The sequence below is a fragment of the Rhinolophus hipposideros genome, assembly GCF_964194185.1.
Source record: "Rhinolophus hipposideros genome assembly, chromosome: 10".
Lineage (NCBI taxonomy): Eukaryota > Metazoa > Chordata > Mammalia > Chiroptera > Rhinolophidae > Rhinolophus > Rhinolophus hipposideros.
This window is the reverse complement of record NC_138056.1, coordinates 31889524-32929278: the sequence shown is the minus strand read 5'-3', so window position 1 is coordinate 32929278 and position 1039755 is coordinate 31889524. Positions and strand designations below refer to the sequence as shown.

Here is a 1039755-nt window from a genome sequence, read left to right as displayed (position 1 = left end):
CCCATGTATTAGAAATCTCTTATTCCCTATAACAAATATATTTGAGACCTGACCTTTCTTTGAAGAACTGGTATCCCCCATTTTGGGGTTTGAGAAATTTGGGCAGACGGATAAACACAGAAGACTTAAACTGGAAGGAGACTACTAAGTGGTTACACCTAACATATGTGACTAGTAAAGCAGGGCTACCCAAAGAATAGTAAGGGGGGGGGGAGCAAAGGAAAGAAGTGAATGTGTTGTAGCCCAGAAAAGCATCGACGTTATTATTATTGAAAAATTAGAAATCAGAAATTTTCAGTTTGGTGTAATTTTAGTGTATTTTATACTTTAATGTTCGTAACAAGGACGGGTGCTGGAGGAGCAGAATATCGTCACATAACCAAGACTTTGTTCTTTAAAGGTCTTGATTAGGCCGTGGTTCCACTCCAGCAGAGCTGGGAGCCATCAGGACTTGAGAAAGGAGGCCAGCCGGTTATCGGTAACTTGGATCCTTAATTAACTGAATTCTTTCTTCTGAGCTCTACTCTGTAGAGAAAGACAGCAAGATAGATGTAGGCGGAATACTTCCTAATGAAACTACCCTATTTGGTGAGTATACTCATTAATTAAAGCAGTAGGTTCTAGTGATGATTTTTTTTCTTTTAATCTATATTTTTACATAAATTTACAAATTGGACAATTACAACTATTTTTTAAAAGTACAGTCATGTCCCTCTCTTTTCTTTTCTTTGTTTACCTCATCCCCTCCGTCCCATCTCCACTCCACCCACATCAATGCCCATACTGCCCACACTGTAATACTAGATGTTGCTTCATGTGTGTGCTGTGTGCTTCCACATTTTGCTGGGTCTCTCTCTCTCTCTCTCTCTCTCTCTCTCTCTCTCTCTCTCTCTGACACACACACACACACACACAGACACATACTCAATGGGATCATATTATACACACTTCAATGCATCTGGTTTTTCTTACTCAACACCTCATGAAAATCTATCCAAGACAACTCTGTGGCTCTAAATCATTCTTTTTCACAGCTGCAAATCATTCCATGCTTTGGATCTATTACTGATCTAATGTGGGTATTTTTCTCCCTAGGCTTTCATTTATCAACTAAACCATAATAAACATTCTTGCCTTGCTTGTACTATTGTTTCTTTGAAATAGATTCCTAAGAGTGGGATTGCTGGATCAAAGGGGAGCCTTGGTTCTTTGTCACTTGCTCTACTTTGTAAAGAAGAGATGCTGCTAGACTTTGTTTTTAATTTGCAAATGACCTTGAGTACTGGCTTTGCTCTCTGGATCTGTTTTCTCATCCTTCAAGCAGGCCTGTGGGACAATGATGGGTGACCTTGACTGTCCTTTGCAGCTTGTTCAAAACTTCTCTGCTTCTGCGCCTGCGCCCACTGCCCCGTGTTTTGCTGCAGTGAACTGAGCATCATCACTACTGCTGACTCAGGCACAAGCGACCTGCCTGTCTGAGTCTCAGAATGTGGACCTACATTTTGCACACAGACTAGTCCCTTAGCTGAACCACTGATTTCCGGGTATGAACTCTACTGGAAGCTGTGGTGGGGGAAGGTGGCCTTGATTGGTTAGTTGTGTCTGCCTGACACCACAGGCCAGATGAGAACTGGACAATGCAGCTGACTACACAGGTCTAAGCTTCTGGTGCTCATGTGAAGGTTTCCCTTCATCTAAACACAGAATGCCTCAAAACACACTCAGAGCAGCTTTTTCAGGATGTGTTTTCAGCACCTTTTCAGGATGCTTCCAGTTTTCTTTGAACGAAGATAGTACTTTATTATTTCGTGACCAAACATATGAATCAGGAGGGAAAATGCTGCACAATGATATTCTACTTTGTAAAGCTTTCTATTCTGTGCATGTCTACCCATATTACACCTTCTGCACCAGGAAGAACTGTTTTATTAGCTAAATCTGAGGGGCTTCAAACAGATGATTCTTCCAGACGGAATAATAATTGCCTATTGACCCATACCAGGCAGCCATCCTCAGGCTAGGCACTTCACATGCATACTCTCATTTAATCCTCAAACAACCCTTGAGGTAGGTTAGTATTATCCTTATTTTACAGATCGAGAATTTCCCCCAAGGTCACAGAGCCGGGAGATGGTTTAGTCTGTCTGCAGAGCCCAGTTCCACCGCAGGACAACACTGCAGTGGAAATGGGCAGCAGTAGGCAAGTGGGACAAAAATCCTGCGTGGCTTCTTGACTATCTTGGCAATGTCACCCAAAACCCACAGGGAACCCTTGCACCCATCAGCTGTAGACATTTTAGGTATTTATGGCTCCCACGTCAAAATCACCTGAGCCTAGACACAGGCGCTCACTTTAAGTCCGGTGTGCGGAGTGGACCAGACTCCACTCAAAGACCTGGACTCAAATCCTGGCTCTGCCCGCTGACTTTAGGCGAGTTACTTCGTCTGTCTGTCACTCTGGCCCCGCAGCTCCTTCTCGCTTGCTGCCCGGAGGAGAGCAGGTGAGCGTCCGTCCGACTAACACCAGAGCAGACGCTGCTGGAACACCTTTTCCTCTCCCTCCTCCCTCCTCCCTAATGAGCATGAGGGCGGCATCTTGAATGCGCAAGACCGCCCTCCAGGCCCTCTTCTGTTCTCCTTCCCGCGCTACAGTTTCCCCCCGTGTCTGGGCTGCGACCGACGGCTTGTTTCTCGGTGGACTACCCCCGCCCCCGCCCGCCCCATACTGCGTGTTGGTTACGGGTTTTCAAAAATAGCTATTTATTTGCTTATCTGCAAAGGGGGGGGGGAAGATCGAGGGTAAAATCAATTACAATTTTTCATCTTTGACAAAGTAATTAAGGCCACAGTGACCGGCTAATTCTGACCGAATGGCTGCACGGTGACGGCTGCGTATTTATGCCTCGGCGGCGGCGAAGGGCCGGATTATCACTCCAAACAGGCGGCCCTGGAGGGCGGGGCGGAGGCTCGTGTCCCGAGCACTTGCGCCTTTTCTTCTCATTCTTTCCTTCAATACTGCGGCTCCATCCTTGGCGCTGGGTGAGCGCCGCCGCACAACCGCCCGCACGACGAGCTGCCCCGGCCTCCTGCCCCAGCACGCTCTCTCCGGCCCTGGCCCCTCCCCAGCTGCCGGCTGGTGTCTGTCCCTGCGCCCCCGCGTTGGCTGCAGAGCGACCGTTCTAGGGCTCCTGCTCTAGACCCTCCCTCCACTCTCCCCACGGCCCCTCCTTTCTAGAATCTTGCGGCTGGAAGTGTGTGTGTGTGTGTGTGTGTGTGTGTGTGTGTGTGTGTGTGTAGGGGGGTTAGGGAGCCAAAGCAGCAGCTACGCAAACGCCCCTCCCCCACCCCCACCCCCGCACCTTCCTTGCACGTCAACTGCCTCTGACGGGCTTGACACGTGGCAGATCCCACGCAGGAACCCAAGTGCGCACTTGGCTGGGGAGGGTCCGCAGGCATAACGTCAGGCCTGGGGGCTGAGCAGAGACGCAGCTGGGGGCGCTCTCCCCGCTCCCGGCCCCCCCAGCCTCGGAGGTCAGTGTGCCCTGGAACGTCGGTGCGCGGGGTGGACGCGCCACTCGCACGCAGCGTTTTGCGGGGGCGGCTCAAATGCAAACTGAGGAAACTGGCTAGAGACTCGTAGTCGTGACTCTCACTAGTGGAGGTGGGCGCCGGGCCTGCGGAGGGAGGCCTCCTGGGACCTAGGGGTGAGCCTCGTGGCGGGAAATCGGGGGCTGCCGGGCCTGCCCCTTACAGTTCTTGCACCCTGGTTTGGCTTAGTGGGAACTGGGGTCTGTTTGGGAAGAGGCACCGGGCAGCACCCCCTCGATTGTCCCAGTGGCTCCCAGAGTCCTGGGTGTTTCCTAGAGCCCACCAAGGCGTAAACACACGCCCCGCAAGGGCCTGCTCTCCTGGCCCTCTTCCAACCGGACTCTCCCACAGTCCCACCGGCCTGACTTTTCCGGGGTCCCTCGGAGTGGGCCCCCAGAGAGTGTGATGCGCCATTCCACACCGTTTTCCAAGTTCGAAGGAGACTGTCTTAGCCTCAGTTTCCCTAGCTTTAAAACTAGGCGTTTCTCAAAGGTTGTCAAGTCTAAATGGGATAATTCATGGAAAACCCTCGCACAGTGGTTCAACAGTGAGAGCTTAGTAAATGTTAACTCAAAGCTACAATAAAACGCAGCCTGAAACCCGCAAGGCAACTCTCAAGGAAGGTCTCCTCAGGGAACCTCTCCTTCCGTAATTGTGCGGACTGTGGGTCCCCAGCTGTCCGCGCTCCGAGGGGCTAGGAGGGCGCGCCGGTGAGCCGAGGCCTGCGAGCGTTGGCGAGCAGCTCGGAGGGCGGCGCGCGGGGCCACTGCAGTGCCCGGGGCACTCACTGCAATCTGCCACCGCAGCCGCCGCCGGCCCGCAGCGTGAGTCTCCCACTGCGTGGGGACGGCCCAGCCGAGTGCGACGGCGCTGACCCCGAGGCTGTGGGCCGGGCTGCGGGCAGCAGGGAAGAAACAAAGTGCTTTCCCTAACTCCCCGTCCCCAAGGCCAGGGGTTATCCCAACCAAGAAGGAGGAAGGGAGGGCGGTTTGCCTACGAATGCCCTTCTAGTTTCCAAATTATACCTTTATAAAGGTGTTTTTCTTTTGATTATTAGTCATTGCTTTGTATCAGAAGTAAAGTCCATCTTTTTCTTGCCATGGCCCCCCACCCCCGAACCTCACCACAGTACGCAGAATGTCCTCCTGTGGCTTCCAGGAGGGCCAGCCCTGCCGTCCGGTTGCTGGCGATGGTGCTTTGGAGGGTCTCTAAGACCTCGCGCTGCCAAATCAGGCCTGGCTGTCGAGGCTTTTTATTGAGAGGGCTAAGAAGAAAGAATGGGTCTCCTCTGACTTTGAAAGTGACCTAAGAACCAGGTCAGTGTTGGAGATAATTTCCTTTTTATTTCTCTAAACTATTTTCAGAGAAGCTTAACAAATACAAGGGAAACAGTCAATAATTTCACCCAGGAATTTCTCCTAATTGTGTTAAGAGAGATAAAATTAGAGTACAAATGCTCAACCTCAATTTTTAAGCGAAAACCCAGGATCCCTCGAACACTGGGGGTCTGGGAGGGTAGGGCTGTGAGAATCTCAGGTGGGAATACGCACAGGTGGGTCCTCCCTATAAAAAAAAACCCGTGTGCACCAGCCATTGCGGAGCTGTGGCGCTCCGTGCAGAGACCCTGGATGGTTTTCGGAGTAAGATTGTGAAATCTGCTGCCTGCAGATTTTGAGAGGCAGCTCGGGGATCTAGTAGAAGAGAAAGACCGAAATACGACAGTGCTTTAACTCCTTCCCCTGCACCTACCTCCGCTCTGCTGGAGACTGCGCCTCGCCTTGGGTGCAGTGGGACGTGTCCCTCCCATGTTTCCCTTAATTAGGGGGAGGCAAACTTCTGTCATCTCCTCCCGCTGGCTTCGGTTTAGTAATCAGACCCACATGAGTCACGCCGAACACGCAGCCCCCTCCTGCCTGAGTGACAACTAGCTAGTATACTCTTTGTTGTTGTCCCTTTAAAACTCGAATCCAAGGGGGTAATGATTTATCAAACTTGTATTATCAAGAAAATGTCAAACGAAGGGCACCTTGCTTTGCACTGACGCAAACCCGGCCTTTCCCGAGGAGATATAGAAAGCGCCTCTCTTGCTGGAGTCAAACCCAGTCTTGTCAGATAGCTGGTTTCACCCTCCACCCATTCCGTCTGGTTGTTGCCCGTGTCAGACATGGTGAGTGTTTGCTTTTGTTCTTTTAACAGGAGAGGGGGCTGCCGGGGAGGGGGGGGGAGGGCAGATTCGCTTTGAATACTTCGTTTTGAAATGTCTATATATTTTGGAAGAGGGAGGGAGGACAGTTGTCGCAGCTGTGGCATTTGTACTCGGGATCATCACCTGAGGTCGGGAAGAGGTTTCCGAGGCTGTGGAGCTGAGGTTGGCGGCGTCTCCCACCCGCGCGGGATTCCAGGCACTGTCCTCGGTGCTGAAATCAGACGCCGGTGCTGAAGCGAGTCGCTCTGGGTCCTAGAGGCTATTGAAATAAGAATGCTGGCTGGAGTCGAGGTACTTAGATTGGTACAAATGAAGGCATTCTGATCTATGCATTGGTGAAAGAAAGTTCGACGAGAGGAGTGCAGTTCAGGTGAAAGTAATAAGATTATTCTCACAGTATAAGAGGAATTATTGGGACTCATATTTAGGAAGCCCTGAGAGAGAACACGAGGGAAGAAAGCGGAGGGAAAAACCACTGCTGGCAGTTATTTTCACTTGAACCGCAGTTGGGAGAAAGCAAACGAAAAGCAGTCGTGAGTGTCGGCCCCCACGCAAGTGTAGGGGCACGAAGGATACCAGACTCCTGTGAGCAGCTATTCTAGGTTGGGGGTGGGGCAAAAAACTTTGCACGTCCTTTTGCATATCTGGGAATCTGGAAGCGAATTGTAGGTTGATAACAAATCTGGTGACTATCTTGTGGTTTAAGTCGGGTTTATTATTGTTGTTGGGCTGTCATTGTTGTTTCCATCACGATCCTCTCCCCGGCCTTCGCTACCTGGCGGGTGGAGACGGGTCTTGGAGGCCTGGGATTCGCACAACCGATTTCGCCTGAAATGGTCGCAAGTGCCAGGGCATCAGCTTTGTGGCCGCAGCTTGTCTATTGCTTATGGGGGTGGGGGGAGGCAATGTGCATTGTTGAATGACAAAGGAAATGGGGCGGAAAATTAAAGAATCTTTCTGCTATGGCGATGGGGACATGGGCACCCTACAGCCGTGATGTGAAATCCAAGGAGAGCGAGGAGCTCATGGCTGTAGGGCTATTTCCACCCTCCTGTCCACCCCCTCCAAGAAACCCCTTTCTGCCTCTTTTCTTAGTTCTTCTCCAGCGGGCAGGAGAATATTAGCTTCTTTATGTCATCTGGTTATTGACTTGAGGGGCAAATTTAAAAATACTGATTGCAGTTTTTTTTGGAGAAGGAAAAGAAATCCAGATTTCAATTTGTTCCCTAGAGATTGTGTCTGAACCTGAGTCGTAAACGTCTCTACACGTAGAGACAGGTATTTTTTTAAAGCTGCCTTGATTTTTTTTTTTTTGCACGAACTTCACGTTGTATTTGCAGGATTGCGGTGCTCCCAAGGAAATGAATAAACAACCAGCCAACAGCCTGGAGGTGGCGGTGGCACCAGGCCACCACGATGGCCGGTGTGCGCCCAGGACCAGCCCAGAGCAGGAGCTGCCCGCGGCCGCCGCACCGCCTGTGCCCAGGTCCGCTTCCACCGGCGCCCAAACTTTCCAGTCCCCAGATGCCAGAGCCTGCGAGGCTGCGCGGCCGGGAGTGGGGGCTTGCAAACTCGGTGGCCCGCGGGCGCCGGTGGTCTCGGCGGCGGTGCGGGACTGGAGCGAGACTCACAGCGCTCAGGCCGCCCCTCCCGGGGGCCCCGGGCCCGGCAACGCGCTGCAGTGTAAGATCCCGGCGCTGCGCGGCCCAGAAGGGGATGTGAACGTGAGTGTGGGCAAGGGCACCCTGGAGAGGAACAACACCCCGTCCGTGGGCTGGGTGAATATGAGCCAGAGCACCGTGGTGCTGGGCACGGATGGAATCACGTCCGTGCTCCCTGGCAGCATGGCCACCGCTGCTGCCCAGGTAAGCAGGTCGCGCTGGCCCGTGCCACCTCCTGCTCCCCAGGTGTGTGAGCTGAGGCCTGGGAGGGTGCACGTGTGCTGATGGGGAGACCGGTTGGCCCTGCCCGGGAATGGGTGCGGGAGGAAGCTTTGGTGCTTCGGAAGCTCGCTCTGCGCTGGGGTCCCCAGTTCAGGGCACGAGGGCAATAGTGACCCTGCCGGAGGGATGGCGACTGCAGGAGCTGCTGCTTCCTGTCCCTTCCCAGCCTCAGTGGTAGCAGAAATCGGGGTGCGGACTCATTAAACAGTGGAGGCAGAGAGAGATTCCTACCCCTTTATGCAGACAGGATTCCCTCTCTTGCCAGTAACTGGGTCTCTTCTTTATTTTTTTTTTCTTAATTAAAAGGAAGCAATGTACAGAAAAAAAAAACCCTGGAGAAATAATAGTTTCAGTTCTTAGCCTTTTCACAGCGAGTTACCATGTACACATGAGAACTCATTTGATGAGAGGTGGGTTTATATGGGCCTACTACTGAGGCTTAAGCTTCAGAGCCTTTCCAAAACCTGGTACCTAATTTTGTCATCGCAATTTTATATGTTCTTTTCTTTCTTCAAGAGGACCCCTCTTAATTGTATACACTTCAGTCTCCACAAATCTGGAACCACCCCTGCATTTGATCCTTTATGTTCAATAAGAGGCATGAGAAACCCACAGAGCAAATCCCAAGGGTTAGGGATAAACAACTATTTCTGGTGGCCCCTCTCCCCTGTGGCTCCTGTCTTCTTCCAAGGCCCTTCCGCCTCCCTCCCTCGTCCCACTGATTTCTTCTTTCCTCTGTCCTATTTCACCTACTTCAGCTCTTCCCTTCACATTGCCTGCTTTTCCACTATCTCCTATCAAGGGCTCAAGGGTTAGGCATCCGGGGGTGGGTATCTAAACCATAACATCCACCTGTCTGAGATTTCTGGTTTATACGCCCTTCTGTTTGTAGTCACTCTAGTGTTTGTACCCACACCCACACTCACACACTTAGCCACAGGCCCATGCAGCAGAAGCTAAGCTGTTAGAATGACTAGAAATGAACACACACTTAGGCATTTCACCCTTGTTTCGGGCACCCACTTCTGGAGTGTTTGTCTGTGTGTATTAACTGCCTCTGACAGCACGTGCCCAACAGCGTGAGCTCAGGTAGAGGCAGAATTGTGTTTCACATGCCTTGCTTAACCTCCGCACTGCGGCAAAAGCAGCTGGAACCCCCACCCTTCAAGCTCTGGAAGAATTGGAGGGTGGAGGTGGGAGGAGTGTAGGACGGCTATTAAAGATGTTCCGGATAGACCGAGCCCTGCATTTGCCTGTATTCAGCTCTGCCCATCTTTCTGTTGGTGCCTTTCTGACATCTACCTCTGCCCCTCTTCTCTCTCTCCAAGACTTCATCCCTTCTCCTCTGTGGCCTGTGGGACAGTGTGGGACGTACCAGGTTGCTAGAATATGAGGTGGAAGGTGACTGAGGATAAGGGAAGCTGTGTAGTGGCTTCGATCTCTGGAAGCTTTGTGTGGTGTCCAGGTGTCCTGAACATTTTCAGAATTTTATTTGAGGTGGTTCCACCCGCAGCCTTTGCTGCTTAGTAGTAAGGCATTCTAGAAGGAGGTACTGCTCCAAGAGAGCATCTTAGGGTGAATTGCAGATCTGTAGACTGCTGGAGCTGGAAGGTGCTTCAGGGGACGGTTATTCTAAGTCCCTCACTTTAAAGATGGGGACACAGAGGGTCAGAGAGAGCAAGTGGCTTGGCTGATGTTATCCAGCTGTGTAATGGGAAAATTTAGACCAGAACTCAAGGTGTTAGATGTCCTATGTCTTACCATATCTGCCTTCTTTATTCTCCCTCTTGTTTCACCCCCACATATCCCTCTTGCCTGTCTCCCTTACCCCACTGCTGAGAGTGGCCCCCTGCTTCAATTAGCCGACCAGGCAGATTCGGACTGTAGGCTTTGGCAGAGAAGTGAGGCACAGGCTCTGGATGGCTTCAGGCATTGCAGCTCTTTCTGGACTTAGCGCAGACTCCGGGGGAGAAGGGACTGAGGAAGGGGTGCATTGAAGGGTTTGGGGAGGGAGGGGTTGGTTATGAACCTGCTTGCTGGGGACTCTAGGCATGATATTGGGGGCCTGCTTGCCTAATAAATTCTTGTCGCGTTGTGGTTCGAGGGACCTGCTTGTGATCAACCAACAGGTTTAAGGTTTGGGGAAAGCTGCTTGCTGATGTGCCCTCACTGCAGGGTTTGGGAAACAAGGCTTCAGGAGTCTGTTTAAGACAGGTCTCAGAGGAAAATCGGGAGCCTGCTTGCTGAACGACTCAGTGCAGGGTTGAGGGGTGAGGGGCCTGCCTGTAGATGCATTCTGTCTTTGGAATTGGGGTCCTGCTTGCTGCTGCATCCTCTGTGGAAAAGTGGGGGCCTGCTTGCTGGGAAGGCCCCTCACTCAGCAGGGGAAGGGTGGGAGTGGGACCTGCTTGCTGACCCACCGGGGGCTGTTATCCGACAATGTGCTTTTCCGCCCCCAGGAAGACGAGCAAGGGGATGAGAATAAGGCTCGAGGGAACTGGTCCAGCAAACTGGACTTCATCCTGTCCATGGTGGGGTACGCAGTGGGGCTGGGCAATGTCTGGAGGTTTCCCTACCTGGCCTTCCAGAACGGGGGAGGTATGGCTTTTCCGCTCTTTCCGCCTGCGGTGCTGTGGGGCGGGCACTTGGGGGTTGGGGGGAAGGGACCCACAGCCCCTGGAGGCGCTGGAAGGGGAGGCTCAGGGCGGCCTCCTCACACGCCAGCCCCATGCCCTGTAGGCAACAGTGTTAAGCTGGAAGGCACCAGCTGCTGTAACTAGTTGGCACTAGAACCTGGAGGCTTTTATCTGGAGATGGAGCCAAGGAAGAAAGAGGGGGGCCCTCCTGATCCCCCACGGGTCCTGCATGGGGGCTGCGTCCTGAGCCAATTGGGCACTGATGCAGGGAGGTTCAAACTTTAATTCATCCTACGAGTGTTCAGGTAGGGCCGCACTCCGTACACCCACGTGCCGTTAGAACCAGGAGCTGTGTGGTCCTGGCCGCAGACTTAAGGACGTTGTGCGATTCTAACCCGGAAACCCCAGCCCATAGGGGAGACCTGGGGCCCGGGCATGTGGGTGGTGCTGACCGCTGGCTGCAGGGGCAGCGGGAGGTGTGAGCCAAGCGTGCTGGGAGCTGTGCTCCGGAAGCCTCTCAGAAGCGCCCACACATACATCCTCTTGGGTGCGGCAAGAGTATATTTTGACTCGCAAAACCGCTTAGCGAAAATGGGTTTCGTTTCATTTGCCCTAACTGGGTGGAAGAAGCTCCATTTGAGGGAAAACAGTTTCTGAAATGGTGAGGCATGCACCAGCTGCCAGGCCATTAGGATATGCTGTACCTGTTATGTACCCACAGAGAAGGGACCTGACACATCCAGGGTCCCCTTCGCTTGCCCTCCTGACGTTGGGGCTCCACAGGGCCAGCAGCTGCCCCCGCGGTGGCTGACGAGTCACCCTCTAGGAATAGGAATTTATGCCTAGAACTCCCTTAACCAAAGAGACCAGAAATGTGCTCTTCATCCCATCAGGTTAGGCAGCTGAAGGATTTTTTAAAAATTATTTATCTATTATTATTGTTTTGTCTCTTGGGTGGGCTCCAGGAAGAATTTGGTGCATAGGAACAGTGGACAAGTGCTACTTGTGCCACAGGACAATTAAAGCGGGGGAAAAAATGGTTACTGTCTCTTCCCCCCAATTCCAAATGAGGACACATTGACAAGTACTTATGAGGACCACAGAGCTTTTGCTATCTGGGTGCCCTGGAAACCGAAGGTTGTACGCTGGCCACCCAAATATGGGCATCATGACTAGGTTTTCCGCTTGGTTTTCCGCAGGGAGTCCCCAGGCTAGGGTGCAGGAAATGGCGCAAGGTGCTATAATAAGACTTCCAGTGACGGAAGGGGGGTAGGTACACAGGATCCGGGGAGGAGGGAGTTCCAGTCAAGCGAGTTTGGCCAGAAAAAGTGCCCGCGCTTTGCTCCCCTAGGATCTGCCACGTGAGGGGCCGCACACGCGTCCAGCCGCGTCCAGAGCTGCGCGCAGAGCCCGGGCCCAGGCCGACTTGTCCGCACTGCGGCTCCCAGGTCCCGCAGCCCTCAGCGCGGGGTGGACAGCTCACCTCCTCCTTCCCAGGAGCACGTCTTTCTCAAAAACCCTGTCAGGAGAGCACAAAGCAGGACCCCTAATTTTGCTCCTCAGCAGCCCAGGGCTGCTGCTGGGCCTCCCTCGCCTGGAGAGCCTCAGGCAGGAAAGGTCCTTGCTCTGGACAGGAAGCTGGAGAACGGGTGAGCAGAACGAGGGGACTAGAGCAGGATCAGCTTTCCTTCTGTTGAGCAGAGCTCTAGGCGCTGTCATGTTTAGCCCCGGAATTGGTCTGACCCATGCACAGTGCTTCCTGGTCCAAATCTTTTCAAAGACCAGGGCTATTCCCCAAGCCCGCAGAACAACCTCACAGAATCTTCCAAGGGAGAGAACCCTATTGTCTAGATGAGATACCCACGTAAATATCGCCAAGGACGGGGTGCCTGGGAAAGGTACTGTGGGAGGACAGACGTGGGAGAGTCCTTGGAGGAGAAAGCATTTGAGCTGACCTTGAAGGAAGGGAGGGACTTCTTATGTGGAGAAGGACGTTGAAAAGTGTGTGATGGCTGCGGAGGTGGGAGAGGGATGGTACCAGGCCCCACGCTGGTTGGAAGAAGGTGTGCAGGTAACTTGGTTTATATGCAGAGACTCCCAAAGTCTAGCGTAGTAGAAGATAGGTCCTGGAGGGCAGAGGTGCCAATGAAATGATGAGATTTCACCAAATCTGACTCCAGCAATGAGTCCAAGGCATGGATTTGTTGAATGCTGGAAGGGCTTAATTTCGGGACACCGAAGTATTAATACTGCAATAAGAAAAAGAACCAGCACACAATCCTAACAACTCATCCATTGGGGAACTGACAAAAAGGACTGTGTTTGCAGAGTAACCTTGTACTTTTTAGAGGAGGGCTCTTAAATATCCCTGGGTGCCTGTGGTTGAGCTGGACCATCAAAAGCTTCCTGGCAAAGGAGAGGGAGCCAGCTCCCACCACAGAAGGTGAAGGTGGGCTGGAGCCTGGCCTTGGCCTCCCAGGGCTCTCACTTCCCATTCTCTCTTTCCAAGGTGCTTTCCTCATCCCCTACCTGATGATGCTGGCTCTGGCTGGGTTGCCCATCTTCTTCCTAGAGGTGTCGTTGGGCCAGTTTGCCAGCCAGGGGCCGGTCTCTGTGTGGAAGGCCATCCCAGCCCTACAAGGTGAGTTCATCCTGCCTCTCAGTCTCCTCGGCCCTACCCTGCTCTCTCTGGCACCGCGTGGCCCCTGGAGGGAGACCTGCTTTTGTGATCCATACAACTCACTCCTTCTTTATTTGATCACTTCCACCTCTGGGGCCTTCTGAAGAATGGCCCAACGTCGGTCCTGGCAGCGTTCCTTTCCTGGTTCACTCCATTGTGAGTGTATCCAACTGGAAAAGAGAGCCAACACCTAGGTCCCCACCCTGTGCCCAACTGTAAGAATTCCATAGGATTTGGGATAAGACGAACCCCTGGAAATTTTGCTTCCACAGGCTGTGGCATTGCAATGCTGATCATCTCCGTTCTAATAGCCATATACTACAACGTGATTATTTGCTACACACTTTTCTACCTGTTTGCCTCCTTTGTGTCTGTCCTGCCTTGGGGTTCCTGCAACAACCCTTGGAACACTCCAGAATGCAAAGATAAAACCAGACTTTTACTAGGTAAGTTTGGCTATGCCTACATTAGGCTATGCATTCATTCATTTGTTCATTCATCCAATAAAGATTCATTGAGCACATATTCTGCTTGCCAGGCCCTATGCTAGGTGCTGGCAGCCTAGAGATTAACAAACAAACAAACAAAAAACCCACCACAACAAACCAACCAATTACTTAATTCTAACATTAAGAAGCTCATGGCCCAGAGAAGGGGTAATCAAATTTTATTTTTGCTCAGAAATAGCTGGAGTGTTGGTTAAAAATGCAGATTTGCAGGCCCACCAGAAGTCTGCTTTACTAGATTTGGGTCGGGTCAGGACATTTCCATTTTAGCAAGGTCCCCTGGTGACTTGCATGTAAAGTACAATTTGAAAAGCAATGAAGTCTTAGAGTCTAGGAGAGTGATATGAGTGATTCTGGGCCTCCACTTCACAGGAGAATGGACACTTAAACTGACGACCTCTGATGGAAATGTGCATACTGTAATACTAGCACAGAGGAAGTCTGCCTGGGGAGTCAGGGAGTGTTTGTGGAGGACTGTTTCAGACCGGAAAGCCACTAGGACTGGAGGACTTGGGGAAGCTGTCAGCTTGTTGGGTCCAGGGCGAGAGAGTGAATGTGAGGAGCAGCATGCAGATTTGTTAGCAAGGCCTCCTGGTCTCTAAGACATCTTGGTCCCTGGGGGTACATGTGTCTGCGTCAGGTAACTTCTCTCCGCGTCTGAGTTTGCCTCATTTGAAAAATAGAAGCAATAACAATAGCCTTCATCCTACCTACCTCACGGGATTGCTGTGAGGAGAAAAGAAAGGAAGGATAGGGTAGCAGCTGGAAAAGTGTAAAACTCGACAAGTAGAAGGTGCTAGAATCAGTCACCTTCAAAGGCTCTGGTCATTTGGATAGGCACCATAAGAAAGTGGTTTCTTCTTTCTTCGGATGATCTATTATTTCCCTCAAGCTGGGTTTGTGCTGAGGGCACACTCCTGTGATCTCTATATAATTGGCTCTTAGTACCAGGCACCCACATCAGCTCTTTTTGCCTTGACAGCCTGCACGTTGTCGAACTAGGACATTATATGGCCTTTGGAGTGTATGAAGAGAGAAAAATGCATTCTTCCCTTCCACACCCCCACAGAGATACACGTACCTAAAGGCAATAATTCACACTGGAGTATTTTTACACACACGGTCATGTACATACACATCACAACCAACCTCCACCTAGAGAATCTTTGAATAAGACAGAAGAAGAGCTCAAACTAGAGACACATGCCCATTAAATTCAAACCCTGTGCACCTGGACCTGCTCGGGAATGGGGCATGGGGATTTGTGGCGGTTCCCAGGTGTGTGGCTCACGGATGGTGGGACCAGGAGTAAGTGTCCCTTAGACTCTCTGGGCCTCGTGTCCTCATTTCTACAATTTCCATCTTGACAGATTCTTAGGAAAGAGCAGTGGTTTTCAACCTAAGCGACTGCATATTAGAATCACCTGGGGAACTAACAAATCAAAATATCACTTACGGTCCACATCAGACCAATTACATGGGATGATCTGGGGATGGAGCCTAGGACTCTATATTTTTAAAGTTCCCAGTGTGCACCCAAGGGTGGCAACCACTAGGTTGCAGTTTTTTCCACATCCCTTAATTAGGATGATCTCAGCCATTTTTGGAGTGGAGTGCCCCACCTTCTTTGCCCTGCAGTCCCTGCCAGGCCAGTGGTCACTTCTGCAAAGCTGCTGTCTGAGAGAATCCCACTCAGTAGCTGTTCACAGATTCACAACCAATAATCAGCTGCCAGAATGGTCTCCTGAAAATGGTTGCCATGTTAGGCCAAGTGCATTTTCCAGGATGTGGGGTCTGGAATGCAGAAATACCTCAAGGTCATCCCAGAACCCTGCTTTTCCTTTCCAGACTGTGCCTGGGAGGGAAGTCACTTTTGAAGCTGGAGGAGGGCTGTTGCTTTGATTCAGGCTCCATGGGAGATACCCTGGGGACTATCCTAAGGGACCACATGGGTCATAGTGATGGGTATCCTGCAGCTGTCCTCCAGGAGGAATAGTAGTTCAGAAACACCATTCTCCTCTATCGATATCCACTAATACTTGTGCAGCACTGTAACCCTTAATAATATCAGCTAGCATCATTAGTACATGCCAAGCACTATGGGCAACTCTTTTACTCACTTTAACAATGCTAATATGGACAACAAGCCAACATATGGCTTCTACTATTAGTTCTACTTTACAGATGAAAGAACTGGAGCTCAAGGTCATAAGCTAGCTCTGTGGGAGATCTGGGGTTTGAACCCAAGTTTGCCTGTCTTCCAAGGCCCTGCTCCTAACTAACATGCTAAATGCTCCCCAGGCTACATAAATGTAGACTATTCCTAATAAGAGCCCTGTGCATTCTAAGGGGCAGGTGAGAAAGTGGACTTGAAGGCCCAGAGAGTAGAAGTATCAGGCTGTACGTTGAAAGGTACAACCAGCACTGGGGTTTGGGTCTCATAACCCCTGATTCTCTGCTCATCCAGGGTTCCTGAAGAGTCCTTGGTCCAGCAGGTTCTATTCGATCAGTCCTAGCAGAGTGACGTCAGTACAGGGGTTGCCTAGCTATTTGTAGTTGAGGTTGAATGGGGTAAAAAGAAAGCTTGTCTGAACAATAGTTTGACTTAGTAATTCCACTTCTGGGGGTTTATCTTATAGGGGGAATCAGAGACGCAGTTAACGGCTGTACATTACTGTTCATTGCAGCCACACTTACAATCTTGGAAAACACTAGAAATACTTAAACATGTGACGAAAATTCAAGTAATTACTGAATAATTCCATGGTCCCAATAAATTGCAGTACATCCATAGGTTGAAGTAGTCAACCATTTTTAATATTCATTAAAAATGAATATTCCTGAAATGTGGGGAAATCCTTACTATATTATGTTAACGATCAAAGCAGAATACAGATTTATAGTATACTTTTATTCCTAACAATATGTGCATGGATAGAAAAAATAGGAAGGTGACACACAAAAGGTTAACTGGCAGATTTGGGGTCATTCTTTTTTTTCTATGTTATCTACAATGGACAAGTATTTATTTTATAGTCAGAGTATACAAGTGTATATGCATACACGTGTGTGTATGTGTGTGTGTGTGTGTGTGTGTGTGTGTATTTTGAAGCAAGCTGAGCACATTGGCTAGGCCAGGTGTGTGGATGAGTGTACCCTGGTTTTGTGGAATTTCCAGTCTGGCTCATAATAACCCAGGAAATTGTAAAGGCAGAGTACAGACATTACTCAGCTAAGCTCCAAGTGGACAGATACAAACAAAAAAATCTATGTAAGCTATAAGCAGAGAGAGAAAGACAATGGACATTTTTCACTATAATATTCCCTGAGAGCATATGGACAGGCTGGGCAAATCTTATCTCATTCTTAGTGCTTTACATTTTTTCATTTGTTTGTTAAAAAGCGAGGTGTCATGCACTCTTTGTTTGTGCAGCCCCCATCTGTTCTCTTTGCTATCCACACATAAATATGTTCCATTACGGAAGTCAGGCTATCCCTCACAGAAGTAGTACTGGTCCTTTGGAGTCCTGGGGTGACTTAGAACTAAGGTGATGGTGGTCTGACTTGCAGAGGCACAGGTAGCTTTAGAATCCCACTGCTTTGATGGACAAGTCGGGAGTCCTCACAATGGACGTTCCAGGCTCTCTCCCAAATGGCCATTCTGGGAGAGGCTTGTTTAGGAAACGGAACAACTCCTTCCCACAGTGCAGTGTTCCACGAATAACCTTCCAGCACAACTCCATAACTATTTTGCCCTTGTGATAGCAGGCAACTGGTCCCAAGAGAGAGGGATAGATTGCCCGCCATCATAACCTTCCCTCGTAGCAGGGAGGTATTTACTTCCAAGGCCTTCTCAGGATTGCTAGGGACACACTGCCAGAGAGCCCTACCTCACCATCAAGATGCCAAGGCCCTGTACTTGCTCCAGCCCCAACAACAGCCCTGCCCCGCCCACAGGGAGAGCCTGAGTTTGCCACACCTCTCTAAAATATAGCTTGTAAGAAAGACTGACTTCCTTAGGGGGACTCAAGCCTTCAGGTATCTGTAATGGAGAACGACTAATCCCCTTGCCAAGTGAGACCAGCGACTGTTCTGTGAAATTAGGAGCAAGCTGGGTCATTTAAAACGGGAACCACATAAATACCAGTTCTATTTCTGGAATGGCTTAATTTTCATTAGAATTTTAATTAAACGACTCCTTTTTTCCCCTAGCCTTTTATGTGCTTTCATTTATTAATAATTGCCCGAGTGAAGAGAATCCCATTCGAGCAGCTTCCAATTTAGCACGATCATTAGAGCTGTTCTTTGTTCAGGGTTGCTGGGCCGCAGAGCGGTCTGATGAGTCGGCCGCAGGCGGACCTGAAGGCGCGGAAGCACGCTTCTGCCATCCAGTGGTGGGAAGGGATATTGCAGGAGGCTTGAGGCTGCCAGGACTCTAAGGCCGGGACGCAGGGACGCCGTGACCTTGTGTGGCCCAGGGAGCAGCAATGCAGAGACACTCTCTAAGAAAGCTGCCCGCGCTTCACAATGGCAGCTTTGGAAGCGAGCGCTTTGGCATTTGCCCGCATGCTCGCGATCTCTTCAGTCTTAGGGGATGAACGTACTTTCTTGGCAGGAGGGCGAGAAAGAACTAACGCGCTCAGTGACAGAAAAAGGATATGGATGTGCTTTAATTGTCTGCATTCAGGTCACTGATGGGGGAAACCACAGATGCCTCCTCAGTAAATATTTGACAGTTCTTAGTTTGGAATCCCCCTGAAACGCTGTTATTTGATTAGACTAAAGAAAGATCATCGTGAATAAGAAGGTATTTTGAGGACTCTAACAGCAGTGGTTCTCAACCCCAGCAGATTTTGCAGGAGACAGTTGGCAGTGTTTACAGACATTTTCAGTGGTCACCGTGGGGGTGGGTGCTCCTGGCATCTGGTGGGCAGACGCCCGCGATCCTGCAGTGCACAGGACAAGCTCCACCACAGAGAATTATCTGGTCCAAAAAGTCAGTAGCACCGCCGTTGGAAACACCTCTGGTCTAAACCAAACAGGAGGAAGGGATTCTTATTATAATGGTTTTAACTTTTATCCACTATTATGGGATATTCTGGGGGGTGTGCAGGAGGTAATTTGTGGCTGGCAAGTAGGACTATGGGAGATGCTCCTGAGGAGTAGAGATGCCCACCCCATAGAAAGGTGTAGTGATGGCTGAGTTTTGGCCAAGATTTATCGAGTCCACCTGTGTGCTGGGCGTTGTATAAAAGTTTTCTTCTGTGATCTCACTTAATGTAGTTCTCTCATTGATACACTGTTATCAGAAAAATGGAGGTTTGGAGAGCTAAAGGAACTCATCTACACTCTCAGGGCGAGTGGGACTCCTGGGCCTATAGTCATACCCACCTTGCTGTTCCACGAGGGCATACATCGGGAGTCCACGTGCCAGAGCTAAGCTAATGTGGTTTTTTGTCGGCCCACAGTATTTACAAACAACTTGACGTTGTTTCCAACATTTTAAAATGGAGAGATTTCATGTAAATATCCAGATTTTCTGCTTTTTTTCTTTCTTCCTTGCCAGAACACATGGGAAAGTATCACACGGATTGGTTAGAGTACCCTGGGGCTTGCCAGAGCCCCCACCTCTCCTTACTACCCCCTATTTTATGCCTTCCCCATTTGTGTCACCAGCTTGGCTTCAGAAGGTGTTTGAGGTCATGAGCCCTGCTCTCTATTTCACAGTACAGTGGTGAAGAGCACGGCCTCCAAAGAGAGAGTGCCTGTTTGCCTCCTGGTTTTGCTCTATGACCTTGGCCCCAGAGAAGTGTCTTTATCTATAACATAGAGATAATGACAATACACCTTGAAGGGGTGATAAGAGGCTTCAATTAGTTAATACATGTAACGCACTTAAAAGAGTACATGGTGAGTGCCATAGAACTGTTAGCTGTTGTTACTGTTTCTTTTTGCTCCTTTATAAAACAGTATCCTTTGGGATTAATTCTGGTGGACTCTATGTAAAATATCTGTCAAGTGATCAGTATTTATAAAGCTGTCCGAGAGGCATTACAATATGGTTAGAAAGACTTCAGCTTCTTCCTGTTTAAAACGAGGATAATAGTATGCACCTTCTGGGTTTTATGAGGCTTTCACGAGAGAATAATTATTAGTGTCCCTAGTACGTCCAGGGCTGGACATACTAAGACTCACACGGTTAGTTCCCTCTCCCTTTCCAGCCTAGGTCAGGCATCCTCAACCTCGGCACTATTGGCATTTTGGACCGGACAGTCCTGTGTTGTGTGTGTGTGTGTGTGTGGGGGGGGACTAGCCTGTCCTCCAGATGTGACAACTAAAAATGTCTGCAGACATTGCCAAGTGTCCCCTGGGGGACACATTCATCCCAAGTTGAGAACCACTGTGTGAGGTCTTGCTGCAGGCTTGCAAGCACATGGCACAGTTGCTGCCTCTGTTAAGCCATGGGAGTGTGTCGAAAACACATGTTGCATGTATTGTAGCGTGCTTACTGTGTGGCAGCCATTGTTCAAGGGGAAGTCGTTAGTAAGCCCTCTGTGGCAGGAGCTCTTCAGGCGGTTTGCTTATGTCCGATTACAGTCATCTCTGCAAGCCACTTCTTTTCTGTGGAACATAAGGATCTGGGTTTGAATCCTGATTCTCTTCCTCATAAGCTGTGTGATCTCAGCAGAATTAATTAACCCCTTTGAAGCCTTCCCCTCATTTGAAAACCAGAGGTAATCGTACCTATTGCATAGGTTGTTGAGAGCCTTGAATGAGACAATGCACGCCAAGAGTAAAAAAGCTTAGCACAGTGTGCACCACAGGGAGCGTGCTCTAGGAATGAGAGCCGCTGTTACAGTACAAAGCTCTGCTTTGGGGCTCCGTCATGAATAAAACACAATTCCGTCATGGATCTTCATCTAGCTTTCCTCACTTGCTAGTTTTTCCAAGTTACTCTCCAATATTTGGCAAATGTTTTTGGCTTTTGTTTTTAAAATTGCTGGAAAGACACACATGTATGTTTTCTCCACAGTTTCACAGTGCTTCCATTCTGCCCTCTCCTAAACAGATTCCTGTGTCATCAGTGACCACCCCAAAATACAGATCAAGAACTCGACGTTCTGCATGACTGCCTATCCCAACTTGACCATGGTTAACTTCACCAGCCAGGCCAATAAGACGTTTGTCAGTGGGAGTGAAGAGTATTTCAAGTAAGATGGCTTTCTTTTTCTTTCTTTCTTTCTTTCTTTTTTTGGTAACTGTCTAAGAGAAACCCAGTGAATTAATAATGAACACTCAACTTGTAGACCGGAGGTGTGGTTGGCCCGAAGGGCATGTTGCCTTCCTCCCTCCCTGCTCCAGTGATCAGGCAGGGAGATTTTATCCCTGGTTTGGTTTCTGAGAGTGTCTTGCTGTACCTCTGGGCCTGCAGAGGAGAGTTGGCTGAACGTTGGTGGGAACAGAACTTGTGCTGCTGCAATTCATGATGTCCATGGAAAAACATCACAAAACTTGTATCCAGTGTAAGCTAAGCAGTGGACTAGTTTTTTTCTTTTTCTTTTTCTTTCTGTACTTGCAAAGGGAAGAGACACAGAAAGTCAAAAGACAAATCATGGTCAAAGATTTAAAAAACGAAATAATTTTTTGAAAAACAGTTTGACCTTGGTGGTGTACTTTTTACCTCTGTATTGCCAGACATTGACAATCAATCTTCAGGGATACTAGAAAATCCTCAGCCACTGCAGGACAATTTAGTAAAGTTCATGGAATTATTTCTTAAGGGAGACCAATGTAGGCCGAGTCCAACAGAGGGTAAATAACGTTCTCTGGTTAAGAGCTGAGTTGGGGGTTGTCAACTCAGATGTGCTCGGGGGTTGGCAGGGAGGTTTGCCAGCTTGCCAGGCCAATGAGTGAAGTACGAGGGGTGATCAAAAGATACGGTGAATGTGTAAAAAATAAAAAAATAATAATTACAGTAAAAGACACATTGCTATTAATCCCCCTCAAAATACTCCCCCTCACTTAGAATACACTTATCGCATTGTTCTTGCCACTTTCTGAAGCAGTTCTGGAAGTCCTCTTTCATGAGTGTCTTTACTTCATCCTCCATCATGACAACGTTCCATGTCACACATCGCTTCTGGTATATGGCAATTTCTGTCAAATAAAAACATTACGGTGTGTCCTCATCCACTTTATTCACTGGATCTGGCCCTGTGTGACTTCTGGCTCTTCCCCAAAGTCAAAATGACCATGAAAAGAAAATGCTTTGAATTGATTCAGGACATTGAGGCAGCCACGACAGCGCCACTAGACACTCACAGGTTGCCTCAGGGCCTGAGACTGAAAGAGGCGCTTCCACCACAGAGCATGGTCCATCCCTGTTCTGAAAACTGTGACTGTGTCCTGCAGGTTGTCACTTGCTAACTGTCTGGAGGGGAGCAGCCTTCAGGCCTTTCAGCAGGACAGAATGTTCTGGACCATCATTTCTGCAGTCCTGTAGAGCCTGGCTTCCGGCTGGCCCTTGGCTCATGCCACAGAAAACCCCAACCTACAATCACCGCACCTTCACCCGGGATGTATGACTCCTACCTCCTGTTCCTAGGAGGGAGGCTGCTTACCCACCTTCCCACCAGGCTACAAGTCACTGCCGGGGATGTGGGGGTCAATCAGGCAGGCTATGGCTTCTTCAGCATACACACAGGTTGTCAGCAGCAGCTACAGGTAAACAGCAGCCCCCTTCTGTCTGCAGCTGGTGTCTGTCTTGGAATATGGTCTTTGACTAGTTCCAGCCAGGCTGCTTTCACATTTTAGCCAACCTCAGCCTTGGGACATGCCCAGTGCCACTTGAACTAAAATGCAGAGCAGCATTTTCAGTCATTTAACATAATGACCTTGTATTGATTTTCAAAATTTTCAAATGATACAAATACTATTGGAATACTTTCTTATGAAAGAGTACAACAATATAGAAAACACACAAATATCATCCTTGACACTTTAGAGTTTCCATTAATGCTGTGACCTTCTATAAAGATATCAACCTTGCCAAGGCCTGTTGGGGGGCTGTCCTGGGACCCCCAGTGCTGTTGGATTTGTTGCATTGCTCCTGGGGCAGCTCCTGATGATGGTGGAGCTGGCATAGTCTTGTACAGAGCCTGTCCTGGGCCCTCAGTGGCCTGCCAGCACATAATGAAGAGCTGGGTAAATCCAGTCAATCTCTCTGCAGACAGCGGTGGGCAGGAGGCCAGATCTGAGGATCCCTCACCACCTGATCTGATCAGATCCCTGATGGGGAGGGTGGGGGTGCTGGAGATTGTTCAAGGCTGCTGGCTCTGCTGGGAGATTAAAGCCTGCAGACAGTCACTTTCCTCCCTTCTCTCTCTCTCTCTCTCTCTCTCTCTCTCTCTCTCTCTCTCTCTCTCTCTCTCTCTCCCTCCCTCCCTCCCTCCCACTATTAGGTACTTTGTGCTGAAGATCTCTGCTGGGATTGAATATCCCGGAGAGATCAGGTGGCCCCTAGCCTTCTGCCTCTTCCTGGCTTGGGTAATTGTGTACGCATCTCTGGCAAAAGGAATCAAGACTTCAGGAAAAGTAAGAACTTGGACTGATCTAAGAGAAAGCTCTGGGCCGCCCAGGGGTGGTTGTGTGATGAGCAGGTAACGGAGCACAGGGACGAGGTGAGACGTGGGGGTGGCTCTCGTTCTGGCCCTGAGGAGTTGTGGAGCCTGGGCACGTGACTTCACTCCTGTCAATAAAATGCGATGATAACACCTGTCTTGCAGGGCTGTTTAAAGCATTAAATGAAACACATGGACGTGTGGTGGGGGTGCTATGATTAGTTCCTTCTACTTCATTCAGCGGATGGGACGTCCCTAGTATGATTCCGTCCCTCTCCCTGAACTCTACAATTAGTGCTGCAGGCTGGCGTTTTGCCTCTTGGTCTGGCTGCCAGGTCGGTTATTGCTGCTGCCAAGAGGCTGGAAAAGACCCAGACTGTGAAGTGGATCCCTCCCTCCTCGCTCCCGACCACCATTTCTCAGCCTTTCACGCCCTTCTCCCCTCCCCCAGCCCCACACTCTTCCACCCCAACCGCCCCCAGCCCTAAAGGGTAACAGTCCTGCAAGTGGGATCTCAGGTGAGCAAATACTTGGTGACTCTTGCTGAGCAATAGTCTCTTTGAGATGATGGAACTCCCACCCCAAGCTCAGTTCCAAAGCCCGAAAGCAAGGAGTGCAGGAAACCTCAGAACATGCGTGGGTGCTGCTGTAAGGGTCACAGTGTTTTTATTTATGTGGGTGATGCTTTAGGATGGTGTTACAGCCAGTTCTTTTCCTTAATTTCACACTTCATCCTTGGTGCTAGATATTATGGGCTTTCTAGAATGGGACTTTCTGAGCAGCCCCAAGCAGGAAAGTTTTTCTTTGAGATCTGCTTAGATCTAACTTATCTCTGCTTCATTGAGAAAGGTGGCCAACTAGGGATCGACGATCAATTTTTGTTCACCGTGAGGAATAGCTCCATACATAATGACCCTGCTCTGGAGTGCAGACCTTAATCATGGAGTATTGTTTGGAAGCCAGGGTGAAGGCACTGGCAGAAGCTTCTCGTGACAGGCTTCCTCGTGATGGAAATTCCACGGACACCATCATGCCTAAGCAGCAGGGATGTCCTCCTTCTCCTGCAGTAAGATAAGCTCGGGTCCTCTTGCTCAGGGCCCAGGACACCAGGATGACCAGTTGCTTCCTAGGAGATCCCAGTCTCCCTCTGAGCAGCTAGAATTCCAGAGGCAGGGGTGACAAGTAGGCAGCCTCAAGGTCAAATGCAGCCCATCCGACCTCAGGGTCTGCTCTGCTTGAGCGCTTTGGCAACAACACAAAGCTAACCTAATTAGCTAGCACAGGTGGTGAGGCCTTACCTTACCACCTGTCGGGGCTCCCACTGTGAGGAGAATGTGGCCAGGTGTCGGGCCAGCAGGCTCAGATCAACCAGTCATTGTCACTCCTGCCAAGTGTAATTCATTACTGTTCACGTTTAATTCCTCTGACAGTACATTCTCAAACAGGTGCGTTCTGAAGCCCCCCCATCCACCCCCAAACACGGGGACTAGCTGGCAGAAAGCCTCCACTTACAGCTGACTCAGATTTAAGGCATTGCCCAGGGTTTATAAACCAAGCTGTGGGCCCCTTCAGTTTAGCAGGATCACCATCTACAAAGCGAGGGCACCATCCTATACACCACGGCCAGGACCTGGGTGAGGTGAGCACGTCCCTAAGGTGTGAACTTTCACGTGGTGCAAAGGCTTGGGTGCCTGCATGTGTCCGGTTGGACCCCAAGAGCGGCTGCCGCCTTACACTGCAACCTCAGGCCTCACTTGCCTCTTCCCGATCCTGGCCCTGCCTCCCTCATTTCCCATAATGTGCCCGTAGAGGGGTGTTAATGGAAAGAGCAAAAGCCTTGGAGTTAGAAAGCTTCAGCTTTGGGTTCAGACTGGTCAGGTCCGTGCCTTGCCCTTGCAGCCTCTCTTCTCCTCAGCCCCGTCTGACAGCTGGAGGGAAAGCCGGGCCATTCTGGGGTGGGTGGTTTTCTCCTGAGATGTCAGATGCTTTGGGGTTTCATAATGTCTGTGCATGGAAGGGCTTCACTTAAGGGGAAGAAGGAGAGAAGCAGGTTTGGCAGGAATAGGAGGGAGCAGGCTGCCTCACCCCCACAGTGTAGCAATCCAAATGCTTCAGGGCAAGGGGGGAGGGGAGACTGCTGTGAGGGGGGCAGGTCCCCTGGTCAGTGGAGGACGTAGCAGTGCAGAGAAAAGGAGGCCAGCCCATCCCTGGTCTGTAGCCAGAACGAAAGAGTTCACCCTCGATGGAAAACTGGTTTTAGAGGAAGAAAGAACTCCTCACCTTTCCTTAGCTGGCCTCTTGCCCCATTTCAGCTGATGGCAATACCACCCTTTCAGGTGCTGAGGCCCAAATCTTCGGGGTCACCATTGCCTCCCCCCACCCTCCATTCCGCACTAAATCGGTCAGGAAATTCTGTTGGCTCTTCCTGCAAAATGTTCCCAGTGTCTGACCATTTGTTCCGGCTCCGGTGAAATAACCTGGTGGCAGCCGTCATTGTCCCTTGCCTGGATGGCAGCCATGGCCTCCTAACAGCTGTCCCTGCTTCTCCCTTTGTGTCCCTGCATATATTCGCAACATAGCACCTGGTTCAGTTCAAAGGTTCCATCATGTTACTTCTCTGCCCAAATTCTGGCAGCCGCCCCCATTTCTCACAGAGTGAACGCCCCACAGAGCTCTCCAGGGTCTGTCCCCTGCCCCCCTTCTGACTTGCTCCCCTCTCAGTGCTCCCCCCCAAGCCACACTGGCCTCCTGGCTGTTCCCAGAAGTCAGGCACAGTCCCTTAGGGCCTTATTCCATCTGTTCCCTCTGTCTGGAATGTTCTCCCAGATTCCCAGTGGGCTCATTCTCACTTCCTTTAAGGTCCTGGCCCACTCCTCAAGGAGGCCTTTCCTGTCTGCCCAGTTTAATATGGCCAACTTCCCAGCGTCCTCCCTATCCTGCCCTCCCGCCCCTTTACTCTGGTCAACTTTCTCTTTTCCACTCATCACCTTCGAATATGCCGCAAATGATATTACGATTAGTACTGGTTGTCTATCTCTCTAGCTACAACGTAAGCTATTTGAGGGCAGGGGTCTTTGACATGTTTACTGGGAAACCCCAAATGCTTCATGAAATGACCCCAAGAGTTATATGTTGCGCTCAATCCTAACCTTCCCCCGACTGACAACCTGCACGTCCCCAGATCAGTCCTCATCCCCTGGAACCCCAGTGCCTGCCAGTCGCTGCCATTCTGGGGCCCCTCTTGACAGTCTGTGGGGTCTGTCTCCCTCCCAGGAGGCAGGCGTTCCAGGGGCCCTGGGCTGGAAGACCGCAGGTGGGAATGGCACGTCTCTGAACCAACAGTGCTCGTTCAGCTGGCTGTACATGCCCCTCCCCCCCAAATCAGAGAGGGCTTGGGGGCCCGGGATGGGAGCTTAACCTCCCTCTTTCTCGTGTCTTTTAATGCACTTTTGGGATGAAACCGGCTTGTGAGCCTAAGGTTGTCAGTGTTTTTCAATTTAGGACTGGTGAGTCCCAGGCAAGACTGAAGCGGCACTTCTGCTTCTAGTGCCCCCGGTCTGTGCCATTTTGAATGGGTTGTCCCGTTGCACTTTTCCTGCAGCCCCGTGAGGTATATGTTGTTGTCATCACCACTTTGCAGGTAAGGAAACAGATTCTGAAGGTTAAGTCCGTTCCCAAGGTGGCCCAGATACTAAGTGATGGAGCTGGGCTTTGAACTTAGGCCTGTGGGACTGGAGAACCCGAGCTCACACAGTCTGCTCTTCTCTCCCTCTGCCAAGTCCTCACCCCAAGCCCTTTTTTCACCCCCAGGTTTGATTGACAGATAAGGAAGGAAAGCATCTCCCACCCATCGCCTCCAACCATAGTCCCCCGGTTCTGCCGATGCTACCTCCCAGGTGTTTCCTGACTCTGGTCCCAACCTCTTGCCCAGAATCTTGTCCAGGGGCATCCTTTGGCTGACTTTCTAGGCCCCCGTGACATAGTCTCCTGCCAAGTCTCCAAGGCCCTTCCCTTGCTCACAGCCTCAAGTGGATTCTATCCTAGTAGTGAGTGATTAGAGCTTTGCCCGCACACACCTGCTTGCCCACTGTCTTCCTTCACCTTCCCGCCTCGCCTCGCCTCCTTCAGTTGCACTTGGACTCTGAGATCCAGCTCAGGTGGCATCTTCCTGAATCTTTTACTTTACTCCCAGGTGGAGCCCAGTGCCGTCTCCTGGTCTTCAGAACGTCCTGTGTGTGTAGTTTCTCCCCTAATGCAGACACTGTCGCTGGGTTCTAGGTCTTCCCTCCATCTATGTGCATCTCGTGTCTGGCTCAGTGCCCAGCGCATAGTAGGCCCTGGGTAAAGACTCATTGAACTTACCTGTATTTAATATCCACCTCTTATCAATCAGGCACTACGCTAGGGGTTCATTTAATCCTCACAGTTATTTATGTTTAAGAAAGGTGCTATTGTCCCCTTTTACAGATGCAGAAACTGAGATTCAGGGAGCTTAGTAGCTTGTCCAAGTTCTCAGAGCTACTCAGTACCAGAGACGCAATTTCTTTTGAACCTAAATGTGTGTAATTCTAAGATCAGGGTCTTTTTACCTCACTGGGTTGCCTCACTTACTGTGTATGTCTGTGTAAACAAGGATGGAAGGCTGAACTAAAAGGATTCATCTCTAATGGTGGTATCTGGGGCCACAAGCAGAGGGTGGCATAGGAGATAAGGAGGAGGGAGGCAGCCTTCCTCCCTCAGTGGTTCCTGGGGGAGTTGTCCACGCTGCAGCTGGGTGGGCTGAGACCTTCCCTAGCCACTCACCCCACAGCCTTGGGGGTCCTCTCGGACTTCCCTTTGGTCCCAGTGCCTTCCCCGTGTCCCCAGCCCTGTCAGAGTTTGGGGCAAACTACCTGGATGCCCTCAGCGTCAGGTGCTTGTTTCCAGGTGGCAGACCCCGCTCTGCCTCTGTTGAGGCTCTTTCGGCATGTTCTGCAGGTGGCAGCTGTGCTCAATCCGATCTCTCTGTTGGATGCTTTTTCCAGGTGGTGTATTTCACGGCCACGTTCCCGTACGTCGTGCTCGTGATTCTCCTCATCCGAGGGGTCACCCTGCCTGGAGCTGGGGCTGGGATTTGGTACTTCATCACACCCAAGTGGGAGAAGCTCACGGATGCCACGGTGGGCTTGTGCTTTCGTTTACAGAACATGTGGGGGGGAAGCGGCACCCGGGGATGGGTCCCGAGCTGGGACACTGCTTGCCAAAAGGGGTCGGATCTCCTCCCACAGGGCACCTCGCTGGGCCCTTTTACACGGTCCTGAGCATCTTGACGCATTATGCGCTCAGGAAGTCTTCAGGGAGAAGTGGGCACCTGGGGTTTTTCAGTTTCCTGGAATAGTTGTCCTACATCTAGGGTAGCAGCAGAGGCCGAAATGAAGAATGAAATCCCATGAATAACTGTGAGTGACCTCATGCCCCATCTCTGTTACTAATTATAGTGTGTAGGAAATGGAGTTTTGCTGATTGGAAAATAACAGCGCTTAGGCAGAACACAAGCGATTCCAATTTAAAGAGCTCAGACTCATTTGAGTACCTCTGGCACGCTGACAGAGCCAGCACTCACTTGCTTTGTCCTTTGGCATATTCTGTACCAGCACATCTTGCTCTAAAATTCCCCGTTCTTTAGGTTTTAACCTCCAAATGAGGCGGTGAGTGTTTAATAAGAAGGGAGTTTTCTCACCTTAAAGAAATCTATGTTTTTCCAGAATATGTTAAGAGCACATAGCTGAGCTTGAGTTTGCACATAACGGAAAACCTCCACGTGATGACAGCATAAACAAGATAAAAGTGTCTTTCACTGACACGCACTAAAGCAGCCCAATGGGTTGGGCCGCTCCATAGTGTCATCAAAGGCCCAGGCTCCTGTGTTTCTGTCCCACCATCTTCAGTGAATAGCTTCCATTTGGCTGCCAGAGCTCCAGCCATCATATCAGCATTCCAGGTAGCACAAAGGGGTGAGGAAAGAAGTGGAGAAAGGCACCGTCCCTCTCTTTAAAAGTGAGGGAACCCCGGAGGTCCCACACCACATGTGATTTTCACATTGTTGGCCAGAAACTAAGTCATATAATTATCCTGTCCTAGCTGCACATCTCCTTGAGGTTGGGAGGTGCTCCTTCAGCTGGAGAATGGCTACCTTTACATGAAACCACAGCTTTGCTACCGAGGAGTGTAGGAGAATGGATACCAGGGTAGGCCCCGACTTTGCTGGCACATGCTCAAATGGTCTCTCTGCGTGTTTTAAACACAATTTAAATACCAGATTTAATTTATAAAAATGATAGGAGGTCCATCATATAAATCAGACAACTCTCTAGCTCAAAAACTCTTGAGAGGCCTTCTGGGGTTTTATGAGGACAATTAAGAGAAATCACCAAGAGAACCAAGAGACTATGTCAGCCAAGTTCAAGAAGGATGTGGCACAGGGATTGCTTTCCTAAGATGAGGGGCCATACAATTTCTGACTTGCAATAGTTGTAATCTGTATGAATAGCAATTAAATAGCAATTAAAAATTTATATCCACGAATATGTCTCACTGCTGCAAAATGTGTTTTGAGGGTGTATGCAGCGAAAGAAAGGGCTCTCCCCTTCTGTTGAGTCTTACATGGTAAGCAACAGAAGCATGAAACGTGTGTGTGCCGTTGATTGAGTTCCTCTCCTTTGATCCGAATGGCGAAATGGTTGAAATCTCCCGGGTAATATCCTGCCTTTTTGGCTTCCAGCACAAATGATGGGTGTTTCTCATTCACATTGGTGCAAAGGCATCTTGTCCCTGTTTCCCCTGGGGAGATGGCAGACTCCCCTTCCAAATGCCAGCCTCTTCCAGGGACATTGACTCTTCTCCCCTTTTGCCTCCCAGGTGTGGAAAGATGCTGCCACTCAGATTTTCTTCTCCTTATCTGCTGCATGGGGAGGCCTGATCACTCTCTCTTCGTACAACAAATTCCACAACAACTGCTACAGGTATGTGGAGGCGCTTCAAGTCCCAGTGGTTGCTGGTGAGTGGGACTAGGACCTGGGGACAGAACAATGGGTTGAAGCATCAGACACCTGAGGCCACATCCTCACATTTCACATGAAGTAGAACCAGAGTTTGCTCTGGCGTAGGTGAAACCCACGGCTAAGGCCCAGATGCTGGCTTCTGGTGGCCTGGACCCCACCTTGCACTGCTGACTCGGATACATGGGATGGAACTGAGCCTCTCTGGAGATGTGTCCTGGGTTAGTAATTTTGTAAGCTGTCTAGTCCATGGGTCTAGTCCGATGGTAGTCACTGATGAAGTATGGTCATTCAGTCACTGGATAAATATTTTTTAGAGGCTCCCTAAAAGAAAAGAGCGCCTTGGCGATGGATGTGGTAATTAACTCAGTGGTGGGGATCCTGTCACAATGTGTACATGTATCAAATCATTACGTTGTACACTTTAAATTGAATGGAATTTTATTTGTCAGTTATACCTCAGTAAAGCTGGGGGGAAAAAAGCAAACTTTGAGTCCTCTCCCAAATCTGTTAATCAGAATGTCTGGAGGTAGAGCGGGCCCAGGAATCTACATATTCAGACAGGATCCTGAGGTGATTTTGATGATAATGACATTTGGGCAACGTGATATTAGGAGGGGCTCTGGAACCCCACAGACCTGCGAGAGCCTGGACAGCTCCTGGTGGAGATGATACCTGAAAGTTAAATTTGTCTGTGACAGGCAGTAGGAAAATAAGGCCCGTCCTCTTGGGGGTGCTGATAGAAAGGAAGGAAAGAGGGAGGCAAGGAGAGAAGGAAGGAAGGAATTACTTTTGAGTTATGACTTTACCATTTACTAAAACTTCAAGATGTGGGCAAGATGCTTCCCTTCTCTGAGACTCTGTTTTCTCATCTATGAAATTCAGATTATAATATTATGTGGCGAGGTAAGAGATGATGTATGCAAAGTTGTAAGAGAAACATTTTGCACATAATAGGTGCTCAATAAACAGCAGTTGCTATTATTATTATTATTATTCCTGTAAAATGAGATATTTTGTGGACCAAGAGGAGAAGAGTATAATTCAGCTGTGGCCTAGGATGGCTGGCATCACCTCACAAAAGTGAGCTCTGCACTGGGCCCGATTTCAATGGGTGCAGGGGAGGAGGGAATGTTTTCAGGTGACAGGAACCGCTAGAGGGAACAAGTGTGCCGCTAGGGATGTGGGCAAGAGCGGGCCAGTGGGTTGAGAGCAGAAGCTGGAGACATCCTTTCCATTAGTTTACTAGAGTTGCCATCACAAATACCACTGAATGGGTGACCTAAACCACAGAATTTTCTCCGTTCTGGCAGCTAGAAGTCCAAGGTCAAGGTGTCGACAGGGATGGTTTCTGTGAGGCTTCTCGCATTGTCCACCTTCTCTCTCTGTCTCCACCTGGTCTTCCCTCTGCCGGTGTGTCTGTCCTCATCATGTCTTCTTAGGAGGGCACCAGTCGTATTGGACTAGGACCCCCAATGACTTCCTTTTAACTTAATTACCTGTTTGAAGACCCTCTCTCCAAGTACAGTCACATTCTGAGGACCTGGGGGGTTAGGATGTCAACACAGGCATTTCAGGGGCACACGGTGCAGCCCCCAAACAGCTGGAATGCCAGACTAAGGTCTTTGAGCTGCTTTGGTCACAGCTGCTCATTAAATGATGACCACAAAATCAGGCTGAACACCGTCCAAGGGACTCTGTTGCTCTGTGCTTTGTTAGAAACGAGGCTGTGTAGCGTGGCAGAAAGGACACGGGCCTGAGAGGCAGGGAACCTGGATTCAAATCATCACCTCCCATTAATTAGTCTATTACCCTCCCCTGGGCCTCCGTTTCCTCTCCGGTAAACTAAGGGTCCAGCCAAGGCGGGTTGTTTCCTGAGCACTGGTTCTGTGCCAGGCTCTGTGCCGTGCAGGGACCCTCTCGTTCTGTCCTCACGACAACAGCAAGGGAGGTAGGGTCGTTGCCACTACTTAAAATCAGAGTGGAAAGAAAGCGACTTGCTCAAGGTCATGTCCCCCTAACAAGCAGGTGAATCAGGGTTTGAATTTGGCCCTGAGGCTCCATCTAACTGACGTTTCTTGAGTCTAGGATTACTGGACAGGGCAGGCTGGGGCCCTGGGATAAAAGTGGAGCTCTGGCCTCTCCTCTCCTCTTCCCCCTTTTCTTCTCAGCTGGGGGGGGCAACCCCTGGCTGTCTTCATACCTTGGTGGCATTTCATGGTCCCATTGCCTTCCCTTCTCTCATCCATGGTTCCCGTCCTCAAAAGGCCCTATCCTTTCAATTCCTGCTCTGATGGACAGACTTGCCTTTGTCACTGCAATGAGGGAGACCTGGTTCTGCAGCACGTGGAGCCAGAGGACAGTTTGGGGAGATTTGTTTGAGCTGTTTGGTGCTTTATAAATTCAGCCTATGGGAGTCTGTGGTTAGGGCTGAATAAGAGAAAACGAGGCCAGCCTGCAGTGAGCGTGTGTTTAGAAATGGCATTGTGTGCCCTTCCCCTTGTCCCTTCCTACTCACCAAGCACATCTAACAGCCATCTCTCGTTTCTTCTTCCAGGGACACCCTAATCGTCACTTGCACCAACAGTGCCACGAGCATCTTTGCCGGCTTTGTCATCTTTTCGGTGATTGGCTTCATGGCCAATGAACGCAAGGTCAACATTGAGAATGTGGCAGATCAAGGTACAGTGTAGCTGTCATCTTGACGTTGCAGGGCAGGGTCAGGGCTCACGTCACGAGATCCTAATTTATGCTCTGCTGGGAAGTTAGCCTCGGAGGAGGGTGGCGGGTAGGGCAGCCTGGGTCCCCCTTTGCAGAGGGACAGAGATTTTCTCAGCAGAAGCTCACGCAGGGTTAGGGCCAGCCAGTCCCTAACCACAGGTCTCGCTATAAAAGCCTATGTCCACTCCCCTCTCCCCTGCTTCATTTTCCGTCTTCCCTCTTCACTCGGCTCCAGCCTAAGTCAGGTCTACCCCCGTTCCTCCCGTTAGGTGTGGGTGGAGCATTCAGTAGGCACACCACTGTCCCTGGAACTGTGGAGGGCACAGCCTGCTGTAGGATGGCGCTCCTTGCAGAGGACTCTGTAGAAACCGAGCGCTAATGCTTCATAAAAGCATTGACTTCAGCGCAGCGTTTTCCTGACAAAGCACTTTCCTGATGGTTAGGTCAAATGTGCTGTCAGGGCTTTCTGCTTAGTTAGCAAGGCAAACCTGCAGATCTTTCCAGCCCCCTCAGGTGGTGGAAAGGTTGGATGGTGGCAGTCAGAGGGATGCAGAATAAATGTTTATTCTCTACCCAAGTCATCACTATATTCATGGCTAACATTCGTGTGGTCCTTCTGAGTTTACAGCCAGCTTTCATTTATATCTCATTGAATCCATATTTCTAGCACACCATTTTGCAGTGTTTAATATTTGTATTTAACTCTATTTTCACCCAGCTTTGTTCTACAAAGGATTTGGGTGTTGAGTAGATTTTCCAGGATTTGGGAATTTCATTGTGACTACTGCCTATCATTATTATTCTGTAATTAGACATTCAGGGGATGGCTCAGTGTGGGGACCGTGCCAGGGACTGTGGGGACGTGATTGTGGGCCCTAGACAATCCAGAGTGTGTACCTGTGAGTGGCTTTTCTGTGTAGTTACCTTTCTTTGAGCTCCCTGCAATTCTCAGATAATAGCTCAGATACAAGCACATGAGAAAACGAAGCCCTAGAAATGTCATCTTCTTGGTGGGCTGCTGGGTCTCTCCTGGTTCCACAAGGATAATTAATTACTGCATCAGTGGTGCTGGCCTCAAAGAGTTAAAGAGCCAGCATATTCCAGGGGGGTAATTATCTCTCCCTGGAGAGTGTGCAACCCAAGGGATGTTTGGTTCTGCAGCAGTGCACTAAATTAGAGGAGCTGAGCCAATGCCTCTCCCCATTGAAAATTCTCAGCTCCCTGGGGAGCAGGGAGGGAAAGAGACAGGGTAGAGAAGGCTTTGTCTTCAGGGGTGCTTGTGCCACCCCAGCTGTCCTCCTCATTTCTTCCGGCAGAGTAGCTAGAGTAGGTAGGTAGGTCCTGCCCTACTGTCTAGCAGATCTGAGATGTTTTGTTATTTTTGTGACACTATTGAGCTCAGTGTGAACCAGTGGCCGAGTTGCCAGAATGATTCATGAGACATGGGCCAGATTAGTTAGCTTCTGAGCAGCTGAGCTCTTTCCTGCCCCAGGAAAGGGATTTGGGGGGCACATGTTATTAAAACCAAATGGAAGTTGATTTTTCCTTTACATGGGAAGCATCAGACAATTGCCTGTGTTTCTCTCTGAAATGTTCCCTTTCCAGATTTTCGCTTCCTCTGATTTGAATAGGGAGAAGAGCACTTCTACCAGGTTCTAAGGTGTTGAACCTGGTAGAAGTTCAACTCTCCTGGTAGAATAATGGATAGGTTCTCATTGTCACCAGCATAGGGACAGTGGGCGTCATTCCCCAGAGGGCAGGAAGCAGTGTTCCATGAGGCCTTCTCCCAGACCCTCTGGGGCAGCTAGCCCTGCTCATCTGCATTTGCATGCATTCTTCTATGTGCTTTACAGGCTTGTCTGATTTCTCTGGTATAATGGGGGACTGATGAATATAGAACAGGGATTTTGGGTCTGGCCTGCATTAAATGCCAGCCCCACTCCCTCCTAGCTGGGCAAGATTGGCATATAGACACGTAGTGCATTTTTGCTGACTCAACATTAGTAACTTCATTTTGGTCTTTAGTCAAAACCAGGTTCTCTTTAATGACCTAACAATATTTTACTTTGTTTACTGCTCCCTTCTAAGGGAGACAATTTTATCACAGTCATTACTCCAAATCTTGGCCATATTAGAGTTTTAGGGGCCTGAGAGTGGGACAGGTGATGAGACCAAGCTGTCCTCTCCTTTTACAATGAGCATAGGAAGGGGCATGTTCTTCTCAAGGCATCTACTCCAGAAAAGCACCTTCCTGGAAAGCCAACCTTTTAGAATCACCCCCCAGTGATCAGTATGTCTACCTGTGGAGCAGTGACTCATGGTCAAGCCCAACCGGAAGCCCTACCAAGATATTCATCCAGCTGCAGAAAGACTGGGTTTGACCAGAGGAGATGGACACAAATGTGAGTGTGGTATTTAGAGTTCACAGGTCTAGGTGGTACCCGTCAGGTAAGCAGCCCACTAGGAAGTGCTGCCTTGGTTCCCTTGCCCCCTAAAAGTTCAGAGACCTGTTAATCAAAATGAACACTCCCAAACAGGCCTGACCATCCAAGCATCTATCTGTTGCCTGGATGCCAACCCTTCTGCCCAAAGACACAAGGGTTCAGGTGGAATAGCCTCTGAGAGCTCATCCATTTGTGATAGGTTTCACGGCCAAGTTGCGGGTCTTGACATATTGCATTGACCAGAGCCCCTGGCTGTGTGTTTAGTGGCTCTCTAGGATGAAGGATGCTGTATCCATAGGTCTCTGGGGGCCTGTCCAAATTGCTGACATTCAGAGCCCCTTTGATCCCCTCTCATGGGAAGAGTAATAGTGTTCTATGCTTCCTGAGTTCTCATGGTGTCCAGGCATTCTTCTGAGCCCTTTATCAGCACCTTTAATTCTCACAGAAACTTGATGAGGGGAGGTCCTGTTATCGCCACTGTATGGATAAAGAAACAGTTTTGTCCAGAGAGAACAAGTCCGACCTAAGGCCCCAAAGCTCGTAAGAGGCAGCAGCAGTTTTCCAGTCCACGAGGAGTGGAGGCTGCACTCCAGCTACTGAGCTGTACTGCGTACCAGTGGGTTTAGAGAGAGACAGGACTTGGCCTCTACCAGACATGTGGGCCTCATCTGAGGGAAACTCTGCTGTAGCTCAGACAATCCATCTTTTGAGGAAAAGAAAAATCTGAACTCAACAAAATAATGTACAAAACGTAATTTTAAGATCCACTCCCCAGCCATGTTGGATGAACGGAGTTTGCTGAAAATGACGTCTTTATCTGTGTACTGTAGGCGGGCAGCTGAAGTGGAAGCAGGCTGCGTATTTTGAAATCATTCTTTCCCTGAAAAAGCAGTGAAGCTCAAGGACTGAATCCTGTTAAAGCAGTCAGCCCAGGGCCTCCGGTAGTGGCCTTTTCAACATCTCGAGTCCACTTTATGGTCCGACTGTTGCGAGAGCACTGAACTGCCTTCCTCGGCATTCTGCGTTCAAGACTGCTTTTACACTATAGTTTAATGCAGACTTTTCTTTTATGGTTCACAGAGGGAGCCTTCCAAGGCTGGGTCTACCGTCTGTTTAATAAATGCATAAAGCAGGGGTATCCGAGGCATTCAGGGCTTTTTTCTTGAAATACCCCAAGGCCCTGGGCAACACTGGAATAAATTCCAATTTAAAAAGTGCTGTTGTGCTTGAGGGGCAAAAATGCCAGTTGCTGTGATTTCTGGTTTCTAGATGTGTGCTGGTAGCCGGTTATCCCAGCATTCACTTCTCTGCCCACTATCATTTAGTTTTCTCCTCACAAGGAAATTCATAACGGATGAGGTTTAGCCATCTTGAGTTATAGTAGTCTTCCTAGTGAGGTCATAAGGCAGACAGGAATCACTGGCAGGGCTTTATGATGACAGAGGAAACTGCAGCTTAGATATCCTCCTCCGAAACCACATGTGGTATTCTTTGGAAACCCTGAATCAGAACTGCTAGCTTCCAAGTTCATTGTCCACTCATAAGAAAAGTTGATAGTCTGCAAGTGTTGATGATGTGTGAGGTATTATTTTCACTGCTTTGCCTGTGTTTTTTCATCCATTCTTCATAACTACTCTGTAAGGTACCCTATCAGTATCCCCATTGTACAGATGGGCAAAATTGAGGCTCATATGAAAATTAAATAAATTGTCTAGGGTTGCACAGCTGGTAAGTCATGGAGTCTGAATTTGGACCCAGATCTGTCTGATCTCTCAACCCTTACACTATGCTTCACCACCCGTTAATTACCCCATGGACTGATGTATCCCCCTGCCCCTTTACCAAGCCTTTATAGGGCAAGATCTTAAAAGCATTACATTGATTCATGTTTTATGTAAATGGCTTCTCCTGGAGGAGTGAATGTGAGGAAGGGTAGTTGGGGGGGGCAGGGGATGATGTCATTCTGGGTGTAACCTTTAGAACAGGGTTTCTCAATCTCAGCACTATTGACATTTGGGTGGAATAACTTTTTCTTGTGAGGAATGCCCCATGCTGCTAAGTATCCCTGGCCTTAACAGACTAGACACCAGTAATCATCCTCTGACATCCCAGTTGTGAGAATCAAAACTGTCTCCAGACAGTGCCAAATACCCCCCGGGGTAATCACCCCTGGTTGAGAAGCGCTATTCTAGAGGGTAATTATTATATTCTCCCCACAACGTGTCCATACAAAGATGGGGGCTTTGTATTATTTGCATGGCACACCACCTAGCTTTGGGATCTGAATCTCTGCCTTGGCACTAGTTTTGAGCCTTTCCTCTGAGTTCCCTAAGATGTGGACTTTCCCTTTAAAGAGTTTGAGGTCTAAGTGGGGAAATGGGTGGAGATGAGTAAAAAAATAACTGTAGGCAGCAGCATATACTCAGTACCAACTCAGGATCTCAGTAGAGAGAGGGCCCTGTGGGTTTCCAGGAAGAGGGTCCTGGAGCTGGGCCTGTCTGCACTCATTGCTCTTGTTCCTTCCAGGGCCAGGCATTGCATTTGTGGTTTACCCGGAAGCCTTAACCAGGCTGCCCCTCTCTCCGTTCTGGGCCATCATCTTTTTCCTGATGCTCCTCACACTTGGACTTGACACGATGGTGAGCGCCGTCCCCTTCCATCCCTGCTCCAGGCTTCTTCTCCTGGGTCCCGCATCCAGCCTGTAGCAGGAGGTGGGCTTAGCAGTACCTGAGCTTTTCCCTCCAGTTATATAGGGATGATGAGGTACCTGCCCAGAGCTCAGGATAACCTTGTATTGGTGGGTGACTCGTGTGATGGCGCTGAGGAGCCATCCTCTCTCCCTTTGTTTCGCGCTCTCCATTCTCCATGCAAGGTTTAGCCTGTGTACTTCCTGCTTTGGTGTCAAAACAAATTCTATGGGCCTGGATGTGGGAAAATAATATGAATGTTAGGGCAATGGCCGTGGGGCTGAGCCTACTCCAAATCATGCTGACAGGCGCTCAGAGTTTAGTAGTTGGGTGTAAAGAGGATTTTTTCCTCAAGGAGAAGATCAAAGGCAGGTACACTGGAGGAGAGGAATTTACATCTCATGAATACAAAGTGAAGCTTCAGATATCGTGCTGGGTGAGTATGAGTGCAGTCTCTGGAGGCTGGAGATACAGTTTTTAAAGGCTATATCCTGCGTGGATTCCCCTAACTGGCCTTGTGTGCTGGACCCCGATAAGGCCTGTTAGTCCCATCAAGAGACATCAGTCATAAAAACCAAACCTAGCACAGATTTGCCTGGTGGGAAACACAAAGGCTTGTTGGAACCTGTTGGGTGGGCTGTCTCAGATGCCACTTTCCTATAACCATTCCAGTTTGCCACCATCGAGACCATAGTGACCTCCATCTCGGACGAGTTCCCCAAATACCTGCGCACACACAAGCCGGTCTTTACTCTGGGCTGCTGCATTTGTTTCTTCATCATGGGCTTTCCAATGATCACTCAAGTAAGTTGGGATGGGAACAGGTTGGGGGGAGGGCCTCGTGGCTATCCATCCTTTTACCCTTAGTTCTCAGACCTCATAACAACAACCAAGTCACAGCTGGTTTTGTGCACATGGCACCAGGGGCACAAAAGGGAACTGACCACTTCTGACCACAGAGGGAACTATGTCACCTTGGCCACTAGTGATAATTCCAGGATCTTCATGATTGAGATGTAGCCTTCTTCAGCCAACGAGGCAGGTGTGTCCTACTTTAAGAAAATATGAAAATCCAAATGGACTGACCAGAGAAATTTCCCGTTGATTATTCATTATAAACCAGAGTCTACAGCCACCTGAACACTCCTTCTGGTCCTGCGTGTGTTGGTAAACTGAGTGTTAGCTCACTCAGTGTATGTATTGCTTTTGCTCTCTCTCTGCGACCTTGGGCCTTAGTTTCTTTATCTGTAAAATGATGGATTGGAATGAGATGGTCTCTCAGCCTCATCTATGGTAAAGGGACTTAAAGAGTGAGGTCTTGGGGGGATGCATGAGGAATGCCCAAAGGCACCTAAAGATTACATGACAGTCGATCAAATGCAGATAGGTGGGTCGAAACGATCACCTAGTTCTTAAAGCAAAAATGAAGCAGTCTGGCTGCTTTCGCATTTACGTCTTCAGATGTTGACCTTTGCCTTTTAAGAGTAAGATGTGAGACTGCTTTCTGTGCTTCTTCTGTTGGTTGGCTCTGAGTCTCTTGAGGGACTGCCTTGCTGACATGGCAAGGCCTTCAGCTTACATAAGGGACCAGCGTTAGGCAGGGGAGACTCTTTGACTCCCGTTTGCTCCCAACTCTCCTCTCCTGTTGGAACTGGACAAGAGCCTCGATCCAGGCCCACTGACGTTGGCTGCCTCTCTTCCCTTCCTTCTAGGGTGGAATTTACATGTTTCAGCTTGTGGACACGTACGCCGCCTCCTATGCCCTCGTCATCATTGCTATCTTTGAGCTCGTGGGAATCTCCTATGTGTACGGTAAGGGAGCAACCGTGGCTGCTTCTCAGGTAGAACTCGGCGGGTTTTCCATATTTAATCAGACAATGAATGGGCTTCATTGCTGCTGCTCAGGAAACATAAGAGAGCTGCACCCTTTTTGTCCAAGCTTGCTTCAGGACTACTGTAATCCAGATTTAACAGAGACACGACTTTGACTTCTATTCCTTTGGTTTTCTCCCCTCACGTATGCCCGGAGGGTCCAGAGGCCACTCACTGAAGGTGTTGATGATACTAAAAGAAATACATGAATGAATATCCAGAGATGGTCAGGTCTGCTGCCCAAAGCAGGCACGTCTTGCCTGTTGGCACGAGGCAGGAACTTGGAACCTCCTTACGTCATGGATGGACCCCCCCCCCCCACCGCTCCCCTGAAAAGGCCCTAAGAGCTCATTTGGTCCAGGGCCCCCAGTCAACCAGCAGAAGCTCAGAAAGAGAGATGCCGTCTCTCAGGTCACACAGTGAGTGAGAGGCAGAACAGGTCAACTCTTGGGTCCTCACTCCTGGTCCAGAGTTCTTTCCACCATCCCGTGCTTGGGGTTGGCTCTCGTCAGGATGGCCTTAAAGTAGAGCAGGAAGCTCACTGGGACCTGGGAGCTCAGAGGGGGCTGGGAAAAGCTGCCGTGGGTGAGTCCTTGACACTGTTCCCAGCACAGGGCTTGGCTGTCCTCTCGGACGGTTGTCAGTCCGAGAAGTGGAGCCTCAGGGTCATGAAGTGCTGGCTGACGTCCTGGGTCTGGGCCTGGCACGGACTGTGGAGCAGAAGTAAATGCCCGGAGTGGAGGGCCCTTGAAGATCTCAGGATCCATTCTTGTGTCAGTGGTGGCTAGAGTGGACTTTTTGGGGTAAACGTTACAATTGAAGTCTAAGAAAGAACAGATATCTTGACTATACATCTCTATGAATTTTTACTCCCATGTAACCAGCACCCAGACCAACATACATAAGGTTATCGGGGCCATTTTTTTTTAAGGGGCTGAGATGAACTGTTCTCCTTCCTGAAGGAATACCGCTGTCTCTGCTTTCTACCCCAGTAAGGATTGTCTTCTCTTATCACATCATCCTTCCCCACTTTCATGTAGAAGAGAGTAGACGTTGAGAAAACAGGACCGGGAAGGATAAGTCTGGGCTGAGGGCACAGGCAGGTGACGGCAGCAGGGATGGGGGGGCACAGGCAGGTGATGGCAGCAGGGATGGGGGGCACAGGCAGGTGACGGCAGCAGGGATAGGGGGACACAGGCAGGTGACGGCAGCAGGGATGGGGGGGCACAGGCAGGTGACGGCAGCAGGTACAGGTAGGTAGGTGATGGCAAAGGGTAAGAGATGGCAAATGAAGGCTAGAAATGGGGCCCCCCAGAGACTGAGTTCTCTGCTCCTCATGGGGCTGAGGACCCAGAAATCCAAGGGGGCTGGGAGAGCCCAGGAACAACCAAGTGGCCAACGTCTCCGGGCAGAAGGCTGAGGATGTGCAGAGCTTATTCTTGACGGGAGAAGGCAGAAGGGAAGTGGGAGTACCTCTGCCCCTCTTGATCTGCAAGGGTGCCCACTTTCCACACAAGTGACCAGAGGATGAAGGAATGAGGAGAATTTAGCCGAGACTGCTGTTCCATCAGTCAGAACTGCTATCTATGAAGGAGTTCGAACTCGGGAACCATTCAGGTCCCTTCAGCTTTGCCATCTCACAGTTCTGAGAAAGCCACACTTCTGATGAACTCAGGAAACAATGCAAGAAACTTCTGAATTCTAAAACATTCCTCAAGAGCTTTTTCTTTCAAGGAGTGTGTGTGTTTGGTGGTTACGTAGGGGCATGAGAAGAACTATCAGCTCTGAATGTTACTTTAGTTAAGTTAATCAGTGACCAAGAGGACAGCAGTCCTTTGAATTCCAACAAAGTGGGCGATGGCCCCTTGGAAATTACATTGGTTTTTGCCCACCATTACACAGAGCAAAGATAAACTGACTCATGGAAGAATGTCCTTGGGAAGGTGGGGGACAAAAAAAACAATGTACAGTGATTCTCTCTTTAAATCCCAAGGCTTTCATAATACTCTGTGCTCACCGACCACAACCTTAACTGGGTTTGCCAGCGTTGTCCCTAAGCATCACCTCTGAAAACAGCCATGCAGGTGAATATGCCAGGTTGTGGCAGGGCTGAGTCGGCCTGGCTGGAACTGAGCTTCTTAGATGTCACCATGGGATGACATTTTTGAACCTCACTGCAGAGAAGATTTAATATCTATTTAAACATCCACTTTTTCCTAACAGTCCCAGCGGCGAGTCATTTGTCTAATAGTTTCCTGCATAATCGGGGTCATGTTGACACCAGGCTGGGGCCATCCCTAGCCAATGCCCCCACCTCACCAGCTGCCACGGCACCTCATGCTCAGTCTCCACTTGTCTCTTTGCAGGCTTGCAAAGATTCTGTGAAGATATAGAGATGATGATTGGATTTCAACCAAACATTTTCTGGAAAGTCTGCTGGGCATTTGTAACCCCAACCATTTTAACTGTAAGGATCGCATGCTTTTTCGTGCAGCGAGCACCTCGCATGTGTATGTGGTGCTTTATGCTTGAAGAAGGCGTGTGCCTACATATGAGCCTGTGAAGCTTGTATGATGGGTATTATTATTGTCTTTCAGATGTGGAAACTGTGGTTCAGAGAGGTGAAGCAACTTGCCTAAAGGTGCTCAGCCAGTTGGGCGCAGTGCTAGGACTCATGCGCTATTTGGAGCACCCTTATGGAACATTTCCCATTCTGTCAGTTTGCCTCATGTACTGATAGCAGAGAACAATCCCATTTCCCCCTGCCCACCAGGATCCAGGCTCTGTTTAAAGTGCTTTCTATATATCACCCTATTTCTCCCTGACAGCAGCTCTGGGGGGTTGACACAATCATCTCCAATTTACAGATGAGGAGACTGACGCCCAGAGGTTGTGTGACTTGCCTAGCATTGCACACCTAATAACCAGCAACAGCCTGGGTTCAAACCGAGGCAGTCTGGCTCCCGAACTCTTGCTACTAACCATTACTCAATACAGCCGGTGTACAGCTAATAGAGCAGAAATTAGACTTTTATTGTTCATTTTTATTGCTTCTGAGAACTATTTTGTCATTATCAAGTATGGTGCTGACATTTTTAGGTCACCTGACATCCATCTTCTGAAAGATCAGAGCCCTTCATGTGTCAGTAAATCTGCATAGGGACTCACATGTACATCCTGTGACCTTTTTTATTGTGCCACAGGCAGCAGGCCTTGCCCCAGTCCACTCTCCAAGCACAGTAACTGATGGAGACCTTGCCTTTTCCGCTCCTCCTCCCTGACCTGTGATGGGTGTCATCTCCGCAAGACTGCAGGGCGTCAGCTGCAGTTCTGGCTGTACCCAGTAGGTGGCAGTAGAAACTAGACGAAAACCCTTCTTTACGGTACCAGCTTCTCTAAAAGACAACAAGCCAGGATGGAAGTAAAATTGTAAAGACAAACGTTTTTTCTTTCTTTTCTTTTTTACTGCCACAGAGTGAGTTTTAATCAAAACAGCGCAAGTTCTTTATGAAAAGACAGAAGTTTAGGCAGAAAAACCATGCAGCACTTATCTCCCTCTGCACTAACAGAGGCATGCTGAGACCCACACCGTAACTCACATTTTAGTGGCTGTAATTTGACGCGTCCCACCAGATTTGGGCCAGGAGAGTTGAAAGGAAGTGAGATAGACTTTCCAGTGTCTTGAATTCAGTGTATGAAAAACTCGGATTTACCTAATGTGGTGGGAAGAAAAAGTAACACTCTTCCACCTTTGGCGTTCTCTAGCTCTGCTGAGCTCTGCCATGACCCCCAGTTAATATTACACATGATTTATTCTTGCGTGGAATCAAAGTCAGAATCTGTGCTAGAGTCTACGTACCTTTCCCTCCTGTCTTAGAAGAGGTTAAGCTTCAGAGAATTTGACTCTATTTTATAGAAACATCACAGAATCATCAGCGCTGCTGTTTGTGGAGGTCTAGTAAGAGGCAGGCACGTTATGAGCACTGTTGCTGAAGCTTCCGACCACTCTGCTTGGTGGGTGATTCTCTCCCCATTGTGCAGTTGTATGCACTGAGGCTGGGAGAGGCCAAGTGGCTTGCCCAAGGCTACAAAGCTTGCAGGTGACAGAGCTAAGAATTGAATTCAGAGCTATCTAGGCCTCAAACCCACACTCCAATAATATATTTCTCAAAACCCAGTGCTTTTATCTCCAAGTGGAGTTTGCCAATTTGGGATTAAAATAATCTAAACTTTATGAGTAGAATGTCAAGGAAAAGGCATTTTAAAGTCTTGCTTTGTCTTTTTTGTTTGTTTTGATTTTTGTGGAAGTTCCTCAAAACTATGCTACGCTTTACTCGATTTCCATGATAACACTCACACCAGAGACGTGTGGAGAGGTCTCAGAAAATATCCTGAACCAGATTTCCCTTCTGTGTTTGGGAGCGAGGGCCAAGCAGAAGTGGTCAATTCCATCACCATCATTAGCCAGTGAAGTCTCTCTCCAGAGCCTTCTTGGGCTGCCATCAGTAAAAGGTCAGCTTGGGTCTGACTCAGTGGCCAAATTATCATCTCTCACGGCCAGACTAATCTGAGGGCAAAGTTTTATCACAGCTGACTTGGCAAAGGGAAATTTATGGCAAGAACAAATTTGCACAGATAAGTTTGATGTGATATTTGTACAAGTAGAAATGGGTATCAAATGACCAGGCCTAACATTTTTTTTTTTTTTTTTTGCCATTTGCCCGTCTGTAAAATGGATACTTGCAGTGTGCTAGAACGAGCTAAGATTATGGATTTAAATTACTCTGAAACCCCTGAAATAAAATTGATCATTTTTATATGTGCCATCGTGGATTTATAGAGCTATAAATATTCTCCATGCAATTATTGTATACATAGTCAGATCACGTTACTGAATTATGTGCACACATAAGCAGATGAATTGCTCTTTATATAGTAAATGAAATGGAGCAACTTACCATAAATACATTAGGCCATACTTTCAATAGACTGGTTAATAAAGCTTATAACTCTAGGGGCAAATGTTTAAAAAGGGGCCAAGAGTAAGGCATCTCTTTCCATAAGAGCAGTTTTTTCAACAGCTGTCTTCAGGCTCGTGTTGCTTTGAATCAATGTATTGAGTTATTATTGCTCTGAAATTCTCACTTGCCCCAATAGCCTGGGCTTTGCAGCCGTAATATAGATGACTTACATTTGTGTAGTGCTTCACGCTTTTCCAAAACATGTCCATATATTATTTTTCCTGACAATTCGCTCTAGTCATTTTTGGGCAGTTATTTTATTGCTTCAAATAGAACAAGAGAAGTGGGGAGGAAGGAAGGACGTACGTCATTATTATTAGGTACATTATTCTAGGCTGATGCTGCCACAGGCAGAATGAATCCAGGGAAGAACACAGTTTTCTCAAGGCAATGCCTCCCCAAAGGCTTGGCAAGAGCAGTTAGAACCCCTGTTCTATTTTGGCACCTCTCTTTTCAGCATGTGTCTTCTCTTGTTCCTTTCAGCTGCATTAACCCAGACTTCAGAGGGTTCTCACTACTGTCGCCAGCCAAAGTGTGCAGTGAAAGGAGACAGGAGAAAATAAATCATGACCTCTTTTAAAACTGAGGGGCAACTCTTGAATACATACCAAGACTATTGTTCCCAGAAAACTCCTGTCTTGTATACGGGGTGTGAAATATATCCGTTTTATAGCAGAGAACTTGGAGACATCAGGGGCCCCCTGATAACGAGTGGTAGAGCCCAGGTTAGCTGTTGGCCTCAGGGCTCAAGGACCATTCACCCTGAGTCAGTTGAGAGGCCCTTCTCTTTGTCTCATAGCTGATTATAGGACCCAGCTTCTAGCTCAGTCACTGCTTGGTGACTACTCCAGGCCAGCTTTAGAGGCAGCTCCTGGATCCACATTCTCCATCCAAGGAGAAGGAGTAGATTTAATTCGTATTTTAAAAATCAAAGTACAGAAACTTAACAGATTTCTTTCTTGTAACAAAAGCTGGTTATCCATTATGGAAACTATAGACAACCCCTTACAGACGCCACCCCCCTCCACCCCCCCCCCCCCCCATGCATCAATCTCCTCGGGGTAGATCTTCCAAACTGCTCTTCTCAGCCTGTCTGGTCTATACACAAGCATATGCATTGCTTGGTTCCTATGAGATGGCACGTGCAGGGTCAGCAGCCAAGTGGATGTGTTGTTTTCACCTCTTTGAAATTCACTTTCTTCATTTGGAAAACGGATTAATAATACTTCTCTTTCAGGGTCACTAAGGGTGTGAAACGAGATAACAGATATGAAAGCATCCGACTCATAGCAGGGGTTCAATCCATGGCTGTTGAATGAAGGAATACTTCATAGCACCACTCTAACACATGTGTTTCTCTTTTCTTCCTAGTTTATCCTTTGCTTCAGCTTTTACCAGTGGGAGCCTATGACCTATGGCTCTTACCGCTATCCTAACTGGTCCATGGTGCTCGGATGGCTAATGCTGGCCTGTTCTGTTATCTGGATCCCAATTATGTTTGTGATAAAAATGTATCTGGCTCCTGGCAGATTTATTGAGGTAATTCTGTCAGCTCTTCCCCTGCCATCCCCTCCCAAGGGAGAAGCTCTGAGAGCTCTGTGCTTTAAAAAACAAAAGATTCGGTAAACTTATTCTAGAGGGAGACTTGGTGATTAAGTGATTACAGTTGCCACCTTTTCTATTAAACCCATTTTTATTATGTATCATTCCTCTAATGGAGACGCTCAGCCAATCCACAGGCTGAGCTGTTATTATGCTATTCTTCAGTGCGGTGACAGCTCTAGGGAATAAATGATCAGACTGTCTCCTCTTCCCTGGCGTTTTCTTCTCTCCCCTCACCCACACTTTAAATCCCAGTGTTCGGTTTTTAACCACACATCACATTCCCCCTTTCCTGATGTTCCTCTCTGTTGAAGTCTCCTCCCCGCAAATATCTATGACCATTAAATTAAAAATCACTACCCTTCATGTTGTGCATGTGTTAGGGATGGCTGAGGGCATCCAATCTGCTTAAAATGTCACCATCCTGTAGAATGTAATGCAATGTCCAGAACCTGGCTGGTCTGAGGTGAAACTTATCTTTCTTCGTCGGTTAATTCCTTGCTGAACCCATTTCTAATGCAAACAAACAAACAAGCAAACAAATAATCACACACACACACACAAACCACCAAAACCAAACCAACCAAACAAAAAAATCCCCATGCTCACTCCAGAGTGGACGGGCAGGGGACTGCCACTTGTGGAGCCACCAGTAAAGTATGGTCAGGCTTCTGTTATTTACGACAAGTCACTTGCTCTGACATGCTAAGACTAGATCAGCACTGGTTCCATCTTGCAGATTCAGATCTGGCATTTTGGACCAGACTGGTGCTACTCAGGGTTTGGCCCAGAGACAAGCAGCAACGGCACTCCCTGGGAGCTCGTGGGAAACGCACATGGTCAGCTCGGTACTCTTGAACCAGAGAGTGGGACCCTGGTGTCCATAATTTAGCAAGCTCCCCAGGTGATTCTCTTGCACAGTTAAGTCTGAGAGGCATTGGGTTTGACCCAGGTGTAGAAACACCTGCTGATAGAGGGCAGTGAGGAGCAGCTGTAGGGTATTTCCTTTTGGTCAGCCAGGTTAAGGGGAAAGAGAAAAAGAGAGGTCTCTGGAACATTCTGTGGAGGCTTGCGAGGGGAGAAGTGAGCTGGGAATAAAGCACACGAGTGAATACGTGACACACATGCCCGCATGCCGTGAGGCAGCCTTCGTTTTCCTCTGGACTGAAGAGGGAGACAGAGTTGGCAAAGGGAGATGTAGGAGTCTTCTTACTGAAGCAGCGTTCAGGTTTTCGTCCTTAGGAATTTCTATCCATTGTCCCCTGGAGGTAAGTAAGTTACTGTGGCCTCCTTCACGCCCAGGGATGGCTTGCTTGTGCCTCAGATGGCCCTTCCCACCACTGACCCAGAAATCGCTTTCTCTGAACAGAAGCTGCTTTAGCCTCTGCTACTTTGGTGTTAGGCTAAAATTCTCTAAACTGATGAGTCGGCTATATACATTTATTATGGTTGATTTGGGACACAAAGGTTGCAAACTGATGATTAAGGGGAGATTAAACTAACAGCAATAAGAAGCAGCTTCACTTTAATAGGTAATAAACATATAATTGTTCCCTCTTATGTCATCAGAAATATGTTTTCTTTCCTCTTTCTAAAAAAATGTTTCAGTCAAACTACGTTTTCTGTAAGAAGTTCAGTTGAAGGATTGGAGATAGCCCCATTCTTCTTAGCTTGCCTGTGAAAACCCACACTGTTGAACCGAGTCAGAAGCATATATTTTTGTCAACAGATAATTAAAATCTTTGCTCACTCTTGGCGATGTATCTTTGGAGTTGGGATTTTTTTTTTCTGGCCATTTATATGCTTTTGGGAAATATGCTAAACAAAATCCAATTATTTTGATATAGCAACCCACTGTTGAGACCACAGAACAAAGGTAATTGAGCGCACATGTCCTTTGCAAACTGTGTTTGGCAGTGGAGAGAGAAGCTTGCCGATTTTCTTCATTTGGAGAGAAAAAGCGTGTAATTAAAATCTGGGTCTTTTATCCTCTATTAATCTTGTACAAGGCAAACCGCGAGCAACGGTAATATTGCTTGCAGGGTGATGTCAATAATTTCCAGTGAACCAAACTAAGTCTCCTCTTTAATGTGTCTGTGGCCCACTTAATTACCGTAATACATAGGGCCGATCTTCCTCACCGCTCCTCCTGGCAGGGGCCCTCTTGGCTCAAGGGGAGTTCTAGCAAATGTGGTTCACAGTTTGGGGTTGGATGGGTGATCCTAGGGGAAGGTACATGACTTCTGTGACCCTGTGTGTCTTTGGCTTCTTTGCAGAGGCTAAAGTTGGTGTGTTCGCCACAGCCGGACTGGGGCCCATTCTTAGCTAAGCACCGTGGGGAGCGTTACAAGAACATGATCGACCCCCTGGGAACCTCTTCCCTGGGACTGAAACTGCCAGTGAAGGATGTGGAACTGGGCACCCAGTGCTAGTCTGATGGCATGGGATGGTCAAGGCCCAGACTTGATCCTGTTTTCTCTCTCTGCCTCCCCCTACTGGTTTCCCCAGCTTTCTTCCCATTTTCCTTCTCCGTTCCTCCCACGTTTCAGTTCATATCCGTGCATGAGAGTGGTTACATAGGACATAGTGTCGCATGCTGTAGTGAAGAGCTAGACAGACCACTTGAAGCACGGTTTGCCAGTGTCCATGGTGTCGGTTTCCAGTAGGGGTGGTCCCCTGAGCACACGCTTTATCCCCCAGGAGTGTATCAACTAGGTGAGTGCTTCCCAGTGAAGTCACAAAGGCGGTATGTGTGATTTGGTCAACGGAGAAGTATCCACTGCGTGTTGTCGTTGGTGGTGCCGATGAGGCAAATCCAGAATGGCAGAATAGCAGGACCGTTAATTTAGACTCATCAGTGTGGTAGAGGTGAGCTAAGCAGTGTGATGCTTTCATTCAGATGCAGAAAGATCAGGACAGGGTACATTTGGAGGGGCAGCAGTGATCAGAAAATGTTTTAGAGTAAGACAAGGCTTCTGGATTTGGACACCACCCAGGTGGTTAAGTTCGCATTTCCATTCACAGTTGGCGATGTTTCCTTCATTTGCACCAACTGTCTCAAGTGTGCCAAGGACTCTTTGCACACTGTGAATCTCAGTGAAGAGTTGGTTCTCTTCCCTCAGTCGTTTTTTTTCCCCCTTATAACCATATATGTGAATTCTTTTGGTTATTTCTTCCACCTCTGTACAAGAATCCATCACATAATTTATGCTTAACTTTGTACGCTCATAACAGGGGTCCATTCTGCTTTCTACATGACATTTAGTGCTCTGATTCCATGTCATGATCCTGTGTTTCTTCTTTTCTAAATGTCTTTCTATAAGCTGTAGATACCTTGTATTTCAACCTCTGGGAAAATAAGACTTAGCCTGGTTCTGTCTATATATTATATATATAAGACACGAACTCTTAAAAGTCCAATAACTTCTCAATTTTTACTCTTAACTTTTTCATTAGCAGTCCATGCCAATTGTGGTCATAGAGAAAGAAAAGAAATGGAGAATTTATTAGAAAGCAACCATAATATTCACTGCGCTGGTAGAACATTTTAGGTCATGGTATTTACAGATATTTCTGATAAATACAGCTTAGGTAAGTAGCAAGTGAGCCAATTAAGACTATATAGCTTTTAAGACTACATTTAGCTAATTCAATTTTAAGAGTTCCCAATTCACAGTACTCATAAGCGAACTCTCTAATGAGAGCGAATCATATGTCTGCAGAGATTGGCGAAGCCGTAACCTTTATTATCTTCTTGTATCCTGAACATGCATATATGAAATTTTTAAAATGTGGTACGTGTTCATGTAGTGTGTACTCGTAGTGGTGTTTTCTGTCCTTATAAATATCTTATGAATTACTGTAGAGATGGTGAGTATAGCATAGTGTAGTCTGGGTATTTTTTTTTCTCACAGTAATACCTAAACCTAAAATTGTTTCCTTTATTGGAGACCATTTCAATCATTTTCTTATTTGTCTTCATATTACAGGGTCTCAGGCAAAGTTTTCCGTTCAAATCTCGTATAGTGACGTGACATTTTCATCCTGTTCAACAGCAATGAAACCCAACAACAGACCTTAATGTAACATTTGTTAAACAATGACTTCATTTTTTTTTTTTTTAAGTCTCAACTCATTTTACTGAGCTCTCCCTTTTTTAGGGCAAATATCATTACCATTTGCCAACACCAATGTAAACTTCCAGTTTTCAAGAGCATCCTGTGGACACTTTTAGAAAAGGAAACAAATATGGGTTTTGAACTTGAAGTTTCCATGTCTTTTGTCTGCAGTGCATGGGAAGTGTCTCCCTCCTCGATCTCTTTTTCCGTCTATTTCCCATGGCTAGAACTTACTAGACTGTATCACAGAGACTAAACCCTTCCCCTAGACTTAGCTTTAGGATGCTGAGCTGTGGCCTCACCTGTCGCAGTGTTTCCCCGTAATGACCTGTCTGCCATTAACACTGGTTTCCCCAAGAAAGCCATATTGATGAGAAGCTCCATTACTGTAGCAAATTTCGCATAGTGACACCAAAAATTAGCCTCTCCAGTTGGTACCTGGTGGAGTGGGAGAGGCGAGGGAGAATAACTTAGGTGTGGAAATTATCCACAGCCTTTCCAATTTGAAGGTAGAAGAAACGAGCTGATCGATTAGCATTCTCTCATAGGACCTGTATGTTTGTGTCAGGACAAATGATTTTTGGATTTTCTCTTGCTCCTTGTCTAAAACTTGATTCTGATGCTGGATGCCAATCCAATTTCTGCTAATTACTGCTGTTGTGATTTAAAGAAGGAGGGAGAAAACCCTGTGGAGGCTGCCAGATTTGTACAAACAGAGAGTTAACTTAATTGTGGGGAAGGGGACCTCCTCACTAGCTAGTGTGTTTTGCAGTTGGGAGTAGTTGCGTTGGTGTTAATTACGATTTGTCCAGTTAAGATGCAGTAGATGTTCGCTGAGCAGCTGGGTTTTTGTCTCATTTCCCCTACAGTTTCCAAGTTTTATATACACATATACACTTTCCTTAAAGGTGAAAGGTTCTGAACTTATCTGGCAGCAGTTACCGTGTAAATTTAGTTTTGCCCATTTCTATAGTCATGTTCAACTTTGAGGCTTTCTTTGCCAGAGATGTGTTCTGTATCTGAGTTTTTTCCAGTCATCTACCCATAATCTACCCATGCTGTACCTCACGGAGACTTGGCTGGGACGCTAAAAGCTGAGATGCGTATGGCCAGATGGATATTTCTATGCTGTATTAAAATGCACAGTCCTAAGCTGCCCCTTGAGAGTTCCCCTTCAAACTGAGGAAAAAACCGAGTTGATGAGGAAAGACTTTCATTGGTTCACTGTGCAGAACGTGGGGTATTTTCCACTGGGGAGATTATTTCCTAACACCAACAAATGCCAGAAACCCATTCTGAGTTAAAAAAAAAAAAGCCATATGTTAAAAACAGTAACTCCGTAATATCCTTAAAGGAGATAAAAAAGTATATTTCTTAACTATTGGTGTTGTGGCTTCTTATGCAAATATTTGTCTTGCACATTAGTAACAATCTCTTTAGGGCCATGTGTTTGTCGTGTATAAATGTGTCCAATCTGGTCTTTTTTTTTAAAAAAAATGTTTTCTTTGTATTTATCTATTGCATGAAATCTGGTCAATGCAAAATCTTGATGACCTCAACGTCTTTGAAATTTCCAATGTATTTTTAATATGTGAGAAATGTAATCAACGTGTATTTCAGTGAGTGGCACTTTAAAAAGACATTTCAACACAATGACCTTTACATGGGTAAGACTTGGGTTGTCTTTGTGCTAATGTTGCATTGGAATTGAGTTTTCCTTTAATTAAGTTCTTATTCTGTTATCTACATGTGCCTCAGTGCTTCCTGACGACCTTCACCTGTCAGCATGGTTTTCCCATGCCTAAAATTAAGATTTTTCTTTCCTCTTCGTTCCCTTGGCCATCGGTCATCTTCCTCTTCCCAGAGACTTGCACAATAGCTATTGCTTAATGTATGTGTGATGGCGAGCTCGTAATACCGCTGCTGTTGCACCTAGATTTGGGTTTGTGACTTGCTTCTTGAAGGCAGATGACCCGAGTGAGGGCATGCTGTGTGGCAGGTTGTCTTGCAGGGAAAAACATTCAGGGTCAATGAATGAGCATTTCTTCTGTTTCACACTGGGTATCATTGCAGAAAACTTCCAGGCTGGGAGCAGAGGTTTGAATGATTTAATCCTAGTACTAGTATCTCCCCAAAGTGGCCCTAGGATTGGTAAAAGTCAAGCTTCCTATCTTTTCTAGCTTTTGCTTCAACTGTACAGAAAGGCCAAGTAATTTTGAATTGTGGTCTCTGCTTGGCCACCTCTGCGCAGCCTGCAGCCAAAGAGAAAGTGTTTTCAGATTGGGCACTGATCACCTCTGAAAAGCAAGCAGTGGTTTGATTTGCCTGCCATGAATTAAATACATCTTCAGGTAACCATTTGCCTTATAGGTGTATTTTATTGTTAGGGTGATACTTAGTAATTGACTATTTTGTCTCTCATTTTTTGGTCTTTTTTTTTGCACTTTATTATGGACCTATCATGGAATAGGTTTGTTCTTAAATTACATACTTGGCTATTATCCTACATGTAATCATCTTATGTGGTATTGTTGCCTATGAATAAAGATATGTTCCCTAATCAGGTCCTTATATTTTTTCATTAACTGTAAATGAAGAAAATATATTATGTTATAAATGATGCATCATATATATATTATAGAGTAAATATTATATACTGTGCATTATTCATTTAAGAAGTCATTATTCTTGAGGCCCTACCTCAAATTTTGTATTTATGTGTACAAATGCAATTTATTGTATTATATATTTGCCTATTATATACTGACATATAAATTAGAATTTATCCTTATAATGTATGAGTTCACAAAACCCTAAATAAATGTCAGTGTTTAAAACACGATGATTTTGGTATTCTATCTATTATAGACCCATTACTCACATTCTTCCTTTCTTAGAAAATGCTCTTCAGATACCTGCAGGACTGACCTGTTTTTCCAGGAGAAACATGGAACAAAAATGGAAAACTGCCGTCCTGGGTAAATGAGATTTGTGCTGGTGCAGAAACAAACATCAATGAAATTATAATATTCTTCTCCATCAGAATACACTATTGTTTGCTGAATTATTAATTACCCCTGATGGGAAGGACAGAGAGGGAGGGAGAGACTCAGTGAATCTGAACAGAGGGACTCGGCAAGTTAAATTTTTGCGTGTGTTGTAATAATCATATTGCCAGTCTTCAGCAAACATTGACGTAGCTCCTGCATTAAGTTAGACCCCAGGCAAATCTGAACAAAAAATAAAACAGTCTCAGATCTCAAGGAACTGAGGGCCTCGTCGTATGACTAACTCCTATTAAACAAACATACAAACAAATCAATAAATGCAATTCTCCCCTTGTAAGCGGACAGAGCACCCAGATTTCCTGCCCACAGATGGGCCCTGAGCGCCAGGGTCATGTGTAGAGACTGGCAGCTTGGCATTTCTGTCTGATCATGTCAACCCAGAAGCTTGACTCTGTTCTCAAATGAGCACAGCACACTCACGCCTCGCCTCCATCTTCTGCATCCGCGTTGGCAGGTTACATGGATGAGCTGGGCTACCCCTCCTGAGAAAAGAAATGCCTTCAGTTGATGCTGAACCCACGTGCCAAGAGCGTATGTATCCGTCCTGTGGAAATGAGACCTCCACACACACTAAGGCTGGTCCATAACACTGAACTACAAAGGGCAGACCGAACAGCAAATACTTAACTCAGCATAACACCTTCCATTGAAAGGGGAAGAAGAGTGCTTCAGGGGGCCAAAATTGGGGACTGGTTTGTCATCCTTGATTTCCTTCCTGAAATCCCTTTGCTCAATCCCTTTGTTTTCTTTTAACTTTTTATTTGGGAAATTCTCAAGTATACGTATAAGTGGAAAGTATAAAATAACTCTGGTGTCCACATCACTCGGTTTCAACAATTATCACCTCTGTTTATTTCCTTTATCCCTCTCCCCACACTGAATTGAAACTTTGTTTCTTTGGAGTATTTCGAAGTAGATCCCAGATACCAAAGAATTTCACTTGGAAGTGCTCCTTTGTGATATTTATACCTGTTTTAAATCGTCCTTCCCTATTTGGGAATGATGACAAAATGTGGGAAGCTTCAAGCTCACACATCCAGAGCAGGACCAATGTATTCTGGGCAATTCAAGAGGGACACAAGAATCTGTCTGGAAGGGGCTAATGTGGAGTTTACTCTGATAACTCTCCTGGCTTGTGCCTTGCAATCTTCCATCTTATCGCATTTGTTTGGCAACTGTTCCTACCCCTAGACTTTGCAGATATTTCCTTACAGAGCTTATTCCTGCTGCCTTTGTTTCTGCTTTTGTTCATGCTTCCTTCTTCCCAGATGTCTTTCCCAGAACCTGAGATTCAGAATCTCACAGTTGCACAGAAGTTCAAGGTCATTTATTCCAGCATCTCTGATACACCATTTCCTCTACAACAGTCTGTTTTGTGGGAACTGGATTTATAAAGAAATCCACGTGAGATGAGTAGTCACTGGTTAAAAGGTTCACCCTAGGGGTTCTTTACAACAGAAAACTCCTCCAGTGTTCTTAAAATAGCTCAAATTTACAAAAATAGTAAATTTACTTCTCCTACTTACACATCCTACTCTGCGAAACAGAGACCATGTGTAGTTTGGGCCACTCCTTTCTTGCCTTTTAATGTAATCTGCAATTACATGAAAATTTTGAAAATTGCAAGTCATTTAACCTAGTCCTATTCCCTTTTCCAGAAAACTTCTCCAGACACTGTAGGATTACGAGAAAATAATGACTGGAATATAGTATGGACACACACTGAAACAGAATCACGTTTTCATCATTCATTGATCCATTCACTCATTTATTTATTCTTACACTGTTCTCAGTGTCTTTGTTATTTATGTTTCCAGTACCTAACAGTTTTGTGACACATAGTAGTTACTCAAGAAATTGAATGATTTACTCAATTTTTAAACCGAATGAACAAATATTGAGTATTGGCTCTGTACAACAACCAGCGTTCTAACCTTCAGTGTTCTAATATGCAAGAAAAGCATGAGCCGGGCTAAGTCTCTCCCTCCAGGTGACTCAGTGTGAGTGGGGTTTTAAGACAGGTACACATATTGTCATCATACGGAGTGGGAAGTACCAAGTGTCACAGAAGGATTTAGGACAGGAACATACTGAGGAGGTACAGAGGAAGGAGTTCCTTCTGACAAAGGATCAGGCAGGACTTCATGAGACAGGGTCATAGGGAAGATTTTGACAGTGAGGAGGATTTCGGGATGAGCTTTCCAGGTGGAGGAAAGCACGTAAGTGATGGCATGGGAGTAAGACAGACCATTTCAAGAAAAAGTGATGGATGAAGTTGTAAAGGAGGGTGTATGCTTGTGGGAAGTGAGAATGAAGGCTGGAAATGAAAATGAAGGCTGCAAATGAAGGCTGAAACATACCCCCTCAGTATGTTCTTGTCCTAAATCCTTAGGACTTCACAGTTGAGTGCCTTCAATGACAACATCAAGAGATCAAAGTTTATTCGATGGGCCACGGGGAGCCAAAGAAGGTTATTGAATAGTGGAGAGAGATTTCTTGGCGGGGGCAGCGAGGAGGCTGGAGACAAAGCACTGTCCTGGGCTCAAGTGCCGGCTCCTTTCCTTAGTAACGTGCTGTCTGTGTTCTCCTTCCTAAAACGGGAACAATTATACTCATCTCACAGAGTTGTTATGAGGGTTAAATTAAAATTTGCGCAGGAAAATGTAACACTGCACATAAATGTCGGATATTTTACTGTTAGAGCCAGATCTGTGCATTGGGAATATCGACCTGGTCTCAGTGTCTGGAATAGATTGGAGTGTGGAAGGACTTCAGGCAAGAACACTCGGATTGTGCAAGAAGCCAGCCTTCTCAAAATGTTAGAAATGAGCTCTAAGACACCAGATCATAAACCTAGAAATATAGGAGTCCTTTAGCAGGTAATATCTTTTTTGACTCCTGTGATGGGGCCACCAGGAAGGTTTATATTTAAAATTGAAGCAATCAGCAAGGAGATGACACCATCCAATATGAAAGGACACGGCAGTGAGGTTGGAGCACGGTCCTGGAGAGTCTTGCCCTGCCAGGGGCTGCCTTGTTAGTTTCTGGATCTTGACAAAGTTTCAGAGTTCAGAGGAGGTGCTGGGGCAGGTAGGGCCTTGGCATGAGCTCAGGGGTCTCAGCCTGGATATTTTTATCCCATTACTTGGTTCCTCCTACCTGATCTCACTCAGAAAGCAGAGGCTGAGGGATTCTGCAGTTATTTCTGAGGGATACTCATCTACCTGATTTGCCTCCAGACTCTGCATCTCCCTCCCATACTGGTGTTGGGGAGACATGCACAGGGAGAGCTTTGGGTCCTACCTTGAAGGATGCAGGAATTTGATCTTTGTTGGCTGAGGTCTTTGAGATAGACCATATTAAAAAAAAAATCACTCTGCTCCACCTGCTCAAAAGTGGAGAGTACTGCTAGGCGCCGGCCCATGACATTCTCGATGTGCAGCCCCTCTCTTTTCTTGCCTTCCTGCGAGTACTTCATAATTCTGCACACCCTGTGTCTTGCTTGAGGTGAGGATAAGAATTACAATGAACTTGCACTAGGCCAGTATCATCATTCTGCAAAGTTGGCACAACCTGAGGGAGTGTGTTAGAGACTGAATTTCTGTTCCTCCCTTCCTTGGGGACGTCTCTAACTAGGCGTGTCACCTAGCCAAAATGTGACAGTTTCCTCATGGCCAGGTCTGGTAGATTGACTATACTTCTTTACCCCTCTCCGAATCACATCCAGGCTATGTCCTCATGGCGGTGAACTGTATTTCTTGCCCCTTGGCTTTAATAAGATGTGAGCAGAAGTGACAGTGTACTAGTTTTGATACTAGATCTTAGAGACCTAGCCTATTTCCACTCGCCCGTGTGTGCCTCTTTGTGCCATGAGAAGAACTTGTCCTGTCTAGCCCACTGGTCCAAGAAAGATGAAAGACATGTGGGGTAGGGTCACTCCCTGACACACAGACCTGCTATGAGAAATGGACTCAGCTCAGCCACTATAGCCTGAAACAGAAGTGCTGGGCTGAGGCCAGCCTGGGCTGAGGCCAGCCTGGATGAGCTGATTCTTAGCTGCCCAGCAGTTATGTGAGAATAAACGCTTAGTGTTACACACCTCTGATATTTTGTGGTTGTTTGTTATGCAGCAATAGCTAACATACACAGGGAGAGGCCATGTGACTAGGTTCTGCCCAAATAAAAGTGGAAGTGATACATGAGACTCTTACGCATGCTCTTCTCTCCATTCTCTTTCATGTTTGCTATCTGGAATGTGGATATAATGGCTGGAGTACCAGCAGCTATATTGAACCATGAAGACAGCTACATTCTAGGGATTGTGGACCAGAGATCTGGAAGGAGCCTCGCTCCCTGAGGACTTCGTAGAACTTCCAAATTAAACCTGGAATGTCCAACTCTAGAATTAATTCTTTTACTTGAGAGAGTATTAAACACCTCTTATTTAAATTATTACTTTGAGGGAGCTTTCCTGTTATATGAAGCCAGATAGAATCCTTACTGATACAGGTAATAAAATGAACTGAGATGACTAGAAGGAGATCCAGGGAACCACCGAAAAATGTGGGCAACTTTAATGTTACTTTGCTGGTGATTAAAATGTTTGTGGCCTGTGACTCTGGAAAGTAGTCTAAAAGCATTGGAAATGACTACTTCTGTTTCGTGTAGATGGGCAGAGCCAGTCTCATGAACTGATGTGATAGGTTGTTGCCCACAGTAACTAGAGCAGGTTCTCCCTGTTCAAAAAACTCTCTCCCACTCTACCATCTCGTGGCCTGAAATTCCTCTATAGGTAATCATTGCCTTGGACAACAGTCCTGCTCACAGAAGCTGTACGTACTTTCATGAGGAATGCTCCATCTTTCCTAACTCAGTGTGAGTACAAAAGGATGCCTGCCTCCTAATTGTCCTGCAAAGTGATGATAACAGTATTGAGCACATGGGACTTTTACTAGGAATAAGGGATCATTTTAAGGCCTGGGAAAGAACTGAGTGAGTGCTTTGTGGGCAGCCCAGGGCCACTGGATGATAGGAGGAGACTTTATGAGGAAATTTGAAAGTTGACCAAGGGGACCATCTCTTCCCCAACTTTTGGTTTCCATGATGAGGGTTTTCCTTAAACACTCCTTACTCTCTCCACTCCTTATAGGGGAGGGGTACAGCCCCTGGCCCTTATTTCTCAGTGAGTTCTCTTTCACGTTCTCTCCTCATGCGGATCATTGGGAGCAGATGGCTGTGCTAACGTCCAGCCTGGAAGGAGGGCAGATGGCCAGTCCCTTTTGGCTTTCACATTAGGCTCTGCTCTTCCCGCTTTGTCTCTATATCCATAAAGGTGATGTTTGACCTCCTGCTAACACACTTCTCAGTGGGTCAGCGCTCATGCAGGGAACAGGGCTGCCCTTTTCTGGGCTCCCGCAGACCTCAACAAGGGAACTGAATTCACAGGCTTCACCCCAGGAGAAGCAGTAGAGCTTAACAGTGAAGTGCACAGATTGTGCAGTCATACGGCCTGGGTTTGAAGCTTGGCGCAGTCACTCATTTGGCAAATGGTCCAGTTTCCATATCTGTAAAATAGCGGTAAAAACCCCACCTCCCTAATTGGGTTGTTTTGAGGAATAAATCCATAGAAAGCTTTTAGAGCACCCCTACACAGTTACATTTAATAAATGGAGCCATTATCATTCTGGTCAGGGGCGGGGGGTGAGGCCAGCTCCTTCCAGCTTGCTGGAAGGCAGTGTGTCTGCTTTTCCCTGCTCTGCAGGAACGAACACCATGTGCTTACATAACACTTAACAAAAGCCGGATATGTGCACACCTTGGGTTGGTCATCAGAAACTCGGACGAACCTCAAATTATTGATGTAATGGATTAGGAGGATTTCATCTAAAGAATTAGGAGATGCCTTGGTCTATGTGTCTATCTATAGATTTTTCTATCTGTCTTCATACAGATTTTCACCTTTCTTTGTTCTAAAAGGTGTTTAAGGCGGCAAAACAGACAGACAATTGTTGACTTAGCAAAATATGGCGCCCTCTAATTTGGTTATCATTGAAGTTGATTGTAGTCATTGGAGTAGAGAATATGTTTTCATATAGAATTCATATATTCATATAGAAACATGTACATGCATGGATATAGTTATTCAACCTCTCTTTATGATTGCATGTGCATATCAGGAAATAAAAATCCCCACCCAGGTCAGGCTTGCAGTTCCAGGAGCATTTGGCTACTATGTTTGGGAAAGAAATGGGAGTTTTTGTCTTTTCCTAGGTTCTGCCAGCAATTGGCACTACCGAGGACTGCCATAACAAAGCACGACAAGCTAGAAGGCTTAAAACATCAGAAATTTAGATTCTCACAGTTTTGGAGGTTAGAAGTCTGAAATCAAGGTGTTGGCAGAGTCCTACTCCCTCCAAGGTCTCTAGGGGAGGATCCTTCCTTGCCTTTTCCAGCTTCTTGTAGCCCAGGCATTCCTCGGCTTGCAGGAATTCCTAAGGCTGCATTTCAATGTCTGCCTTAGTTGTCATATGGTATGCTCCCTGTGTGTCTCTGTCTTCACATGGCATTTCCTCTTCTTATAAGGACACCAGTTAGATTGATTTAGGGCACACTAATGACCTCATTGTAACTTGATTGCATCTGCAAAAGACCCAATTTCCAAGTAAGGTCACATTCCCAAGTACTGGGAGTTAGGATTTCAACATATCTTTTTGGGGGACACGATCTGATCCGTAACAGCATTATCTTCTCATTTTCTCCAGTTTTTACACGGAAACTGTGTGTGTCCATAAATGTGAAGGTAGTTGGAAAGGCTGTTTGGATAATGGAAAGTGTCTTCAGGAGGGGGACTAGAGGACATTAAATAAGATGGAGAGTTTCTCAGCCTTGGAACTGCTTCTAGCTTATGAATTGAGTCGGAATCCTAGAAAAGGAGTCATTCTCTCTCTTCCTCTATGGAATTCATTGCCCCACGTAGAGTCAGCAACGGAAGAGCTCTGGGGTCCAGGAGGACAAGGCAGTCTGATTGCTGCCTTGGTGATGGCCAATGAGAAGTGTCAGTTCACCATGCTGCTTCCCGGGAGAGCATCCATTGATTCATTCAACAAACATTTGTTGAGCTCCTAAACTGTGCCAGGTACTGTTCTTGGTGGAGAGATATAGTGGTGAGCAAGAAAGATAAAATCCTACTCTTGTGGGGCTTGCATTATATTGGGGAGACAGAATAAATGTCAACAAGGAAATCATTATTTCAGAGAGTAATAAGCACTATAAAAAGTAAAGCAGGGTAGACAGACAGAGAGTGAGTGACGGGGACGAAGTGAGAAGCTTCCTTATGCAAGGTCTCCCCAAGGAGATGACATTTGAGCAGAGATTTGAGTCTTGTAAAAAGCGAACCATACAAAGATTATGGCAAGAATGTTCCAGGTAGAGGGAGCAGCAATTGCAAAGACCACGAGGATGGTATGAACTCAGAGTGTTTGAGGATTAGCAAGAAAGCTGATCCGGAATGAGCCGGGGGAGAGTAGGGAGAGAGAAAGGTGGGAAGGTGGGCAAAAGCCTTGTAAAACGTTTGGATATTTTAAAAATGCGATGGAAAAGTAAAGAAGGATTTTTGAGCAAGGGAACATGATACGATACATCTTTGAAAACGCAGGTTAAGACTGGTGTGTGTGTGTGTGTGTGTGTGTGTGTGTGTGTAGAGACAATGATGAAAGGTAGGAAGGTGGGAGAGTAGTGAGGCTTGGTGAGAAGTGGTTGATTTGGTCTTTTTCTTTAAGGTACACTAACAGGGCTTGATGTCTTGGACATGGGGGTATCAGGAAAGCAAGTCAAGGATCACCCTGGGTTATTTGGCTGGAGCAGCTGGTGGAGGCTGGTGCCCTCTCTTTAGAAGGAATCAGGAAGAGAGTTTGGGAAGATGGAAAAATCAGAAGTCCTCGTTTGGCCATATTATAAATTTTTTTTCATGATCATTAAGGAAGTTTTGAACAGGCTTTATTGAGATACAGCTCACACACCATACAAGTCACCCTTGTAAAGTGTATGATTCAATGGCTTTTAGTATGTTGTGATTATCTGTGAGCTGTGAATTATCCATCACCGCAATTAATTTTAGGACATTTTCATTACTCCCCAAATGAACCCTGTACTCCTTAGCCATCACCTGTTTATTCTTCATTCCCCCCAGCCCTGGGCAACCACTAATCTCCTCTGTCTGTATAGATTTTGCCTATTCTGGACATTTCATATAAATGGAATCATATGATATTATGTGGTCCTTTGTGACTGGCTTTTGTCACTTAGCATGTTTTCGAGATTCCTCCATGTTGTAGCCTGTCTCAGTCCTTCATTTCTCTTTATTGCCGAATATTATTCGATTGTATAAATGTACCACATTTTATTTACGCATTCATCAGTTGATAGATAGTTGGGCTGTTTCTGCTTTGTGGCTACTGTGAACAGTGCTGCTATGAACATTTGTGCACAATTTAGTGTGTAGACATATGTTTTCATTTCCCTTGCACATGTACCTAGAGTTGCTGCATCATATGGTAACTTTGTGTTTGACTATTTGAAGAACCATTTCACATACCCACCAGCAGTATATGAGGGTTCTAATTTTTCCACTTCCTTCTAGACATTTATTATGTCTTTTTGATTTTAGCCATCCTAGTGGGTGTGAAATGATAGCTTATTGTACTTTTGATCTGCATTTCCCAGATGGCTAATGATTTTGAGCATCTTTTCATGTGTTTACTGGCTGCTTGTATATCTTTTTTAGAGAAATGTCTACTCAGAGCCTTTGCCCATTTTTCAATTGAGTTATTTGTTTTTTACTATTAAGTTATAATCGTTTTTAATAGATACAAGTCTCGATTAGATATATGGCTTGCAAACTTTTTTCTCCTTCTGTGGATTGTCTTTTCACTCTCTGTGATGTCCTTTGACGTGCAAATGTTTTTAATTTTGATGATGTGGCCACATTACATTTAAGACACCTAAAAAATAGTTGGGTATGGAAGCCTGGGGTTCAAAGGAGAGGCAAGCACTGAAGATACATGTTTGAGAATAATCCATGTACAGACAGTAGGTAAAGCCACGAGGCTGGATGAGAACACGTAGGAATGTGGGTGATTACAGGAGAAGAGGGGTGAGGGCTGAGTCCTAAGGCTCTTCAACATTTAGTGGTCAGGAAGAAGAGGCAAAGGGATAAACAAAGGAAGTTCCTGGCTCGTGGAGAAACCATGGAGGGTGGCCATTCAGAAGGTCAGGGTGGACTTGGGATATGGCATGGAGCAAACCAAGTCTCATTGCTGCCTCCAGTGAGCATAGGTTCCATAGCAATATCCCAACGTGGAGCACATGCACACCCATGTGGTCCCTTCATTGCCACTGTGGAAATGTGCTGGGCCAATTCTATGAAGGGCCCTTAGCCTAACAGGTTGACACATTCAAAATCCCCATTGTGAAAGGCACTTATGGGAGGAGATTGAAGTATTTAGTTATCTAGGAAGATTTATGACCTTGTTGAGATGAACTCTTGTTACTGTTAATGGGTATGATGCCGCAAAGCTTTGACAGAACATATGTCCTGCTTTATTTTTTAATGGAACACTCTAAAAGCCCCATCCCACAGGACTGACAAACTATATAGCAACTTTAAGATAGAGAGCTCTAAACGTCTTACCCAGAGCTCATTTTCCCAATGTTGGGGTCACTGGGACTTCTAGGGATTCTGGGATTTCTGAGATCAATAAACAGGACTTTGCAACAGCAGTTCAAAGCCACTAAAAGCTGCTCCTACAGAGGCATATTTAAAAACTGTAAAGGAGAGAGGGGGCATGGCTGTTACAACACAACATGGCTTATGGCTGTCTGCATTTACAAGGCCTAACTAAACTTCAAAAATCCTATTTTCATCAAGATGGGTGATTTTAATGTTAGCTTTAAATGTAACATACTCCAGGTGGAAGGGAAAAATCCCGACTCTAATGAAAACAGAGGCAAGTAGACAGATCCCCTCTGGGCTTGAGTTGAATCCCAATTTTAGTCTTGACATCAGTTTACTTCTTAATCTTTCAGCTCAACTTCTGGAGTGGGCATACTTCTTTGTTGACTTCCCTCCTTCTCCCTCAGCTATTAGGAGCTGGAATTTACCTGCTTGTTCACTTTCTTTTTTATCTATCAAAGGAGCACACTGTAAAGGGCCAAGTGGGACAGTGGCTTGCATACCGAAACATCCAGAAAAATAGGGCAGAGATCAGAAGAACATGTAGATAAAAACTTCTCTTAATAAACTGTATTGCTAATTTGGTGACGTTAAGTGGGGGCTCCTGGGGTCATGGTTATGTAGGGGCTAGGAATATGGGAAGTGAGAGGGAGGGTAAGAAGTGAGAAGGGCAGATCCTGATTGGTGAAGAGAATTCTGAAACTTTGAAATTGGTTCCCAGGAAACGAGGGAGGGCTGTTCCAAGAGGTTTCCTTTTCCTCCTCTGGGACCCCTATTGAGAGTATCCAAGGGACGGCCTGGGCTTGCATTCTCAAAGGGGAGAGAGTGGTCCAGTATGAGCAAGCTGGGGAGCTTTAAATCATGTGGGGCTCATTGGGTATAAATCAGTTTCTGTCATCTGATTTCACGACTCTGCATCCTATTTATAAATAGCATTCCTGAAGACAACCTGGGAGATCTTTATTGGGAAGGGGGTCACAGAGAGGGAGGAGGACTTCTTTTCTTGCCCACAACTCGAAAACAAAACCCAGCTTTTCCCTCCAGGGAAGGGTGTTGGGGTCGAGGGAGGGTCTCAGAGGAACACATTGTGGGAGAGGCCACAATAGGACTATGAAAGCAGAGTAAGTCTCTCGACAAAACCATCAGGAAAGTCACCGAAGGAAAAAAAAATGATTAGGAATTTCCCCTATGTGGCAGCATTAGCCCTGCAGAACCGGAAGGTTTCCAAATAGGCTCCCCACACCCCCACCGGAGCTCGCTCAGGCTTGAGGTCCCCTCTTCTGCACCCGCTGCCTCCGCGCCCTCTCGCTGCACCCACAAACGTGTTCCCAGTCAGAGGGCCCACCGGAGGGAGCCTACAGGAGGTACAGGTGGTGGGTGAGCCAGGACTCAGCCATCAGCCGTCCTCCCCACCCAGGTGTCGGAGCAAATCCCGACTAATTGTTTTCCGGGGCGGGGCTGGGCGCGCTCCGTGGCGCCTCCTCAGGGTTCCCGCGGGAGGAAAAAAAAAAAAAAGCCCACCCGCTGGGGCTCCGCAGTTCTTCGTCTCGGCCAGGATGAACTGTGGCAACTTCGGCAGCCCCCACCGCGGCGCTGAGACAGAGGCGGCGACAGTGGCACGGCCAGCTCGGCTGGGCTGGAGCGGGTAAAGCTGAGCGGACGCCTGCACCTCCAGTGCCTCCCTTTTGGCCGCGGGTCCGCGGGCGAAGCAGGAGAACCCGCTCCCAGCGCGGAGCGCAACCTGCGGGAGTGGCGCCCGCGCTCCGCCCCAGCTCCGAGGCGAGCGCAGCCGCAGCGGGGGCCGGGGCCGGAGCCCCGCACAGTCGCCGTCCGCGGTGGGGGGGCGCGCTGGGGGCGGGGCGGCCGGGGCCGCCTTCCTGGGCGCGATCCCCGAGCGCGGCACCCGGCGTGGCCGAGCCACCTCCCCCGCCGCCCGCTAGCAAGTTTGGCGGCTGCGAGCCCGACGCGTCTTGGGCTCCAGGCGCGTTTGTTTTCTACCTTCCGCTCGCCCCGTTTGGCGGGGACCCTCGGGAGCAATGCCGATGGATGTGTTTTTAGTTCTGTGCTTCTGTGTGAGCAGCACCAGCACAGGTAAGCACGGCCGGGGGTGGGGGGATGTGTTGGGGGGACCCAGGGAAAGAGGGGAACCTGGCGGCTGTGCCCAGCTCCCGTACAGGCGTCGGGAGACCTGGAGCCTAGCTCCGCGCTGGCCCAGGGGACGCGGTGAGGCATGGATGGGGCCCGCGGATCCCTGCCCTGCTCCAGGTGAAAGGGCGAAAAGTGGGACTCAGGCTGGAAAATCCCCCCGAGCAGTGCCCCATTCCGGGGGTCGCGGCCTCGGGGAGGCGGGAGTGAGGGGCGCGGCCGAGCGAGCGCACCCTCCTGCTGCCAGTAACGGGCATCCGGGTAGACACCCACCGCAGGGCGGGCGCGCCAGCCCCACACCCCAGAACTTGAAAGGAGCGCTGGAAACCGCTCTCCCTGCGCCGGCCGGGCCGGGAAGGGGCAGCCGCGAGACTGGTGCCCGCAGAGGGAGCGCTTGCGGCCGGCGGGCGCCGCGGGGCCGGGAGGGCGCGGCGCGGGCTGAGGGCTGCGGGCGAATCCCTGGAGTCCGCTATCTACTCATCCCTTCCCGACTCTCCTCGGGGGAACTCCAAGAGTATTTTCTCGGCCGCCCCCATAAACCCAAGGGCTACACGAACAATTATTCGGGGGAACGGTGGTGGCAATCTGGGGAGACTTGATTCTCAAGCACCACACCAAATTTCCCTTGCTGTAATTGCAGACTGGCAGTTGTGTGTGTGTTGGGGAAGGATAATTGGCTTAATTTTCTGAAGTCCCCACTTGGTTCTGCCTCCAGACACAGAGTTGTGACGACTCTAAGTGTACCATCTTCCTTCCACTCGCTCCCAGCCCCCACGTCCCCTGGGGTTCGGAGACCGGCTCTCAGCAGCCCTCTCCTAGGGGCTGGTAGTAGATGTGGAAAGGCGGGGGTGGGGGGGTAGAGTGGGGTGGGGTGGAGTAGGAAATTGGCAAAAATAGGGCTCACTGATGAAAGGTGGGGGGAGTGTGGCGAGTTTTTATTCCTACCCCAGCCCGCCTCCGTATGCGCTACCGACTTTGCACCCTAGAATCAGTGTGTAGTCATTCCCTCTCCCTTTGTTTTTTTCCTCTTTTACCGCTCTTATTTCCCTTCTCTTAGAGCCATACTTCCCAGGCTAGACAGCAAGTTTATCCGGAGAGGGCAAAAGTTCCCTCGGCTTGCGCCCCAGGCGCCCCTCTTTGGCAGATAGCTCTCCTGAGGATACTAGAGTTGGGCGTCTAGGAGTTTCCTGCTGGCCCTTTCCATTTTCCCAGGACTGAGCGGGCAGCACATTTCTTTTGCTTAATGGAAGAGCGTCGGGTGTGGACTTCTCCAGGGACAAAAGGAATCTCCATCTTTTTCCTGTCTCCATCCGCGATACCCAGGCTTTGGAGACGCCAAGGCGCAGTCTAGCCTACAATTGTTGCTTCTTGAGTTCAGGCCCATCGGATGTGTTCGTTTTTTAGAACCAAGAACAAACTGGGAGAGCCGTGCCCTCGGAAGCTTTGGACAAGCACTGCTAGTGCAGTGCGAGGACTCCCAGCTCTGCGCGCAGAGAATCTGGTGCTGATGGGCATCTTACAGCGGAAAGAAAAGTTAGGTGGGGGAGGGGGCAGCCCATGGGTCATTTCGCATCCTCAAGTGCACGTCACCACCTAACCCCGTTGTTCTCGTTACTCCTTTGAAAAGTTGGCAAAAAGGTTGTCCACCTAGGAGTGGACAGTGTCTCCAGGGCACACAGCTTGTGGAGAGCTTTAAGAACTTGGCCTTTCCCCCTAAGCCCCTTAAAATCTTGTGAAAATTCTGTTGTAGTGAAGATTCATTCATGTGTTTATTCATTAATTTGACAAACAGTTGAGTGTGTTGCTGGGATTTCTTATGCAAAGAAGAAATTACTTGGTCCTTGACTTCTAGGAATTTGGCAGTTTAGCTGAGACTCTAGATAGAAGCTGGAAAGCTTTTAAAAAATTATTGGGATAACATTCATTAATAAATTATATAAGTTTCAGGTGTACTGTTATGTAATATATCATCTGTGTATTGTATTGTGTGCTCACCACGCAGAGTCTGCTCTCCTTCCATCACCATATATTTGATTCCCTTTACCCTCTTCATCCTCCCCCAACCCTGAAAAGCACTTTTCTTTTTCATCTACAGCTTGATGGGAGAGGGCAGGGAAAGAGATGGGAGTATAAGAAGTTTATATTGAGGAAATACAGTGGAGGAATGGTAGGAATGAATTCTGGGGAGGGGTGGTTGGTGGTCAGGAGGTGACAATTGAGAATTGTCTTGCGGGATTTGTAGGGAGTTTTCAGGTGGACAAAGTGGGGAAAGCATCCCAGGCAGAGGACACAACTTGCACAAAGGCAGGGGAGCAGGGAAGGGGCTGCCTCATTGCTTGTGGCATTTGCCTAGGGACCCTGGATTTTCTGTGCCACTTGGCACTACCTGAATACCAGAGACCACATATTTGCTCTGCAAAAAATTATCAGAAGAATCAGAGGAAAGAGGGGAGTTGTATCTTAATTCTTTCACTTACAATTTCTTGTAGCTTGAGGGGATATGATTAACAGCTTTCTGGGGGTAGCCTCTTTGATTTTGCCCAAGAACCATAATTTCTGCATCACATATCCATCCTCTTAGGTATAGCAGAGGCCGGCTTACGATTAGTTTATCAGGATCCAAACAGTTGCTTGGAAAGTTTGTCAAGTGGGACAATTGTTGTCTGGGCTGTTAACAGTCCAAAATGAAATAAACATGTGGTACACTTAGGGAACTGCTCAGATGTCACTGGCTTTTAATGGAAATGCATAGATGCTATCAGGCACATTTTAATTAAAGCAGCACTGCAGTGCAGTAGCAGTTACATATGAGAAGATCTAATGATAGGTGTTACAGGAAGCTGATAAAATTGCCCATTGTTCAGAGAACTTGTTTTGGAGAGTAAAGTGGAGTCTAGATAGGAGATGCTGTCCTCTGGTTCTTATTATTTATGGGTGAAAAATAATTCTGGGACTTCCAGGTACATTACTAATAAGGAAAATGTAGAAGGCTAAAATAATAGCAGTAATAACATATCATGTCTGTGAGTTTTCTCCAGTGGCTTGGAAGTGTGAATAATACAAAACCCAGTGATTACTCCCCCATGGCTTTCTATTTCGTTTTGGTCACCAGGGCAGGGGGTAGAGGTATCCCTAGGAGCCAAGTGAATGCCTTTTGCTGCCACCTGCTGGAAAGGAGAGATTTCCTTTTTGAAGCACATTCTACACTCATGAACTATGAACTGGATACAGCTATGAGCAGAAGCCCCTGCCTCCGCTGATCATGTGAACTATTGGCTGATTGGAATGGGCCTAGAGAATACATTCTTCAAGGATATTGCTTTTGGGGTATTAAGAACCTCTGTAGGAGTCCAGGGGCCCAAATCTGATCAAGTGATTATGAAATCCTGCTGTTAAATGAGGTCTTGGCACATCTCTCCAGCATCACATTTGTCCCCATGGACCAGGAGAAAACAGCTGTCATCAGGGACAATGAGCCGGATTAGATCTGAAGTGAGCCAGACACAGGAGGGTTTGCTTGGGAGCTTAGGCCTGATACCCTGAAGTGGACTGAGTGGATTTTGGCCCTGAGCACTCTGAGCAGGGCAGAGGAGCGGCCAGAACCTGCAGCAGCAGCAGCAGCAGCAGCAGCAGCAGGTGTCCTGGGAGAGTAAGTAGAGATTCTGAAGACCAGAGCCAGGCCTCAAGCACCTCTGCAACCCTGACACGCTGCCTTCCAGGTTTTAAACCATACTTCCTCCCCACAAGCTTTTTATCCTGCTTAATTCCGATTCCCAGATTCAGCCATTTGTATAGCAGTTATGGCCAAAGTAGAAAACTTTAATAGGGTTTCCTTGGAAAGGGCAGACGCTCCATGCTTAGATAAGAAGCAGAAACATTAAAATTAAAAAAAAAAAGTTATTTTTAATAGAACCAACACTCTCATGCTATGTAAGGTTCAGGAGAGGCCATGTAAATGCTATCTTATTAATAGATTTTCTGATTCCTTAGGCAGTGAGCAAAGTGCTAGCTTTTACACATCCTGCTTTGGCACGAGGCATTTTCATCCTGAAGGGGACCAATTAAAGGGAGAGAAGAAAACTATCTGGAAGCCTCACTGATTTCTCTTGTTCTGTCTTCGTGGGATTTTTCCATGACAAGAGCAATATAGTTATCTTAAGATTGGGAAAGCCCCTTCATTTGTGGCTTGTAGGGGAGGGAGTGAGTACAGATTTAATATACAGATTTCACAAAGCAAATTCAGAGTAAGAGCCCTTCCAGGATAGTTGGGCAAGTAGAGGGATTAAGAGGAAAAGGGCCATCTGTACCTTTTGTATGATCCCGGCAAAGTTGAGGACCAGGGAGCTGGAATGGCCTGGAGAGCTGGCCTTATTATGAAAGACAGATGCGGCAAACCCCAGATGGGTACCAGATATGTGCTAGGAGTTTCACGTAGTTATCACTGAAACCTCATGAGGTTCGGAGGCAGGTTTTATCACACCCATTTTCCAGATGAGGGAACTGAGGCTCAGAGAATTGAAGTGAATTTTCGAAGGGCACAGTTACGGGAACGAGATAGGAATGAAACTGGCTTAGCTTAGTGTTGTTTCCACACCACTTTCTAGATTGAGGATACTATATTCTCAATTGGGGTGGAGATCCAGGAGCCCCACGGCGGGAGTTCTGTCAGATCTACAGAATCTGTTTGGGTGCCTTTTAGGCTTGTCCAGTTGCAGGGCTCCTCGTCTGGGAAATACAGCCATCTTAAGGATGACCATCATAGTGGGTCTTTAGTCCCTGCGTTGGTCAACTACTGCCACAATAATATTGCATAGCAAGTCACCCAAAATGCAGTAGTGAACACAACATTTATTTTGGTATGTGTGTTTGTAGGTTAGTTTGGTATTGGCTTATCGAGGCCAGGTGTGGCTGGGCATGGTTCCAAACTCAGGTAGGCTGTCAGCTCCACCTGTCTCAGTCTCTTTGGACCAGTGGACGAGTAGGTACATGTTCTCTTCATGATGCAGAGGGATAAGAGGACATTCAGGTCCCTGCTTGTGTAGCATCGCTGACATCCCAAGGACCCCCAGCAAGTTACATGGTGAGGCTCAAAGTCAAGGGATGGGGCGCTTTACTCCCACGCTGATGGGAGGAACTGCAAACCGCACAGCAAAGTGTGTGGATACAGGAGGGTAAATATTTGAAGCCAATAATTTAGTCAACCTCAGGCCTTTTAGAAAGTTTTCTTAGCCCGAATGCCACCCTGTCCTCTCATGGTGTCCCCAGATATGTATATATCTATAAGGTTGTTGAACCCACAGCAATGACTGCGCATCCACTCATCAGTTAATTAACGGGGTCCTAAGGTACTGGGGCTTCCTTCCTCTTGTGTCCAGCTAAGGGCCCATTCTCCAATCACTCTCCCAATTTCTGTCTAGAGAAACACCAGCCTGGAGGTCCCCTGAGATCACGCTTCATTTTATTTCTGCCAAATAGGTGTAGAACACTACACATCCAACTGAAATATGAGTTCCATTCCTAACTTTTCAAGATGATCACAGAACTATTGGGATCTGAGCTGACTTGGAGGAAACCATCACATCTCAAAAAGAGGCTCATGTATTCTGACGTAGGCAGACAGATACCCATTTAGCTTGGTGCTTCTTTGTATCAAGTCAGTCTTTGTGAATGGAGTCTGTGTGAGGGACAAGCAGCATCAGGCACATAGGATGGAAACTTAAGTGAGATCATAATGTAAATCAGAGCACATCGCACTCCTGCCCTTAATTACCCACCTTACACCCTCCAATAATATCCTGTGACAATTAGCACCATACCAATCTCTGGGCTGTGGCTCACCAGGCAGGTCCTACTCTTTGGCCTCGTTTTGTACCACTCTTTCCCTAGCTCGCTCTGCTCTAGCCACACTAGACTTTTCTGTGTTCCTTGAACATGCCAAGTTTGTTCTTGGTTTTGAGCTTGCTGTTCTCTAAACCTGGAAAGCTTCCCAGGTTTCGGCTCAGAAGAACATTTCTTGACCATCCTTTCTAAAGCGCCCCCTGAAAATTGCTTTCTGTTTCATTTCTTTTTTATTTTCTGTGTAGCATTTCTTGCCATCTCAAGTTATCTTATTTGTGTCTTTTTCCCCACTCCTCACTCGGTGCCCCAGCAATGCATGCTCAGTGAGGACATCTCCAGTACTTAGCAATGTGTGTGTTATATATAGTATGCACCCGGGTAATACCTGTTGAAAAGGTATGGAATGAGTGAATGAATGGGTGCAGAATGAATGGAAGGAGGTGTTGTCTTCGGGAAACTGGTCTCATAAGTCCTGCATCTGCAAGGAGAAAACTTAAACCTTCAGTGCAGAGGCCAAGGGGAAGCCTGACACAAACTGAGAAGGCAGTTACATGCATCAGGCCTTTCATTTAATCCTTGGTCTGCCTTGGCAATAACAGGCTTCAGCTCCGAAGAGCCAAACCTTCTGTTGACAGAAGCCGAGGTTGCTGCAGCGGTCCCTGTTTCCTCACAGGAAGAGTAAGGAGAGGGTAGATTTCCTTCCTAAATCTGTGGGGTCAGGGGTGAGGGTGGTAGGACAGATGAAATTGTAATAGCTCATGATGTCCTGGTGAACGTTCACCCAGCCTCTCTGGGACAAATTGGGAGCAAGCTCTCCAAATCTTGCCTCAGCGACTGCATTACCATTAGACAAAAGTTGACATCTGTTGCTGATTAAAACATTCCCAACTGTGCAAGCAGAATTGCACTATTGAAATGCTAAATGTAGCTAGACACAGCCTTTATGAATGGCTTAAACACAGTCCTTTAATACAAGCTCTTATTAATGTATATAATTGGAAGTCACTTTGCAGTCATGAGTGTATCACTTTGCAGAACCGCCCCTCCCGACCCTCCACGCTTGCCTGAGGGAGAGAGACAGCCTTAGCGATTTGCCTTTCTCAGGCAACAGGGGACTAAAAGCCATGTTTTCTGCATTAAGGTTTTCCAGCATGAGTAGTCAGAGTGTCTAACTTCCTATTCAGGAATCCCCTTGGATGGATATATACATCTGTCATTCCAGGGATTCTCTCTTTTTTTTTCCCTTCTAATTTCATTTTTATTTAATTGTGGCATGAGCGCTTAACATGAGATCTGCCCTGTCCCTCCGCCACCCTTCTCCAATGGGGGTCTCTCTCTGTGGCTTTCCTCTTTATCACAGGTGATGGGGCCTGGTTACTAGGGAGTGCTCTGTGGAGGTGTTTACCCGAGATGGTGGTGTCAGATTTCGCTAACACACCAGTCTCTGAAGCAGGTAGTTTAGGGCCACAATCCTGCATCCCCAGTCCCCAGATCTGAAAAAGCTTGGGAACCCACATTTTCTTTATAAACTTACCCAACAACAAAACCTGCTCTGAGCTGAACTCATTTGGTGGCAAAACTTGACCTGAACTGATATAAAGCCATTTATTTAGCCAATTAGAGGAAAACACCATACTTTTGGCTCCAGAAATATGTTATTCAAATATGGGGTACTGATTCAGATTTGGCTGAGGGTGTTACATAAAATGTGCTGCATAGGCCATATTATCTTTCTAACATATGATACATTCTGAGCAGAAATATATGGATTAGGCCCTGAGGGTTTTGGGTAAGGGATTATCAATCTGTTATGAATGAGGAGTGGGGGTGGGAAAAGGGACAAAGAAACTATCATACCAGTGGGGTAATGGAGCAGAGTCGCCTTCCTTTTCCGCCCAGCGAGAGAGTGTCTCCAGATAGTCATAACTGGCTTCCTTGTTCCCTGCCAGTCCTGGCCTCTTTAATTTCTGTGCTGTATTGCTGCTTGCCATCTGTATTTTAAGCCAATACACTGCTTTGTTCCTTTACAGTGCTGGGCTCTGGGATGGACCCTGACCTTCAGGTGGATATTATCACCGAGCTTGACCTTGTGAACACTACCCTTGGTGTCACGCAGGTGTCTGGACTGCATAATGCCAGCAAAGCATTTTTATTTCAAGGTAAAGGTTCTTCTTCCTTTGCATGGGGCAGAGCTTGGGGAGGAGGTCTGTCTGGGGAGTGTTCATCTGAGGTGTATTTGTTGGTAGATCATCTCTGCTATTTCTCTTGTGTTGTTGTCATAAGGAATGTTCAGAAAAGCCAAGGGTGTTCAGGTATTTTGGGAGGGGGGGTGTTCTGACAGGGCAAGGGGGCCATTAGAGGACATGGTGGTGAAATACTTGGTTTGGCAGTGAACTATTTCCCTGGGGATTTTGGTGGGGAGCAAAAGCGGAATGAAATGGCAAACTTCTTGAAGGCCATTGGCCAACCATATTATTTTTACAGGCTATTTCTTTAACTATTATCTTTATCTTTACTTATGCCTACACCTATTCCTATATCTATAGCTCCCATCTAATGGGTACACCATGTTTTGTGGCTGTATTCTCCTAGGGTTTGCAGATTAGTTGGCTCTGCTCACTAGGCTGGAGTATACTTTATTAAGTCATTCAACAGCCATTCATGAAGGCACTATAATATGCTTAGTTGGGACCAAATTCCTACCCTGCCACTCACTGGCATTGAGTGTTTGGGCAATTGCTTGGCCTGACTCTGCCTATGTCCTCATCTTAAGTAACTGGACCTATCTCATGGGGCTATTGCAAGGATTAGAGGAGTTGGTCCAGTGAAATGACAAAAACAGTGCCTGGTACATGAGAACCCCTCAGTAAGTACTGGCTATTACTACGGAACTCCTCCTGTGCAGCAGTCAACCTGCTAATAGTAGAGTTACCAATAAGAGTAAATAAGATAGGTATGGCCCCTGCTCGAAAATATAGTGAGGTAAAGTCATTACATAAGGAATTTTGAGTTCATTGCTATACTTACAACGAAGGGGATGTAGGCTGTCAGATAAGGAGCCTACATCCTTAACAAGTAGTTATAGGGAGATCTGATTTAATTGGGGTGGGGAGATGGTGGTAGTCAGGGAAAGGCTACCCTGCAAAAGTGCTGAGTCAGCATATACTTGAGAAAGGAATAGAAAGCCTGGTGTAGGAAGGGGTGGGGCTCAGAGCATTCTGGGCAGAGGAAATAGTTGTATGAAGGTCTTAAGGCAGAAAACAACAGAAAGACGAGTAGCATGGCTGAAGGGTGGTGTGTGGCTGGAAAGGTAGGCAGGGGCTAAGTTACATTGGACCCTGTAGTCAGAAGTGATATGTAGCTAATATCTACGGGTTTGTGTGTATGGATGATTTATGGCCAGTGTCCATTCTGATAGGCGGGAGGTGATGTATGTGTTGTTAACTGTTGTAAATATTACCTCTGCTTGTCAGCCATGTTAGTGGTTTTGTATTTTCGTCTCAGAGCAGTGTGGGATTTGGTGGAGGTTGAAGCAGGGGAGTGACCTGCTCAGATATGTAGTCAGGTAGCCTGGATATTCTACTGTGAAACCTCCTGGCAGGGTTCTTTTCCTCAGCCTTTTATGAAGATAACAAAAGGATTGTTTTAGACTGAAACAATATTATTGGATGAGATTTACATCTTTATTGTGCAGATAACTTAATCCTTGTTAATAATATATACTAGGAAGTCTACAGATATTATATAATGATCCAAAACAAGACTACAGATATGGTAATTTCCACTTAATCTTACTAAGGAATTGGTGACATACGGAAGCTGGATATGGTTAAGAGAATACAGACTGGATTACTTTTCTCTTTGTATTGTTGTGCAACGTCCGCTCAGTTACTGTTGAGAGGCCATGCCATTCCTGACCTGGGCGATGCTGCTGATTCTTTGTCACCAGAGTTGCTATGGAAGCCTGGCTTGTCTGTGAGCTTCATGAGGGCAGAAGTCGTGCTTATCTTGATACCTCTAGGTATCGAGGGCCAAGTATTGTGCATGGCACGTAGTAGGTGATAAACATTTTGAGTTGAATTAAAATTTCCTGTGTCCAATGTGCTCTATAAAAGGACTTTTTGCCTGCTTCGTTCACTATTCATTCACTTATTTATTCCATACATATGGGCTTCCTGGGCTAGAACTCTGCTCTCTCATTTGTGTGTTCTCTGCATTGGCAACTGCCTCCGGGATACCTACCAGGCTCCAACAACAGAGAGGGATTTTCAGTTTCTTTTGTGGCAAGAATAAGTTCATTATGGGAGTTTGAGGAGGGCTTTTCCTTATAATTACCCTTGTGATTGCATTGTGCCTACTTGGATAATCCAGGATAATCTCTCCAGTTTGAGATCCGTACTTTAATCACATTGGCAAAGTCCCTTTTGCCATGTAAGGGTCGCAGGTTGTGGCAATGAGGACATGGCCATCTTTGGGGAGCCATTATTCTGCTTACCACAAAGGCTGCCCGCTGGTCTTCAAAGATTCATGTGTGTCTCACGTGCAAAATACATTCACGTCATCCGAGTATCTCCAAAAGTCTCAACCCATTATAGCGGCAAGGAGAAACCAGGCTGCATCTTCAACACTTTGTTTGGAAATCTCAGCTACATGTCCAAGGTCATCTTTTACAAATTTTGCTTCCCAAATGGCTACAGGACACAATTTAGCTAAGCTTTCTGCCACTACGTAACAAGGATTCATGTGCCTTCTGGTTTCTTATAATACATTCCTCATTTCCTATTTAGCCTTCACCAGCAGAGTTTTTAACATCCATAGTTCTAACAGCCTGTCCACAATCATTTAAGTGTTCTCTTAAGATAATACAGGGTTTTGTTTTGTTTTGTTTTACTTTACTTCATTCTGAGTCCTCACTTATCCATAATTCTAACAGTGTATTCAAGGCAATGTAGGCTTTTTATATCATGGTCTTCAAAAATTTTTCAGCCTCTGCTTATTATACCACAGTCACTTACACAATTTTAGTTATTTGTTACGGCAGCACCCCACTTCCAGGTACCACAATCTCTATTAGTTTCCTATTGTTGTTATAACAAAGTATCACAAATTTAGTGGCCTCAAACAAAAAAAAATTATTATCTTACAGTCATGGAGGTCAGAAGTCCAAAATGGGCTTTAGGAGGCTAAAATCAAGGTTCCCTGAGCTGTGTCCGTCCTGGAACATTTAAAGGATGATCAGTTTATTGCCTTTTCCAGCTTGTACAGGCTGCCATGCTCCTTGGCTCCTGGCTATGGCTCTCCAACCTCTATGTCAGTTGTCACATACCCTTCTCTTTCTTGCTTCTGTGGTCAGATTCTCTTCTCTGATACTGACTTTTCTGCCTTCTTCAAGGGTCCTCATAAGGACCCTTGTAATTATGTTGGGCCCACACAGATAATCCAGAACAATCTCCTTATCTCAAGATCCACAACTTAATTATATTTGCGAAGTAATTTTTTTGTTGTGTAAGGTAACATATTCACAGCTTCCTGGGGTTAAGATGTGGACATTTTTTTTGGGGGGGTGGGGGTCAGGGTACATAACTATGTTTACCAGAGGATGGCTATCCACTGTTTGGCAGAAATATGAGAGCAATATGATGTTTCCAGTGTATTCCAAATAAATCCTTTGTAGTACAGCACTGTCCAATAGAAATACAATGTGAACTGTACCTGTGATTTTAATTTTTGTAGTAACCATGTTAAATAAGTAAAAAGAAACAGGTGAAATTAATTCTAATTATGATTTGTACTTAATCCAATATATTAAAAATATTATCATCTCAACATATGGTCACAGAAATTATTAATATGTGTTTTACCATGTTTTAGAATGTCTTCACCATCTACTTTATATTTTATACTTACCATATAGCTTAATTTGGAAGCAACATTTTCATCTGAAATAATTGATCTGCATTTAGATTTCATAAAATTTAAAATTGAAAAAGTAGATTTGCCAAGTTATTACATACACGCTTAATTAAGTATCAGATTTTAAAAATTACACAGCTTGGGCCGGCCTGGTGGCTCAGGTGGTTAGAGCTCCATGCTCCTAACTCCAAAGGCTGCCAGTTCGATTCCCACATGGGCCAGTGGGCTCTCAAGATTGAACATGGCACCTTGAGCTGAGCTGCCTCCCGGATGGCTCAGTTGGTTGGAGCGTGGGCTCTCAACCACAAGGTTGCCAGTTCGATTCCTTGACTCCCGCAAGGGATGGTGGGCAGTGCCCCCTGCAACTAGAAAACGGCAACTGGACCTGGAGCTGAGCTGAACCCTCCACAACTAAGATTGAAAGGACAACAAGTTGACTTGGAAAAAAGGCCTGAAAGTACACACTGTTCCCCAATAAAGTCCTGTTCCCCTTCCCCAATAAAATCTTTAAAAAAAAAAAAATTACACAGCTTTATTGAGGTATAACTAACATAGTAAACTATGCATATTCAAAGTGTACAATTTGATAATTTTAACGTAGGAATGCTCCATGAAACCACCATAATCAAGATGATGAATGGACTTATCATCCCCCAAAGCTTCCTATTTTTCCCTTTTGTAATCTCTCCCTCCTGTACCTCTTAGTCCTTATCTGCAGGCAACTATTGATCTGCTTTCTGTAACTATAGAATAGTTTGCATTTTCTAGAATTGGGGGCCTGGATACATTTACTGATCATAGTTATTTTGAGATTTATACATGTTGTAACATATAAAGTGCTTTTCCTGTAGGCAGTACATAGGTGGATCTTACCTTTCCCCTTTCTTTACCCAGTAAGAATATCTCTGTATTTTCATTAATATATTTTGACCATTTACATTTAATGTGATTATTGACATAGTTGTATTTAAATATATCTTTTTGCTATTTGTTTTCTATCTGTTTCATCTATGCTCCATTTTTTCTCTGCTTTCTGGCTCCTTTTGGATTCATTGATTTTTTTTTTTTTTGTGATTCCATTTCATCTCCTTTGTTGATTTATTAGCTATAACTTTTTGTTTCATATTTTAGTGGTTGCTTTAGGGCTTATAGTATACATCTTTAAATTATCACTGTCTACCTTCAAGTGATAGTAAACAACTATAATATACAACTTATGCATATTATAAGAACTTCTCTCCTCCTGAGCATTGTTCTATTGTTGTCATATATTTTATTTTCACTTATATTATAAATTCCATACTATGTTGTTATTTTAATTTAATAAGTCTGTTATGTTTTGCACACATATAGATAATGAGAAAATCAATCACATATTTACCCATGTAGTTACCATTTCCTGTGTTCTTCAGTCCTTTACCATTTCCTGTGTTCTTCAGTCCCTTATGTGGATTCATATTTTCATCTGGTGTCATTTCCATCCTGCTTGAGTTTCTTTAACATTTCTTAAAATGAAAATCTGCTTGTGATGAATTCTTTCAGATTTTGTATGTCTAAAAGTCTTTATTTTGTTTTCATTGTTATAAGACATTTTTGCTTGGTATAGAATACTGAGTTGACAGTTATTTTTTCTTTCAGTACTTTAAAGGTGTTGATCCACTGTCTTCTCACTTATATTGTTTCTGAAGAGAATTTGTTGTCATCCTATCTTTGTTCCTCTGTATGTAGTGTAATTCTCCCCCACTCTGCTTTTAAGTCTTTCTCTTTATCACTGACTTTGAGCCATTTGATTATGATGTGGTTTTCTTCATGTTTCTTGTAAGTGGGATCTGTTGAACTTTATCAAATTTGAAAAAAATTGGCCATTGTATCTTCAAAAATTTTTCCTTTCCCCATTTTTCTTTTTTAGGAACTCCAATTATATCTATCTTAGGCTGCTTAAAGTTGTTCCACAGCTCAGTGATACTCTGTTAATTAAAAAAACAAAATTCCCCTTTCTCTCTGTGTGTCATTTTTTTTTTTTAATTAATTTTATTGGGGTGACAATTGTTAGTAAATTTACATAGATTTCAGGTGTACAATTCTGTATTACATCATCTATAAATCCCATTGTGTGTTCACCACCCAGAGTCAGTTCTCCTTCCATCACCATATATTTGATCCCCTTTACCCTCATCACCCATCCCCCACCCCCTTACCCTCTGGTAACCACTAAATTATTGTCTGTGTCTATGAGTTTTTGTTTCTCATTTGTTTGTCTTGTTCTTTTTGGTTTATATACCACATATCAGTGAAATCATAGGGTTCTCTGCTTTTTCTGTCTGACTTGTTTCACTTAGCATTATTCTCTCGAGATCCATCCATGTTGTCACAAATGTTCCTATATCATCTTTCCTTAACGCCGAATAGTATTCCATTGTGTATATGTACCACAACTTCTTTATCCATTCATCTATCGAAGGACATTTTGGTTGTTTCCATGTCTTGGCCACCGTAAACAAAGCTGCAATGAACATTGGCGTACACGTGTCTCTATAGAGAAATGCTTTTATATTTTTGGGGTAGATACCCAGGAGAGCGATTGCTGGGTCATATGGTAATTCTATTCGTAATTTCTTGAGGAATCTCCACACTGCCTTCCATAGCGGCTGCACCAGTCTGCATTCCCACCAACAGTGTATGAGAGTTCCTTTTTCTCCACAGCCTCTCCAACACTTGTTACTATTTGTCTTGTTGATGAAAGCCATTCTGACTGGGGTGAGGTGATATCTCATTGTGGTTTTCATTTGCATTTCTCTGATGATTAGCGATGTTGAGCATTTTTTCATATGTCTATTTGCCATTTGTATATCCTCTTTGGAGAAATGTCTCTTCAGGTCCTCTGTCCATTTTTCAATTGGGTTGTTTGTTTTTTTGTTGTTGAGTTTCATGAGTTCCTTGTATATTTTGGATATTAGCCCCTTATCAGAGGAACTGTTTGCGAAAATCTTCTCCCATTCAGTTGGTTGCCTCATTATTTTGTCAATAGTTTCTTTTGCTGTGCAGAAGCTTTTCAGTTTCATATAATCCCATTTGTTTATTTTAGTTTTTACTTCCATTGCCTTTGGAGTCAAATTCATAAAATGCTCTTTGAACCCAAGGTCCATAAGTTTAGTACCTATGTTTTCTTCAATGCAGTTTATTGTGTCAGGTCTTATGCTTAAGTCTTTGATCCATTTTGAATTAATTTTGGTACATGGTGACAGATAGCAGTCCAGTTTCATTCTTTTGCACGTAGCTATCCAATTCTGCCAGCACCATTTATTGAAGAGGCTGTCTTTCCTCCATTGTATGTTTTTAGCTTCTTTGTCAAAAATTATCTGTCCATATTTATGTGGTTTTATTTCTGGGTTCTCAATTCTATTCCATTGGTCTGTGTGTCTGTTTTTCCGCCAATACCAAGCTGTTTTGATTATTGTAGCCCTGTAGTACAAGGAAAAATCAGGGAGTGTGATACCTCCAGTATTGTTCTTTTTTTTTAATATTGCTTTGGCTATTCGGGGTCTTTTGTGGTTCCAAACAAATCTGATGATTTTTTGTTCTATTTCTTTAAAAAATGCCATTGGGATTTTAATGGGGATTGCATTAAATCTGTATATGGCTTTGGGTAATATGGCCATTTTAACTATGTTGATTCTTCCAATCCATGAGCACGGAATGTCTTTCCATTTCTTTGTGTCTTCTTCAATTTCTTTCAGAAATGTCTTATAGTTTTCAGCATATAAATCCTTCACATCCTTGGTTAAGTTTATTCCTAGGTATTTTATTCTTTTTGCTGCAATTGCAAAAGGAATTGTTTTTTCTATCTCTTTTTCTGAGATTTCATTGTTGGTATATAGGAAAGCAATGGACTTTTGTACGTTGATTTTGTAGCCAGCAACTTTACTATATTCATTGATTGTTTCTAATAGCTTTTTGGTGGAGTCTTTAGGGTTTTCTATGTATAGCATCATGTCATCTGCAAAGAGTGACAATTTAACTTCTTCATTCCCAATTTGGATGCCTTTTATTTCTTTCTCTTGCCTGATAGCTCTGGCGAGGACTTCCAACACTATGTTGAAAAGCAGAGGTGATAGGGGACAACCTTGTCGTGTTCCTGAACGTAGAGCAAAGGGCTTCAGCTTTTCACCATTAATTATGAGGTTAGCTGAGGGCTTGTCATATATGGCCTTTATTATGTTGAGGTATTTTCCTTCTATACCAATTTTAGTAAGTGTTTTAATCATAAATGGATGTTGTATCTTATCAAATGCTTTTTCTGCATCAATTGATAGAATCATATGATTTTTGTCCTTTATTTTGTTTATGTGATGTATCACATTGATGGATTTGCGAATGTTGAACCATCCTTGTGCCCCGGGGATGAACCCCACTTGGTCGTGATGAATAATCTTTTTAATGCATTGTTGTATTCGATTTGCTAGAATTTTGTTTAGGATTTTAGCATCTGTATTCATCAGAGATATAGGTCTGTAGTTTTCTTTTTTTGTGTTGTCCTTACCAGGTTTTGGTATCAGGGTAATGTTGGCCTCATAAAATGAGTTAGGGAGTACTGACTCTTCTTCAATTTTTTGGAAGAGTTTGAGCAGGATTGGTATTAGATCCTCTTTGAAGGTTTGGTAGAATTCACTGGTGAAGCCATCTGGTCCAGGACTTTTGATTTTGGGAAGGTTTTTGATGACTGATTCAATTTCCTTACTGGTGATCGGCCTGTTAAGATTTTCCAGTTCTTCATGATTCAGCCTTGGAAGGCTATATGTTTCTAAGAACTTGTCCATTTCTTCTAAGTTATTAAATTTGGTGGCATATAGTCCTTCATAGTATTCTTGGATAATCCTTTGTATTTCTGTGGTGTCCGTGATAACTTCACCTTTTTCATTTCTGATTTTGTTAATTAGTGTCTTCTCTCTTTTTATCTTAGTGAGTCTGGCCAAGGGTTTGTCGATTTTGTTAATCTTTTCAAAGAACCAGCTATTTGTCACATTAATTTTTTCTATTGTCTTTTTGTTCTCTATTTCATTTAGTTCTGCTCTGATTTTTGTTATTTCCTTTCTTCTGCTGACCTTGGGTTTCGCTTGTTCTTCTTTTTCTAGTTTTTTAAGGTGTAACATGAGGTTATTTATTTGGGATTTTTCTTGTTTCTTGAGATAGGCCTGTAATGATATAAATTTCCCTCTTAAAACTGCTTTTGCGGCATCCCAAAAATTTTGGTAGGATGTATTTTCATTGTCATTTGTTTCTATGTATCTTTTGAGCTCTCCTCTAATTTCTTCTTTGACCCAGTCGTTCTTTAAAAGTATGTTGTTTAATCTCCATGTATTTGTGTTTTTTCCTGCTTTCTTTTTGCAGTTGATATCCAATTTCAAAGCTTTGTGATCAGAGAATATGCTTGGTATGATTTCAATCTTCTTAAATTTGCTGAGGCTGATTTTGTGTCCCAATATATGGTCTATCCTTGAGAATGTTCCATGTACACTAGAAAAGAATGTATAGTCTGATGTTTTAGGATGAAGTGCTCTATATATGTCAATTATGTCCAATTCATCTAATGTGTCATTTAGGGCTGCGATTTCGTTATTTATCTTCTGTTTGGATGATCTATCCATAGCTGTCAATGATGTATTTAAGTCCCCTAGTATAATTGTGTTTTGGTCAATTTCTCCCTTTAGTTCTGTTAGTAGTTGCTTGGTATATTTCGGTGCTCCCTGATTGGGGGCATAAATATTGATGACTGTTATGTCTTCTTGTTGTATAGTCCCCTTTACCATTATGAAATGTCCATCTTTGTCTCTTGTTATCTTTTTCACCCTGAAGTCTGTTTCATCGGAAATCATTATGGCTACACCTGATTTTTTCTGGGTACCATTTGCTTGAAGTGTCAATTTCCACCCTTTCACTTTGAGTCTATGCTTGTCCTTGTAGCTGAGATGTGTCTCTTGTAGGCAGCATATGGTTGGGTTTAGTTTTTTGATCCAATCTGCTACTCTGTGTCTCTTTATTGGTGAGTTCAGTCCATTTACATTTAGGGTGATTATTGATATGTGAGGATTTCCTGTCATTCTGTCTTTAGTTTTCTGGTAAGGCTGTGTCTCCATTGTTTCTTTGTCTTTTTGTTGTCTGTTATTTCTGTGTGGTAGTATTCTATGATGTTTCCCTCTGTTTCTTCTTTTATTACAGTATATATTTCAGATTTGGATGTTTTTTGAGTGGTTACCCTTGAGTTTATGTAAAAGAAAGTTTGATATTTAGAGTATTCCAGTTTCTTCAGTACGCTTACTTTCTCTATTCCCATATTCCAGTTCAGGCCATTACGCTCCCCCTTTTTATGTTTCGGTTGCCACAAGTTGTCCCTGTTGATGGTGGTCTAATAGCCTCCTTTAGTATTTCTTGTAGTGCAGGTCGTGTATTAGAAAATTCCCTCAGCTTCTGGATGTCTGGAAAGGTCTTTATTCCTCCTTCATATCTAAAGGAGATCTTTGCTGGATATATTATTCTTGGCTCATGATTTCTCTCTTTCAATAGTTTGAATGATTGGTTCCATTCCCTCCTAGCTTGTAGAGTTTCTGCTGAAAAATCTGATGATAATCTAATGGGCTTTCCTTTGTAAGTTACCGTCTTCTTTTCCCTGGCTGCCTTGAGGATTCTTTCTTTATCATTGATTTTAGACAGCTTCAATACAATGTGCCTTGGTGAAGGCCTGTTGGGATTGAGGTAATTAGGTGTTCTATTTGCTTCTTGGATTCGAGGATCCAGTTCTGTCCACAAGTTTGGGAAGTTCTCATCGACGATTTGTTTGAATATATTCTCTGTTCCCTTCCCTCTTTCTTCTCCTTCTGGTATGCCCATTATTCTTATATTGCTCTTTCTGATGGAGTCAGAAAGTTCTTGTAGAGTTCTTTCATTTCTTTTAAGTCTCAAGTCTCTTTCTTCTTCCCTCTGTGTAAATTCCAGGTTCCTATCTTCGATGTCACTGATTCTTTCCTCCATCTGGTCAACTCTACTACCTAAGCTGGATATTTTATTGTTAATTTCTTCTATTGAGTTCTTAATCTCCAGAAATTCTATTTGGTTCTTTTTCAAGATTTCAATCTCTTTTGTAAAATGTTCATGGTGTTCTTTGATTGTGTTTCTGAGTTCATTAAACTGCCTTTCTGTGTTTTCTTGCATCTCGTTCAGTTTTTTCAGAATTGCTATCTTGAATTCTCTGTCATTTAAATCACAAAGGTCCATATCTCTAAGTTCCTTTTCTGGAGACTTTTCACTTTCTTCCTGAGCTATCTTGTTGCCTTGGTTATTCATGGCAATCACTGATTTACTATTTCTCTTCCTAGACATCTACAGGAGTGTCTTCTGCAACAGGCTGATAGGTATGCGAAGAGCTTTTGGAGTTCCAAAGCTCTTTCTGCACCAGATTCAGAGCCCGTTTGTTTCAGCAGTTCTGTTTACTCCTGCAGGGATCCGCCCAGATAGGTGGGGCTAGGGGCGGGGTGAGTTGTGAGAGGTGGCCCAGAGCAATGGCGGGGACCACCACCACAGCCAGTCCTGCTTCCACAGCTCCCTCCCCTTTGCCGGAACTAGTTGAGCTGTGAATCTGTGTCTGCGGTCCACAGTTCTCAGAGCAGCAAATATTCTGTCCTTTGATCCGACACTGCTACTTTATCGCTTCTAGCACCGGGCAGGTGGGGGCGGGGCGAGCTCTGGGAGGGTAGGGAGGGGGCGGCTAGTCTCCGTGCCTAAGGCTTCCGCTCTCCGCTCGGCAGTGAGGGCTCAAACCACCGATTTCAGCCCTCTTCCCTCAGTCTTTGCTCCGAGGTCTGCCGTGAGCGAGCGTTGGGTTCAGCGGTTTTGTATGCTGCCCCCTCAGCCCCGTGGGCCGTAAGCGGAGCCCTAGCAGTCCGAGTCCTTCCCTCTCCGGCAGTTGCGGAAGATCCGGGCGCAGCGGGCTCCGAGCACTGAGCTAGGTCTGTGTCCTGCGCCCGCGGGGCTCCGTCTCCGCACTTCTCCTCTCCCTCCTCCCCCGCTCGCGCGATTCACCCACCTGGAGGTGAATTCAGTAGTCGGCCTCTTCGTCTTGCCTGTCTGCTGTGCAAGGAGTCCTTTGTGGAGTTATTGTTGTCCGATTCGTTGTAAATTCCAGGGGAGCGTTACAGAGGCTCACCTCACGCCGCCACTTTTCTCTCCCTCTGTGTGTCATTTTTGATAGTTTCTGTTGCTATGTCTTCAAGGTCACTGAAATTTTCTTTTGTATTGTCTGCTGTTGGTATTATTCAGTGATTTTTTAATCTCATATATTGTAGTTTCATCTTTGTAAGTTCAGTTTTGACTCTTTAAAAAAAAAAAAATCTTCATGCCTCTATCTAACTCTTTGAATAAATGGAATACAGTCACAATAATAGTTTTAGTGTCCTTGACAGCTAATTCCAATATTTGTATCAGTGCTGGGTCAATTCTGATTGATTAATTTTCTCCCCACAGTGCTTTTTTTGCATACCTGATAATTTTCGATTAAATGCCAGGCATTGTGACTTTTACCTTGTTTGATACTGGATATTTTTGTATTCCTTATATATATTCTTGAATTTTATCCTACGACACAGTTAGATTACTGGGAAACAGTTTGATCTTTTTTGATCCTTCTTTGAAGATTTGTTAGATGGCCCAGAGCAGTGCTTGCGCTAATAGCTAGAGTAGTACTAATTATTTTCTGTTCTTCTGTGTACTCTACCCAAATCCTCATGAATCATGAGGTTTTCTCGTTTATGTGGTGGGAATAAATACTATTCTCAGTCCTGTATGTAGGCTGTGCACTGTTACCTTCTGGGTGATGATTCTTTGTTTTGGGTAATTTTCTCACATGCATGCACTAATCAGTACTCCACTGAGTACTGATCTTGACAGAGGTCCATATTTTTTCTGGTGCTACTATTTCCTCTCATGTGTACTTTCCTGTGAAATCTAGTTGCCTTGGTCTCCCCACTCTTAGCTTCTTCCCCTCAACTCATGGAGACTGCTGGGCTTGGCCTGAATTTCTCCTCCCTACGCCACAACCTGGGAACTCTCTCGCAGCCATGAGCTTGGGTAATTGTAGGGCTCATCTCGTTGGTTTTTTAATCTCTCAGGGATCACTGCCCTTCATGGACTGATATCCAGTGTCTTGAAAACTGCTGTTTCATCGAATATTCATTTTAAATTTAAATTCAAATTAAGTAAAATTAAAAATTTATTTCCTCAGCCACACTAGTCGTATTTCAAGTGCTCAATTGACATATGTGGCTGGAGGTTACCGTATTGGACAATACAGATCTAGAAAGGCTCAAAGATTTCACTGTTTCACCACAGCTCAGTTAATATGGGCAGGCTACAAAATCATGTTAATACATGATAGCACCTAGCAAGCTACTTAAATTCTTTACTTCATAGTACTTCCATTTACTCATCGATAAAATGGGGTAGTAGTAGTACTTACTATATATAGTTGTATTGATGATTAAACAAATTAGTACATGTAAAGTGCTACTACCTAAGTCAATACATAGTGAAGTCTTGTTAAATGTGAGTCCATACATTTTTAAGTAATAGGGTATAACTTTGGCCTTCTTCTCCTATGTGTATCATCTGTCTTGTTGTTATTAATGTCAGACTTTAACCTGAAGAGATCGATTGAAATAGTGGGAAAATCAGAGGATTGGGGAGGGAGGCAGAAGATTAGGGCTCATTGCCTTACTTGTATTAATTTCGTTAATCCTCTCTACAACCACATAAGGTAAGTACTATGATTACCCCATTTTATCAATGGTAAATGAAAATGTCTTGAGGGGGAGTGCTTAGGGTTGCCAGTGCATATGTCTCAGTGTCTCTAGGCATCAATTTCCTCGTTCGAAAAGGGGAAGAATACACAGACTGATTATAAGAATTGAATGCCGTACATGAGAAAGCACTTTGCAAAGTATAAAGCGCAAAAAACCAAATTCATTATTCTTTTCCCCGTTTATTTTTGTTCTCATATTTAACCACCCTAAGTCCAACTCTGGGCTGATGTATATTAAGAGAGTGAAAATTTTCATTCAATGCTAGCCTATTAATTATATCGATCAATTTAAGTAGAAAGCTTACTTAACTGGAAACACTCCTATAATCCCAACTCCAAAGCCTGATAGGATTTATTTTTGGGGTTAGCCAGCTTTTTGAGGTTGCCTTTGTCATTGCTGTTTTTGTGTAGTGCAGAGAATGACATAAGTAAGATTTTTATTTTCTTCTTGCCTGAAACAAATGATATTTTTTTAGGGATTGGGGATAGGAGCACAGAGAATGAATGGCTATGTGTAAGACTAGTATCAATCTTTTTTAAGCTAAAAGACATCTTACATACCAGAATTAGAGTTTAAGAAATCATTTTGGATTACCTCTGCTTTGCCTTGAATGGGACTCAGAGAAGATCTGAGGGTTTGGAACTGTAGTTCTCTCTGACTGACAGTGTCTTAGTGTTAAGTAGTTGGGAGGATGTGTCTGTCCATTGGTGTTTCATTTATAAAAGTGAATTAGAACATGAATGAGTAAAAATTCTTTAATGGGTTGATTTTTTTTTTTTTTATTCTGCCAGGAAAGTGCTGCCTTTCAGGAGTTCTATTTTAGGAGTTTCTAAAGAAAAAAAAAAGATAGTATCTTTCAAGTAACTTGTTTTATGTGACAAGATAGAACAAAGGCTAATGTGGGCTGTTTCTGGGAGATTGAGACTTTTAGCACCGATTTGCATTCCCGGCTTTTATGCTCCATGTTGTGGAAGACACAGGTGAATAAGGCAGAGAGCTTGACCTCCATGAAGTTGCAGTCTATAAGGGCAGACAGCACACCCTCGGACACTAATGTAGAGAAGAGTGGCTTGCAGTGTGCTATGAGCAAAGTCCAGAGAATGTTGGAGAGAGAAATTTCTCCTCACGGGATGCCCTGGGGAAAGCTCCTGGGGGGGAGGAGGCACCTGAATCAAACCTTGCAAGATGCACAGGAATGAACCATGTGGTTTCTATTTCATAGGAGCCGTGCCCCTGTGTAATCATTTTCACAAAACGGTGCTTGAAGCTTGAGCTATAGCTCTTCATGCTTAGAAAATTGAAGTAAGACGGAGCTACCCAAAGGGTTGGTTTAATGCTGATCTTCCAGATTTCCTGCCACCCACTATTGCCCAAGTCTGGATTGTTTTTTTTCTGTTGATTGGATGTGCCGAGTTGCTAATTACCTCTGGGAACATTTATGAGTCAACCTCACTTTGAGTGGAGTGATTTAGTGTGACTTTGCATTTAATCAATTAGTGGAGTGATTCAATTCCCATACCAGCATCTCCCAAATATAGGTATTTTTGCTCTTGCCAAAATAAACTCGAGCAAACTATTGGAATGGAGTGGGTTTTCAAGTCCCTCTCTGGGGCAAATGAAGCCCTGCACTGGCATATTCTGGAAAATCATTAAATGGCTGTGCGACTAAGTGTATATCATAGAGCAAATAAATTCTGCATTTATTTACCATTTCTGAACACTTCTAACACCTGCACTAAATCTACTTTTCTCAGTCATTCTCCTTTTCCCATCAAATGGTACACTAAGGAAAGCAGAGATTAAGGAAGGGAGAGAGACAGTAGAGAATGTAAAAGGGTAAGAATTCTCTTAGAAATTATTAAGTATATGAGGCAACTCCATACTAACAAATTGATCTTGGGCAAAGTACTTTACCTCTTGGAATTTGTTTCTTCTTTGGATGTTGGGTAATAATGGTAATGTCTACAATACAAGATATTTAAGGGTTAATTTAGATAATATAAATTTATTGTAAGTCATAGAAAGGAACTTAAATTTAATATAATTATTAAGAGTATTTACTCAGAAAGCAGACATTTTTTCATTAAATAAATATCTAGTGGATACCTACTATGAGTTAGGCACTCTTTCAAGCACAGTAATATGACAATGAACAAATCAGACAAAATCTGGCTCTTAAGGAGAAACAGACAATAAGTAACTAAGTATAAAGTAAGTTCAGATAACTTTAAACAATCCATGTATTTAAATTCAGGAAAATATTTCTTTTTGTTTTCTCTCAAGGAATATATATTTGCAATTACCGGCTGTACTTAATTCCTAATGAGAATGAATAACTGTTGTCTGAACTGGATTTTTTTTTTTTTTTAAAGGATGATCTGAACTCCTAAAATTTATTTGCCTTTTAACTGTTCCACTAACTTTCCAATGTATTATACGTACTATTATGTATCCATATCCATTATACACATGAAGAAATTTGAGACCCAGAGAATTTCAGTAACTCACATTATCTGTAGTGACAGACATAGGATTTGAACTCAGGAGTCTATACCTGCAGAGTTTGTCTTGGCCCCACTCCACCTCCTGGTTTTTTCCCCCTAATTCAGGAGAGTGGGGATGACTAAATAAATGCAGTGTAATAAAGATGTGTCTTCTCTTAAAAGGAACCAAAGGGCATCTGCCAAAACGTTTTTTTGGCAGGTATTTTAAATCAACCAGGACAGATGGTTGTCTTGTCAGTTGGTGAATTCGTTTTAATAGAATTTTATGATTCTTTCCCCTGGAGGCACCTGCTGAATACCTACGGATGAACACCTGGTAATCTCTTCGGTCGCCTAAAGAAAACCTGCCAGCAAATCAGAATTATTACATGGGACCACACTTCAGTGTGTATCAATTTGAAATGCAGTCTCTGTGGTCATTTGACCAAGGTGTTCTTGAGAGAGAGTTGTAGGAGAATTAGATCTGCATTGACTGCAGTGCTCTTTGATGAATGCTCTGATTCTTAATTGGGATTTATTTTAACATATCGGGACCAAGTTCTTTTCTGTGGGAACACATCTCCAAAATTATAATGTAAATCAGTGGAAAAATATGATTTGATATGCAAATATTTTATTTAAATACAACTTTTCATGGATGCAGCCAATGCATGAAGTGGAGCCAAGATGTACAGATAAGCTAGGCTGGCTCAGTACTCATGCTTACAGTCTGTTAAAACATAAGGCACACAAACCGCCTGGCAGACTGAGGTTGCAGTAGGCATGGGACCAGGTGCTTGGAGACCCAGATTCTAGCCTGGCTCTTTTACTATTTACTTCTGGGTATATGACTTAATTTCTCTGGGTCTTAGGTCTTCGAAGTCATAGAATTTTCGTAACTTGACAAGAAATTATTTTGCAAAACAAAAGAAAAATATGGACAAGCCCCAAGGATGATACAAATACCAATGCTATACCTGTCCTCCAGAATCAACAATGTTAACATTTTGTTGTATTTGCTTAGAGCTTTAAAAAAATGCAGAATAAATAGAAGTTTCTATGTTGCCCTCCCAATTCCTTTCTTCTTTCAACCTCCCTAAAGGCTATGACTAACATGGTTGATGAGTATACAGTTCATGTGAATGTGTGTGTGTGTCACACACTCACATGTTACCATATTCATATATTTATATGTGTCCATATACAAGATATATGAGAGAGGGCATATGTAAAGTGGATAAATGTGCAGCCTTTGGAGCCAGACTGCCTAGATTCCGATCCCAGCTCTTACTCTTACTAACTGTGTTACCCTGGGCAAATCTAGTTCATTAGAATGAGCTGCTGCATACCACCACCCTGTATCCATCCAATTGCCTATTGATGGAAACTTGGCTTACTTCAGATTTCTGACAAACGGTACTTTAATGTACATCTTTATGCCTGCCTCCTTGCCCATGGTTTTTAAATTCTTAAAATACAGACCTCACCATGGAGAGGATTCTATAAGGGGAATCCTTAATTGTCCAAGCCCAATCCTGGTTACCTGCAATGATTACCTACATCATGAAGCAGCTCATATTATTTTTGGACTACTCTGTTAGAAATACAGTTCACCCTTGAACATTGTGGGGATTGGGATGCTGACCCCCCTACACAGTCAAAAATTCATGCAAAACTTTTGCGTCCCCCAAAACTTAATTACACATAGCCTACTATTAGCCAGAAGCCTTACCAGTAATATAAACAGTCAAAATTAACACCTATTTTGTTTGTTATTTTGTGTATTATGCACTGTATTCTTACCATAAAATAAAATAAGTTAGAGAAAAGAAAACGTTATTAAGAAAAGCATAAGGAAAATACATTTACAGTATTTATTGAAAAAAAAATCTGCATATAAGTGAACCTGTGCAGTTCAAATCCATGTTTTTCAAGGGGCAACTGTAATTTAAAGGAATTACAATTGTAATTTTGGTTTGATGCAATGCTTTTCTATTGGTCCCCCCTGAATCACTCCAGTCTCATTGGCCCTTTTGGTTCCTGGAATACCCCAAGATTTTTGCTGATTCATGCCATCATTTCTGCTTGTCTTTTGCCTGGAAGACCTCCTTGTCCCTGCACTTTCTATATCTGGCTCCTACTCTTCAATGTCACTTCCTCACGGAGGTCTTCTCGTACCATCTTACCTTTGAGGGTGCTCTGTTTTGTCATCAATCACCACTTTGTGGTGTTCAGTCCTTCAGAGTTCTTGTCATAAATTGAAATTACATATTTCTTTTTGTTTCCTTTATTTGCTGTCCCCTAGTAGATTATAGGTTACTTCATGCCTTCACCTGTTTCTTTTCCATCCTAAATCAATACCCAGCACAATACTTGGCACTAATAGTTGGCAATCAAGAAAGATTTGTTCCGGTAGAAGCACTTGTAACCACAGAGTAAGTCTAAGTCTCCTTTCCATGAGACACCCTCTCAGATGTTTTCAGACAGGTTTTAGGGTCTTCTGCCTGCCCTTTCTTTCTCCAGGATAAACATTTCTGATTACTTCAGCGATTCCTTATGGGACATCATTTTGAATTCCTCCATTATTTTCTTTCGTTCGAATACCTGGCCATTTGTCTTTGTCCCTAGCGATATTTGATACCTGAACATGGTGCTTCCAATCTGATCTGATCAGGAGACAGCAGAGCATGCCCTCCTTGTTTATGTTCATATATTTCTATCACTGCAGCCCTGTCACAGAATTAATTCATAATAAGCTTATTGTGGACCAAGACCCTGCAGAGATTTGTTTGTTTGTTGTTTTCACTTATTACTGCCAAGCTCTGTCTTCTCCCTTGTTGATCTTATACAGTTGCTTTACTGTACCCATGTTTATGTCCTTATGTTCATTACCATTACATTTCATTACTATCTATAAAGGTAGAGGGTTAGATTAAATCACCAAAGTCACTTGGCAGCTCTTAAAAATGAAATTGGCTATTTCAGAAGAGCATTGTCCAGTAGGACTTTCTGTGATGATGGAAATGCTCTATGTCTACTCTCCAATACCGTAGCCACCAGCCACATGTGACCATTGAGCACTTGAATTAGGGCTAGTGTAAGAGAAAAACTGAATTTTAAATTTTATTTAATTTTCAGTATTTTAAATTTAAGTAGCTGTGTGTGGCTAATGTCCACTTTATTGGACAGTGCAGTTGCAGAGAAAAATATCAGTATTTTTTAAGATGAAATGATGTATAATGTATAGGGAGAAACCAACAAAGGGACAGAATGGGCGGTTTGGGGCCAGGATTCATTCACTCAGTGGTTTATTTATTTATTTGATTTTTAGTTTTTTAACTTTTGTTTTCACTGAACATCAGCTATGTGATAAGTGTAGTATTAGGTGCTGGAGATACAGCTGCGAAAAAGACACTTGTAGTCCCTGCTCTCAAAGGACCTTCTCTCTGGTGCTGTGGTCCCAGGCCAGGTTTCATGTTAGAGTCACTGGGGGAACTTGAACACATTGTGATTCTCAGGAGCCACCTGTAAGAGATTATGGTTAATTTAATCTAATGCAGGGTTCCACATTTGACTTTCATAGTCTTGTAAAACTCCACTGGTGACTCTACTTGGCAGTCAGGGATAAGAATCTCTGGTCCAGGGGAAAGTACGTGCCCTTCTCGATAAATAGCTGGAAAGAGTCCTGTGTAAAGTTCCACTTTGGTGGGAAGTTTTCTACCTACTGTAAAGTCCTCCACTTCATGCTGTAATGTGACCCAATCTTCCCTCCTCAAGTAGGAAAGACTGCCTAAAACATGGTGGTCCATGAAATCGGTTAAATGGTCTTATTTGTCATGTAATGGTGTCAAAGCTGCAAACATATCATCAAGATAAGCTATGGAGTTTATTTCCGGGCAAATGTATTATTAGTCTTCAGATTGGGTTTCTCTGTCTAGTCCTTTTTTTCTGCTATAGTTTTGGCCAGTTATCCAGATTCTAGAACTTGAGATGCTGGAACTCAGCCTCAACGGGATGAGAAGAATGAGGAGCCACAGGTTTCTGAGGTCGAAGTAATATTGGCTTGGACCCTTCAAGGAGCAGGAAATTGATGGTTGTATCACTCAATATGGCTGGATTTCACTGTGGCTAATAGCAACAAGGGCTGGTTTCCCTCTCTGTGTTCATCATGGGACATCTGGGGCTTCCGGAACAGGCTGACAGGGCATCCTTTATGCAGAACATTGCTGCTTGTTATTGCAGAGGGAGAAGAGAGCACGGCCAAGCATAAGTCGGCCTTTAAAGCTTCTGCCTGGAAGCATATCACTTTTGCTCAAAGCAACTTCCATGACCAAGCGAGAAAGTGGCGTTCTCTAAGGGGAAGGCAGCAAATATTTGTGGAAGTTAACACAGTTTATTATAGTCTTCCTTTCTCATCACAAATATTTGGTTCAATCTCCTTTCAGCTCACAAAACACAATCTGCCCCCTTCCCGTCTCCCCCTCACCCCCCGCCTCACTTTAGGAAGACCATATAACGAATCCTATCCAATCATGGCAATAGACTCAAAGGCCAGGATCCTGTTCTGGGTCTTTATATCAGATATTCATTTGTCTCCTTTTGCTTCAGATACCCATGAACTAAAAAGGCAAATTATCTGCTTCCCGTATACCCAATATATAAGGTAATAACAGGGCTAGAAGAACTTAAATATTTTTGGAAAGGGGAAGAATGGAAAATACACAATTACGTCTATTTTGGGATTTAATGGGAGAGCTGTCCCAAGAGCCCTTACCTTATGGATTGGGTGTGTTTTTTTGCTCCCTGGAAGTAGATTTCCTGCCTGTTGGTTTTCATGGCTCTTGATTTCCCTTTCTTGGGAGTCTCTTCTCTTCCATTATCTTCTTTGGCTGCTGAAAAACTCTGTCAATCCATATCTTCCCCACAGAAACTTGGGGGCCCAAGTGTCATTTTGTTTCCTAAACAGCCACAGTCTCTTTTATCTAGTACAGTGTGGCTCTTTGGCTATAAAGCAAGGATAAAACTTAGTCATTTTCTCATCGATTTAATTCCAGTCAGCTTAATGTACCAAGAGCCACACTCACAATTAATTTTGATGACCTAGAACCTTTCTGGTTTTCCTGGATGAGCCAAAGCCTTAGACATTTTCTCCAATTGAAGAGATTCAACTGCACTATGTATATTAATTTGTTCAGATGTTTTAACAATCGGGGGTGTCCAAACCTATGATTTGATCCTTGCCTCAAGCCTAAGTTTTGATTGGGCAGCTCAAAGCATTCTTCAATTTTATCTTTTTTATTTGGAGATGGGACAAAGTTGTCTCTTTCAGCCTTATAAATCTTGGAATTTCTAGACTCTATTCCCTTTCATTTACATCTCCAAGGTGGCCAATTATTTTTTTTCTTCTCTTGTGTTAGCTTGCTAGAGTTGCTGTAAGAAAGGACCACAGACTGATTGACTAAAACAACAGAAATGTTTTGTGCCGTAGTTCTGGAGGCTAGAAGTCTAAAGTCGAGGTGTAGACAGAATTGTTTTCTTCTGAGAGCGGTGAAAGCAGGATCCGTTCCAGGCCCCTCACCTTGACTTGTATAGATGGTTGTTTTCTCCTTATACCTCTTCACATTATTTTCTTTCTAGGGACATTCCTGTGTCTAAATTCCTCTTTTTATAAGGACACCGGTCAGATTGGATTAAAGGCCACCCTAAAGACCTCATATTAACTTATTAGCTCTGTAAAGACCTTAACTTCAAATATGGTCACATTTTGAGGTTCTACAGGATAGTACTTCCACATATGAATTTTGGGGGGACATAATTCGATGCACATCCCTTTCCTCTTGCCTTGTTAAATGCAGCCACTAGTAATTAAGACACATATAACTTCCTGTTTTTCAGGAAATGTGCACATCAGGCACATTTTTCTCTTCCAGTTTATTTCAGATTATAGCTTTACCAAATATTTCATCACTGATAATATGAATAAGCATCTTTCCAGCCTCCAATAATATAATTTCCTTTCTGCCCACTACAGATGCCAATCCCAAATATTTTTAGTTTATTTGTTGTATTATTAATGGTATCACCCCAATTCTTGTAGCAATTTATGTATTGACAAGAAGGGTAGGTGTTAAGGCAATAAACAACCATCAAATTCTAGTGATTTACAATATCAAGATTTTATTTCTTGCTCATGCCACTTGTCCATAATGAACGGGCTACCTCGTTCCTTCACATTTCTCTCTCTCTCTGAGACCCACTGCAGTGACTATTAGTAGGCTGGCCACTGCTGAGACAAAGGGAGAAAGAAAGGTAAAACATCCACTGGCTTCTAAAGCTACTGGTCAGAAGTGGTATGTGTCATTTCTGCTCAAGTTTCATTGGACAAAGCAAGTCAAATAGCCAAGCTTTAAGTTAAAGGAAATAGAGAGCACAATTTTTCTTCAGTGGGGGGCAGGCAATATTTGTAAGCATGGGTATAGCTAGTACAATAAACTTTGAATTTTTTAGAAAAGTTCAGAGAGGTGGTGGGCAGAATTTGATACCTTGGGACTAGGCAGGTGGGAAGACTAGAAAAGGGGGTGAAGAGAAGAACTTTAGCCTAGGTACTGAGATCAAACTGCAGTTAACACCAGAAGAATCAATCTTTTATCAGAGACTTAACAGGTTATCATGTTGGGGTTAAAAGAATCCTTTGAGGGGGCATAGTAAGCTTCATATTCCAGATCTTCAAGTTGCAGCTCTGCTACTTAGTGGCTCTGTGACTTTTGTCAAGTTACTTGATCTCTCTTAGTCTCTGTTTCTCATCTGTCAAAGCACACAGCAGCGTCACCCACCTTACAGGAATGTGTTGAGTATTTCATCTCCTGCATGTGGTAACTGTGTAACCTTGGACAAGGTACTTACATATGCCTCAGTTTCCTCATCTGTAAAATGGAGATAATACATTTCATAGGGTTGTTAAAAGGATTTAATGATGTAAAACACCTAAGCCAGTACCTGGCTTATAGTAAATGCTCAATAAATGCTAATTGTTTTCTTGTAGTTGTAATTAGCCAAGGTGACACACAGTGCCAGGCATACATGGTCTGACAAGTTTGCGAACTCATCCTAGAAAAAGTGCTACATACCTCATTGCTGAATATCACTACGGTCACCTTTGAAGTACTCCCCTTAGGAAGCTGTGCACTGAGGCCAGCGCCTAGCCCACCCTTCAAAGCAATTTTGGAACTCTTTTTCTGGAATGGCCATGAGCTGTTGTTGTATTACACTTGATATCCTGAATGTCATCAAAATGTCTTCCTTTCAATATTTCCTTTATCTTTGGGTAAAGAGAGAAGTCATTGGGGGCCAGATCAGGTGAGAAGAGAGGGTGTTCAATACAGTTATTTGTTTACTGGTAAAACTTCCTCACAGACAGTGCCCTGTGAGCTGGTGCCTTGTCATGATGAATTGTTGACAAAAAGTTCAGGTAGTTTTCGTCTAACTTTTTCATGCAGCCTTTTCAGCACTTCCAAGTAGGAAACTCTGTTAACTGTTTGTCCAGTTGGTACAAATTCATAATGAATCATCCCTCTGATATCAAAAAAGGTTAGCAACGTTGTTTTGACTCTTGATTTGAACTGACAGTGTTTTTGGTTGTGGAGAATTGGCTGACTTCCACTGTGCACTGTGACTCTTTGTTACAGGGTCATATTGGTACACCCATGTTTCATGACTACTGATAACACGGCCAAAGACATTGTCTTGCCTCTCCAAAAGGTCTTGGCAAACTTTGGCTTTCCTTTGCTTTTGTTCGTCAGTGAACTCCTTTGGGACCATTTTTGCACACACTTTTCTCATGCCAAGATTTTCAGTGAAGATTTTCCTAACTATTTCTCTATTGATGTTTACTTAGTCTGCTGTGCTTCTCAGTCTGGTGATGATTTTGACACAGAATTCGATGGACATGCATCCTATTTGGGAGACCACCTCAGGGATACTGTGGATTCCTGATCATGGCATTGTACACCAGAAGCTAAACATTAATGAATGCCAACTATAATTTTATATATATAATGTGATGGTTCAGTGTGAGGTCAGAGGGATAGTGGATGGGGGGAGGGGGGTTCACAGTGTGAGGGATATAAATGATGAACGTCTAAGTATTACCTTGTCTTGTACACCTGAAACTAATAAATAAAAAAAAAAAAATTCGATGAATTTTTGCAATGTTTTAATCAGTTCTGCTCATTACTGGCCACCCTGACCTCTCTTCATCAGTGACTGTTGTCTCCCCTCAGAAAAACGTTTAATCCATTTGTACACTGCCATTTTCTTCATGGCATTATCCCCATAAACTTGGACTAACATGTCCCTTATTTCACTTCCACTCTTGCCAAATTTCACAAGAAATTTAATGTTTGTTCATTACTCTTAATTCAAGCTCAGACATTCTTGCGATGGCACACAAAAACACGAAACAACTATAATGAATGCCACTCATCAAGACACCCCCATACGTCGACATGAACACAGCTGTGAGACACTGATGTTACAAGGTTATGAAACCTTGCAGAACTGTTTGTACAGTGCTGCATGCAAGTGCTAAGTGCACCGTGGCAAGTTCTCGAACTTAATTGTCAGACCTCATACAGTAAGCGCACAATAGATACGAGACGATCGCTTTCTGCACTAACAATATTTACTGGGGAGTACAAGTCTAAGAAGCCAGAGTCAGGGAAATTGAGACTGAAGCAGAGAAGGCGGGAGAACAAATATAAGAGAGTTCATTACTAATCAGGGCACCGTTCCCTGACAAGTTGATTGCTCCGTCTCACAGGATGTGTTCACAGAGGGCATCTAAGCTCATCACATCTCCAAACAGTCCATGCAGTAAGGGGTAAGGGAGGAGAATTTGTGTTGACTCCCAACTCCCATGAGTCCAGTTCCCTCCAGGCAGCATGTGTTCCCAGACTTCTAGGTTGCATGTGCATGGATGCCATGTGAGTCCTGAGATATCACCTGCCTTAGTGGCATCAGGGAGGCCCCAGAGCACGAGATGAAGGTGGGCGGCATGACGGGAGGTAAGGAACTTTTTGAGCATGCACGTGAGCCACAAGAGTAACTGGTGCAACCTGCGAGCAGACTGAGCATGCAGTGGTGGTAAGGACAGCTGCAGTCTGGCTGCCTTGCCATGGAAATAGTGTATGTGGCTGCTAGGGCCCCGTCTGGCCGGAAATTCGAAGTGTATGAATCTGCAGTGTCTTGCAAACATAATCACCTTTTTAGCCTCATTTCCTCACTTTACAGGTGAGGAAACTGATGCCCAGGATTTATTTAGGATTATACAGCTTGTTGGTTGCAGAATAAAAATTAGAATCCACATCTTACGAAGACTTAGTTCTGAGATATCCTGATCTTTAGATTTCTAGGTCATGTTCATCCATCTATCCATCCATCATCTCTGAGCTTGGTATTTCCTGAAGGCTTTCCTTATATCTGGTGCTTTGCTGTGCCGGGCACTTCTCATTAAAGAATGGGGCACCAGGAGAGGAGAAGAGCTGCAAGTTGCCTTTTTCTGCTGACTTTATGCCCTCTTCTGCCGCGGTGGTTGGAGCCCAGCCAACAGGGAGGAAATTGGATGCACTCGGGACGCCTGATAGATGGAATGACTAAGGCTGCCCAGGCCAAGAGAAAAGGAAAGCAGCTGTTCTATCTCTGGCTCGAGCTCCAGTGTATTGGCAGCAGCTCTGAGACATAGAGAGAAGATGGATTTCCAAGGAGGACGCCTGGCTTCTCTGAATTTCATAGCACTTTAGACATAGCCTTCACCTGGAGCCAAGTCATCAAAGGGCCTGGTGGCTCCCTGACTGCAAGGCCCTGTGTAGGAAGTGAATTATAGGCAGGTCTATGCTATGTTTCCTATCCTTTAGCAGATGAACACGTAGTTGGAAGATAAGCAAATATGTAAGAGCGTATTAGTGATACTATACCATTAATATTAATAGCGATCAGTTATTATGCTTGGTGAGGAGATACCCGTTACATCTCAGCGATCTCAGCTTGGAGTCCATGGACAAGCTTAGGGAATCTGTAGACCCCCTGGAATTCCATGTAAATCCCATGTGCATATGCATTTTTCTGGGGAAAGGGTCTATTGGGTCCAAAGGGATTATTGATTATTAATATTCTCAAAAGTGTGTGCAGTGTCTCACACACGGAAGTACTCTACTGCATTTCATCCTCATGGCAGCCCTGTTTTTCAGATGAGAAAACCAGGACCCAGAGAGGTTAAGTGGAACCCAGAGTTCTTTGACTTCAAACACTGTGCTTGACCCACTGTGCTGTGGTGTACTCCCCCGGCATCAGTCGGGAAACTGAGGCAAGCAGTGGTTGGTCTGTTCCCCCAGCTCTTTCTTGGGCCCAGCAATAGTGTATGAATGCTGCTTTGAACAGAAAGTCACTGTTTATGGGGGAAAGCCTGAGATTCAGGACCATGCAGCCTGGAGAGCAGTAGTGAGAGGCGGGGCATGCCTCCTGTTGGGTTCCTGAATGGGCAGGATGAGGGTAGTGGTGGGCAGCGGTCCTGGTCTCCACAGAGGCAAGGGGCCAGTGAATGGATGTGTGAGGAGTGTAGTTTATACCTCAGCAGGAACTCCTGATTTCAGAGTGGGTAACTGAAGGAGGTTAAATCTCCTGAGCTATTATAGTTGGATCTGTCTTAAATAATTTTGTCTAAAATCAGGGGAAAGTTACATAGACCTTTGAAGGCTTCCTTTGGTCACAGTTTCTCTCTGTGCTTCTAAATACACTGTATTCTCCTGGTCCAAAGGCCAGTGGTGAGTTAATTGGTGTGCCCAGGCCTGGGCTCCCTGGTATCCTCAACTGCAGCTCCAGCAGGGGCATTTGACACCCACACCACTTAACTTTGCTGTTCGCCTGAGGAGGTTTGTACCTCGTGAGGCACTCTCAGATGCCTTGTGAGTTCCTTCACACCTTGACAAGCTGCAAGGTTTTAACGGCTCACAGCACTTCAGAGATGACCTGATGAGACTCTGTTGCACAAATTGAGACCACACGGGGAAATCATTCCGTAGGTTGATGGTTGTGGCTGAATGAAAGAGGAGGAGCGAGCTGGGGCGTCTGGAACTTGCGACCAAAATAAGCTTCTCATCCTGGAGAACGGCACTAGATGAGGTTAGAAGGGTCACCATGAGTATATACATGAGAGGTGTGGAGTGGTGTGTGTGGAGTGTGTGTGAGTGCACGTCTGTGGCTTTGGCCACGTGACTATGAGCATAGGTGTGGGTATGGGTCTGTGTCTGGGTAGAGGGCTGTGTGTTCGTGGTAATTAAGACCTGGGTTTGAATTTCACACTCACCATTGACATGTTGGGTGGGTTAGTTAATTTGTTTCTCTGCATGTCAATTTTCTTGTCTGTCAAACAAGAATAATAATAACCACCTCACAGAGTTATCGTAAGACTCAGAATAAAACCCACGTATAAAAGATGCCAAGTCCATGCCTGGCACGGCTAAGTGTTGAGTCAATGGCAGCTATTAGTGCTGTTTGTAACGGCAGTAGGTGTGTGCGTACATGGGCAGTGTGGCTGTGCGCGTGTGCACACACACATTGGTTTGTCCCAGCTGTCTTGGCAGACTCTTTGTCTGAGGGACTTCCCTTTCACAGAATCATCAGTGTGCTCTCTAAAACTCCTTTCTAGAGACGCATTTCACAGTGAATTCTGTCTTTTTTGGACTTGCGCTGATTACCTGCTGGGCTTGTTCACGGTTTTCACACTGTTTTTCTGAGTCTTTTCCTCACTGGCCATGATTCTCCCAGTTCTTCCCCTGGGTCACTGGGTGAGGGAGGAGGTGACCCGGAGGGATGGGTGACCTGACCTGCATCCCGCTGCCTGCTACCACCTGAGACTAGACGCAGGTTTCCCTTTTCCTCCTGGCTGGCCCCTCGCGCTTCTTGTGCTTTGTGGATCTGAGTGGGAGAGGGTACCAGAGTTCCTCCTCATTAAATTCCACCTTTAATCCCCGCCAGCTTTTTATGGTAGATATTACCACATTTTCTCTGTTTTGACACTCACATTTTACCTTTTAATAAGTTGAGTCTTATAGTCAATGTATACATATAGTCACCGGAGGTGACATTTCTGTTTCCTAAAGCTTTTGCCAAAATCGTTGTGCACATAGAATGGATAGCTTATTATACCTCCATCTCAGTACTCATAACCTTATTTTTCACTTATCTGTCTCTAGGACTGTTTCTTGGGGGCAACTGTGGCGTGGGAGGGACTGGGTATGGTTGCTGAGCAATGTCAGATGCATTGTGTGTGCTCTGTGCAGGCAGGTTTGCATGAGTGTGACGACAAGGCCAGGCTCATCCCTGGAGGAGTCCACAGGCTGGGGGCCCTCCGTTGCTCCCTCTACTATGGTGTTGATTTTTATTCTGCATTAATAATTTGGGAGTCTTACTGTAGTTTTGCTACTAATGTTAGTTCCAGAAGGAGTCTAGTTAGGGAGGCAATACAGGAATGTGTGAAAAGAGAGTGAGCCAGAAGGGGCATGACTGGTATTCCTGAATGAGTCCAGGTGGTGAGTATTGTCAGAGGTCTAAGGATTCAGAGATGATTTGGGGTTGGCAGGATCTGGGAGGACTTCAGCGGGAGTGGAAGAATGAGGAGGGTTTGGTTAGGCGGAGAGGGGAAGGAAGGCATATGATGCCGGGGGAATGGCATGAGCAAAGGTGTAGAGTGGGACACGACCAAGGACAGTGTAGAGGATAGTTTGGCTTGAGGAAAGATTTTGTGTGAAAGGACGGGGGAGAAAAGCCTGGAAAGGCAGGGGAGGGCTTGGCTGTGAAAGGCTTTGAATGCCAGGCTTGGGAGCTTCTGGTGAGGAAAGCATGGGCTTTGGTATCATTGAGACCTGGGTTCATTGATTAATTCAATAAGACATTTATTGAAATGCCAGATATTGTTCAGGTTCTGGTAGCACAGCAGGGAACATGAAGACCAGCTCCTACCCTTGCAGAACTTATGTTCTAGTGTATTCAAGACCTAGCTTTGTTATTGAAACTTATTTAAACTTTCTTGGTCTCAGTTTTTCATCTGTGCAGTAGGGATAGTCATAACTAAGTGAGATAATGGAAATCACACTGCTTGAAACACAGTTGGTGACACAGTAAGTGTCAGCTCCCACCTTCCACTTCCTCCTTGCCATTTCCCATCTCTCATATTCTTTACCTAGGTTGGGGGAGCCATTGGCTCTGCTCAACACCTGCTGCTCTGCAAGAAGGGTACTGCATCTTCTTAAGTGCCCCCGATCTGCAGTCCCTGTTTAGCAATCTCCATAGGCCCTTGACCTCATGCATATGCCTCCTGGAGGTCACTAAATTAGCGTAAATCCAGGCAGTTCATCAGCAATAGAAATTAACCTACAAATGCCGTGGGAGTTTCTCCAGGATGACTTACAGATTCAGAGCATGGTCTCAGCTCAAGCTGGACCATGCTTACAGAAAACCAGATTAGAAGCATAAGCCAGGAGGGGCAGATACAGATGGAGTTAGCAAACAGCTTCGGAGGAGGGGAGAATGGGATGTGAGAAGAGATAAAGGGCCCCAGGTCTAATGGATATAGATGGATCTCACTCAGAAGTGTCTTTTTAATTCCAGAAAGTATTTGTTGTGTGCCTACAACATGCCAACATTGTCCAGCTGCTGACACTAGAGCGGTGAAGAAGAGAATAATTCCCCTGCCCTCATGGGGGACAACCACAAGAGACAGATAATAAAAACATGAATAAAGAAATTGCAAGATAATTTTGAATAGAGAGGAGGACCATTCATTTATTTGTTTGTTCGTTCAACAAAATTTTGAGTGTCTACTATTTGCTACCTATTGTTTTAGGTGCTGGGCATACAGCAAGGAAGGTGACAGTCTTGACCCTCACAGACTTTGCATTCTATTGGAGACACAGTCACTTAACCAGTAGACAAATAAATATGTAATAAGGTTCAGTTAGTGATAAATATTATGGAAAAAAGGGAAGATAACAGAATATAGATGACAAGGGGGTCTTTTTGGATCAAGTGCTTAGAAAAAGTCTCAAGAAGGAGGAGATAGTGAAGCAGAGAACTGCCTGAAGTAATGGAAGAAGCCATATCATGACCTGGGGAAGAGCATTCTGGGTAGATGGGACAGTGAGTGCAAAGGGTCCAAGCTTGGTGAGTTTGAGGAAATTCTGGAAGGTCAAAGTAACTAAAGTAAGAGGGTGAGAATGAGAGGAGTAGGAGTTAAGGTCAGAGAGGTGAGCAAAAGCCAGATCATACAGGGCCTTAGAGGGTGTGGAAAGGAGTTTGGGTTTTATTTTCCACGGATGGCAAGCCTTTGGAGGATTTTGAACAGAGCAATTATATGGGATTTGCATTTTTGAAATATGACTTCTGCTGTCACATGGCTGCTCTGTGGGGATAGAAAGCAGAAGGCCAAGAGCATAACTAAAGAGATCAAACAGGAGGCTATCTGCAGGAACACAGGGGAAATGGTGGCTTTGGCTAGGATCTCTGTGCAGGAGGTGGTGACAAGTATTCAGGTTTGGATGTGTTTTGCAGGTATAGACAATAGGATTTGTAAATTTGTGATGGATTGAATATGGGACATGAGGTATCTGGTTGAATCAAAGCTGCCTTCTCAGTATTGCCTCTGGGCAGACTGAGTGGTGGTTATTGCTATGATTCAGTCATATTAGGTCATGATAGGTTTGAGGAGCCCATTGGATGTCCACAAGGAAATGTGAGGAAGGCTTGAGTCCTACACGTCCAGAGTTAGGGGACAGGCATATTTCTGGGTGTCATCAGCATGAGCGTGGTACTTGAGGCCAAGTGAGTGATGAGATCATTTAGGGCAGTGGCTCTGAAAGTGTTGCCCCCAGACTGGCAGCAGCAGCAGCAGCACCTGGACTTGTTAGAAACCCACATTTTTCAGGCTCCTCCTTAGACCGAGTAAATGAGAAACGCCGGATACGGGTCCAGTGATATGCATTTTAATAAACCCCTCCAGATAATTCTGGTGCAAACTCAGATTAAGTGTCGGGGAGTGAGCGTAGACAGAAGGTTCCAAGATGGATTCTCGGGGTCCTCCAGCAATGAAAATGAGGAAGAGAAGAAGGGGCCAGTAAAGGTGATTGAGAAGAACCAACCTGGAATTTAAGAGGAAAACACAGAGTGTTTTGCAGTGGACGCCAAATGTTTGAGAAGAAGGTGGTGGATTATTGGGTTTAATGCAGCTGGCATTTAACAGAGATGAGGACCAACAATTGTCCAGTGGATTTGTCAAGGGTCTTTTACCATGTTCATTATTGCTTATATTGCTTTGAGAATGAAATGGAGCAATAAAATGATTAAATATGTATATAAAATTATATATTTAATTATTTTATGTATATATATATTTAATTGTATACCTACGTATAAAAGATAAGGAAGGGTCTTTTCTTAACCTTGACTAGAGTAGTTTCAATGGATTGATTGGGATGAAAGCTTTAGTGGAGTAAGTTTAAGAGAGAAAGGAAGGGAAAGAAGAGACAGTAAGTACATACAAGGTATGATCAAAAAATACGGTGAATGCTGCTGCCAAGTGCCGTCCAATGGAAAGGCAGGGATCTTCAATATGGGAAGCAGTGTGTGGAAACTTACTAACAGTGTGTGACAAGTTTCAACTTGTTTGGTGCAGTAAGTCGGGTATGAGCTATGGTTGAGAGAAGTTGTGTTTTAATGTGTGCTGCAAATCATCCTCCATTATGACAACGCTCCATGTCACACATCGCTTCTGGTATGTGGCAACTTCTGTCAAATAAAAACATTATGGTGTGTCCTCATCCACCTTATTCACCGGATCTGGCACCGGGCAACTTCTGGCTCTTCCCCAAAGTCAAAACGATGAAAGGTAAATGTTTTGAACCGATCTAGGACATCGAGGCAGCCACAACAGCACAACTAAAGACATGGAAGAGGACTTCAGAACGGCTTCAGAAAGTGGCAAGAACGATGGGATAAGTGTGTTCGAAGTGAGGGGAGTATTTTGAGGGAGATTAATAGCAATGTGTCTTTCACTGTAATTAAAAAAATTTATTTAAATATTCTCCGTATTTTGTGATCACCTTTGTATAGGCAGATGTTTTGCAGGGTTTTGTTATAAAGAGGAACAGTGAAAAGGGGCAGCAGCTGGAAGGTGACTAGAGTCTAGGAAGGCTTGTTGTTGTAAAGTAGGAGATATTATGACATATTTGAAAGTGGGTAGGAGTAATGTAGTATTGACACTTAAGCATGATGCAGGAGGGAGGGGCTGATAGCCGCTGAGAGGGGCTGGAATCCTGTATGTGAGTGGGGCACTGATTGTGCAGAGGACAATGAGCACAGAGAACAGTGAATACAGAGGATAATGAATATAGGGCCATGAGGTGGGTAGACTCGAAGGTGCAAAGATGAGATTGTTGTCTCTATTTTCTCAGGAAAGGAAGAAGTGAGGTCATTTGTATCCCCATGGACACCTGTCTTATTAGGGAGACCACTTTATGGATGGTGTAGGTGCCTGACCACTGCAGTGTACACCTGAAGCTGAAGCTGAACAATAATGAATGCCAACTATAATTTAATATATATATACATATATATCTATATATATCTATACATAGATATATATATTCACAGGATGTAGAGAACAGCATAAGGAATAGAGTCAGTGGAACTGTGACAGCTATATACTATGTCAGAGGGGTAGTAGATTGGGGGAGGGGGGTTATGACTTTGTGAGGGGTCTAAATGTCTATTACATTGTTTTATACACGTGAAACTAATAAAATAAAAAAGTGAGGTCATTAACTGAGGGCAAGAGGAGGTGGCGGAGGTTTGAGGTGAGATAAGAAGGCATGAATTTGAAGAAAAGAAATGGGGTGATGTGATGCGATCCATCGTGCCTCCTCCCGTGCTCTGTACCCTCATGGGGGCGTAGTTGAGAGGGCAGGGAGGGGTTAGAGCTTCTCCTACAGGGCACCTGATCTTGTCCAGGGGTCCCAGGAACCCACTGCTGAGGAGGGCACCTGTCAACACAGAGGTGTGGCACATAGATCTCAGCTGCCCCCAGTCAGGAAAAAAGTTGAACAGTCAGCCCAGGGTTGAAACTGAACCCCCTGGTTTGGGATGGTCTTTAAGTTCCAGAACCATCTTGGCTTTTCTCCTCATCCAGAGAGGACAGTGGTCTGCTCAGTCCCCAGAGTTTCTCAGGCCAGCACTCCATTGTCCACTGTTCAACATGCAGCATTCATTGACTTTTTTTATAGAACTTGTTTTTAAAATTGTAAATTCTTTTCACCATAACAAAGGGAAAATTCCTAAAATGTATAAATCAAAAGTTAATAATTTTGTCCCCCACCGTCTCCATCCCCAGTCACACATCACCTTCTCCTATACTATTTTTTAAAATGTTTTCACTCTTATTACTTATCTGCTATGCTGGAGGCCACACAGTTTCTTGAGTCTGATAGCCTGGTTGGAGTCTTGCCCTCCCTCTTGCTATTTTGGCTCTAATATTATTCTCCACTGAAAGAAACCACACCTCCCTGGTCTTAGCTAATTATAAAATTTGGGGCAGGGGAACATGAAGATGGCATTTGGGTATCTGCTTTTAGATATATTTGGGCCAGTGCAAAATATGGTGTAGGGTAGGGTCTCTGGTCCCGCTCTCGGCGGGTGAACACAGAATATGATGAGGCCGAAAAGGAACACTAATGGAGCCATAGATAGGGGGTTCATACCACTATATTCTCGATGGTGGCTGGGTTGGAGACACAGGAAGCAGGATCCACACGATCTGCAATCCACCATCTGCTTCTCTGCCAACTCCCTCACCAGCGTAGCCACGGCAGTTATATTAGTGGCTAATGGCCTCTAATGGTTAGAGCTGATGGCCAACTAATTATAGCTGATGGCCATCTAATAACCGAGCCAGCACCTTTCCACCTGAGGCCGAGAGCTTGGAAACTGCTCTGTGGGACCCCGTCCCTACATAAGGCCAAGAGGCAAACTGAAAGGGCTTTTATTGGCCACGGTGGGCAATTTACTCATAAAAAGCAACAATTATTACAATCAATTGAAACGCGTTTTTACTAGAAATCCATAAATAATGACAATGCTCAAAAGGAATATGACCCCGAGCAAGTTCTTTAACTTCTTTGTACCTCAGTTTTCCCATCTGTAAAATAGGAGACAGTAACATCCACCTCTTAGGATTGTAGTAAAGATTAAGGAATATAATTCCTACAGAAAGATTAGCAAGCAATTGGCATATAGCATTTAATAAGTGTCAGCCACAATTAACAACATTATTAATATTATTTCCGTGGAATACTTTACAAGATTCTATGATAAATAGTCCACGTATAAAAATTTAGAGTGGGGAAAAAAAGACAAGTATGTACTGAGAGCTGCTGTTAGCCAGGTACTGTGCAATGCTCTGAGTTGGAACCATCAGAGTTATAGTTTATATTCATATGTGAATTGGTTTAAAGTTGATCTTCCATACTAGGTATAAGCTCCATAAATTTAGGTTCTTTGTGGTGTTCAACCACTGTATCCTAGCAATTGGGGCAGTATTTGTTAAATAAATGAAGTAATGAAAAGCACTCAGTTGAGTAGCAGAGAGATATACTTATACAAACTATAAGCAGTGTGAGAAAATATAATATAGGGGATTGTAAGAGGATTGCAAATATTTCTGCTGCTGGTTGGAGAAGGGTGTGTGTGTGTGTGTACGTACATCTGTATGTTTTCGGGAAAGCATCCCAGAAGAGGGTGTTCTGAGCCTTTGTGGGTGGGACACCTGTCTTCAGGTTGAAAAGCAGACAGGAGACTTTCTGGGCAGAGACGTAGTGCCTGGCAGAGAACCGGCACACAAGTTCTCAGCGCTGACAGACCGAATGAATGAAAGGGAAGGCAATGAGGTGCTGTCGGGTGGCTGGGTTTGCTGGGGCTTAGGGAGAGCAGATGATGGGGAATCACTGATCATTTTAAGCAGGAACGCTTCAGCTTCGACATAGGGTCCTGGGAGAGGATGGTCTGAGCTGCGGTGCAGTCAAAATCTGGGTCACTTTGCTGCTTGTATTCCTCTAAGAAAATCTGGTGTTTTCAGAGGCTGTTTCTTTTTCCCCTTCCTTCTCTAGTCAAATTGAATAGTAGCGTGGGCTCTGATTCAGGTCCCATCTTGGCTGTGACTGGCTTTATGACCTTGGGCCATGTCCCGCTTATTTCTTGGGGTATTATGAATTGCCCATGAGGTAATGTCTGGGGGAGAACTTTGTAAACTAGTGAGCGCTGTGGGGGTGCAAGGGAAAGGGCTTCTTTGTTTATTCCTTGGAGATAGCAGTGCACTTGGTCTTTAACCCCGGGCGGTGGAGCCAGCCTTTGCTTAACTAAGTGTATTCCTTGCAAGTGTGGTTTCTATTGAAGCAGCAACTCATCGAGGTGTCAGGACGAGGGCAGAGGTTCCAGAAGGGCTCCTTTTATCTCCTTCGAGCTGTACTGTTCAATGCAGTAGCCATAAGCCACGGTGGCTATTTAAATTTAAATGGATGAAAGTTAAATAAAATGACAAATTCAGCTCCTCAGTCCCAGTAGCCACATGTCAAGTGCTCATCAGTCTCACTGTGTAGGCTACTGTACTGGACCGCACAGCAACCATTGTGGAGAGCGCTGTTGGATGCCCTGCCTGGGAAAGGGCAGGGAGGGAGGCCAGGGGGTCAGCAGAGAGCGCTGAGAAGATGACTGTGGCTTGGCAGCACCTTCCAGAGCCTGCAGACACGCCCAATGAGGCCTGCAAGGAGAGAGCCCTAGGGTAGGAGTGAACTCATGCATTGTCAATGCCACTCTGTCCTCCCTGCTGCATTTGGGGATGGGCAGGACACACACCAGGTCGTCAGGTTGCTTCTTGGGAGCCAAACGCTCACCCTAAGTGAATGCTGTCTCTTGGCTTCCTGCTGTCTTTGTAGCTTTTTAACCATTCCCTGCAGACAATAACCCAGCCACTTGTCGGCCTGTATTTACATTTTCTATTGAGGTAGAGAGAGTGGGAGCTGCAGCATGGTAAAAGCACTTTTCCGTTTCTGTCATTCTCTTGACAGTGCCTTCTAAGAAACCTTGGAAAGTCAAAGTGACAGGGGGCCCCTTGCTCAACTGATGTGTGGTGGGATTTGGGTGGGATTCAGCTGGGTAATTGCCAGTCACGTTAATGGATGTTCCTCCCTCTCCCCAGCCATTCCCTGGGCACAGAGAGAGGGAGGGACCTTCCCTCACCATCTAAAGGGCTCCTCAGAGGAAGTGCTTGATGTACATTGGGAGACGGAATGAGAAAGGAAGTTGTGGACTGGTCTAGAAAACTAAAGTGGTCTGGAGGGGCAGTTTTTAAAGGACTCACCCAGAGACAGACAACGAGACAAAGAAACAGTAACCCTGACACCCTTCACCCTGAAGGAAGCATCACCCTTATACTAGGAGGCAAATTCAGAGAGTGAACTATTCAGTCACCCAGCAATATTTGTTGAGCTGCTGCGATTTGCCACACACTGGTCTTGGTGCCTAAGCTATAGCGGTCGCAGACAATAATTCCTGTCTGCACGTCACTTCTGGTGCAATGAGGGAAGAAGAGCCAGCACGTCTGGGTGCTAACCACATGCCAGACACGTTTCTAGTCTATTCAGTCCTCATAACAGCCCCACAATAATGCACACTATCACTGCCCGCATTTTTCCAGCAGTTATAGCAAGTAACTTGTCCAAGGTCACTCAACTTGGAAGTGGCAGAGCGGGTTTTGGCAGTCTGGCTTCCCAGTCCAAACTCTACATCTTACCTGAGCTTTACTGCCGCTCCACAAACTGGGAGAGGTCAAAGTGTTCCTGGATGAAGGAAGACTGAGCAGTCCCTGCCATTTCTGGGAGCAGCAGCAACCCCATGTTTATGACAGGCGGCTCAGTAAGTAGCCCTGCATTGCTCTCGTCCCAGGCTCTTTCTCCTCACCTTTTTGTCTTTTTCCAAACGTGCAGAATCCTGATGCTTTCTTGGCCTTGTGATGCCATTTAGCACACAGCAGCTTCAATGGCTGCCCCTGGCCCTAGAATTCCTTAGCTTTGTGACTCCTTCCTTCCCTGGTCCCCGATGGGGAAGCCCTTTAACAGATTCCTGCTGTGGCTGGTGCTCCAGGTCACAGCATAAACCAACTTTTTTCCTCTGCATTTGATTTCTGTAGGCTTAAGTAATTTTTCTGTTTCAGTGATGGCAGGAGTAATTTTTTTTTTTCCTAGCACCTCTTTGCAAGCAAAAAAGGAACCCAAATCTACTTTTTCTAATATTTTCCTTTCAATATCCTCTGGTGTTCCCTTTTCCCCTTTCTGCAGGTTTAACTTTTTGAAATGGGCTTTAACCTTCTTGCATTCTTTCCCTGCCGCTTTTAGGCCTACTACTATCTACTGTGATTGAATTTTCCCCTTTCTTTTTCCCATTCTTCCTGTTTTGACTTCATGACCAAAACTAATTTTTAAGCTATTTTAATCCTTCCTGGGTTTCTGATGTTCTCCTTCCAAAGTGCAAGTAGCTTTCTGTTCACGCACTAATCCCTGAAGCCTTCCTGTCCCCTGTTGGTGCTTTTCCCTCTGCCTTCATGCAAGTCTGATTTTCAGAGTCAGCATTTCAGATACAGATCTTTTACCTTTCCCTCCTGGAACCTGGCCTTGTGCTGCTATCAGTAGGCTTTTCTTTTATTGCACCTCAAGAACATGTCGCATTGCATCACCAGGCAGAGGGCTTTCATTACTTTCTAATTTTTCACAGATGATGCCACCTTCCCATCGATTGATTTGACCCTCAGATTGCTGAAGTCAACAGCATAGTCAGGGGGATATTTAATATTCCTGATCAGGATAAAAGGGGCAGAGGCATCTTGGAATCCTTCCTGTTAAGCCACCAAGGTCATCAGGTTCTTTCTTTCTTTTCATCTTTGTTAATATCCCTAAGAACTTTCCAGAGATTGGGGCTCCCTTAGAGAGTGATTTCTGGGGGGTGATTGGTACTTCAAAGAAAATACAGACAAGCCACTCAACCCCACCAAGGTTAATTCAGCCATGAAACACTCTAAGTCTTGTATCAACCTCTCTCAGCAACTGGCATTCTGATACCTTGTGCTTATGGAGATTGGATGGGGTATTTGATGAGGCAACTGAAGAATATGTCATTCTCTGGTCTAGCAGTCACCCATTCCTGCAAAGTCCCAAGGAACGTATGTGCCAGAGTCATGCTTTTCAAAGTTTAATGTGCACATGGAACTTTTAGGGGTCTTGCTAACACGTGTATTTTAATTAAATGGATCAGGATGAGACTTGAGACTGCATTTCTAACAAGTTCCCAGGAGATGCTGATGGACCACATGTTGAGAAACAAAAGGCTAGAGGACAAAGAGCGAGCAAAGGACCATTTTTATTATTAGCTGGGGCTTTGAAGCCAAACTCTGTTGCATTCCTCTAGTGAGGTGGCTTTTGCAGTAGAAAGGACTTGTTTTTCAAGTAGGAGACTTGTTTCCACCTAGGCATCAGATTTCTTTATTTGGCTATCTGTAGAGGATACATCTTTCCAAGCTGGAGAAGGTTCTGGGCCATGTCCTACCTTAATGGCTACAAGCAAGGAAGGGATTTCAAAGAGAGGATGAAGGGGAACCAAGAGGGAAAAGACTGGAAACCCTTCCAAGCAGGATCAAACACAAAGTCTTTCCTCTAGACTCAAGGATCCTGGCCTCCATGGGTCTAGCCTTTACCTCTCCTCTTGGCACACCGAACACTCTCTGCCCATTGATATCACCAACCAGAGATCACCTAAAGAGGTGAGAAGATAAGAAAGCTGAAGACAGAACTCAGTCTGACATTCGAAAGTGTGGGAGCTGAGGACAAGTCAACAAAGGACACAGACATATGGGTCTATGCAAGGAAGGCAGCAGGAAACCTACAGAAGAATCGCAGCTCAAATAGAAGACGTGTGGGGAGAAAGAGCTCCTTCTTTATAATCTGTTCTTTCTCCCTAGAATGGCTTCGTGTATAACTCTCCGATAGATATATGTAGCAGGTGGTCTACTTTGAGCTAGTGTAGCTTTCTAACACGTCTCTAGTCAAAGCTCTACTTAGCTCGAATGGCTTGTATAAACCATCGAATCTGTATTTCTAGCCTGCACCACTTTCCTGAAAGGCATATCGAATATCTAACTACCCAGTTAGCATCTTAAACACACTATGCCAAAACCACCCACTCTCCCCACCCTAACTCTACATCTTCTTACCCTAAGATTTCTCTCCTTTAGCAAATAATCCCATCATCTACTCCGTTTCTGAGGCCCCAAACTTAGGGATAATCCTTTAATCCTCTTTATGAAGTCCCCTAATGCAGTCCATTAATTAGTACTATCTCCTCTACTGCTAAACTGTATCTTGAATTAGATCACTTCTTATTTCCATAGCCACAACCCCATTGCAAGCTAATATTGTTTGTTGCTTGGAATATCACAACAGACACCTAATTGGCATCCTGTTCTGCACTTTTAAACCTTAAATCTCCCCAATGGCTTACCAATGCATTTAAAATAAAACCCAAATTAAAAACCTTTCTCGTAAAGCTCTACCATATCTGGCTCCTTTCTAGCTCATCCATCAGTACCCGTCTTCCTTGCTCACTATAAGCAGACCAGTCTTCTTCTGTCTCACCACGCTACATCAGTCAGCTATTGCTGTGTAATAAACTAACCCCAAACTCAGAAACATAAAATGAGAAGCATTTATTTTTCACTTTTATAGAACTACAAATTGACTGAATCAGCTGATCTAGTCTGAGCTCTCCTGGACGGTTCTGCTTCAAGCTGAAAATGCAATTGGCCTTGGCCCTTCATAGTAGTTTGAGCTCAAGGTTGCCATGTATGATCATCCTAGAGCCCAGCAGGAAGGGGCGGCTACTACTCAGGGCATGTTCTTCTCATGGCAAGGCAGAAGCCCAAGAGGCCAGGCCTATTGCACAGGCACATTTTAAGCCTTTGCTCATATCACATCCGCTTATACTCCATTGGCCAAAGCAAAGTCATGGCCGCACCCAGCATCAGGGGGCAGGGTAGTATATGCTGACCGCAGTGTGGAGGACAGGAATACATTTGTTGAATGACAGTCCAAACTTTGATGCCCTCCAAACTTGTTCCTGCCTCAGAGCCGTTTAATTTGCTGTTCCCTCTGCCTGGAATATACCCTTCACCTAGATCTTCCCGAGCCTCCCTCTTATTATTCACTTCTTAACTTACATGTTACCCCCTCAGGGAGGTCTTTGAAGGCTCTTGGTCTTGGCTAAAGTAACCTTCTCACTTACTCCCTACCACATTACCCTGTTTTATCGTATCCATCTCACTTTATTGGTACCTGACATTACCTCACTTACTTGTTTGGTTCGTGTGTTTGTTGTCAGTGTAATCCTTTGATGGAATGTGCAGATTTGTTGGACAGGACTTTGTTTTTATGGAAGTATTCCAGTGCCTGGAACAGAGCTTGTCACATAATGGGTGCTCCATGAATATTTGTTGTTCCATCAGCCATCCTATTCTTACGTGCTCTAACGCCTAACTATTGAAAATTATAGGCCTCGAGACTGTGGATCCAAATATGCTTCACCACACATAGTGGGGTTAATCAGACGCCCCACTACAATCTAAATTGATAATTATGGAGCTTAATTCACGTTAATTTATAAGCAGTCATAACAGCAATTGAGAACCATGATATACTGAAGATAGCACTGATATATTGATACCAATGTCTTCATGAAAATTCTGGACCTTCCAACCATCTGTGCATGTTCATACACAGTAGGAGCTTTGAAAGTTGCCAAGTATTTGAGTCCTTAATAAACTAGAAACACATTAATTTTACTTGACTGGTAACAAATTATAGTGATCTACTTATTAGTTTTACTGGTAAGTAACTCTCTGTTCTCTGTAAAAATAATTCTTTGGAGTAGGATGCCATCTACTCATGAAATTAGTAAAAGGATCTTTATTTTTCCGTTTGAGATCCGTCAAGAGAATATGCATATGGTTTATCACTTGGCAGTGGGCCATATTTGAAGAATTTCTGATCTGGTGGAATGGCATCATTATCTGGATGAGGACGTTGCGGTTCAAAGTAGGGAAATGACTTGTCCAAGACTACGTGGATAGTAGTGGCTGAAGTATAAACATTTATTCTGCTCATCTGACTGTGATATCAGGGTTCCTTCTGCTCTCCCATTTTGGACCTCCATGCAAAGTGAAAATGTCTTCACAAGGAAGAATTTCTTAACCTGTGTGAAGCCTGTTGACTGTGATTATTTAACTTAGAAGGAGCCCACGAGGCTGGTAAGGGCAAGTATTATCCTATTTAATGGGTGAGGAAACTGAGACAGGAGGGGCCAGTTAGTGGGAGAGTTGCACTAGAAGCCATGTCTCCTGGGTGAGGGAAGACTGGTCCCGCGGACAGTGGCCACAGGTAGAGAGTATCCTTTGGCAGTGTCAGTTGGCAGAGGATGAATCACAAGGTCTGTAGGACTTTTGACCTTACTCCTTACAGTGATCTATAGACCAAAGTTCTGTGGGAATCAGTAGAGGCCTCCAAGCTTTTCAAGAATTTTAAGGTGGCGTGGACTAGTGGAAAGTCGTGATTTGGAGTCAGATCTGGGTTCAATCCTGCTGTCCAATTAATAGCTCAATGGTCTTGGACAAGTAACTTAACTACTCTGACTTCAAACTCCTTCTCTAAATTAGGAATATTAATATCCTTCCCCAGTTAGGTATGTAATAAGGAATCGAAGCATATGGCACATAGCAGGCACTCAGTAGTGATTGTTATTATTTCAGGTAGTACTGAGCATTGCCTTTTTCTGATTCTGTCACATTTGCCAACTGGGACTTTCAAATAAAGGGTACTGAAGGTGAAATTTTATTTACTTGATATATGCTAGGTCATTTTTAGACCTGTTTTCTTGATCCTCTCACCTTTTTTTTATATTATTTATTTCTCTGGGGTGGTTTTGGTACGTGAAAATCCAGGATGTGAAATCCAGGGTGGTTTGTTCCTGGCTGTACACCCTTTACTCCGAAGGCCAGAAAGAACCTTGAAAGGGTTTTGGCCCATGTCCATGATTGAACTCAACACCATGCTCACACCCTTCCAGGCTGATTAAAGCCTCTCTCTCTCTCTCTCTCTCTCTCTCTCTCTCTCTCTCTCTCTCTCTCTCTCTCTCCCTCTCTCCCCCTCTCTTTCTCTGTCTCCCTCCCTCCCTCAAAGGAGGAGTCTCCCGTGACTCTTGAGTTAGCTGATGTTGGTCTGCTTCTCTTTGGCTCAGAGATGTGTCTTGTTCATAATTACATGCCTGACTTCCTTCTTATAAAACACCTGGCATATATAATAACACTTGACTATTGTCTCAGAATTATGGGTTGTGCTGACCAGGAGGGCAATTGAATGTATGAAAATAGTGAGAAAATATTTGGCAGTCTGTGTGGGAAATGTACCTGCATTGAGGTTCTGTGTATAAAAGGCTATAATGATGTGGTCATGCATGTTTGAAAATATTTTGTATGATATACCATGTATCCCTGAAAATAAGACCTAGTCGGACAATCAGCTCTAATGCGTCTTTTGGAGCAAACATTAATATAAGACCGGATCTTATATAAGATCCTATTATATAGTATAAGTTATATTATATATCTTATATAACATAATATAAGGTCTTATATTATATAAGACCCAGTCTTATAGTAAATTAAGACTGGGTTTTATATTAATTTTTGCTCCAAAACACGCATTAAAGTTGATTGTCTTATTTTCGCGGAAACACCCATTTTATTAGTAGAAGTAGACTGTGTTGAATTTTTTGAAATAAGCATATAAACAGTGATTTAGCAAGTAGGACATGTCTTGGTCAGCAAGATAGTAGGAAGTCTAGCTAGGCATGATGAAAAGGAGGAGCTGTTTGGTTTGGCATCCTGTCATTTGAAAGAGAGAGAAGGAATTGAGATAGAATTTGGAAAGTATCTATGCAAAGGACAATGCCTGAGATCCTATGATTCTATAGAGATAAAAGTGATCTGGACATGAGAGGAAAACCTGAGCTTATGAGCTGCAGACCTTCTTGACCCTGATAGCTGCTCATATGTGTGGCTTCTTTTCCTTGCTTGTGTAGTTAGGACCTGCATCCCCAGTACCCATATGCCCTTGCCTGTCCTGTCTGTTGGCATCACTGCATGAAGGAAAGATTGGTCTGAAGTGGTAGTGTTTATACTCTTAGTGACTTTTCCGATTGGCTAGATTGCTAAGCACCAAATATTTTCCTTACCCTTGCCACAGCCAAAGAGGGTTGAGCTTATACCAAGAGTTAAGGCTACAGCATGTCAGCCCAGACGCAAAACCTTCATTCCGTGGCCAAAGTTTTCTTCCTCTCACCTCTCCATAGAGGAGTTGGAAAACCCAGTACTCCTTCAGTCACCCTCGGGATAAAACCATAAGGCTTAGGTGGCCTGTGTGGTATGGTCCCTGTCTACATGCCCAGCCGTGCCTTACCACACTCTCTTGGCTCTTTGTATTCCAGCCACATTGCCGCTTGAGATCCTTGAATGCCTCATATTTTCTCATGCCTCTTGTGTAAGTTTTGAATATTTTGCCCAAGTAACTGATAGCTCACATTCAACTAACTTAAAAAATAAGGAAAACTTACTGATTATCTCATGTAACAAGAAGTCCTAAAGGAAGGAGCTCCAGTTTGGTTAGTTCAGTAGTCAATGAAATTAACGAAAAGCATGGTTTCCTCCCCCCGCCCCATCTTTTCATTCTACCATTCTCAGCATGTTGGTTTTGCTTTTCTCATGCTTGCAAGAGCATGAGAACTTGGCAAAGATAGTTGCCAAGTTCTAGACATCAACATGTAAGCAACACAATATACAGCAGCAGAAGAGAACATGTCTCTTCTGATGTGTCTCTTGTCAGCTGGGAGATCTGTATATGAGCTCTGCTATGGGCTGTGTGACTTTGATCAAATTGTTAAATTTCCCTAGGTCTCCTTTATTTGTCATGGAACGAACTGGACCAGATAATCCTTGAGTATATTCTTTTATTTTTTTAAATTAAAGTTTGTTGGGGTGACAATTGTTAGTAAAGTTACATAGATTTCAAGTGTACAATTCTGTAATACATCATTTGTATCTCACATTGTGTGTTTACCACCCAGAGTCAGTTCTCTTTCCATCACCATATAGTGGACCCCGTTTACCCTCTTCTAGAGCCCCCCTTCCCCCTACCCTCTGGTAATCCCTAAACCATTGTCTGTGTCTATGAGTTTTTGTTCCTTCATTTGTTTGTCTTGTTCTTTTGTTTTCAGTTTTATGTACCACATATCAGTGAAATCATAGGGTTCTCTGCTTTTTCTGTCTGACTTACTGTACTTAGCATTATAATCTCAAGATCCATCCATGTTGTCACAAATGGTCCTATTTCATCTTTTCTTACCACTGAATAGTATTCCATTGTGTATATATACCACAACTTCTTTATCCATTCATCTATTGAAGGACATTTTGGTTGTTTCCATGTCTTGGCCACCGTAAATAAAGCTGCAATGAACATTGGAGCACACATGTCTTTATGTATAAATGTTTTCAGATTTTTTGGGTAGATACCCAGGAGAGGAATTGCTGGGTCATATGGTAATGCTATTCTTAATTTTTTGAGGAACCTCCACACTGCCTTCCATAGTGGCTGAAACCTTGAGTATATACTAATCCTGTCATCCATCCATCCATCCATCCATCCATCCATCCATCCATCCATCCATCCATCCATCCATCTTTTATTTGACATATATTTACTGAGGGCCTGTTATACCCCAGGAATTATTATCGGCAATGGAGCTGGAATGGGGGAACCAAACAAATAGGCCTTTATTCTAATGGAAGGTATAATCTCATGGAGGAGACAGACATTAAATAATTAAAAATAATCTTAGATTGCAACACGATTCAGCTATTCCACGGATGTCTGACCTTGGTTGAGTGACAATTCTTGGCTTTGTTAGCTTTGGGAACTAGGGTGGGAGTAGGTGAATGTCACATGCTATAGTAAACATCAGGGACTGTGGTGGGCAAAAATTATTAAAGTCTTTTAGAAAAGAGGAAAGATCATCCAGTTTTCCGATGTTAATTTTTTTCTCTCTTTTGTAAATTGAGACATAATTAACACACAATAAAATGAACAGATCTTAGTTTATTTTAGTTTGATGAGTTTTTACGATTGTTTACAGCCCTAAATCCATCACTGTAAAACAAGATATAGAAATTTCCACGAACAGCTCTCTACCCCCCCACTCCCCCAGCAGCTTAGCTTTGCCTGTCTTTGGACTTCAGACAAATAAAATTGTGCTGTATGTGATTTTTGTGCCTGGTTTCATTTTGTTTAACAGTATTTTTGAATTCTAGCCATGTTGCATATATCAGCGGTTCATTTTTGTTGATAATTACTATTCTACTGTATGAATATATTTTCGTTTCCTTTGACTAAATATCTAGGAGTGGATGTTCTGGGTCAGAAGATAAGTGTAACTTTATAGGAAGTCACTAGAGAGTTCTCCAAAGTGGTTGTTCATTGTACCATCTAATCAACAAAGTATGAGAGTTCCAAGTCTCTCTATATCCTTCCTAATATTCAGTATTGTTTTTAGCCATTCTTGTGTGTATTTAGTAGTATCTCATTGTGTTTTTAATTTGTATTTCTCTGCTTTTGGGTATGTTTTCATGTGCACACGTAAGTGTATGTTTCCCTTTCCTATATCTTTGTGAAGGGTCGGTTAAAGTCTTTTACTCATTACTATTTTTGTTTTTGCAAAGCTATATTTTTTAAATTAGTTTCAGGTATCATTACTATTTTGTTAAATTATTGACTTGTAGGAGTTCTTTCTATATTCTGGCTGCAAACTCTTTGTCAGATATATGCATTACAAATATTTTTTCTCCCAATCTCTGGCTTATCTATTCATATTGTTGCTCGTGTTTTTGTGGCAGACATTTTAAATTTTGATGAAATCCAATATATAGTTTTTCTTTATGGTTTGTTATTTGTATCTTGTCTAAGAAATCTTTGCCTTCTAGAAACTTTATGCTTCCAGCTCTTATATTTAGGTTTATGATACATATTAAATTAATTTTTATGTGTGGTGTAAGATATAAGTTGAGGTTCATTTTTTTTTGTACAGATGTCTAGATATTTTGGACCATTTGTTGAAAAGAATTTTCTTTTCCTATTTCATTGACTTGGTGACTTTGTCAAAAATCATTTGACGTATTATATATGTGTAGGTCTATTTTTGTACTCTCCATTCTGTTCCACTGATCTATAGCTTTATTTTTATTCTAGTACCACATTCTTGATTACTGTAGCTTTGTATTATAGTAAGTCTTCAAATAAGGTAGTTCTTTTTTATGCTTTCTTGATAGTTCAGGAGCCTTTCTGTTTTAATTTACATGTTCACATAACTTAATTTCTTCAAAAATTTCTACTGAGATTTTGATACGGATTGTATTAAGTCTATGTATCAATTTGGGATAATGCACATCTTAAAAATACTGAGTTTGCATGAGTCAAAACATGAACATTATATATCTCTCCAACAATTTAGGTTTCTTTGATATCTCTCAGCATTATTTTGTAGTTTTTAGTGTATAGGTGTTACACATCTTTCATTGGATTTATTCTTTGATGTTAGTTATAAGGTTTTCTTTATTTGCAATGTTATCATCTGTTAATAATGGCAGTTTTACTTCTTTCTTTCTAATCTTTTGTCTTTGATTTCTTTTCTTGTCTTATTGCATTGATTAGTACTTCCAGTATACTGCTGAATAGAAGTGACACTGAACATTTTGTCCCAGTTTTGGAGGGAAAGTATTAAACATTTTATCATTGAGTATGATGTTAACTATAGGTTATTTTTTTAATAGATACTCTATATCAGAATGAGGAGGTTGCTAAGAGTTTCTTTTTTAATTGTGCTATAATTAACATATAACATTATATTAGTTTCAGGTGTACCATATAATGATCCAATATTTGTATATATTGCAAGATTATTACCACAACAAGTCTAGATAATATTCATCATCATAGATAGTTACAAAACATTTTTTTTCTTATGATGAGAACTTTTGGTATCTCCCCGCTAAGAGTTTTTTAATCTGTCATCATGAATGGTTGTTGTATTTTTATCAAGAGCTATTTCTGCATATATTGAGTTGATCTGGTGCCAACTCTAGCTTTAGTTAGTTTTGAGAGCAGTCATTTAAACAGCAGCAACTATGGGAGGGCAAAAATTCATAAACAACTCTTATGCAAATACCAAAGAAAAATGAACTTTTCTTTGAGAATTTTCTCTGTTAAATAAAGTTGTAACTGGTGAGACCGCAAAGTTATTCTTTACCCGAATTATTGCCCTTTAAACAGAAAATTTTAGGGATATGTACCCTGTACCAGAATTACCATGGTTTTAAGACTTTATCATTCATTATGTCTGGGAGAAGTAGAAGAAAAAGGTAGGAAAATGGGCACCATGGTTGGAATAGAAGGTATACGATTAACAGATGACACAGTGATACTTTCTCTCATTTGCTTCAATCTTTCCTTCTAGAAGAATGATTTTAATATGGGACAGTGTGGAACAAACAGGAATAAGAAAAAATTAAAGCTCAATTTATTAAATAGAAAGAGAGCCGCATAGCTCTTTAAACTAGTGCTAGCCCTGAGGCTCAGATGAATCTCTTCCAGAAAGATAGGAAAAAAACTTGGTTTTGATCATCTAACCTCTGTCCTATAATCTTAGGGAAGTCATGGAGAACGAAGGTGGTGCTGAAAGGTTGGATAAATATCCTTACTATTTTTTAGTGGAAACGTTGTGGATAGCCTAGCCTAGTGATCTTAATATCTCTTCTTGGCAAAATTCTGGATTTCTTTTTAAATTAAACAGGTGGAAACATTAGAAGAGAAATTGTTGACTCTCCTGGATTTCATTCAAGAATCTACTCAAATGTCACCTTTCTCGGATGGCTTCTTGGACCCTGAAAGGCAGAATCAGTTTAGTTCTGTGTGCTCCTACATTAATTATACTTGACTCTAGCCCTGACCACCTATTTTCTTGTAATTTGTGGTTTTAGCTGTCGTTCTCCATCACTAAATGACCTCTTTAAAAACCGCAGCCACATTTATCCTCTGTTATATCCCTGAGTTTAGCACAGTGCCTAAAATTGATAAATGAAACGATAAGCTTGTCAAACTTTCATTTTTAAAAGAATCTTATGTACCACCAAACTCTTTTCAGTGCACTGGGTCAATAGCCAATTCAAAATGGTCTAAGCAAAAAGGAGAAATTTAATTGGCTCATGTAACCAAAGTTAGGGATAAAATAGGCTTTAGTTCTCCTGGATTAAGGTGCTCTAATGATGTCATTATGAATTAATTTCACTTTCTCTATGCCTCTTAGCTCTGATTTGGGCTGGCTGTATTAGGCAGGCTGCCCCCAGGAGAGCAAGGTAGTCCCTGGGACCCCAGGCTTATATCATAGTCTCTCTGCAAACTTAGTGGAAATATACCTCTTTTTGGCAAATAAGTAAAACTAAAATTTTGGAACTGTGTCTCATTGGACTGTCATGGGTCATATATACCCATCCTAGAGCCAAATGCCTGTGGTCAGGAGGATGGATGATGCTGATTGGCCAGGCCTGGGTCACATGTCTACCAATGGAATTGGGGGTTGGGGTCAACAGCTGAACCATATAGAGGGAAAGTGGGTGAGTGATGATTCTCCAAAGGAAAACCATGATGTAGTTACTGAAAAAGGGGGAAGTGAATGATGAGCAGGGAAACAAATCTAAGCACCTTTGGGTTCTTGATCAGTTCTTCCATCATCTCGCAAACAAGTATGCTTTGATTTCAGTGGGGCATTTAGCGCAGTGTCTCTGGAAGATCTTTGGGACGGTTAAATGTGAGCTTGTTGGTAATATGGTTAGGCAGATTTATTGTTGGCTGAACAAACATATCCTAAAAGTGTTGACTCATGAATTGATGTTAATCTGGAAGGAGGTCCCCAGGGCCATGCTGTCGGATTTTGTACATAATCCTTTCTGTGCTGGCAGGTTTCATCAGCCTCTTGGCTGAAGACATCATAGGTGTACTTATCAAACCTTCAAGTTGACGGCTCCAGGAATTTTGGGTTTCACTACCTGGTAAAATTGCAGAAAAAAATTAGGAAATGATGCAATGTCTTTAACTTTTTATTCTTGTCAAGTAAAGATGTGACTATATTAACTATTCATTTCACCGATATTTTACTAAGACAGTTTGATATTTTAGGTATCAAAAAAGGGTGGAAAGACAGGCTCTCATTAAAAAAACCACTGTCCCCAAGAAAGAATAATTCACTGCCTTATACTGACATTAAAAGACAATGATGTAACAGATGTAGCACAAAAAAATCACAGCATAAAAATTTACTTTTTGAAATTACAATGAATCTAATTTCCACAATTTTTTCTCCATAGATTTGTCATTTTGTAGATTTATATTTCACAGTGCATCGTAGCATACATAGAGCTTTGATGTCAGCCTTGGACTTGTTTTCTTTAGACTTTGTGGAAAGTTCAGTTTCATATAGCTCTGCTGACAAAAATAGGAGAATGACGCTCTTAATGCTCTTTCACTCAATTAAAATATCTTGCGTGATACACAGAGAGGCTGGTAAATGACTCTTCCCTGCCTGAGCCACAGACGCGCACATCTCAGGCCTGACACACTCAAACCTTCGGCTGCCTGCTTTTCCCCACAGGGCAGGGAAGAAGCGATGATATCTGGCCATGAGAAGTGTGGGCAGGATACCGAAGGATGCAGGAGAAATGTTGGGGTGGCACTCTCACACAGAGGGCTGCCCCCCACCTGGGTGCCCAGACAAAGGCCCTGGTCATCTTGAGTGAGAAAGGCAGGAAAGCACCTGATTGAGATGTTTCAAACTGCCAGAAGTCAAACCCTCCTTCTCCCACTGTCAACCTGCCCAGAACCTGTTTGACGTCCTCTAGTCAAGAGCTGCTGCTGGAGATGATGAGGAGGTGGGAGAAATAGCTCCTTCACTGGACATCAACATCAGGGCTCTCCGTGTGTCCATAAGCTGGAACCAGGAACCCAAAAACGCCTGTGTGGAATTTCACAGGGTTTCATATAAAGTTCTTTTCAGTGGTTCAGAGCCTGAGCGACACAAGAACAAGCCTATTTTGAGAGCAGTTCATGTGAAAAAGGCCTGGGGTTTTTAATTCACTCAAGTTCAGTATAAGCCAGAAGAACCTATGCCATTAGTCTAAGGCCACTTTAATAGAAACATAGTGTCCAGATCATGGGAGATAACAGCTATGCTAGAGCAGGGTTATTTTGTACCAGATAATTATTATTTTTTTTTCGGGGGAGTGTTTCTTGTGTTTTGGGGCCTTAGCAACATCTCTGGCCTAAACTCGTTGGATGCCAGTAGCACCCTCCCAGGACAACCAAACACCATCTCCAGACACTGCCAAATATTTCTGGAGGTGGGAAGCAATCATGCTCCCAGTTAAGAGCCATTTGCACTGGTCTCTATTCTATATATGCCACATGTAGAGCTGTATTCAGTTCTGGGCTCTCCATTGTATGAGGAAAATTCACACACTGGATTGAGTTTGGAGGAGTAGGATGGCCCCAGGTGAAGTGCATGAAAGCCATGTCCTTAGAATATTGGAGAATATTTAGACTGGAATGTTGAGACTGGAAGAGAAAGCACTCAGGTGCTGGTGCTGGTAGAGCTGTGTGATGGGGAAGGACAGCCCAGCTTTCAATCCTTCCCTCCTCTCTTCTTCTTTTTGTTTCTTTCCTCCAATCGTTTTTTTCTCGGTAACTCTTTCCAATCATCCCTTTCCCCCCTTTCTTTTTCCTCTGGCTTCATTTTCCTTTCCCTCAACTTTTTATACTTTTTTTTATTGTGATAAAATATCATGTAAAACTTACCATTTTAATCATTTTAAGTGTACAAGCAGCAGCCTTAATTACAGTCACAGTGTTATGCAAACACCACCGCCATCTAGTTCCAGAATTTTTTATCTCCCCAAACAAAATCCACCCATTTTTATCTCCCTGCCCCATCACTGGGCACAGAAGCACTTCTCCTAGCTGCCTTGCTATAATCCCTGACCTTGGACAAATCCCAGCATCCAAGCTCAGCAGGGATGGTGAGATTTGGTTGCTTACAGCCCTTCACATTCCTATGAGATAGTCTCAGTGGGGCTCTGATTGTTTTCCCTCAGTTTATGTATATCCCAAATGCCTTCATACCCTATATTCCTTACCCAGCAGCTGCATCAAACCATTCCATTTTTCTTACTTGGTCCCACCACCTTATCCTCCTATTGTACCATCCTATTATACTTTGCCTTTATATCACTACAAATTGAGTTGATCTAATATGAATTTATTAAGCTCCTTTCCCTCCCAAATTTTACCCTATCATCCCCTGTCTTCCCTTTTAGGCTTGGTCGCTGAGGACTATGTGATCTTTATTTCTAAAGCTAATTATTGCACCTGAGCCTATGATCACATCTCTTGCTGCCAGAACTTGGTGTGAGAGCCATTCCCTCCTTTCTTGAAATGCTGGTATGCTCCTTCGGCTTTGTCTTAACAGGCCATATTGGTTCAGGCTGCCATACCAAAATACCACCGCTTGAACAACATAAATTTATTTCTCCCCACCCTTCTGGAGGCAGGGAAGTCCGAGATCAGGATGCCAGCATGGGTGGGTTCTGTGCCTGATGGACCCCATAGATGCCAGTCTTTAGTATCCAGTTGAAGACGGAGCTATCCTCCCTCCTTTGGCCTGGGACCCTGGCCCTTGGAGGAGCAGAGTGTTTCTACATTTAAGTAGGACAAGGACTCTTAGTCCAACTAGTACACACTTTGTTTCATGGCCCCTAATTATCCTTACTTTGCCCAGAATCCACAAAATCTCTCAAGAAAATACCACATCTCCTGTGAAATCTTATCCCTCTAGACACAGAAGCTCAAACCCTGCCCAACAGCCTGGGGAGGAAGGAGCAGATATCATTCTCTACTTAACAGCAACAAAAAAGTTGTCTCCAGTTGTCAAACAAAAGTCCCAGAACCTACAATGTTATATAGTGTGGGGTGGGGAGGGAGCTTGCTTCTACCTTGAGCCTCTGTGCCTCTGCTCACCAACCACATGCCCTCTTATAAAAAAGAGAGAGGAGGCCTAACACTGGAAGTGAGAAATGCCAACATTTTCTGTACAACCCGTGAAAGGTTGCGGCCTCTCAAGTGTGTCTGACTCATCCTTTTGGTTGACTGACTGACGCAACTGGGTTAATTGTCTGCTACTCAGGTTGTGTCTAGGATGCCAGTGATCAGGCGTGTTTAGAGTTGTGACTGGCAGTCCGTGGGAACATTTGGGTACACACTGGTGTTGGCACAAGTGAAGATTAGCCTGCCCCAGACCATGAACCCCTAGACCTTATCTGGGAAAAAGTGAATCCAAAGAGTGTTGTGCTTTGTCCTCAAAGGTCTGGATGGAAGAAGGCAGGTGGAGTGTGGCAGGGAATGCCCAGCCAATGGAGGAGAGAGGGAGTGACCAAGGAAGGCTTGCAGTGATCTAAGTCAGCTCCCAGATCCATCAGGCAAGACCTGGAAATTTACCAGTGGAGATCTTTGACTTGGAAACAGATTTCTTAGGATTTCAAACCCTGTTGATATTGGTATACGTGTGGCTGGTTTGGAAATCTTTTTTATCTTCTTTGTTTATACCACACTAAACCCCAAGTTTGGTGTCTAAGCCGATTTAACTGTCTGTTGAAGATTTAAATGCCCCTGCCAAATTCCCTGGCCTCATTTGGTCTCGTTGAAACACCGGGTGTGAAGGAAGGAAAGAAGGCTCAGCCCAGCACCTCGAAACGGGCATCTCCTTAGACACTGCTGCACAAACGTGCATTGTCCTGTCTATTTGCCCTGCTGCCTTATTTATCTGCTAAAGATTCAGACTCATCTTGCTGTTCAAACTGCAAGCATGTCTGGCTTATGAGTGTGTGTGTCGGGTGTGGAGTGGTGGTGGGAGAAGAATTTTATTTTTCATCTGTACCTTACTGCCTTTGGGTTGCCTGATGTCACGAAGTGTCGGTCGGTTGTGGGGGTGCAGTTTAATGCAACATGACATTTGATAAAACAATGTGACGAAACTGACCCCCTCAGGACCTACAGACTCAATGTAGTAGCCATTCACCCGGCTTTGGACTGCGTCTAGTGGGTAGAAGGGGTCACAGTTCAAGACTACCTGGTGTCTTGGAGTATCTGGTGTACCTGGGTGAAGGTAAACAAAAAATGCACACTTGTAATTTCCCCCAAACAGTTATCACTGTGCATCGGCACAGTAAACATAAGACAACAACATATGCTTAAGCCTCTGCGTTCTGGTTTTCCTGCCGATACCAGGGTTCATTTGCTTGAGGAGTGCTAGAAATGTTTTGTAATCTCGGCTTCATCTTCAATTTGTCAAGCTCCACAGACAAAGTCACAACTTGGGAAGTTTGGCAGATTGCTAATCCAGGAGGTCTAAGATTCAGTCCTCCAAGTGAATACTAGGCGAGCAATGACTTTAAAGTGTCTTTTTGCTTTTGAAATAAACTCTGGGGAAATAATTGTATTTGGAAGGAAACTCAGAAGCCAGCTGGTTTTGTACGTGTGATAGAACAAGATGCTTATAGATTCGCTTTAAAAAAAATGAAACCTCGGAACTTGAAGTCTGACATCTCTGGGGTCACATGATAAATGCTGATGGTTTTGCAGAGCCACACATTACTTCCCTTTCTTTTCACATTTATTTCTTTGAAAGGCATGCCAGGGCCTGAACTTTGAAGGGACCAGGCAGCCTTTGCTGGGGAGAGGAAACTTCTTGAAAGAGAACCTTGTGGGGACTTTAAATGTCTTGCCACGAGGGTGCAATCACGGAAATGATTTTTAAGATGTAAAGTCACATACTTTGTGCTTTGGTTTGTGGTTCTGCTTGTGTCTCTTCGAGTCAATTGTTTGACATGTTTCAAGCCAGTTTCATAGTGAGTAGAGGGCCCTTGGGTGTTTTTGATTTGTTCCCTAATTGTTTAGAAATGTCCTCATTAAAAGACAAAATAAACATGGTTTCAGGTGTTGTGTTGAAGACAGGAATTGTGGGGTGGAGGGAAATATGAGAGCATGTGGTCCTTTTTTGAGATAAAAGCCCATCCCAGAGACAAAGGCTGTCGGAATACAAAAGCTCTTTGTACACTGAGCACGTCTCCTGTTACAGATGAACCCTCTCCAATGGCTGCTATCAAACTTGTCATATTTTATTCATGAGTTGTGGTGTGCCTGGATGAAATAAGAAAAGCAAAACCCCAAATCATAATTATGGCATAAAAAAGATAAAATAGTTATTATTGTGACATTTTTGAAGAATTCTTAAATCTCTCCAATAATTCCTTTGAAAAAGTTGCAGGGGAGCAACTTGGTGTGTGGCATGTATATTCTTCTGGTTGGGGCTCTTGGGCTCAATTAAACGTGAACCCACTCTGTGCATGTAGTGAATAAGAGCATAATTAAGGCGTGGCTACAGCAGTAGTTTTACATAAATAGAAACGCTGACAGGCAGTTTTGCATGTATCATGCTCTCTGTGTATTACTCTGGGATTGATCACGATAATGCATTCTTGGTTTTTAATTTTTTTTTCTTTTTATCTTTTTTATGGAATGTGGGGTTTGGCTCATTGGTATGCTTGTTAGGGGGAGATTTTGAGGAGTAGTGGTAGGAAAAGCCCACGTCAAAGTTTACCTGCACCCAGCGAAGAGTTTAGGAAAGAAGCTTTTGGTTTACACCCTGGACTGGAAAAGTAAGCTGAACCACTTGAAAAACAAGATGTATCAACCTCACTGAAAAAAAAAAAAAGTCAATTGTTGTTCCATAGACTTGCTTTGCTGACACAGGGCATGGTTGCCCCTCATTTATTAACTAATTTATCCAGAGACACCGGTCAACCCCTGCCATCCTCATGCTCACAGCCTCTCCTTCTCTGGTCCAAATTATTTATGGTTTCCCTGTAAGATACGTTTTGACTTGGGATTTATTTTTATCATACTGGCTTCTATCCACCTGTGTACGCTGGTAGCTTGTAAGCTTTTTGAGAAAGATGGTGGGAGAAAGCCTTCCCAGCATAGTGTCTGCATGTGCCCAACTCTCAGGGTGTCACCTGACTCTGGCACTCAGACAAGGAAGTGACAGTGACAAACCTTTTTTCAAAACCACTCATTGCATGTTTTTGTCATGTAGATTCTGTGATACAAGTAACATCTTTATGTTTGTCACCATTTAATGGAGAAGAAACTAGGTTTCAGAGGGATGAAATGACCTGTCATTCACATTGTACTAAGTGTCGAGACTGATGGTGGATGCCGGATCTTTTGATTCCAAATTCTGCTTCAACACAGGGCAGTGTTTCCCAACCTTTTTCATATCCCGACACACCAGAAAATGGGCTATATGGGTACATTACACTGGGGAAAAGAAAAGGGGCTGTTTTTGCCAAAAGTGCTCTGCCTGGTCACACCAAGGGCTGAGAAGATCCAAACCTCAGTGATACCTGTTGTTACCAGGGCTCTAGGATCTGTGGAGAAGCACCTGGGTGAGCCAGGAAGGACCCGGGAGGGCAGGGAGCAGAGGGGGGTTGTGTGGGGCCTGGCAGTATTGAGGGTGTACGGTATTAGCACCAGCTAGAGATGTGTTGGGGAGGGGCTGCAATCCCAGGTACAGAGAAGGTCAGCCAGGTATCTGCAGAGCGATGCGTATCGCCAAGGGCATGCTGCCGATGGGTGACATGGTGCAGTGTGCCGCATTTCCTCAGTGCCAGGATTCACTGTATTGTTGCCTGTGGGAACGTGGGCGCTGTGTTGCCAGGTCATCTTTTTTCTTTTCTTTTTTTTTTTTAACTAGAAATTTGGATTTTTATATGAAATCTCCCAGTTTTTCTACCATATTCCATTGACTCTAAGACACACACAGACTCATTCGTGTTTTCCTTATTGTGTAATAAATAGTCTTACTATCAGTAGTGTCTCAAAGTTCTAATTGCCAGCTTTTTGTTTTCTTCTTTGTAGAGCATGTAAAATAGTGGTGAGTCTTACCATCTGTGGCACCTCGGACTTGATTAAGTGTGGAGTGTTGTTTGGGACAGTGTACGTAACATGGGGTGTGAAAACAACATGCTGATGCCGCGTCGTGCCGGCCTGAGGCTGGTCAGTTTCCACTTTTGACCTGGAGCAAGGCCACCAAGCGGGACCCAGCTCTCCGCTGTGGCTGCGTGTCACATCATTTGGGATATTTAAACAAACAGATCCTGAGGCCGGCTTTACCCCGATTCTCAGCGGGTAAGGCACCTTAAAGGAGGAGGCCCCACACGCCTAGACATTTATGAGCTTCAGGGTTCATGGGAAGGAGAGACACAGGATAGTTTGGGACTTGGGACTTGGAACACTAGGCCGTAGCAATTGGCTGTTAAGTACATAATTCATGCCTAAGCTAGCCACAGCACTGTGTTTTGATATTTCATCGAAATAGAAGATCTTACCATGATAGAAAGCGGTGCAGCCCACTGGTGTACTTCTCGGCGTGTGGCGTGGGGAGCGTCCTGGACTCCTGTTTTGAATTGCTCTTTTTTAAACATGTGACTTGGGAATTCCCTTCTCTCTCAATCTTTGAGTGATTGGCTGGAGAAAAATCATTTCTTTTTTGGAATCCTTAGCTTTAAAGATGCTCCTAGAGCTCACTTACACATTGGCCCATCCGCAAGTATTAACTGAGAGTCCACTGTGCTGTTGTGCGCCAGCCACTGTGCGGAGTCCTAAGTGAACAAGAAGAATCTGACAGACCTCCTACCCTTGAGGGCCCTTGGTCTAGGTGCAGGGAGAAGAGAACCAGCATATGTCATATTCATTCATTCATTCATTCATTCAAGAAATATTTATTGTACACCCATGTGACAGGAATTGTTCTAGGTGTTTTAAATGTAGCAGAGAAAAGACAATCTCTGTCTTCATGAAGCCTATATTCCAGCAGAAGTGGGCAATTACAGTAAACAAGTAATTATATTAGTAATAAATTAATAACTTTAGATAGTAACATTTACTGTGAAGGAAATAAAATAGTAATACTGTAGGAAGAGAGGGAGAGGATTGAGTTGAAGTAGGATTATTGGGGAAGGCTTCTCTGCAAAGGTGATATTTGAGCTGATGCCTGAATGAAGGAGTCAGCCATTCAAAGAGAGTATTACTGATGATCACTTACATTATTGATGGTGAACCCTTTTTATGTGCTAGGCACTGTTGTAAATGCTTTCTATTATTTAACTCATTTAATCTTTTTAGTAATCCATACTAATCCTACAAGGGAGATGGGTATTACCAGCCCCATTTTACAGAAAGAAAAACAGAGGCTCAATGAGGTTGAATCACTTGGCCAAGGTTTTAGGCCCATTTAATAGCAAAGCTGAGAGTTGAATCCAGGCTGTCTTGCTCCAGATCGTACATTCTTGGGATAACTGGGATAAAGGCCCTTACGATCAAACAAGTTTAAGGGGTGCAGGGATGGCCAGCTTGTGTGGAAGTACCAGAGGAGGCCAAAGTACAAGCTTGATCTTTATTTCAGCTCCAGCTACAGCGCTAAGTCATATGGGGTCTTTCAGGCCATGTAAGGACGTGAGGTTTTATTTAAATTACGTTAGGCAGTGTGGTTGGTTGAAAAATGACTCCCTCCCTGCTAAAGAGAGCGATGTCGTAATCCCCGGAACCTGTGAGTATGTCACTGTATGTGATAAAAGCTACTTTGTGGTGTAAGTTAAAGATCTTTAGGTGGTTAGGATCCTGGGCTATCCAGATGGGCCCAATTGTCCAGAGCAGGTGAAAGCAGAGGGAGGCTATAAGACAGTGGTGTCCAAACTGTGGCCCGTGGGCCTGCAATCCATTTTTTATTGGCCACAGCAAATTCCAAAAATATATTTAGTTTGCTTAAATAAACCAGGTGAGTCAATACGTACTTCACCTCGAGTGAGTGGCCCGGCTGTTTGTGTATTTTACTGCATATTGCTCTTGGTGGAAAACGTTGAAAAAATTTTGGACACCCCTGCTATAAGATGTTATGCTGCCGACTCTGAAGCTGTAGGAAGGGGTTGTGAACCAAGAGAAGCTGGAAAAGGCAAGGAAATGACTCTTCTCTAGAGCCTCTGGAGGGAGTATGGCCCTGTGCATACCTTGGTTTTGATCTAGTGAAACCTATTTCGGAGCTCTGCTCTCCAAAACTAAGTTTGTAAGTTCATTTCAAGCCACTAAACTTGCAGGCATTTGTTGTAGCAGCATCAAGGAACTAATAAGGCAGCTATTTGAGGGTTTAAAGCAAGGGGTGCAGTGATTGATATGTAACTTATATTTGAAAAGGGTCTTGATTCTCCAATTGATCTATGGGAGAGAGACATAGAGAGAGCGAGAGACAGAGACAGAGAGAGAGAGAGAGAGAGAGAGAGAGGATAGAGAGAGAGGAGAAATAGAGGGGAGAGGCGGGGGATAGAGGAGAGGAGGACAGACAAGTGGAAACAAGTTGACATATGGCGACTGCTGCAATATTATAGTCAAGAGTGGTGATGAGGTGGAGCTTAGGGTTGCTGATGAATGGATGTGCTCAGAGGCATCCTGACAATTAGAGAGTAGGCAGAGGAGGGCATGAAGAAGCTTCAAGATGGTCCCAGAGGTAGGAGGAAAACCAGAAGAAAGCAGTGTCAAAAAAGAATGAAATAGTGCCATTTGCAACAACATGGATGGATCTTGAGATTATCATGCTAAGCAAAATAAGTCAGACAGAAAAAGCAGAGAACACTATGATTTCACTGATATGAGGTATATAAACCAAAAACAACAAAAGAACAAGACAAACAAATGAGAAACAAAAACTCATAGACACAGACAATAGTTTAGTGGTTACCAGAGGGTAAGGGGGGTGGGGGGAGGGAGATGAGGGTAAAGGGGATCAAATATATGGTGATGGAAGGAGAACTGACTCTGGGTGGTGAACACACAATGGGATTTATAGATGATGTAATACAGAATTGTACACCTGAAATCTATGTAATTTCACTAACAATTGTCACCCCAATAAAATAAAATAAAATAAAATAAAACTGAAAACAACAATGGAATGAGACAAATAAAGAAACAAAACTCATAGATACAGAAAATAGTTTAGTGGTTACCAGAGGGTAAGGGAGGAGGGGGTTGGTAGATGAGGGTAAGGGGATCAAATATATGGTGATGGAAGGAGAACTGACTCTGGGTGGTGAACACACAATGTGATACATAGATGATGTAATACAGAATTGTACACCTGAAACCTATGTAACTTTACTAACCATTGTCACCCCAATAAACTTGAATTAAAAAAGAAAAAAAAAGAAAGTATCTTAAAAAGGAGGGAGAGGACAACTGTTTGGGAGGTTGTCAGAGCTCAGTTAGGCTAAGGATAGAGAACTGGCCATTGGATCGGGCAAGATGCAGAATGTAAGAGGTGTCAGAATGAGTGGTACTAAATACTGGCTGAATGTCTCTCTCCAGACTGAGCCTGTCTTATCATGGTACTGAGCCTGACACATAGAACATGCTCCCCAAATACGTGTTTCAATGGGTGGATGATTCAGTTCTGAAGTAGAGAGGGAAAACACCCTTAGATGGGGCTCCAAAAGCTTCGCGGAGTTAGAGGAATTGGGTTGGGCCTTGAGAGATAGTCAGGGTTTGGATAGGTGTGGAGAAGGTGTCTGGAACTCTAGGTTGGGGAAGAATTGAGATTACGTGCCCATGGAGCTCCTCACCTGTATCCGGCACAGCCCCAGCCATTTCCTGTGTCCTACACTCAGCTCACCTGTGGCCTGAGAGGGCTTTTTCACAAGGCTGAGCTAAAAACCACTCTTAACTGGGAGGGGGTAGTTCAGGGAGCCCCCCAAAATATCTGCTGGCTATGAATTATCATGAAGACACTATTTAATACACTAATTTACTGAAAACTGACTCAGTGTTCTTACCTTACAACGTGTAAGGACCACATTATTTGCAGCAATGATCAAAGACCAATTTTCCCCCAAATCTATATTTTAATTTGTTTAAAAAAAAAAAGCCTTAGTCAATGGGGATTGTAGTTTTCGCCCTTGGTTGTAGATCTTGTTTGGGAGGGTGGGAGCAAGAAATTGGTAGAGAGGGATCCAATAGCCAGATAGCAATTGGCTTTGAGTTCAGGAGCAAGCAGTATTTCCAATGATTCATTTTAAGGGTGACATCAACGTTTAACATGATTGGAATCAAATCTCTGAATAGGAGGTCAGTTTTCATAGAAACACAGCGAGTCTGCGAGAAACCACATCCATAGCCCTCTCTCTGACTAGATGCTCTTATCTCTTGGAGTTTCTGTTCAAAGCCTGGGGTTTCAGGTGTCCCCCCTCAGCACAGAGTTGAAAGGTCAATAATTACACAGTTTCCCCAGGAGCCTGAAAGCACAGACACCCTGTGGCCAACACAGATAGCTAAATAGCGAGGGAGACCTCCCGGGCAGTGACTCTGGAACTAATTAGCTAACAAGGCGTGTAATTAGATTAACACAAGTGATCTAAGAGCTGATGGTGTGCTTTTTAGGACAGTAGAAATAAAGGAGCTGAAAAAGAAGCCTTGTATTCAGGAGTTCCAAAATATTATTCCCGTTAGAAATACTCACGATACTTGTAAGACTAGAGAAAAGAACCTCCTCCAGCGGCCATGGGCAGCAAATATGGGCCCTGACAGGTGGCCAGTATGAGGCTGGGGTTGGGGTGGCAGTGAGCGGTGAGGGCATCGTACTGACCACTGTTGTTTCTGTTGGTTTACATGGGACTAATGTTGCTTTATGATTTCTTTCTGTTGTGGAACATTATGGAAAAGATTTGTTTCCTCCTTCCCAAAGCACAATACAAGGTCCCCACATTACTTTCTTGGCATAGTGACCAAGTCTGCCCTAACCTAATAGGCTAGTTATTTCTGGAAGGATCCTCTCTATCTAGCTGCCCTCTTTTCCTCCTTCAGCTCATTTGGAAAGAAAGAAGTTGGCGCTTTGAAGTTTGCCAGGCCCCCTCTGTTTCCCCAGGTGCAGACTTCAACCCCTCCTAGTACTGAGTTATGCCCCTCACCTCTGACCGCTGGGACCCCAATAAAGCAGCTTTTACTTCCCACTCCCCCTCGTTTCTTACTTCTCATTCATTCCTTCACCTCTGTCTGAGGTAACACTGCCCTCTGGGTCCCCGAGTGCCAAATTTGTGCAGTTTCTAGGGTAAAATATCGCTGAGGCCACTGAAGTCATTTCTCATTGAGTCTCTGACAGTTTGCTAATTAATATGATTTTGGTCATTGCAGCCAGTGTTGAAGTTGAACCAATTTCCCAGGGGTGGAAAGTCAGACATTAATCCACTAAACCAACTAAATTACTGGTATGTGAGAAAGAAGACAATTTCATTAGGAGTATTTTCCTGTGGTTTGACATCTAGCTTTGCAGGTTGACAACTTTTAAGAGCATTTTCTAGTCTGATGACAAGGGAGCCTGGATTCCCGATAGAAAAGTTATGTGATTAAGATACCCTAAATTAAACCCACGCTTAGAGCTGTTTGCATATCACTGTGAGGAAACGCCAGCTCTGTTTGGAAGCTGGGAAAATAAATAGCCAGCACTGTGTTCTATCGGGCTGAAGACAAGCTTTTCTGGCAGACTATTGCCTTCTGCTTCTCTGGGCCACAACTGTCTTTTTGCCCATGAACCACGGGAGCGTACCTTGGAAACATTAGCTGTTCACCCTAGTAATTGCTCCATCCTCTAATTTAATGAAAACCTATTAAACCGAAACAATAATTAAAATGAGACATCATCTCTGTAGGAGGTTTGCATATTAAAATCACTGTGCATTTCAATGCAGTCAGATTTTTATTCTTGAAAAACAGCATTTGAAGCCACATGTAAAAATGATTTATGATGCATAATCGTATATTAGAGAGCTTGGCAGTTAACATGATGCCCTACTGTTTACTACTGAATTTGAGTAGTTGTGGCAAGGTCAAGGCCAGTACAACATCTCCAATGTCTCTTTCATGGCTGAGAATTAGGACTGAGCACAAAAGGGAACTGATTATAATTAGGCCAGGCCACCGCTCCAAACTTTTTAAGCAGACTAGAGATTGGACTTCAATATATGGAGGAGGTTAGCGTCCTGGAGGAGGGGTACCCCTTAGGAAGGGGGGACCTGGCATTGAAGTGGAGTGGACTGGGCAAGTTGAATGATTCTCTCTTGTCTGGGTATCAGGGAAGCCATGCAGAAGTATAAAAAAGCTGCAAAATTAGAGTCAGAAGACATGTCTCGGCTACTAGCTGGAGCTGGGATTATGGGCAAGTCACTTATCTTCTATAAGCTAGAGGTTCCTTACCTTTAAAGTAAGGCTATTGATACTTACCCGGTGGGTTATTATGAATATGAAATGTCATCATGTGCATGAACACATTGGCAAATGTTTAAGCTCAGACTTGAGCGTGTAGATTTCTGAGCCTTCTTTGCAAAGCTTCTCAGAAATGTCCTAAAGAGAGGTTGAGGGAGGGGAAATACTTACTGAGCCCAAGGTAGATACTAGGCATGTTCCACATATTCTTTCATTACTCCTCACTGAGCCCGACAGGATGGGGGGTATTACTTCTGTGTGACAGATGAAGCAACTCAAGGATGAAGGAAAGAAGCTGAGTTATCCAAGGTCTGAGATTCCATGGCGGAACCAGAACTCAAACACTAGTTGGGCTGAGACGGAAGGACAGGGCTGAGAGGCAGAGCTGCATCTTGGTTTGCACTTGACAGATCTGGGTCTGAATTCCAGGTCTGGGACTTAGGAGGAAGCTTCCTAACTCTTTGTACCTCATCTGTGAGATGGAGGTGGCAACATTAATATCACTAGGCTGCTGGCTGCTGTAAGGACTAAATTAGGTCGTTATATTTAAAGCCCTTAGCTTGACATCTAACACACAGCAAAAACTCAAAAATGTTTGGATGTTTGCTGGCTGGACCTAGATTGGAGTGGCTGGGAGTCCCATAGACTCTGCCCAATTTTTAATTTACGTGAAGACAGTTAGAACTGGCCACTAGCCATGCCTCCAAGCATGGCTGGCAACCCATGCTCACCTGCCCATTGCCAAGCCTTTTTTATCTCCCCAGGAGCAGAGTTCAACCCCTTCTAACATTGAGTAATGCCCCTCACCTCTGACCACTGGGACCTCAATAAAACAGATTTTACCTCCTCCCCTCCCCTCATTCCCTACTTCTCATTCATTCCTTTAGCTTTGTCAGAGGGATCGCTGCCCTCTTGTTGCCAAGTACCAAATTTGTGCAGTCTCTAAGGTACAATATCACTGAGGCCATCAAGGTCATTTTTCACTGAGCCTCTGACAGTTTTTGATTGAGATATAACTGACATATAACATTTTATTAGTTTCAGGTGTACAACATAATGATTTGATATTTGTGTATATTGCAAAAAGATGACCATACAATTATAAACATTTTTTCCTCGTAATGAAAAATTTTAAGATCTACTCTCTTAGCAACTTTCAGATATGCAATATAGTATTGGTGACCTTGTCACCATGCCGTATATTACACCCTATAATGTACATGCCGTACAAAACTTATTTTTCTTGTAACTGGAAGTTCGTACCCAATGCAGTGCTCTTAGTCACATTAAACCTTTTCACCAGTCTCTCTGTGTTTCTTCTCCTGTCCTGTGATTCAGGTAGGGCTGGCATCCATGATGTATCTCTTTATTCCAAAGTGTCCAGCTGAGATAGGGGTACAGGGATGAGGATTAAGGGTGAGGTGCAGTGCGTGGGGAGGCAGCCCCAAGAGAAGTGGTTACAGTTTGCTAATTTGTCAGTGACAAAGGGATTTGATTTTCCTTACCAGCATTTTAAACGTTTATAAGAAGAGCCCCGCTGCCTCACCGTGCCTATCTAATAAGTAAAATTGTGGGGGCAACGGAATCTCTTTTGATTGAGCCACATAGTAATTACAGAAAATTGGTTAATATTATGTGTCACAGGATTCCTTAGGTTTAGTCTCATAATGGAGGAGTTGGGGACATTTAGCTGGCTTCATTATTCCTTAAGTAGCTCATTATTTTGATGAGTTTTTTTTTTTTTTCTCAACAAGGTGGGGTTATAGTTGAGTGTCTTTGGTAAACCTCCGTTGCTATATATTGTGTTCCAAACGTTAGAGTCAAGATAAAATAATTATTAAAGTCATAGACATTTGCTGAAGCTTTACCATGGGCCATGCACTGTGCAGCGTATATATTGGGAAACGATTCCTCATGAAATTTTTAATCTAGTGGGCATAGTAGTCATTCATAAAAGGATTACATACCTAAAACTTTGATGATTACGAAGATAAAATGAAAACAAAATAGAGGGAAACTGAGCTGGCCTGGGCTGGTCAGAAAAAGCTGGGCTGAAGGAGTAAGAAGCTGGCACCTAAAGAAGAGGGAAAGATGAGAAAGGTCACTGCAGTTGGGAATGCACCAGGTGGGGAGGAACATGGCCCTGGAAAGAAGGAAAAGGAGGCTTGTATGGCTGGAGTGCGGGAGCAAGGGGGGTGGGAGAACAGAAAGAGGTGGACGCAAAAGTAAGCAGGGGTGCCAGGTCAGTGCCATTGGTTGTCATGCAAGAGTCAATTTGATCTCCATTCACTCACTGTGTGAGCCTGGATAAGCCATAAAACTTCTCCGTGCCTCAGTTTAGCTCATAGGGGATGTACAAATAGATTATTCATAAATAGTTCCTGAGGGAATACATTGTGTTAGGCATTGGGGATATGATGGTGATTTGCACGAAGCACCGAGATCACAAACGTTGACCAAGAGCAGACGTAGCACAACAGAGAGTATAATGTGTGGAACCAGCCTGCCATGCTGGTATCTGAGCACCGTGGTTTCCTAGCCCAGTGTCTTTTAGAAAATTACCGAAATTCTGAAGGCCTTCGTTTTCTTGTCTGTAAATATGAAAGATAATAAGGTGATTATAAGTGAGATGATAGGTACAAAGCAGTGAGCGCTGTACTTGGCACCATGATAAGCCATACACATTTGCTTTTTATTGTTCTGGAGCTGATGGAGGTTTAACGGGATATTATTGTGAACTTGTTAGTAGAGATAGAAATTCCTGCACGTTTAAGTTGGAGTCTCCTGGTGTCCACTACTTTCTACCGTAATTTCTGCTTCTTTGAGGGCTCCTTGGATCAATAACATTTGACGTTCTCAAAGAAGGGCTGCAGTACCTGATAGTGAGACACACATCTCCCTCCCTCCACACAGGAGAAAAATCCCCCGGGACGTTTGGCAGTTCTGAATTGGCAGATTTCCTCTGTACTAAGAAATGAAAAGCTAACTGCCATTTAAAATTAACAAGTGTTGATTTACCTTTCGGGGCCAATGTTAGCACAAGCTTATGTGGGACTCCAGCTAGAAGGATGTGCCATGTCTATATATCAGGATTCTGCCATGTGTTGACGTCCTTGGTGTAAACGTGCTGTAATTACTAAGTTGTCGGCTGGATGCTCCTTCAGTCAAGGCTGAGACGGGCTGCCCTGGTGTATTTGTTTCATCACGTTTCTGGCTGCTGCTGTTTTTGCTTTCTCAGTTCACCAATCGGTAGAGAGTTCCTTGCAATATTTTTAGGTTAAGTAGATGCTTTCCTGCTGTACTTATAGTGAGAAGTATATTTGCAGAGAAAAAGAAAATGCCAGGATAATGGGAAACACATGGGTGTTCACCTCTGCACAGCAGTCCTGCAATGAATGCCCTCGTCTCCCTCCCCTACTTGGTAAATGCTTATTAATCTTTTTCGACTCAGGCTCAAAGATACATCCTCCACGGATGTCAGTGCTTGCCCCCTTAGGTCCCTTCCTTCCTTCGTGCATTGCTCTATACTACCTGTTGTTGCCAGGTAACTCTCTTGTTTTTGGAGCTGTCGTTGAAGGCAGATACCGTATTTTCACTTTCATTTTCGTGCCTGGCACAGAGGAAGCACTGGTATATGCTTGTTGGCGATGAGAATCACCATCCTTCTCACCCTAGAAGTCAGGGGAAAGGGAAATGAAATTGCTTCTAGATTAGGCAGAGAAGAGTGTGTGAGCACTGTCGTGTAATTTCTTTCCTTCTCCACTCTCCAATCACCGCCCCTCACCCAGTACTTTTTACTGATGCTTAATCATCACATTAGCATTTTTAGTGTTTCTTTAAAAATGACTAGGTAGAGCTGTTCATCCTAGGAAAGAAAAAGCACTTAACCCTTGCCGCTGAGTTAGCACTTCTTAACTAGATCATGCAAAACCTCTGAGTATTTTGAATGTCATTCTTTTTTTCCTCCTTTAAAAAATGTTCACCCTACCTGGTTATCGTGTGGGAAATTACTGTGATGCAATGGTAGCTTCCAAGTATCCTCCCAAAGGTCACAAAACAGGAAGCCTCACAAACAGACCTAATTCAGATGCTTGAATCATGTGACTTATAATTCAATGGAAAATATCCAGGAAGAAGTGAGGGAAAGAGATGGAATAGGTTAACACACTTAGGATAGAGTACCAGGGAGGTCTGTGGGAGGATGGGAGACCCCATCGGATTTCTGGCTTATGTATTGCTCGTATTTTCAATGTTTCTTTCTGTCTGTCCCCCTCAGCTTTGCTGCTAATGCTGTGGTTACATGGACTGGAGCTGAGGTTATATATAAAAAAGGGGGTTCAGCACATTGGAGGTGCCTGGACCCAGGATGCGTCTGCTATTGGAGCGACGCAGGGGCAAGCATGCCTGTCCACAGCTATAGTGCACCAGTTCATTTGGTGACCAGTAATGGGTTTTATTTAACATTTCTCAGCAAGTACATGTGGGGCCACAGTGGGAATGGAATGGGTGTCAATGATGGGTCGGATTTAGAGATGACACAGCTGTTATTCTGAAGGTGGCATGATTTGTGCATTATGACTTGTTCCTCCCACGCCTTTCTATTTATAAGAAACACTCTTATTCAGTCCTTTTTATCTGTGTTCAACACACTATGTTCCATTTATTTGATCTACGTTTAACAAGTTTTGCAGGTTTCTAACTTGCTGTCTATATTTAACATGTCCTATGAGCTTTATCCATCCCACTTGTTTTTTTTTTTTGTGGAGGGGGGGCAAAGGGGAACAGGACTTTATTGGGGGACAGTGTGTTCTTCCAGGACTTTTTACCAAGTCAAGTTGTTGTCCTTTCAGTCTTAGTTGTGGAGGGCGCAGCTCAGCTCCCGGTCCAGTTGCCATTGCTAGTTGCAGGGGGCGCCGCCCACCATCCCTTGCGGGAGTCGAATCGGCAACCTTGTGGTTGAGAGGATGTGCTCCAACCAACTGAGCCATCTGGGAGCTCAGCGGGAGCTCAGCGGCAGCTCAGCTCAAGGTGCCGTGTTCAATCTTAGTTGCAGGGGGCGGAGCCCACCATCCCTTGCGGGACTTGAGGAATTGAACTGTCATCCTTGTGGTTGAGAGCCCACTGGCCCATGTGGGAATCGAACCGGCAGCCTTCATAGTTAGGAGCATGGAGCTCTAACCGCCTGAGCCACCGGGCCGGCCCCCACCACTTGTTTTTCTTGTTCTCTCTGGCGGAATTGAATATTCTTAAATAATACAGCAAACATACATGATGGTGTTTGAATATGGAAGTATAATATTCACTGTAATGTCTCAATTGGTTTTCATTGGTTGCGCTTATAAATCCAGGAAAAAAGCAGGCTACTGCAAAGTAGGTGACATATCACTATTTTTAGTAATTGACAAACTGTACATGTATGTTGATTTGGAAAATCTGTAGAAAAGAAAAATTGTAAAATCTGGGTGTTTTATAAATGGAAAATACCCTCAGTACCCTATTTTGCTAGGTAGCTAAGGGCATGGTAAAGTGATTAACAAAATGGTGAGGCTAGGAAACAGCTTGGAGACCATGGAGTTCAGTCTTCTCAATTTTCACATGTGAGGCTCAGAGAGGTAAAGTATCTTCTGCCAGGGTGCACAGCTAGGTGTCTGCTCAACGCAGAGTAGTCTTCAGTCTCTTGGAACCTTGTCCAGTTTTCCTGCCTCTACACTGTAAGAAGAAGTGGGATGATTTTCCTGTGCTCTTAGCAGCTGAATTATGGTAAACATTTTCTTGAAAGAACTTTACTGAAAATGAGAATGTACATAAAGTCTCACTGTATCAAAATAGATTTTTTTTTTTTTTTTTTACATTTCACTAGGGTGAATGCTAATGGGGTCTTCAATGTGCCAGTCATTTACAAAGAGAAATGAGAAAAGCTGGCAAAAGAAATAATCAGTTTTCTAGGAGGGTTGGGGGAGCAGAAGGTGGTCCGATTGGATTAGACCATTAAAAGGGCTGGCTATCTTAGAAAAAGGAGAGGCTGATTTGGCACTGACTGCCATTTTCTTTAATTTGATAGCTGCTGGCACTTAAGAAGTATCGCCTAGTTTTCCAAAAGGATCACTATTTTCTTTCCTTTTTATTAAAATTTGTTGGGGGTAACAATAGTCAACAAAACTACATAGGTTTCAAGTGTACAATTCTGTAATACATCGTCTCTATATCGCATTATGTGTTCACCACCCAGAGTCAATTCTCCTTCCATCACCATATGTTTGATTTTCTGACTAATATTTGTGGTTACGTGAAGTAACGATATAAATGATGAAAATAAATGGAAAATAAATAAATTCAAAGTATTGGATGCCTGTTTTCTGCTAGGCACTAAGAACTGTGGATATAACAATGAATAAATAAAAGTTCCTGTCGTCATGGAACTTATGGTCTAGTGGGGAAAGAAAGGAAATAGGTATGAAACATGAAACACGATTATGGTAAGTGATATAAGGAAACAGTAAACTGATCACAATATGTGTATTATAAGTGATATGGAGAAAATGACCAGAGTGATGGTTTAGACATTTATGGAGAGCCTGCTTTCGGAGGGGTGTGGACAGGAGGCTGCACTTAGAGTGAAAGATGAAGCAAGAGGAGGAGCAAGCCATCTGAGCAGTGGGAGAAGAGAACTGTGGGTAGATGGAAGAGTACAAAGACCCTGAGGCAGGAGTGGTATGTGTGACCTTGCAGTCCCTTCTAAAGAACCTGGATTTATCCTGGGAGCAATGGGAAGCCATTGGCGGGTGTTTAAAGCAGAAGACTCAAATGATTTTGACTTTTGCTTTAAAAACGGCACTTTGACTGCTACGTGGAGAATGGAGAAGAAAAGGCATCATGGAAGCAGGGAGACGAGTTATGTTGCTATTGGAGGTGTCATAGGGAGAGGTGATGGCAGCGTGGGCAAGACTTTTAAGAGTGGAGTTGAGAAGAGGTGGACAGATGACAGACACGGGAGCCCTCATGATTTGCTCTTGTATTGGATATGGAGGGTGGAGGAAAGGGAAGAATCAAGGACAATTTCTATTTTTTTTTTGTCTTGAGAACTGGGTGGTTTCATTTACTAAGACTGGGGACTCTAGGAGGAAATAGAAGGTTGGGGGAGAGAATAAAAGCTCTGTTGTGGCCAATTTGAAATGCGTATTAGGTATTCATATGGGGATACAAGACGGATACTGAATATATGAGTCTACTGCTTAAGGGAGAGGTTGGGGTTGCAGATATAAATTTGGGGGCCATTGGTCATGGGGCTAGATGATATCACCCAGGGAGAATTGAGTAAAAGGTGAGAACACCCTATAACTGATACGATATTCATACCTCTCTTCCCCAGCAGGCATTGCTGATTAATTAATGCCTTTTCACTGGGCCCAAGCTTCAGAATCCTCTCTTGAGCTCTCTAGGCAGCCACTACCAATCAGTTCATTCCTAATTGGTGTCTACAGAAAGAAATAGCAAAAAGGAGAGAAAAAAAGCAAACTTATAAGTTAGCCTCAAGAGCCAAATGTTTTTTCTAGCACTAAATTCTAGGTGGAATTTATTATCCGGATCTTTGTCTAGCAGTAATGCTAATAAAAACAACGTTAGCAAACATTTGCTCATGAGCTCTAATTTATAAAGTAACTTGTTCATACATTTACTAGGTTTTGAGTATCATCCTGGAAAGCTTTGGGATTTTTGTAGATGGTATAGAAACATTCTCTGTGTCTTTTATCTCAGCCCTTGACCAAAGCTGACAGACAACATGCCACCTAACGGTAAAATAGTGAAGGTCTTTTTGGGGGGCAGAAAAGCAGATGTTGTCCAGGTAGGTTTATGCTGGTTGAGTGCTTTGCCTGGGTTGGGTGCCTCCATGGTAGAGGACCAAGCTTGTTTCACGCCATACGTAGCGTGGACATTTGCAGCTGGAAGACTGGTGGTCTTTTCTGTGCTGAAAACTTGAAATAGCAACTCATGGAATTGTAGAAGATTAAGCATTGGAGGCCCTGACAAATCACCTAGTCTGCACCCTCATTTTGAAGATGAAAGGAATGAGGCTGGAGGTTCAGAATTCAAGGATTTCTTTGTGTTACAAGGCACTCTTCAGAATGAGGTTCTTTAAGATCCGCCTAGGAGTCTGTGGTGTTGCTTGGCCAACGTGGCCTTTGAAGTTCTATGTTTTTCAAAGGCTCTTCCTGCAGCCCTGGAGAAGTAACCAAGTAGTGAGACAGTCCGAGGACGTGTCTGGGAATGAGAGAAGGCCACCAAACACGCCTTTGGGGTTCATTTGTCATCCTTGGAATAGTTTCCTCTCAGTCTGCTCCCTTAGCGCCTACTTTCTGATGCCAGGAAGTGTAGTTTAAAATAAGGAGAAAATGCCCAGTTTATTATGACAAGGGTAAGTCTGAGTCTGAAACGATGGATGTCTCTCATTATGCGGATGTTGCAGAAAGGAAGATTCCCATCTCGGAGCAGCATTAGCTGGACTCACACACCGCTAGGCCTGCTAAACTGGCCTCAACTTTAATAAATATTTCATGAGGGAAGTCATCCACTACATGTTTACAGAGGAATTCCAGGCACGCTTATGGATCAGGAGCATGCCTGTATTTATTCTTCACACAAAAGCAGACTTGTCTTGCGTTAGTGCTAGTAAATCTCTGCTGGGTACAAAGCAAGGACAGGTTTCCCTAGATACATTGTGCAAAGATGGACACCGAGTCCATGGGAAAAGTGACATTGGAGCCAGTGGAATGGCATTTAGATCCTGCTAGACTCAGGATTCTCTGAAGTTAGGGCCCCATTTATTGGACTGCCTCTAACCCTATTTACAGCAACTGAATCTGTTTGCTCAGTGTCCTGTCAAAATTCCTGTCAGAAAATCACGGGCCAATTGTGAACCTGTCAAAGTGACAAGTGGGCGCGATGGCAGAGATGGAATTTTTGGGTTTTGCATCGAATGAATGCAGCTGTATGGAGTGGTGGATGGGAAAATAAACTATTGACAGGAGGGGAAAATGAAAAATGCAATCTGGATCTTTTGGACATGGCATTTTTTAACTCTGCATCTTTTCTCCTCTTCCTTCTCATGTTCCCTCTCTTCTTTTTCCTTCTGTATTTCTTCTTTTTGTTCCTCTCTTCTTCCCCTCCTGCTTCTCCTACTTTTCCTTCTTGACTCCTAGACATAGAGAGAGAGATCCATGCAGCCCCTCATGTGAGTGAGAAATTAATTCAGCTGTTCCGGAATAAAAGTGAATTCACCTTTTTGGCCACTGTACAACAAAAGCCATCCACTTCAGGAGTAATCCTGTCCATTCGAGAACTGGAACACAGGTAAGAAAGCTCTACTTTTGAAAATCTGCATAGAACTAATGGACTATACAAAATGCCTTGGAATTTGGAGGCGGTAGCTGCAAAACAACATTCAACTAGCTGAGGCCTTGTTTCTGTTGAACCCATCAATAAATTTACGTTGTATTAAGAATTTACTTTGAGCAAAGGGGCTTTCTTGTTGGCTCTCCAAGGACCACTCCTGAGTGTCTTTCTCACTTGTATCTCCTGGTAGACTTTGCTCATATACAACCACATTCTATCCATCATGTTTAGGTCATCAAGCAAATTAGTTATAATTAACAATAACCTTCAATAAGCATTTATTGTGTGTTTACTTTATGCAGGACTTTGCTTGACATTGGGAATATTAAGATGAATAATACAGAATTTTTATTCTAGATCACATAAGCTAGTAGGGAAGTTGGACAAATAAATAAATGTTAATAATATGTTTAGGGAATAAAGGTAATAGTGGTTAATCCCACTCAGGGTTATGGTAAGCCAAGAAAGGCTTCAGAAAGCATGGTCATATGAGGGAAAACCGTGAGTAGATACTTAACAGGCTGAATCGGAAGGAGTAAGCAATTGGAAGAACAGCATTTCAGAAAGAGGTTGCCATGATTTTGGGAAGGAACAGGTAGGTTTGTAAAAACATTATTCTGAGCACTGATAAATGTTAGGCATTGTTCTGAACACTTTACACTAAACTCATTAAACACTTAAATGTTTTAACTCATTAATAAGTGACATGCTGTAGGTCTTTTTTTGGGAGCAGGGTATGTGAGTTGTTAATTCAAGGCTTTTTAAATCTTGTTTGTGCTTTGGATGGGTTTAAATACAGAGATAATATTTCTTTTATACATGTTTCTGATAGAATTAGCCTGAAAATACTAATTTGATTGTGGGGAGTCTGGGAAATCTTTTATTGGAAATGTTCATTTTCTATTTCTTTTATGGCATTTTTCTATTTAATTAATTTTAAACTCTTCTTTGGATCAACTCATTTGTGTCAAATCATGTATTTCATTAGATTTGCATTTTTTTGGCAAACAGTTGGATATTATATTCTTTTATTTAATAAAAGTTTTATATTTGTGGTCATATCTTTTTAAAGTTGTAATGTAAAATATACATACTTCCTTCTTTTCTTGACCAGGCTCATCATGGGATTGTGTAATCTATTGGTGTTTTTTTTTTTTTTTTTTTCTAATGGAACAGTTCTTAGTTTTAGTGATCAAGTCTACTGTTTTCATCTTAAATTCATTGATTTCTCCTTCTTACCTCCTTTTCTATCACCTTGTTGGTATTTTTACTAGCTTCTTGAATGTTCTTTTCAGTATTTTCTGTTCACTAAAGGTTTTATATTTTGTGAGTATTGCTGTGAATATACCCCATTGATATTGCTATATGGTGTTTTCATTTTCTGTGCTTTTCTATAGTTTTAAATTTCACTTTGACTTCTTTGATCCAAAATAGAAGTGTTTAAAAATTTCAAAGTGATTAAATTAAAAATACTTAATGGATGACTTCTGGTTTTATTTTTCAGATACAAAAATGTGCTATAGGATTTTGCACAAAACTCTGGATTTTGAGTTTGTTGATTTTTTTTGGGGGGGGGTGAAATTGCGTCTGCTGAAATGGTGGCCATGTACATGCTCAATATTTTAATTTTGGAGGGAACAAGCACATTTAAAAAGAATGGGCAGTTTTTACATGTGTGTAGATACATAAAGATACAACTTTGTATGGAGTACTTTTCAGTTACACTATTTAGATTCTATGTGTTTTTATTTTTACTTGAATTGTGACATTCTGAGGGAGGTACATTAATAGCTTCTACTGTGATGATCGTTTTGTCAGATTCTCCTTGGATAGATTTAAGAGCCAGGCCTGGATATGTCATGCATCACATGGTCCACATTTCATTGACCCTACTGGAAAGTTTGGTCTAGCAGTATGTGAAGGATGAGAAAATATTGTTATTGGAATAACAAGGCAGTCTCTGTCTTGCTCATTTGGAATGTTTCCTATTTAGTCTGTACCCAAATACATGAGAGTAGCATAGGTAAGAGACTTTATCACATAGGTTTTTTTCCCCCCAAGTAGTACTCTTGGACCTGTAGTATACACTCCATAAATACATATTAAATGTATAGGTGATTTATTTTCTCCATCTCTGGTTAGGGCTGCTCAGAAAGGTCATGGCTAGTTTCAAAAGTTCACGTGGAATATATTGTCTCAGCCACAGATATTGTCCTGGATGTACTACATGTGTAGGCTGCTCAGGGCAATGGAAAGGGGAACAGAGTTGACATTTTGAGGCTGAAATGAATAATATCTTGAGATTTTTGTGAGGGTTAGAAGTGTTTGTAAAACACCTCACGTAATTCTTGGCACGTAATAGGAACCCAATGAAAAAAGCCATTTTAGTTTAAGTTGAATGAAAAAAAAACTGTGGTGGTGCTAGTGGTGATGGCGGTGATGGTGGTGACTGTGGTGGTGATGATGGTGGTGGTGATGATGTTGAAATTTGATGCTCAGGGAAAACAGGATGCTGAGAAGTGGCCAGATAAGCAACAGTCACTTTTCTCTGGTTCAGTGTTTAAAGGGAAATTACGTATATCACCCGAGCTTCAGGGGAGTGTTCAATTTCAGTCAAAAGTCACCTTTCCTGATGAGCACAATGGGGGAACAGCATTCTGGTTGTCTATACTTTCCCTAGCCATCATGTGCACCATGGGAAGTAATCATCCAACTGATTTTTCCAAAGCTGTCAGCTAGAAAAAACACATTTACTGTTTTGGAAATCACGGTTTCCTACTTCTGCTAGGCTTCTGGCTATTTTCTGGTAAGACCATTATTGAATTAATGGCAGACGAGTTCATTCAGTGACTGAGTTCCCTTCTAGCCAAAGACAGTCATCTCTTCTACCTGGTGGGGATCCAGCAGCTAGAGGCAGCTCATTTTGGGAGGCTGTGATTCCTGAAACTAGGAGTGAACTTCTGGGCACAGCAATCTCTGGAAACTCCCTAGGTAACTGAGCCAATTGAGTTCCCATGAATATATTAACTGAATAGACAAAATGAAGTGGAAAACTTAAATACAAAGACAACTGAAAAGCGTAACTGGGGTAGCAACTGAAGTAGACTCTTTTATGTAATAGAATAGGCACTGTTATTAAATCTAATCTATATTTCTAGTTTGATAGATTTTTTTTTTACAGTACCAGTAGAGGAAATGGGAAAAGGAATAAAGATGAATCTGTCTTGTTGAACTATCTTAATGACATTGCAGATTTAATGCTTATTTTTTTGTAATTCAAGTGTATTAGGGCTTCGTTAAAATGGAAAGCTTAATTAATGTAGATTAAATCTAATTGAACATTGTGCCAGTATATGCAGCTCTATAAGATATAATGGTCAATCTTATGTTTTTCAATTTTATTCCTAAATAATAGATAAAATTAAATCTAAGCATAATTAGACAGGTCGCTGAAAGCTAGGGGGTCTAAGAAAAACCTTTCCAAGGGACGCTTCTATGAGAAGATGAAGAGGACACTTTTGACTTCTTAAGAAGACATTGCCTTTTTTTAAACAAAATTTTGTATTTCAAAAACACTCTTCAGTTTTCTGAGGTTTGTGGGAGGAAGAACTTTTCACTTTGATGCCAGATAGACCTGGGTTCAATGTCCGTCTTTATCAATGACCAGAGTGTAAGCTTTTGCAATGGCTTTTAATTCGTTTCACCTCCGTGTCCTCCCAGGTAAAGCGAAAGTATCCATTATGTCATCATGGAGGAATTGGGAGTTGTTAACATGAACACTTAGGTCAATGGGTCCTTATACCTCTCATATATCAAGGCACTCAACAAATGTCGTTTCCTTTGCTTGCCTCATGGCTTCTTTTGATATTTCTTAATTCCTCCCCAAATTCTTCAGAAGTGAAAAAGGTAGGACCTTTCTGAGGGTAGGAGGTGAGGGAGGAAATTCCAGAAGAGTGTTACGTGGTTTGGTGAAGCCAGCCCAAGAAAGAACTTTTCCGTTGGGTGATTAACAGTACATTTCCAGAAATTAAACCTTTTATATACATTTAAAAGTTTAATCCTTTCTCAAGGAGGTATAAGATTTATATTCTTTAAAAAGTAGGTATTTTCAATTGTTAAATTGCTTATATTTGGCAAGGAAGGGAACAGAGTTGAAATTGGAATCTTGCCCTAAGGCAGATTTATCCATGCTGCTTTCAAAGTATACAAACAGGTCCCCACATTCAAAACATAAAGGGGAAAGCTTTACATTTAGAACTATGCTCCAATTAGACTGTAAGCTCCCTTATCAACACTCAGGAATTTTCATGAAAACCTACCCTATACCATGTGGAGTGTGAAACGCTGTACTGTAATAGTTAGGCATACAGCATTGGAGAAACACCACAATATATGGTTAGTGCCCCGATAGGAGGAATATAGGGAGCACAGAGCAGAGTACCTTGCCTTATCCAAACAGAACTGAAAAGTCCTTTGCTGAGAGTTATGCTTATTAGGCAAAATAGAAGTAGAAATCAGCCAGAAGATGAATGGAAGAAAGTTCTGGATGCAGCGTGAGTGAAAGGGCGAGAGATGAGAGAGATCATGGAGCATCAAAAGGATGGAAAATTAAAAAACTTCAGTGTTATTGGAGGGTGAGGAGAGACTAGGGAAAGAATAAGGGGCAAGGCGTGGCAATAGATGAACCTGGCGGGTCAGGCAAGAGGCCAGGTTATAAATGGCTTTTTAAGCAATGCACAGGGGGTTTAGCTTTTGTTCCAGGGGCAATTGGGAACCAATAAAGGGCTTTAAGCACAGGTGTGGGAAATATTTTCTGGTAAATGGGATCACTTACCGTGTTTCCCTAAAAATAAGACTGGGTCTTATATTAATTTTTGCTCCAAAAGACGCATTAGGGCTTATGTTCAGGGGATGTCCTCCTGAAAAATCGTGCTAGGGCTTATTTTCTGGTTAGGTCTTATTTTTGGGGAAACACAGTACTTCTGGATGGAAGCTTCTTGAAGAAGGAAACAGCTAGAAGCTGAAAATGTGCATTGTCTAGAGATGTTCCCAAATGCTAGGCGACAAGGCACCTGGAATCTGGGTTCCCACTATTTTTATCTTTATGGCTAGCAGAGTGTAGACTCAGCTTCAAGGGAGAGTTTAAAGGCTGCAGTGTTCATTAGAAAGTAGTAATTTTCAAACAGAAATGAAAATGAATATAGGATCTCATGTCAAGAAAATGAGTTGTTTCAGGAACACACTAATTAAATAAAATTTAAATCTTTTTTAAAAGAAGTGAAGCTGTTCAGATGACTTTTGACGTTAATTGAAGACAAGAAATATCATAGCAATTGAGTGCAATGTTTTGGGCAAATTGCTCATGCTCGTATATATGCATATTACATTTTGGATTGCCTTGTGTTGGAGAGAAACGGAAAAACAACTATTATAGCCATTAACCTTTACTTTTTTTTTAGTAAAAAAGTCATAATTTCATTAATATTTATGCATAAAATCATTTAAGTTCAATGGAATTCTTCTAGAGAATGTTAAAAAACTGTCGTTTTTGACTTCCTTTGGAATTAGTTGTGAAAAACGTGCATGCCTGGTGGGTGCTATGTACTCACTCATTTGGTTTTGTGGAGAGAAATGTGGGCAGATGAACCTTGACACTGGTGAAAGATTTAACCCCCTGACTTCCTGAGTTCTGGGTGGAAGGCACCCTTAATATCAAGCCATTGATGAAGGTGGTGCAGTGGCAGGGATACTGGGCTGGGAGTCAGAAGATATGGGCTCAAGTCTCTGCTCTGTCAGTGAATACCCAGGAAACCCCTCCCTGTACCTCAGTTTTTTTATCTGTCAAATTGAAATTCATCCATGATTCATCAGATACAAATCTGTGTCGGACACTAATGTGTGGGTAGGAGCATTGGTGGATTCTGCAGTGGTGAAGAGGACTTGCCAAGGTCCTGAGGGAGCCAGCATCATGGTGGGGCACGTCAGATGATAAATATGGACAAACTTAAACCAAATGATAAATGTCATGGAGGAAAATAAAACAGAGGGATGAGTGACAGGTCAGTGGAGCAGAGGGGAAAGAGAAGGCTCCGTGAGGATGGGATACTTGAACTGAATCTAAGAAAGAGCCAGCTATGAGGAAATCAGAAGGATGAGCATCCCAGGCAGAGGAAACAGTAAGTACTAAGGTCCTGCAGCAGGACCTGGCCTGGTGTGCTCAGAGGATGAATACGGGCTCCTCTAGATGGAGCTTTGCAAATTGAGGGTGAGTAGAGGGGGTGGTTTTAGGTGAGAGGCGAGCAGTAATAGCTGTCTTGATGGTTTCACAGTGTGAGACAGTGCTTCATAAAGGGCAAAGTGTGACATTTACCCAGGCCATATCATTTCAGGTTCAAAATCACTTACCGAGCACCAGCTATATGCAAGGAAAGTATACCCGTCCATCAGAACTGTTCCTTGGAAGTCAAAATAATTTCATAACTGGTGAAACTACAACAATTACATATGTTTAAAAGAGGAAATGAACAAATGAACTCAATCAGTGTTGTTGTCTTAAATACTTGTTTAGATTCCCCTCCCCACTTTTAATTGATTGAGTTGGTTGCCAATAATCATAGTCTGGTAGGAGTGATATTGGCAGTTCACCATCTGAAGAATTATCAGCTCTTCTGGAGACGGCCAGAATGAGATTCTTCTAGGCAGTAACAGTCTTTCTTGAGAGGTGGAAGCTCTCATCCCCAAGGAGACAGGCATGACGCAGAGGTGGAGAAGTACGTGGTGTGTGGGAGTCCTGTGCTATGAAGGGCTGCTTGTGGTTGGAGTGCAGCCAGCAGGGAAGGAACTGCAGAGAGTTGGGGCGCTGACACTGGTAGGCTCCTGATGAAAAGTGTGCTGTCCTTACGAGATTTGTTGATGAACGTGGTCACTCTGTTATAGGATAAAGGTGGAAACTGCAGGCCTAGAGTTGGCTTTCAGAAGTGCTTTATTTGGCTCATATTATAATAGCTGCTGCAGTAATTTTTGAGTAAAGGTTTTTAAAAATCATGAATTAGTTGCCAACCTTTAAAAATTGGATGACTTGGCCTAAAAATTTCTAGCTTCTCATGAGAAATAGGACGTGCATTCTTCAGATCGCCATAGTCCCTAGCTCTCCTGATTGTCTCCCTATCACTATGAGACCACGTGTTGGTTGCTGTGGTTTTCCCCCCAATAATGTAGAGGTGGGAGAAAAGTGAAATTCTTATACCCATGTTTTTATTAGAAGAAAACTAAAGAAGCCTAAAGGGCCGCTTGTTTCAGGAAAACTACATCAAATTCTTTGGATCCTTTGAGTCATCTGAGATTGACTGGGCCCTGTAGCCACTGGAGTTTGTGACTCCCCTAAGTTGGGGTTGAGGTGCTGGTGAAGCAGGAGAGTGACATGCTGAGATAGGTACTTTAGAGAGAGTTCTTAGGTGGCTGTTTAGAGGATGTGTTGAGTAGGCTGGTATTTTTGTTACTAATTAAAGGAGTAGGCCAGTTCAGGAGTCATGGTTTGGGGTAGATACTCTTCAAGCTGAGAAAGGATGAAAAAAATAAAAGGGCAAAGAGGTGGAACTAGCTAAAGACTCAATGGATTCCACACATCACAACTTCCAAACAGGATTTATTTCTGAAGCTACATTAGATTGTTTTCCCCAAATCACCCCAAGGACATTTCATTTTCGTATGGCCATGGTGGCTACATTTTCTGAAGTCAGAGTTTGGAAACATGTAGTCTGATACAGAATATTAGGCTGACTTTAGGGGTAATTCTTAGTTTGGAAGATAAGGTTAGTTTCTGAAATTGTGGAATCCTTGAGATGTGTTAGTGATCAACTGGGAATAGAAGGACAATCAGTTATCCTAGAATAGCTGTCTGTGAGAATCTGGGCTGTAGAGTCATCGTGGATAAAGCAGAATTTGCTCTGTAGAAATAATTAGTAGATATGCACAATGAATTTAAAGAGGACAGGGAAAATAACCATTTTGGGCCCATTGGTGTCTTTTCATTTTGCTCTGATGCTCGGTACTCAGCTCTTAGGTTTGAGAATATGGAATTAGTTATCTCTTTCTGGGTATTGTATATTCAGTGTCTTGAGTTTATCTTGATTCCCAACAAGAGTTGGGAATGTTTTGTAGCTGTTTCCAGCATTCAAAACATGATTATGTACTTTTCAAAAGAGCAAATGAGTTCATTTGGTACTTTTTGATCCCAGCATTGTCCATAGAAGAATATTGGGCTAGATAGTGGAGCTGTTGGTCTGGCTACCCTTATATGGTGACAGCTTTCAGTCTGAACTGGCACCTCTTGACATAGTGAAAGGAGAGGCAAAATTGATTGCTACCTAGAATGTGCCAGATGTTCTTCATTATCTCAGTTTGTCCCCATCACAACCAAGATAAAGTAGGTGTTATTTTCCCTTTTTTGAGATCAGTAAACTGTAGTTCAGAGAGGTTGAGTAATTCATTCAACATTATGTAGTTAGAAAGTGGCAGAGCCAGAATACAAAGCCAAATCTGAAGAATTTGAAATAACACCCCGAAGAGTGCTTAAAGATTTTGACCTAAATCCTTAGTTTTTACATATCATTTTTTATTGCTTTGGTAAGCTTCCTGTGAGTAATTACCATTTTGCTGAGTTGGACGTGTAGAGATTGATGGAATTTTCTCCTGACTCAGGGCCTACATCATGGACTGGCATGGGAATTCCCCCCATAGGTTCCCAGGACCATTAGGCTTGCGAGATAGTCTTGTAGAACAAGAATTGTGAAATTAAATGAGTATGAGAAAGATACCACACACTTGGAGAATTACAATGAATATTAGTATATTAAAGGCTCTTTAAAATCATGCAGTAAGATGCTGGGCACTATGTTAAGCACGACAAAAGCATTGTTGCATTGAATCTTTACAAAACTATGAAGTGGGTCCTGTTATTATCCCCACTTCGTGGGTGAGGAACAAGCGTAGAGTATTGGTTGCTTTGTCAGGGTTCACCCCGCTAGTGAAATGATGGAGCTGGGAGTCAAAGCCAGGCATCTGGCTCCTCAGCACATTTTGGTAACCCGTATAGGATATTGTTTCCTTAAACTTGCTTACTGGGACATTTCCACAACTTTTTTTTTTTTGTCATGCAGTGCTTTGGGGAGTATTACTTAATATCATTTGGTTGAAGTAGCATTCTAACACTGGGAAATGCACGCACAGTATTGCTTCAAGGCTACTCTGGGCTGTTAATCTAAAAAGAGGTAGTTGGATGGCTGTGGAGAGTCTTGGAACACTGAAGATGGTGGAATAGGTGAGGGTGTCAGGGAACTGGCAGTAAGAGGCCACATGAGGCTTCATGGGGTTGAGCCCAGTTACAGTGTCTCAGTCACTGGTGCCTGCACTTTGCTTTTCTGTGGTTGGCAATGCCTGCTGCAAAAGGCTGTTGTCCAAATGCTCCAAAGGTGTCCGTTGCTCAGCCAGACTTTGGTGGCACATTGAGGGTAATGCCTGGGGTGCTCTCTCCTTGTCAAGGTCCAGAGTGGGGGCCGGGCAACTGCAATGTCTGCTTATAAATTGTCAGATGCGACTTTTCAGATTGATGAATAGTTTTAGATGAAGGTGAGATAAATCACGCCTGAGCTGTCTAGTCAATGAAAAATACAACCCACGGGCTTTACTGATATCACTTTCCCTTGCTCAAAGCCAGCGAGGATTCCGGAAATGGGTGGTTTGGCTGCTAAAATTCAGACACTTTGAAAAAAGCCATGAGAATTTATAAGTTTCTTTTCCTACTTCTTTTTGGAAAGGCTGTGAAATATGGAAAGTACAGCAACTGCAGGGGGTTCAAAATAACTTCATCTTTCATCTTTTGGAGTACCTGGTGGACTCCAAGAGTTATTTCCTATGGCTGTATGGTACCTCAGGGATGAGGTGATAATCCAACTGATCCCTTGAGCTCTTTCCAGGAAAACTGCTCAGGAAGATCTGTAGTGTGTATTACTGGAGGGCATGATGAGGTTCTCAGTCCAGGCTGTAGTAGCAACCCTATCGTAGGGTTGCCGTTTTGATGGCCCAGGAATTCTGGCCACAGAAATTTTCAGCAACGTTTCCCAGTAGTGACTCATGATGCTCTGTTTGTTTTGGAAGATTATGATAATTGCTTATTTCCGTGATTAGAGATCAGTTCTGAATAAAGCCTGATGTAAGGTAACTGCAGGTTTATACAGAACTTTGGAGGCAGATCCTTTCCTGAGAAAGATTAATGGAAGATAGCCAGTGCAGTGTGTCCACGTATGCCCATGGCCAGTTCTGTGTCTTCTATCTGTGTGCTCCCTTCTTCACTTCTCTGAAGAGTTCTTAAACACCTTTCACAAACCAGGTGCTGTTAGCTGGTGGTGAGATTGAGATGTGCCTTTGGGTAAACAGATTCATCAACAATTACAACACACTGCATGTGAGTTATTGAAGCGGTGAGTCATATCATGTTACTCCTTTGCTCAGCACCCTTCATTGCTTCTCCACAGATTCAGTAAAAAATCCAAAATCGTTACCATGGCCACAAGTCTCTATGTGATCTGGCCCCTGTATGCCCCTCTGATCTCATCTCTTGCCCCTCCTACATTGTCACTCAGCTCAGCCACAGTGGCCTTCCTACTGTTTCACAAACTTGTCCGTCTCCTTCTTGCCTCTGTCCCAAGGTTTACATTATCTCCATAAGTAATCCCTTCTTCTGTAGGATTCACCCCTTGCTTCATTTAGAGTCCTTTCATGTGTTTACACTTTATTAGAGAAGCCGTCTGTGATAACCCTATCTAAAATGTTCTCCTGTCCCTGCTCCTACCGTACGGTGTCCCCATCACCCTGCTTTATGCTTGATAAACTTTATTGTCACCTTACACAATATAGTCGTATGTTTGTTTCCCCTTCTCTTCCGTTAGATAAGCAACTCAAGTGCAGAAACTTCAGTTGTTTTGTTCACTACTGTATCCCAAGTACCTTAAACAGTGCCTGGAACATCATAGATGCCCAATCAATATTTACTGAATGAATAAAGAGGAAAATCACCTGTTTTAACACAGAGAAGGAAGCCACTAACATCCAGGGAAAGTTAAGGGAGGCTTTATAGAGAAGGTGACATTGAACCTGGAACGTGAAGCATGAATAAAAGTTTGCCTATAGAGAATGTGTGGGTTGGGGTCAAGGTTAGGTAGAGGGAAGGAAGGATCAAAGGTATTTCTGGGCATGACGATAAAAACAAAGCCATGGTGCATTACAACTTCCTTTCTCCACCCTCCCCCAGCCGCCTCTAGCATACAGATTCCTAGTTAGCATTATTTCTGGGAGAGTTGGCTACTGAGCATCTTGTTCTCAGGTTCCCACACTACAGTAAGATGTGTCAAGTGCCTGATTGAGCTTAAGCGTGGTTATGATGAGGTTGGGGAAGAGGTGGATGTATTCATTCTAATGCAATGAGTATTATCAGCTTATAACCAGCTCCTTATATGAAGTATACAGGGGTTTCACTTGCTGGCAAAGGGATTGTAAAACATCTTGAATTGATTGTCGGGTAATAATGTTCCTCTCCAAAAGGACTTGTTATGATTGTAAAATGTCCAACTGTTTTCATATGTTTGAAACCCAGGATGAAGTTAGATCTCCATTTGGGGCTTTTACTCACTTTGGTACTCGGAATTTTAATTTAGCCTCTGTAGCTAGATCTTTAAAATGAGATAATGTTCAAACACTGTAATTAAATTTTTAAAAAGGGCAGCAATAACTTCGATACCAACAGGCTCAGCCTGGATTCTGTAGTGATTCATGTGTTGCTAATCTGTACATCAGGGCTGCTCTTTTGTTCATTTGCATGCTGCTGGGGAACACTTGCGTAGCACTGAGGATGAGCCATCAGAAAGCTCTGAAACACCCTCAGAGAGATGAGTGGAGGGCCTCTCTCTAGATCTCCCTGGGTAGGCAGTGATAATAGGTCCAGTTATTTTCTATTTTTCTCTTACAGAAGTCTTGTCATTGACATATGATTGACATACATAAAGCTGTACATATATTTAATATATACAACTTGATGAATTTCGAGATAAATATACACTCATGAAATGAACACCACAATCTGTGCCATAAACCATATCTATCACCTCCAAAAGTTTCCTCCCGCCTCATTGTTGTTATTTACTTATTTATCTGTTTATTTAGTGTTTGTGTGTAATAAGAATACTCAATATAAGTATTAGCAAATTTTAGCAAAATTTTAAGTATATAATACAGCATTGTTAACTCTAGACTCTATGCTGTACAGTTCTTCTAAGAAGCTTTTACCAGGGTATCAAAGTGCTTAATCAGGGCATTATGTTTAGTCAGGTTTAAGTCAGAACTGAGAGAGCCAAGTCAAGCTAGGAATGGATGAGAGCAGATCATGAGTTGGCAATTGAGGTTATACTGGGGGTCAGGAAGCATATACAAGTTGGATTATTAGGCTAAGTAGAGGGTTGGAAGCCAAGCAGCAAGACTAGGGGGCATGCAGAAGTTGAAGAGGTCAAGGTCAAGAGAATGGCTCAGTAAAATGGTGTAATCAGGACTCAGGGAGCACTTGGGTAACTATGGGTAGCAATCCCTCAGAAAGGTGTTCATGGATTCTTCTGTTTGAAACAAGAATTTTGAAGCTGCATTTTCCAGCAGATTTTGACAGTTAACCAGGATCAGAAGTAGTCATTATCTTTGCAATCCTTCTTGTGGATGCTGGAGCTGAGTGTTGAAGCATGGGTATGAGCTGCTACATTCCAGGTAGAGGGAATAGCAGTTACAAATATAGGGCAGGCAGGTAAAGGTGGGAGGTGAAAGCTAGAAGGTTGGTGGTATCGTTAGAAGTCTCATGTGCTTAGCTTTTCTTGAAGAGCTTGGACTTGTAATAATATATTGAATGAATGAATGAGCTTTTCATGTAGGCAGTGGGAGTAAAGAGACTTCAAGAAGGTTCAATGTGTAGTGTGGAGGTGGATCCCTTGAGGTACATCTAAGGTACTTGACCTAGAAAGCTGGAGAGAACAACTTTGCCCCAGGGACACAGGCTTTAATGGAATTGTGGAAGAACATACTTCCCTACGAGGAGAAAAACACGGGTCTGAGGGGGGAAGCAGCAGCAGGGAATGTTGGAAGGGTCTCAGGAAGCACCGAGACCTTTCCCACACATACACCCACATCTCCATGAACTTCAGGCCAGGGGAGACATGATTGAATATTTTCATTACATGAGGAGCTTTTAAAATAGATTTTAGGAATTGTTATAAATCTCCTGGGTCTGAATCCCTGGGAATTTGCTCCAGGAATCTCAGTTTTAAATAAGTTTACAGGGGATTCTAATGCAAGCATTCTGTGGACAAGTGTGTAATCACCATAAGGAATTTCCAGCTATGCCTGTGCCCTCTCTCAAAAGCCAGAGAGAGCAACGAGCCATCCACCTAGGGCTGAATGGCAAGCCAAGTCTCATGGAAAACCCCCAGAAGTCTCCCAGCACCAGCCATGTGGGTTCTGTACTGATTAGGATACAGATTTGGCTGCTGAAACGAAGAGCAACATAACAGAGGTAGACAAGGTGAAAGTTTAATTCTCTGTGATGCAGCAGATTGCATACAGGTAGTCCAGAGGTAATGTGACAGCTGCACAGGGTCAGGGAACTCGGCTGTTCTGTATGGTGGCCCTGCCCCATGGTTCATGATGGTTCACTAAGCCAGCATGAAGGAGAACAGAAGTGAAGAGCATGCTTCTCGCTCCCTCATGTGACTTTCGCGCACATCCTCATGGCCAGAACTTGATCTCATGGCCACACCTAGCTTCAGGGAAGGTGAGGAATGTGGCCTTTATTCTGAGTGGCCATGTGTCCCATGAAAATTTCATGACTGAAGGAAGGAGGACAGAGTGCACCCTGGGGGATAGCTGACATTCTGTCTCCAATAGTCTTTCAGATCTTTGCGGACACGGTCCTGGACTCCTGTCTCTGGGCACGTGGGTGTGAATTTCTGGAGAATTAATTTTGATTTTGGTTGAGGAGCTAGTTGGCGGAGTGATACCCCTCCAGGAAAATCATCCAAAGGTTGGCAGTGGACGCTGGCTTCTCTGGAAGTTCTTACCATAGAATCCCTCTAATCGAGAAAGAACTTTGGCTGGAGCCCCACCAAGTATTTGATACAGTTTAAATTAGCTTGTGCTTTGTAAACATGACCTTTGCACAGAAGAGGGACAGAGTGGAGGTCTCTTGAGAGGTTATATGTGGCTAAAGGGAGGTAGGGACAACTAGCATTTGCTGAGGGTGTGCTTTTGTGTGTTAAATAATTTCCACCTGGGGTAGTACATTCTCCATCCAGAAGATCTGAATTTCAGACCCGGATTTATTGCTTACTGGCAGTTGGTTTAACTATTATTATTCTGAGAGATGCTGTGATTATGAAGAAACAGCCCTGGTTTTGGGGTGAGAGCACAGAGAGAAGAAGGAATCACACCTTGGGTTATCTTAGTCTCCATGTCCTCATCTGTAAGATGGGAGTTCTAGTGGTACCTGTCAAGATGTGAACATTATGCATAATTTCTAATCCATGAATCCTTTATATTATCCTATGATCTGAAGAGCCTGGGTCTCCATTGTCAAAATAAAATTGTTTCCATTCATGCGATGTTTAAAATTCAAATAAGACATCTATAAAACTATAAACACTCTCTATGGTCATTATTATGTTTTCAAATGAAATGGCAGGAAGCTTCCTCTATGGCTTAGAGAAATTGTTGGGGCTTATCTTAGGGGACTGTTTTCTTATTGACAGCGATAACTAGGGATGTACCATGTTTATTTGTTGTTCACATAATAGATCAATGCGGGTATTTCTGGATACTCATCTCTCCCAGACAGCTCTTTTTTTCAGTGGTAAGTTAGAGACCCAAGCTTCATCTATTTTGTCATTTTGCCCTCTTCAACAGGTGGTGCTCATAGTTGCTGAGGGCTATCTTCATGTCAGCAACCAGAAAGAGAAGGATTGTACTCATGCATGAGAGGTTTAGGGCCAATCCTGGAAGCAGCATGCAGTAAAAGTCCTCACTTAATGTCGAAGATAGATTCTGTGACTTGAAGTGAAGTGATATGGAATGAAGCCAAATTTTACCATAAGCTAATTGATATAAACAAGAGTTATATTTCTATGGCATCTCATCAATGTTATAATGAGATGACACTGAACAAGGACCTGCTGTAGCTCAGTTACTTCTATTTACATTCCATCAGCTGGAAGTCTAGCACATGGCCATAACCTAATAGCAAGAAAGGCTAGGAAAGGAGTCCAGCTCTGTGCCAAGAAGACAAGTACATGGGTTTGGTGATAAGCTAGCAGTCTCTTTCATGCTGAGTTAATATGTATCATCTTTCTTACTTTTGAAAACACAGTCTTCCTTGTGAGGAGAGTGGTGAGGTTGTGAAAGAGAAGCTTTGCTGAAGTGACTTCCATCTGCTGTTGTGATGGGCACAATACATTAAGAACATGTCAGGCCTTCACGGCATACCGTGCCAACAGCCTCAGTATCTCTTTGCTGGTGTCAGCGACTTCATGTCCTTCACCACATCCTAGATACAGCGTGACAGAGTAGACAGAACATCGTTAGTGCTACATAAATCTGGATTCAAATCTTGGCTCCAACACTTAGTGGCTGTGTGATATTGGTAGGTTCACTTTATACTTTGAACTTTAGCTTCTTCATTCGTAAGCTAGATATAATATCTTCCCTAGGGGTTTATTCTGAGGATTTGAGACAATGTCTGGCACATAGGAGGCACTCAACAATTGGTGGTGGTTATTATTATTCATATAAAACTACTGGGTTTTTCTGTTCTCAGCCCAAAAGACATGGGTTAAATTTTTCTTAATGTCTTGCTTTATCTTGCATGTTCTACTCTTGGAATATCTATTAAAATCAGTCAGATTTGAAATCGTGCCTCTACATCTAACTTGCAAACACTGAAGACCTGGAAAAGAACTGGTGGTGGTGGTGGTGGTGATGGTGGTGGTGGTGGTAGTAAATTTGTCATTGTCTTAGTGACTGCTGAGCCATTGTCTAGCTCTTTTCCAAGGTTTAGAATAGCGACCTTGTGCCAACTCATTTTATGCTCGGGATGGTCGGAGATGAGGGCTTTATGGGACTATTTTGGGGTTCCTCTTCCCCAGTAATTAATTACTGCCCTCTGTGTGCTCTTAGCCCTTCCCTACTCTCAGATACCTACGCAATCTCTTGTAGGATGAGAGAACCCGTAATTTTTTTTTCTCTTGCTGTCTTTATCCCTTTCTCATAATTTTTCTTTTTTTCAGAAATTCTCTACCAATCAGTTTTAGTGTCTCATTTTCTAGCTGTTCTTATAGTTTTATTTTTCTGCAACTATGTGACAGGTGGAAGGTGGATTTGACAGTTGGAACCAGGGTGACTTTATGGCTTCCCTTGATTTATTGTAAGAATGATCCACAGTCTGGGGAAGATAAGTAGAAGCCATGAGCCAAGGTCTTGTTGAGAAAAAGTGAATTCAAGAGAGAATGTCTGGACTATTCAGTCTCCCCTTTTTCTCAAGGATGAAAAATGTCAGACTTTTCCACTGAGATGCCAACCACTGGTGTGGCCTTCTTGGCTTTTCCTCTTGGGGGAGCAAACAGTAATTTATTTTTTTAACTTTTTCTTTTGAACTAATTTGAGGCTTAGATGGAAGTTGCAAAAATGGTACAGAGTTCCTGTATGTCCCTCTCCTAGCATTCTATAATGTTAACATCTTATATAATCATGAAAAAAAAATGATAAAAAACAGGAAATTAACATTGCTGCAGAACTATGAACCACTTTACACACCTTATTTGAATTTTACCAGTTTTTCCACTAGTTTCCTTTTTTCCCTGTTCTAGGATCCCACGTTGCATTTAGTTACTATTTCTCCTTAAGTTCCCAAGTGTGACAATTCCTCAGACTTTCCTTGTCGTTCATGACTTTGACACTTTTGAAGAATACTGACCAGTAATTTTGCAGAATGTCCCTTAATTTGAGTTTCTGACATTTTCTTGTGGTTAAGTTTCACATTTTTGGACAAGAATACTATAGAAATGAAGTTATATGTTCTCTACGCATCAGCTCAAGGAATTTCTGATGTTGCTGTATCTTATTACTGTCATGTTAACCTTGATCACTTGGTTAAAGTGATTCCTGACAGGTTTCTTCACTGTAAAATTTCTGTTTTCTTTTTTTTGTAATTAAAGGAAGCAGTAATTTATAAAAGTCTTTCCCAGGCCTCAAATGAGAAGCTGCTTTTGAATCGCTGGAATGAGGTATATTCCTGTTGGCCTGTTTGTGGCGGAAGGAATAAGATGGGGAGTAAAACCTAGTTTTATATTAACTCTACTGCTTTCCCCAACCTCTCTTCACCTCGCTTATCTAACTTCTTTGTGGTTTAAGTAGACCAGCAGAATTTCTTTGTATATTTCATTGTAATGACTTCTGTTAAAGGAGTCTTACCATGAAAAATAGGTTTTCGAGGCCTCCTGGTGTGATAGAAAGGGAGGAACTCTTATTAAGAATGCATTTCCAAGGTAGGCAGGGGTATATTTTATACGATTATGAAATTCCTGGTATGGAAAGCAATTACTCCATCATCTTTTTAGGAGACTTGCCATTGGAAGTTTTCTTGGAATTCGAAAGCAATTGCCCAGCAAACTTTCTCTGGGTACAGAGAAAGCTTTAGTCACAGTGTCAGACTCCAAGAACATGTGAGTAAGACTCTGATCGTCTTGCATTCTGATATCCAAGGCCATAGAAGAATACTTCCTAAATATCTCCTAATCTCTAGTAAATTTCACCTCCAGTCCAATTGCATCTTAAAAGCCATATCATCGTGTAAGACCTTTCTACAGATAGTGTGGCCTGCAGACCAGACACTGCTTTCACAGTAGCTCTACCTCTCAGATGCCTGGATGGGTTGAGTTGATCAGGGATTAGGATAAAGGCGGCTTCATGATGATGGTGAGCAGGAAGCTCCTTCAGCCTTTAGCAGGGATGATGGAGATGGGGGACATAACAGGAAATCTGGCAATGCAGTGAAATTTAATTTTGAAGCCCGCTAATGTTTTTGGAAGGTGGATAGATTCTGGCTATTTACTGAATGTGAGAGACAGCCCTGGAGCTACCCATTTACCTTCTGAACTGTCAGAGATTGGGCTTCGGTGCTCCAAGTTTGCCCACAATGAATTATTCTAAAATAAATTTACCTAACAGCCAGTTTACTTAATGGTAATTCCCCCTAATAGTACTACTGACATTAAATTCATGTTTGTGCAATTCATAACAATTCACATGCGATGGGAAGGTAAATTGGTTTTAGTCAAATTTTTGTTTTAGATAAATATGCTTTAGGCAAAATTTTACTAACATATATTAGCCTTAGGTAAATTGATTTTAGATGAATTCACCTGATCCAGATGCCCCTTTTTGAGGAGGGTACCAGGAATTCAGATTAGGAGATGGCAATAACCTCACCATGGAAATGTTCAGTCATTATTCCCACTAGCAGGGATACTGGCAAAGGAGGAGGCTTTGTAATGACAAGTGGGCTGAGAAGGAAAATGCTCCACTTGTCTTAATGGTTCCCTGAGAGATTTATCATATAGCCCATCACCTATTGGATGTCTTACTGTGAACAAATGTTAACTCTTAGGCCCAGCTGGGTCCCATATTCTAGGCTCACCTCTAAGCATGGTTCTTCTCAGTAACCCTACACATGCATGTGAAAACCTTTATAATGCTCATCTGTGTTTGTCATCTGGGTAGCCTTATCTCAGGGCAGATTAAGCTGGTCTGGCTTTGTCATAGAACTGTGTTCCTTTCCTTCACAGTACTTACTTCTGTTTCCAACTTTACATTTAGTAGTTATATTAGTAGTATGATTATATTGTTAACCTTTGGCTCTTCCACTGATTGTGAGCTCTATGAACATACAGGCCATATCTGGTTTTGCTCATCACTGTAACTTCAGAACTTAGCATAGGACCTACCAAATAATCGAGATTTAATAGTTAATATTTGGAATCAAGAAATGAATACATTAGTAAAACTCAGGTTTTTATTAATAGTAATAAATTATATATGGCACATCTCACAGTTTACTGTGATATATCAAACTGCTTTGACATTGAAGTTGAGAATCATTGTAGAAAAGTTCCTCTTCAAGGAAGTGATTCAGTGAAAGCATTATTTAAATAATTACAATAATAATAGTTGACATTTATTGAGTTCTTAAAGCAATCCATGTATGATATGTGCTTTACGTACAATGCACCTCACTCTATATTTTATTGAGACCTCAAGTCTTCCTAACAGAAGCAGTCAGGGATCACTAGACCATGTTCCTAAGGCACTAGATCACTAGACCACGTTCCCAAGGCACTAGATTACTAGACCACGTTCCTAAGGTACTCACTCTCAGCCTTCAGGAGTGTGGCGCCATCAGCACCACGGACAGAGTCAGGTTCCACCTGTGGTTTGTTCAGTGTCTGTTTGCAGCTCAGCGTAACTGGCCTCTCCCAGTGCTACTATCTGCCATGCTGTCAGCCTTCCCAGTTTCTCTTATGGTTGGTTGGTAATTTCAGTTACGGACAGGTGAGTCTGTGTTGATTCTCATAGCTCTTTTATCTGAGAGAGTCTGGTTTAGGCATTGTTCTACCTTTGTCTTTGGCCAAGTCATTTAACTTTTCTGAGACTTAGTTTATTCACTTGCTAGATGAAGAAAATGATCGTTCCCTAGTCATAGCACTGTTTCAAGAATTCACCGAAATATTGTACATAAAGTACTTATCAAGCTGGCATAAGGTATGAACTTGATAAATGTTAGAAATTTTTATAAGTAGTATATTATTTAAATGGTGCTTTTACTAAATAATTTCCTTGACGAGGAACTTTTATTTTCTACAAGAGTGATTCTCAATTTCAATGTCAAAGCAGTTTGATGTAGGACAATCAACTGTGAGATGTGCCATATATAATTTATCACTGTGATAAATATCAGAGATTTATTAATGTATTCATTTATCATAAATAATAATCAAGTCTCTACTATATTCTAGGCTCTGTGCTAGGCTGTGAAGATGCAATGATGAGCAAAAACGTACATGGTCTGTGTAGTCATAGAACTTTCAATTAGTGGGAGAGGCAGATCTTAATAATGAGAGAAATGTATAAGTAGAAACAGATAAATGCTCTGAACTAAAGTAACATGGTCCCATGAAAAAGCCTATGTGGTGGTGTGGAGTGCATATCAGTGAAATCTTTCTGGGAGGTGACATTTAAGGTAAGAGCGAAGGATGAGTAGAAGTTAACCAGGTAAAGAATGGGAGAAGAGAGTTCTAGATAGTCAGGGCAGAATGTGCAAGCACATTGTGCTGGGAGGGAGCATGGAACTCTTATGTTCAAAGACTTGAAAGAAGGTTGACGTGCAGAGAACAAAATGGAGAGTGCACAAACCAAAGCTGGAAAGATGGACAGAGCATGTGGGTTCTTAGTAGCTATGTTTAAGAATTCTAGTCTTAAGATCAATAGCAATGAGAAGTCACTGATGCATTTTAAGCTTGGGGGTGAGAGGTGGTTGGAAGGAATTGATGACATGATTGGATTTTTGTTTGAAAAGATGACTTTGGCTATAGAATGGATTGGAGGGAACCAGAGTGGATTCAAGTAGACCATTTGGGAGCTATGCAGCTGCTAATAAGAGATGATGGTAGTTAGGGTAAGGATGGTAGCAGTATAGGAGGTGTGGGGTAGATGGATATAGTGGGTACCTAGGAATAGAAGCAATAGGATTTACCGATGGGTTGCACATTAAGCATAGGGGAGAGAAAAGTATCAAAGGGAATGCTTAGGTTTCTAACTTTCATTTCAATGTAGGCTACAATGGATGAGGACCAGGATTTGGAGGAAAGATCAGGAGTTATACCTTGAGCTTACTGAATTTGAAGGATCCAGGTGGAGTTGTTGAGTAGACAATTGGCTGAACAGGCTTACAGCTCAGAAGGCAGGTCTAGACTGGAGATATACATTTGTGATTCACTTATGTAAGAATGGAGTCAGGGTACGTTAGAGCACTGATTTGATGGGTTTTCTGAGAGGAGTGAGAAAGGATTGGAGTTAGAGAGTACGTAACAAAAATTTTGACATCTATGGGAGTGTTTCATGCCTGTGAACATTGCCTGTCTATTTGTCATAGCAGAAAATGGTTTGAGAAACACTAGGCTATAGGATAAGGGCTAAATGTCAGACATTGTTTCTGTAAATTTAGCCCTCATTTACCCTTTTGGCTGTTTCCCAGCTCTGCTGCTTTCCCATTTGTACACATCCTGAATGAATGCTCTTCATACATGTTCTTTCTGTTCCCCGAGAGAACCAGACATATTTCTTCATGTCTTCATGTTCTTACTTCCATTTACCTGCCTGAAGCACCTTTCTTATCACCCTTCCTCCAATCTATGTTGTTCTTCTACACCTACTTCCTTTTTGAAACTTGACTGGATCGCAATTCAAGAAAGGATACCTTCCCCTTTCTTGAAGGGTGAGGCTTGTATTGTCTATTTTTCTGTTGTTTTTTGTTTGACCTCATCAAGTGGCATGCACATTCCTTGAATGAAGATATGTATACCAAAGGCCTTTCTACCACTCAGTGCTGGCCATTCACTTATCTTAGCATTTAGTGCATCCTTTGTATGTGCTTTTCAATCTTGCTTTCACGATATACAAGCCTGGCTTAGCCTTAAGAAAACAGACCTTTAACCAGTAATGTGGATTTGTGCTATAAAGAAGTAAGTGATTTTAATTTGGAGTGAGAGAATATGTATCAAATAATATTGAAAACTTTAAGGATAAAGAGGAAGCTGTGTGGAAGAATGATCTCTTGTTACATTACATAAAAAGGGAAAAGTGTAGAACAGTGAGGTACTTTGCTACCATCTGTGTTAGAAAGGTGGGGAAAAAGAATATATTTTTTATTTGCTTTTATAGCATAAAAACTCTGGAAGAAACGATAGTCTTTTTTATCAAAGGATGCTGAAACAATTGGACGTCTTTATGCAAAAAAGATGAACTTTGACAAAGACTTAAACACCTTTCACAAAATTTAACTCAAAATGGACCATAAACCTGAATGTGAAATGCAACACTATAAAAGTCCTAGCAGAAAATATAGAATAAAATCTACATGATCTTGAGTTTGGTGGTGAGATTTCATATGCAACAGCAAGGGTATAATTTATGAAAGAGAAAATTTAGATAAGTTAGATTTAGGTAAAATTTAGGTAAGTTGGATTTTACTAAAACTAAAACCTCTGTTCTGCAAGATGAATTATTAAGAGAATGAAAAAACCAAATCACAGACTGGGAGGAATATTTGCCAAACACATATCTGGTAAAGGATTTGTGTCCAAAACGTACAAAGAACTTTAAAAACTCAACAATAAGTAAGCAAACAACCCCACTTAAAAACGGGCAAAAGATCTGAACAGACACCTCACCAAATGACAAATAGGATACCTTATAAATGACAAGCATATAAAAATGCCCATTGGGGGTCGACGTCATCAAAATGGCGGCGTGAGCATCATTGACCAAAACACAATTATACTAGGGGACTTAAATACATCACTGACAGCTATGGATAGATCATCCAAGCAGAAGATAAATAACGAAACTGACTCTGGATGGTGAACACACAATGAGATTTATAGATGATGTAATACAGAGTTGTACATCTGAAATCTGTAATTTTACTAACAATTGTTACCACAATAAATTAAAAAAAAATAATGGGCTGGAAGAATGGTATTAAAATTAACCGATAAATCTTTAAAAAGCAAAGTAAAAAAAAAGCCCATTATTTATCATTAAGGAAATACAATTAAACATGAGATACCATCACTCACCTAAATTAGATGATTATAATGACTAAAACTAAAAACAAACAAACAAACAAAAACTGATGACACTCATTGCTGGTGAGGATGTACAGCAAATCTCATTCATAGCTGGTAAGAATGTAATATAGTACAGCCACTTTGGAAGACAGTTTGACAATTGCTTTCATAGGTAAACATAGTCTTATTATATAACCCAGTAATAGCACTCGTAGAAATTAACCCAGTTGATTTGAAAACGTATTTTCTTAAAAGAAACTGCATACAAGTATTAGTAAGCTGCTTTTTAAAATGAATCACTTCAAAACAGGTAAAGGCAAAATACCCTTATACTCAAAATAGCTCAATGGGTAAATAAACTGTGGTATATCTATACAATGGGATACTATTTAGTGATTAAAAAGGAATGGACTTTCAAGCCACTCAAAGGCATGCGTGAATCCCAAATGCACATAGGAACTTTCTTCCAAAGAGGAAAACCTTTCAAACACTACCTCAGCTGGCTAGGTTCATGCCAAGATTAATATCAGCCGTGATAAGTCATGTTGATGGCACGTATCCTTGAAACAAAGTTATGAGAATTACATTTTACCTCTGTGGCTTTCCTTTCCCAAACCCACAACCCAAGCCTAAACATGAGAAAAAACATTAGACCAATCCCAATTGGGGAAAATTCTGTAAAATACCTCTCTAGTACTTCTCAGAATTTTGAAGGTCATAAAAAAGAAGGCAAGTCTGAACTGTCACAGTGAAAAGGAGTCGAATGAGCTCCCATAAATGACCCTAGTGTAGTATCCTGGGTGGATGGGATCATGGAACCCAAGAAGGACATTAGGTAAAAACTAAGGTAATCTGATTGAAGTGTTGACTTTAGTTAATAATAATGTATCAATATGGGTTCATTAATTGTGATAATTTTACCATAAGAATGTGAGACGTGAACAACAGGGGAACTGGCTGTGGGGTATATGAGAACTCTTTGTACTACCTCTGTTTTTTCTGGAAATCTAAAACTATTCCCAAAAAGTTTATTGACAAAATTTTGCAAGGATACACAGGAAACTACTCATTGGGTTCTGAGAAGATAGAATACAGGATACGAGGGATTTTTCACTGAGTGTCTTAAAGATACATTACCGTATTTTGCCATGTATAATTCACACTTTTTTTTGGCCCAAATTTGTGAGGGAAAAATAAGGATGTGCTTTATACATAGGTAGTACTAATTATGTATCTGTAGAAATGTTTTAAATTCTTTTATTTATGCCTATGAGTTAAATGTGTAGAAATCAACAAGTGTAAAAATCAAAACTCTAGAAATCCTTATGCAACGGTATCCTTATGCAAAATAATACCGGAATACGATAATCAGTTTTGTTGACCTTACGAAAAACTTGCAACCACGAAGAGTTCTTGGCCTTCTGTGATGTGTAAATATCGTAAATTTGTTACTGGTACATCAAATTTCTTGTACCTTGTATGTGTTCTTGTGTTTTGTTATTATTTGTTACATAAATATTCTTGTACCCTAATATGTTAAAAAATAAGTGCTAAAATTCCTTTATAATATGAAAGAAAGGACCTAAATGTAAACAAATAAAAATTTGAGTTAAAAAATTAAAATGACAGGTATTTTGGGCCTAAAAACATGGGTGCACATTATATTTGGGAGCGCATTACACACGGCAAAATACAGTAATTTGATTTTAAATCATGGGTATAAAAACTTTAATAAAGTTGAGAAAACTGATGACTTCCGATTTCTTGTTTGGGAACAATAATATTCCTTCTCGGTAGTCCTGAGTAAAACCTAGGAGTAGCATAGAAAGTGCTTTATGTGTGTTGGCCACAACTACAATTGCTAATACTGTTATTATTTTGCTACCTATTTCTTAAATCTTGATATTTAGAAGCATCTGAATTTTGAGTTCCTGGAGATCTGGAGTCCTACGTCAGGCTTAAAATAAGATGCAGTTCTGTGATTCTAAGCTCCATTCCCTCTGCTTGTTTGCTTATTAAATATTTATGTTCGACTGTATGTGGAGGCCTCAGCAGTCAAAAACCTAATGATTGATTCTCTCCTTTGTGCTGGTAAACTAGCTTTTTGTTGGTTGCTTTTATTTTAAATTTCTTCTTCCAATTAAAATTATTTTCTATCTTAATTTTCCAAGGTTCCATGTCTTTTTTCCTGGCCCTCAGTATCTGGGGAAGTTAGAAGGCAGCCTGTAGTTTAGTAAGAACAGAATGGCTACTCGCGTGCTTTTTAAGTCTGTAATTGAACTGTTTGGAATGGGTGCAAAGAGCCTGATTTTCACATTTCATTTAACAGTGACTGTTTTGTTTTCAACAATAGAGGCAGTTGGTAATTGCTGTCACCATTAATCTCTAGCTGGATGTTTTCTAAAAGGGTTGAGTACAGACTCCTATGTAAGTTTACAACTGCAAATAAAATGACGAGGTCAAGTCTAAACAAGAGAAAGGGGAAGGCTGAGCCTTTCCATGTTTGTGGAAAGAAATATGGAAGGGAAATCAATCACTAGTGGACACTAGGCGCTTTGTAAGGGGATTTACAAATGTTACGTCATGTCTTTCTGCAAAAGAAACCTGTGAAGTACATATTTTCTACTAGATGAGGAAAAGGAAGCTTAATGAAATGATGTCTCTTGTTCATTGACATAGGGGTTAAATGGCTGAGGCAGAGATTGGACCAAGTTAGCTGGACTCTGAAGCTCCATGTATACCAGGCTTATTATTTTTCTGATGTTTATTGTCTTACTACTATACCATTTTGCTCTGAATAAAGAAAAACGATGTTGGGAGTAATGGAATTTTTTCCAGGTAAATTAAGACTTCCCTTTAATTTAGTCAAACAGCTCTGCAGTCTGGAAGAGAACTTGGGGCTGGGAACCACAGACAATTTCTGAGTTGTAAAAGGATCACTGAGGTGGTCACTTTTATTTTAGTAAACATGAAGTTTGAGGCCAACATGTTGGGACTCGAGACAAGAGAAATAATGGATTAAGTGAGAAAGATACCAATATATTTCTTTAAATAACTTCTGAAATCCATGCATTTTAAACGATATGATTTATTGACGTTGTTTAAGTTGCATTTTGGGGACAGAATTCCATTCCTCATGTTAGAAGAAAAGGCATAGTTATACGCCTGTGGGGCTGTGAGAAGAAAATTGGCACTTCGAGATTTGATCATTTGGCCAATAACCTCAAGAATTTAGTAGGGACACGCCTAAATTATAGTTTCAATTTGTAAAGGTAAAAACCTGTACACATAAAGTTAGAATGTTCCAGTTTCTATCGATGTGTAACAAACCATCCCCAAATTTATTATGCTTGCAGATGCTGTGGGTCAGGAATTTGGACAGATTCCAGAGGGATGGTTTATCTCTATTCCACGGTGTTTGTGGTTTCCGCTGGGAAGAGTGGACAGCTGGGGAAACCATGTGGAGGTGTTTTGACTCATGTGTCTGGTGTTTCCATTGGTGTTTCTATTGGCTGGGATACCCGCTGGGGCTGTCGACCAGGGCACCTGTGTGCAGCCTCTCCAGGATGGTTTGGGCTTCCTTACAGCATGGTGGTAACCACGATAGTCAGATTTCTTACACAGTGACTCAGGACTTCAGGCTCCACTGTTCTGGCAAAGAAGATAGAAAGTGTGCCATATTTTACCACCCAGCGCTGGAGGTCACCAAGCGTTACTTTTACCCTTAAAGCACTGATGGGACCAGCCAAGTTCCAGGGAGGGGTATAGATTTCACCTTTCAATTGAAAGAACGTCAAGATTACATTGTAGAGGAGTGTGTGAGGTGGGAGATAACATGGGTATTTTGGGAAAATACCGTTTGCCCAACAGAATATTAGGCCATACAATGTCCTATTACATACAAGACAGGACATGACTCTGCTCATGCTGCCTGCCATTTCTTTCTATTTGTAGTCTAGCAATAGCTTGGTGTCCATGGGGACTTCTCAGGTTTTGCCTTTGCGCAGTTTCATGTTCCTGTACCTCTCGTTAATGAGAGGTATGTTCTTGTACCTCTCGTTAATGAGTCAAGGTAGCCTGTCTAATAACCGCTAAATGTAATAACCTCTAAATCTCTGTGGATTATTATTATTGAAGGTTTATGTTTGTTTAGTCCCAGTTCAATATTAGCCTGTGTGAGGAACGGTATCTCTGCTCCATGCAGTCATTTAACGACCCCACTGTATTCTATCTAAGGACACCGCCACCCCCTAAGGTGTCAGAATGCTCCCTATTGGACCCTCTGCAACTGGCATGGATATGGCAGACCCTCCTTTAAATGCCTAGCCTTGGTCATACATATCATCTCTGCTCATGTTTTGTTGGTGACAGCTAGTCATGCAGTCCCTCCTAGATTCCAGGGGACTGGGAAATATGCGTATAATCTGGTGTATGCCCAGGGAGAAGGACAGGGTGTGAATATTAGCTACGTTTGTTACACCTGCCATCTCCTATCCTCTCTTTTCCAGGCTGCTAAAGAGCCTGGAGCCTAAGTGTTGCTGGAAAAGTCAAGGGTACAGTGAAACTAACTGACCAACCAATTATTCAGTTTCTTTTAAAGTTTATCCATTTGCAAAGCAGTATATGAATTTGACCTGAGCTAGACCTTAAAGATGATTTAGTTCAGTCATTTCAGACTATTTTGGGAAGTGGATCTCTTTTATTCAAATGAAATCTTATGGGGACGCCAATGTATACAACAGATGAGAGGGAAGCTTCTCTGGCACCCCATCCTTTCCTCATTGCCATAAACTCAAAGGCCCTTCCAAGGAATCCTAGGGCACTGTGGATCTGATCTAAATCACTCCATTTAACAGACAGGAGAAATTGAGGTAGAGAGAGGCGGGAGCATATTTGCCAAAGCTTGCATGGTTTGTAGCATGGTTAAGGTTGAAATCAATTCTCGGTATCCTGAGGCCAGTGTTCTTTGCACTACTACATATTTACTTAAAAATTGTGCCATTGCCTTTCTTTTTTTTGTTTTTCCCAGTTACATAGTCCTTGAGGCCCCTGACCTGAAGTAGGGCACAGGATACCTTCTTGGTGTTTTGGGCACCTTCTCTTCATTATCCCAGCAGTGGGCAACCACGTGGATTCTGGACAGAGTCTGCCTAGCCTCAAGCGAGGGATTAGGTTTAAAAAACTTAGCTGTGTAAACACAAGGTGGGAAAGACCTCCTTCCTGGCATTCTGTATGAAAGCACTTGCACTGTTAATTGATGGGAAGGTCATTGTAATTGGAAGCTGTATTTAAGGGGGATACTGATCTATTTTACCATATCCAGAGCCTGGGGGCCAACATGGGGAAGGATCTGAAAAGAGGAGTGAGGCAGAAGCCTTTTTCAGGAGGGCCTCATCGTGTAGGTCGTGGACAGAAATGTAAAGGAAGATGCTGGGGAAGCTTGGTCTGAAAAAGAGAACTTAGTAATGAATGTCGTTGCTGTCTTCAAATATTTGCAGGATGAATAGGCTTTTCTGGGAGCCGAGATAGTTCACTGGAATAGCACACATGGCTGAGGTCCAAGGCTAAGGGGAGAAATGCTGCTTACACAATCTGCCCAGTGCTTTTATCACTCATCCAGCTGTCCCTCCCCTAAATCCCAAGAGGAGCCCAAAGCACTTACAGCCTGAAGAGAGAGGACTGGTCGGGGCAGAGAGCTCGCTAGACACTTGCTGACAATCACTTCCAGTACGCTTCCTCTGTCTGCTCACACCGCAGGGCTCTTACTGCTCATAGCATCCAGCTTCTGCCTCCCTCCCCGTGACCAGCTGGCCAGGAAGTAAAGCAACACCTGGTGTACCTACTGCAGTGCTTCTTAATCTTTCTTGTGCGTGTGAATCATCCGGGGGGTCTTATTAAAATGCAGATTCTGATTCACGTAGGTCTTGGTGGGGGCCCCGGAATCTGAATTTCCACAAGTGACGGTGATGATGATACTAGTCTGTGGACTGTACTTTGAGTAACACAGCTCTACTGCCAATCCTGAGTCTTTCCTCCAGGCTGCAGCCAAAAGCTATCAGGCCAAATGACCACTTCATCCAAGTTGCTGTCAGGATTCAGCCTTGTATCTCTCTTAGCAAAGAGTTACTGCTTGGAAATATTGACTTATTCCCATCCCAGCACTCACAAAACAGTTTTATCCAGATATAACTTAGCCATGCAGTGTCTTTGTCATGCCTTGGGCAGTGATCAACAAAAAAACCCACATTCTCTGGACTTTCACTGAAGATGTTTGAGATATAACACTTCTGGACCACGTGTATGATGCTGTCAGAAACTTTTCCCAAAGACACATGTGTCTACTTGCCTAACAATTGGGCAGATTTTTTCCCCTCATATCTGTATAACTGGGATTACCCCAAGGTGACTGCTGCTTACTCCAGTGCTTTGGAAAGTGATCTTTGAAAGATCTTTTTGTAATACATTGAGCACTTGTTCAATGAGGTCATAACCTCAGGAATAATGTTTAAATCGTTAGATGTGTCTGCCTCCTTTTTAGAAAATGATTCCATCAGGTGATCTCTCTGAGCATTTCTTTCTTTTTTTCTTAAATTAAAGTTTAGTGGGGTGACAATTGTTAGTAAAGTTACATAGGTTTTAGGTGTACAATTCTGTAATACGCCGTCTGTATATCACATTGAGTGTTCACCACCAGAGTCAGTTCAGTTCTCCTTCCATCACCATATATTTGATCCCTTTTACTCTCATCTATCACCCACCGCCCTTCCCTTACCCTCTGGTAACCACTAAACTATTGTCTGTGTCTATGAGTTTCTGTTTCTTCATTTGTTTGTCTTGTTCCTTTGTTGTTTTCAGTTTTCTATCCCACATATCAGTGAAATCATATGATTCTCGACTTTTTCTGTCTGACTTAGTTTGCTTAACATAATAATCTCAAAGATCTATCCATGTTGTCACAAATGGCATTATTTCATCTTTTCTCATGTTAGAATAGTATTCCATCGTGTATATGCACCACATCTTCTTTATCCAATCATCTATCGAAGGACACTTTGGTTGGTTCCATGTCTTGGCCACTGTAAATAAGGCTGCAATGATCATCGGAGCACTGAGCATTTCTAATTGCCATTTATTGAAGTTCTTTCAAGGTCATGTTCCTTCCCCTCGCAGTAGCTTATTGGTGAAAATAATTGAGAGGTTTCTCATGATGTGTTAATTTTGTTAAGGTCTCAAATATAAAATCATGTTGCTTTTATATATAGAAGCTGTGTGATCTTGGGCAAGGTACTTAAAATCTCTGGTCATGTGTGAATTCATCTGTAACATAGGGATAATAAGATCTACCTTGAGGAAATTAAATGAGATGATGTCCATGAAAGCACATGGCCCATTCCTGGCACATGGTAGTCACTCATGAAATGATAGTTTCCCTTGCCTTCCATGTGTTTCTCTTAGGCTAGTTTCTAGCTGTTTATGGGAAGGATACATATTTTATTTCTTTTTCCACTAGTTTCAAAGCCTCTTGAGAACAGGATCTATATTTAAATAATTTTTTTAGGTCTTCACTATGTGTTGAGTAAACTAATGAATGACCAGATAATCTTAAGGTCTTCTTAACCTTTTAGGTTCCTGATTGTTTGATTCGTCTAATGTTCTAGCTGCTTAGAAGAAATTTGGAGGATTCACTTAAAATGAATATCTTCTATATTAAGGGAATTTTTTTGGCAGTCTTATGAAATATGTATTACATTTCTTATTACTAATAAGTATGTACCTGGGCCCAGGAACTGGCTACAATAGTGTAAATAACCTCTTCAGTTTATGACCTTAGGCCTGATTATTTGCCTCTTGCAAATGAGGTAGGTCAGAGGCTAGTCTTGACTCTGTTTCCCCTTGCACTGCTTTCTTGGGAAGATCCCTGTGAAAGATGAGCAAGAAACATGCGTTTTTCTCTGACATGAGATTTGGGAGCCATGTACAATAGAGGCTGAGTTTCGTGATATATTCATTTAGGTTCTCACAGAAGATGCATTTTGTGTTTCAGATTAAGTACAATCTGGCTGGTTGGGTTAGGCCAACTCAGCGGATTAGAGGAGAGCCAGTAGGTCCTTCCAAATCTAGGGATTGTAACTGGTTACCTGTCTAGGAAAGTACTGTTTAAATTGTCTATATGAATGAGTTGCTGGGAGATAGTGGCAGTTGAGACCAGTTTTACTACTTTGCTGTGCCTCTGAGATGGGCAAGCAAACTGGTAGAAAGTATATAGGCTGTCAAATTGAGACCCATATTTAAATCCTGAATTGGGTATGTTATTTAATTCTAGAATCTCAGTTTTTTAATATTTAAAAAGGGATAATAATGTCACTCTTGTGTGTTTCTGTGGGTGATAAATTAGGTAGCATGTATTAAATGCCTTGTGCAATGCCTAGCAGTGAGATCAGGCCCAATTTTGATGGCAGTGTGCTGACATGCTTCAGAAAGAGGCATAGGAGACAGACTACAATGGTCTTCCCCCCCCATGAATGTATGAGCCCCGGTGCATGTCTGAGGGGAGTGCCAGAGATGCCTGCAGCATTTTATTATAGAAGTATAGACTGCAGTGGTGGTGATAGGAGTTTTTCATGGATCTGGCAAACATGATCATCTGGGGAATGAAAAATCTCAATTACATGGCTTATTCTATGATCATTTGAAATGCTGCTCCATATGTGAGTAGCTTTAACCTTTTCTTCCTTAATCATTATCTACCGTGTTGCCCCGAAAATAAGACCGGGTCTTATATTGATTTTTGCTCCAAAAGACGCATAAGGGCTTGTGTTCAGAGGATGTCCTCCTGAAAAATCATGCTAGGGCTTATTCTCCAGTTCGGTCTTATTTTCAGGGAAACATGGTAGAAACAGTTGTTCACTTACAGCTTTTCATGCAGGGGGAAGTAGAAAAGCAAACACAAAAAACATTACTAATCTCTTTATTGTGACCATTTATTTCAATCTCTGATATCCAACATGATTTCTGTTTTCTGTTTTTGTTTTGTTTTAATTAAAGTTTATTGGAGTGACAATTGTTAGTAAAGTTACAAAGATTTCAGGTGTACAATTCTGTATTACATCATCTGTAAAACCCATTTTGTGTTCACTACCCAGAGTCAGTTCTTCCATCACCATGTATTGGGTCTCCTTTACCCTCATCTACCACCCTCCTGCCTCCCCTCTTACCCACTGATGACTTCTGTTTTTAATTCTTGGAAAAGTAAAAATGGCAGTGATAAAAAAATAAACTTCAATAAATCTATTCCACACGAGTGGCCTTTTTTTAGACAATAGAAAGAAGATTCTGAACTGTACTTCTAAGTACTTGACAGGCGACTCCACCGAGCTTTGTTAATTAGTTTGTGGCCTGTCACCTCACAGTGGATCAATCAATCAATCTCTATTTCAGAGGCTCAATGTGTCACCATGAGGGCCCCCGGACCATCTGTGAATTGGGTTCCATACGGTACAATTGCTTTTGGATCGTAGCTCTTTGTGTCATATTTAGCTAATGGTAGATTTTGAGAAACCTGGTGGTCAGCTGGTATGTAGTGAGGATTAATGATGACTGTGATGTCCAGAAGGAAAATAAAATTTTCGTTGCTTTCCATGCAGCTATTTTGAACTGGAGAGCAGCGGTCTGAGGGATGAGATTCGGTATCATTATATCCACAACGGGAAGCCCAGGACGGAGGCACTTCCGTACCGGATGGCAGATGGACAGTGGCACAAGGTCGCACTGTCAGTTAGCGCCTCTCATCTCCTTCTCCATGTCGACTGTAACAGGTATGTTACATGGTCTTTCATGATTGTCCTTGAACTCAAGCAATGGGAAGAGGGAAACATCACACCCCTGTTAAGCCTGGCTGCGAAACAAAAACCGAGGGACCCTAACTGTAATTTAACCTACCAAATGGGCCATTAGGCATGCTGAAATGACCAACTGTAATACTCTAAGAAAACAGTTCATTAAGATGAAACCGTATCCTGTGATTAGGAACAAATGTACAAAAGGTTGATTACAGATTGGGGAATATTAAGTGTGCTTCGGTGTACTCTGGGCACCGTCTGAAATTCCATGGAGCTGTGATCACAGTTAACTGTGATATATTGTTGAGGTCATTCCCCTTGGAAAAGATTACGCCAGTCTACCTTAGAATGAATCTGAGAAGCCTGTGCTGCTGAAGCGGCTAATTCTATTTCACTTCATCAGGCACAGCTTTGCTTAAATATGTTTTCCAAATGGAGGTTTTTAAAGAGGCTGTTCTTTGAATCTTTTGGAATTAATACTGTCCACTCCCTGCAGAGGAATGAGCCTTCCAGCTTGTTAGAGGACAGATAGCAGGAGCATTTGTGAGGTCTGAGGGGTTTCACAGGGGGGTGTGGGTTGGGCTGTGAAGGAGATATTGTCCCCCATGTCTGTCATTGGAGTCAGGTTTACTGCCAGCTGAAGAAAGGAGGCTATGGGTCTCTAGTGGATCATTTGTGGCTGGACAGCTGGATAATATGGTCGGGGGGATGCTTTGATCTCTCCAGAACCCTCTGAAAATCCTTATGGGTAGTGATCTGAGTCCTATTATGGAGAAATTTTTGCATTGCAAGCGGTGCCCATGAATTGTTTGTTCTCATTAATGATACCATCAAAGTTAAAATGACTGTTCAGCCACAGGACTTGCTCCCTCGGGCCCAGGATACAGAGCATGCAGGCTGGGGACAGTGTCCCTCTCAGAACTCAACAGAAGGAGGGATAATTCAAGGTCATTCAGCTCTGGACCATGTTTCTGACGAGATATTTAATGAGCTCCCCGCTCCAGCTCTGTAGACTCTTTTAGAAGACCCGGAAAGGTAGAGAATAGAAACTAGTATCAGGCTGAAGGGAAGTTCCTCCATGTTGAAGGGAGTCTTGGTGCATTTTGATGTCATCTATTTAAGATAGCTTCTGAAGAATTGTCCAGATATCATATGTGTGCATGGACAAAGTTTCCATAGAAACCAGTGGCTTTTTACCTTGCAGTCCTGGGCTTGGCAGCTTGAATAAAGCCAGCCTTGACGCTGCTATCTCCATTTCCACCTCCAAGAGCTCATTGTCTCTTTCAGTTCTCTAGAACCAACGGCCGCAGGTAGCACTATTGTCTCCCCACCCCGACCCCCATATGCTGCCCAAATGGGAGAGCAGAAGAAGGGCCTGGCATGTCCTCCTATGCCAGAGGCCAGAAAGATGGCTCAAAGCCCTAGTTTAGTAATTCCCAACTGAGAAGTCCTGGAGACACTGCTGCTTTCTTGCTGTGTAATTTTTTTGCTTCCTCCTTCCAAAAGTTTTATCTTTTTTCTCAATATTCTCTCTGGAGAAGAGGAAAAGAGGAGAAATGCTAGGTCTCCACTAATCTAATTTGTTTCATGCCTTCACAAATTCTCTGGTCCTTGTGAGATATTCTCTTCGCCCATCCTCGGCCACTTGTGAGCTGTGTGAATTTTGGCAAGTTAATTTCTTTGCATCTTAGTTTTAAATTTGTAAGCTGGAATTAATGATAGTAATGCATGCTCATAGATGGGAATGTTACGTGAGCTCATCCATGTAAGGTGCTTAGCGTGATGCTTGGGCATTGTGTTCAATCCATGATTGTTATTGTTTGTTTTTCACATGTGTGGTGCCTCTTCGTCTCCAACCTTTCATCCCCCGTGTGTCCTTGGGTACATCGACCTCTCTACCTGGAAAGTGGGGGAGAGGATGGGAGAGCTGGAGTCTACAATATTCTTTAGGGTCAGCCCCATTTATAAAGAATGGGCTGAGGGAATTCTAAATATTCCTTCCCTTTTTCATACTTTCACGTAAGGCATAGGATGTTGTCCTTTGTGTAAGATCTTAGAGGGAAAAAATACAGTGTTGCCAGTTGATGATTCATGGACTCAAATACAAATGAGGTTTTTAGATAGGTCAGGGGAAAGAAAGGCCCGGAACGACTGGGCCATAGAAGAGTTAAATTTTGATTTTGGTGTGGGGAACGTCTAGAAACATATCCCAAACGTGACTACATATAAAAATTACTGGGGAACTTAAAAAGAAATGATATGGGTAACCAGGCCCTATTTCTGACCTACTGGATCAGACCCTGAGGGTTGGAACCTGAGAAGCTATTTTTTTAGCCACCTTGCCATGTATTTTTATGCAGGCAGTCTAGATTTGGCGCATGGACTGGCATTTCAAATGGTTTAGAGGTGGAGGACGCTGAAGGACAGGTTAGGCTGCAGTAAATAAATGGGGGGCCCTGGAAAGTGAAACACTTAATGCAGAGCCCCAGTAAGCAGGAGAGAAAGATTAAAGAGAGGGTAGTTTCTAATGCACAAAATAAATGTATCTTCTTCACAAACTTCTTCCTCGCCAGCACTAGATGATTTTAGAGTGGCAGAAGCTCTGGTCTGCTTATTAAGATGCTGGTTTACTACTTCTTATCTAGGCCAGCCTCTCAAAGAGTGAATTTCACAAAAGCTGATTTTTTCCTCTTTCAGCTACTCATTTCATACCATCATGAGATTCTTACTTTTTGACTCCTTTTACCTTTATTTTTGTCAACCTATCATGCACTGGAGTTCTGCTGGTTGGGTGATACATGGTGATGTGATAGATGACATTTATTGAGTGTTGGCTGTGCTGGCAGAGTGCTAATTAAACATTTTACATAGAGTAATTCATTCCACACTCATGCGATTGTGTTTCTCATTTTAAAATGATGGAACTGAGGTTACATTATGTGTCGCAACCCTGCTGTTACATGGCAGCTCTAGGATTTGGACCCAGTCTGACTCATGCATACCTTGCTCTGGCTACTACGCTGTTCAGTTCAACAGTGGGGACCATTGGCTCTGGACTTGGAACATGAGGGAAGGCAAGATGCTGGTGCGGGGTGAGCAGCTTTCTCCTCTTTAGTGTTGCTGACCTTTGGAGTTGTTTGGTAAGATGTAGAATCTTACTAACTGAACCCATTGTGTTGGCATTGAGGTAGGGACTTGTATTTACTAGGCACCTACTATAGGCCAGGTAATGTACTAGGTATGATATTCCCTAGGATAGCCAGGTGGGGACAATTTTATTAGACCCATTGTACAGATTTGGAATTAGAAAGGTTCAGAAAAGGTAAGTAACTCGGTCTCAATCGTGTAATGTAATAAACTTTGAACTGGAATCTAACTCCCAAATAGTCTTCTCACCCCTCCACAGCACCTCTGTAATTCACGTACCTCCCAGGACAAACCACCCATGGAGTCTTCCCAGGGGAGAGATGTCGCAAAGGGTTCAAGGACCATAACATTTGAAAACAGGAAGAGAAGATTTCCCAGGCCAGTTCCTTTGCCCTGAAGAACTGTGGCAGGATTTTCTACGATTTTTTTAGGTTAAAACTGAGAAACAGAGCCTTTTCAGATATAATTACACAAATTGTCACAAGAAAAGTGAGTGCTGTTTTAGTCCGTAGTTTAACACTTTCTGCTTGCTACAGAGACTTACATCTTCCTTCCTGCTTCAGCTGTTTAGCTGGACCTAGTTAGAGGCTCCCAACATGTAAGTAGCAGATTACCTCATGCTAGAAACATAAAAGGAATCCTTCAGTTGGGTGGTCAGATAGATTATCTCCATTGCCTTGGGTTTTTCTCTAGCTGCCTTTATTATTAATAGTTACCAACAAAGCCTAGAATGCGGCCTGAGCTCACCTTCCTCATATTTTTCCGCTCCATTCTCAGCTTAGCCTGCAGCCCTTCCGTATTCCTCAAAGCCCAGGATCCCTTGCCATGTGGGATTTAGTGTGTAAGTGTTCATTCTCACTCACCGCAAAAAGGGATTTTCTTTCCTTTGTTTGGTAACTTTCAATTGTCTAGCAACCCCTCACATTAATGTATTGACTCACTGTCTCTGCCAAGCTGTGGAGGATACAAAGAAAGGAGAGTCCTTGCCATCGTGAAGCGCATGGCTTATTCATTCAGTCATTTTTGAAAATTCTGAAGCCACCAGGGCCCCCCATAGTGATAGGCCCTTGTCCTGGATGTCAGAAAAGCACGGACTCAGACTCAGCCTTGTGAGCAGGCGGGCTCGGCAACTTGGAGCAGCATCCGAGCAGTGGAGAGAACTACAAACAGTCACTTCCAGCATCTCAGTCTTGAAGTGACAGTGGGGCTGAGCTTCTCAACAGTGAAGGGACGGACTCAAACGTGTTTTCTAATCAAATAGCACATTCCCCTTGCCTTCGGCCAGCACATTTTGCAATATGCACGTCCCTACTGCAGGCCAACCTCTTCTTGCCTTACTGCTGGAAAAAAACTTTCTCTTACACAGTCACATTGCAACAGAGCTCCGAATTCTCGTCTCATTTGTTCAGACTTGTACAAGTGTGTACAATACACACACACACACACACTCGCACTTCTGATGCTTAGTACTCACTCTAATAGGAAGTTAACTCAATTATGATAGGCTAGAAATAAATATTTAGATTTTATTTTAACACATGCTATTCATTCACTGCATAGTGCATTCAACCTTTGCACACAACTGATTGTGATGAACGTAAAGAAGCAGAAAAAATCAACTTAGTATAAATCACTGCACACGTCAGTAATTTAAGGTTTCTGTCTAGTATTTCAGAGTAACTTCAGGATGTCAACATCTGTTTATATCTCTAGGTTTTCATAATGAAATAGGGTGATATCGCATCTTCCTTCCCAGAGAGCTCCTAAAGTATTTACAAACACCATCTTATTAAACCTCACATTCCTTAAGGTAGTTAAGCTACATGTGTAAGTACTACTTGGATTTTATACGGACATTTTTCTTATAGTCGGGAGAGGGAAATTAAGAGATAACTCTCAAAGGCTACAGCTTCCCAGAGAGCCAGGCTGAGACTCTCAGTCTCCTGTTCCCCGACTGATACATTATTCACAAACAGGAACACAGGCCCAAAACTCATCATCAGAATTATCTAAAATAAAATTGAGAAGCCAGCATATATGCCCAACTGACCCAGCAGCTCCAGATCCTCTGTCCAGGAAGAGATGACAAGTGAGTTAAGAAAGCCGGACATACCCAAGTGTGAATTTCAGTAACAATGCAAGGCACCAGTACAAGAGATGTCATAAGGCAGTACATGATGGATTGCTGGGTTCTCGGTTGAGATAATCAGGTCTGGGAGATCACAGGAGGGAGAGCTCCGGGCCATGTAGAGTAGCCTCTTTATTTCTTAACACCCCAGGTGAACATACATGACAATGTCTGCTGCTTTACAGTTTTGCCACTGTGTGATTTGATTCTGTACCAATCACATGAGAACTGGGCTTGGGATGAGGTGCATCTCGTAAAGTATGACAAAGTCACTCATAGTGCCGGTGAGAGAAGAGTGTGTATGGGTGAGTGGTATCAAGCGAGGGAAGCCTTCAGGGAGAGACAGAAGGAAGTGTGAGAGGGGAGGAAGAGCTGGTCTCCATGTGACAAGGCAGATGAGCTCTGTGATTTCACCTAGACTGAACTGAATGCTGGACCTTGGTTTTGGTTTTGCCGTTTATAAAATGTGATTTACATGCAATGATGCAGGAGTGTGAAATCAGGGAATCTATTTATGCCTTAGATTCTTTGAAAATGTTTATTTGATTCATTCATTGATTCATTCATTCATTCATGTGCCAGGAGCTATGCTTGCATTTGTAAAATGGGAATAATAGTAACTCTTCTACCATATGGTTGTAGGTATGTAGCAAATTTTTATTTGCTTCATTTGTTCATTCATTCATTTATTCATTCATTCATATGCCAGGAGCTGTGCTTGCGTCTTTTAAATGGAAATAATAGTAACTCTTCTACCGTGTGGTTGTAGGGATGTAGCAAAAGAGAGTGTGTAAAACCCTCAGAAAATTTCAAGCTACTGTGTTAACATATAGAATCTTGAAGTACTATAGACATAGGCCATCATACAGAAGAAGTGTTAGAATATCATCCTAGAAATGAGTATGATTTAGTCAGATTTTTACCTGTATAAGAGCAATGGCTTATGTCTCATGGATGGGGACCATAATGTGGTGTGTAACGTGGCTCCATGGTGCAATGCAGGGATTGAGATCAGTCAGGTTCCTGAAATTATTCTGACTGCCAAATCCTAGGCAAGGTTCTCCAGTAGTTTGTCTTTTAGTACCATGGTCGTTAGTGCAGCACAATGGTGCACGGTTTTTATGCCAACGGAGTCCCTTTAAAACTATGTAATGGCAGAGTCTCTTTAAAAACATGTAACTGAAGCTGAGTGGGGAAGGAAATACCCCTCCCATAAGATACGATCTTTGGTTGATCCTGGCAAGGCCTTGAGAGTGTGGCATGGTCTTTTCCCCTTTTGGTTCTTGTGAAAGAGGAGGTTCAGAAATTTAATCCCCCCTCCCCAACTCAGGAGCCAGAATTATCACAGCTTTTATGAGGGGAGGAAACACCAGGTAAAGTTTTACGGAATGAGAAAATGTATTTGTTGTAATCTCCTGGGTTACCTAAGCAACATATATACATACTCTTTGCTTCTCTACTTTGAAAATCTGGCTTTTTAGCCCAAAGATGTTGTGGACTGAAAATTTGAGCCAAAAGTAATTGTTAAGTTTCTATGTCCCTAGCAACGTCATCTACTGTCTCTTGGCCTTAGCTCCCTAGATATACAGTAAAGGGCTAGGAGTCGATGAATTCTGTTTCCTTCCGACTCGAACCTCTAGAGCATCTCTTTCTGGTTCTATCGCATCACAGTGCTGAAGAAGGGTTTTTTTTTTTCTTTCCAGCACCCTGGAGAGCAGTTCAGCCTGCCATCTTCACAGGGCCACTTCTGTATTAGACCAGCGGGGGCTTTGCAGTTGATATGTGGGTAGACAGTGTAAAATGATGCCGGTGAGCGAAGGCCACTTAGCCTAAATGGCCGGCTCTCTTTTTCTCACTTGCCTTCCTCCCTGCTGGAGTAGATGTCAAATATGCATTTTTGGATGCCAAGGGACGTTGGCGTCTTGTTCTCTCCACCTTTGGTTCTTTATTTCTTTCAGCATTCTGTGCCTCAGACATGTGACAGTGGACAGCCTTCAAGGGTGGGGTGTGGGGCCTGCAGGCTGTCCCTGGCCATGGAGACCCTGGTGGTTTGTTTACCCATGCTATAGAGCAGTGTACTGTAGTCAGCAGATGATGGATAGTTGTGCTGTTGAAAAACATCACACATTCTCTGAATGGGATGAGGGGGAGGGCGGATGTGGGTTTGGGGAGTGAGACTTTGCTGCCAAACTGTAAATTCATTCTCTCCCATTATTTAAATCTCTAAAGATCTAGGTGGCCAATGTAATAGATTCAAAGTTATAGATTCTTTGGCAAAGTAGAGAGTGGCAGCTTAATTGTTAAGGCAACCTAGACATTCTGGTGTTGGATGTCTAATTCTACTGAGCCCTCTCACTGCTTCTACCCATGCTGTGTACCCTGTGGATTATTCATTCCAGCCTCGTTAGGTGGGTTCCAGGTTTAACTTTGCCCTATATTCTAATGACATCAATAACAGACCTATTTCTCATTTTGTCTTTTCAAGAACCTTTGTCTTTTCCTTTTGTTCCTTGGAGGGTTTAAATATGACTTTGGTTAACTGTGGCATCAATGGCAGAGAGACATAGGAGGTGAAAGGATTAATTGAAGCGGATGATGAGAGAGTGGCCTGCATCTCACCCCATCAACCTCTACTCCCAGGCTTTCAAAGTTGCAAATGGAAAGGACTAAAAAGAAATATAGTGCAATCTTCCCTTTATCTTGGGGTTTGTTGGCTACCCGAGGCCATGAGTATATTAACAAGAAGGCATTTTATTGCATACATGGGGCCCAAGATATATTAGAATAGAGTGGAAAACAAGACTTCATTTCCAACTCCTAGTGATTTCCTCTACATACCTTCAGACACGTTTTGAGTTGCATTGTACTGCATAGACGTGGGTCTATATAGGATGAATGGAAAGGGAAATAGGTTGCAAGAGAAAGAAATGTTTTCCTCCACAAAAAAGTATCGATGTTTGCAATTTTATTGTTATAATTTTACTCTGTCCTTTTTGATGGATATGCATGTTTGCATGTTTCTTTTTTTAAGGGAAGCAAGGAATGAAAATGACTCAAACCAGAATAATACATGTTGTGGAAACTTATTTGTTTAAAAAAATCTGCATTTCTATATTAGTTATCTCTGTTCCTTTTATGCCTCACTCATTAGAAATGAGCACTGGGAAAAAAATGCATGAGCCATGAGGAATTTTTAATTGAAAAAAGAAAAGAATTCCAAATATGCATTAGTTTTCTAGTTAGACCAAGGGTGCTGATTTGTCATTGAAAATAACTGATTTTCCGCATTACCATAAAGAAATTAATCGATCCCTCTGGAAACTTTAATTAAATTAATGTTATAAAGAATCCCAGAGCAGTTGGGTGCAAGGAAACAGATTTATAGCTATTCCTCTTCGGCTGCTCTGCTTTTAGGGGGTAAGGTAAGGGTGGGGTGTGTGGCTTTCTGTGCATTCTTTCCCCTGCTCTCACCTCTAATTTGACTTTTGTCCCTTTGCTCATCCTTCTGAAGTTCTTGTGAGTGCTTCTCCCAGCAGGAGTCCCAGAACCAGTAACCCATCTGGTTAATGTGCCTGGGCCCTCACCTGTGGTTGTTCTTGGGCAATTAGAGTAGAAATAATTGCCCTTCTCCTCACAGGGTCTGTGTGACGCTGTCTCTAACTCTTTCTGAGAAATGTCATGCTGCATTTCTACTCATTAGAGTCTATTAATCGGAGGGTATCACTTCCCTGACAGCAAATTTCACACAGAGGAACTTCCAGGCTTGGAGTTGCAGCCATCAGCTGGCTTCTTTGGCAGACTTGGAATGCCTATAGTATCCAGAATGGAAGCTTATTCCCACTGGAGGTAAACAGCCCCGGGCTGTGATTTATGCTGGTGTGTCCTCAGCAAAGCACTCAACTCACTCAGTCACTCAATGTACTTTTGCGAATACCTGCTCTCCAGGTCTGATGCTGTCTTTGAAGCACAAGCAAGGAAGGAGCTGGGGAATGTATGCTACACATTTCTTGGATTTTTTTGACATTTTGACCTCAGAGGTGCAGCACCCTCAGTGGAAACTCAGACTTTTTGCTCCGTCGTTACGAAGTTGAGGTTAGTATTTTGTATGTCTTTAGGGACTTGATCTTCACTGTAGCTCTCTGAGGTGGATGTTCTTGCTTCTAATGGTTAAGGAGTTGCTGAAAAGAGAAGTGACTCGTCCAGGGGTACACCCTAAGTCAGCGGCAGACTGGACCGAGTCCAGAAGTCCTTCTTTATTCCTTTTTCAGGGAGCTTATTATCTATTAGTCCCTCCACCTTCTTTTCCCCTCCCTCCATTTCTTCCCCCCCTTCCTCCTCCTTCTTCATCTTTTTAACACCCTTTGTGACAAGATAACACTTCTAACCTCATGAAAAAAGTATAAGGTATCCCATTTATAAGCTGAGACAAAGGACACGGCATTTGCTGTATTACTTTCTGTACCAGGAGGTGCTGGTCACCTTACAGGGCTACTTCCCCATTGGACCAAAATCGACCTTGTTATAAATTCTAACCACTGTTAGTCTTTAGACTCTAGAAGGCTTATGCGCTGTTATTTTTAGATTTAAAGACTTTCCTTCCTTCCAAAAGCTGCGTGTTGATAGACAGGTTCATGATGTCAATAGCACAGAGACAATATTGGGTCAGGCCTTCGAATGGCTCATCATCCTCATATGATTTGTATGCATTGCATGTGCCTCTGTGCTGGTGTGTAATGGCCAATGACCTAATCTTAAATCACAACTGACTGCAAATGAGCCATTTGGCTAGTTCTTCAAATGTGAAATAGACACATTACACTGGTCTCCAGTGTTACATGGGTAGTTTTACAGTGTTCCAATATAAATTTTGATATTCATGATTTCAAGGTGGTAAACTCACTGTGTTCTTTAAGGTGACTTTGCAATTACAAGGTCACATTAAAAACTACTGGTGGTGAAATAAAGGGATGGGCGTTGCGGACCCCATTTAGGAGGCCATTTGTTGTTATTGCTTTTTTTATTGGTAGCTAATTAGATATGTCCTAGAGCCTGTAGGAGCTAATAAGAGTCCAAGGCACAGGAAGTAGGTGAGGACATTGAATTCTGTGTAATTTTTATGGACAGCAATTTCTCATGGACACTAAGATGATACATAAGGACTTCACACTGCAAAGCTGATTGCCAATTCCCTTCCCACCCCATCACACACATAAGCTTATTTAATGGCCTCCTATCAGTTTTAGGCTCAAGATCACAATGCTTATTATAGCTTACAAAATTTTTGCATAACTTTTTGCATAATTTTGCATAATTTTACACAATTTCCTCTTACATTAGTTTTCCCTTCCTCTAACCTCAAGTTGTTTTTGTTTTAAAAGTACACCATATTCATGTAAGCCAAAGGATCTCTGTAGATGCCAATTCTAGAATATCAAGTTCATTGTACTTACCCTTAGTTTTCAGGACAAAAGGAAGAAGTCTCTTGTGTTTTATACTTTCATGATAAAATCGTGGTGATTTTATTCAGAATAGTTTTTGATTATTTGATTGATATCTGCCTTTCCCATGGGCTGTATGCACCCTGAGAGCTCACCATTATATCAACGATGTATATCATAGAGCTGTTATATAATAGGTGATCAGTGCAGATTGTGAATACCTGAATGAATGAATGAATGAATGGAAGAGTTCTTATCTACTCTGTATTTGTGACTTCTTGTCTGTGATCCTAGCCTTCTAGATGTTTCCATTAGTTAAGTCTCCTTGTTCTTTGCCTCAGTCTCCTCATCTGCACAAAATGGGCATCATCTTTTACCCAGTCTACTTGTACAGGGTTATTGTGAAGATCAAATGAGCATCTGCATGGGAATGTGTGTTTTAAATTTCAGCGAGCTTTGTAAATATCAAGCACAAGGAAAAATGAAGTAATCCTAGTATTTCTGCTTTGAACTTTTGAGGATTATTTTTTTCTTGAGGAAGGCAGTTAATCTATAAAAGGCTTTTGGTGATTTCCTGGTCTGATTCACAGCACAAGGTGAACCGTGCCTTGCTTTCATGTTAAATTTACACGTATCCTGGGTCTGAGGGAGCTCTGGCAGGCATGAAGGAGTGGAGGTAATTTACAGAGATGGTAGGAACATAAACCCTTCACAGGGAGGATTAAGGGCATGTGTCCTCTCTTATGGAGAGCAAACACAGTTGGGTAGACATGTTTTACCTGTATGGTGGACATATCACCCTCAAAAAATTCTGTGGGTCTGCTTCCTAAAACTGCATTTGAGGCTCCCTGTGACGGCAGTCCCTCCTGCTCATTAAATTAAGCCTTTTTGGCAGAGTTTCATGAGTGAAAGTAAATGGATGTGTTTTTTCTTTAATTTTTTTAAAAAAATTATGAAAGGTACTTGCCTGAGTCACAAAATTAAAAAAAAAAAGAAAACACATACAAGAAATTATGAGGACAGAAATTCTAAGGAACAACATGAAGGATGGGCTGAGAATTTTTACAGTATGGGATTTTTTTTTCAGCTTTATATGATGGGACACCTAAAACTTATAATGCATCCCCTATGAAAATCACATAATATGTAATAAAACTACTGAATAACAAAAACATGAAAGGTATAAGCTATTTAAAACCATATGATACTGACCACTCTGCCCTTAATTCCATTCCACAGAAATGATCATTAATGGTTTTATTTCTCTTCTCTAGATCTTTACTTTGCATATTCAAACAATTTTTTTCAATAAGGAGACATCCCTGTATGTATTGTTCTTCCATTTGCTTTTCCATTTCACAGAATAAAGCCTGATATACCATTGGCATGTAGCAGGAATACATTCAAGAGGCATGAGGGCTGCTTTGTTTCTTGTAGGACAGTCTGGACAGCTCTGTGTCTTGGCAGTGTGTGGAGAAGTAGTCTCTTGCAGGCCTCTAGGCTCCTGCTTTAGACTATAATCCGTGCCCCTGGCTTTTACACACAGCAGTGACTGTAGAAACAGGGCAGGGAGCCAAAAGCCCCTGACCCTGGATCAGCATGTCCTGTCTCAGCTGTGTAGCTAGGTGAGACCATGGCAATTAGCCAATGCTAAGATGGGAATTACAAGATTGAAGAAGGTATGTGAGGAGGGTCAGACGATCTGAGCGTGCGCATGATGCTAAATCTCATTTTGTGTGGCTGAAGTTGAGTTGGTGTTGTCCAGGGTTAGGCATCAGGTGAATACCATGGGGGAATGTGTAGTTTAGTGGTTAAGAGCACATGCTTTGGAGTTGGATAGCCCTGGGTTTCAACTCTGGCTCTGCCACTAGCTGTGTGACCCATGGCAAGTTACTTACCTTTTCTAAGCCTCAGTCAAAAAATACGGATAATGATAACTTACCCTCAGACTTCGCCACTGGTCCCCACAGGACACCTCCTACATAAGGTCACTCTATCAAGACCGGGAGACATAGCTGCCTTACCTAACATATAGAAACAAACACAGGAAGACAACCAAAATGGGGAGACAAAGAAACATGTCTAAAATAAAAGAACAGAACACAACTGCAGATAAAGAACTAAACAAAATGGAGACAAGCAATTTACCAGATGAAGAATTCAGAACCCTGGTTATAAGGATGCTCCATGATCTCAGGGAGAACTTCAACAAAGAGATAGGAAACATAAAAATAGAAGTTAAGAAGTTAAGAAGTCAAGAATACAATAACTGAAATAAAGAACACATTAGAGGGAATCAACAGTAGGTTACATTAAGTATAGGATTGAATCAGTGATTTGGAAGATAAGGTAGCAGAAAACACCCAATCAGAACAGCAAAAATAAAAATGAATTAAAAAAAATGAGGATAGTTTAATGGGCCTTTGGGACATCAAACATACCAACATTCGCATCATAGGGGTACCAGAAGGAGAAGAGAGAGACCAAGGAATTGAAAACCTATTCAAAGAATAGGTTAGGACAACCTTTCTAACCTGGTGAAGGAAATAGACATACAAGTCCAGGAAGTGCAAGAGTCCCAAACAAGGTGAACCTAAAGAGGCCTACACCAAGACACATCATATTTAAAATTCCAAAGGTTAAAGACAGAGAACATCTTAAAAGCAGCAAGAGAAAAGCAATTAGTTCCCTACAAGGGAGCTCCCATCAGACTGTCAGCTGCCATGAAATATTCAAAGTAATGAAAAGCAAGGGCCTACAACCAGGGTTTCTTACCCAGCAAAGCTATCATTTAGAATTGAAGGACAGATAAAGAGCTTCTCGGACAAGAAAATGCTATAGGAGTTGATCAGTATCAAACTAGAACTGCAAGAAATGTTAAAGGGCTTCTTTAAGAAGAAGAAAAACAAGAAGAAGAAAATATGAAAAATATGAATAATACAATGGCAATAACTATATATTTATTAACAATTACTTGAAATGTAAATGCATTAAATGTTCCAATCAAAAGACATAGGGTGGCTGAATAGATAAGAAAACAAGACCCTTACACCTGCTACCTACAAGAGACTCACTTAGATCAAAAGACACACATAGACTGAAAGTAAAGGGACGGAAAAAGATATTTCATGAAATGGAAATGACAAAACAAAACAAAAACTGGGGTAGGCATACTTATACCAGACAAAATAGCCTTTAAAACAAAGGCTATACCAAAACACAAAGAAGGACCCAGTAATTACACTTCTGGGTATTTATTCAAAGACCCACAAAACACTAATTAGAAAAGACATATGCATTCATATGTTCATTGCAGCATTATTTACAATAGCCAAGATATGGAAGCAACCTAAATGTTTATCAGTGAATGAATGGATAAAGAAGTGGTGCATATATATAATGGACTATTACTCAGCCATAGAAAAGAATGAATTCTTGCCATCTGCAACAACATGGATGGACCTAGAGAGTATTATGCTAAATGTAATAAGTCAGAGAGAGACAAATATCATATGATCTCACTTATATGTGGAATCTAAAGAACAATATAAATGAGAGTATTATGCTCAGTGTTATAAGTCAGAGAGAGACAAATATCATATGATTTCACTTATATGTAGAATCTAAAGAACAATATAAATGAACAAACAAAACAAAAACAAATTCATAGATATAGAGAACATTTTGATAGGTGCCAGATAGGAGGAGGTTTAGGGGATGTGTGAAGTTGAGGAAAGGATTAAAAAGTACAAATGTGTAGTTTCCAAATAGCCATGGGGATGTAAAGTACAGCATAAGGAATATACTCAATAATATTCTAATAACTATGTATGGTGTCAGATGGGTACTAGATATATCTGGGTGATCACTTGGAAAGTCGTATAAATGTCTAAGCACTATGTTGTGTACCTGAAACTAATATAATATTGTATGTCAACTGTAATTGAAACATTTTTTAAAAATTAAAAAAATAATAATGTCTCCCTCATGAGATTCCTAGAATTAAAGGTCACAACGCACATGCATTAGAATAAGACGTTCCTGGTTGCAAATAAAAGTGGCTTAAACTTGAACGGTATATAATGTTCACCTAAATGGGAAGTTCAGATGAGGCAGTGCCTGCGATGAGGTGGTTCTCAGACATGTCACCTGGGACTGATGCATTCTTCATGTCCTTCTACTGTGTCACCCTTGGCATTGTCTCACATGCTTTCGGCCCAGGGGGAAAGGGGACCCCATGATTGTCATAGACCTATCATACTTCCTTCCACGTTGCTGGCACGTTGCTCCCTTAACAAAACTGAGGTACTTTGAGCAAAGAAGAGGAGGAAATGGCTCTTGGGTAGGCTGTCACCACAGCCTATCAATAGATTAGTACCTTGTGTTCGATATACACCTCCATGCTGCTGCTGAGTTTGCTGACGATTGGTCCACATCTGAGCAGAGCAGAAGTGAATCGGAGGACAAATCCAAGGAGTCATTTATATACATGGCTGTTCTGAGACCAGGGTATCTTCAAGGTCATGATCAAACAGAGGAAAGAATATGAATGGGTGTGATGGGCCAGCCTGGCTCCTGCCTCCAGAATCCATCAACCTTGTTGGCAGGGGCAGCTCTTGTTAGGCTTTCACTTTGGGAAACCTGGCCTCTGCTTATCTACCTGTGGCTGCAGCTCTCTCCCAGATCCTTTAACAGTTACCCCTTCTACACAAAGTACCATGGAGGCCCATCCATGCTAGTGCCTGCTCACAGCTTTTACCCAGGCCTGCCTTCCCATTTATTCTGCCTCCTAATCCTCCCAGCTCTTGTTCTATTGGTCCACCAATCCCTGGCTTTTGATGCCCGCTTCTTCCCCTGAGCAGATTGGCAACTTGCTTGGATTCCTTTTCAGAGCTTCAGGGCTCCCCTGCCAGTCTCATTCCATGTACTTCCACCCCCGTCCCTTTCAAGACAGCCCTTCGCTGCCCTCAGAGGAGATCAGACCTTGCCTTTGCTGGTTCCCTGATGTTGACTCCTTGCCATACATTGATCTTTATATTTTCCTGCTGCACTTAAACTTCAGGTTGGATCTCAAGGTTGGTGGGGATGCTGCTTACTTGCCTTGGAGTTAGAGCCATGGAGCAATGGAGTTGACATCTGCAGATGGGTTTAAGGCTTCAATCGCAGCAATTCTGAAATCTGGAATCCAGATTTCAGCGGAGAAGAAAATGATTACAGCCTGTATAGTGTCCGTGAAGTGGTTCCACATACAAATTTTGTGACTGAGCCTTTCCCTAGAGCTCATCCTTGCTAAGTGCCACCTGAGAAAGGTGACCCATGTTTGCAAGATGAGCAATCACTGGGATTACCCCAAATGACAGTGGATGGTGGAAAAACCTTTGAGTCTGGGATGGGTATCTTCCATTTGCTTCTCCAGAAATATTCTCTCCCCTCTCTTCTCCACTCTGCTCTGTGTCCTAGCTGACCTGCATGGACTACATCTGGAGACTCATTTGACATCTTTATTCCTTTTGAATTTTATCAGCAGGAATAACAGGAAGGAGGTCGGAGGGAGAGAAGAAAGGGTATCTATTCCCCTGGCTCCTTCTCTGTGGGGTCACATTGGGCTGACTGTACCCCTCAACTGGAAGCCATAGGCCCTATCAGGTGGTCCTTTTCTGGTTCCTTGCCTTTTCATGCACAGGAAGGAAAAGGCATCCTTCCCGCTCTTTTTACAAACTCTGTAGTGCTGTACCATTTCTATGGTTTACCTACTCCTTGCTCATACTTCTGTAATTAATTCCTTTAGTTTATTACAGTGGTTCTCCCTTGTCCATGGTGGATACATTCCCAGATTCCCAGTGGATGCCTGAAACTGTGAATAGTGCTGAACTATCTATACACGATGTTTTTATTCTATACGTAGAAAGCTATGATAAAGTTTAATTTATAAATGAGGAATAGTAAGAGATTAACAACAATACCCATAATACAGTAGAACAGTTATAAGAATACACTATAATAAAAGCTACAGGAATGTGGTCTTTCTCGCTCTCTCAGAATATCTTACCGTAACCATCCCTCCCTTGCAGTAAATGCCTTGGTGTCCCTCCTTGCACGGGATCCCTTGCTGATGTCTCCGCATCGGCTCAGTGCTTTCTGATGCCACCTGTGGCTGTCACTCAGAACACGTTTCCTGTTCATGGCTTCCACCCACAAACGTAATGCCTTTTCCATCTTAACTAAGCACTTATCATGCACTGTGGCCGTAACTTCTGCAATTTGAGGTGTGACAGCAAAACTAGCACCGATTTCTTTTTCCTTCTTCACAATTTTATGAATAGAACATTTGGTCTTATTGTAGATCTTAGCAAGCTCAGCACACAATTTTTTCCCCTTATTAAGTTTAGGACTTTTGCCTTTCTCACTGAAAGGAAGCACTTTATAGCTTCTCTTTGGAATATCCGACCGCCAGCCTGTCTCCTCTTGCACTCTGGGGCCATGATTAAGTAAAATAAGTGTGACTTGAACACAAGCACTGTGATAACCCTGACAGATGATCTGATATCTGAGAAGGCTAATAGGTGACTAATGGGCAGGCAGCATATACAGTGTGGATCTCCTGGAGAACAGGATGATTCATGTTCCAGGGGGATGGTACGGGATGGCATGAGATTTCATCATGCTACTGAGAAAAGCCCACAGTATAAAACTTATGAACTGTTTATTTCTGGAACTTTTCTGACCATGGGTAACTGAAACCATGGAAAGGGACACTGTGCATAAGGAGGGTCTATTATATGCTCTTTTCAAATTACCAAGCCTCAGTATACATGTTTTCCCCACTACCGGAAAGTAGAGCGTCCTTATAAAAACTTTATAAATCAAAACGGCATAAAGCAAAGAGTAGCCCCAGCTTTCTGAAACTCCATGTTACACCACTTTGCTTCCGTTGGTACTTGTACGGTGATGGCTTTTCTGTGAAAGCGAAAATCCTCTTTGATTGCTTCTGGTTAATGAAAACGGCTACTAATGTGGGTCTTTCATAAAAATGAAGGGGTGTAATGCAAAGTTTTGGAAAGGGGAGGATACCTAGAATGGCTATTTCCCACTAGGACCCAGACTGTTACAGGTTCAAAGTCAGAAACCTGATCAGTCTCTGGCTTCACCACTTCCTAGCTGTGGCCTTGGGCAAGTGTCTTAACCTCTTTTAGTCCTGGGTTTCTCACAGTAAAAGCTGGGTGGCACTAATCCTTGCTTCTGTCTACCTCACTGGGAAGAAACAAAGGATGTAAAAATGTCATGCGAACTGTAATGTGCTGTGCTCAGGGAGGGGTTATTATCTCTGTGATATGCCAGGACCTTGAAGTGGGAATTGGGGAGAGCAGAGGCTTTGAGGATGGAGCACGTAGATCTCCAGAGAGGGCTCTGCATCCTGACCTGCTTATCCACCACAGTTAATGAGAAGCATATCCGACAGGACAGGACCCAACAGATTATCCTTCAAAGCCAAGCCCGCAGGACCTCCTCTTCCATTTACCTCAGCCCACAGGTACAACTCATGTGGAATACAGATGAGATCCCCACCAATTAGTGACAAGTTATTTAGTGATGACATTAATCTCTGTTAAGATGGACTTTCCAATAAGGCTTTTGCTAAATATAAATATGTGGTCAGAAAGAGGAAATTGTCAAAACGGTGCTGAGCGGCTTAGATGAAAAGGCCGATCCCTTGGCTTTTGTTTTTTGCTATTCAGAGAGTGGAGTATTGGTAAGAATAAATTCTGTTATTTGTGTTCTTGATAATCTGACACTGGTTGCTAAAAAGAAACAGCGTTTATGTGGCATTTATGTTGGAAATTGCTTTGGAAGACCTTGTGCCTGAGGTTTGAGAGGCATGTGGCACTGACTTTACCTGGTGACTCTATCCTGTCAATCCTCTCATCTTCTTTTATTATCTATGAAGAACTTCCGCTATGCGAAATTATCTTGATTATTTACCTGTTTGCAGTTTTGTAGTGTGTCTTAGTCTCCCTGACCCACACCCCTCACCTCCAAGGAAGAGTGTCAGTAACTCGAACTTGTCTTGTTTTAATGCTGTATCCCCAGCACCTGGCCAAATGCCTGACACAGAGTGGATACTTGTTTGGGCGTTGGTTAGATTAATGAATGAATTAACAAATGAGGGAACAAATACTATGCATAAAAGGCTGTGTTAGGCATGGGGAAAATTCTGGGACTTGAAGGAGCTGACAATTAGTATTCATTGCACAGCATTGAAAAGATGGGCATAAACCCACAATTCCAAGACATAAAATGCCAAGGCCCTAAAAAAAAATGCCAAGGCCCTAAAAGAAAGAAAGACAGGTCAACGTGAAAGAGTTTGAATGTGGGAAAATGGACTTCCAGCAGCATTGAGGAAGGCAGGATGAACAGCGGTTTGTGAGTAAGGCTTTAGATTAGAGTCAGAGTGTTGTATTCCTATCCAGATCCTCCATTGACCAATAGTTTCCCTTTGCCTAAGTTAATTGGCCGTGTTGTTCTCATTTGTTTAAAAAAAAGATAATAATTGACCCTACACCATGGGTTTAATTGAAGTATTACATGGAAAGCATATATAGATTTGTTTGGAATATAGTAAGCACTCAGGAAATATTACTTATTTATTACCAGCAGTAACAGTAGTCGTCATAGTAGAAAAACTTTATGAAATAAAATTCAGTGAATTCCAACCAGTAGGTGAGAAGACTTGGGTTCTAACTCTCTCTCTGCTATTTACTTTGTGACCTTCAGTAAGAACTTTCCTTCTCTGGGCATCATATAAAATGAGGTGTTTGAACTTGATGGTCTCTGGGTGCTCTCAAACTATAATTGTGTGCTTAGACCTGGGCTTCAAGGGTACACAATATATGTGTATTAGAGAGTACAGTGTGCATGTGGGAGGATAACTTTTCTTCTGATTTTCTTTTTTTCTGCTCATACTATAAGGTTATTTACTTAAGAGAAAAGAACCTCAGGTCTCTTGTGTCCCCTTTAGCTCTGCACACATACAGTCTTTGGGTGTGGAGGAGGGAAATACCCGTTGGTTACATGGCTGACTGTTAGGGTCAGAAAGAGCCCCAAGGGGTTTAGAAGAGAGGGAAAGGAAAAGGTGAGGGATCATTCCATTCTTTAATTTCTAAATTGTCAATGAGACAATTGACATTGAGTCATCCTCACCCATATATATAATACTTTAGGTAAAAAAGAGGGAAATGGAAGGTGAAGGATAGGAAATAATAAGTAGGAAAGGAATGAATAATATTATCAGGCCTGTCCTGTGTATTGGGAGTTGACATATAGCATCTCATTTAACCTTTAGAACAATCCTGTGAGATGTGGCAGCAGTTGTTTTTAAGGTATCCTTACTTCCGTTTGGATCATGAGGAGGTATTATCAGGGAGGGTTAACCTGTCGAAGTCCCAGAAGTAGGAGGCGGGTTAAAGGTAGAATCGACACCCAGACTGTATGACTCCAAAGCCATCATACTCTCCTCCTCTGGGAGGTGATTATTCTGTATCTTCTCTCCTCACACTCTCAACACTTAGTCCTCTCTCACATTCTCAGTTGATTCTCAGTTGATAAACTTGCTTCCTGCCTCACCCAGGAAATAGAAACAATGAGAAGAGAACTTTGCTGGCCACGATCACCACCTCCACTAGCCTACCTGCTTGTGGATGGTGGACTCTGCATTTCCTATTACTACGCGTATAGCGCATGCTCCTGTTTAGGCCACCCCTTCCTCCCCTTGTGCAGCTCATCACTTCAACCATTTTCCCTTTCTCCCACATCATCAGTTGTTTTTCCCCTCAACAGGACTGTCTCAAACAGCATAAGTACATTCTCTAAACCCATCACACATAAATGAAAATCTTTCCTTAATCCCATATTCCTCGCCAGCTGATGCTGCCATTTCTCTACTGCTCTTTCCAGTAAAAATCCCCAGAAGAGCTAGTGAATACTGTCTTCATTTCCTCCCCTTCTACCCTCCCCTTGAATCCATCCTAGTCGGGTTTTGGTCCCTATCAGCATACCAATGAAACTTACCCAAGTCACCAAAGACCTCCACATTGCCAAGTCCAAGGGTTAATTCTCAGTCTTTAGCGTATTATCAGCTGCACTAGGCATAATTGGTCATTCCCTTCTTGAAAATTATTCTTCACTGGGTTATTGGGCCACCAACAACTTGGAGTAATTTTTTTTCTCGTTGCTTTTTCTCACACTCTAAATGTAATTTATCCGCAAGCTCTGTTAATTTTGTCTTCATGATATATTAGAATCTGACCACTTCTCACCACCTCTACAAATACCAGCCTGCTCCAAACCACTACTCTCTCATCTGTATTGTTGTAATAGTTGGCAATCGGTTTCTCTGATTCTACCTTTGCTACGTTCCTATTCCCAGGCTATTCTCAACTCATCAACCAGAGTAAATTAGACCATGGCAGTCCTTTACTCAAAACTCTCCAAAGCTCTTTCCATCTCACTTATAAGATTGATCCATAACATGGCCTGAAAGTCCAAGGTGATCTACCTTCTTTCTGCTTTTCTATCCTCATCCCTCAGAACTCTCTTCCCTGCTTCCTTTCCTTCAGCCAGACCAGTGTCCTTGATGCTATTTGAACATTCCATTTGCGCTCCATTTTGGGGCCATTGCATTTGCTGTTTGCTCTGCCTGGAATAGTATATATATATATATATATATATATATATATATATGTATATGTATATGTATATGTATATGTATATGTATGTGTGTATATATATATATATATATATATATATATATATATACTTTATATATTCTTGACTTGCTTCCTCACTTCCTTAAATTATTCAAATGCTGTTGCATCAGTGAAACTAGTTTCACATTGTTCGCCACCCCCTTTACTCTGTTTTGTTTTCTTCTTCACATTTATCACTTCCTGTATTTATTTGTTATTATGTGTTTGTACCTCCCACTCTTTCCGTCTTCCCCTCAGATGGCAGGGATTTTATCATATCTGTATCTTCAGAACTTAGTACGTATTAGAAAGTCAGTAAATACATGTTGAAGGAAAGACTGAATGACTTGACTGTGTCGCTTCCTTTGTGTCTTATGTCACTGGTTGTTGAGCCCTTTGAGTTATAGATGCAGTCGGTACAAAACCAAAACCAAACAAAAAAATGAAGCAGATGGCCTTGAGCCACCAAATGGCTAAGCAGTGGACATACAGGTCTGCAGGGCCAGAATGATATGTGTGAGGATGTTTTGCAATAAGTACCTAACAGAGGTATCTGCTGGCCTGGTTGGAAGTGCTGCTGGGTCTCTTTGTTGTCTGTGACCTGATCAGTAAGGTGGAGTCATACAGGTGAAACAGGTGGAATAGAGTAGAAAGCATAGTTGAGGAAGAATACTAAGAGCTATTACAAGTCAGAACCCATGATTTACAAATAGTTTATTTTAATATCACATAAAACCTCGAAGGCATCTATCACCTCTTCATTTTTTTCAGAGAGATTAAATGACTGTACCAAACTCTCCCAGGTGAGAAGAGTTAGACCTGGACATTGTGGCACTGAAATCTCATTGGTGGGGTGGAAAAGGTGTGGTATAAGAAAGTAATATCTCTTCAGACGTTAGTGTGTGTGTGTTCTAATGCACAGACACGTATCCAGAATATTTAGATTCAAATATTTACTAAGTTCTTCCAAAAAGCATTTGTCAAACCTTTTTTTCTTTTTTTTTGAGCCAGCATTATGCTGTAGGGGATATAGAATTCAATATAAATTATATCCTCTAAGAAGCTTATGGTCGTATTTGGAACATAAAACAACACTCACAGTAGTAGATTTTAATACACAATAGTATCTGACGCAATGCTGAACTCTATATCAACTGTATTTTAAGGGCTATTGCAATTCAGAAGACAGAGAAATCTGTACCATTCATTAGTTATATATTTATTGAATGTGTTTTATGTGTTAGGTCCCATACTAGTTTCTGGGGATGAAGAGATAATTATGATGGTGATAAGAATATTAAATACTTACTATATGATGATGAGCCCTATACTAAGTGCTTTAACTATGTCTCTCTTAATTCTCACAAGAACAATATAAAGTAGGTACTGTTATTATCTGCATTTTTCAGAGAGAAAACGAGAAAGCAATGGTAAAGTAATTTATATGCTCAAGGTTATATTACTAACATGTGGCAGAGTCATGTTATAAATCCCATTAATCTAGTTCAAAGTAAAGTTCTAACTACCTATACTAAAGAAAAGTTCCGAGTTCTTAAGGATCCCAGGGTATAGTTGGGAGACAGGCAGGTACATAAATGATTTCTATACCAGTATGGTAGGTGCATGCCACCATTGTACGTTAAAGAATGCTGTAAGGGTACAGACCTGGTGCTGCTGTTAATCTACTTTGGGAGTTACGAGGGACTGGGGATATAGGAAAGTTTCCCTCATGTCTCGATTTTTCTAGGAAAAGGGTGATTGCCTAAATCTGAATCTCTCCACATTTTCTCCAAAAACACTTAGAGAGCAGCAAGGAGAACACATAAAAGTGTACACACCCGCATTAGCAGCATAACTGGAAGCAGAGGGTACTATAAGCTTCAATGTACCTGAAAATAAAACTTTACAAAGTGAACATAAAAGAACAGAAACTTGTATACAAGACTACTATTAAAAAATGAGGAAATATTTCAGCTAATGCAAATTAAAAAAATAAATCTCTACATAAAAAAACTAGTACAGTATGCCAACCTAAATAAACTATTCTTTAACAAACCTTTAGAAATGTGAAAACCCACTTTTAATCAGAAATTCAGAAACTCAGAGTAGAAGTGTACAGAAAAAAAAAACACCAGGATATGTAAAACATGGGTTGATTGAATTCAGAAAGAAACAAAAGAGAAAGATAGTATCATTATAGAAATGAAAAATAAATTATCAAAACCCTAAAGGAGAATAAGTTCAACTGAAAGAATTATAAGGGCCAGTGTGGAAAGGCATTAAGACAACTGAGAAAATGAATATGAAATAAAGAAATAAAAATAACCAGAAAAAAATAGTCAATAGATAAGCTGATCCACCATACTTAAAATCGAAGTTCTTGAAGAAGAAAAGTGAAATAATTGAATGGAACTAACATTTAAAATTACAATGCAAGATAGACAAAATCTTGAAAAATAACTTGGAGGACTGACAAAATTAATTGATTTCAAGACTTACTACAAAATTATCAAAACAGGATGGTATTGGTATAGGATAGACATATAGACCAATCAAATAGAATAGATAACCCAGAAATAAACCCTCAAAGAGTCATATGGTCAATTGATTTTCAAAAAGGGTCCCTGCCATTATCATTCAATAGAGAAAGGACAGTTTTTCCAACAAGTGGTGATGTAAAAACTGAATATCCACTTGCAAAATAATGAATTTGGACCCCCTACCTTTCACCACATATAAAAATTAATGAAAAATGGGTCAACGACCTAAATGGGAAAGCTAAAACTGTAAAACTCTTAGAAGAAAACAGGGAAAAATCTTCATGACATTGGTTTGACAGTGATTTCTTGGCTATGAGACCAAAAGTACAGGAAATAAAAAACAATAGATAAATTGGACTTCATCAAGATTAAAAACTTTTGTGCCTCAAAGGACACTATCCAAAAGAGGTAAAAGACAGCCCACAAGAGGGTAAAAAATATTTGCAAATCATATATCTAGTAAGAAATTAATATTTAGAATAAAGAACTCCTTTAAACTGATTAAACAAACACCAACCAAACAACCTGATTCAAAAATAGGCAAAGGATTTGAATAGACATTTCTCCAAAGAAGGTACATAAATGGGCAATAAGCGCATGAAAAGATGCTCAAGATTCGTCATCATTCATACCCATAGGATGGCTATAATAAAGAAAAAGAGGAAAATAATTGTTGGTGAGGATATCAAGAAATTGGAACCTTTGTACATTGCTGGGAATGTAAAATGGTGCAGCTACTATGGAAAACAGTTTGGTGATTCTTCAAAAAGCTAACCATAAATTATCTTATGAGCCAGCAATCCCACTTGCAGGTATGTGCCCAAAAGAATTGAAAGCAGACACTTGAAAAGATATTTGCATGCCGATGTTCATTGCAGAATTTTTCACAATAGCCAAAAGGCAGAAACAAGTATCCATCAATAGATGAATGGTTAAACAAAATGTAGCATATACATACACTGGCATATTATTTAGCTATGAAGAGGAATGCAGTTCTGATAACATGCTACAACATGGATGAGCCTTGAAAATATTATGCTATGTAAAATAAGCCAGATACAAAAGGACAAACAGTATATGATTCTACTTATATGAAACGTCAAATTCATGGAGACAGAAAGATTAGAGGTTAACGGGCTGAGGGGTACAAGACTAAAAAATTACTGCTTAATGGTTACAGTTTCTGTTTTGTGTGATGAAAAAATTTTGGAACTAGATAGTGGTCATGGTAGCACAACATTGTGAATGTAATTAATACCACTGAATTGTATACTTTCAAATGGTTAGCATGGCAAATTTTATGTTATATATATTTTACCACAACTTAAAAAAGTTAGTGTAATATGCCAAAAATCATTGAAGTATAACTTTAAATTGATAAATTGCATTGTATGTGAATTATATCTCAATAAAACGATTAAAAAATTATGATGTAGGAAAACAAAAGAAAATTCAAATCTACATATTGAATGAGCCAATCATGAATCTGAGAAAATTGACCTATAAAATCAACTCTAAATATATCCTAGTAAAACCACTAATGTTAAACGAAAAAATATTCTCATGACTTCAAGGCAAAAAAGACCAAATCACTTACAAGGAAAAGAAATTTAGGTTGGCATCAGACATTTTGACAGCAACATAGAAAGCAAGAAAAAAGTAGTGTTTTCAATGAAACGGGAGGAAAGATACTATGAGAACAGCTTCTCAGTTTGACAGCTGAGTTAAGTCTTGGTGTATTATTATACACAGCCAGCTAAGTGCTAGGAACGTGTCTCAAACCAACGGACTAGCATATATAAAGCACAGAAGCAAGAGAGTGCATGGAACTTCCAGACCTTGCAGATAATTCAGTATGACTCTGTAAAGTGACGTGGAGAAACTTCTAAGGCCTTAGATTTCATCAAGTAATTCATTTATTTATTCATTCACTTAATTGGTATTTCTTGAGTATTAGTATTAAGTGCCAGCAATGCCCAGTTAGGTGTTACTGAGAAACTTGTTAATGAGATCTATCTGAAAAGCAGAGGGGGAAATTAAGGAGACTAGGGCAGTATTCATACAAATTTTCATTTAGGTGTGGAAATGTAGCATGGCTTTGACTTGACTAATGCTTCAGTTATTTCGAACATCCCGTTTCAGTTGAAAATTTGCATGTCAACCTTTCCTTCAACCTAGTATTATAAGTGTAGGTGGACAATTAATTCTATTAAGAGGCAGAGGGAACCAAGCCATTCATCCATTGGATAATCATTGTGCAATCAGAGAGTGATGTCTGCTTCCGGAGACTGATCCATTTGATACAAATGTAAAAATCAGTGAAACGAAAACCATTATCCTGGAGCATATATACTGTACCTCGAATTGCGTCTAGGTATTGGGGATACCATAGCAAATAAGAGCTGGTTTCTGCTTTCCGGCTGCCCATACATTCGTAAATTGCTGATTACATCGCAGGATAGAAGTGAGGTGGGCACCAAGGTGTGGTGAGTGGACATCCCCAAGCTAATTGCAGTTCCTCATTTGAGAGTATAACTGCTTGACTTTCAGTGTATCTTCCCACATTTTCGTGTTAGTTAATGCACTTAGGTTGTAAGTAACAGAAATCAATATGAATAACATAATTAAAAAAAAGGGCCAGATTATTAAAAGGTTTCCAGATTATCTCATGGACTGACCATAAGGAAAGGGATGTGCCTGCGTTACTGGAAGGATCTGGAAAACCAACAAACATTCAGGTGGCTCAACAGCACTTTACTTACACTGTTTCTCATCACTATCGGGCAATAGTTTTGAAAGCAATTACTGTATAGTAATCTCATTGAGCCTAAAAAAAAAATTAGCTAAGGATAGCAGTCAGCATTTTCTTTATGTGAAAGGTGAGGCAGTAATCCCAGGAAGACGAAGTGATTTATTCAGGTCCACATCCCAAGTTTAGTGGTTAAACCCAGAATTTAGGGTCGAGGCCTTATGACTCCTAGATCTGTTCTTTTTCCATTCGTCTTCTTCAAAACCTTCTTACTCGTAGGCAGAATATTCCTTCTTGTAATTCCCGTGCCTTCTTAATTCTTCTTTTATCATTCATTTTGGTTTTAGAATTAAAGGAGTCACCTGTGTATCCTTAATCATAGGCTTATTTGAGACATCTCTCTAAACTGTCTTTAATTTCCACCCTGTAATCTGAACCTGAAGGAGCCACCCGGAAAGGGGATAATTAAAGAGATGAGTAGGAGATCTCAGTCATCTCAATGATTTTCTTATTGTCATCCATGAAATGCCTTATTGGAAACGGGCCATTGTAGTTTAAATGATCAGACAGAGTTTGAAAAGAATTTGAAACCATCAGACATTTTCTGAACTTGGCATTGTAGCCTCATTGTTTTCCAAACTCCAGTTTCTCCTCCACAATGAACAATAACTTTTTGATTAAACAGCTGGCAGTTACTATTGAATGCCTCACATTTAATGACAAAAGTCTTCCTTCAGAACAGGAAATTTTATCTAAATTGCTTTGCTCTTCTTCAGTGATTGGGAACTTCTAAAGTCTGACAGGACTGATAGCATGAAAAAAATAAAATTTTCTCTCCAGAAGGTGATGATTACTTTTTAAAAGAAAGAGCCCCAAACTAAATGAATAATTCAGCGTACTTGCTACAAAGCAGAAGTCAAGACACACAAGCTGTCCTCTCTGTAAACATTATTAAAAAACAATCAAGTTTGTATTGACACATTTATATTGGGAAGACGATAGACAGCAGTTGAGAGAGAGAGAGAGAGAGAAAGCCAAACAAACATGAAAGCCCCACTTAGTAGTAGTTCAGGGTCTTCTTCACTAGTTCTGTTCTTACTCGGGGCAGCTTCCATTACACAGTGAGTGCCATGTGCTCAGCACTCTGCTTTGTTCTTTACCTGTTAATTAGTATCCCAACCTCAATCCCTTCCTGCCCTCCTGCTGGCATTTTCCATGGCTGAAAACCAACTGGAACCAAAAGGAGAGGGAACCTGTCAGTGTTCTTGTTTATAAAACAAGAAAAAGAGAGGCACGGAGTATATCTAGAGGGGGCAAATAGAGATAGCTCATTCACCTAATTTGTATTTCTTCCTAGCATTTGCCATTATTTGAAGTTATAAAGTTATTTGTTGACTTGTTTATTGTTGTTCATCTACACTATAATGCAGGCTCTGGGAGGCCAAAGATATAATATTATTCTTGTCAAAATACATTTAAAAGTGCCTGTCTATATCATCCTTCCATCCTTCCTTTCTCTATACAGCTATTAATGAGGCATGGCCAGGAGAACTTTTGTACATCTTTATTTGCATCACCATAAGTTGGGATGCTGAAGGAGTTTTCTTTGTACGCGTATTTGTTTTTTTATTCAAATAGAAAAACCTCTAGAAATGGCCCCACAGGGTAGAATGTGTCTCCTATTCCTGTCACTCTGCTTTGGAGATTCCCTAAGCAAAGGCCCAACTGCTTGCTTCCTAGGGTAGCTTGGCTGCAGTGGAGTGGCTGAGGCAGGAGCTCCTAGTCAAGCTTGACTTCACCGCTTGAGGGCAAACATTGCCTAATAAGCCTCTTTCAGGGAGTCTTTTACAGCGGGGCCAGGCTGGCACCTGTAAGTCTAATTTTATGATGGGCCTAGGAATCTGTAGTTTTGAAAATCTTACTAGGAATCTGTAGTTTTGAAAATCTTACTATTGTAATAGACAGCCAGGTTTGGGAACTGTCAATGGGCCTTATTGGTGCTTTCCAAGGTCCTGAAAAAGTGAAAAGGTCAACGAATATGGATCCTGGCCTGAATCCTGTGAGATGTCATTGTTTTGTGTGTGGGAGGTGTTCTGTGGTTGTATCAGGAATTCATGGAGAGAGAGAAAAAATGTCCCCTGTCCCTTAGCATACCTGCTAGACCCTGACATACTTCACATGGGTTGTTAGGAAATGGTCAGTTATCAGGCCTTTGGGGAGACGTCCATTTGCTCTGGGAAGCTTTAAAATATTACACGAGGATGTCACCTACACTCTAGGCATGACAGATGGGTGTTGGATGTTTAATGTAACAAGTAGCAGATGGAGGTTGGTTCAGAAGACCTTCAATGTCCTGAGAGTTCTGGTTATCAGTGTGTGCTTTATAGGAGCAGCAGGCTTTTGACTTATCGTAACACTTCAGTTTTCATCTACATGAATCATAAGATGAGGTTACACTAAATTATTACCCACTTATGATAATCAGCAAATATTTGGGAGGCAGATAGCCTGGGGTATCATTGAATGCTGTTAGCAGCACATTTTGTCTGAACACCGGGGAAAAATGAGACCAGTGTCTAAGGCTTCAGTGCGCCATCAGTGCCCACACCCAGGGAGTGATATGGGAGGCTCTTACTTTTCACTTTCCTATAAGATTGCTGCCCCTAGGCTCCTCTTTAATAGAAATTGTAAAGCTGACACTGGGTGCTACTTTCTAACCAGTTGAGCCAAGTGGCTCAGATGAGGCTTCTGGTATGTTTTTCTGAGAATAGTTCAAATTAAAGTATCTTTTATATTGTTCTGTGAAGATACGAGCATTGTTCTGACCTAATAACATTAATAATCCATTTTTAAAAAGCATTTTAGAATGTATAAACATACTTTTATTTAGATTATCTCTTTTATGTTCATCAAAAGCCTGTGAAATAGGTATTGTTATTAAAATTTTATGAGTGAAGAAACTGAGGGCTCACAGAGTTTCCGTAACTTGCCCCAAGTCATAAAGTGTAAATAGTAAAGGTAAAAAGCAAACAGAGGTTTTCTGACTCTACTTCAATGATTCTTCTGTATGTTGCGCTGTTAATGTAACCCACTGGTTGAATAGTATTTGACTTTTTAAGAGATGAATCAATAGGGGGTTATAAGGCAATATGGCAGGGAAGGTATTTACATCTGGGTTTGAATTTAGGCTTTACCATTTACTGAATGTTGTCAGGAAAATTGCTTAACCTTTGTAAGCATCTGCCGGTTGAGTATAGCAATGCTTGCCTTTATGGTAATTTCAAGGATTATAGAGTATGGAAAGCTCTGGCGTCTAGAAGGTACTCATTCAAAGGCAGGCCGTAACTTTTGAAGCAGTCTGTCTCTTTGAGTTTGAGGTTTATTGTCCTTGCCAAGTGATCCTCTGTCATCTGCTGAGATACCCTTCCGAGACTGGAACTTTACTGATGCCCAAGGTTGTTCCTTCCCCATGATTTCTGACTGTTAGAACATTCTTACCTTGAGCCCAAAGTGCCTCTATAGCTTACACTTTGTTGGTATACATTTTACCTTTTTTAGCTACATAGAACAAGTCCAATCCATCTTCCACATGACAATCCTCCAAATATTTGAGGATTTTATCATGCCATCCCATAACATTTGCTTCTTCAGACTGACCATCCTCTGTTCCTTCAACTACTCGTCATTTGATTTAGCTCTCAAGGCCCTCACAATCTTGCTTGGTTCTTTCTAAAGTATATATGTGTATCATCTGAGAAGTTCCTACAACTAATATGATTATTTATGGGTCAACTGACTCAGATTAGAATGAGATAATCTTCTTCTCATGGTACAGTTTAAGATCACAACATCTTTTTTGACAATCTTATCTTAGCTCACAGTTGATCAAATGGCTATTTTTTTTCCAATATGTATTTCTCTTAAGCTTTAGGTCTCACGTGCTGTCTTTGAGAAGCATAGTTCCTAAGCATGGGACCTTTCCTTTTTCCATGCTAAATTTTATTTATTTTATTTGGCCCTAATTCCTGCCTATTAATGTCTCTTTTAATCCTGGTGGTATTATCCTAAGTCTGTTATGACTGAAATAATCACACCAACTTCATATTCTCCTGCAGATTCAATAGGCACATTTGCTCTTCTAAGCATAGGTAAAAATGCTACATAAGGCAGACTTATATGAGCCGGTTGTTTGACCCTGGAATCAGCATCATCTTGGAGGGATATCCATATCATGAACTTTAGGCAGAGGAGTAAGTGTTCGTAAGAGGTAGTGGAAGAGAGAGATTAGGGGCATAAAATATGGCAAGGACAGGCAAGTATCTTTGGTATACAGATTCAGATGAGAGAAAATGGACATAATAAAATTTAATTGCTAGGCAAGAAAAAGCATGAGTTTGACAAGTGTTCTCTAAGTGGATAAAGCAGGTCACAGGAGGACTTGATCTCTGGGAAGACCTCTCCTCTCTTTGGAGGGTGTTCACACCCTGTTCTGGCAGCAGTATTTGCTAATCACAGTCGAACACAGCTGCCTCCTCTTTTATCACAATAAGGGCATCTTCCTCCAGATTTCTTCACCTTCTCTTTGCTGTTTGCATTTTTATTTCCCCTCTCAGCAGCCAGCTGCTAAGGAACAGGTTGGAAACCTGCTGAGCTCCACTCTTGTCCTCCCTCCTGAGTGCTGCATGGATTTAGGTTGGAATTCAATTCTTTCATGTTGAGGACACACTGTATTCGTCCTTATAATGCCTCTCCTCGATTACAGTCTGTTTCCTCCTGTACAGTGCTAGAGGTGCATTGTTCAGTCTTGTCATTTGTCGAGAGTCAACTGGTTTTGTTAAGCAGATTGGTAGAGGGGGACCGCAGAGTTCTTTGTTGGGGGAATTCTTTTCATTTCCTTTTGGTATATAAGTCCTGTGTGATGTGCATTCCATGTTTGCACATAATTAACAACAGCCAGGCAATTGACACGGAAATCCAACAAATAACTCATCAGTGTACACAGTTGCCAAATGCTCCTGTCATACTGAGTAAAGTAAGCTTCAAGGAACTGCTTTGTAGATTTCCATGAACCACGGAATGAATGCTCAGTTTTCAGGGCCAAGAATAATAGACACCATAGGTGTCCTTAGCTTTTCCAGTGGAAATGAACAACTTTGCAATTTTCCCATCTGTGCGGCCTAGAGGGGGAGGATTGCATTTTATCCCTGTTAGTGTCAGGACCTGTGTGCAGGTCACCCACCACCATGTTAATGAGGGGAAATAGGATGGGAATGGCCTTGTGTTCTGTACAGGGAACTTTCTCCAATGAGTACCTTGATATTCACTAGTGCCAGCTAGAAGGCAGTGATGAGACTCTCTCTAGGAGAGGAAGGTCATTGCAACTTTCCTCTTCAGGGAGAATGTGAATGCTTTTCTTTAATTCTAGTCAAAGCCCAAGATAAACCTCTTCATTTAGCCATCTCATTTGGGCTTCATATTGTCTTATCGAACAACGGCATAATACATGTCGACTCACATGGTTTACATTGGGAATTCATTCTTTGGTGTAATTGGGAAAGGTACTGTGGAGTCCTTCAGAGGGCTTTCTTCATCCAGGTAAATAAAAATCCAATATTCTTTCGTAAGTAGTGTTGTTGAATCACTGTATCTGCTTTGTGTTGAGCTCGGAGGGCTTTATCTTTTAAAAGAAAATCAAGTTCTTTGTAGACTATTGACCAGTTTTTAAGCAGATGGGATATTTGCTAGGGAGGGCATTCTTAACCAAAGTCAAGAATAAAGGGAGGAAAAAAGGATGAGGAAATATTAAAAAAAAAAAAAGGGAGGTTGTACCTTGTGAAGAAAATTTCTCATGTGAGTCCTTGATTCAGTGACTGACTTTTACAAGGGGCATGTCAGCTACTCTTGCATTGTTCATTTCTCTCAAGCAGTTTTTATGTTTGACTGGATGTTTAATTTTGCATGGTATTGAGATACCATTTAAAATAATGCTAGCTACTAATGGCGTGCAAAATTTTCACAGTTCTCTCAAAACTGCTTAATAGGCAGTACCTTTGAGTGCAAGACCTAGAAACAAACGTGACAAAGTGAGAATTGGATTTTCTTTAGCCAAAAGAAAGGGTAGATTTTAGATAGTTGAGTAAATACATTATTTGTATCAGATAATCTATGGGACTGTGATAAATTGAGGCTGATTATAATGCAGTCAACTTAAGCAGTAAATTGTGTGCTTATCCAAAGGACTGTGCTTAATCTAATTAATTTCAAGTTGCTGACTGTTTCTCTTGCTCTTTCAGAAATATATCTACATGGTTTCCCTGTTAGTTGTCTGCCTGACAGACTCAAACTTGCTGTCCCTCTCTCTTTTCTGGATGAAAAACAGTGATATGTTTATCTTGTTCGCTCTTTCGGGCTTCTTGTGTAAATCTTATGAGCTGGGACTGGTGGAGGAAGACACCTGAAAAGGGTTATCATATTTCAGTCATTTTCACTGACTGTATTTTCCTCAGGACTCTGCATAAAGTGTCACATTTGACTGCCTGATTTCTCAGTCTGTGTTATTCAGTTTTGCGAATTGCTCAGCATAAAGCCTTTGCTGTAGTACTTTAAGGCTTGTATAACTGTGTGACTATAGCCCTCCCATTCTGAAGATAGTATCAGGGAACATTCATTAACTCATTCGTTCATTCATTCATTCACTAATTCATTCATTCACTTATTCATTCATTCACTCATTTATTCATTCAATAAATAGATATATGGGGTAGGCATCTTTGACTAGGCACTCCTCCAGGTACTAGAGATACTGACATGAAAAAGATAGACAAGGTCCCTGCTTTCAAGATGATTACAGTCTGGTAGGAGTAGCCAGTCAATCAAGAAAGAGCTAAGATAATTTTGGAGAGTCACTTGCTTTGATAAGGGGACAAGAAGCTAAGTGATGAGTGGTTAGAAGTTTATTAGGACAGTCAGGGAAGGTCTCAGTGCCGGAGACAACTGAGCAGGCGCAGGGGTGTTGCAGAGAGGGCTCTATTTCCAACACACTCAGCAGATAATGAGTGGTTGTGGCAGTCAGGTACCATAGTTACAGGCACAACTTGAGGATAAAAGTACTGGGTCCAGGAATCCAGGAGTACCAGGAAACACCAGTTCCTTCTTCCTTGGCAGAGAGGTCTGGGAATGCCAGCCCAGCTAGGAGCAGAGTCTTAGACTCCAGTGGGGAGTGTGAGGATACAGGCTCATATGCTGAGAGTCTGGAGAGTATGTGCAAATTGATCATCCAGGTGGGGAGGATCTCAGAGATCCATGAAGAACTAACATGTAGAGCAGTCAAGATATATAAAACGTAATATGTAAAAGATGTAGAAGGGCATTCTGAAATAAGAACATCGAGTGAAGGACTCTGCTCACTGCTGATAGTTCCATTTTCCCAGAGACATTATGTATGGATTGGCTAAATCCCGTTACAGTCCCAAACGGACCCGAAAAGTACCTAGTACTGGACTGCACGAAACACTAGGAACAGTATCCTGTCATACTTTACTTATAAAAGCAAAGTACTTTTGTGGTTGGTTTGGTGATTGCGTGTCTAAACACAGTCTAATAAGTTATAAAATATTTTTCTACCTTTTCTTTTTTTCCTGAGACCTTCTCCAATCTTATGTGTTTATGATGAACTTTCAACAAATTCAAACTTGTAAATGTCAAAGAATTATATGTTTTGGAAGGATGTAAAAGATATTACATAATGTGTTTGCTTAGAATTTTGAGTAATTTCTACAGAAAAGGTTGTGATTTATGGCTGGAAAGAATTAAACGAAGCTATTGAATAACAATTTTAAAACTAAAATAATAAAAATGCTGGAATTTTATTTCTTTTTTTTTTTAAATGCTGGAATTTTAGATGTCATAGAAAATGTAGTTTGTCCTAAAATTCTCTTTTTTAATCCAAAATTTAGTATCTAAATTGGCTGTCAGTTTGCTCCATAGTTTTAATCAGGTTAAACAGCAAAGGAAATTAATGCTGTTAATTTTTTTTCTATTGCATATTCCCTAGTTCTAGCTTTTAAATATGTGGAAGGTGAAAATAAACTTAGGGCTTTTAAATTTTCAAAGTGGTGGAAGGTTATGAGAAAATAGACACTATACGCTTGCATTTTAACATTGAAGTCTCACACCCGTGTGCCAGTGATGTAATTCCTTTAAATTATATCCCAAAGCACAAGCCTTGTGGCACCTAAGATGCTGGTAACCACATCTCAGTGGATTCATTTGGCATGAGACACAGCCAGAGGGCTGCAATGGGTCAGGTGACCTGTGCAGTTCTGCATTCTCAGGCACCTGTGAGTTTTCTAGAACAGCGGCACCTACTGTGTTCCAGGGGCATTACACGTATTTCACGGAAGTTTCCCCACAATGCACACAGTCAGCGGTAGTATCTCCATTGTTTTTTAAACCAGGAAGCTGAGGTACAGAGAAATCAAATAACTTGATTACTAGGCAGATAGCTAGTAGAACGCAGAACTGGAGCATGCACCCAAATCTGTTTTATCCCAATTCATGTCATCTCTGCTACACCACATTATCTCTGATACCTCTTGGCTCTGTGGGCATGAAAATACAATGGTCACCTTTCTGTTTTTCAGTGGGGTATGTATTTATTAGGGTACATGCTGTCAGCCATAATTACAGCAAATCTCTCTATCTCGGGGTCAACCTCGCATTGCACTTCTCGCTTAGGTAGAATGTCCAGCCCACAGGTGGGTTTGCACATCATCATTTAGGCATCCGGAATCCTTTGTCTTGTGGCTGTGCCCCCCTCCTAGCCCGCTGTCTTCTCGAGAGTCAGCTGAAAGAGAGCGAGAAAGAATGCGAAAGATTCTTGAGAAAGATACTTTTTGGGGAAGGTGCAGGGCTAGACGTGGTGCACCATCCCTTCCACGCACGTTTTATGGCCATACCCAGCTGTGAGGGATTCCCATTTGTGGAAATGTACTGCCGCTGAGAGCCCAGGAGGACGAGAACGTTGGTTCCACGAGAGCGAACCAGTCTTGGCCACGTACGTTGGTACATGAACTTGTTTCCCCTTTTCCCTTCCTGATGAGGAAAGGAATTTTACTTGATTTGAGTGAGTAGCACCGATGTGGAGGTCTGGGTTCAAATGCCAGCTCTGCCATTCGCAAGCGGCCTCACCACGGGCATGTTATGTAACCTTGCTGAGCAGGATCACCTGCCTGCTGGTGATAAAATGACAATCAAGCGAATGAACCTGTGGAAAGTCCTCAGTACAGTGCTTGGCGCACACTAAGTGCTATGTAAGTGCTTGCTGTGATGTCTGAGTGTCAGCTTCACTGTATTCTTCATTCAAAACTCAGCTCTAGGCTCCCCTTCTTTGGCAAGTCTTCCCTACGGCAGACAGAATTCTGTTTTCTTTCCCCTGTCCTGCCATAGATCGTTGTACTTACGGAATTACAGGGTGTGTGCCTGCAGGTTGCCTGCCTGTCTGCCTCAGGCACTTGACTTGAGGGCAAAGACGTGGCCGAATTCATTTGGCCTGCGTGTGTCTCCATAGATGCCAGTGCCACACACGTTGTGGACAGTCAGGTATTTGTTCACGTGAAGGACACACCACTAACTAGCACACTGAACTATCAGTATTTCCTGACCACACTGGAAACCTGGGAGTTCACTCTATTAGCTTTGACTTTTCGTTTGACTTGATTTGGGTGATACTAGACGTAGGTGACAGACTGCTGTGTCCTATCTGCCTATTTTCGTAAGCCAGTGCGCCTAAACTGCACCCTAGGGTTCAGAAGCCTTTCCCCGAGATTCTGACTGTATTCGTCTGGCATGTTGATAGAGGGATACAAATGTGGTTATTTCTTAGTTTGTGAGATGTTGTTAGCAGTAGTCTGTGTAATTTCCATTCATATATTCATTCACGTTTTCTCCCTTCACCATTCCCACTTCCTTAGGGAAACGCTATCGTATATTTTATGGAAATCTTTAAATTCGTATGCACCCTTGGCTAAATAGGTATAGGTACAAAACTGTTTTGCATGTGTGTATTTTTAGTTTACTACATTGTAGAACGTTTTGCTTTTTACCCTATTTTTAAAACTTTATTTTAAAATAATTTTAGTTTTATAGAAACATTGTAAGAATGATATAAAACACAATCATATACTCTGCCCAGATTCTGCGCTCTTTCTCTCTAAATAATAATGTATGTGTTTATATATGTATGTACTTATATATACACACATTGTTATTTTGAACCCTTTGAGAATAAGTTGCAAATGTCATGACTCTTTACCCCCAAATACTTCAGTATGTAATTTTTAAGAACACGACATTTACTTATGTATATACCACCCAATTCTCAAAATCAGGAAATTGAACATCAGTATAATACTATTATATAATCTACAGTTCCTATTCAAATCTCACCAATTTTTCCACTAATGTCCTTTATGGTTTGTTTTTTTTTTTCTCCTTCCTGCCCCCAAATCCAATCCAGGATCCTATCTTGTCTCTATAATTTTTATGTCCCTTTGGTCTCTTTTTAATCTGCAACTGTTTCTCAGTTTGTCTTTGTTTTTCATGACATTGACATTTATTTTTTACGTTTTAAAGAGCACAAGCAGTTATTCTGTGAAATGTCCCTCAAATTGTGTTTGTCTGATATTTCCTCATGATTAGATTTCTTCTGTGTGGGTGTTTTTTTTTCTCCATACTATGTTTTTAAGGTCTCCTCATTTTTCTGTATCTGGAACCATTTTGTTGATTCTGCTTGTGGCATGGACTTCTCTAGTAAAGACCGCCTCTTGGAGTGAATTGGCGGGGCTGCCAAGGAGACAGCAGCTAGCAGACTTGCTTTGGCATCGGGAAGGGCTCCTGAGAGGAAGGTGTAACACTGGAAATCAGCATGCCCCTTTAACACCGGACCTGTGGGTCACAGCCCTGCTTTAGCTGCTAGTGGGCCTCAGATGTTTGTTTTCTTAGCTATTTCTAACTTGCAAGGACTGATGATGCTTAGAAGATGTGGCGGGATCTTTTCAATTGTTCCTTCTTTATTCTCGCACTTAATCAACATTGATGAAGGGCCTAATCTACTCTGCTCATTAAGTTCACCTTCTAGCATACTGAAAACCAAAAAGTGTTTGCATTGAAAGCTCCTCTCACTCGGACAGACGCAAATATTTTTAAAAGAGAGTAAACATCAGTAAATACTTAGACAACATTTTCAATTCATTAGCAAAACAACCTTATAGAAAGTTATGCTTCTGCCTCTTCACCTAAATACAGTAATTTCCGTTTCTCTCTGGCCTCCTTGGAAATTCCCCAACATTGAACATAATTTTTGCGTCGTTATCTCCACAGTGCATAAATAATTGTGCATTCTACTTCCCTCCAGTGAAAATTATTTTGTACGCTTTCCCATATTTCACGACCTGCATATTTCTCACTCTTAATGACTACAGTAAATTCTATCAAGCTGATCTTCTGTAATGCATGCATCTCTCTTATGTTGTAAATTTGTCTGGTTTCTAATTATTCCCTAATATTGAGAAAAACTTTAAGGAACCATATAGCAGGTTCTTGTGTTACAGCAGTTTTGACAAACTGTTTTACTTAAAGTGGTTCATTCTAACAGACAAAAAAATGGTTGAATTCCTGTGGAGAAAACACAGCCTGTCTTTTTAAAGGGAATTTATTTTTCTTTGCTTATGCCTTAAGCCTCCATTTATAATACAAAGATAATTAGTAGAGAAGGACCCGATATATTTAGAGCTTTGTCAGTTGAATACCTTGCGTGGATTATTAGGAAACAGCATGTTTCCAGTGGGGAACAGGGGATTAATGGATGATGTGGCTGATATAAGGTTGTGGCGTGACAGCTCCTAACTGCAAGAGTCTCGCAGTCATTCACATGCCTTGACACAACTGGACAATCTTTCATTTCTACCACACTTTCCTTCTGAGAGCCACCAGAGGAATACCTTACCCTCTGGCCGGAGGTGGTCAGTTCCATCTCAGCAAGGAGGACTGATTCGTTGGTAGGCGTCTGAAGCTACCTGGAGATGACTCTTCCTGCCGCTCTTCTGAGCAAAGTCTGAGAAATGCAAGGAATGGACGGGGCCATCACGAGGAATTGAAATTCTGTCTCATCCCACTCAGAATCTTCTGAGCGTCTAAGGACGTGTTAGGTTCTCATCCTTCCTCTTCTCAGAGCTCAGGTGCTGGGAGGTACTTGCCAGGGGTGAGGTGGAGGCCTGTGATCAGAAGGTGGTTACAAGGACTATTTCTAAGGAAAACACAAATCTAAATATTTGTGACAACCTGAGGCTTGGTAGGGCAGAACATTTGGGATAATTCAGTTGTTCCGTAGGTCCCTTCAAAGATCCTGGGGCTGTTGTCACCTCCGCATTAGTTACATGTCTTCATATATCATATATGAAGATAGAGCATATGAAGAATTTCTTCATGTGCAGAATTTTATCTTATGTTTGCTCCATGAGGACAGGAGTTTGTATGTCTGTTTCATTGCTATATCTCCTGTTGCCTTGGGTGGAGGCCAGGGAATAAAAAGTGCTCAAGAGATATTTGTTGACTGGATGATGATGATGTCAGTACCTTGATTTTGTAGACTAAGCATATTATCATCCGGGCAGCTGCTACTCACTTGTTTAGAGAGGTTCAGCAGATTGCTGTTGAAATGAGTAGCAGCTACATAAACCAAGCTAGGGACTAGTACGGTGTAAAGTAAGGTACATGGACCTTGGAGCCAGGACGCTGAGGATTCTCATCCCATCTCTACTACTTCCTAACTATCTTCACTTGGTTGACCCCGTTAGCATCTCTGAACCTCAGCTTTCTTACTTATAATGTGGGTAAAACTTGACTCACAGGGTTTGTGGGAAGTTTATTGCTCAGAGCAGACACTTAAAAATGTTTCCCTCTTCCTGCTTCCCCTGCTCAAAAGGTGGAGCTAGAAAGCCCAGAGGTGGCCCAGATAATTTGTCCAAGTGTTGGAGGTCATCGAGAAGATTTGACCACTGGTTAACCTGCTGGCTGGACCCAGGCAATTGGAGGGAGCACCCCCTCCTGTCTTTGAAATGTACATTCTGTGCATTGTTCCCATGCTAGAGCCACTCAAGGATGTAGCCTGGGGAGAATAATGTGTTAGTGAGGCCATCTGGACTGTATATGTGTATGCATCCCATTAGGGCCTCTATGTAAACTTACGATCCTGGTGGGCAGGCCACTACTCCTTTGGTGGCCGCCTGACACATGCTTCCTACGAAAGTAAGTAAGTTCCCTTGCTTATTAAAACTGCCAACCACCAACCTGGAGCTGTCTGCCTCTTTCTTCAGTTTTACATTGCCCACTGTGTATGAGGGCCAGTTTTGAATCTCACCCAGGGAACTCTTGGTGAAACAACACCATGTGTTGCCAAGAAACAGATCTTTACATTCATGTTACCGACCTGACATGTAAAACATGCCACGTAGTTGGCTCCATCTCTGTAGCAGCAGCCATTGCCATGAGTACTTCAAACAGCATGTGTATTTGGTGCTGCTTTGAGCCTCTCCGTCAGTAACTGTGTTCTTTGCTCTTACAGGATTTATGAACGTGTGATAGACCCTCCCGAAACCAACCTTCCGCTAGGAAGCAATTTATGGCTTGGTCAGCGCAACCAAAAGCATGGCTTATTCAAAGTAAGGACTACTTTCTGTTTTTGCCATGTGCTTTTCTTTTTTTTAATGTGCTTCACATGCGTTAAATCATTCAATGTTTATAATTTTATGAAGTACGTGCTTTGAAACTCTTTGTTAGGCAGAGCGTTAAGTGATTTGCCCAAGGTCACACAATTCACCCTGTGGCCAGGTATGACTGTTGCAGAATGCAAATGATCCTAGAAATGTTTCTCATTAACCTAATTCTGGAGGACTTAAGGTAGCCTTTAAATTGGTTTTCATTCTAATAATGTATGTTGAATCAGTTTGGTGTGTAATATGCAATAGGAAACAGATCTCAATGTCTATGAGCTTTGGTTTTCTTATCTATAAAGAGGATAATACAGTAACTGCATTGTTGTACCTCATAGAAACAGCAGGATACAGTGATAAAATGAATTGAAGAAGTTAGACACATGAAATGTTAAGATAATCTTGTTCTTCATTCAGTAGAATGGCACAGTTTTGCTTTTGGCAATATGTTTTATGTTTAGACTATAAATTTTAAAAATCCTCCTGCTTTAAAATGCCTGTAAGTGCTGGATAACATAGAACAAAATCTTTTAAAAAGATTCATCATTGCACTTAATTGAAAAGAGGCCAAATATACCGAGGGAAATGAAAACCTTAGGGATATCTGCCAGTACCAAGAATTTAGAGACTTTGTTCCTTATTTATTTATTTAAATAAATATAATTAACATATAACAATGTGAAAGCTTAAGGTTTATAAAGGGTTGATATGGTACACATATATTGCAAAATTATTACCACCATAGGGATAACAAATTTTACCATCGCATTACATAATTACTGTTTGTTTTTTGTGGTGAGAACATTTCAGATGTAATGTCTTAGCAACTTTCAAGTATATATGCAATATTATTAACTATAATTACCATGCTGTATATTAGATCCCCACAACCTACTCATATTGTAACTGGAAGTTCGTACCCTTTGACCAACTTTTCCCATTCCCCCCTGCCTCAGCCCTGGCAACCACCATTCTACTCTGATTTCCGATTTAAGTGATATCAACCAGTATTTGGCTTCCTCTGTCTGACTTACTTCATTTCCCATAATGCCCTCAAGGTCCATTCATGTTGTGAATGGTGGCTTCTTCTTTCTCGTGGCTGAATATTACACACCCACAAATACACACGCCCACACAAACACACACATGCATACACACGTGAACACACACACACACATATCTATCTCACATCTTCTTTATCCAATCATCTGTTGACAGACACTTAGGTTATGTCCATGTCTTTGCCATTGTGAATAATGCTGTAATGAGCATGGCAGTGCAGATACCACTTTGAGGTAGTGATTTCATTTCCTTTGGTTATCTACTCACTATGATATGATTCAATACTGCTTTCCATAGTGACTGTATCAATTTACATTCCCACCAACAGTGCACAAGGATTCCCTTTTCTCCCCATCCTCACAAAAACTTGTCTCTTGTCTTTTTGATGATAGTCATTTTAGCAGGCATGAGGTGATATCAGGTTGTGGTTTTAATTTGCATTTACCTGATGATTAGTGACAATGAGCTCTTTTTCGTCTACCTGTTGGCTATTTGCCCGTCTTCTTTAGAAAAATGTCTATTCAGATCATCTGCCCATTTCAGATGTTTTTTTTTGCTATTGAGTTGTATGAGTTCTTTATATATATTTTTGATATTAATCCATCATCAGATATACGATTTGCAGATATTTTGTCCCATTCAGTCAGTTGCCTTTCATTTTGTTGATGCTGTTGTTATATAGAAGCTTTTCAGTTTCATGTAGTCTCACTTATTAATGTTTGCTTTTGTTGTTTGTACTTTTGGTGTCATATCCAAAAAAAAACCCAAACAAACAAACAAACAAAAACCAGAACACTGTTGCCAAGATCAATGTCAGGGAGCTTTTTCCCTGTTTTCTTGTAGAAGTTTTATAGGTTCTGGTCTTTTGTTTGTCTTTAATACATTTCAAATTAAATTTTGTGAGTGTTGTAAAGTAGGATGTCTAGTTTCATTCTTTTATATGTGAATATCCATTTTTCCCAGCACCATTTATTGGTGAGACTGTCCTTTTCCCACTGAATATAGTTGGCTCCTTTGTCAAATATTAGTTGACCATATATACAAGGTTTTTTTTTTTTTTGGGGGTGGTGGGAGTTGGGTTTCTTGATTCTGTTGTGTTAATTTGTGTGTCTATCTATTTTTATGCTGGTACCATACTGCTTTGAATACTTTAGCCTTATATAGACTCCATCTCTTGAAGGACTATTTTGTAATATTGCATTGCATGGATATGGATGCAAAGAGGGGAGAAATTTTTGACCATTTAATAACCTATTATCCAAATCAAGATAATAGAAATGTTATCCCCTAAAAATACCAGTGGAATAGGAGAATCCCAAAGACATGGAGAATGTCACAAAAGTAGCCAATGAGAAAAGGCAAAATTTCCACAAAAGAATAACATAGATTGAACAGCTGGCTTTTAAACAGTAAATGCAGAAGACTGAACATAATAAATGTTTTCAAAGTTTTGAGAAAATAACTCCCAAATGTTGTTGCATATAGCCAGCTTAATTATCATTTGAGAATGAGTGTAAAATAAAGAATTTATAGAAAAACAAAACTCTGTTTATGACCAATAGATCTTCATTAAAGAAACTTCCCAGAAGAAGAAATATAGTGCAAGGAGAATTGGTGAATAAATAAATTGTTGAGAGCATGCACAAACTGGATAATCATTGATTAAATAATAATCATGCCTAATTTTGCAAAAAACGAAATTCAAAATATTAGACAACAATAAAATGAAAATACGGGATGATCTAATTGAAAGTGTTAGAAGGCCTTGTATTGGTTAGAAAATGAATACAGAAACTGTTTAATTTTAGACTCTAAATTTGCATGTTAAAAATTTAAACCAACACTGAAACCATAGATACACTATTTAATTCCAAATTTAAGTATGAGTGAGTGAGGGGACTTTTAAAAAGTTCTATCAACCCAAAATAAGGCAAGGAGAGAAAAAATGTTTGATAGGATACCATAGACATCATTCTATTTCACAATATTCATTACCAAATTTCAGTGATTTATACTCCAGTTAAAAGTCAGACTATTATATTGGATTTATAAAACTCAAATTCTGGTATATATTGTGTATATTAAAACAATTAAAAAATCAGGATTCATAAATGTGGATAGTGAAGCGGAGAAAAGACGGGGAGAAGAAAAAGAAATAGGCCAAACTAAATATGAGACTGCGATAGAAGCTGAGGCCATATCAAACATAACGACCAAAACGTTTACCACGTAATGATGAACAATGCTAAAGCTGCATATACCTGACACGAAAGCTGGAAGTATGCATTGAGGTGTTAGAGCATCCTGGGGAAGCATACTCTTCTCCCTGCAGGGGGCTGGGTCAAGGGCATGTCCGTGGGGAAATAGATCATCTTGACTTCTCTTTCAAGCAAAATCAATTCTGGGGGATTATAGACATAAATATGAAAGGTAAAGCAGTAAAGCTTAAAAACATAGCATAGAAAAATATCTGTATGACCTTGATGTAAGAAAAATATTTCTCAAATAAGAAGTAAAAGTAGTAACCACGAAACAAAGGTTGATGTCTATCCCAATATATTCAAATTAGGAACTTTTTTCCCAAACACGTGACTAACTGAGTAAAGGGACTTGCCATAGAATAGGAGAAGTTGTTCAGAGTAGTTGTAGGCTACAAAGACAGAAATGGGAGAAATTTAAGGAGTAAAGTATCCAACTTAAGATGTGAGGAAATGAAAACCAGAATAAACCCAAAGAAAGTAAAAGACATGAAAACATAAGCACATGAGAACAGAAGTTGATAATATAATGAGTAGGATACAATGGAAAAAATCAAGAAAGCCAAAATTTGGTCATCTGGAAGTTTGAGTGAGAAAAAATAAGAGAAGGCATAAAAACAGGAGAAAGAAAAAAAAGCACATAAATACTGCAAAAATTAAAACAATAGTAATTAATCATGTATTTCCAATTTTATGCCAATACAATGCAAGATTAGAGAAAAATGGACACTTTCCTAGCAATACATAAATTATCAAAATGAACTTAAGGAATGAAAACTCAATAAAGTACGATAAAGAATTCATGATTTGAAATCTATTAGATCAGTTAGCTTTTGATGCACAGCAAATCAACTCAAAACTTAATGGATTGAAAGAACAACTATTTACTTCACAATTTTGTGAGTTGTCAGTTTGGAGTGGGCTTGATTGAACGCTTCTTGTATTCTCAGTGGGTTCATTCATGCATCTTTTGCTAACTGCTAGGTTTTCTGGAGACTGGCAGTACTAGAATGACCTTAGCTGGGGTGTCTCACCTCTGCTTCATGTGATCTCTAATTTCTAGCAGTCTAGCCCAAGCTTCTTTACATGGTGGCTGAACAGGGTTTCCAGAGCTGGAGCAAAAGTGTGCACAGCCTTTTGAATCCAAGGCTTGAAACTTGCACATTATTGTTATTGCATAATATTGGTCAAACCATGTTATAAGGCAGATTTAAGGGTATGGGAAATAGACTTCACCTTTTTATGGGAAATAGACTCCCATTGCACAGGGCAACAGTCCAACAAGAAGCAAATGATTGTCACCATTTTTGCAATCTACAGTGTCTCTCCACCAAATAACCACTATGTTGAGACAATTTTACAGACAATTTTATAACCATATCCAAGGAAATAATTCTTATCTTACATAAACTCTACCAGAGAAGAGAATAAATGAGAACGCTACCCATCTCATTCATGGAATAGAGTGACTTTTATTCCCTATCAGACAAGGACTGTATGGGAAAGAAATTGTATAGTCCAACATGCTTTTGAATACAGATTGAATTAAAAATTCTGAAAAAAATTAAATAAAAACTAGCAAACTGAACATAGCAGTGTGTGTGTGTGTGTGTGTGTGTGTGTGTCAGTGTCAGACCAAGTTGATTATTTCAACAATGCAAATCTGTTTTTATCATCAATAAATTTATTAATATAATTCACCACAGTAAACAAAAGGAGAAAAAAAAATCCTATGGTCAATTCAAGAGGCAGAAAAGTATTACATGAAATTCAATACTGACTCATGTTAAAATACTCTTAACAAAATAAGAATAGAAGGAAACTTCATTAAACTGATAAACAGTCCACAAATGAAACACACATAAAAAACATCATACTTACAGTTTAAATATTAAGAGAATTCCTGTTAAGATCAGGTATCATACAAGAATCCTTTTAACCATTGTTTCTTTTCAGCATTACGCTGTAATTTATTTATTACACTGAAATTTATTTATTACCTACAGTAATAAATAAATACAAGTAACAAATAAAAACCTTAAGGATTATAAAAAAGGAAAATATGATTATTCCCAAATTATGTAATTGACTACATAGAACCACAAATTATTAGATTTACCAAGATTGTTTAGAAAGATTGCTGGATATAAAAACCAAAGACAAAATTAATTACATTGCTGAAAAAAAGCAGCAGCAACAGCAACAAAAATGCAGTTAAGTAGAATATTTCATTTGCAATATCAAAAGTGTATAAAGAACTTAAGAACAAATTAAAATATGTGCATGACAATTATGGAACAAATTATAAAATTTTATTAAAATTATTAAAGAAGACTTAAATGGGGAGAGGTTTACCATATTCTTGAAGAAGAGGCTTAAAAATAACAAAAAAGTCAATTTTTCCCAAATTGATCTTTAAATTCAATGAAGTTGTAAGAAATTCCCAACAGAATTTTTTTTTTCTGATGGAATCTATAAGCTGATTCCAAAATTCCTACGGAAGACTTTAGAATAATGAAGAGAATTCTGAAAAAGTAAAAGGAGACTTTCTCTTTCCATAAAGAAGTAAAAAGAGACTTTTTCTTTCAGATATAACTTACTATAAGTATAAGATATATGAGGTCTGACAATTAAGGTGGTGAACTCAGCCTAGAAAAAGTGCTCCATACCTCATTGCTGAATATCACTATGGTCACTTTTGAAGTCCTCCCCTTGGGAAGCTATGCACCCAGTCCACCAGTTCCTAAAGCAATTTTGGAACTCTTTTTCTGGAATAGCCATCAGAGCTGTCATTGCATTACGCTTAATGTTCTGAATGTAATCAAAATGTCTTTCTTTGAATATTTCCTTTATCTTCGGGTAAAGAAAGAAGTCATTGGGGGCCAGATCAGGTGAGTAGGGAGGGTGTTCCAATACAGTTATTTGTTTCCTGGCTGAAAACTCCCTCACAGACAGTGCCGTGTGAGCTGGTGCACTGTCGTGATACAAGAGCCATGAATTGTTGGTGAAAAGTTCAGGTCGTCTAACTTTTTCACGCAGCCTTTTCAGCACTTCCAAATAGTCCACTTGGTTAACTGTTTGTCCAGTTGGTACAAATTCATAATGAATAATCCCTCTGATAGCAAAAAAGGTGAGCAACATCATTGTAATACGTTCACGAACTCAATTGTCAGAACTCGTAACTTATTATAGAGTTAGAACAATCAACAGAGAATGAGGTATCAGTATAAAGATTGGCATATGAACCAAGAGAACAGAATGGAGAGGCCAGGAGATTCTTTCATTATATGTGAAAGCTTAGAAACTTGATACATCACTGAAGTATCACAGAGCATTGCTGCTCTATGGAAAAAGGATGTATTCATCAATAAATGGTTAGGAAAACCAGTTACTTAAATATTTAATATATACGGTATTAATTGACGTAATTGATTTTAATATATAGGGTTGGAAAAGTTTCAAATATGTATTTGGACACCATACACAAAAATCAATTACAATTACAATTAAGTAACTAAATGGGAAAGCAAAACTTTGGAAGTTTCAAAAGCCAACATAGGAACATACATGTATCTTCATGCTCTCAGGGTGGAGAAGAATTTCTTAAGCAAGATTAAAAACTGTAAAATGATTAAAGAAAATATTGGTAAGTTGAATATATAAAATAAAATGTTTATCAACGATGATCGTGGCAACAGTATCAATTAGCAAAGCAATAATATCCATTTAAAAATGCCACAAATCTGTAAGAAAGATTATTGTAACTCAATAAGAAATCAGGCAAAAAATATGAAAGGTAAGTTTCCTATAGTGGAAACATGAATAGTCAATGAATGAATTAAAAGAAATTCAATTTCAATAGTTACCCTGGAAATGCAAATTAAAACCATTATGAAATACCATTTCTTACCCATTAGTCTGGAGAGATGAAAAAAAACACCTGACAGTGGTGAGTGTGGGGAGTTAGTTGAGCCGAGGTTGTTGTTGAGCCAAGGGAACTTGAATTGGTAGAACCACTAAATAAAGCAATTTGGGAGTTTCTTTATAAAATTGAAGATGTGCATACCTTATGACCCAGGAACTCAACTTCTCTATAATCGAAGAACTCTTGGTCATGTACCCAACGAGATATGTACAATCATCATCACAGGAGCATTTTTATTTTTATTTTAGAATTTTAAAAACTTGGAGAAAGAAACTAATTGTCCATCAATTGGAGAATATCTAAAAAGAATATTGTAGAATCACTGAACTCATTGACATTAAATAAAAATGGATGAATTGCAAACATAATATTTAGTGAAAAAGCACAGAAGAGAAAATTATGGTATTAAAAATTTTGTTTACAAATGCAAAATAATCCAATATATTGTTTATTTATATACCCAAAGAGGTAAAAAGATAAATGCAGGGGAAGGATTAATATTAATTTAGAATAATTTATTTCTGAGAGAAGGGAATGGGAATTTTATTAGGGATGGGCACCCAGACGTTTTCAACTATAGCGTTATATTGTATTTCTTAGTGATTACAGTTCTTTGCTTTATTTTGCTTTCAACTTTTTTGTACATTGTAAATATTCAAAATAAAAGAGCATGTCATAAGTTTTCAGCATGATAGTTCATGTATGTGTGTGTATATACACATATACCCATATATACATATAGACAGAGGGAGCCAAAAAAAATGTATGCACATTTTAGGAAAGGAAAACTGTATTAAAATTGTAATACTCAACATATACTGATGACAAATGATGAACATGTACAAGTCATGTTTGACTTCTGCAATTACAAGAGATGCTCAAAGTGGTTACCATCAGCGTCCAGACACTTCTGATTATGGTGGACTACTGCTGATCGGCGTTGATCAAAGTGTCCACTTGTATACATTTTTTTGGCACCCCCAGTGTGTGTGTGTGTGTGTGTGTGTGTGTGTGTGTGTGTGTGTGTATGTGTATATATATATATGGTCTGACAAGTTCGTGAACTTGTTGCAAACCTTTTTTTGGTATCAGAAGGATTATTTATTATGAATTTGTACCAATTGAATAAACAGTTAACCAAGTTTACTATTTGGAAATGCTGAAAAGGCTGCGTGAAAAAGTTAGGTGACTTGAACTTTTCATCAACAATTCATGGTTCTTGCATCATGACAACACACCAGCTCACACAGCACTGTCTGTGAGGAAGCTTTTAGCCAGTAAACACATAACTGTATTGAAACACCCTCCCTCCTCACCTGATCTGGCTCCCAGTGACTTCTTTCTTTACCTGAAGATAAAGGAAATATTAAAGGGAAAACATTTTGATACCATTCAGGACATCAAGGGTAATACGACAACAGCTCTAATAGCCATTCCAGAAAAAGAGTTCCAAAATTGCTTTGAAGGTGGACTAGGTGCTGGCATGGGTGGGTAGTTTCCCAAGGGGAGTACTTCGAAGGTGACTGTAGTGATATTCAGTAATGAGGTATGTAGCGCTTTTTCTAGCATGAGTTCTCAAACTTACTTGTCAGACCTTCGTATTCTTAAAATGAATGACTCAACCAGCTATGAATCTGTCTTATTTGTGAAGTGGCAACGGTCCCTCTTTTAAAGGTAATACAGGTTATATAAGAATATACATTAAAAGCACGTGGCCCATAGATATTTTTCAATATGCATCCTTTCCTTCCTTTCTTGTGACTTAATGCTCCCTGTGTGCTCAACGCTGTACTATATAAAAATGATAGGCCCCTTTCCTGCCTTTTAGGTACTTCTTTTTCAGTAAGGAATTTGTGGTTAAGAGAGGGAGAACAGTGATTCCTGTTGTCTATTCTAGCTTGATGAAGGTATGATTCTCTGTAGACGTAAGGAAGCTTGTGCTGAAGGGCCCAAATCCCCAATAAAGACAGAAAGTACAAAGGGTGGTCTTAGATTTGGACAATCATTTTGCTGTAGAGGTGGGTTTATGGGGATGTGGAAAAGAATATCAACAATCATTGAATGCTTTGTGATGTGCAGCTGTACATACATTATCTCAGTTAATTACATTTGCCCTTTACAGAATCCTAATGAGATAGCTATTATTATCTCTATTGTATAAATCGGGCAATGGGACTCAGAGATTTAGCTATTTGCCAGTCTCACATAGTTTCTAAGTGAGGGAAATGGGATTTAAGCTTAGGTCTTTTTTATTTCTTTGCTCATTCATTTAAACTTGCATTCAAAAAATAGTTTTAGGGTCTTGCTTACCATGTACTAGTCACTGTGTTAGATGATGGAGATATGCCACTTCGCTACACCAGGTCCCGTGGAGGAGACAGACTATTGCCCTTTTTTGGGGCTCCTGCCCAAAGGAACAGGTGGTCCCAGGGAGAAGCACCAGAAGGGGATGGCATTTCCACACACTCAGTAGCGAGCAGTGTGAATCTCCTTGCTCCCCAGTCAGGAGTAGCCCCGTGGAATGGTTCTTTAGAAGGGGACCTTTCAAAACTCATCTTAGAATCCTGTATGCCGCCAGTACTTCTGGTCATCCTTTGGTGAGGTGAGATGGCTGGGTAGGGAAAATATGTCAGTGTCTCATTACAGAAATTATCTCGATCAGTTTAATACCCCTGTAAAAGATTCAGCCCTTCTCAGGTGAGAGTCAGCACATCTTTAGGCTTTTAATATTTATCTTGTAGAAGGTACCTCTTGGGTCCAAGAACAATGCTTGCTTTATTGCTCCAGAACTAAAAATGCTTATTATGTGTTTTTAGGTTAAAACACTATTATTCTCTGTTTTAAATATTAATACTGTGCTTCACAGGCAAAGTAAAAGCAAAAACTCCTCACTTGTCAAACCTAACTTCTGGGCCCTGGTGGATCCTAAGGATAGTGCAATAAAAGTGTTGCTGATTAAAAAGTAGAGGATGGTGTCTGGCACAGAAGCTTCTAGCATTAGGTAATTCCTGTCAGAGACATAGAACACAAGCTACGATTTCTTCACTTGAAAACTGCATCCATTTGAGAAAATAGCTGGCCAGTAGTGATAGGCTTATCTGAATCTTCTGATTGTCATGGGTTTTCATTATCAAGATGGTTGACTACCACTCAATTTCCCTTTGATGTATTCTAAGCTGATTATGCTTTTACTATTTCAGAGGGTAAAAAAAAATAAAGAACAAGCCTAGGTGAATGGCAGTGAGTTCTAGGACGCTTTGGTGGCTTGGGTCTTCAGGCAGTTTCTAAACAATTAAAATCTCAGGGAGAATTCACATCCCAGAGCTTTTCACAGAGGCCAAAATAACTCTCTCTCTCTCTCTCTCTCTCTCTCTCTCTCTCTCTCTCTCTCTCTCTCTCTCTCACACACACACACACACACACACACACACACACACACACACACACACTTCTGGGTGAATTTGGGTATGAAACCTTTCCCTTACCTGGACATCACTGTCTCCTAAACAGCTGAGCAGTCACTGGGAAGTAAAATTGATTACAATTTTTTATTTTATTTTTTATGCTGCAGCTGTTTTTTTTTTTTTTACCTCAGCTGGTTCCCATAATTCCACAGATGGTAAACATATGTTTATAGGCACATAGAAAAAGCAGCTATGTTGATTCCTCCCATCTCTAATTCTTATTTTTCCTTTCATGCAGAAAGTCAAAGTTGCAGAGCTGAGGAATCTTATATATTTGTAGATTAATATTTCTGTGCGTTAAGACTTTGGAAACAGCAGGACAGCTAATGATATGCTAATGAGCTGACAGTTTTTATTGATCGTAATGAAGGTTGACAAGTGTCTTGCTTAGCTTTTGTGCAAGCTGGAATATTTTATTAACTGTCTTCAGGGCAGAAATACATAATTGGTTGCATTTTGAAAATCCTCCTTGTGAGTTTCCCCAGTCTTACTTTTTGTTAGCCTGTTGCCAGTGCTAGGTTCCTTGCCAGTTTATAAACAGAACATATCTTCATCCGTATATTTACATGCCCTGCAGGAACTCTCCCCAGCCCCTTTTCCTTTCCCTTTCAAAGCAATTTGTTTCAGTGTTTTAGCATACAAAAAAGTAGAACCATTTTCTTCAGTGTAAACAGAGATCTGCAGAGAAATAAGCACACGTTAAAAAAGAATTAGCATTTGTTTGGCACAGAGCTGCTTTCATTTGTACCAGAAAGCCATGAATCTTAGAAGGGTTTGCCTAATCTTAGTTATTCCATGCATAAGAGAGTAATAATGGCATACTTTTTCTAATCTATTTTTTATTGCATCTTTTTATATTTCTTACTGTGAAATGTTCTTTGAACAATGGAAATAATGGGCATTAGTCCTCCAAACAAAAAACCTATAATGCACAACCTATCTGGTACAAATTTATTTTTTAGTGCCTGGTGAGTTGAGTGCAGGAGGTAGAAAGTGGTGACAGGTGAATGTAACAAAGGGGGTGGGGGGAATCCATTTTTCTCGCTTCCATCAGTACTAATGGTAAAAGTTTATTAATTTGGGTTCTGCACGTTAGGATTTATTTAGCTCCCCAGATTGGCTGAGTTTTAACATTGAACTAACAATGAGAAAATACATTTAGCAAATTAATATTGTAAATAAGACCATAGGGGGCGGGGGATAATGGCTACCTAAAATGACCTCTGTTTTCCAACACTGAAAAACTGTTCTAGAAAACTGTTAGCATCCAATACAAATAATTCGTTATGAAAAATTAAATAGTATCTGTCAATTTAGGCAATTAACATGGTACCTCATTTTGATAACAGGACCTCATGTTAGCTCCTGTAACTATAAGACTTTCTCAAATGATCTATTTTGCCTTCGCCATGTTGTAGTCGCCCAGCACTGAGTTTGGAGTTTGCAGACCAGCAGTTTATGGCCTAGCATTCAGGTGTCCTTTGGGAAAGCTACTTAAAGTATCAAAGTCCTAAGGTTTTGCGGGTCCATTGACCAGGTGATCGGGTCCTAGATCAGGCCCTAAATCTGTAGTCCTCACTGGGGTATCAAAATGACCTTGGAAGTTTTTTCAAAATAGGTCTGACTGTCCTCTCTCCATCTCCTCTAAAATTCTAAACCCCTAGTTTAAAAACTAATAGTCTACAAGATCTTCATAAACTCTTACCAGCTGTGAAAAGTATATTGTCCAATATTGTGTAATCATAGTTTTCAGGAATTCTATTCTTTTAAGATATTTATTGTGCCTACTTTGTGAAATATACTCTGATAGGACCCGCAGAGGGGGGACTGAGATGAAAATATAGTTTTTGCCTTCATGTGTTGGTAATTTAGTAATTCTGTTGGTTGCCATGCAGTTCCAAATCAGGGGGATTTTACTCAGTTTGTATATTGCATTTGGATGATGTTTTCACCTCTGTGAACTTTTTTTTTTTAAAATTTTGTAACAGTATCTTTTCCTAATTATTTATTTTTTATTTACTTATTTTTGTATTAGTTTCAGGTGTACAAAACAGTGTAATAGACATTTATCATTTATATCCCTCACACAGTGATAACCCCTTGCCCCCAATCTATTACCCCTCTGACATCGCATAGAGCCGTTACATTTCCACTGTGTCTATTCCTAATGCTGTACTCTACTTCTTGTAAATATATATATATATAATTATCATTGACATTCATTATTGTTCACTTCAGCTTCAGGTGTACAATGCAGTGATCAGGCATCTACACCATCCCTGAGGTGGTCTCCCTAATGAGACAAGTGTCCATCAGATACCCTACAAAATCTTTACAACATTATTGATTACATTCCCCAAATTGACTTTCGTATCCCTGTGGCAATCTTGTGGTTACCGATTGTGCTTTCTAATTCCCTTGCCTTACCTCTTATCCTCACCCCGCCTCCCATCTAGCCACCCTCAGTTTTTCTTCTGTGATTCTGAGACTGTTTTTGATTAGTCTGTTCATTTATTCTTTTCTTTAGATTCCACATGTAAGTGAGATCATATGGTAGTTGTCTTTCTCCATCTGACTTATTTCACTTAGCTTAAAGTTCTCTAGGTCCATCCATATTGTTGCAAATGATAAGATTTCATTCTTCTTTTTGGCTGTATAATACTCCATTGTACAAATGTACCACAGTTTCTTAGTCTAGTAGTCTACTGATGGGCATTTCAATTGTTTCCATGTCTTGGCTATTGTGTATAGTGCTGCAATAAACATAGGAGTGCATAAATTTTTTTGAATTAGAGTTTTGCATTTCTCCAAATAGATACCTAGGAGTGGAATTACTGGGTCAAAAGGTTGTTCCATTTTCAGTTTTTTGAGATACCTCCTTACTGTTTTCCATAGAGGCTGCACCAATCTGCAATCCCACCAACAGTGCACAAGGGTTCCCTTTTCTCCACATCCGCGCCAGCACTTGTTTGTTGATTTATTGATGATAGCCATTTTGACTGGGGTGAGGTGGTATCTCATTGTGGTTTTTATTTGCATTTCTCTAATGATTAGTGAGGTTGAGCATTTTTTCACATGTCTGTTTGTCATCTGTAGGTCTTCTTTAGAGAAATGTCTCTTTATGTCCTCTGTCCATTTTTTAATTGGGTTATTTGTTTTTCTGGAGTTGAGTTGACTGAGTTTTTTAGAAATTTTGGATATTAACTCCTTATGGGATATATCATTGGTAAATATGTTCTCCCATTCTGTAGGATCCCTTTTTGTTTTATTGATGGTTTCCTTTGTGAGAAAACTTTTTAGTATGATGTAATCCCACATGTTTATTTTTTCTCTTACTTCCCTTGTCCAAGGGGATGTATCAATAAAAATCTTACTCTGGGTAATGCCTGTAAACTTTCATCCTATATTTTCTTCTAGAGTTTTGTGGTTTCAGATCTTACATTTAAGTCTTTAATCCATTTTAAATTTATTCTTGTATATGGTGTAAGGAGGAGGTCCAGCGTCATTTTTTTGCATGTGTCTGTCCAAGTTTCCCAGCACCATTTATTGAACAGGCTGTCTTTACCCCACCATAAATTCTTGCTTCCATTGTTGTAGATTAAATGACCATATAGGCATGGATATATTTCTGGGCTCTCTATTCTGTTCCATTGATCTATGTCTCTGTTTTAATGCCAGTACCATGCTGTTTTGATTACTGTAGCCTTGTAGTATAATTTGATGTCAGGTATCATTATACCTCCCACTTTGTTTTAATTTCTCGAGATTGCCGAGGCTATCCGGGGTCTTTCATGGTTCCATATAAATTTTAGTATTATATGTTCTATTTCTGTGAAAAGTGTCCTTGGTAGGTTGATAGGAATTGCGTTGAATCTGTATATTGCCTTAGGTAGTATGGACAGTTTAACAATATTAATTCTTCCTATCCATGAGCATCGTATGTGTTTCCATCTATTTGTATCTTTAATTTCTCTCTTCAGTGTCTTATAATTTTCTGAGTACAGATTATTTGCTTCTTTGGTTAAATTTATTCCTAGGTATTTTATAGTCTTTGAAGCAATTGTAAATGGGATTGTTTTCTTAATTTCTCCTTCTAATGTTTTATTATTGGTATATACAAATGCAACTGATTGCTGAATATTAATTTTGTATCCTGCTAGTTAGCTAAATTCATTTATCCGTTCTAATAGTTTTTTGGTGGAGTCGTTAGGGTTCTCTATATATAGTATCATGTCATCTGCATATAATGACAATTTCACTTCCTCCTTACCAATTTGGCTGCCTTTTATTTCTTTGTCTTGTCTGATTTCTGAGGCTAGAACTTCCACCACTATGTTGAATAGAAGTGGAGAAAGTGGACAATCTTGCCTGGTTCCTCACTTAAGGGGAATGGTTTTAGCTTTTCCTCATTAAGTATGATGTTAGCTGTGGGTTTATCATACGTGGCCTTTATTATGTTGAGATATGGTCCATCTATTCCCACTTTCTTAAGAGATTTTTATCATAAATTGCTGCTGGATTTTGTCAAATGCTTTCTCTGCGTCTATTGATATGATCATATGATTTTTATTTTCCATTTTGTTAATGTGGTGTATCACAATAATTAATTTGCGGATGTTGAACTACCCTTGCATACCAGGAATGAATCCTACTTGATCATAGTGTATGATCTTTATAATGTATTGCTGAATTCTATTCACTAATATTTTGTTGAGAATTTTTACATCTATGTTCATTAGGGATATTGGCCTGTAGTTTTCTTTTTTTGTAATGTCTTTATCTGACTTTGGGATCAGGGGGATGGTGGCTTCATAAAAAGTGTTTGGGAGCCTTCCCTCCTTCTGGATGTTTTTGAATAGTTTGAGGAGAATAGGTGATAATTGTTTTTTTGAGTGTTTTGTAAAATTCACCTGTAAATCCATCTGGTCCAGGGCTTTTGTTTGTTGGAGCTTGTTGATACTGATTCAGTTTTCCGGGGGATAATCAGTCTATTCAGGTTTTCCATTTTTTCTTGAGTTAGCCTTGGAAGGTTGTACGCTTCTAGAAAATTGTCCATTTCTTCCAGATTGTCTAATTTGTTGGCATATAGTTGCTCATAGTAATTTTTTCAAATTTTTTTGTATTTCTGTGGTGTCTGTTGTCGCTTTTCCTCTTTTATTTCTGATTTTATTAATTTGGGTCCTCTCTCTCTTTTTTTTTTTTTGATGTGTCTTCCTAAATGTTTGTTGACTTGGTTTATCTTCTTGAAAAACCAGCTCTTGGTTTCATTGATCTTTTGTATTTTTTTGTCTTTATTTCATTTATTTCCTCTCCAATCTTTATTATCTCCTTCCTTGTACTCCCTTAGGGCTTATTTTGCTGTCCTTTTCCAGATCCCTTAAGTTTAAGGATAAACTGTTGGTTTGTGATTTTTCTTGTTTGTTTAGGTAGACCTGCATTGCTATGAATTACCCTGTTAGGACTGTTTTCGCTGCGTCCCGCAGATTTTGGGTCGTCATATTTTCATTTTCATTTGTCTCGAGATATCTCTTGATTTCTTCCCCGATTTCATTGTTGACCGGTTCATTATTTAGTTAACATGTTATTCGGCCTCCATGTATTTGTGCATCTTCCAGTTTTTTTCCTGTAGTTGATTTCTAATTTCATAGCGTTGTGGTCAAAGAAGACAATTGGTATGATTTTATTTTCTTAAATTTATCAAGACTTGTTTTGTGGCGTAACATGTGGTCTATCTTGAAAAATGTTTCATGTGTGCTTGCGAAGAACGTGTATCCTGCTGCTTTGGGGTGAAATGCTCTGAAAATATCAATTAAATCCAACAGGTCCGTGTCATTTAAGGCCATTGTTTCAATATTTATTTTCTGTCTGGAGGACCTGTCCCTTGTTGTCAGAGATGTGTTGAAGTCCCCTACTATGATAGTGTTACTGTTGATCTCTGTCTTTATGACAGTCAATATCTGTTTTATGTATTTAGGTGCTCCTATGTTGGGTACATAGATGTTTACTAGGGTTATGTCCTCTTGTTGGATCAATCCCTTTATTATTATGTAGTGCCCATCTTTGTCTTTTAATATATTCTTCATTTTAAAGTCTATTTTGTCAGATATAAGTATTGCTATTCCAACATTTTTTCTCATTTCTATTTGTATGAAATTTCTTACTCCAACCTTTCACTTTCAGCCTGTGTGTGTCTTTTGATCTGAGGTGAGTCTCTTGTATACAACATATACAAAGGTCTTGCTTTCTTATCCACTCTGCCACCCTATGTATTTGATTGGAGCATTTAATCCATTTACATTTCAAGTAATTATTGATAGGTACATAGTTATTGCCATTTTTAAAAATTTTTAGTTAGATTGTTTTCAGTTTTCTTCTGTTTACAGAATCCCTGTTAATATTTCCTGCAATGCTGGCTTGGTGATAATAAATTCCTTTAGCTTATTGTTTTCTGCGAAGCTCTTTATCTCTCCATCAACTTTAAATGATAGCCTTGCTGGATAAAGCAATCTAGGTTGTAGGTCTTTGTGTTCCATCACTTTGAGTATCTCCTGCCACTCCCTCCTGGCCTGCAAAGTTTCTGTAGAAAAGTCATTTGATAGCCTTATGGGAGTTCCCTTGTACGTAACCTTCTGCCTTTCTCTTGTTGCTTTTAGGATTCTCTTTGTGTTTAACCTTTGCCATGTTAACTATAATGTGTCTTGGTGTGAACCTGTTTGGGTTTATCCTGGTTGGAACTCTCTGCACTTCCTGGGCTTGTATGTTGGTTTCCTTCACCAGGTTAGGGAAGTTTTCAATCATTATTATTTCAAATATGTTCTCGATCCCTTGCTCCCTCTCTTCACCTTCTGGTATTCCTATGATGCACATATTGTTGTGCTTGATATTATCCCAGAGGTCTCTTAAACCACTTCATTTTTTTTTTCTTTTTGTTGTTCCACTTGGGTGATCTCTGCTAACTTGTCTTCTAAGTCGCTGATTCGATCCTCTGCTTCATCTAACCTGCTGTTAATTCCTTCAAGTGTGTTTTTATTTCAGTTATTGTATTCTTTAGTTCTAGCTGGTTGTTCATTATGATTTCTGTATCCTTCTTTATGTCGTCATTAAGCTCCTTAAACATTCTTATCATCAGTGTTCTGAACTCTGTCTCTGATAGGTTGGTTACCTCTGCTTCATTTTCTTCCAGTTCTCGAGGTTTCTTCTGTTCTTTTATTTGGGACATGTTTCTTTGTTTCCCCATTCTGGCTGACTCTTTGTGTTTGCTTCAATGTATTATGTAGGTCCCCTAGAGTTCTTAGTTCTTGCTGGGTTATCTTATGTAGTATGTGTCCTTTATGTTTGACTTGCACCACTTTCCTGTTCTCCTGTGCATGTGCTCCAAAGGTGACCCTTGTGTTGTACATATTGTCTTGTTAAAGTTGAGCTGATTGCTTTTGGCTTGCAGTAGGTGGGATTGACTCCTAGGCTGACTAGTTGTGAGACTTGGCTCTGCCCACAGTGGATGTTCTGCTGCGTGAAGATTGACCACTTAAATGTGGTTTGGCTCCTGTGGGCTCTTGTGCCTGTAGAGAATTCCCTCTGGGTGTGTCCCTTGTAGGTCAAACCCAGTAATACTCTGGTTTGGTCTGGAGTTGGCCTCTGGGTGTGTTGAATCTTGTGCCTCTTAAGCTGGGCCCTGGTAGGGCAATTTCAGAACAAAGCAAATCACCAAGCACAACAACAACAACACCAAGAAAGAAAAAAACCAAATACACTCACATGTAAAAACAACCGATAACCCACACTCAACACAGGCAAAAATATCAAAAATACAAAACAAAACAGAACAAAACAAAAAAAGCAGCACTAGTCTTGTCTTAAGCCCACCAAGTAATCTCCACATTGTCCTCTGCTGTACCAAAGAGTCCTCTGTGTATTGTGCAGGCCGAGCTGGCCACCTGGTGCTCAGTGACCCTGACACTGAAGTTCTAGATGAGTGGGGCTATGGGCTTTGGATGATAGTTTTTACAAAGTCAGTGCAGTTTCTGCTCTTGCCTACACATATGCGCACTGAGAGTACCATAGCCAGCCCTATGCCCAGGTCTCCTGAGTCTTAGGGCACTTTTTCCGTGTGTGTGTGTGTGTGTGTGTGTGTGTGTGTGTGTGTGTGTAGGGCATGAGATTCCTCAGCTGCTGAAAGCCCAGAGCTGCCTCTTCCACCTGCTGCTGACCCCTGGGTGTGTCTCCGCAGTTGTAATTGCCCTGCCCTAGGCAGGCCAGAAAGGGTGGGGGCTGGGGATGGAGAAGTCTTGTCTTCCCCAGCCCAGCAGGGTCACACTTTTCCTGCTGGCCAGAAAAGGTGGGGGTTAGGGATGGAGGCGTCTTCTCTCTCCCAGCCCAGTAGTGTCACACTCTTCCTGGGTCACAGCAGCTGCAAACCGGGTCTTCCCAGATCCTGAGCGCTACTGCTTCTCTGTAATCTGACACTACTCCTCAGTTCAGGGGCCAGCTTGAGTCTCTGGAAGGGTGGAGGGAGGATTGGGAGAGTGGGGTGATGGGCCCTGGTATTGTGTTTATGTCCTTTGTACACCTAGGGTCCAGCTGGAGGTCTCAGCTGAGGTTACTGCCTCAATCGCTAGATATGCTGCTCTCTCGGCAGGAGAGATCAGCTGTGAGACAAAGGGAAAGAGCCCACCTCCTGGCTCTTGTGGTCTCTGTTCTGTGTCCTGGGGCCCCTGCATCTCTGTAGCCGTGGATGTGGGCCACGTCTCCACTCCGCTCCCTTCCCTCTTCCCCTGCTTGCGCAGTTTCCCCACCTTTGAGTAATCCTTGTTTGAGTCTCTTAGCTGTTCTGTGTCATGAGTCGAGAGTCCTTTGATGGATTATAGATGTTCAATTTGTGGTAAGTTCTGGATGAGAACTCAAGAAGACCACCTCGCTGCTGCCATTCCTGTGATGTCACCTCCCTCTGTGAACTTAATGAGTAAACCCTATTGTTCCAAAAGAAACACATGACCAACAATAGACCAGGGTTTTCAGAGTGGGGCCTTTGACTTTTCATCAGAATCAACCTGGGCAGCTTTTAAACATGACGATTTCTGGGCCCACTCCAACCCTACTGAAATAGAATCTGGGGGTTGATCCAGGAATCTGAATATTAAACAAATATTCAAGGAGATTCTTAAGAAACTCAAAGTTTGAGAAACACTGCCACAATGAATGATATGAAATAAAGCATAGGTCCGAAAAAAATGAGATCAGATGAGGTGAGCTAATATATGCCCAGCTAGAGTTGCATTTTTCAGTTCGGTATAGATACATGTAAAGTTACATGAGGAGAAATAATAGAAATTCTATCTTTTGATCCCTTGTTTTATCTTTTTTGGGAGAAGTTGCTGTGCTGAAAGGCAAATTTTTATCTGTAGAAATTCTCGAAGGTGATTTTTCTGGGAGAAATAAGGCTGATCAAGCTACTTTGTAGTTTGTAGTTTGATACTGTATGAAATTCCTTTTTGTAGTTTTCTAAAAAAAAAAAAAAGTGCATGCTTAACAAATGCTTCTTTTATTGACAAATGTCCAGGCACTAAATAGTCCAGATGGCAATTCAATGCAGTACCTTCTAGTTCTTGTTCTGGGGAAGGTACTGGAATACGTACACATGTACATCTTTACATGCACCCACACCTCCACTCAGACTTCTTTGCATTACATTTGGTATTTGTCCTGTATGTGGCCACCATTCTTTTCATCCCGCATGGAATTACATCCATTCAAATAAATTAACGTTCCCATCTTGGTGCATTTGGCAAAAACACTTTTTCGTGCCATTATGTGGACTGAGCTTCATGACCTTTCCTTAGGAAAAAATATCAAGTGCTTTGAGTTTTTGTGTTAATGGGCACAGAGAAGCTGTCGGCCCTTATTTCTGTTTTTGTTCAAGTCAACGTCATTGACCTTTACCTAATGATCTGTGTAACACACAAGTGTGTGCCAGAGATTAAAAGTGGAAAGAGAGAGAAGTGAGGAGGCTGGCAGGTAGAAGAAAGGTGTGTGAAAGAGAGGCAATTTGTAATTCATAATGTAACAAAATCATTAGTCACTTAGAAAAAAAGCAAAAGTGCCGTGTTCTATATTATGTTGCTACAGGGTGAGTGGATGGGATATCCTTTTCAAATGTTTTTTTCCATTTCTTTTTGGAAAGGTAATTAATACTACGACAAATGAAGGTTTTTTTTTCATGGCTGATAAAAATAAGAATGATTTAGGGTCTTCTGACAAACAGGTAATAGATGGACCGATTCTTATCTGGTTTGTGTGCTTTCACCATTTCCGAATCACCTCGGGTGACCAGCTGTCCTGGTTGACCTGGGAGTCTCTCAGTTTAGCACTGAACTCTCTAAATCCTAGGAAATCTCAGATAGTTGGTCACTCTAAATTCATCCACATTCAGCCTGATAGGACAGATGTGTTCTAAAATGATATTCAGCCCTCTATCATGGTCTGTTCTTTGATGGAAATCTGCCGCTTTCTCTGTCCTTTGTTCATTTTTTTTTCCCCTTTAACTTGAGAGGTAGCAAATGCACAGAGATCTAAATTGTGACAATTTCAGTTTGGCCACCTGTTTCATTGACCCAGAACTTGAATGCTGGAAGGACCCTTAGCTTGTGCATACAGCACTTCATTTTCCAGATGAAGAAACTGAAGCTTGGAGAAGGTGGTTGACTTAAGGTCCAAGTTCACCCAATTATCCAGAAATGGATCCCGAACTTGAACCCCGGTCCCCTGACTTCCACTCCTATGCTTTTCTCAAAGTTCTCAGATGTACTGGGAAGGTACCCTGTCCTCTTAAAGGAGTTAATTTGCTCTGGAAAACTGCGCAACTTCGTACCAGAAAGAAGCTGATGCAGATAGATTGCACTCCACTAATTACTCCCCGGAAGTTCCCTGCAAGAGATTATGAATCATATTGAGGAGAGTGGCAGGGACTTCCTCCCCTTGGTGGGGCTGTCTTTTCTCATCGTCTTAAACATCGCATCATCCTTGAAGAGGAAGAGGTTAATAAATGTATCTAATTCTGATGAAGACGTCCTGTGCTCCTGTTACTTCTCTTAATATTTCCAATTAATGTTTTATCTTGAAACAATAAGCAGAAAACAGCATTTGCTGATATTTTCTGCTGTTTAGAAGATGAGCACATAAATGTTAAATGTTACTTCCTCTGACAGTCTTGCACACTATCTAAAGCCTATATTTTATTTACAGATTAAACTCAATATTCTGAACCAGCTTCTACATTTTCCATCTGTTCTGTAATATCTCTTCCATCAAATCAGGGGAAAACAAAAAAAAAAACCTGTAGAAACAGAGTCTTAAAATTCAACTTGAAGTCTCCAAAAGCAAAGTCAATATTTTCATTGAGAGATGGCAGCTCTGAAGACGTTCTTAAATTAGGGGTTGTACTTCCAGACTAAGTTACAGAATTAAAAGACCATCTTTTATGCACAGTGAGATATTGAGCAAATCTTAAGACTCACCCGCCAACACTCATGTTACTTCACTAGCTGAGAGCAAAGATTGTTAGGGAATTTTCCTTATGTCTAATTTTATTTCCGTGACTCAATGAATCAATAGAAACATTTTAGTTTACTATGTTTCTATGATCTTTTTGCTCCCCCTTAAAAAAAAAAAAAGTCCTGTAAATCAGGAATATTTAATATTCCACGAAGACTAGGGCATTGAGGAGAATTTTTATTGCATCAATGCCTTTTTAGTCTGATAGTTGAAGAATATTTATGGTTGGATCTTTAGTGCTATAAGGGCATTTGCATCAGCCAGTAGTTACTAATTGTAGCTTTCTGAAAATGAATGTTCATTTCAACATTTCTAGAAGAGGATGGTTTGGAGTAGTTCAGTGTGGACTAAGGCCAACTCACCCTTTTAATGAGGGTATTGGTCTTTAAAAATAATCTGCCTTGCAGAGAACATGTGACAGGGCCATTTGAAGTGGTAACTGTAATCTTGATTGCCGCCTCTCTCTTCTGTTATCAAGGGGATCATCCAAGATGGGAAAATCATCTTTATGCCGAATGGATACATAACGCAGTGTCCAAATCTGAATCGCAGTAAGTAGCAACTTAAAGCATTTGTGAATTTTTTAATGTTACAGAACTTGTTGATAATATCAGAGAAACAGGTCAGGAGGGACACACACACACACTATATACAATGTTGACTGGTGAGATGGTAAGGGTAGTGAAAGAGAACTTATCTATACTCTATCGTTCTGTATCTTTGAATTTTTAAAAAGCTTATACTTTAGAGAATTAAAATTTGAAGGTAAGAAAAAGATTACATTAGCAGTTTTCATTCTGCAGATTGATACGGAAAGATATGTTTAATATATATATTTAAACTATTCTTTAAACTGCTTGACCTGGATGTGAATTTACTTTTCCTTTTCTATGATTATTTACATTTTTTTTCAGTCATCTCTAAATAAAAACTGGGGTTTAATTTTAATTTTAAAATGTTACATTGCTTTTCTTTTTAGTTAACAGTCCTTTTCCCCCCATTTCTCTCTTTTTGTTTATTAATAAAAGGGAAAGATCTAGACCTGAAATCCTTTGTGATTTCACACCAATTTCAAAGCAATACTTAACCAGAAAAGCAAAAGCCCTTCTACGTAGCCAAACAACTAGTGTTTTTAACAATTTCTTATATTAGCACTGTATCACTTTATTTTCTATTTTCTTTATTGAGCTTGCCCAACTTGTAGTGACTTTTTAAGCCTGGTGCAAGGAATCATGGATTTGCAAGAGCTTTTGGCCAAGATGACTGCAAAAGTAGGTATCTAACTTTCACCTGTGTTGTTTCATTTCTTTCTCCCTGCTCTCTGGAATTTAAAGTGATATGCTGTAATGGAAACATTTTAAGCCTTGGCGTCTGCAATATGTTACTATGAAAATGGTTTATTCTTGAAACAGTACTACCTACAGTAAACATAACAATTTCTGTCTTTGATACTATTAGGCTGTATCAAAATGTTTACTTGAAAAATGTTTGGAAGAAAGAGGCAGTATGTATCACCAATGATTTCCTGGGAGTGGAAAGGAATTTGCCCATTGGCTATTCAACTGGTAACATTGTGAGAGGATATATGGTCAGAGCCACTGCTGCTTATAAACTAATGCGTTTTGGATGTAAGAATAATTGCCAATAATCAGAAAGGGCAAAATAGCTATTGTTAGGAAGAGATTACTATCGCAGAAGGCATTTTATCACATTTCTAATGTATGATTCGCTTCTGGACTGGTCCTACCTGGGTTAAATAGGGAAGAAGGCAAAGCCTGCCTTTCAGCACCTTCAGTTTTATCACTCTGTATCTTTTTCTCCTCTCTGTCCTTTTCTTAACAAGAGCCTGCTGAGGGTCTGCTATGTGCCAGGCACTGTATCGGTTACAAAGGATGCACTGATGAACAGGATAGGATTTCTACCCCAGAGAAGTTCATATCGAGGGGAAGAGCCAAACATGTAAACAATTAGGGGATTTAATATATATTCATAAAATTTAGATTCATCATGAAGAGCCCTGAGCTTTGTGGAGAGAGGCACTGGATAAATAGAAAATGTAGCTAATGCTGTTGTTACGATACCAATCAGTCCTGGACATGAGTTCCAGCCTAGGGCGAAGAAAGAATTAGGTTGGACCTAAGAGGCATTGTCCTCTGCGAAAGGAAGAATTTTAATAACAGTGAAAATGATCCATGAATCCCATTCTACTGGCAGCTATGACGGCTCCTTGCCATCAGCCACTGCACGTAGAAAAAAATTGGTGGGTAGGTAATGTTTTGGAGGCAGGGCTATATTTTGGACCCATAGATTGTGTTGCTGAAGAAAATGTGTCTGTTTCAAACTAGATTTTTATCCAAGTCCCCTTTTGTCTGGGAAGGAGAGACAACACCTTTCTGAGCAACTGAGACTGAGACTCGAGAGCGAAGCATTAGCTTTTCACTTCAGTGTACAGTGGAAATGTGAAATGCAGGCAATTATTTGCCTTCCCAGCTTGTGGTGTAGAGAGGCTTTTATTTTATATTATCTGATCTCAATACTGTTAATTATATTTCAGCTTGCTACCAAACTTTTGGAACAAGAAACATGCCACTCAATCTTAGGTGATGGTGGCTGTCCCTTCCCTGGCTCTGACGATGCCCTTGCTTTCTCTGTCCTTCCTGTTCCAGGGAATGCTACTCTTTTCTTTTTAGCCATATATTACCCAGAAGCCACATTGAGCTCTGTTCTCAAAATATTATTATGGAAAATGAGCATTTTTGAGGCAGAGAATATTTAATTGTGGGCAATAGCAAGCAGAGGATAATTTAATCCACTTTCTCATCCCCTTCCACCCCCAACCCCAGGCACTTGGAAGGATTTATAAGTCTGTTTCTTTCCAACCGTGAATAGAATTATAATTAGAAAAACTTGAATACATCCATTTTCATTGCGTAGTTTGGAATCTATGGTAATCTAGAAGATTAGGAGTTGGCAAACTTTTTCTGTAAAGGGCCAGCTATTGAATTTTAGGCTTTGCAGGCTAAGAGGCAAATTTGAGAATATTATGCATATACTTATTTTATTTAAATAAAATAATTTAAAGTATGACTGTTGAGACATATAAAGATTTTTCTTAGCTCAGAGACCATACAAAAATAAGGGGTGGGCCACATTTGGTCCATGGGCCTTAGCTTATCAACTCCTGATCTGGAAGAACCTTGGAAGTCACTCATACTACGTAATATTTATTGGGTATTTACTATGTGTTAGTTGAAATGCCTACACTTTTTATATTCCCTGTCTCTGTAGTCCTCACAACAATCCTATGAGCTGGGCTTGACTTATTAGCCCCCTTTCCAGACAAGAAGACAGAGTTCCAAGAAAATTATTTGTATGTAACTTTTCCCAAGATAGTGGATGGCAGAGCTGGGACTCAGAGAAGAGGATTAGAGAGAGAAACAAAAGATATAAAGAAGGAATGGCTGATGGAGACAGGAAGGTGATGCTGCAGAGGGGAATAGAGGTATCAGTGAGAAGAATGAGCCATAGAAAGAGGAAAAGAGGAGAAAGATTCAGATGGAGTGAAAAGTGAGCACAGAGCTTATGGCAACTTTTCAATAAGGGGGAATATCAGGGCAAGTACCACGTCCCTTGGCTCACTCCTTTGGTTGCTTATTTGCCTTGGACGTACTCATATGTGGAGTTTTCTAAGTCCTGGTTTGACATCGTGTGCACTTCTGCCAGGACCACGCAAGGGCCACCGTATATCACATTATCTTCGTAAGGGTTTTCAGATCACAGAGACTGCTCAGAAGCAGACTGCACACCTAGGATAGGCTATGTGAATTCTCCGGAAACAATTCTTGTTAGAATTCTCAAGGTAGATATTTCCCTCTAGTGGGTGCCAAAAATGGAACAGGAAGATTTTCTTTGTGTGCCTTGTGCAAGCCTTGTTTCCTCTTTTTATTCATTCTTAAACTGAGGTTACAGCCCTTTGGGGCCCGCACCTGCATGTAGGAGTTTCCTTTAAGACACCCCATACTGGGCAGACCCTGTTTGTCTAATTCCTCTCCCCTGTACACTGTGCAGCCATCAAGGAGAGAGCTCCAGGCTTCACTGGATTTGTTGCCGCTGCAGTTTCCCCATATACAAATTCGTAAAAATTATGTGCGGTTTTATAAAGATTTCATGAGGCCAGGCAAGTGAGATTTTGAGGTCTGTCTGGTTTGGTGCATGACACATCCTAGGCATTCAATTAGCAGTGACTGTCAATGATACAGTTAAACCGAGGAAAATATAAGCAACTGTGAGGATAAGATGGTCCCTAAGAAAATGGCTCCCCAGTAGTTTGGCATCTCAGTCTGGCAGTCTGTGAGTTGTTATCAAGGCCCTGGTCTGGAGGCAGGTGCCCAGAGGCCTTGGAAAGCAGCAGAAAGTCCTCACACTTAGATCATCGTGGAAGTCATGGAACCCTACCAGGGAGCAAGCCCAGTGCACAAGCAAGATAGGTGACGGCAGCCCAAATCACATCAAACCAAACAGATGCAGACCCAGAGAAACCCCGGGGTCAAGTCTGCCTAGGAGGGTTTGTTGTTCCTTTTCTCCTTTCATGTAGGGAGGCGGGAGAATGAGTATGTTCTTGTTTGATATAGGACAGATCATGGGAACAGCTCGCATGCTCCTTCAGGTGACAGCGTCCAGGGTGCACAAGAACCTTCTTGAAGAATCCTGGAATTCCTGCAAAACCATACGTGTTTCCAAGGCAGGGAAGGTGCAGGGAAGTTGTCCCCTACTTCTTCCTCTGAGTGATCCGTAAGAGACCACCAACCTCCTGGTTTACTCTGGAAGTTTTCCCAGGTGGTCTCGCCATTGTAGAAAGCGCCCTCCTTCTGGGCCAGGTGCATTGTGGTAGAGTCAGGCTCTTCAAGCTAAGGAAGAAGAGATGCTGGAGATCGGGAATTTCTTGATTACTTCTGTTTAAATCTTTGACAAAGCTATTTATGCAAATCAAACAGCACTTGGAGCAGCATTTCAGATTGTAACATATCTAATATTGAGATTTTCATTGTTTTGAGGAGTTCAATAGTGATTTTTCAATTAAGCTTAAAGGTTTAACACAATATATTTCTTTTTTCCCCCTCCATATAGCAAATGTCAAATAGTAGTTCAAAGGAGGAAAAAAAAAAGAAAAAGCAATCCACCACACCACTAATGTACTCACATCCATTCATTGACCTCTTACTGCGAAAAAGGCTTCTGCTGTCTATCTTTGAATGTGTAGAGTTAAGAATAAATGATTTGGTCGATAGTTGCTTAGATAAATGCATGAACAAAGGTAAAACAGAATAGAGATGTAGCTTTGATCCTGTACCTGTTTTGGATCTGCAGGCATTCCTGGAGGAAATGGCAGGTAGTGTAGAAATAGCTATTGAAAATGAATCTGTGTAAATTCAGCATGCTAATTACCAGTGGCAGAAAAGGTAAATCATTTTTTGATTCAGAGTTGTTTTTCTTTATTGTTGCAACAGGATTTAGCAGGGGGAAATAGGAAGGCAAGATTACATACTAAGTGCCTTTGAAGGGTTAGCTTTTTGCTTTAATATCTCTTTGTCTTTGTGTCTGATGTACTCTTATATTTCAGAGATGGGAGCTTTGAAATGTTATCAGAAAAGCCTAAATATATTAAAAAATAAAAACAGAGTTCAGAAAGGAAACAAAGTCAGCCCTGAGAAGGGCTTCCATTATATTAAAACTGCAGCTTTCCTTGCAATTGAGTTTGTTTTTTTTTTAAATACTACATATTTTTAACTCTTTCGTTCTCTTTCTTTCTTTCTTTCTTTCTTTCTTTCTTTCTTTCTTTCTTTCTTTCTTTCTTTCTTTCTTTCTTTCTTTTTCTTTTTAAATTTTTATTGGGGAACATTGGGGAACAGTGTGTCTCTTCAGGGCCCATTAGCTCCAAGTCGTTGTCCTTCAATCTAGTTGTGGAGGGCGCAGCTCAGCTCCAAGTCCAGTCACTGTTTTCAATCTTTAGTTGCAGAGGGCGCAGCCCATCATCCCATGCAGGAATTGAACGGCAACCTTGTTGTTAAGAGCTCGCGCTCTAACCAACTGAGCCATCCAGTCACCCCGCAATTGAGTTTTATAGTTGAATATAGCTCAGCTTTGTTGGACAGTACTGGCGACAGTATTACACTTAGGCAAGCTCCTGGATTTATAAGAAACTGGGACAGATGCAGAATTGCCTTTTGGGTCATTTAGGCTTTAAGAAGCTCCATCTTTGGAGTGTTACAAATGCTAGAGTTCCAGATTTTCAGAGTGGGGCTGGCACATTTCCTCTCACAGGTATCCCATTCTGAGCCACTTTTGGGGGGAACGCAGATCTAGTTCAACTCTTTCTTGTTCAGTCCCAGGTTAGCCACCAATCGCTATCTTTGGTAGGAACTGCTGGGGATATAGAAATGAAGCAAAGATAACATGGGACATTGTCACCTCCTTTTAATCATCTCTTACCTATACATGGATTTGGTTACGACCTCACCAAACTTTTGGAAGTATATTTTATCTTCATTTCCTAAAGAATTCCCAAGGAACTTAATTATACATATATATTCTAGAAACTAGATTCTAGATAATAATCAGGCTGGAGATTTAAATGTAACCTGAATTTTTGGAAGAGCATGCATATTTCAAGAGTCGTAGGAAGCTGATATTTCAGGCATCGTCTACTCAGTTTCTTTAGAGCTGATTATGGTGCTTGTGGTTTGGCTAGGATGCTAGTTGTTCTTTTCCCTGCCCATTGGCACCACCCATGAAAGACAGGCAAGAAACAAGTTTTTTTTTTTTAGACATTCCAAAAGCGTAGAGGAAGAGGATATCATCAGTGACAGCAACCAAAGTTGGCATTATACATGGATTCCATTTCCACAAAGTAGCACTGTTATCAGTAAATGAGAGGAGCACGTATGGAATGGAGCCGTAGTTAATGTAGAAAGATGGTGAGCGTCATCATTACCGAGGTTCAACCATTCTATCTGAAATATTAGCTTGCAATAGTCTTAGTTGGATCACAGATTGGCTGATCTCCAGTGTGGGAAAAACACTCAAGACATGGAGGTGTAATTGTGATTGAGAAGGAAAAGAGAAACCACGTGATGGATTTTTTGGCAGTGATATTTGTTTTTCAATCAAGACAGTCACTACCTAAGGAAAGGGGAAGAAGAATAATACTGGATTGAGTTACTCCTTAATATGATGTGACAATAGAGAGATCGTAGCAAAGTTCAGTTTTTTGGCACTATATTTTTGAAGACAAACTGGAACAGGCTGAACGTGATCAGGAGAGAGGATTGGAACCATATCACGAAGAGCTATTAAAGGAACCTGGTGGTTCCTTTGGTCAGGAGCGGGCATGAGGACAGGTAATCTTACATGTTTGAAGATTAAACTTGCTCAGATGGTTACAAGGCAAACTGCATATAGTAAGAAAAAGGGAGAGATTTCAGGGCTCAAATGAAAGAAGCTATTTCAAGCATCCAGAGCTAACAACAAAAATGGCTTTCCTTGGAAGATAGTGAGTGTCCCACCACTGTAGATATATAGATGTAGGCTGGATAATCACTTGATAGGGTTACTTGTGAGGACATTTAAACTTTATAACCCCTTTCCAATCAAATATTCTAAGATTCTGTGATAATGGTAACAGTTAGCTGACCTAGAAAAATGAAAAAGTTCTTTTACTAAATCTTGATCTCACCTGGGGGTTTGGTTGCCTCTCCTGACCTTCGTCTGAACACCAAAGTGGATTCTTGGGACATTCTGTTTGGGAGCTCCTGAGCTGGAGAGAAACTAGATCCTTCTGTGACTTTCCTACCATGACTTTTTCCGGCCCCAGCTCCCCAGAATTTTTCCTAAGAGAGGAAGCCATGACTTCCCAGCTTGTGAACCAAGACACTCTGGTTCGTGTGTGAAGAACACAGCGAGGATGGTGGGAGAGAAATGTCAGTGTGTTGGCATTCCTGATGAGATTTCCTGTAAACATTGTAATGAGTCCTTGAGAACACATTCATTATGAGTGTTTCCATGTGGGCTTTGAGCTAAAAAAACACATACGTTTATGAACACCCAAGAGGTCCCTGAGATAGTTGAATGTCTTATTTGGTGCTCATTGGACCATGGGAGCCAAATGTGTCTTTACTTTAGAATGATGCTACCTCATGTAAAAGAAGAAAAACACTCCAAAACAAAAAGACAGATATGACTAAGAATCAGTGAGCTACTCGGAGCATTGGTTTCCCCTCTCCTACTTGGATTGTTTTTTTCTTGTTGCTATAAGCTTTGTTCGGACCATGCAGTTGCATTACAGAAATCACACCTAGTAACTCTTGTTTGCAGCTAAATTACGCAGAGACGAGACTTAGTCAGTTGGAAAACTGTCATTGTGAGAAGACCTGTCAAGTGACTGGATTGCTCTATAGAGACCAAGACTCCTGGGTTGATGGTGATCGCTGCAGGAACTGCACATGCAAAGTAAGCCTCTTTGTAAGTGAGTCAAAGGACCGCAGTTTTCACAGGGCGGCTTCACTAAGTAATCGTACAACCTTCTTCTTTAATACATATTGCTAACTCTAGGAAGTGTTACCTTTTTACCAAGTGCCTGCTTAGCAATCTGTGACATTGTGAAGGGAAGTTGGAAAAGTGTCATTTCATGAATAAATACTTGGAAATTAAAAGTCTATTCATGCTTTCCCTTGACAACACACTCTCATATGATCTAATATCATTATAAGAAGCTTACTGTTTGGAGAGTTGAGTGTCAGAGGGAGGGAGAACTCTGATTTTTTCAAACAACCTAAGATTGGGTTAGCTTTATCCACAACTTTTCTCTGCTAGAATACGTTTTAAAAAGGGGTTCAATTAATATATGGATGCTTTATTGTATCTTACAAGGTACCCATCATCTGTTTCAGAGAATTGTAAGACCCCCCACTCCCAACTTTCAGGGTGTTTGTCATTTGTGTACTCCTTCATCTGTTTCAGAAAATTACAGAAGCCCTCCCCCCCAATTAGTATGTAAACCATGTGCAGTTGAAATTATTTGATAAATATCTGAATAATGCCATTGTTTGTCTGGGAAAATACAAAGCATATTGTTAGAGCCTCAACGATGATTGACAGGGTCTGCACAAGGTGTTATTTATGTTCTTGTAAAAATAGGCTTTTTGTTTTCTGCCTAATCTACTTAGCCCACATGGGCAGGTGGAATGAAGCCAGTGATGTGTATCAGAAAAGTAATTGAGGTGGCACGGGTTCATTCAGGCTGGAGAAAATATTTTATTTGTGGTTCTGGAGCAGACTGGGAATTCCTTGCAGGGTTTCTGTTTCCCTGGTGAGGTTTCTTGGATGAGCTGTGAGCTTTTTCCACACAGGACCTTTCAAAGGGTACTTCTGAGATTCCTTTCCCTGTCTTTCTGCCCTCAGAGTGGTGCTGTGGAATGCCGAAGGATGTCCTGCCCCCCTCTCAATTGCTCCCCAGACTCCCTCCCCGTGCACATTGCTGGCCAGTGCTGTAAGGTTTGCCGACGTAAGTACCGACTGAGTGTCAGGGTGGCCCTCTGTACTTTGACATTTGTTTTTCCCCCTATGTGATAGCCCCAACTGATTAACATTGATGACATGAAGCCACCAGCAGGTGATGTAATATTAAATCTATGATAAGAAGAGCTGCTATATTTTAATCACAGGTGATGTGGCAGAACTTTACATAGGCTATTTTTTAACATTCTCCCATCAACCATAATTACTATTCTTCCCCTTCTATGTAGAAGGAACTGGTGTTCAGAGGGATTATGTCTCTTCTACAGGGTCAAACAATTGGTAATGGGTGGAGTCATTCTATAAAGTCATGACCCCAAAGCTCCATTTGTGTAGTCTCCCTCATCCTGAATTATCAAGTTAAAGGTGCAATTCTATGTTTTGGCATTCTGAGGTCTTGGACAGATGTCCTGTTGTTAAAAAGCCTTTGTTAGGAATTTCTGGATGAACTTTAGTTAAAATACTGGAACAATTTTCTTCAAAGTTGGCTTGTCCAAGTTATATGGTGATTTAAAAATCCTTTTCCCCATGTATTACAAAGGGCACTATGTCAAGTGAAATAGTCAAATGGACATTGAGACGAACAAAAAAGAGTAAAAGAGTAAAGCTCTCATTTAGAATGCTTGGTATGTACCAGTTACTATGGTAGGTGCTTGAATTCCATTAGCTTATTGAATCTTCACCTTAATCCTTCTGGTGGAGATTATTATTATCCCTGTTTTATAGGAATCTTAGGCTTAGGGAAGTTAACTTACCAAGGTTCCAAGACTGGTGAGTGGCAAAGGGGACATGTAAAACTAGTTCTGTCTGACTACAATATGTTCTTCTGTAGAAAAGGAGAGTTTAGGTTAGAAAGATGGCATCCTATGGATAATTTTCAAGATGATTGCTCTTTTGAAAAACACCAGTGTCATTAGGTTTTTCAAAAGACAATAGTTTAGCTTTTTGCTAAGAACCGCATATCACCTAATATGACAGTGGAAGTGAGAATAGTTTGGTCACACCTGCCTAAGCCTTTGTTGAACTCTTTGAAAAGGAACTTTTAAATATTCCTTGTCATGGTTGGTGTAGTACACCCATTATTCAGGACAGCGTACTCAATCTAAAAAAAGAAACTTTCTTGTTTCTTTTCCAAGAGCTTTTGAAAGTCATGTCTGGCAGTACAGATAGAACAAGTACCCAGGTAGTGAAGACTGTACTTTGATACCATCATAGAAAGTTAGTTTTCAGTAGGTACAGCTCGTTTTTTCCAGTTTTGCTGTTTTATATAATAGCAGAGGAAGAAGTTGAAAAACTATCAGGAATTTGTGTTTAAAAAATATGAGAAAATTAAAATCCATTATTTTGAGTTCCTTGGATAGATGTGTGAATGCTACCATTTGGAAGTTGTGGTTTGATATGAGGTAGATTAGTCTTTTAGCAGTTTTGTGTTTTAACCTTTTGATTTTCTAATTGTCAAAGTAATGTGTTTATTGTGTAACATTTGAAATCTCAGAGAAGAGTAAAGATAAGGATGGAAAAATCTCCTGTGACACCACCACTTGAAGGCAGTCTTGAAATTTTAATGGATTTCATTTTTAAAACTTATGTTTTGTGTACAGTTGAGATCTTACTGTGCAGATAATTTTCATCCTACTTTGTGGACTTACCACTATCACGTAAGTGTATTCCTATGTTTTAAAAATCTCCATAAAAACTTCATTTTAATGAGCTTTATGTGTTTCATTGTTTGGCTATTGCAAAACTTACGTGGTCATTGCCCAAGTGTTGGGTAGATAGGTTGCTTTCCACTTTTTACTCTTAAATTACTTTTTAATAACAGGCTTTGTACAGAAAATATTTTTTTTATTTTTGTATTTTTCATTTTCTTAAAGTGGAATTCTCCAGAGCAGAATTATGGGGCCAAAAGACCAACATTTTGAAAGGCCCTTAATACTTATTGTCAAATTGTTCTTTTACTAGGAGATTGTGGAGTAGTCACTTTTCTTTATTCTAATTTATTGGAGAGTTTTAAGTTTTAAAAAATAGTTTAGTAAGTTACCCTGTTTTACAAGAGGCTGATACATAGGCTCACTAAAACATGAGTGCGTTTTTTGCCTTTGCCTGGAATTCATAGCAATTTATCTAGGTGGCACTAATTTTCTTAGCAGTTTCGATTGGTAGTTTGATATGTTTATAGTTTAATAAAAATGGTACTGCAGATAAGTTATTAAGATGACCACTCCAAAAACAAACAGCAACAACAACAACAACAAAATACAACAACTTGAGAAGAAATAATATTAGCCACTTCTGGTAATTAAAAGGTTGGGAACCTTTGACCTAGAGGATTTTCATTTCTTACTACTTTTTAATAGAAATAGTATGTGTTAGATACTTACTCAATGCTGGTGTCCGGAATAATGTGAGGGCTCACTTTCAATTTAGAGAGATGATTTACAGTGTCCAGATTTTTAAGTGCAATCATATTAGGCATTATACACCATTGGAGTATAGACAGACGGCTTATGGGAGGGTGGGGGAGAACACTGGTGGTAGGCATGAAAGGCTCCCTGGAGGAAGTGGAGCCAAGCTAAGTATTTCTAGACTTCTACAAGATTTTCGTGGCAGTTTGAGCAGTGGGGTGGAGGAGAGGAGAATGAGGATTGAGAGAGTTTAACACTAGTCAGAATTTCTAGACGTTTCCAAATATCTTCACATCTTCACATCAGAAAAAGGATGGAGAATATTTACTTTTGTCCCTTTCAGATAACATTTCCTAAGCTACTCTCTGGGTTTGGGTGGGTGGGGGCAGTATTCTAGGGACTCTTGAGAAAAAGTATTGATCAGACTCAGGCCAAAGGAGCAAGTGGTTTTGTCTGCAGACGTACTAAAGTGTTCATGTACTTGTCATGGCCTCAGGAGCTGCAGCACTTACAAAAGAGGGCATCCTTCTGGAAAGAGGACAGGGTTTTGTCTGAGAGTCCCTCTCTCAGTTCATGGCCTAAAATAAATACTTTGTCCTATTTTGAACAGAAGCCCATCTTTGAGAGCAAGGAGGTTTTCATAGTGGGGTGTCAGGTCCTGCTGCTAGAATCTTCCTTTGTCTGTTTGGGAGGGAGGCATCAGGGAAAATTCAGGAAGGTTTTCTAGATTCATTGACTGTGGGTAAGGTGGTCCAGGAAATGGTGTGGCAGATTCATTCCACAGATATTTGTTGGATATCTGCTCTATTCAAGGCATCAAGCACACTTAGCTTCACATGGGAATCACCTGGTGAATTTCTTAAATTAGCGATTCCCAGGGCTTAGTAAATCAGAATCTCTATAGGCAATAGTATCCTGTAGTCCGAATTCTGTTTTGATAGACAAATTTGAAAACTGTAAAAGATGGTAGGGAGGTGGACAGAGAGGGAATCTTCAGCTTTGCAAAATAGCATTTCCAAAGGAGTAGAGGTGGCAGAGGGAAAAGGAGATAGTTTATCTGATAGAGGGTCCTTATGGGTGAGAAGCAGAAATAAAGCTGCAAAGGTGGGTTGGCGATGGATGATGATCCATTCAGCTTATTTAGTCGTCCTTTCTGAGGTTCCTCTCCCTAACATTGTCCTTACCTCTGGGTACAATAGCAGGCACGTATGGATCTTTCATTTCACTTTTATGTCAGGTAGTGTGATAAGCTCTCTTATGTATATTAATTCATTTAATTATTCCAACAACTCAAAGTCATATGCCCCTACCATGATCCCCATTTTACAGATGAGGAAGTGAAGCATAGAAACAAGTAATTTGTCCAAGACCTCCCAGCCTTGGTGGAGCCAAAATAAAAGCCAGATAGTCTGGCTCCAGAGCTGATACTCTTAACCAATCTCTTCCCCTTGCTTCTCTCCAGTGAGATGCACATGCCATTTCATTAGAATAGAGTATTGTGTAACATGCATACTATATGATATGCACAGTAGCACAGAGAGGGGAGACGTCAACTCCATCAGAAACGTGTGTGTGCAAGTGTGTTAGAAGAACTTCATAGGGGAAGTAATATTATAGCTGAGCAGAGTGTTGACAAATGAGTGGGAGTTTGTCATGTGGACAAGGTGGGGATTGCCCAGGGAATTGCATGTGCAAAGTCATGGAAGTAAACACAGCATTGGTTGTGGTCCTCAAAAGCAAGATGTTAAAGCAGGGTTGTGGCATAATCAAAGAAGTGCTTTTACAAAGGCTGCTGCATCAGGAGAGCTGGCGGGGATTGGGTATGAGAATCACGCATATTCCACGTGGAGGGTGTCAGGCTGGCAGGCAGGCCTTGCCTGGGGAGGATGGGGAGCTCAGTAAAGACAGCTAAAAGACCTGGCTCATGGTAGGTACTCCATAAGCGTTTATGCATGAGACAGATGAATCCGGGACAGAGTATCTGTAGGGGAGAAGTTGCCAGATTTTGGACAAGAGCTGGTGGGGGATTCAGACTGTGATTAACAGAAATAAGGCAGGTGGAAGAACAGGTTAGGGAAGGACACCTTCTGTTTGGCTTGTTTGAGTTGGATACGCCTGAGGGGAAACTAGTTTGATGTGAGCATTCTGCTCAGAGGGATCTAGGAAGTTTCCCTGTAAACATCCTTGCTGCAAGCAGGCTGGCCATAGGTATTTTCCCCCACAGCATGACTAATGGGCTTTAAGGTCGGTTCACCAGGAAAGATAAAAGAGTGACAAATAAAAGAGGGACATTAAAAAGAACATAATGAAACATGAAAAAGTTAATCAAATTAAAGACTTCATTGCAAAAAATGAAAATGTTGTCTTTGAAGTCTTTTGTTCATAGTATTATACTTTTCTTTCTTCCTTTTTTTTTTTTTACTTGTTGATTTGTCTCCTCTTCCGCCATTGCACTATTTTTTCCTTTTCACTGAAATTTCTTCCTTCATCAAGAGAGGTGTCACTTTTCCAACTTAAGAATCTATAATCAATGCTCTCGAAGACTGTTGTGAATTAGAAAAAGCTGCCTCTTTTCTATTTGCCATAGCTCAGTAAAGTTTTGGTTGTGATGGTTGGGAGAGATGACTGTGCTCAACTGATTTGGAAAAACTGATATGTTATTATTTGCTAGTATAGTATGTATTCTGGCTAAGATGTACATAATATGAAAATGGGAGTGGTACAAGAACTCTGTCAATGGATATGTGAAACTAAGTAGCTTAAATACATTGAGTCAGTTGAAGGCAGTTGATTCTTCAATGGAGAAATGAAACCAAACTATGGAAAAGTTATTTTATCTCCTATGGCAAAATTGCCAGTTAGTTAGGCAGTTAAAGTGTTTCTTTGCTTGTAGCAAAGATGTTTACAGCGAAACTACTGGACGTGGCTCATAGAGCTGGTACCTGAAGCTAGGTCTGTGAACAAGCTCAGATGGAGGAAGGATCCTTGGGTATTTGGCCTTTTTCATCTGCCTCTCTCCTTTAAAGTGTAATATAGAGTGCTGCTTTTGATATTCTAAGCCACTGAGTGCCAAGGGATGGCTCAAGTGTATGCAGGGTACAAATACCTAAATGAAGACCGAGCAACCTCATGTCCACATGTGACGGGGTGCTAAGTCGTACCTGTCAATTGTTTATTCAGTGTGCACCCAAACGGCAAAAGTGTGCAGTCATCCCACTAGAGAAATCAGGTTCAAATTTGAAGGGCCAGAAAATATATGTGGCTACAGAAAGATACAACTGCATCCCTTTCTGTAAATTCCCAATACATTTGTTTCTGACATCATGGAGAAGTGTGTGTTGGTGCCAAGTTTCAATTTCATGGTCGGGCACTGTAAAAATATCCTAGTTTGCATGTCTCCAGTGTGATATGAAGGGCTTCAGGTATCCATTTCCATTTCTACTTGTACTGAAAGCTGTTGGAGTAGAGTCCCCAATGCCCCAGCCAGGTGCACCAGAGCCTGACTCCCCTTATGCTTGAATTTCCTCAGATGTCGAAAAGAAGCCTTTTTGGCTGTAGATCAAAAGGTTGGATAATGACGACTCATGTTAGTCATATGGAGGTCAGTGGCAGGAAAAGAGGGGCACAGTCAGAGAAGTGGGATGAGTATGAGAAAGCAGGGGAAATGCTCATGACCTCCAGTGGTGATTCTGAAAGCTGTCCTAACGTAATTACATAGATACTTGATATCGTAATCATAGATGCATTCTGCACCAATGCCAAATCTATCAGGGCTGAGGCATGCAGTATCATGGTGATATTCACAGTGCCCGCAGTCCCCTGCTATGCGAAAACATAAAGTTCAGTGGGCATTTAATTTTTACACCAGACTGGTGGATTTGAGGGCTGGGTGAGTCCCTGTGTGTGGTCTGAGTGTAAACAATAGGACATTCCTATCTCCAGATAATTGTACTGGGATGAGTCTGTCAGAGGAAGAGAGGAATCAGGTAAATGTCATAAGACAGGATAGCAAGTGTGCTCGTACCATTGTGGGGGTGGCAAAGGGCAAAATAAGGCAGAAAAGGCTATTTGTCTGCTTCCCAGCCTGGGCCAAGAAGCAGATGACAGATTTGACAGCAGGGCATTTAGCAGAGCTGTCATTCTGGAGCGAGCCGTCTTGCCAAGTTGGCAGCAGCTGTGCTTGGGAATGTGGGAGTCTGTTATACAGGAATTCCAGGCTTTGGGAGGCGTGGTGTCCCCATGCAAGTAAATTGGGGAATCCACATTATCATTAGGACCAATGAGTCACGCTCAACTGATTTATCTAGAAAATTGAGGCATGAAAGATGATCAGGAGTGATTTTTTTTTGAAATGAAAGGAGGAATGGACCTATGTAGAAAATTGTATTGATTGTGTCCTTTTTTATTGTTGTTATTGCTGTTTTGTGCTGAAACCGTTGGTATCTGCTTTTAATGTTTGAAATTGCATTGAAGAACAGAAAGAAGTCTTATCTGGGAATCAGGAAATTTGACTGTTTTTTTTTTACTACCAACTAGAGGCTCATTAATTTTACAGTTATTTGTAAGCGTTGAGTTTGAGGCTGGAGATAAAATTATGAATAGACGTCATCCCTGTCCTCAGGGCCATTACAGTTAGCAGGGGGATATGTATAATTAAATGGGCCACTGAGATAAAATGTGTTAGGGCTAGGTCCAGAACACAAGAGAAGCACAAAGTGATGGGCAATTCATCAGTGTTAAAAAGTCAAGAACACCTTTTTTGGGGAAGTCAGGCATACGTTGAAATTGATTGGGTATATAAGAGGGGAGGTTGCCAGTGGAAGGTGAATGAGACTGCGTGTTCTTGGAGAAGAGAAGAGAAGATGATGCCAATTCCCAGGGGTTGGGGGGAGAGAGCGTGTGCCTGGCCAGAGCATACGTGGAGGTATGCATGCTTGGGAGGGTGAGTGAACACACAGGAATTGGTGAGTTATGACATTTGAGAGATAAAGGGAACTGCACAAATGGCTTTGTGTGCTGAATTAAGACACTTGGACAATGTTCTAAGGCCATTAGTGATCCATAATGATTTGTACTTTATTGGGAAGCTCTGTCAGGATCACTTCGGAGGTGGGAGCAAGATAGAGAAGAAAGCAGAATTGGGTGGAATGAGAGCTTGAATGATAGTGCAGTTATAACAAATATATCAGTCCTTCCTACTGGGAGTTCTGGAGCTGGAATGACCTTTCCGAGTTATCCTGAGTTGGGGCAAGAGGCCAGAATTTTGTACTTCCTTTATCTGCCACTCATTGGATGAAGGGAATTTGACCTTGGGCAAGGTGGCTCTCTTAAGCCAAGGGTAAGTCTAGATCAATATTTAGCCAAGAGATGTTGGTAGTCAACTGTCACAGCAGCGGCAGGAATGTCCCCTTTGTCCACGGAGGGGCATCTGGGCAGCACAGCACAGCATCCACTGTGGGGACCTGATGTTAAGTAAACCAGCGCCTCTGGCCTTTGCTCTGCTGGTGACTAACACGATTGGGCTTGGCTGATCGCTAAGGTCCCTACATCAACATTCCATGAGAGTCTTAAGACTGCAGAACTAGGAAACTATCACATTTAATTAACCTGTTTTTAACAGATATAGAAATGAAGGCTCTGAAGGTGAGGTGATTTTCACAAGACAGTGATTCATGGTCAGGATCTCTTAGAGTGCGTGTCTGCACGTCTCCTTCTCCCGAGGACTCGGGCTAGAAGGCTCCTAGTCTGTGTGGGAGGAGTAATCAGGACTTTGCTTGCCTGTTCCTGTCCATGTGGCCGGAGAATTTGGTGGAGACACATGAGGGTCATATCAAATGAACATATTCTGCACTTGCTTAAAAGTGGGTCTGCAAGTTGAGTCGAGGACGGAGTCCCAGTGGAATCTAAATTGAGTAGGGCGAGCTCCACTCATGCTTCTCTTTTCCCTTTTCTAAAAGGCCTGTCTGCTCCATGTCCCTGTTAGCCTGTGAAGCTCACTTTTCCCAAGGCAGCCTCTCTAGCGCATTGATAAAGCACTTTACTGACTCGGCTTATATTTCTTAGTTCTCTCTGAGATTCTTGGGAACAGATAGGCTAAGGACATGTACTTTTCATGATCACGGGGAGTGGGGAGGGGAAATGGCATCTTTCTGCATTGTGGCTGAGGTTCTGATGAATGGAACATATATGTGTTCCCTTTCACCTAGTCATTCATCTTACAGCTGGAGTGTCTGAATCAAAGTTACTGCTATTGCACCCTCTGGAGATGACAACCACTTCTTTGTTTTAAGGTCTAACCACGTCAATTCACTCACTAGTTCCTTCTGCAACTGCTTCACTGAAACAGTTGTATATCCTTGGTGTGAAGGACTCACGACAAACATAATCATGATGACATTCTGACGGAGGGGATTTAGCAGTTACCCAAGAGTGTGCCCGTATCTTATTCTAGAAAAAGAGATTTGTATTGTTTAGAATCAGAGAATCTATGTTCTGTGGAATCTATCGGAGTTTGATGGCACCTCGGAGGTCATTTTGTTGCACAGCATGACTGTCTGACCCATTTTTGTGTTTTATTACAGCAAAATGTATCTACGGAGGAAAAGTTCTTGCAGAAGGTCAGCGCATTTTAACCAAGAGCTGTCGGGAATGCCGAGTAAGTTTCAACCTTAATTCCCCACAAATGAGAGGGATCATAACAGATAGATATGTGGGCTGTAATAGGATCCTGGAGTGGAACAGACTGGCCTGAATGAGTCCCTGAGGGGAAGGGCTCTCTGTGGTGGGCTGGAGTCCAGGATGGAAAGGTCCCAGCCGTTGTCATTGTCTGGTTAGCTTGTGGTCAGCTTGTGGTCAGCTGTGGATCAGATAGCCTTGGGAAAAGCTATAAAGGGAAGGATGTCAGAAAGGGAAGGGAGGTAGAAGTTACCATGAGTCAGGGAGGTTGGCAGGTGGCCCTGGGAGAGTTTTGAGATGCGTTGGAATCAGTCTGTGATGCCAGCTGTGGACAGTGCCATCTCTGCTTCCAAGTATTTGATGTAATTTTAGAAAATGCCTCTGTCTCCTGCCTGCTCCCTCCCATATATTTCTTGAAATAAGATGTGCACAACCATAGATCTCTGTAATCATCAGAGAGGATCAAGGCAGACACCCTTGGAGACCTCTGAGGATATGGACATGGATTTAAATGCCAGCTTGTTGGAATAGCTCTTACCACGGTTATTGGCACATTGTAGGTGCTGTACATGCTTTGGTTCCTCTTTTACTGTTTTTGGTTTGTTACGTTTTTACAATTTAGAAAGAAGTTGGGGCAGACAAGTTATCCTCATTGCACAAGGAGTGTGTATGGCATGTATGTTTATAGGTGAATAACTTCATCCTCTTTTAAGAAGTCATTAATTTCTTTATTGTCTTTCTACAGTTATTTGCTAAGTGATTGTTTTGTGTACAGAGAGAAGGGTCATTGACCATAATGAACATTTCTTGAGTACTTAGTATTGTCTAGACACTATTTAAAACATTTTAAACCTGTTATTTCAGATAAACTTCATAATAACCCTGTGAAGTAGGTCCTATTGTCACCATTTCACAGATGAGGAAATTGAGGCACAGAAGACCAAAGTCACAGAGCTCGTCAGCGAGCGAGCTAGGATCTGAACCTATGTCATCGAGCTTCACAGGCTCCTCTCTTAGTCTCTCCACTGCCACTCCTGATGGTGTTAGACTTATTTGGAAGTAATTCTCATTTCTGAATTTTAGAAGAATAGGTTCAGAAGGATTGAATTATCCCTTTTTAGTCCATCTAAGACCAGATTGGTCAGGTGATGATTCACTGATTCCCTTGATAAAGTGTAGCATTTATAAAAAGCCAGAGAAGAGCCTTGCGCCACATTTAATAGATATTGTCAGCAGGGAGCAGGGTGTAGGATGAGGGCCTCAGGTCTTTCCTGAGCAGCCTTTCTCAAGATTTAAGCCCTAATGCCCTCTGGCACCTGTTGGATATAGTGAATTAATTTCTCTCCTCGGCATCTAGGAGAGATGGTCCTATATAAATACTATCCTCTGGAGAACTGAGCGAATAATTACTCAAATAATTTTCTTTGTGTTCTGTGGTTCAAATGAAGATCCCCAGGTGACAAAAGGCAGCCTGGTGACAATCCATTTTCATTTTCCTGGGATCATTGTAAAGCTTCCAGCAACACCAATTAGTCAAGAAACAAACTCTTGCTTGAAATAGTTTCACCAAAAATTTCCAGAAGTTACCATATTATTTTTTAAAAATCTAGATAAATAATGCCTTCTAGCAGTCTGCTCAATTTTGTCTAATTGTTGCTGCCCTGCAACACTTCGTTAGCCCAGCAATACTGTTTTTCACTTAAAGATTTGAATTTTATATGTGATTAGAAATGCAGGTTGAAGCACAGTGATTAGTAACTTGAAAGTGTTTATATTTGACTAATGACATGGAGACAGTCGCTCTAAAGAATAAAGAATGGAAGAATTATATTTTTCCACCAATGCCGAGTTCCAGGGGTCATAAAATAATACACCATCATCAGGAGGATTTAAAAATGTTAAGCATCAAATACTTTGCACTAGAGATAGTTTGGAAAATAAAGTTAAAAATGTGCCTAATTATGTGGCTGGACTAAATGGATTTGGTGGCACTGATGCTGCTGTAATCACGTTTCATACTGTTTTGAAATTCATGCAAAGGGGTTTGTCTCTATTTAAACAATTGGAATTATCTTACTCATTAAATATGTTAAAGGTTGATTAGAATTGTTGACTGATTGAATCAGCAGTCCGAGCAAGCCCTTTTTATGAAAAAAAGAGCTTTTCATGAGTGATAATTTTTAAAAAGTCTTCTGTAACAATTTTAATGTTTATTTTTTTATTTATTACAAAAGCAAATATATACACAAGATATAAAATTTGGAATCCAGGGGAAAATGTATAAGGAAGAAAATGGGAATCACTACAGAATCTCACTACCTAGAGATCATTCCTTTTAACAGTTTGATTTTTGACGAGAGTGGATTGATCTTACCTTAGTTTGGGTTCTCTCAGAAGCAGACCCTGAGCTACGGATTTCAGTACAAGTAATTTATTAACGTTGTGCTCCCAGGAGACAACAGTAAGGGTCGGGCGGGGGTGGTGGTGATGCAGGATAGGGAAGGGCAGGATACTGAGTGAGGGGAGATTTTAGGCGAAAGGCCAGACAGACCCCGATCCCCTGAGGGGTCTGAAATATAAGTTATGCTCCGACTATGGTCTCTCCTCCAGGTGAAGAACCTCTCATGCCTCTTAATCACCCACTTTGGGCTGCGGGAGTAGAGAATGGAGAACTTGCTGGTAACTTCCGGCTCTTTGAATGGGCAATGTGGCTCCAATGCCCTCTGAGGGTGGCAGGGAGGAGACATGAGCTACAAATCATTCAGACGTTGGGGGTTGGGCACACAGAACTGATAAAAGAGGTCCAACAGTGTCTACTGCTCTTATTTATGCAAGAAGGCAGTAGATAATGAATATATCAATAGTGAAGGGTACGCGTACGTGGAAGTAGAGGCCATAAGGGTAAGTGATTAAGCATTGTGTTTTTCTTTGCATTTAGCTTTTGCTGCTGATAGTGAGACTTCTCTTGGTTTGTAGTATCTGGTTTGATTCCCTGTTGCAGAAACGAGGGCACATCCGATGGGTACAATAGCCTTAAGACTGGTCCTAACTCTTGAGGCAAGGTGCCACCCAGAGTGGCCCAGACTGAGGGGTGAGAATGGAATGTAGATGAAAAGGGGGACTGAAGGTGAATAGCAGAATCATTTCTCAGATCTTAGGGCCAGAATCATGAGGAAAGCAAGAGATCTAGTTTCCTTGGGACAGATCAAGGATGAAGAGCAAATGGGGGAACAAAAAAGACACCCCAAGGAATGCTAGAGGCTGGACTGCCTGGGCTGAAAAATACGAGAAAGGAAAGGAAGTCAAATTACCCAAATGATGAGTAGTTAGAAATTAAATTTATATTTGACATTTAAAGTTATGTGTAGGCTCATATTTTAAAGTGGATGTGCCTGATATAATGGGAGTTCCTGCCAAATCAGTGAACAGTGGGGCCTCTGGAATGATAGAGTCTCATAGAGATGGAAAACTCGGTATCTCCCCCAGCCCTCTTGGCTGCCCAGCTCCATCTTATTCTCCTACCTATGTTGAGAATTACCTTTTGGCCTTAAATGAGACTCTGTTTCTCGAGCTTGCTTCTTGGTTGTCTTCAACATCCTCCTAAGAATGGGAGTGAAAAGCTTAACATTTCAGATAAAATAAAGGACTCTCAAACCCCCTTTTAAAAAATAATAATTGATGGGCTAATGTTTAAAATTCAGAGCATAACTAAATACAGATTCTGGTAATTTCAAAAAAGAGAACCTTTGGTGAAGTGAATATTATTCACCTGCTGAATATTCAAAATTTTATTGTGATTTTATTTATATGTAGGGCAAATTTAGTACTCATTTAAACCACCCTCTTTAGTTCATTCATACCTCTATACCTTGGCTCTTTGTCTGTTTCCTCTGCTGGAAAGCTTTTTTTTTTTTTTCCCTCATTCCATTATTCAAATGCCCTCAACTGTGACATCTTCATAATATCTTTACGCGTGGGCAGAATTAATTATTCTCCCATGACACATTAATTAGAGCATTTTCTTAGGATTTACTGTACTGTGTTATGGTTTCTAGTTTAAGAGGTTTTGTTTTGTGTTTTTTTTTCTTCCTACCCAACCTGAGCTCATCAAGGACAGGGAAGACATCTTATTTAATTTTGGGTTCACGGTGCTTGTGACCCAGTGGAGAACTGACACTAGCTCACAGAAGCTCGTAATAGCTCACTGTATACAACTTCCCAACTCTGTGTCCAGTGATATCGTGTTGGTAGTGCAAAATCTGATGTCATCAAGGTGTTTACGCCATAGAAATCAGCAAACACTACAAATTAGGATTCCCCCGCCCAACAGTCAATTGTTACAATTGACCAACAACTGCTCTTAGTGACCTTCTGCGACACAGGCCATACTCAAAAACCATTTGTGGAAATGGAGGCCCTTTTGATATAGAAAGGAACATTTGCCTTCTTCTCCGGGAGGCTCAACGATTTAATTTGCGACTTTGTCATGATTGTAGAATTCTCGGGAGTACTGTTAATTATTGTAGGCTGTTATCGCTGCAGGCTCTTAATGAGCATTAGACATTTGTATCATCGGCAAAAAATATGAACATTTTTGTTTCCTTATTATTTGGCTTCCAGGGTGGAGTTTTAGTAAAAATTACAGAAGCGTGCCCTCCTTTGAATTGCTCAGAAAAGGATCACATTCTCCCAGAGAATCAGTGCTGTAGCGTCTGTAAAGGTAAGTGGGCTTGCTGGTGTTCGTGCTTGCGCTGGGGGTGGCAGGGGCTTTTCTGGCGTGAGGGTTTAGTGAAGAGGGTGATGATAACAGCATGGGTCCCAAACTACACTGTGCCACTTAGAAACTCCCAGACCCTATTTACCTTTGCAAGTCCTACTCTCCTTAGTTGTAAAATGGGGATAATGATAGCATCTACTTCATAGCACTGCTGTGAGGATTAAATGAGATAATGCGTAAGTACCTCGCATTGCACCTAGCACATGATACATGCTCAATACACAATAGTCCCTATACAAATTATAATGATAGTTCCTACAATAACGACTATTGTCAGTTGTTATTACATATATCTCTTGGAAGGGATTGGAAGCATTTTATTCCCCCAGCCGTTTCCATGGGCCAATTCCTATATATGAAAGAGGATGACTTATATTGAATCCTCAGAGCATTTTTACTTCCTGAGAGGAAAAAAGCTTTGAGTAAGTAACACCTAATTGCTTATTAATTCTGGGGCAGAGATTGTTTTCCTACCTCTTCCTGAAATTCCCTTCTGTCCCAAATTTATTCTTGTATCTCAAACCCCAGCTTTAATATCACTTCTTCTCTGAAACTTCTCACCAAGGCAGAATTAGATGGATTAGGAGAAACGGAAATTTATTTGAAATCTTAAAAAATGAATCCAGCTAAATTTATAGCTATTATTTTGAAAGTATACCCACAACAAATCCTCCTCCACATTCTCACATTCCCAGTGAGTAGGTCCTTTGCAGCTTACCTGTGAAGCTTCTAGAGTTAAGAAGGATCAAGCCTCAAGACAGTTTACCTCCGGTAACCTCATATTTTACCTTTTAAAAATCTTTTCTTTAGCACAAGGGTTTAAATATATTTTTGTTAAAGGGCCACAAAGTAAATATTCCAGGCTTTGCGGGGGTCAGAGGGTTTCCGCTGTAATTACTTAACCCCGGTGCTGTATTGCAAAAGCAGCATACACTGCTGTTGGTAAATAAATGAATGTGGCTCTATTACAATACAATTTTATTTACAAAAACAGGTGACAGCCTGTCATATGCTGGCTCCTCCTCTAGCACCTTTGATTGTATAAAAATGGTGTGTATTTTATCACATCGCGCTTTCAGCTTAGGCTGAGATTTCTCTCTGGTAAAATTCCTAGTAAAATTTAGTACGTTGATAGCCTCGAGCATGGCTCTTAGAATCAGTGACATGCTCACCATGCCATCTGAGTATCTTCCCTGGTTTATCTGCTTTCATGGCTACAAGCATATCTGCAGCTGGGATGTTTGAGAAAGACCTAACGATTGACTAGAATTTTCAGAGGGATGCATTTATTGGTAACTGATAGCGTTGTTCGGTAGATCTTATGATTTAATGCAAAATCCATCACTTGCTATTTGTTGAGGTGCCAAGTGGGATTCAGTTTATGTAAATCCTTTCTGATTTATGGTTTCATTAGAGCAGAGTCATTGATTATCGCACAGAAATTCAAGAGGAATTTCATTGCTCTGACCCAGTTTCCAACAGACCAGGTGTTACTGCTTCTGCAAGCATTTCTATGAATGCTTGTGCTTATTTACCAGTGAAGATGCTGAGAGGCGTGACATCTCATTAAACAGTAGACTCATTCAAGGCTCCTGTTGCAAGCAACCTGAGTTTTACTGAACGACTCAGCTTTGACGGAAAAGTGGGAGGCCGGAATAGGCTGCAGAGATTAGATCAGAACTATGCCCAATGTGTGACATTGAGGGTTTTCTCCTTCTTCCTCCTTCCTGCCTCCTTCTCAGCCAGGAAGCTACCAGCTCTTTCATTTGGCCACTCAAGGTTTTTGTGGAGGGGTGTATATGAGGCAGAGTTATTTATGCTCTTTGACAACTGTACACTTTGATAGGAAACAGCATGTCTTCAGAAAAGGTATCGCAGGAGGGACTTTTTGTGCGGAGTGGGTTGAATTAAGTTGTTTAAGTAAATGGGTTCTCTGGGGTTTCTCCTGTTCTAGTCCTATCCCAGAATTCAGACACTGGAATGCAAAAAGCATTCTTTTTGACTAAGGCCCTTTTCAGCACCATTTACTGTCATTCCTTCCTTCTTCTCTGTTGACTCATAGCAGAGAGGAGCTTAAAACATCCAGCCCTTTTGTTCACATGCTGGGGCTTGCTCTGAACACCCGACAATCAGAAAATGAAAGACATATTTGTCTGGGAAGCAATATATATTTTTTTCATGAGAACATAAAATGTATGTGATGATTAACAAAAAATCAGTCCCGGTGAGCTCAAAGGTCTATTGTTTCAAACTATGCTCTCCATGATTTTTCCTCCATATCTCTTAATTCCAATTTATTTCCCAACAGTATCTTTAGAAGTAACATTATAGTCTCTCACAATATTGTGGGAAATATTTTTCCCCTTTGACTTCTATTTGTCTTTCACCTTTTCCTCTCTGTTCACGTTTTCTGAGTAGAGGCTTGCAAAAGGAGGGGTGGTGATGGACAATTATTATTCTGAGAAGACTCGGAAAGCCCTGTGGGCCTCTTCTAAGGCAAATTATTCAGTTCTTCTCCCCCTTCCTGCTTTCCCCTCTCTAAAACAGAAAGTAATGAAAAGGTAAGAAACGCTCAATATCTATGTAAAATAATTTTTATCCTGTATATGGAAAGGCTGTATCATTTGCTTTGTGGATTGAGATTATGTTCTGACTGGCAGGCCGCAAGTGAGCAGAAAGGTGGGACTCTGATGCCTGAAATGCACATTTTAGGGATGAGCACAGTAGTGTGATTTCCTCTGTACGGTTTCGTCCACGCTGATATTATTGGCTACAGAAAATGAAGTGACTGTAGCCTCTTTCAATACCTGCATCAAGGGCCCTTCAATTAGCATATTTGTCATTTCACTCTTTCTTACTGTGAATGTCAGGTCATTAGTCGGAGGGAAATCACCTCAGGAGAGTTACCATTCCTTGGAAGGCTCAGTCAAAACCTTTCTCAGGCCTGCTCAGGGAATTAAAATTTTCCAAGGCTTATTTTCATTCGGACCCTGGGGAGCCACCCTATCTGAGGAAACTTAGAGTAGGAATTTGAGAAAGCACAGAGTGCTTTTTGCTTTCTGACCCCAACTGGCTGATTATGTAATATCCAGAAAGGTCTCCAACTTTAAAAAAAATTTTTTATGACATTTGTTTTAATGATCACATTTTATGAATTGATTCTTTACAGTAAGAGACAAAGTGGATGAAGATATGTTCCTACCATATGTTTCTATTAGTTTTATGTCAATGACTGAAATTATTTGCAGTACCAGCTGATACGCTCTATGTATTGCAGATATGAAATAATGCTAAAAGTCATTTTGTTGAGTTATAACTTGTTTCCCCAAATTACAACTTGTTGGTTTGATTTTGAAACTGACTTCTTTTTTTTTTTTTTTTTTTGGAGTCATGCCCATTTTCTTATGTGGTTACATACTTTACCACCTCCAATTAAAGAGGTGAAGACTATGTGAGGTTTTCTATTTTGGAGAATTAAACCTAAGACCTTAGAGTTAAGAATAATAGGCTCTGACTGACTTATGGTGTTCATTGTTTCAACAGAACTGATATCCTCACTAGGGTTATGCCAAATGCTGTAACCTATTCCCCTGTCCTTTAGAGAAAAAGGAAGGTAATCAGCTGAACAGTTGGTTAAATCCACAGTGTTGTTGAATACAGCCAGGATACCCCTAGGGAAAGAACTATAGGACAGTTAGGAAGGAAGACATACAAGAAGAATTAAGGTGATGGACATTGGCATGACTAGGCCACTTAGCAATTCCTGGGGTCCAAGTTCTCAGTCATCAGCAGCACCCCCAGAACAGCCCTACCCACTGCTGCAGTTTTCTCTGACACCTTAGGACAGTTTATGCCAGCAGCAAGAAATTTGTTTATCCTCATCATTACCTTGAGGTGATGGCTAAGCATATCAGGAGCCTGTCTAGTTAAGTGTGAGGCCGTGAGGTGGAGAAGGGGGCAGTGGGCACCCGCGTGACATCTATGCTTCTGCCTGGGAAGAAGTAATAAAAGCGTGAATGGAACCCAACAGAAGATAATAGCTCATGAATTGCTGTTGCTCTCAGTTAAAGGGGAAAGAACAGCCAACAGTCTTGATGGTTGCATTCTCAGGATCGCTCCAGGAAAACATACCAATCATTTGGCCCATCCCAGAATTCTGGAAACACTCCTCAGGGTTTTATTTTCCTTGTAATGGACTCTAATTATATCTTCAATGTCGCCAATGACTTTGGAGGGTTTTGCTGCATGTTTAAGCCTTTCGGTGTTGGGAGAAAGTTCTTTCTGACATCTGTTCCCAATGTGTTTATCTGTAATTTTAATTCATGCTTACTTGCCTTGTCATCTGGCCTGGATGGAAATTAGTTGAGATTTTTTGTACTATTTAAGATTTTATACTCTTCAGTTAAATCCTCCCCAAGAGTCTTGGAGTCATATGATATTTTTTCCCCCAGAGTCTTCCTCATCATTTTAGGTGAATTTGTAATTGAAATGGTTTTAGAGAGAGGATTTAGGGGATGTGAGATGAAAAGAGTCTGGAACAGAGGCTTAATGAGAATGGCAGCTGGTGCCTACATAGCGGAACTGACAGTATGTGGGTGGGTCAAGTCCTGTGCATGTAGATAGATGGAATCCCTGCAATCCTGGGCTGCAATGGGCACTAGAATGACAGCGCTGCACCTTAAATGGTTGAGGGTGGAAATGAAGAGCAGTTGAAGGAGTGTATAGTCTCAGGGAATCCATGAAGGCTGTGCTTCTCAAAGTGCCACAATGGATCTGGGTCCAGGAGTCTCCAGACAGAGGCACATTGCCCCAGAAAGAAGACCTGAAATGAAGGTCAGTCTGCTTTGATAGGAAGACTCTTAGTGTTGACTATGGTAGGAAAAAACCATTTGCTTTCTAAGACCAAATCTGTCAGTCCAGAGCTCAGTCTCTAACAGGCCCATCTCGATCCAGCCTTCTGTCCACAGGAGCTAAAGAACAGTTCTCACCTCTCGAAGGCCAAGGCTTCGTGTTTGTTGGCTGTGGAGTGCATAAGGGTGTACAGTTCTCAGAAAGGATCTTTGGACCATATCCCTCTTAGGCAGTATATGGGTGGAGCTGTCTCCCTACCAGTGAGACAATGAAATATTCTGTACTCAGTATACCTTTGCTCCTCATATAACTTTCAAGGTTGAGCAAATAACAGTGATGTGAGAGGTACTGGCTTTCTAGGAATTGAGTTAGGGTAAAGGATTCTGGAGTACATTTTCAGATTGTCCAGGTACATCATTTCGAAGGTAACTTGCCTGACCTGCTGGGAGATACATTAGTGACAAGAGATTGAGGGCAAACAATGGTACTCTATGTGGAATCAAACGTGAAGTACCTTAGAGAAACCAAGTCCTGCCCAGAGGTAGTGGCCTATTCATTCTTTGCTCTGAAAGAAGTATCAGTAGTGAATAAATCATAAAGATGTTTGTCCGTCATTGGCTGCAGAAACCAGAGATGAAGCAGGATTGGTGGATGGTTTTGCTCTAATTATAAAGGATACAGAGTGGGATCTGGTGAGTAGCAATGTTGAGGGGCCTCCTTATAATAGACAGTATTTATTATGTGCATATTAGGCCAATGGATTTAAAGATAGCAGATCATTTTATAGGTATTATTGGTAATACTGGCAACAGAAGTCTAGATACTGAGCCACTAGGGAGAGTCCACATTTTACACTGCTCCCAGCTAGAGGAGGAAAAGTGTGACCCCATCATTTGTATTTCTTCATTAATGTCCTTGAACTTGTTATGAACACATGCCTGTTCCATGTGTTTGAAACTCCTATCCTTTGTCCAGCCAACCTTAATGATCCTTTAGATTTTTTAAATATGTTGTGTTACAACCCTTCTCTGTGATATGTTCCTGGAGTACCTTGCCCCTCTTTATCCCAATATCTTCTTGTAACCCAATAGTCAACATCAGTCTTCCCTGCTAGAGTGTAAGATGAATGAGACCATTTTTATTCTGTTCACAGCATTTTTTAAATATCCCTATTGCCTAGCACAGTGCCTGGGCACATGGCAGGTGCTTAAATAAATATTTGTCAAATGAATGGTACCTCTGCTAGGAACTGAAATTAAGGAGGTGGTTCCAGTAAAACCTGGAACCTCATTTTAGCAGATTATGTGTCTTCCTCTGAGCATGTGCTCACTTTTAGCACTCTGGTCTGAGCTCCAAATGGGTCTCACTCATATTGGTAGCTCATCCATGGATGGTGTTCTGAAGTTATCTCATTTTATTTATTTATTTATTTTTCTATCTTTGAGTCCTCAAGCAGCGGGTAATAATGAAATGTATCCCGGAGAAAGATACAAGGTTTGTTCCTTTGGAACTATTCAAGGCATGTCACAGACGGGAAAATGATAGTAGCTGATGGAATACTGGTTTCTTCAGGCATCCTTTCAATGTTCCTTGATGATTAAAATCATGGCTGGCAGTCGTGTAGGATGGTAGAGAGAGCCTGGATATTAGAATCATATTTGGGTTTACATTTCTCTTTCACCTTTCAACTACTAGCTGTGTAACCACAGGGAAAGTAGTTAACATCAATGACCCCTGGTTTATTCATCTATAAAATACACTTTTAATTTTTAGTTTGGAGGACTATGGATTTTAGTCATTAACTCAACAAATATTTATTGAGTGCCTATAATGTGTTAGGACACAAGGTGAACAAACTCGCACGATCCTTTCCCTTGAAAAGGTGACCAACTGATGGGGAGATAGACATGAACAAGTAAACACAGAAATAAAAAGTTTATTAGTAATTGTAATAACTGCTATGAACAAGAAAAATGAGGTGGTATGGGCAAGAATAATGGGGCTTTCTTTAGACTTGGGAGACAAGGAAGCCTTCTCTAAATAGATTACATTTAAGCTGGGACGTGAAATTAATATTAATATTAAGCTGGGATGTAGAAATTATTCTGGCAGGAATGTGTAATAATATTCTGAGTTGGTGGAACAAGGTTGCAAAGACCCTGAATCAGGGAAGAGAGTAGACTATTTAGAGGAATTAAAAGAAAGTCTGATAATGTTTGTAGGGGAATGATGGAGGCAGAGGGGGGCCCTTGTTTGGTCTCTCAAGTCAAAGGCAAGGACTTTTTATTTTTCTTAAGTAAAGTGGGAAGCCCTTGAAAGATTTTTAAGAGGGAGTGGCATGATCCAATCTATGTTTTAAAAGGATACCTTTGTGTGGAAAATTAGAGACAGGGGAGAGGGGAAACAGGAAGGCAAATGAGGCAGTTTCCTCATTTAAGAGATAATAGTTTGCAGTAGGATGGGTTATTGTTATTGCCATGGAGTAGAGGAGAAAGAGATAGATGGAAGAGATAGTTATGAAATAAAATTAACAAAACGTGGAAAGGGCCTGAATTTGAGGAGTAAGGGCAAAGGTGAGTCCTAATTTTCTGATTTGGGAGAATAAAGCTGTCGGAGATGGAGATGGAGAGCTCGGGGAGTGTGGATTTGGGAAGCAATAATCAAGAGTTCAGTTTTGGCTGAACGAGCTGTGAGCTGCCTATGAGGCCATCCAAATGGAATGTCAAGTGGGATATTGGCTGTAATGATATAAACTATGTAAAGTGGGACACGCTAGATAGTCAGTATTATTTCCTGTACTCCTGTAGGGATCTGTGAGCCTTTATTATCCCTTCTGGAGATGAATGGATGTTCTCGACTGGAGGCCAGAAATGTTTGGGCATGAACATTGTCCTAGAGTCAATTTCTGCTAAGAACAGATTAGCAGAATCTGCAGGTGGGTCCTAAATGGACCTATTTTAAAAATTTTACAGGACATAGAAGAATTGAGGTCCCTAGACATCATTAGAGAGTAATCATTAGTCATTTATGCTCTCAAGCATTTACATCACAGTGGTCTTAACAAGAACTTCAGAGTCAAATCATGACTCTGCTACTTCCTGGCTGTGTTACCTTGGATCAATTACTTAAAGTCTCAGCCACATTTTCCTAATCTGTAACGTGAGGATAATGGTAATCTTTATGGTTGTGAGGGTTTCATGAGGGAAGGTGTGTCACATGCTTAGCACTATGCCTAAAATGTTGGAAGGGGTCAGTAAATGGCAGCTTTTATCATTAAGGTGTTCTCTGTATTTACACCAGTGCTAGTTAAAAGATGTCAGCGTGTGCTTCTAATTATAGAAGAATAATTCTGGAAACTATAGAGTCATATGTGAAAAACAGTCAAGTAAAAGAATTTGAATATTGGACAGTTTGTTTATTTGTGTGTGTATTCTACCATCTGGTCACAGCTTCTAATTCTGAAAAAAAAATTAAGAAAGAGGGTGACGAAGGAAAAGGGAGTCAAATATATATGGTGATGGAAGTAAAACTGACTCTGGGTGGTGAACACACAATGTGATATTTAGATGATGTATTATAGAATTGTACACTTGAAACTTATGTAATTTTACTACCCATTGTCACCCCAATGAATTTAAAAAGAAAGAGGGTGACTTTGGGGAGTCTCATACATCAGACAGTGTTGATAACTAGCTGAAGAAAAATCTACCAAGAGCTAGCTAGAGGACTTGAAAAAGAGACTGTAGGTAGCAACCGGAGATATGTATCCAGGAAGGGAACGATCTGTATCTTACATGTCATGCTATTTAGACACATCAGATAAAAAAGACAAAGCCTTTAGAAGGATGCTGAAAATGTGGAGAATTAATTGAGGATTTATGACCACCAACTCAGATGCTGAGGTGGAGTTTTAAGAAGGAAGATGACCAGCTGGGGTGATGAAAATATTCTAAAAACAATTGTGGTGATGCACAACTGTGTAAATTTACTAAAAATCATCGAACTGTATCTTTACAATGAGTGAGTTTTATGGTATGGAAATTGTACCTCAATTAAAATGTTTAAGGAAAGAAAAATGGTGACTAACAAACGTGTCACATTTGCCTTCCAGTTGGTTAAGAGGAGGCATTAAATGACACTGTAAAGTCATTTATCTATTCATTTACTCATGAGTTTACCCACCCATATTTCTTTCAGCCTGTCCTTTTTGTCCATTCATTTATAAGACATGTATTCTTCCCCCCATCCTTGGGTGGGAAGCTCTTGGTTGAAAGAAATGAATCTTATAGTCCCTGACTTAGAGAAGTTGGGGTGATTAAAATTAGGGTTTTTCTTAAGAATATTTGTAATTAACTAGCCAAAATAATACATATTTTGAGGAGAAGAAACCTAGATTGTAGTGTGTTTGAATCTACACATGCAAAAAGGATATCTTCTTTTATTGTACACTGCTTCGGAATTTATTGCTCTTGTGAAGACTGTGGAATAACATGGTGATTAAGAACTCTGTCTTCAGTCAGACCTGGCTCCTGGCTTCTGGCTCTGTGTACCTTCCACAAGTCACTAACTTCTCTAAGCTTCAGTTGCATATTTGTAAAATAGGGATGACAATTCCAGTTTCATAGGGTTGTTACTAGAATTAAATGGGATAATCATGTAAAACACATAGCCAAGTGCCTAGCATATAATATGTGCTCAGTACATGTTAATTATTGTTATTACATCTGTGTCAGATTATTTGAGGTTCTTCAAACTTACCCTTCTTCCTTAGAGTTGGAGTCCCACTCTTCCCACTCAGATCTGTGCCTTGGCCCTTTCAAGTTTCTACTTAAGATGAATCCAAAGTCAAGTTTTGCATCATCTAGAAATGATTTCTTCTTCTCTGAAACACAACGATAATTTGTACTGCTCACATCTCACTGAACATAGGTTGCCTTATATTTACACTACCCTTGTATTTGCCTTATTTTCCCTTAGAGTTTGTAATTTCTTTGTGGGCAGAGAATATGCCTCAAACATCTTTGCTTTGCCCCCAAAAGCTTGCATGGTGTTTCAGTCCATAGAGTAGTGCCCCATAAATATTGAGTGAATCATTATTCACTTGTGTAGAAAGACAAATAGGCACTGAATGAATATTGCTTGAACGAAGGCCTGGATTAATTTAAAAAATACTGGTGTTTTGGCATAATAATGAAGACCAACCAAAGGGGATTTGACATTAAGACTGGTTTCTCCCATGGCCCCTTCACTGTCCTTGAAGTACAATTCACCCAACTCTCTGCATTGCGAATTGACACGGCACATACGTGATAGAGAAATGCATTAGGAAATCGACAGTGTTGGAGGGGCTTTGTTCCAGTCCATCAAATGAAGATTATAATTTCCTGGAAAGAGAAAAGAAACAGACAAAGAATACATGCAATAACGGAGGCACATGTGACATTGAATCAAGCTTCATAATGAAAGCAAACATGACAACTTAATTATTGATCAGTTCTGATATGAGCAGGAAGTCCATTCACTTCCTCTAGCAAAGAGAGCTATGATATGTAAAAATGATCCCTTTGATAGCAAAACCATCAACTTGTCTTAGTTGTAATGGTTAGTATCAGCCTTCCAAGCTCTTGTAGAAGTGTTCTTGACTGACAGAGTTTTTAGATTTGCAACAAGTGAAGTTCTTCCTGATTTTGATTGGAGCAATCAGCAGTTCATAGGTCATACGGTAGGTAGTGTGGTTGGACGCGATAATATGCTCGCCTAAGCCTTTGGATTCACTCTCTGATGTTCCGAGGAGCAGATACATCTTTCAGTTTTTTATCTCTAGATTTTGCTATCTGAGAGGATATATGTAGTGACAAGTACTTGGGACTTAGAGCTTACCGGACAATAATTTAGAACCTCGGCATCTCCACTTTTAGCTAGATGGTGATGAGTTTGAGCTTCTCTTTTCTTATCTTGAAATTGAAGATAATAGTGTTATCAAGGTATTTTGAACTTTAGTCATCATTGCTGACATTATCATTATCATAATCATTATTCTCATCATAGTGACTGACATTTATTGACTTCTTAGTATGTATCAAGAATTGTTCTAAGGGCTTTACCTGGGTTACCCCTTTTACTCTTTCCACACACATTAATAAGGTATATACTGTTATGCTCCGCAACTACAACATCTAATGTAATGCCAGACTTAGGCACCTGATTTTATTTTCATTACTTGGTAGTAGTTATTATCATTTTTTTAGAATAAATGCAGCCTAAATATTGTTTGTTTAAAATTCTGTTTCAAAGAGAAAAAAGTTCTATAATGTCATCACCAAAAGGAGTTAAACTTAGAGTTTATATAATTGAGTGATTTTTGTGTTTTTAAAGGCAGAAACTTGTTTATGCGATACATGTGTCAAAAGTATAAAAGCAGAGGTATTCTGTTGGACTCAGTGGTGGGGACTTGAATCCTGTCTGACAACTCATCTGTGCCTAAGACTGAGGAACAGTTTGAAAATCACAGATGTCATCCATTGCCAGGATAGAGGGTGTCAAAAATGGACACGCATTGTAAGAAAGGAAAAAACTATGTTAAAATTGTAATACTCAAGATATACTGATAACAAAAGATGAATACAAGTCACGTTTGACTTCTGCAATGACAAGAGGTGCTCAAAGTGGTGACCATCAGCGTAATTTTAATACAGTTTGTTTTCTTTTCTTAAAATGTGTATACATTTTTTTGGTACCCTCTGTATATACCCAGATAAGCAAACTGACTTACTGTTTGTTAGTGGCAGACCTTGAATTAGAAATTAGACCTCCTGACTCCAAGAGTCACTGTTTTCTGTGAGACCACCTATGTGATGTAGCAGTGTAATTATTATTCACTAAAATATACTGATTTAAAGATGGTAAAACCCCTTTATATACCTTATTATATTTGAACTTCATAACTTTTGTGGTAGCTATAAACTATTCTTCCTTGCTCACCTGAAAATGATGCATACTATGTAAAGGTTTTTTTTTTTTTAATTTGGAGGAGCTGGTAATAGAGTAAGGGGGAAAAAAATCAGAGACCAAGATATATTGAAAAAGTGTGATTTTATTGAGATAAGTAAACACACTGGAGTTGGCATTTGCCCTCAGGACAATTTCTAGTCCCTGGTGGTCGAACCTAGCTTATAATGGATACTATGTAAGTAGATTGGAGACAAAGCCTGGGGCTGTTGTGAGATGCAAACATCAAGAACTTTGAAGGGTGAATCCTTCAAAGTGATGATTAGGAAAACTCCAGTTTGTAAAAGGAGATTTGCCTGTCAATCCTAACTGTAGATAGGGGGTGCATAGCAGAAAAGTTTGCATTCCTGAAAGCTTAGTGCCTGGATTTATTTTACTTTTGTGGCTGAGTTCTCATGCCACAAGGCAAATAAATCAAATGTCAATCTGTAGTATAATGGATAAAGTAAATTGTAGAATATTCATACTATAAAATATACAGCATCGATACATGAATAAACTATAGCTACAGGCATTAACAAGGATGAGTAGAAAAATATATCATAGAAGATACGTACAATATCATTTCATTCACATGAAGTTCAAAATGGGCAAAACTAAGTGACATATATTTAGAAACAAGCACCAATATATGGTGAAACTATAAAAAATATGCAAGGGAGCGATTAACACAAAATTCAGGATAGTTATGTCTGATGGCTGGGAGGGGGATTCATTGGGGTGGTGTAATCAATTTCATTTTATATAATCATATGTATTCATTTTGTATATTTCCTCTGTGTCAAATTTTGCAATAAAACAATGACAAAAAGACTAGTCATGCAAGAAAGTGGTAGGAAGAGGATTCAGGATCAATGTGGATAAAAGCTTTCAGGAAGGAACAACTTTAGCAAGTTTGAGTATTGGGGGGAAAAGTCTCAACGATGGGACGGTCTGAAGTCTCCTATTCCTACTCTCCCACCCCCTTGCCAGCTCACTCTTTCATATTGCTAAGGTATGTTTTCATGCATGATTACATACAATAAAAGTGTTTCACACTTTATTATTGGAAGTCTTTTATTCTCTTCTTTCCTGATGCAAAATTTCATTTGCTTGTACTAGGTCATAACTTTTGTGCAGAAGCACCTAAATGTGGCGAAAACTCAGAGTGCAAAAACTGGAATACAAAAGCTACTTGTGAGTGCAAGAATGGTTACATCTCCATTCAGGGAGACTCTGCCTACTGTGAAGGTAAGTAAGCTATTTAATGAAGTCACTGTGAGAGCTCTATTTCCTGGTACCTGTGATTGAAGATTGAAAGCCATCACTTGGCTCTGGTTTTGGGGGATCTGACAAGAAATTATATCAATTACCTAGTGTACTCTATGCTCTTGGTTTATACAGTTTGCTTAGTAGTTTGTGAAAGCAAGACAAGATAGTTATGAAACACAGCAAAGCAACAAAAGCAATAGGGCCATATCAGATTCTACATACTGATGTCACTGTTTGTAGCAATCCCCAGCAAAACCATAAACACTCCATTTTCTGTTGTCTTATTTGAGTAGATTGTCATCTCCACGTCCAATTAAACATTACGTGGTGGATCCTCCTTTGAACGATGCTTTGATACTAATTTGTACCCAACTGCCATCTTCTTCACCTGCCAAGGTCAGAATATTTTTTCAGTTGTGTTTCTCAATGACTGATTCCTGGGTTGCTAATTCCCAAACTCTACTAAACGTCGTAGTGACAAATGGACTCATCATAATTTTGGCACACGGACTGATGCCATGATAGTGGGTTGAAGGCCTCAAGCATCGTGACCCCCTATTTCCACTGGAGAGAGTGGAACACCTCCTGTGTCTTATGTGAACCTCTCTTTCCAAGCTAGGCACTCCACCCTGCTGCGGCGAGCATTGCACACTCCTGTTCCAAAGGAGCAGGGCTTAGCTCTGACACTGGTCACTGTGTATAGCACCCTAACATCTGAGCCCATCCATCCTCAGGTGCTCGCTGACTCCTTCCTATCAGTGTAGAGAAGCTCTCATAGGCAAAATGATGGCGAGGTTGTTTCTCTGTCATGGTTGCACCCAGTCCTTGCTGGCATCTTCACTAACAATGTATTGAACCCTAGTGATCTGTTAATCATGTGGCTGTCTCAAATGGAATGGGTGCTGAAAGGCTTGGTCACGCTCCTCCAACTGCTCAGGTGTTCTCAGGTAAAGACAACTGATGGGTCAGGTGTTCTCAGGTAAAGACAACTGATGACAGTAATGGTAAATTCCTTTCCATTCTGCTCTTTCATAGGGTTGACCCTTGCTTAACATTTTGGCTTTGACTAAAGACCTCTTCAGTTGTTAAGGAAATGTGTCTCGTCACCACTCGGGCTCAGTGTCTGTTAGATAGCCTCTGTTTTTCACTTCTTCTGGAAGACTCTTCATTACCACTTTGGTTCTCATTAATAGCATAGTCTAACTAGTGGGTTGTTTCCTATCCGTGTCACTTTTTTTTTTCTTCTTTCTTTTGCTTACCTTTATAGATTTGAACTTGATTAGGTAGACATGCTACTTGAGAGGATGAAGTTGCCCCTTTGGTTGGGAAACTTTCATTACCCTTTAATAGCATATTACTTATTGTCAGTTTTGGAGAAGAGGACTATTAATTTTAATACTTCATACTAATATTTATTTTTAAAATATCTTTATGCTATTTTCTATTTTTCATCAGAAAATTAATGTAACTTAAAAAATGTGAGCATTCTCCTCTTCTTTTACCATGGAAATATCCTACAAGCCAGGTAATTGTCTAAAACAATTTACTTTCTTTCTACTATATGTGGGAGAAGACTGTGAACAATGATAAAAATGATAGAAAGAACTCAAAATAATTTCAGTCCTGATTCTACCACTGACAGACTTTTAGTTGTCTGTTTGGGACCAGTACGCCCACTATTCCTGGCTCCCCTTAGCTGCTGAGACCCTGCAGAATCTGGGAGAACATCGCTGGTGCAAATGCTCCTTGGGTCCCTCTGATTCTTTCTCATCGATGCCATTTTTCATTACATAAAATCAACTTCGTGAGGAGCCATTTGTGATATTAAACCTGTCCTTTGTGAGGCCTTCTTTTATTTATTACATTGAGAAATTTTAGGTATGAATTACTGTTTTCTTAGACATACTATTCTCAGCTCAGTGTATGTTCCTGGCCTGAGGCCCGTGTGCACAGTGGTGCCACTTTGGGTAATGGTGATGTCCTCAGGCTTCAGTCATTTCTCTTATCATGGATATTTTTCAGAGTTTCCAGGGGGGCTTATTCATAGAGATAAGGCTAGCACCTCAGAAGAAATGACTAAGTAGTATGATATAAGAATGGAACTCAGGGAGTAAAGCCAGTGTCAAATACTGGATGGGATGCACTGACCAAGTTGAGTGAATATCAACATTGAGAGCTCTTCTCTCTTTCCAGTTTTCCATCTTCAGCACATTGGACTTGGGGCTTATTTTCCTATGGTTGCATTACGACTGCTGTAGCCCCAAGCATGGTGTCCTCACATCAGTGTCCCAAGCAAGGAAGGAAGGAAGGGGCAGGGGTTAAAAACCTTCTCTGGTTTAGGTTCTGGCTTATGTTTAAAGACCGTCCTTCCTAGAAAGTCCCCTGTAATTGCCCCTGCTGCTCCTCCCATGCAGACGTCTGCTGTTTTATTTTTCAGACCTGGGTTGCATCCTCCCCACCCCTTGTTTGAGAAATGATACCAGTGTTTGAGAAAAGTGGGTGCGATGACTGTCACTGGTTTGGGCTGACTGTGTTCAACCCCTAGAGCTGGAGTAGGGGTTTCTCTTCCCTGAGAACAAATGATCTTTGCCCTTTACCTGAACCAATTAGGGTTGTGGCAACAGGAAGAGCGTAGAAGTGGTTTGGGTGGGCAAAAAGCTATATCTACTGCATTCTTTTATGGTTAAATTTAGTGTATGGCCATTTCCCCAGTCCTCTGGGCTGGCTTGATAGACAAGATTAGAGGTCGCCAAGTACCACCTGTATACCAGAGACTCTCAGAGAGCTGAGTTCATTGTCTCACCCTGGCTGAGAGAGTAGCTACTTGTGAACTGCTGCAGCCAAATTATTTTTTTACTCTGAGTAAATGGAGTGAAAATGACCCATATTGTATAAAGTACATGAACAAGGCTGGCTTGCAAATTAAAACAAAATATTACACACATTGTCCAGGCTATCTTTAAAAGCCTATTCAGGCTCTCAGTGGAAAAAGAAGCGCACAAAGCTTTCAATTTTCTTAACTTTACCTAGGGTCGTAGCAGAGATCTGATGTATTAAGGACTCCTGCTTTGCAGAGATTATAGTAGAAACTGCCATAAAGAAGATATCAAAACTCCTAGCCAATCAATAGAAGATAATAAGACCCTTTGTAGCTATGATACAATCCACAGGAGGCTGTTTGATTTTGCCTGATCCGACTTCAACAGGAATGTCCCCCATTTTGAAAACTGCTTTCGTTGGAGTTTGGTGTTTTCTGAATCTGGTATGCTGAGGATTTTTACCTTCCTGATGACATTTTCAATGGGTTGGTCTCAAATAGTTTCTGATATATTAGCTTACAGTATAGATAGTGTCTGAGGAACGTATAGCACGTGGGGTCTACTCATGATCTTACTTTTTGAATATGGAATCTACATAAATAGAATATCATAAACTTTCTCTTCCTGTAGTAAAAAGTTATTTAGATGAATAACTGTGATGTCATATACATCATGCAATCTCCCAGGCATGGGAAGATTAGCATTACATGATAATACATGATAATACTTCCTACTTATAGAGTACTCTGCAGTTTTCAAACTCCTTTTACATATATATAGTGGTATGTTCTTTGAGTCTTATAATAAATCTGGGAGGAAAGTGGCAACTCTGGCCATGTTAATGTCATTTTACAAAGGTGGACACTAAGACTCAGAGAAATGAAGTAAAGATGATACTCAGCTTATTTCTACTCTCGTGCTTTATGCCCTGACTCTTGCTATGCCCTATCTCCCCACCTCCAACCCTGTTCCAATGTTGTATTGTACTCCTGACCCAATGAAATATGAGTGGATGTGAAATGTACCATTTCAGAGAAACTCTGAGAACTATTACAGGGTTCTACCTCGTTCTCTTTTCTAATACAAAACTGCCAATGTTCCAGAGCACGGCTGGGGTCTCAGAAGGAAGATGACGTGGAGCCGTGTGATACATGACAGGTGATGGACATGTGGCATGAGTGAGAAATAATTGTGTAAATCACTGAGTTTGGAGCAGCGATTATGTGTTACCTTCACATAAATTAGCCTACGCCTATTGCTATGCCTGCCTGAATTAATTGATCCAGGTCTTGTGACTTCAGGAAAACACCTTTGCTCAGTGCCCATGACTGAACGTAGTTTTTACAGAGCAAACATTGAGAGCTACTAGAAACTGTGGATCATTAAGAGTCTGCTGTGGCCCTGGTGCCAGGCAATAGGTTTTTTTGCCGACCACAAGTGGTCAATTAGTACTTTGTGAGGGCCAGTTCCAACGTGGGAAGTTGGATTTCCCAATTAAGATGATAATGACACAGTGCATGTCAAAAACTTAGCAAATTGTCTGGTAGCCACTAAACAGTTAATGAAGCACAATAGTTATCATCAACATCATTACAACTTATATCATTAATGTTTTACATAGGGATCTTTCTCGGAATCGGAAGAGTGTGTACTCCTTGAGGCCGGTACTTTGAGAAGGTGGGTTTCCCACTTCTGCATCTTTTGGGAGAATTGGCAAGTGGCAGGGAAAATTGTTCTCAGATGGAAAGACCAGGTTTTAGCAGTCTTGCCATGAGCGTATTGGTGGCAGTGAGGCACCACGCATACTAATTTATAAGGATGCTGTCATTCCTTCCATGGAAAAACACGAGTGAAGCCGTACTTCAGGAACTGTGTTGTGGAACAAATCACCTGTACTGGTTTGGATTTAATAATTTCTTGTAACAAAACTACTGAAACGTCTGAGATACAGCAACTGATTAGCAAGATGACTTATAATTTCTTTCACATGACTGGAGGTGATGACAAAGGGTCTGACACTTTGAGTGTTAAGAGGCTGGGACACTGGCAGAGAGATCAGCGTTCAAACAGAAGGCGGATGCAGAATAGCTCAGGGGTAAGTATTTATTGGGTGCAAAGTCTAGCATGAATGTACTTCCATAGAAACAAGACCCTGTAAATTCCTGATTAAGAGAAGCGTGGGAAAATGGCTAGTACGCTTAATTACACTTAATCATCTAAGGATTAATCAGGGAACTCTTGTGGTTTTGAATTTTTACAAAATGCATGAGCCTCATGAGCCACATAGCCCAATTTATGCTCAAATCTAGGCTTTAGTCTCCTGAAGTCCAGCTTTGGACAGCACAGGGGATCAAGTCCTATGTTGATTATTCATGTTAGTAAAACTTTAACTGTATGCTCCTGCTCCTATTTATTTCCAGAGATTCAGAATGCCTAAGATAAGAATACCTCATGGTATCATTTTTTAAAAATTACTTAGCCTACATGACTACTGGAGAGATCTTCTGGAACCTAGGGATCTGTCAACCCTGCCCCCCGCCTTCCAAGACAGAAATCTCTAGCCTTTGCTTTGCTTATAATAACCTACATGCCACCTCCCTCCCAGTGGCAGATATAGATGAGCTTTCTTCTTGGGCCTGGCTTTTCTCTGTGTCTGCTTTTCTATTTCCAAGACTACTTTGCAAAAGCATCTACCTGGTACATGTAATGCTGAAATGCTGTCTGCTCCCTTTAGTCCATGTAATCTGTACTGTTGTTATTGGCTATAGATTGACTCGCTTCACCACATAGCAAGAGAAATTGTAGCTCTCCCTTAATTTTGAGGAGAAGGGGATCATTTTAAATAATTGTTTTGGTTACTCAATATCAAAAAAACAAATGATCCAATTAAATGAACAGAGGTCTGAATAGATATTTTCCCAAAGAAGATAGATGGCCAACAGGCACATGAAAATATGCTCAATATCACAAATCATCAGGGAAATGCAGATCCAAACCACAGCGAGCTATCATCTCACACCTGTGAGAATGGCTAATGTCAAAAGGACAAGAAATCACAAGCGTTTGGCAAGGTTGGGGAGAAGAGGGAACCCTTGTACACTGTTGGTGGGAATGTAAATTGATGCAGCTGTTATGGAAAACAGTATGGGCATCACTTAAAAGATTAAAAATTCCATATGATCCCAAAATTCCACTTCTGGGTATTTATCCAAAGAAAATGAAAACACTGATTAGAAAAGATACATGCACTCCCATATTCCTTGCAGCATTATTTACAGTAGCCAAGATATGAAAGCAACCTAAATGTCCATCAAAAGATGAATAGAAACAGAAGATGTGGTATATACATAACAATGGCATGCTACCACTTTTCAGCCATAAAGAATTGAAATCTTTCCATCTGCAACAACATGGATAGACCTTGAGGGCATTATGCGAAGTGAAATAAATCACAGAAAGACAAATACTATACGATCTTATATGTGGAATCTAAAAAACAAAACAAAACCAAGCTCATACGACAAGAACAGATTGGTGGCTGTATGTGTGAAGGGTAAAATGGAATAAAGGGTTAAAATGTATAAACTTCTAGTTTTAAAATAAGTGATGGTGATGTAATGTACAGCATGGTGATTATAGTTATTACTATTGCATATTTGAAAGTGGCTAGGAGAGTAGATCTTAAATGCCATCAGAAGAAAAATAATTTTGTAACTATGTATGGTGACGGATGTTAACTATACTTATTGTGGTGATCAGTTTGCAGGTTTTACAAATATAGAATCATTATGTTGTACACCTGAAGCTAATATAGTGTTATATCTCAAAAAATTTTTTTAAAATTTGTTTTGGTCAGCTGCTTATAGAAAATAACACATTCTCTGGCGCTTAACACAATAGAAGCGTTTGTTTTCCATCATGTAGACTTTCAGATGGATGTTCCTGGTTAGCAGTGGCTTTCCTCAAAGCTGTGATGCAGGGACCCTGGCTCCTTCTCTCTTTCACTGCACCGTGTGCAATATATGGCTTCCCAGTTTGGCACAGAAAGTGAAAGGGAATAGAAGGTGATATATGGGAGGTTTTCATGAGCCAGGGCTGGCCCCATTCCACTGGCCAGAACTTAGTCATTGGCTATACCTAACTGCAAGAGAAGCTGGTAAATGTTGTCTAGCTATGTGCCAGGAAGAAAAAGAATCTATTTAGGTGAATGGTTTTCCACTCTTGACACACAGTTAAGCAATGAAAAAACTCTCTCCCATGAATTTTATGCTTTTTGCTTTTTATTTCCTGTGTCCAACCAAATGGTCCTCTGGCTTCAATTGATTGTATTAAAATTTGCTCACTTGGCAACTAGATAAAATTGAACTGAACTTTCCCGTTTGCATTATCTCCATTCTTCCCTGTGGTTCCTACTGTATTGCCTCATCTGGATATGTTCTATCCCCAGTGTAACCCCATTTCCATAAGTGACCCCATCTCTTCTTCCAAATAAAATTCACAGTCTGAATTTCACGTGCTGCAGTCCTGATTTGTATGCTAGGAGGAAAGCAATTCATGGAATAACCTTACACACATTTGTAAATGATTGATATCCACATAACGTTCCCAGAGGTAAACGTATTCTTAAAAGAGGATGCTTGTTAATTAAGAAAATCCCCAAACTGTTAAATTTCAAATAGCATAGCAAAAGAAAGTGAAAATTACAGCATTGTGAATATGGAAGAGAGAGCTCTTAGGCAGTGGGTCTAAACAGATTGTCTCTGCCTGGAAGTTTTCCTTGTTAGTCATCTATCCTCAAATATTCCTGTTTTCTAGCATTTTCCCTGCCTCCCCCCACCCCACCCCGACAACTTCCAGGGCAGTATTAAAATTTGCTGTATGTATTTGATGTAGTGAAAGAACATTGAACTAAATATAAGAAGATCTTGATTGATCCTGGCTCCACCTCTTGTCAGCCAGTGACCTTGGAAAGTCACTCAATTCTTGTGTCTTGATTTTTTATCCAAGTAGGATGCTTAAACAAGGCTTAAACAGTACCAGTTGGTTGTAATTGTTAAGGAAGATATTGAATGTGAAAGCATTTTGTAAAGACTGAAGCTTCATAGCTCTGTATTGTAATATTATTTATGATGATAATTATAATGATACAAAGTGGACATTATATAATTATCCATCATTATATTAACAATAAATGTTCCCATTATTTGCAGTGCTTGTACTAGAACTTGGTCTTCAGCCACTATTCAGGGTCGAGATACACACACACTCTGGTTATATATCTGTCTGTGATGATTAATTTCATGTGTCAACTTGACAGGGATGCCCAGATAGCTGGCAAAACATCATTTCTGAGTATCTGTGAGGGTATTTCTGGAAGAAATTAGCATTTGATTCAGCAGACTGAGCAAAGACCCACCCTCACCAATGTAGATGGGTAACATCTGCTGAGGGCTTCAATAGAACAAAACAGCACAGGAAGGGCAAACTCCTTCTTTCTTTTCTTGACTTAGGATGTCTCTTATTCTGCCTTGGGACGTCAGAGTTCTGGTTTTTAGGTCTTCAGACTCTGGGAATCAAACCAGCAGCCTGCTGGTTCTTAGGCTGTTGGACTTGCTATTCTACACCACCTGCTTTCCTGGTTCTCCAGCTTGTAGATGGCAGATTGTTGGACTTCACACCTCCATAATGGTGTGAGTCAATACCCATAATAAAATCTCTCTCTCCTCTCTCTCTCTCTCTCTCTCTCTCTCTCTCTCTCTCTCTCTCTCGCATGTATATATGTTATTGGTTCTGATTCTCTGGAGAACCCTGACTGATCCATCTCCCAACATATATACTGAGCCACTGTGTTCTGTTCAGTCCTCTGCTAGCTAGTCATTATGGAGTTTATAGAAGTAGTGCTACACGTGGTAATTTAGATGAGTGGCACCTTCTGGAATTATTCAGTATAAAGTCTGCAAGGTTGTACATAATGGCCCTACTAAGGGCATAAAGAAGAATCAGACCTAGAGTATTGTCTCATTATTTTAGCAAACATTAATTGAGCACCTACTGTGGCTGGGTACTGTGTTGGGTTCCAAGCATTGAACTGTGTTGGGTTCCAAGAATTGAAAGATGATTAAGAAATAGAGCCTATCTTCAACAAGCTCCCAGTCTAAAGGGGGAAGAGAACCTTGTGATCAGATAATGAAAATACAATAGGATTTGTTCCATCCTAGGATTTGAATTGTGTCTGAGGAGTGCACTTCTAGGAGCAGTGAATTCTGCCAGTGGGAGTCTGTACAGGCTTCCCAGAGGAGGGTTACATTTGAGCTGAATCATTAAGAATGAGATACTCTTCAAAAGAAAGAATGAGGGAGGACCATCCTGGGCAAGAGGGATCAGCATATAGAAAAGTACAAAATGTAAAGTTTTGCATGGCTGCAACATAAGTTTGGTAGGAGATGAGAATGGAGATACCGTGTTTCCCTGAAAATAAGACCGGGTCTTATATTAATTTTGGCTCCAAGTGATGCAATAGGGCTTACATTCAGAGGATGTCCTCTTAAAAAATCTTTATAGGGCTTATTTTCTGGTTAGGTCTTATTTTCGGGGAAACATGGTAGGACTGATGGTCAGATGGGGAAGAGCAGTGTAAGTGTGCTAAAGAGTTTCAGCTTTATCCTGTAGGCAAGTGTGTGCCGTTATAGAATTCAGGGATCACAACAGGTGAAAAATTAGATACGGAAATATTATCCTAATTGGGATATGGAAAAAATATTAGAACTTTCATTCATGTGTATTTACATCTCATTTTTTTCTTTTTCTTTTGGTATAAGTTTTATAGTATACATGATATATTAGTATAATAGTACTCATATATATTTTATTAAATATTTTCATGTAGGAGGTATATATCTCCAAATTGTTATCAGTACAGATGCACGATCAAAAACAAAACTGACTTCTGTAGGCCACAGAGTATGTCGTGGAGGGTCTGACTTTTTCGGATTGGTATGTTAGGAAGGCATGCTCATGGCCATATGGAGGCAACATTGGCTGGGGTGATACTGAAGACAGCGCTGCTTAAAAAATTGGTGTCTTCATGCGTTCTCAGGATTGCCTGTGATGGGTACTGTGATAAATCGTCATTGAAATGATCAAAATGACTTTGCGTGGTACCTTTCCCCAAATCCTTGCAGACACATTTCATCTGATTCTTTTTTTTTTTTTTAAGATTTTATTGGGGAACAGTGTGTACTTCCAGGATTTTTTCCAAGTCAAGTTGTTGTCCTTTCAATCTTAGTTGTGGAGGGCGCAGCTCAGCTCCAGGTCCAGTTGCTGTTGTTAGTTGCAGGGGGCGCTGCCCACCATCCCTTGCGGGAGTTGAGGAATTGAACCGGCAACCTTGTGGTTGAGAGCCCACTGGCCCATATGGGAATCGAACTGGCAGCCTTAGGTGTTAGGAGCAGGGAGCTCCAACCACCTGAGCCATCAGGCCGGCCCTCATCTGATTCTTGACCATTACTTCCCTCTGACAGCTGAGAGCTGCATTTGCCCAGTTGAATCTTTCTTACTCTGCTCTTTGGTGAGTCTCTCAGAGGGTCTGGGTGGTACCCAGAGGCCAAACCTGTGAGAATGGCCTTCGGTTATTTTTCAGTGATGTACTTTCACCTTAAGAAGTCACATTGAGACATCTTTTGGATCACTGTACAGTATGTTAGGACTTTAAAGTGTCTTCTTGAAAGACATTATACATGTACAGTATTTAGCATTTTTATGAAAGACATTATGCATATATTATGTCATATACAGTATTGAGCATTTTTATGTAACAGAGAAGGAAGAGAAAAAAGGAAGGGAAAAAGCTCCCTGTTCACTTTTCAGCGACAAGTCCAAGTTTAGAGCTTTAAATAGAAATGTAGTAGATTTCAACTTTTTTTGGTTATTTAAAACATAATAACTCTTGATCATCTCCAAGGTGCCTGATATCTAGACAGCACTGAGAAGAATTTAACTCAGTGTTTTTATTGTGCCCTTGCTATTATGACTGGTATGGTGCCTGCTGTAGCTTCTGATTCTTGGTGAAACTTGTCTGGCTAAACAAGAATTATACACTCAAAATAATTAGCGAAAAATAGGAATAGTGAAAATCTATGACTTAGATTTGGGACACCTGGGTTAGAAATCCTGGTTCTACCGTTTTGTGAACTTACGCAGGTAACTTCATCACTGTGCATTTCCCCTTTGTAAAGTTAGTGTGCTGACACTTTTCTTAGTAGTCTCTTTTAAGAATTGCTATAAGAACTCAAGTGAGCAAAGATGTCCAAGGCTGGGTTTAATATCAAGTAGGATTTTAGTAAATGTTAGTTAAGTCTGAATATAATCGATGCTCAATGAGACATAATTAAGTCCTATGACACATGGTTCGAGACTGTGTCAGTGAGTAGTAAGGAAGGAGAGGGCTAATTCCTGGAATAAGCAGGAAAGATGCCATAAGAGAGGGATCTTGAAAGATTGGGACAACTGTGTCTATGAAGGATGACGCATATTTGATGGGTAAGTGTGGGGTGCGATGGGTATTTAAGCTGAGACTATAGGGTGAGATGGAGTTAGTGAAAGTAGAGGTGTGTGAGGAGATTTGTAATACAAGAGCAGAGAACATCGTTTCTGCAGACCTGGAGGTACAAGAGAGCAAAGGAACATTTAGTTTGTTTGGAACCTGGGGTGGTAGATAGAGAGTGGTAAATGCCGAGGGAGGCAGAATTAGGGAGCCTTGTAGGCTTTGTGAACTTTGGATTCTACTGAAATGGCAGTGGGAAGTCATTGAAGGGTTTAAAAAAGATGCAATACGATTTGATTTGTATTTCTTAAAAATCATTATGGCAGCATGCAGCGGAGGACAGAATGTAAAGCAAGGCAGGAACTCTAATTGTCAGTCTGCTGTAAGCGAGGCAAGTTGTAGTGGCAGACCTGGAGGTGAAAAAGGGCAAGAGGTGAAATCAACAGAATTGGTTGACTGATTGGATGTGAGGGGTTGATTGGATATATATGAAAAGTGAATTTAGAATGGATTCTCTGGCTATTTCTTCTATATGACATCAAACACTGATGGCTGACTTTGTGGCTTCTTCCTCTGGGCTCTGATAGCACTTTATTCAAATCTTTATTAAAGTGCCCATCACACAGGATCTTAATTACTTTTTAAAACATGTTTTGTAGGTTAAGACCTATTCAAAGGCCAGGGCTGTATCTGATTCATCTTTGTATCTCCAAGACCCAGTCTAGGGCCTGGACAAAATAGATACACAGGGAATACTTTGTGAATGAACTGATGAATAAATGAAGACGTGATTCCATGAATGAACTTTGGTGCTGTATGGCTTCTTCCCACTGAGACAGTTAGCATTTCATAGAGAGATGTTAATTTCTTTTCCAGTTTTAAAGTGGAAAAAGCTACCTTGAAGTGTGTACCAATTATGCCTTGCACAGCTTTACAAAACCTTTCTCTCCTCCTTTCGGTGTTGAAAGGATTTGCAGAAAGCCCAGTATTAGCTCCTAGCTTCTAGGGAGCTGCTGTGGAGATTCATTGACTTTTCCCCCTTAATTTCTGGATGTTTACCACTTTTCTTGCTGCTGCTGAATACTGAGTTTTATCTTTTGATGCTGACACCTGGCTCCTCAAAATTCTGATGGAAACTTCTCTGAGACCAGCCAAAGAAATCTGGTGTCTCAGATTATAGTTCACCTGTCGATGCTTCATATTGTGCCAACTTACATTTTGCATTTGATTGACAAAGTAACACATTTATTTCTTTAGGGTTCTTTTTGTAAGCACAGAATGTACGTTTCATGAGGGCTGGTATTTGTTGCTTGTTCCATTCACTGTTGTGTCCCTTGCACCCTATGTAGTGCCAGGCAGTGTGCTACACAGGTCTTCATAGTTATTATTTTACTTAATTTTGTCTCTACTTGGTCAATAAAGAAACCCAACGTCGCACAGCTAGTAAGTGAAAGAGCTGGGATTTCATCTCAGGGCCTCCTGACACAAAAAGTAATTCACATAGTACTATGGAATGATCCAGAGGAAAAATAACTACAGCTGATTCCTGCGACACTTTCTTTATTTGCCAGGATATATCTGACGAGGTGTCTGTTTTCTCCAGTTCTAGTCTAGGGCAAATTTCTTACACAGAAGTAATATTTTCTCTCAATGTACATTTGTCTTTCTGGCACACTAGCTCAGCATTTTACTGTGGGCAGGGTAAACAGAGCATCCTTTCTCAGTTGCAGAGAAGTGGTGATAAATAGCAATTTTCAGGATCTTTGGGACTCTTTAAGTTAGCTCTTTCTTCCAGGGCTCCTCTCCCAGGAGTCCAAAGGAGATGGGCGATTTCTTTCACATCAAGGTTTCAATACCTTATGTTGGTCTGGGGTGTAGACCACCAAACAGAACTTGTTCCTTGTGAAGTTAAAAATGCTTCAATATTTAAAAAAGACACTGGTTTTAGGACTTTCCTTTTAGGACTTTTAGGATACAGACCTGGTATCTCAATCTACTTCCAAAAAGTGGATTATTTTCCAAATCCACTTTGATAAATTGCAACTCATTTGTAGTAAATGATTATCCCCTATTATTCACTAATGCTATTCCCATAGGTGGTGAAAATCAGGGTCTTCCTTTTAATGGACATATCCAAGTGCGTTTCCGTACTTCTTCCCCAATTCAATGGTAAGAGTGTGGTCTCCCCTGAGGACACAAGTGAATCCCACGGTTTATTGTGTTGTTAGTTCTGGTATAGCTCCAAAAATAGTCCTTTCTTGTTGTTAATGGATTCAGGTTGGATTTTCAGTTTTGAACATAATTTGTAGTACATTTTAGTGTAACACAGTGAATGTCCGTAATATGTAGTAATTAGCCAAAGCACCTGGCATTTAACTGGCTACTGAGAGACAAGCAGCCCATTCAGTATCTGTGTCCTCACTGAGCTTGCTTGTTATCCACTAGTCACTTATCAGTGAGGCCCTTGTGTTGAAAACCTAGAGGAATCACTTAAATATTTAGTTGTGTTTACTGTGGCATTCTTCAAGTTGATGCCACTTGTCCTAAGAAGGGAGTGGAAAAGTAATTCTTGGTTCAGGTTTATGTTTAGAACATAAACATAAACCTGGTCTATACCATATATCAAAATTGCATACAATGGTTTTGAAAAATGCCTTAGCAAGCTGTGTTTAACCTAATATCTGTTTAATTTATTTGTACATGGAATCATCTTAATTAATACGTGCAGCCGATTACGTGCAACCATGAGACTATGTTCTGTGGAATACAGTTTGCAAAATGGTCCTTAATGTGTTTTACTACATAGTTATAGGCTCTAGTAATATTTAAAAATCTGTGTATTCCTAGAAATCTCCCGATATTTATATTGTAAGTGTCAGGATTTTCTATCGTGACTATAGTGAGTTGTAAAAGTTTAAGAAACTTTCTTTAATGCAACCACCTGCAAAATCTGTTCCTCTTTCATAAATTGCCTGACTCATGCATTATAAATTTAATTGTGTGAATAATAATTAAGAGAATGGTTCATTCGTGTTGCTTTCTCTTGTTTCGTAAAGTCTAGGTGTGATGTTGCTGAATACAGGATCATTAAGGATGTGTATGAGTAAAATAAATATAACAAAAATTTGTACATGCATTACAGTTTATGAAGTGCATTAGAATATATTTCTTTACTCTCTCATAATGTATGGATTCTCATTCTTAAAATATTTTATAGATGAGGAAACTAAGGTCTAGAGAAGCGCCCAAGATCTGGAACCAGGTATTGAACTCAATTAAATTAAGTCGTGATCCAAGTTTAGGGTTCTTTCTGTTGTCCTCTGTTAAAACACCCTCAAGGTGTTTGTTGAATACTTGCAGTCCACAAGGCACTCTTATTAGCATGGAGAGTAGGAGCCAAGAGATCAGGGATTTTTGTCTGCTTCTTTCACTGCTGCGCTTCTAACATCAAGCCTTACCTGGCACACAGAAGCTGCTGGATAAATAATTGTTGAGTGTATCAATGAATGAATGAATCATAGTCATTGTTGCTGCCAATACAGAGGGTGCCAAAAACATGTATACACATTTTAAGAAAGGAAAACTGTATTAAAATTGTAATACTCAATGTATACCGATAACAAAAGATGAATACAAATCACGTTTGACTTCTGCAATTACAAGAGCTGCTCAAAGCGGTTACCATCACCCTCCAGACACTTCTGATTACGGCAAACTACTACTTGAGCAATGTTGACCAAAGTGTCCACTTGTGTACATTTTTTGGCACCCTCAGTATTTATTCATACATTTGTAGATTATATGTTAAATACCTTACATGCTTTTTCATCAGTTTTCATGTGATATCCTACTAAAAATATTACTATTCTCATTTTGCAGATGAGGAGGCGAGGCTAGGAAAAATCAAGTGGCTGCCTGAGGTTACCCAGGTAATTAGGGAGTGGAGTTAGTTCTTTATGATTCTACAGTCCTAGTTCTCCTCTCTGTAAGAGGGAATTGAGGCTCAGATGTTATAATTAAATCTGTGTCTTTTTATACCCATTCCAGCGATTCCTATAGCAAACCATATCACTTTCCAGATCTAATTCAACTCTGTGGTAAACAAGTGGTGATGATTCTGCTACTATTCAATGATAGTTACTGTACTTAGCATTTTATATGCATTGTTTCCTTTAATTCTCACAACTATACAAACTATGTACTAGTATCAGTCCCATAAAATCAAGGCTTGGAGAAGATAAATGACCTACCCAAGATTACACTGTTATTAAATGGTATGTCCACAGCCTTAATTCTAGGCTGTATCTGTCTCCATGAAAAAACAGAACAGAAATGGAGAGGTATCAAAGAAACTTAATGACTTTCCTTGAGTTTTGTTTTAATGTTTTGTCTGTTTTCATTTTTCTGTTTTTGTGGTTGGGTCCCAGGAGCATAATTTCGATAATTTAGATATGGAACAGTTTGGGCAATTCTTAATTTACAATGTTAGGCCACACAACTAAGGAATAAGTTCACCCTCTTAGATTCAGGCATATTTCGTAGATCCCTTTCCCAGTTCCGCCCCTATGGAGAACTTCATGGAAGAACCTCGCTGAATACTAGACCTGGACCCGTCTCCCTTCCCATTCTCATCACCTTCCTCCTTCTTCAAGACCCAGGAGTCTTCTGCCTCAGTTTCTATCTTTCCTCCTAGGTTACCCTGAAAAATCAGCCTCTCCCACTTAGCTCTCTGCTCCATTTCTCTTCTTCTCATCCCCCTGAGTCCCTCATTTTCTAACCATTGCCAACATTATGGATGCTTTGTGTGATAGGACATGCTGCTGATAATGGCCACAGGTAGTTACACTTCAAAAGGAATGAATGGGATGCAGCAGGCCCTCAGCATATTTACTGGAGAAAGACAAAGAATTTAAATTAAAGGATTAATCGGAAACCTCTTAGGTGCACTTAGTTTCTGGCTGACTGAACCAAATTCTTCTCTTGAAAGGTCAATGAGTTTTCCCATAATTTTTAGCTGCTCTGAGAAAGGAACTGTAAATCTTTCTGTTTATTTGCTTTATAAATCTCCCATCAGCTCATTTGGTACAGGGCTGAACATAATAAATCCGTGACTTTCCTCTGGAAGAAGAAAAACAAACCATGTCACCATAAAAGGAAACCTGGTCTACTAAAACTAAGAAACTGTAAGTGTCAACTATTCTGGACTAGGGGTCTGTGTGTGTGTGTGTGTGTGTGTGTTTGTATACATACATACATACATACATACATACATATTTTCTGTTAGAAAAACATATATGTTTTGTGTTAGGAAATAATCATACCACTGGGCCTACTTGTGTTATCTTCTGTGTAAATAGCATGTGTTACCATGTTTCCCAATGGGAATGAAATAATCATTGCTTTGAAATAATATCTGCTTCAAACCAGGTACTGTAAAGTTGGATATATAGAAAACGGGGTCAAACTGATTAATGATGTGCTTTTGGTTAATTGGACTTTTTAATTATCTGCGGAGAAAGTCTTGGAATGCCTGTGTGCCCCTTTGTTGTTGAGAAATATTCTTTAAATTTCTGAATCCATTTTCTGGCCTTAGAGAGCACATGGCTATGTTCATAGTTGAATTTCTGCCTGGTGACTGAGGATACGCCTGGGGTCACCAGGCGAGCCACGGGCACTGAGTCTCAGTCTCATTCATAATGCCAGGTGTGGATGGCCAGGTTGAGGCTGGTTGCCTCTAGTTGTGTGTACTCGAGGACACTGTTTCGGAGGTTATTTCTGTGCCCTATGTATCATTTGGGCTGTTCTCCCCAAAGTGGCATATAGCAAAGGAAGAATGGGATTCTCTTAAAGTCAGAGGGGCTGTCTTATTCCGTGTTACATCTCCAGCACCTGGTATTGATCATGACACATTGGTTAGAAAGTGTTTTTCTAAATATCCAACGATTTAAAATAGACATATTTGAATCACTGAGGTTTTAAATATACAGGGTAGTTGATTTCTCTTCCTCCTTTTTTTTTTCTTCTTTCCTGAATTTACTGAGCATTTCTAGTTCTCAGGTGTTCTGCTAGGTGTTAAGAGTGCCAAAAAAGAAGGAGATTAATATTTCCTGACTCTCTATGAGACATTGTGTTGGGTGCTTTTACATAGGTCATACTACACTATACAGTAGATTTTATAATCCTCATTTTTAAAGATGAGGATATAAATCCTGGAAGGATAGTGACTAAGATTGACATTTTGGTTAGCCCATGTATCTTTATTCATTTATCCATCCCTGTGGGTCCTGAATGTTACAAGCAGCAGAATATCTTAGGAATTTCAGTTTCTTGAGATTCTTCCCAGACTCAGAGTCAGAGAAAAATCTTCAGAGGCCCTAACAACTGAGAAATTGGTGATGTATCAGTCTCCAAAATCATTAATTAATTTGAAAATAAAATTATAAAATAAACATAAAGAGGTCCAGTGACCTTCTCATTTTCGTTAGGATAATTACTTTAAAATTATTACATATTACTTTATCTTCAAACTCTCTCTTCCCCCTTTGCTTTTCCACTGCCCTACCTTATCGTCTTGACTATTGGATAACTCAGCAATTTCCAGACTCTGGGATTCTGATACACAGTTATGGAACAATTCACAAATATTTGAGTTTCTACCCACTTCCAGAAATTAAATATTGCCAGGAGATGTGTAATTTTGACCAGAAATTTATTAGTAGAAGTAATATGTGTTGCTTCCAAGTCAGAGTGTTTAATTGCTGGGTAAGAACTGCCAAAACTCTTTCCCTGTGACAACAGCAACCAGCAATCCTGGATAAGGGCTGTTTGGTCAGCCTAGCTTTCTGAAGATTACAAAGATCAGGGACCCCTGCTGACCTGCAAAGGACATGTAGTATGAGTTAACTTGTTTTAGGCTACTGAGATATCAGGATACTTTGTTATTCCAGTAAAATCTGTGATAGCTATGTGTGGAAAGTTCCTTCCTGTGTTATACTAGGCACTTGAAACTGAGTTTTAAAGGCTGAGTAGTGATATGCCAGTCAGATAGGGAGAAAAAAGATGTCAGGCAGAAGAAAAGGCATATGTATTTTGACATCTTTATCAAATTCTTTTCTTTTTTCATTTTAGAAGTGATTTTAGAGGCACATGTGGAAGTTGAGAAAAGAATTTTAGTAGGGACCATGAATTACTCATCTATGGGTATCTCAGGGCTCATCAAAGGCATATACAGGTATGACAGAAAACAGTCTGGAGAGCAGGGCGTGATGCAGTGGTGAAATAGTTGAGTAGTTTATTATACCTAGAATATGAATTATATGTGTGGGAGTGGTAGGAGATGTGGCACTTTCAGTTATTAACTATGGTTATTTACAGTGCCTGGAATGTAGCCACTGTGGAAAATAAGACAGAGGTTCCTCAAAAAATTAAAAAATAGAACTACCATGTGATCCAACAATTTCACTTTTAGGAATATATCTTAAGGAAAAGAAAACACTAACTTAAAAAGGTATCTGTACCTCTATGTTCATTGCAGCATTATTTACAAGAGCCAAGATATGGAAACAACCTAAGTGTTCATTAACAGATGAATAGATAAAGAGGATGTGATTTTATTTATATATCTATATCTATACACACAATGAAATATTATTTAGCTATAAAAAAGAATGACATCTTGCCATTTGCAACAACATGGGTGGAGGGCATTATGCTAAGTGAAAAAAAAGTCAGACAGAGACAAATGCGTGTGATCTCACTTATATGTATACTGTCAACAACAACAACAACAACAAAAGCGAAAAACAAACAAACAAAAAAAAACAAAAAAAGAAAAGCAAACAAGCTCATAGATACAGAAAACAGATTGGTGGTTGCCTGAGACAGGTAGTGGGGAACATGGGTGCAGGGAGTCAAAAGGTGCAAATTTCCTATAAAGTAAATAAGTCATGAGGATGTAATGTACAGCAACTATAATGTAATGTAACTATAATGTAAACTATAATGTAATATAATGTAATGGCAACTATAGTTAATAGAATTGTGTTGGGGCGGCCGGATGGCTCAGTTGGTTAGAGTGTGAGCTCTTAACAACAGGGTTGCCGGTTCCATTCCCACATGGGCCAGTGAGCTGCACCCTCCACAACTAGATTGAAGGACAATGACTTGACTTGGAGCTGATGGGCCCTGGAGAAGCACACGGCTCCCCAATATTCCCCAATAAAATTAAAAAAAAAAAGAACTGTGTTGCACATTTGTAAGTTGCTATGAGAATAAATGTTAAAAGTTCTTATCACAAGAAAATATTTTGTAACAATCTATGGTGGTGGACTTTAACTATACTTACTGCAGTGATCATTTGATAATATCTACACATAGTAATCATTATGTTGTATACCTGAAACTTGTATAGTGTTGTATGTCATACATCAATAAAAAATGTAAAAACCATATAAGAACCAACAAATAGTGTTTAGTAGGCACCCCTCATCTTCTGAGTGCCATCTTAGACCTATTCTCTTAATTTTGCGAATAGTTTGCAAAAACTCATCAGAGCTTTGACAAACTCTGTTACGCTTAAAACGTTTGCCTTTGTCCTTTTCCTACTTCTCACTTCTGGTTTTCTTTATGTCGAAAAGCTAAGAGGATATACATATGTAGTAGATTCAGAGTTTCCGTGTAGAACATTTCCCCATGTAGAAAGACCAATGAAGGCTCCAATAATAGCGTATAAGTGCGCCGATTGTACTGAGTTTCCTTGATATGCAAGTGGCAGAAATCCAAACTCAGAATGGCTTACGAGGAGAAAATGGATGGACTCAAATAACTGGAAGCTCAGTGTAGTTTTTAGGCAAAGCTAGATCCAGAGCTCCAGCAATGTTTCTCTCTGCATTGTTTCTCTCTCTTTATCGCTGACTTTTTGTTAGTTTTATTCACAGTCGTGTCTTTTCCATTGCTGCCACCAGCTTCAAGCTTGGCTTCCTAACTAAGTAATCCCATGCATTTTATCAAGAGTCATAGAATTGCATGTCATTAGTCTGGTTTGGGCCCAGTGTTTGGCCCCAAACCACTCCTGGTAGCCATACCATACTGAGGAGCCAGTCCTGGGACACAGCCCCATGCCTGGAAAGTGATAGCAGGGGTCACCTCCACTCAATCCATGATTCCTTAAAGGACACAGAAGGTGTTGCATCAGAAGAAGTGAGGAATAGTCTGGGTAGGAAAAGACAATAGCTATCCTCTACTGTGATGTCTTTTGATTTTGCAGATGAGGGAGCTGTAAAAATGATGATATCGTTGATAATGATTATGTGGAGAAAGCACCAAATTGATATTTAGGAGAACTGGATTGAAATCCCCATTGGCTGCTTGCTACCTGGCTCTATGATCCAATCCAGTGCCTTAGTTACCTTACCTGATGAATGGGTAGGATGATAGATACTCTGTGTGAAATGCTGCTTTGCATGCGGTGAGATCACAGGATATTATTACCCGTGTGACATCTGTAGAGATTATCCAGCCCCGTCTTTCTGCAGGTGAGGAGGGTTAAATTACTTGACTAAAGTCAAATAGCCACTAGAGGCAGAACCAAAAAATAGGAGCTTCTGTCTCTTGGCTGTAGAGCCAGAATTTTAATAGCAGTCATGAAAGTGCTCTGGAAGATTTTAAAGCTTGTACCAATGTGACGTGCTGTTCGCTAAAAAGTTATTTGTATATGGAATTTTTGTGAATCAAATAATTTTAAAAAGGCAGAGTTTACTGCTTAAAGGATGTCTATGGTTAATTATTTAGAACGTCATTGTTAAGTGAAAAAACTTCAGCCAGTTTACCTTTGTTTTGGTAAATATTTTTCAAGTACTACCTATACTTGGAGTAAAGTCATATTTGCGGTTTATTTTGAGTGAAATTTTGATTTTCATTGGTTTTAGCATACGGTAGTAAGAAGAGGATAAACTTGGGGATCGGAAAGACTTTCATTAATTCTGGATTGGCTCCTGTTAAGTTTTGTGATTATGGGCAAGTTACTGAGCCTCTAGGAGCCTGCAGTGCTTCATCTTTTGTAGTTTTATATTACTGCCCTCAGCAGCATTTAAAGCTATTCAATTCCTCCCCCACCGTCACCTTCTTAAAATACACTGCACGGTGACGTGCTATTCTGGAAGTCTTGCTGTCTCTTGGCTCACATTACTTTCTCCAGCCCTTAAATGATGGAGCTCCTCAAGGCTTGATCCTAGAAGGTGTTTCTGCTCATTTCCTATTCCCTGCCCCCCACCTTCATCAGTACTTGGTTTGGCTCTGATGGATGAATGACTAACATCTTTAAACTGGACCCCAGCTGAGGCCTGTCATCTAAACTCCATGCCTGCATGTCTAATTGCATATTTGACAACTCTACTTGGCTATCTCAAAGGCATCTCAAATGCAACATGGCCAAAACAGATGTATTATCTCCCCAGGAACACCTGCTCTTCTTCCAGTATTTCCACCCTCAGTGAGTGATGGCACCAACTGCCCTGTTCCACAAACCACAGATTTATGAGGCATCCTTAATGCTTTCCTCCTCTTCGCCCCGCTGTCCAATCCATCACCAAGTTCGCTTGATATTATCAATTGAGTATCTTTTCAATCCATCTATTTCCCTCCACATTCCCTGACTCCCGTTAGTCCCAGCTTTTCCTGTCTCTCATCGTGACTGTAGCAGTGCGCTTCTTCCTTCATTCTTTTTTTCTCTAATTAGTTTTTCATGCTGCACACAGAGTAACCTTGTTAAAATGCAAAACTGATCATGCCATTCCCCCTAGACTTGGTGCATGAATCCCCATTGCTCTGAGGAAAAATGCATCTTTATCACAGGTTACAGGACCTTTAGGATCTCGGTTCTGGTCTCACTGTGCGCCATGCTCCTTCTTTCTCTTCACTCACTCACCCTAGATACCTCTCACTAGCAATTTGCTAGTCCCTCTTCCAGCAGCATATCTTCCACCCTGTCTTTAGATCTCAGGTCAGTTACTGCTTTCTCAGTTGACTTCACCACGGGGGTCAAATTTTCAATATATACTCTCTTGGGACAGTGTATCTCTCATTTGCTGTGCCCTCATAATACTGATTTTATATTTGTTTGCACAATTTCTTGATTATTCCTGGAATGTCCCGCCTGAACATTGTATCCCTAGCACCTAATAAAATGTTTGACGTATTAGGTGAGTAACAAATATTTAAATCTCTTTATGAAAACGCATGATCTCTGAAGCCAGATAGATCTGGATTTATATCCTGGCTTTGCTTTACTTGTTACATCACTTGAGTGAATTACTGGAATACCATGGATTCTTAGTTTCTTCATTTGCAAAATGTGTTAGTAGTTCTACTGCATGGGTTGGGATCAAATGAGATACTACAGTAAACCACCTAGTACGGGCCTTTCCTTCTCCCCTCCAATTCCTCTTAGAATATGATAGGTTATGTTCAGAAATCGGGGGGAAGATCTTCTTTTTCTGATCTTTACAGCCATCTCCTTTGTTATCCTGGGCTGGGCATCTGTGTGACACCTACTGGACACTGTTCACTTTATTAGTGATGGGTCGTCACCATCCATGTCCTCTCAGTGGTCTGTGCAGAACCACAGGGCACCTTAATGGCCATCTTTAATGACAATGGGCCATTTGCAGGGAGATGAGAGTAATTTGCTCAGTTTTGAAGGTACATTAACTCGTTTTGGTCACTAAGACTCAGGGATTAAATTTCTTCTCAGAGTCCCCAAATAGTGTCTCTACTTGGACTGTCCTTGATTTCAGACCAGGTTTCAATGAATTAAAATCCATGTTGAACTGGCCAAGTGTGTGGTTTCCTCCCAGTTATGCTGATTCCCTCAAGGTTCAGCTCTGTTTAGATTAGGACAGCTCTGTTTTCTGGAAAATATTAGTAAATAATTTTTTGATCTGATTTGCCTGGTTATCTCACCAGGATAATTAAATTAGTAGCCTTGAATACTTGTAAACGAGAAGAATGGATGTGCCATTAGGGAGCTGATGAGGTAAATACAGTTACTTTTCATTAGCTATATCCTGCTTAATTCCATAGTTTGAGGTGGCTTCCAAGAATGCAAAAGAACAGTAAAATAGTAGAAGTGAATTTTAAACTAGAATCCCACTAGGCAATGAAATCACAGCTATACCGAAAGATAGGAGGGAATTTTACACTTGAATTTGTTGGATGCGTGAGCCTTATATACTTAGTAAATTGGCAGCACATGAGCAAAAGAGGAAGCCAGATCAGTTATGAAATTTACATTGTCCACACACAAAAATTATGTCATTTCCTTGGAAAAAGGAGCCTTGTGGATTCAGGGCCAGGCAACTGCTGCCAGTGTCTTGTGAGGCTTTACTAAGCTACTTCACCTCTTTGTCCTCTGCTTCCTTCTTTGTCATGAGGAAGTTGGAATCAGAATCAGAAGTCACGCTGGCCGTACTTGGTGTGCAGACGTTTCTCTCTGCTTTACAGGGCACTTTGGAGAGACTTTAATTTGATGCCTCTTGGCACAATTTGCAGGCCTCCTGTTTGCCACATTCCTTTCTACTCCCTCTTGTGATGGGTACACCTGGCTCTCCTCGCTGGAAGCCAGGGCATCCTCAGGAAAGCAGATCACGTGACACCTCAAGCTGGTCTTAAAGGCATACATGGTTCATCAGGACTCTGCAGGGTCTCAGGACCTTCCTTTCACATTCTACCATTTTACAGTCCTGTCTCAGGTCCAGTTCTCTCCCATAACATCGACTGCCCACATTCCAGAAAGTAATAAAAGGGATATTGTCAGGAAACGTGGCACTTATCAGCTGGCCTTTGTCACCATCACCCCTAATTAGGAGATGCTTATCCTGTTGGTCTTCTTCTTTCTTCTCACCTGGAGCCCTTGGTAACTACGATCGTCAGCACCTGCTCAAGGACCCTGAAGGTTCCAGTTTCACTAGTGTTAGTGGCTCACAAACTTCAACTTGCATCAGAAACACCTGGAGTTATATGAATGGGCCCTATCCCCAGACTACCTTGTTTCCCCGTAAATAAGACCTAACTGGAAAATAAGCCCTATCATGATTTGTCACAATGACGTCACTTGAACATAAGCCTTAATGAGTCTTTTGGAGGAAAAATTAATATAAAACCCAGTCTTATTTTTGGGGAAACACGATATATGATTCATTACTTCTGGGGTGGTGCCTGATAATTTTGTTTTAACAAGGTACCAGGTGATACAGCATCTTTTCTTTATTTCCAATGGCATGAACGTGCTTTGAGATCCACTGTTCTACACATTTGGGCAGCTTTTTACCTTTCTTAAGCCCACATCAATAAAACAAATGACTATAGACATCATATATGCCTTACAGTACAATGATGTGGGAGTCTAGCACTCTGAGAGAATCACAGAAGGCAGGTGTGGCCAAGTGGTTCTTCCCCGCCCCTCCTGCCCGCACCTCCAATTTTATAACCTTCACTTACATAGCTGTATGTAAAAGAGTATTTTTCTATGTAAGTCATCTTCAAAAATTACCAAAAAAATTATTATTTGGCTAGATTGAAGAGTTAAGCATTTAAAAAAATTAATCCAGAAGAAAACTGCAGAACATATAATGCAGTATTTGCCTAGTATAATCTCTGGCATGTGGTAGGTAATAATCAAAATGGCTTTTTTTTAATAAGAAAGAAACCCCATAGGGCTGAAATATTGCCTAATTCTAATGAAAAAGGTTGAAGCCATTTTAACTAGGGTAGATTTTGCTTTAGACATAATTTATTATTCTCCCTTTGTAACTCTCCTCAACTAATTTGGCCTAAGTTATTCTTATTCTTATCTAATAAGCATCTATGTGGCATGGGCTCTGGAGACAGACCACGCAGATTGATATCTCTCCTCTACCAGTTACTAGCTGTGGGTGTTGGGCAAGTTACTTAATTTTTTTGTGCCTCATTTTTCCTCATCTGAATAATGGGAATAATCATAGTACTTACAGCACACCATTGCCATAAGGATAAAATGAGTTACTATACATAATGGGATCTGAACAATGCTGAACACATTTTAATATTATAATGGCAGTCTTGCCTTCTCCAAAACACATACTATTTTGTGGAGATGACTTCTTTTTTTTTTTTTTTTTTTTAATCGAAGCCTTTTTATTTTATGTACAAAGATCTGACATTGTTTCTGCTGAAAGGTAGTTAGCTTGGATGATTCATTCATGGAAGTTCACTTAGTCCAACTTAATGAAGCCTATGTCCTTCGCGTACTGACGGAAACACTGGCGACACATGTTGAGGCCGTATTTCCGGATCAGACCGTGCCGGTTTGAGCAGACACGGCAAGAACGAGAACCCTGGCCGAATTTTCGTGGATGGCTCCAGTAGAGCTGCTGGTGACCCATCTTGCTCCCTCGGGCGCAACGAGGTGAAAGGCTGGAGATGACTTCTTTATTTTGAAAACCATGATATTTTGTTTACCACTTAATAAAAGAGAAAACCAAGGCACAAAAAAGATTGGATTTGTCTGTGCTTCCAAAGACTAGTAACCATCCCAGCCCAGCCTTCTGGGTGGAGCGGCGCATACAACTTCCATTAGCGAACAGACATATGATGTGGTATCTTCACCCTGGTATTTGGTAGTTGGAATCCCCTCTTGTTTAAAGAAATACTGTTTCCTTTATTTAATAAATTTCTGTTGCTATTTTATCACAGAGGGATGGACTGGATCCCTTCCTCTGAGCAGACCTTAGTTATCTGAGACAGAATTGAATGAGTTATCATGGTGATTCACAGCTGTGAATTTAAGCACAAGAGCCTTATTATCATCTGCTTGTCGAGAATAATGGCAACATGTTAGGTTCACGATACTTGCATATTTTTCCCAAAGCTGCTTCTTATTGGGTGTCTGAACACCTCAGGGAAGACTGTTATTTTCTCAAGTTGGTATCACAGAAAACTTTGGAGTCAGATGGGTCTGAGTTCTCTGTTTGACTCTCTCACTAGCTACCTATTTAGACTCAGGCAAAGTGCTTAATGCCGTTGAGCCTCAGTTTCTCCATCTGTAAGAGTAATGCCCCTTCATGGTGTTGATGAAGTATAGTAGTTGCTTGCCCACTCTCATACGGCCAACGAGTGGCAGAGCTGGGTATAAATTCAGGTCTGTGTGACACAACATCCTCTCTCTTATTTATCATTTTCTTCAGTTTCTGAAGAGGAAGGTAGTCTGTGGGATGAAGGAGGCCTGGGCTCTCTAAGCAGGGGCGTGCAGTCCAACAGGTTGGTTGCAGCATGTAAGCCAATTGGGCCTCATTCCTGGGTCATCTTTCCAGCTCTGTGCTGGAAAATCAAGCCTGCCCACTCACTCAGTACAAAGAGGGTTGGTAATCAATGCAAAAAGGGCCTGGGCATTGGAACTTTGTTATTGTTTTGGTTCCCACACTTTGCTTTTATTATCCTCTCTTTTTCAATGCTTTACCTTCTTGACCTTTCTAGGCCTTGAAATCTAGTATTAACAGCAGAATTTGATGTCACTGGGTCAGTTGAAAGTCGGAAATCAGTTGGGGTATAAAGCAAGAAACAATTTGATTTTTCTTTGATCACTGGCCTCGATTGTTTCCTTAACATTCTGCACAAAGTGCTTAGCCTTCTAGTGATTTCTGTGTATTAAAAGTCCAGTCCAGTTTGAGACTTCAATCTCATATTGAATTTAATGCTCTTCTTTTCTTTTCCCTTTTAGCACTGTCCACACTTTGGCCTGAGGGCTTATAGTAGAGACGGAATATAGCCCGATTTTCCAATTCTGCCTCGCCTTGGGCACCCAAATATGGGTCCTTTCATGAGTCAGTGTATAAGGTCTGTGGCAGGTCCTTTGGGACCTCCCATTGCACATGTCTCTAACATGGAGATTCTCTCTGCCCAGGCTTTCATATCTAACCTCCCTCCTTTTTATTTCCCTCTTTTAGCGGGATACTTCAATAGCCTCTTGCTGCTGGGATTTCCTTAGTCAACTGGCAACTCTTTTGGGTGTGTCCCTGGCAAAATGGCTCAGGTCTGGTTACCTTTCACAGTGTTCACTGGACACATAGGGAACATGCATATTTGACATGCCAATACCAGGAGTGCAGGCCACTCTTCTGGTAAGCTCTCTTCCCACCATGCCATTTCTCTCTAGTACTCTTCTCTCTCTCTCAGACACAGAGAAGATGAGTAGGCTTATTATGTAAGCAGATACCCAGTTTCTCCTTCTTACTGGCAGCCCCAATCTCTTGGAACCATCCTTCACTGACCAAGGCATTCCCTCCAAGGTAACTCACGACAGCATTATCTTGTCTTCCTGCTCCATAATCTTTTGCTTCCATAGGCAGGAGAGGGGAATGGAGTTGTAGTGATTTGGACAGCAGAACGTGCAGAGGGTATCTGGCACCTAATTGGTTTTTAGAATTTGGTACTCGACTCCTTTCTGTCCTCAGCTTCGAGACCAGTTCTGGCTCTGGGGAGAAGTCCTGTATGGTCCTCGCTTCTCTGTGTCTTTACCCCAGCTAATTCCTTGGCCATGCTGTGTGGCTGTTTTCTGGTGCTTTCCACTCCTGAATTTCTCAGCTAACTGTCTTATTGACCCAGCCCCAATCCCTGAAAACCAGATCTGATATTTGCCCAGCAGAGATAGCTTTTTCAGATATATTCCAACCCCTAGGAGAGAGGATTGTCCTAAAGAACTATCCAGAGAGGGTCAGAGTGGCTGTCATGGCCTGGTGAGAAAGCCTGGAACCATGTGCCATCACCAGGGGAGGGAAGTCTTCTCTACTGTGGGAACACATGCCAGAATGTCTTCCCCCTGTCGTATTACCATGTTTTCCCTGAAAATAAGACCTAGCCAGACCATCAGCTCTAATGCGTCTTTTGGAGCAAAAATTAATATAAAACCTGGTCTTATTTTACTATAGGACCGGGTATAATATAATATACTATGACATACTATGATATACTATGATATACTATAATATACTATAATATAATAAAATGTAATAAAATAATATAATACTGGCTATAATATAATATGATGTAATACCAGGTCTTATATTAATGTTTTCTCCAGAGGACACATTAGTGCTGATTGTCCAGCTAGGTGTTATTTTTGGGGAAACACAGTATTTCTGTCTCTGATACCAATGTTTCTAGCAACCAATGGTTTTGTTGTCATACATTGTCTTTGTTTCTGCAGGTCAGTGGGCTGGGCTGACTTATAAATTCACTGTTTAACAGCTACTGAGATTTCTGAGGTGTTTTTTTAACAAGAGAAAGGCAAATTAACTTTCATTCAGTGCCTTCTAAATTTCATACATATGCTTTCATTTAATTTTTCCCAACAACATTGTACGGTAGGTGACCTTGTTCCCATTTTAAAGAGATATAAATTGAGGCTCTGAGAGATGTCAGTCACATGTCCAATCTGGCTAGAGCCTGGGCTAGAATTAAAATTCAAAAGGTCTTATTCCATAATGCTTAGTTCTTTTCCCTACCGTGTTTCCCCGAAAATAAGACCTAGCTGGACAATCAGCTCTAAAGCGTCCTTTGGAGCAGAAATTAATATAAGAACCAGTATAATATAATATAATATAATATAATATAATATAATATAATATAATATAAATAATATAATATAATATAATATAATACAATTTAAGACCGGGTCTTATATTAATTTTTGCTCCAAGACGCATTAGAGCTGATCGTCTGGCTAGGTCTTATTTTCTGGAAACTGGGTACATACCAGTGAAAAGACAGTGGAGGAAGCATTCCCCACCAGGCTAGCACATTGACATTTGCCTTGGGGTAGTTGTTTGCAAGAACTGGCATGGATTTCAGTAAACCCCTCTTGGCCCTGGCGCTGACCTTCTAGGAGGACTAATGGCCTGTGCCTGGCCTGAGGAGTGGCTGCTCTTGAACTGGAACCCGCTCTGGGAACAATGCTTGCTAGTCCACACCAGCTTCCCATTCACCAGCCTTATCATTATGCACATGACTTGCAGCAGCAGAGGAAGTTAATTTGGCAGAAGGAAATTAAACTCGGCTCTTATTCTCCATTCCCCTAGTAGTGTACTTGAGGAGAATCACATTCCCAAGGTGACAGGTATTGTGCAGATAGGGCATAGCACCCCTTCTCCTTCCTTTGTTCCTTCAAAGCCTGTGTTGGGTGGAAAAAAAACAAAACAAAACACCAACCAACCAACCAACCAAACAAACAAACAAAAAAACCCCTGACAATATTTTTATTTAACCCAATAACATTTTTATAAAGACGAGGGTGTTTTCATGCAAAGTCATTAATTCAGAGTTACAGGCTGCTGAATATGTAAGTAAGAAGAGTTCCTGGGGCAGCTCTGTAAGTGGCTTTGCAGAGGAGGAGGCTGGGCTGGAGACTGCTTCCATTTAAATGTGATCTCAATTACTGCTCTCATACCTAACAAATAGATGGGGTTTTTGGATTTCTTGCTTTGTCGGTGATTTTAATTTCTGGCCTTTCCTGTAGATTGGATTCTTTATGTGTATTTCATGGCTGCACAGGATGCTGGAAGCTAGGGTATGGAGTCTGCCAGAGGGGTTGAGTGCTTGCAGGTAATTTTGGTTGCTGTCAGTTGTGTTTTTTATTATTTTTTTTGCCTTTGGAAATTTAAACTGCAGAGATCTTTGGAAGTTATTTGACTCAACCTTCACATTTTTATAGGTCAGGACAGGTGATCCAAAGAAGTTGAGCACCTGGATTCTAGTTGTAGTTTCTGTCACTCCCAAGTTGGTGGTCTCTTGGGCTGGCATGGGTCAAATCAGATGAACAGCGGTCAGTACAACCGGGAGCAGAACCTTCGTCTTCTGACTGTGGTCCTTCTGACTTCATGTCTGTGGTCCTTGCCCCTGGATCAAATGACTACTACTTCCCCAGAATGAAGTATCCTGTTTGACCTCTTCCTAGCTCATCACTGCCTTTCAGCTTTGATTGCAGTGGGTTTCTGTCGGCCTAGAATGCTCTCTTCTTATCTGCCTGGCAAACTTCCATGACATTCCTGGCTGCATTTAGATGCTACTTCCATGAAGCCTTCCTTCTTTGACTTCCCCAGGTAGACTTTGATATTCTCTGTACTGAGTTTCCATTTCATGTATGTTACTCATGAGAGTAATAATTCCGTGTACAGTAATCATGACGTCATGACTGGTGAGTGACACGGTATACCCTGCTGTGGGTTGTGGGTTCTTTGAGGGCTGGTGCTTGTCTAGGGTTGGTGCTTTGTATCTGTTCTGTGGACTGACTAAATGAATGTACAGTTGTACTGGACTGTGGCAAGAATGTTGGTGAGACTTTTGCTGCAGCAAGCAAGGGACCTTGCCATCCCTTCTTACTTAGACACTGCAGCAGTGGACTGCTTTTGGCTCATGTCCATTAGCTTGGCTAGCAAACAGAATTTTAATGCATATATTTAAATATGCTTTTTTTGTTTTGGGAAAATAAACAGCATCTACATGTGCCCATGTGGCATAATAAGAACTATATGTTTGGTCTCTGCCCGCACAATCCCCTTTCCCAGCACACTTGATGTACAGTTCCTAAAACCCTTGGATTGTTCTGACATGATATGTGTCTCTTTGTACGCTACCAAGATGATTGGTGGCTGAAGGCCTCTGGGTGGTCTCTGAATGGGGGCTGGTTGCCAGGAGAACCAATCCTGCGCATAGAGAGTTAGCCCTTCCTTGACCTCTAGGGAAGGGAGTGGGGCTGGAGGTTGAAACCTCCATAAAAACCCCAACTGAATGGGTTGCAAGAGCTTCCGGGTTGGTGAAAAAAGAGACATCCATGTGCCAGGAGAGTGACACAGACCAAACTCCATGGGGACAGTAGTTCTTGTGCTCAGGACCCTTCTAGATTTCACCCTATTGTCTCTTCATCTGGCTATTCATTTGCATTCTTTAAAATATCCTTTGTAAGGAAGTGGCAATAGTAAGTAAAGCGCTTTCCAGAGTTCTGTGAGCTGAATACATTAGCAAATAATAGAAATCGAGGAAGGGGTCATGGGAACCCCAATTTGTAGTCAGTCAGAAGTACAGGTGGCCAGGGTTTGTGATTGGCTTCTGAACAGGGGCAGCCTTGGGGGACTGAGTCTGTAACTTGTGGGACCTGACACTAACTTCACATAGACAGTGCCAGAATTGAATTAAATTGTAGAACGCCCAGCTGGTGTCTAGATAATTGGTCAGTGTGGGAAAAACCCCACATACTTGGTGTCAGGAGTATTTGGTGACTAGAGGAATCCAGAGGGATTTTCCTTTAGAGTTTTTCTTTTCACCAGGCATCACCATTTTCTGCACCCTCAGTGAAATTTGATAACAAAATGAATGTGATTCCTATATTCTTCTATATTCTTCAAAGACAATAATGTAAAGCTAAGTAAACTGTGATCATCATATAATCCCTATCTATCTTACAAATAATACGCTGGTCAATTAAAACAACTTTTAAGCAATCTAATAGACTTTTGAGTGTTTTTGCAGCATACAGAAGTTTGAGGCCTCACATTCATGTCTGTTAAGTCATTTTTTAGGATTTGGATGCTGAGTTTGGAAACATATACACCCATTTCCGCCATACACAGCAGATTACCAGAAACAATCATGATACAAACTCAGCAGGCCAATTTTGAAAATAAGCACTGAGCACCGTCATGAAAAAACATGAAGATTTTCTGAGACGCCAAATGCTGCAGTAAAAGAAATTTGATGAAACCTATGTGAGATCTGACAGTTAGAAATGTCTATAGTGCATCAGTGCCTCGACAGGCTCACAATAGCATGACTATTTTTATGATCCAGTGTATTGTTCACTGTGGTTGAAAGCAGAAAACTGTTTAGCTAAACGCTATGCTTTCTAAACATCCACAATTACAAGTAAGAAAGGAGAGCAAATGCACTGGTAATTTTTATGTTGAAAAATGTAAAACTAAGCATGGAAATTTGTGGGGAAAATGTAAATTGCACATGTCCCCCAAATGATAAAGTAATAATAATATTTATGCCCATGCTTGTAGGAGATAGATGGTCCATTTTTTTCCAAATCTGCCATTGTACTTACAAGTGAATTAGTTTAAATTTTATATTACAAGTGTCAGGCTTTAGAAGAGCTAAACTAGAATTATTCGTGTCCCCTGAAGTTATTCTAGTTATTTTGGTGTAATATCCTGCTGAGATTTATATGGAAATGAATTTTAATTTCTAATAAGGTAACCATATGCTTTGGAGGGTGTTGCAATAAAGTGTCATAAATAATTATTGTTTCTAACAAATTCAACCTTGCAACAATCAGATCTTATTTTAACAACCCATGTTAGCCATGGATTTTAGCCATTTCCTTGGAATCTTGAAATAACAACAGGAGAGATACAAACTTTTTTCTTTGTTCTGTGTCTTCACTTACATAATGTTATTTTAGAATTGCAAAAAAGGGCAGGTATCCCACAGGCTTAATGTTCCTTTTTTCACTCCTAATTGCTGCAAAGAAAATTGATTGCATTAGGTACAGTATGTGTGAATTGTCCAGAGGAATTAACTTAGCTCATCCTTTTCCTGTGATTAATAGTTATTAATTGCAGTAACTGTGAATAACTAAGCGTTAGAGGGAGGAAAAAAAATAATCAGCTTCCATAGTTTTCACATCCCAAAAGAGCAGTAGCTCCATTTCTTATCTCAGTGTTTCCCTTTGTGATCCCTTCCCCCAGTTTTCTTTGCCTTACTGTTTGTCAATCAGTAAGTCAATCATCACATATTTATGTGCTGTCCTATTCCGTACTGGGTACTGTGGGACATGAAAAGAAGAGTAAGACCAAGTCTCTATCTTCTCTAAGTCACCTCCTTGGAGGAAATCAGGCTCACTGGAATGCTGTACAATTTAAGTGGGGGAGAAATTCAGAGAACTATTAGGTCACCGGGAGCAGAACCACATGGAGGTTTCATGAAGAAGGTGAGAGTTGAAGAATGAGCAAGAATTGGATAGAAGGAAAGAAGAAGAGAAACATTTTATGCTCGTTCTACAAAAGTTTACTTTTACTTAATATATTAATCTTCTGGTTGAAATCAATACGCTACAATTCAGTGTATTGGAATTTATGTTCTTCAGTCTGATTTAATTCCCATGCCTCATTCTTGATAAAAGAAGGGGGGTCTGATTAGAGGTCCTTGGGTCTCTCTTAGTTTAAAACAGTTATTTGGATGAGCTCAGTCTCACTACGGTAAGCCTAAGTGTTCAGCATCTTCCGAGTTTAAAGCTCCCTCACAACTTTTGGAGACTTCTCCTTTCCCTTCATCTTCTCTAGGTGATACTTACGTGTTGTTCTGCCAGTGAGGCTGGGGTGTCTTGTCTGAGCATTATTTTTCCAAGCTGCTTTGCTCTATCTACCCTTGGGTGAGATGCCTTTGATCTCACCCAGTCTTTGGGTGGTGGGTGGTGCTCTCTGTTCTTGCTGTATCCTGGTCAGGCTTCTGTGCGTGCTGAGTGCTCCCAGGGAGCGTTTCCATTTTGATGATTATTGCTCCCCCTCTGCTGTCCCTGGAGCTGCTGACTCTCTGAGACCTAATTGCAGCTCCCATCTGTTCACCTGCCTGGGCAGTCTGCCTTTGGAATTGTTCTGCACCACACTCCTGTGACACCTCCCGGCTGGCATGCTTGGTGACCCCACAGTGGGGACCCAGGAAACTTTGGATCCCTTCCCTCCCATACTCAGAATCTGAGGAGCCACTGATCCTTTCTCTGCGTAAATATGTTGTATCACCGTTTCTGTTCAGCTGCAACTTCCCTGTTGGTGTGGGAGCACACAGTAAGAGAATCTCCTTGTAGACTTCCAAATGGCAAATTCAGCAGCAAATTCTTTGTTCTTTCCTCTTTCTCTGCCCTCTCTAGGGATTGTATCATCTCGATGCGTCTGCCCTCACAAAACTAAAGAGCTGGGGGAATTAGGTCCTTAATACTTTCATTCTCCCTATGTCCTCTCTTAATGTACCCTGCCTCCGTGCTGCCCTGACTGGAAAGGCTTCAACTTCCTCCTTGTACCTAGTAGGGACTCATTCTGCATAACATTCTCCTTTTCTCTATCCTGTGGGCATACCTTCCATTTTGCTTTGGCAAAATACCCTTATCCTTAATGATGAGAAAAGCTATAGGGGAAGAAAAAAACACCTCCATAACAATGGGATTATCAAGAGGAAAGATACATCAAGAAATATTCCACAAAATTCATCAACTACTAAATACAATGTATGGGACCCCAAATGGGCCCAACGATATTTTTCTGGTTTATAATTCAGTGAAATAGTGAAAAGTGGTGACTGCTTTGGATTTTAAGATTTCAAGTTCCCTGACACCGAGTCAGTTGTATGGGACAGGACTAGACTAGATGTTGGGCATCATCAAAAAGTTAAAGGATAAGACATGAGGATTTAGGGGTTCTTTTGTATTTTGCAACCCAGAGAACTGGACTCAGATTTGGAGTCCATCTCCCTAAACTAGCCTGAAAAAGAGAGTAGTGCTAAATGCAACATGTTAACGTTGAAGGAACCCTGGACCAGAAAAAGGGCATTTGTGGGAAACCCAGTAAAGACTAAATTTTGGAGTTTAGTTAACAGTAATGTACCAGTGTTGGTTTGTACCCATGTACCATGGTAAAATAAGATGTTAACATTAGGGGAAACTGAGTATTCAGGAAATCTCAATCTCCACAACTATTTTTATGAATTTAAAATTATGGCACAATAGAAGTTTATTTGAAATAAATTCCATGTACCCATGGACAAAACCAGAAAGCAAGAAGCAAAATGCAAACTGTTGTAGTCATCGTTCCCATCTTGTTCCTACATTCGTTTTAATATTTTTTGTTCTTTAATATTTTTAGAGTATTTTAAAAAATTACAAGAATGTTAAGCAATTAAAAACCCTATATTTCTTTCTTTGGATATATAATGTTTTTTTCATTGTTTTATTTACATGCACTGTTTTCAATAAATAGCCATTTAGATATACAAAAAAAGTTAAGAGAAAGGTGCCTGTCTTCCAACACTTTGATAGTTTGATCAAGCCCTCCTGCATTTAAATGATTTAGGTTGGATAACGTACATTTAAAAAAATTTTCTCTTAACCTCAGCTGATTATTATTATTATTTTTGTTACTGCTTCTCATGTTGCTTTTGTAACGATGTATTTTTGCACTCTCAGTTTACAATCTTTTTTTCACAATGATGAGGGTGACAGTTTTCATGAAGCACCTCACACATTGCCTACCACTATCTTGATATATCTCCAGTCCTATTATTACCAAAATTAATCTTCTTTTCCAAGGTAGGTAAGCACCTTGACATAAAATGCATCTTTCGAGCTACTGAGCCGAAGCAGCAGCTAATTTAACAGCTATGGCTTGGTCAATAATGTTTACCAGTAAGAAAAGTTCTACTGTTTTTCATCTTCCTGCAGATCGGCATTATTAACTCAGCAGTCTAATGAGTGCACTTGAAAATTACCATTCATATATACTTCTGGATAAGAGGAAATTGGATTAAATTCAATCTATAGAATGCCAAGGATGATGCAATTGCATGTCTTCTTACCTTGTTGTAAAGGCCATGTTTATGGAACTTTTCTTTCTTTCTGTAAACTCAGCTTTTCTGAAAATGAAATATACATTCTCAATAGGAACCAGGTGAAGGATGACGCCTATCTTTACTTGACAAGCTACAAATATTACTTGACAATTGAAATTAAATGAGATTCCTGTTATACATTAGGCTAGACTTGGGTTTGCAAAAAGCCTTATGGCATCCACGTTTGGAATATGTGGGGGTTTGTAATATGTTACATTATATGCCAGGTCCATATTCTAAATCAATGATGGACATCAAACGCCAGAGGTAGGGTATCATGCCTGCCAGACTGGAAGAAACCCTGTCGTGGCAGAACACTGTGCATAAAAAGTGTACTGTAACCTGATGAATAATTCTTTGTTTCAATGCACTGCTTCTGTGCCCATCCCTGTTGTCTCTTTGCTGAGAGTTGGGGCTCCTTCAAGCTTGACCAGGATGTACTGTCTCATCCTGCTATTAGTCTGTCCACAGCTTTGCTTTTGTTCTACACGCTGGTTCTTGAGATCCTGGCAGGACTGTATCTGGTGTGTGAAATATTTATTGGTGACAACAAAGGCAGCCCCAAATAGTCAACTGGTTCCTCAGATGTCTCATTTTAAAAAAGGTATGCCACAGTTGGAATTTCCTTTGATTACATGCTATTTGTATTTCCAAGGCAATTGTTTGAATCCTGTAAGTGAAGCTGAGGAGCATCACTGAATTCACTTCACAAAATTAGTACCCCCTACGTGCTGGTGCTAAATTGGTACAAATACTACAAGTCCAACAATAACAGTGGCATTGAAAACAGTTGACTTTTTAAATATGACAATCTTACTAACATGCTTGTTTTGGACCTTGTTTTCTACAAAACTCATTGATTAGAACTTGGAATCCCCTGCAAAGGCTCCAACTTCCTTTACTTGAGTTTTTCTCTTACCTTTAAGGGTGTAGGTGTTTCTTAAGTTTTAAGCTGTTTTAACTGCTAATATGTCTCACTTTCCAATCAGGTGGCTTCTGTTGCTCTTTTGTTCATCCTGGTATCACAGTTTTAGCTTCTAATCTGCCACCTGCTCTGTAAAGGACATCGATACTCCAGAGTGCATTGGCTAATTATATTTGATTACTTGAAAGGTCATATGAAGGCTTTGAGTGTGTGTGTTTGGGTGGCGGTGTTTAAATTAGAGTGTTGATGGATAATGTCTCACAGATCCCTGAAGGGCACATAAGTGGGGTTAGACCAGAGGTGATGGCAGTGATTGACTAAAGCATAGTGAAAGATGTGGCTCGGGCTTTGGGAAACTTTTCCAGTCAGCTGGTATTTGTAGTTGTTTGATCTTGAATAAGAATCCAGTTTCCTCTGTCACGGAGGGCGGGTGAGATTCAAGATCATGATAAAATGTTTGAGTGTAACCTACGTAAGAGCATTTTCTTGAACTGTCCTGTCATCCACATCACACTTTTGGGGGCTCAGGGTTAGAACCTCAGAGTTGTCTGCTGTTGATCTTTAGCCAGAATCCTCCGAAGCTGTTAGATTCTTAATATCCTTTTTCCTAGCATTTATGGACATGTATACTTAAAAAGAAAAAGAAAGAAAGAAAGAAGCAAACAAACAGGAAAACCTGGGAAAGACAAAGCTAGCTCTTAGCAACTTTCAACATCTTATCTTTTTTGAAATAAAGGGACTTCATAGGAGGAAACAATGAAATGTCCCCAACTCATCCCAATGGAGTACATGTGACCAGGCTTTATATAAATTAGATGAATTGCTTTTGTATAAGTTACAGCAGAAGGTGAGGCTTTTGATAACCATTATTTCTGGACTTAAATCTTCCTTGTGGAGCAGGGTGGTGATATACTACTCTTTCTGTCCCATGGAGGGAAGCTCGTAGGCATAGAATAGAACAAGAGGTGACAACCACTCCCTCATTCCAAAGTGAGATGCTGGACCACATAAACAGGGCTGACAAAGAGATGCCTGAGGACTCCTGACTGCCCACTTCATCCTATTCAAAAGGTTGGAGAGGGAAGAGAGGAATTGAAGATTGGAGAGAACATTTCTTTGGACAGAATTGCTTAATTTCCCACCATCGGGAAGGAAATTGCATAGACACAAGAGCTTCAAAGTTACCCCTGGAGAATTTGTGTGTTTCCAGGAGCTCAGGGAAGACAGTGGATTGGTGTCTTAACTCCTACTTCGCAAATCTGAGGAGTGAGATTACTCTGAGGGCCAAAGTAACCCTGGGCAGCAGGGTAAGGGGCTCCAATTAAAAGGACCTGCACCCCTACGGGAGTTACATTTCAAATATCCCTGGTATATCATTTGGGTTCTCTGGGAAGCAGATGCTGAAATAGAAGGACACAAATTTATTGGGGCAGAGGGGAATCCCAGTGAGAAATTAAGTGGGAAGAAGCAGCATTAGGCAGGGCAAGCCTTAGACCACATGCAGACCTGACAAAGTCTTGGACAATCAGTGGAGAGCTCCCAAATAAAGAGTGTTTGTTAAAGTCCCATGGGAGGCACAAACGGCCTGGCCTTAGAACTTCTGCAGTACTCAGTCGCTAGCTGGGGACAGCCCAGGAAGAATGTCCTCTCAGCTGTCACACTGCTGCAGCAAGGTGATGCAGATGAAGGCTGTCAGCGGTCTTTCACGACGGAACGGCAAGGTCTTTCTTGAAGAGAAATCCTAGGCACACCCCTATGACTGCCAGGAAGGGCAAACTGCTGTCCTTATGTTTCTCAACAGTGCCAGCATCTCCACAGCTGACATTTCTCAGGAGAATCTAGGCACCTGTTAGGGCCATACAAGACTTTAGAGAAATATGGAAATTGAGCAAGAATATTCTGTAACAATTAGCTACATTGATTAGTGAACAAAAGAAAAGATTTTATGCAGATATTTGGGCATTCTCACCATTCTGTCTTTGATCAACGGTATAGCCTAGCAGTAAATGGGCAACGCTGAGGGTTGGGGGCTAGGTGGACTGGAAAAGCTTCCTGCTGGGCAGCTTATCCCATTTCGTTGTATGATAAATCTCTAATCTTAATAAGAGTCACAGGTGGCTGCAGAGCAAGAGTAGTTGTACTTGGTCTGGAACTTTCTCCATCAGAGAAGTCTTTGTGGATCTGCACCCCACTTACCTCCCACATTTCTCCCCACAGCCTTGTCTCCTGCTCCATCCAAACAAGTATGGCATTCCATAAGGCAGAGGATGCCAGTGGTTGAGGGACTGCTTGACTGAGAAAACGGCCCAATCTTGTGGCTCTCAGCCAGTGGATGACTTTCCTCCTTTGCTAAGTCACTTTGGTGAGGCACGTTGTCCTTAAACTTGCTCTTCTGCCAATCCTATTTCCTCCTGCAGCTGTCACATGCCTTCTCCTGCCGCTTGCGGCCGGTTCTCTTCTGCAACCTTTGGCTATACTAGGACTAATCTTGAATGTTAAGAATTTTTTCTAATGCCCTTAAATTCCTCTGCCCCTCAGGTATTGCACTGACTCCTTAAGCATAATTGTAATTTTTCACCACTCACAGGATGAGTGTTAAATTAATATTTCATGCGCGAATGGAATTGATAATTTTTGTGTTTTTAAATGTGCAGTCTACTCTGATTAACTAATTGATAATTCATTGAACAAGCGTTTGTGGAGCATCTCCAATGTTTCAGGCATTGTACCGGAATAAATTTGGGAATAAAGTAATTTAGACTTGGTCCCTGACTTACAGAGGCTCTTATAGTCTTTACATTTTTCTATAACTCATACCTATAAACATATCACTGTGTTTTTTCCTTCTTTGAACTTTGTTGATGGAGCTCTGGTTCTTTGACAGAGGGGGGTTGTATTTGGCCAGCTACCCCTGAATCAAGATGCTCTGGAAAGAATAAGCCCAAAGAGTAACAACAAAGCAATGGTTAATAAAATGCCATTTTTCTGTTATGTCACATTAATCTTGTGTATTAGACAGCCTGGAAAGTTGAGGCTGGCAGGAACACTAATGATCGTCTAGCTCTGAATGTTTATTTTATGGCTCAGAGACCAAAGCTTAGAGAGGGGAGGTGACTTGCCCAAAGTCACTGATCCCATAAATGAGAGAGCTGGGACTCTGGCTCCTTCTCCACACTCTGCTTTGTTCTGACTCGGGGGGCGGGGGGGGTGTTGCAGAGACCAATAGACCTTTGTTCCAGGGAAGCCAGAGAGATTCTGCCACTGTGTAATCTGTAGGATTGGTTGGATCCAGGATCCTCAGCTGTAAGGGTGTCCGACTCCAGGAAGCACACTGTGAGGACTAATGCCAAATTACCTTTTGTATTTTACATAAATTATTGAATTAGGTGCCTCTAAATTTTGTAGGCTCACATTTCAAGATAAAGAATGTTTAAATACAAAATACAGATGAGTATTTCTTCTGGATATTTGTAGTGATGGATGTGAGAACAATTGAAAGACTCATTCATATTCTCTTGTGTTTTTGTTGCTTAGAATCCCTTCCTCAACTTTTCTACCTAGAAGACTTTTATTTATCCATGTATCACTAGTGCTCTGTGATTTAACCTGCAGAACCGATTATCTTCCCGTCTGTGTTCCCGCTGAGTTTTAAGATGCCTCTTATAGCACTTGTGACACTGAAGTTTTGTTACCCATGTCTGTGTCTTTCTCCCTGGCTGTGCTGTGAGTTTGAGTGGCAGGGAATAGCCATATTCATTTTTACATCTCTAAAGCCTATCACAGATACTGGGACCTAATAGGTGTTCAAGATATAGTAATTGAGCTGATAGATGATAAAGTCTGTTTAATTAGAATGATTTATGTGAAGTTTAAGTAATAACATATGGTAATAAACATTAATACAGACCTTTTTTGATTACCAAGCATTTTTATTTATTGACTTAGATTCTAATATCAACCCCATGAAGGAGGTATTATTATCTCCATTACTTTAGGAGGACACAGAATCAGAGAAACTGGTATTGTTTAGTGTTTTTAACTGGAAAATTTTTAATCATAAATTTAATCGGAAAATTAAGATTCCAGCCCAAGAATTCTGGCTCCAAATCATAATGCTCTAACCTCTCCCTGGAAGTTTTCAAATACCAGGCATGGACTGATGCCAGTTTGATACTTTTCACATGTCCATGTTTAAATGAGAAAAATAAGAGTAATAAGTAAGTTTTTTTTTTTTATCATGCTCCATTTAAAATAAAAGATCATTTTTTACGTTTTTGTTTTAAAACGTCCTTTTTAAAATAAAGTGGTAGTGGTAACATACGGTATATTAAAAAATCTTTACTGTCCAAAAAGAATACTGGCTACCATTTGTAAGACATACATTATTGAAAATGTTTTAGAAATGTTACCAGTCTGATAAACTGCAAAGCCTAGCAACCATCACTACGTGGATGGAATACCTCAACTAGTTAAGTTTTCCCCCACACCTGCCTTTTGGAAGCAAATGATGAAACAACAAGATCATACAGAAATTTAATTAAAACAACATTGATCCCCAAACCACCCAGGGCGTGTTCTGGAATCAGAATATACCAAATCTAATTTTTCATGTGTCCTTTAGTTACAGCTGTGGAAAGTGAGGGCTCATTCTCAGAATAATAACTGTAGTCACAGTATTCTTATGAGCTTGCATTTTATTATTATATTTACTAATGCTTCCGGGTAGTTAAAAACATCTATATGATGATATTTCACAATAAGATTTAAAATGAGGTTTATTGCTACTTCTCGTTTAAGCTTCATCTTAAATTTATATTCTATTATTTCCAGAGCATTCTGGGCAATTACCTTTTTCTCTGTGTTTACAAATTAGGTAACACCCTAGATTTCTCCCCTTTCGACCTAGAGGCTGATACCGGGAGAAAAAGAGGAGTGTGGTTTTGTCCCAGGCTACATTCCCTCTGTGTGGCCACTGAACGGGTCTCTGGCAGAGCTTTTGCTGGGGAAGGAACATGGATGGGTCATCAGACTGCTGGCATTTGGATCTCCCTTCACAGAGCAGGGCTGCCGCTGCCTGATCACTGGCATTTTGCTGCCTCTTGGCCCTTGTCTTTATGAATGAGTAGCATATATTTCCAATCTCTTCTCTATTAAAGAAGGTGTTTATGAGCATCGGCATTGATGGCACAGTTTTGCAGCCCTGAGGTTAAAAGCTTTCCGATGTCTCATTAACTCACAATGGCATTTCATTTTTAATATTGTCTATGGACCCTTGCTTAAATCATCACAGTTGAAATTAGCACCGTTTCCAGAGGCAAACAATAACGGTGGTGGCTGCTTTGAAGATATAAACCAAAGTGGTGGGTGCCACTTTGGTGGGCTTATTCTTGGCTCACGGTCTTTAATAATGTTAGGAACATATCCTGTGACGCTCGTAGAACAAATTGGCAGGAAAGCTGGCTTTGGACTTAGACTGACCTGGAAGTGAATCTCACCTGTGTCACCTGTGGGTAACTTACTTAACCTTGAGTCAGTTTCTTTATAAAACTGATGCAATTGTACTAATTTTATAGATTCCAAGGGTTGATTAAATAAGAAAAAAAATATATAGGTAGTAACTAGCAAAGAACTAGGATGAACTCTGTCCTGTGTGTTATCTTCCTGGTGGCACTCAAAGAACTCCTATTAATCAAATGCTTTGCCTGGCATCGCTAAGACTTCGAATGGCAGCAAGTGCAGGCAGTCGGAAGCCTTCCTGCTCCCTCAGTACGATCTCTCGAGGTCGAGTCTCCATTCTTTGTGGGGCATGCAGGATACAGAGGTCTTGACCCCTCTCTACAAATTTCTTCTTGTTCCTTCTCAACAAGGGGGACCATTGATATGACTGGGACACATTGTACTTTGGTGACTGAGGCACATCTAAGCTTAGGGTCACTGCGTGGTCTTCACTTTTGTTCATCTGTCCTGAACAGGCCCAGCCATTTCTAGCCCTCAATTCTCTCTCCTGTCCTCTCATCAGTTTTTATAGGTTCTCAGGGACATGGACTCTTAGGGATCTGGCCACAGATGGAGACCATTACAAGACTTCTTTTAGGGTTGAAGCCCCCAACTATATCCCATTCATCTGAGAGCTTTGCTCTTGAGTTTTGGCTACTGTGGTATATTATTTCTCACTTGTCATTGCCCCTTACAGAACTGTCTCTGATAGTGTCATGGGGAGGTGGGCCGCTGAGCCAAAGTAAATTCCTTGGTCTTTGAGTGAAATAAACATGATCTCTAGCAGCCTCTAACACTGTGAATCACTGAGAGAACAAAACAAAATTTAAGGTCAGAGTTAAGTTTTTATTGAGATCTGCCTGTCATTGGGGTAGCAGGTGATGTATTTACATATAACAGTGTTAGGCGAAGGTGGGCTGATCCTCCTTTATTCTGGTAAGTTTATTCTAGAATTTTATTCTGGTAAGTTTATTCTAGAATAGTTCACAGACCTCTTTCCTTGAACAAGGCAGCATTCTGTTCCAGACTTAATCCTCCATCTTGTTCCGTAACTATTGAAAGCAGGCAATTCACCTAGCATTGTTCCCTTTTCCTCTTATTGTCTGCTTACGTTTTGTTTTCCAAAGTTGGGGTGGGGGCAGGCATTTCTGAAATTACTAGAAACCTTTAGACTTGTTATAAATGTCAGTTCTTTGTGACATAGTCTCCTCAGAAGACATAATAACATGTGACATATTGATAGGATCAGAACATTTACAAGTAGTGTGTATATATCAGGTATGGGATGAGAGACTGCAGAAATGATTGGGATGAAAGTTATTGCTAGCCTGGGGCTGCTTTCTGTGTAACTGCTGCAACTCTTGTTTGGAGCTTTTTGCATGCATATTTCACACCCTTCCTGCCGTCCTCACCATTCTCTTCCCTCTCTTGGAGATTTTTCTGTTTTGTTAGAAACAAGGCAGCCAGATGCCCTCCTCTTGGTGTCTCAGTGCTGGGTGTGTGTGGGAGGGATGCTCACACATTCACACTCAATTGCAGCTGTAGGTGCTGTGCAATTAGGATTTAACAGTAATTTCATCACATACTCCATTTTACAAACAACAATGATAACGGGATGTAGGTGCCCACTCAAAAATAAGCAATTTTTAAAATTAAGGTGTGGTCCACTCTAAGATGATTTCCATAACACTGCACAGATATAGCTAAAGATGTAAATACGAATAGAAATATCCATATTTGTTTATTTGCAAAGGCTCAGTGACGTTTGTCCCCCAACATGAACCTTTCCATGACTTGTACTGGAGACATGCCAAGGAGTTCAGGGCTGGCAGTGACTTTATAAATCATTTAAGCACATCCTCTCATTTCATGGTAGGGGAAAGATGCCCAGAGAAGTGAAGTAACTTGAAATATCCAGGTATTTTGTCTACACGATTCTAAATAAAAGGATATCCAGATATTTTGGATTTTTTTTTTAAATGTGAATATTTTAGATTTCTTTCTGACATATGGGATCTGGATTGTATCTTGGGGCAAAGGCTGCATTATAGTAATTTTTCGATTCACGGAGCCTGGTACAGAGTAGATGGTAAAAAAAATGTTTGTTGAATAAATAAATGAATGGGTAAATGAATGAAAAATGTGGGTAAATAACTAATAAGGAAAACAAAGCTATGGGTGGAAGTGTGGGGAGAAGAACAAATGTATAAGGAAAGGTTAGCTTACTCATGTGTGTCCTAGGCCAGAATGTGAGATAGGTACACTCAAGAGGTCATTGCATGGAGGCCCGGGTCCATCATAACTTTCTGTTGTCCTGTAGTCCAGTCTTCTACTCACTCACCAACCTTCAGCACCTGAGAGGGAAAGTAGTCATCAGCATGGAGGGGAAGATGAAGTTCCTAACGTATTGTTGCTCTCAAGGTCCCAGCAACTGAGGCAATTCAAAATGCCAACGATGGTGGCCTCTAACAGGCTCCAAACAGGTTCATGTGATAGAGTGCAAATGTGGCAGATTGTTTGGTGGGAGGTGGATGTTTATAGACTTTGATGTCCTTGGGCCTGTGTTTATTTGATAGGATCCCCATCCATTTTCCTTCAGCTTTCTATTGTAATAATTGTAACCACTTATGATGGATTCCCATAATGCTCATCTCTGGTAGCATAGCTGCTACCAGCAGAATTCTTGGAACACCAATTCACCCAGTCCAGCGTTCTCCTTGGGCTCAATCCCCACAGTTGTCTCCCATCAACTTCTACATAGTCTCACAGCCGTTAGCATCACTCCATCATTTGTTCCTTCATTCAACTAATATTTATTGAGGATCTTCTGTTTATTCGATGGAGTGCAAAGTGCCGAGGATATGAAGATGAAAAGACACAGTGCCTGTGTCCATAGTGCTCCCTGTGTGGTGAGAAGAGGAAAAGAAGACCTCAAGCCTTAGTTTGACTTCCTAACATCTCATGCAACAAGTGTATGGCTCACAGAGAAGCAGAGGGTTTCATGAGCCGAAAGATGTATGACAGATGACCCAGAGATCACATGCAAGGGGGCATTTCCTCTGGAGCAAATCACTACTCCCCCAGTGTCTGCGTCTTTCTGCCGCAGCAAATCTGATTTTGCTCGATTGCTGAGAAGTGCTCTGTCTCTTAGGGACAGGCTTCTATTTGACATGCTTGTAGAACTTGATTATATATGATATCTCAGAATGTCAATTCAATAATTTACAGTAACTGTCAGGCAGGTCAGACATATTTCTCAGACAGATCCACATATCCTCACCTTGAAGGGAAGGAAAATGTTCATCGGGTTCCTTACCAGGCATGTGCTCAAAGGAAGTCTTCATTAGTAGCAGGCTCCAGTGGCTGCTCAGTCCATGTGGACAATACACACACCCTGTCAGGAGATGGCGGTTCTTGAGCCATCCTCGGAGCCCTCTCTCCTCAGGAGGGGCCCTGCCAGCTTCCCAGTTCCTTGTGCTCTGGAGATGTGGCTGTTTGCGCTTCCGAGGTGTAAACTATTTTGAGGAGTGGATTGACTGCGTGTCTTTCCGACTGTGCTACACAAATATTTTTTCTCTTAGTAGACTGTTGTATTTCGTACTAATTTTATCTTTTATCAAAGTAAAGCATTTGTATATTGTAAAGTGACATAGTGTTATACGGCTTATGATGAGAACAGCAGTGTACTGCTCACCCCTTCCCACTCCTTCCCTAAGGAAGTTTCTTTCACAGTTTCTTCCACTATTTACTTCCGTTTTTTTCTGAATGATATGCTGTATTGCTATCTTTTGTACAATTTTATTCATGACCTATTGCTCTTCTCTTACCATCCATGAGGATTCAGCTTGCTGTCTACTCCCCACCCCACCTTGCCTGTCCCTTCTCCTCTTCCCACCCTTCCCATAGAGCTAGGACTAACAGGAAGCCCTGGGTGAGGATTGAAATGGCTCAGTTATGCTGAGTGTTTGGTTGTAATCTCCAAAGCCCAGAGCACAGCAGACCAGGATTCAAATCCTATGCTTTGATCTAATAGCTACGACTGCAGAGAAGTCATTTAAATTTCGGGCCCTGGGTTTCATCCTCCTCAAAATCACAGAAGTAATACTTGACATATAGAGAGTGAGGGGGAACAATGTAATATAATGTATGTAAAGTGCCTATAACTGCAGGTCTTAAAAATAGGCTAAACTGAGGCTAGACCTCCAGGGCTCTTTTCAACAGCGAGGAACCATGAAACTTGAGGAGAAACATTTTTTTACTGGAGAATTTGTAAAGCTGGTAAAAAAATACCCCTCTCCTCTTCTGCCCCAGATCATTAAAAAAAAAACAACAAAAAAAGCCAAAACAACAAAAAAAAGATCTTAGCAAACTCTCCTTAGCTTGCCCAGCTTGGAGCCGTGTCACCTGCTGGCGTGCCTTTCCACTGTGGCTGCCTCGCCTGGTCTGTTCAGCCTTTCTCTAAACAAGGTACAATGCCATTGATTAGGATTTCTTCTGCTTTAGCAAATTACAATCACAGTGCAGTTCTCATTTCTTGAAGTCACCCAAATCACCTTGATTGGGCTTTTCAGTGCTCCCGAATTCCTGTCACACATTTACAGACATTCTCTAGGTTTGTTTCCCTAGACGGCTAATATCAGCCGCTGTATGTGGAGTTTACTCGTTTAATTCTCAGGTGGCAAAACTTTCTGCCCTTCTCTTTGCTTTCTTAAGATCTAATCATCCTGCAGAAATCTACTTGAGAAAGTCCTTTTTGGTGAAGGCTTTCTGGACCTCCCAGTTAAGTCAAGATTCGTTTGCTATCCATTGTGTGGACCAGTGCTCTTTCTTCCTGTTACAAGTTGGGTGCTCTGGAAGCAGATGCTCCTGAGATGGAGTTTGGGATGCCAACTATTTATTAGAGATCAAAACCTATGAAAGGAAAGGGGGAAAAAGCAGGATTGGGAAAAGGGAGAAGTTTCAATGCGGACATGACAAAGATCAGGCGCAAATATTGAATGTCAGGGTTGTGCCATGTTAGACCAAAATGACCAGACATTTATACCTCTACTTGGATCCGCCCCCATGCAGGCTGTCCTGGGAAGGGTGTATCTTCAGACCAGGCATCTCTGTGCAGCCAAGGTGGCCTCTGAAAGAGCTGACAGCTGGAGGATGTCTACTGACCAGACTCGCCAGTGGTGGAAGAGTGGGAGTGGAGGGAGGAGGGCGAGTCCTTCCTGTGGGGGGATTTTAGGTGTCCATCTTTGAGGCTTACTTCAGTTTCTTAGACAGCGCCCTCATGTGGTTAATTCATTGGTCATTGCCTGCCTTCCCCATGAGACTGGGAGCTCCCTGAGCTCAGGAGCTGCGTCTGTGTTTGCTCATCTCCAGCGCCTAGCACATCGTGGCCATGAGATAGTCATAAAAGCAGTATTTATCTTCCAGTTCAACTTCTAGAATGAGTTCTATCACTGTAGTCACCACTGTAATCGGAAAGGCAGAAAACGAATATTTCTTGAGCCCCACGTGGATGCCAAGCACTGTGCCAGGAGCTTCACATCTGCAGACTAATTTCATCTTCACAACCACTTTGGGAGATAACAGTTATTGCTCCCACTTCTCAGTCGAAGACATGCGATTCAGAGAACTCGAGTAACTGACTCCAGGGCCTTATCATTTTCTAATGCACTGCATCACCTCTGAAGGTGAGGCTGGGCTTCCAGGCCTCCCCATGGTTAGAGCATTTCTGGACTGGGGCCTTTGTATTCCCTGGCTTCCATATTGAAATTCAAACCCAGGTGACAGAGGCCGTCCCAGGTGAGCACCACTATAGCCATCCTACTCTTCAGTTGCTGCCACAGTAAGGTAAGAAGAGCACTCTCCTACACTCCGAATGCTCTGTTTCTTATAGCAAGCGTCCTGGGGTGACAGATCTTCCCATGCTTTGCCCTTTCTCTCTGTTCCCACCATAAGAGCACATCCCAGATATTGCCTGTGTGCTGTCTTCAGAGCTGTTCTCCCTGCCAGACTTCCATGCAAGATCACAAAGTTTTCTCCTACGGTGCCCTTCCTTCATCCCCATCTAGGCATTATCTTAAAGTTTGGGGTATTGGAAGCCTACTCAACCCCTCATCCTGCATGGGAGGCTTGGCTAACATCTGTTAGGACCAACCTGTCATTCTTGGACTCTCCCATGAGCCTCCTCATGCTGGCAGAACCCTGGCCAACCCCTGGGATCTGCTGGCTCGTGCTATTGAAATGGATGGATGCTTAACTCCGGCCCTCCCTCTGGCCCCAGGTTATAGAAAGGAGCGTTGACAATATTACCCTCCCCACCACAAATATTAGAGAATCCTAAAGTTGGTCTGGAAGGGGCCAGTTTGGTTTTTAACCTTGAGGCAAGTGGTGAAATTAGATGGCTGGGGGACTGGGCTGTGGAGTGGCATCAAAAGAGGCAAGCTGTCAGGAGAAAATCTCAGAGCCTGTGCTGGGATAGCCCGGGAGCAGAGGTCTGGGCTGGAGAAGGAGTCCTACCGCTGGAAGGGGTGAGTGTGGACCCAGTGCCTGTAGCTGAGAGGGCACATTTTGTGGCTTCTGCAGGTCAGTATAGTGTGACGACTAAAAGCGTGGGTTCTGAAGTCAGACTGTTGTGATCTGAATCCTGACTCTACCAGTCACGTGACCTTGAGCAAGTTACTTACCTATCCTCTGTCTTAGTTTTCTCCTCTGTAAAATGGGGATAGTTATGGCAGCTACCTCTTTGGGTTGCTGTGAGGATTAAATGGGTCCTACATTATCTGCCAAGGGTGGTGTTCTTCTCTCTCTTTTTTTCTTTTCCCCTTTATTTTAGAACAGCTTTACATTTACAGAAAAATTGCAAAGCTAGTATACAGAGTTCTCAGTTTCCCTTATTATGGTACGTTTGTTACAACTAATGGACCGATTTTAATCCATTGTGCTTAATTAAAATCCATGCCTTTATTCAGATTTCCTTAGTTTTTACCTACTGTCCGTTGTCTGTTACAGTATCCCATACAAGATCCAACTTACATTTAGTCATCATATCTTCTTAGCCTCCCCTTGGCTGCCACAGTTTCCTTGTTTTTGATGACCTTGACAGTTTTGAGGAGTACCGATCAGGTATTTTGTAGAATGTCCCTCAATTGGGATTTGTATGATGTTTGTCTTCTCATTGTTAGATTGGGGTTATGGGTTTTGGGGAGGAAGACTCATGGATATTTTCTTTTACACTTTGGGTTATAATCTCGTGCTACTTTATTTTGTTGCCCTAATTGTTCCAGCTTTGCAGATGGGACCTCTTTCAGTTGGCTCCTGTGACAGGGATTTTAAGTTTGATTCAACTTCATCCGCTCAATGACTTAGTTGGATCTAATACAATAGGCAACTGGGGCTCTGAGCAGGGGTCACCTGTGCTCGCATTGCCTTTCACTGAGGTTGGATTATTCCACCTGAGACATGTGTGAAGCCATGTCTCCTGCAGGCCTTCTTAGTGTCTGAAATGGAAATTCTTGGAGTGGAGTCATGCTTGTTTGTTTTGTGTCCTTATCGTCTCTCCCTGTTTACTCTGTAAATTCTGTTTGAACAACTTGGAAAGATCCTCCCTAGGATAGGTTAATGAAGAAATGTTGTTTAATCAGGATTTCCAGGCGGGAATTCCCTCCCGTTCTCAGGAATTTTTTTCGCTTTCCTGTTCTGGAATCCCGAGAAAAGTTGGTCGGGAAATCGGGAAAATCGGCTCCCTCAACCCAGGTGGTTGGAAGTATCGGCTGTCACTTTGTGGAAGTGATGCATCGTAGAGAACAGAAAGCAGTTTATATCTCAGGATTCGGGAACTTGAAAGTGAAAAAAATCCCTGAGAACTGGAGGGAATCTCCACCTGGAAACCTTATGTTTAATGTACCATTTCCTCAGCCCCACAATGATAGCATTTCTTGTAACCTGAACTTTTTCTAATCAAGCAGTAGACAGGCTTACTTCCCAGGTAAGTTTCCCGTTCATGGGGCCGGTGGACCCATACTTCGGTGTATGCATAACTCCTGGTATGAGCACTTACATTTCTGCAATTCCTTGCTTTCAGGTTTCTCTACTCTCAGGACATTGTGAACTCCTTCCTGAAAGGCAGAGACTGTATTTTATATATATTTGTGAATTTAATGTCTAGCAGAGTGCTATATTAGAGACAGGGCTGCAAAAGTACTTAGCCTGACCTAACTCGGTGAACTTAAAATCGTATAATCAATTTATATAATAATATTTAAGGAAAGTCACAGATTGCCCCCCAACACCCATTGTGGTTGTTTTATTATCAACTTCTGAAAGCACTTTTGAAAAAAAGGCTTGATTGGGGCTCTATTTTCCTTAGTTGAAATTTTCCCATTGCCTTTGTCAGAAATTTTTCCTCTTGGCTTTGACTTGTCATTGAACATACTTGTTCACTGACTCGAATCTTAATTTTTTCAGATCTCTGTACCTTTTCTTGTTATGTCAATTTTGTTTTTCTTAAGGTTACCGTCCTTTGACAGATTTTCTTTCTGACCAGTTTTGTTTCTTTTTCCTTTTTTTTTTTCTTATCCCGGGAGTGTGCCACTCAGTTTCCTTCAAGTTTTAACATCAAGGAGTTTGATGAGTATATTAGTTCTGTTTATTATTGGATGCTTATGTAAAGAATGAGCCACCCAAGTGTGAATGAAGCCAGGTTGTCAATGAAGGGCTCAGAAGAGGGAGGAAAAGAAGAGATTCAGTCTTGCTGTTGAAATTACTGCTTTGGTTACTTAATATGAGCTAATGGAGGGCTCAGGACTGGCTCTGTAAATCAGTACCTGTTTCTCTCTAGTGATAACAGTTGCTACTTGGGAATGACCTTGATGATAAATGCCTGTCCAGGTGGTGTTGGCCTGACAATATTAGCCTTTGAAGGTCAAGCTTTCTTTCTTCCTTTCACAATTTACTTTAACCTGTTATCCTGAGGTGACTTTATTTGCTTCATGGCTTTTTTTGTCCTGTGGCCAGATCAATGTGGTTGTGAAAAGGTCAGCAGCTTCTGAAATGTCTTTGGTTTGTAATGAACTGTAAGGCCCATTTTCAAGATTCCCCACCCCCAACCCCTTCCTGGCCCTTTCTCCTTTCCCTCCGACGAGGAATCGATTTCAGAGCCCCTTCTGTGTTTTCCTCTCAGTGGTGCTTTACAGGTGTTAACATTGCAGCTAAGTAAAATGCGACATTGCCCTCTTTTAAGCAGGAACGTCCTATCGGAAACATAGTGTGTTCTCCATTCTCACACACCTCCTGGTAATTATCCTTGTCCTGTCACTGTTTCTGGGTGACTGTTTTGCTATATAAATGACCATTTAGGCCTGCTTTATGTGGATACAATGTATAGAGCTTTTGTGTCTGAACACTGAGTGGCAGGCTCCTGTAACGTTTGTCTTTTGTGCTTCCAGTGTGGGCAGAAAGTAACTGTGCCCGGCTGATCCCGCATTTGAAAGAGGCTCTTCCATTGTGGCGCTTATTGTCAGTACTGGACACTAATGGATAGATACCAGATAATGAATATGTATCAGAAACTTAATTTTTCTACTTCCATTGTGTGTCGGGACACAGAGGACCATTCAGGGCAAGGCGAATATAATTGCACGCCTTCTTTTTAAATGACAGATCACTTTAGGTTAAATTCACCTACTTTCTCCCTTCCAGTAGCTAAAAATAAACAAATCACCCAGAGAAGCCTTAGGATAAATCAGATAAGTAAACATATTGCTTACTGTGTCTTAGGCCTTTGATACATTTGGTTGAGTGATCTTTGTAAACACAAACCAGTCATGCTTGGAACAGCCAGTAGGTCCCCATACCTCTCAGAAAGGGACATAGGTGGGAACGATTTAGTTCCCCCATTTTCCTAGTTTTCTTTCTCCATTCTTACCCACATGCTCTCTTTGTGCTAGCCGTAGTAAAGAAATCCCAGTTCCCATAGCAAGCCATGCACTTGACCTCTTGGTGCCTTGCACATGCTGTGCTTCTACCTTAAGTTACTTCTCCCTCTGTAGTTTCCCACTCTGTACCACCAGCAGATAAGCTCCTGTGTTGCTTTCAAGACACTGGCTCGTGATCCATGATTGTTAAGCTTTCAGTGACCCCCCTTCCCTACCTGTAGAAATGACTCTTTCTAACTTCATACCGCACTCGTGCTTGGTACCTTGTTGTCCTTATCACGATACCTGGCTGTGGGGACAGAGTCCCAGAGCGCAGTTTTCAGGCTGTCAGCCTCATGTGGAAAGGTGCTGGCTCAGGTAGTAAATGGCCATCAGCTTTAATCAGATGGCCACCCGCTGTGGCTGGGTGGCCATCGGCTGTAACCGGTTAGCCATTAGCCACCATAACTGCCATGGCTACGCTAGGGGGTTGGTGGGTTGGCAGAGAAGCGGACAGTGGATTGCGCATTGTGTGGAGCCTGCTTCCTGCATCTCCAACCCAGCCGCCAGCGAGACCATAGTGGTATGAACCCCCTATCCACGGCTCCGTGGGTGTTCCTTTTTGGCCTCGCCATGTCCTGCGTTCTTATGCGGGAGCGGGAGCTGAGACCCCACACGACACTGGCAGGTTTTGGTCCATGTGTCTCTCTAGACCAGTGCCGTCCAATGGAACTTTCCCCAATGGAGGGAATGTTCACTATAGTAGCCAGCAGCCACCTGTGGCTATTAAACACTTGAAATATGGCTAGTGCAAGTGAGGAATTGAAAATTTAGTTTAATTTCTGTAGTTGGTTGTTGCTACCATATTGGACATTATAGGTATAGATCAACGATTTTCAAACTTTAGCATGTGTGAGTCAGTATCCCTTGGAGGGCTTCTTAATGCACATGCTTCTAGGGCCCACCCCTAGAGTTTCTGATTCAGTGGGTCTAGGGGAGGGCATGAAAGTCTGCATTTCTAGCAAGTTCCCAGGTGATGCTGATGTTTCTGATTGAGGGGTTATACTTTGAAAATTAGTGGTCTAGACCTGGGACGGCAAATTACAGCCTCCATGCCTGTCTTTGAATGTGTTTCATTGGAAACAGCCTGCCCATTCATTTGCATTGTCTATGGCTGCTTTCACACAGCAATGACGAAGTTGAGTAGTTGTCACAGAGATCATATACCTTGTGAAGCCAAAAATATTTGCTCTCTGACCCTTTACAGAAACGGTTTGCTTACCCTTGATCATTGTGAATGTGACATGGTCATTGTTGTTGCTTTGGCCCCTGCTACAGTGTGTGGTACAGAGCAGTCACTGAATGAATGAATGGATGAGTGAATGAATAAATGAAGCAAGCACTGTGTAGGATCCCAGTTGAGTATGAATATTGGCTTTATTTATGATAGATTGTTGTAGGCTTTTTACAAGTTTTGAAATAATCTATTTAAGTCACTTTTACTTGAGCCTTGAGGCATTTAAAATTCATGTCCCTTAGCAATTTGATCAAGGTGAAACTTTGAGTAAAGGACTGTGAAATGGAAATGGAAAAGCGATGTTATTCTGAAAGGTAGGAATATTGCCTGTTCATTGTAGTATTAGTAGTAGTAGTAATATTTCACAGAAGTCTTATCGAAAAGCCACTTTATCCTGCAAATAACAGGGTGACCTTCTCTCGAAATTGAGAATAGCAGCTTCGAGGACCTGACCCCAATACCTTCCCTGTGTCCTTCTAGAGCAAAAATTAGGGGAGCTGTCACATGGGTTTGTCTTGACACTCCCTGAAGTCACAGGTGTGCTGAACAATTTCAAGTTCCAGACACCATTAAGTAAGAGCTTTTTGGAGTTCCATTAAAGTGAAGGTTGTAGCCTTTAAGTATTTTCTTCTTCTTTCCTGTTTCACATGGCTTATTTGGGCAAAAGAGCAGGTTAAACTAGTCTTAATGTAGCAGCATCTAAAGTTGTTATCCAATCTGAAACCTGAAGTTATTCTTGATTTCTTCTTTTCCCTAATTTCTCATATCAGCATAGTGATTAATGGGTAAACTGTGTAATCTAACTGCATAGGTCCAAAATCCTGGGTCTACCTGTTATAAGCTATGTAATCCTGAGTGAATTACTTAACCTGTCTGGTCTCAACTCCTAGGTGTTCTTAGGAAAGTCACCTAAACTTTCTATGCCTCAGTTTCTATGCTGGATTCTGTGTGATTAACCTGGCATTACTACCACCAACCCTTTCTAAAGGCCCATCTTCATATTACAGAGAAATAGGAAAACTTTCCCCAAACTCTCCTTCTCTGTATGATTTTGAGTTAGAGGCTGCCAATGACAGGTACTTGTTGGGAGGCAGGAGAGGAGAAGCCACAGTTTTCCAGAAGCAATCACAGCCAGATACCTGGGCAGATGTGAGAACCACAGCAGTTTCTTAGCGACCTTTTGACAATGACCTGTTTTGCTGCTATATAGTTCCAGGCAGTGGGAGAAGCTTCCCAGAGATTCTTTAGACTTACAGTGGCTCCCCGGTGAGCTCTTGACATAATTGACTTCATTGATCCAGTCTGAGATCATTGGTCTCAGCTTTTAGTCCCCTAGCACATCCAAATGTTATGAACACCTATAATTCATTCTCCCTTTTTTTCCATACCTGGAATCCAGAGAGTGGCTTCTGTTGTCCTACTCAATCCCTGACTGATCCAGTATTCTCATCAGTTAAATGCAAATAATAATAGTAGTACCTACCTCATAGTATTAAATGGAAAAAATTGATACCTGAAGCTCTTGGGGCATATTATATATTTATTATTTTGTGTGTGGGTCTGTCCCATCCCCCAGTGGAATATGAACTCCACTCTGTTCTAGACACCCTTGTTGGAAATCTCCTCTGCTTTCTGTCATTTGTTTTTTTTTTTTTGCATAATATATCCATTCTTTCCATTTGCAGCAGGTTGATATTTCTAAAGGCAAATTTGATCAAGTCTCTCTCTTCTTATCAGTCGCTCCCCGTGTGCGGTGAGATGGAAACTAGGTCTGTGGAGTAGGAGAGAAAGTTGGCCCTGACGGATCACTTACCCACTCGTAGCTAGTGCTTTAGCCCTATTGAACTTTTTTGAGAATCCCAGGATTTACTCTACAATTTCAGACGTCTCTGTCTTTGCACATGCTGTTTTTATCTGCCGGGGAGGTTCCTCCCTCTTTTGTCCACCTCGTTAGCTTCTCTATCTTTAATACCTTGCTTAAGCAGCATCCCTTCTGAGACCTTAGGCAGATTTGAACATTTAGTTCGGCTTACTCGTATTCCATTTTGAACTTATCAGGCTTACCTCAAAGTATTCAAATTAAATATTTGTATGTTTGTCTTTTTCTTAGTTCTGTGAGATATTTGGGCTAAGAATCTCTTCTTATTCCTCTTGGTATCTCTAGCCCAGGGAACTAGAATAGGTCTCAATAATGCACATTCTATGAATGGATGCTCGGACATTTTTGTACTAACATAGGCCTTACAATGTCCAATGGAATACACTTGGCCATAGGAGTTAGGGGTCATGGTGTTACAGATTCTATCATTCTGTAAAAGCTATTGTCGAGTATAGGAACAACAGGAAATAGTTTGGCCAGTGGGCCCGCAGTCTGATCTGTTAAATTTTTAGCAACTGGGAACAAATGTTTTTACTGTTGTGGCTCTAATAGTGTCAGATGTTTGGGTTTGATCTTTCTGATTAGGGGAGTATCGAATTCTTCAGGGGATGTCGTTTTTCTTTCTGTCGGCCTGGCTATTGTCACTGGTTGTTTAAATATGGCCGGCACATTGGATCATGACTGCCTGGCAGCAAAAGAGATCCTCGGCTGCTATATGAAGATGAAGACAATGTGTAATGTGCTTTTGTTTCCCCACAAGCTGGTGCAAGAGAAGATGTATATTTTCAATGACTCTCCAGCTATACTTAGAATATTTGGCGAGTGAGTTTATTGCAGGACTGCTTAGATCTATTATTTACCAAATGGTACGAATTAGAGATGGATGTGATGTGGCAGAATCTTTATTCCTTTCTCATCTACACAGGCTGCTTCCCATTCAGCTCTTGTATTCTACTTCATTTTAAGTATTCCTAGTGTTTGGACATCTCCTGCTCTCTACTCAAGATGATTTAGTCATCAGAATGCAGTTGGGGAGTTTTCACTTTTCTTTCTGCTTTAATTGGTCTTTGGAAAGCTTTATTTCCCCAAGGGTGGCAGGGAGCTGTAATAAAATTTGACTTAAAAAGGTCTGGGCTTGAGTCCTAGCTCTGCCACAAACTAGCTTTGTGACTTCAGAGAAATCAGTTAACCTTTCTGAGTCTCCTGTTCTTGCGCTCTTAAACAGGAATGATTATAATTGTTCTTATCTCCTAGGGTTTATTAGTCTCGTTAAGGGCTTTCTAGTTCCAAGACAAACTAGAGCCAGTGTTTCTTTTTCTTTATCTTTTTTTAACTTAGTGGGCCATTACACAGGGAACATACACTCCCAAGGAGTTAATGAGACTTTACCACGACCTCCTATGCTGCCAACATCCAGTAGGGAGAGAAAGAGCAAGTACATGTGGCCTAAGTGGGGTATTGAGAGTTAGGGTTTTCTGCCATTCCAGACAGGGTATGGTTTACTCTGATGACAGAAGGAGAGTAGACTCATTGCATATTTTTCAAGGATTCTTTTCTGGTTAGGGTCTACATGTATTTTAGTGGTTCTCAACCGGGGGGTGGCTTTGCCTCCTAGGGACATTTGGCAATGTGTGAAGACTTTTTTTTTTAAATAAACTTTTTTTTTTAAAGATTTTATTGGGGAAGGGGAACAGGACTTTACTGGGGAACAGTGTGTACTTCCAGGCCTTTTTTTCTTTCCCAAGTCAAGTTGTTGTCCTTTCAGTCTTAGTTGTGGAGGGTGCAGCTCAGCTCCAGGTCCAGTTGCCGTTTTTTTCTAGTTGCAGGGGCCGCAGCCCACCATCCCTTGCAGAAGTTGAACCAGCAACCTTGTAGTTGAGAGGACGCACTCCAACCAACTGAGCCATCCGGGAGCTCAGCGGCAGCTCAGCTCAAGGTGCCGTGTGTGTGAAGACTTTTTGGTTGTTACAACCATAGGAGAGGGAGGGAGTACTACTGGCATCTAGTGGATAGAGGCCGGGGGTGCTGCCAAATATCCTACAATATACAGGATAAGACCCGTCCCGTACAACAAAGAATTACCTGGTCCCCAATGTGAATAGCGCTGTGGTTGAGAAACCCTGATGCATCCTATTGAGTTCCACCCCAAAGTTCCAGAACTAATCAGGATGAGCTGCATCGGGGTGCAGAGAGCCCAGAGGGAGGTGGCAAGCACGCTGAGTAGCCTACCTGAGGACCGTTTCTTGGTTTAGCACTGGACCCAAGTCCTGACTTCTTCTCTAGGTTTTCAGCCTGCGCTCAGTATTTGCTTATGATGTGAACTTGCATTAGACTCTTTTCTGCCCATTGTTCACCCTGAAATAGTCTCTCTGTCAACACAACCTAATGGTTAAGAATATGGACATTATAGAGGGAAAATCCACTTTGAATTTTGGCCTGTCATTTACTAGCCAAGTGACCACAGACAATTCTCTTCACCTTCTTTTACTTGGCAAAAAAACAGATATTAGTATCCATCTCATATGGTTGCAGTCCAATTAATATGTGGAAATAATATTTATAAGCCAGTTAATAAGCACCCAGAATGATGCTTGGCACTTAGGAAGTGCTCGGCAGATGTGAACCATGGTGTACTTGACTATGCTCCAGAGCGAGTGTACACCATTGTAGGTCGATCATTGTGGTTCCCATAGCATTTCAATTCAATTGGTTAAAACTTAATTTCATGCCTTACTTTGTGACAGACACAGTGCCACAAAGTGGAAAATTGAAAAATGCCCTAAATGAACCCATAGGCATGTGAGTAAATTTATGACTGTGTAGTCCAGTTACTGTAATAGAACTATGCCCTACTGTGGCAGCTCCAAATGGGGAGTGGCTAATTCTATCCATGGCCAAGGCCATCTAGGAAGAAAGTTCTTCTTTTTTTTTTGGAAGGTTAGTTTTTAAAATATGATAAAGCACATAGGGAAAAAGTCTTTCTGGATAAAAAGCAGAAACTTCTCCTCATTGTCTAAACCCAAGATGGTTTATCTCATTGAAGCTTTTCCATGTCTAAGTTGCTGGGTCTCCCTCACTGGTTATCACTTTGAATTTATCTCCCTGATCTGCAGTAGCTGGAAGACATCACTCCTTCTTATCGCTCACAACGTTTTCTGCCTTAATAAAAAACTTGTGCCAGAAAAGACATCTTTGTGTGGGAAAGTCTCTGAACATGCTTCTTTCATCCTTTTCCTGCTCGGAACAGATACCACTGTAGGAAGCCCAGAAAACGACCATTAATTTGGGGAGCCCATACAGTTGCTGGACATTGTACCAAACAGCAGTGATCTGTGAAGCTGTTTGAACTGGTTTATCCTGTGATGACCAGGAAAAAAGTCCTTTCTGGTAGGGATCAGCTGACTGATAGAGAGAAATTTAAGACTGCCAAAAAAAAAAATAAATAAAAACTTTTTGCTGGAGTTTTTAAATCTTCAGAAGGGTAGACAAACTATAAAGTACCTTTTCTACAGAGAAACAGGGATTATGTTTTGCTTGCAACTGTATTTTTTTTTTTCAATTGGGGAATATTGGGGAACAGTGCGTTTCTCCAGGACCCATCAGCTCCTAGTCAAGTTGTCCTTCAATCTAATTGTGGAGGGTGCAACTCAGCTCCAAGTCCAGTTGCCATTTTTATCAATTTTAGTTGCAGGGGGCGCAGCCCACCATCCCATGTCAGAACTGAACCGGCAGCCTTGTTGTTAAGAGCTCCCACTCTAACCAACTGAGACATCCAGTCACCCCTCCCGAGGCTCAGCGGCAGCAGCTCGCTCGTTGTCTTCAGTTTAGTTGTGGAGGGCGCAGCTCACTGGTCCATGTGGGAATGGAACCCGCAACCCTGTTGTTCAGAGCTGGCGCTCTAACCTACTGAGCCATCTAGCTGCCCTTTGCTTGTAACTGTATTTTAATGAGCTACATTTGCCTTAAGAGTTGAGATAAATGTATTTACATATCCAATCTTGCAGCCAGTCTTTTGAGCCAAGCTGCACGTGCTGAGTGCAACATTGAATATTGAACTTGGTCTCATGGGGCTGGGCATGGGGGAGGTGTTTGAATCTGAAGAGAGCTTTTAAAACTTTAATCTCTTTCATGTTTATCTGACATATGAAAAGGTGAGTGAATGATCAATTAATTATGGCCCATACAGTTGTGGATAATTGCTCATTCTCTTTCAAAGAACTTTGGTTCCTCATATAGTGGCTTCAGTTTAGGTTGGGGTTTAAAAATTAAGCTTACTTTTATCATCAGAGCATGTCCTAGGGAAGGCAAGTCAGAGAAAGGCAAATTGTAATTTCTACCTTTAGAGAAGCACCTGTGCTGATTGCATGCCAACTACCGTTCTCTTGAATTTATGCAAATTGCATTATGTACATGATTCTTGGTTTCTTGTTTTCTTGCATAGCAACTTGCCTTTGAAATGTGAGATGGTACTTTCAGAGTGGTATAGATCCACATGCAAATTTGTTTATAGTAGTGAAACTATTAAAAAAAAATGTACCACTTCACTTGAATTCCAAAGGGACCGATTTCCTTAGCACCATGTTTCAGCTGATCCAGGATAAAACTCTGAGAAGCAAAGTGAACTTCCGTCCTCCACATCAGACCTTCCGTTTGATGCCCATACAGTAGCTGGACCTTGCAAAAAACAGCTGTGATCTGTGTTCTGCTGCCTTAATGAAACCTGCGATTTCAGGGTTTCTCAACCTTGGCATGATTACTGTTTTATTGTAGGGGCTGTCCTGTGTATTGTAGAGTGTTTAGCAGCACACCTGACCTCTACCCTCTGGATGCCAGTAGCATATCCTCCCGCAGTTGTGACAATGAAAAATGACAGCAAACATAGCCAAGTGTTCCCTGAGAGGCAAAATGGCCCCTGCTTGAGAACCACTGTGCTATTTGATGCTTCATTGATACAGAAAATAGTATGTTGTGATCTTCAGTTTTACGCTGGGTAATGCATGGCGTTTTTTGACATGTACTGAATAATCCGGGCAAGTCCTGTTTTGTACCTGTGGTCCCTCCAAACTTATCAATAGCACCCTGTTTTACTTTCAGAAGTGTACAGGTTTAAGTGATAAATTTTATAGACACTCTGGTTTTGAGGAAGATATTGAAATCCTCCTAATTGCAGAAGAGGACATTAGGCTCAGAAATCCAAGTGATTTGCCAAAGGTCAGATACACAGCTACTAAATTGGGCTGCGGCACCTTGAAATCAGGACTATTTAAATCTATAGTCCTGTTGGTTGTTTTGATTTTTCTGTCTAATTTCCCCCATAGTGATGTGTAGTAACTCTTAATAGTAAAAGGGTTTCAATATTCAGTGTCAACTGTAACTGAACAAAATAAAATGAAGTACAAAATAAAAGACCAGCTATGGTAGCAGAATGCTGGAAGAGTCCGTCCTCCTCAGTCTCCAGAAGGGAAAAGAGAGAGTTTAGAGTTGGGAAGTCCTAAATTCAAGATTGAGTAGCAGCGTTTACTTTTCTGTGGCCTTGGAAACATGCCTCCTCGATCTCTGCCTTTATAAAATAGAGATAATAAACTGAACACAAGGCTATCATAAGGATTAAATTAAATAACATAAACATAGTGTGGGACCTGGCATGTAGGAGGACTGACAATTAAGTTCGCAAACTTGTTGCAATGATGTTGCTCAACTTTTTTGATCTCAGAGGGATTATTCATGATGAATTTGTACCAACTAGACAGTTAACCAAGTTTACTATTTGAAAGTGCTGAAAAGGCTGTGTGAAAAAGTTCGACGATCTGAACTTTTCACCAACAATTCATGTCTCTTGCATCACGACAGTGCACCAGCTCACACAGCACTGTCTGTGAGGGAGTTTTTAGACAGTAAACAAATAATTGTATTGGAACACCCTCCCTACTCTCCTGATCTGGCCCCAATGACGTCTTTCTTTACCCGAAGATAAAGAAATATTCAAAGGAAGACTTTTTGATGACATTCAGGATATCAAGGGTAACATGGCGACAACTCTTATGGCCATTCCAGAAAAAGAGTTCCAAAATTGCTTTGAAGGATGAACTAGGCACTGGCATCGTTGCATAGCTTCCCAAGGGGAGTACTTCGAAGGTGACCATAGTGATATTCAGCAAAGAGGTACGTAGCACTTTTTTTAGGATGAGTTCGCGAACTTAATTGTGACCTTGTATTAAGCACTCAATAAAATGTTAATTAGATATCAAGATTAAAAGGACAGCGGGCAGACCCCTCGGGCTCTGATAGACAAGATGAGTCCTGAGCTGAATTGTGCCACGAATGGTTACTTCTCCGGGCCCTCTGGCTCCCTTGAGCTGCCTGCATGTGAAAAGAACACTTATTGGAATTTTGTACCCCGAAGCATAAGCTCTTCCTCCCTTCTAAGGGTATTTCAAGTTTATAGGGAACTTTGGAAAAGTAAAACAACATAAAGACCTAAAGTCATGAATGTATAATGGTGGGATTTCGCCTTGGATGGTTTAGAACAGAGAGTGCTAAACCTAAGGTTAGAAACCCAGCCCTCTAGTTTTGTTTACAGACATGCAGCTGTGTGATCTTGAGTAAGTCATTCCCCTCCATTGAGCTTTTTTCTCACTGTAAAAGGAATTTGGGACTCAGCCCTAATGACTTCCTTCCCGTTAAAAAATGACTCACACAGTGACTTTATAGCAATTTTAAAAGAACACGAAAACAAACTATAGAGTCAGCTGCAATTCTATCATCCCTCCAAATCACTGGTTCTAGTTCAATTTGTACTTAGATTTTAAAATTCTGTGACTGTAAGGGGTCCCTACCCCTGGGTAGTGGCGATATGGGCGACTTGTATTTATTTATATCACTTTTCAAATCAGAAAATATGTAATGCCGCTAATTTATTTTTTTTAAGTCTACAAATCGGCACAATGAAAGCCAGTAGGGAAAAACCCTTCTTACCTAGAAAAAAAACTTCCTATGAATCTTAAGACTTAGAATGTAGGCAGTGTGCAGTCCTACTGGGCCTGTGAGCCATTACCTGGGAGACAAGGTACCATGGACAATGCATGACACTTGCCCACTCTGATCCCCAGCTCTTAGCTGTATATGCACAGGTGGCCTGAGTGGCACCTGTTTTCTGGCCTGTCATTCTGGGGAAAACAGACCTGTGGTTTTACTCAGTCACTTTGATGGGTTTTGGTGCACTTTATTTTATTTTATTTTTTCATTTTATACATATGTTAATAATCACTAAGGATTTCTCTAAGGCGATGCAGCATTGCTTAGAAGCAGCTTTACCAAAACAAGTATAACTGTGTTTTGAAATCCTTACAAATAAATATGGCTATTTTGTTAAAAGTAATATCAATTCTCATCCGTTGCAGAGAAGAAAAAAGACCTAGAGATGTCTTTTTAATTTAATTTTTTTATATTAGTTTCAGGTGTAGAAAACGCCATAATGGTTAGACATTGACACCCCTCACAAAGGGATAACCGCCCCAGCCTACTACCATTGTGACATCGGATATAGCTGTTACAATACCATTGACTGTATTCCCTCTGCTGCACTTTACATCCTGTGACTGTACACACACACACACACACACACACACACACAGCCAAAAAAGTATACACATTCTAAGAAAGGAGAAAACTTTATTAAAATTGTAATACTCAATATATACCAATAACAGAGGATGAGTACAAGTCACATTTGAGTTATGCGATTACAAGAGGTGCTCAAAGTGGGTACCATCAGTGTCCAGACACTTCTGATTATGGTGAACTACTGCTTGAGCAACGTTGACTGAAGTGTCCACTTGTGTACATATTTTGGCACCCCCAGTCTATGCCATGTGTGTGTATATATATATATATATTTATATATATATATTTATATGTATATCGTGTTTATGTGTGTATATATACACATATATATGCATACGTATGTGTATATATGTATATGTATATATATATATATATATATATATATATATATATATATATATATAATTATAGTTGACATTCAGTATTATTCTACTTCAGCTTCAGGTGTACAGCGCAGTGGTCAGGCATCTACACAGTCTATGACGTGACCCCCCTGATAAGTCCAGTGCCCATCTGGCATCCCACATTGTTGTAGAGATGTTTTGATGTTCCGCAGTATGGTGACAGACACATTCAGCTTCACTCAGAAATTCAGAAACTTTAGGAATGTGTTGGTGTGTTTAATTCATTCATTTGTTCATTCATGTGTTCATTCATTCACTCACAAATACTTGAACTATGAGAGCGATTTAGAAAAATGGGTTTACTTAAAATCAGATGTCAGGGGAATGACATTGCTTGTCATCGTTATCATTAATTTGACTAAATTCATTGTGTTATGCCTTTCTTTACCTAACAGGCTCTTTGGAAAGTGTCAGCGTTTTGACCTCTGGACTCATACAATCTCTGCAGAATGTACTGTAATAGTTAAAGGCTCAGTTCTGGAGTTAGATGTGCAAGTTCTAGCTCTGCCGCTTAGAAGTGTCAGTTAAAATTGTATTGTCCCAACTTCCTCATTGAGCAAGAGGAAGTAATAGTAGTATCTATCTTGTAGAGTTGTTTTGGGGAGTAACTGCATATAAATTGCTTACAAGAGTGCATGGCACAAGTTAGATATCAATGTCTGTTCGCTTCTGTTTTTATTATCCCTCATGAAGGATATTCTTTGGCTGACAAATGTGAATCAAAACAAACTTCCCTAAAAGAAGATTTATCAAGGCAACAGGATCCTCTCTCTGTTTAGAGTCCAAGGTTTATTCAATAATCCCAAATGCCGTAGTTTTTAATAATCCAGACTATTTTTCTCTTTCATCTTGCCTGTTTATGTAAACTGTGGTTCATTCAATGGGAAATACTCACCGAAAACTAGTCTTCCCCTCTCTTTACCGAAGTGTTCTCTGTCCTTTGCGGCTCCCAGTGATCTCTCTCTGCCACCAAATGTGTCTTCATGTCTGTCGATCATGCATTCATTCATCAAACACGGGAGTGCCATGCTTGTCTCACTTGCTAAGGATACTGTATAAATCAGACAGAAAAAGTCACTGCCTTCAGAGAGCTTGTCTTGGGGACCACAGGCTATATGATGTTTTTGAAATTTCCATGTATCATCTTTCATTCTCTGCTGGGTTTAATTCTCTTCCCGGTGCCTGGTTCCGTGTGTCCATTGTAGGTGCTCAGAAAGCACTTGATAAATACTAATTATAGAAACTGTAGCCATTCTTTATTAATTTGGTGTTCCAAGCTCTCTGCTTTATATACAAAATCTTGTTGAATCCTTCCAGTCCTATGCTGTTGGTGTTATTCTCCTCATTTTATAGACATGGAAGCAGAGACTCTGTTAGTTAAATAACTTCCCAGGGCCACAGACCTGGTGAGTAGAATATTCAAATGTCAAATATTTGAATCCAGGTTTTTCTCATTCTGAAGTCCATATTCTGAGTGGTTTTGCTAGACTAGATGGATAGATACATAGGTTCATGTGTAATTAGGTGAATACATTTGCTCCAAAGGGAGCTTAGGTTCCGCATGTATCCCCTGCTTTTCCTCTGGCTACACAGACTCCTTTGAGGGTTCCTCCTCACCTTCCTGAGTTCTAAATAGTGAAGCGCTTCAGGGCTCTCTTCATGGACTTCTCTGTCTGTTTTTACTCACTCCCTTGGTGATCTAGTCTCATCTAGTCTCATGGTTTTAAACAGCATCTATGTACCAGTGATGCCGATTTGCACATCTGAGTCCAGACCCGACCCCTCCAACCTAGATCCACATATTTTCCTGCTTACTTTACATCTCCACTTGATGTGCTAGAAGGCATCTAAAACTTACATTCCCCCTGACCTATCCTCCCCAACCTGCTTCTCCTTCAGTCTTTCCCCTCAGTTAGGGCATGTCATTCCAGTTGCTCAGCCTGAAACGGGGGGTATCATCCTTGATCCCTGCTTCTGGTATTGCACATTTACTTCATCAGCAACTCCTGTCAACTTAACCTTCAAAACATATCCACAGCCTATGTGACCACATCTCGTCATCTTTATTGGCATTAGCTGGTGTAAGCCACTATCAACTCTCCCCTTTATTATTGCAGTCGTCTCTTAACTCCTCTGTTTCTGCCCTTGCACATTCCCCATCGCTTCTGTACAGCACGCTGCTGTAATGTGATCCTGTTAAAGTGTAAATCAGATCATGTCACTCTTCTTCCCAGCCCTCTTCAGCAGCCTCCTACTTCAGTCGGTGTAAAAGCCAAGTTTCATGCCCTCACCTCCCGGATCTCACCTCCTCCTAATGTTCCCCACAGTTAGCCTCTTCCTGCCCCATTGGCCTCCTTGCTGATCTGCAAAACACAAGACACATGTCTCCCTCTGGGTCTTTGCAAGGACGTTTTCCTCTGCATGGCTCATCCCCCCGCCCCCCTTTTCAGGTTTTTACTCACAAGTCACCGAATCAGAAAGATCTATTTAAAATTACATATCATCTCACTCCCTGTCCCCTTTCTCCTTTTTTATATTCTCCATAGCAATCATCACCATCTAAAACACTATATAGGTTACTTACCAGTAGATGATAAGCAACATGAAGGTAGGGGTTTTTGTCTATTGTGTTTATTGTCCCAGCTCCTAGAACATTGCCTGGCACATTCCATGCACGCATTAAATAGTTCTTAAATGAATGAATAAATTGTGCATTTACTTTGTGCCAGGCACTGTGATGAGCATTTTGCATTCATTATTAAATTGTAAAATATCTTCACCATGATCCTCTGAGCTTAATAATCTTGTTGTGCATACTTGACAGATGAGAAACCAGAGCTTGGCAAGATTAAATATCTTGCTCAAGGTCATACAACTCAGAGTAGACATGAGTCTCCTTAACCTCAAACCTCCTGCTCCGAACAATTACATTCTGCTGGCTTTTGTTTTCCAGCCCAGATCCCTGTTCCCCTTTCCCCCTGTCTTAGAAACACATGCCACACTAGCCTCTTGGGACATTTCGTCCTCAGTGTCCTGTGAAGGATTAACAAGCACGCTTTGGGGGGAGGGAAGAGAATCAATGCTAGTGAATAGTTTTCTTTTCCAGAGCATAAGGGAATGGGTGGAGAGGAGGTTTAGGATCAAACTTCATTTTAACCAACATTTATAGGAAAAATGTTTTAATTCTTGCAAGACAAACACCCACATATCGGAGAGTGCCAGCCTGTCCCATAGGACACCCCTGATGAGAACTGAAAAGGCAGCTCCTGTAGTTACTTTGAGGAAAGCCTGACTTAGCTGTGTCATCTGTATTTCTGGTTTTTCTGTCGAGTTTTTCAGCTCCTGCAGTGCAGGGACCATTTCTTCTGTTGGCAGCAAGTGAAGTTCTAGAGACTGTTAACAAATGTAAACAAAACTACATTCAAAACTTGCAGAATAAAGAAATACATGGCTGCATGAAGTCCGTTCCTAAACATCCTCTCTTTGAAAATCTTCACACCGGACTCGGACTTGATACTGAACTTCATGCCCGTTGAATCCTCCACGGTACTGTTAACTCTCCAAGATGGAGATGGGATTGTGTGCAAATAACACTTTGGTTCTCTCTGGTCTTCTAAGAATTAACCATCTCTCAGGTTCTGGGATTCTTCAAAGGGGACCAGAGGACCGAGGGTCAGTTTTAAAGAGGATTTTCTTGCTGCTCACAGTTCCTAAAATACCTTTTTTGTTCTTACTTTTTTTCTGTTTTATTTTGAGTTTTAGCAAGAAGTAGTTTAGTTTCCCTGAAACCTTAGCACTGTCTCTGGCACAGTTCATTTTCTTGGACAAAAATGAGCAGTTAAAAGGCGTTGCTGCAGGGATTTCTCATGCTGGGGTGGGCTTGAGAAGAGAGCCCACCAGTGGAGAAGAGAGTGCCGCTGAGCTGTATTTTTGGTGCTGTTTAATGCAGAATGCCTGCTGCAGTTTACCTTTTTCAGCAGTCGAGCTTCTCTTGCATACGTGCTACAAAAAGTCAGGCGAATTCAAGTCTGTAGGAAGTATATGTCTCCAAACTTCATTCTTAGAAACTCATTGCTTCCCTGCAGAATCCAGCTGAAAATAGAAAACAACCAAAGTGTAATTATATGAGAAATCTGATGCACCTACACTCTAGAAGCCATTTTACATTTTGGGTTGGGGGGGAGGTAAGAATGTATTTTCACGCAGCACAGAAGATTTCTTTGGGACTGTTCCTGGGAGATTCTGGTTTAATTAGCCCAGGGTAGATAGGGCATCAGTATTTTATTTAGGACACCCTTATTTTAAAGCTCTCTTTGTGATTCTAGCATGCAGATAGAATTGAGAACTGGCGCTTTAAGCCCTCTCGAGTCTTGGTGCTAAGAGAATCATTTCCTCCTGTGGACTTAACATCATGCTTTGGCCAGAAAAAATCTGACCCATTCAGAGCTTAAAAAAAGAACACACACACACACACACACACACACACACACACACACACACAACCCACATTTGGAAACACAAGGGCTTTAATTAATGACTCCATGCTGAAGACCTAATTAGTATTTCAAAGCACAGTGCCCACTGATGAAATAAGAAGCTAGGATTGACAAAACCAGTTCTGTTCATTAATATATTTTCCTGAAAATCTACTGAGACTTTCTCCCAGTCTGATTTTATTCTACCCATCGTTTTCTCTCTCTGTACTTCTCTCCCCTTCTTTTCTCTCATTTGTATTCACGTTCTCCTTCTTTCTCTCTTTCTTTTTAAAAATATTTTTATTGAAAAAAACATAGCTAACATACAACATTATGTCAGTTTTAGGTGTACACCATAGTTGTTCAACATTTATATACTTAAAGAAGGGATTGCTGTAAGGCCAACAATCATCTGACACTGTACCATGCTATCACAATATTATTGACGCTATTCCCCACGCTGTACGTCACATCCCCATGACTTACTTGTTTTATACCTGGAAATTTGAACCTCTTATTCTCCTTAACCTCCTCCCCCCTCTTTTTAATTTTTCAATTACAGTTAACATTTAATACTATTATGTATTAATTTCAGGAGTACAGCATAGTGGTTAGACATTTGTATAATTTATTTTTTAATATGTTTTCCTTTTTAAGATTTTTATTAAAATATAGCTAACATACAATATTATATTAGTTTGCAGTGTACATCATAGTTATTCAACAATCCCCATCTAGCACGATACAGTTATTACCACATTATTGACTATATTCCTTATGCTAAAGAAGTGACCACCATGAGAGGACTAGCAGCCATCTGACAATGTATCATGCTATGACAAAATTTTTGATCTTTGCCCCCCTTTTAAAAATTTTCAATTAGAGTTGATATTCAATACTATTTTATAGTAGTTTCAGGTGTATAGTATAGTGGTTAGACATTGATATAATTTAGGAAGTGATTCCCCCTGACTAATGCCACCTGGCACTATACATAGTTATTACCTTATTATTGATTATATTTGCTATACTTTATATTCCCGTGACTATTTTGTAACTACCAATTTGTATTTCTGAATCTCTTCACCTTTCACCCTGCCCCCAAAACCCCTCTCATCAATCACTCCGTAGATCTAGTACCCATCTGACACCATACATAGTTATTACAATATTATTGACTATATTCCTTATGCTGTACCCTACATCCCCATGACAACTGTGTAACAACCAATTTGTACTTCTTAATCCCTTTCCCTTTTCACCCATTCCCAACCCCCCCTTCTGACAACTATCAAAATGTTCTCTGTATCTATGAGTTTGTTTCTATTTCGCTTCTTTGTTTATTTTGTTCTTTAGACTCCACTTACAAGTGAAATCATATGACATTTGTCTTTTGTTGTCTGACTTATTACGTTCAGCACAGTACCCTCTAGGTCCATCCATGTTGTCGCAGCTGGCAAGATTTCCTTCTTTTTTAAGGCTGAGTGATATTCCATTGTATATATGCTCCACCTCTTTTTTATCTATCCATCCATTCAGGAACACCTGGGCTGCCATCATGTTTTAGCTATTATAAATAATGCTGCATGAACATATGGATGAGCATGTCCTCTCGAAGTAGCATTTTGGGTTTCTTTGTATACATACCCGGAAGTGGGATTACTGGGTCCTTCTTTGTCTCTAATTACTCTAATTAATAGCCTTTGTCTTAAAGTCTGTTTTATCTGGTATAGGTAGTGCTAACCCAGCTTTTTTGTTGTTTGGTTTTTTTCATTTCCATTTTCGTGAAATATCTTTTTCCATCCCTTTCCTTTTAGTCTGCGTGTGTCTTTCAACCTGAAGTGAGTCTCTTGTAGGCAACATATGTAAAGGTTTTGTTTTCTTATCTATTCAGCCACCCTGTGTTTTTGATCAGAGTACCTGGGCTGGGGTAGTTCTGCAGAAAGCTGGGATACACCGAGGACTGCTGCCAGTTGCCAGCTCTCATGAGGTTCAGCCACCAATAAAGCCTCAGGCGGTATGGAGTTGGGTGTGGTGGGGTCTCAGTAAGTTACTAGTGTGGAGCAAGCTGAGCTCACTAGACAAATTCAGATTCAGATTTGGCCATGGGCATGGGGGAGGGCTCAACACAGGAAAGATGGTGCCTAGCTGCATGGAGAAGGACCTTGCACAGGGAAAATGGTGACTATCTTCCAGCCCTCCACTGAAGCCACACACCCCAGTCTGCCCCCTGTATGTCTCCAGAGCACCCCCACCCCTAGTCACTGTCCCTTTGCTGGAGCCCAGGGTGAGTGCCTGTGAGTGAGTCAGTGTGGGCTCTTTAAGGGGGCATCTGGGTTTCCCGCAGCCTTTTTTCTCACCCAGATGGTCGGAATCCCCACTGTTTTTCACTGCCAGATGTTGTGGGGTTTCGTCTTCCCAGCACCAGTACTATGGGCTGGGAGGCTGGTGTGGAGCTGGTGTCCTTTGCTCTTTGGGGGAACCTCTGTGGCTGAGATACCCCTCCCAATTTTCATCTGCCACATGGAGGTTTGGAGCCTGTTTGGTGTCTCTGCCCCTCCTACCAGTCTTGACTTGACTTCTTCTTTAAATCCTTGGCTATACAACTGTTTAGCTAGATGTCAGATGGTTCTCCAGGGTGATTGTTCTATAAGTTAGTTGTAATTTTGATATGTTCATGGGATGAGGCAAGCCCAGCGTTTATCTACTCTGCCTTCTTGGACAGTCTGCCTTTTTATCCTTGATTTATATTTCTCTACTCTTCCCTCCCCCTCCCAGCACACACACACACACACACACACACACACACACACACACACACACACACACGCACACGTTCTTTTTTCTGTATTTGGCCAGATTGCAAGATGAGGTATATGTTGTCTGCACTGTTTATTGAGGAATTGTATATGTCTCCAGTGATTTATTTTAAAAGCAAAATTAGTTGGACAGTTTATATTCCTCTTAACTTAAATACTCTCATTTTTAAAATTTACATGTTGCCCCTAAAAGTTTATATCCCCAAACTCTGCTGTCTCCCTCTTGTGAGATGTTGGAATCTAATAGAAACAGATTTCCTCCCTGGGTTAATGCAACACAAGTTCAATTAGAATCACCTGAGCCAGCTAACGCTGCTCCTTTCTCATCCTCTGTGTTGTGGGTTTGTTAGTGTTAACTTTAATGTTTCAGAAACCAAGCACAGAAGTACATGGATTTTCAACTTACCTTTGGAAATAAAGGGATTAAATGAATCACAGAACCGTTTGCTTCCCTGTATATCTCGTTTGGTTGTTGGGATGTACTTGTTCTGCTGTGTCTTACTGATACTTCATTGAAGGCAAAAGAGACGGGTTTTGTCTTCAGTAAGTGGCAAAGTTAAGCTGAATTTTATTTATTTATTTATTTATTAATTGGTTTCAGGTGCACAAAAAAATGTAATAGACATTTATCATTTATATCCCTCACACCGTGACAACCCCTTCCCCCATCCACTACCCATCTGACATCGCACACAGCCATTACATTTCCACTGTCTCTATTCCTAATGCTGTATTCGCTTATAGTTATAACTATATATATTTAACTATATATATCTATCTTGAAACTATATATATATATATATATATATACATATACATATATGTATATATATATATAATTATAGTTGGCATTCATTATTGTTCAGCTTCAGGTGTGCAGTGCAGTGATCAGGCATCTACATCTTCCCTGAGGTGGTCTCCCTAATGGGACAAGTGTCCATCGGATACCCTACAAAATCTTTACATTATTGATTACATTCCTGAAATTGACTTTTGTTTCCTTGTGGCAATCTTGTGGGCATTTCGATTGTTTCCATGTCTTGGCTATTGTGTATAGTGCTGCAATAAACATAGGGGTGCATACACTTTTTTGAATTAGAGTTTTTGATTTCTCCGGATAGATACCTCGGAGTGGAATTGCTGGGTCATAAGATAGTTCCATTTTCAGATTTTTGAGATACCTCCATACTGTTTTCCATAGTGGCTGCACTAATCTGCAATCCCACCAACAGTGCATGAGGGTTCCCTTTTCTCCATATCCGCGCCAGCACTTGTTGTTTGTTGATGTGTTGATGATAGCCATTTTGACTGGGGTGAGGTGACATCTCATTGTGGTTTTTATTTGCATTACTCTAATGGGTACTGACGTTGAGCATTTTTTCATATGTCTGTTTGCCATCTGTATGTCCTTTTTAGAAAAATGTCTCTTCATGTTCTCTGCCTATTTTTTAATTGGGTTGTTTGTTTGTTTGGAGTTGAGTTGAGTGAGTTTTTTATAAATTTGGGATATTGACCCCTTATCGGATATATCATTGGCAAACACGTTCTCCCATTCAGTAGGATCCCTTTTTGTTTCACTGATGGCTTCACTTGCTGTGAGAAAACTTTTTAGTTTGATATAATCCCACATATTTATTTTTTCTCTTATTTCCCTTGTTCAAGGGGATAAATGGGTAAAAATCTTACTCCGGGTAATGTCTATAAAGTTTCTTCCTATATTTTCTTCTAGGAATTTTATGGTTTCAGATCTTACATTTAAGTTTTTAATCCATTTTGAATCTATGCTTGTATATGGTGTAAGGAAGGAGGTTGTCCAGCTTCATTTTTTTGCATGTGTCTGTTCAGATTTCCCAGCACCATTTATGGAATAGACTATCTTTACCTCATTGTACATTCTTGCTTCCTTTGTCGTAGATTAAGTGACCACATAGGCATGGGTTTATTTCTGGGCTCTCTATTCTGTTCCATTGATCTATGTGTCTGTTTTAAATATAGATTTAAATATATAATTTGGTCTGTACTCTCTTCATTTTGACTTTTATTTAGTTATTTTATTTTTTTGTCAATTTGGTGTAGAACAAACATGTTTTGTCTTAGGTTTATATGTTTGCAGAGGAAGATACCACTCCTTCCTAAGCACCTTCCTCTTCCCACTCACCATCCTGGCATCACTGTCGTCACTACCACCCTCCTCACTGTAATTACCCCAAAGCACCGGGAAAATCTAACTGAGATCTGAGTCCCCATGCAGGAGCCTGACTTATGAGGGTTGTGTCTGAAAACTCCATTTTAATGACTTCAAGTAGATTAATTTGATTTTCTGAATTCCAAACTCATTTTGCTATAAACTGCTTGTTGCCATGAGTCTTGGATTCAGGCTCACAGTCCCAAGGGGAAGCACAAAGGAAGAAGGGATCAGTAGAGGGGTTGAATAAAGGGCATAGAAGAACTTTTGATTTAAATAGAGAAGAATCATCTAATGGGTTAGCGTCCAGCTTTCAATCCCCTCTCCAGTCATCCAATTCTCTAATGGAAAAGAAATGGAAAAACCATTAACCACTTTTATTTTGATGGCAGGTACATTATACCTGAAAACAAGATTGAAGATCTTAAAATTTCTCCATCCTCAGCAAGACCTCTAGTGACCTGCTGAATGGGTCCTTGAGAGATTGCCAGTACAGCACTAAATGAAGTGATCGGAGACTCATCACGATATATTAGATGATAGGTACGCACAAGTTTGGGAAAGGTGATAGCCTGTAGTATTGGGTGTTAGCTTGTGAATTGAACTTTAAAATTACTTTAAATATTTCTTTAGGGATCAGCAGAAGAGATTTGGTGGAATGGGTATCTTCTATAAGAAAATTGTTACTATTCTTATATGTCTGGGTTTAGGAACTGTGGATGATTATTTAGGAAGGGTCCCTAATTTGTCCTTTGTTCAGATTAAAGCCTTCTCATGATTAGAAGAGATGCTGTATCTCTGTGGTTGAATGGTTTGTGTTTTTTCAGACATGATTTGACCTTCGCGTGGCACAGACAGCTGTTATAGATGAAGTGTCTTGGCTGGAGTGCCTTTCTTTGGTAGTCTTTTTGATCTTCAGCTAATGCTGTTAAACCAGAAGCTTGGGGAATTAGGGTCCTTCTGTGTTTAATTTTCAGTTATTTGTATCTGAGGCCAGTTAACTTATTTGATTAGGACTCAGTGATGATGAGGACCAGGATATGGCCTCATATAATTCAATTTCAGAGGTGTTTCATCTTTACCTTTGATTTCTTTTCTTTGTGTTTTCTTGTAGCATGTTAACTTTTACCTCTTGAGCACAGTAGAGGCGTTAAGATATTTATAGTTGCTGGTGCTTTTGTAAAAAATAAGTTTTAAAACTTACTTGTTAATTTTGTTTTGTTTGGATTACGGCAGCAATGTGTGTGAAATCACCAATGATTTCAACCTCCCCACCCCAGATTTTACTATCTATTTTTTGGCACATTTACTTCCTGGCTTTCAATACGCATGTATTTATCATTATTGTCAATTTTTACATCAAAATCTGTATTTGATAAAAATGGATATCATATTTTTAATACCAATTTACCCTTAATTTTGTATCATTAGCATTTTCTTAGGCTATAAATGTTCTTTTAGAAAAGGATTGATAATGGCTGTGTAACCTGGCATTGCACAGATATACCATTCTCTGCACTTTTCTATTGTTAGATATTTAGGTCGTTTTCGCTTTTTACTTTTGTAAATAATGTTTCAGTGAACATCCTTGTATATAAATGTTGTTTAAATCCCTAACTATTCTCTTTGAGGGAGTATTACAGTTTTAATATTTAAATATTTTTATAAATGTTAAAATATTTAAATATCTTTATAAATATTAAATTTAAAATTTAAATAAAGTTATTAACTTTAAAATGAAATTCATAAATATTTGAATATTAAAAATTTTAAAATATTAAACATATGATTTTAATATTCAGAACTGTTTTCAGATAAAGTGCCATTTGTATGGGGCTTGCTAATTCTTTGTTATATTTGTTGATAGATACAAGGTAGCATTGTGTTCTGGAAAGGAAATGAATTAGAGGACATAGATTGAGGACGAGTTCTACTATTTCTTAGTTGTATGACTTTAGAAAGGCAGTTTGCCATCCTGGTCCCTTTTCCTTCCTTATTTGCAAAATGGGGAATATTAAACTCATCTTATTTTTTTCTGATTGTTTTGAGGATCAAATGAGGCAGTGAAAATCATAGCACTTTGTAAACTTTAAAGTACTTTACTCTTGTGCGGTCTTTCTTAATATTTCTTTGTACAGCAGGTATTTTTCAAGTGGGTCATATAATTTTATTTTAATTTATTAAATATTTTAGACAAATGGAAAGGTACAAAAAATGAAATAAGAAAAATCTGTGTGGCAATTTTAAGAAAGAAAATATTTATGCACATTATTAGTTTAGTTAAAGCCTTGTACCCCACTCCCATTGCCTTCCTCCTCACTCCCCCAAAGAAACTACTTTCCAAATTTCTGTCTTTCTCACTGCCATCTTGTCTTTATGTCTTTGCTGGCTGTGCAGTTATACACTTTATTTCTCTGTTTCTGGTTGTTACCCTTAAAGTTTTAACATTCAGACTTAGCATAACAAAAATCTAAAGTTACAATTTTCATCCTCCTTCTGAATAGACTTAGAAGGTTTAAGTCCAAACACTTCTGTCTTTCATGTTACTTTTTTACAGGATTTTAGTTCCTATTTATGTTGTTATTATCCAAATCAGTTGTTATTTAAGTGATTATATTCCATAGTCATTGGTGTGATGTTTCCTTCTGGTCTTTGCTCACCATTCCTTCCTACCTCTCAGTCTTTGTTGTAGCTTACTTTCATCAAAGCGTGGTCTGTGAGAAATTTCTTCAATGAGAACTATTAGTAGTAAACACATTCATTTTGTTTGTTTGAAAATGATTGGTTTACTCTTATTCTTAATTAAAAATTTATCTCAATATTTAATTCTAGGTCGTGAATTATTTTCTCTCAGCATTTTAAAGGCAACAACCTATGGTGTTCTGGCTTCCCTTTATTGGTGTGGAGAAGTCTTTTGCTATGGTCATCAATATTCTTTTGCACATGATTCTTTTCACTCTGACTACTTTGGTAATCTTTTTCTTTAGTTATCTGCTGTTTTATTATGATTTATCCAGATGTGGATTTCTTTATATTTATCCTGCTTGTTATTAACTTCCTGAATTTGAGGATTGGTGACTCTCCTAAAATCTGGAAAATTTTCAAGCTATCCTCTTTAGATATTTTCTCTTTCCCATTCTCTCTATCCTGTCTCCCTTAGAATTCCAATTAGATTTGCTCACTAGGCTTTCCATGTCTCTTTAACCATATTTCCATACTTTCCATGGAAAATGCTGTTTTGCATTGTTGGTAACTTATGTAGATATACTTACCAGTTAATGAATTCTTTCTTTAGTCACTGAATTTTTAATTTCAGTGATTACACACACACACACACACATACACACACACACACACACACACACACGTATTCCTAGAAGTTCCATTAGTTCATTTTCAAATCTGCCTCGTCCCTTTTGATGGTAGCTTTTTCTCTTGTTATGTCTTTAAGACCATCTTCAGTTAAGAAAAAACAAATTTAAAACACATATTTTATAATGTGTGTTAGAAAATTTTGTTATCTAAAGTAATTATTAGTCTTATTCCACTGTTATTTTTCTGTTTCCTCTCACCAATGGTTGCCTTGTTTGTTTAGTTATCGTGGATTATGAACTCATTTTCACTAGCATTCAGCTATGGGAATCCTGTGAAGTCTGGATTAAGTGTCTATCTGTGTAGACTGTTAAATAGAAATGTCTACAATGATGGGAATGTTTTATATCTCTGCTGTCCAATATGATAACCACTAGCCACATGTGACTGACTATTGAGTACTTGAAATGTGGCTAATATGAGGAACTGAATTTTAAATTTAATTAAAAATGTAGTGTCATATATCTGTGGCTAACTTATTGGAGAGCACAGAACTAAAGAGTGTTTGATTTTTCCTTCTTCCAGTTGCACTTGGGAACTACTACGTTGGGGCCACTATAATTTTTTGGCCTGAGGTATCCCATACTACACAGATAAATATACTTGATCCAGAAACTGTCATTATAGGCCTGTGGTTATACAAATTCACTGGCATATTATTATATATACAAGAGAGACATATTCCTTATCCATCTTCCTTTTCTGGTGAGCAGATAAATTTTTAGCCCACACTTTACCCAAGTCATGAATATTTTTTTAGGAATCCCAGCTTTATTTAAGGATTTGTTTCCAATCTTGGAAATATCTAAATCCTTCTCTCTTTTCCTGAACTTGAAACCTGGTAGTCATTTGGTCAGCAGTCACTTATACCTCTGGCTTTGGTTCCCCCTTCTTTTTTGGCCTCTGCAAATTTCCCCTACAGTCTCACAAGCTTGGGTAGCCATTTGGAGGAGGGATTGTTATATTTTATTAAACATTACTGTTATGAAATAGGTACTTACCAGGACATTTATTCTGCCTTATGCTGTACATGAAAGTGTCTGTTTCTTTTTGACTAATTTCTTTGTAGAGAACAGATATATAGGGAACTTTTCTTGCTGGGCATGGAGAGGTATTTGTTGGTAGTTAAATAACAGAACAGGAATGTAAATAGGTCTTTTTCATGGGCCGTTAAGTTTGTGAATAAAATAGATGAAACATGAGACTTTGTATTGTCAACTGAATGCTGTTTACTTGTTCATAGTAGTTAGGGTTTAACAGACCTGGTTTATGAGCTTCAAGCATCCTAGTGTCCCAGCTGCATCAAAGCCTGGGGGATTATTGCTGTGTGAGCCATGATGAGTCCATGTTGTGAAGGTCAAATTGCTTTATTGCAACTATACAAGAAACCTGGAAGATAATAATGAGGTTCAGTCAGGGAGGCAATGGTTTGTAAATGCTTTTGTTGTTATATTTGATATTGGTTGTTTTTGCAGAGAAGATCTTGGTTTGATGAGTCTCTTGGTGATAAGTAGGCAATATATTTTCTATCCCTTTCCATTTGAAAGTATACATATGAATGAAATATCTGCTAATACAAGAAGAACAACCACATAATACAGAAAGAGAAGGTCAAGGGTAATTTATACTCGAAAGAGAAGCATAGGACAACACTTTGGCTACTACAAGAAAGGGCTAGCAATGATGGCTCATTTTCTGAATCTTTTAATTTTATTCATCCACACCATCATTGTAATTGCCAGTATTCACTGAATATTTACCAGGTACTGTTCTAAAAGCTTATTAGCTTTTTTTTTTTTTTATTTTAACCCATCAACTACTATATAATGTATGTACTGTTATAATTTCCCTTTTCAGTTGAGGACATAAGCACAGAGAGATTGAGAAACTTGTTCAAGTTCCTGCAGCTACTAAGCAGAAAGGCTGGGATTAGAACCCAGACTCCAGTGCCTTACTCTTAACCACTGTACATCATTTTAGAAATACTTTTTAACGTTGCACATACTGATTTCTGTAGTTACAGAATCAATGGTGTGAGTACATGTTTTAGGTGTGCTTTCTGCTACAGTAAAGTGTTTTTTTTTCCCGTCTTTTATTAATTTGTTTCTCTCACATAGTAGGATGTCTGGATGCTGGTTCAATGATACTGTCAAGGATCCACGCTCTTTTATTTGTCTTCCTTCCATTTTCAGCATGTTTGTTTTCATCCTCAGCCTTGCCTCACGCTAATCAAGATGCGTAGTTCAGATATCACATTCTTGTTCAAGGTTGGAAAAAGGGAAAAATAGTGGCAGCAATGTCTGTCCCTTGAATCAGGAGGGAAAAGTCTTTCTATAAAGCTCCCATAGAGACAGCTTCTGTCCCATTGGATCGTATTGTGTCACTCACATGGCCATCCTGGCTGCAAAGGGAAATTCGTGTATCACATTTTTCAGACTCTATAGTAGAAGGGAGGCAAGGAAGTAGTTGGGAATGGGTATTGAGATAGTTAAATAACAGTGTCTGCTACAGAGGTATGCTGGAAACTTAGATTGAATGGAATCTATTTGGGGAAATGAATTTTCTGAGACTCACCTGGATGTGAGTCACAAAGTGGGAGCCAGGAAGTCCCACTTGCATTAACTCTGCCTCCTTCATGCTTATTTTGGTTCACGTGCTCCAAAGACTTTCATCTGCTGACCCAGCCCCATTCAGTCCCAAGCTCGTGTGCACCAGCCAATGGCTGGGATCTGGAATTGGTCTTGCTTTAACTCTAGGCTCGTGGAAGGCAGCTGAGACCTTAGCTTCCACCTATTTACGGAGTGTTCTAATTGTTCCGTAAGTGACATATGGTTGCTCTAGTTCCTATGGCTGGTGTTCATTCTGAAGCCTTGGTACTCAGACCCTCCTTGGCTTCCCAGCATGCTGGGCTGAGGTTAGGACACCGCGACGAGTTTCATGCAGGCTGTTCCCCTTGAGGCTGTTCCTCAGATTATGACACCATCATTGCCAAGAAGCTCCTACTGTCTGGCTGACTGTCATGGCACTCACCTCTGTGTTAAATTGAGATGCTAGCAGGGCAGTCTGAAGATTAACGTGACTTGGGAATAGTCCTCTTTTATTTGCCCTCTTCTCAGGCTTACTGTTTTTCTGATGTTCATCTGTGTTTCCTCCAGTTACATGCTCCACTGCCAAGGTTGCCCAAGCTGTGTCGACTTTTGGTACCGAAGCTCTTATGCCCACATCTTCCCTTGCCTGGGGCAGAGATGCTCAGTAGACTGCTTGGGTCTTAGTCTCTTCCAACAGTAGCCAATTTTAATAATCAGGACCCGAGAGAGGCCTGATTATCTGTATACCATTCCATTGTACTTTCTGATATCTAAAATTCCATAACTAGCAAGTTTTTCCTCATCTTAGCAAATTTAACAAGGAGTTATTGGATACCTGCTAGGTTCCAGACTCTGTCTTGGGAATACAGTTACATAATGCATTGCCATCTTCATTATAGCCTAGTAGAGAAGGCCAAAATTAACAGTTATCATAAGGGCAAAGGTTTTATGAAAGAGGTTCCATATTAGTGAACAGTAGGGGTGCAAGGGGGTCTGATCTCGCCCAGGGAACCTTGGAAATGTCTCTCTGAGGGACAGGTTGGCACCTGGAGGTAAGGGAGAAGGGGAAGGTGGTCGGTCCAGCGCAAGGTCAAGTGTGATACAAGTTCAGGGAGGTAAAGCAGGGCCAACTTCATGGGCAAGTGACCTGTCTTGTTGCTTAGGGTCCTGCACATAGAAAGGCCTCACCCTTGGTTTAACACTCTGCTGTTGCCATCTTGAAATTCTTTATATTTTTTGCATTGTTTTCATTTTGCATTGGGTCCTCAAAATTATGAGGCCAGTCCTGATTGAGAGGAATTTGGTGTGCTAAAGGGGGGCTATCACGGGTAGATGGAGAAGAAGTAGTTCGTTTGTGAAAAGACAAATACCTGTGGGAAGGTGACAATAATTACTTTTTATTCAATAATATATATTTAATGAATACCAATTGAGCAATGATTACTGCACATGTCAGAGACTGCCTGGTACTGGGGAACTTTAGTGAACAAAACCAACAGACAAAAATGAGTCCCTACTTTCTAGTGACGGAGACTGATAATAACACATAATATGTCCAATGGTGATAAGTGCTCTGTAAAAGAAATGCAGTAGGATTGGAAGAAATGATGAGGAAATGTAAGGTGTATGTGCTATTCTATGTAAATTGGTCAGGGAAGGTGTGGCTGTGTAGATGAAGTATGATGAAAGAGGGATGGGGGTAGGAGGTGAGCACAGAGAGGTGATCGTGAGAGCTCTTGTAAGTCCTGGTAAGTAAGGACTTTGGATTTTACTCTGAGTAAGATAGGAAGCCATTGGAAAGTTTCTAGCAGAAGGATGACAGTTGAACCTTAAAAATATAATTCTTAACTGTATGTTGAGAACAGACTGATGGGAGACAAAGGTCGAAGTAGGAAGATCCATTATGGTGTTATTTAATAACTTCATACAGGAGAATGATGGCCTGTTTTTAGAGTTCTAGTGGAAAACGTGGTGAAAAGTGGTTGGCTTCTGGATAGATGTATCACGAGGCTCATAGAGTTTGTTGATGAGGTTGGATATAGAGTGTGAGAAAGAGTGAAATGGAAGTTGATCCCATATTAGTCATTTGCGTGTTAGTGTGAATAAGCATGTTTAATTCCTTACAGCAAATTTGATAAAAGCGGATAGGGCATTCAGGGAAGTGAAAAGGAGACAGAAAGGAAAGGTTGGAAAGATTTCAGAGAAACATCATATACTTGCAGTCTTGCCTTATTAACTTTTATAAGAAAGCTAGTGAAATTATATCTTATTATCTACAGGACTGAAACAAAGTATTGCTGCAAAGATTTACACATAAGATTGAAAAGGAGCCCCAGAAAGGTACATGAAAGAATAAGACACATTGGGCTCATTCTTTACAATAATTTTATCATTTATGCTAATAGTTCTCAAGTGTTTGTCTGATAACAGATGCTGGCCATTGGAATCACCATCAACACTTATTGAAAACAGTTGCCTGGGGCCCCTGCCTCCAAAATAATGATCTACAGCTAAGTGTGCGTGGTGTGTAGTTTATAAAGAGTCCTCTGTTGATTCCAGTGTATAGATGTTTGGGGAACTAGGGGGTTACAATATTTCTTTGATAACAGTTTATCGAAGTTTGACCAAGAAAATTCTGGACTAGCAAGAAAGCAATAGTAAACTTGTATAGGAAATATGTATTTAATGAGTAAGCCAGCTCTTTATAGGCTGTGTGATACCAATGTATTAGTCTTCATAACTTTTACAACCTGGGGAAAAAAGAAATTAGTTGTCACAAAAGCTAGAGTTTGGTTATATTTCCTTTTGATATTAGGCAATATATATACTAAAAGTGTTATCTTGTCAATCTGCTGAAGGAAAACGAAGAAAGCCTAGATTCAAAAATAGGAGTTCTCGTACCAGCTCTCGTATTACCATGTTTCCCCGAAAATAAGACCAGGTCTTATATTAAGTTTTGCTCCAAAAGATGCATTAGGGCTTATGTTCAGGGGATGTCCTCCTGAAAAATCATGCTAGGGCTTATTTTCCAGTTAGGTCTGGAAACACGTTAGGGAAACACGGTAATGTGCTTTGGTAGTGGTGTGCTGGAACTGGCTCCTACTGAGCACTTAGGAGATTTTCAGGAGTCTTCACAGCCAGTTCTTTAATACAACCCATACTTAAAAATAAATTATGTAAATGTACCATCAAATAAATTATATTAAACACAAAAGCAATAAATACGAAAAACTCATCACTTCCTAATTATTTTTCTAAATTTTACTATTATTGTCTATGATGTTGTATCTGTATGGCAGAAATGCTTTAAGTGGTTCTATGGACTGAATGGTGTGCTACTACAATTCATGTGTTGAAGCCCTAACCTCTGTATTTGGAGATAGATAAGGAAGTAATTAAGGTTAAATGAGGTCATCAGGGTGGGGTCCTGATATGGTATAATTAGTCCTTATAGAAGAGATGTTAGAGATCTGGTGCTCTCTCTTTCTGCCGTGTGAGGTCACAGAGAGCTGTCAGCAAGCCAGGAAGAGGGTCCTCACGAGAAACTAAGTCAGCTGGCCTCTCAGTCTTAGCCTTCTCAGCCTCCAGAACGGGGGGAAAATAAATGTATGTTGTTTAAGCCACTCAATCCATGCTATTTTGTTATGGCATCCTGAGCAGACTAAGACAAATGGTGTGCTTCTGTGCATTTCTTCTCAACTCCAAATTTAGTGACACCATGTCAGTGGCTTGAAATTGGCCATGGTGGAAGTACTTGCATCAAGAAATTGGAAAATGTTACATATCAGAGTTTATTTGATTTATTATTTTGTTGATTGTCTAGACCAGTGTTTGACAAATTGAGGTTTATGAAACGATCCCAGTCCAGGACTGTTTTTGTATATCCAGAGAGCTTGGCACTTTTAAAAAGTTGTAACAACAAACAAAACACACAGGAATGGGTATATGACACAGACATATGTGGCCTGCAGAGCCTGAAATATTTACTATCTGGCTCTTTATTGAAAATGGGTATTGACTTCTGGCCTACTCATGGGCCAGAGTGATGGGGGAAGTGTTAATATACAGAGTAAACTTTATAGAGTTTTTCATATCTGTACCAGTTATATTGTACTAGTACCAAAAATTGAATAAATAGTCTTTGAGGATTCAACAACTGTTTTCCAATTCCTCAAAGAAATCTCTCAGCACTGGCAAATGGATAACGTTTTGAAATATATCTTTGTTGTATTCACTTTCATCCCACTCCTTAGTGTAAATAAAAATATAAACCAACGTTCATGTTGGAACTTCACTTGTTCATCTGTTGCAACTGTAGGTTGGTTATGGATGGAAGAATTCAGCAAAAATCAACAAAATCATTTTGTGAGAATCAGCTGGCTGTATAGAATTTATAATAAAAGACTATTGCACATTTTTATTTTTATTTTTAGTACTACACATCCTTTATAGCAGTAAAACTTAATATATGCACATAAATATGTGTGTGTATATTACTTATGGATTACTATAGAATTGCTATAAACTTACTGGTTTAACACAGAATACATTTATTATCTCTCACATTCTGTGGGTTGAGAGTCCAGCACAGATTAACTGAGCTCTCTGCTCAGGGTCTCCCAAGGCTGCAATCAAGGTGTGACAGCTGGCTTGTGGTCTTATCTGGAGACTCAACTGGGGAAGAATCTGCTTCCAAGTTCCCCTAGATTGCTCACAGAATTCATTTCCTTGTAGCATTAAGGCTGAAAGCTCTTGACATTTTTCTGCATGTCAGCTAAAGGCTACCCTCAGTTCTTTGCCATGTGGGCTTCTCACATGGCCACTTACTTCTTAATAGCCAGTTAGGGTGAAAGAGAGTCTCTAGTGAGAATCCACTAGCAAGACAGACTGTTATATAATGTAAGCTAATCACAGAAGTAACGTTCTATCACCTTTGCAAGTCATGGGTGTCCATACCCACATTCAAGAGGGGAAGTACATACAAAGGTAGGAACATTTAGGGATGGGGATCATGAGAGTCACCTATAGAGCAAACCCATCACAGTAAGTATGCATGTGTAGGGTGGGGTGGTTTTAAAACAGTTACCAGCATTCAGTGGATGTGGGTCAAGTCACTAAATGTCTTTGAATCTTAGCATTTTCATACATGAAATTAAGGTATTGCACAGCATATCTCAACCTGGGCTCCAAGAAACACTTAGAGACTCACAAAACACATTAGCAGCTGAATGTTTTTAAACAATTTAAACTTATTTAATTCAACTTTTCCCAAACTTGCTTGACCAGGGAACATTTTTTAAATTAAATACCACTTAACATCCTGTGGAGTTTGTGTTCTGCAGCACCCTCTTTGGGAAGCTCTCGTCCAGGTAATTTCCAAAATTCATTAACACGTAATAATTCTGTCATAGTTTTACTTAGCCTTTTATATCCCACCTCAGAACCTTTGTACCAGCCATTTCCTCTACCTGGAAATTCTCTCCAGATCTTTGCCTGGCGAGCTTTTTCTTATTAACTCAAATGGCCCTTCTAACAGAATACTTTCCCGACCATCCTAGTCTCTCACTACTCCCTGTGGTCTGCTGCCCTGTTTTACGTTATGATAAAATTCATGCTTTTATCACCGAGTGAACACACTGAACTAAAGTTTGGGAGACAGTGGGAAGGAGTAGAGTAGTGCAACTCAGTGTGGTGTGTGGACTAATGCTGCTCTGAAAGTGTTTTTTCCTAGTCTATGACAAGAAAAGAATCATCCTCCAGGAGGTAAATCAATGAAGTCACTAAGCACTGCTTATTTCAGATGACATTTTTGTTTCTTTCTCCGTATTGTGGTTTATTTATTTAGTAGCAAGACTTTGTCTCTGAAGGAAGTAGTTTCCGGATCTACATTCTGGTATAAACTCCTTAACTGTGGACTAGAACAAAAAATACTCAGAATAACAATTTTGAGTCACATTATGTTAGAGGCTGAGGAAGAGTTGAAGGATCAAGGAGGTAAGAAGGAGTTGGAGTAAGACTAGATCAGGGATAGATGACAGGTCAGAGGTGAATGGAAGGTGTTATGTTTAAGAGAAAGGGAGAGAGTTCTAGATGAGAGAACCCCCAGGAGTTTTTCTTTTTAAAGCACATATTTATTCTGCCTTTAGAGAAGTTTTATGTAAGACATGTAAAGAAACAAGGTGTCAGTGCCAGATGATTTTCTGGGTGGAGAAAAAATTCAATCTGGGGAAGATCACTGTTAAAAATCTCCAGCATCATCATTGCCAACTGGTTCAGTTTTCATTGTGTAAAACAAAAAGATGCAATAATATGACAGGTTTGGCTTTATGGACTCCCCATGTAGGGGCTAACAGAGAGGAAAATCCTTCTCTAAAGTGTATGAAATTGAAAGGTGGGAATTCCCAAAGGTAGTCTGGGGTCATTTCTGGTTTCACATCGGTCTCCAATACCTCCAATTCATTGACACACACCTATTTTTGCCTTTGGGCTACAAAGTCTTCTTTGGACGGGAGCTCAGGCCTGTTGTAGTTGATTCAAGAAATGTTCATAGTTTTGTAGAAATTGTCATTTAATATTTTTACTGATACTAAAGTAACACAATTACTTCAAACATGATGTAACATACAGATAAGATGTGAATAAAAAAGACATTTTCTCCTAATCTTATCAGCCTAAAAACATCACTAATATTTTCATGTATTTCCTTTCAGCTTTTTTTTTGTGCTCCCATATCCTTTTATTTTTTACACAGTTGAGAGCATATTTATGTGAATATTTATCCCTTTTTAAAATACTAGGCATCATGTGGAATGCACTTCTCTATGTCTTTAGAATTATTTGTAAACATCAATTTAATGGCTGAACAATGTCCTATTACACGTATAAATTATATAACCGCTATGTTTGGACATTTTGGTTACTTTAATTATTTTCTCTATTATATGTAGGAGTTGGGAAACATCTTTTGACTGATCTTTATATACATTTTGAAGGAATTAACTTATATTAAGTGGGTACATGCAAATGAGGCATCATATGTCAAAGCCTTGTAACTCTCTAATCTTTATGGTGCCCCTGTGTTCCTGCTTCTACCACCTGTGTTCTTGAAGCCATGGATTTGTTGGTAGTGTCGGCTTCGACTTTTCCAACATGAGCACAGAGAAGGATCTGGTCTTTTCTTCATAGGGGATTTTTATGTCTGCTTGGACACTGGAATTTCTCTGTCAATAGCATTAGCCTGTCTTTGACTTCTTTGGCCCTCATAGCCAATCGAGGGTAGAAATAAGAATGAGCACTTCCCATAATTTCAGTGGAAATTCAACTATACCTATATTTTCATGGTGAAAGCTTAAATCAGTTATCACTCATATTATCTTGGGTCATTAGAAAGAAAAGTTATTCTCTGACCTATATAATTTCTAAAGCCATTCCACAACCTCTTTGCAGCATGAATTGGTAATAGACTTTACAATCTAAAAGGATGCTGTTGTGAGGAGAAGCATGAAAGGAGAGGGGTGAAAATTGGAATTATCAAGGTCAGTAATCGGTGTCCTTGCTTTAAAACCAGTGTTCCCTGTCATGGCTGCCCAGCTTTCTTTTCAACTGTCTGTTGTTTTATAAACATCGTATGTATGTTATTTATGAAATAGCCAGAGCCTTACTTGTACCTATCAGCAAACCATAATGTAATATTACCTTGAAAGAATTTAGAAAAGGACTCCTTTGATCGTAATCTGGTCTTAGTCTAGTGGAGAGAGCAGTGGCACTGGAGTAAAAAGACTTGGGGGGGGGGGCGCTGAGTCCAAGGTGGATGACTGCTCACGTATCAACACATGTCTTTGTAAGTCTCCACACCAACAACATTGGGCGAATAATGTCTTAATTACTTACCTTTCATAGTTGTTACGAGGTGACACTTAACTATGTTAAATGTTATAAAAATATGAAGGGTTAATACTAATACAATGTCATGTCATTCATGGGGGAACTCTGAATGGAAATGTAGTTAAATTTTTAATACAGAAAGTCAGGGAGTCAAATAAAGGGAAACAGCTTTATTTGTCACCAGCTGTAGGCTGGAGGTTTAGCACATATCACCTTTCATGATGCTCACAACCGCTCCGGAGAAACTGTGGTTTGAAGACAATGTGTAAATTGCTCCCTGAGACCATAGCCCCAGTTGCTGGCAGAGCTGGGATTTGAGTTTAGGTTCTGTTTCTAAAGATCATGCTTTTTGTACTCCATGAACTTTTTATACTCACAGAGTTTTAAAAGGGGAAAAATAAACAAGCAAATAAAACCACAGACTTTAATTTAAATATATTTATTCTAATAGTTCTTAAAAGTGGACAAACATAAAATTAGGTATATATTCCTAATGATTATAGCTCTTACACAACTACTAAGGCAAACCAATTTACTAGGTAAGTATAAACAAAACCATAGGCCAGTAAAACTTGAATTAATTACATTAATTCAACGTGACCAAGGATGGTGTTTTGCTGAAATTAAATCAGCCCTGGCAGTGCGTATGCAGCATGGATTCTAAGGCACAGATTTTCCCTATTTGTAATCTATACACACCACCTGTGGTATGATGACCCACTTGTCTTCACTTTCAATATCTGAGCCATTAAGTCTTTGAAAAGCATGATTTAAATATCATTTGGCTTGAACATACCCTTTATCAGTCGTGTCCACCTCTTTTCTCATTTGATGGTAGCACTTAAAATATAACCTCTTAGCACAATTCATTGTAAATGAAAAAATAAATGAACACAAGAACTGCATGGTAGTACTGTTATAAAGAGTTCATCCAAATAATCCCGAACATACACAAAAATGTTAGAATTATGGCCAAAATATAAGGTGTTGTATAGGACTCATGGACCCCTGAAAACATCCATGGATTCCTCATGTCCCATGGGCCCGTTCTCAGGACATTGGGCCATACTGTTCTGCTCTTGAGCCTACAGGGAAGATGGTCTAGGAGGCAATGGAACAGGGGCTGGGGAAATAAATATTCACAGGTATTTTTGAGCTTAGTAATGCTGTGGAGAAATATCCACTGAAAGAGTTAACAATGGTCCTAGTCCAAATAGTTTATTGACCGATGCCAAAAGCTTACGTCAGAAGACTCAGTGCCAGGTGCCTGAAATGGAAACCCACTCTGGAGTCAGCGGCTCCCTCACTACAGCTGCCTTTCTTTTCTTTCGTCCCTTGTTGGTGAGAGCTAGTCCTTTGCCATGCTGGCCTGGGTACTTGCAGGTGATGATGCATGAAAATATCTGATGAGAGGTGAATAGGAGGTCAGGGAACTGTTGCTGATTCACATTCCAAGCCATGTGTTCTAGCACCATTGGAAACGGAATTTTACAATATTTGGCTTATCACCATGGCAGTAGCTGTATGATACAGAGTAAGCTGTAGGAGATTTCGTTTCACTGAAATGCCTCTTTGCCCTCGTTTTTAGTGAATCACTGTGTCTTTTGGTAAATTGACGACCCAGAAGGAGTAATAATTATGGACTAGTGCATCAAAGCAGCTTTTGAAATTCTCATGAGCACACATGAGAGTTCCTTATGATGCTATTAATAACTCACAAAGGTAGAAATGGGACATGATTATGAAAAATTTTACATTTTCAAAGAGCTAAAGATGGTTTCAAGAAAATTTGGTAGTGCTGTTTGGGGTGAAAGGGTTGTGTGGGCAAAGAGAGTACTTCCATTCATTCACAAACTTAAGAAATATTGACTGTGAACCTGTAATGGCCACACACCTCTGCTCATTGCAGGGGACACACAGTAAAGTGATTGACAGGGTCTGGCTATGAACTTGTGAAAGTAGCAGATGTACATGAAATGAGGAAATAAATAAAATGGCTACAGATGTTAATAAATTCTAGAAGTCAAGGCCTTAAGTATGCAAAGGGCCTGGTGTATTCTAGGAAATGTAACTTTTGCTTTGAGAAGTAGAGGAAAAGAGGCACATCATGAAGGAGAAGCTAGCAGAGTCTGTATTTTGAAGGGCCTGGGGGCTGTGGTAAGTAATTTTTAAGAAGTGTAAGGATTCACTATGAAAAGATTCTAAGCAGAGGCAGAGTATATGATTTGGATTTTTATACCATCCAATGGCTGCTTTATGAAGATTGAATTGGAGGAGGCCACAGTGAGAGCAAGGAATCCAGAGACCCTCTCCAGGGAGAGGATGGTGAAGATGAAGAAACATGGATGGATTTGAGATGTATTTATTGAGATAAACTTGAATAGATAATACTCGCAGATGGATTTAGTATAGTAGAGTAAAAGAAAAGGAGGCACCAAGAATGAGCACAAAGTCTCTGGCTTTGGCCACTGTGTGATGATGGTGTCACTTTGAAAGGCGGAGTTCAAGAATTCTATTTGGAACATGTTCTATTTGAGATATCTGCAAAATATTCAAGTGGAGATGAGTAGTAGGAGGTTGGACATATGAATCTCAAGTTCCAAGGAGATGTCTGCACCTGAGAGATACATTTGGGAGTTATCAAGATACAAGTGATATTTGAAACCATAAAAATGGTTGAGGTCATCAGGAGAGAATGATATGGGCTTAGGCCAAATCCTGAGGACTATACAAGTTTGGAGTTTGGATGGAGACGGTGGAGCCAACAAAGAGGCCCGATAAATTGTGCGCAGTGCGATAGAAGTTGCCTTTGATGAGAAGGCAGCAGCCTACGAAAGGCTTTAAAAAAGGAGGAGTTAATTCTGTCCTGTGCTGCGAGAAATATCAGTAGATCAGAAAGATACCTGTTTGATTTGACAAGGTCGGTTGGTGATTTTGACAAAGAGCAGTTTCCATGGGAGGAGTGGGGACAGAAGGCTGCCAGATAGGAGTAGGTTGAGGTGAAAATTAAAAGTAAGACTGTAGAGAAGCACATGTAAGCAACTCTTGAGAAGTTTTGAAGGGTAACAGAAAAATGAGTCAGTGGCAGAAGACAGATCAGGCAACAGGTGAAGTTTGTTTTTGTTGTTATTTGGTTGTGTGAACACATGTTCACTTATTTATTTTTTAAAGATAAGAGGTATCAGAGCATGTGTAAATGGGAATGGGAAAGATCCAATAGAAGAGAGATTTGTGATGTCCAAGAGATGGGATCATTTAGGGGACAAATGGTATGGCATCTAGAGGACAAGTAGAGAAACTGCCCATTGGGAGGATGATACACATTCTTTTTTTCTTAACAGGAAGTGAAAGATGGGTGTGGGAAGTAGAGTTGGTTTGATGGTAGAAAGATGAGAATGTTTCTGTATGAGACAGTTTTTCTCTGTGAGTCATCACATGAGGGCTGGTGGGTATATACAGGTGGTGCCTGGAGGTAAGAAGATTTGACTAATCTCAGAGATGAGGAAGAGAGGTTAAAAGGAATGTGTAGAAGTGTCCATTTGACACTCCATAACCCTGGTTATGGGAATTTGATTTTTTTTTGAAATTTTCAATTGATTGAGAGAAAAGAAAAATGGGAAATTGAATTAGACAAGATTTAGGGTTTTGTATAGACAATTATGTAGATGAACAGATGGCCGAACGGGTTGAGGTTAAGGAACTGATCGAAAAGCAAGACTTGGAATCTGAGCTACACAGGGCAAGTGAAGATGGGAGAGGCTGATGAACAGTGAGAAAAGGAATAGTAGATTTGTGGATGGGCAGCTTCCAAGGATGTGGAAGAATTGTGGAAGAGGTGAAGCAGTGAAAAGTGAGCGGAAAGCAGACAAGATAGTGGTTTGAATGCAAGAGGCTTGAAATGACATAGTTGGAGGTAGTATGATTTCTGTTGACGAGGTGCAGGGTAGGAGTAATGGTATGAATGGCTAAAGTGGACTGAGGGAAAAGAGTGTTGAAGGTCAGGTCCAGAAACTGAGAGTCCAGGAGGCTCTTTCGTTTGTAATTTGAACATTTCTCAAACTGTGTTGGAACGGAGTTCGCGAACTTACTTGTCAGACCTCATACAGGAATTATGTATAGGGACTGTTTTATGAAGAAGAGTTTTCTGTTTAAATACACTTGATACACACTACATGCCTTTCTGTCACTCGTTGCCCCCAGACACAGATCATAATTACATATAGAAGACTCCAGGATGGAAAGATACCTGTTTAATTAAATGAATTAATTAATTCTATTTTGTAACTTTGTCTCTGACCACATCTTCGTTTCTTACCTTTTGCTAAACTTTCTTGACTGTTTTTACCATTTTATTCTGGATCACGATCACACTTCAGTAATAATCCTGTGTGGACTTTCATTGAAATTGAATTAAGCATGTAATTAAATTTCAGAATAATTGCCTTTTTAACTTTATTTAGTTTTTTCCCAAATGCCTTTCCATTTATTCTAGTACTCTTGAGTCTGTAGGTAAAGTTTTGTATTTTTTTTTCCTTCCCCCTCACCCCCCAACATATGTCCTTCCTTAATATTTCTTCTCAATGTTATTTCTGGCTAACTTTTTTGTGCTGCTAATATGGTGATTACCTTTTCCCATTATATTGTATACCATTTTATTGCTGGTGTTTAAAGGTGCTATCGATTTTTATATATTTACTTTGTATCTATCTTTATTACTGAACTATTTTGTTAGTGTTAATGACATTTTAATTGATTCTCTAAGGCAGTGTTTCTTGAGTTTCAGTAAGGTGTAGATCAGGTTTTAGAGGAAAAAATATTTTGAACAACTTGGGATGACTTAAATTGTTTTTGAGGATAATTAGATGAACATCTCTAAATTATAAAAACTTACAGCTAAAAATACACATCTCATTCTGGTAGCTCATTGTGGTAACGATAAGCCACACAGCTAGTAAATATGAAATTAACACCATTCATTGTATGTTATTATATATTATTTTGTTGAATTCAAACCAGTGCTTGAGATGTGACTCCCGTATGTGCTGATTGCTTCAGCCCAAGATCATGGGGCTCAGTGTGCCTCAAATATTGCCTGCAGGGTGAAGGCTCAATTTTCTCTCTGGTTTTTATTTTTCCCGTCACTGCAAAGCCTGCATTCTTGTCATCGCTTGATAAAAATGCAAAACTTATGTATTGTGTCTGCTTTGTTCTTTTCTTCTCAACACTCAAAAACTACAACAGTAATACTGGGGGACAGTTGTGATCAAATCCTGTGACTATTCACAATTATAATCATCTGTTTCCTCCTGCAAGGCCAAATCCAGCTTTGCCCATTCATTTGTTCTAGATTTTTAAAAAGCTTATATTTATATTTCGGACGATAAAAGAAATAAAAATATAAAATCACTATTGAGAACTGTGATATCCTGAGAATGTACCCATGAACCTTTAAGTTCCATGAACCCAAGTATGAGAAATGCTGCTCTTGGGAAAACGAGGTAAAACAACTCAAAAACTACAACAGTAATACTGGGGGACAGTTGTGACCAAATCCTTTGACTATTCACAGTTATAATCATCTGTTTAATCATCAGTTATAATTATCTGTTTCCAAGGCCAAATCCAGCTTTGCCCATTCATTTGTTCTAGATTTTTAAAAAGCTTATATTTATATTTCGGACGATCAAAGAAATAAAAATATAAAATCACTATTGAGAACTGTGATATCCTGAGTATGTACCCATGAACCTTTAAGTTTCCATGATCCCAAGTGTGAGAAATGCTGCTCTTGAGAAAACGAGGTAAAACAAAACAAAATTGGTCATTAACAGATGAATACATGATATCATATCGTATGTTAGTAGATTTTCTAATATTAAGCCATTCTTGAATTACTAAATGCATACCTATTTAGTGGTGTTATATAATTTAATATTTCAGGTTTAAAATTTCTAGCACTTCTAAATTTCTAAAATACTATTTCCTAGTGTTTTACAACTCTCTAATAACATTGGCTTTTATCTTAGAACTGTTTTTCTGATTGTTAGTGTTGTTATATTAAGTTTTGGTATCAAGGTTTACTAACATAACAAAATGGATTAGGAAGAGAGGTTAGCCAGACTGCTGATGGCTGATTTAAGTTTCAGAATGATAACTCACACTCAGTTCAAGGTTGCTTTTACTCTGTTTGTCTACTGAACCAGTTAACATGTCATCTAAAGGTTATACAACAGCTGAGGATGCAGGTGAATGGATGCAGCTTTCCAGTACTTACCTGGTTCTCTAGGGAAGCATGCCAAGTGTTAGGTGATCAAGACACCCATGTAGAAGATGAATTCTCCAAGTCAAAGTAATCTCAGAACTGAGGGATGCCTTTACACCCTTAGGCTGAGGGAGGGCTCACAGCTGCATTAAAGGGTCTGTATCAAGCTTGCTCTCCCACGATTAGGTACTTCTGTGTTCTCTTTCTTATTGTGTCATCAGCCTTAGAGCAGGTCTGGCTATGGCTCATCAGGGAACATTTTTTTTTTTTTTTTTAACTTTGCTCATTATAAAGCATAGGGGTATTGGTAGCTTTGAAATTTGAAACAACTTTCTGGTGCAATTAGGCCTGAAAGCTTTTTTTTTCTTTTCTTTTTTTAAATAATTATTGGATGTCTTTTCCTTTCTTATATGCGTATGCTTTTTGATCTAGTCAAATTTTATATTTCTTCTGATTTAATCTGTGGTCATATATTTCCTAGAAAGCAGTCTATTTCTTTAAAATTTTCATATTCATTAAGAAAAAATTAAAACAATTCCTAAATTATTTTGTTTTGAAAATTTTTATTTTATTTTATTTAAATTAAAGTTTATTGGGGTGACAGTGGTTAGTAAAGTTACATAGGTTTCAGGTGTGCAATTCTGTAATACATCATCTATATGTCACATTGTGTGTTTACAAAATTTTTTGAAAAATCGGAGCACTAGAATTCCCATTAAAATAATAAACAAATAAAAATAGGATGCCTACTATCAGTTTTTCAAACATTAGTTACCATCAGAAAGTTCTGCCGGTAAACTAACGTAGAGAGCAACTGAAAATTCCAAAATAATGTTCCTACCTTAAGGTTTTTTGTTAGATTCTCATTTGTATTCCTAACTGTGAAGATATGTGTCTTTGCCTCATTCGATCTGTTGACATCTTCCTGCCTCTTCAATCCTCTGTTGGGTAACATGACCATGTTCTCTTACCTCTCATCCTCTCTCTTCCAGGTGAGGCCTTTTTCACCTACTTGGCTCCTTTTAATTTTCGGACTCCTGTGATGTGACTTAGGGTAGGCCTTTTTGATGTTGTGAACAAACATGATTCTTGCTATACAAAGCACGGGACACAGTCACAAAGGTGTTTAACACTGTTTACCAACTACTTTTTTTCCTTGGGAATCTTCCCTTTTTATGAACATATGGAACGTTCATGCTTCTGATGGCTTCTTGTGACTTTACTCTGTTGCCATTATCCTGTTGGATGTTGGCTTCCTTTTGTAACCACTGCCCTTTATTATTCCCATCTGGCAATATAGTACTTCTGGGAGTGCCTTACATCCAGTTCCCCAGAAAACATTGACTTGCAGACTAGCATGCAGGGATTTTTATTGGGGAGTGCTCCCAGGATCAATACCTGTGAAGAAATGAAGGAAGCAGCACTGGAAAAAGGAAGAAGTTAAACGGCTATGCACTCAGAATAAAAGCCTCCGCCAGTCCCACGAGAAGCTCTGCTGTTGGCATGACTTGCCAGAATTGTGCTGCATTGGAATAAAAGGATTGCATCATCCCAGGTGGCCAGGGACCAGTAAGTGGATGTGACCTTGGGCCATGAAAGGAAGGGGACATGACCTTGGGGAGGCAGCTCTCCTCAGCTGAGGGAAGTTTCTAGAGAAAGACTCAGCTAAGAGCTATATGCTGCCAACAGTCCCAGAATCTGAGGAATAAGTGTTTCAGACCTGGAAAGAAAGCTGGGCAGTGTAGACCCCACAGCCATTACAGGAAGTCTCCCTGTTATTCTTTCTAACATTTGCTTTTGTTGATGAAACTTGTCGTGACCAGCCATCCCTGCTGCAAGTGTTTTCAAATTTTATCTTCCCCCACCATTCCATCACTTTTAAATAACTTTAGTTGTTTTGGCTTTCAGATGATGCCAGAAACTCCAGTGACTTGAAATGCTCATGATTCGAGGAATATAAAGCAAATTCCTCCAAGATCTGAATTGGATAGTGTTTGGTTAAAATGTCAAAGATTACACATGAACACATTATTTGCTAACCAGGGCTGCTGTTATACATTCTATCTTTGGAGTTTCTACTGCTTTAGAGTAAGGTAGAGACTCAATAAGTTTTGCTAAATAACAAACCAGCCTAAAACTTACTATCATATAACAAAAATGCATACAATTTGTTTCTTTAGGTCAGCCAGGGATGGGTGTTCAAGGAAGGTCCCACTCACATGACTGGAAGTTGATTTAATTTTAGGTGAAACAATGGGGTGAATTAGCTGCATATCCACTGTCGTCCATCACCTTAGCTCAGACTTGGTCACATGGTAGTGCTTTTAGAATTCCCAAGAAGAGCAAGCAAAGGCAAGCCCCAGTGCATAAGCACCTATTATGACTATTTTTGTGACGGTTGCTATTGTCCTATTAGCCAAAGCAAGTCACATGGCCAACACCAGAGTTAATGTGTTAAGGGACTACCCAAACACCTGGAAAGAGGAGGGGAATTATGGGCATTTTTGCCAGCAATCTACCACAGGTACCATCCTCTGAGGATGGGACAGATTTCTTCTATCTTTGTTCAAGAATGTGGAGGTGTAGTCAATTGTCCTGCAGCTAATTTCCCAGGCCCTGAGTCCCTTTCACTACTTTTTCCTTATGCCAACAGGAAACCTGGTGGTCTTCTATGGTGTTTGAGGTGGTTCTTCACATTAGATATGGGTTCTTTGTCATACACAACTCTGACTCAACCGAACTTGATTCTCAGATTCTCCAATGTCCAGCAAAGTCAGTAAGCTGTCAGTAAATGTGGAATCCATGAATGAATGAAGGGAGTGAGTGAATGAAGGGAATTACTGATATATGGCAGTACTTGTTTTTTGTAGTAAAACGCAAAGTCCCTGGTCTTGCCCTTTGGGCACAATCCCATTGGTTTAAAAATGTCAGTATCTTGATACTGAGAATAGCTAGAAAATAGGAAAGGAGGGAAAGAAATTTGGGAGAGGGGTCTTTGCATGTTCTGGGGAGCACTATTCACATGGAATATTGTATGAATGGTGCCCTCTGAAGTTGTGCAGTATGGGTGACCCCGGGCCACATTATAGAGCCATGTCTGAGGTACCCTTGTTTGTTCACATTCTCCTTTTCCACACTAAAGTGAACTGTGTGCTTAAGCGTTCTGAGTTGCATTTTTAGGACATGTTATATATAATACTTCCTAAGTATTTTCCTGCTAAGCCATGGTGGGAGAGCGAAACTGGGTAAGGCTGGATGTCCACTTCCTGGCCTCGCTTTAAGTCCTCCCCACAGCTTGGTGGGTCTCAAAACATACACATGCGTCCCAACAAAGATCTCTGCTTTATGTTCCTGCCTATAAGCGAAATCTTTTGAAGACCCACACAGCTCAGTAATTCATGGCATCTCCCCATCGCAGGCCCGAATTCAACACTTTAAAAGTTAAACTAAAAATGAAAATAAAAATTGGAATGTTAACTTGACAAGTGATGCCACAGCAAACACAGATGTAGATGTCTGTCACTGGCAATGGCTACGCTGCATTTTAAACACTTTCAGAGCCAAAGGATAAAAAGCAGATAGAATTGTCTGCCTTCGTCGGCTGTATTATTATGCTGGCTTGCCCTACTGTCTCCCATCACATGAGAGGATGTGTATGGTTTTATTTAGCATAGCAATGTGAGGGGTAGGTGGGGTGATCACGAGGAAGACCTGCAAGGTTTTCTTTTTTCCTTTACAGCTTCATTCCTTTTTCTGTAAACTAATAATTTTAATCAGATTCTTGGAAGTGGAAATCTGCATAGAGATTACTTAAAACTCATAAATTGTATAAATGTGATTTTTGAAACAGTCTATTTTAAATTGGCTTTTTTTTTTCTTTTTTAGGAGGTTGATTTAATGAGGTGTCACGAGCATGTTAGATAGCACGGGCTCTGAAAAGACCGGAGAATTAAAATATGCAGTGTCCTCTGACTTAGATGAGAGGAATTATTTCTAAATCTGCTGTGACACACACATAGGCAGACCTACACCCTGGATCAACTTACAAGGCTCAGAAAAGGGTCAGCAAGAGCCTCTTTCTGAGATAAATGATTTTTAAAAAGTTTTCGGCTTTAATGTTTGTCCTCTTCCCTAATTGAGATTAGGAAATACCAAGGTGACCTCAGAATTGGTTAACTTCTACGGGACTTAGTTTTCTCATCTGTAAAGTGAGGGGGTAGGACTTGGACCTTAAAGATTCCATGTGATTTTGACATTCTGTGAGTTGAGATCTATTCTAGATAGCCAAGTGGCTATGCCGCTGTAGACTTGGGGTTCAGGGGGCTACTCCTAACAGTTAACCACCATACTGTTGGATCACCAAGGTTCACAGCTGCTGAGGTCTAAGCCCTGTTAATGAAAAGGGATCCCAGTGGCAGGAGCCTGGTAGAAGAGCATCTTTCACCTCTGGACTCTTTACTCAATAAAATCCAGTGGTTACATTTTATCAGAGGACACTAGAGAAATTGTCAGGCCTGGGAAGCCTGACATCTTTCCTAAAACATTATTGTTTGGCAAAATTCCTTTCTTTGCATGTTTACAATGGGCCTCCTTTAGGCTGCAAGGTGCCTTTCTTGAGCAAATGTGTCTCTCTGATAAATGAGATTCTTGGTCAAAATTGGTTCCTGTTTATCTGAAATCTAAACAATAGAAATACGAACAGGGTCAGGCGGGAGACCCTGCTCACTGCGCCATTTGTCGTGCAGGCGGCCTGCAGGGTCTCTAGTCCCGCTCCCCACATAAGAACGCAGGACATGGTGAGGCCAAAAAGGAACACCCACGGAGCCGTAGACAGGGGAGTCATATCACTATATTCTCTCCAGCGGCAGGGAGAGACACACGCAGTAGTAGCTACACATCCGCAGTCTGCCATTCACTTCTCTGCCTGCCAATCACCAACCAATCAACGCAGCCTCGCAGTTACATCATTAGCCAATTGGCTAACTGGTTACAGCTGATGGCCAACCAATCACAGTTGATGGCCATTCACTACCCGAGCCAGCACCTCCCTACCTGAGGCTGAGAGCCTGGAAACTGCTCTCTGGGACTCTGGCTCTCTGTTCCCACAAACAGCAACAAAAAACTTGATGTGTTTTCTTTCCCCTTTTTCTATTTTGTAGGTTCTTTCTGTGAATCTTTCAAAATATGATTGCTTTTCCTGATTTTAAAAGTATTCATTGGTATCCAGGAGGGATTGGATTCCAGAATCCCCGTGGATACCAAAATCCACAGATGCTCAAGTCCCTTATATAAAATGGTGTAGTAGTATTTGCATGTAACCTACACACATTCTTTCATATACTTTAAATGATCTCTACATTACCTAGGATACCTAATACAATGTCAATACTATGTGATTAGTTATTATACTGTATTATTTTGGGAATAATGAGAAGAAAAAAAATCTGTAAATGTTTACTACAGATGCAACCATCTTGGCCTAACTGCATAGTTCATGTCAACAACGATGTAACTTTTTTTTTTTAATATTTTCGATCCTTGGTTGGTTGAATCTATGGATGTAGAACCTGAGGCTATAGAGGGCTGACTGGAATACATTTTCATTGCAGAAAGTTGAAATATAGAAAAATTTTAAGAGACAAAGTAAAACCATACATGATCCTATTACTGTGTTTCCCCAAAAATAAGACCTAGCTGGACAATCAGCTCTAGAGTGTCTTTTGGAGCAAGAAGTAATATAAGACCCAATCTTATTTGACTATAAGACTGGGTATAATATAATATAATATAATATGACATAATATAATATAATATATAATATAATACTGGGTCTTATTTTGCTATAATGTATGACTCAGTCTTATATAAAATAATATAATATAATATAAAATATAATGGAATATAATACTAGATCTTACATTTATTTTTGCTCCAAAAGAAGCATTAGAGCTGATTGTCCAGCTAAGTTTTATCTTTGGGGAAACATGGTACCTGGAGATAAACTACAGTTAACATTTGGGTATGGACTTCTCCAGTTTTTGCCTCTCTGTCTGTCTCTTTTTTTTTTTTTTAACTATTTCTATTTATCTCTCTCTCTTTAGTGTGAATACTTTATTTTTTATAAAGGTAATATATAGTACTTACTATGTGGTAAAATACGTTTCTATTTAATAATATTTAAATATTCAAGACTATAAGTTTAAATGACTTTTTGCATTATATCTTCTGTGTATTATACTTCTCTAAAGTTTAATATTTTAAAAATAATTGTGGTTACATTGTGTATACATTTTTGTAAATACTTCTGTTTTATTCTTTGAACGTATAAAAGGGCTGAAGAAAATAGATTCTACTGTTTTAAGGTTATTGTTAAATAGTACTAAATAGTCCTTATAAAAAGTGTGTGACTGTTCACACTTCATAGTGTATATAAGTGTGTTTACACCAACCAGGTCATCTTCACTGACATTATAGTTTTCAAGTCTTTGTAATTTGGTAAGTAAACAAGTGACAGCTCACTGTTGTTTTAATTTACATCATTCTGATTACTAATGTGTTGAATATTTTTCATGTGCACATTGTACCTGTGCATTTCTTCTTTTGTGAATTGCAAATTCATGCCTTTATTAGTGTATTCATCTTTGTCTTTTTCATTTCTGTGTCTTAAGAATAGGTCCAGTTATTTTCCAAGTGTGTCATTTGTCTTTTAATTTTGTTTATGGTGTTCCTGGATTGACAGAAGTTTTTGATTTACATTAAATCTTTAAAATCTTCATCATCATTGCTTTTTTTCCTTGCTTTCATAATTACAAAGATATTCCTCACTGGTGGACTATTTTAATTTCTACACTGTTTCATTTTAAACATTTTATTTGTGCTCTACCTTGCCTTGTGGTGTGAGGTAGGGGTCTAGTGTTATTTTTTTCCTCAAATAGTTGATCAATGTACTAGAACTGTTTACTTAATAATCCTTATTTTATTGCTAATTTAAAATATCTTTTATCATAAGAAAAAATTACCTGTACTTGTCAGTATTTCCGTTTTTGTAGTTTTACACTATGTTTTCAATATCAGGCTATAGTAGTTTTCAACTCAAATTTATCTCTCTCTCTCCCTTTCTCTCTTTTTTCTTTAAAAATTGCTTTACTCTTCTTCCTTATTGATTTTTCCAAAAGGTTTTTCTAATAATTGTATAAAGTTCAAATATGCATTTTCATTGGAATTGCATTATATTTATAGATAATTAACTTTGTGAACATTGACTTCTTCACGGGAATATGTATCACTCTTTTGCAAGTCACCTTTCATATTCTTTAACAAAGTTTTTTTTTTTTTATGCTTGATCTTAGCCAAAAGGCCAAGAAGCCTTAAACTTATTTTCATATAGGCCTTGCATATTTCTTTATAAATCTTTTTTTAAGCATAGGGTTTACTATTATGAATAAAAACTTTTGTTATGTTTTTAAACTGTCCGTTGGTCATATTTAGAAAGGAGATTTATCCATGGTTTTATTTTTTAACTGGTTTCATACTGAGTGGAGGAAATACTGAGGAGGGATTGTTTAAATGTGGCCCAGATGGGAGCAGTGGATCATGGGTGTTTCTTGTAAGAGGAAACACCTGGACATGGATTATTTCTCTTTCATCTCTGTTCCATATAGAGCTCAGCATCATTCTGAAGACACCCCAGAGACTCAGTAAAAACGTTTGTAAAAAGTGCTTGTTGGTTGTACAAATAATCCTTTTTGACTTTTCTATTAGTGAGATTGGGAAAGGAAGGGTATAGGAAAAGTATTGATTTCCACTCTGTACACTTTGGAATATTGGAGTATTGAAGTCAATATAGTACTGACCCCTAACATTTAATGGGCTCTACCACCTGTCTAGGCATTGTGCCAACCACTGAGCATACATGAATGCGTTTCATCTTCACAACATGCTTGTGAGCAGGTACTTTATTATCTCCGTATTGAGAATAGAAAAGCTGAAGAAAGAGAGGTCCAGCAGTTTCCCAGGTCACAGTGGCAGTGGCAGGTGGGGCCAGACTTTGGAGCCAGACAGTGCAGCTCCACAGTCCTTGCCCCTACTTAGCTGAATTACATTGATTTCTGGGTATTTCTTTAAGAAAGTCCCTTGCAGTGAATTATATGACATCATATTGTCCATAGCAATGTGACATGATATTGGCAGATAATATGACATTATTGGCTAATTTCCAAAAGTTGAACTTTTTATAGTTGGGATCCAAAGCTAAAGAAGTACTGAAGCAGAAGATTTCGCCGTCAGAGGAAAGGAGGCGTGGGTCCTCGTTCAACCCTTCATCTGACTCCCTCTCTGCCTCAGTATCATCATCTGAAAGATGAGGGTGGATTATGTAAATCAGGGAACTTTTCAGGAACTCTGACAACCTGTGATTAGAGTACAACCTTCTGGGAGACCTACTGTTCAAATAGGCATTCATTTGAGACTGACTATATTTTCATGCTGAGCAGAAAGCATATTCCTTTAATAAACCAATTGCCTTAGCAAGCTCTTCTCTTCACTAAATTCCATTTCATTTTTACTAAATTGAAAAAGAAATGCTCCTGTAAATATAAACTCACATGAAATGAAAATTTTAGTATTTGCCAATTCATAGAGTCATCGAATTTTAGAACCGAAAAGGATATTAGATAATGTCTAGCATAGATGAGGAAACTGAATTTTAGAGATAGCAAATTATTTCCTGAGATCCCCCAGAAGTGTGATATAAAACCCTGTTTGGCTTCTAGCTTTAGCCTATATTATGTCAATGATTTCTATGGTAAAAATGATTGGGTAGCACCAGCCTGAAAAATTGATGAAATTTCTAGAAGAAAGGATGAGAAAGGGGGGGGAGAGTTCATGGATTTCAAAGTTTGAAGGTTTTAAACGTGAAGGACAAAAAACAAATTTATAATATGCATGACTGAATATATCCTTACTAGAGTAAGGACACTGTCAAATCAACAAGAAAAAAAGATAAATCTTTAAATTTCAAATATGGGGGCAAACTAAAACAGATAGGATGGCATTTCATAAAAGAAATATAACTTTTAAACTTCTCTGGTAATCCAATAAACTTCTCTGGTAATCAAATACATACAAGTTAAAACAATTAGGTGCCATTTTTCAATCTATCAACTAAATCAAGATTAAGGTAAAGATAACATGAACAGGAAAATGGATATCTATCCTCACACTTTTCCATTTTGAATGTGGAGGGGAACTACTTTTTCAGCACAGCGTTTTGGCAATGTTCATCAGAAGTCTTAAAATATTGCATGTTCTCTGAGCTCGCAATTTCACTCCTAGGAATTTATCTTTGGTATATCATGGTTATGCATACATATGTCAGTGAATCAATGTTTACCCACCAGTTGTTTAAAATAAAGATTGAAATGAACAATCTCCAGTAATAAGAAACTGGTCACGTTTCATTAGTGTATACCCACATAATAAACAAAGTAGACTTTGAAATAATATTGTAGAAAATATGCAGTAAAAGAGAAATAAATACTTGATACATTATTCTTCAAGCTACAAATGGGGTACTAAGGGAGGTTTCTCTTTTGAAAAATTATAATCAATATTTGGAAATTTAACCCACAAATTTAAAACTGGGTGAAGATTATGAATGATTTAAAATTCTTTACCTGTCTCTATTTCTTTATTTTTCTATAATGATGATTTATTCATATTCATAGCCAGGAAATAACTAGGTACTTGAATTATTTCCAAAGACTTTTAAATGGTTTAAATAAACGATACATATTTTTACTTATACTGTCTCTTATATGCAGATAGTTTGTTGGTCAAAACCTTCTGTGTCAATTGTTTGCCATTTTCCAGTCAAAGGAGATTGAGTTTGAGTTCAAAATCTAGGGTATAGAAGTTCCCGGAGGATAAGCAATGTCATTGTGTACAAGGCCAAATCCTCTTTCTGTGGAACTTTTAACACCAGGGGACATTTCTCCCACTAAGATGTAGCTGAGAGACTCAAGGGCAGAGAGGCAATTGTGTGGGTATGGGTCCGTGGATGCTACAGGAAGCAGTTTTGTACAAGGTTCTCCCTGGTTGAGGCTTAGAAATTCATAAGTTCATTATAAATTTTTAAAAAAATACATTTTGATTCACTTAATCTAAAAGTGTATTATCTTTATACGTCCCTATCTTCTATTACAATAAAATCTTTTGGATCTGACAATCATTTTCTGAAATGAAAACATGATTTAAAGAAATGGCATTTTCTGAGCTGTAAGTGAAGCCAATATTTGGATTAGTTGTTTAAATTAAATTGCTGTTTTCTCTTGCTTTTTTTTAGTAAGCACACGCCGTGTCATTTCTTGTTACACTGCACCGTGCATTGAGATTTGTTTGGAAGTGGGATGAGAGATTTCTCGGCATTTTACCACGCTCTCATGGTGACGCATAGGCCTCTAATTGCTGAGACCTAATGGTGATCTTTGTGTTTATCCTTCTCTAGTAAATCAAGGTGATCTCCCAGATCTATCATAAACAACAGCAATTCTTGATGAAGGGAATATTTTATTTCCACAAGTAAAAGAAAAAATGATATTTTTAACAACTCAGAGAAATTAAGAGCCTCTTGCTTTCTGATATATACCAAGGTCTAATGTGACTGACATGCCTGGCTTCTAATACTCTTGAGGACAGTTGTCATCTGTTCTCTGCTCTGCGAGACCCAGGAAATGACAGGGCATGAGGATGAATCAATAGGCATGCTTTCTGTTAATATTAGTGCTTCTACCACTGCTGCCAGAGAGTGAACTCTTGAAGATGTCATAAGATGAGCAAAGTAGGGTTAGGCTGTTGCTGGAGCAGAGGTTGCATCTGTGTTCTTAAATTTAAACAACTAGTTCATCTTATGACATCTGCATGAGTCTCTCTGCCTGGGTGCCACAGTCTTGCTGGAGTGGAGAGTGTTTTATGCTAATGAACCATGTTAGGGTTAGGCTCATCACCTAAGTGAGTGGAAGCTTAGTGTCACTCTGCTTCGGCTACTCTTGTGAAGTCCGTGTTGTCACCATTCATTTCCTTGAGCCATTCCCATAGCTCCAGCCTCACTTAGCAAAGCTGTAGCTGTGGACTCATGTAGCCCTGGATTGGAATCTTAACTCTGCTTCTTGTTAGCTTTAGGAACTTGAACAAGTCACTGAACCCCTCAGAGTGTGAATTTCCCCTTCTGTGCTGTTTAATTTATGTGTCAACTTGATCAGGCTAAGGAATGCCCAGATAGTTGGTAAAACCTTATTTCTGGGAGTGTCTGTGAGTTTATTTAAATAAGTAGACTGAAAAAGAAGATAACCCTCACCAGTGTAGGCAGGTATCATTCACACTATTGAGGGCTGGAGCAGAACAGGAAGGTGGAGGAAGGGTGAAGTCTGCCTCGTCTTGAGCTGGGAAACCCATCTTCTCCTGATGTTGGATCTTGGATCTCCTGGCTCTCAGGCCTTCTGACTCTGTGACTTAACACCAATGACCCCCCAGGTTCTCCATCTTTCAGCCTTGGACTGGGAGTTGCACCTTTGGTTCCCTTAGTTCTCAGGCTTTCAGGACTTAGACTGAATTCTACCACCAATTATCCAATTTCTCCAGCTCGTAGATGGCAGATTGTGGGACTTCTCAGCCTCCATAATGGTGTGAGGCAATACCTATAATAAATCTCCTCTTCTGCCTCTCTCTCTCTCTCTCTCTCTCTCTCTCTCTCTCTCTCTCTCTCTTTCTTTGGAGAAACCTGACTAATACACCTTTTGTATAATGGAAATGATATTATTATTTACTTCATAGAAATTTTACGAAGATTGAACGATATAATACATGTTAAAAATTTTGGAAATTATAAGCTCTTAAAGATAGTAGCTGTTACTCTTGACTAATAAGTTATATCATTTGGTTTCCCGTGAAGATGTGGTTTAGCCTTGACGTCATTAGTATGGGGGTGGTCTCTACGTGTAGATGTAGGTTTATATAACATTTTATCCTAGTTCTTGTTGTACGTGCTGACATCTGGTAAAATATTGTATTATAGATTTCAGAATCCTTTTATGTACCAAATAATGAATGAGAGTATAGGGAAGAGTGAAATACAAAGAAGAAAATTCTTGAATTGTCTGAGACCACCTCTACTATCTCTACAGAATGTGGGTGAGTTTGTGGACCTCCCCTCTTTTTTTATGCCTGAGGGAACTTTGGCATCACAAAAACTAATAACCAGCCTGACACTGCTGGTAGACTTGATAGTTCTTCCTAATACAGCCATACCTTGAAGATATTACTGGTTTGGATCCAGAGTACTGCAATAAAGTGAGTTGTAATTTTTTGCTGGTGGAGGCTCTTGCCTTCAATTTGTAAAAAACACAGCATCTATGAAATGAAATAAAGGAAAGCACAATAAAGTGAGATATGCCTGTACATGCACAAATCACTGATTTAAATCCTGAGAATACAATAGTTAACAAAATAGAGAAGATCTTGGCTCTCATGGAATTATATTTTACTGGAGACAGACAGTAAACAAACAAATATGTGAAGTGTGTGTGTGTGTAAAAATTGTTAGTCATGATAAGACACTAACAAAATCAACTAGAGTAATAAGAGAGAAATAACAGGGCTGGACACGAAGTACAATCTACATTAGAAAGGAGATCAGGGAAGGCTTCAAGGAGGAATTGAAGTTTCAGTTGTGTTTTGAAGGGTGCACAGGAGTTGGCCAGGTGAAAAGAAAGGGAAAGTTGTCATATCGCAGAGTTTTAGTTAGGAAGTTAGACTTTGGGGGAAAGATTTGGTATCCAGATCCTCTTGTTACTAGCTGGCCTTGGATAAGTTATTTATCCTCACAATGCCTAAGTTCTACTTGCCTGAAAAAGAGATTTGTTGTAAAGATTAAGTGAAATATATTTCTTACATTGCTTGTTCTGGTGCCTTGCTCAAGAAACATTAGCTATCGGTAACATTTGCAAAGGTTTTTGGTGGCTAGAAAGGCTAGAAGGAGAAGTAATACTAGATACTCTTGATTTTGCTGCCGATGGAGAAGCAAAGTTTCCTTCTGCTTACCCCTTAAAGAAATGGAGATCCTGGGATTTGTGCTACTTCTCCATATACCCCTCTAATTTGACTGGTGGGTTTCTGAGACATTCACTGGGTCGTGTTTTATTAGAAAAGGGTGAATCTGTTCTATGTTCTGCAGGAGTGGGTTCTGCTCTTTTGAATTGACCAACACTCTATTCACCAACAACTTTTAGTTTCAGGGTCTTCTTCTTTGAAGGAAATCAGTTAGGAAGGACCTGCCTGTCAGGCCAGCCATTCTCCAATTTCTCTACTTATAACTGGTTGGTCTACTCTTTTCAAGGCAGTTTTTGATATCTAGAACTAAGCTTTCCAATATGGAAGATTTTCATGTGGCTGTTGATATCACTTGCCATATGATTAGGACACTTTGAAATGTGCTATACATGTGAAATACTCATCAGATTTTGATAAACTAGTGCAAAAAAAGTAAAATATCTCAGTGTTCTATAGTACATTTTGGTATGATATTTTTGACATGTTGAATTAAATAAAATATAATTAAAATTAATTTTATCCTTTTTTTACTACTAAAAAATTAAAATTATATAGGTGGCTTAGATTTGAGGCTGACATTATATTTTCTTTGGATAGTGCTGGTCTAGAAGTGTGTGACAAGGAGATTCCATTTACCCTTAGATCTAAGCAATTGTTTTCAATCCAATTATTAATCTATTAATTTGATCCCTTTTGGCTAATTCTCCTCCTCTGTTTCATAAACTAGTTAAAGACCAAAAGGTTGAAAGAGTGAACTTCAGTCTGTTTCTGTCCAGTATGTTTGAGGAACTATATACTGATATCAACAAGTATGTTGAGGTTTAAGTCTGGCACTAACTACCTGGAATTAGCACAGATCCCAGGATTTCAAGGGCACAGTTCACAACAGAAGGTCCTCACCTCAGAACAACTGGCCACAAATCTGGGGGATTTTATGCCCATCCTCAGGTTTACTAATTCACTAAAATAAGTCTTAGAACTCAGGAAAGTTCTGTCATTATGTTACGGTTTTATTATAAAGGGTACACATCAGGAATAGCCAAATGAAGACACACCTGGGAGGAAGTTTGGGAGGGTCCCAAATACAGAACTTCCATGCCCTCTCCTCATGGCGTCTTGATGTATCATCTCCTGGTAAATCAACGTGGTCTCCAACCAGGAATGTCCACTGAACTTGGATAGCTCTGAGTGAACAGAGTTTTTACTGAGGTTTCATATAGGTATGAGTGACTGAATTGGCTCCGTGATTGAACTCATCTCTAGCCCTCCTCTCCCTGTAGGTTAGTTGGCTCAAAGCTCCAACCCTGTAATCACATGGTTCGTCTTGTGACTAGACCCCATCCTGAAGTTATCTAGGGGTCCCCCAAGTGTCACCTCATTAGCATAAACTCGGGTATGATCTAGGAGTTCATGAATAAGAAAGACAGTTTTAATACTTGGGAAGTTCCAAGAGTTTTAGAAGCTCTTTGTCAGGAACCCAGAGCAAAGACCAGAAAAGTTCTTTGTTATAACAACAGAGTGAAAAGTCCAGGGTGGGAAAGAGCAGAGACTCATTCAACATTCAACCTGTGTTTATTGAATTGAAAGGCATTATTCTAGAAACTTGAAATATATGATGAGCACCAAACATCCCTGCCCTCTCGAAACTTATCAGGGGCAGACATACAATAAGCAAACAAAAACACCATAATAAAAGACGAATTATAGAGGATATTAGAAGGTGGTGCTAGGGGAGAAAGCACAAGTAGGGCAGGGATTGCCAAGCCGATGCATTGGGAATGGTAAAAGTAGGTTATCATTTATAGTATGGTGGTCAAAGTAGGTCTTGTAGGAGAGTGGCATTGAATCAAAGTCTTGAAGGAGGTGAAGGAGTTAATTCTGCAGAAATCGTGAGGAAGAATGTTCCTGACCAAGGAAACAGCAAGTACAAAGGCATGAAGGCAGAAATGTTTCTGGGATTATCAGGAAACAGCCAGAAGGCCAATGTGAACACAGCAGCAAAAGCAAGTAGACACAGTAGGAGAGGAGAAAAGTAGGGGTAGCAAGGGTGGGATCTTGTAGGGCCTAGTAGAGCATGGTGTGGACTTTGAGTTTTATTCTGAGTGAACTCTTCCCCTGGAGAATTTTGGGCAGAGGAGTAAAATGAACTGACTTCTTTTTAAATACTAAATTCACTCAGGCTGCTATGGTAGAAATTGACTGCAGTGAACAAGGATAGAAGAAGAGAGACTTGCTTTGAGACAGTTGTCATTATCCAGGCAGGATGATGGTTGCACAGAATGGGTTATCTAATAGCGGACGAGGTGATAAGATGGTTATATTTTGAATGTAGGATTCATAGGATTTCCTCAAGAATTGGAGAGTGAGGGATTGAGTGGTTCAAGGTAAGACCGGGCGTTGGATGTCTTCTAGGCATGGTAAGGAGTTTGGATTTTATCCTACGTGCAATGGGAAGCCACTCAAGAGTGTAAGCAGAGGAGTTCTCTCATTGCATTAGTATTATGCAGGCATTGCTCTGAAGGGTCTCTGGAGGAAAGAGGGGAAAGGGGATAAGAGTGGAGGATGCTGGAGGTGGGATTGGTATTTAAACTCCTTATAGGTGTTAAATACTCATACCATGGATGACCAACCCTTTTCCTATTGAACAAATTGAAACACCCCACACACACTCTATTAAATAGCAATTTTTACTGTAACAATTTTAAGAGTTTATTAATTTTGCTATTGAAATTATTTGGCCTAGGTTATACATTTAATTCATGAATGACTGATTTCTCAGCAATCATTATGCATACGCAAGATCAGTGAGAAAAATCTAAGATATAAAGGTATTTTGGCAAATGTACATTTTTATACTTTATGAAATTGGTATGATGGTACATTTTGTAGACAAATCAACATATAATACTGACTGTAGAGTTTCCTTTTTGTATTTTTGAGTACATGCTTTTTTTTTTACAGGTCTCAAAGATTTTTATAGGCTTTAAAAAACTTAGAGGCTCATAAGCCTAATTAATGGATTGAATGACCCTGAATGCCAGGACAACAGGAAGCTGTTTCATCTGCAAAGGACCTTTTAAAAGGATCTGTTTCCCACTGGCTTCATGAAAGCAGGGTTTCAGGGAAGTCCAAGTATAAACAGTATCCTAGCTTTTGTTATATCATTTCTACATTTCTTTTACAGAAGTCACCTTGTGTCTCTTGGGTATACCGATCTTGAATTTGCTAGAATAAATCAATGAGTTTGCTCCTTGACTCAATTTGCTGTAATATGGTCTGTTCATGTCACTATGGAACTGTTCTGTACCCTGATTCAGTGAGGACGTCTAGAGAATTATTAAGAGGCTTAAAAAAAAAAAAAGTCCAAAGCATCGATTTTGTTTTTACCACCCTTGATAATGGATTCTCTTTTTATTTTCCTGGTAACTTAGCATTGGATTGCATGTGTTGAATTTAAAGAGCTCTCTAGGCTTAGTTATATTACATCGGCTAGGTGTTAACTGTAGAGTAAATGAGTCTAAGGGGACACCGCTCATTTTAACTCTGAAATCACTTTCAGTTATTATAAAATAGGGCAAAAGGTTTTGCAGCAAATCTGGGAAGAAATGTTTCCCCCATTGAACTGAATAAGTGCTTGTGTGATTAAATGTTCCGATATTCTATGTGCGACAGAAGAAAGAGAAAATGCCAGTTTTAAAAAAAAATCAAACCAACAATCTTTAAAGATCAAATATTTTTTCATTATTGTCTGTGTTCTCTGGCTGGGACCATTTATAAACACTTAATTCCTTTGTAGGGAAACTCATTCACATCTGCTCTATGTCCTTAATTCACTTATAATTTTGACGATTTCAATTTATCTGATGTGTAGCCTTTTCCGGAGTTGGATTCCTAGCTTTACTTTTAAATAAATATAGTTAATGAAATTTGATTGTTATCTTGTGCTCATTTGCTCTGGAGTCCTTGCTACTAATGAAACAAAGGTCTTTTCAGGCTCTCTATCTGAATGACAAACGATGACACCTTTTTGTCCTTTACCTTGCGTCTGGCTGCCAGTCTCTTCAAAAAGACATGTCTCCCAGTTCTTTTGTTACACCACTTTCATAGCTTACTAGAATGGCATTCGTTCTCTGATCATCTCATGTTTTGCATTGACAGTTGTCCATAACAAGTGTTTTACGTTCTTCACTTAACTATATTTAGTGGAGGTGGTAACACGGTGTTTTGTCCTGTTTTGTTTTGTTTTCCTTTTCTTTTCTTTTGCTTTTTATATACCATAAAAATGTACAAGTGGAAAAAACATGGGCTGTGGATTTAGAATTTTCAAGCTGCAGCTTTTCCCTTCTCTGGATACTTTGGGCAAGTTAATGTATTTCTTTTGGTGTTCATCCCTTTACTGAGTTGTAAAATGACAGTTGCTTTCATTCAATCATTCAGTGTACAATTATTGAGGACTATATGCCAGGCAGAGTTCTGGGCATAATAAAAGACTTCCTCCCTATTCTCTTGGATCTTACCTTATAGTAAGGATTGAATAAGATGAAGTGTGACACTGTCTGGTACCTGATTCTTCCTAAATACAATGCTACTTCTTTGACCTTACTTCCCTTCACAGTCAGGGATTAGCTTAGTGAAAGTATATTTTTAATTCTTTTATTGTTTTATTATTTGTTGGTTTGCATTCAAATTTGAAAGGGGAATTTGTGGTGGAAGTTGCAGTTTTAAAACATGAGAGTCCTTAACAAGTACAAGGAAAGCAAATGATCAAGGGAGACTTCTGGACACCACATTAAGTCAGACGTCCTAGATTCTGCTTGCAAGAGGGTTGAAACCTTCTGCATTTGCAGGCATGATATTTTCTGAAAGCCTTGTATTTTGAAGAAGTGCTCAGTCTCCCTGGTGCAGGCTGAGGTGAAACATGCTGTCTCTAATTGGAGAAGGGCTTGTTCTGCTTAGACCTGCCATATATCGGGAGGAAGACAGTTCACATTGATTACTCAGAGGAACATCTTCAGGAATGTCTTTGACCAAGGAAATAAGTGGCACAGAAGTTTTACAGAGAGGAAGTTCTCTATTGAAGAAAAATGCATCAACAAAGGAGTCTGGAACTGAACTAGAGGCAAATGCCAAATGCTTTGGGTGAGCACTGGTTCGATATGCACAATGAATAAGATAGATTTCTACAGCTCTATACTCTGTATTCGTTTCTCCCAGATTTGTCACTTTCCTTGTTTTAAGTCCTTCTCCTAGGGGATGATGTGTTTATTCTGATGTTGGTGGACTTTGGGTGTGTCCTGGACCCTTCATCAGGATGAATGCAAGTGTCTGGGGGAAGGGCACTGCTTTAGAGAACACAGCAATGGACAATGGCTAATATCTCTGGACTGCTGATCATGTGACTGCTGACCATGTGATGTTTTATACCTTTCACATATATTGCCTCCTTTAATCCACATAAGAAATATTCTCCCCATTTTGGACAGACACAGAGGTGAACGAATTTTCCCAAGACCATGGAGTTAGTAACTAGAGTCAGGATTTAAAGCAGGACAATCTGAGTCCAGAGTCTACTTTTTTCCTACTTCATGGGATAGGTGATGGATAATTCTATAAGGATTAGAACACACTGACTAGCCTAGAATGAATGTAGAAATTCTATGTGGGTCTTACTCTCATTTTCTTTTTACTGCTCTTTGCCTTTCAACACACACACACACACACACACACACACACACACACACACACAGAAACACACTTTCAAACATACATGATTTTTTACCATTGAGACTGCTGTTGACCAACAGATTCAGGAGTTCACGCGCCTGCCACAGCTGTGCAGTTTGGCGTGAGGTCAAATGAATAAAGCAGTTTTGGGGCTGGGTTAATTGTGTGGGACTTGAGGAGACCTTAAGTTTGCCTGAAGGAAAATCCCCAGGGTCTCCTAAAGTGCTTGGTGTTTATTAAATAAAGAAGGCTTTGGGGCAGAGTGTGCCCCTGAACCTAAGGCAGTGGCCGAGGGAATGGATTAGTTGTAAACAGCGGTGTCTGTACAGGATGCGTGCAATTCCTTCGGAGTCCTAAAGGGCCTATGTCCTACAGAATAGAGCCAGACACTGCCTTTCATTCAGCATTTTCTTTCTTGTGGAAACACTCCATTTGGCTCTAACAGCCTGGAGTTGAAAGCAGTGAATTTCTTTGTCCACTTGGCAAGAATAGTAGAACCTTAGACTATGGAAACAGATGTGTTTGTTTTTGAAGCCCTGTGAATGGTTCGTTGCACGGAAAGTTATGCCACACCGTACCTTTCATTTGTGATGAGGGCCTCTAGAAGTTGTCAACACTACTTAAAGATCTCAAGAAGTGGAACCTTTGGGGCATTGTTGCTGGTGCCTCGCTTAGTGGTATTACTCTTGGAGGTGAGGGCCAGGAGGGGAGCCACCTGGAGAAGAAAATCTGCACATGTAATCCAGGTAGGCCCACCCTTTTGTGAGGTTGGGGAACCCGTTGTTATATAATTAGGCCACTTCTTCCACACAAAGGATTGTGTGGCATGCATTTATTATTAGAGGTTTTACAATTAGATTGATTTTTTTGTTGTTGTTTTGCAGTATTATTTGGACAATTTTGGCTGGGAATCACCAGGTAAGGGCCAGAGGACTCTACGGGAAAAATATGGACTTTGGAGGCAGAAAGTCAGGCATTTATCTCAACTTTACTGCTTACTGTCTGTGGGACCCTGTTTGGGAAAGTTATTTAACCTTTCTGAGCTTCTTTCAGGTCCCTGTAAGCTTTGAAAAAAATGTTGTATGTAGGTACCATGCCTCATACTCAGTAGGTGCTCTCTCTGTATTCACTTTCTTTATTCCTTTGCTTTTTTCAGACATGTAGGTCCTCACAGACAACTATGATGACCTCAGGGACCACGTGGTCATTTAAATTGAAGGGACATTGTTTTCCTGCCCCAAATGGCATGTTTGTCCATCTCACATCCCAAGGAGCTTACTTACCTGGTCACTGCGAGGCTGTTTTACTGAAGTAGCCTGATGCCAAAAGGTTTACTGCCGGTTATTCCAGTGTGCAGCATTATGCTGAATTACATGAGAAGAAAACTCAAAGGAAATTGGCTATACACTGATATTGACACATGTGATTTTCCTCTGGGGCTTTCTTATTTAATAGAGGTGGAAAATTTCAGGAGTTTAAGGAGCCCTTGGAAAAGGAAGGTGTTGGAATTGGTAGACGTGGTGTTTGAGATGCTGGATGAACTTTGAACTAGGTTTTTTTCTTCTCTCCAAATGGTGTTGTGAGGTTGGGTTCTCATGAGCTGCAGTTAGAGGCAAAAGCATTTGAAAGCCACACAGTGGGACTGATCCAAGAGCAGTGAGTCTATTATTGCTTCTCTAGGGGCTCCATAAGGATTCCGCTCCTAAAATTGATCAATATTAATCGTTTCCTAATTTGCATAAAAGTACAGTAACACACAGAATGTGCTTATTTGGAATATTTGCTTCCAGTGCTTTTTCTTAACTTTGGCCCTTGCTATTTCTTATTCTCATACAGAGTCTGGTATGTCCTGAACATACACAATTCAGTACAGTGTGATTTGAGTGTAACTTTTCAGTAGGTCGTGATGAGTTGCAAAGCGCCCCGTGACATCAAGATTTGCATCTGAAGAAATGTGAGGATCATGGCCCAAGGTCTGAGTCGGAAGATGCCTTAAACAGCATCTCCCAGTAGGAGAGATTCTTAGCAAGTCAACTATCCCACTTGCCGGATGGATAATATCAGGCACGGTTTTTTCCTTTGCTCATTCTGACAACTGGAACCCCTACTTACCCTGCTTGCTCAAAAACTGACAAGCATATCTCCCCTTGTAAAGACACCAAGTACTCGAAGAGGTAACCTCGTTATATAGTGTAGGTTTGTCTCAGAACCTCAGCACGGTTAAGAGGTTAAGGGCATGGCGTTGGAAGCAGAGTGCTTTGGTTTTAAATCCTGCCCCGTCACTCATTCACTGTGTAACACTGGGCAAGTGTTGAGCCTCAGTTTCCTCACTTGTGAAATATAAAGAATAGTACCTATCTAGTAAGTTTGTTGTGAAGATTAAGTACATAAACTAAGAAAGCAGAATGTATATTCTTTCTGGGGAAGGGATTGAGTTTGGTTTGAACATTGCTCTAAACCCAGTGCCCATAGCAGATACTCAGTAAATATTACCTAAGGGAATTAGTAGATAATGTATGTTAAGCATTTAGCAATATATCAGGCATATATTGGTCTCTCAATAAATGGTAAGGATGGTAGTAATGACAATAGTTATTGTATTATTAGTGTTAAATTACTACAACTGTTACCAAAACAAACAAACAAAAACAAAACTACAATTTTGTAGCTGGAAGGAAGACTGGATACTTTTAAAACAATGTCTCCCAAAGCAGCCTCCTGTTATTCAAAACTCTTTTCATGTCATCAATGTAACTTTGGAAATAACTTTATTATTTCCTCAGGCAGAAACTTGAGGATGACCTGACTTCTAATCTCTCCCTTTAGAGCTGTGTTTCCATACTGTTGAAAGTGGCTCTGGGAAGCCTCAGACAGTTTATAAACTCAGACATCTGGATTCAAAGCTTGACTGTAAGAGGGGAGAAGATGGAAAGCTCTTAGAGTCCATTAGTGCAATAGGTGCCTTAATGAGATGATCACTCCAGAAAGCATTTCTATTTTCTTCCTTAAAGAATGGGTATCTTTAAATGAAAGCATTTAGCCCTCTTTCAGGACTGGCACCATTGATGTGTACGTAGGATTTCTTGTATCTCTGATGGCCCAGTTTGTCTCACCACAATGATTATGTCTTCCTCATGCTACCCAGTTGGATAGCAGGAACCCGTGAGAAGCAAAGAAAATTAGAAGCCACAGTCTTCTCATTATCAGGGGAATAGGATTGCCTTGTCACCAATATATGCAGAAGATAATGAATTTAAACTGATAATGAAGGTATCTTTATCAAGCCTTGGTCTATTAACTTGTTTAGCTTTGTACTGGAAGCCATTAGAGTCTCTAACATGGCAGATGAACTTCTGGATAGCCGATGCGGCTAATGGCCAAATGACATACAATAATACAGTCAATAAACGTGGGAATTATTAAACACAAATGTAATGGCCTGGAAATGAAACTCTGAGTGCTTGTAAATTACTCCACTCTTATTTCAAAGAAAGAACAATACAAGTTGAAATATTGAAACTTTGTACCTCACAGTTCTCTCACTATTACTGTCCTTTATAGGGTCATCTCTGGATTTTATTTATAATTCTTAGCTAAATGGCTCCCCTACCCCCAGCTTCAGAACTCTGACTTGTATTCTGTTTTCTTTTATAAAGATCAATAATTGATTGTGTAAGAGCATTCTTTGGCCTTGGCATTTTCTATAAGGAATATAACACAGTAACAATTCTTTATATGGACAGGAGATACACAAAATGACAGACTAAAGATAGGTGGTTAAGTTGTAACAAAACCCAGCACATAAAGCTTGGCAAAGATTTATACAGAGAAACAGAAGTATTGGTCATGCCAGAGAAATCAGTAAAGAGGAACTGAAAAAGGAATGAATAATGTATGCTTCAAAGCTGTAATAAGACATGGCTGCCTCAGGCAACATCAGTAAGGACTAACATACACTCATTTTGTTGTCTCACAAGTAAAACATTTTTTTTCCTGTTGATTATTTAGAATATGTGCCATGAGCCAATAGCATCTTTACTCAACGGTATGGCTGTAACCCCTGTTTCATTAATATGTGCTCTACCCTTTGCTCAAATATAAAACACCCAGAAATATGCCTCTGACCTTTTAATCTAGCTTGTTCTTTCTTTCTTCATTTCCACGTGATTTATAACATCAAAGCTTCCTGAACTTTCTCTTGCGAGGCAGTCTCCCTTCCTGGATCTCTGCTGCTGACATCATAGGCCGCTTATTGCCTATTTGGTAGAAGATGACTTGGAGCAGAGCATCTCAACCCCTGGAAGTTATGTTGAACGCCTGTCTGGTCTCATCACCTTGGAAGCAGAAAACAAACCTTAATCAGCTCTAGCAATTTGCAAATAATCTTTGGTAATAGGCATGAGCATCTTTGCATAGGTTGCTTAGGATTTATCAGGGGTCTCAATGCCTAGAGATTTTAAACAAGGAATCAGAAGGTGTAATTTCCGGGATGGCTTGGGTATGTTTCATGAGTGGAAGAGAGAGAAGTACAGATATAAATCCATTTTGGTCCATTGCAGTCTGACAGTATTGGGAATCTGTGGCGGCATATACATGGATGGCAGTAAGTTCAATTTATCTAATGAATGAGTTGATGATTTTCAAGTTGAGTCCTTGTGTAGCTGTTCAGTGTTGAGCCAAAGGAGATGCCCGCCTCTCACATCTCAAATCTTAGTGGTTAGGGTAAGACCTTGACGCATAAAGCCAGTGCATGGCATCACAACCATGTGGTCTCGAGGGCTTACCTGGTGGGATCTGAAGGTAATATACCAGCTCACAGGAGCAAAGGTTATTGTGAGCCATCACAATCAGGGAAGGCTTCCTGGAGGAAGTAGCATTTAATCTGAGATTTGAAGGAAGTAAAGTGAAAACAGTAAAAATAATTCAGCTGTTTTATTGCTTCACCTTTTAGTAATATATTTCTAAAAATTATTTCTGTAGCTAGGTCCAGCCAATTAATGTAAGTGCTATTGAACAGGGAATAAATAAATCTTTTCCATTATCTGTTGAGAAATGTAAAAAAGAAAATGGAGATTATTTTAAAGAGGCTTCTTCTAGGCCAAACACAATAAAATTTAAGCTGGAGGGATACGTGAAACTACCTCCTTCCAATAGCTGTTGGATTTAAAGTACTCAGGGATTTTAAAAGACAAACCTTTGGAATCATATTAGAGAATACAAGCAAGGTTGGGAAATCTAGTCTTTAAGACTTACTAGCTGAGGATGAATTTTTGTCATATTTGGCATTTCTAGGTGATCAAGGAGCCTGCTACTTTAAGTGTGGTCTAGGACAGATAGGATCAGTATCATTTGGGAGTTTATTAGAAATGCAGACTCAGGATCCTCCCAGACCTACTTAATCAGACTCTGGATATGAACAAGATGCCCAGGTCCTTTGTAAGCACTTTAACATGTGAGAAGCCTTGCTGTAGGAGGCAGCAGCATTCTCAGGTGGGCAGCAGCCTGTTGTAATGCAGTGATACCGAACTGACAAGCATCAAAATCAACTGGGTAATAAATATTTTTAAAGCAGCAACTTAGATCTAATGAATGAGAAGTTGGGGGCTGGGGTGCAGGGAGGTTGTAGAGATCGTGTACAGTTTCTGCATTTCGAAAAGCTCCCTCACGCATTCTAATAATCCAGGTTTGGAAACTACTGATGATTCTTAACCCTGACTGCTCACAAGAATCCGTTGAGGTTTTTTTTAAACAAATCCCAATACTAGGGCCCGACCTCCAACTATGCTAATTTAACTTGGTCCAGGCTGGAGTTTATACATGAGTATTTTTGTAACAGCCTTATTGAGATATAATTTATATACCACAGAGTTCATCCATACATGAGTATTCTTTTAAAGCTTTCCAGATGATTCTAACATGTAGCCAAACTTGAGAATACTTGGAAGAAGGCTAGTGGGAGACAATTACACTTCCCAGAAGGACAAAAATCTTTGTCATGATTACAGAGCTAGTTAGGGGAGGTATGAGAAGACACTGTCTCAGGCCAGCAGAGCTTTATTTGTGTTAGCAGAAGCTGACTAGGTTTTGTTCGTATCAACCTGACTTCCAGTTTTAAACATAGAGGGACAAATAACAAGTACCCAAGAGAATAAAAGTGGTGACGGAAAGGGTCATTTATCCCCAGTAATCACTAGTTCTGACTTGTTCTCTGTTCATTTAAAGATGCATGAAAAAGAAAGTAAATGAGCTTATTTAAAAATGTACCAGAATAGCATGTACTCTAAAGACATAGAAGAAATGCACATTCTTGTATATGATGCACCCTAGGAAAGAAAAAGCAATGTTAGATGATGTATCATTAAGCTAGGAAATAAAGGTATGTAATCACAAGGAGATATCAGAACGCTGTAAAAAGCCAATAAGCTGAGATGCATTCCAAGATGATAGAAATATTGACTGAGAGGAAAAACAGCTGCAAGAATATTGAAAACTTAAGAGCAGAATTAAAATCCCTATACTGTAACATAAGTGAATAACATGGTAGAAAATAGCAATGGCAGATATTTTAAACTTGAGAAGTTTAGAAATCAGAGGGAAAGAACAAAAAAAAAAAAAAAGGAAAAAAAGTGGGTCAGAATGTAGTAGACAGGACGCAACCATAATTGTGCTTCTCAATGGAAAAATTGAAAATAGCACAGGTTAGTAAATTACATAATAGAAAATTATGAAACTAAAACATATATTCATTCATAGAGCAGAAGACTCCAGGTAACAATGACAGAAAGAGTCTCACATCTACATATATTCTGATGATTTTTTTTCAAAGAATATTTTTTCAGTTATAGTTGACATTCCATAGTTTGTATTAATTTCAGGTGTATAACATAGTGGTTAGACATTTGTATAATTTATAAAGTAATCCCCTCCTTAAGTCTAGCACCCACCTGGCACGATATATTCCCTATGGTGTACTTTACATCCCCATAGTTATTTTGTAACTACCAGTTTGCACTTCTTAATCCCTTCACCTTTTGCACCCCGCCCCTCAATTCCCCTGCCATCTGGTAAACATCAGTTCTCCATATCTGTGAATCCATTTCTGTTTGTTGTTGGGTTGGGTTTTGATGGAGAACATGTGATCCAAAAAATACCTCTCCAGCCAAATTGTTCATTGTATATGATCACAGCAGAAAGTCTAAGGGCTCAAAATTCATACATTGGAAGAAGTACTCCATATAACCAGGAAGTAATTTAAAATAAAGAGCTCAACAAAGGAGTAATCATTTTATTTAAAATATATATATCAAAGCTCATGTCACTTAGAAGAAACAAATCATTGTTATGTAAATTAATTGCTAAGGAAATACATATTAAAAAGAACATATAAACTTAAAGACAAAAATATTCCATATAATGGAAGTGAAAACATACTAAGTTTCATATTTCACGTGTGACTCTGAAGAGATATGTCCTTTCTCCTCCTCCTCTTCCCTGCCTTCCGCTCCCCCCGCCCACATATATGAGAGGGAGAAGGATATGATTATGGTTTTGAAAATTTTAATGGTAAATACTAGTATATTAAAGATAGAAGGTCAGACTTCCAAGTCCCACAGAAGGTACAAGCAAACTACTTACAGTCCTCGTAACAAAATGAACAAATAAACAGACGGATGGCAGTGGAGCCTAAACTATAGGAAGTTACATATAATAAAAGATTAAGCAAATGGTATAAATGAAGCATAAAAGGTTAAGACAAAAATCTGCACTTGTGTTTAAAACATCAATTGTATTTAGGTTATAAGAGCTATAATTACAAAAATACTGACATTCCAGAATCAGGCCAAGGTATAGCAAGCAATCTGAACAGAAAGAATGTGGGGGAGGCAATATTAACATCTATCAAAATAAAAGTCAAGGCAAAAAGCGTTAATGAGAATGGTCATTTAATGTTGATGAAAGGTAAAATCCATAATAAAGTTGTCTTAGATATGAATCTGTGTTTACTAATAAAATATCAAGACACATAAAGCAAAATCTGTTAGATAAGCAAGGAGGAACTGAGAAACATGATTACAGTGGCAGATTTTAAGTTACTACTTTCGGTCTGAGACAAAACAAAAAAATGATCATTAAGGTTTACACAATTAATAAAAGGAATTAATTCTAAAAATGTCCAGCTTCTAGAGAATGTACCTATTTTTCAAATGTTCATGGAACATTACTATTGATGATCATAGAAAAATATCAGCAAAGAACCTAAACTAGAAATTCCTGAGATTGATTTCTTGACATTTGGCCCAGTAAAATTCTGAAAGAAGGACAATAGTTTCAGAAACCTAAAAACTTCAACTACTCAGGAATGTATATTAAAATAATCTCATAAATAACTATTTATTCAAAGAATAATTAGAACACAAACAAGAAATGATTTAGAATTGTTAGAATATGGAAAATAAACATAGCACTGCATGCCAGATTTATGCTGTGTGACCAAATCTGTATTTTGACATGCAGTCATACTTCTGTTATTCTGAGAAAGATAGCCTGTAAGACTGATTAGAGAAGAAAGTATGCTATGGAGAGTAAAGATGAGGAAAACAGAAGAGGGCAGTTGTCAATAAAGAGTTGTGAATAAAGAGAAGGGAGATATTAGAGGTTTTTAAATAGTGGGGAGGGTGACACTTTTTGAAAATGATTTCTTGATAAGAAGGGGAAAAGATGATTGGTGGAGGCAATGATGACCTGGATTTTGGACATACTGGCTTCTGAGTAATTACTACAAAGAAACAAGGCGATAATAACAATAAGAGAAGTAAATATTTTTAGTACGAGCTTGGTGCTAAATGACTTCCAAATATTGTCTCAATTGGTCCTCATTATATTCCTATAACTAAACAAATGGGTAATTATCTTGATCTTATTTTTTTTCAAGTAAAATGCAATGGTTTTATTTTTAAAAAAGGCAATATAATACATCATTAAAAATTCAACCTTTATAAGAAAATACTGAGTGAAATGTATTCCTTCTTCTTGACTTTCTTAGACACCAACAGCCCTCCTAATAAATAATCGCCGTGTCTGTTTCTTGGGTATACTTCTAGTGATATGGTATGTGTATTTAGGCAAGTATGTACATACACATTTGTGCATATATCCCTTTTTATTTATACAAATGGAAGTATGTTATACGATTGATACCTGCTTTTTCTACTTTAGTATATATGTTGGATCTAGTCCCATATTGGTGACTTCTGGAATCATCTTATTCTTTTATATGTCTACACTGTATTCCTTCATGCAGCTCTGACATGCTTTATTTAACTAGACCACGGACGGTGAATATTTCAGCTCTTTCAATGTTTGCTTTTACAAAAGAAATGTTTCAGTGAAACATCTTTACACTTATCTCTTTGTGCACCTGGCACAAGCTTTTGTTCATCTGTAGACAAAAACCTTATAAGCGGATTGTATCAAAGGTATATGCATGTCAAATTGTAGTAGATTTTGCCAACTTGCCTTCCAAGAGTTTGTAAGAAAAGTCTCTTGCATCGTTGGGAACCACACCATCCGGTGACACCAACCTCTCCCTGTTCTTGCTGCTATCATCTGATCTAATTTCCCCTTATCCACGTAGCTTTTGATTCACTGTCTTTCTCTTCATGCCAATTCCTGTCATTATTCTTGATTACTTCAACATCTACGTGGATGAACCTATCCAGCATGTTGACATCTCAGTTTCATGAACTTTGTATGTCATTTGACCATAGCCATCCATCCACTCCTTCTCATTTAAACAATATTTAAACAATATTTTTATGCTGATGGTTTCCGCAGTTATCCCTAAAGATTTGGCATCACCAAACTGGCAACACTTCTGAAATCTTAAATCATTCCAATCTTCAGGCAGAAAATTCTATCCCTCCATCTTTCTTGCTCAACTACTCCCACAGAAAAGAATTATTTTACCTCATTGAAATATTAATCTATTTGCTTCCACCTCTTTTTCATGATTCTTAGGTCCTTTCATGTCATTCATTCTTGGTACAGGTTAAATGCCGTGTCTCATCATTGTAATTACTTTCTTGAGAATATTTCCCAATGTTCTTGCCCTTCTCTTCCTCACTGTACTTACCTTAACCCGATTGTCCAGCTTCTCCACATTGTTCACAGGGAGCTGAACGTTACCCAAGAAAGGAATGCGGCCAGGTGCACTGACTGCATTTTACACTTAGGGTCACAAAATTTCACTTAGAAATTCAACATTACTCAGCAGTTGTCTAATGTTTTACCAGTACGCTTCTGTGTTTCCTTTTAGTCCTCAAATTTTCAGCCTCTCCTCCTTCTACTGTCTTTCCCACCCTTAGTTTGTGACCTTATTTCACACGTCACTGAGAAAAATACAAATCTCCAGAAGGGGACTATGTCATTATCTAAGCCCCAGGTCCACCCACGTCAGCACCCAAATGCCCGTCTTTCCTGCTGTAAGAAGTGCCCCTCCGCTGCTCAGAGGCCAGGCTTTCTCAGTGTTCTGCTTCTACTTCCTTTCACCTTTCCAGGGGCCTCATTCTTTATTCTACATCACCGATTTCACCCTTGAGTTATTTCTTTCAGTATAGTATCATTATATTTCTACCTACAAAAATTCCTTCTTTATCCACATTGTCTAACAGCCCCTCCTCTAATCCATATATCCTTTCAAGGCCATTTCTCAGAATTGTCTCTATATAGGTTGTTTCCAACTCTTTACTCACACCCACTCGAGAACCTGTTCCATCCCATTTGCAGCCTTACCACTCTGCTCTGACTTACGTGTTGCCAGATCTAGGGTACAGCTCTATGTCATCGCCTTATTTGCTCTCTCAGCAGCATTTGACCTTGGTGAGTGTCTACCCTGCTTGTTGGTACATCTTACAACACCGTTTCCTATTTATTTCCACCGTCTGGTCACTTTTTCTTAGTCATCTTTACAGGCTCCTCTTCTTTCCCCACTCAAAATTTTTATGTTTTCTAAGAGAACTGGCCTCTTTTTTCTCTTCTCCTCCCCCGCCCACCTTCATATCATATCAGGTGATATCAAACTAAGATCTTCAGCCAAGTTTTTTTCTGAACTTTGAGTTTGTATCCACTCAATTGCTCCAAATTACTATTTCAACTTACAATGTGTGCTACACTGAACTCCTGACTTGCTGCGAGACACCTGTCCCTGGCAGTTTCTACTGTCTCAGTATACCACTACTCATCCGATTCTAATGCTGGAAGCATAAGAGTCCTTATTGACTTCACCAAGCAAGTCTCCATCTGCAAGATTATCCAGTTTACCCAGAAAATGTAATCACGTCCGTCCTACCTCCCCCCATGTGCAACTTGCCATGATGTCTTTTGTGGGCTTAGTGAAATAGCTTCCTTTCTGCTTTTTACTTTTCCCCTTTGTTCCCATCTCATCTAGTCTATCCTTAGCAGTCAGAGTGATCTTTGTAAGAAATAGAAATTAAATCATGTGAGGACCAACTCTGTGCTAAGCGATTTGCATGGATTATCTCATTTATTCTTCAAATGATCTTATGAAGGAGGTACTACTGTGCCCTTAGAGAGGTGAAGTAATTGACTGCAGGTCGCAAGGGTAGCAGGTGAGGGAAGTGGAATGTAAACCCCTATTCTAGGGATTTAAATTGACTCTAGGGCCCAAAGTCTGAACCACCAGGCAACGCTCTTTCGTTGAAATGTACCATTTCCCTTCTAACAACAACTTGAACTCTTGTATCTTGATACTTCATTCATATTGCCTCTGGGGACCTAGAAAATTACAGCTGAATTCTTTACAATAGTGATCATTTATTTTTCTGGCACTCAATGTCAAAGGGAGTCTTGTTTTACGCAGCTGAATTAGGCCAAATTTATCAGGCCTCCATCCTGGACTAGAGGGCTCCATTCAGGTGAATGCGGTATAAAACCCACTATTACAGAGTGTAAAACACACTATTTTATGAGGCTGTGGATATGGACTCAGTATGGCAACAAACTTTTTTCTCCGAAAGTACAGATTAATTTAGTAAATCACCAAGGTGATTCTAGAGAAATAACATATTTACATACTCTTTCTCTGCAACTGCTGAGTACCCACTGCTCTCTTAGCAGTTAATCATAGTAATCAAAGATACAGAGACAGACTGCTGTCATTATATGATAATTTCCCCATGAAGGTTTGCATAAAAACAAGCACCTTTAGTTCTTTCTCTCCAATCCATCCTCCCTATGCTGCCAAATTCATCTTTCTAAAATACAGTCTAGATTCAGCAAGTTCACGGTTTTCACCTCTGTAGCTTCTCACTGCCTGCTGGCCAACGGCCATGTCATTGTGTTCTCAGCAATGAATGAATTGCTTTTCCTTACACAAACTCATAGTTTTTTCACTCCGTGTCTTTGTTCTCGTAGCTTCTTCAGTCTAAAATCCTTTGTACTCCCGAGCGTCTTCATTTAATCATCTTTGAGGTTTGAAGGGCTATGGCATAGTGTTTGGTAGATTGTTACTATTTGCTCCTCTGTTTTTATTACAGTAGCATGACTTATAGAAGAGAGGTTCAGAAAAGAGGAGAGCAAGGCAATGGATGGAGAGTTTAGGGTCCTTGGTACAGCTGGAGTTAATGGGATTACAGGGGCTGGGCTGTGTTGGGTAGCTAAACCCTCAGGCTTGGAGAATAGAAGATATTCAGGTATGTGAGGGGGTCACTGAATTCCAAACCGATAAAAAAGAATGGGCATCTGGCTCCCAGGTGTAGTAGAGAGAAGGGAGGGAGCAAGATTATAGATAAAAATTAAGTCATTAATTTTTTTTTTTTTTTAATGGGGCCATTGGAAGGAAGGTGAAAAATATCACAAGTGAGGACCATGAGCATGTCAGAGGAAAATGGTTAAGAGTGTGGTGAACAAATGGTAGCAGACAGCAAGCAGATTGCTTGGAGAATGTTAACTGTGTGAGGCAGCCTGAGGTCCAAAGCCATAGGAGGGGTTTTGCCCAGGCAAGGAGCACTCTTCCCCAAACTTTGCCACTCAATTTCCTTTTATATGAGCCTTCTGGAAGAAAAAGTAGCTCAGAGAGAATAATAACTTGCTTCAGGTCACACTGCCTGTTGTATCCCTTTTGCTACTAGTGTCACCAGGGCGTACACTGCTCCTCAGAACACTTCTTGTTGGCAGTCACATTATAAATTGTGATACCATTCAGGGTCTGTCACGTGCAGAGTAGAAGGCGCATTGATACAGGTCCTCCAACATAGACCATAGACATTTCCTTGTGAGATTTTATCTCCAGTGACAGACATTCTGACAGCACTGGAATTATGCATCTATCATAAAAACTTGAAACTTGAGTCTTATTACCAGACCTCAAGTGCTATATAGTATACGTTAAATTCTTTTTTTTTGTAATTGTCTTGTCAGCGACACAATGAAAATGCAGTGTTATGTTAAAAGTGTTATTTTGTATAAGATAACCATTATTATAGTTTTGATAATCCTATTTTGGAATTTGATTTTTTTAAAAAAAGTGTAGTACAAAGAGCCTTAAAAAGGTAGAAATGGCTGAGCAGGAACATTGTTTATGATAGTGTGGTTTGCACTTTGCACAAGTCCAAGGCGTGCTGTTCTTATACTTACTGTAGATTTGTATTGCTATTATGGAGATTTTTAGGTAGATGGCAGTGAAGTGTCTTGAGAACTTGCATCTAGCAATAGGACTGTGTCCTGAGCTTCTCTTGAGCGCTTTTGTCCTGGGTATATGAAGGCCAAGGAAAATTATTTATCCATCACTTTAATTTTCTACTTCTTCTGACTGTTTCACTGGTGTAAAATAAATGAACAAGCCACTCAGTCAATAATTTTTTCATCAAATGATGGACTGATTAGAATAGTGCTAGTTGTATTAGTAGGGAGGATAAAACAAGACAATAAATATATTCTAACTATGGAATTTCACCCAATAGAAATTAGTTGTTGTATTGATTATTTGATTTATTGATGGACAGCTCTGATCTGAGTTGTCCAGGAATGAGAGTCTGGCTTTCCATATTAGGATTGAACACTTCTGTAACCCAAGGGGGAAGGGTGGTTTGCTTGGCCAGTTCTGCTGGGATATCAAGTGGTTACCAGCCCCTTGGTCATTTTCAGATAGGTGCCATTTGTTAGCCAGTGGTTTATAAGTACCAGAAACTGCCCATCATCTTACTGTGTTTTATTCCCTCTTGTCCTGATGGCACAAACACAGAGCATTTGTGTCTCATGTCTCTAATGCTTTTCACAATACTATAGTTGGGTGGGCTTGATGACAGTAGGTGAGGTCAGACAATTAAATTCAAGAACTTGCCACCATGCGCTTACATTGGTAGCATTGTGCAAACAGCTCGGTGAGGTTTCATAACCTTGGTGTATCAGTGTCTCACAGCTGTGCTGGTGTTGTGTGATGGTATCTTGCTGAGTGACATTCATTATTGTGTGTTATTGTGTGCCATCGCAAGAATGTCTGAGCTTGAATTAGAGCAATGAACAAACACTAAATTTCTTGTTAAACTTGGCAAGAGTGGAATTGAAACCAGGGACATGTTAGTCCAAGTGTATGGGGTTAATGCCATGAAGAAAATGAGAGTGTACAAATGGATTCAATGTTTTTCTGAGGAGAGAACATGTCACTGATGAAGAGAGGTCAGGGTGGTCAGTAATGAGCAGAACTGATGTAAACATTGCAAAAATTCATCGAATTGTATCAAAATCATCAGCTGACTGTGAGAAGCATAGCAGACCAAGTAAACATTGATAGAGAAAAAATTAGGAAAATCTTAACTGAAAATCTTGGCATGAGAAAGGTATGTGCAGAAATGGTCCTGAAGGAGCTCACCAATGAACAAAAGCAAAGGGAGTTTTTAGCCGCTAAATAAGTGACTGAATTGGAACCCCTCCCTACTCTCCTGATCTGGCCCCCAATGACTTCTTTCTTTACCCAAAGATAAAGGAAATATTGAAAGGAAGACATTTTGATAATATCAGGACATGAAGGGTAATATGATGACAGCTCTGATGGCCATTCCAGAAAAAGAGTTCCAAAATTGCTTTCAAGGGTAGACTAGGTGCTGGTGTCGGTGCATAGCTTCCCAAGGGGAGTACTTTGAAGGTGACTGTAGTGATATTCAGCAATGAGGCATGTAGCACTTTTTCTAGGATGAGTTCACGAACTTGTTAGACCTTGGCAGGTTAACAACATGCTACCCAGGATTTTTTCTCAGTGTGGTAATGGTTAAGAGCACATGCTTCAGAGTTAGGTTATCTGATATTGAATTCTAGCTTCGCCTTTTATTAGCTGTGTGACCTTGGACTTAATGATAGAACTTAATGATGCAGTACTTTAATTTTTTCATTTATACAATGAATGTAAGAAGTACTTATCTCTTATGGTGTGGAGATTAAAGGAGATCATTAATGCAATATGCTTATAACAGTGTCTAGCACATAAAATTAAATAAATGTTAGCTTCTATTTACACGTGTATATACATTCACGTGTTCATTAAAATATGTGTTGAGTGCCTAACCTATGTTAGATATTATTCTTAATATTGGGGGTGCAATGGTGAGCAAGATAGACAGAATCCCTACTCTCATAGAACCTACATGCTATTCGAGGAGAAAGAAAAAACAAGAAAACAAATACATGAATGCTATATTTCAGGATGATAGAAAGGATGGTAAGTGACTAAGGGTGGTGCTCGTTTATCCAGGTCTTCAGAGAGGCCATGTCTGAGGAGGTGACCTTTGAGTCAAGACCTGAAGGATGAAAAAGGACCAGCTTTGGGCAAAGATGATTCTAGACAGATTATTTTATTCAGAGAGAACACGAAATATCCCAATGCCAGAATGAACTTGATATGTTCAATGAATGGATATAAATTTGTTGTTGTTAGAGTAGAATTGGGGACGGGGGGGGGTGATAAGAAAGACAGGTAGGCGTCAGGTCAGATAAGGACATAGGAAAACAATTGTATCTTTTTCTAAATATAGGGGGAAAGCAAAGGAGAGTTTTAAGCAAGAGAAGGATATGATCTGAGTTACATTTTAAAGAAATAGCTCAGGCTGCTTTGGGAGGAGTGGACTTCGAAGGACAAACATTGAAGTGGGAATACCATGGAGCTGTTGTAGTTTGTTTTCATACCCAAGAGCTTCTGAAGGGCAGCTGATTCATCTTTCTGTCCTCTATATTTGAAATGCAACACTTAATAAATGCATGTTGGAAGAAGGAATGCATGGAATGAACCAGGAACCTCTGTAAGTTCCATGTGTGGGAAGCACCTCACCCACCATGGACTTGTAGGCAGGGGCTGTGTGACAGCTTAGCCCCTGACCAAACCCAGTTGTTGTGCTCTCAGTAATGGAAGGTAAGTGACTAGTCCCAAGGTCACAAGAATGGCAGAAGATTTAGAAAGAAGGAAAAGAGTGCTCGGTATCCTTTCTTCAGTCTCTAGATTTTCAAGCAATGAACTTTGTGATTGACATTAAACAATTTTGCTTCCTACTTGAGCATATGGCCTATTTTAGAATAAGAAGATTTTGCTTTTGTAGTCGCTGAAAATCACTAGTGTTTTCATTTAACTAGATATGTTCTTTAAGTATGGAGTAGGGGGTTTGAGACAATTCTTGAATCATCATTGCTGCAACTAACAGATGAAATTTGAGCTGAGTCTGAGACTGCAATTTTCATCCAGAGTAGACAGCTACTACCCATTGACTTCTGTGGTCTGGATAAACTTAAACCAAGAGCATGATGTTTCCTACTCCATCTGGGAGTTTCTTATTTCATTGCCATCAGTCCTAGAAGCTTTCACTCAGTTTCATAATAATCCTTTAATCCTTTATCAGCCTTTACCCTAAAATAGGTTCTAAATCCAGATAAAACTCAGCATGACTTTCAGATGAAAAGCACCAATTTTAAAGGTAGATAGAGAAATCTTGAATAGCAGGAATGAGTGCCCAGTGGACTATTGAGCCTTAATGGAATGGCTTTTCACTAAAGATAAAGTTGGCTTTGGCACTGGAGGCAGCAGAATGAAAATGCTGTTTTATTTCATAGCCAGGAGCAAAACACTTAGAATCAAAATTTTTACTAAGTTTTTAGTACGGAACAAAGAAGAGTGAGAAAGTTTTATGTTCATATCCTGGAACTTTGTAAAAAAAAATGCTTTTTTCTGTTTGAATCACCTTAGGTTATGCCTAAAGAATTTATTGTCTATGTGATCTGGAAAGAAAAATAAAATAATGATAATAATTCTCTAGTTATTCGTGTTATAAATTATAGCAGATTGTTGGACTTTATTGAAGGAGATATCTATTCTGTTTTTTCATTATCATAATGACAAATGTAATCATTTTGTATGAGAAATCATCCTTCTAAGAACAGTAAGAACTCTGTCTTGCCCTAATATTATTTATGAGTGTCCTAAACTTGATGTTCTATGAAACAGTTTGGATATGAAAGTACTATGAATACTAGTCATCAGGACCACAGCAGGAAGGAAGGAGTACAAAAAATGCTGATTCTAGGTTCCCTGCTTTCCTTTAGATCAGGAGTTAGCAAATTATGGTCCTTCTGCCAAATCTGGCCCACAGTTTGGTTTTGTAAATAAAGTTTTATTAGAACACAGCCACACCTGTTTGTTTACATATTGTGTATAGCTGTTTAAATGCTGTAATGTCAGAGTTGGGCATTTCTGACAGAGATGTAGCCCTCAAAGGCTATTTACTATTTGTTCCTTTATGGAAAAGAGTTTGCCAACCTCTGATTTAGATGCAGGTTTTACAGTTTGCCATATTTAATTCCAAAAGCAGATTGGCATTCTTGGTCTTTACCCAAAAGAGTTAAAAAATTATTATCTATGCAAAAACCTTTACTTGGATGTTTATAATAGCTTTATTCATAATTGGTAAAACTTGGAAGCCACCAAGATGTTCTTTGGTGGGTGAACGGATAAATAAACTGTGGTACATCCAAACAGTGGAATATTATTCAGCACTAAAAAACAGGCTATCAAGCCATGAGAAGACACAGAGGAACCTTAAATACATATTACTAAGTTAAAGAAGCCAATCTGTGAAGGCTACATACTGTATGATTTTAACTGTATGGCATATTGGAAAAGGCAAAACAATGGACAGTGTAAAAAGATCACTGTTGCCAGGGATTTCGGGTGAGGTGGGGATGATTAGGGGGGACACAGAGGATTTTTAGGGCAGAGAAATACTCTGTATGTTACCACAGTGGTGGATACATGCCATTACATATTTGTCCAAAACCACAGAATGTATAACTCCAGGAATGAACCATATTATATAAACTGTGGACTTTGGGTGATTATGAAGTGTCAATGTCGGGTCATCAGTTGTTAACACAGTTACTGCTCTGGTGGGGGCTGTTGATTATGGAGAAAGATATGGATGTGTGGGGGAAGGGAGGATACGGGAAATTGGTACTTTCTCCTCAATCTTGCTGCGAACCTAGAACTTCTTTAAAAAGATAGTCTTAATAGAAAGCAAACAAACAAAAAAGGAATTTTAAACAAACAAACAAAAGTTCTATCATCTAGTCTGACAGTTTGTGTTGAGTCCCAGTGACTCTGTGTGTGTGTGTGTGTGTGTGTGTGTGTGTGTATGTGTGTGTGTGGTGTTGAATATTTTTTGTGGCTCCAATAAAGTCTGCTGTCCTAGATTTTTATATGTCTGGCTGTAGGAGTTTATAGATGACCATGGCTGAACTTCAAAGAACATGACTCAGTTTACGTGCTTCAAAAGACGCATAGCAGTCGTCTGGGCACAATGATAATCTTGATGGAGGTAAACTGGTGTTAACAGAGTGCTTCCGTTGGTCTGGATTTGTGTTGTACTTCTTTTCCTCATTAAGTCTCATAATTACCCTGCAACGGAGAGTTAGTATTTCAAATATGGAAACTGAGGCTTAGAGAAATCACTTGCTTAAAGAGACAAATCTAGTGAGTCAGCCTAGACTAAAACCTGAAGTTGACCCCCAGGTGCATATACGCTTATGGCATTTTTACCACCTCACTGCCTCTCTCTGAGTAAGCTATGTATAGAAGCCAAATTCAACAGATTTGTACTGGAAGCAACAAGTCATTTTTCCTTAACTTCACAGTATCTTCTGCTGCATGTACAGGTCAAGTAAATACATTTTTTTTTCCAGCTACAAAGTGAGAAAGTATGAGTTTCCTACCATAGACTCATGTCTAATTTTTTAAAAGTATATCTTCAAAATAGTTCCAGAGGTCAGTGTTCACACTTCTTGGGGAGATTTACAACATTTTTTAGGTAGAGAGAGACACACTCCCTTCAGAATTCTCATTAGCATTTAATTTTTCAAATAGGTGCAAAGTCCTTCAAAATGCCACAGCTAAAGGTCGTTGGGGGCACAGGGAATTCGAGATCAATTATATGGGTAGCCTGCTACGATTTATCATTTGAAGATAGCATCTATGTGAATTTAAAAAGACGCTAGTCAATATCACAGCACAAAGATAGGACTCAGCCAGTGTAATAGTATTTGAGATAAAAAAGAGAGAATTGAAGCACCCCCTCCTCCCCGCAAATGGTTGGGGGATGGGAAATAGATAAAAATGCCAAGAGTGATAGCAATTTTAACATAATTGTTCAGAGTAAAGCAGTGCTAAGGCAAGAATTATTCATTTTCAAGTGCAATAATCTAAGGTTCATCTTGGACCAGTAGCAGAATCAGGTCCAATGGATTGCGAAAGTGAAATGTGTATATTATTATATGTGGAAATTGGCTTTATTAAATTAATTTTCATTCTCAGCTTCAAGGTGGGTGAAAGATATGTATAAGAATAACCAAATTGGTAATCCCTTGAAATTCATTGAAAAATTTGAATAGTGTTGGATAAAATTATCACTTAGATTAGAATGAAAAATAATTTGTGGATCAATCTCTTCCCACCTTTGGACGATGTCATCTCTCTTTTAATGGCTTTTTCTTGTAGACAGAAGGAGTGTGTTATAAATAATGCATCAAACCCCTCCTTTAGGATGCATATTTATATGGCTAACTCTATATATTCTTTTGGAAACAAAATGAAGTTCAAGACAAAGTTAACCAAGCTGTTTACTCATAAACTTGTGGCAAAGGAGTCCATCTGCCATTACTTTTAGTTGTGCAGGGTTCGAAAGTATTACAAAGGAGAATCAGTGTTAGACAGTAAAAGGAGCAAAGGCTGAGATAGACTCTAAGTGGCAAGCATTTTATTAAGGTGGGATTTTTGGAAGCAGGGGAAACATTCTAATTACTGTTCAGGAACATTGGTGGTGCTTGATAAGGGAGCAACGGAGCAGTTTAGGGGTATTGCAAATAAGGAAGGAATGTTTAGTGTTACGGATGTATGACATTCCATGGTTGGCCATTTCTGACAAATGTGCACCGAAGAAGTGCTCTTGCGGGGACAGATGGTCATAATGGTTCTTATTTGGCTTAGGGAGGGGCTGACATGGCAGGAAGATTCTTGATGCTTAATTTTGGCTGACTGGTGGAGGAGGAAGGCAGGGCTTCTCATGGAACCTGGGGTATTTGTCAACCAACTATCTTCATCTCTTATTTGAGCTCAGCTGCCATCTGCCACTTCCTGTAGTTTGAAATGTATGGTGATATGGGAGAAAACAAAAAGAAAAAGAGTCCACAAACAAGAGAAATGGCCCAAGAATGGGTGTTAAATGAGCCAGAAACATTTGGTCTAAGCTGGTTTTATAAAGTCTAGTTCATCTTCCCAGTATTCAATAGCATCGTTTGTCGTAGTTGATGGTATGGGTGTTAGCTGCAAAATTGTGGCCAACACTCCTCTCGAGGAGGGTGAGCAAAATACAGCCATGATGTGGATCATAAATAACAACAACAAAGAAAAGCATTGGAGTTTTCCCTATTTGGTTGTCCAGTGTTTACCTCTCCAGGTCTAACAGAGGTAGTTTGGTTGATGATGTGATGGCATATTTCTGACAAGCAGCAGTGAACCTTGGGGTCACGCTGTCTGAGATTTCAGCTTGGCTCTGTCACTTCTTAGCTGTGTGAATTTCAGCTCAGGGAGAGGTCTGGTCTCTCAAGCAGGACAAATTGGGAAGGATGATATCAGTGCTATAAATATAGGGAAGTCTGTTTCAACTTTGGCATTCTTGACCTGTTTACTTGCAAAAGAAATTGATTTATTTTTGTATGGACCTTAACAAACATCTTTCTGAGTGTGTCTGATGTGAGGATATTTTCTATTAGGTGGGATTTGGGTGTGGGGGTAAACTTCCAGCTTTTTGAGAGACACATGAGAGAGTTCCACCCAGATATTGGATCTAGTGGTTTTGTGGGAAGGACACGGCTATAATATACAAGCACTCTCTCTCAACCAACTACTTTATTATTCGGTAAAATCTCTTAGGAGCACCATATATTGAAAAAGCTGGGGCTTTAAAATAAAATAGACTCGGATTTGAATCCTGGCTCTGCCGCTTGATAATTTCATGAACTTTGGAAACTTCATTAAACTTGTCCAAACCTTAATTTCCTTTTCTGTAAAATGGAAGATTAGTGCATTGCCGAATCATGTAGATCAAAGCTAATGAATGCTTTCTGGTACATAATAGGTATTTAATAAAGTGTAGCTATTTTTACATGACTTACATATTACCTCCGCCAATGTCAGGTGGTTCATTCATGGGTAAATATCTTCTCACTGATAAACACCCCCTTCTCTGAAGACCTCTTCTGGAACTGGTAAACATATCCTGTTACTCAATAGATTTTATCCTCCTATTTATAAAGCTTTGATAAAGATTTCAGAATATTTTCTTAGCATTATAAAATATACCTAGAGGAATTCCCAGCTAGTTGAAAACTGACCTTCATATAATTCTGGTTTAAATCACCCAGTTATGTGAGAAAGGAGACTTAATGAATAAATGAGGTTATTTCTAAACGTGATAGCAAATGTGTAGGAGCATGGGTAGGAGTGGGTGATAATCTGTGGAGGTTCATTCTCAATTTTAGAGGGCAAATATTTTTTTAAAAATTTTATGAGTTTCCTACAAAGGCATGAGGCAGTAGAAAAAGTGATCATTGTAGAACCAACTCTTGTCTGACCGTGCTTCTAATTCTGAATTTAATTTTTAATACCTAACATCTTCATCATAGGTCTTATTTGTTGCTCTGTATGTGTTATCTATCCATCTCGCTGTTTGTCCAATGATTCATCCTCAAGCACTTGTTTTCAAATGTTATTTGGCCCATATTTCATACTAGGTTCTGTGCTGGGTGTTAAAGGCATAGAAACATAAGATATCCCCTGTGTTTGGAAAAATCCAGCCAGTAGGGCAGTAGACAGATACACAAACAATGACGACCTTGATAATTTAACTTTACTGAAGTTTACTTTATAGAAGTTGAGGGGATTTGGTGGTTCTTTATCAGGGTAGTTCCTAAAGCAGGAGTACGTGTAGGGTGCCATGGGGGACCCAGTGGAAAGATAGAGGATGGGAAGGCAGGGCTTTTTTTGTGGAGTGAAACTAAAAATGGATCTGAATGATGAGACTATATAAGCTGAAGGGACAGGTGGAGCACCCTAGATTAAAGGAACAACATGAGATGTGACACTGAGTATTCTAAAGTGGTTTTTCTTTTCTTTTATTTGTTTAAGCATACTATTTACTGAATAGCTTTATCATTCTCTTAGTTCGAGCCTGTTACTCGGACTCAATAGTTCAGGATTTTGGCCAGTAGTGAGTTGGGTTGGATTGGCAAGTTAGGAAAACTAGAAATATTCATGGGAAGTAGGAGGGAAGAGAGTAGGGTCTAGGGAATACTGGGAAGACAGATAAGTGGTTAAGAATGAACACTCTGAAACTGACTGCCTGGCTTTGGATCCTGGCTCTAGTAGGTGTTAGCTGTACAATCTTAGGTCCACATCGATGGAATGGGATGACTAATGGTACTACTGCATAAGGTTTTAGTGAGAATTAAATGAGTTAATGCATGTAAAGAGCAAAGAACAGTGTCTGGCACATGGAAGCACTGTGTACTACTAGTACTGTTAGTACTGTTACCACTGTTACCACAACCACCACTGCCGCCGCCGCTGCCTCCTAGAGAAAATGAGAAAAATTGAGACCCTTCTGTATTTCAGGCATAGCTCTAGGAACTTTACCTATTTGATCAATTAATTCTCAAAAATAATCTGGTGAGGGTATTTTTACAAAACAGTGATCTTGTAGAAAAGGAAATAGACAGTGAATATGTACAAGGTCACGTATATAGCAAGGTACAGAAGGACAATCAGCATCCAAACCTACTCATCTACTTTTTTGATTAAATTTTTTGTTTGTTTGTTTTTCAATTACAGTTGACATTCAATATTGTATTAGTTTCAGATATACAGCATAGTATTAGACATTTATATAACTTACAAAGTGATTAGTTATTGATATAACCTATGAAGTGTTCCCTCCCAATAAGTCTAGTACCCAGCTAACACCATACATAGTTATTACAACATTATTGATTGTATTCCCTATACTGTACTTTACATCACCATGACTGCTTTGTAACTGCCAATTTGTACTTCTTAATTCCTTCACCTTTTTTACCTATCTCCCAACCCCCCCACCCCACCCCACCTGGCAACCATCAGTTTGTTCTCTGTATTTATACTCATCTACTTTTACTTATCATGTGGAGGAGGTCTGATTGCTGGAGAATATGATGGTGGGCAGTCAGTGGGAGACTTTGGCAACTATAGTGTGGGTTGGGGGATAAGTCTAGTGTGAGAGCACCTAAAAGTGAAGGAGGAGCTAGAACAGACCCAAAACAAAGGCCTACGTGGGAAGGCAAATCTCTTCAAAGTAGTCTGGTGGGATTAGAGCAGAGAAGAAGCAGCCTCGAGTCTGAGGCATAAATCTTGTTTCCCATGAGGTACAGGAGCAAGGGTAAGGCAGGCAATGGCTGCTAGTAAGTGTTTAACATTGGTTCAGGGATTGGGGGAGCAGGAGGTCTACTTTGTGAGTTTGTTGATTTTCATGGTTTAAATACTCCCACCAAGTGACCAAGGTCACTGACTCTGGATTTGGGAAGGTATTTGCAGTTAGTTCTCATGAGCCCCTTCAAGCTCATCACTGAAGTTAAGGTCCAGATGCCAAACTGTAGTGGTTATCTTTGTGACCCACGAATCACATCTTTCACCACCTGGACAGAGTTCTTTTGGGGGTTTCGTTAGTTATCACGATCCAGTCACCACTAGTTCTGCCTCTTCAGTCACCACTAGTTCTGCCTCTTCCTTGGCACAAACGAAGTCTCTAGCATTCAGTTTGTTCCCCCAGCAAAGGCTGTACTTGTCAGCTGAACAACTTCCTCAGGCCTTTGATATCGCCTAATCGTCCCCTGGGGCTGCTGGAGCCACACTGGCTCTCATCGCCGCCATCTTTATCCACTGCCCAAACTGCCAGGCGTTCTTATCACCTCTCTTCTTGTGGACCCTACTTCCAGTTCTGTTTTGCATGTCCTGTGAGCTGATTCTTCTTTCTGTCTGTTTTTTTTTTTTCCTCCCACTGCCCTGTGTTCTCTGGAATCCTTGTTGCCTTGTAAATAAATGCCCCCCGCATCCACAAATTCTTCGCAGAATGTCCCTCCATCTCTTATTCTCCTTGAATTCCTCTGAGGATACAGCTCTCCTGCAGCTCTCTGAGCAGAGGCTACATTTTCTTAAAAATATAATGTATCTTGGGGCCCAGAGACTACATAGGCTTCGCCAAAGACAGCTTAGCTGCACCTAGAGTAATTTCTTCTATCCTCATATAAAAACCTTTTCTCTTTTGAAGTCCCAGCCATCTGTTCATAACACCTGTTATCCCTTTCAGTGGCTGTCAGTGACAAATCTCCTGGCCACCCTTTCTTCCCCTTACTCATTGAGGTCTTCCATACCTAGCTGCTCAGGCTTCCTCTCCGTGCTAAGCTGTGCCATCATTCTGGGCAAAAGTCCAGCTTGAAGATTTTTATCTTTGGGGCTACAATCACCTTCACTCCCATATCACCCCATTATGATCTTGACCTTGCCATCACTTAACTGCTCTACCCCTAAAATCATAAACTCCCACCTCTAGGTAGAGTCTTTTAGCTGATAGCTCTCATTCCAGTTATCTACCCTCTACAAGGTAAACGGGGTCTAATATATGGTGATGGAAAGAGAACTGACTCTGGGTGGTGAACACATAATGTGAGATATAGATGATGTAATACAGAATTGTGCCCCTGAAATCTATGTAACTTGACTAACAATTGTCACCCCAATAAACTTTAATTAAAAAAAATTCATAATACTCAATCTGTACTGATAACAAAAGATGAATACAAGTCACCTTTGACTTCTGCAATTACAAGAGATGCTCAAAGCGGTTACCGTCAGTGTGATTTTAATACAATTTTTTCCTTTCTTAAAATATGTATAAATTTTTTTGGCACCCTCTGTAAATAAGCTAAAATTTGGCACTTGAGCCATTTGTAAGTACACAACTCAGTGGCATTAATAATATTCACGATGTTCTGCCATCATCACCACTATTTCCGAAACTTTTTCATCACCCCACGGAAACCCTGTAACTATTAGGCGTTACTGACCAGTCCTCCCTCTTCCCAGCCCCGGGGATCCTCCCATCTACCTTATAGCCTAGAAAACAGTCTGGTGGTTCCTCAAAACTGTAAGCACAGAATTACCAGGTGGTTCCACCATCCCACTCTTAGATCTGTGCCTCAAGGAACTGGAAGCAGGGGCTTGAACAGACCTTTGTACACACGCCAGTGTTCACTGCAGCATTATTCACACTAGCTGAATGTGGATTGCTCTTTTTCCTCTTCATCCCAGCCATGTGCTGAGTCTCTTTTTACCCACCATAGCCTCTGCTTAATTTTGTGTTACATACTGGGCTTCCAAGTTAGATGTGATTCCAAATAGAGGCGGTTCCGTATAGAGCAATGTTTCTTAATTTCTTTTTCATTATCACCCCCTAAGGCATCTTTTAGACATTTTTTTCCTGATCACACTCACATGGAATTTGAATACCACAGGTACGCTATGTATCTGTTCATGTACTGTGGTCCTTTGGAGAATCACAAACTTTTCAGAATATCTGAGATTTCGTTTGCTCCCCTAAGAGCCAGGGGTTCATCCCTCTGCAGGTGATGTCGCTCCCTTTGAGAGTCCATGGTGTGGAGATGAGAGCCCCACCTGGGAGCCAGGTGTGCCTGGACTTGAGTTCTAGGTCTGCTCCTCACTTGCTCTGTGACGTTGGGCAAGTTGCTTAGTCTCCATGCCTCAATTTCCTCATCTGTAGACATGGGAAGCTAAAAAAACAGTTCCTACTTCAAAGAGTTATTCTGAGAATTACATAAGTTAATATATGTAGGACAGTGCCTAGTCTTGTAAATGCTATTCAACTGTTAGCTGTTAATATTTTTAAAGGAGTTCTTTTGTTTCAAAATAGTTTAAAACCCAGTGACTGTTTGGAAACCAGATTCTCTTCCTTTTCGTACCTTTTGTAGGGTGTTTTTCATCCTACCATTGGACTGTGTTTTCAGAGGAAAGTGGGTTATAAGTCATTATGCTGTGTTTATTTTTTTCTCTTTTCTCCCCATCGATTCATTTTTGTATTTTCTCAGCAATCACAGTGCATAGGAGTTTGGACTTGGTGATTTTTAAGGACCAGCTTACGCACTGTATGATTTGGTTTTCATATTAGAGTACATGGATTCAATCAGATGTGTAAGAAGCTGGAATTGGGAATAATGTGGATTTCAGTTCAAGATGATTATTTTATCTAAGGAATCTCTCCATGCAGGGAAACACACAAAGAAGGAGCTCTCTTCCTTGGTACATTCAGCTGATCATCATTCATTATACAGTTGCTAGAAGACAGGGCTTGGTTTTATTGAACCCAAGTTGTGCTCATTAACTGCCTGCTCATAGGTCCACAGGCCTCTGTTTGTTTATTTCGGAGTCTGGTATTTAATTACTGGTTAATTTGATGCTGTAGTGAATCAGATCTCAACTTCCAGTAACAAATCATTTATTTTTTAATAGACTAAAGACTGTGTACATTCTTTTGACTGCATGGGGAAAGTGGTGAATGGACAATATGACCAAGTGACTACAGGAAATTGCAGTTTAATTATGAAGGTAGATAGTATTGAAAAGGGGGGAACTTGAAGAGAGACAGAATAGAGTAGATACTACAAGTTCAAATTCCCTGAGGTCACCTTCCATCTATTTAACCTCTATTTAACCTCTTGTGGCTCCATAAAATAAAAATACTAATATGTCCCTACTTGTGTGGCACTTGTGAAGATGTAATGAATTAATACATGCAAAGTGCTCAAAACGACGCTTGGAACAAAGTAGTGATCAGTAAATGCTACCTATGATTACAATGAATAAGTGCAACAGAGATAAAGGGAATACGCATAGTTTCACTGGTAGTGCGCTCTCCCATCTCATTCACTCTCAGCTGGCTTTCCTACATGTAGTTTCTGATGCCAGGCCGTGGGATAGTTGGGAATAAAGAGATGAGATACATATAGTGCTTGTCTCAGTAAATACCGGTTTTCTTTCCCTACTCTGTCTCCTTTTTAAATGTGTACTGGGAGTGGGGCATGCCTTCTCCACCCCCACCCCACCTGACACACCTTCCTGTTCCTATCTTCCCTGGGTTGCCTTTTTCTAGGCAAATTCTTATGAACAAGCCTGACTAGTTCACATCATTTTATGAAGAGCATGCTTTCTATTGGCTTCTCTCTTTGCTACCAGACCCTGCACTCTAATTTAATGACGATGATACCAAATTCGGGTCTGGGTGTGCTCTGAATTCTTTATGCAGATGGAGGCTGGTGATACGTGAGGGATCATTATGCCACATCAAGTTTCATTTTAAAGTCCATACGTATACCCTTTAAACACAAAAGCAAACTACTTCACCATCCTGGGGAGGGACATAAATCTTATATTTTTATTACCTCAGAAGGCCATCAGAAGATGTGCTCTAATATTTCAAAGGTGACAAACGATCTATACGAATGAATTGCAATTTGAGCCCCATTTACTTGAGCTGATATATTACCGCAGTGGGGTTTGTTTATAGGTGTTTCTCTAACAATATTTAATAAAAACAAATCCAGGCCTTTTTGTCTCTAGTTTCCAATCCAGTAGGAGGCACTTGATAGTCTTACACAACTGAAGTAGAGACTAGATTAAGCCGTGGGTTCCAGTTGGGAACAGAATGCTGCTACCTGTTTTGGGGTGCTGGGTCACTGGAGCCTGAAGTGTGAAATTGTTAGGATTGATTTAAAAGAGCAAAGAAGCAGTGATGCACAGCCTAGCATTGTTATTTAACAGAGAGTGCAATATCAGAACAAATGTTGTGAATGGCATTGTGCACGGACATAGAGTTAGATCTACTGTTTTCATATACTTTGTAGCAGCATTGCATGTATCTAACAGTCATATGATTAAAACATTTTGAGGTCTAGGACTGGCACCTTGAAAACAATACCAACTTTGAGGTCCCACTGTGCTGATTCAAACCCAGGCTCTGATGTTTACTGACTTTGTGCTTTGGACAAGTGACCTAGTAATCTCTGAACCTCAGTTTTGTCATTATGACATGGGGATCCCTACCGCCTACAGTAGTCAAGAGGAATAAGTGGAGGGTTGAGGTGCTATCTGTAGAGTACCTAGCACAGTGTCTGAATTTTTATTATTGACCAGGTGCTAGGGGTTGTTCCTAGTTTTACCCTATGAGGTTATTAGCCTCTTATTTATCTTGGTATCACCGTGTGCCTAATGATTTTTAATTCATTTATCCTTCCGGTAGCTGTCACATGCCTTCCAGTAAATGTCATGTTAACTGTAGTTCTTAGGAAAGCTGCCTAGATTGATTCGGACTTTTAGCTTAAGCCTGGACTTGAGGGTTGAACTTTTCACATTGAGGTTCAGCCTCAGGCTGAGCCTCTTCTTGCCTCCTGGCTTTTGGGTGAATATCATAGTGGGAGAAACCATTGCCAGAGAGAGAGAGAGAATCTGCTAGTACCATCCCCACCTAGGCAAAGGTCAGATGGTTGCTCAGGCCTGTAGTTATAAAATCCTATTGCTTTGGTCCCAATCCTTTTCTCTCTCTAAGCATCAGTTTATCAGTTTATTCTTTCATTAGGGAGTTCTGTTTTCTTTTCTTTTCTTTCTTTTTTTTTTTTTTGTTCATTACCTTTCAGAATCTTTTGTCTGTTAACAAAAAGCAGTATTTGTCTTAGACTCATTTTTAAAATCTCAGTTTTTTTACTATTTCTTGATTGTTTTCTCAGGATATCCCAGCTCTTTGAAGATGTTAATTCTATTTTGATTCTTTCTGTAATCAGTTTTAATTTTGAAGCACTCTTGAGTCCTATTGAAATTGTCTGCAGGGTTGTGCCTTTCCCTGAGGATGGAGAGGCAATCTTTCTTTTGGCAAATGTGTTGCCTCTCTACCCCAACTGCCATCCAGAAACCAGGGAGGTTGTCAGTTCCTTTCTTTCTTCCATCATCTTGTCTCCAGGGACCCCGCTGGATGAATTCAAACACTTTAATTTCTTTCTCCCCTCCCCATCGTTTATACCAGGAAGTAGTTTTTATATCTGGTAGTTGCACGCGGGGGGATAAGCAACAAAGATAAGGTTGTGACAGTTTAATTTTCTGGTACATTTGTCAACTTTCCTGCTTTATTTTGGTGCTGTCTTTTTCTGGACTGCTACCAGGAAATTATCAGATAGGCAAGAGCTGAAATTACCCAGGGTATGAAGTGAAGACGAAACCTACTCAAAGGCATATCAACAGAGCAGCACAGATATATGGCCAGGGGCTTCTGGGTGACTTGTGGAGAGCAAGAGTCGGATAAATCTGTCTGAGAAATTCTCACTGGGGTTTTTCTCACTATCCCCTTCTCCAGTTTTTGAAAATATTTTTATTCAAGGCCTTAGAATCCAATGAAACAAGGAAATGGCTGTTGGAATTAAAATAAGCTTGTTATAGCCAAGAAAGTCCTTCGAATTTAGATGAAGCAGACGCAGCTCAGCAGTTATCCAGTGGCCCGAGGGAAATGAGCCAGGGCTTTCCCGTTGGGGAGCTGACAAGGGTCCATGATGGGGAAACATGCACTGTAGTCAGCAGCTTGGTTGGCAGCTGTGGCCCATGGGCTAAAGACTGAATTGCATCTAAGGCAAGTCCTGACTAGTTTCTCATCTTAAAGAATGGCTGGGCACCCCGGCAGAATGGGATGGAGTTCAATGCGGCTGTATCTCTGTGAATAAAATACCAATGTGCTTTAGACTTCAGCATGCCTCGCTCCAATCCATTCTCCTCACTACAGATAAGTGATATTTTAACAACAGAAATTGGATTGTGTCACTAACCTGACTAAAGTCCAGACTCCTTCACGTGGCCGACCGTGTTTCCCCCAAAATAAGACCTACCCCCAAAATAAGCCCCAGTTAAGATCATCTGCCAGACGGACGCATTTAGTACATGATGATGATGTTCCAGAAGAAGATGACATGACTGTATATAAATAAATGTAGATTGTTGTACATGAAAAAATAAGACATGCCCTGAAAATATGCCCTAATGTGTCTTTTGGAGCAAAAATTAACATAAGACCCGGTCTTATTTTCTGGGAAACACGTACTAGGCCCAGCAGTATCTGGCCACAGTTTATTGTTCTAGTTTCTCTTTAAATAGGCAAAACTCCTTCTTCTAACTGATAATTCTCAAACATTCTTCTCTGTCTGGTATGTTATTCCTCTCCCGCTATTTCCTGCTGTTTCACATCTACTTCAGGTCTCAAATTCAGCATCACTTCCATGGAGAATCCTTGTCTGACCCTCTAAGAGTAGGTCAAATCCCCGTTAAAAGGTCTCACAGTTAGATTCTTGGTAGAACTTCCCAAGTTTTGCTCAATGTTTTGAGGTTCATGATGGCATTTTGTTCATCACTCTTCCTCAGGATTTAGGAGGAGGCTAATCAATGTTCATGCTTAGTCATATACTTATACTTACCTTTGAAGAGGATGGGGAAGTACAGTTGAATTATGTGCCCAGAAGGAGAAAAACTGGTAATACTTGATGAATAACACTAGTTCCAATAACCCCCTCCAGTACATGGCTTCTCTTGGTGTGCCCAACCTCTCACAATAATCTATTTTTCCACTCTCCTGTACACTCTCCTGTACAAAAGACTTTCTAATCAACAATAACTAAATCATCTCTAGAATCTCAATGGCTCAGTCTCCTAGTTTCCCAGCTCATGCACTCTAGTACCATCACTGTAATGATTCCTTGCCTTCGACAGGATTGCTGCTGAAGTGTGCATTCCCCAGGAAGCAAACTCTGAGATGGAGACTGACGTGCAAGAAAGTTTATCAGGGAGTGCCGTGTGCAGAAACACCTATGGGGGAAGGAAAGGAGACAGGATGGGTAGACGGAGAAGTTAGCTCAATCCCACTGAATATTTCGAACCTGACATAATCCTTTAGAGTTATCCCAAATAGGAATAAAGGAGAACCAGTCTTTATGTAGGTTGCCCTCAAGATGGGAGTGTAACTGTGGGTAAAGCATCTCTTTGCAGCCAAGGACAATTTGCCTAGAACACTGTAATGGCTGTAGACCCTTAGCAGACAGTAAGTACTCCCACTCGCTGGGGAATTAAGTTCTTTAGTTCTGAAGCGATGCCTAGGCAGTGCCGCCCAGTGTCCACGATGATGTCCAATTCATTCCAACTGCCTTCCTCCTTCATGTCCTCGCTTCTCTCCTTCATAGTTGAGGTTCCTCGGCACCTCATTATCCTCATGCCTTTTCTCATACCCTGGGTTACCTTGTATCTCTTTTTATTCATCACATTTGCCTAAAAACTCATCTCTGCTTACCCTAAACTTTCCAATTACTCTTTGCTTGCCCCAAATATCTGAGTGAGATGGGAGAAAAGCATGGGGCTGCGGTGACTGCTCTCGCTTACCATTTATGACAAATCACAGGTGGCTCCTCAGCCACCCTAATAAACTTTCTCTTCCTCTTTCCAAAATGGTTATTTAATACCTTCTCCCTACTCTTTAAACATCCAATATCGCTGTTCTCTTCTCATATTTTTCAGAAAATAAAAACAAACAAAGGAGAATTACTTCACTTCCCACCACCCAGCCAACCTATCTCCACCTCTTCTCTGATCTTTGGGCTTCATTCTTGTTGTAAAGATGCTTTGCTCCATTTGTGCAGTGGAGCTCAGCTCCCTTTGCCTTCTCCAGGACTTTGCTCCCGCAGTGATTTGCTCTCCCTTCTACAACACCGTTTTTTATTCACTCGGATCGAATCATTCCCAGCAGCATACAAACATGCTGTGATCTTTCCCATCTGAATAAGACTTTCATCACAATGGCTTCCTCGAGCTACGACTCCATTTTTCTTTATGGGAAACTATCTCAAAAGGTTTGCCTTGTTTTTCTGTCTCTACTCCCTCACATTCCATCGTCTCTTTAATTGACTCTAGTCAAGTTTTGCCCCGCCACTTTCCCCAGACTATTCTTGTTAGGTCAAGGTCAGCTGTGAGCTGCTTCTGCCAAATGCAATGGTTAGTTCTGTCTGTATCTTATTCAACCTCTTAGCGGCAGGTGACAAACATGGTCATTACTCCTTTCCTGAAACACTTTTCCTCTTGACTTTCATGATACCTACTCTTCTGTGAAGCAAAATGTTTAAATAATGCCGTAGCCGACTTGTGAAGGAATTCGAATGCCCTGACTGCCAGAAAGATCTTGAACTACATCTACAGTGACTATTTTGGTACCATGCTACGGTTTGGCTGCCTGCCTCTTGAAAAAGTTAAAATTCGAGAGACAAGTTTGGTGGAAAGAAAAGCAGGTTTATTTGGAATGCTGGCATTCTGGGAGGATGGTGAACTCCTGTCCAAAGGCCATCTCCTGTTCTAAGATGGATTGAAGATTTTGTAGGTACACAAGAAGAACAAAGGAAAGGGGGAGTCGGTCAGGCAGGTTCGAAGGCTGACATCGCTTCCTGGGGTCTGGCCTGTTTAAGATAATGTTACCTTGGCCACCATGGCCTGCAGCTTGATGAGTCACCAGTAAAAACTGCAAGGGAGTTGCGAAATGGACTCTGGTGTCCCTTGGGCTTCTGAGGATTAAAAATATTGCTCTTTTCAGGTTAGGATTCTGTTGATTAAAATGGATTAACAAGGTATGTGTAGTCTTGAGAAAGGGAACAAAACAGAGTTCTTAAGTTAATCAGTGGATACATAAAGAGAAAACAGCTGAATATCAGGGTGGATCTAACTGCAAACTAAGCCTAACTACAAGTGGCTAGAGAGAGCGAGCTATGAAGTGAATCAAACTGCAAACTCCCTAAGTCTAATTACGTTATTGATTCCCTGAGTTCCAACGTTACAATCCTATCTCAAATTTCTGGGAGAGTTCTCTCCGCACCCTTGCTTAATATAATCTTAATGTATAGTTTTCATATTCCTGTTGCCGATTTCTTTTTATTATGCATTGTCTTGGATCACTTTGAGAAGCATATGGTATTGTGCAGGTGGAAGTCTGTTGATTGCATGAATTATTTCACTAATTTCTGCTGTTTTGTTCTTATAATAACGGAAGTCTTGCTAACTGTAAGTCTCCTAAGACCTCAAGTGCCTCATACTAACTTTCATTTATAGGCTGACAGATGTTTAGCACTGAAAAGATTTTGGTGTTTTTCAGGGTCATTTTATTAGGAAAAAGTCAATCTACTTTTACTTTTAAAATAAATAGATAAATGAGGTTTCTAGTGACTCAACATAACTGTTTTTATTCTCAGTTTCTGCACATGAAAGAAGGGTATTAGGACATTGTAGGGACAGAGTCCCAGAGAGCAGTTTCCAGACTCTCGAGCTCATGTGGAAAGGTGCTGGCTCGGGTAGTAGATGGCCATCAACTGTGATCAGATGGTCATCAGCTGTAACCAGTTAGCCGTTAGCCACTAATATAACTGTGGTGGCTATGCTAGCAAGGGCAGATTGCAGTTAGCAAGCAGATTGTGGATTGTGAATCGTGTTGATCCTACTTCCTGTGTCTCACCTGGCCGCCAGCGAGACTGGGGTGCAGGAAGACCCCTTGCTGGGGTACTGGAGGATGTTTGCTTTTTTGTCCACCAGCCGCCAGCAAGATTATAGGGTGTGAGTCCCCTATCCATGGCTCCGTTGTTCCTTTTTGGCCTCACCATGTCCTGCGTTCTTATGTGGGGAGTGGGAGCTGAGTCCCTGCATTACAGACATCAATGATTATCTTAATATAACACTCTAGTTGATCCATGATCATTTTCAAGGTGCTTTCATGAAGTAAATAGTGGTAAATAAGAGACTGACTTCTGAGTTGAAATCCTGGGTATAGCATGTTCTCACAAGATGGCATTGTACCGGATATTTAACTTCTCTAAACCTCTGTTTTCTATACTTTAAACTGAGGGTAGTGCTGTACTTTACTCATGGAATTGTGTGTGGATTAAATTATATAAATTACATATAAAGATATAAAGCAGCAGGTTCGGAACTGACCCTTGGACAAGCTGATGAGGATTCTGGGACTCAGAAGGGTTCAATGTAAGTCACAGGCTAGCAGCTACCAGAACCCGAGCTAGAACTCATGTTGTCTGTCTTGGATTCTTGTGCTGTGTGTTTCTCTCTTTGTTTTCCTAGCCATCACACATACGCAGTCTGAGTATAATGGACGTAAAGTCATTTTTGAAAACAACCCCCAGAAAAGACTAAACTCTGTATTTAAGGTTGTAGGTTACTTTAATCATTATTGTGAACTTTTGTGAGAAAGCAGGTGATGCTCTGACCTCCATTCTAAAGAGAAAAATATCTTTTTGTTGAATCAACCCATTATTCTATCACATGGGATGGATCTCCAGGTCAAGAGACGAAAGACATTAATTTGCATTAGACAACAGCTGCTATCTGTATTCACCGTACAACGTGGGAGAAACTGGCTACTCCATCATTTTGTAACAGATGGTTTAAAGCATGTGTTAGTGAGACACACAAGCGGGGGTGGTGGATTCCCTTGATCTTCCCGATAACAGCTACACCACGCACAGTGGATACCTAATAAATATTAATCAGTATCAACAAACTGGACACATACCTACTTTATTTTGGACATGTGAATCAAGCTCACCCCCATAGTGAGAGAGTAATAATAGTAAATTCAGTCTTCAGACTTCTTGGGATTTTTAACTCTGTATCACCCCATGCATCTTTCTTGAAATGCTCAATATGGCATCTAATGCACCATCTGCATTTGCACTGGAGCTTTTGTGTTTATAATGCGTCTTGCTTTTTCTCTTGGTTTCAGTGGGCATTTCCCTTTTCTAATTTTATTGGGAAAAGATTACACTCTGGTTTAATCATTCAACTCAACAGTGATACTGCTGCTTTTTCTTCCTCCTTCAGATATTGACGAGTGTGCGGCGAAGATGCATTACTGTCATGCCAATACTGTGTGTGTCAACCTGCCTGGGTTATATCGCTGTGACTGTGTCCCAGGGTACATTCGCGTGGATGACTTCTCCTGTACAGGTGAGCATCAGGGAGCAATATTGTTTTTCTGATTCAACCCTTCTCTGCACCATCTCTGTGTTGTTACATTTAGCTCCAAATGCACTAAGTACTGTTTTTGCCTATCTAGTTCTTCTCTTGCCTTATACATTAGCCTTACTGTTTGAGAAAAAAAGTGATAATAAAAAAGAAATTTTATCTACATAATTTAATTTCAGTCCTGGTATTTCTGCCTGTGTGTGAGCATGCATGCATGGATGCGTGATTTGAAATTGAAATCTCAGTTGCCTATACTAACACTGAGGCCCTTAGAGATATCCCATCCAAAATGTAGCAAACGGTTTTCACCTATTTTCCTTCCATCGTGATGAAATGTTTTTGTATATAAGCGAATGAACTTTGCTTCCATTGAGAAAGACTGAGTCTAAATTTAAAGGGGAAGAGGGACTACCTGGTGGGCGGGGCAGACAGTAGGGAGCCAGTCAAGACTTTTGATTGATATGCTGATTGTCAGTTACTCCTTCTTCTCCCTGTATCACTGGGCTATTTATACTAAACTGGGACTCTGGGAATGTGGGCGATGCCCTTGTGTGGGCAGTGATGGTTTTGTAGAGCATTTGGTTTGGGTTCTAAGATACTTCCAGTCATGTATATGGAGACATGAATAGTAAATTGGTTAAGGGTGGTAGAATATTTTGAGTCTTCTTTCTTCTTTTGGTCAAATATCTTTGAATGACCAACCTGAATCCTATAAGAAAAGGGCCCCTTGAATACTTGAGTTTAGTCATGTGGTGATTTCCTGACGCCTGTACCTTTCTCTTTGTCCTAATAACACTGACATATAAAAACTGAATTCTTCACTCAGTGAATGCCACTCTTTTCTTAATGTATTTTATTCTAAGTGAAATTTTTGGAAGTGCAAAAAGTTGCAAATTTAGGCAAGCACATTTGTATGTCCAAATATGTTTGCCATGGATTGTTGTATTTTTATAAGTTGCTGTTCTTCAACTAAGGGGCTGGTGATCTCAGATTGATACAGGTTTCCGATTGCCAAGGAAGGCCAAATCTCATTTATCTTTTACACATGACAACTAAAGTTCCCAGAGAAAAAGGAGAAGCTGCATAAACACAGCATCCCAAGATCTGAACATTTTAAAGGAGCAAAACTCTTTGGGACCTACAAACAAACACAGTCTAAAAATTTGTGATGTTATAGATGACTATTTCTCCATTCTTAATAGTAAATCAAGTGCTTATTTTAATCCTAAAATAAGAAGGAACCAGTGGGTATCCTCCCAACACAGCAGCACCATATCATGCAACTCAATAAACCTTAATTAAGACCCTGCTGTGTGGAAAGGCTTTGTTGAAATGGTATCAGAATACCACCTCTGCTTTTATTTTCTCACTGAGGGAAGAAAGCAAGAGCTGGTTCTTGTAGAAAGCCTAGTAAGGACAGGTGCTCTGCTTGGTGGTTTATATATAAGACAAGATAGAAAATGTATTATTTTAAGAACTGGCTCCAGAATTACTTTTAGAAAGGAAACTGTTGTTTGGAGTAAAAGGCACGGGTGTGGGTATTAGTGGGTATCCAAGCATTCCTCTTCCGACCTCCAAAGCATGCTATGCAGCTCTACAGGAAAATATCTACACACACACACACACACACACACACACACACACACACACACACCGGTTTTTTGTGTATGTATATTTTGTCTGAGAAGAGACAGAAAAATTAGAACAGAAGAGAGAAAAACAAGAAGGAGGAGAGAGGAACCAGTCAGAGAGCAGAAGGCTTGGAGCTACGGAGGATAGAGGGCCAGTGGTGACCACCCCGTGAAAGGATAACTGAAGGGACTCTTAAGTCTAGGGATATTTCAAGGGCAGCGTGTTGTTGTTTTGCTATGCAGCCTGCAATACAATTTCCCTCATGACTCTCCAACCTTCAGTATCATCTACTCACCCTGAGTGCTGGGTGAGATCCCCCCTCCCCCTGCCATGGAATACAGGTTAACATGGCGGAACACGTAAAATTACACTTGTGTATGGGAGGTCGAGACTTCAGAGGCTGAGGTCTTGATGAGGGCTTTGGACTTAATAGGTCACAGAATTGGGAGGAAGATCATTTTCTTTTAAAATTCTTCGTTTGATCCCAGATTCCTTTCTTCCCACTGCCCCATTTTTTTTCTTCTTCTATTCCTAGCAAAACAACTGAATTTGTCTATGGCTATTGTCCTCATTGACATACACTCACCTCATACCCTCCCCAAACCCCTCCTGTAAGGCTTCCATACTCACCATTCCATAGAGACTACATCTATCAAGGTCAGCCATGAACTCCCTTGTGCCCAATCTAATGTTCTTATCCTCCCCGATCTCTCAGCAGCATTTAGCACAGCTCACCATGCCTTCCTCTTTGAAACACATTATTTTCTTGACTCTTGAGACATCGTATTTCCTGATTTCCCTTCTTTCTCACTGGCCACTCCTGCCCAGGATCCCTAGCAGTTCTTTTTCCTCTGCTGACATTTTAAAGGCTAGGTTGCCGTAGAGCTCTGCCCTGGGCCCTTTCCTCCTGTTCATCCATTTATTCTTTTTAGATGCCTTCGTTGCGTCTTAGGTTTTGCACAGCACTCAGCATCCGTAACCCCTGAATTTCTATCCAGTTCTAATCTTTCTCCTGAGCTTCTGAATCATATGTTCCACTTGACATCTACACATAGACATTTCACAGGCATTTCATGGTAACGCATGTGACAGAACTCTTGATTTCCTTCCCCCTGTGCAAACTCCTCCTCCTCCAATTTTCTTCATCTCAGCAAATACAGACACCATCTTCCCAGTTTTTCTGAGGCAAAAAACTGGGGGTTAAAGAAATATTTTTCCTGCGATTGGGCTGCCGGGTTTGGCGCTCGGTCCGGGAGCGTTCGACACCCACTGGGACGCAGAAGGCGGTGGAGCCCCGGCGGCGGCGGCACTCGGGAGCGGCGCGCGGGAGCGGCGCGGACTGGGGCTCGGGGCTCAGAATAATCATGGGCCATACTGTTTTCCATAGTGGCTGCACTAATCTGCAGTCCCACCAACAGTGCACTAGCGTTCCCTTTTCTCCACATCCGCGCCAGCATTTGTTGTTTGTTGATTTAAATCTACCCGGAGAAATCCAAAACTCCAATTCAAAAATCCGTATGCACTCCTATGTTTATTGCAGCACTTTACACAATAGCCAAGATATGGAAACAACCAAAATGCCCATCGGTAGATGACTGGATTAAGAAGCTGTGGTACATTTATACAATGGAGTATTACGCAGCCATAAAGAAGAAAGAAATCTTATCATTTGCAGCAACATGGATGGATCTAGAGAACATTATGTTAAGTGAAATAAGTCAGAAAGAGAAAGACAAGTACCATATGATCTCACTTATATATGGAATCTAAAGAAAAGACTATGTGAATGAACTAATCAGAGTCAGTTTTGGGGACGCAGAGAAAAAACCGAGAGTGGTTAGATGGGTGTGTGGGAGGGGGTTGGGGATAAGGGGAAAGGTGAAGGGATTTGGAAGCAGCTGGTAACCACAAGATGGCCTCAGGGTTTTTCTTTTGAAAATTAATTTGGGGAAGGTATTCTATAATGTTGTAAAGATTTTGTTGGGTATCCGATGGACATGCGTCCTATTTGGGAGACCACCTCAGGGATACTGTGGATACCTGATCATGGCATTGTACATCAGAAGCTAAACATTAATGAATGCCAACTATAATTTTATATATATAATGTGATGGTTCAGTGTGAGGTCGGAGGGATAGTGGATGGGGGGAGGGGGGTTCACAGTATGAGGGATATAAATGATGAACGTCTAAGTATTACCTTGTTTTGTACACCTGAAACTAATAAATAAATTAATTAATAGAAAAAAAAAAAAATCATGGGCCAGACTGGGAAGAAATCTGAGAAGGGACCAGTTTGTTGGCGGAAGCGTGTAAAATCAGAGTACATGCGACTGCGGCAGCTCAAGCGGTTCAGGCGAGCTGATGAAGTAAAGAGTATGTTTAGTTCCAATCGTCAGAAAATTGTGGAAAGAACGGAAATCTTAAACCAAGAGTGGAAGCAGCGAAGGATCCAGCCTGTGCACATCCTGACTTCTGTGAGCTCTTTGCGCGGGACCAGGGAGTGTTCGGTGACCAGTGAGTTGGATTTTCCAACACAAGTCATCCCATTAAAGACTCTGAGTGCAGTTGCTTCCGTGCCCATAATGTACTCTTGGTCTCCCCTAGGGCAGAACTTCATGGTGGAAGATGAAACTGTTTTACATAATATTCCTTATATGGGGGATGAAGTTTTAGACCAGGATGGGACTTTCATTGAAGAACTAATAAAAATTATGATGGAAAAGTACATGGGGATAGAGAATGTGGGTTTATAAATGACGAAATTTTTGTGGAGTTAGTGAACGCTCTTGGTCAGTACAATGATGATGATGATGATGATGACGACGACGATGGAGATGATCCTGATGAAACAGAAGAAAAACAGAAAGATCTAGAGGAGAGCCGAGACGATAAAGAAAGCTGCCCACCTCGGAAATTTCCTTCTGATAAAATTTTTGAAGCCATTTCTTCAATGTTTCCCGATAAGGGTACAGCAGAAGAACTAAAGGAAAAATATAAAGAACTCACTGAACAGCAGCTGCCTGGGGCACTTCCTCCTGAATGTACCCCAAACATAGACGGACCAAACGCCAAATCTGTGCAGAGGGAGCAAAGCCTACATTCATTTCATACGCTTTTCTGTAGACGATGTTTTAAATATGACTGCTTCCTACATCCGTTTCATGCAACACCCAACACTTACAAGCGGAAGAACACAGAAACAGCTCTGGACAATAAGCCTTGCGGGCCCCAGTGTTACCAGCATCTGGAGGGAGCAAAGGAGTTCGCTGCTGCCCTCACAGCTGAGCGGATAAAGACCCCCCCTAAACGCCCGGGGGGCCGCAGGAGGGGGAGGCTCCCCAACAACAGCAGCCGGCCCAGCACCCCCACCATCAACGTGCTGGAGTCCAAGGACACGGACAGTGACCGGGAAGCTGGCACCGAAACTGGCGGCGAGAGCAACGACAAAGAAGAGGAGGAGAAGAAGGACGAGACGTCCAGCTCTTCGGAAGCAAATTCTCGGTGTCAAACACCAATAAAGATGAAGCCCAACAGTGAGCCCCCCGAGAATGTGGAGTGGAGCGGGGCCGAGGCCTCCATGTTCCGTGTCCTCATCGGCACCTACTATGACAACTTCTGTGCCATTGCCAGGTTGATTGGGACCAAGACATGCCGACAGGTGTACGAGTTCCGGGTCAAAGAGTCTAGTATCATCGCTCCAGTTCCTGCCGAGGATGTCGATACGCCTCCACGAAAGAAGAAAAGGAAACACCGGTTGTGGGCTGCACACTGCAGAAAGATACAGCTGAAAAAAGACGGCTCCTCTAACCACGTTTACAACTACCAGCCCTGTGACCATCCACGCCAGCCTTGTGACAGTTCGTGCCCTTGTGTGATAGCACAAAATTTTTGTGAAAAGTTTTGTCAATGTAGTTCAGAGTGTCAAAACCGCTTTCCCGGATGCCGCTGCAAAGCTCAGTGCAACACCAAGCAGTGCCTGTGCTACCTGGCTGTCCGAGAGTGCGACCCCGACCTCTGCCTCACCTGTGGGGCTGCCGACCACTGGGACAGTAAGAACGTGTCCTGCAAGAACTGCAGTATTCAGCGGGGCTCCAAAAAGCATTTACTGCTGGCGCCGTCCGATGTGGCTGGCTGGGGGATTTTCATCAAAGACCCTGTACAGAAAAACGAGTTCATCTCGGAATACTGTGGTGAGATCATTTCTCAAGACGAAGCAGACAGAAGAGGGAAAGTGTATGATAAATACATGTGCAGCTTTCTCTTCAACTTGAATAATGATTTTGTGGTGGACGCAACCCGCAAGGGTAACAAAATTCGTTTTGCAAATCATTCCGTCAATCCAAACTGCTATGCAAAAGGTACAGCCAGGCCGACGCCCTGAAGTACGTGGGCATCGAGAGAGAGATGGAGATCCCTTGACGTCTGCTACCTCCCCCGCCTCGGACAGCTGCCTTAGCTCAGAACCTCAGTACTGTGGGCAATTGAGAGGAAGAAAATGCGGTTTGAAATTCTGATTTTGCAAAGTACTGTAAGAATAATTTATAGTAATGAGTTTAAAGTCAACTTTTTATGCCTTCTCACCAGCTGCAAAGTGTTTTTGTACCAGTGAATTTTTGCAATAATGCAGTGTGGTACAGTTTTCAACTTGGAATAAAGAATACTTGAACTTCTAAAAAAAAAAAAAAAAAAAAAAAAAAAGAAATATTTTTCCTTTCAGCACCTCTCCACTTTCAGCCCATACACCACCCTCGTCTTGTTGACTGCCCTCTCCATACCCCGTCCCAGGTATGTCTGCTTCTGTCCATATCCCCTATTACCAAACTACTGGAGTCCGACAGTGGTCTACGTACTGGACTTTCCGCCCCAGACTTGTTCCACTCTAACTCACTTTCCACAGAGCAACTAGGGCAAACTTTTTAAAGCAGAAATCATACACTTAAAACTCTCAGGTGGTGCTCCATTATACAGTAAATCAAATCCATACTCCTTATTTTGATGTAAAAATCTGTATGGCTTTTCTCCTTTTTTACCTCTCTGACTTTATCTTGTACCATTTCAATCCTTGTTCGTCGTGAAGTGGCCACCCTGACTTTTGACTTTCTATCCATTCAGCACCCCTATTCTGCCTTAGGACTTTTGCATGAACTGTTGTTGCTCCTACTTAGAAGTTTTTTCCTCTTGATATCTTCATAACTGGCTCTTTTTTTTTTGTCATTCACGTCTTAGCCTGAAAATGTTCAGCTCGGAGAGACTTTTTCTGATGATTATAATTAGTCATTCATTTTTTTTTTGTCTTATGCTTGATTTTAATTCTCTGAATATCACTTATCACCATCTGAAGTTTTTATTATTTGTGTGTGATTTTTAAAAATTTGTCTCTTTCTAGTAGAATGTAAGCTATGAGAGCAGGGATCTTTTCCCGTTTGTTCACAACTCTATCTTGGCTACTTAGAACATAGCCTGGTACAGGGCAATGCTTAGTAGAGATTTACTGAATGAAGGACTGAATAAAACCACTTGACCTTGGGCTAATTATTTATTTCTGTAAATTTCACTTATAAAATGTTGCTTATATCTTCTATACCTACCTATAGGTTATTGTAACCATCAAATTATATATGTGAAAATATTTATGATGGCACTTGTATCAGTCAGGATAGGATGTTCTGAAGTAACAAATAACACCAAATATGAGTGACTTAAATATACAAGATTATATTTCTTGCTCACGCAATATGTCTATCATTGGTGCTCAGCTCATCATAATTACTTTAGCTACAAGTTGATGAAATAGTCATGCGTGAACATTACTAGCCACCAAGACAGGGAAAAGAAAGCCTGGAGCGTTTTGTATCATCCATTAAATGTTCTTACTAGGGAGTGACAGATATCCTTTCCTCTCATGACTAGAACTAGTCACTAGTCCCCAACCAATTGCAAGGGGACAAGGAAATGCAGTCCTGTCATTTGTCTAGAAGGCGTGGAGGACCAGAAACATTTGGTGAATGGAGCTAATAATACTAGAGTGACTAACAAGTAATAGATTCTCAACAAATTTTGTTTCCTCTGAGATGAGGAGGTGTTAATGAAAATAACCTTTATTTTAACAGCAGTTCACAATGTGATGGGGGAATTCATCTACAAAAATAACTATGACATTAATCACATTGTTCTAAGTGGTAGGATGGAAGTACAAGCAAAACAGTAAGAAAAATATGCTTAATTGCCAAGATGGAGTGTTTGGAATATTGTTGGCAAGCCAAAAGGAGCTGTTGGTGTTTACAAGGCCTATTATCATGCAGTGCTTGGATTATATTAGGTTTTTACCGTGGGAGATATGGATGGGTATGAAGAGAGCTAAGAAACAAGGCTTCTCCCTGGTCCTTATTTCTGTTCTAGACCAGACTCAAGGATTTCCATTAGATACTAAGTTTTGTAGTAACCTGGAGGTCTGACATTTCCTTTGGTGTCCTGACTATAAGCCTGTTGGGCCAAAGGGGCTCTTTATTCTTCCAGATAAAGTAGGTCCCTACCACTAATCTCTGTTGTTTTTTAATTGGCAAAAAAGACTTCTTCCCCTAAGTGATTATTTGCCTGTGTAATAAATGAGGTGTGTAATAGGTGTCTGCAGCTGTGTCTTTTCAGACATTTCTTTGCCAGAAGACTATTTGCTGGGAGAAATTGACAGACCTGAAGGCATCCTTTGTTTGCCCTGAGTCCTGACACAGCATTTCTTATTATTGACATTACTTATTTCCAAAGATCATTCGGATTTCTGTCTCAAATCAATTAGCATCTGCTGCCACTGTTCAGCTGGTTTTCCACATATGTCAAGGTTATGTTTTTTCCTATTTTTTTAGTATGTTATTTAGCCTAACGCTAACTTTTCAAAGTCAGTAGTCGTATTGAAAAATTTCATTTGACTGAAAAATTAGTGAGCCTAGAGTTAAAGAAGATATATCAGCTTTGATGATACATTGAGATATTGGATAATTCATTCATTCGCTCACTCATTTAGTCATTCATCATTTTATTCTTATATCCAATATCTAATTATTGTCTGCCATGAGTTTTAGGAAATATGGCCACCAAGATTAGTGGCAAATGACCTCTGTGCTCAGCGAATTCATGGTTCATGGTTCATGAGGCAACAACTTCAAATGAGAAAATTCAAATGTTCTTTCACCATCAAAAATGTTCTAAAATTTACCAAATCAATCTCTCTTCCAAGTCTCAGTAGAGTTTAGGGGAGTGTTAGGTTTTTAACCCCCTGTAGTTCTTGGTGCTTGGCAAGTTCCAAAGAAGAAACCTCAGAATAGCCTTCCCCAATTCCACGCTGCTAATGGTGGTGAACCTTTCAGAAGAAAATCCACCTGAGACAGTAATTGACAATCATGGCACTGGAGGGGAAAGGCACTGTATCAAACAGAAAAGAAACTAGCTTTTCCCTACTTTTGTTTCTCGTGAAAACGTTAAAAAAAAATCATATCTCATGTGATAATCAAGTTTTGAGGGATCAACATTGAGAACAATTATCTAGAACTTAAAAATGTGCTATAAGTTAATTATTACCCCTGGGGGCTGGGGATTCCCTGATGTAACCATGTATTATATATGAGGCGCTATACTTTTTTTGTAAGAAAGTTTCCCTTGGCCTTTGAAAGGGCAAAATCTAAAACATTTGACCTTTCACATGCAGGAGTTTTAGGCACTGGAATTTGTGTGTGAGTCTAAATCACTTCCTCTCCCCTAAGAGATCCCTAAATTGCTCTTGCTTGTTTTCGAATTTTGAAACTGAGAACAATCTCTGAAATTGAGGTGTGTAGGGGGGTCTTTTCTCTTCTCTATGCCCGTTGAGTTTTGGAGTGGTCAACCTGCTTGCTTTATCGGTCTCTGTCTTCCATCTATCTCCATTTAAACTCCCATGTTTAGGCTGTGTGATGAGACGTTACCATTAGATACTCAGGCAGCTTTAAAGGAGGATACTTGTGATTTACGACAGAAGTATGCAGTAATAAGACGGGTAGTGGACACTAATGGGGAAGCATCCGTTTTTATGCCCAAAACTTCCCATGAAGGTAAGAAATAAAGGGAACAAGTGAGATAACAAATATCCCATGTGGTTTTTATTACCTTGCTAAAAGGATTTTTATTTTATTGATATTGGCATGGGTGAAAGCTTGAAGTAAGTATATGTTTGAAATACTCCAAGCAAGCTTAAAGAGTTAGATATAATAGTCTATTAATGGAAAAAAAAAATGGCGGCGTGAGGTGAGGCTCTGTAACGCTCCCCTGGAATTTACAACGAATCGGACAACAATAACTCCACAAAAAACTCCTTGCACAGCAGACAGGCAAGACGAAGAGGCCGACTACTGAATTCACCTCCAGGTGGGTGAATCGCGCGAGCGGGGGAGGAGGGAGAGGAGAAGTGCGGATACGGAGCCGCGCGGGCGCAGGACACAGACCTAGCTCAGTGCTCAGAGCCCGCTGCTCCCGGAACTACCGCCGTTGCGGGAGAGGGAAGGACTCGGACTGCTAGGGCTCCGCTTACGGCCCACAGGGCTGAGGGGGCAGCATACAAAACCGCTGAACCCAACGCTCGCTCACGGCAGACCTCGGAGCAAGGACTGAGGGAAGAGGGCTGAGATCGGTGGTTTGAGCCCTCACTGCCGAGTGGAGAACGGAAGCCTTAGGCACGGAGACTAGCCGCCCCCTCCCGACCCTCCCCGAGCTCGCCCCGCCCCACCTGCCCGGTGCTAGAAGCGATAAATTAGCAGTGTCGGATCAAAGGACAGAATATTTGCTGCTCTGAGAACTGTGGACCGCAGACACAGATTCGCAGCTCAACTAGTTCCGGCAAAGGGGAGGGAGCTGTGGAAGCAGGACTGGCTGTGGTGGTGGTCGCCGCCATTGCTCTGGGCCACCTCTCACAACTCACCCCGCCCCTGGCCCCACCTATCTGGGCGGATCCCTGCAGGAGTAAACAGAACTGCTGAAACAAACAAGCTCTGAATCTGGTGCAGAAAGAGCTTTGGAACTCCAAAAGCTCTTCGCATACCTATCAACCTGTTGCAGAAGACACTCCTGTAGATGTCTAGGAAGAGAAATAGTAAATCAGTGATTGCCATGAATAACCAAGGCAACAAGATAGCTCAGAAAGAAAGTGAAAAGTCTCCAGAAAAGGAACTTAGAGATATGGACCTTTGTGATTTAAATGACAGAGAATTCAAGATCGCAATTCTGAAAAAACTGAACGAGATGCAAGAAAACACAGAGAGGCAGTTTAATGAACTCAGAAACACAATCAAAGAACACCACGAGCATTTTACAAAAGAGATTGAAATCTTGAAAAAGAACCAAATAGAATTTCTGGAGATTAAGAACTCAATAGAAGAAATTAACAATAAAATATCCAGCTTAGGTAGTAGAGTTGACCAGATGGAGGAAAGAATTAGTGACATCGAAGATAGGAACCTGGAATTTACACAGAGGGAAGAAGAAAGAGACTTGAGACTTAAAAGAAATGAAAGAACTCTACAAGAACTTTCTGACTCCATCAGAAAGAGCAATATAAGAATAATGGGTATACCAGAAGGAGAAGAAAGAGGGAAGGGAACAGAGAATATATTCAAACAAATTGTCGATGAGAACTTCCCAAACTTATGGACAGAACTGGATCCTCGAATCCAAGAAGCAAATAGAACACCTAATTACCTCAATCCCAACAGGCCTTCACCAAGGCACATTGTATTGAAGCTGTCTAAAATCAATGATAAAGAAAGAATCCTCAAGGCAGCCAGGGAAAAGAAGACGGTAACTTACAAAGGAAAGCCCATTAGATTATCATCAGATCTTTCAGCAGAAACTCTACAAGCTAGGAGGGAATGGAACCAAATATTCAAACTATTGAAGGAGAGAAATCATGAGCCAAGAATAATATATCCAGCAAAGATCTCCTTTAGATATGAAGGAGGAATAAAGACCTTTCCAGACATCCAGAAGCTGAGGGAATTTTCTAATACACGACCTGCACTACAAGAAATACTAAAGGAGGCTATTAGACCACCATCAACAGGGACAACTTGTGGCAACCGAAACATAAAAAGGGGGAGCGTAAAGGCCTGAACTGGAATATGGGAATAGAGAAAGTAAGCGTACTGAAGAAACTGGAATACTCTAAATATCAAACTTTCTTTTACATAAACTCAAGGGTAACCACTCAAAAAACATCCAAATCTGAAATATATACTGTAATAAAAGAAGAAACAGAGGGAAACATCATAGAATACTATCACACAGAAATAACAGACAACAACAAAAAGGCAAAGAAACAATGGAGACACAGCCTTACCAGAAAACTAAAGACAGAATGACAGGAAATCCTCACATATCAATAATCACCCTGAATGTAAATGGACTGAACTCACCAATAAAGAGACACAGAGTAGCAGATTGGATCAAAAAACTAAACCCAACCATATGCTGCCTACAAGAGACACATCTCAGCTACAAGGACAAGCATAGACTCAAAGTGAAAGGGTGGAAATTGACACTTCAAGCAAATGGTACCCAGAAAAAATCAGGTGTAGCCATAATGATTTCCGATGAAACAGACTTCACGGTGAAAAAGATAACAAGAGACAAAGATGGACATTTCATAATGGTAAAGGGGACTATACAACAAGAAGACATAACAGTCATCAATATTTATGCCCCCAATCAGGGAGCACCGAAATATACCAAGCAACTACTAACAGAACTAAAGAGAGAAATTGACCAAAACACAATTATACTAGGGGACTTAAATACATCATTGACAGCTATGGATAGATCATCCAAACAGAAGATAAATAACGAAATCGCAGCCCTAAATGACACATTAGATGAATTGGACATAATTGACATATATAGAGCACTTCATCCTAAAACATCAGACTATACATTCTTTTCTAGTGTACATGGAACATTCTCAAGGATAGACCATATATTGGGACACAAAATCAGCCTCAGCAAATTTAAGAAGATTGAAATCATACCAAGCATATTCTCTGATCACAAAGCTTTGAAATTGGATATCAACTGCAAAAAGAAAGCAGGAAAAAACACAAATACATGGAGATTAAACAACATACTTTTAAAGAAGGACTGGGTCAAAGAAGAAATTAGAGGAGAGCTCAAAAGATACATAGAAACAAATGACAATGAAAATACATCCTACCAAAATTTTTGGGATGCCGCAAAAGCAGTTTTAAGAGGGAAATTTATATCATTACAGGCCTATCTCAAGAAACAAGAAAAATCCCAAATAAATAACCTCATGTTACACCTTAAAAAACTAGAAAAAGAAGAACAAGCGAAACCCAAGGTCAGCAGAAGAAAGGAAATAACAAAAATCAGAGCAGAACTAAATGAAATAGAGAACAAAAAGACAATAGAAAAAATTAATGTGACAAAAAGCTGGTTCTTTGAAAAGATTAACAAAATCGACAAACCCTTGGCTAGACTCACTAAGATAAAAAGAGAGAAGACACTAATTAACAAAATCAGAAATGAAAAAGGGGAAGTTATCACGGACACCACAGAAATACAAAGGATTATCCAAGAATACTATGAAGGACTATATGCCACCAAATTTAATAACTTAGAAGAAATGGACAAGTTCTTAGAAACATATAGCCTTCCAAGGCTGAATCATGAAGAACTGGAAAATCTTAACAGGCCGATCACCAGTAAGGAAATTGAATCAGTCATCAAAAACCTTCCCAAAATCAAAAGTCCTGGACCAGATGGCTTCACCAGTGAATTCTACCAAACCTTCAAAGAGGATCTAATACCAATCCTGCTCAAACTCTTCCAAAAAATTGAAGAAGAGTCAGTACTCCCTAACTCATTTTATGAGACCAACATTACCCTGATACCAAAACCTGGTAAGGACAACACAAAAAAAGAAAACTACAGACCTATATCTCTGATGAATACAGATGCTAAAATCCTAAACAAAATTCTAGCAAATCGAATACAACAATGCATTAAAAATATTATTCATCACGACCAAGTGGGGTTCATCCCTGGGGCACAAGGATGGTTCAACATTCGCAAATCCATCAATGTGATACATCACATAAACAAAATAAAGAACAAAAATCATATGATTCTATCAATTGATGCAGAAAAAGCATTTGATAAGATACAACATCCATTTATGATTAAAACACTTACTAAAATTGGTATAGAAGGAAAATACCTCAACATAATAAAGGCCATATACGACAAGCCCTCAGCTAACCTCATAATTAATGGTGAAAAGCTGAAGCCCTTTGCTCTACGTTCAGGAACACGACAAGGTTGTCCCCTATCACCTCTGCTTTTCAACATAGTGTTGGAAGTCCTCGCCAGAGCTATCAGGCAAGAGAAAGAAATAAAAGGCATCCAAATTGGGAATGAAGAAGTTAAATTGTCACTCTTTGCAGATGACATGATGCTATACATAGAAAACCCTAAAGACTCCACCAAAAAGCTATTAGAAACAATCAATGAATATAGTAAAGTTGCTGGCTACAAAATCAACGTACAAAAGTCCATTGCTTTCCTATATACCAACAATGAAATCTCAGAAAAAGAGATAGAAAAAACAATTCCTTTTGCAATTGCAGCAAAAAGAATAAAATACCTAGGAATAAACTTAACCAAGGATGTGAAGGATTTATATGCTGAAAACTATAAGACATTTTTGAAAGAAATTGAAGAAGACACAAAGAAATGGAAAGACATTCCGTGCTCATGGATTGGAAGAATCAACATAGTTAAAATGGCCATATTACCCAAAGCCATATACAGATTTAATGCAATCCCCATTAAAATCCCAATGGCATTTTTTAAAGAAATAGAACAAAAAATCATCAGATTTGTTTGGAACCACAAAAGACCCCGAATAGCCAAAGCAATATTAAAAAAAAAGAACAGTACTGGAGGTATCACACTCCCTGATTTTTCCTTGTACTACAGGGCTACAATAATCAAAACAGCTTGGTATTGGCGGAAAAACAGACACATAGACCAATGGAATAGAATTGAGAACCCAGAAATAAAACCACATAAATATGGACAGATAATTTTTGACAAAGAAGCTAAAAACATACAATGGAGGAAAGACAGCCTCTTCAATAAATAGTGCTGGCAGAATTGGATAGCTACGTGCAAAAGAATGAAACTGGACTGCTATCTGTCACCATGTACCAAAATTAATTCAAAATGGATCAAAGACTTAAGCATAAGACCTGACACAATAAACTGCATTGAAGAAAACATAGGTACTAAACTTATGGACCTTGGGTTCAAAGAGCATTTTATGAATTTGACTCCAAAGGCAATGGAAGTAAAAACTAAAATAAACAAATGGGATTATATGAAACTGAAAAGCTTCTGCACAGCAAAAGAAACTATTGACAAAATAATGAGGCAACCAACTGAATGGGAGAAGATTTTCACAAACAGTTCCTCTGATAAGGGGCTAATATCCAAAATATACAAGGAACTCATGAAACTCAACAACAAAAAAACAAACAACCCAATTGAAAAATGGACAGAGGACCTGAAGAGACATTTCTCCAAAGAGGATATACAAATGGCAAATAGACATATGAAAAAATGCTCAACATCGCTAATCATCAGAGAAATGCAAATGAAAACCACAATGAGATATCACCTCACCCCAGTCAGAATGGCTTTCATCAACAAAACAAATAGTAACAAGTGTTGGAGAGGCTGTGGAGAAAAAGGAACTCTCATACACTGTTGGTGGGAATGCAGACTAGTGCAGCCGCTATGGAAGGCAGTGTGGAGGTTCCTCAAGAAATTACGAATAGAATTACCATATGACCCAGCAATCGCTCTCCTGGGTAACTACCCCAAAAATATAAAAGCATCTCTCTATAGAGACACGTGTACTCCAATGTTCATTGCAGCTTTGTTTACGGTGGCCAAGACATGGAAACAACCAAAATGTCCTTCGATAGATGAATGGATAAAGAAGTTGTGGTACATATACACAATGGAATACTATTCGGCGTTAAGGAAAGATGATATAGGAACATTTGTGACAACGTGGATGGATCTCGAGAGAATAATGCTAAGTGAAACAAGTCAGACAGAAAAAGCAGAGAACCCTATGATTTCACTGATATGTGGTATATAAACCAAAAAGAACAAGACAAACAAATGAGAAACAAAAACTCATAGACACAGACAATAATTTAGTGGTTACCAGAGGGTAAGGGGGTGGGGGGTGGGTGATGAGGGTAAAGGGGATCAAATATATGGTGATGGAAGGAGAACTGACTCTGGGTGGTGAACACACAATGGGATTTATAAACGATGTAATACAGAATTGTACACCTGAAATCTATGTAAATTTACTAACAATTGTCACCCCAATAAAATTAATTAAAAAAAAAATAGTCTATTAATGTAATGGTTTAAATTAAATACCTGTAATGAAAAGAGGTTAGGCAACAGTTTAAAAGACTTAGGAGTAAAAATTAGCTGTTAGAAATTTTAGACTAGTTTTCTGGAAAATGCTAGTTCCTGCTAATGTTGATGAAATACAGAACACTTTCCAATATGAGACACCTGATGTTTTCCCATTGCGTAGAAACATATGAAGTGGAGCTGAACTAGAATATTCTCCACCTTCATAGAGCACGACAGTAAATTAACTGCAGATGATCCTTATCTTCCAAGCCTGAAGCATATAGACTACCTCTACTTTAGTGAAAAACACTATATCAGGTACTTCAAAATGCAAAACTACTTTTTTAAAATTAACGTTAACAGAAACATTTATTGATATGTTGAATAAGAAAAGTCAAAATAAGACGTACCTTTGGCTATTTCAAAACCCAACTGAAAGCGCTGATGATTGTGATGAGACATTTGCCTTTTCTTTTGATTTATTTGGCTGCTATATCTTTTTATTTCTTCCCTATTTTGAACAGATCATTGGCTCTATTGCTCTCCTCCCCCTTCTGAGGAGGGAGATGACAGTACCAAGAGCAGGATTCCAAAATTGTAATTCTTTAGCACAGATGTTCTCAACCCTCACCTTAGGTCAGCCTCACTTAAGACACAAATGAACAACAATAACAACAAAAAAAGTGGGTACCTGAGATCTATCCCTTGAGATTTTGATTTTCATTTGGTCTAGTGTTGTGACCTGGCTTCAGTGGTTTTGTTGAAAGGTCCAAGTGATTCTCATGTGCAGTCAAGGTTAAGAGCTGCTGCTTTTGTACAACAGAGAAGGTTGGAGAATGGAGAGAATACCCGAGGGCAATCAGAAGGAAGAAGAATTACCCAGTATACGGTAGACTAGAAAAGGATGCCCGGGAACTGGTTGTGGGAGGCACGGGGTCAGGAGGTACTGAAAGCAGAGACTTGGATGGTTTCTGGAGGAAGGGTCCTGCCTCCAAGTCTGGGCTCTGGGATGTGTAAGACTCTGGGGAGAGAAAGCCTGTGGGATACGTGTGCAGGTGGGGCCTCATGAGGAGATCCTGAATCTTCAGCTGTTGACATGACTGCTAGGATGCCTCAAAGAGCCCTAAACATAATTGAGACATCTCGTCTCCATGGTGATCTGTGTGTTCCATGGGCCAAGGACCCGACGGCTCCCTCTCTGCCAATGGCTTAGTCATTTGGAACCCTCTAGAGCCATGACAGCCCCTGATGGAAGCAGGGAATCTTCCAAATGACTGAGGCTATATTTCTACTACTGTACCACTCCCAAAGAATAGGAGTTTAGAACCCTTCATTAAGTTTAATTGAAGAAATTTAAAAAAAGCTACATTGTTTGCATGTACACAGTGTGACTGGCCTCGCTAACCATCAGCTGTGAAAAACAAAATCAGCAAGAGGAGAAAACAGGAAAAAATTAAGAGGCCCCGCTAAACAGGGATTAGAAGAAGAAAATTCACGGGATGTTTGGTTTTCCAGGGTAGTTTCTATTTTACATATGTAGTCCTGGGAAAGCCAAAGACCAAATGTTTATTGATTTTAGTACTAGTAGTATTAAAATAATGCTAAGTGTATTAAAGCCAACAAATATGTCTTCGGGTGGGTATCAAAGGACATTTGCCTTGAGATTTCGGGATGAAAATAAGTCTGAAGGATTGGTCCAGTGTTTGGCTTCTTTGTTGCGTGTCAGAGGAGTTTTTTTTTATTCCAGCACATATCATAAAGGATGTAAACCACATTGGCTGCCACACGGCAAGTAGGATAAATGATGGAGTGGCCCCCAGGGAGTTTGTACACAAACCTATTAAGCATGGCGTTGCCCTTGATGGGCATAAATGGCTTGTTAATATTTTGTCATAAAAGGCTTGTTAACATTTCTGTACACTCTGTTGTTGGAGTCATGCATTCAGAATCACAAGTAAGCTTTCACCTAAACAAGGAGTTTAATTAGGGTTTTTAGCATTTACAACATTGTTTTGGCCAGTCTCGCACCCCCGCTTCACATCCACATTTGGGTCGATGCAATCAGTGGACATTTCTCTTTAATAACCCAGCAAGCTATCTTATAGTCTTTATTTCCGTTGCAAAGACTTGGTAAATGTATGTGTATAGCTATTTCCATCCTTTACTAATGTATCGTAAGGCATGTTTGGATTTTGTTTCCTTTCTCTAAGATAGTTGAGAATATACATTACTTATTCTTGGGCCAGAATGAAAACTCTAAATTCTCATGGTTAAAATCATAGTGTGTAAATTCTACTGGTTGCAGGCCTTGGCTATGCTACTTATTTACTTTATGAATTGGAAAACCATTCAAGTTCTTTGTGTCTTCGTCAGTATCCTCTGTACATCCTCAGAGTTGATAAAAGATAAAGTGAGACAGTGTAGGTATATCCAGATGATTTTAGCTGAAAGAAAAAAGAAAAAAACCACAGAAAAAAGCACCTGACTCAACTGGCTTAAATGATAAATGTATCCTCTCGTAACAAAAAGTCTAGAGAGACATTGTTTCCAGAATTAGTTAATTCAGCTGCCCCGTGACACAGTGGCACAGGCTGCCTCCAATTTTTTACTTTGTTCTTTGGGGCATGTTAGTTTGAAATAGTCTAGCTCCCTTCACCGTCTCAAAATGGTTGAAGCAACTCCTAGCATCCAACCCTGACTTAACCATTTCCCAAAGTCAGAAGAAAAAAGATTCCCGCCCTAGTCTTTCGTTAAGATCAAAGATAATTTTACCAGAAGTCTAGCCCCAGCATATGATTTTATGTTTTATTGGCCAAAATTTTTTAATATACCTACTAACAAAATATATCTTGGCAAAGCAAATGGAATTACCTTGAATCAAAATTCCCATTTTCCTTTATAGTACTTGGCTAACTTACATCATCTAAACAAAATTTGTGTTGCGTTTTCAAGAACAGAGTATGGTATTTGTGTGTGTGTGTGTGTGTCTGTGTGTGTGTGTGTAGATCCACACTTGTGTAGGTAACCAACAGCATATATTCAAAGCTTTGAAAACATTATTTCAAGCTTAGGAGTAATTAAAAGAAATGCAATTAGATGCTAGTTATATTACATTTATGTATTCGACTGTGTGTAGCTATATAGACATATATTACATATTTACACATATGTCAATCACCCATTTCTGGAGATGGTTCAGGAAGTAGGCACCTTCATACATTGCTGATAGAAATGTAAATTGATACAAACTTTCCTGAGGATAATTTGATAGCATATATATCAAAAGGCCTAGAAATATTTATTTATAGAAACTTATTCTAAGGAAACAGTCACAGTTACTTATGTAAGAAGATTTTTATTGTGCCGTTTATTCCATTTGTTATTTATAACAAAAGGAACTGGAAGCAGCCTGAATATAAAGCTATGGAAGTTTTATTAAATAAATCACAGTATATCCATGTGTTGGAATACAATGAATATTAAAATAATGCTTATGTGACTATTCAGTGTAAATGGAAAATTCTTACCATATGGTATGATGAGATTCAAACCAGTATTATACTATTTTCCCATTAAAATAATAAATAAAAATTATATGTGGACATACCCACAATCACACACACACAAACACATGGAAACACAGGCAGGGATATTCCCCGCCAAATAAACAGGACACAGAGAGTATCTGTAAGTAGATGATTATACCTAATACCTTTTCTTTAAACTTTATGTATTTTCCAAATTTTTTATGAAAGGGAATACAGTGCAATGAATCTGCATTACATTTTATTATCAGAAAAGTGTTATTAAAATATTAGAAAACAGAATATGCTAGACAAATGTGACACTGAATTTGTTCCTGCAATGTCTCTGAAGTGTCATCTCACTGAGTTAAAAAAAAAAAAAGTTTATGTCTTGGTAGTTCTGATGACTTTGATCCTTAGTGACATAGATTGTGGGTCTGAACTAAAGGGATTAAGAGAGGTAACTTTGCTTCTTTGAGTTCCTGGAGCATTTGATTGGCCAACATGGCAATTGAGGGACACTTGTAATTATAATGCCATTTTTCTCCTTTGGGTTTCCTGGAAGGTGATCTGATAGTCAGGTCCTACCTGCAATACCTTTCATTAGCCCTTCTGGGAAGGTTTCCAGATTCAAGGCATTTGTTTTTTTTTTTTTTTTTTTTTCTTTTGAACTGTGTACAAGACAAAGAGAGATACTGATTGGAGACAGATAAGATCCAGGATTTCCATAGCAAAGCAACCACTGGATGAGAATCAGGCAAAGGAGATTCTAGTTCTGCCCTAGCCACTAGCTCACTTAATGAATATCAGCAACTCAACATTTTCCTCTGGACTTAGAAAGATTAAGGTCTAACTAGCTCAGTAGTTTTAAGTCAGAGGAGCTGAAATTCCAAATAAGGATTTTTTTTGAAAAAAGTTCGGCCACTTACAAAAAACAAAAACAACAAACAAAAAAACTTTTCAAACGACTACTTTTCTAATCCTTGATGCTGTAAGACATGATTTCTAACCTCTAGGAGATAATAGTCTCCTTGGGGGACATAAAATTTACATTTGAGAAGAAAAATTTTGTAGGGCTTATAACTGAGTGCTCAATTGTGAGGTCTGGGCAACAAATACTGGGGAATCAGCATTGGTGCTGGGAGAAAAAAAGGTGTTAATTACTGTATGATAAGGATAATGTGTTTTCCACAGGAAGGTGTCTGGAGCAGTTTGATTTTGATGTGGAATGGGCGATATGATGTAAGAGAATTGAGAAGTCATAGAGTGATGGGTGCTTTAGAAATAGGACATGGATGGATCTTGAGAGTATAATGCTAAGTGAAGTAAGTCAGACAGGAAAAGCAGAGAACCCTATGATTTCACTGACATGTGGTATATAAACCAAAAACAACAAAAGAACAAGACAAACAAATGAGAAAGAAAAACTCATAGACACAGACAGTAGTTTAGTGGTTACCAGAGGGTAAGGGGGGTGGGGGGAGGGAGATGAGGGTAAGGGGGATCAAATATATGGTGATGGAAGGAGAACTGACTCTGGGTGGTGAACACACAATGGGATTTATAGATGATGTAATACAGAATTGTACACCTGAAATCTATGTAATTTCACTAACAATTGTCACCCCAATAAATTTAATTAAAAAAAAAGAAATAGGACAATCTCGTTTGTTGCTCTGCAGTGTGACCTGCAGGTGACTTGTGTAGAAGTTGGAAAAACAGAAGGCTCTGCTTGAGACAGGCCTTGGTTCCTGCCTCAACTATGGGCATTTATTAGTAGTATCAACTTGAATCAGTTTCTGAGAAATGGACATACCTTTCTCTCAGATTCTGGGAGGAGTAAATGAGGTAATATTTGTAAAGTTGTATGGACGAGGGCTCAACGCTGAGAAAATGCTAAATAAATGTTAGCCATTACTATGTTTTTTTTTTTTTAATTGGGGAATATTGGGGAACAGTGTGTTTTTCCAGGACCCATCAGCTTCACGTCAAGTCGTTGTTTTCAATCTAATTGTGGAGGGCGCAGCTCACTGGCCCATGTGGGCATCGAACCGGCGACCTTAGTGTTAGGAGCGCTGCACTTTAACCACTGAGGAAACTGGCCGCCCAGACATTACTGTGTGTTATAGGTAAGGGATCTGACTGCAGGGAGGTTAAGGAATTACCATAGCCACAGTCTAGAATGTAGTATAGCAGAGATAGGAATGCAGGCCTTCTAACTGGAGACTCAAATGCAAGCTCCATCTAAGCTCTGTTGAAGATGCCTTTAAAATGCTAACGCACTATGGTCTATAGATGTTCAGGAAATAGCCATCATTAGAATAACAGAAAGAGCCTGGGACTTGTTGCCCAGAGAATCCTATTTAACCCACAGCTCTGCCCTTTCCAAGTTTTGACTTCTTGAGATTCCTGAAGTGCTCCATGTCTCAGTTTGTAACACCAAGGGAGAAAGTTGGGTTTTAAGGTTAAATCCCACGAAAGAGCAAAACCCAATGAATGTCTCTTAGATGGTGCTCAGTACTGAAGCCCTAAAACCTCTTCACTCAATTTCTTTCTCCCCACTCTTCTCACCAAGTGACTTTTGAAGCACTTTAGGTGATACCAAGTCACCTTGAAATACATTGGGAGAGCCACTTGCCTTGAGAAACTCAGTCTCTGTAAACAGTGTCCAGATTCTCTGGGAAAATGAGTCCTCAGTCAGACGTGTTAGGTTAATGGGTTAAGAAGGAGACCAGCGAGAAGCAGATTTCACAATGATTTGTAACTAGCCAAGAATACATTTCTTTATTTAAAGAAAATGTCATCTTCTGGAGTCATTAGTTTGTAAGTTGCTGTAGACCAGAGCTTTGGAATATGTTCCCAAAGCTCTCTTTAAAATTTTAAATTTATTCCCTGAGAAGGGAAGCCCCTTAAACTATAAACACCCTTGGCATTTATCAGCTCTGCTGACTGGTATCTGGTTAGCACTAGTGGTGTCCACAGCACAGATTGCTTTCAGGGGAAGGATGGAATGTCCTTCCAAGCAGAAGCTTGGTCTAGGTTGGACTCTAGAATAGGTTCTTTAGCAATGGCGAAGTGTCCTTAGAGGGGATTTATAGCATTCAGAAAGTCGTGTAAAGAAAATAGCAGTTTAATACAATTACTTTCTGATTATAAAAGTAATATATGCACATTGTAGTAACACTAAGAAACTTAGAAGAATAAAAAGAAAATAAAAACCATCCATATTTTAACACTGTAAAGGCAACTTCTATTAACATTGTGGAGTATATCTAGTCATTTTTCTCTGCCTATGTCTGTATTCTGCATTGTGGACATCAAGCTGCAGCTACCAGTTAATGTTTTAATTATTTTCTGCTTATTTCATGAGTTACTTCAAAAATGTAAGTGTTAATGGCTTCAAAATAGTCTCTCCTGTGCATGCATTATTGTGGCTTTCACCATACTCGGGAAGTATTTACATCCAGTTGCCTCTCTGTCTTTATTTGGCTTTATTGCATGCATGCGTTTATTCTTCCTCTGTTGCATGGATGGTGATGATTGTTTTGCTTCAGTCTGGATGAAGAATGAGTCAGAGCAAAGCTCAAGCCAGCCCCAAGAAGGACATACGTGTGCTTAGGGAGTCACAAAGCGGGAGGAATCAGGTGTTATTCATTAAGGGAAATTTCAGAGAAAAGTAGGTCCCTAAAGAACTGTGTATTCTTAGCACATGTCTTGCTGGTGTAAGGACCCGCATAAGTCTTTTACACAAGAATACTTTGTAACTAGATAGCTGTGCTTCATTGAGCTCTTGCCTTGTGGGTGAGATGTGTTTCTCATATTTATATTTTCTTATTGAATTCTTTGTCCTTTAAAATTCAAAGACTATTTCCTAGAATCACTAGCATTTTTTTTTTCCTTTTGGCATTAATTTTGCCATTCTGGTTGACAAGTTGAATGTAGGGAAAGAAAGTATCAGGCATTTCAAGTAATATCAAATAGGGATGTCAGAGATACATAAGGGATCAAAAAAACCCCTTCAAATTATGGTCATTTGATTCTGAATTTTGATGAACTGCTAAAGAAATATGCCCAGAGAGATCTTGCTTGTGGATTATTTTAAAACCTTAGGGTATTTTCTCATTATCAAAGCTCTTCCCCACCCCTACCCCCTAGCAAGTGGTCCATTTGGGTTGCTTATGTTAAAAATATGGCATTGATCAGAGGAGGTAGACGTTGTATGGGCTTAGAATGCCCCTGGTCGTTCACAGAAAGTGAAAGAATTCACAAGACTCAGAAAAGTAAAGGAAGCAGGAAACGTTTTATTAAAGAGTCAGGAAGGCAGTGGCAGTGTCCCTATAAGACGGCTGCCCCATACTTCAGGCTAGCTTTTTCTTACATAGAAAAGGGTAGGTAAATTTTCTTACAGCAGGAGACGTGGTGTCCTTCTGAGGCCATTTGATTGACATGTGCAGCTTATATAACTGGGTTCTTTCTGCACATGTTTGTACCCATAATGAATACAGAAAAACCCATGGTGGGGCGGTGGGTGGGGGCAAGCCTAATGTTCATTTTGTTCTCATTGCATTATAATGAGGCTGGAGTTCATGCTGGGGGCAGGCTTGGGCAGTCTACTTAGGTGTCAAAAACTTGGTTTTTCTGCTGGGGTCTTATCTCCCTTTTCTAAGGCTGTTTCCACAGGAAGATTTATCTTTACAGGCTGAGTTTGGGTGGTCCCTGGGGAGGGGGGATACAGGTCTGGGCAGTCTCCGTTGGGTCCACACTCATTAACTCTTTTTCTGCCTCATCAGACCCTGCCTATCAGTGTGAAAGAAGGGTGTGTTGTACTACCGTTATGGCACAGCAGCCCAAGCCGAGTGGCTTACGGTGCCAGGAGGGAATCAAGTGAGGCTTTTCTTGGCCTGAAGCAAACCATTTATTTATTTATTTAGGACAGTTTGGAGCAGTTCACAACTTTGGAGCTATGCCCATGACGGCGGCCAGAGAGTGGTGTCCTCTATTTTTAGGATTTAGAAAACTGATAAGTGATAAAATAGCCGAAACATGTTACCGTGCTTACCTCTCAAAGCTACTGAAGTTTTGAATTACTCTCCTAGTATTTGGACAGGATTAATTTTATTTCATTTCTTCTCTCATCTCTTATTTCCTCTCGACTCTACTCATGGGTGTGTTAATCTAGCTTTTCTCCTGGAATCTTATTTGCTTTACCTTTTATATTTGCTTCATTAATGTGTGTGCATTATTATGAACACGTGATGAGTTAAGTGAGTGGTTGAGGGTCAAAATTGCCATCAAACAGAAAATGACAGGTGCTGGCAAGGATATGAAGACATTGGAACCCTTGTGCGCCTTTGGTGGGAATGTAAAATGGCACAGCTATTGTGCAAAACAGTTTGGCATTTCCTCAAAAAAATTGAAAATAGATTAAAAGTCATATGATCCAACAATTCCATTTCTGGGTATATCCCCCAAAATGATTTAAAGCAGGGTTTTGAAGAGATGTTTGTATACCCATGTCGAGAGCAGCATTATTTTATAATAGCTAAAAGGTTGGAGCAACCAAAGTGGCCGTCGGCAGATAAATGGATAAAGCACAATGTGCTATTCACATACAATCGGATATTATTCAGCCTTAAAAAGGAAGGAAATTCTGACACATGCTACAACATGGATGAACCACAGAAGTAAGTGAAGTTAGCCCCTCACAAAAAGACAGATACTGTATGATTCCACCTATATGTGATACCTAGAGTGGTCAAATTCATTGAGACACAAAGTGGAATGGTTATTCCCACAGGCCGGGGTGAGGGGAGTCATTGTTTAATGGGTTTAGAGCTTCAGTTTTATAAGATGAAGAGTTCTGGTGATGGATGACTGCGATAGTTTCACAACAATATGAATGTACTTAAAACCACTGAATGGTTAAGATAGCAAACGTTATGTTACATGTATTTTACCACTATTAAAAAAATTGGGAAAATTATCAGGGAATGCTCTCTTCTTGTTACTAAGTCAGCTCTAGAAATAATATTTACATAGTTTTCCTTGCTTTCCCAACACATATTGGGCATCCACTTCTGTAATAGCTCTGATAGTGATTTATTCATTCATTATTATATTTATTCATTAATTGCCACCTGAGAAATGAACTAAGCATCAGGTATTATTCTAGATGTCAGAAATACGTCAGTGAGTGAAACAGACAAAATTCTGCTTTCAGTGGAGCTTATATTTTGGTTGAAGGGCATCGACAGTAAACAGGTAAATATATAATATGCCGGAAGATAAGAACAATGGAGTTAAATATTGAGGGAAGGAAGGTGGCTGTGCCGGGGTGGGCAGTGTTGCAGTTTCACTCGTATTTGGAGTAATCTGGAAAGGTTTCACTGATAAGGGGCATATAAGTAAGGACATCAGAGAAGTGAAGGAGAAAGCTGTGCTGGAGTAACAGTGTTCCAGGCTGTGGGAACAACAAGTGGACAGGCCAGCCATCTACTGAGCGACTCAGGATTAGCAAAGGAGGCCTGATAAATCAGTAAACTCCAGTCATCCCTTCGCTCACTGACAAGTGTCTCCAGTATGCTCTGAGGGGAATAAAATACCTGGGTTTCATGGCCATTGCATGCCTCAGGGAGTCCTTTCACAGACTCAGGGTCTTGGCTGTCTTCCGAAGATGATAGAAGTCGGGCCATTGGATGAATGGGGTGTTATTATATTTTACCGCAAATGGAAGGTAAAGCTTCAATGGCCCAGCCCTTACTAGGACAATACCCTTTTTAGAAGAAGAACAGAGTTCAGGAAAGGGCACTTTGAACACAGCATGTAGGGAATTCAATGCCCATGTCCTGCTCCTATTAATAAGGCCTCCATGTTTAATTTCACAGGGTAAATGTGCAACTCTGCAGTCAGGGCCAGAAAATATCTCTAAGCAACCAGGGAGCTGAAAGAGCCTTGCTTTTTTTTCTTTATTTTTCCATCTGTGGTTTTACATTTGCCCTGCTGTTGATAAATAATTCAAACAAGAAAAGAATGTTACAGCCCTGACTTTTTAATGCAGAGGACAAATATATTATGCGATTGGTCCCCAAATACCCACCGGCTTTTTGCAAGAAGGTCAGTATTTTGTATTTGGTTGGCAGTTTGTCCTATGGGGCTTTGTAATCAATTGGCTTTGTTCTTGTCGTGAGAAGAAAGGTGAGGGCTGTGTGTATGAAATGCACAGAACTAATGCTGTCATGTTCTCCTGGTCCCTAAGCGGGCTGCTGAGCAACAGATAATAATAGGCTGGTGAGTATTGGTGGGCTGTGAAGCGTGGCTCAGAGGAAGGATTATTTGAGTGCACCTGATGACATCATAATTGCCTTGAAACCCAGGTGGACATGGGCTACAGTACCACACTGAGCATCTGGGAAGCAGGGCATACCGGTAAGGGAAGAGGGGAGAATGTCTCGTGTTGGAAATTTTCCTCCTGCAGCTAGGATGTGCATGATTACCTACCTATGGCACCTGTTTTACTAATGAAAGTCCGCTCATATCACACACACACACATACACACAAGTACATATACGTATATATACTATGACAATTATATAGTATGTAATACTATATATATGTGTATATATATATATATATATATATATAATAAAATCAGAAGCTGTCTTCTATGGATATAATTGGATGATTTATGTTTACAAAGAGTGTTAGTATCCATATATTAAGCAACAAATTTGGGTCAACATTCAAAATGAGTAGTGGTGATTAGTTTGCCAAAGGGAATAGAGTAGAGAGGAAATAATTTGATATTGGTTATTAAAAAGACTTACTTTAATCCAGACTAACACATTACACGCCCTTGAGGAACTCATTTTACCTCTTTGGGCCTCAGTTTCATCATGTATAAACAGGAGAATATGATTATAAACTGACTTTTAGAGGGCTCAGTAAGCTCTTACCTCTTTGAAACTAAGAATCATGGCCTTTTACCTCTATCCACAGTGCCTGCCATGATAGGCACATTTTTTTTTTTTTTTTTTTTTTTGCTTAAATGCACCACTGTAATGATGTAGAACAATGCAATTGCAATTTTGTTTGATTTGTAAAACTTGAACGGTGCCTTTTAGTTTTATATTTAAAAAATTTTAACAGATGTTTTAAAAGAATGTGTGAATATCATACTCATACTCTTTTCTTTGGTGTGTTTGTTTCACTGAATATTTCATGTAACTTCTGCATATTGACTCAGGCCCTATGATGTTTTATTAACCACTATTGACTTGTGACTTGGAATTATCATACAAGTGATCAAAGAACCTTCCATTGCACGTCAGGAGATTTCTGTGAAGGGGAACTGGAGACACAGGTTCAGGATGGACAGCTGGTCTCCCCTTTGAAGTTCTTCCATGCTGAGTGGTGTAGGTGCTATTGAACACTTGTGGGCAAGTGTCACCCCTCTGATATTCACTCTGCTCTTTGTTTAAAGTGGTGCCCACAGAGCCAAAGCAGCAACGCAACTGTTTGTGGTGTAATGACAATTGTTGTCTGCTGTGCCTTTCCTCAGGGATTGGCCTAAATTGGGGTGAAGGTGGGGTTGGCGAGAAGAGGTGATGGAGGGTCATGAAATGACTAGGAACTAAATATCAGAAGACCTACATTCAAATCTCAGCTTTGCCTATTACTAGTTTTATGTCTTTGACCAAAATGCTTTACGTTATTGTCCCATTTCTTAAGTGAAATGAGGGTGGAGGCTCCTGTTTTAAGATCTCTGAAAATCTGTGATTCTGAGTGCTCTGAATGATTGAGAAGGTTACAGGAAAGGGACTACTTCGGGCTGGGATGCCCAAAGAAAGCTTCTTTGAATTCATAGCTTTGGAGCTGTGAGATAGGATTTTATTATCGGTACTGTGAGGGGAGACTTCCCCAGTGGGAGGGCTGGTAGGAGCGAAAACATGGAGACTTTGTTTTAACTTCATGGGCACCAAGAACTCCTGAAAGGGTGGAACACCCTTAGCCAAAGGTTTCTGTGCTCTTTTGGCTTCTTTGCTTTCAAATCCCCGATTTTGACAATTCCGATAATCACTCATTCAACAGCAAATATTTGTTGAGTGGGAGAATGTGAATCAGATAAGCAATCTATCTGTGGCTTTTTAAAAAAGCCTCTCTTGTAGATTCCTTGAGTGATAGAAAGGGAAGAAGATTGTTTATCTCCTCTTAGGTATTGTGACAATTGTATTTTTTCGGCATATATACACAAGTCCTATGGATGTTAACTCATGAAGGACCAAATCAGAGAAGTGTGCAATTATCTGGTGCAGTCTAGATAGTCAGAGAATAGATGAAGCCAATTCAGGAAATGTTTGTTGATATGATCAGATTTACCAGCTGGATGGAAAATGCATGGTGCAGTGTTGAGCCCAGTCTTTGGAGCCAGAAAGACCTGAATTTGCACCTTAGATCCACAGCTCATGTGACCTGCATCAAGTACTTTAACCCATCGGGTTCTGTTTCTGTGTTAGCAAAATGGGAATGATAACAATAGCAGCAATTTTTATCATGTCATAATCTGAGAGTTAAGGGAGCTAATAAATATAAAACCTTTAGTGGAAGTGGGGCACATAGAATCAGCGAATAATAGCATATAACTAGGTGTTTCACAGTCCCTGCAACATAGTAGTTGCACAATAAATATGACCTACCTTTTCCCGCAATTACTTTCTATGCTATAATTTGGTTATGTGGATTTGATGTAAAATGTTTGAAACAGTGCCTTTTACCTTTTGAGAATATTTCTCAGTGTTTGGTCCCTACACTTGGTGTTTCATTTTTATGCCTGAATTCTTGCAAGCTGTTTACATATTCTAACAGGTGAGCCCCATGGCTAGAATGTAGGTTGCCTTTACCCCAACAAAAGCCTTAAACAAAGACGTTTAGTGTTTCATTGTCAGCCTGAGGAATTTAAGAAGTTGCAAAACAGAACTTAATGATCTTTATGTCAGTCATTTAGTCAACAAAAGTTTGAGTGTCTACTATGTGCTGGGGTTTGTTCTAGGTATTGGATATACAGTAGGGTATGAGACAAATCAGTCCCTGCCATCATGGAGTTTATATTCCAGGCAGGGAAACAGTTAATTAAAAAACAAATAAATAAAACACACCTTGTTGTTTGTTATTTCAATTATAAGTGCTGTGCGGAGAAGTCAAAGAGGGCAAAGGATTAGCAAATGATCGGTACGATCAAGAACGCTATTTTATAGAGGACAGTAGGAGGAGTCCTTTTGAGGCACTGACGTCGTTGAGCCAAAATCTAATAAGGGGGCAGTGTGAGCAATGTGAAGTTCTGCGAGGACATTGCAGTCAGAGAGAACCCTGTGGGTTAAGTTCCTAAGAAAGGACTGAGCTTGGTGTGCTTGAGGAACAGATAGAAGGCTCTCCTGCCCAGCTGGAGAGAGGTCGGTGATAAAGGTGAGATCAGTAAGGAGAGATCAGGCCACGTAGAGCCATGTGGACCCTGGTAAGGGTTTTGGTTTAATTCCAAATGGTATGGGAAAACATGAAAAGTATATCCAACTGTAGCAAGGATAGGATAGTCACTCTCAATCACAATAGTAATTATACTCTGTTGGTCAATCAATATACATTCACGTAGCATTTTCTGTATTTCCAGCAGTGTTGTAGGTGGGGTAGGGCTATGGGTGTTGGTGAGTTCAGAGAAGGTAGTATAGGAAATACTGGTGTCTGTAAGGACCTTCCTGGAGGAGTGGGGAGACCATTCTATTATACATGGGAAAATTGGAAAGCAGTGTTCTACATTGTTGTACTAAGTACAAAAGAAGGTAAGAGAAGGAAGAGGCCCTGTGGTGTAGAGCAATTTATAAAGAATGTCTGGCAAGTTTTGAGGAACCAGGTGTAGAGGGCATGTGTGGCCTCTAGAGTAGATTAGACATGAATAGATAATCAGGAGCCATTATAAAGTCCTGAATTAGGTATTTAGATGATTGATCCAGCAGTCATGTGCTTTGGAAGAAGAGGGAACAGTCAACTTTTTCATCAAAGCCTGGATAAAGCTTGTGGCCTTGGTGACAGGTTGGGTAGAGGAGATTAAAGACAGGGAAATAATTAAAAAAAAAAATAATTACAAGGTTTATATTTTGTGAGACTAGAAAGATGGCATTTCTATGCATGGAAATGGCATTATTGGGAAAAATGAGTCATTTTGGAGTAGAAAAATACGGGCCGCATCTGGAGTGACAATGTAATATTCAGTCTTGTATAGTCAGTGGGGTTTAATGAAGTGAAATGGTATTGGATTATATTTAACCAGATGATTCAGGAGTGACAGATGAAACCTCGAAGGTGATGATGATGGCAACTACTGCTTACTATCCTCCCCATCATGCTCATTGTCATCCTTTGGATTAGGTCTGTTTTCTCCAGGACAAGGCTACAGTGCAGAATTGGTCGCAACAGGCAATTTAATCATGTGTTTAAGTGAGAGAGAGACATTTTCTTCACCAGTCAAGTCCAAATCGTATCACCAGCTCTTCGTTGTAGACCAAAATGTCCAGTGCTCACCGGGAAAGTGAAGGCGACAAGTTGGCTGGGCCTATCTTTAGATGCATGATTTTACATGTGATTAGCATGGCTCTATGAATGTCTTCCTCGGAATATGACTCAGTGTGATTGGTATGCCCGACTCTTAAGAGAGGAGAGAGGAATGAAGCATGGAGTAAAGAAAGCAATGAGGACCTCTTCCTTCCTTATAAGGTGAATTCACTTAGAAGTGGATAGAAATGCTGAACCAAATTACACATGATAGTTAAGATATTTGAGATAGAGACATGAGTTGTTCTGATACAAGTATGTGAATAAGGTTAAGAAAGTGTATAGAGAAAAATGCATAAAGCCAGTGTCTAGGAGGAGAACCCCACATGGAGGCCTTGGGTAGAAGAGGGGGCAGAAGCAGCAGTAAAAGTGGCAATAAAATGTGGAGATTATAAAATGGAAATGAAAGGAGGAAAGAGTTGGTGGTCAGCAGTATTTCTAGAGGCTCAGGATGGAGAATACATAGAAAATTCCATTCTATTTGGCAAGAAGAGAGTCATGATCAGTATTTCAAAGTACAGAATCATTGCTTCCTCTGATAAAACATTTAAAAGGAGATATTTTGATAGAAGGTTGGACAGTGGTCAGAATTTGGAGGATTTTGGCCCTCAAGTGGTTAGAAAGAATTGTAGAGAAACCTGAAAGGGACAGCAAAATAAAGTGAAAGATGTGTTGTCCACCTCAAGTCAACTTTTAAGATGAAGACTGTTTGAAACTACGTGGGGGAAGTGGACTGAAGATGCTCAAGAGGAAAGCATCTCTGTAGGCAGGCAGGGTACGGCTGGAGGAGCTGGCTCTGTGGAAGCAGTTGGAAGCCCTTTATTCTAAGGCTGGAAAGGAGGTTAGAGGAGAGAGGCAGGGAGAGGGGTCTGTTGTGACAGCCATGTAAACTTAGATTTATATTCGGGAATGCACTAACTCCATCTTTTCATTCCCTGTGTTTTCTGCCACACATTTTCCTGCCTCCATCTTTCACAAACCATGAAAAACCAGTTCTACTTTAGGTAAATAGAGATGGTAGGTTGTTTTTCTTTTTTTTTCTCCCCTGGAGGGATCTTTGAAATATAGTCTACACTTTATTGCTCTGTCACATTCTCAGCACTTTGTGATGTGAAGGTGTTTTTTCTATCTGAGGATGAGGAGAACCTGATAGCATTGTTAAACAACTGAATCTGGGGTTGAAAGCTCTGCATGAATGGCGTTTAATTCTTATTCCTTCATTGTTTTTGGGGAACTCTCATAATTGCTGTCTTAGTCTCCCCATCTGCAAAACTGGTATAAAACCACCCTTCTCCTCCCTAGTGCCTTAGGGGGATTACTAAGTTAATGCTTTATAAATCACTGAAAAGATTCTAAATGCAAAGTGCCATCATTACCCACCTACTAGATATGATGGCACTCATAATGATATATTTATTACCTCATGTTCATTTTCTTGGCAATAGCCTGTACATTTGTAAAGAGATTATGCTTTCCCTGCTAGGGCAAAAGCAGAGACAGACTATCTTTTACCCGGAGACACATCGGCACGAAAATGAAAAGTGAATATACAGTTTGTTTTGACCTAAATGTTGTTTTGGGTGTAGAGCCTGTTGTGAAATTTTCTCTTGAAAACAAAAATCTGTCCCTTACCTTGCTGGAAAAATATTGAAAATAAAATGACATGAATGCTTCTTGCTGGGTTTGAGATGTCAAAATAGGACATTTGAAATCCAACTGCGAATTAGCATGATTTATCAATGAGTGCTTAACAACTTTAAAAATCACTTTCAAATACCAATAAAGTCAGGAATGTTATGCATTGTAATTAGGAAGGTATGGTAGTTTCTGTTTGAATATATGGTCCAGGAGAGGGTCTTTCCTCTTTGCAATGCATCAGTGCAAGTTCTCCTCATATTCTTCTGTCAAGGTTCTTGGTTTACCAGGGATCCCAGCATGCACCTCATCATATTCGAGGAAATACAGTGGTATCTCGGTTTTCGAACATGATCCATTCCGGAAGACCGTTCGAGTTCAGAAACGTTCGAAAACTGAGGTACTACTGTACTTGGCTCTATTTCAACTAAGTCAACTAATGATGAAGTTTTTCATGCAGTCTCCTCACTGGAGTACTTTTGTCAGAGTAACAGAAGTGGGAAATATTGAGGGCTTATGCTTCTAATGGCAGCTTAGTGCAGAGTGGCATAGGTAGAATCAGAACAGAACAAGGAAATCCTTCCCCCATCCTTAAAATACTATCTTAAAGTAGGGGAGAGGGCCTCCTCTCCCTGCTGACACTTCTTTCTCCCTTCTCTGTTGTGTTTTTCCTCCTTAAAATATATCTATCAACCATGCTATTTCTCTCGGTTACCTTACTTATGATGTGGTTCTCTCACTGGAATGTAAACTCTATGACGGCAGGGTTTTTTTGTCAGTTTTTTTTAATGCCTTATCCCTCATACCTAGAATGGTGCCTGGTCTGTAGTAAGTACTTAATAACTATTTGTTCACAATGTAGGTGATCAGTAAATATTCACTGTAGTGGGCACTGCAGCAGATGCTAACAGTGTATGCAGTTGCAAGTCATAGAAACTCCAACTGCAAGTAGACTAAACACTAAGGGGGAGGTACTGGCTCGCGTACACATATATCCAGAGGTTAATAAGCACTTTTGACAGCTGGTTTGACACAGTAATGCCGGGATATCATCAAGGACCTGGTCACTTTCCTTGCTTACTATCTCTCTGCTCTGACTTCTGTGGTTTTATCTTCATGCGAAGCCTCCTGGGATCTCCTTGTGATTCCAGGATAAGTGCCAACAGTAACACTGTGACAGGTGGGGAGACAGAGAAGATTGTCTTTGAGAAACTCTATCAGAATACTAGAAAACTTCTTTCCCAGAAACCCCCAGCTCACACATCCACTCCATAACTGTGGCCAGAGATCACGGTGATTAGCTTAGCTTTAGTCACATGCTCCATCTCAAGAGCGTGGGTTGAACTTGGTTTCTTCCCACGCACTTGGGTTGTGTGTAGATGTGGGTGTGGGTGTGTGGTGTGGGTACCCTAATGAAAATCAGGGTATTGATAAAAAGAAAAGCAAATGGGTACTAGAGAACTACAAAGCCCTCTAAAACAGACAAGGTCACTCGTTTCACAAAGCCGAAGGTCTTCTAAAGGAATTAAGTATGTAATAGATTCATGTGCTATGTGTTGTGAAATGAGAACATGGATGTGTACATTTAATGAGATCATGTATGTAAAGCACTTGGCACTCTTGGACACCCTGGAGTGTAATACCTGCTGTTCAAATTGGTGTTACTGTTATTAAGTCAATACACAGGAGCCTTGGAAGGGTAGTATGATAGCATCTCCTTTGGCCATCACCAGCTTTGGACCAACATTTAGCCACAGCACAGAAAGTCTGCAGTTAGTTAACCCTAAGTCATGTGCTTCGGCTCATAAAGCTCTTGCATGGTAAAATTGACCCACGTATATATTTCTCATTTAGGTCTTTACAATAAAAAAGAGAAAGAATTTAAATTGTTTATTCACATTTATACTATTTTGCCAGCTCTTTAGTGAGAACCTTTCCTCCACAGTTATGTAAGTATTGAACTGAAGACGCTTAAGTTGAAAGGGAGATTAGTGGTCATAAAGCTATCACCCTCATTTTATGAATGAAAAACGGGGGCCCAAAGAAATTAATTTACTCCAAGGTTGCATAGGTAGTTAGTGACAGAACTGGTACTTGAACCCAGATTATCGGACTCTGATTAAGTTTTTTCTAGATTTCATGTCAGAATTTTCTTTGTTATTGACATTGGGGAAAATGCATGAATGGCTATTTTTACAGGTCCCACAAAGTAGCCTAGCTGTGGCCCAAGAGAGCAAGAAACTAAGCTCTTCAGAAGATTGCATTTTCACAGATGAAAAGTGGTCGATTTTATCATTTTGAGAAATTGAAGACTTGATTTTATTTCATCTTGTGCCCATACACACATTCATTGTACACATACATAATGCATTTGCCAAGAAAAATCTTGCTTGATTAAACCAACTGATTTTGAAAATCAAATCTGAGATCACAAAGCTCAAAAAGAATAAAACATAAAAAAAAAATTTCACTAGAAAACTTTTAATCCTTGATATTTAGTTAATTGTTCCTTTTGGACGGTCTGAAGCCCCCCGCCCTTCACCAAGCTCCATAGGTTTTCTCTTAGCCTTTAGAACTGGAGGGTTTCTTTGGGAAGGCCATATCATTGAGTTGGTATTTCCTGGTGGTGTTTTATCCTTCTGACTGATTGTGTGACATTGGATGAGCCAATTAACCTCTCTGTGCCCCAGATAATAAAACCAGTCTCTCCCTACCACACAAAGATATGGTGAGGGTAAAGTTTGCTTCAGTGAATTTTGAATAAGAAATCTGTGAAGATAAATGATGGCAGTATTTGAGCCTCATAAATCCAAGGAAGAATGATAGGAGAAGTGATTAAGGAAATAGAACAGTCGCTTCGAGCAGAGCACAAACTCCAAGCACCTAGCAAAGCAGAAAGCAATGGTGGGAACGCCATTTCATGTCCCCTTCCCGCTCCCTTTTCTTCCTATAGCTCTTGTGTCACTCTTGGATAGAGCCGTGACTCAAAGGTCAAATACTCTGAAACCACAATCTAGTCCTGTCTCTCTCCCCATCAAATGCTGCCAGCTGAGGATATCTGCTTGTCAGCAGATCTCCTGTTAGGATGAACCTTTCCATTCCTCTTCAGAAAAATGCGTTGAGTGGTAATGGAATATACATGGCATTATCCTAGGGTGGTAAACAGTGGATTATCTCACTCAACACCTGATGCAAACCCTGGAGGCATGCCTTCCTGTGTTGAAGAGACCTGAATGCCAGAATCTACATTTTCCAAATTCTCTTGCTCTTAGGGTCCTACGTATGATCAAGTATGACTGATGGTCTGACCAATAGATGAATTCTCGGCAACTTTGATCAGGATCTGTGTTCTGTGGGAAGAAGGGAGGTTTTCATTTTTCTGGTTTAAATGATATCAGAGGCATAATGTCAGCTTTTTCTGGAGGCTTTCTGATTTGACTGCTTCCTGATCATGGCAGACTTGGGGTGGTTCTGGAGAGGTGGCAGCTTTCTGATTCTGCAGCCTCCTGATTGTGGCAGAGACAGCGTCCTCTTTGGTGGCTCACCTCTTTGATGTGGATTGCGGACTTGTTTCTGGAGGTCCAGCCTGGAGTCTATTTCTTCAGCCTTTCCCTCTTGCCCTCTTCTTTTTTCCTGCATTAGTACACAGGTGAAGGTGCTTGATTCCCGTTGGCATTGGAGCCAGCATGCCATTCTTGGACGGCTTGCCTCTTGAATTGTTTTATATGAGAGAGAAATAAACTTTAACCCTCATAATCAAATCACTCTTTCTTGTTGCTAAACCTGACGCTAAGGCCCTATGGAAAATGAGCACAGTACGTCACAAACAAACAAACAAACAAATCAAAAAACTGTTCCCTGGTGCCTGGGAGCTGAGTGTGGCTCCTTCTGGGTCCTGAGTTATATGTAAGTAAAATGAGGTTGAAATATATGGCAATGAGCAGATATTCGCAAAAAGGCAGCCTGAGTGAGATGCAAGGAGTAGAGGAGGATCTCGGTCAGGATTCATGGAATGGCTGTATGAATGTGTCTCCACGCCAGATTCCTTCCTTACTTTTGCCTTTACCAGTCGCCTTCTGCGGTCTATATGTTCAGCCATTAAGTGCAAGAGTCAAAAATAACTTTGCCCTAATTCACTAGAGTTTCAGGGCAATTTTGGAAAAACGTTGTGTAACAGGGCAAAATTTTTGTTAGCTTGGTAGCTGACAAGAGAATTACTTAGAGACAGATCTTTGCTTAGGAAAATAGTTTGATTATCTCAGTGGCTGAAATTGAGGGAATGGAAAGGATAGTTAGAGTGCTCTGCCACAGAAATAAACAGTAATTTAAAGTTGATAAAGGAGAAAGAGAAGGGAGGGGAAAAAATAGCCAGTGACATGATGTAAAATTGGGACATTATGGGGGTGAAAGACCTGGCAAAAAATCCTCAGTGGAGTGACTGAAGGACTTGTAAACACAAGGCTATCTCATGTTCAATGTGGTAAGTTTTCATAGCTGGGATGTAAGGCTTCATCTTCAAAATTAAATAAATATATCTACTCATACTAATACATATTACGAGGGTGGTTTTCCTTTCTTTCTTTCCTTCATTTCATTCTTTCAGAAATTGAGAGAGGGGCGGAATTTCACATCTAAATTTATTTCATGGTCAACAAAAATAGTGCACCTCAAACAGTAAAGCTACCCATAGGTTTAATGAATTGTTTCAAACTAGATGCCTCAGCCCCAACTGGTTGGAATGTATATAAAGCTAACATAGGACTTTGGGCTTTTATGGTTGTGCCATAGGTGTGTGGACCAACCTGAAAGGTCAGGGATGTTGATGATTAGGTTATGCTTCTTTGCAAGGAACTCTCTATTTGTTAAACAGGTTCTCCGTTATAAAGTCTGAAGGAGACTGAACTATCCATCAATGTTTCAACATTGAGCAGAAACTGAGACTTGGAAAGGAAAAGAAATGCTGTACTCAGCAGGTGAAAGAAGTTTGTGCCAAGACTAATGCAAGGACAGAGAGCAAGGAGATGGATCGTGGGGCCATCAGTAACAGGAAATGGGGGAAAGGAAGATAAAAAAGGAATAGACCTAAAAATCAGGAAAGGAGAAGAATAAAATCTGTATCGAAAGGAAGAATGTACATTGCATCTCAAAGTGGTATCTCAAAACAAGTGAGGCAGGGAAGGACAGTGGAGCATGCTGGGAGCATTAAGGGGAGAATGCGTGAACTTAAGGAATAGGGACATCTATAAAGGAAAATTATACAGCACGTGCAGTATAATTGTTTTGCAAGAGACCTCAGATGGGCCATGTGATGGGTTGAGAGGTTGATGCTATAGAAAATGAAGGGAATACTTTGGGATAAGCTCCTGTGAAATGGAAATTATAAATAAACCACTGTGTTCCTTGCACATTTAATCTAAGGAGAGTTGCATTATGATTGAGTTAAATAATTTGAGATATGTAAAATAGGCATTTATGCTCACATACCTGCATCTGTTTTTGTACTAGGGACTACACCTGAGAAAATAAGCTCTTACAAAACAACACATGTGAAACTTAGGTTTTCAAGGATTTTTTTTTTAAATGTGTGTGTGCGTGTCTGTGTATACATACACATACATGCATATATGTGTGTTATATATACTCATATATATGTATATGTACACACATGTGTACATATATATATATCTAGAGACAGAGAGGGATTGAGAGAGAGAGGGAGAGCGCAAGAGAAAGGAGAGAGAGAGAGAGAGAGAGAGAGAGAGAGAGAGAGAGAGAGAGAGAGAGAGAAGGAATTAATACAGCTTTCATCTGCTAGCAGGAGTGTCCTGTCTCTTAGTGTGATTTTCCCTCCTACTTTGTCACTGGGGCCTTATTTCCAGGGGAAGTCTCCTAGGTACAAGGAGGAGTAGATATTTACACCGCAGCAGTCTGCTGCTTTTACTGTGGCTGATCCAGGAGCATGATGGGAAGTGAAAGTAACAGCAGGTGGAAGGCTCTTAATGTCCATTTTAAGAACTAAACTTTATCCAAAGGCTGAGAGAGAGTCACTGAAGAATTGGCCTGAATAGAATGCTAAGTATGAACCATGGATTCAGTAGCAGAACATACTATATTTGGAGAGCAAGGGAGTGAAAAACTGATAGGCTCTGCAATCCAGAGATGAGGTAGGGCTTCCCATGACAGAGACATCCCTAAAATGCTGTTGCACAGTGTTCGTCACCTCAGGTTCTGGAATCTGGCAGACCTGATTGGAATGCCTGCTCTGTCACATACGGGCATGAACCTTTGGGCAAATTGTTTCAATCTGTTTCCTCAGTCACAAAATAATACCTCCCATACAGGGATTTTATGATGATTAAAGGAGTTAGTACATGTAAACCACTTGGAAAAAGGCAGGTACATAGAAGTGCTGTATAGTTATATGTGTATTGTTATTATTAATATTACTATTTCCTATATGCATATATATGTACATATTAAGAAAGAAAAAACTGTATTAAAATTGTAATACTCAATATATACTGATAACAAAGGATGAATACAAGTCAGGTTTGACTTCTGCAATTACAAGAGGTGCTCGAAGTGGTTACCGTCAGTGTCCAGACACTTCAGATTATGGCGAACTACTGCTTGAGCAACGTTGGCCAGTCCACTTGTTTTGCTGCACATGCCCTTTCCGTTTCTTCCTGAAGTACTGCCATTGTAGCTGGTTTTCTACACTATGCCACATCCTTTAATGCCTCCCATAGAGAGAAGTCAAGGGGTTTAAATCAGGAGAATGTTCTTGAATTTCAAATGCCACTTTAAAATGGTCTTGCACTCCCCAAACGACAACCGCACTTCTGCTATTTTCTTTGTCCTGCCTGTCGCATGGTGCTGATGGCATTCATTTGATTAATGCCACCCTTTGAGCAAATCATACTTCACGTTGCTCCCATAATTCAATTCAACTTCAAAAAGTGATACATAGATAACATCTCTTAAAATGTGTATACATTTTTTTGGCACCCCCGATATACATACACACGCGCGTGCCAGGCACAGAGGGCAGTGCTTAATATTGAATTTTTAATTTGAATATCTTAAAAATTCTATGAATATGTATTATTATTATCTCCATTTTATTAATACAACTGAAGGAACTGAGACCTAAAGAAGTTAATTTATTCAAGTAGTCAGTGGTGGAATTGTATTTTAAACCGAGACAAGCCAAATCTGGAGCGCAATGCTCAATTCCATAAAGTGGTTAGGTGCCTAACAGATACTAATGGCTTGGCAAATAATAGTTATTACTATAATCATTTGAAATGGAATTGGTATGGTATAGAGGGAAAGAGTTAATCCAAGCAATTGTAATACAAAGATATGGGTTGGTAATACTTAATACTGATCAGATGTCAGATGCAGAAGAGAAATGTGAAAATTAATGTTTTGTACACAGATCTATGCTGCTGCTGTTATCTCTTAATCATCCAATTACCTAAGAAATCCTATGCAACAGCTGAATAAACTTGGTCTTGGCCAGGTGTTTTACATACATTTGAGTAGGACAGATCCAGTAAAAAGTTGGTTATGGGGGTCCCTCATTGACCTTGGTGGTAGACCTTGTCATCTGTAACGTGCTCCTAAAGAGCAATGTCAGGATCAGGATGATGGTCCAGGGGTACCGGGAATTTGATGTGGGTCAATTGTGTTATTTTTTTAACATTGAATTTCAAGGGTAAAGGAATTTCCTTTTACAGCATTAGGAGTCTGCCTCTGTTTCTGCTCTAGCCTTTTCATTTCTCTGCCCTACTCTATCTCCAGGGTTTAGCCAAGGGCCTAGCACAAAATAAGTTCGCAGAAAGTCCTGACAGTCCAACTGCCCTCAGGCTATCTGCTTCTGCCACTCTAGAGCTATGAGCGCTAACACAAGCTGGTTCATTGCCTTTCAGTTTCATCCTACTCATTTATAAAATAGGGATTAGCATGCTTATCATCAGAGGTCATAGGATGAACTTACATGATATGTATACAATTCTCTTGTGTAGTATCTGATATATAAAAGGTTCTGATAGGTATCAGTTCCCTTCCCTGGTCAATCAGGGTCTGATAGAAGAAAAAATAATTCATCCCCCATGGTTCAAATAAAGAGACTAGTGATGGGGCTACTTACAGGGGTGTGGGTGGGGTTAAGGGTATAAAAATGCAAGGTGAAACACTCAGTGCTAGCAGCTTTTGCCATCCTTAGGTCTGAAGGATGAGGGGAGGGAGTCATGGTGTCAGAAGCAAGAGAAAGCCAGAATTGTGGCGCTGGGGCTTGCACAGTGGGAGCTGCCATCTTGAAGGCGTGGGGATGCTCACAGAGGTAGTGGTACTAAATAAGGGAAGGAACTGGAGAGAATTTTCCCTACAACCCTCTCCTCCTGCCCTCCAACTAACTGGTAACCAGCCAGCAAGGAACATCCAGGGAGGCTCAGTGTGGGGCAGAAAAGGATGAGAATAGATGTGAAAGTGAGGTGGATGGATGGAAAATGGACACTCACCAGTACCCATACCATTTAGTAATAAAGATAATGATAATAATAATAATGATAATAATAATAAAGCTCATTTTTAATCATCTAGAAAAGCATCATTTCCTGCTTCCTGGTACTGAGAGGTCTCTATGCATTGAGCTTCTAAAAGTGGTACTGAAGAGATTCACCTAGAATACTTTTAGTTAGAGAAACTGTAGTTCTGTGGGATTTTGGTAGCTGACATTAGGGGAAAAAGTGTTTTCCACATTTAAATGAATGTGGGAAATGCTGAGCTGAACAAAATTAAATAGATTATTTTTTTTGCTGAAAGGTTTCTCAGAGCCTTTGCTAACTAGGGAGCATTTTGAATCTCTCTGTTGGAGCCATACAGCAGTCCCCAAATCTGTTTTCTTGGAGCATTTCATGAATGAATTACTCCTTGGCACCTACTGAAGGCAATTCTGGTCTAGGAGTTATAGCGCAGGGCAAATCCGCGATCGTCTTACCTCTGCTCCGAGATGCAAGCTGCGTCCCAGACTTCCTGAGGCAGAACCTTCAGTAGCCATAAGTGGTTCAGCATTTGGAAGCAAATGCCTTTGTCTGAGCCATCCTTTCCATGACTCTGATCCCTTAGAAAGGGGGTTGTCTCGCATTAGTTTAGCAGGCGTATCCTCATGAAGAGTCAGGATATAAATAGCAGTCTTTAAGCTGAGGTCTTTTCTGACCAGGATTGGTTTGGTTTATCTCCGTTGGGTCTCCTCAGGGTAAGCGGGGTATGTTCACATTCCTGGTATCATTTGACAAGTATCTTACATTTTTACGATACTGAAAAGTACAGAAAGGGCTTGACACCATCTCTGTCACCAAGGGACTCAAAATATTATTGTAAAGGCATTGAGACACATAAACCACTCAGGAAAGAATTCCAGCTCACCTTTGATCAAATGCCAAAACCCCTTGTAGAGCCAAGGGATATTCAATAATTGCTCGTGGTTATGCATATAGATAAAGACGACTTCTCACAAGTTGTACAGCCTGACCTGGGCCTCACAGGTAGTGGGAAATATATATATTATATATATTTAAATATAAAAATATAAAATATATCTCTATCTATATATCTGTATATCGGCAGAGAGAGAGAGAGAGAGAGAGAGAGAGAAGAATGAATGGCATTTCCGGAAGGAGCTACAAGTATGGGAAGAGCAGGGTTTTAGCAGGTAAAACATCTCTTCCTTCCTGTGATGGATTCATGGAAGGAATGGACCAGGCTCTATTTCACTTCTGAAGCCAAACTAACTCTGCTCTTAAGAGGGTTTATGAACCTGACTTCAGTCAGTTCCTTGAGTTGCTGATGTACAGTGTGGCCTCAACTTCTCCCTGTGGGATATAAGTACACTTTTCACCCTCTGAAAGTTAATTAGAGGAAACCACCGCCTACGCACCTTTCATGCCGATCCATCTGTAAAAGGCCAGCAAATTGGATGGGTGACCAGGGTAGATTTCACTCAAAAGAGAAGCCTTGTGCGTTTCTGAATTTGAACACAAAGTTTTCTTTTGTAAGATTTGTTTGTATGATAGAACTCTATGATGATATAACTCATTATATTACATGAGCTGAGGGGCCATCTTACAGTCCTGAAACGTAAGTCCTGTAGGTGGAGAAATAAAGACTCACGATTCACTGATACTTAGTTTACCTGTTGGTTTTCCTACCCCATCTTCTCTCTTTCTAACACCAGCTGCAACATACAGAAAAGAGCACCTGGGAAAATCATGAGACTTCAGTGGCAGGTTTGCTCTGTGACTTAGGTTCTACTTATGCAGGGAGACTGTATATGGTAGTGGTTAAGAGAACTGGCTTTGTCCTCCCATGGACCTGAAGTTGCTCTGTTGGTTGCCTGGCTGCTGAGGAATTTTAAGTCTACGACTTAGTATTAGACACATTCCTTCCCGCTGGAGCCTGTAAGTTTATAGTTCCTATCTTGGATTTCCTAAAATCTAAAGAAACAAGCCTGCTCTTCCTTTACTCATTCATTTTCCATTTAGTCAGATCTTTATTGAGCAGCTATTACATGTCAGGTGCTGTCTGTGGGGACATAGATGTGGACAAGATGCACAGAATTCCTCTTCGTTTGGAGTTTCTGTTCTAGACAATGAGAGGAGACAGGCAAGCAGGCACCTCTTCACCGCGTGTGTGATATTTTCAGGTGGGAATAATGGCAACAATTAGTTCAAAAATAACCAGCTAGTGACATTATACTTTCTGTGAAGAAAACAAAACAGGGTAAAACTAGCAAGTGCCTGGGGTTGGTGGGAGGGCTACGTGAGATTGGGTGGTCAGGAACAGCCTCTCTGAGAAGGTAGCTTTTGAGCTGAGGAATTAGAAAGAACCAGACATGCAAAAACCTGGCAGGAGAATATTTCAGCCAGAGTTAAGAGCAGTTACAAAGGTCCTGAGGCAGGGGGAATGAGTTTCACTGGAGCAATGTGAGGCCCCATGGTGGATGTTTAGGTAGGGGAGATGCTTTAGGAGCTCCTTTGGACTAAAAGCAGGAAAGTTTGGGTCAGCAGAGATGGGATCCGCACACTGTCAGAGGCAGACCTTACCTTGCTCTTATTTCATTAAGGCTGCATAGTTGCCAAGCACTCAGCATCATTTACCAGAAATACAGCCAAGAAAGGGGCTTCCTAGGCTGGTGTGGGGGCAGAGGGACCTCAGACTCTGACCTGCTGACTGTAACAGCTTCCTGTTTAGTTCCATTTTATGGCTTTAGACAAGCTGGAAGGCTGCCACTGAGTGTCCCCTGGCCAAATTCTCCGTGATCTCTAATTGCTGAGGAGCCAGGAGAGGGATGTGAGAGACTGATGCATGGAGGCAGCAGGGTGGGTAAGCCCTGGCTGTTGCCTTTGCCACACTGATTGGTGGTGGCTGTCACTGGTGGCCTGGGCAATAGGACACTGAGATTCAAGTATCCCTGGAAGAGCAGAAGTAGCATTCTCAACCTTTGCTGCACATTCGGATCACCTGGAGTAGGTGCTTTTTAAGATGCGGAGGCCTGGGAATCCACCCTCCTACCCAAAGTTTCTGATTTAAGTGGTCTAGAATGAGACTTGAACTTAGGTATTTTTCCCAAAGCCCCCGGGTAGAATATCATGTGTCCTGGCCGTGCAGCCAGGCTGTGTACCACTGATCTAGAAGGACATACATTTTGCTGCATTGTTTGTTATTTGTTTGTTCATTTTTTAAAGACATTTCTCCTTGTCTTTGAGACCCATAGTCCTTTACCAAGTTACAAAGACCTGCTCCTTAGCAAGTAGAGTTAGGTAGCATCCCAGGGGCTTCTGAGAGCAACTGCAAACAAGTGTGTGATATGTGTATACAGTATGTGGTATGTGTGCATGCACACACATATGTGGTATATATTTGTATAGTGTGATGATATGCGGGTAGTGCATATATAAAATGCGTGGTGTGTGTATATGGTATGTGGTGTGTGTGTGGTGTATGTGTGTGCATGTGCATTTGTGTGCTCTGTGGAATGTGTGTATGGCGTATATATGGTGTGGAGGGTGTGTGTGTGTGTGTGTGTGGTACGTGTAGATAGAATATGAGCACGGTACATATGATATCTGTCTCTGATGTGTGTGTGTGTGTGTGTGTGTGTGTGTTGTGTGTTGTGTAAGTGATATGTGTATGTATGCATGCTGTGTTGGTCTGTGTGCAAGGTATGTATGGTGTGTGTGTGATGTGTCCCTGTGTGGTGTGTATAGATGGATTGTGCGTATGGTGTGAATGGGCTGTGGAGTGTGTGTGTGGTGCATGTGGTGTGTGTCTCTTGCATGTGTATGGTGCGTATGTGTGGTGTGAGTGTGTGCCTGCTATGTGTTGATGGTGCATATGGTGTAAATCTTGCACACTTCCTGCAGCCATCCATTGTGTGTAATGACCTTGGTTAAATTTTCTTACCTCTCTCAGGCCTGATTTCCACATTTGAAATTTGGAATGTCAGCAGTGTCTCTGCCTCATCTACTTGTTTTAAGGATTAACTGAGATAATGCTTGTAAAATTCCTCGGTGCAATATCAGGCACAAAGTAAGCCCTCAATAAAAGTTATGTGTTGAAGATGAAGTTTACTTAACATTGTGAGTTCTACTTTCGGTATCAGTTAAATGGAAATAACTATTACTAACAAACAGTGTTTTGGCAAAAATCAAATGAAGTCGTATCCTCAAACATGCATTCCACGTTAAAGTGCTCCCCAAAGGGAGGTCTGTGTCTTAGTCTCAGTTTACTGAAACATCTTCATCCATGAGGCCTGTCTGATTTTTGTCTTCCAAATAAATAGAGGTCTGTTGCCTCTCCTGACCCAGACTATAACATTGGCTAACAGTGTTGAGGTAGGTATGGCCACCAGTGCTCCCCGGAAGTGCTTGATTTAATGGTCTTGGAATATCAGTGTCATGCGAGGTGGCCGGCGGGGTCTCTGGTCCCGCTCCCCACATAAGAACGCAGGACATAGTGAAGCCAAAAAGGAACACCCACGGAGCCATAGATAGGCGAGTCATACTACTATATTCTCACTAGTGGCTGGGTTGGAGACACAGGAAGCAGGAGCCACACGATCCGTATCCTGCCAGCCGCTTTTTCTGCAATTCGCAACCTGCACTCCACTGCTTACTAGCTCAGCCACCATCTTCTCGCTAGCCCCCCTCATTTTTCTGCTAGCGCAGCCACGGCAGTTATATTAGTGGCCAATTGGCTAACTGGCTACAGCCAACGGCCATCGAGCCAGCACCTTTCCACGTGAGGCTGAGAGCCTGGAAACTGCTCTCTGGGGCTCTGTCCCCACAATCAGCGTGTTTAGACCACTCCTCAAGGACCTGGGCAAATCTATTTCTAATGCGCTGCTGTTTCTTGTCACAGTTTTATGTTTCCCAGCAAAGGAAGGCGGGCAGCGCAGAGGTGTTGATGGGTTTTTGTTTGTACAAAACATTTGCTGTCCAGCTATGGTAGCATCAGCGTGATTGAGAGAATTTATACTTTTAATCTATTTCCTGATCCCAGTTCTCCCCTCGCTACTCCTCATCTCTGCCTGCTTTTCCCAGTGTAGCCATTAGATAGGTGGTATGTTTTTGCTTGACATTGATTAAAGTTCCAACTCCATTGCTCAAAACGAAGTGCATACTTAATGTGGAACCAGCAAAGACGACTGCAGTTTTGGCTGAGAGACATCGATGTTTTCGAAAAGTTCCGTCTGCATTTATCTTCTAGTCAGAAAGGTTCTGAGCATATTGGGAGTTGGAGGAAGAAAAGGACGAAACTGGGACTTGTAATAATATTGACTTGTGCCATGATAACACTGCAGACTCTCAGGTGTCAGTGTAGGGATGGAGTCCGAGAATGCAGTTTCCAGGCTCTCGGGCTCACGTGGAAAGATGCTGGCTTGGTTATTAGATGACCATCAGCTGTAACTAGTTGGCCATCAGCTGTAACCGGTTAGCCATTAGCCTCTAATATAACTCCCGTGTCTATGCCGGCAAGCACGGATTGCGGCCAGCAAGTGCGGTTAGCAAACGGATCGTGGATTGCGGATCATGTTGATCCTACTTCCTGTGTCTCACCCAGCTGCCAGTGAGACTGGGATGCAGGAAGACCCCTCGTTGGGGTACTGGCAGATATTTGCTTTTGTGTTTTGACCAGCCAGCATCGAGAATACAGTGGTATGAGTCCCCTGTCTATGGCTCCGTTGTTATTCCGTTTTGGCCTCACCATATCCTGCGTTCTTGTGTGGGGAGCAGGAGCTGAGACCCTGCATCACATCAGGTTATTAGCATTTTCATCTTATGAAGAAGTCTCAAACTCAACTTGTGCCTGTGCAATTGACAGTTGTGAAGATGGACCTTAAAATTAGAATTCGCTCAAATGAGTTTTTATAATTAAACAAAAATATGCAAATAAGAAAGTATAGGGATTTTTTTTTCCCCCTTCCAAGAATAAGCATGAGAATGAAATATTTCAGACACAGGGTACTTTATATCTTTGTCTTCTTTTTTTAAGCTATCTATTTCCACGGGCTTTTACCTAATTATATCCTGAGTGATTTCAGCGATTTGGCCTCAACAGCTTCCCTGTCCTTCTACGTTTACTTAGACTTTCTCACAGAAAAGTGCGATCTCAGTTCCAATGTGTTTTCCGTAATTTTCATTTATGTCACCACTTAGCACCTTAGAATAACCTTTCTAAATTATTTTTCTGAAATTCATGAGATGACTTCTTCTTGTTGACGCAGATGGCACATAGATGGTTGGGACTTTTTATGTTTCCCTTAACCTTCTTAGAGAAGATGGATTTTAGTCCAGGCATTTAAAATACAATTGTGTTTATATCAGGTATTTTATAAATCATAAAATTGCTAGTGTGTTAAATAGACACTTTTGATATAACCAGATGGACCATTCATTAAGCCCAGCTGAGCTTGACAGATACGCTCTCACAAATGAGAAGCTTGGTTTGGGGTTTTGTGTATGAGTTAATGGTGTGTGTGTGTGTGTGTGTGTGTGTGTGTGTGTGTATGAGAGAGAGAGAGAGAGAGAGAGAGAGAGAGAGAGAGAGAGAGAGAGAGAGGAAGAGAGAGACAGAGACATAGAGAGAGACTGAGAGAGGCAGAGAATCACCGTGGCTGGGAATAACCTAAGATCTGCTTTGGTGGGGGTGAGTAGAACAGACCTGTAAGACAATTCATTTCATTAAATAGTTAATACTTGCTATGTACCAGGCACTGGACTAGGCACTGGAGATACAGCAGTGAATACGACAGAGACGGTCTGTCTGCTCTCATGTAGTTTATCCTTAATAGAGCTCTTGAGAGATACAACTGAGAGAAAAGAAAGTACATATCACTCACTTTGTGCCTAGGATGTGCCTGAGACTCTGCTAGACAATTTCATATACTATACCACCTTATTTATCATAGTTATAAATTATAAGTCAATAATGCAAATGTCCTCATTTTACTAGCGAGACAAATGGAGGCTCAGCGATTAATGTCAATTTCCCAAAGTTATACCACTAATAAGAGGTGGATCTAGGATGATCTGACTCTAAAGTCTAAACCCTTTCTACCATACTGTATTATTTCTCTTTAGAGTGGAGAAAGGGTTCTTACCCCATAGAAATCCTACTTCCAACCCCTGGAGGCCACCATTGATTTATCAAGTTTTTTTGCCTAGGATTGAGAACCAGGCTATGGGCAGCATTAAAGAGTTCATGTGTGACAAAACTCATGGCTCTTTCTGTCTTCCCATTTAGTGGACAAGATGAAAAGTGCTGTGAAAATAGGATTGGATTGCCTAGGTAATAAGCTATATGGCTCTGTGGCTTGTGCTGAAAGGTTTGATTGAGCTGAGACCTGTTGTGGGTAAAATGTTAGTCTTTTTTAAAGGCTGTTTAATGAACTGCTACCTTTTTTTTACTGAGGGAGATGGAGGGTGGATTATTTTCAAGCTACCATTAAACCCGCTGAAATCTTTGATGATCAAATCAAATGCATGAATCTCAGAGAACATTTTTTCACCCTAGGGGATGGTGACATTGAATATGGGTTGAAAGATGATTGGTCCAGGACTTAACATGGCAAGGGAAATTTATCCTTGTAGCCATCTCTGGAAAGCAAAACTGAATTGTGAAATCCCATTCAATTCAATCCATCAAACATTTATTGAGTAATCATTGTCTGCGAGATTTTATGCTAAGTTCTGAGAATATAGAGATTGAATAAGTCACAGTTCTTTCCATTAAAGAGCACATATCCAGTGGGTGAGTCATACATGTAAAAAATATAGATTCTCTTTCAAGCTAATCCGGACAAAAATATCAAAATATACAAGTTTCGTAAGTAGTCAAGTGGAGGGAGACATTAACGTCAGGACAGAGAAGGAACAGAAGAAATGCTTCCTGGAGGGAGGAGAATATGTAACCTTCCTGGAGGGAAAGTTTGGTAGGAAGACAATAAATAAAGCAGGCAATTGTTTGACAGGTGAGAAAGTGTTCTAATCAGTGGAGACAATTTTGAAATGGAGGACTTTGAGAAATAAGTATGGGAAATGTATGACTTCTATGTTGTTAGTGCACAAAATGTGAGGGATGTTATGAGGCAGATCATGAAAGTTAACGCAGTGCATGTCTGTCACGCGGGGTGTCATGTGGGGTCTCTGGTCCCGCTCCCCACACAAGAACACAGTATATGGTGAGGCCAAAAAGAGACAACCACAGAGCCATAGATAGGGGAGTCATACCGCTATATTCTCGCTGGCGGCTGGGTTGGAGACACAGGAAGCAGGAGCCATACGATCCGCAACCTGCTGTCCACTTCTCTGCCAAACTACCTCACTTGCTAACTGCAATCTGCCCTTGGCAATTATACCAGTGGCCAATGGCTAACTGGTTACAGCTGATGGCCAACCAGTCACAGCTGATGGTCATCTACTACCCGAGCCAGCACCTTTCCACGTGTAGCCGAGAGCCTGGAAACTGCTCTCTGGGACTCTTTTCCCCCACACAGGAAGCAAACATCTGCCTGCACCCCAATAAAGGGTCTTTGTGCACCAGTCTTGCTGGCAGCCGGGCGAGACACAGTAAGCAAACATCTGCCTGCACCCCAACAAGGGGTCTTCCTGTACCAGTCTTGCTGGTGGCTGAGTGAGACATAGGAAGCAAACATCCTTCAGTTCCACTACATGCTGGTACATTCCCAAGCAAACAGTCAAGCAGTCCATCAAATCAGGGATGGGAGGCAATTCTCCATAGTCCACAGTGATTTGCCAGGGCTGTGCGTTGGCCTCACAATGTGTGCCCTCTCCGCAGGGCGAGGGCTCCAAGTCCTCCCCAACATGGGGGTGAGGGATGACCTTGACCTCACCCGCATTCTCTACCAAGGACTCAGCAAGAGTTTCCTCCTGGGACTACAAGTCCCGCATCTGGACTGTCTCAGCAAGCACTTCCCAGCCCACACAGCTGCAACAACCTTCACCCTCTCCGACCTATGTTGGTTGGAGAACCGTCCACATCCTCCCTGGGGGCCCAGCTCTACAGCAGCTGTATAACTTTCCCTATGCTGGTCTGAGAACCATCCATGTCCTTCCATTCCTCCATGGGGGTCCAGTTGCCGAGAACAGTGGCCACTGGGCACCACACATTGTGTGGGGGCCACATGTCTTCTTGCCCAGAATCAGACATCATTGCTACCTGGCTGGAATCCTGCTTGCCGTGCCAGATGTCCGACTTGGTGGAGGCCTCAGTGTAAGACATCCACAACTCTAGGAGCCCATGGCAGCAGCAGACCACCAAAAATCAGGGGACGCCTGCTATGGCCAATAGGGCGGCATGCCATCCAGAGGTTCAAGAGGACCACCAATTTATTGAGGGGTCACATTTCTCCCAGGCAGATTGCGCCTCTTGCTCCCAGCACTGCTCCTCATGGGCTTCCTGAGACTGAGTGTTCAGACGCACAAACTACTCCATCATCCTTCGGAAAGTTCTGGCCGGCACCATATCCTGCTTGCGGGGTGCTAACTTTTTTTTGTCATGCGGGGTGTCAATTGTGGTCTCTGGTCCTGCTCCACACACAAGAACGCAGGATATGGTGAGGCCAAAAAGAAACATCCACGGAGCCATAGATAGGGGAGTCATACCACTATATTCTTGCTGGCAGCTGGGTTGGAGACACAGGAAGCAAGAGCTACACGATCCGCAACCTGCTGACTGCAATCCACCATGCTAACAGCAATCGGCGCTTGCTAGCTCAGCCACAGCAGTTATATCAGTGGCCAGCTGCTAACTGGTTACAGCTAATGGCTAACTAGTTACATCTGATGGCCATCTACTACCCAAGTCAGCACCTTTCCACATGAAGCCAAGAGCCTGGAAACTGCTCTCTGGGACTCTGTCCCCACAATGTCATAACCTTGTATTACATGGTGTATTACTGATGGGACTGGGTTGTAAGCAATTGGTCTATGGGTGTCTTGTGCGTGAGGTTAGGGACAGAAAACTCACATGAAAGGCTATTGCATCATTTTGGGTAAGATATAATGGCCAGAATTAAGGCATTGAGGAAAGAGAGTATGGATTTTGCCTAAAGGTTGCAGTTCGTAGAGATTATTGGGATTTGAGGGTCTGAGTAAAAAGCCAGCAGAGAACGACATTCAGGTTCTGACTCTGGGTCCTGGTGGATAATGGTGCTACAGAACACGAAAGGTATCTAGGAAACGGAGAGTTTGATAATGGGATTGATGGAGACTATTTTTCAGTTAGGATAGGTTGGGTGAAAGGAATTTTTGAAACTCTTATGGAAATGACTAGAGGTTGGGTGTTTGGGTATCTCTGGAATGCTAAAGCTCTAGGCATGGAGATGTGTGTTTGAGTATTGTCAAAACAAGAGTGACACTTAAAGATGTGGAAATACATGCACTTACCTTTGGAGAGAACACAGAACAGAAACCTAAGAAAATTAACACTTAAGGCATTTAAGGAGGAGAATATAGCCGAGGAAACTGAGAAGTAGTTAAGAGGTGGGAAAACACCAGGAAAGTATTGCCCTTGAAATAAAGGGGATGAGAGTTTCAAGGAGGAGAACTCAGGGATCTGTGTGGTCGAGTCACATTGTTGTAATCTGTCTCTCCGGTTTAGCCTTTAGGAGGGAACTGTGATCCTTGCCAGGGAAGTGCTGGGCAGAGGGGACCGAAGCCAGAAGAGTACATATTAAAGGGTGAGTGGGTGGTTAGCAAGTGGAGACAGCAAATGTAAATTGATTGTTCAAGGAGCTTACATGGACGGGAATGAGAAAATGGATGGCAAGAGAGAGAAATGGGGGCTAGAGAGGGCTTGAGATTGATTATATAGGTAGAGACTTGAGCATGCCTTTAGATGAAGACAAGATTTCAGTAACCATCTAGAGGCTGAAGACAGAGGACAGGTTTGGATAGCACATAGATGCCTGAGCCCACATAGAGAATGCAGTCTTGAATAGTACAAGACTTCTTCACCCTGAGAATCAGTAGACTAGGAGGAATTCTGGGTATCTGACAGAGATGGCAGTTTGTAGTTGGGGCAGGACACTGGGGTAGGGCAGGACACTGGGGGAGTTTACTGCTACTGGCTTGAGATTGATTAGCTATTATTAATGGGCCCCATTGGAACTGAGGGCACCTGCTGAAAATAAAAGAAGGCTGAAGATTTTAGGAGAGCGAGAATGTGACTGAAGATGTGGGAAAGGGAGCTTCCCAGAAGGCAGTTAAAAAAAAAAAAAAAAGAAAAGAAAGATTGATTTGTAGTTGAATTGAAGATCCAGATGGAATCGGAAAGCATAAATTTTTAGCACAACCAGTCTGCCTCGGGAAGTAATCTTTTTCCAGCAGTGCTCAGTTGCTTTTGCTGAGCTACAGAAGGCTGACTGTAGGACTGCGCCTTGGCCAGGGGCATGGAAGTGTGTTATTTGGAGAGGCCGAAGTTTAAGTGATGGACTAGAGAGCTTATCTAGGCAAAATGATCAGAAAAAGGGATGGGACCACGGTTCATAGTTTGAAGAGCATGTTAGTTGGAGTTGGGGAATGGGAGATCTGGGAGGAGAGAATGTAGTCAGCGACCAGCATATTAGAGTTTAAGATTCCTGATATGGGTCACTTGAAGGTCATGGCAGTACCTCAGAGGTGATTATGGGAGGAAAACAACTGAAGTGGAAAAGAGGTACAGATGATTACATTTAAAGAGATCAAAATCTGAAAATATGGTAGTCCGTGGGATATCCACAGGGGCATTGAAATCATTCAGGATAAAGCTGTGAGTTGGGGGAAGATCAAGGGGTAGCTGTGAACATATACCAAATTAAACGAAAGAAAATCCCAACCTCTTTTAAATATTTGCCTTTGACTGATATTATACTTGTCCTTGCTGACTCATTCAATCCAAATATCTCCACAGGATTTCATTTTCCTCCTCACATAAACAAAACATGCCGGGTTAGATATATTTATTTGTAATGGAAAATTCTACAAGCATATTACAGCAAACATTGCATATGAAAGCAAGTATTTGATATTTGTTGAATGAATTAAAATGTTTATCATCAACTTCTGTGCGTTTTTGAGAATTACACATTGAAGATTGACACAGTACACACACTTATCTTTATACTTCTTTATATAACAGTTCTTGCTGAGACGTGAGAAAGCAAATTGTCTGCCTCAAATGAAAACTGCACTCTGAAATTGATTATATATGTTGGTTGTTGAATTTTGAATGCATGTTTCTGATGTCCTTTCTCTTCAATAACATTTTTTTCTTCTTGGAAAAGCAATATGAAGTAGCACTTTAGAACATCAATTCTGGAGCTCGGCTGCTAGGGTACAAATCCTACCTGCAACCTCTCACTAGCTAAATGACCTTGGGAATTAGTTTAACCTCTCTGTGCCTAGTTTCCTTACAATGAGTATAACAGTCATTCCACCATATAGTATAGTTGTAAGGATTAAGTAAGGATTAAATGAGTTGTGAGGATTAAATTAGTACTTGAAAACAGTACCTGGCCATCCCATATGAGGGTTAGCTATTATTATTTTCTGATTATACTTTATATAAATGCATAATCACTTGAATGTTAAATGTGATTTTGCCACCTTGACTTTTCATATTTTTACCTTGGTTCTTAATCTCATCATGTGATGGATTAGAGTATCCATGGTAGATGAACACATCTCCATAGTCAGCAAACATATCTTACTATGAACATATCCTACTATGGCCTAGATTTTGTCTGTATTTAGAAAATACTTTTTCAGTCTTTATATCATGTCTGCATTTCTTTAAACTTCCAATAAGTATGATGTGACTGAGTGAGTGGGCAAATGGTTGTTGGTTTAGATGCCTTTATTCAATTCATGTTTATTTATTAAATAATAATAAAATTTTACCTTCCTATCAAGGTATGTGTGTGTGTGTGTGTTTGTTTCCAGAAAGCTTTGTGTTTTCATGTACAGTGATATCTCAGTTTTAGAACATAATCTGTTCCAGAAGACCGTTCAAGTTCTGAAACGTTTGAAAACCAAGGTACTACTGTATATGATCTCCTCTGTTTTCTGAATTCGGGCATATGGTAGTAACATTACCGACAAACAGAAAAATGAAGGAATTGAGAGGTTGCATGGTCACATAACGATCAGTATGATTTTTTATTTTTATTTTTTTAATACTCAGCGTAGTAAGCAGAATGCTACTGGTTTGGCTTTGATCTCGTGCCTCGGTTCTCATGCCTTTCTTATTCTTGAGACCAAGACTCTGGCTCTCTCATAGCTCTGTTGGAGTGGGGTCCTGGTTTCTCTGCCAAAGTCTCCATCTTGATAACTTATCTATTACTCTGCATCCTCTAGAACTGAGCCCCTGCCTTATTCTTACCAGTCACTCTAAGTTCTTAGATTTTGAACCCTTTGCTTGTTGACCACCTTTCCTGAAGTTGCCTACATAGATCTCCACATTATACATACTTCTCAGTTCTCCAGTGGGGTTAATTTAATAGACCCAACTGTCATTTATTCAAGCAGAAAAGTAATATAAGGATATGGAAGTAAGTATATGAGAGATGTGAGCCGAGGGAGTAAATGCACATCCAAGATCTTGCTTTAGGAATGATCTGATTAGGATGCCGTGAATGGTACTATTTGTACATGAATATTTGTGAATGTGTATCTGGTTTTGCTAAGCCTGGACACTCAATATCAGGTCACTGAAGTCTCAAATCTAAATTTCTGCTGCAGTGAATAATTCTAACTGGCCATTGCCTTCGTATCACTTATCAGGAGCTGAACTCCCCGAGAGGTCATATCATTGTCATATATCCATGCTCTGGCTCCCTGGTATGGAGGACAGGGGAGGAAATCTGTTCTCTTTGGCATCTATAGTGTTAGTTAGGGCTCTGCCTAAAACCAATCTTGCTATAAATGTTCAATAAATATAAGGATGCTTAGTTACTGGGCAGTGAAACAGAATTTAAGCATACCACCAACTATTCATTCTCCCATTGCTTGTAATAGTGTCCATATCCTTCCTACTACTTGAGGTTCCGACTGTGTCCATGTTTAGGACTCAGACCCTCTTCATTTGCTCTATTCAGCTGTGGTCATCGCTCAGGCCTGGATGATGTCCCAAGACTTAATAACTAAAACCCAATAATTCCTAATGGTTTTAGCAGTTTCCCCAGGCACCTCTTGTCCCGCTAGCTAATCTGCATGTAACCCAAAGAACAAGGAGATTCTTTTTTTTTCCCCAAAGAAAACTGCATTTTGATTTTATTAAGTACAAGCACATTTATCTCTTCAAAGAATGCATATATAACTGTGTCCCCCCCCCCCCCAGTTTTTAAATTGAGGACAGGTGAAAGCTTCAGGGGGTCATTTAAAGTATCAAAAACAGCAGTATTGTACCATGTGGGAAACACTGAGTGTCCTCAGCTGGGAACTGTTTTCTATTCGTGGTTTGAGGGCATTTTTTTCAGCTAATATTTCTTTAGACCCTGTCACACACGCCTGGGTATTGTCGAAATCTCTGCTATTTGTAAATATCATCTGACATGGTGTTCTGTAGGTTAATTATTCAGAATGGAAATGATTTTTTATTTTAAATCACTTTTCAGTGTGCAGTATGTTTTAATTTTATCGTGTGCCTTTTTGTTCCTGAATAATAATAGTTAAAAGGGGAAAGGATTCTCCCAGCTACACTAGTGTCTAGAATCCATTAGTGATTTATATTTTCCTGATATTCCACCACTGGTGCTTATATCTGCATGTGTGTAATCATAACATTTGAAATCTCCTGTTCTTTTGTTTAAAGGAAACAAAATGGAGCTTTCAGGGAAAGTAATTTATTTATGAATATTTTAGCAAGTTTGAGCAATGGATATTTTATTTCAAGGCAAAAGAAACTAGACTGATATTGTGTTTTCATGGAAATAAAGGAAACACACATTAGTATTTCTGTAGTATTTGTTACCCGATTCGTGTTCTCTGTTACAGATGGAAAGGTCATCTTTTGTCTGCGTATATTACTACACTCTGTTTTGGACATGAGGTCCTTTTATTCTAACATACTGATTCTAAATAACTTGTATAATTTAAACTTGTATAATTTTTGTGGATTTACTATTTTAACTGATTTTGGCCTCTTGCTACCTTTCACATACACATATATTTATTGGTGGCATTTTTTTAATTTAAAAGTTTATTTAGAAATATATAAAATAAACTAAAGGTATAAGGAATCATAGTAGGAACAACTTACCTTAAAAACTCTTCCACTTTGCTTCTTGGGCCTCTGTAATAACCCTTTCTTTTGGGTTATTTCTCCTGATCGTCTTAGACCCCTTTCTTTAGAACTGCTGCCATCTTTTTTCTCCTGTCCCCAGGTTCATAGGACAGCACTATTCAAATATATGAGAGTCATACATGGAATTTAAAATTTGTATTAGTCACATTGAAAACAAATACAGATACAATCAATTTTAATACATCTTACTTAATCTGTATCAAATATATAATTTCAACATATAATTAATGTAAAATTATTAAGATATGTTTTTTTCCCCCCCGCTAAGTCTGAAATTCCCTATTTTATACTCGCAGCATATCTCAATTTGGAATAGTCACATTTGGCTTCACATTGGATAGTGCAGCTCTAAGAAGTAGAATTTCCCTCTCCCCGCTTGCCTCTGGGAAGAGAGTCTGTACCTCACATTTAGCTCAGAGTTTTTGCTTGCTTTGGTATGTTTTTCTGTTTTAGTGTGAGCTGGGTGGAGAGGAGATGGGGCTGGCTGGTACATGGATTGGGTGGGGATGAGATGACAGTACAAGTGAGAGAAACAAGTGTGCAGAGAACCTACTGGGGATGACAGGATGAATATACTTAAAGATATAACCCTTTCAGATGGATGGATATTACTGGTTGTTGTATAATGTGTTTACATTTATCTTTTTTAGCTATTACCAAGTTTTGTGATTATGGATAATTCCTATGCTTTGGGAAAAAGCAAGATGCTATGCCTGCAAGAATGCACTAGACTTGGGGTTAGTTTCTCAATGAAATTGGTGGAGTCTGACCTGCAAAATCTTGAGCCTATTAGACAATACAGAATCATGGGAGGGACTGGGAGCTGGTCTTATGCAGAGACTGAGCAGAGCCAAAGACTGTTGATATATGTGCCACTTTTTTTGAGTATTCTGGAAAATAACCACTAGTTTAGGAATTTGTGCATTATTTACTTTTGGTCTATATAAGTGTATGTTTTAAATAATTCAGTTCAACACTTTCCTTGAGACATGAAGGTGCAGAAAGACATAAATTATAGCTGCTATATATCCAAGACGTTTGTAGTCTAGGAAGGGAGACATGTCATGCTGAAAGAATACAATAATAATAATTGGTGTAATTTAAAGACATTGTACTGAGAAAGGAGAGATCAAACCTGTCTAGGGGACAGTGAGACTTGACTGAATTAATGGTACTGGTGCCTAGTTTTGAGAAAAGACCAAGTTCTTAAGAGATGGGGGAAAGGTAGTCCAAGCAGAGGAGTTAAGGAGGGGAGGAAATGTGAGGGAAATTGAAGTAAGCTGGTATGAGAGGAGTATGCAATGTCAGAGAGGAGTGGCAGGCAAGGAAGATGAAAAGACAGAGGGACTCGGGTCCTAAAAGGCCTTACCCATTGTACTAGGAGCTCACACCTCATCCTGTAGAATTTAGGTTAAAACACAATGCTTTGGCACTCTTGCTGAGGATGAAAGGAGTGAAGGCTATATAATGATGGGTTGTTTTAAAGCTTTTGGCATAGCCTGGATGAAGGATGATGATGGCCAGAGTAAATCAATGGTAGTGAAGAGGGATTTGTGAGATGCTATTTACAAGATAGACATATAGTCCACATCCCATGACTATATATATTTAATTATAGTTGACATTCAACATTATGCAGCTTCAGCTTCAGGTGTACACTGCAGTGGTCAGGTATCTACACTATCCACAAAGTGGTCTCCCTAATAAAGCAAGTGCCCATCTGGCACCCTACATGTGGAGAACAGCACAGGGGATAGAGTCAATGGTATAATAACAGCTATATACGATATCTGCGGGGTAGTAGATTGAGGGAGGGAGGTTATCATTTTGTGAGGGTGTAAATATCTATTGCATTGTTTTGTACACCTGAAACTAATTTAAAGAAAAAAAGAATAAAGGCAAGTTCATGTAAAAAAAAGATAGACATATAGGACGGACTATTATGGATTGAATTGTGTACCCCTTCCTTTCCCCCCCATTCATAAGTTGAAGCCCTAACCCTCCATGTGACTATATTTGGAGATAGGGCCTTTAAAGAGGTCATTAAGATTAAGTGAAGCCATAGGGGTGGAGCCCTAATTTGATCAGACTAGTGCCTTATAAAAAAAGGAAGAAAGAACCGAGGTGGGTGCTCACAGACAAAAGGCCATGTGCAGACACAGAGAGAAGGTGGCCATTTACAAGCCAAGGACAGAGGCTTCCTGAGAAACTCAACTTGCTCACATCTTGAACTTGGTCTTCCAGACTCCAGAACTGCGAGAAAATAATTTTTTTTTAAATTTATTGGGGTGACAATTGTTAGTGAAATTACATAGATTTCAGGTGTACAATTCTGTATTATATCATCTATAAATCCCATTGTGTGTTCACCACCCAGAGTCAGTTCTTCTTCCATCACCATATATTTGATCCCCTTTACCCTCATCTCCCTCCCCCCACCCCCTGTTACCTTCTGGTAACCACTAAACTATTGTCTGTGTTTATGAGTTTTTGTTTCTCATTTGTTTGTCTTGTTCTTTTGTTGTTTTTGGTTTATATACCACATATCAGTGAAATCATAGGGTTCTCTGCTTTTTCTGTCTGACTTATTTCGCTTAGAATTATACTCTCAAGATCCATCCATGTTGTCACAAATGGTCCTATTTCATATTTTCTTACCGCCGAATAGTATTCCATTGTGTGTATATACCACGACTTCTTTATCCATTCAAAAAATTTGAAAACATTTATACATAAAGACACGTGTGCTCCAATGTTCATTGCAGCTTTGTTTATGGTGGCCAAGACATGGAAACAACCAAAATGTCCTTTGATAGATGAACAGACAGAGAAAATAAATTTCTGTTATTTAAACCACTCTGTCTGTGGTATTTTGCTTGTTATGGTAGCCCTAGTAGACTAATACAGTGGCTGATTTCAAGTAGATGTAAATTGTAAATAGTTTTCATTGATGGGCTTTTTCATTATTTTGTCTACACTCTCTTTTATAAGAGACCTGAGAAACAATATTGCTTAAATACCTTGTGGAATTTAAGAGGATAAAATGGCTAAAGTAGAAGAGTTAATTGAATAGTGGGACAACTCTGTGCATCTCAGAATTCCACACAGATTTCCACTCAGCCTGCAGGAGCTAATCTGAGATTTTGAATGCCCGTCTCAGGTACTTAGATAACTGTGGGAGTGTTTATTTCTTCATTGACCTGATTAGTCCAAATCACCTGGACTGGCCAAGTCCTGTTTTTGTCTGTTATACTGCATATACTAGATACCACATTTTGTATCTCTTATCCCAAATGTCCCACTTTTAAGAGAAATTATGATACTATAAAAATGCATTAGTGATTTTTGGCTTTTAAAAATAGAGGTCAAAGAAAGTACAGTTCTTCAGAGCATTAAGAATCTTCTGCTTGTCTTGTGCACCTGAAACTAATAAAAAAAAAAGAATCTTCTGTTGTGATGCATTCTTGCTAAGAGGACAGAAAGAGAACTAAAATCTGGTTTGTGCCTCATTTTAAAGAGTTTTGGTCTGTTTCCATTATAAGGCCACTTCATGAGATGCAAGTGGGATCATAGATGTGGAATCATACCTATGTCTTATCACTTGGTGCTTCTCTGGATGATTTTATTTTTAGCAAATATTTCACACCAGGAGCTTATTACTTCCATTCAACTATTTTCTCACTGACATTCCTTCTCATAGAGCCTTGATTATTTATTTTAAAAAATTTACTATTGAATTACTATAGGTAATTCAAGTCTAGCTACTTGTATTCAGTTCTTGTTACTAATTTTCAAAGATTGGATTTAGAAAGCATTATAGTGTTTTTCAGTGATTGCCCTCTTGTTATTATCAGAGGGAAACTCTTCCCTGGTCGTGATCTTCACTCTGGCTGTCGATGGTAAGTCTTGTGGTTTTCTGTCCTTTGTTCTAAACTGCTGAGGTCTATGGCCTTGGATATGTCCATTTCTTAGATTAATAGCATCTATGACCTGGTGATCTCATGTAGTTCAGCATCTTTAAATACTTTTTATATGCTGATGACTTCAAAATTCATGTCTCCAGTCTTGAACTCTCACTTAGGATCTAACCTTCTAAATCCAGAAATCAAATTGACAATTCTGCTTGAAAATCAAATAAGCATTTCAGACTTACCTTGTCTGTAAATGTACTCCAAAGCTTGTTTTTTCTCCAGTTTCTAAAACTTTGATCAAATAAAAGAGAAAGAAAAAAGGATGTGGCAATCTAAAACAAATAATAAATGTATAAATGAAGGAATAAATAAAATATGTCAGTTGACCACTGATTGTAAAACAAATGGCATTCTCATTAAAAGACAAGGACTTTCAGAGTAGTTTAAAAAATGTTAGTAAAATCATTTATATCACAAGGTTAAGCTTTCAATAGCTTCTCTTGTTCTAGGGTAAAATTGAAACACCTTACATTTTCTATTAAGTGAGAATCTTTATATATTGAGTAGTAGGAAACAATTCAAACTAACTTAACAAAGAAAATGTATTCACCCAAGCAAATGAAAAGTCTAGGCATAAGACTGATTTTGAGAGACGGTTGACCCAGGGAATCAATGATACTATCACAACCAGTTTTCTTTTTCTTCATTTCTTGGCCTCATTTACGTAGTATTGCTGCAATGTCATGTAAAACGTCCCTTTGTGGTCTGCGAATATCTGTGAGCAGTGTAGTGACATACTTTTCAGTTTTAAGTCATAAGAGTAAAGAGAGAATCTACTCCTGGAACAATTCAAACAGAAGTGCTGGGATTAATTATTGGCCTGAATTGACCTGACTTGGGACTCATACTTTTCCACAATAACTAGACAATGGGATGAAGCACTGTAGTTGGCTTCAGCCAATAAAGCCTATCTCCTGGAGTGGATATTGGGTCAATTCTTCCCAAACACCAAGAACACAAAATGTATGATATCATTAGAAAGGAGGGAATGGCTCATTTGTGAAGCTGGTAATTGACAAATACTCGTTACAGGTGCCCTGAAAGATACTAAGTGTCCCTTCCTGCCTCCAAGCTTCTGTGGTATCAGTCTTCTCTCTTGCTCAGTATTCCCAGTTGCATTAGTCCCCTTTTTAGTGCTTAGACATACTGAGCTCTTTCTTGCTTCGGGGCATTTGCATTAGCTATTCCCTCCACCTGGAAGTCTCTTCCCCCAGCACTTCACATGACCTGCTCCTTCTCATTCTTTAGATTTCAGCTTAAAATCACCCTCTTCAGAAACCCATCTTTTGACCACTTACCTAGAATAGACCAAATGGTGTTTCCACCCACTCACTCACCCCACCTTTATAATATTCATCAAAATGTATAATAGTCTAGCTCCCTTACTTATTTGCTTAATGTATATTGTCTGTTTCCCCATTCTATTTTAAACTTTATGAGGAGAAAAATCACATCTGTCTTATTCCATGCTAGATGCTTAATATATAGAAAAATATCTAAGAACACAATGGGTGTATAACAGCTATTTATAAAGTAGTAAATGAATGAGTTCCTAAAGCCATAAAAATCTCTGTGTTAGATGGAAATTAAAAGGTCATCTCTGACAAATGACCATCTAATCTCTTCCTTAACCATCCTGGTGACACGGAATTTACGATCTCCCCAGGCATTCCATTTCATCTTTGAATATCTCTGACCATTATAACATGCTTCCTTTTTATATTGAATTAAGAAATAGCACCTCATATTGTGCTTCACGGGCTAGTTCTATTCCTTGGAGTCCAATTTATGTATGATATTCTTTCAAGTAGTTGAAAATAACGATCACATCCACCTCCCTTCCTATGTCTTGTTTTCTTTAGATTTTCCTATTTTTTTCATCCATTTATTTAAAGAATTTTGACTTTCCTCCCCATTCTAGTGACTCATCCAATCACATGCTCCAGTTCGTATATGTCCAACTGTTCTCAGTGATACCTACAATATTATTTAGTGTCCATTGAGAGTGACTTTACCAGCCTTGTTTTAGATATTGTATTCTCTTAAATTGTCCTAATTCTCTTAAATTGTCCTAAAATCTCTGAGCTAATGATTCTGATTGAAGGTATGATCAGTAAAACATTATAAGTGCTTTTCATCAAGTGCTGCTGTCAAGCCTCATGGCCATCAACTAGGAAAAGTATGTATGTTTTTAATGATGCATCTTTCTTTTTTGTTGAAACAGTCAGAAAATTATTTTCTGAGGAGGCGAGGTGGCCACTCAGGCATCTGCATTAGTTAAACTCTTGGAGCCTTGCCAGAGGACTCTATTGCTACCTTCTTCCCTGATATTTGTCAGAGCATATGATTCAATTCTCTGTTGGGGATGCAGTACATACACTCTGAGTTCTGACAAGAGATAAAAACCTTGGCATGACTATTAAGTAATTCTTATCAAAAACTCAGGATTGCTTGAAGGATATTCAGTCTATCTATCATTGCAAATGCTCTACATTATACCTTTTAATCTTGCCAGATCATTGGAGCAAAGTCTATTGGGGCCTTGGCACTTACTTATTTTTTTCCCCCCTTATAGAACTGTTTTCCTTAAGTGGTATTTGGCTTTAAACTAATAACCAACATTGAAGGATGTCATAGGGAACAACAAGCAAGTGACATTTATTGTTGTTTTTGTTGTAGAGAGGCTATTAAGAATGTTGTTTCAGGTACTACATAGAGTATTCTGCTTTCTTATTATGAAGATCTAAGAGAAAATTTTATATTTCAGTATCAAAATGAAGAAAAGCTGAAGCTCTCTTGAAAGAAAAGCCTGTTCTAATTTTATGATATTGTGTATCTGGTAACTTTTCTTTGACCGTTAGGAAGCTTAGAGCTACATTTGGCTCACACATATCTACTGTATGGTATGGATTTCTGTAGCGGGTATTAGTGTTGACTTGACTCTTCTCATACCCTTATTTCTTTCAACATTAAAACGTAAAACATGGTTTATGATTTTCTGTTATGTAATGAATTATGCTAATTGAAGTTTTATTCTGCATGTACTCTTTTTCATCTCCTGTATTCTATTACCTTTGGAGAATCCTCCCTTACTTCGTTTATGCCTAATGGGACAATCATAATTCCTTGGTCACCTTTTGGCCTAGAGGTGGTCATGTGACTAGTCTGAACCCATGAACACATGGATGGGCATTTGATTCAAGTGAGGCCAATTAGAATAAGCCTACGTCTTCTCTGGTGGAGATTTTGGGAAAAGTTCTTGTCCTTTTGATTCATAATTGCAAGGGTGTGGGCTTCCAGCCACTGGTGGTCATATTTTCTTCCACGTGGTTCTTTCCCACATTGCTCGTCTATGATGCTGTGATAAGACAATCGGCTGATGTGCAAATAGAAACAGAGGCAAACAAAAGTTAGAGAGCGAGAGCAGAGCGAGAGTGAGAAAGAGCGAGAGCGAGAGAGAACACAAACACTTTGGAGACATAATTTGGAATTCAATTAAGACTGAAAGGAGATCCATATTTCCTCCAAATTGAATTTGGTTTCTGTCACATTTACCTAATATACCATATGCATTTTTGGAAGCTTCCTTACTTTGTGGAATGTGTGTGTGTATAAAATGTATATTTTTTAAAAGATAGAAATGGAAAAAATTACATTTATCTAAATATAACTTCATCTTATGGCACTCATGTCCATCTTCTTGGCCTGCTACGATCCTTTTGGATTTAAATTCTATTTTCTATTACTTTTTCTCCTTATTAACATGTTAGTTGTCAACTGTATATCTGGTCAATATAACATAAATGTGCATGTGAACCATTGACCAAAATGATTAACACAGCAGATTTGGGTGCACACATGCTTTTTAGAAACCACTCTTCAGGTAGGAACAGCCCATTAATCAGGATTTGTATTAGGTCAATTTTCATTATTGAATACAAACATATCGTTGACCTTATAGCCCTTCTCTAAAATGTTTTCCTGATGTTCTGAAGCGTCATGTTTTCTACATTTCCTCTTTGTACTAATGGAATGATCTTATTGTACTTTGATGTCAGTTCCTATCAAATGGTAGGAACTCCTAACACATAGTACACTTTTTAGCCCCATTGTTTCAGATTTATTTATTTTTTTGATCATAAAAAAATGCATACCGTATTTGCTGGTGTATAAGACGATTTTTTGGCCCCGAAAAATATGCCTCCAAGTGGGGGGGGTCGTCTTATACGCCAGGTACACTTCAAATAGACTGCCCATAGTGCTTGCCCGTGCCATAGTGGCCTCCCGATGCCCGCCCACTTCATTCCACATACCGTTCAGGCATCAGCAGCGCTGCTGGGTGTATGCTCGGCTGTTACGCGATTTTGCTGTTATGCGATTTTACCACACTCGCAAAATCGCACACAGCCGAGCATACACCCAGTATGATAGCGCAAAATCGCGAATCGAGATACCATACTGGGTGTATGGTCGGCTGTGTGCGATTTTGCGAGTGTGGTAAATTCGGGTTACCGTATATTTCTTTACATATGCATTGAAGATTCGCGATTTTGCGCTATCATGGTGCCCGTTAGAATGTTGAAGAGCTCGCACTTGCGCACTAGTGAGGTCCCAGGGAGATGCTGATGCAAGGGTGGGCCAGACTGCTATAGTGACAGGGCGGGCAAACAGAGAGCAGGGACCAATCAAATCAGGCTTTGTATACAGCCAACAGCCAACCACAATACTGCACCATTGTACAGTACAGCATAGAAAATGTCGACCAGTCAAACCCCTATCATCCCTATCATGGCACCAGCCAAAAGAAAGAAGTATGATGCAAATTTTAAACTGAAAGTTATTTGGTGTGTGGAAGGTGTGCGGAAGAGGGGGTAGTCTTATATGGCGAGTATATAACAAACTCTGTATTTTGAGTGGAAATGTTAGGGGGTCGTCTTATACGCCCAGTCGTCTTATACGCCGGCAAATACGGTACTTACTGTGGAACTTGTGTGTGATATAAATATACATAAAGGAGAAAGCAAAATTCATATCTAATCCCACCCAGAGGTAACTCTTAACTTTTTGGTAGTATACATTTACTGATATGGTACTTGTATGTAAGCAGTCACTTTTTGGTATGTATACTTGTATGTATACAAAGAAAATTATTAACTTATCCCAGAGATAACTATTAACTGTTTGGTAAGTGTACTGTTATTACTTTCTATGTACAAAATGAACATACCTTTTCTTTTCTTTTCTTTTCTTTTCTTTTCTTTTCTTTTCTTTTCTTTTCTTTTCTTTTCTTTTCTTTTCTTTTCTTTTCTTTTCTTTTCTTTTCTTTTCTTAACAAAACCACTATAGACCCTTTATTGAATTGCTTTTTTCATTTAACAAAACGTGAGCACTTCCATGCCTTATTAACATTGCTAATACCATATGCAGTGTCTCCATTTTTGGATATTTATTTAAGCTTCTTACAACCTGCAGACAGTTTTCTTATTCTAACTTTTGCCTTACAGTCTAAAGTCACTGAGGTTTCGGCTCTTTTGCATTTTTGAATCAGGATATATATGCTGTTGTAACTTTTTCCTCAATAAACCTACCTTATTATTGTAAGGTATTTCTTGGGGTCTGAAATGGAAGTTCCCTATATTAAATTCAATACTATAGTACTCTCTAGGGCTGCAGGGTAGGCATTTGGATTTCTGATGCTTCTCCCTTAGTTTCCTCTCCTAATTTTTCTCTAAATTAGATCAATCTCCTTTAATGCTTCATTATTGCCTTTGCACTGATCTTTTTTTAGTAAGATATTTTTATTACAATGAAAATCAAGTATTTTTCTTATGACTTTGGCAATTGAAATTACATTTGCATGTTTCTGAACTTCCTTTGAACCTGGTAAAATGTGCTTTATGATGATCTGGTTTTCAAAGGCCCAAACAATTGTATTTGAAATTTGTTTTCAACTATCACTACTGTGAAAATAGCTGTGAAAGTCCAAGAAAAGCACTTTAAAATGATACCCCAAAGGCTATTTTTTAGACCTCCCTATTGAACACCGTAGGGTCGTTAAAGTCTAATCTAGCCTATATGTCTCCTCAGCTCCTTCCAAATCTATAATTCTAGACTCCGTGTTATTAGATTTTAACTAGTAGCAATTCCACAGGACAGGTCCACATCAGTAGACCAAGGGATTGCTAAGTCTTAGCCCAAGCTTGTTGGCTGACAGTTGTTTTCCTTATGGTTTCTGGTTTACTGTATCATATGTGGACTGGTGGGGACAAAGCCACACATTTCAAACAGTCAGGCCCAAGGTACAATGATAGAGCTGCTTTTAGGGTGCTTCTTGTCAATTGATCGCATGTTCCTTCTCCATGATCCTATGGTTGTTCCCAACACTTAATTCACTCTCCCTTCTCCTTTCGTGACTTTGAGAAAATAGCCTGATGTCAGGTATTATCCCCCCAATAGTTTTGTTTACATACCTTGTCCCGGGTGTGTACAGTTACTCTTCCCGAGGGATTAATCTCTGGGTCTATTTGTTAATCCCTTTTTTCTGCTCTCTTTTAATAATGACATTATTCTAAAGGTGACCATTTGTGAAATATTTGGTATATGCCACACACTGTGCCAAATGCTTTATATACATGTTTAAGGCTAAGGCTATTTTTGCACATTTTCAGAAATGTGACTCTTGTTTAATTCCTTTTTAAAGGCAGCTTGCAGCTTAACCTAGATATTTCTGGGTTAAAGAGGGTGCGGAAAACTCGGTATTTTTTTAATGTTGGCAATTCATAGGACTTACAAGACTTTATGCTGACGTGTGTGTGTGTGTGTGTGTGTGTGTGTGTGTGTGTGTGATGCTACTTTGCCTTGATTTTATAGAACACTCTCTTTGCAAACAATTTTGGGTTTAGAAACAATAGGAATTACAGAGTATGATTTTCTCTACTAATATATTCACTTTTCAATAGAAGTCACTATGGGGCATCCCTAAATAACTAGCTCCTTCCATGCATTTCAAATTTGATTAGACTTACAAAAATTTGATTGACCAACAACTTGTCAGGAAGACGTGTGGAACAAGTCTGTGGTATGACACACAGGCTGTTCAGGAGTCCTTCTTTCCAAGAGTTATTTGACAGGAAGAGGCACGTGGTGTACATTTCAAGATTCACTCTAGAAGCCAGTGCGGGAAAAGGGAAAAGGTAAGCTATAGACTCTTTGACAGATTTTTCTGGAAATATCAAACCAGCCTCCAGTTCTCTGTTTTATTTATAATTAGGCATGTAGAGATTTATAAAGTATTTTTTGTTGTTGTTTTCTTTTTGTTTCTGTTGTTGTTTAACAGTTATGTACTTTGTCACGTGAAGAATGACATTTGTCCACCCCTCCACATATCCAAACCTTCCCACCCTTTAAAACCTGGCATAAATTCTACTTTCTTTGTGAAATCTGTTTTTATTCCTCTAGAAGGCAAGGATATCTCTCTTTTCTCTTTAATTCAACTCAACAGGTATTAGAGAGCAAACTATGTACTAGGCAAGATGGATGGCAAGATGAATAAGGCACATTCTCTGTCTTCAAGAAGAGGCAAACTTATAAGTAGTGCTTGCTACTGTGTCTGATGTATGGGTGGCATGCCATAAATATTGACTTTATTAGTGCCTTGATACAGGTGTGTGTGTGTGTGTGTGTGTGTGTGTGTGTGTGAATACAGTGAAGGGAACCTGTGCTAGTCTGGAAGTATATTTTTGGGTTGGAGCAGATTCAAGGAAGGTTCTTAGAGTACTCAGTACATGATATGTGTCTTAAAGGATAATAGTTATGGCTATTACTATATGCCAGGTATTCTAAATGCTTTATGTGTTTTATTTAATGCTCACAGTGATGCCAATGCAGCATGCACTGCTGTTCTTCTTGCTATACAGACAAGGCCACTGATGCTCTGAGTAGCTAAGAAGCTTGTCCAGGGTCATCTGGCCAAAACGGTGTGGAGCGAACACTTGAATCCAAGAGACAGCACCCTCATTACTGCAGAGGGCATACTGTTTATCCAGACCAAGTCACTCCTGAGAGTGAAAGAGGGTGCTATTAAATAACTAAGGCAGGACGACAGGCAGAAAGTGACTCCGGCCCAGACAAACTGGAATGTATGACTGTACCAAATAGTCCCTGCTTATTAAATTTCACATTCCCCACCAAATATTTATGGTAGCTTGCAAAAACGATGTCTTACAGCATTCAAAGTTATTCTTCCCATCCTCCACAGCATCTAGTACCACTGAGAGTTATGAGTACAGAGTAGATAACTAAAAGATAGGTATTGACCTTGCTGCCAATAGAAGTAATCAGATGGTCTAGACACTATTTGTCTTCTCAAATGATAATTGATTAAATGTATTCTCTATCTCAGACAATAGAAGTAGAGGACAGACATTGAGGATGGAAAGAAGGAGAAAAAGTGCACAGTTGTGGCAAAGCATATGGGAGCCTGGGGAAACTTGGAGGAAGGGAAGAGGAAGAAGCAGTAGTCATTCTACTGTCCATTCCAGTTGGGAGACTGCCTAGACCCATTGTTGTTCGTCGTTTTTTGGTGTTACGGTTCCCGTGATGAATAAATCCCCTGGGTGTGCTCAGATTAGCTGTAACACCACATTACTTCTAATGTCTCAATGTGGGCTGCAGAACAGATAAGAAAGGCAGCAGGTTGCATGTAATTAATCCCTGTAATCTAACTCCACTTCTTTCATTCCCTCTCCAGAACTCAAATGCGAGTGAATGAGAAGGACCCTATAATTAAGATCAACTTGAATCCATTCTTATTGACATTCAAGAAGTAAATCATTCTAAACTTCTGTACCTTAATTATGAGTCCATGTAAATCACTGGTCACTCATCTCCCATCCCAATAGGCCATGCCAGGATGTCCTGGCACCATGTTTGAAAATCCTAGGCTACAAATAGAATATCTTGCCAAAAAAAAAAAAAAAAAACCCCACAAAAAACCTTGAAGTTGCTGTTTACAGTTGGAAGCAGTGTTACCTTGGTCTTCTTTCATTTCCAAAAGAAATAGGCTCTTTACTTAGCTCTTTCCTACCAATTCTGCATTCTGGTGCGTTTGTGAGCTGGTAGCCCTATTAGCACCTGTAGATGACATCTTCTCATTTGTTTGGTTTCTGGGCCTTTCTGCATGGCTGGAGTTTTATTTCTAACCATTCTTCAATTTCATGTTTATTCTGTCTCTCGTTTTCTCTAACTCGAGAGTCAGTGTTAGAGCTCGATTTTATTGTGAATGTGCCTATGTTATATTCTGACACAAAGAGATATGAGAAGGGGTTTAGCAAAGCATACTTAATCACTATAAATATTTCTTGTTGTTATTAGAATTCATGATGAATTTTAATCAGGTGGAAAGTGTCCTTAATTGGTCCAATTTAAAATTCAAAAGTAATCCGCTGACATAATGTGTGGCAGTACTGGTTTTAAATTTATGCTTTTCTCATCTTTAAGGTGAAAAATGGGTTGCTAGATAGATATCAATCTTACTCCGTTTAGCTTCCCCACAATGATTAAATGATATATGTCACTTTGATGATACAGTGTAGAAAGAAGTTTCAGATCATCATGACGTGGGATTGTCACTTATTTTTTCAGTGATGTTTGGTCTTTGAGTACATTTAAATATTGGAACCTCATTTTAAAATATCTCCTCCTTGGGATGACAGAAAAATTCAGGCTTTGTGCAGTTTAATTCTGGCTTCCAAGGTTGGCATCCAAGATCTTCAGTCAAGTGGTCCTTTGTGCTTATCTAACTCAGACTCCCCTGTTGTCATGCATAGCTTCATTCCATTGCATAATCGTTACCGAATCCACCATACTTACTCCAGCTTAGGTCTTTGCTGCCGAAGTCCCTCCCTACTCCGTTAGAATGCCCTGTTATTTCTTGCTAATTCTAGGCTTCCATATTGGCAGTAAAAGGGAACAGATGATAGTGATTAAGGTTTCTTCATCTTCATGGATTGCTGTGAGGATTATACAAGCTAATGCATATACAACATTTTAGGGTAATGGTTGGCACATAATAAGTGCTACCTAAGTGGTGATGAAGTTCTTCTGTTTCCTTGAACTTTCTGCACCATTCAGCTCAGAATTCCAACACCTTCACTCAGTTTCGAATTCTCCCTTAGTTGTGTCATTGAAATAAAATGTGTTCCTCCCATGAGGAGAAGTGCGATCATTTCCAGGTTGTGGGATTGTGTTGATTGACTAGATGCTTGTCTCAAGAGTCCCTTTGTTTTCCTCAAGTGGGATGCTGGAAATGTGATAACAGTTACATTTGTAAATCACAGGGGGCCTCTACAAAGCTTCCTAGGAGCCAGACTTGGTCTACCTGAGGTTTTGAGCCTACGCTGTTAATGGTCGACAGCTTCCTGCCAAGTGTCACACTAGTAGGCTTAAACCAAGAGTAATTGCTGTTGAATTGGAATAGTCATTATAATATTTTTAGGCTTTTAAATGTGATTCCACTGATATTACCTCATGAAACTGAGGTAATTACAAAAGAGAAGGAGGTATGCCCAGCATTTTTACACGCTTTGTCTACTTTTCTGTCATATCTAATAGTTATAGAGCAAGCATGGGCCTTCTCTACTTTCTGTTGCTATCAATCAGAAGTTTACTTGGTAGCACAAATGCGAATTTCTGATCATGTGCATCCTGACTGAAACTTCTTAGACTCTTGTGTTTCTGTGTGTGTTTACAAACTCCACTAAGGATTGGCAGCAGGAAGGAGGAATTCCCAGGACTGAGAAGTCTAAGAGTAAATGCAGGCATAATGAGTTCCTAGGTGGGAATAAAATATAATTTGCCCGAAGTTATACTACTAAACTAGTAGTGATAGTAGCAGCACGACTCAGTTTCTCTGGCCCTAATTATCTAAATGTGTTTTTCCTCTACTGGCAGGGTTATTGGCTTCAGGTGCAATGATAAGACACACCATGTAGGTGGCAGGCTGGCCCGACATTGCCTTTTCCCCAAAGCCAAGAGGCATTGCCTATAGTCCATGTGCTTTGGCAAAGACTAGATTCCTTGAGAGTTGTATTCATAGGTCACTGTGTCAGTGCTACATAGACTTCAAGTTACGTAATCATCCTTGGAGAAATTGATGCAAATGCTGATTCTGGAGCTTCCACCCCAGAGATTTAGATTAAGTAGACTGCAGGTGAGACCCAGGAATTTGCATTTTAAGGATCCCCTAGTGTTTCTTATGTAAGTTCTCTACACTTTGAAAATGACCCTCACCAAGAAGTTTGTGGCAGTTTTGGTATCAGCAGTATAGGAAGCATAAAGGTGTATGCTTTGCTTATTGGTTCCCTTCAAGCAAATTCCTCACTGACTCTTATAAACCATATAACCTCTGATGCCTTAGTGTTGTTTGAGAATTTCTGTTTGGGCCTCAGAATCCCTTCATGCTTTGCCTCTTGAAAAATGGCACTATGGATATTTATTGAACTTGTAGTATGGGTCTGACTTTGCACTATGATTTTACATATGCTTTGTTTAATTGATTTAATATTCACTGCAACACTATGGAATAGGTGCTGCCATCTCTGTTTGACAGATCTGGAGCCGAATTCATAGAGGTCATGAATTTGTCCACATTTCACTCAAATAATAAATCATAGAATTGGGATTCAGATCTAATCCTCCATTCTTTAAAGCTCATGACCTTTCCATTGCAAAGAATGTAAACATAACAGAGTATTTACCTTACACTTCCTCCATCCAGAACCTTATTCACCCAAAGCCATGTTAATCAACTTCACGAACATTGATGGACTCTGGTCAAGTCGAGTTCTTTCTTGGACACTAATATGAGTTGCCTAAAATTGGTTAGTGAACTAGTAAGGGTCGTTTTTCATGGTCCTATTTCTCCAATAAGGATTTCCTTTTTTTTTCTTCTTCATGATGTTTCTCTATTTTGTTGGCCTTGTCTGAGGCCACCGATTACCAAGTATTTATTGAGACGAGATCCTCATCATCAAAGGGTTTACAACCTAATTGAACAGATGAAAATAACTATGGATTCACCCAGAACACTCCTGTCGCCCTCCTCTCCATTCTGAGTGAAGAAGAGTGGTACACTAGATTATTTTAAAGGACCTTTTGTAGGACATTAATTAATAGTATTACCATGATAACATAATGAAAAATTTACTTTTTTTTTCAATTCTAAAGTTTCCCTATTAGTACATTTAGTTAAGTAAAAAAGTTCAATATATAGGAAAATATTAAGTAAATGATAGTACAGGGTTTTATGATGGTAAGGCAAAAATTGGAAGGTATCCTGTGATAGCTATCAGAGATAGACAAGAATGACTAATATTATAAATGATTGAGATTTGTGAAATGCTGAGCAGCAGCTCTGACTGGGCAAGGCATAGGGAAAGGATATAATGTCACAGGCATCTGAGCACATTTTTCAAACTGCTCCTGAGCAGAGTTTTCAAACTATCCAGCATCTTCCAGATTGAAAGCTACTGATGTATAGAACAACTAATTACCGTCTGGGTTCCAGTCTTCAAGCAGTGTAGGAATTCCATGATAGTTTTGGTCATTATCATATCAGTATCTAAAGTTGTCTCCCTAGAAAAGATGGTTGGAGCTAGGTCAGAAAACATATAATATTATGAATATGAAGGTGGTAAAGAGAGAATATTTCAGACAGGAGATTAGCAGAAATATAAACATAGAGGAAATAATATATTTGGAGGGCTTTGAAGTACAACTAGAGTGGTTTGATTATATACTAGTTGGCTATTGCCATAATAATGATACATTACAAACCATTTCAAAACTCAAATTACTTAAAAAAAATCATTTATTCTCAAGGACCTGTGGGTTGGCTGGGGTGGCTCTGCTTTATGATGTATGTCTGCTCCATGGGTCTCTGACCCTCCTTGGGACAGCAGGTGAGCGGATGGATGTCATTTTTATGCTAAAGGAAAGTGAAAGACAAGCCAAACATACATGTACATACATTTCAAGCCTCTGCTTTACGTCATATCTGTTAATATCCACTGTCAAGAGCAATGCAAGGAGATGAGAACAAAATTAAAGGGCAAGGAAATGCATTCTTCCTTTAGCAGGAGGAACGAAAAAGGGGTGAATTGAGAGAGACATGATGACTTGGGACAAATAATGCAATCTCTGATAGACTTAAACAAGACTTGATGAATGTCTATTATGGGTAATATTTAATAAATAGTAAGTGCTCTATAAGCAAAAGATGTTTAATAATGTTACATGATTTGTATAAGTGAACGAATTGGATTTCAATGATCTTAGATTTAACTTGATTACCCATGGTTTCCTATGTAGTTTCTTGACACAAGAGTGGTGTGAAGCAAATAGTATTTTTGAACAGTGAACTTGATGTCCAGTCTTTTTCACGAACTGCTCAGTTCTATTGCAGTAACACAGCTCTTTACCTGTCATACTCTCTGAGCTCCCTCCTACACAGCTAATTCTGCTGTGTAGGAATCCTACCTACCTGTGTAAGGATCCTACAGAAGACTACCATTGATCCTTAAGTTCCTTTAGTTCCTGACCTTATTTATTAGTTTTAGTTTTTATGTATTCATTCACATTTTTGCAGGTACGTTGTTACAAAGTGCAGAATCTTCTATCAATGCATGTTTTTTAATATGCTACGTCTCTCTTTTGGCATTCATCTTTTGGACTTTTGCTTTCTTCTTCTTCTTCTTCTTCTTCTTCTTCTTCTTCTTCTTCTTCTTCTTCTTCTTCTTCTTCTCCTCCTCCTCCTGCTCCTCCTCCTCCTCCTCCTCCTCCTCCTCGTCTTCCTCCTCCTCCTCCTCTTCTTCCTCTTTCTCCTCCTCCTCCTTCTTCTTCTTCTTATTTTCTAGCTTACTGCTTCCTTCTTCAGTTCAGTTGTTGAGTTAAACTTCCTGAATTCTCACCTTCTTTGCCTATAGTCAGGCACCTGCTGGGGTGGCCAGGTAGCTTAGTTGGTTAAAGTGCGGTGCTGATAACACCAAGGTTGCTCGTTTGATCCCCACATGGGCCACTGTGAGCTGCACCCTACTTTAAAAAAAAAAAAGCCACCTGCTGCTCGTTCCTTGTTACTCTATCAACATTAAGAAGTGACGATAGAACCAGAATAGAACTGTTGGGGCTTGTGTCCCAAGTCTAGCTGATTTTAAGAATTTCTTGAAATTGATACTTTGTATTTTGACCTTTTGGTAATTCAGGTTGTATTCTTCATCTCCATCAAAATCTCATGTATATTTTGGTAAAAGTTTAATTTTTGGCATATTTAAATTAATATTTATATTTCTCTAAACCCATACTGTGTGGATATTCCATAGGTTAGTTTCCTTATTTTACTTGTCCCTAGTTCATGGAGTAGAATATAATCTTTCTTGAAAGGATGCTCTGTTTTGATTAATGCATTATTATTTCCTAGCTGTTTGTATTTTGCGGAGGGATGCAAGAAGACAATTTGGCTAATTGTTTAAATGTCAAAATTTAAGATAAACATAACTATTAAGAGTCTCTTAGATCTAAGTAACAAAGCTGTTCAACCAACATCTCCCTAAAAAGAAACCTAAAATGCTAAGCTTGTTTCTCACCATCTTCCCTTTCTATTTTCAAGAGCTGTTTGAAAAATGAGCAATAAAATAACCAAAGAACCTCATCATATTGCCTTAACGTGTTGAGAAATGATTTAAGTAGCTAAGCTTGTGAATGAGTATTAGATACTATGAAGATAGCAATTCTTCTAGGGGTTTCTATATACTAAACTACAAATTTCCATGAAGGATACTACAGAACACTTAGAGAGGAGATGCAGAAAAAACACACTTTGTGCGTGAACTGAGTTTCTGTTTGCAGTGCATTGAATGATGACAGTTATACAAAACTTCTTTACTTTTTTCCCCTTACTAGTGTTGGATAAATGAATAAGAATCTTTATTTCTGTCTCTAGGACCAAACTGGTTCTTGGGCTTCAGTAATGTTTATTTATCTGTTAGCCATAGTTACCATCCACCCAAATTCCTGGACACAAGGTGACTGTTTAAACTTGACTTAAAGACTCAATGAGTAGCCTTTTATTTGCTTCCAGGAACCACATTTTGTGTGGTTTGTAGTTTGAGTTAGGAGTGGTCTGATCCCATCTTCCTTTGCAACTGGAATATATGAAAGTATTTGTGCAACAGTTTAGGACAGGAGTGTACAAGCTTTTTCTGCAAAGGGCCCGACGGTATATATTTTAGACTTTATAGGCCGTGAGTCTGGATAGTGACTACTCAAGTCTGGTACTGTAGCAGGAAAGCAGCGATAGAGCGTATGTAAATGCATGCGTGTAGTTGTGTTCCAATAAAACTTTATTCACAAAAAGGGGTAGCTGACTGGAGAAGGACTGGGTTTAAGCTGAAGGCCATATTTTGCCCCCAGGTCATAATTTGTAGACAAAAGATTAGGAAACAATGGCATGTACATAAGCATTGGGCAACATTGTTTTGCTTTCTTTATAGAAGTAAATTAACCTGTATTGCATAATCTCTAATTTATACCCTATCATCTGGAAGAAAAACAAAATCTGTGGTTGTTTCCAAAGCTGAATTTATCGTAGATGCTTTTTGGGTTGTGGAAATTAGGGAGGGTTAATTGGAAAACAAATTTTTAGATGACTGAAATGTGTTCTGATCTGGAATTACTAATTTGTGCTTGATTCTGTTTGCCACGCTGCCGCTCATGGTTTCTATCAAAACAGTTATGTAGAGCTTCTCTTTTGACCTCTGACATGATTTCTGAGCAATCAGAAAATACTTTAAGATGAAGAGAAGACAATTTTCTTTTCTGTGGAAGAGAAATAAGTTGGCAAATAATGTAGAAATAAATCATCCATTTCTGTTTATTTACAGCTGGGAGCTGTTTAGGGTTCAATTTACAAGGGAGATTTTTGTTTTTCCTCTGGTTGAGCATCAAACACATTGGCCTAGTCCTTTTTCTGAATTTCGTCTCAGAAGCTCTTTGCCTGTGATTTCTGCATTTCCTTCTATTTGTCTCTCGTGTGTTTCTAGCCCCTTCTGCAGGCCAAGGCTTCAGCATCACTGTCTTAGGTCATCTAGAAACCCCACTGCAAATCTGTCAGTGTAAAAACGACCAAACCTGTAAGGAATTTTTATAAGATTTTATTTGAGCCAAGCTGACGGCAGTTGCCTGGAAGCAAGATCTCAAATGCTTCTGAGAGTAACCGTTTTCAATTTCTTTTATGCGTTTGGAATTAAGGAGGGAACATAAGGAAGATTACATGGAGGTGGGCAAAAGCAAGGTGGGGATTGGATTACAGGAGAGTTAAGATTATGTGCTCTCTTGAGGGAGATTATTTCTTCAAAGGCTATATATTACTTCTGGCGTTTCAAAGGTGTGTTAACCTAGATGCACAACAACAATGGACAGGGCTGGCTTAAAACTTTTCTCTAAACAATTTATAGGCCTGGGGTGTGACTGCCCACCGTGACCTGCCCAGTTAGGAATTTATGGTCAGATCAAGCAGTGAGGTTCCTTTCCATAGAGACCCCATTTTCATCCACAAATCTCTTGTCTAAGTTTCCAGCTCTTTGAAAGAAACCCTCCTCCATGGTTTCCCTTAATAGTTGAACACCTCATTTGGAAAAAAGTCTCCGCTTAGAAAAGTGCACTTCCGAGGTAAATCCTGAATCCCATTCTTCTTATCTCGTCGTTTATGCAGTAGGCCAAGCCAGCAGCCTGTCAGAGAAGCTGTTCTCAATGGGAGGATGCACTGAACATTTCTGCACTTCCCTGTTAGTCCACGAGTCTTTGCTGAGCTCAGTGTTCTCTTCAAGGTAAAATGGCAGGAGCTGGACCAGTTTTAGAACTTTTAAATCTGACTTACTAGTCATCATTGAGATTCTGCTGGCTTTCATTTGACTCATATGTGGGAATAAGTAAGATAGTTTATATTGTGTTTATTACGAAGAGCAGAACTAGCTGGCACAAAGTGAAACTAGGCAAGTCAATTTATTCAGGGAATATTTATTGAAAGAAGAGAAGTAGCTGCTTTTCCATGCCACGTAAGTGCCAGGATTATGTGGCTCTGAGGAATCTGAGGCTGAGGAGTTAGTAACTTGTCAGTCTCATAGGTAGGTGATGGCAGAGCTGGCTTTTGAACCTAATTCCGACTCCCACCCTCATTCTTTTTCCCTACAGCACAGTGTTGCATTGGCAGCACATACTGATTTAAGGAAACAGCTAGGGAATTACACCTCTTCTTTTACAGTCTCTGAACTACATATTCAGTAAGAAGTTTAAATTTCTATAATGTTAGAGATAGAAAATCTGTCCACTTAGTTTTGTTGGTCTTTCCTTTTTCGGTTTTTCTCGATTGTCGCAAGCTAAATGTTCTCCCTTTCTTGACTGGATCACAACAAAATTACAGAAACCTCAGTTCTTTATTTAAATAAGAGAAAATGCAACACCTTCAATTATCATCATTATTTCTTCCCTTTTGGTGCACCAATGGGAAGAGTCTGATTTCTAAGTGTATGGTTCATCCTATGAGAATAGTAGTGACGTTTTCAATAGTGCTTCTATGGGTTAGGCATCATTCTAATGCCGTACATATATTGACAAATTTAATTGTCACAACCACCTTACAAACTGGGTACTACCATCATCCCAAGGTAACAAATGAGAACACAGAGACACAGAGAAGTGAACTTACTTCCCAACTAACTTTATACAACGACTAAGGAGGAGATGAGATTCAGACGCTTGTAGCGAAACTCCAGGGTCTGTGTTCTTAAGAAAATGGGTTCCACTAAACTTAGCCATCAGTTGGGGGCCATCCAGGAGATAAAAACAACAGCAACAATGACAAAAACAACTACAACCACATACCACTTCTTTTAAAGGGGAGACTTAATATAGTGAATTACAGCTATAAAAGAACTGACCAGGCAAAACAAGAACATTAAGGTCTCACCAATGAAGCATCTTCAGGAAGTAGCTACCACCTTCGGCTGGGAAAACAACAGGATGAGTTTGAAATGATTGACATTTCTAAGCTTGGAGAAGGGACTTCACAGAGCTGACACAGAGATCTGAAAAGGGGGACATTGCTTAGCTGGTGCTAATGTCTCTGGGAGTGGAAAAGTGCTATGACCTGACTGTCCCATGCATGTCTATGGAAGAAGTGCTAGCAGCTGGTGCGGATCTGGGGGTGCCATAACAATGGTTCTTCAAATGCTGGAAAAATTGCTAGCTGGAACCAAATGCTGCCACTGGCAGAAAATTGATACTGTTGGATTGAGGAATCATTGCTAGGACAACACTGACAAGAAGCGAGCAAAAAGAAAACAGACAAGAAGGATGAAGTCCCTTCATCACTCTGAAATCTGGCCATTCTCCTCCTGCACCCTGATGGGCAGGATCTAAGCAGGAACAGCCAGCATAGTAGACATGTGGTTTTCAGAGTCCCAGTCCCAGCTCCACGAAGCAGAGAAAATTGTGACTCAAAGCACAATTTTCAAATAGAGAAATCTGTTCAAGATTCACAGGGAAAAAGTGTGCTGTTGGGGAATTTTATTTGGTTACCTCAGTATAGTGAAATTTTACACACTTTATATGAATATGGGCTGCCTCTTTCATTAAATGACAAACTCTTTCAAACACTGCCTGACCTTAAAAGGGCCAGCCCAGTACCATGCACATAGTAGGCGCATAATAAATTATACTGCTGAAATGATGTCAGAAAGATTTGAGTATAAATTTTCCTTAAAAAAATCATTTTTATAGGTTTCAGAGCATCTGTTCAGAGGGTCCACTGAACAAATAGAGCTTGAAAATAAGTTTATTATTCAGGGTGAAGGCTTGTTATATGCCTATGAATGCTCAAGAGAGCTCTAGTGTTTGCAGAAGAGTTTATAAAGATTTAAATAATGTCCACTCTCTCTCCCCTGGTGAGACGATCATTAATTAAGGAAATGGAGGCATCGATCTGTTTGATGGCATTCCATCAGCAGAGCCACGGTCCGTGCAAAGGCAGCTTGAGATTTTCATTCCTATTTCAAGGATGTTTCCCAGTTGGATGGCAGCATTCTGATTCCCCACGTTACCTGCCGAAGGATAGTGAATGTCACTGGTGGGACCAACACCGATCGAATGGCTTCTTTCATTTTGATAATGTGATTGGAGTCAGGTTTGTGGTGCCAAGTTAAAGAGGATTAGGAAGTCAGTGATGTCTCTGAACAACAACAAATGGGTGTGAGGGAAGGTAAAATAAATAAATAAATAAATAACTCCATTAGCCTGAAATAAAAGAAGAAAAACAGCTGTCTTTCCATTACCAACATTATTTTTTTTAGAGTCGCAGATGGAAAGAATAGTTTTCTGTGTTTCCTTCCATGTTGGCCCACAGTACATCTTCCTGGTTTAGTATGGACAGTGTGATACAGTGGCAGTAGCACCATCTTAAACGAGAGTGCTTGATTGCGAGCCCCCAGTAGGCCAGGGACTGCTGTGTGACTTGGATAAGTTACTTGACTTCAGTGGCCTTCATTTTTCTCTTTTGTAAAATGAAGCACTTGGTCATAATCAACACCCCACATTTCTTCCCTTATTCCTTCCGCCTCTTCCCTTGTCTTATTTTCCTGAGCATGCTAACGTATTGTTTCTAATGAGTTGAGAAGACACCCTCACTTTTTCAAGACTTATGAGTATGTCAACGGCTCTGAGAAAAAGCAAAAGAGTACTAGTTTTTCTACAAAATGATTTAATCTATGACAGATTTTACTAAAGTGAAGGTTGCCAGTTGTGTTGATGAGTGGATTTTCATTAAAGTGAAATCATGTGCTTTCTAAGTGAGGTCGATTTTTGCCTTAGGTTCTGACTGTTGAGATGGAAACTTTGAAGCCCTTTAATAGTATATAATAGTATAGGGCCTGTCAAATTTCTTCACTCTTCCAAATATAATGTTCAAAAAAATCTGCATGCCATATGAAGTAAATAATGTGTTAAATCTTCAAATGAAAACCTCAGATAGCATTGGGTTCTATTTTGATATTAGTACCAATTATTACTTGTGCTGTAACAGCGAATCACATAAGAATTTTCTCCACTTGAACCAGAACAGTGGTTTATCGTCTTTTAGTCCGTAAAGCCATCCGTCTCTCCATCTGTCCATCCATCTGTCTGCCTATCCTGAGAACTTGTATCTGGCAGGATCACCCAGAGGTGTTGTAAAAGAATGTTTTCTCTCTTGAGATCCTGATGTCTACTCCGTAAGATTATAAATAAACAGTCCAAGGATCACTTGTTTCAATTTATAATTCTTTGTAATTTGACTAAGGGCATACTTGTATTATATTTCAGTCTCTTTCATGTCTTAGCATTTATCCTGGGAAAGCTACTCAACCTTACTGAGCCTTATTTTCAGTCTGTGAAATTGAGGTACTACTTCCCACCTCACAGGGTTGTTGTGAGACTTAAAAGTGATAGTAGGTATAAAGGTCTCAGTACAATGTCTGCCCTCTAGTTTTTAAACTATGTCTTGCTTACTATAGTTCATGGAGAAGGCATTGCCTTGTAGCACCACATCTGGGCTTTGATGAGCATATCTGTTTCTAAAAGAAAGTTTGATATTTAGAGTATTCCAGTTTCTTCAGTACGCTTACTTTCTCTATTCCCATATTCCAGTTCAGGCCTTTACGCTCCCCCTTTTTATGTTTCGGTTGCCACAAGTTGTCCCTGTTGATGGTGGTCTAATAGCCTCCTTTAGTATTTCTTGTAGTGCAGGTCGTGTATTAGAAAATTCCCTCAGCTTCTGGATGTCTGGAAAGGTCTTTATTCCTCCTTCATATCTAAAGGAGATCTTTGCTGGATATATTATTCTTGGCTCATGATTTCTCTCTTTCAATAGTTTGAATATTTGGTTCCATTCCCTCCTAGCTTGTAGAGTTTCTGCTGAAAAATCTGATGATAATCTAATGGGCTTTCCTTTGTAAGTTACCGTCTTCTTTTCCCTGGCTGCCTTGAGGATTCTTTCTTTGTCATTGATTTTAGACAGCTTCAATACAATGTGCCTTGGTGAAGGCCTGTTGGGATTGAGGTAATTAGGTGTTCTATTTGCTTCTTGGATTCGAGGATCCAGTTCTGTCCACAAGTTTGGGAAGTTCTCATCGACGATTTGTTTGAATATATTCTCTGTTCCCTTCCCTCTTTCTTCTCCTTCTGGTATGCCCATTATTCTTATATTGCTCTTTCTGATGGAGTCAGAAAGTTCTTGTAGAGTTCTTTCATTTCTTTTAAGTCTCAAGTCTCTTTCTTCTTCCCTCTGTGTAAATTCCAGGTTCCTATCTTCGATGTCACTGATTCTTTCCTCCATCTGGTCAACTCTACTACCTAAGCTGGATATTTTATTGTTAATTTCTTCTATTGAGTTCTTAATCTCCAGAAATTCTATTTGGTTCTTTTTCAAGATTTCAATCTCTTTTGTAAAATGCTCATGGTGTTCTTTGATCGTGTTTCTGAGTTCATTAAACTGCCTTTCTGTGTTTTCTTGCATCTCGTTCAGTTTTTTCAGAATTGCGATCTTGAATTCTCTGTCATTTAAATCACAAAGGTCCATATCTCTAAGTTCCTTTTCTGGAGACTTTTCACTTTCTTTCTGAGCTATCTTGTTGCCTTGGTTATTCATGGCAATCACTGATTTACTATTTCTCTTCCTAGACATCTACAGGAGTGTCTTCTGCAACAGGTTGATAGGTATGCGAAGAGCTTTTGGAGTTCCAAAGCTCTTTCTGCACCAGATTCAGAGCCCGTTTGTTTCAGCAGTTCTGTTTACTCCAGCAGGGATCCGCCCAGATAGGTGGGGCCAGGGGCGGGGTGAGTTGTGAGAGGTGGCCCAGAGCAATGGCGGCGACCACCACCACAGCCAGTCCTGCTTCCACAGCTCCCTCCCCTTTGCCGGAACTAGTTGAGCTGCGAATCTGTGTCTGTGGTCCACAGTTCTCAGAGCAGCAAATATTCTGTCCTTTGATCCGACACTGCTACTTTATCGCTTCTAGCACCGGGCAGGTGGGGGCGGGGCGAGCTCTGGGAGGGTAGGGAGGGGGTGGCTAGTCTCCGTGCCTAAGGCTTCCGTTCCCCGCTCGGCAGTGAGGGCTTAAACCACCGATTTCAGCCCTCTTCCCTCAGTCTTTGCTCCGAGGTCTGCCGTGAGCGAGCGTTGGGTTCAGCGGTTTTGTATGCTGCCCCCTCAGCCCTGCGGGCCGTGAGCGGAGCCCTAGCAGTCCGAGTCCTTCCTCTCCCGCAACGGCGGTAGTTCCGGGAGCAGCGGGCTCCGAGCACTGAGCTAGGTCTGTGTCCTGCGCCCGCGCGGCTCCGTCTCTGCACTTCTCCTCTCCCTCCTCCCCCGCTCGCGCGATTCACCCACCTGGAGGTGAATTCAGTAGTCGGCCTCTTCGTCTTGCCTGTCTGCTGTGCAAGGAGTCCTTTGTGGAGTTATTGTTGTCCGATTCGTTGTAAATTCCAGGGGAGCGTTACAGAGGCTCACCTCACGCCGCCATTTTTCTCCTCTCTCGAGCATATCTGTTTCTTAGAAGTATATGAAATTGTTTCTAACTTAAAAAAATGGGACTTATTGCAAGGCTATTGGGAGCGTGCAGACTTGCTTGGTAGGATGAAGAAACTCATCTAAAAAGAGACTGGAATCAAGGGCATTCCTAATGGCCAGGATGCAGGAAGGAAAGAATAATCTCATAGTAGGAATGGTTGAATGGATAAATCTAACCACCACATCTTCTGCCCTACTTCTCAAGATTCAAAGTTGAAGGAGAGGATGGGTGTGATTGGCTGAGCTTAGGTCACATGACTTCTATGGCTTTATGGAACATGTTGAAAGGAAGAAGGGATTCTCTCTGATCTTGTAGGAGAAGGGAAGTTTCTGTAATTACCCTTCCACCACAATATACATGCTAGTGACAAAGGACTTGAAGCTCCCTACAAGGAACCATAGATACCATTGGGAAGAGGAAATAGATGCTGAATGGCCAAAAAATAGCCAATGTCAATGACATAGAGCATATGAGGTCTGACAATTAAGTTTGCGAACTTGTTGCGACAATGTTGCTAACCTTTTTTTGATATCAGAGGAATTGTTCATTATGAATTTGTACCAACTGGACAAACAGTTAACCAACTTTACTATTTGGAAGTGCTGAAAGGCTGTGTGAAAAAGTTAGACGACCTGAACTTTTCTCCAACAATTCATGGTTCTTGCATCACAACAATGCACCAGCTCACACGGCACTGTCTGTGAGGGAGTTTTTAGCCAGTAAACAAAGAACTGTATTGGAACACCCTCCCTACTCACCTGATCTGGCCCTTAATGACTTCTTTCTTTACCAAAAGGAAATATTGAAAGGAAGACATTTTGATGACATTCAGGACATCAAGGGTAATATGAGAACAGTTCTGATGGCCATTCCAGAAAAAGAGTTCCGAAATTGCTGTGAAGGGTGGACTAGGCGCTGGCATCAGTGTATAGCTTCCCAAGGGGAGGACTTTGAAGGAGGTCCTAATGATACTCAGCAATGAGGTGTGAGCACTTTTCCTAGGATGAGTTCGCGAACTTAATTGTCATCCAGGCACTACCCCAACATGTTTTTACAAACTCTGAATCCATCAGTTCTCAGTCTATCTTGGTAAATTTAAGGATCTTGATTGATTTTAGTTTGTTCTATTTAGACAGGCTTTTTAATCTCCTAGGATGTTTTAATTGCCCATCCCTGGACCTTTTCCAAGTCTTGTTAAGTCTTTACTGAGCTGTGGCATCCAGAGCTGCACAGTGTGTTGTAGGCTAATGGAGTCTGATTGGTTTCAAGGAGAAGATAATGCAGGTCAACATTCATGTTATTTATTGGGGGATAGCAAGTTTTATTTTTATATCACTTGGGCTTCTAGCAACGTAAACCCTGCTGGCACTGGGGAGACCTACCATTTTAGAAACAGAGGAATATGAATAAACAATTGTGTTAGTTTTGGAGAAGGGGAAAAAATAAAGATCCACATTTCTAAACACCCCATCTGTTCATTGAGTGTAGAAACCTTTTAGTTTGGGGTTTAGATCCAGATTTATTCAGTTGTCAGTTCTGGTTTTCCAAATGTATGACCTTAGACAAGTCACTTTAAAGTTGCTAAGTTTCAGTTTTGTCATCAGTGAAACAGGAATATTAATGGCTAGCTTGACAGGAGTAAGTGTGATTTCATGTGATTATGTTTATTAAGGCTGTAGCAGAATATCTGGCACATAGTGGAAATAGAATTTAAAAGCCCCATTTCCTCTTCCCCTTGCATCAAAGAGACAAGAGAATCTAAAGTAATTGAAACCATGGATCCAACTAGCGTTCGTCAAGGGGGGACTTTACAAAAGAGGTGAACCTTTGAGGTTCTTGGAGGGAGAGAGGTGACGTGAGTTCGTAATAAAAAGGAATGAGAACATGAACAGCAAACCGTCAACATACCTCAAAACTGGAAGTCAGGAAGATCAACCAGATTTCCTTCTGGTTATCAGAGCAGCTGGTTAGAACATGATGGTAGATGGTTGTGAGATACTTGCTAAGGGGATGAGGTTGGGTTTGGGAGGTTTCTGTGCCCAGGAGACATAAAAATCATAATAACACTTAAGATGATAAATTCCATCCATGAAAACCTGGCTTATCTCAAAAAGTAGATTGACAAGTCTAAAACCAATGAAAATGTTCCGTTTAAATTTCTGCCTATGTATTATTAAGATCCATGCAGTATCTCCAATGAAGAGTGCTGACTCTGTTAACTGTCACAGGCTCTAGTCTGACTTCTTTTCTTCAAATTGTCCCTCCAAATTGTAACTCTTTGTCTGCTCCAGGGTGGCTTAATCCAGAGTCATATTGTATTCACAACAGACTACCCCAATCCCTCCAATTTTCAGATGAAAAAACTAAGAATCTGAGAGAGGACATGGAGTGCCAAAGATTTTGGACTTTGGGAAGCATTGTGTAGTAGGAAAACCATGGATTTTCAGTAGATTGCTAGCCTTTTATTAAATGCATAAACTCGAATATATTTTCTGACCTTTGGAACCCCAATTTCCTCTCTGAGAAGTAGGGTCCACAATACCTGCCTGAAAGGATGATTGAGAGGCTGAAATAAAAGAACACCTGGCAGAAGAGCTCAGTAAATGTTAGTCCCTTTCTTTGTCCTTCTGGAACTCATTCATGTTCTGTAATTTAAGGAAAGGGTTGTGTCATCCTTTAGGGGAGGAACACCAAGGGAAAAGGTAAAGTCACAGAAGGAATTTAAGAATGAATTAATATTTTCTTCCTTTGGTTCTTTACCCACAGTTGGTATCATTTTGGGGAAGGAGGTGAGCAGCATTTCTTCCTTAGTCACTGCGTCTGGTGCTGGGACACTTCCTGTGATTCTGGTAGATATTCAGGCTGACAGTTGAGGGTGAGGCAGACAGCCTGACAGCTCCGTTAAGAGTAACTGCACCTCGGACCTTTACCCACAACTTTGCAAATATGTTTGGCGCCCCATAGAAGGTTTATGTGTTGGCAATTTCAGCAAAATGATTCCTTCCAGCTTGGACACGTGAAGACTTTCAGATGGTCCTGCGGCTTTTTTTCTCTCACTTATTTTCAGTCTTGAAATTTACAGCCCTTAAGGCTACAAAGGCTGTTACCCAGAACTGGCAGAACTATTGAACCGGGAATTTTTTTGTCTAATTAAAAATTGTTTTGAGACATTTACTGAACCAAAAAGAACCAGAAATGAAAGCAAAGGATGCTATACTGCCAGGCATAGTGGGTGGAGAACAGATGTGCAAATTAGAGAAACTGGATTTCAGTTTCTGAGTTTCCACTTACCTGCTCTGTGGCCTCTGGCTGTGTGACTTTGGCCACCTGATTGTGGACATTTCTAGGGTCCATTTCAGTGTAATTTTTTTGTGACACAATAAGTATGTTACTTTAATAATATTTTCACAAACTATTACAAATATATAGAAAAATTTGAAGTGTAATCTTGTACTCACTGTTGAATCCTATCGAATTTTAACATGTTGCTACCTTGCCATATACCTTTTTGAAGAAAAGTTACATCCAGCATTAAAGTGTTTATATACCTCTTGGACTTCATTCCTTCTCTTTTTTCTCTTGCATTTGATACTTACGATTTCCATGCATGTTTTTTATAATATTACTGTCTATTTGTGTATCTATAAACAGTACATAGTATTGTTTGGTGTGTTTTTAACTTTAAAAAAATGATATCATACTGAATATCTCTAATTGCCTTTTGCTTTTGTCACTCAACATAATGTTTTTGAGATTTATCCATGTTCACATATGTAGCTCTAGTTCATTCATTTTTAATTGCTGTTTAGTAATCTGTTGCATAAATAGTCCACAATTTGCTTACCTTTTTCCTGTTGACTAGTTTTTACAATGACAAATAGTACTGGAATTAGTACACTGGCATAAGTCTCCTTCAACTCCGTGCATCTTGAACTTGCCTTGATATTATCAAATTGCTTCTAAAGATTGGAACACCATAGTTCACTTGCTTATTTCTAGGTGTATTTATTTTATAATTACTACTTGGTAGTTTGAGCAACTACTAAGAATCCTAAGTTTACTGTATTGTACATTCTATTTGGTTATGTACTATACTAAATATAAAAATCAGAAAGACATTATAACTTGGCGGCAACAAATCCTATATTGTATATGTTGTATGTATTACATATACATTATATATGTGCATATAATTATTATCATGTAAGAATGTCTACTCAATCCATCGGGCTCTAGTAATTTACTAGTATCACCTTTCTTAAGTTTATTTGAAGCAAATTACCTTAAAAATATTTTGTTCTTCAATCATATTTTGCTTTTTTACTTGGAGTGTTTCTGCCATTATAATAAATAAATATTAGTTGGGTATAGATATATTTTAACTTTAATTAAGTTTGCCTCGGATATAGTCAGAGTCCTCTGGTTAGCTGCACAGAATGTTGTAACTATTACAAGATAAAGAATGAAGATTTTCTGGTGTTGTCTGAGTTTAATACACGTATTTGCTTGTCATATTCAGCAGTACTGAAACTGGAGTCCCAGGAATGGCTCTTGAGTGGATTGTGGAAAGGTGCGCACTCACCTGTTGAACAAAGCACCGAGTCTCATTTGCAGTTTGTGTTACCAGTCAAATTCACAGGACCTAATAGTTTTACCCAGCAGTCAGTTTCCCTAACTTCAAGAAAGGACATGAGGCAGGGAATACTGCTGCATGCATGACCAGCGGCATCACAGACGTCTCAGCCACCCAGACACACCTTCTGGTGTCCTGTCATAGAATGCCATTTGTTTTGCTTCCAAGGTACGTATGACCCTTGTCCGGGCCATATGGGCAGAGGGAAGCTACAGGGTCTAAGGTCCTTTGGTTTAAAAACCTTGAGAGTCCCTTAGTACATTGAGGGGACTATGCCAGTTCCCATTCTGAAGTGCAAGTGCCGACATCAGTAACTGCATATTCTGACAACTAAGGACAGCCAGCTCAGGAACAGCCTAGGATCAGGAATCAGTATGTGGCAAACGTAATCACACCTTCGTTTATCTCTAAAGATTATATTTCCTCACTTAATATTGCAAAACATGCAAACAGGTCAAATATTTATCAAGTATTCCCACAGGCTGGAGGAAGAGATTATAGCTTAGTGCTTCACTCATGTCGTTTATGTTGCCTTAGTTTATGAAGCCTCAGCAACTCATGTAGACAATGGAAGCGATAACATAGTAGAGATGGCACTTTCTGCCTCCCTGGCAAGGAGACTATACATATCATATTAGACGTAGTCTAACATGGCAATATAATCGAGGGGTTTGAGAGCCTGTGGACTTTGGAGTCCAGCAAGAGCAAGTTCAAGTCCTGGCTGTACTGCTTCCCAGTTATGTGTCCCAGTGAAGGTATCTTCATCCTAATCCCTGGAAGCTGTTAATATATTAGGTTAAAAAGCAAGGAGAATTAAGGGTGTAGGTGCAATTCAGGTTGCTAATCAACTGACTTTGAAATGGCCACGTTATCCTGTAGTATCTGTGTGAGCCCAGTGTCATCACAGGGTCCTTATAAGTACAAAAGAGAAGTAAAAGACAGAGAACCAGACAGCAACAGCAGAAGTACTTGGCTGGATACTGCTGGTTCTGAAGATGCATGAATGGGGCCATGAACCAAAGAATGCAGGCAGCTTCTAGAGCTGGAAAAGGCAAGGGAACAGAATTTCCTTTAGAGCCCCCACAAAAGGATCACAGCCCTGCCACCGCCTTGATTTTAGGCCAGGGAGACCTGTTTTGGACTTCTGACTTCCAGACCTGAAAGATAATAGCTGTGTATTGTTTTAAGACACTCAGTTTTTGGTAATTTGTAACCGTAGCAATAGGAAACTAAAACAGTGCCCTTTGCCTGTTTGCTTTGGTTTCTCATTTTGTACAGTGAGGGTTATAGCAGCACTTTCCCCCTACGGTGGTTGTAAGATGTACAGTAAATGCTTCTGAATTGCACTGCGCTTACTCTTGGTAAAACTCAGTCTTTGTACTAATACTAGTCAGAAGACTTGCATTATCGTCCCAGACAAAATGAGGACAATGGTCATTTCCCACCTCTCCGATAGAATTGATGTGAGAAGCAGATGAAATTGTCTTAACATTTAGTTTTTAACTAAGGTACTATTCAAATGTAACTTATTATAATTTAATTTACACGTTTCAATTGGACTTATTAAATAGTATGCAAAATATCTATAAAAAAAGGCAAAATATTATACATGAACTACCATTTGATTACAAGAATTAGTTCTAGAGTAATAGGTGGTATTAATTCCAGTGCTTGTTACTGAATAGCGTTTTTCCTTTTAGATAGTCTATATTTATAACATTTTTCTTTTCCTATTTAAGGGCTAATAATTATGGTTCTTTATTCCAGGTGGCACAGATGTGTATTATCTTTTAATTGCAACCTTTGCTTATAATGTCTGAATGTAAGCACAATGTTGTTCACTTAATTCGACTGAGGATGAAGTGGAAGAATCACATGTTTGTTTAGGATATAATTATCATACATTTTCTAACATACATTTTGAGTATTTTAAAAGGTATATTAATTTTCAGTAAGTGGGGTGGCAAAGTTCTCATTGCACTGCTTGCTAATGACTAAACAATTCACAAATACATATGGTGAATTTTGATTGAACATCCAGTTGGATAGATAAATTTGGGCAGATAAAATTAAGGCTAATTTGTCTTTAAAAAGTATTTGTTTATTGAGATCAGTCATATATCAGGTCCATGTATGTGTGTGTAATGAAAAGTCAAATTAAGTTATTATAATTGGTTATCACTATTTCCATTTTCCAAACCATGGCAGTGTACACTGTTATATGGTTTTCACATTCTTACTTTTCAGTTGACTTCTGGGCACAGTTAAAGGGCACACTTTGTAGTGACAGATTTTTAAAATGGATGCTTCCTGTAGAGATTTTATGAAGTAGAAGTTGGTTTAGATTCTATACCAGAAGCATATCAGATACTTTAAACAGAATGCCAAAAAAGTGGGAGAGGTTACACTTTTCTGGATCAACAGTCAGCAGCAGTCACAATAGGCCTAACATTTGAACTAGTTCCACTCCCTTTGCACAGTAAATTTATTGCACAGTGTCCTCACCCCATTTTTCAGTCCAAAGAAAAAAAGTAAGTTGGGCATCTTGTAGTCTTTAATGACTAAGTTTTTACAAGTCTTTCAATCAATGTTTTTAAACCATTTATCACTGAAGAGTGATAACCATTTGTAATATTTAAACAATTAAAATGAATAGGACTTGAATGCATACCCTGACAGTTTATTTCTTGTCATTTTTCTCTTTTTTTTAAAAACATGATGTAGAGGGGGAGAACATCTGGTTATTTGACTACTAATATGTGAAAATCTAAAAGTTAAGATTGGCTAAGTAAACTAAGTAATTTTTCATGTTGCAAATAGTTGATTTACCTTATACAAGGATAGGATTCTTTTTCAAAGAGGTGGAGGTACAGGAAAACTTAAATTTGAAATTTGATAATGTCACACTAATGAGAAATAAAGAATGAAAGTATCCCTTGATATTATACAGCCAATGGATGGGAATTGAGTCATTTTTCAAGAACTAGGTCTGAATGCAGAGGGAACCACATAAATAAAAGGCATTTCACTTCAGAACTCTTGAAAAACCAAATAAATTAATATTTGAACATGTGTTTAATATTTTTGTGTTTAGTATGTTTAATTGATATTTGGACAAGTGTTTTCGAGCCAGTCAGCACCTCTGAGATAGCCACAAGGCAATAAATAAACATTTTAAAAGAGGTGAAAATGTCATTATAGAGGGGAAAAATATCCTTCCGTAAGAAAATTTAAAACGAAAGTGTTTCAGGAGCTTATGTCCTGGAGATCCTAGGTAGTTTGGAGTTGTGATTATGCAAAATTAGCAAACATCAAAACATTTCACAGATAAGAAGTCATTTCATTTGACGGTCCTAATTTTTCTTTTTCTTGTTTTCTTTCTTCTTTTTAAAATTTTTTGAGTGACAGGAATAAAGGTAAGATTTTAGAGACTGCTGTGTTCACTTTTGGCACTGCAAAGGGAGAAGTCAGTATCAGGTTTTGATTCCTAAGATTTGTCCTACTTTTACGAAAAAAAAAAATCTCCTGATGTTTATACTTGAAATTTTTAGCTTTGTAGGTTTTACAGGAATAGATGCTAGTTGTACTAGGTCTTCTCTTTGGGGAGCCTCACAGATGTGAATCATTTTCATTCCATCAAATTTCATTCCTGAGCCAGATGATAGTTATAATCTCAATGTCCACATTGGAAAATTCTCCAGCTATGAAGCAAAGGACAGAGACAAAACACATATTAAATCACTATTAAAATATCTCTATAGGGCAGACTAATTAATGTCAGTTACTGGGTGGCATTTTGTGGGGGCTCTGTTTCCTGCTGCTTTACCTATCCTGTGACCTCCAGGCCTCCAGCCCCCACCCTGCCACTCAGCCATCAACACTCAGGCCTGGAGTCGCCTATCCACAGTGAACCGTTTAAGCCTTGGTGTCTTGACTGGAATGGGCTTGGTTATTTTTTCCCAGTTTTATCTTCTGGAACAGCTAGAAAGGAAAATTAAACAGAAGGAGCAGTTTTTCACTGTCACATCTTTCTGGGGAGATTTAAAAATACTTATGTCTGGACCCCGTGATTCTGATTCAGTGGGTCTAATCTAGGGCTGGGCACTGATTTATTTAAAAAATTCCCCAAGTAATTTACTGTGTGGCCAAGAATATCTAGGAGCTGGATCCACACTTTCGCTTCTCTGGACCAGTACTATCAGCACCACTTAGGAGCATAGTAAAAGTTGAAATCCTCGGGTCTTACCCAGGACCTGCATCAGAAACTTTTTAGGGGTCAGAGTCAGCAATGTGTGTTTCAATAAGCTCTCCATGTTCTGATACATGCCAAAGTTTGAGGACCACTGATCTAGACTGATTTCTAAGGCCAGCAAAGGGCTTGTGGGTGTACTCCACTGATACCATCATGTTACCATGTTTCCCTAAAAATAAGACCTAGCTGGACCATCAACTCTAATGCATCTTTTGGAGCAAAAATTAATATGAGACCTGGTATTATTGTACTATAATGTAAGACCTGGTCTTATATAATATGAGATCGGGTCTCATATTAATTTTTGCTCCAAAAGATGCATTAGAGCTGATGGTCTTATTTTCAGGGAAACACGGTATATCCATGTCAACAGATCCATGTCAAGGAATAAGTCAGACACCAATTTTTGGGGAGCAAGCAGAAGACAGAGATCCATACTGTCTGGGACAAAGATCAGTACTTCCCAGGGAGTTCTGCTATTCTAGCAATGGGAGGTCATGTCCCATTCTAGCAAGTTGTGATTAGAGTGTGAGCTTTGGAGAGATGCTGTCCTGGGTTCAAATCCTAAACTTTTTATTATTATTATTACTATCTTAGGGAACTAACCTCTCTGAATTTCATTTTTCACATACTTAAAACAGGGATGGTAATGACCACCTCTTAAGGTTATTGTGAAAAATATAATAAAATGGTGAATGGAGAACATCTAGCAAGAGTAAATGTCTACCACATGCCTGGTGAAACATGCGTTCTCAAGAAATTATTGTTATTACTCCCGTATAAAAAAAAATCATTACATTGTATACGACTGTCTCATTCTCCTCCTCTGTTCATGGTAAATATTATAAATTAATCCCAGTGATCTTCCCAGTAAACTAGGGCCTTGAATGCTTTCTAATATAGCACTTCAGGTACCCAGATCAGACAGTCAGACCTGGCTTTCAAGATAAACCTAATTTATCACCCCTAAATAGGAATGCAAAAATCTTCTTGGAGATATTTTTGTTCCTCTAATTTCCCACCCACATTTAAGAAGCACCTGATACATCAATTGTCCAATAGATATATAATGCTAGCCACGTGTATAATTTAAAATTGTCTGGCAGCCACATTAAAAATAAGATGAAACAAGTGAAATAAAGTGAATTTATGTAATGCAGTAAACCCAAAATATTATTATTTCAATGTGTCATCAGTATAACATTGAGATCCTTTATGTCCTTATTTATGGAAGTATGCCTTGAAATTCATGTGCATTTTACATGTACAGCACATCTCAATCCAGACTGACCATATTTTAAGGGCTCTGTCACTAGTGAAGCATTAGATCTGTCGGTTAGGAATGACACCAAGGCCTAGTCAGAGCCTCCACAAGCTCACAGTGTATTCAGTGACTAAGGGGGGTGGGGGGAGGGAGATGAGGGTTAGGGGGATCAAATATGTGGTGATGGAAGGAGAACTGACTCTGGGTGGTGAACACACAATGGGATTTATAGATGATGTAATACAGAATTGTACACCTGAAATCTATGTAATTTCACTAACAATTGTCACCCCAATAAATTAAAACAAAAAGAAAATAATATTTTCTTGCACAAAGTGTTACCTCCCAACTTGAGTTTTCATGAACAGAGTCATGTAGTCTGTGTGAGAGCAGAATGTCTGACATTTTTCAGGCATCATTTGATTTCCTTGTTTCTACATCTTGCATGTCTGACCAGAAATATCAGCCCCAGTTGGAGATGCGGGTCTTACACATTCTGACCTTATGGCTTGCTTTGAATGTAGGTTTGACTCATGCTGCTGATGAGGGACGTGTTTCCTTGCTCTCCTGCCTTGACATTAGTCGATAATAATGTGACAAGCCAAGTACTTATTGACCTTATGCTATGATATGCCAGGTGTTGTGCTAAGCAATTCATGTAGAGGATGATGGGGAACCACCAGTGGCTTCCCACCACACTTGGGATACGATGCTGATGGTGGAAACAGACCTACTTGATTTGACACATGGCTACCTGGAAAACTTCTTGTTCTACCGCTATCCATCCCATTTCTTCACTCCACCCCTGCCACACAGGCCGCCTGGCTTTCCTTTTTTCCACTTGAAGCCTTTGGCTTGGCATTCTCTCTGTCTAGAATGCTGTTCTCTAGGGTAATTTTTTACTCCTTCACTTCATCCAAGTTTTGTTAAAATGTTGTCAGAGAAGCCGTCACAGGCCCCTGTAATTTAGCACCCTCTTCACTCCTCATTTACTCATTCTGCTTTAGTTTTCCTCATGCTAATGATCCCAACCCCAAATTATATTGCATATTTCCTGGCATATTTATTTGTTCGTTGTCTCCCCCACTAGAGGGTAATCTCCGTCATGGCAGGGAAATTATCTTTGTTCACCATTTTGTTTTCTGTGCGTAGAATGGTGCAAACACACAGCAGGTGCATGATGCATATTTGAATAGCATTGCATTCATATTATCTCATTTAATCTTTATCTAGCATGTTTTACTAAAGGATAAGCACTGTGAGAGATAACACGTCACAAGTGTAAGTTCACATAGTCATTTCGTAGCAGAGCTGAGACTAACCTAAGACTGTGTGTGTGCAGAGCTCAGATTTCCAATCACTACACTTTCTCACTTGCAGGGAGGACAAAGCTTTTTCTCTGGCCTTTGTCTATGCTTCTGGCCTCTAGTAAACTCTCCAGAAAAAATTGTTGACTTTGTTGGTATGATTTTCTACTTCCTCCTCTATGAATGCATTGTTAGCATCAATCAGAGGAAGTGGATGTAGAATTTGGTGACAGGTTTTGACAGTGCCATCAACATCCGCATTGAAGTTCCCAGGGCAATCATTTCACTGATGTTGATGAAAATATTTTTTGATTGCTCCAAAATTGCCATTCTTTGGGTTCATTTTAGGGCCCATCTATGTTAGGTAATATCTGAAGACTGCAGAATAGAGACAATGTGAAACAACTGACAGATAGTGGGTCATCCCTTAAAACACCTCCCTTTGAAGATGGAGGGCTGTCTCAGAGGAAGAAACACAGTCTGATTTCATTTCAACCCAATTCCGCGAGACCTCATTCAGGTCTCAATTCATACCAGGCCTGGGCTCAGAGCCAGGGATTCTGTTCTGGTTACCTCTTGCTCTGTAATGGCCACCTCAAACTAAGTGATGCAAAACAATCACCAGTTTATTATGCTCGTACATTCTGTGGGTGAATAATCCAGACAGGGCCCAGCAAAGATGGCTTGTCTCTCCTTCTTATCTGGGCCTTAGGTGGGAATACTTCAAGGACTGGGAGACTCAGACAGCTGAGGCATTGAATCATCGGAGGCTTCTTTCCTCACATGTCTGGTACCTGGGTAGATAATCCTCCAACGTTGGGCTCAGCTGGAACCACTGACTGGAATATTTATCTATGTCTATCTCTATGTCTATCTCTACGTCTATCTCTACGTCTACCTCTACCTCGACCTCTACCTTTACCTCTACCTCTACCTCTACCTCTACCTCTACCATCATCTCTATCATCTCTATCTCTATCTCTATCTCTATCTCTATCTCTATCTCTATCTCTATCTCTATCTCTATCTCTATCTCTATCTATCTATCTATCTGGTCATGTGTCTTCATCGTTTCACAGCGTGGCAGCTGGGTTTTAAGTGTTAACTTCTTGAGATGGGGCATCCAGAGAACGAGCATTCCAGAAGCTACCAGACATATTTTACTTATTTTGACCACGCAATATATTTTCTGCCACATTCTCTTGGTTACAGATTTATGAAGGCAGCCCAGATTCAAAGGGAGGGTAATTAGACTGGACCTCTTGATGGGGGTGAGCAAGGTGACATTGCACAATAGCATGTGAGATGGAAGACTATTGTGCCCATTTTTGGAAAATCTACTATAGACACAGAGAAGGAAATGGTATTTGTTTCTACTTGTGAACACCAGGAGTTCACCACTGATGCAAAATAGGCACGTCAGACTTATTTCAGACAGCTTTGTTTTTCTTTGGAAAGCAATCCTGTTCCACATTGTACACTTTATGTGTAAAAATGGACTTATTTTCTCTGCCTTGTGTTTCCATCTCAGTATTTATTGGGACAATTTTTATAGATCTATCATCTTGCTGTAATGTCTCTCTGTGTGAGTTCTGGTATTGCTTTGGAGCTTGGACTAAGTTTGTCTGTCTATATCTATGTATCATCTATCTATCTATCTATCTATCTATCTATCTATCTATCTATCTATCTGTCTATTATCCATCCATCCATCCATCCATCCATCTACCCATCCATGCATCCATCCATTTTCAAAGTTGATGGACTGCTTCATTTTGCTTGGTTAACTCCTAGTCAATCCTATCATTATATGTCACTTCCTCCAGGAAGTCTTCCCTGACCTCTTACTTATATTCTGTTCTCTTGCTGTGTATTATTATGTCTAGCACTTTTCATCTGGGATTAGCACGGTCTGTTTTGTCTCTAGATAATAGACTTTAGGAGAGCAGAACCAGTATCTGTCATTGCTCCTGTATCCCCTGTGCCTAACACTTGTAAACATTTAATAGGTGCTGAATAATTGCCAACTATTGAAGAAAGTAGCTTTTTAATCTATTTTTTTCACATGTATGGTCTGGAGGGGGACAAGGCAACTGAGAGCAGAAGAGGACCACAAAGTTCTCTTAATATATTTCTCTTCGTCCACCTTCTCCTCTTTCTTTTCCTCCCTTTTCTTCTTCCTTTTTATTCATGGAGGAAATCAATCACAGAAACCTCCAGCACACTTACCTTATATCCACCGGGCCCCAGTTAGCTCTGTAGAGAAGATAGCTGGGAAATATCTGGCATTACACCCTCTGTGGTGGGTGGACTCAGCCATCAACAAAGAAGAAACTTATGGATGGTCAACCAAGAAAGTGTACACCCCAGGCCATGAGGCTGAGAAAGTTCAGGGTCCTCCTGTGCTCCAGGGATTGTCTTGTGAATACAGATTCCCGGAAATACTCATCAGTGAGCTGAGGCCGCAGAGACAGAAGCTGAGGCCGCAGAGACAGAAGCTGAGCCTCTTTCAATCTCAGAAAGTATAAGCTTTAATATTTCCAGTGTGGCATTCCCTTGGTAGTTGGCCTGGAATGTCTTTCCCAGTTTTCTAATTTGAATAGTCCAAACTATGACTTGTACTAATAAAAACAGCAACAACAACAACAACACCCCTAACAATTGAGCATTTATTATCCATTGGTCACTGTGTAAACCTTCTAATTACATTTTTCTTACTATTTCCAACTCCACAGCAAGATAGGTAAGTATTCTGTCTGCTTCAAAGAAGGGGACATTGAGACTCAGAAGAGTTAAGAGACATGCTGATATCTTCGAGCTGCTTCCTCTGGAGACAACTCTCTGTCTGTTTCTAAAACCTTTGTGCTTCCCCTTTCCCCACAGCACAGTCAAATGATTCCCTTATGGACCTGTATTCCTGTCCACTTTCCCTGTATCCTTTAGAGCAGGGGTGTCCAAACTACGGCTCGCCGGCCAACTGCAGCTTGCAATCCATTGTTAATTGGCCTGCAGCAAATTCCAAAAATATATTTAGTTTACTTAAATAAAGCAAGTGAGGCAATACGTACTTCACCTCGAGTGAGTGGCCCAGCTATTTGTGTATTTCACCGCATATGGCCCTTGGTGAAAACCATTGAAAAAGTTTGGACACCCCTGCTCTAGTGTCTCTTTTCTAGGAAACAGTGAACGGCATCAGGACTTGGCCCACCACTGTCCATTCAGCACTTTAGGGTGTGAACAATTATACATAAGGTCAGTGTATTTGATTTCTAGTGCTGCTATGACAAATCGCCACACACAGCATAGCTTAAGAGAACAGAAATGTTTCCTCTTACATTTTGGAGGTCAGAATCTAAAGTCCAGGAGTCAGCCTGGCCATGCTCCCTCTGAAGTCTCTGGGGAAGAACTCTTGCCTTCCTCTTCCAGCTTCCGGTGGCTCCTGGTTTACCTTGACTTGCTGCAGCTGTCCTCCAACGCCCTTGTGTATCTCTTTGTGTCTCCTCTTTTTATAAGGGCACCAGTCATTGCATTTAGTGTTGACCTTATCCAACATGGTCTCATCTTAACTAATTACATCTGCAAAGACCTTGTTTCCCAGTAAGGTCATGTTCCGAGGTTCCAGTGGACATAAATTTTGAGGGCATACTATTCAACCCACCATAGAAGGTTATGGAGGAAGAATTCAATAGGAATGAAGGGATATGGTGGAAAGGACAATAAGATTAGCACATTTTTTAGGGTTCTGTGTTTCCCTTTGCTTCTGTCCTCTTTTTCTTTGAGACCTTGTAAGTCAGCTGAGCTCCCCAGAGTACCTGGACAGGGAGTCTTAGTCAGTCACTAATAAGAGAGAAAGAAAAGGACTTTTCCCCTTTGCCAATCTTTCTCCCAGGTTTCTTTCTTTCTTTTTTTTTTTTTCTGCACCATCACCCTGTTTCACAAAGGGAAAGAACAACACATTCCTACCAAGAATCCCTGAAGGAGACGGCAAACTTCTGTGATAAAGAAAACCATCAATGCAGCATTGTTTTTCTTGCCATGTCTCATATTTAGACAGTTTTCTTCCGAGTTCCTCTGGGTAGTCATGGAACCGAAAGAACCACAAGCCAGCCTCTTCACAGTAGAGAGATAAAGGGCCTCAGAAAAATGGGTCACTATGGGAATGCTTACGTGAACTGTTACCTAAAACCAAAGGCAAACAACAATTTCACTTCTTCTATTCTCAGTTTGGACATTCCTATTGAACTAGGTCTTTTGAAAAGAAACCCAGAAACATTGGTCTACAGTTCAGCGTTTTATTAATTTTGTAGTTTAATGATGCATTTCTAATTATCCCTGTGGAACAAAACTAATATTCACTGAATCTGTGTTACTTGGCTGGTTTGCTGCTAGACATTTTCCAATGCTCTCTCAGTTAATCTTCCCCACAGCTTTGTGTGATGGATCTCATTGCTTCCATTTTCAGGTGACAACACTAGGACTCAAAGATATTAAGTGAATTTGATTAGGTCATAGAGTGAGCAAGTGACAAAGGTGGATGTGGACTCAGAGCCTTGGGGACATAAAGGAGAGTAACAAAGCTCCTACTAAAGTCTTCCTGGAATCATTCCGGAGGCATTCATGGAAACCCAGGCCAGCACCACGTTGTGATATGATGTTGATGATGGTGGTGGTGGTGGTGAAGGCGTCTGCCATTTTTGGAGCACCTACTATGTGTCCCAAATGATACCAAATCTTTACAAATTCCTTCCTATAAACGTTCATTATATGAATGCTTCTAAATACATCTCCTCTGTCATAGAATCTGTACAAATCTAAGGAAAAAGGAACTAAACCAAGTTTTCTACTTTTTGTCATGGTATCATTGTCCTCATTTTACACGCACACAAACGAGCGCAGGGAGTTCATCAAATCTCTCCGGGAATTGTATCCAGTGAGGGGATTTGCATCCCAATCTGTCCTCCTCTAAAGCTTTGTCTTTTCCATACAAACTTGGATATATCTGGAAGCCCTTTTCTTCTTAAAAAACAAAACAAAAACAACAAAAATACGCCGAAAAATCTTGTATTGTTTAGTAATAAAAGATACGTACATGTTGGTTACAAAAATTCGAAGTATGGAGTGAATAAAATAAATAGTGTAAGTGCCTCCCATTTATCCTCTATCCAACCCCCACTACAAGTCACTTTGTGTTTTGTTTCTTACAGCTATGGAGACCCCACCTTCTTTACTGCAGCTCTTCTTGCATATCCATTCTGGGTTTTGAGTCCTACTCAGGACTCAATCCCTACTCAGGGTTTTGAGTCAAGAACATCTTCCAAACCTGGAGACCCAAAGCTGTTTTGCCAATGAAAGGAGTTAGTACATATTTTCAACAAGACTCAGTTACCCAAAAGGCACCGGGATTTTAGGATTTAGTGTTTGGAAAGGTAAAAGTCGTCTAAAATAAGTAGCTGAGATCCAGGAAAGGGAAGGTGGAGATCTGTAGGTTCTCAAAGCAGTGTCCCCCAGAGCAGGGAGAATGGATCTGTGGTTCACCCAAAAATTCAGGTCACCTATATCAGGGAGCTTGCTTTTGGCAAAGATCTCAGCACCTGAGTTTAGCAGGGAATTAGCAGGGCTTCAAGCCTCCTTGTTATGGAGTTGGGTAATGACCAGTGCAAAAATAAAATGGCACTCCTGCAGACTTTTGTGTAACCTCCCCGGGGCCATAATGGGATCTTGCTGAGGGCAAAGGGGGATAGAAAGGGGCCCAATAATGAATGAGATTTAATTGTCCGTTCTAGCTCATAGGGTGTTTAGAGTTGTATTTGTTTTGACTTAGAAAATTGTTTTTGAATTCAAGCATTGTGTTAGATTGTAGATAACATATGTCCCTCAGCCTAAAGCATAGATTTTCAAATTTCACATTTAAGAAACTGAGGATCATCCTGCAACTAATGCATAAATTTTATACATAATTACTTCTCCCCAAAATATTACTATTCAATAAATGCTGTTTTTCATTTAAGGCAATACGACACATTTCTAGGATATTAGCAAAATAACATTCCTACTCTCCATTTGTGGAAGAACATTTCATCCAAGAATGACTTCTGATGAGTCTTCACATCCCTCTCTTAACACATGGACACTGAGATAAATGAGTTTACTTATTTCAGAATTGTCTACTTCATAGTTTTAATAGTTTTACTGAGATATAATTTACACAGCATAAAGTTCACCTCTTTAAAGTATGTAATTCAACGGTCTTAAGTATATTTTCAGAGTTGTACATTATAATAATCCTAATATAGAACAGTCGCATTACTCCAAGGAGAAAACTGGTACCTATTAACAGTCATTCCTAATTCTCTCAGACTTATCCTGAGAAATAAGGTAACCACTAATCTACTTTTTTTCTCTATAGATTTGCCTATTCTGGACATTTTTATATCAATAGGATCATACAACATGTGGACTTTTGTGACTGACTACATTCACTTAGCAAAATGTTTTTGAGGTTTATCCATGATACATGTTATAGTATGGAGGAGTGCTTTATTCTGTTTTATTACCGAATAATATTCCACTATGTACATACACCACATTTTCTTTATGCATTCATCAGTTGATGAATCTTTGGGTTGTTTCCATCTTTTGGCTATTGTGAATAATGCTAGTATGCGTACGTGTGTGTAAGTCTGTGTGTGGATGTGTTTTCATTTCAGGTATACACCTAGGATTGGAATTGCTCTATCTTTAATAGTTTGCAGAGCTTCCAGAATAATTTCCAAGTATTTTACATTCCCATTCGCAATGTGCAAGTGATCTAGTTTCTCTACACTCTTATGAACACTTGTTATTGTCTGTTTTTTTTTTTTTTATTGTAGCCATTCTAGTGGGTGTGAAGTGGTATCTCACTGTGGTTTTTGCTTTGGAGTCTCCTGATTACTGGAGATGCTCTGCATCTTTTCATGTGCCTGTTGGCCATTTGTATATCTTCTTTGGAGAAATGTCCATTTAAATACTTTTTACATTTTCTAATGGGTTACCTTTTTATTCCTGAGTTGTAAAGGTTCTTCATATATTCTGGATTCAAGTTACTAATAAGATACACAATTTGCAAATATTTTCTCACAGTCCAGGGGTTGTGTCTTTAGCAAATCCTTATGAAAAAACATGGCTTTCCTCAAAGAGAGCCTCTGAAACCACATCCCTTTCTCCTTTTCTCAGAAAGTCACTGTGTAAATAAATACATCAACATACCATTACCTGATTATATTTCATTTAGAAGCTCTTTGCTCCTAAGTTTCCCCCAGCTGCCTGATTCAATTACCTTTCCCTTGTATTAATTCTCCTTGACCTCTCTTCCACGTTTGATGCCAAAGACAATAGTACTGTCTTCTTCTCTCTGTCCTTCTTCCCTTCTTCCCTCCCTCCCTCCCTTCCTTTTATAAAAGGGTATTTGTATTAGGCACTTACTATGTTTCAGAAGCTCTACTAGAAGCTAATGATAAAGAAAATAAAAATATATTTTCTACCCCCATTTGTGTGCTGGTAAAGAAGACAAACATTATTAAAACACTAACACTAATAAATGGAAAATTATAGCTGTGATTAGCCCTATGAAGGAGGGGCACTGGGTGTTACATCAGTGTGTTACAGGGCAAACTTCAGGACTTCTTTCTCTGAGGAGATGAGGACTGAGTGGGGATACCAAGGATAAGCAGTTCTGAGAGGGAATAACGTGGAAAAATGCTTGTGACCCGGGGGAACAAGGCCCTGTCCTTTGGAGGAAGGAGAAAAAAGCAGTGTGGCTGGAGCAGAGCAGGCACGAGTCAGAATGACCCAGTAGTTAGAATGGGCAAGACTCTGAGGAACCCAGGAGGTCATGTTAAAAATGTCCACAGCGGGAAGTAACTGAAGAGTTTTAGAACAGATGGCAGGATGATCATATTTGGATTCCTAAGAGATCGCTCGTAAGGGCAGTGTGAAGAATAAATTAAAGGTGGGCAATAGTGAACGTGGGATTTATTGAGAAGCTATAGCAGTTGCTCAGATGATGGTAGTTTGGGTGATGATGGTAGCTTAGAGGGTGGTGGAAATGGAAATGAAGACATAGGAATGAATTTGAAAAATACTTAGGAAGAAAAATAAAAAAGACTTAGTGATTATAAGAATGTGATTATAAGATGATTATAAGATTTAAGAGATTATAAGAATGACTAATAACTACATAACTCTTAATTCTTCTGCCATGCTTTGATAGTGACAGCCTTGCTTTAAATCTACCACCCCTATAATCTTGGGCCGGTGACAACCCCTCTTTTCTCATTTCCTCCTGTACAAAATAAGGATGATCATATTTAACTCATTATAGTTAAATGCTGTAATGCATCACAGCAGCACCTGGCTCATAGTATGTGCTCAATAAATGTCCTAAATTGGTAAATGTGCTCATAGTATGTTTATGAAAAATTCCAATCATCAGTGCTGTTTAGAAAAGCAGAGAAGGAAAGTGACTGGTTTCTTAAAAATTAAATACACTGAAAACTTTTGGTTCCGGTCAAGATGGATTAGCTGCATTCTTCCCAGGTTCTTCCTCTTACAACTAAAAAAACCCTTGTGCAAAAACAAAACAAATACCCAGGAAGATGCTGAAAAGTGTAAAGAAGCGGGGGACTACCTGGAACTTTGGGCTTGAGGAAAAACAAGGTGTGAGTTCCCCTTTTTCTTTTTGCCTCTCACATATCCCAGATGGGGAGCTCAAGAAGTTGGTAACTGGGAAAGCACCAACAATGATGGAGAAGAAAAGCTCCAGGAGAAGCTGATTCCAGTCCTCCTGGGGAGAGAACTAGGAAAAGAGAGGTCTAACAGAAAAGAAAACCTTTTTGGAAATACCCATGCTACTTTAGCCATATGTCAATGGAAAAACCTGCTTGACAGAGTGGGTGGTACTCTGATTCCCTCTCTGTACTAATGTCAGTGGAGGCCCAGCGTGGAGCTGGGCCTGCACTGCACCCAGCAGAATGGAGACCAACAGGGCAGTGCTATGCAAGGTTAATTGGCACTCTGTTCTTCCCCAGTTTCATTGTCGGGGGACCCAGCAGGGAGCTGAAACTCCACCTCCACCCAGGATTTGCAAGGTAGTATGATGTGGAGCTAACATACTTAACGGTGAAAGACTGAATGCGTTCTCCCTAAGACTAATAACAAATCAGTGGTGTCTGCTTTCACTGTTCTCATGACACCTGGCACTGGCAGTCTTACCCAGTGCAACAAACCAAAGGAGAGCATACAGATTGGAAAGGAAGATAGCGTTTCCGGGTGGGAATTCCTGCCCGTTCTCAGGAATTTTTTTTCTCTTTCCCATTCCCAAATCCTGAGATATAAACTATTTTCTGTTCTCCACGATGAATCATTTACACAAAGTGATGGTTGATACTACCAACCACCTGGGTTCACGGAGCTGATTTTCCTGATTTCCCTACCAACTTTTCTCAGGATTCGGAAATGGGAAAGCAAAAAAAAAAAAAAAAAAAAAAAAAAAAATCACAAGAATGGGCAGGAATTCCTGCCCAGAAACCCTAGAAGAAATAAAGTCAGTCTTGTTTACAGACGACATGATTGTCTATGTAGACAATCCTGAAGAATCTACAAAAAAAATCTGTAGAATTAAATGAGTTCACCAAGGTACAAGATCAACACACAAAAATCAATTTTATTCCTGTATCCTAGCAAATGATGTGTCGAAACCAAAATTAAAAACAATATTAAATACACTTGCTCCAAAGTAAAATGAAATACCTAGTTATAAATCTAATAAGACATGTACAGGATCTATATGCTGAAAATGATAAAACCCTGATTAAATAAATCAAAGAATAAGTAAATAGTGTTTATGGATTGGGAGACTCACTCTAGTACATAAGTCAGTTTTCTACAAATTGATCTATCAGTTTAACATGATTCCTGTTAAACTCCTTGTAAGACTTTGTAGCAATGGACAAGCTTAATCTAAAATTTATGGAAAAATGCAGAGAAAGTAGAATAAAACAATTTTGAAAAATATAGTGGGGAGAATCACTCTATGTGATATATATATCTTTCTATATATCTGCAGTGATCAAGGTAGTATTATTGGCAAAGGAATAGACACATAGATCAATGGAAGGGTAGAGAACCCAGCAATAGACCTATGCAGATATAATCAATTGGTTTTTGACAAAGGCACAAAGGTACAAAAGCAGTTCCGTGGAGGAAAATAGCCTTTCAACAAAACTGTTAGGAAAAATAGGAGTAAATATTTGGTAACTAGGGTTAAACAGAGAGGTCTTGGATTGACATTAAAAGCACTATCTATAAAATAAAAATAGATAAGTTGAATTTCATCAAAAGTAAAACATTTTGCATTGTGAAAGACTGGAAAGAGGATGAAAATACAAGCGATAGACTGTGAGAAAATATGTGCACACAACATATCCAACAAAGGCCTTATATTGAAAGTATATTAAGCATTCTCAAAACTCAACAGAAAAAAAATTATAAAATAAGCAAAAGACATAACAGACATTTCACCAAAGAAAAGATATACCTGGCAAATGAGCACGTGGAAAGATTGTCAACTTCTTTAGCTGTTAGCAAAATGCAAACTACGATCACAATGGAGTATCACCACACACTGGGTGACTAAGTATTTAAAGAGTGACAATATCGAATGCTGGCAATGATGTAGAGAAACTTGATTACTCATATAATGCTGGTGGGAATGTAAAATGGTACAGTCATTATGAAAACTTGAACATTTCTTACAAAATGAAACATGCACTTCTCAGATGACCCTGTAATCACACTTTGGACATTTATTCCAGAGTAATGAAAATATATGTTCACACAAAACCCTGTACACAGATGTTCGTAGCAACCTTATTCATAGTAGCAAAATACACTAAACAATCCATGTGTCCTTCACAGCACGGATGGTTGAAGAAACTATAGAGTGGAATACTACTCAGCAATAAAAAGGCATAAACTATTGACACATACAACAATGTGGATGGAACTCAAGGGCATTATGCTTAGTGAAAAAAGTTAATCTCAAAATTTCCTACCATATAATTCAACTTGTGTAACATTTTCTAAGTGATGAAACTGTAGAAATAGAGAACATACCAGTAGTTGACTGGGACAGGAAATGGGGGTGATGGCTGGGGGAGAATGTGGAAAAGGTGCAATGATATAGCATGTTTGTGCTGGTGGTTACACAGATTTATACATGGGATACTATGTACACATACATATGTACACACACATACACACAATAAATGCAGTTTAAAAAATGGCATAGACTGAATTAGGCCTGTAGACTAGTTAACATTGCTATGCCAGTGTCAGTTTTCTGGTTATGATTTGTGCTGCAGCTGTATAAGATGGTACAACTGAGGGAAGCTGGGTGAAGGACTTAGGGACTTTCTGTACTACTGTGGGGACAGAGCCAGTAGAGCAGTTTCCAGGCTCTTGACCTCACGGGGAAAGGTGCTGGCTCGGGTAGTAGATGGCCATCGGCTGTAACTAGTTGGCTGTCAGCTGTAACCAGTTAGCCATTAGCCACTAATATGACTGCCGTGGCTATACTAGGGGGTTGGTTGGTTGGCAGAGAAGCAGATGGCGGATTGCAGCTGGCAAGTGGGGTTAACAAGTGTAGATGGTGGATTGTGGATCAGGTGGATCCTACTTCGTGTGTCTTGCCTGGCCGCCAGTGAGACTGGGGTGCAGGAAGACCCCCTGTTGGGGTACTGGCGGATGTTTGTTTTTGTGTCTTGATCAGCCGCCAGCGAGAATATAGTGGTATAACTCCCTTATCTATGGCTCCTTTGTTGTTCCTTTTTGGACTCACCATATCCTGCATTCTTGTGCGGGGAGCAGGACCAGAGATCCTGCAGACAACTACTTTTCACTTTCTGTAAGTCTGCAATTATTATTTTTTTTGATTAAATATTGCCTACACCGAAGTCTGCAATTATTTTTTTTAAATTAAATATTACCTACACCGTGGCCAACATTGTAGAAATTTCTTTGATCACAAAATAAAGTGGGATTTTGGAAACAATGCAGAAAGAATGAGGAGATGGGGAGTTCGAGTTTCAGATGTAAAACTTATTATCTGTGAACTTACAGGAAAAGCCTTTTATGTGCTCCAACCCCCAATGTCTTCATCTGTAAACTATGACTGATAAGACTTGCTTAGCATATCCCAATGAGGTCATTGTAACAATTCTGTAAAATACAAAACAGATTACTTTGAACGAAGTAAAGCCACAAGACATCCAGAACCTAACCATGGGGCATTTGCGGCCACAACTGAATTGACTGGTTCAGTAGCTTGTTTCCGTCCTGATTAGTTCTCAAGGAAAATAATGTGTTAATTGACAATGGCTATTGATTACAATTGATTACAATGTTACAGAGGTGGATTAGAGTCCTTCTGAGCTATCCTGTGAAAGAGGAAAGAAGAGGAAGGAGAAAGGAACTGTGTGATAATGATAGTCTTTAATGAGTGCTCAATAAATGTAGCCAACATAACAATAATTATCATCATCAGTGGAGAGACTGCTTGCTGCCACATTGCCGTTTGTATTGAGAGTTTTGATGTTTCAACTATGATCAAACAATGGTCGTATATCAAGAATCCTAAACATATATCCTTTATCTTGTCAGTCTATAGTCTTGTTTCTTGGGGACCATAATCGAACCTAAGCAAATACTTCTTTGGATCTTCAAAGAGGTATTCTAATTTAATTGTTCTCAAAAGCCTATCTATTTACAGCCTTGCTGCCTGAATTATCAGCCTATAAAAGAAGCAGAAAGTTTTTAAACCAATTTTAACCACCTCCAACAATTAAGTCTGGTCACAGGTAATTGTAGTAGTAGTGGTAATTGTACTACTATTAGTAGTAGAAGTATTAGTACTGCTAGTTGTAGAAATATTACTTCTACTAGTAGTAATAACAATAATGATCATAAAATAGTTTACCCTTGTGGAGTACCTACTAGTCACCATGTGCTGTGATAAATATTTTACCTTTACTAACTAATCCTGACAACCACCCCAGGAAGTAGGCTTTTTATCCTCATTATACATAGTAGGAAACTAAGACACAGACTGGCTGAGTGATTCAATTCACATAGCTAGTAAGTGGCAGGCTAACCCATGCTGGGTGGTGGCGCTGTCTGTGCTCTTAACCTCTATGCCGTGCCACCTCTCACACGTGCTTGTCTTACACCTTTTGCAGTATCTGCAACAGCTGCAAGGGAATTTGATATTTTTAGAAGGAAACCATTTCTTTTTGGTCCCTGTCTGTCAAACACAGTTTTGAAGGTACTGATTACTTAAAAACTTGGGCATGACCGAAGATAATGAAATATACAAGTTTTATACCTTTGTCCTTCGGGGATGGGTCAGATCTTAAGTGGGAGTTTGGGGCCCACATAGAAAAAGACAGTTTCCGTTTTTGGCGTTATAGAATCACTTCCATGTGTCTTGACTTAGCCTCAGCCACATCCAAATTGCTTCCAACTGTACAGTGATGTGGTGGTCACCCCTGGTGTCTAGAGTCACAAATCCGAGCTCCCCCACTTACTAGTCTGTGATCTTAGGCAAGTTCTGTCTCAGTTTTGCATTATAAGAAGAGCGCGCTTACTTCATATGTATGATTGTTGGGAGAATTAAATGATATCTGTGCAATGTTTAGCTCAGGGTTCGGTACTTTCAGGCTCAATTTCATTGGGTGAAGTAGTGATAGGTAAAGTGAGAGTTGTAGAAAATATACTGCAATTCCTCTCTTCAAAGTTAATTAGTTAATAAGACAATAGTAATAAAACTCATAAATATCACCACATATTATGATATGGTTGCCTCCAAAGAGGTAAAGATATTAAACTTAATAAAAGTTCCACGATAAAATTCCAAGTTAAAGTTGCAAGGTAAAATTCATGTGCTGTGGAGAGCAAGTATGGAGAGCTATGTGGCGAGAGTATGGATATGAAGTAGTGTCTGAAGCCACGCAGGGGCACAGGTATTTCAACTACGTTGGGAAAGAGTATTTTAAGTGAAGGAAACAACATGACAAACTAGAGAGGCAGGAATGAACTCAGCCATTTTGCTGGACACATTTGGCGGCACCTCATCAGAGAAGAGGGTTTGCTTTAAAAATCTTGGGAGGTAAGACCAGGTAGGGTGGATGTCTTAATGAACTCGATGGGAAGAATCTTTTCACAATGTATACATATATCAGATCCTCACTTTTTACACTTTAAATGTCTTATAATTTTATCAATTATACCTCAATAAAGCTGAAAAATAAAGACCAGATAGGGAAAGATGGATCAAACTTTTGGAATATTACCTAAAACCATACATTTTTATCACACTGTTCTTTTGCCAGGAGTACCCTTGATGGGCAATCCTGGCTAATAAAATCATGACCATGTTTAAAAGACAAGTCCAAATACTATGTCTTGCAAGAAGACTGATCTCCCTATTAGGGAAGGGTCTTTCCTCCAGGGAACTCTTATCCCCATTTATCTTTGTTCCTTTTCTCTAGCATGACCACACTTGCAGGTTTGCTTTGGTCATTCTGAGTTGTGCCTGTTATCCCCGTGTAATTATTAACAGAACCCCCTTGCACGCTAAAATGTTTGTATGATAAAATATAAGGTCACCTACTTGTAACTCTTCTCTCTCCTACCTCGTGTTACATGTGCTGTCTGGTGGCCCCTATTAAAATGTGCATGTGAGCCTAGATCATACCCACTCATTTTGGTATTTCTAGTGCAGACACTGATAATTACATAGTAAGTGCATTTAAATAAGGAGATGGAAAGCCCTTGAAGTCGAAGCCTACGTTCTTAGACTATTTGTGTCCCTAGTATCACCTGGTGTTGTACCTGCTCGTACCAGGTGCTTGATGGATCTGTAAATTTGATCAGACATCCACAGGGTGATACTGTATTTGGAGTTTGCTGGAGATGACTTTAACACAGACTAGAAGTGTATCCTCATAAATCTTCCCTTTTCACTGCTTGCTAACCTATGCTCGTTTCTCACTGACAGTCCGGGATGGTCTTAAGCCCCAAAGAAAATTTTACTTTGGAAAAATCCAAGGTGTTAAATTCAGAGTCATATGCATGTGTGTATTGGACTTTAAATGTATGTGGGTAACCAAAACGGCTCTCCCTTGTAGAATTGAACCTTTCTCATGACTGGGTTTCTGTTAGGAAATTTAGAATAAAAATTAATGACGATGAATGATATGTGGATTGATTGCTACAGTGATCTAACAGAACACTGTGGGTAACAAACTGTGTTGAATTTGTAGTTTTGTTCAAGTAGTGTTATTTCCTTGGGGTTTCCAGACAGGATTTCAACTCTTGTTTTATAACCTCTTATGATTTAATAACTCTACTTGACTTTTCTTCTAAAAAGTTATGCTAGCAGATGTTAAGGGGATTAAAGGGCATAAAGTTTCCCATATTATTTATTTACAGAGTGGTCATTTAGGTGACTTTAAATTTCCTGATTATGAGTGGAAAGTGTAGTTATCTGTGAACTCTTGCTCTCTAACTTAGAATCTTTCAGTCTGTTTCCGCCGCCGCTGTGGATTAAGGATGTCACCACTATTGGACTATATATATAATCATATTATGACACATTTCACCGAGAGGTTAAATTCTGAACCCTATGAAAATGGGCCCTATGGAAAATTCGAGTTAAACTGCTGAAGTCCCTTACAGAGAGTCTTGAGAATAAATTCCTTTTTTACTTAGAGCATAGCCCCGTGACTCGTGCTCCTCCTTTGAAAATACTGGTTGGTCCATGCTCTTTTGCTGGGTCTTCTTTTCAGTTTCACCCTCTTTGTTCTAAAGAAGCCATAGAATCTCTCATGTGGGTTTGCCTTTTTCTAACTGTGGAGGGAGGCTTCCCAACCTCGGCACCACTGACGTTTTGCACCAACGAATTCTTTGTTGTGGTGAGTTTCCTGTACACTGTAAGATGCTTCGCAGCACCTCTGGCCTCTGGCCACAAGATTTTAGCGGCATCCTCTATCCCAAATCATGATAACCAGAAATGTTGTCAGACATTATCAAAGGTTTCAGGGAGTGGAAAAGACACACAATTGCCCCCTATTGAGAACCACTGCTTTGGAGCTCTGCAGCCACCTTTGCAGAGTGTGGAAGACACTATGACCTTAAAGAAGCACCTATCAATGCTGTGACTTGCATAAGTCGTTTGACTTCTCTGACACTCAGTCACTTTACCTGCCACGTGGGGATAATAACATCCATCTTTTAGAGTTGTTGAAATTTCACCCACGTCAGGCATAGACACTGCCAGGGACAGAGTCAAGACCCAATTTATGATAGTCACTGTCATTCTTATTTGGGGAGTTCCAGCTAATGTTTTCAACATCAGTGATTCCAGATTAAGAAAAGGTGTCTCTCTTTCTTTGTTTCCCTGCAAACAGAGCACGATGAATGTGGCAACGGGCAGCACAACTGTGATGAGAATGCCATCTGCACCAACACTGTCCAGGGACACAGCTGTACTTGCAAACCGGGCTACGTGGGGAACGGGACCATCTGCAGAGGTAGGCTTGCCACCTCTGGCGCACTGTGACAGAGCTGCCGCCCTGCCTGGGCTCCCGGTGCTCCTGTGGCAGACCATGTTTGCTGTTCTGGTGGCTGAGCATGGTCAGGGTTCCCGTTCCTGGTTTATTTGCTGACAGAGGCACTGTGCATCGGAGAAGAACAGTGCTTTGAGGTGAATGAAAAAGGTGTATATGTGGGTCGGAGGCACGGTTCCCCAATTTGATGCCTCTGTTCTGCTTTGCCTCTTGGCCTGAGTTTGAGAAGGATGTGCTGATGACTTCCATTTCCTGTGAGGCTTTGCTCAGAGGGCAAGTGGGCACTGCTCACGACCACGTTTGAAGTATCCTCTTGGGCCCTGGTTTCCATCTCCATTTAGAACAAAATTCAAATTCCTCCTTTGCGTGTGTGAGGGCTTTCAGAATCTGGTCCCTGGCTCCTGTCAGCGGCACCCCTCTTTTCTCTCCCCCTCACTCCTTCTGCATCGCCATGTTATTCCTCGAACATGCCAACCACATGCCTGTCTGAGGCCTTTGTGCTGGTTGTCCCTTCAGCCTCGATGCTCATTTCCTTCAGGAGTCTACTCAAGTATCTCCTCATCACAGAAACGTCTTGGACCATTCTGTGTAAAATAATAGCACCCCTATTACTTCTGAGCTCTGCGCCTGGCTTTAGTTTTTCTTCACTAACATAATTCGACAGAACATTATACATTTATATGTTTGCTTTTTGTATTGTCTGCCGCCCCATGGGGATGTAAGCTCCGGGAGAACCCGTTGGTCTTGTCTCTGTGCTCTGTCCCCTGCAACTAGAATGGTGCCTGGCATATTTTAGGCACACATTAAACATGTTAACTGACTGAATGAACCAAAAAGGAAAGAGACACAGTCACATTGAAAAAGATGCAAAATGTACAAAAAGAACCAGAAAAATCTTTGTTGTAGAGGTGACAAAACTGAGGCACAGAAAGTTTAAGTACCTTGCCCAAGGACATGAAACACTTTCTCAGTACTCCTCTGCAGAGGTGACATGCTGCTGATAAGACAGAAGTAATGTGCAATGCGTAAGTCACTATATGCATGCATTTGATTAGGGGAGAATTTAAAGAGATTGATTTTATTCTGTTGGCGATCTTGAGATAAAAAGCCTCATACATGACTGAGAGTATAAATTGGTGAAACTTTTTTGGCAAGTGGACAAAATCTATCAACATTGAAAGTAAATCTGAAAAGTAATATAGGGACTCTCTTGATTCCATTGATTTTACCGCTTGAAATGTGTTCTAGAAAAGCACACGCTTGTGAGGGGGAACAGTTCACCTCCAGTGATTTTTTTTGTTTTGTTTGTTTGTTTTTGTTGTTTGTTTTTTATTGGGTAAGGGGAACAGTGTGTACTTCCAGATCATTTTTCTGCAAGTCAAGTTGTTGTCCTTTCACTCTTAGTTGTGGAGGGTGCAGCTCAGTTCTAGGTCAGGTTGCTGTTGCTAGTTGCAGGGGGCACAGCCCACCATCCCTTGCAGGAGTTGAAATGGCAACCTTGTGGTTGAGAGGACGCACTCCAACCGAGCCATCCAGGAGCTCAGCGGCAGCTCAGCTCAAGGTGCCGTGTTCAATTTTTGTTGTAGGGGACACTGTCCACCATCCCTTGTGGGAGTCGAACTGGCAACCTTGTGGTTGAGAGCTCGCACTCCAACCAACTAAGCCATCTGGGAGCTCAGCGACAGCTCAGCTCAAGGTGCCGTGTTCAATCATAGTTGCAGGGGGCGGAGCCCACCATCCCTTGCTGGACTCGAGGAATTGAACTGGCAACCTTGTGGTTGAGAGCCCACTGGCCCATGTGGGAATCAAACCGGCAGCCCTCGGAGTCAGGAGCACGGAGCTCTAACCGCCTGAGCCAGTGGGCCGGCCACATCCAGTGATGTTTTTGCTGCATTGTTTGTATTCATCAAAAATCAGAAACTACCAAAATATTCATCAGTAATGGGATGATTTAATTTATTTGGCATGTCATTTCATGGAGTAGAATACAGTGATTTGAAACTCTAAATATATGTATGTACACACATGTGCACGCACTTACACACATACACACATGCACACTGAAAGTTCTCCAAGACATGTTTTTGAGAAAAAAAGAAAGAAAATAAATAAAATCAAGTTACAGGACAATACATATAGCATCCTCACATATCTAATTTATTATTTTAAAATATATATGCACATGTTTATTTAACTGCGTAGAAGCTGTATACATGCAAACTGTTCACCGTCTTACCCATAGGTGTTCGTGTGTGTGTGTGTGTGTGTGTGTGTGTGTGTGTGTAAGAGAGCATTAACTTATTTCTATGAATTTAATATTGTTTGCACTTCTTACAATGGGAATTTAAAATTATATGTAATATTTGTGGGTTGTTTTTTTTTTAAATTTCATGAGGCAAATAACAAACTAGAGCTCAGCTTTTTAAAGAAAGCTGAAGATATTTCCAAAGCAAAACAAAAACACATAAAGATTAATATAGTTCCCCAGATTATCAAGCCCATTGCTGGTACCTGCTTGCTAATGTTATACATCTGAGGAGAAACATAGGAATTTGATTTTAATGCATTTTTCTCAGAATTACGTTACCTCCTCAAATAATATTTATTGCACTAGTTTAGCTCATTTGTTTCTGCTAAGCCCTCTCAGGCCATTGTAATAAGTAGACACTTCACTTTTGTGGAATTTGAAAGTCCAACTGTGAAAAAACATGAGTTCAGATATCATTACTGGTGTTCACAGCCTGAAATGCATCTTTCCTTGAAAGTTATGAATTCGGAAAAATAATTTTCTTAAAGTGATTTTCATGGTCAATTGCATTGACCTCAATAAGACGGGGAGAATCCTGTGTTTTATAAATGTTTCATGGGGAGAGAGCAGTGCAGTGTAGTTGAAGAATTGGGCCCAGAGGTATGAGATTTAGAATTTAGACCTGATTTCATTTCTGGTGAGTTGTAACTTCTATATTTTTACTCTTTAAAATTGGATTAATACCACCTTGTGGGTTTATCCAACAATGTTATTACAAAGAATTATTAAAGGGGTATATATCAATGTGTTTTAAACTATCAAATGCTATTAAAAGTGTAGACAGACAGCATTCTTAGTGGTACAATGATGAAGAAGGAGGAAAAGGAGGCAGTTCATGAGTTGCTTGAACCTCAGGATTCTGACTGAAGTATGGGCGTACCTTGTTTTGTTGTACTTCGCTTTATTACACTTCCCAGGTGTTATGTTTTTAAGAAACTGAAGGCGAGACCCTCCACCACCAAAAAGATTTCAATACACGCTTTATTGCAATACTCGTTTTATTACAATATTCAAAATTATTACTTTATTACGGTGGTCTGGAACCTAACCTGCAGTATCTCCAAGATATGCCTGTACCCAAGTTTGTGTCTCAGTTGTAGGGCATGCATTTTATAGTTGATTTTTCCACCTTCAACTGAGCATTTACAGAGGGAGTTGGACAAGACTCACCAGACAACTTGACTAACTTTTCTCCTCCTCTTCTCTTCTCTCCCTCTCCCTCTCCCTCTCCCTCTCCCTCTCCCTCTCCCTCTCCCTCTCCCTCTCCCTCTCCCTCTCCCTCTCCCTCTCCCTCTCCCTCTCCCTCTCCCTCTCCCTCTCCCTCTCCCTCTCCCTCTCCCTCTCCTTTCCTTTTCTTAAGGAATTTTTTGTTTCTTTGTTGTCTCAAGATGGACAATACCAGTTCAGTTCAGCTTCGACAACAGTCACCAAGTGTATACAAGGCACCTTGCTGGGTGTGTTCATATATGTTTTCTCATTTAGTTCCCACCATAACACTGCATCTGATTTATCCAAGTTAGTGTGACTGCCTTTAGTTTCTTCTCTCCTCCCCACCTTCTATCCTTTTCCTTCATCACCCTCCCCCCCGCCCAATGCCTCTTTTCTTTTCCATTTCTCCCTCCACTTCCTTCTTTTCCTTCCTGGCTGTTTATCATTTATCTCTCTCTCTCTCTCTCTCTCTCTCTCTCTCTCTCTCTCTCTCTCTCTCTCTCTCAATCTCTTATTTTTTTTGTGTGTGTGTGTGTGACATTTTAACTAGAGACTGTACAGAAAACAGAAAGGGAAAAGAGTGCAATGACAATCTATAATTTAAAACTTTTTTTTGTTTGGCTGACATTTTTGATACACAGACTAAAGTACTTTTGAAACTATGCAACATCTGTTGCTAAATATTTTGGCACGTGGGGTTAAATGGGGGAAAACACTTGCAAACTGTTTCAAATCAGATTTATACAACCTCACATGAAGGTTGCGGTTGTCTGTGGAATAATGTTGATCTGCTTTCCCAGATCCGCATTAGCCTGGAAACCAAAGGTGGGCTTTAAAGAGGCAGTTGTCGGTAAGTAACTGATAGACTAAGCCTTTGCCCTTGTCTGTCTTTAAGGCTGAATAAGATGTGCTGATCCTTGAAAACGCTTTTGTTTAAAGGTGCTAAAATATAAAGCTTTTACCATTCTTCTCTGGTCTCTTTCTAAATCTATCATGGTATATTTTTTTCTTTTTCTTTTTTCTTTTTTTTTTTTTTTGCTATTTAATGTCATTCCCTCAGCCATGGGAATACTCTTGGGGTGGGTGCAGACCATCAGAGGAGCTTCATACCCATCCCCCAAGATGTACATTCCACCAACTACAGGGCTCCCCTCTGCCCTGACCAATGCGCTCTGGCTGGGGCAGGGAAATTGAGTCAGGTATCTTTTCTTCCACCCCAATCTATGGCACATGGGCAACCCGAGGGGACTGCAATCTCCCCACCAGTTCTCTGGGTCACCCGCAGAATGTACCCAAGTGCTGGCCAGCTGGGGATGGGAATGATACAGCCATGTTCCATTTGGAAACACTCAGAGTGTCGGTGTCCAAACCTGACCTTCCATGTGTCTGTAGGACCCTGCTGGGGACAGAATATGGCAACTGTCGCTGGGTGGGGAGGGAGAGGCTGCGGGGGACCTGGAGGCCCCAGGAAATGGGAATGGAAAGCTGAGAGTCCATCTGAGAAAGGCAGGGAGGCAGTGGGAGGTGGGACCACATATGAGCTAAGGCTCCAAACCCCTACTGCATGTTCCATTGTCCCATTGCACCTCACCTACAAAACACAAATTCAAAGATGAAATTGGTGGAGAACTTCAGGATGGTGACCACAGAGCATTAATCCCCAAGGGGGGGGGCCCTTCTGAGTGAGGGGTCCCATGCAACTGCACTGGTTGGATGCTACTAGCGTTAGTGAGCTTTCCAGGCATGTGATAGTACCTAAGGACCAAAAAGGCGGCTACGACTTAGAAACAGATGCTCCAGGAGCTGGAGAGCTAGTAGTATGCTCCTTCTGGCTCCTTGCTGCTTTCTGTCTCCTTTCTGTGGGTTGGCTTCATATTTCTCTCCTTGCAAGCTGGCTCTCTATTTATTCATCCATGTGGTTGAGGATCAGATCCTCCGTTTTGTAGGTTCAGAACTTGGCCTTATCGGTGTGCCTGAGATGATCAATCTAGTGGGGATCAGTGTATTAATTTATTATGCTAATTTTTGTGGTTTGAGGAGACCTAAAAATGATTCACTTATTTTCCTCACCTGATTTAGAACAAATTGACAGATTAAAAAACAAACAAAAAACAAACAAAAAAAAAACCACAAAAAACCAAGTGGAGACCAAAATGTCAATATGGATACTGATGAAGATTATACCAAAGAACGTGGCTTATGTATGTGACAATGGTATTCATCATATTGAATCCCCAAATCAGATAGGCCCATGTTGCCATTCACAGCCGGTCCAGGGCAACCTGTGGGGCATCTCCAGGTAGGGCTTCCTCTGTACACTTGAGGGCAGGAGAAGCAGTTCAGAATGGGCGTTTCCTGTGGGCTTCCTGATCCCTAGCTCATCAGTAAGGTAAGAGCGGGGCTATGCATGTCCAGTTCCTATCTCCAGCTCCCCAACAGTCAGAGAAGAAGGAGAGGGCAGATTAAGAGGATGAGGGGAAATCGCTGTTAGGGAAATCAGAGGAATAGAAAAGAAACCTCCTCTCCCCAACTCCAACAACTTCCAAGTTAAGTGGTAAAATGTTCCTGTCTGGGGTGTCACCTTCTTTCTTAAATGAAAGCCTTGCAGGAAGCCTTTTGTTTTTTAAATTCAGCATTATTTAAGTGAGAGATCAGAGCCAAGGAGTTAGCTGGGGGTTTTATTTCATCACCACGTTGCTAGCTGTTCCCCTGCTGTAGCCATCTCCACTGTAGGAACAGTCATTCTAGAGATTATGTTAAATTTAGTGTTAAGGAGGCAGTGGGTGGTGTCACACTCCTACTGCCTCCTCAGTGTCCTTCTCTTGCCTAGAGAAGTAGATGAATTAATCTTCCCTTTCCAATGTTTATTTTCAAACCATGCGAGGGGGTACTTTAATGACTACAGTTTATGGCAATGTAGTTTCATTTTTCCTAGCCGTTCAAGTCCAGAAAGCCATCCCTAACCTCAGGCTGGGTAAGCGACCCTTCTCTGTGCTCCAGAGACACCCTGCACACACTACTTCGGTCCCTCTAGTCTCATGTTGCAGTTGACTTTTTACTTGTCTGTCACCTGCAGGCCATGGCTCATAAGTTATCTCTGTTTAACCAACATTTAGTATGGAGCTAGGCGTGTTATAGTGCTCGATAGGTTCCTGATGAGCAAACACATCAAGATTCCTTTCTAATAGAAGATGCCCTTGGGTATCTAGAAGATTTTACAAGAAAGCAAAAAGTCTGCCCGGGACACAGAGGTACTTAGGTCGCTGGAGCCTTACCCCAGCCTGAGGAAACCACTGCTTCCAAAGGTAGTAGATATGCAAACTGACTTTACTGTGGCCTCTGCATTGCTAATCGGTGATTGGCTTTCAAAGAAAATCATTATACTAAAATTCAAGCCACTGTGGCAGTTCCTGGAACATGGGTGAGTCTGTATTCTAAGGCACTTCAGAACCCTGTAGTGCTCTGAAGGCATTCTTTATGACCGTGCTTATCTTGAGGGGCCTGTGTAGAAGTACTGCTTCCTGGAAGTTTCTGTTTGAGGAGATGCTGGAGAAGTTGTTCAAGGAAGACACCGGAAGTCAAGAACAGATGACCAGCCATGGTTTGACATAAACAGAAAGAGTCATGTGACAGCTTGTTAAGAATGTAAATGACATCCTGAATTAAATAAGTAATACAGGTATCTGACATGCACAGCGAGCGTTCAGAGGCAATATGGGAGGAAGAGAGAGGGACAGTAGAAAGGTAAGTTGTTTTAATAAGATATCACTGATGATAGTAAAATTGATCAACTGCTGGGCTCTGAATAGGAGAAGATGATATTTCAGGATGTTAAAGCAAATAGCAAGGGGAATAGGAAAGCCTTTGGCAAAAGTACTTATAGCACTTCTAGACATAGTTTTCAAATGTCGTTAATGTAATGAGGAAGAATTCAGGAAGGTTCCCATTTGAAATTCTGCCTTTAGGTGTGCAGGTGAAATGTTAGAGAGAATGGCGAAAGGTTTAAGATTGACTGACATTATAGGATGGCTTCACCCATTTAGAGGCAGGCCCATTTGTAAAAGCACATTCATATTGATAAATGGATAAGGGTTGCAAGTGTATTTCTAAGAGTGCCCCTCTGGCTATAGAGCTATTTCATAACATTCCAAGGAAGGATTTGAAACCCCACCCTCCACCTAATCCATTTATAAAGTTAGAAAGCAGGTTGATTATTGGTAGTTCAGGATCAGACTTGGTTAGCCGGAAAACTCTTTACAGCATAAGTGGACTACACTCCTAGCAATTAGAGCCACTTAAAACTTTCCACCTGTAGAAGATGCTGTGGGAGGGTATCCCTTTGGTAGTGTCTAAGGTTTTCTTCAGAATCATATTGAACTAATTGGATCAGGTCAGATTACTATAAAAAATGAGACTTTCAAAATTTTTTAGGACTATTAGGTGATTTGACCGTAAAAATACATACATAAAGACAAGACTCGTGAATGTGGATGACAAAATACTTTTCAGTTAAATTCAACCTGTTATCAGAAAGTGTTCTTAACACAGGGATACAAATTTATCATATAGGGGTAAGAAATAGCTTGTCAGGAATATGCAGAACCATAATGCTTAAATATGGACAGACAGACCCAAGGAGTGGGCTACAGATTAATGAACCCCCCCCTTTTTTTGCTGAAAAAGCTATTTTCTATTGAATAAAGTCTAAATTCTTAGGCATTCAAGATTCTGTGACAACTTGGCCCCTTCTGAATATTTTAAGCCTCCTCTCTTACAATATTATTTCTCCCCATTACCTTACCAGTCACACTTGAGAGTAATTAACCATTCTCCTACCAGGCCAGGACAGAGAACCTCATGCCCCCTTCCTTTCTGGGGGATCATTTATTGTATTGGAGTGACTTTTTCCATCCTTTTCTTCTTCCAATTGAAATCCTGTTCGTCTTTCTTAGTCTAGCTCAGATCTCCTGTTTCCTTGATCTTCTCAGTCAGAATAAATTTTCTCCTCTCAGTTCTGCTTATAGTATTCCATGTATTATGTCTCGTTAAACTTTGCTGTTTACATATCAGCCTTTCCCACTGACAGAAGACCTGTGCTTCCTGGGTGCTTGGAAGCAAAATGAGAACTGACCAGTTCATCTGCCACAGATGAATACTGCTCTCGTAGCTTGATGTACTAATTGCTGCTGAATCTAGACTGCTATTCAGAAAAATCGAAGAAAAATCAGCATTGTAAGTGCTTGTATCATATCTATTTTAATATTTTAGAAAATCATCACTGCAACTGCCATTTAACTTCAAATACATTATCTATTGTACACAGGAAATTCATTTATTTTATTTTATGATTCAGCCCTATAGATGCTGAATGTGACCCATAGATAGAGTGTGGATACCAGATATGATTAAATCAGAAGTGATCACAACTTTTAGCCTAATTTGAGAGGCAATAGCAGCCCACGGGTGGCTTCTTTTTTGCATCTCTTTCAAAATCTTCTTTATTAGCTCCTTTTTAGTCTCATTCCCTTATTTACTCAGCAATCTTAACATAGGCTAGGTTTAGAGCTAGGAGGCACTTAACGTGCTGGAAAGTCAAGCAACAAGGGAAACATGACAAGTTACTACACTCACAGCTCTGCCCCTTATGTTCCAAGGACTTCTGTAGATGCCCATCCAGTCCAGTGTGGCATGTGCTGTCGAGTAGAACATTGTCTTTTCATACTGTGGCTTTGGTCCACTCTGACCAATGGGAAACATTCATGAGACTCAGATCAGTATTCCATTATGTGACTCCAGACAGCATGGAAATCAATTTCTCTGTTGGTCATTTAACGTTTAATGATAAATTCATTTTTGTTCCATCACATGGAATGTTACTCTACCACTACCTGATGGAAGTTTGGAGTCACACCATTTTCCTCTCCATTTCCTATAGTTTAAAATCAGTAGAAAATAGATATGGGTCTTAAACTTAAAGCAATCATTCCACTATCATTTTCTCCTGATAGTATGATACAGACTCTTGTACCACCACTACTCCAGCTCCAGAAATCTTCACTGATTTTAGATGCACTATTAGTAGTAGTAGTCAAAGTAGATTGGTAGTAATGTTAGTGTGAGTATCTGGGTATCCAACTGCAGTATAAAGCAATATTAAAATAACTTCACACCTTTTTGCAAACTCACTGCCATGCAAACGTTAACCAACAAGAACTGTTATTAAATTGAAATGTAAGTGTATTTGTTATAGTTGTAAGGGGGGGGCGGGATACTTCATAATGCTGATTTAATTTTAAGAGAAGGCAGAGTCTCTAGGCCCAGGGAAGATTATTATGTTTAAAGTTTCAATGATGTTTTCTTTGAAAAAAATGTGACAAACTAGAAAAGGAAACGAATTGTCTAGTCTAAGTTATCAAGAGACTGTGAGGTGTGATCAACAAATACGGTGAATGTTTAAATAAAAAAAATACAGTATAAGACACATTGTCATTAATCCCCCTCAAAATACTCCCCCTCGCTTCGAACACACTTACCCCATTGTTCTTGCCACTTTCTGAAGCAGTCTGGAAGTCCTCTTTCATGAGTCTCTTTAGTTGCACTGTCATGGCGGCTAGATATCCTGAATCAATTCAAAACATTTTCCTTTCTTGGTCCTTTTCACTTTGGGGAAGAGCCAGAAGTCATGTGGTACCAGATCTGGTGAATAAGGTGGATGAGGACATGCTGTAATGTTTTTATTTGACAGAAATTGATGTACCAGAAGTGATGTGTGACACGGAGCCTTTTGATCACTTTATGATCACAAAATATGGTGAAGGCAGCTGCTGAGTGCCATCCAATGGAAAGGCAGCGATCTTCAATATGGGAAGCGCATCAAACCTTAGTAACAGTGTATGATGAGTTTCAACTTGTTTAGTGCAGTAAGTTGGGTGACAGCTACGGTTGAAAGAAGGTGTGTTTTAGGTGTGTGCTGTAAATCATCCTCCATCATGACAATGCTCCATGTCACACATCACTTCTGGTTTATGGCAATTTCTGTCATATAAAAACATTACGGTGTGTCCTCATCCACCTTGTTCACCAGATCTGGCACTGTGCGATTTCTGGCTCTTCCCCAAAGTCAAAATGATTCAGGACATTGAGGCAGCCACGACAGCACAACTTAAAGACACTCACGAAAGAGGACTTCCAGAACTATTTCAGAAGTGGCAAGAATGATGGGATAAGTGTGTTCAAAGTGAGGGGGGTATTTTGAGGGGGATTAATGGCAATGTGTCTTTTACTGTAATATTTTTTTTTAAATAAACACTCATTGTATTGTTTGATTACACACCTTGTATGTTCATCAGCTTGATGAAGAATTGCAGGCAGACACAGAAGTTGAATTGCAGTCTTGAATCCAGCAACAACACATTACAAAACTGGGGCAGGGAAGACGATTTGTGTGGCACAAGATATAATATACTGGTTGAGTTATTTTGGCTTAATAAGGCAGGCCTTGATATAGTCTTATCCCGGCCATTAATATTCTTTTCCTTCAAGCGCATTTCTAATGGGCAAAAAAAGAGTCTCTTGGATGCACTTAATGCACTTTTTGTCACTTACCAAAGTCAGTGCTTACATTTAAAAATTTGCAGCCCAGTGGACAGTAACTACATCCCTAGGGGCTTAAGGGAAACATATTAAACCAGCTTTGATCTCAGAGGGTGTGGAATTCGGACACTTAGACAAGTGCTGATTCTTTTGAGTGCATTTTGAGGTCGCACTTTGGTGAGTTTCATAAATGTTTGTTATCTATAATTGTCACATCTGAAATGACTCATGAGATTAGCAGAGCCATATAAATATATATCAATCAATTTTATTTTAATACAGGCTACTGAACATTGACTTTCTGTTGAGCAATCAATAAGACTTTCTTTCCTAAGTAACAATTCTCAATGGACCAGGAGGCTTTCTTTAGGCAACATTATTGAAAGATGTCATAGACAATCTCTAGGCTGCTGGATTTGGATCTGTTTTGGGGAACACTTATTTGCAAAAGTATTTAACAAGTAGTACTATTATAGAAGGGCACCAGCTATACTTGACATGCTCAAAGAAGCTCAGAATGTGTGTGCAGAGTATTTACCTTATGCAGAACAAAAAAAACTATAGTTCCTGGTTGGGTGCTATGTTTTTATTTTTTTTTCCATTTTGTCAAACTGCATTTCATTTTATTTTTTCAATTACAGTTCACATTCAATATTATTTTATATTACTCTCATGTTTACAGAATAGGTTGGATGCCATACATGAAGGCAAGGTTAACTTCAGTAGACCTGGTCCCTCTCGTTGATTATTGTGCTGTGAGAGCTAAGCAGTCAGGAGCCAGCTCAGGTACTGTTGCTAGATCTGCCTGGCCCAGAGACTTCTTAATATTTAGAGGCTTCTCTTGGCTCCATTATTAAGGAAATGAAGGATACATTGAAAACCATTTACAAATAATGTTCAAATATCCATATAATATGGGGCTAGGGCTAACTATAATCCTTCCTTAATAGGATATTGGTGGGTTGCTTAACTAGTACTGCCCAGTAGAATGTGTTGTGGTTCACACTGGGCCTGCTTTCACATTTCTGCGTCATCCTATCCCCTACCCATGTTATTTTCATTTCAGTCTCATGTGTGTTCCTCTGTTTGTTTTCTAGACTAAAGTTAGATATACTCATGGCAGAGAGCCTCAGCTCTGTTGACAATTTCTCAAAGCTTAGTCCACAAAAATATAGCTATGTTCCAACACAACCACGGTGAATTCAGTGTGTTCCCATTGCTTTTGCCTAATCTTTTATTTATAGCTTGATGTTTATTTCCCAGGGCATCTGGGTTATACCTTGTCCTGTGATAATGAACCAGTCAAGTGACCTCTCGTTACCCATTTCATCATTTGTTAATAGACATAAGAACATTTTCAAATCTCTTCCGACCTTCAGCTGTTAAGTGGGAAAACTGTAGGGTAAAATGGCTAACACATGTGAAACTGCTTGTATAAGGTAAGAAAACATGAGTAGCTGCTATAACAGACAAGCTCTAAGCTTTCAGTAGGTCCAAAACAATAAATTCTTATTTATTACTCACATCATTGTTCACTAAACGGTGGTGATGAATTCGGGTTGTGACCCATGTAGTAATTGAGGAACCTACTCATTTTTGTCTTGTGGCTGTGACCTTTTCTTGGTTCTCAGAATCCTTACCATTCCATCAGCGATGGGCTCGGAGTATTAGCTCCTGCACGGGAGATTTCTATTGGCGAGGCCTGAAAGTGCTATGTGTCACTTTGGCTCACATGGCATAGGGCAGAACTCAGTCCATGGCCACAGGTAACAATGGAGCAGAATATCTGTGTGCTTGGGAAAAAGGGGGTGGATACAGCTATGGGTGGGTACTCACAGTCTGCAACAATGACGCTATAAATAAAATTCTAAGGGAACAGAAGTGGCTGCATGATGATTTGTAGAAAATAAACCTGTGTAAGCATTTCTGAAATGGATTCTAGCTGATGGACTCTGAACATCATTTGCAGGCCTTCGAGTAAGAAAGACTGGGGAGTATTCAGGTTTTCAAACTTTTTCCAGTTGACTGAACTTATTCCTTCCAACCATGTCATCACCGCTTCTGTCTGACTTCAATCAAATCAAAGACAATTCGCTTTTTGTCTAAGCTTCTGATCTCTGATCCTGCCAGTTTTTAGAAAAATTGAGAAAGTGCTTTCTGGGTCACTTGAAAGTACAAATAACTCACGAATTGTTAAATATCTCTTGAGTGGAACTGCCGGTGACTCTCCACCTGCTGCCAGAGCGCTCCTAATTCTATTGCTTAAACAACCAGTTCCCACTTGTTAATATGACAGTTTTCTTCCTGTGGTTAGTGAGCATTTTTTCCAAAATTGGTGAATTTCCATTTTTAAACATACGACAGAGAAATGATGTGTTGGTTCTCTTGCACTGTTCTCTTGTGTCACCTTACTGATTTGGAGATAATACTATTTTTTAATGTGATGATACCATTTTTAATATCTAAAAGATATTGGGCAGGGGTAAGGCAAAAATTGAAGTATTTATTTAAATCTAGGTTAACTATACTTTCAAGCTTATGTTAGGAAAACTAAAGATATTGAAGATATTTTTTTGTAGGTAGAATATTATAATTTGGATTCTTGGATTTGGAATATTGTAGTTTGGATTCATCCTCCTAGACTGTTTAAAGCTAAGAAATGATCTTTGGGGTCTAGATGGAAAAGTCTTTGTTTTACAGTTTTATGCAGATAATGATATTGAGCATTGGTATATGTACTTTTAGTATCTCTTTGAAGACTATATTAAATAGAAGAAAAGCAAGGTGTAGTCAGTTTCTTGGAAGAGGACTTGTTTTATGCTTAACAAAACACACATGCACATACACAAGTGTGTACTCTGAAATAAGAAAACATAAAGGCTCTAGAATATCATTGTTCAGTTGAACTATAATGTAAAGCACACGTTATTGTAAATTTTCTAGCAGTTGCCTTAACAATGATAAGAAGAACTAGATTTGACTCATTTCAAGTGCTCAACAGCCACCTGTAGCTATGGGCTGCCACAGCAGCTCTAAAACTCTCAGGGTAAGTTTCAATTAATAAATTAATATGGCACACTCTTTAATCTGCTCTCTTAAGCACACAGAGGTTATCCCCGGTGAGGCAGTAAGACACTCTTAAAGTAAGAAAAGGCACTTTCCATAATTTCCTTTTTATATGGAACAGCCCAGGTCTGGCTTTCAGTTGAATACAAAATTGTAGTGTTTATTGAGCAGACAGATGGCTGGGATCCATATGCCAGGGGTTGAGAATATGTAATTTCTTCTACGGTATAACATTTCCTGTTTCAGGATAGAATTTCACTATAAAGTCAGATACTGAATAGAAATGAGGAGCATTCATCAAAGCACAAATTATACTAAGATAAGAGAGAGGAGAAGGGAAAAGAAAACAAGTCTATAGCATTTACTTTTGTTGCATTTCAAGATCAATTTCATATTAAGAACAATTCATAAGAGAGCAGACATAAAGCTTTTCATAATAACCTGCTCACTGGGATGATGCTTATCAGCTTTAAATAGTGACATGCTCAGCAGTCTCTTCTTACAGCCATTAGCCAGAGGAGAGCCATGCATTCTTGAAGACAGGGAAACATGGCAATTTGTGGATAATTATCTGACACCCTTAAACATGCCACTTAAGTGTGATCACACTTGAATGCTGAATTTACAGGGAATAAGATCTCATTATTTTAGACCCAGATAATTTGGAATTTGTAATAATTTTATTGACATTGCGTTAGCAAGAGGTGGCCCCAAACATTGTCAGTAATGGGCTTTTGAATCTGACGCTCTTGAAAAAAATCTCAACTCCGACACATACTGTATGGCCTAGAACAAAATCTCTTAACGTCACTGAGTTTGCTTGCTTGCCTGAGGAATATGGAGGACGTAACATGGACTTTATGGTCAGTATTACCACCCATCTTTTCCTGTTTGGCTGTTTTTCAATCCATCCAGCACACATCCAGTGCCAGAGTGATTGTCCATGGCCTTCCTCAAGCAGGATGACAGAACGGTGAAAGCATGGCTTTGGGTTAAAAACTGGTCTCTAAACACTTAGCAGTTCCATGACCTTGGAAGTTTTATAAACTTTTCTGACTTCAGGGTTAAATAATGTGCTTGTACTTAGTATGTTTTTAGTTGTTCTGTCCTCCCTTTGAATGAAATATCTTCCCTCTCATGTTTATTTGGCCATTGCTTAGTCTTCAAAGACTGTCCAAATTTTACCTCTTTCAGTTAATCCATCTTCGCCCCTGCTCGGTGTTCCTGCATGTCACTCTTTGTCTAGGCATTTATCACACCAGCCTGTAATTGCAAATTTGCTTAATGTATCTCCCTCAGTGGCCTGGGAAGGCAGAGAACATGTCCACATCAACTCTGTGTCCTTAAAGCTTAATGCTTTAAGGGGTCACTTAATAAATGTTTATTGAGGAAAATAATAAAATAGTTGTATTAAGAACAGGGAAGGCACTGTTTTAGATGGAAGAATAATGAACAGATTTGACTACAAACTTGTACATTTTATTCCCCTCAGGCATGGCCAAATCATTATCAATCTCAATATTCTTGAATAAGGGTTTGTTTGTTTATTTATTTTTACTAAAAAGATACTTAGTGTAGGAATGCATATGTGGGACTTTGTGGATGCTTTTCTTCTTTCCACGGTATTCTGGAGCCTTTCAGTTTAGGTCAATAAAACAGCCACTACTTTGTATCATTCGTATAATTCTCAAGACCTGCAGTGTGCTGCCTTGCTCCTGGCTATTGAAATTAAAATATCATTTTCTTTCTCTTCAGAATGGGGCTGTTTTGGTTCCTTATCAGCACCCAGCTGGATTTGAAAGCCTAGAGTCTAATCATCGAGATTGATAGAGGAAAGTTGTCATATGTTGTCTCTGGCTGATAGTAATTAGAACACAAATTTGAAGGAGTTACCCTTTGGGTAAGATTAAACCAATGACTTTAATTCAGGTCATTCCATACGTTATATGATCTTGAGCAAAATACTCTGTCCCTGGACATTGCAGATTATAAATATTGGCGGCAAGGAGTAAGGACAGTAACTCCCAATCTCTTTGATCTTTTTGTATCATGATTCATATAGAAGTGGTAATATTTGACAGGCACATGGAGTAAATCGGTGAGGCTGCTCACTGCTCAACGTCACCTGGCTGGGATGCAGGGAGCAGTAGCACACTTTACCCTATTTCTGGCGCTCTAATTGGGAAGCTCCTGGAATTGCAGACCATATCCTACCTCAGTCACTAAACACCATCACATTCTTGGGGCGTTCTTGTTTCCTTTTTGGTCCTCAGTGCTGCATCCTAAAATGAGGAATCTGAGATCTAGTCCAAATGAAAAATGTCTGTGTATCTGGAGCAGTATTGAATCTAATAAATGGAGGTTTAAAAGATGCACTAAGGCATTGAGCATGAAAGCATCAACAAGAAGCCCATTACTTAGATCCGTTTAATTATTGCTAAGCCTACTTTAAAAAAATGTCATACATACATTATTTAAGATACCTGTATGGCAGTATATTATGGAGAGTGTCAGGATGTGGATTTAGTAGCCAGAGATTATTCATAGAATTTCTAAACTAAAAGGAAGAGTTGAGATCATTATTCCCCAAACACAAATGAAGATTCTCCTAAAATCATCAGCGTATGCTTTTGTAGAGCACCATGCACACACACAACTGAGGATGCTGAGAGCCAGCTCCTAATTGTCCTTTGTTAGCACAAAAAGACAAGCATGTAAATACATCTTCCATCATTAACTGGCTCCTCCTACTTAGCCAAGCCTTTAGCACACAGAATTAGAGACATTTCATCATCAATACTCTGTTAGCACCCCACATGAGTAGTACCTGACCACTGTGATGGGACCGGGCAGTGCTCGGTCCACCAGACGGGGATATTTGGGGACAAATGACCAGGGAGGAGGGAAGTTGAAGAGACTACAGGCGGTGTTTATTCTGGTGGCAAAACCCAGGGTTCAAGAGAAACAACAATTAATGGCCATAGTGTATGCAGACTTTTGGCAGTGGTGTGAGGGACTGCTATGGTCTGAATGTTGTTGACCCCTCAAGTTCATATGTTGACATTATGAATCGCAAAAATTATGGTATTAGGAGGTGGGGTCTTTGGAGAAGTACTTAAGTCATGAGGGTGAGGCCCTCAGGAATGGGCTTAGTGCCATAGTAAAGAGGCTCCAGAGAGATCCTTAGCCCCTTCCATCATGTGAAGACTCAGGGAGGAGACACTGGCTATGAACCAGGAAGAACAACCCTCATTGGTACCTTGACCTAGTACTTCTCAGGCTCTGGAACTATGAGAAGTACGTTGTTGTTGTGTGTAAGCCACCCTGTCTGTGGTATTGTTTCAGCACCCGGACTGACTAAGGCAGGGAGGCTCAGTGTGATGGGGTGGATCATCCTGAGGAAAACTTTGGAGTGGGAAACAGTGAACCAAGCAGGGTTTCCATGATCGGATGGTCTATCTGTGGGTAGACAGGTTCTAGACACTAGGATGCAGTTCAGGAGCAAGTGCAAGGAGAAAGCTTTGTTCTGTCAGAGGAGCAAGGGCCAGAATATGGTTTGTGAATAGAGCTGTGTTTATTGAATGCGCGCAGACACAAAAATTAATAAACATGTATGGCATATTGAAGTGTAAGGCTCTGTGCCAGATGTTTACACACACTGTTCCATTTGATCATTCTGAAATCCCCAAAAGGCATGCATTATTCTTTTTATAAAGAAGACAACAGAGGCTTAGGTAACCACCTGCAGCCACACTATTAGGAAGTGGCAGAACGAGGACTTGAACCCAGGTCTTTTCTACTTAAAGTCCATTCTCTTTCCATTGGCACGTAAGAGTGGTTGGTAACTGGAACTTTGGTAACAGGGACCAAGGAAGAAACACTGATTGTGGAATCCAGTCAGCTTTACTACCGTACTACTGGTCTGGGGGTATTTATGCCTTCTGCTTAGGTCAGGGTTGATTCAGGGGATAAAAGCTAGGGCTCGATTTGGGATCCAGAGGCTCAGCTCAGAGCCTTACAACCAAGTTGTCCCTGACACGTCCCACACCCATGCACCAAATTTCTTAAAATCTGATACGACTGAAGAAAGCTGCTTCCATCTGAAAATGTTATGGCATATTATATTTTTAAGGGCAGCAAATTGAACTTTAAAATGAATATTTTGTTATCTTTTACTATAAAGTTAGTCAAAAGCAGTCAACTCCTTCTTCTGTAATAAGTTGACAAGTTGCAATTAATCAGCAATGGAGCTCAAACAGAACCTTCTCGTGTCTTGAACAAAAATGTAGTTTGAGGTTTTTCTTTCTGTATGTATTCAGTCTTTTAGTATAGATATCAAAAGAAGGGAAACAATGCAAATAAGTCAGAGGGTCGGAAGAATGATACAAAAGTCTTGACTATTAGAGTTTAATCTCTTTGTAGGCATCTATTGCTCACTTAAACTTGGTTTTGCATTCTGTGGCCTTTCAGCATTTTCCTTTGATCAATAACTTCACCGAGTTATTCCTGAGCTTGGAGTATATAACAGATAACAGGTGAAGTCTATACTCAAAAGTATTTACGTTTGAGTAAATTTCTAAAAAAGACACCATTTTAAGTAAATCAAATGTCTCTGTGGATAAAGGTTAAATCTACAAAGGGTATGAGGCACCTCACTGATGAACGTTCTTGGGGATCACTTCTCCTATTTACAGATCTGGATGTCCTGGGAAAGGATATGCTTATAGCCTCTTAATGACAGAGGAGTCTGAGAAACCAGGTTTCTAATTCTCGGGAATCATTTCATTATTCCATGATATCTTCTTGGACTTTTTTGTTTGTTTCACAGCTATTTTTGTTTGCTGCTATATATGTATTACAACTATGGTGGTGGTGTGGTAACTATGATTTACGTAGCAATTTGCCTGTTATCAAAGTAATGTTCACTCTGTGATTTCCCAGATAACTCTTGAGGGAGATATTATCTTCAACCCTGCTTTATAAAAGATAAAAATGAGTTTAGAGAACAAAGTAATTTGTTCAAGGCTACGCAACAAAGACGTGCTAGAGCTCAGAGTCAAATGCAGAGTCTTTAAAGACAGAATATACTCTTCTTCTAATGCATTGATAAAAAAGGCAACCATGTACTATAACATCCAACTTGTGACACTCCTAAGAGTAAAAGAAGGTGCTAGGAATGATTTCATCGATACAACAGGGATACAACAGTACCATATTAGACAAACAGGGGTAGTGCTCATCTTATAATTCACCCTATACTTCTTGGTCAACCAAAATTTTTTCAGATGCTTAAAGTCAGGGATATGATGGTCAAAACAAAACAAAACAAAACACACTTGGTCATAGTGTGGGAGAGAGTTCTGGAAAGGTTTCTACAAGTTATTGTTAAACTGACAAATGAGGTTGAGTAGACATTAGTGAGATAAGATCAGAGGTTTCTGCAGTGGGGTGGGGTGAGAAAAAAAAGAGAAAACATCCATGTAAAAGGAGCGATGTGGACCAATTGCATGAGAGAACATAGCAAGCATATGGAACTTCCCCTTCTCTATCAACTATAAAAATTGCCTAAGAATGGTCGGTCACCGATTTATGCCAAGAATTTCTTTTCACAAGGCAATGAAAATAATAAATGTGTCTCTGTGAAGTCAGCATATGTTAAATATAAGACTAATTGCAAGACTGAAATGAAACACTTATAATGGTACCTGAAGAAAATATAACGATGGAAAAAAGCCATTTCCTTGCTACCCAAGAAATTCCATTACGGAAATTGTGCCATCAGAATGAATGAGTAGATAGCTTTAAAAAAATCACTGCCCAGCAAACAAATGTGTAAATTAAATATCTTGAGTAAAGTTAATATTAAAGTTGCATTTGCTCAGTTAAAAAAAAAGTACTTTGCATTGAGGGAAGCAGTTAAGTGAAAAGGGAGCTTTGAAATTGGACAGCAAGAGAGCACGTACATGCCCAAGGTTGCTGAAGTCTGCTGAACTGCCTGGAGATTCATCTTTGCCCACCAGCCATTTTCAGCAATCACAGACCAGGCTTGTCTTTGTTGTTAACTCCTTGGCTATGGAGGTGGCAGACACGCTGGTGAGCATTGATGAAAAGACCAACACACGGAACTGTGCTGTCTGGTTGGTGAGCTTTCTCTTTGCCATTGAGTGGTATTTCACCATCTCTTCTTTTCACAGTACATTTCACAGCCATTTCTGAAAGAACCCAGCTGTGCTGAGATGGGCACTTTGGGGGGGCGGGGGGGGGGAGGGATGCAATGCAATTGCTTGCAGCTCAGGGGCGTCTTGAGAGCAGCTGAGCAGGCCCCACGGCCTTCAAACACTCATTGAATTGCTTTCCAGAAGCACATTACTTCACTTTCCTCTGACATGGAAGGGAGCAGAGGGAATGGTCATGATGTGAAATGACAGACACACTGGACAGGGATGAACTGATTTGCAGAGGAAATGCAGTCTACACATTAAGAACCAAGAGACTAAGAGCCTGATAGACTGTCTGGAGGCCTCTAATAAAGCATAGTGAGAATACTCTTGGTGGGTAGATGGGTTTTGGAAGAATGATTTTGGGTGCCAACATTTCCCCATCGTGGTTAACAGGGGTTTATATTTCTCTTACCTGCCCATAGAAGCTGAACTTTTAAATCTGACACGTCAGGTTTCTTACGTTTGTTGTTCATCTATGCTCTTCAGACTTTCTGTTTCCCAGGAAAGTAATTGCCACGGTCTTTTAGTGGTTAATACAACAGAGAAACTCTTTTTACGAAACCCTCAGGATATACTATAAGGCAAATAGGCTTTTCGGCTTGGATCATCTGCTACAGAACTAGCAACCATACTCAAAGTTTTGTAATGAAATAGCCTTTATGAACTAGATTTAGAGGGAGAATTGGAATGCAATTTGACAAGATTACATCCATGCAGACATCTGGGACAGGGTGTGGGGAGAGGAAACAACTGCAGTACATCTGGGAAACTGGAAATGCGGACATGTTGTCAAAGAAGTTGCTTCTCATACATTTGTATAGCAAACAATGTGTGTCTCCTCTCCCTTCCTCTTCCCTGAAAGAATCTGATTATTGTGTTTTCTGATTGCACATTATTCTTTCTATTTTTATATTTGTTCACAAAAGTGCTAACAAAATAAAATGTAAAACATAATCCAGTTCCTTCTAGAAAGGTCTTATTTGCTTGTTCCTGCTTGTCCAGATTCATCAATGACCCTTCTCACCTCCACTTCACATGGGAATCACCTGTGCTCTCTTTACTTTCATGCTTTTGTACTTGCTGGAATTTCTGCTTGAGATTTTCTCTAGGTTTTAACTGAAAATTTCCCTCATCTTTAAAGAATCCACTCAGGCTTTACCTTCTCACTGAAGGTTTTCTCAGTCCCCTTAGTATTCAGACATAACTTCTTCCTCTCTGTTCCCATTGCCAGCAATTCTTGCCTCCATGCCAACACTTAGTATATTGACTACATCTTCTCTTTATGTAGCTGTCTCCCCTACCAGGCTGTGATTCCCTTAAAGAGCCCTCAGTGAATGGATGTCCAATACTACCCATTCATGTTCATGGCATTTATTTTTCCATGGTCCCTCCATTTCATATCCATATGATACATAATTTTTACCTCTACTGAATAATCTCTATATAATTATATATTAGCTCTTGCTGAACACCAGAGACAAATATACAGATTGGTGGGGCTTGACTTGAACACGTAAATGTTACATGAAGTGGGTTTACTTTTGTACTATGCAGTTAACAGTCAGAAGTGAAGAGGTGCTGATGTGATTCTGAAGCTGGGTAGTAAACACACCCCACTGGGTTGCTTTCGGTGGTGACAAGATCTGGAAGACAGATCTGCTGGTGGATCTACCACCATTGGCATTTTTTTTTCTTTCGAAGGCAATGTAACTCTTCACTTTGGCCTCAGAAGGTCACAAATACCTTAAAGCCATCACCATGCTTGGACTGCTTGGTCAGCCTGAAATATGTAGCAGGTCTCAGCCTGACTTCCTGGAGTACAGTGTAGTCATGCTATCAAACAGCCAGTGACCTACAAGTGTTCACTTTGTTAGACTGTGGAGCCTGGTGCTCTCAACGGTGACTCCCTTTCCTAAAGGCTCTTACTCTCGGCTGTGGGTGGACATGGTGTGTCCAGATAACCACAAGTAGCGGGATGAGTAAGAGTTAGAGTATCTGAATTTGGGTTCCCCTAGAGCAGACTACGAGAATAGATTTTGAGTTTATACATTTCATTTTGGAGACAAGCACAGGAAGGGGAATGGGGAAGTCAGACAGGAAAGGGAAGATGGCCAGTGTTGGATGTGTCACTTAAGAGAAGCGAGTTACCGGTGTAGGCAACAGAGACTCAATCCTGATGGGAAAGTTTGGAAAACCGTGCCCTGCAGGGTTATCTCATCAAGGCGGGGAGAAATTGGTAGATGACTGCTGCCAAGGAAAATTAATTTCCTAGCACTTGCCTTCTGTCAGCTTCCCCTCAGGTTCAGAGATGCAGATGCTGGCCATGGGAATTCAGGCAGGTCTGTGAAGAAACGGTAAGTCCCAAGGGGATAGGGGGAGGGTCCCACAGTGTCCAATACCAGATGTTAAAATAGGCACATTCATGTTCCAATATGGCCTCATGATACAATTAATGTACGATTTCAAAGTGAGATGCCAGCCCACTAAGTGGACACTTCTCAGTACATATTTTGAGCCAATTACATGACTGTTGAACTTCACACCCACTTCAAGGATAGGAAAGTTCAAACGAGTGTAGTTAAGATATTTTGAGGGGAATATTTTTTAGAGAAATCTGTCCTACGAGTCCCCAAATGTGTCTGTGCCTTCCCTCTCATCAAGCCTGGGAGCCCTTTATTGAGATCACTTGGACAGCCTGATATGTGTCTTCTAAAGTTTGGTAACACAATGAACTGGAATCCAAATCCCACCCGAAGAAACCTAGACTGTTGAAAAGATGAACCGGTGAATTATTTTGGAGCCGAAGTAATAGTGTGCTTCTGCTGTGATGGGGAGTAATAGCATTGTCTGAAAAGCTGTCGGAGGAGGCATGAGTGTTTCCCCATGACCAATGTGCTTACTGGAGTCATTTAAGTTTTGCTAAGAATGTTGCGACGAAGAGGCAATGAAACAGCGTGATTGGATTGAAAGTGAAATAGGATTGAGGGCACAATGGCCTCCTTAAAGAGAGTCATTGCCCATGTCAGTGTAGTGGTAGGAGGGGAAATACCCATGAGGAAGTCCATAATTATACTTCTGCCACCAGAGATACCTACCCTAAGTGACAATTACATCTACATTCTAAGATGTGTCTTTTTCTCCTAGTATCTTCTCCCCAACATGATCCTAGAAGGAGAAAAAACAGCCACCTGGGGAAGAGGGAGACACATAGATGGGGAAACAGAAAGGACCATGTTCCTCCTTCCCACTGTGAGTGCCCAGCCACAGCAGACCCCAGCAGTGATTACAAGTTGAAGCAAATTTGGCATTTGGATTAATATCTGGAGCTGGATAATTGCTCATAGAATTTTCTGTTACCAAAAGTGAGAAAAAAAAAGAAAAGTTATCGAACTTGACCAAGACCAAGATTTCATCCAAGGGCAAGGGAAAATCTTTCTTTAGTCACGGCAAAAATGAAAGGTGTTCTTTTATTACATCCCATGGATGGTGATTGTTAAAGTATGGAGTTTAGAAACAGACCGTTGTTGAATTTCTTTTTCTGTATCTTATGAGTGATGTGGTCTTGGTAAAGGTACTTATGCATTGTCTTGGAGTCCTCCAGAGAAACACAATGTATACTTACAGACATAAATGCATATATATGTGAAATCTGACAATTAAGTTCGAGAACTAATCCTAGACAAAGTGCTACGTACCTCATTGATGAATATTACTGCAGTCACCTTCAAAGTACTTCCCTTGGGAAGCTGTGCACTGATGCCAGAGCCTAGTTTACACTTCAAGGCAATTTTGGAACTCTTTTTCTGGAATGGCCATCAGAGCTGTAGTCCTATTACCCTTGATGTCCTGAATGTCATCAAAATGCCTTCCTTTCAATATTTCCTTTATCTTAGGGTAAAGAAAGATATGTTGGATGGAGGGGTGGCAGATCAGCTGTATTTCAACAAAGTTATTTATTTGTTTACTACAAACTCCCTCTCAGACAGTGCCGTGTGAGCTGGTGCATTGTTGTGATGCAAGAACCATGAATTGTGGACGAAAAGTTCAGGTCGTCTAACTTTTTCACCCAGCCTTTTCAGCACTTCCAAATAGTGAACTTGGTTAACTGTCCAGTTGGTACAAATTCATAATGAATAATCCCTCTGATATCAAAAAAGTTTAGCAACATTTTTGCAACGAGTTCCCAAACTTAATTGTCAGACCTCGTATATACACATACGTCTACACACACACACACACCAACACACACACACATACACACAAATAGTTAGAAAGAGAATTATTATAAGGAATTGGCTCACGTATTTATGGAGGCTGGCTACGTACAGAATCTGCAGAGCCAATGTCCCAGTTTTATTCTAACGGCTGGAAGCTGCTGTAGAACTGAGAACTGATGTTCCAGTTTGAAGGCCATCAGTCAGGAAGAGCCAATGTTCCAGTGTAAAGGTTGTCGGGAAGGAGAAATTTCTCTTACACGGTGGGGGGAGGGTGGTAGTGAGGGGGGGTCGACCCACTTTATGGACAGCAATCTGCTTGACTCAGTCTCATAATGTAAATGTTAATCTCAACCAAGTCACACCCTCACAGAAACACAAGAAGAAAGTTGGACCAAATGTCTGGGCACTCCATGGTCTAGTCAAGTTGACATACAATATTAACCAGCACACTCACACTCCATTTTGTAAATCCATTTTATCACTTCAGGGGCTGTGTAGATATTAAATGAGAAAGTTTATGAGGCATGGGCAGAGCTAGAGGCTCAGAAAATGGTAGCCATAATTATTACCAATAAGAGCATTCAGAGAAGCAGGGATTTGATCCAAGCTTAGGAAGTAGACAACTCAGAGGAGTATAGGATCATGGGATCAAATATAAGCCAGTAGTAAGGGGAGTAAGAAAAGAATATCCCTGAGGTAAGAGAAATTCAAACCTAAAGTAAATCTGGTCTTGCACAAAGAACCTCTTATATTGTGCCTATTGAAGCAGAGGAAAAATGATCAATTGAACACCCTTAAACATTTATGGAGCATCTAGGACATACCAAATACTGCACTAGAATTTGGAGATTCGAGATGAATAAGATGATATCCCTTTGAGGATGTTGAATGTATGGTGTGTAAACTTTTGATGATTTTGCAATTGTATGTACTTTAAAGGTGGTATCACTATAAAGGATAGTCAAAGTGACTTACTATAATAGGGGTCAGGAAAGACTTTACAGAAGTAGTCACATTTTATCTGAATTTCAAGGGACAAGTAGGAGGAGTTTGCCAAGTGGTATGAGGGGTAGCGTAGACATTTCGGGCAGAGCAGTAACATGAGCGAAGTCATGGAGGTACAATTGTTCATGGTCTTTTTGGGGAACGGAGTATAATGTGATGATTCTGGGTCACTGGGTTTGTGAAAAACAGGTGAAGAGAATTTCTAGGGTCCAGTGGGTAGTCTGGGCCAGTATCCAGGAACACTGAATGCTTTACTAAGGAGTTTGGCCTTCAGTCCCCGTGGAACAGAAGAGTCACGTGGTCACACTGGTGTTTTACAGAGAAAAGAAGATGCAAAATACCAGGGAGGAGTTTCTCTAGACCATTATTTTTTTGTTTTCTCAGAAATGATTTCTCTTCCAGGATTTAGCTTGCCTAGCTCTTGGGAACCTAGCCTATATCAGTAAAACAATCCACTCTGATTAGCAGATTTTTATTTAAGTTGTATTTAACAGAGTTGTCCTGATCATACGCTTCGAGTAGAATCACATGTGGGCAATAAATTCTGAGATACAATTTATATACAATTAAGATTACTGCAGATCCTTTAAATCTCCTATAATGTACAAGCTCAGCATAGTTTCTCCATTCGTTTAGTCCACAGATATTTATTGAGTGCCAAAATTTGTTCTAGATACAGTGAGTATAGCAGGGAACCAAACAGATTAAGTCCCTACAGCTGGGGAATGAGATACTATAAATAAGTATATAAATATGTTTTCAATTAGTGATATGTGCCAAGAAGAAAAATAAGAAACTACAGAGTAAAGTATATAAGGAGACTGTTCTTTGATATAAACAGCCTTTCTGATCGGGTGATGTCTGAGAGAGACTTGAGCTAGTGAGGAGGGTAGCCCTGTAGGTATCTGAGAAGACTGCTCCAGGCAGAGGGAGCAGCTAGTGTGAAATCCCTGTGGCTGGAGATGCTGGAGGTGCTGCAAGTAGCCCTGTGTGGCTGGAGCAAATGATTAAGAACAACGGTAGCAGATACATTCAGAGGATGTAGGCACACATCACCAGGGACTTGCAGGTCTTGGTTAGGTATGTGCCCTGGATTTTATTTTATGTATACAGGAAGTCATTAGGGGTTTTCTGAGAAGGGTAGTAACGTGATTAGATTTGTCTTTTCAAAAGGATTACTCTGGCTGCTGTGCAGATTTTAGACAAAAAGAAGGCAAAAATGGAAGCAGGGAGAGCAGGTAGGAGCCTAGTGCAGTGATTCACGTGAGAGATGGTGATGGTCGACAGTTGTAGCACTGGAGAACTTGACAGTGGTTGGATCTGGGCAATAATTTGAATTTAGACCCCAAAGGCCTTTGTTGATGCATTGGGTGTGAGTGTAAGAGACAATAGGGTGTCAAGAGTGGTGATTCCAAGGCTTTGGTATGAGCCAAAAGAAAAAAGGAAAAAGAAAATGGAGCTATTTATTGAGGTGGACAAGATGGCAAGGAGAACAGCTGTTAAACTCAGTGAGTCCAACACAACCAGTTTTCCCTGCAGAGTCAGAACAGATTCAGGTTTCTGTAATCAAGCACCAGATGAGTGTATTGATGACTTTGGAGCCACATTGTAGGCAACCAAAAATAAATTACTGTGTCTTTAAATGTCAAAACCCCATTCAGTAAAATACCAATGCTATTAGAGGCGTGAAGGAGTAATGGAGACTGATTTAGGCAATCACAAATTCTCATCTTCCATCTCATAAACTCTCATTTTGTGGCAAACACTATGGAAGTGAAGGGGAATGGTGGCAGAAACACCAGCAGCCTACGATATTTCTCCCATTGCCCCCTCCCCACTTCCTCCTCCCTCTCTCCTTCCTTACCCACCCCTCTTGCTACTCATGAACATTGAGAGTACAAATATTTCTTCAGTGTGAGCTGAACTTTTGTCTTGACACACTGTACTATCTGTCATGGTAGCGTTAGTGTTACAGATGAGTAACTAGCATTTTTCCAGATGAGATGAACAAAAGTAAAATGTTCTTAGTTTTCAGATGCACAAGCTAATACTTTACTTATATCCATACATTTTATATGTAGATTCAGAACTGACATGGAACCTTTCAAAATATTTTTCTCAAGCAGTACCCACGTAGACCACAGGTATGCAGAAAACACGAGCACTGTCACCTGTGACTGCATTTAATTTCCGCAAACCCAGCACATTATATATTTATATGAAAATAGTTACTTAGTTTTATCACAGAATATTCTTTCTGACACTCAGACCTCCACAGGTAACCATAGACAAGGCATCCCAGGTTTTTTCCCGTGAACTACACTGTCATTGCATTCATTTCATGTTGGCTCATTGGGGACATGTTAACAAGGTACTAGGCAAGTGGTCGGTTTCTGTTCTTCTGTTGGTAATTAGATTTGACAAGCAGTATTGCAGGCTGCCTCAGGAAACAGAAAGATGACTGTCCATGAGGCTGCATTAGTGTCATGGGGATGTCTTCATTAGGTGTCCCTTTGCATAGTCAGAGGAAAAACCAGCAGGATGTGCTGGCATCATGGATATTCAAACATGGCTCATTAGAAGCGTAGGGCTTCCTAATATATTTCATGTTTAACACAGTCTCTGGCAGTTTGGGACAAAAAACATATTGAACATTCATCTCCCTTTGACCACTTAGGTGTGTACATGCTCATCCTTTGACATTCCATTCCGACTTGTAACTCAGTGAAGAGAAGCGTTTTAAGTTGCTGGAGGATTGTGTGTCTTCTAGCCGGTAAGAACATGATTAATCAACATGCAGCAGAGTCCTCATCTACTGAGGGCCAATGATGTTCCGTCCTGAGGGTTACCCAGAATCCTCTCTCTTGACTCAGCGTGTTCTAGATGGATGAATTTTGACTCATATTCCTATTGTCCCTAAAATTTTAAAAAAGTGGGAAGTGCTTACAAAATATGAAAACAGATTTTAAAATAATTTCTTTTTGGTAAGGGGGGAATTATAAATGAAAGTTAATTCATTTTCCCCTAGAACACATGTTAATACTTTCCATCAATTTCTCAAATTGTCAAGTGGAGGAGGGTTAGACTATTAAGGGCTGGAAATATTATTCAGTGGATATAATATTAAAAAGTCTTCTACACCTTATTGAATAGACATTCATGTGATCAGAGTAAGCAATGGTATTGTTATCAAAGATTTGTTTAATACATTGTTACTATTTAGAATATTCGTTGGCTCTTAGAATTTTTTCAAATTATAATTTTTGGCCAATATATGTAATTTGGAATGGAAATTAAATGAAATGACATACTATTTTAGTTTTCTTATATTATTTTTAGACTGATACAGAATATCCTCAAATTGCATTTGCACCAATGGTCATCAGAAGCATGCATTGAGATAGGTAGGCACTGTTCAAATTGCACGTATGCAATCCTCACAGAACACTCTAAGGAATGTATTATTACCCTCGTATTATTACGCAAGAATAAACTCTGGCAGAGACAGAGTTTTAAGCAATTTTCCCATGGTCAAATAGTTATACATGAAAGAGCCAGGATTAGAACCCAAGCAATCTGCTGACTTTTAACCCTTATACTTTGCTGCATAAAGGAAAAATCAATTTTGAACGTTAAAAAAATTAATTTGTATTTCTATAAAATCTATACATACATGTAGTTTAAAGAGGTAAATAATTCTAGAAGGTTTTTTTTTTTATATAAGATTAATCTCATGGAAAACTTTCCCCATTTCCCATTCCTAGAGGCAACCGTTTTCATGCTTTTAACAGATTTGTTGGGTGTTTTTGTTCATATCTCTAAATGGCATGTTTTTTTGCTACCTTTTCCATATTCCCAATTTTGGCCTTTTTTTGCTGGCTTCTCACCACATAACCCGGGGATTTGGCTATCTTTCACACAGTTATCCACACATCTTTTTGTTAAATCAGTATTCTGTATTTATGTTATCATGATGCTGTGTATAGTTGATAAATGAATTATTGAATGTATTTGATTTCCTTTCTTGAACAACTCTTTGTTTCCTGCCAATAATAATCTAGTTTATCATTTTATTGCTCACTTTACTATGGATTGACCATAACTTATCCCTAAACTTTCACCAGTTGTATAAATACCCTCAAAGACATTAACCGTTTCATGTTTTTGAACAAATCTCTCCCAAAAGTTGGTAGATTTCCAGGCTCACTGCATAGCCCATGACCTGGGACTATCTGTTCACCATGATTTTAGGGATTATTTTGCCTCTCCCTAGGGTAACAGACCCTGTTCCTGTATATCTTGCATGCTCTTTCTTGGTTTACTGCTCTGGTTTGATGGAGCCCATTATCCATTAATTACATGACAAAGAGGATGTGGGAAAAAAGTTTCTGAAAACTTGCTTCTCTGAAAAGTATCTTTTATTGAATGAGTTATTTAAAAATTGCTTAGAAAACTATCTCACACATAGTAAACAAAAGGTACATGCCCAGTAAATAATTTTATCTTCATCTTTGATTAATAATTTAAAAAGGCATTGTGTTTTTCGGTTGTAAATCATTTTTCGTAGAATTTTAGAGGCATAGTTTCATTCTCATCTAAGTTCCGATATGGAATTTGAGAAGTCCAAAATCTTTCTGACATTTTATCCTTTGTTTTTAAATCCATGGTTTTAAATTTCGTGGTGACATGGGTATAGTTTTCCTTCATTCTGCTGGGCATTCAGTGAACCTTTTGAATTTAGATATTCATAATTTTTTAAGTTTGTAAATGTTCTTGAATTATGTCCCATACTTTCTCATCCTCACTTCTTTTGTCTCCTTTTTCTCTTTCTGGCACCCCTGTTATTCTGATGTTGGAATTCCTGGTTCTCCAGTTTTCTATTTTCTTTCCTATTTCCATGTATTTATCATTTTCACCTACTATTTGGGGATTTCTTCTACTTTATCTCCCAACTCTTTTGTTGACCTTTTTATTGTTGCTCTTTTATACTTTAAGACCACTTTTTCTCGTTTTACATATGTATTTTTTTATGTATGTATTCTCTTTTCATGGCATATTGTTTTTATTTCATTAACGAGGTTGTCCTTTTTCTCTTAGGATATTAGTGATAGTTTATCTGAAATGTCTTCTCTTAATGGAGTTCCTGTATCCTCCTCATTGTTTCTATTAATTTGTGTTGGCTTCTGTCTTTTATGTTAGAATCTTCCCTCAAATGTTTGACCCTGGCTCTTCACTCACACTTAAGAGGTGGACAATAAAAATACTAATCAAAAGTTCTGTACAAATGGGGATGTGATGGTTGACAGTGGAATCCATTATAGGGTGATCTGGGCCATTCTCTTGTTTGTCAATATGCTTTAAACATTTTTATTTCGTTGGTTTTCTTAAGAAAATACTGTTCAAACCTCTTCCCAGGGAATCTAAACTCATTTTTTCAGCATTCCGTTTGCTGTATAACTTATTTCCCCTGAATTCAATACTGAATAAGCACTCAATTGTGCATGGCATTTCCCAGCGTACACCATGAATGTTCCACCTCCCTTTAGCTTGGTAGAAGGGCAGTCATGTAAGTGGGCAGAGGATCTGGGTGTCTATCTTACAGAGACCTTCTTTTACCTGCGGCTTTTACCTGCGACCCACCTTTACCTACGACTCTCAGAGGTATCTGGTGCTGCTCATTCCTGGGCCTTTTGGGTTCTGTGGTGCAAAACAAATTGTCTCTTAAACATTTCCCTCTGACTGTTTGGGATTAAGCTTTTTCATATCTGAAGATTCAGTCATCACTCCTTCGTTTGCTTTCCAGTTTCCAGTTTTGTTGTCTCCTCTGTCATGTTCATCGTCCTGGTAGTGATACAGGGTTTTTTGTTTTTTGTTTTGTTTTTTGTTTTTAAACAAACAAACAAAACTTAAATATGATTTAATGGGATTTCACACAATACATCGTGCTCTCCCTTTCCAACTTGGGCCTGGCAGAATGGCTCCTTCAAAGAAGAGTGGTGAGAAGAAGAATGGCCATTCTGCCATCAGCAAGGCAATGGTAACCAGAGAATACACTGTCAACATTCACATACGCATGCATGGAATGGGTTTCAAGAAGTGAGCCCCTCAGGCACTCAGAGATCCAGAAATTTGCCATGAAGAAGATGGGAACCCCAGATGTGCGCATGGACACCAGACTCAACAAAACTGTTTGGGCCAAAGGAGTAAGGAATGTGCCACACCGTATTTAGGTGGAGTTGTCCAGAAAATGCTATGAGGATGAAGATTTTCCAAATAAACTCTATGCATTGGTTACCTATGTACCGGTACCTGTTGCCACTTTCAAAAATCTACACTTATCACCCCTCCCCCCTTACCCTCTGGTAACCACTAAACTATTGTCTGTTGTCTATGAGTTTTTGTTTCTTCGTTTGTTTGTTTTGTTTCTTTGTTGTTTTCAGTTTTATATACCACATATCAGTGAAATCATACAGTGCCTACTTTTTCTGTCTGACTTATTTTGCTTAGCATAATATTCTCAAGATCCATCCATGTTGTCGCAAATGGTACTATTTCGTCTTATGGCAGAATAGCATTCCATTGTGTATATATACCCCAATTTCTCTATCCATTCATCTGTAGAAGGACACTTGGATGGAGGTGGTAGATGAGGGTAAAAGGGATCAAATGTATGGTGATAGAAGAAGAACTGACTCTGGGTGGTGAACACAGAATGTGATATACAGAGGATGTATTACAGAATTGTATACCTGAAACCTATGTAACTTTACTAACAATTGTCACCCCCCTAAACTTTAACTAAAAAAAAAAAAAATCTACAGTTAATGTGGATGAGAACTAAGTACTGTTTGTCAAATAAAGTTACAACCCCCCACCCCCGATAATTTAATGGGGTTTCAAGTGCCTGCATTTAACCAACCATCTTTATTTGGAAATTTGTTTATGGATATTTTCAGTTTTGTATAATTACAGTTTATCTGTGAAATGCCTGGTAGCCTACCATGGGGGTTTGGTTTTTGTGTGAGACTCTTTCTTTTGTTCTCAGGGATAGGAGAGGGAAGGGAGGGGAACACATGCAGACATATAAAAGCACAGAAGAAACGCAGCACAATGCAGGAGAAAAAGCACCAGCTTAGGAGGAAGAGATCCCAGTGTGAAACTTCTGCTGACTTAGGAGGAGTTGTTAATCCTCTTGGTATATTAGTTTCCTTGCTTACACATTGATGAGAATGACAGCTATCTCATAGTTGCATTTTTAGAATTAAGATAAAGTGTTACTTAACACAGCCTTGCATGTGGTGCCCAGCAGAGGCTGTTTTCCATCCTGAATGAAGAGAGAGCATTTGTAGGGAGGGGTTGGGGAGGCTGGAGGGAATCCCGTTGAGAACTTTTTTTTTTTTTGGTTTGTATAATTACATTTACTTTGTTGTATGGACCATGGATAAGCCAGTTGGCAAAAATAGCTGGCTTCAGAAAGCCCTTTCTAATGTCCAGATTCTGTAATTATAAGAACCTTATGGTAGAAATTGGATCATACTGGTTTGACAAATGTGGAGTGTGTGTTACAGGAACTATGATTTTGGGCAATTTGAAGTTGGGAACTTTGGGGAAAATTCACAGTATATAGTTGCCTGAGTTGATGTTAGCAGTTGCGGAATGTGTGTGTGTGTGTGTGTGAGTTGAACCAAAAACTGAGATAGTGGTCACGGAGCGCTTAATTGACTCATTCATCCAATCATTATTAGCACTGAGAGATTATCTTCCCATATCCTGGTTAAGAGGAAAGCCTCTAACATATAGAATAGTTGAAGAAAAATAATATAATCGCACTGAGAATAGTTCTTGGAAGACCAGTCCTCTCAGATAGGGAGAGAGAATTTAGAGTGACATACTCAAGGCCCCAGGAGTAAATAGAAAATAATTTTTTTCCGTTTTTTTAAAAAAATGTATTTTTTCTTTTTTTTTCTTTTAAATTAAAGTGGCCGTTCATTATTATTTATTACACTCTATGTAGAAAAGTATTTAATAGAGTTGTTCATGTGGTTGTAAAGTTTAGTTAGAAGGGAGGATAAAAGGTAAGCTGTTTCTAAGTTGTCTGTCATCTCGAGTGTTTGCCTATCTTCTTTTTAGCAAAGGCTCATGTTGTTGCTTAAGCATCGATTTTGTGACTAGACTATGAACTCCACTGTTTCAGACAAAAACCATAAAAGAATGCACGAATATGTGAACTCCCCACCCCCATGTTGATAACCTTTGTGCAGGGGCTGGGTGGGGATGATATTCCTTTAGTAAATGAAAACTATGTCCAGAAAGTTCTTCCTAGTATCAAAATAAGCGTAGCTCTTCCTCAAACAAGGGCTTCTACACTGGATTTGGTATTGTATAAAGTCTATTCTCTTTTGGAAAATAAGGAGGACATTTCCGGATTACTTTCATCTGTCAGCTCTTCTGTGGTTATTAAATAGTGATGGAAAGAAGGGAGAAATTGTAGTAGTTGTGCAATAGAGAAAATGGAATAAATTAAATCTCTGTATGTTGATCATTTTAGGAAAAGTATTGGTAAAACAATGTACATAGTTGTTTCTGTAGGACAACATGAAATGGATTTCAGGAGTTTTCTTAGAGAGAGAGAGAAGGCGAGAGAGAGGGATAGAGATAATGTTTTAAAATTTTTGCTTTTATTAATGCAAAGGTTTAGTATGAAGTCGTCTTGGGCATTGAAAATTTATTGTATCTCTTTTTTTTTTAAGTGCACATTTTCCTTTTTAAAAGTAGTATAGTATTTCAAAACCTTGTATTTTTATTTCAAAACTTTAATGTTTCTCTATTGCCTTCAGGGTATCATAAATTTTCTTACTTTGCCATTCTTGGTTCTCTGCCCTCTGACCCCAATTTACTTTCCCTATTTGTCTGCCACAATTTTCTTAAATAAACCCTTCTTTCAGCTGAACAGAAGCTTAGTGTACCTTATAGGCCTTTGCCTCCATCTCAGAAATCCTCTGCTTCTCTCTGTACTTGCCTTCTGCTTGCCCTTCTTTAAGATTTGACTGAAGCCCTTCCGTGACTGTCATAGCCCAGGTACGCAGTAAATCTACCTTCTGCACGTGCTAGCCGGGTCACTTAGGAACCACTTGGCATCCACTGCCCATTCACATTCTACCCAGATACATTTAGTTTAATGCTACCTAGAGGGTAAGCTCCTTGAAAACAGCAGGTTTTACATTGCTTCATACTGTTTCTTCTTTCTGATATTAAAAGGTCCACTTATGAGTTGCTTGCTTATCTGTTTATCTATCTGTCTATCTAATCTATCTATCTATCTATCTATCTATCTATCTATCTATCTATCTATCTATCTATCTATCTATCTAATCTATCTATCATTTATCTACCATTTTCTGCTGTCTGCTCCCACTGGAATATAGTTCTAAAAGAGACCATGAATCTTGCAAAGGTTGCAGAGGTCATACATAGCACACAGTTGGCTCTGGTGCTCATGCTCTCAATCACAAATGTCCACAGCCCCTTGGAGAACAACAGTAACCCCATCATTACCACTTCTAATTTCATTTAACCTCTAACAAGATATTGACACTGCTAACCACTCATGTCCTGAGTGTTTCACTTCTCTTGGCTTCTAGGACATTTTCTCTTTATTTTCCTCCTACCACACAGATCGCTTTTCTAATCCTCCTCCTCAAATAGTTCCCATGATGATGATCCCCAGTTGCATCATCATTTTTCTGTGCTTTCTCCACAAGCATCTTCCTAGCCTAGTACTTCTTGACTTTAGAGTCATGACACATTGCTAAGTTATGACCTGTCATGACAGGTCAAAGCCACTTACTTATTCATAAACATCAAACTATAAGTACTTATGAATGATTTAGTTTTTAAAATAATTACACTCATCTCCAAGTTACCATGATAAGAATGGCACGGTCACTCATTTGCATTTTAATAGGGTGTCCTTGCTTCTTTGAGGAAAAGTGGAATCAGAGTTAGCTGGTAGTTAATTGCACAGAATTCATAGCCTATTTTATATTTGCTGAATATATCCATGGACGATGGTTATTGATGTGTCATCGATAGTTACAGTGATTTTAAATATTATAATTTGTAAATCGTGGATTTATACTTGTGTTTATTTCTTTGATTTCTTTGATTTTCACCCACAGATACATTTTTAATAAAAAGGAGAGAGGAAGAAGGCATGTGCATGCATCTTTATAGCCTAGAAATGAGAATGAGACTCTAGTTACAGTTTCCAAAGCAAAGGCAATGTGGTCATCCAAATGACCTGGGTAATAATACTATTTATGTTACCATCATGACTAAATATAACTATGATATGCAATACTTTTTAACCATACAATATGGGTTATTTTTTTTATCTTTATTAGTTCATGCTTAATTTTATATATTACCTGCAAAGATGTGAATTTAATTTTAAAATATAGCTTTATATAGTTTTTATATTAGATTAGCCATATATACAGAGGGTGCCCGAAAAAATGTATAGACACTTTAAGAAAGAAAACCACTGTATTAAAATTGTAATACTCAATATATACCAGTAACAAAAGATGAATACAAGTCATATGTATCCATCTTTTTGGCACCCCAGTATTTTTTCCTCAAAAAATGATGTTTCTTGGTCATTAAATAAATGATTTTGCTAATCATTTGCCAGTAAACTGCTTTTGTAAATAAGACCTATAAAGACAAACAGTTTGGCAACTCTTGGCTCTATTTAACTAACCACTTTTGTTCATATTTGTGTGTGTTTTGTTTTTGTCACAATCTCAGTATACTCTTGGGAATATGTCTTGTATGAATGCCATTCATCATCTGTCATAGCAGAAGAAAAGTTGAAAACCTCTGCCCGAGGCTATTTTATGTACTCCTGTATGGTTAACTCCCATATTTGGATGTCTTCTTAATCTATATCTTCACCCACAATCCTTTCTCTGGTGGTGCAGACTCATTTAGTAAGTCACCCACTGGGCATTTTTATTCTAATAGGCTCCCTAAAACACATTGTATTTGAAACTGAACTAATTTTCTATCCCATTCCCCCCACCCAAATTGTTCTTCAGTGTTGTACATTTTTATCAATGGCACCATCATTCACCCAATCTGTTAAAAATAAGAATAATATGCAAAGTCTCCCAGGTGAATAGCCCAGTCTTGTTGATCCTTAACTATCTCTGAAAATATTTCTCATCTTCCTCACTGCCTTCATTTTAGCACAACTGCTCATCATTTTCCATTGGGACCGCTGCATAGTCCAGAGGTTCTTAAATCTCTGAATGTATTAGCCAATTTCTAAAACGCAGTTTGTTGGCTCCCAACTCCAGACTCTCAGATACGATAATTCTAGGAAGAGTTCCAAGAAGTTGCATTTTTAACCAGTTCCCAGTGGTCCTGATGCGGCTGTTCTGGGAATCACGTTTTGAGAAGCACAGTGGTAGGTAGCCTATCATTTGCCTACTTTCCACCAGGCTAGTCACCTTCCTGTTTATCCTCCAGATTATCCTCTCAAAGGATCATTTTTTAAATGCATGTTGGATTATATCTTTCCCTTATGTAAACCTTTTTCACTGTCTCAACATCACACTTACAATAGACTTGGTTGAATTCTTATTCCTCAAATATGTGAAACTATGACATTCTTGTTATTCTTATAACTGCATAGCATGTACCTTTGTATGTTCTGTTGAGGTTAAGGTCTTTTCATTGTCCAGGGATGTTTGTAGGTCAATCTGGCTATTAAAGTCTTAAACAGCATCCAGTTTATGATCCCAGTCTCAGGGCTTTCTTTCTTCTTCATTCATACTTTTGAAAGATTTATCTCCTTTCCAGTGGTAGGAAGAGGACTGGAGTACGTGCTTATGTAAGGGTGGCCATTGGTAGAAACAAAATTGTGTAGCTAGGTCTGGGTTATTTTTCTCCCAGTGTTCTATACTGGCATTATCATCTGCTCTATCCTCTGGCACTGGTGGTAGACAGCTATTATCTATCTTATTTGACATATTAAGTGACAAGCGGGTACCCAGCTGGCTCGTACTCGGTAGTCATTTTTATCAGTTTTTAGGAGGAGGGAGCAGACCTGCTTCCTTTCTTTGCTCCCAGCCGGCCTCCCAGCACACCAAGTGCTGGCTCTGACCTGATTGGACTTTGTGTGGAGGTGAAGACTAGCCCTTGATATTGAAAGTGTGGTAACGGGACCAGTGGAACCTGTATTACTAGGGAGTTCCTTAGACATGCAGAATCTGCACCCCTCCCTCAACAGAACTACTGAATTAGAATCTACATGTCAATGAAATCCTAGGTTGATCAAGTTAGAAAAGCCCTGGCCTAGGCCCCTAGCACCCCTAAAGATGCTCACCTCACCTATTGCCATTCTCTGTTCATTCACAATAATATGAATTTGTAGGACCTGTGATAGCCAATTTCTTCATCTTTAAAATGGGGAGTGTATTGCCTACTTGGTGAGTTATGATGTTGTAAAATATCCAGCACAGCACCTTAGTTGGGGTGAGTATTCTATAATGGTAGCCATTATTAAGTCTGCTACTTCAGCTTCTTGGATTTTAACAGTCTTTGGAAGTCTTTATAAATAAGTCACCTACCTCCCCCAACAATCAATAACCTGCATCAGAGGTATTGGTGCCTGAAAGTTAGAATGGGATTGTGCCTGATGATATGCTTAATTTTCAATTAAATGGCATAGCTGGGATGGCTTTGGGAAGCATAGAAGTTGCCAGCTTTCCAGTGTTGACTGGTTGATTTCTAGAAATATGAGTTATTAATGCTTATTAATAACTAATATTAATAGTGAAATATTGTAGCTCTGAGCTGGGAGACTATTTTGAAAGACACTCCACATCATAGTGAAAAGGGAAATGCAAATTTGAAACACAGTGAGATACTACCACAGCCCATTCAAATGGCTGAAAATAAAAATACAGTGCCAAGTTGGTGAGGATGTGAAGAAGCTCTAATTCTCTTACACTGCTGGTAGGGATATAAAATGGTACAACCATTTTGGAAAAGTGTTTAACAGTTTCTTAGAAATTTAACAACAATAAAAAGGAACAAACTCTAGCAGGCAGAAACTTATTCACTAAGGGCATATTTGGATTCAACAATACCATCAATCAACTGGATATATTTCACATCTATAGATTACTTCACCCAACCATAGCAGAATACACATTCTTCTCAAACACATATAGAACAGTTACCAATGCAGACCACATTCTGGGCCATAAAATATCCCTTATCAGATTCAAAATAATTGAAATCATAAAATGTCTGCTCTCTGACCACAATGGAATTAAGCTAGAAATCAATAACAGAAAGATAGCTGGAAAGTCCCCAAATAAATGTGGAAATTAAGCAGCAGGCTTCTAAATAATACATGGGTCAAAGGAGAAATCTCAAGAGATATTAATAAATATTTTGAACAAAATGAAAATACAACTTACCAAAAATTGTGGGAAGCTGTGAAAGCAGTGGAAAAGAACAAAGATCTAAAATCAATAATCTAAGTTTCCACCTTAGGAAAATAGAAAAAGAAGAATTAATTAAATCCAAAGTTAGCAAAAGAAAATAATGTTAAAAATATGGGAAGAAATCAATAAAATTTAAAAGATAAGATCAATAGAGAAAATCAACAAAACCAAAAGCTCCTTCTTCTTCTTCTTCTTCTTTTTTTTTTAAATAAGCCTTGAGTCTGAGTCAGGCTAACTAAAAAAAAAGAAAAGAAATGACACAAATTATTAATATCAGAAATGAAAGAGGGGGCATCACTATAGATCCTATGGACATTAAAAGGATAATAAAAGAATACTATGAACAATTTTATGCCCACAATTTTGAATTGGATAACCTAGGTGAAATGGACCAATTCCTTGAAAAACACAATTTGCCAAAACTCATATAAGAAGAAACAGTCTAAATAGCATTATACACGCATCGTTGTTTTGTTGTGTTTCATTTTATTGTGCTTCAGAGATGTGTTTTTTTTAACAAATTGAAGACAAGACCAGCAAAATGATTACAACTTACTTTATAGCAATAGTCTGTAACCGAAGCCTTAGTATCTCTGTGGTATGCCTGTATATATTTTAAAAATTAAATCAATAATTAATAGCCTTTCAAAACAGAAATCATCAGGCACAGATGGGTTCACTGATGAACTCTACAAAACATTTAAGGAAAAATTATACCAATTCTCTGTAATATATTTCAGAGAATAGAACCACAGGGAATACTTTGTAATTCATTTTATGAGACCAGCATTTATTACCCTATTAACAAAACCAGACAAAGAAATTATAAGAAAAGAAAACCACAAGCTAAAATTTCTCATGAGCATAGATGCAAAAATCCTTAACGAAATATTGTCAAATTGAATTCAATAATGTTTAAAAAGAATTATACATCACAGTCAAGTGAGATTTATCCCAGGTATGCCAGGCTGGTTCAACATTTGAAAATCAATTCATGTAATCTATCACTTTAACAGGTTAAAAATGGAAAATTGCATGCTTATATCCATAAATGCAGAAAAGCACTTGACAGAATCCAACGCCCATTCATACTACAAGCTCTCAGTAAACTAGAAATAGAGGGGAACTTCATCAACTTGAAAAAAAACCAAAACCTACAAATAACCTACAGCTAACATTATACTTCCTGATGGAAACACAAAGCTTTTCCACTAAGATCAAGATTAAGTCAAGGATGTCACCTCTTACCACTTCTTTTCAATATCATACTGGAATTTTGAGTTAATGCAATAAGACAAGAGAAGGAAACTAAAAGGTATATAGATTGAGAAGAAAGAAATAAAACTGTTTTTGTTTGCAGATAACAAGATGGTCTATGTAGAAAATCTGAAAGAATCAATTTAAAAAAAGCAAAAAACCAAAAACTCCAGGAACTAATGAATGATTACAGAAAGATTTCAGTATGCAAGGTCAATATACAAAACTTCATTGCTTTTCTATATACCAGCAATGGATAAGTAGAATTTGAAATTAAAACACAACGTCATTTATATTAGCACCTCTCATAATGAAATACTTAGCTATAAAGCAAACAAAATATTTATAAAATCTATATGAGGAAAAAATTACAAAACTCTGATGAATGACATCCAGGAAGAAGTAAATAAATTGAGAGACCTTCTGTCTTCATGGACAGGAAGACTTAATATTGTCAAGATATTAATTCTTCCCAACTTGATCTATAGATTCAATAAAAACTTAATCAGAATCCCAGCAAGTTATTCTGTGTATATCGATGAACTGAATCCAGAGTTTATATGGAGAGGCAAAAAACCCAGAGTAAGAATAGCCAACACAATTTGAAGAAGAGCGAAGCTGGAGGATTGGCAGTACTTATACAGCTAAATTAATCAAGACAGTATGGTATTAGCAGAAGAACAGATGAGTAAATAAATGTAAGAGAACAGAGAGCCCAGAAACAGACCCACACAAATTGTAAACTGATCTCTGGCAAAGGAACAATAGCAACACAACAGATTTTTCAACAAATGGTGCTGGAATAACTGGACATCCATATCCATATGCAAAAAAAAAAAAAAAAAAAGAAAGAAAGAAAGACCTAGACACAGACCTCCCACAATAATTAAGTCACAATGGATCACAGACTTTATATGTAAGATGCAAAATTATAAAATCCTAGAAGAAAGCATTGGAAAAAAATCTAGATGACTTTGGTTATGGCAATGACTTTTTAGATACAAAACCAAAGGCAGGATCCATGAAACAAATAATTAATAAGCTAGACTTCTGCACTTCTTCAAGAGAATGAGAAGGCAAGCCACAGATTGGGCAAAATTATTTGTAAAAGCACATCTGGTAAAGGAGTTATCCAAAATATACAAAGAACACTTAAAATTCAAGAACAAGAAAACAAACAACCAAATTAAAAAATGGGTCGGAAACCTTAACGGACACTGCATCAGAGAACATATACAGATGGTAAGTAAGCATATGAAAAGATACTCCACATCATATGTCATTAAGGAAAGGCAAATTAAAATAACAATGAGATACCACTGCATGCCGGTTAGAATAGCCAAAATCCAGAACACTAACAATGCCGAATACTGCCAAGGATATGAAACAACAGGAATTCTCATTCATTACTGGTGGGAATGTAAAATGATACAGACACTTTTATGGTATAGACAGATTAGCAATTTCTAACAAAACTAAATATGCTTTACCATAGGATCCAGCAGTTGTGTTCCTTGTTATTTACCCAAATTAGTTGAAAAGTAATGTCCACACAAACCTTGCACATAGATGTTTGTAGCAACCCACACTTGGGAACAACCAAGATGTCCTTCAGTAGGTGAAGGGATAAACTGTGGCACATCCAGAAAATGGAATATTATTCAGTGATAAAAAAAAAAAGAGCTATCAAGCCATGAAAAGACATGGAGGAAACTTAACTGCATATTACCAAGGCAAAGAAGCCTATCTGAAAAGGCTACAGTAGTATGTGATTCAAATTAGATGACATTCTGGGAAATGTGAAACTATGGAGACACTAAAATGATCAGTGATTCCCAGGGGTTAGGGGACAGTGAGGGATGAATACAAAGTAAAGAGGGTTTTCAGGGCTATGAAACTACTCTGTATACTAAAATGATGGATACATGTCATTAGAATTTGTCAAAACTCAGAATGCACAATACCAAGAGTCAACCCCCATTTAAACTTTGAACTTCTGATGATAATGGTGTGTAAATGTAGGTTCATCACTTGTAACCAACGTGCCGCTCCTGTGCAGGATTTTGACAACTGGAGGAGACTGTGCCGTTGTCGGGACAGGCGATATGTGGCAAAGCTCTGTACACGCCACTCAATTTTGCTGTGAACCTAAAAACGTGCTAAAATGTAAAATATTGTTTTAAGAAAGTGTATCATACAAAGCTTAGCACATTGGATGTGCCTAATAAACTATTATCCGATTCCAAAATGTATTTTCTATTACAGAACACGTCACTTCTCCTCTTGACTAGCTCTCACTCTATCACACTGCGGTAGAATGTCCGAAATAGAACACCAGGAAGGAGAGACAATTGTGACCTAGGCAAGAATTATGGATTTAGAATTCTACCAAAGAAGCCAGTTCAAAGTAAGAGCAAGAGTAAATTTATGTTTTTACAGAAATTAATCTCCCCTTAATGATCATGGCACGGAAGATGCTGACAACTGGCAGTTGCTTTGTGAAGGCCATGTTCCGATCTACTATTTTCAGCCATTCTTGGGAGATTTTACCTGGCCATGAGATCTCCCCGAGGAGCTTCTCACTCAAGTGCAGTGTCCCTCCATCAGCCAAGTATGGTGGACGGCACACGGTGTCTATGATTCCCGGGGATGGCATCGGGCCTGAGCTTATGCTGCAAGTCCAGACTGTGTTCAGACGCGCCTGTGTGCCTGTGGACTTTGAGGTGGTGCAAACTAGCTCCTCTGCTTGCGAGGAGGACTTTCACAGTGCCATCATGTCCATTCGTCGAAACCGTGTGGCCATGAAGGGCCACATTGAAACGAACCACAACCTGCCACCATCCCACAGATCCCTGAACAGCATGTTTCGCACCACGCTGGATCTCTACGCTAATGTTATCCACTTTAAGAGTCTGCCAGGGGTGAGGACCCGGCACGGTAACATAGACATCCTCGCTATCCGGGAAAACACAGAGGGTGAATACAGCAACCTGGAATACGAGAGTGTGAAAGGAGTGATAGAGAGCCTGAAGATCATTACTGAGGTCAGATCTTTGCGCATTGCCGAATATGCCTTCCAGCTGGCCCAGGAGATGGGGCGCAGGAAAGTGACGGCTGTGCACAAGGCCAACATCATGAAACTGGGAGATGGTCTCTTCCTGCAGTGCTGTCGGGAGGTGGCGTCCCGCTATCCTCAGATCACCTTGGAAGACATGGTTGTGGATAACGCCACCATGCAGTTGGTATCCCAACCCCAACAGTTTGACGTCATGGTGATGCCCAATCTTTATGGCAACATTGTCAACAGTATCTGCACAGGGTTGGTTGGAGGACCAGGCATTGTGCCTTGTGCCTGCTATGGCCCCACATATGCAATGTTTGAAACAGCTGCGAAGCAATCAGGCAGGGATATAGCCAATAAGAATATGGCCAACCCGACTGCCACGCTGCTGGCAAGTTGTATCATGCTGGACTACCTCAAGCTCCACTGCTATGCCACCACCATTCGTTCTGCAGTCTTGACATCTTTGGAGAACAAAGATGTTCATACTCCAGACATTGGAGGCCAGAGTACCACATTGGATGTCATTAATTATATCGTAAACCACATCAGTGCTACCAATTAAAAGGTCAGTACTTTGGAGGCTGAGCTATCCCCCAAAGTCCTTTCTGACCCACTCTTTGCCTTACTCTACCCCCTCAGAAACCCCAGCCAGCTTGGCTAGTGTGGACTTCAGAATAAACTAGCTTCTGCTCCAACTCAGAAGAGGTGGGAGGGGGAGTTAATCAAGTCTGATTATTTTTCTATTGAACTAAAATGCATTAATTACCATCAACATTGCTTGTTTAAATTAGCCAAACCTATTGTATTGTACTCGTATATGTATTGAGAAATTCTACTCTATTTTAATCCACAATTCATACTTCTCTATGATGTGATACACTAAATAAATCAGAGCTGTTTGGAAAGTCCTGGAGCGTTCCCAAAATCTGGCACATGGATTTTCTGTTTATCGGTATCATTAAAATTCAGCAAGCCAGCCTACAGAGAGGTCTGGCTTCTCTCTGGAGGTTGTTAATGAGTTAATTATTGTAATAAAATTTGCCTACAAAATATACATTATAACCTCAATAATGAATAAAGCTGAACTAGTACAGAATGTATCCACTCCCTCCTAGATGCCCCATTTTTGCCCCCAGGGTCTTATTTATTTTAAGAAGGTATTTTCTCTGTTATAGTTTTTCACACATGGACATCCCTGGGCACTGCAGCCCTCCTGAAAAGTGGATTCTTGAATTCCTTCCAGTTGGATTTGAGAGTCTACAAGTTAAATCCCTGGTTAATAGGTCTTGGGCCCATCTTCGCTCTACAAATAGAACCATGGACTCTAAACTCCATGCTCACTGTTTCAGTTTTTCGTGGTTTAGTTTCTTAGCTTCTCTTTCAAGGAAAGAGTATGCATAAGAAAAGAAAAAGCACTGAGTTAATTTAAATGTTTACTATCATTTTACTATAATATGCTTTGTTTACAGTATTTTAAGGTCATAGTTGAGAAACAAACAAAAATGATAATTTTATTAGTGCTTAGAAATTGTTATTACTCAAGTAGGAAATTAAAACGATTATAAATACTTTCATAGTATTTGTAGTAGTTTTATTGGCACGAATGCCCTGCAGAGAGAAGTGAGATTAAGAAAAACAGTGAATCCTTAATAAAACTTGGGAAATCTCTGTGTTGCAGCTATAACCTTTGAATCCTGGCATGGCTCATGGATCACAAGTTAAAGACATTGGACTGAGTGAGACCTGAGTTTCTTACAGTTTCCAAAAGGCTCTGACCAAAAGGGTTTTCCAAATTTGAGGGGATTTAGTTTGAAGAGGAAGTGACTCTGTAGAGTATTTCACGCTATCTAGTCTTTTTTGAAGAATAGGCAAGCAGGGATCAGTCAATTGTAAAATAATGATGGGGTTCTGTTTATCGGACAGTAGAAATGTCATGGGCCATGGCTGCCATTGGCCCATATGCTGCCTTCCTCTGGGAAGATCTAGGCCTGCATCAGAGGCACGGTTTGAGCAGTGGAGCAAGGGGTGGATTTTGGCATGAAGTTCCCCCACCTCCAATACCACACGAACCCATGCCACCTTAACCCATACCATCCATTCTATACCCCTTTCTCTCGTGGCTAGGGGACTTTATTTATGGCACAACCAGCCCAACTGCAGACGGTAGCCAGATATTGACTTTTACTTGAGACAGTGGGAGTTTGTTCTGCTATGTGCGTTTGAGTTGAAGTTTCCCTTTCTGTTAAAGATGGTCATCTCCAGAATATTTCTACAGTTCTTGGACCAGACTGCTGTCATGGCACCGAGTACACCATAGTGGAATTTTCCACATATCAACAGTGTTAGATTTTCCCACTTAGCCATGAGCATCTCTGGTGCCAATACCGTGTATTTTTTTCCCCCTTGTCCAGTATAGACCCTAACATAATTACTGATAGATATAAAATAAATAATATATGTTAATTGAATCAACCCAAAATTAATAATATAGGGGATACTGCCTTGCATTTCTTATACATAAAGTGAAATAATAACTGACTACCTCATACGGTCGTTGGGAAAATTGAGTGAGAAAATATACATAAAGCTGACAGCACTGTGCCTGTCACATAGTAACTGCTTGTATTTCTAGAATTATTATATTCATTATTATCCATTATATGCCATTCTAAGAGCTAATTCTGAGGAAAACTGGGTGAAGTATATTAATTCCTTGCTGTCATTGGAACCTACTGGATAAGTTGTTTAATTTATTATTATATGGATTTGTAATTGACTTTCAGCTAGGGGTGAAAATTATATCTGCTTATCCATCAAATCCCCTCTCTTCTTTTTATTTCTTGAATCCAGTCACCTCTCTTCTTTCGCACTGGCACCTCCTTTCACATTAGCAAGTTTCATCATTGGTAACTTCCTAATTGCTGTTACTTCTAACTTGTGTCCTACTTAATAGTTCTTAAATCTATTTTCTACAATGTACTCAGCATCATTTTTCTGAAAGGAAAATAGGATCGTGTCACGTCTCTACTTAAAACTTCTTATTCTATGGCTTTCCTTTGGCCTTAAGAGAAAGTCAACTGAGCATAGCATAAACGACCTCCCATGTTCTGAGTGCTGCTTCCTTCTCCAGGTTCACCACGTTCCCTTCTCCCTGCGCCAATGACAACACAGTGGGATACTCCAATTAGAGTGCCGAGTTCATTGTTAAAGAGCTATGTAAAGTTTCTATTTCAAACCTTTGCACATGATCTTGGCTCCTCTCCCCTTCAAGAGGTGATCTCCTTCTCATCGTAGAGGACTAAACTTAATCATTTGCACCTTTGGGAAGCCTTCCTTGCCTACCTCTCTTCCCATTTCCTACTGAGATTGAAGGGAGTGACTCTCTCAGTTTCCCCCAGAGTTCTCTCTATATCCTACCTCGTGTTTCATCTCTCTGCTTGTCATTACATGCTTCCCTTCCCATTAACCTTAGGATACAGTGCATTCCTTGGGATTACTGAATCATCACTATAGCAGCAGAACCTAGGACAGGGACAAGCTCTTAATTGATGCTCACTCTAAATATTTATGGAAGGAAGATAGGATGGAAGGTGAAAAGGAAAGAAGAAATAATGGCCTGAATTCATAGATGGAAGTGGAGGACTGGAAGAACTAATCTACTGTGGAATATTCCCATCTGGCTTTAGTCTATGGGCCTTTCTTTACAAGCTTGCTTCTCTCTAAAGAACACTAAAGCCCTCAAAGCAGTAAAACAGGTGGTTGGCAGGCTGCTTCTGTTGCTTGAGATTTCCGCACTACATTTATTGGACAGTTTTATTTTAATCTTTATCAATTTACTCTGCTTTTTTAAAAAGTCCTAATATTATAAAGAATAGCAACTACAAATCTCTAAATTAACTCCTCCACATTAAGGCTTTATTTTCATTAATGGGCTTACAAAACACTCAGTCACTCAGGTGGCATAGCTCACATTTACCCAACTCTGCTACATAGGAGCTCTGTGACATTGGATAAGTTGCTTAACCTCTCTGATCTCGTTTTCTTATCTGTAAAATAAAGGTACATATTTATCTTTATAGGATTGTTGTAAAAATTAAATAAGATGTATTTAGTGTCTATGGCTGCATAAGAAACCACTTCAAAACTTAGTGGCTTAAAACAAATGACTATTTGTCATGAGTCTATAGGGTGACCAGGTGATACTTCTTGTCATCAGTATACTTTCTCAAGGACTATTAAAAAGAGTGTCCAATCTCTAATTCTGATATCAATAAAGAACAATACAAAGTTGGACAACTGTAGAGTATCAATCTGTAAATATCTCTCTGCACCATCATCTTCATATATTAGCTTTTATAGAAGGGTGCTTTAACATTCTGTCTTCAGTTCTCATCAAGGTCTCATGCAAAATCTTGTTAGGGGACATCTCTGCATTTTGGGAAGACACTGAATTTGTTTAAAAGGTCAACAGGGAAGACTCATCTCAAAACTGAGGACAAGGGAAACGTGTTTTTCACCATCAGTTTATGTCCTTTTTCTACTGAGGTATATAATCCATTGAGAATTTCCCACATTGCCTTGGCTACTAGGAAACGCAGAAAGAAGCCTCGAGCATTTTTTTCCTCTAGGAAATTTTCTCTTCATTCTATTGTATTACTTGATTTTAATTTATTGATTTCATTTTCTAACACGTTTTATTTTCCCACAGTTTTTTTTAATATAAGCCACTGAAACCACAAGTTAAGAAATGCAAATGGAAACACTAGATTCTTCACCATCATATTCTTTTCCTTCATTTGATTTTCAATGTTCTCATTATGTAAAGCTCCTTAAAGCAATGATTAGATTATCATTACTCTGTTTATTCCCTCTCAGAGTTCCCTCAATTTGGGATATCTTCAAGGCCCTTCACATTTTAGCCCACACTGTCTTTCCACTCTGAGAGGTCCTGCTTTTCCTGGACATGCTATTTACTGATATGCCAAAGTAGACACCTTCATTTACTTAAATATAACCTGTTAGTCTCCTCCCATGTGATGAAATTCTTCTCATTAAGGACATTCCCAACGTAGTCTCTGCCTATTACAAATCTTCCTATTATTCAAGGCCTCGTTCCAACAGTTTATCTTTTCTGAAAAGGTCTCTGATTGCCCCCATGCAGATATGCTCCCTTTATTCTCTCTGAACCCATATAAACCTTTTATTGGACTTTTGAACTCCTTCATTTCACATTTTGTCTTGTATTAATTCTTCATCTCTTGATTTGAGCCTTAATAAATGATATGCTCCTTGAGGGTAGGAAACATATTTTAGCCAATGTTCTGGATCTTGTATTACTCAGCATAATGCCTTGCACATAGTAGGTGCTAATTAAACACACACCAAGTTGGATTGAAGGTAATAATGATTATAGTTATAAATTATAATTACGTATGTGCCATTCTTTGTTCTACATGCTTTGCATTTATTTATTTAACTTTCATATCAACTCTATTAGATGATTATTATTGTAATCCTCACTTTATAGATGAGAAAACTGAGGCATAACGTGGTTAAGAAATTTGCCTGAGGTCACACAACTAACAGGAGATGAAGCCTGGTTTCCAATTTTAGCAGTGTGGCTCTAGAACCCAAGTGTTTAAATGGTCAGGAGGATTTGTGCATTGTGCATTTCTCATACTTTCATGCGTTAGTGGACTAGGTCTCAGCCACAGAGCATTGTCTCCTCATGAAAATAATCCCATAGACTCACAAAAATTCAAGAACCTTTTAGAGAGCTCACTTATTTTCTATATTAGTCCAGGACAGCAAAATACTTCGCCTAATTCCACAGTTAGTACATTACAGAGCCAGGGTAAGGGTCCAAGTCTTCTGATTCCAGATAAAGCTCTCTTTTCACTATACGGCTATCTCCTGATGTAACCTATAGGAAAAGTAATTGCTAACCTTTTAAAAATACTTACTGTGTATTAGGTACTGTTCTAAAAGGTTTACATGCATTACCTCATATAGTCCTCACATAAGCCAATGATATTGACCAAAATAACTGAAGAACAGAAAAGTTGAATGACTGCCTCAAGGTCAGTCAAATTGTAAATTGTGGAGCCAGGATTACAATCAAGCCAGTGGCATCGGTGTCAAATCACTAAGACTATAGCTGCTTCTCAAAACTTTAGGTGACCTATACAGCCCAGGATGAGAAAGCCAGAATATCCCGATAAATGAAACTATTTCGCGCCAGAACTAGGCCTCAAATATTCAAGAGAGATGACATTTCAAAAAATGGTAAATGAAGTAGTCAAATGACTTCATTGTAGTAATGGCAGACAAAAAGAGACAAAATTTACAAGGGAAATGATATGCTGTTGAAGCAAGAGAATAAATGATATGAACTGGGGAAAAAACACAATGCTGAATTTTGAAAGTAGGAGGAAAATTTTAAAGAAATTGATCTAGTTCTGGGTCATTACAGAGGTTGAAAAAAAACATGATAGTATTACCAAACGCACAGTTGGGAATATGCAAAATATCTGCTGGAAGCTGATTACAGAGCTAGACATGTTTTGAAGGGAGACTTGGTCCTTGGAGTTTCCCTGACAACTTGCACAACATGGGAATTCAATGTGGTGAAATGTTCTTCAGATAAAAATGAATTTACTTTCTCTGATATGGGAAGCTACGTATATTGCATTTGTGATTGCTTCAAGAAACAAAAGGAAAAGAGAAAGGAGATATATTTCAAATGGAAAAAAAAATGACTACTTCACAAAAGCAATTAAAAAAAAAAGGAATGTCTTGCTACCAATTTTGCAAATGCTTAAAAACTAACACAGCCTGCATAAAAACAGTGTCTACTGAGGAAGATTCTAGGCTGAGCTCTAGTGAGCTTAAGCATCTGGATTGCTACCGTTAATGCCAAATTTAGTTCATACAAAATAGATGTAAATGAATGAATGTGGCTACAAAAGAGAGAAAATATCATCTATGTCCAAATATATGGTGAGTACCTTTTCCCTTTTCTATCCCTCAGAATGAAGGAATTGCCTTATTCAAATCCTTATAAATATTCTCATATTACCAGGTGGTCTTTTAGTTTATTTATTTTGAACAACAAGAAGCTATTTGGAGGAGGGAAAAAAAATGACATTAGCTGTGCCAGTTTGGGGTTTGTATAGAAATTGCCTGGAAAATAAATGTTAAAAAGAGACAGAAAAAAAAAAAACCCTCAACAAAGAATTAGTCATTATTTCACAATTTCAAGTAATGAGTGTCATTATATATATATGCCTTTAAAAAAAACACTTAATAACTCAGTTTAGGTTTTTAGTCACATTGCAGAGATCACAAATATTTACCTATTAGACAAATGGGGAAGCAAGAAGTTCTAATATTATGCAATTGGATTCTTGTGACTTCACTTGACATTTCCAATGAAAGCATCAAACACAAATTTAAAAAGTGCTTTATCTCAGTAACTTAGACAGATAGGATGATGATAAGTTTGGAAAACTTTAGAGAAGTTGAAAAATGGCTCTGAGTTGGGGAAGCCCTTGAAATCAAGATTCGTGGGAACAGATTAAACAAAATTATTCTTTGACATCATGGTAAAGGAAAAGTAATGTTTCTAACTTAATCTATTATTTAACATAGCCTATTAAATAATGTATTTAATACAATTGTGCATAATAAATGAACCCATAAATCAAACATTATACATAGGTAGTTATCTGCTTAATACATTCCTCAAAATCATTCAACTCTGCCGAGAATAATTTTCTGTTTTCCTTTTTTTCAGATCTTATCATGAACAAAAAGGGAATCATTTTCCTTATTTTGGGGGTTGCTTCCTATTTCAGCATTTACTTTATCTCCTAAATGGAACATCCTCTGGGAAAAGGAAAGAAAGGAGATTTTGAAGTTATTGTGCAGAAATCTATAATAGCAAAGGAAGAAGTCAAGATTTCTGGATATGCAAGTAGTACTGTGGAAAGAAATGCAAAGGAATTTCAGATGAAATAATAAATTTAACTATTTAAGGCTGTGACTAGAGCACATCCTAGGTACTTCATCTAGTTTTGATCTTTCAAATTGATAAAAGATGTAATTTCTGTGAAAGTTGGCAAAAATCAACTTTATGCCAAGCATCAGAAAAAAGATGTTGGAAGGTCTAATTTATAAAAAACTTGTTTTCTCCAGGGTAAGAAATGTCTCTGGGATTGATCCTTTACAAGGTATTCATGTTGTGATGGAATTAGGTTATTATGATCCCAATTTTGTTTTTTCCGGCAGCAAGATACTTGTTTACCTAGTAACTTCGTCTGTTCATTCTTTCTCTTACACATCATTCCACAGTATTGTTTGTCCTCCACTAAGGACTTGCTTTGAGCAGGCACAAAAGCTGTGCAAGCCACTAAGGCTGCAGCTTTAAGAACCATGTCTTTTCTCTCCAGGATCCCACGGGGTTGAGGAAATCAACAATCATCGGGCAGTTATAATGGAGTGTGATTAAGTATTGTAATAGAGGTATAAGTTGGGTGCTAGGAGAGCATACAAAGGGGGAAATCAGAAAGCTCCCCAGAGGAAGTTTGTGCCTTTAAGAGTAAGAGAGTGTGAGTGAGTGAGTGAGTGAGTGAGTGAGTGAGTGAGTGAGTGAGTGAAAGGAGGAAGAGAAGAGGGAAAGGGAGACATTCTGAGTGAGTACATAGACACTGACAGCTGGAAGAGCTGCCATCACAAGCCATCTACCCATCACCTGATATTCAAAGCTTTTGCTTTTCCCCCATCATTTCTTATCTTGCATATAATTGTTGAACTCATTTTACCTACACAAACTTACCCTGATTATGTTTATCTATAAAATGAGACTTTCAAGATTTAAGGTGAACATCTGATTTATTAATGAAGTGATGACTTTGTTTTGTTTTTGTTTTTGTTTTTGTTTTTGAATGATGGACTCTTTACATTGATTAATTTACCTGATTAGACACCTCATTGTAGTTGGCTCTAAATCTGTGATTAGGAAGAGTTATATTTTTTCTTAATCTACTTCTCAGCCCAAGTGTTGCCTTTTCCAAGCCTTTCTATTCTTTCTCATGTTTCTCTCTCTGAGCACATTTCATCATTTTGTTCTTTCCAGCACACTTCTTGTTTCCTTCATCTCTTCTCAAGTGCCTTCTTGATAGTGACATAGATTTCTAGAAAGAGATCATTTTCCCTTCCTTTTGCTGACCAAACTCCCTGCCCTGAGACTATTTTGATCTCTTATTCCTTCTAGAAATGGCTTTGGGGTTCATTGAAATCTTACCTATCTCCCTCCTGAGTCATTTCTCTTCAACTGCCAGTAGCATAATCCACTCCTGGGATTGCCCAGAGAAGCTGTCTATAGGCCAGTTTCTGCCTGGGGTCTGTCAAAGCTCCAGTCGCCACTTCTCTGTAGTGGTGGCAGCACCTGTACCATCCCTGTGGACTTCCCTGTGGCCAAAACATTTACCACATTCCAGGTTCAGATACATAAGCTGCAAAATAGTATCGCTAATGAGAATAACCCTATTACTCTTCCACCTGAGACTTTTATCTTCTTTTATCAAGCAGCCACCTTTCTACAAATAGATTGTCAAGCTCTGTCTGGATCTTCTCCTCTGAGGCGCTTAGGTATCTGTTTAGAGACCTCCAGGAAGGGGCAGCTGAAGGTATTCACATTACGTGACCATGGTTATTGTTTTTATCCAGACTGACAGATGCTTTTTACAATCTCTGGCTGAATTTCATCTGGAAAGAGCTTAAAATGCACAGGAGTAGGAAAGTGCTTCTCTCCCAGGATCCCTGCTGAGCTGATAACAGACTATGGGAAGCCATCTATTTAAACAGAAATAAACATGCTTTGGGATGCCAAGAGCCTATTTTCAGCTTTAGTAGGCTATTTTCAGCTTTATTAAGAAATCTGTGTTTAATTTTTCCAAACATCTCCAGTCCTATTCATTTAGCTCTACTCTGTGTGTGGATCAATTAGAACACATGATGAGAATGCAGACATTGCATTCTGCTCCTCATAGAAGCATATTGCATTCGGAGAAGAGTAAAGAACCTGGAAGACATCCAAGGGCCTAGTCAGAATCTTGTACTTGATGGGCTTTTCATAGGGAAGCATATTTCTGGTCAGATGTTTCCTGTGCCTGGGTCCTGGGCAATTTCACTGTTGTATATATATACATATATACATATATATATATATATTTTTTTTTCCTCTTAAAAAGTTCCATAGACACATATAGATGAATCACCTGTGATAAGTCAGGCACTGCTCTAGACCAGGGTCAGCAATGTGTGTGTGTGTGTGTGTGTGTGTGTGTGTGTGTGTGTGTGTGTGTAAAGGGTCAGATAGTAAATATTTTAGGCCTTACAAACCGTATGGTTTCTGTTGCAGCTATTCAGTTCTGCCATTTGAAAGCCATGGGAGCCATAGACAATAAATGTGGCTATGTCTAATAAGACTTTGTTTATGGATGCTAATTTAAATTTCACATAATTTTCATATGTCATGTAATATTGTTTTTCTTTTGACTGTTTTCAACCATTAAAAAAAGGAAAAGCCATTCTTTTCTTGTGTGCCATACAAAAACAAGTCTGTAGTCCGTAATTTGTGAACCCCTGCCCTAGGCAAAGGGGTGAAAGTAATGAACAAAACAGAAACCCTGATCTCAAGCGACTTTCATGTTCCACGATGGAAAACAGACTGTGAGCATGAAAACACACAAATAATGAATGTTATGTCAAGTTCTAAGGGTTAGGGAAATAGAAAAAAAAATAGAAAAGACGCAATGAAACATAGGTATTATGACTGAGAGCAACTGGCGTTAGAAGGACTCAGGGTATAGGTTGCTTTAGGTGATCAGGGAAGGCTTCTCTGAGGTGGCGTTTGAGATGATCTCCAGCTGTTTCCAGGGAGACCTGTGAATGTCTGGGCCAAGTAGAAGGAACAGCAGAGGCAAAGCCTCAAGTCAGAGTGAGCTTGGGGTATTTGAAGAAGCAAGAGGACCGGTTTGGCTGGAGAGGACATTGCAGAGGGGAAAGAGCGATGACAAAGGAACGCAGTGACCAGCTAAGCAGCACTAAGGGCTTTGGGATTTATTCATGTTTCAGTGTGACGCCATAGGGAGGTTTGAAGCTGGAGAGTGATGAGAGATGGTTTAGGGCTTTAGATAGTTACTCTGGATGCCGTGTGGATGAGGGACTGTAGCGAGGGAAGAGAGGAGGAGACCAGGAGGGCAGTGAAGAGGCTGGTCCAAAAGAGAGGCTTTCCCACCGACTCTTTTAACACTTTTCTTCAAATGTGAATTTGGTGGAGGTGATGGTGAAGGTGACCAATAGTGATACGATGTTATAATACGCAGCTCGGGTCAGACTACCAAATGAGATTTCATCAATCACACTACCAAAACATTAAGTCCTATGATTTATAGTACCTTAGTGATGCTGAGAATGACAGCTAACTATCTGGAGGGTACGTGCTAGGTGTGACGTTTCATTTAATCCTCACAGCGATTCTGTGAGGTAAGTGTGTCCACTTTAGAGATGTGGAAATGAGGGTACTAGTAGGTTTCACAATGGGCCAAAAGGTCTCAAAATTGATCGGCGGAAGAGGGAGTTCAGGATCCATGAATGTCTTGGCTCTTAAGCATGTGATCTTTTCACTTACGTTTCAGTTATCTATGAGGATTACCGCACATCAAACCAACCCACAGTGTTATGGCTTAAAACCACAATGATTCATTATTTCTCATGAGTGGGAGGTTGGCTGGGCTCAGTGAGTGGTTCTTCTGCTCCATGTGTTGTTGACTGGGACTGTGGCATGAGGCTACAATTAGATGGGAGCTCATCAGTGCCTGGAATATCCAAAGTAACCTCACTCCCATGCCTGGCAGTTGGTGTCAGTTGGCTGGAGTGTCTGCGTTCTCCTGGTACCTCAGCCATCATTAAGCTAGATAAGCTTTCTTTTTTTTTTTTTTAATGCATAGTGGATGGGCTCCAAGAGGGAGTATTTCAGAAAGATAAGCTCCAGTATGCAAGTGATTACCAAGCTCTGCTTGTGACGCCATTACCTCAGAGCAAGTCATATAGCGAAGTTCAAAATTAAAGTGTAAAGAGATTCCACATGGCAGGTGGGTCCCTTAGGATCCACCAATATCTATGACATTGTGATCATAGCTTCTGCCTTTATATAGAAATCTATGGGAACTATTTCCTCTTTTGTGGTATATCAGGACTCAGCAACTGAGGATAAACTAAAGCATTAGATAATGTATCAATTAATGTGTTCATTAGACATTTATTGGGTTCCTATTATTAGTGAAGTACTATGCTAGGGACTGTGGGAGAAGAAGAACTAGATAAGACATGGTTACTCCCCTCAGGGTACTTAGAGTCTAGAAGAAAACATTGTGCTCCCATATGAGTACCTAAAAATACAGATACACATTGTCGGATAGAATGTATACCTTAAAATACATTCCAATTTGCTCTTATTAGAGGGCTGGGTACATTTCAGAAAGATGTTCTTTTTGTAAACTACATACCTTTCTCCTGGTTGCTATGATTTTCTGTATCATGAAAAAAATTGACGCATTTATTCTTCCAGAAAAGCAGAGGGCTTGTGAAAATCAGTTTTTTTCTCAACGATGAACGAATGTCCAGGTTAATTCAGTGTTTGAAGGAGGAACATTCCATCGGCTACCGTGACCCCCAGCTTTGTTTGTTCTTTGGCTGGTTTAGATTACTAAGCAGTAATGAGTTGTTTTGTTTTTGTTTCTTTTTGTTTTGTTTTGTATTGAAACTGTCCAGGAGTCAGCTTCCAACAACAACAACAACATAAAAAGAGAACTGGCATGACGCATTCCAGTCTACTCATCATATGTATGACGGATCTCTGAGCAATATAAAATTTTACATATAAATAGATGCTCACTTAGTGTGAATGTCTACGCTAGGACCTGCTGTTTATAGTATAAGTGTTTGGCATTCTAAGGAGATTTCAAAACAAACAAACAAACTACAATACTGTTGAACATGTGCTTACAATATTTCAGACACTGTTTAAATGCCTTCTACGTATCATTTCCTTTACCTTTGTACGCGTCTCTGAGGTAAGTACTATAATTACCTTCATTTTCTGGACAAGAAAGTTTTAGGTAAAAGAATTAAGTAATTTGCCCAAGACAGAGCCAGGACTTAAATCCTGGTCGTTTTGATGCCCAAACCTATTTTCTTAACTTCTAGGTAACACAGAAGTAGCAATGGGAAGTTTTGGAATGGCCTTCAGGAGACTCGAGCTCTTCTCATCCGGAGGGCTGAACTAATGAGCTCTGTGATCTTGGACAAGGGACAAATCAATTTCTCTCGCTTCAATAAAAAAAAAAAAAAGAAAAGAAAGAAAAGAAAAAAGAAAAATTAACTCTTTGTCTAATTGCATCCCATACTGCTATGCTAATTTAGAGCCAACATTTTCTTCAGTTTACATTGTTTCTTTTGCATTCCTAATCTTCCTTATCCTGCTCTGCTTTTTCTTTCTTTCTTTCTTTTTTTTTTTACTTAGCACTTATCATCTAATATTCTATATCATCTACTTAGTTATTCTTTATTAGTTATTCTTTATTGTTTATTGTTTATTGTCTCTCTCCCCTTCGGTAGACTCAAGCGCCAATGAGGGCAGGGTTCTTTGTCTGTTTTGCTTAAAACTTATGCCAAGTGCTTCCTAAACTCCCAGCACATAGGAGGCCCTCAATAAATATATGGTATACTTTTTTTTTAAGGCATAAGTGGGTGAGAGATTGGAAGAGGCATTTCAGAGTGAAGAATATGGTACAAGAAGGGACACTAAGACATTAGGTATCTTGGTCTTTTAAGGAGTTTCATTTATGTGGAGAAGCAATGAGGGAAGAAGACAGAAACAATGGGTAGTACAGTGGAGAGGGTCTTCAGTGTCACACAAAAAAGTCCAGATTTTATTTGTTAGATGATAGAAATCTAGTTTGATCACTAAGACTTGTTGGGACACCAAAATTCAAAGGATGCAATGTCTCTGGTTCTAAGAGACAACCTCTGAGGCTTAATCGCATTTGGAAGTAACATTTAGATTTATGCTCAATTATATGGTCAGTCTTTCCTGGGGAATGACAAGAGCAATCAAAGAAACAAGAAATGATGTTATACTCTGAGCTCAGTGAGAAAATGTGCAGATGCAGATGTGTTATTTCTTATTTATGGTAATTGAATTTTAAATTTAATTTAGCAGTAAAAATCTATTTAAAGGATTATTATACTGTAAAAGACTTGAAAAGCACATAGATTCTAGGGGTACTTAGAGCATCATTTGATTCCTGATGGGTGACAAGCATAAATGCATTCAAATTAATCATAATTGCCATTCTAACAAGTAAAATACAGCAATGTGTTTATCAAAAGGATGCTTCCGAAAGATATGAAAAAAATGTGATGGATAACAGGGTGAAAAATTTATGCTACAAAGCCATGTGGTAAACAAAATCTACCAAACTATACACTGCATGATCTAGACAATATAGATTTTATTTTTGTATTATATTTATTGTAAACATTTCATAAACACCATTTTAAGAAAATACTGTGGCTGCAGATTATTCTATTTTGAGCATTTGCAGCCATCTACTTAGCCTTTTACACACCTTTGGATATTTCAGTTTCTAAATTTTCATGATCATAACTAACACTGCAATGAATATCTTCATGTACTATTTTTTTCCATATTAAGGATTATTTTCCAAAGAGATCATACAATGGAATTGCTAGGTCAAAGAATGTGAATTATTTTTGCAGTAATTCTGTCCACCAATTTGGGCAACGAAAATTGGTACTTGTTAATGTTTCTTTTTATCCCATTATTACTAATTAAGTTGTGATTATATTTATTAGACAGTTGTGTCCTCTTCTGTGAAATACCTGCTCGTGCCTTTGGACTTTTTATCTATAGCAGCCTAGCATTTTTTATTTGGATATCGCATTCAGAATTCTGTATATGCAAAGGCTAAGTCTTTCAGTCAAGCCAAATTGTCAATATACTGAAACAATTAATCAATTCATTGGAACAGTTGGTCAATCTTCTGCCCTGATGGGTGATTTCATCTATACACGTGGATCAATTTAGTGAACCATCTGGTGGAATAAAGGTGTACCCGATAAATCATGTTAGAAAGTAGAGCTGAAAATCAAAGCATAAGCTGCATAAAGTAGTTCATGGCTTGCTCATGAGTTCACGCACACCTCCTTTCTGATTCTTTTCAAAGTTTAATAAAAATGATAAAAAAGAGTTCAGGAAACATTTGTTTCTCCACATACACCAGGATCCTCTACACTATTTGCTATATGTTGATGTTTTCATCTTCTTTCTAGTTGGACATTCTGAGAGTAATCTTCCCCTTGAAATTAACCATCTCGAGTTTCTCCTTTCAATGACCCTTCGCCAGATGCAATTTTCATCGACTCCATTTAATAAACGAGGACACTTGTTCCTCTTTTAATCATAGGTTGTACTCTGCAGTTGGATTCATGCCAGATCCAGAGATAAGGAGATTATAGGAAACTATGTGAAATTATGAGTGCAAGGTTACTACACTTGAGGTGAAAGAGGGAAATTTTCTTTCTACCTGACTGTGGGAAAGTTTTTTGTTAGTAGTGCTATCTCCTACCTGTGCCATGATGACCCTGAGGCGATAGGAGCAAAATAGGGGCAATAGGAGCCACAGACAGCAGGAATAAGAGGTATCTGAGTTCTTTTACTCTTATCCCCATGCCTTGAATGGGAATGAGATACTTTAGCTATAGGTTTCTTTTACAAAGAATTAGGGTGTAACAGCATACCTTTTCCCATGATTTCCTATTTAGTTATGCAATTTATATATGTGTTTCTTTGGATGTTTGCTCTAAAAATAGACACAAACTGTATTATAGCTGCATTATTATTCTGGGGGAATGAGCCTTGGTGTTCTTGAATCAGGGGACACCATTTCTCCACGTAGCTATCATGGCTGTCAACATCAATAGCCCCTTGGCTAATTAAAAGTTAAAAGATATTAGTATCGATGTAGCATTAATAGGATTATACCTGATCTGTCATGGATGAAAATATTCCAGTCGTTTAACCTATTTGCAACTAGCCCCCAATACAGACATATATGCATACGTATGTGTGTGTATTTTCATAAAAGTCAATTAAGGTAACAGGAAAAATAGACAATCCCTTTATCCTTTTAAAAAAGTATTTAACACACACACACACACACACACACACACACACACACACACACACACACTTATAGATACACACTCAAGAAAACACCTTCCCCCAAAGAACAACGGCTCATAATAAAGGTATAATTGTTACGAATTCAGCCAGGCGTGGTTTCTTTCTAGCCTCTCTGTTCTGAACATCCAGCTATAACAATGCTGTAGGGATCTAACCACATGCCTCAAAAGCCGGCCCAGGACAGAAACACTGGTTCTGTGGTCTGTACTATGGTAAAGGGAAGTGACACATCTCCCTAGCTTTAATTGTAAGCTAAAAGCCAAAAGCTTTTTTATGTTCCTGCAAAGGAGAGGTCCAGCTGAATCTCTACTTAAAACAAGCAGATTGAACTACAGTTCAGCAGCCTGGCGGACTCAAATGGTGAAGAACCCAAAATCAAAATTTATTTGGTGAACCAAGGAAACCTTGCATTCAGAATTAATGTTTTAAAAATTATTGAGTGAGTATGGTTCTCTATTCTTATTTCACCTTGGAAAGATTCAGGGCTATTTGTCATAGATTGGAGCCAAACTAAATAAAACGTTTTTGTGAAAGCAAATGCTAAGCGTTGTTAGGCACGTGGGGGAAATAGGATGAGCTGTGTAGTATCATTCAGTTGTAGGTTGGAGCCATGACTTTGTCAGTATCTCCGTCCATAAAATAGGGATAAACCAGTAAACACCTCCTGAGGTTGTAATAAAGCTTAAAGGAGACTGTGCATGTAAAGCAGGTTATAGTGTATCATGCCAGGGAGTTATTAAAGATAACAATGTTGGTGAATATAGCACCTGTGTGAAAAGAAACCAATCAGACCAGAAAAATCTAATTTCTGAGCTAAGACACCAAGGAAAGCAAGCTTCTGAAAAGGAGGGCAAATTAAACTTCCCTAACCTCGCCCTCTGAGAGGGCCCATAGTAGGTCATCAGGGAGACTTGAGAACTTGGAAGACTGGCCTGTAGGACCCTGCATTTCCTTGTTAGTTTGAAGACATGCGTGTAAAGAGCATATAGGCATGGAAATTTGATGGGACCAGCATGTCTCTGTAAGGAATAATCGTGTTGTTTTCTCTTCTAGGGTTTATGGTTCTATTCCCATGATTACTGCATTTTCTAGGGAGAAAGTTGTTTTTGAAGAGAAGATCCCAAAATCTGGTGTTTGTCTTTCATTCCTCCCAGATTCTACTTTTCTCTCCCTTCCTCCCCAACTCACTAACAGTGCTTCACTTTGAAGTTTATCTAGCAGTGAGAAATCATTTTCTTATGACCCTTTTGTGATAGCATCACAAACCACTGCCATTATTTCTAATTATACACATGGTAAGTGGTTTAATTTCCTCCTTGAACTGCTTTTGCACTCCTTTTTATCATCCCACAGGGTGGATGTCACATTATAGGAACTTAACATAGGCTGGTGGTTTGGAAGGGTGGCAGCCAAGCAGGGAATGGTGTGACTGCCTGTGTGCACATTCAAAGGCAGGAAGAACTTTGCACGTTGAATTGGAAAAGGAAGAGGCAGATGAATTAACAGGGCTGGATCCTGCAGAGCCCTGAGTGCATGGCTGTCATTTTCATCAGTATCTGATGGGCGCAGAGAATCCATGGAAAGGTTTAATTTGTGTACAATCTGTCATTCAAGTTGGCTGAGCTTTCCTTTGCAACTTTGGTGTATGAGCTGCCCAAACCGGGCAAGAAACCCATGTAGTGGCTTTATGAGCTAAAAATTAATCTGTGTTTCAGTAACAAAATCTGTAGCTTTTCTGGTTTCTCATATAGTGTTTAATGACTCTAAAGAAGCTTATTGATGCTATCAGGAAATGGATACATTTGTAAAAAGGAATGCTTTATCCGTGCTATAAAATTAAATGTTGCATTACAAAGCATTACATTAAATATCTCTTTAGACAATTTTTGTAGACTAAATGTTATAAACTATATTGGAGCCAAGAGGTAGCATAAATCCATGGGGAATATATTTCTTTAAGAAGTTAATTTCGTTAGCCTGTATTGATAGGCAGGTTTTAATTACCCTTTTACAAAAGTGTGTATTTTCCATGCTTGGGAACAGATGTACATTTTTTTTGCCCATGTTCTCCTTTAGGTTTGTGTGTGTCTTATTGGGGCTTTGAGGGCGTATGCATGTTAGGAACTACTCTTTTGCTATGTTGGCATAAAATCAAATGCATAGTCTTCATCTGTTTTTTCTTTTTTGTTTGTGTGTTTTTTTTACACAAATATTAATGACAGTTGACTGTGTAGCCAGGATTCTGTTTTCAAAACCTGTAAAACAGATCATGTCCTTCAATGCCTAGATTAACTTTCAGGGCAAATATTGGAGCTATCCAAGGCATTCTGAACATACACTGTATAATGCATTGTCTAAAACTTGACATAAAAAAGTGGCTGAATAACCTCTTCTGATACCTAAGGAAATAACAGCTAGCATTTACTGAGCACCTGCTGTGTTTTAGGCACTACATATTGTCTCATTTGATCCTCACAAAATAAGTGGTGAGTACCCTAATTATTCTATCTAATAGATGAATAAACTAAGGTACAGAAAGGTTATGTCACTTGTTTTGTCTCACAGCTACTGAGAGTTAGATCTTGGATACAAACCCAGGCAGTCTGACTGGGGAGTCCACATTCTTGGCGTTTATCTAGCAGTGCACTATTCCAGTGGGGGAGAACTCTTTTTTAGAAAAGATATTTCCTTTTATGTGGTAATTCTTTTGTTTCTCTTTCTTTTTGGAATGACCACATTGTGCAGCTTGTTGTTCACACAAATCTCCTCAAATACATTAACTCCCCCAGAAAAGTAATTGAATAATAGCACTGATGAGAATGAGAATAATAGCAGCTGCCATTAATCAAACCCTGGTTATATGCCAGACACTGGGCTCAGTACTTTCAACTTTCTCATTTCCGTCTCAATTCTATGAGGAAGGTATAAGTATTCCCTTCTCACAGACTAGGGCACAGAATCTTAAAGGAGTAAAGTAAACGGTCCTTGGAGTGTCAAAGGAAAGAAGGTAGTATATATCTGAGCCAAGTGCAAGTCTACGTATGCTCTTAATCCGGGACACAAAATTGTCTCAGTTGTAGACACTTTTGCATGCAGTGCACACATGGATAAGTGTAAAAGCCAGGGTGGATAACAGAAATATTTTATAGTGTATCAAAATATGAGGTCTGGCTCTGCAATTTTTGAAAACCCAAATACCACTGATTTAATTAAGCCCTTTCCTCTTATGCAGTTCTCAGTGGAGATGGAGATCAAACGATATCCTTCTTCCTTATAAGTAGCCCTCTCTATCAGGGTCTCCCTTCCCAGCCTCCCCTTCTACCTGATGCATGAACATGAAACCACTTAGGCCCCTGCACCCTTTAGATTTTTTCCTGTTAGATTATTTGTCAGCCAGTTCTAAAGACCTTGCTAATTTCTTCGGTTTTCTTTTTCAAGGTCAGATACTTAAAACTTTGTGTGGTAATGGAGCCTGACAATTTGCCTCCCTGTCCCCGAGCAGTTACCTTGGGGCAGGCTCAGTGCCAGCTTTCCTTCAGGATTCACAGAAGTGAGTGAGGAGTGATCCCCTAAGAATGATCCTTCTAAGAAGCATCAAATTTAGTGGAAGAGTTTGAAAAATCCAGAGTAAATGCGGCTTCTTGTTGAGTCTTACATCAGGAAGAGGACCTCAGATCCCCTATAATAAGAACCTTGTATTCACGGCTTTTACCTTTTGACTATTTTCAAGCAACTCCAAAGGCCATTAACATGAGCTAATTCTCAGTTTGGCTGATGCGCTGATTTGTATCTTTTACTTTTCAGAATAAAGTCATTAGGCACTCTGCAAACAGACAGTTATTCAATTAATCATTCAACAAAGGTTTAGGGAGCATCTCTCGTAGTGGCTGAGAACACACACTCCGGAGCCTAGGTTCATATCCCCACTGTCACTAACTCTGCAACCTTGAGCAAATTTCTTGGCTTTGTCAGCCGTGGTTCCCTATCTGTGAAATGTGGATAGTCATAGAGTTGATACTATAGAGCCGTGGTGAGATAATATAAATAAAGCACTTCAGCACAACATCTGAGGCGCAGTCAGAACTCAATAAATGTTAGCTCTTATTAAGAGCATCATTTTCCAAGTACTCTACAGGGTGCTGGAACAAAATGATGAGCAAGCCCAGATGTGGTCCCTGCCCTCATGAAGCCAGTGTGTGAGGAACTGAAAGAAGTCTGTGTGACTGGAGCATAGAAAGCAGGGAAGGGATGGTCCGTTAAACTGGAGAAGGGGACAGGAACCCTGCAAATGTAACGTTTAGCCTTAATCCTTAAAGCAATGGGATGCCATAAAAATGAGTAAGCAAGGGAGGTGACATTTCATATTTACATTTAGGAAGATTGCTGTCTGATGATGGATAGCTCCCAAGAAAATGGTATGATGGGTGCAGCATGAAGTCCCTTAACCACTACGTGAAATAGTCTGAATAAACACTTTGCATGCAGTGCAAATACTAACAGGTGTAACAGCCAGAAGTGGATAAGAAACATTTTTGTAGTTTGTTAAAATATGAGTTGCCCAGTGTCACACAACTAGTAAGTGGTGAAGCTGAGGGTGGAATCCATCCTCTTAGCCTCGCTCTGTTGATTACTTCAGTGATTCAGGCAAGACCAGGGGTAAGCTGACTAGCATAGAGGCAGCGATGGAGAAAAGAGCACAGACTCAGGAGGCATTTCCATCTAAAAATGGACAGAACTTGGTGAAGGGTTGGATACGTGAGAGGCAAGCCAGGATATCCTTTCTCTGTCTGTCTATGTGACTACTGAATGTAATGCTTAGAAAGACTCTGTGGAGGTCACTGAAATTTCTCAGATGTTACTGCATTCAGTGATCTCAATTATGTTGTTTTAAAAGTATTTACAAATCTTGGAGATTTCCAAAGGTCTTGGGACATCCTCTCTAAACGGTTGCCACATTTGGGGAGAATATGTAGAACCTCTTAATTGTTTCTCCACAATTAGTCACTCTCAAAGTTGGATGTAAACAGCATTTCCCCGTAGCTTATTTGGTGGTGGAATTTTTTCCCCCTCTCAGTTTTAAAACATTTGGCCAGTTAAAGGAATTACTTTATTTGGGCTGTTTTTGTTTGTTTGTTTTTGTTTGGCCTATGGAGAGGTTTAAAAGGCAATGTTAAGTTAAAAATACATTGACTTTTCAAATATTATCTTATACTCTTGCCATGTGGATGTATTAAGTTTGTTTCTTCTCAAGGGTCTAGTGTTTCTCAGTACATATTTAGGACATTTTCTGAATATGAGTTTGTCAAAAAATATGTTGGCTTTTAGTATATCCTTACTGCTCCAGCTTACTCTTCCCTGTATGTCATTCACAGCCCTAATCCTCTCTGTTCCCACAGCTAAATCCCTGATTTTTAAATCTGTTGATACCCAGGGGACTTCTTTTGGAAAATTGCTAACATGAAAAGGATATCAAGTTATGACTTTTATTTGACATCATGCCATCTAAACTTCTTTCAAACACTTGAGGAAGACACCCCCCCACACACCTTTTTTAACATATTTAAAAAGTTTATTGTTTCCCATTATGAAGATTAAAATGTGGTCAGTTAAACAATCTTTGAAAACACTGAAGAATAAAAGGAAGGAGAAAAAAATCACTCATTGCATAGTATTACTATTTAGAGAATACCACTGCTTACATGTTGATATATTTCTCTCCAATCTTTTTGTTCTGTCGTTAGTGTCATGATTATGGTGGAGGTCCAGTCACAAGGGTGGCATGATTCACCTCTGCCCTACCTTAGTGAGAAATCTCAAGTTGACTGCATCTAGTCTCATCATGGTCAGGTGTCCCCACCCTGCTGTGACCCTAAGGTGTCCAGAGCTTTCTTCTCTAATCCTTTGGATCAAAGAACACCCTGGATCACTGAATAGAGAGTTAGGCCCATAAGAGATGGGTTAGATATGAGTTGGGGAAAGTCTCAGGATACTGACAAATGGCATTCCTGATGGATTGTTTTCAGGAAGAGTGCTGGAAGCTGGTCCTCACTAGGCAGCAAGGAGAGAAATGCCTTGCTGTCCACTTGTATTGCTCAGAGTCTCTGGTTATAGGATCGCTTCCTCCTGCAGATAGAGCTGGGGCAGGCGCAAAAGGGACGAGCCCTAGGGAGATAAGGAAAACATTTAATAAACACAAAGGCTGGGGTGGGGACACATAAATTGTTTTCTTGATATAATGGTTCCTTATTTTATGTCCTTCTGAGTGTGATTGATCATAAGATAAATATCATTATTTGCCTATACAGTGCTTTACTCCTGTTAATATATTTCATCTAGTATAAACATTGTATTTTCCTAGATTAACATATATAATGATATTGATGACAATATTCATAGTACTTTACACTTATATAGTATTTATGGAAACTTGCCCAATCTGACACAGCTAGTAAGTAGTAAAGCTGAGGTTAGAACCAGAATTCATGCTCTTAGCCGCTAAAGGCTATTGCCAAAACTCTTTGTGAGCATAACTGCAGTCACTATATAATATTCCAGTGACTGTATAAATTAAAATTGACTTCACCATTCTCCTGAAGTAAAGAACTGTTACCATGGTTTATTTGTTTCCAATTATTAATAATGCTTTAGTGATCATCTTGATACATAAAGCTTTGTTGTTTCATTGCTTTAGATTTTTTTTTCTTAGTATATATTCTTCAAAGTGAGATTATTGACCCAAAGTTTATTAACAAGTTTGTGGCTTTTGATATTTATGCCAAAATGCTTTTCCTTTTCAGAGTGGTTTAATTCACACTGCCATCAAAGATTTTTTTTTATTAATTAAAATTTATTGGGCTGACAATGGTCAACAAAACTCCATAGGTTTCAAGTGTACAATTCTGTAATACATCATCTACACATTGCATTATGTGTTCACCACCCAGAGTCAGTTCTCTTTCCATCACCATATATTTGACCCCTTTACCCTCTTCTACCACCTTCCTATCCCTTTGCTCTTTGGTAACCACTAAATTGTTGTCTGTGTCTATGAGTTTTTGTTTCTTTATTTGTTTATCTTGCAATATTCAGTTTTATAACCCACATATGAGTGAAGTCATATGGTTCTCTATTTTTTTCTGTCTGACTATTTCACTTATATAATAATCTCAAGATCCATCAAAATTTGTGGGAGTTTCTGCTTTAGATATTTTGTCCCTATCTCTATAGTATTCCTGTTAAGCCTCCGAGAAATGAAGTCTTCTGCTGGTTGTCAAGGATGGTATTTCATGTTTGCCTCAGCGGCTGAGACATTTCCTTGAGACATTTGACAACATGGATGTAAATTTGGCCCTGGGAAGTGAGGGGCATGGCAGAGGGAATGAATTTTAGGCAGAGGAAACATTAGCAAAAACAGATGTTAAAAAGTAAAGGCATTATTTTTCTGAACACACGTTTAATTTGACTAAATGTTTGTGGGTTTGGTCCCTCAAACAAGGGGATCTGACCCAGGGCAAGTCGCTTTAGCTCTCTGGGCATCCACTTCATAAACCATAAAAATAAGAGACTAGATTATTTGGTTATAAGCTTCCTTAGAACTTTATTGTTAGTTATTCTGTAATCATGTAAGTTAAATAAAATAAAAATTCTCTGTATCTCAAAACAGAAATTCTATATGTTGCTTGAATTCTAAAAAAACATGTAGTTGTTACAGGGTAGGAGGCAGAGGCTATTCTTTCAAATGAAAGCTATTACTTCTAGAAGATACCTAATAATCATGGAAGATTCATGGGATATATGTCAACTATGAACAAGTTAAAACTCCAAAGTTCTAGTTCCTCTCTACAGCTTCTCAGGAGATTCATGTTTTTCCCTGACCTTGATGGGATTGTATAGCACAGCGGGTTCTTTCTCTTATACTGTAGAGAAAGTTTCTTATAAAATTAGGGGAAACAGAAATCAAGTGAAACCTGACGTTGGCACACAGAGAGAGGGCATTGTGAAATCCACATTCTCAATCCACGAGGTACCATCTGCTCTTTGGGGTCAGGAAGGCCATGATTTAGGATAGCAGCCATAGTCAGCTCTCCCTAGAAGTTTGTCTTTGAAGGGCACAAAATCACTCCCCTATTCCTAGAAAATGATTCCCCGGGGGCTAATCCATCTTTCTGAGTTACTACTTTTGTCATTTATTTGAAACAATGCCACTATGGCCCTATCACACCACGACTGTCTTTTCCATCCTTCAAGGACCCACTGAAGTGCTCCCTCTTCCAGGAAGGCAGTTATCCCCATGATACATCTCTTTGTAATATCATCCACTCTTACTATTCACCTCTCTTACTAGTGTGTAATCTCTAGAGCAGAATACATCCAATTCATCTTTGCATTCAAAATCCAACACACAGTAGGTTTTCAATAAATGTTTGTGAAATGGGTGCAATAAATGATGGATTAGATTTCCCGTTAAGAGTTAGTCTTCCCTTTGTGTTCCTACTATACTGTGTTTTTGATAGGACGGAGACATGATAGCCGAGAGTACTTGCACTAGAGTCAGACGATGTGGATTTGAATCTTGGCTCTAGTGCTTACAAGCTGTGTGACTGACCATAGCAAATGGCTAACTTCTTTGTGCCTTAGTTTATTCATCTGTAAAGTGGGATTACTTTATAAGGCTGTTCTTTGGATTAAATAAAACAATACTTATAATTAGAATAATATTGTATTACTTGCTTTTCTCATCCTCATTTGTATACATGTTAAGGTGATTTATTAACTTTGAAACTTTTTTTAAAGTAGATCCTCATTCAACTCGGAATCTTAGTTCTCTACTATGTAATAGTGAGGTCTGAGCAATATTTACTAAACATAATTGACATAGAAATTTGCAAGGTTCAGCTCTTCAAAGCACTAATAACTATTACATCCATCAACCTTATGAACTGCTGCAAATTGTAAACCCCATGAGAACTGAGGTTATCTTTCTGTTTTACCTGTCTTGTATACTCAGAAGCTAACAAAATGCCTAGCATATACTGGTTGCCTGATTGGCACATATCAAACATTATGCTAAAGACCTACAGGTACATAAGACCCAGTCCTTGCTTACAAGGTGCTTTAGAATGGTTCTTATGTGAACTAGTTTATGAGATTTAGAAGAAGCAGAGAGAATAGAACCCCGGAGAAGTCTGATGGGAGAAAGGGGCTAAAGGGGCTCAGGATATACCTCAAATCCCCCAAAAGGTAGTGTCCAGTAAATCACTGGACTTCATGTGTCCTAAATCATTGCAGGTACCTCTATTCCTGCCAGAGCCTCATTGCCAGACCTCAGTGGGATGGTATTTTCTTCTACCTGTCCTCCTGACAACATTCATGTTTCTGCTCACAACACTGGATTCAGGTCCTGTTTAAAACAAATGTATTTGAAAATGAGCCTCTGTCATTGGCATTATTTATAATAATTATAATAATTTTTATTTATCAGGAAATCAAATACAAAATTCTTCAGCAAATTGTTCCAGAGAGCATGGGAAGATGGGGTAGCCCTCATCCTTCATTAAAAACCCTAAAAACCTAACATTGTGCATGTTCATCAACATGATAGTCTGAGACGCACTACCAGCTTCACTGAGAGTGTGATGAAGCATTAGCATTAATACTAAATATACTCGGTGTGAATCCGATGCTGGCAAGGAACGCAATGTACTTTCTCCTTCATTATCTTGTTTTCACAATGTCCCTGAAGAATAGATGGTATGGTTCCCATTTGACAGATGGAGAAGCTGTACCAAAGAGATAGGCTCAAGCTACACAGTTTATCCCAGCAGGTCAAGGACACCACTGTCTCTGACTCTTCCTAGCAGAGTTGAACGCTCCCATATGTATGTGCTTTCATTTTGTCCCATTGCCAGCTCCAGAGCAGCATTAAACACCTTCCTTTAGCTGACAGGAAATTCTGATTTTCTACTTTCTGTTCTCTAGGACAAGCCCCCTTGAAATATGCTTTCCATACAGACTTAAATATTTTATGTTAATAGTGATTGAAGTCAGATTTCAAGTAATACTTCCCGTGGTTTATTGGCCCAGTTAATTTAACATTAAGAAAGAAATGAGAATGAATAAAACCCATTACACATTTCCATATGCAAATGTGTGCCTGGAGGAAGCTGTTAGATGTGGGGCAATCAATACATTCCAGAAATTTAGTAGAATTGCACAGGACTCTGACACTAGCTTCGCAGGTGGCAGGGTTTGTTTTAGAGGTCTTCCTTCCTCCAGTGTCTTCACTTATAGGATGTGGTGTTTTCTGCAACTCTGAAATTCCCTGGCTCTGAGAATGCATTTTCCATGCAGTAAATGAACAATGCGATGCTGTCTCCCGGGTGATTTGTAATTACATGGCTCTGATAGGTGCTCATTGCAGACCTTATTTCCTACCTGGCCTGAAGAATCCATGTCAACCTCAGCAGTAATCCTACCAGGGAGGGCAAAAGTCATGGCCCAGGGGAGTAATTTTCATGCAGAATTCTGATCAACCCTGGGATCCTCAGAGGTGATTCAGGGGTCATTGCTGGGGAAAAGAGGGAACCCAACCAACTAGCAGCACTCCAGGTTATGTTTCCTTTTATATATATGTGTATATATATATACACATATATATGTGTGCATATATGTGTATATATGTGTATATGTATGTATACATATATGTATGTATTAAAGAAAGACCATATATATATATATATATATATATATATATATATATATATGGTCTTTCTTTAAAACACAGAGCTCTACTGAGTTAAGTGAAAAACCACTGATCAGGAATGGGAGAAAGCTGGTGATAACAGTAGACATTGACGTTTGCCATATGCTGGGAGCTAAGTCTGGATCTGTATTCCTTTACTCGATTTTCTAAACAATCCTATGAGTATTTCCATGTGGTAGATGAGAAGCCCAAGGCTCAGTGAAGTGAAGTCACCTGTCTGGCTGGGTCACATTGCTAGTAAGCGACAGACCTAGAACTCCTTTCCTTTCCCTTGTTTGTTTTCACAGATCTGCATCGGGCATCAGCACAGCCCCACATGTGGTGTAAGGTACTGAGGTTACAGTAGTACGCAAGAAGGATATGGCTCCACCCTCGTGGGGCTTACATTCTGCAGAAGTTGAAGCCCGGTCTGTGTGACTTGAGCTCTTACCTATAATATTATACCACATTGCTTTTAAACACCAAACCGTAAGGCCTCATCTTGAGGTAGTCTCTGCGGAAGATGTGAGACATGGAAAGAAACAGATGTGAGCCAAATGAGCCACACTGCCCTCATTTTCTGGGGCATGTGTGAGCAGAAGATCCTATGGAATGATGGATTCTGTGCTCCTAGAGTCTAAGTCAACTCCCCTCTTTTGCAGGGACAGGAAAATCCATGGAAAACTCTGATTCTCAGAACAACTCCTTTCCAATGTTAAGCTATGCCTTGAACCACAGTGTAGTGTAAAGATCAGTAGACTATTCGTTACAGAGACTTTGGTTCAGGTCTTGAACCCCTTGTCTTCTTGGGAAAGCAATTTCCCTTCTTTAGCTTATTTCTGCATCTGCAAAATTTCATGTGTAGATGGTATACTTTATTTCTCCTAGTTCAGATGCTCTGATTCTGAGTTCGTGAGTACAGTTGGGTATATGTCCTGGGATTGGGTGGGATGTCCCCTACAACAGTGCTTTAAATTGTTTTTTGAATATTGCCAATGATATGGATACACATTTTAAATTGTGCCTCAGTACATAAGCTTACACCTATATACACACATATCAGAAAAAAAATTTCATAAAGATGCCATTACTTATGTAACATACTCTTCAATAATCTATCACATTCCATTATATTTTAGTCGATTCTAAGGAACTTTTTGTAGAAGTGTTGACTATGATCTAATAAGTTGATTTCATATTGATTTTATAACCCACTAACCATGCCTAGTTCCATGAGACCAGCCCACCAAGGAGGGTTTCTGAAAGTCAAGCCACATCTGCCTCCATTGGAAGATTATATATATAATATATATATATATATATATATATATATATATATATTATATATATAATATAACATTGTAGATATGACATATATTACGTATATATTATATATAATACATATATTATATATAATGTTATATATTATATATAATATATCTATATATAGTATGTATAACATTTTTATACTTCATACTAATGAGCAATTGCCCCATTGCTCTCTAGGTTGGTCGTCCCTCCCTCTTTAACTAAGCAGGCAATCTCTCTCAATTTCCTGTTTTGCCCCCATGATGCATTAGACCCTCCCCTATCCTTTAAGAGAATGGAAAATGCCACCTTAGGACAGAAGCACAGCCACAAGGATGATCACAAGAAGTGATCAGCCAATCCAGCCTGAAATAAAACTGCTTCAACTCAGTCATCAAAAAGCTCGTTAAAATTCTCTAATGCATGGAGCTTCACTGGAGAGAAAAAATAATCACCCATATTTTGTCTGTATACAACAGTGCAGTAAAGCACTTACAGCTTGTGAAGAGCATTTATTATTAGCAAATTGGTCTCCCTTTTGCTTGATGGAGAAATTATTGTGCTGCTTAACAGGTTTGTAAACTGAGGCTGAGAGCCCTTAAAACTAGGCTGTCTCAAACAGTGACTACGTCCTATCATGAGGCAGAACAATGTTTAACTAAGCTCACTGGCCATTCTGTAGTGAAGTCCTTCGTCACAGGACCTCTGTTGTGCTGCTTGTGACTCTATTGACAAGGTCAGAGGAAACGGAAGGGATCATTGAACCAAACCTATTGGAATACTTAATTTCTGGTCTTCTCCCTTGTTTCTGTTCATCATGGGTACCATTTTATTTTTTCCCCAGTTCTTAGTGACCTGGAAAACACCTGCCAATTTACTGAGATGTTTAGTTCTGTTGGGTTTTGTGCTTTCGTCAGAATAATTTACTTCTGCTAGAGCCTCTCATTTTACCTCTGACATGGCTCCAAGATGACTGTCATCTTCTTTTAGGTCTCAGCTAAAATGTCACCTCAAACAAGCCTTCTCTGACCATCTCACTGGACTAGCTCTGCCCTATTACCGTCTCTCTGCCCTATTACCGTCTTTTATCTTACAGCCCTTTTTTACTATCTGAAATATTCTTATTTCTATACATGTGTGTTCTCCGATACTTTCTCGTCGTGTGTAGGTTCCTCCCCGACTGTATCCCAGAGACAGAATAGTGCCTGATAGAGCCAGGGCTCAGTAAAAATATGTGGAATCACATTAGGTGTTTACTGTCCACCCTCTAACTCGTAACTAAACATAATCTCTACTTTCTCCAGTTCTCAAAGAACTTGCTCTTGGATGGTCATTTCTTATGTACGTGTTCACATCTTCTGCTAGATCATGAGCTCCAAAGGAAAAGACTGACATTTTATTTAGGAAATTTACATTTATTACCTACCTATGTGGATCTTCACCACAACACTATGAGTTAGTTATTTTTACCCTCATTTTGCAGATGAGGATCCCAGGCTTAGAAGCTTAAGAGGTTTGTCCAACTCATTTAGCTAGTAAATGGTCGAGTTGTCATTAAGGCAAAAGAGCGTTTGCTTATACTTTTGTCCTTCTTATATTGCTTTGGGCTCTGCATGGAGAATTATCTTAAGTATTTCAAAAATTAATGAATACAATTTGAAAATTAAATAGCTTCAATCTTGATTCTCGAGAGTAGTACTATTGACGTCCTGCAAGGGGTCTTACATTTTCTTCTATTTTTTTTTTTTCCTACTTATTCTTCAGATAGTGTGGAGCTGGTGGTAGAAGTACCTGATTCCCAGAGGTATCCTAGTGGCAACTGCCTTGAATAGATTAAAGTTTTTTAGTCAATATTAATGTTTAGGAACTGTTTATGGGGTCCAGACTGTGTGGTGTGAATCTTAGGAAGAAAGATTAAGCAAATACAAAGTCTGCTCTCGAGTGACTTACAGTCCAGTGGAATGATATTGATTGACATGTGGTTAATTGAATATTCTGAGAAATCTGAGTGATCTGTCAACTGGTACCTCCTTGTTGAGGTGCTAGAAAATAAAAGTCACTCAAAGTACAGTGGTTGCTCTGTGTAAATTACACGAATAGCAAAAAGGGTAACATTAGTAGGCGAGTGATAGGGAAAAGAATAAATGTGAGACTGAAAAGGAATAGAAGGAAGACATGATGTTATAGACTGAGGTCTTGGAAACATTTTATCTCTACCAAGAAGTGCATTTTCTTTGTCCTTTTAGTTAAAGACAGTAATGTATTACATTTCCCTTTTTTTCCCTGTCTGCTAAGAATTTCCTATTCATATTTGCCTTTTTTTAACATTTGCATTCTATTTTTGTAAATTGACACTGATGTTCTCTTTATTAGCCTTTCTGTATATATATTTTTTAAATAGGAGTTTTCTTTTCCTGGATGGAGAAATCAAAATATTGGAGAAAACTTGAAAAATACAAAAAAGTGCAAATACAACTATAATTTCCTCATTCAGAGAAAATACTATTGTTAATTCCTTTACAGTCTGACTACTTTGTTCTTTCTGCATAACATGTTTTGTCATAATGAATATATGATTCTGTTTTCTGACTCGTTCCTCTTAGAATTTATTAAGCATTTAGGTTGTTTCCCGTGCTTTCCTAATTATAAATCATGCTTCAGAGGATATCTTTTTACATTAATCTTTGTCTACATCTCTGATTTATTTCCTCTGAATAGATACTTGGAAGTAAAATAAATTAGATCAAGTCTTTCCACAAAGGCTAAACCAATTGTGTTTCATACCAGTATTGCGTAAGAATGCTTGTCTTGCCACTCCTTGCCAGCATGGAATATTGTCTTCTAAATTTGTTGCCAATTTTGGGGTAAAAAATTTCATATTCCATTGTTTTAAAATGAACATTTGATTACTAATAAGGCTGATTGTTTCTCCTAGTCTTGGGCATGTTTTCCTATGTTTAAACTTCTTTGCCTATTTTAAAATGTTTTTAAATGGAGGTATTATTTGCATATCATTAAATGCACTGATCATAAGTGTACTTTTCAACAAGCTATGAAGAGTGCCTGCACTTGTTTAATTCCATTCCTATCAAGCTGTGATGCTTCCCCTCACCCTTGAAAATTCCCTTGGGCCCCTTTTCTGATGCTGACTCCACCCAGAGGCAACCACTGTTCTGATTTCTTTCCAAATATTAGTTGTTCTTATCCTAGAACTTCATATAAATGAAACCACACAATGTGTAACTTTTTTATAACAAGCTTTTAAAGCTCAGGATAATGCTTTTGAGGCTCATGCACATGGTTGGTATATCATTAGTTTATTCCATTTTATTAAGCCTAATGGCATTTAAGAGCATGCATGTACCAAAATTTGTTTATCCAGTCTCCTGTTCATGGATATTTGAGCTGTTTCCAGGTGTTGTTTGTTTTTGTTTGGGGCTATTATGGATAAAGCTGAAATGAACACTCATACTAAGTCTCTTTTTGGGTTTAAGTCTACCATCTTGTTATTTGGTTTCTATTCCATGTGTTCTTTGCTGTTCTTTTACTCATTCCCTGCCTTTTTAGATCGATAGAATATTTTTTGCTGTTTCATTTTACCTTTTAGCTGTATCTCTGTTGTTTTTTTTCAATGATTGCGCTATGGTTTATAATATACATCTTTAATTTATCACAAACTTCAAATGCTATTATTACAGTTAATGTTTAAATTAAAATCTTCAAAGGAGTATACTTCAATTTCCCCTCTGCCAACATCTGTGCTCTTATTGTTATACATTTTATATCTATGTGTGTTATAAACTATGAAATAAAATGTTATTTCTGTTTTAAATTGTCAATTTTTTTTTAATTTAAAAATGAATAGAAATATCTTCTATGTTTGCCCACATATTTACCATCCCTGGCAATCTTTATTTCTTTTTTAAGAATCAATTTTCCATCTGGTATTATTTTTCTTCTACATGAAGAACTTCCTTTAAAAAAGTGCAGATTTGCTGGTGAAGTTCTCAGCCTTCATCTGTCTGAAAATTTATTTTTCCTACATTTTTAAGGTTATTTTTCACTGCATATAGAATTGCAGACTTTTTTTTCCTTAATGCTTAAAAGATGTCATTCTTTTATCATCTGGCTTGTTTTGATTGATTTTTTTTTTTAATCTACATTGAAAAGCTTTGTATTGTGACTGGATGTTTATTCAATTCACATTTATTGTTATTTTTTATACTTGGATTTATATCTGCCATTTTATTTTTTGTTCTGTATGTCTTGTATACTTAAAAAAAATCTACTTCTTATACTTTTGAATTAAGTGAATATTTTCTAGGGTAGTATTTTAATTAATGACTTTTTCATGGGATGTTTTGAGTTATTTTTTAGTGATTGATCTAAGGCTTACCATATGCATCTTAACTTATGAGAATTTATGTTGACTTTATACTCATTTAATTCCAGTGAGACACAGAAATGTCGTTTTTACATAGTTTATTCCCTCTTCTTTTTTTATGCCAGTATTTTTATTCATATTACATACATATATTAAAAATCCACTAATACATGTTTATTTCTTTGTGTAATTTTATAATTTTTAAAGTAGCAGAGAGAAGAAAGAACAAGTATATATTTATAAATTTTGTTACAGTAACCTCCTTACTTACCATTTTTGGTTCTCTTCCTTTATTCCTACCATCTGAGTTACCATCTAAATTAGTTTCCCTACTCCAGTGTAGCTTTGCTTCTTTGTGTGGCTATTGTCAAATGTTATAGTTACATGTGTTATATAGTCCTGCCAGTACAATTATTTACACATTGTTTTACGTATGCAGTTGCGTTTTAAATAAATCAAGAGAAAAAATGAAAAGAAACAGATTTATACTGTGTTATACAATTGCATAATTACTGTTTTTTATTTGTTTGTTTGTTGTTTTTATGCGTAATATAATTCCATTGGGGGAGGTCATTTGTTTTTAAACTGAAGAACTTCTTTAGTAGTTCTTATAAATAGTTAGCAACAAATTCGTTCAGTTTTGTTTATGTAGGGATTTTTTAGTTTTTCTTTATTACTGAAGGATGCTTTTGCTGGCTATGGTTTTTGTTTGGCAGCTTTATTCTTTCAGTTCTTTAAATGTATCAACTCAGTCTTCTGACCTCCGTTGTTTCTGATGTGATGTCAATTATTAATGCTATTAGGATTCTCTCATACATGATGAGCTATTTTTCCTTTGCTACTTTCCAGGTTTTCTCTTTGTCTTCCACTTTCAACGTTTTTACTATGATCTGTCTGGGTGTTCTTCTTTGTGTTGATCCTATTTGGAGTATTTATTTATTTATTTATTTATTTATTTATTTATTTATTTATTTAGCTTTTTACATGTATAAATTTTAATATTAAATTTGGGAAGTTTAACCATATTTCTTCAAATATTTTTCTTTTTTCCTTTCTCTTTTTCCTCACCTCCTGGTACTCCAGTTATGCATATATTGTGCACTTAATGGTGACCTTCTATTCCGAGATTCTGTTCAGTTTTCTTCATTCCTCCACCCCTTAGTTCTTCAGATTTATCTATCTTCAGGATCTTTTTGATGATTCTTCTGCCAGCGCAGATCAGTTGTGGAGAATATCTAGTGAATCTTTCATTTTAGTTATTGTAGTTTTCCACTCCCGAAATTTCATTGGATTCTTTTTAAAAAAAAATAATTTTCATCTCTTTAGTAATAGTCTCTATTTGATGAGACATTGTCATCATACCTTCCTTTACTTCTTTATGCATTACTTCCTTTAGTTCTTTGAAAAGATATATGGTAGCTGCTTTGGTGTCTTTTTTATGTTTAATATCTGGGCCTTCTCACAGATGGTTTCTGTTGTCTGCTTTTTATTTTATTTGTTTTCTGTGTATGGGTCACACTTTACTATTTCTTTTGAGTGTCTCCTATTTTGTGTTTGTGTGTGAAAAAATGAGCATTTTAGATAATATATATTGTAGCAACCCTGGGTATTGATTCTCCACCCCCAAGTCTTCTTTTGATTGTTTTTTTAACTTGTATAGTGACCTGATTGGACAATTTTAGTGAAGCCAGTTTCCCTTGCAGTATGGAGTCTCTGATGTTGCTCCTCAGAGATGCTGTCCTCAGGTATGCTCACAGACAAATCACCTGTGAGACAGTGGTTTTATCAGGGCTCTCTTTGACTCTGTCTCATCTATCTGGTAAGCTGCTTCCCTCTTTGGTAACACACAGTTAATAGGCTCAACTAATCTCTGGTTGATTTGCTCTGTTGTTTTTGAAAATGCCCTGAAACGTAAATTTAGTCTGGGCCAATTAAATTCAGGCCTTGTTACAGAGGAATTTTTTGAGGGCAGTCTTTGGAGTATATTCAGACCACAGGATTCCTCTTTTTAGTTGTTTCTTTCCCTGGTTCTCTCTGGTAAAATTGCTGTCCTGTGGTTTAGCTTGTTGCTCCTTTGGAAGTATTAGCCTTCTCTTAATTACTCACCATCAAAATCTACTCCCACCCCTCTTTCTTTGAGAGTGGCCTAATACTTGAACTTCTCCACATTCTTTTCTCAATAAAATCAGTTGCTTTGGGCAGAGCTTTGGAGCTTGCTGCTCTTATGGCCTATTGAGGCTTGTTTTTGAGTTTAGTTTGAGTGAATCTCATATTGCCTTTACCCTAGGAATCAGTTAGCCTGTTTCTTAATGTGGCTTTTCTGGGGTCTCTCTGCATCTCTTGAGTATTCAGTAAAGTCTCTCAACTTTTAGAACTTGAATGCCTCCCTACCCTATTAAATGCCAATAAGTTCTTCAGGACATGACGCCCCATTAGTTGTTCTTTGGCGTCTCTCTATGTGGAACTCCAAGGATACACAGCTTTGTGTTTAAAAATTCAAGGGGAATCCTATGCAGATCCAAAACTTTCTCTGCTTACTTTCCTCCACTTGGGCTCTCTGCTCTCAAATTCCAGTAACCTCTGCTTCCTCAAACTCTAATCTTTGTCTCTTAACCTCAGCAAGAATACTGTGCTCTGCTTAGCTTTCCTCAACATGTCTAGAAAGTTACTCCAGGCAGAAAGCTGAAGGAATCTTAAGAATTACCTTATTTGTTTTCTTTATATGAGTTATCATCTCCTGTGCTTTCCATTCTTTGATGTCTGAAAACAGTTGTGTCATATATGTTATACAAGTATAGTTTTGTTTATAGTGGTAGGGTTAGCCTTGTTACCTGAACTAGATCTTCAGAAGTGTTAAGTCCTGCCATTTTTTTAACTTAGTAGTTTTGTTTTTAATTTGAGTGAGCACCTCAAAAATCTAACAATTTGACCCCTGTCTGTTATATTAGCTGACATTTTCCCTTTATATCATTTGCCTTTAAATTATTTTGTGCATTTTTTTGATCTTTATATTTTAGTTTTGACATAACCAAATCTATTGCTTGTTTTATTTGTGATTTCTTCCCACTTGAGAGATAAAGCACTTTTTTTTTGTATTTGTATTTTTTTCCTGCAGCCTGTCTCATCTCATTGTATTCTTGTTCTATTGTTCTATAACTCTCTGACTCTTATTTTACAGTTGTAAGAAGAAGTCAGTCCCAGAGACAGTAGCGTTTTAAATTATATAACTGGGATTCTACTCAGGTCAATCTAAAGCCAAAACTTATGCTTTTTTTATTTCTTTATTTTTTTTTTCAATTACAGTTGACGTATAATATATGAGTTCCAGGTATACAACATAGTGGTTCGATATTAATAAAACTTATGAAGTGATCACCCCGATAAGTCTAGTACCCAGCTGACACCATATACAGTTATTACAATATTATTGACTCTATTCCCTATGCTGTATTTTACATTCCCATGACTACTTTTGTAACTGGAATTTGTACTTCTTAATTCCTTCACCTTTTTCTCCCATCCCCTAGCCTCCCTCCCACCTAGCAACCATTAAAATATTATCTGCATCTATGAGTTTGTTCCTGTTTTGTTTGTTCATTTATTTTGCTTTTTAGACTCTACATATAAGTGAAATCACATGGTATTTGTCTTTCTCTGTCTGACTTATTTCATTTATCATAATAGCTACGGATGAAGCATTTATTTAGAGTTTCTTTCAGGGATTTTGGGAGGCTTCGTCTTTTCTATTTAATTATCATTCTACCAAGATTTGTTTTTCTATGCATTATTAAGATGGTTTCATATGTCTTTTAATTTTTTCAAGTCATTTGTACAAGAAAAAATACTGTATAAATAAATAACTTAAATGTATATCACTGGAAAGTGGTTAAATAGTATCAATTATTTTAGAGTTCATGCATATTAATCTCATGTCATGAATTTAAAGTCATTCTTGGGTAATATGAGATTAAGACAGATCATACTGCGTATGTCTAGTTAAAAGATAAAATATGCTTCAAATCAATAAAAATGGAAATGAGGACATAAAGACGGGGACAAGCAAGGAGCAAAGCAGCTGCCAAGGTGGTAATTTAAGGCAACGGTCAAAATGACCAGACTTGCAATCAGAAAGGTCTACATTTTAATTCTGGATCTAGCCCTTCCTACCTTTGTGAACTTTAACTCCTCATTCCAGGTTATGGTTCAGGTGAAATCAGACAATGTAAGTAAAGCAGTTCCTGATACAAGACCACCATGGCCACTGTCATTGTGGTCGTGATGAAAATCAGGAAGATAAAAAGATGGTGATGTACAATGCCATTAATGAATGCCAACTATAATTTTATATATATAATGTGATGGTTCAGTGTGAGGTCGGAGGGATAGTGGATGGGGGGTGGAGGGTTCACAGTGTGAGGGATATAAATGATGAACGTCTAAGTATTACCTTGTCTTGTACACCTGAAACTAAAAAAAAAAAAAAAAAAAAAAAAAAAGATGGTGATGCTGTTTGAGTGATGTGAGTGGGTAAGCATAAAGGAGTGTGGTCTGGCCTTTCTCTCTTTATAGTAAAACAAGGAGATGAGTGTAAATTATGTGCTTCTAAGCTCGCTTCCGTGTGTGTGTGTGTGTGTGTGTGTGTGTGTGTGTGTGTGTGTGTATTTAGCATTGTTAGGTGGTTCCCTTATATCTGTCTCTTTCTACTCACTGTTACCGTGAGTTGCTGTGTAACTCAGTTCCTGATCTTTGTACAGAGATTCACTAAGTATGGAAGCCTTCGGTGGGGAAAGGAGGATGAAAAGCAGAGAGAAAACAGAGGCTAGCAGTGTTTGCCTGACTTACTCTATCCCGGTGAATAAATGGTCTGCCTGGTTTATCTGGTCTCTATAGACACGTGTGTAAACCAGATCAGACAAAATTGGCTCTTTCCTCCTTTGCTAAAAGGAAGCTTGTAGTGAAAACATACTGTAACAGGAGTAAAGATCACTGAATTGAAATTTCTTTTTCTCCACTGTTGAGTTGTGTGACTTGGGGCAGGACCATTCTCTTTGGTTTCTACTTTGGTATCAGGACATTATAATCATTTAAGGGCCAGAGAAAGTGCTGCATGTGCTGCATTCATTAACTTTTTAATCAAATCCTTATTGAGGGATTTCTATATGACAGGAGCTGTGTTTTATGCCGAGGACACGGCTGTGTAAAAAGCGTAGAGCTTGTCCTTGTCCTGAAGGAACTTGTTGTCTAAAGGGACAGACAGAATTAAGTGAGCTTATGGATAGGGAATGCTACAAAAGTACAAGTTGGCATAGTTGATTAATAGTGTAGGCCAGGGATTGGCAAACTTTATCTGTAATGGGATAGATAGTAAATATTTTGGGCTTTGTGGGCTAACAGGCATCATGGAACAAGGATTCTTACCAGAAAGCCAGTAATCTTTTTTACATTTTACACTTAGAAATTAAAACCATACTTAGGTCACATGGGTCTTACAAAAATGGGGTAGGCTGTGGTCTGCTGACCCCTGATTAGGCCAAGTATATAACATATAATACAGTCTGCTGGGTATTATACCTCTATGCAGACAATGTTAATGGTCACTGTTCTCTACAGGGATTTGTGTGAGAGATAGCTCTCTTATCTCTGTTTCCACCCATCTCTACTTATTTCTATCTTTTTCTATCGTAACTTTGTAGAGTTAAAAATATGAATGGTATACATGCTTACCTATCCTTTTTTGATATGTTAATTTGGCTGCCTGTGTGTCTCCTCTGAGAGCAGATCTAACCATTTAATTAATTTTCATACCGTGCTCTGGTACCTATAATTGTAAGTTACTGCAGTTGTGTAGATTCTGTGACAGTAGCTGGGTTAATCCATCAATATGGTGTGCTGTGTCTGCTGAGGCAGCTGGAGAGGGAGATTGAGAGTAAGTACTGAGGGAACAGACGGAGAAAGAGAGAAGAACAGCTAAAATACCTGGCTGTTCCAGAGCAGAATTAACAAACATGATTAATTTTGACTATCCATTGTTTCACAGGTTAAAAAAAAAAGATCTACGTGTACATAATATAATCAGAGTCATGATATCCTCCATGAACACACTAAGTTATTTGGAGAGTCCCCAAAAGAAGAATCCAAATCAATTAGAAAAAAATGGGATATTTATTACTTTTCAAAACTCTTAATATGCATGATATTGCAGACCGCAACCACCAAGATTTTTTAAAATGACACTTACAGTGCCTGAAACACTTTAAATTATGCTGAATTTTATGTATTCTAAGTCTGCCCTAAGTTTTCAATTCAAACATTCCTATAGATACCTCTAAGTATTTGTTTTGCACTTACACTAAGAAGTAGAAAAGAAAAAAAGTCCAAAGTGAATTCAGTGAGACTTTATTAAATATTTCCTTTATTTTTCTTTCTCTTTCCTTTGTTCTTTCTCATTTTTCTCACTTTCTCCTTAATTGTCTCAGTGTCTCACGTTTTCTGATCGTATGTTATTTAAACTGAGAAAAAAGATATGACTGGGGGAAATGCCAACGATCTAATCAAGGCATTGTCAATAATAACCATGTGACTCAAGCCATAAATCACTTAGGATTAAGCATCACCCTTCATCTGAGTTTGAAATTTCCAATGCCAGTTATTTGTTATCTGCCAATGGAGATTAAAATGTCCTCTTCCCAGGAGATCTTTCAGAAACAGATGGATCCCCACTGTCAGGGCAGCTGGGAAGCTGCCTGCCTGAAGACAGTCAAATGAAGTTGATGACATTGCCAGGTCCTTTCCATCCATAAAACCTGAATCCATTTCTATGTAACATCATGTTAGAGAGTGAAAGTTTGATTGGTAAAGTCATTATATTTTGTATATAAAGTCCAATGCATTTTAACTCGTTAGGGGAATGACTAATGATCTTAATGTTATATGCATGTGTATACATTATATATATATATATATATATATATATATATATATATATACACACATACGTATATATAATATATATGTAATATATATACATATATATATGTATGTGTATATATATATATATATATATATATATATATATATATATATATATATAAAATCTCTGTGTGTGTTATTTGCCATCTGGATGTATTTGTTTAACAAAATGAACAAAGACTTTCTATAAAATTCCTGCTATTAAAAAACTAATTTTTACTGAACATTTTCTATGTTCTAGGGACTAATTCCTTTACTTCCATGTGTTATCTTACTTGATTTTTCCTAGTCACCTCATGAAGTAAGAAATTCATTATTTTCTTTTGCAGAAGAATTTCTAAAGCATAGAGAGGTTAAGTTATCAGCCCAGTACCATGCAATTTGTTAGTAGGAGGGCCAGGATTTGAACAAAGCTTATGCTCTTAAACACTACCATTAAGCCCACTCTCTTCCCTTCATAGATTTTTCATAATTTGCATTTCTATATTTCTTTGTATAAGTATCTTTATATAATGTCCATCTCCTCCCATGAGTACAAGACTGCAGGATTTTGTTCAATGATGCATTTCCTAGGATGGTGTCTGGTTCATAGTGGGAAGGCCATAAATAAATACCTGTTGGAAAAATGAATGAGCAATATTCTACAGGCACAATGCTGTATAGCAATAGTACCAAAAACAATGTTTGTCACAGTCACCAAGAACTACTCCCTTTGTAGCTCTATCGAGTGGCCAGCAAAACCTTGGGGTATTTCAGGGAGCCAGTAGTGCCCGCCAGCACCATGAATGCTAATTTTGCCCCACTGACAGTCTCACTCTCAGAATGAGATATCCACAGAGAGGTTTTAGATGAGTCTCTTACCTCCCACCTCCCAATTTCCTGTTTCCATGGGACTCTTCCTCATTCCCTAATGACAAGCAGAAGCAAAAGCTTTTGTTTAGTTTTTTCCTTTTGAAGGATACCATCTAAAACGCTTTTCTTCTGTGTTTCAAGTTATTTTTAACCTTTCCTAATGATCACGATCGTCCACACATTGCTGACTGAGCCTTCTCAACATTTTACATGTGTTAGCTAATTTAATTTTCCCATGAACCTTATGACGCGGATACTGTTATTCTCCCAAGTGTTTAGATATAGACACAGGTCCAAAGAAAGTTGAAGGAATATGTCAGGATTGAACACCCAGTAAGTCTGGCTCCAGAATGTGCAATATTAACCCCCACTCTCTAAAACAGTAACTTTTATGACCCCTAGCCACTATTTCTTTCATTGAGTCTATCCTCTGCTAAATGCTTTACATTTTTTTCTTTAAGATATTCCCCAAACAGTGTCAGTAAAGTAGATATTATTATGTTCTACATTTTGCCTAGGTGGAAACTAAGATTCATAGAGATTAAATCAGTATGTCCAAGTTCACATAACTGATCAGATCAGTTCACATGGTTAATCTGAAGCAAGCCCAAATGCAGAGGTGATTGCGACCTTCCACTCTTGAGCAAAGTTTGCTTCAGCTCTGTTTGAATATTGGGTCTTACCACAGTTCATCCAAAGTCAGTTTCAGTTTTAGTCCCATGTAAAATCAACAAATGACATTTACATACATCAGTTAATGCACATTATTTAAGACATATAAAAACTCCTTCAACATTCTTTAGATATGACATAGGTCTGTTATCAAAACGGTAATTGTGATTTCAAAGCCTTAGTGTCTTATAAACTCCCTCAGGTTATGATATAAACTTGCCCTTGAATATTATGGAGAACCTTTGTGTGTGTGTATGTATGTGTGAGTATATAACACTCCATAACTGTGTAGCACTTACAGAAGCACACTTATTTAGTGTTTTCTATCAGCCAGGCTCTGTGCTGAGCCCTTTTACATACATTATCTTATTGAATCTCATAGTAACTGTATGGAGTAAGTTTTATCTTCTTTAGCACGATGGAGACATTTGAGGTTTGCAAAGGCCAGTGACTTGCTCAAGCCAGAGGAAATAAGGGATGCTAGGTTTCATACCCAGACCTGTTCCATTCAGAATTTAGGATCTTTCCACCTTGCTTTCCAATCTTGCTTGCTTCTCTCAAAAATTTTCAAAACAAACAAATCAAAAAAATAGTGTAAGTGACCTGCTCAAGATCACAAAGTTGGTAACAAGCAGAGGCAATTAGAATTCAGGTCTTTTTCCTTCTAATCTGTTGTTTTTGGCACTGTACTTACTGTGTCTCCTATATGTACTCGTAATATGCATACATATTAAACAAATATAAAAATAAAAATCTTTGCATTTAAGCAATTTTTTTTTATTGTCTGGTTTTCATTCTATACTCAGGTAGCCCTTAAAAACTTCTAATTGCTGAAGTTACTGTATTCAAGTATTATAACAAGAACAAGTTAAATTCTAAAAATCACAGGAAGTAAAACATATTCCCTTTGAAGATCTTATTGAGATGTGGAAAGGGTAATGCTTAGATAAAGGAATAACTGGGTTTAAACTTGAGACCAATTTTGCATGTGAAAACTCAGCAAGTATTATGTTCAGTTAAACAATACGTGATCATTAAAACAGACGATGTTTTGAGAAAGAACTCTCCTGTAAGCTGTTTTCATGCAAAGAATTCTTCATGCAAGCTGAGAGGCAGATGGCTAGGGTTTTCTCAATGAAATGGCCATTTTCAAGGTACTTGCCTTAGGACCACTAAGTACAATATTTCCTAAAAATGGATCGGGAATGCAGGAGCCAGGAAGTAGTAGTCTATATCATTTTTACCATATAATAAATTAAAGGTTATTCTTTTTGTTTTTCTCCTATGATCAAAATAACATAAAAATATCTATATAACTCCATAACATGTGATGTGTCATTGTGTTAATGTGTAAACCCCACAATCTCAGTAGTTTCTACTGTGAAAGTTTATTTCTTGCTCATATAGTCTGATGAGCGTTGGGTTGCCCTCCGGTATCTTATAGTTATGCCATGTGTTCCACATGGCTTTCAGGATCACTACAGCAGCAGAAAGGAAGGATAGACAAGACACATAGACTCTTATATGGCACATGTCACTTCTGCTCACAGCCTATTGGCTAAAAACTAGTCACATGACCCCAACCAAATGCAAGGGAGGCTGAGGAATGTAGAAGAGCAAATGGTTATTTGGTGAGCTATGTCTCTGATTCATTAACGCTCATTTCTTCCTTCCCTTTTTTTCTCCCACCCTGCTTTTTCCCCTTCCACTTATCAGTCTTCTCATCCTATATTTCTTTCAGTGCTGATTTTCCTTTATCTTTCTGTGTTACCCCTTCATCCAGACACTGTTTAACAAATTATATATCTATTGTGCAAGGCAAATAGCACAAATTTATATTTAGTGTATTCTGTACATATTTTTGAATTCTCACGAATGGGTTTGCGGCAGGCAAAGGGGAAGCTTATTCCAAATGGAAAACTCAGGCATGTGTAAACAAGACCCCATGTTGGCAATTCAGACAAGGTAATTAGTGTTTATGGCAGTAGAAGTCTGGAATATATGTGATGAATTGTATTAATCAGGACTAAATTGATACCGGAGGGTAAGAAAAGATAAGTTCTCCAGCTAAGTGTACATGGCGAGTAGCTGACACTATTCCCCAGACCAAGCCATTATCCCCATCAAAAGATATCTATTAAGTACTTATTTGCACATTATACGATGCTAAATGCAGAGCCAACCAGCTCTTAGAATCCACACTCTTCTGCTAAAAGATAAACTCAGGCACATTATAATTTATGAGTTTATTTGAGCAAACATCTAGTTGAATCAAGCAGTGCTCCACCAGCAGGAGTTAAGGGAAAACACTTTTTATTATTATTATTATTATTATTATTATTATTATTTTAATTGGGGAATATCAGGAAATAATGTGTTTCTTTAGGGCCCATCAGCTCCAAGTTGTCCTTCAATCTAGTTGTGGAGGGTGCAGCTCACTGGCCTATGTGGGAATTGAACCAGCAACGCTGTTGTTCAGAGTTTGCACTCTTAACCAACTGAGCTATCGGGCCGCCCCGGGAAAAGACTTTTATAGAGCAGACATGGAAGCAGAGCATGGATATTATTTAATTGGCTATTGCTTAAGCGCCTGCCTTATATGGGAAAGCCTAGTTGGTTGACTGATTTTGTTTGGTTGTTCTTAAGTTTCGATTTCATAACCTTGAGGCATTTACAGGAATTGACTCTGGCTTAGGTTTTGTTTGGTTATGCAGGCTGCAGATGCATTAGAATCACCTCAGTCTAATGACTTCCTTGTTTAATTACTTTACCAGTTGACATGTGTAATCTATGCAGGTTTGGAGGAAAGAACAAGCAAACTTCACATGGAGTTTAGAGCTTCAAATAAAGAAATTTGCATATTAATACATTTTTTTTATGAGAAGAAACTAATTGAGATTTTCTTTTCCTTGTTCAGTTTCCAAATAACTCCATAGTTAGGGGGCCATGTGAGCTTGTTTATGTATATAGATGATCAAAATGTGGAATTGACTCAAACTCTCTGATTGTTGCTTCCAAACTATACTCTTACTTACCCTAAGGGAGTTGTGGACAGCAGTCGTAGGGACTGGAACCTCTGTGATGCCACAGCCAAATCGGAACTGTCTTCACTGGATCCTGAGTACCTGCAGAAAGCTAGGGGGAGAGGAGGTGTATAAAATCATGAGTTGAATGAGAAAGCCCTCACTTGTGGTTGTATTCAGTAAGGATAATTTCTCAGGGCATTCCCTTAGGAAAAGACACAAAAACTTCATTGAGCACCTGTTATGTCCTAGGATCTTTACAAGAGACTTTACATAATCCCAAGGAGACCCTTTCCTTCATTTTAAAAGAATAGCATTCATTCATTCAGTCTTTCATTCCTTTATGTATTTATTTTAGGCAGTAGAAAGAATCAAATAATAGTGTTTATGTAAAGAAGTTGGCACTGTGTCTGGGACAGAACACATTTTTAGTTATCTTTCTCTTCTTTTATTTAGCTGTCGTTACCTTTCTCTTCTTTCCCTTATTATATTCAGAACCCACCAAACATGCTTCATTGTGATTGTCTATGTTCCTATTTAGACTGGGTACATAAAAGCTTGACGGAGACATTGGCTATGGTTTCGGTCAGCATTATTTTTAAGGCAATCCTCAATGAGGCCCATTTGCTTCTTCATTGGTCTCCTCCTTTTAATATTATTGAATGGAAATTCCACTACAACCACAGGCTAGACCTCTAATATGTTATTGGGACTATTGAATCATCTCAAAATCTAACAGCTTTTAAGTTCATCTCTTGCAATTCATACTCCTCTTTGCTCCAAGACTTATCTATCCAAAATACAAATTTGCCTATGTATTCCCTTCTTTAATCCCTTTAGTAATCTGGGATTTCCTACAGATAAAGGCCACCCCCTCACCCCACCCCAGCATGACATGCAAATCCCTCCATGACCAGACCCCTACCTTCCTCTTGAGACCAACAGAGTTCAGCTACTCCTATGTAGGTTACATTACCATGCACGTGCATGATCTTTTCCTACAACTCACATCTTTTGCTTGTGCAGGTCCTTCTGTTTTGAACCTTCCCTCTTTTTCTTTATCCACCTTCACCTAGCTAACTCTGCTCATTCTTTCACAAAAAGCTCATGCATCACTTCCTCCTGGAATTCTAAGGAAAGCTTAGATACCCTTCCTTAATGGTTTCTTATCACTTTGATTACAGAAAAAATTTACTGACCTGTAGGCTAGACTGCTGTGAGAGTGACAGGTACTAAAGGATGATGTGAATATAAGATTCTAAATTTCTAGTAAATATTTTAGCTTGTGAGGTATATGGCTTCTGTCATGTACTCAACTCTGCCATTGAAGCACAAAAGCAACCAAAAATAATACATAGACTATGTTCCAATAAAACTTTACAAAAATAGATGATCAGCCAGATTTGGCCTGTGGATTGTAGTTTGCCAACTCTTGATAGTGAGAAGCATGTCTTAGGTTTCTTAATATCTGCAGTACCTAGCTTGGTACTTGGGATAGACAGGGTGCTCAGTAACGTTAACTGAACTGGGAGTATGTTAGCTCCTCTAAACCAGCACGTGCTAAGTGCTTATTCCTGTTTTTATTCGAAGTACAGTCAGGTTGCTGTTAAACATTTTCAATTTTGTATCCAGCAGATGTGCTTCATTTGAGGACCAGAAGCAAGTCATACTTGCTAAATTACCGGGTCTACCGGTTCACAACCCAATAAGGAGACCCAGACATTCTATCTGAGTATTTAAGGCTTCTTGCTAATTTTCTCAGGTATCTCATTGCCCTCAGGTCTTTTAGCTCGTCTTGAAACCAGCCACAGTGCTATCTGACCTGTTTATTGAAAGCTGTGTAACTAAGTACAGTAATAGAATTTTTCAATCAATACCCAATTGTAGCAGGAGCCAGTGGAGAGATTTCAGGGCAGCTGCAACATGCTGAGATAACTTGGTGTCACTAAGAAATCAGGCAGCAGAAAGAAGTATTAATTGAGTTCCATCAATCACACGTGTGCGCATTGGGCCTGAAATTTGGTGTAGAAGCAAGAGTATTGCATGATGTGTATTTGGTTGTGTAAACCCAGACAGGAAACCCATCTGAAATGTGCTGACTGACACTCAGCTGGTCTGGCTCTCTCATAATACCTTTCATTTTTTTCCCCATTTAAAAACTCAAACGTATCCTTTATGTGCTTGACATTAAGAAAAGAACAGTAGCACCTAATGGTAACCCTGGCTAGCTGGTTCCAAGAGGGAATATAGCCTAAAAGAGAATTGGAAGTCAAAAGACCCAAAATTCAAATTCCACCTGTTTCACCTACTCACTGTGTATTTTGGGTGGGAAATCAAGTTTCGTCCAGATCATGTTTTCCTGTCTTTACAATGGGGTGATGAGTAAGTGCCTCATCACAGTGTTTTAGTGAATTTTAAAGCAGTTTTTGGCTGTGACAATGCTGTGCAGTGATAGTTTGTTGTATTATGAATGCCTCAATTATTCTGCTTCTCCAGGGAATGACAGGGGTCAACCCTAAGTGAATTTCCCTTGTATTAATAATTTAATTCGTTCAGTGTCAGAAGTTTAGTTTTAACAATTTTTATGGAATCATTTTTCAAAGATTGCACAAGAAACCAATTGCTTTATTAAGCAAATAGTCAATGAAAATTTAACTGATTTGTTTATCAGAGTTAACGATGGGAAATCTGTGTATCATTGTTGTAGCTGTCAGTGTCTATTAACTTACCTGTGATTGGGCTCTGGCTTCCTAAATAGCTTGGCTTTTGCCTTCTGGAAAATCCCAGTTGGCCACTTTGTTCATTTTGATGGTTTGCCTCTTTTCCACAAAGGCACAGTGCAGACATGGAGAATTACTGAAATAGTGTTATAGTTGGAAGGAACATTCAACACCATTGGGTTCAGTCTCTTCTTAGAAAGACTTGAAACAAGATCCCAAAAGGCTTAATGACTCATTCATAATCACACAGAAAATGAGTGCCAAAGCTTACACCCAGTTCCTGAAATCCTGATGACATTTAACAATCATGGACATTTGCATAGAGCTTTACAGTTTCCAAAGCATTTGCTTATCTCTATTTCCTTTGGACCTCTCTGAAGCCCTGTGTAGTTGACAGGATGTAGGGGTCATTCTCTCCATTTCAACAGTGTTCAGTGACTTTTCTAAGGTCACCCAGTTGGTCGGGAAGAGATGCTAGGGACATGGACACATACATTTTGACCATAGGTCCCAGTTTCATGGGAAGCCATCATGTCATGCCACTGACCTGTGCTTTGTGCACTGTAGCATGCATTACCAGTGCTGCATGACAGCCAGGGGAGGGTGGCTTTGCTGACTACTCTCAATTATCTTCCTAAAAAGGAAGATGATGTGAATTTTTCATGTTTCAAAGCAGTATTTTCAACGTGGCTTTTGGTATGCTCTGAAGTGTTCACAGCACTTCCCTTATCTGTGAGGTCTACACTGCTTGCAACAGCAATATAGGGACCTTCATAGCATATCAGTTTTACCCACTCGTTCTCACAGTCAGCCTCTGCCCCCAGCGTCATCTCCTGCCCCTTTAGTTTCCACCAATACTGAATTAGTTGAAGTTCCCAATATATGGAAATCTGTCTTTTACCATATTAGTCAAGAGTATTTAAGGTATAAGGGATGTCAACTCAACCAGACTGGATTAAGCATATCAGGGAATCCATTGGCTCCTGAAACTAATAATGCAGGGGCAGATCAAGCATTGCTGGACTCAGTGTTTCCACATTACTATGACAAAAACATCTCTCTCCCAATTCCTTCAGTCAGAATTTCCTGTGTTAGATTTCTTTCTCAGGAAGATTCTCTCAAGTGGAAGGAAAAATGACCACTGGCAGTTCCAGACTTACATTAGCTACACAAGTCCATTGGAATGGGAGTACTTCCTACTTCTCCCAACCCCACAGTAGCATCGAGAAAATGTTCTCTTTAAATTGGCTTATATACCAGGCGTGCCAAAAAAAAATGTATATGTATAATTTGTATTCATCTTTTGTTATCAATATATATTATTACAATTTTAATACAGTTTGTTTTCCTTTCTTAAAATGTGTACACATTTTTTTGGCACCCTCTGTACGTCCATTCTTAGAACTGGGACAGACATGCAATGAACTCAGTCCAAACCACAGGAACTGTGAGTAGGGAAAAGAAGGATTCCTGAAAACAACAAAAATACATTTATTAATTGTTAATGGGGATTGGATGCAAGCAGGCAAAAAGAAAAATATTTACTACATATGCTAAAATGCCAATATCCATGTTCACTCTGCTAAAATGTTTTGCTAAAATGTTTTGCTGTCTTATTCACCTGAAAGCCTCCTATTTATCCTTCTAAACCCCATTCACAAGCCATTTAGTATGTGAACGATTTGGAGTAACTTACTTAATCTCTACGTGTTTCAGTCACCTGCAACATGGTATGTAATAGAAATAATCAACGGTTAAGCTGGTTGTGGAGATTATATACCCAATTCCCAGGGTCAGGGCCAAGTGCTTGCTTAGCACAGCTTTTGGAAAAATTAAGTGCTTCATAAATGTCAACCATGCTGCTGCTGATAGTACGATATCTTGGAGAGATAAGTGCTGTGAAGAAACACAAAGCAGGATGAAGGCATAGAGAGTGGCAGTGGTGCCATTTAGGAAGTTATCAGTTGTGGAAGGGATTTCTGAGGAGATACCTTTTCTGAGATCAGAATAAAGGGAAGCTGTGAGCTGTGTGAACGACTTGAAGAAGAATATTCTAGGCGATGGGAACAACAAATGAAAAAGCCCTAGAGTGGGGAAGAGCTGGTTTATTTAAGAAATAGAATCATAAGAAGATATTTGTTAGAGGTGCCATTTCCCTGAGATACTCAGTTTTAACTTTTAACAGAATTGTAGACACACATAACATTGAGCACTGAGGCATTATGGCTAAGAAGACATTTCTATTCATTTCATTTCCCTTCTCAGAAGTTCAGAGCTGAGCCAAGCACAGGTTTTTCCAGGCAGAGTCGGAGCCAGAGTATAGAGTACTTACCAAGTGCTTTCCACTGACAGTGGGGGTATGTGGAACCCATAGAACAAGACGGGTCTGGAAGAAGTAAGTACCCAGGTTTGACTGGAGGTAACTGGTTCAAAAGAAGTTTAACCTCGTAAGAGCTGGAAAGGGAGTGGAAAAAAAGGTTTACACCCCAGACAGGTCGAGCCAACAGTGATGAGGCTGAGCAAACTGTCAAAATGACTCCATATGGCTGAGAGCTCAGAAGCCGTGCAAAGTATTACTGTGCACTTGGGATGAAATGTCTCTGGAGTGTGTGTGTGTGTGTGTGTGTGTGTGTGTGTGTGTGTGCGCTTAGAATAAGGTATTTTTCCTTAGATTGAATCATTTACGTACCATTAGGAGGTAGAAGCATGATCGAGCTATTTCCCAAACCCGGTGCTCTTTCTTCAGTACGATGAAGACTGAGGACAGGAGAAAACATGCAACAATAGGAGACAACGCGTTACAGCAAACAGTGTTCTTTGCATTTGTTGTCCTTTCATTCAGTCATTCAACACTCACTGTCCATTTATCTAACATCTACCCGGTCCTGTGTGGCGGACTGGCTGAAATACAGTCACGAGGATTTCAGGGTTCTTGCTCTTGTGTAAGCTTGGACGGTAATAAATTGTATGGAAACCAACAATTTCAAAAAAAAAAATGGGACAGGTGCTCTGATGCTGAAGAGCTATGTAACGTTGAGTAAATATTTGTTCTTGTGAAGCCACTATTTCCTATTTATAAAGTTGAAGTAATAATGGCACCTACCTTACTATTTGGGGGTGGGATTAAAGGAGATAAACAGTGTTAAGTGCTGAATGCACTATCTGGATATAGTCAATGTGCAGTGCTTTTTCTGTGATAACAACAAAGGTTTGGGGTAACACGAAGAACAAATATTTTCTCTGGGCCTGGGAAAATCCCAAATGCCATTTGAACCAGGTCTTGAAGGATGAATTGATAAGTGGGGAAGAGCATTACAGGGTGGAGAATCATGGGAAATACCATGCAGTGTTCTAGGGGAGAAATTTGTTTAAGGTAGAATTAGGTAAAACATTGAGAAACAGGGAGAGAAACTCAAGGGAAGTTAGGGTGGGGTCAGATTATGAATGGCTTCACAAAGCATGCCAAGGAAGCCTTCTTTAGATGATGATGAAGAGCCTTCTCAGGTCTTCAGGCAAAGGAGTAAGGCATTTAGAAATGATGTATGTCTGAATAAGTACTAATGAAAAGGAGAGGAGAGGACGAAAGGACATTTGGTGACCATGTGCGAGTGTGGAATGATGGGGCATAATATTACATTAGACCTACAACTCTTAGATGAATGTTAAGAGAACCTAGCAAAATAACAAGTTCTTTTTGCTTTGAAAGCAGGAGGTACAGGTGCGATGGCTTAGGTGACTGTATGAGATGGAATTTACCACTCATCAGTGATGTTATTTTATAGTTGCTGGAAGCATTAGCATGTTTAAGAATAGTCTGTAGAGTTGCAGGGAAATGTAATTCACCAGCACCTGCCCGAGTCTACGTGGCAAATTTTGGAAGCATCTACCTTAATTTTATCAGCATGCAAAACTACATTCAGAGAAGAGTTTGCCGAGAACCTCTGAAAACTGTTTTGGAGTTTCATGGTATTCAGGTTATTTTTGTTGTTTTTATATCTGCAATGCTTTGTCTTACTCTGAAATGCATTTCTTTGTGGGGAAAAGGAAAAAAAAAACACAGAACTTCGTCTGTTGTATTTGCTCAGTAAAATATTACCCTTTTTTATTTATCAATGAATCAAAGGTACAGATTGATTTTAATCACTCAAGTTTTGGAATGTATATGTTACATTGTCTTTGATCATAGAGGGTTTTTGTTTGTGTGTGTGTTTGCTGCCTGTGTAATGAAACACTGTAGGTTTTAGTATGTTACTGATCACAGGTTAGCTTGATGCTGTATTGTAGTGAGCGTCGGTCTGAGGACACAGATTGGTCAGTGTGCCCTCAGTAGGGCTCTATCTGATTACAGTATCACCCTGTGAAACCAATAGAAGGAACATGAACGGATCTGGCCTTTCATTGTATATTTCACATCTGCTAAATTATAAGCATTACCATTTACTATGCAGCTCTTGAAATAAGTAAAGACTTATTTCTATCACCAGCTGTGTTGACATAGCCAGCAGCTTTTATAAATCTGATAGACATTGTGGGCCATTTCTGCAGTCATTCCAGGAGCTTGCTACTCTGAGTTCAGGGGAGTCCTAGCCAGAGAGACCGTATCACCCTCTATCCTCTCTCTCTGTGTGCTCCTCTCGTCTTCATGTTGATAAATGTCATCAGTCCTCACCTCCCTGCTTCTAATCTTTGACATGGCTTCTCTTGCTGTCTGCTGATCCCTACCTCTCTTCCCTTTCTTTCCTGTCTATTCTTCTTAAATTCTCAGTTTTTATATCTAGTGATCATCAAATTCCTTTCTCCTGATTTCGTAACACAATCAATACACACTTTCGGATTATAATTTCATTCCCTTCATTTGGTTACCTGGATGTTTTCTCTAGTGTTCACTGCTTTGACACTGTTTCTCCAGTCCAGTGATTTCTTCGGTATAACTATTGGATGTGGTATCATTCTTGATGTTGGAGGTTCTTGTTTCCACTCTTGAAAAATAGCAAATGATAGCACCATGAAGTGAAAGAAGAAGACAATGATCTAACTGTTGAGGTAGATTTAATTTAAAAGTTCAAAAACCATCAATATTGAACCAATGCCTTTTTTCTTATGGTTAAGAATTCCTTTTCTCCATTGCCCAATGCATAGGCATATAATTTCATTTATATTCTATATTCTGTTATGTTGGAGAAGAAAAGAGAAGCCAAAACATTTGTTCAAGGCCAATGTCAGTGCAAACACCTGGGTGTCTTCTCTCATGGTAATAGGAAGCTTAAACTACCTGATGAGAGTCAGCTAACTCTTTTGCTGATTTTATTAAGTGTTCTCTATGATCTATAATTAATTTATTTAATAAGGAGTGATCGATTATGTACTATGTATTTGGAACTGGAGAAAGAGTGGTGAAAGACGTCTAAAAAAAAACAGAACATGGTCTATATGCTTAAGAAGCTCAAATCTATCAGGTCAAACAGATCAGTAAGAAGAAATTAGAGGACAGTGTGTAAGTGCTACAATAAAGTGTGCCAGAGGAGTGTGGACATAAGAAACGTTGAAACCTGTAGAGAATTTTCTATAGGAGTTTATTTGAGCCAAAATTGATGACAGTTGCTGGGAAGCAAGATCTCAAATGCTTCGGAGATTAACAGTTTTGTAATTTCTTTTATGCATTTGAAATTAAGGAGGGAACATAAGGATGATTACATGAAAGTGGGGGAAATGCAAGGTGGGGTTGGATTATAGGAGAGTTAAGATTATGTGCTCTCTTGAGGGAGATTATTTCTTCAGAGGGTATATTATTTCTGGCATTTAAAGGTGTGTTAACCTAGATGCACAACAACAATGGACAGGGCTGGCTTAAAACTTTTCACTAACGAATTATAGTTTGGGGGCATCATTACCCACCCTACTTCCTAATTAGGAATTTATGATTTATTAGAGCACTCCTTTTTCATCCACAGAAGGAATAAAGGAGGGGACCTGTAGCAGGTGGAATAATGACCCCCCAAAAGATCTGTTCTAGTCCTAACCCCCAGTCCCTCTGAATGTGACCTTATTTGGAAACAGGGTCTTTGCAGGTCTAGGTAAGGAACTTCAGGTAATATCAACCTGGATTTAGCCTGCTGTCATTAAAAGAGAAATAAGAGGGAGGTTTGACACAGGGCATGGAAGGCAATATGGAGATGAGAACAGGGGTTGTGTTTAGGAAGCTGCAAGCCAAGGAATACCAAGAATTACTGGCAGCCAGGAAAAGCTAGGAGGGAGGCATGGAATGGATTCTCCCTCAGAGCCTCCAGATGGAACCAACACTGACAACACTTTTATTTCAGACCAGGGGAGAATAATTCTGTTTGTTTGAAGTCACCACATCTGTGGTAATTTGCTATGACAGCCATCAGAAACGAATACAGGCTTTCAAACTAGACTGGAGGCCTGGTGTGAGAGAGGGTCAGCCATCATAAAATGCTTCCCAGTTCAGGAGAGATTTCAGCTAAGATTTGGAGGCCAAGCAGGAGTTACCCAACTTACCCATGGGGAAAAGAATTATAGAAAGAGAAAATACATGTCAGGGTCCATATTGTTGCCAGGAAAGAGCTTCTTTAATTCATAATTCTGTTGGAGAAACGCAAGTGACATGCTGCTTACCCAGTGATGTCTCTTGGTGACAAATATTGCCTCTACTATGCCTTCTGTCTGCTCCATAGATATTGGAGGAGTCATTGACTTTTCTCACGTCTCCATTTCTTTAGTACTGGTTGAGGAGACTATTCTCATTTGAATTATTGTGATAACTGTCTAGCTGGTCTGCTTTCACTATTGCCTGGCCCACCTCAACACAGCAGCCAGAAAGATCGTGTTAAAACTGAAGTACCATTATGTCACCTTTTAGCACAAGACATTTCAATGGTTTTAATTTCTGTCAGAGCAAAAAAATCCAAAGTCCCTAAATGTCCTAAAGACCCTAGGAAAACTGACCTTCTCTGAGCTTTCTGTTGCCATCTCTTCTGATTCAGCTTCTGACTCACGTGGCCACCTTGCAATTCCTGGACATGCTAGGTATGGCCCCATGTCAGGACTTTTGCCAAGAACCGTTCCCTTTGCCCAAAACACTCATCACCCCAATATGTGCCTGATCTGCTCTCTGTCATCCTTTGTGTTTCTATTCAAATGTCAATTATTAGGCCTTCCAAGGACTACCCTACATAAATATTAACCCTTCTCTGAATACTAATTCTCTTCCTTACTCTGCTTTACTTTCCCCCATAGCACTTATCGTTATCTGAAATTTTTTTGCACTTTTATTTGTTTAATGTTTGTTTTCCCTCCACTAAAAGATAAGCTTCATAACATCAGGGACCTATATGCTCTGATCCTTGTTATCTGTTAACCTGCTAGCAGAGTACTTGGTACTTAGTAGAATTTCAAGTGATAGTTCAATGGATGAACAATCCTTAGATTTTTCTTAACTGAGAACTTTATAAAATGAAAATGTTTGATGAGAATTGGTAAACCCATGCTTTATTATATTAAATACATTTTAAATGGAGTATTATAGAACACAGATTCTTAAGGCCTGCAGTGTGTTCTGATATTAATCCCACATTCCTTCTCAAAAAAATAATGAAAAAATAAGCAAACAAAAAAATCAAGGATGGCCCTTGATCAATGCAGCTTTAAATAACATTTGATTCATTCTGCATCCTGTTCAGTAGTGTTTGTATTGCAAAGTAATTTTTTTTACTTGAGTTTCTTTCTTCTTCCTCTTGTATATAAGGAAATAATATAGTCCTTGAGGCCAAGTGTTATCAAATGATTTCTGTTGGAGGATTTTCTTCTGTTCCATGTACTCTGCAAATGCTGGCTGAGGCTGTGAGATGCTCTTTCTGTTCTCCATCCATAGTACTCTGTACCTGTTGTTTCTTTGCTGGGATCATAGTATATTGATCAGATTCAGCATTCTCTGCACACTGTGGAGATGAGGGAGATATTTTTAAATTTTCTCCATGAGAGGTATCCCTTCTAGCTGAGAGTCTGAGCTGGGAACAGCTCCCCAGCTGAGAAGAAAGATGGGCATCATGAAAACTCCTTTATAGCATCCTCAGGAAATAGTCACCCAGGGCGTCTTGCTTAATCCCTTTCTGGCCAGTCTCATGTGAGCTAACCATATGGATACAAAAAGCAAACTCAAGTATACCTGGTAGGATAAGACTGCTGGTGGAAAGTGGCAAAGGACAAATCTAGAGAGGAAGGAAATGTATTACGCTCTATGCCCCTTGCTTTCATCATTACCCTGTCATGTAACCTTCATCCCAAACTTGAAGAAGAGCTCCTTGTGTCTCTATTTCACAAGTTGGCAAACTGAGGCTCAGAAAAGGTGAGTAACTTACTGAAGGTCACACAGCTTGTGATTTATTCCAGGTGGCTCTGATTCCAGGGACTGTATTTTTTATTTTTTTACTTCTACTATGCTGCCTATAAATTAGAAATACATTTTGAGGACCTTGAGCCTAGATATTTCAAAAATGACATTAGCTCAAGAATGAGGGCAGCTCATGTTATAGATGAGATATAGCTAAACATCTAGAAAGACAGATAACTGGGCAGTGGTGAAGGCTCAAGGCCCAGCGGGTGTATGCAGCATGAAAGCAGCCATTAATCAGACACACTCACTTATAAGGACCCTGGATTTTGACTTTGAAGGCAGCCAGAGAAAGGTCAAATATATTCTTCCAGCAAACAGAGCTCTTTGGAATTCTTTGCATTCTACAACATGATAATTCATAATTCTAACTCTGAATTCCTTGGTTTGCTTTGGACCTTCGAGGAATTGAGAAATAGTACATCTTTAACAAAATGCAAACGGCAACCTAACAAGCCTGTGAATTAGGATTCCTTTTCCCTTTAGTTCCCCACATCAATATTTTTTCCCAGATGGGTTTCCCCACCATGTATGTAAGTATATAACTAATAATAGTAATGATGTCAAGAATAACATCTTTTGAGCGCTTGGAACTAAGTGTTCCACCTACAGTAATCTTTATTCCTCATAGCAACCACATAAAGCCGGTGGTGTTTTTACTTCCCATTTCGTTATGAGGAAATAAGGATTATAAATGTTTCTAGATTAGCTCCAGGCTACATAGTTAGAAAAAGGCAGACCTGAGATTTGCATTCATGCTCCCCATGTCCCAGAGTCTGTCATCTGACACTCTAGGTGACTGTCTGTTAAGTATTGAAAGGGGAGGTGGGGGAGCAATTCACTGCAGTGTCTAATTACTCATTCTTTTTCTTTCCTATGTCCTTTTTCTACTTTCATCTTTCTCTGCTCCGTTATTTCTACCTTCTCTCCTTTCCTCCCTGCTTTTTAAAAGCCCTAAACCGATTTTCTCCCATTGTGTGAAGTTGGCATTGCTTCTCAGGCACCTGATGCTATCAGAATCCCAAGGCTGGAATTCTCAGTCTCGGCTTCATAATTAACTTTCTCTTGGGAACGTCATTTAACTTCTCTCAGTTTCCCCACTTCTTACAGAATGAAAGTATCATGACAAATTACCTTGTAAGATTTTTGTGAAGCACTTTTTAAACAAAAGCACCAAATTTTTTACAAGTCTGAGAAATTGCTCAGGTTTCAAGATGGAAGTGGGAAATGGAAGAGCCCTTTCCAGAACTCCGGTCCATTCAAATTACCCAGCTACAATCACTGCAGCTTGCATTTATAGCTCACTCAAGATTTACCATCTAATTCCATGTGGTTATAGAAAAAATCACAGAAAGCTTTTCCCTGGGAGAACTTGCTGAGATTTATTTCTTCAAAGTCTCTAGACTGTGACCTCCAGGGGTAATATATGTGTTAACTCCAGTATGGCAGTGCAGCAGAAACCTCTGACCTTCTCACCCCGGGCTTTCTCCTCAACTGCTTTTCACAGATAGCACTTTCAGGCTCCCATTTCTTAGTGCCGCTGGTAGTTGTTGAACACCAAATTTGGAATTGCTTTAAGAGTTTTTGTTGCAGAGATGTAATTTGATCATTGCCTTAGCTTTTATATCATAGGGAGTCCTGACCTAACTTCCTGAATTTTGCTTTTGGAAATTTGAGCACCATCTCTCATTCTGTTCTTCTTCTTAGGTTTTTGTCTTAATCCATCATTTTCTTGCAATTGATTCCACTGCTCACAAGCTGTCAAACTCTGGCATCGATTTGTGCATCAGTTAGGGAAGACAGGCTACAAAGAATTTTGATATTTGAGAAGAAAATGCTACACTATCTGAGTCAACCTAGAGAGAAAGAGGCTGACAGATTTAAGATGAACTAATGTTTATTGAACACTTACTATGTGTGAATACTATGCCAAGTACTTTACATGCACTGTCCTATTCAATCCTGGTAATACATGGCATATGTTCTCTTGTTGACCTAATCGTACAGATAGGGGATTTGGTGCTCAAGGAGATTCAACAAATTTCCAAAATCAGTCATGGTGGTAGTCATTTTGCAGTATATACTGGTAAATGTATCAAATCAACACATTGTATGCCTTAAACTTACAAAATGTTATATGTCAGTTGTATGTAAAGAAAGCTGGAAAAAAAGTCAGCCAGCTAATAAGGGCTGGAAACTAGGTCTCTGTTACCAGAGTCATGCTCTTAACTGCTTATATAACGTGTTTCCCAAAAATAAGATCTAGCCAGATATTCAGCTCTAATGCGTCTTTTGGGTCAAAAGTTAATATAAGACCTGGTCTTATATTATATAAGCCCCAATCTATTTATTTTACTATAATATAAGACCGGGTATTAATACAATATAATATAATATAATATAATATAATATAATATAATATAATACTGGGTCTTATATTAATTTTTGCTCCAAAAGATGCATTAGACCTGATTGTCCACCTAGGTCTTATTTTTGCGGAAACACGGTAGTTCCATATGGGAGAATTGTCCAGGCACCAGGTTGTCTGGATATGTGCCAGTGTGGACCCCCAGACCCAGGTACACAAAGTCAAGGCTGAATATTTCTCACTCCCAAGTTCTTAGAAATTTCCTGTTGAATTGCTCTTTCTTTTATATGATTTTTGCACTTATACATTGCAACGATTTTAAACTCAAAAAAAACGAATTCATAATCAACCCTACCTTCGACTCTATCTTCCTAGGAAAAAGCCACCACTCTTATTCTGAATGAAATTGAACTTGTGGAAACATAAGACAGGATTGGCAGTCCTGAATCCTTCGAAAGACCAGTGGGTACCTGGTGAGAAAGGTAGAGAAAAAAATGATTCTTCTGTGACGTAGCCCAAAGCCTGGGTGTGCATGACACCAGCTCCGGTCACCGCTCCTCCTTCCTCACAGCATATCTTGCAGCCAGCTGAAGACACTTTCAGTTCTAGCCAGCAGTGCCCCCTGCCTCTGTACCTTTGCTCATGCTGTTCCTGCCTCCTAAGTACAAATCCTTCGCCCCAATCTGCCTGGTTATTATTTGTCTGACTGAGCTCAGGTCTTGGCTCCTCTGTGGAGCTATTCTTGACTTCCAAGCAGAAGTAATCCTTTCCTTTCTTTACCTCCTCTTGACCGTGTGCAGGCAATGTTGCTAGGATCTAAAGGTGCTATGTGATCTGCTCACTTCACTCCTCGGGGCCTTTGCACTTGCTGTCACCTCTGCCTGGAACGCTCTTCTGTTTGGTATCTGCGTGACTCACTCGTTCTCCTCTACAGGCCTTCTCTGAAATGCCACCTTCTCAGTGAGGCCTGTCATGATCACCCTATTTAATTACAACCTTCGCCACTGGCACAGTCCCCGTCCTGTTCTGCTCTGGTTTTTACCATATCGTTTATTATAATCTAACGTACTCTATCACTTACACACTTTTTCTGTTATTCAGTGTCTTCTGGGTAGAATAGAAACGCATACGTTGAAATATTTTTAGCTGTTCTGCGTGAGCCTTGGTTTTCAGGATGACACTTGGTACAGAGGCTGCTCAATAACTGTTTGTTGAATGACTGAGTAAAGGATTGTCTGTCTTTTCTCAGCTTTGGCACTGTTGAAATTTTGGGCCGAATAATTCTTTGCTGTGGGGCTGTCCTGTGCATGGAGGATGTTTAACAGTATCCTTGGGCTCTACCCCCAGTAAAGCCACCAGTAGCACTCCCACAGCTGTGACACTATAAATGACTCCATACATTGCCAAATGTCCCCTGGGGGGAATTGCCTTCAGGGAGAACCATTGGAGAACAGGGATCATATCTTCTTAGAGGATCTAGTGTGTAGCACATAGTAGATGCTTGATCAATTTTTAAATCTGAATTGATCTGATTTGATAACTACATATCATATACTTATTTCAGATTTTATGATATAGTTAGTTTTATACACAAGACTGTCTTCTCAAACTTTTTATTTTCTCTGTATAATTAATTACTCCTATCAGAAAATATGGATTTAGTATCACTAGCATTCAAGATGACATAGAGAACTGAAGGGTTGCAAAAAACATAACCCTGGTCCTTCAGAAACTCCCAGTTAGAGATGCGTATATATGCATATACATATATATATATATATATATATATATATATATATACACACATGTATATATACATGTATATATATGTATATGCATGTATATATATATATGTGTGTGTGTGTGTGTATATATATATATATATATATATATATATATATATATATATATATATATATACCAAATAAATAAAATAAAGCAAAAGGATGAATTATCTCACCCCTCAATCAATGCCACTCCCGTCTAGTTGGTCCTCTATAACAGAGATTATCTATGAAGGCCTTCCTAGATAGTAAATATTTCAACTTTGCAAGCTATATGGTCTCTGCTGCAACTACATCCATGGAAAATAACCCTTGGAGACATTTTCCTATCATATCAGTCTTTCTAGAGCTCAGACCAACACCTCTGCTTGAACATGTCAAGATTAATCTAAAGTGACTCTGTGCCCCAATCCTATTACAGAATGCTGTGGACTAGAAGAATATGACAATTATCTAGAATGTGTGAAAGAAGTGCACAGTTTAAACTGCAGGTTTAGTGGGTTGTGAAAGCAAATCTCATCACAATAGCCACATTCTATAAATGATATAGAATACAATCCATAGAATAGAATAGATCTGCTTGGTTATTATAGAATAGAATAGAATAGAATAGAATAGAATAGAATAGAATAGAATAGAATAGAATACAGTGCAATGCAATGGAAAGCAATACAATGAAAGGCAATACAGTGGAAAATATCAGAATGCATTACACACAAATAAAAGTGAATTTTATATTTCTGGTTGTCTATGTATGTATGGAAATATTTCTGATTTAAACATATTTCTTGCCATTTAGTGTATTAAAAAAGGATTACAAAGCACTGTCTTCAACGAACTAGAATAATGGGCAGAACAAAAGAAAATTCTATAAGCAGATATCCAGGCAGTACATTATTATGCCTTAAGATAACTAATGCATCTGAGAAGTAGATGGAGATGGGAGGATGGAGAGCATAGGTGGTACATTCTAAAATGCTCCTCCTCCCCTGCAGGGCTTGCTGCCTTCTCTTCTAATGCTCAGTCTCTAACCTTGATGTGAGTTATAAACACTTCTTCATTTTCTTCTTCTGTTTAGTACCTTTCCACAGGACAAAACCTTGACCTGCACTGTCCCTTATCCTGTGCTTTTCTGCATGACAAAAATCCTATTCATTCTTCCTGCCCAACTCAAACTCCAGCATTGTTGCAAAGTTTTGCCTCTGTCCCGAGGCACAGTTAATTACTTTCTCCTCCAAGTTCTCTCAGTGCTTTATTCATACTGCTAAAACAGCATGTGTCACATTTTATTACACTGGGTTTTATGCCACTCTCTGCTGCTTGATTGTGAGCTTCTTGGGGCTCAGGACCATTTCATGCTTGGTTGTAGTCTTCTCAACTCCCGGCACATTATCAGCTCATAGTAGGTGGCCAAGCCTTAATGGAAATGACTTAGTGATGGGGTTAAGACTCCTAGTTTGAAACCCAGGGAACCACTTAGTAGTGGAGTGACCATAGACAAATTATTTAACTTCTCTAAGCCAGCTTTCTCTTCTGGCAATGAGGACAACATGACTAATACACCGAATTGCTATAGGAATAAAATGGAATATTCTGTCTATACAGCACTTAGTAGGTCTTCAGTAAATGGAATTTACCATTACTCTTCTTATTATTGTTATTGAAAAGGAGAGTGGGAAAGGCTATTAGAGTTGTGGATAAACACACATATAGTAAGTGATAGGGTAGAAGGTGATTTGGGGGCCAATAATTATTAAATTATGCAGTATACTGTTTGCTTCAGACCAAAATGATGACGTGAAAAGTGATAATTGCAGGCATCTGGGTGTTTGGTTTTACATATCAAATTAACCGTCTGGATGGTTTTCATTCTTACTTTTTCTCTATATTTTAAAGTGTTTTTTTGAGGAGAGATGGGGGTGGGGTGGGCAGATGGAAAAATGAATTAAAATAAAATAATTTTGTTCCTAGAGATACCCAGTAGACTTAATGGTATAAAGTTGGAGCAGAGTTTCTCAATTTCAACGCTTGTTGACATTTCGGATCAGATCATTCTTTGTCATTCAGGGCATTGTAGGATGTTTAGCAACATTCCTATCTCTTCCCACTAAATGCCAGTAACACACTGACCCCACAGGCCATCTTGTGGCAACCAAAATATTTCAGGGGCCGTTTGGTAAATATCATGTTCTGCACAAAGTAAGGAATAAACCAAAACACAAACATGGTGGTGTTGATACCACCTTCATTATTAGCAGAGCAGGATCTGAAAACATGAGTTTAGGTCTGTATGCCAAGCTAGTTTACTAAGAATGAACACAGAATAATGCTGACTTTCCACCGAGCCCCAGGGAAGAAGCTATTATCAGAAGAATTGATACTCTCTGAAGGCAGCTCACTCCCAAGAAAGAAGTGGGGTGGATGTGGAGTTTTGCTGAGCATGACCAGATTTTAAGTACTGCCCCCCCTTTGGATTTGACAAGCATATAATCAAATTAGTTACAATATTTGGTTCACGATACCCTGTAACAATTGGGCCATGGTGATTAACTTTTATTTATTTATTTATTTATTTATTTATTTATTTATTTATTTATTTATATATCGTTATAGTTATTTTAACAATGAAATTCACACCTAATAACTCACTATCCCAAAGAAACTCAAAATGTAACAATTACCTATCTCTAATCACACCGTGCTTTCCAGCCCATTCTCCTGCTTCTCCTATCCGAGAAGCATCATCCTGATAAATAAATTTTCCCAGATTTACCAGTAGAATAAATTCCTCTAACCTCCCCAGGGGTGGCATGAGTGAAGCTGCCAAGAGAGGCCAGACATGATCTTAAGGAAAATGCTTCCTCAAGGAAACCAGGAGGGAAGAAATGGATTTCTTTCTAACAGATGGTGCTGCAACTTTATTTCCTTATTTTGTCAAGATACAGGGTGTCCCTTGGAACTAAGTATATGCCTAAAACTTTGAGAGAATCATTTGAAGTGGATATAGAACTGGAAGGGCTATTAATTTTTTATTAGTGCGGAAGTATTTTTGTCAAATTGAGCACATGGCGGTGATACACCACCACGTTCCCCTTAACATCCAAGTTTCATTTCACATGCTGAGAAATTCTGAATATAAAAAAGTAATCTTCCTGTGTATTAACTCTCCCTCAATTTGGAGTTTTTGTGATTTTATTCCCTTCTACAATAGAAAGAGTCCTTTCAAAAATAGAAATCATGCCATTTTGGAGTTGACCCAACCGAACACCTCCGCCAGGGTAGTAAGTTAAGAGCAAATGGTGCTATAAGGACAGATTCAGGTTTGTGGTCTTATTGTATACCTGCAATCGGTTGATGCTGTACTTCAGAATCTGGAAAGTGGTTGACAAAGGAGCAACATACTCATGATGCCTGAGTTTTTCTGAGTTTGCAAAGGAACTGTGATTTCAAATTCCAGTGCAAACCACATGATGCTACTGAGGGCATCAAGTTCAGCAAGGAGTGATAATGAGCCCTCACTAAAGAATAAGCTCCATGGCCCAGGGACCGGTCCTAACTCACTGCTGCATATCCAGTATCTAGAACAGAAACTGGTGTAGCATAGTAGTGTTATTCGGAAAAGCAGAGTCCTGGTGATAAGTAACAAAAATCATATCTCCTTTTTGAACACATTGTGCTGGCCGTGTCCTGTACTGGGTCATTTATGTTGACAATTTAATTTAACCTGTGCAGCATGTCTGTTATCATTACTATCATTACTGCTTCACTCTGCAGAACACTGAGATCCAGAGGGGTGAAATAATTTGCTGTGGGTCACACATCTAATAAATATAGGGCAAATATTTGGGCCGTGTGGTTTCTACCACCCCACCATCTCATAAGCTGAAAGTAATGTAGGGTGACGTGGCTTCTTGTATTGGTTCTGCCATCAACTAAGCAATGCTGTGCAGATTATAGGTTCTCTGCGCATCAGAGTCCTTTTCTTTGAAATGCTAGGTTTGTAGTTGATTAAGATGAGCCTATCCAGATGTAAATAATCTATCCACAATCTCTTGACTAGTAGGACACAACAGTGTATTTTGATATTTTATGCGGTAGTCAAAGAAAACTTGCATTGATCTTCGTTTCCCCATAGTAGGTTAGGTTTGGGATGACATGCTCCTTAACTTGTTTTTGTGGTTTTTGAGATTACGTTGTCATAAGACCTGTGGTTCGTATAGGCAATGCATTTCTTCTTTTGTCCAGATAAATTCCATTAAAAATAGTATGTGCCTATTGGTTGAAATGGAACTAGGTTCAGACAAAAAATGGAGATTAGATTACAGGTATGAACTTAAACAGCTGCTTACCTGCCTTCTTTAATATCATATGTGCAATTTAGACATGCATGTTTTTTTTCTTCTAATTTGTAGTCAGTTCCATTAGCCCTTATGGAACTATTCACAAAAGGAAGGAAGCTACCCATGTGATTACATATAAACCTACACTATAACATACAAAGAGGAGGTAAAACTTTGAAAGCAAGGAAGTATTTACTTGAATCTTGCCTCTGCTACTTACTACCTGTGTAGCCTTAGACAGGCCACTTGATTTCTGAGCCCCAGTTTCACCATTTTTATAAGAGAAACAATAACATCTCTCTAATAGTTCCATGATAAGGGCTACTACTACTCTTATTAGAAACTAAATCAAGCATAAATCACAAGATCGTAACAACCCATCTTGGTGAAGCTGAATACCTTATAGGATGGGTTTAATTGTCTGTGTATTAGATGATTTGTTTCCGGTCCATTCTGCACAGTCATAATGATATCGCTATCAGTCAATTTTATTTAACAAAACACTTATATCACACTGTGCACCAAACAGTATTTTAAGCTCCTTACAAATACTAACTCATTTCATCCTCATAGCACCCTATTTATTATGTACATTCTTAGAACATCACAAATGTACATCTGTACATTCTTAGGACATCACAAGCATTCCATGCTTTCTTCAAAAACCTCCTTTTATCGTTAGTGTTTAAGGGGTGCATGAATCAAGAGCACACATGTATTGTGAAACAGCAACGAGTCTCCTAACCAGGTCTACAGATTTTGTGTGTGTGTGTGTGTGTGTGTGTGTGCGCACGCAGAGATGTAGATCAAGTGCTGTTTGACTATTTTACTAAAGAAACCCAAGCTGAACTTCCTGCTTCCAAGCCCCCGCCTTCTTTTGGTGCCACTTGAAACTCTCCTCAATAGCTTTTCCTCTGTCATTTTTAGATGACAGATGAAAAGTGTACTGTTTACTGTTCTGTTATTAATTTTGATGTGAACCTACATTTTAAATATATTTCTTTAAATGTCAGTCACCAGAGTCTACGAGGTGTGATTTGGGGGATGAGAGATATATTTCTCTGTATTTTGATTTTGTGATGAACATACCAAGGCAGTAATTGTCTAAATCTTTTTTTGCACAGGCTCAGGGTACTCAGATGCTGAAAAGAGAAAATGGTTTTCAAATTCCAGGGTACATGCTGTCTCGCCTCTGGCAGGAGCAACGAAACTCACAATTAATTACTAAGCTACAAAATGTTAAATCATATAGTGGTTATTAAATGATGTGGAAAATGACAAGATTGTGAGAAGTTTTGTGAAGTTGAACTAGTGTTCAACTATCTAAAGACATTATGTGTCTTTTTAAAGTTAGACCCATATTATTTATGTGGTAATGGCAAAATATAACCATGGCATTTTCTGGCTGTAATTATAAATTTAAAAATGTTCTCACCTAGCTCTCATGTGAATAAAAGAAACTCTGGGTTAGCAAGTTGCAATCATCTTCATTAATGAGAAATTTTGCAACATTAGTACACTCAACTATTGGGTATCCAACAAGGTTGGATAATAAATTATTCTAGATGGAAGTGTTGCAGAATTGTTAGAGAAAAAGTTTTTCGGTCAGAACAACCTGCAGAATATAAATTAATTCATTCAGCAAATATTTTATTGAGTATCTGCTATGTGCTCAGATACTAAGGCTATGGTACAATGGGCAGAGAAAAGAATCATGGTACTTGTCCTCATGAGCCTTACAGTACAATGGATGAGACAGGAAATGATAATCAATTATATGTAAATAAACAATTATATTTCATGCTGCAAGGGAGAGGTGTATGGAGTTATGCTATGCTATTCTAACATGTAATGAGGGAAACGAGCCAAGTGTGGGTTGCCAAGCCTAGCAAGGTAGTACTGAGATGGAGTCAGGATAATTTTGCGATGCTTAGCAAAAAGCTTAAACTCCACTCCTCTGAAACTGTATTTTCACACTGAGGCATTTTCCCTAAAGGAATAATGTGGGGTGTGCTAAACAGTCTAATTATACAGACAAGGCATTGTTTTTAGCACAGAAGTATTGGAAACATCTTAAGTATTCAAAAATAAGTGGTTAAATGTATTATGTTATAAAAAAATATATCTACTCAAATCTTTTAAAAATAATGTGAAAAAGCTTTTATTGTAATAAAAGATATTTAGGAAAAAAAGTAGTTACAAAATAGTGAGTATTTAAATTGCCTTTGCCTTTATCCCATCCCTATCCTTTTTATTAGGTTGGTGCAAACATAATTGCGGTTTTTGCAATTATTTTTAACCCTTTAAACCACAATTCCTTTTGCACCAACTAAATAGTTATTCAATTTATCCTGTTTGATTTCAAATATATTGATAATAATAATAATGATAGTAGTAATACAAGCAACAGTAATAGCTATTCATACTATTTACCATTTAGCACATGCCAGACGCATGCTAAACATTTTTCGTCCATTATTTCATTTGGTCTCCTCAGTGAAACAGGAATTATTCCATTTATCTTTTCAGGTACCAAAATTTTTAAATATGTCCACACTGATATGTATTCCCTATGCAACAAATAAAGAATCACTCCTGCTGTTTGCCATGAATTTTCTTATCGCCATTTTATCTAAGAGAAATCCTTCATTCTTTTGCAACAGCATTCTGCGAAGAGGGTTGCAGATATGGTGGGACGTGTGTGGCGCCCAACAAATGTGTCTGTCCTTCTGGATTCACTGGAAGCCACTGCGAGAAAGGTAACCTAGCCCTTTTTCAGGGTGAGGGAGGGAAAAGAGAGAGTTTCAAAGAGAATACAAACTCTTTCTGCTGGAGTATAGTACTGGGTGTTGACTTGATACCTTACATTTCAGTGGTAGGTGTGGCTCGCCAAAGTAGGTACCTTTTGATAACTGCATAATAAGTGTCCTCCCTCTGAAAATAGGCTTTCATTTGCCCTCCCTTCAGTGTCTCTAATTTATCAAGGTTGAATCTTTCTCTGCTGTAATTGAAAGTGTGCGTTTTTGGTGTTAATTAGAGATAAAGCCTGGTGATCTGACCTGCCCCAATTATTATCTGTTGGGGGTAGCATCATGCAGGACTATTGGAGTTACAACAATCTGCTGTGTCAACAGAATCTAAATTAGAACCACATGCTCCTTGCATAAAAGCACATTAAGTAACTCCAGCAGCAGGTTTATTGGTGTGCTTGGGATTTTATTCAAATATTAGCTTATTAGGAACATTATCTTTCATAGATCTGATAATATAAGCCAATTAGTATTTGTAAAATTCCATTATATGCATCTTTCTATTTGAAATAAATGTAGTGTTTACACTTGGTACTATTTGGTGATATCTGCTCTATTATTAATTGGAGAAGTCCTACTTGTGTGTAATTGAAATTGGGATTCAATGTTAATATGCCAGTGTATATATCAGTGCTAGCAAGGGGTCTGTGCCACGTAAGATTGCTGTGTATTTGCCCACGAGTATTACTGGGCTCAAATCACAGTATTGTGTTTTTCTGAGTCTGGAATATCACACTTTGCACTTCTCATAGTACAGCATCAAAATATGGAAATACGATGCTGTAGTTATTATTTGATGAAGAAGAGGAAGTCTTTATCCAATGCCAGAAATCTGCGCAAAGCTCTTGTTTCCTTTCCTTCATGTTTAAAGGTTTCTGAATTTAGAAAATACATTTTTAAATAAGCTTATTTATTATACCCCAACTTGCCCAACATATTACATTGTACTGTCTGTATATTTATAAAGCATCTCAATCCTTTATGTCAAAACACATGAAAATCTTACTGTATAATATGTGCAATATGTGCACCATTGTTTCCATATTTTTGACATTATCAATGAATCAAATTACGTTTTTTAAATTATAGTTCATTGGTTTGTACATTTAAAAAGACATATAAAGAGCCAGTACTGCCTCTGAGCATCATGAGAGAATTCCGCATGGAGTTGGAGAATTCTTGTCCAAAGCAGAAATAATTAATGGTAACTTAGCACACGTGTCCTTCTTACAGTGCATTTGATTTTAATTAGGTTATCTAAAATTAAAAGTTTCTCATTATTTCCTCTAGAACTTCCATGTTTCCCTAAAATGAGTGTCCAGGAATTAATGGGGACAGAATGGTGATGATGCTAAGGTCGATGATGGTGATTACTACTGCTGACAAATACCATTTATTATGTACTAATTATGTGTCAGGTCTTTTAAATGAATATTTTAATATTAAGAATAAACAAAAGAGATAGATACTATTACTCCTGTTTTGTAGATGACAAAATGAAGCTTAGCTAGGTCAAATAGCTTCTGCAATGCTACAGAGCCAGTATTAGAACTGAGAATACAGTTCAAGTTGCATTTCACAAAGCCAGAATTATGAACCCTTGCATGTGTTCCTCAAGGGTCATCCATGAACTTGCTGTTAAAATCCGGATTCCTGAGCCACCACCCCAGAGCCGGTGCTTCAGAATATTTGGGGGATAGCCCAGGAATTTACATTTTCACCAAGCACCTCAGGTTGCTTGTTATAAACCAGTTATTAGTTAAACCAGTATTATTATTGTGATGTTTAACCAGAACATTTACTCTAAAATTCTTATTCTGTTCACATGATCAAGAATTGAGGGAGAACATTGATTATAGAGCTGGGCCTGAGTCAGTGGCCCCCAAGGAAGAATTAATTATGGGTTCTGATGGCTTGTTGATTTGACATCTACCCTTTCCTTTGCTCAGTAAGTGATTGGTTGAATTAGTGCTTATATTCTGGTCCATGATGTGGGACAAGAAAAATAGAGATAAAGGAGAAAATCAAGACCAGAAGCAAAAGTAAAATAGAGATAGGCAGGACATGGATTCCTATATAAATGTTAAAGCTGAAAGTGAAAATTGAGTATTTTCAATGCCACGCTATCTTCCATCGGTAGCAAAGCTGTTCTATTTAATATTGGCCAATTTTCTAATTCTATGAAATTTTTGTGGATAGGATAAAGTACATATTTTCCAATCCATTGTGTGCAAGGGATCAAGATGAATTATAAAACAAATACTTACAACCTATGCCCTGTCTTGTCTGAATTATTTTGTCATGTTGATCATTAGCAATAAACGTTAAGTAATTCTATTCGTCTTTCAATCGTGATGCTACATGCCTTGAGACTTATGGTGCAAAGGAAAAATGGGAATGCATTGTGAATGTCTACAGCATGATTACACTAAATCTTTTATTTTTTTTGTTTTAATTTCAGGGCTAACTAAACAGTCCCCTTCGAGCTATACAGAATCTACTTATTTTCAGTCTTAAAGATATTTCCCTAGGCCCCCCTCATTACTGGTTCTGTTCATTGCTTGTGATATTCCGCCTTTGAGAATTCAAGTACACTTAGTTAAATCACTGAAGTCGTTTGTTAAAGAAAATGCCTATCTGGAACTTAATGGAGTTAAAAATCCCACTTGTGTTTGGTATGTAACGTAAAGATGAACAGCTCTGCATTTATTTATACTGATGAGATTTTAGTAAACTTAAACTTTTCATAACCCCACACAAGATAAGCAAACATTTTACCTCTTTTGGGTTCTGGATAACACGTTATATTGGTTCTCCTCTTACCCTTTGTTCTTGCTCTGTGCCCTTAGCTTTGATTTGGTTTCACATTTAACATTGAGATGAGTAACAAAACCAGTAACAAGTGTACTTCTGCTACTGTTCACCTAGAAAAGGGCTGCTGGTAAAAGCTCCCTGAGAGAACTAAAAATGTGTAATATCACACAGACATAAGGTAGCCGAGCACAAGTCAAAATGAAACAACACAAAGTCTTCCTAGAGATCTTTTAAATGTAAAATCAAAGAGCTACACTAAATCCAGAAATATGTTACCTACCATAAAATAGCAGAGTATCTTCCTTTGGGAAGTAAATAAGCCCAAATTTTCTACTTGGCATTAAGCAAATTTGCAAGCTGCAGTAAGTAGAGATTAAATATAAGGTGTTAAACTCTGTCTAGTTAGGGGCTTCTTACCCTTGACACTTGCAACATTTGGGAACAGATAATTCTTTATTGTGGAGAGCTGTCCTATACCTTGTGGGATCCTTAGCAGCATGGCTAGACTCTCTACCCACTAAATAACATAAGCACTCCCACTCCTAGTCATGACAATCAAAAAGGTCTCCTGACATCGCCAATTATCTCCTGGGAGGCAGAATTACCCTGGCATTGTTGACAATGCCAGGTCTAGATTTGGCTTTTTAAACAGTCTTAAAATATATGTATATATGTATGTGTATCGTACAATTGTATAGACATCAGGTACCCATAACCAGTGCCTTGAGAATCAGACACTGAGAGTTGGACAAGACTAGTCAAGCTATAGAATAGGCCATAGTCTAGTGTAAAAGAATTAGTAAAAACATGCTGATATTATAAAAATAATAGACCTTGACTTTTTCTCACAGTTGCTCCAGAAATGTATTCATTTATTATAAATATTATTCAATAAACTCACATAACCATTGAACCTTTCACAGTCTCCAAGCCCTTCCAAAATATAGTAAGTATCTGATCAAGAATATTCAGGGAAATCAGTAAATAACCACAAAATTTTACAGCATTATCCATTGACAATATAAGTTCTAGTAGTTACTATTTCTCGTTTTGCATTATCTGAATTTTCCAATTTTCTACAATAAATATAGATATTTGTAATAAGAAATGATTTTTAAAAAACACTTAAAATAAAGAGAACATAAAAGTCATGAAAAGAACTTCATTTTTCCAAGTTACTGGGGGTCTTTTAACCTTTGCTAAAGGGAAATGACTTTTTGCAGGATAATTTATTCTGTCCTTTTCCCTACGTCTTAGGGACTTGCAGATATGTAGACAGAGGGTAATCGTTTGCCCTGAGTATATTACTGGTATTCATCCACTAGGCAAAAAAAAAAAAAAAAAGGTCAGAAACAAAGACTTCTGTATTTTTCCAAATTTCAAATCTTGCCCCAATTTTGAGAGAGCTCTGATGGCATTCATCTATTTGTAATTGCTCTGCCTGTCCCTGCTTTAAGGGAAAATTTTAAGAACCATTAGGGAGTGGATAATAGTTCCATTCCATTAGTAGACAAGAGCATGTTTCTTCTGTTCATCTCTAGCTATCACAGGACTGTGGGGAAGGCGTCTGGGAAGAGGATGAGTGCAAGTGGGCCTCTTCAGCTTGTTAGCAGTAGGAGATTTATTTAACTTTTCTGAACATGAGATTTCTCTGGTTGTCTGGCACATGTACATAGCAGCTTTTACCGTGTTTCCCTGAAAATAAGACCTAGCCGAACAATCAGCTCTAATATGTTTTAATATAATACCTGGTCTTATTTTGCTATAATATAAGACTGGGTCTTATATAATGTACTGTAATGTAATGTAATGTAATGTAATATAATTAATATAATATAATATAATATAATAATGTAATATAATACCGGTTTTATATTAATTTTTTTTGCTCCAAAAGATGCATTAAAGCTGATTGTCTGGCTAGGTCTTATTTTTGGGGAAACACGATATTAATAACATTGCTGTTGTTGTGTAGCTAATAAATGCCCCGAAAATAGTAAGCAGTACTTTTTTGGAATCATTTAAAAAGGGAAATAAGAGGATTTGAGGTTTCTCTGAGTTGTCCATCCAGTTGAACCCACCAAAAAACAGTGGACACAGATGGTCTTTTAAAGCATCATTAAAGTTGGATGAGTGTGAATTCTTCTTTTAATCAAATTTATTGGGGTGACAATGGTTAGTAAAACTACATAGATTTCAAGTGTACAATTCTATAATACAAGGTCTGACAATTATATTCACTAACTCATCCTAGAAAAAGTGCTACACATCTCATTGCTGAATATCACTATGGTCACCTTTGAAGTCCTCCCCTTGGGAAGCTATGCATCGACGCCAGCGCCTAGTCCATCCTTCAAAGCAATTTTGGAACTCTTTTTCTGGAATGACCATCAGAGCTGTTGTCGTATTACACTTGATGTCTTGAATGTCATCCAAATGTCTTCCTTTCAATATTTCCTTTATCTTCGGGTAAAGAGAGAAGTTATTGCGGGCTAGATCAGATGAGTAGGGAGGGTGTTCCAATACACTTATTTGTTTACTGGCTAAAAACTTCCTCACAGGCAGTGCCCTGTGAGCTGGTGCATTGTCGTGATGCAAGAGCCATGAATTGTTGGTGAAAAGTTCAGGTCATCTAACTTTTTCACACAGCCTTTTCAGCACTTTCAAATAGTAAACTTGGTTAGCTGTTTGTCTAGTTGATACAAATTCATAATGAATAACCCCTCAGATATCAAAAAAGGTTAGCAACATTGTTGTAACAAGCTTATGAACTTAATTGTCAAACCTCATAAATCATTTATATATCACATTGTGTGTTTACCACCCAGAGTCAGTTCTCCTTCCATCACCACAAATTTAACCCCCTTTACCTTCTTCTACTATCCACCCCCGCAATCCTGTGGTAACCACTAAACTGTTGTCTGTGTCTATGAGTTTTTGTTTCTTTGTTTGTCTTGTTCCTTCGTTGCTCTCAGTTTTATATCCCACATATCATTGAAGTCAGGTGGTTCTCGACTTTTTCTGTCTGATTTATTTCACTTAGCATAATAATCTCAAGATCCATCCATGTTGTCACTAATGCCTGTATTTCATCTTTTCTTATGGCACAATTCCATTGTGTATATATGCCACATCTTCTTTATCCAATTATCTATCGAAGGACACTTTGGTTGTTTCCATGTCTTAGCTACCATAAATAAAGCTGCAATGAATATCGGAGTACATATATCTTTACAGATAAATCTTTTCAGATATTTAGGCTATATATTCCAGGAGAGAGATTCCCGGGCCATTTGGTAATTCTTGTCTTAATTTTTTGAGGAACCTCCACACTGCCTTCCATAGTGGCTACACCAATTTATATTCCCACCAACAGTGTATGAGGGTTCCTTTTTCTCCACAGCATCTCCAACACTTGTTATTATTTACCTTGTTGATGATGGCCATTCTAACTGGTGTGAGGTGATATCTCATTGTGGTTTTCATTTGTGTTTCTCTGATGATTAGTGATGTTGAGCACCTTTTCATATGTCTATTGGCCGTCTGCATGTCCTCTTCGGAGAAATGTTTATTCAGGTCCTCTGCCCAGTTTTCAATTGGATTGTTTGTTTTTTGTTGTTGAGTTGTATGAGTTCCTTATATATTTTGGATATTAGCCCCTTATTGGAGGCATCGTTTGCAAATGTCTTCTCCTATTCGGTGGTTGCCTCATTGTTTTCTTGATGGTTTCTTTTCCTGTGAGTTAGCTTTTTAGCTTGATATAATCCATTTATTTATTTTAGCTATACTTCCCTTGCCTTTGAGGTCAAATTCATAAAATCTTCTTTGATTCCAAGGTCCATAAGTTTAGTACCTATGTATTCTTCTATGCTATTTATTGTTTTCAGTCTTATGTTTAGGACTTGATCAATTTTAATTAATTTTGGTACATGGTGAGAGATAGAAGTCTAGTTTCATTCATTTGCATATGTGAGGAGCTGTTACCTGCACTGGATGTCTGCAGAAATGGAGAATGGCAGAGGAACCAGTTGCAATGGAACATGACAGGAGCCCACACCCACTAACACAGAACATTTGTCTTCTGTGTTAAGCTTCTGTGGCAGCTGAATCTTGAGTTCAGGTGCCATACCTAGAGTACTTGTTCAGGACCTTCTTCCTCCCCTCAATTCTTTCTTCTTTCAGCCGTGATGGAGAAATAGTGCTAAAGATCCAATACAGTTCCCCATGGCGTTGCCACCTACATCTCAGAGCTATTTGGAGCTATTTTAAAACCCTGTTCCTGACACCCCAGGGATTACCATTTTGCCTGGCTTCAGACATATGAGGAAAAATACCCTAAGCCATTTTTTCAGTCTCATCTTGATACAGAGCAAGGTTCTTCAAGTAATTTCAATACAACTGTAAGGAGTGTTATACCTTTTGTTCAAACGCAAGGATTTGGGGTAAATTAAAACGCAGCCTGGAATAGTGAAAAGAGTACTAGACTGAAGGGCAGAGTCCTAAGTTCTTATATTAGATGTGCCACCATGAATTATGTAGCCTATTATCCATCAATTATGAGTCCTAAACTTTTGAATTTGTTATTTCTCATGAAGCAGCTAGTTTCACCTTACTGAGCACATATAAGGACACGTATAAGTATTATTCAGCCTGTCAGGAGTGGAGTAGGGGTGCTAACCCATGTATAACTGAGTCCAAATTTTATACACCTTCCAATATAGGTTGGCTCTTGATAGCATTACCTGTGGACAGGGGCAATTAAACCTAACAGATTACATGAGAGGTCAAGTAAGTTATGTTCCCCTGTGAGTAATGAGCCATAGTTTCCTACTTGATTATGTACATTATTTTATGTCTTCGTTTCAACATCTTTGTTGTGCCTAAGGCAGGAAGAAAGTGAGAAAAATAGGAGTTAAGAGCACAATTTATGAAGCTATACTAGCCCAGTTTAAGTTGGGGTTCCACTATTTACCAGAATCTGTGATATTGGATCAGATATATGTAATCTTTCCAACTTCAGTTTGCCACTAAAAAAAAAGAGGATATCAATATTACCTATCATGTAATATTATTGTAAGAATAAATGAGATAGTCTATTTAAATCACTTAGCAAAGTGCTTGGCAAACAGTAGGTGTCCATAAATGATATCTATTCTTGATTCTATCCTCAAGTGATAAAACTCGGGTGATAAAACTGAGACTCAGAAATAATAGGCTGCTTTTCCAAGGACACTCAGCAGGTAAATGGTGGAGCTATGCCTTATATCCATCTTTTACTACTGAACTGTCTATTCTTACCAGCTCTTATGGCCTCTCACTACCATTCAGATGTAAACTGGTGTTATTCATGTCATCTTTGCTAATTCATATCCTCTCTGTTCCCCTAAACATTTTATTCACTACTACTTAATGAATGGGAGACACCGTGTTTGATTGGAAGGAACATGAACTCTGGAAGCAGACTGTCCAATTTTGAGAACCAGCTTTACGACATTGGGGAGTTACTTAAAATTTTTGTGCCTCAGTTTCTTGAGTTAAAACATGAGAACAAAAACAATACAGCCTCACTAGACATTTTTTTTTAATTTTCTGGTATCTGGTGGGCACACTATAAGCACTGGATATTATTAAGTAAAAATAGCATGTTTAGTAAGATTCCAATTTTCATGCACAGACATATATACACTATGCACAGAAGAGGATACTGGGAGGATATTGATCTCAGGTCCTTGGGTGAATTGGGACGTTTCAGGACAACAAAAAATGGTCTCATTTCAGTGATTAATTCACGATTGTATTAAAACTAAATAAAAACTTTTTACCTTGTCACTCATCAGCCTGCCACAATCTGACAATTCTAAGTGAGCAGGAGTTGTGGACAGTTTTCCTTCTTTTCTTTCAATATCATATTTTTAAATTCACAGATGTCTTGAATCTTACCCAGGGTGAGAGAGTTTTATGGGGAGAGAATGTGTATTGTGGAACCGGTACAGTGGTGTTCTAGCACTGAGGCCTTCTGGGAGGAGATAATGCACTTGCTGGTTCTCCCTTTGTGAGGTGCTTTGGTAATGGTCTTCTATCACTAGCGCCTGCCAAATGAAGTTCCTTTGACATGGACAGTCCTTTCATCCTTCTGTAGCTCTGACCTTGTGGCGGTCCACTTCTCTGTTGTGGCTTCTTTGCCTTGCAAGATTTACCTAGGATTAGGCTGCTGATCTAACTCTGTTTTGTACACTCCTTATGCACAGACGTTTCCCCCCTCAGTCAGTCTAAGTACAGCCCTCTTAATGTGTGCGTATGTTTTGTTTCCCTTGCTTTACTTTGTGACTGAAGCAGCCCCAGACCCAGGCATTGACCTTCAGACTTCAAAGGCAGAAGTCAAATACCAGTTGCTATGTCCCTCACCATCCAGGGAACATTTCTAGCTGTGTATGAAGTCTGTTACCCTTGGACGAGTTTACAGAAGATGTTCTTCTTTCACTTTCCCAATAAAAGGTGACCTGTATTACAGAACTGTACACCTGAAACATATGTAACTTTACGAACACTGGTCACACCAATAAACTTTAATTAAAAAAAAAAATGACCTGGAACTGGCAGCATGCCAAAGAGCTTTTGCTAATCAAGTTCTTACTTTTGTTCTCACCAACACTCTCACTGAATTTCTAGGCCTTTGTCTACAAAATCCAAGGTGGTTAATGGATAATGTAAGCACAACTGATTTTTGAATGTGTTGTAAAAGTATTCTAGCACCCAGCCTTGGAATGTGGGCGTGCTTAACATATAATTATCTCCCAAAACTCTGACGTGAAAAAATTCAGTTTTAATATCCTATTACATTTGAGTTCAATCAATATGTAATAAATGAGTAAGTATAGACAAGGACCTTAAAATTCACATGATCCAGTCTTTTCATTTGATAAATGAAAAATTTATAATAACTCCAATTCAAGTCTCATTTAAAAAACACCTAATTGAAAGTATATCATATTGAGACTGGAGGAGAGAAATGCTATTAATAAGAATAGTATAGAAATTTTGTGTACTTTCAGTAAATTTGTCAGCATGACTTTCCAGAAAGCAAAGTGAAGGGAGCCAATCTTTTTAATAAATTGACATTCCCTGTCAAACAAATATACGCTATTAGGTATTACCTTGTCTAGTTAGTAATGCAGAAAATAAATTCCTGACTATTTAGATGACAAGCAATTCTTGCTCATTCTACTGAACTGTGAAAGTCAGGAGCTTGGTTCATACCCTCATTTTTAATTTTATGCCCTGGGAAACAGACAATACTATAACTTGCAGCACAATGGCTAAACAGAAAGAAAATCCAGGTTTCTGTGAACATATGGCCAACTGGAGCCCAGACATTACAAACTTTCCCTAGTAAGTACTGTACTATCCAAAAATTCTTTGTATCCAAGAACATGTACTGCACTGCAAATCATGTGGAAAAAGGCTAATTGAAGCCAATAGACTGAAGGAGAAGGAATATAACTCTCGCGATTCGCACCATTCTCCCCTAATAGGATCCACTGATTAGAAAAGGTAGTTGTCTGAAAACATTCACTTGGGTCCAAAATATGATGAATCAGACATCAAGATCTATTCATTCATTTTGGTGGTGGTTATAAGATAAGCGGTTTCTGGCTTGGTGGGCTAATGTGGTTTTAAAGCATTCTCCAGTTTAAAGAGACCTTGAAGTTATCTACGCGTGGCAGCAATTTTAGTTTAGTAGATTGAGTCCCTGAGGGGAAATTCTCGAAGATTATTTTATTAAAGAATATTTTGCTAAGAAATCCTTTCAGTCCCTCCTCGTTGCTTACAAGATAAAGTCCAAATCCTATGGTGTGACATATAAACTTTAATTAAAAAGACATTTATGATTGGTCTCTGTCTACCTTTCCAGCTTTATCTCCTACTTCTCCTTCACATACATCTGAAATTCCAGCCCATTGTAAACTACTTCTGATCACTGAAATGCACCTTATTTTTTTAAATTTCTGAGCTTTTGTTTGTAATTTTCTCTCTGCTTGTGACACACACACCAACTTGAATGTTGATCACAAATATGTGATATTAATTTAAAATAATAGAAAAGATTGGTTATTGAGGGTCTCCAATAATCTAGAAAACTCTTAATTGTCTCTCTCTCAAATTGCTCCTCCTATGGTCTTCTTCATTCCAGGAGATGGTGAAATCTCTCCTTTCACATTTTCTCTGTCAAGATCTTGAAATCATCCTTGATTTCTCCTTTGTTTTGTATTACACATCCACATCCTTGTTCGCCTTCAAAATATATCTAGAATCCACACTTCATATGACATCTTCCTCAGTAATCTAGATTAGTGTAAAAACCTCCTAACTCATCTCCCTTCCACTGTTGTACAGTAATATCTTTTCAATATAGTAGTCAAAGAGACATTGTTTAAAAAAATAATCAAAATGCTAGACCCAATTATCCCTCTGCTTCAGATTCTCCATGGCTCTCTATTTTCACTCAGTAGATGTCAGTGTCATTACAATGACCTGTAAGACCCTACATGCTCTGGACCCCTTTCCCTATTACTTCTCTACCCTCACTATTCCATGTTCTCCCCCTTACTTGTATACCCTTACTTGTATACCATCTCTTTTAGTCATAACGGTATCCATGATTTTCCTAGAAAATGGTAGTCATGTTTCCCTTACTGTAGAGTTTGCTTGGAGTTTTCGTGGTCAGCTCGCTTTTGTCATTTAAGTTTCTGGTCAAATGTTATTGCATCAGAGAGACTCTGACCCTTAGCTAAAAAAACACATCTCCTCCTCCTTGACACTGTTTTACTGTCTTAAAGAGCCTTTATCATTCTCTGACACATAACGCTTTTTTGTGTGTAATCTGACTGACTAGCCAGAATAGAAACTCTTTGAGGGCAAGGTTTTTTGTCTTATTGCCAACTGTATCTCCAGAGTCCAGGAGAGTTGCCTAAAATATTTAGATTATTTAGTAAGGATTTCTTTTCGTGTTTGTGTTAGTCTCCTAAGCCACACAATACTGTCATCATGATATGTCTTGGAATGAGAAAATTATTGCTGTCAATCATACACCTTCATTCCTGATATTTTTAGGTTATATGTAATCAGAGTTGTCCTTTGTGTTTTCTTCTCCCTCACTTTCCCATTTAATCAAATCCCTGCAATCTGGCTATTTTCTCCATCCTACTGCCTAGTCTAAATCACTGTCATTTGTATTTTTGCCTGGAATGATAATGGAAGGCGTGACTCCAGACCCAAAGTCTTCTTCTTCCTCATTCCCAAAAAAGTGTTATTTCTGTCAATATAATCCCTATACACATGAATATAATCAAATTATTTCCCTGTTAAAAAAGATGGTTTCCAGTGTCCTTGGAATAAACTCCAACCTGTTTTCAGTAGTTATTGATGACTCTGAGCCTCTGTCTCATTCAGTTATAATCAATGCTCCTCCCACACCAAACTTTTTCAGATTTTCTCAGAGCAACCGTCTTCCTACTTCAGGCCTCTGTCCAGGGTATATGCTCTATCTGAAACTCTTTGACTTCCCTTTCTCTACTTTCCTTCTTCCCCTGCAACATATCCAGTCCCCATCTTTCCATGTTCTCTCACATAGATACTTAGGCTTTTCTTCAGAAATATTTTTCAGGCTCCTTAGCCAAGGTTAAGTTCCCTTCCCTATGTTCCATTTCAAGCTGGTTTCCCTTTTCATAAAATGTATCATATTTAATCACTGTGTATCTGTTTTTTTATCCCCTTTCTTCCTACCATCCGTTTCTGTAGCATAGTCAACATATATGTTTAACTTCTGTTACCACCAGAAAACTGCAAAGTATTGACTCAATATACCAGTTATTAACACAGTGTCTCCAAACCAAAATGGTATATGCTGTAACCATTTTTCTCCATCCCTTTCCTGTTGGTCCTATTCTTCCCACTCCAAAGTGTTAAGACATATTAAATGATACCATATGGGATTGGCATAACATATTTCTGAATGACGGAAGCATTAACATCTATGAAGGAAACTTTGATATATATAAACCAGATGATTCATTTCAGGAGGATAAGGAAGTCTTCCATTCCTCTTGTAAACAAGCCCTGGCCTGCCATAGCCCATCCCTGACTGAGATCAGCCTGCCCAAATATGGCACTTCCCTGATTCTTAAGTTGCCAAACAGTCCATTTTTTATTGGATCACTTGTTTAGAACTGTTAAAGAACTGTGAACTGCACTTTTAAGCACTTTTTGATTTACTGTAAACAAATTATGGCACTCTCTTTTCATAAAATGATGGCAAGCACACAATGGCAAGATTTATTTTTCCACATGCTTGGTCTCCAGAGAGGTGGAAATACCTCATTCACTGTGCATTGACCATAAAATCCATGCATTCTCATTTTGGAGATGTTTACATTTTTTTAACCTATCTTTCCCGTGTTTCTTGCAGAATCACAACTTTCCCAATCTCTGAAGATTTTGGTCAGAACAGTGAAGAAACTGCTTAAATTACATAGTGATTTTTAATACTTAGGCTAGACCTCATTTGGGCTGGACCTTGTGCTTGATAAATATTATGTTATTTAACATTAGTATCCTTCAACCCCATATTACTTGTCTAATTTCCTCATATAATTCTATACCACGCCATTTTTCAAGCCTGTAAGCATAACTCAGGGCCTTTGCACCTGGTGTTCTCACTTTCCAGAATGTTCTTCCTCCATATATCTACATGACTCATTTCTTCACCTCCTTCAGGTCTCTACTCAAATGTCACTTCTCCTTGAGGCTTTTCCTACCACTCTATTAAAATTGCATCCCCAAATCTTGCCCCAAACAATAGATCTCAATTCTCTGCTTTTTTTTCCTCAAAGCACTTACCTTTTAAGACACTGATTTTACAACTTACCTGTCTTTTTTATTGTCTCTTTCCCTGCTGGAAGGTTGACTACCATGATAGCAGAGGTTTTTGTCCATGATTGCTGCTATAGCTCCAGCTTTCAGAATAGGGACTGGTGCTTAGCATGCACTCAAGAAATATTTAGTGAATTAATGAATATTATCCTCATGTATTGAAAAAAATTGAGATTAAGAACTGCAAAGTAATATGCCCAAGATTATAGGGCTAAGAAGTGTCAGAACTGTGATTTGAACTACACTTTATGCCTCAAAGTTCAGTCTTTAAAACCCTGCCCTTTGCTGCCCTTCTCAAAAAGGCAAGGCTGATTAAAAAGGCTTTGACCATTGTCAGAGCTCATCTCTTCTGGGTTATTTTTCTCAGTTGACCTCTGAATTCTGAGTGTGCTGCTATTGTTTCTTCCTATATCACCTATACCACACTGATGTTTTGAGAGACTAATTTTCCTCATTATACTTTAGTTAATACTCTCTTCCTTAGAATGGGACTGGTGTAATAGTAACATTCCATGTAGTACAGATCATTACAGTCTTTGAAGCATGTTTCCAGGTACTGTATCATCTCTCTCTTCAATCTCTTAACAAGTCCATGAAGGATATATTATCATCACGTAGTTTTACTGCTGAGGAAAGTGCGGTTTAGAGATTAAAGACATCGCTCAGGTTTGTATAGCTATTTAAGAGGGACAGCTGGGGCCTGAATTCTTCTCTGGTGGTTTAAAATGTCATGCTTTAATTTTTTTTTCTCATTATTATGTCTTGCCACCCCCAATCTCCCTTCTACAGGAATCTTCATTTCTCTTGGCCCCAACTCATTACTATGGAAGTTTGATTTTGAAAGTGCCAGAAGGATGCCACTGTCATACCCTTTTACCGATAGGGCATTCTTACACCAGGACAATGGGGCAAAATGTGACCTTTCAAGCTGGATGTCAGCCACGCACCATGTGACATTGAACCAAGTTATATACCTTCTCAATCTGCAAATTTCTCTCAATGTTGCTGTAAGAACTAGAGAAACTCTAATTAGTAAACACTAGGCGATAGTAAATTAGTAGATTGTAAAGAATCCCAGTGTACAGACTATCATCTATAGCTTTTGTATTTGCGGGCAATGTTATCAATTGTACCTAATATTTACATACGTCGTTGTAATCACAGACTCTTTAAAAGGTGTTTCTTTTTCAGCATCTCAAGAAAGCATTGTGAAGTAAGATTAATTTCCATCTAACAGACAAAGAAATGTATTCATATGGGTTAAAATGAGTTATTCAAGTTCATTTAATTAGTAAGCATTGAGCTGGTATTCTAATTGGCGTCTTTCAGTACCACCACTCCAATTTCCAACTTGAAGTGGAATAAAAGCAATGTGAGCCTCTCAGTGAAGATGCCACTCAAACAAGGATTAATAAGTAAATATTATCCTATAAATACACCCCACGCATATTAGGGCATGACATAACACATCTTCAGAGGAGTGAAATTTTTTAAATCAAGAGGAAACAAGATTCCTGAACAGATGTTTGCGAATCAGTATTGTACAAACAATTTCGAAGTTTCTGGAGAGATGTGAAGTCTGTTTCATATATATGTATATATTTGCAAATCTTCCCCCTGATTTAACACACTCATTTTTTTTTCCTTAAGGAAAACTTATTTTAATGTCAAATAAATACATTTTTATGAAGTAAACCATCTTGCTTATATTTTATTAGTTATTGGCACCTAAATCCAGGGCATCTGAGAGAAACCCTTTTCCAATTCCTTAGTCTTTAACATATCTATAGTTAGTATTTTTGACGTGGCTATGTGCCAACCACTATAGTAAGTATTTAAATGAATTATAGGATAAATACTATTACTTTGCTCATTATATAGGTGAGGAAACTGAGACTTGAACAGGTGTTGGTTTGAGATTGGAATTTGCTTCTACAGCACAATGGGGCTTTTTATTTTTTTTCCTAATAAGTTCTTAGCTATCTGTATTGTTGAAGGTATTTCTGAAAAATACTACCTTTAATTAGGGACTTAAATCACTGCCCCTTTCTCTCTTCAGCTTCTGAAATATTTAGCAGTTTTTATCTTGCAAAACCTTTGATTGGTAAATGTTACATTCTGTCCCCTTTTATGTAGGGTGATTGCAAGCCTTGAAATAACCCTAAGAGAACGTGAACAGGGAAAAGCAGGAGGTCTGGAAAACTCAAAAAAGTTAATCAACTTTTACTGAAATGTAACATGTAGATAGAGAAGCACACAAAGCATAATTATATAACTCAAGGAATTTTTATAAACTAAAAACACCTTTGAAACTAGAACCAAGAGTTAAAAATGGAACATTATCTGCATCCCAGATGCCTCCTCTCCTGTCTTTTTCCAAGACCCCACCAAGAGGAACCATGTCCTGACTTCTAATACTATGGATTAGTTTTGCCTGTTTATGAACTTCATACAAATGGAATCAAACTGTATGGCCTCTTTTGTGTCTAACTGCTTTTGTTCAACATTAGCTCTATGAGATTTATCTATGCTATTGGTTATATTTGTAGTTTTACAAATTTTCATTGTAGACTAGTATTCCGTTTTGTGAAAATGCCAAAATGTATTGTTGGACATTTGAGTTGTTTCCAATTTTGGTTATTTTGTTATAATAAATATTCTTGTACACATCTGTAAAGCATGCATGCATGCATGCATGCACACACATTCCCACACATGAACACTTCTCATTTCTCTCTTCTGTTTTGGTTGGATCAGTATTTAGTGTTCACCTTATTATGTCTATTATAAATTATATTTATCAGTAAGCACTGGAGTTAGCTATCATTACTTCTCTATTGCACAACAGTTTGCTTTCCCTGGATTTAATGATTTTCTCATTTTATTATTGTTTGCTCAGATTTTCGGTCATTCAACATTGTTTCAATCCCTGATTTTATTCAAATAATAATATCTTCCAAATACATCAAAATGCTTTCTATGTTTTATAACTTTAACTTAATGAGGTAAATTTTCAAGACCCTTCTGATTGCCTCCATTTTATGCTGGAAGCTCTTTAGGTCTATGACACAGCTATTGTCTTTGGATCTTCTTTCAGCATAATTCCTTTTTTGTTCAGTCTCCTATTTCCTGAATACTGTCTATTTCTCTTTTTTGGATTACACCCTCCTTTTTACAGATCAGATAATCAATTAGCTTCTTGAGAAAAAGTGAAAAGAAGATAAGTTGTTCAAATGTTGCGTGTCTGAAAATGTTTTTACATCCCCTTTGTACTTAGTTGATAGTTTGGATGGGTATAAAATTGTAGGCAAAATAGGGTTATTTTTCAGAATCTTGTAGGGGATAACTGTATTATTATACTTTCCAGTGTAATTTTGAGAAATACAGTGTGCCATTCTATTCTTGATCATTTGTATAACACCTAGTTTTCTCTTTCTGGAAAATTGAGGCCTGTTTTTTAACTTCAATGTAATAATATTTATTGATGATGTACCTTTGTGGTGGTCTATTATTAAACCAATGTGCTGAGTACATTGAAGAGCCTTTCAATTTGGAAAATCCTCATTTCATTTCTAGGATTTAAAAAAGAATCCTTTGACAATTTACTACCCTGCATTTTCTTTGTTCTTTATTTCTGGAACTCCTATTATTTGGGTGTCAGACCTGTAGATTGGTCTTTTAATTGCTTACTTCTGCCTCATTTTCTATCTTTCCTTTATATTTTATTTTTAGTTCTTTGTTGGGGATTTTGAGATATTTCCTCAATTTTATCCTCCAAATTAGTGTAATTTCTTTCTGATGTCCTATTTTATTCTTTTTTTCTGAAATTTTCTTTTATTGTTTCTGGTTCTTGTAGGTACTGTCTTCTTCAGTGTTTCTGAGTATGCAATAGCAAGAACTTTTTAAGTTGTCTTATTACTTAGTAGAGTTTTATCTAAGTTGATTATTTTTCCTTCTGATTTGTTTTGTCTGCCTTTTGTCAAACATCCAGTAGCCTTGGCTATCTGCTCACTTTTATGAGTGAGACATTAAAAGTTGGTTGAAAACTTAGTTTGCCTGTGTTGTATGTTGATGTTTAGGTTTATTCTTTTGATATAAGTTGTAGAGAAGATTCTTCTAGTCCATTGGAAGGAATTAATTAAATTTTCAGAAGAATTAAACTTAGTTGCTAGCATTCTGAAAGCCAAGTGGAAAGGATAAGACAAAGTGTTTCAAAATTCAGTATGAAAATTTCACTTAATTTTCTTTTTAGTATGGCATCTATGCTCTCAACTATCTTCCAGTTTTTGTGGTACCCTCTGCTTAAAATAAACCTCCAGTCTTTCCTGGGGCAGGAGAAAAGCAGAAGTCAGCTGGGGTGAGAGAGCAGCTCTGATGAATCTAACTGCTTCTTTAATTTCCAACTAGTTTTCTTCTTTTAGCTTTACAACTCTTCACAGTTCAAGAGACAGCTAATGCCACCAATTCCTGTGTTCTTGATTTACAAATCAAGTTGCTTTTTGGCTTTTTTCACTGTAGGCTATGAGTAATTTTCTCATGTCTTCTGAGTAAGTTGCCATTCATCCATCTCTTTCCAAACTTATGTTGCCTTTGTCTCCTCTCCAATGCGCTTTATTTTTGAGGGTTTATGACCTTTATAATTTTCTTCAATTATTTTATTTGTGTTTGGTGAAGAAAGTAGAGGCAAATGTGAGTATTTAGTCCAGAACCTTTAAATGGAAGCTAGCCCCTTAGTTCAAAAATTGTTTCTGACCCACAGGTGAAAAGTCACAAGGAACCCTGGTCAACATGGAAATATGTATGCAATAATAGTAGTAAATCTGTGAATATGGTTAGATTATATAAAATATGTTTCTCTTTAAGAAAAATGATTGGGGGTAGGGATGCAATTTTATTTATAACTATCCCATGACAATTGCTCTTTATAAAACAAAATTAAGAAGAGACTTCTGAAAAAATAAACACTTACTCTTTGAAAGTAGAGTATCTCTCTAATTATAGAGAACAGTATTTAAGGTGTTAAATGTCTGAATTATTCCTTTAAATTTGCAGGATATTATGGGAAATTGGGACTATAAATTGCCATTCTACTAACAGTAGTTAAATAAGGTTTAAAAAAAATTCAAGGGCTATTTCACACGAAATTTCATTTAAAATATAATTTCAAATGATTTGGAAGTGTGCTTTTCAATGGCTTGGGAAATGACCAAGGGCGTATAAATAAGAGGAAATGGTAAAGGGAAATGTAGTACATAATTGGGCTTGAAGGACCATCAAGATACCACAGAGATGAGCACTGGGCTCAGACTTATTTAACAACTTCATTAATGATCTGAAAGAAGGACGATTCAACAAGTTAATTAAATCTACAGATGGTCCTTCGTGGAAGTTACAAATACCAGGGAGCGCTGAGAAATAATGTAGAAAGACCTGGGGGTCAAAAGCTTTGATAGCTTTGAGCATAGAAGAACAAAATTAAATTTGAGAAGGATAATTACAATTGAATACACTTTGTTCAATGAAAAAAAAAGAAAGGAGTTAAACTGCAAACATTTAATGCTGAATAGAAAATAGTAAAGCTAAAAGAAATCTTGTGTTGAATGAGTAAGTTATTTAGACAAGAGCAGAGCCTTGTGACTCTAGAAATGCATTAATTTAAAAAGTAAAATGCACTTTTTCATAAGTTGTATGCCTAATGTTCACAGAACATTTAGGTACCAGGAGATGGCTGCCTTTACAAATGTAAGAATTGCTGTAACCCTCACATGTGCTTACATGTTAGTAAGGTGGATGGATTAGAATCTCACAAATATACTTTAATGGATTAATGAGATTAAGATCAAGAAATTGTGGGGTGAATGGTATGACAATGGAGGAATCATTGAGAATGAACTATGAAATGCTTGGCTTCGACTTTTAAAGATGCACTGTTTGTGTTAATGTGTTTGGAAATTGGGAAGATTGGTGAGTAATTTTATATGCTTCCCTAGTAGTACCATCCGTGGTAGTTCCGGAACCCTCTCAATTCTGGGTGTTGGAAAACCTTGTCAGATTTCAATGGCAAAGTCAAGAGAAAAGAATCCCACCAAGTCCTGGGGGCAGGAGAGCAGCCTGGTGGAAGTTATAGTGATAATGATCAGAATGAAAATCATCTATATGCAAAGAAATGGGTGGGAAAGCTGTCAACTACTTACTAAGTACCTTACCTGTGTCAAGATTGTTCTAAGCACTTTACATAAATTAACTCCTTTAATTCTCACATTCATCCTACAGAATTAGAAATTATTCTTATCCCCAGTTTGTAATCAAGAAAACTGAAGCCTAGAATATGTAAGAAAATCACCGAAGATTAAATGCCAATAAGCACAGGGAAACTGGAATTCAAACCAAGGGGACTGCCTTCTTCTAAGATATATATGTAACACACACACACACACACACACACACACACACACACAGAGGCGCGCACACACACACATTTGTTTGTTTGTTTATTTTACCCAGCTGTGTTACACCATCTCTCATAGAATGTTAGCATAAATAATATATGCATAACTCATGTGTGTATATAGTTTGTCTGTTCTTCAGAGTTTTAGGTGCTTGTCCTAGGCAAAGAAGCATTTTTCTTCCGGGACTTTCATTGACAGAGCTGTTTTTATGTATAAAGTGTGTGAGCAGAATTCAGTCTGCAATTTCTAACACAACATCATCTTAAAAGAAGAATGTTTTGTACCTGGATTGACTGATTATTTATCTTGGGAGGGAAGACACATTAATTAACATGTATCAGAAATAACATAATCTAATAATGTCACTCCCTACTATTGCCATCCAAATAAACTCCTGAGAGTCACCATGTTTTAAAATTTAAGTACGAATTAATAATTTCTAAAGGTAATGCTTATTATTTGTTAGACTATTCAAATATTTTAAAAGCTTCGTTAGGAGATACATGAAAAATCTGTGTGTCCTCCAGCTACAAGTTTCCCTCCTCCAAAGGAACAAAAATTACCAGCTTCTTGTATATAGGCTCCTAGGCCACCAATTTTATTTTTCCCCATTATATTATTTTAATGGGATGTCATTCTGAAAAAATCATGCTAGGGCTTATTTTCTGGTGAAGTCTTATTTTTTGGAGAAACACAGTAAGAGTGCGATTATATTTGTCTTTCTTTGTCTGACTTATTTCACTTAGCATAATGTTCACTAGGTCCATTCATGTTGTTACAAATGGCAAGATTTCATTCTTTGTTATTGCTGAATAATATTTCTATTTGTGTGTGTGTGCGTGTGTGTGTACACATACATAAACACCACATCTTTATCCATTCATCTATCAATGAACATCTCGATAGCCACTATATCGTGGCTATTACTAGTAATGCTACAGGTGAACAGATGGGTGCATTGAATTAGTGTTTTTGTTTTCTTTGGATAAATACCCAGAATGGAATCGCTGGATCAAATGGCAGTACCATTTTTAATTTTTTGCAGAATCTCCATAATGTTTTCTGTAGTGGCTGTACCTAGATGATGTGGGTTTGTTTAGAGCTGATGAGGATATCTTGTAGAATGTAAGAGAAATTAAATAGATTGGAGAGTATTAAGATATACTTCATAATTTTATTTGAAAGCTGCCGGGATGGGAAAATTCCTTATGAAAAGTGTGCAAAAAACCACTGAGAAATGGAAAAATGGAAGGATAAAATATAGGGAGCTTTAGTGGAGAGGGAACAAGATATGAAGGGGCAATTCAGGAGATTAGCAGTGAGAAGAGATGTCTAGGGTGACTGATTACTTTAGCCTCTCTATATCTGCCCTGTCTTTGAAACTAATCAGAATTCCTCAAGCTTCTGTGTTTGTAATAAAAGTGAGGTGGTCTGAATTGAAACTTAATCACATTTAGGAAAGTCGAGTATCCCTTCTGGGAGAGATCAAGCAGATTATGAAATGATTTTACCGAACTGGTAACAAGACCATTCTTTCTAACTTTTGAATCTGTATTTGGCCAGATAAAGCACATGGAAAGAAAATCCTGTTTTGGTCCCTGGGGCAAGACACCTAAGATATATTTCTTTCTAACTTTTACTTAAATGACTCATTCAGCTTCTAGGGCTCACTTCACCCACTAAAATGGCATTGGTGATTGTGGAGAAATTTCTTCATGATAGAGTGGAATCCCTTCTATTATTCTAGTAATAGTAATTCCTCCATTATTTAACACTATATGGGAAATGCCACAGGTCATGTTAAATGTAGAACCTTGAAAAGCATGAAATATTAAGAGCATAATTCTACTTTTTGACATCAGTAGAAATTGCATTGGCTTCTCTGAAAATAACACCTGAATCGAAGCCTCCAAAATGAAGCAGCCTGAAAAAAAAGAAAAAAGAAACATCAATCCTCAAAACCAACCAAAGGTGAGAATTTATTGATTTAGGGGGGAAAACAACAACAACAACAACAACAACAACAACAAAACTGAGACGATACCAAACCTACAGAGACCAGGTCAATTCATGCAGACTTTAAATGTCTTTTCGGTACCTTCTTCAATTCCAGGCACATGAAGTGGCAAGTTTTAGCAGAAACAGTTTTCCCTTGTGTGTGCGTGATGAGGAAACTAGCTTCATCACATAGATGAATTTTTACCCCAATGTTTGTCATCCATTCATCAGCAATTGAGTAGGCCATACCCTGGGAACTTTCTCATCACCTGCAGTTTTGCCTTTTTCCTAAGGAGAAAAATTTATAGGGAACAAAGCTTGTAGGAGGCGAGTGTTTACAAATGTTTTCTAAAGCAATTTTCCAATATCAGTAATGAAATCATCACATTTACAGAATCACTTAACTCATTCACATATAAAAATAATCTAATTCATTTATAAAATAAAAGTTGGTTTCAGAATATACAAGAACCAAAATTTCATCAAAGTGAAACATAGGCTTTCTAAAGAAAGGACTAAAGGAAAACAATGACCTGGCCATCTAGGGCCACTTGTGAAATGCACAATCCATGGGTATTCATTTAGCCTATAAATGGTTGTCAACTATTTGCTATGTTCAGAAATGATCTGGAAAATAAATCCAGGTTGTGGACTACCAGGCGAGATGAGAGACACGCAATAATTATAAATACATGATTTAAAAATGATGAATTCTGTGTGAGAGCCATAAAAAGCTTTGGTAGGATTTTAGAGGAGGAATATTACTTCTGTTTTGGGGAAATGGAGGAAGGATCAAGAAAATTGCCACGAATGGCACGCATTTGGATAGAACCCTTAAGGAATGACTCAGATGCATCCAATTCAAAAGAGAGAAGTGGCATTCCAGACAGAGAGAATGGCATGAACAAAAAATTTGCTGTGTGAAATTACAGGAACACCTTGGGAAAGCTGAGTGGTCTCGTTTGCAAGGTAGGTTGGGATTATACTTATTTGTGTTAAGCTCAGGTGCAGGAAGGTGAGTTAATATCTCTCTCAGTTGCTGCACGCCATCTTGCTATCATTGTGTGTTCTCTCTCCTTATTGAATCTCTTCTGTCTTTCACCACTCCCGACTCTCATTTCTTGATCTGCCACACAGATAACTATTTCATGCATCTAATATGTTTCTTTACTTATATGTGTTCCTTTAAATGTGTGTTTCTGTGTGTTGTGGTTTTTTTTTTTTTTTGTATTTTGATTTTCAATGCATTTAACTGGCATAATGCATGGTATATTTTACCATGATTCTTCCATTTTAAAAACTTAGCATCTTTATTCAAACGTAAAATGTAGATGGATTGCCCTGTTTACTTAAAGTCCACTGCCACTGTCTGGCACTGCTGCAGTGTTTAAGTGTGCTTGCATCATGTTTTTCTTATACATTTACCCTCAAAATAAACCCAGACAGCTGCAACCAGTGTTAGTATAAACGGTCACTTCACTGTCCCCTTATGGACCTGTGTGAGAATCTCACTGGTAGATAGACGAAAAGGGGGACTGATGGGTTGACATGCATATATAAACTTTATTTGACTGTGTAATACCAGATTGTTTTCAGAATGGCTGCATCAGACCACACTTCTATTGGCAATGTACGATTCTGCCAATGTGATACATGTAAATGATAAATCATTGCTTAATTTTAGTTTCTGTAAGTACCAATGAATTTGAGTATCTCTTCTGTGCTTATTAGCCTTTTAGATTTTCTCTTCTTTAGGTTTCCTGTTGATTTGTTTTGCTTACTTTTCTCTTGAGGTCCCTATCTTTCTCTTGTTGGTTTTAGGAGTATATATAAGAATGATGTTAAGTAATGGTAGAGATGAGACATTCTCATTTTGTTCTCCATCATAAAATGTATCAAAAATTTCCTCATAAACTATAATACTATAATATTTTCAGTGAGCTTTTGATATATCACTTCTAGTACAAATTCTTTTCTATTCCAGGCCATGTATATACACACACACTATGTTTAATATAAATATATTTATGTTATATAATTATGTGTGAGGGCTATTTACTATATATGAGAGAGGGTTATAAAGACCATACTAAATGTTAAACTCATACTTTTTGAAAATTACATGAACCATTAATGATTCTTTTTAAAATGACTATATCTGTAGAACAAATGAAGACTGGGTCTTAGCAACAGACATAAATTAATTCACCATTTTTTGAATGTCTTAAAGGTTCTCTTAATTTTTGTCATTAAAAATATTGGGTTAAAGAAATGATACGTTTTGAAAGATAACTGAGATGGCGCAGTAGGTAAATGCTGTGTTTACCTTCCCTCACAACCACATCAAAATTACAACTAATCTACAAAATAACCATTATTGAGAATCCCTAAAATTAAGCTAAACTGAAGCTCTTCAATGAAGGATTTGCAGAAGAAGCCACCTCCAGACTGGTAGGAGGGGCAGAAACGTGGAATGGGATAGTATCACACCCACATGTGACCATTAAAGATCGGGAGGGCTATTTCGTTGTGGGGGTCCTCCCCATCCTCTAGAGGAGTGAGAGGTCCCAGCCTTCACCAATCCAGGCCAGGGTCTCAGTGCCGGGGAGAGAAGTCCCCATAATTTCTGGTTGTGGAAACCAGCAGAGATTGTGAGTGAGTGGGACTGAGTGAGGTTGCGCTTCCAGGCGCTCCTCGTAAAGGGACTGCTCATAGACTTACCCACCAATGGAATCATTCACCCTGAGCTCCAGCGCTGGGGCAGGAGCTGGAAAGGCAGCAGGGACATATGGTAGGGAACTGAGTTGTCTAGCTTGAGACTGGGCTGGAGAGGCAGCTTTCTCCTGGACGGGGGAGCTGGCAGAGACCATTGTTTCTTTGCTGAGCCCTCCCCCTTCCCTACAAGTGGGCACAGGCAGCCACCATATCTGAGTCTTTGCTGTTTGTTCACCATGCCCTGACAATTCTAGACCTGGCCCTACCCAACTTCCAAGCATACCCAGGCCACTTCCAGTGGCTTTTTCATGCAGACCACCTGCCTTGGCTCAAGCTGCGAACTTTCCTAGGGTCTCTCAAAGGTTTGAAGAACCCAGACAAGCAGCATCTGGCTTGAGCATGTCCTGTACCTCTGGCTGAGCAGCCCTAAGCCAGCACTAGCAGCAGCCAGCCTTGGTTTGTGGCTTGGCCTCTCAAGGCACTTCCAAGAGCATGGTGGCAGCCATCTGTGGATTTCTTTGTGGTTCCTGCCGCGTGGCCCCACGTGGTGGGGCAAGGGCTGCAGCTAAATTTGACCTACAGTGATTCCTCTCCAAAGTGGTCCTGGGGCTGGCATCTCCAGTGGCCAGCTTCAAAATGAGCTGGAGCATCACCCAGCCACCTCTAAGTATGACATACCCAAGGGGCGGATTGAGCAGGTACCAAACTCCTGCTGAGGCAGATCATGTTCTGTAGGATCAGCCCCTGCACAACAACTCCTTCACTAGTCAAGGCCAGTCATTACAACCAGTGAGCCCAAGGGTCAGTCCCTCATATTGATGTGCAATTATCAACCAAGGCTCAACTTCAAGAGGAGGGCACACACAACCCACACAAGGGACTCACCTTGAATGCGTGGCTAAGGTGACTAGAAAGACTGCACCACTGGACTCCACAGCACACCTACTACATAAGGCCGCTCTACTAAGCCCACGAGACATAGCAGCACTTTCTAATACATAGAAACAAACAAAGGGAGGCAGCCAAAACGGGGAGACAAAGAAACATGTCCCAAATAAAAGAACAGAACAAAGCTCCAGAAAAAGAACTAAAATGGAGATAAGCAATCTATCAGATGCAGAGTTCCAAACACTGGTTATAAGAATGCTCCAAGATCTCAAGCAGAACTTCAACAGAGAGACAGGAAGCATAAAAATGGAGATGGAAACCATGAAAAAGAATCAGTCAGAAATAAAGGGTACAATAATGGAAATGAAAAATATATTACAGCGAATCAAAAAATAGATGAGATGAAGTAGAGTATCCAACCAGCAATGTATAAAATAAGGTAGCAGAAAATACCCAACCAGAACAGCAAAAAGAAAAAGAATCCAAAAAATTGAGAGTTTAAGGGGCCTCTGAGACAATATCAAGTGTAATAGCATTCACATTATAGGAGTACCAGGAGAAGAGAGACAGCAAGGAATTGAAAACCTATTTGAAGAAATAATGACAGAAAACTTCCCTAACCTGATGAAGGAAATAGACATACAAGCCAAGAAAGCACAGAAAGTCCCAAACAAGATAAACCCAAAAAGGCCAACACCAAGACATATCATAATTAAAATGCCAATGGTTAAAGACAAAGAGAAAATCATAAAAGCAGCAAGAGAGAAGCAGTTAGTTACCTACAAGGGAGCTCCCATAAGACTGGCAGCTGATTTCTCATCAGAAATTTGGCAGGCAAGAAGGGAGTGGCAGGAAATATTCCAAGTGATGAAAAGTAATGACATGCAACCAAGGTTACTCTACCCAGCAAAGCTATCATTTAGAATTGAAGAATAGATAAGGAGCTTCCCAGACATGAAAAAGTTGAAGGAGTTCATCACCACCAAACCAATATTACAAGGAATCTTAAAGGGACTTCTTTAAGATGGGAGTGGGGGTTAAGGATGAGTGAAAGGGGAAGGGATTAAGAAGTACAAATTGGTTGTTACACAGTAGTCATGTAGGGTGTAGCATAGAGATTAGAGTCAATAATATTGTAATAATTAGGTATAGTGCCAGATAGATACTAGATCTATCAGGGTGATAGATGGAAATGGGGTTGGGGACAGGGTGAAAAAGGTGAGGGTGATAAGAATTACAAATTGGTAGTTAATACAATATGGGGAATAGAATCAGTAATATTGTAAAGATCTTGTAAGGTGCTGGATGGTCACTGGACTTCTCAGGGGGATCACTTCATAGACTGTGTAGATGCCTGATCAATGCACTGTACGCCTGAAGCTAAAGCAGAATAACATTGAATGTCAACTATATCTAAATATACAGGTATATATAGTCATGGGATGTGGAGTACAACATAGGGAAGATAGTCAGCGGTGTTGTAACAGCGATATAAGATGTCAGAGGGGTAGTGGCTCGGGGAGTGGGTTATCACTTTATGAGGGGTTTAAATGTCTAACTACTACATTGCTTTGTACAGCTGAAAAAAAAGAAAAAAAAGAAAAAAAGTAAGCAATGGCCTTGACCTTAAAAAAGAAAAAAAAAAGTGATATATTTTCATTGTAAAAAAATAGGGAAATATGAAAAAGTAAAAATAAAAAATTAAAATTACTTATAATCTTTATAGTAAATACCTATATTACTCTATTCATTTTCATATAGTACTTATGTATGTGTACTTTAGAAAAATTTTAATTTAAAAAATGAATGTTATATAATTTAAAGTAACGTGAAACATTATATAATTATTTTGTGTGATTTATAAACTATATCAATTATATAATGAACTTATATAATTTATACAGGCAGGTTTCATAGCCACATGTGCTCTAGAACCACATTTTAAATGATCTAAAATTATGCATGTTAAACATTAATATTATATTTGTATAAGAAATATAAAATTTTATATACATTTAAAAATATATTTATAATTAACAAGAGTTAACCCATAGTACATATATTAGACTGTGGATTGTTTTTATTTTCATAATGAATCAGAAAGCATTACTTTTTGTGGGAGAAAATATAATAATAATAATAATAATAATAATAATAATAATAATAGACCTGGCATACTCATCTAAGGCCTGTGGCTTCCATTGGCATACCCATGGGTGGACTCCATAGTTGTCCAGTGTGGATGCTCCAGCCAAGCATCAGTTTCTGAACATGGCTATAAACCGCGTCCCGTGGGGACTTCTTTAAATGTTCATTTAAAAATGTGCCATGCATGGTTCCTCCTGTTCTAGCAATCCAAAAGCCTTGTGTAAGTCACTCCAGTGTTTCTTCTCATGTTGATGACTCATGAATGTGCGTGAGTTCAGCTTTATGGAAAGTTTCTGTGGCCATGGGACTACACACTCTCATCTTGGTGATATGAAGAATATCTAACGGTTACCACCAACTGGTGTTGGGGACAGTTGGAATCACCAGAAAGATCAAAGGAGACTGGTCTCAGGCAAAAGCAAGGATCCTTGTTGGGCGTTAGAAAGGTCCAGTGAGAGGAGGCATGCAGAAGGAGTATTAGGTTTCATTAGGACAGAGATTGTCTGTTTTACTAATGATCACCTGACCCTGACAGTGTCTGGTACCCAAAAGATGCTCAATAAATGGCCTCTGAACTGAATTCTAAGTTCTTTTATATAGTTTTTAGGAATCTACTTTTGTTAGTACTTTATATTAATATTTGCCTGCTTACAAAGGTTATTTCTATTTTATTCTTGCCGTAATTTCTTACGCTTTAAGTGGAAAACTTATAGGGATTTTCACAGCAGTAATTGGAGCTAACAACTCCCAACCAATCCAGTTGTTCAGTAATAGTTAGAAACACTACTCAGGATGCTAATTACAATATTCTGAGTTGTCTGTTGTTTGGGATGTCATGTTTGTACTGAAGAAGAAGAAAAAAAAATAGATGACTTCAGCAGGTACAACCAGCTGCATTTCCTGACTTCTCTTGAAATCAGCTCTGAAGGCCCAAGGGAAACAAAGCATTGGAGAAACGGTAAAGGAATATGAAAACTATCAATATCAGGTCAGTTGTATGTCTACAAATGGACCACTTCATGACTGATGGGTTTTTAAGAAACAATGAATTAATTGGGTGCTTGGTTTCATTATGAGTAATAGGCATTTTGTCAAGTTGTGTTTGTGGCTGACAGTCTCATTTTGATGATATTCAGGTATTGCCATTTGGTAGAACTTAGCTAGCTAAGAAAAGCATGGGTTTTAGGATGTGGCATAGACATGCCTTTGCATTCTCGTTTCATCACTTACTGTTGTGTATGACAAGTCTCATGACTTCTTTGGGTTTTAGTTTCCTCTCCTGTCAAGTTAGGACAACAATGGCTAAATTCTTTTTTTTTCTTTTTTAGGATAAGTAAAAGTAATGATAGCTAACATTTATTGAGCGCTAACTCTGTACGGGATGCAGATTTAAGTGTTTTTACATGTATTTGCTAGTTTAAGTGTCAAAATGCATACAGTCCATTTCCCCATTTTACAGATGAGGGAACTGAGGCAGAGAGAAAGTAGGTAACCCAAGACTATGGTAGATCCAGGGTTCAAATTTAGGTTCTCTAGCTACAAAGCCTTCTTTTTAAAACACAGCCCTCTCTTGTCTGTTACTGTGCGGTAATATCTCCCATCTGTGAAAGCTGTGCTTTTGAGGATGCGAATGATGGTGATGTTGCTGATGGGAGATAATGACGCTGCTGATCATGGAAGTTGATGGAGGTGGTGGTGTGAACTGAAGGAATGAACACGGCTAGCACCATTAACCTGGGCAAGTCCGTTTCTTTCTCCTAGCTACTTCAGTGTAGCATTGTCAACTGGTTTAGAAATTTGCCTTCGGAATATCTGTGTAAATAGAAAAGATTGTTTCTATATACATTACTGTTAAATTACTCTGTGATTGGATACTGCTTTTAAATAACTTCTAATTCTGGGTTTCTTTTCCTCCCTTAATTTTCACACTTCTTTAAGAAGTCAACTTTAATAAAAGTCGAGTTTGTGTCATAGAATTCTTCCTAGAATATCAAGATTGGAGATGAGCATCAGATCTTCACTTATTCAAGGCCTACACTACCACCCCCACACTTTACCCAAAGCTTGTTTTCTTATAAACCATTCTAGTGTGGTGGTGGTTAGTTTTTGTTGTTGTTGTTGTTTTGTGTTTGTGTAAAAGGAAATCATTCCCATGGAAGCAGCACATTTCATCAAATTTTTATGGTCATTCTTATTTTCAGGTAAAAATCTGCCTCCATGTAATTCAGCTTTTTGGTCTTAGTTTTCTATCTGTTAGGAAACTAGGCCCTTCCATGCAACAGGTTCCCAATCATTAAGTAGCAAATTTTAAATCATTCTCATTTAATTTCCCCTTTGGGATTTGACCCACAGCTCCAGGCTGTCAACTTCATTTTGGGTCATAATTCTGCCATCCTGTGTATTCACATTCCTCCTACCAGTTCCTTGTGTTATCTCTAAAGTTGATAAACATGCAGTGCCCTGTGCGTCTGTCTCCATTTCTTGAATTGAGGTAAACTTTTGTTTCTGCTTTGCCCAAATCAGATCACATTGGAAAGCTAAATCAGCATGTACTTATGTCTTGTCTATTCCACACATAAAGGAAAAAATAGACTTTCAGTTTCAATAATATGTCACCCTTTAGCATCTTTATTCCTATATGATTGTACTGATTTCAGCTCTTCTCTATCTCTATGTCCACTTGTTTCATAGTTAATGATTCCTGTCCACATCTGATTGTCTGGATAAAGTAGTAGATATAGAAATCAAAGGAAGTCTGAGAATATAAAAGGCAAGATGAGAGAGAAGACTTTGAAAGGTCCTGTGTCAATCAAACAGAAAATAACACATTTCAGACATCAGTGATGGCTACAATGACAAATTTCAGTTATTTGGTGTCACAGAGCTATAGAAAGGATATGGGGGGAAAAAAGCACCACATTTAATGTCTATTCCTTTCTTTCTACTTTAAATTATACAACCCTTTCTGTAACATTGGCTGTTAACGCTGGAAAACCACTTGCTGTAGAGCAGTCTTAATAGAACCTACAAAGTGTCTTTTCAGTGAAAATGTAAAAAAAAAAAAAAAAAAAAAAAAAAGATCGGATTGGCAATATAAGATCTTCAGCCAGAGCTCCTTGGGAAAATACATATGGGGGTACCAAAAAATGTATACACATGACTTGTATTCATCATTTATCAGTATATATTGAGTATTACAGTTTTGATACAGTTCTTTTTTCTTTTCTTAAAATGTATGTACATTTTTTTGGCCCCCTCCGCATATATTTAGGCAGTGTAAGTCACCTGCAAACCATAAAGTTGTCCAGTGTACAGCATAAGAAACACATAATTAAAAGGGGCAGTAGGAGAAATGTCTCTTCAGGTCCTCTGCCTATTTTTTTCATTGGATTGTTTGTTTGTTTTTAATTGTTGTGTTGTATGAGTTTCTTATTTATTTTGGATATTAGCCCCTTATCGGAGGCATTGTTTGCAAAAATCTTCTCCCATTCAGTTGGTTGCCTCTTTATTTTGTCAATGGTTTCTTTTGCTGTGCAGAAGCATTTCAGTTTGATATAATCCCATTCATTTATTTTAGCTTTTACTTCCCTTGACTTTGAGGTCAAATTCATAAAATACTCTTTGAACCCAAGGTCCATAAGTTTAGTACCTATGTTTTCTTCTATGCAGTTTATTGTTTCAGTTCTTATATTTACGTCTTTGATGGCCAATAGACATATGAAAAAATGTTCAAGATCACTAATCATCAGAGAAATGCAAATAAAAACTACAATGAGATATCACCTCACCCCAGTTAGAATGGCTATCATGAACAAGACAAATAGTAACAAGTGTTGGAGAGGCTGTGGAGAAAAAGGAACCCTCAGACACTGTTCGTGGGAACCTAGATTGGTGTAGCTGCTGTAGAAGGCAGTGTGGAGGTTCCTCAAAAAATTAAGAACAAATTTATCGTATGACCCAGCAATCCCTCTCTTGGGTATCTACCCAAAAAACCTGAAAACATTTATCTGTAAAAATATATGTGCTCCATTGTTCATTGCAGCTTTATTTACTGGAGCCAAGACATGGAAACAACCAAAGTGTTTTTTTGATAGGTGATTGTATAAAGAAGGTGTGGTATATATATACAATGGAATACTAGTCTGCCATAAGAAAAGATGAAATAGTTCCATTTGTGACAATATGGATGGATCTTGAGATTATTATGCTAAGTGAAATAAGTCAGACAGAAAAAGTCGAGAACCATATGATTTCACTGATATGTGGTTTATAAAACTGAAAGCAACAAAGGAACAAGACAAACAAATAAAGAAAAATTCACAGACAGAGACAATAGTTTAGTGGTTACGAGAGGATAAGGGGTAGGGAAATGGTAGACTAGGGTAAAGGGGGTAAAATATATGGTGATGGAAAGAGAACTGACTCTGAGTGGTAAGCATGCAATGTGATATATAGATGATGTATTACAGAATTGTATACCTGAAACCTATGTAACTTTACTAACCATTGTCACCCTGATAAAATTTAATTTTAAAAAAAGAGGGCAATAGGGAAGACTTTGTTACTTTGACAAATATAAAACAGCGAATGCCATCTATAATTTTATATATATAATGTGATGGCTCGGTGCGATGTCAGAGGGTCGTGGAAGGGGGGATATGAGAGAGGGGATTCACAGTGTGAGGGATATAAATGATGAACGTCTAAGTATTACCTTGTCTTGTGCACCTGAAACTAATTAAAAAAAAAAAAAGAACTAAGGTTAAAAAAAAAAAAAACAGCATATTTTTCCCCAAAAAATTCTTAAATGCAAAATGCTTACCTTGCAAACTAGAGCCCAGGTGAGGGCTGTGAAGGACTGTCATACTCAGGTATTATGTATTTGTCCTGCATCCTACTAAAGTCAGCAATTTAGGTAAGTTACAGTATGTTCCCTGTGGTGACATGACCCATAAATTGCAAATTGACCTAAGAAATTATTCTGTGCTTCTGCTGGAGGCAGCCTTAGTTCATAACCTCCAAATTGTCCCAAGGATTTTTTAGACTGTAGCTGGCAGGTGGCAACATGCATCACTGAAACTTATGGAAAGGGGTTGTAACAGCTTTTAATGGTCAGAGAAAGCAAGGCAAACTCCTTAGCATTTCAGATTTAAGGACATGGAGCATGTTTCACCTTAGAGCAGAAAATATACTAGAATAGGAGTGTGAGTATCGAATCAGGCTTCTTGGGTGTACATCCATTCTCCACTTGCCAGTAACTGTGTGATATTTAAAAACTCATATGATCTCTCTGAACTTAATGTAGAAATGGGATAATAACCTCTTCTTCGCAAATGTGTAGTGAGGAATAAGTGCAACAATGTAGGCTTAGAACTGTAACTTGAACATAGCACATTTTTAAATATAGTTTCCATCCCTCCTCTTTGATTTAATTTTTTTTTAACAGGGAAAGAGTTAGGTTGCCAGTTTTATGTTAGAAGAGATGTTTAAATCTGTCATCAGCTTTAAATATTATGCTCAGATGTTGCCTTACAGCTGCCAAACAGTTTGTTCCCGCGCACTCTTCCCAGGATCACAAGGGAGTGCTTCAGCAAACTGAGGCCCGAGGGAGAGATATAGGAAAAGCTCCTTTGAGGGGAAGTCTCAGCAAACTGAGACCTGATGGAATTATATCGGTCCCTCCCCTTTAATGGATTCCTTGGAGATGTGCGTGTGTGTGAAGGCAAAGTTCAGGCTGGAACACAATGGGAACTTTTGGAAAGACAGCCATCGGGCTACTAACACACAGATCTGGAGATTAACAGTCTTTTACCTCTTTAGAAGTTTATCAATAAAAACTATGCGTTGGCCCGATTCAGAGTTCAGTCCCTAAGGCTGATTCCCTTGGCCCTGAGCTTGCTTCCATTCATGCTACTGTCTTTTCTTAACCCTGCACCGCCCTTCTCCCTCCCCAAAACCCTCATCATGCTGGACGTGACACTCAGATTCTCAAAGAACAGATGCAGACTTACATAATTCAGTTTGCCCTCTAGTCAGTCCTTCCAGTGGTCAACAAGTAGCCATTGTAATGCTTGGTTTCTCATCTAACTTTCTTGGTGACAACCATACTAACATGTTTATACAGATGAGTTTGACAACTACACTTCTAGAACAATTCTATTTGGTCTCTTTCCATAATGCCAGCACCCTCCTTTCCTCATTCTCTTCCTACCTGCAGAAGAAAGTCACCTTATCATCTGCAGGAAAGTCTTGAAGACTTTAGGCACTAGATCCACCCACAATGTTTGCACTTGACTAGAGATTACCATTTTGGCATGAAATACCGGTGTTCTAATGGTGAAATCTCAGACGATGTCGCAAATGTATGCTGTGACGACCATTACCTGGGCCTCTTAATATTCCTATAATGTCACCACCCATCTTTACTCCATTACTAGGTTGCCAATTAAGAAGGATAATTGGAACTACAGACTACTCTAAAGCTTGGTGGTAATCTCTGTTCTTTTTTTTTTTCTTTTCTTTTTTAACTAATTCATCTTTTAAACTAGAAGATGTCTCTACCACTCTATTACAGAATAAAAAAGAGGTTTTTTTCTCCTGTGATGTGAGGGGTACTTTAGCTATAATTCTATAATGTAAGAGGGCACCTGAAAGAACAGCCACATGTAAAGCCTATTGAAGTTTCTGAACTCCTCCCATTCACTTCTAAAGTCACCTTGAAATAGAGCTGAGCATCGCAACTCTGTCTTTTAATTAGATAATGGTGCAGAGGGGGCGAGCAGCTAAGAGTTGGCCCTATTGATATTGGCTGATACCTGAAGAATTGAGCAGTGACTCAGTTATCGATATCTGCAGGGAAGCCACTGACAGGATCACCTAGGAGACAGCTGATTTCCTGTGGAGGCCACTCTTTGCTGCTAACATGGGTGATAAATTGTTCTACATAGATTTCAGGTGTGCAGGAAAAGGCTGTATTCTATTTTTAGTATCTTAATTTATAACTCTCTTCTGAGCCCCCATTTCATAGACCGGTGGGAAGTGAATCTTGACCCTATTGAAGAGGTTCCTTCTGAGTTCTATGAAGATCTTGGTGTCGCAGGGGGAACAAAACATTGGAGCATGTCATTGAATAAACCTGGATGAATTTTAAATTCGGAGTCTTGACAAGTGACACAAATCCAACTCAACTTATCTTAACCAAAAGTGGGAACTGTTTTCCGTATTATTGAAAAGCCCAGGGGAGGAATCCTCGTCTAAGGACACAGCTAGATAAAGGTGCTCAAATAATGTTATTATTCCTCCGCATATATGTCTTCATCTGGACTAGTTTCTATATCAGCAGGCTTTTGTCCCATGGTGAAGTGTAGGCTGCCTGCCACAGCCTACATTCCAGGTCCCCATCCTCACACGCTGGTTATCCTAGTCAATATAAAAGAGCTCGTTAGCTCTGCCCACCAATATGGCCTCCATTGGCTCTCATTGCACTGTTTGGATTAGTGGTGCTGACAGATCATTCGCTAAGAATCACAGGGACCGAGGGAGGGAGAAGCCCCTTTGGAAAGTCAAGAATGTTTCAAAAGAATGGGGAATAGATGTTGGAAATGCAAAAACAACCAGTAAGTATGTCCCTGGGCACAGAAAATGGGAATCTTTCTAAAGTGGGGAGCCCAGTCTTTACAGTCCCGTCTTCCTGGCCATACCATTCAACGCTCTCTATCAATTCTGGCTTTGTCCTTTTCGTAGGGTACTGAGAACGAGGGGGCATAGGCTTCCACCACCCATGGAATGCAGCCTCATCCACCCCTTTATCAGTGTTGCAGCAAAGATCTTTCTCGCTCCTGCTCCCACCTCTGCGATCCAAAACCCTGGGCTTCTCCCCTTACAGATGCTTTAATTTTTATCCCTTTAAACTGCAGTTTTCCCAAAAGAGGTGTGACCTGCAAGAAACTTTGTTTCTCAGGCCTGAAATACAGAAAGAGCCTGGCTATTCTTGGAAGGAGTAAAGGGGAAAATAAAAGGAAAGGACTGAAAACGATATCTCAAAACATTTTCCTACTACGTTTGTTTTATATTCATAGAGAGGGTGCCAAAAAATGTATACACATTTTAAGAAAGGAAAAAAACACTATATTAAAATTGTAATACTCAATATATACTGATAACAGAAGTTGACTACTAGTCACGTGTATACATTTCTTTGGCACCCCCGGTATTTTCTTTTGTTTGATCTATAATAGGTCACACACTCAGAATGGACTCGCTGATTGATTTAATTCTTGTTGTTTTTCAATTCGTTTCTTTCATAAAGAATTTAGGGGGCAGAATAGTATAATCCAAAGGCTTTATCAGGAACTTTTGAGTATGTGGCCCATACGAGAGCAATTAAAGTAAGATCAGATTTTTTGACGGACTTTGTCTAGTTCTGCTTCACAGACCCCTAGAAATTCTGACTTGGGTTTACCTAATCGTAACTCTCATTTAAGACCAAAGATGGTCTGACTTATTCAAGAAGCTAAAAGGCTTATAAGTGTCCTTCCTGAGGGCTTGCCGTGATGCCAGGCACTTATGGAATGAGACGTTTTACTACTGAAATCATCATCACAGTAGCCCACGTGAGATAGAAATAATAATGACGAGGATTAGAAAGCTTAGGCACTCAACATGTAGCTGGAATGGCCCACAACTGGGATTAAAACTTAAGTTTTTAACCCAAAGTTCATCATCTGAAGCTCAGCATTACTGCTAGAGCCTATACCTGAGTTTTCCTGATTCACAGACTTTCCTCAGTGGCCCAGAGGTGACGAGTCTCTCTAAATATTTCTCAAATTTTGCTTCTGGGAGGGTTTCAGAAGAGTCACTTTACTACTTACTTGGGGTAGGATGGGAGCCAGACAGCCTCCTCTAAGTCCTCAGTTCCCACTTCTCTCAGACCTGCTCTGCTTTTTCACCTCTTAGACAAGGGCATAGTAAGCCAGCTTGCATTTGAAGAGGGATTTTTGCGGTTAAAATACGTGAAGACCCCAAGCCTCATGACCTCTAAGGGCACTTTCAGTATGGCCTCTGATAGTCCCTTGGTTCTACCTAAAGAGCCCTGGGCCCAGGAAGCTCTTCTTTAATCACACAGACCATCTTGCTGCACCAGGCCCGGCTTCTTCATGGCTTCCTCTTGCCTATGTCATTATACATTTTAATGGGGACTCGTTTAGCATACCGACAATGATTGATTAAGTGAATGGTCTCAACCTAATTTTGTAATGAATATAGGAATGCCTTGACTTTGGTTAGTTGTTTTTTGTAGTTTTGTTTTTACTATTGTTAAAAGAAACAGGATCCTAATTTTTGTGTGTGTGTGTTCTACGTATTATTTCTGACCCAGCATTGTGTTGTGTACTAACAGAACATGAAGGTCTGTGGCCTGAGGTAATTGAGGTCAGTGGAAATATTTCCAGTGGAGATAATACAAGGAATTAGATTCTGGGCCACAAGAAAGTTGGCCCAAACAAACTGTTTTTCTTCATATACTATTTCCTTCCTTAGGATTTCCATTAGCTACTCTGCAGCATCAATTATCACCTCCTAAGTAGATGACTCACCAGTCTATATTTCTGAACCTAATCCTTTCCAAACTCTAGATCCACGCACTACTTTGAAATCGATTTCTCAGTCTGTTGAAAGACCTTTGACCTAGTCAAAAATGAACATATGCTGTTTTTTTGCCCTCAATTAAGTACTTCTGCTAAGAATTCCCATTATTTTCCTTCCCACCAGCTCCCCCTTTCCCCTTTTTTTGCAAGTCTGAATGATGGACCTCTAACCACATTAAGTCCTGACACCTAGGAGGATGCTTACTAGGCCAGGGTGGACCCTGAACACATGTTGAACAACTGCATTCTGTCTTCCAGGGATTTCAAACCAGGATGTGAGTATGGCTGTACTGGCCACTGTAATTTTAAGGTCCTGTGCATTTAGGAACAGACTTGGTGCTCAGAAAACTAAATTCCTAGGGAAGCAGAAAATAAGGCTTTATAGTGGAAGCCAAACTTCAGCAGAAGAGAGAAGCCAATGAAAAGAAAGAGTGGATTTCTTGTTGAGTACCTAGTTCCTGGCAACCCAATACCACTTGCTGTCACTGGGTTCAGTGGAAGTTCTCTACATGTTTATAATTAATCATACTTTCCTTTGAATTTATTTAAGTGGGGTTTTGTCCCTGGCAACCAAATTATTCCCAGTTGAGGCATTTCTTTTCCTGGATTTTCTCATAATAATCATTACCACAAGAAGCAGATTACTGAGTGATTACTTTTGATTACTTTTTCCCAGCGATGGTACTACTTAGAGCTTTACTTTAATTAACTTCTCAATCTCAAAACACCCTGACGCAATATGGATTATACTCTTTGTACAAATGGGGGAATGAGCCTTAGAGACATCAAGCATCTTGCCCAAGTTCATTTAAAACTATGTCTCACTCCGGAATTAGGCAATTGGCCATCTCACTAAAATATCTCCTCATTTCTATTAATGCAACTTTTATCACTCAGGCTCAAAAGTTGAGTATTTTTAAAAATTACTCAGTTTGCATCATTGACATAAAATACATTTTCTGAATTCTCTCTTGGGTTGAGAGAGCTCAGGCACCCAATAGCCCTAGTTCACAGTGATGCAATGTCAGGCCTCTCTGTTTTCCATAAAGATCTCCATCAAATGTGTTCTATGAGTTGTTTGCCAGGTCATCATTCCAAAGCCCAGCTATAATTACATGGCTCTACTCCTTAGAATTCTTCAATGGATCCCCCCATCACTGCCAAGGCCGGTAACACTTTTACACTGGCAGTTAATGCCTTCCCCAAATTGACTTTTCTACCTCATGCCTCATTCCTCTCGTGCATTTATTTTACCCTCTTACTAAACAAAGCTCCTCATTATTTCTCCAAATAGCCATTGAACATTGCTGTTTCTGTGCTTTTGTTTCTCCAGGTCCCTCTACCCAAAAAGATCTTCCCTCTTCTTTTCCAGTTGGGATCCTATTAACTTTCTATGGTCCATTTCAAATACCCTCTCTTATAAAGTATTTTCTGATTTTTCAAGTTACATGTCATCTCTCTCTCTCTCCGTGAACATATACAATATGTTTGTTATATCTTCCCTTTCTTCTAACACAGGCCATTGTTAATTTCACACACGGGGTGGAAAGTACTTGGCATGTATACGATTACTGTGTTCATGGCAAGTACTATGAGTTCACGAAAGCTTTCTTTCCTCAGATCCCAGTTATTGCCTCCGAATCTCTCTTAACAAAACACACAGGGAAGACACTTCCAACTGATTGGAGTCATCATGCAAAATTCAACTTCACTGGTATCCTAAATATAGTAACTCCTACTGCTCTTCATATGTGGCAGTTGGCATTGAACTCAGCACAGCTGTAGAGAGTTCCAGAGCCTTTGCTAAGGACTGTCTATCTCCTTATTCTCCATTTTCTTAGGTCAGGGAACTGTATGAGGCTAAAAAGGAAAGGTGGCCAAATGCTCCAGAGCTCTGAGTCCTTTCCCAGTAGCTCTGCTTTATAGAGATATATTGTATTTTGCTGCATATAATGCACACCTGCATTTTTGCCCCAAACTTTCAGGGGAAACAAAAAATCTTTCATTTTAATTTTTTAATTCAAATTTTTATTTGTTTCCATTTAGGTACTTGTTTTTTGTATTATAAAGGAATTTTAGCATTTATTTTTTAACATATTATGGTACAAGAAATTTTATGTAACAAATTACAAAACACAAGAACAGGTAGATACAATATACAAGAAATTTTATGTACCAATAACCAATTTACAATATCTACACATCATAGAAGACAAAGAACTCTTTGTTGTTGCAAGTTTATTCTAAATTCAACAAAATTGATTATCGTATTCGAGGGTATTATTTTGCATATGGATATCATTACTGATTTCTAGAGTTACACTTTTAACTCATAACATAAATAAAAGAATTAAAAACATTTATATACATACCGAATTAGTACTACCCATGAATGCACATCCTTGTTTTTCCCTCATAAATTTGGGCAAAAAGTGAGCATTATACACAGCAAAATACAGTAGATGTTATATCATTTAGAAAGGCAATACTCTGTTTAAAAACCTGGAAATCAAAGCACACGTTTTAATGTGAGCATTGATTTCCAATCTGCAGACTATAAGGCTTTTACTTTGATCTGACATTTATTCCCAATACAACAGGTTAGATTTTCTCTTAGGTGAGCAGATGCTGGCCTGGATGCAATCTGTAGCCTTCTTTCAGGTCATAACTTGACATTCGAAGGAACATTTTGTATGTCACTCTCTCCCATACACACACGTTCACACGACAGTGAGCACAGAAAGAATGAAAGAATGCAAGAAGGAATAAATGAATGAAATTCAGGAAAAGACAATGCCGTTAATATGGGTTTTGATTCTTTAAATTTAGGATGTAAAGTAATTTCATTAGCATTTATTTATGTTGACAGTAATTTAAGTAATTAGATATTTCAGGTGATTTATTTTTTCTTTTTGGAAAGAGCTTGCTTAATCACTGCTCTTAACTACTTTTTACATTTCAGTGTGTTCCCCCTTCTTTTTTATATGGGACTTTTTTTTTTCTTCTGGTACAATGGAAATGTCAATTGCTTTTCCTTTTTCATCGTCTCAAGTAAATCTATTTGAGAGAACAAGATGATTAATGCCTATGGTATAGCGAGCAATCACTGCTTAAGTCATTTCATTTCCATTCTACAGTAAAGTGAAAAATCTTTAGTTATTTTGGAAAGGTGCATTGCCAACTGGGAGAATAACGTTCTGACTAAATTTCAGTTTCTATCAGGTTTTGCTTTAAAACAGAGGGTGAGTGGGATAGGAAAAGGAGAGGAAAGGAGAGTTGAAGAGAGACTTTTTTTTCTCTCCCTCCTTTTTCTTTTCTTTTTTTATTTTTGATTCTTTTTCACATTTCCTGATCTGGGCTCTATTCCAGCACTGTATTCACGTCATTCAATAATTTATCACCTAACATAAGTCAGATACGAGTCACAGTTAAGTGTGATTTGTTATATGTGTGGATTTCTGTTTATGGTATCTTTATTGAGGTTTTTAGCAATAAGATATAATATGTAATATCTACCTATTTAAAAGCTTCATGCTGTTTGATCACAAAAATGATTTGTGTCTTCCTCAGCTTAGTGGAGAGAATATTTTATACAAGTTTGACTCCCATGAAGTCCCCGTGGTGTCGTGTGCCTGGCGAGCTCCCCGCACTGCATTGAGGCATATGGTGTATGCCGTTTCTGTGCGATTAGAGATGCTATGGCTGGTGGCTGATCAACAGCAGTTTAGTTGTGGAAGGGATTAGCTTAATATAAACCCAGAATTTCTTCTCTTCCACAACTTCCTCCCCGCTCCAAAAGATGGCATACATAGTGATACCTTCTGAAGAAAATACAGACTGGTCAGTTTTGTTTTGTTTGTTTGTTTGTTTTTTCTTAACATACTAGATGTGATAGAGATAACACCAATTTGGGAGTCAAATTACCAAAGTTCAAATACTGGTTCCCTCCCAAATCATAACTTCAAGGGAGGTATAGAGCTTTTTGCTCCGCATTTTGCTTATCTGAAAGTGATGACAATATATCTAATTTACAAGGTTGAGAGAAGTAAATGTGATACTTGTACAGTGCCCTAGCATAACGTCTGTCATAGAGTAGGGAAAACAAATGTTAGTATCCTGCTATAAATGGGGTTTAGGGAGGGAGGGGAAAATGGATGGATGGATGGATGGATGGATGGATGGATGGATGGATGGATGGATGGATAGATAGATAGATAGATAGATAGATAGATAGATAGATAGATAGATAGACAGACAGGAGAGAGAAAACACTGGTGCAAAGATACTTTGTGGTTTCATTGAGGTTTTGTAACTCTACTTATGGGCTTCACTTGGTTGGACACTTCTCAGGAATCCCTTTTTTGCAACCACAACCTTGAGAAGTGTTTGTTTTCATACAATGGTGTTAATGTTCACACCTGAGCATCAATATATGCCAACTAATAACAATAAATAACAATGAACCTTAGTTGGGGTTAGGGAGTAAAAACACTTAGTGGAGGTTTATGTTAAAAAATGGTTTGGGTTCTATAGCAGCACTGAAACTAGGGTGAGGTGAGAGAGGCACTCCCTTGAGATGCAAAATTTAAGAGGTACCGAAAAACTCAGTCATCAAGGCAAGTTATATTCTAATGCAATGTTGTTGTTGTTGTTTAAATTCAAAATTCATGTAAAAAAATCTACCATGAACAAAATACCAAGTTTTTAATAAAGGATCTAATGGAGGTGAGATTCAGGTGAAGAGAGGTGGGTCAGAAAATGTTGGTATGAAATCCAGTGAAAGTATAAAGCACACCAGCAGTTGGGATTTTAAGTGCTTGTTGAGAAGCAGTTTGACAGACCTTACTCAATGAATGGCTATCAGTATAATGGGAGGCTTATATCGATGGTCAGTTTCATCCCATTGTGTTTTCAATAATGAGAATGTGTTGCCCCCGGGGGTTTTCATGTCTGAGAAACCTTAACCAGAGGCCATAGTGGGAGAGGGCAACTCAATGACGATCAATTTTCAAGACCAATGTTGGCAAGTTTGCAGTGCAGTTTCCAATGATCAGGCATTTTCACACTCAAGAAAAATATTACTTTATATTTTCAAAACAGTTTGATTGATGGAAAAATACTAGCATAGTGTCTGCTCTATTTTCTGTGAATTTATAGTTATCAAAAATTCTGTTCAAAAGAAAGAATTTTCCTCTTCTGGACCCAGTCTAGATCTGAGAACTTGATAATTTTGTTTGCATGTATTTGTAATTTTATAGACACATAGAAATCAATGTTTCTGTTGTTAAATTAAACTAGCAACTATAATTTCTGAGTACCTGCTGCGTACCAGGCACTGAAGCATGCGTTTATCATCCTTATCTGCTTTCACGCTCAGATGAACTCCATGAGACGGGTCCAGAGAAGCTGCGTTCAAGATCACCCAGTCAGTCAATTAGTGAAAAGAGTAGGATTTGAGCCTAGGTTCTTCTAATTCTGATGTTCATGCTTAGTACTGTAAGGCATCTCTACTTTTTGTTTGGAGGGAAATGAGGTCACAGAAAAAGAAGTATCAGGAAGAAAAATTATATCAAACTCAGAAATGTTTACCTCCTTTGAAAAGCTTCCAGACATAGAAAAACCTTCTAAAACATAGTGGATGGAATATGACCCTCTCCAGTATGTCTCCTGATGAGGGCAACTGAGAGTGGGTGACATGATGGGAGCAAGACAAGGTAGGGCCAAACCAGAGGCCTGAGTGAAAGCTGTTCGAAAGCTTCAGGGCATCCCCTGAGTCTCACCTGCCCTACCTGCATGAGCCTGGCTTTTGCTTCTGCGTCACTTGGCAAACCTTAGGCAACAAGCAGGTAGCACAGACTATTAGAAGAAAAGCTCTAGTTCTGCAGACATCCCAAGCCCGTGATCTGGCCCCGATCACGGTACACTCTCTTTCCTCTCCAGTATTTATGGAACATAGTAGTCTGGGTAATCTAGTACTTCAGCTAATAATAAAAAAAAAAATGTGCAGTAATAAAACTCATATGACACTTTATTAAATCCAATAAAACTCTGATTGCCAATTCAGAGGGCACCTCAGACCCTTGCAGTGGCTCCCTGTCGTTGTTATAAGGATCAGTATTACTATGTGACAGCTGTTCAGGACTGCTGAGTCATCTGGAATTCTCAGAGATGGGATGCGAGATACACCATAACCCAGGATGTCATATCAGGATGAATCACCTATTATAGTGGTTTGGAAACTATATTTCAGAAAAATGACACTCTGGAGGTGGGAATGGATGTAGGAAACGGTCTCTCACCAACTATCTCAAGGTCAATAAGAGAAGCTTCACTTTTATGGTGCTACATGTTAGGTTCCTATATAAGGTTAGATTTGAAGGAAAAGTTTGACTGCTTAGAAAGGTGAGTTTAAATAACTCTTTAATCAAATTCTATTTCCTCGTCTTACCTTTGTGAAAGCTGAGTCCCAGAGAAGTTAGGTGTCTTGCCTGCGTCCTTGCATTGGGTTAGTAACGAGACTAAAATGGGAACCTGGATTTTTTGACATCTGACTTCAGGTTCTCTCCCCATGTTGGCCTGTATTTGTCTGCATACCTGCTCCAAGACATCTCAACTGCCTTGTCACTCATCTTCCTCACATCTTAGTTGTTTGTCATCTGTGGGGAATAGCAAAGCAATTGCTCTGATGTAGAAAAATATTTTGCAAGGTTATGTCAAGATATCAGCATTTATTTTCTCCCAGGATCTGTCACAATTTGAATCAGTCCCTCCAGAGGTAAAATGCAGGACATATTTCATCAGCTGTCAGGAGGCAGGGGGCCTCAGTGGGGGCATGGAAACGGCGTTTTGCTTTATATTCCTCCTATAGAGGCAATAACAGTATGATCAAGGCTTGTGTTGCACATGATGGTAGTAAAATCTTTATAGCCTTCCATTTACTAACAGTCTGGTCTTTCTGAAGCCTTACAACACAAACCTACCCAAAATTAGCGATTAGAGAGAAAGTCGTGAATTTGAGCAACCGTGATTATCATCCAAAGAGACTAATGAATGTGTTTAATGAGCTGGAAGCAGGTAGGAGATTCATGACAATTCTGTGCCACTGGGTCTGATAAAGGGTCTCTGGACACCAAATGAATTTGAATATATTTATGAAGGAAGGGTGGAGGAGAAGGTGGTTGGTCAAGGAAGAAAGAATTGGTGGGAATAGAGTATGCAGTGTATTTATGTGGTTTTTTTAACCTTTTTGACACACACGTGCGCGCGCACACACACACACACACACACACACACACACACTCCCCACTTTGGGAAGTTGATAGAAGCTAGGCATAATCTCCTCCAGAAATATTTGCGTATATGTCTTGAACTTGTTTGAGACAGAAAGAGTTTAGTTACCGGCTAACGTCTATCCATTGACTTATAGACATGTATGGATCACAGCCTAAGAATCACTGATAGAACAAAAGAGAAACCCAGGTGTGATTTGGTTTCTTTATGCCCTATAAACCCTTCTCTTCTATTAAGCTGTTTTTGTTTTAGTGAGAAATCTCCAGACATTTTATAAATATATTACTCCTTTCTTCCTATATATTATTTTTCACTGCATCCTTTGGATTTTAAAGGGCATTTTATAGAGTGGAAATGGGGCTATTTGAAAATAGGACTTTGGTTATCAAATCTTTTAATATGGTTACTTTGGGTAAAAGGACTTCACTGATAATTCTGGAATAGTTTCAAACCATGTCGATGCAGAGCTCCTCCTGAGCTTATAACAACAATCACATTTACTAGGGCAATTTCTGTCTCCTCTTTCCACTTGTTAATCCTCAGAATGAGGCATAAAAGAATAAAGAAATTGCCCCAAAGAAGGGCATCAGCAGGAAATATAGAAAACCAGAGGGCCAATGTAATCTCTAATGTACCTCCTAAATTACTCCGTTAACCGTGCCCAGTAAATGCCATTCACTCCTTCAGGGCTGTGAGAACTCTGAAACTAGAGTGAGTTGGAGCTTTGAGAAAGCTGCACTTGTTTGAGAAACACTTATTCCTGAAAGCGCAAATGAGCATCATTTCCTCCACCTTCCCTTGCCCTTGCTATCAGCAATTTTTGGAAGGGAAGGCCAGAGACATTAGAGAAAGCTGGGTAAATGTGCCTTAGCGTGCCAGCCTTGTTCAGAGGTGCAGTCTGTGGCTGCCTTGAAGCCAGTTGCCCTGGAGAGAAACAAGTGATTTAGGCAGGGTGGGCTAAGTGCCTCTTTCTCAGATTTCAAAAGGATTGAATTTCTCAACATACAGTTAATAACATCAGGCCATCTTGGGTTTTTTGTTTGTTGGTTGGTTGGTTTGCTTTGGTTTTTAGCAGTTTGATTGACAAGAAGTCTTTCTTCTTGTTGAATCCATGTACATCCAGATAAAAATTATAATGATGATACTAGGTTTATTGATCTCTATTTCTTGTGTTTGCTTGGCTCCTCATTTCTTTCTTTTCATTTTTTCCCTCTTCTTTTCATATTTTACAGGAATGGTCTGGGGTAGCAACTGTGTCACTATGGTGTCCCTCCTTTTAACAACTGAGCACACAGGCTGGGGCTTTTATTCTCTTACTTTGCAAAAGAGGATTGCCTAATGTTTGCTTTCCACTTGCCTCTAAAACAGGTTCAGCAAAAGGAGAGGGCAGGAGGAGAGGGGTTTCTATTCTCTAGCATAAACATTTGAAACAAAGTAGAAGCCATGTGTTTGGGACTCTGAGACCCATGACAGGTAACATTTTAGTTGTCACTAATTAGGTTCCATTCACCCCGGACTGGTGTTTCCACAGTCCTTAAACATTTTCTCCATCCTCAGAAGGGATGGGAAGGATGGAGGAAACCAATTTCTGATGCTGTTTGCCTGCAAAGAAATTATGCCTCGTGTAACAATTGAGCTATGCAATGTTTTGGTCTCCTGGAGCCCCTGCAGCTACCACACTCCAGGAAGCAAATATCTTTCTTCAGAGAGGAAATAAAACTCTATGCAAGGTATCTCCAAGTGCATGCTGATTCTCCACTAGGGACAAAGATTATTGCCTGTTTTCTATCCACTTTTTGATCGTAGTTAATCTACTTCTTTTAGGCTTGGGGGTAAAGGGAGAAAAGACAGAACTTTAAAAATGGGTACTCACATCAGGGAGATGTGCTAAAATAAGTATTACCTTGGATGGGATGATTTAGTGCTTCTAACCTTGGGGTGAGGCTGCCTCCCTAGTAATTAGTGAGGTGGCTGGTTTCATAAATGGTTGCCTCTGTGGGCATTCATTTCCCCTTCAAAAGTCATTCAGCCTTTGTGCCTATACTCCCTGCATTAACTAGTCATTTGCAAAGGAAAATGAAGAGGAAAAAATAAAAACGGGGATGAAATTGACCCTTGATCGTAAATACGTTTTTCAAATTCCATGTAAGAAGGCCAGAATTATTTGAAAAAAGTTGAGGTGACAGCAAGATAAATGGAATCTCTGCTTGTATCTCCCCCATTTTCCCTTTAAGCTGGAAGCTGTTAACATGATGATTTGTACATACAGGCTCTCCCCCCACTGGCCCAACACAAAACCAAAGACTGGAGACGGGGCCTCTGTCGTACGTCTAGCCTGTGGGCTGCCCACAAGTGACCCCAACAGTCAATGGCCCTGGAGGCAACTTGATCGATCGTCTTTTGCTGGGACACGTGGACTACATTCTAGGTCCTTCGTTTTCCTTCGGTATTTAGTTGAGTCAGGACACAGTTATGTAAAGTGCACTGTAGTTCATTTATATTCTTTCTCATATTGCATATTGATGATTTCCTTAACCCATCTAATCCCCATAAAAATTATGAGTTTATTCCTTTTTATGGATGAGGAAAATAAGTCAGTAAGAAATTACGTAATTTGCCCAAGGTCCATGGTTGATGAGTGGCAGAGTGGGGACACACCAGAGACAGTATGGCTCCAAGTTCATGCACCTGAGCAGTACGATATACTGCCTCTTGCTAGTGAATGAGTTAATACGTGTAACGGACTTAGAACAGCACCTGGAAAGTAGTGTGTGTTATATGAGTATTTGCTGTTTCTGCAGCTTCGTGGTCTACTTCTTGTTCTTTTTCTCCTCCCCTCCTCCTCCTTTCCAACTCCTCCCCCATCATACTCCTCCTTCTACTTCTTCTTTTGTTTCTCTTCTTCCTCCTGCTCCTTCTCTTTATAGTAATGATTATTATGTTTATTTTAATAATGGGGTGTGAGTTCTGACAATTAAGTTCGTGAACTCATCCTAGAAAAAAGTGCTACATACCGCATTGCTGAATATCACTATGGTCATTTTCAAGGTACTCCCCTTGGGAAGCTGTGCACCCACACCAGCGCTTCGTCCATCCTTCAAAGCAATTTTAGAACTCTTTCTCTGGAATGGTTTTCAGAGCTGTCGTCGTATTTCCCTTGATGTCCTGAATGTCATCCAAATGTCTTCCTTTCAATATTTCCTTTATCTTCAGGTAAAGAAAGAAGTCATTGGGGGCCAGATCAGGTGAGCAGGGAGGGTGTTCCAATACAGTTATTTGTTTACTGGCTAAAAACTCCCTCACAGACAGTGCCGTGTGAGCTGGTGCATTGTCGTGATGTAAGAGCCATGAATTGTTGGCGAGAAGTTCAGGTCGTCTAACTTTTTCACGCAGCCTTTTCAGCACTTCCAAATAGTCAACTTGGTTAACTGTTTGTCCAGTTGGTGCAAATTCATAATGAATAATCCCTCTGATATCAAAAAAGGTGAGCGACATTATTGCATCAAGCTTGCAAACTTAATTGTTAAAACTTTGTATACCAGATATGCCAATGTCCATGGATAAGTTGTGTATTTAGTACCTTCTTTGTGACATTTACTCAGAAATTGCTAAAAGCTTCCCATTAATTATTCACAATTGCATGTATATCTCGTGTATTTGGTGATTTGTACATCAAAGATGTTCATGACTTTTTAAAATTCAGTATCCTTGTGTAAGGAGCTTCCAAAACCAAAAGAGGATAATTTACTTATATCTCAAACATGACTATAGGTTATTTTCCTTTTTACCAATAAATCATCTAAGATGTACCTATTAGAGTTGTTATGGATCAGACTGGTTTTATCACATGATGTTTCTATGTTCAGCATAAGTTGGAACAAAGGAGTTGATGAATTGGGAAAGCTTGATTGGTTATCTCCAGGATTAGATGATTATCAAGCTCAATTTATTTCTCCTCATATCTGACTACCTCTCCCTGACTTCTTACCAGAGTCAGCCTCTCTTGCTAAATGCCCCCTTCACTCCCTATTTGTCCCACGTCACTTCCAATACCCGTGTTATTTTCTGTGAAACAACAAAACATGTCTGTCCTCTCCAAATCCCTCCCAGTTTAACTAGACTTGCTCCTAGGAGTTTTCTTCTTTCTAATCACTGTTCATTTAGTGGTCTACTGTGTCTCTAACACTGTGCTGATTTCTTTACATACATTGGCTCAGTCAAGCCTCAGAATAGTTTTATGAGCTACTCATTATTATTTTCATACCCATAAGGAACTGATGTCTTTCTTATTTCTAATCAGTTAGTTGGTCTTTCACATATTCCACAGACATTTTTATTGAGCACCTGCTTATGTTGGACTCAGTTTGGGATATGTGTGTGCTAAAAATACAACAGTGGACAAAATAGCCCATGTTTCTACTCCTGGCGAAGGTGGTGAAGGACATGATGCCATCATGCAGATGAATATGTTATGGAAACTTTGGTAAGAGAAGTGGATGGAAACTATAGGGAGCTATAGGAAAATGGTGTTTACAACTAGGTAGCCAGTTTCAGATCCTAGTAGCTACTTGTGTGATTTTTTGGCTCTGTTATGTACTAATTTGAGTAATTGTTACATTATGGTCTCTACAACAAATGAACTGACAGAAATGAATAAATCAGAATAGAATGTGTAGATGTAAATGGAATTGGGGAGACAGAATATCATTCATTCAACTACACATGTGTATTGAACACATATTAACACAGTGCCAATTGCTGGTGGCACATAGCTGAAGAAAACCCAGTCCCTACCCCTACCCCTAGCAGTATAAAATAAATATGTAACCAACTAGCTGTCCTTTATTACTTTATAAAAGAGAGGCATTTTGATGTGTGTTTTTGTACTTGATTCAGACTTAATGATTGAAGTTTGCCTCATATTAAGGCCACCTTTCCATTGAAAATCGGACCAGTATATTGTTCTCAAAAACCATATAATCTCTTGAGACAATTTAGAGGAAATAAAATAAAATTGATTCTCCTAGCCTATGTGCTCCATAAAGGCATGTGCTATGTCTTTTATTTATGCATAGTAGGTGTCCAGTGGCTTTTAAATAAATGATATTTACACAAATGAATTAATGAATAAAGATGTACTAGAATTTATGTCTTCTCTGGTAGTGCCATGCAATTCAGTTCAGTTTCATTCAGTCCAATAAATATTGATTTGCAGCATGTACTGAGTTTAATACCATAGATATCAAGATGAATAAGAAACCATCAGTTTCTTTCAAGAAGTTTAGTCTGGGGCAGGGGCACCAATTGTAAGTAGGACCTTCGAGACTATGTTATGTCCTGTAGCTGATATCAGAGACCCAAATCTCTTTGCCTTATTTAAGAAAGAAAGAGTCTTTGTATCAGGATAAGTATCCCCTAAGCCAGAAAATCAGTGAAGACCCAGGACTGTGAAGTGAAAAAGACTATATTTTTCCCTGAAGTGGACTATATTATTCAAAATTTTTGCCTTCTCTTTCTTCTGGGCCCTTTCTTTCCAGGTTGTTAAGCTATTCCTTATTAGGTTCCTCTCCATGGAAGAAATATACTTACCACACTGATGACATCAAGCATGGCCATATGACTTTGCCAATGGGATATAAGTGAAAAAGAACTTGTGTCACCTCTGATCAGAAGCTTTAAAGACCATTGCGTGGTTCAGCTATCTTTTTTTTTTTTCAATCTGCCATGAGGATGGCATGTCTAACATGTAGGTTGTTCATTCTGTCTGTATTCCAGAGTGAAGAGGATTAGAGCAGAGCTGCAGCCAACCTGCACAAATATGTAAAGTGAATGAGAATTAAACCATTATTGTTGTAGAAACAGATATATTATTAGGGTTGTTTATTACTGCACATGCCTAGCCTAAGATAACTGATATATTTCCCATGAGCAGAGAGAGAATATCCCCACCTACTTTTTCCCTTAATGACGTCTAATCACGTTTGTCTGTTCCAGTAAGTCTGGATGAGTGAATAAGAGGGTTGGGGTACAGATGGACACTGTGTTCTTTTGGTTACTCTGCACTATAATATAATACCTTTGACCAAGTCCCTTGTACTTGGTGAGCTGGTCATATACTATCCAGAAGTATAAAGTAGAGGCAGCAAATCCTGGTAAAGGTAAAAGCTAGTGAGAGAAAAGGGTGTTTATGAAGACACATCCCAAAATGATTTTTTATAATCCTGCAAAGGCAATTTTGAGAGTTCTGAAATTGCCACATAAAATTGAAAAAAAAAAAAAAGAAAAGAAAATCTTATCTGCTAAGTTTCCCCATCAGTTGTCATGGAAACCATCACAAATTTTGTATAATGCTGAGGCAATTAAATGTTAACCTGGGTATTAGTAGAGAGAAACTGCTATGTTGCAGGTAGAGGAGCTTTTTATGGTTCAGAGAAATAGAGTCCCAATCAGTCATGAATTCAACTTTTCTCATAAATCTTTGCAGCTACCATTGTCATCAAAGGCATGTGCTGAAATTTAGAAACCTGATGACTCTTCTTTGAATATGCTCTCTTGCTCATCCCAATGATGAGCAGTTTTCACTGAAACAACTATCCTGATGCACATATTTATAATATGACTGCAGAATATAACTTGACCCAATCCCTTAGGGGAGAACACCAAGGGAAAAAGCCAAAATATGTAAGTAAGAGCACACATAGGGGATAGCAAATATATAGCTCTAGAAGGTGATAAAGAGATTAATTCAGTCAGTCTAGGAGAAATCAGCTGTCATCACATACAGATCACATCACAATTTTTTTAAAAAAGTATCTTACTCAAATGCTTATATAAAGCTCTTTCTTACTGCCATGACTTTGCATGTGCTGTCCCTATTAGGCATGATTTCTGGCCACTTCTTGACAATTTGCTATACTCCTACTTTGCTATCACTTGTTGAGTTAATCATATCTGCCTGCTGTTTCTATATTAGATTGGCCATATCATTATGGTATTTGAGGCAGAATTTTAGTTGTTTGTGTGTGTGTGTGTGTGTGTGTGTGTGTGTGTGTGTGTGAGAGAGAGAGAGAGAGAGAGAGAGAGAGAGAGAGAGAGAGAGAGAGAGAGAGAGAGAGAGCCTACAATTACATAGTGCAAACCTGATGCATTGAAGTTCATATTAAATTAATGATAAATGATTGAATTGCATGTAACTGAGATTGTATTAAGCTTTTCTCAACTTTATAATATTGAACAAGTCTTTGAGTCTCCTTTTCTGTCAAATGAAGATATGCCTGCAACATTGACCTATCCGTTTAATATTAAATTAACTGAAAGAGGATTCAAGTTAAACATGGTAGATTGAGCATATGCAGTTATATCTCCTCTCTCTCCATATCCCCAGGAAAAGTACAATAATTATATAAATGCCAGTAAAGGGATAAGAAAAAGCTAGAAATGCATAAATATGAAAAGAGGACAAGGGATAGTAGTAGCTGAGAATGGGAGACACAAAGCATGTGGACAAATGAAAGCTGACCACAGGTCAGAGACAATTGAAACTCAAGTATCTGCATAGTTACTTGCAAAGAAATTTGTAAAGACTTAGGAACTGGCACCATAAGCTGACCTCTGAAGATGAAGGTCAAGCATGGGTTGAACACAGGAGGACTGGATGAAAACTTCTCTGAGGAACAATTATTTTTAATGTAATCTAAAATATGTTTATTACTAAGTAATACATATTAATTTCTTTTTTCCCTTTTATAATGTATTTTTAAATTTTTAAAATTACAGTTGATATTCAGTATTGTTTTATATTAGTTTCAGGTGTATAGCATAGTGGTTGGACATTTATAATTTAAGAAGTGATCTCCCTGGTAAGTCTCGTACCCACCTGACACCTTTACAATATGATTACAGTTATTACAATATTATTGATGATATTCCGTGTGCTGTACTTTGCATCTCCATGCCTATTTTGTAACTACAAATTTGTACTTCTTAGTGTCTTCATCTTTTTCACACATCCCCCAACCTCCTTCCATTTGGCAACCATCAGTTTGTTCCCTGTATCTATGAGTCTGTTTTTGAGGAGCACTTAGACCCACTAGGTCCCCTCCCCACTTTTTTGCACACAAAGGCTACATTTTTCTCTCCTATCAGAAGACTGAAGGTTTGCTCCTCGGAGAAATTGTACCAGAAAAGTTTCAGACACGAGCACCAGGCACAAGCACAGCAAAAGGCAAGGTGAGGATTTGTAAGGAAAATTAAAGGAAGTCAACATTAGGAAACCTCCATAGCTGCAGCTTTCTCCATTTTCTCTCCCCACTTGGCAGTCTGGCATTTACTTCTCAAGAGGATGATCTGAATATTCCTCTCTGAGCACACTAACTACCCAAAAACAAAATACCATGATACACGAGAATGTGAATATCTTACAAGAGAATAGCCAGGAAAGTCTAAAAGAGGAAAGATAGAAAAAAAGCAATCACATGAGTAAAAGAAACACAAAGAAAATGAGAGACATTGTGAACAGAGGGAAATGCCAAGGGAAAGTCTGCAACATTTGCAGAGAGAGGAAAACTTATTGCATTTATGAAATAATAACATGATGCTATAAAACAAAACATTCAAAGAATAAAAAAAGAAGTTTCAGAAATTAGAAAAATGTGCTAAAAATACAAAAGTTCATTAGACTAGTTAGAAAGTCAAGTTGAAGATATCTTAAGGAAAAAAAAAGAAAAGCCAAAAAAAAAAGAAAAAGAAAATAAGGGAAAACAGATAAGAAAATTAGAGGACTTGTTCAGAAGGTTACTTCTGGAGGATAGATGTTCCAGAAAGACAAAGCAGAAAACATTCGAAGATCATTATCAAAGATTTAACAAATACAATTTCCCAGAACTCAAGGACATAAGTTGCCATACTTGAAGGACTCACTAAATAAGTACAATTTTTAATAATCTCATCATTGTGAAATTTTAAACAGAGGAAAAGAGGGGAGTCTAAATGCTTCCACAAGAGAAAACAGGTCACATATCAAGAATATAGAATCTGAATGGCATCGACTTCCCACCACTAGTATTGGAAACTAGAAGACAATAGAAAAAGGTGTTCAAAATCTTGAGGGAAGTTATAGTCTCCAATTCTATACTCAGTAAATTATGAAAATTGTTATTGACAGACTAATGTTCCCCCAAAGATGTCCACGTCCTAATTCCCCAAACCTATGAATATGTTACTTTCCATAGCAATAGGGATTTTGCAACTGTACTTAAAGATCTTCAGATGAAGCGATAATCCTGGGTTATCATGGTGAGCCTAATATAATCACAACATCCTTACAAGAGAGAAGCCTGAGGATCAGAGTCAGATAAGGAGATTTAAACACAGAAGGAAAGAAAAATTTGAGTAATGTCATTGCTTGAAGGCGGCCTTGAGAAAAGAAATGCAGGCAGCTCTTAGGCAAGGGAATGAATTCTCCCCTAGAGTCTCACATATTTTAGAATTCTGATCTCCAGAACCGTAAGATGACAAATTTGTGTTGTTTTTAAGTTTGTGACAATTTGCTACAGAAGCAATTGGAAACTCATACAAAGATAAAGACACCTTTGAGAGAAGCTATTTAGAGCCTACTGTTTTGCAGCTGCCTAAATATGAATCAGTTATGAAGACAAACACAATGTTAGGTTTTGAAGCCAATTCCCAAAAGTGCTTCCCTGCTCTCTTTCTTAGGAAACTACTGGAGAGGTACTCCTCCAAAATGAGGGTGGAAGCCATGGAACACATGGAATTTGGGCAAAGGGAGCACCCACATAGTAGACAAATTTTAAAGGATGGGATATATAATTATAAAATCAATTAAGGCCAACCATAAACAGTGTTTACGTAGTCATAATAATGTAAGTACTAAATATTGCCAGACAAAATGTGTGATAAATGATGTTGGAACATGGAAGTAGTGGAGAATAATTTTTTTTAAAAAAGGTGTCTTCATCTTCCAAACAAGGAAGTCCATTTAAAATGTTAAATATTACAAAGATCAGATAAGAGCATTAATAAGAAAGATATAAGCAAGCTATCTATAAACATGGGGGTAAATAACAGAAGTCTTAGCTAAAAAAGAATATGCTTGGCTTTGGGGCTGGAAGTCAGAAATAGGAAGGATTTGACACTTTGAAACTCTGTTTATAGATTAGGCAGGTCTAGAAATAAAAAGAAATAGAATGAGAACAAGATACGAAAGGAGAAAAACTTTTGTTCGCTGGTGGAGTTCATTCCTCTTTTTTCAATAATTCTACTTTTCCTTGAAATGAATTTTTCCATTGGACTTCTCACATCATAATGTTAAACATCTGTTTATGGGACTGTTTCCTGCACTTGTCCCTGAGCTCTGCTCTCACAGTGCTCCTGCAGTGACATGCAGCTGGCACATGACCTACTTGCGCTGAGTTCTGGGTCTCATTCATCATTTTATCCCAGAACGTAGTCACAACACTGGCATACAATAGATAGTGGCTTAGTAAATGAAATTCTGGCTGAAAAATGGATGAATGCATAATCATTATTATGATTTTATGAGCATCATAAATCACAGATTAATACGAGAAAGAAGATACCTTTAAAGGTTTTCATGAAAAGTGGGTGTTTGAAATATTCTTGGGAAGAGATTCATATGCACACACATTGGTTCACCTTCAAAACTTCCAAGTTCGTTATATAATTATGCACACTTTTTGCAGTGTCCCTTCCTACTGTCTTGAGTAGGTTGATTCCATCACTGAGACATTGTATGACATAATATGCACCTCACTTCCAGCTCTCTGGAGTTGACTTCCCTGTGTCCAATTGTGATGCAAGTTCTGACAATTAGTTCATGAACTTGTTGCAATGATGTTGCTCACCTTTTTTGATATCACAGAGATTATTTATTATGAATTTGTATCCACTAGACAAGCAGTTAACCAAGTTTACTATTTGGAAGTGCTGAAAAGGTTGCGTGAAAAAAGTTTGATGACCTGAACTTTTCGCCAACAATTCATGGCTCTGGCATCACGACAATGCACCAGCTCACACGGCACTGTCTGTGAGGGAGTTCATAGCCAGTAAACAAATAACTGTTTTGGATCATCCTCCCTACTCACCTGATCTGCTCCCCAATGACTTCTTTCTTTACCCAAAGATAAAGGAAATATTGAAAGGAAGACATTTTGATGACATTCAGGACATCAAGGGTAATTCCAGGAAAAGAGTTCCAAAATTGCTTTGAAGGGTGGACTAGGTGCTGGTGTGGGTGCATAGCTTCCCAAGGGGAAGACTTCGAAGGTGATCTTAGTGATATTCTGCCATGAGGTATGGAGCACTTTTTCTAGGATGAGTTCGTGAACTTAATTGTATATTCCTCACAACAATTGCCAAGTAGTAGTGATATGAAACTATGTGATTATTACAATTATTTCAGTCTATTACAGCAATCATACAATAATTTTAATATAATTTCTATTTCTCCCATACCCCAATGATTCGTCTTACAAATCATTGGATACCAAAGCAGAGTAAAAGGCATCCTGGACTTGGATTTGAAAGCCTAGATGGAAATCCCATCTTTATACATTTTAATTAACTTCTGCGAATGTATTTGTCAATGAGTGTTACGGTAATTCTATGTAATAATTCCCAAACACAATGGCTTACAACAGCAAATATTTAATTTTCTGAGTAGCAGGATGTCTAGTGTTCTGATGGGTTCACCAAAAATTGGCCAGACTTAACTTCACGTAGTGGTTGGGTTTGGGTATATTCCAAATATCTATTCATTGTATTTGGACTTTCAGCTGCTGGACATGTTCCTCTCATGGTGATGGTTCACAAGAGCTAAGCCAACTCATACAATAACATTTAAATCCTCTGGTTGTGTTTCAGTCTCTAATCTTTCATTAGTCAAAGCACATAGTCAAATACGACATCAATGAGGTATACTTCAGTCAGGGTTCAGTTAGAGAAAAAATGAGCTATTATAAGTATAACAGCAATAAGAGTTTTATTATAGTAAATCGATCGGATACCAATGTGGAAAGAGCTGGTCAATTAACGTCTGGTAAAGGGGTGAAGGGGAACCAGAAGAAGCCAAGGTGGGGTGGGGTGGGGTGGGATGGGGAGAGGTTACTCTGATGAATCTGACCTGGTTTGTGCTATCAAGAAGCTGGTGCTGAAGCTAGGTGGAAAAGCCTGGTATGCATGTACCTATAAGCAAAGGGAGAAACTATTTATTTTCTTGAAGATAAAATGGTACAAATTTTCAGGGAACATATAGGGTATTTCAAGCAACTGCCTTCAGAAAAACTTTCTAGTTTAAACTTACTTGAGAGAGAAAGAAGGGGGAGGTAATAGAGGGCTAGTATTTTATTCTGAGGTCAACGGAGACCGTGCAGGACTAATATCTTTTGTCCTCCATTTTCTTAGAATCCTTAGTAAAGCCAGGGTCATGGTGTTTTATGGAGAATAATCATGAATGCAAATAATTTTCTGTCAAAGGAGTGAAACAGAAGTGCTTTCTGGTGGGCTTCTTAGCCAATTTAAGTACTATGAAGTCATGAATTTATTTGGGGAATTTCTGATCAAGTTGTTATGTTTTTTAATCAAGGCAAAAGATTTGGATTCAGTTACTGATTGATAAACATTCCAGGAATATTCCTACTTCCCTCCTACTTTTTTATTTATTTTTGTCTGATAGAAGGTTTCAGCAATAATGATCCTGCTTTAGTTAAAAGAGAAACCTCAACAAACCGTTAGTTTTACAGACTTATTTTTTATGACTTAGAAAACTTTTACTTTCTTAAAGGAACTATAATGACCAGTCTTCATAGCTGAACTGCCACTGTTTAGGACAGATTTGGTGATGAGCTCTGTGGGAAAGTGCTGAGGAATGAAGGAAGAAAGAGAAGAAAAATGTGTCCAATTCACAAATAATAAAATACGGTCCAAAGGCTGTTAAAACATATGCCTTGTGATTTAGGAGTTCCGGAAGGTATGAAAAGCAGTGGCATCAGGTGACTTTCTTGGCTGTGACAATCTGTGAAAAATCTATGGATAATCACGTCAGGTCACTAGGCCTTCTTACCATTGCTAGTGGCATTTTGTATTGAGGTAGTAATAGCTTCATGGGCACATTTATAAGCCTCCATATTGATGTGTCTGATTCATAGCTAAACACTTGAGCCGTTAGATCCCAGACCAATTCATTTTGAATTTCTAGCCCTATCATTTTTAATGGCATAGAATTTTTAAAGTACTAATGTGAATTCCACTTTTACATTCACAAGAAGTATTTTTAGCTTGATCATGCCAAAAGAAATTGGTTTAATAATTTGATTGCTTTGTTCACTGCAATAGTCATTTTAAAACATTTAATATTAAACTGAAAAGTCAAAAATGTTTTAAAACATCTTTGAGACAATTATATGAAGCTCACGGGCTTAAATATTAAAGTAACATTGACAAGTTTGGAGGAATGGAAGATGATTCTGATGTCTTAACTGATTTTCAAACGAGGGCTTGACTCTGAGTTTCTTATTTTATCTTTTAAAATGATATGTGGGGAATTTCTGACTTTATTAAAACCAGCAATATGAATGTGGAAGCCGGTCTATTGTAGGCATAGGGACCACATCAGGCAAAGAGGCTTCAATCACGTCTTGGCTGCAAACACCCTGACTTCAAGTCAGTGCACAGCTAATGAATGACTCGCGATTCCAAGCAAGTTTGCTATTCCAGACCCACACATTCTGAGCGGCATCAGCTTTGAAATTCAAATGCCAGATAATTTGGAAGTCACTTTTGAGGAGGAAAATATGTTATGATGTATTTTCCCTTGTCAGACTGGATTGATGACAAAGCCTTTGCATAATTACTAGTTAGAAAAGGCAGTGAGCAGATAGTCCCTTATCTGTCTGAAATAAGTTGATGAGCTTGGTCTGCTTGGGATGTGGGTTCACAAGATTTCAGAGAGTGTCTTTGCCAGGAACCCTAAAACCTCACCGGGGTACCACCTCTTTAGAGGCAGGAGAGTATGCTAGTCCTTATCTGCCTTAATCCTTTGATTTGTTGATCTGTAAAATGATAAGAATAACATCTGTCTACCTTAGAGAGTTGTGGTGCGGATTAAATAAAATACGCAAAATTTCTATAAAATGCTTGGAACATCTTAGACACCATGTTTCCCCGAAAATAAGACCTAGCCGGACCATCAGCTCTAATATGTCTTTATTATTATTATTATTATTATTATTATTATTAGTTTCACATGTACAAAACAATATAATAGTTAAGACATTTATCATTTATATCACTCACAAAGTGATAACCGCTCTCCTCCCATCTACTACCGCTCTGACATCGCATACAGCCATTACATTTCCACTGTCTCTATGCCTAATGATGTACTCCACTTCTTGTGTATATATATCTATATATCTATATCTATATCTATATCTATCTATCTATATATATATGTGTATAGATGAGTGTCCATCGGATACCCTACAAAATGTTTACATTTTTGATTACATTCCCCAAATTGACTTTTGTATCCCCATGGCAATCTTGTGATTACCGACTGTGCTAAATCCCCTCACTTTCCCCCTTATCACGACCCCACCATCTAGCAACCCTCAGTATTTTATCTATATCTCTGAGACTGTTTCTGATTAGTCCGTTCATTTATTCTTTTCTTTGGATTCCACATATAAATGAGATCATATGGTATTTGTCTATCTTCGTCTGACTTACTTCACTTAGCATAATGTTCTCTAGGTCCATCCATGTTGTTGCAAATGGTAAGGTTTCATTCTTCTTTATGGCTGTGTAATACTCCATTGTATAAATGAACCACAGTTTCTTAATCCAGTCATCTACCGATGGGCATTTTGGTTGTTTCCATGTCTTGGCTATTGTGTATAGTGCTGCAATAAACATAGGAGTGCATAAAGTTTTTTGAATTAGAGTTTTGGGTTTCTCCGGATAGATACCTAGGAGTGGAATTGCTGGATCATAAGGTAGTTCCATTTTCAGATTTTTGAGATACCTTCATACTGTTTTCCATAGTGGCTGCACCAATCTGCAATCTCACCAACAGTGCACAAGGGTTCCCTTTTCTCCAAATCTGCACCAGCACTTGTTGTTTGTTGATTTATTGATGATAGCCATTTTGACTGGGGTGAGGTGGTGTCTCATTGTGGTTTTTATTTGCATTTCTCTGATGGTTAGTGAGGTTGAGCATTTTTTCATATGTCTGTTTGCCATCTCTATGTCCTCTTTAGAAAAATGTCTATTCATGTTTTCTGCCCATTCTTTAATTGGGTTTTTATTTTTTTGGAGTTGATTTGAGTGAGTTTTTTTTATAAATTTTGGATATTAACCCTTTATCAGATATATCATTGGTAAATATCTTCTCCCATTCAGTAGGATCCCTTCTTGTTTTATTGATGGTTTCCTGTGCTGAGAAAAAACTTTTTAGTTTGACATAATCCCACATATTTATTTTTTCTCTTACTTCCCTTGCCTTTGGGGATATATCAGTAAAAATCTTAATCCAGCTAATGTCTGTAAACTTTCTTCTTATATTTTTCTTCTGGGAGTTTTATGCTTTCAGATCTTACATTTAAGTCTTTAATCCATTTTGAATTTATTCTTGTGTATGGTGTAAGGAGGAGGTCCAGCTTCATTTTTTTTACGTGTGTCTGTCCATGTTTCCCAGCAACATTTATTGAATAGACTGTCTTTACTCACCCGTAAATTCTTGCTTCCATTGTCATAGATTAAGTGACTTGGATTTATTTGTGGGTTTTCTATTCTGTTCCATTGATCTATGTGTCTTTTTTTTATGCCAGTACCATGCTGTTTTGAATACTGTAGCCTTGTATTATAATTTGATGTCAGGTATCGTGATACCTCCCACTTTGTTCTTATTTCTCAAGATTGCCGAGGCTATCTGGGTTTTTTTATGGTTCCATATAAATTTTAGGATTATATGTTCTATTTCTGTGAAAAATGTCCTTGGTAGTTTGATAGGAATTGCGTTGAATCTGTATATTGCCTTAGGCAGTATAGACAGTTTAAAAATATTAATTCTTCCTATCAATGAGCATGATATGTGTTTCCATCTATTTGTATCTTCTTTAATTTCTCTCTTCAGTGTCTTATAATTTTCTGAGTACAAATCTTTTACTTCTTTGGTTAAATTTATTCCTAGGTATTTTACAGTCTTTGAAGCAATTGTAAATGGGATTGCTTTCTTAATTTCTCCTGAAATTTTATTATCTGTATATATGAAGTGCAACTGATTTCTGAATATTAATTTTGTATCCTGCTACTTTACTAAATTCATTTATCAGTTCTAATAGTTTTTAGGTGGAGTCTTTAGGGTTCTCTATAGGTAGTATCATGTCATCTGCATATAATGACATTTCACTTCCTCCTTACCAATTTGGATGCCTTTTATTTCTTCTTCTTGTGTGATTGCTGTGGCTAGAACTTCCAGAACTGTGTTGAATTGAAGTGGAGAAAGTGGGCAACCTTGCCTTGTTCCTGATCTTAAGGGGAATGGTTTTAGCTTTTCCCCATTGATTATGTTAGCTGTGGAGTTTAACATATATGGCCTTTATTATATTGAGACATAGTCCCTCTTTTCTCACATTCTTAAGAGTTTTTATCATAAATGGCTGCTGGATTTTGTCAAATGCTTTTTCTGCATTATTGATATGATCATATGATTTTTATTTTTCATTTTGTTAATGTGGTATATCAAATTACTGATTTGCAGATGTTGAACCACTCTTGCATACCAGGAATGAATCCCACTTGATTATGGTATATGATCTTTTTAATGTATGGCTGAATTCTGTTTGTTAATATTTTGTTGAGGATTTTTGCATCTATGTTCATTAGGGATACCGGCCTGTAGTTTTCTTTATTTGTAATGTCTTTGTCTGATTTGGGGATTAGGGTTATAGTAGCCTCATAAAAAGTGTTCGGAAGCCTTCCCTCCTTCTGGATTTTTTTGGATTAGTTTGAGAAGAATAGGTGATAATTCTTTTTTGAATGTTTTGTAAAATTCACCTGTAAAGCCATCTGGTCCAGGGCTTTTGTTTGTTGGGAGACTGTTGATTACTGATTCAATTTCCCTGGTGGTAATGAGTCTATTCAGGTTTTCTGTTTCTTCTTGAGTTAGCCTTGGAATGTTGTATGCCTCTAGAAAATTGTCCATTTCTTCCAGATTGTCAAATTTGTTGGCATATAGTTGCTCATAGTAATTTCTTAATTTTTTTTTTTTTTGTATTTCTATGGTGTCTGTTGTCACTTCTCCTCTTTCATTTCTGATTTTATTAATTTGGGTCCTCTCTCTTTTTTCTGATGGGTCTGACTAAAGGTTTGTTGATTTTGTTTATCTTCTCGAAAAACCAGCTTTTGGATTCATTGATCTTTTGTATTTTATTATTATTTTTTGATCTCTATTTCATTTACTTCCACTCTGATCTTTATTATCTCCTTCCTTGTACGTCCTTTGGGCTTATCTTGCTGTTCTTTTTCCAGATCCCTCAAAGGTAAGGATAAACTGTTGACTTGTGATTTTTCTTGTTTCTTTAGGTAGGCCTGCAATGCTATGAATTTCCCTCTTAGGACTGTTTTCGCGGCCTCCCATAGATTTTGGGTCATCGTGTTTTCATTTTCGTTTGTCTGGAGATATCTTTTGATTTCTTCCTTGATCTCATGGTTGACCCATTAATTATTTAATAACATGTTATTCAGCCTCCATGTATTTGCGTGTCTTCCAGTTTTTTTTTCCTGTAGTTGATTTCTAACTTCATAGCACTATGATTAGAGAAGACAATTGGTATGATTTCAATTTTCTTAAATTTATTGAGACTTGTTTTGGGACCTAACATGTGGTCTATCTTGGCAAATATTCCATGTGTGCTTGAAAAGAATGTGTATTCTGCAGCTTTGAGGTGAAGTGCTCTGAAAATATCAATTCAATCCAATGTGTCATTTAAGGCCGCTGTTTTCATATTTATTTTCCATCTGTAAGACCTGTCCCTTGTTGTCAGAGGTGTGTTGAAGTCCCCTACTCTGATAGTGTAACTGTTGATCTCTGTCTTTATGTCAGTCAATATCTGTTTTATATATTTAGGTGCTCCTATGTTGGGGGCATACATGTTTACTAGGGTTACGTCCTCTTGTCAGATCGATCCCTTTATTATTCTGTAGTTCCCATCTTCGCTTTTTAATATATTTTTCATTTTAAACTCTATTTTATCAGATATGATTATTGCTACTCCAGATTTTTTTCTTGCTTCCATTTGCATGAAATATCTTATTCCAAACCCTTCACTTTCAGCCTGTGTGTGTGTTTTGATCTGAGGAGAGTCTCTTGTATATATGCAAGGGTCTTGCTTCCTTACCACTCAGCCACCCGAAGTCTTTTGATTGGAGCATTTAATCCATTTACTTTTAAAGTGGTTATTGATATGTGCATAGTTATTGCCATTTTTTTTATTTGTAGTTAAATTGTTCTCATCTTTCTTCTGTTTACAGAAGTCCTTTTAATATTTCCTGCAATGCAGGCTTTGTGGTAATGTATTCCTTTAGCTTATTCTTTTCTGGGAAGCTCTTTATCTCTCCATCAACCATAAATGATAGCCTTGCTGGATAAAGCAATCTAGGTTGTAGGCCTTTGTTTTTCATCACTGTGAGTTCCTCCTGCCACTCCCCACTGGCCTGCAAAGTTTCTGTAGAAAAGTCATTTGATAATCTTATGGGAGTTCCCTTGTATGTAACCCCTTGTCTTTCTCTTGCTGCTTTTAGGACTCTCTTTGTCTTTAAGCTTTGCCATTTTAACTATAATGTGTCTTGGTGTGGACCTGTTTGGGTTTATCCTGGTTGGAACTCTCTGCACTTCCTGGGCTTGTATGTCGGTTTCCTTCACCAGGTTAGGGAAGTTTTCAGTTATTATTACTCCAAATATGTTCTCAATCCCTTGCTCCCTTTCTTCACCTCTTGGTATTACTATAATACACATGTGTTCCACTTGATGTTATCCCAGAGGTCTCTTAAACCATTTTCATTGTTTTTTATTCTTTTTTTCTTTTTGTTGTTCTGCTTGGGTGATCTCTGTTAACTTGTCTTCTAAGTTGCTGATTCATTCCTCTGCCTCTGCCTTACTAACCTGATGGTAATTTCTTCAAGTATGTTCTTTATTTCAGTTATTCTATTCTTTAGTTCTAACTGTTTGTTCATTATTATCTCTCTATCCTTCTTTATGTCATCACTAAGCTCCTTAAATATTCTTATCATCAGTGTTCTGAACTCTGTCTCTGATAGGTTGGTTACTTCTATTTAATTTGGTTCCAATTCTGGAGGTTTCTTCTGTTCTTTTATTTGGGATATGTTTCTTTGTTTCCCCATTCTGGTTGACTCTCTGTGTTTGCTTTGATGTATTATGTAGGTTTTTGCTGGGTTATTTTGTGTAGTATATGTCCTTTATATTTGACTTGCACCGCTTCCCTATTCTCCTCTGTATGTGTTCCAAAAGTGACCCTTGTGTTGTGTATATTGTCCTTTTAAAGTTGATCTTTAATTGCTTTTGACTTGTCAGTAAGTGGGATTGACTCCTAAGCTGACTAGTTGTGAGACTTGGCTCTGCCCACAGCAGATATTCTGCTGCGTGAGGGTTGACTGCTCAAATGAGGCTTGGCCCCTATGGGCTCTTGTACCTGTAGAGAATTCTTTCTGGGTGTGTCACTTGTAGGTCAAACCTGGTAGTACTCTGGTTTGGTCTGGAGTTGGCCTCTGGATGTGTTGAATCTTGTGCCTCTTGGGCTGGGCCCTGGTAGGGCAATTTCAGAACAAAGCAAATCACCAAGCACAACAACAACAACAACAAAGAAAAAAATCAAATGCCTTCACAGGTAAAAACAACCGACACTCCCCACTCAACACAGGCAAAGATATCAAAAATACAAAAACAAAACAAAACAAAAAAAGCAGCGCCAGTCTTGGCTTAAGCCCACCAAGCAATCTCCAGGTTGTCCTCAGCTGTGCCAAAGAATCCTCTGTGTCTTGTGCAGGCAGAGCCGGCCACCTGGTGCCCAGAGTGACCCTGACACTGCAGTTCTAGATGAGTGGGACTATGGGATCTGGATGGTAGTTTTTACAAAGTCTGTGCAGTTTCTGCTCTTGCCTGCACATATGCTCGCTGAGAGTATCACAACCAGCCCTGTGCCTAAGTCTCCTGAGTCTTATGGCACTTCTTCAGTGTGTGTGTGTGTGTGTGTGTGTGTGTGTGTGTGTGTGTGTATGTATCTGTGTGTGTGTGTGTCTGTGTGTAGGGCCCTAGATTTCTGAGCTACTGAAAGCCCAGAGCTGCTCGGCCACCTGCTGCTGACCCCTGGGTGTGTCTCTGCAGTTATAATTGCCTTGCCCTAGGCAGGCCAGAAAGGGTGGGGGCTGGGGATAGAGGGGTCTTCTCTCTCCTAGCCCAGCAGTGTCACACTCTTCCCAGCCTCTTCTTGGGTCACAGCAGTTGCAAAACGGGTCTTTCCAGATCCACAGTGCTACTGCTCCTCTGTAATCTTACACTACTCCTCTGTTCAGGGGCCAGCTTGAGTCTCTGGAAGGGCAGGAGTAGGATTGGGACAGTGAGGGGGGGCCCAGGTATGGTGTTTACTTCCTTTTTCCTACCTAACACCCAGCTTGAGGTCTCAGCTGAGGTTACTGCCTCAAACGCTGGATATGCTGCTCTCTGGGAAGAAGAGATCAGTTGTGGGATGCAGGGAAACTGCCCACCTCCTGGCTCTTGTGGTCTCTGTTCTGTCCTGGGACTCCTGCGTCTCTGAAGCCTGGGATGCAGGCCTTGTCTCCACTCTGCTCTCTTCCCTCTTCCCCTGCTTGCCCAGTTTGCCCAAGCAATCCGCATACGAGTCCCTTAGCTGTTCTGTGTGATGAGCAGAGAGTCCTTTGATGGGTTATAGATGTTCAATTTATGGTATGTTCCGGAGGAGAACTCAAGAAGACCACCTCGCTGCCACCGTTCCTATGATGCACTCTAATGCGTCTTTTGGAGCAAAAATTAATATAAAACCCATTATTATATTATATTACATTATATTATATTATATTATATTATGTTATGTTATGTTATATTATATTATATTATTATTATATTATATTATACCTGGTCTTATATTAAAATAAAAGACCGAGTCATATTAATTTTGCTCCAAAAGACGCGTTAGAGCTGATGATCTGGCTAGGTCTTATTTTCGGGGAAACATGGCACTTGTTACATGCTCACTTCTTCTATCCATTTCCACAGGTATCAGGCTTCCTTTGTGGTTACTGGCAGATAACAGAAATCCATGAAGCAAGTATATGTAAAACAAAGATATTAAGCTATTGTTATCACAATAAACATAACACTTGCCTAGTTATACTGCCTGTTAAAGTAATCTAGTTACTATTTTTGACCAACCTTTCAAATTGAAAGCTTACTTGAAATCCAACCTTTGTAACCATTCTTTAGTTATTCCACCATATGTTGACGTTTTGGGTGCATTTTAAGATTATATTTGATTTGGCTACAGACACTTCCTACATGATTTTATATCATTCTCTCTCTCTCTCTCTCTCTCTCTCTCTCTCTCTCTCTCTCTTCTCTCTCTCTCTCTCTCTCTATATATATATATATAATATATATATAAATTTATATATATAAATTTATATATATAAAATTTATATATATATATAAATTTATATATATAAAATATATATATATATAATTTATAGTATTCTATGAATAATAAGAATGTTTTGAATCCTTGTGTCATTTTCTACTTTATCCAAGTTAGAGAGCTAAAGACTCTGAGCCATTTTGTGAAATAAACTCTAAAGCTAATGTTAAATCTAATTTGTTAGTTTAATTTTAAATTTTACAGGCAGTTTGAACATTAAACTAAACTAGTTTTAGGGAAACCCTTTTTGATGGTTCTGTTATGCATTCAGTCCCCTTCAAAGAACCTGGGTTTCTGGAGACACAGTGCGGTGCTCTTTAGATCATATGACGTGGTTTATGGGGAGAGGCAGCATCACCATACAGGCTTCATGAACTTCAGATAACAAGAAGAGGTAAAATAGAAAACACCTCAGCCTGTAGCATGAGCCCACAGGAAATCTGCCTCACTTCAGGAGGAGTGTGTTTGTCCCACTGTCCTTGGATGATTATTTCTCCCCAATCAGACAAGCAACTTGAAGGGATCACTAAGTTCTGTTCATCGATATGTACTTTACAACTCTGTTCTGGAATATAGTGGGCCCCTAATACTTCTCGAAACAAGAAACAAATGATTAGGGGGAAATTATATGTATATTTTTTAAAAAATCTTTGGATGACTTCTCAATTCAAAATGCATTCCATCTAAATCTTTCAACATGTGGAGCAAACTACATTGTAATCTAATATGCTATTGATTCAGAAGGCTGTTTGAGATACCTGCTTTTTTCCCCATCAATATCTGCTTGGCTGACTTTATCTACTTCCTTCAAATTTATGCTCATATCTTACCTATTCAAAGAGGCCTGTCCTGTCTACCTGTTTAATATTGCAGTGTGTTCCTTTGCCTCACTCCTGGCACTCCCAATGCCCTTTACCTGTTCTCTATTTTGTTTTTCCAAAATCCTTTTACTTTCCAACATCCTGCATCATCTACTTATTTATTATAATTATCATTTACTATCTCTCTCCTGCTGGGAGTATGTAAGTTCCACTAGGGCAGATCTATTGATTTGTTTTCCTCACTGATATATTCCAAGTGCCTTGAATAATGTCTAGCCACAGTAGGAATTCAGTAAATATTTGTGTAAGATACGAGTATAGGATATTTAAACAATGAGAGTCAGCTCTGATCCCTATGCTATGTTTCTAATACAAGAGTTAGAATTTTAGGCATTTTATATAGATTTTATTATTAAGGTTAGAAGGATTAGAGGTCTAAGTATCAGACAATTTTTTCATGTATCCCACTTTTGATCTGCTGAAGTCTTGCCATAGGTGAGAGGCGTTTCTGTCTGTTTTAGCACCAAAGGGAAATCCTGTGCTTTGGACATCATTATCCTGCCCTCTCTCCATTTGTCATTTGACTCAACCTTCTTATTCTGCACTTTTTTCATGCTTAACCATGTTATGTCTTGTGCTGCTAGCTCTCTCTCAACAGAAGGAAAGTTAAGGGTTTATGAATGAGGACTCTGAATTCCAACTGCTTGGGTTTTTACCTTGAACCTGTCTTTACTCATTGGATGTGCAACTGGCTATTTCCTTTACTACTTTGTACCTCAGTGTCATCATCTGCAAAATTGGGATAATCTTTGCATCTTCTTTGTAGGTCTATTTTATGGATGAATAAGATTTTATGTGTAACGCTTGTAATAGTGTCTAGTATATAGTAAACTCTCAAGACTAAAATTCTCAAGAGTGAAAAGCTATTTTAGTTTTGGCTTAAGTGTCCAATACATTTCTTGAGTGGAAGGACCATCTGGGCTTTCACACTTTTTATCTCTTGGCCCTATAGAAAATCAAAGTAAACATTATACCGGTTTACTGAACGATTCCTCGGCCTTTCGGTGCCCTTTTCGGTTGGTTTTAAGTACTATCAACGCAAATGCTTTTGTGTCATCCCTAAAGATAGCACTAGAAATACAAAACAAAATGAATTTCATATACTAATGATATTAGTTCTTATTACACTAATATTTCTTTAAAGAACCTGGAGTGGAAATCCTTGTCCTTGCTGGTTCTGAGAGCTATTCATTTACTGATTCTCTGCCCTAAACTTTACATCACTCCGCTGAAATCCTAGTAATTGTCAATACCCATCAGTTACAGGACACAAGCATAGTGTCCTTAAAATTGGGTTAATACTTGCTGCAACAAGGCCTATTGGACTTTATTGGGAATAGTAGTTAACAAGAGAGTGCTGTCATGGGATTTGGTTTTGCTTTAGGTGATTTGGGAATGTTTCAAGGAAGGAGGGTCTCTTCTGGATTTAATGAGAAAGGGGTAAGTGAGGGCATGATTGGGATATCTTAATAATTTTTACCCAGGAATCCATAGAAATTGAGCAGAGATAAAGCCATAATTGGTAAAGAAGCAGCAGTCACTATTACCTGAGAGTGTGGAGTGTTTGGGTTTTTCGTTTGTTTGTTTGCACTATATTATTTTTATCTGTGACTTAAAATAGATATTACTTTGGTCTCCATTGTTGTCACTGAAAGAATTCCTGTGAAATTATTTATGATCTGGAGGAGAATACCATGGCTTAAATATTAGAGCCAGGCCAGATAGCAGGTGAAAGTTGTCATTGCTGCTTCTTTCTTTCTCCAACCGTCTGTGGTTCTTGCCAACTTTTCTACTTTATTCCTGAACCTCCCAGTAATTACTTTGGATATTGTGCCAATATTCCAATCATTCAAAACCATAGACATGTAACCTTGCTTAGACTATATGCTCTCTAGATTTCCTCTTGTTTTGTATGTCTCACCTACCAAATACCCTTTCCCTTCTAATATTAAATTAGCCTCAAATCAGGTGAAATTTTTCTCATCTCTTTGGCAATCTGGACCAGATTAGTGATTTATCCAGTGGAGAGAAAGCCTGGGGGCTCATCAGACTGCCACACTATGTCCATTAGCAGCTTCTCTGTCTTTGCTACCACATGGTACTGCCAAGACTCCAGTAAATCTTGTGGGAGCCTCTACCCAACCCAGGAGTTCATATATACTCTTACGTATTTTTTGATGATTTTAGACATACCTGTTTCATCACCCAAACTAGCTGATGTTTTTTGCAGGCCAGAACCATGTCTGTTTTTATTCCTCACCACATGTGTTACAGTAATGAACGTGCCAGGGCAATCAGAAAATGCTTTGTAGAATGATTGGCTAGAATGCCAGAAAACAGAAGTTTATTGTCACTATGAGAATGAACCACTTCCTACACGGTACATTTTCTTAAATAATAGCTAGTATATTCTGGTTAATAGTAGAAAGGCAAAAAAATAAATAAATAGATTAATTAATTCTGTTTTTTTTTGTAATTGAGGACATCTTCATTCATTTTAATTTTTTTATTCTCATTTTTCATTTCCTGTAGGCCTGTGTTTTTTGTTAGTTTTTCTGTTTTCTATTAATTTGTCATAAATCATTGCAGAGACTATATGGATTTGCCTACAATGTGTATTATTTTGGGATTAAAAGGCTCCAAGAGCTATTCCCAAAGGCTTGTTTTAAAGAATTCTACAGCTGCTCCTCAATCATACCCTCTCCTCACATCTTAATTTAGCAGACTCTTCAATTTTTCCCCCTTTTAAAAAGCTCAGCTTATAGTAATAAGTAAAAAAAAATGTGTATTGTTTTATTTGAGAACTTTTCATTTGTGGTCAACAATCACAGCCTGAAGAATGTACATATTTGCATTCACAGTCCAATTGATTGATTTTGCCCTGTTCTTGGTATTTATTTATTTACAAAGAAAAAACAAGGAAAGGAAAATAATTAAATGAAAGCCTTCTGAAAGGTGAAAATACATTACTCTCCCTATTGTTTGCACATAAAAAGAACATCTCTTGTCTACTTTTGCAGAAAACCCCACTATTTTTATTTGAGCTCAAAATATGTAACTTCTTATAATTCACTGGCTTCACTATCTGTTTGGCATTAAAAATGGAGATTACTTCAGCAACGTATAATTATTGTTATTTGGTTAAAAGCATAATTTCTTTTTCTTCTTTTACCTGCCTCTCAACTAATTAAACATAATGAGGAATATATCTTTTATCACGCATCCATGCATCTCTGCAAAATGAAACTGTGCAAACCCCCTTCTGTGCCTCAATAAGGTAATGTGAGATGGTTACCAATTGGTAATACTTCTTTTTACTTTTTCCACTCAATTTTATGTTGGTAATGGTGGTCATGCCTGGATTCAAAGAAAATCAAACATTTCCTGTCTTGCCATATCATAGGCTTGTTTGGGTGGTTCATGAGAAGCAGGCCACCATAGGAGAGACTGAAATCCAGAGGCAGTCCTATCGGCTAAAGCTGAGGGTTGAGGTGAGACACAGACTGAACTGGAAGTAATGGAAGGAGGTATGGCTTGGGTGAAGGTGGGTGTTTGAGGGCATGGGAATAATTCATAAGTGGGATTCTAGGCTATAGACGAGTCTACTAAGAAGTAACTATACCCAAGTGGTAGTAAAAACCATGACAGGGAAGAAGAAAGTTAGTGGACATTCAGACAGATAGGAAGACGCTAACCAAACTTCTCATCGTCAGAGTTCTTGAGAAAGAAGAATCCCAACTCCAGGTGTTATAAGTAAATGGGAATGAATAGGCCACAAGGACAAGACAGATTTTAATCTAGGCTACATCTGAAAGACAAGGGAAAGGTAGGGCCAAGAGCTGAATGAATTGGTTTTACATGTTTAAAAGTATTTAATATCCCCTGATTATGGAGAACCAGATTGATCTCTAATCACTGACTGATTAGAGAGTCCATGGGAGTCACATGGCACCAGAGGCTGGTTTAGAGGAGCAAGGTTAGGAGCCAGACTGTTACTGTGGCCACTTCACCAATGTTAACTAAGTCCACATAATAAAGGAATGGACAACTCTGGAGCCTGGGCTCCTGCTTTGGGGACCATTTCTAGCTAATATAGTACCTTTCTAGAAGTAGCCAAGGAAAAGAGCCTTCCACCTTCATCCCAGGTTTCAACTTGAACACTTTAGGTGTTGAGTGTGTCTTCCATATAGTTTTTATGCATTCCCCAGAGTAGGCACTGTACTAAATCATCCTCCTATCCTCCTTCTGGAATTTCCTAAGACCACTTGTTCATGACCATTTCTAGCAACAGACACTACTCATTTTCTCAGTCTCTTCTTAGATCACACTGTTCCGCGGTCTCACAATCTGGCTCCTAATAAAATATTTAGAATACAAAGCTGGGCATTTTTTGGCAAAGAAAAAAGATATAATATTTGCCTTTAAAGGGCTTTCATTTTTCCAAAGGGAGGCATGACGAGAATAAAGGAGAATCAAGAACAGGGAAAGGATATTGTTAGTGTCTGAAACGTAGTTGGCGTGAAAATGTTTATTAATTCACTGGTAGGTGTCTTGGAAGCGGAGGAATTTGTGTATCAAGAAGGAGGCAGTGACGAGCAGCATCCAGTGCTGCACAGGCAAGGAGCATGAGAAGGAATAAAGGTCCTGGGATTGGGGAGGAACAATGACATTAGTTCCTTTATGAAAGTAGCTTCTGCAGAGTTCTAGCACCCCATGACTGCTGGCCTTCCTATCAAGTGTCTTCAACTCTCATTTATTGTGTATAGACCAGAATTATGTCAAAGGCTTTTCCCTCCAACAGCCACATGTACCTGAGTGAGTTGTCAAATTTATTAAAAGCAAGAATTCCAGGTCTTATCTATGTTTCGTTCACAGTGTTACAGAGCCTGCTGTGTTTTGGCAAATGCTTGATCCTCCTTTATTGTTAAATCTCTTTCATCTTACTGCCCATATCTTGCCAACATTGAACTGGCTCTATTCTCCAGAACACACCATTTTCCCACACCAAATTTTGACTCATATCGTTTACCTCAAGTGTTCTCCCCGTTCTGTCTTTCAAAAAATTGCCTATATTTGAAATCCGTCCTATTCATAATGGGTTTCAGGACAACCCTGAACCACCATATCATCTCTCCTGCTGAGCCGTGTGTGTGTGTGTTTGTGTGTGTTTGTGTGTGTGTGTGTGTGTGTGTACATTTCATTTGTCACTTGGCATATTTTGTTATGTTCTGGATTGTCTTTTGATGTGTTTAATCCTCCCAGTCATATTGCATACTTCTCTGGCATTAGAATTATGCCTGTACTTCTTTGCATTTTCACCATATTCTGTGCCAATATTATATGCACAATTATTAAAGGCTGTGTGATATTGTAGCTTTTGCATTAGACAGCTCTGAATTTGAACCATAACTCAAGCCTCAGTTTCCTAGCTCTAAAATGGGGATAAAGAAACCTGCATGTCAGGGCAGCTATGAAGATTTAAATAATGTGTGGTAAGGGTTTCTCTATAAATATTACTTATCTTTTTTTGTCAGTTGTTTGGCATTAGTAGGCAGTACATCTTCAACAAGATGTTTCATTAATGCCTTGGCTAACCAGCCCCGCACTCAATTTATTTTGACCTTTTTTTTGCGTTTGGATACACAGTGAAAACTTGATTAAAAAGAGCCTGACTTCACGGAATCCATATTTAACCAGTAATTTTACTATGTTACTTATATCACTCCCTAGATGGATATCTTAATGCATAGACATGATTTAATTAAAATAACTAACAAAATAATCTCTACGGGTCCCTGTAATGTAAGTTTATCTTCAACTTCTTTACTCTGATTCTAAGTCTTCAGAAAGACTTATTTTGTTTTACTTACTAAAACAGAAAAGAAAGCAGACTGATTTTTAAAAAATGATTTAGTGTGTTCACCCAGTTACTCTGTTGATTTGGTTAATGCCTGTTCCTTTTTCAGGTGTCAGTGCAGATAAATCTGATAGGAAGCCTTTTCGGATTACCTAGGGTTGGGATTCGGGGCCCTGCTTCCGGAATCCTTTCAATCAACCCTGTATCAGCCCTGGCCAAATACTTCCTGATTTGCCTCTATCCAACAAGAGAGAATACGCTTCATGACTGCACGGCTCCTTTGGATCTTGTGCACCACGTTGCACTGTAATCCCTCAGAGGAGACACTCAATAAGTACTTGTTGAAGACAGCTAATGATGAGTCAACAGGAAAGAAGCTGGGCTAAATTAATCTTACTTAAACAAAAATTTAAATTAGTCAGGGTAGTCCAGTTGTGTAAAGCACTCCGATTAAATTCGGGGAACATTCAGATACAGTCCATCAAATACTAAGCATATTGAATTATTTCACATATATTAATTGAGCACTTGTTATGTGCATGGAACTCTGATTAAGTTCAGTAGAGGCACCTCTTGTACTTAGAAATATATAACACAAGTCTTGTGCTCAACACAAGATTGAAAGAAGCCAGCCTGTAACGGAACCTTGCAGCTGACGCATTACTTGGCAATGACACCTCAGCACCAGGTATATTTAGAGTTTACCTAAGTGAGAGGGGAGACCAACAGTTAAACACAGTGAAAATGGATGAGGACATGAATAATTTAAGATATATAAGTAGAAATTGGCTACTATCAACTTTACTGTTCCTTGTGGGTAGAAAAGTTTGCTGTCTTGCTTTGTGTGTGTGTGTATTGATTATGAAGTAGAAGGATGACTAATGCTTAATGAATGATTTTCGATATTTGTATTATTGAACGAGTGTAATTGTTTAGATAAAGAGCATCTGACGAGAAACAAAACAAGATAGTCATGACATTTAAGAATCTTTTCTTTCCTTTCAAAATGGAAGTCGAAAGTTTTTTTTTCTTATTTCATTTAAAATGGAAATACTTTTCTTTCTGATTATAAAATGTTTTGCGCTGTCATTGTTGAACATTCAGATAACATCAAGTGATAGATAAAAGGGAAAATAATAATCAGTGCTTTTTCCTCTAACCAGAAATAACCCACATTAATATTTTGTATGCATAATTACAGACATTTTCTCACCATACACACACAAATACAGTCCTCCAAACAACACCCTCCCAAATGCATGTAAATTGACACCATATTTTAAAATTAAAATTGAGATCATGCTATAAAGAATTTTAACCTTTCTCCCATTAACAGAATACAGTAGACCTACATTAGCACCCCAAGCGGTTTGTTGCTGATGAACAGCAAAGGAAAATTAGCTTAAGAAGAACTGCTAGGATCATCTGTGTACTTCATCTTTGCACATTTCTTGATTCCACCCTCAGATAAAATTTCTGGAATTGAAATTGTTCCCTACTGTTCGCAAGTTCAAGGGTCCTCCATAGGAATTATATTTAATACTCCCACCAGTTGGGTAAGAGAATGCCCATGTCCTAACTCTACCCAAACTGGATTTTATCCCTATTTTGAGTTTTTGCTAATATTACAATTGAAATTAGATTAAAAACTTTTTTTTTCTGACCATACAATAATCCATCTTATTGATCTTAGAAAATTTGTTGCTGCTGTTGATTACAGTTTGTTGCATTTTTTTTGTGTTTTGTTCACATTTTATTCTACCCAGTGAGTTTATATAATATTTTCATTTTTTAACCTGGTAATCTGTCTTAAAATCATATCTTAAGAATTCTCCATATCACTATAATTTATTTGTAATTATTTTCTGTTGCATAATGTTGATGAATTAATGTACAAATTTCACCTAAATACATACACACACAATCAAATACATGCATATATATATATATATATATATATATATATATATATTATTTTTAACATTTTATTGAGGTCTAAGTGACATAGAAAAAATAGCACCTGTTTCAAGTTTACAATTTGATGAGTTTTATACAGGTATGTACCCATACAACCATCACCATAATCAGTATGGTGAAAATATAAATCAATCCTAAGTTTCCACATCTGTCTTTGTAATTTACTTTCTTACCCTTCTCTGCCTTCCCTGCATCTGGTTTCTCTCACTTGTTTGTTAGTTTGCATTTTCTAGAGTTTTATATCAGTGGAATCATACAATATATGCTCTTTGAAGTTTCTCACTCAGAATAATTGTTTGAAGTGTCTAGTGGTATCTCACTGTGTGTGTGTTTGTGTGTGTGTGTGTGTGTGTGTGTGTGTGTGTGTGATTGTAGTATGCATTTCCCTAATGACTAATAATGTTTGGCATGTGCTTACTTGCCATCCAGATTTCTTTATTGTGAATTTTCTGTTCAACTTTTCTACTCATATTAAAAATTGAGCTATTTTCTTTTTATCGAGTTTTGAGAGGTCCTTGTGTGTTTGGATAAAATTCCTTTATCTGATATGTGCTTTGCAAATATTTCATCCCAGTGTGTTGATTGTTTTTTCATTTTCTTAACCAGTATCTTTGAAGAGAAGAATTTTTAACTTTTGATGAAGTTCAATTTGTTCTATGAATAGTGTTTTTGGTATTGCATCTAAGAAATATTTGGTTAACTCTTCATCACAAAGATTTTCTCCAGTTGTATTCCCCTAGAAATTTTAATGGTTTAGGTTTTATATTTTAGTCTATGATACATTTTGAGTTAATTTTTTAAATTAAGAAAATTATGGATCAAAGTTGTTTTTGTTTTTTTCTTTTGCATATGGATATCCATTGTTCCATCATCATTTGTTGAAAAGACTTACCATACTCTACTGAATTGCCTTTGAGTCTTATTTCTGGACTCTGTTCTTTTCCATTGATCTATTTGTCTATCTTTAAACCAGCACCACATGAATTTATCATTGTAGCTTGATAATAAGTCTCAGAATAAGGTAGAGTTTATCCTCCATCTTTTTTCTTCTTTTTAAAGTTATTTCATCCTTTTTAAAGCTATCAAAACATAGTCCTGATGCCTAATCTCTTGAAAACAGTTATATCATGTATTTTGGTTTTACCAGGTGGGTAAAATTAGTCCCTATGACTGTATTTGGCCCGAGTGGAAGAGACACATTTCTTTCTTTTTATTTTTTTTTAATAACCTCTGTAGTTGGTACTTTCAAGCAATTTATTCATTTGATCTAAGTTTTTCAATTTATGATTGTTTATAATTTTCCCTGACATCTTTAAAATTTGTAGTTATAATTTTTGTTTTTCTTTGAGAATTGTGAAATAGCCCAGAATATAATCTAACTTATTAAATGTTTCATGTGATCTTTAAAGGAATTTTGAGTGGAGGATTTTATAAATGTTAATTATATCAAGTTGGTTGACAGTGTTATTCAAGACTTCTATGTCATTACTAATTGTCTACTTGTTCTATCAATTATTGAAAGACTAGTCTTTAAATATTCAACTATAATTGTAGATTTGTCTATTTCTTCTTTAAGTCTATCAGTTATTTCTTCATGTACTTTGAATCTCTATTATGTACATACACATTTAGGATCACTATGTGTTATTTATTAATTTAACTATTTGATCATTATATAATATTTCTCCTTATTACTTGTTCCAAAGTATACTTTGTATGATGTTACCATAGTTACTCTACTTTCTTTTAATTGATGTGTACGTGGTATAGCTTTCCATGTCTGTGTCTTTATATTTCAATGACATACTTTGACAGCATATAATTGGGTCTTGTTTTTTAATCCAATCTCACAATGTCTGACTTTTAATTAGAATAGTTTGGCTATTTGCATTTAAAGCAATTATTTGATGTTTGGGTTTTAATCTACCTTTTGCTTTTTGTATTTCATTTATACCATCTGTCCTTTGTCCACTTCTCCCCCTCTTTTCCCACCTTCTTTAGGATTGTTTTTTATGAATCTATTTAATCTTGATTGTTAGCTTCTTAGCTATAACTCTTTGTTTTATATTTTTAGATGTTGCTCCAGGGTTTATAATACACATCTTTAACTTATCACAGTCGACCTTCAAATAATATTAAATTGTTTCACATATAGTACAAGTACCTTATCATGGTGTTTTTATACTTTATATAACAGTAAATTTTTATTTTCCCCTTTTTATCCTTTGTGCTGTTTAATCATACGTTTTGTGTCTACATATGCAATAAACTCCAAAATAGACAAATATTAGGTTTTTAAGGGCAACTTATCTTTTCAAAGGTAAAAATGAGGAATAAGTTTCTTTTATATTTACTCCCATGTTTACCATTTTTAGAGCTCTTTAATTATTTTTTAATCCAAATTCCTTCTATGTGAAGAATTTTCTTAAATATTCAGTGTACTGTAAGTTGATTGGTGATTGATTCTCTTAACTTTTGTTTGCCTAAAACGGCCTTTTTATACTTTTATTATTGAAAGATATTTTCACTGAATGCAAAATTATAGGTTGACAGTTTTTCCTTTGAATATATTAAAAAATTATCTTGTCTGTCTGATTTTAATGTTTCTTGAAGAGAAATATGTAATCATTCTTGCCATTATTCCTTTTTATATAATGTATTTTTTTAAATCTGATGGCTTTTTAATTGTTTTATCCCTGGTTTTTATCCATTTGATTAATATTTATCTTGGTGGGGTTTTCTTTATGTCTTCTGTTTAGGGTTTGGTGGGTTTCTTAGTTATGCTATGGTTTTCGTCAAATTTGGAAAAATTATGGCCATAAATTTAGCCATTATTTCTAATAAGTTATTAATATCAAATAAGCTATTTCCTGACATCCTTTCTCCCCATTTTTCCTAGGGTTGCAGTTATTTGTGTGTTATACTGCTTGATATTGTCCTACAGGTCAGTCAGACCCTGGTCATTTCATTTCTTTCTTTGCCTCATTGTGGGTAGATTCTATTATTATGTCTTCTTTTTACTGATTTATCATTTGCAAAATCTAATCTGCTCTTTGGGGTCCTCTCTCTCTCTCTCTCTCTCTCTCTCTCTCTCTCTCTCTCTCTCATTCTCTCCCTGTACCCACTGTGGTCTGGATACTGGCATTATGCTAGGGGGAATTATGTGACTTACTTCCTCTTTTTTCTTCTCTTAGAGGTCACTGCCTTGTACTGCCTGTTCTCTATAGTATGAAAGAGTTGTTTTGTAAATGTTTCTTTTAGTTTTCTAATTTTTTAGTGCAGCAGTGCTTTTCTTTTTAGGGTGGAGTAGAAGTATTCCCTCAGCAGATTTTTATTTTCTTCATATTGATCTTGCAATGTTGTGTTTTATATTCACTGTATAAACAAATATTTATTGGGAATCTATTAATCTAGGCTTTATAGGAATCCAAAGAAAGGCAATGGGTAGAAAATTATTATTTTCACGAGGTGAAATACTTAAATGTGTTTTTAGCCATTGTTGTAAGAACTAATAGAGAGGGAGAGGTTGAAATTTTAGTTAAAAGGAAAAAGATATTTCATGCACATGGAAATGAAATAAAAGCTGGGGTAACAATACTTATAACAGACAAAATAGACTTTTAAAAAGATTATAATAAGAGTCAAAGAAGGACATTGCATACTGATAAAGGGATCAATCCAACAAGAGAATATAACCCTAGTAAACATCTATACACACAACACAGGAGCACCTAACTATATAAAGCAAATATTGACTGACATAAAGGGAGAGATTGATAGTAATACAATTATACTAGGGGACTTTAAACCCCACTGACACTAATGGACAGATTTTTCCAGAGAGAAAATCAATAAGGAAATATCAGCCTTAAATGACACACTAGACCAGATAGATTTAATTGATATTTTTAGAGAATTTTGCCCCAAAGTAGCAGAATACACATAGTTTTCAAGTACACATCGAACATTTTCCAAGATAGACCACATGTTAGGCCACAAAACTAGTCTCAGTAAATTTACGAAGACTGAAATCATATCATCTCCAAACATAATAGTATGAAACTAGAAATCAATTACAAGAAAAAAACTGAAAAACACACAAACACATGGAGGCTGAATAACATGCTATTAAACAATGAATGGGTTAACAACGTGATCAAGGAAGAAATCAAGAGATACCTTGAGACAAGTGAAAATGAAAACACAATGTTCCAAAATCTATGGGACAAAATGAAAGCAGTCTTAAGAGGAAAATTCATAGCAATACAGTCCTATCTAAAGAAACAAAACAAAAATCTGAAATAAACAATCTAACCTTACACTAAAGGAACTAGAAAAAGAACAGCAAACAAAGCCCAAAGTGAGTAGAAAGCAAAAAAATAAATGAAAGAGAGTAAAAAAAAAAAAAAAAAAAAACACAAGATCAATGAAACCAAGAGCTGGTTCTTTGAAAAGATAGACAAAATAGATAAATCTTTCACCAGATTCATCAAGAAATAAAAGAAAAAAAAGAGGACCCAAATAAATAAAATCAGACATATAAGAGCAGATGTGACAATCAATGAAACAGAAATAAATCTGTTCTCAAAAGGATTTTAAGAAAATACTATGAACAATTATACACCAAAAAGACTGGACAATCTGGAAGAAATGGATAAACTTCTAGAAACATACAATCTTCCAAGACAGAATCAAGAAGAAACGGAAATCTGAACTGACCTATTACTATTAATGAACTTGAATCAGTAACCAAGAAACTCCCAGCAAACAAAAGTCCTGAACTGTATGGTGTCAGAGATAATTTTATCAAGCATTCAAAAAAGAACTAACACCCATTCTCATACTATTCCAAAAAATTCCGGAGGAGGGAAGGCTCTCAAGCTCATTCAGTGAGAGTGAGGCCACCATTACCCTGATTCCCAAACCAAAGACATTACAAAAAAAAAAAAAGAAAGAAAGAAAATTATAGGCTGATATCCCTGATGAGCATAGATGTAAAAGTCCACAATAAAGTACTAGCAAAATGATTTCAGAAGTACTTTTAAAAGATCATACACCATGATTAGGTGAGATTTGTTCCTGGTTTGCAAGATCGGTCCAATATCCACAAATTATTTAACATGATACGAGGTCTGACAAATCAGTTTGCGAACACTTCCTAGAAAAAGTGCTACATACCTTATTGCTGAATATCACTATAGTCATCTTCTCAGTACTCCCCTCGGGAAGGTAAGCACCGACGCCAGTTCCTTGTCCACCCTTCAGAGCAATTTTGGAACTCTTTTTCTGGAACTGCCATCAGAGCTGTCATCATATTACCCTTGATGTCCTGAATGTCATCAAAATGTCTTTCTTTCAATATTTCCCTTATGTTTGGGTAAAAAAAAGAAGTCATTGATGGCCAGATCAGGTAAGTAGGGATGGTGTTCGAATACAGTGATTTGTTTACTGGCTAAAAACTCCCTCACAGACAGTGCTGTGTGAGCTGGTGCGTTGTCGTGATGCAAGAGCCATGAATTGTTGGCGAGAAGTTCATGTTGTTTTCGTCTAACTTTTTCATGCAGCCTTTTCAGCACTTCTAAATAGTAAACTTGGTTAACTGTTTGTCCTGTTGGTACAAATTTATAATGAATAATCCCTCTGATATCAGAAAAGTTTAGCAACATTGTTTTGACTCTTGATTTGGACTGACAGAACTTTTTTGGTCGTGGAGAATTGACAGACTCCCATTGTGCACTTTGATGCTTTGTTTCAGAGTTGTTTTGGTACACCCATGTTTCATGACCACTGATAACACAGCCCAAAACATGATCTTGCTTCTACAAAAGGTCTTGGCAAACTTCGATTCTCCTTTGCTTTTGTTCATTGATGAGTTTCTTTGGAACCATTTTTGCACACACCTTTCTCATGCCGAGATTTTCAGTTAAGATTTTCCTGTTTCTTTTTGATGTTTACTTGGTCTACTATGCTTCTCACAGTCAACCAACAATTTTCAAGCACCATTGGACAAATTTTTGCAGTGTTTTCATCAGTTCTGCTCGGTAGTGGCTGCTTTGACCTCTCTTCATCAGTGACATGTTCTCTCCTTTCAGAAAAAAATGTTTAGTCCATTTGTACACTGCCGTTTTCTTCATGGCATTATCCCCATAAACTTCGACTAACATGTCCCTTGTTTTACTTCCACTCTTGCCAAGTTGAACAAGAGATTTAATGTGTGTTTATTGCTCTAATTCAAGACATTTTCATGATGGCACACAGAAACACACAACAACAATAATGAACACCACTGAGCAAGACACCACCACACATCGACACAAACACAGCTGTGAAACACTGATACACCAAGGTTATGAAACGTTACCAAGCTGTTTGTATAGTGCTGCCAATGTAAGTGTACAGTAGCAAGTTTGTGAATGTAATTGTCAGTTCTCATACACCACATAAACAAAATGAAGGATAAAAATCATATGATCAGATCAATAGATGCAGAAAAAAGCATTTGACAAAATCCAGCATCCACTTGTGATAAAAAAATCAGCTGATAAAAAGTGGGAATAGAGGGAACATACCTCAACATAATAAATGCCATGTACAACAAACCCACAGGTAACATCATACTCAACAGGGGGAAAGCTGAAAGCTTTCTCCTTAAGATCAGGAATTAGACAAGGATGCCCACTTTCACCCCTTTTATTTAACATAGTGTTGGCAGTCTTAGCCACAGCAATCAGACAAAAAACAAAAAACAAAAAACAAAGAAAAAACAACACTCAAATTATAAAGGAAGAAATAAAACTGTCATTATTTGCAGATGATATGATACTGAATATGTATCATATCCCAAAGAATCTCAACGATTCCACCAAATGCTATTAGAATTAGAATTGATAAATGTATTCAGTAAAGTAGCAGTATGCAAAATTAATATTCAGATGAGGGTAAAAGGGATCAAATATATCGTGATGGAAGGAGAACTGACTCTGGGTGGTGAACACACAATGTGACTTATAGATGATGTATTATAGAATTGTACACCTGAAACCTATGTAACTAATAATTACTAATAATTGTCACCCCAAGAAACTTTAAATTAAAAAAAAACAGTTGCATTTTATACACCAATAATAAACTATGAGAAAGAGAAATTAAGAAAACAACCCTATTTACAATCACATATAATAAATAAATAAATAAAATACCTAGGAATAAATTTAACCAAGGAGATAAAATACCTGTACTTGGATAATTATAAGACTTGGAAGAAAGAAATTGAAGAGGACAAATATGGAAGTGTATACTATGCTCATGGATCGGAAGGATTAATATAGTTAAAATGTCCGTACCACCCAAAGCAATCTATAGATTCAGTGCAATCCCTATCAAAATACCAATGGCATTTTTCACAAAACTAGAACAAATAATCCTCAACCATAAAATAACCCAAATAACTATGACAATCTTGAGAAAGAAGAACAAGGTTGGAGGTAGCATGCTACTTGATATCAAACTGTACTACAATGATGTAGTAATCAAAACAGCATGGTGCTAGTATAAAAATCAGATACACAGATCAATGAAACAGAGTAGAGATCCTAGAAAATAAACCTACACCTATATGGTCAATTAATCTGTGATAAGGCAAGAATACACAATGGCGTAAACACAGTCTATTCAATAAAAGGTGTTGAGAAAACTGGACAGATACATGCAAAAGAATGAAGCAGCCATCTTCTTACTCCATATACAAGAATAAACTCAAAATGGATAAAAGACTTAAATGTAAGACCTGGAATGCCTAAAAGAATAAAACTCCTAAAAGAATACATAGGCAGTAAACTCCTTGCCATCACTCTTAGTAATATATATATTTTTTCTGATATATCTCCTTGGGTAAGTGAAACAAATAATAATAAAAAAATGGGACTACATCAAAATAAAAACTTTTTGCACAACAAAGGAAACTATCAACAAAATGAAAAGACAACCTACTGAATAGGAGAAAATATTCGCCCACGATACATCTGATAAGGAGTTAATATCCAGAATTTATAAAGAACCTGTGTAAGTCAACCCCCAAAAAACAAACACTTTAATTAGAAAATGGGCAGAGGACCTGAATAGACCTGTATGTTCTCCGAAGAGAACATTCAGATGACCAATAGACATATGAAAATATGCTCAACATCATTAATCATCAGAGAAATGCAAATTAAAACCACAATGAGACATCACCCCACACCTGTGAGAGTGGCTATCATCAATAAATCAAAAAACAAGTGTTGGCAAAGATGTGGAGAAAAGGGAACCCTTTTGCACTGTTGGTAGGATTGCAAATTGGTGCAGCCACTATGGAAAACAGTATGGAGGTTCCTCAAAAAAATAAAAATAGAACTACCTTATGACCCAGCAATTCAACTTCTGGATATTTATCTGAAGAAATCCAAAACATTAATTTGTAAAGATATACACACCCCTATGTTTACTGCAGTGCTATTTACAATAGTCAAGATATGGAAGCAACCTAAGTGTCCATCGATTGATAATTGGATAAAGAGGATGTGGTACATGTGTACAATGGAATATTACTCAGCCATAAAAAATGGAATCTCTCCATTTGCAACAACATGGATGGCCTGAAAGGATATTGTGCTAAATGCAATAAGTCAGACAGAGAAAGATAAATACCATATGATCTTACTGACATGTGGAATCTAAAGAACAAAATAAACAAAAAAAAAACAAAGCAGAAACAGACTCATAGATACAGAGAACAACTGGTGATTTCCATACGGGAGGGGTTTTGAGGGGCTGGGTGAAAAAGATGAAGAGATTAAAAAGTACAAATTGCTATTTACAAAATAGTTATAAGGTTATAAATTTTAGCATAGGTAATATAGTCTATCGTATTGTAATAACTATGCATAGTGCCAGATGGAAACTAGACTTATTGGGGGATCACTTTATAAATTATATAAATGTCTTACTACTACACTGTACACCTGAAACTAATGCAAAATAATATTGAATGTCAAATATAATTGAAAAAATAGCAGAAAATAATTTTAATGACAGTGTGAGTATGGTGAGACCAACTTTTTTCATACACAGTTGGTGGGCGTATAAATTGGTATAATCTTTCTTTAAAGCAATTTGATAATGTGTGTAAAGAGCCTTAAAAATACCGTTTTTGACTATGTAAGTCTGCTTATGGAATTCTACCCTGTGGATAGAATCAGAGATGCAGAAGATTTATGTACAAGGATAATAATCACAGCATCAGTTTAATAATGAAAAATGGAAATAATCCATTTTTATTTCCTAGGAGGTATAGTTATATAAATTATAGTGTATTCTTAGAATATTGCACAACCATTGAAATCCTATTTTCAAAGACTTAAATTATTGGGGGAAATGTTCTTACAATACATTGGTGAATGAAAAAATGAAAAACAAAAATAAAACTGAATATAGAGAATAATCCAAATGTTGGAAATGGAAGCATACAACTTAAAAGGTATAAATATAGTAATGAGTACAAAAAACTAGAAAATTGAACCATGTTTTAGCGTAGACTTAAAGAGAGTAGGTCACAACAGTGATCTAGGGTTAGTTTGAGGTAGAGACATACATCTACCTACAAAAGAAAAATAAAAGGATATTTGTAGATGTGGGGAAGGAAATTAAAAGATTTTTTTCGCCATTAAATGAGAGGCGAATCCTTCATCATCATCATCATGACCCCAAAATACCAGTAACATAAAGAGGGCTAATTCTGTGCCATATTTTGTAATGTTTTTAATGTTCACGTATTTTCTATTATATATATATATAGTATATATATGATCTACTATTAAAAATAAGCAAACCAAGGCATGGAGAAGTTAAGTTATGCACGCTAGGAAATGGTGGTGCTGAGATTCGTACCCAGTTCTATTTATCTCCAGCCTTCTGCTGAGAGACGAGTTGGGCAACCTTGATAAGGAGAGACTTAAAACTTACATAATAATCACTGTGGAAAAATTGAAGGGATCTGACCAGAGACAACAAGAAAAAGAAATGGCCGCATCCTCTGAGGGTCTTCTTAAGATCACCTATTTGAAGTGCCACCAGTTCACAAAATTATATATATTTTATCCCAAAGCAATTACATGCCTTGGTGTAGGAGAGAAAACAAATGAAGGCTGGATTAATTGGAAATTACAGTTTAGTAGGAAGTTTCAATGAAAAGAGAGGTGTTACCAATAAATGAAGCTGAATGCGTTCTAAGCTTACTACAGAATACAGAGATTTTAAGGGGTTGAGGGAAAAGTATAAATGAGAAGAGGGGAGGGAGGGACTGCAGGAGGGGGGTCAGGGGTAAAGTGAAAAGTGCTGAAGTGGAAAGTTGATACAATTTTTGGAATCAAGAAAGTTGAAGACTTTGAGGTTACATGGTTAGATAGTTAGATGAGCTGCCCAAACTTCTGTGAAAACAATGAAAGATGACATCATTCCTATGATGGTAGTAATCAAGAGTGGAGATAAAGACTGTGAGGCATGTTGCAAAATGCTTAGTAGATGAAATGGAGTGAGAAGATCTCTAGATGATAGTAGGTAGAGCAAAGGTGCGAAAGTGGGATGACATGAGTCTCAAAGTATGAAAGGGGCGTGAATGAGGATCAATGACATAAGGATTTAGGATCAGTGAAGGGCACCATGAGAATGACCCCAGACTTTATAGCTTTGTGGTACAAGGAGATGGATTTTCTTGTTGAATGTTACAGTCTCATGCTTCGAATATTGCCTGATGCACAATTAATGCTGAGTGCCGACTCATTCTCACTTTGTAGACAAATGAATGAATATAAAATTAATGGGTCCACACCAGGAGATGGAGGAATTCTGGGAAGAGTTGAGGATGTCATGGCATGGGGTCTGTTTACCTTATAAGAGGGGTTCCGGAGGTCATAATGGAAGCTATTTGTAAAGAAGATCAGAAATGGATGAAAAAAACATAATGGGGAAAATGCACAGAATAATAGATGGACGTGAGTCCTGTAGAGGTTTGTTCATTGGAAGGATGGTGTTCTGGCTGAGACTGAGGATGGCGGGCATGGAGGATGTGACTCTCACTGACAATGCTGAGGTCCCTAAGATGGGATGGCTGAAGCCTAAGCAGTCTGAGAAGGCAACAATGTCAGTAGCCTGCAGTTTGCACAGTACTTAAATGGCAAGATGTGGACATGCTTGTATGATGCTTTTTAAAGACAATCCGGCTTTGCTTATTAAAAATGATTAGCTGGCCTTTAAACGGCTCCATTCCCAGAGGAATCATTGACTTGAAGTAGCGATCGAATAGGATTTTTGGTTGTTTTCTGACAAGAATTTGGTGTCATAGAGCAGCTTGGATGAAATTACCCTTAAGTAAAGCTCTTTTAACATGGCTGGGGATGAATTGGGCTATTTTCTCCAATGCCTTAGCCCACAGTGGAGTAGAGGTAGACTTCGGGTTGCTAAAAGCCTAAAATCCTCAAGTTCTGTCACTAGCCTGGTTCTATTTTTCTCCTTTGCTCATTTGGTGAGAGCCTTTGAGATGGTATAACCTCTCTTCTGCAGCTTATATGTTAGCAGGATGCATATAAAAATGTGGTAGGACATATTAGTCCTGAGGGAAATGGGTGGACTAGGTGAATCAAGTAGGGAGAGAAACACCCACATCTCCCTTCCATTAATCATTGAGGTAATGTAATTTTCTAGAGGAAGAATTATTGACATCTAGTGAATTGTGAAATCAATATCTGTACTATTTACTGAACACATGCTGGACATTTTTACCAGAATCATTGGTAAACATCTTCAGTCATAAACTTCTCAAATTCTTGGACGGATTTGTGTTTTAATTAACATTCTTAGCTGGAAACTAGAGGCAAATGGGAAGTGTTGTTAATAATTCCATAATTGATAACAATCACTTCTGAAACACAGAAACAGCTCAGCACTCACAAATTATTTCAGAGAACAATAGACAGACTCAGTAGCAGAGGAAATTGAGTTGTCCAGTGAATGAAGACTGGGTCAGAGGCAGAAGCCCTGGGTTTGCATTCGGACCCACCACTTACTAGCATGGAGATGATATCTGTCTTTTCTTGATGCCATGGTTTCCTTATCTATAGAGTTCAGTAATCCTTATCTTCACAGGCTTGATACAAAAAATAAATGAATGAATAATGCACTATACCTGCCACCAAACAAGTCCTCAGTAATTCACTTAAGGTTAATACGTGATATACAAAACAGCCCTGGAGTTTATCAGTCTCCAATATCCACTCAGTGCTCAGCCTTCATGATAATTCAATTTTTTAAAAAAATTCGGAATTTGTACTTCGAGAATAAGGACAACCTACTTTTCAATTAGGTTCTGGAGAGACCTGAATTTAAGACACCAGTTTAACTTTATTTAACCTAGCATTTCCCAACATATGTAATGCCAGCCCTCTCTCCTCCTTAAAATCTATTAAACTCTTAAGGAATCAAACTTCCTCAGAACACTTTAGGAAACACTGATATAAGGTTTCAATCCCCCTCCCGTTGTTGGTGGGTTGGAGTTAGTTAACACAGCAGCAAATTAACGATTATTAAGTGATCACTATGAGCTAGGTTCTGTCTTACAGACTTTTAACTCCAAAGTCTCTCTAAATTCTTACATCCTTTGGGAGTCAGTAGTATTAAAATGACCGTTTTGCAGTGGAGGAGACAGAAGCACAGAGAGCTGAAGCATCTTGCCTAAAGGAACCAAACAAAGAAGCAGGGGAAGACGATTTGAAGACAGACGGTTTCTGTGACCACAGTGCTAATCTGGGGTTTAATCAGCTGATGGAGGTCAGTGGATGCCAAGAGGAAAGTGAAGACAGAGGAACTTACAAGAGACCTCCATGGAGTGTCATATTCCTAAGGGCCAGAGAAAATGTGGAAGTCAGGGAGAAGAGTTAGGAAACCAGAAAAGCAGAGACAAAACCTGGAGCAGTGAACTGAGAGTAAACTGACGGAAGTGTGGGTTTTTTTTCTATACTGCTACAAGCTGTCTGCCTCTTGCTTTTATCTGTCAGCCATGGTCTTGCGTGTGGGTTAGCCTGCTGAATTTAAAAGGCCGATAACAGGATGGACCTCTTTGTTCAAATAGGAGAATTTCATTAAATCAGTCCGTGGAACTCTATTCAATGTATAGGTTCACGCAATTAGAATTAAATAAAAGAGAAGCATATGGGTCAAATAAATGTAACTAGGAAGGCAGCAGACATTGCCTTTGGAGTTTAAAAATTCTTTCATGTGAAGGAATCTATTTACTGCATCGGGCTAGATACTAGTAAGGAGTAGTTTCTCGTTAGCTCAGCCCAAATAGCTGTTACATGCAATCCCTTAATTTAGCTGGGTTTGTGGCTTGGTGAATTTAAGGGAGAATGATTAAAATGGATATATATGTGTATTATGAGACCCAACATTCTCTTTGGAGTTAAGAAGGCTCCCTTACTGGGGTATGGGAACCACATGATGGTAAAACAATGGTGTTTATGTTGGATTCATCAGACAGAGGGAGTCATTTGGTTTGGAGAAGGATATTTGGACAGGAAGACAGACTACTGTGGAATCCATCACTCCATTTAACTCGAGGGCTGATTTACCAGCCCCATACAGGTTTCTTTTCGGTCCCTTGTTCATCATGTACATACTTTCAGAAGCTGGGCTCTTAGTCAAAGGTGGTGACTTCTCAGAGTGAAGGGGGGGGGGGTCACTCATATTTGTATATATCCAAGCAGCTGTCCTCATCTGCTAACATAGGTAAGTGTACATATTCCCTATGACCCAAATTCAACACAGTTTTGAGAGTTGGACATTTCTCCTCCTTTCCCACTCCCATAGAAAAACTCTCAAAAGTTGTCAAAACTCTCCAAAGTTTCAACCAACCAGTTGTTCCTGAGTGGAAGAACAGTTTGAATACAATTTAAGATGGACTGAATGACAGAAAGGGACCACTGAAGAAAAAGTGTACCTAGGAATGCCTCAGAGATTCAAAATGGGTTCCGTGAAATAATTCACTAAAATAAATTTACTGAGTAATTCTCTAAAACCTAGCCAACATTTTCTCAACTACACTACAGAGTCCAGCTCTAGGAACATCCCTTCTCTCTGCCTTTCCACAGTATGATGGTGGATCTCTGTCCAGCAGTGAAAATGATTTAATGATATGTCAAAAGAGGAAAACCCTCTTCTGTCATTTAGGTGATGGTTGGCTTCCGCTTACCGCTGTGCAGCAAAATGAAAGTGGTAGCATGCCCAAGACCGAGTACAAGTACTCGATGGTTTGGGGAGAATTCATGATTTGGGGATTTGATTTTTAATGAATTGCTTTGTAGCAAATTAATGGTTGATTGGATTGAACTGGAGACCCCCCACCCCCCGCATCAGCCTGCCTCATTAGTGAGGATCATAGAATAGTATGGACGGATATGGAACTTCCTTCTGCTTTTTTCATAGTTCTGGACTCCTTGTTTAAACCTAAAGGGATGCCTTTCAGTCCTCAGGAACTGAGGACCTAAGTCTTGGGCAATTTTGCAAAGGTTTTTTTTATTTCCCAGTCAGATCTAACCTCTCTTTCTAGTTTGACAGAGCCTACCCTGGAAAGATTCCTCTTCTGCATTCCTAAGCGAAGGGATAAGAACTACATCTGTCACTGAGAGAATACCTAATTCACACCTCCTCTGTTCTGGTTATCTGTTTACTGCATAACAAACTACCATACCCCTTAGTGGCGTAAAACATGACACTTTAATTATGCTCATAGCTCCTTGGGTCAGTAATTCAGATACGGCCAAGCAAAAGTGGCTTGTCTCTATTCCATGATGTCTGATACCTCAACTGGAAAGACTCTAAAGACAGATGTGACTTGAATGGCTGGGTCTAGAATCATTTGAAGGTTTCATTACTTACGTATCTGGAACTCGGGCTGGGATCACTTAATGATGAAACTCAATTGAGACTATTTACCAGAGTAACTGTACATGGCATCTTCATGTGACTTAGGCTCCTCACAGCATGGAGGTCTTGAGATAGTTGAATTGCTTCCTTGGTGTGCAGGGATCCAAGTTCATGTGTTTCAGGAAACAAGATAGAAGCTACATGGTCTCTGTGACCTAGATTTCAATATCACATATATTCACTTCTGCTCATATGCAAAAGTTGACGTTGTCAGAGCCTTCCCAGAATCAAGAGTAGATAAGGGTATACTCCCACCTCTTGCTGGAAAGTATTAAAGTTCTGGTTATGTTTTTAAATTGCCACATTTGGTAACTAGCAACACAGAGTAATGAGACTACTTTTTCAACAGATCTCAGAATATCTCCAAATACATATGGCTTTTTTTTAGCAAAATCTACTTTTGGACTTAGACATGTGTTCTAGGAATATTTCCCTGGCTTAAAACAAGCTCAGGGTAGCAGTTCACAGCCAGTTCGGGAGGTTCGGGAGAACACCAGCATCATTGATTTGCAATCGTTCTTCTCTTGGGATGCCAAAGCATGTTCCCTAGCTTCATCAGCTATTTAGATCACTGGACTCCATAGGATGCATTTTAGCTGTCTCTAAATTAGACACGGGATTTGCTGCCTCTGAAAATGTTCACCACGGAATGTTGGGACCAATAGGCCACATTATAAAAGAGAATCTTTGTTTTTTCTCTGCGTCCCCAAAACTGACTCTGATTAGTTCATTCACATAGTCTTTTCTTTAGATTCCATATATAAGTGAGATCATATGGTACTTGTCTTTCTCTTTCTGACTTATTTCACTTAACATAACGTTCTCTAGATCCATCCATGTTGCTGCAAATGTGGGAGGGGGTTGGGGATAAGGGGAAAGGTGAAGGGATTTGGAAGCAGCTGGTAACCACAAGATGGCCTCAGGGTTTTTCTTTTGAAAATTAATTTGGGGAAGGTATTCTATAATGTTGTAAAGATTTTGTTGGGTATCCGATGGACATGCGTCCTATTTGGGAGACCACCTCAGGGATACTGTGGATACCTGATCATGGCATTGTACATCAGAAGCTAAACATTAATGAATGCCAACTATAATTTTATATATATAATGTGATGGTTCAGTGTGAGGTCGGAGGGATAGTGGATGGGGGGAGGGGGGTTCACAGTATGAGGGATATAAATGATGAACGTCTAAGTATTACCTTGTTTTGTACACCTGAAACTAATAAATAAATTAATTAATAAAAAAAAAAAAAAGAGAATCTTTGAACATGAGTGCTGAGTCTGGCTGCTATAGGAACTTGCAAAGGGGCACTTACTTTAACGGATTCACCATGATCTGAGCTCTGTCTTCTCCATAGACTTGCAAAATCTGAAATTCAGTATTGGTTAGTACATGCTATTAGTGACGAGAACGCATGAAGCTAATTGTGGGAGACCATGTGTAAACCAGATACCAGTTTAATAATTTCTGTGGAGAACTATCACTAGCTAGGGATACTTCCATTCACTGGCTTTCACGATCTTTCCATGGAAGCGTTCTGCATGGCAAAGCACGTAATAGAAAGATATTTGGGACATATTGGACAAAACTCTGGATGGCAGGTATGATGTCATGATGATCTTGTATACTCAGCATCTAGCAGTGTCTGGTGTGGATGAGGCTTACGATAAATGTTGAATACATGAAAGAATGCTTTAGAATGGAAGAGATCTTAGGGAGAATGTAGTCTGATGGTTTTCAAACATCCCCAAGGTCCGTGAGGAAGTGATCTAGGGGCCCGCTGTGGAATCAGTGGACAGGAAGTAGCAGGGGCCCTAAAACAGCTCCCCTTTTATTTATTTAAATTATTAGGACTCTAACTAAGATTTAAATTTTGAAAGGAGTTCTACTGATACAAAATATCAGCAGCTAATAGAAAATACTGGCAATAATAATGTTTGTCAATGAGGAAACTGAGACCCCAAATAATTAGGTAATTTCCCCAAAGTTACCCAATTAGTAAGAGACTAAACTGGCTTTCAAATTAGAAGCTTCCCACCCCAAGGCCTGACCTGTTTCTAATATGCAACATCCCAATGATTCACTGGAACCTAAGCCTCTAATTTGCTGTGACGTTCTCCCATCCACCTCCTGAAAATCACATTTGGCTTCTGTCCAGAACTTATTACAACATTTTCATTTTTTTCCTGAGAAGCCACATTTGACATGGCAATCGTCATCTTATAAAATTCCCTTCTGCCCCAGTTTTTTCCTGTTCTTCCCTGAGCCTCATTCATTCTTTTTTTAAAAAAATTTCTTTGGACAGCCTCATAGACAAGTTATTTTCTGGTATAGGGAGAAAAGGAGCAAGGGGGATGCATTGGATAAGTAGACTATAAAATCCAGGCAAAAGCTCATTCTAAAACACATTTTCCTTAAAGCATTGTTATCACTGCTATTGTTCAGACCATTCCATCCATTCTCTTGAGCTGCTGCTTCCTGCTGATGTTTTAAAGAGGTCAAAATAACCCTGCTCACTTACTTGAATGTGAAAAATGCATGCCCTTGCCGAGAAAAGTTTGTCTTGCTCATCTTTAGCTGGCCGCGCGGTTGACCTTGCCTTGGAGCTGTATGCGTTATCTTTCTACCTGCAGCTGACTGTGAGGATCAGAACTTAGAGGAGAGGATCCAAGGTGAAAAGAGCTCTGGGAATCTTGAAATTGAGTCTTATTTTACATGAAGAGATGGAAATCAGAGAGGGGGAGTAATTTGCTCGAGGCTACACAGCTAATTAGTGACAGGGAACTGTGTCTCCTGCTCCCTAGCCCAGGACTCTATTAGCAACAGCAGCTTTAGTTTTGCTTCCAGCCTAATGCAGTGCCCTCCAGATGAAACCATGGTGGCAGAACATACTTCCAGTACCACAGAAAACTATTGATGTCCTGTGGATCAGACGTGGCACCCAACTAGCTGAAGTCAAGAGGGGCACACAGGCCTGGAGGGTCATGCTGCTCCAGTGGACATCAGTTCGGACAGAGAACAGCTAGCAGTGTCAGGAGCTGAGTTCTCTCACTGTGCCAGCCGTCTGTCACAGCAACTCTTTGTTGTGACAGGTGATTGAGGCATGAGCGGTGTGCTTACCCAGAAAGAAAGAAGACAGGAGCGGACGGCAGGGACCACAGGCAGGTGTTTCTATTATGCCCAGTGAAAAGAGATGATGAGCGACTCCTAGTCTGGAGAATGAGTTTGAAGTCCTTTTTAAAGCAGCAGAAAGCTTTTATTTTTCTAGACAAAATCTTCCCTGGAACTCCAGTGCATAAAATGTATTAAAGCAGAGCTGCTGCCCTGGTTGACTTTGGGGAGAGAATGAGATGTCCTCTGAGTTCTCCCACCAGCCAGTTTGGATATTAATGACCAGGGAGGACTTTTGCCACTAAAAGTTTTAGAAATCTGCGATGGTACTACTGGTTGTCATAGTGATAAGATGAGGTACTATTGTTATTTAGTAGGCAGTAGCCAGGGTTGTCAAATGTCCTGCAATAAGGGGGACAGTTCTTGACATTGAACACTTGTTCCATATCTACCATGATTGATATGACTCTTTGCCCAGACATTCATATAGATGAAAAAGCAGTTCGTAAATATCTGAGCCTAGAACCCAACTCTATTTCACATGTGACAAGCAATATTTATTACCTATTACTGTCATGCAGGGCAGCCTGTGGGGTCTCAGCTCCCACTCCCCACACAAGGATGCAGGATATGGATAGGCCAAAAAGGAACACCCACGGAGCTATAGATGGGGGAGTCATACTACTATATTCTTGCTGGCGACACTATAGTCTCACTGGAGGCTGGATTCACACTGTCCGCAACCAGCCATCCTAACTGCAATCTGCGCTTGCCAGCTCAGTCACCATATTCTTGCTAGCCCCCATTTTTCTGCTAGCATAGCCACAGCAGTTATATTAGTGGCCAATGGCTCACTGGTTACAGCTGAAGGCCAACTAGCCAAAGCTGATGGCCATCCAATCACAGTTGATGGCCATTTACTACCTGAGCCAGCACCTTTCCACGTGAGGCCGAGAGTCTGGAAACTGCACTCCTGGCTCTGTCCCCACAATTACCTTTTCCAGAAATGCTACAACTGGAGTAATTGAGGGAAGAGTATCTTTTTTGGTTTTCTTGGGAGCTTCACCAGAAATTGCTCACTAAGAGACGTAACAAAAAGGTTAAAATCAATGATTCTGGAGCCAGCCTGCCTGGCTTTGAATCCCAGAGCCTATACTTACTAGCTAGCTGTATGTGACTTTGGCCAAGTTACTTAACCATTCTGTGTCTGTTTAATTAGCTGTAAATTGGGGATAGTAACAGTACCTACTCAAAATATTGTGAGAATTGCATGAGTCAATAATGTAATGTACTTAGAGCAGTTCCGGGCACAAAATCAATGCTCCTACTTTATCTTGGAAAATCATATCACTATGGTAATGCTACCTACATTGTTTGTGGCTCTAATACAACTATACCTGAATTGTTCTGCAGTTGCAGTTGTATTCCTGGTGATTGTGATCTGGATGTGGACGTGCGTATTTATGTTTCCTTTAAAAGGTTCAACTATAAGAAAAAAGTGTTGAAAATAAATCATTGACTGCTGTCCTGTTTAACATAACTTGAAGCTTATCAGCAGGAAACACCTAACGGCCTTATTATGTTTTCTAGGATAGCTATGCCCAGCCTTTCACACGGAGTATGCATTATTTTATTACGAATACATTTTTTTGTATGTTAAATTTAGAGTTTATGTTAATTTTTGTCAAGATTATGTGTGTGGGTAGTTTATAATATTTAAAATGTTCATTTCGGGATAATGAAGAAAGAAAGGATTACAAAATACTTGTTAGTAACAGGAGACATTAGGTGTAATTAGATGGGGAGCCCCCCGCAATAAATGAATGAGAATCACCTGGAATTCTTGAGTTTATATGTAATGAAAGCAGAGTTGTTTTGGGTAAAGCTGAGAAGAAAAGAGGTTTCTCTAGCCCACTCTGGTTTTTTTTCCCTAAGTCCCCCTGCAACCTTCAAGGCTCTGGTAAACACAGTTTGAAAATAGCTCTAGGACAGAGATTCCCAAAATATATCTGAAAATGTGCCTTAAGTCCCACTGGCAAGCTTCTTAGTAGACTAAGAATGAAACTACCAACAATGGGATTGCCCTCATTTGCAATGACTAAGGGCTATTAGCAATGAACATACTAAAATATTTATTAAGGACTACTCATATCTACCATCTCTATTGTAAAATTAGATATTTCTCAAGTTTTTCAAGAGTCAGTTAACTATTCTACTGAGATAGCTGGCCATGTTGAAGAACTTCTCAACTCACAGAGACAAAATTCTTGGACTTTGAGGGAAGGATGCTTTGTTAACTGAACATTACAAGTATTTCAAGTTAGTTATGGCTTTTACTCGCTATAATTCTTTATTCTTAATTATGTATAAATCACTATTTAATTATATGAATATCAGTTTTGTTTCTTATGAATTTTTCTTTGGCCTAACCTTATGTAATGATGCTCATTTTATTATTATTTTGGGCCAATAATTTGTCAATAACAAGACTTAATAGGTAATTGCATTTTAATTAAATTGTGAAATGTCTATATCCAATTTACAATCTGCTTCTTCAGTGGTGATTTTCTATTTGTCAATTCAATAACAAGTTACCACTTGACTGGAAAGTAAAAAAACAATAAAATAAATGGGTAGAATGTATTAGCCCTACCTAAAAGGACCAAGATTGGTAACATTTAAGAGCATTTTCTAGACACAAAAAGTGTGCCTGGGATGAGGATGGGGCAGAGAAGACCCAGAAGCCATGATGCCCGGCAGGAAATGGAGAGAAAGTAGACGCCCACCCAAAGACAGTTTCTGTTAATGGAGGTGATTGTTTTTATCTGAAAGCCTATGTGGAGAATACAGCACGCAGGCTACACAAACAGATGAAATAAAGCTCTTCTGAGGAACTCTGCCTGGAAACATAATGAACAGGCAGGTCAGATCTGAACTAGCGCTTCCCTCCGTTCACACACTTGAGGTATTTTTCTGTTGTGAATTCTGGGCTTTAATTGCCAGAATCCATTCATCCATGAGCAAGAAGAACCGAAATTTCCAGGATTTACCAGGAATGCCAAGGACCTCTGTCCTAATAGAAATGAGAGTGCAGATCAATTAAATTATAAATAAAACTATCTATGGAATTTTCATGGCCAGCTGTCCATCAGAACACATCCACGTTTTTTCTGAACCAATAGAACATGCAAGTAGGGTGACTAGAAGACAAATCTCATGCAATTGCAGGACCATTTTCTTTTTTCAGTAGACTTTACATGAGTCCTAGAAGTGAAAATTACTGGGTTGAACAACTTTTATAAGGAGAGGTTTTGAAAAGTACTTAGTACCCTTCCTCCACCTGAACAAAAAGTTCTGAAGGCTGGGTTAGAAAAATGGCCCTTGGTTTTTCTTCTAGCCCTAGAATTCCATAATTTCAGAAGAAATCAGTAAGATTCATACCGACCCATTCTGCTCACTATAATCTCCTTTGCCATAGCTCTTGGTAGTTTGGAGCAGAACCTAGAAGAATGGGCTTGCTTTCCCATTCCCCTGCACTTGCATTTCAGTTAAAATGGGAATTCTCTATATTCATTCAACTAACAGGAATTGAAGACTATCTCTATACCACTTATTTTTCTGGTTTAGGGATGCAAAGAGAGAAACTGATTTCAGGTTGCTCACAGTCCAGAGTTCTCCTGATACAGACAAATGAAAGCTATGATAATGCAGTAGAGTAAGCATGGTGTTTGAGATAAGTAAGATGTGCTATGGGAGTAAAGGGTGTCGGTTTGCAGCATCTTGAATCCAAAAGGCATTGTAAAAGTACAAGTACCACTACCTTGTTTAGAAAAAAATATGAGGTATATCTTTGTGCATTTCCAGACTGCCAGATTTCTCCCCTTTTTAAATTGCATACACAACAAGCTTTTCTGAATGCAAATGTTACCACTGGTGACATTATCATCCCTTCTTTGGGTTCTTCATCTGAAAAGTATAATGAAGAGTAGAACTCGGTTAATGCTTTCCAACCTTCCTCCATAAGAAGTGAATCATATCTAATCGTTCTTGAGGGCTTACTCTACGCCAGTCAATCCAAAATTCATCCAAATTCATCATGCATCTTAACTTCAAACAGAATCACATCACTCTCCCGATTAAATGCCTCAGTGGCTCCCTTTGTCTAGAATCATGAGGGTAAAGTCAGTGTCCTTATGTGATATCTTAGGTTCTCTATGATCTGATCACTTCTCCAGTCTCATGTCTTACCTTCTCTTGCCTTTATATATTTCAGCCGTACGTACAGGCCTCCGAGTATACCTCTTTTCATATTTTTGTCTTCATCATTTTCAATCGTTTGATATTTATTTCTTGTGTCCCTACTCTTTGAAGACTTACTTCCAGGACTTACTTCCAGGACAGAGTTCCCTTCTGGACTCTCCCTGCTAGCTCCAGGCCAGTGTTGTTGCCTGTCCTGTGTACCGGGCAGTATGTGCACCTTTATGCCCAGAGCTCATCATACTGCACTGACATTTATGTAAGTCTTTCTCTTTTTTACTAGGCTGTGAACTCCTCAAGGACAGAGGCCATTCCTTACTCATTCTGATATTGCCAACATCTGAGCAGAGTGGATGCTCAGAACACATTCGCTACAGAGTCCTGATCCAGGGTTGTACAGCAGTTAGGAGCTCTAAATCTAGAGCTCAGGTCCTACACTTCCAATTACTGCTGTGTCACCTAGACAAACAATTTAAACTCTCCGAGCCTCAGCTTTCTCATTTATGAAGTGATAACAGTGATACTATCTTCACCATGGTTGTTGTGAAAATTAAACATAAAAATGAATGTGAAATACATAGCAAGTTGTTTTGGAAATAATAGTCACTTGTAAAAGTTAATTGTCATCATTTCTCATCATTATACTTAGAAAAGATCATACCCAAACCCAAGACAAAAGCACATGTGTTTAAGGCTACATAACCTTCAGAGAAAGTTTCCCCAGATTTACTTCCTTGCCATTTGTTAGTGTTTGTCAATCCTTGCAATCAGAAAAAAATGTAAGGAAGAGTGGCTTTATACCTGGATCACACTGTGTATCAGTCACTTTATTTTTTTCAGTAGTCTCTTTTTCTGTGTTTGAGAAAAGATTATGGAAATGGAAATGACTTCAGAAATTTAAGGGAAAGTAGCTTGGGGAATATGAATAAAACGGAGCCCAAGATAAAATTATCAGGCTTGCCATTTTTTCAGTCTTGCCCACTAGATACACTTTAGTAAAACTATTCTGGTCTGTATTTCTTTCTGATTTATTCTTGGGTCTTTCTGAGTCCCAGAACCATGATGTTTCATAACAGGTGAGCTAAAAATGTGAATAAGTAGCAGAAGCCTGATATTGCCCTTAAATGATATAGACTTCAAAGAACTGAAAATAATTTTAAACATTAAGTGAATGTAACATAATGATATCATAGCTATTATTTATTGTTTGCCTATTGTGATAAGCATTTTCATTTTCTTACCATATTCAATAATCACAATTCAGTGAGGAAGGTACCATCATGTTTTTCATTATAGAAATGAAGAAACTGAGGGTTGCGCATCCTAGGACTTCTTCAAAGTCAAGAGCTATAAAGAGACATCCCTGGAACACTAACCAGTTCTGTGTGACACCCGCGTTCATGTTCTTTATCACTTTACTGAACAAACACACATATATACGGCCATGCTCATATACATGTATGCACACATGTGAAAAGAGTAGATGCAGGCTCCTTGAATATATATAGCTGCAAGGCAAGTATAAAAAAATTTTAAAAATTGCTTCATATTAAAAGTCCATGTTGACTCTTGCAACAAATAGAAAAGAAACAAGGTTTAAATCATTTATTTTGGCCTGTTCCTATAGACCGTGGAGTTCACTTGAGTTCAATTTTAGGAGTGACTTTTGCATCAGAGTCAATGGGGACGAGACTGCTATTTTTATCCTGATAGCCTTTGAACTGCCTAAGCTCCCAGAAGCAAGATGTAACATTCACTACCTATTATTACTATTATTATTATTTTTAAAACTTCTCTGCCCAGGTGTGGCTCACTGTTCAGTTAACACGTTTAATCTCTGGAAAAATTCAATTCACTCTTTTCCTGATTAGCAAACCCCCTTCCTGCCATCATCTCTGTTCGTCGTTCGTTTGATTGTATTTCCAGATAGCTGAGACACTGTCTGCTTATCAAGTACAACTTGCTTTCCCTTAACCTAAATTGTTGAACTTTAAAGATTTGGAGCATTATAACATTATTTTAACTCCTGCCATTAAGCACATAACTTTTGATTATTATTGAGTCATAAATTAGTCCCTAGCCTTTACCCACTGCCAGGTTTGCAGATAACTATTGAGCCTCTTGGAAAATAAAAATTTCCTCTACTACTTACCTGTCTTGTTATCCTATTATACTGAGAGAAGGAGAAGGATCAATGGAATCTTTGAATCAAATCAGCTGGGTTGGTATAAAAATTAGGGAGCAGTTCCTAGAAAAAATGACAAAGCTCTGGTTTTCTTTTTTGGACAACCTAGAGAAACGATATTGTTGATGTCTGCTGAAATGACAGGACTGTCCGAGAGGAAATAATCCAATAAAAAATAATCCAATAGGAAATGTTAACAGTTCCTTCTTTTCTTCCCTTCCTTCCTTCCTTCCTTCCTTCCTTCCTTCCTTCCTTCCTTCCTTCCTTCCTTTCTTTCTTATTTCTTTCCTTCTTTCCTTCCTTCCTTCCATCCTTTTAAGCCAGCCCTGATAGTACCAGTTTTTAGATGCCTACTTTGGATAAAACACAGTGCAAAGCACCCAGATTTAGAAAATAGAGGCACAAAGATTAATCAAATTTAGTGTTAGCCTCAGGTTATTGTCATAATACCAGGGAGGCAAAACTTACAGGGCAAAAAGGTAACTAAAATCCAAGGTGGAAAGTGCTCAGTGCCATAGACAGGCACAGGTAAGCCAATGGAAGTTCAAATGAGAGAGTCTTCCTACTGAGGAAGTAGGGAATCGTCATGACTGGCAGCATTGGAACTAGACTCTTGAAAAAGATATGAGTGTTGCAGATGGGGGCAAGATTCCAGGTGGAGGAATAGGGAACAACAGAGAGATGAGAAATCTCATGTTTCTATCAGTTTCCTCATTCCTACTCCATGCCGCTGGGCCTCTAGGCCAGCTATCCTTCAGCCCTTCCCTCTTAGGAAAGGGAAGACCGTTTTCCATTTATTTTCCCACATCAAACTCCTTTGTTCTGTGTTAGATGGATATTCAGGCCTTCTATGTGACCAAATAGCTAAGCTATAGATCTATGCACATGAAAATATCATTGGTCTACTATGTCACTCATTTGAAGTTACTTGTGCATATTTTAACAAGGAATTTCTGAGAGGTGACCTCAATTCTACTCATATAGTATGAGATTACCAGGGTCCCCTTTATTTTTACAAGGAAGGAACAGATACTTTCAATTTTCCCCTAGATAGAGAAATAACTGTCCTCGTAGCTCACTTGGCATGCCCTCTGTCAAATGTCATTTGGCACAAGAAAACCTCAGCAGGATATAGATTTTTGCAGGAAGGTAATTTGCATGTAACCAATTCCTTTTTTTTTTTTTTGCTGACAACTGATTTGGGGGAAAATTATGAAGTGTAGATGGGGCATCCTATAGTATATTAGAGTCAAACCCATGTTAGAAATCTAGTAAATCTTTCTACTAAATCTGTATTAAAGAGAACAAAATATCCCTTAAAAGTGGCACAAAGCTCTATTCCACGAACCTCATGGCTCAAAGTTGTCTGTTCAGATATTCTAAAGGGACACTATACTTTACAGTGTGAAGGATAAGGGAAGGAAAAATAGAGTATTTCCTAAATAACATTATGGGCTGTGTACTATTTTTAAGACATTTTTCCTTTACATCACTGTCTGCTGGCATATCATCCCACTCACATTAAAATGTAATCTGCACCTGGGCCTAGGAGTTGCTGCATGATCTGGCCTCTGCTTACCTCTTTCTTCTCATCTCCTTCACTGTCACTGTTACTTAAATTGCTTTAGTCATATTGACTTTCTTCCCGAACTCGCATAACTTCATTTCTTCCTGGAGATGTTTTGTATTTCCTGTGCTTTCTGCCTGGAGTGGTCATCCCCTCCCCTCAGAGAGCCTGTGGTTCTCACTCTTTCTTCATTCTGGTCTCTGTACCGAGAAGCCTTCCCTAACCACCTGGTGTAATGTAGATCTTCTCCCACCACGATCTCTCCTGCTTTCCATCCAATTTAGTTTTCTCCATCCCACTTAATACCACCTAACATTATGGTGAATATTAATATATTAGTTTATGGTCTGGGTTCCTCTGCAGATTGTAAACGTCAAGAGAAGAGAGACTTTTGCCTTGCTTACTGCTAAATTCCCAAAGTCCAGAACAATGCCCAGCATATAATGGCCACTTAATAAAAATTTATTAAATTAGTGATAAGTATTGGTGTCCCTGTTTTACAGGAAACTATTGTGGTCAACAGAGATTGGAAATTTACTCAATAATGCCTGCCTAGTAACTGAAGCAGCTGGGAATTAAACCTTAAAGCTTCTTGTCCTTTCACGACACCAAAATTACTTAAAGAGCACTCTGTAACAAATTCCTCTCTTGTATTGTAAAGTTTGATGTAAGTGATATCTTTCCTCTACAATACCTCTGCTATAATTGGATATTATTTTTCTCACTTTCCATTTCAATAAAACCTAATCTGGGTTGTCATCTTCTGTGGAATAATTATGGCAAATTTACTATACACAGTAATCATTAATTAATGCACAAAGTATATTAACTTTAGTTAATACAACTAATACTAATGATGATTCATACATGCTGCCTTCTTCCCTCTCTCCCTCCCTCTAGTTATTTGACAAAGCTCTTTTCACATCTCTTATCTCACTTCAATGAATATCAGAGCTGGAAGACATTTTAGCCAGGGACCCAGAGTGCAGAGGGATTCTTTCAGTGTCACATACATCCCTGTACTTGGTTACCATGCTCTTTCCGATATAACCAGACATCTTACAGCCTGCATATGAGAAAAACAAAAGGAAAAAAAAAAACTAAAAGCAAAATGTATCTTAACACCCTAAATGTTTCCTTTGCCTCATGTTAACATTGGTTATAACACAACTTCCTTGAAAGCTCTTCTATTTATTTTATCTATGCTTTTTTTAATTATGTGGAGACATGGCAGGGCCATATCTCAGTGTCGTTTTAATTGGAAGTATTGATGTCTGAAGTTGCACCCTGCTGGGGAAAATTTAATTATGATCCACAGGTCCCCAGCCTGAATAGTTCTGTGGTAAATTGTAATGCTGTTCATAGCTATCGTTTTCCTTCCCACCCCATAAGAGGAATATATGTTGGCAAAACTAGGTTTGTGACTTGCTTTTGCCGTTAGCATGTGAGTGAATAAGATGTCAGTTGCACCCAAGCAGACGATCCCCACTACTACAAGAGGAAGCAGGTTGTATAAAAGTACTGCTCTCTCAGCCTGATGTCCATAATAAGAAGCTATGTGGAGCAAGTTCATAGTAGACCCAGAGCAGAGCTTGAGCTGACTTGCAGCCTTATGTAATATGTGCAAAAAACAAATGTGTTTTTGTGATTGTTGTAAGTCATTGAGAAATATTGGGTTTGTTTGTTAGCATAGCACAAGCTGAGTAATAGGGGTTCAAAGAAAGAAAAACAAAGAATTATAAAATCTCAGATTGAAGATCACTGAGTCCTAGCTTCTATCCAGTTTGGGACTTACTCCAGAATATCATAACAAACAGCCACCAACCTATTGCTTGAAAATCTCCATGCACAAGAAACTATCTTTTCAACGACTTAAGAGTTTTTAGAACTTATCTTATTCAAAAGGTATCTTAAAGACACTGCTACTTCCATGACATCATCTGAGTTGCACCTGTACAATTAATTACTTATAATTCTTCATTAATTAAACTCTTTCTTAAATAAATTTACTTAACAAAGGATACTTGTTATCACTACCAGAACTGTTTAAATTGCTAGCTTTAAACCGAAGGTCATTTGATAAAAATACATGCTACAGAAACTAAACAATTAATTCTGGCTATGCTCTATGACTATGGTTATGGGAGTTTCTCTCTCTTATTAACTAAAATTATTAGGAAGTCTTAGAGAATTAAGCCCTACTCCTTGTTACCAGAAAATGGAAAGAGAAATCGATAAAGGGTAACTTACTCGCTGTATGATTTAGGGCTGTTCAATTTGTGCCTGTCTCTTTTGAGGACCATCAGGAAGACACACCAGAAAATATACTGGATGGATCCAAGAAATCATCGCTTTTCTCAAGGACAGTTATCAAGAGTGAAGCTTTTTTTTTTTTGAGTATTGAATATTTATTACCTTTGTTTTTAATACAATTTTTAAATGACTGTGTTTAACAACTGACTCATGAAATTCCTGAAAATTGAACAATCAGCGGTACTCACAAGCCAGGAGCTTACTCTAGCACACCACTGTATGTGTATAAATATATTTACATGTACATATATAATTATGTCAGCCTATAAAGACACTGGTGGTATTTACTGTGGGAAATATTAATATAGATCATAATACTTAACTAAGTGTTCATATTTTCTCTAAGAGTGAAGATTTTTCAACAACTTCTTTTATAATAATATATTAATATCATGGGTATTGACTGATGAAAAGCTGATAAAATTCTCCTTCCACTTTTATACCATCACCTTTCCCCACAGTCTTAAATCTTCCTTTTTCTGGGATGAACATCTCCAACTCATTCAACTTTTTCTTGTTTGGCATGATTTCTGGGGCTCTCCTACCTGGTCTTCTTAAGTTTTCTCACTCTGGTACCGAAGTGAGTAGAGCTCAAGTTTGTGAATAATTTAATTGGTCTGAAAACCATTTGTGTGTAAAATTCACTATAATTTTTTTTTCTCCCAAGTTTATTTAGGACATAATAATGAGAGACTTTGAAAATAACAAATGACTAATGATTTACTCTTTGGTCTAATTGCAAATCCTTCCCTTTCTGGAGTAAAATGAGAAGTTTTCTTCCTGAAACTTTTACTCTTAAGTTTTAGAATCAGCAAAACTAAGTCCAGGGGCTAATTTTGTTCTAACCATTCAGTTACCAAGAAGGGATCAGAGGGCTGCTGTTCCTACAAATTGCCTCTTGTTGCCAATTCAAGAAGAAATGCAAATCAGTCAAGTGTGAGATTATAGCAGCAGGATCTACGAGGCCTGACAATTAAGTTTGCGAACTCATCCTAGAAAAGTGCTACATGTCTCAGTGCTGAATATCACTACGGTCACCTTCAAAGTACTGCCCTTGGGAAGTTATGCACCAATGCCAGCATTTAGTCCACCCTTCAAAGCAATTTTAGAACTCTTTCTGGAATGGCCATCAGAGCTGTCATCATATTACCCTTGATGTCCTGAATGTCATCAAAATGTCTTCCTTTCAATATTCCCTTTATCTTTGGGTAAAGAAAGAAGTCATTGGGGGCCAGATCAGGTGAGTAGGGAGGGTGTTCCGATACAGTTATTTGTTTACTGGCTATAAACTCCCTCACAGACAGTGCTGTGTGAGCTGGTGCATTGTCGTGATGCAAGAGCCATGAATTGTTGGTGAAAAGTTCAGGTCCTCTAACTTTTTCATGCAGCCTTTTCAGCACTTCCAAGTAGTAAACTTGGTTACTGTTTGCGCAGTTGGTACAAATTCATAATGAATAATCCCTCTGATATTAAAAAAGGTTGGCAACATTGTTGCAACAAGTTCGCAAACTTAATTGTCCGACATGGTAGTCAAATGGGGTTGGGAGGAAGGGCAATTTCACTGTCCGGGAAGAACTTGACTGTCACACAAACTGAAAGACTCTTTTGTAAGTGAAGCTTTTACAATGTCCATATGGCTTGACAATGTCAGCCACTGCTGGGCTAAATTGTCACACTTCTCTGACAGAAAATCCTGGGCAGTAATTCCTTCTCTGAGTTAAAATAGCTTTCAGACCTCTGTCTACAGGGAGACTAACTGAACTGTTCTGCAGTGAATGCCTGATTGAAGCTCCTCTGTGTGCCCAATGGCAAGGATCCTGCTCTTTCTACCTCCAGGAGTAGCTCATTAGCATATACTTGTGCCTAATCAATAGCACTGGAGAGGGGAAAGAAGCAGCTCGGCCAATTATAATGTTAATGGCATTCTGTTCCTCTCAAAAGAATGCCTTTTAATTTTTTTCCTTAATATTTCCCTCCTAGACCAAGTAGGATAGGCTGAATTGTTGGGAAAATATCCCTTGTACTGATTTTCATTATTGTGGTTTTCTGCTTTCACCTCTTCTTCACAGATCCTTTTCTGGCTCCTGGCTATGTGGTCCTAGGCAGAGCACCAGTCACTTAACCTCTCGGAGCCTCAGTTTATTCCTCAATAAAATGGGAATTTACAATGCCTTCCTCCAAAGGCCATTGTAAATATCAGTGACATGAAAGTCCCCTAGGGTATTGCCTAGCACATAAGTGAGTGCTCAATAAATGGTATTTAAATCAGAACAGGACTGTAAAAAATATTAAATCACGTTCCTGTAATGTGCATGCCCCACAGGTAAAGTCAATACAGATTTAAAGAGCATATAGGGCAAGTCCATAAAGACACCTTCATAAAGGGTGTATTCCTACTATTCATGATATCTATTCATACAAGACTTAATAACTGTTGAAGAGAACTCAGAAAAGAGAGTGAAATTGACCAAAGGTACATGTAGTCATTGCTCTGAGGAAAAGCTTACGGGAGATGGGTGCTTTAATCTGGGCCAATGAAGATTACAGCATGGACTTAATAATGGTCTTCAAGCGTGATTGATGTTAGTAACTGAAAGAGTAATGGAAGGGTGGTATTAAAATAGAAACACATCCTTATCATCCTCCCAAGACCTGCTAAATATTTCCTGAGAGAAGAAGCGGGTGAAATGGATTCCTATTGCTCATGACAGTAGATACCGAACTGTTGTTACTCAGTTGCAGTTTACCACTACAAGACAGAGTAGTGTCTTTTTACCTGAGGAACATGCTATTACAACAAACAAACACTTGTTATTCAAATGAAAATCAACTTGTCCTAGAATTTTAAACACCAGGAGATTCATTTCAGGGTTCCTCTGGATTTATAGACCCCTATTGATAAACCATAATTGACTGTATTATGATTACTATTAGGCTTCTATAATCTTAATAAATAGGAAAAAAACACCTAGCATTGCTTTTTCAGCGTTAAGTATGTTTGGCAATTCTAACTGGTACCTGTAGTGTAGCTGCTCTATATGGATGGCCTAAGTAAAAGCCAGATTCACGTGCCTGAAAATAGATCAAATCATCCTTTTGTTAATGATTAAGTACTCCACTTGTTTAATTACTTGGAGGCTCAATCACTTTATCATGTGATTGAGAGGGCTGTTTTTAGGTAAAGCCAATGTTTTCTGCAAATACCCCATTATCTAACAACAACAAAAAAAGGAAACAAACATTTCTTGTTTGAAGTATTTGCCAGTATGTGTTTGCTGCAAAGTACACCGTCAACAAGCTGAATAAATTGTTAGACAGGGTTATTTATGGTTACCCACTGAAATGTAGGTCTTCATCTCCCAAGTACAATGATTTAAATATCCTCGTGTCTGAGGCAGAGGTGCTGCTTTTGACGATAATTAGCCTACTGGTTTGGCTACTGTGTAAAACACCTGGTAAAGCAATTCTGATACAGGTGGCATTATTTTTAAAACATCTTCACGCTTTCAGAGTTGGGGTTCCATTTTGAAGAGGATTTCCTAGAAAAACAGTATAAAATGTAAACTAATATTTACATGTAAAATGTGTCTTGTGCTGCTAGTCATTAATCATGAGAGTATATAAATAGAAGTACCAAGTGTTTAGCATGGGGCCTAGTTAAATAAATTAGAATACCCAATTAATGGAACATGGTAGGTGGTCATATTTTGATATATAAGGTCACTGAGGAAAATATGATATGGTATATATAGTATATACCCTCATAGTAAAAAAAAAAAAAAAAAAAAACATACAAGTGTTAATAGTGTTGTCCTGGGTAGTAGAATTTAAGAGTGATGTTTCCCCTTTATTTTTCATATAAATTTCCAACCTTTCCAGACTATTTCTCTTTCTTCCATGATGAAAATAGCCTTAATGCTTTTTTTTTTCTAAGATAACACAACAGTAACACTTGCTGAAAAAACAAATTCAAACCTAAGCATGAAATTAAATTCCTCTCTGCATACCCTGAGAAATCACCATCATTTTGGTGACCATTATATCCATCACCTATTTTTTTTGCATATAGACATATGCTACACACTTTCTTAAAAAAGCATTTGTAATGCTCTTTATGGTAGGCAACTTTTTTCAATTAGTTTTTTGCTCCTTGTCTCTCCTCTTTTCCTTTCTTCTATTAATATTTCTTCCTGTAGTGTGACCTACTCTGCATGTAACCATCTAATATATAAATTTACAGATACACACTTCAAGAATATGTATGTATAGGTGTGTGTTTACATATATATATTTATATTATATATATATACACATATATATGCAGTTATATGTGTCCATACATATGTAAGTATATATTAATTATACATACATGTATTATATATACATATATATAGTAACGTATGCATAGTAGCAATATCAAATTGCCAAAATTCAACTGCTTTTGACTTACAAAATATCAAATTAAAATCAACAGAGTCATATGTTTTATGGTATTAAATGATATTCCATGGTGTAGAGAAACCACAATTTACTCAGCCTTTCCCTTCTTGGTAGGTATTTCCTTTGTTCTCAGCACCAGCAATGCTTCAGTAATTATTGTGCATATATTTTGAATAACAGATGCTCTTATATCTGAAGGAGATATTTTTGTTTATGATATAGATTTTCACCAGAATCATTTCCATATATTATTAACAAAGAAACTATTTTTTTTAATAATAGTTTCTGAAATTTGCAAAACTTGTAATTCTGTCCTGTTGGGGGCTAAAAACATCCTGAATAATAATAAAGATCATGGTTATATCTGCCTTTTCTCTTGATTTTTCAACAAATTACTTTAGTGTTCATCCATTGAGATTGCTACTGGTGTTTTTTGGAAGATAGACTGTAGATACTTAAGTAACTTTCTAATATTTCCAGTTTATATGGAGTTGTTATTTGGAATAGGTTATTAAAATTTATCAGATGTCTTTTAAGCCTCTATTGTAGCTGCAACATTCAACTGCCATATTCTACATTCTCACCAGCAATGTATTATTGTTCCAGTTTCTCCAAATCCTCACCAACACTTGTTATTTGACTTTTTTATTCTAGTTGTTTTACTGGGTTTGAAGTGGTATCACGTTGTGGTTTTGGTTTGTATTAGTACTGATGACTAATGATATTGAGCATCTTTTTGTGTGCTTATTAACCATTTGCATATATTCTTTGGAGAAATTTCTATTCAGATCCTTTGACCATTTTTAAATTTTGTTATTTTTTTTCTTGACATGTTTTGTATACTATATTAATATTTTATTTAGCATTTTCATCTAGTCTCACATATGAGCTATTTTATGGTTTTGCTATTTGTTATCTGCATTTGATTATTCTACTTTATAAAATACATTTTGGAGCTGTCATTTTTTACTTCAATATGGAAACAAAGTGCATTAAGATTACTTGCTTTTTAAAATTTAGATAAACTTGTCTATAAGGTCATGTGATCTTGAAGCCTTTGAAAATGATTTTTTTTTCACTTTTCCAATCTGTTCTTAGATTCTATTAAATATTTTTACTTCTGTTATGCACAATTATAGTAACTAACTTTTTTAAAAAAAAATTCCAGTTCCTAAGGATTTATAAGTCATTGTTCTTTTCTTTTTACTTATACTTCACAAGTTTTTGCTTTTAAATTGATTCTCTCTTCCTGATTTTTATTTCATTTAAGAATTCTTTTTCCTTTTTTTTTTTTTTTAATTATTGTGATCGAAAGAGGACTGACTCTGGGTGAGCACACAATGGGATATTTTTCATTTCTTAAGAAAAAGACCAATGTTTTTTGTTAGTTTGTTTAAATGTAGACCTTTTCTTTTGGTCATATCCCTCAATTTTTGTGATAAAGTTTTCAACATTTTATTGTTATATGGTTAGCTCGCATTTTCAGGCTTGATTTTTTTTTTTTTTTTTTTTTTGGATCCAAAGCTTGTTGAGAAAAAGTTCCAATTTCAAATAGTTAATCAATATTAAATGGTTTTGAAATCAGTTATTTCTAATTAATTGTATTGTATTAGTGAATTTGAACTATAAAGTGTCTGTTTTAAACATATTTTAACATTTTATTCAATGCCAAAGACATAATCAACTTTATATCTCTCATACACAAAATATATTCTTGATCTATAAGCTAGAATTATATATCAAATGTATTATTCATTGTATGCATACATAAATTATTTTTTTATAATTATTATTTCTCCCTTCTTAGGTATTAAAATCTATTGAGTCCTTAATGGAGTATTGTAACTTTTTCAACAATAAATTTTTTATGTTAGCTTCTACTTGAGTTCATAATGGTATTTCCTTTTATAATCAGTTGCTTTATTGTATGCCTTACCTAGGTATACACCCGTAACATATTCTTAGCATGTTTTGCCTTTTTAAAAAGATATCTATTTTATCTTACGTAGGTTTATAGGATTTTTAATTATACACTGACACCATTTTTTTTATTTCATATCACCCTTGTAAGTATCTTCTCTTAGTGACATGTCTTGTTACATTGTTCATGCTGTTTTGTTTTGTTTTGTTTTGTTTTTTCCTTTTGGTTAATTTTGTGTCTGCATCATATTTCAGAAATCATCCCTTACATGGCATCAGGTAGGCATTATCTCATTTTTTTCCTCTTATACAATTTCACGCTTTTTATTAAGGTCTTTGATGCATTAGAATTTATTTTTATATATGGTGTGAAGTAGGGATCTGTTTTTTGTTATTCTATGGGAAGAGCCAATTGTCTTATCTGTTTGAATCGTCCACCTGTACTTTAGTGATACCACTTCATCATGATCACATTATGGCAAAGTCTTTTTCCAGATTTTCCGTATTGCTTCATTGGTCTATGTGCTGTTCATGTGCCAATAACACATTGTTTAATTTACTATATTTTTGGAAAACTTTAGGTCATTTGGTAGCATACATTTCCCACCTTATTTTTCTTTGAAAATTTCTTCTTGGATTTTTCATAGAATACAAATCCAATTATTGGGCTAGCTGGCTGTCTCTGCCCCTGTGACCAGAGATATTGTGAGTTGGGGCAAGTTGTAAGTTTTCTCCTGAGGCACTGGCAGGAAGACTTCCTGCATTGGTCAACTCTACTAGAAAGATGAATATTCTCCTAGCTTCGGGGTGAAAGGATTCAGTCTTCCAACTCAGCTCACTCATGATTCTCAGGCAGGAAGTAACAGGTGTTTCCAGAGACATTTGCATTAGTCTAAAAGTCCTTTCTGTGGGTCCAAGGATCATTGAATACCTAGATTTCCAAGAACCATTCTCATCCTTTACCCCAGGGCTATTCAACACAGGACTAATTACATTTTCAACTTAAGATAGGAGAGTATATGTCAGCAATTTAAATTGGTACTCTAGACCCTGGCATAGCTAGCTGATATCTTCTAGAACCTGTCTGGTTGCGATACGCAACCTACATTCCTCAGGAGAAGACATAGATGGTTGGATTGGAATTGAGAGAAAAGAGCAAAAGGATATGTCTAAGCTTCTATCTTTCTAGAATCTTTTATATCATGATAATTTATTCTTTTATCATGGGAAAAACATTTTAAATAAATCAGTAAAAAAAACACATAATGTTAGCATTGCATAAAAAGACTATGTTCCTTTTAATAGCATCCACTTTTAAAAATAACACTAGTCTGATTAACTATGACTACTTAGTAAGAACACAGCGCTTTCAACACCTTATAGAATATGGGATTTCATCTGTCATGAGAGTTCTTCCTTATGCTACTATTCTGTTTGGCTCAAAAATACTTCCTGTAATGGTGAATTTTATAAATAGCCTTAGATTATTTCTCAGTTCTCTTCAAGTGTTAAACCAATGTATGCTATCGAATGATTATGTCGTACCTTGAACTTGTTTGCTCTTCAGGCAAGATGTTATCCTATATTTAGGAATACAGTATATTTTCCCTTATTTCCCACATAATATTTATAATCAATTGGAACTATAGTTCCCAACAATTGAATGTGCCTTATCTTCAAAATATAGCTATGTTTGGGTTGCATTTATTTATATCTTTTTTTTATTTCCAGTACCCAGAAACACTGCTTTATTCCCAACATGGGGTTTGTCCAGGTTATCTCTGTTATAGTTTATTTTTATTATAAACAGTGACATAATACTATGCTGGAAGGTTTGGTTGAGATATTATATTTACAGACTTTTTATAGTTTGTTTACCATGTGTTTTCAGATATATTATCTCATTTGAATTTTATTCCTACTCTGCAAAGAAGGCATTACCTTCTCCATTATAAGAGGAAAGAAACTGAGCCAAACATCATATTTAAAATTATTAAATATAAGACACGACTCAAACTCTTGTTTTCTAACTTTTATTTAGTATTTTCCCCCTTGTCATATTATAGTATCCAGAGCATTTAAATATTTTTCTCATTGTATGGGGTTCATTTTTGCCAATAATTGTCCTGATGCTGTAGATGTGTTTTATATTGTTTACTGTTTATGACTGTTATTATGAAATAATATTTTAATATAAACAGTCCCTGAAAGTTAACATGACTTTGCTAACATGCGTAAACTGAGAAACTTAAAATGTGTGCGTGTATGAGAGAGAGAGAGAAACAGAGAGAGAGAGAGACAGAGAGAGAGAGAGAGAGAATGAATGAGAATTTGAGTTTTTTACTGCTAAAGATATCTCAAGAACTTTTCCATGGAATAGAACATTTCTGTGTCTCTGAGTTGGCAATTTAGTAGAGACTTGCTTTATTTCCCTGTCAGTTTTATTGTTACCCAATCTGAAAAACAACTGAAAATGTGTGATTTTGCACTGGGAAATTGCTGTGTTGGTTGTCTCACATTATACCAGGTGTTATCTAGAATTTGGCTCACACTTCTCGGATGCTGAGTTTAAAATCTCACATTATCAATGTTACATTAGGGCTTGCTTTTTATTGGGATTTATTGACATGGAGAACATTGTGATGACTCTTATTTCATGTCATCTACATATCTCATCAAAATATGATATGAGCAAAGTAGCAGGAAACCTCATTATTTGAGTCATTAATAGTGACATGAATAAAGGAATGTGTAATCTACTGTGGGTAATAATATGTGCATTTTTGAGATTTAAACTGGTTTACCCCATCTCTTCTAAATACTACAAATCTGTCATAAATGACAAAAAAAGATATAAAGCTTATTATTTTCCAGCAAATGATGTTATGGAGTAAGTCAGGGTTCTCCTTTGTGTGGCCTTAGTTCACCATTCACATGAGTGATGATCTGTTTATGATTGTGAAAATGGAGTAACTACAGTAAGCCTTGTGTGCAAAGAGTATCCGGGGCCACTGTGTTTTATAATTCTTCTTACTGCACGTCCCCCTTCTCTATTGTTTTGTATTTTTCTCCCGAGTCCTAAAAGTTTAATCTGTTCGAACACCGGCCTTGGAGAAAGCTCATCAACCCTCTTGCCTTTTGTCTTTGGCAAACAATGGCCATAGCATTGAAATCTTCTGTCCTTACTCATGCGTGTTGTTAACTCTCTCCCAGGAAAGAACTTGCTAGAGTCTTAGAAGGCAGTTGGAGGTGGCCTCTGTTAATTTACAGTTGACGAATTTCTACAGAGCCACTGCATTGGTTTATTATTGATAATATTACCAATTATGGAGGTAGGAGGTGGTATGGTCACAATTCACAAAGAATAGAGAGGTAAATAAGAATTATCAGTATTGGGTAGGAGGTTGTTACACTGGATAACTAACTAACAAACTAGTCTTGATTGAGGCATTTCAACTGATTGTCTGGCACTGAGTTTGATGGAAAAACTGAGAAATAGAAAGGCCACGTGACAAGGAAGTGGCAGGATTCAAGTAAGATCTTCTGGCTCCAAAACTCATAATCTTTTCATTGCAAAATACTGCAGAAAGTACAAGTTTGCTTAGAAAAACAACAACTGGTTATTGAATTTATTCTCACCCTCATTGTTTGGGACTTTCTCTGCCCAACTCAGGCAACTCTATTGTCATCATTTACCACATAGCCCTGGGGAAGTTAAGCACTCCTGCTGCGTCTGTAGTCTGATTCATCAGAAACTTCTTCAATTTGATTTTGAAGGAAGTTATGCCAAACATATATCTGTTGCCTGTTAATATGTTGTTTTTTTCACAGTCTTCATATGGCTTCCTGCCTTTCAGACAGCTTTGAGCATTAGGATTTTTTAGGCAAGCAGATACATCACAATGGCCCTTTCTGGTTATATACCCACATTGTGGCTATACAAGGAAGGAATAAAAACGATATAGCAAATGTGCAAGGTTTTTCTCCTTGAGCAGCTTCTTGGAAAGCTGGCTGCTATTTATAATGTTTACAGAAATTCCTTGTCTGTGCTTTGTTCTCAAAGAGAGAATACACACAGCATATCTTGAATGATAAGTAGGAAATTGAAAGAAACAGGACTGAGAATGAATAGACGCTCCGGTTTATGCCATCTTCTCAAAGTTGAAACTCCCCATACCAACCACATATCAGTCAAGATGTAGGATCAAGACACGTGGTTATACCTATGTTAAGACAAAAAGAAGGACAAGAATCAAAGAAGGAAGGATGTCTCTCAGTAACAAAGAATCAAAAATTCTAGGTTTGAATCCTGATCTATCACACTTGTCCCATGTGTCTGGGGTGAACCCTCCTATCTGTATGAGCCTGAATTTTCTCATCTGAAATGAGAGTCATCATTCTCCTTACTGTTGTTTTTAAATCCAATGATATACGTCACATCTGCCAATGCACAACACAATACTTGGTACAGATTCCCTCTTCCCTCTTCATAAGGATATGTGAACTAGAGACTCGTCTGATGATCTTTAAGTTCCCTTGCAGTTCTAATACTTTTTCTGAGCTCTAGACCTGTACCGTCCAAAGTGGTAGCCATATGTGGTTATTGAGCATTTGAAATATGGCTAGTCCAAAGGAGCGACCTACTTTTTCATTTGAATTAACTTTAATTTGTTTAATTAAAACTTTAAAACTGAAGCAATGTCTATATTTTTCTTTGGGTACAACTCTGCTTTGGGGGGACTACAATTCACGTAACCATTGCATCATCTTAAGCTGTTATTGTCAATGTTGTAGTATGCCTGTTGACGTCTTATGATCTTTCTAAGTTTTTCATTAATAAATGTTTTATATTGATTACATGTTAAAATAATATTTTTGATATTTGAGTTAAAGAATATTACTGAAATTAACATTTTTTTTCTTTTTTACTTTTTTCATGTGGCTGCTAGAAAAGTGGAAATTTTACACATGGCTCATGTTATCTTTCAATTGAACAGCACTGCTCTAGACAACGTAGGAGGATACCTCAACCCCAAGCTCGACATTTGCATCTCCGATGACAGATCCCCATCTATCTGGAGAATTAGAGGAAACGTCTGGCCAAGTAAACGATAGTGTGTTTATTAAAAGGCTAGGGTTAGTCCCCTACTGTGCCCAGGTCCTTTCTTAGGGGCCCCAAGTAACAGATAACATTTACATTGCTTCTCAGTGTGAGTGGTTGAGTGTAAGTCCAGTCATGTAAAAGCTATTCTCAGTCAGGTAGACCCTGCAAATAATGTCTAATTCAGATGGTGCCTCAGTTTCTCTGAGTATCCATATACTAGCTCTTCACTTACCCAGTCTAGTCCTTAATTTTAGCTTTTCTTTTATGGCTGTGACACTTGGCTCATCGTTTCTTTCTTTCTTTCTTTCTTTCTTTCTTTCTTTCTTTCTTTCTTTCTTTCTTTCTTTCTTTCTTTCTTTCTTCCTTCCTTCCTTCCTTCCTTCCTTCCTTCCTTCCTTCCTTCCTTCCTTCCTTCCTTCCTTCTTTCATCCAGCAATTGTTCTTGAAACACTCTTTACCTCCACAATTTTCCTTGATTCCAACTCTGATATAATGAGCACTGTGACGTCACTGGGAGACATATCTTGTGTCCCACGACTAGTGCTGGATCCAGGAAGTACTTAGCTGAATTCTCAACAAGGATTTTTTCCTCTTGCTAAACCTATCCTGAATTAATAAGTTCTGACTTCTTTTCTCTCTCATTGTGAGAATGCTGGTTCCATCAGAGCTTTGTAGAGTGGCGACCTTTTTCATCTTCCAGGACTTAGAGCAGCAGACTGGCACATAAGTGTCCAATAAATATTTTGACAGAATAGATGAAAGCTAGGGTGCTTTTTCCCAAGTGCATGTAACTTTTATTGTAATAATATCATTATAATAATGCTTCATATTTGTCAAGGGCTTTGTAGTTTACAAGTGCATTCACGTCCGTTATCTCATTTGATCCTCATATCAGCTCTCTGCAGGGATTATTATTTCATATTCTTGGATGTAGAGGCAGAAGCTCAGAGATGTGAGTAAACAGTGGGCAGGAGTTGGAACTCGTGTCTTTTGATCAAAGTCCTGTTTACTTTCTTCTACTTACACTGCTTTTCCTACCAGCTGACTCCAACTTTTGTGCATAATTAAATAAACTTGTAGGATGTCTTTTTAATTCTTGTCTATATTAGCTCAGTGCTTATCATGATGTAACTATAATAGGCTCTTGGAAAATTGGTTTTCAAAATTGGTAATTCTCTCTATTCTTATCCTTTTCCTGGCCAGGTGGGTTTAGTCATTTTTCTGCTCTTCTTCTGGCTTCCAGAGAAGATACATACTGCTCTAATTTTAATTTCAATGAACTTTTATTAATTTTAACTCATCCACTCATAGCAGAGATTCCAAAGTCAAGCTCAGCTCCTCACTCATTTAACCTTGCACTGGCACCAGATTCCACCCTTAATGTCTCCCCTCTGTAGACTATGTCTATCACACTTGCTATCTCTTGTTTTGCTTATTTCAGTATGGTGGGATTCAGAGTGAAGAAAAATTTCCATAATAGAGAGTTTTAAAAATGTTCTCAATAAGTTTTCTTGTCAAATGAGATAAAATGTCCTTGTCATACTATCTTTGGGACATCACCTTGAAGGACTACCCCTCTTCTAAGGCCCCCTGAATGATTTTCCTATTTCTAACCAATATTCCTTCAATCTTTCCAAACCCTTGTCTCCAGGGTGATCTTTCCAAAGTAGAAATGTGGTTATGTCATGTTCCTGTTGAAAAGCCTTTGTATGATTTCCCACTATCTACATGATGGTAACCAAACTAAAGTAGGATTTAAATCAAGATCTTTCATAGAGGAATCCCACCCTACCTTATAAACTCATCTCTTCCTCTCTCCTCCGTAAGCCCTGTGATCCAGCCACATTGAAGAGTTCAATGTTTCCTGAACATTTTGCATTTTATCCTGCATCCAGGGTTTTTACATATGGCATTTCCTGGGCCTCTGTGCTTTTATATCCATCAAGTGAAATTCTACTTGTCTTTCAAGACAGCTGAGATATGTCACCTGTGTAATTTCTCTAATTCTCATCTCTATTCAATAGGTAGCTTCCTTTCTTCTCTTTTAAAATAACTTGAATCATCCCCTGTACTTTAGCATTTATAACATCGTTGTAATTATTTGTCTATTTCTCCTCCACTGGACTATGAAATCTCAGGTGGGGGACCATGTCTTTTCTGTATATATCTTCTGTGCCTTGTTCTTACTCATAGTAGCCTTTCGGTAAATGATTGACAACTGAATGGCGGTTGGAATTCTGAGTTTTCCCCTAGGTGCATACATCAAAATCTCAAAAACATCTCGTATCTGGTTAGTTCACGGCTACCAGCATGTCAGTGTCTCGTAATATGAATATGCTAATTTGATAAGACAGGTTGAAAATTTAAGAAAATCATGCTAGTGCATGTGATAAAAATACGTTTTCTTCAAATTCACTGTGCTATCTTAAAATAATAGTTTTTTTCTTCTTCTTTTTTATTTTTTTTTAGAAAGGTCAGCACCCAAAGTGTATTGGATTATTATCCTTTAAAGAATTGTTAATTTGGCTGTCACTTGCTAATTTATGAGTTTAATCTGACATTCTCCGAATACTTAAAGCAGACTGATAATAGTGGTCCAGAACTACAGGTCATAGGGCAGCTATTGTTCAGCAAAGCAAGGCCCCCAATTTACCCAGAAATTCACAGGTCCACCCTTTCCCAGAGTCATAGTGCTCAGTCATGGTTAGGATGATGTGTTTATGACCTTCTGGCCTAAATGGGAAATAATACGATATAATGACTTTGTATTGTTAGTAGCAGCCAGTATTTAACACTTTTGAAGTAGGATCTGCAGTGAAATGGCCTGGACTTTAATCCAGCTTTGATGGGTTCTGAATGTGTGATTTAGGACTTCTATTACCTCATCAGAAATGGGGCAAACACTTTATGCAGTTGATGGAGGGATTAAAGAAGATAATAGTGATTATGACCTCAAGACGTCTAGCAGCTTGAGTCCATTAGTTTCCAAGTCTTACAGATAGATGTTAGACCTACTCTAATGTTTCCTATCATGTACACAATCCTCCACTGCCGAGCATGGAGGAAATCAATAAGTATTTGTTGACTAGATGTCATGGTTCTAGGATTATGGCCATACAGACAATAGGCTAGGAGTCCTTTTATTTGCTGGGCTATCATTCTATCTTGCCCAAGAGAGAAATGGAAGAAGAATAGACAGGGCTTATCACATCATTTATTGAACATACATTGTTTTCTAGGCACACTGTCAGGTGGGTTCAAAGTATGTATATGTAATCTTCCCTTTATCTATGTAGTGCCTTCCCCATACTTTTAGACACAAAGAATCAGTATCACACTCTTATAAGTGTGAGAGACTTGTTCAAGGTCATGCTTCTTCCAAAGTATGGATTCAAACTCAGGACTGCTGAATTCTTTCCATCAAGTCACAATGCTTGGGACATCCTGAACAACGGATATCCAGTTTTTTAAACAGTTTTTTCCTTCATTGAATATCTTCCCTTCATATAAAAACTATATTCCAAGAAAAAAAGTTTGGATTTATATGAATTTGTGAACTAGGAAAACCTGAATCTGAAAAATTAACTTAAAGTGTTTTTAAGGATTTATCTTTCTGGTACATCTGGCAGAAACAAAGGCTCATTCTTTCTGGAGAAACTCACCGCCAACTCAGGACTTACCATGTTCCCACAGATGTAGCTCCATTGAACACTGAACACAATTTTCCATTCAAAATCTCTAAATAATATGAATGTGAGTCAGAAAAATAATAAGCAACAAAATAACATATCTGAGGGTTTCAGAAAATAGAACTGTTGGAACCGAACAGATATTTCCAGAATTAAAATACGGGATTAAATTGTTGAATACAGGTTAAATGGTTTTTTGAGGTACCTCAGGTCTTTTGTGAGAACAGAAGACAAGCCAAAATTATTGAAATAGAAGAAAACATTAAAATAGAAGAAAAGCTAAAGTATACAACTTATAAAGTTAGCAAAAAGAACCACAGACAAAGAAAGTTAATCAAAAGGAAAAAAATAAAGATAGCAAAAATAAGTAAAATGAGAAATGAAATCGAGGATCATCAAAAGCTGAAATTATTTCTTAGGAAAGATCCATTATATAAACAAAATTCTACTGGCACTAATCAAAGAGAAAGAGACAAGGCACAAAAAGTTATGATTAAAAGTAAAAAAGGGAACTTAAATACAGATACAACAAATATTTCTTAAAATAAAACAATGGGATTTATAGATGATGTAATATAGAATTGTACACCTGAAATCTATGTAACTTTACTAACAATTGTCACCCCAATAAACTTTAATTAAAAAATAAAAGAAAAAGATTAAACTAAAGTTTTTTGGGGAAAAAAAGTCCTCGTCTGTAGATAAGTTGGCAGAAGGCAAACTAAAACAGGAAAGAGAATGATGAAATATGATTGTTAAGACAGGTCAGTAGAACCCATTAAAGACTTCTATTTTTGTCGTCCTAAAAAAAAAAAAAAAGAAATATATGGTAAAACTTGAAAACTTTGATGAAATATACATATTATCAGAATAATATGATTTATCAAAACTGAGACAAGAATAAATGTAAAAACTGAGTAGCTGGGTAGTAATTAAGTTTTTCAATTAGTTAAAAATATTTACTCACCTAACCAAACACATAGACATTGAAACTCACACACAGATATTGTCCAGCAAGGTCAACTGAATGTTCAGGAAATATATGGTAGTGATATTTATAAAATATTCCAGAGAATAAAAAAGGGGGAAATACTTTGCAGGTTCACTTAATATAGATAGTATAAATGTGTTGCCAAACTAGTCAGAATCAATTTAATAAAGGAAAATTGCAGTTCAATGTCACTTATGTATATATTTTTAAAAAAATCTTCTCAGACCAAATATACAGAAAACAACGTAAAACAGATTGTTTTTTAAAATATCATGAACCAGTAGCTTTTATTTTAGAAATTCAAGAACGTTTTTACATACCTAACATCAATGTAATTTATTGCATTAAATGATACAAGGAGGGAAATATGTAGAATCATCTTAAGTAGAAAAAGCTTTCAATAAAAATTATTCACTCTGTCATAGAAAGTAAATCTTAACAACTGAGATACAGGATCAGTACTAAAACCTGTAGCAAGCTCCAAATTTAACGGTGAATCCATAGAAACAAATCCTTAAAAACAACAGAACAAAGGAAAAGATTGAAAATCATTTCACATGAGCTGAAATTAACTTCTATTCATCAAAGTAACAATCCCCTCAAAAAAAGTGAAAGTGTAAGCGACATGCCTGGAAACCAGATATTTGCAATAGCTATAAACCAACAAAGGTGTTATGTATTTTTAAATCTATAAGAAAAAGGCAAACAAAGTGGACAAAAATTATAAACAGGTAATTTATAGAAACAAGAAAAATCAATAAGCATATGGAAAGATATTCAGTTTCACTAGTAATCCGGGAAATCTAAATGAAATGACAGCGAGATATTGTTTCACACCTACTGTGGTAACAAAACTTCTGGCAATACTACATGTTGAGAAAGACATGAAACAACAGGCAAAATTGCACACTTTTAACTGGAGCGTATATTTATGTAAATTTATAAGCACTTTGGCATATTGTTTTGTACTTTCATAAAGGGGGCTGTGCACATGCACTCTGACCTAACAATCCCAGTTACAGGAACATACTTGAGAAACTCTTGCACATGTGAGTGTTCATAGCTTCATTGATTGCAAAAATCTGAGAACCAAATTTCAGTCAAGGAGAGGATAAAATAATAGTATGGAAAATGAACGAATTAAGCTTACTCCTTTCAATATGAATAAAATGTTAAAACAATGTTGAGTGAACAAAGCAAGTTACAGAACTATGTGTGCACCCTGATGCCATTTATGTCATTTGAAAATGAAAAGAATGCTATGCATTGTTAAAGGTTTCATACATACAAAGTACATAGGAATGATGAAACTACAATAAGAATGCTGGTTAATTTTAGGAACATATGAGCAGGTAGGCATACAGAGTGGTCACCAGCTATATTCGTCACGATTTATCTTTTTAACTGGGTCATAGATATTGGTACTTTTATTGTATTATCTTTTATAATTTTTTGGATTGCTTTAGTATTTCATAAAAATGGCAGATATTTGTATAGGTGAGCAAAAAAGATTATTGGTATTCTCATTGCCTTCATGGTGATTAAAATTAATTCCAAAACTGCTGAGGATTACTACTACAGATTAGATCATTATTCCTCGTGTTTGATCTATTAGGAGAGGCATGTACACAGTGATAACCCATGAACTGAAAGTCTCATGGAAAAGTCCAGGAACTGAGGCCTAGTTAACATCTTGGGCACTTTTGCTGAATGACAAGACCTCTTCAGCCCTTAAGGAGTGGGCCAGGATTACTTTACATGATTCCGTTCTGTTGGTGAATGCATGACTGGTCATATCGTGTTTCCAATTATAGATCAGAAGCCTTAATGGATGCCTTTTAGAAGTTGTATTTATAAATGTGCAGAGGCAGAGAACAGTGGCTGTATTCAATAAACACCATAAATAACCATGCTGGAGTAGAACACAGAATCCAAATGCAATTTAGATATGTTCTATGGAATTTATAAAGCATTTTCTTAAAGCAGAACTGAGCAAATTCTCATTTCTTCCCTTTACTTGAAATATGTAGAAATATGAAATATGAAGGAAAATTCAATCTAACAATTTTTTTTCAGTGTCCATTTTTTCCTTCTCACACATTGTCTGTTTAGCATATGTATAAAATATAAAATCTGAGCATATGTTGAGGGCTAAACCTAGATGTAATTTGAGGGGACAAATTGCAATACATTTGCTGTTGTCCAGATCTGCCAGAATGTCATGACCCAGCATGGCAGAACACGTTTAAGCGGTGGTATGAATTCCTAGGGCATGAAAAGATAAACTTGTGGCGTGAGCACTTTTTCCCAAACTGAGCTCTTGAACCCTCTCAGGAGTTTCTTTATCACCTCCAAACGCTCTTGCCTCATATTTATTGTCCTTTTGACCACCTTGCATATCATCTTCCTCTTTATTATGTGACCTACTTTTGTGTTACCCATCTCTCCTAGCTAAGACCTCCTTGGCTATTCTTTCTCTTTCTTTTAATAACTTGTATGGGTGTTTGGTCTTTTCATGATTTGATTTGAAATAGTAATTAAGAGAATGGAAACAGATTGTTGTGGTTTATATTTCATCTCCATTTTCTACCTGTGTGATCTCTGGAAAGTTGTATAACTTTTTTGAGCATCTGTGTTTTCACCTGTAACATAGGGATAATGACGGTATCTATATACCACCAGGTTGTTGAGAGGAGTAAATGAGCTCACACCTGTAAAGCATGTAGAAGAATGCTTGGCAGAGTCAACACTTACTGTATGCAAGTTGTTGTTATTGTTGTTATTAAGATGTTATCTATTATTAAGATGTTATCTCCTATATATTCCAACAAATGTATTCATTGGAATAATCTCTTCTTCCAATCCAGCCATTTCCTACAACTTTCCTATTTGTATTTTTTCTCTCTTTTCCTCTAGAATTACTAGTTGACTTACTCTTTTTGCCCTCGTAGGGCCTTGACAATGACCGAAAGAAGAATTCCACTGAACTTGCCCTTCTCATCAACAACTATCTAGAATGCAGGGACATGTTGGTAAGAGAGACAAAAAAGTCCCTGCCCTCGTGGGCTTTTATTCTAAGGAAAAGAGACAATGCACAAACATACACACTAGTTCATGTCAGATTCTGACTAATGCTATGAAGAAGAGAAACCGGGAAATGGAGCAGGGAGAGACTAGAGAGGTGAAGCTACTTCAATATGGTGGTCAAGGAGTTTTTGAAATGGTGGCATTCGAGCTGAGACCTAAATAATAGAAGGAGCTGGTTGGTTGTGTGTATTAAGAACATTACAGGAAGAGGAAGCTAGTACAAAGTCTCCAAGGTAGATGTTGGATTTGAGAAAGCTAAAGTGTCTGGAGTGCAGTGAGCTAAGGGGAGAGCAATATGACATGAGAAAAATGGTAAGGAAAGCCCAGATCTCATAGGGAATGTGATAGAGTTCAAAGCTTCTACTAAAATCAAGGTGCAATAAAACCCATGTATTGAAGAAAGTGGGCCTAAAATATAAAATGTGTGAATGCAAAGATACTTCGTAACAAAGTTGACGAAATGGCAGGAATGAGTCTGCCCTGGTGAGCGAGATCCAGGATCTACCTCCGTCCAGGCCTTGTTGCTATTTGGTGCCACCTAGTGGTCATTGTTCTCAGACCTCAATATCACTTTGAAGCTGATGCCGTGCTTCCCCAAAAGAAGACGTAGCGCTGATTGTCCGGCTTGGTCTTATTTTCCGGAAAACACAGTTCTGGTTCCTTGTCTTGGCTGGAACTTGCAGCTGTTTCAGAAAGGTCCTAGTGAGTTGGTACTCACGTGGTTGAAATGATCCTAAAAGATGGAGCTATAAGAATATTGGGCACATATGGGACCTATTCTCCATTCCTGAAACAGGGCTGCCTCCTCTTTGCTGCTGGCCTTGACTTCTCTGTCTCCCCCAAAGATAAGGACTTTATTTCACCTCTCTTTGAGACTGAGGGCTAGACAGAAAGCAAGAGCTAATTTCCCCTCGGAAATCACATTATATTTGAATCCCTGAATTCATCAGGGAGTATGCCATCCCAGGATTTTACTGTTAGAGAGGATGACATTGTAGCTTTGATTTTATACTTACTGCATTTGATTTATAACTATATTATAATATTTTCTTATATTTTAATCATATATGGCCTTGTCTTCTTCAAGGAATATGAACTCCTGAAAGGCAGCAACTGGTTTATTCCACTTTGCACTCCTTGTAACAAATGGGTAGAGTAAAAGGAAACCAACATTTTTATTCAACTACCAACAATAGTACACCTCTCATTTAATAGTCACAAAAATCTCAAGGCAAGAATTATTGTCTTTCTTTTACAGATGAGGAAGATGATGATGAAGAATCCAAAACCACACAGTAAGGAAAGGACAGATCTATGAATTCAACCCCAAACCATCTGAATATAGAAGCAAAATGACCATGAAAAAATATATATTTGCCAGAGATATAAACCAGGAAAATCCATCTATGTTCTACCTCACCAGATCCATGGCTTTGAACCCTTGAGCACATTGCTGATGAATAGCTAATGCTCAATACATGGTTGGTGGGTGATAAATGAAAACTATACTCGTATTTGGTCATTTTGGAGTAAGAAAGGGGGGTGGCACCTATTTGTCTAATGAAAGCAAACATTCAAGGTGATTGGACCCCAAATTTATTCTCAGGCAGTAAGGCCCCAGTTAGCTACAGTCTAGGACCCCAGGCAGCCCCCCTGAAGCTGCCACAGCAGAGGTATTTGCCAACGCCAAGCAGTCTATCCCTGCGACTCAATCAGGTTCTCACTTGTAATTCTCTTCCCGCCGTCACCATTTTACTCAGCAAATTGTAGTCAACACCAGAGGAAAAATAAATGCCTGTGATGTAGTACTTTAGTAATGGGAAGAAAAACCAAAGGCAGACTGTTCTCATGTTAATAAGGGTATTATCTTTTTTTCCAAAAATAATGTGAAGTTGGTCTTTTGCTTTTGCCAAGAAGTCATTTCTTAGTGAGCATATTACGTGTGTGTGTGTGTGTGTGTGTGTGTGTGTGTGTGTGTGTGTGTAGGGAGCAGAGCATTGGTGACTAGTTATCTGGGGAAAAAATACTTTTACTACATTATGATGACTCAATTATTTATTATTTCCATCAACAGAAAGTCACCTCTTTCATATATAAAAAACAGATTGTAGAGTCTCTGAAAAGGAGGAAGTTTTTTAAAAAGTATCAAGCTTTCACAAAGAGACGGCCAAGACTTTGAGTCCATCAGAGATAACTGTGTTGTTAAATAAGCTAAAATAAAGTGAAATAATATTTTAAAACGTGAAAGTTACCTGCTATTGAGCGTGGGCTCTGAGATCTGAGATCAACAATCGATTTGTAGGCATTTAAATATCTATCACATTTAAATATCACAATGATATAGCGGTCCTTTTCCCCATTTCAAAGATGGAATGAAGGAGATAATAACTGGTCCCGTAACCAGTAAGTGGCAGAGCCTGAGTTTGAGCTTGGTTCTGGTTGACTCCAGAACTTTCCTAAGAGTCTGAGCTGCCCTGATTTCATTGTCCCTGGTGATGTAACAGTGGTGATGGGACATCCACCCCTGCCTGTGCCGCCGGGCATGTGCCCCAGGACTGGCACACCAATCGATTGGTATTGGAATATTCACATTTCTGTTTATAGTATTTATTATCTTATCAAAACTAAGGACGTAAAACTTTGCTCGTCTTTAATTATAAATGATTTAATTGCAAACAGTTGACCTGCCAGCATCATTTAGTTAATATATAAAGTGGTATGAGGTAAAAAGCAAGATTTTCAACTAACCATACTCCATCCTTGTGCACATACTAAAAATACTACATTAGAGAGCAAACATTTTTCTGAAGTTACTAAATAATGCAATTAACATTGCTAATTTAAATTAATTAAAATATTTGCCTTCTGCTTTTTACTTCTAACATTTATGTATGTTTGATATATAAAAATGCTTGTATAAGGGGTCGTAAACTAAGAAAATTTATATTATCAGAGGTACACCATACAAAAAGTTTAGAGATTTTGTTGCCCTTGTCAACATTAAGGAAGCTTCTTCTGGCAGGTGTCATAAACTCCGATGGCCACATCTGTCCAGCATGAGTAAAGTGAGCCAGATATGGACTGCTCTGCAATGGAGAGGCTATGCCCCATTTAAAGGTGGCAGCCACTGCTCATTTCCTATCAGTTGTTGCCACGTGGCAAGGTGGGTCTAACGTTGCAGATTCTTTTTTTCTTTCTTTTTTTTTTAGAAATGTCAGGAATACAAAATTTCTATGTAAAATCTTCAGATTCTTACTGTTGGCATTTGTTGTTAAATATAGCTCTCTGTGTGCCAAACAAAACCATACAATCTGTGTGGGCTCTTTCTGTTCCCAGGGCTGACTGGGCCATCTATTATAAAGCCACAGGAATAGATCTGGCACAGAGGCTTGTACAGTTTTCTTTGTGACAGGAAAGTCCTGCCTTAGGAATTGGGAAACTGTTCTTTATATAGTGTTCATTGCTGTTCCATTTTGTTGAGTACTGATTTTCAATGTATTTGTCCCTTTGCCAATGTCATTCCTGAGAAGTGAGGAGTTAGGAGATGAAAGTGATGCTAATCGTTGTGCTGATAGTAATGGATGATAAAAATCCTTCTTGGAAGAACGTTTTCCTGTGGCTTGAAGGTGGGGTAGGACTGAAGATAAAGCAACAAAAAGTGGTGAAATGCTCTGAAGGATGACTTTACTTTTCTTAGCACACATGTGGACTTTTAAATTGTTTACTAAGTCTTCCATCCTGGTTTTTTCTTTTTGTTTTTTGTTTTTTGTTTTGGCATTTACATCATTTTTGCAGTGTTGACCTTCGGTAGCCCTCAATATAAACAATTATTGGTCTTCTATGGCTGTTGTGTTTCCACTTCTTTCTGAAAATCTCTGTCTTTGGTGCAAGCCAGGGGGAAAGGATGGGAGGGGACAAATGCTTACGGGAAATTACTGAAACAGAAAATACAAAAGAAAAGTGAAAGCTCAGGAGATGGAGAAGGAGACTGTAGAAATATCACAACAGCAATCAAATCCCACTGCAACATGTTAACTAATTTTTTCTGTGGGAACCTTCCTTTCGTTTCCTGCCACTACCCTCCATTTCTTTCTATTCTCAAATGTCTAAATAGTTAGCATGGTAGGCTACAGAGAACACAGGCTAGAAGGCAGAACACCTCCATGCAGCTTCTCCTCCACCTTGAGCCATTTCTCTGAGCCTCAGTTTCATCACGTTCAAAGGGAGAATCTGAATCCTAAAGTGTCCAATTTACCAAGGGCGTGTGAGGATCAAACAAGATACTGTGTGTGACAGCACGTTGGGTATGGTTCCATGCTACACCTGCCTAAGGGATCGTTAGGATCGCAAAGCCTACAGCATTTCGCTCTTAGGAACTCCATGGTCTGAGTTTGGTTTTTGAAGCCAGAACGTTCTGTAGAGACTGCAGGGAGGAGGTTTGGCATCTCCACTTTGTTTCACTGCAGGTTGGGGGAAAGAGCAAGTGAAGCTCTACTGAGCTAAGTGAGTAGCTTCCCGCAGACCTGGTTCTGGGTGTGTCCCCCCAAAATGCTGTCATTTCTTTGTGTAGTTGGTACAGAGTTTCTCCCAGAGACATGTTTGTTTCTAAGTTTATCTTCCTCCACAGACTGTGAGGTCCTCAAAGGAAGAGGCGATGTATGGATACTTAAGTTTTCACAGAAGAAGGTACAAGGAAGAAACAATATTGCATAGGAAGAGAAGCAGAGTATTTAGCACTAGCATACCTGCACTTGAATCCCAATTCTATTATGTACTAGCCTGTGGCCTTGGGAAAGTGCCATAGACTCTTGGCTTTCTTATCTGTAAAATGGGGAGAGTAAGTCATACTTCTCAGGACTGTCATGGAGACTAAAACATAGACATTGAAGAATTGTTTATTTTCTTCTTCATATTTCCACATCTAGAAAAGTCTCTGGGCACATAGTAGGTGGTGTGTGTGTGTGTGTGTGTGTGTGTGTGTGTGTGTGTGTTGCTCTCAAGTATGTCTAGCTATTTGGCATCACTGCTCTTTAAACAGCTATTGAACTGTTTATGCTGCACATCTGGTCAGGTATTTTCCAACCCGCTAGGTGATCTTAGGGAAATCACTTCTTTCATTATTTATGTATGAAAGGATGGTAATTGGACTCAAAGTTTGCAAACTGAGATCTCAAGTTAAATGAAAACATGTTTCATGTGTCCTGCCCAGTGTTGGCCTATCTGGTATTTAAAAAATAATAATAAAACCAACCTATAGACAGACTTAGCCTGTCAGTGAACATTCAACGGGATGAAGGAATGGTCTTTGCTGGGAATCCAACATGGCATGGCATGGCATGGGGTCATTTCCTGGAGCTAAGTAACAGCTGTTCTCCATGGGCAGGACACGTACTCTCCCCAGTACTAGTGCCTGGGCAACATTATTAACTCAGGTTGCCTGCGTGGGTCCTCTAATTTTTGGAGGGTATGACTTTGAATATGGTAGCACATAACAATTCCATTCCTCTGTTCCTCTATGATTCAATGATTTCTAGTCACATGGAAATTAGACATTCTTAGTTATCACTAATATTACGATGGTTAACCCACACGATTGAAAGGAACTATTGTTTCTTTGTAGGCACTGAAAAGGGACATATGACAAATGACCGTAGGCAATGATACTATCCTCTATTTCATTTCTGAATGATCCTCACCCCATACAATCTACCCTCTCAGCAGGCTGTCTTCTCTGGATACCTAAGTGTTTTCTCACATCGAGTGGTTGTTTATTCAAAGAGAAATGACTCATTCACTCTGTTTCCTCGTGTAGTTACTTGGTGCTGTCTCTGAGCTTTCCAAGTTTCCAAGATTCTAAGGTTGCCTCATGGGACGGGCTCTGTCTCTGCATCCCTTGTGAGCAGTATCAGTCCAGCAAAGACATTTTTAAATCAAATGCAGGCAGGATGCTGTGGAGCTGTGGCCACACAAACCGGCGTAAGTGCTTGTTGGGAATCTTAAATCCAGCCCTGTCTAAGAGTGTGCTTGAATTTTCTCTTCTGAAAGAAGAGGGAAAAAACACTTTTGTCTCTTTGAAAAACACAACTTATGGCATTTCTGTGAATTTGACAAAGGCTTTTATTTGTTTTTCCGAAATAACTTTTTCATTATGATGGTTGTTTGTCTACCATTACACAACATAAAATATTTTTTTCTGTAGGTATAATTAGATGGTGACAGAAATATGGTAAAGCTTTCTCAAGGACTGACTTAAATTATGCATTTCTCATTGGGGGCTGAAGCCTCTCTGTTTTATTTGGTGGTAAATTATCTTATTTATCATGTCAGCATAAGTACCTCCACTATGAATAACGCAGGCTACTGGAATTCGCAAAGTAAAACCTGGACCTGTCTTTAAAAGGATACATTTAACATCTTGCAAGAGTAAATTAATAACAAACTTGCATTCCTCCTTTTAAGCCGAAAAACAAAGAATTATTCAAGATGGCTTCACTACTGTCTTCATCAAGGATTCTTAAGCCCCTAAAGATACTCAGGATTAGAAATAATGACATAAGGGGAAAAAGTAAAACGTAGCCATTTCAGTACCCTGAAACGGTCACATCAGATCTGCAGTTTATTGAGAGTGACAGTGTGACCTATTGAAATGTAGAGTAGTCCACTGAAGTTTTGGAATCAGAGAAAAATAAATCTGAATCTTACCATACCATGTATTAGATATATTGCCTTATGGAAATTATTTTCTCTCTTTTGGGCTTGGTTTTCTTATCTGAAAAATAGGGATAAGAATATCTTACTGATTAGAATTACTTTTGACTGCAAGTAACAGAAAACTCAAGTAATTGTCACTTAATCATAAAATCCTTAATAATATGTCATGTTAAGAAATCTGGCACTATGTAGCTCCAGGGTGGGTTCAGCAGCTCAGTGATATCATAAGGCTAGTTTGGTGTGTCTGTGATTTTATTGGATTTTTTTCCCATGGTACCAAATTTGCTGCACCTCCAGTCATCAAATCCTCCATCCAGCTTGCTAAATAGAATGAATATTCAGGAATTCTGTCATTGCATCTTGAAAAGCAACCTTATTCCCACTCTCTTGCCCAGCATATTTCCCCTTATTTCTCATTGACCAGAACTTGGTCACAAACTCGGGTCTAGATAAATCACTGGGAAGGGAAACAGGGATAACATTATTGTTGACCTGTGGTTCTCAGAGTATGGTCTTCAGGATGAATCTGGCAAACTTGTTAAAATACCAGTTGCTGGGGTCTACCTCCAGAATTTCTGATTCAGTATGTTGGGATAAAACCTGATCATTTTCATTCCTATTCTATTTCCTGCTGATGTGAATGCTGCTAGTTGGATGGCCAGTCTTGGAGAACCACTGATTTAGATCAAAAGTGATTCAACCCCTGGGGCTGGGAGATGGGCCTCCTTTTTTTCTGAAATCAAGCAATCACGACTCTTTATGTAAACAAGTCAAGGTTCTTCTACCAGAGAGGAATGGAAAGTGATGTATCAGTTACAATCTAGCAAGAAAATAAAAACCTCAGCAGGTAAGTCAGTGGAGATAATTTAATATAGTGAATTATTTGCAAAGGCACTAGAAAAGTTTAATGACGATTGAGGGGAATAGGGGGATTCTAGACAGTAGCATTGTAGGGAGTCACGACGATTGCTGGGGCTGCAGAAGCGCAGAAGCATAACCGTTGTCAGAGATGCCACCCAAAGTACACAGTATGGAAAGAAACGCCCTGCTTCTTTTCCTCTCTCCCTCCTAAGTCTCATCAGTGCCTCCAACCAACACACCTAGCTGAAAGTTACTTAACAAAAGTGTCTGAGAAATACATCTCTCAGGAGTCAACAGAGGAAAGACAGACAGGTACTTACTCCGTCGCAGACAGATGAATAACTGGCATGGGGGCTGAGAGAATGGCTGGCTGACGATGAGTCTGTCAACAAATGCTTGTTGTATATAAAGTTGGCAGAACAATTTAAAAAAACATATTTAGAGTAGTTAACACCATGCTTGGTATAAAACATGGTCTCAAAAATGGTGGGCTACTGCAACGATGCTAATGAAGGAATGAAATGTTTTTTTCCCTAAAAAATTGCCAAAACACATTATGCGACCCTTAAGTATGAAGTGTACGCTGCCATCCTCCCAGAAGCCTCAAATACACATCTTTTATCCTTAATTCTTAAAGTGACATTGATAGCATTATTTACTTTGTTGGCAACGATGGTTGTATATATTAAGCACTTTGGCCTGAAGGTAAGAGGAGAATAGAGATATGAAGATACCCTGAGACTGAGAAACTTCTCAAAGGGAACATTACAGTCTGCCCAAAGCAGCATGGTTTTGTGAGCCAGCATATTCATTTTACAATATGCTGCAGTTATAACATAAAAAGAGGCCTAATAGAAATTTGTTGTTTTCACCTACCCAGGATACTTCCCCATTCTTGTAATGGCCTTCTAATATTTCTGAGGGAATAACCTCTTCTCAATTCTCAGTTCAAGAAACCTCAAGTGGAGCTGATTTTGCTTCTTGCTCCAGGGATGGGCTGGTAATCCAGATATAGACACAGTAATTACTTCTGGACTCAGCAAGTGACCAAATTGAGACCAATGAGGCTCAAATCTTAGATTTTTATCAACACTATTGTTAAAAATCTCTCTCTTCAATGGATTTAGAATGATGTTAGGCTAGAACACCTGGGGCCACTCCATGGTGAGGCTCCGGTTTAAAGTGAAGCTAATATGATGAAGAACTGAATGGAGAGATAGAGGGAGTCTAAATCCTAATGGGTACATTTGATTACCTGTATCCCAGAGTCTAGAGCCCCTGGACTTTTCAATTATGTGAGCCAGGATATTTATTTTTTAGAGAGGGGGGCGAAGCAAGGTTAAAGTGTGACTTGGAACTGATGGTCCAAAGTCAAAGGTGTTTCAATACCTGCTTATTTTTCAAGTACTCGTTCCTGGGCCTCTCCATGCACCTGCTCCTTATACCCCATGCTTACCTGCTTCCCATTCTCCTAAATCTATATTTCACAATTACTCCCCCAACTTTGTTTTTTATTCTTCCTTTGGTTTTGATGTACATAATCATATTTTTTGCATTCCCTCTGGTTCTTAGTATTGAAAAATTACATTGGGCTATTCTGTCTCAGGTTATGTTAAGAAATATCCTTTCTAGTTTAATAGAGTCTTGAGATGCTCCTTATGTTCTCACTAATCCAAACTTACATACTCAGGCCTCTGGGCACGACCAGATATAATATAGAAATCTATTTGACTGTCTTTGAATAGTTTCAATCAGTGGAAAACTAGATCATTAGTTTTAAACTTTTATTTTTTCTTATATAAGCACTGGAGCCACACATCTGTTTCTAGGCATTGCTTTAGCCAATTCCTGCTGATTTTTAACATGCTGTAATTTTATTATCATTCAGTTCAAAATATTTCATATTTTCCTTGTGATTTCTTTTTTAATCCTTGGGCTTTTGGAAGTGATGTGATTTCCGAATATTTGTAACTTTTCTAGAGATCTTATTGTTACTTGATTTCTAATTTAATTCTGTGTGGTTAGAGAACATACTCGGTAAGATTTCAGTCTTTCGGATTTTGGAGAGATAGTTTTATTTGTCATATCTTGGTCAACATGCATGTGCAGTTGCAAAAAAATATGTATGCTGCAGCGATTGGTAGTAATGTTAAATAAATGTCAGTGAATATTGTTCAGGTCTCCTATATTACTGATTTTTTTTCCTATCTAGTTACTCTATCTATTACTAAAATAGGGATTTTAAAATCTCTGGATTTGTTTATTTTTCTCTTTATTTCTTTAATTTTGTTTGTGTATTTTGAATCTTTATTATTAAAAAACTTCCCATATTTAAGATTGTTCTATCTTCCCAATGAATTGACTCTTAAGAAATGTCCTTTTTGTCTTTGCTAATTTTCCTTATCGTGACGGCTTTTTTTCCCCTGATATAAATATTAATATGGTTGGATTTCGGTCTACCATTTTGTAGTTTTTTTTCTACCGTGTTTCCCCCAAAATAAGACCTAGCCGGATAATCAGCTTTAATGCGTCTTTTGGAGCAAAAAGTAATACAAGACTCTGTATTATTATTATATAAAACTGGGTCTTATATATCATATCCAAAAGATGCATTAGAGCTGATTGTCCGGCTAGGTCTTAGTTTTGGGAAAACATGGTTTTTGTCTCTTTTGGATTTTATTCTCCTGTTCCTTTTATTTATGTCTTCTTTGGCGTTAATCAAATACTTTTATTCTGTTCAGTTATTTGTTCTTTCTTTTTCCATTATTTTTGGTGGTTGCTATGGGGAGTGAAATCTGCATCTTTCATTTATCAACATATTTTGAGTTACTGTTGTAATAGATCAGTATAGTTCCATTTTTCATAGACTATGTTGAATTAATGTTGTAATACTTGACCATTGTTCCATTTACCCCTACCTGTCCTTATTGCTATTGGTGTCATCTGTCACAGCTGCATACATTATGGATCCTACAATAGTGTTATAATAGTTTATTTAAAGTCATTTGTATTTTAAAGAAGTTAAGAGAAGGAAAAACAGAAAATTCATATAGCTTTTGTATTTTCATGTATATTTATCATCGATAATGTGCTTCATTTCTTCCAATGTATCTGAGATACCATCAGGTTTCTTTCTCCTTAAGTCTTAGGAACTTCCTTCAGTATTTCCTGGAGTGCCAGTCAACTTGCTATGATTCTCTGTTTTAGTTTAATTGGAAAATATCTACATACGACCTGTTTTGAAAAATAATTTTACTGCATATAGAATTTTTGGATGTACATTTACACTTGGTGTGATTACTGATATGGGTAAGTTTAAGTCTGTCATCTTGCTATTGGTTTTCTATTTATCCCATCTATTTTTGTTCCCATTCTACTTTTTTATCTCTTTTTTTGCAATGAGTAACTTTTAGGATTTCATTTCATCTTCATTGTTATCTTAGTAGTTATAAATCTTTGTTTTGTTGTTTTACTGGTTGCTTTTGTGTTTATGGTATACATCTTTAACTTGTAATAGCTACCTTCAAGTGATATTGTACTAACACATATATCAGAACTTTACAATAGTATACTTCCATTTTTTTCCCATTGTATTTTATGCTATTGTTGTCACATACATTATTTCACATGTTTTAAACCCCACAATACATTCTTTCTGTATAAACTGTTAAAAATCTTTAAATAATTTAAGAAAATGATGAAACAATAAATTAATAAAAATAAATAATTTTAAAAATAAGAAATGAGTAAGAAAATAATTTTTGTCTTTACCAGGCGGATATTATTTCCAGTGTTCTTTATTCTTTATTGCACATCATACTTTCATGTTACATTTTCCTTCTCCCTGAAGGATTCCCATTAACATTTCACATAGTGCAGAAAGGCACATGATGATCTCTTTCAGCTTTTATATATCTGAAAGGTCGTTATTTCACTTCAGTTTTGAAATTTATTTTTGCTAGGTACTGAATTTTAAGATGACAGTTGTTTTTTTTTTTTTTGTCTTTCAGTGCTTTAAAGCTTTATACTTCACTGTCTTTTCCCTTGCATTGCTCCTCAAAAGAAATCTGCTAACATTCTTAACTTTGTTCCTCTGCATGTAACATGGCTTTTTTTCTCTCTGACTGCTATTAAGATTTTTTTGTTGTTGTTCTTTTTCACTGTTCTGGGGAAGTTTGATTATGATGTGCCTTAATGTTTTTTTCTTCATCTCTAGCATGTGGAGCTCATTGAACTTCTTGAGTCTATTTGCTTATAGAGTCAACATATTTCGATTATTTTTGGCCAATGTTTCCTCAAGGGTTTCCCTGTCGTCCTGTTGCTTCTTAAGGGACTCCAATTACTCATGTATTAGTCTACTTGTTTTAACTTTATAGTTCATTGATGCTTCTCATTTTTTTAAGTTTTTTTCTTTGTATTTCGTTTTGAATAGTATTTTGAAGTTCACTAATCGTTTCTTCTGCAACACCTAATCTGCCAACAGTACCATCCAGTGTATTGCTCATCTCATCCACTGTAGATTTTATCTCTATTAGCTTGATTGATGTATCCTTTTATATATTATATCATACGTTAATATATAATTAGTATACATGTAAAATATAGTTTATATATAAATTATTTTCATGTCTCAAATTAGCATTTTTTAACATGTGAATATATTTGTAGTAACTGTTTCAATGTCCTATCTTCTAATCCTAACATATGTATCAATTTTGTGTTGGTGTCACATACTTTTTTTCCTCTTAGTTTTAAGTTAAATTTTCCAGTTTCCATTCAGCCTAAAATTGACATTGGATACCTGTCAGTGTCAACTTTTTTTTTTTTTAATTAGATGCTGTTGTTTTTGTATTCCTATAAATATTTCTTAGCTTTTTTCTGGAACCCTATTAAAACACTTATATACTATTAGAGCCTTTTGAGTCTTGCTTTTAAGATTTTTAGTTGGGGCCAAAACAGTGTTTAATAATAGAGATAATTATTCTGAACTACCAAGGCAAGACACTATCCAGTATTATACAGTGAATTATGAGAATTTACAGTCTAGCTTATGGCAGTATGCACTATTCTCCTCCCTATGTGAGCACTAGCCACTGTTACCTCTACTCCATTCTGGTGGTCTTTCTCCAGTGTTATGTTATTTCATCACATGCATTTTCTGATCACTACTCTATTGAATACTTGAATTTAGCCTCCTGCAGGATTCCAGAGTTCCCTCTCTGTGCAGCTAGCTCTCTCCTTTCCAATACTTGCCCTGCAAACTCTTCCTGTCTTGTTCTCTTCATACCCTCAGCTGTATATTCTTCAACAAGGTAGTCTGCTGGGCTCCCTTTGAGTTCCTCCCCTTGCACCATGGCCTAAACCCCTCTCATGTGGCAAACGAAGGCAATTGCAGGGCCCTTCTCATGTGTTTCATGTCTCTCAAGGATCATGCTCCTTAGTTGCCTAATTTCTAATATCTTGAAAACCATTCTTTCCATATATATTGTTTGATTTGTTTTTGTTTATGTTGGATTGATAGGTAAGACCAGTCCCTATTACTCAATCTTGGTTAAAAGTGAAGTATTCATTTTTCATCTTAATATTTTTATTCAGTCCTTGAACATAGTTTGATTTTATTTTTTTAAGTTTTATCTACTAAACGAATCATCTAGGGTTTGGTTTCTATTGTCTGCTTTTTCCCTTTGGCATGAGTCATATTTTCTTTATAGCTATCTAACAATTTTTATTGTGTATTGGTTATTATGTTCCTATTTTGTAGAGTTAGAATTTTCCTTTGAAGAGTGTTTATTTTCATTATAGCACGCAGTTAAATTGGCTATATTCAAACTCTAAATTTTGCCTTTTCTGTGGTAGCATTGGCTGAAATCTCTACGTAACTCTTTCACCTAGAAATCTATTAATAAGAATGAGTTAAGTCACCTTTACACTTGAAATGGAGCTTAGACATGGGTGATGACAAAAGAGAAGGTCTTCTTCCTCTATAATATGCCAGAGGTTATATGGTAAACTAGTTTATTTGACTACAAACTACAAACTACATATGTAGTTTGGAGTCAAATAGTATGTGGTTTGGAGTTTGGAGTCAAATAGACCGTGGTTTAACTCCCCAATGTGCCACTTTCCCGATATTTTACAATGGGCATATTAGTTAAATATCCAAGTCTCCACTTTCTGTAAAATTAAGGCAATTAAAATGATGTCAGCGGCATTCTGAAGGTCAAATAAACTAGTGAACATAAAGTACTTGTCAGAGGGACTAACACATAGTAAATTATTAATGAGTGGGAGTTTGAAAATTCTTTCTATTTGAGAGAAACTATAGCAAGAAAACACAGAATTTTCTAAAACAGAATGGATGGTAAGATTTGAATAGGGTGGTAGAATTGTTAAGTACTATTGGAATTCAGATAAAATAAAGTCGTTTTGGTGGAATTAAAATTTGTACTTGGATTTTAATTTTTTTAAAAATCACTTGCAGTTTGGGAAACATGACATGAAATTGAAAAAAGAATACATGGATACTAAGGCAACCAAGCCAGAGCATGCGAAGGTTTTGTGCTGAAGAATTTTGAGAAATAAAAGTGAATTGTTAGGCAAAGTGAGGTCATATTATTTTCGTGACTTTGAATGCCTAATGGGGGACTTTTTAATAAGAATCGTTTGTGAGAAACAGGAGATAATAAAATTACATAGTCATAGGATTTTCAAGCTGGAAGTGAACATGATCTAACTCAGTGTTTTTAAAATCATCAACATTCATAGTAGTGAACTTTAGTCGATCTATACTACAGAAATGTACGGCTGCTGAATGCTTAGGCACGGTGGCTCCACCTGGAGATTCACCTGGTCTGCCGAAGAGAACCCCCAGGGAAACCTAGTGCTCTAGGTTGTGCTCATGTAATTTAATTTAAACCTAGTGCTCATGTAATTTAATCTTTGCTTACAGAAATAATAGAATTAAAATATCAAGTTGGAAGGAGACTTACCCAGGTTGAACTAGTTTTCTGGTGCCAGAATAGCAAGTGCTATTTTCAATTAATTTTTTCTGAGTAGTTAATTTTGGGAACATTAGCCAAATACTGCTGTGGATTGGAGAGGGCGGCCAGGAGATCCTGCACTCAGTCAGGTCTGAGAAGAAACTGGAGCATGGTGTTGGCAACAGATATAGAGAATGGTTGCAAAGCAGATTTTAAACCATGTCAAAGAATTGCCAGTGTGTCTTCTTTCCCTTCCTCTGCCTTTTCTTCCATCCATCAAATATTCATTCCACACCCTCTAAGTTTCAAGTGCTATTCTGTCCTCATAGCACTTCATGGGGCTCACATTCTAGTGAGGGGAGGAAGATGGAAAACAAGATATGCATGTAAAATACAAAGTAGTTAGAGGGCAATAAGTGCAAAGGAGAAAAATGGAACAAGAGGATAGGGAAGTTTTGAGCTGAAGTGACTAAGTATGGTTGTAATTATAGACATGATGGCCAGGGAAGGGCTTGCAGAGAAGATGGATATTCAAATAGAGGTGTGGAGATTGAGAGATAAAGCCATGGACATATCTGAGAGAACATTCTAGGCCGAAGGAACAGCATATGAGAACAATATATGGAAACGCTAGAACATGCTTGGTATGCCTGAGGAATAGCTAGGGAGTCAGTGTAGCTGTCCTGGGTAAGTGAACGAAACTGTGTTTGATGAATTCAAAGAGAGAAGAGCAGACAGATTATGTAGGACACTGTAAGCCATGCTAGGAACTTTGGCCTTGTATTTATTGACTGTGAGGAAGGAGAGCTAGAAGGAGTGTTGGGGGAGGGGTATGAGTTTGATACACGGAAAGACGTATGTCATGGAACACTCTGGGCAGAATGAGTTTGAAATGAAGTGACCTCTGAGATTAGCTAATGTGAAGGAGATAATACAGGTGTATATGAACTTGTGTCAGAGGTCAGTTTAGAGATGAGAGCCTCTAGACTAGGAAGGAGAGTCAAAGTGCAAATTAATTGGTTTTTATGGAAGAATTTGGGAAGAATTTGTTTAGAAAGTAGACAAAAAGAAAGACTGTAGAGGTAACATTGGAAGGATACAACCAGGAAGGAACTGATGTTGCCAATTCAGTAAAAAAAGAGACTCACAAAAGGCCGAGAGCCATGTCACTGATGTCTTTGGCACCATTACGCCTAACAGGCACCTTTCAGTTCAGTGGATCAAAAATAGTTGTTAATCAGGACTTACAAAGAAGAAACAGCAATAATGACATCACCGTATATTTTGTGTAGCGGTTAATTGACTTCCAGAGCTAGTACATACTTTCTCAGAGTTTTGTTTGAGAGGCAGACAAAACATGCATTTTTTTTTTTAATTGCAGTTTGGCTAATGAAAAAATGGCGGTACAAAGAGGTCCCATAAACCTTGTATCAGTCATTTAGCTGCTTATTAGCAGATGAAGGCTTACGCCCAAAGCCCAGCTCCCCCATCACCTGGGGTGTTAAAGCCGGAAGAGGAATGAAGTATGCTACAGCGCAGTCCTTTCGTTTTGTATGTAAGGAATCAAAGCCTCGAGACCTGGACTGTCTTGGCATGGACACAGTTTCTCCATGCTGAGTGGAGATTACAAATTAGGTTTCATTATTGCAGGCCTAATGATTGCTTGCCTCACTTTGTAGATTAGCTTTACATAGATCTCATTCAATCCTTAAAACAACATTATTAGCTAGGTAATATCACCCTCATGTAAAAGCCAAGGAAACTGAAGGCGAAAAAAAGATAAATAACTTGCTCAGAGTCACACAGCTAGGAAGTACCAGAGTCGGAATTCAAACTCAAGCCTATCTGACTACAAAGCTTTGTCTTGCTTGCATGTTGTTATCTTGACTTCCAGCACAAAACTTCTACTCCTTTAACTGCCTACCTAATTAGTGATTGGTGGAGAGGCTTTTTTCTTGTTTGCTTGTTTTTGTTTTTAGAGATTGTGTCTGCGTGAGTTCTGACCTGAGCACAGTCTTTCCCCCTAATATGGAAAAGCGTCTATCAAAACAAGAAATGCTGACTGTAGCAATACAATAAAGCACCCCAAACTGTATACTGGCTTAATAAGATAGCAATGTATTTCTTGCCCATGTGTTATAACTAATCCATGACAGTTTCAGGTCTGCAGAGGGGTTTGCTCCACATAATCATGCAGAGATCCAGGCAGACAAAGATGGTGGCTTCCAGGGTTTCCCTATACCCTAGACCCCAGTGGGCAGGTGGAAATAGCATGGGTGCTCATGTGAGTGATCGGTGTGCCATATTGGAATTACATTGTTTCTAGCTCTAGAGCTGGAGCTCATTCACAAAGGAGGTGTGCTCAGGACACACCCTTTGAAGCCCAAGAAGAAGAGGAGGTGAAAGAGCTGCTTCTCCCCCCAAATCTTTGTTTCATTTATTTGTCTTTTTACTTTCCTTAAATGTTCTGACACATGCTATGTTCAGCACAATCCCGGCATTTGGCAAATATTAGATAACAATCAGGTTTGTGTTGCCACTGTACTTGTGCCACTTTATGATACTAACTTCGTCTCCTTAAATTCATGTGACATTTTTTGGGGAGGAAAGAATCCACGGTTTAATGGGGTATACGAGGTATGACAATTACATTTGCAAACTTGTTGCAACGATGTTGCTAACCATTTTGATGTCAGAGGGATACTTGATTATGAATTTGTACCAACTGGACAGTTAACCAAGTTCACTATTTGGAAATTCTGAAAAGGCTGTGTGAAAAAATTAAATGACCTGAACTTTTCACCAACTCATGGCTCTTGCATCACGACAGTGCACCAGCTCACAAGGCACTGTCTGTGAGGGAGTTTTTAGCCAGTAAACAAATAACTGTATTAGAACACCCTCCCTACTCACCCGATCTGGCCCCCAATGACTTCTTTCTTTACTCAAAAAGATAAAGGAAATATTGAAAAGAAGACATTTTGCTGACACTCAGGACATTAAGAGTAATATGATGACAGCTCTGATGGCCAGTCCAGAAAAAGAGTTCCAAAATGGCTTTGAAGGGTGGACTAGGCATGGGTGCTGTGCATAGCTTCCCAAGGGGAGGACTTCGAAGGTGGCTGTAGTGATAGTCAGCAATGAGGTACGTAGCACATTTTCTAGGATGACTTTGCAAACTTAATTGTCCGACCTTGTATATTATAGATGAATAATAGATTCTATTCCTGAATGTTTTACAATATTAAAATCATGTCAAAATATAAATGGATATTTTTGGAGATCCAGAAATCATCTTGCAGTTTTAACCAGTTTTCTGATCACAAGACAATGTGTTAATGTGTTAAAATTAAGTTAAGGTTAATTTTTTTCCCTTTGTTCTGGTTGTGAACAGTAATATAGAGTCCAAAGTTAATATCCTGTATAACAGGAGAAACAGAATAGATTTTGATTGAGAATGTTTGTTTTTTGTTTTTTTTTTTATCAGTCCTATTTTACTTTCATTCTCTTCAGTCTTCAGACGAGAAAACAAAGATATGAAAAATCTAAACAATATATTGGTGTGGTGAGCAGGAATTTGAAGTCATTTTGTCTCCAAAGCCCATGTTCTTAACCACGGTTAGTTTTTTGCATTCAAGTTGAGACTTTTGCATTCAAGTCTCTGATAGACTCTAAGTAGCTGGGGCACAGGGGCTTTATCTTTTCATTTCTGTGTAATACAATGTTTTATACATGTGTGCTCAGTAAACTCTTGTTGAATGAATGAATGCGGTGTTTTTCTTATGACTCAACACCGCACTCTACAAATCCTTAGAAAAGATGTAATCCAACTGCAACTTGAGCCTACTTCACAGTGAAATTTAACCAATTAATGTGAAATACAAAAGTGTCTCCTTGGAAATAATCTTTAAGAAAAGCTTTTTTGGCTTTTGTAAATTTTCAAATAGTAAACTGAGAGGGAAGATATCAGATGAAGGAAGTGATTCAGCCATTCAAGAGATTAGAATTTTGCAAGAATTAAGGGATTTGTTTGCAAATAGATTGTGATAGCAAATTCATTGTACATTCAGAATAGGATTACACGTGTTGCTTAGGGCATATTTTATGAAAAAGCTTCCCCGCAGTCATCTGTTTTTCTTTGTTAGTAAAAAACTCAAGTTATAGGTGGGCTCCTTCAGGAAGGCAATTATAACTATGTCTTTTTGTTGCCTATTGTGCTGCCTTAAAAATCTTAAAAGATTAGACATAGAAGCAAAGTATTAAACAGAAACTACATGGTGTCTTTTAGAAGTAACATATAAAGATGAACCCCATCTTATTTACTTTTATGAATTGACATTGCATCTTTGGGATTTGCAAACAGCAAGAAATCTTGTGGTACTTTGAATCTCCATTATAGCACATTTTCATTGTTCCTTTCATTCAGTCCATTGTCATTTATTTTTCATTCATTCATTTATTCATTCATTCCCATGAACTTTTATTGGATGCCTTCGTATTTGTTGACAGTCACTATTACAGAAAAAGGTAAACCTAAGATGTTATCTCTGTTTTTGAGAAATTTACATTTGAGTGATGGACATAAAAGGGGAATAACTGTGATAGAATAAGATGTGTACTTGAATGGATGTGTGTGTGTATGTACTTAATCACTTCGGGAGGGGGCTGTGAGCCTGGAGGAGTTGGAAAAGGTGATGTTGGCTGGGGTTTGAAAGATGGATGTGTATATCTCCTCCCCTTGATTGTGAGCTCCTGGGTTTCAGAAATCACATGTTCATCATCTTTCATCTACCGCAAGATAAAAATCATCCCTGGCACATATTTTCAACTCAACAACTATTTAGAGAGTTGAATAAATGTATTATCTTTGTGTAAATCTTCCATTCTTGATTCATCGACGAGATACTATAATAGAGGAGTGAGAACTACATGTTCAAGCTAGTTCTGAATCTGTTTCACACTTGGTTGGTTGCAAGACCTGGGCTGTAATGTGAGTTATTATGTAGCCAACCCTTGGTGTGGAGTATACAGAAATGAATACACTAGGTTCCACTCTCAGGAATCCCCCAGCATTTCTTGTTTCCTCTGCTACATTTTCAAGTCTGTGCTGGATTAAACTGAAATTTAAACACAATCCTAGGACTTGTTTTAGGAAGGAAACATGATTATTGTTGTCTGTCCATTTCCTTTGGGATGGCTGACACACTGTGTGATGCAGCCAGGCTCACAGTGATTTATCAGAAATCAGAGAGAGAGAGGGAGAGAGAGCAAGTTGGTTTGCTCAGTGAACTCACAGAGACCCCGTTCCCAGAGCGTCTGTCTGTTTGTTTGCCCGTGGCAAGAGCTGACTGGGAAAAACAAATCTCAGAGGGCAAAGACAGCCATGGCCCATTTATAATTTTTAAAGCCCCCAAAGTGTCATCGAAAAGCTTCCAAGTGTTTTCTGTATTTGGGTCTGTAGTGGTTGCTTTTAACATTACTGTGACTATGCAGAAGAAACAGCCTGTTATTATGAACATGATGAAAATGTAGCACCCCTTACGTAGTCTGGTTACATGTAAAATGCATTGTTTGGCTCCAGTTATAAACCTTGCACAGAACAGAAATGTGCAGCCTTCTTACCAGGTGCCTGTGTGTAATGAGCTCTGGTTATTCCAGTGAGTCCCTGAACCTGCTGTGGGCAGTGCAACCCCCAGGGAAGGGACAACTCCAATACTTTTCTCATTTTCAGTGCAAATTATGGATTCCTGTGTGTCTTTGGCAAACTGTAGGTATCTGTCTGATTGTCTTCATTTCCCATGAGAGGTCCACACAGATAACTGAGGTCCTGCCAAATCCCAGAACCTTTTACTGGTCTCTCTTATCATTTCATTTCAGGAATAAAAATATCTGTGAATTGAAAAACAATATTCCATTCACTGCTCCCCCTCCCCCAGAGATGACCTATGGAATTGAGAGCTGGAAGAATTCTTTGTAGAGTGTTCAGATAATTATTTTCTAAGCTGGATGGTTTCGAGAGTCTGAGGGGCAGTAGAGGTAAACTAGGCCGGTCCCAGTCCAACCAGGACATACGCTTGTTTTGTTTGTTTGAGAAGCTTTTGCTTTTGTATTGCCTGGTTTCCCACAACACTTACGGTGGCTAGGTGGTCGTTACCTAAATATTATTGGTAGTCTAGAAGTGACAGAGTCTGTGGGGTCATAACTATCTTTCTAGGAGCTTTGGAAATAAATATCTGAGGTAGTTTGTTGCTCCATTGCAGAGAGTTCTTTCAGCCCAACACAGAGAAGTTACCTCTAACAAGCAATCTTCCAGTTATGTTTGTATATCCTTGGTAATCTGTATTCAAAAAATACTGAACAGACTTAGTAACCTAGGGTCGGCCCTTTTTCTCTGTGAAACATAGCCTCCAGTCACTTGTCTGTTTCAATTTTTGAAATTTTGAGTGATCTAAGGTGTGTGTCCTACGGAACCATATACCTGTAAAATTTCAGAAATGACAACATAGTTGTTGAGAATTCATTTTCTGGGGATTTATAATAAATGTACACAAAACCTGACTGCGATAGCTGAAGGTGACCTAGAAGCACTGGATCCTGAGGGCTGATTGCTTTTAGAAACCTAAGGGATGTTATATGTCAAAGGATTGTATAGACTGAATTGATTCAAGCCATATAGGAAGACGGTGGCAGCTGGCAGAAAAAGGGAAAGGTGGAGTTGTCCAGAATAAAGAGCTACACCATTTCCTCTTTACTTGGCTGAAATGCTATCAGATGAGAGTGACAAGTTTTAAACTATACTCACAGCTCTGTGCATAACTCAAGACTTGTGTAGGAAAAAGAACCACTGGTAGCTGATTGACCTGAGCTGATGCTTACAGCAGGGAATTGTTGAAGGAGACTCCAAAGTTTGTTTTAATCATTATGTGTTAAATCCCAATATTAGATTTTTATTCATATAAGACTGTCACAGTTCACAGTACTTCTAGAGAACAAGGGGAAGATTCCCGGCCAACATTGGCTATTATATATTCCAAGAAATAATTACATGGAGAGAATGAGCTGACCCTGGTATAACAATTGACCGCTCATCTTTCTGCAATGGTGAAAGATGAGCTCAAAGGCAAGACTTTGGGCTAGTGAATTTATGTGTGATTCCGGCTTCAGACATCTGCTGATTCTAAAAACCCAGACCCTAGAGGAAACAAACCCTGGAAGATTTTATTTCATCGGGTACATCTGAAGGATAAGGATCTATGATTGACTATCGTAAATCAAGTTCACAAGTAAATCAACAATTTTTAAAGAATTAGAAGAGTACTTCCCAAACTGTGCTTCCCCAGAACACTAGTTTCCAACATATTAAGGTATCCCTCCAAAAAAGCACTCCTCAGCTAAATATATTTGGGAAACAGTGCATACCACTCTTCTCCTTTCTAAGCTTTGTAGGGCATATAAATGTAAGTCTTTGAGACTGCACTATTAAAAAAAAGTCAGTTTAATACTATTTAACCCAGAGTTTCCTCAACTTACTTGTTCATGGACATTTTCAAAGAGTACCTAGTAATATCTGGAATGTTTACTTTGGAATCATTGAATCTGAAAAAAAGAAAAAAAAGACGTATACGCTCAATAACAAAACCATGCCACACGTCCTCCATTTGGTTTCTGGTGATTTGGAGCATTTGCAGTTGGGAATGTCTTCATGACCATCAGCTCTCATTCATTGTTCAATAAATGAGAAAGCATTCAAAAATGAAGCTTTAAAGCATGGATTCTAGATCAAATGGGACTTGGTTCTTCCTGTTGTAAGGGTGAATGTTAAGAAATCAATAACTTAGTCAGCCTATAGCTTGATTCACCTCCTAGTTTGCTATTCAGCTGGTTTCTCTTTGTTGCTGTCCCTCCCTGCCCGATTTAATTACTCTGCTTTCCCAAGGCTACCCGCATACCTTGTTAATCTAGCTAAGCACCGAAAACTAACTTTCAAGAAACTGAGTCAGCCCTCAGCCATACAGACACCGGCCACCAGGCTGCAATCCTTGGCTGCAATTCTGTCAGTTGTGACTTATGAATCACCCATAAGACCAGGTTTGAGATAACCATCGCAGAACAAACTGGACCCCAAGAGATGTTGTCTCGAATGAGGCACACGACTAACTCGCCCTTTCCTTTGTTCTTCTTGTATACCTGTAACTTCTTCTCACCGGTCTAGGAACGGGGAGATGACCTATGGTCAGGAGTTCCACCATCCTCCCAGAATGCCAGCATTCTCAATACACCTGCTTGTCTTTCCACCAAACTTGTCTCTCAATTGTTGAGTTTTTCAAGCAGCAGGCAGCCAGACCTTTAGCACGGTAACACTGTAACTTCCATTTTAGGTGACTAACCAGTTTTAATTGATATGTTGACAAGAACATGTTTTAGGTATTTACTAGGAAGATTCATGTCAAAAGAAATTAATGTCCTGGTGGGCTTGTGTTTTTCTCTGAGGCAGATATTGATGAATGTACAGAGGGAATCATTGAGTGCCACAACCATTCCCGCTGCGTTAACCTGCCAGGGTGGTACCACTGTGAGTGCAGAAGCGGTTTCCATGACGATGGGACCTATTCACTGTCCGGGGAGTCCTGTGTTGGTAAGCAGTTTTCAGCCATGACCTCCATCCATCTGGACCTTTGCAAGAGGGGCAGCCTGCTTTTGTCCTCTATTCAGCTCCCAGTGTGAAAATCTGACCCCTCACTGGTTAACTCATCAATTTTCAAATTTCCTCTCTCTACAATTGAGGGATTAGGCCACGGATTATGCCATGTGGGGCTTTAGAATTTTTATACAGAAATTGGGGCAGTCAGAGGACAAAGCCTGGACTGGCATTCTAAGGCATTTCTTTCTTGCTAAGGAAACCATGATGGCTGGAATTTCTAACAGTTTGAGATGCAGCTGTGGGAGAGGAGGAAATACTGCCGGACTTCATAAATTTAGTTTAAATCACAGCCTTTGTACTGCAGTGGTCGCTGCACCTCTCTGAGCCTTCAGCTGTAAATATGTACACATGTGGATAATAATACACATATATTGCTAGGATTAAATAGGATACCATATATTTAAAGAGCGTGAGCTTTGAATTGATGAACAAACATCATATAGCTGCGTTAACCTTATTATTGCTATTATACCATCATCTTTGCAAGATCTTCTTTAGTCACTGGCTGCTTGTGCTTCTGTTAAATGCTGAAGAGGAAGTTCACAGATGGAGTTCTTCACCTTCAAGACCTGACATCTTTCATGAAATACAAACAGCTGATCAAAAATGTAATTGTTTCCATGAGAACCTCAGCCAATCCAGTTATATCATGTCATGTGGACTCAGCTGAATTCTTAATGCTGATTTGGACAGACCTAGAGGGCAAACATTCTGACCATGGGTTCCCAAAGTTCAGACTAGTGAATTAGAATTTGTTGTCTCTGGTTGTGTTTCTTTTTCTTTTTCTTTCTCTCTTTCTTTCTCTCTTTCTCTCTCTCTCTCTTTCTATCTCTCTCTCTCTCTCTCTCTCTCTCTCTCTCTCTTTCTTTCTTTCTCCTCCCCTTCCTCCCTCCCTCCCTCCCTCCCTCCCTCCCTCCCTCCCTCCCTCCCTCCCTCCCTCCTTCCCTCCCTCCCTTCCTTCCTTCCTACCTTCCTACCTTCCTTCGTTGCTACAAAGATCTACTTAGTGTTTTTCCAACTTTTCCCCTGAGGTTACCCTAAAGCAAAGATGAATTCAGGAACAATGGGCACACAGCATGAATTGTCCACCACAGTTTTGAAATTACTGTGGAGAGGTATCCAGTGTAGTTGTTAAAACATGCCCCCTTACCAGGAAACAACTACTGTGTTTCAACATAATAAATATAATAGAAAAAATAAAAAAAGAAGTACAGACCCTTGAGCCAGATTCCGTGCAGTCAAGTTCCAGCTCTGCCTCTTCTCCGATGGTTACCTTGGGTCTTATGTAGTCAGGACCTCGGTTATCTCATCTGTAAGATGGAAATGTTCATGTAGTTCATATGAGTGTTGTGAGAATTAATTGAATTGATATCTGTTAGATATTGAATAAATTTGAGTTATTATCTTAAATGTTCCTGCATATTCAGCACTCTGTCCCATATTCTATCCAAGCTTCTTTTATTGTTAAAATACTTTGTGCCCTCAGCAAGAAGATTTCATTTATCCTGGGTCTTCCTATTCTTGCTTGCAACTAGGAACTTGTGTGTGTGCAGCTCAGTATTAATAGATGCCATGTGAATAAGACTAAGTCCAGTGGCTTTTGTTGTTGCTCATGTATCATCAGGTCCCAGGAAGCGTTCTTTGATGTCTTCACAGGATTCATCACTCCTGTCCTCTGCTAACTCCAGAGTTTTTACTCTGGTGCATATTTCTATAGCTTCACTAATTATACGACCATACAATATATGTACTCTCTGACTAGACTGTGAGCACGAACTAAGCTTTATTCTTCCATGTCTTCAATGATGTCCTTTGCTAGTGGGTGCTCAGTAAAGAAGGAAATGTAACCACTGCATTTGCCCAAATAAAGAAATGAAGTCACAGAAAGGATGGCATCTCACTCCCAGCCACATAGCTGTTTTGAGTCATAACTTGAGTGACAAGTTGAGGCTCAAGCCTAGGTCCAGGGTAAACTCTAAACACAGATCCCAGTTTATGCTTGTTGTTCTGATGTAATTATCAGTGATATTAATTAGCACCCCGTAGCTCTCATAAATGTCCCCAATAAGATGACAGATGCCATGGTCCCCTCACCTGCTGATTTCTCTCCGTCATGCTGAGTGTCGTGCCTGGTGAAGCAGAAAGGCCAAAGCTCCTGCACTCTCTACAGAGGCATTTTGTTCATCCATGAACTGATCTACAGAGGAGAACTTCAGCAAATGGGACTCCTTGGCAAGGGAACAGAGTTGTGTTTATTAGTGGCATTTTTAATCTGGGTAATTATTAATCTGGATTCCCTTTTCCACATTTTTGAAAATATTTTTATAAAGTGGGTCTTCAAATGGGTTCATTTAACAGAAATATGAGCATCATTTAGTTTGGTAGTTGAGGACACTCTGTTGGTTAAGAATATTTCTTAGTGAAATCAGATCATGTCACTTTTTTGTTACAACCTATTTGCCTTCCCATTGAACGTAAAATAAATTTCTAACTTCTTCACCTGGGCTTCAAGGCTTTAGGTAATATTGTCCCTGCCTAACTCTTGGACTCATGCCCTATATATGTTAGCCTTTTTGATCTTTTGAACATGACGACAAACTCACCCAGTCTCAGGGCTTTTGCTATTCTCTTCTGTCTAGAATACTCGACACCTATCTTGTCTCATGACCCTGTTCTTATTTTATGTAATTCTCAGCAGCAATGCCACTTTTTGAAGGAGATCCTCCCTGAACATTCTGTCTGTAGTAGTCTTTCCCCAGTCATTTTATTGTATCACTCTCTTTTACATCTTTTATAGCATTTTCTATTCTCAAGTTTCATGTGCATACACATGCGTAATTGCCTTCTGCCTCAAGTATACAAATTCCATGAGGGCAGAAACCGGGTCTGTCTTTCACCACTGTGTCTCCATCTACTAGAACAATGTAGGAACATAGTAGGCATTTGATGCACATGACTCAAATGATTGAAGGAATAGACAATCAAAACCATATCCGGTAGGGTTTATTTTCTATTTAGTTGGCATAACTTGCTGTGTAGAGGGTGGTACATAACATGTTAACTATCACAAAATTGTGGAGTCTTTTATACCAGAAAAAATATTTATTGAGAATAACTAGCACATCAGCACTGTGTTAAGCCTTCTGGGAACATGGGTATGAACAAGATAAGATCTCTGTTCTTGAGAGATTTATGACCAAAAATATTCTGAATCGTAAGAACGTATCTTAATGGCACTGAAAAATATAACATCAGAATAAGCTGTAAATAATATCAGTTACTAATGCTTACAGTTTTAAAAAAGCAGCATCTAAAACAGTCTTTAAAAAAAATGTAAGTGTTTTAGCAACATGTACTCAGCTATGCTTGTTTTCCCAGATAATAGTGGCGATAGCGTATGTTAGAATTTAAACTGTAGCAGTTGTCGGCTTTTAGAACAGTCGCATGTCACTTCATGCCATATTTTTGTCAGATGAGGATAATAAGTCCTGCTCTATTTACTTCATCATTTACTTTTAGCGTCGAATGTTATTGGTGTCATAAAGAACAGTACCCACGCAAGATTTACTATTTCATGACCAAAATTGTTTTACATGTGCCTGTTTCTCCTAAAGTAGATCATATGATTGAAGAAACGACTAATCTTAGGTATTGTAGAGGCAGACCGAATCACCATTCTTGAGAAGTTTAGCAGAGTCACCCTTGACCCCATCTTTATAATTTCAGGAAAGAGAGGCACACAAAAATGCTCTACGTGATGTTTGCAGAAGAAGATGACGGTGATCCATTGTTCCTTCTTCATTGTAGGGTACAATGCACTCTGTGTTTGAACACCCTGGTGGAAGTCCGTGGTCCTCAGTTTTAACATAGAAGTTGTTAGCAACTGCTTATTTATCTTAGCATAGTTATCTGGGTCATTTAGAAATGAGAACTAATCTATAATTAACAATGGCATGTATAAAGAGCAAGGCTTTACATATTTTAAAAATAAGAGTCAAGCTCCCTCGGATGTCAGTCTGTCTCCATGATCCTGCTTCTGCTGATAAATCTTTTTTTTTTTTCCTCCTCTGCTCCTTCTCATACTCTGCATGGATCATCAAGCTTCCACAAACACATCTTTCACTCTTGCCAAATTCTATACTCTCTTCAATGTGCTCCCTTGTTTGGATGCTTTTCCTTGACCATCCCTCTCTCCCCGTTCCCACTTGTCAAAATCCTGGTGAAGTCTTACTCCCTAAACTAGTGATTCTCAAACCTGTTTTACAGTAGATTCACCGGAGATGCTTTTTAACAATACCAAGGATGTGACACACTCACCAGAGATTCTGATTCAGTTGATCCGTTACACGACTCAGACTGAGGTCATTTATTTTAAGTCACCAAGTGATTAGAAAAAGTGTTCAGTTATTGTAGAGAACCACGATCACAGATTTTCTCTAATAATAATAATAAAAAAATGCCTCCATCTAATATGTCCCCACAGTTATATGTTTGTACCTCTTTTGTGGAACTTAACAGATCTGCCTCATCTTCTTTATCAGTTCTTTATAGCCTAGAATATAGTTGAGGTCTTTTGATATCCCTTATAAATTTATATTGTATTAAATTGTATTAGTCATACTTTTTTTTTATTTCAAACACAATTTTCAAACTCTAATAAACCCCATTTTATTGATGAAGGCATACCCGAGGATGACACACCATTCTTAAGGGACATAGCACCTTTTGGCCTCCCATGGTTGCCTCTTCCACGGGACTTGGTTGTAGGAAGCAGGTTCCCAGACACGGGAGCCTGTTCTCTGGTCACTGTAAATGGCCCAATAGAGATTTTCTTGTCAGAGCAGCTGCTGCAACTGTCATCAACATTCAAAGCAACACAGAACAACCAGGAAAGATTTTTCTGGACTCTCTCACTGTGGAATTTCAGGGTTTTTAAATTTTTTTGTTGTTGTTGTTGTTTGTTTATAAGATTTTATTGGGGGAGGGGAACAGGAGGGACAGTGTGTCTAAGTCCCCCAATATTTTTTCCAAGTCAAGTTGTTGTCCTTTCAATGATAGTTGTGGAGGGCGCAGCTCAGCTCCTGGTCCAGTTGCCATTGTTAGTTGCAGGGGGCACAGCCCACCATGCCTTGTGGGAATCAAACCGGCAACTTTGTGGTTGAGAGGATGCGCTCCAACCAACTGAGCCATCCGGGAACTCAGCCGCAGCTCAGCTCAAGGTGCCGTGTTCAATCTTAGTTGCAGGGGGCGCTGCCCACCATCCCTTGCGGGACTCGAGGAGTTGAACTGGCAACCTTGTGGTTGAGAGCCCACTGGCCCATGTGGGAATCACACTGGCAGCCTTTGGCAATAGGAGCATGGAGCTCCAACCGCCTGAGCCACCGGGCTGGCCCGGAAATTTCAGTTTTAACTGGTTGATATGTCAGGCTTGATTGAAATGGCCTAAGAATGAGAACCAGTGCCTGGTTCTCATAGGAATGGAGATAAAAGAGGCTGGAAGCTAGAGATGCTCCCTGTGATGAAACTCACTGAGGGAGTAGGGAGTAATGAAGCCTCAGTGAGTAACAGTGTGATATAGTGGGGAGGCACGTTTTAAGTCCATATAGGCCTAGATTCAAACCCCAGCTTGGCTACTTTTTAGCTGAACAGCACTTGGCAAAATATTTAACCTCTCTAAGCCTTAGTTTCCTTAGTATACAATGATTAAAAAAAAATACTTGCTGGTGGAATTCTTTTCTTGCATAAGTGTTCTTTATGCAAATATCCTGGCAAGTAGTAGATAATAATAGTCAACATTTAACCTCCCGTCACTTCAAATCCCTCACCTGTCAAATGAAGACAGCAATAGTAATACTAATAAGAGCTAAGAGTGAGAGCTTATTTTGTTCCAGGCGCTGCTCTAAGCAATTTACAAAAGTGCCAGCCTCGTAAGTTGCTATGGAGTAATTGTGAGGATTAAATAAACTAACATAGGAAAACCAGTTCAGCACTTACACTCTAAGTGCTCGATAATGTTACCCATTATCACTAACTGAACACCTACGGTATGTGCCAGACATTGTGCCAGGGAATTTTATCTAATTGAGCTCTCACAACTACCTTAGTAGGGAAGCCCTCATGCTACACACATGCATCTTATTATACCATTTTAAAGATGAGGAAGGGTCCCAAGAATTAAAATGTCCCAAATTCCCAATCCAATACAGGGCACACAAAGGTCATTTTCCAGTATGTTTGATCCCAAAGCTTCTGCTTTCACTATGGTAACACTGTAATGCTTTCTGGAAAGGAGAAAGACCAGTGATGAGCCCACAGGTAGAGGAGATGTTAAGCAGAGCAACTGGAGGTCAGTGAGACAAAGCAAAGTGAGAACGAGAGAACATGAGTGAGACTCAGATGGAGAGTTGCACTGTTCTGTCTGAACCAAGAGCATCGGGAAATTATTTTATCCACTGGACACAAGGGCAGTGTTTTGGGCCCATCCTTCTAGACCAGGTGCAGAAGGTTAAGTGGCAGGTTGTTGACAGTTAATCTGATATCACCATAGCCTTGACAATATCACCTAGCAATCCACTGATGTCATTACCTTCTCTGCATTTTTTGGTGCTTTGAATCCAGAGTAGAAAAAGGACAGTGGTCATTAACACACAGTTGTAGATGTTAAATCAGGTGAGAAATGGGTCCCGTCAGAACTTCTGGAAGCTTCCTGCTCCTTTTCAGGTCTGCCATGCATACACAAGCCTGAGGATGTTCAACATTTAGGATAAACCAAATATACTCTGGGTGCTCCTCAGGGAAGGCAATATACCTCCTCAGTTTTGGTGATCAACACTTCACAAAATGATGGCAGAACAGAGTTCATTGCACTAAACTCAGGTATCAACCCAAGGTCCTTTTTTCACCCTCAACTTATCTGGGTTGACATCAGCAGGACTATGGGCTAGTCTCCACTTAAACTTCAGAACTAAAACCAGACATTTCTGTGAAGTATCCTAACAGAGCATCAGACTAACTACAGGGTCTACTATATAAGCAATCCCTGGCCCTGTTTGGTATCTTTTCAGTGATAATGGTCTATTGTTCACACACTTTCCTAATGGCAGTTGTGGTCAGGTGTGGAGCAGATAGAACAACTTGGGACTCTGAAGCAGTGCTTAGTGTATAGGGAGCCAGGGGCCCTCAATTCTTGTCCAGGTGAGAATAACATGGGTAATAATAAAGAGGAGGAAAGTTAGAAAGCTGTTTAAAGAAAAAAAAATCTTCATAAGTATCACAATGTTATTATATGTATTTTATTCATTAAAAATTAGCCTGCTGTGGTCTTAGCTCTAAGCTAGATGGTATGGATGATGCAGAGAATTCATCTCTCAGGGACTTGAAAACACCAAATTGGAGACAAAAATCAACATACACGCAACAACCGGTAGCATTCTGACACCGGTTATAATTAACGGTAAAATTATGTGGTCAACACTGAAATATGCAAGTAATTAGGAAAGAAAGTGATGAGGGAGAATGCCAGACTGCATGGGGACAATTAGACCTGAAAGATGGGAGGGGTAAGGATATCAAGGTATAAAACTAAGTATTGATAGCTAAGATTAATTGATTATTTCATATTCTATGTACTCTTCTAAGAGCTTTACATTTCCTAATTAATTTTATCTTCACAACAAATCTACCAGGTAGGAATTGTCATAACATCTGTCTAATGGGCAAGGAAACGGAGATGTTCAGTAGGTATTCAGTATCTTGTGCATGGTCATACAGCTCTTAACTGGTAGATTTCTTCTTCCAGAAACATAATAATCAACATGCTTTCTAAGAACTGTATACATGTTTAATACTTCTGAAATATTACACAATAAGAATGTCGCTTTCTTTATTGCCTGCTGAGATCTTGCTGTATAAGTGACAATGTGACAGCCATATTTGTATATATTAAATGTCAATTATATGTCATTTAACCTTCAAAAACCCCTTATGAGACAGGTAGCAAATGAGGAGAAACCCATCAACTAGCATGGCCATGTGTGAAAGAGCCCATGTTCTCTCTACTCTCCCAGTTGCCTCAGTCAATTGTTTATTAATTAGAGGTAACTTATAAAAAAGGGTTAAATTAAGGTGTGAATAGTGATGATTATTCAGATAATTGTCTCATTTTCCACTTCATTGTGTTTTCGTAGATACACCGTGGTATAAAGTGCATGAATTCTCAATTTGTTTTGCCTGTGTGTACAGAAGGAATTAAGTTCCGCTCCATGCCAGTGTATTTAGGGGGCCATCCCATAACTGAACAAAAGAGAAACATCGAGAATGATGGCCATCTAAGAGGTCACCTGAGTACATCAACATGTTCTCCTGCTGAGAGGTGGATTTCCAGGCAATGGGCACTTCTAATATTGCTACGTGATGGCGCACAATCACAGACATGAGGATCTAAACCTCATGAGTCCAAGAGAGAGGTGTACCTGAAGAGCTATAGCAGAGCAGGTGAAGAAGCCGGCTCAGCAGCTGAGGCCTAAGCAGTTTACCACCTCCCGTCCCCAGCTGTGTTGAATAAAGAGGCACAGCTCTGCTTTGGAGGCCCCTTATTTTTGACTGAAGTCTGGTGTCTTCCTGGCATAGAGAGAGCGACAACAAAGTGATTTTGCATAGTTGGATCCTTCTCTTTTCCCCTCATTGGCATTAGTGGTTAAAACCCAACTGGGGCAAAACTCCAACATGGCATTTAGCTAAGTCTGGGTCTTAGGACCCAGTGTCTGGGACACTAATGCTGGGGTAATTTTTAACAATGTGTTCTATTAGGAAATACATTTGGGAAATTCTAAATTAATAGAATTAAGCTGATTTATTAACTGCTGGGATTTTCAGAGCCTTTACCATGCATTGTTAGTGTCCCAAATATATTTATATTTTAGTGTCCCTTTTTTTTCTCCCAAGTGTCCGGTGGATTTGGTACTCAGCAGTACATACTGACTGAAAACTCAAAATGAGTATAGCCCACTCTAGGAATTTCTAGGAAACCTCCCTTACTCAGTATAATTGAATAATGAGCTGCTCAAAAGAAGGTTTTTTCTTTTATTTTCTTTTTATTTTTCCAGTTCTGCAATAAAAATTGATTGAGTGCACTACTTGCCCTTTAAGCACCGGCCATATTATACTATTATTTAATTTTGGTATAAGGAAATTTTGTCTATTACTTTCTTTTTCGCTGTAATCATTAAAAATGTAAATCATCCAATTCTACCATACTATATTGAGTTATTTGTCTAAAGTCCTATTGGGCATGAATAGCTGGTTTGTCCCTAAGCTACATGGTGTCAGTTCTTAGGTTTTTGACAAATGTGTTTTCTCCTTTGAATAGATATTTTGTCTTCTTTTCATATTTCCATCCTAACCTCTAATCTTTTTAATAATATCTAGAAGATTGCTGTGCTTTCCACTGCAGGAAACGAAGATTTGGTAATGTGATGTCTCAGGCCACAGCGACTCAGGAGCAGTGGTTAGAAGCCAGTTGCTTCTTTAGATTGTAGGGATAGAAAGAGGAGTGATGCAGGTCTCCAGAGGCACTTGGTGACAATTTTACATTGTGTGAATAGGCCCAGTGGGATTTCTAGGAAAAGGAAGCTAGTGGAGATGGGAGCTGTGAGGAAGGCTTTATTGGAGGGGTGGAATGTGCTCTGGCTGGTACAGGAGGAATAACAGTTGGCTGATACACAGGAAAAGACTGATATTTTTCCCTAAATGGTGTTTTGCAGGGAGGACATGGTTTTCTTTAAGGCCTCCTTTTCACTGCGAACTTGGCATTTTTGGAAAGATGAAGCAACGATAGAAGTAATTTGATTTTTTTCCTCCATAGGATCTTGAAGCTTATACCATGCAAAATCTCCTTTATCGGTTTTAAATGACTTTTATTAACTCTCTTCCTGAATAGTTAGCCGTTCCCACTGAGTGACAACAGAATGAATAGGGTATACCTAAAAAAATAGTTGGCTAAACATTACTGCCTATGAACTCAGTGATCCATGTAGTTTAGGGCAATAATTCTAGAAATGTACTCCTCAGACCAGCAGAATCAGCATCCCCTGGGAAGTTGTTAGAAATGAAAATTCTCTCCCCCTCCCGCTCCCCAGCCTTCTGAATCAGCAAATCTTGGGATCAGGCTTTGTGATCTGTTTTCTTACGAGCCCCCTTCAGCTGATTTTGATGTCCCCTGAAGTTTGAAAACCACTTCCTTTGGGGTTTCTTCTGAGGGGGTCCATGAATGCCCTGAAACTGTATTCACGTTTGTGTATATGGGTGTACTACGAGCATCTGTGGGAGAAAGGAACTCCGAACAACACTGACCCCAACAATTGGGACACCACGGTTAAAATATCAGGATCCAGAGTCAGTGCTTCCAGTCAGGACTCTGATCGCGTGTCTCAGTATTTCCACCTGCTGTCTACAGTGCGGACTCGGGGGAGGTTCATCTGCCTTCCTGTGTCAGTTTCTGCGCACTCCCTGGCAGTGACGACCATGTCATTAGTTGTCAGCTTCCTGCCTCCTGAAGCACAGTGTGAACAAATGTGTCATTACAGAAACGTCTGGCTCGTTTCTGTAAACGTCTGTTAGAGCCAAAGATCATGTCTATGCAGTGACTCAGAGATTGGCATTTCCAACTTCTTTGCAATGAATATTGAATTGTTAGTTTTACTCTGAGGTTGCTCATGCTACTGTGAAATATTTACCTGTGTGGGTTTATGAGCAGGGACATTTAAACTGTCATACTCGGACCAAATAGGCACTGTGAGCATAAAATCGCCATTTGCTCATTCAACGAGCATTTATTGAAAGGGATTGGTCTATGTTAGTCCATGTGGGATTCTTAAAGAGGAATGTCCTTCTGTTCTGGAAAGGGGAGAGGGGAGGTGGGCAGGGATTAGGGGAGGCTGAGCTGTGGAGCAGCTAGAGGCATAAATAAATAAAAACAAGAGACTAAGGAAAAAGGGACTAACTCCTCTTGGGGTTAGGGTATGTGGGGGTGGCAATATATATGGGAATCTTTCACAGAACATATATTTTCACTGAGTCTATAGGATGAGAAGGAATTTTTCTAGGCAAACAGGTGTTAAGGTAAGTGTTTCAGGCAGGAATAGCCCTCTGACGGGGGCAGAGTCATGAAAGAGACCAAAATGTGCCCAAGGGATGGTGAGACTTCCAGTGTGGATGCAGTATGTGATAGATATGGGTGTGTGTTGTGGGTGGGGAATGACAAGAAAGGAGCCCTATAAAGAGAGGTGGAGACCAGATTATAAAGAGTCCTATTTCTGGGATAAGGAGTCGGAAGTTGTGAATTCTATGTCATAATATCAGGGTTTTTCAATGCTGTTGAAGTATTTATTTTGTTATAAAAACACTTTGATACTTTTTAAGAAGCAGCCATTTTAATATAAAATATAGCTCTATAAATATAGTAGTATTTTGGACAAAAGTACAAGTCCTCTGTCACACTTGTGTCAATGTGATTTCCTGCAGACCTGTGTAATTTTGCTCCTCTTACTCCTTTTGCTTAGATTGCCTTTCTTCTGAAAAAAAGTGAGGCCATTAGAATTAGCCAGCTATTGACCATGATCATTATCAAGAAACGACTCGAGCTAACATTTTGTCCTGTAGTTCTCATAACAACCCTTCAAATTTGTCACTATTCCCCATTTTATAAGTGGATAAAGGGAAAAACAGAGGGGTCTAAATTTTCCTTTGCCACACAGTAACAATTTCTGAGAAATTGAGAAGTTGTGAAATGACTTACCAAAGCAGTTAGTTTAAGGACACATATAAGTAAAATGGATTCAAATACAAGTTTCTGCCAATTCTTAGTTATACGATGTTGTAGCAACTCAAATAGGGTCATTTTCCTGCTGTAGATGTTGGTAAAGCTAACATTCTAAATATTTTGGAAGGACAAATTAGGTCATGAATTTGAAAGGATACTGAAAAATCTGAAGAGTAAAGCGTATAAGAGCATTGTAAGTTGTTGTTATTATACATAATAAAAAGGTAGAAATCTCTGTTTCATAAAAATGTGTTACTCATGACTCAGTAAAAGTACCTAGGGATGGCCAGGACGCCAAAGCACCTGTAGGTTCCTTGGGAAGATACATGGAAGGAATTATGTAGTGTTTGTCTTATCCTGTTAAAATTTAACCTTCCCAGGAACAGGAATTGAGTGTGTTTTATTTGCTATAGTATCCCCAATGCCTAGAACAATATCTGGCATATCATACATGCTCAGTAAATATTTGTCAAATAAATGAATTAATAAAGGGACTCTGTGCAATCATTTCTACCACTCATGAGGGCATCACCCCTTTATTGCAACTTACTCTAAGTAGCTCAGCTGGACCATGGCTGAACTGCAAGTTTTCCTTTTGTTTATACTCTATGTTTATAGTCTAGCAGCCCGTGTGGTGTCCAATATAAACAAAGCCACACACTAACATTGGACAGATTTTCAGTTTTAAATTATTTTTCAGTTCCAATTAACATACAATATTATATTAGCTTCAGGTGTACAACATAGTGGCTAGACATTGATATAACTTACAAAGTGACCGACTTGATGAGTGTAGTACCCATCTGACACTATACATAATTATTAAGATATTACTGACAATATTGCCTATGCTGTACTTTCCATCCTAGGGACAGTTTTCTGTTTTTATAACTGGCAATTGGTACATCTTAATCACTTTTATTTTTTCACATATCCCCTCCCAAAACCTCTCCTTCCTGGCAACAATCCATTTCTTTTCTGTATCTATGAGTTTGTTTCAGTTTTGTTTGTTTGTTTATTTTGTGTTTTAGATGCCACATATAACTGAAATCATATGGTATTTGACTTTCTCTATCTGACTTATCTTACTTAGTATAATACCCTCTAGGTTCAAACACGTTGTCACAAATGGCAAGGTCGTATTCTTTTTTATGGCTGAGTAGTATTCCATTGTATGTATATACAACATCTTCTTAATCCAATCATCAATTGTTGGGCACTTCAGTTGCTTCCACATCTTGGCTATTATAAATAATGCTGTAATGAACATAGAAGTGCATATTTCTTTTCGAATTAGTGTTTTGGATTTGTTCCAATAAATACCCCAAAGTGACATTGCCAGGTCGTATGGTAGTTCTAGTTTTAATTTTTTGAGGATCCTCCATACTGTTTTCCATAGTGACTGCACCAATTTGCAGTCCTACCAACAGTGCTCTAGGGTTCCCTTTTCTCCACCCCCTCACCAACACTTGTTTGTGGACTTATTGATGATAGCCATTCTGACAGATGTGACATGATAGCTCATTGTAGTTTTAATTTACATTTCCCTGATGATTAATGATGTTGAGCATCTTTTCAAGTCTATTGGCCGTCTGTATGTTATCTCGGAGAAATGTTTATTTAGGAATTGTTAGTATATAATTGCTCATAGTATTTCCTGATAATCCTTTGTATTTCTGTGGTATTGGTTGTCACTTCTCTTTCATTTCTGATTTTATTTATTTGTCCTTCTGTCTTTTTTTTTCTTGATGATTCTGGCTAAAGGTTTATCGGTTTTATATTTTCAAAGAACCAGCTCTTCATTTCATTAATCATTTCTGTTCTTTTTTTTATACTGTATTTCATTTATTTTGCTCTGATCTTTATTATGTCTTTCCTTCTACTCACTTTGAGCTTTGTTCTCTTTTTGTACTTCCTTTAGATGTAAAATTAGATTTTGTTTTTTTAAATTTGATATTTTCGTGTTTCTTGAGCTAGGCCTCTATTGCTATAAATTTCCCTCTTAGAAGTGCTATGGCTGTGTCATCTAGAATAACAGTTGTTGTGTTCTCATTTTTATTTGCCTCAAAGCGACTTGATTTCTTTCTTGATCCTGTTGTTAACCCATTCATTGTTTAGTAACATGTTATTTAGTCTCCACATGTTTGTGTGTTTTTCATTTTCCTTCTTGTAATAGATTTCTAGTTTCATACCATTGTAATAGGAGAATATGCATGATAGGATTTCACTCTTCTTAAATTTATTGAGACTTGTTTTATGGCCTAACATGTGGTCAATCCTGTAAAATATCCCAGTGCACTGGAAAAGAATGTATATTCTGCTGTATTTCAGTGTAATGTCCTAATAACATCAATTAAGGCCATTGGTTTAATGTCTCATTTAAGACCAGTTTCCTTGTTGATTTTCTGTCTTGATGATCTATCAATTGATGTCAATGGGGTGTTAAAATCCTCTAATATGACTTACGATTAATGTTTATCTCTCCATTTATGTCCATCTCCATTTATGTTCATCAATATTTGTTTTATACATTTAAGTGTGTTAATGTTTATGAGAGGTATATCCTCTTGTTGGATTGATCCCTTTATCATTATGAAATGTCCTTCTTTGTCTCTTGTTACAGCCCTTGTTTTAAAAGGTCTATTTTGTCTGATATACGTATTACTATCCCAACTTTTTTTGGTTTTCATTTGTGTGAAACATTTTTTTTTTCCCATCCCTTTACATCCCTGTGTGTGATTTTCCATCTGAAGTGGGTCTCTTGCAGACAGTATATGTGTCAGTATTGTTTTGTTATCCATTCAGCCATCCTGTGTCTTTTGATTGGAGTATCAATTCCATTGACATTTAAAATAATTATTGATAAGTATGTAGTTATTGCCATTTTATTGATTCTTTCCTGATTGTTTTTGTAGATCTTCTCTGTTCCTTTCTTATTCTCCTCCTCTCTTTTCTTGTATGTTGATGACTTTCTATAATGTTATGTTTGGATTTATTTCCCTTTATTTCTTATATATCTCTTGTAGATTTCTGGTTTGTGATTACCATGTGTTTCCTACATACCAAGCTATGATTATAGTAGTCTATTTTAAGTTGATGGTCACCTAAATTCAAACACATTATACAACCACTACAATTTTTGCCTATCTCCCTCCATGTTTGTGTTTTTGACATTATTTTTTATTATTCTGTGTGTGTAGTTGTGCATATTTCATAACTTATTGTAATTATACATGATCTCCCTTTTGCCTTCTAACATTTGTACTAGATTTATAGTTACCTGTTTTTATTATATGTTTGCCTTTTTCAGTGAGAATTTTTTTCTTCCCTGTATTTTTTTACTCATATTTTTAATCTGTTCTACTTTAAAAAGTCCCTTTAACACTTTTGTAATACTGGTTCAGTTTTGATGAACTCCTATAGTTTTTTCTTGTCAGGGAAACTATTTCAGCTTCCGTTCTAAATGATAGCGTTGCTGTGTAGAGTAATCTAGTTTGTAGGTCTTCGTTTTTCATCATTTTGAATATGTTATGCAAATCCCTTCTAGTCTGAAGAGTTTCTATTGAGAAATCATCTCACAATCTTATTTGAGCTCCCTTTTCTATTGCTATTTTTAAGATTCTTTGTCTTTAACCTTTGGCATTTTAATTATGATGTGTCTTGGCATGGGCCTCTTTGGGTTCATTTTGTTTGGGACTCTGCACTTCCTATACTTGTATGTCTATTTTCACAATCGGGGACTTTTCAGTCATTATTTGTTCGAATAGGTTTCCAATCCCTTTCTCTCTATCTCTTTTCCTTCTGCTACCCCTATGATGTGGATTTGGTACACCTAATACTGTCCCTGAATTCCCTTATACTATCCTCATTTTTATTTGTTTTTCTTTCTGCCATTCCAATTGGCGGTTTCTGCTACCTTGTCTTACAAATTGCTGATGCGATCCTCTGCTTCATCTAATCTACTGTTGATTACCTCTGCTGTGTTCTTCATTTCAGTTATTGTATTCTTCATTTCTGTCTGGTTCTTTTGTTTTCTATCTCCATTTTTATGTTTTCTATCTCTTTGTTGAACTTCTCAATGAGTTCATCTATTCTTCCCCAAGTTCACTGAGCATTCTGATAACTGTATTTTGAACTCTGGATCTGATGGATGCTTTTGTTTAGCTCTTTTTTGGAGTATTGTCCAGTTCTTTTATTTTAACCAGTTTCTTTGACTCCTCATTTTTGTTGATTCCCTGTGTTTGTTTCTATGTAGATCTGCCATGTCTCCCAATCTTGGCATAGTGGCTTTGTGTAGTTGGTGTCCATGGGACCCGGTGGCACAGTCTCCCTAGTCTACTGAGCAACGTGCTCCAGGAGTGTCCCTTGTGTGGAATATGTGTTGTAGTTGAGCCTTGGTTGCTGTTGCCACATCAGTTGATGGGATTTATCCTCAGGCTGACTGTGAGTTCTGGCCTTGATTACAGTGGACAAGCTGTTGTGCAGGGTCTGTCCCCACAGAGCAGGTCTCACATTAGCAGGGGTCTGGTGCCTGCCACCTTTTGGGTCTGTCATTTGTGGAGCTGGTTGGGTGGTGCTCTGCTGTGGTCTGATGCTGGCCACCAGGTATGTTGGTTTTCAGGCCTCTTGGGATTGGCTCTTTTGCAAGCCATGTTCATCCACTGCCAGTCCTGGGACCACCTGGTAGAGCTACAATGTGAACTGTGGTTGGTTGCTGCCTGTGCTGTGCTTGGAGGTGCCCAAGAGAGGTTAGGCCATAAACCAAGGCCAGCTGCTACTAGTGCTGGGTTTATGGTCACTTAGCAAGAGCTACCAGGCATCCTGAGGCCAGATGCTGCTTGTTTGGGGTTTATTAACCTTAATTTTAGGAAAGTTTGCATCATGAGCTGAAGCAAGCCACTTGTATAGAGAAGCTGCTGGAAGATATTTTCACTAGGTGTGCAATTTGGGTTGGGTGGGATATTGGAATCAGCAGAATGGGGACAATTGTGTGAGCTAAGTTAATGGAGAGCTTAGCTGCACCTTCTGGCTGGTGAAGGGAGGATCTAACAAAGGAATAGTGGCATCTGCCAGTGTTTCTGTCACTGGAGAAAGCTGTCCTGACTCATGCTCCTCCAGCCCTTAAGCTTGTCAGTTCACTCTCTCCCCCTATGTCCCTGGCACTTTTCAAGTTGCTGCCCAAGCACTGGAGCTCAGAGCAAGTTTATGAACAAGTGAGTCTGTATGGTCCCTGTGGGGACAAAGCCCCAAAAAAACAGTTTCCAGGCTCTCGGCCTCACATAGAAAGGTGCTGGCTCGGGTAGTAAATGGCCATCAACTGTGATCAGATGGCCAGCAGCTGTGGCTAGTTGGCCGTCAGCTGTAACCCGTAGGCCATTGGCCACTAATATAACGGCTGTGGCTATGCTAGCAGGAAAGGAATGGGGGCTAGCAAGAAGATGGTGGCTGGCAAGCACGGACTGCTGTTAGGCAGATTATGTAGATCCTGCTTCCTGTGTCTCCAGCCCAGCCGCCAGCGAGAATATATTGGTTTGACACCCCTATATATGGCTCCGTGGGTGTTCCTGTTTGGCCTTACCATGTCCTGCGTTCTTGGGCGGGGAGTGGGAGCTGAGACCCTGCACAACAAATGGCGCAGCGAGCAGGGTCCCCCGCGTGACACATGGCGTAGTCGGCAGGATACGGTGCTGGCCAAAGCTTTCCGAAGGGCAGTGGAGCAGTTTGTGCGTATGAAAGCTCAGTCTGAGGAAGACCAGGAGGAGCAGCTGCCGGAGAGCTCGATTCCCGTGGAGGGGTGGAAAGAGGTGGATGGTTCCCCAACCAGCAGAGGCCGGAGAAAGCGAAAAAAGCGAAGGTTGTTGCCGCCCTGTGGGCTGGGAACTGCTTGCTGAGGCAGCCCGGATGCAGGACTTTTAGTCCCAGGAGGAAACGCTTGCTGAGTTCTCCGTGGGAGATGAGGGTGAGGTCAAGGTCATCCCTCACCCCCAGGACAGCCCTGGCGAATGACTATGGACTATGGGGAATTGCCTTCCATCCCTGATTTAATGGACGCTTGACTGTTTGGGAACATACCACCATGTAGTGGGACTGGCGGATGTTTGCTTTTGTGTCTTGACTGGCCGCCATTGATAATATGTAAGCACCTTGATGTGAGCCGCTGTTGTTCCAGCACAGTACCCCGAGAGGCCCAGAGAGAGAGTGGCAGTGCCCTGAGAGCCCTGGCTGTGTCCAGGAAATCTGGCTGAGCCCAGAGAGAGTGGCAGTGCCCTGAGAGGCCCTGGCTGTGTCCAGGAAGTCTGGCTGTGTCCAGAGAGAGTGGCAGTGCCCTGAGAGGCCCTGGCTGTGTCCAGGAAGTCTGGCTGTGTCCAGAGAGAGTGGCAATGCCCTGAAAGGCCCTGGCTGAGTCCAGGAAGTCTGGCTGTGTCCAGAGAGAGTGGCAGTGCCCTGAGAAACTCTGGCTGTGCCCGGGGAAAACAGGTGGTACCCTAAGAAGCCCAGGATGTCTGGCTGTGCCCAGAAGTACTGGGGTGGTGCCCTGAGAAACCCTGGCTGTGCCCGGGGAGACCAGTGGTACCCTAAGAAGCCCAGGATGTCTGGCTGTGCCCAGAAGTACTGTGGTGGTGCCCTGAGAAACCCTGGCTGTGCTCAGAGAGCCTGGCTGTGTCCAGGATATTGCATTCACATCCAGGCTCCTCGCACAGGGACCCTCGCGGAAGACACTTGTCGCGTAGATTGTGAGGCGAGACCCTGTAGGGGTGGAGTGTGGGGACAAAGCCCCCAAAAAAACAGTTTCCAGGCTCTCGGCCTCACATAGAAAGGTGCTGGCTCGGGTAGTAAATGGCCATCAACTGTGATCAGATGGCCAGCAGCTGTGGCTAGTTGGCCGTCAGCTGTAACCCGTAGGCCATTGGCCACTAATATAACGGCTGTGGCTATGCTAGCAGGAAAGGAATGGGGGCTAGCAAGAAGATGGTGGCTGGCAAGCACGGACTGCTGTTAGGCAGATTATGTAGATCCTGCTTCCTGTGTCTCCAGCCCAGCCGCCAGCGAGAATATATTGGTTTGACACCCCTATATATGGCTCCGTGGGTGTTCCTGTTTGGCCTTACCGTGTCCTGTGTTCTTGGGCAGAGAGTGGGAGCTGAGACCCTGCACGACAAATGGCGCAGCGAGCAGGGTCCCCCGCACGACAGTCCCTTTAAGACCTGCAATGCCTACGTCTCTAGTAGTCCTCAGTCTCCCTCAAACACAGTCCCCACTTGTTTTTACAGCCAGATATTATGGTGATTTCTCTTCCCAGATTTGGAGGCCTGGGCTGGGGTGGCCCGTATGGGGCTGGGACCCCTCACTTCTCAGGAAAGACTTCCACAGCCAAGATATCCCTCCCGTTTCTTAACTGCCACACCGTGGGTATGGGACCTTCCCATTTTGCATCTCAGCCCCTCTGACCAGTCTCAATTTGGCTTCTTCTTTACATCCTTAATTATAGAAGTTTTGTTCAGCTAGTATTCAAGTGGTTCTCAATGATGGTTGTTCTGTAGTTTAGTTGTAATTTTGATGTGGTTAGGGGAGGAAGTGAGCACAGTGTTTATCTATTCCACTATCTTGACCAGAACCCGTGGTAAGGACAGATTTTAATCAGTACTAGACTGCTGCCATGTGGAAGAGGGTCTAGTGTGGATTGAATTCAACTTCGATTTGTGTAGATATGACTGGCATTTTAAAGGAGAATGAGGGAGGCAAATGGATGTTTGAGTAGAGTCAGGGAAGTTGAAATTTACAAAAAGTAGTAAGGGGGCATTTGTCCATATAAATCACATCTGGCTTTGTTAAGAGGCTCTTACTGAAGTTAGTCTTCTATGCTGGGAGGTAGGGTCTTATCTTCAGGTGTTGGCTGGAATCAACAGAAAATTCTTTTGGCAGACACTTGAGGGGGCTGGAGTCATCATCTTAGAGATGCAGCCTTGAGCTGCATTCTAGCGTTTGTTCAAAAAACTATGGTAGTATTTTTTAATGTGGCTGAGTGGAGTACACAAAATCATTTGTGTATTAGACTCTGCAGTGTTTATAGGCCAAGGCTGAGGCCTAGTCCAGAAGAGGGCTCAGAGGAGCTAGACTAGAGATTGCTCAAGGAGCAATCTTTGTCAGAGGCCTCCTTTGCTTTTTGTGGGAAACCAACTTAGTTTTGCCACTTATAGTTTCACTTCCCTTAGGGTAAAACACACAGAAAGACAAATTCAAAAACAACAGAACCCATCCCCCAAAAGAGTAAAGCAGAGTGAGCTCAAGACTCCTATTCCTTGCTTCATTTTTCCCTTGATTTCACTAAAAGCCTTCTAGATATTTCCAGAGAATATCTCTTCAAAATAGGAGGCAGCCCCAAATCTGTTTTTACCAAATCAGTTAATTAGAAGAAATATGAAGAGAGGAAGAAGGTCTAAGAGAAAAAATCATCTATGAAAAGACACCATGAGATCACATTAAGATGTGTTTATAGCTTGTTAGTCTTCTCTGCCCTTGTTGGATACTGCCAAGGATACTGCTCTTGTTGGCAATGTGGTCCAGATTGGTGTCCTTGATCCGTGTCTTAACTCTCCTTCCAGTGACCTCAAGTTTTTGGAAGAGCTTTAACCACTTTCTGGAAGTTAGGGACCAAAATAAACAGCGTGGTGAAAGGAGACGATAATAGGTGTGGAAGGTCTTTGAATTCTTGGGCATTGCAATCTGACACTCTTGTTATTTAGACTGAGATTTACATTTTAGAATTATACTTTTGACAATGTTGGTGTGTTTTTTGTTGTTGTTATTGTTGTTTGTTTGACCTTTGATTTCTATGTAACTTGTAGAATATTTCTGGTAGTAAATGAAATTACTTTGCAACCTCTCTGTGCCTAAGACCTTTCCTTGGTGTAGAAGATGGAAGAAATCATTTCTCATCTGACAGCTTGCTTGAGAGAATGATTTGTCAAAACAGAGAGTTTTGGTTTTCACCCTGGCAGGATTCTCTGTGTATATTTGTCACAAAGGATTACATTGCTCAGGCTTTAATGCCGACAAGAAAATCATGCTGCTCCCTTCATTACGTTCTCTCTTTGGCATCTGCTTGCAAATACTCATTAAGAGAGACAAGAGGTGTTTCAATGAATATTGACTGTTCAAGAAAACTGTTTAATCCTAAGAAATCTCTTTGTTATCCTGAAGCTGGGTTCTTGCTTTGGCCTCTATCCTGTTCTCCATCTGTCACTACTCATATTGTAACACTGGAATTATAAACAGTACAACAAACGTGGAAAGCAATCATATAAGGTTGGAAGTGTACAAGAGCTTAGAAAATATTTTATACTACTCCTATATTTTACCAAAGAGAAAATGAGGCCCCAGAGGACAGGGTTCTTTTTTAAACCATAGCTCAACCAGATTCGAATTTAACACATATTTATGTATTTCTTAGTAGGTAAAAGACACTGTGGAAAATACAGAGCAAATAAGACCAGAATATTAGTTCTGAATGAATAAGGAAAATAGATAAGTGTGTTCACAGTTAAGGCAACGTAAGGAGATATAGGCAACATAAAATTAAAGTGAAGGAGCATAATTCTTTTCAATTGAGGGTGAAATTTTGTTAAAGAGATTTAACAATAAAATGAATATAACAATAGAATGTATATGGCTCAGTGTTAGGCATTTAATAATTTGTAAAAAACACATCTGCTCTACTTCTCTGTGATATGGATACAGCTATAACACAACTCACCCTCCCACTGATAAGCAGATACATAAAAATGTATGAATCTAGGGTTATTGGCATTAATACTATAGCCTCTCTGTGCAGTAAAATTCTCTTTGGATAGCACATAGTTCAACATTTATAGACTTTTTTTATTTATTCTCTCCACTGGTCTAAATTATATTGATTTTAAACAAATTTTATCACTAGTTAAACATGACTTGTTCATGGCAGAAAGCAAACCAACTTGGTTAATTTAGAAGGCTACTCTTCTTTTATTTTACTCTTGTTTTCCTACCTAGAAGAAACCATTTTCTCCATCGGCAATAAAACACCTAAATTTATACAGTTTGGGGGGAAAAAAAGTAGTCAGAGATAAATGTAAGTTCATGGAGTGTCAGAAAACTGTTCTTTCAATATTAGTCACTTAATATCAATACCAAGTCTACTAAGGGCTCAGCAAGAGCTTAGAGGGTTCGCATTTCTGGGTTTAGCTACACAGTACACTAATCAAATCTGTGAAAATCTGAGACTTCAGAATTCACATGAAAAACCTCAGTATCAGATGGAAGTGGGCGTTGGCTGCATAATAAGAGCTCAGGGGCAGTGGTGCAGATTTGAGTATATTCTGAAGAGGTGAGGCCGTAGAATTCATGAGTTGAGTTGAACTCTATGAGAGAAAAATATATAGAAACGATAGTAACATGTCCAACAATAACAGAAGCTAATCATTTTTGAGCATTTACTACAAGATAACCGCTGTTTTATGTGCTTACTGAAATTACCAGATTATCCTAGGGGATGTTTTTCCAGTTTTTCAAACGATGGGCCAAGGCTCAGAGAGGTTAAGCAAAATTTCCCATCATACTAACAATAAGTTGCAGGGATAGGACTGGAATGCAGTTGACTCATTTGTCCCCTTTGCCTGGAACTTTCCTGGTTTTAGCAGTGAAAAATGATCTCTCTTAGGGACCTCCTCAGTCCCAGGCAAACTGGAACAGGAGGTCTCATTAACTGGCACCCACAGCTGCTGGGTTCCAAAGCTTCAGTTTTTAGTTGGTATGCTATACTGCTTCCACAGAGGAGAAAGAGAAACAATGACCAGAGATGGAAACTGCGGAAATGTTAATAACTTAAAATATGGGGGGGAGGGAACTGTAAGGTCCATGCTGATAGGGTCATTTCTGCATGTTTTGCCCATTTTATCCCCTCTCTAGCACTATTTCTAGGACAGAGTAGATGTTCAATGTATGTATAACTAGTTAATTGATTAATGATAGTGTGATGTCCACCTGGAGCAGCGGTGACCGGGTTCTTGTCTCCACTCAAGAAAGAATTCAAGAGCGAGACAGTCGCAGGGAAGCACAGGGAGTTTATTGAAACGAAAGTATAACTTAAGAGGGAAGCACAGGTGACCTGGAGAACAAGCCCCACCAAGAACGTGGGGATCAGGGGTGTTTATCCCCCCGGGGTGGGAATTGGTAGCATCCCATTGATGTGATTTATTCATCTCCTTCCCCTGGGTTTGGGGAAGGAACCTTCTTCCTAATCTGGTTCCTCCGGAACTGTCGTGGAATGAGATGCATGATGGGAATAGGAGTACCCGCAATGCAAAGGACATTATAATGACATTGAAATTAGCTAACCATCAGATGCCCAGTCCTAGGGATTAGTCTGGATAAAACTGGTTCTTGTTTTTCTCCAGCTGCAGGTGCTGGATAGTCCCTTGTTACTCGTGTAATGAGTGCGGCATCTGAGGTTGCATCTGGAGGGGATTGTCAATTTCCTAGGCTACATATATCCTGCCTCAGTGGGGTACCAGTGACTGGATGCGTAAAGAAATAAGATAAATAGGGCAATACTATATCCCACAAGGGTCAAAAAGAGAGCTCTTAGATTGAAATGATAATACTTATTACAATATTTTGTTAAGTAAAGGGTACCGGTTTTGCAAACTAATGGTCATAAGCACCTTCAGGATTTAGACTTTGTAGAGAGGGTCACGTGCAAGCTTCCAAACATTTAGGAAAGGATGAAGGTGCATACATGGAAATAGCTCCAGTTGTAGACACTTGGAAGTAAGACGGGACCTAGGGAGTAGATAAGGCAAGAGTAAGCCCAAACAAGGTGTTTCCCTTACCCATTGCTTAGAAGAGTCAGCTCAGTTAAAGGAAAAGGTGAGTCACTGGAGAGTAACATTACACGTTGAGCAATAAGTGGAACACCATAGCAAAGGGTTTCTTCCTGACTCAAGAAACATCGGAGGCAGTAACAAAGAGTGAAGAGTTAACACTGCGGGGACATTGGAACTTCTTCCGAAGAGATACATAATAGCATCTCAAATAGATGACACTGTAGCTCACTGGCCTCTTCTTTCAGTCTTTACCTTTTCAGGCCGAACCCCTCATATCTCATTAAAGCAAGATGAGTTTGAGCCCCTCACTATGCTGGTAGATCTCTTCTGATGTGTCCTAAGTGTGTCAACCTACTCTTAATAGTTTTTATTCTAAAGGGAACATAGAACACCCCAGTGTAGCATGACTAGCACGGCTATCATCTCTTTTGTTCTGGACGTGGAACATACTATGCAGCTTGACATTTCATTAGCCTTGCATTTTACAAGCCCCGTCAGACCTCAGATTTCTCTACTTGTTTCTTTCACTGAATTTGCTAATATGCAGCCTGGATTTTTTTTTTTTTTTTACCTCTACCACTGTAAAAGAAGTCATACTACTTTAGCTATGGGAGAGGCATCTGTGCTCTATCTTGTTTATCATTAATAACCCCCTAAGCTCTGTTCTCATTTCCAAGCTACTAATGTCTGGTAATGATTTCCAAGTCAGAACACACACACAGCTGGATATTCAAACCCCAGGTTAAATTTTGTTTTCTGACATATCACCTGTTTTGAGTTAGAAAGTAAAACTAGATATTGTGTAAGTTATTCAAGAAAGAGGAACATGGGGTAATAAAAAATGTTCTCTCCTTTGATCTGCTACCAAACCACTGGAAAAAAAGTTTCCCTTGATCTCTGAAATCATCTTGTAGAAGTTTCAGCTCCTGAGGCAGGTACCATTACAGTTGTTATGCTATTAAAACTTCCATTTTTCTTGAAGGGTAGGAAAATTGTTTGGGGCTAGGTTGGGATTAGTTTGTTTGCTGCTGATATAAACATCTCTGAATTGTACTTTCTTACATGCTTGAGAAACCTAAGAACCTCAAATTAAAGAACAAAGCAGATTGACTAGGCACAACTAGACATTTTTTAAAGCAAAATTGACTACAATAATAACAGCTTTCAGAAATTGTGAAAATGTCAATGCGAGAAAATTAGTTTTAATGTAAGCTCAGCAGTGGAATTTTATCGAAAAAAATCTCATCTGAGCATGGACCATTTAAATAATGAACTTACAAGAAGAAACACAAGAAAATTACAGAGAGCCATTACTTACAATAAAAAAAAAAAAAACACTACACTTTAATGATTATAGATTTGAATGTGGAATATTTTCCCTGATTTTTGTTTCATTGCCTCTTTGTCATTGGAGGCCTGTCTGATGATTTGGGTAAATATCATGGGTGAATGTCTTTGTGTTTGCTCAGCAGAGAACAACAGTTGCAATATGTAAATAGGGTGTTTCTTCTCTTTGGATGCCTTGGGATATGTATAATAGATTAAGTTGGTTTTGTGCAGAGCAAACAGGTCTGTATTACCAAGAATATGAATAATGTCGGTTTCCATAATTGCTAACATCTGGCTTTCCATAAATCTGTTAAATTGCATGGAAGCAGAATTAGATTTCTGTGTCATAAGTAAAGCAATTACATGGAACTCTGTAGGCAATATGGTCCTATATTCAACTGTGAAATCGTCTCATTCTGGAGCAACAAAAGCAAACCCAGGTTTTGCACCTTGTTTTTATTGTGCATACTAGGTATGTTCCTCTTTATGCTCAGTGTTCTGAATTTATGAAAGAAAACACTGCCGATGTTTGCAACTTTGTAATGCAAAATAACCAAATGTTAAAAACAGCAAATTATAGTTGGGCATTAATTACCAATTTAGTGATTATTTTAAAGGAGACCATAAATTAAATATCCCTTTGTAGCCACTGTTTGTAGATCCATTGAAATTTCTCTTCCAGTTTCTTGAGTGACTTGTTAACAAGTCTTCCTCTGCCCTTATCCTCAAGCATTTGACAAGAAACTGGAGTGGGGAGGGAGAAAGGAAGTTCGTCTTGCTTTTTCAGTGTGGTTCCTATTTTACTATATTTATCGTATGTAAACCAGACCCAAGGGCTTTTCCAGATGAAAACTCAACAATAAAATGTATTCCCTGAAGAGAAGCATTGTGGTTATGCCTTAGGCTTCTTGAAGAACTCAGAGAACAAATTTTGGCAAAGTAGGCTCTAGAATAGTACCAGTCTATAAATTTTTTGAATTTAATTAAGGTAGATACATACGTTGAACATCCACAGTGTATTAGGGAAAAAATGAAAATATTTAGTCTCTTTCCTCTATGGAGATGGATATATTAAGCATGTAACAACTGAGAGAGAAGTGCAAGATAGCATTACATATCAGGTACAGAGAAAGCCAAAAGTCAATAGTGACGTCTTGCAGAACGAGGGATGGTGATACTTGATCCTGATTTTGAAGAATACGTGGGAGTGAAGATAGCATAGGATGGGAAGTGCTTACCTAATCAATTAATTTATATTCCAGCCCATTCCATATAGGCTAAGAGAAAGTACAGCTAGGGAAGGGAAGAGTACTCCCATAATAAGAAAAGGCATGTTCAAAGTTACAGACAGAGAAAACAACATGGTGTGTCTGTGTATGACCCATTGCTTTTGAACAGAAAGGGGGAGAGACAGAAGGTAACAATAGAAGGGTAAGATTGGGGCTTATATGTTATGCTAGGAGTTTGAACCTTTTGTTATAGGCATCAGAGAACCACTGAGAGGTGATAAACAGAGGAGTGACATGGATAGATCGGCGTTTTGGAACAGCACTCCCCTGTGGAAGGTATTTAGAGCAATGATCTCATCTAGCTGAACAGAGCCCAGATGTCTGGATCCTATTTTACACCAATTAAATCTGTCTCTAATGGTGATGAGCCTGAGCACCAGAATTTTTTTTAAAAGGTCCCCAAATGTATCTATTGGGCCCACAATCAAACACCACTGGATTAACATGAGAAGTAGCTGAAATCAGGGAGATCAGATACGAGGCTTTACAATGATGAGTATGAAGATATGAGCTAACACAGAATTCGAAGAAAGGTGAATTCTATTATTTTTATAATTACACACGTGATGAGCCATCAGTCTATCTAACAATTTACTCTGTATCTCCTAGACATATAAACGCAGTTATAAATGGGATGAGAGAATTATTAAGATTGAATACTTTAGTTGTTACAGCAAAAACTGGGGAGTGAAAATAATGCAAATGTATCATTTTACTATTGTTCCAAGGTAGTGTATACCTAAATAGTAAGCTATATACCAACTAATTTTATTACAGTGGGAGTTCAGAGGTGCCACATATTACTATGTGTTGACATCATATTGGGAAATACTTAACCAAAGAGGTAGGGCTTGAACCTTATCATAAATATTTACATTCATTAAATCAAGAAACAAATATTTACTGAGTCATTGTTATCTACATTTTTATTTTCAAATGACCATAGATTAGGTGGATATAGTTTTATACAAGAAATAAATGAGGGTCAGAGAACTAAATAATATGATCAAGAATGTATAGTATGATGTGAAAAATGACCTGTACACAGTAAGCACTCAATTAAATGCAATTAAATGGAAAATTGCTTTCAAACATGGGTCGCCTGACTCCCACATTCACTGCTACTTTATTTAGGAAGATTCAGAGAAGGGGACGAAGACTGGGGAGATGAGAGTGGTTTCTAGGCAGAAGCCTCATATGGTCAGTTGTGTTGAGAATAGCATGGATATGACTAGGAACGATGAGGATGTAATTGAGGTCTGAGTGTAATTGACCCGGAATCTAGGCATCATAATTTGGGATCATTTTCACAGTTTTCAAAGGAATAATCATCACTCATTAAATAGATGTCTTGACTGAGTCTACAATTGGTGGGACAAAGACAAAAAGTAAATCTAGAAATATTACTGGAATTCCTTAACATCTTCTACTTTGTAACACCGTTGTGAAGCCAAGTTTTATACCAAAACAGTGCATGCATTCAGTCAGAAAAGATAAGTCATTTATTTCTCATGATTTTTAAGTCACGGTAGTTTCAAAATTCTATCTAGCAAATGTTGAGTACTATATCATTTTCAGCATTTCAATTAAAAATACTACAGAGGATTCATGTAAGTTCATATTCTTGAAAATGAGTTGCAATGTCTAGAGAGTAAGTAGTTGAAAGTAGGTGTGGGAACAAAGCCCCAAAAAGCAGTTTCCAGGCTCTCGGCCTCGCATAGAAAGGTGCTGGCTCGGGTAGTAAATGGCCGTTAACTGTGATCAGATGGCCATCAGCTGTGGCTAGTTGGCCGTCAGCTGTAACCCGTAAGCCATTGGCCACTAGTGTAACTGCTATGGCTACGCTAGGAGAAGAGAATGGGGGCTAGCAAGAGCAGATTGCAGAGAGGCGGATGCCGCCGGTGAGAATATAGTGATGACTCCCCTACTTATGGCTCCGTGGGTGTTCCTTTTTGGCCTCACCATGTCCTGCGTTCTCATGTGGGGAGCGGGAGCAGAGACCCCGCAGGCCGCCCCGCCAGACGCCCCGCACGACAAATGGCGCAGCGAGCAGGGTCTCCTGCGTGACAGTAGGTAAAACCACAGAACATTCTAATATGCTGAAAGGTGACTTTAGACCTTGAGTTGGCACAGAATAGCAGAAAGAAGTCTAGTGTGTCTGTCAGAAGGCCTAGGACACAGTCCTTGCTCTAAAATGTACTAGCTGTGTGACCACTTAGCCATCTCTGTACATCAGTTCCTTCTTTTGTAAAATGAGAATAACTGTTTCTATCTTGCAGTTCCATGACATAATTCATGAAAGAAGAGATTTGAAAAACTTTGAAACTATATATAAATATACAATAGCAGTAAAATTGATATTATGCTTTTAAGGACCTTATTGCTTGAGCAGTTTAGGGAAAAATGCCACTGACATTTATTTTCTCTTTAATCCATAATCTTTAACCAAATGCCTACAATCTGATACATATTTAACCTGCAATTTAGGATGTAGAGTAAGTTAATTTATACTGTTCTTATCCTAACTTACTATAAAAGTCAAGCCTATTAATACATAGCCCACCAATAGTTACCTATATGTATTACTGTGTTTCTCCTTATCACTTTCACATGTCTTCATGTCATGTCAACATTTATGATACCTCGTGTGCAAAGAACCTTGCGCATAGCAGACTTTTGGTAAAAGTTTATTGGAATCTATGTTGTCTTCTGAAGGATCTTTGAAGGGCATGGCCATAGATTAATCAGTGGAGTAGAATACTCCGGTAGACAAGTGACCATAAAGATTGTCATAAATAAGAAAAATCAAGTAGAGTTTTCTTGACTGGTCTCAGAATTACTACCAAGAAGTAGAAGTTATTGATTACTATATCTCATTTCAATTGAAGGAAAACATTTCTAAAAGAGTTACTTGATGACAGAATTAGCTGCCTTGTGAGGTAAGGGCCGACAGCTGTGTGTTTGAGATGTCTTTAAGGTCACTTGAGTTTTCAATGTCAGGGAGGGCTGACTGGATTTTTGTTTTCCTTCCATACTTAGATATCAATGAAAAACAGCAAAATGTGTGTGTGTCTTTCATCAACGCCCATGCCATATCCTACTGTAGCTCTGGGATGTTTTCTCCCATAGGCAAAAATGCTACTGGTCATGAGGATGGGGAGGCTTGATTAGGAAAGCACCTAACAAGACGTAGTCCCTCTCCTTTCACCCTGGGCCCCAGGATCTGGGAGCAGTCTAACTGGCTCAGGGTGGCCCTAATTCCCCCTAGTTCCTACTTGGTGGCCAATCTCTTCACACCTTTTCTAAAAGACCTCATAGGGGGTATCCACACTTTAATCCATTAGCAGTGTTTATGGTCTCTGGATGGAACATTTCTTGAGAATATCCTAAAACTAGTTCACAGCTGCTACTATATAATTTAGTAACTGGAGTCCAAGTGTTACGAGTTTGAGCCTCAGATCTGCCACTTATTAGCTATGTGACAGTGGACCTGATATGTAACTTCTGTAAACCTCAGCTCCATTATGAGCAAAATAGACATAAGAACAGATCCTCTAACACAGAGCTCTCTTACAGAGTATATGAGGCAATGTAGGTGAACAGCTTGGCACAGTACCTGGCACAAACCGAATGCTCAATCATGTTACTTAATGGTATTGTAAATGATTATTTTCTAATAATCAGCTTGATTCTAATGCTCTGTACTTTATTGCAGACATTGATGAATGTGCCTTAAGAACACATACCTGCTGGAATGATTCTGCCTGTGTCAACTTGGCAGGCGGCTTCGACTGCCTCTGTCCCGCGGGGCCCTCCTGCTCTGGTGACTGCCCCCATGAAGGAGGACTGAAGCGCAATGGCCAGGTGTGGACCCTGAAAGAAGACAGGTGTTCTGTGTGTTCCTGCAAGGTAAGACTGATGTAGTTCCTCCCTCTCTTCTCTCCCTCCTCACCTCTTTCTCCCAGGTTGTTGACTTGTGGGTGTCCTATAGTTCCTGAAAAGACTTCTTCGATTCTAATCCGTGCTACAAGTAATGATGCTGCATGGCAGGCAAATCTGCTCTTAGTGAAAAGTGAGGTGTGGTGTTGAGGAGACCGCAGAGCGCAGGGGTGGCCGGGCAGAGAGGTCAATGTCAGCCGTCCCTGCTGAGAGCCTGCAGTGCCTGTGAGGTTGCTTGGGTGACAACTTTACTAAGCCCTCATCCCACACTCACACAGAATTGCTAGTTAAAACTACTCATCACCTGCATGAACTTGCTCACTTTTGTAGTGACATCATCCAGAAAAGCAAGGATCAGAGACTTGCCTCCAATGGACAGAGAGTGTCAGTCTCCCATTCTGAACAAATGATGACACAAGGCCTTCTGGTAAATGATGTCTTGTTTGTGGTTCTCAATGCCAGGCTTGTCCTTACATGAAGCCGTCCAGAAGCGAGCTTAATGTTTCTGAAAATAAAATGCTGTCATTGACTGGTTTTGCTTTATACTTTGCAAAATGGGCTTATCAAAGTGTTTCATTGCCTTGTGCTTTATTTCATCTTCTGTTGATCTTGCCTATTCATTGTCTTTTGATATTGCTTTGCTCTAGGTCTTGCATTATATTATTTCTTTTGGTGTAGGCATGGGAACCACAAGAAATCACTGGTTTAGGAGCCTCTTAGAGAGCTGGTCTCCTGAGAAATTCACAGTGCTCTGTAGAAAAAGAGTTGAAGTGAACCTTGAAAAGTCATCCAATTCATTCACGTGCCTTCAAGTCTGCTACACCTCCAACAGACCTGGGGGCACCTACTGTGTTTCCCCCAAAATAAGACCAGGTCTTATATTAAAGTTTGCTGCAAAAATGCATTAGGGCTTATGCTCAGGGGATGTCCTCCTGAGAAATCATGCTAGGGCTTATTTTCTGATTAGGTCTTTATTTCAGGGAAACACGGTATTTAGGAAAGCTGTATTATCAAGTCTTTAGATCATTACCCCAATACATCGTTCCCCCCACCCCTTACATGTGAACCTACTTTGACACATTCAAATATAGGTCCATTACCCACATTTATGGAGCACCTCCCATGTTACAAGCACTCTGTAATTTAAAACCAGTATCACAACTTTGAAAGATAAAAAAACCAAGTTTCTACCTTTTAGGGCAAGAAATGTTGCCTAAATATCACCTATAAATGTGTAAGGTGGGACGTGAATTCCACTTGCTTGCCCCAAATTTCATAGTTTTCTCATCTTACCATGTATCCTGCAATTCTCTATAGATGATATCTATTGATATAGTTAGTATATGTGAAACCATTTAAGCCATCAGTCAATCCAACTTGACTGAGCTCAAACTCTCAACTCAGTAGTATGTTAATGAGTTGTGGGATATTCCCTCAAGAAATTTTCAAGTTAATAAGCAAAATATATAACCACATGGCACTGACTCAAAGGAAAAAAGTTTTTAAGAGAAGGAACATCTCATCGTGGGTTAGAATTGTTGAGAAGGCTTTATGGAAGAAGTTGGCAGTTAAGGCTCCATTCAGCAAGCAAAATATGGATGATCCACTTCGTTTACTAAGTGTTTGCCTTTGTCAGGGAGAATTTTTTACTCTTTTGTATTCATATCTTTTATCTTTTCTTCTTAAAGAAGTTCCTTTAACATTTTTTTTTAAATAGTACTGGTTTTGTGGTTATTAACTCCTGTAGTTTTTTGTTGTCTGGGAAACTTTTCTCTTTCCTTCAATTCTAAATGATAGCCTACCTGGTAGAATAATAAGGGTTGTACATCTTTCTTTTTCATGAATTTGAATATTTTGTGCCAATTTCTTCTGGCCTGCAAAGTTCTGTTGAGAAACCAGCTGATAGTTTTATAGGAGCTCTTTTGTTTGTAACTAACCTTTTTCCCTCACTACTTTTAAGATTCCCTCTTTGTCTTTAACCTTTAGCCTTTTAATTATAATGTGTTTGGTGAGGTCCTCTTTGGGTTTTCTTGTTTGGGACGGTCTGTGCTTCCTGGATTTGTATGTCTATATTCTTTGCCAGGTTAGGGAAATTTTCAGTCATAATTTCTTCAAATAGGCTTTCAATCATCTGCTGTCTCTCTTCTCCTTCTGGTACCCCTATCATGTGAATGTTGGTATGCTTGATGTTGTCCCTGAGGCCCCTTAAACTCTCCTCATTGTTTTAAATTCTTTTTCTTTTTTCTGTTCCAACTGGGTGTTTTCCACTACCTTGTCTTTCCAGATCATTAATGTGATTTTTTTTCTTCATCTAATTTGCTGTGGATTCCCTCTAACAAATTCTTTATTCAGTTATTACATTGTTAATTTCTGCATCGTTCTTTTATATAGTTTCAGCTCTGCTTTTAGGTTCTCACTGAATTCATCTATCCTTCCCCTCAATTCATTGAGCATCCTTATAACCAGTGTTTTGAACTTGGCGTCTAGTAGATTGCTTGTCTCCATTTAATTTAGTTCTTCTTGTGGAGTTTTGTCCATTTCTTTCATTTGGGACATGGTTCTTTTCATTCTGGCTGCCTCCCTGTGTTTGTTTCTGCGCGTTAGCTAGACAGCTGTGTCTTCCAGTCTTGGCAGAATGGCCTTATGTAGTAAGTGTGCTATGGAGCCCAGTGGTGCAGTCTCCATGGTCATCTGAGCTGGGTGCTCTAGAGTGGTCCCTTGTGTGGGGATGTGTGTGCTTTCCTGTTGTAGCTGAGACTTGATTGCTGTCGGCACGTCAGTGAGTGGGGTTGAACCACAGGTTGACTGTTTATGAGTTCTGGCCTTGATTCCAACAGACAAGCTGTTGTGTGGGGACTGACCCCACAGATCAGGATTTGCATCAGCACAGCTCTGGGGACTCCCTTTGGGTCTGTCGTTGTGGAGCTGGTTGGGTGGTGCCCTGGAGAAGGCTAAAAGGGGCCAACAGGTGTGTTGGTTCCAGAGCCTCTTGGGAGGGGCTCTGGCGCAGGGCAAGGTCCACTGCCACTTGTGACCAGCTTATGACCACCTTATGGGAACTTCCAATTGATTTGTGGTTGGTGGTTGCTCGTGCTGGGCTTGAAGGCACTTAAGAGTGGCTGTGCTGTGATTTGATGCCAGCTGCCACTAGCAGGCTTGGGACCCTTCTGAGCCTCCATGTTCAGTCCATTCCCCGATGTCATCTTCCTACTGTGCTACTCCAAACCCTGCCTTTTCACTGCAGGCGCTTGAAGCTTATACCATGCTAATTCCTCACCTGACTGGGCACTTTGTTTCTCCATTCACGGTTGTCAAACTTTCCCTGGCACCACCATCACCTGGAGGGCTTGTGAAACTTTGATCACTGATTTACCCTCAGACTCTGTGGCTCAGTAGGTCTGGGTTGGGGCACAGCTATTTGCATGTGTAACTAGTTCCCAGGAGATTCTAATGATGCTGGTCAGAGGACTACACTTTGAGATTCATTGCCTCAAGAATCCTTCTGATCTCAGTTTATCTGAAATCATTTTTTCCTACCCTCTCACTGCCTCGTGATACAAAATCATTGTTACAAACGTCCAGATTGGGGTCTAGCTCCTGATTTATTATTAATTTACTATGTGGAAAAGTCATTTCCTCTCTCTAGACCTGGTTTCCTCCTCATTAAAATAAGACAGTTGGATTAAATAACTGCTAATTTTTTTGACCTTAGGTGCTAATTAGAGAGGACTAATTGACTAGACGGTGGGGGTAACCTGAAGCAAAATTAACAGTGTGTAGAAGGAGCGGATATCAAAGCCCAATATATTTGTATGTGAGAAGGTAGAAAAGAGGAGTCTAGAGTACCCCTCCTAATTTTATACTTTGTATTAGGAATCAGAAAACTTTTTCTGTAAAGGGCCAAATGGGCTTTGCACACTGTAGGGTTTCTGTCTCATTCCCAACTCTGACATTGTAATGTGAAAGCAGCGATATGCAATATGTAAATGAATGACGGAAGCTATGTTCCAAAAATCCTTTCTTCATAGAAACAAGTGACTTGTCAAATTTGGACTCTGGGTATCAGTTTGCCAAACTCTAGTTTGTGTTATTATTCAATATACATACTTTTATCTAAGTCTACTCTCTTGATTTAAAAGTTTTGAAACTATGGTAGAAAGAAAAATAGTGATATTAGGCAATCTGGAGTAAATGTATCATCTGTTGACTATTCAGTAATAAAATGTGTAATCTATATTATAAAACCTATAATTTTCCAAGGCATAATAAGGATAAATTAGGTTTTTATTTTCTAGGAAAGTGTATGTTCCTGCTTTTTAAAATTCAAAAGCAGTTTAAATGTTATTAATTGTTTATAGCTGAACTTTCATATATAAAACTGCATAAAAGCATTTAGCTCCTACGGTCGAGGGTAGGAAAATACATCTTTGGCATTTAAGTGGGGATTGTTCTATCCACTCCAGCTGGGATAGAGGACAAGCTCTGAGAATGACCCCAGAGATCTATGGCAAGAAGGGTTACTCACCATCAGTTGGCTTCATTTTCTTGCCAAATTTGGATTCTAGTACAGTTGTGCTCTGTGCGCTGAAGTTTCATAATGGCATTCTTAGTGAATGAAGGAGCCACCTGTGACATTTTCATTATTAAAAATGATTTTCTTGACAGTTACCCTGTAATTTAATGCCAAAGTGAACATAGCTATTTTTCTGAACATGTAATAGACTAAGAAGGCCTATTTGGCATTTTCATGTAATTGATGAGATGTGAAATTACTTTATTTTACACCAACCTTGGAGATTATTGACTTATTCATCCTTCTAATCAGTAGATAGGGAAATACCTGACATTCTGATTGGGTCTCATTGCCTGTTGTACAGTAGTCTCTTCTAAAGGAATCCGTTCTTGTGTTTAATGTTGTCCAAGGACTTAGCCATGTGGGCTCCTGAGGCCTGGTCTTTGTGTACTTGGGGAGATACTGTGCCTTCTGTAGTGGAGCTGACCAAATGGTGTCATGTTGTAGCTATCATTACTTTTCTTAGCTTCTGTTGGTTAAAGTAAACCCCTTGGGAGTCATTTTAAGTAATGGTTACACGAGCCAAATATCTTAATGATCTTGAATACACAGCAATAGACATTTATTTAAAATGAAATATAAAGATTCTGAAAATTAAACTGAATATCAGTGATCTGTGAGTCAATGTCAATAGGACTGAAATATATGTAATTGTGGCCCAGAAGTATGAGAAAATAAGATAATGGCAAAAACACACATACACACAAAAACCTTTTTTAAAAGCAAATAAAGCAAAAAAGGAGGGTGAAGTACAGTATACAGGATAAATAAAGATGTAGGACATCTAGTATAAATAAATAAATAAACAACATTTGGTTTAAAGTGGTAAGTTTAAACTAAAGCATATTGATAATAAAGCAAGACATACCTGTATGCTGCCTAACCCCCCCAAAAAAAATCAAGTAAAAATACACAAATAATAGTCTAATTTCATTCCTTTGCATGTGGCTTTCCAGGTTTCCCGACATCATTTATTAAAGAGACTTTCCTTTCTCCACTGTATGATTGTGGCTCCTTTCTTGAAAATCAGTTGCCCATGTAAGTGTAAGTTTCTTTCTGGGCTCTCAATTTTACTCCATTGGTCTGTGTGTTTTTCTGTGAGTACCATATTGTTTTGATTATTGTGACTTTCTCGTATAGTTTGATGCCTGTTATACCTCGGGCTTTATTCTCTTTCTTTAGGATTTCTTTGGATCTTTAGAATCTTTTGTGGTGCCACACAAATTTAAGAATTTTTTTTTTGTTCTGTTTCTTGTAAAATGCCATTGGGATTTTGATGGGGATTGCATTAAATCAGAATGCTGCATTAGGTAATATGGCCATTTTAACAATCTTAATTCTTCCAATATATGACCACAGAACATCTTTCCATTTCTGTGTGCCTTCTTCAATTTCTTTCAACAATGTCTTGTAGTTTTCAGTGTGTAGGTCCTTCACTTCCTTTGTTAAGTATATTCCTAGCTTTTTATTCTTTTTGTTGCAATTACAAATGGGACTGCTTACTTTATTGCTCTTTCAAATATTCTGTTGTTTTTATATAGGAACACAACAGATTTTGTTTACTGATTTTGCATCCTGCAAATTTCCTGTATTTATTTGGTGTTTCTAATTGTCATATGGTGGAATCTTTAGGGTTTTCTATATATAGAATCATAATTTTTGCAAAAAGTGACTGTTTTACTTCTTCATTCCCAGTGTGGATTTCTTTTCTTTCTTTCTCTTGCCTGACTGTTCTGGCTAGAATTTCCAGTACTATGTTGAATAGCAGTAGTGAGAGTGGGCATCCTTGTCTTATTCCTGATTTTAGGGAAAAAGCTTTCAGTTTTTCACCAGTGATACTTAGCCTAGAGTTTGTCACATATGGCCTTTATTAGGTTGAGGTACTTTTTTTCTATACCCATTTTATGGAGTGTGTTAATCATAAATGGACATTGTATCTTGTCAAATGCTTTTTTGCATCTATTGATATAGTCATATGATTTTTACTTTTATTTTGTTAATGTAGTGTATCATATTGATTGACTTGTGAATGTTGAACCATCCTTTCATCCTTGGAATCAATCCCACTCGATCGTGATATATGATTTTTTTAATGCAGTGTTGTGTTCATTTTGCTAATATTTTGTTTAGGATTTTTGCATCTATGTTCATCAGAGACATTGGTTTGTAATTTTTGTGTGTGTGTGTGTTATCCTTTTCTGGTTCGGAAATGAGGATAATGTTCACCTTGTGAAATGAGTTAGAAAGTATTCCTGCTCTTCAATTTTTTGGCTGAGAAGGATAGGTAATATTAACTCTTTGAATGTTTGATAGAATTTGCCAGTGAAACCACCTGGTCGAGGACTTTTGTTTTTTGGGAGGGGTTTCATTATTGTTTCAATTTTTCCAGTTTCATGGTTCAGGCTAAGAAGGTTATGTATTTTTCAGAATTATTTCATTTCTCCTAAATTATTGAATTTGGTGCATATAGCCTTTCATTGTATTCTTGTATAATACTTTATATTTCTGTGGTGTCTGTTGTAATTTCTCTTTGATTTCTAATTTTCTTTTCTGTTTTTCTTTATTGTCTATTCTTTTCTCCTTAGTGAGTCACCACATATTTGTTTTTTTCCAGCTTTCTTCTAGTAGTAAATTTCGTGTCATACCTTTGTGCTCAGAAAATATGCTTTGCATAATTTCAGTTTTCTTTAATTTATTGAGACTAGTTTTGTGCCCCAACACTTGATCTATCCTTGAAAATGTTCCATGTGCACTTGAGAAGAATGTGTAGTCTGTCATTTTGGGATGGAAAGTTCTAAAATGATCAATTAAGTCCATTTGATTTAATGTGTCATTTAATGCCAATATTTCTTCATTGACATTCTGTTTGGTTGATCTATTCAATGCTGTCAATGAGGTATTGAGTTATTCTTACTGTAGTATTTACTATAGTATTTTTACTATAATTGTATTTTTGTCAGTTTTTCCCTTTAAGGCTGTTAGTAATTGCTTTATATATTGTGGTGCATACGTATTGATAAGTGTTATATCATCTTGATGAATTTTCTTATTTATCATTATTAAATGTCCATCTTTGTTTCTTGTTCCTTTTTTTAAAACTTTAAATCTGTTTTCACTAATGTAAGCATTGCTACACCTGTTTTTCTAGAGGCCATTTACTTGAAGTATCATCTTCTACCCCTGCCCTTTGAGGCTATGTTTGTCCTTAGGACTGAGATGAGTTGCAGGCAACACATAGTTGGATCTTGCTTATCTAATTAATCCCACTACTCTGTGCCTTTGATGGGTGATATTGTGCCATTTACATTTAGGGTAACTACTGACATATGAGGACTTCCTACAGTAATTTTGTTTTTTGTTTTCCGTTTTAAATTCTGTCTGATATTTAAGTTTGGCGGTTTTCTGTACTTTTTTTTCTTCCTGTTTTCTTTTTTTTTTTTATGTTTCATGCCTCAACTTGAATTTTTGTTTTGTAGTTACCATTAGTTTATGTAAACTGTTTTATACATACAATAGTCCTTTTTCTTCTGGTTGCCTCTTATGTTCATTCACATGTACCTATTTAGTCCTTTTTCTCTCCCCCTTATGATTCTGTCACAAGTTATTGCTTTTGATGCTATGCATTTGTTACCAAGTTGCTGTAGTTATAACTTTAATGCCCTTTTCACCCTTTAACTTTTATAATTGTTTAATAACCTATTCCGAAGTAGATTTGCAGTTTCCTACTGCTTCTGTCTATCTGTTAATTATTTTACTCAAAGTTTTATATACTTCTGTCTTTTTGTTTCTGGTATGAGCGCTCCTTTCAATATTTCTTGTAATGGAGGTCTTGTGATAGCACATTCTTTCAGCTTCTGTTTGTCAGAATTAAGTGTGATAATGCATTGAGAAAACTTAGTACAATTTATGGCACAAAACAAGTGTTAATATTATGGTAGATCATTATTATTATTGGAAATAGTCAAAACTACTGAAGAAGAAGGCAACTATAATAGTAAGAAGACTAAAAAGAATGAGGACAGGCCCAAAAATTAGAGATGTTTAATCCAGAGATGAGATGATTCATTGGAGATTTTAAATTCTGTCTTCAAAGAACAGAAGAGTTGAAATGTGACGGAAGGGCTTGGGAGTTCTATGATTACCAACGATGTGAACAAGGATCAATGGTTAGAGGCAACAAGTCCAGTGTTTTGACATTCAGACATGTGCAGAGATGTATACCTTGTATGACTTCCATAGTGGTTAGTTCCTCAAGATTGGAGAGCTCCAAGCAAGGCTTGATGACGTTTGAATATGGTTGCTCTAGAAAAGTTGAAAGTATAGGTCAAAGGGGTTTTGTTATGAGTCCTCTAAGGTATGCCTGGCCCTGAGATTCTTTGGTTCTGTAAATACTCAGCAAAGCAGTTATAAGGGGTGGCCACAGCTCTCACCTTACATTTTTAGCTTCTTCATTATCTGAGATGTGAAGTTACTGTGAACAACAGATATATAAATGAGATATGCTGAAAAATGTTCAGTATTAATATTTGAATGCTGTTGACCTCCAATTCCTTATAAATATCATTGTATAGTACCTTTATAAATGCAGGGCCATGACTGCAGAAATTGCACTGTGCTTATAACTTGTGGAACTGCCTCCACATGGCACCTGATTTTAGCCTCTTGTAATAAACCACCTAAAGGCTGTCTTGTAGAAGAAAAGCTGTTTTGAAACCAGAAGACGTGGTGGTGATGCTTAGCGAATCACTACCTCTGTGATACTGGATAAGTCATTTAACCTCTCTGGGCCTCAGTTAATTCTTCTGTAAAAGTGTACAGTCAGACTTTCTCTCAGTTGAGACGGAAATAAAATTGCATTTGAATGCATTTGAATGTGTTAGGTGCTATCATTATGAACTGGGAAAAGTACAGTAGTATGATTTTTTCACTCACATGAATTCTTGATCATATCTTCATTTTACCCGCCCCAGGTTAGTTATAATTTTACTTAGAAATAGGCTTTCTAGGAAACATTTAGAAAAAAAGTTTTAAAAAAAATATTGACTTGTTTTTTAAACTTAGAAATGTCTCCATGGTTACTTGTCTTGCTCTACAGGCAAGGTCATAGTAAGACAGGGCATGTATATGTGAGATCACATGTGTGCATCTGTTTTGAAAAAATAGGAGGTGGCCAGGGGATACTTTGATTCTAAGAAACCTTTCCTACGTGCTCTCTAAAGTAAAGGTTTGGTTTTGACGATGCATGTATCTTATTGTTTCCCTCATGATGAAACCTCCTTAACCTCGTTTCTAAACAGGACGGGAAGATATTCTGCCGACGGACAGCTTGTGATTGCCAGAATCCAAGCGTTGACCTGTTCTGTTGCCCAGAGTGTGATACCAGGGTCACAAGTCAATGTTTAGATCAAAATGGACACAAGTTCTATCGCAGTGGAGACAACTGGACGCACAGCTGCCAGCAGTGTCGGTGTCTGGTATGTCAGCTTCCTTTGGAGGCTGTTAGCTTTTACTCTGGAGGGGTTATAAACTCAGCTGTCTGTGGGCTTTAGTTCCCCGCTGTTTATAATCCTATGCAGGGAATTGTGGGTTCTGGTGCTAACTAAGGGGCATATGCTCTGTCTGAAGACACTCAGATTCTACTATTTAAAACACTGTGCAAGACAAAAAGAACATTTGACCCAAGTCATGTTAGTTTACTATCGCCACTTATTAGGACATCTAGATCAAGAAAAATCCCTGCATGGTAGAAAGCCTTGACCAAGACTTGCAGTTCTTATACAGCAAAATCTTTCATTTCTTGGGACATAACCATTAAAGGTTTCAACAGGAGAATAAAGTAACTTAGTAGAAATATCAGGGATTGAGTCACAAGGCCTAGAATTCAATCATGGTTCTCCCATGTGCTAGCTCTGTGTGATTAACTTAGGCAAGTTCCAGCTTTTCACTGATCTCTTTCCTTCAATGTACACAAATGGATGAATGCCTATGTGTTAGGGCTGTTCTGAAGATTAGAGAATATATGTGAAGGACAAGTACTTGGCACATAGGAGATACTTAATGCACACTAAGTAGTATTGTTAATATTTTCTAGATTGAAAAACATGTTTCAGATGCTAAGCCTTCAGATTGAAAGAATTAAATTTATTTTGGATTTTAAGCTAGGGATACTAATAATATACTCAGACTTAAGACAGGTCCAGAAATTAAACCTTTTCTCTGGAATGGTTCTTATTGTTTCAAATTATCTCACAAACAAATATTTCTAAGGATGCAAAGACTGTTAGGACACATCGTCATAGTGAATATGATGTTTCATCTGCGTGGAGTCAGACATAACTAATGGAACTAAATCATAACTAGGTCACCTTGGAATGGAAACTATTAGCTGCATTTCATAGTTAACATTTGCTGAAATGAATGATTCAGTCTATGGCTACTGGATGAAAATAAATATTCAGAGAAATTATGCTCTACATTTCTATTGGATGTTCTAAAATCTGGTGAATGTGCAGATAATCTTAATAGAATATATCCGTCTTAATCATTCCTAATACTGAAGAATGTAACTCAGATAACTTGATAGCAGCAGCTCAGTTTACGACATTGTTGAAATATTACAGGGCTTTAGGTTTCCCTTTGACCTTAAAAGACATGCATTTCTCTTTATACATTAGCCAGACTAATAACTCAGGTCAATTAAAATCATAGCCATTTTTTTTTCAAACTCCTATCCAGGGACAAACAAATCCAATACAACCATAGAATTAGCTTCCATATCAGGGAAATTTCATTTCTTTTTCAAGAAGCCAGTATCACTCAGAAAAATTGGTATTAATTTTAGATATGAAATTATCATAGAATTTCAAAAATGTATCCTCTTCCATCCTCAGCCCCTAAGTTTAATATTTCAGGGGAAGATTGCAGCAGTTGAACACATAACTTAATTATTTAAGAATAATGTGGGTCATATTAAATAAATATTCATTGAGAGTTTGCATGTGCCAGACTCTGGATGCCGTAATGGGGAGCAGGATGTAAATGGTCTCTCATGCAGCTGATCAAAGGCCATAGCCTTGTGAAGTTGACCGGATAATTAGACATGAGTTTGCATAAATTATAATGAATGTCATGCTAACAGAAGGGGCGGCATAGAGAAGCAATTCTACTACGGGCAGCTCAGTGGAGTCCCAGTGGCCAGATTCTGAGACACCTGGAGGCTCCATTTGAACTGTAATATGCTCCACTAACTACACGGCACATTCAAAACTATTATGAAATGGTTCTCCTTAATTTGCCCAACTTTCAATGTAATACTAGCAGCTCAGTTTATGACATTGTTGAAATATTACAGTGCTTTAGGTTTCCTTTTGACCTTAAAAGATATGCATTTCTCTTTATACACTACCCAGTACCTTACCATCTTTTCATTTAGTTGTTCATTTGATTAGCATTCATTGACCAAAACTGTGCTAAACATCAGGGAGAGAAAGAGATATGGAAGCCCCAAACCTGAAAGCTCAAAACTTACTGTGGAAATGTACTGATAATTATAAGCAGCCAGTGGCACAGACCCGGGCCCTAACTATTTCTGGGCCTGCAGTGTGTACAGTTATCAAAAGCACACTGAAGGACGTAATACCTGTAGTAGCTCTTCAAGGAGGAAGCGCATTGTACCCATAATGGTGCTAAAGTAGAAACAGTCACTGAGGACAGAGATGAGAATTACTGTGCCCTCTTTCCCCTCTGGGATTTTAGCAACAGAATTGTGCCTAAGTACGATGATGAGGCATTTTTGGCTTTCTCTCCACAGGAAGGAGAGGTAGATTGCTGGCCACTCACTTGCCCCAATTTAAGCTGTGAGTACTCAGCCATCTTGGAAGGGGAGTGTTGTCCCCGCTGTGTCAGTGACCCTTGCCTGGCTGATAACATCGCCTATGACATCAGGAAAACTTGCCTGGACAGCTATGGCGTTTCAAGGCTTAGCGGCTCAGTGTGGACAATGGTTGGATCTCCCTGCACAACCTGTAAATGCAAGGTAATTGGATGTCCTGAGGCTAACCATGCCATTGCCAGAGAACACTTACAAGAGGTCCACTCCTTGATGTTTCTGAATCCACAGGTTCCAAGGGCCATGGTGGAAACACAGGCAGCATTTACTCCTCGCAGGAGGTTAATTAGTTTGAATGGATCATAGCTATGTAGTGCATATAGGCAAATTCCAAATGAACACAGAATTAAAAAGTCTCTCTCTTGCACTCAAACTACAGTATTTAAGAATTGACATTAGGCCCAATTATGGCTGATTTCGACCTGTATATCAAAAAAGAAAGAAAAAAGACTTCTGTTTTTATCCTGGAAATTTTTAAAGCTCTTTCATGAAATTGTCAATGAAAAACTGCTCTATGAAACTGTTTGCTTTGTTTAATTATCAGGGTGCCTAAAACAGGGACCTGACACTCTTGCTGCAGGATTTAATTGTGATTATTGTTCTGTCTTTTTTGAGGAGTTCCCACGAGGCATCCTCATATGTCTTTAAAATTAAACGCTGACCCCTTTCTCCCTTCAAAGCTTTTGAAGAGCTGTGACTATAGCTGACTGGAAGCAAGGGTGAGGCAATGTCAAATCTCTGCCAGACATCTGTTTAAGATTCCCATGATTAAGCACGTTAAAAAAAACTAGTCTGTTTGGCTCTATCAAATCCTGTCTCAGCTTCAGGCATCAATGGAAGGTTCCTAACTTGTCTTTGTATGCTCTTATAAATATGGATTTTTCTCTCTTTTCTGGAGAGTACCATCTTAAGATGCAGCCCCAGTAGTAAAAGGCCTCTCTCTTGCCTTCAAAGTACAGAATTTAAGGATAATATAAAACTTGGTACAGCAAAAGAGTCATGGTCCCATGTGTACATTCAGCCCAGCAAACAAATTGACCAGGAAACATGGATACCTGTGTTACTTAGTATTATTTCTGTGAGATCAGGTTTAAGATTTATTTAGGGGGGTTACAAAGGAATATTTACATTAATACATGTAATTGATTGTTCCCTTCATAGTTACCATGGGAGACTATATTCCTAATATGCCACCTTTCTGGAAGCTATTTTGGAGTTGCCTTCAGGTTCATGGGGTACTTTGGGTTAGTTTTTTTTTTTTTTTAAATGGCAAATTATCTTTCAGGGATTATTTTTGCAAATAATCTTGTTTGGATTAAATCCAGTGAATAAGTTGTGTGAACAACTTGGAAATATAGCGGTTAAGTACCAAACATGGTTTGAACTCAGACAGAGATATGAAATTGTGCTGCCAGCAGAACCCAACATGGGGGACCTTGGAGGGTCTCATAAGTCCTTTCTTCCTTTCCACTTTTTCTCTAGCACTTTTCTATAGCATTCATGGAGTTGCCTCAAAATGTAGGCACTCATTTTGTACATAAAAGTGCACATTGCTAATTAATGTATATCCCATGCCTCAATTAGCTAATGCTTGTGTCTTGATACACAGAATGGAAGTGTCTGCTGTTCTGTGGATTTGGAGTGTCTTCAGAATAACTGAGGTATTTAAAATGGACTCATCATCACAGGAGAAAAATGGCCAAAATGACCATCCAACATGATGAAGAACAGAAGTTGGTGTTTCGTTTTGTTTTGCTTTTTTTACCACAGACAATTACCAAAGTCTCCATCTGAAAAAGGCGTTCGGGGGGTTGCCTTTTGGACCGGCCACTATGCTTATTCTTGCTAACTAGTCTAGGTGACCTACAGTGCAGTGCATTTAAGTCTATGGTTGTTAAAGAAGTTTCCCGTGTTGTAAATCACATGTTTCTCTAATGAAATCGATTGCAAATTCATTTACATGATTCCCCTGGTAAATGTTGATGTATTTTTTATTATTATTATTTTTTATTTTGTGTACTAACAATAGAGATTCAGCTCCATTTATTTATTTTTTATTTTTTTGGATCAAATTCTACAAATAAAGTTGCCTGTTGTGATTTTGTCCCATCCCTGCATACTTTTGGTCTTACTTCGTTGAAATCCCTGAGAAACGTGTTCATAAATATATGTAGGTAGTCTAATTGCATCATACTTATATTTCAAACTGTTGAACACAGTTTGATGCCCAATCAGTTAACTTAAACAAGCTAAAAGCAATTATGATAAAGAGGAGAAAGACCACAAACATAATTAAATAGTTATTTTTAAGAAGGATTTTCTACTCTCTCTACCAAACAAAGTGAAACACAATCTTAAGCCACAATTTAGAAGCAACAATGCTTACTGTCATTCCTGGCATTGAAAGTATCTTTGCATTACTTTTATGTAGTATTTGATAACTTACAAGGGACTTTCATACCTAGTAATACAAGTTGTCATCACATCTCAGGTGAATGGTAATATTCCTACTCTACAAAACAGTAAATTAGCATGTCCTGGTCAACCGATTTGTTTAGATCTAATTGATCATTAGCACATTGGGACTGGTAACCCGGTCTCCTAATGCCTGCTTAGTGCTATTTTCCACTAAACCACACAACTCTATATAGTCAAAGGAGACACTTTTAAGGAAAGCTATTTTGGAAGCTGACCTAAGCATCACGGCAAACTGAGAAAACTCCATTGTTTCTCCGCTTAAATATACAACAAATCGGACAATGTCATTCAACAAAGGATTCCCTGTTCAACACACAAACACACCTGGAAGATCCATGCATTGGGACATCTGAAGGTGGATGTATTGGGACAGGTAGGGGAGGCAGGACAGTGGGAAGGAGAGGGATGGTGGCCACAGATGCAGTTGAGCACCCACCATGGCTCCAGTGGGCATGGTAGTAGAAGCAGAGTCAGGCTGCAGCTCTCAAACTATAGCCTGAAGTATAATGGGGCAGAAGCAGTTTCACTCTTGGAAAAGGCATCTCCTCCCCACACCCCATCACAACAGAACTGGGCAGAAGTGGCTAAGAGGCTGTGAACAAAACAGGGGAGCCAAAAGCCATAACTGGATGAGGAGACAGGGCTCTGAAATCACAAACTCACCTGCTTTCCCCCCATGCCCTGGCAGAGACTGGTAAAGCTAAAAACAAGGTGGAAAAAGGAGGGCGCTCTGAGAGCCTGCAACACCACTTCCCCACAAAGTGATGACGTCCCATAAAGGGGGCAAACTGGTCACAGAGAGGACACCCATCACATGAGTGGGCTCACAGTATTTTCCTTAACTTAAGCTACCCCGCTTTACCAAGATCCTGGAGGTAGAAATTAGTGCAGGTAGGAAAAAACAAAATAAAATATGCTACCTATCAACCTGCTGAATTATTGAAAGCAAACAGTATTTAAAGAAGAAAAGAGATCACTACCTCACATACACAGAGAAACAGTCCATAAAAGTCCATGAGCTACCAAGGTAACTTGGGAGCATAGAAAGAAAATGAAGTCTCCAGAAACCAAACTCAAAGTCATGGCAGACTGTGATTTAAGTAACAGAGAATGGAAGATAACGGTTATGAAGAAACTCAATGATATACAAGAAACAGAAAGGCAGGTCAATGAGCTCAGGAACAAAAGGAGTATGTTACCAAAGACTTTAAAACTATAAAAAAGAAAACAGATTCTGGAGGTGAAGAACTACTAAATGAGATGAGGACTGCAGTTAGAGAGCACTGGAAATAGAGCAGTCCAGATGGAAGAGAGAATTAGGGAACTCAGAGATAGAAATAACCAAGGAGGAAGAAGAGAGTAAACTAAGAGTTAAAAGAAAAGAAGAAGAAAAAAAAGAACTCTGCTAGAACTGTGACTACATTAGAAAATGCAACCTAAGGATAATAGTTATGCCAGAAGGAGAGGACAGAGAGAAGGGAGCAGAGAACCTACTAAAATGCTTGATGAGAACTTCCCAAGCCTAGGGAAAGAACCAGAATTTAGAATAGAGAAGGCTAACAGAAAACAATTACTATATCAATTCATAAAAACAATTACTATATCAATTCTCCAACACATGTTATCAAACTGTCAAAACTCAGTGCCAAAGAATTCTCAAGGCAGCCAGGAAAAGACTGTATGTAACCTACAAAGGAAACACTATTAGATTATTGTCAGATTTCTCAGCAGAAAAATTACAAGACAGGAGAGTAGAAGTAAATATTAAAAATATTGAAAGAGGAACCATGAACCAATGATAATATATCCAGCAAAGTTATCCTTTAGATATGAAGGAGAAATACTCTCCCAGAAAAACGAAAGCTGAGAGAATTTGTCACCACAAGACCTCCATTACAAGAAATGTTGAAAGGAGCTCTCATACCAGAAATGAAAAGACAAAAGTATACAAATCTTTGAGTAAGATGATTAACAGACAGACAGAAGCAGGAAACTGTAAATCTGCTTAAGAATAGGTTATTAAACACCTAATTATAACATAAAGGTCAAAGGGGAGAAAAGGAGCATTAAAAAAACCATAACTGCTATATTGTACTAAAGAATGCACCAAATATAAGGGGATAATTTGTGATTATAGAATCATAAAAAGTGAGGTGGAATAGGACTGAAGGGTATAGGTGAATGAAGATAAGAGGCAATCAGAAGAAAACGGACTATAGTATGTATGAGACATTTTCCATAAACCTAATGGGAACCACAAAACAAAAATCCAGACCTAACATGAAACATAAAAAAGGCAGGGGAGGGGAATCACAGAAAACTGCCAAATTAAAGTAGCAGACAGACTCACAAGGCAAAAAAAAAAAAAAAAAAAATACAACTGTGGAGATAAAGAGCAACCAGAAAACAAAAGATAAAATTGTGGTAGTAAATCCTCATATGTCAGCTAAATGTAAATGGGCTGAATTCATCAGTAAAAAGGCACAGAGTAGTAAGATGAATTAAAAAACAAGACCTAAATATATGTTGCCTATAGGAGACTCAGACCCAAAGACAGACATAAATAGGCTCAAAATGCAAGAGTGGAAAACGGTACTTCAAGTAAATGACATCTAGAGGAAGGTGAGTGCAGCAGTACTTATATCAGACAAAAGAGATTTCAAGATAAAAAAGGTAACAAGAGACAAAGATGGACTTTTTATAATGATAGAACGACAATTCGTTAAGAAGATGGAACACTTATAAATTTACGTACACCCAACCTGAGAGCACCACAATATGTAAAGCAATTGCTAACAGACCTAAAATACAATGATAGAAGGGGACCTGAATACCCCATTGACAGCAAGGGATAGATCATCCAAAGAGAAAATCAATGAGGAAATACCTGCTTTGAATGACACATTAGACCAAAGAGATTTAATTGACCATGTTAGAACTTTCCATCCCCAAATGATAGAATACACATTCTTCTCAAGTACACATAGAACATTCTCAAGGATTGGGACAAAACTAGTCCCAATAAGTTTAAGAAGACTGAAATCATACCAAGCATATTTTCCAACCACAGTGGAATGACACTGGAAATGAACTATAAGGAAAATGCTTGCAAAACCACAACTATGTGGAGATCAAACAATGCGCTATGAACAACTATTGTGCTAAAGAAGAAATAAAAGAAGAGGTCAAAAGGTACGTAGAGACAAATTAAAATGAATATATGTATATGACATACCAAAATTTGGGGGATGCAGCAAAGGTGGCACTAAGTAGGAACTTTATAGCTTTAAAGGCGTACCTCCATATATTCAATGGAATACCACTCAGCCATAAAGATGAAATACTGTCACTTGCAACAACATGAATGGATTTTGGGAGTATCATGCCAAACGAAAGAAGTCAGAGGGGAAAAAAAGATAAGAATCCTATGATTTCACTCCTATGTGGGATATAAAACAGAAAGCAACAAACAAACAAGCAAACTCATAAACACAGACAACAGTATGGTGCTTACCAGAGGGGCAAAGGAGTGGGGGAAGGATGAAGAGGGTAAAGGGGGTCAAATATATGGTGACAGAGGGGGACCGGACTTTGGGTGGCAAGCACACAATGCAAATATACAGATGACGTGTTATAGAAGTGTACACTTGAATTTTATATAATGTTATTAACCAATGTCACTCCAACAAATTTTCAAAAGGTTCTTCAAGATCAGGGGTTGGCAACAGGGATAAACAGGAGGGATAAACAGAGGATTTTTAAGGTAGTGTAAATATTCTCTATGACACTGTCATGATGGACACATGCCATTACATATTTGTTCAAAACCATAGCATATACAACACCAAGAGTGAACTGTAATGTTAATTATGGACTTTGATTATGATGTGTGAATGTAGGTTCACCAACTATAACAAATTTACCACTCTGGTGGGGAATGTTGATAATGAGGGAGGCTATGCATGTGTAGGGGGAGGTAGAATCTGAGAAATCTCTGTACAAGTCTTTCTCCATTTGTCTCCGTTTTGCTGTGATTCTAAACTGCCTTAAAAAAAAACAAAAAAAAAAAACAAAAAAAACCACTCTTAAAAAAAAAAGTTCTCCAGCCTCTCAGAGGAACTCTTGTCACCCAAACATCTGTGAGTAGTTAAATTTACTTCGTTAAAAAAATAAATAAATAAGCCTACCTCATGAAACAAGAAAAATTGCAACTAATGTGAACATTCCACCTTAAAGAGCTAGAAACAAAAGAGCAACACCCAAAGTCAGTAGAAGGAAGGAAGTGATAAAAATCAGAGTGGAAATAAATGAAGTAGACTATAAAAGACCAGTAGAAAAAAAATAATTAAACAAAGAGCTCCTTCTTCCAAAAGGAAAATAAAATTGCAAACCTCTGGCCAGACTCACTAAGTAAAAAAGAGAAAAGACTCAAACAAAATCAGAAATGAAAGAAGAAAGTTTACAATGGACATTACAGGTATAGAAAGCATTATACAAGAATACTATGCATGGCTATATGCACCAAGTTTGATAACATAGAAGAAGTGAAAAAAAATATTGTAAATATATAACTTTCCTAAACTGAACAATGAAGAATTGGAAAAGCCTAAATAGACCAATCACTGGTAAGGAAATTGAAATAGTAACCAAAACTTCCACATAACAAAAATCCAGGGCCAGATGGCTTTACTGGTGAATCTACCAAACATTCAAAGAACATTAATACCTGTGCTCCTCCACCTTTTCCAAAAAATTGAAGAACAGGAATACTTCCTAATTCATTTCATGAGGTCAATATTATCCTGATACCGAAACCAGGTAAGGACAACACAATAGAATTATAGGCCATAGATAAACCATAGATACAAAAATCTTAAACAAAATACTAGCAAATCAAATATAACAATGCGTTAAAAGGACCATACATCGTGATCAAGTGAGGTCCATTCCAGGGCTGTAAGGATGGTTCAACATTCTCAAATCAATCAATGTGATACAACAAATTAACAAAATAAAAATCATATGATTATATCAATAGATTCAAAAAACATTTGACAAGATATAACATTTACTTATGATTAAAATACTCAATAAAATGGAAATTACCTCAACCTAATAAAGCCCATATGTGATAAACCCTCAGCTAATATCATGCTCATTGGTGAAAAACTGTAAACTTCTCCCCTAAGATTAGGAACATGACAAGGATGTCACTCTCACCACGGTTATTCACCATGGTACCAAAAGTCCTAGCCAGGCAATTATGCCAGAGAAAGAAATAAAAGAAATTCAAATTGGGAATGAAGAAGTAAAACTGTCACTATTTGCAGAGATATGATTCTCTCTATATATAGAAAACCCTCTGTCTATATAGAAAACTCCACCAAAAGACTATTAGAACAATAAACAAGTACAGTAAAGTTGTAGCATACAAAAGTTATATACAATAATCTGTTGTGTTCCTGTATAAAAACAATGAAATATCAGAGAAATGAAGAAAACAGTCCCATTTACAGTTGCAACAAAAAAGAATAAAAAGCTAGAAATAAACTTAACAAAGGAGATGAAGAACCTGTACACTGAAAACTATAAGACATTGTTGAAAGAAATTGAAGAAAAAGAAATAGAAAGGTATTCTGTGTACATGGATTAGAAGAATTAAGATTATTAAAATGGCCATATTACCCAAAGCAATATACGGACTTATTGCAATCCCCATGAAAATCCCAATGACATTTTCTGTATGGAACCACAAAGGAAAGCAAAGAGCCAAACCCATCCTGAGAAAAATGAACAAAGTCAGAGGTATTATACTACCTGACTTCAAACTATACTAGAAAGCTACAGTACTCAAAACAGTATGGTATCAGCAGAAGGACACAGACCAATGGAACAGAATTAAAAGTCCAGAAATAACTCACATATATTTGGGCAACTAGTTTTTCAACAAAGGAGCCAGAAATATACAATGGAGAAAAGAAAGTCTCTTCAGAAAATGGTGTTAAGAAACCTGGAAAGCCACATGCAAAATAATGAAACTAAACTGCTATCTGACACCATGCACAAAAGTTAACATAAAATGGATTAAACACTTGAATATAAGACCTGAAGCAATAAAATACATAGAAGAAAACTTAGGCACTAAACGTATACACTGTGATGTCAGAGCAGTTTTTGTGAACTAGATCTCAAAGTAAAGGGAAGAAAAAAATTAAAAATGAATGAATGGGACTACATCAAATTTAAAAACTTCTGCACAGTAAAAGGAACTATGAACAAAGCAAAAGGGCAACCAACTGAATGGGGGAAAATATTTGCACACAATACCTTTGATAAGGGGCTAATATCCAAAATATGTAAATAACTCAATAATAAAAAACAATCTGATTAACAAAGGGCAAAGGGCATGAATATCTTCCAAGGATGATATACAAATAGCTAACAGACATATGAAAAGATGTTCAACATCACTTATAACGGATAATGCAAATCAAAACCACAATGAGATACCACCTCACATTTGTTAGAATGGCTATTATTAATAAAACAAGAAATAACAAGTTGGGAGAGGATGTGGAGAAAAGGGAATCCTTGCACACTGCTGGTGGGAATGTAAATTGGTGGAGCCATTTTACATGGAAAATAGTATGGAGAGTCATCAAAAAATTAAGAATAGACTGTTTATGTGACTCAGCAATCTCTCCTCTGGCTGTCTACCACCAAATTTTGAAACACTTATTTATAAAGACAAATGTACCCCTATGTTCATTGCAGCATTGTTCACAATAACCAAGACATAGAAACAGCCTAAGTGTCCTTTGACAGATGATTGGATAAAGAAGATGTGGTACAGATATACAATGGAATACTACTCGGCCATAAGAAAAGATGAAATACTGCCATTTGCAACAACATGGATGGATCTTGAGAGTATCATGCTAAACAAAAGAAGTCAGATGGAAAAGGATAAGAATCATATGATTTCACTCATATGTGGTATATACAACAGAAAGCAACAAACAAGCAAACAAACTCATAGACACAGACAACAGAATGATGGTTATCAGAGGGGAAGTAAGGTAATGGGGTGGACAAAGAGGTATAAATACATGGTGATGGAAGGAGACTAGAGTTTGGGTGTTGAGCATTCAATAGAATATACAAATGTCGTAATATAAAATTTTACCACTGGAATTTATATAATGTTATTAACCAGTGTTACCCCAATCAATTTAATTAAAATAAGAAAAGCTATTTATATGCTCAGCAATTATTTCATAATAGTGAATGCTTTAATTGAGACACTACCATACTTTTAAGAATAAGAAATTAATACAAAATGAATAAATTGTGCAAATGGCATTTTCCCTGAACTGAGACTTCAAACTTAGGTTGCAGTTTCAGGTTAGTCATATCTTAGTGTTTTGTAATACACTTGAATATAAGACCTGAAGTCTTATAAATTTACCTAAGACTTGTAAATTTATCATTATTCTGAATTAAGTTGTTCATAAATTTTTATTCACTTTCCCAATATCAAGAAATAATTAACTTGTTAAGTCAGTCATCATGAAATATTTTAAATTCCAAATATTAATAAAATTATTAATAAAATATTACAAACTCAGATCACCATCATTCATTGATATTTGTCCAAACATCAATATTATTTGTAATATTGATATTGTGAAAATGGAGTTCTTTATTATTTTGTGAAGATGGAGTTCACTCAGTATTTTTTGTGAAGATGGAGTTCACTACATGAAATCAATTTCATGTGTTAAATTATGATAATTGGATCTTAAATACTGTATTTGACAACTGCTGCTAGTGTGGTAAATTATAACATGTCTCCATTTTATTTTAATACTTTAAATGTAATCTTGATGAAAGTTTTATATATTAACTAAACACATCTATTAAACAAATTTGAGAATTTGGAAATGATTCTTTTGAAAATATTTATGACACCTCCACTATAAAAGATACCTTTCAATGTTCATTGGAAAAACAAAGATATTTATAAGTATCATTTGTGACCGAATAGGTCAATAGTTGGCAAATTTTGGTCTCTTGTGTTAAATTCGGCACTTCTATTTCATTGAACAGAGCAGTGCCCATGCATTTACGTATTCTCTACAGCTGAAGAGGTAGAACCGCAGAATTGAGCAGTTCCAACACAGGCCATGTGGCTCCCCAAACCAAAAATATTACCATCTTGTCCTCTACGGGAAACGTTTGCCAAACTCTGGTATAGACACAGGACTGAATACTAGTGTGTAGATTAGAATATGCATTTCTACTTTTTCCAAGGAATTTTTAAAATGTAATGGTTTTCTTTGAATCTGTGTATATTCATTCATTATTGCAGATCCTCTAGCACTGATTGCTCATCCTAAAATATTCCTGTTTTACAACTACAGTCATAAGACTCAGTATCTTCTTCTTTTCATTTTAGACCCGGTAAGGTAAAATTAATCAGTGCTAATGTGATGACAAAAGGTTATTGATATTTAGCAGCACAAGTTAAACTACTGACAGCTCCTATCAATAAGGGGTTTACTTTGTATAACATAATTGATTACATGTTCTTATTAAAAATTGAGTATTTTATAAATGAGATATTCTGCTAAGCTCTTCTGAGGAAATATGATGAACAAAACAGTTCTTAAAGATCACCATTATGTGGGCTTTTACAAGGTGCTGATAATCTTTGAATCCATTAGGAGATCCTATTGGAATAAATTACTGCCTGAAATACCTTCTTGATCCAGAAATTGAGAAAAAGAGTTACTTAAAAAAAATAAAAATGTGGTACATTCCCTGATGGAACCTGCTTAAATCTTACGCTATAACTTGCAGTGTAGAATGACATCAATTGAATGAACCACAGTGGTATCTGACAGGTCTGTCTCCTTACAGATGATCTTAACTGTTATCTGCACCATCACAAATGGTGCTAACATACACAGTGGTAAGAAACAATAATAAATAGAAAAGCAATTATGGAGCTACTGTCCAATTATTGATAGTGTGAAAGCATGATGATTTAAGAGACTCAAATATAAGGAGAGATGAAAGTTCTACATATTAACTAGACACATTTATTAAATATAAATTATGCCTCATTCTTTCCCTCTAGGTTACATATGAAATATATGTGCATATTTTATATTAATATATGTTATATATAAGTAGCATATCAATATATAATATATGCAGTTTACAATGTATATATGTATAAATTATCCATAATTAATATATCTTAATATGTCCCATAGCTTCCCCTCCTCTGAGCTTATACAGTGATTATGTCATTATTATGAAATTTTAATATATATTTGCCTTTTATTATGGTTTCAATAGGCGAGGGTATGTATAACTTTCTTCTCCTGGTATCTAGCATAGAGCCTCGCATAGGCAGGGTTTTGATTAATTTTGTAAAAAATTGAAATCATAATCTTTTATACTATCACAAAGTTATCATGGACTATAGTGAAATAATCAACTCTAAATAATCAACTCTTTCAAATGTTCTTAAATGTTCTTAAGCGATTAATACCTGTTTTAAAATAAAAAATTATTCAGTGCTCTAATACAAAACTCAGATTACAGCAGAGTTTCTCTATTTGGAGCAGAGGTTGGAGAACTGGAGTCCCTTTACATAGACCACCACTCACAGACCCCAATAGAGCACAGCCTGGAAGTCATTGAATTAATGCCTCACCTTCACTCTTACAAATAGAGCCAACACTCAGAGAGGTTAAGTGACTCGCCCAAAATTTGTAACTAATTACTCATAGACCTAAAACTACCACCCAATCCCGTTTTCCCCTCTGCCATTCTTCTAATGATTCCAAATGTTTTTCACATTTCAATCTCAAGTGAGCTTTTCTTACTTCTTAGTGGATGATATTAAAAGACATCATAGGTAGTATAATACCTGTTATTGTCTCTTTGTTACATATCCCTCCTGATTGTGATATTGCTTTACGAAAATGATAATAGGAACTGAGAAATGTTCAGATTAAAAGTCCAAACAGCATATCTAAACCCACAATGACCAATCACCCAATCTCATTCTTTATAGGAAAATAACTAAAGGAAAATTAAAAACCTAATTACTCCTTTTCTTAAGATACACACACACACACACACACACACATCACACTTCAGAATACATACAATGAAATCTCGCATTGAATAGCAATCCTGCATATAGTCTGTTTTCTGATATCTTTATTCATTCACTCATTTATCTTTCATTAATTTAATGTGAATATAATAGGCTCGCAAATATAGAATAAATAGACAAAATTGGTTTCTATCTTTATGGCATTTGCAGCTTCACATGGAAAAGATTGACAATTAACTAGAAAATAGTTAAATGAGTGATATAGCTACAGATTATCTGAGTACTATGAAAAAGAAATGCAAAGTGATAAATTGGAGGGGAACTGAAGAAGCCCACTTTAGATAGGGTGATCAAGGGATCCTTGATGACCTCTCTAAGGGGGTGATAAGCAAGCTGAGATATGGAGAATGAGGACTGATACATGCAAAGTGCTGTGGGAATATTTTTTTCCAGAAATAAGTACGTAGGAGTAAAGAATAAATGCAAAGGGCTTGAGTGTGGGAAAGGCTTGGAGTTTTGAAAGTCATGAGTGGAGCCAGGGGTCAATAAATGAAGGAGAGAATGACATGAGATGACGTTGGACAGGTAGGCTGGAGTGAGATGTTGCAGGCAATCATGTGAATGTCGCAATCACATTTTCATTCTGAGATCAATGGGAAGTTATTAAAGAAGTAGGTAGTATTATTTGTTTACCCACGTTTTCATTCACTCACATATTTATACAATCGATTATTTTTTAGTTATCAATTATTCCATATTTAATTACTAACAAACATTATAAAAATCTTGTTATATACCCAGGAAAAATATAAGAGACGACAACGTTTTTTTCCATTAGAAATTTAAGATTTATATTAGGTTATCACAAAGCAATAAAAAGGAGATGTGTGCCATGCCCAGAAATAAATTCAAGGAGCATTTATCAGAAACTGGGTCTTTAAGTCAATGTGCTGTCTGTGCGGTACCCTGATTTGATTTCTTGGTTTGTGCACATTGGAATCAATTCTGTGGTGCATGACTGTGATGTCATCTTGTGTTACAGCTTCAAACAGTGGTAATGGAACACGGAGGAAGAGGAGAATCTATTTGATTAATCCAAGAACATAACAACAAAATAGAATTCAGTAGTCAACTCTCCAAGGTGGTGCCCACTATGTAACACAAAACTTTTGATAAGAAATAATTAGATTACCAGTACAATGAAGTTAATCTAATTTGCAGCAACTTTTCAATACTTGATGTTGTTGAAATTTTTTTTTAAATAATTTGTTATTGAGGGAAATCAATACTTCAGGAACTGAAAAGCCAAACAGAAATATGTAAACAAGTAAAAATGCAAATTTACCCAGATTTATTGGTAGTTGGTATGTCAATCTCACATGATAACAAAGTGCTCAACTTTAAAGGGACACTTACACAATATTTTACTATTTTAGCACTATTGCTGCAAGAAAGTAAATAATTGGAGGCAGGTCCAAGGTGGTGACAGGATGCTGAGGTCGCCCCTTCCCAAGAACACACCAAATAGATATCCATATTTAGAGCAACTCTTCCTGCTAGACAACTGGGGGACAATTGAACAGCTTCTGCACCACAAACAAAAGAGACCACATAGTGAAGTTTGGGGAACTGTGAGAGCTCCTGGGAGCTGAGGGAACTCTCCAGGACCAAAGGAACCCGTGAGTACCATTGTTTATATTACTCCTGCACTAGGACAGTGGGTGGGAGCTTTATCCAGGTGCTCTGGCAAACCTGTAAGCTGGCTGTAGTACGTCCCCAGCCTCCCCTCCTGTAGCAAGGCCCAGAAGGAACCATAGTGTGCCCACAAAGGGCCCCTCCTGGAAATTGGTCCAGCAGGTGCAACAGCGTGCAGCTGCTCACACCCACTGGGCTGCATGCACACAGGGCTGCCCCACCTGGAAAATTCAGAACTTGCAGGGCACTAGGTACCCACACATAGGGCTGCCCTCTCTGGAGAAAGTGCAGAACTAGTGGGATGCTGCTATGCATGCACACAGGGCTGCCCCACCTGGATCACAAGGGCAAGGAACTGAGCACACATCAGGCTCCCACATCATCTCCATTCTGCCTACGGACAGCTAGCACAATGGGGAGCTAATGCACACACAGTTACATCAGGACGCCTCCCTCAGAACCTGCTCCATCTGGCCAGACAGCACACAAGGTACTACTGCACGCCCCTGCCCTGACTCCAACCAGCTTGACAAAACCTTCTGAGAAACAGTCTGCACAGAGCTCACTTCTACACAAGACCAATTTTTCACGATTGGGAGAGAGAACTATTTCACCTAACTCACAGGAACAAACACAGAAAGTCAAACAAAATGGGGAAGGAGAACAATATGCCCCAGATGAAAGCATAAGAAAAAAACCCTAGAGAAAAATCTCTAATGAAATGGAGATACGAAATTTGCCTGATAAAGAATTCAGAGAAATAATCACAAGGATGGTCCACAAACTTGAAAATAGAATAGAGGAATTTAGAGAGAAATTCAACAGAGTGAGAAGATATAATAAAGAACCAATCCTAGATGAAGCATACAATAACTGAAATAAAAAAATACATTAGAAGGAATCCATAGCAGCTTAGTTAATACAGAAGAACAGATTAGCAACCTAGAAGACAAACTTGTGGCAATAGAACAAAAATATGGGGTCCTACATGCCATAATGTTTAAAAATGGTGAAGTATTGTCTTCAATCATGTTTATGAACAGAGCTAAAATGATTCTGCTGTGGATCAGGCACTCCCTGGGAAGAGCTTTTCTTAGATAATTTCACACATACAATTTGAAAAGGACTTATTAAAAGAATAAATCACTAAACTAGAAATCAGAGTTGCAGAGGCTTTAAATACATTTTAAAATATCAAATGTTATAAGGGACAAGGTAATTTAAAGAAGTATGCAAAGATGGAGAGCATCATGAAAATTGCAGTGACATATATAGTGCATATCTCTTAGGTCTCGGTAGATTGTCAGCCAATTGTTGCCAGTTGAGAAATGTTGGCCCAGTATTCCCAGACTTTTCCGTTTTATAAGAGAAGCCATAAATTTGGATTTTAATGAGTGATACGCTGAGTCTTAAATTCTGTATTCAAGTTTAAAAGAATAAATTCAGGCCATACAAAACATGTCTGTGGATTGATGTGACCCATGGAATCAATTTGTCACAGATCCCTGGTTTAGAAGCCCAGAAAACTCTGGAAGTTATCTAATACCCCTTCAAAATTTATAGGTCAATAAATCAATCACTTTTCTTCACACCCTAATCTCTACCTCCCATGTATCATTAACTTCAATCATATGGAATTTATTGGTGCCTAAACCCCAGAATTTCCTCAGTATGTTCTGTGTGTCTGCAAAGTATGCATGTTGATTGATATTTCTATTGATTAGTTTAATTCTACCGGAACTACAACCCTTGCTTCTTAGATGAGTGAAACAACAGCATCCTACCTAACTTTTAGAAGTCATCATCAGTCACTAGAAATATTTCCATTTCTTAAATAAATGGCGTGTTCATAGAAAGTACTCATAAAGAAAGCTTAAAATTGTAATGTCTTATTCTTTACCAAAACTGCTCATTGCCCAGGCAACAGATAAGCATTAATTCACACAAGTGTACTAAAGATGATTAAATATTACATGAAAGCTTGGTGGAAGAACAAGACAGCTGGACCCAGGACTTTTTCCTGTTCCAACCTCACTCTGATTCACAACCAGATAAAATCACCAGACCAGGGAAGTGCAGGTAGGATAATACAACAGAAAGCATATGACTTGCTGAGAAGTGCTCTGCAGATGACAGTGTTTCCCCAGGAAGGGAAACACAATACCTTCTCATTAACAATGGCAGAGCATCTTGGCAGCCGCAATACATCCAAGAAAGGAATGCTTGTCATTCCCTTCTGTTATTCAGCAGAGAAGGAAAAAATGTAGAGAATAAATATAAATAAAGTAGACTTGAAACTTTTTGTAATTCAAGAGAGTAAAAAGGGACCCCATATTATATTGGAGTGAATCAGAATTAAAATTAGCCTTGTGTATTAGACTCCTGTGGGTGCTGTAACAAATTTTCATAAACCTGGTATGGTAAAACAACAGAAATTTGTTTTCTCACAGTTCTAGAGGCCAAAGTCTGAAATCAAATTGTCAGTAGGGCCATCTTGCTCCAGAAGCTCTGGGGAAAATCCTTCCTGCCTTTTCCAGCTTCAGATGGCTCTATTTGGTCCTTGGTTTTTGGCCACAACACTTCAATCTCTGCCACCAGGGTCTCTGCCTCCTCTTTTTCTCTGTGTTCCTCTATTTCATGTGTCTTTTATAGGGACACTTGTCATCAGATTAAAGTCCACCCAATAATCCAAGATGATCTCATTCCAAAACCATTAATTTATTTAAATCCTCAAAGACCCTTTTTCCAAATGAGATAACACTCATAAAATCTGGGGCTAATTTAGGGTGTGGACATAACTTTTGGGGGGCCACCAGTTGGTTTACTACATCTTGATTGATTAGTAAAACAATCTAAAAAAAACCTTGAGTTAATCCCTTTATGAATAATAATCCCTTTATTCCTCCATTTTTATGCACTAAAGTAGATACATGCCTGTGTAGTTGTGACTCCCATATAGATAAGATGCCCTTCTATCCAAAATCTATAAAAGAACCATAGACTAGGACTTCTATATTCCAAGATTATTTTCCAGAGAATCTTAAATTTAAGGTCTTAGAGAGTTAAAACCAGGGATAGAATTAAGAAGGCAATTATAAAAAATAAAGAGGGGGTAATGAGGTCATTGCTGCTTCATTTTCATACAAGATACTTTAGTCAACAGTACTTGGACAGTACTTGGTGTCCATTCACAATTCATCACTGACATTGCAAAAATTCAGAAGTAGAAATGTGAGCTAAATGCTCCTCTTTTTAAGAAAGATCCTGACCATATAAGTAAATAAATAAATAAGTAAATGAAATAAATACATACATACAGCCCATCAGATATTTATCTGGAATTTTAAGCCAACCCTAAAAGCTTCATTAATTCTCTTGTGAAAGTCAGTTTCAGGTTTCCTCCTCACACTTGACAGTGTTCCAGAAAAGGCTTGAGGCTAATGCTCTTTAAACCTTATGTATGAGTATGTACTGCAAATATCTCTTAGCCCATCAAGATAAGAATAAATCTCCCTAGAATACCTGGTGGCACTATAGCATGTCAATATCATGTCTTGATTGTGCAGTGAAGTTCATTAAATTACAATCCCTCTAGTTTATCACACATTCCTACTTTTATTTCATTCAAAAGTAGTTTGAAAGAATCTACCTCTGGGCATTTTGAAGAAATGTGGGCAATTTGTGCTCGAAGTTGACTATGAGTTAACAAATCCACTTCAATTAATTATGAAATGAATGTTTAATGAGCAACTCACCCAGGCTCTATATATTTGGAGCTGAGACAAGAGGACTAATATGGAATTCATCTGCTACCTGACAAAGACGACAGTAAGCATTACACAAATGTCTCATTTCATACTTAAACTATTCCTGAAAGTTGGGGATAATGATCAACATTTTACTGATGAGGAAAAGAAGACATGACCTTGCCTTATAACACACAGTTCTGAATAGAGGGTCTGTGATTCTAAAGCTAAAAATCTATATGGAGTAACCGAGAAGGATTTAAAGAGGAAATCTTAGAGTTGTCTTGAAGGATTATGCGTTCATAATCTGGGTTTTCCCAGAATAAGGACAGGGAAATGAAATAGCTAGACTAGAGAAGAGCAGGCACTGAGAATAAGGTAGCATGAGTAAAGGTTAGAGCGTATCTTTTATGTTACACTGAGTGGTTTGGACTGCATTGCACAGGACCCAAGATTCATTCTGGTTCTTGTAGGACCTCCATTCTTACTGTAATTCTCAGTAGGACTTTGTTATGCAGCAACTGATTAAAAAAAACAAGTATGTGCCTGACACATGCATGACTGGAAGTGCCCTCTCGCCCCGTTGTTCAACAGCTGTTAATTTTCACTTTCTCATTCTGGGTAAGGTGGGTAATTACATTCAGCTGTCTGCAACCATCCCACTGTTGTTTTTCTGCAGTCCCATGACTCTTCATTTGTTTTTATGAGTAGAGTTGCATTGTGAGCTGTGAAATGCATCCTGCTGTCCACTGCTGGCAGAAGCCTGTTCATCATCTGCCTCCTTAATCTGGATCTAGATGGTTCAATCATACTGCTTTTAGTGGGGAGATTTATCTTTCTAGTCACTTTACATAGCAATCTTAGAAAATATCAGAAATCACTCTCACTCCACAATGGGCAAAACTACTAAAAATGTGCACTGTCTGAAGCACTAAAAAAATGACATATTTTGAGAAAGACAAAATTTAAGAGGGAAGCTGAGGAACTCGGACCAAAAAAGAAAGAAAAAAGAAAGAAAGAAAAAAAAAAGATTTGACTGGTCTTTGTGAACAGCCCACAAAATTGCCAAAGGGCGTAACAGACAGTACCGGGAAGCTTAAAAACTGATATTTGAGTCAGTGTATTTGGCTCAAGCTTTGGAGCCTAAAACAAAAGACAATGGGAATTGTGGCAGTTGTTCTGAGAATGTCTCCCACAAGCACATGCACACGTCTTGGTTCAAAGAACTCTTTTCAGTGTAAAGAAACCAATTGTCTATAGTTCATGCGTATTCTTTCAATCATTTAAGCACTTATTTTATGTTAGGTATCGAATAGCTATTTTATTAAATGCCTATTTTTGACAGTATTATTTGGGTAAAAAATAATGAATACAGCAAGGTACAGAAAAAAATATTACAGACATTCAGAGGAAAGGGATGAAATTCCCAGATAAAGTGATACAATGCACAGCATTACACTGATAAAGTAAACATTGCTGGGTAAAAAAGCTCCTGAGGCTGGGCATTCATTTGCTGATATTTAGGACAAAAACCATGGGAGCTGTTTTAAAGGAGTTGTATGGTAAGAAGCAGGGTACAAGCAGTGAGTGGTGGTGGTGGTGTCAGATTGTCCTTGGAACCAGATTTGTTCCATAATCCTGAAGACCCAGAGCACAATTCGGGTAATCAGCAGGTTTGTAGGAGGGTTTTCTGACACTCGGCCAGATATTTTGCACCGTTTTAATATAAGAGGTGTCTAATGGGAAAGTTGGGAGCATGGAGATTAGGTCACAGAACATGATTTGAATGCCACAGTGAGGCATTTGAATGAAGCTACCAGCACCACAGACATGGAGAACAAAGTGGCAAGTGGAAGAAGAATGAGAACAAACTACCTGTAAGACCCAAGTTAAAGAGGAAAGAGCACATGTCTTGGAGCCAGGCAGATCTGGGTTTGAATCCCAGTTTTATTACTTAGATGAGTTGACTGTGAACAAGTTATTATACTATTCTGCCTAAATAGCAGCATCCTTGTCTATTTTTTAAAAAAAGACTTTAATACCACATACCTGGAGCGTTTTTATAAAGTTAAGAAATACATTATGAAGTTCATAAACTTTGCATACCCTCACTGAATAAAAGCTATTATTAGGAGAATTGTCTTTGATGCTTTTTATCATGTTGACCCCTTCTGATGCCCTGCCCACTCTTGCCTCATCCTTTTAGGCAACTACATTAATAGCTGGTCATGGTCCTCTTCAGAGTTCAAAACATCTTAGCTGTTCTGATGAGCCGTCAAGAAATATAGAGCTCATCCAATTTGTGTCTTCCCGTCCAAGGATATGAAGTTGCTTTGAAGGGAAAAACAATTCTAAAAAGATCACAAACTACTAACAAGCCGGGTAAATCCTACAAATGCTCAGCACTTGAATTCTGCTGTCAGGCTATGCAAGGAAGTGGCACATATAAAGGGGTGCATTATAGATATTCAGTTACGCGCAAGTAGGTAATGATTGGAAATGATTACCTACTGGCCAAAGGACCAAAAATCCAATGGTAAAGAGTAGTTGGGTAATTTGAAGTAATTTGATCTAACAAATGTGCTGCTGAAAGGCTGGGTATTGTTTCCCTTGGAAAACCTGCAAGGGAGGAAACATTTTACCTTTAAAGCTACATGAAGGGTACTCTATTCCTCGGCAGAGTTAAGAAATGGAGGGAATTTCTGAAGAAACAACACACTTGGTGATACTTTTCAAATAATAAAGGACAAAAAGAGCTTTTCAAACTATGTAGAAGACTTTGAGTAGATTGAGTCAAATTTTGGCTGCTTCAACAAATCTGCTCCCAGTTCCCAACGTGTGTTTATGATCACAAGAGCTGTCAAGTGGTCTCTATTAGCATTATCCAATCAAGCCAGATCAGCCAGTATTTACTGAGTGTCCAAGCCTGAACTGAATTCCATGGGGATATTTAAAAACACAAAACCAGGTGTTCAGAATGAAGCCTTGCTGAAAGAGGGCCCAGTGAGTGACTAAAATAGGTAAGTCATTTCCTATCCCACCCAGATTCTAATACTCATTGCCATAAGGCAAAGAAGGAATCAACAAATGACTGTTCTTTCCCAGGGATAGAATTGAGATAAAGTATAGACATTATCATGTTGTTTTTAGGGAAAGGAAGCAACTCACATAGTATTTAAAAATTGGCATAAAATGCCGTAATTATCCTTTCTAGATATAATTACCTTGATAATTTAAGGAAAGACAAAACAAATCAAACACAAAAAAACAAAAACAACTGCTTAAATTATTTAGATTATAGGATAAAATTATATATTGAAACCCTGGGGCTAAAATTTTTGGAACACATGTTTTGTCCTGGTTTTCAGCTAAAAATTATTTGTTATAAACTGTCTGTTAATAAAGAAGGAAAATAATGAAATAATATTGGTTCTTGTCCTTGATGAGCTTAAAGTCTGTAAGTGGTTACAGACTATGAATTAACTGTAAGTGATTGTAGACTAAAAACAATGTGCTAAGGGGTGTGATTAAGGCCAACATAAGATGCCAAGGGATTAAAAAAGATGAGCATCTAACCCATCATTTTAGGGGAAAAGTGGTCAGAGAAGACTGAATTGAGATGGAAACATCCAAGGGAAGACTGCAGTAAATAGTGTTCCAGGAGATGAGAACAACATTAGAAAATTCATGGAATGATCCTTGTGGAAATTTCCCAAGGTGATCTGGAATTGTGACCTCTATAGGAGAATGGGGTCAAGATAACAAAGAAAGAGGCTGACAACTTCAAATTACACAGAGTTTGTTAAGGAAATTTAACAAACTGCAGACAGAAGCAGTCTTGGGCTGCAGCACAGACAAGCCAAGTGGCACATTTTTGTTAAGAGCTGTATATTCCAAAGCAATGAACAGCTCAATGGACCTATTTGTCTCTGCAATAATATTTCTTTCAGGGAATACGGCCCCACCCCTCTCGGTGTGAACTGGCATTCACTGAGAGCAATTTGCTTAAGCCAGCATCGATCGAGTCAAGCACCAGAAACCACTTTGCCTAACAGTGATATGGTGGCACCTATAGGTAGTTCCATACTACAGGGATACAGTTGTGAAATGGGAGGGTGAGGGAAATGGTAAGAAGCACAATTGAAGAGAGAAGCAGGGGCCAAGTTTGTATGTCAATTAAGTCAAGTTTGTATGAACAATTAAACAATGAGTAGGGAAAAGCATTTGATAATCCAATTTGGAAGTTAAAAATGGGAGAAAAGTGTTTCAGTGTTGACTTTTCAAGATACGAATAGCCACAAACCAGGGCTAACCAGAAAAAGCTAGTGTGGGGACAGAGCCAGGAGTGCAGTTTCCAGGTTCTCAGCCTCACATGTAAAGGTGCTGGCTCTGGTAGTAGGTGGCCGTCAGCTGTGGCTAGTTGGCCGTCAGCTGTAACCCTTGAGCCATTGGCCACTAATATAACTGCTGCAGCTGTTCTGGGGAGGGGAGTTGAGGAGAGTCGTAGGTCGGTCGGTTGGCAGAAAAGCAGACAGCAGGTCACATGTCATGTGAATCCAGCCTCCAGTGAGACTGTCATGGTATGACTCCCCTATCTATGGCTCCATGGGTGTTCCTTTTTGGCTTCACCATGTCCTGTGTTCTTATGTAGGGAGAGGGACCAGAGACCCTGCATGACATTCCACACGACAGCTAGAAACAAGGTGGGGGCTGCCATGTTGGAATAGGGACCACAAAGAGCAAGCTTGCTGGTGAGAGTTGGAGTCAAAGAAAAGATACAGGCACTATTGAGGATATTGCTCAAGGCAAAGAGACAAGAGAAACACCTTGGCTTCTTTCCTTCTCTTACCTTCTAGTCTTCTACCGGTTCCTCCTTTTAATCCAATCTACCCATAACTCAAAGGGAAGAGGAAGTTTGGAAAATGGAATAGCACAGGGGTAGGACTGGAGAGGAATGTTGTGGGGACAGAGCCTGGAGTGCAGTTTCCAGGCTCTCAGCCTCACATGGAAAGGTGCTCACTCAGGTAGTAAATGGCCATCAACTGTGATTGGATGGCCATCAGCTGTGGCTAGTTGGCCATCAGCTGTAACCAGTGAGCCATTGGTCACTAATATAACTGCTATGGCTACGCTAGCAGAAAAATGGGGGCTAGCAAGAAGATGGTGGCTGAGCTAGCAAGAGCAGATTGCAGTTAGCACGGAGGATTGCAGCTAGCAAGAGAGACTGGTGCAGGAAGACCCCTTGATGGGGTGCTGGAGGCTGTTCGCTTCCTGTGTCTCCAACCCAGTTGCCAGTGAGATTATAGTGGTATGACTCCCCTACCTATGGCTCCGTGGGTGTTCTTTTGTGGCCTCACCATATCCTGCTTTCTTATGTGGGGTGCGGGAGCTGAGACCCCACATGACACACTGCATGACAAATGTGACAACAAATTATCAAGTGGCTGGCTAGCCAGTTTTCCCAGGAGCCCATTTTCTTAGTCAAACCAAAGATACAGTTTGCCCATGAACGATAAAAGTCAAGCATCTATTTTCAAAGATATGGTTGCTGACATAGAATACAGATCTGTGCACTTTTGAAAGTAACAGGATCACCTTTCCATTAGATGGCAGCCAGTAACATATGGCAGTGATATAAGTTAGAAAGAGAAAAGAAAATGGTACCTTTGTTGGAATTTAATGACCTAAGGAAGTTAGGTCTCATTTTCAATGCCAGAGTTTGATATATTGTGTCATTAATTTCTTTATGTATTTCACCCCCTAATAACTTTTAAAGTAGGCTCCCAAAGAGCAACACTATTCATTGTAGAACTGATTTATATGTTGTCATTTTGAAGCAAAATGGCAACTCATGCAACATTTCATATGGGCATATACTCGATAAGAAAAATATGGTGCGTGAGAGGTAAAAGAACATGATAATGGAGAACTGACAGTATGCTGACACATTTAGTCATAGAAGTAGCTATCTTCTTGAACAGTTTCTACAGTAATGAAGAAACCCCACAATGTCTGAGATAGACGCAAAATTAAGTGTTCCTTTCTCCCCCTCCCTAAAAATTTAGTATTTGTCTACCTTTACACTTTTGATTGTCACTGATGGTGTTGCTGTCACTAAAAGTCCTAATTCAAAAAATATTCATAAAGTAGCCATCTTACCAAACTTGCTCATTAGCATTGCATTAACCTGGACCGTGACCTGATGCTATCCTTTCTCACTTTATTTTCAGGAGCTTTCATTTCTAGTTGTGTTCACCCAAGCTGCTATAGATTGGCATGTCTTGAATGGCCCTGAGTTCACTAGAATCTTCTCCAATTCAGTGGGTCAGAAGCCTTGATAAAGGATACCACACTTAAGAATGCAAACTATTTCTAAGGATAGCCTAGAACTCAAACCTGAACAGCAATTTGTTCCAGTAAATCCTTGTTACATCCTTAGTGTGGCAGCTTTTTTCTCTACAAATCTAAATTTTCTGAGCAATTGGTGCATCTCTGCCTTTCATTTTGCGTGTGTAGACAGCTCGAGGACATTTGACATAGTAATGAACTGAGAAAAAGCTTACATAATAAATGGGCTGAATTTCTGAATCAGGAACCTATTCTCCTTTCCTCCCTCAGCTTTCTCCATCTGGTTTTGTTTTTATAAAAATCCATAGTTTCTGTCATTGTGAAAGTCTTGTTTGAAAGAGATACCTTACTACTGATAATGCCTGTAAGTGAAAATACACTTATAGGTAGCCCTAACAAATGGACGCTCCTGTTCTCTGCCTGAATTTAGAAGCAACTGAGCAATAGCAAAGAAATAAAGCAGAGAGATAAGAAAATGTCAGATTATTATGCATAGAACTGTTTGGAGAATGTGCCTTGGGTGCATGGTAATAGTGAGCTCCATAAAATTGATTCCCAGAATTAAATGGATTTACCCACTTAGCATTGGACGGTAACAGATCTCTCACAGATGCAGAGCTTGCCCCTGTGAAATTTAATGCATAGAGGGAATAATGTACATTGTCTTTAGGGAAATGAATGCCAAAATGCAAGGAGAAAGGAAGGGTCTTAGCTATGTATGCACTCAGCTTCTTTCCTTAACTGACTGATCATATTAGTAAATCCTCTTTGGGAGATAACAAGTAAATGGGCAGAAGAAAACAGGTGCTTTTACAAAAAAAGAAACATTAAAAGTAGAGATACATATTGTCTCTCAGTGTCATCCTTTGTTCAATTTACAATTTGACCTTTCCTTTTCAATTTACAATTTGATCTTTCCTTTTTCTCTTCCTTCCTTTCCTCTCTCTTTCATTCTTCTTTTTCTCAATTTTATTTAATACAAATTTCTCAATTTTATTCACACAGCAAATATTTATTGAGCACCTGTTTTGGGCAGGTTGTATGATAGGGATCTTCTTATTCTCCATTTCTTTCTCTTTCTTTCTGTTCTTTCTGTTCTTTTCTTTCTTTCTTTCTTTCTGTCTGTCTTTCTTTCTTTCTTTCTTTCTTTCTTTCTTTCTTTCTTTCTTTCTTTCTTTCTTTCTTTCTTTCTTTCTTTCTTTCTTTCTTTCTTTCTTTTTTTTTGCACATCACATGTATTATCTTCTTTAATCCTCCGAGTAATCCTGTAAGATAGTTACTATCATATAATGCATTTTCCTGATGAGAAACTTGAGGTTTGAGAAGTTAAGTACCTTGCTCAAGGTCACATAAATAGTAAGTGGACCCAGGATTTATTCCAAGTCAGTCTAACATCAAACTCCATGACCTTTATCACTTATATTGTTAGATGGTTTGTCATGTATTCAAGAAAAAACAAGTAATTAGAAGTATGGCTATGGAAAATTAAAGGGCACAGATCAACAACCTTAACAATAGTTATAGTATAAGATTTTGTCATCTTATTTGATAAGGATTTATAAAGAAAAAATAGATTTTTACATAGTTATTCACCAAAGATTTATTGATCATTTATGAAGTAGGTACTGTTCAAAGATTCCTGTCCTTATGGAGCTTACAAGAAGAGGTATTCTCCATTGCTTACTCCATACTTGCCTGTGATTTAGGCCTACCTATTACCTATATAGGCACTGCCAAATCTACTCAAGGAAAATTGGGTAAAGGTTTTATATATATTTGCTGAACTTCACGTTGAGTATTGTTTTTAATTCATTCTATTAATCATTTAAAACATACTTATTGAGCACTTAGTGTGTCATTCTTTTCAAGCACAGTAAATAAGACAGGAAAATTCCTTGCCTCAAGGTGTTTTTTTTATTACAATTAGGGAGATAGATAATAAACAAACAGACATATAATGTATGACAGGCAGAGATAGTATCTTAAGGAAAATAACACAAGGTAAAGAAAATGAGATATGAAGCCTATTTTGGGATAGGGTAGTAAGAGAAGTTCTCTCTAAGGAGATGATTTTTAAGCATAGGCCGGAATGGAATGAAGTAATTAGCCACGCACATATGTGGGGAAGAGCCTTCAAAGCAGATGCAAGAACAAGTATAAAAGGCTTGGGATAGAAACAAATTGACCTAAAGGAAGTATATAGACATTGTATCCCAAATCCTCAGAACACAAATTCTTTTCAAGCACACACAAAATATTTATAAAAACTGCCGTGTAAACTAAAGTCTCAATAAATTTTTAAAAGATTGAATTTATATTTAATATAAATTCTGAACCCCATGTAGTTAGGCTAAAAATCAATTTTGAAAACATTACTATGTGTTTGTAAATTAAGATTTATTTGTAAAGAGCATATGGGCCAAAATAAGAATATTTTATCATAATGGATATCAAAATGGATATCACAGTTCATATTTGAATATATTTTGAACTTAATAAAAGCACTGTATGTTAAGATTTGTGGGGTACAGCAGTTAGGTAGAGGGAAATTTATACATATGAGTACATATTCGAAAGAAGAAAGATTACATTTAACAAGAAAAGAACCCATCTCATGAAATTAGAAAAACAATATCAAACTAAAATTGTGTGACTCAAAAGGAAACAGTAATTTTAAAAAGCTGAAAAGAAACAATACAAATTAAGCAAACATTTAATAAAAAGGATCAATACAGCCAATAGTTCTCTGAGAAGGCTCCTAAAATTGCCAAACCTTTGATGATATTTACTAAGTGGGAGGGAGGAGAGAAGAAAGCACATGTAAGTATTATCAGAAAAGAAAAATGACATCACAAGAGATGCTGCAGTCCGAAAATGAAAAGGATATTATAAACACTTAAAAACTGGGAAATATTACTTATTAAAGCTGACAGAGGAAGTAGATAAACTAGATATTTATAGTTTATATCCTTTAAAAATGTAAAATCATGCTCAAATACTTCTCAAAAATTAACTCTAGGCCCTTGTGGTTTCATTAGGAAAATGTCCCACACTGTCAAAGAAGAAATAATTTTAATCATACACACAGTCTTCAAAAAATAATAAATGTGTGAGACTAGCATAATCTTGATATTAAAACCCAACAAGGATACCACACAAAAATCAAAGGACAGGGTCACTATGAGATAACAGAAAATATATATTGGTCTCTGCTTCTGGTTCCTGGCACAAAACTCCTGAAACCCTTTAATTTATTAAGTGTTAAGACTACAAGGAGCATCTCTTGTTCTAATATTTGGTTTTTGATCCTGTCTCTGATTTTTAGAGGAGATGATCAAAAAGATGTCACCTTAGCTTGACCTGAGCTGGATGTGGGCAATCAGAGGCTCTGTACTCCCTCCACTGTCCTTGGGATATATGTTCTGCCCACCATTTCCACACTCAGAGCTATTTCCAGGACGCAGCCTTGAGAGAAGACAGTGTGGCTGAGACCATCTAGACGGTACAGGGACAGAACTCCATCAAAGCTTCTATGTAAACTTAAGATTATGGTAGGCGAATGTAGAGATCGACTTGCCCTGCAGCCACTCAAGACAAGTCTCGTGTGTCAGTTCCCTTGGTTATTAAACCTGCCACCTACCAATCTGAAGCAGTCTGCCTCTTTCTCTTTGCCCTCCATATATGGGGCCAGTTTTAGATTTCATGCAGGTGACTCCAAGTTTGTGAATCAACACTGACACAGGACTCCTAAAACCCTTGTAACTTCCTAAATGATAAGACCTTTTTTTTTTTTTTTTCTTCTACTGAGGCAACTGTGGGTGAATTCTTGAATGGTTGCTGCATGGGGACTGGTCACTAGAAAAACCTAGCCATGATTAGAAGTTTGGAATTTTCAGCACTCCCTCCCACCCCCACAAAATTTCCAGAGAGGGCAGAGAGACTAGAAACGGAGTTAATACTTGATACTTGATCATGCATGTGTGAGAAAGCCTCTATAATGGGGGGTGGTGGTGGCTGGTGAGAGAGCTTCCAGGCAGATGAACAAATCCAGTGGGGGGTGATATACCCCAACTCCATGTGGACAGAAGTTCCTGTCCTTTGGACCCTCCCTGGCCTTACACTACTGTGTTTCCCCCAAAATATGACTGAGTCATATTAAATTTTGCTCCATTAGGGCTTATTTTCAGGGGGTGTCTTATTTTTTTGTGCATAACAATCTACATTTATTCAAATATAGTCATGTCATCTTCTTCTGGAACATCGTCATCATGTACTAAATGTGTCCGTCTGGCTGAAATCTTAAATGAGACTTGTTTTCAGGGAAACACGGAATATATCTGTTCATCCGGCTGCTTGTCTGTATCCTTTATTATATACCCTTTAATAAACTGTTTCCCTGAGTTCTGTGAGCCACTCTAACAAATTAGTCAAACCATGGAGGGGTTGTGGGAGCCTCCAATTTGTGGTCGAGGATATAAGTTATAGGTAACCTAGGGACCTGCTGGCTGCTATTGGCATTGAAGTGGGGGCCGTCTTGCGGGACTGAGCCCTTAACCTGTGGGCTCTGACATTATCTCCAGGAATATAGTGTCAGAATTGAATTCAGTTGTATGACACCATCTGGTGTCCTGGAGAAGTGCTTGCTGTGGAGTAAAACCTGCACACATTTGCTGACCAGAAGTGTCAGAGAAGAAGTGTTCTGTGTGAGCAGTAAAGGAGACTCTCACGGGAGAAAGACTCATAAGAGGGAAAACAGAATTTTCATAAATCACTTGTATCGAATCCTAAACGTAACATTAGAAAACTAAATCCAGAAATATGTGAAAACAATAATACATGTCATCCAAGATTAACGTCTCAAGAATAAAAACTGACTTAACTATAGCAAAAAAAAAAAAAAAAAAAAAAAGCAGAATTCACTATATTTATAAATTATAGGAGAAAAAGCATATCTCAGAGGCAGAAAATTTCTGGATAGTATTCAAGATACATTCATATTAAAAGAAATTACCAAACTAATTTTTTTAAAAAAGGGAATTTCATGGATCTTGTAAAGCATATCTATGAAGGCAGTACAGCATATGTAATATTAAAGGGAAACATTAAACATTTTCCTTTTAGGACTTAGAACTTGGCAATGATGTTCAACTTTCTCACTCCTATTTAGCTTTATGTTTAAATTGGGAAGAAAATGTTACCAAAGATATAAGAGTTAGAAAAGAACACACATCAAATAATATCATAATTATAATTGATAGATTATACTCATAGAAAATTCAAAAGAATCTACAGATAAATTATGAAAAGAGGCAAAACATTAAAGGAATTATTGTAAACTATTAAGATAAATTATTAGAATATAGCTTACATTATTAAACAAGAAAGTTTTGAAAAGTTGGTGGTTATGAAATCAAGATTGAAAACTAAATTTAAAACTACATCCTACCCGAAATAGGTAAAAATAACTACAAAATATAACTGACAGTACCATCAAAATTTATGAAATATATAGTACTAAGTCTAACAAAAGTTGTGAAATCCCTCTAAGGGGGAATAATAAAATTTTACTGAAAAAATAGAGAAGCACAAAGTGAGAGAGATATACTATGTTTAGGAATATGAAAAGTCAGCATTTTAAAGTTATGCCCAAATTGGTATGAAGAGTCAATATTATCTCAAAACCCCAGCAAATGTTTCAGTATATTGGCAAGATAATTCTAACATTTTACGGATATTTAATAAGCGATAATAATCAAGATATACCTGAAGAAAATAATCTGACTTGCTTCATCAGATGTCATTATTTATTATAAAACAATAGTAATCAAGACAGTGTGATATTGACAAACAAACCAACAGGAGAAAATAGCAAGCCCAGAAATACATGGGTTCCAGTTTTCACAAAGGTGAAAACTTTTGCAGAACAATAGGGAAGAAATGAACTTTTCAATAAATAGTGATGAAGGGATTGGGCATTCACACAGAAAAAGAAACAAATAAAGTTGATTCACTACTTTACATCGTACACAAAAACAAATTCCAGATAGACCAAAGATTCAAATGTGAGCACATAAGGATATTTTTATTGTTTTGGGAGACAAGCTAGAAAAAGTACTATGCAAAGAGAAGAAAATGAATACCCTTGGCCATATTAAAATTTATAACTTTTCTTCATCATAAGACACTAGAGCAATGCAGAAAGGCAAGTGAGATAGACAGGAGAAATTTGCAACAAGTGCCATCAACAAAATGGTGTATATTCAATATTTATAAAGACATAATTTATTAAGAAAAGGACAAAGGAGAGTGGAGGGTGTCTCAAGAGCAGAGGGTAGCAGGAGAGACAGGCTGCCCAGATCTTGCGAGAGCAGAAAGTGTCGGGAAAAAAAAAAAAAGGCAGAAACAAAAATGAAAAATTAGTAATAAACTTGAATAGGGATTTCACAAAACATTAAGGTAAGACATACCACTATCATGTAAAAGGGAGCTCAGCTTCATCAGTAGTCAGGAAATTGCCAATGAAAGTCACAAAGAGTGATAACCACACCCCTATTAGATTGACAAAAATTTGAAAATCTGACAAATACCAAGTGATGTTTATGGTTATGGAAACAATTGTACACTATTTTTGGAAGACTAAATTATTACAACTTTGTAAAAATGTATTTGGCATTATCTTCTAGTGATAATGTATATTCTATGTCCCAGGAATTTCAGTGTTAGATAATTACCCTAGAGAAAACGTGTGCTTTTGTGGACCAGGATACCTGGATAAGAATATTCATAGCAGCATTGCTCAAAATACCCTCAAACTGGAAATGCACCGAAGATATATCAATACTAGTATGGATAAAAACAATGAGGTATGTTTATATAAAGTGAAATTCTACACATCAACATAAATGAATGAATGTAGCTTTAGACAACACAGTTCATCTTAAGGACATAAATTTGAACAAAAGAAAGAAGACACAAAATAAAACACATAGATTGATTCCATCTACACAAAGTTCAAAATATGCAAAACTAAAATTACTTTTTGTATATATACATATATTTAATTAAATTAAATTATCTTAAAAATCAAGGTATGTCTATAAAATGAGGAAGGTATTTGTAATCAGAAAGGGGACAGCAGGGTCTCTGCTATGCTGGCATTATTCTAACCTTGACTGATAGTAGTTTTATAGGTGTTAATTTTATAATCATTAACTAAACTATATATTCATATCTTCCAGTATATGTTTTATTTTATATAAGGATTATATCTCATCCCTCCAAAAATTAATAAAGAAAAAAATACAGCCTTGTCCTTGAAATAGTTACACTCTGATAAGGGACAAAGTTGAAAGAACAATTACTTGGTTCTGGTTGAGTATTGATAAAGGCTATAAGACAGGCCTATCTCTTGTTCTGAGATATCATGTAAAGTGACCAATTAAAACTTAACTCTACTGAGGCAGGAGTCTAGGTATTAAATAGCTTTTTCTTTCTCACACTCTATTTAGGATCTCCTACCTTTTCATGCAACTAGGTAGAAGGGTACCTATTGCATGAGGATTGTTAGAGAAAGAAATGGAATAAATATTCCAAATTCTTGGAAACTTGTGAATCTCAGTGCAAAGACCAGTGCGTGCTTAGTCCTGTTTCTAGAACTAGAAGTCAGAAGCTTTACCAATGTCCCTGTGTCACTAATATGAAAACAATAGAGCAGAGATAGCTGCAACGGATGGTAGTGGCAGTGTGAATGTTTGCTGTGCTCTGGATCCAAGGTGACACAAAGCAGCAATTGATTCCTTCCCCTGCCTGTGGAAAGAGGCACAGAAGTTAGCTGAAAGAGGGAGCCTGAAGACATGGAGGGCGAACCTGAAACAGATCATGGAACATAAGAAATCACAGCGGTTGGCCTATGGCTGTGCCTCTGTATTTCCATCTTCATGCATTTGCCTGCCTACTGAGGGGACACAATTGAGATAAGTTGGGGCAAGTGGCATCTCAAAAGATGCTAGCGTAAACAGAAGAGATAAGATAGGAGGAGTGGCACTCCGCCAACATTTGTGTTAGCCTCTTCAGAACTTAGTATTGAACACTGGCAAGAGAAAGGGGAAGATTAAACTTGGGGAGAAGGAGTGACAGAATTTAAAATATGAATTGACTAAGAAAGCATAGTATTTTAGTGAATCTACGTGGAAGTTACTGCTTGACATTTTCTGCATCAGGAAGAATGAAGGCTTGGCATCACTCATTAAATTGAGTTATATAAAACAAATAAATTATATCATACACTTGGGCTTGTGGCCATTACATTTTTTACTATAATGTACCTTTCAATTTCCATTTCAGTTTTCAGGATTGTGCGTCCTTGATCTCAATGGCTGCTGCAGAAGCAGTGTCCTATAGGATTTGATAAAATGTTTAACTGCGGCTCCCCATGCAGAGAACATGTTTACTTGAGCAATCTTAATTCAGAAAAAGCTGTACAAGATGGACTATATAATTTGACTATTTAGACAAAGTCCTTCTCTCTGCATATACATTTTCAATGTCTTATAATTTTCATTTTTCCTGTTGCAAAGAAATTCCCTAGCACTTAACTGTTTAAATTTTGGAGAAAGGTAATTAAGGAATAATTTTCCTGTGGTGATGTTTGTGGTCTTATCAAATGAATCAGCTTCTAGCATAGCAGTAAATGTTGCATCCAAACTGAGCATGGTTTACAATAATGGAAGCAGATGGTTTACTGAGTTAGGGAATAAGAACTGATTATTGATTTGCTATCCTTATAACGACATCAGTGGAGAGTGATAATGGACTGTACCACTTGTAACAGAGTAAATAGCCATTTTTATATTACTTGCTTTCTTGCAAATTGGCTACTAGCAGTGAGAGTAAAATATATGGCTGTCTCATATCTCAGAGCACTAAACAAATTGCACTAGAGGAATGCAATGAGCACCGTGGAACGTTGCTGATATTTATAACTTGAGCTCAGGCTGAAAACTCCCCATTAAAAAGTTCACAATTCTCCTCATTTATTTTCCACAGTCATTTAGGTATTCCTCAACTCCTAACTGTTGCAGTTACTTTGGAATAATGCATAATTGTTTTTTACCTCCCAACACTAAAGAAGTACTCTGGGGCTCTTGTCAATTTGTCATTTCCATGGCAAAATAAAAGCTGTTTCCTGGGCTTGCATTTTTTGAAAGTAAAGGACCTATAGCAAAATAATAGAAAGGGAATATCAAGATACAAGAATGTAGCTTTAAAATAATTCTTGAATGAAGACTTTGTGCTGATTTGGAGAAAATTTGAGTTTTCTCTTTGTCTCTTTTCTTTAATCATGACTTTCCTCCCACTCTTTCCTCTTATACAATTGGTATTGTCAGGGGAAGCTACCTAGTAATAGTCATCTCTCAGTCACTTCTCCAACATTTTCTCTCTGCCTGGTGGAGGTGCTCTGAGTCCGAAAATATTTTGCCACTGATGCTACTGGATGATTTTGTGTGTTACGGGGCTACACAATCTACTTGTGCTAAGATGAACAGGTGTTTCTACAATTGTTATCCACAACTCACATAAAGAGGAGTGCTATTTTTGAATGCGGGAAAATATTTTAGACTCTAACCACAACAGTGCATTTGTATTCAGAAATCAGCAAGGGGCAAGGATCAGGACAACTCTCTCTGGGGATGGAAGTGGTGGCAGTTGCAATTGTTAAACCTGGCACAAGCAGCAACCAGTCTTAACTTGCATTGTAACTATCACTTGGTGGCCCCAAACCAAGCATAAGAATATATGAAGTCAGTGTTGGTTTAGATTGTAGTCTCAACTAAATGGCCACAGCCCAGCAAAAGGGGAGAGGCTGGCCTCAGTTTACACTGTGGTGAACAGGAAAGGGGTCCCAAGACTGGAACTAGTAGCAGCCAGTTTTTGTTTATGGCACATCCTCTCCCAAGCACCTCCAAACCCAGCAAAAGCAGATCATTTTGTGTCTCCCATCAGATGGCTTCAAGCTGAGTACAAATAGTGGCTGACCTTGGCCTGCACTAGAGTCCCTTCTAAGAGGCTTCAGAACCAACACAACCATTGGCTGGCTTCAGACCACAGGAGAGCATCACCCAACTAGTTCCACAAACGACACACCCAAAGGGCGGGCTTAGTTGGCACCAGATCCTTACTAAAGTAACTCCTGTTCCATGAGGTTAGCCCCTGCACAACAATTTGTCTGCTATAGTCATGCTGGACCTCTGAGTCAGTTAGCCTGAGGGTCAGTCCCACTCACTGAGGTGCCAGCAGCAATGAAGGCTCAACTACAACAGGAGGGCACACACATCCCACACAAGGGACACCCTTGGGTCACCCTGCTTAGGAGAACAGGAGACAGCACATCCATTTAAGAAGCACAAATGTCAGTTACAAAAAATAGTCACTGGGATGTAAATTACAGCATAGGGAATATAGTCAATAATATTTTAATAACTATTAAATTACTAAATTATTAAATTATTAATTATTAAAATAACTAAGTTATCAGATGGGTGGTAGACCTAGTGGGGTGATCACTGTAAATTACATAAATGTCTAATCACTGTATTGTATATCTGAAACTCATATAATATTGTATGCCAACTGTAATTGAAAAATTAAAAAAACAAAATAAAATGTAATACTTGCTTATGATTTTTAAAAACATTTAAGCAAATTTGAACTAGATGGGAAGTTTTTTAGTCTAACAAAGGATATGTATAAAAAACCCATAGCTTATCGCACACTGAATGAAAAAAAGTAAACTGTAAACCTGGAATTTTATATTCAGCACTTACACTGAAAATTATTCAGGGAAATAAAAATCATTTGCACAATATTTGCAACTATTTTTAGATTGGGATTGTATGAGTCTGTGTGTGAGTGTATTCTTGAGGTTAAATGTAAATGAAACTAGATGGGAACTCACATCTACACATAAATATGTATATAAAGGTAAGTAAACATGTATATCATGTATAAATTGATATAAATGTATAAATTGACATAAAATGTATATAAAGGTAAATATAAGAGCTTTTCTACATCACTAAAAATAATTGACCACTTAAAGTAAAAATGTTAATAATAAATTATAGGGTTTGTAGCTTATGTAGAAGTAAATATATGTAAACAATAGCACAAAGGTCTAGTGGGACAAAATGGAAAAACTGTATATTGGTATAAGTTTCTTATAGTACATTAAAAGTGGTATAATATTATTTGAAAGTAGATTGTGGTTAATTAAAGAGGCATATCTTAAACTTTATATCAACTTAAAAACACACACACAAAAACAACAGTATGGCTGATAACCCAAAAGAAAAGATAACATAAAATACCAAAATATTTTTTAATGAGAAAAAGTCTGGAAAAAAAAAAAGTCAGAGATGTAGCAAATAGTAAAGAAATAACAGTAGAACAGATATAAACCCAACAATATCAATAATTACATTAAATGTAGATCGACCATTGAAAGTCAGACATTGTCACACTGGATAAAACAGCAAGATGAGGGCTGGCCTGGTGGCTCAGGTGGTTGGAGCACAGTGCTCCTAATGACACCTGATTCCCACCTGGGCCAGTGAGCTGCACTTTCTATAGCTAAGATTGTGAACAACAGCTCTCCCTGGAGCTGGGCTGCTGCAGTGAGCAGCAATTATATGCCCAAGGGAACAGAAATTATATACTCATAATACCAGCATGGGCCAGGGAGTTGTGTCCCACACAACTAGACTGAGAAACAACAGCTTGAACAGGAGTAGGGGAAAGTCTTTTTTTTGTTGTTCGTTTTTTTTTTTTTTTTTTTTTTGATAAGAATGCACTTCAAATTTTCAGATACAGGGTCAAAGTAAAAGGCTAAAAAAAATATAAATCAGGGAAATTAATTAGTCATACGAAACAGCAGTATAAGAAAATGGAGTGGTTTTCTTTTCTTCTTCTTTTTTTAAATACTGGACAAATTAGAATGCAGGACAAAGTATTTCTAAACCCAGAAAGAGATATTGTGTAAAGGTAAAAGAGCTTACCTCTCAAAAAAGACACAAAATCTAAAATGTGTAAGGACGAAATTGCAGAGCTTCAAACACATGCAGCAAAAACTGACAGAACTAAAGTGAGAAATGGACAAATCCATTGTTATCAGTAGTATTTCAAAACTTCTCTCTCAGTACTTGATATAGTAAGTGGACAAAAATTACTAAGATTATAAAAGACTTAAAAAATCTTCTCAACCAATTCTTCACCAATTAATATTTATGAAACACTACACCTTCCAAAGGCAAAATACATATTCTTTTCAACTATATACAGAACATTGGTGAGATAGACCATATGCTAGGATATAAAACCAGTCTCAGTAAATTTAAAAGGATTGAAATAGAGAATTAAATCGAAATCAATATTAGAAGGACATATGGAAATTTGCCCTAATAATAGGAAATTAAGTGACACACTTTTACATAACCCACAGTTCCAAGAAGTTACCAAAAATATTTAGGACATATTTTGACTTAAATTTTAATGAAGATATACCATATAAAAAATTTTAAGATAAACTGAAGCAATATTTAAAGGGTAATCTGTGGCTCTAAAGAATGTTTATAAAGGAAGAGAAGAAAGATTTAAAATGAATTATCTCATTCTATTTCACATTGAGAAGTTAGCAACAGAAGAGCAATATTAATCTAAAGCAAAGTGACATAGGAAATAATAAAAATAGGAACAGAAGGCACTGAAATGTAAAGTGGAGAAATAGTTTTTTAAAAAGAAAAGTTTGTTCTTTCAAATGGTTAATAAAAATTGCAAAATCTCTAACTATATGTATTAAAAACAAAGAGAGAACACAAGTTAACAAAACAAGCAAGAAATAAAAAAGTGACATTACTACAAATGCAAAATATATTAAAAACATAATAAAAAACATGAGCAATTTATGTCAATTATTTTGACAATTTACGTAAAATGCAGAAATACCTTGAATTTCCAAAATTTACCCAAACCAAGAAAAGTAGAATATAAATTGGGTTCGTAGTTACAAACCTTAAAAACAGCAACTACAACGCCAGTCTTAGGTGTCTGTATTGTGAATTGTACTGAACATTTACGAATTAATTTATTTAAGAAGTCCAAGATGGTGTCAGTTGGTATTGTAAGATGCTGAACTCACCGTATCTCACAAGCACACTGAAATATATACCTATATACACAGTAATTCTTCCCAAGAGACAAATGAGGGCTGATTAAGCAGCTTCTGTACAACAAACAAAAGAAAGACTTCATAGAGAAGGCTGGGAAACTGCGGGAGTTCTCTGGGATCTGAGGGAACGCTCCAGGGATTGGAGATAATGGTGAACACCACTGTTTAAGTCTCCTTCAACCTGAGTAGGGGTGGGAGTGCTCTATCCAGGGGCTCTGTCCTGCCTACAAGGTTGCTACAGTGCATTTTCAGTCACACTGCCAGGAGATCATTTTGGCCTAAACAAAGGGAGCAAGCAGGATCAACAGGGTGTCACCACATGCACCTGGCCACCCTATCTAGAGCCACTCCAGCCAAGCAAGCCAGTGCCCCAGGTGCAGGAAGCACCTATCTGGCTCCAACAGGACTACCAAAACTATCAGATACACACAGTCTACACAGATCACTGTCTCCACATCAAACAAGAGAGACCACATTGGGAAGGCTGGGGAGCCATGGGAGTTAGTAGGATTGTAAATTGGTATAGCTACTATGGAAAACAGTGTGGAGGGTCCTCAAAAAATTAAAAATCGTAGCTGCCATATGACCCAGCAATACCACTTCCGGGTATTTATCCAAATAAGGCAACAACACTAATTTGAAAAGATATATGCACCCCTGTATCCACTGCAGCATTATTTACACTAGCCAAGATAAGAAAGCAACCTAGATGTTCATTGATAGATGAATAGATATAAAAGATGTGATATATATATATATATATATATATATATATATATATATACACACAATGGAATATTACTCAGTAATAAAAAAGAATAAAATCTTGCCACTTAAGACAACATGAATGGACCTAGAAAGTATTATGTTACATGAAATAGAAAAAGAGAAATACCATATGATGCCACTTATAAGTGGAGTATAAATTAAACAAAAACTAATGAATAAACCAAGCAAAACAGCAATAGATCCATAGATACAGAGATCAAGCTGATGGTTGCCAAAGGTGAGGAATGTGGAGGGATGGGTGAAAAGAGAAAAAAAAAATGTTTAAAAATTAAAAAGAAAAAAGGTTCAGTCAGCAAGGAACATGAAAGCATGAAAGCATGAGCAAAGCATGAGTTTTAAAGAAAAAGTAAATTTAAGTAGTAAGAATATCAACCTTTACAAACTTTTTCAGAAAATAAAGGTCAAGGAAACATTTCTCAACTGATTTGTTCAGCATGACTCAAATTAGACTAAACTCGTAACTAATTCATAATTAAAAAAAAGTCTCAGCAGGATCCTCCAACTGATAAGGGGCATCTATGAAATATCTTTAGGTAATATTGTACGCAATAGTAGCAGACGTAATGTATTACCTCAAAGATCAGGAACAAGACAAAATTGCCCACTCTCACCACTTTATTCAATATTATTCTGAATGGAAGTTAATTGGATGTTCTTGCCAGTACAACTAAGACCTGGAAAGATAATAAAGTAATATAGATTGGAAAGGAAGAAATAAAGCTATATATATATTTTCAGATAACATACCATTTATGTAGAAAATTCTAAGTTACAACAAACAAAACAAAACAAAAACAAACATCCCTCTACTTCAGCGAATGAACAAATTTAGCAAGATTGCAGGAGATAAGGCTGACTTCATGAACATGCAATCTGTGCAGTTGCACAGGACCTCACACTCAGAAGTATCTTGCACTGGGTTTAATACCCTGATTCACTATTTTGAAATTTGAACAAAGGGCCCCACGTTTTTATTTTCCACTGGGAGCTGCAAATTATGTAGCAGGTCCTGGCAAGGAAAAGGTCAACATGTGAAGCTCATTGTATTCCTATGTACCACCACCAACAACAAACAATTGCAAAATAAAATTCTAAAAATTGCAATAGATTCAAAATACATAAATGACTTAGGAATAAACTTTATAAATATGTTTATAAATATGTTTATAAAAAAGTTTATAAATAAACTTTATAAATATGAAATACTGAGATATAAAACATTGCATATTAAATATGACCTACGCAAATGGAACAATATGTAATTTTTATGAATTGTGAGTTTCAATATTTTTAAGATGTCTGATTTCCCCAAACTGATCTACCTATTCAACATAATCCCAATAAAATTCCCTGCAGATTTTACTTATTGTAAAAGTTGGCAAGCTTATTCCCAAATTTATGTGGAAGTACAAATGTCCTACTATAGCCAAAATAATCTTAGACAATAATCAAGTAGAAGCACTTAAATCACCTTATTTTTAGACTTTATATAAAGATATGGTAGTTAAGATAGCATAATAGTTGTATATGGATTGACAAATAGACCAATATAACAGAACAACGCACAGAACTAGATCCACACTTTTACGGTCAGTTCTTTTTTGACCAAGGCAACAAAGCATATCAGTGGAGAAAGGAAAGCCTTATTTCACAAAATAATGCTGGAACAATTGGCTATGTTTTCAAAGAGGGAAATTTGACTCAGACTTCACACCTTCTACAAAAATGAATTTAAAAGGAGTATAGATGTAAACAAAAAATAAAGTAAAATATTCAGCTTTCAGAAGAAATCATGAGAAAATTATTGTGACTTTGGGGATAAGCAAATATTTTATAAACAGAACCGAGATGTATAAACAGGACCTGTCATAAAAGAAAAAAATTGATAAAATTCATTTTATCAAAATAAAAAATGTATTCTCATTAAAATACATTAAGAAAATGAATATATGAGCCATAGACTGGGAGAAAATATTCACAATACAAATGTCTGACGAATTACATGCATTCAGAATATATGAACTCCTATAATTTGATAATAAAGACAAACAACCCAATAAAAAATGGGCAGAATACTTAATGTTACTCTACAAAGGAAGATATATGAATGGCCATTGAGAAAATGAAAAAGTGCTCAGCATTGTTAGCCATCAGGGAAGTGAAAATTAAAACCACAATGAAATACCATTACACACCAAGCAGAATTGTTAAAATAAAGACAAACAACGGATACCAGGAAGGATGGGAGCAACCAGGACCTTCATAGTTACTGACATGAGTATAAAATTATTCAACATCTTTGGTAATCATTCTGGCAATTTTTCAAAAAGATAAGCATATTCCTGTCCTATAACCAGTAGTTTGTCTTCAATATAGGTCCCCAAGAGAAATAAAAACACATGCCCACAAAACAAGTTGTACAAGAATGTTAATGCAGTTTTACTCATAGTACACAAAGACTGGAAGAACCCCAAGTATCTAGCAACAAGATATGAATTAAAAAACTGGTGCATTTATAAAACTTGAATGCTAGATAGCAATAAAAAGATATGTACTACTGTTATTGAAACAGCATGGATGAATCTCAAAAGTCTTATATTGAGCAAAATAAGCCAGACACATTACTCCCATATAATTACATTTATGTGAAGTTCTAGAAAAGGCTAAACTAATGTAAAGGAAGAAACTAGAACAGTACTCGAATCTGGGAGGGTTGGAACAGAGAGGGAAGAAGAAAAAGGATTTTTCTGGTATATGGAGGTATTGTTTGATATATTGATAAAATCTAGAATACACAGTGGTATGCTGACAAATTGACTCTCAGCAACAAAAAGTCCTGATTTGTAGCATTTGTAGATGTTTCTTTTGGTATAAATACTCCCACTATGGCTGCTTTTAAACCACAAATGATTTAATAACCGATTTGCAAAGTTTTGGGATATTGAATAACCAGTCCTTAAATGTTGGTTCCAACATAGCACTGAATTCTGGTGTGTGCGATTGTCAAAGCTCACCCAACTACACTCTGTACATCTCACTGTATGCAAATTATATCTTAAAAAATATGAGAAAATAAGAATGTATCCGCTTTATTAGGTCTGACAATTAAGTTCACGAACTCATGTTAGAAAAAAGTACTGAACATCACTATGGTCACCTTCGAAGTACTCCCCTTTGGAAACTATACAGTGACTCCAGTACCTAGCCCACCCTTCAGAGCAATTTTGGAACTCTTTTTCTGGAATGGCCATCAGAGCTGTCATCATATCACCCTTGTTGTCCTGAATGTCATCAAAATGTCTTCCTTTCAATATTTCCTTTCTTTATGGGTAACGTAAGAAATTGGAGGCCAGATCAGATGCATAGGGAGGGTGTTCCAATACAGTTATTTGTTTACTGGCTAAAAACTCCCTCACAGACAGTGCCGTGTGAGCTGGTGCATTGTCGCGATGCAAGAGCCATGAATTGTTGGTGAAAAGTTCAAGTCATCTAACTTTTTCATGCAGCCTTTCAGCACTTCCAAATAAACTTGGTTAACTGTTTGCCCAGTTGGTACAAATTCATAATGAATAAAACCTGATATCAAAAATGGTTAGCAACATCGTTGCAACAAGTTGGCAAATTTAATTGTCAGACCTTGTACAAGATAGTCCAGCTAAGCTTAATTTTCTCTAAAAGTCACTCTTTCAATGTAGCTTCTCTTTTCTTTTGCATAGAATCTCCTGGAGGATAGTTACTTTATATTGCTTGTCTGTGCTCTAAGAAAACAGAACACTATTTTATATGGAAAAACCTCACTTAACATTATTGATAGGTTCTGCAACTTCATGTGAAATGATATATAATGAAACCAATTTACCCCTGGTTAATTGATATAAAAGAGAGGTAAGTCCTATGGCATCTTATCAACGTTATAATGAAACAACATTGAAGGAAGGATGTTATTCAAGGATCTGCTGTATTAGACTTTGTATCCAAGTGGATTATGACCAAGATCTGCCTACTTTCATGCTAGTTCAGAGGACCATACATAAGCAGGTAATTACTGGTTCTTATTGATAGAGTCTAGTTGCATGACCAATCAGATGGCTCTCTTAGGAATCTGGAATTGGGTTTACATTCAGAGACCAAAACACCATTTGTTTACTGGAGCTAAATGTTTCCTGAAGTAGATTTTGCTCAAAGCATCCACTGAAGACCACTTGCAAGCTGAAGTTCCAAAGAAGACAGTTTGACAGAGTGAACACAATAAAGCAGAAGCACAAAGAGAAACACCATAAGTTGAAGTTCATACAACATTTAGATAATAATAATCACAGGTACCATTTATTGTGCCATTACTTTATGCCACATTTTGTTACAAAAAACCTTATTCAAGCATTATAAGATTACAAACATAGAGAGCTATTTCAGTTAGTTAAGGCTAAGACAGAAGATTCACTATAAGTATTAAAGTCTTAAGGCATTTGTTTTATGAATTAGACCTTACTCAAATATGAAAAAAGGTGGGCAAGTGAAAGTCTGAAAGAGGAGGACCAGAGGAAATCAGAAAACCTGTCACTAACCAGTCAGCCAGAACGACTGGTACAGATGCGCACAAATCAGAGCTTGGAGACAAATGCAAGAAGCCAAGCACAAGTGGCCACTGAAGTAGTGATGCAAAGTGATCACTACTTCACTTCACTTTATGGGAAATGGATGCCTCTGTGTAGCTGTTGCTTTTGTGAGTCCATAACAAAGCAGCTGACTGTAGGGCATGCCGCTATTGGTCATCAGGGCCAGCAACTAGCAGAATGAGTTAGATGTGGAATGAAGGATAGAGAGGGCAAGCCCAAACTGCCAGTTTCCACACTCATCCATCACCAGGTCTGCTCACGGCCATCTTTTGAAAATATTGACTTCAGCTTCACCTTCCTAATCTTAAGTAAGTTCCTCTTTTGGACACCATATAGTGGAGAAGACCGTGAGAAATATAGATCTTAACTTTAGTCAAGGATATACGAAACGAAGCTGTACAATATAATGTCCCCACTTTACAAATGAGGAAAAGAAAAGTTCAAGCTGGTGAGATAATTTGCCTCAGGTTGTTATACACTCAGTAGGTACCTGAGCTGTGATCCAAACTCAGGTGCATCTGATGACAAACTCTATTTGCTACCGCTCTTTTACGGTTATCTCCTTCAAGGATAATATTAGCTACTTCAAGGGCTTTTCTGGTTCCCGTTCCAAACTGTCATATTCAACCAGGTTTCTTGAGAGGTTTATGTACCTTGTAACCAAGCAACCTTATATGTAGTTGTAGTGAAGATTAAATAAGGCTGTATAGAAAGTCTATTTAATACTTTTCCTGTGAGCTCTTGGTACCTTGTAGCTATTGATATAATAATGTCTTTGATGATGATGAATGGTCTTCACCTTTAGCAGCTTAATAAAGGAAAAAGCATGGTCCAGGGGTTCTAGGCAAAAGTTTAGCTTTGCCACTTAATGTCTGCTCTAGTCATAACCTATAAATTTCACTTTCTAAATCTCTAAATGAGGATAATATTCTCTTCTCTGACTACTTCCCAGTATTATTTTAGGGAAGATGAAATGAAAAACTATCTCTCTATACATCTGTCTATCTATCTTTCTATCTATCTATCTATCTATCTATCTATCTATCTATCTATCTATCTGTCTATCTATCTATATATTACAGATTTTATTTTTAAAACAAAGATAACATAAAAAATATTTCCAAATTTTAAGAAACTCTGTCTCCTGATCCCTGAGCTTAACCTCTTACAATTATCCCACACTGCCTTTGAGAGTGGTTTGGGCCCTTCTTTTCTAGAATTAACCCTCTAACTATAATAATCTCTATTATCCAGGATATTTTGAAGAAGACATGTGAAAAATATGTGCAAAATATAATATACAAAGCAAAATGAATCCTTATTATTATTGAATCACCTCATTTTTAAGGGTCACCTTTCCACTTGAAAACACCGACAAAGGCAAGCTTGTTGTTCACCTACCCCTACTCTGTCTAGCCCATCCCCTCCTGATGAAAGCTTTGGGCTGAAGTATCTGCAAATCCTCTGTGCTTAAGCCACTGTCTTGGAGCTATGCCTCAGCACCTCGTGCAGAGGGAGATTTCCCCATTCCTTTAAGGAAGCTATTTCTAATCTGGGGCATGAAGGCCTTTTGCTTACCATGTTAGATTAAATCACAGGCCGCCTTATCAGTGCTATGCTGAGAGAAGGCTTGCAAATTGAATATAGACTTTATCTGTGAGCAGCATGGAAAATCAACTGAAACTAGCGCATCCTTGCAAGTAATATTCATTGTTGCCCCAGGTGTTTCTCTAACCAGACTACATCAGCATTCGGAATGCAATTACACCTCTTCCAAATTTGTCGCAAAAGATGAAATGTTGCCATTTTTGATAACATGGATGGATCTTGAGATTATGATGCTAAGTGAAATAAGTCAGAGAGAAAAGGACAAGAACCATCTGATTTCACGTGTTAGTGGGATACAAAACAAAAAGCAACAGAAGAACAAAAGAACAACCTCATAGATACAACAGAATGGTGGTTACCAGAGGGGAAGGCAGGTGGGGGTAGGACGAAGAGAGTACAGGGAGTCAAATACACACAAGAGACTAGACTTAAGGTGGTGAGCACACAATACAGATGTCATATTATAAAGACATGCACTCAAAATTTATATAATGTTATTAAACAATTGTGGGGACAGAGCCAGAAGTGCAGTTTCCAGGCTCTCGGCCTCACGTGAAAAGGTGCTGGCTCAGGTAGTAAATGGCCATCAACTGTGATTGGATGGCCATCAGCTGTGGCTAGTTGGCCGTCAGCTGTAACCAGTGAGCCATTGGCCACTAATATAACTGCTGTGGCTACACTAGCAGCAAAAATGGGGTCTAGCAAGCAAATGGTGGCTGAGCTAGCAAGAGCGGTTTGGGCATGAGTCCCCTATCTATGGCTCCATGGGTGTTCCTTTTTGGCCTCACCATGTCCTGCGTTCTTATGTGGGGAGCGGGACCAGAGGGCCCATAGGCCGCCCCACATGACAAAACGTTACCTCAATAAATTTAATAAAAAATGAATTTAGCAACATCTCACCTTTAAAGAACTCATAAAGTCATTTACACTGCAATATTTGTTGTGGCTTTAAAAAATTTAAAAAACAAGTGTGGCATATTGAGTCACCACATACACACATACCATGGAGATATTGCAGGTTCAATTCCAGAGAACCATAACAAAGTGATGATGGCAGTAAAATGACTCTGTCCTAACCTTCTTGCTGGTGAAGGGTCTTGTATTCAGTGTGTAAAAAAGGCAACACTTGTGAAGTGCAATAAAGCAAAGCACAATAAAACAAGTTATACCTGTAGAGGCAAGGACTTCTAACGGGGCTGTTTTTCCCCTGAAGAGTTGATGAGATCAGAAGAAAGATAATACCCAAACCAGTAGCCACTACGTGTGTGTGTGTGTGTGTGTGTGTGTGTGTGATGTCCCTTAATACCTTGTCTTCCCACACCTACCACACTGCACAGGATAGGTGGAGTGGAAAGGGTGTAGGTGCTTTTTTGGCCCGTTATACTTCAATTTCTGGATCCCCACTTCTTTTCTAGATTTTTTTTTAGAAATAATCTAATTTATGCTTTTATGTTAGAAAACCTTACTTGAGTTTTATTTTTAAATATTGTTTTATATTTTGATAAAGAGTAAGGAGTGAAGGTCTCTTTGTTTTCTCCTTTCCCTGCCCTCCTCCTAGAAAGCTCTCCATGGAGAGAGTAACTATATGAAATGGTAATTGACTTGTGCTTCATAACACCCCAGGAACTTCCCAGAAGCTTCTTAAGAACTCTTTTGTACCTGAACCTCTGTACCTCTGAAAACAAAGTCAGTTTAGGCTCAGAAAAGCAAGGACTTCTGTAGCCATATCCATGTATAATGATAGTACATGCAGACCAAAGACAGAGCAGTCTGTGCTAACCATAATATATGAACCCATAAGCATGAAAATTAGCTTTGGTCATAACTAAAATTCCCAGCAGCCCCTGGACCTCCCAATAGGAGAATTAGATTATCAAATTTTCTCCAAAGATAAAGAGGAGTCAGGTGTTAGGTACCTGAGCTAATTACCTAAAAAGACCACCTGAGGTTAAATCAAATATTTCCTGATTAGCAGTCAGTGCAAGAGCTCTAATCTAATAAACTGAAGATCAGAGATAATGAAAGCTATAAAAAAGAGAAAAGCCCTTTGTTGGTCCAAGGCCCATTCTGCGGCCTGTCACCACCCGGGCCTTCTTTATCCGGTGACCTGAGTTTCACAGCACTTGGAGAAAGCTCAGCACAGACACATATGCCTTTGAGAATCACATGAATTGCAGAGATTTGTCAATCCAGAACTCTGAATTCTTTTGGGCAAGCTTTAAATGGAAGGTAATCAATTAATTTGAGATGAGTTGTGTAGGGGTTCAGCTTAGGTAGTGAGGGACCACACTGAATATCCCTCACGTACTTCACTCATTTTTCATGCATTACAGACCTGGGGCAGTTAATAAATTTCTTTCTTACAGCACCTCCTAATGATGGCAAGATTATGAGTGTCCAAACCACATTTTTGCAGAAGAATAGACTTGCCTTTTCTTTTCTGTTTTCTGTTCTTGGGATGATCACCCCACCCTCACAGCATAGGAACAGCTAACTCCGGTTTGCGGTCGTTTCAGCACTCTCAGAAATAGCCTTATCAAGCCCTCTCAAAGACATTCATCTATCTAGCCCTCCATCCTCAGAGGTCTGGAATCCAGAACGTGCCAAGTAATAGATGTCCTTGGAGTTTCAGCTCCAACTAACCCCTCCTTCAAGCTTTAATAAGTTCAATCTTTTGCCTTCGTTCCCCAGTCCAATCGGAGCAGCTGCTTCCAGCAGTTATTACCTTAGAATTCTTTTTTACCCTTTCACTCACCTAGTTAGCTATAGCTAGTTAACTGTTTCTTATAGTAAATTATTTCCATTAAAATTGCTAGTGATTTCTATCTGCTCTCACATCTATAGAAATTGGTACTCAAAAACGGACCATCCACTACAAGATTGTGGATTGCTTTGGAAGTGTCCTTGAGTGTGAATGCAGAGCTCAGCACCTTGCCAATGGGAAATGGAATGCTAATAATGCATGACATGCAGTGGCATCACAATTAATCAAATTGTCACCTACACTAAATGGTGACGATATGCTTATTGAATATTTCTGCCTCTTGATGGGACCTTAAATAATAGAGTGTATTTTGGGGGTCTCTTGGAGAGAAACTTTTATCTGCCTCTGGCTTTTCCTCGGCTCTTAGAATAAAATCCATACTTCGTCCCACAGCTGTTACTTCTCCACAGTATCAAGTCCCTTTCCAATGTTCTCTCCAATACATCTCTCCCCCTTGCTTACAAAACTCCAGTCCTCCTTCTGACCCTCAGGAAACTCTACCCCACCTGAGGGCTTATGCCATAGTTTTCCCTCCAGCTGGAATGTGCTTTGGCTGATTAGCTTCTTCTCATTATTCAGGATGTAGCTCTAATGCCACTTTATTGGAATAAAGTCCTTCCCTGGCCAGACAACGACTATACCTATATGGGAAAGGTAGCCAGTTACCTTGAGTGAGCCAGTCACTCAAAGTAACTGAGAAAAATATAAAAAAATATTCATCATGTTGCAAATGGATTACAGTCAAAGGAACATACAATTGTATATCATTGTTTAAATAATGAAACTCAGCTACTTAGTTTTAGGTAAGTGTTCTTTTACCTTATCTACATTTCTTTTTCTTTCTTCTTTTTTTTTTTTCTTTTTTTTTTTTTTTGCTTGTTTTGTTTTACAAATAGAAACATACTTTTCTGGTCAGGCAACCAATAAATAGCATCATGATATCAACAAGGCCAATCAGGTCTTTATCAACTTAACTCGTCTACAAGATTTTGCCCTGGTCAGTCTAGCATAGAATTGTGCCCAATAGAAAGGCTTGTAGCACATATAACAAATGTGTAGAATTAGCATTGGTTAGATTTTTATAAGAATTGTGCAATTCAAAACTAAATGAAATGTTAAAGTAATAAATAACACATAAGAAAGCATGGAAAAATTAGGTATTTGGACAGCCAAAGTTCAAAGGAGCTTTTAAAATGGTAAATCGTTGCCAAAAAACACTTAGAGTTAGCTACCCCTATTTTATAACAAGACAGATATGAAAAAAAATAGGTGAATTTGTAGATGTTCCTTTAATATTAATATGAAATGAGATTTGCCCCACTACTGGATTAGTATTAACAAGAAAGAGGATGGAATTTCAAGTTAGAGAATCTCATTGTGTCTTGGTCCAGACAGTGATTGACATTCTCTGGAAGCCCCCATCACCCCCAGCAGTCCCTGGAAGCCTTTCTAGATGTTCATAACACACCAGATAGCACAGGGTGGAGAGCACTTGGAATCCTGCAATTGACACAGCAGGGGAAAGCTGGGAGCAGCAACAGCAGAGAGGAACAAGGAAAGGTTGGCAATTAGAAGTAGAAAACAGCTTTCTTGGCAGGTACTAGTTAGATGATACATGGTAAGAGAGTCCTTGCTCATCCACTGAGCCCAGCTGCTCAGCCAGGAAGCCTTCTATTCTGCCAGAGAAACAGAATGGAATTCAGGGTGAAATTTTTTTTTCCCCTTACTTCTAGGGCATAAGGAGATTTGTAGGGTATAAGGCTGTGGTTTGCTTTTCCTACAACTCCTAAGATTCAACACAGCATCCCTCAGAGACAAGTGCCATAAACACAGGTATTAAACTTCCTGGATTGCAGAGTCATTTTGTTTACGTGGGGAATGATGTGCATTAAAAAGATGACAGTATATTGAAAGTGCTAACCTCACACACCCCCAGCCACTTCCCACCACTACTCACATACACATTTGCTAGGCTTTATAATTAAATTATCTGAACACAACCCAATGTTCCCCATATTGAATACTTTGCTTGGAAACCTGGTGATGAGGCTGTTAATTCTTCATGTTAATATGAAACAGCTTTAACCCAAGCACTTCCTTCCAGATAATCTGACAATTGGATTAAGATTAGATTTAAAAATTCACTTCTGAAAGAAAATTCCTCTGGGTAAAAAGAGACAATAGATATATTAAGGGTTCATGAAATAGGAGAGATTTATATCTCTATTAGCCTCATTTCTTGCTTGCAATAGTCCTATTCAACATGTAAAACACATTTTCAAAACAGAAATCTTCCATGGGAAAGGCACAGAAGAAACACAAGAGTAAGTTTGATGGTCTCTAACAGACAATCTCTGAGACAAGTGTTTTTTTCTCTGGTCTGCAAAGCCTGTATTTTTGCATTTTCAAAGTGACTAGAGAAATCCAAAGCATTAATTCGAAAAAATGTATGCACCCTTATGTTTATTGCAGCACTATTCACAATAACCAAGACATGGAAACAACCGAAATGCCCATCGATAGATGACTGGATTAAAAAACTGTAGTACATTTATACAATGGAGTATTACTCGGCCATAAAGAAGAATGAAATCTTACCATTTGCAACAATATGGATGGACCTAGAGAACATTATGCTAAGTGAAATAAGTCAGATGGAGAAAGACAAGTACCATATGATCTCACTTCTATGTGGAATCTAAAGAAAGGAATAAATGAACAAACTAATCAGAAACAGTCTCAGAGACATAGAGGAAAAACTGAGGGTTGCTAGATGGTGAGGGGGGGTGGGGATAAGGGGGAAGGTGAGGGGATTAGAAAGCACAATCGGTAACCACAAGGTTGCCATGGGGATATGAAAGACTGTTTGGGGAATATAATCAATAATGTTGTAAAGATTTTGTAGGGTATCTGATGGACACTTGTCTCATTAGGGAGACCACTTCAGAGGCAGTGTAGATGCCTGATCACTGCACTGTACACCTGAAGCTGAAGCTGAACAATAATGGATGTCAACTATAATTATATATATATACATATATATATATATATATATATATATGTATATATATATACATATATATATATACACACATATATATAGTCACAAGAAGTGGAGTACAGCATAAGGAATAGAGACAGTGGAAATGTAATGGCTGTGTGCGATGTCAGGGGGGTAGTAGATTGGGGGAGGTGAGTTACCACTTTGTGAGGGATATAAATGATAAATGTCTAGCTATTACATTGTATTGTACACCCGAATATAATAATAACAATTTAAAAAATAGAGACAACTAAATTATACTTTGAGAAGCTAAATGGGAGGATTATACAATAGTAGTCAAATTTATCTTGTTTTAATTAAAAAAAAAGTGACTAGACTTGTGAATTTAAAAACACTTAAGCCATCCAAATTTCTTTGTGAAATTGGAGGAGGGATCCTCTTATTTATATAAAAGAGTGTCAAATCAGATATTTTAAGCTCATAACCCAAACAATAGAACCTTCTATTTAGATTATTTGTTGGTGTATTTCTTCAATTGGTTTGAAAATAGCCTATCTTGTTCTCAAAAGGCTTTAAGAAAGTTAAAGTAATGCACACATCATTAGTAGATTCTGGAACTTTAAATACAGAAGAAAATTGAAGCAGAAAGAAATGGAGGGTAGAGAACTAAGGTGGGATCAAAACTCAGTTTGATACAGGAATGGTTTGCTTCTTAACTTACGTTAGATGGGGAGAAAATTGTCTTTAAGCTTTCTAGCAACCAATCAGCATAGAAAACGTTATTGTCCACATGGTTCAGAGTGGCCAAAAGATGGAAAATGATGAATCAGTGACTTTAAAAAAACAACTTTTGCCTATCAAAAGAACACATTTTCTCCCATACATTTTTAAAAAGAAAGGATACCTTGTAAAATAATGATAAAAAGCTTTTATCCTAAAAATAGGCTCAGTTTCAAAAAACTATTTCATGCAATGCCTCTCAACGTAGGCTAGCAGACATCATATCATTCCAATTATAAACCCATTAAACACTTATATTTTACCAGAGAGAATACAAGATTGAGTGACATAATGTGGCAAAGAATGAAATTCTGAAGTTCCAACTCAGAAGTAGATAATATATAATTTAGATCAGTGTTTCTTGCCCTGACTGCACATTAAAAATATGGGAGATTTCCGTTCCTCAGAATTTGGTGCTTTTGCCAGCGGTTTGGCTCTGCGCATTCCCCTCCACGACCGGACCCAGCTTAAGAGGCACAAGATTCAACACACCCGGAGGCCAACTCCAGACAAAACCACAGTACTACCGAGTTTGACCTACAAGTGACACTCCCAGAGGGAATTCTCTATAGGCACAATAGCCCATAGAGACCAAACCACATTTAAGCGGTCAACCCTTACACAGCAGAACACCCTGCGGTGGGCAGAGCCAAGTTTCACAACTAGTCAGCCTAGGAGTTAACCCCACCTACTCACAAGTGAAAAACAATTAAAAATCTTCTTTAACAGGACAATATACACAACACAAGAGTCGCCTTTGGAGCACACGCAGAGGAGAAGAAGGAAGTAATGCAAGTCAAATATAAAGGACACATACTATATAAGATAACCCAGCAAGAACTAAGAACTCTAGGGGATCTACCTAATACATTGAAGCAAACACAGAGAGTCAGCCAGAATGGGGAAACAAAGAAACTTGTCCCAAATAAAAGAACAGAAGAAACCTCCAGAAATAGAACCAAATGAAACAGAGATAACCAACCTATCGGAGACAGAGTTCAGAACACTGATGATAAGAATGTTTAAGGAGCTTAGAGACCATATAAAGAAGGATAGAGAAATCATAATGAACAACCAGTTAGAACTAAAGAACACAATCACTGAAATAAAGAACTCACTTGAAGGAATTAACAGCAGGTTAAATGAAGCAGAGGATCGAATCAACGACTTAGAAGACAAGTTAGCAGAGCTCACCCAAACAGAACAACAGAAAGAAAAAAAGAATAAAAAACAATGAAGATTGTTTAAGAGACCTCTGGGATAACATCAAGCTCAACAACATGTGCATAATAGGAATACCAGAAGGTGAAGAGAGGAAGAGAAGGTGAGAACATATTTGAAGTAATAATGTCTGAAAATTTCCCTAACCTGATGAAGGAAACCAACATAAAAGCCCAGGAAGTGCAGAGAGTTCCAACCAGGATAAACCCAAACACGTCCACACCAAGACACATTACAGTTAAAATGGCAAGGATTAAAGACAGAGAGAGAGTCCTAAAAGCAGCAAGAGAAAGACAGAGGGTTACATACAAGGGAAATTCCATAAGACTATCAAATGACTTTTCTACAGAAACATTGAAGGCCAGGAGGGAGTGACAGGAGATACTCAAAGTGATGGAAAACAAAGGCCTACAACCTAGATTGCTTTATCCAGCAAGGCTATCATTTAAAGTTGATGGAGAGAAAAAGAGCTTCCCAGAAAAGAATAAGCTAAAGGAATTTATTACCACCAAGCAAGCATTGCAAGAAATACTAAAAGGACTTCTGTAAATAGAAGAAAGTTGAAAACAATCTACCTACAAATTTAAAAATGGCAACAACTATATACCTATCAATAATCACTTTAAATGTAAATGGATTAAATGCACCAATCTAGACATAGGGTGGCTGGGTGGATAAGAAAGCAAGACCCTTGAATATGCTGTATACAAAAGACTCACCTCAGACCAAAAGACACATACAGGCTGAAAGTGAAGGGTTGGAGTAATATATTTCATGCAAATGGAAATGAGAAAAAAGCTGGAGTTGCAATATTTATATCTGACAAAATAGACTTTAAAATGAAGAACATATTAAAAGACAAAGATGGGTGGGCACTATATAATAATAAAGGGATTGATCTGACAAGAGGACATAACCCTAGTAAACATGTATGCACCCAACATAGGAGCACCTAAATATATAAAACAGATATTGACTGACATAAAGACAGAGATCAACAGTAACACTATCATAGTAGGGGACTTCAACACACCTCTGACAACATGGGACAGGTCTTCCAGACAGAAAATCAATATGGAAACAATGGTCTTAAATGACACATTGGACCACTTGGATTTAATCGATATTTTCAGAGCATTTCACCCCAGTGCTGCAGAATACACGTTCTTCTCAAGTGCACATGGAACATTTTCCAAGATAGACCTTATGTTAGGCCACAAAACAAGCCTGGATAAATTTAAAAAAATTGAAATTATACCAATTGTCTTTCTGACCACAGTGCTATGAAATTAGAAATGAACTACAGGAAAAAAACGGAAGACACACCAATTCATGGAGGCGGAATGACATGTTACTAAATAATGAATGGGTCAACCAGGAGATCAAGGAAGAAATCAAAAGATATCTCAAGACAAAAGAAAATGAAAACATGATGACCCAAAATCTATGGGATTCTGCGAAAGCAGTCCTAATAGGGAAATCCATAGCATTGCAGGCCTACCTAAAGAAACAAAAAAAATTACTAATCACCAGTATATCTTCACATTTTAGGGATCTGGAAAAAGAACAGCAAAATAAGCCCAAAGGGAGTACAAGGAAGGAGATAATAAAGATCAGAGCAGAAATAAATGAAATAGAAACCAGAAAAACAATACAAAAGATCAATGAATCCAAGGGTTGGTTCTTAGAGAAGATAAACGTAATCGACAAAACGTTAGCCAGACTCATTAAAAAAATCATAAATGAAAGAGGAGAAGTGACAACAGACACCATAGGAATACAAAAAGAAAAATAAGAAATTACTATGAGCAACTATATGCCAACAAATTTGACAACCTGGAAGAAATGGACAATTTTCTAGAGGCATACAACCTTCCAAGGCTAATTCAAGAAGAAACAGAAAACCTGAATAGACTGATTACCACCAGGGAAATTGAATCAGTAATCAACAATCTCCCAACAAACAAAAGCCCTGGACCAGATGAATTTAGAGTTGAATTTTACAAAACGTTCAAAAAAGAATTATCACCTATTCTCCTCAAGCTCTTCCAAAAAATCCAGAAGGAGGAAAGTCTCCCAGACAGCTTTTACGAAGCCACTATCATCATGATCCCCAAATCAGACAAAGACACCACAAAAAAAGAAAACTACAGCTGATATCTCTAATGAACATAGGTGCAAAAATCCTCAACAAAATACTAGTGAACAGAATTCAGCAATACATTAAAAAAATCATACACCATGATCAAGTGGGATTCATCCCTGGTATGCAAAGGTGGTTCAACATCTGCAAATCAATTAATGTGACACACCACATTAACAAAATGAAAAATAAAAATCACATGATCATATCAATAGATGCAGAAAAAGCATTTGATAAAATCCAGCAGCCATTTATGATAAAAACCCTTAAGAAAGTAAAAATCGAGGGATATCTCAACATAATAAAGGCCATATATAATAAATCCACAGCTAACATCATACTCAATGGGGAAAAGCTAAAACCATTCCCCTTAAGATCAGAACAAGGCAAGGTTGCCCACTTTCTCCACTTCTATTAAACATAGTGCTGGAAGCCTAGCCACAGCAATCAGACAAAAAAAATAAATAAAAGACATCCAAATGAATAAGGAGGAAGTAAAATTGTCATTATATGCAGATGACATGATACTACATATAGAGAACCCTAAAAACTCCACCAAGAAACTATTAGAGCTGATAGATGAATTTAGTGAAGTAGCAGGATACAAAATGAATATTCAGAAATCAGTTGCATTTTGTATATACCAATAATAAAACATCAGAAGGAGAAATTTAAAAAAAAATCCCATTTACAATTGCTTCAAAGACTATAAAATACCTGGGAATAAATTTAATTGAAGAAATAAAAGATCTGTACTCAGAAAATTATAAGACACTGAAGAAATAAAAGAAGATACAAATAGATAGAAACACATACCATGTTCATGGATAGGAAGAATTAATATAGTTAAAATGTCCATACTGCCTAAGGCAATATGCAGCTTCAACGCAATTCCTATCAAACTACCAAGGACGTTTTTCACAGAAATAGAACATATAACCCTAAAATTTATATGGGACCATAAAAGACCCCGGATAGCCTCAGCAATCTTGAGAAATAAGAACAAAGTGGGAGGCATAACAATACCTGACATCAAATTATACTACAAGGCTATCAAAACAGCATGGTACTGGCATAAAAACAGACACATAGATAAAAGGACCAGAAATAAATCCATGCCTATATGGTCATTTAATCTATGACAATGGAAGCAAGAATGTATGGTGGGCTAAAGACAGTCTATTCAATAAATGGTACTGGGAAACCTGGACAGACACATGCAAAAAAATGAAGCTGGACCACCTCCTTACACCATATACAAAAATAAATTCAAAATGGCTTAAAGACTTAAATATAAGATCTGAAACCATAAAATTCCTAGAAGAAAATATAGGAAAAAACTTTATAGGCATTATTTGGAGTAAGATTTTTACTGATATATCCCTTTGCACAACGGAAATAAGAGAAAAAAATAAACATGTGGGATTACATCAAACTAAAAAAATTTTTCACAGCAAAGGAAACCATCAATAAAACAAAAAAGGATCCTACTGAATGGGAAAAGATATTTGCCAATGATGTATCTGATAAGGGGTTAATATCACAAATTTATAAAAAACTCACTCAACTCAACTCCAAAAAAAAGCAAACAACCCAATTAAAAAATGGGCGGAGGACATGAAGAGGCATTTCTCTAAAAAGCACATACAGATAGCAAACAGACATATGAAAAAATGTGCAACCTCACTATTCATCAGAGAAATGCAAATAAAAACCACAATGAGATACCACCTCACCCCAGTCAAAATGGCTATCATCAATAAATCGACAAACAACAAGTGTTAGTGAGGATGTGGAGAAAAGGGAACCCTTGTGCACTGTTGGTGGGATTGCAGATTGGTGCAGCCACTATGGAAAACAGTATGGAGGTATCTCAAAAATCTGAAAATGGAACTACCCTATGATCCAGCAATTCCACTCCTAGGTATCTATCAGGAGAAATCCAAAACTCTAATTCAAAAAAGTTTTTGCACTTCTATGTTTATTGCAGCACTATACACAATAGCCAAGACATGGAAACAACCAAAATGCCCATCGGTAGATGACTGTATTAAGAAACTGTGGTGCATTTATACAATAAAGTATTACGCAGCCATAAAGAAGAAATAAATCTTACCATTTGCAACAACATGGATGGACCTAGAAAACATTATGTTAAGTGAAATAAGTCACACAGAGAAAGACAAATACCATATGATATCACTTATGTGTGGAATCTAAAGAAAAAAATAAGTGAATGAAGTAATCAGAAACAGTTTTGGAGACATAGAGGAAAAACTGAGGGTTGTTAGACGGGCGGGGAAGGGTGGGGATAAGGGGGAAGGTGAGGGGATTAGAAAACAGTCAGTAACCACAAGATGGCCATGGGGTTTTAAAAATTAAAGTGGGGTATGTAAAGATTTTGTAGGGTATCTGATGGACACTTGTATCATTAGGGAACACTCAGGCAACCTATGTGGAAAGCTACCCAATGGTGAGAAACTGAAGATTCAAGCCAACCGGTAGCAAGGAACAAAGCCTGCCGGTGGCCAGGTGAGTGAGCACGACGTCAGGTCAGAGATCCGTTAGAAGACTACAGCCCCAGCCCATATTTAAATTGCAACCTCATGAGAGGCCCTGAGCCTGAATCACCCAGCTGAATTGCTCTCAGATTGCTCACCCTCAAAAACTGTGCACAAATAATAAATGCTTGTTGTTTGAAGCTACTGGTTTTTAGGGTGCATTGTTATGCACAGACAGAGAACTGATACAATCACCAACATCTTTAATCTTGCCAAATGCAATGACTATTATCCTCAGCAGTATTCGAGACAGTTGATCACTCCTTACTTGAAATGCTTTCAACTCTTAGATTGCAGGACATCTCAATGTCCTGATTTTCCTTCTACTTCATTTTCCTTCTACCTCATTTATCTGTTCTTCACATGTTTAAAGTTAGAGTCTATGTGTCTCCTTATACCAATTCCTCAGTCTGGATTTTTCTTCTCAGTGAATGGCACCAACATTGACCCAATCGATCAGGTCAGGTCAGAAACCTGGGAGAGATCCTTTATTCTCTTCTCCTCCCCCCTTAGATTATTCAAAGGGCAAATTGATTTCTTGAGCATAGCAGCTTTAGCACCATTGGAGCGCTTGCTAATCTTGCAGAATCATAGGTCTCTGGCCAGACCTACTGCACCAGAATCTGCATTTTAACAAAAACCTTAGATAATTCATATGCACTGTTACACGAGAGTACTAATCTAGAGGCCCAAGCTTCATGAATTAAGTCGTTGTGTTCTGTAGATCAGTATACCCTTGATTTGCTCTTTAAAATAAGGGATTGTTGTTGTTCTTATTGTTTAATAAGTTTGAGAAGAAAACATAATGTATAATTTAGGTTTTCAAAATTTCTTAACAAAAAATGAATTGGACTCTGTGTAAGTCAGGTTTGAACCCCCTTAATACCAGCAAATTCTCTCTCTCTCTCTCTCTCTCTCTCTCTCTCTCTCTCTCTCTCTCTCTCTTTCTCACACACACACACACACACACACACACACACACACACACACACACGTGCGCACCTGGGCAGCATGTATTAACACTCATTGGTACTACTGTTCCACTCCACTGAGAAACACTGTTCCTGATAGTATCTCCATTATTACTATTTTACTTCAGACTTTTAATTCTTTTGTTCATCCGCCTCTTACTTAGAATATATTTACTACTCTGCATAGCCGCGACTCTGCGGAAGACCCTCTTCTATGTGTTGCAGTGAAAACAATGTCAGTCAGAGCTGCACAGTGTGCAGCATGTGTACGACTTGCTGGAGTCCTCCTGAGCCCTGTGCAATGGGGGTTAGAGTTACACACTCCTGCCCAGACTTCAGGAAACAGTGGGCAGAAATGACCGGAGTGGTATCAGCAACTAACGCCCTTGTCTGACATCTACCTGGGGAATTCTGGCTCTGAGATGACATCACCTCATCCTCCTTCCTATGTAGCCCACTCAGCACCTTGGGACTGTCTGTAACCTCTTTTCCTTCTGAGCTTCTACGTCTGATCCTGATACACCACATTCAATGGGAATAAAACATTAAAGGGTCAAGAGTTTTGCAAACTTTAGTTTGTTTTCTTCCTGAACCGCACCCCCATCTGGGGAGGTATATGTCCAGTTATATATTTTGAATGCCTCTCTGTTGCAAAGTGTTTTTCCACATGTTTTCACTTGCTTGCTTACTTATTCAACACATGAGGAGTAAATTTTCTATGTCTTTAAATATTTATATATTTATTCAATGAATATTTACTAATCATATTAAATGTACCAGGAACATAATAACATATCTCGTTATTTAATTAATCTCTTAGTATTGAACATACAAATGATTCCAGTGCTTTCCTGTATAAATGCTGATGTGGTTAACATTTTTTTGCATGAAATTTCGTGAAAAATTTTAATTTTCACGCGCTCCATCAGTTTTTTTTTAATTAAATTTATTGGGGTGACAATTGTTAGTAAATTTACATAGATTTCAGGTGTACAATTCTGTATTACATCATCTATAAATCCCATTGTGTGTTCACCACCCAGAGTCAGTTCTCCTTCCATCACCATATATTTGATCCCCTTTACCCTCATCACCCACCCCCCACCCCCTTACCCTCTGGTAACCACTAAATTATTGTCTGTGTCTATGAGTTTTTGTTTCTCATTTGTTTGTCTTGTTCTTTTTGGTTTATATACCACATATCAGTGAAATCATAGGGTTCTCTGTTTTTTCTGTCTGACTTATTTCACTTAGCATTATACTCTCAAGATCCATCCATGTTGTCACAAATGCTCCTATATCATCTTTCCTTAGCGCCGAATAGTATTCCATTGTGTATATGTACCACAACTTCTTTATCCATTCATCTATCGAAGGACATTTGGATCAAAGACTTAAGCATAAGACCTGACACAATAAACTGCATTGAAGAAAACATAGGTACTAAACTTATGGACCTTGGGTTCAAAGAGCATTTTATGAATTTGACTCCAAAGGCAATGGAAGTAAAAACTAAAATAAACAAATGGGATTATATGAAACTGAAAAGCTTCTGCACAGCAAAAGAAACTATTGACAAAATAATGAGGCAACCAACTGAATGGGAGAAGATTTTTGCAAACAGTGCCTCTGATAAGGGGCTAATATCCAAAATATACAAGGAACTCATGAAACTCAACAACAAAAAAACAAACAACCCAATTGAAAAATGGACAGAGGACCTGAAGAGACATTTCTCCAAAGAAGATATACAAATGGCAAATAGACATATGAAAAAATGCTCAACATCGCTAATCATCAGAGAAATGCAAATGAAAACCACAATGAGATATCACCTCACCCCAGTCAGAATGGCTTTCATCAACAAAACAAATAGTAACAAGTGTTGGAGAGGCTGTGGAGAAAAAGGAACTCTCATACACTGTTGGTGGGAATGCAGACTGGTGCAGCCGCTATGGAAGGCAGTGTGGAGGTTCCTCAAGAAATTACGAATAGAATTACCATATGACCCAGCAATCGCTCTCCTGGGTATCTACTCCATCACTTTTTGTTTAGAGATATACAGTTTTTAAAATGGGAAAAGATAACCTATCTTAAGTTATGATATTTTGCCATCTATCTCAATGAAACAACTCTGACGGTTGCTGTAGAAAACTGCTGCAAGATTATGTTATGCAAAATTCATATTTAGCCACACTCTCCCATGCTTTTACTAAAAGGAATGATGACTCAAGAAAAGTCTCCTCCAATCGGTGACCCCAGGCACTTCTCTTTCTGACATAAATGCAGTTCAGAGCCTGAGGCTGAGAAATCTGTCATCTGATTTTCCACCCACCATAATGAGCCTTTGAACCATAGGATTCCTAAAGACCTCACATCCCTGCTGCATCTGAGTGAGTGGCGGCAAAGAAGGGAAAGAGAAGAAACTTTGCTAAGGAACTACTATTTGTAGGCACGATGCTAGAGCCTTTAAAAATACTGTGCCTGACACATAAGGCATTCAAGAAACACTTCCAAAATAAAGAATTCTGTTCTTAGAAAACTAAGCCTTCACCATCTCAGTTTCCTTGTTGTAATAATTATGACTTATAAGTTTCTTCACAAACCCTGTGAGTTTAGACATATTTTACTTGTCTGAGATTTGCTAAGAAACTTGCCCTGGCTTGCCAACTAAATAGTGACTGTGCTTGCCCTTGAATCACAAGATCAAGTGTAAGAATGGCTCACATCTTTTAAGCTGTCTCATGAGTCAAGTTCGTTCACCTGCCAGTGGAGCTGTCTGACATTCAGTGGGGCAAGATACTTCAGGAGACTGCAGGGTTTGCCCTGAGGCTCTCCGATCACTAAGAATGCTGGTGGGCATTGGCTAGTTACAGTGCATCACTGATTGACATCCTGGTACCTCCATAGTTTCCGGTCTAAATCCACCCTCATCTAATGCTTAAATTCCCAATAAAACACACCAGGTGACTGAACCTGTCCTTCAAAACCTGTTAGTACAGAAGCCTGAGGCAGCCCCTTAGATCTTTAGTCTAGTCTAGTCTCAGAATTCCCTGTTGAACTTAATCAAATCAAGACCATGACAAAAATGGTAAACAAAATCACATGTGATCCATTTTTGAGAATGAATGTAACTGGGGTTTTCTGCTGGGTTTTTAAACTGCATTACTTCATTTAATTCTCTTAACAAACCTATGGGATAAATACTCACAAAAGTTGCAGCATAAAGGTGACTTTCTTAAAGTCATAGAGTTAAGACATAGTCAAATTGGCAGTGTAGATAAGATCTGATTCTGAAGCCGAAGATCTTAAACACTGGGTCAAAGTTTCACAAACGTTAGGTGCCAACCATTAGTGCCACGATCACTGCCCAGCACTGTGCAATTCCATGGGGGCACTATCCACTTCTATGCATTGTACGGGGTTCTGAGTAGTTACGAAATTAATTTAGTTAGTCTCAACTTGCATTAGAAAATGCAAAATTAGATAATGCCCAAGTGCATCAAGCATAGAAATATAAGTAGTGTTCTATAAAACTGTGTGTGTGTGTGTGTGTGTGTGTGTGTACATCATATACTGGCCCAGAGCACAGACTCTGGAGCCAAATTACTTGAGTTTCAATCCTGGATCTGCCATTTGCCAACTGCAAGATCTTGTGTACCTTGTGTAACCTCTCCATGCCTCAGGTTCTTTATTTGTAAATTAGAGTTAATAACAGTGACCACCTCATAAGGTTCCTGAGAAAATTCAAGGAATTAATGTATGTGGTGCCTGGCACATAGTAAGCACTCATTACTATTTTAAATTTTTTTCCCACAATTATTACTACTAGTATTATTGTGTATGTGCTGGATCACGATTTTAGATATTTTCTTAGCATAAGTCATGGTAAAAAAGTTTGAAAGACATTGTCCTCAACTATTTTGTTTCCCTTTCAAGTAGGTGCCACTGAAACTGTAAATAACCAATGACCCTCTGATAATATATTACTAAATTTGACTCTACTCTTGTGTACACAGAGAGATTAAATAAGTCTCCTCTAGTAACCCAGTTATTGGCGAAGAGGAGGCAGAAGCAATGCTGAGGTAACCAGGAATAATTGGTGTGGCTTCATTTGCAATAGTTCAATGGGAACTATTTGAATTAAAAAAGACCCAGAGAGGATGTAACCAAAAGTAGCAATGGAAATGAGATGGGACAACATAGCCTTTGAGTTTAAGTCTGTCTTCTCCATCCTCATCAGGACAGAATTCCTAATTGTTTCTTTTACCCCAGCACCAGGGGTAGCACCCCTCGGATGGTGTACAGGGGAAAGTGGTGTTGGGTTTGTCAGGCCAGTGCGTGCCCATGCAGCCATCCTACATTCTTGTTCTCTCTAGAATGTCTGCGTTTAATAATAGAGTTGTTCAGTTGCTTTCTGGGATATAGTGACATATAAGGAACCTAGAAAACCTGCCCTTTTTCATGCTCCAGGAGTAAGAGGGATTTCACCAAATCAGTATCAGGCTTAGGGAAAGCTACATAATGTGGGACAATGGATAAATCCTGGCTTTGAAATATGGAGACTTGGGCTGGATGCCCACCGCTAACGTTTACTAAATGTATCACTGTGGGTAGGCCATGTAGGTCACACATTTCCTTGGGTATCTAATTTTTCCTTTCTATAAGAACGTGTTATATTATTCCTTGTACTATTACCCTTAAAGGGAGGTTGTGAAGGTCAAATGAGATAGTACATTTTAAATTGTTTAATACCTATAATTTTGAGGCTTTTCTGTGGCAGTAGGATTGAAAGGTCACACAGAACTCTTGATCATAGTACAACGTTTCCTGATATGGACTCACCTATCTCTTCATATTCACCTCTCACTACTTTGTCCTTTCAACTCTATGCTCCAGCTACATACATATGGTATATGAAAAAGAACATGACATTTTGTAAAGCATGTATATCAACAAGTATATAAAACATATATTTTAGTTTTATGAAATGTCATATTCTCTTTCATGTCTTATTTTTCACACCCGCTTTTCTATCTGCCCAGAACAATTTTCTTACCCCATCTACTCACCCTGCCACTCTAATCAGATATTACCTTATCTTAAGAGCATTTCTATTTCCCAAGTCTATTTATAAACCGCATTGCAGAGTCCTTGCATTTCAATTGCTATATGATATTATATTTGTTTCTGGTTATAATGGACTCTCTTTCCTTGTTTGTACTAGTCTGGCAATGTCTAATTTGTCACTGATAAATTTCTAGTATTTTTCAGTGTCTGGAACATAATAGTTGCTCAATAAGTGAATGTTGATTCAAAAACTTATTTATATTCATCTCTTCAGATAAATTATGATCTTATCTTGACGAATGGTCTGTCAACCAGGAACAAATTGTTGGGCAATCAGGTGTGGAGAAGGTAAAGTAGAACAAGGAGTAAATTGAAAGTAACAATCAAACCTCATTTACTCATAGTAACAGTGCAGGCAAGAGGTAAAAGAAAAAGCCACTGACTACTCACGGTTCCATTTTCCCCACAAAATAGCACCAGGGAGAGTCAGATGACACACAGCACAGCTAGGTGTGGGTGGGGTGGATTCGGGTGCAGTATGGCTTACTGTTGAGAAGCATCTAACAAGGTCCATGAGTTTTTATGGATTGGGGTTTAGGAGAAGGGAGAAGGGAGAAGGGAAGGCCAAGAGTGAGTCTGAGTAAGAGAAGAGTGCCTCAGCCAAGGACCCTGATAAGGAGGCCTCTGAATGGAGATGACAGGGCTAGGAATGCAGACATCCATCTGAGCACAGCTGGCCTTGGGGAGTCTGCGTCCTTGATCCCAACTCTCCCTAGAAAGCTGAAATGACTGGGCTCTGCACCAAGTCTGGTGAGGGGAGGGCAGTTTCCTTCCATGAGGCCGCTAGGCAAAGCCTTGTATTAGCTATGGTCAGGCCAGAAGGATCACACATAGGATTTTGGCCTCAAGCTAGACCCTCCTCCAACTCCACACCTTGGCACTTTACGGAGGGCTCAAGTGAGAAGCACAGGCTACCTCATCATAGTCTCCAATGTGTTGAATATTGAGGATATTGGCATGTTGGCTCAAAGGATCTGTCGCTGGGACTGGATTCTAAGCCTAGGCCAGAGTTTGGCAGATGGAACAGCTTTTCCATTTGTCTTGGCACCTTCTGATGACAGTGGTAGTCTGTGCATACAGCCCAGTCTAGGACAGTGTCTGATTTCCACAGGCCATCCTCTCATGAATCGAAGAGGCAATGAGCTGCATATCTGCTTGCTCTGGGATGGGGTGGAAAATAATTCAGTCCCCAAGTTTAGCTGACATGAGCAGTCTGTTTGGTCAGCATAGGGGTTTTTCTGATAAGTATCCACATGGATAACAAAAAGCCTACAAGCAGTAGAACCGATTTTTATCCAAATGTCTTGTCCCCACAGGGGGGCTTGTTTTACATGCCAGTACCTCTTAGTTGCCCCACCAAATGACTAGTCCACGACTAGGTAGAGAGTAGGGTTAGGTAGTGCCATGCTCTTCTACATGCTTCACTAAGATGACCCTAACTGCAGCATTTTCCCATCAGGCTTTAGGGATTAAGGTGAGCAAGAATACACATAGAAGTCACAATATATCTATTCCCAATAAAATATTCAGTAGTGAGAACCATAACAATGGAGGTTGTCAGGGCCAGAAGAAACCCACCCATAGCTGGCCCTGGGCAAAGGTCCTGGTGATGGTGGCCTCAAATCCAAAACAGAAAGCATTATCCTTTTTGCCCTCCTCCTGGTGCCAGGGGTGTGGGGATTATTACAGTTGCCTGTGCACCAGTATGCCAAAGACCCAAGAAGTGCAATCCTCCTCCACCTCCAATTGAACTATGACCTGCAGACAGACTTAGCCTGACCCCTAGTCTTATTTATTTGTGAAGGCTGAGACAGTCCACTAAAGGATGGCAGTGCTTTGTGACTCATCTGCAGGCTCATTGGGTGGGGCAGAGGGAATAGTACTTGTGTCAATCACGAAGCTTTCATTGGCTGCACACTGAGCCCCCAGTGGCCTGGTTTCGGGCCATGAATTACCTGGGGGAGGGTGAGAGCTAAGAATCAGGTGGACCAGCAGGTAAAAAGCAGGTTCTCCAGCTAGGACTTCTGTAGGTGGTATAAAGCGGGTCACTTTGGGCACAGTCCTGGCTTCCACGGTGGTTGGGGATGGTGGCACCCAGAAACCTATGGTGGGATGGCACATATGCCCTACCCACAAATGGAGTTGCACGGGATTGGTTAGGGGAGCCCATTTCCCACCCTTATATCGCCCTCTCTCTGCTGATCAATCTTTGAGGCAAAAAGCTCCGGTAGCCTTGCAAAGAGCTTTCTCTCCATGGCACCTTTGAGCCTGAATGAGGGTGGCATGGGCCTGTCCAGCTGCTGGACAATGTAGAGTCTATGCCCCTGCTGCTGAAGTTTAGCTAGTTTGGTGGTGGCTGCTATCAGCACAGTTGGAAGGAGGGGATTTGTAGTAATACCGCCCACAAGGCACCACCCTCCCTCATTAAGTTTGACAAGATTGTCTCCTTTATCATGTAGGCAAACTAACCAAATTTCTAAATTCTTTTTGGGCCAATGAGCAAAATGATCCTGAAGCACGATATTGTTTTTTATGGAAGACATGATTCTCAACCACTTTTTGGGCTACAGGGCATTATTAGCTGGTTAGAGTTAATAGGTTATTGGGTACAACTCAGCTCGGGCACAACTCAGCTCAGGCCTCTAATGTCCCCAGTCTCACTGTCAGAGAACCAAGAACCAAGAACCAAGAGCAATGGTTAGGAAACTGCTCCCTAGGTTTCTCAGAGCCTTTTCGTTGGATTTCTAATCAGATCCACTAGGTGAGCTCAACCAAGTTGTCGTGGACTAAAGAGAAGGACCAGTGTTCCTTCCCCCTTTACTTCCTGAGACCCATTGGTGAAGTTACTCTCAGGAACCCTTGGGCTTTCTGCACTTCCCAAATGGCATGGTGCTCAACTGACCAACCTGCTTAATGCTGCCGTGTCAAGGTGTGGAGATGGACACTTAGGACAATGAACCAACAGAAAGGCACAATCAAGCCTTTCTTCCCTTAGTGCGACAATGCAGGCAAGAGATAAAGAAAAAAGCACTGCTTCTCACAGTTCCATTTTACCCCATGGAAAGGCACGGGACAAGGGTCAGATGACACCCAGTGCTGATGGGGATGGGGATTACCTCACTGTCCACTGCTAAGGAACACCACACAAAAGGCCTCAGCCTAGGGTGGCAGGGGTAGGACAGAGTAAAGGGGCAGGAGTGGAAAAGTACTGAGTCAGAGGGGAGAAAAGTGCCTTCCTGGGTCAAGGCCCCTGATGAGGAGGTTTTGGTGGAAGTGCCTCAGCCAAGGCCTCCAAGAGTCTCCTAAATGGAGGTGTCCTACTTAGGAAGGCAGATATTCTGTTCATATGATCACTGCTGGCCTGGGAGCCAGGGGGGCTCCACCCTCCACTGCAACGCCCTCCAGAACGCTGCAATGCACTGGCACTGGAAGGGCAGCTTCCCTCCATGAGGCCATCCAGACAAAGCCTTGTAATTGTCTGTGATCAGGTCTGAAAAATCACACCTGGGGCTTTGGCCTGGGGCTAGACTCTTCAAAGATAATCTGAGTAGGTCCAGATGAATGAAGAGACAAGGGTGACAGTGAGAGGAGAATTAACTGTTGCAAATAGATCTGAAGCCAGAGACACATGAGGTCTTGTCCTACTCTGTAACTCATTTTGCCTGTTCAGCACCAACTTCCATGTAAAATTTCCATAAATTTAATTTTTCTGTTTTATTCCGGTATCACTATAATTGAGACAAGGAGAGACTGATAGCTAAGGAGAGCCCATTTCCAAGCATGAGAACCAGGACACCCCAAGGAGGCTGAGACCAGATCCAGCGGCACATGGGACAAACAGGTGAACTGGACAGCCCAGATGAGGATACTGAAGTTATCTTTCACATACCTCTCAGGTCCTTCCTATCATCACCTCCTAAGGAGTATAGTTCCTGACTTCTAACCCATTTCAATCTAGAACAGAAAATAGAAGTATATATCTGAAGGATGTTGTGGCCAGTCACATGGAGAGGCTGGTAATTCCTCTTTTACTTCTCATAGCAATCCCTGGAGCATACACCAGACATTATAGACAAAGGACACATGCCAGTGATGACAAATTCAACAGAGAAGGGAGAATGGCCTATGAAGGGAGGAAGAGTAAAAGAGATATCTTACAAATTACTGATCTATGAGCCTTGGCACCTCAGTTTTTTAAATTTTAAAAGCACTGTGTAATGGGCTATATAGATGTAAGTTGTTTTCCCTTTCTTGGATTTCTCCTAACTCATTTGCCACTGGTCTCAGCACCCCAGGAGGATAGAAATAAATTTATTTCTGCTGCCTCAGGTTTTCTTCTTATAAATGGTTGGGGAAAAATGAGGAAAATAGTGTTTTATTTTCTTTATGAAGCTATCATAGGATTTGTAGGCATACAACCAAAGAACTAAATGACAAGAAGTCAGGGAATACACAACATCTGCAACCAAATGAGGGTTCTCAGGGGGGATTTGAAAATGAGTGCAACTGAGAAGATAAGAGTTGACAGAGAGAGAGAGAGAGAATATCATCTCCTGCTTTGGTATTGCTCTGATCATATTTTTCATCAATTATTTACAGAGGGAAGATCTACATTAAAATTAATCATGAAATTCTGAATTGCTCCTTTACATTAATAATGAAACAACTGCACCAAATGCAAACAGACACTGATAATAGAATATGAAATAATGCTTAACACGCAAAGGGAAAGGCCTATTTAAATGAAACACCAACAGGCTAATTATTGCACTATCATGAAGGATATGGTCCGTGACCTGGATTAGCAACCTTTACCTGACAAAAAATGTTGATATCTGTTTCATCTGCAGCTATCATATTTAGAGATATTGTCAGAGCTGCCCCAACCAACTATTGAGCACCTGGGAGTTTGAGGGTAATTTAAACCACGGTGAATTCTCCAGTAGAATTTGGGGAGGATACATGGAGAAGACATCTCAGCCTGGACACCTGGCATGGCAAATACGAGCTTTTAGACAGTATGCTTCTCCTTTCCACTTCTCATCATCCAGTATGAACTTTACATACCACTCTTTGTCTCTCATATGAACTCATTCTTGGTCATCTCTGCTCACAAGGACCTTCTCTTTTTAAAAATTTCTGTATTGTATCATTTTCCCTGTCATATTCTAGCATTTTGTTATATAGTGTCTTGGAATCCTAGCTGCTACTAGCAGTAGATTTTCTAATTTCATCGTCTCTACCTTTAATACTTTTCTCCAGGTTGAGGCAAGTTTCCAGTCATCTTTCTTGGCTATGCATTAAAGAATTTCTGTGGCCTTGGAAAAGGGTTTAAGGGTATTGGGATCCATGGTAACACTGACCCTCTATTTGACAAGAATTGAAGAACTTGAAAAACAAGGAAAAGGAAAAAAGAGCCAGAATGACATGTCAGGAAGTGAATGGAATTTCACACAAAAAGATCAGAGTTTGTCTCTAATCACTGACTACTTAGGCAATTCAAAGCTAGTCATTTAATTACACTTGGATCCTCCTATGTAAAATGGGGAAGAATGTTACCCATGCCCAATCTCATAAGACTGCCTGAACTGTTGTATACTAAATATTTTGTATGTTGTACAAAGCCATCCACACCTACCTAAGATGCTGTTTGGCACTGTGGATAAGGATATAAGCTCTGGGGTACACCTTTTGGGTTTGAATCCTGGCTCAGCAACTTCCTAATATGACCTGGACACCTCAGTGGCTTAATTTCCTCATCTGCAAAATAAGGATAATTATGGTATCTTATGAGATTATTATGGGAAATAAATGAGTTCTCTTGTGTATAGTACTCCAGACAGTGCCAACAAGCAAGTACAAAATAAATATTAGAGAACAAATAGGAACATACTTGTATAGCTTTTAGGTCAAAAGAACTTGAATAAAATTTGGAAGTCAGATTGGCTAGGAAGTGGCATAGTAAAAAAGAGGGTGTTTGATGGAATCTAAAACTAAGAGTGAGTTTTGTTTAGGATGACATATTAAGACAATTACCAGCTTAAGTTTGCTTTTCCTGACCAAGAAATAAGAAATTTGCATCATCGAACATCTTGTACCACTATAATTTTTTAAACATTTTTAACATGTCCAAAACTGAACTTCTGAGAGTCCCACCTTTTCTTAAACCTACTTTTTTGTAGTCTCCCAATTAATGATAATTGCATGTTTAAAGTTGCTTTGACCAAAACATTTCAATTCTTCCTTGACTAATTTCTTACTCTCTACATTCATTCCCTCTGAAGTCCTCTTGGCTTGATCTGTAAAAAGTGTCCAGAATCTGACAATGCCTCCCAATATCAGCGAAATGATGCTTTAAGATACCACCTAAATTATTGTACCAGTTTCCTAACTGGTCTCCCTGCATTTATTCTGGCTTATTTATTCTGTTGGCCACACAATGGTGAGAATGAACCTGTTAAAATCTGTCAGTTACTTTTCCACTGAAAACTCTTCAGTGGTTTCCTAACTTAGAGTAAGAGCCAAATTCCCAACATGGTCTTCAGCTATACATGATCTGGCTTCTGTTTACCTCTTCCGTTGTCTTCCGGTGTCTTCCGTTATTCCTTCCCTCCATCTCTGTTTGTTCTGCTCCAGTCACTCTGGACTCCTGCTATTCCCAAGACACTTCACGTTTCTACTCAAGGTCCTTGCATAGGCCTGAAATGGTTTTCCCCAGTGTGGGAACAGAGCCCCAGAGAGCAGGCTTCCAGGCTCTCGGCCTCATGTGGACAGGTACTGGCTCATGTAGTAGTAGATAGCCGTCAGCTGTGGCTGGTTGGCCGTCAGCTGTAACCGTTGAGCCATTGGCCACTGATACAACTGCCACGGCTACGGAGGGAAGCTGAGGAGAGTGGAGGAGACTGAAGGAGAGTCAAGGAGAGTTGGTTGGTTGGCAGCAAAGCGGACAGCAGGTCGCACGTCGTGTAAACGCAGCCTCCAGTGAGACCATAGTGGTATGACTTCCCTACCTATGGCTCCGTGGATGTTCCTTTTTGGCCTAGCCACATCCTGCGTTCTTATGTGGGGAGCGGGAGCAGAGACCCTGTAGGAGACCCCGCACAACACCCAGATATCTACATAACATGGTCCCTTGCCTCCTTTAAATGTTTTCTTATGTCAACCATTAAGGAGGCTTTCCTTGATACTTAAAATTGCAACCATTCTACCCTAGCATGCCTATTCACCTCCCGTGGCCTATTTCTCTCCCTAGCATATCATCTTCAGTATTTGATATAATTTTTTTCCTGCCTCCTCGCCAGAATGTAAACATCATGAAGGCAGTGTTTTGGGGCTGCTTGCTCACTGCTGTATTTTAAATGCTTAGAAAATGGCTGATCCTTAGGAGGTACCCTAAATACTTAGTAAATGAATAATGAACTCATTCAATAAAATTCAATTACTTGTGTACCCCTGTCACATGATTGTCTACTATCATATAGGCTTTCAAAAACATGGAATATTCTATTTTAGTCATTATCACTAAGCACATTCTTGGCTCTTAGTAAGCCCTTAATAATATTTTGGGTATGGAGAAAGGGGAATATGCTGAGTTAACCTTAAGAAGTTGCTATACGGACGCATGTCATTTGGGGAAGATTGGCTACATAGGAGGTGAGTGAGAGAAAAGGGAGGAAACAAACATTTGTTGAAGATTTGCTAACTTGTACATGTTTTCAAAATAACCGCTTGAGATAGAAAGTGATTTGTGCCCAGTTAAAAGATGGGATAACTCATATCAGAGGCTTTAAGTAACTTGTCTATGGTCACACAGCTAGAGAGGCAAAGCCCTTACATCTTTCCAGTGTGTCATGTGATGCCAGTGTGAATTGCTGCTTACTCCAAGCTAAATAGTTCTTTTGAACAAAATATCCCCACGAATAAAATATCCTTAACTTTGTCTTAATGTTTGGACTGATCATTTCTCCCCCTTTGTTGGTAGCGTTTTTATCTCTCCAGTGAAAGAAGTCCATTGTGGATTCAGTCAGATTTAAATTTCACTAGTGAAACCTTCAATTCTCTTAAAACACTCACTTATGACTCAGTCTTTCCTGCTTTTCCAATAATTTTACCTCAATCATCATCATCAAGGATCCTTCCTCAAGTATTTGCATATTTTGTTATTAATAATTAAACTAAACCATCATCCTTATTTACTTTGTAGAGGCTTGTGGGATCTGGTAGCAAGCCAGATGTGTGCAATTAAGTTGGATATCACAAAGAACGCCCTAGTCAGCGGCATGTGGGCTTCAGGCTTGCTCATTAACGGTTCTTTTTGCTTTCTACAAGTTTATGTCTGACAGTTACCTTGTGGGAAACCTGACCTGGCAAAGTAAAGGTCTTTATTTGTTTAATTTTTAATCCCAACTGATCTTTGATGTTTTTTTTCTAATTCGTCTAGTCAGGAATGAACAGTCATTGGTTCTGCATTAGAGATTGCTTTACTTGGGTTTGTTTTTGAATGAGATATCAAAATTAAGTTTTCTCCAGCACCCACTTCTCAGCTCCAACAATCACAGCTAAGAAGTGAAGCCTTGAGCGATCGAGCTTATGTGCCTGAAAATTACATCACATCACTGTTTAATGCAATGTAGGTAGAAATCTATTTTGGAAGAGTGACTCTTGATCATGATCAAGGCAGTTATTCAGAAGAGACATGAAAAAAAGGAAAGGTGCTTTTCATTACACAGGAAACAGCTCAGATCTAACCAAGCATCTTTTCCTAGGGGGAAAAAGGTAATTAGAATTAAACAGACCATCTGCACGATCCCTGATTGGAGAAAAGAAATAAAATTCTATTTAATTTTACGGGATGACCACAGAAGCAAAGGCACTGTGAAGCAGCACCTCATTAACAACATGAATGGAAACCACCCAATTTTACAATTATCTCAGTTTTCATAGTGGAGAACAAAAGAACTGCTTGATTGTGTGAGTGGTGACTTACTTTCTTCATGATACCATTTTTCTACAAGTGGCGAGGAGTGCTTAGTCACAATACTAGTCAATGGATCATCTCAGGGTGTGGGTTATGTCAGGGGGGTTGGAGGATGAGCCAGAGTGAAGACAGCGAAAGGACTAAAACTGCCCCAAAGTTTTTAAGGGAAGTTGAGAGGGAATACCGATAGTAAGCACTGAGTCTAAAAGTCAGATTGAGATGATAAAAGAAGGACTATGAAATAAAAGAAAAAAACAGACACACTCAGAGATAGATTAAAAATGGCAAAAGCAACACAAACAAAAAGCAAATTTTTTCATGGCAGTTATTATGTTAAGTACTTACATATATTAATCCTTTGAGAAAATATGTGAACCACATGTATATCAGGATTGACCAATTTGTAGCCCAGGAAATCAGAAATCAGAGAAGGTAAATAAGTTGCACAAAGATCATGCAGCTCTTAAGTAGCAAAAGTAGGATTCCTACCTAAATCTATTTCATACAAAATACATGTTCTCCTTCAGTATTTTAAACTCTGTCAAAGCAAGGCAGTCCTGAGTAATTACTGTGAGCATAATTTAGGTCATTGTGATATCTCTTAATTTGTGAATGAAAAATACCAAAATTGGGTAGGTTAGTTTGGCATAAAGATAAATGGTTAGAGTATACAAACATAAAGACATTAATAAATGGGGCATTCCAAGTCATAAATTGTGAAATTTTGTCCCTACTCTATGACAAATTTATGGAATTTTGGGAATGTCATTTCGTCTTTCTAGGTTTCAGTGTCCCCATGTTTATTATGATGGGATTGAATTTGCTTGTCTCTAGGGACTCCTTCTAGATAAATCATTTATGATTCTTCTATGGTATATGTCTACCAGGTCACTGGAGCTCAAAATGATCATTGGCTTTTATTGTAATATGCACTAATATTTATTAAGTTCTTCGTGCATATATAACACTGTTTTAAATACATTATTTAATCCTTTCAATAAAACTGTGAGTTAAGTTCTATTAATATTATTACTGCCATATTACAGGTGAGGAAACTGAGCACTCAAAAACTGGGTAAATTTCCCAATGTCACATAGCTAAAAGTTGTAAATTCTAGGATTTAATTGTCAATGTTTTAGTTTGAGAGTTTGTGCTCTTTCTTATTATCTTTATCTGCTTCTGTCATCACCAGATGATTGTATCCCGTATCTCTTCGCAGGGTAATTACACATTTTAATGAAATCTAAAACACAATGGGCCTGGGGTGCTATTTATATTTCATTTTGAGAAAAGCCCCTCCTGAAATATTTTTGAGAATTTAAGTAGTGATTTGAATTTTGTTTGTATAATCTGAATCATTTTAAACTCTATGCCAAAGTTATTAACGTGGCAATTACCACCTAGAATTTTCTTCAGCAGCAAAACGTTTAATTGTAAGTCTACTCTTATGAATATTGATATAAAAACCCTGAACAAAATACTTGGGAATTGAAACCAGAAATAATTTTAAAGGATTATATATCATGACCATGTGGGAACCTATCTTAGTAATGCAAGGTTAGTTTAATATCTCAAAATAAATTAATGTAACACATCACATCAATAGAATAAAGGACAAAAAACACACGATCATCTCAATAGACACAGGAAACTATGTGACAAAATGCAGCACCCACTCATGATAAAAACACTCAACAAACTAGAAACAGAAGGTAATTTCCTTAACCTGATAACAAGCATTTAAAAGAGCTAACATCAGGAGCAAGACAAGGCTGTCTGTCAGCTCTTGCCATGTCTAATCAATATTGTCCTGGAGGGTCTAGCCAGGACAGTCAGGCAAGAAAATGGAATTAAAGGCATATGTATTGGAAAAGAATTAATAAAACTATCAACTATGGTCTAGATGTTAGTGACCACCTCCCCAAATTCATATGTTGAAATTCTAGTGCCCAGTGTTACTTACGTATTAGGAAGTAGGACCTTCGGGAGTGATTAGGTAATGAGGACTCTCTCATAAAGAATGAAAGTAGTACCATTATAAGAGAGCTCTAATAGAAAGAGGCCTAAGAGAGCTCCTTTGCCCTTTCTGCCATGTGAGGAGGAGGCAATGAGAAATCTGCCACCCCAAAAGGGTCCTCACGCAACTGAAATCAGCTGGGACCCTAATTTCAGACTTCCAGCCTCCAGAAACAGAAATAAATATCTGTTGTTTGTAAGTTACCCAGTCAGCAGTATTTTGTTACAGCAATGATTCTGGATTAGACAATGGTTTCTTAAATATGACCAAAAACAAAGGCAATAAAAGAATAAACTGTACATCATTAAAATTAAAGACAATTGTACTCCAAATGAAGCCATCAATGAAGGGAAAAGAAACAACTCACAGAATGGGCAAAATTCATTTCAAATCATAAATCTCATAAGGGACTTGTATCTAGAATATATTTCAAAAAAACTATTATAACTTGATAAAACATTAACCAAATTAAAAATGAGCAAAGGATTTGAACAGACATTTCTACAAAGAAGATATACGAATGGCTAAAATGCTCACAAAAATATCCTCAATATCATTAGTCACCAGGGAAATCTAAACCACAATGAAATGCCATTTCACACTCACTAGGATGGCTATCACCAAAAAGATAGATAGTAAGTGTTTGTGAGGAAATGGAGAAATTGGAACCCTTATACATTGCTGTAGAATGTAAAATGGAATAGCTGTTTTTAGAAAACAGTCTGATAGTTCCTCGAGTGGTTAAACGTAGAATTACCCTATAGTTCAGCAATTCTACTCAGAAATATACACACGATAAATAAAAAGTACATGTTCACACAAAAACTTGGGCACGAATGTTTATGACAGCCAAAAACTGGAAAGAACCCAAATGTCTGTCAATGGTGGATAAATAAAATGTGGTATTTCAAAACATGAGATGTTGTTCAGCCATAAAAAAGAAACGAAGCACTGAAACATGTTACAACATGAATAAACCTTGAAAACGTTATACTAAGTGAGAGAAGCCAGTCACAAAGGACCACACATTTCATAATTCTACCTACGAAATATTCAAAATAGGCAATTTTTTTACGGACAGAAGAAGACTGGTAATTGCCTAGGATTTAAGGGGTTAAAAGGGTTAGTGGATGATGGCTAAGGGCTGCAGGTTTTCTTTTGAGGTAATGAAAATATTCTAAATTGATTGTGATGATAGATATACAATTCTGTGACTACACTATAAGACATTGAGTTGTACCCTTTCAATGTCTAAATGTATGGTATGGGTAAACTGTATGGTATGTAAATTATATCTCTATAAAGCTATTTTAAAAATTAGTATGTCTATCCAATTTGACACAAATAATATTCTATAGATTTCATCATTGTTGGATGGTTTTACCCTATGAGACCAATTGTCCCTCAGAAATAATACCACTCTTCCATCCCCCAGCTCTTTTTGTTTAGAACCATAACCTGGAACTACACCTCTATCGCCATTTCTTAAATGTGGTTTATGTTTTTGCTCAAAGAATTAGAAAGAAGAGAGGATATTAAATGTAGGAGGAATTAGCAAATGTTTCATGGAGAAAGTAGCCCATTGTAAAAATAAATTCTCTAGATGAGGTAGTATTTCAAAAATTATATCCTTTGTCCCAGTTGTTCTCTCCTGAATCATTGTCGGAAGATGTCAATTTATATTCCCATCACCAAGTGTCCATTTAGTGATTTATGCTTACCTCCCAAAGAGTCTCACTCTATTTTTGACTATTCTTCAGAACAGCTCTTATAATTAGCAGAACTCTCTTTCTCAATAAGTTGAAACTAAAGTGCTTCTGTTTTTATCCCTTAAGGCCAATAGGTCAAGTCAAATTTCTCCTTTCATCATGACTACCCTTCATTGATTCGCTAGTATCTATCATGCCTGGGAGCAAAAAGGTGAGACGGAACAAGCACAAGAATTTGATCCGGATAGACAGACCATGGGCCTTGGGCAAATTACTTTAACATCTCCTAGGTTTCACTTTCAAATCTGTAAAATGAGAGTAATAAAGCCTATCTTGCAGAATGTCTAATGAAATTTGTTGGGTAGCTTTTATGTTTAAATGTCTAGCAGATAGTAGGTTGTTCTAGAACATTAGTTTCCTTTTCTTTACTGTCACTTGCTTCTACTTTTTTTCCAGTAAACGTTTCCAGCTATTTTAATCAGCTAATGCAAAATGATTATAGGTAAATTATGTAAACTATGTGTATGCTGACCTGTGAGCTATACCGGTAAATTATAATGCGGAGTAACGCAGAGGGGATTCTTTTGAGATCAGAGGGATTTAGGCAGCCTACTTTGTAGGAAATTCACAATATTTTCTCTGCCACATAGGCTGGACATGTACCTTCTTTCTTCTTGTTACTGTAGGCTAAAAGAATAGGGCCATGGGGAGAGAGTGGGAAGAAAAGAAGGAGGATGTGAAGGGAGACGAAGGAAAGGAAGAAGATGAGATCATTCTTAAGAAAAGGTATAGCTGTCAAACCAGCCAAAACTAGATTTTGGTGACTGAGGACACCATCTTGCCCCTCAAGGTGAACTGCAGTTAATTATAATAGATCATATTGTTAGCATTGCAGGCAGGGAAAAATCTCCACCCTCTGCGTCGCCACGACAATTCCAACAAGGGCCAAATCAGAACAAGGGAATCCCAACTCCTGTCAAGAAGGAGTGGTCAGCGAGGACCTGCCTGAGAAAATCTACATGCCATCCTTAAAACTTGAGTATTTTATGTGCCGATTCTAATAAAATCCCAAGCTTTTTTATTCTTTGGGGCAGTTGCTCTTCTTCTGGGCCTGCCTGCTCTCACACCATTTTGAGAGTACTATTTCCTTTTTTTCCAATAAATTCACTGCTTTGTTGACTTTGCCTACTGGCTTTAGTGGTGCATCCTTGAATTCTTTCCTGTAGTGACACCAAGAACCCATTCTTCGGTCACACTCTGGCCATCCATAACAATTGTTTTCTTGACCACGTTCAGTGAAGATGACCATTGGGTTTAGTACTTTCCTTGCAACAGTCTTAAGCATTTACTGTTATTATCTGCATATGAGAAAAAACAAAACTCAGAGAAGTGGAGAGACTTGCTGAAGGTTTCATCAACAATGCCATTCCATCTCCAAAGCTTCCTTCTTCATTACTGGAGTTGGGTATCAGTTACCCTGATTTTATATAAGAGTTAGGGTTGGCTCCAGCAAAACTCCTGAATCTGTTGTGATTTGACACCCTTCACAGGAAGGTAAAAACAAAATAAATGAAAGAACACCTGGTTAGTGAGTCAAAAATTCAAAGTTTTCATTCTGGTTATACCATTAAATGACTGTGGGAGCCTGGAAAAAACATTACTTTTAAAGAATAATATTAATAATTATATGTAGATCATTGATTATGTAGACTTTTAAATGAATCATTTTATAAAACCCTCTAATCTTTTATATCCTCCCACCCTCACCTCTCTACCTATATTCCTCAGGGGTGTCTGACATTCAAAAGCCATACATCTGCAAAATGGCTTTCCTTATTTTTTTTGTTTTGCTTTGCTTTGTTTTCAGGATTTACTTATCCAAGACTGATTCCAGGTAGTCTTCCTGCCAGAACAGAAATTAGCATGCTGCAGAGCTCCGTGGACACCTGCCACAGACCCAAATTGTGGTCCTGTATCCTTGAGTGCCCCAAAACTCTCTTGGGGGGGGGTCTGTATCATCAACATTATTTTTATAATTATACCCAGATGTCTTTATCTTTTTGACTCTTCTTCTCTCAGAAGTGCACAGTGGAATTTTCCAGAGACTGCCTGACATGTGATATCACAACAGATGGAATGCAGAAGCAGATGTAAGAATCAAGGTGTCTTCCAGACATTAAAAGCATTTGCAAAAATGTCAAACAATGCCACTAATTTTCCGTCTTACTATTTTTTTGTTTTGGAAAATACAAGTTTTAATTAAAAATGTTAGTGTTTATGTTAACACGGAAAGGGATTATTATTTTTAAATGAGTTAATAAATATTTTAAGAAATTTATCAGTTCTAATTATTTCTAGTTCAGTAAATACCAACATATAGAATCCACATAAACATACATTTTTAGACTTTTCAATAATTTTTAAGAGTTGAAAAGGGTCCAGAGACCGAAAAAGTTGAGAACCTTGGCCTTAGGCAATCAATCCTGACAGGGTGCCGAGGTGGTCGAGGGCTGCAGCCTTGCCCATACCAGAGAAGGGGCTGATATATTATCTGGACGTCCTACAGCCATATGTACCACCCCAAATGAAATAGACGGGAGAAAACCCTCTCTATGATATTGCTGTTATCTCACTGAGTTACCACCAATTAACCTAATCTAAGGAGAGTGTATTTACTTCTTGGTCATTCACACATACTCATTCAGCATCGCTAATTTAAAATTTCTGTCAAACAAACATGAGTCCAAACATGAAATCCAATTAGAAGTTCTGAGAAATGGGTGAGTTGAAAAAAATACGAAGAAAATGTAGATTCTGGAATTTTCGATTTTTCTGGTATTTTATATGGAGCCAAGGAAAAGAATCACTGTCTGTATGAAAGTGTAAGATTAAAAGCCCCTTTGATAATAGTCTCATTACTCTAAATCCCAGTGATGGTTTTACTATTATATATTATGTTTTTAGGAGGAAAAATGTGAAGATTGCTTGGAATACATAATATTTTGTTGCTGTAGCAACCTCTCATTTGTTGTTTTTGCTTGCTAGTATCAATGCTCTTACAGAATCCACAAATATACTAACTCTGGTTTGGCCACATGACTTGTTTAAGCCAATGGGAACAATAGCACATACTATTTAAGCAGACTTGAAATTTTCACATTTAATTTTGTCCTCTCTTTCTGTTCTTATAGCCCCAAGCTACCACGTTAACAAGTGTGGGCTAGCCAGCCAGAAGATCAGAGACAGTGGCATGTATGCCAGCTACACCCTTCACACCAGCAGAGAGCAAATCAACTGTCAGATGTGCAACTGAGAATATGCAGGACCAACTAACTTCAACTCACCCCACATCTGACCACAGATGTGCGAGGCCAGATGAAAGCCTCAGGCACCTGAGAATGACCTAGTAGAATTGAAAGCCAGATAAACGGCTGCTGTTTTAAGCTTTAAATTTTGGTTGACTGATTATAATGCTGCAGATATTTGATATGGAAATTTATTATAATTTTAATGCCTGTAAAAATCCTTATGAAAACTTCTTTGTTACATGTTTAGTCTGTCACATTACTGACTTCTACTGAGGAAGCAAAGGAGCCAATAAAATCTGTCAAGATTTCTCTCTTAATTTGTGTTACTCCTGAGCCTTTGAAGATTGTGATTTGGATGTGTTTGGCAGGGAAGGTTGTGGGAAGATTGGGTACATAATGATGGAGAGTTTGGAGTAGGTACATTTATTTGATTAACTGTAACAACTTTCACATTCTGAGCTTTGGTTTTCTCCAGTGAATGAGTTGAAGGACTGAAAATTTCCTTTTGTTTCCCCCAGGAAATTTTGAAAAAAAAAAATTCTGTTACAGTACAATAAATAATTGTGAGTTCAACAAATAAAGGTTACTTGATAATATTGTACAGATAAAAGGCTTATTAGGAACATCAAACTAGTTGGTAGCAGAACGCAAAGTATTAAAAGGCAAAACGCAGCCATTAGGAGTGAATTGGTAGCAGAGATTCAGCCTGGAGATTCAGGGAGAGGAACCATAAAAGCCACTTACTTAAAGTCTTCCTTAGGTACACTTGACAAGGATCAAGTACAGCTCGATGTGGAGGTCCAGATCCAGAGCTATGCATATGAGTGTCAGTTGCCTTAGCCCGGGCCTGACAGGAGCCCTTTTAGACTAGGAACAGGACCAGTCCCTCTAAGCTTATGACTTAGACTTGAGAGTTGGTGGGAATCAGAACCAAATTTTAGCTCCATCACTTACTCAATAAATGACCATCTCCAAGACATGATCTACAAAATGAAGTACTAAAATACCTAAAAACCAAAACAAAACAAAGCTACATTTGAAATTATGAGAATGACATGCATCTTACAATCTACTTAAGCAACTAAAATGTAACGCTCTTTTAGGGCCACATTATGACTTTTGTTGGCCTCTGGGCAATTTTGCCTTTGTGGGCCCCTTCTTCCATAAAAACATATTAAAAATTATATTTTATGACTGCATTAGTATAAAGACAAATGTAATCTTTGACCTTAAAGGTTATTTTTTTTCTGATTTTAAAATAAATTAAAATTTTCTATGGGGGTGCGGGGGACCCTAAGCTATCTTAAGCATTCTCATCACAAACAAACCAACCAAAAAAAAAGTTAACAATGTGAGGTGATGTGATGAATGTGTTAATTATCTTTTTCTTGGTGATCATTTCATAATGTATATCAAATCATCATGTTGTACACTTTGAATATGTACAATTATATTTGTCAACCATAGAATTTCTAAAAGCATCTGTCAAGATGCTGGGAATGAGAATAGATGGTGGAGAGTCCAGTTGAGAAAGATAATTTTTTTCATTAATGAGATAGGAAGTAATCTATAAAAGAAATAATTGGTAAGTTTAAAGTTTAACTATTTTTACTGCTACTTAGTAGTGTGTGTGAAGAGGAGGTGGCTGATGATAATAAAGATTAAATCATTGTAGAAAACAAAGAGTCAATGCTGCCATATCCATTAGGCACAGTAGACACAGTACCTGAGAGCCAGAATCCTTTCTTTTACAAATACTGGTTCAACTCCAGTCTCCTTGGGCCCATTATCCACATTGTGTTGGTCTAAACTGCCAACATCCCATGAGGAAGAAAATAAAGACAAAAGCAGAAAAAAATAAATTAGAAAGCAGATCACAAAAATAGCTCAACTGTTAAATAAATTCAAGATCTGGATCTTTGGGGAAAATTATTATAATGCATATGTTTCTGGCAAAGCTGAAAAAGAAAAAAGAAAGAAAGCAAAAGTGAAAAGAAAAAATGCTGGGATGAATACATCATGCAAAAAGGATGTAAAATTACATATTGTGTACACAAAAGTGAAAATCCTAACAAAGTTTTTTTTGTTAATCTGTTCATAAAAATTAATAGAATAAAGTTGAAAAACTGAATACATGAACATTCATGCAAAATATTTTAAATGTTATCTAAGAAGTATTTCTAAAAGTCTTTTGAGGTTAAATGGTTTTACTGTGGAGTCTTTCATCCTTGTGGTAGCCAATTCCTATGCTTTATGAATCAATTTTTCCAGCAAAATAAAAGATGTAAAACCATTCAATTTACTTCATGAAGCAAGGACAGCTGATTTCAAAACATTACAAAGATGGCACATTAAAGGAAACTGTGGATCAAAGAGATTTATTTATTCAAAATAAAATGGTAGTCAATCAAACCCATCAGTACATCAAGAAAATAATGAACTACAGAAAGTAAATTTACTACTGAATTGCAAATATGACATCATTTTGGAATCTAAAGTATGTAAATAGGTCAAAAAATAAACATCCCAAGTGATTATTAAAAATAATTTATTGTTTCAACTCTTATTCTGATTAAAAGAAACTAGAAACATAGAAATTACTCTAAAATATTCTAATTATAACATCTACCTTAAAATAATTACATCAGAGTTAAAGGAGACACACTCCATGACTAACCTTTAAAAAAAAATAAATCATGCATTATTATTTTATAATGAAATGAAATATTTTATACATATAAAACTACTCAAATGTACACATAAGGTATCTTGTATACACTATACAGCGAAAGAAAAAGAAAATAGCCATTTACATTGAGAAGGTTCCTCTCTGATTTGATTTCCCTTTTTGATGACCCTCTTCTCACCAAGGATACAAGGTATCTTGAATTTTATATTTTATTATTCCCTTGATATATGACTAAACAATGTGCTAGCTAGTTTTGCATGTGTTCTGGCTCTAAAAATAGTATCATACTGTACATACTATTTGCAATGTACTTTAAACATTATGACCATGAGAGTCTCTCATGTTAAGCTATAGTTGATTATCTTTCATTTTCACTATTATTTACTACTATATTGTTCAAATCAGCCACACTGTATATTCCCTTCTTCTGTAGATGGATACTCAGGCTATTTGCTTGTATGATTGTTCGATTGTTTTGCTATGATTATTCTCAGTCAACCTCTTGGTATACAATGTTAAGTTTGTCCGATTAGACACAGTGCTGTCCATTAGAATTTTCTGACATGACATATTTACAAATCTGTATAAGAGAAGTTAGGGCAATTATATGAATATTTACTATCATTATACAATAACAGGATTTTGTTTTTGTTTTTGTTTTTTTTATGTCTTCTGGGACTACAAATGGATTTTTAGTTAAATGATTAAGTATTAAGCTTTATCATTTTAACCTCTACATGTCTTAATCTCTAATTCATAGTTTTCATTTTGATGTTTTCTGCATTGACTTTTCTATGGTTATTCCACCCCCCTCTTTTTTGCCTTTTATTGAATTAATGATACTTTTTCTCATATTTTTCTTATTCTTCCAACTCTCTGTATGTTTTTGAAAGCAGTTATCCTTGAAATTTTATCATTTATACTTAGTTTTACAGTATAAAATTTATCAGTGTGATTTCTATACTTGTAAGCAATAAGAGAATTTAACATGCTTTAACTCTGATTATCCCATCCCATCTTTACACTAATTTTCATTGCTATTTTAGTACTCAATTTAGTATTTTAGTATAATTTCTCAAATATAAATTTTATAGAACTATTGAAAAAATCTAATTATATTATCATTTTTGAACATTATTGGTATTATTATAAGGTCCTACTTTTTATGGGCATTAGGCAAAACCCATTCATTCACCTTATCTGTAAATCAAAATATAACTTATTTCAATTGATCTTCCAGAATTTAGGGAAAATGTCCTATTAGAAATTTTCATGTATATTATAAGCTAGTGAATCATCAGGAGAACTTCAGGATGATGATTTTATAGAAAATAAAGACACATTTTGATTGGCCTCGTCTGCAAAACTATCCAGGCCTTCATTAAATCTTTTTACTTCCCATGATAATGCAGTTATTTGTGAAGGTTCAGTAAGAATGTGCATTCATTTCTATCAAGATCTAATTGGATAAACTACATTTACAACCATGACCATGCCAGAAATGTCACATTTGAGAGCAAGTTTTATTTACTTAAGTACGACAAGCCTGCTATTAAGAAATAAGGACTTCACTTTTTATGTGGAGGGGATGCTTACAAAATCCATCTGGGAAATTTGTCCAGTACTTGTTCTACTCTTTGGAATTATGTTTAGTAAAGAATATCATTTCTTAACAGACCAGAAATTTTGAATAAACCTGAAGAATTTCATAAAATTGAGTACATCCATTCAGTTATAGAATCTGTAGTTGAAAGCTGATAGAGGCAAATTGGATGGTTCTTGCTTTGTATCCTCAAAATGGATAAACAGACAAGGGCAGTAAAACATATTTGTAGCCAGGCGAAAGTGATCAAATCGAAGGGCTTTACCAAACTTCCAGGCAGACCTTAACTCTCTTTTTTAGTTGTTAAACATACAACAAGGAGTCTTTTATTATTAATCATCCCCTCTTGTTGCCTCTGTGTACATGAAATACACCAAATAGAACATGATATTAATGATAATTAGAACGTTTGGTCAAATCTGCTCCCTAGGTATGCAGGTTAACCATGGAGGGTGAGAGTAAGGTGGGAAATGAGAGGAGAAAGCAGAATGAAACTAAACAGTGAACTAACATTTTCCTGAGGTTAGCCTAGGCAAGTCTGAGTAAGGTACAATACTCTTTCCAGCCTTTTCAACAAGCACCATAACCCCAAATGGGAAAAGGTAGACGCTTCAGCAATGGTATTACCCCCAGTATTCTTACTGGGCTAATCTTACTGGGGGTAAGATTCCTTAGATCTTGTCTTCTTGAGTTTTTTTTTTTTTTTGAGTAATTTCAACAGAATTTAATAATGGGAGTATTTACATAGGTGTGGGCAGAATCTCAGGGAAGCATGAAACAGTACAATACTTTGAAGCTGCTAACAGTGGAGCATCTTTACCACTGCTGGGTATGAAAAGATGGGGACCTAGAGAAAGAGAGTTTAGTATGGTCAGAACTACAGTGGGCAAGTGAGATGCTAAGGGTGCAGAATTGAAGGAGACACTCTCAGGGTCCTTTCTCTGGTTCTTGCTCGCTCACTCCCACCCCAATGGATTAACTTGCCCCTGGGAGTGTTAATCTCCCTATATTTTTGTCCCTCTGACATCATTAGATATGGCCTCGAGGCAAAAATCCAGAAGACTAATATAGGAAACTTGTCATTTGTCACAGAATGCCACCATTGTAAGGTGATTCTGTGCTGACACACTAGAACTATTTCTGAAAGCAGAGGTAGGCTGAAGGGACATGACCCCTGTCCCCAAGGCTACATTCTTTCCAGGCCAAGTCCTGGAAGGAGAAGTCCCCAGGCATATTTACCAGCGTCTTCCTACTCTGAGCTTTTGTTTTTCTCATCTTTAGCACCCACCAATAATCAGTACTGTCCTGGGCATAACTAGGTATTTTAGCACGCTATGAACAATCTGAAATGTATGACATAGGCAGGGAAAAACAGACCCATGTCCTCTTTTCTACTTAAAAATAATAATTTTACATATATATATATATATACACACACACACATATACATATATACTTATATATGTATATTATATTGTATTATGGTATGGTGGGTGTAGAGATATCTTGGTGGAATTGAGATAGAAATAAAAGCAAACACAGTGATCACTGACTGCCCCACAACCCTGTAAGACTTCAGAGGCAAATTTACCCTAGAGTTAGTAAAGTGTCAATTTCAGAATTGGGCACATAATTTTATATGTGTAACTTTGTATTCATTTTCATAAAGGATACTTTCAAAATCCTATAAGCTTTAGGGCCCCAACACCTAGATAAAACCTTGAGGGTAAGGAGACTCAAAGAGTTTAAGCATATTGCCCAAATTCTTATAGCTAGTAAAGGTGGCAGAGCCAAATTCAATCCCAGACTGTCTGCATTCTGAGCACAAACTTTCACTTCTACTCTTCCTGGTCTAGGAAAGCTACCGTGTGTCCCCGAAAATAAGACCTAGCTGGATAATCAGCATTAATGCGTCTTTTGGAGCAAAAATTAATATAAAACCGGGTCTTATATTATAGTAAAATAAGACCAGGTATTTTATATTATATTCATTATATTAATTTATATTATATTATATTATATTATATTATACTACACTATATTATATTATATTATAAATTATATTATATTATAGACCAGGTCTTATAGTAAAATAAGACTGATCTTATTTTACTATAAGACCTGGTCTATAATATAATATAATTTTTGCTCCAAAAGACGCATTAGAGCCGATTGTCTGTCTAGGTCTTATTTTGGGGGCAACACTTTAAAGAGGAAGTCTATATCTCCAAGCCTAGGGCTTCCAAGCCATTCTGCTTTAAGGCATTTATCTCAGTTATGAATGAGACAAAGCTTAAAATTTTACAATTTCTACTTTACTTGAACTTATTACCGACTCCATTTTAATACTAAATATCCACATGATTATTATTATACATCAACAAATACTATTAATCCTATTTTCAGAGTCTTTCTGATGTTAATAATTTTCTTAAAATTATATAAATTATTTAGGAAATGGAGAATCTATTATTTAAATTCAGGCGCATCTGACCCCAAAGCTCATGTTCTTACCTGCTATTCAATATTGCCTAAATTCAAGATCTCAGAATTAGATTTACTTATGTTTTTTATTTTACGTTTACTGGCCATTTATTGCATTATTGTGTTAGAAGCCATGTATATGTTTCTTAACTTGTCATAAAAACCCTTCAAGATAATCGTGATTATCCTCATTTCAGGGGAGTTCGCTGAGATTTGAAGTGTTTAGTAACTTGTCAGTTGTGCCAGAGCTAGGAAGTGGCAAAGGCAGGATTCCAGACGAGTGTGAATGTGTGAAATCTAGGCCTGCTGCTACACTTGTCCTGTCACGGGGAATTGGCATCAGTGACACTTTATAGAACCATCCACAGAAACAAGACTCATTTCCCCAAAACGCTGCCTCTTGTATATGAGCCAAATCAGAATTCTGTGCCTTTGGAAACTCCCTTTATCCTCTGAACTTTTATTCCAAAAGACTTTGGCATTTTCTAAACATCGAAAAAACCCACCCCGAAACTGTAAAAGTTTATTCAAGGTTTTGAGGACCTATTCTCCTAGGAGTTTCAAATACATTTTGAGCAGTCTCAGCATCGTTGGAGTACATGTGGAAATTCACGGGGTGCCAATATATTGTCGTGATACATTCGCTAACAATTACATCGCAATGGAGATTGACCTTGTACAAGTATTTGCATCTCCATGGGGCTACTCTATCGAGCAAAATGTCACCAGAAAAATCAGAAGGATTTTTCTTTGTCCTTAAGTGTGGCTTGAATTCATTTTTCTAAACGACTCCCAAGTGTGTGCTTTCATTCTATAATCCATCCTAAGTGTTTTAAAATAAAAGAACTATCAAATCACTTAGCAGAACGAAGCCTATTGATGCCCAGAAAGGGCAATTTATATTCAGTTGGTGCCATGGCATGATTGATATCATTCAGATTTGAGACCCGGAGTGATAAACAGTCACACATGGCCAAGCGCCACACTTCAGGGCTCACAGGCCCCTGGTGAGTTATGGTTTTGTTTTGCCCCTGGTTCTTGTAGGCTGAAAACTCCGTTTTCATAAATTAATCAGTGATGGCATTTTGCATCTCTGATTTGTTGCCTTTCTCAAAAGGCCTTCATTTGCAGTTTATAACGCCGAGGGGCACAGTTTCAAGCTGCCCAAAAAGATATGAAACAATTGGATCATCAAACGCTTTTTTTTTTTTTTTTTGGTTATCATGGCACAAAAATATTAGATTCTCTAAAAGCTTCCTTTCAAATGCAAGGACATTTAAAGGCAAAAAAGGTTTTTAAATGTTTTTTATTATACTTTGAATGTATATGAAATACTGTTTATTAACATATATGTAAAATAAAATAACAAAGGAAAACCTATATTCCAATCAGTTTAACAAATAAAACAATATCTTGAAATTTCCTGTCCGCTCCTGCCAGATACCATTCTACATCCTCACTCATCAGAAGTAACTATTAACCACTGTCCTTACTTTAGTGTTAAACAAAGTATTGTTTAAATCTTTTGGAATCATGTATTAATAAAATCATACTGTGTGAAATTTTTTGATGTATTTATTTTCCTCTACAGCATATTTGCAATATTTATCCATGTTGATACTTATAGCTATAATTTATCTTCATTACTGTATATGATTCCATTGCATAAACAGGTCACAATTTATCATTTTCCAGTCAATGGAAATTTGGATTACTCTTGTTTTTCCGCACTTCTGTCATGAATATTCTTATATATGACCATTCTCACATATGTCACTGCATGTAAATGAGTAAGTATATAACATACTGTAAGTTTAAGGTGTACGCTATGATTTGCTACTCTTACATTGCAATATGATTACTTATTTATGCCGTATGATAACTCTATGTGAAAGATGCATTTATAACCTCATTTTATGGATTAGGGAAATTGAGGGGCAAAGAAGCGAGGCAAATTCCCTGAAGTTGCATATCTAGTAAGAGCAGGATCTGGATTGGAACCGAGAGAGCTTGGTTCTCAGAGTAAGATTCCCTCTTAATAGACTCTATCCTCATAATGTCAGGAAGATATAACTGGGATCCTCATGATTTCATTCTCAGAAATCCACACTGCGAAAAGGTCACTCCTATAGAACAATCCAATTTCCTTTTTTTTTTTTTTTTTTTTTGCATTGGAAGCTCTAATTCATTATCTATGTTCTAAACTTTTTAAAGTTTAGAATAATTATAGAGCCAGAAAATGGACATTGGCATAATCTACAGACCTTATTCCGATTTCACCAAGTTTACAGGCACTCATGAGTATGTTCTTCTATACGATTTCATAACAAGTGGAATTCATGGAACCATCAACACAATTAAGATAGAGAACTGTTCCATCACCGCAAATCTCCCTCATACACCCCTTTATACTCATACCTACCATCTTCTTCTTCATCTCCATTTAATAATCAACATTTAGATAAAGCCTGTGTACTGATTCGTAGTGGCTGCTCAAACAAAAGCTTCAAAAATAAAAATAAAGTATAAAAATTGCCGTTAAGATTATACAAAAGCACGAGTTGACCCTGAAGTTTCTTGATTTGGGCACATTTATTTGGGTTGCGTTTGGATGTAAAGTACCTGAACCCTTTGTTTGCAAAGTCTTTGTTCTAAGGCCAGAAGAGAGCAAAGTCGGAGAAAAATTTCTCTTCATCGTTGGATTGGAGTAGGATGGGCAATTCATTGTTCTTTCCTCAGTTGGTTTAGTTAGCTACCATAAAACATGACTAAGTGTCCTGACTACCCCTTCTGATCTTACGACTCTGCATTTAACCTCTGAGGCCTCAGTTTCCTCCTTTTTTGAATGGGGATCATGGATATAAAATATCACTTTATAAAGGTTACAACCCAATGCTAGTATAACAGATCATTCAAGGGGTAATGTCTTCCTCTTTGCATATTCCACTTAGCAGTAGCTACACATCCTCCTTCTAGAAAACATCTACATTGCTGCTGACTTGAAAACAAAGTGCCCTGCTGGGACATTGTGGAGGGATGACAACCATTTGGATTTCTGAGGCACACAGCTGTGAAACACCTGATAGAGAAGAATAGTTAGTGCCAGATATGCTTGATTTGTCAGAGGAAACTGAAGGACACTTTCCCCAGCTCAAGTATTCATCAGTAAATGGAGGTCACACAGGGATTCTTCGAGTTGGTCACACATAAGGAGAGCTCCAAAACCTTGGCATTTTGGGGGGTTTTAATTTCCTAATTCTGAGGAAAAACAATGGACAATATGGTCAACAATAAGTTGACCTCAGGTTGGGATGTCTCATTTATTCTCTTACAGTGCTATATATACAGAGATGCCTCTGGTGGAATAGAAAGGACCCTGAGCCAAGGAAGCAGAAGATATCCACTCTAGACAGAGCCTTGTCATTTTAATGATATGAGAACTTGGGCAAATCTCTTGGCCTTTTTGAGTCTTAGTTTATCTTCAAGGTGGTATACATTTAGCTGCCCACCTATCTTGTATGTTGTTAGGATGACTAAAATGAAAACATATGTAAAAATTCTGTGTGAATTGCAAATGATATATAAAAGATGTATGTGTGTGTAGTGACACGGTCTGACAATTAAGTTCGTGAACACATCCTAGAAAAAGTGCTACATAACTTATTGCTGAATATCACTACAGTCAGCTTTGGAGTACTCCCCTTGGGAAGCTATGCACCAACACCAGCAACTAGTCCACCCTTCAAAGCATTTCTGAACTCTTTTTCTGGAATAGCCATCAGAGCTGTCGTCATATTACCCTTGATGTCATGAATGTCATCAAAATGTCTTCCTTTCAATATTTCCTTTATCTTTGGGTAAAGAAAATAGTCACTAGAGGGCAGATCAGATGAGTAGGGAGGGTGTTCCAATACAGTTATTTGTTTACTGGCTAAAAACTCCCTCACAGACAGTGCTATGTGAGCTGGTGCATTGTCACCATGCAAGAGTCATGAATTGTTGGCAAAAAGTTGAAGTCGTTCAACTTTTTCATGCAGCCTTTTAAGCACTTCAGAATAGTAAATTTGGTTAACTGTTTGTCCAGTTGGTACAAATCCATAATGAATAATCCCTGTGATATCAAAAAAGGTTAGCAACATCATTGCAACAAGTTTGTGAAGTTAATTGTCAGACCTCGTGTATGTGTGTGTGTATCTGTGTATATACATATATACACATATTATATGTCATTACAATTACTATTGTTATTTTTCAGGAAAAGGAATATGTGCATGTGGAATTGTTCCAATCCCAACAGCTCAGAAAACAAAAAGCAATTATCAGGTGAAAACTGCTGTTATGACAAGTTACATGGTAATGACAAAAGCTATTTTTCCCAGGAGAGTGTCAGCATAGAAGAACTCATAGTCATTTAGTGCCCAAAGAAAGCTGAAAGTCTTGAAAGTTTAAGTTCCAACCCATTCACTTAACAGATGATTAAATCACAGCCCAAACAATGTGACTTATCTAAATTAGTAATGGATATCGGCTTGTAATAAACGAAAGAGAAAAGAAAGATTAATGGGAGCACTACCTATGGTAAGATCAATTCTGACAGGAAAGAAGTTATCAAATAGGAGGTACGATTGTTATAAGGCTTTGAAAGATGGGCCTCAAGAGGTAGAGGCTGTAAGGTCACTTTGTTTAGAGGGACCAATGGGAATTAAGGTGCAAAGGTAGGAGCTTACAGCCCTTGTTGGTAAGGTATATGCTGTGTGCATGCTTGCTTTCCAAGGAGAAGAGGAAGATGAGCTCCTATTTGAGAACAAAAATTATGTTGAAGTATTGACCTTTCTAGGAGAAAACAGAGACACAAATCATTAATTCGTCTCTGGTGTTAGAAGCTTCCACTCATTTAGGCTAAGGATGTGGTTCCCAATCTTTGCTCTTCATTAGGATTGCCTGGGGATTAAAAAAAAAATACTGATATCTGGCTACCATCCTTAGACATTCTGATTTAACTTGTATGGGGTGCAACCTGGGCATGATTTTTTTTAAGTTCCCTATGGGTTTCTAATTGCAGCACAGTTGGAAACCATTGGGTAAAGAAGCAAATTAAGGCATGGCTATTTTCATATGTAATAAAGTAATTACATAAGATAGATAACGTCAATCCCCTATTAACACCTTTGTCTGGGTTGATTAATTTTGCAAATCAGGAAAGAAATGGTACAGCAGACAGTCTAGATTTAATAGTAAACAGGCTAAGGTAAACCTTTAAAAATCATAAAACATTTTTCTACTGTATGATTTTTACACGAAGTCCCATACCAGGACTGAAACTGGAATTTTTATAAGGTATTTTAAGTAAAGTACAATGACTGTATTATTATGGAGTTGGTAAAAAGATGAGTAAAGAAATTACCAGAGGCCTACACACAGAATTTACCAAGACATCAACTAATATGCAATTGAAAACTTACAGAATTTTAAATCTATTAAGTAAATCCCGTTATTTATTTCATAAATGCTTATTAAACACCAACTTTGTTCCAAGTGTTGTTTACGCTATTGGTTGATACAGTAATGACTAAAAGTTAAAAAGCTCATGCCTAGTGGAGCTTAGTGTCTACTGGGGGAAATAAAAAAACAAATAAACAAATAATATATAATACAATGTCTGGTGGTGATAAATGTGTGAAGATAAAACAGACAAGGAAATAGAGAGTGACAGGGTGTATTACTTTATATTTGATTGTCAGGGAAGGACTACATACAGAGGCAGTATTTGAGCAGAGACCTAGATTAGGTAAAAGAAAATCAGCCAGAAGATTACAGAGAGAAAAAGCCTTCCAGGAATATGGAATATCAGGTACATCACTTTTAGGAGCAAATAGTGTGGCATGCTAGACCCCAGTAATGAGTGTGGGGTTCCTTCCTTCCTTCCTTCCTTCCTTCCTTCCTTCCTTCCTTCCTTCCTTCCTTCCTTCCTTCCTTCCTTCCTTCCTTCTCTCTCTCTCTCTCTCTCTCTCTCTCTCTCTCTCTCTCTCTCTCTCTCTCTCTCTCTCTATCTCTCTCTCTCTCCCTCCCTCCTACCCTCCCTCCCTTCCCCCCTCACTTCTCTGCCTCTGTCCCTCCCTCCCCCTTCTTTCCCTCTCTCCCTCTCCCTCTCAAGATTCAGTAGAGTAGGAATAACTTTAGATGGAGAGAAGAAAAAATGCAGGAACTTGTGTCAGTACTTTTACAAGCACAATTACTTTTGGTCCAACTTCACAGTGAGACTAGTTTTATCCTGCCTATTGAACCTATGCTTAGAGACTTTAAACAACCTACTCCAAGGCACATAAGAAGCATACTTATGAATTCAATAAAGTCTTCTGACTTAAGTCTAGTTGTTTTGTTCTTTCTAGACATCATTTACAGCATTAGAGAAAATGCAAAAATTATCCCCAGATTAAAAGACCTGCTCTAAAAGTCCTCCATGATGGCTAAGATCTTTTCCACATTCTGCTTTACTTAATACAGAGATAAATAATGGCCAACTCTCTGCTGAGTGGAGTGTTTTGTTTGTTTGTTTTTTAAGGAAAACGAACTTGAATATGTGAATTTTACCCTGCAACTCAAGTAAACAGTTTCTGAGTAAAGATTTTGAGCAGATATTTTTTTTTGTCTCATCAATATAGAAAATAGAAATATTCTATAAGTAATGGTGTTAAAGAAAAATAGAGTCCTGAGTAATTGGATTCTTGCTCTAAGTCTGGACAAAGACTTTCTAATTACTAGAAAAAAATACCAAAGTTTATTTTTGCACCATTGAAATTAAAACTGGAGAAAATTCAGAAATGCAACAAGATGATTTTTTATTATAATATACCATTATGAATTATATACCATGTCAGTCCATATATGTGTCTAAGAAATAAATGTTACTTACTTTGCTACAGAAGTAAAATCTTTTCAACCCTCAAGAAAGAAGATAAATTAAGTGGTCCCAATTGAGCACCAATATGAACTTGAAAATCTGTATATCTAGGCTCTGTTGAGTTGTTAGGGCTCTTACTTTTGGAATGCAAAAAATGTTCCCAACATTCATCATCCAGATTCCTCCTTCAATTGAGAAATCAGCATTAAAAAATAACCAATAGATGAAAACCTAAAAGAAAATGCCATTGTTTAACTAAGACCAGAATGAGATGTTCAGCTCTTCTCACAGTATTGTGTACTGGTGGGGTTTTTCCCTCATCCATGGACTGAAAGACAACCAAACAGGACATAAACGTATGTGACAGTCTTGAATTTAAATATTGTTCCATCTGTTTCCAGATGTATGCTCTTAGGTATATTACTTAATTTCTCACAGCGACTGTCTCATTAAAATGGAGTTGGAGTTGAAAATAGGGTCTTGCAAGCATGAAGTGAAATAATGTTTTTGTAGTAGATATTTGTCTTCCCAAAGACTTTTGAACACCCTTTCTAGATTTTAGTATTTTGGCACGTTATATTTCCTCACACCCAAGGTGAAATGAATGGAAAAGCAAAGTTTTATTTTCAGGCTACCTCACAGCTGGGATGCAAAATGTGACCTAGTTTCTACCAATAAGGTACTACCATATCAATTTTTATTCAGAGATGAACTAAAGAAGGAAACAGTAGGAGTTCAAGCAAACATGAAAACTAGCAGAGGAAGTGTGGCTCTGGATTGATTTAAAGGAAGCACTGGCTTCCCCCATTCTTGAAAGTGTTTCTTGAAAGGTCAGACTTGAATTTGCTTCCCCAACCTTCCCAATAATTTTCTGAACTACTAATGCCCCTTAATAATTTTACTTCTCCTTAACTGGACAGGCTGTACCTGTACCAGTGCATTTGTGATCAAAATTAAGCAAAGGAAACCAAGAGGCTACCAATTGGGCCACCTGAGTTCTTTATATGTTCACCTTTGCCTTCATTTTGTAACAGCATCCCTATGTTTTCTGGTGAACAGAATCAATTACCTCTGCCAAAATAGTGACTCTTCTTTTTACGTGCTACTCCTTGGACCCAAGGAGCCCAAAGAACCCGAGTAGATTCTGTACCTCACAATTCAATCAGACTTTTATGTCCTATGCCTACTTTAGATGTCAGCACTTCTAACCCTGAAAAGCTTGGGTCAGGGATGGATTCAAAGTGATAAATTTGAAAAAGAACAAACAAACAAGTGAAATAAAAACAACTTAAGGTCACCTTTGGATAAAATACTATTAGATGTACTATTATCACCGTGATATCTTTCCTCCACCTAGACCTCCTGTTTTCATTTACTTGGTAATGAAGTTTAAAATAGAAGTTTGGTGAATTAGTTACTACTGCCGAGTACATGGAAAGGAACTTTTAAAATACATGGAAATGATAGTTATAAAGAGATTTTAATAACATGAGAAAAGTGTAAGTCAAAAGCAAAATATGAAGTACTGGAAGTTTTGGCATTTTTTTCTACTGCCTCCTTCCCTGACCAATTTTCAATGAATTAAACTGTAATACATATACTTGCAAGAAAGACTGCACTAAGATAGCTGAGAGTTAGAGATGAGTTCTTTCCACATGCCAGAAATTGCTAAATGGTGCATTAACAAAAATGTTGAAGAAACCCACTGAGGGCTGATCCATGACTCCCCGTCCCAGGTAGGGATAGGCCAATGGAGTGGGTGGTAGAAGGCCATAGCAGGTCTCCAAGGACATCCCCTAAACAAAGAAGTAGGAGCTCAGGTTGAAAATAGACATTGATGCTGCTATAACTTCACCTATCCCTTGGATTTCATCTTGCCTGGTTTGACCAGCAGAAGTGGGATGCTGCCAGTTTCATGAAAGAATACCTCAGTTTTGCTTCTGGCACAAACAGCCACACTAAGCAGAGAGGAGAGCCAAGTATTAGAGCCCTAATTGAGAACTGTCGATACAATTTCACTCCTGGTTTTCCATATTAATAATTGACTAACTATTCCCGTTTGGTCTGAATTTAGGAGGTGAAAGCTTTTAGCAGACTCCTATATCAGAAACAAATTCAGCTCCTGTTTCACTATCAATCACTACAAAGCAAATAGAGATCTGTATAGCTATACAAATGGAAACATTCCAGAAACAAGAAAAGAGTCTGCAGTTCAAAGAATCTTCTCTGAGTTATAAAAAAAGTAGTGTTAAATTGAAATAGACTTATTTAGTGAAATTTAAAAAGTTAAGAAAAATTTTAAAAGATATTTAGAAAATATCAGATGCATTTTAGAAGACATTGCCAACTGCATATACAGCCATTTAGCTAGGTATAGAATTGTGGGGTCACACAGGTTTTTCTTCATAGCTTTTGTAAATGGTGTTTCTTTGTCTTCAGATTGTGATTGCATAGGAAAAATTTGGGGTCCACCTAACATTAACATAATTATTGTTTTTCTGGTATGTTTGGGGAATTATTTATATTTAAAGTATAAAGATTCAATAGGACTGCTGTGGATGCCTGGTCATGGCATTGTACACCAGAGGCTGGACATTAATGAATGCCAACTATAATTTTATGTGTATAATGTGATGGCTCGGTGTGAGGTCGGGGTGGTGGTGGATGTGGGGAGGGGGGTTCGCGGTGTGAGGGATGTAAAAATAAAATAAAATAAAATAAAACTAACAAAAAAAAAGATTCAATAGGACTATATTTGGAAACATACTCTATTTTTTTGTTATTTTTTAAAAAATATAAGGCACATCTCCATTCTTAAATTGAAAACACTTCCATGGTGAAATGAATTATTTTTTTCTCAAACTATCAATCTCTTGGTTAATGATAAAACACTAGAGGTACTCTCAGTAAAATCACAAAGAATAACCATTTTACTTAACACAGTTAAAGGTTTTCAAAAGACAAGATATAAAATAGGAAGCAATAAAATTCTTTTTTTCCCCTCTAACTTTTATAAAACAACAGATAGAATTATCATTACTTATAGGAGATTTGTTTTCCTATAAAACTCAATAAAACCTACAGGAGGAAAATTATAAGACTATTCAATACCATGACTGAAACAAAACCTACATCTAAAAACAAAAGCAAAATCAAAAGATTTTACACTAGCAACAGAGAGTTAAAATAGTAAAAATAATAATCCTAACAGCATAGAAAAATACAAATAAAATAATTACAGTAATATGAAACATGTAGAAATTATATGCTGAAAATATTTATGTAAACTCATATAAAGGAGTAGCAATCATCCCAGGAAAAAATGAAATATTACAAAATTTTAAATTCTTTTCAAGTTAATTTTAAATTTTTTCACAATTAATAAAATCTATGCAACTGATAAAGTGTGTAGGTTAAATATATCCTGACACAAAGATCAATTTTACTCAACTATAATTAGAATTATTTTGTTTTGTGGGCATAAAAAATGTTTAATTTCTCTTGGGTGATTAAGCATGCAAAACCACTTTTGACATTTTAAAAGGAAGAGTTATAATTGGATTTTTGTTTCCACTGTATTTTAAAACATTAGAAGGTAAGTAATTAAAACTGTAATACTGATGGAAGAATTAGTGAACAAATCAATTGATAGCATGAAAAATGTCTCTTTCTCTCTCTCTACACACACACACACACACACACACACACACACACACATATACGTAGGGTGCCAAAAAATGTATACATTTTAAAAGATGTTATCTGTATTACTTTTTAAAATTGAATACGGTGGCAATGTGCAATATGACGTTCGCTCAAAAGATGGTGTTAATCAAATGAATGCTAGCGTTATTCATTATATTGCAATTTTAGTACAGTTTATTCCTTTCTCAAACTGTGTACATTTTTTGCACCCTCTTATATCTATATATCTTTAAGAAAATGGAAATGAAAATATATATGTATATATATTTAGTAAATTACTTGTAATATATACAAATCACTTCGGAAAACTAGCAAAATTAGTGAAGTATTCTGAAAAAATGCAGTCTTCCTGTCAAATAATACAGTAAAAATTTTAAGTAGTTTAAAGCAGCAGTTCTCAAATTGTGGTCCCTTGAAACCTGGAGGTCTCTGGGACTCTTTCAGGGATCCAGAAGACTAAAAAAATACATAATAACAAAGGTTGTTTATTAACTTTTTTTCTCCACTGTGTTCACATTTGCACTGGTGCTGCAAAACCAATAGCGGGAAAAATTTCAGGTGCGTTAGCGTAAATCAAGGAATGGCACCAATTTTACCACTAGTTGTATTCTTTACTGCCATGGTTAGCAAGGCCAAAAAAAGTCAGTTTCCCCTAAGAATGTCCTTAATAAAGCAGTACAAATTATTAACTTTATTAATCTGGACCTCCTAATGAGACATTTTAATACCCTCTGTGACAAATGGAAAATATGCATATGGCATTCTTCTCCACATGGAAGTATAATGGTGCTTTTAAAGAAAACAATCTGTGATAGAGTTGAGAACTCAAGTAGTTGCGTTTTTCATGGAACACCATTTTTACTTTGAAAGAACAACTGACAGGTAAATTATGGTTAATGAACAAGATTAGCCTGTCACATCAAGGAGAACAAGTGACCACATATATTTCCAATGATAACATTTAAGCTTTCAAGCAAAAATTAGAATTTTGGAAAATGTGTATCCATCATCAAGAGCTTGACAATACTTGTGCTCAATTACTTCTAAACTTTTCTGATGAGATAGGTCATAATAATACTGAATGCAATTGTCTTGATACTGTTGTAATGTGCTAAAATTTGAAAGATCTACAGTATATAATTGAATATATCGATATTTTTCAAAAAAGTAATGCATTATATTCCAAAGTCATTTATGAGTAAAGGATCCATTCAAAGTACAAGAAAGACCAATAGATATTAATGTAACAGTATGAAATTTAATTGATATGATTTCAGGTTCCATGTTGCAACTGATATTTAAGAAAGAGACTTGTTGAATTTTGCTGTAGCATCAAAAATGTATATATCCACCATTATCTGAAAGGTCTATGAAAAGACTCCATCTGTTTCAACTACATATCTTTGTGAGGCCAGATATTTTCCACCTACTTTGATCAAAACAACCTATCATAATTGAATTGAAAGCAGAAGAACAGATTGAAAATGTAGCTATAAGATATTAAAGAGATTTGCAAATACGTAAAGCAATGCCACCCTTCTCAATATTTTTTTCACTTTAGAAAATAGTCGTTTTTCTTAAAAATACACCAATTATGTAACATGTAGTGAGTTAGTGGTTTTTAATAATAATTTAACATGATTATTAATAAATATTTGTAAAATATCTCAGCTTTAATTTCTAATATAGTATACACATTAAAGTAAAATTCACATAAACAAAAACTATGTGAAGTCAACAATAATTTTTAAGAGTGTAATGGGATCCTAAGAAGAAAAAGTTTTTAAATAAAATCATAGAAAACTTGAAAAATATCAGTAATATTACTTAGCATGTCTTTCCGTATAGAGAATTCGATATGCTGACAAGCAATGGAAGGACTTTCAAAAAATATTTAATAAGTCTTATAACAAAAAAATGTGAAATATCAGTGCATAAAAGTATCTTTAAAAGTTTGAAGTTACACTAAAACACAAACAATGATATTTGCCAAAGGTTTAGTTATGATTAATAGTTTACATATAAATACACTGTATAAATCAATTAAATGAAATAAAATATATGATCACAGTAAGAAAATAAGAACAGCTCAAAAGTGTGGACATAAGATAAAATGAATACACACACACACACACACACACACACACATACTGTCATATTTTCACATTCTTACAGTCTTATTTCTAATCCAAAAAATGCCACACAGAGAAGACATATGTGCTTTTTGTGTAACAAATTAGTTATTTTAAAAAAGAGATCACTCACTCTTGGTAAAAAAAAAAAAAAAAAAAAAAAGTATAGCTTAAAGCATGCTCTCAGATGCTGTTTGTGAGACTATAGAATGGTGCGAAGTTTATGAAGGGTGATTTGGCAAATTCATGAAAAATCGTAACTAGGTTCATACTCTTTGATCCAGTAATTCTACTTCAAATAATTATCATCAAATATTCCAAAACTAGGAAAATATATGTTTATATGAAATGTTTATTATAGGAGTATTTGTAATATATAAATCTGATAACAAAGTGTATTGATAGAAGACATAAATTTACTCACATGGTAAAATATATGTACTTAATTAAAACTATGTTGTAAAGAATTTTTGTCACTATGTAACAATATATATGCTATAGTGGTGTGCAGACAAGACAAATATATAATCCTTGTTATATGTAGTGTGCTGAGGATGGGGGAACAATTATTTCTTTTTCCATGAAAGGCAAGCCTCTTTTCCCTCTCCTTCTACTTCTCTAAGTCTATAAAGTTTTAATTGTATTCGTCCAGTCTCTCAAACAGAGATTGGACTTCTAATGATCTAATTATACCCTCTAACTATTTAGAAAATTGTATTCACAATTTTTGAAAATGCCAAAAAATAAGTTTCCAGGTCCAAAATTCTAGTTTCATAGATTCATAGATTTCTGATTGGAAAGTAAACTGGCACAACCTTTCTGAAAAACAGTCTGGCAATTTCTTTAAAAACTAAACATACCTTGTTCTTTTGTTGTTTTTGGTTTATATACCACATATCAGTAAAATCAGAGGGTTCTCCGCTTTTTCTGTCTGATTTATTTCACTTAGCATTATACTCTCAAGATCCATCCATGTTGTCACAAATGCTCCTATATCATCTTTCCTTAATGCTAAATAGTATTCCATTGTGTATATATACCACAACTTCTTTATCCATTCATCTATCGAAGGACATTTTGGTTGTTTCCATGTCTTGGCCACCGTAAACAAAGCTACAATGAACATTGGAGTACACGTGTCTTTATAGAGAAATATTTTCAGATTTTTTGGGTAGATACCCAGGAGAGGGATTGCTGGGTCATATGGTAATTCTATTCGTAATTTTTTAAGGAACCTCCACACTGCCTTCCATAGGGACTGCATAAGTCTGCATTTCCACCAACAGTGTATGAGGGTTCCTTTTTCTCCACAGCCTCTCCAACACTTGTTGCTATTTGTCTTGTTGATGACAGCCATTCTAACTGGGGTGACGCGATATCTCGTTGTAGTTTTTATTTGCATTGCTCTGATGATTGGAGATGTTGAGCATTTTTTTATATGTCTGTTTCCCATTTGTAAGTCCTCTTTGGAGAAATGTCTCTTCAGGTCCTCTGCCCATTTTTCAACTGGTTTGTTTGTTTTTTTGTTGTTGTGTTGTATGAGTTCCTTGTGTATTTTGGATATTAGCCCCTTATCGGAGGCAATGTTTGCAAAAATCTACTCCCATTCAGTTGATTGCCCCTTTTTATTTTGTTGATGGTTTCTTTTGCTGTGCAGAAGCTTTTAAGTATGATATAGTCCCATTCATTTATTTTAGCTTTTACTTCCCCTGCCTTTGGAGTCAAATTCATAAAATGCTCTTTGAACCCAAGGTCCATAAGTTTAGTACCTATGTTTTCTTCTATGCAGTTTATTGTTTCAGGTCTTATGCTTAAATCTTCGATCCATTTTGAATTAATTTTGGTACACAGTGACAGGTAGCAGTCCAGTTTCATTCTTTTGTACATGGCTTTGCTATTATGCCAGCACTATTTATTAAAGATGCTGTCTTTTCTCCATTGTATGTTTTTTGCTTTTTTGTCAAAAATTATCTGTCCATATTTATATGGATTTATTTCTGAGTTCTCAATTCTATTCCACTGGTCTGTGTGTCTGTTTCTCTGCCAATACCATGCTGTTTTGATTATTGTTGCTCTGTAATACAAGCTAAAGTCAGGGAGTGTGATACCTCCAGCAATGCTCTTTTTTCTTAGGATTGCTTTGACTATGTGGGGTCTTTTGTGGTTCCAAACAAATCTGATGATTTTTTTGTTCTGTTTCTTTAAAAAATGCCATTGGGATTTTGATGGGGATTGCATTAAATCTGTATATTGCTTTGGGTAATATGGCCATTTTAACTATGTTGATTCTTCCAATCCATGAGCATGGAATGTTCTTCCATTTCTTTGTGTCTTCTTCAACTTCTTTTATTTTTTTTATTTTTATTTTCTTCAACTTCTTTTAAAAATGTCTTGTAGTTTTCAACATATAGGGAAAGACCTCTTTCTATCAACCTGTAGAAGAAACCACTACTGTAGATGTCTAGGAAGAGAAATAGTAAATCATTAATTGCCATGAAAAACCAAGGCAACAAGACAGCTCAGAAAGAAAAAAGAAAAGTCTGTAGAAAATGAACTTAAAGATATGGAAATATGTGACTTAAATGAAAGAGAATTCTCATTGAAAAACTCAGTGAGATGCAAGAAAGCACAGACAGGCAGTTTAATGAGCTCAGAAACATAATCAAAGAACAAAATGAACACTTTACCAAAGCGATTGAAATGAAAAAAAAAAACAAAAACAAATAGAATTTCTGGAGATTAAGAACTCAATAAAAGAAATGAAGAATGAAACAGTCAGCTTACGTAGTAGAGTTGACCAGATGGAGGAAAGAATCAGTGTCATTGAAGACAGAAATCTGGTAATGACCCAGATGGAAGAATAAAGAGCCTTGAGACTTAAAAGAAATGAAAGAACTCTACAAGAACTTTCTGACTCCATCAGAAAGAACAATATAAGAATAACAGGCATACCAGAAGGAGAAGAAAGAGAAGGGAACAGAGAGCATATTCAAACAAATAGTTGATGAGAACTTCCCAAACTTGTGGAAAGAACTGGATTCTCGAATCCAAGAAGCAAATAGAACACCTAATTACCTCAACCCCAACAGGCCTTCTCCAAGGCCCAATGTATTGAAGCTGTCAATAATCAAGGACAAAGAAAGAATCCTCAAGGCAGCCAGGGAAAAGAAGACGGTAACCTGCAATGGAAAGCCCGTTAGAATATCATCAGATTTTTCAGCAGAAATTATACAAGCCAGGAGGGAGTAGAACCAAATATTCAAACTATTGAAAGAGAGAAATTATGATCCAAGAATAATATATCCAGCAAAGATAGCCTTTATATATGAAGGAGGAATAAAGACCTTTCCAGACATACAGAAGCTGAGGGAATTTTCTAACACACAACCTGCACTACAGATGAAACAGACTTCAGGATTAAAAAAAGGTAACAAGAGAATAATATGGACATTTCATAATGGTAAAGGGGAATATACAACAAGAAGACATAACAGTCATCAAAATTTATGCCCCCAATCAGGGAGCACCAAAATATACCAAGCAACTACTAACAGAACTAAAGGGATAAATTGACCAAACACAATTATAGTAGGGGACCTAAATACATCACTGACAGCTATGGGTAGATCATCCAAACAGAAAATAAATTAAAGAAAATAGCAGCCCTAAATGACACACTAGATAAAATGGACACAATTGACATTTATATAGCACTTCATCCTAAAACATCAGACTATACCTTTTTTTCCTGTGTACATGGAACATTCTCAAGGATAGATCACATATTGGGACATAAAAGTAGTCTCAGCAAATTTAAGAAGATTGGAATCAAACCAAGCATATTCTCTCATCACAAGGCCTTAAAATTGGATATCAACTGCACAAAGAAAGCAGGAAAACCCACAAATACGTGGGGATTAAACAACATACTTTTAAAGAATGACCGGGTCAAAGAAGAAATAAGAGGAAATATCAAAAGATACATAGAAACAAATGACAATGAAAATACATCCTACCAAAATTTTTGGTGTGCAGTGAAAAAAGTTTTAAGAAGGAAGTTTATGTCATTACAGGCCTATCTCAAGAAACAAGAAAAATCCCACATAAATAACCTCACACTACCCCTTAAAGAACTAGAAAAAGAGGAATAAATGAAGCCCTAGGTCAGCAGAAGAAAGGAAATAATAAAAATCAGAGCAGAGCTAAATGAAATAGAGAACAAAAAGACAATAGAAAAAAATTAATGTGACAAAGAGCTGGTCCTTTGAAAAGATTTACAAAATTGACAAACCCTTGGCTAGACTCACTAAGATAAAAAGAGAAAAGACCTCAATAAACAAAATCAGAAATGAAAGAGGGGAAGTTATCAGGGATGCCACAGAAATACAAAGGATCATCCAAGAATACTATGAAGGACTATATGCCACCAAATTCAATAACCTAGAAGAAATGGACAAGTTCTTAGAAACATATAGCCTTCCTAGGCTGAATCACGAAGAATAGGAAAATCTAAATACACTGATCACCAGTAAGGAAATTGAATCAGCAATTTGAAACCTTCTCAAAAGCAAAAGTCCAGGACTAGATGGCTTCACTAGTGAATTCTACCAAATCTTCAACGAGGATTTAATACCTGTCCTATTCAAACTCTTCCAAAAAAATTGAAGAAGAGACAATACTCCTTAACTCATTTTATGGGGGCAACATTACCAAATATTGATACCAAAACCTGGTAAGAATAACACATAAAAAGAAAACCACAGACCAATATCTCTGATGAATACAGATGCAAAAATCCTAAACAAAATTCTAGCAAATTGAATGCAACAATACATTAAAAAGATTATTCATCACTATCAAGTGGGGTTCATCCCAGGGGCACAAGGATGGTTCAACATATGCAAATCCATCAAGGTGATACATCACATAAACAAAATAAAGGCCAAAATCATATGGTTATATCGATTGATGCAAAAAAAGTATTTGACACGATACAACATCAATTTATGATTAAAACACTTAATAAAATAGGCATATAAGGAAAATACCTTAATATAATAAAGTCCATATATTACAAACCATCAGCTAATATCATAATTAATGGTGAAAAACTGAAGCCTTTTGCTCTACGTTCAGGAACATGACAGAGCTGTCCCCTATCACCTCTGCTTTTCAACATAGTGTTGGAAGTCCTCGCCAGAGCAATCAGGCAAGAGAAAGAAATAAAAGGCATCCAAATTGGGAATGAAAAAGTTAAATTGTCACTCTTTGCAGATGACATGATGCAATATATAGAAAACCCTAAAGACTCCACCAAAAAGCTATTAGAAACAATAAACGAAATCTATGTAATTTTACTAACAATTGCCACCCCAATAAATTAAAAAAAGAAACAATAAACGAATACCGTAAAGTTGCCTGCTACAAAATCAACATACAAAAGTCCATTTCATTCCTGTACACTAACAATGAAATCTCAGAAAAAGAAATAAAAAAAATTCCGTTTGTAATTGCAACAAAAAGAATAAAATACCTAGGAATAAACTTAACAAAGAATGTGAAAGACCTATATGCTGAAAACTATAAGCCACTGAAGAAGACAAAAAGAAATAGAAACACATTCCATGCTCATGGATTGGAAGAATCAACTTAGTTAAAATGGCCATATTACCCAAAGCAATATACAGATTTAATTCAATCCCCATCAAAATCCCAATGACAGTTTTTAAAGATATAGAACAAAAAATCATCAGATTTGTATGTAACCATAAAAGACCCTGAATATCCAAAGCAATCCTAAGAAAAAAACGAACAATGCTGGAGGTATCACACTCCCTGACTTTAGCTTGTATTACAGGGCATCAAAAATCAAAACAGCGTTGTATTAGCTGTTTGTCTGTGTGCCTGTTAGAACACACAGACACACAGACCAATGGAATAGAATAAAGAACCCAGACATAAACTCATTTAAATATGGACAGATAATTTTTGACAAAAAAGCAAAAACATACAATGGAGAAAAGACAGCCTCTTTAATAAATGGTGCTGGCAGAAGAGCAAAGCCATGTACAAAAGAATGAAACTGGACTACTACCTGTCACTGTGTACCAAAATTAATTCAAAATGGATCAAAGATTTAAGCATAAGACCTGAAACAATAAACTGCATAGAAGAAAACATAGGTACTAAACTTATGGACCTTGGGTTCAAAGAGCATTTTATGAATTTGACTCCAAAGGCAGGGGAAGTAAAAGCTAAAATAAATGAATGGGACTATATCATACTTAAAAGCTTCTGCACAGCAAAAGAAACCATCAACAAAATAAAAAGGGGCAATCAACTGAATGGGAGTAGATTTTTGCAAACATTGCCTCCGATAAGGGGCTAATATCCAAAATACACAAGGAACTCATACAACACAACAACAAAAAAACAAACAAACCAGTTGAAAAATGGGCAGAGGACCTGAAGAGACATTTCTCCAAAGAGGACTTACAAATGGGAAACAGACATATAAAAAAAAATGTTCAACATCTCCAATCATCAGAGCAATGCAAATAAAAACCACAACGAGATATCGCGTCACCCCAGTTAGAATGACTATCATCAACAAGACAAATAGTAACAAGTGTTGGAGAGGCTGTGGAGAAAAAGGAACCCTCATACACTGTTGGTGGGAATGCAGACTGGTGCAGTCACTATGGAAGGCAGTGTGGACGCTCCTCAAAAAATTATGCATAGAATTACCACATGACCCAGCAATCCCTCTCCTAGGTATCTACACAAAAAATCTGAAAACATTTATCCATAAAGACATGTGTTCTCCAATGTTCATTGCAGCTTTATTTACAGTGGCCAAGACAAGGAAACAACCAAAATGTCCTTCGATAGATGAATGAATAAAGAACTAGTGGTATATATACACAATGGAATGCTACTCGGCAGTAAGAAAAGATGAAATAGGACCATTTGTGACAACATGGTTGGATCTTGAGAATATAATGCTAAGCGAAATAAGTCAGACAGAAAAAAAAAAAGAACAATATGATTTGACTGACGTGTGGTATATAAAACTGAAAACAACAAAAGAACAAGACAAACAAGTGAAAGAACAAAAATTCATAGACATAGAGTTTGTGGGTTACCAGAGGTTAAGGGGGAAGGAGTCTGGTAGAAGAGGTTAACGGGGTCTAATATATGGTGATGGAGAGAGAACTGACTGGGTGGTGAACACACAATGTGAGACATAGATAATGTATTATAGAATTGAAGAACTGAAATCTATGGAATTTTACTAACAATTGTCGTTTAATTTGGGTATGTAACCAGAAGTGGAAATTGCTAGATCATATGGTAATTCTATTTTTAATTTTTTGTGTAATTGCTATAATGTTTTCCAGAGTGGTTGTATTATTTTATATTTCTACCAATAGAGTACAAGTGTTCCAATTTCTCCACATCCTCACCAACACTTGTTATTCTGTTTTTTATTTGTTCATTTGTTTTTGAGCATCTTTTCATATGCTTACTTGCTATTCATATTTCTTCTTGGAAGAAGTGTCTGTTCAAATTTTTGACAATTCAATTTTGTTTTATTCTTGAGTTTTAGGGGTTCTTTATATTCTGAATAAAAGTCCTTTTTCAAATCAGTGATTTTCAAATATCTTCTCCTAGATATAGCTGATTTTATCATTTTATTAAGAAGCTATTTTGAAGAGCAGACATTCTTAATTCGTGAACTTCATTGTGTGTAACTAATGTCTTAATAAACAAAAGTTAAAGGGGAGAAAGTAAGTTGATTTAAAGGATATAAAGAAATATTGTAATTTCAATATCGTTGATGCTTAATCTATTCTGCATCCTACTTCCATGTCTTTATTAAAATACTTGGCCTTCCACTTTATTCTTGATTTTATAGCCACCTGGACATTGTCTCACTCACTGTCTCCTCCTTTTTGAGGAGTGAATCTCTCTCTCATCATCCTTGACGGGCCCTGGAAAGATTCTTCCCTAATCTTAGGCAATGGCTACATTTGTGCAATCACATTGCCATGCGGTTTGTTACCTTTCTCATCTTCCTTCTTGAAAATTCACTGGTTCCTGGACCTTTCTCATGCTGACTCCATCCCTAGATATATTCTAGAATGTTCCCTGCCTCTGTCTCTCTTTACCCTCTGTCATTCCACTTTTCCTTTTTCCAGTAATTATTTGAGTATCTATGATCAGCAAGGCATGGTGATAAACACTTGGACAGAGTATATGTATGTGTCCCTTGCCTTCAATAGAGGGAATATGGGAACACTACAGTTTGCTAAGGTGGTATATGGCAAGAGCATGTTAATTAAACCAGAACGAGCAGGAAGACATTATTTGTCACCTGCAGTAAGAACTAGGCTTCTTGACACTATTTTCATCATTATGTGAAGCTGAATCTGTCTTCAGGGACCCTCCTCATCCTGAGGATGGATTGTTTTACTGTTTTCTAGACCACACTGTCTACTGCCCCAGAGCTTTCTGCAACCTGACTCACCTACAAGTTCCCCCATATGACAAGGAGGACTTTCTGGGCCAGCTTGACTTTATACAACACGTTGTTCCTGGAAGAGGGGCCCTACATTAATTCCACTGTTTTTACTGTCTTACTGCAGTTTTAATTCCAGATAAAAAAATAGCTAGAGGTGAAAGAACACATTTAATTAAATATTGTATACAGCTGATGAATGTATACAAAAGCATCACCCAAGGAGTATAGATTTTTATAATGAGCTTCTTTCTTTGACTTTCTTTGACTTCCAATCCTATTTGAACTTCTGCTCTGACAGGCCAGATTGCTGTTCTCTTTCACTTTCCATTTTACAGTAGGTTTTCTTGGAAGAGCTGAGCTAGTCCGGCTTGCTATTAGCACAGCAGGGTCCATCCGGATGATGCTTCCAATCTCAGTTATCCTGAACTGGCAGAACAATTCTCGACTATCTTAATGAGACTTAGCACCCCAGTCCTGATGTCAAAGTAAAGCTTTTTCTAAAGAATTCAAGCAGCATCTAGTGAAGATCTTATTCTGTGCCATATTGTCAGTAAAAAAGATAAATATTTCCCATGGTTTAAGCAAGGACCTTGATTTGACTAAGAGGACGAACTAAAATGCAGTAAACTTGGCTATGTTTCCATTGACTACCAGGAACAAATTAGAAATTGTATGAAAGATGTTTTTCATGATGCCACTTATTCCATTAGGGGACAAGTATTCTCTCTTTGGCCCTATCTCCACAGATGCATTTTAATGAACTTACTCTCTGACTGTAAATACTAACATTTCTTCACATACACTCTATTGTGTGACTCAGTCCCTCATTCAACAAGAACGAAGTTATGGAGTGCTGCCCATAGGTTGGAATGACTGCTAAAGGTTGTGGGTAAATTGAACAAAATATAGTCCTAGCACGTTAGGGTTCCTGAAATCTGGAGACAGAGAAAACAACAGGTGATTTCATTACAGAATTGTTAAGTGGAGAATCTCTTAAGTTTCTTCAAAGTAACCCTTCTGGCCTGTCTGGGTCACCATGCCCATCAGACATTCCACCCAGGGGAGGCAGTGTGGCTTATCTAATTGGTAGGTCTGTGAAAAGAAGCAGTCTTTTGGTCTCAACTGTTCAACTTCCTATCTTCAGAGCATTAGTTCTTTCCAGCCCTGCACTGTCTAGAAAGTGTAGCTTAGAAGGACAGATTCTCCCCTTTGGGGGAAGGGAATGGACAGCTGCTCTAGTTATCCAGCCCTGCCTGCAGGGGGATGGGGAAAGTTCAGTGCAGGGTTGGATGCAGATTTAAAGCTAGATTTGTCACTTAGCTTTAGCCAGTATCAAGTTGACATTTTTATTTCTGTTTGCCTGACTCCAGTGACACTCTCTCAGTTGGTTTCAAACTTTGTAGAAGAATAAAGGGAAGTTAAAACATCATTTATCCAGTCTAAACCCCAATAAGAGTGAAAGGATTTAGGATGCTATTAGAGTTTCTCTCTCTCCTTTCCCTTCCCCTTTGTCTTCCCTCTAATCTCTCTTCCTGAATCCTTCTCCAGAATATCCTACCTCTTTCACCTTCTGGCCTACTCCATCACTATTCCTTCCTCTCCTCACTCTGCCTTTGTCACTCTTTTCTCCCTCTCACACTAATCTATTTCCTCCCAGCCCAGTCTTTCCCCTTATTTTCCCTTTCTCATTTCTTCCTCTTCTCTCTCTTTCCCCCTTCTCTCTACAACCCTCCTCCACTCTCACCCTGACTCGGTCTCTTTTATTCCACAAATGTTGGCTCAGTACTTTTCCTCGATTTTACTCTGCATTGCTAAGTATCCAAGTCTAACTGGTGGGAAATGCTTACCAGGGTAAATTACATAGGACGAAAGACACATGGAGTGTAAGAAAAAAAAAATCCCGGGTTTGAGAAAGTACAGTGTTTCTCAGTGGAAGCTCTTGGCCTCTATTGTTACTTTTGGTCAAATCGTTGGTCAAAGTGATTACTTGAGGGCTGGAGAAGTACTGTCCTGAGGTGGAAATTTACAACAGGACAGCTAGTCTGGAAATTCAACTCCCACCTTTTCCCCACACTGAGCAGAAGTCTGGTCTCTCCTTCGGCCTAATACTTAGGCTAGGGGTGTCCAAACTTTTTTTAACGTTTTTCACCAAGGGCCATATGCGGTAAAATACACAAACAGCTGGGCCATTCACTTGAGGTGAAGTATGTGTTGCCTCACCTGGTTTATTTAAGTAAACTAAATGTATTTTTGGAATTTGCTGCGGGCCAATAAAAAATGGATCGTGGGCCGTAGTTGGCCCGGGCTGCAGTTTGGACACTCTGACTTAGACTGTCTGATGGGAATTTCAGAAATACAATCCCCCTTGTGTTTATAATCATTCATCTTAGTTATACATTTCTATTCAGGTCTTTACATGTCTAGTATCCTAAAAGTTACTTTTTGTAAAAATCGGTTGTTTATGTTATCTCTTAGGATATTAATCTTTCAGTTTATAATGCTGGATTAGATCTTTACCCTCCATCCTGATCTTTGCAGATACCGGTAGCACCTCATTTTAATTTCTTCAAATAAATTCACTATTTTAGAAATTCATATTATTATAGCCCCAGTTAGGAACTATACATACTTTGTCCTCGATACAGCTTTCTTCTCCTTAGAATTGAAAACTTCAAAGACAAAGAGTATTTACTTATTACAGAGGTCTTTGGAATGTTACTCTAAGCTCATTTATATTACATAAATACTTCCTAATGTTGGAGGGAGATGGGGGAATGAAGGAACAAGGAGAGGGGAGGTTAGAGATACTTTCACTCAGGGGAACCTGAGAAAGAAGCCATTGAGGTGGACTGTGTGTGCTGTCAACTCTAAAAATGTGAACTGTGCATTCCAATTAATTAAGTGCTGTCATGTGGAAGACACAGGGTTGTTCTAATTGACCCCAGAGAGCAGGACAAGGGGAAATAAGGGAATGTGATAGTTATTTTAATTCAAGGTAAAGCAGATATTTCTATAGTCAAAGCTCCCCAGTTATGGAAGAGACTGAATCAGAAACTGGGAAAAAATATTTATAGAACACTTAGGATGTACCAAGCATCTGCTAAGCACTTTACTATGTGTCTTAGCTCTCTGGATCCTGTAGTGGGTTGAATGACAGGCCCTCAGAACCTGTGACCTAATCCCCAGAACCTTTGAATGGCTCCTTATTTGGAAAAAAAAAGTCTCGTTTATGTTAAGGATCTTGAGATGAAAAATATCATCCTGATTATCAGAGTGGGCCCTAAATCCAATGACAGGATTCCTTACACGATACACAGAGTAGAGAAGGCTATGTAAAGATGGAGGCAGAGATTGGAGGGATGTGACAATAAGCCCAGGAAATTGAGGAAGAAGGACAGACAGCAGAAGCTAGAGTCTCCTTTAGAATCTCTAGAGGAAGTACAGTCCTTCCATCATCTTGATTTCAGACTTTTGGCCTCTAGAAGTGTAAAAGAGTAAATGTCTGTTCTTTTAAGCCACACAATTTCTGGTAATTTGTTATGGCAGCCATAGGAAACTAAGGCAGGTATTGCACCATGTGTTAGGGTGAGCCCCTCAGTGCTTTAGCTGCAAAATGGGGCTAACCCTAACACATGTTGTCAGCACAGCACCATCTAGTGAGTAGCGCCGTCTGAGACCATCAAAATGCACATTGGAAAGTTTCTTGATGGGGCTCTGGCATTAAATAAACAGGAATAGTAGATTAGGATTTCTGAACAACAGTCCATTGCATCAGAGCTTAAGAACTACATTCAGATTCTGAAGTTCCACTTCAACAGTCTAAGTGTTAGTATATTTGAAGTATTCCCCAGGAATCTGTATTTTTCAAAATATTACTCGTTCGACTTGACCAAGGTTGTATAGCTACTGTGTGGAGCGGGGATTTGAATTTCTTTCAAAGACCTTGCCCTTTCCACTATCCCAGCAGTTCAATGATTGACCAAGCATCAGACTCTCCTGGAGATTGCTGGACTCCACCCCCCAGTGTTTCCGATTCAGTAGGTCTGGAGGTAGACCCAGGAATTTGCATATCTAACAAGTTCTCAGGTAATGCTGATGCTGCTGGTCCAGGGGTCACACTTTGAGAACCACTGTGTAACTAAAGCATTTGGGGGTGATTTGAGAACTGAGGCCAAGTGTTCCTCTAGCGATAAGGGTCCCAAGAGGATTTAGACCAGAAGTGGCAAACTGATGGTACCAGACATGTTAGTTTAACAAGATTCATTTTAAATTATTTATCAAGTTGTCAATATTATTAATCCAGAGATATCAGACAAAAATCTTTTTCTGTAAAAATTCAGAAGATCTGGCATGGCAAAAATCAACTGCCGCTTAGTATTAACTTTCCCTTTTAGACAGAATGTGAACCTTCCTGCCATTTCAAATGTCTGCTCTGCCCTATGCATAACAATAATAATATAACAGGTGACATTTATTGAGTTACTAAGCTCAATTATTTACCAGTTTTCTAAGTGCTTTACCTGTATTAACCATTTTAACGCGCATTTACTCAAGTAAGTTAAGGCTGAGGGAACAAATAGAACAAGAAAATTACCATGGTTCAGACACAATAGAAGTTTCTTTCCACAGCTCAGACTTACAAACTGTACCACCTTGCCAATGATAACAGCAACCCTAGCGGGGCACTGTTGATAAGTACTTTATATTTGTTAATTCATTTAACCTTCACAAGAATACTATGAGGCAATATAACTATTAACTTTGTACGGGAATGGAAACTTAGGCAGAAAGAAATTAAGCAACTTGGCCAAGCTCATATAGTATTAGTATAACAGGTACTTGAATCCAGGCCACTTGACTCTTGAGCCCATATTTTCAACTTCGATGTTCTGCTGTAGGCATCCATCATTGTGACTCTGATCTAGACCCATACCTCCTTTTCCTCAAAATTTCAGAATGAGTTAGCAACAGAGGTCATGTTCTTACTCATGAATACCAACAAGTACTCTGGCAACAATCATTAGTGGGAATTTTGGTTCATTACCATTGTAATACAATTGGCAAAGAGATTAAATGAATGTTAACGAGATTCTACTCATTTTTATCTAGCGATGATCTCAAATGGACACCTCAGTTGTTCTCAACTTTAGCTGCATATTGGAAGTTCTCACTGAGAGATTTTCAAGAACATCATATCAGGCCCCACCCCAGGTCAATTAAATCAGTATCCTTGAGGGATGATGTCCGTGATATATATTTAAATATATACAAGGTCTAACAATTCAGTTCGCGAACTCATCCTGGAAAAAGTGCTACATCCCTTATTGCTGAATATCACTACAGTCACCTTTGAAGTACTCCCCTTGGGAAGCTATGCACCAATGCCAGCACTTAGTCCACTCTTCAAAGCAATTTTGGAACTCTTTTTCTGGAATGGCCATTAGAGCTGTCATCGTATCACCCCTGATGTCCTGAATGTCATCAAAATGCCTTCCTTTCAATATTTCCTTTATCTTCACATAAAGAAAGAAGTCATTGGGGGCAGATCAGGTTGGTATGAAGGGTGTTCCAATACAGTTATTAGTTAACTGGCTAAAAACTCCCTCACAGACAGTGCCATGTGAGCTGGTGCATTGTGGTGATGCAAGAGCCATGAATTGTTGGAGAAAAGTTCAGGTCGTCTAACTTTTTCACGCAGCCTTTTCAGCACTTTCAAATAGTAAACTTGGTTAACTGTTTGTTCAGTTGGTACAAATTCATAATGAATAATTCTTTTGATATCAAAAAAGGTTAGCAACATCGTTGCAAGAAGTTTGCCAACTTAATTGTCAGACACCTCATATGTGTGTGTGTGTGTGTGTGTGTGTGTGTGTGTGTTTTATAGATAGATAAATGAAGACATTTACTTATTTTAGTATCATGTGATTCTAATGTACAGCCAGAACTGAGAAATGCTGTATTACACTGTGAGGATATGCAGATTGGACGCAATGCGGGTAATTAGACATTGATGTTATCTTTTCCTGGAGGTTGTATAGGTTCCTGTAAAGACATCTGGGTCAATGTTCAATGCCAATTGCATCCCTATAACCAAATGCAGTAATTGCTTATTACTGATGTGTGTCCATGAATAATTGAGAGTCTTACTTTGCTCCTAGCTTTTGATTAAATTCTGTGACTGAAGGGATCTGGGCTGTTCCTTTAAGAAATAAACAGACTTAATCTGTCGAATGGTGCTGGCTTTTTTGGTTAATTTCCATGTTTATTACTCTTGCCCCTTGTCCCGTACTAATCTAACCTTTCTGCCATTGACTTGTGCAGTGACACTGAAAAAAGTGTCATTTGAAAAGCTGTCGAGTCCCCAAACCACCTCTGCTCCTCATGAAGACTATGCGATTGGCCATTGTTGGTTCAACAGGTAAAAAATTTTAGGAACTTTTGCACATAAAAATTTAGATAGCCGCTATGGAAGGCAGTGCGGAGGTTCCTCAAAAAATTACAAATAGAATTACCATATGACCCAGCAATCCCTCTCCTGGGTATCTACCCAAAGAATTTGAAATCATTTATACATAAAGACACGTGTGCTCCAATGTTCATTGCAGCTTTGTTTACAGTGACCAAGACATGGAAACAACCAAAATGTCCTTTGATAGATGAATGGATAAAGAAGTTGTGGTATATATACACAATGGAATACTATTCGGTGTTAAGGAATGATGATATAGGAACATTTGTGACAACATGGATGGATCTTGAGAGTATAATGCTAAGCGAAATAAGTCAGACAGAAAAAGCAGAGAACCCTATGATTTCACTGATATGTGGTATATAAACCAAAAACAAGACAAACAAATGAGAAACAAAATCTCATAGACACAGACAATAGTTTAGTGGTTCCCAGAGGGTAAGGGGTGTGGGGGGAGGGAGATGAGGGTAAGGGGGATCAAATATATGGTGATGGAAGGAGAACTGACTCTGGGTGGTGAACACACAATGGGATTTATAGATGATGTAATACAGAATTGTACACCTGAAATCTATGTAATTTCATTAACAATTGTCACCCCAATAAATAAATTTAAAAAAATTCAGATAGACAAGTTATTTCAAGTCCTATTTCAAGTCACATTCAGCTTTAGAGAGGTAAAATAATAAGAATTACCCAAGCCATGCTCTGGCAGCAAAACAACATTAATTTGAATAAGCATTTATAGAGCTCTTCCTCTTCTGTAATATCTACCACACTTTATCATAGTTATCCTTTCAAGGACTGCCTTTTCTGTAAGAATTTAGGTTCTGTAAGTATAAGAACCATGTCTGTCTTCTTCATTATCACGTCTCCAACCTGGCATATTATAGACCCTAAATAAACATTTTTTTTTTCTGAATTTGTAAATAATTAAATGAGTAAATAACAGAGCAAAGCATTGATGACAGAAAAATAAGACATTATTTCTGTTAGGGAGGAGCTTATAATATTTGGAAAGAAAGAGGAATGTTTAAGAATTACAATTCAATGCAGTAAGGGCTATAATAAGATCGGTATAAAGAAGAGAAGGATTCATATGCTAGCAATCTATAGATCCAATCTGCCTCCGGGGTAGGGAATACCCACAAGTTATAATTCCTTGCCTTCACTTTGGTTTATAGATTTGAATAAGGGATAATGTAAATAATTTACATAATTCTAAAACAAAATTAAATTTTTCAAAGTTGATCTTAACATCAAAAGATGATGAAACAGTTGAATCTTACTTTGGGTCAAGTTGATGGCATAGCAATACAGAGAAACTGTGGAAAGTGATTTTAAAACCCAACGATTGGAACGTACATACTTGATTGAGTATACCAGGAATGGTCTCCTGTTGATTTCGCTCTTTACTCTCAGTGGTACGTTATTCAGGATTTGTCCCTAGTTTGCTCATGCTTTCCTGTGCCCATGCTCTTCGGTCATCAGTCTACTCCCAGACTACTGCTGGTCTTGTCATGTGACTTACTATATTGATTTGCTAGGGCTGCTAGGAATACAGTACCACAAACTGGGTGGCTTAAACAACAGACACATACCATGTCACAATTCTGGGGCTTAGAAGTCCAAGATCAAGATGTGTGCAGAACCATGGTCCTTTTGAAAGTGCTAGCAGAAGATCTTTTCCAGGCCTCTCTTCTAACTATCGGTAGTTCTTTGGCTTGTGCCAGTGTAATTCTAAACCACAGACGATATTCTCCCTGAGTGTGCCTGTCTCGAAATCCATCTTTTTTTATAAGGACATATCAGATTAGGTTGGATTTATAAGGTCATATTGGATTAAGAGCTTGCTCGATACCAGTATGACCTCATTTTAACTGATCGTATCTGCAACCATCTTAACTCCAAATAAGTTCACATTCTGAGGCAGTGGGGCTTAGAACTTCAACCTATGAATTTGGGGAGGATACAATTAAACCCGTAACACTTGCTTTGGTCAATGAGCTGCAAATGTGATGAAGTGAAGGTTTGAAAAGTGCTTATACTCTGGGGCTTGCTCTCTTACTGCTTTAGAAATCTGCCACCACTACCACGTGACCAAGCATGGACTCGCCTGCTGGGTAATGAGGGCACCAGGGCCCATTTGCCCCCATGACAGGTTCACAGAGACACTCAGCTGACTGGCTCCTGAGCTCAGTGAGAAATTCTAATGGAGACCAGCAGAACCATCTCACTAAACCCAATTCAAATTGCACTGTGAATTAAATAAAAGTCTGTTTTTTTTTTTATGCCACAAAGTTTTGCAGTGTTTTGTTATACATCAATGAATAACCTGTGTGTTAGAAATATGGGGAGAGATGGTCAGGTTCCAACTCTCAAGCTTTTTGTATGAATAACTTGCTGTTACCAATAAGGAAATGTGGTAAATTTAGTTGTTACTCAGTCTGGTCTCCTTCCTTTTCACTGTTTACCGTTTTCAAGGGAGCCACCTGGAATGAACAGAGAGACCACTATGTTGTACACCTGAAACTAACATAATAATGAATTTCAACTGTAATTGAAAAAACAGTTATTAAAAGAAAGGTCCTTACATGTCATTTGCTTTAATCTCTTAGTCCAATAGGCAATCTTTCCTCCTCTGCTTGCATGCTTCTCATGATGAAAGGCTCATTCCCTCATGAGGGAGCCAATTTTATTTTAGAGCAGCACTCCTTGTCAGAAAGTATTGCCTTTTCTTGACCTCAAATCTGCCTCCTTATAGTTATGTTCTGACTGCCCAGTTTCCCTCAAGTCTCTTTCTTTCCATCCGTTTTGTTGTTAATCCTAGGAATAGCATATTTACTTCCTCTTCATATGACAGCCCTTAAAATATTGGAAGACAGCACCACACCCTACTTCTGTCTTTCTTTAACTGTAATAATAAACATTCTAACATGCATGATATAATGTTATGATATATCTTCTCTAATAAGAAAAGTTCTGCTAAACCCAGAGCTCACTATCATTCTTAGACAACAATTTTTAGAACAAATGGAGAGAGAATTAAAAAGGATGACAGAAAAAAGCAGAATTAACTACGGACAGAAATATAATGAAATAATATGAAATAGTGCTGCCGTTTGTATTCTTTGGGGGAGAATATTAGTGAGGTATTTAAGAGAAGCAAACTTTAAATTGCATTTAATGTCTTTAACAAGTATTGTGCCTCAAAAATTAAGATATATAGTGATTATTTTTAAAAACTTCACTTCAAAGATGAACCTGTTGGAGACATTAGCTGCTAGAATTATATTAAGATGATCCTTATTTCCTGTGGACTTCTACTGGACAGTCAGCTGTACGTCTCCAGAGAGCAGAATGAAAGGAAGATACTGATGGCATCTGCCAATGAAAAGCTTATTAATCATTGTTTTCCTTGGTCTCTCACTTGACCTAAATTGTATTTAGTGGAGGAGTGCTTCTGTCTTGGACAATGCTAGGAAAAAGTGGCTCCTTTTTCAGAGAATCAACAAAGTTTAGTCAGTGGTTTTCCTCATCTCCCATGACCAAGTCATTTTTGAAGAATGTTAAATTAGGAAACAAATACACAAGCTACCACATTCAAGCTGTAAAGTCACAAGTGCTTCAAATAAACAGAAATAGGTTCAGATCCTGGCTTCTCTACTTACTATTCATGTAAGCTTGAGCAAGGTATTGAATTATTTTTCTCTGTTTTTCTTACATAAAATGCTAATAATTATTACCCCAGAGTCTCTCATGAGAACTGAATGAAAGAATGTTTAATTCTTTAAACATGCACACCAACCTTAAAGCAGGAGGTGAAGGCCTTGAACTTCTTCTTATTTATTATCAGTTATTCAATGATGAAACAAAAATACTCAATGTTGAAAGTAAAGATGTCTTCTTGGGACATCAAAAAAGTAGTTACCCATAATCAGCAATGGAAATGTGTCAGAGGTGTATATTATATTACATTATATTATATTTTATATTAATTATATTATATTATGTTGTTAAAAAGTGCAGAATACAGAAGAAAACTTGTTAAAGATTATAGCTCACATCTGAAACATCTCAGCTTTGCCAAAAGGGGTCTTAATCATGAGTCATGTGACCAGGATTTGCTTTCCAGTCTTCCATCTGAGAGTTATGGGTTTAGATAAATCTAGATTTCAGTCTCTTCATCCATAGGATGAAATAGTTCCTCTGTATACTATGGAATGATCCTTCTAATATTCTATGAAAATTAAATCTTGCTTCCTCAGTCTTTCCTTTGATTACTTTCAAAGTAAGTATCCAGGCATCTACGTCTTCATTGTTTGAGTATGTAAACCTTGTCTCTTTTGGTCCTCGGTGACAACAATTCTGTTTTCTATTATGTCTCTTTCCCACTGTATTTAGAGTTAGGATGAGGTCTTAAAAGTACTGTAAGCCAATGTGGGATCAAATTGATTAGTACACATTAAATTCTTCAGTACACATTAAATTCTTCACCCTTCAAACTCCTACCTATCATTCAATGTATAATTTAAAGTGACACTTCTTCATTGAAGATTTCCTTTACCCATTTGCTTCCCCCTCCACACAGATACACCATGTAACATCCTTGGAATCAGTTGCTTAATGTTCCATGTATTTATAAACATTTTAAATTCAGCACAGTATGATTTTGTCACTCAGTTATTTATTTAGGTGCCCGTCACTTCTCACAGATTTTGAGTGATTTGAAAGAAAAATACATTCAGTCCTAGTACATAGCCTGGTACCTGGGACTCAAAATATTTATTAAATGAATAAATAATGATAATGATTAGGATGATAGCAGCTAACCTGTTTTGAGTATTTTCTATGTATTAGGCATTTTTCTAAGCTCTCTATATGAATGAACTTATTTTATGGACACAACAACTCTTTGTGATAGATACTATTATTTTCACGATTTTATAGATGAGAAAAGTGAAGCACAATGTTTTGTTGAATAACATGCTAAGCAATAAGATTCAGAGTCAGGGATTAAAAAGGGATATTCTGTTCCCAGTGAATAATTGTCAATTAAACACTATACTATGCTGTCTCTCTTGAATGAATAAATGAAAAATTAATAAAAGAATAAAATAAGCAAATACTCACCCAATACAAACATACTTAGTTATTACCATACTGATCCTATTTTGGACCTGAAATCACCACCTCTATGGGTTCATTGTTTATGCGACTACTTCAGCTTTCGTGTGGTAGATAGGACAATGGCCTCTAAATATGTCCACATCCTACTCTCTGGAACCTCTAAATATGTTACTTTTTATGGCAAAAGGGACTTTGTAGATGTGATTGAGGATTTTGAAATGGGGAGATCATCCTGGATTATCAAGATAGGCTCACTGTAATCAGAAGGATCCTCATATGTAAAAGTGGGAGACAGGAGAGTCAGAGATAGATTTGAAGATGCTGAGCAGTTGGCTTTTAAAACGGAGTATGGGATCATGAGCAAGGACTGCAGGTGGCCTCTGGAAGCTTGGAAAGGAAAGGAAATGGATTCTTCCCTACAATCTGGAAGGAAAAACAATCTTTCTTGATCCTTTGATTTTAACCCATTGAAATCTAGTTCAGATTTCTAACTTCCAGAACTCTTAAGAGAATAAAATTATTTTGTTTTAGGTCACTACGTTTGTGGCTTGCAGAAATGTTATTACAGTACCACAACAGGAAGCTAACATGCTAGGAATAGTTGTGGCCTCTGATAAAATATTTAGTGTTAGCCTTGAAGGGGGAGTTTGCTATGATAGATTGCTGCTATTTGGTCAAGAGGGTGTGGTGTTGCCCTATGAGAGTGGAAAATACATACACATTTTGATGAGACAAAGGTAAAATAATTAGTTTTGAGATTCTTCTTGGCTAGAGTTGGGAGGCAGTCTATATTGGGCATTTCTCAGTCTCTGAGCTTTTGTATTGGTTTGGTGGGGTAGGATGGAGAATGGAGCTCATTTGGAAAGTATTTGCCACTTCAGAAGCAAACATTGATAACCCAGAGGGGATAGTAAGACTGGTACTAGGGAGTTAATCCGAGGAGGTTGGGTAGTCAGCAGTTCCAACACACAGGGCCCAAAAGGAAATAATGAAGTCTGATATAATTTACTTAGGTGGCATTAAGAAGGACTGACTCAGCACAGAGAGCTCTGGCAAAAGTCTCAGACCTGGTAATATTTGAATTTATGGCTGCCTTAAATCCTTCTTGTTGGAGCAAACCTCACTGTGCAAAAGGAATAGTAATAAATTATCTTCATGTAGTGTGTGTATGCATATGTGTGTGTTTTATGGAAGCATTACTAGTCAGTGACAGGGAAATAGATTATTCAGTAACGTGATATTGGACTGTTGATTAACACTTGGCAAAGCATTAATTCCTTTTTGTTTCCACAGCTTAGAGAGAATATAAACTTTGGATGATTAAGTGTTAAATAAAAAGAATCCATATTTTTTTTCAACTAAGGAACTTCTGAATATTGGTATTAGTGGGGACATTTTTAAGCTTAAAAGCCACAGAATATGTGAAAGAGAGAAAACTAACATTTATCTATATATAAGTTAAAACCCTTTCCCTGAAGAAATAACCAAAATTAAAAGGAAGGCAACAAGTTAGGAAACAAAAATACATCAAGTGCGACAGTACATTTACATTTCATAGAGAACACTTGTGCAAAGGAGAGAACAGAAAGCCTCTATTAGATAAATATGCAAAAGACAGGGACAATTCATAAAAGAGGAAATAAAATTACGTTAAACACAAATGGAAAACTACTCACCCTAACTAGGAACCAAAAAAAAAGCAAACTAAAAGGAGATAATTATTTTTGCTTATTAAACTAGTAAACATTTAAAGAACCTTGTAACATCTATAATAGCTTTCATAAACTACTAACGGGGTATAAAGTGGCACCTAGAGATACAATCTAAATTTGAAATTTTTTCTAAATAAATAATTGTAATATAAAAGGTCTTATACACAAAATTCTCTATCACGATATTATTTGTAATATCAAAACATTTAGAAAACAGTTGAATGTTCAAAAATACAATGACTGTTTTAAAACTAATTGATACCTAACTTACAGAATATTATTCAACAATTATATTTTTTAAATTACAAGTTAATTACAAAGTAAAGCATAGAGAAGTGTATCTCTATCATGATTTTTAAATATTTTTGAAAACTTAGGTATAGAAAAAAAGACTGGAAAAATGCATCAACATGTTAACGTAGACATACTTCTATAAGTTTCTGTTTTTTTGTCTTTTCTTTTTTCTTGGTGGCCCCATTTTATTTAATAACATGCAACAATGTTTATAATACAAAAATAAATATTAAATCTCTGCTTGGTTCTGTTTAAGAAGGGAACTTCAGAAAGCTCGAGTATATAATGGAAGTTAAATGATGTGATTCTGTTTAGAAAGGACAAGCTGAAAAAGCTGCAGAGAATCACAGCTTACATTTAATGGGAACATGTAAGCAATACAAATAAGTTTCAAGCAGATATTTAATGGGGAATAGAGAAGATTTTTGTTTTGTTTTAATAATAGAATATTCTTTCCTTTCGTAGGGGAAAGGACAGTGTTTCTTTTATACACACCAACAGAACCTGCTGCCACTTCTTTTTCTACTTATTCCAATTATGTGCAAAACACCCAGAAGGAAATTACCAGTCTCTTGATTGCTTGTCTTGTAATTCAAACCTAGAAATTGATAGCAAATGTCACATTACCAAGTAAAACCCAAGAATGCTTAATTAAGTCCCTATGAGACTCCTCGCAAATGGGAAAATGTACGGAGGCATGGTATTTACAAGCACCTTGATTTCCATTCACCTGTGGCATTTTACGAATTATACCAATTTCATTTTAAGTTATTGCATTTGTTACAATAATTGGAGAGGATTTTGCAATGTGACAGTAGATGTGGAAAGCTGAGTTATTTCAACACCTACCTGTTGCTTGATCCTGAAAGTGATCCAGTGAGTCAGAACAAAGCCACTTCCATTTATATTTTGTATAGATGCTGCCTGTGGTTGAACTTGTTCCTTCCTGCCTTTGCAAAAATGACACACACCCATAGTTTGGAGTTGTTTTTCTTCATCCTCAGCCAGGGCCAGAAATAGGGGGCCCTTTGGGGAGATGTTAGCCTCACTGGGAAATGGTCTTGGAAGCGTATCTAAGATGGAATTGTGGTGCTAATAATAATAAGTCGAATCCAGCTGCCACCTTTTATGTCTCCATTTTCTTCAACAGGTGTCATGTGTTTCACAAAGCAGCTGCACCTAAGGGCCATAAACTGCCCATCTACCCCCTGCATAATTTTCCATCCCACAGAGATCATCTTCAGTTTTTGAAAGCCACAGTCCCTTCTAATGTATCTTTGTGAAGAACTGCTTGGCAGAATGGGCTGTTCTAATGGCCCAGTTAGAATAGGTACGCCATATTCAAGGAGATTGTCACCATCTGTTCCACCTTCCAATTAACAAAGCAATGGAAATCAAAAGGCAACAACAACAGAAATCCCAGGTAATATTTTCTGTTCATTATGATGTGGGTTTTAAAAATTTCGTTTGGAACACGCTGAAGATGAAGCATACTTTCTTTCTATTCCTGAGACACAAGTAGCATATCAGGACCCCGCACTGAGAGAAAATCACTCTGTGTGAGACGCATATGTGCACATTCGGCATCCGGGTCTCCACCATGTAGTGGAGATTTCCGTTTAGGTTTGCAAAGCTCATCTAATGTTAGGCAGGAAGTGATTAGGCAGTAACTCCCTGACTGCTATTGCCCGGAGAACAGTGGATGGAGTTCCGCAAGTAAGTATTGTGGCATTGCTGTTTCCATGTTTCCATCCAATAAGCAAAGGAGTCTCTGCAAGACCTGAAGCAAAAAGTGACTATCCCCACTGAGGTGATGTATTTGCGCGTGCAAATGTGCACGGAGAGGAGAGTTGAAGGAGACTGAGGTGACAGGGCAGCGGATGTGAAATTAACGATGATCATACAAGAGAATTAAGGGCCAAAGAAGGATGAGTTTAAAACAGTTTGAAGAAACAGTGCTCTAGCAGCACACAACCATTCCAGGATTAACAGGAAATGACTAAGAAGGGGTAACCAGAGTAGAGGTCCTAATGCAAGTACACATCGTAAGAGGGGCTAGTCTGTACCATCAAAACATGATTCTCAGTACAGTGTCTTCATCCTCAAATGATTTTGTGTACTTCCCAAGTCCTATGATAAGGAAACCCTCTAGTTATCTATATAATCTGCATACTTAACTATCATATTCAAGATTCCATTCTTAGAATGGATGAAACCGGAAAAATGTAGTGCATGTTCAGTGTTAATTTGTTTTATTGAGCACTTCCCTGTCTTTATACACATAAGTAGTTTGTGCATTTGTAACCTGCTCCGTCTGTCCACCAAGAATTGGCAGTAACTAAATTATCAATACTCATCCCTGAATTAGCCAGACTTGTGGTTTGTTTAGCTGTCCAAGAATGACATAATAATAAAACTGTTTCCAGTGAGGGTATGCTTGCTAGCTTTGATCTGCTTGTATTAAGATAGATTCATTTGTCCTGTCATTTTTTTCTACATCTTCTTGTAGTAATGAATTGCATGTATATTTTTGATAAAGTTATGGTTAAAAATTGAGGGATTAATCACAGGCTCCTACTCATTTTCAGATGACTCTATTAGCAAATTGCACATACCTGAAATTGTTTCTTTCATCATAGCCAATAGTATGGGCCCTGATGCCAAGTATTAAAAATATGAAGTACTAGCCATCTGGGCCCGCCTACCCCCCTTTTTTTTTGCTAATAGTAATAATTTGTTTTTCATTTTCTCTGGATGAAAGGTTATTTGCAGCCAGAAATTTGGGACCTGCATTTATTTACTTATATATTTATTTTTTTATTTACTCATGTATTTTTAAAACAGCTTTGCTGAGGTCCAACTGAGATACAATAAAGTGTATATATTTAAGATGTACAATTTTATAAATTTTGACATATGGACATTCCTGTTAAACTATTACCACTATTAAGAGAGCAAACAATCATCATTCCTAATAGTTTTCTTGTTCCCCTTTATACCCTCCTCTCCGGCCTCTCCCCTCTCCCCATACCAAACACTCACTGATCTGCTTTCTGTCACTATAGATTAGTTTGTGTTTTCTAAAGTCTTATCTAAATGGAATCATACAATATGCACTTCTTTTTGTCAGGCTTCTTTCTTTCAACATAATTATTATATTTTCCCTGTTTATTTTTAAAATTTCTATTAAATTTTTGGGTGATAATTATTTTGACATCCGCCTATGCCGTTGCATGTGTCAGTAACTTGATCCTTTTTACTGCTAAGTAGCATGTGATATGGATTTACGACAACCTGTTTATCCACTCACCTACTGATGTACGTGTGCGCTGTTTCCAGTTGGGGGCGATTACACATAACACTGCTGTCAACATTCATGTATAATGGGATGTGCGTTTTAATTTTCCATGTGTTGTATTTTACAGCAGGAACTCAGACTAAGTCATCATTTTTCTGGCATCTGGAATGAACATTTAATATTTTCCTAGAATTTATAAAACCCTATCACAGGTGACAAATAAGCAGAAATCGAGCTCATGTATTTGCTAGGTCTTTTTCACTGTATTTTTCTTTTTCATGAAAACAAATACATTGATGTTGAACCAATAACATGAAAACTTATTAGAACAATCACTAAATCCAGCCCCTGATTCAATCCTGTAAAATAACACACAGAGGAACACAGCTCAGATAGACTCTTTTTCCGTAAACGACCTTACTTCTTCAATATTCATGTTGCCATATTTAAACCTTTTGAAGATGTGGATGCATCTTTCAGTTGATATATACATTTAAAGTAGTATAGCTTCTGCTTTGCCCCCTTTTAAATGTCTATCAGCTGATGAATGGATAAACATGCAATGGAATATTATTCAGCCATAAAAAGGAATAAAGTACTGATTCATGTTACAACGTACATGAACCTTGAAAACATACTGAGTGAAAGAAGCCATTCACAAAAGGTCACGTATTGTATGATTACATTTATAGGAAATATCTAGAAAAGGCAAATCCATAGAGACAGAAAATTGATTAGTGGTTTCCAGGGGTTGAGGGAAGTGCTTGTTTAATGGGTCCAGGGTTTCCTTTTAAAGGAATAAAAAAATTCTGGAATTAGATAATAGTGATGGTTGCATAACATTGTGCATGTACTTAATGCCACTGAATTGTACACTTTATGTGGTTAGAAACAATACTACTTTATGTGATTAGAATGTTACATTTTATGCTATGTGTACATTGTCACAATACAAAGGAAGTAAAATTATTTAAAAAGTGTATTACATTAGTGGTGTGCCACATAATCTTTGAGAATTTAAAAGCAAGGAAATGGTGTGACTTAACATTGCATGAGTAGCAGGCTGGTGCCACCATGCCCTAGAACACGTTCATGTATATGTGTGCACACGTGTATTGTGTACTCTACCTAACTCTTAAACACATTATAGTTAAATCCATTAAATCTAAGTCTTTCACATATTGAGGAAAAGTGGGTTCCATTACAGTTGTTCCAATATTTTGATTTAAAAAACAAACATGCATACATAAATCTAAGAATACCAACTTTATTCTGATGTAGTGCAAGGAGGGACAGCTTTTTGTAGCTGGTCAAACTAGTTTAAAACCCAGGATAACTAATTTCTACTTCTGTGAAATGGTTAGCCTCTCTAAATTGCCATTTCACCTTGCAAATATGACATTACGCTAGTATTACTTACTTCATAATATTAAATGAGTTACATATGTAAAGTGCCCAGCATAATACCTGGGACATATTGGTTACTTAACAGATAGATGTAATGTTTTGCCTCCTCATCAAGTCATCGCTCTCCTGTAATACACAACCTTCACACAGGACAATATAAAACATAAATATCTCTCTTAAACTGAGGAACTTAGCATATGATTTATGGTAGGGATACCCTGCTTGATTGCCAGAGTCTCTGTTTATCAGATATATCACACGTTAGCTATTATTCACCATTCTATAATAATTGTGTCTTGGAGTGAGGAAACTCCGAAGACCTATTACAAATAAATGAAGAGAGAAAAGTACTTTGATTCAAAATCTATGGTAAAATAGAGACTCTTAAAGAAATCTAATTAAAATCTAAATCAAAAAGGAAACTTGACGAGGGAATAGAAATCTGGATGTCCCATGTCACAACAAATATTCAGCTTCAATTGGGAGTTAACTGCTGTGTAACTTAAGTAATAAAGAATCCAAGGGCAGAGTCATTTGAAGAACTACTCTCCTCTATCCTGAGTAGAGTGCTCAAATGAATCCAATTCTATTTATACGCTGTAGTTTATATCCCCAGCTAAATGAGAGACTGTATATTTTCATTGGAGGATTTTTAATAGAAAATCCATTAGTGCCCAATGTCCCCACACAGTTAGCAAACCGAGCATCTATTTCAGATTTCCTTGGAACAAAATTCATGTATTCTGTTTTTTTCTATAGAAGTTACATTGCACTTTTTCAAAAGTGAAATTTAGGACACATTCATTTATCTCACGTTAATAGAAGATAGTGGACATGGTAAAATGAATCCCTCATGCAACAAGCTTTTACTTTAAAACAAAGCCTCAACTCAGGAAGGCAAATATGTTTGTAAAGCATAAGCCAATGAATGACTTATAAAGAAGGGCTTGGTTCATGACTTCCCAGTCTTGGAACCATGCTCTGAGCTGTCAGGCTTTTGGGTTAATATGCTCTTTCTGCAGGAGCATTAACCAGGCTCCCAATCTCTGACCTTTTGCCCAGAAGTTAAAGCTATTTTGTCATTCCTTTTCATCCATGTGTAAAAGAAGATGACATCCTCACTCACAAGACTCTGGGGCTTTAGATATTGAACCCTAGCTTCCTGAAAGGAATGCCCCATTTTGAACACCCTACAGAAGACCATGGCTATCAGTAACTGTGGACAGGTAGAGAGCATTTAATAAGCACCGAGAAAATCATTTCATAGAAATTATCTTATTTAATCCTCTTAGCAATTCTGCATTGTAGATGTTATTATCTCCCTTTATGGATGAAGGGATTGAGGTTCAAAGACTTGCTCAAGGCCACACATTAATTAAGTTCTGGAGCCAGTACTCAAATTTAGGTTTGTTTAATTCCAAGCTACTTTTAACAGGCAGACAGATATCTTCATTTCTTCAATGTTCAGCTAAGCTTAACAATCATCAGTTGGGGCATTTACTATTTGCCCTGCAGCTGTTGGAATGAAAGAAAGTGTCATGTGTTTCTTATTTATCCTGACCACACTTTAAAGATTTTCTACCTGCACTCTACCTGCTCCCCTGGATTCCATCACCTTGCTCTACTTTTTTTTTATAACAATTATTTCTTTTTCAATATCATATGTACTTATTTATTATGATTATGGTTTACTGTTTGCCTTCAGCAGCACTCCAGCTAGAATATCACCTCCAAATGGGTAGGGATGTTTGTTTCCTTTTGTTCACTGATACACTCCAAGTGCCTAACACATAGTAGGTGTTCACTGATCCCTGTTGAATGGATAGTCAGTGAACAACTTAAGACAAAATAATGTAAATTCTTAACTAAATTTTGAATTCTTGGTTCACCCTAAGTTTAGTTCTTTGGAATGAGATCAGGATTCATCACCACTTTCTGTGTAATCATTGGCTAAGTTCAGGATAATAAAAGCAATGGCTAACACTTAATAATAAACACAGGATAATATACACAGGATAATAAAAGCAATGGCTAATGCTTATTATGAGTCAGGTACTGGTGTAAGAATTCTATAACATGTAAGGTGGGTAGCATTATCATCCACATTTTCCAGAGGAGGGAACTGAGCTGCAGTGAGGTGAGTGTGCTCAAAGTCACAACACTAGTAATTACTGAAGGTAGGATTCAAACCTAAGCAGTTCAGCTCCAGTGAACACACTCTTGACCTCTGACTTCACAGCGTTACTATGAACATTGAACATGATATATAAAGAGTCTAGCAGACTTTTTATTTTGCACGTGATAGATCTTCCATATTGGCTTTCTTTCTTGATGTCTCTGTGTCTATATCTACTCTAGTCCTTCAATACCTTATTATTTAATTCTATCTATCTCTCATCAATATTAAAGCACATGTACTTATGCCACACACACATATTTCCCATGCAGAAAAGGTTTTCATGTTGATAGGCCAATATTTACATTAGCACAGCTGACTAGTCCTCCTGGTTCTTCGGGTCAGCTTCCAAGTTAGATCGGGTGGCCATCAGGGGATGAAATAAGATGCAGGAGCTCATCTGAGTGATTATAGAAGACTTTACTTAACCAGAGCCCATAATGTGATGCATTCATTATCTCGTCCCTATGAATAGTGGGAACTGAGCTATGTTCCTTAGGCTGAAAATCAGAATGAAGCGTATGTAAATTCCAGTGGAAATGTTTTTGGGTTAGTAAGGATGTTTCTCTGACATGGACCGGTGAAAGCATTAAGACATCCATGAAGCTACTCCGTTGAGATAGACAATAGAGAATTAAATGATACCAAACATGTGCAGGGAATCATGAATAGTAGTGACTGGGGCAGTCTTGAGGTTGTTTTTTTTTTAATTAAAATTTATTGGGGTGAAAATAGTTAGTAAAATTACATAGGTTTCAAATGTACAATTCTGTAATACATCATCTATATCTCACATTGTGTGTTCACCAGTCAGAGTTAGTTTTCCTTCTATCACCATATATTTGACCCCATTTACCCTCCTCTACCACTCTTTTCCCTCCTTACCTTCTGGTAACCACTAAAATATTGTCTGTGTCTATGAGTTTCTGTTTCTTTGTTTGTCTTGTTCCTTTGTTGCTTTCAGTTTTATATCCCACATGTCAGTGAAATCATATGGTTCCCGACTTTTTCTGTTTGACTTATTTCACTTAGCATAATAATCTCAAGATCCATCCATTTCATCGCAAATGGCACTATTTCATCTTTTCTTATGGCCAAGCAGTATTACATTGTGTATATATACTACATCTTCTTTATCCAGTCATCTATCAAAGGACACTTTCGTTCTTTCCATGTCTTGGCCACCGTAAATAAAGCTGCAATGAACATTGGAGCACATATATCTTTACAGGCTGCTATCTGTCACCATGTACCAAAATGAACTCAAAATGGGTTAAACATAAGACCTGAAACAGCAAACTGCATAGACGAAAACTAGGTGATAAACGTATGGACCTTGCGTTCAAAGAGGATTTTATGAATTTGACCTCAAAGGCAAGGGAAGTAAAAGCTAAAATAAATGAATGGGACTATATCAAACTAAAAAGCTTCTGCATAGCAAAAGAAACCATCAAGAAAATAAAGAGGCAACCAACTGAATGGGAAAAGATATTTGCAAACAACATCTCTGATAAAGAGCTAATATCCAAGGGGCTAATAATATATAAAGAACTCATACAACTTAACAACAACAAAAAAAATAAACAATCCAATTAAAAAATGGGCAGAGGACCTGAATAGACATTTCTCCAAAGAGGACATACGGATGGCCAATATACATATGAAAAGATGTTCAACATGACTAATCATCAGACAAATGGAAATAAAAGCCACAATGAAATATCCCCTCACCCCAGTCAGAATGGCTATCATCAACAAGACAAATAGTAACAAGTGTTGGAGAGGCTGTGGAGAAAAAGGAACCCTCATACACTGTTGGTGGGAATGCAGACTGGTGTAGCTGCTATGGAAGGCAGTGTGGAGGTTCCTCAAGAAATTACGAATAGAATTACCATATGACCCAGCAATCGCTCTCCTGGGTATATATCCAAAAAAATCTGAAAACATTTATCCGTAAAGTCTTGAGGTTTTAGGAAGAGATAGTGACATGTGTTATGGGAACAGAAACTCTATGAGTGAGTAGCTAGCATGCCTGCTGACAGTGCCCATGGCAGGCCTCGCAGAGATCCCTCCCCATGAAGCCAAAGGAGGCCACAGGATCCTTCTCCATATGATGCGCCTCATAGCTGCTAGTCATTCTGCAGACATACATGTGTAAGTTGCACTTGTCCCCAAGCTAGAATCAAGTTACAGACAGTGCCTTCTGTATGCTGGTGAGAATCATGGACTTTGGGAACCTGATGGTGTATTGTAGAGTCTTTGTCTTTTGTCAAACTCTGCATTCTAGTCATCATAAGTCCCTTGAATGTGAGGGCGTCTTTCTGTGGTGCTTGATAGCTTGGTCTCGGGATACTCCTCTGTGTAGGCAGCTAAGATCTGCCTCTTTATATGCACTGGGATCTGAGCTACGCATCCCAAAGGGGCCCTCTTCTAATGAACTTTTCACTCCACTGAGTCTCAAATCTGATGCACTTGGCATATAATCCACAATGTATCTACTTATGACCTATTCAATGATGGTTAATATTCAGAACTGACCCATGGGCTTTGGAAAAAGAGTCCCGAATATGAATCCTGCATTCTCAACTTACTATTAATATATGTAAAGTGCTTAGAACAGTGCCAGGAACATAGTAAAAGTTCAGTATGTCTTGGATTACTAACTAGCATACCATTGACTAATTAACAATTGACTCTGCAGTAAAACTGCGCGGAGTCATATCTAAGTTTTGGCATTTATTAATGTGTAAACTTGGGCATGTTATCTAATTTCTAAAAGCCTCAGTTGGCTCTGCTTTCAACTAGAAACCACAGCACATGCATTTAAGTTATTGGCGAGTATAAAAATACATATGTGATGTAAAATGTTCAGTACAATTCAGGTACAAGACAATCCAGTGATAAATTATATTTTGATGATTATTATGAAGATAGAGTTTGTGATGATAATATGATGATAATAATATAAAGACATTGATTAATTAGAACCTGAAATCCCACACTGTTTTTCTATTGGCAGGGTCAGAATTGGCTGAGGATTTGGGAAATCAATAAAACATTATAGTGAGGACACCTTTGGGAAAATCGCTGATGGGTATACTATTAGATTTCTTATTTTATACTGAACACTATGTGGCTCTGAAAATCTCCTGAGATTCTTTGATATTCTTTGAAGTTACCCAAGGATGCTGATAACGTCAAGGTAACTTAATAAAGGAGGATGTGTCCTTTGAGTTAAATCCTTTGTATTTAGAACTGTGGGAAAATAGAAGAAAGACTTCAGCTACCCATGAACTTATAGCAAGGAAATAAAGCAGCTACACTCACCACCATAGACAACGCCTGAGAGAGCCCGAAGAAGTCCTTGGGTTGCTTGAGTTCCTGACCTAAGAACTTTTCACTTTCCTCCTGCATTGTTCTGAATTTAACCTTTCCAGATTTTAACAGCATGATTATATATTGAAAATTACATTTGATTAGGTGCTCTCAATATTGCTAGACCTGTAGTCTTTTCAAGTATTGAATTCCTTACCTACAATCTCATTTTGAGATTATTTATTCCCTTATATTTTGAGAATATCAAATTTTAAAAAATGAACAACATTTACAAACTTGAGAAGAAGCTTATCCAATGGACACTGCCATTGCTGGAAATAAAAAACTAGCTGCCTTATCTTTTCAGATAAAGTCTGGCTGTGTTATTGTTTTTATTTTCTCATGATTAAAAGTGATTTAAGAGACTCTCATGAAGATAGCACAGATAAGTAATAAAGAAATAATGTTTTTCCGTTTCACTTTTATAACACAATTTTCTCCTTTTCAACACACACACATACACACACACACACACACACACACACACTTGTTAGCACCTCTAAAGAATATCTATGAAGCAACAGTCATGCCATAATGGCTGGAATAATAAACATAAAGAATGAAATCACTCTCTCAAAGAGTAGTCATATTGAGGAAAGAAACAAAATCCTATTAAATAATAGTAATACCATCCATTGGAAACTTTGTTGAAAGATTTAACAGAGCTGAAATATGTCCTACTATATGATCTTGGATGATGCAGTAACCTGTTACTCCGCGTATAGAAAGTTGATAAAAGCCGTGGCTCCCTTATTTGAAGGTATGTTATAGATTTAAGGGGTTAATATGTATAATATATTTGAACTAATTGAAAGACTCTAGATGAATAGAAAATCGGGACTCCTATATTTTCATTATATCAACATAATAATTTGCTGAAGAAAAACAACGATAATAGTTTAAAATCTTAGCAAAACATAAAAGTTTATATGTAGATAAAAATGCCTAAAAATGAAGAATATTTCATCTTACAACAAGAAGAATGTTGAATTGCTTTGAGGAAAGACATCACTTTCTCTGAAATAATGGATTAACAATATCTTGCAACTATACCAAAGATCAGATTCGTTTCTACACACCTACTGCAGCCCTGTTTTTCCTTTCAGCTGAAACCATGTTTTGTTTTGTTTTTAAACTATGAACTTAGCTTCAGTTGAATCAGTCTCCACCAATTACAGCAGTATACTTTGTGGATTCTGTGTCATGCTTGGGTTAGACTACTCTTGACAAGCACTGTGCCGCTTGGACTTCTGAATTTTTGTTTTCTGAAATTCATAGAGTGCCTGAATTCAGATGATTGCATTTTATTTGTCTTTTGATCCTTCTCTGAGGTTCTCTTTCAGTGTCTTATTTCAACCTCATCTTTTATATTGAACATTATGTGGTTCTGGAAAAATCACCTGAGATTCTTCTGTCTTTGAAGTCACGCCAGGATGCTGAGAGAGCCAAGGTCACTCAGAAAAGGAAGTTGGGTCCTTTAAGCTAAATCCTCTGTACCCAGAACTGTGAGAAAATAGAAGAAAGGCTAAACGACATAAGGCCCTGCCTTGTTCTTCCTCCACCACACCAGAGCTGCAGGGATGCCCCTGAGCTACAATACCGTGGCAGGGATCTAACGGCACTTTAAAACAAGCTGTCCTGGTGATCTTTCCTATAACTCATACCAGCTTGCTTAGTACTGTTCTCTGCCCCCTTTTAAAGCCTCCATATCATCTCAGATTCCCCAGTTTTTGACTGTTATGCAAGTTAAGATTTCTATAACCCTTCAACACTATAATTTGCCAATAAGCCTTTATAGTTAATGTCAATAGTTTATAAAGTATTGCCAGTTCCTGGCCTGTCCTGGTGAGGAGGAAGCCAAGCCCAGTGAAATCCTGAATTAGGTCAAAGATGACAGATTGTTTGGAAGGTGACAGTCTTCATTTATTAGAATTAATTCATCTGCATCCAACGATAACCTGAGAATAAAGTTATTTTAGTTTATATCTATATATGTCAATATTCAATACTAAATATTTGATTTTATTCAAAAACATGAATGATATATTTTGAGCAAACGTTGTGTCATGAACTAACAGAGACACAAAGATAATTAAAACTCAGTCTTCACTTTTTAGGTGCTTTCAGTCTAGTGACTGGGAAAGTCACATACACAAGTTATTCAAACGCAGGTCTTTTCAAAAAAAGGTATGAATAGAACATTCATTGAGGACTTACTTTGTGCCAGACTGTATGCTCAGCATTTACACATATTATTTAATTTAATACGCATAGCAACCTTAAGATGTAGATATAATTATCTCACTTTCACAGATGGGGATACTGCATTTGAAAAGTTCCATAGCTTGCCTAAGGCCACAAAGTCCTGGAAATGTGTGGAAGATAGATGCAAGGTCTTCTAATTTTCAGAGTGGTTTCCTCAAAGACTTCTCTGCTCTACCCAGTTAACCTCTTAGAATCCAGTTTTGTTGGATGCCTAACAAGATTCGAAACATTTGTTTATCAGGCCGTTATCTGTTAAGCTCTGCCTTGCAGAGCAGAGTTGATCTGTTTTGGAGGGTGGAGTAATTATAGACTGAGAGGGAAGGATCTCCACAGGGAATAAGGGTGAACATGGAGACTGAAGCTCATCTTCAAGACCATTTAGCACTTTGATTTTTTAAATCCTCATCCTCATATATTATCAAAGCAAATAATAATCTTTGAGTTAACCCCATGACTGTGGGCAAGTAGGGCAAGATGGCATTTAGGTGCTCATGAGCCAGTACTGAAGAGAGGTAGGTATGATTAAGTGCCAGGATAGAACTCAGGGAAAACTTTAGAGTCATTAATTTTTGTTCTTCCCATCCGCCATCACCTATCCAAGTATTACCTCATTAAACCCACAGTGTATTTCTGGGATCCTCTTCCCCTAAGTCACGTCTTAGGCCAAGCAGTACTTTACACACTTTGCATATATTTTATCCTTATAAAATCCTAATGAGATAGATACTGTAGTATCCTCCTTTTACTGATGAGGAAACTTAAGTGCATGTTTGTTAAGAAATCATGGTCAGAGTCCCAGAGTTAGAACATGGGCTGGTCAGAGATATGGATCCAACAGCCTGACTCCAGAAATAAAAGACAACCAAATCTCAAAGGAGAAAAAAGAACGGGCTCTATGCCAAATGAAGTTACCCTGTGCTTGTCTTCGTGTGGAAGATTCTTGGCATCTTCCATTTAGGTAACTAAGATATTTTCTTTGAAAACAAAAAAGTTGGCAGCTTTCTTTATAACCATTTTGTTAAAGTTCATTCTTTTGTTTAACTTATTTAGAAAATAGAATATTTAAACACAATTAGAATAAACTCTCCTGAATCTTGAACAGTACAAGATTTATACCACTGCCTCCATCTGCTCTTTCTTGGTATTAGAACTATGAACCTGTATGATTTCACTCATATGTGGGCCATAAAACTGAAAGCAACAAATGAACAAGACAAACAAAAACTCATAGACACAGACAACAGTTTACTGGTTACCAGAGGGTAAGCGGGGATGGGGGGGGGGATGGTAGAAGAGGGTAAAGAGCGTCAAACATGTAGTGATGGAAGGAGAAATAACTCTGGGTGGTGAACACACAGTGCAATAATAGATGATGTATTATAGAAATGTACACTTGAAACATATATATTTTTACTAATCAATATCACCCAATAAGTTTAATTTAAAAAAGAACTATGAATCTGACATTCTTTTCCTAAAATTCAAGTTTTTTTTTTTTTTATCATAATGACAATAGTATGCAGTCTAGTATTTTTTTTAAAGAAGATGAAGACTCTTTATCTGAAAGAGTGGGTCTGCAGACAATCTTACTGAAGAATAGTTATAGCCCATTTTGATTAATGGTGTACATAATAGAAAGACAAATAATGCACGTGCCCCCCACCCCTCAGCATTTTATTGGACTGGAAGCATACACAACAGGGCATAATTATTCTTGTAAGGGATACTGGAATGGTTGGAGTCACAGCACTCCAGAAAGAAACATCCTCCAAGGGACAAATTTTAACAGCTTTTCCTCCTGCTGTTCACTGCAGGATGTGGTTGTTCAATTCTATGCCTTCATCATCCTTGACCTGTCATTTTAACACAGCTGATCACTCCTTCCTTCTCAGTGCAAGTTCTTCATTCATATTCAAGGCAAAACACTCACCTGATTATCCTTCTATGAGATTGGTAACCAGTCCTTAATCTTCACTGATTCTTCCTCATCTCCCAAACTACAAGACACTGAATGACTTAGTGTTCAGACCTAGGACCTCTTCTTTGTTTATACTCACCCCCTTGTTGATCTCAATTAGTTGCAAAGCTGATGGTTCCCAAGTTCTTATATCCACAATGGGCTTCTCCTCTGAACTCCAGACTCATGTATCAATTACCAATTCAAAATCACCACTTTGACAGCTAATAGGCAAATCAGACTTAAATCAGAGTTTAATCAGACTTAAATGAGAGTTGAAAACCAAACTCTGACTTTTCCCTCTAGAACCTGTTCTTCTATTGTTTTCCCTATTCCTGTATACAAATTCCATTCTTTTCTAGTTGCTCAGGTCAAAGATCTTGCAGTAATTTTTCTTTATTTCACCTCTCATATCTAATCTATCAGCAAATCCTTTTGGTTCTGATTACAAAATACCTCCAAAACCTGGCCCTTTTAGTACCTCCATAACTCCCATTCTGATTCAAGCAATCATTTCTCTTACCTGGATTATGTCAATCACCTTCTAACTAATTGCCCTTCTTCCACTGTTTGCTTACTTCCGTCTCTCCTCTATTTAGCAGCCAGCCTAATTGTTACAATATTAAATTCCAATCTTGACATTACTCCTCTACTAAAAATCTCCCATAACAGCATATATGTTATAAAATCTAAAGCCCCAAGAATGGTCTCTAAAATCCTGCACAATCTGGTCCCCAACCCTCATTACCTCTCTAACCTCATCTTCTATATTCTATGTCTCATTCACTCTGTTTCAGTCACAATAGCCCCCTTGATGTTCCCTTAACATCTTCCCAGCCCAGAGCCTTTCTACGTTTCATTTCTTCTCATCAAACAAACTAATCCCCCAAAATATTCTCCTCCAGACCTTCATTTAAACACCTTTTTTTTTTTTTTTTTAGTAATGCTTCCTCTTACAGCATGTTGTTTCCTCTCTGGCACGCCCCTATTTTTCTTCGTAGCACTAATCATAATCTGACAGATTTATAATCTGAAATTTACCTTATTTTCTTAGTTTATTGTTTCCTTACTCTCATGAATAGGTAAACTCCCTGAAAAAGAGATTTTCATCTCTTATTTATTGATGAATTCTTATCATCTAGAACATTGTTTGTGCATATAATAGATTCTCAATATGTATTTGCTACTAATAAATGAATGAAAGACTGAATGCTGGTGATGGGAGCACAGAGGTATTGGTCAAGATATTGTGGCATTAACATCTAAAACAGACTTGAGGATACCCTGCCAGACATCGCGTTAATAAAAGAGTTAGTGAACTACAATGACCTTTATGTTCTTTATATTATCAGAGTCCCAAGAGGCACTAATAATAGGAGAAGAAATTTGACATGGGTAATGTCTTCATGTATGTGTTACAGTCCTATCCCTTACCAGGTCAAATACAGGAATAGTTGAAGCTGGCCCCTTAACGAAATTATACATGCCAATCTGTTATTTCCATCACAGCTATTGTGAACTGAAAAATATAAATCTGATCGTATCCCCAGCAAGTTAAGCCTTTGGTGGTTTCTTGTTGCTTTTATAATAAAGACCAAATATTGAACAAAAGGCATAAGATGTTATACTATGGCTTCCTCCAGACCTTTACTTTCTCAGTGTTTTTTTTTCCACATCACTCTGACCTTTGCTTTCCAGTCCTGATTTCCTGTTGAGATACACAACGCTCCCTCATACCGTGTGCTTCTCTAAGATTGGAGTGACCAATTCAGCATCCCCCTTCAACTAAACAATTCTTATTTATCCCCCCAAATTCCTCAGTTATCATGTGCTCCGGGGGAAATTTCCTCACCTGTAGGACAAATCCCCACTGCTCTTGCAAACATATCTTCTTTTGGATCCCAATTGCAATTTGGGGGCAATAATTTGGCTATTAAATTTTTCCTTTGCTGCACTTTCAACTTCATGGAAGCAGAGACTATATTTGTTCTCATTAAGTATTTTACTACCAGCCAGCAGTGCCTGGCCCACATTAGCATTCAGGAACTTGTTGAGGGAACAAAGAAGAATACAGTTAATGGAATTGTAACAGCTGCATACGATGTCAGAGGGGTAGTAGATTTGGAGGACGGGGTTATCCCCTAGTGAGGGGTATAAATGTCTATTACATTGCTTTGTACATCTGAAATTAAGATTTTATGTATATATGGGTATCACTCACATGCCTTTGCTACCTGGCACTACGCACAAACTCTGGTCATTTAGAAACTACTATTTATTAGTCAAGCTGATTTTGCATTTTAATCCTTGTTAGGTTGTCATGTTCTCTCTAAACTCAACATTTTTTTTCTCTTATTTTAGGTATTTTTGTTTTTGTTTTTGTTTTTTAAGAGGGAAACTGTATGATCTTAAGTAGCTTATCCTTTATGAGTCTAAATCTTAACAGAAACTAAAAATTCACTTCATAAGTTTGCAAATGAGTTTACTGCATGTAAATAAGATAATGAGTTTGGTTTAAAATAATAATCCAATAATATTAATTCCCATATTTGCAAGCTTTCTATGTACCCAATGCTGCACTGAGCAATTTATATAAATGATCTTATTTCATCCTTCTAAGAAAATCTATTAACTAATATAATAATAGCTATAATTTATTGAGTACTTCCTGTGTTCCAGGGCTTACCTAAATTATTTTATTAGGTTCTTTCATCTTGAGAAGTAGATATTAGTATTCTGACTTTGCCCTTGAAGGACTTAAGGCATGGATATGTTATAAATGTTTTTAAGGTCAACCAGCTTATCAGTTGCAAGATTATTGGTGAAAGTAAGTTGTGCATTTCTATATTTCTTTGAAAACAAGAAAAGAAAGAAACTAAATTATAAGCAATTTTTAAGATTATGCAACTTGAATACTGGTAATGTAAAGCTCAGCATGACTTCAGGGATCATTTAATGTCAAACACCCATTTTACTATCTGGAAAATGAGATTAATGGATTTAGCCCACGAGTTGTTTTATTCTTAGTTCCACACATATTGCTTTACATGATGTAGGTACACAATAATATTTATGGAATTAAATTGTTTAAGTCATCAATCAAGACAGAGCCAACATTAAACCAAATCTCCTGACTTCTAATGGAGGGCTCACTCCAATAAATATGTTGATAAGTGACTAAGCTCAGTTCAGTGCTTGCCTTATTACACAGCATCATTAATAATAATAATAATAATAATAATAATAGATTAGAACATTTCACATGTGATATTACCACCACTACCACCACCATTATTATTGGTAGAGATATGCAGATTCTCTTTTGGATTTTATTGTCAGTCACCTCTTTTTGTCTTGGTTTCCTGATAGGTGCATCCTAGCACCAGGGATACAGGTTTCCTCTTGAAATCTCCAAGGTAACAAAGATGATACATAGTTATAACTTAGTTCTAGGGATGACTCAGTTTCCTTGATGGCAGCAAGTTGATGCCATTCATGGAATCCCAAAGGTTAAATGCCACGGCAGCTAGCAAAATAAATGAATATGGATAGTTGTTTGGTGATGGTGGTGGTAAATACCACCATGTAATTGGTTGCAAAGAGACTGAAATATATGTACAGAGGGAAACATGCAAATAAGATCCCTATGGAAAAGTTAAAGGGATTGAGTTTGTTCAAACATTGAAAGGAAAGGGTAGTGAGCAGCCTAATTAACAATGTTCGAGGAATGGCTTTGTTTCATGACCACAGATGGCCATGTCCAATGCCTTTCAATTTGTAAAAGAGAGAAGAATATGAAATATAAAGTACAGCAGGAGAGACTGAGGTATGGTAGAAGGAATTCCTATTGTTGAAAAATGTCCTCCCTGAACTTGAACAAGAGCAGACGTTATATATCTTCCTCTGGACAACTTTAAAGAAAGATACCCTCATATGCGTGAGATGATCAAAGCACTGTCCCTTTCAAAGAACTGTCTCAACTCACCTCACCTCAATAACCTGACAATATCCCTCAAGATCTAAGATTATATGGTTCTAGGCCTTGTATTTGTTGAAATCCTTAATGACGTTTGCAGTATATCAGTTCAAAGCAGTAATCTAGCTATTTAAAGTTTGCTTTATTCCAGGAACCCCAGAAAGATCATTAGAAATTTGAATTTGGTTTCATATAAATCTAGATTTGCTTTTATGTTAAAAGAAAAATAGGATGACTTAACTATTATATGGCAATGGCTTTAGGATATCTGGATTCAGGGCCTATATTATACTTTATTGTCTAGGTGATACTTGTAATTTTTCAGGGTACTGAGAATTCCACCAGCTTAAAATACTTTCCCACTGCTCTGCTATGGTCCCTGGATCTTCTATCATTCATCATACCCTCATTTTAGTTTAAAAAAATTACTACTGTTATGCATGTATTGAGGCTCTAAATGCTTTTAGGATAGTTAATCTATTAGACAATTTTCAAACATAGCTATCACTCCAGTCAATGAAAGAGTGAGACACTGCACAGGTCAATTTTGAGAGAAGACAAAGCAGACACTCAGGTCAATAGTGTGTAGCACTGATTGGAACAGCCTGAGAGGAAATAAGCCCAGAGAAACAAAAGTAGAGTGAAGGCATCAGAGTTGGGTGATGGAGCTGACTCGTGTCTGCTCATAAGAGAAAACTTAAAATTTCGGTTGTGAAACCCAGCTTTTTTTTTTTTTTTAAGCACAGCCATTATTAAAAATTAAATTATGTGGTGTAAATAAATCTCATTAAAAGCAGTTATTACATACACAAAACTCATCACCTCATAATTATTTTATTGCATCTTACTATTAACTATGCTCTTTTGATTATTTACAATGAAATACTATACAACGATGACCTAAGGAGCATCTCTTCCCATCTCCATGTTTAGTGATGTCATGTTGATAGTTTGAAATCAGTCATGGTAAGAGTTATTCTATCAGGGAAATCTGTAAAAGCTATAAGTCGGGGGAGGTCTTTTGTTTTTCCCAAAGAGTCCATTGTTAAGCATATAGCAACACACCATGACTATAAAGGTTTATGAAAGTTATTAGCTTCCCACAGGAGTAAAAATGTTTAGCTGGTAGACACAGAGAAAAAACAAAGCTCCTGAACTAAATCAATTAATCCCCAAACATTCTAAATCCCCTAACACCAAAGTTATCTGTGGACAATAAATAACAAACGGTAACTTTTGCTGTCCACTGAGTCCTTGCTATATTGTTAACAACTTAACTTCTACAAAAATTTTGTCTCACTACCTAACAGAAGCCTCTGAAGCATCTTCACGTTTTTTTTTACATGTTTTCCTCATTGTTTCAGTAATTTTTCCAAATGGGTTCGCTATGAACCTTACACATACATGTGTTTGAGAATATGTTTTCCATGGGTAAAAATACTTCATTAACTGCTCAGCCCAGAAATATGGGGAGTCAGAACATTTCAGAGGCTGAGTTTGAATTTGGCTCTGCAATTAACAAGCTCTGTGACCTCAGATGAGTGACTTCAACTCTCTAACACTCAATTTCCTCCATTCTAACTAGAGCTAGTGCAACCTAGCTGGCAGTGTGGACATAAAGATTCATGAGATACTGTATGTACAAGTAAAAGCATAAGCCTACTTAGGCTGTAAAGGTGTTAGTGAAATGTTGATCCTTTTCACTACCTTTTTTTTCTTTATCTTCTCCATTACAATATAGAAATTTTTAGAGCTATGACTATCCCAAAGGGAGAAAATCCATGAATTCCCCAAGCCAACCCACTGGAAAAGAGAATATGACTTTCAAAGTCCTGTTTGCACATGCACAAACTAAAAGTTATCTTTGATTTCACAAAGCCCTAGAGATAGACTGAAGAAACATTTTGAGAAGAGCAGATACTTGGGGATATTCTTTTTATAGTTGAAAGAGACTTTTGAATATGATATGGTCTTTCTACAATAGCTTGGAGCCTCCACCAAGGAGAAAGAAAGGAAAATTGAGTTCAAGTTTCTATGATCAACTCATCCAGAATTAGCAGCTCTTAAATATTTTGAACATTTACCTTTAAAAAGTTATGTCAGACAGCCCCAGTGATTTCTTTGAACACTATCATGATCTGACCTCATGGTTTAAATTAGCAGCGTGGCGTCTATCCCAAGAGATACTGGTAAAATGGAAGACTCATTTTCATAAAACCCAGAATTTGGGTGCCTCCCTCCTCTGGTCTTTCCTCAGCCATGACTGAAGCATATGTTGTTTTTTCAGTATGAGAAATGAGAGGAAAGGAGATCACATATACACACCTAGTAAGAGCTTTTCATGAGGTCCCTATAAAGACTTTGGGGTTTATAAAGTCAAGTGTTATTCGTTCTCCTAAATTATTAATATCAGCTTTTGTTTTGAATAGGGAGTGACTTGAAGTGTCTGGCAATTAATGGTGTCTATAGAAGGAAAATGTTAAAAAGAAAGGAAGTGCGTGTGGTCTTCTGCTTACCACTCCAGCCTCCTTCACTTTTTCTTAAGATACACTGTTGAATGAATAAAGAAATGAATATTTTAGTTCTGATATATCAAACTATTTTTAGTTTCCAAAGTCTTCTATGTACTCTCGTGTCCCTAAGAGTCGGAAAGTACTATCTTCTCTGCTTGGAAGATGCTTTTCTTTTTTAAAATGATGATGATGATGATAATAATAATAATAATAATAATAATAATTAATTAATTAAAAAGGAGATGCCTGGCAAACAATGGATAATCAAAGATGTATACAAAGTGAATAAATGAATAAAATATAAAATAATGTTATCATTGATATTTCAATTTATTTTTCTATATCTTCTTACATTATTATCCAGTCTATCTGCACTTAACCAATGGTTTTATTTGTATTCAAAATAAAAAATACATTAAATATAAATAGAACTTTTCTATCTTATGAATATTTTTCATATTGATATAGCCATTAGTATTCTCAATTACTTGGGATAGGAAAACAACCAGTGCAAAATGTAATACAAGGCAGGGAGGGAAAAGAAACAGAAGGACCTAGTACATTAATTGTTCCTTAAACTATTAACAGGTAAAGTTTTCAGTTGAAAGCATCATTTCCTAGAAAGACTCAACGAAAGGCAGAACAGCAATTACAACGATCTGCAGTGAGAAAGAGCTCGGGACTGAACTAAAGTAAAAATCTAGTGTGACTAGGAACAAAAAGGCTGGTTTGGCTGAAATCTGCAGACCTTCCCCCTAACCTTTAAATATATCTATCAGATGACAACTCATATCGTGATGTTGAAATGCTTGTCAAAAAAAAACCAGATTTCACCTTCTCCCCAAATAATGTCTTTTTCTTGTTTTTCTCTCAAACTTTAAAATATTTCAAAACATTCTTTACTTGAATATATAAATAAGATCTTCCCAATTCTCAGTAATTGTAATGTTCACGATCTGTTTGCTACACACACAGGCAAGTGTCTGCAGTTTGGCAATCCTTCGTGACAGATCATAAACAGCTTCATATTCTGGACCTTCTGAACACACTGATTGTGGTGTGGTAGGGGGTAGTTGGTGAATAAAAATTACTCCCTTCACAACAGGAATATTGCTTGGAAGAGCCAAAGCCTCATTTAAACCAGCTTAAGCAAACAATGGAAATAAATTGGATACAGGGGCCTTTCATGGACTGCAATAACAGAAAATACTCAGTCTGGAATCAGAATAAAATGGACCAAAGATAGAATAAGTTACAAACTGGAGTAACTCTTTTCATCCCTTTTTGGCCCTGTAGTCTCTCATCTCAGCACTTCTGAAATCTGTCGTTCTTCCTTTTGTCTCTGTGTACCAGCTTTCTTTATTTCTAATTGTACCACATGGGTCTGCATGATCTTGAAGCCCTAACAAGTACTGTGGATGAACTAGACTCTTACATCCCAATTCCAAATCCCCAGGGGAGAAAAGCTGGCTCATTTTGTGTTAGGTTAGGCTTGCCAGATTTAGCAAATAAAAGTGTGCCATGCAATGTGGGGGACGTACTTTACTAAAAATTATACATCGTTTATCTGAAATTCAAATTTAACTCCATGTCTTGCAATGTATCTGTCAATCCCATCAGCTGTCAAATATTCTCCTTTGGTCCAATCAGCTGTTGCAGGCATGGGGACAGTACAAATGCAGCAAAGAATGAATGGGCTTGCATTTCAGCTCGTTAACTGGGTGATAGAAAATTCTCAGGAAGGGAAAATGTGAGCTTAATACTCATATGTATGTGAAGTAACCTATTGCATGTAGGATAGAATAAGTGAGAGAGAGCACTTTGGTTCTTATGGCAGGGGAGCAGGAGCCAGAAATTATTACCATTCAAATAATAGGTGAAAAATTTGCCAAGTGACTGAGAACAAAATAGTTTGAACCAAGCATTTTTTTTCTTTTTTAAAATAACTTTTCTATTTTCAATTATAGTTGACAAACAATATTATATTAGTTTCAAGTACACAAAATAGTGATTAGACATTTATATCACTTACAAAGTGATCACCCGATAAATCTAGTATCCATCTGACACCATACATAGTTATTATAATATTATTGACTACATTCCCTATGCTATACTTTACATCCCCATGACTATTTTATAACTACCAATTTGTACTTAATCCCTTCACCATTTTCACCCATCCCACAACACCCCCTCCTATTTGGCAACCATCAAAATGTTCTCTGTATCTATGAGTTTGTTTCTATGTTTGTTATGTTTTGTTTTTAATTATGTTCTTTAGGTTTCACATTATAAGTGAAATCGTATGGTATTTGTCTTTCTCTGACATTCCACTCAGCAGAAAACCCTCTTGGTCCATCCATGTTGTTGCAGATGGCAAGATTTCATTCTTTTTATGGCATGGTAATATTCCATCTTATACATGTACCTCCTCTTTATCCAGTCATCCACTGATGGACACGCCGGTTTCCTCCATCTCTTGGCTATTGTGAATAATGTTGCAATGAACATATGGATGCAGGGGTGCCCTCGAAGTACTGTTTTGGGGATTATTGGATCCTTCTTTGTCTCTTCTTATAGCCTTTGTTTTAAAGTCTATTTGTCTCATGTAAGTACTTCAAACCAGGTATTTTTTCTTTACATTTTCATGAAATATCTTTTTCAGTCCTTTCACTTTCAATGTGTGTGTGTGTCTTTCAATCTGAGGTGAGTCTCTTGTAGGCAGCATATATGTAAGAGTCTTCTTTTCTTAACCATTCAGCCACCCTGTGTCTTTTGATTGAAGTATTTAATCAATTTGTATTTAAACTAATTGTTGATAGATATGTAGCTATTGCCATTTTATTATTCATATTTTTAATCTTTTTTTCTTCTTCTTAAAGAAGTCCCTTTAACATTTCTTGTAATACTGGTTTGGTGGTGATGCACTCTTTTAGCTTTTTCTTGTCTGGGAAGCTCTTTATCTGTCCTTCAACTCTAAATGATATCTTTGCTGGGAAGAGTAATTTTGGTTGCAGGTCCTTGCTTTTCATCACTTTGAATATTTTGTATCAATCCCTTTTGGCCTGCAGAGTTTCTGTTAAAAAATCAGCTGACACTCTTCTCGTATAGGTAACTACTTTTCTCTTGCTCCTTGTAAGATTCTCTCTTTGTCTTCAACCTTTGGCATTTTAATTATGTATCTTGGTGTGGGCCTCTTTGGGTTAATCTTGTTTGGGCCACTCTGTGCTTCCAGGGCTTGTACTTATATGTCTATGACCTTCACTAAGTTAGGAAAGTTTCCATCATTATTTCTTGAAACAGGTTTTTAATTCCTTGTTTTCTCTTTTCTCGTCTGACATCCCAAAGATGTGAATATTGGAATGCTTGATGCTGTCCCAGAGGCTTCTTAGACTATCCTTATTTGGGGGGATTCTTTTTACTTTTTGCTGTTCTGATTGGGTGTTTTCTGCTACTGTATCTTCTAAGTCGCTGATTCAATCTTCTACTTCATCTAATCTAGTATTGAGTCCCTCTAATGTATTCTTTATTTCAGTTATTATATTCCTCTCTTCTGACTGGTTCTTTTTTATGTTTTTTTACCTCCACTTTCATGTTTCCTATCTTTTTGTTGAAGTTCTCACTGAGTTAATAAGCATCCTCATACCTAATGTTTGGAATTCTGCATCAGGTAGATTGCTTGTATCCACTTTGTTTAGTTCTTTTTCTGGAGATTTGTTCTATTCCTGTATTTGGGACATGTTTGTCTCCCTATTTTGGCTGCCTTCCTGTGTTTGTTCCTATGTATTAGGTAGAGTTGTTGTGTCTTCTAGTCTTAATAGAGTGGCCTTATGTAGTAGGTGTCTGTGGGGCCCAGTGGTGTAGTGTCTTTGATCAGCTGAGTTAGGTGCTCCAGATGTGTCCCTTGTGTGGGTTGTATGTGCCCTCCTATTGTAGTGAGCATTGGTTGCTCTTTGCAGGTAAATGGGAAGGATGGACCCTCAGGTTGATCGTTGTAATGACTGGCTGTGACTATAGTGGAGGAGCTATTTTTCAGGGACTGGTCCTATGGAGCTGGATTCACTTTAGCCAGGTCTCTGGTGCCCTTTGGATGTTTTTTCCTGTGGTGGCAATTGGGTGTGCTGGTCCTAAGGCCTCCTGGGTGCGGCACTGTCACAGGCCAAGTTCAGCCCCAGCCTGTATCTTGCTTGGGGCCACTTGCCATGAGCCACAGAATGTTCCACAGATGTCTTCCACATGAACTGGGCTTGGAGGTGCCTGGAAGAGGCTTAGCTGCTTAGCTGTGATCTAAGGCCAGATACTGCTTGTTTGGGGCTTGTGTACCTTTGAGAGATTTTTAGGAAAGTCCACAGCATGAGAAAAAATAGGCCATTTGTATGGAAAAGTCACTGAAAAGGGCTTGGGTGGGTCAACCCAAGTTGGGTGGGGCAGAATCTCAGGGAATCACCAGGATGGGGATGAACGAACAGTGTTAGCCTGATTAAGGGAAACTCAGATATGGCTTCCACTGGCCTCTGCATGCTGGGAGGGAGGAGGGAAAAGGAAAATGCATCTTCCAGCACTTCTGTCTGGGAGAAACTTGCTCCTCCAGCCCTCACCCAGAAGTCAGAAAATGTGGTTCCTCCCTATACGTCCCTGGCTTCTTTTGAGCTGCTGTCCCAGTGCTGGAGCTCAGAGCCAGTGAGTCTGTCATCAAGTCCATGTGCAGGCCCATTAACAGGAATGTTTTAGATTCCAGCAGCCCTCCATCTTACTCAGCCACAATCTCCACTGGTTTTCTCAGTCAGAAGTTGTGGGGACTTCTCTTCCTGGCACTGGAACCCTCGTCTGGGCAGAAATGCTTCACTCCTCATGGGGGACCTCTACAGTGGAGATATCCCTCCCAATTTTAAACCACCACATGTAGGTCTAGTACCTGCCCGTTCTGCATCTCCTCCCCTTCTACCAGTCTTCACATGGCTTCTTCTTTATATCCTTGGTTATAGGACTTCTATTCAGCTAGATTTCAGGTGGATTCTCAGTGATGTTTGTTTTGTAGTTTAGCTGTAATTTTGAAGTGGTCATGAGAGGAGGCAAGCATAGCATTTATCTACTTTGCCATCTTAACCAGGAGTGCCTCAACCAAACAATTTAAAAATAATAATATATATTTTAAATGATTTATAAAGTAGATTAAAAAATGCCATCAACATGGTTGGTTCAGATTTCATTGCATAAACATTACCTGAGTGCCTATGTACTAACATTTTTAAAGCATGTATTTTTTAATTTTAATTTGGATAAACATCCTGAGAGGTGACATTATCATTACAGTTTTGTAAGTGGAGATATTGAAGCTTAAAGAGGCTAATTGTCTATTTAAGGTAACCCAGCTAGAAAGCAACAGAAGTAGAATTTGAAATTCAGGGCTGCCTGAAGCCAGAGACTTTCCACTGTACTATGCTGCTTTTGAATATTGTTTCTTTATACCCTTAACATCAGCATTATTCCAAGCTGACACTAAAAGTTTCCATCGCTCCTCTGTTGGGATCTTAAATCAGTAGACACATTTTATATAATGAAAGGTCTAGGATCCATTTCCATATGGAGCACAAGCAATAGTGCTTGGCTTCTGCCCAATATTTTCCCCGGAATTGCTTTCCAATATCCCCATCTGTTTTCTAATCCTAAATGAGTGTAGCACTGGCTGAGGTAGCTTCTACACCATTGAGAATAACAACAACTGATGCATAACCTATGTATATTCATGAGTGGAATTATAGCAATGCAAGAATGCTCTACATTAGTGCCTTATAATCAACATCTACTTCCTCTCTTTTTGTCGTTGTATAAAATAAAGGAAGAGGGTGTTCAGAAATTTTGTTACTAATCAAAGATAATTACACCATTGCCTTTCCAAATATTTATCTGGGCCTCTGTGAGGCAAACAGCAGTGAACATTTAATGCACCATTTTAAGACAGGCTCTATGGAAAGTGTTAACAAGGCTGATGGTGGAATCTCTTTGTAAAAGAAAAGAATCAGAGATACTCTATCTGGAGAGCACAGGCAAATTTATTTCATTGTCATTATTAAATGCTAAATAATTAATATTCACACAAAGGAATGGATGAATGAACAAATGAATGAACTATTGTGAATAAAAGCTAGATAGCAATAAAATTGAAATATTTGAATGGGATGAAAACAAGGCTGTGATCCTTCCCATGAAGGTTTCCCTTGAAACCTATATTGTATACCTACCTGTAGAGCAATTCTTTGAGTACATATTGGGCACTCAAACAACACTGGCAATAGACAAAGGAGAAGCTAAACTGTGGCTTTTGATTGTGGCATGAAATGAAGTTAATATTGATTCTACCACTAGTCATAACTTTTCAAGAAGAACACATTTCTATATGTTAGGCACTGTTCTAGGCACTGATGATACATTGGTGAGCACATAACAACCACAGTTCTTATTTACATGAAGCTTAGGTTTTGCGTGGGGAGAAAGCCTTTAAACAAAATTAAACAAATACATGCATAACATGAAACTGGGATATTAACAGAAGAAAAGTTACATAGTGCAATGAGAGCACAGATTAGAAGTCTGACGAACTTCAGCTCATCAGGAGTTTGGGGGAGAACCTTGCTAGGAATTACTAGTGAAGCAGATATCATTTTAAGTGGGTTGGGATATATGATGTTAATGAAAATTTTGGAGATACCAAGCATAGATAACTTTTCAGACATTTGTCTCTTAAAAAAAAGAAAGAGATAAAATGTGAAGAAAAGGAAATGGGGATAGTCAGGTTTGATTTGCTCAGTTTTGATAGAACTGACGTGACTATTTTAAAATACCAACAGGAAGAAAAATTTTAAGAGGGATAAGCTAAAATTAGAGAAAATTGATACTTCAAATATCCAGAGAATGTGGGAGAAGCATGAAAAAAGCATGAATAGGAGGAGGAAGAAGATAGACTTATTTTAATAGGAGAAACTAAGGATATAATAGGTTTGGAAGTAGTTAAATGTAAGGTTGTGATAGTAAGAATTTGAGAAATTTCTTATCTTATAACTTTGATTTTCCCATGGGACAGGTAGGAACATCTGCTGAGGATGTGACACATTAAGAAGGCTAGAAATCTGAGAGGAGAGAACTGGAGAAAGTCATTGCAATAAGGAAAAACGAAAAAACAAAATTGAGGTTGACAACATTTAGTGGTAATACCAAGGAGAGTTGAAGGAGTATTTGCTGTTGATGATCATGAAAGTGTAATGATAACAGGTGCAGTGTTAAGAAATTTTCCCCAGCATCACTCGGGTATTTCAGTTCAGATACACAAAACGTGGATAATTGGGTTCATGGGGTGAGGAGGGTAGGGAGTACACAGATCCAAGAGAGATTTGAAGTTACTGGCAAGAATCTTACTAAAAAGCTGAGCTCTGAACTCTAATGTGATTTAAATAACTGCTATTTTATCCCTGTACAAAATTATAAGAAGGTCATTAACAAATTCCTTTATGCTGTCCACAACTGTGATAAAAAATCTTCATGTTGCTTTTGTTGGGCATAAGTTTGATAGATAGATAGACAGACAGACAGACAGACAGACAGACACACAAACAGATACAGTGTTTCCCCGAAAATAAGACCTAACCAGAAAATAAGCCCTAGCATGATTTTTCAGGAGGACAGCCCTTGCACATAAACTCTAATGCGTCTTTTGGAGCAAAATTTAATATAAGATCTGGTCTTATTTTCATGGAAACACAGTAGATAAATATAGATACATGATTCAAAGACTTAAATAAAATTTCTACTTTGTCTTTTTACAAGGATATTTCCATGATCTTATATTCCAGTTATTTTAGTTTGAACCTTGTTGCTAGAAGTTCCCCAGAATTGCCATTTCCCCGTCCCCTGGCTCCTGCTTCTAGTGCATAATCTCTGATTTTGCCCTGTGCCAATCTGAAACCATAGCTTATCACCTCCTATTTTGCAGAAGAATTTTTCTATCCTCCAACACATTAATGTCAATGTAGACTTTACTGATATTCCTTTAGGGATATGAGATAAGAGGTTCACAACACACACCTTGCAGGAAACAAATTTGAAATCTCCTTGGTCATTTCTGTCTTCCTCAAGATCTCTTATCAGTACCCCACTTCATCACCTCTTTTTTCCTCTCATCAATTCTTCTTGTAGATCCAAGCTTTTCCTATCCACTTGTTCATTTCTCTTAGGCTCAAGAGAAATCTCTCCATCAGTCCAAACAGAGACTGACTTCTTTAAAAACTAGGCAGCAACAGGTCCACATGCAAACCCAGGAGTCTCAACTTCAACCTACATGGAAGCAGATTTATCAAAGTATCTTAACAAAGATATGTCTCTCTCTGCAACTCTTACCTGTTTGGGCTGTCTTTTTGTTTCCTCCTGCATGGTCTAAGTTATAGAGCAGAGATGTATGTGGGTGCATTATTTTTCCAGCACAGTCCATGAGTGGACCAGCTGTAACATTAGGAAGCCAATTGTTGCCACTCGCACATCTAAGCCACAATCTCCCATTTCAGTGCTATCGGTAATAAGGGTAATATGTATATAATATATATGTATGTATATATATATGTATGTAATATATACATATATACATGTGTATATAGTCATATGTGTGTGTATATATATTTATATTTATATCTGTTGTTCATCTTAGACTTTATTTCCATTTTAGTCAATTCTGAAATCTTTTGGAATTTACTCTCTACCTAACACAAACTTTTCTACAGTCCCTTCACCAGCTCCACCCCACCTGAGATGACTGAGAAGATACAGATTTGTGCTATCAAAAGAATATTTTATGGACTCACTCAACAGCAATACTGGAAACCTAAAGACAATAAAGCCATATGTTAAAAATTTGGACTGAAAATTGTTTTTCAACCTAGAATTCAAAAACCCACTCCAAATATCCATCAAGTATGAGGATAGAAAAAGTCATGTTTTCAGCAGGAGAATGGAGTAGTTGAGTTTATTCCTGATTGAGCGCCTACCTTAACTGACAGATAGACAGATTTGAAATGACGCACTGGAGGTTTTTGACAGGATTATCGGAAGGTGTAAAGATATTTGGAAAGAGCTATAAGAAAATTAAAAATTATTAACTCCAGGAAATAATCAAAGGATGTTCAAGAAAAGAAAATTGATTCATCAGTAAAAAAATAGTTAGAGTTAGAATAATTAATACACTGGATATTGCCCTAATTATGGTACAATTATATTGAATGGATAAAGCAGAGGAGTGAAAGGTGTAAGAAATGTAAAATATTTTTACCTTTTTATATCATAGTACTATGTCAATCAATATATTTGATAATTCAAGAGATGAGTGTGTGTGTCTGTGTGTTTGTGTATATGTACTCACAATTTGAAAAGTAAATAAAAGAAGAAGCAGTTCAAAGAAATAATTAAAAAGAGAAATTTCAAAGGCAGGCATAGAGGAGCGATGGGAACAGCTATATTTGTTATAGCTTTTGTGTATTATTTAATTTTTTAAACCATCTGCATGTCTTACTTTAAGAATAATAAAAGTTGATTTAAAATGGATAAAAACAATAGTCCATAAAATGTACCTTATAAACTTGATTTATTAATATATATGCATAAAATAAATCCACTAACTATATAGTGAAAACAAAATAAATCTCACCCTGCAGTTATACATTGGTATGTATTTATGTACAATTTGGTGATGAGAAACAAATAGGCATGAAAGAAAAATTGGAGCCTGGGGCTTCAATGTAGGAGTGAAAATTAAATATACATATAAATAAAAATATAAGCAAAAACAATATTAAACTAAAATACCAGACAACTATAAAGTGAAAGATGTAAGACTGGAAATAAAACTTTGAGTGCTTATATATTCTGAGCAAGAGGAAAAATACATTGATGAAATTTACCCTCTTTAAACATAACATGGTGAGTTGATATATATATATTTATATGTGTATATATATATATGTATATATATAAATTTGCGACTTGCCATATATATACATATACATATATACATATAGATATATATATACGTATGTATATATATATGGCAAGTAGCAAATTTATTAGACTTATGTATATTTTAAGGGCCCTCTGTATGTGAGGCAATGTTTTGTTGCTGGGAACAAAACAAACACAAATCCCTGCCTTCATGGACATTATCATGTATACAAATATTTTATTAAGTACACATGAAACATTTGCACAATTAACCACACATTAAAGCCTAATGGTTAGTACATAAAGAAGTCTCAAAAAATACCAAATATCAATATCATATTAATCAGGCACCATGACAAAAATGCTATTTAAGTGAAGTTAATTTTAAAAGAGAGCCAAAAATATATGTTAATAAAATGGAAAAGTCACATAAACTTCTAAATAATTTATACTCCTCAAAGCATAATGGAAATTATAAAAAAGTTAGATGATAAAAACAATGAATACATTATATAGAAAAACTTTGGTAGGTAGCCAAAGCAATATTTATAAGAAAAATATGTAATCCTAAATTCATGTATTAGAAAAGAAGAAAGGTGCTAAGCTTTACGATTAAAAAAAGAACAACACGTTAAATTCAAAGAAGTAGAAGGAAGAAAATAATAAATGCAAAAATAGAATTTAACAAAACAAAAAGCAAAGAAACTTTTTATATAATAGAATTAATCATTATATTAATTTTTCAGAATATTAGCAATGAAATTAGCAGAATTAATCGAAGTATAAAGAGTGAATGTGGGAGGAGGGATATGATGGTAAGGGGGATCAAATATATGGTGATGGAAGGAGAACTGACTCTAGGTGGTGAACACACAATGGGATTTATAGATGATGTAATACAGAATTGTACACCTGAAGTCTATGTAATTTCACTAACAATTGTCACCCCAATAAATTAAAAAAAAAGAGTGAATGTATAAATTAACAATAATAGGAATGAAAAGAGAAGTGTAATTTTACATGGAGTTTTTTAAATCTTTCAAAGAATAATATGCACAACTTAATGCAAAAAATTCAAATTGTGACACAATAGTGATTTCTTAGAAAACATAAATTACCATAACTGACTTAAGATGAGTGAAAAGCTAAATGTACCACTAGTAACTCAAGACTATTTAACATTTAGACTGCTCTACATTAAATCTCACAATATATTTTTATCCAGTCTCCATTTGAATCTAACTTCATATTTAGGAAAGCTGTGTATTCTAAAACTGGATCCAATATCTTTTCTCCAGGGAGACATCCATAATTACAGGAAATAGTTATTTTTGTAATGAATACTGCTTCCAGCAAATATAGCAATTTGACTTTAAGCAAGTTACTCAATTTTGCTAAATTTACTTTCTTTCAGTGGCTAATTCCATAAAATTGTTGTACAGATTATATGAGATTAATTCAAATAAAGCACTTAGTCATTATTTATAACAAAAGCACATCAATTCATGACTATTATTATTGCAGCTAATAGGGGATTAACTAATAACTATTAGTATTCCCTTCTCTATACTCCCATTGCGCATTGTCCATTTCACATTTAACACAGTTAATTACATTCTTTGTCTTTCTATGTCTACTTTTCCTACTGTATTGGGAGCTCCTTAAAAGCAAGGTAGAGATTTACTCATTTTTATTTTCTCTGAGTCTAGCAATAGACATTCAGTGTTTGTTAAATTAGTTACTAAATAAATAAAACAAGCAATCATTCTATCTATCTATCTATCTATCTATCGATCGATCGATCGATCGATCGATCGATCTATCCATCCATCCACCAGGTGAAAACTCCTGCATTATTTGGCTTTGCTTTGCAGATTAATAAAAACATCGGTACATTAATATTTTTGAGGTTTTTTAGGTAAAAGCTTATTTGATAAAAACTTTTAATTCTTGTAAACAGTAGCATGAGGCTTTAAACATTATTTTATATTTAAACCAAATTTTATAAATCTGAGGATATATTTTACAGAATCTGTGTATATATACATTTATATAGTTTAATATTTACATACATAAGTACATATATGACACTATAATTATACATATAAATATATATTTGCTTTGTATAAACACAAATAAATATAAAATATATAATACATAAATATACAAAACCTTGTTTTATATATGTATATATACATGTGTAGGTTGTATATATAAAACTATATACCTTATATATAAATACAGAGGGTACCAAAAAATGTATACATATTTTAAGAAGGAAAATTGTATTAAAATTGTAATACTCAATATATACTAATAACAAAAGATGAATACAAGTCACGTTTGACTTCTGCAATTACAAGAGGTGCTCAAATTGGTTACCATCAGCGTCGAGACATTTCTGATTGAGGCGAACTACTGCTTGAGCAACACTGACCAAAGTGTCCACTTGTATACATTTTCTTGGTATCCCATATATATATATTTAGAGAATATATGCATACAATTTTTTTCAGTATTTATATCCTGCCTCCATCAGAAGATTTGAAGTATTACTGTGTTTCCCCCCCAAATAAGACCAGGTCTTATGTTAATTTTTGCTCCAAAAGACACATTAAGGCTTATGTTCAGGGGGTATCATCCTGAAAAATCATGCTAGGGCTTATTTTCTGGTTAGGTATTATTTTCAGGAAAACACAGTAGTAAAATATAGATACTTACTGGTACTGTTTAAAAGAATTATGTAGTGATGATATCAGGATCTTAGTTTTACCAAAAACATAAACTACGTTGAATTTTACTAAAAATTTACCTTTGAGCTTCATGACAACCAAGGCAAAAGTAATCTTCTTTATATTTGACAGTGAGAAGTCTATTAGTCTGTCGGTGAACTCAGTAATAGCATTAAAATAAAAGAGTTCATCTATGCATCTTACGGTAAGAGATATTAAATACTAAGTTAAAAACTGTCTTCAGTAGCAAAGAAACAAAAGGAGACCAGTGAATGGTTTTAATGGAATTCTTTTGTTTTAAGATATTAAATTATTCTTTTAAAGATGTTACTGTTGAAAAAGTCCTGCTTTAGTCCCTAGACTAGAAAAATGCATGATTTAGCATACCAATTTGTAATAAATAAACTTCTAAATGTTTGAAATCTTTGTAGAATAATTTGCTAATCTTCCCATAATATTAACAATTGTAATCAAGGTTTATTAGGTCACTGTCATAGACTCTGGCTCCCAACCCTCTGTAAATGACGCCATCATTGAAATTCCAGTTTCTCTAACTTTCAAGATGCAAGCAGGTCCCATAAGAAACTCAGCACACGTTAGTCACCCATCTTGATGTGGTTAGGAGTCTGCTCTGCTGTGTGATCCTGTTGCCTTTTGCCTTCTGCAAATGATGCTGATATTGTGGGCAGCTCTCACAGCTTCGCTCTACATCCCAAATGAGACAGTCTCCAAGGAGTGAGTGACTGAGACCCTTTTACTTTGAGACTATACCAAGCGTGTTGTGATTGGCCAATAAGATGGTACTGGACAGAGTTTACCAGGACTGCAAGATCCTCAGAGTCATAATCAGAAAGCATATTAGACAATTACAATGGTAGGTGCCATTGGTGCCAACCTAGGTCTCCTTTCCTGCTCCAGCATACTCACCTTCTAGCTGTTAATGACACACTGCTGTATCTGAGGACAATAGGAACTGCCTTGCGTAGAAATACCCGAAAGAGTAAGCTGTCCCATGGGAGTAGCATTTAGTCAATGAATGTTTGAAATGATGGTAAACAAGCTCATCTCCCTTATCTGAAAGTGAGACACTTGTGTTATCCCATTCATGTCCTAGGTTTCGCTGATGTGGGGTGACTGAAACTAAATTTTAATTTAACTACCCTTTTGCTTGTTTTCTTCTCTCACCTTGACGTCCTTAAAGTTTTCTCCTAGAAGTGCGCTCTTGCACAAGAAGCCTTCCCTTCCATCCCCAACCTGAAGCAAGTATATGTCTCCTATGCCCTCAAATCCCTTCTAGCTCCTGTCCATTTGATCCTACCTGATTTAAGCACATAATTCTCTCCTCTTAATTGAGAGCTCCTTATGACTGGAAACATACCTTAGTCATCTATATTCTCAACATTCAGCAGAACTGGACCTCAGCAGACGTTGTATAGAGTCATGAACGACATATGAATGAACAAAAGAAATTATTTGACCTTTTTTTTGTGAATTGTTGAGAAGATAATTGATTGTTGCCCCTTCCGAATCATAACCTATTTAAAATTGGTAATGTCCAAATGAGTTGTGTTACTTTTTTCCAAACATGAAAATCTCAGTTCTTTATATAAAGTATAAACCCCAGCAGATTGGCAATTTATTCTTGTTATACCGTGTTTCCCTGAAAATAAGACCTAGCCAGACCATCAGCTCTAACGTGTCTTTTGGAGCAAAAATTAATACAAAATCCAGTCTTATATTACATTATATAATATAAGACCCTGTCTTATGTTATTGTAAAATAAGACCGGGTCTTATATTAATTTTTGCTCCAGAAGACGCATTAGAGCTGATGGGCCAGCTAGGTCTTATTTTCAGGGAAACACAGTAGTTATACACTTATACAAGATTGTTATCCTTCTCCTTGCGTTCACCTGGTAAGTGAGCTAAAGAGATAGAATAATTATGTCAAGGCATGGGGAAGCAGAACTAAATTGTAAAGAAATAACCATAAATTATTGCAACCCTGGGACTTGGAAATTAATGGTGGTGGTGAGACGGTGTTAAACATACACGTAGATTGCATCCATTACTGTAGTGTACGCTTTTTATTGTCATTTTCCACCCTCCTTCCAAGAGTGCGTATCATTCAGGGGCATCGTAATTAGACTCCAATAAATGTGGAGAGTAAAAAAGGGGTTTCAGAAATCAGTACAGCATCCTTTGCATATGACTGTTTATATTATTTTTCTATCATAGTGCTTTTTCAGTATTATTTGTATAATTTTTTTTATGACAACAGATTCTGTTGCATTTGGGTTCTTGATGTAAGCCAATGGGTTGTTAAAACAATCTATTACTCTTGACATTTCAGATAATAATAAAATGACTGGATACAATTAAAAAAAAATGGAACAAAGATGTGTTTTGTTGTTCACAAATTGAAATGTGGTTATTAGTGGTTTTTGCTGAAATCAAGGTAAAGCCCAGAAGAGGAGCCTCTAATAGTTGAAATGTCTCTGAAGTGGATTTTAAAGTCTCTCTGCTGTACCGTGTTGCCAATGTCTCACCAGCGCGCTGGGAAAATGGAACCCTCCATCCTTAGCACACATTCAGCACCTTTTCTTATTTCATCTTTATTGTTCACTGCATGTGTTTTTTAATGTACTAACGTGTCCATCTCATTCACTAACTTGTTAGCTCCTTAGAGGGCAGAACTCAAGCCTACTTCACTCATATGCACAGTTCTGAGGCCTTTGTTCACTAGTTATATAAGATATTCATCATGTTTTAATTAAAAATGTACAATGTGCATACAAATGCTTGGTTATGGTACCGTTGCACCTATTTGGATCTTTAAATATAGCACATCTGCATGTCTTGAGCTTTGTATTAATTTTCTATTGTAACATAACAAATTGCCATCAATTTAGTGGCTTAAAACAACATAAAATTATTATCTCACAGTTTCTGTGCCTTAAGGGTCTGGTAGTGTCACTTTCACTGGAAATTTCATGAGAGAATACTATTTAGCAACTAATCCAATTTTCTATACCCATCTATCATGGCCCGAGCTCCTGAACATAATAGATCTAGGAATTTCTTTTGACTTATACTTCATGGTCAGAAGTGCAAGACAAATTCAAATTCAATTAAAAACTTTAGAAATAGCTAAAGTAACAATCATTTCCACTGTTTTGAGCAATTACTCTCTTTCAGGTTCTATTTAAGCATTTTGTATAAAGCATAACTTTTTCTAAAATGAGGAAACCGAGGAAGAAAGAAGATTCATTATTTGTCCAAGTGACACTACTAGAAATTACAGTCCGAATTCAAGTCTGAGGCTCTCTGAAATCAAACCTCTGCTCCAGTGCCATTCTTATCTCCTCTTATAATTTTTCCATCTTACTGAATATCAAGAGACCTACTCCATTCTTTTCCATAGTCGTTCCTCAGACTTTCAATAATGCAATCAGATTAACTCCTGGTTAGCTTGATAAATTAAAGTTGGATGCTTTGATTTATACCCATGAGACTTTTCACTCATGAATATTTTAGTTATTTGGCAAGCTGAAAAAATGTTTAATCTAATAATTAATATATTTATGCATAAGTATATTTAAGAACTCAGAACCTGAAATAAGCCATTAATTTGACATGGCCATTGAAAATGTATAGTATGCATTTTTTTCTTTTTGTATGTATAAAGTAATGAACATGATTATCATATACATATATCATATGTACACTCACCATCATCACCATCGCTAACCTGAGTAAGTTCTAGTCTGTGTCTGATATATTGCTTTTACGTAAATTATCTCATTTAAACTTCACAGTAATTTTCAAAATAAATATTAATGAGGGTCATTTTATTGATGAAGAAATTGAGACTCAGAAAGGTAAATAACTTGTTGAAAGTCCCATCACTAAGTATTAGAGCTTTAATTTGAACTTTTTCTACTTCTCTCATGTCGTGTAATCTTCCTAAATAACACACGTTAGTGATTTGGAGGGCAGGGACCATGTCTTATACTTCTTCAGTATTTTTCCCAGTGTTTATCATGGTTATCTGTAAAATCTTAGGTGACCAAGAAATATTTGTTTGATTGAAGCTTAGAGGCTGAAACTTCATAAAAATTAATCTTAAGGGGAAGGAAAACCAGAGAATACTACAGAAAATTTATACCACTTATTTCCACAAATCATGTCTTTAAAAAAGTTTTAAATTCATCCCAGCAAAGATCACGAGCATCATGTTAGCAATACCAACTATCGGTATTGTCTTTGAACAATGATAATAAAAGTTAGCATTTGGCAAACTTTAAATTTTTTGACATATTTTCAAAATTGCTTTCAATCAAGGAATGGCTTTCATTAATAAAATCATAAATACACATCCCTACAATATTATGATAATAAATAGGAAGAAATGAATGATCACCTTAAACTAAAAAACACTTCAACATAAATACAGTAGTGTAGAAAAACTCAATCAGCAGCAGGACCTAGTTCACCTAGTTGCGGTAATGTTTCATACAGAATGGATTTGGAAGTCTTCCTGCTTAGCTAGGTGGCATATATGCGTGTGGTGAGCTGTTTCAAGGAAGCCATTTTGATTATGCAAGAATAGAAACTACTTTAGAATTACACTGTAAACAGCATTTTCAATCTTGTATTGCAATTATACATTGAATGCAGATCAGATCAGAATGTAGAAATCCCAAAGACTGCTGGCAGGGATAAAAAAAAGGGACCTGATTCTCTAAACAAGGACACAATTTCCCAGCAGCTGGCTTGGCTTCCCCCACAGCTACTCAGTTAAGTTCTTGCTGCACAGGCAAGTTCCACAGACATCAACTATGACAAAGGCATTCATGGGAAAAACCCCGGTACTGAATCTATCCTTTTATTTTGTCCTCTTTTCTCACTTTCAGAATTAACTCTTAATACAACATATTAATCTACTTAATTCATTAATGCAGAGTGGAGCACAGGAAGCAGCAGTAATGATATGGCCAAAACCACGGGTATTAGAATTGGTCCGTTTGGGTTCCAGTCAGAAGTCTGGCACCCAAAAGAACGCAGGCAAATGATTTAAAATCTGTGGGCTTAGCCTCATCTTTTATGAGGATAATATTATCATGTACTTCTTAGGATTATTGTAAGTATAAAAGATATACGTGTAATACATGAAAAGCTCTTACCTCAGAGCTTGGAAGCATAATTTCTCAGCAAAAATGGATTGCTCTTAGAGTTGGCTTCCAGAATGGTGGTGTGCAGAGCTCCCCAGAGAAACGACAGTAACTGGTGAAAAAAAATTTTTTAAACATTAAAATCTCTGGAAATAGTTCTAAAGGCACACAGAACATGAAGAAACATTTATTTAAGTAAATCGACCAAAGCAAGGTAAAAACAGTGAGTGACTATATCATTTGAACCACTAGCAGCTTCCACCTTTCTCCCTACCCCCAGTCCGACATGATGGGACACTCCCCTCTGGGCAGGTTGAGTTAACACTAGCCTCTCTCAGATCAGAGTCAACACATGTGTTTCTCCTTGGAAAGGGGAGGTTTCCCATATATTTGAACTCCCTAGTTATGAGGCTACATAGATGTCAGGCAACTACATCCAAGAGGTAAGAGACTTCTTTTCTTTTCCTGGCCTCCATCATAGGAGGAGATCTACCCCAGGCATAGCCTATAATAGGTATGTTGAAAGTACTAACAGGCAACCGTGCTTAAGAAAGTAAATAAAGGTACCAGGACAAGGTTTCAAAAAATAGAGAATATCAATAAAGAGACAGATCTATAAAAAAGAACCAAATGAAAATTTTGGAGCTGATATTACAATAATACAATTTAAAAATTCATGAGAAGGGCATCACAGTAGATGTGACATGGCACAAGAAAGAATCGTACATCCACCCAACAACAGGATATACATTCTTCACAAGTGCACATAGAATACTTCCAGGGGTAGACCATGTGTTAAGCCATAAAAGAATTATAATACGTCCATATACTTGAAAAAAGTTTGATAGATATTATGAAATCTGAAGAATAGAGAAAAAATAAAGGAAAATGAACACACATTCATAAATATAGGATACCATCAAGTAGAACAACATACACATAATAGAGGTACCATAAAGAGAGGAAAGGGAGAAAACAGAGCAGAAAGAATATTTTATGAAATAATGGCTCAATATTTCCTAAATTTGATGAAAAACATTAACCAACACTCAAGAAGCTCAATGAACTTCATGTAGCATAATCTCAAAGAGATTACCACTCAGACACATCACAGTAAAAAAAAAAAAAAAAAAACTGTTGAAAATCAAAGACAAAAAAAAATCTTAAAGGCAGCAGTAGAAAAATGGTATATCACATACAAGGAAACCCCAATCAGAAAAAATTTATGACTTTTTATCAAACATCATATAGTCCAGAAGGCAGTGGGATGACATATTTAAAGTTCTGAGAGCAATAAACAACCCTGTATGCAAGAATCATAACCCTACCAAAACTTTCCTTCAAAAATAAAGGCAATATGAAGTATTTCTCAGAAAAATAAAAACTGATAGAATTTTTTTGCTATCAGCACCACCTTTGATAAATGCTAAAGGAAGTTCTTCAGAAAGCAAGTGACCTCAGACATTAATTTTAATTCAAAGAGCACTGGGAAAGGTAGTTCTGCAGGTAACTATATAAGATAGTATAACTGCTATTTCTCCTCTTTTTTCTCTTCAATTATTTAAAAACCAATTGCCTAAAACTATATACATGAAATTGTATTGTTGGGCCAATAACATACATAAGCAATATATTTGACAATAATAGTGAAGTGTGGAAACGGCACCAGATGGCAATAAGAATTCACAACGACATGAAGAGGCTAAAATGGTAAATGAGAAGATTAGTATAACAACCTGTAAATATATTCATGTTCTCCTTTCTTCTTTCAGTATCTTTAAAAGACATACATTTATATAAAGTAATAATTATAACATTTTATTATTGGTTTTGTAACAGAGCTCCTGTTTATTTTTCATAACATTACTTATTAACTTCATTTTTAGAAACTAACAGTTTACTGATTGAGAACTAGGCCAACTTGTCTCTGGGTTAATGGGATCAAAAGTGGTGATTAATGCACTCTAGGAAATGAACATCTTGCAACTGAATTTACCAATGTGTTTTCTGCAGAAAACAAAGTCCTATAAATTGATTTTTTACAAAGAAGTTTCCTTTATCAAATAGAATTTGAAAATGTTACAGCTGTATCCATCCCACAAACACACCAGCTTATTAGAAGTGTTGAGATATCCTGCAGTTAAAGAATACTGCTTACCTTTTTAAACTCAGATTTTCAAAGTTTATTAACCTTAGACTTCCATTTCTTTTCAGGTTACATTAAAATTTACATTTAAAATTACGTCTCAACACAGAACACTATACTAAAAAGCAATAACCTAAAACTATATACATGTAATTGTATTGTTGGGCCTATAGCATATATAAGCAATATATTTAACAATAATATTGTCAAAATATACTAACATACATGCACACACACATTTTACAGGTACACACATAAGTAGATTACTGAGGCAATTATCAGATTAATTCAATGGAATAATATTCTGCTTCAAGTCTAGTGCTTCATGGGGAAGCATTTCCATGGACTTATAGAAATGAAACACATATGAAATATGTATCTTGAAGTCACCTAATAACCTCACCATTTGGTATGAGGCACAGAGAAGGGCAGAGATTTTTCTCAAAGCTACATAAAAATTAATGGTAGAATGTTAGAACTTTTTCCCCCAAAGGTCTGCTCTACCTTGCCTATTTATATATAATTCTAAATGCTTTTGATAATAAATATACGTGTAGATATGGGAGAATCTGCTTACATGGGACAGAGTGCACATCCCTCAGAGGTACTGATAGTACATACGCAGCATTTTAGTGAAAAAGACACTAGCCTGGCCTGCTTTGAGCATTTGTAATAATTCCAATGTAATATTCTCCTGAAGCTCTCAGAAGCACAGAGCCCAGATGCAGCCATGATTTACTGGAAAGGTGTAGTATAAACATAAAAGAGTGTAGAAATTGATAGCTTTGATAAGAAGTGACTCAGATATTCAACTATGAAGTCCACGCCAGGTAGGAAGGAAAGTCTGACCAGGTGGGAGCTGGTAAGCTGAGAAAAGATGGAATGATTAACCATTAGAGGAATGAAGGAAATAGAGGACTATACGTATGCAGTGAAAGAATAAGTCAGTTGGAGAGACCTAGGAGGACAGGGGTTTGTAGTTAAACTTTAAAGTATAAAATCCTAAGATTTGGCAGGTGGAAGATGGCCCAAGAATGACAAATTTTAGGATTTATCTTGTGGAAATGGGATGGAGTCAATGATCAGTGGAATGAGTTAGAGAAGGAACTCTGAGCTGGGGTGTTAAACAGACTATCCACAGAGTTTCAACGGCCCTTGAGAAGATGAGGAAAAAAATATGTTAGGCAGCAAAATACATCAACAGTAGACAGCAATAAGAAGAGATAAAGAGTAGTAGAACATGGCAGCATACAGCTGGAAGGAAGAGGGAATTTTACAAGAGAGGAGGAATATTGTTCTGGAAGCCAGAGTGAAGCAGAAGGTATGTGGACTGAGTCAGGACGAACAGCTTCTCCTGAAATGGATGCAAGGAGGAACAGGATTTGCAGAGAGGGAGTTTGATTTCGGTTAGAGGAAAAGGGAAAGCAGATTTTCTATCAAAAACAGGTTTTCTATCCAAATTGGGGTTGTTTGCATTGGTAGAGGGTTCCAAAGGCCATAGTTGAAATAGATGGGAATGGGAAGAGAAATGGGAGATCAGTCAGAGAAGAGCAAGAATAGAAAAGCACTGGGAAGGGAGTTTAGTAAGAATAGGCAGTATTGTGGTGAATCCACCTTGGTTTGAATCCTAGTTTCACTGAGCCACTAGCTGTGTGTCCCTGGTCAAATTGCAAGACTCTAAGCTTGTTTCCTTATCTCTGAAAGAGAAACAATTTAATGAGATAACATGTACAATTGTTTAATGTAGTACTTTAAACATAGTAAGTGCTCAATTAAATTATGAATATATGTACATTATAGCTTCTATATATGCACATTATATGTGTCAGGTGTGTGACACATAGCAAAAATTGTTAGCCTAAAGGTTCAATATTTCAAATAGACCTCTGTTGTAGAATTGTGTAGATTCAAGCCAAGATGCCCTGAAGAAGAGAAAGAAGCCAGATGAAATTTTGCTTAGTTATGTATATACTTTGCTTATTACACTAACAGGGTAATTATATATCAGTGCAGAATGTGTGTTATATTAGGGAGTAGATAGGGACATATAGGGGCAAAAAGGAGTGATTAATTCTGCCTGTGTTGGAAGTCAGGGAGGACTATGCAGAGGGAGGGCACATTTTGAAACTGAGGCAGAGTTATGAAGGTAGATTAGGAGGAGAGAGGGAACAGCATATGCAAAGACATTCAGTCATGAAAGGCATAGAGTGTTCTATTGAGAACAACAACAAAGTCACAGTGACGAAACTCCAGGTGAGAGTAGGTAAGGAGTAGGAAATGAAGCTGGGAAGTGGGCTGATTCTAAAGAGCAAGAAACAAGGAGCCAAACAATAGTTGAATGTGTAGTTTCAGATCAATAAGAGAAATAAGCTGTGCAGGAAAGACATTCTACACTAGGTTCTCCACAGGAAGGATGTTCCTGAAGGAAGACCCAAGGAATTCTGGGCAGACAAAGAAAATATTAAAGGACCATAACTTTCAAATAACTCTCTCTCACAGATCAGGGCCTGAGTCCATTGACAATTCATTCCTTATTTTGATTCTTCCTTAACTTTTAACAATTCACTAAATTAATTCACACTAAAGTATCAACTACATATACAAATTTACCAAGTCCAATCCCTCCTTTAAAGATAAGGAGACTAAAGTGCAGGAAAGGTGAAGTGCCTGGAACAAGAATGCAATATGCTGGTTAGAAGGAGAGCTAGAACTTGAATTCTGGCATTCTGATTGCTAATGCAGGGAGATTTCCACAAGACCACATGGACACTCAGTGTAGCCCTTTCTTCTTGAGATTTGTGGTATACAGAGGGTGCCAAAAAATGTATACACATTTTAAGAAAGGAAAAAAATATTAAAATTTGTAATACTCAATATATACCTATAAGAAAACATGAACACAAGTCACGTTTGACTTCTTTTACAATTACAAGAGATGATCAAGGTGGTTCCCATCAGTGTCCAGACACTTCTGATTACAGTGAACTACTGCTTGAGCAAAGTTGACCAAAGTGTCCACTTGCATACATTTTTTGGCACCTCTGGTATATGTGTGTAAGGGATGGGTGAAGATAAGGGTGAGTGGAGTAAGGGGGTAAAAGAGAACAACAGAAGAGCCATAAAAGAGAATATAGAAATGGCAGAGTATGGTGTGTGTTAAAAGCCTGTACATGCTGTGATTATGGCTTCTTGGTAAAGGCATTCAAGACTTTTCAGTTCAAACAATTATAAAACTGAGACTCTTATGATATTGTTTTTGTCTTTTTAGGTTTTTATATGAAGATATTTAACATGGGTCAATAGCAATATTCTCCTACGGGGAATTGTGAAAAATTATGACCTCTGAGAGTTAAACGGTAGAATCAACATATAATGCCAGAGATCCAAGATATGCAAAAACATCTTAAAGAGATGAGAAGAACTGGACCCAAGGGATTGACTTCTCTATAGAGGAAGGTATCAACTAGGAAGTAGCTCATCCCCAAAGAAGTGAAGAACAGAAGAGCTAGAAAGACAAACACTGGCAGGACCTACCCTCCCCATCTACTGGGAAGGGAGGTCCTGACACAAACCACCAATATCCCAGTCCTTGAGGCAAAATGATCTCTATCGTAGAGATGGTTTCATTGAGACATCAGAGGTTATGCCTGGTGCTACTGAACACAGAACTATACAACTTACTTGCTGCCCTGACCCTTTTTCATGGTCACATTGATTCAAATGTGCTCAGCTTTATGACAGTTATATTTCTCATTGTAAATCAGTAAGATAGGATTTGCTTTGTACATTATGCATCTTGAGTTTGATTTGTGGGAATTCATTCCAAATACACAGATGTGTTCTTAACATGCTAAAATAATTGTGTCTCTGAGCTGGCAAGGCTGAAGGCCAGCCTATGGACCGCGGTGAATTTTCCAAGCCAAGGACATCTTGTGAGCCCCTTGGCAGCCAGCCAGATTTTTCCTTTTTCCTTGAGACTCTTGACCTTTTTGTGTCTTTAGCTTCAAACCTGTACTATCTCCTACCCGGAAATGTATGCTTAAAGCAATTAAATATTTCACTCACCTTCCCAAGCAAAGATAAAATTCCCTTTGTAGGATTCTTTTTCCCTCCTAAGCCTAGGAAAATGCTAAATAAAGATCATATCAATTATTAAAGGAGCATTATAAAAAAACAAGTGATTTTTTTCCCTTTCTTTAAGCCTTCAGATTTGCTAAGGTAACAAACCTGCCTCGTTCTTTCTTTCTCTCTCTCTTTCTCCCTCTTTCCTTCCTTTTCTTCCTTCCTTCTTTCTTTCCTTCCTTCCTTCCTTCCTTCCTTCCTTCCTTCCTTCCTTCCTTCCTTCCTTCCTTCCTTCCTTCCTTCCTTCCTTCCTTCCTTCCTTATTTCTTTCTGCTGTGGTACATTATGTAGAAGGGGGTTTAGATGCAATAATCTATATTACCAATGATGTGCTCTAATGATTTTAGTAAATTGCCATGTTATTATTGCTCTGTTTTAGTAAACACTCTGTCTTAAGAGGTATCCTCTGTGTCTCAAAGCAGATAAAAGAAGCTCATTTATGCTAATACCTATGTTCTCGACACTCAGTAAATTTTTCCTAATGCATTAATTATGACTCCAGGTAGGCCAATGATTATTTCATATATTCTAATTAGGAATACTTTATTCAGTCAACCACACACATCAGTAAACAAGTGGACTGAAATCCCCTGGGAGGTGATAAAAAGACAATGATTTCCTTTCCACCACTGCTTGGAGAATTTACCCACAATCAAGGAGTAATTAGAGAAGAAAATGAAGAGTCAGGAAACATAGTTGCAGGTGTGAGCACTTGGGAAGGCACGTTTCTTTGCAAGGATAAAATGAAAATGGACATCCTCATTGCTAATTATATATGGGGAAATACATTATCTATCATGGTCTCCTGTCAGGAGTAAGCAAAAACACAATCAAATTAGTTGCATTTGTAGGAGAACAAATTGGAATGCAATCATCTCAGTTTAATGATTGATTCCCAGAAGGGAAAAGATGAAACCAACTCAGCATGTTTGTAACTATTTATTCTTTTGTTATAGAGATTTATCCCCTCAACATCAAGTTAATTCACATACATTTTTGATGTTGCAATGTGTGATAGGAGCCCTCAATCCAACTTTTGGTTCATGTTCCAGTGATTAAAATAAGGAGGCAAGATGGTGGTGGGAAGCGTCATTAAAATGAATGATTTAACTACTATCTGTTATTTGGACTTCTCATTTATCATCTTATGTTTAGCTGTTGAAGACATTAAAAAAAATATTGTGTAGAGGTATGGCTTTAAAATACCTACATTCATTATATACATTTTTTTCTTACCAAGTTGGTGTCACAAGTGCAAGCCATATTCTTCCAGTACAGCTTTTACATTTGTTTGACTTTATTTGCTCACTGGCCAGCCATTGTTACACAGCACCAGTAAATACATCTCATTACTAACAATGATCCACATTACTTAAGGTGAAATACTTAAGTTCACATTAGGGGCTTAGAAATAGAGCATTTTAATTATCTGGAAAGCAGTCAAATAGCAAATCAAACATTAAAAGACCAAGAGCTTCTTTATAAAATCACAATTCAGCCTCTAGGCTTTCATAATAATTTGTTTCTCTGACCATGGAAAGCCTTTAGAAAAAGTCAGGAAGTCATTCTATTAGTCCTAATGGACGAATAAAGTCTTGAACTCTTGAACAACAGGCTGAAATAAGGAAGAAAGGTCCCAGCTTATTAAAATTAGTGTCAATCAGTTTAGACAGGTAATCAATAACTGTCCACTTACATTGTTCAGCCAACCATACTACTCAGAAATAAGCCTCATATCTATTTTAGTTTCCCTGACACTTTACTAGGAATAAATTGTGGATGTGGAAGTTGGGTCATTTCAGAAAGCACCTTGGAAAAATATCTGCCAGGAGAGTTGTAAGTCTCATGCATTTAGCTGTGGTTCTCCTGTTATGCTAACTAACCTGGACTGATCATGAGAAACAGCTATGAAAAAATAATTTGGAAGAAAAATGTTCAAGGACATAAACTTTGACAATATCTTTTGAAGCCTTGAAGACTTTTTAAATTTAAATATGTTTGATGATGCTTATGGGTTTGGAACACCATAATAAAATATGTTTTAAAAGCACAATTTCAAAAAGATCATAATTCTTTTTATAACAGTGGTGCATATTTAAACATCAGTCAATCATTTAATATTTAATTCAATAAAGTTATGAATATAAAAGTTATGGTAGTTCATGGAGGAGATATTGAATGGTTATGACAAATGATGGTCTCCGTATGACAGTTCGACTATTATATGGTTTACTTCCTTCCCAATACTAAGTCCTAATTTTGAGATATATGTTCCTCCACCATTAGAGGAAACCATCTGGAAACTGAAATTCTCATTTACTCTCTCAAAAAGTCTACAGACATCTGAGAGTGAGAGTGAGAGAGAGAGAGAGAGAGAGAGAGAGAGAGAGAGAGAGAGAGAGAGAAAATATTTATTGTACCCTGAGTACCGTGAAAAGGAAATACTAGAATAGGTGTTGGAAAAGAAAGTGGAATGTCTAGCTCAACACTTTTATTTTATAAAAGAGACTTAAAAAAGTCTGTAGACTTCTTTGCCAAGAATGTCAGCTACTTAAAGGCAAAGCACAAATTTGAAGGAGGCTTACAATTAGGTGTTCATTTCATTGAATCCAGAAACCATGTTTTTCTCCAGTCCTATAATAAGATATTTTCATTTTCCCTTAAACATTTTTTGATATGCAAATAAATTAATGAATAGGGAAGTATCTAAGCCTGGAATTAGGTTATTTCAATTGTTCACTTTGAGTGCTTAGATTTCTCCTCTCAGATTACTCTGCTCATTAACAAATATGATAACATAGCTCCATAAGAAAAAAACGTTGCCTGTATTCAATGAAATTCCATCATAACCTCATTTAAGGAATAATCCCAACAAGATTTTAGCTTTAATCATCCAACAACTCCACTAGAGAGGAAAAATCAACCACCCTCTTTAAAGGGTGAAAGTCAGTATCAGAAATGTAACCTCTGATTATTTCCTTTCTTATTTGGTTAAATAAGACAGCCTTATACTGATCCAGCACGTGTAGAAGTCTCCTTGAAAATAAAATAAAGCAATCATAAAAATAAACTTTACCACATGTCCAAGGCCTTTTAAAACTAAAGGCACAAGAGACTCTAAATACTGAGAGGTTTCTGGGTCCACCTCCACCCAGAAACAAGGGGAAGGCCATTCCTATATCAAAGAGGGAGTCGTGGATAGTGTCACTCATCAGATCTTGGTTGAAAAGTGACCACACTAACCACTCTACTTGGGTCTGAATCTTGCCTGTCCACTTACTAGCTGTGTGTTTCTGTACAGGTGATAGAATCTCTACTTCAGTTTTCTGGTCTGGATAATGAAACCAATTATGGCACCTCTCACTATTAGGTCTTCTGTGAGAGATACATGTGTTAAAAAATAAATTATATAAAAAGCACACAGTAAGCAGGTGCTGTTATGACAATTATTATTGTTAACTTCTTTTCTTCTCTGTACTGTCCCATCTTTCCTCACTTAGAGAGGTCTGATCTCAGCAACAGAAGACTGAGATATTGTCTCATGAAGTAAGTTTCATGTTTCAAAAAGAAAACTAGCAATCGCAAGTAAACTGGTAAAATATAGCAAAACATTTGATTCAGTTCAAAGCTAAGTTTTATTTTGTGTGTGTGTGCTGTTGTTTTTTTGAAGTCACATTAGCACCCTGAAATTACATATTACAGTGAATCATCAACAAATTAAAAATATTATAGCAAAGGACATATTCTAAACACAAACAAAAAATTCCTTGGCTAAAATATAAATTCCAGGGTTAAAACTATAGGTTTGCTTTGGGCTTAAACAGAAAAAACAACAGTATATGAGACATCTAGCTTAAATTTGAGACATCTAGCTTAAACAACAGAATCTAGCTTAAATTTGGCGACAATTTAATTCCAGTGCTGCATTGATCTATGGTCTCAAAAACCATTTACAAACATGTACTGTATCATTAACCTTGTTTACACAAACTCCAAAGCATAGGCAGAGATTAGCATTTTCAGGCAACTAACCAAACATTTTTTGGCCTACTACTGGGTACTGATGACTGTCATAGAAGCTAAGGTATGTCTTAAAATGTTGCATTTACTGTCATTTTCTTTAAAAAATGCTGATTCAAGTAGAAAATGAGTATGACATATAAATTCAATTTAACAAACATTTGTAATAGCTACTAGAACTGTGTTACTAGTTGCACAGAGGGATATCAATGTGGTTGGAATGGGATGGCTTTCCTCAAAGACAGTATAATTTTGCTGGGGAGATAATCATAATGATAATGGCTAATGTATTTTGAGTGCTAACTAGGTGTCAAGCATTAGTTCTTTATATGTGTTGTCTCAATTGACTTTTATTACCACCCTATAGCTAGGTGCTAATCTACCCACTTCATAGTGAGAAAACTAAGGACTAGAAAGGTTGAGAGACTTTCCCAAGGTTACAAGATAAAGGTGATGGAGGCTAATAACTCATCTGCCACATCACAGGGGGGCCTGTCTGTAGAGTTCAGAAGTCCCCAACAGAAGTCCCCTGACACTATGGTGACTAGGCACAAAATTCCTTCTAGAGCTTCACATTCCCAACTTCACATCCTCCTCTCCTTTCTCTCCTTCCTTAAAGATTTCCACATTTACTAGCCAAGCTTCTTATTTTTTGACAGTTGCAATAACCTACTCTCACCCAGGGATCGCTTCCTCCACTCTATTTAGCAATCCGTCCCCTGAACTTGAATCAGTAACTGTTTGCTTTCATAATCGCAATTCCAAGTATTATATTCCTCAATACCACCTCCTATCTTTCTTGTCCACTGCTTCTACTCCTGACTCACAACAATTTTTCAACCCCACATAAATGCGATCCATTGAACCCCCTACCCTTGCTCCCTCTCAGGACCTGTTAAGTTCTCACTTCTCTCCTTATCCAGTGTTAATTGCACTGGTCAACCTAACTACCTCATTCCTTCTTCCTCTGATATAGTAGCTTTGGCAAAAGGTAACCCTGGAGGAGGTCAGTGCTGAGGCATCTGAATTTGATGAAGGGGAAAGAAACAAATACTGACTGGCTTTATTTTATTTTCCCCAGTTTTACTGAGATATAATTGACATATAACTTCATATTAGTTTAAGGTGTACAACATAAGAGTTTGATATAGGTATATATTGCAAAATGATTACCACAATAAGTGAACATTCATCACCTCATGTAGTTATAATTTTTTTATTATGATGAAAGCTTGTAAGATTTACTCTCAGCAACTTTCAAACATACAATACAGCATTGTTAACTATAGTCACCAAGCTGTATGTTGCACTCCCAGAACTTATTTATGTTATAGCTGGATGTTTGTACCTTTGCACCAACTTCACCCATTTCCTGTTCTCCCCATCCACCCCTCCCCTGCCTCTGACACTCACCAATTTGTTCTCTGTTTTTTCAGATTCCACATAATAATGAGATCATACAGTATTTGTTTTTTTGTCTAACTCATTTCACTCTCAAGATTTATCTATGTCATTGCAAATGGCAGGATTTCCCTCTTTTTATGGCTGAATAGTATTCCATAAACAGAGGGTGCCAAAAAATGTATACACATGTTAAGAAAAGAAAAAAATTGTATTAAAATTACAATAATAGATACTGATAACAAAGATGAATACAAGTCATATGTATACATTCTGTTAGCACCCCTGATATATATTACATATATAACTCACATTTTCTTTATCCATTCTACGATCTATGGACACTTTGGTTTTCTCCATGTCATGGCTATTGTAAATAATGCTTCTATGAATATAGAGGTAAGGATATCTCTTCGAGATCCTGATTTAATTGCTTCATATATACACAGAGGGTGGCAAAAAATGTATACACATTTTAAGGAAGGAAAAAAACTACATTAACATTATGCTAATGGTAACCACTTTGAGCACCTCTTGTAATTGCAGAAGTCAAACATCACATATTCATTTTTTGTTATCGATATATATTATTACAATTTTAATAGATTTTCCTTTCTTAAAATGTGTATAAATATTTTTGGCCATATATATGTATGTATATACATATGTATGTATATATACATATATAGGTATACATGTATACATATATATACATATACATATATGTATATATATGTATATACATATATGTGTGTGTATATATATATATATATATATATATATATATATATATATCCAGAAGTGGAATTGCTGGATCATGTGGTAGTTCTATTTTTAACGTTTTGAAGAACCTTTGTACTGTTTTCCAAAGTGGCTGAACCAATTGGCATTTCCACCAACAGTGCACAAGGGTTCCCTTTTCTCCACATCCTCACTCACATTTGCTATCATTTGTTTTTAATGATAGCAATTCTAACAGGTGTCAAGTGAATCTCACTTTGGTTTTGATTTGCATTTCCCTGATGATTGGTGATATTGAACATTTTTTCATGTAGTTGTTAGCTATCCTTGTAAAAATGTCTGTGAGGGGTATAAATGTCTAACTATTGCATTGTTTTGTACACCTGAAACTAATAATAAAAAAAAGTCTATTCAGTTCCTCTGCCTATTTTTAATTGGATTATTTGTGTTCGTTTGCTATTGAGTGTATTTGTATGAGTTCTTTATGGTTTTTGAATATTGATCCCTTATCAGCTATATGATTGGCAGATGTTTTCTCTCATTCTGTAGGTTGCCTTTTCTTTGAGTTGATGGTTTCCTTTGCTGTGCAGAAGCTTTTTAGTTTCACATAGTCACACTTGTTTAATTTGCTTTTTGTGTCAAATCCATAAAAGTCATTGTCAAGACCTTTGTCAAGGATTGTACTCCCTATGCTTTCTTCCAGGAATTTTATGGTATGTGGTCTTATGTTTAAGTCTTTACTCCATTTTAGTTAACTTCTGTGTAACTTTTAGTTAACATTTTAGTAACTTTTGGTCCAGTTTCACGTTTTTTTTGTGCATGTTTGTCCAGTTTTTCTAACATCATTTATTGTACAGACTATCCTTTCCCCATTGTATATCCTTGGCTCCTTTGTCATAAATTAATTGACCATGTATGCATGGGTTTACATCTGGGCTCTCTATTCTGTTCCATTGATCTATGTGTCTGTTTTTATGTCAATACAATACAGGATTAATTATTATAGCTTTGTGATATAGTTTGAAATCAGGAAGTGTGATGCTTTCATCTTTGTTCTTCTTTCTCAAGATTGCTTGGATATTCACGTCTTTTGTGGTTCCATACAAACTTTTGTGTTATTTTTTTCTGGCTTTGTTTTAAATGCATAATTACTCATCTTAGGAGTACCCTCAATGCTATAAAGGAATAAAACTAGATTTCTCCAGTTCAAAATTTGATATCTCAAAAGCCTATTCTACTCCTAAAAATTACAGAATTAAGAATTTCTGTTTACATGCACTCTGTCTATGGATATTTGTCATATTAGAAATCAAAGCAGAGAAAGTTTAAAACATTTATTAATACCTTTTAAAATAAAACAAATCCATTATTTATTAACATACACATTTTATGAATAATAACTTTGCAAAACCAAAAAAAAAATTGATGAGAAGAGTATCATTTTAAATTTTGCAAATATCTGCAATGCCTGACTTACTAGAAGACAGCTGGATTCCCTCTGCTTTTTCACTGAATCTGTTGCAATACCATATGTCAAGTAGTCTCTGAAAAATTCCAGTGTATACTCACAAGAGAATAGGAGTGAAAAAACAAATAACATATCATGATGAAAATAGTTTGACCTCACAGACCCATTTGAAGGAGCTAGGATCCTGCCACTCACAATTTTACAACTGCTTCTTTAATCCATTCATTTCTTCACTCAGCTAGATGAATGAATTATACTTTTCACTGTGTTCTTTTCTCCTCAAACCTTCAACACCGACTTTCTTCTCTTCGCTCATAATCGACATAACTGCAATGTATTTCTTTGAAAAGTAGAAGGAATCAGAAGACAGTCTCCATACATTCCCACCATTTACTAGCTAAACTTCATCTTTACCTGTATCCTCTTTCCAACTTCTATACCCCACCTTGCCTCTGAAGGAGGTGCTTCCCATGCTAAGGCCAATTTCTTTCTTGTTCTCAATATTTTTCCCCTTTTGCTTCCCCAAGGATATTGCTTCAGCTTCTGCATTATGTTCTTTACTCAATTGCCTCTTTTCCAACAATATTCTAATTTGTTTCAGAAGATTCCAACATAGTTTTTTTTTTCCCTTAATTCTACATCCCCTTCAACTTAGCCCCATTTTTCTTTGACAACAAAACTCCTAACATAGCTTCATCTTTTGGAATACTTATTCTTTTGGAATCTGATCAAGCCTGGGAAACTGAGGCAGCATCTCAGGCTTGACATAATAGTTCTAATGATCTAAAACTTCCAACTCCCTTCAAAGAACGTTTTTATCTTTTACTGCATTTCAATACCAATTAGAATCTCTGAGCTGAGTTTTGGGACAAAGTTACACAGAGAATTTGATTGCATACAGTAAAAATACGTGTTTGATGTACGGTACAGAGAATGAGGGCTGTAGAAATTCATACAAAAAGGATAAAGGAATATTAGGTCATAAAAGGTTTTATGGGGAAGATAACTCTTTAGCTGTAGCATATGGATAAGTGAAAATAGTCATAGGGATAGTAAGAGGAGGCAGCCTTCTTAAACAGAGCAAGGAAGCAAGATTTAAGAGCAAGGAATCATGAAGGATTAAATTGACTGAAAAAAATGAGCTTACATTAGATGGTAAAGTACATGAGATGTTTACACTCTGCTCCTTTAAATTTAATGAGCTTAATCCGTCTACATTCTGAAGTGTTTGTAAATTCAAATCCATACAGATTCCATGATAACATTGTGGCAAATTGTGTATGTTTACAGCATCTTGGCCTGATTGTATTTTTTGGAGTAGAAAATACGTATTTATTCTCAAAATATGTAAACACTGAGTTTCAATAGTCATTTTCCACCTTTTTAAGTGGATAGTATTCCCAGTCAAGCTGTTTAGTTTAGAAATCAGGCAAGTCTTCAGGTAGTACTTTTCATAAAATGTATCTGATTTTATTTTGAAGCAGAAATCAAATCAAGTCTGATTACCATTCGACTCGTGGGCAGCACCATTGTAGGATAAGAAACCAGTACAAAGTCTCAGTCTCTTCCTTATTGCTCTCAGATATTCACTTTACAATTCATTGTCCCAGAGTTAATAAATAAGTGAACATCTATGCTCAGAAACATTATGTCAATGACTCAGTATCAGCACCCTTCTCCATCATCCATTAGTTGTTTGCTCTATGTTGTCCAGTTTCCATAATCAATCTGGCTGTTTGCAATGAGGACTAAGTACGTTTTGTGCTCCTAGAATATTGCAAATGAGTGCAAATCAAGGAGAAAATAGATTATTTAAGCACAAGTTTTATTTATGCTCTGACATCGGTAATTTTGTCATTTTTTTCCATGCATAGACTTATATCCCAATATCTACACAAAAGAGAAAATCTCACTCTCTGATGTTTTCAACAGCACAGTGAAAATTGGTTTCAACAAGAAAATTTAGCCTATTCTTTGCTAAATTATTACATTTTAAGCCACAGTTGCTAGAAAGAGAGAGAGAGAGAGAGAGAGAGAGAGAGAGAGAGAGAGAGAGAGAGAGAAGAAAGGAAGGAAGGAAGGAAGGAAGGAAGGAAGGAAGGAAGGAAGGAAGGAAGGAAGGAAGGAAGGAAGGAAGGAAGGAAGAAAGAAAGAAAGAAAAGAAAAATTTTACTTTGAAGCCTTTTAGAATGTGTAGATTTGCCTTTTCATTTTGTTTTTTAAGCATGGAAGCAGAAGTTCAAATTTAGAGACAGTAGGTTTTGTTTGTTTGTTTTTTAATTCTTTTGAAATAAGAACATCACTCTCTGGACAAGGATATTTCAATTAACAGAAAAACTTTCCAACAGGTGATACTTTTAACTACTTAACTGTATAATTTCCATACTCCTATTACCCATCGTGCTTCTGTTCATTTTTAACTGTACCGAGCACCTAGAAAATGAACATTTGAAGATAATTGGTTACCTTAGTATATTGTATTATATTTGAAAATAATCATGTATATTATCTGATGCCTTTTTCAGTAATAAAATCTATTTACATATATTTAACCCATAATTGATTTAAAAACAAAAACAACAAAAACCGAAAGCTAACTTATCCTTACTCTCATCCCTAATCCATTTTACTTACTTTTTATGAAGACTTGTTCCCAAAGTGTTAAGGGAATATTGACCTTTCTTGCTTTCTGACTTAAATATCTCCTCACTTTAAAACTTTGGGTAAATAATTACAAGAGAAGGAATTGGTGCTGCAAAGACGACACTTGAAAAGTGGATTTGAAAAGATGCTTTTTATGATTCAGTCTTGGAAGAGATAAGGAAAACTAAAGAGAAATATCCTTGAACTGGAACTCTATTCCTTCTCTACAGAATGAGAAGAATCTCAACCTTGTGGAAGAGAATGGCTGAAGAATAAGATCATGGCATTTTCTTATATTCTTTGAATTTCTGGTAAAAAGTGAATTGAGGTTACTGTAAGTCCATACAGCCTAGTACGTTGGGGAAAGTCTTTTAGAAAGAATCCTCAGATACGCATGGATTGTCTCTCAGCTTTGCTAAACTGAGTCAGTCAGACAATGAGAATAAAAACCTGAGAATTCATTGCTTCAGAGGAGCAACAAAAGTTGCTTCAAAAGTCAGCAAAATAATTCACAAGTTTAGTAAACCTATGCTAATTGTTTGGTCCTTATCACCAGTAAGGAGACACTGGGTTATAAAATCCAATGATATGCCATCTTTCCAAGCCAACACAAAAACAAAAGCAATGGCCACTATCTCTTCGCAAGTGATCTTCAAGCTAGTTGTTGAAATATTTAATATATTTGCATGAACAACATTATGAAAAAAACAGAAAGAAATTTAATTCTGAATATCAGGTAGTCTTGCAACAAAATATTTCTGAGAAAGAGAGAGAGAGAGAGAGAATATGTAGGGGTATCCAAATTCAAAAACTTAGTGCACTGACCATCCATTTTATGCTTACATTTTGAAAAAAATAATTTGTTTGGTTAGCTAACTTTTTCTCTTTTAATATCCACGGTCCCATGCTTAGTTCCAGGACTTCCCATTGAAAGATATGTGATAGAGAGGTTGTGACCAGTACAAAGTAGACGTAACTACATTGCCCATCCATGCTTATGCAGCCAGGGTGGACTCCGCTGAGTATTTAGGAGGAAATTAGCTTGGGGGTCTACTGCGATTCTCCCCACCACCCAGAGTATATTCACATTGATAGATTGCACAAGAATTTTGGGAGAAACCTCTGTTGTTTGGAAGGATTTCAGTGCTAAGAATTCTGGGCTTTTTATTATTGTTGCATTATTTTGACTGTAGAAAGACAACGAAGTGATTTGATATATTGATAACCGGGATAGATAAGGAGTCCGTATGATTCTGACAAATGCAAGGCTGAAAAGAAACATTACAGCATGAAGCAGCTTTGCAGCAAGAAAGCAATCATTTTAATAAAAGCACCAGTAGAATTGGCAGAAATGACAAATAGCTCTGATCAACGTGTTTATGGGCCTTTGATGAGATAGCCAGAGCAGAAAAATATTTCTTATTTTTACTAACTCAGCACTCATTCCCCTTTTCTGGCAATAGCACCTGAAATTACCTTTGTAACCACCCCACTGTCAGCCTACTGTGGGACTTTCCTTATCCTTCAGGAGTGGAGATTTAACCCAGCACTGTAAAAATTTTTTAATATTTTTTTAAATTGAGAAATAATACATATACCATAACATTTACTCTTTCAAAGTGTACAGTTCATTGATCTTTAGCATATTTCTGGAATTATGCGATCATCGCCAATATCTAATTCTAGAACAATTTTGTCACCTCAAAAAGAAATCTTGTGCCTATTAGAAGTTCCTCATTTCTATCCACCATAAGCCCTTGGCAACCACTAGCGTACTTTCTGTTTGTATGGATTTTCCTGTGTGGACCTTTCATACAAGTGGAATCATACCAGGTACAATGTGTAGCCTTTTATGTCTGTGTTGTTCCACTTAGCATAATGTTTCTACATTTATTCATGATGTAGTATGTATCAGTGTTTCATTCCTTTGTATAGCTAAATAATATTCTACTATATAGTTATATCACATTTTGTTCATCCATTTATCAGTTGATGGACATCTACTTTTTAACTCTTATGACTGATGCTTCTATGAACATTCGTGTACAAGGTTTTGTGGAAATATATGATATCAATTATCTTGGATATATACCATGAGTGGAATCATTGGGTCATACAGTAACCCTTGGTTTGTGTGCAATAGGGGAAATGATAACAATTGTCTGGGCAGGCCTTGAAGGAGCTTCAATCTCATTCTTTTCTCTCCAGTGGTTCCAGGTTTCTGGTTTTCCACATGATTGTGGAGTGTTAGTTTTCTAGGTTGTTGTGGAGCTCAGAGGAGAAGAATGGGAATATAAGTTAAAATACTGTATTTTGCACTGTTCTTACCAATATTGAGATGTTTTTCTTGAATAAACATTCTCCACGTGGCTGAAAAGTTTTATTTAACATACAGAGGTCTAAAAAAGTTGATTGTGACAATCTCTGCCAATATTCTCATTGCTTTTACTAATGGTAGGATTTTTGGAAGTCCTTTCTCTGCCATTTACAGCTGACATTACTATATCCCTAGTTTTTGCAGTGATTGAGTCTGTCAAGGTATGTGACTTACTCTTGCCCTAAGATAAATAATTTTACCTTTGTACATGCTGAGTGTTTGGGTTTGAGTATAGTAATTATAGTTATATTGCCCATATCTGCCAGGCCTTCTGACTTCACTGCATGCCTGCCATTACTTCCTGTTGTGGATATTTGCCTGTGGTTGCTGTCTAAGGGCGTTCTCTAAAGCCATTTAAGTTGGCTCCAGCCTCAGTTATATTAGCATGGATATTCCTACCATTAACAATGACCAATAGTATTTGGTGTACTAGTATCCAATCTTCCTGGCCATTTAGATGGTATAACTTTGAGATCTAAGTTTGGCATTGTTGCCCAAAGTCTCCCATCAGATTTGCTTCAGTCGCCCAATGTGATAGTTGACTTTATAATGCACTCCTTATTGACCTGTTTACCTTCCCTGTCCTGCTTCCCCTGCTTTCCTATTACACAGGTTATCCTGCACCTGTCAGATAACTTACTTGGACTTGAATTTTTATGACTGTTTCCGGGAAAACCCAATTTATACAGAATATAAGCCTGGAACCAAATGCAACCAATACCTGTATTCCACAATAAAAAAGATAACCTGGGAAGAAGCCATCTGGGAGTAAAATATGAGAGAAGAGAGCCGAGTACTGTTTACAATGTTTAAACCTCTCTATTACATCCTGACTCCTTTTGTGAGCCAAAATATCCCCTTTCGGGTTTTAAATGAATTTGAGTTAGGTTTTCAATTTTTTGCTTCTGAAAGAATTCTGAATAACAATGTGATATTGTGGACATAAAACACAAACACACACACACACACACACACACACACACACCATAATAGCCTTAAATAAGTAAAGCCATTTATGAAACCAATTGTTAGCACCCTGACAGAGACTTAGGAGTGTTTCACAGGGAGAAATCAAAGATATTTATAAGGTTGAGGACCTAAGCTCCAGTGGTTTAAATCAGGTCTTTCAAGGTAGGTAACTAATTGAGATTGGGATAAAAACATGACATAATTGCTTAGGGTTGATAGACATGGCATGGTGAGCATCTTGAAGCAAGTCCTCATGAGTAAACTATTGGTTTGACAATCATGCTATTTGTCCAGTTGAGTAATCCATTGTCCTGAGAGCATTATTTACCCATATAAGCAAACTGTTTCTTCAGATAAAATAATATGCAGGTATATCCTGAAACAAACAGTGAAGTTATTTGCTGGTTTAAAATCTTCTTGAAATAAATAGTTAAATCTTATTGACACAGGTGTTCTCTGTTCTCAATCCTGATACTTAAGCTGTGTGATATAGGTGGTCTTAGTTCTCATAAAGATGAGTAGGATTTGTCTTTATGGGTCAAAGGGCAGTGACATGGAAGGAATTCTAGGCGGGAGAAAAAAACAACATAAAGATGACAAAGCTTGGACAAATATTAAGAACAATGCTGGAGTAGAATGAATAGTAAATTAGCTAAGGAGGGGAATGTAGGTGAGATGATAGAGATCCAAGAACCTGAAGCTTGTCCTTTCAGCATTGAGGAGCCTTTGCAGGTAATGAGATACCTCATCCTTAAGAAATGTTTGTGTTTGGATTTTTGTTTGTTTTGTTTTGTTTTGCTGGGAAATCTTAGTTTCTAAGTGGTTACATAATATAATGTGCCATCAACTCAGGAATTTACTTCAAATTTCCTCTGGGTATTTAAGTCTTTTTAGTATTTTAATACCAAGCCCTATACTTTGAAGGTTGATTGGAAAATAAGAGTTAAATTATTATCCACAAAGAATGACAACAGGAGAGTGAGACTGTGAGAATTTGGCTTTCACCTCTGCATATATCTACTCATAGTGGAGAAAGGACATTATTTATTCATTCTGGAGCTGAGGAAGGGACATTCTAAAGCTTGCCTTAACATTGGTCAAACAATACTGCTAAGATTTATAACAGAGTTCTTATCGTGGCTGATCTTTTTTTTTTTTTCTGATTCTGGGAAAACTCAGCAAAAACACAATCTCAATCTAATATTCTTAGACTAACCATGAGCTTCGCATTTAGACCAATCTAGATTCTAATGCTGATACCGACACTTAATAGAAAGATGACTTTGGGCAAGTTATTTGATACCCTTGTCCCTCAGTTACCTGATGCAAATCATGGGAAAAGATAATACTATCTCACAAATGTGATGAGAAAATCCAATAAGGGGAAAAAATAGACTAAGAGTTTGGCATAAAATTGGGAAACATCGAAGACTGAGTTTTGTTTTTGTGTTTTGCCTTTTACCTGAAGTCGGCTTCCACGAACATATGCACAGGGAAAGGGAAATAAATGTCTAGGCCAATTTGTGATGGAGACAATGAGTGCCTTCCAAGCCTGTCAGTGTCTGCCTTTCTATGCTCCTGTATTTCTTTCACCTTAAATCTGCTCTCAGACTCTTCATATAGCCATCACGAGGAATGTTCAAATTTTAGGATTACTGCTCTCAGGGACATCTGCCATTTAATCAAACTTTTTTGTCTGAAAGGGAATGATTTGTAATTTGACATTTGAGCATGGCTGACGAAGCCCTCTAGGAAGTCACTCCATGGATGAAACTACTGCATTGAGGGTAAGTGTGAGAAGTCTGGGGCCTAAAATGGTGGGGGCAGGCCGTGAACTAGGAGTTAGCAGACACAGGTTCTGCCACTTTCTACTGACATTTAACCACGGGTCACAAATTCTTGATATCTCAATTTCTTCATCTATGAATGAGGGAGAATTACATGAGACAAGTCTGAAGTACTTTAAAAATTTTACAAAGATACACGAATGTAAATTTCAATAATTTTTCATGTGACTTCCCTCAAAGAGATGTAAAATCAAAGCAAATAAAATATGAGGCAGCAGCAACCCGGCTGGTAACTGACCACAGAGAAGGGTATTGCAGAGACCTTTTTGCCATGGGCAGTTGGAGAGTAACTGAAGATTCACAATGCAGTCAATGAAAATCTTCCTGGAAGTTTGTAAGTGCTCAGGGCATAAGACTGGCAGTGGAAAGCACCAAGCAAGAAAGAACTCTTCGAGGTATTTTTTTCACACCTTATGTAAAATGTGAAAAGGTAACAATTTACTCTCAATGTGGGTTTCTTAGGAAAGATATTCTATTCTATCATTAAGCAAGTCTTTATTGAGTACGTACTGTGTGCCAGGATGTTAGTTGTTCTTTATGGAGAGCCATCTATATGCAAGGGATCATATAATGCACTTAACATCTTTAAATAATTATCTCAGTTAATCATTATAACAATGTAAAGGTTAGCATTAATATACTTTTTTTTAATATGGCAGAAATCTGAGGCTCGGGCAGATAAAGTAACTTGTTAAGACAAATACTAGGTAGCTTTTGGCAGAAGTGAGAGGCTGTGCACTCAGATGCAATGCACTACTGATATTCATTCAGCTAAGTGTTTGGTAATCTTTACTACTCTTCGTTAGCTGATTTAATTAAATTCTATAAAGTTCTCTAAAATAAAATACAGGATGAAATTTACTTCACTTCAATTTTTAAAATGAACTTGCTTCATCCAGAAATTTATGTTCCGGAGTGGGAATGAAAATGGAATAAACAGACAGTTGAAAATTCCCATCCAGAAAGTTTATAGGCATTTTTATTTTACATGAAATCCTGAACAATAGGAATGTAAACACTCTGCTTTACATCCAAAAACGTTGGAGTCAGACATCAGATGTTCAGAATATTTTCTCTGTGCTTTAGGATAGAGAATCCTTATCTGGTATTTTTTGCAGTCCAGCCTATTCTACTGGAGTGTTATAAAACACATCTATCATTCTGAGTTACAAAAAAAAAAAAAAAAAAAAAAAAAAAAAAGTCATTTATGCTATTCCAAGTTTACATGGGATGGGATGCCTGAGAACACCAGTGGTTTATTCATAGTATGAAAATGAAAGGGAAAAGTATAAAAATAAGTAAATGGGAGACAGAGAGTAGGTCGCTTTGCTCAAAACACTCTCATCAATAACACCAATGCACTCAGATGTTGAAATGAAAAACCTACCAACTAAAAGTATTCAAGTCCAGAAACTGAAAGTTATAATGTTATCAAAAGAGTTTATCATGTGTGCAGTTACAAATAGAAGAAAATAAATAAAACCTACGAGTCACTTCAAAATATGCATAACTATAAAATCTTAAACTTGGTTCTTTAAAATTCTTCTTCAAAATGAGTATTATGAAGGAAAAGATTTTCCATCTCGGACCAAAAGATAGCTTGGGAGACCTACAGATGTTTCCCATTGATATCAACATCTCACACAAGTAGGAAGCCATACCCCAACCTGGCCTTTCATTTATCTGACAAGATTTTTGTCACAGCGGAGGCTCTGAGATGGTGCAGAAGTGTTTGTATCTCAGCAGCAGGCAAAAGCTGGGGTTGTCTGCCAAAGTTGCAAACACATGTATTCTGTGGTGTAGCTGAGAGATAGCTGTCCAAAGGTGCATGCCATGGGAAATTCTAAAGATAATGAGGCCAGACTGTACTCTGCATGGATCCACAGTAGGTAAGCACTGGAATGAAAGTAGCTGGCCGCCATTAGGAAGAGATCCTTTGCACCTGAAGCTGAGATTTTTCATAGTATTGCAAGTGAAAAAGTGCAATTAAAGGAATTTATATATCATATCCATAGCAGGAGAGGGATATAAATTAGTAAGTCTAATTGGGATCGCTAGCATGTCACTACAAACACCAGAAACCATTTTTAATCTATCAAATTAGCTAGGTTGCAGGATTTTCAGGCAACAAAGCCAATGTATCATTCTAGAAGATAATTTAGAAATACATATCAAATGCCTTGAAATGCTTTCTCTAGGCAATTTTAATCCAAGGAATTAATTTTAAGGAGGATGTGTTCCAAGATCGACCTAAAAAATGGTTGTTCATGACAACATTACTCATAAGAGTAAAAATTAGAACCAACATCATTAGTCATTAGGAAATGCAAATCAATACAATGAGAGAATGCGTCACACCCACTAGAATGGCTAACAGCCCTTGCTGAAACAATTTATCGATATAGGAAATTGTAGCTTGCATTGTCACCATTATAATCAGTGGAAACTAGGACTGTTCCTGGCACTACTGTTGCCAGAAATAATGATCTCTTGTCAGTATCTCCAGATCAAGTATGCCAAGTAGGTGCATCTGATTAACTGTGGTTAGGTTACCTTCCTACAAACTTGTTGCCAGGGAATCTGGGAAAGTGACAAAGTGTCTCCAGCCTGATAATAATCAGAGGCATGTTCAGAGGCAAGTTTTCACCAAGACTTGAAAGGTAAGGAATTCCTCAAATATAGAAAAAAGGTATAGATACTAGACAGTCAGAAAATGAAGAATGTCTACCCTGGTATAGATATGGATGTAGGTACTCACATGTCAGACAAACTACATATATATTCATTTAAAACAGACCACCACATATATATTCATTTAAAAAGTTCTAGAAGGTTAGAATACCAAAATCTTATAAACTGGGGCATTGCTTTTTCCCCTTTTACTATAATACTAACCTAAATTTTAAAAATATTCTAAACAATGAAATAGTTTAGAATAGTAAAACCGTTTTAATTGTTTTTTTAATGATTACTAAAGTAACCATCAGTCATTGCTTTGTTTTTATTATAACTTTTAATTCTTACCTGGTTGGTAGGAATACCCTATTTGAATACTATAGACATCCCTCCAATAGCTTGTTTTCATTTTAATTACATTTCTAATATTATGTATGACACTTTGAAAGTGATTGTCTTTTTACCTATGCATTTGTGAAAGCTTCACATATTATCATATCTGTCATTCCTGGTTGAATCATATACTCATAAATCTTCCATGGACAGCATAGTCTATTTCTAATGAAAGCCTTCAGCTTACAATAAGAAGCATTCAACTGAGGCACTTTCAAAGTTTTTTTTCATTCAAATTGCTGAGGAAGTTTTAAGTACCTTGCTGCCCAAATGACTTAGTGAAATTAATGATCCAAAATAAACGTGAAAATCTCTATAGTTTTTTTCTGGAAACAAAATCAGAGCCTGAAAAGCTGACAGAAACATTCCAGGAAGCTCTCACCATCAAGTCAGAGGTACCTGTGCTTCTCTAAGAAGCCAATAAATCAGCATAATTTCAAATTCCCAGGGTTCATTGAAAAGAGCAATTATGTTAGTCAAAATAATAAGGTTGAGGCTGAGATCTGAATCACATGCCAAGTGTGATAGGAATGTGTATATCGAGGATCCAGGGCAATAGTACAAATTTTGTTTCAAACGAGATGTGATTCTGTGATAAGGTTAAAAGCATAGGCAGTGCAGTTTAACAAATGTGGGCTCATATCTGTACACTTCATAGATGTATGACCTTGGAAACTGTTACAGACAGAATCCATTATATGAAAACAGGATACAGTAAAACAATTAGAACCTTTTCTGCCCTTACCGGAAAGATAAATGACTTGTTTATATCTATAACTTTACTCCACAGGCATGTAGAACAATGAATTCACATAATAAATATAATTAACTTTCTAGAGGCTCCTTCCTCTGAGTTATTCGTGTACTAATTAAATCAGCAGGTATTTACTGAGCATCTACCATGTGTCTGGCACGCTAAGGATGTTTGTATGAGTGTGGCAGCAGAATGAGGACTGGTGGGGACAAGAAATACATAAAGATGCTTGTTTTCAAGTAGCTCATATTACTGAAGGGAAGTGGAAAGCAGCTGAAAAGATGCACATGAAAATATCACACACACACACACACACACACACACACACAACTTGCTGACCCAGGTATTAGGTGTTGTACCATTGTAATTAAGAGTTTGGATAGCCCAAAAGAAAGTCTGATTCAGTTTCTGGATTGATTAAAAAGATTAAAACTTCCAGTATTTTAGCTATGTGATCATTAAGGTGTTTCCTTCCCTGAAGATTTTAAAGTCATATGACTTAATATATCAATCATAGCAATAAAGGGAATAGTATAGGCTGTCTATAAAAAGAACAATTATTTTCAATTTGGCTAGGAGAGAATAACCCAAGTCTAATCTGTATACAAGAGAAACATCTAAAAAATAATTCAGAAAGGCTAAGAAACAAAAGGGTGGACAAATACATACTAAGCAAGTAGAAATGAAAAGGCATTGCACTGATGATTTCCACGTATAATTTACATTAAAAAGTGTCAAATTCAATTAAGATTATTTTATTAATGCTAAAAGCTACAATTCAGAACGATTAACAGTTATGAACATCTGTATGAAAAATTACAGCAACTGTCTCTATAAAGTAAAAACTATAGAAGATACAAGGATTCAGAGAAAAATATACACTAATACTAGTAGAATTTTAGACTCCAATTTCTGTACAAGACAGAACAAATGGCCTGAAAGTAAATAAGAACATAAAGTCCTACATAAAATATAATCAACAAGGACAATCTTATGGCTATACATTGAACTGTGCATCCTGATAATAGAGAACACACCTTCATCTCAAGAGCATTTGGAACAGCAACAAAAATTAGTCATATATAGAGCACAAAAAAACATTATTAAGTTCTGTAAAGTATTAGGTTGGTGCAAAAGTAATTGAGGTTTTTGCAATTAGTTTTAACCTTTTAAACTGCAATTACTTTTGCACCAACCTAATAGAAATAATTGATCATCATATAATGAAACTAGAAATTAATAGCAATATAAATAGGCACTTTAATGTAATAATTAAAAATGCATATAATAAAGAGCTCATGGCTGAAAGTGGAAGCAAAATTCAAAATTACAGAATTTCTAAAAATTAATAATAAGAAAACACCATATATCAGAATAAGTAGAATGTATTTAAAGAATGATCAGAGGAAAATTAAAATAAACATAAATAGATAAATTCAGGAACCATAAAAAAATGAAAGCAATAAATTAAGTTACTAACTACAGTGTTAGGATAAAAGAGAACGGTGCAATTTAAAAAAGCATAAAGATTAAATCAAAAGCAAAAATTATTAAGGTAGAGCACAGAAATACAATAGATACAATTTAATAAATCAAAATCCTGCTCTTGATTAACAAAATAAACAAACCACTAGTTAATCATGAGAAAAAGAAGGCACAGATACACAAAATAAGAAATGACAAGGGGAAAATAACCATTGAAAGAGAAGAAATTGTTACAAATCATGAGACTATAGTAAAGATAGAAAGCTTAATTAAACCAATCTCCACTGAAGAAACAGAGAAAGTTATTAAGAAACAACAAAGAAACACAGGCCTAGACAGCATCACAGAGGAGTTCCACCAAATCTCCAAACACTGGATAGTCCTAATGATACATAAATGTTTCCAGAGCCTAAAAATAAAGGACACCTTCAAATTCCTTCTTAACATTAATGCCAAAACCTGATAAAGATTTCAGAAAGGAAGAAAGTTACATACCCATATCACTTACATAAACATATGAAATAAAACATCTTTTAGCAGAACCCAACAACGTAAGAAGGAAATAACCCCATGATCAAATAAGATTTATTATAAGAATGCAATGTTTGTTCACTGTTAGGAAATTTATTAATATAACATACCATATTAATAAATCTAAGTAGAAAAGCTACGATAAGGCTCAGATAATGCAGAAAAAATTTTTGACAAACACAACGCCATTTGTGATTTTTGAAGACCCAGTAAGTTGGAATTGGCTATTTTAAGTACCTAGGCTGTTATTCTGAGTACAGTGGAAAGCCAATGGAGAATACTTAAGCAAGACAGTAATAGGCTCTGATTTAGTTTCAAAGATATCAGTCTGGTTCTGGCACAGCAAATAGCATAGAAAAGAGGCAACAGTAGAGGCAGAGAAACCAGTAGTAGTTATTTCACTAAATTTCTGAAGTTTTGATCTGAACACTGGAGGAATCCACATTCCAGGAAAGGAGGAGAAACAGGTGACCCTTCAAGAAACAGCCTTAGAAAAGCTCCTAACCCATTTTCAGGCCATAGGTTGCAAAGAAAAGCCACCAGCAGTTAGCTCAACATTGTGAACTATTTTCTACATAATTTCTTTTACATAAAAGTATTTATTGCTTGAGTCTTTCATCAGACACTTCAGTTCAATTTATAAATTATAGCTTTTCTAGGAGAAAACTCTGCTATTGTGTTAAATAGAAACACACAAAAATGGCTCTTATAATTTAATGCTATTAAACTGTTCTTAAAAACATTATGCAGCCAGCCACGATTACGTTTTATTGATTTGCATTTTGGTTACCCATTACGTGACTGACAGTTAATCTAATGATTATCTATTGAGTAAATATCGGGGTGTTACTGGACGGTTAGAGATTCTCTTGAGTAGTGGCAAGCAGGAAAAAAGGATCTTTCTCTCCATTATAAATAGTATAAATAGTATAATAGTCATACAATACTATGAGGTTTGTAAACAATGCTATAAAGCATGGACTTTATTCCGTAACTGCTGAGGAATTTTGAAGGATTTTAAGTGAAAAAGCAACATGATTTCATCTTTGAATAATTTTTTTTGAATACTATGAAGATTGTGCAGTTTGTTAATGAGCATACAGATCGGGCCTGTCTGTGTTTCCCTCAGAAACCATAAACTTTAGTCTGGAATTTGACATGCAAGTGAATCTAGAAGTTTGACTGGCTGGGCATGGACACTGGGATAGGTGAACTTTAAAAAAGGCATGCACTCACTTTTCTCTTTTAAGTCAGAAAATCTTTTCTGATGTGGGACGTTATTTTCCTTACTTTTTTACTAGTAATTTTTACGTCATCTGGACTTGTTATGTCGCTCATATTTTTAAAACTCATTTTATGTATGTTCATTTAAAAAATTAGTGCAAATGGCTCCCAACTCTGCTTCAAGGGAACATTTTCCCTTTTGATTGAAATTCTGGTCCCCTTCCCTTAGAACAGGCTAGAGGCTGTGAGATATCCATTGTTTTGTTCTCTCAACTGTTACACAAGCAAAAAGAGAAAAACAGAAAAAAGAATAAAGTCCATCCTTGTAGCATTAGTTCCAAAATCCTGAACCTCATAGTTACTTTACCTCCTGAAACTCTCCTTCTGATCATTTTGGAAAAAAATGTTGTGCTACCTAAAAAAAAAAAAAAAAAAAAAAAAGTTAGAAAACTATCAACCTAAAGAAATATTTAGTTACTGTCTGAAGCACAATGTCTTTTGAAGCCGCTTTAACTCAAACATACTTCTCTTGGGCACACTATAAAAGGCCAGTTCTAGCATGCATTCACCTCAAAAGCCTTATTTCTGAACTTGTTTCAATTTAGCAGTGCAACTCTCCTAACCCTGGAATAACTCCCAGAGATAGTGCTCCTGCTGAGCACAACCCAAGCCTTCACTGAAAATGGACACAGTCACCCTGCAGCAGGTAGGATGTTCTAAACTACTAGTTTTCTACTTGACCTTCACTAGAATCTACTCTCTACTTGATCCCCTACTTACTCACTTTTCTTTTCTCACTTCCTATTATAAGATGATGAGTCATTGTAGTGATGGAAAGAGGATGGTCATTTAGTTATAGAAGGCATGAGTTTCCATGTATGAGATCTTGAACAATCACCAAATATATCACAGATGCTCTGTAATCAACCCTGTTTCATGTTTCTGGATGCATGGCATGACATTATGTATGTGAAAACAACTTAGAAAGCACAAATTAGATGCAAAGGACCTATACACTGAAAACTGTAAGACATTTTTAAAAGAAATTGAAGAACACACAAAGAGAAGGAAAGATATTTCGTGCTCATGGATTGGAAGAATCAACATAGTTTAAATGGCCATTTTGCCCAAAGCAATATACAGATTTATTTAATGTAATCCTCATCAAAACCCCCATGGCATATTTTAAAGAAATAGAACAAAAAAATCATCAGATTTGTATAGAATCAAAAAAGACCCCAAACAGTGGCCGGATGGCTCAGTTGGTTGGAGCGCGAGCTCTAGACAACAAGGTTGCCGGTTTGGTTCTCGAATGGGATGGTGGGCTGCGCCCCTCTGCAACTAAAGATTCGACTTGGAGCTGATGGGCCCTGGAGAAACACACTGTTCCCCAATATTCCCCAATAAAATATAACAGGAAAAAAAAATGGGAAATCAGAATTTCTTAAAAAAAAAAAAAAAAGAAAGAAAGAAAGAAAAAAGAAAAAAGACCCCAAATAGCTAAAACAATCCTAAGAAAAAAAGAACAAAGATGGAGGTATCACACACCCTGACTCCAGCTTATACTTCAGGGCAACAATAATCAAAACAGCATGGTATTGGCATTAAAACAGGCACACAGACCAATAGAATAGAATTGAAAACCCAGAAATAAACCCACATAGATATAGACATATAATTTTTGACAAAGGAGCCAAAACCATACAATAGAGAAAAGAAACCCTCTTCAATAAATGGTGCTGGGAAAATTGGAAAGACACATGCAAAAGAATGAAACTAGACTGCTATCTGTCACCATGTACCAAAATTAGCTCAAAATGGATCAAAGACCTGAACATAAGACCTGAAACAATAAACTGCATAGAAAAAAGCATAGGTACTGAACTAATGGACTTTGGTGTCAAAGAGGATTATATGAATTTGACCTCAAAGGCAAGGGAAGTAAAAGCTAAAATGAATGAATGGGACTATACCAAACTAAAAATCTTCTGCTCAGCAAAAGAAACCATCAACAAAACAAACAGGCAACCAATGGGAGAAGATATTTACAAATGACTCCAATCGAAGATAATGTCCAGAACATATAAGGAACTCATACAACCAACAATAAAAAGACAAACAATTTAATTTTTAAAAATGGGCAGAGGACATGAAAGAAACTTTTCCCAACAAGACATTCAAGTGCCCAACAGATATATGAAAAAAAAATTAAACTTCACTAGCTATTAAGGAAATGCAAATACAAACCACCATGAGATATCACCTCACACCTGTTAGAATGACTACCATCAACAAGACAAATAGCAACAAGTATTGGAGAGGCTGTGGAGAAAAAGGAACCCTCATACACTGTTGGTGGGAATGCAGACTGGTGCAGCCGCTATGGAAGGCAGTGTGGAAGTTCCTCAAAAAAATAAGAATAGAATTACCATATGACCCAGTGATCCCCTCTCCTGGGTATCTACCCTCAAAATCTGAAAACATTTATCTGTAAAGATATATGTACTCCAGTGTTCACTGCAGTATTACTTACGGTGCCTAAGACAAGGAAACAACCAAAGTGCCCTTCAATAGATGAATGGGTAAAGAAGATGTGGTACATATACACAATGGAATATTACTCTGCCATAAGAAAAGATGAAATACTGCTATTTACAACAACATGGATGGATCTTGAGATTATTATGCTAAGTGATATAAGTCAGACAGAAAAAGTCAAGAACCATACAATTTCAGTCATATGTGGTATATAAAACTGAATATTGCAAAATAAACAAATAAAGAAACAAAAACTCATAGACACAGACAACAGTTTAGTAGTTAACAGAGAGTAAAGAGGGAGGAGGTTTGGTAGAAGAGGGTAACGGGGGTGAAATATATGGTGATGGAAGGAGAACTGACTCTGGGTAGTGAACACGTAATGCGATATATAGATGCTGTATTACAGAATTGTACAGTTGAAACCTATGCAGTTGTGTTGACCATTTTCAACCCAATAAAATTTAATTTAAAAAGTACAAATTGCCACACATATGCTAATTATGATTGTTTTCAGCTATAGACTTAAATTTCAAATGATTTCCCTGTATAGGTACATTTTACAGCTGTTTTCAGCCCTTTTTCCCCTCTGGAGACACAGATGAAATTTCTAAGTCCATCTTCCTTTTGAAGATTGGAGCAATCCCCTGAGAGTATTTATGCCTTCCTTCAATGATGAACTTTAACCACCTCACTGCAGAATCAGGTAGAAGGGTCACCAAGCCAATTTCTGCATTTGTATGAATAGGTCAAATATCTGAATAGCATTAATGAGAGAAATTCAGTCAATATATCTATGCCCCAGTGTGCATGTATCACTTCCTCAAAAGAGAGACATTTTAGAGAATTATTGGCGAGACTAACTATAATTCATGGTTAGGGTTAAATTACCTTTATCTTTTTCTTTTATCAAGAAGTCTGATTCACTTGGAAATTAATTTTACCTTTGCTTCCTATTGAATGAATGTTTACTTGGCTAACCTACTTCACCTGTAAGTGAAAACCTTTATTTAAAATGCTATCATTTACAATAATAATAATGATAATAGTGACAAAAACAATGAAAGCTGCATTTATTTGCGGCCTACTATGTGATATATGCAATTGGATTCCAGTTTTCCAAATGAGGGAATAGAGACTTAAAGAAGTCAAGCCACAGGAAAGTTTAGAGAGCTGGTTATGTTAACTGCATAGAAGGACAAATGAAAGCAACTATTCCATGTCAATATAAAATAAATAATCATCATAAAATAGCACTAGTATCAGAAAGTGGTTGTGACCTTCTAGAAAAGGCATTCTTTAGGATAAGAAAGTGAAACAGGGTAAGCTCAAATTTTGGAAGGCCTAACGTTTATGAGATTTGGAGGCCCTGCTTAAGAAAAAGAATATAAAATTACAAATACAAAATTAAATATTTATTTAGAATGAATAAAGAAATAAATTAATTTAAAAAAAATCTGACAAATAACACAACGATTACAGAAACATAAAATAACTATTTTATGTTATTTAACAATATTTTTATTATGTAACATACCTTTAATTTTTTTCATTTATTATGACTCTATACTCAATATAGAGATTGCCTCTTGATATAGCAGTGGCTTTATAATATTTTTTACACAAAAATTAAACAGAGAATTGTTAAAGATAGTTTAGCCTCTCCTTAAGCATGATTGATCAGAAAACTTTTAATAGTAGTTTACAAATGTTTCTTTCAGCTTTATAACTTGTTTTTGGTAATATGCAAATGTCTGGAACTTTGTCAAATCTAGCAATTATTGATCAAGGTTTTTGTTGTTTTTTTCATACATGAGTTGACATATTTCAAAGCATATCAAAATTTATTTTATCGTGATAGATTTTAAATGTTTTTTCAGTTGTTGACCTTCATTAAAATGTTTGTTTTCAAACTCTGTATGTCATACTCCTAGGTGAGTGGGTGTTAAGAATATACCTGGAAACTACTAACACACTGGCATGATTTGTAATAACTATGCCCAGGCATTAGTGTGAGACATATAAATATATCACAATGTATCCCAAGTCCCCAATTTAAGCTATACTTCATTGTATCCAAAAATTGTTCATAGCTTCTCCATGCCTCCCAGCTCAAGGGCAGGTATAACAGAGAAGAAGGTCAAGTGAAAAAGACAGTAGTCTTAACTTATTAAATCCAAATTTTTATTTTAAATATTTTATGAAAACTGACGACCTCATTGTGAATGTATCACAATGACCTCTAGGGCCTTGGAAGGAGCAAGTGAGAATTCCTGATGTTTCAGTTTCCTGAGCTTTATAGTAAATATACTTCTGGGGAGAAGAATGAAAGCCAGGGCAGATATGAATAGTCATGGACTCCTGACCTTTGAACCTTGAGACAAATACAGCTCTTCTATTCTTATCACGATTCAGCCTCATTGCATTTTTCAAAAAATTTCATGAGCAATTGTGTATTTGAATGGCAATAAAATGAGAAGAGACCATATCCTTTAGCAAATGCATCTACCCACTTTCATAGCCTGAAATGATGTAAAAATGTCAGTCCATGATCTATATCTCATTTTCTTATGATTATCCTGATCTTGTAAAATTCTCTGTACTTTTTCCAGTTTAATTCCATCTAGATTCCATTACACATTGATTTAGCTGAACAAAATCCATTACATAATAATGCTTAGTGATTATTGCTTTTATAAACCCAATTTTAACCTTTTTTATTCAGTTCAGTGCCATCCCAAATGTACTGAATGAAACAAATTAAATTTTCTCCTTACTGTCACCTTGCCCCAAGTTAAAATAAAGAACAAAATGATGTTAAAAAGCAATTGACTCTGTGTGATAGGTAAAAATGCTAAAATGGCCCTCAAGATTCCTTCCTCTTATGTACATGCAATAGGTAATCCTCTCACCTTGAATGTAGGTGGGACCTGGGAATATGAGGTTTCACTCCCTGATTAGGCTACATTATATGGCAAAGGTGATGTGATTTTGTAGATGTATTAATAGATGTTAACATTACATTAAGCAAAGAGAAAAATTAATAAATTAATCTGTTAACATTAAATGAATCAGAGATTTTACTTGATGGGCCTGACCTAATCAGGCGATTTCTTTAAAGGATGTTTTAGAGATCAGAGATAGAAATCAAAATGATTACAAACATCAAAGACTGGCTCCTGCTGGCCTTAAAGAAGCCATCTTTCATGTTGTGGAGAAAGCCACATTGCAGGGAATAGTATGCAGGTCTTGAAACCGACGACTTCAGTCCTACAACCATCAGGAACTAAATTATGCCAACAACCAATTAATTCATAAGAGAATCCCCAAATCCAGGCAATATCACAGCCCTAGACAACATCTTGATTTTAGCCTGGTGAGGCCCTAAACTGATGTTCTTTGCTGAGACTCCTGACCCACAGAATCTGTGAGACAATAAGATTTGTCATAATTTGTTTTGCAGCAATAGAAAACTGACAATGTAGTTTAAGCTAAAAGGTAACAAGGTAAACCAATACACTAGCATATTAAATCCATAAAAATAATGACTATATATCACTGATGGTTCATTAATAAAATACCTATTTGGGCCTCAATAACTTCCCATTTGCAAAATGGGAATGTGAGGAAGAATAGTCTGCTTCAGCAGTGGCTTCTAGACATTTGCCTTTTATGGACCAGTAAACATTTCAAAAAATTATTTTTGAGATCAATTTATAATTTGCAAGTTCTTTGTTTAAAAAGAAACTATATACAAAAAAAAAGAAACTATATAGCTATTATTAAACAAGTATGAAAAATAAAGAATGTGGTAACACAAATGGTGATGGTTAGTTTTATGTGTCAACTTGGCTAGGCGACAGTCCCCAGTTATTCAATCAAGGTATTGCTCTAAAGGTATTTTGTAGATGTGATTAAGGTCCATAATCAATTAACTTAAGTAAAGCAAATTATGCTAGATAATCTAGGTAGTCCTGATTTGAATAGTGAAAAGGCCTTTCTGCCCTTCCTGATAGCCTGCCTGATAGATTTCAGACTTGTCTTGACAGTTCCCACAATTCCATAAACCAATATCCTGCAATAAATCTTTTAATATCTAGTTTAACAATGTTTCTTTCAGCTTTATGACTTGCTTTTGGTAATGTGTAAATGTCTGGAAATTTTATCAAATTTGGTAATGATTAATCAAGGATTTTTTCATATATGAGCTGACATATTTCAAAGCATATCAAATTTTCTTTTACTGCGGGAGATCTGTTTATCTGTGTATTGATTCTGTTTATCTGATGGGACCCTGACACACAAATATAAAATAATAAAATAGTAATAAATTTAAAGTTAGGACGACCTACACCACAATTATTTCTTTTTTAATTTCTTCATGAGTTGACATTGAGATGAGATTAGCCTCAGCATTCAATAATTTCATAACACTGCTTTGATTTTATTATCATTTGATTATTATTTTCATTTTATGCACCTGTAAGCATAAAAATAAAAAGCAAACAAACACAACCACCCAATATCTTTTACTTTATCTAGCTGGCAAATAGGTAAACCAGGTAGGAAAAGTTATATGGACATGCACATTTCTATGTTATAGAAAAATAAGAAAGAGGAAGGATAAAGGAGGAAAGAAGAAAGTCATTATCCAGCTGCCTGATTCTTCCATATTCTAAATTAATCTTACCAGCACTTGAAAGGCTGCATCAGATATATATTACATCTTGTGAGTCACAGTCATATACAACTCTACTCCTGGTTTAAACATAGAAGAGAAAGATTCACAATGATTAGAATGATCATTTTCTAAAGCAAAGCTAGGTAGAATCGCTATTAGAATTGCAATAAGCAATACCATTCTCCACTTTCAGGAAGTATCTGTCCTGCTGATTGCTTAAATTACACACATTACTTTCAAAAGCTGGGGTTGACTTTTACAGAATCTGCATCACAAAAATAGTGTTATTCAGAGTAAGTGCTGTGTTTTCTTAACAGTTATATTAGTTCTGGAAAAGTACTTTATAAGAGTGCATGAGATAGAAACATCTTGTTTAAAAGCATAACATTGTATTCATACCTTCATATCCCTAGAACACTTTTGTTTAAGACTTGGTAAGCTAGATTTCCTGATCAGTACCTTGGCAATGGTTTTAGGGCTTTATGGCAGTTCTTAACTACACTAAAATCCTTCAGTCCATGAAAGCTCAGTTCTGCTCAAGTAATATTTATTGGTCATCTTACTATCTGGACACGTAACTTGTAAACAAATAATTGCAAATAAGGATGATGCATGCAATAAATGGGACCTAGGAGCTGCGAATGAGATACCTGGGTTAACAAAAACAACAAAAATAATCCAAGTTAATATCTATTCGTGGAAACATGGAACTTCTTTTTATACACTAGGAATCAAAAGTAGCCACAAGAGCAATTATGAAGCTTTTGCCACAATTTGATTGCATTTAATATAAATGAGAGAAATTCTGCCTCATCAATGTCTTAAAAGAGGGAGGGGTTTAAATGTATATGCTTTCCAGAATCATATTCTTTATTATATTTGTGGAAAATAGCACCCTCAGACATTTTATCACCATATTGATTTTCTGGAGACCACACCGACATTTCACTTTTATAAATATGAATTTCTTGAATGACTGAAAATTGGAAAGTAAAATAGGTTACTTATAATTTTTAAATAAGATATAGTTCTCTACCTAGCCCATAGAAAGCCAAGAAGTATATAGAAAATTAGCTAGAATTCCTTAAAACAATTAGCTAGACTAAAGAAAGACAAAAAGAAAGTCTCCAAGCAGATATCTTCTCATCAAAAACAGCTAAAGAAACAGGGGGGAGGGGGGTATATATATATATATATATATATATATATATATATATATATATATATATATATATATATGAAGTAAGACATTGGACAACAGCACAGAAATACTTGAAAGAAGGAAAATACATGTTAGATCTACTTTCCAAATTGCTGGCAGTGGAACCCAAACAGAGAGCATGGTAGTCTGATTTAATTGTGCGAACAGAGATCATAGTTAGGCATCCACATAGTCAGGCAGCCAGTATTTTCAAGATTAGGTAACATAAAAGAGAATTATGGGCACAAAATATGTTCCATAAATCTGCATGACACTAACTTAGAGACTTTGGCCAAACATTAAGCTGTGTATTCATTCATAGAGTGAAACTCTGCACGGCATGCAGAGAACAGCTACTAGAAGGCTATGAACTCAATCGAGATTGGGGAATAGTGCTGGAATCAGCCAAAGTGGAGAGTGGACAAACCTAAGTTAACACCCAGGCATCATTCAGTTGATACCCTAGCAAGGCCACTACTTAGTAATAGTGCTATACTAGCATTAGAATAAAGACTGTATAGATAGATCCTAACAAAGATTCAAACTAGGCCTTAACAGTATGCTGCTAATCCTCCACTAAATCAACAGGTTGAAGAGCAAAACTCAACCTTCTCTAGAAGAGTAAAGTAAAATCCACTCTTTCAACAATGTATTAGTCATTATTTCCATTATAAAATTAAAAATTACCATATATGTTAAGAACAGAAAAATGTGACACATAACCAGAATAAACAGTCAAGAGAAAAGTATATAGATGTTGGAATTAGCAGATAAGGACATACTTGTATATATATACAAGTGTATATATATATATATATGTGTATATATATATATACTAGTATTTTATATAAATATTACTTATGTAATATTTATACTTGTACAATACTTACATATAAGGACATATGCTAAGTACTTAAATTAAATACATTCATGATGAAAGAATAAATGGGAAAAATCTCAGTGAGAAATAAAAAAGAAACTAATGGAAATTCCAGAACAGAGAAATAAAATAAATAAAATGAAACTCCACTAAATGAGAATTTTAGGAGATTGGACACTGCAAAAGATCAATGAATGTGAATATATGTCAATAGAAACGATACAAATTATAGCCTAGACGGTCAGCGATGGTCCATGATGGCAAAATAGGTAAATGCTATATCTGTTGTGCCATGATCACATTAAAATCACAACTAAATTATAGAACCATCAACCTTGGAAACTCCCGAAGACTAGCTAAACAAATTAATTATCATAAAGCCAGTATTACAAGACATGTTAAAAAAAAAAAATCTTCTTTAAGAAGAAAAAGGGGAAAAATAAACAAACACAAGATGATCAAAAATAGGAATAATAAAACAGCAGTGACTATGTACCTATTATTAATAATATTAAATGTAAATGCATTAAATGCTCCAATCAAAAGACATAGTGTAGACGAATGGATAAGAAAAAAACAAAACCCATACATATCTTGCCTACAAGAGACCCACCTCAGAGCAAGACACAGACTGAAAGTAAAGGGATGAAAAAAGATATTTCATTCAAATGGAAACAAACAAACAAAAAATGGGGTAGGAAAACTTATATCAGACAAAATATACTTTAAAACAAAGTCTATAAGAGACAAAGAAGGACACTGCATAATGATAAAGGGATCAAACCAAGTGAGGGCATAACCCTACTAAACATCTGTGAACCCAACATAGGAACACATAAATTCATAAAACAAATATTGACCAACATAAAGCCAAAGGTCAAAAGTAACACAATCATATTAGGGGACTTTAACACTCCACTGACTGACACCAATGAATGGATCTCCCAAACGAAAGCTAATAAGGTAACAGCAACCTTAAAATGACACTCTAGACCAGATGGATTTAATTGATATTTTTAGAGCATTTCATCCCAAAGCAGCAGAATATACATTCTTTTCAAGTGCACATGAAACATTTTCCAAGAGAGACCACATTTTAGGCCATGAAACAATTCTCAATAAATTTAAGAAGACTGAAATCATGTCAAGCATCTTCTCTAACCGTACTGGTATGAAACTAGAAATCAATTACAAGAAACTGAAAACGGAAAAACACACAAACAGATGGAGGCTAAATGACATACTACTAAATGAGATCAAGGGGACATCATAGGAATGGTGGCAGTGAGGTGGTCTTCTTGAGTTCTCCTCTGGAACTTACCACATACTGAACATGTATAACCATCAAAGGACTGTGCTTATCATACAGAACAGCTAAGAGACTCATACAGGATTACGTCAAGGTGGGCAAACCGGGCAAGCAGGGGAATAGGGAAGGAAGCGGTGTAGGAATATGGCTGCAGAGACGCAGGGGGGCCCAGGACAGAAAGAAATCAAAAGAGCAAAGAGGTGGGCTCTTTCCCTGGTCCCATAGCTGATCTTCCTGCCAAGAGAGCAGCGTATCCAGCATTTGAGTCAGTAACCTCAGCTGAGAGCTCCAGCTGGGTCCTAGGTCAGACAAAGAAGTAAACACCATACCTGGGCCCCTCCCCCCACTCTCTGACAGCAATCCTACCCCTGCCTTTCCAGAGACTCAAACTGGCCCCTGAACTGAGGAGTAGTGTCAGATTACAGAGGAGCCTAAGCACTCAGGATCTGGGAAGACCTGGTTTGCTGCTGTGACCTAGGGAAGAGGCTAGGAAGAGTGTGACACTGCTGGGCTGGGAGAGAGAAGACCCCTCCATCCCCAGTCCTCACCCTTTCTGGCCTGCCTAGGGCAAGACAATTACAACTGGGGAGACATACCCAGGGGTCAGCTCCAGGTAGCAAAGGCAGCTCTGGGCTTTCAGCAGCTCAGAAATCTCATGACCTCCACACACCCCTGACGGGAGAAGTGCCCTAAGACTCAGGAGACCTGGGCACAGGGCTTGCTATGGTATCTCAGTGTGCACATGTGCAGGCAAAAGCAGAAATTGCACTGACTTTTAAAAACTACCATCCACACCATATATCCTCACTCATCTAGAACTCCAGTGCCAGAGTCACTCTGCGCGCCAGGTGGCCGGCTCTGCCTGCACAAGACACAGAGGACTCTTTATGCAGCAGAGAAAAACCTGGAGATTGCTTGGTGGGCTTAAGCCAAGACAGGCACTGCTTTTTTTATTTTTTTAAATTTTTTTGATATTTTTGCCTGTGTTTAGTGTGTGTTTTCGGTTGTTTTTACATGTGAGTGTATTTTGCTTTTTCTTTGTTGTTGTTGTTATTGTGCTTGGTGATTTGCTTTGCTCTGAAATTGTCATACGCCAGGGTCCAGCCCAAGAGGTACAAGATTCAACACACCCAGAGGCCAACTCCTGACCACACCAGAATATTACGGGGTTTGACATATAAGTGACACACCCGGAAGGAATTCTCTATAGGCACAACAGCCCATAGGGGCCAAGCCTCATTTCAGCAATCAAATCCTCACGCTGCAGGTCATTCACTGTGAAGACAGCCAAGTCTCACATAGTCAGCCTAGGAGTCAATCCCACTTACTGACAAGCCAAAAGCAATTCAAGCTCAACTTTAACAAGACAATATACACAACACAAGAGTCACCTTTGGAGCACATGCACAGGAGAATAGGGAAGTGGTGCAAGTCAAATATAAAGGACACATACTACATAAGATCACCTAGCGAAAACCAAGAACCCTAGGGGATCTACCTAATACATCAAAGTAAAAACAGAGAGTCAACCAGAATGGGGAAACAAAGAAACATGTCCCAAATAAAAGAACAGAAGAAACCTCCAGAATTGGAACAAAATGAAATAGAGGTAACCAACCTATCAGAGACAGAGTTCAGAATACTGATGATAAGAATATTTAAGCAGCTTAGTGATGACATAAAGGAGGATAGAGAAATCATAATGAACAACCAGTTAGAACTAAAGAATATAATAATTGAAATACAGAACACACTTGAAGGAATTACCAGTAAGTTAAATGAGGCAGAGGATCGAATCAGCGACTTAGAAGACAAGTTATCAGAGATCACCCAAGTGGAACAACAGAAAAAAAGAATAAAAAACAGTGAAAATGGTTTAAGAGACCTCTGGGGTAACATCAAGCGCCACAACATGCACATCATAGGAATACCACAAGGTGAAGAGAGGGAGCAAGTGATCCAGAACATATTTGAAGTAATAATGACCAAAAACTTCTTTAACCTGGTGAAGGAAACTGACATACAAGCCCAGGAAGCAAAGGGAGTTTCAACAGGCCCACACGAAGACACAGTATAGTTAAAATGGCAAAGGTTATAGACAAAGAGAGAATCCTAAAAGCAACAAGAGAAAGACAGCAGGTTAGATACAAGGGAACTTCTATAAGACTACCAAATGACTTTTCTACAGAAACTTTGCAGTCAAGAAGGGAGTGGCAGGAGGTACTCAAACTGATGAAAACCAAAGGTCTACAACCTAGATTGCTTTACCCAGCAATGCTATCATTTGAAATTGAAGGAGAGATAAAGAGCTTCCCAGAAAACAATAAGCAACAGGAATTTATTACCACGAAGTCAGCATTGCAGGAAATATTACAAGTGCTTCTGTAAAAAGAAAAAAGATGAAAACAATCTACCTACAAATAAAAAAATGGCAATAACTATGTACCTATCAATAAGCACTTTAAATGTAAATGGACTAAATGTCCAATCAAAAGATATAGGGTGGCTGAGTGGATAATAAAGCAAGACCCTTGCATACGCTGTATACAAGAGACTCACCTCAGATCAAAAGACATACACAGGCTGAAAGTTGGAGTAAGATATTTCATGCAACTGGAAATGAGAAAAATCTGAAGTAGCAATACTTATATCTAACAAAATAGACTTTAAAATGAAGAATGTATTAAAAGACAAAGATGGGTACTACATAATAATAAAGGGATCAATCCGACAAGAGGACATCTATAGTAAACATCTAAGCACCCAAAACAGATAGTGACTGACGTAAAGACAGACATCAATCAGTAACACTATCATAGTAGGGAACTTCAACACACCTCTTACAACAAAGGACAGGTCTTCTTGATGGAAAACAAATATGAAACAACTTAAATGACACATTGGACCAGTTGGATTTAATTGATATTTTCAGAGCACTTCACCACAAAACTGCAGAATACACATTCTTCTCAAGCACACATGGAACATTTTCCAATATAGACCACAAGTTAGGCCACAAAACAAATCTTGATAAATTTAAGAAAATTGAAATTATACCAAATGTCTTCTCTGACCACAGTGCTATGAAATTAGAAATCAACTACAGGAAAACAAACAAACAAACAAAAAAACCCTGGAAGACACACAAATACATGGAGGCTGAATAACTGTGTTACTAAATAGTGAATGGGTCAACAATGAGATCAAGGAATAAATCAAAAGATATCTTGAGATAAATGAAAATGAAAACACAATGACCCAAAATCTATGGGATACAGCGAAAGCAGTTCTAAGAGGGAAATTCATAGCAATGCAGGCCTACATAAAGAAACAAGAAAAATCACAAATCAATAATTTATCCTTACACTTAAGGGATCTGGAAAAAAAACAGCAAAATAGCCCAAAGGGAATATAAGGAAGGAGATAATAAAGATCAGAGTGGAAATAAAGAATGTAGGGACAAAAAAAAAAAAAAAAAAAAAAAAGGCAATACAAAAGATCAATGAATCCAAGAGCTGGTTTTTCAAGAAGATAAACAAAATCTACAAACCTTTAACCAGACTCATCAAAAAGAGAGAGAGAGAGGACCCAAATTAATAAAATAAGAAATGAAAGAGGAGAAGTGACACCACAGAAATCCAAAAAAAAAATTAAGAAATTACTATGAGGAACTATATACCAAAAAATTAGACAATCTGTAAGAAATGGACACTTTTCTAGATGCATACAACGTTCCAAGGCTAACTCAAGAAGAAATGGAAAACCTGAATAGACTGATTATTACCAGGGAAATTGAATCAGTAATCAACAAGCTCCCAGTAAACAAAAGCCCTGGACCAGATGGATTTACAGGTGAATTTTACAAAATATTCAAAAAAAGAATTATCACCTATTCTCCTCAAACTATACCAAAAAAAAAAAGAGAAAAAACCAGAAGGAGGGAAGGCTCCCAAACACTTTTCAAAAGGCCACTATCACCCTGATCCCCAAATCAGACAAAGACATTACAAAAAAAGAAAACTACAGGCCAATATCCCTAATGAACATAGATGCAAAAATCCTCAACAAAATATTAGTGAACAGAATTCAGCAATACATTAAAAAGATGATACACTATGATCAAGTTGGATTCACTCCTGATATGCAAGGTTGGTTCAACATCTGCAAATCAATTAATGTGATACACCACATTAACAAAATGAAAAATTAAAATCACATGATCATATAAATTGATGTAGAAAAAGCATTTGACAAAATCCAGTAGCCATTTATGATAAAAATCCTTAAGAAAGTGGGAATATAGTGACCATATCTCAACGTAATAAAGAATCATAATAAAAGATCAGGAACAAG

At 39.0% G+C, this 1039755-nt stretch overlaps 5 protein-coding genes across 6 annotated transcripts; 4 read left to right on the top strand and 1 right to left on the bottom strand.

Annotated features, from left to right (window-relative positions):
• Nucleotides 1-6067: 6067 nt before the first annotated feature.
• SLC6A5 (solute carrier family 6 member 5) lies at nucleotides 6068-48995 on the top strand (the record flags this gene model as incomplete). The annotated part of the gene is made up of 16 exons (XM_081062311.1): nucleotides 6068-6085; nucleotides 7135-7659; nucleotides 10197-10335; nucleotides 12883-13014; nucleotides 13326-13499; nucleotides 20629-20770; nucleotides 23021-23153; nucleotides 28204-28338; nucleotides 30077-30180; nucleotides 32774-32898; nucleotides 37908-38020; nucleotides 38741-38872; nucleotides 39781-39880; nucleotides 42307-42407; nucleotides 46333-46500; nucleotides 48840-48995. The coding sequence occupies 16 exons, from the start codon at nucleotides 6068-6070 to the stop codon at nucleotides 48993-48995; spliced, it is 2397 nt and encodes a 798-aa protein (XP_080918437.1).
• A 16392-nt stretch (nucleotides 48996-65387) lies between these two features.
• Nucleotides 65388-838386, top strand: NELL1 (neural EGFL like 1). 2 transcript variants are annotated; one of them, XM_081063733.1, is made up of 20 exons: nucleotides 65388-65570; nucleotides 73493-73621; nucleotides 145607-145757; nucleotides 178423-178593; nucleotides 218983-219079; nucleotides 241865-241937; nucleotides 242575-242657; nucleotides 249757-249891; nucleotides 250843-250945; nucleotides 259943-260016; nucleotides 264657-264756; nucleotides 277774-277902; nucleotides 425504-425629; nucleotides 536962-537084; nucleotides 647148-647243; nucleotides 793374-793514; nucleotides 823593-823786; nucleotides 833687-833863; nucleotides 836200-836424; nucleotides 837887-838386. In XM_081063733.1, exons 1-20 carry the CDS (start codon nucleotides 65516-65518, stop codon nucleotides 837935-837937), a joined length of 2433 nt encoding a protein of 810 aa, XP_080919859.1. In that variant the 5' UTR covers nucleotides 65388-65515; the 3' UTR covers nucleotides 837938-838386. The 2 variants fall into 2 exon arrangements, with proteins under 2 accessions (XP_080919859.1, XP_080919860.1); XM_081063734.1 differs by lacking the exon at nucleotides 793374-793514.
• On the bottom strand, nucleotides 303453-303701 carry LOC308503755 (small ribosomal subunit protein uS14; the record flags this gene model as incomplete). The annotated part of the gene is made up of 1 exon (XM_081063385.1): nucleotides 303453-303701. The coding sequence occupies one exon, from the start codon at nucleotides 303699-303701 to the stop codon at nucleotides 303531-303533; it is 171 nt and encodes a 56-aa protein (XP_080919511.1). The 3' UTR covers nucleotides 303453-303530.
• On the top strand, nucleotides 429538-431876 carry LOC308503599 (histone-lysine N-methyltransferase EZH2-like; the record flags this gene model as incomplete). The annotated part of the gene is given in 3 exon segments (XM_081062999.1): nucleotides 429538-429982; nucleotides 429985-431631; nucleotides 431634-431876. Coding segments are annotated over 3 exon segments (2160 nt in total). The 3' UTR covers nucleotides 431702-431876.
• Nucleotides 580057-581142, top strand: LOC308504142 (isocitrate dehydrogenase [NAD] subunit gamma, mitochondrial-like; the record flags this gene model as incomplete). The annotated part of the gene is made up of 1 exon (XM_081064281.1): nucleotides 580057-581142. Exon 1 carries the CDS (start codon nucleotides 580153-580155, stop codon nucleotides 581140-581142), a length of 990 nt encoding a protein of 329 aa, XP_080920407.1. The 5' UTR covers nucleotides 580057-580152.
• Nucleotides 838387-1039755: the final 201369 nt, after the last annotated feature.

What these genes read in the sequence shown, in the direction of transcription:
- NELL1 (XM_081063733.1), top strand. Translation starts at nt 65,516, where the DNA reads ATGCCGATGGATGTGTTTTTAGTTCTGTGCTTCTGTGTGAGCAGCACC. An exon ending in CAAAGCATTTTTATTTCAAG is followed by an intron (nt 73,622 to 145,606) that starts GTAAAGGTTCTT and finishes CTTGACTCCTAG; the next exon opens with ACATAGAGAGAGAGATCCAT. An exon ending in AAAAGCATGGCTTATTCAAA is followed by an intron (nt 219,080 to 241,864) that starts GTAAGGACTACT and finishes TCTGTTATCAAG; the next exon opens with GGGATCATCCAAGATGGGAA.